This window comes from Budorcas taxicolor, chromosome 5, assembly GCF_023091745.1.
Source record: "Budorcas taxicolor isolate Tak-1 chromosome 5, Takin1.1, whole genome shotgun sequence".
NCBI classification, from domain to species: Eukaryota; Metazoa; Chordata; class Mammalia; order Artiodactyla; family Bovidae; genus Budorcas; species Budorcas taxicolor.
In genome coordinates, this window is record NC_068914.1 from 55,414,302 (window position 1) to 56,567,734 (window position 1,153,433).

At 38.1% G+C, this 1,153,433-nt stretch overlaps 4 protein-coding genes and 1 non-coding gene across 5 annotated transcripts; 2 read left to right on the top strand and 3 right to left on the bottom strand.

Moving 5' to 3' along the window:
• Positions 1 to 1,420: 1,420 nt before the first annotated feature.
• Positions 1,421 to 146,981, bottom strand: LIN7A (lin-7 homolog A, crumbs cell polarity complex component). The gene is made up of 5 exons (XM_052641008.1): positions 146,900 to 146,981; positions 97,857 to 97,975; positions 49,113 to 49,184; positions 46,381 to 46,590; positions 1,421 to 1,639 (listed from the first exon to the last, which is right to left on the bottom strand). Exons 1-5 carry the CDS (start codon positions 146,979 to 146,981, stop codon positions 1,421 to 1,423), a joined length of 702 nt encoding a protein of 233 aa, XP_052496968.1.
• Positions 127,542 to 127,613, top strand: TRNAC-ACA (transfer RNA cysteine (anticodon ACA)). Its single transcript has one exon. It is a non-coding gene; the product is annotated as a tRNA-Cys (tRNA).
• Positions 146,982 to 297,394: 150,413 nt separating the features above from the next.
• ACSS3 (acyl-CoA synthetase short chain family member 3) lies at positions 297,395 to 461,080 on the top strand. The gene is made up of 16 exons (XM_052640971.1): positions 297,395 to 297,702; positions 325,574 to 325,718; positions 350,592 to 350,780; positions 353,708 to 353,842; positions 360,727 to 360,867; positions 370,009 to 370,089; positions 370,170 to 370,265; positions 396,231 to 396,382; positions 408,562 to 408,665; positions 426,401 to 426,496; positions 429,461 to 429,524; positions 440,862 to 440,943; positions 443,358 to 443,480; positions 459,480 to 459,579; positions 459,665 to 459,840; positions 461,012 to 461,080. The coding sequence occupies exons 1-16, from the start codon at positions 297,395 to 297,397 to the stop codon at positions 461,078 to 461,080; spliced, it is 2,061 nt and encodes a 686-aa protein (XP_052496931.1).
• A 4,231-nt stretch (positions 461,081 to 465,311) lies between these two features.
• PPFIA2 (PTPRF interacting protein alpha 2) lies at positions 465,312 to 974,541 on the bottom strand. The gene is made up of 31 exons (XM_052641133.1): positions 974,517 to 974,541; positions 970,137 to 970,387; positions 865,874 to 865,927; positions 671,939 to 672,040; positions 659,526 to 659,690; positions 654,897 to 654,971; positions 613,568 to 613,684; positions 589,385 to 589,606; positions 577,175 to 577,321; positions 575,987 to 576,121; positions 569,993 to 570,076; positions 569,602 to 569,733; positions 568,025 to 568,087; positions 564,968 to 565,059; positions 560,087 to 560,222; positions 558,253 to 558,473; positions 555,359 to 555,596; positions 551,579 to 551,608; positions 546,266 to 546,396; positions 543,915 to 544,069; positions 528,228 to 528,321; positions 501,566 to 501,647; positions 497,004 to 497,204; positions 487,466 to 487,528; positions 486,199 to 486,228; positions 484,019 to 484,212; positions 479,341 to 479,438; positions 472,063 to 472,238; positions 470,894 to 470,962; positions 468,833 to 468,992; positions 465,312 to 465,340 (listed from the first exon to the last, which is right to left on the bottom strand). Exons 2-31 carry the CDS (start codon positions 970,383 to 970,385, stop codon positions 465,312 to 465,314), a joined length of 3,744 nt encoding a protein of 1,247 aa, XP_052497093.1. The 5' UTR covers positions 970,386 to 970,387; positions 974,517 to 974,541.
• Positions 974,542 to 1,082,185: 107,644 nt separating this feature from the next.
• LOC128048602 (cysteine-rich protein 1-like) lies at positions 1,082,186 to 1,082,577 on the bottom strand. The gene has a single exon (XM_052641017.1). The coding sequence runs from the start codon at positions 1,082,544 to 1,082,546 to the stop codon at positions 1,082,313 to 1,082,315; it is 234 nt and encodes a 77-aa protein (XP_052496977.1). The 5' UTR covers positions 1,082,547 to 1,082,577; the 3' UTR covers positions 1,082,186 to 1,082,312.
• Between the last annotated feature and the right edge of the window lie 70,856 nt (positions 1,082,578 to 1,153,433).

Sequence of the window (1,153,433 nt, forward strand, 5' to 3'; positions counted from 1 at the left end):
TTTCTCGTTGTGCAAATAGTAATCTGATATTGAATGGGTTAAAACCACCATTACCCACTGTCATCTTCCCAAGAATGTTTGAACTTCATTTTAAATACACATTTGCAGACATTATAGTATAGAGGTATCAAAGTTTCAAAGTGTCTCTTCCAAAAGATAGCAAGGAAAATGTATGTAACTCCAGAATTCCTAATGTTGGCAGATGAATTACTTGGCAGAGTAAGAAGGAGAAATAATTCTTTGCTACTTGTAAGTGTGGCTGTGGGGAATCCACTGAAACTATTGCAGCTTCATATCATTCATCTGAAAAATGGTGTTTCAGTGATACTTGCTGTGAAGGGTTTTTTGAGGATTAGGGATAACACGTGAGAAGGGCCTAGCACACAGCAGGCACTTCAGAGATGGTGACTCTTACTCTTAACCAATTTTCCTGAATTTTCTCTTTTTTCTTTTGAATTTTTCTAAAAACATGAAGCAAAACCTGACTTACCCTTGTCACAAAGTGGAATTTAGAAAGACAGGTATACCTGAGACACATTTTAAGTGAAGACCCAAACAGAATTGCAAAGTCTCAGAGCATAAACACTGGCAGGTCTCTGCTTCGTCCTCTTCACTGGAGCAGTCTTCTGGTAAACGGTTTCAGTATTGTAAAGGGGATCTCCCCAGGGTTAGCACTGTATGGTTGTTTACTTTGTATACTGTGCAAAGGCAATTGGCCAGGGAGGTAAGCAGGGCTGGAATGGAGCCCACACTCTTGTCATGAAACCATGTGCAGATGTGTGTCTGCACAGATGCCTGCCCTTCTGTAATCCGCACAAACGCATCATATAGTCCATACCTGGCCCTCCTCAAGTATATAATTTTTCAAAATAGCATACGTTTCCAGGGAATTTGGCTGCTGCTACTGCTGCTAAGTCGCCTCAGTCGTGTCCGACTCTGTGCGACCCCAGAGACGGCAGCTCACCAGGCTCCCCTGTCCCTGGGATTCTCCAGGCAAGAACACTGGAGTGGGTCGCCATTTCCTTCTCCAATGCGTGAAAGTGAAAAGTAAAAGTGAAGTCACTTAGTCGTATCTGACTCCTAGCCACCCCATGGACTGCAGCCCACCAGGCTCCTCCATCCATGGGATTTTCCAGGCAAGAGTACTGGAGTGGGGTGCCACTGCCTTCATACTTGGCCCTCCTCAAGTATATAATTTTTTCAAAATAGCATACATTTCCAGGAAATTTGGCTAAATGAAACATAATATAAGCAACTGTCTCATTAACAGTTTTCTGAGGTCACAGTTTTTTGTGTGATTGATTTTGTTTGGATTATTAAATCTAATGATTACATTCCAACTGTCTAAGAAACTATACTTTTTTAAAAAAACAAACTTACATGTGTATGGGGCTTTCCTTGTGTAGAGGGCACCTCTTACCTATGACATGTGGTTTTGCTGTGTTTGTTGCTGCTGCTGCTGCTGTTGCTGCTGAATTAGCAACTGCTGCTGTTGCCGACGCCGGGCTGTCCGTAGCTTTTCAAAGCGAGCCTCCATTTCTTCTAGGACTTTTGGAGTGTATCGCACCACCAGCTTGACGCTGTCCTTAGCAGCCTTAAGCAGTTCTACAGCTTTTTCATGGTGTTCTCCTTCCACACTCTGAAACGACAATGATATCTCATAAGGGGAGAGCTTCCATGTTCTTTTCTCTGGAGCTAAATGCAAAATGAGTATTAAAGAGTTCAGCCTCTAACAACTGGAAATTTAAAGAAGGTATGGCCCTCAGTGTTATCATTTAGTGCATTTGTAGTTGAACCACGAGCAGGTTAGCTGCACTCGGATACAGGATGGATGGCATGGAGGTTCAAGACAGGAGGAGGAGGCAAAACGAAGGCCGAAAAGATAACACTAACATTTAGAATAGGATTTCTAAATTTCACCTGGCAGAGTAATTGCACTGGTCCAGTAACCTTAGCAAAAGTTTAAAAGGAACAATGGAGGGGGATTAAAAAAAAAGAATTCCTATCTGGTATCAGCACTTAAAAAGAATCTACAATGCTTAAAGTACTATCTTATTGATGTAGTAAGGGGAGAACAAGACAGAATCTAGAAGCAGATCCACCACATAACCATATGTTCCGTGATAAATGTGAAGTTCAGACTCAAGGAAGAAAGGATTGTTAAATAACGATGCTGGAACAGATACTTAAATGGTACAAAAGAATGTGGATTCCAGTCTCACAGTCTATGCTGCATACAGCAGAGTGATTAACAATTTCAATGTAAAAATAAAACCATGAAACAACTAAAATAAAGCATTGGTCAGTGTTCACCATCTTCAATGTGAAAGTAATTCTTAAGTAAAAATACCAAAAAAGACACCAGCCACAAAATCAGATTTTAAAATTGGAAGTTTTAAGACTGAAGAGAACAAAGTTATGGTTGCCAGGGGGGACTTGTGGGAGGAAGGGATAGTAAGGGAGTTTAAGATCAACATGTGCACAGTGCTATATTTAAAATCGATAACCAACAAGGACCTATTATATAGCACAGAGAACTCTGCTCAATGTTATGTGGCAGCCTGGATGGGAGAGGAGTCTGGGGGGGGATTGATATGTGTATATGTACGCCTGTGTCTGCTGTGCACCTGAAATTACATTTTTAATTGGCTATATTTCAATATAGAATAAAAAGCTTTTTTAAAAAATGTAAGTTTCTATGTCTCACACACTATCAGTTCAGTTCAGTTCAGTCACTCAGTCGTGTCCAACTCTTTGCGACCCCATGAATCGCAGCACACCAGGTCTCCCTGTCCATCACCAACCCCCAGAGTTCATTCAGACTCACGTCCATCGAGTCTGTGATGTCATCCAGCCATCTCATCCTCTTTCGTCCCCATCTCCTCCTGCCCCAAATCCCTCCCAGCATCAGGGTCTTTTCCAATGAGTCACCTCTTCACATGAGGTGGCCAAAGTATTGGAGTTTCAGCTTCAGCATCACCAATGAACACCCAGGACCGATCTCCTTTAGAATGGACTGGGTTGGATCTCCTTGCAGTCCAAGGGACTCTCAAGAGTCTTCTCCAACACCACAGTTCAAAAGCATCAATTCTTTCACGATCAGCTTTCTTCACAGTCCAACTCTCACATCCATACATGACTACTGGAGAAACCATACCTTTGACTAGATGGATCTTTCTTGACAAAGTAATGTTTTTGCTTTTTAATATGCTGTCTAGGTTGGTCATAGCTTTTCTTCCAAGAAGCAAGTACCTTTTAATTTCATGGCTGCAGTCACCATCTGCAGTGATTTGGGAGCCCAAGAAAATAAAGTCTGTCACTGTTCCCACTGTTTCCCCATCCATTTGTCATGAAGTGATGTGACCAGAGGCTATGATCTTAGTTTTTTTGAATGCTGAGTTTTAAGCCAGCTTTTGCACTCTCCTCTTTCACTTTCATCAAGAGGCGCTTTAGTTCCTCTTCACTTTCTGCCATAAGGGTAGTGTCATCTGCATATCTGAGGTGATGGATATTTCTCCCAGCGATCTTGATTCCAGCATGTGCTACATTCAGCCTCGCATTTCGCATGATGCACTCTGCATGTAAGTTAAATAACAGGGTGACGACATAGAGCCTTGATGTACTCCTTTCCCAATCTGGAACCAATTCACTGTTCCATGTCTGGTTGTAGTGTTGCTTCTTGACGTGCGTATAGATTTCTCAGGAGCAGGCAAGATAGTCTGGTATTTCCACCACTTAAAAAATTTTTCAGTTTGTTGTGATCTACATAGTCAAAGGCTTTGGCATAGTCAATAAAGCAGGAGTAGGTGTTTTTCTGTAATTCTCTTGCTTTTTCAATGTACCAACAGAAGAGCTCTTACAAGTCAATAAAGATCTAAGCAAAATGGGCAAGTGAACTCTTGGACAAATAATAATTTTTTAAAATGGTCAATAAACCTATGAAAAAAATGTCCAACCTCCCACATAATCAAACAAATGCAGATGAAAAAATATTTTGTTTTGAACTTAAAAATGGTGACGATGTATTTTAAAATATGCTGTATTGACAAGGATGTAGGGAAAAGGTACTCATACACTGGCAATATTGTGACAAAAACTAGTACAGTTTTTTGCTAGGCACTGTTGTTATGCAGTGGATAAAACCCTTTATAAATAAAGAATTTTACTTTAGAGAAATGTACTAAGTATAAAATCAGACATGCACACATACCTGTAAAACAGATATGATATGACAGAAAACAGAACAAAAATTAACTCTTAGCTTTTGAATCTCAAAATACTCTTTTGAACATAATGGCATAGGCAACAGCTGGGGTAAGTAAGTTTACTACAAGTAAACACCAAGAGGCTTCTCCCAGAGCTTTGAAAGTATCTCTAGGTTGGGACTGATGGTTTAGTCGCTAAGTTGTGTCCAACTCTTGCGACCCAATGGACTATAGCCTGCCAGGGTCCTCTATCCATGGGATTCTCAAGGCAAGAATACTGGAGTGGATTGCCATTTCCTTCTCCAGGGGATCTTCCCGACTCAGAAATCGAACCTGAGTCTCCTGCATTGCAGGCAGATTCTTTACCTACTAAGCTACAAAGGATTAGGGAGAAATAAAACAGAAGAAAATTATAATCAGACATCATAGAACTCTCAGAAGAGGAGACAGTCCTTTCCTCTCAGCTGACCCCCAGGGCAGATGACGTAACGTCTATTTTATAGGATCAAAGTGCAAAGGCCTTTTTTGACTTATTTCCCAGGTAAAGCTCAAAGAAATGTGTGTGATGTGACAGGTAGGGATGAAGACGGGGTTAAATACTGCCAGAACACTGAACAGCGGCACTGAAGTGGCAGAAAAGGCCACCCCAAAACCAGTTTAGGTTACATTTTCACAACCCAAGCAGAAGGGAGACTCAAATGAATATTACACTGAGTTCCCCCAAAATAATTTTCATCTTAAGCATACCAGTTATATCTGGAGATTCATAATTATAACTATCATACATATTTGAAGATTTAAGAAATTGTGTTCCATTCTTTCATTTGCTTCAGCAAGGTGGATGTGGACTGAGGTTAAAAAAAAAAAAAAAAGCTTTGAATTAAACAATGTCATCGGTAGCCTTCAGTCATCTGTCTGAGAGCCAGGCAGAAACTAAAGGACTTAAGAAATGACTGTGGAGAGCCCTGGAGGCAACTTATATAACCACTCCTTTGCCAAGTCTGGACTAACTAGAGAGCAGGGGGTTATAAATAGCTGTTTGAGCAGAGTGAATTTTTATCTGTGGCTGAAGCCTAGGAAAATAGGCTTATTCATAGGTTAATTTATTCATTTAACTATTCACTCAGTCATTGACTTGGTCATTCAACCGATGTTTACTAAGCATTTATTTCACTACTTACACTCTACTAGTACTCTTTATTTAAGGGCCTAGATCTGATAGATAGAGTGCCTGATGAACTATGGACGGAGGTTGGTGATACTGTACAAGAGACAGGGATCAAGACCATCCCCATGGAAAAGAAATGCAAAAAAGCAAAATGGCTGTCTGAGGAGGCCTTACAAACAGCTGTGAAAAGAAGAAAAGTGAAAAGCAAAGAAGAAAAGGAAAGATATAAGCATCTGAATGCAGAGTTCCAAAGAATAGCACAGAGAGATAAGAAAGCCTTCCTCAGCGATCAATGCAAAGAAATAGAGGAAAACAAAAGAATGGGAAAGACTAGAGATCTCTTCAAGATAATGAGAGATATCAAGGGAACATTTCATGCAAAGATGGGCTCGATAAAGGACAGAAATGGTATGGACCTAACAGAAGCAGAAGATGTTAAGAAGAGGTGGCAGGAATACACAGAAGAACTGTACAAAAAAGATCTTCACAACCCAGATAATCATGATGGTGTGATCACTCACCTAGAGCCAGATATCTTGGAATGTGAAGTCAAATGGGCCTTAGAAAGCATCACTACAAACAAAGCTAGTGGAGGTGATGGCATTCCAGTTGAGCTGTTTCAAATCCTGAAAGATGATGCTGTGAAAGTGGTGCACTCAATATGCCAGCAAATTTGGAAAATTCAGCAGTGGCCACAGGACTGGAAAAGGTCAGTTTTCATTCCAATTCCAAAGAAAGGCAATGCCATAGAATGCTCAAACTACCGCACAATTGCACTCATCTCACACGCTAGTAAACTAATGCTCAAAATTCTCCAAGCCAGGCTTCAGCAATACGTGAATCATGAACTTCCAGATGTTTAAGCTGGTTTTAGAAAGGGCAGAGGAACCAGAGATCAAATTGCCAACATCCGCTGGATCATCGAAAAAGCAAGAGAATTCCAGAAAAACATCTATTTCGGCTTGATTGACTATGCCAAAGCCTTTGACTGTGTGGATCACAATAAACTGTGGAAAATTCTGAAAAAGATGGGAATACCAGACCACCTGACCTACCTCTTGAGAAACCTATATGCAGGTCAGGAAGCAACAGTTAGAACTGGACATGGAACAACAGACTGGTTCCAAATAGGAAAAGGACTACGTCAAGGCTGTATATTGTCACCCTGCTTATTTAACTTCTATGCAGAGTACATCATGAGAAACGCTGGACTGGAAGAAACACAAGCTGGAATCAAGATTGCCGGGAGAAATATCAATAACCTCAGATATGCAGATAACACCACCCTTATGGCAGAAAGTGAAGAGGAACTCAAAAGCCTCTCGATGAAAGTGAAAGAGGAGAGTAAAAAAGTTGGCTTAAAGCTCAACATTCAGAAAACGAAGATCATGGCATCTAGTGCCATTACTTCATGGGAAAACAATGGGAAACAGTGAAAACAGTGTCAGGCTTTATTTTTTTTGGCTCCTACATCACTGCAGATGGTGACTGCAGCCATGAAATTAAAAGATGCTTACTCCTTGGAAGAAAATTTATGACCAACCTAGATAGTATATTCAAAAGCAGAGTCATTACTTTGCCAACAAATGTCCGTCTAGTCAAGGCTATGGTATTTCCAGTGGTCATGTATGGATGTGAGAGTTGGACTGTGAAGAAAGCTGAGCACCGAAGAACTGATGCTTTTGAACTGTGGTGTTGGAGAAGACTCTTGAGAGTCTGTAGGACTGCAAGGAGATCCAACCAGTCCATTCTGAAGATTAGCCCATGGATTTCTTTGGAAGGACTGATGCTAAAGCTGAAACTCCAGTACTTTGGCCACCTCATGCAAAGAGTTGACTCTTTGGAAAAAGACTCTGATGCTGGGAGGGATTAGGGGCAGGAGGAGAAGGGGACGACAGAGGATGAGATGGCTGGATGGCATCACTACTCGATGGACGTGAGTCTGAGTGAACTCTGGAAGTTGGTGATGGACAGGGAGGCCTGGCATGCTGCAATTCATGGGGTCGCAAAGAGTCGGACACGACTGAGCGACTGAACTGACTGACTGACTTACTCTACTAAGTTCTTTGGAAGAACATGCACAGGGGAAAACTTTGACAGCTTTGTACAGTATTCTTTCAGTGTACTTGAAATTTCTTTGTAATTTGCCCAAAGGTGAACTGTTAATGTATGGAATTCCCCTTTAAAAGGAAAACTGGATGATTTGTTTGTTCGCACCCTTACCTAATTTCTTTTTTAATATTAAAACTAACAAGTTCTATGTTTTAAAACAATGGTTCACCTGTTTTCCAGGCCAGATGATTAGTCTCCAGACTTCTTTTTGGCTTTTGTCCTATTTGCTTTCATTTAATCAGGTTGGAAATTCTAGGTCAGACCTTTAGATGCTCGTTATCCCCGGGTAGGCACTCTGCCTACAATTTAGAGTTGCCCCAGGAGGGCTGTGGGATTAATACATGGAGCATTAAGGCTCTCACCATAGTGGATGGCTGAGAGAACTATGGCTGGAGTTTCATACTCCACCCTGCAGAACGGGCAAGGCTACCTCAGTCATCCTCAGCCCTGTTCTCCACCATGTGTGCGTGGCTGCATACTAAGTCACTTCAGTCATGTCCGACTCTGTGATGCCAAGGATTATAGCCTGCCAGTCTCCTCTGTCCAAAGATTTTCCAGGCAAGAACACTGGAGAGGGTTGCCATTTCCTTCTCCAGGGGATCTTCCCCACCCAGGGATCAAACCATGTTTTTTACATCTCCTGCTCGGGCACTGGCAGGCAGGTTCTTTACCACTAGTGCCATCTGCTCTCCACCACACACTTCGCAATTGATAAGAGGCAGACTCCAAGGTTCTTTGAATCCAGAATTTCTTTTTTGTCTCAATGCTCTACCTTTGGCTCAGATAGTGACTCTGACTTTGGGGGGCTCGGCAGAGTTAAGGGGTCTCTTGGTCTCAATGTACCTTTCACTGTCTTCCCCACCAGGGCACAGAATCCACATGGGATCTGGTCCGAGTGTCATGCTTCAACATTTCCACTACTAAAAATGCTATGTTAAAAATAATATACATTACATGATTAAGCAGTATAATAGAAACCAAGAGGTCACTCAGAGACTTGAAGAAATATAAGCATCTTGGCAGAATGTATCATTTCAAACACTTGTTAACTTTGTTGTTTAAACTGTTTTCAGAAAATCTGCATCTAGAAGACTGTTCTGGGGGTCTCTCCTTTTCCACTGGCTTTGTCTACTTTATTAATATTTTTGAGGGCATATGTTTGTCTTCTTAATCTATAATTTATCTCTGAAGTGCTTTTCGTCCATCAGTATAACTTCTTAATAAGAATAAGGCAGTTTTCTCTTCTTTCTTGCCCTTTTGAAGTAAGAACAAAAAAGCAGACAACCTTTCAATGGAGTTCCTGTTCCATGAATTACGAAAAGGTCAAGCTATCTGCTGTGTTAGGATACACATGCTGATGAACAAACACCCGTCAAGAGGTTTCCCCAGCCCTGACAGTTTATCATTTAGTCCTACTTTTGACTTTGTATCTTTCTCACTCTTAATGAAACTAAGCCTTATTTCAAGCTAAGTATTTAAAACATGTTTTGAAATATGATAGTTTATTTGTAACACAGTTAAGCTGTCTTTCTATCACAGATATTTTATACACAGACACACACACAGATACATAGACACACACCCCCTCCTGTGATTCAGGAATTGTCCTTTATAAAAATTATCCCAGTTTGAGAAGTCACTGAAAACCCGTAGCACTAGCTTTTCACATAGGATGAAAATGTAGCCCTTATGTGATTTGAGGAAACCTAGGAAAACTTCTGATTCTAAAGTCGAATCCCCTCCTCCATTAAGAGCTTTCCATACTTTCTAAAAAATTTTTTGCAATTTTAGATTTCATCCTCCTGCTTTAAGAGTTCTGTTGTACCTACTGCAATCTGAGGAAGCCATTAGAATGGATTAAGTTAACAAAGCTTTCCAACAGACATCTGATAAAAGATGTAAGTCGTGAAGGAGGTGAGGGGTGGTGAGGAAGGCATGGGGTAAACTAGGTAACCAGGAAATATTCAGACCAAAGAGAAGTGGTCCAAAAAGAGAAAAGCCCCCCAAAATATTACCTACACCACAGAAGCACCTAGTCTGGACATCGGCCTTCACTGAATCGAAGTGCACAAGGAGGGATGGACATTCCCATCTTGAAAATACTTCTTTACCTTGCTAACATTTTAGAAAGTACATGGAGAAATCAATATGAAAAGGAGAGTTCAAATGGTTCTATTACCATTTCCAAAGGCTTAAGAACTGGATTTTCTATAATGTCAATATATAAAAGAATATATTTTCATTCAGGAATGTGAGAAAAATTAGCTCAGTAAGTAACGAGATTGAAGTAATCTGATTGAAGGTTAACAAACCAGTAGATGGTGAATGAACCAACTTTTCAACATGGTCACTAGTTTTTATTTCCACACATTGTGAGTTATCAAAATGGCTGCTATTTCTTGGTATCCTCAGTGTCTTGACTGATTAAGAATCTTAAAAAGAGGCAGCTTTGGATTACATTGCATTCTTGCTCATGACAGGTACTGTCTCTTCCCTGCTATAGAGAAACTAGCTGCTAAATTTTGATTTCAGACCTCCAGTGGAAGAGATGCCTGCCTGGAAAGGTACTTCATTATCTGAGCACAATCAACTGCCAAATGAGCGGCACACCCAGGACTCCATGGAGTTCTTTCTCTGTGAGGATTACACGGACACAATCCTGACCCAGCTTGCTAATAAGCTGTTTAAACACTTTGTTGGATAACCAAGAGTTGGCTATACCTCTCAGTTACCATAGGAATATCTAGAGCCAAGCTCATGTTTCAGTTCAGTTCAGTCGCTCAGTCATGTCCGACTCTGCGACTACATGAATCGCAGTACGCCAGGCCTCCCTATCCATCACCAACTCCCAGAGTTCACCCAAACTCATGTCCATTGAGTCGGTGATGCCATCCAGCCATCTCATCCTCTGTCGTCCCCTTCTCCTCCTGCCCACAATCCCTCCCAGCATCAGGGTCTTTTCCAATGAGTCAACTCTTCGCATGAGGTGGCCAAAGTACTGGCGTTTCAGCTTTAGCATCAGTCCTTCCAAAGAACACCCAGGGCTGATCTCCTTTAGAATGGACTGGTTGGATCTCCTTGCGGTCCAAGGGACTCTCAAGAGTCTTCTCCAACACCACAGTGCAAAAACATCAATTCTTCGGTGCTCAGCTTTCTTCACAGTCCAACTCTCACATCCATACATGACCACTGGAAAAACCATAGCCTTGACTACACGGATCTTTGTTGGCAAAGTAATGTCTCTGCTTTTGAATATGCTATCTAGGTTGGTCATAATTTTTCTTCCGAGGAGTAAGTGTCTTTTAATTTCATGGCTGCAGTCACCATCTGCAGTTATTTTGAAGCCAAAAAAAAAAATAAAGCCTGACATTGTTTCCACTGTTTCCCCATCTACTTCCCATGAAGTGATGGGACCGGATGCCATGATCTTAGTTTTCTGAATGTTGAGCTTTAAGCCAACTTTTTCACTCTCCTCTTTGACTTTCATCAAGAGGCTTTTTAGCTCTTCTTCACTTTCTGCCATAAGGGTGGTGTTATCTGCATATCTGAGGTTATTGATATTTCTCCAGGCAATCTTGATTCCAGTTTGTGCTTCTTCTGCGTAGGCTCCTAAATACATCAGCCACTCTTTTGGATTAAAGGCCCAATGATGTCATCAAGAAAGAAATGATATCAAGGATATTGGGTTATGATATTTGGGTACAATTAAGCATGTCAGAAACTCAGAACCTTCTAGCTATAAAGGCCCTTAGAAACCACCTCATTTGTCTCCTTGCATCTTAATACATATGAAAATAAAGACTTAAGAGTGGCTGTGACCTGGTCCATTTTATAAATTTGTTAGTTGCAATGCTTGGAGAAGGCAATGGAAACCCACTCCAATACTCTTGCCTGCAGTCCATGGGGTCGCTAAGAGTCGGACACAACTGAGCGACTTCACTTTCACTTTTCACTTTCATGCATTGGAGAAGGAAATGGCAACCCACTCCAGTGTTCTTGCCTGGAGAATCCCAGGGATCGGGGAGCCTGGTGGGCTGCCATCTCTGGGGTCACACAGAGTCGGACACGACTGAAAAGACTTAGCAGCAACAGCACCAGCAGTTGCAATGCTGGATTAGAACTCATTATCTTTGATGACAGCTCTTTTAACAATCTCATTCTGCTTTTCAAGATTAACTAATTTAGATTGTGGTGGGTCAGTTTTTACAGGATGTGAAGGACAGGAATTAATGACAAGTATAGGATGTGTCAAGTCCCAGCTATAAAGCATATTAAGTTGGCTAGTGAAGAAGCACTATGAAACTACGTGCTCACTATTAGTGGATTATAATTCTCAACATTGAAAAGGCCTCTATAGCCAAAGACAGACCCACTTCTTTCCTGCAGTGGTAATTGTAGACAATTATTTCATTTGAAATGAAATGATCATTTATACATAATAAACATGGGTGTGTGTGTGTGTGTGTGTATTCTAACATTCATTGAGCACTTACTCAGTGCAAGGCACTGCTAGCTGCTTTGTGTGCATTATATCTAATCCTTATAACAACACTATAAGAAAGGCAATACAGAGCTTAAGAAGCTTGTCCCAGGTCCCCAGCTAGTCAGTGAAACAGATGGAACTTAACTGAGATCTGTTTCCAGAGACTAGACTCTTACTGACTAATCCATAACCTTGAGCAAGATAATAGAAAGTAAATATCGTATCAGTGGCTGTCCTTCTCACGGGTACTTTCAGATCAGTTGTTCTTGAACTTGAATGTACACAGAAATCAATTTAAGCACTTATAAAATACAGAGGCCTAAGCTGTATCCTAGACTTGCCATATCAAGGTCCACAGCAGTATGACCTAGGAACGCGCGACATCATAAAACTCTGACACAGCCAGCCAGTCACTGATGTGAAGATTAGTGTTTAGACATGGTGCCCTTGAATATAACTACATCAAATAGTAAATGTCCTCTTTCACAGTTCCTTTATTATGTTACTCCAGGAGAGAGGTCTGGGTAGGTGAGGGAATTCCTATAATATTGCCTTGGTGTAGTATTTTTGCCTCTAGTCAGTATTTTTGGTCACTTAAAAAAAGGCATATTGATTGGATGTTTAATTAAGAACAGAATATCCCCACACAAATTACAGGATATATTCAGGAAAAAAAACAAAACAAAACACACTTTATGACTCTCTGATCCTTTCCTTTTCTCAAATAGGTTAATATCCTTTCTAAATGTATTCTTTTTTCCTGAAGAAAAGTGGCAAGTATAAAAAGTATTATATTTATCCTTTGGAAAAAATATGCTAATTCTCTCCCATAGTACTTTGTTCCTGCCTAAATGCTAATATCTATTTCAGTGCACTATAATTTATCAGTTTACAATCATTCTGCTGACACCAGACCATCCTAAAGCAGGATGAGTCTTGTTTATCTCTGTGCGGTATGTATTGTGTGCTCAATAAATACTTAGTCAATGCATAAGTCATACCTACACACATATATATTTCCTATTAAGCTAAGGAGCCAGTACCACCTAGGTTTGAATTTCAGCTTCTTCACATAGCAGCTTTGTGAGCTCAGACAAACTGCTGAGCATCCCTGAGTCTCAATTTTCTCATATGTAAAAAGGGTATCAGAGAGCATCTACTTTACAGAATCATTACATTTAACACACACAAAGCGCCTGGGAGAGAGCCTGGCACTTTAAAAGGGCCCAACAAGCGCTGGCTCTTTACTGAACTCTTTCCTGTGCAATCATGATACTGTGGGGTCTCAGGCATTCAAGGACAGCAGCAGTATCAAAATACAATTTGCCTTTGGAACAGGTAGAATTTTCTTTTATATTATCTAGGAAGTAAAAAAAAAATGTATTTACTAGATTAATAAGTAATGTATGGAATTTGTTGGAAACAGGTTTAAAACTACTTAGGTAAATCAACTGCTTCTAATCACAGTCAAGTAATCTGGAAGCACCAGTTCCCTACATAACAACTGTTATGCTAATTAAAAATGAAAATTCATAAAAACTGCTCTCTCAGTCCCTCCACAGTGCCACACTTTGTTAGGGAAAGAAAGAGTGTGCTAGAGATTCACCTGCTAGGAGGGTGCATAATGTGAGCAAACCTGAGAGGGGAGAACTATTAAAGAACCAAACACTACAAGAGGGCAATGTGATTACTCACTTAGAGCCAGACATCCTGGAGTGTGAAGTCAATTGAGCCTTAAGAAGCATTGCTATGAACAAAGCTAGTGGCGATAGTGAAATTCCAGTTAAGCTATTTCAAATCATAAAAGATGATACTGTTAAAGTGCTGCACCCAGTATGCCAGCAAATTTGGAAAACTTGGCAATGGCTTCAAGACTGGAAAAAGCCAGTTTTCATTCCAATCCCAAAGAAGGGCAATGCCAAAGAATGTTCAAACTACTGCACAATTGCACTCATTTCACATATTAGCAAGGTAATGCTCAAAATCCTTCAAGCTATGCTCCAACAGTACAAGAACTGATAACTTCCAGATGTACAAGCTGGATTTAGCAAAGGCAGAGGAACCAGAGATCGAATAGTCAACATTTACTGGATCACAGAAAAAGCAAGGAAATTCCAGAAAAACATCTACTTTTGCTTCATTGACTACACTTAAAGCCTTTGACTGTGTGGATCACAACAAACTGTGGAAACTTGTTGAAGGGAAGGAAATACCAGACCACCTTACCTGCCTCCTAAGAAATTTGTATGTAGGTCAAGAAGCAACACTTTGAACAAGACAAGGAGCAAAGGACTGGTTCAAAATTGGGAAAGGAGTACATCAAGTCACCCGTATTTAACTTCTATGCAGAGTACATCATGCGAAATGCAGGGATGGATGAAGCTCAAGCTAGAATCAAGACTGCTGGGAGAAATATCAATAACCTCAGATATGCAGATGACACTACCTTTACAGCAGAAAGCAAAACAGGAACTAAAGAGCCTCTTGATGAAAGTGAAAGAGCAGAGTGAAAAAGTTGGCCTAAAACTCAGCATTCAAAACATGAATATCATGGTATCTGATCACATCACTTCATTGGCAACCAAATGGGGAAAAAGTGGAAACAGTAACAGAATTCATTTTCTTGGGCTCCAAAATCACTGTAGATGGTGTCTGCAGCCACCAAATCAAAAGACGCTTGCTCCTTGGAAAAGCTATGACACACCTAGACAACATACTAAAAAGCAGTGACATTACTTTGCCGACAAAGTTGTATATAGTCCAAGCTACGGGTTTTCCAGGAGTCATTTACGGATGTGAGAGGTGGACCATAAAGAAATCTAAATACCAAAGAATTAATGCTTTCAAACTATGGTGCTGGAGAAGACTCTTGAAAGTCCTTTGGACTGCAAGGAGATCAAACTAGTCAATCCTGAAGGAAATCAGTCCTGAATATTCATTGGAAGGACTAACGCTGAAGCTCCGATAATTTGGCCACTATATGCGAAGAGCTGACTCATTAGAAAAGACCCTGATGCTGGTAAAAATTGAAGGCAGGAGGAGAGGGGAATGACAGAGGATGAGATGGTTGGATGGTATCACTGACTCAATGGACATGAGTTTGCGTAAACTTTGGGAGATGGTAAAGAACAGGGACGCTTGGCATGCTGCAGTCCACGGGGTCACAAAGAGTTGGACATAACTGAGCAACTGAACAACAAAAAAACATATATATGGCTTCCCAGGAGTCTCAGTGCTTAACAATCTGCCTCCCAATCAAGAGACTCAGGAGACACAGGTTCAATCCCTGGGTCGGGAAGATCCCCTGGAGCAGAAAATTATAACCAACAGTCTCCTTGCTTGGAAATTCCATGGACAGAGGAGGCTGAGGGAGTATAGTCCATGGGGTCGCAAGGAGTCAGAGATGACTGATCATGCACAGACGCACACATATACACATATGCATACACATACATGCACATACCTACAGCCATCTTCAAGAGTACAAATGTGAACACTAGAGATGTGAACCCAGAACAAAGCTGTGGGGAAAATGTTCCTAGAAAATGAGATCTTTAAATCAGTCTGTTAATTTTTGAGCAGTAGGCTTCATGTGGGAAGTCAAAATTACAAGGAACCCTACCAATCATGATTCATACTGATTTGTGTTTCCAAAATACATGGTTTGCCCACCTACACTCTCCCAAGCCAAGACACTCTGACACTAAATCCGCCCCCAACCCCAAGCAGAGCCTTTTGCAAATGTTCAGAAGCAGGGACATCAAAACTGCTGACTCTCAGTATTTGCTTCCAGGTCTGGTTTGGTATCGTTTTTGGGGGTGTTAGTTCTAGAAGCTCTTGTAGGTCTTCATAGAACTGTTCAACTTCAGCTTCTTCAGCGTTACTGGTCGGGGCATAGACTTGGATTATTGTGAGACTGAATGGTTTGCCTTGGAAATGAACAGAGATCACCCTGTTGTTTTTGAGATTGCATCCAAGTACTGTATTTCAGACTCTTTTGTTGACTATGATGGCTACTCCATTTCTTCTAAGGGATTCTTGCTCACAGTAGTAGACATAGTGGTCATCTGACTTAAATTCACTCATTCCTGTCCATTTTAGTTAGCTGATTCCTAAAATGCCAACATTCGCTCTTGCCATCTCCTGTTTCACTGCTTCCAGTTTGCCTTGATTCATGGACCTAACGTTCCAGGTTCCTATGCAATACTGCTCTTTACAGCATCGGACTTTACTTCTGTCACCAGTCACATCCACAGCTGGGTGTCATTCTTGCTTTGGCTCTTGTCTCTTCATTCTTTCTGGAGTTATTTTCCCACTGATCTCCAGTAGCAAATTGGGCACCTATCGGCCTGGGGAGTTCATCTTTCAGTGTCCTATCTTTTTGCCTTTTCATGCTGTTCATGGGATTCTCAAGGCCAGAATACTGAATTGGTTTGCCATTCCCTTCTCCACTGGACTGCATTTCGTCAGAACTCTTTACCATGACCCATCCATCTTGGGTGGCCCTACACGGCATGGCTCATTGTTTCACTGAGTTAGACAAGGCTGTGGTCCCTGTGATGAGATTGGTTAGTTTTCTGTGATTGTGGTTTTCAATCGTCTGTCCTCTGATGGAAAAGAATAAGAGGCTTATGGAAGCATCCTGATGGAAGAGACTGACTGAGGGGGAAACTGGGTCTTGTTCTGATGGGCGGGGCCATGCTCAGTAAATCTTTAATCCAATTTTCTGTTGATGGGTGGAGCTGTGTTCCCTCCCTGCTATTTACCTGGGCCAAACTATGCTGGAGGTAATAAAGATAATGGCTATCTCTTTACAAAGATCACATGCATGTACTGCTACACTCACTGCAGTAAGCCCCCAACCCTGCAGTAAGCCACCACTGACCCACACTTTTGTTGGAGACTCCTGGACACTCCCAGCAAGTCATTTTCATTATAGACGCTGCTAAATCGCTTCAGTCGTGTCCGACTCTGTGCAACCCCGTAGACGGCAGGCAGCCCACCAGACTCCGCCGTCCCTGGGATTCTCCAGGCAAGAACACTGGAGTAGGTTGCCATTTCCTTCTCCAATGCATGAAAGTGAAAAGTGAAAGTGAATTCACTCAGTCGTGTCCAACTCTTAGCAACCTCATGGACTGCGGCCCACCAGGCTCCTCCATCCGTGGGATTTTTCAGGCAAGAGTACTGGAGTGGGGTGCCATTGCCTTCTCCGGTTTATAGAGGACTGGAATGCAAAAGTAGAAAGTCAAGAAATGCCTGGAGTAACAGGCAAACTTGGCTTTCGAGTACACAATGAAGCAAAGGCTAATAGACTTTTGCCAAGAGAACACACTGGTCATAGCAAACACCCTCGTCCCACAACACAAGTGCAGGCTCTACACATGGACATCACCAGATGGTCAATACTGAAATCAGATTGATTATATTCTTTGTAGCCAAAGATGGAGAAGCTCTATACAGTCAGCAAAAACAAGACCGGGAGCTGACTGTGGCTTAGCTCATGAACTCCTTGTTGCCAAATTCAGACTTCAGTTGAAAAAAGTAGGTAAAACCACTAGACCATTCAGGTATGACCTAAATCAAATCCCTTACGATTATACAGTGGAAGTGAAAAACATATTCAAGGGATTAGATCTGATATATAGAAGGCCTGAAGAACTATGGACATGACTATGGACATAATGAACTATGATGTTGGACAGGAGGCAGTGAACAAGACCATCCCCAAGAAAAATAAATGAAAAAAGGGAAAATGGCTGTCTGAGGAGGCCTTACAAATAGCTGTGAAAAGAAGAGAAGCAAAAGCAAAGGAGAAAAGGAAAAATATACCCATTTGAATGCAGAGTTCTAAAGAACAGCAGGAGAGATAAGTAAGCCTTCCTCAGAGATCAATGAAAAGAAATAGAGGAAAACAACAGAATAGGAAAGACTAGAGATCTCTTCAAGAAAATGAGATATTCCAAGGGAACATTGCATACAAAGATGGGCTCAACAAAGGACAGAAATGGTATAGACCTAACAGAAGCATAAGATATTAAGAAGAGGTGGCAAGAATAGATAGAAGAATGATACAAAAAAAGACCCGCATAACCCAGATGATCATGATGGTATGATAACTCACCTAGAGCCAGACATCCTGGAGTGTGAAGTCGAGTGGGCCTCAGGAAGCATCACTACAAACAAAGCTAGTGGAGGTGATGGAATTCCAGTGGAGCCTTTTCAAATCCTAAAAGATGATGCTGTGAAAGTGCTGCACTCAATATGCCAGCAAATTTGGAAAACTCAGCAGTGGCCACAGGAACGGAAAAGGTGAGTGTTCATTCCAATCCCAAAGAAAGGCAATGGCAAAGAATGCTCAAACTATTGCACAATTGCACTCATCTCACACGCTAGTAAAGTAATGCTCAAAATTCTCCAAGCCAGGATCCAATAGTACATGAACTGTGAACTTCCAGATGTTCAAGCTGGTTTTAGAAAAGGCAGAGGAACCAGAGATCAAATTGCCAACATCCACTGGATCATGGAAAAAGCAAGAGAGTTCCAGAAAAACATCTATTTCTGCTTTATTGACTATGCCAAAGCCTTTGACTGTGTGAATCACCACAAACTGTGGAAAATTCTGAAAGAGATGGGAATACCAGACCACCTGACCTGCCTCTTGAGAATGTGTGTGCAGGTCAGGAAGCAACAGTTAGAACTGGACATGGAACAACAGACTGGTTCCAAATAGGAAAAGGAGTACGCCAAGGCTGTATATTGTCACCCTGCTTATTTAACTTATATACAGAGTACATCATGAGAAACGCTGGACTGGATGAAGCACAAGCTGCAATCAAGATTGCCAGGATAAATATCAATAACCTCAGATATGCAGATGACACCACCCTTATGGCAGAAAGTGAAGAGGAACTAAAGGTCTCTTTTTTAAAGTGAAAGAGGAGAGTGAAAAAGTTGGCTTAAAGATCAACATTCAGAAAACTAAGATCATGGCATATGGTCCCATCACTTCATGGCAAATACATGGGAAAACAGTGTAAATAGTGACTTTATTTTGGGGGGCTCCAAAACCACTGCAGATGCTGACTGTAGCCATAAATTAAAAGAGGCTTACTCTTTGGAAGAAAAGTTATGACCAACCTAGACAGCGTATTAAAAAGCAGAGACATTACTTTGCCACCAAAGTCTGTCTAGTCAAGGCTATGGCTTTTCCAGTAGTCATGTATGGATATGAGAGTTGGACTATAAAGAAAGCTGAGTGCCAAAGAATTGATGCTTTTGAACTGTGGTGTTGGAGAGGACTCTTGAGAGTCCCTTGGACTGCAAGGAGATCCAACCAGTCCATTCTAGAAGAGATCAGTCCTGGGTGTTCATTGGAAGGACTGATGCTAAAGCTGAAACTCCAATAATTTGGCCACCTGCTGCGGAGAACTGACTCATTTGAAAAATTCCTGATGCTGGGAAGATTGAAGGTGGGAGAAGAGGACGAGAGAGGATGAGATGCTTGGATGGCAACACTGACTCAATGGACATGAGTTTGAGTAAACTCCGGGAGTTGGTGATGGACAGGGAGGCCTGGTGTGCTGCTGTCCATGGGATCACAAGGAGTCATACAGGACTGAGTGACTGAACTGACTGAGCTGAACTGGTTTGGTATAAGAGCGGGGTTTGGGGGGTGGTGATAACATACCCACCTAAAACTACCTCCCTCATACTCCTACTTGGTGCTATTACAGCTCCACTTAGGCATGCAAATACATCTCAGTCACTAAAACCAAGTGTGACTCCTTAATCAAATTATCAGACCAGCCCTCAGTACAGCCAGTGTGAGAGTGTGACAGGCCACAAAGGCCAGGGGTTTGAGTCATAACAGATTACTGTTGAAGAGTGTGACCTTTAGAAAATGACCTCTTGTCTTTGTATTTCAGGTCTCAGATGGACACTGTCCTAGTTTAGTACTGAAAGTCCCTCAAATGCCTTGGTCCTGGGCAAGCCTAGACAGTTGGTCACTGATTAAGACACAGGCTATAATGATTGAAGGATGCATAATAGTGCATGGTACATGTTATTTCTTCAATAAATGTTTGTCTTTACAGTATCCCTTGTGCCATTTGAATTTTCAATAGATATGAAGGTGAGCAGTTCTGTTAAAGAAGGAAGGGTTTATTGAACCCCAAAGGGCAGTATGAAGAAAGGGAAGGAGAGATCTGAGATAAAAGAAAGGTTTGGAAGAATAGGTTCAAGGGCAGATGAGTCATTTTTGTTTACTCTGAAATTCTGCCAACACCTTAAAGAGAACTAATACCATGGAGCATCCTCGCCTTCTGGTGGTGCAGAATCCCGGGGATAATGGAGTCTGGTTTAAATGGCAAAGCTAGTTTAGAAGAAGAACCCAAATTCAGTTTCGTTAAATGTTGCTGAATCAGGGCAACATGCTGGACAGAGGCTGGATCCCCAAGGACAACTGCCAAAGCCCATCCCTCAAATAGAATCCACTGTGTTTTATGGCAGGTGAGTTCTGATGTGCTGGAGACAGGACTAACACTGGAAGGTTCTTTGACAGACTTTGCAACCTAGACAAAAACTTAGTCTATAAGAAGTTTTGGGAACTTTCACTAAGTGTGGCATACATCATGCCATCTCCTCTCCTTCAATGTCAACTTGTATCAGGATTCTGTCAAGCAGAATAGCTTTCTTTTTTCCTTCAGTATCTTATTCTAGTGATTTCACAGAGACCATTGTTTTCTAAGGGGTATCATGGAGACAATAACAGGTCCCTGAAATTATTCAACAAACCCATCAAAAGGTGCCCTTTACTTTCTAACCTGTTTCAGAATCCTAAAGGCCCAACCAATTATATAAAGCATAAAGGAGAAATACAACACATATACAAAGAAGTTGTCTGAATCCAGAGCTGTCCAATGTGTTTCTTGTACAGTGTAAGACAGCAGGGACTTTTATGTTGCTAGGTACAAAAAAGATCTTCATGACCCAGATGGTGTGATCACTCACCTACAGCCAGAGATCCTAGAATGTGAAGTCAAGTGGGCCTTAGGAAGCATCACTACAAACAAAGCTAGTGGAGGTGATGGAATTCCAGTGGAGCTATTTCAAATCCTGAAAGATGATGCTGTGAAAGTGCTGCACTCAATATGCCAGCACATTTGGAAAACTCAGCAGTGGCCACAGGACTGGAAAAGGTCAGTTTTCATTCCAATCCCAAAGAAAGGCAATGTGAAAGAATGCTCAAACTACTGCACAATTACACTCATCTCACACGCTAGTAAAGTAATGCTCAAAATTCTCCAAGCCAGGCTTCAGCAATACGTGAACTGTGAACTTCCTGATTGTCAAGCTGGTTTTAGAAAAGGCAGAGGAACCAGAGGTCAAATTGCCAACATCCACTGGATCATCAAAAAAGCAAGACAGTTCCAGAAAAATATCTATTTTTGCTTTATTGACTATACCAAAATCTTTGACTGTGTGGATCACAATAAACTGTGGAAAGTTCTGAAAGAGACAGGAATACCAGACCACGTGACCTGCCTCTTGAGAAATCTGTATGCGGGTCAGGAAGCAACAGTTAGAACTGGACATGGAACAACATACTGGTTCCAAATAGGGAAAGGAGTACGCCAAGGCTGTATATTGTCACCCTGCTTATTTAACTTATACACAGAGTACATCATGAGAAACGCTGGACTGGAAGAAACACAAGCTGGAATCAAGATTGCTGGGAGAAATATCAATAACCTCAGATATGCAGAAGACACCACCCTATGGCAGAAAGTGAAGAAGAACTAACGAGCTTCTTGATGAAAGTAAAAGAGGAGAGTGAAAAAGTTGGCTTAAAGCTCAACATTCAGAAAACGAAAATCATGGCATCTGGTCCCAACATTTCATGGCAAATAGATGGGGAAGCAGTGGAAACAGTGGCTGACTTTATTTTTCTGGGCTCCAAAATCACTGCAGATGTTGACTGCAGCCGTGAAATTAAAAGACCGCTTATTCCTTGGAAGGAAAGTTATGACCAACCTAGACAGCATATTAAAAAGCAGAGACATTACTTTGCCAACAAAGGTCTGTCTAGTCAAGGCTATGGTTTTTCCAGTAGTCATGTATGGATGTGAGAGTTGGACTCTAAAGAAAGCTGAGCACCAAAGAGTTGATGCTTTTGAACTGTGGTGTTGGAGAAGACTCTTGAGAGTCCCTTGGACTGCAAGGAGGGCCAACCAGTGCATCCTAAAGGAGGTAAGTCCTGGGTGTTCATTGGCAGGACTGATGTTGAAGCTGAAACTCCAATACTTTGGCCACCTCATGCGAAGAGCTGACTCATTGGAAAAGACCCTGATCCTGCGAAAGATTGAAGACAGGAGAAGGGGACAGCAGAGGATGAGATGGTTGGATGGCATCACTGACTCGATGGACATGGTTTGGGTGGACTCCAGGAGTGGGTAATGGACAGGGAGGCCCGACGTGCTGCAGTTCATGGGGCTGCAAAGAGTTGGACACGACTGGGTGACTGAACTGAATTGAATCATGAATAGTAAACATTAACAAGAGCTATAATGCTTAATCTAATTACAGATGCCTTCTTGTAAGAGGAGGAGTGAAAACTTAAGGGATATTTCAGGTTTAAAGTTTTTTAGCTAACTCCAAAAAATACAACTTAGTGATTTTAAATGCTCTAACTGGCTCTAACCTCCGAAGATTATTTTTACCCCTCCCCTCTGACTCCTGTTGTCATTAGCCAATTACTTACTAGAAATAATTTGAAATCACAGTTCAACATGATTTTTCTATATGGCATTTCATTGTGTGGATAAATGATAATTAACCAAACCTCTCTTTCTGAACAGTCGTGCCCAGTCCCTCAGTCATGTCCGAGTCTTTTGCGACTCCATGGACTGGAGCCCACCAGGCTCCTCTGTTCATGCGGTTTTTCAGGCGAGAATACTGGAACAGGTTACCATTTCCTCCTCCAGGGGATCTTCCTAACCCAGGGATGGAACCTGTGTCTCCTGCATTGGCAGGAGGATTCTTTACTGCGGAGTCATCAGGGAAGCCCAACACTAACCATGCAGCCACCCAAACGAAGCTTCCACGGGGTGCTGTTAACTCTCCCCTCCACCCACACACAGTTAACCAGGGATACTGGTTGATGTTTATTCCCCACTTACCATCTCATCTCATCTTCTCCTCCCTCTTATTTCTTATGATTTTAATATATCCTCCAGTTTCTCTGTTGTCTAAATTCTCCAGATTCTAGCCTGAGTCACTTGGTCTTCCTGCTGTTTTTGACAGTTCAGCAAAGGGCAGAAAGAATACAGCTCTGGCGGACTCTGTCCTTGAAGGCAGGGACTGATGTACACTGACTGTTTCTCCCCAGAACTCAGCACAGTGCACAGTCCCCTCCCAGTCTGGGGAGCACTGGCTTTGAAGCTTAGGCCCAAAGATTACCAGCTGTACTTCAAGGCAGGCGAGTTATTTCCTGAGCTTCAGTTCTCAACATGCAAAACAATGTGAATAACACTGCCTTTAAATATGTCATTTAAGATTTAATCAGCCACCCATGTAAAGTGCCAAGTGCTACTACATACCTGGCCCATAGAATGCACCAACAAACTGCGGGTCCCCTTACCCCAGTGGTCCTCAACCTTCTTGGCACCAGGGACCAGTTTTGTGAAAGACAACCACTCACTTCCTGCTGTGCAGCCCAATTCCTAACAAGCCACGGACCAGTACTGGTCCATGGCCCATGGGTCAGGACCCTTGCCTTACCCCATGAATATTTCTCCATTTTCTGGAAACGAAAATAAAAATATCCCGTTGCATGCAAAGCACTTCCACCACACAGGCATGCCAACTCGTATTTCCTTATACTCAGCTTCAACAGGAGCGTGAGCACCATGCTCTTGAGTTCACTACATATTTTCATGTTTCCGTAATCTCTCACTGTATTTCCTCAGACTCGATTGTTCTGTCTCCTTCTCCTGTCTTAGTAAACCTCCACTCATCATTCAAAGCCCATTCCAAACAGCACTTACTCTGTTATTTTCTTGCTCAAAGTAAAGTGTAACCACCGTATGACAGCCTGTAAGGACCTTCATTCTCCACTCCCAACTGGCCTCTCCAATTCTACCTTCTAAGACTTTCTTTCCCCTCATTCAAACCCCAACTTAAACTGGAGTTCTTTTTTGTATTGTACATGTCTGGTTCATTCCTGCCAGGATTTTGTGTGACTAGCTCCCGCTCACAAAATTCTATGATAAAAGATGTTCGACTTTACTGTTAGTTAGGGAGATCCAGATTAAATCCAGAATGGAATAAAAATTGTTCACTTATTTTTAAAAATCGACAAGATACTGCTGAGGATTTGGTGAAGTTTGTATTCTCCTACAATTGAAATATAAGTTGGAGGGCAATTTGGCAGTATCTATTAAAGTGTGTCCATATTCTCCTTACCTGGTTTGCCACCTATTTACCCGAAGACACAGTCATTCACATACATGGAGATTTTCACTGAAGCAGTGTTTACAATAACAAAATGAAACAAATCAAAACAAAAAAACTCAACTGGGTAGCAAGCTAAATGTCCATCAACAGGGGGATGGTTGAATTAATTCTGCTACCCACATACCATGGAATATTCTACAGCAGATTAGAAAACGTGAGTATGTAATAAGAAGACAAGATATCCAAGATAGTTGTAACTGAAAAAGCAAGTCATAGCAAAGTACATATGGAAATATTCGTGTATTTTAAAAACTTAAAATAGTAAGAACATTCATTGAGTGACTTCTATCAAGTACTTTTCTAAGTGATTTAAATTTATCAAAATAGTTACTCTTCCTAACAACCTGGTAAGGTATGTAATGTTGTCCTCCCAGTTTTATACATGAAGAAACGGAAGCACAGTAAGTTTCCATGGGCACACCATTTCTGTTGCCAAGCCTGGCCTTACTTATGGCTCTGTATTATCTTTTACATTTTATATCTAACTATGAACAAATTATTGACTGTGTGTGTCTCTGTGCATCTGTACTTGAGTACAAAGGCAAACACTTGAATAAATACCCACCATGACATAGTGTTTCCTCATGGCGGGGAAGGAACAGGAATGGAGTGATGGAAAGGAAAATGATTAAGGAGGCTTTTTAAAAGATCAGATTTTAGTTTTTTAACATCGGATTCTTTGGAAATTTATAAGGATTCATTCAACATATTTCTTGTATAATTTGTTCTGATACAGTTTCCCAGAATCATCATGAGGAAAGTGAGAGCGAAAGGCATTCTAGGATAAACTGAAGAAGGCAGAACAGAGGATAATTTTAAAAGTGTTCTGAGGCACAGCTGAAGTAATTTGAGCAAAAAACAAATTCTACCTGTAATTGCCTGGGCACTTTAGATGAAATGAAGGGGTTTTTGCAACATTACCTCAGAAATAATGGATAGAGAAGAGTGGTTTGTGGGAGCTTCAAAACCCCAATTATAAGGAAATGCCACTGAGATTCCATTCAAACGGTCATGACTGAATGCGTTCTCTCCTGGCATCACTGTTAATTTGTTGAAACCTGAGTTTTCCTTCCCTCCATTTCCTCTTGGTAGTTTATTTGTCCATGCTGGCTTCGGCTGTATGGCCTGCCACATCACTCATGCTTAAGTGTGAATGCTATACATCCAGGGTGACGTGTGACTGAGAGATGGTGAGGAAGGATTATGAAATACTGCATGGCCAAGTTTTTGTTTCTCACTAATGACTCCTGAAATGAAAAACTACAGTGGCTTCAAGCCTGATGGATGTGAGATCCCAGAGTGAGTTACAAATCAGTTGACCTAGAAATTCTTTTGAAAATGAAAGGAGTTGGTTTTATATTTTTTCTTTGGTATGATTATTACTGATCCTCTCCTCCCATTTCCCCAAATAACAATGTGTTGCTACAAAGAAACATAGCTGTTACCTACGTAACAGGTTCATAACACCTATTTCCTCTCTCATTCAACATTAAGTTATGTCTATCCCCAGGTTACCCTGCTTCAGATTCCAGCCTCTTCTACACCACTACTCAGATTGCATTCACAGTAATCTTTCTAAAATGCAAATGTGATCATGTCATTCTCTTGCTTACAATTCTTCTAATCCCCATATGGCTTCCCCAAAGCCTCAGTGGGTAAAGAATCGGTCTGCAATGCAGGAGACACAGGTTTGATCCCTGGGTTGGAAAGATCCCCTGCAGGAAGAAAATGGCAACTCACTCTAGTCTTCTTGCCTAGGAAATCCCATGGACAGAGGAGCCTGATGGGCTGCAGTCCACCGGGTTGCAAAGAGTTGGACACCACCGAGAGACTAAGTCTCCAAATCGCCATATTGCTCAGATACAGCCCCAGGTTTGCAGTCGTTTGCCTTGCATTATGATCTGGCCCTTGCTCATATTTTTAGCCTCACTGGCCAACGCTAAAGGGTCCAAAGAGATGAACTGGCAATTTTCTCATGTCTGGACTCTAGGATTGTTTACTCTGAGATGGCTCTTTCACCTTACTTACTGCCTTCATTCACCGACCCAACACCTACTTGCCTGTGAATTTTCTTCACAGAAGAAACCATCTCTGGCCCTCCCATGCCTGGGTGAGATGCCTCTTTTATGATCTCCCGTGGAACCCTATACTTAACCTTATTTACAAAATAACCTATGTTGTGAAGATAATCTTCTTCCCTGCCTACTTCTCCTTATACTTGTAAGGGTGAGATATTTTTTTATTTCACCAGTGACTAAAACAATACCAGGCCCAACAATACTTTGCCAAATGAATGAATGAATCCATATCTAATAAGTTTTATGGATTAAATTTCATCAACAAACTTCTCTGAGAAAACATAATGATTTCTAATTTAAACAAGTGGCTGCTCCCTTAATTATGAACTTGTGACAATTAATACAACTAACTTATATAGTACCTACTATGGGTCATTATGCCACTTAACCACCAAAGCATAAAAACGAGGTAGCCACTGTTATTATCATCTCTTAGCAGTGAGGAAACTATGGTTCAGAGAAGTTACCAGATTGTTCCTCAAATTGCATAAATTACACTGAATTCGTTTATGAGACTTAGGCTGCCCAGTGCATTTAGAGTGCTGAGCGAATGCCTGGCCTGTAAGCTCAGAGGAACTCTTTTCTGTTACTTCTGTTATCAGCTTTGTTACTATACTTTGGGTCGGCCTGCTTTATTTCTAAACCTAATGTTTGGGGATTTTCAAACTACGATGCTAAATATGGCATATATATTGAGTAGAAGATACATATTTTAAAAGTTGCTTTTTTTTTAAATTAGAAAAAACTTTAAACTGAAAAATGTGAGCTGCTACTGCTGGACTCATCTATAGCTTCCTTGGTGCTTCTCCAACATGCCCGTACTCTTCCATCTGCGTGTCTTTGCACCGATTCCTCCCGCTGCCTGGAACGTTTCTCCTTAGATACTCACGTGACTCCCTGCCCTCCTTCATCTTGATTCTTCTTCTCAAATATCACCTTCTCACTGAGGCTATTCTCCCCAGCATCACATCCTCCCCTCTCTATCCTGTCACTCCTTGCCCTCCTTCATAGGTACTGATTTCTCTTTTTCCTTAGTACTTGCCACCATCTAACATTTTATATATATATAATATATACTATATATATATTATACACACACTTATTATTTACATGTTTGTTGCTTTCTACTCTACTGAAATGTAGACTCCAAGAAGGAAAGGATTTTTCTCTCTTTTTCTTTTTCACTGAAGAATCCAGATTGCCTCAAGTAATGCCTGGTACACTGAGATGCTTAATAAATTTTTTTCAATGTTTTTTTTGGGGGGAGGGTTATTTTAATTGAAGTGTAATTGATAATAAATACTTTTTGAATGAATGGATGAATATTGCCCATGTCCAGGCAATGTTGTATAACCTCATTTGGCCACATATGTGCTCCTGATACAGGGTATTTATGTATATTTTTTCAACATACTGCCCTATTCAGTAGCTCTCAGACTTAGGGTTTGGTAAATAGCTGAGCAGGTGCTCAAGGTTTGATCTAGGAAGAATAACACAACCAAGAAAGGTAAAGCTAAGAGTTCATTGTAGGTTACCCATGTTCCTATAAGTATCAGTAATAAAAAGTGCATCAAAGGGAATTTTAATGACTATATCTGATTTGTTTTCTTCATAGAATAATAGAACATGCTTACTAAAAATTGAACATAATTAAACCCCTGATGATTTCTTTAAAAATTAAATAAGTTTATTACAGGTGAAGAAGGGTAAAGTGATTGGCTACTTTGTGGAACACTCAAAATATGTGCAAAATTATATTCAATGCAACTGGAGGAAATTACATTTTAATACCTGTAGATGTTGACACCACAAAATGATGTGAGATCTGATAACTAGCATCAGAAAGTTCTTGCATTATTCCTTCTGCCAGTTGCATCCAACAAAAGAGGACCCATGTGAAACAGTATTTATAGTAGGTCCCTGTGGTAATTGGCTGGAAATTGCTACAAACTGGTCAGTAATATTTAAAACTGTTTCTAAGGCTGTGTAAGAGTGAAGAGCAATATAATAGTGCTCATTTCATATAAACTGTAAAATAATTTTAACAGATTATGGGCACCAAAATACAGAGAATTTCAGGATTAGAAGGTGTGGCCTGCCTTATTTCAGATCCATTGTAAAACTCAGAGGGCTCATAGGTCCCCTGTAAACTTCACTTCTGGCTTTATTGAGTAGTCAGATAGATACTGTGCCTTCTAGACTTAAGCAGAAAAGTAGTGAGGGCTTATATTTCTGTTTATGACATACTGACACAGAATTTCTACAAATCACCCAAAGCTACAGCTCAGGCCAATTATGAGTAATATGGTCATCTCTATTTACGAAAAATTTAAATTGAGGTTTGTAGGAGAATTCAATAAAACTGAGCTCCTTTAAGGTATGATGCATGTTTTATTAAACTGTCCCTTCCCAGTGTCAAGCACATGGCATGTGGTTAATAATTCTTTTTTTTTGGCAGTCTGAATGAAGCCTTTAAAATGGTATTCTTAAAGTACTGTTTGCCTGTAGAGACAGGTTCAATAATGGTGGGCTGTCAATCTCCTTGCCTTTGTTATATACAGCAATTAGGATCAACTGCAGGGCTCTTCCTCACAGATCCTCAATTCAGAGACAAGCCTGGGATAAAGCCTCTTTGCAAGAATTGCCCTCATTTGTAGAATCCCCAGCGTGCTGTGATTTGGGAGAAGTCCATTCTATTCACATACACCATACAGTGTACAATGCATGCAATTTAGATTTTAATGGTGCTGCTAATACTTGGTTTTTATCAGTCTCCAGGAAATTGTACCAGTTTAGTTTAAGGAAATTGTTCCCAGCTAGGCATGATCTGACCGCTCTGAGGAGAGCTGGCAATGTCTGAGACTCTTTCAATGGTCACCAATGGAAAGCGGAGTGTCGCCAGGGGAGCTGCCAAACTTCCTACAATAGACAGCAGAGCCTCTCCAACAAAGACTTACCCAATTTAAAACCTCAACTGTTCAAAGGTCGAGAAACTCTGATTATGACAAATTTAGAGAAAACTTTACAGAGTAGAATTTTAAAAAAAATAAAGGTTTCTACTTTAAAATGCTGCCAGTTTGCTAGAACTCAGTTACTGCATTTAAAATTACCCATGGCCTAAAACCTACATCCTTCTCCAAAACCAGATGACTCATTCTATTTTGTACACTTTCACATTGATGACCCACAGATACCACAGTTTGCTGAACACTGGGCTTCTCACTTTCTTACCTGAAACATCTTTTTTTTTTTAATTGCCAAGTCACCAGAACACATTTTGGATCATCACCAAGTGGAAAGGTACTCCTAGGCCTAGAAATGCAGTTTTCCTTGTATCTGTCCTTGATGCCTGTGCGCCTCTGATCTGAGGCCACCGAGAGCTCAAGCTGAAACATCTTTTCTCCTGTAGCAGCAGGAGGCAGGATCCAAGCCAGAAACTTGGGACTTCCTTGGTAATTCTCTCTCCTTTATCTCTCACATCCAGTCAACCACCAGGTCTTGCTTATAGTACCATTATCTCATAGGAGTTCTCTAGTTGATGTCCTCACATCCAGTTTTTCTCCACTCCTTCACACACTCCCACAGTCACATGCTGGCAGTTGCCAGAACAATTATCTAAATGCAGATAAAAGCATGTGATGCTGGCCATTTTCTACAACCTTCAAATGACAAATCCAGGCTCTTTATTGTGGCTTATGGGGCACACAACAACATAGCCCTAGCCCATCCCTCAAGACCAATCCCACCACACTGTGCCTTACTCTTTAACTGCAAATATCATGTTGTTCCTTATATATTTGTACATATGTTTTCTCCTCTTCCTGGATTAACCCTCCATCAACCTACTTGCTCTGACATTTCTATCAGTTCAGTTCAGTCACTCAGTCGTGTCCGACTCTTTGCAACCCCATGAATCGCAGCATGCCAGGCCTCCCTGTCCATCACCAATGCCTGGAGTTCACTCAAACTCATGTCCATCGAGTCGGTGATGCCATCCAGCCATCTCATCCTCTGTCGTCCCTTTCTCCTCCTGCCCCCAATCCCTCCCAGCATCAGAGTCTTTTCCAATGAGTCAACTCTTCGCATGAGGTGGCCAAAGTACTGGAGTTTCAGCTTTAGCATCAGTCCTTCCAATGAACACCCAGGACTGATCTCCTTTAGAATGAACTGATTGGATCTCTTTGCAGTCCAAGGGACTCTCAAGAGTCTTCTCCAACACCACAGTTCAAAAGCATCAATTCTTCGGTGCTCAGCCTTCTTCACAGTCCAACTCTCACATCCATACTTGACCACAGGAAAAACCATAGCCTTGACTAGATGGACCTTTGTTGGCAAAGTAATGTCTCTGCTTTTGAATATGCTATCTAGGTTGGTCATAACTTTCCTTCCAAGGAGTAAGTGTCTTTTAATTTCATGGCTGCAGTCACCATCTGCAGTGATGTAGGAGCCAAAAAAAAATAAAGTCTGACACTGTTTCCACTGTTTCCCCATCTATTTCCCATGAAGTGTTGGGACCAGATGCCATGATCTTCGTTTTCTGAATGTTGAGCTTTAGGCCAACTTTTTTCACTCTTCTCTTTCACTTTCATCAAGAGGCTTTTGAGTTCCTCTTCACTTTCTGCCATAAGGTTGGTGTCATCTGCATATCTGAGGTTACTGATATTTCTCCCAGCAGTCTTGATTCCAGCTTGTGCTTCTTTCAGCCCAGCGTTTCTCATGATGTACTGTGCATATAAGTTAAATAAGCAGGGTGACAATATGCAGCCTTTGACGTACTCCTTTTCGTATTTGGAACCAGGCTGTTGTTCCATGTCCAGTTCTAACTGTTGCTTCCTGACCTGCATATAGGTTTCTCAAGAGGCAGGTCAGGTGGTCTGGTATTCCTATCTCTTGAAGAATTTTCCACAGTTTATTGTGGTCCATATAGTCAAAGGCTTTGGCATAGTCAATAAAGCAGAAATAGATGTTTTTCTGGAACTCTCTTGCTTTTTCCATGATCTAGCGGATGCTGGCAATTTGATCTCTGGTTCCTCTGCCTTTTCTAAAACCAGCTTGAACATGTGGAAGCTCACGGTTCACATATTGCTGAAGCCTGGCTTGGAGAATTTTGAGCATTACTTTACTAGCATGTGAGATGAGCGCAACTGTGCGGTAGTTTGAGTATTCTTTGGCATTGCCTTTCTTTGGGATTGGAATGAAAACTACTATTTATCCTTTTAAGATTCTATCTATATATCATCTCCTCTACAAAGCCAGAAGGTGTTTTTTTGTTTTCAGGAATTCTGAACTATCAACCAACACTGTCCATGTTGTCCAATGACAATGACTAGCTGGAACGGTGATGGGGCATTTCTTCTCTGCACTGCCACAGCTCCCACTTGGTCATCCTTGCTTATGTACACAATCTCATCTTGGTCCTCAGTGTAGTTACATTTATTACTGCTACTTCTACTTCAAGGAAGCCAAATGTACTCTTACAAAACCAAGTCTACTACAGCATCATGCTCCCTTGGCTTTCAGAGGTAGAAGCTCAGCGACTGTCTGGAAGCCTCAAGTTTTCTAATGTCACAGTTTACTAAATTTCTGAATATGGACTGACTGCTGCATAGTGGTGATGAGCTCAGAACCAAAAACTGAGTTGAGACGCTGGTGCTGGGTGATGAACTAGGCTCAGGCCAATGCTAGGAGATCAGATCTTCTGTATACCAATCATACAAAGATTTAAATTCCTGTTCCATCAAAAACATAACTGCAACATACTCAGACTCTAACTCCAGGATGTAAAAGTCTCAAGCCTTGCTTCCTATTCAAAGTTACACTCTTAAGTCTTAAGCTACCTTATATCTGCATAGTTGCTGGTGATGCCCGGCACACCTATGAATAGAAACAAGATTTCTGAGAAGCCTTTAGATGCCACTGAAGAGCTACAATGTAATCTACACTTCAGAGTAAAGTCAACAGTAATAAAATTACCAACTGATGAGTCTGTCTCCATGAGAGAAGAGAGCGCAAACCAAGGAGGGAAGGCTTACGGTTCAATATGACACACTTTGCAACTTTATTAAAACTGTCCACACCCCATGACTGAACTTAGAAAAGTGTGGTTCTGGTACCACAACTTCCAAGACTCTCTCACTGAGACTCCCATGTCTGAGACTCAGCAACTAACATCTGAGTTAAAGTGTAGGCGTCCTATGAACCTCTCAGTGCTCACATGTAGTGTGATCACTCATGCAATGCTATTTGAGTCCCATCTGTATCAGTGTCGTCTCTCTTTGAGTACAAGAGAAGGATGTTCTTGTTTCTTTAAGAACCAAGTTCTTGTTTCTTCGAGAACAAGAGAAGATCAAAATCCATTCTAGAAAACTGTACAGACTCTGAGATTAACTTGGTTTGAATTTTATTGGGTAGACCTATGGAGCTGTGGCTATATTAAAAATTTTCCAACTTTGCTTTAGGCTGGTACCAGTAGTCTCCAGGCCAATATTTAGTTAAGTTAGAAGAATGGTACTTCTCAAGCAAGTTGGGCTTAAATTGAATCGTAAAGAACAGCTTTTAGGCAACAGAAATTGGCTTCTCCAATAATGGTTAAAACAATAACTGATAATTGGGTTTAGTGAGTTCCATAGAGAATAAATGATGCCAGAAAGTGACCTAGCACAAAACTTGAGGACAAACCCTGTATTCCTTCATAGTGAATTGCCTGCTTCTCAGCCAACAGAAGAACGATCCTTGCTCTGCTTACGTTTTCTGCTTTTGAAAATTAAGACTCTGTTGCCACAAAAGATACGAAGACTGGGGATTTTATGAAAAGGCTGTTTAATAATAATATACAGCAATAATGCTTTATTTTTGTGGAGAGAGACAGTCACATGTTTCTGCCAGTGCTGTATTTATCAACGCCCTTTTATATTCATTAGGAGAGGTAGTTAGGACAGGTGTCATTGCATCAGCTTTGCAGATGTGAGGACACCCAAAATTTCAATGACTTGCCAATAATCAACAGCACACAAGTGGGAGCCAACTGCCTCTGAAATTAGAACATTTAATGGGAGACTTTTATTGTCTCTTGAAAATAAAGAGAGAGCAGAGGAAATCACTTAGTCTGAGCTAAAAGTTTAAATCTACATGCAGGCAAAATTATAAGATAGGAAGGAGACTATTACCTCCTTACAGAAAAGAAACTTACATTAACAGTTAATAAGAACTAATAGTTAGCAGCTATTGAGTGTATAACAGTTATCTGCCACAGTGGCAGTTACTTTTACATACTTTCTTTTATATACCCTTCAGATCAGCTATGTGAGAAAGATACTATTATCTGTTTTACAGATGATGAAATAGAGTCCCCAAATTGTAAATGGTCATATTATAGTTAGACTAACCTCAAACTCTTCAGAAACTGTAAGCACTTGAAATGTAACAACATTTGAAATTTTGAAAATAGCAATTGACAATAAGGCTTTCTAATTTTCATTGAAAGTAGAAATAGAAAGAAAAAGACTTCTAAAGTTGTTATCAGACACCAGACCTTATTCAAGTGGTTTAAGAGTTTAGAAAGAAAATTTCCATATAGAAATATAATACTACCAGACTAAAACAGAAAACGTATAACACATTTCACTTTGCAGTGACAGCCACAGTTGCTGTTGCTCAGTCTCTAAGTCATGTCTCTGCAACCCCGTGGACGGCAGCACGACCGGCCACCGTAGGTATCAGCAACTCTTGGCGCATGGCCAGATTTTAGGATGGATGGACAACACAGAGATTCCTATTGCCTTTCAAATAAAACATAACCTTTCTGGCAGCACCTCTACGAATCGGACCTGTCTGGCTCCCACCACTCCTCAGCTCCTTTTGTCCATCTCTCCATGACCCACCCACCCTGCTCTTCTTTCAGCCAAGACTGAGACAACCTGGGACCTGGGACCCCTTGCTTCAGTGCTCGCAAATGGACAAATGTCTCCTCCAGCAACAAAACATAAAGAAACTATAAAGGACTAAAAATAACTGTGTGTGTGAACAACTGGGGCAGATTATGGACAACTAAATATAAAAAGACCAAAAACACTGCCACTTTTGAAGAGCCAGGAGCAAAAACAAGGTGCTGGGAGCTAAAAACAGGGCACTGAGCATGAGCCCTGCACCCAACATCACAGGAACAGGTGGGCAACCCCTGACCCACCCCCCTCTGGCCTGACTCTGGCCCTCCCCTTATAGAAGGAGCTGGCTTCATCCTGCCGCCGGGGGGAGCGAACGAGGGAACCTGTTACTTGTTTTCACACCCCCCTGCTGCAGCGAAGGCCCCAGTGAAGGCTTTCCTGGATTTCTTCTCTAGCTTCTTATCAATCTGTAGTAAGGAAGGCCAAGAATCTAGATTGGTAACAATCCTACATAAAAGTCATGGGCTTTCTTACCTGGATAACTTCACATCAGCGATTATGATGATGACTGACACTTCCTGGCCCTTTTTGTTTTTAGTCACTAAGTCGTGTCCGACTCTTTGTAACCCCATGGACTATAACCCGCCAGAATCGTCTGTCCATGGGATTTCCCAGGCAAGAATACTGGAGTGGGTTGCCAGTTCCTCCTCCAGGGAGTCTTTCTCAACCCAGGGATCAAACCTGCGTCTCCTGAATTGGCAAGCAGATTTTTTACCCGAGCCACGTGGGAAGGCCTGTCCTTGCCTTTAGTCTCAGCTTAAATGTCTCCTCTAAATGAGGCCATTCCTAACACTATCAAAAGGAGCTGCTCTTATTCTTTTACATGGCACCTTATTTTCTTCTCCTTTTCCCCCTTTAACACTTCTTACAGTATTTAATTATGAGGCAGTATTATACTCTGAAGTATAAATTTGTGGGTTTTTTGCGTACTTCCCACCCCTTCTGCTTCCTTCAGCCCACACCTAGGGAACAAACAGAACTCAAAACTAGCTGAGGCAGGAGAGAGTTGCATTTTCCTCCCATTATCTAAAGGCTAGGTGAAGGCTGGGGTTGGCGTAAGGAGGAAGAGGAGGACAAGCTTCACTGACTGTACAGGCAGAAGTACAAGGAAAAAAGTACTCAAAGTGGGAGGGGGAAAAGGAAGGTGCATTGTCAGAACCAGGAGTAGGGTGGAAAATACTCAGCACATACTGTCCCGAGAGTAGAGAAACCAGTGTTCTCATGCGCCGTGGACAGCTGATCCCTTTTGACTGTCCTGGAAACTCACAAGTCCTCGGAATTTAGAATAATGGTTTTCCATGACCAAGGTTTATTCACTGGAACTTGTAAAGGTTGCCTTGTATGGAAAAGAGTCTTTGCAGATGTGATTAACTTAAGAATCTTGATCTTGAGATAAGGAGGTTATCCCACCCTCTTTAAATGCTAAGACACTTTAGTCCTGATGGACTCTTTGCAACCCTATGGACTACAGCCCCTCTGTTGATGGGATTCTCCAGGCAAGAATAATGGAGTGGGTTGCTGGGCCCTCTTCCAGGAGATCTTCCCAACCCAGGGACTGAACCCACATCTCTTATGTTTCCTGCTCTGGCAGGTGGGTTCTTTACCACTAGCACCACCTGGAGAGCCAGGGGAAATTCCACACAGAAGTTACAAGAAGAGAACTGTCTACCAGAGCCTCTGGAGGGAGTACAGCTCTGGCTGACAGCCTGGTTTGGGGTCATTCAAGCTGATTTCTAACTTCCAGTCTCCAGAACTATGAGAGAATAAATTCTATTAATTACACCATCAAGTATATGGTAATTTGTTCCAGCAGCCATAAGAAACTAATATACACATAGAGCAAAAACCTCATTACTACGACCAGCACGGAACTGAACTGAATCTCTGGGAGAATTTCCTTTATGCTGGGATAAGTGGTGGCTATGTCAATAGTTTCATATGCATTTATATGTACACAGGCATACCTCAGAAATACTAAGGTAAATGTCTCCTTTTCCAAAATGCGACTATTTTTAGGAACGGTTCTCCACTTTTTAAAAGTCAAAGCCCTTTATAAGAAACATAAAAACAATACTCACCCCAACCAAAACTGCTTATGCAAACATATAAAAGTGAAAAAACCTTGATCTTTTCTATACCATACAGGAAAACACTAGTCTTTAAAGGACTAAGAGATTGACCCTTAAATTAGGATGAGTAAAGCCAGACTGTCCAGATTAGACTCTCCAGCTGGCCATTCAGTTGGCTGTATGACCTTGGGCAAGTTCACTTGATCTCTCTCTTCCTCAGTTCCCTTATTCATGAGAGTGACAATAAGAACACTTACCACAAAAGAGCATTATGAGGAAACAATTAATCCAATATGTAAAGTGCTTAGAATGTTGCCTGGAGGTAAATACATATGGAGCTTTGACTATGTAGATAGCTGCTGTTCTAAGGGGGCTTGGCTCAGTGGTGAAGAAGATGCCTGCCAAAAGGAGATGTGAGTTAGATCCCGGGGTCAGGAAGATCTGGAGAAGGAAGTGGCAACCCACTCCGGTATTCTTGCCTGGAGAATCCCAGGGACAGAGGAGCCTGGCAGACTATGGTCCATGGGGTAGCCAAGAGTCAGACACGACTGAGCACACTCGCATGCTGTGCTAAGACAGCAGAGAAGGCAGTGAACAAAAATCATTGCCGTCAGTGGGACATGCGTTTTAAGGCAGAGCTTAAATTTTCACAGAAATCTTATAGTGTATTTCATAGTAATTTAAAAACATCTTTGTATTTTCTCTTTGTTCAGATAATAGACAAATAAGACTTAACATAGATTTCCCATCTGGACGCTGTAGTTTCACAAAGCTCAAATCTAGAGAGTTCTAATTTTTGTTTCATCCTCATTCCACATCTGACAGCCTTTCTGCATAAATAATTTGGGCTATGAGTACTCACCCTTAACTTGGCAGAAGTATTTATAAAATGGGAGAAAAGCCAGGTTCCAGGAAAACAATTTATTCTGTCCTGTCCCTCAACTTTTACTCATTCATTTGTTATGCTTAAAAATCAATTAGCACTGTTCATATACTGTATCAACAGCTTTATTTAGGATTAACTACAGAGCTGGGGAAATTTAACTGCAATTTCCCCACCAATGATGCTCAAAAACAATGCCTGGATTTCAGGAGCTAATGAAGGTCTCTTTTTCACTATGACATAGTTTCAAATTTCTTGTGCTTTTATTTTATCTTTCTATCCTGTGCCTCCCTGTCCCCCACCTGCCTTCTCTCTCATCAGTATGGGAGGCTATCATACCGATTCTTTTGGACTTTCTCCCTTTTAAAATATTACTAGGAAATATATTAAGTCAGAGGAGGTTGAAAAGAAATGTACAAGGAGACCCTGTGGACTCTTTAGCCAGCTTTCCTTAATACAAACATCTTGTAAAAAACAACTGTATAGTATTAAAATCAGGGCACCGACATAGGCACAGTCCTGGAGCTCACTCAGGTTTCACTGGGATCTCCTTTTTCAGTAACCAATTATTACACTTGGTAAGCATCGGTTATGGTCATAATAAAGGCTGAAATTCACTGTTTATGTATGTATTTGGTGTGGGCTTGGGTGTGCAAAGGAGTATCCATTTCTCTGTGTGTATCTGTGTGTGTGCGTGCGTGCATGTGTGTATGTATAAAAGAGAAAGAGAGAAAACAAACTCTGGCCCTATCCATTCATAAGACTTTTTTGAGGAACAGATGAGAGAATCTTAGGTAAATACTGTTCATAAACTGTAAAGTACTAAATTAAAAAACAATTATACTGTAGTCCATGTCTAATACTTCTGTTTAAGAAAAATTTCTCATTAGGAAGGTACACAGAGAGCCTCCTTACGTAAGGAGTGTGTGTGTGTTTGTGTGTGTGTAGCGGTATACAAGAGTCTCAGCAAAATACGATCTGGAAACACAGAGTCACAGAGTTAGAAGGGACCTTGGGGTCAACTGGTGTAGCCCTCTATATTGTACTCATAATTTGAAATATTCTTGCCAGTTGGTCTTCTAATCTTTGATTAAAACTTCAAATGATGGGCACACTATGACTTATGATTCCGTCCTTCCCTATGTGTCTAATGGCTCTTTCTCACAAGAAGCCCTTCCTACAAGCTGCCTTCCCTACAGCTTTCCCCAGCCGGCCTTGGCTCTGCCACCAGGTGCCTTGCACAATGCAAGACATATGAAGGCAGCCATCGCTCCCCCGAGTCTCTTCTCTGTCCAAAACAAGTCAAGTCCTTCTTCCTGTACAAAACGGCTTGACTCGGGATGAGCTTATTGTACTTTGCAAAGATGTAATCAGGATCAGAGCACAGTGAGGTGTGAGCCAAACAGCACATTCAGAGCTGAACCAATCTCTTCTTCCTTCCATGTTTATACATATTTGTATTAATGGCCCCTATAATCACATATTTGTTTTTTCCTTAACTTGCTTCAGATTTCTCTTGAAATCTATCGAAACTCCCTATCACTCATCTAGAGCCAGACATCCTGGAATGTGAAGTCAAGTGGGCCTTAGAAAGCATCACTATGAACAAAGCTAGTGGAGGTGATGGAATTCCAGTGGAGCTCTTTCAAATCCTGAAAGATGATGCTGTGAAAGTGCTGCATTCAATATGCAAGCAAATTTGGAAAACTCAGCAGTGGTCACAGGACTGGAAAAGGTCAGTTTTCATTCCAATCCCAAAAAGAGGCAATGCCAAAGAATGCTCAAACTACCACACAATTGCACTCATCTCACATGCTAGTAAAGTAATGCTCAAAATTCTCCAAGCCAGGCTTCAGCAATATGTGAACCGTGAACTTCCTGATGTTCAAGCTGGTTTTAGAAAAGGCAGAGGAACCAGAGATCAAATTGCCAACATCCACTGGATCATCAAAAAAGCAAGAGAGTTCCAGAAAAACATCTATTTCTGCTTTATTGACTATGCCAAAGCCTTTGACTATGTGGACCACAATCAACTGTGGAAAATTCTTCCAGAGATGGGAATACCAGACCACCTGACCTGCCTCTTGAGAAATCTGTATGCAAGTCAGGAAGCAACAGTTCGAACTGGACATGGACCAATAGACTGGTTCTAAATAGGAACAGGAGTGCGTCAAGGCTGTATATTGTCACCCTGCTTATTTAACTTACACACAGTACATCATGAGAAACGCTGGACTGGAAGAAACACAAGCTGGGATATCAATAACCTCAGATATGCAGATGACACCACCCTTATGGCAGAAAGTGAAGAGGAACTCAAAAGCTTCTTGATGAAAGTGAAAGAGGAGAGTGAAAACGTTCGCTTAAAGCTCAACATTCAGAAAACGAAGATCATGGCATCCAGCCCCATCACTTCATGGGAAATAGATGGGGAAACACTGGAAACAGTGTCAGACTTTATTTTTTTGGGCTCCAAAATCACTGTAGATGGTGACTGCAGCCATGAAATTAAAAGACGCTTACTCCTTGGAAGAAAAGTTATGACCAACCTAGACAGCATATTCAAAAGCAGGGACATTACTTTGCCGATTAACGTCCATCTAGTCAAGGCTATGGTTTTTCCAGTAGTCATGTATGGATGTGAGAGTTGGACTGTGAAGAAGGCTGAGCACCGAAGAATTGATGCTTTTGAACTGTGGTGTTGGAGAAGACTCTTGAGAGTCCCTTGGACTGTGAGGAGATCCAATCAGTCCATTCTGAAGGAGATCAGCCCTGGGATTTTTTTGGAAGGAATGATGCTAAAGCTGAAGCTCCAGTACTTTGGCCACCTCATGCGAAGAGCTGACTCATTGGAAAAGACTCTGATGCTGGGAGGGATTGGGGGCAGGAGGAGAAGGGGACGACAGAGGATGAGATGGCTGGATGGCATCACTGACTCGATGGACGTGAGCCTGAGTGAACTCCGGGAGTTGGTGATGGACAGGGAAGCCTGGCGTGCTGCGATTCATGGGGTCGCAAAGAGTCGGACACGACTGAGCGACTGAACTGAACTGAACTGAGACTGTTTTTTTCTTCAGGTTTTTTGTTTTTTCCTTCAGGTTTTTATATTTAGCCATTTCTTCCTGATTCTGCCTAATTTTGATCTTCCCTGCCTGATTCCCCTGGTGACTCAGACTGTAAAGAGTTTGCCTGCAATGCAGGAGACCCGGGTTCAGTCCCTGGGTTGGGAAGAACCCCTGGAAATGGCTACCCACTCCAGTATTCTTGCCTGGAGAATTCCATGGACACAGAAGCCTAGTGGGCTACAGTTCATGGGAAAGAGTTGGACACAACGGAACTGCTAACACTCTTCCCGTTTCTGCACAAAGGTAAAATGTTTGGCAAATGGGCAGGACTTCACATAGATTCTTATTAAATTTAGCTTATTGTACCATTCCATTGGCATTTAAGAAAAAATATATCCAGACCCAGTCACTAAATGTATGTACTGTTCCTGCTGGCTGCAACCTTTATATATGGCCCTTTAGTTCCCTCTTGAAATTGCTGATGAAACACTTGGGTATAAAAGAGTGAAAAGGAGATCATTAGAAAGCTATAAATTCTAACTGTGAACATTTTGACTTCCTGTTAACTTTAAGCTTTAATTGAACATTCAGTTCTAAGTTTTTATTGAGGGTTGACCTAAGAAGTAGCCCTGCGCAAAAGGCCTCTGCATTTTCTATAAAATTGTATTAGGTAATTCAATATCTCATTTGTAAAAATCCCAGGGGAAATTTCTCCTGGAGCTCAGGTGCAGAAAAAAAGTCTCTACCAATGATGGTTGAGCTGGTATGAGTCTCCTTCTGTTTTGATTTCTAAGACACTAAGAGAAAAAAATATTACTTGCTCTACTGATATTACTTGCTGTATCTTTTAAAAATTTCTATTTATTGATTTTTTTCCCTAACGTGCCATGTTAATAATTCTTCATTAACATATATTTTACTTTTCACCAGATATCATGATAAAAAAACGTAGTTGTTCAATCATGTCCAACTTTTGCAACCCCTTGGACTGTAGCTACCAGGCTCCTCTGTCTATGGAATTCTCTAGGTAAGAACAGTGGAGTGGGTAGCCAGATCAAACCCAGGTCTCCTGCACTTCAGGAGGATCCTTTACCACCTGAGCCAGCAGAGAAGCCCAGATAATCATGATATATCCTTCCTAAATGCTGGTAGAGCACAAATACAAACATACATAATTAAGACATCTTTTCAGGTGTCTTTTCAGACGTTTAAAGGTCCATGCCACAATTTCCTTACTTTTTAAGTAGGACAGTAGGAAATTTTCTCCAGAAGACTTGTACTGTAGTAGTAAGGTTTGCTTCATCTCTTCAAATCACTCTTACAAAATTTGTTCTCAGTTTAGGATGGTATGTCCTGAAAATATTCCATATTAATTTTCCCAAATGGTACTTTAAAGTGTAAACTTGATCATTTGCTAACATTTTCTCTTTTGTGGTCCTTCCATTACAGAACAATTTTTTTTTCCCATTAAATACTGCTATCTGCCTGGAATTATTTATATTGAGAAGACTTGTGGATTCACTGTTAGCAGCCCAGGGTTATTGCATTGGATTAACTACTTTGGCTGACAACTGGAAACCCACTGGGTCATGAAATTTCTCACTTACAGAAGAAAACTACCTTTTGATGAATACCTGATAAATATTAGGTGCTGTTAAAATGTATATAACTTACCTTTAGGTACTTTAAAATAGGTAGTTTATAATGCCTAGTTTGATTTTATAGATATGCAATATTTTACATTACAAATTGAGAAGCCTAAATCAGTCTAGGTGGTCAGCAAACATTACAGCAAACATTACATCAGACAGGTACTCCAGAGGCTGGTGGCACTACAAAAGCTTTTGTTATACCCATCTTAAGGATGTTTTGTTTATTAGCAACAGTTTGTCAGAAATGGATTCTTACTGGCAAAATTAGTGACTTACGAATTAGCATGATAAATGCAACTTAATCAACAAAATTAAAGGTTTTAAATATAAGTAGAATACTAAAGATTCTGTAGATATTTCCCACCTTTGCATGACCAGGTTGCAAAAATCTTAAGGAGGCTCACAGCTTGCACCAAAGGATTAGTGGCGTTAAGTGTGATCACTAAAGCTTCTTATTTCCAACTGCCAGTTTAATAGAATTTCTGGTTGTCTGATGTGGACTATAACAAAAATCTTGGCTCTGGAATGTTGTTTCATCTGCCTCAAATAAACCCTTTTTTCAAGGTTTCAAGGTTTCAGGGTTTGGAACATCTGAATGGACCAAGAACTAGGATGTTATCAAACTTAACAGAAGAGGTTGTATGAGTCTATTAATGCCTTTTTGCTAATAAATGTTTGCTAAAATATGCTTTTATGGACAGCAGACTTTGCTTTAAAACTTACATAACTAGCATCAGCAATATCATAGGGGGACTGCTAACTCTCTTCAAGTTTCTTCACTAACCACACTTACATACTTAATTTGTGTGTGACCAAATTATCACAGGATAGTTCTCAACAGACATTTTGCCTCATTTTAATTTTCATTTGACCTCTTAAAATTAGTCCCTACCCGCCTTATTCAGATTAGGAAATTCAGTTTAGGGGTTATTAATCCATTAACTAAACCCTTTTCTACTGACTGGAAAAGGTCAATCTTCATCCCAGTTCCCAAGAAGGGTAGTACTTGAATGTTCTAACCATCGGACAATTGCACTCACCTCCCATGCTAGTAAGGTCATGCTTAAAATCTTGTGTGCTAGGCTTCAGCATTACATGAACCAAGAACTTCCAGATGCCCAAGCCGGGTTTCGAAAAGGCAGAAGAACCAGAGATCAAATTGCCAACATTTGTTGGATCATAGAAAAACCAAGGGAATTCCAGAAAAAACATCTACTTCTGTTTCATCGACTATGCTGAAGCCTTTGACTGTGGGTCATAATAAACTGCGGAAAGCTCTTAAAGAGATGGGAACTCTTACCTGTCTCCTGAGAAACCTGTATGTGAGTTAAGAAGCAAGTTAGAACTCTGTATGGAACAACTGATTGGCTCAGGACTGAGAAAGGAGTATGACAGGCCTGCCTGCTGTCACACTGTTTATTTAACCTATACACTGAGCTTCCCTGGTGGCTCAGATGGTAAAGAATCTGTCTGCAATATGGGATACCTGGGTTCAATCCCTGGGTCAGGAATATCCCCTGGAGAAGGGAATGGCAGTCCACTCCACTATTCTTGACTGGAGAATTCCATGAACGTAGGAGCCTGGCGAGCTACAGCCCATGGGGTTGTAAAGAGTTGGATGCAACTGAGCGACTAACACACACTTAGCACGTCATGAGAAATGCTAGGCTGGATGAGTCACAAGCTGGAATCAAGATAGGCAGGAGAAACATCAACAACCTTAGATATGCAGATCATAGCACTCTAATGGCATAAAGCGAAGAGGAACTAAAGAGCTTCTTGGTGAAGGTGAAGGAGGAGAGTGAAAGAGCCGGCTTAAAACTAAATATTAAAAACCTTAAGATCATGGCATCTGGCCCCATTACTTCATGGCAAATAGAAGGGAAGAAGGTAGCAGCAATGACAGATTTCCTATTTGGGGGCTCTAAAATCACTGCGGATGGTGACTGCAGCCATGAAATTAGAAGATGACTGCTGCTCAGCAGGAAAGTTATGACAAACTCAGACAGTGTGCTCTGTATAGTCAAGGCTATGGTCTTCCCGGTAGTAATGTAAGGTTGTGAGAGCTGGACTGTAAAGAAGGCAGAGTGCCACAGAATTGATGATTTCAAACTAGGAAGACTCGTGAGGGTTCCTTGGACAGCAAGGATATCAAACCAGTCAATCTTAAGGGAAATCAACCCTGAATATTCATTGGAAGGACTGATGCTGAAGCTGAAGCTCCAGTATTTTGGTTACCTGATGCAAACAGCCAACTCACTGGAAAAGTCCCTGATGCTGGGAAAGATTGAAAGCAGAAGGAGAAGAGGATGTCAGAGAATGAGATGGCTGGATGGCATCATCGACGCAATGGACATGAACCTGGGCAAACTCTGGGAGATGGTAAGGGCCAGGGAGGCCTGGCATGGCGCAGTCCATGGGGTCACAAAGAGTTGGACATGATTGGGTGACTGAACAACAACAACAATCTATTAAATCCATGGATATTGAGTGGTAGAGTCTGACGTGTCTGATTCCATTGCGCCTGCAGTCTGCCAGATAAAGTCCCAGATCATTGCCAGGAATGGCAGAGTGATTATTAAATGCCAACAGCTCTGTTCCCTACAAACGTATGGGTTAAATGAAGGTTCTTTTGCCCTTTTGACAGATAGCTTAAATAAAGTCAACTAAATATTGATTTAATATAAATTTTCTGTAGCTTTATGTAAATACATTTACTATTAATATATTTTTAGTTCTTTTAAAAATATATATACTTTTCCTTTGATCTACCCAATACATTCAGAGAAATCATAAATTCACACAGTGAGGCACAGATTACTTTGTGACATAATTGCATGACCTAGCTTTAGAGTTCTCCCTAGAAAACTTGACTATGTAATTATCAGTTGAAACATGCTTTGAAAAAGTCCTAGTTATCTAAAGTTCAATAAAAAGCTCATCTTACAGCATTGTTGCATAGAAAAAAGTAAATGAAATGGTAATTTTAGAATTGGAATGCTGAAGGGATATAAAATATTCATGGATTGGTGATTTTGATGTACATGAGAGATCAGCAGAGTTGAATAATTTGGGGTTCTATAAAACTACTAGTCAGGCCCCAAAAATGCAAGATATACAGAAGAATTTATTCCATGGCTATAAACAAAATATCACATTTCAAATGCATTTATTTTGGATATTACGTCCTTAGCAGAAATCACTATGACCACAAAGAACACAAATCTAATTTATTTTTTTAAACCTTAAGTTCATAGAAGACAGATCCCAGATGAAAAGAAAAGTAAGCTTTGATATTTTCTATTCATACTTCTGAAATTTTTGCTTTTGGGTTATTATTTTCAATTTAAGTAGAAGGGAAGAATTATGCATTTCACATGAAGCCATTTCATTAACAACTCATTATTACATGTGGAGGTAATGGCATCCAAAGAATATGAGGCTGTGGAAAAAGGTATGTTCATACTTTTAACTTCATGTGAAAACTAAGATAAATATAATGAACAGATACTGGCACTTTTTTTTTTTTTCAGGAAAGGGGCTAATATATTTTTATTTTACCATAGCTGTTTACTTGGCTTAAAGAATTACCTGTTCATTAGCCTTTTCTATGTGTGTTATTATTATACATATTAAAGCCATCCTTCCTCTATAATTAAAATGAAAAATAAATAGGGTAAAAGTTCTAGCTTTATTTTTTAAATGTGTATATTTGCTTACAGTAACTTTGAATAACTCAATGGACATGAATTTGAGCAAACTCCAAGATTAAAAATGAATTTGAGCAAATTCATTCATATCTCTGATGAAGGACAGGGGAGTCTGGTGTGCTGCAGTCCATGGGGTTGCAAAGAGTCCGACACAACTCAGCGACTGAACAACAAACTTTGAATGAAAGTGACTTGAAATTATGTTCTTTTAAGTATTAATTCAATTAGAGTATTATGTGGGGAAAATTCTACTAGCTGGAATAATATCTTGGGATGATTTTCCTAGGAGGTCCTCTTTATCCCTGAATAAGACAAAATGAGAAATCAAAGCTATAAAATTATCTCTTTTGTAGGTCTGATATCCATCAATGCTTAGGAAGTTGTTTGGACACAAAATAAAGATTTGCTCTAGGATTTCCAATACTGATTCAATGACAGCGGTGGGGGGAGGGGAGGACGTACTCAGAGTGAAAAACCTCTGATTATGTTATGAACATACCACTCCATTCACTGATAGCAGCTGGTCTCCTCTCTTGAGGCCTCCGTGTCTTTCAGCCACCCCTCCAGGAATGATGCGAGAGATATAAATGGGAGAATTTTGCTCCTTTCCTCCCATCACGTTAAAACCAAGGCCTTCATCTGTCTTTGGCAGTTCGACTACCCGAGGGTGGGAATGGCCTTCACTAGCTGCAAAAGCTGCAACTGTAGCCTGAAAGAAAAGATGATCATTTGGTGATAAAACGAGGGAAATAAGGCTATTCACACGATTTGCAGTGCGTAGACCAGGCAACTCCTCCTATTTTATAGCATTCTCCTGTGAAAGAAAGAATACAAAAGGGAGGGGGCTTTCTTCATTTAGATGTCCTTTTTAATTCCTTTCTTTGGCAAAGCTCAGCCCAACTATTTCCACCTTTCTACATCTTACCCATTATGGCAAAGTTTTCCCTTTTTCGGAAAGATCTTTGCCAGAGACCTTGGTTAGATGCGATTCCTCCTATCCTTGGATTCCAAATAGCTTTGGTGCATTTAATACCTACACAGAGTCCATAAACTATAATTATTGCACATATTATGTACGTGTTGACCACCAGCACCTTAAGGGCTGAGATTGTGGCTTCCGCTTTTTTGTATTACACAGTCTAACTTGGTGCTTGTGCATGCATGAAGTAGCTTCAATTGTGTCTGACTCTGTGACCCTATGGTCACACATGGGGTTCTCTAGGCAAGAATACCGGAGTGGATTACCATGCCCTCCTCCAGAGGATCTTCCTGATCCAGGGATAGAACCTGCATCTCTTACGTTTCCTGAATTGGTGGCCGGTTCCTTTACCACTAGCGACACCTGATAAATGTTCATAAATATTTACTCAATACACCAAGGAGCACTTATATATATATACACACACATATATATTTGCATATATATGTATGTGTATACATATACATGTATCCTGGTGAATACAACTAGAATTTTGCTATTGCAAAACCACTGGCTTAGCAAATTTAGTACTTTTTTTCCTAAATTGAAAATGCCTAAAAGAAAAAAAGCTAAAATAAAGTAATAGAGTCAAACAGATTATAATTATTTCACATCAGTATTCCATATTATTATGAGAGGTCCTCTTATCTGGCACAGATTTTCCCCCCTATATTTAAAATTAATATTTCAACTACTCTAGCAATGTAGGTAAAATGAGAAGTCCATGGTTTTATACCTAGATGTACAAAATACAATTTAACATGGACATAAGTTTAAAACTCATATATATTAGTTTTAAAAAATAAGTTAAAGAAACAACTTACCATTAGTTTTCACCCCCTCCCTTCCATGGAAATAAAGTAAGAATATTGCCTGCTTCTTATTTTCCACCTCCAGTAACCTGCCTTAACCACAGCTGGTTAGATGTCTATTATAAAGCGATTTACTCAACACTATGAAAATACTGATTCCCAACAACTGTACATTCTTTTTCACACACAGCGTTAACACATCAACTTAGCATTATGCTACTGTCTGCATTTAGTGAAAGATAGTGAATGAAATGGAAATAATGGCTTGTTTTTAGCTACATGCATTTGCTCATGCAAACCCTATTGTCATGCATAGGTTTTAATGGCTGACATGGATGCAATGCAGACAGCCCAGAAACAACCAGAAAATATTGTGCTATTGCAACATTATGCTGCTATCCTGCTGTTCTACATGAATAAGAAATGAGAATGGTAAAATACTACATAATTCACATTCCCCTTAATTAAACCATGTAGGGATCATTTTTCTGTGTGTGTTTCACTTCAGTACAAGCAAAGCATGATGTAATGATAATAATACCTTTTTTGCGCCTGGGTTAAAAAAAATTAAAAAACAAAAACGAAAAAAACAGTCACAAGTCTACGGTGTTCAGTTACAGAATGAAAACTTAAAAGTCAGGAGAGAAACTAAGTAAGAGGTGATGTAACACAAAAGAATTAAATGGAAAATTCTGATTATTTCCAACTGTTATTTCTTATATATTATTAGAAAGAGAAAAGCTTTTAAAAAGCAAGTGTATATCTACTATAACACTTCTGCACTTATAAAATAAGAACTGCACTAGTGATTTTAGGTTAAAACTGTTATTTCCTATGGTCTATTTTCCATATAATCTCACGATCCTACTGTTGTAACATTTTCATTCGTAGGGTCTCTGCAATCTCTGGATTGGAGTTTTTCAAGAGCAAATGTAGTCTCTACCACAACAGCCGACAAGCCTTCCCCTTAGGTCAATATCATATGCTTTCAGCTGCTCTGCTGAGTAGTACATGGAAAAATCCTGCATCAGTGGGTATCAGGTGAGTTCTTGCCATGTCTAGCTTGAGTCAAACCTTTAGACTTGTGCAAATAAATTTTCATGCATTGAATAGTGAACAGGTTCTTTTGGATCAGAAGAATGTGTCAGAAAACCAAGAAGTATTTCATACGATGAACCAGTAGATTTGCTTGTGCCAAATGAACATTTAGCGACTTTAATGAAATCATTCTCCTTTCTTAAGCTACAGAAGCAGCAGAAACGTTCAATTTTTCCATTAGGATTTTTACCTGGGAAGTAGTACTGGTTCTAGACTCTGGGCTGCCACTGATGTCTAAATTCTCTTACAGTGTACACACGAGAATACCTGAAACACACACGCGCACAATCAATTACTAGATCACTGGGGTTAAGTATATTTTTAAAGTTACTCAAGTCTTACCTTTGCTGTGGCCCTGGCACGGAATTCAGGACAGCCATTAACAGTTATCGTTTCATGCATATATTGATACACCTAAAATGTTCACATAAAAAAAGAATGTGTAAGAACATTAAGAGTATCAATTCTTTCATTGCAGATAGGACAATATATTTTCATTGTTAAGACAGAAGTTCCCTATCTCAAAGTTAAACAGGTCTGGATCAATTATCCTGATGATTTGATCCAAAAATCCCTCCTATTTTTTTGGATGGGTTGGAGGAGGTTGCTGTAGAAAAGATAAGGCAATCATTTTTACTCAGAAGTTTTAAATTTGGCATTCCTTGTTTATCACGTAATAAAACTTTTATATCTGGTTTTATAAAAAACCCTTTGGTAAAAATTTTTACCATTATTTACAGTTCTAGCTCTCGAATATGTAATAAAAATGATGTATATAGTTCTTTCCTGATTCTAGGTGATACTTTAAAAATAGTTTTTAAAATTAATATTCCACAACACTGAGATTACAATATCTTTTCCTTGAACACTGGAAGGTATGCATGTTGGAATGTGTTACTGATACACAGTCATAATTTGTAAGTACAGAGATTCAGGAGCAAAGACAAGTAAAGTAAGAGATTCTCAGAACTGGTACACAGAACAACATATCCACTACCGGTTCATGTTAACACTTAGGTGAAACAGAAAGAATGGAGGGTAAAATCTGAGTTTAGAATGATGTTAACAGTAAGCATACAGGTTTTGCTGACTAGTGGACCTGTGTTTGAGCCTTTTAATATAATTTGGGAACTATGAGGTCTTGGTTGAACCACTTTACCCCTTTGATTCTTTTTATCCATCTGAAAAATAAGTAAATAATTATTTTGTATGGTTCCTTTTACTGAAATAACACTCTCAGAATGCCAACCCCAACAGGTACTTCTTAGACAGAACATATTATTACTAGACACAACTACAGAGACTGTTGAAACATAACAGAAATATTGTTTTTCCTCTAAACTACCAGGGATGGGGTTAGGAAATCAGTTGCTAAAATATATTGCTTAATTTTAAATAAACTGAAGTGTAGAAGATGACTTTTAAAGTACAGTTTGAAGAAGATGTTTCGAAAAATAACATGATTAAATATTCTTGATTATATGCTCATTTTGAAGATTTAAATAATAAATCTTCCCATGGTGAGAACTGTTCATGCATGCCACATCAAGCCTCTCATTTAAGTTGCTAAAGTAAGAGTCCTGTCTTTTTCATACTCCCAGCTTAGGTCTGTTACTGGATTCAGTGCCCTCAAAGTGGCACCTCCCTCTTCCCATGGTGGTTCACACAGTAAAGAAGCTGCCTGCGAAGCAGGAGACCCGAGTTTGATCCCTGGGTCGGGAAGATCCCCTGGAGAAGGAAATGGCAACCCACTCCAGTATTAATGCCTGGCAAATCCCATGGACAGAGAAGCCTGGCAGGCTATAGTCCATGGAGTTGCAAAGAGTTGGATACGACTGAGCGACTAAGTACGGCACAGCAAAGCACAAAGGTAAAAGTCCATTTGGTATTATACTGGAGTGTATTTCAGGAGTGACCCACCATAAGCTATACCAATGAAAGATAAAATAGGAAAATTTAAATAGAAGATTTCTTTTCTTTTCTATTAATCTTACTTTATATGCTTAAGTTAAAAGTTATTAAGGTCAACTCAAAAGTTGATTAATTCAACAACCATTCATTGAGTGTCTGGGACTAATTTCCCAACATTTTTTTATTGGTTCCTTTCTCAAATAGATTTGGTTGAATTCCCCACTAATGCTGATTCATCTTCCCCAGGTACCATATTTAAGGAGAAGAAAAACAAAGCAGTCTGGACTAGAAGGGCAGGAGGACTACTCAGAATCTACCTTTTATCTTGCACTTCCACTAAACAACCATGGTATCCAATTTCTGTAGGAAATCTAAACAGGGAGGAGCACAGTTCTCTGAAGAGCATTTTGTGGAACTGGGACCTGTTAATGCAAATTCTTCAGATTATCAAAATAGCTGCTATACGTGTTTCCATGCTACTTCCTAGACAGTACATCATTTTGTTTTGTAGAAATAGCCCTTCCACAAACGCCGCTTATTTGCTCTTACAGCCTATTTAAGAGGAAGATTTTCTCTAGCCTGTTTCACTTGTTAAAACTCTCTCAAATTTGACCCCTTTGCTCCATCCTGACTTACTATCTGTTGCTCAAAGCACTGCATTAATGTCAACTGGGTCTTTCCATCAACAAAGCACTATGGCCTTTAGTTATCATCACCAACCAGACCATGCTGCTTCGGTGCTCCTGGCTGCCTGCTACCCTTACAGTAAAGGTTGCAAAGTTAAATGCTTATAGAAGTCCAGCTAGCAGAACAATGCAGAGCCCAGTCTGCTCTCTTTAGTCTTGTTTTCCTACTTCCTTTCTTCCTCTCTGAGCATTAACCAAACATTAAACTTATCACACCCTCTGAGTTGTTCAGGACTTTGCACATGCTGTGTGTTCTGTCTGGAATGCCCTTCCATCAGGAAGACTCTCATTTATCTTAGTTTAATACAGTCAACAGATTCAGTGCAACCCTTATCAAAATTCCAAAGACATTTTTCATAAAAATAGAACACAATCCTAAAATTTATATGGAACCACAAAAGACCTTGAATAGACAAAGCAATCTTGAAAAAGGAGAACAAAGCTGGAGGCATCATCCACCTTGGTTTCCAACTATATTACAAAGCTATAGTGACCAAAACTGTATGGTGTTGACATAAAAACAGACATAGATCAATGAGATAGAATGGAGAGCCCAGAAATAAACCTGTACGTGTATGGTCAATTCATTTATGATAATGGAAATAAGAATACACAATAGAGAAAGGACAGTCTTACAAATAAATCCTGTTGAGAAAACTGGATAGCCACATGCAAAAGAATGAAACTTAAACAATTATCTTAGACCATACACACAAATTTATTGAAAATGGATTAAACACTTGAATGATAGACCTAAAACCATAAAACTCAAAGAAGAAAACATAGGTGGTAAGCTTCTTATTAGTGATCTCAGAGATAATTTTTGGATCTGACTCTAAAAGCAAAGGTAACAAAAGCAAGCATAAACAAATGAGACAACATCAAATTAAAAAGCTTCTGCACAGCAAGGGAAGCCATCAACAAAATGCAAAAGCAACTTACTGAATGGGAGAAAATATTTGCAAATCACGTATCTGATAAGAGGATAATATTCAAAATATACAAACTCATACCACTCAACAGCAAAAACAAAACAATCTAATTTAAAAATGGGCAGGGTATCTGAATAGACATCTTTCCAGAGAAGACGTACAGATGGCCAACAGGCACATGAAAAGAAGCTCAACATCACTAACACATCACTGATCATCAGAGGATGCAAATCAAAACCATAATGAGATATCATCTCACACCTGTTAGAATGGCTATTACCAAAAAGAGAAGAAATAGCAAGAGTTGGAGAGGATGTGGAGAAAAGAAAACCACCATGCATTGTTGATGCAATTGTAAATTACTGTGAAGTGAAAGTGAAATCACTCAGTCGTGTCTGACTCTTTGCAACCCCATGGACTGTAGCCTACCAGGCTCCTCCGCCCATGGGATTTTCCAGGCAAGAGTACTGGAGTGGGTTGCCATTGCCCTCTCCAGAGAATCTTCCTGACCCAGGGATCGAACCTGGGTCTCTCGCACTACAGGCAGATGCTTTACTGTCTGAGCTACTAGAGAAGTCCTATTAGTGTAACCACTATGGAAAATATTGTGGAATTTCCTCAAAAAATTAAAAATAGAACTATATTATGATCCAGTAATTGCACTTCTGGGTATTTATCCAAAGAAAATGAAGACACTGACTCAAAAAGACATATGCACACACATATCTATATATCACATATAGGCAATATGCTCATTGCACCGTTAGTTAGGAGGTCCAAGGCCTGGCATGCTGTGATTCACGGGGTCGCAGAGTCGGACACGACTGAACTGAACTGAACTGAAGGTATAGAGACAAACTAAGTAGACATCAATGGATAAACAGGCAGCAGAATGCTAGTCAGCCAAACAATAAAACCTTGCAATTTGTAATAAAGTATATGGGTCCTGAAGGCATTATGCTAACTAAAATAAGTCAGGCAGAGAAAGATAAATACCATATGATCTCACTTATATGTGGCATGTAAAAAAAAACAAAACAAGCAAACAAATAGAACCAAGCTCATATATACAGAAAACAGATTGGTAGTTGCCACAGAGGGGGGTTGGGGTTGGGCAAAAAGGTACAAACTTCAGTTATAAAATCAGTCATGGGAATACAGTGGACAGCAAGGTCACTACAGTTAACAGTACTGTGTATATACGCGTGCTTAGTCATGTCTGACTCATTGTGACACCATGGAGCTATGTCTTGTACATTTGAAAGTTGCTAAGAGAGTAGATCATAAAAGTCCTCCTCACAAGGAAAAAAAGAAAAAAAAATTTGTAACTATTCACAGTTATGGATGCTAACTAGACTTACTGTGGTGATTATTTCACAGTGTAGACAAATATTGAATTGCTATGTTGTACATTTGAAACTAATACATGTCAATTATATTTCAATAAAAAATAAAAGGAGGAAATTCGAAGTACAAAAGCAAAAAATAATTTTCTAAGAGTCTGAGATAAATACAAATTAAGAATAATTATCCTTAACAGCCCAGTTTAAATTGTGAATTTAAAAACAGGCTATACAAGAAGTAGTGTGTATAGATAACTGCACAGGCTCTGGAGGAAACAAACCCTAAGCCTTGATCAGGTACTTGATTTCTCTGGACTCAATTTTTAGTTTGAAAAATGTGCTTAAAGCAGCAACTAACTTGTAGTTCTTCTGTTATGAAGATTCAAAGAGATAAGAGCTGTCCATGGGATATAGTAAATGCATAAAAAATTAATTACTATTATTACTATTTAATGTTTCCCAATGTATTTGACCCTGGGAACTTTGAGGAAGAATCTTCTAGGACTAGAAGGCTTTGAACACTTTTAGGAAGAATTGATTAAGACTGGTTCTCGACTAGGGACAATTTTGCCCCCACCTCCAGGAGACACTGAGCAATGTCTGGAGACATCTTGGGTTGTTACAAATGGGGAGAGTGATGGTGTTGTTGGCCTCTAGTATGTAGAGGCCTGGGATGCTGCTAAACAGCCTACAATGGTCAGGGTAGCCTGCCCCCACTCCAATAATAATGAATTACCTACCAAAATGTCAATGAAGCTGAGATTAGAAAACCCTGAACTAATAAACAGAGGTACCTATTTTCTTTTGATATGTAATAATTAGTGAGCTGGAAAATATAACTTGTATAGCACTGAGTAAAGGGTCTTATAAATGTCCAATAAATAAGTTTTGGAGTCAAATATCAAGTGTAAGCATTTTATATCTATGAGTTCATTTCATTCTCACAACTTGTGGTTCAGGCATTCTGCACACAAGAAAACAGCCGTGGAGATGGCAACATGCCCACAATCACACAGCTAGTCAGTGGTCAGTTTGGTACAGAAATTCATATCTAACTGCCTCCCAAATATTTCCTCTTTTAACCACATCAGGTCTTCTTATATTGAGACAACATCAGACCACTGCTATTTTGACAGCATGTGTTGAAACAGATGTGCAGATGTCACAAGTTCTTATATTCAGAATAGAAGTTTCTGAATTTTTTATGCTTATACCACTAAACAAGTGGTAGCTGTAAATTTACAATACAGTTCTGGAAACAACAAATATATCACTCCAAATGAAAGTGAAACAGCATTTTAATCCTCTTTTCTGGTTATAACATACTAAGTGAAATCGAGTATTACTGTCAGCTTTCATCCTGTAAAATACAATAGATTCTGACTACTTGGCTTTCAAAAGTGAGCTATAAAGGTCATGTTCTAAGTCAAAGCCTGGAGACATTAATTATTTTTTCATTAGCTGTGTCATCTTATGAATGTTTCTTAGCCTTTTATTTCCTAAGGGGCAAAACCTATCCCTGCCTATCTTACTTTTCAGGGACAATTGTAAAAGTATAAATTTTTGAAGAAAGTTGTTATGGAAAGCTAAAGTAGTTTCCAGATACTCTGCGAAAGTTTCTGAAGGGAAAACAGAAAACTGTTGTATGGGCTTCTTCAAGGGACCCTGGATGGGGCTTATGGTCCTCTGAATCTTTTGGGCCCCCAAACGTTTGGCAAACTTCACCTACACTATTTCTAAGCATATTCTATTGGATATGATACACTTAACTCCTAGTGAAAAGTCAAATGATTTATAAAAACTCTTCCTACAGAGTTCTACATTTTAATCAATAATTCCCTAACCTTGAGTAAATCCCACAAATTCAACAAGCATTTTGTATATTTAGAACCTATTCTGCTGTGCTGTGCCGTGCTTAGTTGCTCAGTCGTGTCTGACTCTGTGCAACCCCATGGACTGTAGCCCACTAGGCTCCTCTGTCCATGGGATTCTCCGGGCCAGAATATTGGAGTGGGTTGCCATGCCCTCCTTCAGGGATCTTCCCAACCCAGGGATTGAACCCAAGTCTCCCGCATTGCAGGCAGAGCCACCAGGAAAGCCCAGAATCTATTCTAACATACTGAAAATAGATAAATAGAGATTAATTCAATAAAAGCATTAGAAGTGTAGTGAGTTGGTTCAAAAAGACTTATTCATTAATTCATTCAGCTAATATTCACTTACGGGCTATTCTACTCAGTATGTTAGGCATATGGGTCAAAATATGAAAAAAAAATACTGGCTGCTTCTAAAACTTTGAGCTAATATTAATGTTTACCATAGAGGGGCTATTTTAAAATATTTTAAGTGAAAAGTTTACATTTTAATTTTTCTTTATATTTAAAAGTGGATAGTTCACTTTTTCTGGACAGAAAAAATGTCTCTGAGAGAATAACAAATGCAAACATAGCAAAAACTTCTCTTGTGTACCAAGTTTACAGTTCCCATTTAGACAGAATTAAAACAAATAGCTAAAATTCAAGTGCAAGAGGATTTTTGCCTCTGAGCTTTCATTTATCATAGACTACGTAGACAGTATCAATATGAACTTTACACAAGAATCATTGTTCTTGATCTTGAAAACTCTGATTGGTACAGAGATATAGGAAAGGGATGACAACTCTATATCATGAGTTTCTTGTTCTCAGTCCCTTTTCTATGTGACTTTGAGGAACATACTATCTATGAATCTTACTTTTCTACTATGTAAAACACTACCTTCAACAGTTAGCCAAAGAAGAAAAAGTTATGTGGCTTCATGAACCATGACATCTTATTCTTATACTTTTATTATAATAGCTGCCACATTTTTATTATTACTATTACATGCATGTCTAAGATTCAGTTGGAAAGATGCCGTTAAGAGTTTAGCTGCTTGGCCAGCAAGTATAGAAAAACTTCTGAGTTCAAAACTAGATTCTGATTGTTATCTTCTGCTCTTGCAGACAGTTTTATTGACTTGTGCATTTGGATGTTATTTTAAAGTTGTTACATGAGACAGACACAAGGTAGGCTCACCTTACGCAAGCCCTATTTTCAACCCCCTCCTCCCAGCACTGGCTAGACACAGGACCCAGTTCTGTCCAGAGAGAATTCAACCGGAAGTAGATGAGAGGTTTCTGTGAAAGTGTTGCTGTCTTGGTACAAGTAGTGTCCTTTTTTCTTCCTCTGTTTCTTGTCTGAGTGAATATTATCAGCTGTGGTAGCAACCTTTAACTGCAAGAGAAAGGCCAACAAAACCTATAGACATCAGCTCTGATCACATGAGACTCCTGAATCTCTGTGATCAACTGCCTACTCTCAACTTCTTGTAATGAAGAAAAACAGTCTTATTTGTCTAAGCCACTCACGTTGGATTTTATGCTATTTTCAGCCAAGAGAATTCCTCATTGCTATATTATTCAAGTAAATGTTATATGTAACTATGCTATATTTGGAGTCTGTTTTCTTCTAGCCTCTTCCAATTCCAAAAGTTGCAAGTTTTGTTAGAAAGCAAAGTAAATTTGTTAATATGAGGGTTTAGAAACTAAGAGTAAAGAATAAAAATATAGTTAAAAATTCAGAAATTAACTAGGAAAATGAAAAGACAAGATGACTGAGAGGAAATGTTTGCAAAATACATAGCTAAAAATGGCCTCCTATCCAGAATATATAAAGAGCTCTCCAAAGTCAATAACAAGAAAACAATCCAATTAAAAACTGGGTAAAATATAGTTTTGCTTAGGATTTCAGACTTTCACTGCTGTAGCCCAGATTCAATCCTTGGTTGGGGAACTGAGATTCCATAACCCTCCCAGCAAGTCCAAAAAAAAAAAAATGGGTAAGGTATCTGAACAGGCATGTCATCAAGGAAGATACATGAGTGGCAACTATGAAAACATAGTCAACATCATTAATCAGTAGGAAATTCAAATTAAAACCATAGTTAGATCCATGTACACACTTACTAAAATGTTGAGATTATAAAAAATTCTGACAATAACTAGTGTGGCAAGAGTGTTAAATAACTAGAACTCTTGTACATTGCTAGTGGGAATTGGAAATGCCACATCCTCCTGAGAAAACAAAATAATAGTTTTATATAAATTTAAACCTAATCTTGTAAGATTCATTACCTACATTTAGCTATTTATCCAAGATAAATAAAAATGCAAATTCATATAAAAATGAGATGCAAGCATGCTTTATTCATAATCACCACAAACTGGTAACAACTCAATAGCCTTCAAAGGTAGATGCGTAATCAAATGGAAACACACCTGTATAATGGAATACTGCTGGGCAATAAAAAGGAGCAAGCTATTCATACATGCAACCATGTGGATGAATCTAACTGCATGTTGCTTAGTGAAAGAAGCCAGACTCTCTAATGATTTCATTTATATGACACTCAGGAAAAGGCAAAATAATAAATAAGGTCAGAAAACAGATCAAAGGTTGTCAGTAGCTGGGGGTGGGAATAGATTGACTATCAGGCATGAGAAAATTGGGGGGGTGTTAGAACTGTTCTAATACCTTGATATAGGTTATGGTTAAGATGACTACACGGGGTTATTAAAGCTCTGAAACTCTACACTGAAAAGGGGAAGTATCACTTTATGGCAATTATACGACTGACTTTTAAAAAGGCAGAAAATATTTCTTAAGAGATGAAAATATTCAGAAACTTAACTGCTATTTTGGAAACTAAAAATAAAGACTTCGAAAAACAAAAACCTACATATATTTTCGCTCAGTCATGTCCAACTCTTTGCAACCCAATGGACTATACATATACAGTCCATGGAATTGTCCAGGCCAGAATACTGGAGTGGGTAGCCATTCCTTCCTCCAGGGGATCTTCCCACCCCAGGGATCAAATCCAGCTCTCCCATATTGCAAGCAGATTCTTCACCATCTGAGCCACCAGGGAAGCCCTATGTATATTTAAGAAAGTATTTATTATAATAAGATGACATTGGCCCCCATTCCTTAAAATTTATAAATGTGGAAAGCAACGCATACTTTAATGAATGGTAATATCTCTTTCAAACATAGAATACTCCAGTGCATTATTACAGACAAGCTAACTACTAAAATGTCAATAGAATTATAGTCAAGATTAAATAAACTCCTCCATATCAGTGACTGGAAATGAAAATGACATTAAACCTCAAGAGGGAGAAAAGTAAGAAGACATACGATCAGATTACAGAAAATGAATGAAAAAAGTCTAAATGGGAAAAACAAGGCCCCAAACCTACCATATTATCATGTTCATTAAAGCTTGTTAAATGCAGGTTTTTATTAAAAAGCAAGCAGGAAAGAAAAAATGCCATGTGAGTATTGAGACTGATACTTATATCTACAGCTATCTATGATTTTTAAATGAATTTCTTGATTTTTCAGAATTGGAAACTCAGATAAGAGTTGAATAAAGAAAAATTATTTGATGTGGACTCTGATTTTAAAATATTAAATACTTTCATAACATTAAAAGTGAAGGTTGAGATCCCTCATGTTCTTATATAATTAAAGGTCACCTAGGTTTTTGGACAACATTCACAATGCTAAGCCAGTGTATTTATCGAAACATAAACTCAGCAGTTTTTATTTTAGTAAATTTTAGGTCAAGGGAGGTATTAATATATAAAACAAATCTGTGTGGCTCTAAATTTAATTGCATTTAATGGAGTCCATGCATACAGAAATCAAGTGCCCTGATGTGAATAAGTATACTGTACTAGATGTGACTAGAATAAAATAGAAATAGATTATGTCATCAAATACATGGTCTACTTATTTTAGGAGCTTTTGTAGAAATAATTTCAGATCAATTGAAAGTGGCCCATCTATTAAGGAGGAGATATTTTTTAAAATACCTAGTTTTTGTCTAGAATTTTTTCTTTCATTTGGGAAAAACAGCAGCCATAATTAAATTTTACACATTTAAATCTATAGCTATCCATGCACAGATATAGTCCCCATATGCTTTTTTAACTGTGGTAATGTTCTGTTTAAAATCACAGTGTTAGAATTCCTATAAACCACAAATTTAGGGTATAAAATTTAATGTCTAGAACCAACCACTTTTTCAAAAGAAAAGAAAAAAGCACACACTGGTTACAAGTCATGTCTACTACAGTAAGATCATCAAGGGTCAAGTCAATCCTGTGAAAAAAATTCTTGAGTAATGTCTTTTCCCAGATGGGTCAGTGGATAAAGAATCCGCTTGCAATGCAGGAGACACAGGATTGATCCCTGAGTCAGGAAGATCCCCTGGAGGAGGAAATGGCAACCCACTCCAGTACTCTGCCTGAAAAATCCCAAGGACAGAGGAGCCTGGCAGGTTATAGTCCAAAGGGTTGCGAAGAGTTGGACACGACTGAGCATCTAAGCACACACTACATCTCTCTGGGACTATCAACTTTGATGAAAACATGCCACCCTTTTGGACAAGAAAAATATTGACAGGTATAGAGAAGCAAAAGATAATATACCTCTATTAGGTTGAAATGATTTAAAAACAGGGTTCAGTCATTAAAGCAGATGTTTGATGGTATTACTGGTAAAATCAATATGTCAACTGACATTCCTGCCAGAAATCATGGCATTACTTATAACCAAAACCAAAAGTAATAAATGCTGAATTTGAAGATTGAAAACAAATGTGACATGTGGGGGAACTAAATGTTTCTGGTCCTTCCCTTTCACGTGTTAGCTTCTGTACAACTGTCTACTTATTGCCTCAATATCCCCAGGAAAAGACCTGTCTGCTCGTGTGACTGGTCAGCATCCAGGAACTACTATTAGGTTATGGTTACTGACAGGAGCTCTAAAAAGTTGGGAGCCATGAGAACCATCTTCTGCTCTTTTTGCACCCATGTCATGGGAACTCAGGTAGGGGCTGCCGGCTTGGAGGAGATGGACCTGTTCCTCCCATTTTCTATTCCACCTTCTTAAGCCAAGACTGGCAGAAATGGGGAATTCACTTGGATATCTAGCCCCAGACTTCATTCTCCAATCTACCTTTTACCGGAAAGAGACACACTAGAGAGGAGGATTTGGGTGCTTTCCATGCTAATAAGAAAGTGGTCATTTGTTTTCTATTTGAGTCTTTCGCCTTGGTGGGTACCCCCTTAAGAAGATAGATGGAATGCAGGAGAGGATTTGAGCACTCCTGGACCACTGGCTATGATACCATCTTGTGGTGGTGGTTTAGTCACTAAGTTATGTCCAACTGTTGCGACACCGTGGACTGTAGCCTCCCAGGCTCCTCTGTCCATGGGATTCTCTAGGCAAGAGTACTGGAGTGGGTTGCCATTTCCTTCTCTAGGATGATATCATCTTAATAGCACTGAAATCTCAAGTCTACCTCTCATGGTTCTCATTTCAAAACTCAACTTCGTAACTCAAGACTTTCTGCTGCAGTGTGATACAAGCCATTTGCGATTTGCTTTAAAGGACACCAGGAGACTACAACAGCAGAAAAGCCAAATTAAAACGGTCTATAATTTGTGGCCTAACTCGTGCGTTACAGTGAATTTATGAAAATGGTATTACCAGCCTTAAGGAAAATACAGTCTCAAATTGCAAGTGATCATCAATGCTTATAGATGAAGGTAAAATTGATGGCTTTAAATATCTATCCATCCTCCTAGGCAAGTTTTAAAGAGATGGGAACTTTCTCTAAAATGTTTTTCATGGGCTAATTCTAATGGGAAGTGCACATTAAGAAAGTTCTCCAGCACTCTACTTCCCAAATGATGTGGCAAGGATGAGAGGACCCTCAAGGAGGGTAATGTGGGATCACTTCCCAAAGAGGATTAAATGCCCTCTCATCCCTGATGGTAATTGGATGGCATATCGTATTTTTTTCTTGTTTTAGTTCTGAAGGAACTCAGTAGGGAGGCATAGAACTATTGGTTTAAGTTACATATCACAGTCTTCAGAATCTCCATCATTTTTAAAATTACCAGAAGTTAGTTATATAATTTGTTGTAAGTGAATTAAAATTATTCTGGATATACTTAAATTTTCCAAAAGGAACAAAAGATACTTTGTTCAGTTTTATAGTTTCACAACTAATTATAATAATTCTGTTATAAAAAGCAGAAGCATTAGTTGTGAAACTATAAAAGTGAAGGATGATTATAATTTTAAAAACTATGCCGTTAACTATTAACATCTCTATTTTTATTACTGGTTTATATTTCCTAGTGGTTTCTTAACACAGAGAACTTTCATAAGGTTGAACAAATTAAATATTTTGTATAAATTATTTAATAACTTTAAGGAAAAAATGAGATCACAATGGAGAATTTCCACAGGGTCCACATGACAGGTGGCCAAGCCACCAGGGAGAAATATCCTTCCTTACCGTTGTCTAAAAAAGAAATCCCTTTAGGCAGCTGTTCCCATCCTGTCCTTGTTACACAGCCAGAGTCCCCTGTGACAGGAAACGCCTGAACAAAATTTTGGGAAGATGTCATTTCCGATTAGTATAGCACCATTCAAAGGTACTGGATAATCTCTATATGCTTATTTTGGGTAAAATTCAAACAAAGTTGGGGGCTTAAAATCTTTTTTTCTGGTTGAATTAAGACAATGTGAAATCTCATGAAGGATCCCCAAATTCTAGAATATTGGCTAAGCAGAGTTGAAATTTACCAGTGTACTTTACAAGTCTGCAAGATTTGTAAAATCAATTTCTACTTTTTAAATTATGCATTTATCAGGAAAATGAACTGTACATTTTGGATCAATTAGGTATATACTGTCATTGTCATATGAGTCATTTCAGCTAATCAAACGAACAGTAAAGAAAAAACTTAACCCAGTAAAAGCCAGCCTTATTCAGATTATTCAGTTGATTGGAATAAAATTATTATAGCTCATCATAAAGTTGCCAGAGGTAAAAGTGAAAATACAGGATGCCTCATTAGACTGGATTTTCAGATAAACAATGAATAAATTTTTAGAGTATGTTCTGTGCAATATTTAAGTTGTTATAAATGGATTGTGGTTGAAAATGAGACTATTATTTTCTGGCAAGCATGAGATGCTGGATATACTTCAGAGCAGGATGATAAATACAATTAAGGAGTAAACCAAACAGAACTGGGTGCTGGAAGCCTCCAGGTGAGAAAAGACGGAAAAGGGTCTAGTTTGGTGGCATGGGCAGGGAAGCAGGATAATGAGTTTAAATCACTGAGTCATCTCCAAGAGATGCTCAGGAGACAGTTACATGTAGGTCTGAAGACCAGAGGAAGACTACGGGCTGTAAGATATAATTTGTGAGTTATCTATTTAGTTAGTTGGTAAGTGAAGTCCTTAGTGTATACGTTATCCTCTGGAAGAAACTTAAGAGTCAGAAGATGTGAGGGTCTTGAGGGATCCAACTTCTATTTATGTAATTTATAAACTAAGCCTTAGTCTTATATTTAACCTATAGAGTCAAGGCTTCTTTTTGACTTTAAATAACTCATATATTTACCTTTTTCAAAATATATTCAGGAAAGAGGGAATATCAAGAGATAAATTTTTAAAAAGTGATTTGACAGTAATCAATATACACTACAGAAAATTTGTACAATACAACTGTACAAGAAACTAAAATTATTCATAATTCCGTGTCAGGGTATAACCACTATTAACATTCTGGGGGATTTATTTCTAGTCTGTTCTATTTATTGATTTTAAGAAATCAGTATCAAGTCAGTCACTGTATATCTTTTATAATCTGATTTTTCACTTAAAATACTGGAAACATTTTCCCCATGTATTAAATATTCTTCTATATTATTTGAAGGTGCCATCATATTTAATCTTATATATGTGCCACGTGTATTTATGTAAGTGACTGAAAAACGAAAGATGGCCTATGTGTAGATCTTATCATCTGTTCATGTGAGAGATCTGTTCATTCATCAATTACCCTTTACCATAGTTTATATACTTTGTTCTCAGTTATTCCTACCTCTGTCTTGTGTTCTGACAGACTAAAGAAAATACAGGTCCATTTACTAGTGGTAACTAGAAGTCTGATAAAAAATGAAAGAATGGGATAGGATTGATAAAAAAGAGAAACAGTATACATAATTATTTTCTGATCTACTTTAGCATATTCATTGCCAAATTTATATTAACTCCTGAGCATAAAAGTATACACTGTACAATTTAACTCAGTATTTCACCAATTAGATCAGAGCTAGATCATTAAAACGCAAAACCAAATTCTATCTATAAGCATTACTCATCAGAATCCTAATGGCACAGACATGCTAAATAGTTGGTTCTGATAGTCATAAGAAAATGTGAATTAGGAAAAATCCTACTGAAGACACACACAGATGTTTAAACTACAGAATTTTATGCCTAAGCCACCCACCCCCAATTATTAGAATCAGCTTGTGTGACTTATTTTATAAACTACTAATTATTTTTGTTTTGCTTTTTTTTTTTTCTATTTTGACTACTGGAAAGTTAAATGAAGTTAAAACTGCGTTATGGACAGGTCAATAAGAAGAGAAGATATTAACAAATTATAGTTCTAATAATTCCCTATCTTGATTTTCTGCCAAATTATGTGTACATAGGAACAAAGTTCTTATATACTTACATAGGAAGCAATGCTCGTGATAGATAAATTTTTCTGTAACAATTAAATGGTGAAAATTACTAAAACAGATTATTTCTGAAATGAGGTCAGTACAAAGAAAGACTATTTAATAAATAAAGCTTCAGAGTGGAAGAGGTTACATTGAAAATGAGTAAAAAAGAATACTGACTTCTGGTCTGTATTTTAACACCAAATGATTTCATCATCACTTAAACTTTCCAAAGCTTCTACAGATTCTCCTACTATTTAGAAAGTGTTTTTAAAACATGTGCTAACTCACTCCTTAAAGACTTTTTAGACAGTAGTTGTGTAGCCTTCAAAGTAGATCTTTAAAACAGAGAGCAGAAGATTTAGTCCTTTTTCAAATAAGCTATCAGGCAGCAGCTATAAGTGTCTCGGTTATGACCAAATCCTTCAGTGTGCACTAACCCTACAGTGAGGCACATTTTGGTAATCTCTGTCGACCCCACAAAAATAGCTTAATCATGTTTCACAATGTCCAGATATCTGAAGAATTATGAATTATGATTCTTTATATTATACAACTGCTTTCCTAGGCTTGATCTCTCTTCCTGGATTGATTTTATTGAAAATGAGGACCACCACTGATTCCTTTAGTCGCAATATTTCTAGTCTATAAAGTCTCTGCAAACACTGAATTAGCAAATACTGAACCACTCATTTCAGTTCAGTTGCTCAGGCGTGTCCGACTCTTTGTGAACCCACGGACTGCAGCACGCCAGGCCTCCTTGTCCATTACCAACTGCCAGAGCTTGTTCAAACTTATGTCCTTCGAGTCTGTGATGCCATCCAACCATCTCATTCTCCCTCATCCCCTTCTCCTCCCGCCATCAGTCTTTTTTAGCATCAGGGTCTTTTCCAATGAGTCGCATCAGGTGGCCAGAGTATTGATTGGGAGCTTCAGCTTCAGCATCATTCCTTCCAATAAACACCCAGGACTGATCTCCTTTAGGATGAACTGGTTGGATCTCCTTGCAGTCCAAGGGACTCCAAGAGTCTTCTCCAACACCACAGTTCTAAAACATCAATTCTTTGGTGCTCAGCTTTCTTTATAGTCCAACTCTCACATCCATACATGACCATTGAAAACCATAGCTTTGACTAGACGGACCTTTGTTGGGAAAGTAATGTCTCTGCTTTTTAATATGCAGTCTAGGTTGGTCATAGCTTTTCTTCCAAGGAGCAAGTGTCTTTTAATTTCATGGCTGAACCACTGCTCTACCACTGTCCCTATGGAAAATTCAGAACTGGGATCCTACAAGCCTCTGGTTACATTTCCATCAAGCGATTATTAGTCATTTTATGTGAGTTTTTGTTTAAAGACACCTTATTCAATACATATTGTTGATCATTAATATCGAACTCAAGGCTAACAGCACTATAACTCATGCCTAAACAAAGTTAATCTAGCAAGAACATTCTCTGTGAAAGCTAGCTCATAGCGTCTGTCCTTAAGAACACTGGAGAGCACCTACCCATAGATGCACATGAACTTCACCAAGCTGCCATGAATGGCAGATTCCATTTAACTTGAGTTATCCAGACTGCTCAGGTCCCTTCCTGTTCTACTCTGATGAGTTCTTTATGTAATATGTCCTAATGACCATGATTGCACTGTCAACAACAAAGGAGAAAGAAGGCTCAGAATAACCCCCTGGCAGTAAATAAGTCTTGAAAGTGAGAATATATTGATGCAGCCCTTCTGATGTCCATTTTGACACAGTCTTCTAATATAGACATGTAAATATAAAACACTGTTTTTTTAATGACCAAACAGTGGGTATAATGCACATCTCTGGTCCTCATCCATCCTGTACCCCATCTGGGGGTCTGGTCAGGCTTATGGTGGTGCTCAGGAATAAACCTATAATGACTTTCAGGCATGCACAATGCTTACAAATAGGGTAAGTGCTAATACCGCTTCAAGATCCTGATTTCAATTTTTTTGGGTAAATATGCATAAGATGGGCTGCTGGGTCATATGGTAGTTCTATTTCTAATTTTTTGAGGAAGCTCCATATTGTTTTTCATAGCAGGTGCACCATTTTGCATTCTCACTGACACACTAACAGTGTATACGAATTCCAACTTCTCATTAAAAAGCCCAACCCGAAAATGAACTGAACTTCACTTAACTTTTGGGAGAACACTTCAAAATGCTCCTCTGAGGATAGGGCAACAGCAAACATTCACTTAAATACCAAAATATATCTAGAGTTGAGCTTGGAAAAATCTCAGCTGCATTTTTGCAAAATTTCAGATTTTTAAAAAATAAAAAAGATTTGTTAAATTATATATCAATTATACTTTAATTTTAAAAAATTTATTTCAGATTATTTACATAGGTCTTTCATTATTTCCATTTCTGTATATCTCTAAAGACAAAGTTACACTCTTAATTTTAAGGATATAATACTAAGAGCAACTATATTATTTCTTTATTGAAACTAAATGAGCTTACCTATACATAAGGCTCAAGATGGCATGGCAAATCAATTTCAAGAGTCAATTCCCAAAGATTGATGCCATGCTCTAATTACAACCTTCAGTTCAGTTCAGTTCAGTCATTCAGTCCTGTCTGCCTCTTCGCGACCCCATGAATCACATCACGCCAGGCCTCCCTGTCCATCATCACCATCTCCTGGAGTTTACCCAAACTCATGTCTATCGAGTCAGTGATGCCATGCAGCCATCTTATCCTCCAGGCATCCCCTTCTCCTCCTGCCCACAATCCCTCCCAGCATCAAGGTCTTTTCCAATGAGTCAACTCGTTGCATCAGGTGGCCAAAGGATTGGAGTTTCAGCTTGAGCATCAGTCCTTCCAATGAACACCCAGGACTGATCTCCTTTAGGATGGACTGGTTGGATCTCCTTGCAGTCCAAGGGACTCTCAAGAGTCTTCTCCAACACCACAGCTCAAAAGCATCAATTCTTCAGTACTCAGCTTTCTTCACAGTCCAAATCTCACATCCATACGACCGCTGAAAAAACCATAGCCTTGACTAGATGGACTTTTGATGGCAAAGTAATGTCTCTGCTTTTTTTTTAAGCTATCTAGGTTGGTCATAACTTTCCTTCCTTCCAAGGAATAAGCAGTCTTTTAATTTCACAGCTGCAATCACCATCTGCAGTGATTTTGGAGCCCCCAAAAATAAAGGCTGACACTGTTTCCACTGTTTCCCCATCCATTTCCCATGAAGTGATGGGGCCATATGCCATGATCTTCGTTCTCTGCATGTTGAGCTTTAAGCCAACTTTTTCACTCTCCTCTTTCACTTTCATCAAGAGGCTTTTGAGTTCCTCTTCACTTTCTGCCATAAGGGTGGTGTCATCTGCATATCTGAGGTTATTGATATTTCTCCCGGCAATCTTGATTCCAGCTGGTGCTTCTTCCAACCAGTGTTTCTCATGATGTACTCTGCATAGAAGTTAAATAAGCAGGGTGACAATATACAGCCTTGACGTAGTCCTTTTCCTATTTGGAACCAGTCTGTTGTTCCATGTCCAGTTCTAACTGTTGCTTCCTGACCTGTATATAGGTTTCTCAAGAGGTAGGTCAGGTGGTCTGGTATTCCCATCTCTTTCAGAATTTTCCAGAGTTTACTGTGATCTACACAGTCAAAGGCTTTGGCATAGTCAATAAAGCAGAAATAGATGTTTTTTCTGGAACTCTCTTGCTTTTTCAATGATCCAGTGGATGTTGGTAATTTGATCTCTGGTTCCTCTGCCTTTTCTAAAACCAGCTTGAACATCTGGAAGTTCAAGGTTCATGTATTGCTGAAGCCTGTCTTGGAGAATTTTGAGCATTACTTTACTGGCGTGTGCTGCTGCTGTTGCTATGTCACTTCAGTCATGTCCGACTCTGTGAGACCTCATAGATGGCAACCTACCAGGTTCCTCTGTCCCTGAGATTCTCCAGGCAAGAATACTGGAGTGGGTGGCCATTACCTTCTCCTACTAGTGTATGAGATGAGTGCAATTGTGTGGTGGTTTGAGCATTCTTTGGCATTGCCTTTCTTTGGGATTGGAATGAAAACTGACCTTTTCCAGTCCTGTGGCCACTGCTGAGTTTTCCAAATTTGCTGGCATATTGAGTGTAGCACTTTCACAGCATCATCTTTCAGGATTTGAAAGAGCTCAACTGGAATGCCATCACCTCCACTAGCTTTGTTCATTGTGATGCTTCCTAAGGCCCACTTGACTTCACATTCCAGGATGTCTGGCTCTAGGTGAGTGATCACACCATTGTGATTATCTCGGTTGTGAAGATCTTTTCTGTACAGTTCTTCTGTGTATTCTTGCCACCTCTTCTTAATATCTTCTGCTTCTGTTAGGTCTATACCATTTCTGTCCTTTATGGAGCCCATCTTGGCATGAAATGGTCCCTTGGTATCTCTAATTTTCTTGAAGAGATCTCTAGTCTTTCCCATTCTGTTCTTTTCCTCTATTTCTTTGCATTGATCGCTGAGGAAGGCTTTCTTATCTCTTCTTGCTATTCTTTGGAACTCTGCATTCAGATGCTTATATCTTTCCTTTTCTCCTTTGCTTTTCACTTGTCTTCTTTTCACAGCTATTTGTAAGGCCTCAACATTTTGCTTTTTTGCATTTCTTTTCCATGGGGATGGTCTTGATCCCTGTCTCCTGTACAATGTCACGAACCTCATTCTATAGTTCATCAGGCACTCTATCTATCAGATCTAGGCCCTTAAATCTATTTCTCACTTCCACTGTATAATCATAAGGGATTTGATTTAGGTCATACCTGAATGGTCTAGTGGTTTTCCCTACTTTCTTCAATTTAAGTCTGAATTTGGCAATAAGGAGTTCATGATCTGAGCCACAGTCAGCTCCCAATCTTGTTTTGCTGATTGTATAGAGCTTTTCCATCTTTGGCTACAAAGAATATAGTCAATGTGATTTCGGTGTTGACCATCTGGTGATGTCCATGTGTAGAGTCTTCTCTTGTGTTGTTGGAAAAGGGTGTTTGCTATGACCAGTGTGTTCTCTTGGTAAAACTCTATTAGCCTTTGCCCTGCTTCATTCTGTACTTCAAGGGCAAATTTGCCTGTTATTCCAAGTGTTTCCTGACTTCCCACTTTTGCATTCCAGTTCCCTATAATGAAAAGGACATCTTTTTAGGGTGTTAGTTCTAAAAGGTCTTGTAGGTCTTCATAGAACCGTTCAACTTCAGCTTCTTCAGCGTTACTGGTTGGGGCATAGGCTTGGATTACTGTGCTATTGAATGGTTTGCCTTGGAAATGAACAGAAATCACTGTCATTTTTGAGATTGCATCCAAGTACTGCATTTCGGACTCTTCTGTTGACCATGATGGCTACTCCATTTATTCTAAGGGATTCCTGCCCACAGTAGTAAATATAATGGTCATCTGAATTAAATTCATCCATTCCAGTCCATTTTAGTTTGCTGATTCCTAGAATGTCGACGTTCATTCTTGACATCTCTTGTTGGACCACTTCCAATTTGCCTTGATTCATGGACCTGACATTCCAGGTTCCTATTCAATATTGCTCTTAAAGCATTGGACCTTGCTTCTATCACCAGTCACATCCACATTATAACCTTACGGCTCTATAAATATTCCTACTCCACTTGGAAACTACGTAAGATTTTGGAGAAACTGGTTCCATATCAAGACCAGAAAGAGAAGTTTCAGAAAATGACTTTATGGCTACAACAGAATACAGCAAAAATGATGTGGAGAAAGTAATGGACTGTTTGCATTTGCCATCTTAGGATAAAGGCATTTGAATTCTTCTGTTTTGACAAAATGGTATGTTTTTATTTGCCAGGAAGTAGGCATGCAGTTTCATTAGGGATATTGTTGGAAGATTCCCACAAAGACAAACATCTGCATCATTACCACTACTGTCAGAGAAATTCTATGGCATGCAAAGCAGTGAATGCCACTTGTCTCAGGCAGCAGAGATGCTAACTCATTAAAAAGCCCAGACCTGAAAATGAACTGAAATTCATTTAACTTTTGGGAGTGATAAGCCAGGTTTAATTATAGAATGTAAGAAGAAAGACACCAAAATGCAGTATTTTTTATGTGAAAATATTTCATAAGACATTTTCTCTCTGAAAGAAAAAGTAGGTCAATTTTATCAATGTGGAAGATGAGTTGAATCTGAATGCATAATTAACCTGTCCTTAGGTATGACAAAAGCCTGCCTTTGTATTTCCATATCCTTCAAATTAAATCGTATAGGAATCTAACTTTCGAAAGGAGGGCGGAGTGGAAATGCTCAGCAAGTTTTATTTAGGCTGAAGTGCTTCATTGCTATCTACCCTTAATCAGGTAAATGCTATCAATCTAGATTGATGTGAAGAATCTTTCTCAGCCACTGATTATTCCCATCACATTGCTTGTTTAGTTTTATCAGAGATAATTATCAGCATAACTCAGCATCAAAGGAAAACAACCTGATTCCATGCCTGGTTCAAACTATATAGTGTCCTCTTTATTTTCTTACTGCCTATATAAATGTAGATTTTAAAAAGTATTTAAAGAATAAGGTTGTGTAGTCACTTCTGTCCTCTGTTAAGCAAATTATCACTGTGCACTATAAAATCAAAGAAATTTTACATTAATATGACCAATAACATGAAAAGCCCATATACCTGTCAATTTACCAGGCTTATTTTTTTAAATTGAGTGGTCTCTTCTGCTGTCTAATGAGACTAGAGATTTTTGCTTATTATATAATATCTACATAGTTTTTATTATCTTACATAAAGACAAAGAAATCAAAACCCCAGTACAGTGACTGAGCAGTGGAAAAGAGGGGTGGGGTCAATGACAGCTGTAGGATATCAAGAACATCTTTGGAGAAACCAGAAGTTTCCTCTGGCAGCTGTCATGGTAGACCCTGAGGTAGTGTCATCACACACACGGTCAGGATGGAGAGCACCCAAAATATCTACTCCTGCACAACAGGGCGACACGGGAACTCTCAGCAAGATCCGGAGTTCAAAGCAGAGGGCCTTCTGGAAGTGTGAGGAGACAGACAGGCTGCTGCTCTCTGGCTCCTAGAGCAGGAAGTGAACCGAAAGAGCTATTCCCCTGTCATCTCCACCCTGTAACGGCAGGTGGCAAGCAGCTACCCTCCTCAACATGAGAGCAAGTGCAGCCTTCCAGACAGTGGGAAATGTTTCTTCTACAAAGAGGCTGAGTCACAAACCTGTGGCCACGACTCACCTTGAGCTGTTAGGATTGTTGCCTGTGTCTCCCCACATGGGGCATGAGTCACCGTGGACCATTTCTTAGATGCTTTCTAAATTCAATATTATGATAATCATCAGCCAGGTAAGAAGATATCAGACGATCTTAATCTAATTCACCAATTCACCAGTGTTAAATAAAAGAGAGTGAGTGTGTGTGTGTGTGTGTGTGTGTGTGTGTGTGGTTGAGGAGATTGGTAACAGCTGACAAGAAAAATAAATCTTCCTTTATTGAAATTACATATAATAAAAGCCCATATTTGTTTCTATAATGTAGATATATTCTTCAAAGACTAAATGTAATAAAGATGAAAGGATTCTCTCACTTTTAATTATTTTTACATAAATTAAACTTCAGGGTATTAAATAGATACAAAGCTTTATAAAAATGGAAATAATCAGACTACTCTATCAAGAGTTGTAGTTACTTAATTACATTTGAATATGGTTCAATTAGATTGCTAAGTAACTGACTTCACAATTCTTTTCGCTAAGTTCCTTTTGAAAACTATTAAAGCATTTTTCTGACTTTTTATTACAGTTTTCTTACTGTTATTTCTTTTTTTGTAATCCAGTATATTCATACAAATTACGTTTTTAAACTTCTTTTAGTTTAAATTCTGTTGTTTCAGTTAGGCAGCACTCAGACGGAAATAACAAAAGAAGTAATTCAAACTGGCTCAAACCAGATGGTTCCCAAATGGTGCTGCACGATGGAATCACCAGGCAATCCTTAAAATATACTCGTCTGGCTTGTTACCCAACACTCTGATCAAACTTTGGTGGGGTGAGAGCCGGGCATTAGGATTTTTTTAACTGCTCCAGGTAATTCTCATTGCGCAGCAAAATTTGGCAACCATGGGCTCAAGCACTGAGAATAGCTACTAAGAAGAAATTTCAAGGGAAGGTGAATCTAGACAGTACAGAGTCTTCATCTTGTCATCAGAGACCCAGGTTTTTACTCCTCTGGCATGCTCAGCATGTCAGCTTTGTCTTTTGGAGGCCTGTTCTCTCTGTAATCCTCAAATGACTGTTATAGTTTCAAAAATTATATCCAGACAGGATAGTATCCAGTAGAAAAGAGGGAATTACTTGCTCAGATGTCTTTTTTTACTAGCATTGATATCTTTCTCAGAAACTCGTTGCTGGACTTTGACTCATGCCACTTTGGCTAGATTAGGGTCACTTTCCCATCTTGCTGCACTTCCCTGGTGGCTCAGACAGTAAAGCAACTGCCTACAATGCAGGAGACCTGGGTTTGATCCCTGGGTTGGTAAGATCCCCTGGAGAAGGACATGGCAACCCACTTCAGTACTCTCGCCTGGAAAATCCTGTGGACGGAAGATCCTAGTAGGCTACAGTCCATGGGGTTGCAAAGAGCTGGATATGATTGAGTGACTTCACTTTACCACCTTGCTAAACTAATCACTCACAAGGGGAATACCCCTGTGGCATCTGCCTTGTATTGACCCTTCTAGCTGGGGCTTGGATCCCTTTTTCCTGAGTCCTGCTTGGGCCAGGAGTAAACAGGTAGGGTGCAGCACCGGAAGGAAACTGTTTTTCTGCCAGTTAAAGAGAAGTGAGGGAAGCTGTTTGGTAGGAAGCCTCGAGGATCTGCCAGGCTCCTTTTTTCCATTTTCTACTTCACAGCATGCCATCTACTTCGATTGGTTTCCTCTTATGCAAGACTTCTATGCATTTTTCCCTTACACTCCTTTCTTTCTATGAACAGTAAGCTCCGTCAGGGCTCAGAGGAATACCACCTAGAATGTCTCATTCTCAAAAAATGCTTCCGTAATAGAAGGCTTATTATAGTAATTTTTCATTCTTTTCAGTTTACACTTTTCTAGTACTTGCAACCTACCCTCTTCACACCCAGAAATGTGTAAAAAAAACTTTCGCTGCATGCATCTTATATTGCCAACTTAACATATTAGTAGTATTTCAACTTTCACTTAAGCATACTTCAGATTTACAGTCCACATGAAAATTCTTATCTCTGAAGTGTTACTACACTGAGAGCAGAGCAAGGGAAAGCTGGAAACAGCTATTTTAAGCCCCCTGTGGTGAAATTATGGATGGTTAGCAACTTGACTGCACCTTGGTAACTTTTCTTCCCTCTGATAATGCTGAAGTTTCCTCCCACAAGATTCTAATAATAATTATGGGAGGCCATTCGCCTAGGAGCAAGGTAATCATTCACAAAGTTATTCCAACATGTCAGTGTTTTGTCTACTCAAGGATAAAGACACACTAGCCCTGCTGATAATGAAAGAAACTGATGGAGTTACACAACTGTGTGTTATTTGTCTTTTCATATCATTTGGGGTCAAAGTTGCCAGGATCTAATTGATTCAGAAACTAAAAAAGTGGCCAGTAGCATCTCACTGAACTGTCCTCTGACAAGACAGATCAGAAATGCTACCTGCCACAGTGCTCAGCAGACCCACTGCTGAGCTTTAGTTTCCTAAGGGAGCATATACAACCTACTGGATGAGATCCCTGGAGGCAGCACCTGCCTCTGGGCTGGCTTCACCAGGGGCTCCGATCAACCATAACGGCTGTTAAGTCGCAGGACAGGAGCACCCTTTAGGAAACCCTAGAGAAGACACTGTCTGCAGGGTCAAAAACCTACTCACTGTATCTCAACTGCTCTGCACTTGACAACTTAGGAAGACTGATACAGATGTGATACCCAATCTAAACAGTGACACAATTCCCAGCAAAAAGCTGCAAGGTGAAGCATAAGGAGAACTTGAGGTGGCCTAAATTGTGGCTTAGGTGGAGAAAGGATGCTGGCATTCAGCAATGCAAATGTTTTCTGGTCCCACATAAACAGAGCATTCAATCTGATTAGCAGATTCCTCAGTGGGGGCCATTCTGTGGACCTGGACTGTCCACCCTTTAGACCCAATTCAGTCAGAATGGTCAGGGTGTTTAGTGTGCTGTGTATAGAGTCATCCCCAGGCAGAGGGCACTGTACTCCGTAAGAGCACCATGGGATGTGCTTGGTGAAGAGTCTCAGAAGGTTGCTGACATCTTTCAATTTTTTAAAATTCACCTTTCAAGTATCCTCAAATAGCCATATCCTTAATTTTAAAACTGCTGGGGATCATTTCACTGAATAACACACTGTGGAAGATTCTAAGAGGTTGATAGCCATGCAACAGTATTTTGTTGTTGTTTAGTCACTAAGTCGTGTCTGACTCTTTTGTGACTCCATGGACTGCAGCCCACCAGACTCCTCTGTCTATGGGATTTCCCAGGCAAGAATACTGGAAAAGGTTGCCATTTCCTTCTCCAGGGGATCTTCCCAACCCAGGGATGGAACTCATGTATCCTGCACTAGCATGTGGATTCTTTACCAATGCACCACCTGAGAAGCCCAAAACAGTATATGTATGGCTATAAATTTAAACAACTCTTCAGCTCAGTTCAGTTCAGTTACTCAGTCTCTGCAACTCCATGAATCACAGCATGCCAGGCATCCCTGTCCATCACCATCTCCTGGAGTTCACTCAAACTCACATTCATTGAGTTGGTGATGCCATCCAGCCATCTCATCCTCTGTCATCCCCTTCTCCTCCTGCCCCCAATCCCTCCCAGCATCAGGGTCTTTTCCAATGAGTCAGCTCTTTGCATGAGGTGGCCAAAGTACTGGAGTTTCAGCTTTAGCATCATTCCTTCCAAAGAATACCCAGGGTTCATCTCTTTTAGAATGGACTGGTTGGATCTCCTTGCAGTCCAAGGGACTCCAAGAGTCTTCTCCAACACCACAGCTCAAAAGCATCAATTCTTCAGCACTCAGCTTTCTTGATAGTCCAACTCTCACATCCATATGTGACTATTTGAAAACCATAGCCTTGACTAGACGGACCTTTGTTGGCAAAGTAATGTCTCTGCTTTTCAATATGCTATCTAGGTTGGTCATAACTTTTCTTCCAAGGAGTAAGCGTCTTTTAATTTCATGGCTGCAGTCACCATCTGCAGTGATTTTGGAGCCCCCCAAAAAAAATCTGCCACTGTTTACCCATCTATTTCCCATGAAGTGATGGGACCAGATGCCATGATCTTCGTTTTCTGCATGTTGAGCTTTAAGCCAACTTTTTCACTCTCCTCTTTCACTTTCATCAAGAGGCTTTTGAGTTCCTCTTCACTTTCTGCCATAAGGGTGGTGTCATCTGCATATCTGAGGTTAGTGATATTTCTCCCGGCAATCTTGATCCCAGCTTGTGCTTCTTCCAGTCCAGCATTTCTCATGATGTACTCTGCATAGAAGTTAAATAAGCAGGGTGACAATATACAGCCTTGACGTAGTCCTTTTCCTATTTGGAACCAGTCTGTTGTTCCATGTCCAGTTATAACTGTTGCTTCCTGACCTGCATATAGGTTTCTCAAGAGGTAGGTCAGGTGGTCTGGTATTCCCATCTCTTTCAGAATTTTCCACAGTTTATTGTGATCCACTATACAGCTACTAAGAGCCTAACTCAATTGAATTATTCCTTATGCAATTTTCTTTTTTTACAAATTTTCTTTTCTTCAGTCTAAGAGAAGGTCACATTTGAATACTCTTAAATCTGGCTCGTGGGTTACTGAGAGTAAGTGGACATGAATTATATAACTGTGTTGTACATTAAACAATCATACAAAAGAGAAAATTATAGAATCAAATGTTTCTAGTAAGCATTTCTCATAAACTTTGGAGTTCTTCATGGAGAAGAAATAACTAGATGATTTAAAGGAAGGGACACCATGCTGTAAGGGGAAAGTTAAAAGAAACGATGTTTAAATCAGGAAGAGGAAACTTGCCTGTTTTAAGGCTCCAAGAACTGCTAAATCCTAATTTGTGGTCTCTCTTAGGATGTCAGTGTACATAGTTTCGCCTCTCTGTTTTAAATGCACAACATGACACAGAAAATGTTATGAGAAATCCAGTCCTATTCTTAGCACAATTGGTGCTTCCGTGCCTGTTAGAAAAAGCTGGCCCTTCCTCAAGACACAGCCATCTGCCAGGAAACTGTAATAATATTTAAATTCAGGACAACCACAAAATTGAATGGTGCACCTAAAAAGTTCAGTGCACATTTTTACATGGTACTCTTGAGAAGTTCAGGAGACTTACTAATGTAAATATACTCTCCTTTTCAATGAAAAGAAGGGTGAATCCTGCTATCCCTATAACAACTGACATTACACACAAAAAGTGCCCAGAAGTACTGGGCAGAGGGTGAAGGACAAGCAGTTGCTGCAAAATAAGCAAAGTGGGGAGCACAGCAAACATAGAGGACTCAAGAAAGGTTCTAAAGGCACACTAAATTATAACCAGCATCACAAATACCTACCACGCCTGGCACCATCATCGATGGCCTGCTGGGAGGCCACAAAGGAAGACGAAGCCCTCTGTAACTAGACACTGTGAGCAGGAGGCAACTCTCCAAGTTTCAGCTGAGCCATTATGGCCAGTCTGTGTGGAGACGCATTATGAACTTCACCAAGAGCTCCTCCAGCTACTAGCTGCATACTGAAAGTTAGTATTTCTTTGCATAGGGTATAATATTGTTGTTGCACTATCATAGGTTCATTCAGATTCACTAATTTTGAGCCTAAATTACTGTTGTACCTAAAAAGTGTAAATGTAATATGTCTGCATCATTTTAGGCAGCAAATAAGGATTCTAAGGAATTATGTGTATACTTTAGGAAAGGTCAACGGAAAATTCTGCTATAAATGGAGAAAGCATTCATATAAAAAATGATCTAAGCCCCAAGGTCAGAAACGCAGGACTGCTACATTGAAAAAGAAGAAGAGGGGCCACTATCATACACAGAATTAAAGGACCTTAGGTAAAAACAGAGTGGAGGTGGGCTGGAGGGGAGTGCACCCATTTCATTTTGTTTCTTTCCCTCTTACAGACACTAACAGGTAAAGGCTTTGGGAGGACGGAAGGGAAAGAGAATATATCAGTGGTTACTAGGCTTTCAGAAGCCAAGTGAATGGAGAAGCAGAGAAGAGTGGGAAACAGGAAATGTCCCTCAGAGTTAACACAGCGTATAGTTCATGTTATTTATTTCCTAAATAACTTGCTCCATTAATATAAAATTGCATATGTTGAACTGCAGCATCTGAAATGACATCTATAAAAGGTTATTCCTCTAGTAGGAATGATAGAGGAATTATTAAGTAAATCAACAAGCTTAATTACAAGGCAACTACTTCTGAATCCAGTTAAATAGTTTTATATATTCAAATTAGCCACTGAATTAAGGAAAACTCTCTTTTTGCTTCTTTGCTAATATGTACATTGACACACTTCCCAGGTGACTCAGTGATAAAGATTGGTGTGTGTGTGTCAGTCTTTCAGTCAAGTCCAACCCTTCGCAACCCCATGGACTGTAGCCTGCCAGGCTTCTCTGTCCATGGGATTTCCCAGGCAAGAACAATGGACTGGTTGCCATTTCCTTCCCCAAAGCAGTGATAAAGAATCTGCCTGGAATTCAGCAAAGGATATGTGTGTTCGACCCCTGGGTCAGGAAGATTCCCTGAAGAAGGAAATGGCAACCCACTCCAGTATTCTTGCCTGGGAAATCTCACGGACAGAGGAGCCTGGTGGGCTACACAGTCCGTGGAGTCGCAAAGGGTCAGACACAACTTAGCAAGTGAAACAATGTACATTGATACCAAACACACTGAAATATAGTTCAATAAGCATATGTTTTTCTAGTAATTGAAAATACTGCTTTCCTCAAAGGAAGCCAATATTTGTAAACATCTGAACATTTAACATTAAATAAATAGCCAGATAAATGATCAACTTTTAAGTCTTTTGCCTATAAACTCATATCTAATTAAGCATCCATTGTAAAACATCTCTCAAAATTATATATAAGTATTTGATGGTCAAAAACTTTCTGGAATCTTATAATAAATGAACAAATGTAAACATTTAAATCACTAGATACTCAATGACTGAAAAATATTTTATCTTCTACAGAATGCAAATGTTTTAAGAAATATAATCACATAGTCAATATTTATTTTTCTCACTATTAGATCATTATAACTAGCTAACTAAAGATAGAATAAATGTTATGGGAGTTTTTTTTAAGCTATTAACATCACAGGGTCTAATTTTAATTATACAGAAATTCAAATTGGGGAAATTCATACGTGTAGTCACATGTTCAAATATTTGGACACTTCAATCTGTCTTTGCATTTGGCAATGCAAATACTATTAAAGATGTAATTATAATAACAGTCAATTTCATTTGCTTTTATTTTTGTACCATGATGACTAAATCATATTTTATATGGATTCTTTATTACCCAAGTTTATTCATTCTAAGACGAAAATCTGAACATCAAGTATGATGCAGAGCAGGGCCCTGTAGGGTTCCTAGGCATGAAGGTCTTTTTGTCCCCCATTTCCTATAGGCAAGACTCCAGACTTCAGGACCTGAGTTCCAAAGGGCAGAACAGTTCCTAATCAAAGGAGAAGCAGCCTGGAAACCATCTGAGGCAAGATTAAAGGACCAGATAATCTCATCAAAATTAGGAGACTGATCACCTGAGACCCTGCACACACCCTATTCTTGTCAGCAACCTCACCATTTGGAAACTTTGCAGAAGAAAAACTACAAGACTCTTACTGCCTTGATCCTTTTCACATACTCCTCCCCAGACTATATAACCTCTCACGAGGTGGGGGGAGGAACGGGAACAGTTCTTGAGGCGCTAGCCTACTGTGTTTCCTCTTTGCCTGGCAAAGTAATAAAGCCACTCTTTCCTTCTCCTCCATAACTCTGTCTCCATATTTCTGTTTGGCATTGGCCCACAGAGAGCCAAGATTTTGGCAACAGGTATAATTCAACAATTCTATTACTTTTAAGTCCTTAAGTCATGGAGATGTTGATAATTCCTCCCTCAGCTGTAGTTCTGTGATACAATTAATCAAGGCAAAAGAACATTCTAAATGGATTTCTTCTTTAACTATTGTTTGAATAATTGCCTATGCTTGACAAGGTATTTTGCATGAAGTATCAACAGTGTGATTTAAATCATACTCATGATTACAAACTCTTCAACCACAGTAATTACTACATTACTGACCTCTCATGGGACTATCTTCAAATATTTCAAGTATTTATTATTGATAAGTTCTACCGAACTATTACAGGGCCTCCACAATTTTCTAAGTCCTTTAATTTATTCCAACTTAATTATTTGGATATATTATTTATTGACATTTAAGTGACATGAGTCTTTGTCATATCTGGAGGAAGGACATATTTTATAGCTTGTTGACACAAGTCTAATTTACTTAGCTAATGTCTGGCAATACCAATTCTCTCAATGTGCAGTGATAGTTATTTAATCTCTATCCTAGACACAAAAGTAACTGCTGTCCCATCTGTGAGGAAATTGAATGATGTTCAAAGAAATTTTTAATAGAATCCTGTTATAATTCACTTTCTGAAATAAGGAGTCAAAAGTACCTGGCAGTTAAGTAAGTAGTCATAGAGTAATTTTAACAGAATACTCTTTCAATCAGAAACTTCAGGAGGTAGGATTCTTTAATTTCACTACACAGCCAGTAACCTTTCCCATGTTGACTCCATATGAGTTTGTAGTTCTCAAAATAGTTAGCCCTGCATATTCTTTAAGAAATACGTGGTACAGCCTCGTCATCTTTGTGTAATTGCATGCCTACTGATATTTCCAAGTGGACAGGATCTAAAAATTGTATATCAAGGTGTGTGGAGAAAATGATTTCAAGAAATCAGTGAAAGAGAAATAATCCATTCTACTGGGTGTTCCAGAGAGGCTAATTTCCCTTTCTTTTCTTGACCTTAAAGAAAGAGGAACATTATTATATTTAATGCAGAAGGTACACATCTGTTCACTATCATCAAGGTGATAGTTTTGTGAGCTATCCAGAAGTCCATGGTTTTCCATTAGTGGTATTTCTGGCAAGTCCCATCTTTCCAGTAGCAATACAGAGGAGAGGAAGAGAGTGTGTGACAGCAAGGCCTTAATGGTTTACTGAGTTGCTTTTGTTGTTGTCTAGTTAGTTCTTTATTTAATTTTTATATTTGTGTATGTCTTTGCATAGCCCCTGAGAAACTTGGAAAGATGGCTTTAAAAATGACTGTTGTCAAAAAAAAGACTGCCATCAGCAACAGACCTAGAGACAGAGAAAACAAACATGACTACCAAAGGGAAGGGGACAGGGGAGGGATAAATTAGGAGTTTGGGGTTAAATTATATACACTACTTGATGTAAAATAGATACCCAACAAGCATCTACTCTATAGCACAGGGAACTATACTCAGTGTTTTATAATAATCTACAAGGGAAATGAATAGGAAAAAAATAGATATCTATGTACATATAACAGAATCATTTTGCTACACAGCTGAAACTAACATCAACATTGAAAGCAACTATGCTTCAATAAAAATTATTAATTAATTGATTAATATGACTGCTGTTTCTTGCTTATTAACTGGTAGGATTAGATGTTGTGATTTCACCTCCAGTTGCTGGCAATTTGGGAATGGAGAGCAAAGGAATTTTTGGCTGGACTTTAGCCAGTCGGCCAAGTCTGGGATGTGCTACTGCTGATTTATGGGAAACAGCAGCAGAGAGAAAATGCAATTCAAAAGTTTTCAAGTACCAGGCTTAATAAATATTAGGGGTCTCTTATGACTGACAGGCACACATGAGGATACAATGTAGTTCTGGAAGATAAGATTACTGGTAACAGGTTTCTTCTCTCTTTATCTAGGAAAGCAAGCCTTCTCCCTAAAGTTGTGGCTATTGGTTGAAATGGCTTCCCTGTATGTAGAGCTGAGGCTTCCCCAGTGGTTCAGCAGTAAAGAATCTGCCTGCAATACAGGAGCCGCAGGAGACACAGGTTCAATCCCTGGGTTAGGGAAATCCCCTATAGGAGGCATGGCAACACACTCCAGTACTCTTGCCTGGAGAATCCCATACATGGAGGAGCCTGGGGGGCTACAGTCCATGAGGTTACAAAGAGTGGACACGAATGAAGCAACTTAGCACACACACACACGCTAACTTAGAAAAGGACTATGAACACAATCGGAGAAGGCAATAGCACCCCACTCCAGTACTCTTGCCTGGAAAATACCATGAACAGAGGAGCCTGGTAGGCTGTAGTCCATGGGGTCGCGAAGAGTCGGACACGACTGAGCAACTTCACTTTCACTTTTCACTTTCATGCATTGGAGAAGGAAATGGCAACCCACTCCAGTGTTCTCGCCTGGGGAATCCCAGGGACGGGGAAGCCTGGTGGGCTGCCGTCTATGGGGTCGCACAGAGTCAGACACGACTGAAGCGACTTAGCAGTAGCAGCAGCAGCATGCCATGATTAGTAACTAAATTTTTACACTGCCTTCTGGAAATTTGTATAATAAATATATGATATAATGCATTATGAAAACACCATGCATTGTCTCATGCTAAATGAAGCAAAGAAAATAACTGGAAGCAAAAATTTTAAATAATGCTGTTGGCATACATGGAACATGATATGAAGAGGAATTATGGAAATGGAATCATGATGCAATTTTCCAATTATTTTAGCTCATTACCAGTAAGTAGTGAAACAAATGTTTCACTCTTTCCACATTTCAAAATATTCTGTTTTTGCCAATGTTCACAACAAGTGAAACCAGATCAGACTAGGAATCATGAAATTTGATTCTATACTAATTCAGGCTCTAACCAGCTTGAAAGACAATGTAAATTTTACAGATCTTATTTTCTCATCTGTAAAAGTAAGAGATTAAAAAAAAATCAAGACGCCAAATGGATCAGTTATACAGGATTTATCAGCCTCTGAGCTAAAAAAAAAAAAAAGAAAAAATTTGCACATTTAAGTATTTTGGGAAAAAAATCGCACATAATTTTACCAGATTCACAATCATCAGAATCACAAAGAAGTTTATAACTTCCTAAAGGTAAGAAACACATGTTCTACCTGGGATTTGTAAGAACTCAGCGTCCTATTTGAAATTCAAGACTTATGAAAATCAAATATATGTTTATCTACAAATGAAGATAAGCCATCTTAATGAATTTCTTCCTGCACTCAACAAATAATTATAAGTACTCATTATTTGGCACACATTATATACTAGATGCTAATTATACTGTGATGATTGAAACGGACATTCTCTTATTTCATTCTAGTAAGACTTAAGTTAAAATCTTAATTAACATTGATGAAAGAAATAGAAAGAGATCCTCAAATCGTGAGTGTGAAACCATTCTCTGAGAACATTTGGCTGTGTGCTTTCTTTTTCTCTTCCCTACTTGGACCTCAGGTGCAAAGACCAGAATTGGAATTATCATAACCTTTAATTTATGGCATATACTCATCATTGTCCACTGATCCATGAATGGCTTGCTCTTATTAATTTACTTATACACACACACAAAAGCTAGGATCAAAACTAGATAGAATTAAAACTATTCCTCATTCCCTGTTTTCCCCACCTCCAATATTCATTACCTTGGATCTCCCAATGAGCAAATAGGGAAATAATGAAGAGATAGATAAACTGACCAATTAATCAGAAAAACCAGAAACAGATCCACTTGTATAGTTTTTGGTATATAATGATGCAATAAATCAGAGGAAACCATGAATTATTTAATAAATAGAGCTGAAAATAAAGTCATCTTTACAGATGAAAAACACTGGATTCCTACCTCATACTAAGGACACAAATTTTAAAAATAAAACTTTAACTTTTAATAGAAAATACAGGTGCAATATCTTTTAGAACCTGGGGTGATATACCAAAAAAGCACTGATTATTTTAAAAATGATCAATATGAATATTTAAAACTTAACAATTTTAAGACATCTTAAAGATAAGATACAAAGTAGCAGAATATATTCACTATATATACCAGGAAAGAACTGAAAACAAGAACATACTAAATATATATGTATATATACATACATATATAAAAGCACAAACTAATAGGAAAATACATAAACCGATGTTTCACAGATAAAGAAACATACATCACCAATAATCAAAAGAAGGGATACTCAACAATTCAGTGATCAATTAAGTGCAAATGATGACTGCAATGAGATCCCATTTTAGTATATTCAATTGGTAAAAACTCAAATGTTTCATATGCCAAGGATTAGAGGTAATGTGAGTACACAGTTTCTATATTGCATTTGCAGTATAAATTGGAGCAACCAAGTTTAAAAACTGGTGTTATCTCTTAAAAAGTTTTTATACCTTATGATCCAGAAACTCTATATCTACATATATATCCATGAAAAGTCTTAATCATCTAATAAATACATGTATGTTAATAGAGCACCACTGATCATTAGTGAAAAAGTAGGAATAACTCACATCCTCACCAATGAGAGAGTGAATAAACATTTACACAATGGACGATCACACGGCAGTCAAAACAAGGGAATTACAGCAATGCACACAAAAAAGCTTGAACTTAGCCCTATAATATTATTCCCTGGAGAAGGGAATGGCAACCTACTCCAGTATTCTTGCCTGGAGAATTCCATGGACAGAGGAGCCTGGCGGGCTACAGTCTATGGATTTGCAAAGAGCTGGACATGACTGAGTGACTAACACTTTCACTTTAAATGGAGAAGAGTATATTCCCAATATTTCATCAGCATGATACCTTTGTAAAACATTTTAAACACATAACATTAAAAAAAAGGTGCTTCAGAATTAAACACAAGCACTCAGACTATATAAAAATCAAGGAAATTATGCATACAAGATGCAGTGGTCAGTTTTCAGCCCTAAATCTTGTATGAAAGGAAAAAAAGAAGGAAGGGAAGAAAGGAGAGAGAGAGAAAGATAGTAATTGCCTAGCATATATATGAATTATCAGTTCAGTTGCTCAGTCGTGTCTGACTCTTTGCAACCCCATGAATCGCAGCACGCCAGGCCTCCCTGTCCATCACCAACTCCTGGAGTTCACTCAGACTCACGTCCATAGAGTCGGTGATGCCATCCAGCCATCTCATCCTCTGTCGTCCCCTTCTCCTCCTGCCCCCAGTCCCTCCCAGCATCAGAGTCTTTTCCAGTGAGTCAGCTCTTTGCATGAGGTGGCCAAAGTACTGGAGTTTCAGCTTTAGCATCATTCCTTCCAAAGAATACCCAGGGCTGATCTCCTTCAGAATGGACTGGTTGGATCTTCTTGCAGTCCAAAGGACTCTCAAGAGTCTTCTCCAACACCACAGCTCAAAAGCATCAATTCCTCAGCACTCAGCTTTCTTCACAGTCCAACTCTCACATCCATACATGACTGCTGGAAAAACCATAGCCTTGACTAGATGGACATTTGTTGGCAAAGTAATGTCTCTGCTTTTGAATATGCTATCTAGGTTGGTCATAACTTTTCTTCCAAGGAGTAAGCGTCTTTTAATTTCATGGCTGCAGTCACCATCTGCAGTGATTTTGGAGCCCCCCAAAAAAAGTCTGCCACTGTTTACCCATCTATTTCCCATGAAGTGATGGGACCAGATGCCATGATCTTCGTTTTCTGCATGTTGAGCTTTAAGCCAACTTTTTCACTCTCCTCTTTCACTTTCATCAAGAGGCTTTTGAGTTCCTCTTCACTTTCTGCCATAAGGGTGGTGTCATCTGCATATCTGAGCTTATTGATATTTCTCCTGGCAGTCTTGATTCCAGCTTGTGCTTGTTCCAGCCCAGCGTTTCTCATGATGTACTCTGCAGAGAAGTTAAATAAGCAGGGTGACAATATACAGCCTTGACGTAGTCCTTTTCCTATTTGGAACCAGGCTGTTGTTCCATGTCCAGTTATAACTGTTGCTTCCTGACCTGCATATAGGTTTCTCAAGAGGTAGGTCAGGTGGTCTGGTATTCCCATGTCTTTCTGAATTTTCCACAGTTTATTGTGATCCACACAGTCAAAGGCTTTGGCATAGCCAATAAAGCAGAAATAGATGTTTTTTTGGAACTCTCTTGCTTTTTCCATGATCCAGTGGATATTGAAAATTTGATCTCTGGTTCCTCTGCCTTTTCTAAAACCAGCTTGAACATCTGGACGCTCACGGTTCACGTATTGCTGAAGCCTGGCTTGGAGAATTTCGAGCATTACTTTACTAGTGTGTGAGATGAGTACAACTGTGTGGTACTTAGAGCATTCTTTGGCATTGCCTTTCTTTGGGATTGGAATGAAAACTGACCTTTTCCAGTCCTGTGGCCACTGCTGAGTTTTCCAAATTTGCTGGCATATTGAGTGTAGCACTTTCACAGCATCATCTTTCAGGATTTGAAAGAGCTCAACTGGAATGCCATCACCTCCACTAGCTTTGTTCATAGTGATGCCTTCTAAGGCCCACTTGACTTCACATTCCCGGATGTCTGGCTCTAGGTGAGTGATCATACCATCGTGATTATCTTGGTCATGAAGATCTTTTTTGTACAATTCTTCTGTGTATTCTTGCCACCTCTTCTTAATATCTTCTGCTTCTGTTAGTTCCATACCATTCCTCTTCTTTATGGAGCCCATCTTGGCATGAAATGTTCCCTTGGTATCTCTAATTTTCTTGAAGAGATCTTTAGTCTTTCCCGTTCTTTTCTTTTCCTCTATTTCTTTGCACTGATCGCTGAAGAAGGCTTTCTTATCTCTTCTTGCTATTCTTTGGAATTCTGCATTCAGGTGTTTATATCTTTCCTTTTCTCCTTTGCTTTTTGCTTCTCTTCTTTTCACAGCTATTTGTAAGACCTCCCCAGACAGCCATTTTGCTTTTTTGCATTTCTTTTCCACGGGGATGGTCTTGATCCCTGTATCTTGTACAATGTCATGAACCTCCGTCCATAGTCCATCAGGCACTCTATCAGATCTAGTCCCTTAAATCTATTTCTGACTTTCACAGTATAATCATAAGGGATTTGATTTAGGTCATACCTGAATGGGTCTAATGGTTTTCCCTACTTTCTTCAATTTAAGTCTGAATTTGGTAATAAGGATTTCATGACCTGAGCCACAGTCAGCTCCCGGTCTTGTTTTTGCTGACTGTATAGAGCTTCTCCATCTTTGGCTACAAAGAATATAATCAATCTGATTTCGGTTTGAATTATAAGTGATACTAATTTCATTCTCTTTTCTGTGTGCAAATCATACTCAGGGATAACGGCAGTCTTGTTAAAAACACTGATTTGTAACTTAACATTCATTTTAGATGGCCTTTACAAATGGACTTGTCTCTAAATGTGTTGGTAATATTGAAGCAAGGAAAGGTTAAATGATTTGCTCACTGAGAAAAAAAAGTTATGATCATTGGTGCCAAAAACAGAAGTTCTGATTTCCAGTCCTATGATCTCAACAGAAGACAGAAATGTTCAGTTTATCTGACTGATATAAAACACAACTTCTCTGAAGACTCTATTATTTTGAACTACTGTGTAAGTATTACCTGTAATTACAAGTTTTGGGAAATATGTACTGTTTATTTTATCATTTGTAGTAGCAAACAGAAAGGATGGAGCTGAGTATTTACCCAACAGTGATGCTAACAGCCTTCAGAGTCATTACAGATGATTTGTAAGGGTCTGTTTAGATATCTGTAAGTCAATGACCCATTAGTGCAATTATAGTCTAAAATGGTTCCTGCCACACAGACCCTGTTCTTGCCACCAGAAAGTGACATGTTGATGCTATAAACACTCTTCACATTGTTTAAAATGTGTCTTCTCTCTGCTGCAAGAACAGAACTATAACTGTAGTTTACAAAATCTGTTTCTCATCGCTTTTGCAATTTCCTGTGAGAAAATGATATTAATAGATTAGGTTCTCCAAAAACCTCAATCAAATGTGGACACATGTTACTGTCTTTATCAGTTTAAAAATTTTCATGGTATCTGTCTTTCCCATATTAAACTGATACAGAATCTCACATAGTCGCATATTCCTACCACGCATACATGCTCAACCTTACATAATTCCATATAATCTTCACCAAGGAAAACATTAATTACTTGCTACATAACTATGTATGGATTCAGGGAATTGAAGGGACCTTAAGTCAGATGAACTAGTCATGTAGTATTTCTCAACTGATACCATCACTCTTTATTAGGGAGTTTTCTTCATTTTCTGAGGAGCGAGGTAGGGGAGCATATCATTGACCCTTTTGAGAGTCTAATGAAGAATATGGTGTTATCCCAAGAAAAACAGATGTGTAAATGTTCATGCCATTGTTTTGCCTTTAACACTGAATCACTTCACAAACGATACTATGACTCTTTTTTTTTAATTAATCATTTCCTGGAAAATATAATTTCAAATTAAACAATTCATATAAAATAGGAAAACTTTGTGTCTACTTAAAGTATGCTTCAATAAGAAGGCTGCTTTATTTGTTTAGAAAAAGGGAAAATTTGGACTGATCTTTTACAAATATTTAGGTCATTTTTATTTTCGATCCATTGGTGTCTGTTCTCATAGCAGTAAGTGCTCAAAGCTACAGTTCAGATCAGTTTCAACAGCAATGGCTTAAATCCTTCATCAGGGCAGAGTAGGACTTCTATTGACACCTGAGCTTTCTCTAACACACTTCAGGTTGAATCAGGTTCTGGCAAAGCCTTTATCCTCAGGTCAAATGATGTTATTTTTGGAAAGGCTGGCATCAGCAACGAGGCCTCTGTCAGCAAAGAATGACATTTGAATCCTTTTTTCATTTAAATCATCTAAGCAGAAGTAACCTTTAAAAGAGTTTTGCAGGCTTTCCAGTTGTTGCAGATCTTCCCTGCGGATACACTGACAGGCTTTCTGCTTTTCAACTCCCTTCCCCTCACAGATACCCTTTCAGCACTGGAAACGTCACGAATTTTCAGCTCTAAATCTCTCCCACCAAAATGGCAGCTGTTTCCAACAGTAACCACAATAAGATCAGCAAACCTGGAATCTAGGGACTACAGCCTCCTTCTTATGCCCTAATATCGCTACAAGAAAATCCAGCCATGAATGAGCTTCTCTTGTCAAACTTTGCTAAGATATAGCAATCCTTTACTTAGAAAAATAAACATCGAAATTTCTGACCCAAGTTCAACCAAGCATATTAACACTTATCTTCTGGAAAGCCAAGAATCTTTTGTCAAATAAAAAGAAAACATTTTGCTCCATTCCTAAATAAAAACTTGAAAATATACATTCCAGGCTAGAGCTGTGAAATTACTGGACCACTTTCCACAGAGCAGGGAAGGCCAGGCATCTTTTAGGATAATTGTCAGAGTCTGTGACACTAATTCACCCTGATGTTAAAAGAAGTAAGTCTCTATGAAGAAAGTGGGAATGCCTGTCTTCACCAGAGCAAGCAAGCTGGATGCTGGACCCAGAAACTCCATATGCACTCCACAGGCGCACACGGTGTCAAACAGTTTCTCCCATTAGAAACTCTGCTTGACAAAGAAGCTTTTCACTTTTTGAACAACTGGCCTTGAAAACATCGTAAGGGGTATATAACACACACACATTAGGTATCAGCATTCATGAGACAGATAAAAATCAGAACTTCACTGAAACAATCATAGTTTTCACCCAACTGCATGCCAAATGGAAATGTACAGCTATTATTTTCACCATAACTGGCTACAAAATATTAGCAAAATGTCAAAGTTCAGAATTAGGTGAAGTGAACAGAGGCACTCTTTAAATTTTTTTGTTGTTTTTCTGAGAAACCCACCAGTTCAAACATTTTAGAGTACATGATTTGATCAAGCTTTTTCCAATTATTCAGTGGTTTCTTTTTGCTTGGAAATGTGTCAAGATAGACTGGGAAAAATAGAAGTCTTAGTTAAATTTTCACTTTTTAAAAGCTGAGCTTTTTCTGTAAAAAAATGAAAAATTCTATAATGTGTAATGTACTTTCAAGATGCTCAGAAAAAAGCTTCCTTGACTTCATGCTTTCATTGGCAGGAAACTTATCACAAAAAAATGTTTGACTTTTGTGCCCCATCATACTTAGCAGTGCAAACAAAATCAAAGGAAATGTAAGAGCGACCAAGCTTTCTTTTTTGTCATCTGCCAACTTATGCTAAGTCCAGTACAAACAAAAGATATGCATAAATATAATTTCAGATACATTTTTGTTAATTCTGATGAGTGTAATGCTATTCAAGATGCCATTGTATAACAAGGATGATAAATTTATACAATGAATCCATGCCACTCGATTCATATTTGAAGTAAAACTTTAAAAACATAGTTTGCCATAAAATTTTTGCCAACAAAAGGAAAGAAATAAAAATATATATAGTTGTTCTTCATCTACAACATGAAGCCTATATATGGTGTGTATTAGTCATTCAGCTGTGTCCAGCTCTTTACAACAGCACGGACTGTGGCTTGCCAGGCTCCTCAGTCCATAGGATTTTCCAGGCAAGAATACTGGAGAAGGTTGCCATTCCCTTCTCCAGGGGATCTTCCTGACCTAGGAATCAAAACTGGGTCTCCTGAACTGCAGGCAGATTCTTTACCATCTGAGCCACCAGCGTCTGTATATTACATTAAGTTAAAAACTCCTGTTCTAAAGTAACCTGAAATATGACCAAATAACCCCTGTTGTTATTAACTTTTCATCATATGGCAAGGCTTCCAGATTCCTTACTGTATTTGTTTATTCTAACACTACTAGACTGTCAACATTTTACTTAAAATGTGGATCCTCCTCCTAAGAAACAAAATTCTAAATTTATTTGGATGATTGATAATTATAGAACTATTATTCTCTAAATTTGTAACTAATGTTTCTATTAAAACACATTAAAATTTTGTATTATCACTAAAACCACTAAACTTTTCACCAAAATAGGCACCATTTCCTAAATACTTCCTCTTTTAGCTAGGTATATTAGTCAATGTATTTTGGAGTTTTTTTTTAATCTTATTTGATCTAATCCTCCCAACAGTCCTAGAAAGTTATCTTATTTTATGTAAAAAAAAAAAAAGAGAAAAGAAAAGAAAAGCTAAACAAAACCAAGATCACAGAGATTAAGTAAATTGCCCAAGATCACACAGTTAATTGGCCAAGCAAGGATCTGAATCCAGCTTGTCTGAATGCACTGTCAGTGTTCTTTCTGACTCCATGTAATGTTCCTCCTGTCTTTCCATTATAGTACACTATGCCATGATTAACATCAACCAGCCTCCCTCCCTGCCTTTCTTCCTTCATTCCTCTCACTCTCCCTTTCTGCAACTCTTCTTTCTCCTTCTGCGTGTCCTTGTTTCGTCTCACCTGGTCACTACTGATGTGAGGATATGTTTTCTTAAGATAATTAGAAATCTATATGCTATTATATGACCAGTCATTAGCCTTCTCATAAAGGTAATTATGTTTGCTGTTTGTGTTTTTATTCACACAGTAAATTAAGAGGAACAAAAGAGCATCAAGAACAAGCACTTGTGTCATGATGCTATGACCCATGTGATTGTGGAATTAGGATGCAATGGCTCAATTTAATACATGGCAGTGGGAGTTAGGTGGGGTGGGAGGTGGTGGTGGAAGGTTAGTAAGCTCCATGCTAAGGAAGAAAAAAAGAAGAGTGTAAGAGCAAATGGGAGCTAGAAGCAAACAAAATATGATCAAATGCATGAGACACCTAATGTGCATTGGTCCTTATATCAGATACCAATTTTACGTAGTTTCAAAACAATTTATCACTGCTTACTAAACATACAACCTAGCTTTTAAAAATTAACTTTGTTTTATAGCAGTGAAAGGGCTGATAAAAGCTTATAGCCTTTTGCCAAGGTAAATTTGGCTTTGTAACCGTTTTAGTATCAATCAGGATAGCTGGGTATTGCTATGGTATGATACCCCCAACGTCTTGGGGGCATAGAGTAGCAAAGATTTATTTTTTTGCTGAGCCGATATGTTCATTAAGAGCTGGCTAACCCTGTATTTCTCATTTTCTCACTCTGTAATCCAGGATGATTGATTATCACAGAAAACATCACTTTGTTGTTGTTCAGTCACTAAATTGTGTCCAACTCTATGCAAACCCACGAACTGCAGCACATCAAGCTTCCCTATCCTTCACTATCTCCCAGAGTTTGTGCAAACTCATGTCCACTAGGTCACATTGAAAAGGGAAGGGGACATAGCAAAGATTGCACTGACTCAAAGGCTTCCATGAGGAAATGGCACACATAACTTCTACTCGCATTTCCTTAGCCAAAGCGGTTCCCATAACCCCACGGAGCTTAGAGGAGGATGGGGAAGTCCAACTGCATCATGGGCTAGGAAGGACAAGAGAACTACAGCGTTTTTCAGTGATCCACCATCACAGAATGATAGGGGCTATGCAGACTCGGATTTATGTTCTTGTTCTATAGTTCTACTACATTAGAAGTTACTAACACGTACCATCTGGCGATCGCCCAAGGAAGGCAGTCTTTGGTGACTGTGTCATTCGGTTCTGTGTATTTGGTGCAAACGAGCAAGTGACAGGCATAATGGCGGGAGTGAGTGCTCACTACAGTCTGCATACACCAGGTCAATAAGCACAGGACTCTGAAGAGCAGGTCAAAAAAAGCCTAAATGCCTTAAAACTTGGAAGATAATGGTAGCAAATAGATGGCTATTCTGTTTGTTTTTTTAATCATTTTAGTTTCAGAAAGAAATTTTGGGTATCCTGACCATTCCTATTCTATTGATTTCTTACTTGAATACAAGTGTTGGGGGAAAGTCCATATCTTGCCAATTGAGCTATCTGAACTGCATTTGAATTATTTTAGAAAATTCTCTTATCAAAAAATCAACATTTAATAATCCTTTTATTTCAATCCTTATTTTCCCCCGTATTTTAATATTTAAGTTTGGATCACTCAAGTTAATTAACACAGGGATGAACTAAAACTTGAGAAAGCCACTTAAAGTCACAGAAATAGTTTTTGCTGGGAATGTAAGGAGAATAAATTTATAAATTTCACCTCTCATTCTAAACTTTGTATGAACTTTCTTTGTCAGCCAGTGCCTTTCACTTTGGAAAAGAGGCATCACCCGTCACTCCATTTTTCTGTCATGTACTCCAAAATTACCTGTCCTGAATAGGTACAAGCAAATTATCCATCAGTCCTTTTAAAATCACTGAGCAAAAAGACACAGTCAAGGTAAGCATTGCCAACCACGATGCATTCTATGAATAAAGCTCTGCAGGGACTGTCATTCAGGTGTGACTCATTTATCAACAGATCAGTGCTTTATGTGTTGTATATACAGATGCTCTTATTTCAGTACTGATTGCAACAAAACCTTTTCAGTCTTTTTTACAGACTAAATAAAATTACTTAAGCAGAGAAAACATGTAATCTCTTTTAATCATCCATTTTCATAAAAAATTAAATTTCATTAAATTATTCTCCCCATATAATTGCTGCACATATGCCAGAAGCTGATTAAGTGGCTTTTCAGTTTAGTTCAGTTCAGTTCAGTTGATCAGTTGTGTCTGACCCTTTGCGCCAGGCCTCCCTGTCCATCACCAACTCCCGGAGTTCACTCAGACTCGCGTCCATCGAGTCAGTGATGTCATCCAGCCATCTCATCCTCTGTCGTCCCCTTCTCCTCCTGCCCTCAATCCCTCCCAGCATCACAGTCTTTTCCAATGAGTCAACTCTTCGCATGAGGTGGCCAAAGTACTGGAGTTTCCGCTTTAGCATCATTCCTTCCAAAGAAATCCCAGGGCTGATCTCCTTCAGAATGGACTGGTTGGATCTCCTTGCAGTCCAAGGGACTCTCAAGAGTCTTCTCCAACACCACAGTTCAAGAGCATCAGTTCTTCGGCACTCAGCCTTCTTCACAGTCCAACTCTCACATCCATACATGACCACTGGAAAAACCACAGCCTTGACTAGATGGACCTTTGTTGGCAAAGTAATGTCTCTGCTTTTTAATATGCTATCTAGGTTGCTTTATCTGATGGTAAAGCAAAATATGGGATTGCTTCAACATAAGATAATAATTACTATTAACACTTATGTATGGGAACAAAAAAACCTACAAAAAACTGCACTAGGTTATTCTGCTTTCTTTTTAAGCATAATTTGGGTTTTACAGTCTTGTTGGCAATGGTGTGACCTGTACCTATTTTTGCTCCAGTGAATGCCACTAAGAATGATGCCTCAGACTTCCCTGGTGGCACAACAGACAGGAATCCATCTGCCAGTGCAAGAGGCATGGGTTCGATCCCTGGTCCAGGAAAATCCACATACCGCAATGCAGTTAAGCCCATGTACCACAACTACTGAGCCCACACTCTATAGAGTCCGCAAGCCACAACTACTAAGCCTGAGTGCCATAGCTACTGAAGCCTAGAGTCTGTGCTCCACAACGAGAAGCCACCACAATGAGAAGCCTGTCTACCATAATAAAGAGTAGCTCCCACTCACTGCAACCAGAGAAAACCTGCACACAGCAACAGAACCCCAACACAACCAAAAAATGAATAAATTTTAAAAAGAATGATGCCTCTATAGTTCTAGTTCTTTTCTCCTCCTGTGATGACAACATTTATAACTTTCATACTGGAAAGTATTAACTGGCAAATATTTCTGAAAACTCAAATAATTTAATCAGAGAGACTCTGAGTATTATTCCTATTATGAGTAAGAAACCCACACTTCAGTGGTTTCCCTCCAGCATAACAGTCAAAACTGAAGAGACCAGGAGTAAAATTAAAGCTAATTTTCAGGTAGTTAGCATCTTACATCATACTTCTTAGTTGTACTTTTCTTCATTTGCTTGTGGATTTACCTATCCATCAACATGCATTCATATCTTATATTTTACTGAAGAACTTTCACTAGATGAGGTCACAGTGTTATTCTATGATTCAGAATTGTTGTATACACACTGGCTACTTTTATCATTACTTCATATGGTTAACTTAAAAATACTATGAGGATAATAAAAATTCCAAACTTAAATATAAACAACACCATGCAACTACTATGAAATGTTAGCTGAGAAGAAGGGACCAAATCAATGTTTATATAACATGTATTGCCTTTAAAATTATTACTAAGGACAGTAATGTGAATATAAACTAATTTTCTTAGTGAAATTTATAAAATATAAGGTAGATAAACTATATCATCTTTTTTCTCCCCCTTCTAAAACTTCTGAACTGCTTATACATCAGTTATAAATTCCAAGGACCACTAATGATAGCATACTTTACCACAGAGTTTGTAAGATGTATTTATAATATCTATACAATGGCTCCACATTTCTTTACATTTTTCTTTTTTTTACTCGAATCTTCTCTTTCCTTAGCAAACTCTTTAAAGAAAAAGGCCTGTGTGTTTATTTGACCAGGTATCTACACTTCCTTTACACCTCGAGCATCAGCTTCTCCCCTAAGCTTCAGACTTAGATGTCTACCAGACATCCCTAGGTGGACTTCTGAAAAGAATCATCAGTTTGCTATATCCAGAAGCGAGTGCTTGTAGAGTCTCCTCCAAACCTCGTCCACCCTCGAGGATTCCCATCTCGTTACATCACATTGATCCAACTGTTCAGGTCCAAACGTAAGAATCCGTTGAGACTTCCCTCATTCATATACTCTGTATGTCAATTCCTATTGTCTTTATTCTGAAAACCACAGATACTGAATCTGACAACTCCCTACCACTTGCGCTGTCACCACCTTCATCCAGGCTGCCACCCGCTCATCTCCTGAACTGCTCACTACCTTACTACTGACCTCTTTGTTTCTACTCTTGCATGGACCCATGTATTCTCAGCAGTCAGAAAAGTAGTTTTTAAAAGCTGAGCAGGTGAGGTCAAAATGCTCCAAGGGCTTCCTATCATGCTTGGGATAGAATCCAGTGTTCTAACCATGGCCTGTGAGGCCTTGTGTTTCCTGCTCCCTAGCCCAGGAGCGGGGAAGCCTGGTGGGCTGCCACCTATGGGGTCGCACAGAGTCAGACACGACTGAAGCAACTTAGCAGCAGCAGCAGCAGCTGCCTCTAGGAAGCCTACCTTTCTTATTTCACTGAAGGCATAGCCAGCTTTTGGACTGTTGCTTCCATGGATTAAGATAATTCTTGTCTCTGAGTTTTTTCACTTGTGGTTTGCTCTGCCTGGAACACTATCCCCTCCAATACCTGTGTGATTTGTTCCGTGACTTCAATTATTTTCTGACCACTCTAATTTAAGAGAGTCCTACCCGTACTCCCCTAATCCTACTTCATTTCTCTCCATAGTGCCATTTTCTGACATTGTATTATATATTTATTAATCATCATTCTTGCACTGGAATTTAAGTTCCGTAAAAGTAGAGACTACATGGATCACAAATCAAATTCCCAGTGAGCAAAGAGATATATTTAATGGATACTATTCTTTACTTAATTCTGTAGAAAGTAGAAAGGGGACAGAATAAGATGGAAAGTCAGCCACCAAATCACAGGGGAGTAGCACTCTATGAAGGAAGAAAGAGTGTATAGGGGATGTGGCCTTAGTCTACAGAGTGACTGCGGCAGGGCCGTGGGGTTTCTACGTATCTTATACCTTTCCCACTGAGCAGTGGATGGCCAAGAATTCATAGACTTGGAGAAATTTTCTTTTAGTCTTTGGTAAAATTCACAGATTAAAACTTAGAGATAGAATTATGGCTACTTCCTTAAACTGCATTCACTGTAAACACAAATTAAGTAGTTAACAACCTCATGTAGTAAAGATTTAGCACAAGCACCGTCTAAGTCAAATCCTAGCAAAATTCAAATAGCAACCTCAATTGGGTAGGCGTGGCTTAAATACGCAGTGAGAGAGGTTTTGTGTATCTTAATGTTGGTCACATGAGGCTTTCTACTTAGTGACAACTCAGAAACTAGCACTGTTCAGGCAGAGAACATGCATTAACCACAAGTATAGTCACAAAGTGGAAGGCTGAGGACTTCCTTCATGGTACAGTGGAGAAGAATCTGCCTACCAATGTGGGGGATGCAGGTTCAATCCCCAGTTTGGGAAGATCCCACACGCTATGGAGCAACGGAGCCCACGCGCCACTACTGGCTGGTGCACAGGAGCCTGCGAGTCACAACCACTGAGTCTGCGTGCCATGATTACTGGAGCCGGCACTCTCTAGGGTTCGCGGGCCACAGCTTGTGAACCCTTGTGCCACAGCTGCTGAAGTCCACATACCCGAGAGGCAGCAAGTCACACTCATGAGCCTTTGTCTGCAACTAATGAAGCCAGCACCCTTAGAACTTATGTTTCACAACAAGAGAAGTCACTACAATCAAGAGAAGTCACTACAAACAAGAGAAACCCACAAACCACAGCTAGAGAATAGAGCCCACTCTCTACAACTAAAGTCCACCAGCAACAAAGACTCAGCACAGCCCAAAATAAACATATAAATATAGCAATGCATTTATGTAAAAAAAAATTTTTTTTTTAAGAGGAAGGTTGATACAAGCATCTCTGAGAGATTGCATGCCCTCTGCTACACAGACTCTCTTGGCAGCCATTGGGTTCAACTGACTTTGGAAAGGATGACAGTACGTAATTTACTATTGAGGACTTCGGGCAGGATAAATAATGCTGCATATATGTACTTTAGGTGCTAAATAAATGTGGAAGAGGTGATGGGCTTACTGAAGAAAGCATTGTAGAGTATACACCTTAAGTGAACTATCTTATAACCAGTGAAATTCATTAACTGACTAGTCAATTTCACCACAAATTAATAAAAAATGCAAACAGTCATTTTAAACATACTTATTCTACCTCAGGCTTTTCGAAATCATTAACAGGAAAGCATTACAAAGATTTGTTGAAGAGCATATCAGCCTGTTCCCATTACTGCACTAGACAGTAATTTTCAGATAACTATAAGTTTAGTCAGTAGTGAGTTACTCTTTCAGATTTACTTGAAAAAGATTTAGTCGAGTGTTAAGAAAACCTCAGTCCCCATTAACGATGACTACTTCTACCTGAATTTCCAGATGACTTCAAGTGACTACTAAAAAGTTTAGACTATGTGTCGGAGTCACCCACTGAAATAGTCACTTCATGGGTACCATAAGCTCAACATTTGGTTTTACATGAATGCATAAATCCTAACTGAATCTAATTTTGGAATTTAGCAGACTAAATTATATTTTATCATCTGTCTAAGCAGTTAAAAACAGAAAGCTTAAGATGCAGTTACATTCTTAACTAGTTCAACTGTTTGTGTGGAAAAGACATGCTTTCTATTCAGAAGGCATAGAGCAGAATATAGTTATAAAAATATTAGTCCCATACCTCTCGAATAGCAGTACAAAACTCACTCTGAAGCACTTTTTTGAGGGATTGTAGCTTGTGCACTGGTACTTCTCCAGATTCCTGTAGTTTTTCCAGTAATTCAATTGCTCTGGCAACATCTGAATGAAAAAAAAAATCAAAATGTAGAGAGACATGGAGTAAACTGTATCTTATCAAAAGCACCACTATTCCAATTAAACAGTGACTATGAAAAGTAAGTGGAATTTATTGCAAAACCAGAATTTACAATTCGTAGTTTTTTGATCTCATCTTTTGGTAAAAGGTCATTTAAATCTGTTCCACACCATTTGTCACATAATACATCTTCCTCAGTGGTATTCCTCATATGTTATTTCTGTTACAAATTAGTCTGAATATTCCTTCAAAAAAGAAGAGCAGGAAGCGGGTCTTTTGTATATTCTGATACGCCAATAACGAAAGGAGTTCTGTCAATTTTACCTCTGAGAGGCTTTTTTCAGTTTTTCTTTTCTCATTTCAAATTTATCAAACCTGCATTTTTACATTTATTATTATGATGATCTGATTTATGTGCATCTTCTCTACTTGTCTATAATCTCCTTGAGCGTAAGAATTTAATTGGGCTTATTCACCACTGCATCCTCAGAGTCTGGTGTAAAACAGTAAACAAATGCTTCACATCGTATTTATAAATGAATGAGCGAGCTCTCTCCATTTTACCGGCGTTGCATTTGCAGACCCTCAACATCATCTGTCCTCTCTCCAACTGGAATCACTTATTCTCCTCTAGCCACTTCTTGGGATCCATAAAGTTATCTTCTGAAAATAAAAGTCTGATCATGTACCCACCTAGCTGTCTCTTAGTACCAGAACAGTTTTTCAGCAACAATTAGCTTAAATGCTTCTCTTTCACCTGATGATATAAATCAAGAAACACAGTCATTTATAACCACAGCTTTTAAATTCCCAGGACAGTTTTGTACTGTCAAGAGAAAATGATAAGATGAAGGCCATTTAAAAAATATTTACAGGGATCTCTTCTACCTCTGTTGCTGTGGCCAATACCTCACTGAATAGACACTGAAACATTACATACAGAGATTTTCAATTCCTACGTGATTAACTCCAGGAAGTACCCATATCCCTGCCATCAGATTATTAATTAATTAATTAAATAATTCATCCATCCATCCGTCACTTTGTATATTTGGCACTAAAACTGACAAGAAAAATAAGACATGCTTCTTTTCTGGACACACAATCAGATGAGGGAAAAAAGCATAACAGTAGAGTCACCCATAATAAGACTCCAAGTGAAGGTCGCTCAGTCGTGTCTGACTCTCTGCAACCCCATGGACTGTATAGTCCATGGAATTGTCTAGGCCAGAACACTAGAGTGGGTAGCCTTTGCCTTCTCCAGGGGATCATCCCAACCCAGGGATTGAACCCAGGTCTCTCGCATTGCAAGCAGATTCTTTTCCAGCCGAGCCACAAGGGAAGCCCAAGAATATTGGAGTGGGTAGCCTATCCTTTCTCCAGGGGAACTTCCCGACCCAGGAATAGAACTGGGGTCTCCTGCGCTGCAGGCAGATATCAACTGAGCTATCAGGGGAAGCATTGCTACCACCTAAAAATTCAGGTGGGGTTGGCATAGGTTTATGTATTTAATCAAAGAACCAAAAAGTAACTTTAATGGAGACTCCCTTGAAGTATTGCCAATTGTGGCCCAAGGAAGCACAAATCATGAAATCAGTAAGACACTGTCAGTTTCAAAAATCTGTCTTTTTGTACATTAACTGAATGTCAATATAGTCAGTTGGACAAAACCAGTCACATCCACAATCAGTAAGATACCAAGCTGAGAATTGTATGTACTTCTAACTACATAAAAGACTCTATCCAGATTCCAACAGGTACTTGGAACTCTCAACATGTTTAAAACTGTGCTTGTTATATTTTTTACTGAAAGTAGCTCTTCTCTTCTTACATTCCATAGTTCTATTAACAGCATCTCCACCCAGCCGTATTTCCATTAATAGCATCTCCACCCAGCCGTATTTCCATTAATAGCATCTCCACCCAGCCTGTCTTCCAAGCTAGACCATGGCATCATCTTTACATTCACCCCCACGTGTAATTAGTCAGCAAGTGCTATAGGTTCAATCTCAAAATGCCTTTTGAATGGAAACCCTGTGCTTTATTACTTCAGGGAAGCCTTTATTATTTTTCACCTAGGGACTAGAGTATCTCCTAATGTTCTTTAAATGGCTTTTCTTTTTCAGTCCACTCTCCACACTGCCCATAGAGTGATAAACCTCATTATTATACTCCTGAATAAAACCTATTTCTGGCTTCCTGTTGCACAGGGTGAAGTTCAGACCATTTAGGAATACATACAAAGCCCTTAACAATCAACCTCTTCTGACTCATCACTAAAAACCTCCTCCTGCCAAACGTATACATTAATTATCCAAAGTTTTTGCTATTCTAGAACACAACACAGAACACCATGTCTCTGTGATTTTGAACATATTATCCGCTGTTCCCGGAGCGCAAATAACTTGTTCATCCTGTAGTGCCAGGCATGAGAGACACTGGTGATGGAGACCACCGGTTGCTCTTGCTTTCATGGCATTCACAGGTCTGAAGGATCACAGATACCTAATAAAGGGGGCATGAGCTATAAAAGCAGCTCTATAGGCTAGTACACGGATGTCTACCCAGGACATGTATCATCATCCAGGAGGTCAGTGAGCTCTTTGTGAAAGTAACAGCTAAGCAGAGCCCTAGGTAGGAGGTACAGATGAAGAAAAGGAGAAAAAAGTTCCAGGCAAACAAACACAGACACTGAAGTTTTATCAAGAGAGTGTGAGGCATTCAAAGAACTGAGAGTTTAATATGTTCAAAGCTGAAACCAGGTCGAGTAGCAAGAAATGCAGTAGAGAGAAATCACACCATGAAGGGTGTGACAGGTCATGTAGGGAAGACTTGGCCTAGATAGCCTCTCCTTAGACATGTCTTCCCTGACTCTCCAAGGCAGATTTAGTTGCTATCATATTGGTTTTCCCACAGTCCTTTGTTCTCTTATCCATTGTAATAATTACTACTCTCTGCTAGAGCTCTTTTTGTGTAAATGTCTCCCTCCTTTAGCCTGCAAAAACATAAGATTTTTGAGAGGTCAGGAGCAGTGTATTATTTATCATCGTATCCACAGTTCAATGAAGAGTCCTTGACAAACACTGGGTGTTTATATTTGTTGAGTGAATGATAGATTAGTTGATGAGACTAGAAAAGAAGGGCGTCGAGGCCTATGTCTAGGTGGACATATAACTAACTTCTCACGAGAATAAGCCTCCAGATCACTGTCAGCTTTGGTCAGGACTGGGTTGGGTCTGATGTGCACGAAGGATGAAAGCCTGAATGTGTAGGCTAAAGGGTATCAAGTGACTGAACTGGAAATTCAGAAAGCTGAAAATGACTGTTCAGGAGTTCTTATCTTGGGCTGCACTTTAAAATTACCTGGGGTGCATTTAGAAATTATTTATTTTCCCCTCAGTTTCATTGAGACATAGTTGACACAGAACATTGTGTTAGTTTAAGTGTACAACATAATTATTTGATATATGTATATTGCAAAATGCCACGATAAGTTATTAATGCCTGAGACTCACCCCAAATGAATTAAACCAGAATATATGGTATAGTGGTTCTCAATCCTGGCTTCAGACTGAAACCATGTGGAGAGCTTTGACAATCATGGATGCCTGGGTCTCACAGAGAGATTCCAGTGTGACTGGCGTAGTGTGGGGCCTGAGCAAGGGCTTTTGGAAGCCTTCAAGGTGATGCCAATGGTTGATAAAAGCCATGTTTGAGAACCCCTAGTTTAGTTGGCATGGGTGTTTTTATAGCCCTATGTGATTCAAATGTGCATGTTGAGAATCTCTGCTAGAAATGAATGGTTCTAAAACATGAGTGTGCCTAAGAATCACCTGGGGAAATGTATTAAAATATTAGGTTCTTGACATCCCTCCCCCACTGCCACTTGAGGGACATTGACTAAGGAGGCATGAGGATAAGGCTCAGGAATTTTAAAATTATTCAAGCGATTTTTTTTTTTTTAGTTTTAGCTTTTATAAAAAAAAATTTATCAGTGCATGGTTGATTTAAAATGTTGTATTAGTTTCTGCTGTACAGCAAAGTGAGTCAGTTACACACAAACATATATCCACTCTAAGATTCTTTTCCCATATAGGTAATTACTGAGTATTAAGTAGAGTTCCCTGTGCTATACAGTAGGTTCTTACCAGTTACCTGTTTTCTGTGGAGTAGTGTGTATATATCAATCCCAAGAGTCAAGTGATTCTAAAGTTGTTGTTGCACAGATCCTGTTTCAAAGAGATATGACTAAAACGATAGTTCCGGTTTCCTTTCGTCCCAGCATTCCCAAAACTCTTGTACTTTCTATTATTCTTTGACACCCTATATAACAGGCTACTGAATGGGATTCTTTTGAGAGCCTTGGAATGATTGATAAAAGTCCATAAATGAAAGTAAGTAGTGTCAAGTATCTACCCTATTCTGCAACAGTGCTCCTAGCAAAGGCTGGTCACCCTGACCACTGTGGAGTCGTAAAGTCAGCCTTCTCCCCAGACTTGTAGAATTGTATTCACAATCTCTACGTGTGAGGTTCAGTCATCAGGTTCCTTAAGATTCCAGATGATTCCCATGACCATTCAAAATTGAGAAATACTGTTCAAAAATGAGCTATCAAGGAAACCAGTCATCCTTCACTCCACCAAAAATTACTGAAAGCTGGGCCAGTTCTGTTACACTATACCATAGGCCTTTTCCAGTACATATGAAGAGGTAACTGTGAGATGAAAAAAAAAAAAAAAAAGTATGAAGAATTGTTGAGTCATTAATTTTGTACAAAATACTAGGTCTTTTCTTCTCTCCAATGAGCCAAGCAAGGAGTGCGCCTGCAGCCACTGGGGGTCGCCTGCAGAGGGAGACAGCCACTTTCCCGGCCGCACAGGTGATCTGCCTGCCCCTGCCCATCTGGTCAGAGGTGGAGACTGGCGAGCACTGGCACCAGAGCCAACTCGCTGGCACCCACCCAAGCGACTCTAGCAATGTGAGGCCATGCAGCAGTTGGTAAAAGCCAGAAGAAGCCCCAAGACTAAGGGCAGAGATCGGGTCCTTCCAGCCTAGGTCTGCCTGGTGCTGCAAAGATATGGTGAGTGACAAATTGGATGTTAAAATGCAGTTTAAATGGAGTTTCAAATTAATTCTGCTTCCCTTTAGCTCTATAAAAGTACCAGAAACCTGCAAGACCCAAGATCTGTAAGGAAGTCAAATAAACCTTTCAATAAGTGAAATAATTGTTCTTAAAACGACTACAATAAATTGTGTGTCGTTTGTTTACGAGTCCCCTTAAGGTTCTTGCTGAGAAACTCTTACACTCATTTTATGAAACTTTTCTACAAAATTTGGTTACTAACACAGAAGTCTGGGTTTACCAGGATAGCTCACATTGGAAGGAATATTAGAAAAGGACTGGGGAGGCTGCTTGATAAACACTAGGCAAGCAAGAAGATCTCAGAAGTTTTTCCTGAAATGAACTCCTCCTCTCATCTACCAACTCTCAGGTTCATACCTCCGTTATCTATCCTATGATCTAAGCACAGTACTTGGGCATTGCCCTTGCCCCTCGTCACTCTCCTTCACACTCTGGACCCCATTAACCTCACTTGAAAAAGCAACCATAACAATAAACCTTTATTTAATGTCTACGTAGTAGGAGTCATTACTAGCCAAGAGCTTTCCATCTCTTTACCCATTGTATCCTTCTAACAACCTGTGTGCTGCATGCCTGCTAAGTCACTTCAGTCATGTCTGACTTTTTGTGACCCCACAGACTGTAGCCCGCCAGACTCCTCTGTCCATGGGATTCTCCAAACAAGAATACTAGAGTGGGTTTCCATGTCCTCTTCCAGGGGATCTTCCAAACCCAGGAACTGAACCCTGTCTTTTACGTCTCCTGCACTGGCAGAAGGGTTCTTTATCACTGAGCCACCTGGAAAGCCCATAACAACCTTATGTGGTAGTAAATACCCACATTTTACAATGAGAAAATTGAGGCTTATAGTGATATTAAGTGTTTCATTAACAAATAGGAGACCTGGGTTTGGAGTCTGGATCTAAGTGATTCCAGACCCTGTGCCCTGTATTTTTATTCCAGTAACAGATTTTCTTTTAGAGGCTTTTTCCTTCAACATTCAATACTTTTATAATAGCCCTGTGTCCTGCAGGCTTTCTTGGTCAGAGGCTGAGCTCTTATTTTCCCTTTCTCAATAAAGATTAACCTCATTTACCAGTATACCTCTCTCAAGTAATATTCAGTGATCATCAGAATTATCTGGAGAGCTTTTATTTAATTCATTTATTTATTTTGGTTTACAGGATCTTAGATCCCCAACCAGGGACTGAACCCAGGTCCTGACAATGAAAACACTGAGTTCTAACCACTAAACTTCCAGGAATTTCCTGGAGAGCTTTTAAATGAGAGGGAAGAATTTTTATCCCCTTTGCTACCCACTGGAATCACCTGCAGGAATTGAAAATAAACAGACATACAAACAAAAACCAGATACCTAGCTCCTAGCTACATATTATTTCTGACTTCACTGTTCTCGGATACGGCCTGGGCATCAGAATCTTCAGAGCTCCCCAGTGATATAATGTGTGGCTGTGCTGAGAATCACTGATATGTCCTCTTAAGGTACACCCTGTGGGTTCTAAAAACAATGTTACTTATAATACTAATTGCTGTCATGTATAGACTTTGGTATAGCATGAATGTTCAACATTTTCCTTCTCTGAGCACTCTGAGGTGCGTAATATTATCTCCATTTTACAGGAAAGGAAACAGAGACCCATAGAGTTAAAATTACTTCTCTGGAGAAAGAGCTAGTAAGTTGTCAAGTTAGGATTTGAATCCTGGCAGTATGGCTCTAGAATCTAGACTACATTTGAGATATGGCTCAGGAAAGCATATTCTTAAAATCATTCCCAGCACTTCTTATCCAAGCCTGTTAACAGAGATTAAGCTAATCTGATCAATAAATCTTTGCTTGGGACTGAAATCAGTGGTTCTCAAATTTTAGTCAACAACAACAAAAAATTAACCTTGTACCATTTATTAAAAATTAAGATTAAAAAAAATAAAAGAAGCTGATGGGGAAGCTTTGAAATTTTCTCTTTTAGTAGTCATCTTGGGTTGTGCTGATGCAGGAAGCGGTCCACAAATGCACTTTGTAGGTTAATGATAGTTTAACATGTATTCCAGAAAAAGGTGAGCTAAAGACCATCATTCACTTTCATTTGCCTTAGATCATCTTATAAAATCCTCAAAAACATGTAAAAGGATTACCTACTACTGTCCTCATTGAATAGTTAAAGAAATATTTTAAAAAACAGATAAGGCTGAGAAAGATGAATTATCTGGCCCAAGGCTACATAGCTAGGAAATGGTAGAGTCAGGATTCAAGATCAGATGTGTCTGATTCCAGTGCCCATGCTTACTTATTTTTCTATCTTGCCATTAAAAAGGATTAGAAATAAAACAATAAAGGTATTGCAAAATTATTTTTTAAATACAGCATCATTGCAAACTGAGGCAAACAGACATAACATTGCTCAAAGTCCTGGAAGATAACCCTTCAATACATTACAGTATATCAATGTATTCTTGCCTTGAGAACCCCATGAATAGTATGAAAAGGCAAAAAGATAGGATACTGAAAGATGGAACTACCCAGGTTGGTAGGAGCCCAATATACTGCTGGAGATCAGTGGAGAAACAACTCCAGAAAGAATAAAGAGACAGAGCAAAAGCAAAAACAACACCCAGTTGTGGATGTGAATGATGATGGAAGCAAGGTCTGATGCTGTAAATGGCAACAGTGCACAGGAACCTGGAATGTTAGGTCCATGAATCAAGGTAAATTGGAAGTGGTCAAACAGGAGATGGCAAGAGTGAACATCGACATTCTAGGAATCAGCGAACTAAAATGGACGGGAATGGGTGAATTTAACTCAGATCAACATCATATATACTACCGTGGGAAAGAACCCTTAAAGAAATGAAGTGGCCATCATAGTCAAAAAGAGAGTCTGAAATGCAGTACTCAGATGCAATCTCAAAAACGACACAGTGATCTCTGTTCGTTTCCAAGGCAAACCATTCAATATCATGGTAATCCAAGTCTATGACCCAACCAGTAATGCTGAAGAAGATTCTATGAAGACCTACAAGACCTTTTAGAACTAACAGCCAAAAAAGATATCCTTTTCATTACAGGGGACTGGAATGTAGATGTAGGAAGTCAAGAAACACCTGGAGTAACAGGCAAATTTGACCTTGGAGTACAAAATGAAGCAGAGCAAAGGCTCATAAAGTTTTGCCAAGAGAATGCACTGATCATAGAAAACATCCTCTTCCAACAACACAAGAGAAGACTCTACACATGGACATGACCAGATGGTCAACACTGAAATCAGGTTGATATATTCTTTGGCGCCAAAGATGAAGAAGCTCTATATAGTCAGCAAAAACAAGACTGGGAGCTGACTGTGGCTCAGATCATGAGCTCATTGCCAAATTCAGACTTCAATTGAAGAAAGTAGGGAAAACCACTAGACCATTCAGGTATGACCTAAATCAAATACCTTACAATTATACAGTGGAAGTGGGAAATAAGATTTAAGGGACTAGATCTGACAGAGTGCCTGAGAACTATGGGCGGAGGTTCATGACATTATAAAGGAAATAGGGATCAAGACCGTCCTCAAGAAAAAAAATGCAAAAAAGCAAACTGGCTGTCTGAGGAGGCCTTACAAATAGCTATGAAAAGAAGAGAAGAGCAAAACAAAAGAGAAAAGGAAAGATACACCCATACGAATGTAGAGTTCCAAAGAATAACATGGAGAGATAAGAAAGCCTTCCTCAGCAATCAATGCAAAGAAATAGAGGAAAACAACAGAATGGGAAAGACTAGAAATCTCTTTAGAAAATGAGAGATTCCAAGGGAACATTTCATGCAAAGATGGGCTCGATAAAGGACAGAAATGGCACAGACCTAACAGAAGCAGAAGATATTAAGAAGAGGTGGCAAGAATACACAGAAACTGTACCAAAAATATCTTCATGACCCAGATGATCATGATGGCTTGATCACTCACCTAGAGCCAGACATCCTGGAATGTGAAGTCAAGTGGGCCTTAGGAAGCATCAGTACGAACAAAGCTACTGGAGGTGATAGAATTCCAGTTGAGCTGTTTCAAATCCTGAAAGATGATGCTGTGAAAGTGGTGCACTCAATATGCCAGCAAATTTGGAAACCTCAGCAGTGGCCACAGGACTGGAAAAGGTCAGCTTTCATTCCAATTCCAAAGAAAGGCAATGCCAAAGAATACTCAAACTACCGCACAACTGCACTCATCTCACATGCTAGTAAAGTAATGCTCAAAATTCTCCAAGACAGGCTTCAGCAATACGTGAACCATGAACTTCCAGATGTTCAAGCTGGTTTTAGAAAAGGCAGAGGAACCAGAGATCAAATTGACAACATCCGCTGGATTATCGAGAAAGCAAGAGAGTTCCAGAAAAACATCTATTTCTGCTTTATTGACTATACCAAAGCCTTTGACTTGTGGGTCACAATAAACTGTGGAAAATTCTGAAAGACATGGGAATACCAGACCACCTGACCTGCCTCTTGAGAAACCTGTATGCAGGTCAGGAAACAAAACTGGACATGGAACAACAGACTGGTTCCAAATAGAGAAAGGAGTATGTCAAGGCTGTATATTGTCACCCTGCTTATTTAACCTCTATGCAGAGTACATCATGAGAAATGCTGGGCTGGATGTAGCACAAACTGGAATGAAGATTGCTGGGAGAAATATCAGTAACCTCAGATATACTAATGACACCATGGCAAAAAGCAAAGAACTAAGGAGTCTCTTGCTGAAAGTGAAAGAGGAGAGTGAAACAGTTGGCTTAAAGCCCAATATTCAGAAAACTAAGATCATGGCATCCAGTCCCATCACTTCATGTCAAATAGATGGGGAAACAGCAGAAACTGTGACAGACTTTATTTTGGGGGGCACCAAAATCACTGCAGATGGTGATTGCAGCCATGAAATTAAAAGACGCATACTCCTTGGAAGGAAAGTTATGACCAACCTAGACAGCATATTAAAAAACAGAAACATTACTTTGCCAACAAAGGTCCATCTACTCAAAGCTTTGGATTTTCCAGTTGTCGTGTATGGATGTGAGAGTTGGACCATAAAGAAAGCTGAATGCCGAAGAATTGATGCTTTTGAATTGTGGTGTTAGAGAAGACTCTTGAGAGTCCCTTGGACTGCAAGGAGATCCAACCAGTCTACTCTAAAGGAGATCAGTCCTGAATATTCACTGGAAGGACTGATGTTGAAGCTGAAACTCCAATACTTTGGCCACCAGATGTGAAGAACTGACTCATTTGTAAAGACCCTAATGCTGGGAGGAACTGGGGGTGGGAGAAGGGGATGACAGAGGATGAGATGGCTGGATGGCATCACCGACTCTATGGACATGAGTTTGAGTGAACTCTGGGAGTTGGTGATGGAGAGGGAGGCCTGGCATGCTGTAGTCCATGGGGTTGCGAAGAGTCAGACATGACTTAGCAACTGAACTGGACTGATAATCAATGTGCTCATATTGATAACATGTTTTAATCATCAAAAATGATCAAATCATTAACTTCCTGATGATAGTAAGATAACATGTTCTTGAAAAACTTCCTTCAAAATAATTGAATATTATAACCAAAAACAAAATATTGAAACTTAAGTGGGAGGAGCTTCCAGTCATCTGAAATACTTCAATTATCATTTTCTCTTTCCTTAATGATGACTTTTTATTAACTTTGCTAACATTTAGACTGCAGAATTTATCCATGACTTTATTTGCATCTGGAACTTGGATGAAGATGGAGCTGGGTCATTTAAGACATATCATCACAAATTTCATAAAAATGTATTGAGTATTATGGCAAACAACATGAATTATCTACCCCAAAGTCATCCAAACCCTCATGTTCCTTGCCTTCCTCTACTACAAAAGCTGGAAAGCAAACACACTTCTCTTTCCAGACTCTTCTGTCATTTGGCCAAGTTGTTATAAGTGGTAAAGTCACTGGGTCTGGCTTCCAGGAAGGCTTCTTAAATGGATAAAATGCTGGCATATGCTTCAGCATTTTGGTCTTTGCACCCTTACTCTTTCCCCATCTCTTGCCAGGCTCAAGTCTGCTGAGACGTGAACTGGCTATTTTGTGATCATGAAAAGGCTATCATGTGCTGAGAAGGTGGGGTATGAAGAAGGATGGGACCAAGCCCTTGATGTCATCACCAAGCTGTGCACTGGCCTTGAACTGTGCAACCCCATGATTCTTGTCTATGAGAAAAATACAAGCTTAACTATTTGGTTCTCTGTGACTTGCAGCCAAATACAAACTAATACCAAATGAAATGACTTTAAAGGCATTATTCTAGCAGGAATAAGGTTGATGTTATTGAGAAACTGTGGTCAAACATGGATGGTGGTCCTTTGATTAAGACAGTCATGGAGGGGCTTCCCTGGTGGCCCAGTGGTTAAGAATCTGCCTTGCAATGCAGAAAATACAGGTTTGACTCCTGGTCTGGAAACTAAGATCTCCCACATGCTGCAAAGCAACTAAGCCCACATGCCACAACTACAGACACTGCATGCCTCAACCAAGACCTGACACAGCCAAATAAACATATTTTTTTAAAAGATGGTCATGGAAAGCCTCTCTGAGAAGGTGACACCAGACTGAGACTTGAATAGTGACAAGGAGCCAGCCATACGAAAATCCAAAGAAGGAATACTCAGACAAGAAGAGCAAGTAAAGACCCTCAACTGAAGGGAACAAGCCTACCTATTAGAATAGATAAAACCAGCGTCAGTGGAGCACTATGTGAGACAGGGAGAAAGCAACAGCCACAACAGATGCTGGTAAATGATTAACAACCAGTTCTCTAAACACAAAACAGAAAAAGTTCTCATCTGTAGCCCGTTCATGGGGTTCTCATTCAAAAAATGAAGATCATGGTACCCAGTCACATCACTTCATGGCAAATAGACAGGGAAGCAATGGAAACAGTGAGAGACTTTATTTTCTTGCATTCCAAAATCACTGCAGATGCTGACTGAAGCCGTGAAATTCAAAGACACTTGCTCCTTGGAAGAAAAGCCATGACAACCTAGGCAGCGTATTAAAAAGAGACGTTACTTTGCCAACAGAGGTCCATCCAGTCAAAGCTATGGCTTTCCCAGTGGTCATGTATGGATGTGAGAGTTGGACCATAGAAAAGGCTAAGCGCCGGAGAATTGATGCTTTTGAACTGTGGTGTTGCAGAAGACTCTTGAGAGTCCCTTGGACTGCAAGGAGATCCAACCAGTCCATCCTAAAGGAGATCAGTCCTGGGTGTTCATTGGAAGGGCTGATGTTGAAGCTGAAAATCCAATACTTTAGCCACCTGATGCTAAGAGCTGACTCATTGGAAAAGACCCTGATGCTGGGAAAGACTGAGGCAGGAGGAGAAGGGGACGACAGAGGATGAGATGGTTGGATGCCATCACCGGTTCAATGGGCATGAATTTGAGCAAGCTCTGGGAGATGGTGAAGGACAGAGAAGACTGGTGTGCTGCAGTCCATGGGATCACATGACTGAGGGACTCTCCAACAACAGCTGATCTCTGTAGTGCAAATACTCCTACTGTGACCAATTTCAAACTACTGACATGTTATCATTGGCTTAAAGAATTCTTGACTACTTAACAATCAGCTCTCACAAGGCAGAAAGTACCAATTCCAACATACCACTGTATAGGAAACAGAGGTTAGACTTTATGCAAAGATCTTCTAAGTAGATTTTATTTTCATGTAATTACCAAAAGAAGTCATTGAAGAATTTTTGGCAGAAGAATGATATAATTTGATTCACGTTTCACAAATATCATTATGATCACTGTTTGAAATTAGTTATAGCAGATCAATGGTATACAAAGAAAACCAGTTAGAAAGAAGGCTATAACTGTGGCGTTGGCAAGAAATGGTGAAAGCTTAGATTAAATGGTGGCAGCGGGGACAGCAAGACATGGACAGCACAGGCAGGGAGAATAATCAGTACCCCAAGGGGATGCACATCTGTATGATGAGGTCTCAAAAGAGTGTCTCTTCAGCAGAAAAGGATTAGTGAATACAGTCATACATGTTAGCCTGCTTCATCAATAATTGTGTCTGCTGCTTTACCCATAAGCAAATGGTGTCAACAAACTTCACAAGTAACAAGAGTAACAAGGTAGAAGAAAAGTATCAGAACCCTGAAGACAAAATTATTTTAAATAGACATTAATAACAGGGTGGCATTTTCTCTCCTGCTTAGCCTCTTCTTGCCCATATAAGATCCCTCCATTCAGGGTCAATTAGGGATTATATAAAATGCTTTATCACTGCACCAAGTGGCTGGAGGATATGGATATAAACCCAAAAGTCAGAGACCTGAGAACTATAAAATATGGTAATATTGATCATATAGCTATTATGAAGTCTGAAAGAGAATATAATCATGATGAGATTTTCATAGAGAGTACCTGGCACGTGAGCTATATATATATGAGATCTATATTTCTAACCCTTTCTTTCTATGAGTCCTCACTTCCGTTCTATTTAGTGGAAATGTTTGAAGAGGAAATGTGAAATTATAGGAATGAAACTATGCTACTCAAATTTCCTTTGAAAAGGTGAGTAGATGTCCCCTTTTTAAAGACATAGCCATATCTGACCAACAGAGTGCAAGCAGGATGGCTTTAAACAACTAAACTTCGCCATACATTAGTGTTTCATGTACAGTGTTATAGAAGTCATTATCAAGTCTACATTTTAAATAGCGTACATGAAATACTGATTACTAGCTTTATGAAGTATCCAAAAGTTGGATCAAAGACCACCCAGTTTAAAAATCTAACGCTGCACAACAAAGCATGTGTGCCAACGAATTAATGTATGTGGGTGATAATGCTCTGCACTTGCATTGCTCTGATATGGAAAGCAACTCTGCCAATTTACAAGTGATAAATGAGACATGACAACCAGTGTGTCCTTCTCATCTGACACTCATCTCTGTTTGGATCTACCCACAACCTGCCATGTTTTTTAAATGCAGGCAATCTGGTAAACCTTAGGATGAGCTAGCTCAATTTAAATGTGCTCAAATTAAAAACCTTACTTAGTATGCTGTTAAAAAATAATCCCACTTTATATTTATTATCAAAAGCTGAATGAATTCTCTTCCCAGGATTTGGGACGACATTGAGGTGTCACCACAAAGAAGTTTGACAACGCTAGAATCTTAAAATCATGAATTTATACAGTGAAAAACCCTGGTCCAGACTCTGCTCACAGTGTTTGCCAAACCTAATGCAATCAGAGGAACACTTTATATAACAAAATGAAAAGCTGTAGTTACCAAGCGATTCTCTGAAGTAGTAGGTACCTGTTTCATTTGAAAGTGACTACTTACTCAATAAACAAATCTTTAGGTATACAAAGCTTAAGATAGAGCTTTCTTTGTCAAACAATCCCTGTTACATGGTCTGAATGAACAACATGTTGCCAGTTTTTCCAGGAACTATATTCAACGTTTTCCTCTTTTTCTTTTCTTCCTTTTTTAAAAAAATTCATCTAACTTTCCCCGGCAGCTAAAATTGAAGCTTAATTTGCCTATCATTACCTGAAACCTCAGGAAATAAAAAGTTTCAACTTCCTTTTCTGTTTGAGCTTTATCTCTACTATATGTGATGTCTTTCCCTTTTTTCTATATTTTCACCTCACTTTTCTTTTTAATCTTGCCTCCATGTCTTTACATAATGAAAGCCAACTATAACCTTACTTCTAATGATGGTGAAATTAGCTCATCTCATTTTTTCTTGTTTCCAGCCTTCTTGGCAGCTACACAAATGAACACCTGATTTGGCTTGTACTGGGGAAATATATGAGGACTTAGACCTGGCCAAAATGTAATCTATTCTTTCATGGCTAAAAGAAGTGGGACAATCTACAGCCCTTTTTCACACTAAATACTAGAACACTGGGGTCCTACTAATTTCTGTATGCTCTGTTGTATCCACTACAGAATCATGATAATTGTAGGCACTTAAAAACTGGTTGCTGAATAAGACTGATTGTGAGGAATTAGATGTTGTTGCGAGATAAGTAGTATATATTATATACTTTTAATATTATATAAGTATTTGTCCTCACTAGTTAACAATGATACTATATCAGGCCTGATTTGACAAGATTTAGATTTTTTTTACAAAATGTGAATTCGGAGAAAATTAGGATTTAAGGGAGTAGACTCCATCTTTTTCTAAAGATCAAATTTAACCTTCTACAAATGGGAGGAGTAAGAACCATGGGGATGACTTGGAAAGTAGATCAGAGTTTATTTTAGAACTTGTGAAAATTTTTAGAGAAGCCTTATTTTTAACTCTCTGGGAGGTATTTTAAAATACTTTGTCAAAACTACATTGTGTATACAGACAAATTGTTTCTGAAATTTCTTAGAAAATGAATATAATGGGTGCTTCTTCATTATCCAATTAAGTACTGGGAGTATAGTTTCAGGAATACAACTAGCACATACAGATTAGCAAGATGATACCTCAATAGTGCATCACAGCTAACCAGCCTTTCCATCCACTACCCCTTATTTATATTTCATCTAAGACCTCAAATGACTTTAGATATAGTCGGATGAAAGAACAAAAACACTTTTCAAAAAGCTTTAAATTTAACTCTATGTATTTTACTTTTCCTAACTCTGTTTCTCAATAAAGAGTTAAATCATGATTGCCCAACATCTTAAAATACTGTATATTGTCACGCTGCTTATTTGACTTACATATAAGGTACATCATGAGAAATGCTGGGCTGTATGAATCACAAGCAGGAATCAAAACTGCCAGGAGAAATATCAATAATCTCAGATACGTAGATAACACCATCCTAATGGCAGAAAATGAAGAGGAACTATATAGCCTCTGGGTGAAGGTGAAAGAGGAGAGTGAAAAAGCTGGCTTAAAACTCAACATTCAAAAAGCTAAGATCATGGCATCCAGTCACATTACTTCATGGCAAACAGATGGGGAAACAATGGGAACAGTGACAGACTTTGTTTTCTTGGGCTCCAAAGTCACTGTAGATGGTGACTGCAGCCATGAAATTAAAAGATGCTTGCTCCTTGGAAGAACTAGATAGCATATTAAAAAGCAGACACATTACTTGGCCAACAAAGGTCTGTATAGTTAAAGCTATGGTTTTTCCAGTGATCATGTACAGGCGTGAGAGTTGCACCATAAGGAAGGCTGAGCACCAAAGAACTGATGCTTTCAAACTGTGGTGCTGGAGAAGGCTCTTGAGAGTCCCTTAGACAGCAAGGAGATTAAACCAGTCAATCCTAAAGGAAATCAGTTTTCAGTATTCATTGGAAGGACTGATGCCCAAGTTCTAATACTTTGGCCACCTGATACAGCCAACTTATTGGAAAAGAGCCTGCTGCTTTGAAAGATTAAGGGCAGGAGGAGAAGGGGGCAACAGAGGATAAGATGGTTGGATGGCATCACCGACTCAATGGACATGAGTTTGAGCAAACTCCAGGAGACAGTGAAGGATAGGGAAGCCTGATGTGCTATAGTCCATGGGGCTGCAAAGAGTTGGACAGGACTGAGGAACTGAATAGCAAATCTTAAAATACTAGACACAAAAAAGATATGGATCCTTAGGCTCTATGAGTTTTAGTATATCTCCAGCTTGTGAAAGTGAAGTCACTCAGTCGTGTCCAACTCTTTGCAACCCCATGGACTGTAGCCTACCAGGCTCCTCCCTCCATGAGATTCTCCAGGCAAGAGTACTGGAGTGGGTTGCCGTTTCCTTCTCCAGGGGATCTTCCCGACCCAGGGATCGAACCCGGGTCTCCCACATTCCAGGCAGATGCTTTAACCTCTGAGCCACCAGGGAAGTACATCAAAAATTACCAAGCTTTTACATTGGTAGTGATTCCACCTGAAGTAACTGGCAATGAAGGAGACAGGAGCACTAACTCTCTTCAGTCGTATCCAACTCTCTGTGACCCTATGGACCATAGCCTGTCAGGCTCCTCTGTCCATGGGATTCTCCAGGCAAGAATACTGGAGTGGATTGCCATGCCCTTTTCTCCAGGGCATCATCCTAAACCAGGGATTGAACCTGTGTCTCTCATGTCTCCAGCATTGGGAGGCAGGTTCTTTACCACTAGCACCAGCTGAGAAGCCTGATTCCCCTGTGTATATGGTAAACCTGGAATTTTTTCCTGGTAAGTATTACTAGTACATTCCAATTCCCCTTTTTATAGCGCTCAGGAAGTTGAAAGGGAAAAATTTTATCAGGGAATTGCTGGAGAGACACCAAATCAAGCTGGGTGTTTTCAAAGAGCTCATTATAAAGAAATCTTATAAATTTAACCTTTCATGTCCTCAAATATCTCCTAACCTAGAGAACAGATGAATGTTTTTATCTAAACTGACACTCTGATATATTATTCTGCTATCAAGCTACTTAATATGTTTCCTCTGTTACAGTATCACTACTATATCATACTGCCACTCGCTTTTTTAGATACTTTGAGAATTGTATGGTGAGGGTAGTGTGGTGCTATCTTTGTCTTTAAAAGATGATTAGAGGACAAAGTGAAGCTTGGTGTTTGCAGCAATTGCTATGGTGAATGACAGTTATTGAGAACGTGATTGCTATCAGGCTGTACAAAAGATGACTTAAAATTCCAACTAAAAATGATGAAATAATGAGTTCCTCCTCATTATGTTAGACTCCCTGGGGCTGCTTTGTCAGACTTTTCATAAATGTTTCTTTTCTAAAACAAATCTTGGGAAAGGAGGAGGAGGAAAAATAATTGTTGAGTAACTTATTGTATTTGCATAGCAAACTAATAGTAACTAATAAAAAGTGCTATTTGGTCATGAGTATAGTCAAGGCTATGGTTTTTCCAGTGGTCATGTATGGATGTGAGAGTTGGACTGTGAAGAAAGCTGAGCGGCAAAGAATTGATGCTTTTGAACTGTGGTGTTGGAGAAGACTCTAGAGAATCTGAACTGAACTGAACCATATGGTTGCTTTTGAAGTCTGTGGATCTGTTTTTGTTTTGTAAATAAGTTATTTGTATCATTTTCAAATATTCTATATGTGAGTGATAACGTGCTATCTGTCTTAGTCTGACTTCACTAAGTATGATAATTTCTATGTCCATCCATGTTGCTGCAAACGGCATCATTTCATTCTTTTTATGGCTAAGTAATAGTCCCTTTTACAGATGTACTTCCAATGAATATTCAGTGTTGATTTCCTTCAGGATTGACTGGTTTGACTCTTTGTTGCTGAAGCTCCAATACTTTGGCTACCTGTTGCAAAGAGCTAACTCATTGGAAAACAACCTAATGTTGGGAAAGATTGAGGGCAAAAGGAAAAGAGGGCTGAAGAGGATGAGACGGTTAGATAACATCACCGATTCAATTGACATGAATCTGAGCAAACTGGGAGATGGTGAGGGAGAGGGAAGCTTGGCATGCTGCAGGACGTGGGGTCACAAAGAGTCAGACATAACTTAGTGACTGAAAAACAAAAACAATAATATATATACTCCAGCTTCCTTATTCATTCCTCTGTGGAAGGATATTTCATTTGCTTCAGAGTCTCAACTATTATAAATTATGCTGCAGTGAACCCTGAGGTGGGTGCATGTACCTTTTCAAATGAATGGTTTTCACTGGGTATATGCACAGGAGTGGGATTGCTAGATAATGTGGTAATACTTTTTTCAGTTTTTTAAGGAACTTCCATACTATTCTCCATAGTGGTTGTACCACTTTATATTCCCACTGACAGTGTAGGAAAATTCCCTTCTCTCCACACCCTTCCCAGTGTGTACTGTCTGTAGACATTTTGATGATAGCCACTCTGATCTGTGTGAGGAAACAGCTCATTCTAATTGTGGTTTACATTTCACTAATAATAAGTGACATTGAGCATCATTCATGTGGTTTTTAACATTCTGTATGCCAAGAGAAAGTAGGGAAAACCACTAGACCATTCAGGTATGATCTAAATCAAATTCCTTATGATTATACAATGGTGTGAGAAATAGATGTAAGGGACTAGATCTGATAGATAGAGTGCCTGATGAACTATGAACAAAGGTTCATGACATTGTACAGGAGACAGGGATCAAGACCATCCCCATGGAAAAGAAATGCAAAAAAGCAAAATGGCTATTTGGGGAGGCCTTACAAAAAACTGAAAAGAAGAGAAGTGAAAAGAAAAGGAGAAAAGGAAAGATATACCCATTTGAACCCAGAGTTCCAAAGAATAGCAAGGAGAGATAAGAATGCCTTCCTCAGCCATCAGTGCAAAGAAATAGAGGAAAACAACAGAATGGGAAAGACTAGAGATCTCTTCAAGAAAATTAGGATATCAAAGGACAATTGCATGCAAAGATGGGCTCAATAAAGGACAGAAATGGTAGGGACCTGACAGAAGTAGAAGGTATTAAGAAGTGGTGGCAAGAACACACAGAAGAACTGTACAAAAAAGATCTTCATGACCCAATGATCACGATGGCTTGATCACTCACCTAGAGCCAGACATCCTGGAATGTGAAGTCAAGTGGGCCTTAGAAAGCACCACTACAAACAAAGCTAGTGGAGGTGATGGAATCCCATTTGAGCTATTTAAAATCCTAAAACATGATGCTGTGCAAGTGCTGCATTCAATATACCAATAAATTTGGAAACCTCAGCAGTGGCCACAGGACTGGAAAAGGTCAGTTTTCATTCCAATTCCAAAGAAAGGCAATGCCAAAGAATGCTCAAACTACCGCACAATTGTACTCATTTCACACACTGGCAAAGCAATGCTCAAAATTCTCCAAGCCAGGCTTCAACAGTATGTGAACCATGAAGCTCCAGATGTTCAAGCTGGTTTTAGAAAAGGCAGAGGAACCAGAGATCAAATTGCCAACATCCACTGGATCAGGGGAAAAGCAAGAGAGTTCCAGAAAATCATCTATTTCTGCTTTATTGAATATGCCAAAGCCTTTGACTGTGTGGGTCACAATAAACTGTGGAAAATTCTGAAAGAGATGGGAATACCAAACCACCTGACCTGCCTCTTGAGAAACCTGTATGCAGACCAAGAAGCAATAGTTAGAACTGGATGTGGAACAACAGATTGGTTCCAAATAGAAAAAGAAGTATGTCAAGGTTGTATATTGTCACCCTGCTTATTTAACTTATATGCAGAGTACATCATGAGAAATGCTGGGCTGGATGAAGCACAAGCTGGAATCAAGATTGCCAGGAGAAATATCAATAACCTCAGATATGCAGATGATGCCACCCTTAATGGCAGAAAGTGAAGAGGAACTCAAAAGCCTCTTAATGAAAGTGAAAGAGGAGAGTGAAAAAGTTGGCTTAAGCTGAACGTTCAGAAAACTAACACCATGGCATCCAGTATAATCACTTCATGGGAAATAGATGGAGAAACAGTGGCTGACTTGACTTTTCTGGATTCCAAAATCACAGCAGATGGTGATTTCAGCCTTGAAATTAAAAGATGCTTACTCCTTGGAAGGAAAGTTATGGCCAATCTAGACAGCATATTGAAGAGCAGAGACATTACTTTGTCAACAAAGGTCCGTCTAGTCAAGGCTATGGTTTTTCCAGTAGTCATGTATGGATGTGAGAGTTGGACTGTGAATAAAGCTGAGCGCCGAAGAATTGATGCTTTTGAACTGCGGTGTTGGAGAAGACTCTTGAGAGTCCCCTGGACTGCAAGAAGATCCAACCAGTCCATTCTAAAGGAGATCGGTCCTGGGTGTTCATTGGAAGGGCTGATGTTGAAGCTGAAAATCCAATACTTTGGCCACCTGATGTGAAGAGCTGACTCATTTGAAAAGATCCTGCCTGATGCTGGGAGGGATTGGGGGCAGGAGGAGAAGGGTACAACAGAGCATGAGATGGCTGGACGGCATCACTGACTCAATGGACATGGGTTTGGGTAGACTTCGGGAGTTTTTGATAGACAGGGAGGCCTGGCGTGCTGTGATTCATGGGGTTGCAAAGAGTCGGACATGACTAAGCGACTGAACTGAACTGAACAATACCTTTTAATTGAAAATTTCTTTAACAGTACCTTTCTTGACAATACCAACAACTTAAAATTTATTATCATTTTCTACTATCATTCATGAATTTTCCATTCAGTTCAGGAAATCTTGGATTAACCCAAGCTCTCAAGCATTTTCTTCTATATTTAATTTTAAAAGAGCATAATAATTTTAGCTCTTACATTTAGACTTCTGGTGCATTTTTGAGTTGAGTTTTGAGTGTGAGTTTTGAGTATGATAGGACGCATCAGGTTTGATTTTTTGCAGAGTATCAAATTCTTATAGTATCACTTATTAAAAGGACTAGCTTTTCTCCATTGAGTTTCCCCAGCACAACTATTGAATACCAATTGGCTATACACTTGTGGGCCTATTTCTGACCTCTAGCCTATCAATACTTACGCTAACATCATCTTGGTTACTATATCTTTATAGCAAGTTATGTTATGAAGTAGCAACATAAACCTTTCAACTTTGTTCTTGGTTTTCAATTTTGCTATTCTATCCTGTCTGTATTTTCATATAGATCTTACAATTAAATTATCAATTAAAAAATCACTAACATTTTAACTGGGATTATGTTACAATCGTGTAACAATTTGGGGAAAAATGACATCTTTACAGTGTTGAATCCGTAACCACATGAGTATCGTATACCATTCTATTTAAATCTTTATGTTCTCTGAGCAACATTTTGTATGTTTTGGAATCCAGTTCTTATACAAATTGTGTTAAATCTGACTCCAAGTATTTCATGATTTTGATGCTATCATAAATATTGTTTTTTGAATTTTAGTTTTCAATTGCTCACTGCTGTTATATAGAAATACAATTAATATTTTCCTGGTAACCTTATATCTTCTCACCTACTAAAGTCATCTATTCACTTTAGGGAGCTTCCTTGGTGGCACTAGTGGTAAAGAACCTGCCTACCGATGCAGGAGACATGAGACATGGGTTTGATCAATCCCTGGGTCAGGAAAATCTCTGGAAGAAGACAAGGCAACCCACTCCAGTCTTCCTGCCTGGAGAATCCCATGGACAGAAGAGCCTGGTGGGTTGTACAGTCAGTCCCTAGAGTCACAGGGTCAGACACCACTGAAGTGACTTAGCATACACACATGTAGGATTTTTTACACAATCATTTTGTCTAATGTCTAATGAAGACTAATCACTTCAGTGTCTTCTGGCACCATGTTCTATTTTGAACTATTATAGGCTCACTCTCTTATTTGCCATGGTCCATCTTGCCATAAAACCTTGTTTTTCTCTGTGTTTGAAACTCTCTTTCCTATACTATTTACCAACTGAGTGATTATTCATGCTTCAGATCTCAGGTCACATATAACTTCCTCAGGAAAGCTTTCTCTAGGATAATTCTCCATGTTATCCCTTTCATTCAATTACTTTTCATTAATCCAGCCAACAAATATTACGTACCTACTATTAAATGCCTACTCTGTGCCATGGTTCTTTCATAGTCCATCTGTGTTTCCTAGTACTTATCATTATTATAATTTTATGTTTATCTCCAGGATTATTTGACCACTACTTCTCTCCTGTAGATAGTAAACTTCAGGAAAACAAGAACCGTGAATTGTTTCTGTTCTTCTTTGCTGTCCATGCCCAGCTGAAGGCCGTTAACAAGGCAGGTACTCATTAAATACTCACTGAATAAACAAATGAGAAAAATACATGTCCAGAGATGGAGGAAATATTTTGGAGTAGGGGTGACTTATACAACATTATTCAACACACTGCTCAAAAAGACTGTTCCAGTGACTCTGTAACCATAATTTAACTGCAGTATGCATGCAAATGTATCAGAAACATTTTCAACTGTAATTCTAAGGAAGTTCTAGGAGATGGAATTTGGAGGTCGGGATGCAGACTCTAAGCATGAGGAGTTAAGTTTAAACTTCACAAACATTTAATTGGATAAAAACAGATGCTGCAACTTCATATTAGATTAAAATAGTATTTTCTTGTCAGATGAAAAAAAATTTAATCCCATAGACCATTGCTAAGTCACTTCAGTCATGTCCGACTCTGCGCAACCCCACAGATGGCAGCCCATCAGGCTTCCCCATCCCTGGGATTCTCCAGGCAAGAACACTGGAGTGGGTGGCCATTTCCTTCTCCATAGATCATTAGACCATTAGATCCCCTTAAAATTATACCTGTACCTTTTCTAGTTCATGAATCATTAGGATCTAATTGACCTCAAAACAAACAGGCAAAGGCAATAAACTTGAAATGACTTGCTCAACAAGGTCTTGAATTTATAGGAAATAGCTGGGTTTTGTTCTATTTCAGAGAAAATTAAATAAGCTTAGCTTTGTTTTATCTTTTGAATAATATCCCAATACTTCTGAGTATGAATTCACATGTTTTAATGCAAAACAAGCTACTCTTACATTAAAAAGTTTAATTTGAAAGGCATTATTTTTCAAGTGTCATTAACATAAGCCACACCTGCCATAATTTACTGAGTAGTTTTATCTTTAATTATACATACACTGAATACCTTAATTCAGGTGCAAGAACATCATCACATTCTAATAATGCTTTAAACAAATTTACTATCATGACATTTATCAAGGATATCTTTAATGGGAAAGGAAAAAGATAAACACGTCTCTCTTAGGAATCCTTTTCTCCTACATGCATCTCAATGTCAACACTTATTACTGCATATAAATGAAGCAAAAGAAAGAGGAAATTGTGTAGGTTTATTAAGCTTGGATAGAGGTACGTTACTATTTTTATCTGACATTTCAATAACAAAATGCCAGTTCAAATGCCACAGAAGTCTGAAAGCAGCGGCTGAGAAAAACATATTGTTTACCTGAAAATCATTGTGTATTTAAAGGCATTATGTTCTTCTTATATACGGGATTAGATGATGTACTTAACATCAGACTGTCACAATCCAGGAACATTTTAAACTAAATTAGATATGAAATAAGTACAGCTATTTTTATCATGAACCATAGATTTCCTTTAAAAATACATTCTACAGGAAAAAAAAATATATATATATATATATACACACACACAGTTGAACAGTTCTTAAAAGTTACTCAAGCCAGTGTCCTGAGAAGTGCAAAAAGAAATCCTTTGAGTTGAATCACTATCATACCAGGCAATAAACTGTAAAATTCAAATAAGCATTTTAGGAATTCCAAAATATGAATAAGTGTTATTTCATTTCAAGAGAAAAAATACGGGCGTTTTGGTGGAAAAAATCAGAACTTATTGTTTTTATTTGCAATTAAAATGTCAAATGTAAGAATTCACATGGCACAGAGTGAGTTGAAGAAAACACAGGTGCCTAATTCGCAAACTACAAAAAAAAAAAGTATAAAGATGACCATCTGGGGAGAGCTGGCTGACTTAATTTTCCTATGAGCTTACCGTCTGCTCCATATTTTTCTTCCAAACTCCACACTCTGACCTTGAAAATGCATCTCCATGTTTTGCTATGTGCACCTCCTTCTGAACATAAATGCAGGTAGATGCAATTATGCAGAGGATATTAATACAACAAAGGACATACTGTGTTGCATTTTATTTCATCTCAATTTTCTGAGTTTTTAAAGGTTTTATTTCTGATACTTTTTCAGCCTTTCACAACCATTCTATAAATTGTAAGTACCAACAGCATAGTTCTAGAGAATAAGTGTTTCTTTGAGAGCAGAGGTTCACAAGGAGGAAGACCAAAAGGCAGACCTGTGAGCACGTCAAGGAAAGGAGTCATAAACCTAGGAAAGTACTCCTTATAAGGACATAATGGACAGATGACAAAGCTGAAAAAGTGAGGAATTTCCAGCTTATCACAATATACCGACTACCCAAGTATGCAGAGGATTTTAACTGACATCCTTCAGGAGTTTTGAAAGAAGCATCACACTTCACTGACATGGGGGAATTAATACGCTAAGAATGAAAACAGATTTTACATAGGTTACCTTTTTATATCTCAGTCTAAATACTGAAAATGATGCTTACTTTCAAGTACTTGCGGCTGCGTTTTTTCTAAAACTAGTCTTCTGCTGTACCCCACATTATTTTTCTGAAAAAAAAAAAAGAAAACCTGCAGCTATACTTCTTCACTATCCCTAATTCATGCTCTAATCATTTCAAAATTATCCTCGTGCACTGTACGCTACATGGTATCTGCGCTCCTAAAACTTGTTTCCAGCCTTCAATCAAGCCTTCCAGGTTAAAGCCCTAATTTAATTGTTGATTTACAATATTATATCCATTTAAAGTGTGCTGCATAGTGTGTTGCCACGCTTTTTCATTACAATCATGAAACGATTTTAGACAATAAAAGTATTCTTGGGGGAGAGGAACCCTAATTTACTCTTGGTTGTCTTCCAGCATCTTAAAGTTCACTAGGTGCTAAGCTAAGCTCATCAAAGCTGTGGACCCACATTTTCCCTTGACTTTTTCCTCTCCCATTTTCACCACCTATTAGTCAATAAGGCATGCCTATCATTATCTCTTCCTTCCTTTCCATTCTCAAAACTCCTTGTCAAATTCATGTAAGTTCATTCAGATTACAACGGTAAGTTCATTCAGATTACAACGGTACTATGATGACAGTCCAAAATTGTCAAACTGTTTCAAATAACAGGGTTCCTGGAATAGAGTTCCATGATCTGCATATTCCATACAACTTGTAGATTCACGAAGTATCTTAAAGGCTACACATCAAAGAAACATCTTTCAAGTTTGTTTTAGCCTGATGTTTGGGAAACCCAATATTTCCTAATTCATTTTACCATGCAAAGTTTTTCAAAGAGCATCCAATAAAATCTTCCAGAGTTATGTTTGTAAAGTATTCATCTTCCCCATATATTAAATCTTGCAGCCAATTTTCAAACCAATAAATACACAGCTCAGATGATTTCACTTCCCTGCTCAAAAGTTTAAAAAATTTTTTTTAAATTTTCCTTGCTCTAGATTACCCATCAAACAAAGCTAAGCGCCTCTCACTGCAACCTACATGTTTAATCGTATCTTTCATGACTTCACTCATCTCTGTAGTTCACTGTATGTCAAGCCTAGGATCTATTGTACTATAACTGCTTATCTTCAAACCAAATAAATGTGTTTCATCAAATAAATGTGTACCATCATTTACCAATGAATCAACCTTTCACACACAACTCTGATACTATGAACATCTCTTTTAAAGACTTAATGGTTTCTCTACTATGCTAAAGAAAAATATATTTCCTTTCTTGTCTCCATGATTCAAAAACTATACTCTAGACAAAGTTACCTGCACTGAATATTTTTAGCAAATTAATTTGTCATTATTGCACTGTTTTCCTAAAATAAAGCTGGTATGTGGTGTTTAGCATTAACTAAGCCAGATGAGAAATTGGTTAAGTAGATGTGGAATGATCACATTATCTGTGATCACTTCATTTCTTAACCAGTGTCAAAAGACATATTCTTATCCAATTTTAAAAAAGTAACATCTCCTGAAAATACTTCTAAACCTTACAATTTTAACAGAAATGGCACTTATTGTTCAAGAAATAATTAGTTGTATATTTGCTTTTGGTCAGGCACAGGTATCAGGCAAAAAGCAGTCAATAAGATAGACGCAGTTGTTATCAGTGTAGTTCTTACTATTCTTACAGACACAGGAGTTCCAGGTATGCTGAGTATTTTATCTCCTCTTAGCTACTACTATTTCTCTGAAAGCAAAAGTTACCCAAAAAAGTTGTCCATACTGTCACTAACATCTCTCTTCTTATTCTCTCTTGAGCCAATACCAATGAAGCTTTTACCACTATTTCAACCACTATTTCAAACAAGTGTCAGGACCATCAGTGACCTTCACACTGCTAACCACAATGGTCAATTCTCAGACAATGTCTTACTTCACCTGTTATTAATACCATTTCACATAGATAAATCTTTCCATCTTCTTAAAAGATTTCATTTACCTGGCTTCTGATCACCTCTCTCTAGTTTTCCTCCCTGGCTGGTGCTTCCACATCTTCTCAACCTTCAAGTGTTATAATTACCCAGAGCTGAGTCATCAAACATCACATCTTTGCATCCTCCATGTGGCTTTCAGTTCAGTTGCTCAGTCGTGTCCAACTCTTTGTGACCCCATGGACTACAGCACACCAGGCTTCCCTGTCCATCACCAACTCCTGAAGCTTACTCAAACTCATGTCCACTGAGTCGGTGATGCCATCCAACCATCTCATCCTCTGTTGGCCCCCTCTCCTCCCGCCTTCAATCTTTCACAGCATCAGGGTCTTTTCAAATGAGTCAGTTCTTCACGTCAGGTGGCCAAAGTATTGGAATTTAAGCTTCAACATCAGTCCTTCCAATGAATATTCAGGACTGACTTCCTTTAGGATGTACTGGTTAGATCTCCTTGCAGTCCAAGGGACTCTCAAGAGTCTTCTCCAATACCACGCTCAAAAGCATCAATTCTTTGGTGCTCAGCTTTCTCTATAGTCCCACTCTCACATCCATACATGACTACTGGAAAAACTATAGCCTTGACCAGACGGTCCCCAGACAGCTTTAAATACCATCTGCTGCTGCTGCTGCTAAGTCACTTCAGTCGTGTCCGACTCTGTGTGACCCCATAGACAGCAGCCCACCAGGCTCCCCCGTCCCTGGGATTCTCAAGGCGAAATACCATTTCTATGTTGATAATTCCCATATTTGCATCTCCATCCTGGCCTCTTCTCTTGAGCTCCAGAGTTTTCTATACATCTGCCAATTCAAACTCTCCACTGGAGTGTCTAATAGATATCTCTGCAAGTCCAAACTTGGTATTTCTCCTGGACGTTGTAACCCCTTCCCTTCAGAGTCTTTTCAATCTCAGGTGAAATGGCACCTTGTCTGATTCTCAAACCAAACACCTGATTCTCTATTAACCGCGTTGTTTCTCCTACACCCTATACTCAGTCAAGCCTTCATCAAATCCTGCTGGCTAAGTCTTCCTAGCAAGTCCAGAATTTGACCACTTATCACTACCTTTCCTGTTACTACCCAGATCTGAACCCCCTTCATCTTTGATATGGACGGATTCTTTTGATTACGTTCTAATCTCCCCGTCGTTTACCCCTACTGTCAACACAGCTGCGAGAGCCCGTTCAAACTAAAAACCCTACCGCCTGTAGCTTTATCATCTGAAGAATAAAAGTCAAAGTCCTCAAAACAGCAGGCGTCAGGCTCCTAAGGGCGGAGGGCCCGCGGCCTCCCTCAGGCTCCGCTGGGCTGAGGGCCCGTGGCCTCCCTCAGGCTCCGCTGGGCTGAGGGCCCGTGGCCTCCTTCAGGCTCCGCTGGGCGGAGGGCCCGCGGCCTACCTGCAGCGCTGGCTCCGGAGCTCTTCCACGCCACAGTCTAACCTGAGGCGGCCAGACGGCCCTCAGCGGCCGCAGTCCCCCCGCATGGCGGCGGGGTACCTACAGCACCTGCGTGCTGACCGGGCGGCCTGGGACCCTGCCCCGACCGCGCTGGCAGCTCTGGAAACTGCTGCGTGCAGACCTGCTGCCGCGGGGGCTGGGCTGGGCTGGGCCAACCAAACTGTCCCTCAAACAGATGGGCGCCACCAGGCTGGGCCCGGGACCCCAGACCCAGGCGAGGCCCCTCTAGTCTGTCCGCGGGCGCACCGGCCGGGAGGCTAGGCCTGCCGGCGCCGAGAATCCCGGCTCCCAGCCTCGGGCCGCACTTCCGGGAGCGGCCTGGCGCCGCCTCGCGGCTGCTCCTGGAGCTACAGCTGGCTTTCCGAGGACTCCCCACGCAGAAGCCACAACCTGCGCCTTCCCCCTCCGCCCTGCCGCCTCAGACGTAACTGTGACAACTAAAACGACCCCACTTGTCCGAGTGCGAGTTCGTGCTCAGTCGTGTCCGACTCTTCGCGACCCCATGGGCTGTGACCCGCCAGCCCTGGAGTGGGTTGCCATTTCCTCCAGCGCATCTTTCCCACCCCAAGATGGAACCCAGGTCTCTCGCATTGCAGGCAGATTCTTTACCATCTGAGCCGCCAGGGAAGCCCCCCGCCCCCCGCCCCCCCAAAAAAACTGGAGACCCAAAAGTCTCTTTATCTTCATCACCTTCTACCCTTCCCGTTGTTGCCTCTGCTCCAGGCATACCAGGCCTCAGTGCTTTTCCTAAAATACTTTCAGAACATTATTCATTCAAGGCCTTTACCCTTGCCGTTTCCCCTGGGCTACTTTTCTCCATTTATCCTCAGGGAAAACTCCTTATTTACTAATATCTAATGCAGGAGGACCTCGCCAGATCTACCCCTACTTTCCTTGCCCTATGTTTCTTCAGATGACTTAAAATTAAAGAAAGTATTGAGCTTCCCTGGTGGCTCAGATGGAAAAGCGTCTGCCTACAATGCAGGAGACCCAGGTTCGATCCCTGGGTTGGGAAGATCTCCTGGAGAAGCAAACGGCAACCCACTCCAGTACTCTTGCCTGGAGAATCCCACGGACAGAGGAGCCTGGTAGGCTACAATCCATGGGGTCGCAAAGAGTCGGACACGACTGAGCGACTTCACTCTTCACTATGTACTCACTTGTTTGTCTTGTCCGCCCTCCACCCTCACCTCACTAGAATATATGCTTCACAAGAGTTGAAATTATGTCTGTTTACTGCTGTATCCCCAGGACCTAGAACAGGAGTTAAGGCTTAGTAGGCACTCAAGAAATACTGGAGTGAGTATCTGAGTGAATTTACAAAAGAAGGGCTCCCCAGATACCTCAAATGTAAAGAATCCTCCTGCCAATGCAGGAGATGCAATAGACGCAGGTTCAATTCCTGGGTCGGGAAGATCCCCTGGAGTAGGAAATGGCAACCCACTCCAGTATTCTTGCCTGGAAAAGCCCATGGACAGAGGAGCCTGAAAGGCTACAGCCCATGGGGCCACAATGAGTCAGACACAACTGAGCGACTGAACACACGCACACAAAAGGGCCATAAACTGCTAAGGAAGCATAAAACAGAGGGAACCAAACTAGTCTTAGAGAACAAGAAAAGACTCTTTGCGGAATCTGAAACCCAAATGCTAAAAAGACAAGTAGGAATTTGCCAAGAAAAGGGAGGAAGAAGAAGGGAAAGTTTCTCCCCACAAAGAGAACAATGCTAAGACTCTGAGTTTGTTTATTCAACAAACATTCATTAAACACCTGCAATGTGCCAGGCTGTGTTCTAGGCATTTGGGACATATATAGCAAAAAGGAAAGGCCATACACAAATTACTTTGGCATATGGTCAGTTCGTAAAATCAAGAACATATTAAGATATATTTAAAATGTTGGAAAATGATAAGCCACCAAAGAGTTTAATGCAAAGAGTGACATGATCATTTTCACATTTCAGAAAATCAAAACTAAACATAAAGCTTACCCCCAGTTCCTGGCTGTTTTGATACTTAACCAACAATAACTTCCATTCAGGTTCCACAGTCATTGCTAATATAAGGCTATAGTATCAGATAAAGCAAAACAGGGCTAATTTTCCTATATGTAAATTGTTTAAATGGTCTCATAAATGGAAGTTCTCAAGTTTTTCAAAACTTTAATATAATTTAATGTCATTTTATTTTTTAAAAGTCTTCTCTCTTAGCATACTTACTATTTTTCAGTGTCATGTTCTTTCCTTATAAGTTCTATTTTTTAGAGTGCACTTGTAAATCATTATAAATATGTTTATGGTCTCTTTCTGATTTCTTCTATATTTCTCATTCTTCTCTATGAATTTCTGTTCCTTCTGCACAAAACACAGAACTTACTCACCCCCTGACTTGTCAGCACTGACTCACTCCTACTCCTCATTTGTTTCTAATGTTTATTTGTGAGCTCCCATTTGGCAGGGATTATTTCTTCTTTGAGAAAGCAGTGTAACTGGATGTTTCTTAAGAGTGCTTTCATTTTACTTCCTCTAATCTGTCCTAGGCTTAGATTAATTTTATCTAAGTTCCGTGAGAGAAAGTGTTCTGAACTAACTCAGTGGTATATATTCAGACTCCAAGCTAAGTAATACAGTTTAGGGTATGGGTATAATGAAAATTTAACATATTCCCTCCAGTACCTGCCTTGTCCCTAGCCATGGGGCTTATTTCTCAGTCTGTGACCACTTGGCATCCACTTCATCTCCCTCTGTCCTCATCTGCCAAGATGTCAGCTCGATATCACTGCCTTTCCAGCCTTCACTTCCCCTTTCATTCCTGGCACCTGAAGATTACGCTTTCTCACTTGCAGTCCAAACTATAGAGAGTTTTTTAATTGTTAGATTTTTATCTGGCACATCTTGATGTTTGTAATGGGAGAGGTTCTCTGTTAGCTCAGTCTGCCATATTACGGATTCACTCAAATTAATCTCTAAATAGAACTTTAATTTGCAATGTGAGCAACAACATAAAGACAGTCTGCCTAACCAAATAGTTGCTCAGATGTGCAAATAAATGCCAAATATTAACCAGGCTGCAAAAATGCTTTCAAAGTCTGTCTTCCCAACTGGGAATACAGTTTCTTACTCAGTTAGGTTATTGTGAATTACAGCTCACATAAGGATGAGTTAACTTTGCACAACAGTAATAGTCACTGACTCGATGGATGCGAGTCTGAGTGAACTCCGGGAGTTGGTGATGGACAGGGAGGCCTGGCGTGCTGGGATTCATGGGGTCACAAAGAGTTGGACACGACTGAGCAACTGAACTGAACTGAACTGAATAGTAAAAGGTATAGAAACCCATCCAAGCGGAGAGGGAAGGTGAGCCAGGCTCACACAGCATGGCAGGAGAGACACTAGGTGCCATACAAGTGGGGAAAGAGAATTAGCTAAAATGTTTAGCTGATTGAGGAAAGTCCAAACATGAGCTAATATGACAATATAAAACCCCTGGGAGTGGCAAATAATTCCAGACCTTTTTTTCAAGATTGTTTTTTTTTTTAATGTGGGGCATTTTTCAAGTCTTTACTGAATTTGTTACAATAATATTTCTATTTTATGTTTTGGTTTTTTGGCTGTGAGGCATGTGGGATCTTAGGTCCCTGACCAGGGATCAAACTGGCAACCCCCCCACTTTGGAAGGTAAAATCTCTACCATTGGACCACCAGGGAAGTCTCTCACATGCTTTTTTCACAGACGTTTACTAGGAGCTGATGAGAAAGAATGGATCACAGTTAAGAGTAAAAGTAAAAACCCATTACAGCTAGGAGACAGAAAACACTTCTACCCTAAGGTGGGGGCTTCCCAGGTGGCTCAGTGATAAAGAATCCTCCTGCCAATGCAGGATATTCGGGCTCGATCCCTGGGTTGGGAAGATCCCCTGGAGGAGGAAATGGCAGTATTCCCCCAGTATACTCCAGTATTCTTGCCTGGGAAATCCCATGGACAGAGGAGCCTGGCAGGCTATAGTTCATGGGGTCTCAAGGAGTTGGACACAGCTGAGCACCCATACATGCACCCACCCCAGGGTGGAGTGAGAGGGAGGCAGGAAAGAGTGCTAACTCTGCGATCTTATACCAGTATTACAAGCAGTCCTCTACCACTGAAGAAGGGACAGGGAACTCTCCCACCAAGACCCTCCAAGGATGAGGGAAAGGTTTAGTCTGGTAGGCCAGGGAGAGATAGGATCACTGAGAAAGCCCATTCCTGAAACTCAGGAACAGGATCTTCCTGAGACCAAGGCCGGGCTGGGACAACAGAGAAGTTCCTTTGTCCGCCCCCACCCCCCAACCAGGCTAGCAAGTACCAAGAATCGAGCAACAATAGTCTACCTCTGGGGGATTGGAGAGAGCAAAGAGCAAGAACCATGTGGGACACTGTGTACAAGGAAGACTGCAAGCTGAGGGTCAAGCAACTCAAATGGTTAAACTGAATGCAAACATAAAAGCCATTCTCTCTTTCCTGTTTCTTTAATGCTCTGAAAGGTTGGCAGGGATTGTCGGTAAAGAGCCTGAGAGTAAATAGTAGTAGCTTTACAGATGGAGTGGTCTCTGTTGCAACTATTCAACTCTGCCCCTGTAGCCAGAAAGCAGCCATAGACAAATGAAAGAACGTGGCTGTGTTCCAATAAAACTTTACTTATAAACATGGAGATCTGATTTTAATACAACGGTCACGTGTCACAAAATATTTTTATTTCTTATATTTCCAACCATTTTAAAATAATGTAAAAAAAATCGTTTTTAGCTCACAGGCTGAATTTGGTTTGGGGTCTATAACCAAGCCCTGGTTTAAAGCACGATTAGTAGCATTGACTTTTGCATTTATGGCACAGAAATAGCAATAGCATAAAAGCCAAGAGGAAACAGCCGGAAGTATATTAAGGAAGGCTGTGACAAGTTAAAGACACACACTGTCAACTCTACCCCGCAACATTAAAAGAAAGACTTACAGCAAAAAGCCCTTCCCTTCTCCAAGGGATCTTCCCAACCCAGGGATCGAACCCAGGTCTCCCACATTGTGGACAGATTCTTTACCATCTGAGCCACAAGGGAAGCCCAAGAATACTGGAGTGGGTAGCCTATCCCTTTTCCAGCAGATCTTCCTGACCCAGAAATTGAACCGGAGTCTCCTGCATTGCAGGCGGATTCTTTACCAACTGAGCTAATAGGGAACCCCAAAATAAGCAAAGGCTTATGTAAATGTTAGAGCAGTAAAATATTATTTGGATATAACATGCTTAGTTACAGCCCCTTTACATTTGGAAAAGGCGTAATTTACAAACAGAAAATTTCACCTTGAAAGATACCCAGGAGAAACCTGTAAGAAAAAAATAATTAAATGTATTCAAATAATTCAATGTATTTGAAAACAATGGAGAACAATCCAAGAAAAGAAGCTTTGAAAACATGTCAGAACTTGTAAGACAAAGATTTCTTTCTTTTTGGCTGTTTTGTGTGGCATGTGGGATCTTAGTTCCCCGACAAGGGATCGAACCTTCATCCCCTGTGCTGGAAGCTCAAGTCCTAACTACTGGCCTGCGAGGGAAGTCCCAAGACAAAGATTTCTAAACCCACTGGGGGAAAAAATAAAACTAAGCAGGAAATCATGCATACTTCAGTGTATATCTGTGTACAACTAATCTTCAGTTCAGTTCAGTTGCTCAGTCGTGTCCGACTTTTTGTGACCCCATGAATCCCAGCACACCAGGCCTCCCTGTCCATCACCAACTCCCGAAGTTCACTCAGACTCAGGTCCATCAAGTCCGTGATGCCATCCAGCCATCTCAACCTCGGTTGTCCCCTTCTCCTCCTGCCCCCAATCCCTCCCAGCATCACAGTCTTTTCCAATGAGTCAACTCTTCTCATGAGGTGGCCAAAGTATTGGAGTTTCAGCTTTAGCATCATTCCTTCCAAAGAAATCCCACCCACTGCTAATTTATTCAGCTACTTAGGATAGAGGATTGTTGAAGCCAAGATCATGTGATGAGTGTTACAATGTCTTAGCCTAAATTGCTATAACAAACTACCATAGCCTAGGTGGCTTAAAACACAGACCTTTTTTTTCTCACAGTTCTGGAGACTGGGGAGTTCAAGACCAAGGTGCCAGCAAATTCAGCTTCTGGTGAGAATCCCTTCCCAGCTTGCAGCCATCGGCCTCCTAGATGTATACAGACTCACACAGCAAGGACAGGGAGAGCCCTAGCACTCTAGAGGTGGTTAGATAGTATCACTGACTCAATGGACTTGAATTTGACCAAACCCTGGGAGACAGTGGAAGACAGAGGAGTCTGGTGTGCTACAGTCCATGGAGTCACAAAGAGTTGGACACAAAACTTGGGAACTGAACAACAATAATCTCATCATGACCCCCACCCTCATGACCTCATCTAGCCCTAATTATTGCCTAAAGGTGCCACCTCCAAACTATACTGGGGCTTAGGACTTCAACATACGAAGGCATTTAGTTTAATGATCATGGGTAAGCATAGTGTGTTTATATCCTTCACATACAAAACACATAGTGTGTTTATACCCTTCAACATACAGAAGCCTGCAGCCCATAGCATATACAATCTTAATATTTTGCTACACGAAGTTATCATTTGGATGCCAAACTGTCAATACTTAGAAAATGTAAGTCATAAGAAGAAATGAGTGTCTACATCATCCAGAATACCTTATTTATCCAGGGGTGTGTATCTGTCAACCTCAAGACTAAAACAAGTTTGAAAAGCCGGTGGGATGCAGAATTTCCCTTTGAGCCATGCAAATAAAATCGCATCATTCCTTTAGTAACATGCACTGGTGTACTGCTTTACTTATTTTATCTTCCACTATATTTTTACAAAAACTTCATTTTCCAGAGAACATTTGCTGTACCCAGAAAAGAGAAGGAAATAAATCCTGTATTTTCAGGTGAAAAATGGTTTAAAAATTAACAATTTTGGCCTAAAGGAGTAATTTTCAGTTACCTCACAGGAGGTTTGCTTAGGTGCTAGACAAATACGGCATAGCTTGGGCCACTGAAACACATGTTAAAACCCCAAGGCATTTAGTTTAATGATCATGGGTAAGCATAGTGTGTTTATACCCTTCAGGATATTTAGAGCCAATCTTGAAGGAAGAAAAAGAAGTCACAATTTTTCTTTTCGTGCCTGAAAAGTCAGGTTGTGCTGGACTTGTTCCACTTAAAGGAAAAGAGTGTAGGGAAAGGGACCTGGGGCCCTGTTATCACTTTTTCAGCTCCCTCTGTGAGCCTGTCAACACTCCAAGTCTGTGAAGAAGTTTCACCTGTGCATGACAGATCACCGAAAGAAAATCCGAATGTCACAGTCATGATCTCTTGGTTCATTGGCACAGCATGGAAAGAAGGACCAGAATGTGGCTAGTACTTTCTTATAATTTCATATATTGGCATTCTCATCTTTTGTACTAAGAAAGTACTAAACATGATTAATAGTAAGCACAACCATGTATGAAACACCTGCTCTTTTCAAATAATTATGCTAGACTTTAAAAATATATCACAATTAGTCTTTACCAACATCAGTATATGTCCCTCCTGTAAGCTTTGGCTTTCCCTTCTGTCTGGACAACGGACTCTCCTGGTGGTACCTCCTACCCGTCTGTCTGCTCTCTGAAGCCTCTGCAAGCACCTCTGTGCCTGCCATGCCTTACAAGTTCAAGTTCCCCAAGGCTTCTTACAGACCCTGTTATAGACCCGTGCACTTGCTCTCCGCAGTGTAGCATAGTCATGAAGCTCAAGGCCTCAATATCAACCAGCCTGAGTTCCAATCCCTTTATTTAGCTTCTTTCTGCCTCAGTTCCTACGTCTTCAAAATACTAATAGCACCGACACCAGAGATTTGTTTTCAGGCCTAATTGAAATGAAATATGAAAACCTCTAAGCACAATGGCTGGCATGAAGTAACTACTCAACATGTGTGAGCTGTTGCTAAAATACTCAAACTATGGTATCATAAATTACCTGATAATGTCTGCCTTCCCTGGGCTGCACACTCTACCCCTAGCCTCGGACTCACTGGCACATGCCAGATTCTCCTTCTGTCTTGCACGGCTAAGCGAGGGAAGAACCGAAGGAATGCATCACCATACAAAGTGGGCATCACTATTGCTATATTAAGGATGAGAGAAATAGAATGTGGAGAGAGTAAGCAGTATTCTAAACTCCCACAGATAGTAAGTGGCAGAACTGCAATTCAAATCCATATGTGTCTAAATCTGAAGCTTGTGCACTTTACATTTATTGCACTGGGAAAAATCCATGCCCTGGGGAGAAGGGGGTGGGGAATAATCAATCAGTGTTGAGCAGCTTATTTAATAGTTTGAATTGGTGGTGTTCTAAGCACTTAAATACATTTTCTCACTTTTACAGTAAATTTAGGAGGAAGACACTACTATTATTTGCAACTTTATAGATGAAAAGTAAAGGAAAGAGAGAAGATTTTAACAGGCTAAGGCTACAGAGCAAAGGAAGGGGCAGGTATAGATAGGATTTGGACCCAGATGTCCAGATCTAGCGCTCACACCCCTGACTGGCACCTGTACGCCTCTCTCAGCATCATGGGATGCTTCACAGTTAAACAGCACTAAACAAGAGTCAGAGAGTCACTCTTGGTTACATATTCCACAGTCAACTGCTTAATTATTTATTTTTAGCTTTTTAAAAATAGCCGATTGGAGTACAGCTGATAAACAATGTGTTGATAGGTTCAGGTGAACAGCAAAGGGACGCGCCCATACATGTACATATATCCATTCTCCTCCAAAGTCCCCTCCCATCCAGGCTGTCACATACTACTGAGCAGAGTTTCATGGGCTATACAGTAGGACCTTGTTGGTTATCCGTTTTAAACACAGCACTGCATACCTGTCCATCCCAAACTTCCTAACTTTCCCTTCATCCCACTCTTCTCCCCTGGAAACCATAAGTTTGTTCTCTGAGTCTGTGAATCTGTTTTTGTTTTGTAAATAAGTGCATTTGTTTCATTTCTTTTGAGTTTCATCATATAAGGGATGTCCTACGATACTTCTCTATCTGACTGACGTCAGTCAGTATGAGGATCTCATGGTCCATCCATGTTACTATTCTTTTGATATCTGAAGATAAATAGAATAAAATAAAACCCCCACACATCTACATAAATTCTGGTCCATGTCCTTAACAATTACTGAATCTTAAAAGTCCATCTATAACAACTTTTCCAATTTGTCATTCAACTGTTGCCTGTACTTTTCCAGTAATCCAGTAATAGGATGTTCATGAATTCCCGGAAGGCACCTGTTCTAATTTTAAACAGAATAAATGCAGGAAATTTTTTCTTGAATAAAAATTCTGTCATCTTGTATCCTTTGGTAACTTACCTAGGTTTATCCCCTGAAGCTAGGCGGTATTTGAATGAAAAAAATAATAATTTATTCAGCACACCTTTGAGCACTTATCTTTCAGGCACTGTGATAGGCAATGCATACACAAAGATGAATATAAATAACTTATGCTGCTAGGGTGACAGTAATGTAAATGAAATTTTTCTATGTTGTGTAGTGCAGTTATGAAAAAATAATGTTACAGAAGCATCAAGAAACAAGTGATTGGGGGAAAGAGGTAGCTGAAAAATTAGTAATTGTACAGGAAACTTTTTATTTTGACCTCCAGGCATCTCCAAGTGCTTCTTGCTTCTACAGAATACCAAAATAAACATGGTCTCTGCCTCTTAAGTGAATAATGCAAAGAAATAAGCAAAACAATGGAATGGGAAAGACTAGTTGTCTCTTCAAGAAAATTAGGGATACTAAGGGAACATTTCATGCAAAAATGGGTACAATAAAGGAAAGAAATGGTAAGGACCTAACAGAAGTAGAAGAGATTAAGAAGAGGTGGCAAGACTACACAGGAGTACTGTGCAAAAGAGTCTTAATGACCCAGACAACCACAATGGTGTGTTCACTCACCTAGAGTCAGACATCCTGGAGTATGGAGTCAAGTGGGCCTTAGGGAGCATCACTATGAGCAAAAATAGTGGAGGTGCTAGAATACCAGCTGAGCTGTTTCAAATCTTAAAAGATGATGCTGTGAAAGTGTTGCACTCAATATGCCAGCAAATTTGAAAAACTCAGCAGTGACCACAGGACTGGAAAAGGTCAGTTTTCATTCCAATCCCAAAGAAGGGCAATGCCAAAAAATGTACAAACCACCATACAGCTGTATTCATTTCCCATGCTAGCAAGGTAATACTCAAAATTCTTTAGGCTAGGCTTCAACAATATGTGAACTGAGAACTTCCAGATGTACAAGCTGGATTCAGATGAGGCAGAGGAACCAGAGATCAAATTGGCAACATCTGTTGGATCATATAAAAAGCAAGAAAATTCCAGAAAAACATCCACCACTTCACACTAAAGCCTTTAACTGCGTGGATCACAACAAACTGTGGAAAACTGTTAAAGAGATGGAAATACCAGACCACCTTATCTGCCTCCTGAGAAACCTGCATGCAGGTCAAGAAGCGAGAGTCAGAATCAGACATGGAACAACAGACTGGTTCCAAATAGGGAAAGGAGTACGTCAAGGCTGTATATTGTCACCCTGCTTATTTAACTTATATGCAGAGTACAAAATGCAAAACGCTGGGCTGGATGAAGCACAAGCTGGAATAAAGATTGCCAGGAGAAATATCAATAAGCTCAGAAATGTAGATGATACCACCCTTATGGCAGAAAGGGGAGAGGAACTAAAGAGCTTCTTGATGAAGGTGAAAGTGGAAAAGCTGGCTTAAAACTCAACATTCAAAAAATCAAGGTCATGGCATCCAGTCCCATTGCTTCATGGCAAATAGGGAAAAAATGGAAACAGTGACAGACTATTTTCTTAAAATCACTGTGGACAGTGACTGCAGCCATGAAAAGAAAAGATGCTTGCTCCTTGGAAGAAAAGCTGTGACAATCTAGGGAGCATATTAGAAAGCAGAGACATCACTTTTCCAACAAAGGCCCATATAGTCAAAGCTTTGGTTTTTCCAATAGTCATATATAGATGTGAGAGTTGGACCATAAAGAAGGTTGAGTGCTGAAGAATTGATGCTTTTGAAATACTATGGCACTGAAGAAGACTCTTGAGAGTCCCTTGGACAGTGAGGAGATCAAACCTGTCAATCCTAAAGGAAATCAACCCCGAATATTCATTGGAAGGACTGATGCTGAAGCGGAAACTCCAATACCTTGGCCACCTGATGAGAAGAGCCAACTCATTGTAAATAAGACCTTGATGCTGGGAAAGACTGAGGGCATGAGGAGAAAGGGGTGACAGAGGATGGGATGGCTGGATGGCATCACTGACTCAATGGACATGAGTTTGCAGAAACTCCAGGAGATAGCATGGAGAACCATCCATGGACGGGGAAGCCGGGCGTGTTATAGTCCATGGGGTCACAAAGATTAGGAAATGACTCAGCAACTGAACAACAACTGCCTCTTGGTACCGTATGCTTGAAGATAACAAACCTTATCTGGCCCTGCCTCCTGGCAGTATGGCAGGAGTACAGTTGACCCTCATATTTGGGGGTTCAGCGTCTGTGGATTCAGCTGGGTTGAATCACAGATGAGTTGCTTGAATCTTGGAATGCAGAACATAAGGGCCTAGGGATACAAATGATCAACTGTACCACACCTTTTTATATAAGGGACTAGAGCACCCAAGGATTTTGTTATCTGCAGGCAGTCCTGGAACCAATGCCTTGCGGATATCAAAGGATGCCTTTCTGGACTTGGAGGACCCAGAAAAAAATAACTATCATTGTTAAATGGTTCCCATGTGTCAGGCCTGTTTTAAGTATTTTGCACATATTAACTCATTTAAAGTCCATCTAACTTGAGTTTAACTATTATTGCCATTCGTAATCCCCATTATTCTATCCCCTTCCCTTCTTTGGGTGAAAGATGATTCTTGGATAGAAAAAAAAAAAGATCATACTGAAATTTCGTTAACTATCACCACAATAAGCAAGTAAACAAAAACAGCAGAAGCAGTTGGACTTGAAATAGCTACTGTGTTTCTAGAGGAACTTACCACCAGTTTAATTTAGAAGCCTTTGTTTTCCAAGATAGATACTATCTGAGTATAACTTCAGTGTAAGTTTCAATTCAGCATAACTTTTTTCAAGTAGTCTTTGGGCATATTTACTTTTTCTTCAAATTCAGCTAGCACATTGAATAGAAGTGAAGTCTCTCAATTGAGTCCGACTCTTTGTGACCCCATGGGCTGTAGCCTGCCAGGCTCCTCTGTCCATGGGATTTCCCAGGCAATAGTCCTGGAGTGGATTGCCATTTCCTTCTCCAGGGGATCTTCCCAACCCAGGGATCAAACCCAGGTCTCCCACATTGTAGACAAATGCTTTACTGTCTGAGCCACCAGGGAAGTCCAAAAATTCAGTTATGGAGAATAAAAAACAACTCTTATCATCTAGATCAGAGTTACCTTTGGTAGCATTGATGCAATCAACATGACTTAAAGGTTGTATTTTCATTTGCCAACCCAGAGTGATTTCAAATTAAAGCCATTCTAACTTGTTTATCAGGACACAGCTCTATCACTCATCCATTTGTGGTTAAAAGAAAAATAAGGCAGTATAGTTTATGTGTGTGTTTGGGGTTGGGGATAGGAGGAGAGGTGGATTCTGCTTGGCGCTCGTCCTGTCTTTTTCTAACCTTTCCAGTTGTCTTCTGGCATTAACTTGTCTGGTTCAATTAACATTTTAAGATGGCAGGTGGATGTAGGCAATGGAAGTAGGGCTACAAGCCTCAGCACTGGCAACTCACATCCCTTCTTGGCCCTGGAGAGCATTTCACATTTAGGTCTGCTACACACACACACACACACACAGCAAAGTGATTAAGTATGGTAGCTATCACTTTTACATTATTACAGGTTGGAAGGCTTTTCTTTTTAGCATTAAGAATTACTCTAAAATAGCTAGTCCAACTAAGTCAATTTCATTCATCCATTTATTCAATCAATCAATATGAAGAGTGCACCAACCATGTACCAGATGATGCATTGAGCTCTACGCAAACAAATTCAGGATAGTCTCAGACATAATGAAGACTGCATCCTAACAGACAGGTGTCAGAACTAAGTAAAGAGCTTTCTCCAAGAGAAAGCTTATAATAGCACCCCTAAAACTCAGTATATATCTTCCTATTTGATACTACTCTCCAAATATTCTCTGCTGCTGCTGCTGCTAAGTCACTTCAGTCGTGTCCAACTCTGTGTGACCCCATAGACGGCAGCCCACCAGGCTCCCCGGTCCCTGGCATTCTCCAGGCAAGAACACTGGAGTGGGTTGCCATTTCCTTCTCCAATGCATAAAAGTGAAAAGTGAAAGTGAAGTCGCTCAGTTATGTCTGACTCTTAGCGACCCCATGGAATGCAGCCCACCAGGCTCCTCTGTCCAGGGGATTCTCCAGGCAAGAGTACTGGAGTGGGGTGCCATTGCCTTCTCCTATTCCCTAATAAATAGCTAAACTCTACCTAGCAATTCTGAAAAAGTACTCCAAAAGCAAAAGCATTACTTTCATAAATGACCAGAGGGCACCAAATACAGCTCAGAGCTTAGATGGCTGACGTAGGAAACTAGAAGGTATTCACCACATTTCTGTTTCTTTTTCTGGAAGCTCAATCCTTAATTTTTCAATTTCAATTTTAAAGTGGTGTCTAAAACTCTCATTAAATGGAAAATACCTTTTTCAATAATCAAGACTTTTTAGAAGTTTTGGTTCCTTCTCTTTCCAACTTTTCATATCAAAGAGAAAAGATGAATATGACACAATTCTGATTCCTGGAAAATATTCTCTAAGTATAGTGCAAAAATGGCAACCCACTCCATTGTTCTTGCCTGGAGAATCCCAGGGACGTTGGAGCCTGGTGGGCTGCCCTCTATGGGGTCGCACAGAGTCGGACACGACTGAAGTGACTTAGCAGTAGCAGCAGCATAGTGCAAAAAGAAACTCGAATATTGATTTCCAAAGAAAATTCAATACAAGTATATATTTAAAGTGATTAGTGAAGCTTATGGAAAACATGAGAAAGAATGCAAATACTTAATGTTTGTAGACTAAAATATACCTGGCTGTAAAAATATACCTGTAAAAATATTTTAGGACAAGAGTCAGAAAATAGTTAAACTCTCTTTCTGTCCTCCCCACCACGACTATCAGGGCGTACAACCTTAAAACAGCATAAAGACTGATTTAATTTTTACTTTCCTTCTTCCTTAATCTCTCCTCATACTAAATAAATAAAAAACAAAGAGAGAAAGAAAAGAGGAAAGTCCACTGGACTGTGAACAAAAGGAATTTTCAGGCAAATACAAATTTTATATAAACTGGTGTATACCACTGATTAGAAAAGCTATAGGTTGCCCAAGGCTTGAATTGGGAAATACATAAAGTAATAAACTCTGCTTGCCTTGGAAAGGGAAAAGGGAAGAGAGAAAAAGTTTAATGTATCGCAAATTTTATGAAAAGTGTGGCACTCACTTTTCATTTGCAGTCAACTTTTGCACTCATTTCTTTTTCATAAGGTTGAAACCCACAAAATAAAAGCTCTTGGTTTTCTATTAGAGTTTTTAAAGGGCAAAAGTTTTATTTTCTTAAAGAAAAAACGCATCAAAATTTGTTTAATCAATATTTTAGATTACAACTTAATTTAGAATTCAAGAAATCAAGATTTACATTTACATTTTTGCAAGGTATCCAAGTTGAATTTAACTCACAGAAAAATTTGGTGGCTGTGACACCAGCATTTTATTTTATACTGGTGCCTAAATGCAGACTGTTAACTATTGATCATGTTATAAGTAAGGTCTCAAGTATCGAATATTACACAACTTCAATTACTTTTGGAAATTATTTTAATTATCCATTTTTCTCCAAGAGTTGATTTTGTGAGTCTTCTTTATAAGTCATGTAAAGACTTCCTTATAAGTCATGATTAAAAAAAAATTCTGCTTAAAAATAATGGTAAAAAGATAAGCTGAAGTAAAATTTTGAAGAATTCCATTATATTATCTTTTCTGACCTTGGAAAGGGAAGGAGAGTTAGAGCTACTGGACTTCAGAAAAGTGCCTGAATCCATGCAATTTTTAAGACAGTGAAGTATTCCTGTGTTCTTTGCTATGATGGTATTAAGTACATGGATTGGACATGGCTTCATTCCCTTGATTTTAGCTGAAGGTCATTCCTGGTGTAGAGATTAAGATCTGGGCAAAGGTGTAGGAATTGCACTGGACATTTTATATTCTGGAAGAGACTGTTCACACTAATCTCATTATCAGCATCTTCTCTGCCACAAGGGTAAATCACAGCTACTACTTTCTACATCACAGTCTAATATAAAATATTACACTGAAAATGAATATATCTCATCACCACTTGGGGGTTCCACATGTAAATCTACACATAGTGACATGCACACTATAATGTTCAGGATATCTTTGAAAATCTAATTATAATGTACAGTGCTTTGGAGAAGGCAATGGCATCCCACTCCAGTACTCTTGCCTGGAGAATCCCCTGGACGGAGGAACCTGGTGGGCTGCAGTCCATGGGGTCGTGAAGAGTTGGACACGACTGAGCGACTTCACTTTCACTTTTCACTTTCATGCATTGGAGAAGGAAATGGCAACCCACTCCAGTGTTCTTGCCTGGAGAATCCCAGGGACGGGGGAGTCTGGTGGGCTGCCGTCTATGGGGTCGCACAGAGTCGGACACGACTGAAGTGACTTAGCATAGCATAGCATTAGTCTAGCAATAAGAAGCAACCAGTTGCTCTATAGATTTTCTCGGTATGCTTATAACCAAATGCCTACTCCAAATACATACTTAGTGTTGTTATTTCTTGGTGGTTTTTCTTTCCGGTCATTTGCTTGGTTATGGATGTACTCATGGGATGGTGGCCAAGTTGCAGATATGGAACTGCTCTTTCATGTATTCTTCGCTCTATTCATATGTTTTTCCTAAGGGTCTTATTAACACATCAGAACTCAGATTAGATTTTACTTTCTCAGTGAGCCATCTAACTAGGTCCTCCCTCATTATTCTCTATCTTTGTGTCATGTTCGTTGTTTTCTGAGCATGTCATATTTTCAGCTAACCTACAATTCTAATTATAAATTACATCATCTGGCCCCTGGCCAGTTCACAAACCCTTTGCTGGGTTTTCTTTGGGCTTTTTGCCCCTCTTCCCTGTGCTCACATTTTCACACTGACTTTCTTGATGCTCCCAGGACGCATGCGTGAGGTCCTTCTCTCGAGCACATTCCTCCAGACATCTTTTAATTTTGCTTCCTTACTTTCCTCAGGTCTCTCCATCCATGGCACCAATTCTTGACTATCAACTTTCAAGTAGCACCACATCCCTCTCTTTGATCCAGTCTTAGTTTTTCTCACTAGCACTCATATACCTATGTCTTCAGTGTGTGGCTCTCATTGGTAAGTCAACTCCATTAGCCTTTATCTACTTTGTTCATTAGGACCACCACATTGCTTAAAACAGTGCTTTCCAAAAGGCTGACACTCAATGCTTAGTTGTGGAATGAATGAATTTCTTACTTATGTTTCCGTGACTAGATTCTTAAGGACCATAAAAGCAGAAACTTTGTCTCTGGCATTCCTGTAACATCTTGTATACAGACGGTAATAAATGAATATTTATTCAATGAATCAATGAATGATTAACATGAGCATGTGTGTGTGTGTTAAATCTCTTTCCCTCCTTAGATTCTAACAACCATGAAGACCATGTGGTAGTCTGTTTAGCTCACCAATATGCAGCAATCCCACAGTAGGGTCTGATTTGTTGTAAGCACTCAATAAGTAATCCTAAGGACAGGGACAAGGGGGAACAGGAACTTACTATGACCAAAGCCACCAAGAGGCCCCCACAGAGTTAATCTGAGGTCTTAGTTGCAGAAGGAAAAGAGTTTGGGATATACACAGAGCAGTGAAAATGTGAAGCCACCCTGTCTGCCCTTTCAGGGGCCAACCAGGTTCTGGCAAAGGCTTGCTTCCTGGACAAGATCCAGGAAGCTAGCACAGACTACTGAGCTTTACTTTCAGATGATATCTTTGGAATTCTGGGGGTGTTCCATCTTAATTTCGAGCTCTAGCTGTGATCTGATTGCTTAAAATTGCTGCCCTAAAGATTCCAGATGAATCCATGGATAATGCCAAAGGGCATCAAACAAAAAAAGTTAGATTTTAGCATAAAATCTCCCACTGACTAGCAGAGTAACCTTGAAAACATCTCTTATCGTTGCTCCTTTTCCTGTTTTTCACTTGAAAAATGAAGATGCTAGAAAAGAACCTGCAGAATACACATATGTATTCAGGTTTGCTTGATAAGATGCCTGGGAAGGGGGCTTTATAAGGCATTTTCTTCTCTTTCTCTCCTTCGCCCACCTGCCACGACCCTCCTTGCTCAATAATCACAGCTCAGTGAGCTATGGTTGCTGATGGAAATCTGTCAAGAGCACGGGAGGAAAGAAAGCTTAAGAATCATTGGCCTGTGTTCCCTGCCTTTCTTCCCAGGGTTAAAATGTTGTGAATCTATGAGCTGTACTTTTCTGTTCACTATGAAACCCCTGTATTTTAACAGTGCTTAAGTTGTTGCAATCCTTTCATTCACGTACACTTTTTTTTTTTTAATTTTCTACTGTGATCAGGGACTATGGAAGGCTTTGAGAATACAGAGATGAATTTAGAAATGGTCCCTTCCCTCAGGGAGTTCCGTTCGAAAGGAGATAGGTGCAACAGTTGGAGAAATGCTTAGATGAGGCCAAAGTAGTGGGTGCCCTCAGAGCACGTCAAAGAACACCCAGAAGAGGTGGGCGAGGAAGTCATCTGTGAAATCCTCCAGTAGGCGACCAGAAACTGAGTCCCAATTTTAATTCACTGAATTCTAGGCTCTTAGATTTGCACATCATCTGAATCGTTCACTCCAAACTCCTTGTGTGCCAAAAAGGAAAACTGCTCCCCAAAGAGGCTTACCAACTCCTCCAAAGTATCAGTTACGCCCAGGAACCAGATAAGTACTATCTTTTCAGAGATTTTTTTTTTTTACCTTTTGTAGGAAATTTCTCATCAGTTTATTTCATCAATTTTATGATATAATTAACAAATTAATCATATTTTAACAACTTAGAGGGGAAATTACGGATACGTATTGACTTCATACACAGTAATGATGTCAATAACCCACCATCCATATATTACAAGACCTCAAAGTAAGCTGCTGGTGAATTTGTTCAGATACATTCAGTCTCACCCAATTTGCCTCTTGAGCTACTGAATCACAGCTGGGAAGGACAGGTACAGTCTGGCTGTGAACAAGAACAAACTTTAAGAACAGATCTTCATCTGATCGCACTTCCTCTCCACAACTGATCAGGCATTTCAGGTAAGCCCTTCAAAGTGAAATGTTTTTAGTGGTGGTAGTATATAAAATTGCTCAGGTATGCAATTTTCTTGGAGTTTGCTTGCTTTTTTTTTCCCCTGTCTTTCCTAATGTAGTCATTTTACTTGGGATGTTTAAAGACGGTGATATAGGAATGGGACAATATAAGATCTCATTACATTAAAACAGAAATACTTGGGAGTCCATAATTTCTAATAGCTTGCCATCTGTTAGGTTCTTAGAGGCAATGCATTTATCCTGCTTAGTGGAGATGATGATACTGGGGAGAAATCATGGATTATGCAATGGATTTCTGAACTCCTTAACTATATTATTAATTTACTAGCTGGCAAACCAACATTTCCCAACATAAAATCAATTATTTTTTGTCTTTCAACTCATACCCCGAGTAAGGTTGCTATGGGCACCACATAACATTTCTTCTGGCGCCAACAGATTGCATTAGTCACCCCACAATCTCTCCAAATTAAAAAACCTCCCTAACTTTGCTCTGGCTTTTTCACTGTACTCGCAGCACGATGCTCTTTTGCCTTGCCCCACAGTCCGGTTTAATCATCCAGAAAGAATATTTTTAGAGGCACATCGGACTGAATCATTTTCATCTGAGCACACCATTTCCAAATGGCCGCACAGGGTCCTATATCCGGACGCTGCGGACCAGGACGAGCAGGTGTCCTCCGCTGCAGAGTCGTGGGACTCCGGAGCATTCACAAGTGGACGTCGGAAAGCCAGAAAGAAAAGTCGAACACGCAAGGACAGGTATAACCCCGCACCCGTGTGCGGGAGAGGCCGCGATCTCAGCGAAGGATCCCATCCTTGGGCTTGGGGAAGTCCTAGAAAGGAAGCAAACGCTGCTTTCCCAGTCAAGTCAGAAAGCAGGACGCACAGGGTCGCAGGTCAGAAGTTGAATTGCAGCCCAGCCTGCGCTACGTCCCAGCGCCTTCCGCAGCCCGGGTATCGCCGTGGCGCCGGGCTGGGAGAGAACAAGGCTGGCTGGGGCAGGAGAAACTGTGAGTTGCCACGGCCGGAGGGCCGCCCCCGGCGAGGGCAGACGCGACCCCCGCCGCCTTCCGAGCGCGAAGCCGGGAGAGCGGGGCGCGGCTGCCTCGATGCTGCGCCCCCGGCCCGGCCCGGCTGCCGCGCTTCGCTTCGCCCTTTCCACGGAGGGCAGCTCCCAGCCGCCGCAGCCCAGCCGCCGTACGCCCCGGCACCGGCCGCCCGGGGGTACGCCTGGCCCGCTCTCGGGAGGCTGCCGGGGTGTCGGCAGCCGGACCGACCCTCGCCCCCCGGCGTCGAGACAAACTTCCTTCATCCTGGGCCCCCAGCCGCGCAGGCTGCCAGGCGGCTCCCTCTGCAGGCTTCCCGGGGCTCCGGCTGCAGGCGCCCTCGCCCGGCACTGCGAGCTTTCCTCCCTGCCCCTCTCCAACCTCGAGCCCCGGGCGAGCGCCTAGCGGTCCCCGCGCCTCCGCTCCAACAAAGCCGGCGGCCGGGAGGCGAGCCACCGAGGGGCTGAGAGGGTCGGCGTGGGCTGCGAGAGCCCCGCAGAGGCACCCCTGGGCCGGGCGATGGTAGCGCGAAGGGGCAGCGGGGACGTGGCGGGCGGAGAAAGGGGAAGAAAGTGTCCTGCTCTCGGCGCGAAAGCCCTCTCCGCTCGTCCTCGCTGCCCTGCTCCCCCTGCCCGAGCGCTGCCTGGCGGTCCGGGTGGGAGTTGGCGGCGCCAGAGGAGGAGGCTGGCGGGGGCCGCAGCGGCCTGGAGGGCGAGCCGCTCCCTTACCTCTGTCCAGAGTGAGCGGCTGGACCACTGTCAATGTCGCCATGTCTGCCGTGGGAGCCGAAGTGACGCTCGGCTTCAGCATCAGCAACCGCTTGTAGTGAGAAAAAGAGGAGGAGATTGGGGGCGGGGGTGGTGAGGGAAGACGGAAAGGAGGGGGAGGAGGGAAGGTGGTGGTGGTGGTGGAGGAGAAGAGAGCCTGGGTGGGTTGGCAGCCAGATGGAGACGCAACTGTTCCGCGGCGGGCAGACCTTCAGATGCGGCGTGAAGCTGAGCAGGTATCGGAGAGCGAATGCCTCGCTGGCTCTGGGAAGGAACTTTGCTGTTCCACCCGAGGAGCGCCGGTTGGGTGTAGCTAGTGTGTTGCTTTCTTTCAACTTTCCACTCGAATAAAACGGTCACAACGTACGATCGTTTGGGGGAAAGGAGAAGAATGAGAGGACAGAGGGGAGGGAGGCAGAGAGATGGGTTTTTTTTCCTGATTAAGAGAGTTTGTCAATCCTCTATTTATCGAGGGGATGTAATCCCATCCCCCTAGAGAGAAAATGCTTCTAGTTCAGAAATGCTGGGTTTTAATTGTGGTTGCTGTTAATTTCTGTTAAACTTTATTTTGGAATGTTGACTCTTAACGGTACACAAGATAACTGACTTAAAGCCAGGGTTCCATCGCCACTAGGTCTCCATTAAGGACCTGAGTATATTGCCTAAAAAATAACTTATTTTACAACTTCTTTAAAATGGTTTTAAATTAAAAATCACAAAGAGAAGTTTCTATCACAAAGTTTGAAAGACACGTACCCAGCACTTTTCCACGTTGTTCTATAGCCAGTGGTTACTCAGAGTTGCCACTTGCTGGTTAATTAACATATTTGACAGGAATTGAACTAGGCCATCGCCTGACTTGGGGGATTCAGTACAGTTCCTGCCTTCCAGTAGCCAGCGATCTAGTGGGAGAGGATGTTTTTGAAAGGGTGACTTTAGAGTCACTCAATCAAGATTCAGTGACTAGAATTTTCAAATATTAGTTGTGACCCCTTCACCCTAACAGATTGCTTTCACTGTCTTGCCACATAGGGACTCTCATTTTGATCAAGAAACTAAGATATAGATATCTTATGTAAGCAGAATGGTGATGACTATGAGTTCAGGATTGGAAATGACAAAGCTGCCTCCTTCCCTGTCTTCATGACAGAGCAGAATTGTTTTGGCTAGCAGTATACTCCTGAAGACAGACACTGTTTTACAGCAAAATATTTGCACAAAATCTACATCATTGTCTTCTGAATACAATATGGATGGTTTCTGAAGACCTTTCCCATCTCATGGTTTATGTTTGAACAAACAAGATTTCACAAGTGATTTGAGAAAGTCAAAGATGATTGGTCAAACCCTAACAGACCTTAAAGACATACCTAAAATAAGAGTTCTTGCTTATAATAGCGTACTTATATTTTCATTTAGTGCCTAGGAAGAACCCTGATCTTGAAATTCAAGTCTTAGTTATATGCTCTCCAGAAACCACATAATCTCTCACTGATCCCCAGTTTCTTCATCTGTCAAACAAGGACACTTTTAATCTTCAAGCTTATTGAGATTCTGTAAAATGAGGAAATTAATTCTTGCCTGCAAGCTTACTGAGTTTTGTGAGGGTCTAATGAGATCATGCACATGTATGTGCTTTGCAAACAGTAAAATATATACAAATATATGCATACAACAGACACACATTCCACCTGAACTGTATGGCAAGCACTCTGCTAGGTGCTAGCCAAACAAAGATGAATAAGCCATGGCCCCTTTTCTAGACAGTGCTCAGTACAAGTTGGGAGACAAATAATGAGCACGCTGTGAGAATATGAGTAAGCTCTGGGCAAAAAGGAGAGCAGTAAGTACTCTAAGCACCATGGAAAGGATATACTGGGAGAGAGAGAAGAAGCAACAATTCTGGCTGATTATCATTATTCACATCCCCTAAATCAAACAATAGAAAGAAATTGAATCGCGGACAATAGCAACAGAGTATGTGCCAGGGCTTTGCACAAAGTATCAAACCTCATTCAATCATTTAAGGTAAAAAGAATATACAGATCCTTTGGCCAGTTGAGTAGTTCTTAAAAACATATGGTATCATGAATATGTATTTGAGTGGCTTGATTCATAATTCTAAAAGCCATTTCAACGCAAATCCCAGACTGTGAAGTCCAAGAAAGTTGGCTTTTTGTCTTTTGGTTTCCTGATGTATTCTCAGCACCAGATATTTAACAGCAAGTTTCTGGACTTAGGCTTTGAGCTCCCTAATTGAAAATTTACCATTCTCCCTCTGTGTTGACTCTGGAGAGTTCTTTTAAGGATTGAAAGAGAAAGTAAGAGGAAGAACAAATCACCATATATCTTTGCAAAGAGTTGGACATTTTAATTATTGTTTCTAGTAGTGGCAAATTCAATGCTTTTAGCTTATGTCTGCACAGGTATAGAAAATGAATAGTAAATAATTTATTATCTGTTATGAAGGATGAGTAGCTACTGTCTCTCCAATAATATTTGTGAATTTCTATTTGACATATGTATAAATGTAAAGTGAAAGTCACTCAGTCGTGGAAGAAAAGCTATGACCAAGCTAGACAGCATGTGAAAAAGCAGAGACATTACTTTGCCAACAAAGGTCCGTCTAGTCAGAGCTGTGGTTTTTCCAGTAGTCATGTATGGATGTGAGAGCTGGATTATAAAGAAAGCTGAGCACCAAAGAATTGACACTTTTGAACTGTGGTGTTGGAGGAGACTCTTGAGAGTCCCTTTGACTGCAAGGAGATCCAACCAGTGTATCCTAAAGAAAATCAGTCCTCAATATTCATTGGAAGAATTAATGCTGAAGTTGAAACTCCAATACTTTGGCCACCTGATGTGAAGAACTGACCCACTGGAAAGACCCTGATGCTGGGAAAGATTGAAGGCAGGAGGAGAAGGGGACGACGACAGAGGATGAATTGTTTTGATGGCATCACCGACTCAATGGACATGAGTGTGAGTAAGCTTCAGGAGTTGGTGATGGACAGGTAAGCCTGGTGTGCTGCAGTCCGTGGGGTTGCAAAGAGTTGGACATGACTGAGCAACTGAACTGAACTGAACTGATTTGAGATATGTAGAAACATTAAAAAAATGTCCTTAATCTCCTTTATTGCTTTGGTAGATAATGACCATTCTTGTGCTGTGCTGTGTGCTGTGATGTTCTTAGTCGCTCAGTCATGTCCGACTCTTTGCAACCCCATGGACTGTAGCTGGTCAGGCTCCTCTGTCCATGGGGATTCTCTAGGCAGGACTGCTGGAGTGGATTGCCATGCCCTCCTCCAGGGGATTTTCCCAACCCAGGGATCAAATCCAGATCTCCTGCATTGCAGGGGGATTCTTTACCATCTGAGCCACCAGGGAAGCCATACTTAGGTGGCTTGAATAACTGTCTGGATCACTCCTGTTTCATCAAGGTCAGTATACTTGATCTATTCAAGTATACTGAATATGCTTTGCTGATTGTGTGTTAATTAGGAAATTATCAAAGATACCTGTGATTATGCTTTTATCTTAGCTATTTGGTTACACAGTCAATGCACTTTTTCATTAAATTATATGTAGCAATATACTTCCGTGGCATCTTTATTTTCAATGAAATTCATTAATTCAGAAATACTTACTGAACACTTTCTGTGTGCCAGGCTTGGGGCTAGGTGGATTTCTCTTTCCTTTTCAGCCTAGAGGATTAGGTATTATTATCCCATTTTATAGATAAATAAACTGAGACTCGGAAAGGCTAAGCAACTTGCTTAAAAATAGTAGCACCTGTATTCAAGAGCCCCCGTTTGTTCTACTGAAAAACACACTTCATCTTGCACTATTCAAGATTTAGTGAGTTCAGCCTTTTATTTCAGAGTGTGTGTATATGTGTGTGTGTGTGTGTGTGTGTGTGTGTGTGTGTATCCTTTATCTTTTCATGTTATGCTTGAGATAAAGAGAGGAATGCATGGAGGAAATTTAGATCAAATGAGAAAAGAACTGGTTCCATTTTATATAAATACACGTTAATATTAAAATGACTGCTGCTGCTGCTAAGTTGCTTCAGTCGTGTCCAACTCTGTGCGACCCCATAGACGGCAGCCCACCAGGCTCCCCAGTCCCTGGGATTCTCCAGGCAAGAACACTGGACTGGGTTGCCATTTCCTTCTCCAATGCATGAAAGTGAAAAGTGAAAGTGAAGTCACTCAGTCATGTCTGACTCTTGGCGACCCCATGAACTGCAGCCCACCAAGCTCCTCTGTCCATGGGATTTTCCAGGAAGAGTACTGGGGTGGGGTGCCATTGCCTAAAATGACTATCTACTTTGAATATAAAATCTGTTCTTGTTAAAAAATTCATTCAAAGTTACATTAAGGTCTGTTTCACCTATTTGAATGTTTGTGAATTATATGACAAAATCAAGAGAAGGTTTGCATAAAGCATTATTAGCATACTAAGAAAATGTGTTTAGTTAGACTATAAATGTAGTATAATAAGCACAGTTTCATATGAGGAAAATAGCACTTTCAAACTGGAATTCTTTCAGCCTTGGGTGTTAGAAATTATTTTTGACTGATTCAAGATATCACGTTATCTTCTTTAATTCTCACAGCTTAGTCAAAATAGTGCTAGATTGAGATGAAGTGCCAACCTATACTTTGGAATATAAATGTGTGTGTGTGTGTTTTTTAATAATATTGAGAATCTTATTATATTTATTTTTCCTTAGACTTTTTTAAAACTGAGTGGCAAATATGTTCATGGCAAAATATCTGAATGTTAGACTTGTTTGATAACTATTATCTGTTTGTTCATTCAATAAATACTCTACTTACTATGTCACAGACGCTGTTCTAGGCACTGCTGTATTGTAGTGAACACGAAAAGGCCCTGTTCTCACATGGCTTATATTCTATAAGGGGAGAAAGACAATCAACAAACTAAGAAACAAACAAGAAAGAGATTAATTAGTGACTGTGTGTTGTGCAAAGAATGAATAAAGATTGAATTGAATCTAGAATAATGTCAGGATTACAAAAGACAGAGGTAAGGGAAAGGGGCATTCTGAGAAATAGGAGAGAAAAGCCGGGGATGGAAAAGCAGAAGTGGTGTGTGTTTGGGCAGAACAGACAGTTCAATTTGGAGCATAAGAAACGAGCCTAGAGAGGCCCATGGAGAGTCAGGTTGTGGCAGATAATGTAATTAACAGAAATGTAATGAACCTTTCATGAATTGCTTTGTGCCCATCATACAATGAAATGTACAAAGACCATCTAGGCTAAGAAGGAAAAAATTGTGTTGTAGCATCTAGATTAAAAATTACTAACATCAGAATGAGTTACTAATTCAGTGTTGGATGTTAGAAAACTGAAGATGCAATAAAAATATAAAATGTCAATTTTAATTATTTTTCATTTCCTTCAAAAGAAATTTTTTAAAACTCTGAAAGAAATATTAAATCTGAGTAATTAATCTTCACTTGAGGATCTTATTTGCATTATTTTACATTATCTGTTATGCAAATAATGAATATAATAATGCTTGCTCTAATTCTGCCGTAGGCAGTAGCACATATAATAAGTGCAAAGGCTTCCTGGTAATAAAATGTTTTATTTATGCCTGTTTAACTCATAAAATATAAAATGATGTTTTTGTTTCATTTTGAAATGAACATTTTTTTATTTTCACAGTTAGAAGTTATGATTGATATTTTATAATAAATTTAAATTCAAAGCTTATCATTTTCTTCATTTTCTTTATGCATTCCATCCTCATATTTCCACCTTTGGGAAAGCCTAACAGACACAGAGAGGCAAGATAAAATGACTTTCAAAGGTGATACTGGACTCATCTCTTTCTTACATCTACTTAGGAGATATTTCTGAACTTTTAGAACCCACAAATTTTAATGGTTTTTTAAAAATATTTTTATTATCATTACATTAAAAAAATTTAATATATTCAATTTTGAGTCTATATTTATGCTTTTATCCAGCAAATGTTTATGATGCACCTGCTATATACCAGACACTGTTCTATGTTCAATGGTAAGCACAGGGAATGCCTTTCCTTGTGGAGCTTAGTTTTTATGAAGGAAACAGATAAAACGCAAGTGGCACCCCACTCCAGTACTCTTGCCTGGAAAATCCCATGGACTGAGGAGCCTAGCGGGCTGCAGTCCATGGGGTCGCTGAGAGTCGGGCACGACTGAGCAACTTCACTTTCCCTTTTCACTTTCATTCATTGGAGAAGGAAATGGCAACCCAGTCCAGTGTTCTTGCCTGGAGAATCCCAGGGACGGAGGAGCCTGGTAGGCTGCCATCTATGGGGTCACACAGAGTCGGACACGATGGAAGCGACTTAGCAGCTTAGCAGCAAACAATAAATGAGACAATCTTAGGCAATGGTAAGAACCACAAATAGTGGCATGCCTGTTTACACTGTTATGTGAGGCCCAGTTATTGTGCCTCTTGCCCCAGTATCATCTTTTGTGACATCACATTGGTATCTTTAAGCTGGCCGAGGTAGGAGGGTTTAGCTTGCTTTCTTTCTGCTGGAAGGCTGGTTGTTAAATATTTACCAGCATACCATAAAGTCCACGAAGAAAATAAAACAGAAAGTTGTGAAGAAATATGCAGCAGGGAACAGGCAACATCAGAATGATCAGAAAATAAGTCACATTGCACTTGATAGAAAATTTTTAAAAATAACATATCTATCCAGTATTTGATGGAGTATTGACTAAGATGCTGGACCTGGGAAGGAGTTAGAAGAAATAGGAGACATTCAGGTTATTTTTGAGGAATTACAAAATATTTGGAAAGAAAATAGAAGCATCAGTGGAAAATCAAAGATTTAATTACACAATGATACATCAGCAAGAATAAGTGGTAGTATAAATTTCTATGGGTTAAAGGCATACAGAATCAAAGGAAAGTACAGATTCTTTGAGTGCTTCCTGGAGGCAGTTTACAATCACTTTTAGAGGAAACTTGGAGGTATTTTCTCTCCTGTATGCAGATAATAAAATGTCACACCTTTGAGGAGAAAGCTACACTGTGCAATTTTGAATCAAAAGATTGCTAAACAAGTGGACCGGAATCTTCTACAGGATTTTCTGAGAACTAAAGAAAAGGAGGGACATGATTATTATAATTGAGTGTCTTTGTTGCTAGAGAATCTTACCATGGGGAGGGGAGAACTCTATTGCCTTGACCCTTAAAAGGACACTAATGATGGTTAAGGCTTAGTTGTTTCGGACTTTGGCTTTGTTTAAAATATGGTTTCAATGGCTTTCTCTTTTCAACTTAATTCCTGATTTTCGTTTTTTTCTTAATCCTGCCCAACTTATTCATTTCTCTCATTCTGGTACTATGGAATTAGTTAGAAATAGTAGGAACAGATGAAAAGGGCATCTTCAAGTTCTTCCCAGATTGTGACACTGTACAGTGATTGAGGCAGTAACAGAATTTACTGTAGGTGTGCTGAGGGCCATACTGCCAGGAATTAGCAAGCTTGAGAGCAAAATGCAACATCAGCATGGACAGCATGTTCAGGAGAGAGTTATAAACTCTTGTTTTTATCCTCCAATGCTCTAAGCAAAAATGATTACAAATTTAATTGGTTTAATATGATCTTTCTGGGGCTCAAACTGAAGCATAAAGATCAATTTCCTAAACTTCTCAGTAGGTCAAATTATGCTTTTATAAACTAAATGCCTAATTTTCTGCTTCTCTGTCTTCCCTCCTTTCCTGGTCCTCGATTAACTCTCATCCCCTTGCTCGTGCAGGTGAATCTTTCTGTTGCCTATAGTCTTATTGTGCCATTCCCCGAGTCCACAGTTATGCAAGATAGATCCACTTACTGAAATACCATCCCTGAGAAATTTCCTCTTTCAGAGATTTTTAAATTTTACTTCTTGCTCAAAGCATTGACTTGCATCAGTTCAGTTCAGTCACACAGTCGTGTAACATTCTTTCCAGACCCCATGGACTGCAGCACACCAGGCCTCCCTGTCCATCACCAACTCCTGGAGCTTACTAAAATTCATGTTCATTGAGAGTCAGTGATGCCATCCAACCATCTCATCCTCTGTCGTCCCCTACTCCTCCCGCCTTCAATCCTTCAGAGCATCAGGGTCTTTTTCAGTGAGTCAGTTCTTCACATGAGGTGGCCAAAATATTGGAGTTTCACCTTCAGCATTGGTCTTTCCAATGAATATTCAGGACTGATTTCCTTTAGGATGGACTGGTTGGATCTCCTTGCAGTCCAAGGGATTCTCAACAGTCTTCTCCAATGCCACAATTCAGAAGCTTCAATTCTTCAGTGCTCAGCTTTCTTCACAGTCCAACCCTCACATCCATACCTGACTACTGGAAAAATCATAGCTTTGACTAGACGGACCTTTGTTGGCAAAGTAATGTCTCTGCTTTTTAACATGCTGTCTGGGTTGATCACAGCATTCCTTCCAAGGAGCAAGTGTCTTTTAATTTCATGGCTTAGTGTTCTGAATGTTGAGCTTTAAACCAGCTTTTTCACTCTCCTCTTTCACTTTCATCAAGAGGCTCTTTAGTTCATCTTTGCTTTCTGCCATAAGGGTGGTGTCATCTGCTTATCTGAGTTTATTGATATTTTCCCGGCAATCTTGATTCCTACTTGTGCTTCATCCAGACTGGCATTCCACATGATGTACTCTGCATATAAGTCAAATAAACAGGGTGACAATATGCAGCCTTGAGAGGAGAGTGAAAAACTTGGCCTAAATATTCATTGGAAGGACTGATGCTGAAGCTGAAACTCCAATACTGTGGCCACCTGATGTGAAGATCTGGCTCATTTGAAAAGACCCTGATGCTGGGAAAGATTGAAGGCAGGAGGAGAAGGGGACAACAGAGGATGACATGGTTGGATGGCATCACTGACTCAATGGACATGTTTGAGTAAACTCCAGGAGTTGGTGATGGACAGGGAGGCCTGGAGTGCTGCAGTCCATGGGGTCACAAAGAGTCGGACATGACTGAGAGACTGAAATGAACTGACATACTCCTTTCCCGATTTGGAATCAGTCTGTTGTCCCATGTCAAGTTCTAACTGTTACTTCTTGACCTGCATACACATTTCTCAGGAGGCACATCAGGTGGTCTGGTATTCCCATCTCTTGAAGAATTTCCCACAGTTTTTTTGTGATCCACACAATCAAAGGCTTTGGCATACTCAATAAAGCAGAAATAGATGTTTTTCAAGAACTCTCCTGCCTTTTCAATGATCCAACAGATGTTGGCAATTTGATCTTTGGTTCCTCTGCCTTTTCTAAAACCAGCTTGAACATCTGGAAGTTCACAGTTCACGTACTGTTGAAGCCTGGCTTGGAGAGTTTTGAGCATTACTTTACTAGCATGTGAGATGAGTGCAATTGCGCAGTAGTTTGAGCATTCTTTGGCACTGCCTTTCTTTGGGATTGGAATGAAAAACTGACTTTTTTCCCATCCTGTGGCCACTGCTGAGTTTTCCAAATTTGCTGGCATATTGAGTGCAGCACTTTCACAGCATCATCTTTTAGGATTAGAAATAGCTCACCTGGAATTCCATCACCTCTACTAGCTTTGTTCATAGTGATGCTTTCTAAGGCCCACTTGACTTCACATTCCAGGATGTCTGGCTCTAGGTGAGTGATTACACCATCGTGGTTATCAGGGTCATGAAGATGTTTTTTTGTATAGTTTTTCTGTATATTCTTGCCACCTCTTCTCAGTATCTTCTGCTTCTGTTAGGTCCCTACCATTTCTGTCCTTTATTGAGCCCATCTTTGCATGAAATGTTCCCTTGGTATCTCTCATTTTCTTGAAGAGATCTCTAGTCTTTCCCATTCTGTTGTTTTCCTCTATTTTTTTGCATTGATCGCTGAGGAAGGCTTTCTTATCTCTCCTTGCTATTCTTTGGAACTCTGCATTCAATTGGGTATTTGAATTTTCACGTTTGCTCTTTGCTTCTCTTCTTTTCTCAGCTATTTGTAAGCTCTCCTCAGACAGCCAGTTTCCTCGTTTGCATTTCTTTTCCATGGGGATGGTCTTGATCCCTGTCTCCTGTACAGTGTCATGAACCTCTGTCCATAGTTCTTCGGGCACTCTGTCTATCAGATCTAATCCTTTGAATCTATTTTTCACTTCGAAGTTATAATCGTAAGGGATTTGATTTAGGTCATACCTGAATGGTCTAGTGGTTTTTCCCTACTTTCTTCAATTTAAGTCTGAATTTGGCAATAAGGAGTTCATGATCTGAGCCACAGTCAGGTCCCAGTCTTGTTTTTGCTGACTGTATAGAGCTTCTCCATCTTTGGCTGCAAAGAATATAATCAGTCTGATTTCAGTATTGACCGTGGTGATGTCCATGTGTAGAGTCTTCTCTTGTGTTGTTGGAATAGGGTGTTTGTTATGACCAGTGTGTGTTCTCTTGGCAAAACTCTATTATTAGCCTTTGCCCTGCTTCACTCTGTACTCCAAGGCCAAATTTTCCTGTTACTCCAGGTGTTTCTTGACTTCCTACTTCTACATTCCAATCCCTTATAATGAAAAGGATATCTTTTTTGGGTGTTAGTTCTAGAAGGTCTTATAGGTCTTCATAGAACCATTCAGCTTCTTCAGCATTATTGGTCGGGGCATAGACTTTGATTACCATGGTATCGAATGGTTTGCCTTGGAGACGAACAGAGATCATTCTGTCATTCATGAGATTGCGTCCAAGTACTGCATTTCAGACTCTTTTGCTGACTATCATGGCTACTCCATTTCTTCTCAGGGATTCCTGCCCGCAGTAGTAGATATAATGGTCATCTGAGTTAAATTCAGCCATTCCAGTCCATCTTAGTTTGCCGATTCCTAAAGTGTCGACATTCACTCTTGCCATCTCCTGTTTGACAACTTCCAATTTGCCTTGATTCATGGACCTAACATTCCAGGTTCCTATGCAATATTGCTCTTTACAGCATCAGACCTTGCTTCTATCACCAGTCACATCCACAACCGGGTGTTGTTTTTGCTTCAGCTCTGTCTCTCCTGAGAAATGTTAAGGCTTGATAAATGCCAGAACAGTAAAACATGAACAAAGGATTTCATGGAACATGGTTGGCATCATGAAAGAGATGGCATTTATACTCGGTCTTTAAAAGTGAAAGTGAAAGTGAAGTCGCTCAGTCGTGTCCGACTCTTTGCGACCCCATGGATTGCAGCCTACCAGGCTCCTCCGTCCATGGGATTTTCCAGGCAAGAGTACTGGAGTGGGGTGCCATTGCCTTCTCCAAATAGTGACTGGCATTTTTATCCAGATTAGTTGTCATAGAAAACTAAGATTCATATGTGTGTAAGACATGTTTTAAGCATAGATGTGAGATTTTTAATCTTCTATTTTCATATGAGGTATATATAAATGTTATAACTCTTAAGACTTAAAGTATCTGTATTTGATGTCAGTGGAACTTTTACAGTAGGAGATGAGATAAAATATTTAGGGAATAGGGGAGATGGTAAATGAGCAAGTTAACAATTTTGTGTTATGTGCAGCTCATAATTGTAGCTCTGTGAAGAGCTCCCACTGAGTCAATGGAAGGTGTGGGTGGAGGTTAGAGCCAGGTTAATTGTTGCATTCAACATCATTCAGGAGAAAAAGTGGAGATAAAATTGCAGCATTTATATTTCTGCCCTTCAATTTTCCTCCATCTCTATACTTGTACTTTCTTCACTCATTATTATTTATTTCCCATGCCTGAATTTTTTCCTCCCTTGACTCCTTCAGGTTATTGAAGAAATACAGTCCATAAAGTTGACTTTCAAGGTGTTTTAAAAATAAAGAAAATGCCAGTCATCTATTCATTTTCAATACAGTGTTGGAAATATAGTTCCTCAGAAAGTATTACCAAGGAATCTGATTGAAAAATAGATTTTGGGAGGAAAGAGGCATTTTACTACACGTCTCTCTGGCAAGCTAGGGACTATGGTACGCCATCACTGCTAGGCCTGCAGGTATTTTAATTATAATCCGACAGGTCATTTTTCTTTTTTAGTAGTTTTCTAGTCCTTTGGGATCCACCTTCACAATGACTATTAGTTTCTTCTATGTAAGGAAAGAACCTCTGACTCCAAATGTGCAGCTTCAGGAACTCGGCCTTCGTATTCTCTGACCTCTCACCCTCACAGTGTGATTTAGATCTGGGTTATCGTACAATAATGTGTCAAGGATACTCCTGCCTAATTATCACCAACTCCAGGTAGCAATTCTCTTCACATTTGAGACTTTAAATTGTTATCAGTGTTCTTTCACTACTTTGTTAATGTAAAAAGTTAACATTTGTGTAGATTAAAGAACGCCTGTATTTTGCTTCTCGTCTTCTTGAATATTATTTTATTATTCTCACTCTTCAAATTTTCTACTTCTGTGTTTGCTTTTATTTTCACCCAGGTTATTTTACCAATATGAATATTGTCTTTCGAAAACTTTTTGAGATATTCCATTGCTAAATTTGGAAAGCATTTATGCAAATCCTGAGGGAACTGAAGATATCAGAAAGAAATATAAAACATTTTATGGACTGTTAAGTTGTCATGCTTATTAAATGCAAAAAATCCTCTTAAAAAGGAATAAACAAAACTTTCTTTTGTGCCTTCACCTTTCAAAGAGAGCTCTGGAAAACAACTTTCCATCAAGTTACAAATTTTATTGCGTAATTTAGTGAAACAATCACACAAACCAAGTTTGTTAGCTTTGAGCATTAAATGCACATATGTATAAATTTATCATTATCTTGCTTATCACACAGTTTAAAAGTCTATTTTGATTTTTAAAAAATCACCGAAAATTGTCTTTTAATTTTTACAAACCTGAATGTATTCTATCGTAAAAAGGGTTGTATTTGTGTCACTGGCTTATTGGTGACTTTCATTTTTCTTTTAACTTCATAGAATCCATGAGTCATACATTCGTTTTCCTGGATATACAACATATAAGCTCATTGTAAAATTTAAACAAATTAAATATGTTAGGATGTCTTTCTAAAACTTGGCAACACCTCCATTAGATGAGATCTTCTCAGGTGAGCATTACTTTACGGCACTGAAGAACTGTAATTGTGTTTTCTCCAGCATGAGATGTAGGTTGAACTTCATCTTATTGGTCTAGATCTCCATCTCCTACAAAGTTTATTTAATAATATTCTAATGTTACTCATGTCCTAGAAGTTTTCATTTGTACATGGTAGCATTTGGGCATCGAACTTGTCTGATTTTATTTGTATCATTGGAACAGTTTAGAAGCGAAAATCCAGGAATTTTTATTAAGAAAATTTTAAATGTAGAAATATAAAAACAGAATATAGACAACTGAAACTTATTTCCCCAGCTTGATAACAGATGTACATTTTTAGGGCTAAACACATTATTTCTACTACCTAGAATTAAAAGAAAATATTGTGATGACAAACACATTTACCAAATTCAAATAAGAGTCTTATAATCCTTATCTTATACCAGAATTTTCATTAGAGTTCTAAAATATTAATATGAAAGCATAATTCTATGCATTTAAAAATTTTCTGTGGTTTTTACCCATTAGAGTTCTGAAATATTAATATGAAAGCATAATCCTATGCATTTAAAATTTTTCTGTGGTTTTAGGCAAAAGATCCAGTTCCATTAATGAACACTGGGCATGTTTCTAAGAGTTAAGCCAATACTGAAAAATATGAAAGCTCCTTATTCTTTTAAAGGACATAAGTTGAACATGGAAAAGAACATGTTTGAGTTTCATTTTCTTTTGTTTTAATTTGTCCACACACCTAACATATAGTAGTGAATGAATAATAAATATATAAAGGAAGGGAAAGAGGAAAGGGACAAATGAATGAACAAACAAATGAAGAGTTTCTGCTAATAAAAAATATTTCCAAGTCTTTATTTTATATCTTAAATATAAACTAACTGCAATACAGCAAGTAGACTGCTGCTGCTGCTGGTGCTGCTAAGTCGCTTCAATTGTGTCCGACTCTGTGCAACCCCATAGATGGCAGCCCACCAGGCTCCCCCGTCCCTGGGATTCTCCAGGCAAGAACACTGGAGTGGGTTGCCATTTCCTTCTCCAATGCATGAAAGTGAAAAGTGAAAGTGAAGTCGCTCAGTTGTGTCTGACTCTTAGCGACCCCATGGACTGCAGCCTACCAGGCTCCTCCGTCCGTGGGATTTTCCAGGCAAGTAGACTAGTGTTACCTAAAAACTTCTGAGCCCCAATGAATAGATAAATTATCTGTAATTGGCATATCCCAGCACCCTATTAGGGAGTACTGACTTCCACTTATGTTTCATTTTCTTTACAGGCTGGCAGTGATCTTGCAAATTGCAGTGAGATTGCTTCTTGCTAGGGTTAAGTTCTAAAGTCAGCTACTAAGGCAAAAAATGCCCTTGAAAAATCCTTTCTATCATCTATAAAACTTGATTTGGGGTCTATATCCTTATATAGTGGGCTTCCCTGGTGGCTCAGAACAGTAAAGAATCTGCCTGCAATGCAGAAGACCTGGGCCTAATTGCTGGGTCAGGAAGATCCTTTGAGAAGGAAATGGCTACCCACTCCAGTATTCTTGCCTATATAATTCCATGGACAGAGGAGCCTGGCAGGTTACAGTCCATGGGGTCAGACTCAGAGACTAACACTCACTTTCACCCTGATACAGTAGTTCTTAAATGCATTAAAATTTTAGGAGTACTGTGCTAAACTTAAGTCAAAACAAAGTTGAAACCCTCGGGAGTGAATGACTCAGTGCTCTGTGAGAGGATGGCTTCAAGATTAAGAGTCTCTGCTTTGATACCAGCCTGCTGTGTGAATCCTAGGTCCAGTGATTAGAACCTGTGTGACCTTGGCTAAATGACAGTATGTCTTGCTCTGTTTCCACATCTGCAAAACTGGATTACCTAATAGGTTGTTATGAACCTAATAGATTATTATGAAGGTCAAGTGAGATAATCTGTGTAAACTGTTTGAAATAGTCTGGCATGCAGTAAGCGTGTTTGCTATTCTTCCTGACTTTATGACAACTATAAAATTCCTAACAGAGAACAAATGATGGATGAGAATTATAAAATGTTTTTGTTTGCCTGAAGGATTTACTCCATTCTGTTTTAATAAATCAGCCTCTGTAAACTTAATGAATGTAAATAAATGTGTCTTAGGAGGAGGTAACAAGATAAAGTGTCACTGGGACACAGTAGGCAACGCTCACTGGATTTTCACCAAAATTTTGCATGTGAGCAGTTGGACATGTATACCATTTTTGAAAAAGATAGGGCGATGACCTTGACAGCTTACATCTGTCTTTCCAGACTGTCAGTACCTATTGAAGCCTCACTGAACAGGAATCAGTCTCATGTGCTTAGGCATTAAATGCAAATTAAATTAGGATTAGGTTCTAAATCCCACTCAAAAGTTGTAGTCCTATTAATATAATCTCCTGCACTAAAATGCACCAGTTCACTCCTGCATGTATATATTTTTTGGCGACTTGACCAAAGAGCCTCCTCTACCGTTACACCTGGCCAAGTTTCAATCACATATGTAGCCCCAGCTAGAATTCCAAAAAATGTTTTCTCTAGGTGTTCTGCCTTTAAAGTTTCTGGTTCCATTATCTTCTCTGCACCTCCCTACCTAACACACACGCACATGCACACACACACACACACACACACACACCCTCTGTAACTGTAGTTTCTTAAGCTTCGGTTGTGTCAGACTCTTTGCAATGCTATGGCTGTGACCCTCCAGGCTGCTCTGTCCAGAAGATTCTCCAGGCAACAATATTGAAGTGGGTTGCCATGTCCTCCTTCAGGAGATCTTCCCAATCTGGGGATTGAGCCCTCATCTCTTGAGTCTTCTGCACTTGCAGGCAGATTCTTTACCACTAGCACCACCTGGGAAGCCCAAACTTCTACCTCTTTGTCGTATCACCTCTATTGAGCTTTTGCCTGAGGAGTGCCTGCCTCTGCATGTGTATAAGGACAACCTGTATCTTTTCCTCCTGAAACATGGTAGCAGATGTGTTCCTTGCGTACCTAGTCTGAATATTTCATTCATTCACCAGTATTAAGTCAGTATGGCAGCACACCAGGGATGATACGGTACACTTAGGATACTGATAGGTGAAGAAGGTACACTGATCTCATGGCACCTTTGAGCTGGGAAGAAAGAATGAAAATTATATTAGTGAAAATTTGCCATGATATATGTCATCAAAGCAAAGCTGTAGGTAACTTTCTTTGGTAGGCTAGCAAGACTGGAATACATCCTGCATAATTATGAAATACTTGTGAGTATTCTGATATAGGCACTATTTGTATTTGAGTGGCAAGTGTAGTCATTTGAAAAATAAACATTTTTTTCTCTGTTCTACTTTTCGTCTATGAAGAAGAGAAGGTCCAAAAGAGTTTGACATTTTTCTCATTCTACCAGTTGTTATATGATCTCATTTGGGGTGACTATTTCTTTTTTTTTTTTTTGAAGGGGGAAATGAGGAAAACACTGTTTCATGAACACTGTACCTCTGGCATATTTGAGTAGACATATTATTTTTTCCTCACTTTTTCTCATGCAGGTAGGAGCCAAGTTTTTAGGATATGACACTTTGGCCAAAGCTGATCATGATTTTTTATAAATATCTGGACATCTTATAACATCACAAAGTGTTGCGTTTTTAACTGATGTTTTTTAGTTATAAAGTAAGGTTCCAAAATAACAGATATAATGATAGTGATAGTGACTGAGGATCCATTATGTGGCAGGGAGACACAAATATTAACTATTTTTCATTTAATCTTTGCTGAATCTCTAGGCAGAAGATATTATTATTCTTTATTTACAGATAATAAAATCAATACCCAGAGAAGCTAAGGAAGATAACCAGCCTTTCTCATGAGCCTAATTTCAAAGCTCACCTTTTCTCATTCTGCATTACCTGCCCCCCCTCCAAAAATGACATTTAAAGACTGGCTATGGACCATCTCAACTTTTCACCACTATTCAAAAACTAATTTATCTATTGCCATCCCAGTCTGTTTCATGTTGATAGTTCTGATATTAATATTCAAGGTTGGCAATTGTTTAAATGCCAGCAGGTTGCCTGGCCAAGAGGATCTGAATTGATATGAACACTTTTTTGAATAAGACTCTAAATGTGGACAAAGCAGATAGAGACCCTGTAATTATATAAGACAATGTAAATCAGTGAGGAGATTGATTTATCTGATGCTACAGTGTATTACTCGTGGAAAACTAACACTCTTAAAAATGTTTTTCTTAACTTTTGTTACAGATGTACCTGGGCTTCCCTGGTTGGCAAAGAATCCACCTGCAATGCAGGAGACCTGAATTTGACCCCTGGGTTGGGAAGATCCTCTGGAGAGGAAAGGACTGTCACTCCAATATTCTTGCCTGGGAAATCCCATGGACAGAGGAGCCTGGGCTGCAGTCCATGGAGTCGCAAGAGGTGGACATTACTTAGCAACTAAACAACCACCACCACCACCACCAAAGATGTCTATAATTGGTCCTAAGAATTGCCTAGCGGTTTGAATGCACCACATACATGGAGGAAAATCTTGTTTCCTTTACATTTTGATCTCTTTACTCATTTAAATGGTATCCATCTTCTAGCTTCTGTTGCAAAACCTTCAAGTGTTCTCAAAGTGCAGAACCAATGCCTTAAAAATTATTTGCATTTTCCATTCAGCTATTTTAACTACTGTGAATGACATCCTTTCATTTTTACTCTGTCTTTATGCTTTGTTCTGTTACCCAAATTGCTTTGAAAAGTTTAGCAAAGGACCAGATGCTTTAATTTTCTTAGCTGGCTCCTTCTATCTTAATATTTCTTGCCTGGGTTCAAAGTAACTTTTGTCATGTTTATGTTCTCTAATGTGATAGCTTTAAATCAGTATAAAGCAGGGACATAGATGTAATATCTCCAAGATGTTCTCTGAAACTATTTCCTCACAGAATCCCTTATTCATATCTCTCCTACCTTATTATTTTTTTTTTTTTTGCATTTAGATCAATTTTATTTGAAATCTTTACTGTCATGTTCTTTTAAACATCGTACTCTGTAACTTCATTATTGCTATGAATGCACTGAATGAATTCAATTCATGTGTTTAAATCTTAACCCCCAATATGATGGCATTTGGATGTGGGGCCTTTGGGAAGTGGATTAGGTCACAAGGATGGAGCCCTCGTGAATGAGATCCGCACCATTATAAAGGAAATCCTAGAAAGCTCCCTCTTTCCCTCCACCATGTGAGGACACAGAGAGAACACGGCAATCTGAGAACAAGGAAGAGGGCCCTCACCACAGATAGAATCTGCTAGCACCTTGATCTTGGACTTCCCAGACTCCAGGACTGTGAGAAATGCATTTCTATATATGTCACCCAGTCTCTGATATTCTATTACCAGTCTGAATGAACTAAGACAATTATGAAATTTTATGTATCAACATATCAAAAATAGTTAACAGAAAACTTTTTAAGTTGCAACCAAATTATCTGTCCTATAAATGCCAAACATTCAAGTTTATCATTTCATCCTTTTTTTTGTATATTTTTTAATTTCCTCATTGTGAATTTTTTATAATAGTTTTATTGAGATATAATTCATATGCCTTAAAATTTACCCATTTAAAGTATTCAGTTATGCACATTCATAAAGTTGTACAGCCATCACTGCTGTATAACTCTGGGCTTCTCTGGTGGCTGAGATGGTAAAGAATCTGCCTGCAATGTGAGAGGCTTGGGTTCGATCCCTGGGTCAGGAAGATCCCCAGGAGAAGAGAATGGCAACCCGCTCTAGTATTCTTGCCTGGAGAATTCTATGGACAGAGGAGCCTGGTGGGCTACAGTCCAGGGGGTCACAAAGAGTCGGACATGACTGGGTGACGAGCACTTTCACTTTCACTCTATAACTTCAGAGTATGTTCATCAGCACTCCCCATTCCTACCTTTCTAGCCCCTAGCAACCACTAAACTTTTACCTCTCTAGATATACTAACCTGGACACATAATATAAATGGAATCACACAATATATGCATTTTTATGTTTGGTTTTATTCACTTAACATGATGTTTCAAGGTTCATCCATGTTATACCACAAGTACTTAATTCCTTTTTACTGACAAGCACTATTCTTATATTTTTTAATAAAATATAATATATTTTAATATATAAATTATTTATATACATATTGCTGCTTGTGGGCTTTTTCTAGCTGCGGCAGACGGGGGCTGCTCTTCATTGCAATGTATGGCTTCTCACTACGGTGGCTTCTCTTGCTGCTGAGCCCAGGCTCTAGAGCACCTGGCTTTCAGCAGTTGTGGTGCATGGGCTCAGTAGTTGTGGCTCCTGGGTTCTGGAGCACAGGCTCAGTACTTGTGGAGCACAGGCTTAGTTGCTCTGCAGCGTGTGGGATCTTCACAGACCAGGGACTGAACCATGTCTCCTGCACAGGCAGGCAGACTCTTTAGCACTGAGCTACCAGGGATGGCTTAGTCTTTACCTCGTAGCTAGGCAGAGCATCAGTATCAGCCAAAGGTGCAATATTAGGGCATTCCAAGGTCATTTCTGGGGATATGCACAGTCCTGCATATGAACAGCGCCTAGATTTTCAGGAATTTTTGGACTCTTTCAAATCCCTCAATGAATATCTCATTCCCCTTTTCTTTTTTGAGATTTGTGGTCAACCTCTTGTTAGCTCCAGATGGTATCACTGCCTCAGCCAGTTATAATATCAAACAATTACTATTAAATATTTTCTACAAATATCCTGGAGATAAGAGTCACACAGAGAGAGTTCTGGGTTAAATCAAATAAAGGCAAGTTCTAAGAATGAAATTTTGCCTAGGAGCTGCTGGAAAGGTCAAATAACATTTCTCTGGAGATGAGATTTTAGGAAAATCCAAGCCAGATTTTCCTAAATTTTCTATCAAAATCCAGATTTAGGTAAATTTGTCCCTTCAGTGGCTGCTAGACTTCTGGTTGTTCCAGCTGTCTAGTTATGAGTCTGCAAGTTTTCAGTTCTACAACAGAGCTGTAAAGGGGGTCATGGAAGTCAGACAAGGTATCAAATGCCACAGTGTTTATTCTTCTTACTGAGATCTAGTCATTTTTATTGCATAATAGCTTCTGTAATTGTTGCAAGCCTTTAGTTAATTTCAGGAGTCTTTAAAAAGTTGACTTTGAGAATAATTGCTAATATTCTCATTGTTTTTTATAGGGAGCAGATTTTTGGAGATCTTCACTCTGTCATTCTGGAAGTGCTCCTTGGGCCATTCCTTCTTGTATGTTTCAGTGGTATCTTAAAATGAACATCCTAAAATTGAATCATTAATTACACATCACATTTCCCCACATTTTAAAAATCTTCTTTTATAGGCTGTCTTCGATACCCATGAGGCTGTACTAACCAGAAGTCTCTTTTATCTCCCGCTGCCATATTCAACCCATCAGCAAGTCCAGTGTATATTATTTCCTAAATGGCTCTCAAATCTATCCATTTTTTAGCAGTTCCAGTAGAAACATCATGCCTTCTCTTCTAAAATACTGACTTCTAAGTGCTATAATAACCCTTTGAGCAATCTACCTGCATCAAGCCCAGCCTCGTCTCACTGTTTATCCACACATAGACTGCATGACATTTTTTAGATACAAAAATAGTTATGTAACTTTGGGTAAAACTCTTAAACACTTTCCCTGTCCTCTTAAAAACAAACATTTTTACCATGACCTTCAAAGTTTATCCATGGTCCAAACTCTTTCTGATTTTGTTTACAGTTGCATCCTCTAGGTTTTAGCACAATAGCTCATGCAAATTTTGCCATCAATAAACATTTGCTAAATAAATGAATGTTAATAAGTGATCTATTTTAAGGCTATAATGTAATAAGCAAAATTAATTCCTTTAAGCCAAGAAGTTAAACAACATAACTATCAAGCAATCAAAGGAATCAATCTATCTGTTTCACCTTTAATGCTTTACTCTTCATTGAAAGAAATATTAGTTGTTTAAAAAAATGTTCAAACTGTGGACATCAAGCCACATGTGAACAAAACAAGCATATGTAGAATTTATATATTCAATTTGGAGTTAATCAGTAAAATCAGATTTTGAAAATTACTTTGATAATTAAGTTCATAATAGCACATTGCATAGATTTTCTATGCTTAACTATTAGCAAAGAATACCAATAAACTAATAAATATTTTCTATTTAACAGATATTCTCTGATCTAGCATCACAAAATAGATACAGTTAAGTTGCTTGATTTGTTTGAGGACTATCCATTTAAAAGATCTATTTTCCACACAATGGCAGGGTGGGTCTAATTTTTTTTTTTCCTGTTATGTCAGAGGAAACCCTTGAAATCACTCATTGTGGTTAACTACATTCCTAATAATCTGTCTTTTGAAAAGACTATCATAGGTCTTCTAAATGATTATATTGCTTGTCTTCAGGTAGACTGAAAAGAGAGTTGGACCTTAAAGAAGGCTGAGTGCCAACGAATTGATGCTTTTGAACTGTAGTGTTGGAGCAGGCTCTTGAGAGTCCTTGGACTGCAAGGAGATCCAACCAGTCCCTCCTAAAGGAGATCAGTCCTGATTATTCACTGGGAGCACTGATGTTGAAGCTGAAGCTCCAGTACTTTGGTCACTTGATGCAAAGAGCCAACTCATTAGAAAAGACCCTGATGCTGGGAAAGATTGAAGGTAGGAGGAGAAGGGGACAACAGAGGATGAGATGGTTGGATGGCCTCACCGACTCAATGGACATGAGTTTGAGCAAACTCCGGGAGATGGAGAAGGACAGGAAAGCCGGGTGTGCTGTAGTCTATGGGGTCACAAAGAATTGGTGCGGCTGATCGACTCAGATACGGCTGATCAATTGAACAACAAGATTGAAAAAGATATTTGCTGAGGGTTAACTCAGGGTCTATCACTTTGCTTCTAGCATCAGGAGCCCAGGATATCCGTGATACCTTATTCCGACTTGATATGACATAGCCCTTGTGAAGTATCCTTTACTCTTTCAGTAAGATTGCCAGTATCACTTAATTTGGCTTTGAACCATCATTTTATAACTAAGCATGTTGTCACATTTAAAATGCTTCAGATGACAGCTTTGGATTTCTTTGCTTAAGTTTTTTAAAGTATTCAAATTTAGCAATCTCTTCAATGAATTGTGTGTCAATTTTAGATGTATTCTTGATTTAGAATTGCCCTTGCATTTCAAGCAGCACATTAGAAGCTGCATATTTTCTACCTGGGAGATATTTATTTGGGAAATATGTTCATGATGTAGACTATTTTTTTCCTTTAAATGTGGAAAAACTTGTTTTCTTTCTTATTATGCTGATTCCACCCGCCACTCCATGCCCCACCCCCCCCCCACCCCCCCCCCCACCCCCGCCCAAATATACAAATGAACTGCGATTCTATTGTAGCACTCACTCTGATTTCTCAGATGTTACGCTAACTCTCTTACTGCTTTTGGGTAGTTTCCAAAATACAATACTTGGATTAAATGTGTCCCTGGTAGATTTTACCCTTTAGCTGTGTCCTCTCCTTTTTATACTGCTATTATATAGAAACTTTCATTGACTTTATTATATTTCAACATATGACTGCTATTTCCTGTTATTTTTATCTTTTCTACTTGAAAAAGAATTTCTTATTTCTCTAGGAGTTTTAGGATTGAAGACCATTCGTTACCTATTAAAAAGGCACACATTTTTCATGTAAAACATGTTAGTATGGTATATGACTGCAAAAGAATAAACATATTTGGAATTCTGTCTTCATTTTATTCTACTTTGTTGGATTTATATGCTGAAATAATCTCTGTATCAAAATGTATAATTTATAGTCATCAAAATATAATAACTTTTCAAGCATTCTGCCAAATATTAAAACATTTTATTTTACAATAGTTTTAGATTTACAGAAAAATTACGAAATAGAGCAGTGTTCATGTATACCCCAAACCTAGTTTCCACTATTGTTAATAGCTTATATTAGTATTAAACACTTGTTACAATTAATGTGGGAATAAAATCAAAACATTATCATTAACTAAAGTATATAGCTAAAGATTTCTTTCAGTTCAGTTCAGTTCAGTTCAGTTGCTCAATTGTGTCCGACTCTTTGTGACCCTATGAATTGCAGCATGCCAGGCCTCCCTGTCCATCACCAACTCCCAGAGTTTACCCAAACTTATGTCCATCGAGTTGGTAATGCCATTCGGCCATCTCATCCTCTGTCGTCCCCTTCTCCTCCTGCCCCCAATCCCTCCCAGCATCAGAGTCTTTTCCAATGAGTCAACTCTTCACATGAGGTGGCCAAAGTACTGGAGTTTCAGCTTCAGCATCAGTCCTTCCAATTGTTGCAGGAAGGCGGACCCCTTCCAGGGCCCGAAACTGGGCTCTTGTCTAACACTTGGAAATGAATTGTCCGAGGAGACACATGTGCTGACAAAGCAAGAGACTTTATTGGGAAAGGGCACCTGGGTGGAGAGCAGTAGGGTAAGGGAACCCAGGAGAACTGCTCTGCCGCGTGGCTCGCAGTCTTGGGTTTTATGGTGATGGGATTAGTTTCCGGGTGGTCTTTGGCCAGTCATTCTAATTCAGAGTCTTCCCTGGTGGCGCCCACATTGCTCAGCCAAGATGGATGCTAGCAAGAGGGATTCTGGGAAGTGGACGGACATGTGGTGTCTCCTTTAGACCTTTCCTGAACTCTTCCGGTTGGTGGTGGCTTATTAGTTTCATATTCCTTATCAGGATCTCCTGTCATAAAACAACTCATGCAGATGGTTACTGTGGTGCCTGGCCAGGGTGGGTGGGTTCAATCAGTGTGCTTCCCCTAACACAATGAACACCCAGGACTGATCTCCTTTAGGATGGACTGGTTGGACCTCCTTGCAGTCCAAGGGACTCTCAAGAGTCTTCTCCAACACAACAGTTCAAATGCATCAATATTCTTTTTTCTGTTCCAGAATTCCATCCAGAAAAACATAATGCATTTAGAAGTTATATCTTAGCTTACTCTGGGCTGTGACACTTTCTCAGATTTTCCTTATTTTTGATTACCTTGACAGTTTTGAGGCATATTAGTCAGATATTTTGCAAAATATCCCTCTATGGGGATTTGTCTGATGTTTTTCTTATGATTAGACCTGGGTTATATATTTTGTGGAGAAAGACCAGAGAGGCAAAGTATCAGTCTCATTATAGCATATCAAGAGTACATTCACATCAGTCTGTCTTACTATTCATGACGCTGGCCTTGATCATCTGGCTGAAAGAGTGTTCTTCAAGCTTCTCTACTGTAATGTTACTCTTTGTTCTTTCCCTGTTCTCTACTGTGACTCTTTGAAGGAAGTCACTATGCACAGCCCACTTTGAGAAGTGGACAGTTATGTTTCACTTCTCAAGAGCAGGGTATCTACATAAAGTATTTGGAAGTTTTCCATACTGTATCACTCCCATTATTTATTTATTGAATCACTTATTGATATCAGTATGGATTCATGGAGATTTATTTTAGACTTTGAGCTATAATTGGATAAAATCTATTTATTTATTTGTTTACTCAAATTGTTAGCTTTGGGAATTGTCTCATGTCTCCTGTGTCCTGTTGACACACTCCTGCTTTGGTCTTTTCTATTTTTTGCATTTCTTTAATTTCTGGCACTACAAGACGCTCCAGGCTCATGCTATGTATTTCCTGCCTCAGCCCGTAGAATCAGACATTTCTCCAAGGAGCTCTGGATCCTTTTATTAGAAACCAAGATCTGGGCACTAGATGTTCTGTTGTATTAGTTTTCTAGCTAAAGAAATGAGACTAAAATTTCTTGAGCTTCTACTATTATTTAAGCCAGAGATAAGCAAATATGTTCTGTAAAGGACCAGATAGTAAATGTTTTAGCCTTTGCAACCTATCATCTCTCACAATGACTTTGTTGTGAAAACTGACTTTGATGAGAAAAAAAAAACAGCCTTAGGTCGTATGTAAACAAATGGATGTGACTATTTTCTAATAAAGCTATATTTACAAAAACAGGTGACAGGCTGAATTTGGCCTGTGGATCATAGTCACCTAACTTAAGATATAAGCTGTAGGTATGGCCTGTGTGGTATGTGTGTGTGAGAAGGAGGGAGATAGAGGGGAAAAGAGAAGCAGATAAACAAGATATGAATTCATTCTTAGAGTGAAAGAGTCAGGGACTGAGCTCAAATGGTCTGATTACAAAGACAGCGTTATTTTTCTTTTGCCATACTGTCTTCTGGGTTTCCCCAGTGCCTGCCAGTGCAGGGGATGTAAGAGATACCGGCCCAATCCCTGCATCAGGAAGATCCCCTGGAGGACATGGCAACCCACTCCAGTTTTCTGGCCTGGAGAATCCTATGGACAGAGGAAGCTGGCAGGCTGTAGTCCACGGGGTCGCAAAGAGTCAGACATGACTGAAGCGACTTGGAACAGCATACATACTGTCTTCTAATCAATTATTCTTCGAATTATATCCCAGAAGTTCCTTGCATTTTGTTTTTCCAGCTTGCAGAAAGTCTCACGCATAGACTAATCAAATGTCTCAAGTGGTATAATAATGATGCTGGCTTACATTTCATACCTGGATAGCAATCTTATTTACTTTTCATCACATGTTGTATAGTTACAAACTCCAGGTTATTAATAAAGAGGTCAACATAGCCAAGCAAGCTGTTTGCTGAAATAAACTGTTGGGAAAACTTCATTTAAAGTAAAGACATTTTCCAACTGACATGGTTCATGACCAGCTATATTGTGTAACTGTGTAATGAGGAGTCTCTTGCTTGCCAGCAAAAACCAGAGTAAAGAGATGACAGTTCAACAGTAGTCTTCTCCAGAGACTAACAGAGAAAGACAACTAGAAAAGATAAGTATGGCTGTTTTAAAACAGAACTCAACTCTTAAAAAAAAGGAAGAATTAAAATAAAGGAAAAACGTCAGCCAGATTGATCTCTTTGAACATTTCAAGTTAATTGTTGAGGTACTTTCCCTTTATATAAGTTCTGTCTTTTACAGAATATTTTCCAAATTATTCCCCAGTTTTAAGCTCTCATGTTCACAAATTCTTCTATAAATTTATAATTCTGGATGTTAAATCCATTGATCATAGTTTCTCTTACCAAGGCATTGTCCCTTACTACATTAGCTTCAGCTGTGAAACGAAGTTACTTAATGGTATATGTTTTCTCCTTCAAACTGTTTTAAGTCATGGGTAATCAATAAAGAGCTGGAGAAAGATAAGGTATTAAAGGTTAATCACACAGTATGCCTTATATAGGACATAAGAACTCTCCTGTCATTGATTATACATTTTTTTAATTGTTCATAGTTCATTCTCCAAAATAATATGATCTTTCTTAGACTGGTGTCTAAGAAATAAATCTCCCTACCTATGAGGTCATTGATCAGTGAGAGATATACACCTATAGTGGTATATTTAAATGATAAACCAGTTCATATAACGATTGATCATTCACTCTATATGCTTCTGTCTCAAGGATGAAATCTGTAGAAAAAATGACTAGAGTGATAGATTGGAAAAATTTGGTAAGAAGGTTATATTTTTAGAATTTTGGTTCATAGATAATACTTCAGAGGATATTAATACTAACATCAATAGTATAATTGACATTAATAATGGAAATAATATAATATATATAATGTAATAATGGACACAGTAGTGACTATGTCCATTAGTCAGAAACACAAAAACCACTCTAGATATTTCGAGTGTAAAGGGATTTAATGCACAGAACTAGTTACAAAATTATTGGAAAAGCTGGTCATGCAATAAAGAGTTCAGTGCTCTATCCATTGATACAGAGCTGGTAGCATTCCTGGGCTGAAGCCTTGCCACGCCATTACTCTGACAGAGGCTATGTCCCCATTGTCATTGCAGCTGAGTGGGAACCTGGGAGCCATATTCCCACTGCAGAGCCTGTGTGGCCCTACTGCCACTACAGCTGAAGGGATCTCCAGAAGCAAAGAAAGACAGCCTCTCTCTTCCTCTTGCTTTCCAACATTCTGTACCCAACTGAAAAGGGAAATGCAGTTTGCAGGCTCCTACTTCTACAATTCAAAAGTGAATGAAGGAAGGCAAAAATGGAACTTATGCCAAGAGATTACCAAAATGCATACAATATGATGGGTACCATTTTAACTATTTTCAGATAGAGAAATATTAATTTAGATCTCATAACAGCCCTGTGTAGTAGATATGCTTTATACTTATTTCACTGATGAGGAAACTGAAGCATAAAGAAGCTAGATAGTATCATACAACTATTAAGAGGTGGAATTAGGATTTGAACCAGGAAACATAACTCTAGTGTTCATACCTATAATCATGGTACTACAATTCAACAAGCCAGGTGTTCTGGACCCTGTTTCATTTGTCCAAAGTAAGAAGCTAATTTTTTCCAGGACCCCCATCCAAGTATTTCTGATACATACCTGCACAAGTATCTCAGATACACGTCTGCCCAAGTATTTCAGATGACTGATATTTGCTGGTGTTAGCCACTGATCAACATAGCACCTCTTTTTTGCATGACCAACAATTCCAACGGTGAGTAATTTCTCTTGCTAGTCATCCCCTTTAGCCACTACTGCTATCACTATTCTGGCATCAGCATGAAGAAAACCACTGCCCTTCCCCTTTTACTTCATGCCTTACATGGATCAGTTCAGTTCAGTTGCTCAGTCATGTCTGACTCTTTGCGACCCCATGAAACTCAGCACGCCAGGCTTCCCTGTCCATCACCAACTCCCAGAGTTCACTCAGACTCACATCCATTTAGTCAGTGATGCCATCCAGCCATCTCATCCTCTGTCGTCCCCTTCTCCTCCTGCCCCCAATCCCTCCCAGCATCAGAGTCTTTTCCAGTGAGTCAACTCTTCGCATGAGGTGGCCAAAGTACTGGAGTTTCAGCTTCAGCATCATTCCCTCCAAAGAAATCCCAGGACTGATCTCCTTCAGAATGGACTGGCTGGATCTCCTTGCAGTCCAAGGGACTCTCATGAGTCTTCTCCAACACCACAGTTCAAAAGCATCAATTCTTTGGCTCTCAGCCTTCTTCACAGTCCAACTCCCCCATCCATACATGACCACTGGAAAAACCATAGCCTTGACTAGATGGACCTTTGTTGGCAAAGTAATGTCTCTGCTTTTCAATATGCTGTCTAGGTTGGTCATAACTTTTCTTCCAAGGAGTAAGCATGGATACCTCACACAAACAGAAACGAGACCCTGTGTAGTTCCCACAACACAGCTAAATATGAGGCTATAAGACCACTGGGCTGAATTTTATTGAAGGCTGGAGATAAAGGATTTGGATACACAAAATGAATGATAATTACACTATAACAAGGCTGCTCTTGGAGTGTGCCCATCCAGGCCCATCCCAGTCCCAGGTCCCCTCCTGGTATTGTCTCAGACCTGTCTCTAAATGGCTGGGGCCAGCTTCCTCGTACCATGTGGCATGTTTTTGAGTCCATCTCCATTCACAGAGTCCTGGCCCACTGCCCAAGCTCCAGTTAAAGAAGTCCCTCTCAAGACTGAATTCCCAGCGTTTGTTTCTTTTCCCTTACAAAGAACAAGTATCCAAAACTTACGATGCAATATTTAACAGGTCTGTGCAAGGCTTATCTAATTCTCTAAGAGGACTCACATTTGTCTTATTAACGATTTACTATTGATAAAGTTCCACACTCTATGCAGTTAGAAGTTAAACTTTGAAGTGAAAGTGAAAGTGAAGTCGCTTAGCCGTGTCCGACTCTTTGTGACCCCATGGACTATAGCCCACCAGGCTCTTGCGTCCATGGGATTCTCCAGGCAAGAGTACTGGAGTGGGTTGCCATTGCCATCTCCAGGGGATCTTCCTGACCCAGGGATTGAATCTGGGTCTCCTGCACTGAAGGCAGATGCTTTACTGTCTGAGCCACCAGGGAAGCCCTTGGTAACCCTTAGAAGACGGTTAAATTGTTAATGATTTTTGTTCATTTGAGATACAAATGATTTCTGTCTAATTGAAAAGAAAACCTAAAAGGTTACCTTTTATGGTCATGGAAGCTATAAAACAGTTTTGCATTTCATTCAGCAATGTCATTTCAGCAGGTTTTTTTCCTCTGACTGTAGTATATACTTTGTCCTTTCTTATATTGCATTGAATCAGTTTAACATTTGGCTTAATCCCTCACTAGTGTTTTTGATTTGAGTTTTCATTTAGTTCAGTAGCTCAGTCGTGTCCGACTCTTTGCAACCCCATGAATCGCAGCACGCCGGGCTCCCTGTCCATCACCGTCTCCCGGAGTTGACTGAGAGTCACGTCCGTCGAGTCCGTGATGCCATCCAGCCATCTCATCCTCAGTCGTCCCCTTCTCCTCCTGCCCCCAATCCCTCCCAGCATCAGAGTCTTTTCCAATGAGTCAACTCTTCGCATGAGGTGGCCAAACTACTGGAGCTTCAGCTTTAGCATCAGTCCTTCCAAAGAAATCCCAGGGCTGATCTTCAGAATGGACTAGTTGAATCTCCTCGCAGTCCAAGGGACTCTCATGAGTCTTCTCCAACACCACAGTTCAAAAGCATCAATTCTTCGGTGCCCAGCCTTCTTCACAATCCAAGTCTCACATCCATACATTACCACAGGAAAAACCATAGCCTTGACTAGCCAGACCTTAGTCAGCAAAGCAATGTGTCTGCTTTTCAATATGCCATCTACGTTGGTCATAACTTTTCTTCCAAGGAGTAAACGTCTTTTAATTTCATGAGTGCCATCACCATCTGCAGTGATTTTGGAGCCCCCAAAAATAAAGTCTGATACTGTTTCCACTGTTTCCCCATCTATTTCCCATGAAGTGATGGGACTGGTTGCCATGACCTTCGTTTTCTGAATGTTGAGCTTTAAGCCAACTTTTTCGTTCTCCTCTTTCACTTTCATCAAGAGGCTTTTGAGTTCCTCTTCACTTTCTGCCATAAGGGTGGTGTCATCTGCATATCTGAGGTTATTGATATTTCTCCCGGCAATCTTGATTCCAGCTTGTGTTTCTTCCAGCCCAGCGTTTCTCATGATGCACTCTGCAGAGAAGTTAAATAAGCAGGGTGACAATATACAGCCTTGATGTACTCCTTTTCCTATTTGGAACAAGTCTGTAGTTCCATGTCCAGTTCTAACTGTTGCTTCCTGACCTGCATACAGATTTCTCAAGCGGCAGGTCAGGTGGTCTGGTATTCCCATCTCTTTCAGAATTTTCCACAGTTTATTGTGATCCACACAGTCAAAGGCTTTGGCATAGTCAATAAAGCAGAAATAGATGGTTTTTCTGGAACTCTCTTGCTTTTTCCATGATCCAGCGGATGTTGGCAATTTGATCTCTGGTTCCTCTGCGTTTTCTAAAACCAGCTTGAACATCAGGGAGTTCACAGTTCATGTATTGCTGAAGCCTGGATGGGAGAATTTTGAGCATTACTTTACTAGCATGTGAGATGAGTGCAATTGTGTGGTAGTTTGAGCATTCTTTGGCATTGCCTTTCTTTGGAATTGGAATGAAAGCTGACCTTTTCCAGTCCTGTGGCCACTGCTGAGGTTTCCAAATTTGCTTGCATATTGAGTGCAGCACTTTCACAGCATCATCTTTCAGGATTGAAACAGCTCAACTGGAATTCCATCACCTCCACTAGCTTTGTTCGTAGTGATGCTGTCTAAGGCCCACTCGGCTTCACATTCCAAGATGTCTCGCTCTAGATTAGTGATCACACCATCATGATTATCTGGGTCATGAAGATCTTTTTTGTACAGTTCTTCTGTGTATTCTTGCCACTTCTTCTTAGTATCTTCTGCTTCTGTTAGGTCCATGCCATTTCTGTCCTTTGTCGAGCCCATCTTTGCATGAAATTGTCCCTTGGTATCTCTCATTTTCTTGAAGAGATCTCTAGTCTTTCCCATTCTGTTGTTTTCCTCTATTTCTTTGTATTGATCGCTGAAGAAGGCTTTCTTATCTCTCCTTGCTATTCTTTGGAACTCTGCCTTCAGATGCTTATATCTTTCCTTTTCTCCTTTGCTTTTCACCCCTCTTCTTTTCACAGCTATTTGTAAGGCCTCCCCAGACAGCCATTTTGCTTTTTTGCATTATTTTTCCATGGGGATGGTCTTGATCCCTGTCTCCTGTACAATGTCACGAACCTCATTCCATAGTTCATCAAGCACTCTATCTATCAGATCTAGTCCCTTAAATCTATTTCTCACTTCCACTGTATAATCATAAGGGATTTGATTTAGGTCATACCTGAATGGTCTAGCGGTTTTCCCTACTTTCTTCAGTTTCAGTCTGAATTTGGAGTTTGAATTTTCAGTCTGAATAAGGAGTGCATGATCTGAGCCACAGTCAGCTCCTGGTCTGGTTTTGTTGACTGTATAGAGCTTCTCCATGTTTGGCTGCAAAGAATATAATCAATGTGATTTCGGTGTTGACCATCTTGTGATGTCCATGTGTAGAGTCTTCTCTTGTGTTGTTGGAAGAGGGTGTTTGCTATGACCAGTGCATTTTCTTGGCAAAACTCAATTAGCCTTTGCCCTGTTTCATTCCACATTCCAAGGCCAAATTTGCCTGTTACTCCAGGTGTTTCTTGACTTCCTGCTTTTGCATTCCAGTCCCCTAGAATGAAAAGGACATCTTTTTGGGGGTGTTCTAAAAGGTCTTGTAGGTGTTCATAGAACTGTTCATCTTCAGCCTCTTCAGCCTTACTGGTTGGGGCATAGACTTGGATTACTATGATATTGAATGGTTTGCCTTGGAGACGAACAGAGATCATTCTGTCATTTTTGAGATTGCATCCAAGTACTGCATTTTGGACTCTTTTGTTGACCATGATGGCTACTCCATTTCTTCTAAGGGATTCCTTCCCACAATAGTAGATATAATGGTCATCTGAGTTAAATTCACCCATTCCAGTCCACTTTAGTTCGCTGATTCCTAGAATGTCGACGTTCACCCTTGCTATCTCTTGTTTGACCACTTCCAATTTGCCTTGATTCATGGACCTGACATTCCAGGTTCCTATGCAATATTGCTTTTTACAGCATCGGACCTTGCTTCTATCACCAGTCACGTCCACATCTGGGTATTGTTTTTTCTTTGGCTCCATCCCTTCATTCTTTCTGGAGTTATTTCTCCACTGATCTCCAGTAGCATATTGGGCACCTAATGACCTGGGGAGTTCCTCTTTTGGTATCCTATCATTTTGCCTTTTCATACTGTTCATGGGGTTCTCAAGGCAAGAATACTGATGTGCCTTGCCATTCCCTTCTCCAGTGGACCACATTCTGTCAGACCTCTCCACCATGACCCACCTGTCTTGGGCTGCCCCACAGGCATGTCTTGGTTTCACTGAATTAGACAAGGCTGTGGTCCTAGTGTGATTAGATTGACTAATTTTCTGTGAGTATGGCTTCAGTGTCTTTTTGTTTCTGTGAGTTACATTTTTAACTTTTAGAAAATTAGACTTTGATACTTTGATTAGCTTCTTCACAAGATTAGTAAGAATAAAAATGACTACTTCATTCAGAGCAAATCATCCTCAGATTTATACCTAATATTTGTGGGACTTGGAAAATATTACAAGTGTAGGTCCATATACAGTAAGACTAAATGTTTGAAACATAAATTATGACTACAGTCTATTAAATGAAATATATTCTTCTCTCCTCCATTGACAAGTGTCACTTCATAATAGGGCTTCCCTGGTGGCTCAGACAGTAGAGATCTGTCTGCAGCGCAAGAGACCTGGATTCAAACCTTGGTTTAGGAAGATCCCCTGAGGAAAGGAATGACAACACACTCCAGTATTCTTGCCTAAAGAATTCCATGGACAGAGGAGCTAGCAGGCTAAAATCCTTGGGGTCACAAAGAGTTGGACGTAACTGAGCAAATAACACTTACTTACTTTATAATAAACACATTGAAAAATATCCATTAGGCTCTGGTTATTTTTATTACCAAAGGTCAGCAAAATACCAAAAATGAACAAGTTTAAATATTATGATGCATACTTGGTTAGTCCTTAGAAAAGAGGAAGATATTTGGATGAATAATAAAGCAAAACAAACTGCAAATTATATATTTTTTCATATAATTTAATATTTTGGCCTTCAGCAAAATTACTTATTACATTGTTATAATCAAGGTTTTCATATAATTTGTATTCTATTGACAGTAATGCCAAATTAGATCTTGGCTGAACATTATGGTTCTTAAATATGTTTATTTGCTTTAAAAACTTCAATTTGGAAAATTTTGTCTGGAATTGTTTACGAAGTTATAACGCAGTATACTTGGAATTAGTCTATAAAGGTTCATATTCGAATAGTGTAATGGAGGTAACACTTGAAAAATCAACACTCCACAGAAACTATCATCATCTTATGTGACCCTGACTCATCTTTTTATTTCATAAGTAACTTTCCAAAGAAGAATACACAATGTCTACAAAGCAAGTACTTTGGCATTGCAGGGCATCTTGCTGTAGACATATTCAAACAGAAGACAGAAAGACATTTTGGACAAAGGAAAAATCACATAGAGCTTTGATTTAAAAGGTCCAAATAATTGTACCAGTTTCCCTCAAGAACAAAAAATAGGAGGCAGAGTGCTTGCTTTATTTATGTGTAACTGAATAGCCTAATGAGGTGTTTCCCTTCCCCAAGAAAGCAATGCTTTAAAGGACTGTTTGAATTCCATCACTTTCTCCAAAGTTCCTTTCCAAGCCTCTTTTTCTACTTTTATCTAATGACAGAATGAAAGAGTAACATTTTTTCCAAATGGAGATCTAAAATGGTCAATGAATTTTTTTATTCATTCATTCAAATATTTTATATTACAATAATTCTATCCCACAGCTACTCTAGTTTCTGGGGGTTAAACTTCACAATCCACTGTTTTGATCTTTTAAAGGATATACGCCATTGTCTGACTTATTTATTTGTCCAGGTGAAAATATTTCTGTAGGCAGGCTGCCTGGGGAACACAGAAGAAGGATCTATTAGACAAGCAGGCCTAACGTCCATTCACAGTGCCATTTCTCCAGAGTAATGAGAATTAAATTCAATTCCCTGTATTAATCTGCATTCATTTTCTGACTGTTGATGACCTTGAAACCATGAATAGCCACTGGCAAGGGGGTTGAAGAGCACAGATGAGACTCCCCTTCAATAATATACTATAGACACAGAAAGAAGAAATTCATCCTAGTAACAGCCACATTTTTACAGTCCCCATAATGGTCCCCATTGTACACGACTGCTTATTCTGTGAAAAGGATCAATGGATTATCTGTTGTTTCTGATAACTTACATCATTATTTCTCTCTATTTAGGAATAAAATGGTGGATTTAAAATAACACAATGAAGATTGACAATAACACCATGACTTTTAAAAATTAATGTGAAGAATATAATTTGTTAACTCTAGATAGCCACTGACTTAACTGTTTATAGTTGTAACACAGGGTAGGAGGGTATAGGTGTGTTTGTGAATCTAGGCTCAACAGACCATAAAATGCGCTAGTGAATGTTGGCCTGTGAGGACTTCCTAGAAGGATCAGAAATAACAAAGTCAGGAGGAAATCAACAGCATTTATTCTGAATCACCTGAATCAGGGGATGTGTTAAGTCACTGATTCTTTTACTGAAATATGTTGAATATATTTATGAAATTTTCTTTAAAGTATAAAAATCTTATTAAATGCTCATTCTATAGCTCCTCAACAAAAATTAACGTTCAGTTCAGTTCAGTCGCTCAGTCGTGTCTGACTCTTTGCAACCCCATGAACTGCAGCATACCAGGCCTCCCTGTCCATCGCCAACTCCCGGCGTTTACTCAAACTCATATCCATTAGTGATGCCATCCAACCATCTCATCCTCTGTCATCCCCTTCTCTTCGCGCCTTCAATCTTTCCCAGCATCAGGGTCTTTTCCAGTAAGTCAGTTCTTTGCACCATGTGGCCAAAGTATTGGAGTTTCAGCTTCAACATCAGTCCTTCCAATGAATATTCAGGACTGATCTCCTTTAGGATGGACTGGTTGGATCTCCTTGCAGTCCAAGGGACTCTCAAGAGTCTTCTCCAACACCACAGTTCAAAAGCATCAGTTCTTCAGCACTCAGCTTTCTTCACAGTGCAACTCTCACATCCATACATGACCACTGGAAAAACCATAGCCTTGACCAGACGAATTAACATTAGCCACATTCTAATTTATATATTGTTTCAAATTGTCCCAAAAGTATGCTCATTCAAGTGCCCCAAAGCATGCTCACATATATTATTCCAGTTATCTTTAGAGTAGCACCTAGGAGATACAGAGTGGTTATTATTATCACTTCCTTGGAAACAGGAAAGTGAGGGAACAATAGGTTAAAGTAATAGAGGCAAGCATAAATTGATTCATAGCTTCAAAGCCCTGCAAAATAAAATCATGCTTAGTTTACAATTTATTTTTAGAAATTATAGCTTCCCAGGCATTTTAAAAGCAGTATTTGTCACTTAGACTTTATCTGATAATTGTAAAATGTAGTGGCATTTCAATATCCTTAGAGGTTTTTATTTTATTTCTGGAGACACACTGCACATAAGAAAATAATGCCACAATGATGTATATCTCAGTATTAACAAGATCTTGGTCAATAATTAACATAAGAAGATAATTCAACAATTTTTCCTTATGCATGAATACTTGAGTAATTAATTTACAGATAAACGTCAAAAATGCAATCCACATTTCCCAGTACGACTTTACTATTCTAAACATACCTCACACAATCATTCACTTTCAAAAGTGTCATATTGAGAAATTTCATGAGGCTGTAAAATGGCTAATATACAATTCAGATCACTTTTATAACCTTGGTTCAAATGAAAACATAGGATAAAAAAAAGTCCATTATGCTATAGTTACAAAAAGAAACAACAAAAACCCAGACAATAAATAAGACAGTCTCTCAACCTTGCGTTAATAGACAGTCTGCTCTTGTGAGGCGACCCTTGGGGGATGGATTAATTCATGTCCTAGCCTAAGGGTGTATGCTGCAGAAGCTCTCAACCTGCGTTCCAGCATCTGGTTCTTCCCTTCATCTCCTCCCAGTATTGACATTATCTTTTCATTGCTGATCTTACCTTATAAAATGCTTTTTAAAAAAAAATCAGAAGCAAGACAATAGAATCCTTTGTTTACTTTCTTTCTTGTCCTTTGTTTTCTATTTCTTTTATCAGAGATATTATGCATGTATAATTTGAATATGGTTACAGCACAGAATTCTCCATCTCTTAAATACAGTCTCTATATTGATTCTGTAAATATGCACTTTTAATCTTTTATGAGTTTGTATTTACTTGTCTTATGGGAATATGCACACTGCTCTCCTGAACTGATAAACTATAACCACAGCAATGGAGCCTCCCTGTTTATGTCCCAGTAAACGCTGCAGAATGACCTGAACACAACTGAGGAGTCTGTAGAAGGGTCAAGGTTGATACCCTGGTAAAATATTCCAGTTGGAAATGGAAGGGCACCTGGGATGAGTAGCCACCAGAAACACTAAATAAAAAGTTGTTATCTTTTCCTTCCTTCCTTCAGTCTGTAGGTGTCAGCTAAATGATTGTCCAGCTTTTGGAAAGTCATCCCCTGTATGAGCATGAGTGAGAAATTCAGAGGGAGATTTTTTAGCTTTCCATGCACTGAGGCTCAATAACTGCCCTCCTAGATGTTAATGAAAGACTCAAATCCACTGTGCATTAAGTCTTTGTTGACCACATAATCCACATGCTATTAGCTTTTCTAAAGGACTATTTCATTTACTGTCAACACAGAACAAAATATATTTGGTATCCCCAAGGCACTTGAACTTTTTTCATTAACTTTTTTTAAAATTTGGTTTTGATTACAATAATTTGCCTTTTCATATCTGTCAATAAAAGCTCTGTGATGAAAGTGAGGGTCTTTAGTGAATATAATACTGATGATATTTTCAGATTTAAAGTGAATTGGCTTTACATGTCTCCAGGCCTGGGGCATCACTCAGAGCCAAATGCAGGGTCAGAAGGCAATATGATTCACCACTTTCATAAACCCTGATCTTGTTCTGGTGGAAATTTGTGGCTGGATTTGGTTCAGGCCTGACTGTTGGAAGGGGGCCTGGCGTGCTTAGTAACACACATTCTCTGGAGTCAATCTGGTCTTAGCTCTTCCCCAAGTCACTAATATCTTGGAGGGTAGTTTTCTATCTACTATTATTTTTGTTTTGCTTCCAGGTGTGTACTCGCCTGGATGAGCCCACAAATAAAGCAAAGAGTCTTTGCTGACCACCCAATCTAAAGTGACCACCCCCAGGCACTGCCTAGTCCAATAACTGTTCCATTTTATTTGTAACCCATATCACTATCTGACATTTTCTAGTTCCTCTGGTTTCTTGTATATTGTTTATCTGTTATCTCCATGAGGGCAGGGCCACCAGTACTTAGAAAACTACCGAAACTACTATCATTATAGAGTAAATATTTATTTCAATAAATAAATGAATGAAGAATTCAAAGGGTTTTAAGGGTTTCCTCCATAGGAAAGTAATTATTGTTGTCAGACTGATGTGTTTAATTTAGTTTAGAATGGTTAGGTAATTAGAATAGAAAAAAGGAATCCAAAATGGTGGTGGCTAAAAGACAAAGAAGGGAAAAGCCCACAAAAATAGAACAAAGGAAGGTCCGAGGACCTGAGTGAGGACCTCAGGTAAAACAAACAGCCCTCCTGGCTAGCCCAATGTACACAGGGTGGGCTCATGGGAGGAGAAAAACCATATAAAAAGAGGAGTCAAAATTGAGCCAGGGGCTTCTCTTCTCTTCATGTCTGTTGGATTGGCCTGCCCTCATGCCTTGAGGATGTATTTTCCTTTGTTTGCCAATAAAACCGAGCTATAACACTGGTCCGTCTGTCGCTTTAAATTTTTGCTCCAGCGAGACAGAACTGAGGAAATTACAAACTCCCCCAGCAGAACTATAGACACATCGCTGGGAAACAAGGAAACAGTTCTGCTCCTATTACACCCTTCATTTTCCTGCAGTGAGAAAAAGGAAACCAGAATGACCTAGCCTTCTACATTTCTTAAAATCTGTGAGTAACTATGGCTACTTTTAAGTACTATGAAACAGAAACCAAAGGAACACTGGGCTATATCAGATCATAGGAGCTAGGCTGGAACTAAATATTATTAGGAATGCAAGGAATCAAAAAAAATGTTTGATGGTAATTATTTTGAGAAGATAGAATTTATTTGTAAGAAGGGTGCTGGATAGGAAAGAATTCTTTTAGTCATAAGGATTTGTCTTTTATCAGAGTAAAAGTTAGAATATCAATAGAGAGAAATAGTGGCTATTTTACTTGTGGTAGCTGTCCATTGTAAGCCAGAGATTTTTCTGTATTATTACTTTAATGGGGCATGCAATCTTCCTTTTCACTCCCAAGTATCAACAAGGTTGATAAAGAATTTCTGCCAAGACATTGAGAGATGGACCAATAATACTGTGAGGTCAGGCTGAAACTCAGTGTAGCTAATGACTTGTGTAGCCCAAGTGATCAACTTTATGAAAGATATATATGTCTAGGAAGTTTCAATAATGTTTACTCTTTATATATGTTACATGATAAACTTGGGTTAGCCAGAAACCTGTGCATATCACGGTGACACAAGGATATGCTAGCTTATAAACTGCTCTTTTAACATGATGCTTCCTATTTGCCCTGGCAAGGAAGAGGCAATGAACATTTCCTCTCCATTTGGAAATGCTTCTATCCAAAAGAAGAAAACAGACACTCATTACTGCTGCTCACATGTAATGGACCTAAGCAAGTCACATGGGCATTCCTTATTTTAAGAGGACCTGTTTACTTCTCCAGCTCAGGAGGGCCGAGAGGAGCTACTCCACGTTCAAGGTCAGGAGGGACAGCAGTGAGGAGATACCCTTCGTCCAAGGTAAGGAGCAGCAGCTGCGCTTTGCTGGAGCAGCTGTCAAGAGATACTCCATGTCCAAGGTAAGAGAAACCCAAGTAAGACAGTAGGTACTGCAAGAGGCATCAGAGGGCAGTCACACAAACCATAATCAAAGAAAACTAGTCAATCTAATCACACAGACCGCAGTCTTGTCTAACTCAATGAAACTAAGCCATGCCCTGTGGGGCCATCCAAGATGGGCGGGTCATGGTGGAGAGGTCTGACAGAATGTGGTCCACTGGAGAAGGGAATGGCAAGCCACTTCAGTATTCTTGCCTTGAGAACCCCATGAACAGTATGAAAAGTCAAAATGATAGGATACCAAAAGAGGAACTCCTCAGGTCATTAGGTGCCCAATACACTACTGGAGATCAGTGGAGAAATAACTCCAGAAAGAATGAAGGGATGGAGCCAAAGAAAAAACAATACCCAGTTGTGGATGTGACTGGTGATAGAAGCAAGAGCTGATGCTGTAAAAAGCAATATTGCATAGGAACCCGGAATGTCAGGTCCATGAATCAAGGCAAATTGGAAGTAGTCAAACAGGAGATGGCAAGAGTGAATGTTGACATTCTAGGAATCAGTGAACTAAAATGGACTGGAAAGGGTGAATTTAACTCAGATGACCATTATATCTACTACTGTGGGCAGGAATCCCTTAGAAGAAATGGAGTAGCCATCATGGTCAACAAAAGAGTCCGAAGTGGAGTACTTGGATGCAATCTCAAAAATGACAGAATGAACTCTGTTCATTTCCAAGGCAAACCATTCAATATCATAGTAATCCAAGACTATGCCCCAACCAGTAAGGCTGAAGAGGCTGAAGATGAACGGTTCTATGAACACCTACAAGACCTTTTAAAACTAACACCGAAGAAAGATGTCTTTTTCATTATAGGGGACTGGAATGCAAAAGTAGAAAGTCAAGAAACACCTGAGGTAACATGCAAATTTGGCCTTGGAGTGCGGAATGAAGCAGGGCAAAGGCTAATAGAGTTTTGCCAAGAGAACACACTGGTCATAGCAAACACCCTCTTCCAACAACACAAGAGAAGACTCTACACATGGACATCACAAGATGGTCAACACCGAAATCAGATTGATTATATTCTTTGCAGCCAAACATGGAGAAGCTCTATACAGTCAACAAAACCAGACCAGGAGCTGACTGTGGCTCAGATCATGAACTCCTTATTGCCAAATTCAGACTTAAATTGAAGAAAGTAGGGAAAACCACTAGACCATTCAGGTATGACCTAAATCAAATCCCTTATGATTATACAGTGGAAGTGAGAAATAGATTTAAGGGCCTAGATCTGATAGATAGAGTGCGTGATGAACTATAGAATGAAGTTCATGACATTGTACAGGAGACAGGGATCAAGACCTTCCCTATGGAAAAGAAACGCAAAAAAGCAAAATGGCTGTCTGTTGAGGCCTTACAAATAGCTGTGAAAAGAAGAGAGGTGAAAAGCAAGGAGAAAAGGAAAGATATAAGCATCTGAATGCAGAGTTCCAAAGAATAACACAGAGAGATAAGAAAGCCTTCTTCAGCCATCAATGCAAAGAAATAGAGGAAAAGAAAAGAATGGGAAAGACTAAAGATCTCTTCAAGAAAATTAGAGATACCAAGGGAACATTTCATGCAAAGATGGGCTCGATAAAGGAGAGGAATGGTATGGACCTAACAGAAGCAGAAGATATTAAGAAGAGGTGGCAAGAATACACAGAAGAACTATTAAAAAAAAGATCTTCATGACCCAGATAATCACGATGGTGTGATCACTCATCCAGAGCCAGACATCCTGGAATGTGAAGTCAAGTGGGCCTTAGAAAGCATCACTATGAACAAAGCTAGTGGAGGTGATGGAATTCCAGTTGAGCTGTTTCAATCCTGAAAGATGATGCTGTGAAAGTGCTGCGCTCAATATGCCAGCACATTTGGAAACCTCAGCAGTGGCCACAGGACTGGAAAAGGTCAGTTTTCATTCCAATTCCAAAGAAAGGCAATGCCAGAGAATGCTCAAACTACGACACAATTGCACTCATCTCACATGCTAGTAAAGTAATGCTCAAAATTCTCCAAGCCAGTCTTCAGCAATACGTGAACCATGAACTTCCGGATGTTCATGCTGGTTTTAGAAAAGGCAGAGGAACCAGAGATCAAATTGCCAATATCCACTGGATTATCGAAAAAACAAGAGAGTTCCAGAAAAACATCTATTTCTGCTTTATTGACTATGCCAAAAGCCTTTGACTGTGTGGATCACATTATACTCTGGAACATTCTGAAAGACATGGGAATACTGGACCACCTGACCTGCCTCTTGAGAAACCTATATGCAGGTCAGGGAGCAACAGCTAGAACTGGATATGGAACAACAGACTGGTTCCAAATAGGAAAAGGAGTACGTCAAGGCTGTATATTGTCACCCTGTTTATTTAACTTCTATGCAGAGTACATCATGAGAAACGCTGGGCTAGAAGAAGCACAAGCTGAAATCAAGGTTACCGGGAGAAATATCAATAACCTCAGATATGCAGATGACACCACCCTTATGGCAGAAAGTGAAGAGGAGCTAAAAAGCCTCTTGATGAAAGTGAAAGAGGAGAGCGAAAAAGTTGGCTTAAAGCTCAACATCCAGAAAATGAAGATAATGGCATCTGGTCCCATCACTTCATGGGAAATAGATGGGGAAACAGTGGAAACAGTGTCAGACTTTCTTTTTTTGGGCTCCAAAATCACTGCAGATGGTGATTGCAGTCATGAAATTAAAAGACGCTTACTCCTTGGGAAAAAAGTCATGACCAACCTAGACAGCATATTGAAGATCAGAGACATTACTTTGCCAACAAAGGTCCATCTAGTCAAGGCTATGGTTTTTCCAGTAGTCATGTATGGACTGTGAAGAAAGCTGAGCGCCAAAGAATTGATGCTTTTGAACTGTGGTGTTGGAGAAGACTCTTGAGAGTCCCTTGGACTGCAAGGAGATCCAACCAGTCCATTCTGAAGGAGATCAGCCCTGGGATTTCTTTGGAGGGAATGATGCTGAAGCTGAAACTTCAGTACTTTGGCCATCTCATGCGAAGAGTTGACTCATTGGAAAAGACTCTGATGCTGGGAGGTATTGAGGGCAGGAGGAGAAGGAGACGACAGAGGATGAGATGGCTGGATGGCATCACTGACTCAATGGACATGAGTTTGGGTGAACTCTGGGAGTTTGTGATGGACAGGGAGGCCTGGCTTCCTGCAATTCATGGGGTCACAAAGAGTCAGGTATGACTGAGTGACTGAACTGGACTGAAATGATTTTCTTCTTGCCTATGCATGAAAGTTCTAGTTATGTGTGCCATAACAGCTCTGAGTATAAAGGAATAGTTACAGTAGAAACTGGCTGTTGCAGGGTAGCATAATATATAAAGATGTGGAGGGAAAAAAAACACTCTTTAGCGAACAATCCAGAGGTATAGGCAACAGGAGAATGAAGATGGGCATGATGAATTCAATAAAAGGGAGAAATGTCACCTCCAACCATCTCTTCCTTTCTTTACCTTGACTTTCCTTTCTTTTTCTTTATTTTCCGCTTCCTTTCCTTCCTTCCTTCCTTCCTTCTTTCTCTTTCCATTTCTCCCTCTTCCTCTCTCTCTTTCCCCCTCCTTTTTCCTTTTATCTTTCACCCAATGTCTGATGTGGTACAAATATATTGCTAAGAATTATGGTTATAAATATTTTTTTAAGTGCATTAGTGATTCCTAAGGATGTTACTCTGCTTATAGACCTGACTCCATGTCTGTGTCAAGTTCTATGCTTTAGTCAAATGATGATACCTTTATCAGCATGTTGTCATGGCAGCCAACAGAGCAGGCAAGGAGCTTGTGTGGCTCCATTGAGCTGTTCCTGAAAGCAGGCCTGGCACCACCACCTTTCAGATAGCCCGAGCAATTGCAACTGTGTTTCTCCTCTGCCATGACCAGAGATGCTCAGCTTGGTCACTTCAGCTCTTCCCAGTTCATCATGCTATTTAAATACAAAGCGACATGTACATCATCATAACAAACTGTCTTCAATAAGAACCTAAGGGACTTCCCTGGGGGCCACCTTGCAAATGCAGCAAACAAGGGTTCGATACCGGGTCTGGGAACTAAGATCCCATATGTCGCAGGACAACTAAGCCTGTGCACCACAATAAAAGACCCCGAGTGATGCAACCGAGGTCCCACACATCACAACTAAGAGCCGACACTGCCAAATAAATAAACATTACAAAAACAGGGGCCTAAGAACTTTTTCAAAAATTTTCAATTTCAAGTTGCCAAATTTGTCAACCAACTGGACAGTCTTTGGCAGAGGTAACTATTAGCCATCAAGCCCTGCCTAGGATATTCCCAGGATTTTCTCTGGTCAGAAACACAAATACTATGTAAAAAGAATTTATAATATAAAAGGTAGAAAAATTAAAAAATGGAAAGCTATAATAACTAAAAATTTCAACATGCTAATTTTATATTTTTGGATAATGCTTAGTAATAAAAACACAAAAATAATAACAAATATTTTGACGAGCATTTACTGTGTGCTAGGCATTCTGTTGAGTCTTTTACATGGATAATTAATTTCCACAGTGAACTTATGACCAAGGCATACTTTGCTTACACACTTATGCAAAAAGCTATGGGAGTAGAGGAAAAGTTCTGTCCAAGTTTCCCTGAGGAAATCAAATCATAAGAACCTTCACAGAGAAGGTGCTCTTTGGAGGCAAGACATGAAGAATGCTTAGGAGCTTGCCAGTCATGTAAGTGTTGCAAGACAGAGGGAAAACATGGTAGAATAAGATATAGTTTGGAGGAAGGAAAAAGAAGCCAGAGAGTAGGTTCTGGGGGTCAAATAAGCAAGTGTGGTATGTATAGTATAGTATAGAATGAAATTTAAGCCATACTAAAGAGTGTAGGTGGTAGGGAACCTCTGAAAATTTATGAGAAAGAGGTGACTATATTAGTTGCTTATGAAAAAAGCATCCCATGCTAGTGGAGATGGATTGGAATAATATAGAAGGAAGGCATAAACTTCCTTAATAAAGGCATAAATATATACTCAGTCCTCCCATAAGAAGTCAGAGAAGGTTCTATATATCATCCATGAGGAAATATGTGATGAAAATAGAAAGAACATTCTATGGGCTATGGCTTTTCAGGGGATAGAAAGCAAAACCCATTATCCCACAGGGACTAAGACACTGATCTCAGCAAGACATATGAGTGGAAATTTTTTGCTCTTTTGTAGATATTCCAGAGGAAGCTACAGCAGTATCAAGGCAAGGGAGGTGGCAGCAAGAGAAATAATCTAATGATAGTTAAGGCTTAACAAAAATCTTTAATGTGTGAGTATAATTTTGATTCATGGTACTTAAAAATATGTATGTAGCATATTTTCCAACATAAATATATCAGTTATACTTGAAAAATAAACATGAAAATTACTTTAAATAATCTAAGAGGAAGAGATTTAATATAAAGAACTGGAAGCTTGGAAAACCATTGTCTATGTTGGAAGAGTAAGGGTAAGAAAAAGCTACCATAGCTTGTAGATTCACTGCTAGCTTTCTGAGACTCAGGCCATTTAAGGAAATTGTAGGGATCTACTATGTAGGTTTACAGTTGCCTGAAGCTCCAAAGCAGATAATTTGCAGAAAAATTCTTAGAGGATATTGCAAAATTTCACATCCACTGAAGCTCAAATATGTCCCACCGTTGACCAGGAGCAATGCTTTTCGTTTCTCGCATGAGAGCCTTTCTTGGTAAATCTAGGCCACAATCTTGTTGGCAAGGGAAACAGACAGCAAATAGAATGATTCAGAAATGGTCCTAAGTTTCCAACTAACATAGATGAGGGAAAATGACATTTATACTAATCCAAGTAGGTACACGCTAAGTGAGATGAAGGCATTCACAAAGTTTTTAGCCTAGCCTTTAAAAAAAAGTGAAATTTACTTTTACTGATACACATAATTTCAGTATTATTTATTTATACTGTTATGTTAAATATATATATTTCATAGATGAATAACAAGCAAATAGAAAGGCTGATTGTAGGCATTAACAATTAGGATAGTCTTTCAATAGAAAAACACTAGGAAAACTGGATATATACATGCAAAAGAATGAAATTGAACCCCTACCTCACATAATGTACAAAAACTAACTCAAAGTGGATCAGAAACCTAAATGTAATAGCTAAAACTATAAACCTCTTGGAAGAAAACATAAGAGTAAATCTTCAGTTTTGGATCAGGCAATGGTTTCTTAACTATGACACCAGTCGCATAAGCAGCAGAAGAAAAAAAAAATGGATAAGTTCATTTTCATCAAAACAAAAATGCTTAGCTTTCAAAAAACAGCATCAATAAAGTAAAAAGACTACCCAAAGAGTAGGAAAAAATATTTGCAGGAGGGAATACAATTTGCAAATCATATATCTGATAAGGGAATTGTATCAAGAGTATACAAAAGACTCTTACAACTCAACCACAAAAAGACAAATGATCTAATTCTTAAAAGGGCAAGACTTTTTAATACAGATAAACCAATGAGGAAAAACATACGCATGAAGAAGCACAGCACCGTCATTCATTCTCGGTGTGTATGTGTTAGTCACTCAGTCGTGTCCAAATCTTTGTGATCCCCGTGGCTGTAGCCCACCAGGCACTTCTGTGCGTCGAATTCTCCAGGCAAGAACACTAAAGTGGGTGGCCATTCCTTTCTCCAGGGGATCTTCCTGACTCAGGGGTTAAACCCAAGTCTCCTGCACTGTAGACAGATTCTTTACCATCTGAGCCACCAGGGAAATGCCCACTCATTAGCGAAATGCAACTTAAAATTACAGTGAAGTCTTCCCTTGTAGCTCAGTTGGTAAAGAATCTGCCTGCAGTGCAGGAGACCCGGGTTCGATTCCTGGGTTGGGAAGATCCCCTGGGGAAGGAAATGGCAACCCGCTCCAGTATCCTTGCCTGGAAAATCTCATGGACAGAGGGCTACAGTCCATGGGGTCGCAAAGAGTCGGGCACGACTGAGCAACTAACACTAACACTAACACCACTTTACACACACTGCTGCTAAGTCACTTCAGTCGCGTCCAACTCTGTGCGACCCCATAGAGGGCAACCCACCAGGCTTCCCCCGTCCCTGGGATTCTCCAGGCAAGAACACTGGAGTGGGTTGCCATTTCCTTCTCCAATGCATGAAAGTGAAAAGTGAAAGTGAAGTCGCTCAGTTGTGTCCGACCCTCAGCGACCCCATGGACTGCAGCCTTCCAGGCGCCTCCATCCTTGGGATTGTCCAGTCAAGAGTTCTGGAGTGGGGTGCCATTGCCCACACACCAGGAGGGCTTAAACAAGATAGATAATACCAAGTATTGGTTACAGTGTGGAGGAACAGGAACCCTCATATACTTTTGATGGGACTGTAAAATGCTACAACCAATTTGAAAAACTGCTTCACATTTTCTCAATATGTTAAACATAGAGTTACAATATGATGTAGCATGTCCAGTCCTACCTACATATATAAATACTCAACACAATTGAAAACACAAGTCCACAGGAAAACTTGCATATAAATACTTATAGCAGCACTATTCATGGTAGTCAAACTGTAGAAACAACCTAAATGTCAATCAACTGGTTAATGGATAAACAAAACGTGGTATAATCCTATAGTCCTATTCATCCTAAAAAGAATAAAGTACTGATACATGCTAGAGCATGGATAAATCTTGAAAATATCATTGAAAGTGAGTGGAATGAGATTAAAAGTTCACATACATGATTTCAAACCAGTCAATCCTAAAGGAAATCAACCCTGAATATTCACTGGAAGGATTGATGCTGAAGCTGAAGCTCCAATCCTTTGGCCACCTGATGCAAAGAGCTGACTCATTGGAAAAGACCCTGATGCTGGGAAAGATTGAGGGCAGAAGGAGAAGGGGAGGGCAGAAGGAGAAGTGGACGACAAAGGATGAGATGGTTGGATGGCATCACCGACTCAATGGACATGAGTTTGGGGTTAACTGTGGGAGCTGGTGATGGACAGGGAAGTCTGGTGTGGTGCAGTCCATGGGGTTGCAGAGAGTCAGACACGAATGAGTGACAGAACAACAACAACAAGTACATGATTTGATTTACATGAAATATGTTGAATGGAAAAATCCACAGAGACAAAAAGGAGATAGTGGTTTCTAGGGACTGGGGTAAAGGAGAAATGAGTAATGACTGCTACCAGGTTTCTTTAGGGAATAATCAAATGTTCTAAAACTAGATAGTGGCGAATATGCCAAAACTACTGAATTATGCACTGTAAGTAACTGAATTTTATGGTGTGTGAATTATATTTCAACATAATTGTAATTTTTAAAATGGCAAAGCTGAAATCTGAAAATAAAAACAAAGAACAGAATGCTAGTCATTTAACCTTCTACTCTGACAAACACTTAGAGTTGCAAGCTATAAACCACAAAACAAACTATAAAACCATGAAATGAGATTCTAAAATTTTATTTACTCATTTTATATAAAATGAGGGGGGATATGGAGTGGCTTATAAATTAGATTACATGCTACCAGATGAAAATGAGCACTTATGCTTTATATTATACTTAACATGGTGTCAACGCTACAATACGGACGCCTAATACAAACTTTTAATGATGCTTCTCTCTCAGCTTCTTCCAGCACTGCACTATTAAGAATGTGAAATTCTGAAACTTTTAGACTTAGTGAAATTAAATAATCTAGAAATATATTCTGATTTTTAATAAGTCTGTTATTTGCTCATTACCATAAAATAAAGGTATAAAATGTGAATTTTGAAATAAACAAAATAATATTAAAATGGAAGAAACTGGGGAAAAATATGTTTTTGTATTTATTATGTTAAAGCTCAACTAAAGAAATCTATTTTTAAAACTAGCAATATCTTTCTGATTTCTAACAGTAGCATGAAGGTGACTAACTTTACTAGGAGAGAATGACATTGAATTATTCAAGAGCAATATTTAAATTTTTTAGAACAATGGCAACCAAGAAAATGAAATAATGCATCAGCATATTTCAGTTTTAAATATCTACATAAAGATGAACACTGGGCACATTTAAATTTCAAATAAAACCTATGATTTTGCTGCATCAGCATTGTAGCAAAATGTTATTTTTTTCTATACCAGTCATATTTGCTTTTAGCACCAGGGATATTTTCCCTTTCATAGATACTAATTTAAAAAATATAATTATGGTAGACAGAATAATTCATAAGTAGATTATCTCAGCATTATTTATAATCATTGCTTTTTTCCCCCGGCCTTATCCACACTTTTACCTCATGTTCATTCAGTTCAGTTCAGTTCAATTCAGTCACTCAGTCATGTCCAATTCTGCAACCCCATGGACTGCACCACACCAGGCTTCCCTGTCCATCACCAACTCCCAGAGCTTGTTCAAACTCATGTCCTTCAAGTCAGTGATGCCATCCAACCATCTCGTCCTCTGTCATCCCCTTCTCCTCCTGCCTTCAATCTTTCCCAGCATCAGGGTCTTTTCTAATGAGTCAGCTCTTCGCAACAGGTGGCCAAAGGATTGGAGCTTCAGCTTCAGCATCAGTCCTTCCAATGAATATTCAGGGTTGATTTCCTTTAGGATTGACCGGTTTGATCGCCTTGCATTCCAAGAGACTCTCAAAAGTCTTCTTCAAATTCATATTCATTATCTCTCTAAAATTCAATTTTAATTTCTAACTTCTATCCTATGATCCTATTTGTTAGCTCTTGTCATTTGACATGCTTACTTTTTTCTTTTTACATAATACTTCTAGCTATCCTATTCTTAGATATCACTTTTATTCACTGGCTTTATTTTATAAATCTGCTTATTAGATATGAAAATATTTTTCATCCAATTTTGAATCTTTCTAAAGCAGTAATTCACATAAATTAAAACCTTGTAGTCTGTCTTTGAAGTTAAACTCGTCAAAAATATTGCTAGTAGCAGGTGGTTTTTTTTTTTTTCACCTACCAGGATTATTTTAATTTTCTACCTCACCACAGGAATTCTCTATAAAAATCTTAATCATCTCTTCAACCCATAGCGTTTGGGGTTTACTAACTGATAACATCCTTTGAACATCTAGTTGGTTGATATACGAACAAATATCTCAGATACCTTGGCATTACAATGTGTCAGAAGCTGAGTAATAATTTCCAGGATTATTCCAGGGCTTGCTATCTTGGTGAAGTTTCTAAAGTGTTATTGGCCCATGTTATGGCGACACAGTCCTTCCAGAGTAAAAGACACATTGCTTCATCTTGCACCTCACCCCCTTATCATTGAGAAAAGGGCCCCTTTAAATTTCATAGGCAACCTGCATTGCCATAACTCCCTCCACATGCTTTGTGACCTCATGGGAAGGTTCTTAATAGCCAGTTATATGAAAAAAAAAAACCTCGAAGGATGGTTTACACAAGAAAACAGAACTCAGCCAGTCGGAATGACACAATATACCACAACAACTCCCCTCAGTTGGGGTCCTAGAAGACACAGCGAGACCTGCCTAGTGGGCAGCAGCTTGAGCTATAGTACATTTAGTTTCACTTGGCTGGTAATGGAAATAACAAGATACTTGGAAACACATCTTCCTTGACTTGTAATGGGGTTACATCCTGATAAACCCACTGTAAATACAAAATACTGTAAGTTGAAGATGTTTTTAGTATACCTTACCTATCAAACATCATAATTTAACCTAGCCTATCTTAAATATGCTCAGAACCCTTATACAAGCCTACAGCTGGAAAAAAAAAATCATCTAACACAAAGTATATTTTATAATAGAGTGTTGGCTATCTCAGATAATGTGCTGAGTACTGCGGTGAAAGTGAAAGACAAAATGGTTGTATGGACACAGAATGGCTATAAAAGTGTCCATTGCTCATCCTCATTTGACTGACCAGCATCGCTGGAGAGTATCAGATTGCAATCACTAGCCTGGGACAAGATCAAAATTCAAAATCTGAAGCAGAGCTTTTACTGGATGTGTATCACTTTTGCACCATCATGAAGTTGAAAAATCAGAAGTCAAACCATCGTAAGTCTGTATATACCAATTAATAGATGGTCTTCATGGATTTACTGAGTAATAATGAATATGGAAGGAACATAATTGGAGCATAGGTAACAGGGAAGTCAGAGGAGGAAGAAAATGGGAATCAACAGAAGAGAACCTTTTAGGTAATTATTGAATGAGAAGAAATTTGTATCCCATATATACCCTGTCTCATCAAAGGGCATGATGAGAGTGCCAAGACTCTCAATAATCAAGTAGATATGATGACATGACCTATAGATGTTAATCAGTCTCTCTCAACAGCCACCCCAGTGTTTGCTCAATGATTAGAGAACAGTGTTCAAGGCCATTCAGATAGAAGTACAAAAGTTAAGCCACATGGGCATGCTTTCTCTAAAGGTGATCTGGCGAGTGAACACTATGGCTGAATATGCAGTCTGCCAAGACTTGAGATGAACGCTGAGTCCCTAGTGTGGCACCATTTCCCGGCACCAGCCACTCACCTGGTGACAAACTGACAAGTTGAATTTTTATATCTTATTAAGGCTATTTTTATATCTTTATATTTTATTAAGCAATTTGAGATCTGTGGAACAGACACTTCAGTTTAGTTCAGGTCAGTTGCTCAGTCATGTCTGACTCTTTGCGACCCCATGGACTGCAGCATGCCAGGCATCCCTGTCCATTGCCAACTCCTGGAGTTTACTCAAACTCATGTCCATTAATGGTGCCATCCAACCATCTCATCCTCTGTCATCCCCTTCTCCTTGAGCCTTCAATCTTTCCAGCATCAGGGTCTTTTCCTGTGAGTCAGTTCTTTGCATCATGTGGCCAAAGTATTGGAGTTTCAGCTTCAGCATCAGTCCTTCCAATGAATATTCAGGACTGATCTCCTTTAGGATGGACTTGTTGGATCTCCTTGCAGTCCAAGGGACTCTCAAGAGTCTTCTCCAACACCACAGTTCAAAAGCATCAATTCTTTGGGACTCAGCTTTCTTTACAGTCCAACTCTCACATCCATACATGACCACTGGAAAAACCACAGCTTTGACTAGATGGACCTTTGTTGGCAAAGTAATGTCTCTGCTTTTTAATATGCTGTCTAAATTGGTCATAGCTTTTCTTTCAAGAAGCAAGTGTCTTTTAATTTTACGGCTGCAGTCACCATCTGCAGTGATTTTGGAGCCCCCCAAAATAGTCTGTCACTGAATATGAATATTCCTTAGTTCTGTAATCCTTTCCCAAAGTTTTGGGCCCTGAATGTCTTATTCATTTGTCATGGAATCTCAAACATTTTTTCTGACCAAGAAACTCATTTACTGTGCAGTGTGATGCAATAAAATAAAACCCTAGGATTTACTGACCTTACCGATACCCAATAATCTAAAAGTAAAATGAGAACATGTAGGTGTGCAACTAACGGAAAAAGTGGGAATGATTCAAATCAGTACTATTGTTTCAATTCCTGTCCTAATAACTTCAGGCTCCCTGATACCTAAGGCAGGAATACTCCTACCCTGGAACAAAACAACATTTCTATAAAACTAGAAGTTGAGATTACCAATGAACCAACAGGCAAAGGAGAGGTTTACTGAATAGTCTTAGACGAAGGGTCCTGATAATTAAGGAAAAATAGGTCTTTGCTACACAGTGGAGTGGCCTGTGATATAGAAGGGATTCTCTGGGAAACTCTTATTGCTCCCATTTAGGGTGGAAGAAATGAATGGAGGATGACAGCCGCCAAATGAAGGTGGGGACCACGTAATTCTTTACCTGGCACTCCACCAGATAAAAAGCCAGAAGAACAGCTAAGGGACAAGGGGACAAAGAACAGCTACCAGATAAAGGAAGTAACTAATATCAACTGTTGACTCACATCCAGGTGCAGAAATCACCGTAGTGCCCAGGTATGGTATACTTTCTTGCTTAATTTGCTATGAATATATTTATGTATATTAACCTATGTATTTCAAGTATTTTGGTGGGTGATTGATTTTATCACTTATTTTTTAAAGTTTGGGCTATTTATACCAAAAGAATTGTGACCAAACTAGAAGGATAAGTATATCATCTGATTTGGATAAAGTAACTGATAGAATGTGGGACCATACCTTTACAGGGAGAGAGCTAGCATATATTTATTTGACAAAGAAATAATTATAATATGTTAGAGTTAATAATGTTATTTTAAAATTTGAATATAGGTAGAAGGTTCTATGTGAATGCTGAATAGCTCAAGGAGTGACTGTGTTTGGTATTATTTTAGGGGGCCCAACCAGCCTGCACTCTAATTTCTTTTCCTTGCTGGCCTTAGGCCACAGTGACTGGAAGCCTAGGAAATACATTTCCCAGAATCTCTTGTCAGGAGGTTTCTGGTTTAGAGTCCACCAGGCAGAGGCCACAGAGTTTGAAATGCCAAGGGAAACAGAAACCATTGCTTTTCATCCCATCAGGAGACCTCCTGGGCTTCAACAAGAGATGCTCTGCAGCTCCACTGCATCCTCCTGGAAGTTGTTCGTCTGTGTAGCGCTGACCTGAAATCATCGCTGGAAGTTGCCTGGGATCCTGGAAGTTCCTAATGCCCTTATGGCTGGGGACGCAATAGTGACTAATAATGAATGCTTTCTATGGTCGCTAATTCTCCAGCCCTTCCGATGTGTTTTTAAGCCACTAGTTCACTGTATTAAATGTCTTCCTGCTTGCAATACCAGACTGGTTTCTTCATTTTTATGACTGAATTCTGACTGATACCACGTAATTGCTTGAATCAATTTAAAAATTTTGAGATTTGGCAATACTGCTCATTTTAGCCTCAATTTTGAAATGAAAATTTTATAGATCAACTCTTACCACACTAAACAAAATCCTTAAATAGGCTTTGCAGGGTAAGAAATGAGAGAACATTATTGACTCTTGGGGAAGAATATAAAAAATCTATGATACTTTATATTGAGTTAATACTTATTGAATGCTTACTTTGTGTTGGGCTGTTTTCTGAAAGCTTTACAATCATCACAATAATCCTATGAGGCAGGCACTATTTTTACTCCTATTATAAAGATGTAGTAACAGAGGCTGAGATAGGTAATTTGCCTGACATTGTAGAATTTGAAAATGGTACAGACTACATTTGTATCCAGGTATACTGATTCAATGGACGCGAGTCTGAGTGAACTCTGGGAGTTGGTGATGGACAGGGAGGCCTGGCGTGCTGCGATTCATGGGGTCGCAAAGAGTTGGACACGACTGAGAGACTGAACTGAACTGAACTGAACTGATTGTGACTCCAGAGACATGAGTCATGACATTTTTTTACATTTATTATTATTTTTATGTTGGTTTTAAAACAGATATTTATTGCTTCACAGTTCTGGAGGATCGAAGGCTAAAAATCTCAAATCAAGGTGTCAAGAGGTTTGGCTCCTTCTGAGGGCCCTGACAAAAAGATCTGTTCCAAGTTGCTCTCCTTGACATCTTCTCCTTGTGTCTCTTCACATCATCTTCCCTCTCTTGACAGTTTCAGTGTCCAAATTCCCCTTTTTAAAAGACTCCCATCCTGTTGGATTTGGGAGCACCCTAGTGACCTTGTGCATATGTGCTAAGTTGCTTCAGTCATGTCTGACTCTTTGCGACCTCATGGGCTGTGGCCTGCCAGGCTCCTCTGTCCATGGGATTCTCCAGGCAAGAATAATGGAGTTGGTTGCCATGTCCTTCTCCAGAGGATCTTCCTGACCCAGGGATCAAACCTGAGCCTCTTATGTCTCCTGCAATGGCAGGTGGGTTCTTTACCACTAGCGTCACCTGGGAAGCCCCCCAGGCATGCTAAGTTGCTACTCTGCGATGCTATGGACTGTAGCCAGGCTCCTCTGTCCATAGTTTTCTCCAGGCAAAAAATACTGGAGTGGGTTGCTGTGTCCTCCTCCAGGGGATCTCCTGACCCAGGGATCGAACCCATGTCTCTTAACATCTCCTGCACTGGCATGTGGGTTCTTTACCACTAACGCCACTTGGGAAAACCCCCAAAAAGGAAGGGATTTGGGGAATCCCCCTAGTGACCTCATTTTAACTTTACTTCTATAATGACCTGGTCTTCAAATAAAGTCACACTTTGGGGTACTGGGATTAGGGCTTCAGCATATGAATTTGAGCAGCCACAATTCAACCCTTAACATTTCTCAAAGGAAAAGTCTCTAGCACTATGAGAACTCATAAGAAGAGGTTTGAGGTAGTTAGAGTGACTGAGGAAGGCTTCCTAAAAGAAGTAAAGATGAGTGGAAACCTGAGGATGAATGGGCATTTACTAGCAAAAGCGGAAAGAGAAGGTTGCTAGCCACAGAAATCATTTGGTGAGCGAGAGCACAGTGACTACAAGCAGCTGAAAGAAGGCTAGAAAAGTTGCAGCAAGGCAAAAGAGTGATGCGATGATTTAAAAATATTTTTTAGAAAATCTTGTTGCTGTGGTTCAGTTAAGTCATGTCTGACTCTGCGACCCCAAGGACCGCAGCACACCACGCGTCCATCACTCTCTCCCTGACTTTGCTCAAACTCATGTCCATTGAGTCGGTGATGTTGTCCCCTTCTCCTCCTGTATTCAGTCTTTCCCAGCATCCGGGTCTTTTCCAATGAATCATTCTTCCCATCAGGTGGCCAAAGTATTGGAGCCTCAGCTTCAGCATCAGTCCTTCCAATGAACATTTAGGACTGCCTTTAGGATAGACTGGTTTGATCTCCTTGCAATCCAAAGGACTCTCAAGAGTATTCTCTAGCACCACTGTTCAAAAGCATCAATTCTTTGGCACTCAGCCTTCTTTATGGTTCAACTCTCACATCTATAGATGATTACTGGAAAAACCATAGCTTTAACTATATGCACTTTTGTTGGCAAAGTGATGTCTCTGCTTTTTAATACACTGTCTAGGTTTGTCATAGCTATTCTTCCAAGGAGCAAGTGTCTTTTAATTTTGTGGCTGCAGTCACTGTCCACATTGATTTTGGAGTCCAAGAAAATGAAATCTAACACTGTTTCCACTTTTTCCCCAACTATTTGCCATGAAGTGATGGGGCTAGATGCCATGACCGTCATTTTTTTGAATGTTGAGTTTTAAGCCAGCTTTTTCATTCTCCTCTTTCACCTTCATCAAGAGGCTCTTTAGTTGATCTTCACTTTCTGCCATTAAAATGGTGTCATCTGCATATTTGATGTTGTTGATATTTCTCCTGCCATTCTTTATTCCAGCTTGTGAATCATCTAGCCCAGCATTTTGTATTATTTCAAGTTAAATAAGCAGAGAGACAATATACAGCCTTGATGTACTCCTTTCCCAATTTTGAACCAGCCCCTTGTTTCATGTCCAGTTCTAACTGTTGCTTCTTGACCTGCATATAGGTTTCTCAGGAGGCAGGTAAGGTGGTCTGGGGTTTCCACCTCTTTAAGAATATTCCGCAGTTTGTTGTGATCCGCACAGCCAAAGGCTTTAGCATAGTCAATAAAGCAGAAGTAGATTTTTTTAAATTACCTTCTTTTTTCAATGATCCAGCAGAGGTTGGCAATTTGATCTCTGGTTCCTCTGACTTTTCCAAATCCAGCTCAGACATCTGGAAGTTTTCAGTTCATGTAATGATAAAGCCTAGCTTGGAGGATTTTGAACATAGTATTGCTAGCATGTGAAATGAGTGCAACAGTGTGGTAATTTGAACATTCTTTGCCATTGTCTTTCTTTAGGACTGGAATGAAAACCGACCTTTTCCAGTCCTGTGGCCACTGCTGAGGTTTCCAAATTTGCTAGTATAATAAGTGCAGCACTTTAACAACATCATCTTTTAGGATTTGAAATAGCTCAACTGGAATTCCATCACCTCCACTATCTTTGTTCATAGTAATACTTCCTAATGCCCATTTGACTTCACACTCCAGGAAGTCTGGCTCTAGGTGAATGACCACACCACTGTGGTTATCTGGTTCATTAAGACCTTTTTTTGTACAATTCTTCTGTGCATTCTTGCAAAAGTAGTAAGTGAAGAGATATCTGGAATAACAGGCACATTTAGCCTTGGAGTAAAAAATGAAGTAGGGCAAAGGCTAACAGTTTTGCCAAGAGAACGCACTGGTCATAGCAAACAATCTCTGCCAACAGTGCAAGAGATGACTCTACTTATGGACATCACCAGCTGGTCAGTACCAAAATCAGACTGATTATATTCTTTGTAGCCAGAGATGGAGAATTTCTATACAGTCAGCAAAAACAAGACTTGGAGCTCACTATGGCTCAGATAATCAGTTTCTTACTGCAAAATTCAGGCTCAAATTGAAGAAAGTAAGGAAAACCAGTAGGCCATTAAGGTGTGACCTAAATCAAATCCCTTATGTTTATACAAATGAGGTGACTAATAGATTCAAGGAACCATATCTGGTAGACAGAGTGCCTGAGGAACTATGGATGGAAGTTTGTAACATTGTACAGGAGATGGTGACAAAAACCATCCCAAAGAAAAAGAAATGCAAGAAGACAAAGTGGTTCTCTGAGGAGGCCTTACAAATAGCTGAGAAAAGAAGAGAAATGAAAGGCACAAGAGAAAAGGAAAGATATCGCCAACTGAATGCAGAGTTCCAGAGAGTAGCAAGGAGAGATAAGAAAGCTTTCTTCAGATAAAGAAGCTTTCTTAACTGAACAATGCAAAGAAATGTAGGAAAACAATAGAATGAGAAAGACTAGAGATCTCTAAGAAAATTGGAGATACCAAGGGAAGTGAAGTGAAGTGGCTCAGTTGAATCTGACTCTTTGTGACCCCATGGACTGCAGCCTGCCAGACTTCTTTGTCGATGGGATTTTCTAGGCAAGAATATTGGAGTGGGTTGCTTCTTCTCCAGGAGATCTTCCTGACCCAGGGATCGAACCCGGGTCTCCTGCATTGTAGGCAGACACTTTACCGTCTGAGCCACCAGGGAAGTCAAAATAAACTTCAGATGGTAGCTAACTCTACAGTGAGCTAGCTGAGCCACAAGGAAAGCCCAAGAATACGGGAGTGGGTAGCCTATCCCCTTTCCAAGGGATCTTCCCGACTCAGGAATCAAACCAGGGTCTCTTGCATTGCAGGCAGATTCTTTACCAACTGAGCTATCTAGCAAGCCCTACCAAGGGAAAATTTCATGCAAAGATGGGCACAACAAAGGACAAAAAGGCAAGGACCTAACAAAAAATCTTACCAAGACCTTACTTTTAAACATTGTAATGTGCTGCTTTTTGATACAAGCAATAAATGAAAGTTAATCCAAAGAGGTATAGTCAATAAAAGTAGTTACAATGTATAATGTAGGTGAGCATATTAAGTTAGAATGTTTTCAGAGTAACATAATTATGCTCCTTTGCCTGTCTTTCTGTAACCCCCTTCTCTTGACTCCCGCCATTATTCTGGTATTGGCTATTTGTTAAAAATAATGATGATGGCTATGTTAGTAACTAATGTTTATTGAGCAGATATTGGCCACGTACCATGCCAAGCATTTCAAAAATGTGTGTTTTTCAACCTTATTACTGCTCTCATTTCACAGACTGGAAAAGTTGAGGCTTAGGTAATTGAGTGCTTTTTCCATGTAGAAGACAGTATCAATAATAACCCAGCCTACTCTCTCCAGAGCCTGGCATTTAATCAGGCTATCATGTTCGGAAAACTGTCACCAGGAAGGAAATCCATACATTTATGTGCCTTAGAGAAAGCCCCAGTATCTTGAAATTAAAGTGTAAACTTCTCTCTTTTTTCTTCTTCTCTTTATAAATACCTCTGCAAAAATAAACTCATGCCCAGGGCCTAAATTAAATGAAAGTGGCAAAGAAAACGAGGACAGGAGGCCTAAAGGAAAATCTACTTTCTGCTTTGTGGATAGTGGATTTTTATAGGACACTGCTTCTTGAGAAGAATTTTGGATTTATTTCGTGTAGGTGTGAACTTTTATTCGCTTAGCTTAAAGGAAGTGGAACTAACCAGGGGAGGCTGCAGAGATATAAGGCCAAGTTTTGCAGATATCTTGATGTTTGAAGCAAGCAGAAGGCATGCATTTGCCTTCCCATTCCTCTCCTCAAGTGAAATGAACACCTATTTGGGGCTGGTGAGGGGAAGAAACCTGGATCTTAGCTCTTTGAGGTTTCACGTTCCAGAACTCCAAGAGGAAGTGAGGATTAATATAGCATTTTGATGTCAGCAAACTGGCACACCACACACTACCCTGTGCCTCAGTTTGATCAGCATTTAACATCAGCGGGGCTTCCCTGGTGGCTCAGACGGTAAAGCGTCTGCCTGCAATGCGGGAGACCCAGGTTCGATCCCTGGGTCGGGAAGATCCCCTGGAGAAGGAAATGGCAACTCACTCCAGTATTCTTGCCTGGAGAATTCCGTGGATTGAGGAGGCTGGTAGGCTACAGTCCACGGAGCCGCAAAGAGTCGGACACGACTGAGAGACTTCACTTCACTTTAACATATCAGCGGGAGAAGCCCTGTACCTGCCAGCTGCCAGCCTTAGAGTGATCCAGATTTCATCTTAGCATTCCCCCGAAACATACACTGCTTCTCACAGAGGCACTTATCTGCCAGGTGTCTCATTACGAGATCTCACAGCTCCCTATTAAATTTTGTGGCACTTGCCACAATTGTTCTATTTGTAAAATTATTCCCTTCGTATTTGTCTCCTCTTTGGCCTGGAGATTATGTTCTACTGTAGACTAAAGATGGAGAAGGCAATGGCACCCCACTCCAGTACTCTTGCCTGGAGAATCCCAGGGACAGGGGAGCCTGGTGGGCTGCCGTCTATGGGGTCGCACAGAGTCGGACACGACTGAAGCGACTTAGCAGCAGCAGCAGCAGCAGCAGTAGACTAAAGAAATTGATTTAGTTGTAACTGTTGTAAATTAACAATCAAAGGCAATAATCATATGGTTTAAAATAAACAGGAAAAAAAACACTTTTTCAGGGGATAAACTAGTGAACGTAGGTTTATGTTTTAGAACTTTGGTGGCTATATCACTGAGAAGGAAAGTGAAAGGAAAAAAAAAAACAACACCCAGATTTAGAGCAGGATTTATCAATAATTCTAATTTATTGACACATTAGTATCTGGGAGCTGTCAAACCACTGGGTTAAAAATGAAAGTAGTTTGGAGATGCTTCATGTAGATTCAGTCATGGTGTAAAGAATCAAGAATTTTAGGCTTGGAAGCAAGCCAAATGACGGTCAAATCTTCTCATTTTACAAGGGAAGAAAGTAGGTGCTCAAAGTCACACAGTTATTTAGTTTCAAAGCTGAAATTAAAAGCAGAGGAGACTTCCCTGATGGCTCAGTGGCTAAGGCTCTGAGCGCCCAATGCAGGGGGTCCAAGGTTCGATCTCTGGTCAGGGAACTAGATTCTGCATGCTGCGATCAGGAGTTCACATGATGTAACTAAACATCCCACATGCCACAGTGAAGATCGAAGACCCTGCCTGCCGCAACCAAGACCTGGTACAGCCAAATAAACAATCGTTTTTAAAATGATGACTGTATTGAAGCAGAATGAAAGGCAGTAAAAAAAGTTTTAAAAAATACAAGTAGGTGTATTCACATTAATACCAGTACCTTTTCCACTCAATGAAAGACATCAATAAGCTCCACAGATCTGCAGCAGCCAGTGAGTGCCCTCTGTTGTACGCTATAGAAATGCACTCCAATTAACTTCAGCAGAAATCAAACTGACAGAACAGTGTCAGGAACTGTGAAGTAAAATCACCACGGACTTGTCCTCAGTTGGGCCAACCAAGAGGCAGACTTTGGCCAGAAGTCAAGCAACCATCTGACTGCAGTAAACCCCCATTCTCACTCTCTGTAGGGGCAGTCTGGGATACTGGGCATTAATGTGGCTCAGTTCAGTTGGGTGACCAGTCACAAGTCATCGTAGGGAACCAAATGAGCAGACCCATATGAGCAGACGGAGGTAACACACTGAATGAATCAGGACTCTCTGAGAAGGGCGCAGCTTCAAAGTACATTGCTCCCTCTTTTGTGGAGCATCCCCAGTTTTCACACATTTACTCACATAAATATCAAAGTTCTGAAGCTCTCTGCGTCTGTATGAAACATGCTGATATATGGCTCCAGCTGGAAGCCTGGAGATCATGAGTATGATTGGGCCATTGGATGTGAGGAAATTGATTTAACTGTCTACAGGATACTCTCATGCAAGGTGATTACTTGTTAAGCAAATGAAAAGGATTTTTTAAATCTGGTTAATAGGATTGGATAATGAAGGTACATTTTCAAATCCTAATAATCTCACTTATATAACCATACTTACTGCATCTTTACTCTTTCTGAACCAGTGCCATATATTTTAAGCCAGAAACGTGAGTTCTGCACCCTAATGTTCACCAAACACTATTTATAATAGCCAGGACAGGGAAGCAACCTAAATGTCTGTCAACAGATGAATGGATAAAGAAGATGTGTTACATATACACAGTGCAATATTACTCAGTAAAAAAAAAAAAAAAAGAATGAAATAATGTCATTTGCAGCAACATGGATGAACCTAGATCATCATACTGGGTGATGTAAGTCAGACAGAGTGAGACAAATGTATGATAGACACAGTTCCTGAAGAACTATGGACAGGGGGTTGTAATATTTTACAGGAGTCGGTGACCAAAGCCATCTGCAAGAAAAAGAAATATAAGTAGGTAAAGTGGTTATTTGAAGAGGCTTTACAAATAGCTGAGGAGAGAAGAGAAGCAAAAGGCAAAGGAGAGAGGGAAAGATAGCCTCAAGCAAATGCAGAGTTCCAGAGAATAGTAAGGAGAGATAAGAAGGCCTTCTTAAATAAAAAATGCAATGAAATAGAGGAAAATAATAGAATGAGAAAGACCAGAGATCTCTTCAAGAATATTGGAGATACCAAGGGAATATTTCACGCAAGGATGAGCACAATAAAAAACAGAAACAATAAGGATCTAACAGAAGCAGAAAAGATTAAGAAGAGGTGCAAGAATACACAGAAGAACTATACAAAAAGAGTTTTAATGACCTGGATAACCACGATGGTGTGATCACTCACCTAGAGCCAGACATCCTGGAGTGTCAAGTCAAGTGGGCCTTAGGAAGCATTACTACAAACAAAGCTAGTGGGGGTGCTGGAATTCTGGCTGAACTAAGTAAAATCCTAAAAGATGATGCTGCGAAAGTGCTGCATTCAATATGCCAGCAAATTTGGAAAGCTCAGCAGTGGCCACAAGACCAGAAAATGTCAATTTTCATTCCAGTTCTCAAGGAAGGCAATGCCAAAGAATGTTCAAACTACTGTACAGTTTTGCTCATTTCACATGCTAGCAAGGTTATGTTCCAAATCCTTCAAGCTAAGCTTCAGCTATACTCGAATCAAGAACTTCCAGATGTATAAGCTAGATTTAGAAAAGGCAGAAGAACCAGAGATCAAATTGCCAACTTTCGATGGATCATGGAATAAGCAAGGAAATTCTAGAAAAACATGTACTTATGTTTCATTGATTACACTAAAGCCTTTGACTGTGTGGATCATAACAAACTGTGCAAAATTCTTAAAGAAATGGGAATACTAGACCACTTTACCTGTCTCCTAAGAAGCCTGTATGCAGGTCAAGAAGCAACTGTTAGAACCAGACATGGGACAATGTACTGGTTCAAAACTAGGGAAGGAGTACTACAAGGCTGTGTGTTGTTACCCTGCTTATTTAACTTATATGCAGAGTACATCACGCGGAATGCTCAGGGGGATGACTTACAAGGTGGAACCAAGATTGCAGGGAGAAATATCAACAACCTCAGATATGCAGATGATACCGCTCTAATGGCAGAGAGTGAAGGGGAACTAAAGAGCCTCTTGATGAGGGTGAAAGCGGAGAGTGAAAAAGCTGGCTTAAAACTCAACATTCAAAAATATAAGATCATGGCATCCAGTCCCACCACTTCATGGTAAATAGAAGGGGAGAAAGTGAAAGTGGTGACGTATATTATTTTCTTGGGTTCCCAGATCACTGCAGATGGTGACTGTAGCCATGAAATTAAAAAATATTTGCTCCTTGGAAGGAAAGCTATGACAAACCTAGATTATGTATTTAAAAAAAGAGACATCACTTCACTGACAAATATCCATATAGTCAAAACTATTGTTTTTCCAGCAGACTTGGGTTCTATTCCTGGGTCAGGAAGATCCTCTGGAGTAGAAAATGCCAACCCACTCCAATATTTTTGCCTGGGAAAGCCCATGGACATAGGAGCCTGGTGGGCTACAGTCCATGGGGTTGCAAAGAGTCGGACATGACTGAGTGACTAAACAGCAGCGTACCATGTTGTTAAATATTTTAAATTAAAAAAGCTATATTTCTGGCTTTAATAAGTCAAATTTTTAAAAATCATAATCCTTTATAAGGTTGCCAGTGTTAATAGTTTGGCAGCATTTTTTTTTTCTGTGCCAGGTGTAAAACTTTAGAGGCCCTCTGACTGAATTGTTTTGAAGTGATAAAAAAGCCTTCATAAATTCTTTATCTTTGTAATTTTGATGTTTTAACAATTTTAAAGTTGCTAAGAAAAAAATGATTTAGTTTTGGAAACAGCTTTAAAAAAGCATTAAAAATCTTTTGTTATGATATAAAGGCAATGATATTCAATAATTATTTTTAGTGCAAGAGGAAGACAGTCACAGAACTTACCATTTATATTAATTTCAATGTCACTGTACTAGGATTTAAAATGCATTTTTATTGCCATTTGTCATGTCGTCAGTTTCAAAGGTTAGAAAAATGATATATATTATGCCCCAATCTTTCCCATGTTTCGTTTCCTCCATGTAATGAAATATAAAATTGACAGGACAGTGAGCTCTGGGATCAAGGGATCCCACATCACAACCTCATCACAACCAACTAACAAAGCCTCTTAATCAAGGGAACTGTATGCAGGACATAGCACAGCTGAAGTGTGATTCAGGGGCTGGCAGACATATAGCAGTGAAGAACATGAGTTGTAATCCTGTTTTGATTGACTCTAAATGGAAAATGACACAAGGAAATTCAGGTGCTAAGTGTTGGAAGCTGTAGCCTGTTTTGTCTCAGTACAGATTTTCGGGTAATCAAAAACATTCATTGATACCTAACAGAGTTTATGATTAGGACAATACTGCAGAGTCATAATGTAAAGATAAGTCTAGCATTACCAAGAAATCAGTTATGATTTTATTCTATTTTTTATTAAGTGCCTGCTATGAGTACATACCAAATACATAATGTTAAAACCACATACTGAGGTAGTTAATTCAACTTCCTTATAATGGTTTAAAATGCCAATTTGGTAAATGTGTCCCGGCTGATTACGTTGGGAGTAATTTGATGTAATCAGCCAGCTAAGTGACTGTTCTCCACCTGGCATATTGCTGCTTTCTTCATTCTGCTTCAGGTACTAGTGGCAAAATGAGCTATGATTTTAGCTGCTTTGGTATTGATGCGCCTGCCTTCTCAGTTACAGAACAGTTTGCTTCGTGAAACACTGAGAAGCACCTTAAATAGTAGAGAAACTAACAATATCAAGGGTTTTTATTCCCCAGAGTACCATCCATGCCAAAGACAGGAAAAAAATCAGCTGGATTGGAGCCGTCTTGTATCTTTCAAGCAGAGTATTCTTTACCGTAAGAGGCAGGTCATAGTGAGGATGACTGAATGGGACCCAGCATCTGAAGGGAAACGGAGAAGAAACCTAGCATGAACATAACTGACTGAGTTTTCTGGCCCCTACTACATTCTCACCCCTTCATAACCCATGCTCAGATCATCATTTCACTACTAATTTAACATCTGTATTGTAAACATGAATCCAGATTGCTGAGACTCCATTCATATGTTCAGTCTCAAGATTATGCCAAACGTTACTTTCTTTATAACACCCCTGTCAGTTTCTATGTATCTTTTTCTATAAGGTCCATATTATTCTGTTTTTTTTTTTCTTTTTTGGTTTATTCAACAAATATTTATTGAGCACTTACTGCATTCCAGAAACTATTCTGGCAGCAGAGACTGGAACACGGACAGGGCACATATTATTCCAGACATCAGAAAATGTAAATTCTAAAGAGGAAAGGCACACAACGGATAAGTAAATAAGTAAAACAGACATTATCAGAGGATGATAAATGCTATGGAGCGGGCTTCCCTGCTGGCTCAATTGTAAAGAATCCACCTGCCAGTGCAAGAGGCATGGGGGTCTGATCCCTCGTCTGGGAAGACCCCATGTGCCGTGGAGCAAGGAAGCCTGTGCACCACAGCTGCTGAGCCTGTGCCCCGAGCCTGGGAGCCACAACCGCTGAGTCCGTGTGCCACAGCGACTGAAGCCTGTGTGCCCTAGAGCCTGAGGTCTGCGACAAGAGAAGTCACCGCAGTGAAAAGTCCACACACTGCAATCAAGAGCAGCCCCTCCTCATCACAACTAGAGAAAGTCCTCACAGCAAGGAAGACCCAGTGAAGCCAAAACATAAGGAAAGAAATAGAAAAAAAATTTTTAAATGCTATGGAGCAAAATATTTCAGGTTAGAGGACACAGGACATTGGAGGTATATTTTTAAATAGGATGGCTAAGAAAGATGTTACCAACAAGATAACACTTGAGTTACGGCGTGAAAGAAGAGAAGGATTGAACTTCGTAGATATCACAGTTACGTTATTAGTAAGAAAGTGGGTTTGTGCGGTTGGTGTGAACTACATGAAAATGCATTAATGTAGAAATTATTAATGTAATTACCACAATGCTACTATAATACTTTTGACAGATACTTCTTTTACTGATACATCCAGTTTACTCTTAGCAGAGTCCATAGAGCCTCTGCAAACTATTAATCACGTTAACCATGGATGTGTATGCGTGTATGCTCAGTCAAGTCTGACTCTTTTATGACCTTGTGGATTATAGACCACCAGGTTCCTCTGTCCATGGGATTTTCCAGGCAAGAATATTGGAGTGGGTTGCCATTTCCCACTCCAGGGATCTTCCCAACCCAGGGATTGAACCTTCCTCTCTTGAGTCTCCTGCATTGGCAGGCAGATTCTCTACCACTAGTACTACCTGGGAAGCCCCAGGCAAGTAACCATAAAAGGTATGAATTAAAATTGCAAAATAAGTGTAAAACTAAACACAGTATGCTGTGTTCAAAACTATAACCAAGGACTTTCCTGCTGGTAGAGTGGGTAGAAATCCGCCTGCCAATGCAGGGGACACTTCAGATTAACATCCCTGCGCTGTTAAGATTCCATGTGCCTGGGGCAACTAAAGCCCTTGTGTCACAATTACTGAAATCTATGCACTCTCGTCCCGGGAGCCACAGCTACTGAGCCTATGTGCTGCAACTACTGGAACTCTCCTGCCTGGAGTCTGGGCTCCACAACAAGAGAGGCTGTAATGAGAAGTCCGTGTATTGCAACCAAGAAGAGCCCCCAGTCGTCACAAGTAGAGAAAGCCCGCATGCAGCAACGAAGATCGAGTGCAACCAAAAATAAACAAATAAAAAAATTTCAAAAAACGGAAACCAAAATACAGTGTTGGAAATGAGCCAAGCAGAAGGTAGCAACTTTTAAAGGTAATCATATATGATAGTTTGAAATGTGCATGAGATTTAGTATTATGAGACAGGTTAGTGCTCACTAATTTATATCTACCACTAGAATTTTTAAAGACAATTTTGTTAGCTGGAAGAGAGAGTATGCTATTGTGATGAATAATAAGCCTATACGTAGCAGGCTCATGTGTACCTTCAGTAAGAGTGGATTTTGTGTATAGATCACTATTTATAGCCTGTAACTTAAAACTTGAAAATCAGGATCTCAATAATATTCTTTTAATGAAAGATATTTTTAAACTTACATTAATAAATATTAATACCTTTCCTCCATTTAGAAATCTAGATGGACTTTCATTTTATATTTAAAAGCTAAAAGAGTCTAAAATCCATGGTGATTTGATCATATCATGCATACAAATTAATCAAATCAAACTCAGAAGTCAAACAGTAATACTTCACTAAGTCATATAAATAACTGAGTCCATGATAAAAAATAGATTATTCTAGCCATTTACTTAGTTTTCTAAGTATTAAAAAGATTCAGACAAAATGCTTTATAATCTAGCTACCACTGTTGGTATAATTCCCTAGGTATAAAATCAATTTAGTTTTTAAAATGTTAATCATACATTCTCTGAATAGATACAGGATGCCTGAACATTAATTAAGGTTAGATTAGTTGATGAAAAAGTTTAATTTAACATTAACTTTAGTAGTAATGAGACACTATAAAAAGTATATTCATATAATCAATGAGCAAGACTTTGGTGGAGAGAAAAGATTCTTTTTGCTGTATCAGATTTATTAAGTTGCTATAAATATTTTACAATACAGTCTCCAAAAAATAGCAGCAATGGCTTAGTTGTTTATCTTCTCACTGCTCTTCTAGAAACCATACAGAGCATCAAGGAGGCTGGAGAGGGGAAAAGGAGGAAGTTGCAAACTATATTTTCTACAAAACTAGGAAGCATGGAGATTGTGGAAACCACATGTACATATAAAGAAAGCATATGAGACCTGCGGAATCTGAAGGAGAAACTGCTGGGTGCAGGATGTCAGGGGAGAAAAGGAAGTTCTGATTGTCAAGTATTAAACATTGATGGGAAATAATCTCTCTCAGGAGAGAGCCCTTCAAAGGGTAAGAATTTAAAATTTTAATTCAAAAATTCCCAAAGCAACTATTTGTTCAAATAGAAAATAAAATCTGCATTAAAAAAACTTCTTAGATAAAAAGAAAAATGAGAACTTAGGGGATACAGCCAAATGTATACTCAGAAGTAAAATAACATGCTTCAAAGAGGGCATCATGTTTTAAAAAAGAAAACATTAATAAATTATTCAGATAATATAGAAGAGATGAAAATAGTTTATAGAAATATGAGAATGAAAATAAATGGGATCAAAGTTGAAAATGAAAAATTTTAAAATATTAGAAGAGAAACAATTCATAAGTAAATCCAAAATTTGTGATTTCTGTTGTACTTTGTTTCTGCATGTTTGCGGAGAGTAGGGATAGAAAGAATGTGTAACACATAGCGCATAAACACTATAACAAATGTGATAAAAGAAAAAATTAATTTTAAACACAAAATAGGAGATAAAATCAGAGATATGAAATTCGAGACCTTTCATAGACCCACTAATAAATTTGAAAATATTATTGAAATTGGCAATTTTCTGAAAAATTAGCAATATTCACTCCAGAGTAAAAAAAAATTGAATAATAACCATGGAGAAATTTAAAAACACATTATTAAATTTATTAAAGAATTCTTTCCTTAATGGCTGAATTGTAGATGCAACTGACTCTATACAAACTACCCCAGGTTAGAAACATAGAACGTTTTTCATCATTTTCTAAGTGAACATCCTCCTGAGCTCAGAATATAGTAAAATTCTCTCTCCCTCACTCACTGAGGCAAACCTGCTTATGAATATGTAGAATAAAAAAAGCACCTTTGGGGTTCATTAAAAAATCACAACAAAAACAGATACAGACTCACAGAGAGTTGCCAAGGGGGACGGGAAGGGAGGAGAACCGAATTGGGAGTTTGGAACTAACAGATGCAAGCCATCATATAGAGAATAGAGGAATGACAAGGCCCTAATGCAGAGCACTGGGAATTATATTTAATATTCTGTAATAAACTATAATGGAAAAAGAAAATGAATCATTTTGCTATACACCAGAAACTAACTCAACACTCTGAGGTGGCTCAGTGGTAAAGAATCCGCCCACCAAGGGAGACGCAGGAGACTGGGATTCAATTCCGGGTCAGTAAATTCCCCTAGATTAGAAAATGGCAACTCACTCCAGTATTTTCACCTGGATAATTCCATGGACAGAGGAGCCTGGCAGGCTACAGTCTGTGGGGTTGCAAAGAGTCAGGCATGACTGATTGACTGAGCACATGCTTCAGTTAAAAAAATCACAACAAGCTAATAAGCCTATACAACCACATAGAGGTATCCATAGGAATTCAAAGATATATTAGTATTGGGAAAGATATTGATATTATATCATCAATGTATTATAGAAAAAAATCACCATCTCAATAAATTACCAAAATTATATAATAGAATTACACATCTAGAAGTTGATGAACCAGGAGGAAAATTAGGCAAATATGGCATTATAGAAATGTAGAGAAAAATGTTTCAGTAACGGGTTGAGTTTTGGTTCTAAAAGTTGAAATATTATGAAGATAGAAAGCAAGCAATTGCATTAAGATAGCAAGTACTGTGACCAAGATAAACAGAGTTTCAGTGGAATGCAGGACATAAAAGGGAGAGTAGAATACAAACACAGAAAGGAAATATAGATAACTCTATGCTGTTGGCTTGGAGAAGGCGATGGCATCCCACTCCAGTACTCTTGCCTGGAAAATCCCATGGGCGGAGGAGCCTGGTAGGCTGCAGTCCTTGCGGTCGCTAAGAGTCGGACACAACTGAGCGACTTCACTTTCATGTATTGGAGAAGGAAATGGCAATCCACTCCAGTGTTCTTGCCTGGAGAATCCCAGGGATGGGGGAGCCTGGTGGGCTGCGGTCTCTGGGGTCGCATAGAGTCGGACACGACCGAAGCGACTTAGCAGCAGCAGCAGCAGCGTGATATTGGCTATGAGGTCAAAAACATACAAATAATAGGATTGTGTGGCAAACGATACAACTACTTTAATATCAAACTTTGGAATAGCTAGAATTTAGAGGATTGTACCCGCAACTAGAGATTCTATCACCTATCATATACATTCATTCTTTCATTCACAAATAGCTGAGCAGCTACTAGGGAGAAAACGCTGTAGCAAAGGATTCCAAATTATATTCTGTTCATGGGGAGTTTGTATTCCAGTTTTGGAAATTAAGACAATAAAAATACATGATAGAAGGTTTAGGGGTATAATACATTTTATCCAGGCCAAACACACACACACACGCACACGCAGCAAAACACTTTTCATAATTATTTCATATTTCATTATTATTATATTATAATATTATATTATATTTATAATAATTTATAATATTATATTATTATAATTATTTCATTATTTCATTTTAGGCCATAGTTTAAAGCATATTCCAGAAAAATGCACACTAATACTTTTAAAATCATATTTTTTCTCAGAAAATAAAGGTACAGATATTTAAATATACCATGATAAAGTGTAAGTCTATACAAAAGGCAATTACTTGGATGCTTCAGGCATAAAGAATGATTAAATGAAGTCATGAATCTTTCAAGGAAAATTGTTGGTTGTTCAGAATTTGTTTGGCTATCACAAATCTCATTTTCTATTTAAATATTGACCTAACTTTAGTAGTTTTTTGAATAATATAAGTAAATCAAAACCTAAAAATGCCAGGAAAAACAGAACTTGACTAGGAAAACAAAATTGTGGAAGTTCGAGAATGATAGTATCTATAGTGCAGATAACGAATCCAAAACTACTTTTTATTTTTTAATTAACTACAAACATGGATTCTGAAAAGATTATTTATTACACCTGTGTAAGGTATTGTAACATGCAATAGGAAGAATACATAAAGGAAGAAAAACTGTCTGCCCAGTCACATTTGACGAAGTCTTCAGCCTTTCCAGTAGTGTAGCTATCTGAAATGAATTCGGTTTTGGCTTATCTGAAAAACAGTGTTTTTTATTCTTACTCTTAAAGAATAACTTTCATAACATCAAATTCTGATTTCTTAAAGCACATAGAATTCTGATTTCTCATTAAAGATGCTATTGCATTTTCTTTGTTTTATTTTTTTCCTCATGAGAAACAAGTCCACTTAGTTCATATAGCTATTCCTCTGATTGTAATGTATCTTCCCCCCCTCTTGCTACTTAAGACACTTTCTTTGTTTTTGATACTCATTTGTAGTTTGATTATGATGTCTCTCAGTGTATTTTTTTTGTATTTATCCTGTGTGGAGTTAGCTGAACTTCTTGTTGGTTTCCATGCCTGTGAAAAATTTCTCCAATTAATCTGCCCTATTCTCCCTCTTGTATTTCTAGAACTTCATTTGCATGTATGTCAGACCACATAGTATTTATCACAATTTAGTGATACTTTTCATTTATTTATTTTACAATTTTTTCTTCAATCTTCATATCGGACAATTTCAGTTGACCTATGTTCAATTTCATTGACATCTTTCTCTGTTGTCTCCAATCTGCTATTAAGCCCACTGAACATATGTAAAACCCTTATCTGCTATTTTCAATAGATCAGCCATCTTAGAGTTTTTTCATATTGAATACTTAAAATTCTTTTTTCTTGACAATGAATCACTTTTCCCTGACTCTTTGAGGTTGAGTACTTTTTGTTACATGTTAGACATTGTGGGGAAAAGATGTAAAAACTGAATTCTGTCATCTTCCTCTGAAAGTGTTTACTTTTGTTCTAACAGTTAAATTATTGTTCATTCACCTTGACTTTGTGGAGGCTTGGTTTAATACATTTCTACTTTGTTTTAAAATCTGAAACTTGTCATTTTAATGACTGATATTTCAGTAAATCTAAGTAAGATATGCTGCTGCTGCTAAGTTGCTTCAGTCGTGTCCGACTCTGTGTGACCCCATAGACGGCAGCCCACCAGGCTCCCCCGTCCCTGGGATTCTCCAGGCAAGAACACTGTAGTGGGGTGCCATTGCCTTCTCCAAAGGGTGAAAGTGAAAAGTGAAAGTGGCGTCGCTCAGTTGTGTCCTACTCTTCGCGACCCCACGGACTGCAGCCTACCAGGCTCCTCCGTCCATGGCATTCTCCAGGCAAGAGTACTGGAGTGGGGTGCCATTGCCTTCTCCAAAGTAAGATGTAATTGAGAGCAATAACAATAATAATAACATTAGTGGATTACTTGACAATCACTTTTAAAAGGTATTCAAATAGAAAGAGAGAAAAGAAAAAAGAAAACAAGTCGGTTGCCTTGCCCTTGCCCTTGGGGTAAATGCAGTCTCCCCAGATTGAGACACATCACTCTTTATAGTCCCATCTCAGAGCAACTTTCCAGTTTTCCAGTCTCCTCTGTCTTCTAACACCCAGCAGTAGAGCCTAACTCTGTTCAAGACTCAAACTTTTGCAAATGCTGTGTTCTACACCAAGAATAGGCTTGTGGCTAATATCTTTTCAATACTACTCACAAATTACTCAAAAAAAAGTCGTAATTCTATTAGACAAAGTTAGGTCCTGCATCCTGAGACCCTCAACAATACTTTTTTCATGTGTCTATAACAGATTTTATCTCATCATATCAGTTCTCTAGTGGAATTCTTGAACATTTATTCATTTACTCAACAACAGCTATTCTGTACATTAGATGTAAGAGGTATTCATATAGGTGCTCAGGATACTATGATGAGAACAATAGAAATGACTTTTTACCTCTGAATGTACTGGGTGTTGTGTTCAGATTTGTCTTGAGAAGCACTACTAGACAGTGGTTAAGGGAACACACTTTGGAACTAGACTGCACTGTTTGAAGCCCATCTCTACTATGTACGAGCTAAATACCCTTGAAAAGTTACTTCTCTGTGCCTCATTCTCACCATTTGATAATTGTCAGTAGTATTTCATAGTTTCCATGTGAGCTTAAAATACATAAACCGGTAGAATGGAGCCTGGCATACAAGTGAAATGAAGTTGCTCAGTCGTGTCCGACTCTTTGTGACCCCATGGACTGCAGCCTACCAGGCTCCTCTGTCCATGGGATTTTCCAGGCAATAGTACTGGAGTGGATTGCCATTTCCATCTCCAGGGGATCTTAGAACTCAGTAAATATTTGATATTATTTTCCTCTCATGCCTAGATTATGATGTCCAAAATATTATAGGTGCAGACAACATATTGTTGAATGAATGGATACCTATGTTTCTGTATTAAAAGATACATATCACTTTTGGAAGACATTTTATATTGCTTCTCTGTTTTTTCCTTAACCAATAAGAAGCTATATAAGAAGTCAGAACTCAGGCTAAGAAAATATTAAAAGTACATTTGCTAATGCAATAATAGCATTTGCTTCTTTTCTACTTGCTCATTCAACAAATTTTTTTTTTGCTCTTCTTCATTAAAAACAAAAATGTAACTATTCTTTGGGAGTTTATAAGTTAGATGGGAAATTGATATACATTTAATTACATATAATAAAGTAAAATGTATACAATGAGGATGTGACAGAATGAAATAAATCACACATTTGAAAGCGAAGATGAACTGCTTGGCATATATTAATTTGAATTATATAAAACTACCAATATTTTAATGGCTTGACTAGTCAAATGGCAATTTTATATGATTCAAAACAATAGCAGATAATAAATACATTCATGTATCAAAGTAATATGTTATTCAGAAGAGGGGAAAACTTTCAAGGATTTCACTTTTAAGAATGACAAATAAAACTTTAGAATAAGAGGCAATTGGCATAGATTTGAAGAAAAAGTAGATAAAAATCAAGTGATTCAGTGATTCTTGAAATGTGGTCCCACAATTTTAGATGAGCATTGGAAGTAGTGACCAAAATACAGCTAACCTGAAAGAACAGTGGTCTGATGTTTTTAAAAAATATTTCTTTAATTTCATTTACTTTATTTTGCCATAGTTTTCCATATTCTGAAGTTGGAAGGGGAGGGGAAAATTGCTCAAGACAAAGTCTATCTAACTTATAAATGTTCTTACAATTAAATTTTATAGATCTAGAAATTTTATAAATCTAATATTTTTACTTTTATGTTTTGGAAGCTCCACACAGCTGGCGGGATTTTGGTTCCCCAACCAGATGTTGAACCCAGGCCCTTCAGCAGTGTGAAGGAAGTGTGAAGTTCTAACTGCTAGACTGCCAGAAAGTACCCTATAAATCTGACAATTTTACACGTCTATGTCTATGTACTTTATGATAATATTTCCTCCCAGTTATTCTTACTTAATACAACTTCTAAAATATAGTGCACTAAAATATTCTGTGTTAAGTCAGAGGAATTTCAGTTTATTTTCTTGACCTACTTAGTCATTCACTTAGTAAAATGCAACAACATGCATTTCAAGGAGTCAGTTCTTTGTTCAAAATATTCATTTGATGAATAGAATGATACAGAGCTACACTCAAAGCACTGCATAAAATTAAAAACACTGAGTGAATTTAAGGATTTTTAGTAAACTTTCATGCTTTAAAGTGCAAGTAATTTGAACTGTAATTAAAGACAGTTTATTAATACTTCTCACTAGAATACTTGGATTTATGCTTTTTAAAATGGAAATTCCAAATGATACATGTGTTATGTATAAGTCCACTTAGCCAAGGGAGAATTTTGACTAGATTTTATATTAATTTATATGCATTTAATACTGATAACGTCATTTTAGCATCTTCACATGACATGAAAATAAGTAAATAGTTACTTAGTCTTTGAACAAAATATACACTAAAACATATGACCTCTGATACTAATAGCTAGTCAACACTGCTTTGTCTAAAGCACTTACTCAAAAATTACCCCAATATGCTAACTAATCTGAACATTATTGTCTTACAGATATTAGTTCCATCCCTGAAACAACTATGCTGCTGCTGCTAAGTCGCTTCAGTCGTGTCCAACTCAGTGCGACCCCATAGACGGCAGCCCACCAGGCTCCCCTGTCCCTGGGATTCTCCAGGCAAGAACACTGGAGTGGGTTGCCATTTCCTTCTCCAATGCATGAAAGTGTAAAGTGAAAGTGAAGTCTCTCAGTCGTGTCCGAGTCTTCACGACCCCCATGGACTGCAGCCCACCAGGCTCCTCTGTCCATGGGATTTTCCAGGCAAGAGTGCTGGAGTGGGGTGCCATTGCCTTCTCTGCTGAAACAACTATAAATAAAAAGAAATATGTAAGGGAGACAATGGCATTTTTATGTTGTGGAATCACCTCTGAACTGAGATTTAGGAGATTGTTCGTCACTTGGGAAATGAGGGGGTGGGTGTAAATTAGATTGTCTTTATCAGCTCTAAAATTTCATGATGCTGATACTGGATTGCAAAGATTCTGAAACAAGGGCTTAATGGAAAAAAATATAAAGGGTTTGCCAGAAGATAAGCTGTGTGTCTTATCTTTTTCTTCCCCATGGTTTAATCTCAGTCTGTATATACCTACTGTGTTTAGAAAAAAATCTTTTATGCACAAAGAAGACGTATTTGTTTAACTGAAAATCTTTCAAATATAGCAGGCAGGAGAAATAACTCTTCTCTTCATTTAAAATAACCCATATGAAAGGATTAAAAATATAATCTGCAACCTTTATCAAAGTGTCTTTTTCAGTTGATCCCACTCGCAAAATAAGTGTATTTTGACAAAATCAACATAGGTAAATATATGACAAATCTATAGGAAGACAGCTTTCTGCCTCCATTATCAATGTATTTTCTAACCTTGGCAATAAGGTTCTTTTGCCCACTGACACTAGTTTTCAAATGATTCCTCTCTATAAGGCAAGTGTTCAGCAGTGTAAGGTATGAGCCTACCCTGTGAAATATACATGGATTTTAACAATGAGGACCAAAAGGGGATGAGTACTTAAGTGATGGAATCTGAATATTATACAAGCAATGTTCTCGTTCATCAGACCACCAAATAGATACTGACCGAGAAAGCTGGTCATACATTTGCACCTCTGTATTAAACAGTTATAGATCTATTTCCTTGAGCTTTAGGCACCAACTTAGGTTTACCTTGGCGTAAGAAAATAAATGGCGTAAACCATTTAAGCATTAAAGATATGGGTAATGAGGGACTGAGGTCTAGACAGAGGCCATCAAAGGAATGTCTGGCAGCAAGAGGAAAGAGTAGTTGGCATGTCAGCTGAGTATCAGCCGGAACCTACTTAGGCAGAAAGAGGGGATAAAGCATTGCAGTGTACAGAAGGGACAGCCTTCTGTCGGACTTCAGAGCAAATACAGCATATGTACCTGGTGTGTGAAAGAAACACTGATGATGCTTATTACACAGCTCAGAATATTTAACTCATACATGTCTTTGTATGAGTGGGCGTACCCTCCATCTGATCCCTCACTAACCCCTCCAATAGCTTGCTATATCCTTCCAAGATTACCTAAAACAAGCAAAAGAGTGAAAATACCAATCAACCAATGAGCAAAATCAGGCAATTTTTATTTGCCTGATTTTTGTTTTTTACTTTATAGAGAACAGTATAAATTGAAACTTTGTTTCTTTATACTTTGTAAAAATAAGTATTTCTCTAGTTGATTAGACAAGAGGATGATATAGTACTCTAAGCTTAGTTTCAAACAAGTAAAATTTTGGTACAATTAAAAGTGTTGGTAATAAGTAAAAACTAGAAGAGATAATAAAGAATTAAAACTCAAAATTCCCAAATATTTAGTCTAATACTGTCATTTCACAGATTCATGAATTATTCCCAATCTTGAAAAAATATTAAAATAGTATTTACATAAGCATTAACTATATGGTAACAAGTGGCTTCCCTGGTGGCTCAGGCAGTAAAAAATCTGCCTGCAATGTGGAAGACCCGGACTCGATCCCTGGATAGTAATTCTCTGGAGAAGGAAATGGCAACCTACTTCAAGATTCTTGCCTGGAGAATTCCATGGACAGAGGAGCCTGGAGGACTGCAGTCCATGGGGCTGCAAATAGTTGGACTGAGCAGCTAACACACACATACACACACACACACACACACACACACACACACACACACACAAACGGTAACAAATTCCAGATTTCCCCAAATTCAAGTGTGTTTGCTAAGGTGACTCCATGGTAAAGAATCTGACTGAAATGCAAGAGATGCAAAGACGTGAGTTCAATCTCTGGATGAGGAAGATCTCCTGGAACAGGAAACAGCAACTTACTCCAGTAATCTTGCCCATGGAGAGAGGAGCCTGGGGTCACGAAAGAGTCAGACAAGACTCAGCAACAACAACATATATAACCAATTCCAGATTTCCCCAAATTTAGGTATATTTCCTAATATTCTAGTACCCATGTACAAAAGTGTCTCTAGAATACTTAAAAATATATATCCATATAATGAATGAACTAGTCAAAACATCATGTATTTTAGGTGGAAGCTATCGATATTCAAATGGTTATTCAGATTTTTTACTTTATATTAGGATATTTTGACATGATGAAGACATGAAAAAATTCATTTTTATTATAAGGTATATACACATTTGGTGACTTGTTGAGAGGATATTTAGATGACTAATTCATGACAAACTGCAGTGGCTGCCTGAAGTCATTTCAGACTTCTTAGTAGCTCTCTGACTTTAGCTACTGAGATTTCACTTAGCAAAATTTATAGAAATAAAAATCTCTTTTAAAAAAAGGATTTAAAAGACACTAAATATAAACATGGAACAACAGACTGGTTCCAAATAGGAAAAGGAGTACATCAAGGATGTATATTGTCACTCTGCTTATTTAACTTATATGCAGAGTACATCATGAGAAACGCTGGGCTGGAAGAAGCACAAGCTGGGATCAAGATTGCCGGAAGAAATATCAATAACCTCAGATATGCAGATGACACCACCCTTATGGCAGAAAGTGAAGAAGAACTAAAAAGCCTCTTGATGAAAGTGAGGGTGAAAAAGTTGGCTTAAAGCTCAAGATTCAGAAAACTAAGATCATGGCATCTGGTCCCATCACTTCATGGGAAATAGATGGGGAAACAGTGGAAACAGTGTCAGACTTTATTTCTGGGGGCTCCCAAATCACTGCAGATGGTGATTGCAGCCATGAAATTAAAAAAACGCTTACTCCTTGGAAGGAAAGTTATGACCAACCTAGATAGCATATTCAAAAGCAGAGACATTACTTTGCCAACAAAGGTCCATCTAGTCAAGGCTATGGTTTTTCCAGCGGTCATGTATGGATGTGAGAGTTGGACTGTGAAGAAAGCTGAGCGCTGAAGAATAGATGCTTTTGAACTGTGGTGTTGGAGAAGACTCTTGAGAGTCCCTTGGACTGCGAGGAGATCCAACCAATCCATTCTAAAGGAGATCAGTCCTGGGTGTTCTTTGGAAGGAATGATGGTAAAGCTGAAACTCCAGTACTTTGGCCACCTCATGCGAAGAGCTGACTCATTGGCAAAGACTGTGATGCTGGGAGGGATTGGGGGCAGGAGGAGAAGAGGACGACCGAGGATGAGATGGCTGGATGGCATCACCGACTTGATGGACATGAGTCTGAGTGAACTCTGGGAGTTGGTGATGGACAGGGAGGCCTGGCATGCTGCGATTCATGGGGTCGCAAAGAGTCGGACATGACTGAGCGACTGAACTGAACTGAAATATAAACAAAATTTACTTGATTATTGTTTATGGTCAATTAGTTATGAGACAGAAATGGAAAAATTTCAAATATATCAACCATAAATAGTAAGCTTACTTAACAGCTTCAAAAGAGTTTATGCCAGTAATTAACTTACTCTCTATTGGTAGTTGAGTAGGGGTGGAGATTCTAGAAGCCTGGACTGAGACTAACACAGAAAGACAACAGGGTAAATGACAGGAAAAGTTCCTTAACAAAGATAATTTACCAAAAATTTAATGAAAAACAGTTTCTGAGCAGTTCTATATCTATGGAAGACAGTGGATCTATAAATTAACATTCACAAAAATATAAATACCAGTCATTACTTGTGAGTCTTTCTAAATATACAAAAAATACATAGCATTAATCAAAGCAAAACTTTCCTTGGCATATAAAGAGAGGGACTACTTTCCAATGTATTTTATGAGGTCAGAATAAATCTGATACTAAAATATGACAAGGACAATGTAACGAAGAAATATTACAGGCTAGACTCTCTCATGACATGTAGGCAAAATCCTTAAATAAACTTTAGCAAGTCAAATAAAGTAATATATAAAATATATGATGTGTTATCATGATGAATTGTGATTTGTTTCAGGAAAGCATGTTTGCATTAATATTAGAGGAGTTAATATAACTAACCACATTAAGAGAATGAAGAATAAAAATAATTTAACTATATCAATAAATTAGTAAGTGCAGAAAAGCCGCTTGACAATATTCAACATCAATGATGATAAAAAAAATTCTACGAATTGCAATGGAGGAAAGCTTCCAAAATTTCACAAAGGATATTTATTTTAAAAATCCATAGCTATGATTACATTTAATGATGAAATATTTAACATTTTTTCCTCAGGTTGGAAAAGGCAAGAATGTCATTATTACCATTTCTATTAAACTCTGAATTGTAGCTTCTGTCCAGGTCAAAAAGCATTGAAAAAGGATAAAGGTGGAGAGGATAAAGGGAAACAGATGGCATGATTGTGTATGTTTATAAAATCTAGTAATATTTCCAGATAAACTAGGAGAAATTACTGTATAAATTTAGCAAGATTCAAAACTAACAATAATATACAAATGTAAATTTTATTTCTACATGTTGAAGACAAAAAGTAGAAAATAATACTGAAACTATCACAATATTTTTTAATTGGTTATACTTGAATACAAAATAAAAAGTTTAATAAAAAAGGAAAATAACAATAAAATGTCATTTATAACACCAGAAATCTAACTCCTAGAAATGCCTTCCAATAGATGTGCTAAAACTACAAAATATGGTTGAGACACATTAAAAATAACAAAAATGAACAGAAAGAATGCCACATTCCTGCATTGGAACTCACTACTTTGTACTATGTAGAATTTTTTTAAAGAGCCCCAATGATTTACACTACTGCGTTACTTCCTCCTCTTGAAACAATGGGTGGGACTTTTAACTTGCTTCTAATCTATAGAAGGTGTATGGATGTGAGAGCTGGACTATAAAGAAAGCTGAGTGCCAACGAATTGATGCTTTTGAACTGTGGTGTTGGAGAAGACTCTTAAGGGTCCCTTGGACTGCAAGGAGATCCAACCAGACCATCCTAAAGGAAATCAGTCCTGAATATTCATTGGAAGGACTGATGCTGAAGCTGAAATTCCAATACTTTGGCCACCAGATGCAAATAACTGACTCACTTGAAAAGACCCTGATGCTGGGAAAGATTGAAGGTGCGAGGAGAAGGGAACGACAGAAGATGAGATGGTTGGATGGCATCACCGACTCAATGGACATGAGTTTGAATAAACTCTGGCAGTTGGTGATGGACAGGGAAGCCTGGCGTGCTGCAGTCCGTGGGGTCGCAGAGTCGGACATAACTGAGCGACTGAACTGAACTGAACGAATGGCAATGGTGAAGGGACTTTACAGATATGATCAACATTTCTAATTATTTTTTTAAAAAGGGTCATTGTCCTGAGTGGGTCTGGCTAATTACATGAGCCATTTAAAAAGAGTTTAGACAGCAAAGAAGGAAGAAGTCAAGAAACTTATTCCTCCTGGTCTTGATGAAGCATGCTGCCTTGATTTCTATATGGTGAAAGAACAGATACTGATTCCTGACCTCTGAGTGAGCCTGAGGCAGATCTAATGTAGAAAGAGACCAAGGTCTCAAATTAATAAAGAGAAATCACATAACCTGATAAGGCCCTTCATAACATTTACCGTTTGTGATGCAAGGGTCAAGTAAGTATTATTGCTCCCAATGACTTAGATCACAATCAACTCCCAGACTCACCCTACACTGACAGTTCAGGAGATCCTAGAGCTCATTAAGAACTCTCTTTACTGTGTCCAGTTCCACATGTTGAATGCCTTTGACCCCTATTTATCATTCAATCTGATGATAATTGAATGGGCTACCAACTGCTCTATCAGATCATGCAATCCATATTCCTGTAGATCAGTCTTAGCCCATAACGACTACTGTAGTTACTACTGTAACACAGATGTTGTTCAGTCACTCAGTCATGTCCAACTCTTTGTGATCCCATGGACTGCAGCACACCAGGCCTCCCTGTCCCTCACGATCTCCTGAAGTTTGCCCAAGTTCATGTTCATTGCGTCAGTGATGCCATCCAACCATCTCATCCTGATGCCCTCCTCTCCTTAAGCCCTCAATCTTTCCCAGCATCAGGGACTTTTTCAATGAGTTGCTATTTGCATCAGGTGACCAAAATACTGGAGCTTCTTCAGCTTCAGCATCAGTCCTTCCAGTGAGTATTCAGGGTTGATTTCCTTTAAGACTAACTGCTTTGATCTCCTTGCAGTCCAAGGGACTCTCAGGTGTCTTCTGCAGCACCACAGTTCAAAGGCATCAATTCTTTGTCACTCTGCCTTCTTTACAGCCCAGCTCTCACAACCGTTCATGCCCACTGGGAAGATCATAGCGTGGACTATACAGGCCTTTGTCAGAAGAGTAATGTCTCTGCTTTTCAACACACTGTCTAGATTTGTCATAAATTTCCTGCCAAGAAGCAATCATCTTCTGATTTCACGGCTGCAGTCACTACCCACAGTGATTTTAGAGAGCCAGAAGAGGAAATCTGTCACTTCTTCCACCTTTTCCCCTTCTATTTGTCCTGAAGAAATGGGGCTGGATGCCATGATCTTAGTTTTTTTAGTATTTAGTTTTAAGCCAGCTCTTTCACTCTCTTCCTCCAGCCTCATCAAGAGGCTCTTAATTTCCTCTTTGCTTTCTGCCATTAGAGTGGTATCATCCGTATATCTGAGGCTGCTGATGCTTCTCCCACGTATCTTCCAGCTTGTAACTCATCCAGCCTTGCATTTCTCATGATGTGCTCCACACACAGGTTAAACAAACAGGGTGACGGGAGACAGCCCTGTGCTGCTCCTGAACCAATCAGCTCTTCCACACAGGGTTCTAAATGTTGTTTCTTGACCCACATACAGGTTTCTTAGGATACAGATAAGATGGTCTGGTCATCCCTTCTTTTTAAGAGCTTTCCAGAGTTTGTTATGATCCACACAGACAAAGGCTTTAGCATAGTTGGTTAAACAGAGGTAGATATTTTTCTGAAATCCCCTTGCCTTCTCTATGATCCAGCAAATGTTGGCAATTTGACCTCTGGTTCCTCTGCCTTTTCTAAATCCAGCTTGAATGTCTGGAAGTTCCTGGTTCATGTAATGCTGAAGCCTAGCATGCAAGATTTTAAGCATCACCTTACTAGCATGGGAGATGAGTACAACTGTCCAATGCTTTGAACATTCTTTAGCCCCACTTCTTGGGAATCGGGGTGAGGACTGACCTTTTCCGCTTCTGTGGTCACTACTGGGGCTTCCAGATAGCTGACACCTACATGAGCCTCACCATGAGCATCTACCACTTCAACTTGGTCCACCTTCAGCCTTAGGGCTTCAAGAACATCCAAGAAATCAACAATAAAATCACAGTCCAAGTCTATGAGACCCAGGTGAAATTAATATTTGAGTTGATCCAGAGTATTGACATATGTTTGGGGCCACTTTCACACATTCACAAACTGTGAGGTTGAAGAGCCAATTGAATTAGGGGTACCTGACCTTGGGACAGGACTAACCTAAAAGGGAAAGCTTATGTTGATGAAACTGTTGATCAAAACCTCATTGTAATACTTTGCCTACCTGCTTACTTCTAAACTCATTCAAGAACAAGATTAGGAGGTAAGGGAGGGCAGCAGGAACCTGTTTTTCCCTCCATCCGACTTCTCCATCCCTCAAGTTAATAGCTTTCTGCCCTCCCACCCCCATCTTAGAGGGCATCTGGCTTCTTTACTTTATGCTGGTTATTTAACTACTCCACCCTCCATGTCTGACTTACCAGTGCAGATTTGGAAAATCTGAATCAGCTCTTGCCTGTTCAAAGTGTTTAATTCAGGGCACTCTTGCTGGGTGGTTTTCTCCAGGGCTCATTCCTCTTGCTGTAAATCCCTTTCCTCTTTTGCGCTCCTCTCTTCCTGGATTATTTAGTCGTCTCTTCATTTGCCTTTTCCCACTCCCCATTCCATCCCCTATCCTCCAATTTGCTTTACATCCGGAGCAAACTGGATGCTACCTCAGTTGTTACAACATCAGTCAAAGTGCTCTGTGCAGCAAAAAGGGAAAACGAAGGACGAAGAAATGAATACGTAAAAGAGGACCCTGAGTTTAAGATCAGATCCCAGGCTCTGCCAGGAATTTGGCTGCAGCCTTGTGAGCCCTGGCCCTGGGTAGAGCACCCATATACATCATACCTAGACTTTGAACTATGGAAAATGAGATCATTAGTGAGTGTCATTTTAATTCCCCAAATTTGTGGTAATTTGTTATGCAGCAATAGAAACTCAAACTAAAATTTCTAAATGACACCGAAATTAATCTATAAATTTAACAAAATTCCAATAATAATCCTAACAGCTTTTTTAAAAATTAAAATTAACAAGCTAATTCTAAAACTTTATTAAGAAAATGCAAAAAAAAAAAATGAGTCAAGTAAATCTTGAAAAAGAATAAAGCTGGATTACTTATATTCTTACACGTCAATACATAAATCTACAGAAATATTGGTGCAAGGATAGATATACAAATTAAAAAAACACAACAGAGAGTTCTCAGATAGATTCACATGTGTGTGCTCATTGAAATCCCAGGTGGCTCAGCAGTAAAGGATACACCTGCCAACGTAGGAGACTCAAGAGACATGGGTTCCATCCCTGGGTCAGGAAGATCCTCTGGAGAAGAAAACGGCAACCCAGTCCAGTATATTTGCCTGGAAAATCCCATGGAGAGAGGAGCCTGGTGGGTTGCAATTCACGGGGTCACAAAGAGTTGCATACGACTGAGGACTCAGGCACAACGACTCGATGTTCATGTTTGGTGATGAGAACGTCACTGAAGTTTTTTGTACAAAAATAGTCTTTTCAATAAATGGTGCTGGATCAGCTGAATATTCGTAAATAACATGGATAAAACTTGACCCATAAAAATTTAATTTGAGATGGATCATAGATATAAAATGATCATAATAAACCTTTCAGGACAAAATATAGGCGGTCTTCAAGTGCTTGAGGTACTCAAAGACCCCTGAAACAGTTCACAAAACCAAATGATGAAAGAAGAAAAAAATGATAAGTTGGTTTTGATGAAATTAAGAATACCTGTTCCACAAAGGACACTTTTGAGAGTGGAGAGATAACCCACTGGCTGGAACAAGATAACTGCGTCCCATATATCCATCAGAAAACTTGTCTTCAGAATATGTATACCTCTTATTCAATAGAAATCAATCAATAAGATTAAGAAAATCAATCAATAAGAAAACCACAGATCACGATTTTATAAATGGGGAAAAGGTAAAGGCTTATAAAGAGAGGAGATTCAAGCGATTAAAAGCATGAAATCATGTTCAGCATCATTAGTCATCAGCAAAATGCAAATTTAAAATATAGTGAGGTATCACTGCACAGAAATTGGAATTATTAAAATTAGAAGATTAATAATACCAAATGTTGCCTTCTTTAAAGGAACTTGGATATGAGATAAATTTCAGATTCTTGATTTGAGATTCAGTTTAAATTGCTAATGCAGGCTCTTTTAGGGTCTTATTAAAATTTGTTTATTTTTGATTGGAGGATAACTGCTTTATAATGTTGTGTAGGTGTCTGCCATTTATCAACATGAATCAGCCATAGATATATGTATGTCCCCTCCCTCTTGAAACTTCCTCCCCCCTGCCACCCCATGCCACCCTCCAGGTTGTCACAGAGCACCGGGTTTGAGCTCCCTGCTTCATCCAGTAAATTCCCACTGGATATCTAATTTTACATTTGGTGGAGTGTATATTTCAATGCTACTTTCCCAATTTGCCCCACCCTCTCCTTCCCCAGCTGTGTTCATAAGTCTGTTTTCTATGTCTAATGCAGGGTTTTATTCTTTCTTTTACTGCTCATGTTAATATTCTCAGGGAACATTACAGATACTAACTAGTAAGCTTTTTGGAAGAAAATCTGTGGTTCTTTATGTTAACAAAGAAAACTATGGTATTCTTCAGTACAGTGGGGAGAAAGCACAAACAAGACAAGAAGAGAGGGGTTCATAGAAAGCTTCTGAACAGAACTCGGTTATAGCATATATTACTTTCTATGAAGTGATGAGAAGAAACTTCTAAAGACATCATGTCCAGGGAACTGATTATTGCACTTCTGTGTTTTGTTTGCCTTTATAGCCTTTCTCCTCAATTCTTTTCTTGTAGAAATAACCAAAAAATAATAAGTATAATGGCAGAATACTTGCAGACAGCAATGTATCACTATGCAGTGTTCTACAAATTTTGCTGATTGTGTGATCTGCAGTAGTATAAAATATTGACTATAATTTCTGATGGAAGTTTCTATTCCAATATAAATTTATGACAATATTAGGATAGTTTCTTTGACTCAAATTATGAGAAACTGAATGAGAATGATTCAGCTCACACTACAGAGGAAAACAAGTGTGCTGTGCAGTTAAACACAATTAAATTACTTGAAATAATTCATACATTTTCCATGCTTGTCACTAAAGCACTTGCTCAGACCCTTAGATATAAAATGAAGGACCCTACCTTATAAAGTATCTTTCCTTTTCCTTTGTTCAGGCTCTGCTGTTTTCTTGTATGTCCCAATTTCCTACAGTTCCACTAAGCACTGATATAAAATTGCTTCCTTTTATCAGATGCGTTATTACTAACAGCAAAAACTGATGAATCTATAATGTATTTTCTCCTCATCCTGCTCCTTTCTGTCCCCTTTCTTCTCCTTCTTCTTCTTTTAAACTATAAGATTCCTCCTCCTGGATATAGCTGAGTGACTCATGTATGGACATTTGACCCTAGCTAGGTCAATTAGATTCTCTTTTCCAGGAACTTGAAGCCATGACTCAGAGACAGGTAGGCAGTCTTCATGTGTCTGTTAGTCAGTTCAGTCACTCAGGGTTAATCTCTGCAACCCAAAGACTGCAGCATGCCAGGCTTCACTGTCCATCACCAGTTCCCAAAGCCTGCTGAAACTCATGTCCATCGAGTTGGTGATGCCATCCAACCATCTCATCCTCTGTCATCCCCTTCTCCTCCTGCCTTCAATCTCTCCCAGCATCAGGGTCTTTTCCAATAAGTTAGTTCGTTGCAACAGGTGGCCAAAGTTTTGGAGCTTCAGCTTCAGCATCAGTCCTTCCAATGAATATTCAGGACTGATTTCCTTTAGGATGAACTGTTTTGACCTCCTTGCTGCCAAGGGATTCTCAACAGTCTTCTCCAACACCACAGTTCAAAAGCACCAATTCTTCAAAGTTGTAACTTCAGGAACTGCAGAGCGCCTGTGTATGGAGATCGACGTTAGTTAAAGAGCTCGAAACTTGGAATGAAGTAAGTCAGAAAGAGAAACACAAATAACACATATTAAAACATGTAAATGGAATCTAGAAAAATGGTACAGACAAATCTATTTTCAGGGCAGGAATAGAGATGCAGACATAGAGAACAGATGTTTGGGCACAAGTGGGGTGAACTGGGAGACTAGGACTGACATATACAGTACCATGTGTAAAAGAGACAGCTAGTGGGAACCTGGTGTATATCACAGGGAGCTCGGTGATGGCATAGATGAGTGGGATGCAGAGGTGTAAAGGAGGTCCAATAGGGAAGGGGTATATGTATTCACACAGCTTATTTAGTTATTTGTTGTACAACAGAAACTAACATAACATTGTAAAGAAACAACCCCAATAAAAATAAATAAAGAGCTTGAGACTTACTACATAGAATAGATGTGTGCATGTGTGTCTGTGTGTGTTTGTGCTAGAGGATGACTATGAAAGCATTCTTTCTCATAGTAATTTATTCAAACTATAAAGATAACTTTGTAAAGCATACATTGTATTAAAAGATAGACACACTCAAGAGTTCACAAATAATAATGTGTCCAGTTCAGGTCAGTTGCTCAGTCATGTCCGACTCTTTGCGACCCCATGAATCGCAGCACGCCAGGCCTCGCTGTCCATCACCAACTCCCGGAGTTCACTCAGACTCATGTCCATCGAGTCGGTGATGCCATCCAGCCATCTCATCCTCTGTCGTCCCCTTCTCCTCCTGCCCCCAATCCCTCCCAGCATCAGAGTCTTTTCCAATGAGTCAACTCTTTGCATGAGGTGGCCAAAGTACTGGAGCTTCAGCTTTAGCATCATTCCTTCCAAAGAAATCCCAGCACTGGTCTCCTTTAGGATGGACTGGTTAGATCTCCTTGCAGTCCCAGGGACTCTCAAGAGTCTTCTCCAGCACCACAGTTCAAAAGCATCAATTTTTTGGCACTCAGCTTTCTTCACAGTCCAACTCTCTCATCCATACATGACCACTGGAAAAACCATAGCCTCGACTAGACGGACCATTTTTGGCAAAGTAATGTCTGCTTTTCAATATGCTATCTAGGTTGGTCATAACTTTCCTTCCAAGGAATAAGCTTTTTTTAATTTCATGCCTGCAGTCACCATCTGCAGTGATTTTGGAGCCCCCCAAAATAAAGTCTGACACTGTTTCCACTGTCTCCCCATCTATTTCCCACAGCATAAAGGACCATAACAACTTTTCACAAGAAAGGTCACCATTTTTAGGCTTAAAGGAATTTATGCATATTAAAAAATTTAAACAGTCTGTGAGAAATAATGGGCACTCAATAAATTTTAGCTATTATCATTGTTATGGAAAACTGAATTTGGTGAATCTCTTCAAATATAAGAAGGAAAGGGAAAATGAAGAAGAAAAAAATGACATTTTCATCAGAACATGTGACAAATTTGCCCTGCAAGTTCATGAGAGTGTGATAGTCACAGTAGAAAATAAAACTACATGGCGGCTCAGCTCTGAAGTGGATAGCCGTAAAACTGTGAAATGAGGGTTTTCTTCCCCTCAATTTTCTAAAGTGTGCTTTAAAAAATCCCCCATTTTCTTTTAATCCCTTTAAGTATTCAGCCAAAATTGATGCATTTGAAAGTGTATCATGAATACATGCAGTTTGAGAACCAATGGACTAGTTAATGAAACTACTATGGTTTTTATTGGCAAAGCAACTGTTGCTGAAAGATTAATTTATAAATATTTTTAACGGAAAAAAATGAAGGAGGATGAGAGAAAAGAATTGCTGAGATCAAGATATATGATTTGGTTCTCTTCTAAGCCCAAATTCAACACATAAAGTTACAGCAGTCTAATTTGGTTATATAGAATTATAACCTAGAGCAATTATTTTTAAGATACTGTATCTAATCTTTCCTTCAATATTTTCATTTGCCTACTAGTAAAATTGTCAAATCAAATAAAAATAAAATTAAAACAGTAGAAGGATATTATCTAACATTTACACGTCTTTTACTGTGTATCGGAAGCTCTGCTCGGTGCATTACATACATGATTTCTTTTAGTCTACAACTACCCTAAAGCAGGCCACATGGGACACTGATTTTGGAATCCCCAGCCATCATTTCTCTTCCATCACTGTGAAGCTGCTATGTGGTCTGTTTAAGACTTAATGCAGCCCCAGATCAACACATTGCTCTGAACCTGTAAGAGCACTCTGCCATTTTTCCTCTGATAGAAATGATTTTAAAGGGTAGGCATGAGACTCTGGATGATTAAATCCAGATGAAGTCTGAAGGGCTTGTGTTTGACATTTTTGGGGAGAGTAGGTCTCTCTTACTCTGGAGGGAACAGGGTGAAACAAGAGAATCTCAACGGCTAGACATTTGCCTAGTCCACAGCCAGCCAGCACTGGCACAACCTCGTAAAAATGGAGCCAGAGCTGTGAGTAAAGCATTCTTGAAACTTCTGAATTCTCAATTTACACAAGCTAATACATTTTGACTATTCAAATTGGGGGTGGTGGTGGTTAGTTTTTTGAAACTTATAATCAAGAATCCAAAATGATTCAGAGATGTATTATTATCTCCGTTACACACATGGGGAAAATTAAATTTGCTATGCCTAAGAATGTAAAGTTCTAAAAGTAGAATTTGGATTCTGGAAGTCAGAACTCTAGAGTTTTAGTGTTCAACCATTACAATAGATGGTCTTCCTAAATGATGTTGGGAAACATTGTAGCATTTAAATAAGTATTTTTTATTATTTCTTCACCTAATTGAAAAAATTTTGATGGTGAGGTCGGTTTTTGTTTGGGGTTTTGAGTTTTTTGGTTTTGTTTTATTTGGAGCGATGTGAACTAAAGGATAGACACAATGATTTGGATGCTTTGGAATCCAAATAGTTGGACCACTCTGTATGAAAAAAGGAATTTTCAAAGTATGAACAGTCATAACACTTCTTCCATTTCTCTAACTTGGAATCATTTTTCGGGACTTGCAAATCCTCTCTATTTGATGTACTGAGCAATTGATTTGAAATAGTGGAAAGAACATGAGTTTAGAGGAGTTTGGAGACCTTAGATTAAATTCTGATAAATCCCTGAAAGGCTCTATGATGTTGATTAGTCTTTGAACTTCAGTATTTTCTATAAAGAGTGGTTAATAATGCTTTTAATACTTTTTCTTTTCTTCACTGGCATGTTGAACAGATGAAATGTGATAAAAGGACTATAACTGGCAGAAAATGAGCTTTCAGTAAATGGTATCTAAATCATAAAAGATTTTTGTAAATTCTAGTAGTTTAAAAGTACCACAATTACTTTTGTGCCAACCTAATATATCACTATGTGAAAGTGAAGTCGATCAGTCATGTCAGACTCTTTTGAGACGCCGTGGACTGTAGCCTACGAGGTTTCTTCATCCATGGAACTTTCCAGATAAGAGTACTGGAGTGGGTTGCCATTTCCTTCTCCAGGGGGTCTTCACAGCCCAGGGATCAAACCCAGATCTCCTGCATTGCAAGCAGACGTTTTACTGTCTGAGCCACCTGTGTTCCTTAGGGAAATGGTGTTGGCATATATTCATTCCTTCTTTACAACATAGAATAGCATTAAGAGCACACTATTCTCCTAATGAACACATTTGCACATATTATCACCCTTAGTCAAAATTTCCTATTTACTTCTCCTTGTTGCATGGTGTTTTAGATAGGATAGGACACAAACTTTGTACTCATACAGACTGAATAGTTCAAATCTTGATTCTGATCCCAACTCTAATACCAGCCATGCAAACAGAGGAATTGCTAACTTGTCTCAGGTCTTTTTAATGAAATGAGTGGATTACAAGAGATATTACACAATAATAATATAAATATGTATAAACTGCTCAGCATAAATTAGTCATTAATGTTCATTTCTATTTGTCTCTCTTGTCTATCTTCTTCCCCATTGTCACCTAAGCATCACATCAGAGTATTTTTTTTATGTGTGGAGCAATCAGCACTTTTCTCCTTTAATGAGTGAAAATTATTCTCTTTGAAATCTAAGGAAACTGGAAAATTTAGAGTTATCCATCTTAAAGATACCCACTTAAAGTGTTCAAAGTGACCAAAACTAAATAAAACAATATTTTTCCCTATGTTTAAGACAAAGTAATGGATTCCTTCCAAACACCACTGGATAATATTGCTTCCAAAACTATACTGGGTTTAAGAAATGCAGGGTTCTTCGAAAATCTTTTATTTACTGTAAAATTTAAGATCAAATTTATCATGAGCATTAGAATATCAAGATTACAATTCCATGTATTTTGCTGTGTATGCACATGTACACACACAAAAAGGAAACTATACATAAAATAATGTGTCTAAATTATATAGATCTAAAGTCTTCTTTTTATTTATATATATATCAGAATTTTTAATCTGAAAAGCATGAGTAATTACCTTAGTTCTCCATTTTTATGCATTTCATAGATCAACTTTAATTTTACTCTTTTAAATTAACTTTGCTTGCTGTCCCAATAGACGAGTACTACATAGCATATATTAAATATGTAAAAAAGGTGCTTTATAATGCATTATCTTACCAAAGTAAATTAAGGCTCTCTTCCAATGGAAAAGCATGTCTGTGTAGAATGCTAATAAGTTAAATGTTTGTTTTTATGGCAACCATTTCTATTATAAACAATAGCGGTTCTTTAAAAAAAAAAAGAAGGAAAAAAGCAGCAGAACAAAGCAGTAGTCTATAAAATAAAACCTAAGCAGGTGCAGAGAAATACAGTAACCTCTGTCTTTGGGTATTTGTCATCATTTATATACCTGGAATTAGTGCAGTGTCTGTAGGAGATTAATTTACATGAAGAAAGCCAGATTGGAAGTAAAGGCCTCTCTAAAGGAAATATATATTATGTAGGGACTATCTATCATTTTGTGTTCTGAGATTGGTTCTATCAAGGGGCCGTATTAGTATGCAAGCCCTTGTGTTTTATTCCTTTTCTAGTTTTTGTTCTTGGAATGAGGTATTCCCATGAAACTCATTAAACTTCCATTTCTACAGCTGGCACACCACTCAGGCATGAATAATCTAAGGGGTAAATAGAAAGTTGATATAAATATGCAAACATTTTTGATAAAATATAAAATAATAGCTAAAAACTGGAAGTGACTCATTGACACAAAAAAGAACATTTTATCACTTTTCTTAAGATTTAGTCACGAGAAACTCTGATCTGAGTTTTAAATTCTTGTCCAAATGAATGTTAGAACTCTTTAAAATTGTCAAGTGCTGTGGACACAGCAGGAGAAGGAGAGGGTGGGACATATTGAGAGAGTGGAAAATCCCATGGATGAAGGAGCCTGGTGTGCTGCAGTCCATGGGGTCGCTAAGAGTCGGACACGACTGAGCGACTTCACTTTCACTTTTCACTTTCGTGCTTTGGAGAAGGAGATGGCAACCCACTCCAGTGTTCTTGCCTGGAGAATCCCAGGGACGGGGGAGCCTGGTGGGCTGCTGTCCATGGGGTCGCACAGAGTCGGACACGACTGAAGCGACTTAGCAGCAGCAGCAGCAGCAGCACTGAAACATATATGTTAGCATTTGTGAAACAAATAGTGGGAAGCTGATGTATATCACAGGGAGCTCATCCCAGTGCTCTGTGACAACCTAGAGGGGTGAGTTGGGGTGGGTGGTGGGAGGCAGGCTCAAGAGTGAAGGGATATATGTATACTTATGACTGATCCACAATGTTGTATGGCAGAAACCTACACAACATTGTAAAGCAATCATCCTGCAATTAAATATTTTTTTTAAATTGTCCAGTGCCCTTGCAGATATGTTAGTAATAGTAGTATGAATATTTAAAGCATGGGCATGAGAGAATTCAAATAAATAATCAAATTCCTTTTCTTTGATCTTCTGTAAAATAGTGTCTTACATACAAGGTAACAGTGCAGGAGAGGAAGGCTTAATACCTTCTTTGGGATATTTGCTTATCACTCTGAAAGAAGTAGACTAGGATTCACAAATCATACAACTTCAGAAACAGACAGCCCACTTTGAATTTGAAGTAATAAGGAAACAAATTGAAAGAAAAAATCTTTGTAAAATGACTACTGATAAAACAATCAGTATTCATCAGATTGGTTCAAATTAATGTCTGATGACACTCATAGGGAAGCAGAATTCATACTTAGTCAGTGATAGTGTTAATTGAAAAACTCCATTGGGAGAATAATTTCTTCATAGCAGCTACTGAATGAAAAAAATGTGCATCCTTTTCATCCCAGCCCTCCACTTCTGTGCTGCTGCTGCTGCTGCTAAGTCACTTCAGTCGTGTCCGACTCTGTGCGACCCCATGGACTGCAGCCCACCAGGCTCCCCCGTCCCTGGGATTCTCCAGGCAAGAACACTGGAGTGGGTTGCCATTTCCTTCTCCAATGTATGAAAGAGAAAAGTGAAAGTGAAGTTGCTCAGTCGTGTCCGACTCTTCACGACCCCATGGACTGCAGCCCACCAGGCTTCTCAGTCCATGGGATTTTCCAGGCAAGAGTACTGGAGTGGGGTGCCATTGCCTTCTCTGTCTCCATTTCTAGGTGCTCCCAAAAGGAAGCACAGCGGTACCAGCTGCAGCATGGTTTGTATTAGTGAAAATTGGTTTCAATGTGGTTATTGATATGAAAACATAAATTATTAGAACCATACCTTACATTATACCTAACACCTATTCCACATGGGTTAAAGATTCTAATGTAAAAGAAAAACTTAATAAAAATGTTCAAGAATTTATAGGGCATTTATTTTGGTTACTGAGGTAGGAGAGAAAAAAAAGCACAAAAACATTATACCACGAACCATGTATGAAAACTTGCTGAAATATGCACTATATTAAAATTACAAGGTTTATTTTGAGAAGAGATATTGTAAACTAAAATGATGTATCTTTTTTTAATTTTCTAACAAAATTTTTTAGTTTTTTTTCTTTCTTTCTTTCTTTTTTTACTTTACAATATTGTATTGGTTTTGCCATATATTGGCATGAATCTGCCACAGGGGTACATGTGTTCCCCATCCTGAACCCCACCTCCCACCTCCCTCCCCATCCCATCCCTCTGGGTCATCCCAGTGCACCAGCCCCTAGCACCCTGTATCATGCATCAAACCTGGACAGGATAGGTGTTTAGCTTAAAAAAATACTTAAAATCTATATAACAGAATATACTGTTTTCAGAATAAATAAAAGAATTATTATGAATCAATAAGAAAAATAGAACCAACACAGAATAAAAATAAAGGATGTGAGCAGATGATTCAGAGAAAGCTTGATAAAATTACATTAAAATGCTCATTGGTAATCACAGAGATAAAACTTTAAATATTTTGATACCATTTCACACCCAATAGATCGGAAAAGCCATAACAGGCTGACAAAAGAGGTGGGTAATCAATACAGAACTGTTGATTCTCTAAGATACTGATTGAATGTAAACTAGCACAACCATTTTAAATAGTAATTTGGGAACACTGGAAACAAATTTGAAGATATTCACATACCTTGATAGAGCAATCTCACATCTAGGCACACGCCTCAGTGAAACTCTAGCACATGTGTTCCAAGTTAAAGGTACAAAATGTTTATAAGAGCATTTAAAAAGTCAAACTGAGTTGTTTTAGTTCTGTCATATCATTGCTGAGAGTTTCTAATTCTGATTCCATGTTGCATCTTTATTAGTTTGTTTATTATGTCTTTTCCTTGATATCTTCTAGCTCACTCAGCATGGTTTTAATATTTATCGTATGTCTTTTCTGGGGTCTTTGAATTGTGGAGATGTTCTTCCATTTCTTTTCTATTCTTTTTACTTATGAGATTCACACGTTATTTTTCTCTTACTCATTTTTTTCTGTGAAATTAATTTTGCTGAATTTTTAAAGGAAGCTTTGATTTGATTGGATTGGTTCTCCAACCTCACAGAGCTCACTCTTCTGTCATTTCCTGTAGCAACTTGCTTCCTGACATACCTGCCTCTCCTCTCCCCAGCTATTACCTGAACACCCGTTTTCCTTCCTCTCTGTTATCTGTGTCATACTAAATTTGGGTTCCACTTCCAGAAGTTACTCCCTGGGGGCCTTGCCCTGGAAGTTAGCCTTAGCAGGTCAATTTCAGGCCTTCTTAGAATGTCCCCACTCCTTCAGACTTCCTTACTACAAGCACTTGCACTTACCTACATTTTGAGCATGCCCAAACTCCCCGCCAGTGTCAGTTCTGGCTGTGACTGTCTTGCAGGGTTTTCCCTTCTCATGCCCTGTCTGTGGCTCCACTGCTTGCTTCTACTTCCCCTTCACCGGCAGCCTCTTCATCCATACACAAACACACCTGTGCTTGTGCATTTATTAATGGGTTTCTTATTCTGTGTAGCTCCTTGTTTACATTACATTCTCTCTGTCATAGAGCCCTTGTTCTAGAAGAAGCAAGCTGCTGTGTTATTGGCTTCCCTATAAAGAGGCCCATCTGGCAAAGAAGTAAGGAAAGCCTCTAGCCAGTAATCCATGGGGAACTGAGGCCCTCAGTCTAAAAGTCTTTAGGGAACTGAATCTTGACAACAACCATGTGAATGAGCTGGAAAGCAGATCCTCCCCAGGCGGGCCTTCAAATGAAGACACAGAACTGGCAAATCCAAATTTGTACAGTCTTGTGAGACTTACTGAGGCAGAAGACTCTAGATAAACTCTGCCTGCATTCTGGGTCCACAAAAAATGTGAGATAATCAATGCTTCTCGATTTAAAAATGCTAATTTATTACATTATAATAAATAGCTGATATAACTCATGCGAGGAGGGCATGGCAACCCACTCCAGTATTTTTGCCTGGAGAACCCCATGAACAGAGGAGCCTGGTGGGCTACAGTCCATAGCGTTGCACAGAGTTGGACATGACTGAAGTGACTTAGCACCCATCCATAACTCATATAGGCAAAATTATATATGTTATATGTTGATGCATTATTTATAATTGCTAAAAAATAGAATCCATCTAAATGTACATTAATAGAATAACAGTTAAATAAGGGGAGGTTCATTCAAAAATAAAACATGCCACTACACCGAAAAAGGATATGAAGGCTCTTTATGCACTGATATGAAAAGATAATCAATAAGTTATTAAATGAAAGAGCAATGTACAAAATAATATATCATGCTAACGTTTATTTATGCCTATAAAACTGTTCTGGAAAGATACAGAAAAAACTAGTAACCATGGGTACCTATTTTGGGGGACTGAGGTGGGTGGAAACTGAGTGGCTGTAAGTACAGAAGTGGGAGGGAGACTTTCAACTCTATAGTTTTTATGCTAACTGACTTTGGAATCTATGTGAATGAATTAGCTGTTTCACAAATTAATTAAATGTTTAAAGGCTTAAAGGGAAAAATAAGTAAACTGTTTCACAGAAATTCATTTTCTTTTTCTAAAACAACACATAAAATTGAATTAAAAAAAAGAAAATTGCATTCTGTGTGGTGCATGTATATGTTTTTACAGTAGGCAAACCTTATATAATGTACTGACACTTGTTAATGTAATATATAGGTAACATTACTGGATGTAGGTAAGGCTTATTACTCCTGTGCCCCCCTTCTCGTTTTCCAATCTGCATTTCAGTCCTTTCTACTTACTGCCCAATCCTTTGATGCCACTCGCCAGGCCATCCTTCTTTTATTTCTCACTGTCCACTCCTGATTCTGCTCTTATTGTGTCCTCTCTCCTTGCCTAGATCAAGATCTAAAGCAACACTCGTTGCATCTTAAGTAATAGCAGCAGTAAAATTAATAGTCCAAGCCAAGCCAGACTCAAGATTGCAGGAAGAAATATCAAAAACTTCAGGTATGCAGATGACACCAACCTTATGGCAGAAAGTGAAGAGGAACTAAAGAGCCTGTTGATGAAGGTGAAAGAGGAGAGTGAAAAAGCTGGCTTAAAACTCAACATTCAAAATGCTAAAATCATGGCATCAGGTCCCATCACTTCATGGCAAATAGATGGGGAAAAAATGCAAACTGTGAGAGACTTTATTTTCTTGGGCTCCAAAGTCACTGAGGACAGTGAGTGCAGCCATGAAATTAAAAGACGCTTATTCTTTGGAAGCAAAGCTGTGACAAACCTAGACAGTGAATTAAAAAGCAGAGACATCACTTTGTCAACAAAGGCCCATATGGTCAAAGCTATGATATTTCTAGTAGTCACATATGGATGTGAGAGTTGGACCACAAAGAAGGCTGAGCCCCAAAGAATTGATGCTTTCAAACTGTGGTGCTAGAGAAGACTCTTGAGAATCCCTTGGACAGCAAGGAGATAAAACCAGTCAATCCTAAAGGAAATCAATCCTGAATATCCATTAGAAGGACTGATGCTGAAGCTGAAGCTCCCATACTTGGGCCATCTGATGCGAAGAGCAGACTCATTTGAAAAGACTTTGATCCTGGGAAAGACTGAGGGTGGGAGGAGAAGGGGCTACAGAGGATGAGATGGTTAGATGGCATCACTGACTCAATGGACATGAGTTTGAGGAAACTCAGAGAGATAGTGAAGGACAGGGAAGCCTGGTGTGCTGCAGTCCATGGGGTTGCAAGGAGTTGGACAGGACTGAGTGGTTGAACAACAACAATATATAACTCAGTAATAATATGCAATCAATAATATGCAACTTGATACTTGCTTACATAATAATAATTTTTAATGCATGGGAATGATAAATTCCAAATTTAGGCTAAAAGTTATTTCTGAAAAGAGAAAGATATGAATAAAATTGGAGAAGAAGCGAGGTAACTTCAACTGTATCTTTCACAATTTCGTTTCAAATTAGGTCATACAGAGAAGGATAGAAGTGTGGAAATACTTGATGCTTTTGGGTAAAGGAATTATTGTAGGAAAGCCACTTAAGCATATTTTATATCTTGATGATGGAATTCTGTAAAAATTAGCATGAAATTTAAACATGGCTATACTGTATAGTTATTGGAACTATTTTGAGGGAGTTCACATAAAAAACATAAAAGCTCATGTATCTGTTTTTGATATTAGGAACTATCAAAGTAAAAGCACATCATTCTGACATACTGGGTGAGAAGGTGAGCACTGAGCATCTTACGGGTAATTTTTTTGATAGCCATTCCTTGAAGTTACAAATCTACACTTGATAGATTGAACTCAATCAAACAGCCATACCTAATTTATTGGGAAATGTAATTTAGTTGTGTGCACAGGGAAAGAAATGAGATTTAGTGAGCACAAAGCATTGTCTCTTCCACAAGGGATGACAGCTGCTCAGCATTTGGGAACGCTGACCTGTGATGCCAGACCTTTCTATTTTTTAAGAGCAGATAGAAATTCAATTTTCTTTAAAATTTGATATCTCTGATTTTTATATGCTGGCAATTAAATCATTCTTTTTATGACCTTACATGAGTCAAACAAAATATGTCCCCAAGCTGGATCTGGTCTACAGGGCAATAGTCTACAAACTTTGATGGTACTAAATAAAATATCCTATAAATGAACACTGAGGGGGATCAGAGTTAAAGATCTCTTTTCCTGTGGATTTGGGGGACACAGTGTTCCAAAATTACCACATTAGTTGGAGAGTTGGGCAGTGATGCCACAGAAGCCAAGGGGTAAGACAAGATTACGCCCAGTAAATTAGGATGTGGACTCAAAGACCATTGGGTCGATCCAGCAAATCAAAACCTAGGGCCAGCCACAACCCTGTAATAAAGTTGTACTGCCTTGCTTCTTGAAACTTGCAATGCTGTTGCAGAAAGGCCTCACAGACACAGAACCATCTACAATACAGTGCAGCTCAGACTTTGTGGTACAGACTGAACATCAAAATTAGACAGCTATAGCCTCATTTAGAGATGTGGTTGTTAGGAAAAACTTCATGAAGTAGGGGAGATGTGAATTACAATTTGAAGAATGTAACAAAAAAGAACCTTGAGTATATTCACATAGTAAGTGGAAATGTGAGAAAGAAAGAAATAAAAGACAGGCCTTCTAATGAGCTGAATTAAATCTCAAGTTCTGCCTTCACCAGCTACCTGAGTACAGAGGCTTCTAATTACCTCGTGATTACTATTACTTTATTCTCAATTTTTAGCTGGGCACGGAGCTTCCATGCCTTTAGGTATGATCGTATGTCTAAGTATTAGCAAATGACTATAAGGAGAACAGGGTACACAACTTCTAGAAAATGCTTTTAAAGAGGATCTTTTTATTCTTCTCTTCTTGCTGGTTAAAATAAGCACCTAAATGCTGAGACTCTAACAGTTATCAGGGACCTTGAGGTGGCCTTGGAAATGGGAGTCCTTTTAAGCATAGTAAACAAGACAGGAGCCTAGGCTGGAAACCTCTGGGCTCTCTGGATGTGTGAAAGACATAAACTAGTCTCATTTATGCCGTTTTGCTTTAAAAAATACTCGAACTTGAACGTATTATTTTACCTCCCTGAGCTGGAATTTCCTTACAATGATGGAGGTAAGTTTGTTAAGATAGCCCCATTAATATCTTCATACTTAACGTTCTGTATGATTTTAGCAGGTAAATTTTTAAAAAATCTATTTGAGCAAGTGCACCGTGTCACACTTTACATCAACACATCTCACATAAAAGTAAGAAGTTCAATTACTCAGGTATTCTCAAATGTAGCGACGTTTCTCTTTGCGAAAACTACACGCTACCATACAAAATACCTAAATGGCATACAGCATACAGATATCTGCCTCTTTTCAAGTTTGCTTTATACCACTTTGCTTTTACAAAAGACCCTCGTTAACACCTGTTTTTGCTAACTGAAACAAATCTGAAGAGGGTTTTCCTTTTTAGGAAAAAAGGCAAAAACCGACATAAGTCCTCAGTGTTTGTTTTCCAGGGATCCAGCTATAGAGGCAGGGCTCACCCCCCAGCAGCAAAAGGGCACCTTGAAACTCCTTTCCTGGGACTACGCTCAGCATCTCCGTGTCAGGCCACCATAGCTTTGAACTGTCTGTGGGCATCTGTGCTTTATCTCTATTTATTTTTGTATGCTGTTAACAAGATGTGCCCTAGGGTAATTGCTTTTTTACTTTACTCTATTTCTGCTAACCAAAGTTTTCACAAAAACATTCTACTTTTAGATAGCGAAAGAAGATAGCAATAGAAGTTGGAATAGAAAATTATTTCCAGTGTGCTCACTCATTAACATCGCACTGCAAACAAAAAAGTACATCATAAATGACACTGTAGAAAACGTTTATAATTGATCCCTTAAAACTGATGATTAAGATTACCTTCCTCCTGGTCAACTTTTCCCAAAGTATGTTCATTCGAATAAAAATCTTGACAAGAAATCAACAAAATACATATACTGGGGTGAAAGAACTGTTTATACTACTTCAATCCATATTTCCTTTTGAGAAATTCACCAGACACATTAGAAGTCCTGAGCCATGGGATTGGACACGACTGAGCGACTGAACTGAACCTGAGCCATCTCAAACAAGCAGATAAACAAAAATGTTCATCTGTGTTTAATCAGTTATTTCTACAATATATTTGACCATAATAATGTTTTTGTTTAGAAGAGTGGCTGGGAAACAGTTCTAGATGGAATACTTTTCCAGGATTCTTTCTTTACATCCTGCTGCTTCTCCATTTAGGAAAGTAAACACAGCCCCAAGGTAACAGATAAGTTAAATTCCATTTGCTGTTTCACAGCACTTCCTGCAAGAAAACTGTCTGTAAACCACAGCTTGAGATTCTCAGAGGGAAAGAAGAATGATCAGTGAGCTCAGTTTAGACACTGCACATTTAATTTTGTCTTCTGGGCTCTGTCTCTTGTAGCAAAGCTCAGCTTTAAATTAGAACTACCATTATATTATGAGCTTTAGAAAGATACTTGACATTCACCCTGGACTTAAACGTCCTTGGAGAGAGATTTCAAGAAGAGAATTTTAGTGATTGATTTTAGACCTCTCCTTGTTTGTAAAACTTACAGTTTACATAGGCAATAAATATTTTTTGAAATCAGTAAAAACGGAAGCAAGAGAGTAACAAGAGAGGAAAGTACAATACAAAAACAAGTAGTTAGTACGTGGAAACGGCTCTTTTTTGCTATAGCATAATTTTTCTGCTGTTCTTTTAAATGTTTTGTCTACCAAGAGAACAGAAATCTTCTGACTAGAAGATGCCATCTGGTGATTTTCTACAATATCATTACTGAAAAAAGCTCTATTTTCCCCAATTGTAATAGGTCTAAAAACTCATTCTTTTGAGATTTCAGTGATAGGGCCCAGAAAAACACATTTTTCTTTAATTCTTTTTTAGCATGAAGCAAAATAAGCTAAAAGTTATTTTCATTATTTAAAATACCTATATGATTTATAATATAAAATAAGGAATGGAAATAAAAATTCATTCAATCAAGAAACATAAATTCATAAAATTGCTGAGAATCCAAAATAACTTGTGAAGTATAATAAAAATTATATTAATACATTTCCTCTGGAAATCATAGCTATCAAAAAGCTATAAAAGGCCATGTTACAAACGTGCGGATTTTTAATCCAGAGAACAGATGGCAGGTTTTCATTTTATTCAATTGCTTTACCAACGGATGAATCAAACATCCAGTAGAATTTTTATTTTATTTCGTTTGAACTTATAACTATAATTATATATAATGGCGTGCTAAGAACAGTTAGAATGTTTTTATAGGAACATAATAATAACAATGTGGGATTATTAATTCAAAGCTGCCATTTCTGGGAAAAGTCTAGAAATCAGTAGGTGGCAAGTAAAATATGAAACATTCGCGAACAAACCGTTGTCAGCTTTACACATCAAAATGTATAGATGGTCATGCAGAGTTGTTTTCGTTAATGATTAGTACTGGTGCATGTCGTTAGGTTGAAACAATGGATATATTGTACAGGGAAGAAAGGACATCTATAGAAGATCAGATTGCCAGTTTTGGTTTTTAGCCAAATTCAATTTCACTGGGTTGTTAATAACTTGGTTGGAGGTAACTGTTTGCTGTTTATTTCGGGAACCTGTGAATTTTATATGGTCACAAAATGGGTTAATGCATGTATAGCTCAGACTGAAAAACACACGATGCTGCAGATCTGAAGGATCTATTTTCCATTTTGATTTAAACGTTTACTTGTACACAGCAGTATTTTATGAAGCCCCTGAACTTATGAACCCATGCCAGTCTACATGGTTGGTTTAACATGTGCCATGTTTGATTGTTCTTCTGAATGACCACTAATATTATTTTGTGTTCATAATTCACAATATTCTATTTTGAAATCCAGCATAACATTTCATTTCAATCTGCTGATTTAGTCCTCTAGGAAGGACAGAGACTATTAAATTTTCAAAGCTTCACAGTGCTATTCCCGTATCTAATAGAAATAGCCAATTGAAAATAACCACTGTGGTTTCTCCGGGGAAGCTAGCTGTGCTTTGTCTCACAGAGTCCATTTTCTGACACATAACGCAATCATCATTAATCTCAAGCTTATTAACTTTCTGTACCAGCCTTGAGGGGTGACTATTTTTATAAGAATACATTCTAAAAGTTCCTAAAGAAGCAGTGAGACACTGCCTGTTACTAATGTCATACACCTGCTGCTGTTATGAATTACTTTGCTTCAATAAATGAACTTCAGATAACAAACTGTTTAAGTATAAAGAATAACCTTTTAAAATAATATGTATTTCAAGTTATGATTCTACTAATCTGAAAATACAATATTATTTTTTACTAAAATAAACACACTCACCTGTTTTTTTAAGCAGAAAATACCAAGCATAATTTAGGTCTTCTTTTAACAATTAGAGTCATTTTTACAATCATCAGTTTTATGCTTGGCTTTAGTACGGTTGCTAGTTCATTTCTTACTATTATTTAGTTATTAAAGAACAATTAATTTGTCAGTGAAGTGCTGAGCACATGAGTAGTTTTAAAAAATATTTATGGAATTAACACACAAATTCTCAGATGAAGCTCTTACTAATGTAATGTGGACAGAGAAGTAAGATACCCCAGTGTTGAAAGTGAACATTCATTATATCTAAGGTTGACTCAATGGTCTAGCCAGTAGACAAGACACATGAATCTTTCAATACTAGGTATTTCAGTCGATCAGAACTTGGTCCATTCACTGTCAAGTTCTCAGATTTGTTAGATGTTGAATTTACCAAAGATTGATCACTGAATAAATCAGATGTTATTATCAATGAGAAATGACACGTGGAAATAATACATAGTGCCCTTGGGCAATACTATTACATTAACAAGTATATGAAAAGTGAAAGCGAAAGTCTCTCAGTCGTGTTCGACTCTTCGTGACCCCATGGACAGTATAGTCAGTCCATGGAATTCTCCAGGCCAGAATACTGGAGTGGGTAGCCTTTCCCTTCTCCAGGGGATCTTCTCAACCCAGGGATGAAACCGAGGTCTCTCACATTGCAGGCGGATTCTTTACCAGCTGAGGCACAAGGGAAGCCCAAGAATACTGGAGTGGGTAGCCTAACCCTTTTCCAGCGGATCTTCCCAACTCAGGAATTGAACCTGGATCTCCCGCATTGCAGGTGGATTCTTTACCAACTGAGCTATGCTTTGCCTTAAATGATTTTTATATTTAGTTATTGATTTAGCTATAAAGAAAACTCACACATCAACTTTACAATTTGCTGTCTTTCCATGTGTGGGGCCAGAATCAGTTGTATGCAATGGTACCCTGAGAGGATAATGTGGTACATAAGTTGAAACCTGAGATTAGTGAGCATCCTTTGGGAACTCTCTGGGTTTCTTTATATATTCCCAAACTATTCTCTGTGTTTTTACTCATACTGATATCTGCAGGGCTGAAAATATTACCTTGGCTCTGTAATATCTATGTTACAGAGGACTTCAATGTATCTGGTGGTTTCCCTGGTGGCTCAGAGGGTAAAGCGTCTGCCTGCAGTGCGGGAGACCCGGGTTCAATCCCTGCGTTGGGAAGATCCCTCGTCTCATGTGGAGACATATTCCCAGACCCTAGTGATGTTAACTTGATTAAGTCAGTGATAAATTAGAAAACAGTGACCAAAAAGAAGTCAAAAAAAGCAATGTTGTTAGATAATTATTTTTAGAAAATATTTGTGTACTGAAGCAATACTCTTTTCATCTAGATTGTTAGAGTCCCTACAAAAATATAATTTAATTAGAACAATTATATTTCTATATTTTTATTCATTCTCTTGTAGTTTTGGTACATTTATTCTTTAATAAAGTTTTTAAAGAATCAATTGATACTGAAGTACTAAAAATTGTTCTGAATTTTAACCTACAATGTTGATTTTGACAATCTTAATTTTCCTCATGATTTTTCTTGAAATTTCTCAAAAAAATGGCAGATTACTTAGAAATGCCCACATCTATTTTGATATTTTTAATGCATCTCCAGTGAAATTCATTTTATGAACAGTAGCATAGACTTATTCTGTGGAGAATGATATAATCTCTAGTTCATGACTGTCTTGGATTTAGATGGCATCTGTCTAAAAGTTGGAAAGCATACTGCTTATAGAACCTGAAGTTGGGATCTTCAGCCCACCTGGATCTGAGGATGTATTCTGTGGTTTTTAACAATCATTTCACTGTACAATTAAAAAAAATTTGTGCTGCGTTCTGTGTATGTGTGCTGAGTTCTGTGTATGTGTGCTGAGTAGCAATGTTCTTATTAAGTCCTAAATTCAACAGCAAAAAAATGAAGGCTGAGAAAAAAGCAGCGTCAATTTTCTACATTTTAAAGAATGTTAAAAATAACAGAGGCTACAAGCTCTCTGATGGCAGGTTCACACTGCTCATCATTCCTAGTCTGTATCCCAACCCTGGCCTGTTAGAAGGACAACCCCGGCAAACAGGGAGAGCTGAAATGTATTTAAGTTGTGATTTATTGACCTAAAGAAGAAACTATGGATTTTCACTTCCTTGCCTTAAGAGTGAAGAAATGGTGCTTACCAAATCCATGAGAGAAGTCTCAAGAAGTGCCACCACCAGAAATGAGAAGTCAACACTGGTATCTTCAGCAACATTGGTATCTTACTACCCAGGTGAGTTGTTTTGTTATGCAGCATACTTGTTGATTTATGTGTATCTGCTCAGAGGTAAGAGAACTAGATTATGGCTATAAAGTGAATGTGATATACTTAAAATTTCCTATAACTGTATGCTTAACATGTATTTTTTCTGGAACCAGTTGGTTCAATGCGATCTGTAATTCATCAAAACGCAATAACTAAAAGTAAAATTTTATTAAAATTTATAATAACTGATTAAAAATGAGTCTCAGTGAGATTAAACAATTTCAAAATATTAGTTAATGTATTCAGAGATGACTATGTCATATTTCTTAGTGTTAGAATATTTTTTATATTTCTTAGCATTAGAATGCAGTAAGTTCACATCAATTCTATTTCCATTTCAAACTTCTATAGTTGTCTGGATCAAAAATAGCTTTTATAAACATTTTGGTAGGAGTGACAGTATTTTTTAATATAAATGTCTCTTTATTATTTGAATTATTTTTATAAGTAAAAATAACATTATTATCAAAAATTGTTGTTAATAACCTATTTTCTCATAGCTCAATTAAGTCCTCCTTCAATTTTGTCAAAATCTAAACATTTGAAAAATGCTAACCAAAAGGATTTATTACCTCATGGTCAAAATAATTTACTTTCTCCATTTCTGGGAAATATATTAGGAATACTAATTATATTCCTAACTATATCAGGAATCATATGAAATTGCTGTAATTATAGGTCAAAAGTGATTGCAAACAGAAATTTCATACAATTTAACCTATATCTTAACCTTTCACTCCTCATCACAGCCTTATGGATAGGTCCTGTTGATATTCCACTTTAAAGACAAAAACTGAAGTACAGACTGGTTAAATTTGCCTAAGATTTCTTGGATAAAAAGCGATAATTTCAGAATGTGAATTCAGGTCATCTTACTCTGGTTTTTTCTCTTATCAACTGAATTAAAAGTTGCTCCTCAGTGTACTCAAATATTTGGAAAATAAAAGTATTCTCAATTTCAATTCATACTTACCAATATAATATTTTTTGATAAAAGGTTTTTATCTTGCCATGTGCTTTAAATAGACTTTAAAAAACTTTGGAGCTGCAGATTTAGCTATATTTGATTACCAAGTAAATTAATTAGTAAAGTCAGTTCTCATTGTCAAAATAAAAAGCCACTATCATGGAAAGCCTAACTTGATTTTCAATACTTATTTTGAAAAGTATTTCAAAACCACTGAGAAATATAGTGTAGAACATGCAACATAGCATCCTCTTAAGACAAGATTAATTCATATAATTTTATAATTCATAAAATAAATTTATAAAGCAATATACTATTTCTTATTACTTATTTTTAATAATGCAATGTATTACATAGCTCACATCATAAGTAATTTATTTACCTAGAAATATTTCCTTGTTAAATCTATGTATACATGTATCAAACTCTGATGCTTGGTCATTTGAATAAATAAAGAATGTGTAAAACCAGAAGGAACTCTCTTAATTTTACTAGCTATCATGATCAAACAAACTTGTCCTGTATCTAAACAGAGAAACCTCTCTATAGCCAAAACTAACAAGTCTGGCTAGCATTTACTTTTACTTTTTATTAATAGAAGGTAGAAAATATAGTCATTTCATAAGATGAAATAAGAAGAGAATTAAATAATTAAATATCTCACGATATGACTTGACTTGATAAAGTAGGTTAAGTACATGATTAACTACTTTGAATAATGCATATCAAATCTGAAAGAAAGTATAAAGATTTTGCCCATGAGTTTTATCCAGTGTATCTTGAAAATTTTGATAATCTCAAAAAATATTCTAATTATGTTAAATATTTCAATAATACATGCCTAATCTGAAAGAAAGCATAAAGATTTGCCCATGAGTTTTATTCAGCATATCTTGAAAATTTTGGTAATCTCAAAAAACATTCCAGTTATGTTAAAAATATTCCAATTATGATCCACTTCATTAAGCTAGAGTGCTCCAACTCTTCAAAAAATTTTTTCTGTTTTTAGCTAATGATGTTTCCCAAGGATGAGTCTTAAAAATAGCTGAAAAGAACTGCTTATATTTAAATACATGAAAAAAAAACTATTTTCGTTTTTTAATGTTTCTTAACTATGTTATTTGCTTGGCTCTTCTGGAACTACCTCAAAAATTGATGCTTTCTTTGACAATATGAAAGTCAGAAGAAATGAAATCTTTAAATAGCAATTATCAATACCAATGCATTTTAAACACCAGTTTTTCACTTGTAACACATTATTGAGCTGAGATGTATTAATGTCATAGGCATTAGTTTCTGCAAAATTTCCCCTGTCAGTAGTAATGTGTCAACAGAAATATCTGCAAGACCGAAAGAGACATACATCCTGAGGTAGTCTGTATTTCCTTGGCTATCCATTGATATTCCAGTGGAGCATATTTCAAATCCTGAAAGATGATGCTGTGAAAGTGCTGCACTCAATACGCCAGCAAATTTGGAAAACTCAGCAGTGGCCACAGGACTGGAAAAGATCAGTTTTCATTCTAATCCCAAAGAAAGGCAATGCAATGCCAAAGAATGCTCAAACAACCATACAATTGCACTCATCTCACATGCTAGTAAAGTAATGCTCAAAATTCTCTAAGCCAGGCTTCAGCAATACGTGAACCGTGAACTTCCTGATGTTCAAGCTGGTTTTAGAAAAGGCAGAGGAACCAGAGATCAAATTGCCAGCATCCGCTGGATCATGGAAAAAGCAAGAGAGTTCCAGAAAAACATCTATTTCTGCTTTATTGACTATGCCAAAGCCTTTGACTGTGTAGATCACAATAAACTCTGGAAAATTCTGAAAGAGATGGGAATAACAGACCACCTAACCTGCCTCTTGAGAAATCTATATGCAGGTCAGGAAGCAACAGTTAGAACTGGATATGGAACAACAGACTGGTTCCAAATGGGAAAAGGAGTACATCAAGGCTGTATATTGTCACCCTGCTTATTTAACTTCTATGCAGAGTACATCATGAGAAACGCTGGGCTGGAAGAAGCACAAGCTGGAATCAAGATTGTCGGGAGAAATATCAATAAGCTCAGATATGCAGATGACACCACCCTTATGGCAGAAAGTGAAGAGGAACTCAAAAGCCTCTTGATGAAAGTGAAAGAGGAGAGTGAAAAATTGGCTTAAAGCTCAACATTCAGAAAACCATGATCATGGCATCTGGTCCCATCACTTCATGGGAAATAGATGGGGAAACACTGGAAACAGTGTCAGACTTCATTTTGGGGGGCTCCAAAATCACTGCAGATGGTGACTGCAGCCATGAAATTAAAAAACGCTTACTCCTTGGAAGAAAAGTTATGACCAACCTAGATAGCATATTGAAAAGCAGACATTACTTCGCTGACTAAGGTCCATCTAGTCAAGGCTATGGTTTTTCCAGTGGTCATGTATAGATGTGAGAGTTGGACTGTAAAGAAGACTGAGCACTGAAGAACTGATGCTTTTGAACTGTGGTGTTGGAGAAGACTCTTAAGAGTCCCTTGGAATGCAAGGAGATCCAATCAGTCCATTCTGAAGGAGATCAGCCCTGGGATTCCTTTGGAGGGAATGATGCTAAAGCTGAAGCTCCAGTACTTTGGCCACCTCATGCGAAGAGTTGACTCATTGGAAAAGACTTTGATGCTGGGAGGGATTGTGGGCAGGAGGAGAAGGGGACGACAGAGGATGAGATGGCTGGATGGCATCACGGACTCGATGGACATGAGTCTGAGTGAACTCCGGGAGTTGGTGATGGACAGGGAGGCCTGGCGGGCTGCGATTCAGGGGTCGCAAAGAGTCAGACACGACTGAGAGACTGAACTGAACTGAACTGAACTGAACTGAACTGATCCATTGATATTGATTTGTTTTTTACACCAGTATTCTGAAGTCACTTTCTTGGATATCCAGAGAGATTTTTGATAGGTGTGCCTTTCTTCTGTGAAGCAGGTTAGAAGAGATAGGGAGAGGAAAGTGGAAGGGAGGAAACTGCCTCAAAGTCTTTTCTACAGTCACTCTCAGCTATATCTGTCTCAGGAAAGAACAGATTATTGCTCCATTAATCCTTTTAAAGTCTTGGCATTATAGTGGTTTGCATACCGAGGTTTAAAAACTGCTCCAGAGAGTATTGTTGAGCCAGTGATTTAAGAAAACTAAAGCTCTGTATTTGTACCCAACGAAGTCTAGAGTCTTCAATAACTGAAAAAAATAGATAGATTTGCATGTATGTATACACACATTTTAGATCATCTGATTATTTTTTTTATCTGATAGACTATTTTGTCATCATGCAATTTTGTTGTACTTTCCATGTAAATTTGTGTTTCTGGTTTTATTAGACCAAGATATTACCTAATGAGACATACATGCTGAGTAGAAGTTTTAAATGTGTGTTTAATATTTAATTATAGTATTTCTCAATCTAGGATCCATAGACTCTTTTGGATCCACAGAAACATTCTCAACAATCTGCAGGGCTTCAGGTCTGAGAAATTTTGGTTAATGGACTATCATTAAGAGCTCAGACCATCAGAGTCAGTCTCAAATTGCAGCTCCCCCCAATTACCACCTGTGGATCCTTGGGGAAGTTTCCTTCCTTCTCTGAATCTCAGTTTTCTCATCTGTAAAATGACAATATAAAAGGCTTATATCCTCTTAGGTTGATTAAGAGAAATATTTCAATTCAGTTCAGTTCAGTCACTCAGTCGTGTCCGATCTTTGCAACCCCATGAATTGCAGCACGTCACACCTCCCTGTCCATCACCAACTCCTGGAGTTCATTCAACTCACAACCATCGAGTCAGTGATGCCATCCAGCCATCTCATCCTCTGTCGTCCCCTTCTCCTCCTGCCCCCAATCCCTCCCAGCATCAGAGTCTTTTCCAATGAGTCAACTCTTTGCGTGGGGTGGCCAAAGTATTGGAGTTTCAGCTTTAGCATCAGTCTTTCCAAAGAACACCCAGGACTGATCTCCTTTAGAATGGATTGGTTGGATCTCCTTGCACTCCAAGGGACTCTCAAGAGTCTTCTCCAACACCACAGTTCAAAAGCATCAATTTTTCGGCACTCAGCATTCTTCACAGTCCAACTCTCACATCCATACATGACCACTGGAAAAACTATAGCCTTGAGTAGATGGACCTTTGTTGGCAAAGTAATGTCTCTGCTTTTCAATATGTTATCTATGTTGGTCATAACTTTCCTTCCAAGGAGTAAACATATTTTAATTTCATGGCTGCAATCACCATCTGCAATGATTTTGGAGCCCCCCAAAATGAAGTCTGACACTGTTTCCCCTGTTTCCCCATCTATTTCCCATGAAGTGATGGGACCAGATGACATGATCTTCATTTTCTGAATGTTGAGCTTTAAGCCAACTTTTCACTCTCCTCTTTCACTTTCATCAAGAGGCTTTTGAGTTCCTCTTCACTTTCTGCCATAAGGGTGGTGTCATCTGCATATCTGAGCTTATTGATATTTCTCCTGGCAGTCTTGATTCCAGCTTGTGCTTCTTCCAGCCCAGCGTTTCTCATGAGATACTCTGCATAGAAGGTAAATAAGCAGGGTGACAATATACAGCCTTGACGTACTCCTTTTCCTATTTGGAACCAGTCTGTTGTTCCATATCCAGTTCTAACTGTTCCTTCCTGACCTGCATATAGGTTTCTCAACAGGCAGGTCAGGTTATTCCCATCTCTTTCAGAATTTTCCACAGTTTATTGTGATCCACACAGTCAAAAGCTTTGGCATAGGCAATAAAGCAGAAATAGATGTTTTTCTGGAACTCTCTTACTTTTTCCATGATCCAGTGTATGTTGGCAATTTGATCTCGAGTTCCTCTGCCTTTTCTAAAACCAGCTTGAACATCAGGAAGTTCACGGTTCACATATTGCTGAAGCCTGGCTTAGAGAATTTTGAGCATTACTTTTCTAGTGTGTGAGATGAGTGCAATTGCACGGTAGTTTGAGCATTCTTTGGCACTGCCTTTCTTTGGAATTGGAATGAAAACTGACCTTTTCCAGTCCTGTGGCCACTGCTGAGTTTTCCAAATGTGCTGGCATATTGAGTGCAGCACTTTCACAGCATCATCTTTCAGGATTTGAAATAGCTCAACTGGAATTCCATCACCTCCACTAGCTTTGTTCATAGTGAGTCTTTCTAAGGCTGACTTGACTTCACATTCCAGGATGTCTGGCTTAGGTGAGTGATCACACCATTGTGATTATCTTGGTCATGAAGATTTTTGTACAGTTCTTCTCTGTATTCTTGCCACCTCTTCTTAATGTCTTCTGCTTCTGTTAGGTCCAGATCATTTCTGTCATTTATCGAGCCCATCTTTGCATGAAATGTTCCCTTGGTATCTCCAATTTTCTTGAAGAGATCTCTAGTCTTTCCCATTCTGTTGTTTTCCTCTATTTCTTTGCATTGATCGCTGAGGAAGTCTTTCTTATCTCTCCTTGCTATTCTTTGGAACTCTGCATTCAGATGCTTATATCTTTCCTTTTCTCCTTTGCTTTTCACCTCTCTTCTTTTCACAGCTATTTGTAAGACCTCCCCAGACAGCCATTTTGCTTTTTGCATTTCTTTTCCATGGGGATGATCTTGATCCCTGTCTCCTGTACAGTGTCATGAACCTCCATCCATAGTTCATCAGGCACTCTATCAGATCTAGTCCCTTAAATCTATTTCTCACTTCCACTTTAGGAATCATAAGGGGTTTGATTTAGGTCATACCTGAATTGTCTAGTGGTTTTCAATTTAAGTCTGAATTTGGCAATAAGGAGTTCATGATCTGAGCCACAGTCAGCTCCCAGTCTTATTTTTGCTGACTGTATAGAGCTTCTCCATCTTTGACATACTTCATTTAGAAATACTTCATGTACCCATAAAATCAATAAGTCAAAAATGCTATTTCAGAACAACAGAGACGTATTATTGGGTTCTGTGTATAATTAAGTTAAAGTAGTGCACACTGCTTCAGAAATATCTATACTATTTTTGTTAGCCTTCAGGACCAAATTTTTTGTGTGCATTTAAATAATAAGAAACTTTATATTGCTAAAAATTAATCAGTCTGATAGCTAGCATAAAATTGTGGTTTTCTAATAGAAATTATATTCATTTTATAAGTGCAAATAAGTTGAGGGTTAACTCTAATTGGAATGAGTTTTAACTCTCAATACAGCTTTTCATTAAATCAGACTCCTCAGAATTCCAAGTTGTGCTTTTTCTGCTGATAGGAAATTGTCTTAGCGGAAAATATGGAGCTTGTGGGAGAGGAAAACATCAGTAATCATTAACAAAGTCATTTCAATGTTTTGTGGGACAAAGGGAATATTTTGGTTCTATGGTAAGCACTGCATAATTATAATTTAGACTTACATTTCTTATTGCAGAAATGCTGGAAACAAGTGATAAATAGATTTCCTAGCAATATCCAGGTGAGAGCTACTCTTATTTGGACCAATTGGTACATAATTAATGACACTTTAATATGCAGCAAGGTTGAGGATGTTAAGAGGAAACCATGAGACACACTGAATCTTTGGGGTTTTCCTTACATCCTCTGTATTATTCAGATTAGACTACCTACCAAAACAGACTGTCAATGTCCTAACACAATAGAGGTTTATTTCTCACTCACGTTCCATCTAACCTAGGAAGTGGTAGACTTCTAGGACATAGATTCTTGTCAGGCAGCTTTAGCATTTTCTAAGGTCTTGGAGTCTTCCACATAACTTTTGCAGGCAGATAGCAGACATAGAAAAAATATCGAAAGTGTCTCATCCAAGGGTTTGGGACCCAGCTCAGATAGTATGCCTGCGTACATGCTAAGTCGCCTCAGTCGTGCCCAACTCTGCAACCCGAGAACTGTAGCCCACCAGGTTCCTCTGTCCGTGGGATTCTCCAGGCAAGAATACTGGCATGGGTTGCTGTGTCCTCCTCCAGGGGATCTTCCTGACCCAGGGATCGAACCCCATCTACTACATCTCCTGAACTGCAGACGGGCTCTTTACTGCTGGCACCACATGGAAAGCCCTTGGAGAGTATACATCATTCAAAAAAAAGATGAGAACATTGATATTAGTCCTAACTGGATGGGCTCTGCTAATCCTCTATAGAAATTCAGGATTTGGTTTAAATTCAAAGATTCTTGTTGATTTTTGTTTGTTTACAGATGTTTCTTTTACATTCCGAAACTTTTTATTTAATCATAATTGATATTAATCCATTCATTTCTAACTCTGTTAGATTCTAAACAGCCTTTGTATACATATTGACTTAATTCTATTGTAAAGAAATTGCATCTGTTACAACAAAATCAATTAAGTAATTGCCAGCTGGTTGACTATGAATGATTTAAAAATCTAATTTCCTAAAAAGAATCCACAAAGATGAAGTACAATTTTCCATAATACTCAAGTAAACAAGCATCAAAGCTCAAGGTTAATAATAAAAATGACAATCATAAAAGTAAAATCTCATAAGAGATCTTCTTGCAAATAAATTACTATATTCATGACATAAATTTGACATACTATATTTGACATGAATATGACGTACTATATTTAAGACATAAATCTTATGATGACAGGCTCTAACAAGAAAGGAACAATACCCAAACCTTGCTAAGTTAAACGCGTTTGGAGTATAGATATTCTTCATCGTCTATTGTACTACTATTTACCAGATGTTAAAGCCTGGCCCATTGCTTTGTATTTGCAAAATATTTGTATCAAGAACTTTAAGTTTAACTTTAATTCTCTCAATATTCTAGTCAATCAAGCTTGGAGGTGCCATTTACATTCATTTTAACTAATGTGCATTAAAAATATTAGAGATATAGATTTTTTAAAAATCCCCACTCCTAAAAATATGTTTACTCTGAGAAAAACTGGGCAAACTTTGTTGGTTAAAATGGTGCTATTTGTTTGTCAGCAGATGTAGATTTGTTGTGGTTGTTCAGTTGCTAAGTCATGTCCAACCATTTGTGACCCCATGGACTACAGCACGCCAGGCTTCCCTGTCCTTCAGTATCTCCAGGAGTTCACTCAAACTCATGTCCATTGAGATGGTGATGATATCCAACCACCTTATCCTCTGTCACCACCTTCTCCTCCTTCCCTCAATCTTTCCCACCATCAGAGTCTTTGGGTCAGGTGGCCAAAGTATTGGAGCTTCAGCTTCAGCATCGGTCCATACAATGAATATTTAGGGTTGATTTCCTTTAGGATTGACTGGTTTGATCTCCTTGAAGTCCAAGTGATTCTCAAGAGTCTTCTCCAGTACCACATTTTGAAAGCATCAATTCTTTGGCACTCAGCATTTTTTATGGGCCAGCTTTCACATCCACACATGACTACTGGGAAAACCATAGCTTTGACTTTACAGACCATTGTCAACAAAGTGATGTCTCTGCTTTTTAATATGCTGTCTAGGTTTGTCATAGCTTTCCTTCCAAGGAGCAAGTGTCTTTTAATTTCATGGCTACAGTCACTGTCTAAAGTGATTTTGGAGCCCCCAAAAATAAAATCTGTAACTGCTTCCACTTTCCCTCTATTTGGCTTTCCTTGCAGCTCAGTAGGTAAAGAATCAACCTGCAATGTGGGAGACCTGGATTTGACCCTGGGTTTGGAAGATCCCCCGGAGAAGGGAATGGGTACCCACTCCAGTATTCTGGTCTGGAGAATTCCATGGAATGTAGAGTCCATGGGGTCACAAAGAAATGGACACGAATGAGCAACTTTCACTATTTGCCATGGTGATGGGACTGGATGCCATGAGCTTAGTTTTTTGAGCGGTAAATTTTAAGCTAGCTTTTTCACTCTCCCCTTTCACCCACATCAAGAGGCTCTTTACTTCCTCTTCACTCTGCCATTAGAGTGGTATCATTTGCATATCTGAGGTTGTTGATATTTCACCCAGCTGTCTTGATTCCAGATGGTAATTCATCCAGCCTCGTATTTTTCATAATGTAATCTGCACAAAAGTTAAATAAGCAGGGTGACAATATACAGACCACCTTGCCCTACTCCTTTCCCAATTTTGAACCAATCTGTTGTTCCCATGTTCAGTTCTAACTGTTGCTTCATGACCTGCATGCAGATTTCTCAGGAGACAGGTAAGGTGGTCTGGTATCCCCATCTCTTTAAAGCATTTTCCACAGTTTGTTGTCATCCACATGGTCAAAGGCTTTGCACGGTCAGTGAAGCAGAAGTAGATTTTTTTTTTTCTGGAATTCCCTTGCTTTCTCTATGATCCAAAAAGTGCTGCCAATTTGATCTCTGGGTCCTCTGCCTACACATGGCCCTGCACGGGTTAGCTCATAGCTTCACCGATTTATGCAAACCCCTTTACCATGACCAAGCTGTGATCCATGAAGGGGAGACGCAAGATATCCGGGGCTGAATTTCCAACTTTCAGCTTTCCCACAGTGAAATAACTCGTGACCACATGACTCACTGTATGCTTTGGATCATGTGGTCCATGACCCACTGTTTGTTTGGGTAAAGCATTTACTCAAGATCCAAATACTAGGTGGACTAAAATACTTTTACCTACATATTTTCAAACTTTAAAAAATGCAATAATTTTATCATGCCCATAAAACTGTGGAAAACCAAAGTTTATATTCACATCAAAGGTGACCATATTTATCTCACTGTAAATATCAATACATGTGAGTCTACTTAGTAATCGAAGTTCTACAACACTTAACAATATTTTTGTATTTACATTTAACTCTCTAACTCAAAACCTTTTCATTTCTGATTTGATTCTAGTCCAAGCTCTTTATGGCAAATAGATGGGGAAACAATGAAAACAGTGACAGACTTTATTTTCTTGGGCTCCAAAATCACTACAGATGGTGACTGCAGCCATGAAATTAAAAGACACTTACTCCTTGGAAGAAAAGTTATGACCAACATAGACAGCATATTAAAAAGCAGAAATATTACTTTGCCAACAAAGGCCTGTCTAGTCAAAGCGATGGTTTTTCCAGTAGTCATGTATGGATGTGAGAGTTGGATTATAGAGAAAGCTGAGTGCCAAAGAATTGGTGCTTTTGAACTGTGGTGTCAGAGAAGACTCTTGAGAGTCCCTCGGACTTCAAGGAGATCCAACCAGTCAATCCTAAAGGAAATCAGTCCTGAATATTCACTGGAAAAACTGATGCTAAAGTTGAAACTCCAATACTTTGGTCACCTGATGCGAAGACCTGACTCATTCGAAAAGAGCCTGATGCTGGGAAAGATTGAAGGCAGGAGGAGAAGGGGATGACAGAGGACGAGATGGTTGGATGGCATCACCGACTCGAAGGACATGAGTTTGAGCAAACTCTGGGAGCTGATGATGGATAGGGAGGCCTGATGTGCTGCAGTCCATGGGGTTGCAAAGAGTTGGACATGACTGAGCAACTGAACTGACTGACTGACAAGCTCTTCTAATACTATGAGTTTAGTCTTTAGCAAAGTATTGATTTTTTAGATACCACTCTAATGGCAGAAGTTGAATAGGAGGTAAAGAGCCTTCTGATGAAGGTGAAAAAGCTGGCTTGAATATCAACATTCAAAAAACTAAGATCATGGAATCCAGTCCCATCATTTCCTGGCAAATAGAAGTAGAAAAGGTGGAAGCAGTGACAGATTTTATTTTCTTGGGCTTCAAAATCACTTCAGATAGTGACTTCATCAATGAAATTAAAAGACACTTGCTCCTTGGAAGGAAAGCTATGACAAACCTAGACAGCATATTAAAAAGCAGAGACATCACTTTACCAGCAAAGGTCCATATAGTCAAAGCTATGGTTTCCCCAGTAATTATCTATAGATGTGAGAGTTGGACTATAAAGAAGGCTGAGCACCAAACAAGTGATGCTTTCGAATTGTGTTTCTGGAGAAGACTCTTGAGAATCCCTTGGACTTCGAGGAGGTCAAGCCAGTCAATCCTAAAAGAAATCAACCCTGAATATTCATTGGACGGACTGATGCTGAAGCTGAAGCTCCAATACTTTGACCACCTGAAGAGCTAACTCTTTGGAAAAGACCCTGGTGCTGAGAAAGATTGAAGGCAAAAGGAGAAAGAGGAGGCAAAGGATGAGATGGTTAGATAGCATCATCCACTCAATGGACATGAATTTGAGCAAACTCTGGGAGATAGGGAAAGACAGAAAAGCCTGGTGTGCTGCAGTCCATGGGGTTGCAAAGTATTGGACATGACTTAGGAGCTGAACAACAACTATTTCTCTGAGATTTAAATTCCTTGCCTATAAAATAGGGAAAAACCTATCATTTTAACAAGGTTTTGTAAAACTTAAATAAGATGAGTGGTAAACTCTTTGTAAACACTATGGGCAAAGCTCAAGAGTGTCTTGCTTTTTCTTTTTTATCCATGCTCTTGAAGTTTTTTTGTCATTTTGATTTCTGACTTTTTGTGTGGGTTTTTGTTTGCCTTATCAATTCACTCACCCATTAACTCAATTGGCAAATAAGATATGTTCTCCAAAAACACTTACTAAATATCTACTATGTAACAGTACCATGCTAGATATCATGGATATCAAGGTAAGCTTGATCCTTACCCTCACAAGATGGAGTTTATTCTGGCAGAGGGCGGAGTGTGATGAGTGCTAAGACAGTGGAAGCAGAGGCATCTCCTGTACTTAGAGCTTCTTGGAAGAGGCAATGTATAAGGAGAGATCTTAAGGCTATGGAGGAATTATCTCAGAAAAAAAAATAAGTCAGGCAAAATAAAATACTGTGTATTAGCAGAGAAGTATGAGAACCAGCCATAAAGAAACTAAAAGTCCAGGGAACCACTTGGAGATAGTAGTAAGAGATGAGGAAGGGGACCTAAAGAGAGGGGAGGTCATGGAGGGCCTTGTAAGTCAGGTTGAAGAATTTTTAGTCTGTTTGGATTATAGTGTTGTTGTTCAGTCACCCAGTCACGTCTGACTCTTTGTGACCCCATGGACAGCAGCACGCCAGGCCTCCCTGTCCCTCACCATCTCTCGAAGTTTGCCCAAGTTTACGTTCATTGCATCAGTGATGCCATCCAACCATCTTATCCTCTGACACCCTCTTTTCCTTCTGCCCTCAATCTTTCCCAGCATCAGGGACTTTTCCAATGAGTTGGCTGTATGCATCAAGTGACCAAAATACTGGAGCTTCAGCTTCAGCATCAGTCCTTACAGTGAATATTCAGGGTTGATCTCCCTTAAGATTGACTGGTCTTATCTTCTTGATGTCCATCCAAGGAGTGAAATAGGCAAATCAAATCATTTTTCCAGTTCCTCTTCTGTCTCTAACCCGCATTTCTTGGGTCATAATATAGCTTTCTCTGGTAGTTCAGACAGTGAAGAAACTGCCTGCAATGCAGGAGACCTAGGTTTGATCTCTGGGTCAGGAAGATCCCTTGGAGAAGGGAATGGCACCCCCCTTCAGTATTCTTGCCTAGAGAATCCCACGGACAGAAGAGCCTGTTGGGCTACAGTCCACGGGGTCACAAAGAGTCGGACACACTGAGTGACTAACAAACACTTTCGCTTTAGCTTTAGCATAAAGTCCTCTGTGAATTTTCTCAGGATACACTCATGTGCCTGTTGTCACTGCCATAGCATCAGAAAACGAAGATCATGGCATCTGGTCCCATCACTTCATGGCAAATAGATGGGGAAACAATGAAAACAGTGACAGACTTTATTTTCTTCGGCTCTAAACATCATTGCAGATGGTGACTTCAGCCATGAAATTAAAAGGCTCTTGCTCCTAGGAAGAAAAGCTATGAGAAACTTAGACAGCATATTTAAAAGCAGAGACATCACTTTGCTGACAAATGTCCATATAGTTCAAGCTATGAGTTTGAGCAAGCTCCCGGAGCTGGTGATGGCCAGGGAAGCCTGGCATGCAGCAGTCCATGGGGTAGCAAATCGGACACAACTGAGCTACTGAACTGAACTGATATATTCTGCACACTTAAACATTTATATCCTGTTGGGTACAGTTTTCCTTCCTGACTCACGTTATCGGTCTCATATCACAGCAGGTACCGTTTTCACACTGACCGTGGGGCTATCTGAAACTATTATTTGAAGGTTGTGGACTATTCCATCTATCAGTCTCTTTTCTCAGCAGCCCAGGAAGATCCATTTCTCCTTTCTTCAAGGTAACTAATAAAGTATAATGGGGAGTATAACCCTCCAGGAAACAACACTGTCACACACGCACAGGTACATGCACATGTATTTAACAAAATGTCAACTTCCTGTGATTTTATAGATAGTTCCATATAATTTTAAGTGGCTTAAAACGCACTAATATTAGGTTGCTGCAAAAGTAATTGAAATTTTTGCATTGTTGAACTTTGCCATTTGATACTGGAATACATGCTTAAGTGAACATGGTTGTCATTTTAATGTATATTTCTTGCTTTATGTTTTTTTTTTTTCCAAATAACTTATTTTTTGCTGTTTATATTTATTTTAAACTAGGGAACTGATGCTAGACAAAAAGCATATTTGAGCGATTTTTTAATTCGAGTTCAAAATGGGTCATAAAGCAGTGGAGACAACTGGCAACATCAGCAATGCATTTGGCCCAGGAACTGCTAATAAGCATACAGTGCAGTAGTGGTTCAAGTTTTGCAAAGGAGATGAGAGCCTTGGAGATGAAGAGCACAGTGGCATGAAAAAGCTGGCTAAGTGGGTGCCTCGTGAGCTGACCACAAATAAAATAAATCATTGTTTTGAAATGTTGTCTTCTCTTACTCTACACAACAACAATGAACCATTTCTTTATTGGGTTGTGATGTATGATGAAAAGTGGATTTTATATGACAACCAGTGATGACCAGGGTCAGTGGTTGGACTGAGAAGAAGCCCCAAGGCACTTCCCAAAGCCAAAGTTAGTCACTCAGTTGTGTGTGACTCTTTGTGACCCCATGGACGGTTGCCCACCAGGATCTTCTGTCCATGGGATTCTTCAGGCAAGAATACTGGAGGGGTTACCATTTACTCCTCCAGGGGAATCTTCCCAAACCAGGGATCTAACCCAGGTCCCCTGCATTGGAGGCAGATTCTTTATCATCTGAGCCACCAGGAAAGCCCAAACTTACACCAAAAAAAGGTCATGATCATTGTTTGGTGGCCTGCTGCTGGTCTGATCCACTAAAGCTTTCTGAATCCTGGCAAAATAATTATATCTGAGAAGTATGCTCAGCAAATCAATGAGCTGCATAGAAAACTGCAATGACTGCAGCTGGTACTGGTCAACAGAAAGGGCTAAATTCTTCTCCACAACAACACCCTACAATAAGTTGTACAACCAAAAGTTGAAGGAATTGGGCTAGGAAATTTCTAGCAACCCATATTCTCTCATTCACCGTATTCACATGACCTCTCGCCAACCAACTACCGCTTCTTCAAGCATTTTAACAGCTTTTGGCAGGGAAAAGGCTTCCACAATCAGCAGGATTCAGAAAGCACTTTCCAAGAGGTTGTGAATCCTGAGGCATGGATTTTTATGCTACAGGAATAAACAGACTTATTTGTTGTTGGCAAAAATGTGTTGGTTTTTACAGCTCCTATTTTGATTAATAAAGATGTATTTGAGCCTAGTTATAATGATTTAAAACTCATGGTCCAAAACTACAGTTACATTTGCACTGACCTAATATGATCTTATAAGTCCTGGCCACATCTTCACTTGACCATTAGTAACAACCTCTGTGTTACAGCGAGTACACAGAAGGGGAGTACAACGAGGCTCAAGTGTGTTCCAGACCGAGATTACAACACATGAAAATGGTCAGAGGTGAAGATGAGAAAAGCATATGCCTATCTGAATCTCTGAAAAAATTACAGCCATTTTCGTAAGCTTTTTCCTCTGTCTGGAACACCCTGGCACCTTCTTTCCTGCTCAACCCGTCTGTCCCTGCATTTCTAGCGTAAAAATCATCTCGTTCAAGCAGACTTCTCTGGCTTACCTCCTTCCCCAACTTTTTTCAAGAATTATCAAGTGCTTCCATACTCCTATAGCCCTTTTCTTGTAATTGATTATTTTAATTTATTCTTCTTAAACTATAAATTCATGACAAGAATCTTGCTCCTGTGATATTCCAAGTAGCCAACAGAATGCCTGACATATAGCTGATAACTAGAAAATATATATGTTGAATGAATGAATACAAAGAACCATCTGTTTAGTGCCAATTATGAATTAAGCATTTTACCAACTGCTTTATCTACATTCTTACTTAAGCTCCTCAGTATTGTTCCCATTTTACACATGAGGAAACTGAGTCTTAGAATAAGAAAGTGAAAGTCACTCAGTCATGTCCGACTCTCTCCAGGCCAGAATACTGGAATGGGTAGCCATTCCATTCTCCAGGGGATCTTCTCAACCCAGGGATCAAACCCAGGTCTCCCGCATTGCAGGTGGATTCTTATTAGAATAAGAGACTTGTTCCAGATCATACAGCTATTAAGCAATAGAGTAAGGGCTGAAAGCAAGGACTGTCTTACTCAAGAAACTGAACTTCTTTCATCTCTATTATAACAATTTTCCCCTTGTTCTTCCTGTTATGTGTGCTTTGTGCTTCAGTCACTTAGTTGTGTCCAACTCTTTGTGACACCATGGACTATAGCCTGCCAGGCTCCTCTATTCATGGAATTTTTAAGGCAAGAATACTGGAGTGGGTAGCCATTCCCTTCTCCAGGGAATCTTCCCGACCAAGGGATCAAACCCGCATCACACGTGTCTCCTGAATTGGCAGGCAGATTCTTTACCGCTAGTGCTACCTATTAGGCTTCTTGGTTTTTTTTTTTTAATAAGAGGACAGGTTACAGCTAAGTTTAGAGTTAAAAGAGTTATGCTCTTTTGCCCTTAATAAATCTGTTTTGACTGCATATCAATGGTATTATTATTTTTAAATGGTTTTTAATCTATGTTTCATTTCCAAAGAGAAATCTGAAGTGGGTAGCGTTCTTTCCTTGGCAAGCTTTTCTGATTGTTATCTTTCTAACCTGAACTGGTTAAGCAATATTGCCTGCAAATCCCATATCTCTTAGCTCTAGATCTGGCACAAAAATCCTGATCAAATTGCCAAAAGTAAAAACGCAGCAAGTTCAGTTAAATATTCACAGGATTATGTATTTTGAATTGATTTAAAAGTGTACTGCAACAAGTCACTTAAATGTTGCTTTCTAATAATATTTGTGGAGAAACAAGTCAACTTTGGGGTTATCATAACAATCATGAAAATATCTGGTTACCATCCAGTCATATACAACATAACTAAAATCCCTAGGATAGATTTAATTTAGTTTTCACAGTAACCATCTTTACTCTGCTCTACATAGGTATTTTGATATTCATAGAAATTAAAAAATTTTGTTACATATGTTAATTACAACTTGATTATAATAGTTTGGTCTTTCTGATTACCACAAATGCACTTACAGTGTGAAGGCTCAAATTTGTTTTGCTTCTATAGAGTCTTATAGAGTGCTACTACGCAGAGCATTGTTTGGCTCAATGGGCGCTGCCCATGAAGTAAGTAACAAACAATACTGAGCAAAAGTTAGTCACTTTTCTATTATTGCTTACCTAATTCTGAAAAGAATAAATGTGTGTGTTTTCAGAAAACTGTGTTTTTTGAGTTAAACTTTTAATTCAAATATTTATTGTGGTCTAAGTGTCATTCAAAACAGTATTGTTCAAAGACAAAATAGAGGTTTAGTTCAGTTCTGAGTGCATCTGATCTCTTAAATTATAAATTACAAAGGAGGCATCTAATTAAATGAGTTTCTGCCTCTTCTGTACTTGTTTACACAAAGTGACTCCTGTTTGTTTTCAATGTTTTCTCATCACAGAGAACATACGTGCAAAAAGCATGGTCTTGATTATGTCTGTGATTGTGGTTTCAGTCTGTCTGCCCTCTGATGCCCTCTCTCAGTGCCTACCGTCTAACTTGGGTTTCTCTTACCTTGGATGTGGGGTATCTCTTCTGGCTTTATTTTTCTGCACTCCAAAATCACTGCAGATGGTGATTGCAGCCATGAAATTAAAAGATGCTTACTCCTTGAAAGAAAAGTTATGACAAAGCTAGACAGCATGCTAAAAAGCAGAGACATTACTTTGTCAACAAAGGTCCACCTACTCAAGGCTATGGTTTTTCCAGTGGTCATGTTTGGATGTGAGAGTTGGACTGTGAAGAAAGCTGAGCACTGAAGAACTGATGCTTTTGAACTGTGGTGTTGGAGAAGACTCTTGAGAGTCCCTTGGACTGCAAGGAGATCCAACCAGTCCATCCTAAAAGAGATCAGTCCTGGGTGTTCATTGGAAGGACTGATGTTGAAGCTGAAACTACAGTACTTTGGCCACCTGATGTGAAGAGCTGACTAATTTGATAAGACCCTGATGCTGGGAAAGATTGAGGGCAGGAGGAGAAGGGGATGACAGAGGCTGAGATGGTTGGATGGCATAACTGATTCAATGGACACGGTTTGGCTGGACTCTGGGAGATGGTGATGGATAGGGAGGCCAGGCATGCTGCAGTTCATGGGGTCTCAAACAGTGGGACACGACTGAGTGACTAAACTGAACTGAAATGATAATGTTGAGGAAAATGTTTCTGAGGAAAGAGGTGAGGAATACCTTTAAAATCACTGATCTTTTGTCTAGGTTAGTAGGCTAAGACTTCTGTTAAGCAGGCTGGATGTCCTGGGTCTGGAATAGCCATTACTGCTGCTACTGCTAAGTTGCTTCAGTCATGTCCGACTCTGTGCGACCCCATGGATGGCAGCCCACCAGGCTTCCCTGTCCCTGGGATTCTCCTGGCAAGAACACTGGAGTGGGTTGCCATTTCCTTCTCCAATGCATGAAAGTGAAAAGTGAAAGCGAAGTCGCTTAGTCGTGTCTGACTCTTCACGACCCCATGGACTGCCGCCCACCAGGCTCCTCCGTCCATGGGACTTTCCAGGCAAGAGTACTGGAGTGGGGTGTCATTGCCTTCTCCGAGAATAGCCATTAAGTGTATTCCAATTTGGAAAATGATTGTCAGTTATGACAATGAATGAATAAGGGGTAGGGGGTATTTGGCATTATTTAGCACCGTTAATATTGTATACTTTGGGAGGAGGTTGCTAATGCACTCAACTTTTCTTGAGTCTTAGGAAGTCTAGAATGGAGTTTGAGATGTTGAAGCTTTTGGGGTTTGTTTGTTTAGGTTTTAAATTTGTTTTTGCAAGTGAGGAGAATAAAATTTCTTTATAGCTCTCTCTCTAATATGGACAAGACAAGACAATCAGCAAAGGCTGAGAATGATTGAAGAATTAAGTGCCTGTCTATACAACAGGTAAAACTGGAATACAGAGTCTAGGAGAAAGAGCTTCCTAAACTTGAGTCAGGGTGGGATGCAGTATTAAAATTTTATGAAATACAAACATCATGGATAAAAGGAGACAGTGTCCCACTAGCAAACCCCAAGCCACCTCTTTGAAGGCCTGTTGTCATAGACGTACGGACCAGAATGTGTGTGTGTGCTCAATTGTGCCCAGCTCTTCGCGACCCCATGGACTGTAGCCTGAAAGGCTTCTCGGTCTGTGGGATTTTCCAGGCAAGAATACTGGAGTGGTTGCCTTCCCAGGATCTTTATGACTCAGGAGTTGAACCCATGTCTCCTGCGTTGGCAAGTGGATTCTTCACCACTGAGCCACCTGTGAAGCCCCAAGGACCAGAATAGTGAAAGTGAAGTAGCTTAGTCGTGTCTGACTCTTTGCGACCCATGGACTGTAGCCCACCAAGCTCCTCCGTCCATGGGATTCTCCAGGCAAGAATACTGGAGTGGGTTGCCATTTCCTTCTCCAGACCAGGATAGGAGGCTCCAAATCCCAAAACTTTATAGCATAAATCAGACACACTTCTATTTTAAAAATTCATCCAGCAGCTCTCAACCACATTTAGAGTAAAAATCTAAATTCCTTTCTGTATTATATAAGGTCCTTTATGATCTAACTCGTCCTGTCTCTAAACAGCAGCTCTCCCTCTTTTAACATGATCCAACATCATCTGTTAACTTTCAAACTCCCATATTCATCAGGCTTGTTCCATCCATGGAGACCTTGCAGGGGTTCTTCCTTTTCTTCTATTTTCCCCCAGATACTCATAGTGGCAATTCCTCCCTATAGATCAGGTTTTCATTTAAATACCACCTTCTAAGGGAATTCACTCACTTGCCCTTTCAGTTCAGTTCAGTCGCTTAGTTGTGTCTGACTCTTTGTGACACCATGAGCCACAGCACGCCTGGACTCCCTATCCATCACCAACTCCTGGAGTTTACCCGAACTCATGTCCATTGAGTCAGTGATGCCATCCAACCATCTCATCCTCTGTCGTCCCCTTCTCCTCCTGCCCTCAATCTTTCCCAGCATCAGGGTCTTTTCAAATTAGTCAGCTCTTTGCATCAGGTGGCCAAAGTAATGGAATTTCAGCTTCAACATCAGTCCTTCCAATGAACACCCAGGACTGATCTCTTTTAGGATGGACTGGTTGGATCTCCTTGCAGTCCAAGGGACTCTCAAGAGTCTTCTCCAACACCACAGTTCAAAAACATCAGTTCTTTGGCACTCAGCTTTCTTTATGGTCCAACTCTCATATCCATACATGACTACTGGAAAAACCACAGCCTTGACTAGATGGGCCTTAGTTCACAAAGTAATGTCTCTGCTTTTGAATATGCTCTCTAGGTTGGTCATAACTTTTCTTCCAAGGAGTAAGCATCTTTTAATTTCATGGCTGCAATCACCATCTGCAGTGATTTTGGAGCCACAAAAAATAAAGTCAGCCATTGTTTCAACTGTTTCCCCATCTATTTCCCATGAAGTGATGGGACCAGATGACATGATCTTCATTTTCTGAATGTTGAGCTTTAAGCCAACTGTTTCACTCTCCTTTTCCACTTTCATCAAGAGGCTTTTGAGTTCCTCTTCAATTTCTGCCATAAAGGTGGTGTCATCTGCATATCTGAGGTTATTGATATTTCTCCCGGCAATCTTGATTTCAGCTTGTGCTTCTTCCAGCCCAGCGTTTCTCATGATGTACTCTGCATAAAAGTTAAATAAACAGGGTGACAATATACAGCCTTGACGTACTCCTTGTCCTATTTGGAACCAGTCTGTTGTTCCATGTCCAGTTCTAACTGTTGCTTCCTGACCTACATATATGTTTCTCAAGAGGCAGGTCAGGTGGTCTGGTATTCCCATCTCTTTCAGAATTTTCCAGAGTTGATTGTGATCCACACAGTCAAAGGCTTTGGCATAGTCAATAAAGCAGAAATAGATGTTTTTCTGGAACTCTCTTGCTTTTTTGATGATCCAGTGGATTTTTAAAAATCACAGCCCACATCTTTATCTCAAATAATATTTATGTATTGTGTTAAGTATATGCTAGGTTATTATTTTCTATATCTGATCACTAGAATGTAAACACTATGAGATCTAACAAAAAGTGTCCATTTTCCATATACTCCTGATATAAATTGATATTCAGTAGCTCTCTGCTAAAAGGACTGAAAGGTTATTGCTGAACCATGAAAGACCCTGGGATCCTTGGCCTCTGGAGGAGAAGAATTCAATCCACAGCCAGTGATGAGGCTTGATCACTCAGAGCTTTTGTGTCATAGAGTTTTATTAAAGTATAAAAGAGATAGAGAAAGCTTCTGACATAGACATCAGAAGGGGACAGAAAGAGTGCCCCCCTGTTAGTCTTTAGCTGGATGCTATAGAGCTACTAGCAAGCTGTTAATTAAGGCAAGGAGATGTCTCAAAACTCAGAGTGGCAGCAGGCCCCTCACCCACAGCATGCATTTTGAGATGACATTGGCACCAGGTGAGTCATCCCGGGCAATAAAACAGTTGGCATGAATCTTGAAGAGAGGCAAGTTTCCAAGTAAATACATAGTTTCATTAACATAGATTAGGAGAACAATGTATGAGTAAAACATACTGGCTTGTTGAGCCCTTATCAGTTCTGAGACTTCAGTGGAAACAACTTGAAGAAAAAAAGAGTCTAGGGTAAATACATAGTTCATTAACATGGCTTAAGAAAAACATTTCCATAAGAAAAACGCATTGGTTAGCTCAAGGTTTGAGAAAAGTTAAGTTCAGGTGGACTCAGGTGTCGTCCTGGCAACACAAAATTTTAAGCAAAGCCTCTTTTTAAATTTTTATAGAGAAGGGGAAAAATCTAACACTTGTTTGTTTCCTCCTGCCACTTAAGAGAGAGAGGAAAAATATCTGACACTTGCAGTGTATTTCCTCCATTTGGAGACCCCTGGCCTTCCTGTCTGTTACCCTCTCAAGATTACCTGAATAAATGAGTTAGGGAGTTAGAATAGGAAAAAGGAGTCCAAAATGGTTCTGGCTAAAAGACAAAGAAGGGAAAAGCCCACAAAAACAGAACAAAGGAAGGTCCAAGGACCAGAGTGAGGACCTCAGGTAAAACAAACAGCCCTCCTGGCTAGCCCAATTTACATAGGGCAGGCCAGAGGAGAGGAGACAATTGTATAAAAGGAGGAAGCCTAGAAGGATTGGGGGCTTCTCTTCTGTTTGGGTCTTTGGGGTCTACCTGCCATCACGCCTCTTGGATGTATTTTCCTTTACTTTCTAAATAAAACTGAGCTGTAATATGGGGCTGTAACACTTGTCCGTCCGTCACTTGAAATTTTTGCTGTGATGAGGCAGAACCGAGGAAATTACAAACTCCTCTGACATCTATGGTGCCATGACTTGGATTTAACCTGGCTGAAACATCAGCTTGGCCCCCGCGGGGCAGAGGCCAAGCACAGAGGAACCCCGATACAGTGAAAGCTCCTGCGGTGAAAGCAGAATGCAGAAAAAACCCAGCGTGGGGTAGTGTCAAGAAGCCCAGCGTGCTGGAAACTAGACAGCAAAAACAAACTTGGCAAAAAGCTCAGTCTCAGATTCCAGAAGACCTCTGGTTAAGGTAGGAGGTCCTTGCTCCGATGGCTGGAAGGACATATGGCTAACAAAATCTTAATTCCTTTACAACCTCGTGTCTCTTGTTTCCTCAACCCCTCCTCCACCCCATGAACAGATGAGCAGCGGTGGGTGCAACTGAGGGACTCTGGCAGGGGCTACACGTCAGTGTGTACCAAAGGCTCCACTATCTGCTGGGCCCCAGTAGCTGTTGCCCAAGAGGGTAGGGGCCCTTCTGTCCTTGCTTTTCTTTATGCCAAAGATCAAGTCAATGAAAACTGTGAGCACAGGTCAGGTATATAGCTGATTTTCTGGCAGGTTATGAAAGAGATTCCTTGGCATGTTTTTCCCACTGCTTTTTACCTCCCATCCTTCAGCTCCTCTCTCCCAGGACTTGAGCCCAACCAAAACACACAGTGCCTGGCCTCAGGACCTAATCAAGTTCAGGCTCTGATGTCTGGTTGCAAAAATTCAGTGAGAGACAGAGCATAGGTAAGAGGTGGATTTGTTTGGATTCAGAGAGAAACACACCCCACAGGGTGTGGGCCACTGCAGGAGGAGAGTGCTTCAGTGTTGGAATGTGGTGTGATTTCCCAGCTGGGTGGTCTCGTATGCTAATGAGAGGGAGGATCATTCCAACAATTAGGGAACCACTCTCTCCTTGGAACTGTCCTGTCACCTCTGGGTGTGTCATTTAGCTTGCAGATTGAGGATCAATGTTTAGTTGAATTTGACTTGTCATCTTGGACCCATTTGATTTTAATCCATTTATGTTATACCCTTGGGCTATGTCATTCTTTCAAAAGTTGTGCCCTGCCCCCTTCCCTCCTGTTTCATGCTCTTTTCCTGAGCCTTGTCTGGGCCCACAATGTTGTCTCTACAATCTTCTGGAGGAACAAACAGAAAATAGCTGGTCATTGGGAGGGAAATACCGTATGATATCCAATCCCTCTGGACATTCAGCCCTTCATCTTCCATGTCTCCTAACACATGTGCAACAAGAGCATCTCTCAGTGGACCCGCTAGGGTGGGTGACGGGCACGCCTGCCAGAAGTCCATCTGCTGGCATCCCTTCAAGGGCAATTGGGCTTCCAGGGATAATGTTTGCCACCTTGGGAGTTAACCCTGCAGGCCGTTTGGGCCCACTTACCACCCTTCTCCTAAAAGTTACAAACATACCCCTGGATCAAATCTCCACTCCACTTTTATGGAACATCTCGTCCATGTTCCTCTTATCAATTTGTTCTTAAGCCACTTACTAACTCCTACAACTAGGACCCTGCCCACTTGTAGGCAACACCCCTCCACCCCACTTATTATTATTAAAATACTCTTAATGCCCTTAACAGGACCAGACAGCCCACTCCTTTGTCATTACTTCTGTGATTACCTAAAGTGGGTCTATGACAATGTTTACCATTGGAGACACCCTAACCTGCTCTTATGGAGGATTAGGGGAGGAAATTGGTGACTTACATTCCCTCAGAACAATAAGAGGATAAGGCTTATGGCTGTTTCTCCAGGTTCCCAGTCTCAGGGACAGGCTTGGGTTGCTTTACATCTATTCCTATCCGTGGTAGACAAGCCAGCAATAAGTTAAGATTACAACCCCTTAATCCTACCCAGTACTAGTCACATTGGAGACTTTGGGGATGCCCAGCTCCAGCCTAGGGATCCCAGGAGGTCGACCTGCCTTGACCTGCCTAGGGATCCAGTCCTCAAAAGGTTGTCATGCCTCAACATGCTCAGGGAGCTGCCAGTCCAGGGGTCCCAGGAGGTCAACATGCATCGACCTGCCCGGAGATTCGATCTCCAGGAGGCTGTCATGCCTCAGTTTGCCTAGGGATCTGCGCCCTGACCTGGGGATGCCTGGCTCTCATGCTGCAACAGTACTGGGTCGGATAAGCTTCAAAAAGACTCACCCGTAAGGAGGTCCACCCATGGAAATTGAAGGAGGCCTATTAGTTTTTCTTTTCCTCCCTGTCATCACTGTCTTTCAGAGGGGAAATAACCAATCCACTTCCTGACAAATGCTCTTGAGATGCATCCTTAATAACTGGAAGCTGTTTGATCCTCTGTCTGTAAGGGTGGTGGTGGTGGTTTAGTCGCGAAGTTGTGCTCGACTCTTGTGACCCCATGGATGGTAGCCCATCAGGCTCCTCTGTCCACGGGATTTTTCCAGGCAAGAATACTGTGAAGTGGGTTGCCATTTCCTTCTCCAGGGGATCTTCCTGACCCAGGAATAGAACCCGGGTCTCCTGCATTGCAGGCAGATTCTAAGGAGATTCTCTCTCTAAAGAGAAGTTCCTTAAAATTCTTTTGTGCCACTGCATGGCCACGGTATCCTCTGGGGGACAAGGAGCACTGGCCTGAGGATGGCAGCTTAAACTCAAAACCATCCTGCAGCTGGACTTATTCTGTAAGAGACAAGGGAAGTGCACAGAGATCCCCTACGTCCAAATTTTCTTCCAACTAAGAGGCGTGAAGGAACCTGTCTTAACTCATGGGATTGTTGTATGCCCTAAAAGTGAGCGTACTAGGCAAATGGTGTTAGGCACAGACAACCAAGAGAAGGAACTTGTGGCCCCCAAGTTACCTGGTGCTCCTTTCTTATATCCAAACGTGCCCCCATATCTGGGAGCACCCCCTCCACAAAAGCCAACTCGAGTATGTCCCTTAGTCGAAACTGGAGCAGAAATCGGACCAACCCGGGTCTGTAAGCCCTTCTCCCCCTTAGAACTAAGACAGATCAAACAAGACCTGGGCAGCTATACAGATGACCCAGGCAAATATAGAGATACATTCTAACACATTACCTTGGCCTTTGACTTGATGTGGAAGGACATCATGGTCATATTGAGTCAAATTTTATCTGACACCGAGCATGCTAGGATCTTAAAGGAAGCCCGAAGGTCTGCTATGGGACTTCACATGCCAAGCGATAAATGCCCAGTAGGGAAAACTGTAGTCCCCTCCTCAGATGCTAATTAGAATTATAATGGCCCTGGGCACATCTGGGAAAGTGATCATTTTCTGATCTGTGTAAAGGCAGGACTGAAAGCAGCCCAGCAAAAAGTAATCAGCTATGCCCGGGTCTCAGCAATAACTCAGGAGCCCAGTGAGAACCCCATTGCCTTTGTGGAAAGGCTAAAAGGGGCCCTCCAAATGTTTACCAATCTGGACTTGGACTCTTATGAGGAACAGGTGATTTTAAAGGACAAATTCCTGTCCCAATGTGCATCAGACATCAGGATTAAGCTACAACAGCTACAGCAGCAGGACCCTGCCGCCCCTTTAGATGAGATGGTCCAATACCTTCATAACAGAGAACAGGAGAGGGAGGTCAAGGCCCAGCAATGGGAGAAAAGGAAAGAGATAAGGCATGCCCAGACACTGGCCGCCCTCCAGGGAAGCCCTATGGCAAACCCCGAGGCCTTGAAGGACAAGGCATGAGGCAGATGCCTAATCTGTAGACAGGCAGGACAATGGGCCAAAGAGCGTCCAAACTGAAACAAGTCTCCTAAAATGGCTTGCTACAAATGCCATCAGTTGGGACACTGGGAGGCATTGTGCCCTCACGACCCAAGAGCCTCAAGGTCAAGCGCCAAGACTTCCCTCGCGATGGTTCAACAAGACCTTGGCTGAAGCAGCCGCTCCAGCTAGCCCGCCTGGCACAGAGAACCATCACGGGGCTGGAGCCGAGGCTGCAACTGCCTATGGCAGGTAGGTCCGAGAATTTCTTGGTTGACACAGGGGCTACCTACTCTGTCCTGACCTCCTACTCTGGAGCCTTCTCCTCCCAAACCTGTACTATTTTGGGTGCTACAGGAAAAAAAATTAGAAAAATATTCACCTGAGCACTTCTTTGTTGCTGGGGTGGACAAATATTTTCCCACCAGTTTCTGGTGGTCCCTGAGTGTCCTATACTCCCTTATTGGGAAGAGATCTTTCCCTGCCTTCGAAATCTTGCAGATACTGCAGTTCTGATAAAGATGGTTTAAAACTCTCTCTTGAGGGAAAACTGACTATTTTTACCAGCCAGCAAGTGAAATAACTCCTGAATGGGAGAAGCCATTAATGGATGTCTGATCAAAGGACCCTCAGATATGCAGTAGTCTCCAATTTTGAGACCATAGAGGCTAAACCTTTGCCACCAGGTAGTTCAGTTCAATTAGCTGAGCTCATAGCCCTGACTCAAGCTTTAGAGCTGGGAGAAGGAAGAAAAGTAGCCATGTACACTGACTCCAATATCCGTTCTGGTGCTACCTACACTTGCTGCTATTTGGAAAGAAAGAGGTCACTTGACCACCCGAGGGTCCCCAATCAAATATGGTGATCGAATCTTTAGGCTCTTGGAGGCAGTCTATCTGCCCACTGAGGTCTCAGTCTCCCACTGCAAAGGACACCAGAAAGGAAGCACAGAAGCTTGGCACAAGGGAACCAAGAAGCTGACCAGGCAGCTAAGAGAGCAACATTACAGAACAATGACCTAATAGGTGTTGCTACCTTAGTTTCACAGACTAATTTGCCAGAAACTCCCTCATATACTGAAGGTGCGACTCTTAAAGCTAAGAGTGAGGGCTTTCAAGATCATATAGGGTGGTTCCAAAAGGAGGGATGCCTTTTTCTGTCTGGAAACCTCCAGTGGAAGTTGGTTAACTCCTTACATGCCATCACTTATTTAGGGGAAAAGGCCCTCCAAAGATTACTAGAAAGGTCCTTCAGAGGAACAGGCCTCCAAATGACTATAAGGCAAGTGGTCTCCTCTTGTCCCACTTGCCAGTTAAACAATGCCCAAGAAGCTCGAAGACCCCAGCTGGCCCAACCTATACAACAGTGTGGGACCTATCCAGGAGAAGACTGGCGATGGACTTCACCCAGATGCCAGTTTCTCAAGGGTATAAATACCTGTTAGTCATGATAGATACATTCACAGGATGGATTGAAGGCTTTCCCACCCAGACTGAGAAGGCTGAAGAGGTGGTAAAGCTGCTCCATGAAATCATTCCGAGATTTGGTCTGCCCAGGTCATTTCAAAGTGACAATGGGACATCATTTATTTCTAAGGTCACCCAAGGGGTCTCTAAAGCACTGGGCATTACTTACTATCTCCATTGTGCCTGGAGGCCTCAGTCTTCAGGAAAAGTAGAAAGAGCCAACCAATTCTTAAAATCAGAGATAAAAAAAGATAACCCAGGAGACCTCCTTGGAATGGAAGGAGGCTTTACCAATAGCTCTCCTCCACACCCATATTGCCCCTAAGGAACACGTTGGTCTTAGTCCTTATAAGATGCTACATGGGAGACCTTTTGTTTATGTCAATGACTTCTTCCCAGATCCGGAGGTTCAGACCCTCCAGTCTTATACCATGACTACTAGGCAATTCCAACAGGATATACACTTGTGGGATGTCAACCAGGACCCAAAAGATTCTAAAGAGCCATCACTCTATGCTCCATGGATTCAAATCCTAATCAAAATCTGGAAAGATGGGTCCCCAAAGGCTCAACTCCAGCCCACATGGATGGGCCCCTACCCTGTAATACTTTCTACCCCCACAGCAGTCAAGGTACCAGGACACAACTCCTGGATTCACTACTTATGAGTCAAACTGTAGAAGAAAACAGAAGAGGACACTTAATCCACCTGTGAGCCCCTGGGAGATCTCAGATACATATTCAGGACTACAAATGAGTGCAATTCCAACGAACACCCCCAAAATCTGGTTTCTGGGGATAAGATTTCTCATGATAGAGCTAAAGAGCCAATGCAGCTTGGCAGGGGTTGTACTCCAAAATAGAGAGGAGATAGATCTCCTGATCCCTGAACAAGGAGGGACTTGAGCCATCTTGAATGAGACATATTGTTTCTGGGTAAATACCTCCAGCTAAGTTAAAGAAAGTCTACAATACAGTTCAGTTCAGTCACTTAGTCATGTCTGACTCTTTACCACCCCATGGACTGCAGCACGCCAGGCCTGCTGTCCATTGCCAACTCCCAGAGCTTACTCAAACTCAGGTCCATCGAATCAGTGATGGCATCCAACTGTCTCATCCTCTGTCATCCCCTTCTCCTGCCCTCAATCTTTCCCAGCATCAGGGTCTTTTCAAATGAGTCAGTTCTTCACATCAGGTGGCCAAAGTGTTGGAGTTTCAGGCCTCAAGATAAACATTCTAGATACTACAGTACCTCAAAGAATGAGCTGGAGAGTTCTTGGGGTGGCTATGATCTCTCTCTGGGGGATCCTTCTGGCGACGGGAAATTTGGAGTTGGCTAATGCCCCAATAGTCCCTGTATCATGATATTGATGTTGCTTATGATTGCTCCATGTATTATCAGTTGTCTAACCTGTTTTGTCGGAGAAGGCAATGGCACCCCACTCCAGTACTCTTGCCTAGAAAATCCCAGGATGGAGGAGCCAGGTAGGCTGCAGTCCATGGGGTCGCAAAGAGTCGGACATGACTGAAGCGACTTAGCAGCAGCAGCAACCTATTTTGTCTCTGCCCAAGTCAACAAGCTACAATATGCAGTGCCCGTTCAAAGATATATAAAACTACACCTGACAACAGAAAATATCACTCACCCTTATATGGACACTACTCTAAGGACTCTGAGCCTTGAGACTAGTAAGAGGGGGAGGCCCAGTGCCCCTTGCTGTCCCAGTTCAGCAGGAAGTACCCAGAGAGACCTTGGCATCCCTATTCCCAAAGAATTTGCCCTCCCATCTCTTAAGGGGTTATGTTAGGTAGTTAGAATAGGAAAAAGGAGTCCAGGATGGTGGTGGCTAAAAGACAAAGAAGAGAAAAGCCCACAAAAATAGAACAAAGGAAGGTCCAAAGACCGGATTGAGGACCTCAGGTAAAACAAACAGCCCTCCTGGCTAGCCCAATTTACATAGGTCAGGCTCAGAGGGGAGGAGACAAATGTATATAAGGAAGAAGCCTAGAAGGACTGGGGGCTTCTCCTCTCTTCAAGTCTTTTGGGTCAGCCCGCCGTCACGCCTCTAGGATGTATTTTCGTTTACTTTCTAAATAAAACTGAGCTGTAATATGGGGCTGTAACACTGGTCCGTTTGTCACTTGAAGTTTTTATTGTGACAAGACAGAACTGAGGAAATTACAAACTCCCCCAACATGTTGAACCAGTCATATCTCTAAACTGAATACCAGAGGCATTTTGAAGCAGGTGAAGGGCCAGGAAGTCACCAACGTCTGGAAAATTTGGCAGAAGTTTGTCACAGTACATTCATGACTAGCAGGCTGAATCTTTCATAAAGAGAAATCCATGAAAATGGACAATTCTGGAATCCAGCACCAGGAGCAAAACTCCAAGCCCTAGTAGGATGTTAAATTATTCCTAAATAGCATAGATACTTTAGTTAATAAACTAATCCTCAGGTAAATGCATTTGGATATTACATTAGCTCTTTCAGAATACAAAACTTTAAGTTTCATAGCTTCAGATTGCTCTTGCCCATAACCTGGCCCATTTGGTGCTTGTAATATCTCTTTTCAGATAGTAACCTTTGGATCTATTACTGCAGATTCATTTTAATAAATTCAGTTGGCTGTAGCACATTTGGAATTTGTATTAACTCTTTGAGATTAACATTTAAACATCATTAAATGCACTGAAGCAGAATTATTCTTTCTTGATTTAGAGAGGATCTTAAATTCTTTAGCATGAACATTTTCTGAAAAATAAGTATATTAATCAGGTAGTGCCTCCTAAAATTCATAGACATGTCTATGAAAATATAACTTTCAGCTATCCTTTTGGCAAAGATAGAAAACATTTATCTAAAAAATAGATTATGGGATATGAAGGCAAATTTGTACTTTAATAGGAAACAAATGGAACAAAGCAGAGTCTGGATTGAAACAGAGCAGATCGGCTGTTCCCAAGCTTTTGCATTCTGCAGTTCTCTTTTAAGTGGCACCATCCTTGTACGCTCACATACACAAACACAGACAACATGCCACTAAGTTGGTCATTCATTTAACTAGCTTGTTGTATTAAATGTTTTCCATGTGTGGTAACTGTGTAAGGCCTGGGGACACTGAGAGTAAACTTGTAACACACATTACTGCAGGGGCTCACACTCTTCTGAAGGAGAAGGTAATAATTACAGCAGTGTAATAGATGATATAACAAATATATGGATAGGACAGAGAACAGCAAGGGCTCATCTGCTTAATGCCACCAGAGGACACATTCATGAGATGAAGAGATTTGCATATATTAAACTAAAGAGGGAGTTGGAAGGGTTGCCAAGGTGGAGAAGGTACTGCAGCTGAAGGAAGATTTGTGGAAGCTGAAGGACTAGGATTTTATAGGGAACTGTAAGAAGCTAGGTACAAATAGAGCCAGGTGTGAATACGTAGGAAAAGATAGTGTACACAAGTGTAGAAGAGCTATTTGGCAACACTGTTGGCAGCTTGCTAGGGGGCCATAATTCTTTCCTGTACAAGATTTTAATATCCCTGGTCTTTGCCCATGTCAATAAGTAAACTCCAGTCATTATGAAAAGCCAAAAGTGCTCTTACTTTTGGCAGCCAGCCTCCAAGACAGTCCCCAACCATTCAAAGTCTTCCTACTCACACCCTTGTATAGTCTCCTTCCACACTGTACCAAAGTTTGTCTGTGTGACCTACACCATAAAGAAGAAGTGATAAATTGCCCTTCTGAGATGGAACTGGGAGTACAAGTACAAGACGGTGGAGTAGAAGGATGTGCACTCATCTTCTCCTGCGAGAACTCCAAAATTACAACTTGCCACTGAACAACCATTGACAGGAGAATGTTGGATCCCACCAAAAAAGATACCCTACATAAAAGGGCAAAGGAGAAGCCCCAGCAAGATGGTAGGAGGGATTAAATCACGTTTATAATCAAACCCCATACCCGCCATAGACACTTGGAAGGCTCAAACAAAACCTTGTGCACACCAGGAAACCCCACAGAGACTGAGCCAAGCCTGCCTTTGAGTGTCTCCTGTGGAGGTACGGGTCAGCAGTGGCTTGCTGCAACGGCAGGGGCTCTGGGTGCAGCAGACCTGGGTATGGCATAAGCCCCCTTGGAGGAGGTCACCATTAACCCCACCATGGAGCCGCCAGAACTTACACAGGACTGGGGAAACAGACTCTTGGAGGGCACAAACAAAGCCTTGTGCTCACCAGGACCCAGGAGAAAGGAGCAGTGACCCCACAAGAGACTGATTCAGACTTGCCCATGAATGTCCAGGAGTTTCCCACAGAGGTGTGGGTTGGTGGCACTGAGGTTGGCAGTGCATGCTGACCTCCTTATGAAAGAGGTCACCATTATCTTCATTACCTCCACAATAATTTGGCCTCAGGTCAAACAACAGGGAGGGAACACTGCCCTGCCCATCAATAGAAAATTGGATTAAAGATTTACTGACCATGACCCTGCACATCAGAACAAGACTCAGTTTCCTCCTGTCTCTACCATTAGGAAACTTCCATAGCCTCTTATCCTTATCCATCAGAGGGAAGACAGACTGAAAACCACAATTACAGAAAACTAATCAAACTGATCACATGGACCACAGCCACGTCCAACTCAATGAAACTATGAGGCATGTTGTGTATGGCCACCCAAGATGGACAGGTCATGGTGGAGAGTTCTGACAAAACGCGGTCCACTGGAGAAGGGAATGGCAAACCACTTCAGTATTCCTGCCTTGAGAACTCCATGAACAGTATGAAAAGGCTAAAAGACAGTACACTGAGAGATGAACTTGCCAGGTGGGTAGGGGCCCAATATGCTACTGGAGAACAGGGGAGAAATAACTCCAGAAGAATGAAGGGATAGGACCCAAAGCAAAACAACACTCAGTTGTTGATGTGATTGGTGATGGAAGTAAAGTCCAAGGCTATAAAGAACAATATTGCATAGGAACCTGGAATGTTAGGTCCATGAATCAAGATAAATTGGAAGTGGTCAAACAGGAGATAGCAAGAGTGAATATCGACATTTTAGGAATCAGCGAGTTAAAATGGACTGGAATGGGTGAATTTAACTCAGATGACCATTGTATCTACTACTGCGGGCAACAATCACTTAGAAGAAATGGAGTAGCCCTCATAGTCAACAAAAGAGTCTGAAATGCAGTACTTGGATGCAATCTCAAAACTGACATAATGATCTCTGTTTGTTTCCAAGGCAAACCATTCAATATCACAGTAATCTAAGGCTATGTCCCGAGCAAAAATGCTGACGAACCTGAAGTTGAATGATACTCTGAAGACCTGTAAGACTTTCTAGAAATAATGCACCAAAGAGATGTCCTTTTCATTATAGGGGACTGGAATGCAAAAGTAGTAAGTCAAGAGATACCTGGAGTAATAGGCAAATTTGGCCTTCAAGTACAGAATGAAGCAGGTCAAAGGCTAACAGAGTTTTGCCAAGAGAATGCATTGATCATAGCAAACACCCTCTTCCAACAAAACAAGAGAAGACTCTAGACATGGACATTACTAGACGGTCAATACCAAAATTAGTTTGATTATATTTTTTGCAGCCAAAGATGGAGAAGCTCTATACAGTCAGCAAAAACAAGACCGGGAGCTGACTCAGGTCATAGCTCAGGTCATGGACTCCTTATTGCAAAATTCAGACTTAAATTGAAGAAGGTAGGGAAAAATATTAGACCATTCAGGTATGACATAAATCAAATCCCTTATAATTATACAATGGCAGTGACAAACAGACTCAAGGGGTTAGATCTGATAGACAGAGTGCCTGAAGAACTATGGACAGAGGTTTGTGACATTGTACAGGAGGCAGTTGTCAAGACCATCCCCAAGACAAAGAAACATAAAAAGGTAAAATGGTTGTCAGAAGAGGCCTTATAAATATCTGGGAAAGGAGAGAAGTGAAAAGCAAAGGAGAAAAGGAAAGATATACCCATTTGAATGCAGAGTTCCAAAGAATAGCAAGGAGTGATAAAAAAAGCCTTCCTCAGTCATCAGTGCAAAGAAATAGAGGAAAACAATAGAATGGAAAAGACTAGAGATCTCTTCAAGAGAATCAGATACCAAGGGAACATTCCATGCAAAGATGGGCACAATAAAAGACAAATGGTACAGACCTAATAGAAGCAGAAGAGATTAAGAAGAGGTGGCAAGATATACAGAAGAACTATACAAAAAAGATCCTCATGACCAAGAAAACCACAATGGTGTGATCACTCACCTAGAGCCAGACACCCTGAATGGGAAGTCAACTGGGCTTTAGGAAGTATCACTACGAATAAAGTTAGTGGAGGTGATGGAATTCCAGTTGAGCTATTTCAAATCCCAAAAGATGATGCTGTGAAAGTGCTGCACTCAATATGCCAGCAAATTTGGAAAACTCAGCAGTGGCCACAGGTGAGTGAAAGGTGAGTTTTCTTTCCAATTCCAAAGAAAGGCAATGCCAAATAATGCTCAAACTACTGCACAATTGCACTCATCTCACACGCTAGCAAAGTAATGGTCAAAATTCTCCAAGCCAGGCTTCAGCAATACGTGAACTGTGAAATTCCAGATGTTCAAGGTGGATTTAGATAAGCCAGAGGAACCAGACATCAAATTGCCAACATCTGTTGGATCATTGAAAAACCAAGAGAGTTCCAGAAAAGCATCTATTTCTGCTTTATTGACTATGCCAAAGCCTTTGACTATCTGGATCACCACAACTGTGGAAAGTTCTTAAAAAGTTCTGGAATACCAGACCACCTTACCAGCCTCCTGAGAGATCTGTATGCAGGTCAAGAAGCAACAGTTAGAACTGGACGTGGAACAGCAGACTGGTTCCAAATTGATAAAGGAGTATGTCAAGGTTGTATATTGTCATCCTGCTTATTTAACTTATATACAGAGTTCAGTTCAGTCACTCAGTTGTGTCTGACTCTTTGCGACCCCATGAATCACAGCACGCCAGGCCTTCCTGTCCATCACCAACTCCCAGAGTTCATCCAAACTCATGTGCATCGAGTCAGTGATGCCATCCAGCCATCTCATCCTCTGTCGTCCCCTTCTCCTCCTACCCCCAGTCCCTCCCAGCATCAGGGTCTTTTCCAATGAGTCAACTCTTTGCATGAGGTGGCCAAAGTAGTGGAGTTTCAGCTTTAGCATCAGTCCTTCCAATGAACACCCAGGACTGATCTCCTTTAGAATGGACTGATTGGATCTCCTTGCAGTCCAAGGGACTCTCAAGAGTCTTCTCCAACACCACAGTTCAAAAGCATCAATTCTTTGGTGCTCAGCTTTCTTCACAGTCCAACTCTCACATCCATACATTACCACTGGAAAAATCATAGCCTTGACTAGATAGACCTTTGTTGGCAAAGTAATGTCTCTGGTTTTTAATACGCTATCTAGGTTGGTCATAACTTTCCTTCCAAGGAGTAAGCGTCTTTTAATTTCATGGCTGCATTCACCATCTGCAGTGATTTTGGAACCCTAAAAAATAAAGTCAGCCACTGTTTCCACTGTTTCCCCACCTGTTTCCCATGAAGTGATGGGACCAGATGCCATAATCTTAGTTTTCTGAATGTTGAGCTTTAAGCCAACTGTTTCACTCTCCTCTTTCACTTCCATCAAGAGGCTTTTTAGTTCCTCTTCACTTTCTGCCATAAGGGTGGTGTCATCTGCATAACTCAGGTTATTGATATTTCTCCTGGCAATGTTGATTCTAGCTTGTGCTTTTTCCAGCCCAGTGTTTCTCATGATGTACTCCGCATAGAAGTTAAACAAGCAGTGTGACAATATACAGCCTTGATGTACTCCTTGTCCTATTTGGAACCAGTCTGTTGTTCCATATCCAGTTCTAACTGTTGCTTCCTGACCTGCATATACGTTTCTCAAGAGGCAGGTCAGGTGGTCTGGTATTCCCATCTCTTTCAGAATTTTCCAGAGTTGATTGTGATCCACACAGTCAAAGGTTTTGGCATAGTCAATCAAGCAGAAGTAGATATTTTTCTGGAACTCTCTTGCTTTTTCCGTGATCCAGCGGATGCTTACAATTTGATCTCTGGTTCCTCTGCCATTTCTAAAACCAGCTTGAACATCTGGAATTTCATGGTTTACGTATTGCTGAAGCCTGGCTTGGAGAATTTTGACCATTAGTTTACTAGCATGTGAGATGAGTGCGATTGTGCAGTACTTTGAGCATTCTTTGGCATTGCCTTTCTTTGGAATTGGAATGAAAACTCACCTTTTCCAGTCCTGTGGCCACTGCTGAGTTTTCCAAATTTGCTGGCATATTGACTGCCGCACTTTCACAGCATGATCTTTCAGGATTTGAAATGGCTCAACTGGAATTCCACCACCTCCACTAACTTTGTTAGTAGTGAGTCTTTCTAAGGCTGACTTGACTTCACATTCCAGGATGTCTGGCTCTAGGTGAGTGATCACACCATCATGATTATCTTGGTGATGAAGATCTTTTTTGTACAGTTCTTCTGTGTATCCTTGCCACCTCTTCTTAATATCTTCTGCTTCTGTTAGGTCCAGATCATTTCTGTCATTTATCGAGCCCATCTTTGCATGAAATGTTCCCTTGGTATCTCCAGTTTTCTTGAAGAGATCTCTAGTCTTTCCCATTCTGTTGTTTTCCTCTATTTCTTTGCATTGATTGCTGAGGAAGGCTTTCTTGTCTCTCCTTGCTATTCTTTGGAACTCTGCATTCAGATGCTTATATCTTTCCTTTTCTCCCTTGCTATTCCTTCTCTTCTTTTCACAGCTATTTGTAAGGCCTCCCCAGATAGCCAATTTGCTTTTTTGCATTTCTTTGCCATGGGGATGGTCTTGATCCCTATCTCCTGTACAATGTCACCAACCTCTGTCCATAGTTCATATGCACTCTATCTATCAGATCTAGGCCCTTAAATCTATTTCTCACTTCCACTTAAAGGAATTTGATTTAGGTCATACCTGAATCGTAAAGTGGTTTTCCCTACTTTCTTCAATTTCAGTCTGAATTTGGCAATAAGGAGTTCATGATCTGAGCCACAGTCAGCTCTCGGTCTTGGTTTTGCTGATTGTATAGAGCTTCTCCATCTTTGACTGCAAAGAATATAATCAATCTGATTTTGGTGTTGACCATCTGGTGATGTCCATGTGTAGAGTCTTCTTTTGTGTTGTTGGAAGAGGCCAAATTTGCCTGTTACCCCAGGTGTTTCTTGACTTCCTACTTTTGCATTCCAGTCCCCTATAATGAAAAGGACCTCTTTTTTACGTGTTAGTTCTAAAAGGTCTTATAGGTCTTCATAGAACCGTTCAGCTTCAGCTTCTTCAGCCTTACTGGTTGGGGCATAGGCTTGGATTACCGTGATATTGAATGGTTTGCCTTGGAGATGAAAAGAGATCATTCTGTCGATTTTGAGATTGCATCTAAGTACTGCATTTCGGACTCTTCTGTTGACCATGATGGCTATTCCATTTCCTCTAAGGGATTCCTGCCCACAGTAGTAGATATAATGGTCATCTGAGTTAAATTCACCCATTCCAGTCCATTTTAGTTCACTGGTTCCTAGAATGTCGACATTCACTCTTGCCATCTCCTGTTTGACTTCTTCCAATTTATCTTGATTCATGGACCTGACATTCCAGGTTCCTATGCAATATTGCTCTTTACAGCATTGGATCTTGCGTCTGTCACCAGTCACATTCAAAACTGGGTATTGTTTTTGCTTTGGCTCCATCCCTTCATTCTTCTGGAGTTATTTTTCCACTGATCTCCAGTAGCATATTGGGCACCTACTGACCTGGGGAGTTCCTCTTTCAGTGTCCTATCTTTTTGCCTTTTCATACTGTTAATGGGGTTCTCAAGGCAAGAATACTGAAGTGGTTTGCCATTCCCTTCTCCAGTGGACCACATTCTGTCAGACCTCTCCACCATGACCCGCCCGTCTTGGGTGGCCCCACACGGCATGGCTTAGTTTCATTGATTTAGACAAAGCTGTGGTCCTAGTGTGATTAGATTGGCTGCTTTTCCGTGATTATGGTTTCAGTGTGTCTGCCCTCAGATGCCCTCTCGCAACACCTACCATCTTACTTGGGTTTCCCTTACCTTGGATGTGGGGTATCTCTTCACGGCTGCTCCAGCAAAAGCGCACCCGCTGCTCCTTACCTTGGATGAGGGGTATCTCCTCACAGTCGCCCCTCCTGACCTTGAACATGGAGTAGCTCCTCTCGGCCCTCCTGCGCCCGTGCAGCCACCACTCCTTGGACGTGGAGTTGCTCTTCTTGGCCCCAGCCACCTGACCTCAGACCCTATGGACTATAGCCTGCCAGGAATTCTCCATGGAATTCTCCAGGCAAGAATACTGGAGTGGGTTGACATTCCCTTCTCCAGGGGATCTTTCCAAATCAGCAATTGAACCCATGTCTCCTGTATTGCAGGCATATTCTTTACTGTCTGAGCTACCAGCTTGTGGAATATATACTGAGTACCTCATGAGAAATGCTGGGCTGGATGAAGCAGAAGCTGGAATCATGATTTCTGGGAGAAATATCAATAACCTGAGATATGCCGATGACACCACCCTTATGGCAGAAAGCAAGGAAGAACTAAAGAGCCTCTTGATGAAAGTGAAAGAAGAGAGTGAAAAAGCTGGCTTAAAACTCAGCATTCAGAAAACTATGATCATGGCATCCGGTCCCATCACTTATGGCAGATAGATGGGGAAACAGTGGAAACAGTGAGAGATTTTATTTTGGGGGGCTCTAAAATCACTGCAGATGTTGACTGCAGCCGTGAACTTAAAAGATGCTTGCTCCTTGGAAGCAAAGTTATGACCAACCTAGACAGCATATTAAAAAGCAGAGACATTACTTTGTCAACAAAGATCCATGTTGTCAAAGCTATGGTTTTTCCAGTAGTCGTGTATGGATGTGAGAGTTGGACCATAAAGAAAGCTGAATGCTGAAGAATTCATGCTTTTGAACTGTGGTGTCACAGAAGACTCTTGCGAGTCCTTGGATCCAAACAGTCCATCCTAAAGGAAATCAGTCCAGAATATTTATTAGAAGGATGATGCTGAAGCTGAAACTCCAATATTTTGGCCATCTGATGTGAAGAACTGACTCCTTGTAAGACCCTGATGCTGGGAAAGATTGAAGGTGGGAGGAGAAGGGGACGACAGAGGACGAGATGGTTGGATGGCATCACTGACTCAATGGACATGAGTTTGAGTAAGCTCCAGGAGTTGGTGATGGGCAGGGAAGCCTGGTGTGCTGCAGTCCATGGCGTTGCAAAGAGTCGGACATGATTGGGCAATTGAACTGAACTGAACTGATGGGACTGGGTTGTATAAAAGATTGTGGGGTCTGTCTTGCTCTCTCTCTCTCTCTCCCACCCACACATAGCACATCACTCAATCAATCCATCACTTAGTCACTCATCTTGGTCGGGTGGAGGTCAGTTGTCATGTCTTCTGAACAGCCCCATGAATTGAAGCTTCCTAGCAGCAGCCATGCTAGTGAGCATGAAGCTGATCCTCCTGCCAATTGAGATGATCTTAGTTCTGACCAAGAGACTGCCTGGCTACCACTTCATTCGAGCCAGAACCACCCAGGTAACTAACTCATCCTGATTCCTGATCCACAGACGCTCACGAGAGAGAATAAACGTCTGTTGTTTTAAGCTGCTCAGTTAGGGAATAATTTATTAAACAGCAATAGATAATAATATACTACTCATTTCCAAATGACTTCTAAGGGGAGCAGAATAGATCCCAAGTGAAAACGACAGATCAATGCTAACAGCTTCAGACTCCTCACTATAGGTGGTGGGAAGCCATTGACAATTCTAGGCAAGGGAGTGATGAAATTGATTCATGTTTTAGGATGATTACTTTTGCCTTAATCATAGGGTTTTCCATTCCATTTTAGGGTCCTTCCTCCACTATTGCTTTTTCATCTACCTCTGAAGAACCTAACAGTATATAACACTTGCTGTGTTATTTTCCTGACTATACTATGAGCTACTCAGGAACAGAAACGGATCTATTAGTACCTCTTAGTCACTTATAAATAATTCTTGGTGCTCCTAGAACTCTGCTGAGCTTTAGTAGGGAGAGGATTCAGTAAACACTTGTGAATTAATTGAGTGATAGGAGGTGGTGGAGCCTGCAGAAAGGCTAGCAAGTTACTAGATTCGCTTGCTGAAGGAATGATTAAGCAATGGCCTTTAGAGATGTCAAAGGAGAAGAAAGGAGAAATCAGTCATTTCACACACCAAACACACACACTGATAGCTAGCTTTGCAGGTGCAATCACCTATTAAAAAGCTTAAACTTTTGTACTGCCTCTTGGTGTTGTCACAGCAGAGATCAAAGGAAGATAATTCTGGTAGCTGGAATAGTCTGGCAGAACCCAGCGATCTTACTTGTAGTTCATAGATATAAAACAATGCTACCAAAAAGTGATGAAAAGTAAAAATAGCAACAACAGTTGTCTTACTCTTTCAAAGCTTATGAGTTGGTTTATACTAGGCTAATAAAACTTTCAATGGGAAGAAGCAGTATAATGTTATAAAGAAATAAACCCTGCATCATATCTACATAAGTATACAGATATAAAGAGACAAATTTTATATTCACACCAAGTTATAGGAGTATCTGGATTAAGCAAAAAAGCAAGTGTAATCAAGTAACAAGAGAAGTCCACTGAAATCCTTGCTATACACAAAATATCTTCATTGGAGATTCTGAACACATCCTAGAACTCTAAATATTCAGTTGTTTACTTTTTTAAAAGGTAGGGATTTGAATCAACAGATAACGCATACGAGTATCACAAGAATCAGCTAAACTCTTCTCTTTCAGAATGATGGCTGGGAAAAATGTCCAAATACTTTAAAACTGTCTCATACATATAAATGAGATATCCATTTTTATGATCTACTAAAAGTAATTTCTTTGTTTTCATATTTTCTTCCATTTTAAAACAGTACTTCTTCTGAAATACTTGTGTTGTCTTTAAAACCTCAAAGTGATTACCCACTTCCTTGTTATGTAAGAGCAACTCTTGTTTTGGACTTGTTTCATTTTCTGGTTTAACTTTGTATCTTCCAAATACACGCACACATACACATGCACACACATGCACACACAAACTGGGAATCTGAAGTAATCTTAGGCAATCAACTACATTTTACAAAAATTTTTATTATAAAGGATATTTCTTTTCCTTTTCATCATTTGTTCCCTGATAATGAGATCATTTCTTATATAAAGTTTTATTATTAATACAAAAATGAGTAACAAGCAGTGGTTTTAAGACTATAAAATAGAAACAATACTTTCTAAGGAATTATCTCTGAAGAATTAAAATGATCTTTCAAGGATTTGGGGGATCTGATTAAAATATTAACCATTTTTAGTCACAGCTCCATTGATGAGATTTTCCCCCCCTCAACTATAAATTGTTATACAGAGAAAAACAAACACAAACAAAACCCCCAAGAACTTGAGAAAAATGATTAAAAGTATTTGCCTAGGTTGTTCCTTTTCAGTTTTCTTCAAATAAAAGCAACTATATTTTTATTAACTTGTACTAACTAAAACTACATTTTAAGATGTTTTATTTTTTACTTTAAAAAACCTTTAATTTTGTGTTAGGGTTAGCTGATTAACAAACAATATTGTGATAGTTTCAGGTGACCAGTGAAGGGACTCAGACATACATATACATGTATCCATTCCCCCCCAAACTCCCCTCTCATCCAGGCTGCCCCACATAACATTGAACAGAGTTCCATGTGCTATACAGCAGACTCTTTTTGATTATTTAAAATGGATAATGTGGCGCTAGTGGTAAAGAACCTGCTTGCCGACGCAGGAAACGTAAGAAATGGTGGTTTGGGTCGGAAAGATCCCTTGGAGGAGGACAAGGCAACCCACTTGGGTTTTCTTGCCTGAAGGAAGAATCCCCATGGACAGAGGAGTCTGGCAAGCTATAGTCCATGGGGTCGCCTTTTCCTCCTTGATTTTACTGAAGTTACTGTGTGAGCAAGAAAGAAGAAAGTTTCAAAACAGGAGTCTATAATTACATTACTATTAGCTATTTCACTTCAGAAGTTTTAAAAATCTTTACTGAGCTATGAAAACTAGCATATTTTCCAGAATTTCTTTACTAAATCAGAATTAATCTGCAGTGTTTCTGCAGGCTCAAAATTCAGCACAGTCTGTACCTGCTGTAGAAATAATTTATGCAAATGCTTCCATGCCAAGTTTTCATAATATCCAGGAAATTTGATATATGAGAACATTCTTACTTTTGTCGGTAGTAAAAATCTTAGTAGTTCCAATACACAAAGGTAGACATTTAACTCTAAACAAAATTATGTGAAAATTCTGTAGCCAGCAGAAAACATGATCACGGTAGTCTACACTTATTTTTAAACTGTGTATTTTTTCATTCCTTTTACTCTCTCTGTTAGCAAAGGCCTGGATAGCCAAGGCTATGATTTTTCCAATAGTCATGTATGATTATGAGAGTTGAACCATAAGGAAGGCTGAGCACAGAAGAATTGATGCTTTCGAACTGTGGTGCAGGAGGACTCGAGAGTCCCTTGGACAGCAAGATTAAACCAGACAATCCTAAAGGAAATCAACCTGAATATTCATTGGAGGGACTGATGCTGAAGCTCCAATACTTTGTCCCCCTAATGTGCAGAGCTCACTCATTGGAAAAGACCCTGATGCTGGGAAAGAGTGAAGGCAAAAGGAGACAGTGGAGGCAAAAAATGAGATGGTTAGATAGAATCACTGACTCAATGGACATGGGCTTGAACAAACACCAAGAGATACTGGAGGGCAGGGAAGCCTGGTATGCTACAGTCCATGGGGTTCCAAAGAGTCGGACAAGACTTAGTGACTGAACAAGAACTCTGCAAAAAAGTTCAGCCTGTATTAAGAATGACTGATCAGAGGCTGAAGTTATAATCCTAGGGAAAAGTTGTAGGATTCCTGTATCTTTTTCCTCTTTTAATTCTAATTCTACTCTCCCTTCCTAACTTTCGGCATCTTTTTCTTCAGTTCAGTTCAGTTCAGTTGCTCAGTCATGTCCGACTCTTTGCGACCCCATGAATCGCAGCACGCCAGGCCTCCCTGTCCATCACCATCTCCCAGAGTTCACTCAGACTCACATCCATTGAGTCAGTGATGCCATCCAGCCATCTCATCCTCGGTCGTCCCCTTCTCCTCCTGCCCCCATTCCCTCCCAGCATCAGAATCTTTTCCAATGAGTCAACTCTTCGCATGAGGTGGCCAAAGTACTGGAGTTTCAGCTTTAGCATCATTCCTTCCAAAGAAATCCCAGGGCTGATCTCCTTCAGAATGGACTGGTTGGATCTCCTTGCAGTCCAAGGGACTCTCAAGAGCCTTCTCCAACGCCACAGCTCAAAAGCATCAATTCTTCGGCGCTCAGCCTTCTTCACGGTCCAACTCTCACATCCATACAAGCAGTAGTATTCCAACTCCAATTTCCTTCCTTTCTCTCATTTTTTCTCGAGCAGTCTTTCACACTTTTTTGATTCTCTACGCACTTTCCTTGCATGCCTCTTCATCATATGAAAGTTTCAGATAATCTTGATCTACTAATCTTTGTTCAAGGTGTTTAATATGTCATCTTGAATGGCATATTAAACATACCATTTATTGCCATACAATGAAATAAATATTGTACTTATTACAAAAAGCTAGAATTTTAGAGGGCGTGAAAACTAAAAAGACTGCAACCACGTTGCCCCCAAATTAGTTAAAAATATAATTTTGCTTTCTTTGAAGTATAGAATGTACATGTATGCTTCAATTAAAATAATTTCTTGCAAAAATTTCTGACTAAAATTTTAAGGGTGTTAGTGAAGTTGGAGACTTGAGGGATTGATTTTTTGGACTGGGTGTTGGTTTTTTAATGCCTAGGTGCTATGCAGTTTATACCTATTTAAATCTTGTAACAATCCTGTGAGATAAGGATTATCAGCCTCAAATAATGTTTGGTGTTAAAGGTGAAATGGTCTAACCTCAGGCAGACCGGCACACTACTTTCTAGCTTCCTCGGAGAAGGCAATGGCACCCCACTCCAGTACTCTTGCCTGGAAAATCCCATGGATGGAGGAGCCTGGTAGGCTGTCGTCCATGAAGTCGCTGAGTCGGACACGACTGAGGGACTTCCCTTTCACTTTTCACTTTCATGCATTGGAGAAGGAAATGGCCACCCACTCCAGTGTTCTTGCCGGAGAATCCCAGGGGTGGGGGCGCCTGGCTCAAGTTTCTAGTTTTAGTGCTCACTCCAGTTCTCATCTGCACTACTCCTGTGCACTGACCTTCTCTTAGGCTCTTCCCTTTTCCTGAAATGAAACTGCTAATCATAATCTATTTTAAAAAATACTTAAACCAAGACAGCACAATGCAGGGTCCAGAAAAAAAAAAACACAACAGTTTAATCCAGCAGTGTGGGGGTCTAACTTGTCTTACACAATCTTTTAATCAGCCTTTTTGTTTTTAAGTCCTTAAACTTCATCCTGAACTTTCAGAGGATCCCAGGGCCTCCTAAAGCTGAAACATTTCAGGTTTCTGATAAGGAAATCCGTTTTCTCCTTTCAGCTTCCCCCTGCCACCCTCCTGCCCCCTTAAATCATACACCATGAATTTAATTTCTTTCCATTGTCTCATTTGGCTTGTTGTCCTCTCGCGTTTTCTTCATTCTTATAGATTTTTTTACCACCACCATCACAGTCACCACCACAACCATCACCACTGTCCTTTCTTTTTTTAGAAATAAAAGGAAGATGAAGAAGAGGAATGGATGTGGGTAGCCACCTTGTTATATTTTGCCGGAAGTCTAAAATCTTTCTTCTTTTGAATCATTAGCCTGGTGTGAAAATCATGGACTTTGGAGTCAGATTCCCCACCTTTTCCACGTTGGGGCACAGAGAGAAAATGTGTTTGTGTTGTATGCTGGGGTAAGCGGCAGCACTAACATGACAGGTCAGTGCACCCTGAATTACAGGAGTGCCAAGGTCTCCATCACACTGCCTCAAGGTGGTCAACATGGGGATTACAGCCTCTGCTTCTTAGCACTGGTTGGGAAATGCAGGAGCTAACGTATCTGAAAGTGCCAGCACAATGTTGGCACACAGTAGGAGCCAGCAGAGAGCTGCCTGCTTCCTTTATACCCCCCAAGTCAGTCTCAACTCACACAATGCAGGGGCTAACACATTTGTTACTCAGATGACTAAGATGGACATTAACACCACAGAGGATGATCTGGGGTCAGAGCATCCTGCAGACCAGACAGCGGCATCACTCAGCTGGGCAGAGCAGAGGAGGAGGCCAGGAGTTTATGGCTGTAGGTGTTAAGGAAAAGTCTAGTGTCTCATTTTTTAGATGAAAGGAAAGAGCTGAAGTGATTAAAGATATGTTCTTTATTATATTTATCCCTGTTCTGTTTAACCTTCATTTTCATATTCTTTTCCTGCACACACAAAAAATCTGTTTACAGCTTCTCAAGTTTACAATCTTCCTAGGGTCAGGGCATTCTTTATTTGCTACCTCGGATTTGGGCATACACATGTTTACAGTTAAAAGTGCAAATGCTGTCACACCAAACAGCATGTGGCACAATACAAGGCAAACGAGACAGACTCTGAATTTCACTAATGGGTGAAAAAAAAAAAACAAAACCAAGAAAACCCAAACCCCAAACCAAACCGAATAGTGAGGAGTTTAAAGAACGTTAAGCCCACCAGACAGTAACTTACACCGCCTGCCTTTCTTTTTAAAGTTTCCTCAGCTTCCTCTTTCTTGATTCATTTCATCTTGACTTTGCTCTTGCTTTTGACTTAAATTTTTGTTTTGTTTTTGTTTTTTTGACTTATCAAACAACAACAACAACAACAACAAACGGGCCAAAGAAACTCCAAAGAGGCAAACGGGAAGATAGAGAAAGCAGCAGGTCGCCCTGCTTTCTGCCGAGCTCGCGTGGGGAGTCCGATCCGAAGGTCCCATCCCAAGGTGGGGGGGGGGGCACCTTCCCTGCGGCCTGCCAGTCACCCCCACGAGGCTCTTTCCAATTCGGTTGGGCAACCTCCCTCTACTCCTCTTTCAGCTGTCAGGAAATCCTGGAGCCGCCCTCGCCCCGGAGCCACTTGTTTTATAAGTGGCCGGGGATGGAGCTTTGTTTTCAAAAGAAGTAAATAAAAACACCCTGAGACTTCAGGGGCCCGAGGGCCGCAGAGCTCGGCTCGGCCGACGGCTCCTGCCGCCCGGGGTGAGGCGGCTCCTGCCGCGGGTTCTCGGAGACCGACCGCGAGCAGCTGCACACGACTTGTTTGCTGGAAGACGCGGGGCTGGGCCGGCGGTCCGCGCCTCAGGGGCTCTGCTGCGTCGGCGCGGGGGCGCCCCTCCCGGCGGGGCCGCGGGGCTGCGGACGCTCCCGGTTTCTCTCCGCGACGCGGGGACCCCCACCAATCCCCGCCTCCGCGCCCCCTCTCCAGCTTCCCCCCGCCGCTCCAGGTCGGTTTTTCCCGGCGACTCTGGTGGTGCCTTCCAAAGTCCCAGGGCCCTGGGCACACCTCGGGGTTTTCTCCCGCCTCCCGCCTGCTCTCCTTGGGGCCCCAGGAAGTCGCGAGCGCCCCACGGGTGGTGCGCGGCGGAGCCTGCAAGGAGTTGGGGAGGAAGGGGCGACCCCGCCGGCAGTGATGAAGCCGTCTTGGCTGCAGTGTCGCAAAGTCACCGGCGCAGGGGGCCTCGGCGGGTCCCTGCCCGCGTCCTCTCCCGCGCGCGGAGCCGGCCCGGCCCGCCGGGCGTACGTGGCCCCCGGCCCGCGGGGCGCTCTCGGGGGCCGGGGCTGCCGGGCGCTGTCCTTGGGCGGCGGCGAGTACAAGACCCACTTCGCGGCCTCGGTGACCGACCCCGAGAGGTTCTGGGGCAAAGCCGCGGAGCAGATCAGCTGGTACAAGCCCTGGACCAAGACGCTGGAGAACAGACATTCGCCTTCCACCAGCTGGTGAGTGATTTTGCGCCCACCCCCATCTCTTTTGGGCGTCCAGGCTCGACGTCCTCTGCATCGGAACCTGGAGTTCTTTTGGGAAAAGAGGATGAGACTGGAGGTGTGATCACACCTTTTAAATCCGTGTTTGATTTTAACTTCATAAGTCAAGCTCTCTTGCCTTGTCTTGAGGGATTCTGTTACCTAGGGTGAGAACCCTGGTTCCTGTAGACCAGAAATTTACCTGTATGGCCAGGCTCTGCTTAGTTGAGCAAGAGCCAGCCCCCCAGAGACCCACAGTCTAGAAAGGGAAGTAACCACGGAAACAGGTGCAAGCAGAGTGATGAACTAAGGGTTTCTAAGTATCCTCACACTGTGGGGAGAAGAGAGTTGGTGAAAGACTTCAGTCAGATCACACCTGAGTACAGATTGGAAAAATGGATATGTCCTCTCAGAGTTGACAAGGCCCCAGTTCTTAAAGTCCAGGAGGTGGAACACAGGTTGAAATTTGACTGTTGATGTGGCTGCGAATAATTGTGTTGGTGGGAAAGGGGACTGGTGAGTCAGGGGTTGGTTTGGGGAAGGATTTATGCATCACAGCCAAGTAGCTGGGATCGGGTCCACAGCCCTATCCTGTGTATGAAGCTGCAGTGTTTTCCAGAGAGAATAGGTAGTATACCTACCTAGAAGGAGCTAGAAATCCTGGTAGGAATAAAGGTGTTTTTTTTTTTTTTTGTCGTGTAGAGTTATGATTGTAAGTAGTTATAAACATTGTTTTTGTGTTACAACAAACAAAAGATACACTTGTCGAATAAATGCCAAACTTGTCAGATTCTTGAGGGTGAATCACACAGGAGGACTCAAGAGTTGCGGCCGCTCTTTGGGCCCTGTGCCTAGCCCTTAACAGTGTGGTTGCTTTCCTCAGCCAGCCCTGAGGGAGAGATGTTTTTTTCTAAAAAAGTCTGCAAAACACTGCAGTGGGGTTTCCCACCGCCATTTCCAAGTCCCCAGCAGTGAAATGGGAGAATGACATGCCAGGTTTGTATTTGATGAGTATCTTCTTGTTGGGAGTAGGAGTCTGGAAGGGAGAATGGCCTCTCAACCAGAGACTTCTCTGTCACCACCACGCTCTGGCCCCCTCTTGATTGTTCGGAGCTGTTTACGTGGTTTTACCTTTAGAGTCTAGCACATTTCCCCATCCAGTTCAGGTTTTCCAGTAGTGTTTGATTGATCCTCTCTCATGTACCCGTCAGCGAATCAAGCACTTGGTATACATGTGGCGAGAGGGCGGGGAGGTGTTGTGATGGTTAATAGCCTGGTCTCTGGGGCCAGAATTTTGTGTTTGAGTTCTGGCTCTTATAGTTACTGGCTGTGTGTTCATAGGCAAGTTGCTTAATCTCTCTGTTCTTCAGTTTTGTCATATATAAATGTGTAACTAGTAAGATTAACTTAGTAAAGGATTAAGACCAAGTCTTAAAAGAAATAGACCCTATAAATGTTGGAGTAAGAATAAGTATCTTTGCACTCTCATTCCACAGTTATTTAAGAGCAGGAAATGTCTAGATCTGGGAAGATCAAAACACAGAGATTATTGTCTCACCTAAGAATGTGTTCTCAAAGTTCTGTGTCCATATATCTGTCAAAAAGTATGGAACTGGAATTATTTATGTGACCACCATCCCATAAAACTGTGCAGAAAACTCAAGAAATCACTGGGATACTCCAGGTAAAAACCAGTGAGGGCCAGGCCTAAGGTAGTGGCAGGGGCAGTGCAAAGAACAGGTTTCTAGAGGATTAATTGAAGTTGGGGAGGGCTCAAGGGAGTACAGACCATGTGGAACTCAAAATGTCCATCAAATCGACCTTTAGGATCTGGAGATTTTCCCTCTATGTTTTTTTCTCTTCGTAATTTCTAGTTGCTTGCCTGAATTTTTAAAAATTGTAGGCATAAAATGTCTAAAGAGGTTTAAATGTCTACCTTTAAAGAGGTTTTTGGCCAAAGGGTCTTTGTATGTATTTTCAAAAATTCAGTACACTGGAGGTCACGGTATTTGATAATATTGTATCCAAATTCTTCATGTTTGTACTCTTGGAATCACGTGGCTGTACCTGTTTTATAGCAGCCCAGCAGATCAAAGTGAATAACAGATAAGTCTTTGAGTCTGTATTTGTTTTAGCAGTGTGATTCAATCTTGCTGAGGAGTTTGGTGGGCAGAGCAGAGTTGGAGAGGCAGGTAGACGTAGGAGACCATCCATCCAGTCTGAAACTCCATTCAAAAAATGGTTTCAATCTGAATCCTGTTTGTAGATATTCTTCATTGGTTAACATTTTTCTGCAAAGGTAAACTCAAGGTCAGGGCAAATGTCCACCCGCCCCCCTGCCCCCTCGCTGCTTTATATCGCTGTATTCTAGGGCAGAACAGACATATGAATTTAAAAAGTGATAGGTAACAGGATACATAGACTTGATGATTTTTGATTCTGCATGTCTTGGGAGGTGGCAAGTGGATACAGGCACAGTTTGATATGAAGGTGCTTTGCTTACTTTTTGAAGCTGGGATCTGGGGAAGGGAGATGTTGACCACCAATGGGAAGGCTTGCTACAGCTAGCTGTTCTCTTCGAGGTGGAGCTGACAATAGGTGTGTAGTCAAGATCGCTGAAGCCCCATGGTTTCCCAGAAGTCGAACGGATTTTTCCTCATTGAATGCTTGTCTGTTTATTTTTCATGGAAGCAAACTCCCCTCTGAAGCTACAGGCCTACCAAAAGCCCCAGCACATAAATAGTAATGCATATTAGCTTTCACGGTGGCATAAACTACTCAGTAGCAGTTTACACATGCAGTAGTATGAGCATGGAATAGAAGGCTTTGAGGGTGATACATTAGGGACCTGCCATTGTAGTGAATAGCCCTGTAAAATAGATTTCTGGGACCGTAATCTCTGAGATCTTTGAAAAACCAATTCATGTAGGTGCTCTAGGAACGTGTGAAGAATTACCTTTCCTCATAGTTTGTTGGTTCATTCACATTGTTGGTGCCTAGCTTTGGGGAGAATAAAGTCTTTATTAGAGAGACTTCAGTGGAGAACTGAATATACGGTGAAGCAATTAGAACCCCTAGTAATTTCTCTAGTCCTGGGATCACAGAATGGATGTTTTGGTTGTTTTCTCCTGATGAATTAGACATCCTACTGCCTTTCCTGAAAGAGAAATCCAGCTACCCCTCTCTAAAGAATTAGGCAATTCACTTTTGCATTATGCATTGTGGTTCATTTTTTTCGGTCTGGGTCATTAATTATCCTTTTTTCTGGAAATATTGCAGTCCTATTTTAGTTTATTTATATTTAAACAATATTCAATGATCAGACTCTCACATACTGTTTGATTTAGAATTTAATGTGTGTTAACAGTGACCATGAGCCAAAAAGGGAAAGTCTAAATACAGATGATTAGAACGTGATTTCTGCTTGGTTAACATATCTACAATGGAAATTGTGTAGGTACTTTTTTTTAAACATGCAAGATCTCAGTTTCTGACTAGCTATAAAGGTTGTTTAAGTCTCCAAGTCTTAAAATGGCTTATAAGTGTTAAAGATATCAATTATTCACTCATTGTGTATATAGTACAAAGAAAATGATGAAAGAGATGGGAGACATACAGTAAATTATTACAAAACTATTTCTGTAGAGTTGTAGTAAATGCTATGAAATAATAAGGGGATTTACCATAATCTTTTCTGGAAGGATCGTGGTAGGAGTCTTGAAGAAATGATGGTTAAACTGAGATTACAGTGTGTAGGGATTAGACTCAGAAGGAGGAGGGAACATTCCACACAAAGAGAACAGCACATGAAAAGGTCATGTGGTATGAAGTAACTCAATAATTTCTAGGAACTGAAAGAAGGCTGACTTGGCAGGTAATAATTAAGAAACAGAAGGAGAAAGCCATATTGTGAATGGTCTGGTGAGTCATGTTAAGGATTTAAAATTTTTTTCCTGGCACAAACAGGCCCCATAGTGGATGATCAAAACTTGAACTTCCTACTCTTCTTTCTGCACTGGAATGAGAAATGTCTGGGTTCAACCCCAGCTCTGCCACTTACTTTGGATACGCTTCAATATCCGTATTGGTAAAAATAAGAGTAACGATAGTATCAATTTCTTAGGATCATAGAGGTGGCTGGGAGCATAAAATGTCTAGGACTGTACCTGACACACAGTACTAGTTATTGATGGTTTTGAATATGGAAGAGAGATTCCCAGAAGCTGGTGTGGACCAGAAAGTTTTCAGAGAAATGGTAGCATTTGGACTCAATCTTAAAGTAGGATTTAGAGAGGGAGAAAAACACGTTTTGTGTGCAAAAGAAAAACTTTTGTGTGCAAACCAAACATGACAGAGGCATAGAGGAGAGAAAGCACCAAATATGCTTGTAGGTCAGAATGGATCAGTTGGCTTGTAGTGGTTATTTTGGAGTTACAGGTACTCCAGAAGGTAGTTTCAGGATGGTTTTGGAAGGCTTGGAAGAGCAAGCTCAGACATTTGCATTCACATTTTAGGCTGTACGTCACAACCTGCACAAGTCTGCAGATAGGTTTTGTGTGACCTAGGTGGTGGGTTTTGTTTGTCTGTTTTTGAAGTATTTGTCAGTATTTAAACATTGGAGGATTTCATCTAAAATTTAAATTTCCTTTAATGATTCAGTCTTGGGGGGCTTCTTTTGAAAAAAAGCAGATTAACTGTCAGCGCTTGGTCAGCATTTTCACTTAGCAATGCTTGGCTGGAACTGAGTAGCTGCTGTCCCAGGTGAAATTAGACCTAATGATCACCAGGTGGGGTGTAGGGAAGCAAGAAGTTATGATAAACCTGAGAATTTGACTCATATACCCAGGTGGAGGAACTGATTGTGAATTAAAGATAATTGAAGACTTGGCAAGAGCTTATAGGATTATAGGTTTGACTGACATTTGTAAATACATGAGAGCTAAAGTTTGGTGAATGTTGAGTGGGGCGAGAGAGAGAGAGCAATTTAGAGAGAGAGAGAATGAATAAAATACTAAAAACTGAACTGGGAAGATAAATAGAAGAGGGGGGAAAACCTGTGAGAGTGGAGGAGGCTTATTCAGAGAAGTAGGATAAGGAAGAGCAGAATATTTTGGTGCCATGGAGTAAGAGGGAGAGAAGAGATAAAAATAGGGAAGGTCAATAGTGGTCAAGGGCTCTAGAGAAGTTTTGAGGCTATTGAGGACTGAAACATAACAGTTGTGACGCAGAAATCTTCAGTGATTTTTAAAAAAGTGATGTCAGTGGAGAAGTGAAGGCCAAAACCAGGATCCCGAAATACAGAGGGAACTGGTGGTAGGCAAAAACAGTCCAGGAACACATTGGACAATGACAGGAAGGGGAGGCGAGATGACAGCACGTGGACGTGTCTGGGTTACCTGAAAAGAAGTTTCCTCGTTATCTTTCCTTTCCCCACCTCCCCCTTTAAGAGCATCTTTTGTTTAAAGGAAGAAGTGAAGAAATCTGTGAAATAGGAATGAAGGGAATTTTGCTTATTTTGAAACCTGTTCCTCATTAACAGGACTCCTTGTTTTTACAAGTTGAACTTTGTGTGGTTTCTTATCTGTTGTTTTCTTTAGATGCCAGAAGTTCATGGAAAAAACAAAATGGAAAAGTCTTAAAGATGGAATAAAAAGCTACTTAACAGATTTACATAAGCTAGATATCTAAGCATTTGATGGGAGATAAAGAGACAGTTAAAAAAAAGATGAAAACTAATATTTGTTGATTTGTTAAATTATTCTGGGGTTTCAGACCTGTCAGTAAGTGGTTCAGACGGAAAAAAGTTCTTTATCTTTCACTTGCAACTTTTCTGAGTCTGACATTCTTTCAAAGGAAAACCAATAACGAAAATATAATGTGGATTTTATATACTCAGAAAGTCATTTATTCCTCTACTGAATTTTGATTCTTTGGCAAACAATTAGCCACATTAAGCTGTCTTGGAAATTCAGCCTCCCTCCCTCTCTTTCTTTTCTCTAATAGAATTTCCTTCATATTTATCAGTGAATTTACTTCTAGTTGAAAGGTGAGAGTTTTATCTTGGGATGAAAAAAATGTATCCCTTCTGACAAACTCTAAATGAAATGAATTTATTCATAATATTGTGCACAGTACAGATACACTTAAATTTTAAATTATCATTTTTTAGAAATGAAAAAATATTTTATGAAGGTACATGGTGAGCATGAAAAATGGCCTGTTAGCAATATTCTCCTTCAGATAGACTCATCAAGAAAGACCAATTTAAAAAGATGGGCTTTATTTTATATTCTGAAGGTCAACAGCTTGGTGCTGTGCTGTATCTAATCTTCTCAGTCTGTCATGCTGCTGAAAGTTCAGGACAGAATAGAGTGAACTACTGGAATGCTGTGATTACATAAGCAAGGATGGATTGCCTGACAAATGGCACAATCAATGCACAATGGAAATTCAATCAGCTGTGACCAATCTTCTACGAAGTGTGGGATAAAGTCCACACTCTTAGTACCTCCTGGAAGGTGGCTTACTTTTTCCTTTGTTCATGCCATATACTATTAGTTGAGGAAAAAATCCAGTAGTTGAAGTTATTTTTCTCTTCTTGTTCTCCTTTTTCCCCTCCAACTCCTCCTTTTTTTCATTTTCCCCTTTCCCTCCCCTTCTTCCCCGCATCATTCCTTGTTCTTCTCCTTTTTTTTTTTTTTTTTAAAGAATTTCCACTTAAGCAGTGACTCTGTGAAGGTGGAATTATTTCTTTCTATTGTGTAAAATTTGTGAGAGAAACATGTGGGAGGCTAATGAATATTTGTGATAATGTATGTGAATGTAATAACCTCTTTACAGTTTTAGGAAACACATCTGAAAAACTTATATTCTTTATGTAAACCATGTGGTTAGAGAACTTACAAAAGGTATGAATTATATGTACTTTTGCTGGCATTATGGCCAAATGAGGTAAGGGACAATGCATAGAAAGGAGAAATATTATTCTTAACTAGGAAAATCGAAGTTTAAGAATTTCCAGTTTGAAATCATCCAGCTGAAAGTCTTAGAATAGCTGAAAACAGATCAGGCAACTATGTTAGAGGACAGAGTTCGATTTATAACTTTTAGGTAAGTAGTGAATTTTACTGATTTAAAATATTGGTTGCTCTAAGTGGGATAAAAGCATCTAAAGTCTGTAGGTCTTGACTTAAGAGAGAACTCTAGGCAAGAGGAATACCTTCTCCAGGTTTTGATGTTAGAATAGCATTTCCCAAGTATAATTTTTGAGATGTCTCTCCCAAGTGACATTAGTTAAGTAAAAGAAATTTGGGAAGATTAGGGGAAAAGGAAGAATGCTCTGTAGACATGATCAATACAGATATCTGTGCAAAAAACGTAGTACAATAAAATGATAAAAAAAAAATTTAGTAGCCAAAGGGACGTAAAATCATTATTATTGACTGTTTGCTAAAATAACTGTAAGCGAAAGCACTGGAACTTAGAAAAGTCTACTTTTGCACTAATCTCTTTGCTTTCTCTCCACTTTTTAAAATTTTTAGTTTCACTGATTCTCAGTTGTGAATTAAGTGCTTTTCTAATCCACAATTGCCCTGACATTTCCTTGCTCCCAACTCTCCCTGCCTAATCAAGGCTGAATGAAGTTTGCCACTGTTACCGATGCAAATTTGTACAATATGCTATCATTTTCCCCTTGGGTAAAAATGTGGGTAGGGGAAAAGGTGTTGAGGATTGTTACTAGTGGAGAAAAAAAAATTTGATTTCTGGGTTAAAACTTAGGTCCCCATTCCTTGAGCAGTTTACTGTACCAAAGTGTGGACCGTGGTGAGTATTGCTGTTCAGCAGTATCTGCTCTCTACTTTTGAGCCCACAGGAGGGTCTAGCTTCCCCTCCCAAGGGTGGTTATGGGATTAGCTTTGGCTAAGGCAGCCAGAGAAAGGAGTGTCACTTCCTGTGAAACAGTTAGTGGCTAGTACTTCAGTCCTTAGTCCTGCCTGTCAGTCAGAGCTGTGAAAGCATGTATAGCCTGGGGAACGAATACGTAGGTGATGGTTCTTTGGGAGGTCCAACCGGAGCCTCCTTAAGGGTGCATGAGTGAGGAATAAACACTGTTTCAAGTTACTGAGTATTCGCTACTGTTACTGTGTGTAATCCAGCCTATTTTATTCATTGTGAAATCATTAATGTATATATTAATAACATATAATAATAACATAGAACTTTTTGAATGAAAGTGTCCAGCATATAGTGAAAACAGCTAGGCTTATGGTATCTGTGCTATGAGCCAGATAGAATACTAAGTGCTTGAATTTTGTTAATGTCTCTAACAACCCTGTGAGGTAGGGGACCTTTTACTCTCGTTTAGTGTGTATGGAAATGAACATCCAGAGAGTTTAAGAAGACTTGCCTAAACATATAAAACTAATAAGTAGCAGATGTAGGATTTGAACCCAGGCCGTCTGAATTTGGGCTGCCTAGGTGGCTCAGTGGTAGAGAATCTGCCTGCCAATGAAGGAGATTTCAGACTCAGTCCCTGGGTTGGGGCAGATCCCTTGGAAAAGAAAATGGCAACCCACTCCAGCATTCTTGCCTGGGAAATCCCATGGACAGAGGAGCCTGGTGGGCCGTAGTCCATGGGTCTCAAAGAGTTGGATATGACTAGACACAGAAGATAGCGCAGCACAGTACAGGTTGAATTTAGCGTCTGTGCTCTAAATATACACTACATTCTATTGCTTCCATAATAATTGTCTTAGTTAATTTTGGCTTTTTTTTTTTTCTTACCCCTTCTCCACTGAAACCACTAAAAGTAACTTTAAAAATCTGGCTTTATATCTCCGAAACATTTGGAAAATATCTCTATGTTATTTAGAATGATAGACTGATGTTCTTTGAAGAAATAAACTGTATGTTTTATGTGAAATATTTAAAATGTATACAATCGTCCTAAAAGTGGTGGGAGAGGGACTTTATATTAATTGTTACCTACTTTAGAAATGTTTCCTGGACAGTAGAAAGCAATATTAATCCCTTCTCTTAAGAATGCTAATTTGGTTTTCTATCTTAAGGAAAATCTAATGACCACATTATTATTCATTGTTTGTAGTGTGCTTTAGTATTATTTTTATGAGAACATGTGATAAATAGCCTAATTAATTCATCTAATTATGAGTACTTGAAAAATTTCCTTTCTTCCTACTTCTCAGGAAAAAATAATAGGACTTGTTATATGTTTGTAATTATGGAAGTTGTTTGTTTTGATTACTTTTTTAAAAAATGCATTCAAGTATAATATTCTTTGCTGTTTTGCTTCCATTGCTTTCCATCTTGATCCTAATGCAGGTGGACAGACCTTGATACATAACAAATGTTAAGTGCAGAGATGAGTTTTTTCCCCAAGGAATCACATTGCATCCATCTCTCTTGTTTCTAACATGAATATCTTATTTTTGAAATCCAGTACAAGGACCATGAACTGTGGGCTCTCTCACTAACCTGTGTTATTCCATAGGTGTTGCCAAACGTTAGGGAACAGATGATCTAAAAATGTTAAATCTTCCTTTGAGTGTCTAAGGGATGAGCCACAGCCATATCTGAAGAGTCTGTAATAGATTGAGAAGAAAACACACACGATTGTCCTCTAGCACATGAGTTACTCATTCTTTTCTTTAAGACTGATGAATGCATTTCAATAATGATAATAACAGTAATAACAATCATGGCAATACAGCAGAATTCACTACGGTGCACTTGCACTGAGTCAGACTCTATGCTAATACTATCTGTATACTTTGAATCCGTCTGACACCCTATGAGATACATATAATGCATTTTTATGACTGTGTAAACTGAAGGACAGAGAGACTAAATGACTTGTAATATAGTGGTAGACTTAATTTTTCACACCCATTGGGTCACACTGTAAGAGCCCCATTTCTGTAATGAACTATGACTACACTCTCTAAAACTTCTTTTGCCTGCTTGTCACGTGACTGTACCTGGAACGTACAAAGGAATGAGAGCAATATTTGAATTAAAAAGTTTTTTTAATCAGAGATGTAACTTCCTTTCTCTCATCTGTCACCTGTGTTTCTATGTGTCTTCTATTTTCTTCTCTCATTTTAGTGGAATTTAAATCTTCACTATTTTCCCAGAGTCAGCTTGTACCTGTCTTCTTGGTAAATGGTTCTTTCCTAAAAGGCCTATCACCTTGAATCTTATTTCCCTTTAAGCTAGTTTGGCAAAGAATGCTCAATTCCCATTTGCATTTAGTCACTATACGTCCACTAGGTAAGCTCATCCTCCACTGATACTTTTCCTTTACCAGTAGCTTAAAAGATCACAGCTAGGTGACAGAGGGCAGGGGTCAGGTCTCCGTCATCTTTGCTGTCTCCACCGTGGAATGCACCTGACCTTGTATATGTCTGTCAAACTGCTTCAGGTTTAAGAGTTGTATCAATGTCATTTTACCAGATTGTCATGGTTTAGTCACCTTATTTAGTAAACATATTAGCAGATAAACAAAGAAAACTCACTGTTTAAAAGTAATAAAAGACAAATACTGTATAATCTTACTTACGTTGTTGAGTCATGAAATCATGTCTGACTCTTTGAGACCCCATGAACTGTAGCCCATCAGGCTCCTCTGTCCAGGGGATTTCCCAGGCAAGACTATTTGAACTGCGTAGCCATTTCCTCCTCCAGGGGATCTTCCTGACCCAGGGATCAAACCCATGTCTCCTGCATTGCAGGTAGATTATTGACCACTAAGCCACCAGGGAAGCCCTGATCTTACTTATATGTAAATTCTAAAAACCATAACAAACAACAAAACAAAACAAAAACCAGGCTCACAGATGCTGAGAACAGATTGGTGGTTGTCAGAGGAGATGGAGTTGGGTGCAGGTGAAATGGGTGAGAGGCATCTTAAATACTTGAGTACTTGAGTGTGTGTGAATGCACATATGTGAGTGTGTTTATGAGTGTGTTAAAGCATTACAGAACACGAATATATATTATTACAGTAAGAATAGCACCAGTAATATTCCTTACCATAGTTTTTCGGTGACATGTTTGCTGACCTGTTATAAAAGTGGGGTTTTTTTTGGTTCTAGAACTCATTCATTCTTAATCTATTTGTTCTTCATTTATTCTTCCTTTCTTTCTATTGTTCACTCATTAAATGTTTGCTGAAAGCTCATCTAGGCCAGGCACTGTTTCAGGTGCTGAATAAGAGTTTAAGTAGAGTATAACGTTGAGGAGTGATTTCACACATCAAAGGAAAAAAGTGTTTTTGCTTGTAATAAGATAGCTTTCATTTTCCTATTTAATAAAAGGAGAGTAATCATGAGTGATATGGACTATCGAGTTATTTTCTGAAAATATGGGTAATAAAATTTGCTTTATTTTGCAATCAAGTCTACTCTGAATTACCTTTGACCATTGAGGTGTGAGTAACTAGAATATACAGGCTAACATTATGGTGAATCGTGGCCATTTTCTAACTAATAAATCCTTTGATACATAAAATAATCAACCAGTTTTAATTTTATCCCTTTGTATAGCTTCTTATTTTCTGCTAGAAGTACTAACACCCAGGAAAGTCAGGAAAAGACAAGTAACACAAAAAGAATAAAGAGAAATAATGGGCTTGGTTAGCATCAGCTAGATAATGAACTCTTGGATAATTGAGCAGGCTGCACTGCATTCAAGTTTCAAATTAACGAAATGTGAGTGGAAAATGTTTAATCTATGATATTATATGTAGACAGTGAGGGAATTGGCAAGGATGGAGCAAAGACAGTTTGTGACCTTGTTGTTAGATTATTTTGAGGATAAGACTAGGGGAAAACAATAAAAATTTTGTCTGCTTTTCTTCATGTTTTAATTTACACTCAATCGTATCTGGTTGGTTGGCTTTAGTTTCCGGCTGTGTGTTAACGTTGTTTTGGCAAGAGTGAAGGTGGAAAATTGGAAGAGATTTCAGTTCAGTTCAGTTCAGTTGCTCAGTCGTGTCCGAATCTTTGCGACCCCATGAATCGCGGCATGCCAGGCCTCCCTGTCCATCACCAACTCCCGGAGTTCACTCAGACTCACGTCCATCGAGTCAGTGATGCCATCCAGCCATCTCATCCTCTGTCGTCCCCTTCTCCTCCTACTCCCAATCCCTCCCAGCATCAAAGTCTTTTCCAATGAGTCAACTCTTTGCATGAGGTGGCCAAAGTAGTGGAGTTTCAGCTTTAGCATCATTCCTTCCAATGAACACCCAGCACTGGGTCTCCTTCCGGATGGATTGGTTGGATCTCCTTGCAGTCCAAGGGACTCTCAAGAGTCTTCTCCAACACCACAGTTCAAAAGCATCAATTCTTCGGCGCTCAGCCTTCTTCACAGTCCAACTCTTACATCCATACATGACCACAGGAAAAACCATAGCCTTGACTAGACGGACCTTAGTCGGCAAAGCAATCTGTCTGCTTTTGAATATGCTATCTAGGTTGGTCATAACTTTTCTTCCAAAGAGTAAACATCTTTTAATTTCATGGCTGCAGTCACCATCTGCAGTGATTTTGGAGCCCCCAAAAATAAAATCTGACAATGTTTCCACCGTTTCCCCATTTCCCATGAAGTGATGGGACCAGATGCCATGATCTTCGTTTTCTGAATGTTGAGCTTTAAGCCAACTGTTTCACTCTCCTCTTTCACTTCCATCAAGAGGCTTTTTAGTTCCTCTTCACTTTCTGCCATAAGGGTGGTGTCATCTGCATATCTGAGGTTATTGATATTTCTCCCGGCAATCTTGATTCCAGCTTGTGTTTCTTCCAGTCCAGCGTTTCTCATGATGTACTCTGCATAGAAGTTAAATAAGCAGGGTGACAATATACAGCCTTGACATACTCCTTTTCCTATTTGGAACCAGTCTGTTGTTTCATGTTCTGTTCTAACTGTTGCTTCCTGACCTGCATACAGATTTCTCAAGAGGTAGGTCAGGTGGTCTGGTATTCCCATCTCTTTCAGAATTTTCCACAGTTTATTGTGATCCACAGTGGGGTTTAATTGAAAGAGCAGAGATTTTATCATCCAAAAGCCTTGGTTTGAGACATAGATTTTGAATTATTTTTCATTGACATTTCTTATTCAAAAGTAATTCTGACTGAAATTTAGGCTTATGCTTTTTTTCCCCTCAGAAAGATGCAGTGTTATTTTAAATTTTAATTGTGTAAACTCAGGAAAGCCAGAATAGATGGAATATCAATTATAGTTCAATGTCTAATCTCATATATATCTTGATATAGTTGGTATATTTCCCTTCAGTGTTTCATTTTCTTTTTAAGTTTTTATTTTGGAATAATTATAGACTCATAAGAAGTTGCAAAAATAGTACGAGGTCATTTATACCCATCACTTAGCTTCCTCCAATGGTAACACCTTACATGACTATAGTAAATTATCAAAACAAAATTGGCATTGGTTCAATACAATTAACTTGACCAACCAACTTACTCAGATTCACCAGGGTTTTTTTTTTTTTTTTTTGTATGTGTTGTGCTTTTAAAAAATCTAGTATCTATTTCTGTTTGTCAGTTTGTTTGACTCTCTAGATCTGTACTATTTTTCTTATAGAAAAATAGAATTATAGTGTTACACTGTTCATATTATTTGATAGCTTATTTTCCCAGTTGGAGTAAGTTGTGTTTTTTTTCATACCTCTGTTCCTCTATTCCGTGGTTTTAATGCATGCAGAATATTTAAACATACTGGGTGAATGTAAAATTATTTTTTTCACAATCCCTCCCTGTTGATTTTGAGGTGGTTTCTCTCTACTTGCAAGAATACTTTCTTCTTTGGAGATAGCATTCTAAAGATCTCTGTGTCTCTGTGTCTGACTGTCCATCTGTCTCTATTTCTTTCCTTCCTTCTTGCAGATGAATTCTTAGATTTCTGAGTCAAAGAGGAATTATACGCTTTCTGATATATATTGTCAAAATTTTTCTCCAAAAATATTAATAAATATTGTGAGTAAGGCTCCACAGCCTTTTTCCTTATGAGATATTTAGAGAGTAAATAAAGATAATAATTTAGTGGACTGAACATTGGGTGTTCTAAGATCTTAACAATTTCACATTTGTTTCAGATCATTTTATTTTAAGAAATAAAAATAAAATTGATGCTCCCTGTGTATCTCCCCCACTTATATAGTCTTTAGAGAAACAATCTCAGAATAATTTAGAAGCCTCAATGGGAAGAAAAGTTCTTTTTAGACATTCTAAAATGATTGATTGTATTCTTCCTCTTTAATAAGAGCTTGTATAGACCATGTCTCTGTGGACATGAGCTAAGTGTGTAGAATGAGTTAATGAATGTGGTGTCTGCCTCCTGGGAGCCTCAGCTGTAGAGGACAGTTTCCTCAGAACATTGCAGTGTCATTCTGCCCGAGTTATAGCCTTAACGAGAAAGAAATGGATAGCTACGATGAAGACGTAATGTGAACGAAGAAAAAAATACAGCCCTGAAGTCCTCAGGTTTAGAGCACATTAGTTTCAATCCTCTGTTTTCCCCCTCTCTTCTTCCCATTTCTCCCTGCTGCTGCTAAGTCACTTCAGTCGTGTCCGACTCTGTGCGACCCCATAGACGGCAGCCCACCAGGTTCCCCTGTCCCTGGGATTCTCCAGGCAAGAACGGTGGAGTAGGTTGCCAGTTCCTTCTCCAATGCGAGAAAACCAGAGCAAAATAACACCGTGTCATCAAATTGGCTTTTTCTTCCCTTGCGTGGTGCTGGGGTTGCTCTCTCTCTCTATCCTTTCCTTTTTCATCACGTCATCACGTTCTTTATCAAGTCATCATCATTCTCATCAGGATTAATGCTAAAAGGCATCTTCTCTTTCTTCCATCAGATACAGGTTGGCATTGGAGAGGGTGCACCCTCTTCGGCCCTCTCTGATTCTCTGGATGGTTCGGAGATTTCAGGGTTACCTGCTTAAGGTCTCCATACACATCCTGGTCTGTAGGTCTGGTTTTCCAGGAACCTGCTCTGATTTGCGGGTCTGTTCCTTATGAGCTCATCGTGATCTGTTTCTGAGTTGGTTGACTGAGGACCACTGCTCCTGAGTGCCCTAAGTAGTTCTCTTCAAAAGGGCTGACTGATAAAGTTAACTTTCCTTTAGAATGTACTTTTAAATATATATTTATTGAGGATTATGTTTAGATTTTAATAAATTTATGCTTTGAAATTTTAATGTCTTGATCTTAACTTTTACGTTTGACCTTAATTATGATTTTAGCTTTTCCTTTTTTGAATTGAGTTGAATCCTACTCCCTTTTGCTTCAATTCTTCATTTTTCCTGCAGTTCCTCTAGAATAAAAATAAAACAAGCAAGATAAAATTGTGTCCTCATCTTCTGCTTTGAATTTAGCTGCCAGGCATGACTCACAACCTAGGGCTCTTTAGGATCACTCATTCATGCCTTTTCTGTCTATTGACAGTGGATCCAGTTCAGATAACAGGTATTGATTTCTTGAAAGCCTTTCTTTTTCCTCTTTTTTCCTGTTGGCTGCATTTCTCACTACTGGCAGTTCTCTCTGTTTTAATCTGAGATGATCTGGCAGGGGTGCAGATCATTATTTCATGTCCTTTCATGCTGAGATGGGACAGTTTGTGGTGAAAGCTGGTAGGCTGGGGCCAGGTTCTGAGTGTATTTACTAGTGTGGAAATTATCAATAGGGCTAAAGAGCACCTCTCACTTTATGTTAGGTTTCTCTGTTAAAATATTGTCCTATAGGGAGATGTGCTTTCCAACTTCTTTTACAAATACAATATCCCTGGTGGTTAAATGAGCATGAGGTTATTATGCTGCCCCAAGTAAGCAATTACCCAATTTGGAGGGTTTCCTGGAACAGTCAGTTGATACTGTCCAAGGCCAAGCACCTGTAACTTAGATGAGATGTCACAGTGTGAGAAAAGCAATATGATGCCCTCTTAAAAATGCTTAAAGCCTTCTCTGTGTCCAATAGTAGTCTTTTGGGCTAGTCATTGTTTTTGCTGAGCAGTTACCTCATGAGACCCTTATTCTTATTTGTGCTAATGTGTCAGAAGAGTGCTATTTCAATATACATTCATTTACACTTGCAGCATTAATTTAAAAATAATACTTGAGCATTTGTAATATGCCATTAATCTGGCTCAGAGGGTAAAGTGTCTGCCTGCAATGTGGGAGACCTGGGTTCTATCCCTGGCTCTGGAAGATCCCCTGGAGAAGGAAATGGCAACCCACTCCAGTACTCTTGCCTGGAAAATCCCATGGACTGAGAAGCCTGGTAGGCTACAGTCTGTGGGGTCACAAAGAGTTGGACATGACTGAGTGACTTCACATTAATGAGCTAGCACATGGCCTGTGCCCGTAGGAAATGGTGTCTAGTGAGAGTACAAGAATTACTCAAATTAGCACACAGACATGGAAAACTGGAAATTCATCACATTTTCGCTGGCGTCGGGAAGTACAGGGTTCTAGTGCAATGTGTTAGTTTGATAATTCTGGGAAGCTTTTTGACTTCTTTAAGCCTCATTTCTCATCTGTAAGACAGATATAATATTGTCTTTCTCAAGGGATAGCATATGGATTAAATGCTTTACCAAACTCAGTTTAAATGACCAAACTCAAAACCTAGCCCATTATTGGTAATTAACAAAATGCTATTCCTTCTCTTACTTCAGAAAGTATTTATTTTTATTTTTTATTTCAGGTCTCCCTTAAAGAGAACATAAACCTGATACCCAGAGATGATAAAACCTCAGTTTTCTTTGATCCACCCTTCTTCCTACTTCAAGCTCCTTTGATTTGTTTCAATACTTTCCCCACCTTTTTTTTTTTTTTTTTTTTAACTTCCTGTGATTTTCTAGGTTAGTCAATAGATCCGAACTGATTATCTTTCCTTGCTTGCCTCACAGTGTGACCTGAAATCCTATTCTGAACAGGGCATTCCCTTTAAAAGGCCTCCCCTTCCTTGACAAGGTATTCAAGGCTTTTAAGGTAAGGCTTCCACTGGTCTTTCTTGCCTTAGCTCTTGTTATGCTCCCACCGCAAACACACATCCCTTCCTTCAGCAGCATTGATGCACTTGTAAAACAGAACCTGAACTTTGCCCTGTTTTTCACTTTCCCACTTGCCAATGCCATTAAAAAACAAACAGTATTTCCAGTAGTGTTCTGTCCTCCTCCCCTCAGCTACCTTCACGTTTTGCCCTTCTCTTTGAATACAATCCAGCTGAAAGATCGGCATAAATAAAGAGAAACTTCTCTTCACATCATAAAGTCTTGCCTTGTTGTCTGTTTTCCAAGTCCTCTTTTCCCTTACACTCCTGCGTCCACTGAAAGGTGACCTCAGGCCTCATCACTCGACCCAAATTCCTCTTCCAAATATTCATCAGTGTCAATTTGTTGCTTAACTCTACGTATTGACTTCAAGTCCTTAGCTTGTTTGATCTCTCTTTAGTATTTGACTCTGGGGACCATCTCTACCTCTGAAATTCCCCATGGCTCTGTTGTCCAGGATGGTAGCCTATAGCCGCATGTGGTTATTGAAATTTGTTTGGCTTAGTTTGAATTAAATAAAATTTAATTTACATAGCTAATATGGCTATTGAGTATTTGAAAGGTGGTAAGTGTGACTGAGGAACTACATTTTAAATTTGTGTTTTAATTAGTTTAAATTTAGCCAGCACAAGTGTGTGTCTGGTGGGTATTCTGTTGAGCAGTGGAGATATAGTACAGTTCCATCATCACAGAAATTTCTGTTGGACAGGGCTTCTCTGGAGTAAAGATTGGCAGAGCTCTTCTTTAAGGGGCAAAACGGTAAATATTTGGCTTTTCACGCTAGATAGGCTTCATTGCAACCACTTAATTCCTCTGTTGTCAAATAAAAGCAGCTACAGAAAATATATAAACAATAAGTGTGACTGTGTTTCAGTAAAGCTTTATTTATACAAAGAAGTGGTGGGCCAGATCTGGCATGTGGCCAGAATTTGCTGACTCTTGTCGAGCCCTGGTTTCACTTCCTAAAACATTTTCTTTTCATTCTTGTATATTTCTCAGATCTCTCCTTCCTTTCCATCTTTACATCACAATACTTGATTACTGCAAAAAGTCCTGTGTCCTGCTGCAGTTCATTGTACCCATTGCCACAGAACTGTTCTTCCATAATTCACCAAAGTCAGATCATCATTTGTCAACGTATGTAGTGATGGTAATCACCTCATAGGGTTATTGAAAGGGGGCAATGAAATGTGTATAAAATTGTGCTCATGGTGGATTTAGATGTCTCTCATATTAACTCATCCACATAGAATAGTGTTTGTGACCCAGGGTGTGACATCCTGACATCCAGTTCCAGCTTGTCGGACTCCACTATGGACCTGACATAGGCCGCATAAGCTCTGTGTACCTGTTTCCTCATCTGTAAAGTGAGGATATTAGTATACACATAAAATGTTTGGGAGAATTAAATAGTTTGTATTAAATGCTCATAGTATTATGTTGATATACAGTAAGGGCTACATAGTTGGTTTTCATTTTATTTTTCTAGTTTCATAGGTGATTGAAGAAAGACTTAGATACATTAATATGTCTGCATTCATGCAACTTGTAAACGACACGTCTGAGATTTGAACTCTGGTCTTTTGACTTTAAAGCCCAGGCTTACTACATTCATTTCAACATCCGCCACTCCTTACACATATCCGTGGTTGGAATTAATCTCTTTCTGCTGTGCTTTCATCATACTTAGTTTGTACTTCTGTCAGAAAATTTGCCACATTTTGCTTCTTAATGTAGTTATTGCAAATTAGTCTGCCTTTCAGAGTAGAGACCATGTACCCAGTTACATTTTTTTCCCCTTCCTTCACAGTCTCAGCTAATCAACAACAAATTATTTATTGTTAAATTTGTTGAATAGAAAAATGTTTTAAAAGTATTATTGACAGTTAATAGTGGAGACTGTAATCTGCTATAGTCTTCTTATAAAATAATGAATTATTACAAAGATTATATGTTTATTATTATTTTAGTTTATAGATTTAGTATTTTAGTATACAGATAACTAAATGTATTCACCATCATCAAGTTGTTTTCAGTATGTTGCTTCTGGTTTATTTAATTTTTGAAAAAGAGCTTGGAGTTTCTTTTTTTCCTCTGAAACTATGATGAAATGAAGACCCAAATAGATCTTCAAAGAAGGAAATTATAATTTGATCCAAGGAAGACAGCTCACATCAGAAGGTAAATTATAAGTTAGACTTTCCAGTTATTTAGTAATGAAAATTTACAGAGAAGAGAAATCAGTAGCTGAGTATATAGAGAGGGTTACAACGTTGTCACCACTAAATATGGTTTTGCTGGAGGAAGCTTTCAATAGTTATTTCATGGAAACTGAAATATTGCAGTTTGTGAAAGTGTTTCATTGGCCACCCTGTTAAAAGCATTGCTTTATTAAATTTTAGTCTTGGCATCGGAGGCAGTGGTAGAATCGAGAGGAACATTTTAGACTTTACTGATTTAACTTTTCATTGCTGGATAATCAGATTCACAGAATAAATTTCTATCAATTTCCCCTTCTGAAACAAGAATCTTTATTTTTTTGAGTGTCAGAGTTTCTTTTTCCTTTTGTAATGTTTGAAGATCAATGTAATAAATACATCCTTAAAAAGGAAAAGTTAGCCTTCAACAGAGGGAAGGGTGGTGGTGATGAGAACTGATGGGAACAGAAGAATCATGTACACGTTTGCCACTAGCTCTTTCTGGCTTCAAGAGATCAAGACCATGGAACTTGTTAGGCTCCCTGCTTCGGAAGAAAATTTCAGACATCCATCCACATTCAGCAACCTTGCCCACTGTGTGGGCCAAGTTCACACTCCAGTCTAACTCATATGATGAAAAAGCTGAAGTCAAATACACCATTGGCTAGAATCAGCTATTAGAAAAGACAGCGAAGACTCAGGGTAAGCGGAAGTGAAGAAACAGAAGATACAACTCAAGGAGGATTTTTTTCGAAGAGCTAAGTCTAAGATTTTATTCCAGATATAAGCAAGCAGGGGTTGATGAGAAAGAGGCAAAGAAAAGTAGTAAATTATCTTTAGGAAATCTAGAAGGAATTTCAAGATGTTTCTTCTTTCCAGAGCCCCCCTTTGTCCTGCCTTTGTGAGCTCAGACACTGATAATATTTCTCTGACTTCTTTTCAAGGAATCTAACATTACTGCTACAGAATTACACTAGCTGAGATTTCCTCCCATTTTGTTTGTCCTAGAATTCATTCCTTTGGCTCTTAAATTATAAAATAGGACAATTTTTAAAGCTAGTTTGAATTTGTGAAAGTGTATAGATCTTAAGACTTGTATCAGGATAGATTAAGTCATCCTGCAGGAATAAACAGCCCTCAAATCTCTGTATTTTAAAATAGCCCAGGTGTATCTCACTCGTATTACAGGTTTATTTTGGGTTACCCAGGAGATTCACTCCATGTCATCCATCCTAACTCAGGGATATAGGCTGATGGTGCAGTTGCCATTTGGAGTATCCTTGTGGCCGGGAGGAGGAGAAGCTGTCAGTGTGCATTTGCTCTTGAAGACTCCGTATATTACCTCTGTTGCCATTTCATGGGCCACAGCAAGCCACACAGTTATACTTCATTTCACGTGGATATGAAAGTGCAGTCCTACAAGTGCTTGGAATGAGGACAGCCAAAATCATAGTGGACGGCAGGAATGATGATCACAAATTTATGGCAGATCTTTCTATGTGATTTGAAGGCTCTGTCTAGCTATTTATTGTTGACTCTTCAGCTGCTTGAGGTTAATTCTGGTGAAAAAATAAATAAAAAGAACAAAGTTTTTATGCCCCAATTTTGGTTTCTTAAAACTGAGTTTAGATGTTATCATATATGTAAGAAATGCTTCATGTTTTTACCAGAAGAATGTTTTAAAAAGATGTTTTTATTATAAAATTTTTCACTAATGTTAGCTATGCTGATTACAGAGTTGATTCAGTCAGATCAGGAGAAAAGCCATCTAGACAAAGCATTTAAAGTTATTTAAATATATTTAAATCATCTATTCAACATATAAATACATGCTCATGAAAATTAAATAACAGAGGAAGTATTTATCATATAAAAATATAGACTATCCCTTCTCCATTCTGTCCCTCAGCTTTCTTTTACGCAGAGTTTACCACTGCTAATATTTTCCTGTCCATTTTTCTAGACTGCTTGTGCTTTTATGCAACACAGAGATGAACATGCAAGCAACTTGCTATGGCTATGTTAAAAGTACGTTTTGCATGTGTGTGTGTGTGTATGCATATTCCTAAATTGTTGAACTAATTTACTTGCTCACCTACTTTATGTGAGAATGCCAGTTCTCTTTACTATCACCAACAGTGTGTATACTATATTTTTTATACCAGTTGGCTCAGACAGTAAAGCATCTGCCCACAATGCCGGAGACCCAGGTTAGATCCCTGGGTCAGGAAGATCCCCTAGAGAAGGAAATGGCACCCCACTCCAGTACTCTCGCCTGGAAAATTCCATGGATGGAGGAGCCTGGTGGCCTACAGTCCATGGAGTCTCAAAGAGTCAGACACGACTGAGAGACTTTACTTTCACTTTCAGTGTAGAAAAATGACTTCTCATTATTGTTTTAATGTTCATTTTTCTGATGTTTATAGGACTGAGTATCATTTTTATGCTTTTTAGCTATTATCATATTTTTCCTCTGTGGATAGTGTGCTGAAATTCTTTGCCTGTTAGATTTAATTTTTTTTTCTTATTGACTCAGTAGGAGCACTTTGAATATTACTGAAGTTGCAAATGTACTTTTCCCCTTGTTAGTTAGGGCTTCCTAGGTAACTCAGATGGTAAAGAATCTGCTTGCAGTGCAAGAGACCTGGGTTTGATCCCTGGGTTGGGAAGATCCTCTGGAGAAGGGAATGGTTACCCATTCCAGTATTCTTGCCTGGAGAATTCCATGGAGAGAAGAGCCTGGTGGGTACACTCCATCGGGTCCCAAAGAGTTGGACTCGACTGAGCAACTAACACATACTTATTGTTAGTTATGTTGAGAATATGCTCTCCCCACCCTCCCCACACCTCGACTTTATCTTGTCTTCTATTTTATTGTATTCTATTTTATGCACATATAAACACATACTGTACACACACACACATGCACACGCACACACGCACATACACCCAAACGTGCTCATCTGAGTGTGAGGTTCAGCAGGTAGCTGAGTGGAGAACATTTCAAAATCCAAGTAAGGAGCCATGTTCACTCCTCAGTGGATGCAGGTTTTGATTGCTATAGTCCTTTCGATAATTTTTCAGGGAGAAGAGGGAATTTCCAGGTGGCAATGGTATGCAGAGTTTCTGGGCCTCTTGGAAGTTAAGTAGAGCGTTGTTCCTATTTTACAGGTCTTAAATCTTCAGGACAGTTATGCATGCAGAGATTATACTTGTTTCAGAAAGACTCTAGGAGGGTAAACTTTTGCATGATGCTTATGTGTGAGTGTATTTGATTATTAATAATTTTCCATCTAAACACCAATGACCCATTCTTTACTTCTACCTCCCTCTGATCTGGAAGTTATTTCAGAGCTTTATTAAAAGAGAGGTTTTCTGTTAAGTGTTTGTATTCTCTGCTTAGTATTTAGAGGTTCCTTATGAATGTATTCTGTGGTAGGGCTGTATACGTTTTTCTGCTCCTCCTTTTTATTCTTTTATTTTAACTTAGCAGTATATAAAATGTCACAGATTCTATGGGTCTGCCATGTTTCTCGTGATTTCTGGATTTAGCAGTCATTGATCCTATCTGTTTATAAATTAAAATATTTTCCGCTTTTCTGATCTAGTGGTAGCACCATTTCTAGGGGTTCCATATTGATTTCAATTTTATTTCAGTTTTATATTTTCTCTCTTATTCAGGTAGATATGGCAATTTCAGATTGCTTCCAATTTTCTGCAGAAGGAATTCAGGGCAGGGGTTGGGTAGGATAAAGAATATGAAGTTTTTTCCTTTTTGCAGCAGAATTAAATCTGGCTGAGTTTAGACAGAGAGCTATTCAAAGACTGTATTGGCAGAACATTCCAGAGGTTATGTCTAGGGGCTGTATATCCCTGATACAGATTCTGATGTCCATATATATATGTACATACGCACAAATATATGTATGTTTCTGTGTGATACATGAAGTACTAATACATTTGGGAAGACTGGAGCATCACGAATGAATAAGAACAGGGTTAGTAAAAAAAAAAAACGATGCTTGGCAAATTGCTGATGAATAAACAAATTTAACTGTACTGCCACATCAAAAAAAAAAAATATATATATATATACACATATACAAACACATATAGTGCGTGCCAAATCATTTAAGTCGTGTCTGACTCTTTGTGACTCCATGGACTGGAGCCTGCCAGTCTCCTCTGTCCACGGGATTCTCCAGGCAAGACTACTGGAGTTGGTTGCCTTGCCCTCCTCCAGGGAGTCTTCCTGGCCCAGGGATCGAACCCAAGTCTATTATGTCTCTTGCGTTGGTAGGCAGGTTCTTTACCAGTAGTGCCACCTGGGAGGCCTATATATCATAATATAAACATTAAAATATATAACAGATTTTACACACGGATTATATATGTATATAAATATGTTAATAATACCTTTAATACATCAGTATAAAAAAATTAAATCAGAAGAGAGTAATATGAATTATCTTAGAGGGGAAATTGTGATGGAAAATTGTGAATTTATTTGATGACATATGAATTTAAAATATCTTTCTGTTAGGAAACACCATAAATTAAAATTTGTGAATAAACTGAGAAAATAATTTATAAGTGTTAGACTTAAATTCAGTATCCTATATAAAGAGCATTTAAAAATTGGCAAGACATTGTGTTTAATACTGGTAGTCACATAAAGCAAAACTAAAATGATTTTTTACTTCTAAACTTGAAGAAGATTGAGAACAATCTGTGTTTAGTGTAGTGTGATAAATGAACTTTCAGGTAATGCTGATGGTAATACAAATTGATTCAACATGTCCAGAAAGCAATTTGGTCATTTGGTGTGTGAAAGTATGTGTGTGTGTGTGTGTGTGATTGTAGGAATCTTGTTGGCATATATAATAAAAAGCAATGTGACCAATATTTCTGTAAAAGAAACGTCATCCTGAGATCACTTAAAATAATGACAGTATTGTGAAAAGCAATTTGCCACAATGCAAGGGAACTTTGTGCTTAAATAGTGCTGGAGAAGCTATTATTGAACAGCAATTGAATGGAATATAATACCCTGATTAAACATGTTTTGAGAATTTTTCAGGTCATTGGAAAAAACTTATACAATGTGTTCTTAAACAGAGGCAAAATATTTACATGTAGAAAAAATAAAAGAAAATACTCTAAAGTGTATTTTCTGGGTTTTCTACAGTGAGCATTACTGATTTTAGTAATCTGGGCTGACAAACCATTTAAAATCTCATAAATTTTTAGAAGGGGTAGTGACGAGACAGCACATGGAAGGCATCCAGTTGATCTGTACTGAAATGATTTGATTTGAAATGAAATGAAATCTTGTAATAGTAGAGTAATCAGATCTTTGAGCTGTGAGGCCTTTTGCAGGTCACTTGGTCCCGTTATCCACAGTAATCCAGCCCTTAAGTTTAGCCAGTTTATAGCACTATATTCATTACCTGTAACCACCCCTGGAGCCACGCCAACATGTCACTCCATTCAACAGTTCTTGCTTATTATTGCTTGCAGGCCTTTCCTTCTATTTGAATTTCTTTCCTGTCGGTCCCAAAGGGAACCTTAAAATTCTTTAAATTTTTCTAAGGGCATCCTTAAAAAAGAAAATGCTAGTGTGTAAATAATTTAAATTTTAAGCCACCCAAAATCTGCAAATAATTGGAAAAAAAAAACCACAAAGTTCTTTCGGTATAGGTGAATTTTGGGTGCCATCTATATCTTTGCTATTGTAAATAATGCTAAAGCGAACATAAGGGTGTATATATTGTTTTGAATTAATGCTTTTATTTTCTTATGGTAAACACCCAGAAATGGAATTGCTAGATTTTATGGTAGTTCTGTTTTTAATTTTTTGAGGTGCCTCCATACTGTTTTTCATAGTGGCTGAACCAATTTACATTCCGACTAACAGTGCACAAGGGTCCCTAAGGTTGTTTTTTGATTAGATGACTTTATACGCATGAAATATTGGTCTAGAGTAAGCTATTAATAAATATTACTTAGAGACTTTCATGACAAGGTGGACAAAATGTACTTTTTCCTATTCATTCCGTTAAAAATAGCTAAAAACATAGGACATTACGTATAAAACACACATAAGACTCTGAAAGGAAAAGAGAAGAAACCAGATCAGCTCAGATTTGGGACCGGAGAAATGGTATGACACTTGAATTCCCCAAGTTTTCTTTTTTGCTTATATGTCCTAGACTGAGCGCTGGAGAAGGTGGCAATTCAGAAATGCCAATGGATGTAGAAAAAACGTTCCAGCAAATTTTCTCTTTGGATCCCTCCCGCTACGCCCAAAATAAAAAGGGGGTAGGGAAGGGCAGCCTGCCAAGACAGGACATCTTTGGACAGTCACCACCCTAATCCAGTCAAACAGTATGGTAAACGGGGATCGCCATCCCGTCCTCATCCGTGAAAAGATGGTGAAGAATCTAGACTTCTACTTTGCAAGGCTGTATCAAGGGTGCCCTAAACATTGCCAACTCCCCTAGCGGTATCAGAGAAGGTTTTATCAGGAATTGGAACTTTCATCACAGCCGAGATAAAGAGGGAAGGAGGCTCTTGGCCCTGGCAGTGTCAGAGGAATCCAGGGAGTCTTAGTGAGGTGCCATTCCCCCTGGATGGCAGGATGATGTAATGGAAGCCTAGTGGGAGTCTGCACTTTGACCCGAGCTCAGTGGTAAGAAGGTCCCTCTTACTCTTGTCAGTGTAAGCAGAGGCCTAATGAGGAGCTGGAACTTAAGCCTGAGTAAACATTTTTTACTTTTTTTCTTGATGTGTTAGTTAATTATGGCCATAATTATGCTTCATATCTCCACAAAAATCTGAGTCAGAAGATGCTTATTCATCAGTTAATCTGTAGGTTGTCATGGGATGGGCATGACTGGGAATGTTGCTCTCGGACATCTATCTGGCTGAGTTGGGCTCCTTGCTTCTTTCGGGCTCTGCTTCTACCTGCAAATATTCATTCTGGGCTCCAGGCTGAAGAGGAGGCGGCAGGAATGCCTGGAGGCTCTTCTCCAGGATAGGGTAGAGGTGCAGGAGAGCCAGCCTGATTATATCTGCTGTGCCAAGTGCTTTCAAGTAAGTGTACACCTCTTGTCTGCTGATTAGCCAGAGCAAGTCACATGGATGGCCCCAAAGTCAGGGGAAGTATTCTCCACTGGCGAAAATGGAGGTGAGAGGAAGAGACAAAATATTTTTAACAGAAGAGGCGAGAAGAAGAGACTGTTTTTGAACAAACGTGGAATCGATTGCGCTTGGCAGTTCAGAATCATTGTGTTAATTACTCAATGATGTGAGGTCATCATTTTCACCATCACTGATGTGTGCAGTGCCATTTGATGCTGATTAAGTGATCCCTCCGCCTACTGCCTTCTGCATCTGATATTTCTTATTGCTTCCACTGCATCCATAGGTGTATTACCTGCTTCCTTTCTCACAGGGCTATTTGAATGAGTACCTGATGGTGCCACTCAGTTTTATAAGGGGACTTTTTCTTGTTGCTTCAATATTTTCCTATTATTTTGCATTTTTATAACATTTGCTAGTCTGATGTTGGAACAAATGAACCAGTACAGTACTTATATTTTTTTATCTAACATTCTCTTCCTAAAAAAGTGGAAAATTCAATTCTCAGGGAAATGAGTTATATTTTCTTAAAAGTTATCTCTATCTATCTACATTATATCTGTATTTTCAAAGGGATGCACTCAGCAATTAAGAGATAAGGTAGTGAATTGAGAAGTTTAAAAAGTTTATTAACCATGTGTACATGTTGATTGCTTTTTCAAATTGTGAAGCGTCTGAAAATTCTGAAAAGAACTTACCTATACTTTGTGAAATTGGAGGTATTACATTTAATTGAAACAAATATATATCTTTCAAGGAATATAAATATTTCAAAGAAGAATTGATTTCTTTCCAGTAAGTCTGTCTTTTTATAGCAGATACCAGACTTCAGTCATGCATCTACTGTTTGCCCTCTCAGCTTAGTGCATCTGTGCTGCAGTTGGATACAATTCATTTCATCCATGTAAAGTAGATTATTTTGGTGCTGTTTACTCTAGTTTCATCCTAAGCAATAAAATCCACAAAATTGTCACCTTGAAGTGAGTGAAGTGAAAGTCACTCAGTCGTGTCCGACCCTTTGTGACCCCATGGACTGTATAGTACATGGGATTCTCTAGGCCAGGATATTGGAGTGGGTAGCCGTTCCTTCTCCAGGGCATCTTTCCAGCCCAGGGACTGAACCCAGGTCTCCCCCATTGCAGGCAGATTCTTAACCATCTGAGCCACAAGGGAAGCCCCCCCTTGAAGTGTGAGGTATATTTTCTTCTAGTGCACATGAAAATAAATACATATTTATTAAAATCAAAATGTCACTTCTGTACCATCTTAAATAGTTTATAGCCATCATTACTTGGTATAACATGCATGGGAAAACACTGTTTTAAGGGCAGCTCGCCAAACTAGAACTACGGAAACCTAGTTAAGCAACGTATATGTTTTGAAAAGAGTCGTTCACTTTTACTTTCCAATTATTTTTCAGGTTTGTGGAAGGGATGCTTAACATTTGTTACAATGCCATCGATCGTCATATTGAAAATGGTGAAGGAGATAAGATTGCTATCATTCATGACAGTCCTGTTACGAACACTAAAGCCACTATTACCTATAAAGAAGTCCTGGAACAGGTAATATTATTAACTTTTTATACATGTTCTTTGGAAATCACACAGAAATGAATTTAAATAGCATATATTCTCACTGCATAGCCTTAATTCTCTTAATTCATTGACATGTTATTGTACTTTTAGTGCACACTGTAAATAGATGTGTGTTTACTCATTTAAATTGTTTTTATTCTTTATATTTTACAGTACTAAAAGATACTCATTATTTTTAAACATTTTTATTGCATTATAGTTGCTTTACAATGTTGTGTTAGCTTCTACTGCATAACAAAATGAATCAGCCATATATATACAAATATCCCCTCCCTTTTGGATTTCCCTCCCATTTAGCTCACCAGGGTGCATTAAATAGAGTTCTCTGGGCTACACTGTATGTTCCCATCAGTTGTCTATTTTATGTATAGTATCAATCATGTAGCATTTCCCAGGTGGCTCAGTGGTAAAGAATCCACCTGCCAATGCCGTAGACATGAAGTTTGATCCCTAGGTGAGGAGAAGGAAATGGCAACCCACTCCAGTATTCTTGCCTGGGAAATCCCATGGACAGAGGAGCCTGGCCAGCTGCCGTCCATGGAGTCGCAAAAGAGTTGGTTGGACATGACTTGGCCACTCAACGACAGCAAACATCAAAAGGCTATATGTATCAGTCCCAAACTCCCGGTTCTTCTCACCCCACCCCTTTCCCCCTTGATATCCATATGTTTGTTCTCTCCCTGTGTGTCTCTGTTTCTGCTTTGTAAATGAGATCCTCTATACCACTTTTCTAGGTTCCACATATATGCCTTAACATACGATATTTTTTTCTCTTTCTGACTTCCCTCACTGTGTATGACACTGTCTAGATCCATGGAATTGGACAGAAATCCCAGAGATAAACCCACGCACACATGGTCACTTAATCTATGACAAAGCGGGCAAGAATATACAAATGAGAAAAGACAGCCTCTTCAATAAGTGGTGCTGGGAAAATTGGAAAACTATATGTAAAAGAATGAAAATAGAATACTCTCTAACATCATACACAAAAATAAGCTGGAAATGGGGCCTTATTTTAAAGGAAGAGGTTAACAAATCTCTAACTGTGCTTTTACCCTCTCTGGCCTTCATTCCCCGTCCATGCTGGCATCACCTGGACACTCTCTCCATCTCTTGTGCTGCTGGAGTGGCCCCCTCGCCTTCTGACTCACACATTGTCGCCTAAGATGACACTAAGATCTTCTTCCTAAGAAACGACTCATTACTCCACTCCCACTTACAAACCTCTTCTTTAAAAACTGCTGTTATTTAGAGAGCAGAATCTGTATTCCTGTGATGTAGAAGACACTTTGGAATCTGATCACAGCATCCCTCCAAGCTTCATTCCCCAATGCTCTTGACCATGAACACAACTCTTTTTCACCCTAGATATCCTTACACTCCCTCAGGCACTCCTGGCCCTTTAAAGGTCTTTGTACACGCTCATTCGTTTCCCTTATTTGCTCTTTTTTAGTGTTTTTTTCCCTCCATCTGGGTAGTTCTCAGGTGAATCATGATGTTGGCAGATAAGTTATGAGGTTCTTTTCTTCCAATATTAGGGTAGAAATGAGATGTCATAAGTAATTATAAAAGTATTTGGGTATTGTGGACTGAAGGAGACTTATTCTTGCTCTGGGGGAGGGCATTTATTTATTTGTGATTTGAAGGGAGGTAGATTGGAGGGCAAGGTTTCTCAGCCTTGATACTGTTGACATTTTAGGCCAGGTAATTCTGTTGGGAGCTGTCATGTACACTGTAGGGTTTTTAGCGGCATTTCTGCTCTCATTCATTAGTTGCACCCCTTTCCCACTCGTGATGGCCAAAAATGTCTGCAAGTATTGCTGAAATCTCCCATGTAAATGCCTTTACTTTTATATGGAGGGTTTTTGAATCATATTCTTTTATTTTGCTTTAAAAAAAAAAAAAACTAATGTAGAATTTCAGTGCAAATTTTAGAGTATTTGGTCAACTCCCCCTGGCTCTCTGAAATAGTATCCTTTTGCACCAGCATTGTTTCTGTTTAGCCTTCTAAGGGATTTCAAACAAGGCAACTGAGAGAAAACTATTACTGCCCCAAGCCCGAGTTGTTGCAAGCAATAAAGGGAGGAAACAAGAGGCTTTGCAGCCTGGCTATAGCAACAAATTCTACCTTCAGCTCACTGAAACATAAGAGGAATTTATGAAAAGTGAAGACCCCAAGGGAGAAGGGGTAGCAGTGAAGAGTTAAGGAGAAGCCAGAAATTGCCTAAGAAGTAGAGCTGCTGACTTGATTTCTAGACTGCCAGAGTAAGCACACTAGTTGGCTAACTAGGCTACAGGCCACCAGTCCCGGGCAGCTGGGGGGAACTGTTTTGTCTTTTCATTTCATAGTAGGAATAGAGCCTTGCCTCTTTCTGGGACTCGTACTAGGGAAATTCCAGTCTAACAAGAAAGTTCAAATACTGGGCAGCTGACTCCAGCAAAAGAGGAAATAATGCTGCAAATACAGTGTTGGACACTTTTCATGAGTCTGTACGTGGGAACTGTGTATTTTCAGAATGAAGTATCTAGAGACAGAGCTCACACTGGTCTGAGGCGGAAAGGCAGTCTGTTATCAAATGATTTTGTTTTTCATCTGAGGCTGTATTTTATTTTAAAAGATAACATAAATCTGATAGCCTGTTATATTCTGTGTTTTATTTTAGGTTTGCATTTTCAGCTTTTAGATAATGGTTTATAGCCTGTGTTCAAAACCTGAATCCTATGATTTGGGTATATGGTCATGGTCTCATTAATAATTAAGACATTTCCTTCTCCACTGCATGAAAGTGAAAAGTGAAAGGGGTGTCGCTCAGTCATGTCCGACTCTTCGCGACCCCATGGACTGCAGCCTACCAGGTTCCTCCGTCCATGGGATTTTCCAGGCAAGAGTACTGGAGTGGAGTGCCATTGCCTTCTCTGAATAATTAAGACAGGTTGATATTAAGATGCGCTTCTTAGGTGGCTCAGTGGTAAAGAATCCACCTGTAAGGCATGAGACATGGGTTTAATCCCTGGGTCAGGAAGATCCCCTGGGGAAGGTAATGTCAACCCACTCCAGTCTTCTTGCCTGGAGAATCCCATGTACAGAGGAGCCTGGTGGGCTCCGAAAAGAGTCAGACACGACTTAGTGACTAAACAGCAACAAAAACAATATTAACTGCTTTCCTGATGAGGAAACTTACTTATGTATTTAACATATATGATCTATATCAGTATGTTGAATTTGATACATGACCAAACATCAGAGTCGGGGAAGACACTTTGGAAACATACACTAGGCAGTGTTAAATACATTGTTCCTCATTTTCTATTGTTTTGTTTTTAATTAGTAAGTGTATCTGATAAGTGCAAACACACAGTTTGCTTAGAGGCCATTCTGCTAACTCATCTTGGTTTTCTCGTATGGAGTCTGGACTCTTAGACCCTTTTGAGGTTTGTCCTGGTTCATTGGTTTCAGATTGGCCTAACATCAAAGTACTTAAAAGGCCTGTTTCTCTCATCTGCTGACAGCTTCTGATTCCCCAGGGTTTTCTTCTCTAAAGTACTAAAGGAAGGACTGTTAGCAAAGAGGGGGGCATTGTGCTGTATTTTGATTACCTGCTCCTGGTTCCCTGTGGCTTTTACTTTATTAAGAAGAGAAGACAGGGAAAGAAAGATTTAATGGGTAAGGCCATTGAGAACAAACAAAAAGAAGAGCCTTTGTACTTTACTTGTTTTCATGTCTGCAGCCTTATTTTTTGGGGAGTTTCTGTCTAGGTAAAAACTAAAGTTCGTACTTCTTAATTAGTGAACCAGAACATTTTAGGGCAAAGTGTTTCAGTGACATGAAGGATCTGAAGATTTTACAGAATGATTCAGAAGTAGAGCTTTTCTCAAACTGTCATCTCTTGTGGGGAGCTGATAATGCAAACACTTGTTTAAGATATTTGTAAGAGATGGTTTAAGATCCCTTGTTCATTCACCACATACTTAGTTAGCATGCCACACCTTCCTTGGAACAAGGAATAGAGGTAAATGAACTTATTCTCTATATTTAAAGAGCTAAAAAAAATCATGGAAACATAAGACCGGTTATGTAGGGTAGTGTAGTATTTTGTGGTAAGGCATCCAGCTCAGCCAGAGGCAAATAGGGTTTAGGAAAGCTTTTGCAAAAGTTGGTGTCTTATATGAGTCCTGGGACTTCCTGCCCAGCACCCCCTTGCATTACACACCCCAGCAAGCACTCGCTGCCCCCCTCCCACCTCCTGCAGTCAATTCCCCAGGCTTGTTGCATGCCCAGCTTCGAGCCTTTCTATCTGCCTGCCTTCTGCTTGAGATGGTGTTTCTTCCAGATATCTTACAATTCATGGAACCTGAATATTACTCCCTCAGTGAGATCTTCCTTGGCCATGTTAATTACAAAGGTTCCCATGCACCCCACTTCATGAGCCCTTTTTCTGCTTTCCTTTTTTCCTTTTAAAATTTACCTACTTATTACTGAGTACCATTCTTGATATTTTATTTTATAAATAAAATAGGACATCAATTCCATGGAGGAAGGCATTTTTGTTTTGCTCACAGAATAGTGCCTGGCACATAGTAAACATTTGTTGACTGGTGAAGCAATGAATGAATGAATGGGCTTCCCAGGTGGGCACTAGTGATAAAGAACCTTCCTGCAATGCAGCAGACATAAAAGATGCAGGTTCGATCTCGGAGTCAGGAAGGCCTTCTGGAGGAGGGCATGGCAACCCACTCGAGTACTCTTACCTAGAGAATCCCATGGACAGAGGAGCCTGGCGGGCTCCAGTCTATAGGATCAGAAGAAAAGTCACTTCAGGACATAACTGAAGTGACTTAGCATGAATGTGCAAAAAAATTAATGAATGAGCTATCATTTGGAATTTCTAAGTGACTGTACCTTCCTTTATTGGGGGGATTTTTTATCTTTGAATTGTTCAGTTCAGTTCAATAGCTCAGTTGTGTCTGACCCTTTGCGACCCCATGAATTGCAGCACGCCAGGCCTCCCTGTCCATCACCAACTCCCGGAGTTCACCCAAACTCTTGTCCATCGAGTCGGTGATGCCATCCAGCCATCTCATCCTCAGTCGTCCCCTTCTCCTCCTGCCCCCAATCCCTCCCAGTGTCAGAGTCTTTTCCAATGAGTCAACTCTTCGCATGAGGTGGCCAAAGTACTGGAGTTTCAGCTTTAGCATCATTCCTTCCAATGAACACCCAGCACTGGTCTCCTTTACGATGGACTGGTTGGATCTCCTTGCAGTCCAAGGGACTCTCAAGAGTCTTCTCCAACACCACAGTTCAAAAGCATCAATTCTTCGGTGCTCAGCCTTCTTCACAGTCCGACTCTCACATCCATACATGACCACTGGAAAAACCATAGCCTTGACTAGATGGACGTTTGTTGGCAAAGTAATGTCTCTGCTTTTGAATATGCTATCTAGGTTGGTCATAACTTTTCTTCCAAGGAGTAAGCGTCTTTTAATTTCATGGCTGCAGTCACCATCTGCAGTGATTTTGGAGCCCCCCAAAATAAAGTCTGACACTGTTTCCACTGTTTCCCCATCTATTTCCCATGAAGTGATGGGACCAGATGCCGTGATGTTAGTTTTCTGAATGTTGAGCTTTAAGCCAACTTTTTCACTCTCCTCTTTCACTTTCATCGAGAGGCTTTTGAGTTCCTCTTCACTTTCTGCCATAAGGGTGGTGTCATCTGCATATCTGAGGTGATTGATATTTCTCCCCGCAGTCTTGATTCCAGCTTGTGCTTCCTCTAGCCCACCGTTTCTCCTCTCAGTTTTTTTCAAATTACTAGTTATATCAAAGCTCAGTGAAATAAAAGTGTGTGTGAGTTTGTGTTGCATATGTACGTGTGTATTATATGTAGTAGTTATTATTTTTAGAAATTCCTAGTTTTAGTTTATCTTCTCTGCATCTATTTACATTTTAAATTTACTACTACATGTGTTAAGTTTGTGTTTTTTTTTGACATTCAGTTGTAAATTATTATGTGTGTATTCACTAAACAAAAATATGACCCCCTAAAGGGCATTTGAGAAATTTTCATAAATATATGTATGCAGGGAAAATAAAGCCCAGTGTGTACTACATTTTCCTGATTTAATTCAAACTGAAAGTGTCTATTATCTTTACTAAAGATAGCTTTTGAAATATAATTACGGCAGTAGCTGTAGTTATAAAGGCTGATAATTTAGAAGAGAAAATTACTGTGAAATCAAGGGCTATATCCCACGAGAAGGCCTCCTTCCAACCTCTACCCCCTTTAGGAAGCTTTCTTCAAAATGAGAATTTCATCTTCTCAGAAACATGTCAGGGTAAGATTATCTCATATTTCTTTGCTTACCACATCATCAGTATTTCCATAAGCAAACCCCTAAATCACAGAAACCAGAACATGCAGAAGTCCAGCCCGCCAGAGTTTGCCTTATTGAGGAGAAGATATACAGCAGTGTGTATACTCAGTTTTCTTTTCTTAAACTTCCTAAATAAGCAATAAATACTTCAGTTGTCTTACAGTCTGCATCACTAAAAGTTATATCTCTGTAAGACAGATTATGTTTTCCGTGGTTGGTCAATTGTGAACGAGGCTATTATGAGATCGAATTTACAGTGGTTCATGTATTTTTCTAGCGTGCAGGTTTTTAAACTTCTGTTGAAATGTGATATACATTTAGAATAGTGTACAGGTCATAATTATAAACTTGTTAGATTTTCACAAACAGAACACACTCATGTCACCAGATCAGGAAACAGAGTATTCCCAGCTCCCAGAAGCACTTATTATGCTTCCTTTTAGTCATTTCTCTCTCAACACTCCCATGATTGTTATCCAGATGTCTAAACATCATCTATGATGAGGTTGCCTTGCTTTCTTGAACTTTGTGGAAACAGAATAAATCAATATACTTTTTTTTTTTTTCAACTTTTTGTTTATGAGACTTTTTCATTTCATTGCAAGAGACTGTAGTTGGGTTACTTGAGTAATGTCTAGTTTGAGGCTGTTACAAATAATGCTGATATGAATATATTTGTGTGCAAAATTTGGTGACAATAGGTGTGCATTAATTTGGGGGACAAGCATAGGAGGAAGATGGCAGATTATGGGGCAGGCTCATGCTTGGCTTGCATAGATAAGGTCAAACAGTTTTCAGAGTGGTTGTACCGACAACATTCCGAGTGGTGGCGGTAGGAGAATGCGAGTTGCCAAAACTTGTTGTTGACCGTGCCAAGTCTTTTCAGTTTGGGCCTTTCAAGTAGCTGTGCAGTGATATTGCCTTCTGGCAATAAATACATTTTAAATATTTATGGTTTGTTTGGCTGTGTTGGGTCTTAGTTGTGGTCTGCGTGAACTTCATTGCATCACGCGGGATCTTTTGTTATGCTGCCCGGACTCAGTAGTTACAGCACGTGGGCTCAGCAGTGGTGGTGCACGGGCCTAGTTGCTCCACGGCCTGTGGGATCTTAGTTCCCCGACCAGGGTTTGAACCCACGTCCCCTGCATTGCAAGGTGGATTCTTAACACCGGACCCCTGGAGAAGTCTGGATTTAATTTCGTCATCCCTAGTGGCTAGTGCAGTTAACCCCTGGTCCTGTGCTTCTGGGCCGTTTATTGTTCCACTTTTCTGAAGAGCCCAGGCAGGTCTTTTGTGCACTTGCTTTTCTTTTGGATCATTAACACGTCAAGAAGTTTTGGTGAGAGATTTTCTCACAGTTGAAGAGAATAGCTTATCAATATCTGAAAACCTTAAGAATAAAAGATGAAGACCCTTTAGTGAAAATGATGATGAAATAGTTTTAGAAATCTAAAGATGAGGACATTGTCCCCTGTTTTAAAAATAATTAATGTGGAAATCTATTCTTTACTAATCTTGACTAACCTTTTTTTTTTTGAAGAAAGTTTGGAAGCAAATTCCTTACAGTAGAAGTAGGAAGCAGGAGCCCCAGTGTTAAGGCTGTAAATGATCTACTGAAGATGATGCTGTGTTAGTACTTTCATGGATGTTAAAAGGCTCTACTTACATTGATTTTTGAGTGGTCTGACTTCATCTAATTTTCCCAGAAACCTTGTTATTTTTGTGAGCTAATTTGTGCAGTGCAAAGTTGTATAATGTGGTTTAGCAGAAACACTTACATTTCATTTGAAATTGAAGATGTTTATATATGTACTACTGATTTAAGTTTTTATCTAAATTATAACTGGAACTTTATTTGAGTAACTTTTCAGCTTAATGAAACTTAAGTTAGATTCTGAGAGTACTCTACAGAAAGAAAATAAGTATTAGATCAATCTAACAGATAATATAGAAGGGAATAAGTAAAATGAGAAAACAGCATTTTGGTATTTCCTGGCTTCTTTTTTCCCCATTGTTAGGGCCATGCATTCAACACTAGAAATGTCTAAAGATAATTTTTACATCAACCCAGAATAGCAACAAGATGGGCAACCCTTTTGAACTGTCTCAGCCAGGTTTTTAAAGAAATTATATTTCTCTAATTTTCTGAAATCAATTTTCTGTCTGCAGTATAAACTCAATTTTTTTCCATTCCCCCTATGCCAGAAATCCTCACCATGCTTCAAAGTCCAGATCACTTTACTTGTACCTTTCTCTAAGCACTGGTTTCTTTTTGCTTTTTATTTTACTTAGCCAAGTACCTACACTATTGGTATACCTACTTGTTTATTAATGTACCTCCTGACCGTAGTAAAAGCTTCTTGAGAATAAGGGTTATATTTTATTTATCAATTTATTTTATCTATAAAATGCTTTTTCATTTATACTATATATATATATATATAAATATATATATTCCAATATATATATCATTGGAAGGACTGATGATGAAGCTGAAACTCCAATACTCTGGCCACTTGATGCAAAGAATTGACTCACTGGAAAAGACCCTGATGCTTGAAAGATTGAAGGACGAAGGAGAAGGGGATGACAGACAATGAGATACTTGGATGGCATCACCGACTCGATGGACACGAGTCTGAACAAGCTCCAGAAGTTGGTGATGGACAGAGAAGCTTGGAGTGCCACAGTCCATGGGGTCGCAAAGAGTCGGACATGACTGAGCCACTGAACTGAATTGATTCAATGTTTAATATAGGCCTCATAGCATAAGCTCATATTACATACTGAATGAATTCATGAATAGAATATTCAATAACTTTCATTAAATAGTAACGAAAAATTTAACTATTGTCTAAGAGAAATAATCATTTCCAAAAATATCACTTGTGTCTTCCACATTGTAATTTTTTTTAATATTGGGAACTTTAAGTTTTTTAATAGGGCAAAAGTCTTCTTTATTTTAATGCTTTGCTTGACTAAAAGTTTCTCTCTGCATCTAAAAGCTCTGCTTAAAACTTTTGCCTAATTTGGTCATTTTGGAAATGTAGAAGTCTGGTCTCTAGTAGTTTTTATTCCTGCATTTGCTTAATGGATTTATTTTTATCATTCATTGGTAGGTTCTTGTTAGATGATTTGTCTTGTCTACAAGTCAGTTAAACTCTGACCTTTTTGAAAGTTAACTCAGTAAGATCAGTGGATGATCTGCTTTCCATTTATTTCTTGGACTGGAATGATGATGGAGCCAAGTTTATTTATTTGTTCAAAACATACTTTTAGAATACCTAATACGTATTTGGCACTTCTATGGACACCATGCGTTACAGTAGTGAGTGGTACAGTCTTTGCCTATAGGAAAATTGCATTCTTTGGGGAGATAGGTTATGAATAAAAAGATAATACAAGTGACCTGGCCTCTCTTTTATATAGATTTGTCTGAGAAAACTGCTTATCACTGAAGAGATAACCCAGTGACATGGACTCAGATAAAGGCTGGAAGAAACCATGTCAACATTTGGAGGAAATGATATCAGGCAAAAGGCTTCCCAGGTGGCAGTAGTGGTAAAGAACCTGCCTGCCAGTGCAGGAGACAGGGATTTGATCCCTGAGTTGGCAAGATCCCCTGGAGGAGGACATGGCAACCCACTCCAGTGTTCTTGCCTGGAGAATCTCATGGACAGAGGAGCCTGGTGGGCTGCGGTCCATAGGGTTGAACTGAACTGAGAGTGACTTAGCGGAGAAGGCAATGGCACCCTACTCCAGTACTCTTGCCTGGAAAATCCCACGGATGGAGGAACCTGATGGGCTGCAGTCCATGGGGTCGCTAACTGAGCGACTTCACTTTGACTTTTTACTTTCATGCACTGGAGAAGGAAATGGCAACCCACTCCAGTGTTCTTGCCTGGAGAATCCCAGGGACGGGGGAGCCTCGTGGGCTGCCGTCTATGGGGTCGCACAGAGTCGGACACGACTGAAGCGACTCAGCAGCAGCAGAGTGACTTAGCACGTGCACAACAGATACCAGATTTTAATATATAGATAATGGTAACCTGACAATGTTATAATCGACATTTTGTTTGAACAGTAAATAATTCTTCAGGGAGACAAATAATAGCTGAAAACAAAGTCCAATAGGTGGCACACGGGAGATGGAGAAGGAAGTTGTCTCCTGTGAGTGTATATTCAATTATATATTGAACGCTTATTGTATGAGGCAGTGGGCTCAGAAGAATGAATGTTTCCTACTCTCAAGGAACTCTTAGCTTGCCTGGTGAGAAGAACACAAAAGCAACTGTGTGTAATGTAACAAAAACATTTGTAGCACAGAGCAAGAGACTAATCTGGCTCCAGTAGTTGAGAGAAGGCTTTGCTGTGAAAGTGAAGCATTTGTTGGATCATAAAAAAAAGAAATATGTGCCACCTGTCTTGGCTGTTGTAAATAGTGCTACAGTGAACACTGGGGTACATGTGTCTTTTTGAATTTTGATTTTCTCAGGGTGTATGCCCAGTAGTGGGATGGCTGGGTCATATGGTAGTTTTATTTTTAGATTTTTAAGGAGCCTTCAATACTTGGAGGCAGTGTAAATAGCTACATTTTTTTCCTTTTCCCAGCTCTAAAGCTTGAGTCAGGGCTATGAGCTCAGCTAATTGGGCTGAAGTACCTGGTGGCAAAGGTTTAGCCTCTATGGTCTCAAAATTGGAGACTACTGCATATCTGAGGGTCCTTTGATCAGACATCCATAAATGGCTTCTCCCATTCAGGAGTTATTTCACTTGCTGGCTGGTAAAAATAGTCAGTTTGCCCCCGAGAGAGTTTTAAAGCATCTTCTATCAGAACTGCAGTATCTGCAAGATTTCGAAGGCAGGGAAAGATCTCTTCCCAATAAGGGAGTATAGGACACTCAGGGACCACCAGAAACTGGTGGGAAAATATTTGTCCACCCCAGCAACAAAGAAGTGCTCAGGTGAATATTTTTGTAACTTTTTCCTGTAGCACCCAAAATAGTACAGGTTTGGGAGGAGAAGGCTCCAGAGTAGGAGGTCAGGACAGAGTAGGTAGCCCCTGTGTCAACCAAGAAATTCTCGGACCTACCTGCCACAGGCAGTTGCAGCCTTGGCTCCAGCCCCGTGATGGCTGTCTGTGCCAGGCGGGCTCGCTGGAGCGGCTGCTCCAGCCAAGGTCTTGTTGAACCATCGCGAGGGAAGTCTTGGCGCTTGACCTTGAGGCTCTTGGGTCGTGAGGGCACAATGCCTCCCAGTGTCCCAACTGATGGCATTTGTAGCAAGCCATTTTAGGAGACTTGTTTCAGTTTGGACACTCTTTGGCCCATTGTCCTGCCTGTCTACAGATTAGGCATCTGCCTCATGCCTTGTCCTTCAAGGCCTCGGGGTTTGCCATAGGGCTTCCCTGGAGGGCGGCCAGTGTCTGGGCATGCCTTATCTCTTTCCTTTTCTCCCATTGCTGGGCCTTGACCTCCCTCTCCTGTTCTCTGTTATGAAGGTATTGGACCATCTCATCTAAAGGGGCAGCAGGGTCCTGCTGCTGTAGCTGTTGTAGCTTAATCCTGATGTCTGATGCACATTGGGACAGGAATTTGTCCTTTAAAATCACCTGTTCCTCGTAAGAGTCCAAGTCCAGATTGGTAAACGTTTGGAGGGCCCCTTTTAGCCTTTCCACAACGGCAATGGGGTTCTCACTGGGCTCCTGAGTTATTGCTGAGACCCGGGCATAGCTGATTACTTTTTGCTGGGCTGCTTTCAGTCCTGCCTTTACACAGATCAGAAAATGATCACTTTCCCAGATGTGCCCAGGGCCATTATAATTCTAATTAGCATCTGAGGAGGGGATCACAGTTTGCCCTACTGGGCATTTATCGCTTGGCATGTGAAGTCCCATAGCAGACCTTCGGGCTTCCTTTAAGATCCTAGCATGCTCGGTGTCAGATAAAATTTGACTCAATATGACCGTGATGTCCTTCCACATCAAGTCAAAGGCCAAGGTAATGTGTTGGAATGTATCTCTATATTTGCCTGGGTCATCTGTATAGCTGCCCAGGTCTTGTTTGATCTGTCTTAGTTCTAAGGGGGAGAAGGGCTTACAGACCTAGGTTGGTCCAATTTCTGCTCCAGTTTCAACTAAGGGACATACTCGAGTTGGCTTTTGTGGAGGGGGTGCTCCCAGATATGGGGGCACATTTGGATATAAGAAAGGAGCACCCGGTAACTTGGGGGCCACAAGTTCCTTCTCTTGGTTGTCTGTGCCTAACACCATTTGCCTAGTACGCTCACTTTTAGGGCATACAACAATCCCATGAGTTAAGACAGGTACCTTCACGCCTCTTAGTTGGAAGAAAATTTGGACGCAGGGGCTCTCTGTGCACTTCCCTTGTCTCTTACAGAAGAAGTCCAGCTGCAGGATGGTGTTGAGTTTAAGCTGCCAGCCTCAGGCCAGTGCTCCTTGTCCCCCAGAGGATACCGTGGCCATGCAGTGGCACAAAAGAATTTTAAGGAACTTCTCTTTAGAGAGAGAATCTCTTTAGAATCTGCCTGCAATGCAGGAGACCCGGGTTCTATTCCTGGGTCAGGAAGATCCCCTGGAGAAGGAAATGGCAACCCACTTCACAGTATTCTTGCCTGGAAAAATCCCGTGGACAGAGGAGCCTGATGGGCTACCATCCATGGGGTCACAAGAGTCGGACACAACTTAGCGACTAAACCACCACCACCACCCTTACAGACAGAGGATCAAACAGCTTCCAGTTATTAAGGAGGCATCTCAAGAGCATCTGTCAGAAAGTAGATTGGTTATTTCCCCTCTGAAAGACAGTGATGACAGGGAGGAAAAGAAAAAACTAATAGGCCTCCTTCAATTTCCATGGGTGGACCTCCTTACGGGTGAGTCTTTTTGAAGCTTCTCCGACCCAGTACTGTTGCAGCATGAGAGCCAGGCATCCCCAGGTCAGGGCGCAGATCCCTAGGCAAACTGAGGCATGACAGCCTCCTGGAGATTGAATATCCGGGGAGGTCGACACATGTTGACCTCCTGGGACCCCTGGACTGGCAGCTCCCTGAGCATGTTGAGGCATGACAACCTTTTGAGGACTGGATCCCTAGGCAGGTCGAGGGAGGTCGACCTCCTGGGATCCCCAGGCTGGAGCTGGGCATCCCCAAAGTCTCCAATGTGACTAGTACTGGGTAGAATTAAGGGGTTGTAATCTGGTGGCTCAGAGGTTAAAGCATCTACCTGGAATGTGGGAGACCCGGGTTGGATCCCTGGGTTGGGAAGATCCCCTGGAGAAGGAAATGGCAACCCACTCCAGTACTCTTGCCTAGAGAATCCCATGGAGGGAGGAGCCTGGTAGGCTACAGTCCATGGGGTCGCAAAGAGTCGGACACGACTGAGCGACTTCACACAGACAGACAGACTTCATCTTGTTCTCCATAGTGGCTGTATCAATTTACATCCCCAGCAACAGTGCAAGAGGGTTCTGTTTTCTCCACATCCTCTCCAACAGAGAAAAATACTGTATATTAATGCATATATATGAAATCTAGAAAAATGGTTCTGATGAACCTCTTTTCAGGGCAGGAATGGGGATACAGATGGAGAGAAATCTGTGCCCCCCACACAGATGGCCTCCCTACAGGTGCCCCTCGTCTGCAGCAGATTTGTGCAAGAGTTGGACCTGACAGGGTTAATAATGATGGTGGGCACTGTGAAGGCAAGAATGACTGTGTTTGCTGACCTAAGTGAGGCCAACAAGATGAATTAAATGGGATCCCAAATAGAAAGATGGTTGAAGAATAAGAGAGAGAGAGACAGTTAGTGAAGTCAAGAAGGTACTGAGTAGAAGGGGAAAAAGTGTGCTCCTCCAGGTGGAAGTGGGAGGAATTGGTAACAGTTATTCTTCTGTGACTAGCTCCTGCACCTGTTGTATTGTCAGACTTTAGGACAGCTGGAACTTCCATGGTGGCTCAGACGGTAAAGCGTCTGTCTACAATGCGGGAGACCTGGGTTCGATCCCTGGGTCGGGAAGATCCCTGGAGAAGGAAATGGCAATCCACTCCAGTACTCTTGCCTGGAAAATCCCATGGACAGAGGAGCCAGGTAGGCTACAGTCCATGGGGTCGCAAAGAGTCGGACATGACTGAGTGACTTCACTTTCACCTTCAGGACAGCTGAGCATGTCATCAGCTTTCAGTTTCTCAGCTTTAATAATAAATGTTTGAAGCTACAAAATTATTTGACAGAATTTTCAAAGCAAGTTGAGGATAAAGCTAATTAATATAATGGGAGACATTGATTGGCTTAAGTGATGCAAATAAAGATATGAGGATAGGATCATATTTCAAGTGTATGAAATGAAATAATTTGTAAGGCTTTTTGAAATCAATACAGGTCTACGCATGGGAAATGATGCTGTTAACTTTAGTTTAATTCATTTGACAGTTTTATACTCATGTTTTTGACATTTGTACTAGTTAAGCAAAATAAATGTTAATAAATCAATGCATGTTGCATTCAGTAGAGTTGATGTGAAGACTGGAGATTGTGGGGGAATTGATTGTTCATTTTTTCATGCTATACTTGATTGAAGATAATTTCATTTTCATTATAAAGCTAAATTATGTTAACTTGATCGTATACAGTTTTTATGGGAAATTTTATCTACTTATGGGTATTTATGATGTATTCTTGGTGTTTGTGATGATTTACATTGCTTTGTTTATTAGCTACTGTGCATGCATGCATGCTCAGTTGCGTCTGACTCTTTGTGACCCCCTGAATTGTAGCCCACCTAGCTCCTCTGTCCATAGAATTTTCCAGGTAAGAATACTGGAGTGGGTTGCCATTTCCTTCTTCAGGGGGTCTTCCTGATTCAGGGATTAAACCTGTGCCTCTGTGTCTCCTGCGTTGGCAGGCAGATTCTTTAACACTGAGCCACTGGGAAGCCCTTATTAGCTGCTAGTGTGTGTATTATATTTGCGAATTTTTCATTTTTTAAAGATATGTGTGCCTCTTTTTGGTGAGTGATATTAATGCTATTGGGAACAGACCCAACTATTGCAATGATCTTGTGTCCTTGTACAACTCCTGGGATATTTAGCAACTTCTCTGTGAGCCATTTGTATATATTCATTGACTTCAAGATTGTATTGACCAATGAAATCATAAAGGTTAACAGGAACACAGGCAAATTCTGGGAAGTATGATTGGTGTACCCGGAGTAGTTGTCATGTTTATGTACTGTCTATAAAGATGCTGAGGGTGTTTGTTTAATTAAAGCTTTGATTAAATAATCAGTGTAGATTGCTCTATATGATGCAAGGTTCCTGTTGACATCTCTTGCCATCTTTCGCTGCTTTTATATTTGTCTTTCTGTATGAGGAAAAAGATCAATGAAGCAACTTTTTTCCTCTTAAAAATGGAGACATACGAATACTTCATAAAGGAAAAGCATTCTTACATACTTTTTGTATTGACAAATTATTTTTTTAATGTGCAATTAAAACTAGGTTTTAATGTCTTTTCTTTATAGCTCAATAGATACATAAAGCCATCTATGATTTATAAGCCAGGATAAAAACAAATCTACAAAGTCAACCAAGCTCAGATTGACAAAATTAATTTCATAGAGTGAGTAATGTTGAGGTAGAACTGAACGTCTAACTGCAAGGTGCTTATGGTTTGAGTGCTGCGGCCCTGGGTCCTTTGAGTTTTGGCAACCTGTTCTCTGTGATGCCTCAATTCTTCTTTCACGTGTGTGTGTGTGTGTGTGTGTGTTAGTTGCTTAGTCATGTCTGACTCTTTGCAACCCCACAGACTGCAGCCCACCAGGCTCCCCGTCCATGGGACTCTCCAGGCAAGAACACTGGAGTGGGCTGCCATTTCCTTCTCCAAAAGAAACTATGGAAAGAAAGAAAGTGAAGTCGCATAGTAGTGCTTAAACTTTCATAAAGCCTTTTATTTTTAATTTTTTATTATAAAAAATCATTACATCACCTGGCTTTCACTTAATATGCATGAATTATAAAAAATTACAAATAAATACAGTGAAATTGCATGAGTGCTTATAAATCCAGAATATGCTTTACATTATTAATTTTTAAAAAATTGTCATCAAAATCAAAATACCAGGTTTAAAAATTCTCATAGAGAATTCATGGATGACCATGAGAATGTCTCCATAGACCCCAGGTTGAGAAACACAACAGTAAACAATTTATTAGACTGAGAAAAAGGAATATAGTTTTAATTCACTTAATGCTACTTAAAAAATATTTTCCATTGGTCTTTTAACATGGTGTTTATAGCAGTCACACTGTAATTTCTTTTTAAATATTAACTTTGTTTTACATTTTGCTTGTTTAGTACTATATACACAAATATGTAAGGCAGTGATTTTTTATCATGTCTTTATGTTCATTGAAGAATATAGCCTTATCCAGATGACTTACATGAATTTATATTTAATTGAATGTTTTTTATTAATAGAGCATAGTAGATTCTGTACCTTTTAAACATAATACATTTGGAAAAATGTGTACATTAACTACATTATACTGTAGTTTTTCTAGAATATCTTTGTAAAGATGTGAGAGTGCAAAATTATGAAAAGTGACTTCTCTAATTGTCGAATTCTGTTTCATTGTAGTCCAGGAGGGTTATATTGTAAAAAATGTAATGAAACTTGCTTTAGGACTTGGAATATTTCCTTTAGAAATGCTCTAGAAAGCATACAGAAAGTAATCAACTTTGACTTGAGCTTTGGTTTAAAAATCCATTTGAGAAGTCTTTAACTGGAAAGTCTTTAATTGGAAATATTTCTCACGTGTCTCTGAATGGTGCTTTTCTGAGTGGTGCTTGGGTTCCAGGCTGGCTACCAAACTGTTTACACACAATTTAGCTGGACATAATTTAGCGCATTAGCAGTGACAAATAATACTGTCAATATACTTGCAATACTTGTAATTCAGGGATTAAGGGAGGAAAATAAAATGAATGAGAATTTATTGGAAATTTTGGTGCTAGAGAAAAAACACATGCAATTAGAGAAGAGTGTAGAGATAGAGACCTATGAATTGGTTCTGAGAAGTCTTTCTGGCAGTTTAAAGAGTTACAGAGGTGGATGTTATTGTGAAGAAGACAAGTGGAGGTGGTCTGTAAGAAGGAGGTTTGCCTAAGGTGGGATAAACTGAGAGGGTAAACAGTGGAGGGAAAGGGGGACATGGTATGATGTCCCAGGGACAAAAGGAGGATGTTGTGAGGATCAGCTGGAAATGGATCCTGGAGGGGACCCTGGAGTTTGGCTTTTTGGTAGATGGAAGGTGGGGAAAGGGTCAAGATCACAGGTAAACTGGGGTTTATAACTTGCATAGTGTCTGTTTTAAACCTCTGGTAGATAATGCAACAAAACCACGTTCACACAGTCTGCGTATTTAGACACAGTATCATTTTTTTCTTGTTTTTGGACAAAGAATATGACTTTATTTAAAAAGCCGGCTGACTGAGAAGATAGCAGACAAATGTCTCAACGTTTTAATATCATAGTTTCAAGTGGTTCTGTGTGTAGTCACCACCTGAGGATTCTTCTGTTTTTCTCTCTCAGCTACCTGCTTAGACTCTTTAACAACACAGCCCTCTTGCTAATATCCTCACCTGTCTTACCTGTTGTTCCATCTCACCTCCATGATGGAACTGCAGACCTTGATCAACCTAGTTCTTTGCCATCTCCATTTCTGTATGTTAATGTGTTGAATGCATGCTATGTGTGCTAAGTCACTTCAGTTGTGTCTGACTCTGTGCAAACCCATGGACTGTAGCCCGCCAGGCTCCTCTGTCCATGGGATTCTCCAGGCAAGAATACTGAATTGGGTAGCCATTCCCTTCTGCAGAGAATCTTCCTGAGCCAGAGATTGAACCCACATCTCTTATGTCTCCTGCACTGGCAGGCAGGTTCTTTACCACTGGCGCCACCTAGGAAGCCCACCTCGCTTGAAAACTGTTGAAGAAAAATGTCCTAACTGCAAATATGTGTTTACTACAAATTCATCATCCCCAGTATCCATTGGGATTTCAGTGCTATATCTTTTTTCCTTTAGCATTTCTTTGATAAGTTTTGTCTTCTGCCCTCCAAAGCCTATTTTAAACCTTTGACTGTCCCATTTCCATGCCTCAAGCTGAACAGGGAACTTTGATTCAAGCCTGGCAAATAATTTTGTGGGTAAAATCATTTGCCAACCAGTTATTGGAACCCAAACCTGAACCCGTTCTTCCTTTCCTACCATTACTTCTTGCATCCTTCAACCATCATTCCCTATATGGTCTACACAAAGTATTTCTCAAATCATATCATTTATTTTTATCACCACTGTCACAGCCCTAGATCTTGCAAAAATAATTGCATTGTAAGGATAAGGAAAGTGCCTACTTCTACAGAGATCTTAACCTGAATATAAATCTAACTTAACAAAACTTAGCAAGGTTCTAAAAGATACATGGTACTGAATCTCTATATCTTTCCAAGTCATCTCACAACATTCTTCACCCTGAATTCTTGCTCTGTCTATTCTGAACTGCTTTACTTTCTCAGACAAATGCCTAATCAAAGTAGCAAATTTCCTGAGGATTAGGAATTTTGGCAGAAACTATCAAGTGAGTGAAAGCAGGAGGAAGTCATTATTATTCAACCATTAATGCCCTGAGTGAAAAGATGTTAAAATGGTAAAAAGTGGAAGCAATCCTTAATTATTCTTTTCTATATAGTTTCTTTCCTTTTAATTATACATACAGTACTCACCACATGAGTAAGTGATAGGCGTCAATTACATTTTCTATTCTTTTAGACCTTGGACTTCTCCTTGATGGAGGATCATTTGCTCTGTCAACAATGGCCTGACTGAAATAGAAGTACTATTTAAAAATGAACAAGATGTCCTTTTTAAGATGTGATAAATTTTGATGATCTATCAAGTCTCTGAGCAACATGCGTAGAAAAGGGTAGGATTGAACTAATTTTCTGTGAAATACAGTCTGAAAATCACATTAGTCTTGAAAGCGCACAGATTATTGAAATTGTGGTTATTTTGAGCCTGAACTAAATAGATTAAACAATTCTGCATTTCATTCTGCTTGCAAATACACAGCCTTAAAATGACCAAATATTGATTGAAACCCACTTGTGAAGAAAGTTGGGAATGAGAAAAATGATTACTCTCAGGAATGATATTTATTCCTTCATATGGGGAAAACTATTTGAGAAGAAATGTGTTAGTATATATTTTCTAGTTCATTATAAGATACTACTTTATATTCTTTTCTAAAACTCAATAGAATTCCATTTTAAAATATGAATACATATTCTTTGTTTTAGATAGTAATAATACATTTTACTCTTGAATATAAATGGTATAGTTTTATCTTTTGCAGAAAGCTTGATTTCTCTTCTTTTAATTAACATCACATCACCTCATATTTAAAAGAGAATTATCTCAATGTCATGTCTAATAAGGAGTCACTCTCTTAAAAGTTGCTTTTGTAGAAACTTCTTATGTTAGATGAAAATATTTGCATTCCTGAAAGGTTCCTTGCAAGTAGTGTTAGTATTATTTCACATCTTAAGCAGTTTTGATACCATTTATTCTTTTCACAGATACTTATTTACCTGGATGCGTGGTTGCTGCATGACCAAAGGAAGAACCAATTCATTAGAGATAAATTTTTACCTTCTTGGTGGCTCTCTATGTATGCACAAGTAAAGAAAAATCAAAAACTTGTCTGTATGATGTGTGTGTACAAAATATGTGATTGATTATATGTTTAAAAGTAAAATACAGGTACTTTAGGTACTTAACTCTTTCTATGGGAAATTAAATATAGTTATATCCAACTTCAGTAAACTGTTTCCTCAGATATTATAATTACTATTTTTTTGGTAAAGAGCCCCTTTTTTAATAGTGATTTTGTTTATTCATTTTGGTTGTGCGTGGTCTTTGTTGGTGCATGGGCTTTTCTCTAGCTGGGACTTCTCCTGAGTTGTGGTCCACAGGCTTCCCTTGCAGAACACAGGCTCGGGGCACAGGGGCTGCAGCAGTTGCGGCCCCCGGGCTCTCGAGCGCAGAATCGGCAGTCGCGGCCCCCGGGCTCTCGAGCGCAGAATCGGCAGTTGCGGTGCACGGGCTTAGTTGCGGTGCACGGGCTTAGTTGCGGTGCACGGGCTTAGTTGCTCTGCAGCATGTTGGATCTTCCCAGATCAGGGTCAAACCCATGTCTCCTGTATTGGCAGGCAGATTCTCTACCACTGAGCCACCAGGGAAGCCCTATAATTGATTTTAAAGCTACTTACAGTTTCTGATATGATTCAAGCAGGGTTTGCAGAGTAACATCATTGCTGTTTAGAAATATGCTTTCTCTTTTCTTCTCTTTCATATAATTTTCTTTGACATGGCCCTAAGGTTGCCTCTGATTGTTATCTTCTTGCTATAATTTGGACAACAATGCTCTCTTTGTGTTACAAACAATTATTTTCCTTAGATGGACACACTGGCGGTTTGCGAAGCAAGTACTGATTTACTCTATGGAAGATAATCTTTGATCAGTTTTGACTAATGTTTATATTTGTGTTGTGGGAATATTTTTAAATGAAACATTCTCAAATGCTTTCATATTAATCCCATTTTTTATGAGCTAATATTTTATTTTTCATGAATGTATTAGAAGTCTTGAAACCTATTTCCCCATTCATTTTCAAATTTATAAAAATTAATTATATTTATTTTATAATTTACAAGTAACGGTGGAGAATTTTGCTGGAGTAACATTTAGTCCCCCAAAGTACTAAAAAAGGTATTTTCTTTATTGATCATATAAAATGTGTGTCTTCCTAGCAACTCAAGTGTGGTTAGTATAGCATCTAAACATTAAGGAGTAGCTGCCTGGAGGGAGGTTAACAAGGCCAAATGTGCACCATCTAGTGGTGACACAGACGTAGTGCACCTTAATTGGACTGAAGGTAGTCTTCCAGGGCCGTGGTTACAACTCGGATGCCTGTAGTATATATGGGAGAAATGGGAGAAAAATCAGTTATCCCTCAGTTATCACATCTCTGTGGGCTTCCCTGGTGACCCAGTGGTAAAGAATCCGCCTGCCACTGCAGGATACGTGGGTTCAGTTCCTAGGTTGGGGAAGATCCCCTGGAGAAGGAACTGACAACCACTCCAGTATTCTTGCCTGGGAAATCCCGTGGACGGAGGAGCTTGGCAGACTACAGTGTCCCGGGGGTCACAAAACGCCTTAGTGACCAAGCAACAACAAAACTCACATCTCTTTAATTATGGAGCTGTGGTGTAAGCACATGACGAAATGAACAGGATGCCGGGGAATATATTTTAAACTGAGAAGGAAAGAACAATGCAAGCTCTGTTATGAACAGCGCTAGGGAATGGCAAGTTCATGGCAAACCCAGCAGCTGATCTTTGTGTTCAGTTGATTGTTGTCATTCAAGAACACAGAGGCACTGTGACTAGACCTTCCAGTTTTTTAAGAGAACCTGGAAATCTGAATTTGCGTATGAAATCTTCTGATTTTAATACGTTGGCTCTTTGTCTTTTTTAGGTGTGACATGACCTCACCTTAAATACATCTTGGGGCTACATTTAGCCATTGTGAGATCTTTTCTTTTTTTGTTTTGTTTAAAGAGCTGACTTTATTGATTTTCATTTCTTTAAGAGGACAGAAAAATTTTAGACATCTTCCAGCAATGTTGTGAAGTGAGACTGGATTTTAAAGTTACTGAATCACTGCTGGATTGGGTTTTGGTTGAAAATTCCTTTTATTCAACACTATTTAAGATGCCAAGGCTATAGCTGTGAATAGGACAAACTCTTCCCACTGGTCTCTCCCAGTGCTGCACCTTAAAGGGAACACCCAGTAATGCAATCCCAGAGTGTGGCCACTTTCTGCAGGATTTACAGTGAGATGTTTGGATATAACTTTTCAGTGTTATCTTGGTTCTTGAACTCCATTAGGAATTTAAGTTCATGGTTGATGTTACTTTGATTTATTTTTCTTATAACTTCCTACTGGGCAACTTGGGGTTCTTAAAAAATAGCACAAAATTAGAGTTTGCAATACAGGGCAGGACAAAACACTGAGATAGTGGTTTGTTACTTTCTGTAGTTCCCCAGAGCCCTTAACCTTGACCACATCTTTTATCTGCACAGAGGAAGTGAATAGAGAGAAAAAGGAAGAATGATCAGGATTCTGAATCCTTTGAACTTGTTCAAACAGTAGGAGAGGGAGAGTGGAATGAAAGGAGCCACTAATAGCGGTGTGGCCTAACTCCTTCTCCCAGGCTGCCTCTGTTCCCTCTTTTAAACGTCACATTTAAAGGCAAGCATAGTCCTTCCATTTGCCCAACGGATCCCTACCACCCCTTAAGTCCTCTGACCTGATATGTGACTACTTTCTCATTTGCTCTTTCTGCTCCACAGTCACGTCACATGTGATCCCTTTTACACCACCGTGCTGGTGTCCTGTCTGCCTGAAATAGTATACTCACAGACAGCCACTTATTCTTGACCTCCTACATGTCATTGCTCAAGTGTTGCTTTCTTAAGTCTGTCCTGACTGTCCCGTTGAGAATTATATCCCCTGTATCCTAATCCCCTCTGGTTTGCTCTACTCCCCCCATCAAATAGCACTCAGTACCTTTTAACGTAATATATGATTATTATGTTTATTTCATGTCCTCTGTTAAAACAAACATAAGTACTCTGGGGGGGTAGAGATCTTTGTCTTGTTTGTTTACTGATGTGTCAGAAAACAATGTGTGTGATGTATGGAAACTCAATATATATTTTTTAGGTGAAAGAATGTTGAAGTTCTTGTTCACTTAAATCTGTGCATACTTCCTACAGTCTGCTGCAATGGAAAACTTTCTTGCAACAAACTATATCATGTGTTGGCTTATGATCTAGTTTGTCTTTGGACTTGGACTTGTGTGTGTGCTCCATCCTGTCCAACTCTTTGCGACGTCATGGACTTTGGCCTGCCAGCCACCTCTGTCCATGGAATTTTCCAAGCAAGAATACCGGAGTGGGTTGCCATTTTCTTCTCCAGGGGATCTTCCCTACCCAGAGATCGAACCTGTGTCTCTTTGTGACTCCTGCATTGGCACATGGGCTCTTTACCAGCTGAGCCACCAGGAAAAACCCGTTTTTGTCTTTATTACTAGAAATACATGTTAAGATGAAAGAAATATTTGTTTGTTTGGTGCCTAAATGCATGTTAGAAGTAAAAAAAAGTTTGAATGTATGCTCTTAACATAGAGGGCAGTCACTTTGTATAGCTAACTAGTATTAAAAACTGCAAAAAAAAAAAAAAAAACCAACTTGGTTTTAGGGCAACAGAAAGAACCAAGAATATGAGGTCAAAAGGCCTGTAATGGGTCCTGGTTACACCTAAGGTTAGCTGTTTATTATTTCTGAGGGTCAGTTACCTTTTCTTTAAAATAGGCATAATAATAATAATAGAATCTGTCTTATTTACCTTATAAATGCTTGATGATGTTTTCCCTGTTAATCCATGCTTGTTTCCTTCAACAATTAACCCAACATATATCTGAATTTGAGACTCGTTTATTTATCTGTTCACTTGACAGATCACCCTTTAACATACAAGCTCCACAGGGAAACGCCTGCGTCTTTGTTTTTTTGGTTTTGTTTTCCCAACCTTAAATGCAATGCCATATGATAGTTGTTCAGTAAAAATACTGTTGAATGAATAATTAAGCAAATTTAAGCCATGAAATTCACATGGCATAATAATAGTAAATCGGCTTGTAGTCAAGTGGAGAATCCCAGGGACAGGGGAGCCTGGTGGGCTGCCATCTATGGGGTTGCACAGAGTTGGACATGACTGAAGCAACTTAGCAGCAACAGCAGCAGTCAAGTGAAGAGAAGTGAAATTTGCTCAGTCGTATCCGACTCTGTGACCCCATGGACTATACAGTCCATGGAATTCTCTAGGCCAGAATACTGGAGTGGGTAGCTTTTGCCTTCTCCAGGGGATCATCCCAACCCAGGGATCGAACCCAGGTCTCCTGCATTGCAGGCAGATTCTTTACCAGCTGAGCCACAAGGGAAGCCCAAGAATACTGGAGTGGGTGACCTATCCCTTCTCCAGTGGATCTTCCTGACCCAGGAATCGAACCGGGATCTCCTGCATGGCAGGCAGATTCTTTACCAGCTGAGCTATCAGGAAAGCCCTGTAGTCTATTACAATAGTCCAAATGTCTGTTGTTATTGTCACCATCTAAACTCTCATCATCATTATCAATATGTACTACTCAGGCTTCTATAATCCACTACCAATGGGGTGAGTGTCTTCTAGGGTTGCTCCTATAACTTACAAGTTCAGGGAATTAATACAGAGAACACTTTGCTGATCTGAGGATGTTGTTACAGGTCTCTAAGCTGGCTGGTGTTTTGGTCAAGCATGGTGTCAAGAAGGGTGACACTGTGGTTATCTACATGCCCATGATCCCACAGGCGATGTACGCCATGCTGGCGTGTGCCAGGATAGGAGCCATCCACAGTCTCATATTTGGGGGATTTGCATCCAAAGAACTAAGCACTCGCATTGATCATGCAAAGGTAAGTGCTTTGTTTGGAGAAATCAAGCAATAACCACATATAGTACAGCTGTGTTCATCTGCAAGTGAACCATGCAAGAGCGATAGTATTTACTGCTGCTGCTGCTGCTAATTCGCTTCAGTCGTGTCTGACTCTGTGCGACCCCATAGACGGCAGCCCACCAGGCTCCCCCGTCCGTGGGGTTCTCCAGGCAAGAACACTGGAGTGGGTTGCCATTTCCTTCTCCAGTGCATGAAACTGAAAAGTGAAAGTGAAGTCGCTCAGTCGTTCTTGACTCTTCGCGACCCCATGGACTGCAGCCTACCAGGCTCCTCTGCCCATGGGATTTTCCAAGCAAGAGTACTGGAGTGGGGTGCCATTGCCTTCTCCAAGTGTTTGCTAGATCCTCTTATCAAATGAGATAAAGTTGACTTTTTACTTGGCATACACTATTAACCAAAATTTTATTTTTGAGTCCGTCCTATGTGAAAGATATCATTCTAAATACTGTGAAGAGTATGACATATAAGGTGCAAGTCTTTCAAGTTAACTTGCCATTTACATTTGGATATATAATACATTTAAGGAAAAGAATAACTAATATGCTCATTCAGCATTATTTATTAAGCTTCCACTCTGTGTCTGGTACTCTCCTTGGAACTGGTTAATAAATGATACTTATCACATGGATAGGGCACATGACTAGTTTTATAACCTATATATTTCCACGAATATAGCATAGTGGTTAAGAGGGAGTGTCAGGGACGGGTGAAGTTATACATTTAGATGGGGTACTGACATCACAAGCTTGAAAGGCTACTGTGAAATATCATTGACATATTGAATTTAAAACACTTAGCATGTTGTCTGGCATATAGTACCCATTAAAAAAGATGTGCTGTTATTATTCTATGAATTTAGAGCAGGGATTAGCAGACTTTTTTCTGTAAGTTACGGGTTAGTATTTCAGGCATTGTGGATCACATGTGAGCTTCTGTTGACACTATGGAGCTGTGTTGTTGTAACACTTAAGCACCTCAGAAGTGAAGGGCATGCAGTGTCCCAACAACACTTTACAGAGTGTAATTTGGGCAGGACTGGGCTCTGAATCATAGTTTTCAGACCCCTAATTTAGAGACAGGAATGATTTCTCTTAGTTGGGGTGGCTGAAGAAGGCTTCCTGAAAGAGGTGAGATTTGAGTTATATAATATCTTGGTTATGATTCAGCTAGTTGAAAAGAATGATGTAGTCGGATCCAAAAGGTGAGAAAAAGAATTAGAGGCTAGCACTAGAGTCAGGAAAGGGTACAATCCTTTTGAAGGACAGCAAATAGATCACTGTGGACAGAGAAGCCTGGCAGGTAGGTTACAGATCATGGGATCAAAAGAGGCAGACACAGCTGAGCAACTAACACATGAGATACATTGTTTTTTATAAAAAGCTTTTATATGACATGGGGAAAAAACATATACACACACACACACACACGTAATAAGAATTTATAAAACTTATGCTGCATCACTGGCATTTTTCATTCATAACAACACACACACACACACACACAGACACAGACACAGACACACACGTCTGACCTTTAAAAATATAATAAAAGGATACCTGATTTACTTTTTCATGTCTTTCCTTTTTTTTTTTTTTTTTTGCTTTTAAAAGGCAGCTTGAAATAGTGGAAAGAGGAACATTTTGAAAGCAATCAGAACTGGCCCTCTTTCTGATTCCACCACTTATAAGCTGGGGCTCACTATGCCACTGGCACTGGGCCTCAGTTCTGCGAATACTGAATGATATTGAAAACTGGAAAGTGCTATATATGCATATATTTGGCACAATATAAACCTTCCCTAGAGGAAACATATTGTAACCAGAAATCAAAATTCAGGAATGGATGCACCTTCTGGGATTGATTTTTCTGTCTCCTGAATAATTTATCTGTCTCCTTTGCTTTGGATTTCTCTGTGAAGAAGCAGTGTACTTAAAAGAACAAAGGCATGTTTGTTTTGTAAATTACTGAGAATTTTGGTTCCATGCCACAAGTATTTTGTTGAGAGCTTATGTTATGACAAACGTTGTACCAGGCATAGGAGACAGGAAGGTACTGGGGCCCAGATTTGTCCGTGGAGAGCTCCCTGTGCAGAGGTGGGGACGAAGGAGCACCTTGACTCTACATGGATATCTGAGGCCTGCTCAGAATCTACCAAGGAGGGAAGACTCACCTTGAATCTTACGGCTACACCTGCGCGTATCTTGAAGAGTGACTAGCCAATTGTCGGGCAGAGAGAATGCCAAGAGCAGACTCAGACTCTGTGGGACTTGAAACTTAAATTGTTTGAGGGCCCTTTTAAGAAACATATGACAAATTTATAATAAAATTTCGTGAAAATGAGTATGCATTTGAAATGAGAAAGAATCATAAAACGTATTAGAGATTCCAGTCTCTTCCTTCTGAGGTCACTTCAGGTGGGTAAGCAGAGACGCTTACATGAAAAATCTTGGAAATGCTTATTGATAGCAGTCAGGCTGGATCTCTCCCCTCTGAGAAATGCTACAATTTCAGTAACGACCAGCTGTTATGTGGGCGTATGCAAGTGAGGGGACTCTAAGCTTCCATTTCACTGGTTCATGGCAAATTTACATCTACCTAGCTTAATGAATTTTTTGGAAAGTATTTTTTTAACAGCTCCTGTTTGTTGGCCAAAAGCATCATTGAATGTGGAATTCTGAACAGGTAAGTGAGATTTATGTGGAAGTGGTTAGGGCTATAACGTTTAAAAGTAGTTAAATAGTTTCTTGGTTTTCAGGCCATTTATTTAAGAGAGAACAGAATCAAACATTTCTTTAGAAGTGTTAAATTGCCAGCCTATACCTGAAATACTGTGGTTGCCTTAACTAGGATGGCTCAGCTTTGTCATTTGTTTGTTTTCCACTGTAGCCCAAGCTGGTTATTACAGCATCATTTGGCATTGAACCTGGAAGGAAGGTAGAATACATACCGCTTGTAGAAGAAGCGCTGAGAATAGGACAACACAAGCCAGATAAAGTTCTCATCTATCATCGTCCAAATACGGTAATCTGAATATTGAATTTCATTCTTGCTTATGGTGGTGTGCTAAGGATGATTCTTGTTAACTATTTGACAGGAGCACTTGATTTGTAAACTCTTAAGTATCCTTTAAGAATGTCACTATTTGGGGCAAAAAACAGTGATATTTTCTGTCTTTATAAAAAAACTAAAAACAAAAGGATTGAAACATAGAAATATCTGTAACATTGATGAATTGGATCCAATGAATCTTCTATTGTGGTATCCTTTATTAATTTATACTATAACTTTAATAATAGTACAGTTGACCCAAAGCAGGGTTTAAGGATGTGAGCCCCTGGACAGGTGAAAATCTGCTTATAACTTTTGACTCTCCCATGAATTTAACTAATAGCCTGTTGTTGAAAGTAGGCTAGAGAAAAGAACTGTATTTATCTGAATCATATTTATCCATATTGTAAGTTTATGTCTGTTTATAAGATGAATTGTCTATCAGTATACAAAACACCACAGATGTACTATATATTACAGCACTAGACATCAAAAATGAAAAGATAATGTGAAAAAGAAATTCGTATTTAGTTACAGATGTAATGATTTATGCATTCATAGCAAAGAACCAACAATACAATTGCTTCATGATAGCCCGGCCTATACACTAATGAATGAAATATACAGTTTTTATGGCATATGGCATGACCTTATAGTCATATTCATACTAAAATTTTGGAAACATTGTTAAATTAAAAAAAAAAAATCACTTCCCTGTGTTGATAGGCTGATACCCAGTTTCTCTAAGTCCCAGAGAAAGAGGTATACTGTACAGTAATGTAATTGTAAGTTAGGAAACAGTAGGAAAACTAATTTTATATTAAATATCACTTACTTTATGCCTGTATAAAGACAAACTAGTATCTCCACATATGTATTCATGACATAACTTTTTCTTAACTTTTTTGATATTTCTAAGTAGTATGGTTCATCTGAGAGTTTTTCAAATTGCTATAAATCTTCAAAAATTTTTCCAACATATTTACTGAAAAAAATCAACATGTGAGTGGACCCTTGCTCTTCAAACCTGTATTGTTCAAGGTTCAACTGTACTAGAAACATTTACTGACAGCTTACTGTATAATTTTTAAGACACTCCATTCATGGATAATTTTTTAAAAACTTCCTGATAACTTTATGAGCTTGGCATTATTCCTGTTTTAAAGAAGAGGAGTCCAGGAAAAAGAGAGATAAAGTAACTTGTCCAGCCAGCATCAGGGTCATGATCTGAATGCATGCATTCTGACAGTATGCTTAATTTCTCAGCTACCTAGTCCTGTGTGAGATGTGATTAATTTCTTTTTAAAATGTCTTTTAAAAACGTTAGAAAAAGTAATCGGTCTGGAAATAAAAACTATGTTCAGGAAAACAAAATATGAATATTCTAGACAGATAAATTATCTGTGATCCATGAAGGAAGAAGAAAAAGCAGTATAATACATAAATGACTGTATTTTACAATGCTTTTTCTTAGTAAATTTGCCCAAATAATCAGCTTATTTCTACATCCCAAGCTAGGTCTCCAGCTATTTATAGTTAGACTGACTTGCGTTTCTAGCAGATTAAAATTTTTTACAGAAGGAAAATTGCAAGTGTGCAAAGAATCATGCATAATTTGTAGAACTCTTGAGAGGTTATCAGTGGAAAAAGCTTAAATGACAAGATATAAGAACAGAGAGCATTAGAGCTCTCTCACTTTGATTACCACCTAGAAGTCCCATCACCACATTACATTCCAGTGTAGTTTGAGTAGTCTGTGCTTCCTCAGGAAAGGCTGCACTCAGTGATTTTAATATTTTCAATGTCTTGAAGGAGAATTTTAAATTTCTTTCAGATGACTTCCAGCATGTTTTTAAGAAAGGCTTGTTGCTGTTGAGTCAGGGAGTGTAAGTCAGTAATACAGAAGGCTTTGAGTAAGAAAAGGTTAGGAGAGGGGTAGGGACACAATAACACAAGTGTTCAATGGGTGTGTGCTATTCACACGTGTATGAATTCATGCAGAATTTACAGAGAAGTTAAGGAGAGGCCCAAAGTACTTTCAGATATTCTTTATTCAATTCTTATATTCTTGTAAACCAGTAAGTGAAGTGAACTTGCTCAGTCGTGTCCAACTCTTTGTGACACTGTGGACTGCAGCCCACCAGGCTCCTCTGTCCATGGGATTCTCCAGGCAAGAATACTGGAATGGGTTGCCATTTCCTTCTCCAGGGGATCTTCCCAACCCAGGGATCGAACCCAAGTCTCCCACATGGCAGGCAGATGGTTTATCCTCTGAGCCACCATAAGCCAGTAAAGTAGATGTGATTACTGGCCCAATTTTACAGATGAAAGAGCTGAGTCATGGACAGGTCACACCACAAAGTCACAGCCAATAAGTGGTAGAGCCAAGATTTAAACTCAGTTTAATGACTTTTAACCAATGAGATATATGCTGTTTTCTTTTGCTTTATAAATGCTGTGGATATGGATATGTTTCCAATCAGATTTTTCTCAAGCAAATACCATCTTTTTACCTTTTTAATTATTAATATTTGTATACATCTCTGTTTAACATTCACATCTTAATACAATATTATGCATATTGTAGGCACTCAGATTATTATTTTAATTTTTGAGATATAATTTAATACATTAAGATAGATCATAAGAGTACATTTTGATACATTTTCAATATCGCATGCACCTGTATAACTCCATCCAAATCAAGATAGAGAATTTTTCCATATTTGTTCCTTTTTCCAGTCAACTATTCTCCATTCCTAGAGGCACATGCTTTCTGATTTGTACAGTCATAGATTTTTTGTTGTTGTTGCTTCATTCCCAAGCTTCAAATAGATGGAATCATACTATGCATAGACTTTTATGTCTCCCTTCTTTTGTTCAATATAATGTTCTTAAGATACACCTCTTGTGTGTCATGTGTCAATAGTTCACTGTTTTTACTTTTGAGTAGTATTTCATAGCATGAACATATAAAAAATTGTTTTTCTATCCTTCTATTTATGGAAATTTGGGTTATTTCCACTTTGGAGCTATTATGACTAGAGCTGCTATGAGCATTCTTAATCAGGGCTGTGTGTGAATCATGTGTTTCCATTTCTCTTAAGTAAATATCTAGAGCTAATATTGCTGATTCGTATAGTAGATTGCCGGGGTCCAGCCCCGGTGGATCCAGGGAATTTGAAGCAGGGACGGAGTCAGCGTCTGGGAAAGGACTGTTTAATTAGAAATATAAAGAGAGATTAGGGAAGTATAGTAGGAAAATTGGTGGAGAAAAGAGGCTGAATAAGTTGGTTTACACGGAAAGTTAATAAAACCTTGAGACAAGAGGTTTGCACCATCTATGTAGGCCACCGGCGCCCACTTGAATAGTGGAGGGTGCCCCGCCTTGGGCTCCCTCTTGCGTGGGTCTTAAAAGCCAGGGCAAGTAGGTAGACGTGGTGAGCCTCCACGCTCCAGATGGGAATTCAGCCTGAAAAGGAGAGGGAGGGAGGGGGAGAAAGAGAGAGAAAGAGAGAGTCGACACGGGGGGAGCCAGATTTCCAAGAAACCAGTTTGAGAAGCTGGTCTGAGAAACCGGCCCATCCTTTATTGTTCAGGAAAGCTTTTTATACTTTTGGTTGTACATAGAGATCAATGGATAATACAGAACTAGGCAGTGTCAACAGCCCTGACTCTTATTGAGACCAGGCTTTCTCTCTGCATACCTAGCTGTATACACAAGTCTTAGGTGATTTACATCATCTGACCAGAAGGCCAATTAACATTTTATAGCCCTTTTCTGATAAGGGTAATAGTGTTGTTCTTCCCAAAGTCTGGTGCCACTCTCAGAAAGCACTAAATAAAGTTACATTCTTCCATAGCAAGGACACAACAATTTATAACAAAGAAAGAGGAGTACAGTGATTATAACAAAGAGAAAATTCATTAACTCAAAAGTCTAGTATTGCTAACATCAAAACTACTATATTCCTATTTCTGCATCCTGTTTGCATTGATTAATATCCTCCCAGGTGCCTAAAAGATAAAGGATATGGAGGCCTGGCGGTAAACATTAACTCAACAATGAAACCCTTCACCAAACTAATTCTTAGCTCTAAAAGGCTCTATATCTTTAAGATGTTTTAAGCTTCCTGCCTCTCACGGCTGGGGGGCTGTAAATAATCACAAGTTGTAAAAGTCCGGGGGAACCTGTCAGGCAAGTTAGAGAGCCATCAGAGGTATTTGATCTGAAACATTCCTTTCATACTGCAGGAGACCAGTTGGAGCTCTAAGTTAACTTTTTCCAGAGAAAGGTGATCGGGGATAGCCCCCTGTAATGTCAGAATATTATAGTATAGCAGACAGTAAACAGACAGATTTTGGTTTCGGGGTAGATGCTCAGGCAGAGGACCCCTTGAGACCTGACTCGCCTTGCCCGTCAGGTCTCTCCGCATGACCTTGTTCATGGGTGGGATCTCCCGTGCTGGCTTCCAGCAGTAGATGTATATTTGACTTTACTAAGAACTTTGACACAATTTACATAATGGACATAATATTTTACTATTCCAGGAGAAAATTATGAGAGTTCTAGTTGCTCATTTTCTTTATCGTTTGATATTTTATCAAAATCTACTTTGACATATAACTATTTAATCTTCTACTTCCTGTTGTATGATGTAACTTTTTCCCATGTCTTTCTTTTTAATAGTAATGTGTTTGTATTTTTTTAAAAAAACTCTCATAGATAAGATTTTGGGATCTTAAGTTTTTCATCTGGTCTGTTTCTGCCTTTTAAATAAAATATTAATATTAAATCCATGTACATTTGATTAAAACAGATGATAGCCTTCTCTTTCCTCTTAATAGGTAGAGATCCACTGTCACTTTCCCCCCTCCCATAACTAGTTCCCTTTCTCCCTCTCCTTATTTTTCCTGAGACCTTTCCTCTGTTTTGACTTTCTTTTATTTCAGTTGGATATCTCTTGTCCTTATTCTGACCTTCTGTTGAGGCAGTAATTAAGCCCAGTGGATTGGCTTCCCTTTGAGTTTAGAAAAGATACAAATTATGAGGCTGGGTGATGCATCTCATAACTAGGATTGCTTTTTTGCCAGAGGAGATTAAAAACCTGGCTGCCACTCCTAAGCCTCAGGGAGGCTGTGATGGCTCAATTGGCAGGTCACATCAGTCACCTCTTGTGCTCCCCCAGGACTGCCTTTTAAGAGTGATAACAGCTAGGAGGGATATGTCTATAGAAGTAAATGCATGTATGAAAAGGCTAATGTTGATTTTTTTCACCTGTCTTCCTTTCATTAGATCTTCTTTAAACATGCCTGCATTTCTTAGCCTGAAGAATAACCCTTCATTCAAATCCTCATTTTGTTTGAACTGCAGTTATTTTTGTGATTATTCAATTGGCATTTTTTTATTACACAGTGTGATGATTTTTTATAGGTCTGTAACTGTGATGCCCTAGGCTTGATAATTTGAATTGAGTTGTGTTTATCTGATGCATAAAAACAAATGGAAATGGAAATATACAGTTTGATCACAGTTAATCATATTTATTTATCTAAATGGTGCCTCCAGGACACATCCACGGTGGGGCTGGAAAAATCAGTTGGGCCTAAAACTTCCCCTTCTTGAAGGTCAATTCAGATTATTGTCTATCAATGTGCTTATTCATATAGGCATTATATTTGTGATACTATTAATATATTGAAGTATCAGTTTGTAATTGTATCCATTTAAATATATGACCTTTTTTTTACAACCCCAATCAATAAATTAAGGCACCAGAGAAGCGGAAATGACCTGGCTTTTAAAAATCTGTCAGTGTCTCTGAATTTAGTTGAGGGATTACCTGGATGAAGTGTAATGTTACATATGCTCTCTAGGTGGTGAACTTAATTTCAGTGAGGACTGTGTAGTCTTGCCTTGTGCCTTTACTAACAGGTTCAGCAACTGTAAATTTCCTATTTCGTTATCTTGAGATTAGTCAACATTTCAGAAAATAACTAGACATGTACTGGATCCTAACTCTAATTAAATAGCTATAACTCTCTGCTACAGTAATTTTTCCATAAGCCACTTTTTTCTTCTTCACTGGCTTGTTTCATTGGCACCTTTCAAAGACACCTGTCTAACTTAAGACGTGTCTGTCCAATTCATGGCTCTATTATCATAAGTTTACAACACAGAGCTTGGTTCTAGGAACACAGAAGAAAACACGCATTTCTACCATATTAGTATCGTTGGTGGAGAAAATCTTGGGTAGCTTTGTATACATGTCACATACTCTCATTAATTTCAGAACTGATTTTTGTTCTTAAAAAAGTGAAAGTAGATTACCCCTCCTCCCCTCAAAGTGATTTAATATTCTCCTGTTTGGAAAAATGGCCACAATATTACCCTTAAATGGCCCTGGTGTAAAGAGAAACTTTAGTAGGTTAGTTGAGATTTCATTGTGAAGACAGTAGTTCCAAAGTAGAAAGAAATAGATTATGATCAATAGAAGTTAGTTTTTAAAGTTGATAGTGTGCATACAGTTGTATAAACATGAACCTCTGTTAATTAAGCTCTTACTGATGATGAAATCCTGCCTGCATCACATTTAATTTCTTAAATATATCTCTAGGTTTAAATAAAACATTTTCTGCAATAAGTTCAGTTGAGGTCAACATCAAACTGTTGAATTTCTTATGAACATTTATCCAAACTCATGACCCTGAGATATTGAGTTATAGGTCTGCCATTTAGCTGTATAGGCCTAGGTTTCAGGCAGACACTCAGACTAATTTAGGTTTCGTTACTCTCCAGCGTTTTCCTGATGTAATCTCCTTTGTTCAGCGCATATTTCTGTGGTTTTGTTTTGTAGGATATGGTTCCCTTGGCTCCAGGTTGTTACCTTGATTGGGATGAGGAGCTCGCAAAAGCACAGTCGCACGACTGTGTTCCCGTTCTTTCTGAACATCCGCTGTATATCCTCTACACATCTGGAACGACGGGGTTGCCAAAGGTATGCCCTCTCTTGTTGCGTTCTTCAGTCACTCAGTCGTGTCTGACCCTTTGTGACCCCATGGACTGCAGCACACCAGGTTTCTCTGTCCTTGACTATCTCCAGGAGCTTGCTCAAACTCATGTCCATTGAGTTGATGTTGCCATCCAGCCATCTCATCCTCTGTCGTCCTCTCCTCATCCTGCCCTCAGTCTTTCCCAGCATCAAGATCTTTTCCAGTGGGTCAGCTCTTCCCATCAGGTGGGCAAAATAGGCACTCTCTTAGGGATGGTTATAGTGACAGATTTTTTTGCACCAAGAATATTTGATTACTGATTGAAAATGTTTGCAGACTTTATCTTGAGGTTTAGGCTTAAGTATTTTATATCTTAAATACTGTGTCTAAATATATAGAACTATTCATTATATTTAATGCCAAATGCATTGTCCTTATTTCATTAAAAATCTTCACAATATCAGCAATATTCAATTGCTTTAGTAAGGTATTAAAATTAATATATATTTGATCGAATATCAGTTGGCTTAATAAAATTTTATAAAATATATTCTAAGTGAAATATTTTTTAAACTGAGGTATAACTTTCATACAGTATGAAATTGATTTTTTATTTGGAGGAATTCAATTTATCATTATAAATGCAACTTGGAGAACTGGCCTAGACAGTTTGAACAACAGTAATTTATCCTGAGTGTTGAGCTATTTGATTTGCAGCACTGAAGATAGTCAAGGATTTTTAAGTCTTTTTACCCTGAAAGGTGTTTTCACAAAGCAAAGTTAACAATGTCAATATTCTTGAATGTGTCAGATATCATTACCACTTTGGCCTGGTATCTCCAAGTAACACTGTTTCTTTATATAACTTCATAAAGATTTGTGCAATCATCTTTCGTCTTTATTAGGGAGTTCAATATTCATTAAATCACAGAATGTTAGTGGGCAAAGGGACTTTTAACAGTCACTCAAATCCTATATGACATTGGCCTCTATTAATATTGGAACTCTATAGCGTCAGAATTCTGAACCATAACCTGTTAATATTCTCAAAATCGTGATTCTGTTAGTTTAGATTTAAATAAAGGAAGATCAGGACTGAAAACATTTTATATGAAAGTTACTTGCTTGTGAAAAATAAAACATTTGGTAGAAGGGTATATTCTCTCTGACTACAGACACAATGTTTTGTTACATTTTGGTCTACCGTCATGTTCCATATGCAGTTGGTACCCACACTTTTGTTGTGTGAATAAATAAATTAATGCATATACATAAAAATATTTGTGTCGTTGTAGAATCAAAGCCCTGTGCTTTTTTGAGAACTCTGGTCATCTGAAAAATAAATTGTCTTATATTGCAGATTGGTCTGTTTAAGCAGTCCAAATGATTACTGGATGCAGTCTGTCCCTTCCACTTTTTGCAGTCAAGCATTATGTACCAGCCACAAAGAATCCAAATGAACATTTGGCTGTGAAATAGAAGGGACTAAGCAAGTTATAATCTAATATAAAAGTATCAGCATGAGAGGAAACCACTGACCCTGAAAACATAGTAGAGCCTAACCAAAAAAATAAAAATCACTTTAGCTCCTTAAAAACCTGAAGGAATCTTATAAAAACTTTTGGTGCTACCTTGAGACTTTTAATCACTGAAATTCACTGTTGCCTGGACGGGGATCTATATGAGAGGGCAGAAGAAGAGTTTGCCATCAGTTTAAAACTGACTCAGCTAGTGTAGTGGAAATAAAATAAAAGTAATATATAGGGCATTCAATCTGAAAAGTGATGATTCCAAATAAAGAAGAAACCTAGATATCCCATGTTTTCTTTGCATCAAGAAGTACTTTGTGGAATTCTTAGATGCCCAAACTGATGATTGTTTGATGTTTCTATCATCCTTATTTTTTGATTAAATTAGTAGTACCATCCTGAAGATAAATCTATTTCTATAGATTGGAGAAAGCTTTAATTGTTTGAAGATTTCTATTCACACTGACTTTAGTTCATGGATGTCCATTAGGTGCTAAAAGAGATAAAAAATTAGTAAACCACAGTGCTTTCAGCATAGTGGGGTTGCGATATATAACAACACAGATAATGTAAGATAGACTGTGATCTTTCCCTAAGAGGGAAAAACCCCACTTCAGTCTCTTGAAGAAAAGATGAGTTTGAATGGCATCTGAAGGATTAAATTCCATTAGTTCAACAAATATTACTGAGCACCCAAATACATATATGACCATCTTTTTAGAGTTCTGTGCTGGATACAGGCACTGAACAAAAAGCTATGTAATAGGTGATGTGTTATGAGGAGAAATGAAACAGAATAAGGGTGATGGGAGAGTGAGAGTGTTGTTTTATCAGGGAGATGTCAGGGAAAGCACTCGGGGGTATGACATTTGAAGGATGAGTAGACATTTTCATCAGGTGACCTTGTGGGGAGGAGGGCATTCCAGGTTGATTGGGTCAATATAAGTAAAGACAGGAGTGTGTAAGGTTCCAGGATGGCTACTGCAGTTGGTGCGAAAAAAAGTAGAGAAATGGCCAGATTTATAGGCAGCGGATAATTGTTTAAAATTTACCCAAGAAGTTTAGGTTATATACTACCTGTAAGGAATGAAGAGCACTGATGTTTCTTTAAGAGAGACAAAAATATGAAGGAAGGTAACCCTTGCGCCATTACACAATGGAAGCAAGGAGATTGGATTTCAAGCTGTGCTTAGTTTTGGACCATTTATTAGGGAGCAATCAAGGAAATTGAGTACAGGGGAAGAGTACAGGACTTTGAACCTGAGAACATGAGAAAGTGGTTTTGTTTATTTACTAAACTAGAAACAAAGGAGAATGGTTTGGGGCTGGAAAAACTGGGAGGTTTTGTGTATACTGAGTATGATGTCTCTTTGGGACATGAACATGGAAATGCCCAGCCAGTAGCTGGAAATGAAGGTCTGGGTACAAGAGTACATCTGGATTTGGAGATAGACCCTGGAATATCATCAGCTGTAGAGGACTAGTATTTAATTCATGTGACTGAGTAGGCTTTACAGAGCAGGACATGCAGAATGGAAAGAAAAAGTAGTCAACTTCAAGGCCTTTCAGAAATATTTCTCTTATCCCTTCAGTGGACTTTAGAATTTCAATTGCATTGAAAGTATATGTTGCCAACATATACTTTTGCCACTTATTTTATTTTACTTTTGAAATATATTACTTTTCATTTACTTATCATCATAACATTACATGTTCTCTAACAGTGTAGAATATATTTCATACACCTTTGAATCTACTATGGCACTAACCTTAGAACTGGGCCATAGCAGATCCAAAATATTTAATAGTATACTTTTCCAGTTAGCTCCAGATTCCTCTTTTTTTAAAAATTGAAATATAGTTGATTTATAATATTGTGTTAATTTCAGGTGCACAGCAAAGTGATTCAATCATATATGATATATATGTTAAAATCAATTCATAATTTAATAACGATCATGTGAACCAACAATCCCATATATATATATAAATATACTTTTAAAAAATTATTTTCCATTATAGATTATTACAACATACTGAGTATCCTGATACCCCTTTATTCATAAGATTCTCATTTCATTTTTGGTAGGTATAATCAGGATTAATAGGATCTGAATTTTTAATATTGAGATTCCAGGAATAGAAATACCAGAAAGATGAGCATACATGAATTTATGAAACATTTAAATATAAATTTCATGTCATAACTTAGTTTGTTTTCTTGATCTTCATGAAGAAAAATAGTGTTGTGAACCCATAAAAATATTCTACTTAAAACTGCTCGTTTCCCATAGGTGCATATAAGACACACACAATTCAGTCTGTTCTTTGGCTAGAATTTGCAGATATATTTAGGGCATATTTGCCTGTCTGCATCTGCCAACTCTGGATTTGTCAGATTGCTGCATGACAGGCTGATCTGCTAGCTGCTGCACATATTCTAGCATATTTGACAACTGAGCTGCTTTGCATACATTTCTGTATTGTTATGCGTGTTTATTCTGTTTGGTTTGGTTGACTATATTCAAGTTACTTCAAGGAACTACACAATAGAAGGATACCTCATCTGGATTGGGTGTCATTCTGGGAATGGGAGATTTAGTGATGGTGATATTTATCTTCTTTCAGCTTGCTGTCATGAGCTATGGTGATAACCAAAAAAATAAAAAGTGCCACGGAGCACAGGGGAAAGAATTAGAAAGGAAGACGTAAGGAAGGTGGGAGATAAGGCCTTTGTTCTGTTGTGAGTTTTCTATAACTTATATCAACTTTTATTCCTACGTGTTAGGTGACTTATTTATATTCTAGACCATAGAGAAAAATAAGAGAAAGTTAAATAAAAAAAATCTGTGGAAAAAATTTTTTAATCTGTAGTACAATTTTTGTGGCTTCCCTTGTGGCTCAGCTTGTCAAGAATCTGCCTACAATGCAGGAGACCTGGGTTTGATCCCTGGGTTGGGAAGATCCCCTGGAGAAGGGTAAGACTACCCACTCCAGTATTCTGACCCAGAGAATTCCATGGACTACAGTCCATGGGTTACAAAGAGTCGGACACGACTGAGCGACTTTCACTTTCACAATTCTTGCAGCTAAAGGCTGAACTCGCTACACCTTTGCCCCTGATCTCACAGTTGTTCAGATCCATAAAAAATTATACTGCTGCTGACTCTATCACCCATAGAGGTGGCTTCAGAGTCATCAGAAAGCCTGCAGCAAGAGATTTTATGTTTGAAGAAATATACCAAATGGAATCATTCCATTTCTACTAATATGACATTAAGTTCTGTAAATTTCAAGGATTTCTCTTGAACAAAGATAAAATGTTTTAAATTATAGTTTTCATATATTGCTTATTCATTGTTCGCTTTTTAAATCAGTTGACATATGTATTGATTGTCTATTCTGTGCTGAAGATACAAAGGCGTTCTTACGGCACTGAGAGTGGAGGAAGAGAATGAGCAGTGGGTGGATGTTGTTAGTGCCCAGAGGCTCAGCGAAGTGTGCAGGACTTGGGCCGTGAGAAAGGAGGGAGAGGCTTTTAACACAAGCAGTGGATTTGGATGGCTTCCAGAAGAGGCGGCACTTTCACAATGTTGCTAGGTACTCCTGTGATGAAGTAGGAGATAACCAGGTGCAGAAAAGGGGTAAGGGCTCATTTTAGGAAGAGGGGATATCATCTGTAAAACTACCATAAGAGCAAGAATATTGTTGGTTGTTGGATTTTTTTAAGTAAGCAGAGCCATACCTCATACTTTTCAACTCATTGACTCCAATGGTCCCATGGTGGTGGGTTTCTTTTTTTCAGGTAATATTTTTGTTTCCCCTTTCTTCTTCTTCTGTTTCTACTTAATTTGCCAGACTGAATTGAAATGTGTATATAAGCATGCATACATACAAAGCATATGCCTGTGTGTGTGTGTGTATAGACGTTACGCATATGTATTTACATAGGTATGTGTGAATGGATATATAGTATACGTATGTATATTTGTGTGTTTGTCTTATACAAGTCTTTATTACTTCCCTGATGGCTCAACCGGTAAAGAATCTGCCTGCAATGCAGGAGACACAGGAGATGTGGATTCGATCCCCGGGCTGGGAATATCCTCTAGAGGAGGGCATGGGAACCCACTCCAGTATCCCTGCCTGGAAAATCTCATGGGCGGAGGAGCCTGGCGAGCTACAGTCCACAGGGTCGTAAAGAGCCAGACACAACTGAGTGACTAAACCCATAGCCCAAGTTACTAGTGGGGCTTAACTTAGGAAGTGTGCTTTGTTGATTACTCTATGCAGACTTCTCCTACCTGAATATTTTGAGATTCGCCATTTAAATTGTTATATATCTATTATAAAAAATTTTTCGGGTAAGACTCCTAAACTCTTAACTTAGCGCATATCTCAATCTTCCTTCCTTTTTGTACTACAACTGATGTTATTCCAACTGCATTCTTCTTAAATTGTAGCACCCAAACAGTACACACTTGATATAAACAAGTTTTCTGTTTTACAGTAATTGACCCATTTGTGATATTTTGTGGCTTTCTCTGTTCAAAGGCAGCTCATTAAACTGGAAACCATAAAGAACCATCTGTGATTAACTGTTGTCTCATTCCTGGGGGATAAATAATTAGCCTTTAGTTTCCCTTGTGTGGATTGAATTTTTTTGAATATCTGTATACATTAAAAGTGTTTTGTATTGTTTAAAGAACACCTTCACATTGTCTACTTTTCTACTGAGATAGAATTCATTTTGTGTCTTTATTTGGGGCACAGAGTTTTATTCCCACCTGAATGTCTTTGAGTTTTCCAGAAGAATTTAAGTATTATGCTGATCCTACAAAAACCAAAGCAGTGTATTGGGAGGCTATAGGGCTTTTCTGAAAATACATTAGGTCATCTAATGTCTTTACTTTTAAGGAAGGTGGGATATAAGTGCATAAAGTAACAGATTAAAAAGAGTGAAATGCAGCATGCTTGTGTTGTAGGGGTAAGCATTGATGGTCAACAGTATTTTTACCTCATAGTCAAATAGACTTCAGAATGCCAGTTTTTGTTGCTGGTTAATTTTGCATACTGGAATATAATGATTTGTGTTTTTTTTTATTTGAGCACAGTTTATGTATTTTCAGAGGTTGAACAGAGTTTATCTGTTGCATTTTAATTATCATTACCTGGAAAATATGATTAGAAACAAAAATGCTTCATCATATTAATTTTAACCACATGTTAATATTATAAGAAAGAAACGATCTTTTTAAAACTAGTCTTTCAGTGTTTTTACTCTTTAACTTATGAAAGATCTGCATGGAGAGTATGATATTATGCACTTTTTTCCTACATTGTACTAAATAATCAGAAAATTGAAAGCTGTCATCTGAATATGTTAGGGGCAAGACCAGATTTCATATTGAGAATCTAGATCAATGAATAGAGAAATGATGCCAGATGAAAATTTTATACTCATTATTAAAAAATTAAAAGTAAGTGGATATTAAAGATCAGTGATAAACAGACATGGCTTTTCTGTCTCTGTTAGCTCTTTTTTCATTGTTTTTAATGAGAATCTCTGATAACAACCTCTAATTTTTTGACATTTCTGTCTTTTGTGTGGGGAAAAATAAGAACCAGTAATTGCTAGAATTGAGGAAATAATTTTGCTAGTAAGATGTTAAATTATTGACTGTATAATTTTAAGTTTTTTCATGAAAATTTTCATTTTTAAGTCTTTTTTGGGGTCAAATACATTTAAGTAGCCACCATTATATAGACAAAGCAACACTGGTAAATAACCTTTAAAGAAGGGTTCACTTGAGAGGTAAGCAGAAATTTGGCAACCGGTCCTTTAAATTATCTTCCAAGGTTTACAAATGAATTACTACTCATTTATGTTCTCCTTAGCCTTTTATTCCTTTCTATTACTTCCAGTTGGTTACTCTTACTCTCTATCATTTAATATAAAAAATTACCCTTTTGTAATGATATTTAGAATTATTAATTAACAATGACCTCTAAATGCAGGGGCAACAGACAGGTGAAGAGAAATTCTAAAACATCTTAAGTGAAATCATGCCTGACATTAAATTTCACAGAATATTGATAGCATATTGTCTATGAAAAACCTCCTATTTTATCCTTTACCAAATGAATAAAACTTTTTAGCAAAGAGTGTTTGCAAGTTGATTCGTGTCAAATTCATCCAGATTTTGAACTGTAGGAAAAGATTTCAATAAGACAAAAAATTAGCAAAGTATATGGAAGACATGTACAGTATATACCGGTTGAAGACCTGCTCAGTTTACATGGGAAAATGCATGTGTGAAAATTACTGGCAGTAGCTTAGGATTTCTAATTCTCCCAAGATGATCAAAAGAGCCAGCTGCATGCTACCCATGTCATACAAGCTAGAAAGCATACCTGTCAAATGCCAGCAAAGCGCCCTGTGACATTTGCCAAGAGACCAGGTGTTGCTGCTGGTAGATAAAATGTATTCCACAGCTTGATACCTATGTTTTATCAGTGGTACCTGAGGAAAGCAGCAATTTTAGTAACAAACAGAAAGTCAACTTCTTCTTCATTCTCCTGATTCATCTATGTGTGTTATAGTTACAGAGCTGTGCCAAAATAGTTCAACCAGTAGCACGCTCATTAATTAGAGCCATGTGTGCCCTTTCAGGTAAAATAATTATTTTCTTCACAGAGTGATTATAGCTGCTCTACTAAGAGAAGTTTGAAATACTTGTGAGTGAACTATAACATATTTCTTAGCAAGCATTCACTTTCTTGCTCTGCATATTTACATCATTAAGTCATGGTGAGCCAATCATGATTAATGTTTATAATGAAGCAATAAATGAAATTAGTTAATAAATTTGCTGTCAGTTCTTATCTGTGATGACTCTTGCACTTAGTTTTCAAATATCAATCTTGTATTAACATTGAATACATTCACTCTCAAGAATATCTGCTCACAAACTGATTCATGAAAGCTATAGTGCTATACTGTAACAATCAAATCTGTCAGCCTTAGATTTAACTCATCAGGAGTTAGATCTAAAGAACTGCTCAGCTCTAATACTGTGATAGCATGGTCCTTCAGGTTAGCATTTTAATAAGACTCCAGTTAGAATAGGACTGTTTCCTCTAGGCGTCGTATTATTATTTAATACTATTAAGGAATAAATATCCTTATGGTGGTCTGTATCTTAGGCACACAGTTATCTTTGACCTTTCTGTGGACTTAATTTTGAAAGTTTTCATTTTTGTTCTGGAAATATGTATTAAAATGCAGTGTTGATAATTGATGTTACCCCTGGAAATTTTTCTTTCTATTGCATGTGATTCTGTGAAATCATATTTTCTTTAGAAAGTCCAGAATGGTCTCTGAGAATGAACTCTACAAATGGACTGGTATGAGCAAATTATTCTGTGTTTGTTATTGGAGGTGTCAAAGAAATGGTGATTCAGATACAATTATTCATACACGAAAGCCAAAGTTATTTATAGCTTTAGAATATGAAATACTTTAAACAGGAGCTTTTCTTAAGTGGATAGTATGAAGAAAGAGCATCTTTTAACACATCGTCTATTGATTTTAACTTCATCTCTTCTTTCCTTTAGGGTGTGGTGAGGCCCACTGGAGGATACGCTGTAATGCTTAACTGGTCGATGTCTTCCATATATGGACTTAAACCTGGAGAGGTAATCATGGTTTTAAATGCATATTATATGACATTTATCTGATTAAGATACATGCATTTTATTTTCTTCTTATTGTTCAGGTGTGGTGGGCAGCTTCTGACTTAGGCTGGGTTGTCGGACATTCCTATATCTGTTACGGACCTCTTCTACATGGAAATACTACGGTTTTATATGAGGTAATAAAATAAAATTCATACCACATACACATAGTGTTAATTTCACTGAAAGTTTCTGAAAAGTAGTCTAAGTAGGAACAAAAAAAATTGAATGGAGACAGGGAACATTTTTATGTCTTCTTCCAGTTCAAAAATATGATTTCATAAGACAGAGAAATACATAGAAAAAATACACAGCTATTTAAATTGTGTTGAACAAGGCCATAAAATTATATTCTGAAAAATATACACTAAAAACCTTTATGTCTATCCCTTTCTAGAAAATATCATTGGACTGATCCTGATTTAGAACCTTAGAAAACAGTCATCACAAAACAGAGATTCACCTTTTTGTGGTTTTAGAGAATTAATGGATTTCAACTGTATGGTTTCTTGATTTTAGCAGATATTTTTGGTGGTTTCTGATGATTGTTATATGTGTAAGGGAGAGGCTTCTAGACTGATCAGATTGAATCTTCATAGCTTTAAGATTCAGTTGCTTGGATTAATGTTAACCAGGAATAATATTTTTGTGTGTATACTAGAAAATTATGCTCTTATGCCTATTCTATTTAATTTTAGTAAATGCCTTGTATAAATACTTAAAACACATGTCCATCAGATTTGTAGGATATCAGAAGTTGAGAGGAACAGTAAAATGATAGTTTGCTAAGTTCAGTTTCAGTTCAGTCACTCAGTCGTGTCCGACTCTTTGCAACCCCATGAATCGCAGCACGCCAGGCCTCCCTGTTCATCACCATCTCCCAGAGTTCACTCAGACTCACGTCCATCGAGTCCGTGATGACATCCAGCCATCTCATCCTCGGTCGTCCCCTTCTCCTCCTGCCCTCAATCCCTCCCAGCATCAAAGTCTTTTCCAATGAGTCAACCTCGCACGAGGTGGCCAAAGTACTGGAGCCTCAGCTTTAGCATCATTCGCTAAATCAGTAGACAAAATAATCTTGGACTTTCGGGATAAAACACACAAGATGGGAGAATATGGAAATCCTTTTATAATTATATTAAAAATATAATTGCAAAAATGAAGTCAGGGAAATTTGAGTTGGTTACAATTTATGTGGTTAAGTCCCTGTGAGTATAATATAATTGTCTGTAGTTCAAACATCAGTGGTTGACAGGATGACTTTAAAAAATAGTCACCTGCACTAGTATAATCTTATTTTCCCTTCTCACATTTGGAGATTTTTGTTCAGTTTAATGAGGAGGAGAAAAAAAATAATTAATTTATTAGAAAGCATTTGGATAAAAGGGAATGGAGTGAAAATGTCATACAAGAAAGCAATGTAGGAATTGTGAATGGTTTAGTCTGATAATAGTAATATATTTAGTGCATATTTGTTAAGAATCTTTTGACATTTAAAGAGTTGCCACATAGTAATGTAGTAATGTGGAATTCCAGAGACCTAACTTTTGGACATAATCAGAGAAAATTTAACTGTTCATTAGTAGAATAGGCAGCTTCTGAAATAGAAGGCTCTCTTTCACTTAAAGTCTTTCAACATCAAGACAGGAATCTGAAGAAGAGAATTTTATATGTGAGTGTGGATAATATTATTAGATTATGTCAGAGTTCTTTAAAATCTTAACATTCTGCAAGTAATGATTCTGAAAAAATCAGAGACTGTTCTTAATCTTTGTGGCAATCTCTTAGTCCCAGCCAACATTTAAAAGCATGATTATTCCCGCATTTTCAGCTGGCTGGTTTTCTGTATTGAAATGCTCAGAGATATTAAGGCAAACTTTGACACAAATATTACGCCATCTTGTACTACCCCTCACCTTTTATACTATGCCTCTGTCCTTTGTAGACTTAATATGCCCTGTGGTATTTGTAATAATTAAAACATAAAATAATCTTGACAATTGTGTCCCATACTGAAGTCCTTGCAATAGAATAAGTGTTTTTATTAAAATAATAATTCCCTCGGAAGTAAACAAAATAAGCCTTAACACTAAATACTTATAATGAATTGTGGAATTGCTAACATAAAGGGACAAAGCCGAAGATGCCATTATATTGATAAGTATTTATAAGTATTAGTTTGCCTTTAGGACTATAGCACATGTAATTTTTGTGCATTTACCATTGGCCTTTTTTATTTTTGAAGCTTATTTAAAACATAATTGTAACACCATTAAAAGGGCTCTGTTGTTTGTCTGTATCTTGAAATGATGAGCTCAAGGACAGTGTAGATGCTCTATCAGTATTTGTTGTACAAAAGGGTGATTTTCCTTTTTTAACCTTTTAAATCTTATCTGTGCACTCTGATTTCTTTCCTACAACTTATAAACATCCTCAATTCTCTCTTATCATAAAACAAAGCCTTTTAGACTTCTGCATATTTCTAGCTATCCCATCTTTATATTCTTCTCCACTGACTCCTTGGAAAAAATACCCTTCCCATGTTGTCTGAACTTTATATTCTTCCAATTATTCTCCAACCCAGTGAAGTCCAGTTTTTCTCCACATTGTTTCATAAAGCTACTGTATCAGAGGTCAGTGGTGGCTCAGTAAGGGACAAAGTCAAATTTTCTTCAGTTCGATTTTACTTTTTCTCCCAATGACATCAAGCCTGGTGACTGTGTTTGGTGATGGTAATTCTCTCTGTCCCCTTGAGTCCCCTATATCCTTTTGCTGTTGTTTAGGCTGTTCCTTTTGCCTTACATGACTTTCCCTCTGTCTTTCCTTGTCTGGTTGATTCCAGCTGTCTTGTAGACTCTGATTAGATGTAATCATCGCTTGGAAAATTTCCTCAAAGTCTTTGACTGCTCAGTTCCCCTTTCTGTGGTTCCATTGCCCCTGGAACATATGTCTGTTAGTTAGCTGACCACACTATTGTGAAATTATATCTGGTAAAGGGTGAGGGCCTCACAAGCCAGTCTCAGTGCAGTAGGCAGTACACACTAGACATGTAGTAAGGGCTTATGGAACTAATTGGATGCCGCTTCTCTGTTCTCATTCTGCCTCTCTGACATCCTGTCTTCCATTTCCTCTCTTGGTTTCTTTACTTTGATCCTCAACATTGGGTGGTGCTAGACTCTTGTTCTTAGCCTGCTTTTCTCATTCTGCTTATATTTCCTGGATAATCTCCATGCAATTGGATTTGAGTATTACTAACTAAACCCAGGCTCCTAACTCCTCCTATCTATATCTAACCTTCCTGCTAAGCACCAGCTTATTATTAGGGATTTTCAGATGGCCCAGGCATCCCTTATGGTCAAGGTGCTGTGAAATGAACTCACAATCTCCAAAGACATTTCCGCCAAAGACATTTCTTTCTGTATACTTTGCAGTGTTGTTAATGTTACCTGCTTTTACTCAGTCGGCTAAACTAAGAATCAAGAAATGATTCTGACTTCATTCTCCTTACATATCATATTCTATTGCTCACTACATTTTGTTGATTTACATTTTTTTGTTGTTGTTGTTCATTTGCTCAGTCATGTCTGACTCTTTGTGACCCCATGGACTGCAGCGCGCCAGGCTTCCCTGTCCTTCACTGTCTCCCGGAGTTTGCTTAAACTCATGTCCATTGAATCCATGATGTCATTCAACCATCTCATCTTCTGTCACCTTCTTCTCCCTCTGCCCTCAATCTTTCCTAGCATCAGTGTCTTTTCCAATGAGTTGGCTCTTCACATCAGGTAGCTGAAGTATTGGAGCTTCAGTCTCAGTCCTTCCAATGAATATTCAGAGTTTATTTCCTTTAGGATTGACTGGTTTGATCTCCTTGCTGTCAGATGTGAAATGACAAGGTAAAACATGTTTGAGGAACTTTGAATGAATCCGTGTGTTGGCTTCTATAAGATGCTCTTTGACAGGAGTCCGGCTGCCTATAAGAAGTCTGGCTAGATTTTGGAGCCCAGGAAAATAAAGTCTGTTACTGTTTCCATTTTTTCCTCATCTATTTGCCATGACATAATGGTGCTGGATGCGATGATCTTTATTTTTTAAATGTTGAGTTTTAAGCCACCTTTTTCACTCTCCTCTTTCACTTTCATCAAGATTTCCTCTTTGCTTTCTGCCATTAGGATGGTGTCATCTGCATATCTGAGGTTAATGATGTTTCTACTGGCAGTGTTGATTCCAGCTTGTGATTCATCTAGCCAGGCATTTCACATGATGTACTCCTTTCCCAATTTTGAACCAGTCTGTTGTTCCATGAACAGTTCTAACTGTTGCTTCTTGACCTGCAAACTGATTGCTCAGGAGGCAGGTAAGGTGGTCTGGTATTCCCATATTTTAGCACCTGTCAAAAGTGTCCTCTTGTTTCCATGCCTCCTGCCACAGAGTCGAGGCTGTGACAATTTAGTGAGTATGTTGTTGACTGGTGTGCATTCTGTGTTTGGCCTCTGATCTCACTTGTGCCTGTGCTTTCCAGTTGTATATTTCAGACAGCCAGTCTAGACCATGTTCTAATAAATACTTCTGCCTTCAGATGTCTTTCCAGGCCATCTCTACCCAAACTCTTAATTCCTGAGCTCTCCTCACTGTCCATCTAAAATGCAAAGATGAATGCAGAACTTCGTTGCTTAAATTTTTTCAAAGGGTTGAGTTCTGCCTCCAGGAAGTTAGAGATGGCATACTTTTCTCTATTCCTCCCGCTAAGTAGAACTGAACATTTTAGGCATTATGTCTAAAACAAATGTAAGACTAAAAGATGGAGATAAGAAGGAAAACTGACTTTAGGGACCTTGCGATTTGAGAAACAACATAGTGATGAGACCTTGGCTTTATTTTCCCCTCATATGTCTTAGATTTGTGTCTAAAGAAGCTGACAACCTATAAGTGCCAACAACTGCAGACAAAGCAAATGGCAACAAAACTAAACCCTCTGAAAAGGAAAGCAACAATAACAAAAAACAGCAAGCCTGACCTCTCAAGCCAAAGGTTTAGGAAGGAGCAGTCTAAGACATGCAACTTTTAGATGGCTCCACTCCAGACAGATGACACAGACAGATCCAAGGTCTCAGTCCCACTGCCAACAGCAAAAGCTGAGTGGGAAGTTTAGACTTCCACAATTGTTAGGCTTTAAGGAGGAGCTTAATTCTAACCCTCTTCCCACAGGGTGGTGTCAGAGGAGTTTGAATAGGAAGCCAAGATTTTCCTTCCTGTTAGGTTATAATGAGGACCTGTTGAACAAGCAGTAACAGTAGAGACCAAATAAGGAGCCTGGGCTTATCCCCCTAACCTACCAGTAGTGAGATACCCCTTCCATTCTCCTTTGGGATAGAGTCAGTGGAAGCCTAGTAGAGAGTCAGGATTTCGGGGATTTTCGATAACAAGACCACCTGTCTCTTCCCTGTAATATCAGTGGAGGCCTTGTTGGGAGCAGTAACGGGGAGCTCTTACTTTGTCCAGGCAGGGAGGTGCTTTTAGAAGCCTACAATTAGAATGGGCACCAACCCAGAGTAATGAGGAGCATTCTCCAAAGCTATTCTCTTCTCCAGGGGATCTTTCCCACCCAGGAATCAAACCCAGATTTCCTGCATTACAGACAGATTCTCTACCATTTGAGCCACCAGAGTACCCAGTTGGGTATCAATGGAGGTCAAATAAGGAACCTGGATTTTTACCCCTATGTTTTCCTCCTTTGCTGGAGTGAAATCTAAATAAGCCACCTGAAACAAGATTTAAATATGAGTCTGTCTCATAATGTAATACCAAGAAACTGTCCAGGATTTGATGACCTCATACCAAGAACTAAGAAGATCTCAAGCTGAATGAGAAAAGACAGTTGATAGGTGCCAGAACTGAGATGACAGAGATGTTAGAATTCTCTGACAAAGATTTTAAAGCAACTGTGGTAAAAATGCTTCAACAAGTGATGATGAACATTCTTTAAACATTCTATTTTTTTAAGGTCAAAAAAATAGTTACAGTTAAGAAATAAAAGTTCCAGCAAAGATGGAGAGTGTGTGGAGAAAAGGGAACCCTCTTACACTGTTGGTGGGAATGCAAACTAGTGCAGCCACTATGGAGAACAGTGTGGAGACTCCTTAAAAATTTTAAACTGGAAATAGAACTGCCATACAACCCAGCAGTCCCACTGCTGGGCATATACACTGAGTAAACCAGAACTGAAAGAGACACATGTACCCCAGTGTTCATCGCAGCACTGTTTACAATAGCCAGAACGTGGAAGCAGCCTAGATATCCATCAACAGACGAATGGATACCGCATTGTGTATATGTGGTACATATATGTATATGTATATATACATGTATATGTATATGCGGTACATATACACAATGGAGTATTACTCAGCCATTAAAAAGAATACATTTGAATCCATTCTAATGAGGTAGATAAAACTGGAGCCTATTATACAAAGTGAAGTAAGCCAGAAAGAAAAACACCAATACTGTGTACTAATGCATATATATGGAATTTAGAAAGATGGTAATGCTAACCCTATGTGCGAGACAGCCAAAGAGACACAGATGTATAGAACAGTCTTTTGGACTCTGTGGGAGAGGGCCAGGGTGGGATGATACGGGAGAATGGCATTGAAACATGTATATTATCATATTTGAAATGGATTGCCAGTCCAGGTTCGATGAATGAGACAGGGTGCTCAGGGCTGGTGCACTGGGATGACCCAGAGGGACGGTATGGGGAGGGAAGTGGGAGGGCAGTTCAGGACGGGGAACATGAGTATACCCGTGGCGGATTCATGTTGAAGTATGGCAAAACCAATACAATATTGTAAAGTAATTAGCCTCCAATTAAATAAATCTATGTTAAAAAAATTACTAAAATTACCTTTAAAAAGTTCCAACAAAGATATAGATGCTATAAATAATAATCATAGGGAAATTTTAGAGTTGAAAAATATATTAGCAAAGATAAAAACTCAATGGATGGGCTCAATACCAGAATGGAGGGGACAGAGGAAACAATTAATGAACTGGAATAAGTAGCAATAGAAATTACCCAATCAAAACAACAGGAAGAAAACAGACTGAAAAGAAACAGCTAACAGAGCCTTAGGGATATGTGGAATGATAACAAAAAATATAGCATTTGTGATGTCAGTCATGAAAGGCAAGGAAAAAGAGAGCAGGCCTGAAAAAAATAACGGAGAACTTCTGAAAACTTCTCATCTTTGATTTGGCCAACGATACAGATCTGTTGGTTCAGGAAACCTAGTAAACCCTCAAACAACGTTACTATAAAGAAATCCACGTACTCAAAAAAATCTTAATCAAACTTCTGAACATTGAAGGCCAAAAAAAAAACACCAGGATTTCTGTACAGGTAAAACCCTTTGAATGCTAGGAATTTTTAGAAACTAGGGAGGTCAGAGGAAACTGACAGAATGTTTTTCAGGTGTGAGAAGAAAGGAAGTGTCAATCCAGGATTCTGTATGTATGCAAATATATTTTGAAGATAAAGGAGAAATAAAGACATTCTCAAGGGAAAGAAAAATTTGGAAAATTTGTTACCACTTTCTTATTGTTTAGTCATTAAATCGTGTCTGACTCTTCCTCAGCACTATGGAGTGTGGATGCTGCCAAGCTCCTCTGTCCATGGGATTTCCCAAGTGAGGATACTGGAGTGGGGTGCAATTTCCTACTCCAGGGAATCTTCCTGATCAGGGATCGAACCCGCGTCTCCTGCATTGTAGGCAGGTTCTTTACTGCTGAGCCACTGGAGGAGCCATAAGCCTGTCTAAAAGGGACAGCTAATGGCCAGCAGTTAATAATGAAAAACTAAGTATTTCTTATGTTTGAGAACAAAGCAAGGATGTCCACTCTCACCTCTGTATTCAGTATACTTCTGAAAGTCCCAGTTAATTTGATAAGCCAACATACAGAAACAAAAAGAGAAACATATCAGAAAGGAAGAAATAAAATTGTCTCTATTTGCAAATGGCATGATTGTCTAGGAAATTATAAAACACATTTAAAAACCTATAATTAATAAGTGAGTTTAGCCAGGTCTCAGGATACAAGATAAACATACAAACATCAGTTGTTTTTCTATATACTGCAGTAAACACCTTTGGCTACAAAAGGGCAACATCTCCTTGTAGAGATGGAACTGTTTTTTATCTTGATTATATCGTGTCCTAATTGTGATATTAAGCTATAGTTTTGCAAGATGTTACTGATTGGGAGAGCTGTTAAGGGTACATGACATATTTCTGTATTATTTCTTACAGTTCCCTGTGAATCTACAATTATCATATAAAAAACTTAATTAAAAGTTTAAAAACGACTTCAAAGAACTCCTGTCAAAGAACAAAATTCAAACTTATTTGCATGATATGAATGATCTGTAGTCATCTGCTCTTTGCCCACCTTTAAAATCTGTCTCTTGTTCTGACCTCTAATTCAGCTTCCTACTTAGCAATCCAGTCATTATTAGCACTTATATGAACAGAAAAAAGTGAAAGCGAAAGTCGCTCAGTTATGTCCGACTCTTTGCCATCCCATGGACTATACAGTCCATGAAATTCTCCAGGCCGGAACACTGGAGTGGTAGTCTTTCCCTTCTCTAGGGGATCTTCCCAACCCAGGGATCAAACTGCCAGTGATTAAGTTGTCTCTTCTACTGAAATTCCACTTTTGTTCTGATCATGTAGCAGGGTGGTTCTTTTTCTTAAGGGATCAACTTGGATTTCATCTTCTCTCTGATATTTTCGTGCTTTCCTCTGGCTGATTGAAGTTCTTCGTAATTCCATTATACCATTTCGATTCCTTTGGTCTTGTGAATACAGGCCTGTGATCCTGTAAACTGTTTGAGGACAGGGGATGTTTGTCATTTCTATACCCGCAGTGTCCAGCACAGTGCCTTTCAAGAGACACAGAAAATTCATTGTGTAAATGAATTTCTAGCAGGATTAATTGACAACTGGAGCATGCAGAATGCAGAGTGAAAACTTGCTTGATTAATTAAAGCAAAACTAAAGTATAAGAGTCCTGACTTGTCACTAGGCCAGCAAATGAAAAAAGTATTTATTAACTTCCAAAAAATAATTGTCCCACTTGTGCCCCAATTTCAGTTGGATTGCTAAATTAGCATTGTTTTTAGTGTTATTATTATTTTTAATTTAGGAAGCAAAAATCTTCCATTACATAATATAAATACATTCTTTTTATAGTGAACAGAATAATTTAGTAGATCATTCATATCTTCATAGGATTGTCTTTTCTGAATAGAAATAAACTCATAAGTTTAGTTGATCAAAGATTTTATTCTAAATTATAGCTTATCAAAACCATAGTATGAGGTAGACAGTGAATTGGTATCTGTGATGATATTTTTCCCTAGTGATGCATTTTAATTTAACAAAAATTGATGTTCTGAAGTATTAGGAGATTTGCAGCTTACTCCATGCCAAATCATCTAGAGTACAAAAATCAGCTCATGAAACATTTCTCTTTTATTGAGTACGAATGGTTTATGATATTATGAATAAATAATTATATTAGCTGAAAAAAAATTAAAAATGGTTATAATTAAGTTGGATATTCAGTGAAACCTCCAAGTACTGAAGAGTTACCCACTTGAAGCAATCTGTTTCACCATAAAACTTACCATGGATATTTAAATAAGATTTTCTTTTTTGCTACAGAGCAGCAGTCCCCAACCTTTTTGACACGAGGGACCAATTTCGTGGAAGACAATTTTTCCACGGACTGAAGTTGGAGGATGGTTTCAAGTGATTCAAGCACATTGTACTTATGGTGCACTTTATTTTTATTATTTTTATTATTATTATTACATCAGCTTCACCTCAGATCATCAGGCATTAGATCCTGGAAGTTGGGGACTCCTGTCATACAGGCCATTTAGGCCTACATTTTCCTGGTTGTCTGCTTTGATTTTAGCTTCCTGATAATTGCCAAATTTTCAACACATTCCTGTTTCTTTCAGTAAAACAAACAGCAGCAAAAAGCCACCATGAATCGTTGATTCCCTACCCCCATGCAGTTACAACTTTCTTCATCTTTGAAGGCTCTTGCCTATACCCAATAGCTCCACTTTCTAACCTAGAACTTAACTCTGCAATCCTCTCAAAGTGACCTCTGTCATCTTCATGTCATAATAACAGTTTTTGATAATTTCCTTAGTGACTGAAAAAGTCAGTTTTCGTTCCAATCCCAAAGAAAGGCAGTACCAAAGAATGTTCAGATTACCATACAGTTACACTCATTTCACATGCTAACAAGGTAATGCTCAAAATTCTCAAAGCCAGGCTTCAGCAGTACATGAACCGAGAACTTCAGATGTATAAGCTGGATTTAGAAAAGGCAGAGGAACCAGAGATCAAATTGCCAACATCTTCTAGATCATAGAAAAAGCAAGGGAATTTCAGAAAGACATCTACTTCTGCTTCACTGACTGTGCTAAAGCTTTTGACTCTGTGGATCACAACAAACTGTAAAATTCTTAAAGAGAAGAGAATACCAGACCGCCTTACCTGTCTCCTGAGAAACCTGAATGGAAGACAAAAAGCATCAGTTAGAACTGGACATGGAATGATGGACTGGTTCCAAATTGAGAAAGGAGTACATCAAGGCTGTGTATTGTCACCCTGCTTATTTAACTTATATGCAGAGCATATTATATGAAATGCTGGGCTGGATGACTCACAAGCTGGAATCAAGATTGCCGGGAGAAATATCAACCTCAGATATGCAGATGATACCATTTTAATGGCAGAAAGCAAAGAGGAACTAAAGAGCCTCTTGGTAAAGGTGAAAGAGGAGAGGGGGAAAAGCTGGCTTAAAACTCAGTATGCAAAAAACAAAGATGGTAGTATCTGGCACCATCACTTTATGGCAAATAAATTGGGAAAAAGTGGAAACAGTGACAGCTTTTATTTTCCTGGTCAAAATCACTGCGTATGGTGACTGCAGCCATGAAATTAATAGACGCTTTCTCCTTGGAAGAAAAGCTATGACATACCTAGACAGTGTATTGAAAATCAGGGCTATCACTTTGCCCACAAAGCTCTGTATAGTTAAAGCAATGATTTTTCCAGTAGTCATGTACGGATGTGAGAGTTGGACCATAAAGAAGGCTGAGCGCTGAGGAATTGGTGCTTTCAAACTATGATGCTGGAGAAGACTCTTGAGAGTTTCATGGACTGCAAGGAGATCAAACCAGTCAATTCTAAAGGAAATCAGTCCTGAATATTCATTGGAAGGACTGATGCTGAAGTTGAAGCTCCAGTTGACCACCTGATGCAGAGAACCAGATGTTTGGAAAAGACACTGATGCTGGGAAAGATTAAGGGCAGGAGGAGAAGGGGGCGACAGGATGAGATGGTTGGATGGATCACTGATGCAATGTATCTGAGTCTGAGGAAACTCAGGGAGATAGGGACGGACAGGGAAGTCCGGCATGCTGCAGTTCGTGGGTCGCAAGGAGTTGGACAGGACTTAGTGACTAAATAACAACCAGTAGTTATATTTTTCATATGCCAGTGGACATTTTCAGTCCTCTTCATATCTGACTCTTCAGTGTTTGAAAGTTTTGACTTTCGTCTATCTTAGTTACTTTCTTCCCTTCCGAGGAAAACATGCTTCTATTTTTCTGATGTTATTCTTATGCTCCTATCTGCTACAGGAATTTTCTGACTCATTGCCTGAAATATATTCCTCTTATCCTTCACAGCACAGCCAAGTGTCACTTCCTGAGAGAAGCCTTCCTTGACCTCTCTGACTAGGGCAAATCTACATAGTCTTTCTTAAGCACCTGGGGTTTTTCCTTCTTGGTGTATGTCACCGTTGCCATTTCACTTTAATTTTTATGCTCCTCTGATTTATCTACCTCTCTCTGCTCTATACTCTGTGAGGGAAGGAATCATGTTAGTGTTTGCTCACCATCAAGCCTCAGCTTCTTGCTTTGTTCTGGACAGATTTTCAGTTCTCAATAAATATTTGTTAATAAATGCCTGAATGAAGATATCGGGGAGGGGGGGGAGAAAAATCTTGATTTGTAAGAAAAGACTTTTTTTCCCTGAGAAAGGAAAAAGTAATTCTAATTTTCTCTTTAGTAGAGAACTTCATGAACAAATTAAGTAATCCATTGTATCTTTTTTAAGAAACAAAGATTTATTTTTGTTCACTGACCTGTACATATTTAATATATGCAATTCTGAAAGCCACATTGGACTGCCCAATTAAAATATGCAAACTAATTCTGAATAATTCAGCCCTTTATTTCTCATCTATAAATATTACTATTAATAGTACCTTAAAAATTACTATTAATAATATCTTTCTTACATGACATTAAATTGGTTAATCTATTGAAATGTCTTAGGATAGTTGCCAGAATACAATTGTGCCATAAATGCTAGATATTATAAGCTACTGTTATTCGAAGCTATGAACATTTTCTTTCCCAGAATAAAATTCCCAGAATAAAATTCTACAATATAAACACGAGGCATTCATTCCCATGCAGTCCAGCCATTGCAATGCTCAAATTTTCACATATTCTACATTTCTTCTTTCAAAGTGTGTTTGTCCTCCCAGCTCTGAAGTGGTCATTAGCACATTAGCGTCTGCTCCCTTTGGAGCCCATTAATTCTCTTCTGAGCACCAGTCAAGGGAATCAGCACACGAGGATGTGTTGATCCTGTTCCTACCATCTTTGAAGAATGGGCAGCAGATGTGGAAAATAACCCCGTGGTCTCTCCCCTCAAGAATCTGTCGTTTCAGAGTAGAACTTGTGATTGAAACGAGAGTGGCCTGGAAGTCTTTTATCTGCAAATAGTATAGAACATTTCATCGTTCATTATTATCCAAACATATAACCCTTCACTTCTACTTTTTGATGGGCTTTATCATTACAAGCTTTTAAACTGCCTGTGTATCTTTGAAAACTTCAGAGTATTCAGCTTGATAGTCTCTTTCTGAATGTTCTTTTCCTGATTTCATGGGAGAAAGGAAGAGTTTAGATAGCCCTATTTTTTTCTTTCTTTACAGTATGGTTAGTGTAAAAATGAACTCTGCACTCTCCTTTATTTGTGTAAAAATTTAGTAAAATATTGTATGTGAAATCAGTGTGAAAGCTTCAAAGAAATATTATGATATGGATATGTATCTATAAAATATATACAAAATATAGCATGTACAATATCAATTTATATAAAATAGTGACATTATCATCACCTTATACACATGGATCAAAACGTTAAAACATTTTGCAATATGAAAGTCTCATGTTGCAGAATATTGAGGATACGTCTTTGAACTACTTTCAAGTTATTTTAGGATTGAACACTCTTGTTAGGTCATCCCCAGTGTTTCCTCAGTGTCTGTCACCTACTCTGTTCGGCTTTGTATTTGTAATCTCTGTGAAGACATCCTATGATGTATTTTCCACGTGTAGATGTTCTGAATTCTCAGTGCCTCCCAGGCTTCATTTTAACAGTGTAATTGTTACTTGCATGTATAGAGTTATAATCTTTTTGCAAGAAATTTCTACTTCCATCTATGTTAACCTGTTATTGATTATCCCCTTTTCAAGGACAGAGATTTGCTTCTTTCAAGTATGAAGTCTGTTACTTTTTTTTTTAACCACTAATTGCCATAATATTGCTAACTAATATACTCCATAGGCATACACCAAAGACTTTCTCTCTTTTTCCTCATATAATGGAAATTTATTTATTTCTTTTAAATCTAGCATAACAACAATGTATTTTTTGTGTTTGTATGAAATAAGAAAAATGATGACTCAGTTATTACTTTGATTCAGGCCATATAATTTCAGTATCTCAATTGGAACAGATTGTAAACCTGATGGTAGCATCTTTTAGGTTTCTTACAAGACTAGTTGTTGAAAGATTCCTTTTTTGGAGTATTTTTCTCTGTGTGTGCCTGTGTTTTATGTTAGAACAAGCAAGTGCAACTATTGTCGTAGCTCCAACAACAATATTTATTGGGTACCTGTTGTGAGCGTAGCATCTTGCTAGGATTGATAGAGAAACAGAGAAAGTATCAGATGCCCTCCTTGCAATGAAAGCACTGACAATATAGTCAAAGGATTAAGAGTAGTGTAAAGGACAGAAAGCAAACAAATTGAAGACACCACCTAAGAAACATGTTAACAGTGTGTAGAAAATGTGAAAAAATTTCCAGAAGCTACATTGAACCATTAATACTCTACATTAGACGCTTGCACCTGGTTCGGTGCAATTTTCTGACAGAACTAAATGAAGATCAAAGAAATTAAATAAGTCGCCTTAGGTCACATACCTTGTAAATGGATTATATCCTGGCTCAAAGATCTATTAATCCCTTAAGAGAAATTTAGGACTAGAGTAGACAATAAAGGTTTGTGGATGATACAGTACAAGTAATAACAGCAGCTACTATGGATGAGTGTTGGGTGATAGGAACTCCTCTAAGCAGTTTATATGGTTTTAATTCATTCTGTCTCCAAACTCATGGGATAAATATTTTGCCTACCTATTTACAGTTGTAGAAACTTAGTTTCAGAGACATTAAATAACTTTGCCAATAGCATAAGAGTGATGGAGCTGGGATTTGAAGCAAGGTTTTCTGGCTCCAAAGTCTGTATCCTTGGGTTCATAAGTTTGAGATAAACAGTTGGGAAACTTGAGTAGTGCAGACTAGTTTGCCCTACTGTATGCCAGAACTGGAGTATCAGTGATCTGAACATAAAGGAGAAGGCAGGATGTTAGAGTGTCAGGTGGATCTTGTAGGACAAAGGTAAAAAAGGCAATGGAAAATAGTTTAGATGTCTTCAGCTAGGACAGCTGCTATAGTGGCAGTTGTCAACTGAAATACTACAGTAGGGGCGACAGCTATTGTGGAGGCGAGAACGGCACTTTTAGTTTTGGTAATGTTGAGTTTAAAGGAGCTACTCAGACATTTGTGTGACGTTGGGAAGTGAGGTTTGAAACTCAGAAGAACTTTCAGAATTAGAAATGTGAAAGAGTTAATAATTCAGGTACCTAAAGTGATCAGGTTATGCAGAGAGGTGAAATCTGAGAAAGGAAAGCAATATAAATTGAGAGTGAGAAAGTGAAAAGCGACGGAGGAATCAGAAGGCAGTGTCCTAAAAACGAGTGGAGGGGAGGTTTTCCAGAAGATGAGGGATCAGCAAGCCAAGTGCTATGGAGAGAGGGCTGGTAGGACAAAACTGAAGAGAGCTTTGGCAGTTTGGGTGTATGAGGGCAGTTTCCTAGGACAGTTTGTGTGTTCATTTTATTTTTAACATGGAGAAACATGAGCATGCTGAAGTTTGTATTTGGTAAATTATGGAATGGTGTGGAAGAGTTAGACTTTGTACAGCCTCAGGTTGAATTGCAGTATACATATGGAATAGTCACACTTTATTTTCTGGGTGGAAATCTGTTGGTGTAATAATGCAAGAGGCCGTTTAATTTCTCTAACAGTGAATTCTCACTCCTTGCTATGAGTAAAGAGCCTGAATTTGTTGCTTCATTACAGGATATAGCAGAGTGATTGCTCATCAGCATGGAGGAATTCAGAGGGGAAAGCAGTCCTGCTTTTATCTAGCCTTGAACTACCAGCTCTCCTAGTGATAAATGTTCTCTGATTGCTGAGAATGGTACATATGTCAGAGTCCCTAATTAGCTCAGCACTGGGTCTGTGGAATTACCAATTACTGTGCTCTGCTTCATTTACTTGGCATTAATAACTTTTGAAAGTAAGCATCTTTTTAATATGTTTATTACCTAGGTGAAAGAAATGGTTTATCCCATTGAGGGTAAGATCATCAAAAGTGTCAGTATGGTCAACTCTCAGAGTTGGGAAAAGGCAGGGGAAGAAAACAAACCAAAAGGGACAGACCTATTTTTGATTGTTTAAAGCTCTATTGAGGTATAATTGGTGAATAAAATTTAGGCTGTTTGATACATGTGTACATCATAAAGGGCTTGCCAGGTGGCTCAGTGGTAAAGATTCCACGTGTCAATGCAGGAGATGCAAGAGACGCAGGTTTGATCCCTGGATCAGAAAGATTCCCTGGAGGAGGGAATGGTAACCCACTCCGGTATTCTTCCCTGGAGAATCCCATGCACAGGTTACAGTCCATGGGGTCGCAGACAGTCAGACATGACAGAACGACTGAGCATGCATGCCTGCGTGTACATTATGAAAGGATTTCTCCCATTTGCTTAACTAAAATGTCTCACATATTAATCATTCTTTTCCTGTTGAGAATGTTTAAATTCTACTCTCTTAACAGCTTTCAGTGATACAGTATTGTCAACTGTTAGTCACTATATTATATATTAGATCCTCAGATGCTATTCACTTTATAGCTGAAAGTTTGTACAAAAGGGATAGATCTAGATGAGGTTAGAGAGCAACATATGCAGCCTGAATGTAGTCTTGGAGAAGTCTTACCTTTTCAGGCTGGAAGCTAGAGCCTATCCTTCTTAACCGAAGAAAGGCAAGGAGTCACACCTGAGGAATTATAACTCTGTGGTATCTGCCACAGGAGATAGTGAAGAGGGATTGTCAAAATAGCAAATTTATGGAAAACATTAATTGGAACCACATGAAACTGCTGATGTTTGACTGCCTTTGATTTACAAAAATGGCAAATTCTTGTACTCAAAATAATAGGGGGATAAAGAAGACAGTTTGGTTGGGGACCTCAGACAGGGCCCCAAGTTTGGATTTTGAGACTATTTGCAGCCCTTTGATAAAAGTGGATTAAGAGAGTAGCAATAGGGAGGGTTATCCACCCTGTGGGGGGGAAAATGAACTGAGTTATGATCATCTGCCCTCTAGCTTCATCAAGCTGTTTCTCAGAGTGAAACAAAATCTTAAAGAGATTTTACCTAGAAACCTAGGGATATATGTAGAAATCTTTTGGTTACGAAGGATTTCAGAAACTGACAAAAGCAATTGACTTCCTTCCCTAGGAAAAAGAGCATATACACATTAAAAAAATCAGAATATTTATGAACCCCTCTGAAATTCAGATCAGAAACCCTTCATTTAAAGATAAAGGTATATTACTTTTAAGCAGTAGTAAAACCCCAAACTAAAACTTAATTTTCAAAGGTCTCTGGACAACACATTAACCTCTGCTGAGCAGGGGTTAATCATTCCATCTTTGTGGATAAGGCAGTTTTACACAGGGTGCTAAGTCTACAAATCATGAGATATATAGATAGATAGATAGATAGGTATAGATATAGATATTTCCAGTCTGGAATCTGATTTAGGGATCAAGGCATAAGTAATTGGGGGAATAAGGCATTTCTCTTCAATTGTTTTCTCAGTAAATGACCTCCTATTACCAGATATTACTTCTATCAATATATGCTTTTTATCAATACTTAGATTGGCTGATTTACTGATAACATATGGAAAAAAGCAGCAAAATTTAGTGTTAAATTCTAGGCTCATCTCCTGGGATAACCAGGCAGATAGATATTGAAAAAATAGCCTAGCCTTAGGTAATGTGTTCAATTGTTTCAGTCATGTCTGACTCTTTTGCAACCCCATGGACTGTACCCTGCCAGGCTCCTCTGTTCATGGGGTTTTCCAGGCAAAAATACTGGAGTGGGTTTCCATGTCCTCCTCCAGGGGATCTTCCTGACCCAGGGATCAAACCTGCGTCTCTTGCAGCTCTTGTATTGGCAGGTGAATTCTTTACCACTGGGTCACCAGAGAAGCCTTAGGCAGTGCTTGGTATCTACGCACTAGGCGTTGGTTTCTCAATCCTGGCTGTGGATTCTATTAATAATTACTTTGGGGACACATAAAACATAACAATGTCCAACTGCATATCGAGGCTGATTAGATCAGACTCTCAAGGAGTGGGGAGCAGGCATTGGTACCTTTCAAAGGAATTCTGGGAAGTTCTAATGTATATTTAGGTGTGGCAATCACTGGTTTAGAATCGATTTAGATGGTGGTATGGATACAATGGGGGCTTCCCTGGTGGCTCAGCAGTAAAGAATCTTATTGCAGTGCAGGAGACCCGGGTTCAGTCCCTTGGTCGGGGAGATCCCCTGAAGGAGGGCATGGCAATCCACTCTAACGATCTTAGAGAATCCCATGGACAGAGGAGCCTGGCAAGCTGCAGTCCTTAGGGTCGCGCAGAGTCGGACATGACTGGAGTGACTAAGCAGCAGCAGCAGCATGGATGCAATGAAGGAAAGCAAGATAAAAGGATATTCTCACAGGTGAGGCCCATGGACTGGTGAGAAATCTCTAGCAAACAGAGTCAGTCAATATAATTTTTTAGTTATTAGCTTGTCTTTATAGGTATATTTACTCCCTGGGTCAGGAAGATCCTCTGGAGAAGGAAATGGCAACCCACTCCAGTACTCCTGCTTGGAAAATCTCATGGACGGAGGAGCATGGTAGGCTACAGTCCATGGGGTCGCAAAGAGTTGGACATGACCGAGTGACTTCACTAGTTACTCCTTTAATAGGAACACAAAATCTTAGGGCTGAGCATCTTAAAGCATAGGGCAACCATCCCATCTGGCTTTAAAGCAGGGGTAATATATGTTCAAAATCAGAGCAAGATAATATGAGATATCAAGAGAAGAACTGTAGGGAAGAAAAAGCTCGTCTTTAAAAGAGGTTATGCGCTCGTGTGGGCTTCTCTGGTGGCTTAGTGATAAAGAACCCGTCTGCCAAGCAGGAGATACAAGTTTGATCCCTGGGTCGGGATGATCCCCTGGAGAAGAAAACGGCAGTCTACTCTAGTATTCTTGCTGGGAAATCCCATGGACGGAGGAGCCTGGCGGGCTACAGTCCTTGGGGTCGTAGAAGTCGGACGTGACGTGGCGACTAAACAATAACAAAGCATATAGTCACTTGGCACATATTTCAGAGCTCACAAAAGGGTAAAGAGCATATATCTCCCTGTTCTCTGTGCTCAGCTATCCTATTTCTGTTACTTGGAAGAGCAGTCAATCTCTTGTTTACAGTAGTTCATTCATGTATAAACTGTGTCTTTTCTTTTTCTCTACAAACAGCCTTGTACAAATGGTATGCACACTATTCTGTGTTTGGCTTTTTCACTAAATAATATACCCTAGAGAATTGCTTATGTTTTGACAAGTCTCTAGTTTAGATGTTGCATGCCCAAACTCCTATCCCTTGATAAAGGCACCAGGTATGTCATAGGAACTCAACAAATGCTATTGCCAATTTCATCATTCTCCCAAAATAAATAAGCTGACACTGCTACACCTGTCTCCTGAAATGAAACTCAGGAGTAGTCCATAAGGGATTTTTGCTGTCTTTACTTTAGAACTGCAGTAAAAACATGCCTTTGATGACATTCTCAGAAGTAGTGTTCAAAAAGAGACCAAATATATTTCAAATCCTGCCACAAAAAGAGGCAAAAGTTGTAGTTGACTCAAAAATGTTATGTCAGAGTCTAAGAAATTATACATACTCTTGACCCCGAAGCCTTGAATAAAATGAAATCATAGGATTAGTAATTAAGTCAATTAATTTTTTTTGCTCAAAAATTTTATATTTAAGTATACCTTTGTTTTAAGTTGTTGTATTCCATACGCTTCTGTGTTGAAAAATTAAGCTACTAGAAACTGTGTGAGAAGTCTAGATATTACCTGTTTTCTGACTCTGAACTTACACTTGTGGTGCATTAATATTAACACCTTGAAGCAATGAGACCTAGATGGTTTGTAAGTGAAGGTTAATTTTTTGATATTTGGTGTCTAAGAAAACTGTCACATTCTCCATGCTTTGTACCACTGCTAACCACAATGTAAATATAAGCAGTTGATATTTTATAAATCTCTGATGTTAAAAATTCATGATTTGTAACAGCTGAAAGCTCATAATCTCTGCTTTGCCATTTAGTGATTGCTTCCTGCCTTTGTTTTTTGGGTAGCAACCAAAACACTGTAGACTATAGAGGAAGGAAATCAAAGCAAATGGTAATGACACTGACTGCATTTTAAAGAGATTTTCAGTTATTGCTACCTTTTAGCTGTATTACTGCTTTGGATGTGTGTGTTTGTTGAAAATTCCTATAATCTTAGACTCTTCTTATTTTAAAGTTGAATGGGTTTGGGACTATTCCCCCTTATTGAATACATAAGTTCTGGAGTCAGTGTCCCCAAGCAACTCAGCATGCTTAGTGTATTAATGGTTAATTTTTAAAAGCATTGTAAAGGAGTTGTATTACTTATGTGTGCATGCCTGTCTGTATGTGCACATGCACCTATATGTGCAGGAGGGGAGGAGTGGAGAGTATTCCATCAAATCGATAAGCCATTTGATTCTTATTAAGTCATTTTCATTTAGAGTTTGTGGTTCAGGAGGCTTACTAGCTTTGCTTCAGTTTTCTGAAGCTACTAGTGCTGAAGACATACAGGTCCTATGTTTATTACGATGGTTGTTTCCATTATTAGACACAAAATAGCTTACAGCACCTACTATGTAATTTTTAATAGTATTACTACATGAAAGTGAAGATGTTAGTCATTCAGTCATGTCTGACTCTTTGCAACCTCATGGACTGAAGCCTGCCGACCTGTCCAGGCTCCTCTAGCTACTGAAGTGGGCAGCCATTCTCTTCTCCAGGGGATCTTCCCAACCTAGGGATTAAACCCATATGTCCTGCATGGCAGGTGGATTCCTTACCATCTGAGGCACTGTGTCCTCCCTAACCCCCCATAATTACAAGTATAAGTTCCTTTAGAGCAGGACCTTTCCTGGCTTGTTCAAAAAATTATTCCTAGGATTTTGAAGAGTATCTTAGCCCATTGTAGATGACCAATAAATATTTATTAAATTAATGAATATGTTAGCATGGTCTAATGTATTATGATTGTATGCAACAATGGTTTCTGATGACAGGTCTTATTTTGTGCTGTGTTGTATTTGCTGAGCTGTTATATCATTCAGAACCTAATGTTTATGTAAATCAGCAGGCTGTTTTGGGAAACAATAATTTCTTTGATATAACATATTTATATCAAGATTTGAGATTGAATAGAAGCTTTAAGAAAGTAAATAAATTCATAAATACTAAAGTAATTCTGAAATAAAGAATTCATGATCATGAACTCCTTATTGCAAAATTCAGACTTAAATTGAAGAAAGTAGGGAAAACCACTAGACCATTCAGGTATGACCTAAATCAAATCCCTTACGATTATATAATGAAAGTGACAAATAGATTTAAGGGATTAGATCTGATAGACAGAGTGTCTGAAGAACTATGGACGGAGGTTCGTGACATTGTACAGGAGGCAGGGATCAAGACCATCCCCAAGAGAAAGAAATGCAAAAAGGCAAAATGATTATCTGAGGAGGATAACCTTACAAATAGCTGACAAAAAAAAAGAGAAGCTAAAGGCAAAGGTGACTGCAACCATGAAATAAAAAGATGCTAACTCCTTGGAAGAAAAGTTATGACCAACCTAGACAGCATATTAAAAAGCAGAGACATTACTTTGCCAACAAGTTCTGTCTAGTTAAAGCTGTGGTTTTTCCGGTCATGTATGGATGTGAGAGTTGGACTATAAAGAAAGCTGAGCGCCAAAGAACTGATGGTTTTGAACTGTGGTGTTGGAGAAGACTCTTGAGAGTCCCTTGGACTGCAAGGAGATCCAACCAGTCCATCCTAAAGGAAATCAGTCCTGGGTATTCATTGGCCAATTATTGGCCACCTGATGTGAAGAGCTGATGCATTTGAAAAGACCCTATTGCTGGGAAAGATTGAAGGTGGGAGGAGAAGAGGCCAACAGAGGATGAGAGGGTTAGATAGCATCACGGACTCAATGGACATGAGTTTGAGTAAACTCCGGGAGTTGGTGATGGACAGGGAAGCCTGGCATGCTGCAGTCCATGGGGTTGCAGAGTCAGACACAACTGAGTGACTGAAGTGATATTGATACTGACAGGCAAAGGAGAAAAGGAAAGGTATACCCATTTGAATGCAGAGTTCCAAAGAAGAGCAAGGAGAGATAAGAAAGCCTTCCTCAGTGATCAATGCAAAGAAATAGATGAAAACAACACAGTGGGAAAGAGATCTCTAGATCTCTTCAAGAAAATGAGAGACACCAAGAGAACATTTCATGCAAAGATGGGCACAGTAAAGGACAGAAATGGTAAGGACCTAACAGAAGCAGAAGATACTAAGGAGAGGTGGCAAGAATACACAGAAGAACTATACAAAAAAGATCTTCATGAGCCAGATAAACACAATGGTATGATTACTCATCTAGACCCTGGCATCCTGGAGTGTGAAGTCAAGCAGGCCTTAGGAAGCATCGCTGCAAACAAAGCTAATGAAGGTGATAGAATTCCAGTTGAGCTATTTCAAATCCTGAAAGATGATGCTGTGAAAGTGCTGCACTCAATATGCCAGCACATTTGGAAAACTCAGCAGTGGCCACAGGACAGGAAAAGGTTAGTTTTCATTCCATTCCAATCCCAAAGAAAGGCAATGACAAAGAATGCTCAAACTACCGCACAATTGCACTCATCTCACACGGTAGCAAAGTAATGCTCAAAATTCTCCAAATCAGACTTCAATAGTATGTGAACTGTGAACTTCCAAATGTTCAAGCTGGTTTTAGAAAAGGCAGAGGAACCAAAGATCAAGTTGCCAACATCCGCTGGATCATCAAAAAAGCAAGAGAATTCCAGAAAAACATCTACGTTATTGACTACGCCAAAGCCTTTGACTGTGTGGATCACAACAAACTATGCGAAATTCTTAAAGCGATGGGAATACTAGACCACCTTGCCTGCCTCCTGAGAAATCTGTATGCAGATCAAGAAGCAACAGTTAGAACTGTACATGGAAAAACAGACTGGTTTCAAATCTGGGAAGGAGTACGTCAAGGCTATATATTGTCACCCTGCTTGTTTAGCTTATATGCAGAGTACATCATGCAAAATGCTGGCTGGATGAAGCACAAGCTGGAATCAAGATTGCTGGGAGACATAGAAATAACCTCAGATATGCAGATGACACCACCCTAATGGCAGAAAGTGAAGAAGAACAAAAGAGCTTCTTGATAAAAGTGAAAGAGGAGAGTGAAGAAGCTGGCTTAAAAGTCGACATTCAGAAAACCAAGATCATGGCATCCAGTCCCATCTCTTCATGGCATATAGATGGGGAAACAATGGAAACAGTAAGAGACTTTTTTAGGGGAGGGGCTCCAAAATCACTGCAGCTGTTGACTGCAGCTATGAAGTTAAAAGACGCTTGCTCCTTGGAAGAAAATCTGTGACCAACCTATACAGCATACTAAAAAGCAGAGACATCACTTTGCCAACAAAGGTCCGTCTAATCAAAGCTATGGTTTTTCCAGTAGTTGTGTGTGGATGTGAGAGTTGGACTGTAAAGAAAGCGGATTGCTAAAGAATTGATGGTTTTGAACTGTGGTGTTGGAGAAGACTCTTGAGAGTCCCTTGGACTGCAAGGAGATCCAACCAGTCCATCCTAAAGGAAATCAGTCCTGAATATTCATTGGAAGGACTGATGCTGAAGCTGAAACTCCAATACTTTGGTCACCTGATGCAAAGAACTGACTCATTTGAAAAGACCCTGCTGCTAGGCAAGATTGAGGGCAGGAGGAGAAGGGAATGACAGAGGATGAGATGGTTGAATGGCATCACCAACCCAGTGGACATCAGTTTGAGAAAGCTCTGGGAGTGAGTGAGGAAGAGGGAAGCCTGGCATGTTGCAGTCCATGGGGTTGCAAAGAGTCGGACATGACTGAGTGGCTGAACGAATTTGAATTCCATAATAAAAGAATATCACTTATTGTCTCATGTTCTTCCGAGGAATAGACAATCTAATGCAAGATAACTGAACCTTTAGTAGTTCAACTAACTTACAAAAAAGTGTGAGCTTTTACTCACCACTTCCATTCATATCCTAATTGTAATGACATGTTATCATCATTTTTTCTGCTTAATAAATATAATATTGATGGAATTTTGTTTGATGCAGGGTCAGAAGTTATCTATAACAATATGGGACAGTTTTTAACTGTTAATTCTAAGAAACTATTTTTTCATTATCCTTAGATATAATTAATTTGAAGGTGCTGTGAAACACAGCGAATCGTGTCCTGTGTGTAGGCAGTCACTGTGGCTGGCATTTTCCTTATGACTAGTGTCTCTTCAGTGAGTATATTATCATCGTCTCGTGACCCTGGCACAATAGTGGAACTCAGCTCAAATTGCCTATAAAATAACCTTCTTCAGTAGAGGTCAAACCACTTTAAAATATTATCTCAGTGCTTTTAGCTTATCAAAGACTTATTGGAAAAGCGATTTATTCTTATTTAGCAGACAAGAAAATGGCAGCATTGACAGGGCAAGTCAATTGTGTAAGGTCAGTTGAAAAATCATTTCTATGGGGGTGAGGTGACGTTTCCAAGGTTACTGTCTACCTCCCCCGGTGATCAGTGCCTAAGACAGACTGAAGAAACAGAAGTCAAATCTTTACCGCCCTTGGTGAGAAATAATAAAGTTGGTGCTGATATACCCATGCCTTCAATAGGTATAAGTTAAATTACATACATGAGTTGCCAAAATGTATTTGGCAGCTTTTTCTACTATGTCAGTGTGTTGACCTGTGTAGGATGGTAGTGAAATAAATTAAAAGCAGGTTTCCAGGGTAGCTGTGATAATAAAAATGAATTTCTAATTGCAAGAAGTATCTTTGGTATTTAAGGAGCAAAAGGAGAAGTAACAGAATATAATAAAGAGGTAATTAAAAAAAGGAAAATATAACTATATTAAAGAATATTGAGAGTAACTTTAAAAAATATGTAAAAACTAAATAGTACCCTAGGAGAGATCCAATTAGAAGTGGATAGTGAATCAAAATTATTAAATGGCTAATATATCATATTTATGATATGATAAATGTCATATCATCATCTACTCCTTTATTGTTTGAGGAGACCTCTAAGTTGGCTTCTAGCAAATTCTTTCCTTCCTTCCTTCCTCCCTCCCTCCTCCTTTCTTTTTCTCTTCTTTTCTTTGCTTACCATAGTTCAGTGTTTCCCAAGTGTGTTTTCCAGGATATAAGGTCCATAGGATGCCCATATGCTCTTCAGTTTTCAAGAAATGGTCCAAAATAGGAAACCTATTTATCTCAACCTCTTCCAAAAGGATTTGACTGTGAAATATACATTATATACATATAAACATTCCAGGACCTGACTTCAGAAACAAAGAGAGAAGTACCAGTGATGAGAATGGATTGAGGAATGAGGGAATATAGTTGGGCCAACATAGATTTTATGGGATCCTTTGATTTTTTACAGAATTACTGATTTATTTATGCCATGCTCATTTTCAGTTAAAAATGTTTTGTATCCTTTTGAATTGCGTAATCCATAAAGATTGTTAGGTTTTTGTGAGTGGATTATCTGTTCGAACATCCATAATGTCATTTTGAGGCTGTGGAAAACCTACATTTTGAGATATCTTATTAGATTTTTTAAAAATTATTAGAAATTGGTTTTCTTGAAGTGAGACATTTAATTGAAAAGGTCATTGCTGAGAAATCACTGTGATTCCAGGTTTTTCTGTCTTCTCATATATTTTGAGACTTGCTATTGTCATTTTTAATGGAGATCATGAAAAATACGTAATGTTAGAAATTCATAGTAACCACATTTCTCATTTAGTCTGCCAGACAAAACAATATATTTAATTGCTTGGAAAATAGAAGACTGTTTTATTGCTTTGAATTATATATATATATATGTATTTCTAGTCCTTTATGTTTCAAAACTAAGAAAGGAAAAGTTGCAGTTTGAAAAGCTTTTAGGATATAGTATTGGAGCAAATCGCTCGTCTGATGCCTGGGCATTTTGTTTATTTATGATAGAACATATTAAAACTAAGATACGTTAGAACCCCATTTTATTAATATTGCTATGTTAAATGTGTAAGTATTGAACAGTCAATGAAATAGGAGACATTTTATCTGGTGACATTTTGAATGAATCTCGTTGTAGGGGAAGCCTGTGGGAACACCAGATGCTGGAGCCTATTTCCGTGTGCTCGCGGAGCATGGAGTGGCTGCTTTGTTTACAGCGCCGACTGCAATTAGAGCGATCCGTCAACAGGACCCTGGGGCAGCCTTGGGGAAGCAGTACTCTCTGACAAGGTGAACTTGGGATGCACAGGGCAAATTACATTAAAAACTGCAATCACAGTGAATAACTGAACACTGTATATTTTTTCTAGCACGGTAGTACCATTATGGAAAAAGTCAGAGGTTCTGAATGTTAAGAATGGCTGTTCTAAATGTATTTTTGAAAGAATTGGAAATTTAGCTATACTGTGAAAATTTTTTAATACCATGTCCTGTTTATTTCTGTTCAGATTTTCTCAGAATAGTTCTCTTTTTAAAACTACTCTGCTTATATTTTCCTTAAAGCAGAAGGAAGTAATGTATATGTATGTATACATACATCATATGTATATGATTTATACATGTATGTATATGCATGTGTGTTTGTAATCTAGTTCTTTACCACTGGCACCACCTGGGAAGCCCCACTCTCTCTGGTAGTAAAGAACCCAGAGGAAGCATAAGAGACGCAGGAAACATAAGAGACACAGGTTTGATCCCGGGGTCAGGAAGATCCCCTGGAGGAGGTCTTGGCATCCCACTCCAGTACTCTTGCCTGGAGAATCCCATGCACAGAGGAGCCTGGCGGGCTACAGTCCATAGGGTAACAAAAGGTTGGACAGACTGAAGCAACTTAGCATGCAAATGTACATATATATAAATGTATATGTATATATATAATATCTACCTTTTGAAAATAGTCTAAATAGAGGGAAAATACTTAATTTTACTTATAAAGATAAAATGTGCAAATTATAGTCCAAATTACCTATGTTGAAAGAGTGAAGGAAATTATTTTCCTGTTGTTTTGTAATAATGTGCTCAGAATAGATACTTTTGTGCTGGTTTATTGCCATTCATTTTAGCTTAATGATATGTACATTCAGAGATAATTATAGCAATTTGCATCTTCAAGGCAGTTTCCAGCATCAGTTCTCATTGAACCTTTCTGAAATAGGTCACTGCTATCATAAACTAAAAGGATTTTGTAGTTTCTTCAAGTTAAAATTGGTTTTAAATTAAGTCAATTTGAAAATTTTAAATTAAATGCCAGATGTTATGAATTTTGTGCCGCTAGGGCCCAAAGAAAGGGTTAAAACAGACACTGTACAGCAGTTGCAGATGTAAGCAAGAAGATTTCAATTTGGGCAGGGTCAGTGATTTGGTTCATTTGTTTCTTTTTGGGGAAAAAAAAAGGGATCTGGATTTACAGTAAATGTTCATAAATGAGCATACAATGTGTTCATAAAACAATCTTTTATTGTATTTCTATTCACTTTATTTACTCCATTGTGATATAGTTTACTCCATTTCAGTAAAAGAAGAGAAACATAGGTTTTGGTAAAAACATCTGAGGCTGTGTATAGTATCCATGTCTTAACACAATTCCAGGGCTTTTGAAGAAATAGTGACCTGGTTCTTGTAGTGTCCCTTTTCTGACAAATGCATTCTGATTACAGGGCGTGGAGGTGTGTGACGATCAAGCTAAAGTCTGTTGTTTGCTACATCATCTTTTCCCATTTGTTCCATGGGTCAGATGATATCCATTACTGTAAAGGCAAGAAACTATTTCTAATTTGCCTGAAGTATAAAGTGTCAAATAAAACCAAATGAATACCTATTAAATCACCAATAAATGAACATCTATTAAATATCAGATTTAATAGGTATTCATTTGGTATTGAATGAATTTCAATACCAAAATACCAACTCTTTCAAACTAATAGGTATAGACACAGAGCGTGAGATTTTAGTCCATGAGATTTTAATGTAGGAGAAATTGCAATGAACTCCCCTGGTCATGCCCCTTTGTCTTTAGGCATTTAAGTTATTCATGATGATGTGAACCTATGGTTTAAGTATCTATTTATGAACGCAGACTCTAAAACAGCCTCAATTACTCAAGTGAATACTATTAAGAAAGGCAAACACTTGCTGATCACCTACTATGTGCTAGGCATAAGCAGTCATAGTTTGTTATCTCACTGGTTATCACAATAAGTAGGAATTGTGATTATTCTCATCTTACAGGTAAGGAAGGTTAGGGCCAGAAGTTAAGTGACTTCTTCAGTTCAGTTCAGTTCAGTCACTCAGTCGTTTACAACTCTTTGTGACCCCATGAATCACAGCACGCCAGGCCTCCCTGTCCATCACCAACTCCCAGAGTTCACCCAAACTCACGTCCATCGAGTCAGTGATGCCATCCAGCCATCTCATCCTCGGTCGTCCCCTTCTCCTCCTGCCCCCAATCCCTCCCAGCATCAGAGTCTTTTCCAATGAGTCAACTCTTCACATGAGGTGGCCAAAGTGTTGGAGTTTCAGGTGATCTAACTCGAGCCTACACTCCTAACTAAATACCATGAACGTAACACTTCCTGTGAAAAGTAAGTTAGGAGACTAACTTGACCTAGGGATTTTTGTCATTCATGGGATAAATGCAGCTTTTCCTTTTTATATATTTATAGTCTATACAAATAGTACCTTCACTGACCTGCTTGGATAGATTATGACTTGTGGACTAAGAGAATGTTAGAAGAGACCTCCAAAATCCAACTGTCTTACTGTAGGCAACCGAGGTTCAAAAAAAGCTGTTTGGATTCGAGGCAGAATGAAAGCCAGAACCCAAGTCTTCTCATACAACTATACCTTCAAGTTTATATTTATGTTCAAGACAATTTCATGCTGACTTACTGAGTGGACATTTCTTAGATATTATAATCGCAGCCTCATGATTTATTTGCAGGTTGCTTCTCTCTCCTTTTACAGAACGTTTTGTGATGGTATTTTCTTTTTAAAAGTTACATAGCTCATCAAAGGTTGCCAGTCTAGGTTCAATGCAGGGTACAGGATGCTTGGGGCTGGCGTACTGGGATGATCCGGAGGGATGGTGTGGGGGGGGGTGAGGGGGGAGGGGGGTTCGGGATTGGGAACACGTGTACACCTGTGGTGGATTCATGTTGATGTGTGGCAAAACCAATACAATATTGTAAAGTAAAAAATAATAATAATAATAAAAAAATAAATAAAAATAAATGTTACATAGCTCATCAAGGGTTGTTTTAAAATAAATTTAAAGATGTTCCCCTAAATTTAAGAGGGTACTCTGAAATATGTAACTAACCAGAACTATAAGTTATTTTATGAGACAACTAGAGTTTGGAAAAATAGGTAAGACATCGGCTAGTGAAATCATTTCATTTCACAGCAGAGAAAACTGCCACAAAGAGGTAAAATAACATTCCCAGGATTACAAAGCTACTATAAGGCAAAAGCTGGGCTAGGCAGTACTGTATGGTAATTTGGATTCTGACTATGGAGTTAGACTACTGGGTTCAGATCTACTGTTCATTGACTATGTGACCTTCAGAAAGTTATGTAGTCTCTCTGTTCTTTTTGTGTGTGTGTGTGAACTAGTGCAAGAATATAATGAAAACAGAAGGTGCATAATTCATGCAGAGCACTTGGAACTGTTTTTAACATAGACTGTCTTAGCTATTATTATCATCTGCTTTCTAATTTACTGCTCTTTTTCATACATCATAGTGATTTGTTTCCCCCATGATCTAGTTCAATTTTAGTAAAGTTAGAAAAATAATCTGTGCTGGGATTTCCATTCAAGATAGTGCAGTACCTCATACTTTGATGTAGCCTTTCTGTTCCAATTACATAGCAATGAGAGTTAATATGAAAAAGAAGAAGCAGAGCATCATCGCTGAGCTGAAAAATAAACTTTTCTGTGGACTAGAAATGGATTACAGTGGCAAAATGGCAAGGGTGGCTGAAGCCAGAGGCTTGCTACAGGCAGGTGTTGGCAGAGTAATAGGGACTCAGTGTTGCCTTGTACTCCGTATGGAGTCAGAGTTTGCTCAGTGATTGAGGATGGGCTGGGGTGTTAACACACCACTCAGAAAAGGTGGCTGATAATGACTGCCAATTGTTTTCTGGGACTGTGACTTATAGCAGACATTGGTCCAGGGGTCTGAATGAGACAAAGGACACCCCAGCAATCAGAGACTAACCAAACTGCCCATCTGTTATCCTGGAATAGGATCTGTAATATCCCAAGTATCACTGGATTAATAATTCTGAACCATAATTATGGCATTAGATGTCACAAACCTATTGAACAGAGAAGGTGAGCATAGGAGAGAGAGAGAGACAAATGACAACACAGAACTTCTATTTTGAAAAGATTGTGGGAAATAAAATTCTAAATACTCGAAGAACTCTAATGCTATTGAAATCAACATAACATGGATTCATTCCAGTTGACCTTATTTTTGTAATATAGTCAAATCAAACTTGAAGATAAGTATTTTAAGGATAATCAGTCATAAACTAATAACTTTTATGTAAAATGATTAAACTTGGATATGAAACAATAGAAAACTATAGTGGATAGTGTAAACTAAATAAATAAATGGACACGATGAAAGACTCTGTTAAAATTATAGGATATTACTGAGGAAATTACTCAGAATGCAAAACAGAGAGACAAAATAAAAAATCTGCAAAGACAGTTAAGAGACGTGGAGGGAAGAATCAGTTCTGTTTGAACAGAAGCCAAAATAACAGTAATAAAATGGTGGAGAGTTTTTTCGAAAGCTTATTTGAATTTTCTAGTGGGGAGAAAACAGAATGAAGGAAAATGTTGGAGATAACCACTGGGACATTGATGTAAAAAATAATGATGTTCTGGTGTGTGAACTAGAAGTTGATGAAGCATTACTGAAATGATATATTTTATTTAACCTATGTTGGCACAAGTGAAGAGCAGTTTTCCCTTGTTTGGTAGTTTATGGACCTTGAAAGGAAATATTCATTTTTGTTTCCTTCTGCTTGTACTTAATACCAAAAATTCTTCACCATAATTTCGCTTTGGCTTTTTATCCATTACTATACAGCTTCCTATGTATTTTGGAATAAAATTAATTTAACAACAATACCATTTTACTGTTTCCCTTATTGGTTAATTTTCAACTTCGTTTGAGTGTTGAATGTGCTTGGTTTTATATAGAAATGAGGAAAGATGTATGGGTCTCATTCCCATTCATCTCTCTCCATTTTTTCTATTCTGGGTACTGTATATTGTCATTTGTTTATGCTTTTAGTGTTACACATTTGGAAGTAGGTTCATCTTCCCATGTGTTGGCATCATCAGAGTATCTCTCGTATACTGAATTACTCTATACCAATCTAGGGCAGCACTATCCAGGAAAATTGATATCTACAGCGTAGTAACTACTAGCAACCTGTCGCTACTGAACTCTTGACAAAGGGTTACTACTGTGAAGAAATTGATATTTTTAATTTTTTTCAATTTTAACTACATTTTAAATAGCCAGAGATAGTTAGTAGCTACCATATTGTACAGTGCAGAGACAGGATGGATATAATGAATATGAGTAAATTTTCTCTCCAGAGAGTCCAAATAACTGTGAACATGGCTGATTTTCACTTTTATAAATTTTTAAATAAAAATATATTTTTGAATTTTTAAAATGGGGCATTCATCTGTTTGTAAAATTAATAAAATAGTGGCAAGGTCATTAATGAGAAATTTCACTGTTGGAAAATGTTCAGTTCAGTTCAGTTGCTCAGTTGTGTTTGCGACCCCATGAATCACAGCACGCCAGGCCTCCCTGTCCATCACCAACTTGCGGAGTTCACTCAAACTCATGTCCAAAATGTTAGTATTTCTTTTTTGCAAACCTAAAGAACTAAATCTCCTTTAAAAAATAAGAATACAACTCTTGCCCTTAGGCTTGAGTTTATCTTTATAATTTGTCTTTCCATTATAGATTTATACTAAATAATCATTTGGTTTTAAAAATATAAAATTATGTAGTATGGTTTTGTTTATTATGAGAAATTAGGAGTTAAATAATACTGGATTAAATATTTATGAAAAGATTTTAAATTGTTCTGTCAGTCATGTCTTATTCTTGAATTTTATCTTTATAGTGTGTTTATACTCATCATATAATTTGAAGTTGGTAATTGATAAAAATAGTAACTTTGGGGCAGTTTTAGGAATTTTAATACAAATATAGATAGATAGTTTCTAGTGTATTTAGGGAGAAGAGATCATCTATGCTATTTGATGTTAGGCAAGAAATACTGGAGTAGCTTGCCATTCCCTTCTCCAGGGGATTCTTCCAACCCAGGGATTGAACCCAGGTCTCCTGCATTGCAAGCAGACTCTTTACCCTCTGAACCACCATGGAAGTCCCTAAATTACCAGTGAGCCCCAAATTTTACCTCTGCTTCTGGTAAATACTAAGGTGATTTTAATGAAAATGGAGGGGATTTTATCTGACTTGCAGAGAAGGCAAACACCACTTTTACTATTGTTTGTTGAATATCATACCTTTCCATTTTGCTTATTAGTACCATTATGAAGATTGCCATCATGATGATACTAATGTATACTTAAAAGATAAAAAGACAATAGAATTATAATATAAAACCATAATATTAAATAATAAGTTTAAAAATACATAAGCCTGAAATTTATAATGAAATAAGGAATCAATGCTATGCATGATTTTTTTATTATAATCAATTAAGTTAGTTGAAGTTTACTTGGCTAGGGGAAAAAAGCCAAAAAATTAATTAAAAGTTAAAAAAATGATGGTAATATCAAGGTATTAGTTGCCCCTTGATTAGCAAAAGATTATTTTGTATTGTGTGATAACATTTTTAAATGACTGTATTTTACATTACATTTTCATTACTAAATACCGTTGAAATTCTAGTTCTTAAGTTTCATATATCAACTAAACACATGATTATCTGGATTTGTAGAGCTTTTTGAAGAAATCTATGGCTTGATAGATGATGGAAATGTGGTCTCTGATGTCCATAAAGTACTTCCTTTTTGTTGTTCTTTGCCTATAGTATTAGACTCAGCCAAACATACTCATTTTATAAATTTTAATACAAATTATCTAAATGCATATTATTCTTTTTTTCAGACATCAGACAGTTGGATATTTACTTCTGCTCTTAAAGAAAAATTTGAGACTAATAAATTCTGTTACACATGTTATTACAAAGAAAGAAGGTAGAAAAGTACACTATGCACTAGAATATGACTACACTTTCAGTGAAATACAAAAACTAACTCCTCTGTTGGTTAGTAAGAAAACCATGCTTGAAACCTCCTCTAGTCATAAATGGCAAAAATACAGCAGAAATCCTAATATGGACATATACCTGTATGTGCTCTTTCTGTTCTTCAGATTTCCTGTAACATACAACAGCAAAATGATTCTGTAAAGTTAATCTAAATTGTGAAGCAAGTATCCATGATCAGTCATTAAAGGTGTCTGTTTATAAGTATGGTTTGAAAGGAAAGGAAAGTGAAGTCACTCAGTCGTGTCCAACGCTTTGAGACCCCATGGACTGTAGCCTACCAGGCTCCTCAGTCCATGGGCTTTTCCAGGCAAGAATACTGGAGTGGATTGCCATTTCCTTCTTCAGGGGATCGTCCCGACCCAGGGATCGAACCCTGGTCTCCCACATTGTAGGCAGATGCTTTACTGTCTAAGCTACCAGGGTTTGAGGCAGCCCCAAACAGTGAATAGTAGACCTTTTCATTCAGTCTTTTTTGCTTCTACGATTCATCATGGATACCTGTGCTTTCCTTCTAATCCTGTTTTCTTGAATTTTACTTTGATTTAGGATCAGGTATTTTAAAGTTTGGGTTTGGTGTTTGTTTATGTATAGGTTTTTCTTCCAATGACATACAAATATTTCTAAAATGCTTTTCAAGGAAATGGGAGTTGTCAGTGGTGATAAGTCCTCTTGCTCAGACTTCTCAGATAATCCGCCCACCTCCATCCCCCCCACCCCCCCACTCCCCCACCCCCCCACCCCCGGGGCTGCCTGGGTTCAGGTCTCACCACTTCTCTGTGATGGTAATAGCCTCCCAAACCCGGGGCCCTGGGCTCCTGCCCTGACCTTCTTTCCAACCTCCCCACTCCTGCCGGTGCTGTCTTCCTAAACCAAAAATCTCACTGTGCCACTCTCCTGCTGAAAATCTTTCAGTTCAGTTCAGTTCAGTCGCTCAGTCGTGTCCAACTCTTTGCGACCCCTAAATTGCAGCATGCCAGGCCTCCCTGTCCATCCCTAACTCCCGGCATTCACTCAAACTTATGTCCATTGAGTTGGTGATGCCATCCAGCCATCTCATCCTCGGTCGTCCCCTTCTCTTCCTGCCCCAAATCCCTCCCAGCATCAGAGTCTTTTCCAATGAGTCAACTCTTCGCATGAGGTGGCCAAAGTACTGGAGTTTCAGCTTTAGCATCATTCCTTCCAATGAACACCCAGGACTGATCTCCTTTAGAATGGACTGGTTGGATCTCCTTACAGTCCAAGGGACTCTCAAGAGTCATGTCCAACACCACAGTTCAAAAGCATCGATTCTTCAGCACTCAGCTTTCTTCACAGTCCAACTCCCACATCCACACATGACCACTGGAAAAAGCATAGCCTTGACTAGACAGACCTTTAAGAGGGTAATAGGCAGGAAGGCCAAGGGTCTCCAAACAGAGGAAATAGCCTACAAGTGTCAGACATTTTTATCTCTCTTAAGCGGCAGGAGGAAACAAACTAGCGATATTTTTTCCTTCTCTATACAAATTTAAAAGGAAGTTTCTCTTAAAATACTATGTTGCCATAATGACACCTGGTTTCACCTGAAGTTAACTATTCTCAAACCTAGAGATAACCAATGCCTTTTTCTTATGGAAATGTTTATCTTAAGCTACGCTAATGTACTTTACCCCAAACTAATGACTAATTACTAATGTAATTTATCCCAAACTCTGTCTTCAAGTTGGTTCCGCCTCTTGGCTCAGAACCTGCTTGACAAACCAGTATGTTTATGCTCAGATATTGCTCCTCTAATCTATGTAAATGAAACTATTTGTTTGGTGATCTGCCCCTCTTCAAGATTCAACTTAATCATTTTATGGCCCAGGATGAACCATTTGGTGCCAAGATTATCCCAAAATGCATCTTATGGGTGAGGGGCCTGGTGCCATTCTGAGTTTTAAGACATTCCTTTCTTTCATTAACAGACTGCTGGTGACTATATAACATGCAGCTGAAGACTAGCAGGGGGGTACTCTTTCTGCTCCCTCTGATGCCTATGTCAGAAGCTTTCTCTGTCTCCTTTATACTTTAATACAACTTTATTACACAAAAGCTCTGAGTGATCAAGCCTCATCTCTGGCCCTGGATTGAATTCTTCTCCTCTGGGAGCCAAGAATCCTGGTGTCGTGATTCAACAACCTTTCACCTTTCTGGGCAAAGTAGTGTCTCTGCTTTTGAATATGCTGTCTAGGTTGGTCATAACTTTCTTCCAAGGAGTAAGTGTCTTTTACTTTCATGGCTGCAATCACCATCTGCAGTGATTTGGGAGCCAAATAAAAAATAAAGTCTGACACTGTTTCCACTGTTTCCCCATCTATTTCCCATGAAGTGATGGGACCAGATGCCGTGATCTTACTTTTCTGAATGTTGAGTTTTAAGCCAACTTTTTTACTCACCTCTTTCACTTCCATCAAGAAGCTTTTTAGTTCCTCTTCACTTTCTGCCATAAGGGTGGTGTCATCTGCATATCTGAGGTTATTGATATTTCTCCCGGCAATCTTGATTCCAGCTTGTGTTTCTTCCAGTCCAGCGTTTCTCATGATGTACTCTGCATAGAAGTTAAGTAAGCAGGGTGACAATATACAGCCTTGACGTACTCCTTTTCCTATTTGGAACCAGTCTGTTGTTCCATGTCCAGTTCTAACTGTTGCTTCCTGACCTGCATATAGGTTTCTCAAGAGACAGGTCAGGTGGTCTGGTATTCCCATCTCTTTCAGAATTTTCCACAGTTCATTGTGATCCACACAGTCAAAGGCTTTGGCATAGTCAATCAAGCAGAAATTGATGTTTTCCTGAAACTCTCTTGCTATTTTGATGATCCAGCGGATGTTGGCAATTTGATCTCCGGTTCCTCTGCCTTTTCGAAAACCAGCTTTTACATCTGGGAGTTCATGGTTCACATATTGCTGAAGCCTGGCTTGGAGAATTTTGAACATAACTTTACTAGTGTGTGAGATGAGTGCAATTGTGCAGTAGTTTGACCATTCTTTGGCATTGCCTTTCTTTGGAATTGGAATGAAAACTGACCTTTTCCAGTCCTGTGGCCACTGCTGAGTTTTCCAAATTTGCTGGCATATCGAGTGCAGCACTTTCACAGCATGATCTTTCAGGATTTGAAATAGCTCAACTGGAATTCCATCACCTCCACTAGGTTTGTTCGTAGTGATGCTTTCTAAGGCCCACTTGACTTCACATTCCAGGATGTTTGGCTCTAGGTGAGTGATCACACCTCTCACCACCTTCAGGATGAAATCCAAATTCTTTAGAAAGTTCTATAAGCTTCTTTGTGACAAGGCCCAGGACTGGCTCTCCAGATGGCTTCACTTGCTCCTCATTTACCCTAGAAACGTATAATATACCTAACCACAGAAGTTTAAAAAAATAGTTTTGATAGTTTGAATACGATACAATTAAAATATGTTCATGTTTTTCAGTCATAAGATTATCAACAGTATGGCATTTATATCCTTATTTTGTCTTGTTTTTATATAGTATCTAAAATTATAGATATATCAACCTTGTTTTAAACTTTAAAACTTTAGCCTTTGTTATATTTTAGCCTACTTTAATAGCTTAATGTGTTAACTATTTATTTCTTCCTGCTATAACATTTCTGTCTGATGAGGTCATAATTGATAATCCAGATTTTAATTTCAAGCAAGTTATAAGTGAATACATATTTGATTACCTAAATTTTAGGTAATTTTAGGTAATATATTTGCTTGAATTGTAAATATATATGTAGTTTGCATAAAGTTTAAGTATCTAAAAATCTTAGATATTTTGATTGGTATTGATGTCATAAAGATGAATGATCCTAAGGAGCTGTGAGAAATAAGCAAGAAGCAAGTAATTATAGAATGCAGTATATGTTTGTGGCAGAGGCAGCATAGAGGCTCCATAGTTGTGGAGCATAGTGTGGGAATATTTGAATCTTCATGAGATTTTTCTGAAATAAGTTCAGGGAATGATAAATCTTCTGTGGCTATACTACGTTGTACAGGATGGGTAGGCAGGTTTTTACATTTGATTTGTATTTATTTATGTTTTTATTTTAATGATAGTGAATTAGCATTTCATACACACCTTCTTGGTTTTGACAGGCCACTGGGGCATTGAGAATGGAAGAAAAAAATAGTTTTTCTCTCAATGAACCACCAATGGTGTCAAGGCAGTTCTGTTTTTTTCTGTTTCCTCCTTTATACACTGTGGCATAGTATTCCCTGCAAAGGATTGTTCATCTCTTAGTAATCATTTATTCCTTTTGATAAGCGCCTTTTTATCCTAGAAGGCCACAATGCCATTTCTTTTTAAATCACCTACCTTTCACCTGTCTTTCTTATATGTCCTTGAAATAGAAATATATGTTGTAGTCAGAGTAATGTTTATTGAAGGTCATGAGGAGGAGCAAGTGCGTCATATCTATGAGAACATTTGTTGCCTTAGCTGATACTCTAGAGTATATTTTTGTGCATAGACTTAAATAGAATACTGCAATCAAATTTGGAGCTAAAATTAGCAGAGGTAATGTCAAGGAGGAATAGATTTTTCATTTTTTGGTAATTAGATGAATGTGACAGATATATTACAAAGATCAACTCAGTTGCTTTTCTCAAAACTGAAAAGCTATAACTGTGAATTCTGCTTTTGAAGTGTTTCTCTCCAGTGCTGTGATATGTATTTAGTTATACTGGGGCCAATGCAGGAGTCTTAAGAGACATGGTTTCAAGCCCTGGGTCGTAAAGATCCCCTGGAAGGAGTGCATGGCAACTCAGTCCAGTATTCTTTCCTGGAGAATCCCATGGACAGAGGACCCTGGCGGGCTGCTGTCCATAGAGTCGCAAAGAGGCAGACACGACTGAAGTGGATTAGTGCTCCGTAGCATGCTAAGTCCAAACAAACGACGCCTGCTTTCCACAACCATTTTACAGTGGTTTCCTCTGAGAATTAATGTGATTAGATTCTACAGTGTTTAAAAGAAGGCAAACACGGAAATTATTTCAGTTTATTTTCCAGGAATAATTTCAATTCCCTCTCACTCTAATACTCAGGTTCAAGACACTGTTTGTGGCTGGAGAACGATGTGATGTGGAGACACTGGAATGGTCCAAAAAGGTCTTCAGAGTCCCCGTGCTAGACCACTGGTGGCAAACTGGTGAGAATTTTCCACACATGTCCATAAATATTGCAGAAACGCTGAGAAACACTGCAGGGATGGGAGGGAATTCTGAATTGTGACCATCAGGCACAAACTCAGCAATCAGGCAGTTCTGGCTTCAGTAGAAGTAAGCAATTATTTGGTTATCCTTTTGTTAAAAAAATCTTAAATTACACTGATACTATCATTCTCTTGACCGTGGATATAAAGCCCTGAGACCTCGTTTGCTTTCTCATCCTTGTTTCATATATCTGGTGAGTCACTAAGTCTCAGGTTTTCTTTGAATTCACCCCACCTTCAGCGCTCCGATTGCCTTTGAGCTGCAGCAGCCACACTGTCATCTACCCTTACTGAAATTATCGTCAGCACTTGTCTCTGTTCTCTCTGCTTTCCTGTAACCTAGCTTTCCTATAACTGCTCCAAGAGTACTTTTTTAAAGCTCTGTTTCTTTTCTAGAATTTCCTGTGCTTCTCTGGTCCTTTCTTAGGATTAAATCCCTTCTGCTTAGCACTAGACAAATTATTTTTCTCCAACACACTTATCATTATATGTGTAATTTATTTATTTACTTATTTGTTCTCTATTTTCCTCCTGCTGAGTGATCCTTGGGAAACAACTTGTCATATTAAGTGGATAGAATAAAACTTTGGTAACTTCTTTTGAGGGATGATTGTGTACATATGTGCAAGTAAGTAGTTCATCTGGAATTTCTTTTCCCTGTCACTGAAGGTAGTGATTTTGCTGGCTTTGCCATTTGGCTCACTGAAAGTAGCTATGAGTTATGAGAGCCCTGTAGCCTTCATATGGATATATTTCAGTCCTATCCTACTTAGTTCAACTAATTAGATCAACAGTTGTATATGAGTGTTTTCAGAATTTGCATCTTCTGAACATTTTAGGCAGGGCATCAAATTTGAATTAAAATAATAAAATTTCTTAGTAAAAATTAGGTCTCATTTTAAAATGACTCAGTCTGGAAGATTGAGAGACTAAATCTGAAGTTTGGTGTTTAATATTTTGGAACTCTTTGATTCTGATAAATTAAACTTTTTGTATTATCTTCTTGCATGTTGCTCTTTTGGAAGAACTGTTTTCTATATTCTTTGTAATTTGAAATAAAAAATGAATGATCAGAGAAGAATACACATTCTTTAAATAAGATGAAAATCAGAACGAAAGGTTCTGTTCTGTCTAATTTGATTTGCTAAGGAAGAAATTTCTTATCTAAATTCAGATTTGTAACTATTTGGGAAATAAAAAAGATAAGATTGAATGTGGAGAAAGCAATGCTCTGTGTAGAATACATATAGAAAACAAGTGAGGAATTACTGCTCTGTATGGAAGAGTGTCTGTAGACTTGATGCATTGGCTATTCACCAGGAAAATTCCAACAGTTATTTTCCTGGGCATAAAGAGGAAAATATTTGATTACCGTTAAGACTGCTTTCCATGATGGTTTTCCTTTCCTGGTTAACATACAATTTGTTTCCAATATACAAGTGACCTTACACAAATACTTGCAGAAGAGTTCTGTCCCCCACCCCGGCTCCATTCAAGGTGACTATGCTGAAGACTGTTGAAGGAAACCAGTGCGTTAATAAATAAAATTATGATTCCTTTACTTTTCTTATTGATATTTGCACATAATAGCCTGTGCAGATGTATGTAGTTAGTGAATCCAGGCTTACAGCAAAGCTCACTGAAGCCTGAGAAACAAGCATAAGAGGTCTCTGGTGAGTACTGAGTTCCATGTGAGTTTACAGTTTTTCTTTAATGTATCGTTCAGAGGGAATAAATCACCACATTATGTCAGTGTGCTGTCACCTTAATTAGCTTTTAATGGCTGCTCATTACTGTGGAAAACATAGTGAATTTCTACTAACAATAACTGATTCTTTCCATCCACCACATTTATTTTTACAGCATTTGATACTGTATCCAATTGAGTACACAAATGCATACATAGGGATAGGTATGTAGGTGGGTAAGTATCTAACTGCGCTTCCCTGGTGGCTTAGATGGTAGGTAAAGAATCTGCCTACATTAGCCTCCAATTAAAATAAATAATTTTTTAAAAAAAAGACCAAGTTGGAAATGGTCCTAGAATGAAGGCTTACATATTTTGATTTTGAAAAAAAAAAAAAAAAGAATCTGCCTGCAATGCAGAAGATCTGGGTTCAATCCCTTGGTCGGAAAGGTCCTCTGAAGAAGGGAATGACAGCCCACTCCAATATTCTTGCCTGGAGAATTCCATGGACAGAGGAGCCTGGCAAGCTACAGTCTGTGGGGTTGCAAAGAGTCAGACATGACTGAGCAACCTACACTTTCACGTTTGCTTTCAGATAACTAGCTATTTTAGTGGTTTTGATCATTATTAAAAAAAATTCATCCTAGGTGGTGCAGGTGTCTGCAACTAACAGAAAATTTAGTTAGAATCTTTATTCATTGGCATAAAAGAAATTAGTTCACTATTTTCAATGATATATGTTGTGGTAAATAATTGAGAAATGAAGTTTAATGTTTGCAACTGTTCACCTTTCTTAAGATATCAGATTACTAGGGGAAAAGGTAAACACTTTATGGGTTATTATTAACTCAGAAGGAAGAGAACATTTGATATTTCTAGCTCATTTATGAGTTTCCTAATATTTTGCATATCAAATAAATGGTGTGTGCCTCTCCAAGAGGTATGTCAGTAAAAACCTGATAACATTTCGAGGAGGGTTAATCTTTCACCAAAGGAATATTATTCTTTATTTAAAATTTCAAATTTTCTACAAGGTTGTTCTTACTTATTATTGACTTAGAAATTGATATTATTTTATACAATCATACACTTTTATGAGCCTCAGATACAATGCATAATTTATGAATTTGCTCTCTGATTACATTAATATATGTATACAAATGAGCTGTTAAGAAACCGTGATGTATAATTTGGAATTAGTAAAGGGATATGTTAAGTAACTAAAACGTATGAGTGAAAATTGATTGGTTCCTGTGACTTGGGTTCTAAGAAGGCATTCTGCAGTCAATCCGTTTATATTACAGCATTGTTTTTGTTGGGCTTCCCAGGTGGCGCTGGTGGTAAAGAATCTGCCTCCCAGTGCAGGAGATATAAGGGATGCAGGTTCGATTACTGGGTTGGGAAGGTCCCATAGAGTAGCAAATGGCAACCCACTCCAGGATTGTTGCCTGGAAAAGTCCATGGACAGAGGAGACTGGTGGGGTGCAGTCTGTGGAGTCAGAAAGAGTTGGACATGACTCAGCATCTCAGCAGCAGCAGCAATTTTTTTGTTACTCAAGTGAAATTTTTATTAGCAACAACAGATTTCTAGTGACTCTTGTGATTTGTTAATGTCAACACTCTCTGATGTCTGATTTAAATAACACCTAAGATTCTAAACTGCAAACTAATCTGTAAAAAAATCCAGGAACAGATCAACTCCTTGTAGGGGCATTTACTAAAGAATTGTCACTGTTCAACACCACTGAAGCATTAATCCCTTGTTTTGGATTGTAATAATGTAAACATGAAATGCTTTCATGAAGGAAATTGGTCTTGCTAGTTTATATAGGAGAGTTGTATCTACATGATTCATAATTCTGGGTAATAGATGAATTGTCATTTACCCAGGTGCTTTATCTCATAGTAATTTATCCATAAAATGATTGAATCTGGATTATTGACTGAATTTTTCTTTCTTTCTTTTTTTTTTTACATGGATTTTGCGAAACAGAGGTGTCGCAGTCATAATCTGAGAAGGGGAAATTAAGAGAATTGATGATTGTTCCCTTAAGATATGATAATGTGTGCACAAAAATATAAACAGCCAGAACTTCATTATCCTCCGTTGTACAATCACTAATAAAACACTGTACTGTTGCAGATCATTTTTTGTCCTAAGATGAGCTTTTCTAGTAATCAAACAGCACAAAGAAAGAACTCTCAATGCAGTGCACTGTGTCTCCAGCAAGAATTTTTTTTTCCTGACTTAAGATGACTGTGAAGGAAATGTTTTCCTTACAAGTGAATCACCTAGTGTAAGCAACTAGCTGCTAAAACCCAAAACATAGTAGACCTTACTCCTTTTTGAAGTTTCCTCCTTCCTTTTCCCCTTGTTTCCTTCCTGCCTCCCCTTCTCGCCCCTCTTTCTTTCCTTCTTTCTCTCCTTCCTCCCTATTTACTGTAAGGTGTGGCAGTCACTTCCAGGCCTGGCCACGCGTGCTCAGCCACTTCGGTCATGGCAAAGAATCAGACACGACTGAGGTGCCGGAGCACGCGTGGCACTGACTTGGAAATGATTGTAACAAAAAAGTTGGGCATCCTGCTGTGTTATGTTATTTAATTTCAAGTAGAAATACTGTGTTCTTTCATTTGTTATCAGTCAGTTAAAGGTATTGACTGTAAAGGTAGAATGCTTGAGTTCCACAGTCGCTTTTATAAGAGGCAGCTTGGTGAAGGGCTAGCAGAACAAATGTCTGTGGTTTCCATCAGAAGATACAAAGCTTCCATTGGAAGTGTAAGTGATGGCCGGGTAGTGATGAAGTAATTGAAATGAGGTAATGACCACCAACTTGAGTAGCACTGGGTGATTTTGTTGTTTGTTTTGTTTCCATCACTTTAATGGAGGAGTAAACTTCCTCCTAGAATTTTTAAAGCCTTTAGGAGGGATTTCAGTGAGAAAATGGTAGTCTCCTAATGGATTGAGACATTGGTGGCGATTGAAGTTATTGATCTTACTTTAGCTTCCTTGAGCCATCTTTGCTGAGTTCTTATATTTTAAAGTAATCACAGTGTTTCTCTCCCTGTTTGAACTGCTGCAGGTTTAATTGCAATGACTAATTCTAAAATAAATATATTCTTTATATAGCCTAAATCCTCCTCCTTTGAGGAGGAATCTGATAATTCTAGATTTTCTTTAAGTAGACCCACAGGCTCCAGCAAACTTTAATCAAGCTGGCTCTTAAATCAAAATCATTGATCCTAAAGGCACATACATCCTAATGCCATATTATTAAAATATGTCAAGGCTGCCTGATCCAGTAATCCTTATTTATGTAGTATTCAGTAGGATATACTTCCTGAGGGCCACGAAGATTGGTTATGTTGACCAGATTCAGTTGTTATCGTTAGGTGTATCTGGAGAGTATCCATTAGCCCAGGAGTTTTTATAGGCAGCAATCCTTTTTATTTGCAAGAATCAAAACCACAAAATGGAGTAGTTCATTGCAGTTCAACAACAGTTATCCTAAAGAGAGAGCTCTTTATGATACAGACTCAGATGTAGTACTGTCTCCTTCCTCCTTGGTAGACGCATTGTGACTTGGTTCTTAACAGGCAGAATGTCAGAGTTTGTCGTGCTTTTTTTCTTTTTTCTGAATTATGCTCTTCCTTTGTTATGTTTGTGTTTTCACACATTCCACCTTCAGGCATCTGAATTGATGTACTTGTTGCAGAGGAATTTCCATCTGTCAGTGTGTAGTCCTGAGTTTAGTCTGTGATAGGGGATTTTCTTCGTCCCTGGAAGTCTACACTGGGAATTTTATGAGTCTGGTTATCGTGCCTTTGAAAAAGCCATGTTACAACTATGTGCTGGATGTGTGACTTTCTTCCATCTTAATATACCTAGCTTGGCCCCATGCAAAATCCGGTATATTTTCCTGCAAAATGGCTTCCTAGGGCTAAGAGATAAAAAGCTCTGTATGGCTAACAGTACAGCAAGGAAAAGTATCTTCCTGGTAATTTGATCTTGATGACACTATCTTTAATTATTCAAAAATCTGTTTTCTGTGGTTTGGGTGCCTATAGTCACTGGCAAACATTCCTTTTGTTGCAGATCTTGAAGTGAAAAATTTCTATATACAACCAAATGCTGCCTTCCTAGTTTTTAATACTTGTAAACGGTCATCCCCTGCTTTCTGGGTTTTCCTTAATATTTTCTGAGCCCATCAAATTTGGGCTGTGGTTGTAGGGTTTGGTTAAAGTATAGGCCTACATTTTTAAAGACAATGGATTGCACTGGACTTTTGAAATACACATTATGGAATTCAGAGAGCTGGGTCCGACTGAACAGATAAGGCCACTGCCCCATGAACTGGTTTGTCCAGAATATACCCTATGATGCAGAGTGCGAAGAGTCTTTAGTAATATGAATGAATCAGTACTGTCTGATGCAGTTTTGTTTTTCTCAACATAACCATCGAAATTAAATTCATCTCTTTTTTTATTCATTCATGGGAAAGAAATTGTAGATAGTTTGGCATGAGAAGTTGTGATTGGGAAGAACCGTCATATAGACACAGAGTCATCTTGGCAACATTCAGCTAGTGATGCTGTGATAGTGTTCATCTGGTGAGAGGGGAAGACTTTGTCTTGATGTCATCTTTGTTGCCTGGCAACCAGATTTTTTCTCATTTAGAGCAAGACTTCATTAGTCTAAAGTAGATAATTTTTACTGATAATTTGAGAAGATGAGCTTAAAGGTAAGCTACATGAATTTGGTTTGTGGAAGGAATAATCTTTTGTCAAATGTTAGACAGGCATGATGAGGCTTTCTCTTTTTGAAATGAGTAACTGTTTACAGATTGTTAATCCACCTGAAAATGAATATCCCAAGTCAAATAGCAGCCACTGAATCAGACATTTTTATCTCAATAGCATTATAATGTGGGAAGAACTCCATGTTGTTATTTTTTCAGGTATGATTACTGTACATGAAGCTGTTCAGATATGTATACTTGCTTTTTAGAATCTCTATTTATGCCCATTATTATATCAGTGATAATCTTTTTGGATCATTTTTAAAGTCTTTGGTGTATTTGTTACAATATTGCTTCTGTGTTTTTTTGTTTGTTTGTTTGTTTTGTTTTTAATTTTGGCCATGAGGCATGTGGAATATTAACTCCCTGACAAGGAATCAAACCCATACTCTCTTTATTCGAAGTCTTAACCACTAGACTGCCAGGGAAGTCCCTTAGTGACTAAACATTGAGAAATTAAGAATGTAAAATTGATTTGGTCTTAGAAATATCATCTATTTTAATTGTCCTACCCTTGGCAAGAACCACATTTAATCCATTCTAGAAGAGTGAAAATATGTAATGATTTTGTAGATCTTTATAAGGAAAAGAGTTCCTAAACCCTGTCTGGAAATTTGATTTTCCCCTCTTGCATGTAATTCTCTGCACTGTGAAGTAGTAGTTCCCAGTTCCTCTTTTGTTGTCAGTTCTAACTAGAAAACAAAAAGTGGCTATTCTCTTGAACAAGCAACATGGGTAGTAAAAAGTGACACTGAATCCCAATAAGACTGTTGCAATCCTGGTTTAGCCACTTACTCTGTAGCCACTGGCAAGTCCTTAATCTCTAGCGCACGTCTGTTTGCTCAAAGGTTTGTGGAAATCCTGAAATGAAGTGAAATATGTATGAACAATGCAGCAAGTTCCTGGCTTATACTAACACTCAATGAACGTTTTTCTCTTCTTTTCATTTCTATGAATAATAACCTTTCATGAATATAAAGGCCATCTTTTAGCATTCTGGGCTGTAGGTAGTTCAGACCCAAGAAAACTTAGAACATAAGAGCTTAATTCATAAAAGAAAATATTAATCATAGAGAATTTAATTTCTTAGAGTCAACTAGTTAAGATTAGGACCAGAGTCTCATTGTTCTGTGTTGATTAGAGCCCTTTCTTCATATGTTTTATCTTATGCCTTCATTAATTCAGCCATTTCTTATCTAATTCAGCTGCAGGTTATTTATGAAAGTCTCTACGGTGAGAGGCAGCATGCTGGTAAGAGAGTAGGATAAGACCAGTGTCTCACAGCTTGAATTAATGGTTTACTCCCAGTACCAAAAGTTAGACTGCTTTGAATTAAGTATCTTAAACTGTGATCGTCCTATCTCATGAACACAAAAGATTAAATTGATTTTCTTTCACTGTGGTACATCTCACTGTTTCTGCTTTCTTTCTGCTACCACCATTCAAGTTATTTATAGCTCACAGTATAGATTTAGAGGTGTAGAGAATGGTTTCTTTACAAATTGCTTCTGTGCCCATCATGATGCTGTGATTAATATGACTCAAGGGCCCTGGGCCACTGAATTGATTTATTTCCAGGACTTGAACTCTCTGCATGGGCCACCAACTTCTAAAATCCATATTGCTTAAATGTAGTGTTTCTAGAGCCTCAGTGGGAGCACAGTGGCAGACTTCCAGATATAGCAGGAGCTCTTATTTATAGATCTAAACCTGCATAACGTTCTTCCTCTTAGCCCTCACTCATATCTGCTCTTCTTTCTGTGTTGTCTTTCATCTGTAAACCAAAACCCTGGAGCTTGTCCTGGATTTCTCCCTCTTTTCTTGTCTCTGTATCCAGACTGTCATCAAGGCCTTTTAATGCTGAGTGTAAATCCAAGTTGGTCTTGCCGTCTACTACCGCTGCCTCAGACCACCACCATCTGATTGATTTCTTGCTCTGGGTTGGGATTCTCATTTTAGTGCTCCACTTTGCAGTTGAAGAGCTTTTTCTAAAATGCAGTTCTGAACAAATCCCTGAGTCCCCCAGTGTTCCCAGAATAATAGCCAAACTCCTTAACATGGCACAGAAGGCACTTAGTGGTCCTCCTTTGCCCCCCTCTCTCATTTTGGTCCTTATTATCTCTCTTACTTCACCTCTTCTTCTCACACTCGACCCCCCACCCCCAACCCCCACAAAGTTTGCTCTGCTAAATAGCTTGAAGTCAGTCCCTTGGTGGTTGGTCTAACTTCTCAACTTTGCACATCCTTCTATTTCTGTTAGGCATGTCTTTCCACCTTTAACAATCCTTTTTCCACAAAAGAAATGTATTAAGTAACTCTGATATATTTAATAAATATTTATTGAAGGACTGACCTTTGAATATCATTCTAAGAATGAGAAAAAGATTGCAGCAGAATCATAACAGTAATATACAGCTTTTTTTTTTTTTTCCCTTCCTCGCTTACCTGAGTCTTCTCTTTGTCTTGCTCCCTTATCCATTTTGGGATTGTATTGTGTGGTTTGCTGCTTATTTTTTTAAGAACCCTGATCTTGATATTGGGAGCCCGAGCCTAAATTATGCAAGTATGGATTTACTAGTCAGAAAACATTTCCCAAGCACAGAATGTGAGGGATTACACTTTGGTCCTACCGATACAAATGATTCTCAAAGCATCCAAGAAGCATCTGATTTCAGCGGCAGGCTAGGAGAGTGTTTTCATATAATTACATGCACAATTATTTTCTGAAAGATTTTGTCACAGTTATAATGGCAAGTGTTCCAAGTGTCTGTTGTTGTATAAAAAATATTTAAAACCTAGTGGCTTAAAACGGCCACCCTAATTCATGATTTTATGGATCAAAGATATGAGTTGAGCTCAATTAGGGATTTTGTATGATTGACTGAGACAACCAAGAGAAAATTGTGTGATGAATGAGCTGGTCCAGAGGGTTCAAGATGGCTTCCCACTCATGCCTGGGATAGGCTGGAAGGCTGGACTCAGTTAGGACTGTTGTCTGGAAAGCTTGCAAGTGGCATTTTTAGCTTGGAGGCACTGGAGTAGCGGACCGTCCTACATGGCACTTCACTCTTGAGACAATGTTCTGAATTTCTTACGGTCTGTGCTTAGAAACTGACAAAGCATCACTTTCACTCTTCTCTGTCACTCAAAGCCGTCAAAAGCCCAAAGTAAATTGCATCCACCTTTAATCCACCACCATGGAGAGATTTCAGAGTTGTAGATGTAGCCTCAGGACTCTTCAGTGTAATTTCCCCTTTGCTCATCCTTCATAAGTGGTATTCAGAGATTCTGTTAATACTTGAATGTGTACCTAGCCAAAATATATGTTTTTCCCTAATGTATAATATTTATCAAAAACTTAAATCATAGTATGCATTGTTTTACAACTTTTATCTAAACAGTGTTTGGTGAGAATTATTTCCTATCACTAGATATTTTCCAATACTATTTGAATGATTTTGCATGACTCCTTAATATGGAATAATTCCTATTTTTTGGATAACCTTTTAAACTCTAATATAAACATTTACATGTGGTAAACATCCTTGGTGCTTAATGTTTGTGAGCTCTTTCAAATATTTCCTTGTGTATATCCGATAAAGTGGAACAGCCGCATTAAAGGCTAGGATCAGTTTTTAAGAGTTTGTATAAGAATTGCCATTTTTAAGCCTTTTTTATAAGAATTACCATATTGCCTCTCAGAAATGCTGCGTGGACAGAGGCGCCTGGTGGGCTACAGTCCATGGGGTCACAAAGAGTCAGACATGACTGAAGCACGCATGTGTTGGTGACAGTGGTAAAGAATTTGGCTGCCAGTGAAGGAGATACAGGAAATGTGGGTTCGATCTCCAGTCAGGAAGATCCCCTGGAGGAGGAAATGGCAACCCGCTGCAGTATTCTTGCCTGGAGAATCCCGTGGCCAGGGAGCCTGGTGGGCTGCAGTCCCTGAGGTCGCAGAGTTGGACATGACTGAGCATGCACACACGCACAACTCTTACATAACAAGAATGACTGTCTTTGTCTTGTCTGGGCAGTCTGCCTCCTGTCTACCCCCTAACTGGGCTCTAGTGTTTTTGTCAGTTTTTTGAATTGCTTCTTGATGTTCAGGCAGCCACAGGAATCTCTATCATTAACCAGCCATCCTAAAACAGCTCCCTTCTGTCCATTTTGTCCCATATATCTCTCTCAAAACCCCAGATAGAATAAACCTGATCATAAAACCCGAATGATGCTCAAATATTTAAGTAAATTCGATTTGCATTGTTGTTGTTGTTCAGTGGCTAAATCATGTCTGACTTTTTGCAACACATGGGCTGTAGCCTGCCAGGCTCCTCTGTCCTCTACTATCTCCCAGAGTTTGCTTAAATTCATATCCCTTGATTCGGTGATGCTATCTAAGCATTTCATCCTCTGCCATCCCCTTCTCCTTTTGCCTTCAGTCTTTCCCAGCTTGCATTGCTGTGATTCATTAACTTCTTTGTTTGAAAATCTTCATTAGCTTGCAACATTCAGTTCAGTTCAGTTCAGTCACATAGTCATGTCTGATTCTTTGTGACCCCATTGACTGGAGCTTGTCAGGCTTCCCGGTCCATCACCAACTCCCAGAGCTTACTCAAACATACATCCATTGAGTAGGTGATGCCATCTAACCATCTCATCTTTTGTCATCCCCATCTCCTCTTGCCTTCAACCTTTCCCAGCATCAGGGCCTTTTCTAATGAGTCAGTTCTTCAATCAGGTGACCAAAGTATTGGAGCTTCAGCTTCAGTATCAGTCCTTCCAATGAATATTCAGGACTGCTTTCATTTAGAATACACTGGTTGGATCTCCTTGCAGTCAGTCCAAGGGACTCTCAAGAGTCTTCTCCAACACCACAATTCAAAAGCATCATTTCTTCAGAGCCCAGCTTTCTTTATGGCCCAACTCTCACATCCATACATGATTGGAAAAACCATAGCTTTGGCTATATGGACATTTGTTAAAAAGTAATGTCTCTGCTTTTTCATATGCTCTCTAGGTTGGTCATGGCTTTTCTTCCAAGGAGCAAATGTCTTTTAATTTCATGGCTGCAGCCACCATCTGCAGAGATTTTGGAGCCAAGAAAATCAAGTTTGTCACTGTTTCCATTACTTTCTCATCTATTTGCTATGAAGTGATGGGACCAGAAGCCATTATCTTAGTTTCTTGAATGTTGAGTTTTTAAGCCAGAGTTTTCACTCTCCTCTTTCACCTTCATCAAGAGGCTCTATACTTCCTCTTCACTTTTTGCCCTAAGGATGATATCATCTGCATATCTGAGATGGCAACGTTACTCAGACTAAAAATTTAAGGTCTTATGTTAGTTTTCTGTGATTGTGGTTTTTATTCTGTCTACCCTCTGATGGAGAAGGATAAAAGGCTTAAGGAAGCTCCCTGATGGGAGAGACTGACTGAGGGGGAACAACTTTGTTGTTCTGATGGGCAGGGCCATGCTCACGGTGCTGCACTCAGTGCCCCCAGCCCTGCAGCAGGCCACCGGTGACCCATGCCTCTATTGGAGACTCTGGACACTCAGGGAAAGTCTGGGTCAGTCTCTTGTGGGGTCACTGCTCCTTTCTCCTGGGTCCTGGTGCACACAAGGTTCTGTTTGTGCCCTCCAAGGGTCTGTTTCCTCAGTCCTGTGTAAGTTCTGGCGGCTCTATGGTGGGGTTAATGGCAACCTCCTCCAAGAGGGCTTATGCCATACCCAGGCCTGCTGCACCCAGAGCCCCTGCCCCGCAGCAGCCCGCTGCTGACCCGTACCTCCTCAGGAGACAACCAGACACAGTTCTGGCTCAGTCTCTGGGGTCCCTGGGTCCTGGGGTGCACAAGGTTTGTTTGAACCCTCTGAGCATCTGGCAGGTAAGGGATTTGATTCTAAATGTGATTTCACCCCTCCTACCATCTTGCTGGGGCTTCTCCTTTGCCCTTGGATATGGGGTATCTCTTTTTGGTGGGATCCAACATTTTCCAGTCGACAGTTGTTCAGCAGCAAGTTGTAGTTCTGGAGTTCTCATAGGAGATGAGTGCATGTCCTTCTACTCTGCCATCTTACACCACAGATATTCCCTTGATATCTCTAATTTTCTTGAAGAGATCTCTAATCTTTCTCATTCTATTGTTTTCCTCTATTTCTTTGCACTGATCACTAAGGAAGGCTTTCTTATCTCTCCTTGCTAGTCTTTGGAACTCTGCATTCAAATGGGTATACCTTTCCTTTTCTCCTTTGCCTTTAGCTTCTCTTCTTTTCTCAGCTGTTTGAAGTGTGGTGTTGGAGAGGACTCTTGAGAGTCCCTTGGACTGCAACGAGATCCAACCAGTCAATCCTAAAGGAAATCAACTGTGAATATTCATTGGAAGGACTGATGTTGAAGGTGAAACTCCAGTGCTTTGGCTACCTGATGTGAAGAACTGACTCTTTTGAAAAGACCCTGATGCTGGGAAAGATTGAAGGCAGGAGCAGAAGAGGATGAGATGGGTAGATGGCATCACTGACTCAATGGACATGAGTTTGAGTAAGCTCTGGGAGTTGGTGATGAACAGGGAAGCCTGGCGTGCTGCAGTCCATGGGGTCACGCAGAGTCCAACACGACTGAGCGACTGCACTGAACTGATGAGAGCTCTGAAGCAGTTTTACTGCCTCTTCACTGTCTCTCTTAACCTTATTTCCTGTTAATACTTTCCTCGTTGGTTCTGCTGCAATCATGTTGACTGCCTCACTATTCCTCAAGTACTCTAGGAACACATCTACTGCCGGGACCTTTGCACTTACAGTTCCTTCTTCCTGGACTCTTTGCCCCTAGATCCAAGGCACGTGTCCTCTCTTCTTTCAGGTCTTCACTCAAAGGTCACTTCTCTGGGAGTTTATTTTCTGGCTACCCAGTTTAAAATTGCAGTCTCTTCCCATCACGTCTCATCTCATATCCTGTCTATACTGTCTTTATTCTCTTCGTAATTATCTCTTTTTAACATGCTGTATATTGTACTTTTATCTGTTATTATTGTTTGTTTCCCCAAATAAACTATGAACTCCATAAATATAGAGATTTTGGTCACTCTTGTTTATTGCTCTATCCCCAGTTCTAATGAGAGCACCTAGCTCATAATAGCTGCTCAATAAATATTTGCTAGTAAGTGATATGTACCCCGTTACTTCAGTTTGCAAATATGAGAGACTGGACTCACTCCCGGTCAGAAAGGTTTTTCTTCCTCTGCTGTCATGTAGTCTGGACGAGCTCTCTTTTCTTCTCATCGTCTGTGTTCTGCGTGAGAGCCTTCCAAGTAGTACCCTTGTCTGTTCCATTCCACTCTTCCTCTGAAAGAACCATGCGGACTAGGGTAATGGTTTAAATTTTCTATGTTAGGTTTCAATTCTTTAAATCTGTTAAAATGATATTTCCTTTTCTATCAGCTTATAGTTGGATTCAATGCAATAATACAAGCAAAAAGCGCTTATACATGGCACACAGCATAGTTCATATTTGAGAAAATTATGTTGATTTGTTCTCTTTCCTTTTCCTACTTTAGAGTTAGGGGTTTTAAGGAAACTTCATGGGGGTAATAGCTTACTGATGCAATAAGGTGGAGTGAGGCAGTAAAAATGCTGAAATAATAGTGAAGTGTCTGTATTAGCTTCTAAGGCAGTATGGATATAAACACACCCAGATGACTTACTCTTCACAACTTTCGATTTCCACCCATCTTCTTCCTGGTTGTCTGTTATCTAAAGAAATTGTGGTGGTGAGTTGCTGAGCATTGTACCTTTCTAAGGTTGGATATCTTTGGAAAGGGTTCTCCAAATAAAGTGTCCAGTTGTTTTCTTCAAAGAGAATGTTGTGGTTTCTTTCTTGTAGCTATTTCCCAGTCCACATGTTACATCTGGATTTCCGTCAGCTTAGATTATTGTGAGCCAGTTAATTACAGCCTCTGCAATATGAAGCAGATGTGTTTAGCACATCTTTGAAATGGGGCTTTGGGAGTCCTTTGGGGTTTAAGGACTGCAGCATTCCTGGGGGCTTTCCCCAGCTGGAAGCCTATTCTGTATATGGACCCACTGGGCAGCCAGGGTGGTTATACAATCAGTGGGTGTGCAGGAATGTGTGAGCACGCACCTGTGTGCCTCCAGTGGTAATGAATCAGTTCTTGGGTCTCAGGACGCTCAGAAGTATAAAGAGAGAAAGCAAAGTCTCTAACAACCAGTATTTGTTGGGCCTTTTGCATCCCATTTTTGTCCTGGCTGTGGCTCCTTATTAGACTTCGATTCCTAGGATCTGTCATTTTGTCTGTGCCCTTTGTATGTCACTACACACAGTTCTTTTTAATCCCCAAAATGAATATCCAAATAAAGTCAATGAGTGCACTCTCTGGTAGCACATACACTAATATCAGAAAATCTAGAGAAGATGAGCGTGGCCCCTGCACAAAATAAAGTCAACAAGGTACTGAAATTACTAATTTTCAACGTATAAGCATATTATCTACTTGAAGTAGCTGAATGCATAATCCTTTCCATTGCCCTTAAAAGTCAGTCATAATGATCATACAGAAGAAAAGGACATACTTTTAAAAAACTTACTTATTTTTTAATTGAAGGATAGTTGCTTTACAGAGTTTTGTTGTTTTCTTCATATCTCAACATGAATCAGCCAAGGGGAAAATATGCCCCCTCCCTCTTGAACCTCCCTTCCACTTGGCTCCACATCCCATCCCTCTAGATTGTTATAAAGCCCCTGTTTGAGTTCCCTGAGTCATACAGCACATGCCCATTGGCTATCTATTTTACATATGGTATTGTAAGTTTCTACTTTTCATGGTGGTTTTATTCTCATAAACAAGACAGTTGAAGGTGGAAGATTATGAATATGTAATCACTATGAAAAGATGGTTAAGAATCTTGGGAAGGATGTATAATGTCAGCTTTGTTGTTGTTTAGTTGCTAAGTCCTGTACAACGCTTTGTGATCCCATGGACTGTTGCCCCCAGGCTCCTCTGTCCATGGGATTTCCCAGGCAAGAATACTGGAGTGCGTTGCCATTTCCTTCTGCAAGGAATCTTCCCTACTCAGAGATCAAACCCGCCATCTCCTGCTTGGCAGGCAGACTCTTTACCACTGAGCCACCTGGAAAGCCCCGTAGTGTCAGCTTCTGACAGTGCTCCGGTTTCTTGTGTCTTTGTTTCAGAGTAGGTTTTCTTCTCACCTCTCCTTCCCATCCTCGCTACTCCCAATGTTATCAAAGAACAGAGAGCCCGCATCCTTAATAAAAATCCACACTGAGATGAGATGAAGCAGGGTGCAGTTAAGAGTTTGGTTGTGGTAGTTTGCTTTTCTTGTAGGCAGCAGATTCTAGAGGCATCGATAGGCATTAGAGCCACTGGAAGGTACGTTTGTAGGTTCCGGAGCCATCCACTGAGAAGTTGCTGAGAGGCCTCATGGTTTTGAGAAGTGTGGAGAATTTGAACTTCAGATGACTGGAGTGGCCCTACTCATCAACTCAACTTGACAAGATATGCTTCAGAAATAGCAGACTGACTTCAGCAGCTGCTTCTCTCCAGAGTGGGAGGGGGAGCAGCAGCGTCTCGAAGGGGACGTCTTCTTTCTGACTGTGTCTTAGTAGCTTCTGTTCTTCCTGTCACTTTGTTCTGAGCACCTTCCTTTAAGCACCTCGTTCTGCAGGGCTGCTTCCTGTCATCACCACGGCTCTTGTCTCACTGCTCTTCAAGGGTAGCTGAGATGAGATGAGTACTCAGATATTTTCCAAAAGGCAAAGGGAAAATGCTGCTAAATTTCCAAACCTGGGGATTTCCTCCCTTGCTTTAATTGTGCTGTGGGGAGAATGCTCATAGCTGATAGAATGCCATGTCATAAAATACCTCCTGATTCTTTGTCATCATGTGAAAATATTTGAGAATTCTTTGTTAAACAGCAGCAGTGTCTGCTCTGGTTACTCCCTGCTTCTGCTCAGCAGTGACCATCTGGCTTAGCGTCTTAAGCACTGGACTGTGACTCAGGAACTGGGTTTTAATGTTTGAGAGTTCTTCCTCTGTGACTGATGCCAGCTGAGCTGCCATCAAAATGTGAATACTAAACTGAACTACTCTAGAAGGTAAAGAACAGTAATAAATGTATCCTAAAGTGACACAAATATGTGATAAATCATGGTGAAAGAAACACATTCTGGGTCCTTAGGAAGATAGATGTTATTAATATTTTGGATGACTTTGTATCTCATTATTTTGACAGTTAATCCCTTGAATGTATGTAGGTATACATTTATGTATGTAAAATAGTTCTGAAACTTTTTAGTATCAATATCCACTTGCCCCTCACCGAAACAAATCTCATATTCAGAATATTCTGGTAACTTTTTGCCAATAATAACAAATGCATTGCTTTATAAAAAAACTATAAAAGTTTCAGAACTTATGATTATCGTGTATTAATAATAGCTGCTATTATTCTGTTATAACTTCAGACAGAGAAGACAAATTTAAAAGTTTCCGATAATCAATGCAGGCTAATTGTAAATCACTGGTCTTGAGGAAATAATCAGCATAACATAAATATCTTCCTCCCTAGGTTTTGGGCCTTTAGAAGTCCAGGAGCAGGAGATTAAGAGGAATTTGATAAAATATTGATGAATTTAGTTTTCGAAGCAAGGTTTCTAGGCAAAAGAAGTTCTTAAAAAATTAGAATATGATACTGCTCATATATATTTTAAAAAATCTTGGTGTTACCTATTCCACAGACTAAGTTATAAATTACAGAAATATTTTTCCTTTTGCTGTTACTTACCCTGATAAAATAACTTTAGGTGAATTAAAAGAAAGCATCTTTACTAGAGATTTTTCAGGTTTTACTGTGTTTTGTAAAACTGTCACAGCCACATAATTCTCCATTCTTCATGCTTGCCGATTCACAACTGAGAACACTAAAGGGGCCTTTCTTTAAAAGGAGCACTGCTATGTATATGATTCTAAATTTGTATCCTTAAGTTTTAAAAATGTTGATATGATATAAATTACTGGATTTGTTTCATTTTTAAAAATAGGCTTGCCCTATTTATTCCTCATGCAGCAAAATTCTGTGGAGGGAGAGGGGCAGTGCAAGCACCGAAGAAACATTATGATCTCAAGTTGAAATATTAAACCTTAAATATTACTTGTTTCTCCAGAGACTGGATCCCCAATTACAGCGTCTTGCATTGGATTAGGTAATTCTAAAACACCTCCTCCAGGGCAAGCAGGAAAAAGTGTTCCAGGATACAACGGTGAGAAATTACCTTGATTACTTGAAATATGTAATGTTAATAAATTTGGTATTTTTCTGTATTTAGTGTGAATCATATTGATTGAAATGTAGTAGGTGCTTAATAAGTATTTGATTGAGTGAATGCCTTGTATTAAAAACGTCTAACTTTTTGTGATAACTTTTGTTATTAGCCAGTTTTATCAGAAGTGTTATTGTAGACTTCTAAGGGCATGTTGTAAATAACTGTCAAAATATAAGGCAAGTTAAGGAGCTATGGGCTTCCCAGGTGGCGCTAGCGGTGAAGAGCCCCCTGCCAGTGCAGGAGACATAAGACACGGGTCCAATCCCTGGTTGGGAAGATCCCCTGGAGGAGGGCATGGCGACCCACTCCAGTATTCTTGCCTAGAGACTCCCTTGAACAGAGGAGCCTGGTGGGCTACAGTCCAGCGGGTCGCAAAGAGTCAGACCCGACTGAAGCGATTTAGCATGCGTGCAAGGACCTATGTGAGAGGTTAATACTTACGGAATATATGCTAGGTGCTGAGTACTTTGCATACATTGTTTCAATTAATGATGAATTTATTTAATTTTTTGATATTATTCCCATTTTAGCGATGAGTTAGCTGGTGCCCAGAGAGACTAAATAACTTTACAAAAGTAATTCAGCTGGTTAGGTCCTGAGGACAGTGCAGACCATTGTGTTTTATTTTGTTTGTTTGTTTCTGTATTAAAAGCTGCAGTTGTTCCCATTATATATATTATCTTTTATTTTAGGGGTGATAATAAAGTTTTTGAAACTTGTTGGCTAGAAGATGAATATGAAGAGTAAATATTCTAAAAAGAAAAAACAGTTTCATCCTTGTTGGCAGAATGTGACAATGAGATACGCTATCTTTTCCATCTAAGTTTTTTTAAGTCATCAGTAGTGATTATAATAGTTCAATAATTTCCTCTGGATTTCACCTCTTAGTTGTATATGTTATATAAAGTAACTTGTGTAAGTTATGCTTTATTGTACAAGTCAAACATTCAGTTTTTATTTCTAAATGGGAACAAGAATTCTGTATGCTTCGTAGGGTTGTTTTTTGTGATAGAACACAATGAAGCACTAACCCAGTGCCTGCTGGTAGGAAAACTGAACGAAGTCTTAGCTAGTAGGGTCATTAGTATTTCAGAGAAGCCAGAGGGACTGACTTGTCTTAGATGTACACATTCATTTTACAGACAAGAAAAATGAGATACAGAAGTTATGCTATTTGCATAAGGTCACACATTTAGCTTAAACCCAGCATCTGGAAAGAGAATAATTCCTCCATACAGTTTGTATTTGCATGAGGAATACAAAGTTTAGAGATTTGTCTTTTACTTCTCTAATATAAAAATATTATATTTTCTTTCTAGGACAATGACTGGTTAAGGATTATTTGCTTTAGCCTAGCAGATATATTTATAAAAAGACACAAGTATTTTTTTTTTTAAGGGTAAGAATAGATACTTTGTGAAGTCAGTGACTTCTCCAGGCATGGAAGGGTGAACCCAACTTCAGTGAAATCCTCCCTTTGAACAGGTCTATCATCTCTACTCCTTTTATCAGAAAAAATGCTTTTGTGTTGGGCCATTTTTAGGGGCTGATGACTGTGGGAGATGTTGACTCCATTTCCCTTTCAGCGTTTCAGTACCATTTTTATATCCAGTTATAAGAAAGAGTTAAAGCTTTGATGCCTCATGGAATTTCAGTACAGACATTTCTCATTGTCTGAAAGTCATTAGCTTACAGACAGCACAGCTTAAGCACTGGAACTAAAGTATAACCAAGGAAATAAAGACTTTATGACTCATGATTTTTATGTTTTGTGGTTATTCAGAGATTGAAAAGTATAATGTAACATTTAATATTATAATGAAAAAAGCCATATCCTTTTGGGAAAGGAAAGAACACCATTTTGTGTAAAAAATAAGCAAGGTAATGTAATACTCAATCTCTCATTTATTTAGTATGCTATGCAAGATTGTCGCTGAGTTTTCTTTTCAAGTGATTATTGTACAACACTATGAGAAGGGAATTATTTCCAGTTTTTAGATAGAGAAATTGGAGGGGTAATAGAATGAGAATATGTTCCGGGGCACATAGTAAATTGGCCACTGTGCTGAGATTTGGGGAAACAAAGATGAATTATCATGCATCGTGGCCTCACCTTTAATGAGCTCACATCTAGGGAGAGACAGATACTGGCACCGCTAATAACTGTCAGAATAGAATAGTGCTCTGGGAACACAGAGATGGGAGTGACTAACTTTTTCTGGAAGTAATGCTCTTCTTTTCTGATCACTTTTTTGAGTAGAATAACTTGGATGGATGAAGCCACAAAAAGGATCTATTAAAGCTTAAAACATAATGATATGTCCTTATTTCTAGTTTGTACTAGGTTACTGCTATGGGTACAAGCTTTGGTTTCCTAAAATCCTTCAGCGTTTTAACAGTGTAGCACAGAACACATTGGGATAATATTTGGGAAGGTTAAATTGACCTTTAAAGCTCATAAGTGGATATAAAGCCTTAAATCAGAAAAAAAGAGTTTGCCAGGCTTTTAAATTCTTTATTTTTATTGTTCAAAATATGTTTTGATTGTATTTTAAAACTTTGTATCCTTTAATTTTGAAAAGCTGTACATATTTTTAATATTTTTGACAGAATGAAAGGTTATGTTTGAATGGGTATAAACATAGATTTTAATATTACCAGCATGTTCAAAATAGTGTCCTTATTTAAGGAAGACTCTGAAGAAAATGAATTATCTAATTAAAAATCAAAGACATGTACACTTTAAAATTTCTGAGACATTTTAGCATATTTATATATGTTCATGATCTCACAGGAGTTAAAGGATGCCTTTTTTAAGCTAGAGTTGGTAGATTAAATATGAAAACTTTCAAGCTTTAAGGTTATTTGTTTTTCTTTGTTTATCTATATTTTACTTTGCAGTTATGATTTTGGATGACAACATGCAAAAACTGAAGGCTCGGTGTTTAGGAAACATCGTGGTAAAGTAAGCAAAATTTGCCATCTATTATTTAAAAGAGCAAGAATTGATATAGAAGATTAAGAAAAAATAGAGTGGTTGCAATGGTATTACTAGTGAAGAGGTTGCAGAAGAAGCTTGTGTATTGTTTGACAATACTCATTGCCTGGTCTTATCATTTAAACATGGAAGCCCCATAAAGTGGAACCAATTTAGATATGATTTTTAAAAAGATAAATCTTGCATCTTTTAAAAAATGTGTCTGATTATATAAGTAATGCACATATGACAAAATTAATATGAATACCAAAAATATAAAGAAGTATATAAAGTTTTTATACTGTAACACCTCAGTAACAAGTGTTAATTTTGTTATATATATATATGTATATATATGACTTTTTTTTTGACAAGCATTTTAGATTGTTGAAATTAGTTTATTCTTATGTACTCCTGTTTTTACTTAACCCTATCTCACAGCATTTTAAATTTTATCTGCCTGTTAAAAATGTTTATCCCCTTTCTAGGCCTCTTAGTCTTTTTTGAATATTATGATTATAAATAATGCTGTATTGAATAACCTTTTTGTGTTGTCTTTTCTGATCATTACAATGGTACTGAATAAATTTCTAAATGTGTAATTAGTAGCATGGGTCAAATAGTAGCGTGACATGTAATTCCTGACTCTTTAGGTACCACAGTTCCTTGCTAACAGTTTTCATCATTGTTCATTTGACAGATAAAATGTTAGAATTTATCATAAAAATATTCAAACTTACTTTGGTTGAATTAATACTTTGAAATTATTAAGCTTGGAGCAGCTGAAATGGAAGTTAAGTTGAGACACACAATATGTGACATTTTGATGACTGATACAGGTAGCTTTAGTGCCTCTGATTAGCATGATGTTGTCATCTTTACTGACATATGTTAAGTAATAGAATTTGCCAGAATGAGCTGTTATAACTAAAGAACATTGCATGTGTTTTTTTAAGTTTTATTTTCTGTTTATTTAAAAGAACTCTTATTACTTGGCATTCTCAGATTGGTATAAAATTTTTCCTCAGGTTAATAAACATTTTAAGTTCTTTAAAGACTAAATGATAAACAGTAATTTTTAAAAGCATGTGTTTTTTTCTCAGGGAGAGATGTTGTAACCTCACAAAAATCTATAGAGGAGATGCACCTTATGATACAGTTCTTCTCAGATTCCTATTGTAAACAGTAAACACGAAAACACTTTACCACTATTTTAATTTAAATTTTAAGACGTGTTGGCAAATGGAAAATTAGTTCTGAATATGCCATTTATAGTCATATTTTTCTGACTAGGAATACATATTAACATAGAATTGATTGAAATTTTTCAATTGATTGAAATTGAAAGGGGAAAAGTGTTGGGGACAAGGGGAGGGCTTGCTAAATAATAAATCTGAACAAAATTGTGGGTGAATGTCTAGCTCATTTAGGGAAGTACATGGTTTGTGAGAATTTTGAAAAGCACTCCAGCAGCTTACATGTTTATATCACCCCTAACTCCAAGTGAGTCATCTGTTTCATAAAGCAGTGCTTGCAAGATCCCAGAGGTAGCGTTTGTTGCCAGCGTAGTTTTAATCCCTCATGCATCCTGTCACTTTAATTACTGGTGGCTTCACCCCACAACCATTCCAAAATAATAAAGCAAATAAACTATAATTTTTTTTCTCATACCCATTAGTGTTACTTCACGTACTTGAAAATGACACAACTATTGTCTTAAAATATTCTGTGCTTTAGATTGTCTCCAACTCAGAATGATTTTATTCCCCCTCTCTGTTCATAAACAGGGAATTTTATTGTACAGATTCGGGATTCTGAGATTTCACTATAAATTATTTGATGATACAGAATATTACGACATGCAGTGGACTTGGATTCCTCCCTTAGGTTAATAGTGAAACTGCTGCTTGCTGAGTCACTTCAGTCGTGTCCGACTCTGTGCGACCCCATGGACTGCAGCCTACCAGTCTCCTCCGTCCATCGGATTTTCCAAGCAAGAGTACTGGAGTGGGTTGCCATTGCCTTCTCCTAATAGTAAAACTAGGTGTTTGTAAATATTATATATATATATAATTATATTCAAAATATATGTATAATTATTTTCAAAAAGTAAGGTAGAAATAATGAAAAAAAAAAACACCCCCAAAACAGTTACCACCAAGATCTCTCTTTTTTTTTTCAAATCTGACTCTTGAAACCTTATTTCAGGAACTCATTTTTACCTGTGATAGTAAGGATTTCATTTTGAAACTCTCGTCTGCAGTAGCCATTCCATTCTGACTCATTGACCTGAAAATTATTCACGCATCCCAATAGTTGCTTGCAGTATGCTAGGGTATTTCATATTTAATGTCTATCAAGACTTGTGTGTATTCATCTAGAGCTATTCTGTGTGCCTTGAGGGGACGTCTCACTCATCCAGAATGGAAAATGTCCAATGAATGCTTTTTAAGAGCACATTAATAGATATATGTTTAATTGAATTAAGGGAAAAGCACACCTTCTTGACTTACAAACATTACCATGGCTTAAAAAAACTGTGTAGTTTGAGAAGAGAATAATTTTCCAGGTAGACCGTATTCTAAAGAAGGGACCAGTAGCCACCTGGGTCCCCAGAACCGCTTGGTGGCTGTGGGCTTCCCTGGTGGCTCAGATGGTAAAGAATCTGCCTGCAATACAGGACACCTGGGTTCAGTCCCTGGGTCAGGAAGATCCCCTGGGGAAGGGAATGGCCTGGAGAATTCCATGGACAGAGGAGCCTGGTGGGCTACAGTCCATGGGCCTGCAAAGACAGGATGCTTTCACTTTCAAAAGGTTTTTGGTTAAGGATTTTGTATATGATATTTAAGATTCACAAAATATCTGAGCTTCTAATCTTTAAGAAATGTATTGACTCAATACATTGCATTTCTCAACTGTATTGAGGAATTAAAAATTTATAACATTCAACATCATAACAACTTCATTGTCAATATAGTCTTCATAAATGTTTCCTTTTATTTGCAAACATGTAGGTTGTATTTTCTTCCCATCATTCCTGAATCTGTGCAGTGATTGTTAAGAAATAATAATCAATGGTAAACTATAGGTATGTCTACTTGCTATATGATTTCAAAAGCAAAAATATAACCTTTTCTTTTTCAGAAGATGTTCTAGTTTGTATGGTGTATTGCTATATTTTATTATCTTTGCATGGATATAAAGTAAGGCCACCAATAATAAGAGTGACTCAGTTCATGAGGGACTTAAAACTGATCTGGCTTTAAAAGCCATTGTGGGGAGTGACTGCCAGTCAGAGTTAGGTGTTATTCTTCTCTATTATTCCTACTTACACTTTTTGTTAGTACTTATGTAATAATTAAGAGGAATATTCTTTAAAAGAACAGTATTCTGTAATGCTGTTCATGTTCACTAGTTATACTTGAAGTGATTAGAAAAATAGAGAGAAAAATCTACATGGAATGTTTGAAATGTATGGAGCTCAAACTACATTAAAGTAATTCAGTACAAACATATATATTATGTCTCACTGTTTTAATCCCCAATTTGTTTGCTTTTTGTAAATACAGCTGTAGCTTCTTGTTGCACTATAAAATCTTATGACTAGTGTAAATGATATTTGAAATTATCTTTCTCCTGCAGTTTCTTTAAAATCTGAAGCTATAATCATATGTCCAAGTTTTACAAGGTGCTAAGCATAGCTTAGCACCATTGTATGATTCATTTTATCATGTTATGATGACTCATCCCTAAATCAGAAATAATAATATGTGATAATTTTGAAAAAAAACCCTCTTGATCCACTTTTGCTCTTTTAACTTCCTTTGTTAAGGCTTTCTAAAAATCCCTGCTTTTCTCTTGAGGATCCCTAACGAGAAGGTAGACATTTTAGAGATTCCTAAACTACTGTAGATCCTATGATGTAATAAACATGACTTTTACAGTTCTTGTAGATTTCTTGCTTTCAAAGAATTTATCTTTCTATAAGAAGAGAAAATGACATGCCTGCATGGAGGTAGAAAATTCTTTTGATTTTGAAACTTACTCCAGGCAGTTCATTTTGTGGGTAAGTTATGATATCTGAATTGCTATGAATACAGAATGTTCATGAATTTTAGAAGGTTTTTCTGTAATTGCATCCAGAGCTCCAAAGTACAGAAATAAAACTGAGTCAGTAATTCCCAGGCAACACTGCACAGGGCATGAAAGCAAAGTTGAACTGCAGTTGCTTTCCTCAGTGCCACAGCGCTCGCTGTTACTAAAGCCATGGGTCTCTAACTCTTCCTGACTCGTGGACACACCTTTTTCTTTGGCCAGACACGGTTGTTGTTGTCGGAAGCGCAGCTTGTCTGCCTCTTGCTGTGTCCGCTGGCCTGCGCCCTGCAGGCAGTAATGGGGTGCCAGGGAGTTAGATGGCCTCGTCTGGGGGGCTTTACTCTGGTGCCTGCTGGTTTCTCAGCCTCCAGATATTGAACACTTGGTCCTTAATGATGTTTGTTCACATCTTTACAGTTTGGCAAGAATGACTTGGTCACTCACTGGGCTGCTGTCTCGGGAGATCAGGAAAGCTTTCGTTCACCAGGGTATCCTTTGACTAAACCAGGGCTGGCATGGGGTTGTTATCCCATTCTTTCCTACATCTCCTATGCAGATTTTAGTATGATCTTTTTATTAGCCTTAAAACAACACTGTGAGTTCAGCAGTGGGACATATATTATCTCGTTTTTTAAAAATCTAAAACATCATTAAAATCTAAACATCATTAGTAGTTATGCAGCTAGAACTCACATTTCTTACCCAGTTGTTTGTCTACCCAGAGAGAAAGAAACTGTGGCCTACTAAGTCACTTCTGGGGAGACGAAAAATAGCTTCCTAGAAAAGTCTCCAGTAGAGCCTAAAGACCTCACAGGAAATTCTGAGAGTGCAAAGTTGGGATCTGACTCTAGAATTCTCTAGGGAACAGGAGTTCTGTCTTCAATTTATTTCTGATACAAATGGGCATTCCTGATGGAGTATTGAATATAGACTATCCTTTATGTGGGATTGGAGGCACCTAGGAGTTTTATTTTTCAGATTGGTCAGGGATGTTTACCTTCTACAGTGATGGATCTTCTCTTCCTTCATTAGCTGTTTAAGGATTTCCATGGGAAGAATGGGCTTCCCTGGTGGCTCAGATGGTAAAGAATCTGTCTGCAATGCAGGGGTCCCAGGTTTGATCCCTGGGTCAGAAAGATCCCCCAGAGAAGGGAATGGCAACCCATTCCAGTATTCTTGCCTGGAGAATTCCATGGACAGAGGAACCTGGCTGGTTTCCAGGTCTGCAGCCCATGGAGTTGCAAAAAAGTCAAACGCAGCTGAGCGACTAACACTTGGAAAAAATATTCTTTAAGAGGAACTCCACATTCACAATTGGATGGATTGTAACAAAATTCTCCTTTTCACTCTGGGAAGACTTAGGGAAGATATCACAGGGTGGTAGCATTTGACCTTATATTTGAAGGATGATAATCAACGCCTTAGATCTGAGTGCCTGAAAAATTATGGATGGAGATTCATAACATTGTGCAGGAGACTGTGACCAAAACCATCCCACAGAAATAGAAATTCAAGAAGGCAAAGTGGTTGTACGAAGAGGCCTTACAAATAGCCGAGAAAAGAGACAAAAAAGGCAAAGGAGAAGGGGAAAGATACACCCAACTGAATGCAGAGTTCCAGAGAAAACCAGGAAGAGAAAAGAAAGCCTTCTTAAGTGAAAAATGCAAAAAATAGAGGAAAGCAATAGACTGGGAAAGACTAGAGAGCTCTTTGAGAAAATTAGTGATCGCATGGGAACATTTCATGCAAAGATAGGCACAATCAAGGACAGAAGTGGCAAGGACCTAACAGAAACAGAAGATATTAAGAAGAGGTGGCAAGAATGCAAAGAACTGTACAAGAAAGGTCTTAATGACCCGGATAAACATGATGGTGTAATCACTCACCTAGAATCAGACATCCTGGAGTGTAAAGTCAAGTGGGCCTTAGGAAGCATTACTATGAACAAAGTAGAGATGATGGAATCCAGCTGAGCTATTTCAAATCCTAAAAGATGATGCTGTTAAAGTGCTACCGTAAATATGTCAGCAGATTTGGAAGACTCAGCAGTGGCCACAGGACTAAAAACGGTCAGTTTTCATTCCAATCCCAAAGAAGGGCAATGCCAAAGAATGCTCAAACTGCCATACACTTGTGCTTATTTCATATGCTAGCAAGGTAATGCTCAAAATCCTTCAAGCTATGTCAACAGTACGTGAACTGAGAGCTTCCAGACATAACAACTGGATTTAGAAAAGGCAGAGGAACCAGAGATCAAAGTGCCAACATCTGTTGGGTCATAGAAAAAACAAGGGAACTCCAGAAAAACATCTACTTTTGCCTTGTTGACTAAAGCGTTTGACTGTGGATCATAATGAACTATGAAAAATCTTGAAGAGGCGGGAATTCCAGACCACCTTTTGTGCCTGCTATGTATGTGGGTCAAGAAGCCACAGTTAGAACTGGACATGGAAAAACAGACTTATTCCAAATTGGGAAAGGAGTACATCAAGGTTGTATATTGTCACCCTGCTTGTTTAACTTATATGTAGAGTACATCATGTGAAATACTGGCCTGGATGAATCACAACCTGGAATCAAGATTTCCAAGAGAAACAGCAACAACTTCAAATATGCAAATGGCACCACTCTAAGGAACTAAGAGCCTCTTGATGAGGGTTAAAGAAGAGAGTGAAAAAGCTGGCTTTAAACTCAGCATTCAAAAAACAAAGATCATGGCATTCAGTCCCATCATTTCATGGCAAATAGAACAGGAAAAGTGGAAACAGTGACAGATTTTATTTCTTGGGCTCCAAAATCAGTGAGGATGGTGATTGCAGCCAAGAAAAGAGAAGAATCTTCCTCCTTGGAAGAAAAACTGACAAACTTAGGCAGTGTATTAAGAAACAGGGTAATCACTTTGCTGACAAGGGTCTATATAGTCCCAGCTGTGGTTTTTCCAGTAGTCATGTGCAGATGTGAGAGTTGGACCATAAAGAAGGCTGAACACCAAATAATTGATGCTTTTGAATTATGGTGCTGGGGAAGACTCTTGAGAGTCCCTTGGATAGCAAGTAGATCAAACCAGTCAATCCTATAGGAAAGTGAATGCTGCTCAGTCAAGTCTGACTCTTTGCCACCCCATGGACTATACAGTCAGTGAAATTCTCCAGGCCAGAATACTGAAATGGGTAGCTTTTCCTTTCTCCGGAGGATCTTCCCAAACCAGGGATCAAACCCAGGTCTCCACATTGCAGGTGGATTCTTTACCAGCTGAGTCACAAGGGAAGCACATCTTAAAGGAAATCAACCCTAAATATTTATTGAATGGACTTAGGCTGAAGCTGAAGCTCCAGTACTTGGCCACCTGATGTGAAGAGCCGACTCATTGGAAAAGACTCTGATGCTGGGAAAGATTGAGGGCAGAAAGCGAAGGGGGCGACAGAGGGTGAAATGGTTGAATGGACATGAGTTTGAGCAAACTCTGAGAGATACTGAAGGACAGAGAAGCTGGGGTACTGCAGTCTGTGGGGTCACAAAGAGTCAGGATTTAGTGACTGAACTTGTAAACAACAAGGCATTAACCAGCATGTTTCTTAGTATTTTCAGAAAATTTGCTTCCGTCTACCTTTCCAATGAATTTTTATGTTATTGTAACTACAGAAAAAAAAAAAAAAGTATTCTTTTTCTAAGTAAAACCTGCATTTAATATAGAATAAACATTAGGTTAGCAACAAGAAAAGTGTTACTTTTGAATACTGCAGAAAACAATTCTGCTCTAGCTCCTACACCTAACTTTTTTTCTGGAGACTATTGCTTCTCACATATTTTATACATATTCATGTACAAAATCACTGATACTTCCAGTTCTGGAACTCCCTCTTCTTTCCTGCTTTGCATTAGGACTGTTAAGTGTTACCTTCCAAGGTTCCTTCTTTAGAGTCTCTTTTCAATAGTCAATTAACATTTGAACTTTTCAATTCACCAGACTTTATTAGTGAAGAATTGGTAGCATTCTCTTACTTTATCCTACTAATTATCAACTGCAACTTCATATCTTGCTTTCCTGCCTGTTCCTCAGTTAGCTTTGGGGATAATAAAGAAGTTTCCTAGGGGCATCTCAAAAATGACTCAGGACCAGACTCATATGCCATTGGCCACAGATTCATACCTTCAGTTCAGTTCAGTTCAGTCGCTCAGTCGTGTCCGACTCTTTGCGACCCCATGAATCGCAGCACTCCAGGCCTCCCTGTTTATCACCAACTCCCGAAGTTCACTCAAACTCATGTCCATCGAGTCCGTGATGCCATCCAGCCATCTCATCCTCTGTCGTCCCCTTCTCCTCCTGCCCCCAATCCCTCCCAGCATCAGAGTCTTTTCCAATGAGTCAACTCTTCGCATGAGGTGGCCAAAGTACTGGAGTTTCAGCGTTAACATCAGCCCTTCCAAAGAACACCCAGGGCTGATCTCCTTTAGAATGAACTGGTTGGATCTCCTTGCAGTCCAAGGGACTCTCAAGAGTCTTCTCCAGCACCACAGTTCAAAAGCATCAATTCTGCGGTGCTCAGCTTTCTTAACAGTCCAACTTTCGCATCCATACCTGACCGCTGGAAAAACCATAGCCTTGACTAGGTGGACCTTTGTTGGCAAAGTAATGTCTCTGCTTCTGAATATGCTATCTAGGTTGGTCATAACTTTCCTTCCAAGGAGTAAGTATCTTTTAATTTCATGGCTGCAATCACCATCTGCAGTGATTTTGGAGCCCCCAAAAGATAAAGTCTGACACTGTTTCCACTGTTTCCCCATCTATTTCCCATGAAATGATGGGACCTTGGCTGGTGATAAAAAAAAGTTCCCTTCCAAGAGTTCCTGATAGTATAGGGTTTAACCATCTGTAAAACTTGCCTGACAAATATCTTGAATATAAACACTTAAGATTGTTGATGTTATATCATTAATTTAATGGAATAGACATCATTCTTTACAGTCCTTCTCCCTACATGTTCTAAAAAAACACTAAATTTCCTGTAATACACAATATGCCAGAATCTCTGTTCATCTTGGAAAATGGTTTATATATATTTACCATTTATGTCTAACATAGTGACTGAGGAATGCCAAACACTCCACAAATACTTGATTGAATCCAGAAAATAAATGCATGAGTTAATGTGTGCATGAATGAATAAGTTAATTAAATGATCAAAGAATTCTTCTGGTGTTTTCTTCTCTAACTCTCAAATCTCCACCCTCTCTCCATTAGCTACTTCTGCTTAAGTATTTCACATCTTAAATCCACCTGTCTCTCCATTAAACCCCAATTTGCTTCTCTCCTTCTGGTCGCCCTCCAGCATGTACGCATTGTTCTTTGTATGGGCAATATTATGTGTTTAAGAATTTGGATCAGCAGTTCTGTGTATCCCTGTATCAGGTGGAACTAAGTAGAAACTGCTCCTCCTCTACCCAACGTGTACATTCAAATGTACCTCGGACCCCACCCAGCTCTGCTGTCTCCAATACAGCCTAACATAGAAAAGTCAGTTAAAGGACCTGAAGGGATTGTATGCTTCAGCTTGCCGGCTTCCTGCAAGTTAGCGATGAGCAGTAATAGTAACAGCAGTAACAATACAGCAGTATCTCTGTAGTTTTTAAGTTTTCTGGTTATAAAATGCTTTCCTGTGTGTTTTATGAAATGATACGAGGTCCAGAAACACTGAGGTCACAGTTTTCCTCCATCTTAAAATAGTACAGAAAGGAGACTTAGCAAGGGAAGAGCTTGGGCAGGCTAGACATGGTGGAAAAGGATGATCCTAGCTGGGTGGCTGATCCCACCGGGGACAGTGTTTTCTCCTGACAGAATGTGAGAGTACAATTCAGTGTCTCAGAAGTCGAATACTGGGGTTGGAAGTGGGTGATGTTGCCTCATGTTGGCAGTCACCGTGTCTGCCTCACCTTCCATTTTCCCATGTCAGCACTATGAAATCACTGCTTCCCTTGGTGTCTTGTGTGAGTACCAGAGGGTAGGGTTTTGAAAATCTTTAAATTTTATAGTATCTAAATTTATAAACTATAAAGCATCTCACAAGTTTCTGTGTCCAGAAAATACACTGAGTGGTTATTTTTGATAGGTGATACTTCCTACAGGGAAATGATACGAGAATTTACTTATTTATTTATGTAAAGATAGATAGATATGGGCTTCGCAGGTGGTACAGTAGTAAAAAAATCTGCCTGCCAATGCACGAGGCACAAGAGACTCAGTTTTGATCCTTGGATCTGGAAGATCCTGTGGAGTGGGAAATGGCAGCCCACTCCAGTATTCTTGCCTGGAAAACTCCGTGGACAGAGGAGCCTGGTGGGCTGCTGAGCCCACGGGGTCACAAAGAATCGGACATGACTGAGCACATGCACGCACAGATAGAGGTGAGCCTTTGCCATATGTGTGTGCTTAATTGCTCAGTCGTGCCTGGCTCTCTGCGACCCCATGGACTGGCTTCTCTGTCCATGGGATTCTCCAGGCAAGAATACTGGAGTGGGTTGCCATGCCTTCCTGGAGGGGATCTTCCCAACCCAGGGATCGAACCCAGGTCTCCCGCATTGCAGGCGGATTCTTATATATAATCCCTGTTTAATACTGTGGAAAAAAAGAAGGAAATTGAAGAGGAAATTGATTACAAAGAACAGATATATGCTATCTTCTATTTTATAGGGGTGAGAAATAACATAGGTCTGGATTGTCATGAAAAGGAAGACTAGGAGAGGGAAGAGTGGGGAGGCACATTGTGAAGATAAGACTATTCATGGGATGTTTCATTGGATCATCTCCCTACACAACGAGACTGGCAAAGGGGGCAGTTGGTACCTTGATACATCAAAAATAAATTGATTTATTTGCCTATGGTGGAAGGAAATTTCCCTTAAAAAGTAATATAATGATGCGTTTCTGGTTCCTTTTTGCAGATGTTATGCTTCTTACCAAAACAATGATTGATGCTAATCACTATCTGAATGCCAAGATGTGTGCCTTTGGTGCCCTTCTCAGAAACTACAGTTACCCCTCCGTGAATTTGCTATGTCTTGGTCAGCTGCTTCACTCACAATTAGACATGATCTATCTATCAGGTTTAGGGGTTACAATTCAATGTGGGACTTGAATTGTTCTTACTCATCACGGTGGAAAATGATTACTTCTAATCAATCTGTCTTTATTACCACTTTCATCCTAATTCTCATGCTCTGTTTTTATATAAGGTTGCCATTACCACCTGGAGCGTTTTCAGGACTCTGGAAGAATCAAGAGGCATTCAAGCACTTATACTTTGAAAAATTTCCTGTAAGAATTTTATTATTCTTTTTTTAAACTCACCTTACATACTTCTCGGTAGTTCTCGCCTATTACATTGATCAGCTTACTCTTAGAATCATGGATCACAAAGCTACCCTTAAAGGTTATCTGGACCAGTTTCCAGCCCTCAGAGGGAAAGAATGCCCAAAGCTCAAATGTCTAAATAAGTCATTTTAGTATTTTTTTATCAGTTTCTGGACATAGAAATATCTTAGTTTCTCTTATTTCTTTCTGAAAGTTAACAGCCTTTCATTTTAGGAAAGGTTTTGCTAAACTAAAACTTTGGGAGACTTTCTATATGATTTCTTGCATTGGATTCCTCCTCACAGACTGGGAACACCTGATTGGAACTGGACAGTTGTCATTAGAACCTCATTAGTGGTAAAGAGCCCACCTGCCAGCACAGGAGACACAGGAGACATGGGTTCCATCTGTGGGTTGGCAAGATCCCTTGGAGGACGAATGACAACCCACTCCAGGATTCTTGCCTGGAGAAGCTCAGGACAGAGGAGCCTGGCGGGCTACAGTCCCTAGGGTTGCAAAGAGTCGAACATGACTGAAGCAACTTAGCACTCATACACACCTCCTCTGTATGAGCAAAATTTGAGGAACATTTGTTCTGCTTGCCAGAAATTGTATTTTTTTAATCCCTCTGCCTATTATTGGCATTCATTCCTGAGTGCCCTCTGAGTTCTTTATTTTAAAACACAAATACAGGATAAAAACAGTATACTCAACATCCAACTTTAGTGCTTTGGGTTAAAAAAAGTATCTTTTTACATTCTGTCTTATCCTTTTCCTGTTACTCTGTGGTTTATGTTTATAATAGTACATAATTGATAGTACACAAAAGGGTCCCACTCTCATCTTGCTGCTGTCTTTTCACCTCTATTTCTTTCCCTTAGAGAAATACCTGGTCCTCATTATGCACTGGGTAAAAAAAGAATGAATGATTAGAATTGCATTAAAAAACAAAGGTGAGTCTAAATACTTAGCATTCTATCCTTTTTATTTGTGAGTGAAGGAAACCTAACCTAATCAACTAGACAAATGACAAGAATTAAAATAGCTTCCTTGAGAAAGACATCTCAGGGTTAAATGACCTCAGTAGCCAAGATTAAACATGCCCCAAGGGACTGTGGCCAAGAAGATTTGTCTAGAATTGATGCCAATAAGCCCCATCTATCTGCCCAATGGGCCCCAGTCAAATCATCAGAGAACTGATGTGATTAATTACAGCCTGACAGTGACATATGATATGCGAGTGTGGTTTTCAACATGAGCACCTTTAACAAAATTGAAAGCTCCTTCAAAGCCCCACGAACCGTAGTTTATGATTAAACTAGGTATAGTGAATCTATACTCTGTCTTGTTACCTCAGCCCTGTCAACTGAACAGCTCAGAAGGTTTGAGTAACTTGCGCACTGTTTAGAGTAACAGAGCTGACTTTTGGACCCATAATTTCTGGCTCCAGGACCCATGTTCTTAACTGTATTCTAGATTGCCTTTCTTACAGTAATTGCTGTAAGAGTTGCCAATTATTGAGGATTGATGATGTGCCTCAGTCTGCCCTCTTTATATGCTCCATCTCATTTATGCTTCTCATAGCCTTATAAGGCATGGCCCATTACCCTGTTTAATAGATGAGCATACTGAGTCTTAGGAAGATTAAGAAACACAAATAGTGACTTGCCTGGATTTATCTGGAAGCCCAAGCTCATCATACAGGTATTAACGCAATTCTGAAGCATTAGGGGAAGGAATATTTCTTTCTTTCTAATTCTTATTCTTAATTTTTCATTCTCTTGTGACATCTGGACCAGTGAAACTGTACTGCTACTCTGAGTTGACAGAAAATTAAGTTTTATACTTACTGTTTAACTATAATTTCACTGAAGCTCGAGTCCAATCCAAATCTATGTTAACAAATTAGTGGTCTATTTTGTAATAATAATTATTATACTATATATATATATATATATATATATAGAGAGAGAGAGAGAGAGAGAGAGAGAGAGAGAGAGCTTTAAGACCTTTACAAATTAACACAAGAAATCTATCAAAGAACTACTTTTGCTATACTATAGCATGCTGGAAATATTGAGCTGTTACTTCTCCATTAAAAGAAGAAATTGGGTTCGTAAACTTTGAAACCCTCAGTCCAAATGCTTAGCTTCAACATATATAAGAACACTTTAATTTATTCCTGGGTGTCAAGGGGGCAAAGAGATTCTATTAATAGTAAGCTTTCAAAATCAGAACTAATGGAATTCAATAGGCTAGTTGTGAGGAAGCCAAATGCAAACCTATTTTTATCCTATTTTATATTTTACCAAGATTAAAAATACTTACATTACCTAATACTAGATGCTAATCAGACATTATTTATTCTGTATTTTCAGGGATACTATGACACCATGGATGCTGGGTACATGGATGAAGAAGGCTACGTTTATGTTATGTCTCGAGTTGATGACGTGATAAATGTTGCAGGTCACAGGATTTCTGCAGGTGCCATTGAGGAGGTATTGATGAATATTGGTCTTTTATTCTAGATAGTATTTAGGGATAGAACTAAGTTAAAGTCAATACTGAGGTTGTCATTTGACCTGAAAAATGATCAGGCCCTTCCTTGTGGTCACTCAGGTATTTCCCTCACCTTCCTTTCTCTCCTGTGGATTTTCCTGTTCTCCATATTCGCCTGATTTCTGCCTGTATAATAGGAATTTTAAGCACTTACATATATTTCTAATTTATGGGAGAGTCTGTATACATTTGCACCTCCATCTTTGCTACTTGATGGCTTCTAGCATCTTGATTTGCTCTTGTTTGATAACCAGGTTTGTATATAGTCTTTACTTCGTGTGATATTTAAACATTTTATTGTACTCTTAAATCCTGAGAATTTTCTTCCAATGTAAATTATACCAAGTCTCCAGAAGAGTGTTCTAAAATGTTCTCTCTCTCTTTTTAAATTTACCTTAAAATAGAGTAAAATGCTCCTTTTTATGGTGTAATGCTTGTGCTAAGTTGCTCAGTCATGTGTGACTCTTTGCAACCCCATGGACTGTAGCCCACCAAGCTCCTCTGTCCATGGGATTCTCCAGGCAAGAATACTGGAGTGGCTTGTTGTTCTTTTCTCCAGGGGATCTTCCTGACCCAGGGATTGGACTCATGACTCCTGTGTCTTTCCTGCATTGAAAGTGGATTCTTTACTGCTGAGCTACCTGGGAAGCCCTTATTGTGTAATACTTGTATAGATTCTTGTTAACCATCACAAACAAACAGGATAAAGAAAAATTTCAGCACTGCCAAAGAGTTCCCTTCTTTATTCTGACCCTTCCCATGCCTAACCTCTGGGAACTACTAATTTTTTTCTGTACCTATGTTGTTTTTGCTTCCTCTAGAATGTTGTATAAATGGAATAATGCAATATGTAACCTTTGGAGACTGGGTTACTTTATTTGAGATCCATTCAAGTTGTTGTGTTGATAATTAGTACTTTTATGTTTCCGTGCAGTATTTCATTGTGTGGATGTACTAACCCATTTGGGTTTCCTGTACCATTAAAGGGTTTTTTTGTGTTTTTTTTTTAATGCTTCTCGGAGAAGGCAATGGCAACCCACTCCAGTACTCTTGCCTGGAAAATCCCATGGATGGAGGAGCCTGGTAGGCTGCAGTCCATGAGGTCGCTAAGAGTCGGACACGACTGAGCGACTTCGCTTTCACTAAATGCTTCTAGTCTGAGACAGTTGTAAATAATACTGTTGTATACATTCAAGTTTTTGTGCAAAAATTAGTTTTCATTTCTCTAGGTTAAATACTAATAGTGAGTTTGCTGGGTTACACTGGTAAGCGTATGTTTAAGCTTATAAGAAATTGCCAGATGGTTTTCTAGAGTGGCTGTGCCATTTTCTATTCCCATGCGTAGAGTCTGAGTGCTCCTGTTTCGTCTCATCTTTATTAGTACTTGGAATTGTCATTATTCCCAATGTTAATGGTTCTAATAGATATGTAAAGGTATATCACTGTGCTTTAAATTTGCTTATCTGTAATGGCTAATGGGCCTTGCCTGGAAGCTCAGTGGTAAAGAATCCGCCTGCCAGCACAGGAGACGTGGATTTTGATCCCTGGGTTGGGAAGATCCTTGGAGAAAAAAATGGCAACCCGCTCCAGTATTCTTGCCTGGGAAATCCCATGGACAGAGGAGCCTGGTCCATGGGATCACAAAGGAGTGAGACACGACTTAGTGACTACACAACAGCAACAATGACTAGTGATGCTAGAAACCTTTTCCCGTGTTTATTTGCCATTCATAAATCGGGTGAAATATCTGTTAAAATCTTGTTCCTATTTCTAAAAAATATATAGACTCCTGGGGATTATATATATATATATATATATACACTCACACACACACACACACATCTATGATGATGATGATGACCTAGTCACTAAGTTGTATCCGACTCTTGCAACCCCATGGACTGTAGCCTGTTGGGCTCCTATATATATATAAACTCTCAAAACTGAGCAATAAGGAAAAAACCCAATTTTTAAAAAATAGGCAAAAGATTTTAACATATTTCACCAAAGAAGATACATTTATGTGTATGTATACATATATACATATTCTGGATACAAGCCCTATATTTTCTAGTCTGTGACTGGTCTCTTTATTCTCTTAAAAGTGCTCTTAATAGCGCTTGCTCGCTCAGTCATGTCGGACTCTTTTGCAACCCTGTGGAGTGGAGCCTGTCTGGTTTCTCTGTCCATGGAATTTTCTAGGCGAGAGTACTGGAGTGGGTTGCTATTTCCTACTCCAGGGGATGTTCCTGACCCAAGGATCAAAAGAACCTGCATCTCCTTCGTCTCCTGCATGGGCAGGTGTATTCTTTACTGTTTAATGAAGTGAAGTGAAAGTCGCTCATTTGTGTCCGACTCTTTGCAACCCCATGGACTGTATAGTCCATGAAATTCTCCAGGCCAGAATACTGGAGTGGGTAGCCTTTCCCTTCTCCAAGGGGTCTTCCCAACCCAGGGATCGAACTCAGGTTTCCCACATTGCAGGCGGATTCTTTACCAGCTGAGCCACAAGAGAATCTCAAGAATACGGGAGTGGGCAGCCTATCCTTTCTCCAGTGTATCGTCCCAACCCAGGATTAAATCGTCTTAATAGAGCAAAAGTCTAATTCACCATTTTTTTTTTCTTTTATGGATCATGGTATTTATCTAAGAACTCTTTCCTAAACCAAGGTCATATTTTCTTCTTTGTTTTCACCTAAACATTATGTAATTTTGTCATTTACCCTTAGTTTTATTTTTTTACATTTTACCCCAGTATACATTTATATTTTGAGCATTTTTTTTTTGTATATGGTGCAAGGTACAGGTTGAGGATTTTTTTTTAATATGGATGTTAATTATTCCACATGTCATTTGTTGACTGGACTTTCTCTGTTGAATTGCCTTTGCACCTCTGTAGAAAATTAGCTGAAAATATTTGAGTGGATCTTTTTCCAGAGTATCTTCAATTTTTTTAATCTCTGTGTTTTTCTTGTCACCAATACTTTTCTCTCTTGATACTACTGCATTGTATAATGTCTAAGAATTGAATAGTGTCCACAGTTTTCAAAATTTCTCCACTTATTCAAAATCATTGTGGATATTCCGTTCCTTTACTTTTCCATTTATATTTTAGAGTGAGCTTTTCTATAGTTAAAATTAACCCTGCATGGATTTTTAATTGCAATTATGTTAAATCTGTAGACTGATTTGAGAAACATTGATATCTGGACTATAGTGAATTGTCTAATCCATGAATTTCATACATCTCTCCATTTATTTACTTTTTTTGATGTTTCATTAACATTTTATGTTTAAGTATGTAGAATATTTTCTTAATTTATACCTTAGTATTTAGTTTTTTTAGCTACTATAAATAGAAGTTTTTAAAAAAATTGTTTTCCAAATTTTCTTGGGCTTCCCTGGTAGCTCAGCTGGTAAAGAATCTGCCTGCGATGAAGGAGACCTAGGTTCAATCCCTAGGTTGGGAAGATCCCCTGGAGGAAGGCATGGCAAGCCACTCCAGTATTCTTGCCTGGAGAACCCCATGGACAGAGGAGCCTGGTGGGCTACAGTCCACGGGGTCGCAAAGAGTCGGACACAACTGAGCAACTTCACTGGGCCTAGTTTTTATTTTAATCCGATTTTACAATTTATATCTCTTAACTGATGTTTTTAAGACCACTTATGTTTAAATCAAGTATTGATATATTTATGTCTCCAGGTTTATTATTAGCTTCCTTTTTTCCTTTCCTCTTTTTATTCCCTTCATGTTATATTTTCCTCCCTTTTTTTTTTTTTTTTTTAGTTATTTATTTATTTTTGGCTGCACTGAGTCGTCATTGCGGCATGCAGGCATTCTCTAATCGTGGCAAGCAGGGGCCATCCTTGTTGGGGTGCGTGGGCTTCTCATTGTGGCGGCTTCTCCTGTTGCAGAGCGCAGGCTCTACACACGGGGACTTAGGAGTCGTAGCACACGGACCCAGCAGTTGTGGCACATGGGATTGGTTGCTTTGCAGCACGTGGAATCGTCCCCAGACCAGGGATTGAGCCCGTGTACCCTGCATCCCAGGCAGATTCTTATCCACTGTGCCACCAGGGAAATCCCTCTCCCTTCTTTTAAGTCATTTGGTTGTTTTTTTGTAACTTCCACTTCTTTGCTGAGAACCTCTCCATTCATTCCAAGGGTGCTTGCCCACACTTTTGGGCCATGCTGCTGTGGGGTTTTTAATATTTATCTTTGTTGATTTTACCCTTAATGTGTAAATGTGATGTTCTGGGTCGAAAACAGATTTCTTAATGCTAAGTGCTGTCTTACTCTAGGTCTTATCCCTAGGTGACCCAACAAGAGCCAATGGGAAATTTCCCTACATAAACACACCATAGATGAGAGACAAGGAAAATAACTTTTCTCTGCTTATAAAGAGGCAGGAGGCAACTGTTTCACTCTTCCTAAAGAGGTCTCCTTGGTAACATAATGGCCTGAATCTAAACTCCAGCTCTTTGATATGTACATAACATCTCTCTAGGAGGCACATAACATCTCTCTAGGAGGCAGATAGCCCTGTGTGTCTCAACTTTTATAACCTAGAAATGTTTCCAACTTCTGAAACCGTCTTTTTTGACATGAAAATAGTGAGCCAGTCTCCTCAGCACCTTATGAGTTTAACCTAGGGACCTAGTCTGTGCTTGCACGCTAACTTGCTCCAGTCTTGTCTGACTCCTTGCGACCCTATGGACTGTTTCCCACGAGGCTCTTCTGTCTGTGGGATTCTCCTGTCAAAAAATATTGGAGAGAGTTGGCATTTCCTCCTCCAGGGGATCCTGACCCAGGGATAAACTGGCATCCCTTAAGTCTCCTGCATTGGCAGATAGGTTCTTTACCACTGGTGCCGCCTGGGAAGCCCCAGGAATCTTGTCTAGGCTGTAAGCATTTTGTAGCCCAGGGAAATTAGAAAATTTTATTATCCTGTCATATCAGAGCAATTAACTAACCAACAGCTATTGATCAAATTCTCAAGGTATTTGAAGAGTCTCAGAAGGCCAGGTTTTTTATAGGAGCAATGAGAAATCTAGAAAAGTTTTATTTCCCTGCACTGGAGGGTTCCCCAGCCTCCAGGATCTAATGCCTGATGATCTGAGGTGGAGCTGATATAATAATAATAGAAATAAAGTGCACAATAAATGCAATGTGCTTGAATCATCCTGAAACCATCCCCCCCCTCCCCCCCCCGCCCCTGTTCCATTGAAAATTTGTCTTCCATGACACCAGTCACTGGTGCCAAAATGGTTGGGGAACATTGCCCTACAGATATAATAGCTACATTAAATTTTTTATCTGGTGTTTCTAATACTTGGGTCATCTTGGGTTTGGCATTTGTTGAGCATCTTTTTTAAAAAGGTATTTCAGTTCAGTTCAGTTGCCCAGTCGTGTCTGAGTCTTTGCAACCCCACGGACTGCAGAATATGTCAGGCCACCCTGTCCATCATCAACTCCCGGAGTTTACTTAAACTCAGGTCTATTGAGTTGGTGATGCCATTCAACCATCTCATCCTCTGTTGGCCCCATCTCCTCCCACCTTCAGTCTTTCCCAGCATCAAGGTCTTTTCAAATAAGTCAGTTCTTTGCATCAGGTGGCCAAAGTAATGAAGTTTCAGCTTCAGCATCAGTCTTTCCAATGAATATTCAGGACCGATTTCCTTTAGGATGGACTGGTTGGATCTCCTTACAATCCAAGGGACTCTCAAGAGTCTTCTCCAACACCACAGTTCAAAAGCATCAATTCTTCGGTGCTCAGCTTTCTTTATAGTCCAGCTCTCACATCTATACATGACTACTGGAAAAACCGTAGCCTTGACTAGATGGACCTTTTTTTGCAAAGTAGTGTCTCTGCTTTTTAATATGCTGTCTAGGTTGGTCATAGCTTTTTTTCCAAGGAGCAAGTGTGTTTTAAGTTCATGGCTGCAGTCATCATGTGCAGTGATTTTGGAGCCCAGTAAAATAAACTCTGTCACTGTTTTCCCATCTATTTGCCATGAAGTGATGGGACCGGATGCCATGATCTTCGTTTTCTGAATGTTCAGCTTTAAGCCAACTTTTTCACTCTCCTCTTTCACTTTCATCAAGAGGCTCTTTTGTTCTTCTTCACTTTCTGCCATAAGGGTGGTGTCATCTGCATATCTGAGGCTATTGATATTTCTCCCGGCAATCTTGATTCCAGCTTGTGCTTCTTCCAGCCCAGCATTTCTCATGAGGTACTCTGCATAGAACTTAAACAAGCAGGGTGACAATATACAGCCTTGACGTACTCCTTTCCCAAGGTGTTTAGGTTTTCTGAATTCTTTTACATTATGATTATAATTTTACATTATGATATTCTGGATCCTTTTAAAGTCATCTGGATTTATATTCTTGTGATTGTTTCTTTTAGCAGATGGTCAGTCCAGTTAAGATCAGACCACATGTCCTTATGCACTTTCTGAGGATTGTGGTTCCAATCTCAGTTTTGTTTTCAAAGCCTGTACAGTGCTATTCTGGTCCATCTCACTGTGTCTTTCTCCCAGAGGCCAATCTGAAACTCAAGTGCTCAGAATTTTTCTGGTGCTGATTCTGGTGGGATTCATGCATGCACAATTTTGGGGGTAGACTCAGGACATCATACTCGGATTTAGAATATCCCTTTTTTAGCTCCTTTCTCTCTGTGGTCTTCTCCTTTTGGTTCTCAGGGCTCTCCCTTACTGTTCTCCTCAGTATAAAGTCAGGGCTTCAGCCTCCTGGCAGCCCTCCCAGTGTTCAGTCCTGCATAGTCTATCTGCACGGTGTCCCTGAGGGGAAGAAGGAACTCGTCTCTTTGCTAGCGCTTGCCTCCCATAGGACAAAGGGAATCAGTAGGGATCCGTTCTCAGGGACTGGATGTTCACTAGTGGGGAGGGCAAGCGGCCCGGAATCTTCCCAGGCTCTATTGATTTGGGATAGGGGGGTGGGCGGGGCTCCACGTCCAGGATCTGCTGCATAGTGATGGTGGAGAAGGGAAAGGACCCAGCTTTGTGGCTGCGTCCACCTGGTGAAAGGTGTGGAGAGTCAACAAGGCCACTACATCTCTATACGAAGGAAGAGGGGCACCGCTTCTTGGTTGGTGTCCATCGGGGTTGGAGTAGAGAGGATGAAACCAAATGATTCTGTTCCCCAGCTCCTTTGCTTCTTTTCCTGGACCTCTGGGTAGACACTGCAAGCATCACTAGGGCTTTTTCTGTCCATATTTTGGCCTGCTGTAGAACCCAAGGCAGAATATATAGGAGGCAAAACCAAGAAACCATAGCCACAACAAAACCCAGAAGCTTCTGAGCAAACAGAAAACAGGGGACTCAACCACTGGGGTGCCTCTCAAGTTCTGATGGAGTCTTCTTGTACAAATTATGGCCCAGAGTACTCCATTGCAAGTAGTGGAAGTGATAGGGTGGAATGTATCTACTCTGTTTTTTTTGGAGCCAAACCCATAATAGGTTTTGAATGAAATGAGGAACACTGCCATATAGGTAAAAGAAAATGCTTAAAATAGTATGATTGATAATGCAGTATGATCAGAGTATGCAGAAGCATAGCTTAGTCCTCCTCTACTTAAAAGATGGTCACTTTCTCTAAAGGTTATACTTCAGCTCAGACTTACTGACTTAACCCTATTTGTCATGAAGGCCTTCTTTTCACTTAGTGACAGTCAGTGTGATATTATTTGAGTAAAAGGAAAGAATTTTATAAAATATTTTGGAACATGTGACTTTTACCTGCTATTATAATATTGTCTTGTTTTAAACCAACTGTGAATTTTGTGATAACCTGAAATTGAAATTTACGCTTCATGTATTTTGGCGTGTTGACAAAAGGTGGTTCCAGGTGCATGAACTTTTAATTTCTTACTCATAGATTACCTCCAGTATTCACCTGCATTTCTGCCAGACTCAGCTGATCAAAATACAGAGTTTACATATGCCTAACTCTTATCAGTCAAAATTCTTGGTTCTCTCTTTTATCTTTAGAAGGAAAATGCCAACTTATTCAAATATAGATTGTACTTTAATATGTTTCTGCTGACATGCTTCTCACTGTATGTAACAGCAGAGTGAGGCAAGCAGAAGATAGGCAGTTAAAAATGGCAAAATTGAAAAATAAAAGGACAGGATGCATGGTAGCTAAGAAGAATTTTGCCAGTGGGTCTTAAGAGTTCTTATAGCACACAGCAAGACACCTCTCAGGGTTAAGCCTTCTTGAAGTGAATGTCTCCCTTCATATGAATGAAATGATTCTCTTTACTGCATATTTATGTCTAATAAGGAAATTATTAATAATATCTTAACTCATATCAAGTTTGTCTTCTCCATATTAGAATCTGTTAGAGGGTTGTGAGCCAATATTTTTACTGGCTTTTTCCTAGCACCTAGAAAAATTGCTTAACAAATTGATAATACGTGTATGAGATGTTTATATTGATGACATTACCAGCTTTTACTACAGTGCCCCAAATTTTATCCTTAAATGCTTTTTCAGGATTCTCAGCAATGAATACTGGATTCTACTCTGATTTTTTGAGATAGGACTTGAGTGTCTTAATCCGCTGGGAGTATTATTTGTGGAAATAAAAATACTGTTGTTTTTATATACAGTGAAAATATCTGAAAGTGAAAGTGAAAAGTGAAGTTGCTCAGTCGTGTCCGACTCTTTGCGACCCCATGGACTATAGCCCACCAGGCTCCTCAGTCCATGGAATTTTCCAGGCAAGAGTACTGGAGTGGGTTGCCGTTTCCTTCTCCAGGGGATCTTCCCAACCCAGGGATCAAACCCCGGTCTCCCACGCTGCAGGCAGACACTTTACCATCTGAGCCACCAAATATCTGAGCTTTATTAATTTCCCATGGTAACATTTGACAGTTTATTACCTTATATAAGACTAAATCAAAGAGAAATTCTACTAAAATGACTACATCAGAAATATATCAGGGAACTATTGGCATGTGTTTTTCTCTTCTCCACATTCTTGTGTAGTCTCTAAGTCGTGTCCTACTCTCCTGTGATTCCGTGCACTGTAAGCCTGCCAGGCTCCTTGATCCATGGGATTTCCTAGATAGGAATGCTGGAGTGGGTGCCATTTCCTCCAGGGGATCGTCCTGACATAGGGACCTGCATCTCCTGTATTACAGGTGAATTCTTTACCACTGAACCACCAGGGAAACCCCACCATAAGAAAACAGAATTTTAGGATGGCTTTTAGAAATTTAAGAGGACATTATTCTTGCAGATCTCAACACATGCCTTCTGTAAATATTAGGTAATCACCAAATCGGTTTTGAACAGTCTTGAAAGCCTAGCATCTAGCTGGACACTACGGACTTTTGGTGGAAGTTCAAGGTATTCTTAAAAAAGTTGTGTCCTAAATCTCCTAGTTCAGGGCTTGTGAGCCCAGATTACTAGGAGTCAGTGTGGTCCTTCTGCTTACCTCTCTTTTACTTTTGAGAACAGATCTTTTCATGCAAAGACATCTGCAGGGAGCAAATTGGGCTCCCTGATTTCATTATTTTGCTTGTAACTTGTTTTAGTTTGTTAAAGAATCCTAGGAGTATCCTTGGGAACTTGGAAATCTGGCATTAAAATACTGTTTTTAAAGCCTAGGACTTCCCTAGTGGCTCAGACAGTAAAGAATCTGCCTGCCATTCAGGAGACCCAGGTTTGATCCTTGGGTCCAGAGGATCCCCTGGAGAAGGGAATAGCTACCAACTCCAGTATTCTTGCCTGGAGAATCCCATGGGCAGAGGAGCCTGGTGGGCTATAGTCCATGGAATCACAGAGTTGGACACAACCCAGCGACTAACACTCATTTTCAAAGCCTAGGGGAGCATTCATATAAAATTTGCCCTTTGTTGTGACCAAACTGTCACTGTTTGTTTTTCCAAGTTAGCTATTTTGTTTGCTATTTTAGGAATGATTTCTTCAAGATTAGATAAATTTCTATAAAGGATGCATTCAACAAGATGCCATGCAATTTCATTTCTACCCAATATTAAACGAATATTGATTTAAATAGTTGTGAAATTGCTGAGTATTTTTCTAGGCACTCATACGAATATTGATGAAGATGTCGAAGCTGATGGTTTTCTAGATCACTCTAGTATCAGCACAAAGAAAACAATATTCCTCCTCTTTCTACTGCAGAGACAATCTTCCACTGCGGGGTGGCTCCTTGCATCTTACCAGGGTGCTTGATTTAAACTAATTGTTCTAAAATTAAAATATTTAAAGCATAATTGAGAAACCTGTGTAATTTAGCCAACTAAAACCCTAAAATTCATTAAAATTTACGCAAAAATGGCAGTAGCCCAGAAACAAAGACAGTTTGTTACCATAGCGTTTATGTGCTCGCTTTGGGCGAAACAATCACCTTTTAAGTTGTATCACATTTTGGGTACTTGAGTGTCAGTTCACTACAGATGCTTCATGGATTTTATATGGAGGGAATATATGAATGTGGCTTTTGATTTCTCCCCATGTAGGACATTTGGTTGGCTTCTGTCTCTTAAATGTTGCCAAGACATATTTTGATGCTTTTCTTTTTAACAAGTCAGTTGTTGAAATCATTATTTGGCATGCAAATGCTGTTTGTGGAGCCAACATAGAAAGCTGCCTCCTGCCTGTATGGCATCTTTTTAGCACTGATAGATTAATATAATGTTTTATCCACTATAATGAACTTTATTTACAGATGATGTGGAATTCTGGAAAACAACATGTTTTTCACAGATTTTTAAGAATTTGTCTTCAGTCTGCAAAAAATGGGACGCTTTGATACTACAATTGTGTTATATATTACTTCTGATTTTAAAATACTCTCTGCCCTTATAGAAAAACCAGTTAGCATTTTCCCATCCTATTCTAAAAACACTGAAACTGAGGATGGAAATTAAAATAACCAGGTGAAATAATAGCACATTAGAAGTTTTTGTTGTTCAATTCAGTTAAAATCACAGTCATACTGGTTAGGTGACAAAATATCTGGATGTATGATTTTTTAAAGAGTGATTTAAACTAAAACTTAAAAAACTCAGGTATAGAAGCACCAGTGAACACTTCAGTAAATGAGTTTCTGACAATTAAAACTCTGGCTAGCTAGGTTAAATTATTTTTCTCTATCCATGAAGGGAGTGTTAAATTGGAAAAAGTATTGAATCTAGCAAGTCTGTGTCCTCCCTGTTATCGAGAGGGTATTGTCTTCCATGACTGGCGACTGTCAATACCAACTGCCCGAACAAAACTCTCTCAGTAAAATGTGACTCTGCTCTTAACATATGGATATGGACTGAAAAGTAAATAAGACCTTACCAAATGGGAAAGCTGTAGGAAGCCTTTTGAGAGTTCATGCTCAAGCAGTGAGAGAAGGTGGTATTTTATCATCTGCATAGTGTGTTTTGGGGAAGTTTTTGAGTCTGTACCAACTGAAGGAGAGGGTGTGGACACAGTTACCTCAGCAATGAAATTAAGAAAACAATAGTATAAAAATCATTTACTTAACTCATACTATCCAGAGCACTGTAGGAGTCAAAAACTATATGGACGGCAAGCCTCACACCTGAGCATCTCATGCCTGATGCTGATGATAGGACATGGGAAATGCTGATTTGCATGCTTAAGTAGGGGCAGTGTGTGGCAGTCCACTGGGTTTGTACCGAACATTCTAGTAGTTCATCGAGGCTTCTAGGAGTTTGGAGAAGAGAAAGCTCATTTTCGGCTTGGACCAATTTTTAACTTTTCTTCTGTGGAAAGTTAGGGATTTTTAGTGGCATGTCAAATTTTGTTGGTTCTTCTCGTCCCTCTCTGAATGTAACTTTTTCGTTGAGTTTTTCAGCTTTTCCTTCTTCATACAGTCATTAGATATCAAAATTCTTTAAGGCTTTTGCCCTTTTTTTCTCCCTGCTTTGTCCCCAAATAATGTCATCCATGTCCATAGCTTTCATGATCATTAATGTCATTCAAATACACATTTTAAGGTAAAGACTCTCTTCAGATCCAACTGCCTCAACTTGGATATCTTTAAAAGTACTTCAAGTGGAATATTTCCAAGACTTAATTTCCTCCCAAGTTTGGCCCTCCGCTAGCATTTTCTGGCTTAGAAAATGACACCAGCTATTCAGGCCAAAACCACAGAATCGTTTTTAACCCCTTTGACTTCTTGCTTCATATCCCATTTATCATCAAATTTTGTCCATTTTACCTCTAAAAAAACTCTGGATCTTTTTATACCCCCTCCTATGACCTCAGTCTACTCTTATAGCCTCTTGAGGGTTTTCCCTGGGTAAACTATCGCACCCACATTCAACAGCCCTTTGTTTATTCTTCACAATGAAACCAAAGTAAGTCTGTGTTTCTTAGAATCCACGCTGAAGGGAAAGAACCCAATCGGTAAAGGCTACATATTGTACAGTTCCAGATATATTAATGTTCTGGATAAGAACTTTGGAGATAGTAAAAAAGATCGGTGGTTGTCAGGAGTTATTGAGAAGTGAGGGATGAAGAGGAGGAACACAGGGGCGGTTTTAGGGCAGTGAATGTACTCAGTAGAAGACTGTAATCATGGCTATGTGGCATAAAGCCCATCAAGTGTACACCAAGTCTGATGTCAGCTCTGGAGTAGGGTGATAGTGGTTTCATGGTGGCCCCCCGACTGTAATGAGTGCACTGCTCTGGTGAGGGATTTTGATGATGTGGAGGCTGTGTGTAAATGGGACAGGAGATACATGGGAACTCAGGACTTTCTGCTCAGTTTTGCTATGAATCTAATACTATTCTGAAAAAAAAAAAAAAGAAAAACAAAGTCTTAAAAAACCCATTCTGATCTTGCACAGCCTCCTTACCTCCTGAAAGTGCTTTACCACCTTCCAGTGCTACTAAAGGGAAACCCCAGCGGCTGAGGAAAGAATCTGCCTGCAGTGCAGGAGACTCGGGAGACAGGGGTTTGATCCCTAGGTCCAGAAGATCCCCTGGAAGAGGGCATGGCAACCCACAAAGTATTCTTGCCTGGGCAATCCCAAGGACAGGGGAGCCTGGAGGGCTACCATCCCAGGAGTTGCAAAGAGTCAGAGGTGAATGAACATAGACAATGCTACTAAAATAAGAAAATCCTTCACAGGCACAGCCCTTTTTCTGCCTCTGTACCTTCATTTCCTCTTGCACCATTCTCACTTATGCGCTAGGCTTTCCAGAGATCAAATTGTCAATATCCGTTGGATCATCGAAAAAGCAAGAGAATTCCAGAAAAACATCTACTTCTGCTTTATTGACTATGCCAAAGCCTTTGACTGTGTGGATCACAACAAACTGGAAAATTCTTAAAAAGATGGGAATACCAGATTACCTAACCTGCCTCTTGAGAAATCTGTATGAAAGTCAGGAAGCAACAGTTAGAACTGGACATGGAACAACATACTGGTTCCAAAAAGGGAAAGGAGTATGTTAAGGCTGTATATCGTCACCCGCTTATCTAACTTATATGCAGAGTACATCATGAGAAACGCTGTGCTGGATGAAGCACAAGCTGGAATCAAGATTGCTGGGAAAAATAACCTCAGATATGCAGATGACACCACCTTTATGGCAGAAATGAAGAAGAACTAAAAACCTGTTGATGAAAGTGAAAGAGGAGAGTGAAAAAGTTGGCTTAAAGCTCAACATACAGAAAACTAAGATCATGGCATCAGGTCCCATTCACTTTATGGCAAATAGGGAAAAAATGGAAACAGTGACAGACTTTATTTTGGGGGCTCCAAAATCACTGCACATGGTGACTGCAGCCAAGAACTTGAAAGATGTTTGCTCCTTGGAAGGAAAGCTATGGCCAACCTAGACAGCATATTAAAAAGCAGAGACATTACTTTGCCAGCAAAGGTCTAGTCAAAGCCTTGGTTTTTCCGGTAGTCATGTATGGATGTGAGAGTTGGACTCTATAGAAAGCTGAGTGTCAAAGAACTGATGCTTTTGAACTGTGGTGTTGGAGAAGACCCTTGAGAGTCCTTGGACTGCAAGGAGATCCAACCAGTCCATCCTAAAGGAAATCAGTCCTGAATATTCATTGGAAGGACTGATGCTGAAGCTGAAACTCCATTACTTTGGCTACTTGATGCAAAGAACTGACTCATTTGAAAAGACCCTGATGCTGGGAAAGATTGAGGGCAGGAGGAGAAGGGGACAGCAGAGGATGAGATGGTTGAATGGCATCACCGACTCAGTGGACATTAGTCTGAGTAAATTCTGGGAGTTGGTGATGGACAGGGAGGTCTGGTGTGCTGCAGTCCATGGGGTTGCAAAGAATCGGACACGACTGAGCGGCTGAACTGAACTGAACTTCCAGCCACACTGGTCTCCTTTTTATTTGAACGGTACATGCCCAGCCCTTCCCTTGGGCTTTGGCTCCGTCTTCCTCTTGGTCTAATCACTTCTCTGCCTGCTCAGTTGCTTGGTCTTGTCCAGCTCTCTGTGATTCCATGGGCTGTAGCCCCCAGGCTCCTCTGTCCATGGCATCTGCACAAGAATACTGGAGTGGGTTGCCATTCCCTTCGCCAGGGGACCTTCCTGACCCAGGGATTAAGCCCAGTTCTCCTCCTTCTTCTGCATTGGCATGGGGGTTTCTTTACCACTAGCCCCACCTGGGAAGCCTTCCTTTCTAAACTGCAAGTACATTAAGACAGTACCCAGCCTATTTTTGTTCACCACCGAGCCTACTGCATAGGAGGTTGGAGGTTAGGAGGTATTCGTAAATGTTTGCTGAAGGAAAAAAATGGGGACTGCCACACTAGCCCTTGGTTACACCTTTGCTTACTGTTTTCTCCAGGCATTAAGGGATTTGGGGTCACTGAAATGTATATCACACAAATATCTCATCTAGGAGAGAAGCCCTATAAATGTAGTGAGTGTGGGAAAACCTTCCTTGAAAGCTCAGCCTTCGATGGGCATCAGCTACTTCCCACAGGGGAGAAGTCGTAAGAAATGTATATTAATCTCATGGAAAAGAATTTTTTGAACATTCATTTTTAAAAGTCCCATCACAGCAGAATTTTTTTTTTTTTTTTAATCCTAACCTTCTGTATTTCATGGGATTATTCTTTGGGTTCTCATGATTCCAGATGGAAATTGCTTTGCTCTTTAAGGCACAGAGCTTGTGCTGTGCTGTTTTGTCTTTCAGTTGAGCCTGATTCTTTGCAACCCTCTGGACTATAGCCCGCCAGGCTCCTCCGTCCATGGGGATTCTTCAGGCAAGAATACTGGAGTGGGTTGCCATGCCCTCCTCCAGGGGATCTTTGCAACCCAGGGATCTAAGCCAGGTCTTCCTCATTGCAGGCAGATTCTTTACAGTCTGAGCCACCAAGGAAGCCCATTTTCTAGAGCTTAGGGGGAACAAGATGAAAATGGGTGCTCAACAATGGTGATTATCTGATGTCAGGGCTTTACTTTCTGTCCAACTTCTTTCTCCACTTCTTGGAAAATCCTCTCTGGATAGGCGGGCACTCAAGAAGAGAAATGAAATCACTGTTTATGCAGGATTTGGGGTTCTTCTGGTAGCCAGCAGTCAAATCACCATGAGGCCATCTGTTTTTCCAAGGCCCATTGCAGTTTGTTCCCAAGTGGTGTGCATTGCATAGTTTCCCTGACTTCATGAATAAACAACTGAGATAAATCATTCCCTTACTTTCCAGGTAAGCTAAGCAATTTGTCTTAATTACTGCCAGTCTTTAGTGAGTGACTACCTGGGGATCTTAACCATTCACCTCAATCATAAAGATATGAATAGTGAATTGATAATCATTTTCACAGAGGCAGCTCTGGGTTTTTAAGTTCTCTGTCTTGTACTTTTTTCCTAGTTGAAATTATATATACTGCATATATATGTGTATAGATATCTAAATGAATGCTTTTAAAATTACAGTCTATCCTTTCCCTTGGCATTGTGGCCGATTGTGCTGTTGTTGGGAAGGAAGATTCTTTGAAAGGTCATATCCCATTAGCCCTCTGCGTGTTGAAAAAAGGTAAGCTGTCTTTGTCCTCCTTGACTGTTTGGGCCCTGAATGATTAAGGTTAATTCAGAGCTTACCATCTGAACTTTCTCCCTAGATATAAACACAACAGAGGAACAAGTTTTAGAAGAAATTGTGAAACACGTTAGACAGAGCATTGGCCCCGTGGCTGCTTTTCGGAAAGCGGTGTTTGTCAAACAATTACCCAAAACCAGGTCTGGCAAAATTCCCCGCTCAGCTCTGTCTGCCCTTGTAAATGGCAAGCCATATAAGGTAAATTATCAAGGTTGTTTAGTGCTTGGTTCTGATATGTTTTCCCCCATTTCTTTGGTGTCAACAAAACTCTTGAAATAGTTCTCAATCATGAATTATATTCCTAAAAAATACATAATAGTACTTCTCTTTTTTTTAATGTTAAGGAGGAGATTGCATAGCCATTCTCTCTGTAGGAATGAGGGTTTTGGAGGAAACACATTAAGGTCATATTCTTTGATTATAAGAACCAGTACATGAAATATTTAGTTTTTTTAATTAAAATTTTTTAAATTTATTTTTAATTTTTTAAATAAAAATATTTAAAATATTTTTCTTATTTAATAAAATATTATGAATATGTCAGTTAATTTCAAACAGATTGTAGAAACTCAGTCTTATTAAATTAAGGATAAATTTTGCTTCATTGCAGTCAATAGTGACTGTTAGTGAGAAAGCAAACACTTGAGACTGGCTATAGATATTTTAACAGTTCTAATTTGATATATATGCTCATTATCTTACCTGCTTTGAGTGAAAATTATTTTAGGGTATTTAAGCTGATTCAAGCATATGCGTTCTTTTAATTTGTGTGCACATTATATATGCATATTATACATAATTTTAATCATAAAAATCTTGTAAAAAGTGATACAGCAATAAAGAGTGGTTGTATGGGCAAAGCAAAAAAAAAAAAAATCTTTCTATGGAGGCTTATTGAAAGACCGATAAAAAAACGTACCATTTAGGACTGACAACAGACATGACTGAGCGAGGAAGTGCAGTGCATCTAGGACTGATTGCTTTGCCAACTGAACCGTTTATTTTACTGTTAAAATGTTAATCGCTCAGTCATGCAGACTGTTTACCACCGCATGGACTGTAGCCCGCCAGGCTCCTCTGTCCATGGGATTCTCTAGGCAGAAATACTGGAGTGGGTTACCATTCTCTTCTTCAGGGGATCTTCCTGACCCAGGGATTGAACCCAGGTTTCCTGCTTTGCAGGCAGATTCTTTACTGTCTAAGCCACCAGGGAAGCCATTTTAAAATATTAAGTTCAAGTTTGCTATTTTTGAACCTTTCCATATGTATAAGATAGTAGGGAATACAAAACTGCATTGAACTGCTTGATTGTATAGAGAGTGGAAGGGGTTCATGAAAGCACCTTCATCGGACTCTAATCTTCTTTCAGGTATCTCCTACAATTGAAGATCCTGGAATTTTTGAACACATAGAAGTCATGCTGAAGCAGGCATCATGACTTTTTTTCTTGTTTTTTGAGTCACTTTTCTAACTGGAGTAAGTTTTTAGAATTACTTCCTAGAAATAAATATCAAAATAGAAATAATATGCAAACTGAAATGTAAATTGTAGGGCTTAGTCTAAAAAAATGTACTCGAAGACTAAGACGACCCGTGCCTTCTGTTTGATTAGCCCAATTAGTACTGTTACCAGTTGCCTGTATCATGCTCATTATTAGATAGATTTTCCAGAACTTCCATTTAAGAAAAATATATCTAATGTGTGATTTTTATAAATTGTAACCCCTACCCCCACCAAAAAAATGACACTAATATCAAGCCACTTCCTGAAATTAGGACTCTGCAGCTTTGATCCAAGACCTAAAACTCAAGTTAAAGTCAGAAAACAGTTATCATTTTCTTACAGAAGTTCTGAATATCTTTGAATATTCTTGAGATGCCCACAGACTTGGTTATTTTAAATGAAATGGGTGAAATGGGAAGTTTCAGATAATCATTGAGACATGATTTTCTAGGCAGGAGAATTTGTCTCCTCACACATCCTGACGGAACACTGGGTACAAAGGTCCAGCTCCCTCCAGTCAAGGGCGGTCACAGGCCAGGTAGAGAGCACAGAGTTAATCCAATCTTTGTCATGCAGATAAGGCCTCTTTGCAGCCCCTCTTACTGTTTCAGGTTCAGAGTTGACTATATACTTTGTAATGATCTCAACTTCTTTTGGAAAAAAGGAAATGATATAGAAATGGGTAAACTGTCAAGGAAATCTCTTAAGGAAGAAATGTAAATTTTTTTACATTTTATATATGCTAAAGACCAGGAGGAGTTTTAAGAGAAACCAAAATTCCAGATTTTATGGGAAATCTCTAATTTTAAAATAACTCACTGAAATCCAAAGCACATCTTTCTATTTAAACTTGTGTAAAATTACTGAGCATTAACAAATAACCAGAAATGGGTCTTTGTGCCAGTTAACCAGAGTATATACAGATAATTAGACATTTGGTTTACTTAGGGTTCTACATGGTATCAGTTATTAAAGAATACATTCAAACTGAAAAAAAAAAAATGCCATACCTATTGAGTCTTTGATGGTTCTCAAAGTATTCCTCAATCTTTCAGTCTATCAGTAACTTTATTTTAGGAGCAGTTGTCCTAACATAAAAGTCCGGTAACACATGAAGAAATATATATGAGAGATAACAGATGAACTTATTTACTTGTTTGTTCCATAAAAATTGCTAACATTGTATGAAGACATCCTGAAAATGTTAGGATTCTTTGGATCGTAGACTATAAAACAAATGGCTTCTCAAAGTAAATTGTTATTTGCTAAAATTGACTTTTTGATTGTTACACCTGAAAACAATTCATCTAATTGTTCCCTTTATTTTAGAAGCCTGAGTTAAACTGATTAGATATATATTCAATTTATAATTTGAAGCTGTTAAGTTCCTTAAACTGTCTCTTCTCTTTGGTACATTTTATCTATTATCACAACTGTAATCTTAACAAATAATACACTTTTTAATGTCTTAGCATTAAGATTTATTGCCGTGTTTTTCATATAAAATTCAGTTAATTTGAAATGGCACATTCTTTAGCAGTTCATTTGTGAGGTATAAGCTCAGGCAGATCCAAGAATTGTGTAAAGATCGTCTTTGATCCTCTTGCACATTTTTCCTGGAGAAGACACTTCAGCAAGCAGGCTTGAGTTATTTTCCTGCTGAGTGGGACTGGGAAACAGTGACAAGACGGGGCAAGTAATGTTTTCTTGTAGCTGGTTGAGGAAATTGATCTCCTTTGCAGGGTCAGAGAAAGTACTGTTATTCTCACAAGACTGAATGTGGGGCAAGAAAGATACAGTCAAGTTATCAGATTGCTTAAATTTTGAAGGAAAAGAAGGAATTTTCTATCCTCATACTGACTATAAGGTACTTTCATGTGATAGTATTTAAAATACTTTGAATTAAATGTGTCTTTAAAAATAACAGCAATAATGTTACTAAAAATGTAATTTGCTGAAATAAATTCTGTATGATCTTCTTTTGTCATTTCATAGAATTTTTTTACTGTAAAGTATTAGAAAAATTAAAATGTAAATGTTTTAAAATCTATAGAAAAGTGTTTGCCAATTAATGAAGCTCGTTTGCTTTTTAAAATGTACTAAGTATATATAAATGAGAACTGTTTTACATTTAAGAAGCAGTTTTATTTATAGGAAATTATACTTGTAAAAGTTCTGATTATTAAAAATATAAAAATTCATGATGATGGTGGTTAAAAGCAAGAAAACCAAGGTTCTAAGTTTAATCAGTTAATTGGGCTTTAGAATCTGACACAAATGACCTATACACTGAAGAATATTTTATGGGTTTTGAGGTAAGTAACTGGATCTCGATTCATGGGGTCACAAGTAGTCGGATATGACTGAGCGACTGAAATGAACTGAACTGAATGGATCTCTTATATCTCTGTATGTTAGAGTCTATTCTAAATGATTAATCTGTCTTGCTAGGTGATCTCTAAAGGGGAAAAACTTACACAATTAAGTCGTGCATAACAGTAGATACAAGTCTAGCTATTATGACACCATAATTTCTGTGTTAAACTTCATTTCTGTAAGTCAAGATCCCCATATTCAGATGAACTGAAAAAGCTCTTACCCGGTGTTTCCAATCAAGCAGCATTTTTAGAAAATTTAAAATCACTTTCATAAGCAAGCTTAGTGCACCCTCTTGTGGCAGCCTCACTTTTGTAGATAAATATTAGATTGAGAATCACTAAAAAGAATGATTTTCATTATAGTTTGAGTAAAATCTTTATATGTGACTAGAAAACAAAGCTTAAACAGAGAACTGGAAGTATTTTTTTTTTTTATTGATAATGGAGAGGTTTTCTGTTACCATTACCTTTTGACTGAGTCTGTTAAACAAAAATCGACATCCAAACAAATGTAATGTACGTGCAAATATAGCAAATTAAATACAAAAAAAAAAAAGAATTACTAATGACAGGTCTTGCTGTTAATAAGATCAAGCAGCAGAAAATCAGCAGTTAGATAAATGAGATTATTAAATAGATTTTACTTTGAAATCTCCCATATAAACAAAGAATAAACAACAGTTAACATCACCAAATAAAGCCACAGGGAAGAGATTACTCTTCTATACTTTTATACACTATATATGTTAATCATTCTGTCTTTCAGTTATTTCCTCTGATAAGACTGACTTCAGGGAAGTCCCAACAAGGCCTTCTGGGCTAAAAGCTTATAACATTAGACATGCGTCTGGCTAATGCCCTGTTACATTGACAGAAAGGAAGGGTTTCTGGGGATTTCTGTGTTTTTCCAGTGGAGATGACCTCAGACTCTGCAGTGGTTGATAGTCACTGGACAGTGCTGCTGCTGGCTGGCCGTGCAGGGTATTTGGATGAACGTGGGGTTCTTAGTAAAGAAGTTTTTTGTTCCTTGGTCCACAGGTAACAAGAGAAGATAATATTTTTTCTTTATAAATTTTTTTTTTTTTAATAATTGCTTTGACTCTTGTAAACAGTTTGGCTTTGTTTTGTATTGAAAAGGAGATCAAGCCATCACAGTGCTATTTCTAAAGATATAGGACATCCCTGATTGCCTTTAAAGGTCTATTTTTGGCTCCAGTTCCAGGTTAAATCATTCTTTTTTACATGATCAGAGGCAGGTTTTCAGCTTTAAGGATTGACAGACTTGAAGGAGAACCACGTGGAAGCATGAAGCACGCTTCCAGGAAACATACCGATTTGACTGTTACAATTCAAAAACTGTAAAAATGGTGGAATGGTAAAATACAAACAGTACTTGGAATTGTCAAATGTTTGCACTCAAGACTCCATGAACCATATATTTTATTTTTTAAAAAACCATATTTATATCCATTTACATAAGACTTACACATTTAAAAAGAAATACATACACAGTAATACATAAAGGCCTAGTATATTACAATAAAACATGGAAAAACAAGTGGCTCCATTTCATAAAAGCATCTGTTGTACAGAATTTATGATGTGGATGATGCCTATTATTCAAATGACTTAAGCATTTTCTTACAACTGTAGTAAACTAATCAAACTTAATATCTGACTCCCCCCAAAATCACATTTCAGTTAGTGAACCATTACTTGTGGTTATTTCCTTAGAATTCGGTCTTCACAAAGGTTTCCACGGCTTGTCTTCTTAGATGGTAGTGCACTTTAGGTAGAGTAGACTGAAAAGACGACATCTAAAATGTGTAATGGACAACGTTAGTTTACGGAAAGACCCCAGACTGGAAACTCTCCCTCTCCTATTCCTGGTGCACTTCCATGCATCTTGCCCACTTTTGTCCTAAGAGATAATGAGCAGGGGATTATCTTGGGGCTATGTAGTTAATATTTGCTCCTCTCTAATTTTGTGCAGGCAAGCTTCAAAAATAAGATTTGCTCAACTTCACGGAAAGTATGGCAGTAATACAAGCAAAGGTATTCAGAGAAAGTGTCAGCAGTCCTTTCTGAAAAATGTACGGCTTGCTCATTAATACACTGAGCTGACCTATTCCATGGAATAGATCTGTTTTCTAACTTCTATATGCTCTTTAAAAGATACCGTTGTGTAATAGTGACAAAAACATAGTGATAATCAGGAACATAAAGAATCTGGGTCAGTGATGTCTCATCACAGATCTTTCCAGTCATAATAAGGAAAAGATCACAATTACTGTCCCAACACAAGAAAAATATTAACATTGGATTGGCCAAAAATTCATTCAGGTTTTTCCATCCATAAGGTTTTACAGGGGCTTCTTATCCCTGGGTCACTACAGTTCCCCTGGAGTAGGGGAAAATGACAGCCTGCTCCAGTGTCCTTGCCTGGAAAATTCCATGGACAGAGGAGCCTGGAAGGTTACAGTCTATGGAACCACAAAGAGTTGGACGTGACTGAGTGCACGCAGACATACACATGTATACATAAGATCTTATGGAAAAAGCAGAATGAAGTTTTTGGCCAACCCAATATGTTCTGAATTACGTTAATGACAAAAATGCTAATAGTTCCTCAAAACAGAAATTGGTTGACCCAGAGTAATTTACTGGAAATAAATATGTTTATCCCATTTAATGGTAAAAGCTAGGAAATATGAACTAGAATGCCATGCACAAAATACAGACTGCAAATAGTTAAAAGAGTAGTTCTACCCATCAGTTAAGAGCTAAGAAGCAAGCAGTACTCAGTACATTAAATAATCATTTGTGAATTAGTGATGTATTCAGCTCCTGGTAAATTGTTATATTATGTGTAGAAACTATTAAAAGTGGTATTTTGGAAAACCTCTCATTTAGCCAAATTATTAATTGGATACTGTCATTAAATTTTTAATGTTAGGGTTTTACATTCTGAAATTAAATCTCTTTATCTGAAAGCTTTTGTTTTATCATCGGCAGCTTCAAATAGTGACCCAAATAAGGCAGCGTACCAGCTCCTATATTAGGCCCCAAAGACCATCAGTAAACCGCGTGGAGCTTTTAGTTCAAGGCAATGAATAAACAGCACAAGATGAGCTGTTCCTCTCCCCATCTCTATGCACGCATTTGTTTCTAAATATTGCCCTAAAAAAACATTTTTCCAAAATATCGATCCATTGTCCATGGTAGACTATTTTAGTAGAGTTGTAGGTTAAAAAAAATGTCCTTGACATTTACATTCTAGGAAAACTTAGTTTTGCTAAAGACTGTTCTTTAATAAAATTTTGGAAGTAGGTTCCATCAACTAGTATTTCTCCAAGTACAAATATCTTAGTGATTATACAGCATGGTTTTCTGTTCTGTCCACCATTGTTATAAAGTTATTTCACTTTGTCCCTATGCTGTACATCTGAGATACTTAAAATTCCTATGTATTTCAACAGATATAAATCATATTGATGAAAAAAAAAACATACCAGACGTTCAATTTTTCTCAGTTATAGTTTTGTTTTTTTTAATATGAAATCACCTCCAAGTCATTTGCCTGTTTCTGATACTGTTTTGCTTCTGGACACCTACAAGAATAACTGTTTGTCTATTTCAGCTTCCCCTATATAAAGTATTCACTTAATAGTGTCTTATTCTATAAATGCCAGACTCTCATCAATCAAATGCTATGTGCATCAACATAAAATGCTCCTTAAAAGTAGAAGCCAGGGTGGTAGCAATGCATTGATGTGAAATAAGATAGTGACAGGCCTCCAAGAGACAGACCTTAAACCATAGCAGACAGACAGTGATAGAAAATCCTAGATTAAGAGTTACATTATGAAGAGGCCTTTATACTCTCTAGAAATTCAAAGGGGTTATTATTTTCACTTCTGTGCTGCTAGGCCATACCAGAGAGTGTCGTGTATATTCACTAGTCTATGTAGGTTCCATTTTTCTTTTATGGCGGTTTGTTTTTTGTCAGCCAACGAAAACTACTCACAGCAAGTCAGTGCTGCCTCCTTTGAGTGGCTTGTCAACATGAGTATGTGCGAACAGTGGAGTTGTCTAACCTCTGCAGTCTTGATGAAGCAACTGCAAACGGAGAAAAGGGCTTTAGAGGGACTCAGGTGATGGAGTACAAAATTTCAGATGAGAAAGGTTTACTTTCCCTGCATAAAGGGATCTGGACATATTAATAGATCTTTCTCTCAGACAGAAGCCACTCATATTCCTTTTCTTAAGACCAAGCTGCTAATGAAAATGTATTCCAGTGTGATTCAACTGAGCTTTCAAGTTGTGTATTCCTCCTAAGATGAAGTCTGTTAATAGGACAGTTCCCTTGGGTGCTCCTGTTTTTAAAGCAAAGATTGCTCTTGGAGAATTCAGTACGATGGATTTTCTTCCCCTCCGACAGTGAAAAGCTTCTACACTCATTTTGATCATCTTAACTTCCTCATGAATTTTGATACTGTATCCGTAATAGTAACACGTTAGAAGAAATGCAGACCCAACTCACGGCTTACACTAGAACTAATTTTAAGGGCCATGATAGCTCCCGTCTTAAAAAGAAATAGTGGTTTATAGGTGGTTCTCTCAGTAAAAGAGAGTGGGACTTTTTCGTTCAGTGCCTACCAAACAGACAAAACTTTGTGACTACAATTTCAGGGCTGTCTCTCTCCTCCAGAATGGCTGTTTCCCTTTGTGAAATATATAACACAAGTCTAATGTCCACAGAAGGAAATACTAATTGGGAAATTACTGTCGGTTTTGTGTTTGTTTAATTCTCTTCTCATGGTTGTGCTTGTTTATTTAAGGCCTTCTGCCTTGGTCAGAGATGAAAATATCTGATGAGTCCAAGTTTTTAAGATGAAATATAAAACTTTGCAATATTCAAGCATGTAGGGCAACAGTGGATTTCATTTCCATTTATTAAGGATAGTTAGTCCAAATCCAAACTCTAAACAAATTGTTTACTTGGTGAATAGAAGAGTAAAGAAACACAAATCATGCAGATGTTTTTCTTCCTAGATGTGGACATTAGCCAAAATTGTCCTTTTTAGGATTTAATTTTAAATTATTTTTTAGATGTGAATAAAGTGCTGTGAGTTCATGCATTAGCAATTCACAAAGGAGAATAGTCTGATGAAAGCAAAGCAAACTTCAAGCAAAGCAAAGCAACTTAAGGAAAGAGTCAATTTCAGAAAGCTGTGCGAGATCAGAGAATGATAGCACTTGCTAAGCAAGCGTTTTACTTTATAAGCACAAATGCAAAACCACTGTACCATCCGTTGCCATTTTCCTCGACTGCCCAGACGTCGTAGTTAACCTGAATCCAGCCGGCAGTGTTTCTGAGGACCCGGGCATCATGCTGATTCCATGTACTTCACGGGGAGGAAACTGCCTTCTCCAGGTTGACCCACGCCTGAAATTCTTGTCCTCACTCTGCCAGTACAGAGTTATAATTTGATGTAATGAAAACAAGTAAACTAGTCCAGGTGCTTTAAACCATGTGCTTAGAAACATGTAACAGAAAGTTAATGAGAACGATAAGCAACAACATCATAGAACAAGGTTTCCATGAGAGGATAGTAAAAGATACGCTCTCTAATCTCAATTGAGGATATGCTCTCAGTGGCATCTACAGAAGCCATGAGATTATTTCCGTGGGATATGAATAATCAGTTTCTCTCAGAAACAAGTCTGTTCTGGCTCTAGCTAAGTTATTTAGATATTTTTGTTCACATTCAAAGAAGAAAACCAAAATCAAGCACAGCAATAAACAAAACACTAAAACAAGAGACAAGGGTTTCGATGATAAAGTCACATTGCTGCTCTTAATAAGAAGAAGAAGGGGCAGCATATTTGAAAGGCAGATAGTCATGTTCCATTTAGGCTTTTCAGCTTGTCCATTATTTTCAAGAAGCAACACTAGAACCCACATAGGCGTGTACCTCGGCCTAGACCTCTGCTTCGGGTCAGTCTGTGTTTTAGAATCTAACACTATGACAGATCTTTAACAATTTTTTATTAAAATTCCTTTTCTAACTTTTAAATAAGGATAATTGTATTTAAAAGTGTGTATGGGTTTATGTAGACTATCTTTTTGTTTCAACAATTAAGAATAAAGATTTAAAGCAGATACAAACTATTTTGTACAAAATATATCAACAGCAAGGTCCTACTATATAGCACAGGAAACTATATACAATATCCTATAATAAACCATAATGGAAAATAATATGAAAAGAATAGATATAGAACTGAATCACTTCATTATACACCAGAAACCACAACATTGTAGTTTAGCTATACTTAAATAATTTTTTTTAAAAAAGAATAAGGATTGAAAAGATTATCCAACAAATTATAAAATTAAGGTCAGTTAAATATCAACTGGTTTTTAAAAACAGTAACTATTATCCTAACTGGACAGGAGTAAGAATTTTAGGAAGCTAGCTGAGGTTCATCCTCCACAAAGGACAGCTTGAGTTTTATAAAACCAAGGTCATGTTCCCTGCCCATCTGAATGTGGTATTACTGTGCCATTTTAAGAATTGCTGGGTTCACTCACAAAACCATTGTAATCAGCTTCTCTTTACAGCCTAGAAACACCTGCATTTTGCAACACGTAATTCTTCATCTCTTTTTTTTCCACCTCATACTCAGCTTTTCCTCCCCATTTCTTCCAGAAAGATCCCTGAAAACCTCAAAAGGACTGTTACAATCCACAGTTCATCAGTGCACAGAGTGTGATAAAGACCCTTGTATTCCTTCATCTCAGGAGGCTACTTACCTGTTTACTATTTTCAAATCATTTAAACATGCATATATGATGTGTAGAGATTCTGATACTCAATATAGCTTTCAATTCCTATGACTGTTAAAATGTTACACATACGTTTTAAGGAAAACACAATAACGATATCTAAAATAAAGCTTCCCATTTTATTGAAAGCAAGTTTTCTGTTTCTTTAAATATCCTAAAATTTCCTGTGAAGATAAACTGGTATTTAGAAATAAGCACATTCCTTACTAAAAAGCTGAATTTATCACGACTAGTGTTACCACTACTTATACTTTAAAAAATGTTGCTCAACGGTATTTTGCTGTTACAACTCATGTAAAATGGCTGATTCTGAATTATTTCTTACTGTCTCCAACTGCTGATATGATAATACTCATGAATTCATAAAGTTCTTTTCCAAATCAAATGAATAACAAATATGTAAGTGGAGGAAATTCTAGACTGCGTCTATACAAGCATCTGGTTAAGTTGAGCAGTAGTCCTTGAAAGCCATTTTGCTTGCACTAAGGCCCCTTTTGAGCGACAGACAAGGACTTACTTCATCCAGCCGCCGTTCGGTTCCCAGAGCCAGGAGGTTATTGTATTCCCTTTCGAGAATCTGCCTTGCCTGTTGACATCCAATTACAGTTACCATCACTGAAGTCACATTTTATTTGAAAAAATCATAGCGATTATATTTACCTCCGAAAATGTCCTAATACCTTGTTTTATTTATAAGGGTCTTTTTTTTTTTTTTGTCCTTCATATATAAGCCACTGTAAATTTTAACTATAAACACAAGGAAGGACAATTTTCTTTAGTCTACGGACAGCAGACATATAGCCTCACATAAATATCTGCGGTAAAGGGGTTTGACCTCACTTATTACTTTTTCTAATTGAGTCCTTGATGTAAACTTTGAAATATGTAAAAATGAATTGGAAAGTAAAGTTAGACTGCCGTACTTTTATCAAATCTATGCAGTTCTCAAATACAGTTCTCAAATCTGACCAAGGATCATCACTCGGGGAAACTAGATAATTAGGATTTCTGTGTCCTCTCTCTTGATATCTGATTTCTTAGGCCTGTGATGTAGATTGCAAGATCTTCTTTTAAATTTTTAAGGAGCTCCCGTGATTCAAATAATTACCCAGACTTGGGAATCAATGGCAAAAAGCAAAGCCTCTTCTCTATCTAATTCAGACATCTGAATAGAAATGACTGGTCCACAGAGAGGCAGAAACTAAAGGCCATCTGTCAGGGACACTGCTTGGGGGAATCTGGCATTCAGGTGGGAAGGTGGACCACATAACTTCTAAATCCTGTGCTGCTTCATTTTATGATTTTGTTTTGGCTAGAAATCCAGTAGCTTAAAATTAAAGCCCCAGTGACATATTTCAAAGGTTGAGCTAACGCCCATTAAGAATCATGAATACACAGCCAACTTTTGTTTTTTTTTCCTAAAAGTTTACTTTGTCCTTACATACAGCTTCCGTGGTGGCTCAGCTGGTAAAGAATCCACCTGCAATGCAGGAGGCTTGGGTTCAATCCCTGGGTTGGGAAGATTCCCTGGAGAAGGGAACGGCTACCCACTCCATTATTCTGGCCTGGAGAATTCCATGGACTGTATAGTCCATGGGGCTGCAAAGAGTTGGATATGATGGATTGACATTCACTCTCACTTATATAAGTTAGGACACAGCACAACTACGGCACAGAGGGGCTTGCCTGGGTGTTCTGTGTTGGAATCTGTAGTAATAAAGCTAAGCTGCTGTAGTCAAAGTTCTCATCCAGGGCTATAAGGGAGCCGTGCACACCACTTTCAAGAATATTATTTGCATATTCTCGAAGTCCAATTGCTTGTATCCAGCGAATAACACGATCATTGCTCCACACCAACACATCTAGGAAAAGAGGTGCAATATTTTAGGCTTCAGTATTTTGCATAATAAAAAAACTGCTAACTAAAATGAGCCAAGGGTGTCTGGCCAGATCATCATTTATGCTGACTTCTTTATCTACTTCCTAAGGCACCTGGGCACCCTTGTGTTACATATATTTACTGTTAAAATAACTATACTTTTAGCCTAGAAAAATGTTGTCATTTTTAAGAGCGCTTATTATCACTGAAATGAGAGCATTTCCATCACATGGAACATAATGTCTCAAAGCATTTCTTGTTTTCATTCTCTAGGGGTCTTGTCTGAAGTTCAGTGCTTTTACCACCAGATGGGGACATTTCTTGATCATCTGAGTTAAATTCGCCCATTCTAGTCCATTTTAGTTCACTGATTCCTAAAATGTCAATGTTCATTCTTGCCATCTCCTGTTTGAGCACTTAGAATTTGCCTTGATTCATGAACATAACATTCCAGGTTCCTAGGCAATATTGCTCTTCACAGCATCAGACTTTACTTCATCAGCAGTTACATTCACAACTGGGTGTTGTTTTTGCTTGGGCTCTGTCTCTTCATTCTTTCTGGAGTTATTTCTTCACCGATATCCAGTAGCATACTGGGCACCAACTGACCTGGAGAGTTCATCTTTCAGTATCCTATCGTTTCGTCTTTTCATACTGTTCATGGGGTTCTCAAGGCAAGAATACTGAAGTGGTTTGCCATTCCCTTCTCCAGTGGACCACATTTTGTCAGACCTCTCCACCATGACCCGCCTGTCTTAGGTGGGCTTACCCAGCCTGGCTCATAGTTTCATTGAGTTAGACGAGGCTGTGGTCCATGTGATCAGATTGGTTAGTTTTCCGTGACTGTGGTTTTCAGTATGTCTGCTCTCTGATGGACAAGAATAAGAGGCGTATGGAAGCTTCCTGATGGGAGAGACTGAGGGGGAAACTGGCTCTTGTTCTGATGGGCATGGCCATGCTCAGTAAATCTTTAATCCAATTTTCTGTTGATGGGTGGGGCTGTGTTTCCTCCCTGTTGTTTGACCTGAGGCCAAACTATGGTGGAGGTAGTGAAGATAATGCTACACTCATTATTAAGAAGAAGTGGCAAGAATACACAGAACGATACAAAAAAGATCTTCATGACCTAGATAACCATAATGGTGTGATCACTCACCTAGAGCCAGACATCCTGGATTGCAAAGTCAAGTGGGCCTTAGGAAACATCACTATGAACATAGCTAGTGGAGGTGATAGAATTCCAGTTGAGCTATTTCAGATCCTAAAAGATGAGTCTGTGAAAGTGCTGCACTCAATATGCCAGCAAATTTGGAAAACTCAGCATTGACCTCAAGTCTGGAAAAGGTCAGTTTTCATTCCAATCCCAAAGAAAGGCAATGCCAAAGAATTCAAACTACTGCACAATTGCACTCATCTCACACCCTAGCAAAGTAATGCTCAAAATTCTCCAAGTCAGACTTCAACAGCATGTGAACTGTGAGCTTCCAGATGTTCAAGCTGGATTAAGAGAAGGCAGAGGAACCAGAAATCAAATTGCCAACATCCACTGGATCATCTAAAAAGCAAGAGAATTCCAGAAAAACATCTTCTGCTTTATTGACTATGCCAAAGACTTTGACTGTGTGGATCACAACAAACTGTTGACAGTTCTTCCAGAGATTCTTCTTGAGAAATCTGTATGCAGGTCAGGAAGCAACAGTTAGAACTGGACATGGAACAACAGACTGGTTCCAAATGGGGAAAGAAATACATCAAGGCTGCATATTGTCACCCTGCTTATTTAACTTTTATGCAGAGTACATCATGAGAAATGCCAGGCTGGATGAAGCACAAGCTGGGATCAATATTACCAGGAGAAATATCAATAACCTCAGATATGCAGACAATACCACCCTTATGGCAGAAAGTGAAGAAGAACTAGAGACTCTTGATGAAAGTGAAAGAGGAGAGTGAAAACATTGTATTAAAACTCAACATTCAGAAAACAGATCAAGGCATCTGGTCCCATCACTTCAAGGCAAATAGATGGGGAAACAGTGGAAACAGTGTCAGACTTTATTTTGGGGGGCTCCAAAATCACTGCAGATGGTGATTGCAGCCATGAAATTAAAAGACGCTTGCTCCTTGGAAGAAAAACTGTGACCAAGCTAGACAACATATTCAAAAGCAGAGACAGTACTTTGCCAACAAAGGTCAATAAAGTCAAAGCTATGGTTTTTCAAATAGTCATATATGGATGTGAGTTGGACTATAAAGAAAGCTGAGCACCAAAAATTGATGCTTTTGAACTGTGGTGTTGGAGAAGACTCTTGAGAGTCCCTTGGAGTGCAAGGAGATCCAGTCTATCCTAAAGGAAATCAGTCCTGAATCTTCATTGGAAGGACTGATGCTAAAGCTGAAACGCCAATACTTTGGCCACCTGATGTGAAAACTGACTCACTAGAAAAGACCTTGATGCTGGGAAAGATTGAAGGCAGGAGGAGAAGGGGATGACAGAGGATGAGATGGTTGGATAGCATCACTGACTTGATGGACAAGAGTTTGAGTATGCTCTGGGAGTTGGTGATGGACAGGGAAGCCTGGCGTGCTGCAGTCCAGTGGTTCGCAAAGAATCGGACACGACTGAATGACTGAATTTACTGAACTGAGGACATTTCTTATTTGTGTCAATATACAGCTCTTCTGTCAAGAGAGCAAGATGAGAGTTTAATATGGTTCTTCATCAGAGTGATTTTTAAACTACTACCTAATTATTATATACTAGAAGAAACTTCTTTTCATCTGAAGCAATCAGTCAGAATAAGATAGAACAGACATTGAATAGTTTAATACTTACCCTACTATTTTGTCAACCCACTATTTCTCAGTTACATATTAATCCAAAAATCAATGACTCTCAAGTCATAATTTTTTTTTTTTCATTTTAGGTTGAAAAGCAGTATTTTACTGAGGTATAAAATACTTTGAATTTTATTTTCTAAAACTAAAACCTTTAGAGAAAAATATTAGGTACACCTTTATTTGGACAAAAACATATCAAAGTATCAAAACATATCAAAAGTTTTATCACTTTTTCCTCATTTTCTTTCATTATAAGTGACAGAAATACATCCAAATAGAAGTACCAGAATGTTTCATTGAAAAGAAAGATATTTTAAGAACTTAGGGGAAATGAGGAAAAAAAATGAAAGTTTTTCTCAACCCTGTAGAAAGGGAAATGAAGCCCATAGTTTACTATTACAATAAAAATAAGTTTTCCTTACTTACTTTTATTTTTTTTTCTTTCTGAGTGAAATGTATACCTTATCCACAAAAACTATAAAGAATACTTTAAGAAATATTCTTCAACTGCTTATATCCTGAATTATCTGCAAAAATCTTAATATTATTTTCTTCTTAATGTGTGTGTGTGGGGGGTATTTATACATTAATTTCAGAAACATCATACTAATTTGTAGAATACATTAATTAATAACCAAATTTAGGATTTCTTGTATAATATTAAAGCAGTAGAGTGATACCTCAGCACCAGGCCTTCATGTGCTTTCTCAGTCACTATCCTCACTCCAACGGTAACCGATATTTTGACTGTTCTCACCACAGATTAGATTTGTCTGATTTCTTAGCTTTTTATAAACGAAACCGTGCAACATGTATTTTTGTGTCTATGTCTTTCACTCAATAGTTCACCCATGCTATGGTTATTTTCATTGCTATTTAATATCCCATTGTATGATTCTGCCACGATGGACCCACTCTACTGTTGATGGAAATGTGGATTCTCCTGTGGGTTAAGAATAGTGCTGCCTTGAACACTCTTATTTATGTATTTTGGTGTATATTGTGAATATATATATAGCTATTGGGTAGCAAATGATAGAACTGATGTCATGTTGTATACATACACTTAATGTTAGCAGATATTGCTAAATAAATACCCACTCTCACAATTTAAAACACCCAGTGCTACAGGCTTACCTCTCAACACATTTCTCTCTTTCTCAAGATTGTGGCCTCTTAAGGCTTGGGTGTCTTAGTTGCTTCCTGCTGCCTTCAAACAGCTATTTCTTGATTGACCTAGTTTTTCTACTTGTTCTTGGTTGAAGATTGATCTGATTGAATGTATTCCATTTATAGTCAGAAGTAGAAATTCCTCAGATTAGTTTGTCTCTGCCAATCCACGGTGATGGTAAAGTATTTGCGTATGAATCTGGAAGGCATATCTACTTCACATACCTCTGCTTAACTCCTATTGTGGCTTGAACAGTGTTCAAGCAAACAGTCTTCAAAACAAAGCCCCTACGAGTCTCTTGGATTTGGTTTAATGAGAAACATGTGAGGAAAGACTCAAAATGCCCACTTTTCAGAATCACTTTACTATATCTTGCTGCAGCCCAGGCAGAATGAATTTCTTCAGGAAGTAGGATGTTTATTGTCTCAGAATTCTAGCTCTTTCTTTCCCCATGTCTTCAGCAAAGCAAAGGACTTCAGCAATAATCTTTGCTATCTAAGGACATTTTATATTATGTATATTCACTGGGTCTCTCTGGGTCAGTCCTAAAGTATATGTGTTCCTCTGTGTTTGTTAACTTTTTCCATTGAGGTGTTAGACCTCAGAAAACAGGATGTAAGTTGGTGGTATTATATTTTGGTTACATTTAATCAGTTACTGTAGTCCTATCTACTGATTATACCACACTGTACTTCAAAAGTTGGGTAGGTATGTATGGTTGGCAGTAACAGTTCTGTAATTATTTTTACTAATGGCACAACAGTTCAACAAAAATGTCGAGTTCTCTTTATGCTAAACAAATTTGTAAATAGAAAGCATTCTTTTCTAGAGCTGGGTTTATGTTTTGTTAGTCTATGACATATATAGTTACCATATTTCTATAAACATGTCTATCAAAAATTCCATTAACATAACTGTAGCTATTTATGAAATAATAAATATAAAATAATCCATTTATTTACAGGCTGAAGGTAAATAAGATACTAATCCCAAATTCTCTTCTTCAGAACATCATAGTTTCTTTTTTTTTCATTTTGTAAATTAGATCCCATTCTATAAATCTGTTTTGAAGCAAAACTTACGCTCTGACTTTAAAACTTTGTAAGGATCTTGACCTAAACAATAAATGGCTAGAGATCAGTGTTGATGGTTTCCTAGCAACAAATTAAATGCTTGTAGATCCCTGATATGCACATGGTCTCTTCACTTCAGAAAGCTGTTTATTAAGGTCAAGGTTAATTAATACTTCAGATAATAACAGAGACCCCTAGTCACAGTCAAGAGTTATTCCTGTAAATGTCATCAGATCAGTCATAGGAAATGGGCTATTTTTATGATCTCACAGCTACATCACACATGGAGTTGCCTGTGTATAATCATGGTGAATCATGGCAGTTTTTCTCAGAGTTATGCTTACAATTGCCAAGTACTAATATAATATTTGATGTAGTGCCAAAAACGTCTATATCTGAAGCATTCCATGGTAAAACCAAGCATAATAAAATCTAATTTGAAAAAAGTACTTCAAAAAGAAAACCAGAAAGGCATGTCCCATGGTAAAGTCTATTTGTGTGCAAAAGCATCTTTTGAGCACAGACTTCCTTTTGGGGTCTTTCTTGGCCAATTAATCCCCAAATTTCAATTCAACTGAACAGCAATGGTCTAAAGATAGCTTGCAATTTCCTGGGTCCCCAAAACAAAGTGAAATCAAACAACTCAATTTTGATAATGGAAAAACACTTTCTTGCTCCTAAGCAATGAGTCAAATGAAGTGTTACAAGAAATCCATTGTATCTGTCTAGTCTCCAATGAACCATTTATCGAAAAATATTTTTAATCAATCACCTTCACAGGCATTCAGACCCATTCTAGTGTAACTAATGTACTGTCCAAGAACTGCCAAAGGTAAAAGTAATTTCTGACAATGCTCATCATAAATGAAAACTACATAAGTCTAACATCTTAAAAAATAAAACAGTACTAAACTTTAATATGGGGAAGATAGATAACATGTAATACATACTGTTTTCATATCTAACCCCTAAAGGCAGTGAAAATAACAACAAACTCATGCCTAACTTTTAACAATTAATTACACTTACTGAATTCAATGAAATGCTTCTAAATATAAACTCCCAGGAAATAACAAACAAATAATAACTTATACAGAGTTCATTTTGCTTATACTAATTTTTTTAAATATTTTGAGCCTTTTTTTCCATTAAAAATGGACATAAAAGGACATGATTCCCCCCGCCCCAAAGTCCTATAGATAACTTATATCTTACATCAAGTCATTAAAATTTCCTTTAACAACAACAATAATAAAAATAAAGTAGTCTCTAACAAGTGTAAGACCTAACATGTTGTTCTTTTTAAACATGTTCTTTCCTCTGTATACTAAGGTATATCTCAATGTTTAAAGGTCAATTACTAAATACAGTACTTTTCTAATAAGTCTGTTACAGTCTTTTCTTATAATTCAAATCAAATATTTTCATACAAATATTAGTTGCAGCAGCCAGTAATCTTTCTAAAATCATTTCTAGTTAAAATTATTAGTGAACTAGTCTCATAGGGGAAAAATCCCTCTGTAACTTCCAAATAAAAATTCCTATATAATTTATATGTCTTACAGAAATAAAATCTCTGGGCACTGAAATAAAATCAAATGATACAAGTCAAAGATGAACTGCTATAAATAAATTATATACCATGTTTCTCTGAATCATAATGAGAAGGTTCTATTAAAACTTTGACAAAAATAGCTATGTGGAGGCATCTGTAGGATAAACAGAATGTATAATTAATAGGTTCAGAGGAATAGACCTCAATTCAGAAAATCAAAAATATGCCCCCAATGGGATATCTATCTTATATAGTGATGATATCCCTTTCTGAGTTTTAATCAGAAAAGTTATGAAAAACAAATGATGATGATACTTCTAGTCGAATATTTATGTTATTTAATGACAGTTGTAATGCATACAACATTTTATGTTCATAAAAATGAAAACAAATAATCCCCCCCAAAGAAAGACTTATGATTTGGTATGAAAGAAAGACATAGTACCTTTTATTTCATGTTGGCTTGCTTCTCGTCTTCTTTCTAGTTCCTTTCTGTCATAATTCAACCTTTTTAAGCACATAATTCCATATTGTAAACTTGTTCTGTTATTTTTTTAAAAAAGGAGAAAACAGTGAGATTACTCAGTAGATGATTAAGCATAGTCAACACTATGTCTTACTTCTTTGACAATACGTTAATGTTATATCTGTAATTAAATTATTTAGGATTATAGGGAAATAAAATTATAGTTATTTTAAGCACTCAGTGTTTCTAAAGAGTAAAGAAAGTATTTTTGAAATAAATTAAGCATAGTCTTAAAATAATCTTGGATTTTGTTGTTCATCTACATTTTTGTTTTCTGTTAAGCTATTTTAGAATTGTTTGAAGACAAATGAACATCTTACTCATTTGAAAATAACTTAAAGAGAGTCACTATTATGGAGTCAAGAAGGAATTTATAGGAAATGGTTACCCTCTTTTTCATGATGAGAAGAATAATATACAAATATGAGTAAGTAAAGTATTAACATATAGAAGCAAATAAAATAAATAGCCACCAGCTCTAAGTGATAGAGAACTATGTGAAAGGAAAAAGTCAACAAACAATGGAACTCCCTATGGAAAAGATACTGTGGATTTACCAAAAACTGATCCTTAAAGATCAAGCAGAGAAAGATTACGGGGCCCCATGAACATAGGATTGCTGATAAAATATTAAATATGTGGTGATAGTGAGACCCACTGTCAGAGTTGAGAATCCATGTCAGGAAATAAGGAGGAATGTGATTTCACATGGAGAATGGAGTTACATTAAGAAAAGTGTGCATTCAGAATAATGTGGGACACATCAAGATGACAGAAAATTACTGGACAATTTTCAAAGGAGAAAAACATGAAAGGTTTTGATTTAAGAAAGAATGAGTCTGATAGCAAAACAGGAGTTGGGAAAAATAGGTAATTCTAGGTAACAGGGAAACGAGTTGAGGAATCAATGCTGTCAAAATAATGGTCACGATAAAGACAATGAAAAGCATGAAAAGAAAATCCAAAACCCAGGGATGTTTGAAGAGAAGAAAGAAGACTTAGTGATACTATATATAAAGGTTATGAAAGAGTATAATAGGTAGAAAGAATCTCTAGGGCTCAGGATGAAGAACACTGATTATTAGTGATTTCTTAAATGTTTAGAATTATAGACAAAGACATACACTGGAGAAGGAAATGGCAACCCACTCTAGAATTCTTGCCTGGGAAATCCCATGGACAGGAGCCTGGTGGGCTGTAGTCCATGGGGTCACAAACAGTTGGACATGACTTAGTGACTTTCACCTCACTTCACTTAGACACAACACACTGGCCAGGCTACTCTTACGTGCTGGATGCACTTCTAAGCCCTGCATTTTTTCATAAAGCAATGCTGAATTCAAATAGTTCAGAATCAGAGGAAAATGAAAAAAAAAACTACATTAATTGCTACTATTGGATGAATTGTATTCCCCCAAATTCTTTTGTTGAAGCCCTAAACCACCCTACTTCAGAATGTGACTGTAATTGTAGATCGGGTCTTAAGAGAGGTAATTAAGATAAAATAAGGACATCAGGGTAGGCCTTAATCCAGTAAGACCAGTGTCCTTACAGAAGAGAAAATTTGGAACACAGAGAAAACTGGTATGTATTCATGCACAGGGAAGACCATGTGTGCACCCACTGAGAAAGCAGCTATCTGCAAGTCAAGGTGAAGAAACCAACAATGCTGACACTTTGTTTTCTAGATTCCAGAACTTAAAGAAAGTAAATTTCTGTTGTTTAAGCCACCCATCTGTGGTATTTGGTTATGTTAGCCCAATTAAACTAATTCAGTGGATACCAGATAATACTGATGTGAAAACCATCATAGACATTAGCCACCTTGAGGTTAAACCAGTGGCTTTTTGCCTAATTTCTGCCAAACTTTTATATGTCATGTAAAATTGTGCTATAAAGGGGATATATATATATATATATATTGTTATAATAATGTCTGACAGGTGGCAAACTGAGCTATAAAGACAGTGGGTTGTCATAAGCAGTCAAGTACTACCTGCTTTAAGTCAGAGCTCAGGACAAACAAGAACTCTGCCATTTGAGTAATTTTGATTTCTTTGAAATATTTTTTAACACCCAAAACATTTTTTATTGGGCTATGGCCAATTAACAATGTTGATTAAAAAAAAAAACCTGATTACTGGATTAACCATTTCTATTATAATAGTAATAACTAAAATTGATCTGAAGAATACAAAACAGGCATAAGTGTGTCAGCAGAAATTCTAGTGTTCAAAAATCTATCGCAACTACACAAAACTGCCTCTTGAGAAACCTATATGCAGGTCAGGAAGCAACAGTTAGAACTGGACATGGAACAACAGACTGGTTCCGAATAGGAAAAGGAGTACGTCAAGGCTGTATATTGTCACCCTGCTTATTTAACTTATATGCACAGTACATCATGAGAAACACTGGGCTGGAAGAAGCAGAAGCTGGAATCAAGATTGCTGGGAGAAATATCAATAACCTCAGATATGCAGAAAAAGTTGGCTTAAAGCTCAACATTCAGAAGACGAAGATCATGGCATCCAGTCCCATCACTTCATTGGAAATAGATGGGGAAACAGTGGAAACAGTGTCAGACTTTATTTTGGGGGGCTTCAAAATCACTGCAGATGGTGACTGCAGCCATGATATTGAAAGACGCTTGCTCCTTGGAAGGAAAGTTATGACCAACCTAGATAGTATATTGAAAAGCAGAGACATTACTTTGCCAACAAATGTCCGTCTAGTCAAGGCTATGGTTTTCCCTGTGGTCATGTATGGATGTGAGAGTTGGACTGTGAAAAAGCTGAGCACCGAAGAATTGATGCTTTTGAACTGTGGTGTTGGAGAAGACTCTTGAGAGTCCCTTGGACTGCAAGGAGATCCAACCAGTCCATTCTGAAGGAGATCAGCCCTGGGATTTCTTTGGAGGGAATGATGCTAAAGCTGAAGCTCCAGTACTTTGGCCACCTCATGCGAAGAGGTGACTCATTGGAAAAGACTTTGATGCTGGGAGGGATTGGGAGCAGGAGGAGAAGGGGACGATAGAGGATGAGATGGCTGGATGGCATCACGGACTCAATGGATGTGAGTCTGAGTGAACTCCGGGAGTTGGTGATGGACAGGAAGGCCTGGCATGCTGCAATTCATGGGGTTGCAAAGAGTCGGACACGACTGAGCAACTGAACTGAACTGAACTGAAACATCCAATGACAGAGAACTCACTACATCACAATGTGTGCTAGAGGGCAATAGCGATAACAAAGTTTTTTTTTTTCTATTGGGCACAAATTACTCACTCTGTAATCTACACCTATTTGAAATAGGAAAGTGTATGTTGAAGAGAGCAAATATTCTTCTTCTATCACATATGTTAAAACATAAGTAAATTTATCTGAATTCTTCCCTATCCAAGCTAAATTTAATCCTTCCTTTCCCCTAGACTTCTACTACTCTATCACAGTTTAATATCCATAAATGAATACAGTTTCTTATCGTCATCTCACCACGTAGTAGAACTTTTATTGTGTCCGCCAATAAACACAGTACAGATATGCCCTGGCAAGCCATTAACCAGAACTGAGACTTTTGTGTCAACTATAAAGAACATATCATATTTTTCACTTGAACTGCTTCTAAATAATGAACTCCCAATCCAGCATTTTAATGGTTTTTAAAAATGGTATTATATTCATCTCTACTAGATTTAATCCAATAGTGTCAACAACTGTTAAAATTCAAAAGATTTTGATAAATTTAACTGAAGAATCTCAATTATTATCTCTTTATCCTAACTATGTAATTAACATAAATGATTTTTATACCATTTTAATTTCAGTCATTAATTAAATGTTGGACAGGATGTGAGCAAATAGTTTGCCAAATTGTCTAGATTTATATTTATTAATTTACTGTAATTAACTATATATAAAATGATCATAATACAACTGACAGTTTTACAGATGACTTACAAAGAGATCAGGCTATAACATAAAATTTATGACATGGTATTATAAGAAGTGTTTTTCTACCCCCTGGATAATAAACAACTTGAAAAAAGAATTTTCATTTTTTTAATCACATCAATTTACTTCTCTGTGTTCTTACTACTGTCTCATGTCCTATTCAGTGTTTTTTCCCTGAAAATTAATGCACAAATAAGCAAAAGCACTGAAAGATTTATATAAAAACAAAAATGTTTTTCAGAGAATTCCTTCTCAAAATTTTTTCTAGAATAACCCTGTTATTTATAACTACATATATCTATAGTTGAAATTGATGCATTTGTTCTTAATAAATATTTTCTACAATGAACACATAGATTCAAATTGCAAACATGAAATTTCCTAAATATTTGGGGGGGGGAGATCTACGCTCTATGAGAATTTAGTACTGTCTAATTCTGTAAATTTTGGGCATCTAATATGCACCCAGCTCTACATTAGACAGTCCCTGCAATTTATTGCATGAATATATTTTTGCCAAGTAGATGTACACAGATGTTTCAGAGTACATACTCCATCTTTCTTAAATATCTCTCTATGTTCTAGTAATATATACATTAATTACTTTTTCACTTAAATTATTTCAGAAAAAAACTGAAACCTACCGATGAAAACTGTCCACCATTTTTAAATGGACGCGGAGATCTTTTTTTGTTAGGTGATCTAGCATTCTTGCATCTACCAAGCATTCCATAAAATAACTTCTGTACTGAGGTAGCCCCAGGCTGGGAAGCCATTCGTTTCCAATCCACTCATGGTTCATATCTCCATATGCCAGGGTCTGTAGGAAAACCGGACACTAGAATTGTTTTATAGCAGTCAAGTTTCTTAACCAATAAAATGAGATGGTAATTGGAGGATATGGGCTATCATTTTCATTGATATTTAATTCTTTTATATATTGAAATGAAGCAGAAATAATATTTAGCCTCTAAATCGGATTTCTTTTGTATAAAGTGGAAGTCTGGGTCCTTGCCTACAGGGTCCTTGCTTACAGTGAATGATTATGCTCACTTTGTTTTCTCAAAAGGAATTCCATTTTATACAAAATACATTTTAAATTCAAAAGTTAAAATGAATGATATAAACAAATGCTGAGCTGAAAGATCCTTACTTTGTATAGATAGATTTAATTCAACTTATTTTATCTTTATCTGTCAGCCAGTATGCCACCATTTCCTTCTCTTCAGTGCTACTATTATATTGCTGTGGTGTAATGGCAAATCTTGATGTGAAAGCAGAAACCTCAGTAAATGAAGAGAGAAAGGCTAGAGGGCAGAATGCTGAAGCTTTATGTGGCCTCTGCTGTTACCTAGTGAAGCATGCAACCAGTACTCTATAAAAATTGATGCAATCTTTTATAGGTATCAGTCAATATAGACTTTGTATTTAAAGAATCAGACCAAAAAGGTAAAATATAATCTAATTCTTTAATATAACATATAAACTGATCTTACCAAACACTGTTTGTAAAAGTCAAAAGCAAAACCCAAGTCAACCATCACCACTAAAACAATTTTAAAAAAGTATTATTACTGTCTATTAATTTGACAATATTTTCCATTCAGATCCTTATCAAAGTCACAGTTAGAACATGTATTTCTCATTAAAATTGAGGTGTTCCTCTTATTGTGTGTGTTCTTAAAAAATGGAATGCTTACCGAAATAAAGACCTAGTGTAACCCTAATTTACTAAATGTAGGTACTAGTAGTATCTGGACTTCCCTGGTGGCTCAGTGGTAAGGAATGGGCCTGCAGCGCAAGAGACACAGGAGGCGCGGGTTCAATCCCTGGGTCAGGCAGATGCCCTGGAGAAGGAAATGGCAACCCGTTCCAATATTCTTGCCTGGGAAATCCCATGAACAGAGGAGCCTGGCCAGCTGCAGTCCATGAGGGTACAAAAAGCTGGACATGACTGAGTGACTAAACAGCAACAGCAGCAAGGTCCTAGTAGTAACTACCGAAATTTTTCATACAAAGTTTGAATCACATTACCTATAACACATTAATTCTTTTAGTTTAGCAGTATAGTGCAGAAATGTTGAGAAAGGAATAACTTCTCTACAAACATATATGCATGTTCACGTTACAGATGTTTGGCTCATAACGCCATCTCAGTAAAGGGCAGTGACTTCTGATGTGCAGTTGCAAAGCTAGCCCATGTGCCTGCAACTCCGTTTCGCACACACTTTCATTGTACTGTAAAGCTTGTGTGTGCTCAGTCATTCAGTCGTGTCCCACTGTGTGTGACCCCATGGACCATGGCCTTGCAGGCTCCTCTTCCGTGGGGTTTCTCAAGAACACTGGGGTGGGTTGCCATTTCCTCCTCGAAGGGCTCTTCCTGACCCAGGGACTGAACCCGTGTCTCTTGCATCTCCTGCACTGGCAGCTGGACTCTATACTACTAGTGCCATGTAAAGAATAGGGGATTCCAAACAATTTTTTGGAAATCTCTCCTCTTCCCCTTACATCCAACATAAATGATTCCTGATTAAATATATTCAGAGGGCGATTTCCAAGAAGTTTAAGTTGTAGTTCTTTTAAAGGAGAAAGGAAATTTTCCTTTCAAAAGAGGCCAGGTGTAAAATGACAACCATCTTCTTGATTGTAAAATATGGTGATTTAAAAAGACCTATATAGTATTAAACATAATAAAGTTGAATACACAATTAAACAAATCTTAAACTAAGTGAAGATTTATAATATATTATGACACACAGTTTTCTTACTTTAGATATCCATAGCCTACTAAATGATACTGTTTTAAAGCATATGAATTTCCTACCTGGGCCCAGCTTCCTTCCTCAGATTCTTTCTGTGTTAGCAGCAGGAAATGATGAATAAAGCAGATAAATATAAATTAATCTCAAATTGATACAGTAAATTTTTTTCCAGTAGAAGTAAAATTGTTTTGCTATTAAACTGTTAACTAGGACACAGGCAAATAAATACACAATCCTTATTGAGATCCAAAGCAATTGACTGAGGAGTTCAAGGGTGACTATGAGGGTACCTATGTAATTTCTAATTTAGGCTAATTAAATACACACATGTGACATATGGAATTTTCATGATACATTTGATCTGGTCATTCCAAACCTTTTTGATTCTTAAAACTGTGAGATTTTTCATAATAAGTTATAATAAAAATTTTTTTATTATATACATATAAATGTACAATGCACAAATGTGTATATATACATATGATGGAGAAATCCTGTGCAAAGTAAATTAATGGAGTGGACAAAGGAACTGCATCCTTCCAACTAAACTTTGTGGTAACGAAATGAGTCTCAACAACAAGCAGCAACAAACAAAACTCAATAAGAAAAGACCAAGTACAACAAGCTAAAGTAAAAATGTAATTAGTAAACAACATTGGCATTTTTATTCATCATAAGCTAAATAATCAATTTCAAATAAATACAATGAAAAGGACATTAAATTAAAAATAAGTTGCTCATAATAAAATGCATGGCATGCCCAACTTTGCCACTTCAAATGAAAAATGACTATACATAATATTGTATTTTTAAAAGCTGACAATTATGAGTCACCATGAATTTCTTTAAGCATGTACTTCTAATAATTTTTAAAAATGAACACTTTTCATGGGGGTGATGGGGGTGAAGCTCTGTATCTGAGATTGGGAAAGTACAAGAAGCTGAATGATTGCATTTAAAAAGGATATTCAATCTATACATTCCGTTACAAATTTAATTGGGTTTGGTAACATGCATTACCTGGGAATATGCTGAGTTTTAAGTGATATTTGCTATAACACATTTCCAATGTTGTGAAATAGATAAATATTATTAAATTCTTGATTACTTGTTTGCATGTCACCAACTCTTATATTAACCACATTATGACAATCTAGTATGGCTTTATTTAAAAATGTCTAAGTGCCGTGAAATTAGACCATAATCATTGCATGTCACTGTGTAAACATACCCATTACTCTGATCCTACGGTATAAACAAAATAGCTTTTCCATCCAAATAGCAGCAAAATGAGGTTTTCGCATGTTCAACAAAGCTGTAAAGACTAACCGTTTTTGCTGGAGCTGCAAGATTCTCCATTTCTTCATGGGTCACCCAAACGTTGCCTGAAGGCTAGTGAGGAGGCCCAGAGGGAAGCAGTGGGATCCGTGGGCGGAAGCAGTGGTAAAGAAGAAAGGCAGCGGCACTGTCAGTTAACGGAACCACAGTAACACCACCGTGCTCTTGCTTCTACAGCATGTGCAAGAGACAGCATTGCTGGCTTCTCACAGCTCCCTTTTGCTTCTACTTCAAAAGATTAAATAGAAAGAGGCATGCTGTGAAGCTCAGATGGGATAGATTTTAAATGATACTTCTGTAATTATTAATCAGGAAAAAGGCTTAATCAAAATTTGCATTTCAAAAGTATGTGGCTATTGGATCCATCTTTTTGTAATCATGGAGAACTGAATAAATTTGATTTGTAGAAGAATATTTTTTCTTCAGTAAACAAAGACACATGTGTTTTGTCATGTTATTACCACTATCTCCTTCACAGAGTTTTGATTCTTCAGTGTCCTTGGAAAGAGAAAATTGGTTGTCAATACAAAGCTGAAAGTACTATCATAACCTGTCTGGAAATCGATATCAGTTTTTCCCAAATGACCTCTTCCTTTCACAGTTCAGTAAATATGTTGTTTTCCTGTATTCTTAAAAAAAAAAAAGAAATGCTATTTTGGATGTAATAAAAGTTTTTTTTTTTTTCAGTAAATATTGACAGAAGTCACAAAACTTGGGTTACCTGGTTTTTCAGCAGTATCCTACACTGTTATAGAGAAGAAAATATTGTAAAAGGGAAGTTTCCCTCTAGCAGGCACTATTCTATTATGAAGTCTCATTTTCCTTTTAATAAAAACAACCCATGATATTTCTTTTATACACCGACTTACATACAATTTCTAAACCAAAGTCCATTTAGTAACATACAGATCACTGGGAACCACTTCCCATCAAATTCCACCATTTAACTGGGATATCATTATGAACATTTCAACATTGTCCAAATACATCAATTCTATAGTTACAGTGACATTTATATCCTATGTACTACTTGTTACTTATTTTGGAAGGGGGTCTTGTTTTAAAGAATTTGAGGTAGCAAAATTGACACCACAATATAAGTTATTACCATAATTTTCTCTGGCCTTTTCTACCAATACAATGCCATGTTAACTTAGCTTCTATTATAGATGATGCAATTTAATATAATTTTAAAAATAACTGCATATAAACTAAATTGATGAGTATAATTCAAAATATGGTAAATCTCATGTATAGGAGAATTACTCATGGTTGAGCAATGAAACAGTAAATATTCATTATTATAAGTAAATCATATAGGCATAAGGATCTCAAAGGCTAAGTATCATTTATACATATAGAATTCTCATTTTCCTACCATTTTGGAATTCTGAGTATAAATGAAATTTTTTCTTAAAAGATAAAACTGCACAACTGTAAAATATACTTGGAATACAGCAGCCATCCATCATTAAAAGCCCCTACCTCTATCCCCAGCTTCTAAAAATGGTACTCATTATAAACAGAAAGTTGCATATGAATATATGATTATTAAGTCACTTGGCAGAAACTGCTCTCACTGCCTTTTTGAGGAGTGTACTATGCTAAAAAGAGTTTTTACACTCATCTGTCACATTCCCTTTATACTCACTCATAACACTGCTTTGCCTGAACGGCTATACTGTCTCTTCATCACGAGCTACAATGATGGTTACTTGAGAGGAAATTCACTTAAGCCAGATTGTTTTACAATGATGTCTATAGATTCCACCTTGATTGTGAATCCAAGAAATGAAGATTGCCCTCCCTCTGTAAGAAACTTGACCAGTATTATTTCATACTGAAATGCAGACATGTACATTCTCTTTCCTTGTGGCTCAGCTAGTAAAGAATCCACCTGCAGTGAGGGAGACCTGGGTTCAACCCCTTGGTTGGGAAGATCCTCTGGAGAAGGGAATGGCTACCCACTCCAGAGTCTGGCCTGGAGAATTCCATGGACTGTACAGTCCATGGGGTCACAGAGTTGGACATGACTGAGTGACTTTCACTTCACTTCACCTAATCTCTTTCACAGGTTATTTAAAGTCTGTATCTGCCAGTCTATCACCATATTCTGGAGTGAGTAGGATTCAAGGAGCAGACTTCATCTGTATCCAGATACTTCATCTGTAGCAGATACTTCATCTGTATCCTTGCAAGCAAAATGAGTATATATCCAGGACAATTTTCTAAAGTATGGTTGGCAAACTTCCCGAAGTTGTAAGTTGGCTGTTCACTTGTGCTCTGCAGTTTTACTTGTGAGGAGCACTGCCTGCTCTAGAATCTTGAAAAGTAGCTCAAAAAATGACTCCTATACGACCCAACCACTTAGGCATTAGTTGAGGTTTTCAAGTTTATTTTATAAGCAAGCCTACAGGTAGTAGCCGAAGAATTGATGCTTTTGAACTGTGGTGTTGGAGAAGACTCTTGAGAGTCCCTTGGACTGCAAGGAGATCCAACCAGTCCATTCTGAAGGGGATCAGCCCTGGGATTTCTTTGGAAGGAATGATGCTAAAGCTGAAGCTCCAGTACTTTGGCCACCTCATGCAAAGAGCTGACTCATTGGAAAAGACCCTGATGTTGGGAGGAATTGGGGGCAGGAGGAGAAGGGGACGACAGAGGATGAGATGGCTGGATGGCATCACGGACTCGATGGACGTGAGTCTGAGTGAACTCCGGGAGTTGGTGATGGACAGGGAGGCCTGGCGTGCTGTGATTCATGGGGTCGCAAGGAGTCGGACACGACTGAGCGGCTGAACTGAACTGAACTGAACGGGTAGTAAGTCAATTATTTAGATTTGTTTCTTTTTATCACCAGTTTCAAGAATGGAATTTTCGTCTGGGTAAGTCATAAAAAGGGTGCTTTAGAGCATGAGCATTTCAGCAAAGAGCACATCTTCGAGAATAGCTAGAGTTGGGATGCTTCGAGAAGCAAAGGACACTGGTGCCTTGAGTCCAGGGATAAAGACTGCAAAAAGTGGCCTGGAAAAGCATAAAGGACAAGCATCATATCATTTGGCTGTGGCTTTCTGAGAGCCACTGAAAATCATTTACTCACTGCGTTGGTAGTCCATGCTGCAACCCCCGATAAATGAACTGGAGAATGCAAACCAGTAAATGATTTTTTGCGTGTGTATGGCAAATACCATTTGAGCCTAGAAAATGGTTTCTAAAATTTAAGTTATCTAGAAATTTACTAAATTAGAATCAAGAGGTTTGAGTTCTAGCAGTGCCACTTCTCAGTAACTAGGACATTTCCTAAGCTTCTCTAGGGTAAAACTACATCAGTTCAGTTCAGTTCAGTTCAGTTGCTCAGTCATGTCCGCCTCTTTGTGACCCCATGAATCACAGCACGCCAGGCCTCCCTGTCCATCACCAACTCCCAGAGTTCACCCAAACTCATGTCTGTCGAGTTGGTGATGCCATCCAGCCATCTCATCCTCTGTCGTCCCCTTCTCCTCCTGCCCCCAATCCCTCCAAGCATCAAAGTCTTTTCCACTGAGTCAACTCTTCGCATGAGGTGGCCTGAGTATTGTAGTTTCAGCTTTAGCATCAGTCCTTCCAAATAACACCCAGGACTGATCTCCTTCAGAATGGACTGGTTGGATCTCCTTGTAGTCTAAGAGTCTTCTCCAACAACCACAGTTCAAAAGCATCAATTCTTCGGCACTCAGCTTTCTTCACTCATACTATAAAAGACACTAATAATTTTAAATTATGATGCAATATATTCTGATCCAGGGGTGGGACTAGGATGAGGTAGGTGAGGAGTCAAGGGGGCTCCATTTAAGGAAGCACTCACTCTCAGGATCGTACACGTGCAAGGCTGGCACTGACAGTGAGACCATCATTCAGTTTCGTTGGTGGTACCTTGCTAACTTGACCTTAGCCCAGATGGAGCAGAATATGCAGCTAGTATTATCAATTGAAATCTAGAAGGAAAATTCCTAAAGGAGGTTAAGAATTAAAGCACTTACCTAATTAAATCATTCAGGAGAGATTTATGATATAAAAATAAATATTAAAATGAGTTTAAGGGATAACTTATGAAAACTAATTTTGGGGGAAAATAATTCTCTTGCTCTCAGAAATACAAAGTAAATCAAGCAGCCAGACCTCAGAACTACCCTGAACCTTATCTAGCTGTCACTTCTGTAATGACTTACATAATTTTGAAGCATTTTTTTACTTTATAACTGAATCTCAAAGTAAATTAATTTGAAATCTACTTTCCACATTTAAAATGGCCTATATCCACACTTCTCCCTAATCTGACTTGATGTTTCTCTACCATAAAAGGAAAAATATTTCTCATTATAATAAGACTAGTTTAACACAACTGTATTTCACCTTATTTACTTAAAGGTTGAGGCTTAGGAGGTTAATAATTATGTAGAGGGGAACCAAAGTAGACTGAAAGAATGTTGTGGAAAAGAAGGAAAACTGGTAGATGCAGGAAGCAGGGAAGTACACTTGTTAGGAGCACAGACTATGGGGCAAAACCACCTGGGGTGTGACCTTAGGACAGGTCACTTCCCCTCTCTGTTCATCAATTGCTCCCATTTGTGAAATAGGTTTCGTGAAAGTACCCATCTCATATCATCCTCAGACTCAAATCAGTTACTGCATGTAGAACACTTAGACCAGGGCCTGACCTTAGTTTTCCATTGATGTTGGCTGTTACTACAATTTTCCTAGAATTCTCATTAAACAATCTCTACCCAAGTAAATATTTAGTTTACATTGTGTTGAAACTTATCTTATGCCTTCCATGTGTGTTCAAAATTGCTAAATTATATGTTTACAAAGATCATTTGTTTTTGTTCCCAAACCTTTTTACTTTCACAGCATTTTTTTAAAAATCAGGCAATATAAGTAAATATTATATAGAGCCAAAAATTAAATAAACTTGGCTCATGTCTGAACACTAAGCTGAATTATTTGGAAAGACTAGATAAGGGCAAATATTAAAACACAATTAAAAATACAACTTCAATGAGAAATACAATGAGAATATCAATGAGAAATACAACTTCAGCAAAGTCTAGGAAAGAATTTGTAAATTTCCAGGATTCTACACTCATAGCTTTTCAAGTATCTTAGTTATCACTTTAAAAAGAAACTCAAACTAAAAATGTTGAAAATGTTTAAAGGATGAAGCTATCAAATAAACATAATGTGAAACTCCAGGCACTGGAATTATACTAAAAGAAAAGTCCTAGGGTTTCATCTAAATTTGCAAGTGCCTGAATATTTACATATTTTTACTTCAGATGAAATATTTAAAGTATTTATGTATTCTTTATGATATACCTCTTAAACCAAATATTTCAATTATCTGATATCTCCATCTCTATTCTATTACATAGGAGGCCTTCTATAGTAACTATAGCAATAGCTTAGGAAAAAGAAAGCTGGAAGATTAGGGCTGGCCCAGAGAAATAATAAATGTAAATAATAATAATGAATGAAAACATTAGATTTTTCTATTAGTCCATTTCATCTAAACAGAAAAGGAGGCAGAGTTCTGTTCAGTTTTTTTTTTTTTTAATCTAAGTATCTTGTTTTTTTCTCATAAGAACTTGAGTGAATGAATAAGGTACCTTTCTCAGGAACCCAAACCTGAACACACGGAATCTCTTGTATGATCAGAACTGTTGGCAGTGTTCCAGAAGACATGATAACATTTCTTTAAAAAAAAAAAGTCAACTCCTTTTAAAATTTCAAAGAGTGAATCCTAGTATATAATTTTAGGTGATGACTTTAAAATGTTTTCATCTTCACTTTATGTAGTGGATTAATTACTAAAAATTCACATGTAATTTTTTTGCAAAGCAAATCATATTTGAAATATATTAAAAATAAGTAAATACTTTCATGTAGATAGAGTTAAAGACGTATTTACAAAAAGCACTCAGTAGATTATTTTTAAAGCAAATGGAGACAACTTCTCTCTTGTGTAACTTGTATCAGTATTTAGCTAAGGGCATATGTCTTCTGTGACTAAAGAGCTTTTACACATTAGCAGAAAAAAAAAAAGAATATTCCTATAATCTGACAGAGAAATGAAAAAAGCTATGAATAGGAAATTCATTTAAATGCTAAAATAAATAAGTATATGAAAACATTTTAACTTTACTAATAACTTTTAAAATGTAAACTTAAGCAATGTAGTCATTAATTTTGACAAAGGGGGAGAAAAGACTACACAATACAATCTGGCAGTTAAGGTTCAAAAGTAATAAAAATATAAATGCCTATATACAAATATTACTATGGAAATAACCATAGTTAATGTAATAATATAACTACATTCATACTCACTATATTATTGTAAATACAATGAAAATTGCTAAATAAGCAAAATGTCCAATGTTAGGGGGTTGGTTAAATAAAGGAGGTATGCAGCAATTAACAATGATTCTACAATTACATATTTAATATTAATAAATGGGGGAAATATTCATGTTATATTACTGAGTTTTAAAATTACAAAATAATGTATTATGTGAAAATATTTTTATAAAATGAGAAAGAAAGTAGAATGAAAGGTCTCTATCAAAAAGTTAATAGTGAAAATATTAATGATTTTAATAATTAGTAATATATTACCTGTCTTTCAAAGGTTAATTTCTCTTTGAGCCATAATCGGAAGTGCCTTTTCCCTCACTGGAATGCCAGAGCACTCTGCTTCTATGTGTCCCTTTTCTTAGCATGGTTGCTCTCTCTGTAATCAGGGCCTACATACTTCATATCCTGTGTAGCGGTGGGTAGTATGACTTAAAGAATCATCATTTTAAGGTGCATAGTTATTGACTATTTACAATTTGCCAGGCACTGAGTTAAGGCCCAGGGACTATGGAAAACCTGATAATACACTTGCTCTAGTGTGGGATGAATCAAGGGGAGAAACTTATGTAGTAGTTTCCTATAAGTATACAGAGCGATGACTCAAGAAGGGAAGCAAACCCAGACTTTGGAGTTTGGTGAAAACTTTTTAGAGGAAGGACATTCAGGGGTCATCACTGGAGGACAGTGACCCTGGAGTGGAAAGGATGTTCCAGGCAGAGAGAACAACTGAAAAAGCGAATGATCAACCCAAATCATAAAAGTTTAGGAAACGGAAATTTGTTCTGTGTTCCTGGGATCCTGATCTGAGGAAATAAAGCCTTTGAGGTGAACTGAGAATAGATGAAGAAGGGTCTCACAAGCTTTCTTCACGTTTGACTGGTCTTTGAACAACTGAGTATGCTCTTACCTTTAACAGCTTGTGATTTAAGTTCCTTCAGTTTGCTTAGACATTTTTAGAAAAATAGTGCTTAATTATTCAATTTTCCTTTAAGAAATAGGATGCTAAACATAAATAAATTATATTCTACGGGAGATGGTGATGGACAGGGAGGCCTGGCATGCTGCAATTCATGGGGTCGCAAAGAGTCAGACACGACTGAGCAACTGAACTGAACTGAACTGAACTTTCGTCTTTAAGTTGGGACTTCTGTTGCTTTTGCAAGATTAGAAATTTTAAATATTTTTGTTGAAATTTGCTCTTGGGAGGAGAATGTTAACATAAACCCGTCATGATATTTCTCTCTCAGTTGGAAGTTACTCAGGAAACTCATCATCAGATCTGAATTCTGTTTATAATAACTATTTTAATGGCCTTCTCAGCTTTTATTTTAAATATATTCTGAATTACTTTTTTAGCTTCAGGAATACTTCAGCTATAGTATATAAATTTATATACATTTTAATATGCTATCAGTTCAGTTCTGTTGCTCAGTTGTGTCTGACTCTGTGTGACCCCATGGACTGCAGCACGCCAGTCCTCCCTGTCCATCACCAACTCCCGGAGTTCACTCAAACTCATGACCATTGAGTCGGTGATGCCGTCCAACCATCTCATCCTCTGTCGTCCCCTTCTCCTCCTGCCTTCAATCTTTCCCAGCATGAGAGTCTTTTCAGATGAGTCAGTTCTTCACATCAGGTGGCCAAAGTATTGGAGTATTAGCTTCAGTATCAATCCTTCCAATGAATATTTAGGACTGACTTCCTTTAGGATAGCCTGGTTGGATCTCCTTGCAGTGCAAGGGACTCGCAAGAGTCTTCTCCAACACCACAGTTCAAAAGCATCAATTCTTTGATGCTCAGCTTTCTTTATAGTCCAACTCTCACATCCATACATGACTACTGGAAAAACCATAGCCTTGACTAGACAGACCTTTGTTGGCAAAGTAATGTCTGCTTTTTAATATGCTGTCTAGGTTGGTCATAACTTTTCTTCCAAGGAGTAAGCATCTTTCAAGTTCATGGCTGCAGTCACCATCTGCAGTGATTTTGGAGCCCCCCAAAATAAAGTCTGTCACTGTTTCCACTGTTTCTCCATCTATTTGCCATGAAGTGATGGGACCAGATGCCATGATATTAGTTTTCTGAATGTTGAGTTTTTAGTCAACTTTTTCACTCCCCTCTTTCTCTTTCAATAAGTCATATATATGAAATTTGTTAAAATATATATTTTCTCCTAGATATATCTTAGGAAAAAGTTAAAATGGAATTATATAAGAAAGATAAACACTTAAATTTTGACTTTGTGTTTCTAGCACTGGAATCTAGTACACTGGGAAGGAATATAAAAATATACATATTAAAAAATGAAGCAAATTCTCTAATTTACAGTGATGTTTAAGACCATATAAAAAAAGTTATACTCAAGTTAGCTGTGTGCCTGAAAACTGAAATAATTTTGCTTTTCTATCTTTTGCCCACTATTTGAACTTACCTCATTTTTCCTTTTTTCTTTTTTATAAGACATGGGACCAGAAAAATCCAATTAACATCAGAAATCACATACTTTATCAGAGAATAATATAATTTGGAGAAGGACTAAGGAAAGAATGGATGTTATTTGCGAGTTTCTCTCAGTATTTGAATTTGTCATCTGGCATTCCTTTTTTAAATATTCTGTTCTTTTCTAATATTAAGACAGGGACAAAATTATGAGAGAAATAGGGATTTATAAATAAAAAGCAAACAGGTTTTGAGGGCAGGTAATTCACATGGTATTTATAAAACACTGAATATCAAGGTACTTTCATTTATGAAAACTGCTTAAGAGGTAGTGAGTTTAGCATTACATCTTCTAAAAGTACTGCTGCCTAGAGTTCATCTCTGAGATGCTGAATTACATTAAAAAGGAAAAATCTCATGAAAGAATATACTCTTGGTCTTGCTTGGGAGAAAAATCTAAACATTAGAGGATAGCTCAAAAGTCTATTTTGGTTGCAGCCTTCAAGTCTGATAGGAATCACAGCTCTTCAATTGAAAACCTATTAAAAGTAGCAGCAAGGTTAATGAAGAGCAAGCCAGATCGCCTGAGAATAATGCATGCTGACATTGACATGCTTGCTGCCACAGTTCTGCTCTGTGGGCCTGGGGAGGCTGCTGTCTGCCCAGCCCTGGGAGAGGGAAGGAGCACAGAGGGACTCACAGTTCTGGATGTCGGAGGAGCTGAAGGACTGGTTAGGGAAACCATCTCTTGGATTGCTAATCGGAGCTTCAAGCGATGCAGAGGGTTGCTGATTCCAATCTCTCTCTGGATCTCAGTGTCCGATAAAGCAGACATAATGGCCCCGCTCTTCACGTTGGCTCTGCAGGCTGCCACGTACCAAGCAGGCATTCCCAACCAGAGCTGTTGGATTGGGGAAAAACGTACCCAGATTATAGTCATAGTTAACCGTTGGTGCTGTGTGCTAGATCGTATTCTAATTACCTTACCTGTATGAACTCATTGATTACCACAACCCCATGAAAGAGATGCTATTCTTATTTCCCCCAGAAGAGAGACAGGCACAAAGACATTAAGTAATTTATTTGAAGGACCAGTTAGTCAGTAATGGAAATAAAGATTGGAAAGGTAGCCTTCAGGGTCTGCAATTTAACAACGAATTTATGAGGGATAAATATAATAGCTGCACCTCACCATATCTCCTCTAGAGTTTAAGGATAAGAATGGCTACAAGCTGCATTTGGTAAAGGCTCAATTAACACATTTGTTTAATAAATGACTTCAATTTATAATTCTCCTTTGGAATTCTGAGTGCTTTTGATCGAAGGCTTTAATGTGGCTAAGCGACATTTCCAACCTGCCTACCTGTGCTATGTGCTAATTTGTATGTGCTCAGTTAGATGCTAAATAGGAAAATACTTTTTGGAGAATGAAATGATGGGCTAATGGAAGAGGCTAACAGTATAAGCACCTGTAAAACATTAATTAAAGAGAGTTACAAAACAAATAATTCTCTAGAAATTATGGATTCTGATTTTTCAACTTTGCTGTGAGGCTCTGGAAAGACAGTTGAATTGGTAGTACAATGAACACAGCATAATGCCCAGCACACATCTGAAGCCCAGGGTGGATGCACTGAGTTGTAGCAGCAGAATTACACATGCTTAATAAAAAATATTCTTGCCATTCCTCTCCCCGCTCCCTCGTCATTAGCTATGAATAAGAAGCGGGGCACATGCTGGTGAGTTTAAATTTTTAAAAAGCCAAAGCACTATTTTTGGGGGAGGGGTATTTTATTGGTTGGTATGAACAGACTGAGCAAAAGGAGAGGGAGAGCAAGTGAAGGAACAAGAGAAGAACAACCGTAAATCAGCAATACATAGCGTCAAGAGCTCTAGATGAAGAATCAGAAGGCTCGGGCCTTCCCTGTCGTTGGTGAGTTGCACAAGTCCTCTGTACCTCAGCCCTATTTCCCTCCTTTGTAAAATGGAAGGGATTTGGCTTTATTATTTCTAAGGTTTTGTTTTAGGCAGCTTCTAAAATGGTTCCAAATAATCTCACTTCCTGATATTCCTGCACTTGTATCACCCTCTTCCTCCGAGTTGGGGCTGGACCTGGAGACTTACTGTAATGAAAAGACTGTGATAAAAGTGACTGGCGCTGGTGGTGAAGAACCCAGCTGCTAATGCAAGGGGTGCCAGAGATCAGGTTCAATCCCTGGGAAGATCGCTTAAAGGAGGGCATGACACCCTACTCCAGTATTCTTGCCTGGAGAATCCCATGGACAGAGGAGCCTGGCAGGCTACAGTCCATAGGATTGCACAGAGTCAGACACGACTGAAGTTACTTAGCACACATGCAAAAGTGATGGGACATGATTTTCCAGGTTAGGTTACAAACAGACGGGCTTCATTCCAGCTGGCCCTCTCTGCCTCTATTCTCTGAGCTCTTGCTCTGGGGGAAGGCAGCTGTCGAGCTGCGAGCAATCCTGTGAGATGCTCACATGGAAAGGAACAGATGTCTCCGGCCAACAGCTAGCAAGGAACGGAGTCAGCTCAGAATTGGACTTTCCCCCAAGTCAAGTCTTGACATGACTGGGGCCCTGGGCTGACACTCTGCCTGCAGTCTGGTGAGAGACTCTGGATAGTGGCCATAGGGAAACCATGTCCAGATTCCTGACCCACAGAAGTCATGAGGAAAAGAAATGCTATGTGTTGGGATAATTTGCTACATGATAATAACTAATACTGATCTTAAAAATTTTTTTTAAAAATTCTATGTTAAGGGGTTGCTTGCTTCTGTAGAGGAATTAAAAAGGCAAATCGTTTATCCAACGTGGCCTGGGCTGTGATTGAGATAAGAGAAAGGAGACAGGTGCAGTGGATGACTGATGATAGCATCTCCTACATGTTAGGCACAGGAATTGACCTTGCCTTGACAGATACGATTATATACGGCAAAAGACGGGATTTGAATTCATAGTTTGTAAACTGAAGTTCAAAATAACTAAATATCTAAATATACCTTCACTGGACCTGAATGATTTTCACTTCTTTTCACCTCCTCTATACTAAGATATTTGGACTTCCATACTGGTTAACATTACCAATACATGGTTGCCAATACCTGGTTACCAAGGTCATTCCTGATTGTGCTGTGCGCTAAGTCGCTTCAGTCATGTCCGACTCTGTGCAACCCTATGGACTATAGCCTGCTGGGCTCCTCTGTCCATGATATTCTCCAGGCAAGAATACTGGAGTGGGTTGCCATGCCCTTCTCCAGGGGATCTTCCAGACCCAGAGATGGAACCCACGACTCTTAACATCTCCTGCACTGGCAGGCAGGTTCTTTACCACTAGTGCTACCTGGAAAGCCCCCATCCCTGATTAGACTTTTGCAAAGTTTTTGGTGTCTATAAATGGTGTGTGAAGCATCAGACTTCTTTGTACCCATCACTCAGTGGACTGTGCAACCAAGGAGGTACTAAAGGAGGTGAAAGTTAAGAGCTCTCATTCATTGGATCACCCACCTCATTCATCATGTTTATTCCATTTTATAATTTCAGTCACTTTAGGGAGTACACTAGGAGCAATTTCTGTGTGCTCAGGATAGTTTTAATTAGAAACGTCACTGCCTGTCATTTCCTAGGCCCTTAATGTCAGTAAATCTTTTTTTTTTTTTAATAAAGGATCTGTTCATCACTTGCCAAAATAGCAGCTAGCTCTGTGAAACTGTAGCTCGTTTCACTGGAGAGAAACTGCACAATGAGTTGCTCTCAGTTTTGCAGTGGGCTTTCTTAAACATTTTGTCTTACAAATTGATTTTTTAAATATAGCAATTTTAAAGACATATTTGGAAGAACAGCTCTGATCACTAAGAAGCTAAAAAATTTCCTGACTGATATGAAAGAATAAAGCAAGACACAGGCTTCTTTCACTCAGTCCAAGAGAAAATGCAAAGTGTGTTTTTATGTTTATCTGTGTAAGATAATTTTTTAAACTTAAATGTTTTGTTGTCCCTCATTGATTCATTCGTTAGCTCTGGATTTGATATAATAATGAAGGTGGACGATTTTAGAATCCTGAACCTTTTAAAACAATGGTTTCTAGTTGCCTCTGCCAAGCAACAAAAGTTCATACAGTCAGTCTCTTGGTGTTCTTGGGCTATTGGCTCCAGGACATCGCCGACCAAAATCTGCAGATGCTAGAGTCCCTGTAGGGCCTGACTATCCAGGGCTTATCTTCCACGGATTTGTTTCAGGTTGAACATGTTTGGTTGAATCCATGGACGGGGAATCCATGGATATGGTGGACTGACTATACTCCCCTTCATCTTGACGTCAGCATACCTAGCAGTTGCCAACAGCCCACATTAGAGAACTGAATGGAAGGGGCAGTAAAACTATTGATAAGTGGTATGAAAGGGCCCTTTGTGGTCAGATATGCATTTCCTTCACCATGCTCATCTACTTCTGCTGATCAGGTATTGATTCATTTATTCAGGCCCTTGTGTTGTGCAGGATATGCTAAATGTAATTCTAATTTCATTAAAAACATTCAGTCTAGACACAGAAGGGAACAAGGGTTTGTGTATTCTCCTGAAAAATTCCAAATGTCTAAATCTAGCGGGCTCCTTCATGTTCAGGAATTATACTACAAGCAAAGGAATGGCTGCAAGTGTCTTGGATCACACAGAAGTGTTAAAAATACAGAGATGGCTCTTTTCTGTTAACCTGCTGATGAGGAAGGGCTCTGGACTAATGTACTGGACAGATGCTTCCTAGCAACAACACAGTGAAAGTGTTAGTCGCTCAGTTGTGTCTGACTCTTTGTGACCCCATGGGCTGTGGCCCCCCAGGCTGCTCTGTCCGTGGGGTTCTCCAGGCAAGAGTACTGGAGTGGGTTGCCATTCTCTTCTCCAGGGGACCTTTCTGACCCAGGGATCAAATCTGGGTCTCCTACGTTGCAGGCAGACTCTTTACTGTCCCAGGAGTGTCACTCAAGAATTGCTTCTTGATTTACTCTAGATATAAAGAGTACAGAATTTACTAAAACTTTCTTTCATCTCACTGCCTGCTGCTTCTGCCACAGTCACAAGAAAGCATCAGAGTAAAATCACAGCTATGACTGTGGGTCCCTAGATAAAGCAAACATTCTCTTTATAAGCTATTCCAGACTACCGGAAAAATGAAGATGTTAGTAACCTAGCTTTACTTGTCTCTAAACATTAGATTGGATGAGAGTCTTCTGATTTAATTCTCTTACCTCTAGCCATGCGACTACCGTGGGCCCATCCCACTGGGCAAATGGTAATCCCTTTCTCCGAGCTTCTTCTAGAAGTTCGTGCCTGAAGTATACAGCAAGGATTATTAGTCAGGTAATATGGGAAAAGATGGCTGTGATTACTTTTAATAACAATATTTTTTAAAAGCCCAATATTCCTTTATAATCTTTTTATGAGTTAATATAGAATAACAGAATTCTTTCTTCCTTTGAATAATACATGCAAATCATCCATTGATTTTATTAGAAATGAAACATTGATATCTAAAAATAATTTTCCTAAACACTGATTCTCTGAAATTCAAACATTAAATGTTAATGGACTAAGAAACTGAATTATATTATCAGCAAATGTCTTTATCCCTTAAACAAGAAAGTGGCCCACATATACATATTCCTGCATGCATTACAGGATCTAAATGAAGTTTCTTCCATCTGTCTTGTCTGCTTCTCTTTATTATTTCAATACTAGAAAAAAATGCCTGTTTATAGAGGCAGAAGATCAAGTCAGTAATTTTAGCCCCATTCAAATGATACACTTGATTTTAGTATGCTTTCTGGGTCCAGGTGGCTATCGTAGGAGTTAGTTTTTTGTATAGACTACAACACTGCTTCTCATTTGAAGGGAACGCCGAGATACATTGACTTCCACCTCTAAAGACAACGTAAGGTATAAAATTCAATAGTATACTTATTTTCATTTACAATCACTATTGGTTTTAATAAAAGCAAAGCATCTCAATGACAACAAATGGTTGTTTCTGATAACAAAAATATGTGAAGAGCTTAGACAAATGCATCTTTAATCACTATCCCTCACTATCCCTACTACTGACCCTTGACATCCATTTACAAAACCAGTTTCAGCTCATTCATGATTGAAATAACAAGTGTGTGTTTCTTTGAAACTCAAATTGATATATAGCTGGCCAGGACTATATTGGAGAATATATTCTCTACTCCTTAGATACATTGATCTTACACACTCATTTTATACATACTGTCTTATTTTTAATGTGTGTCTTTCATGCTTAGGAACTCTGAAATGAAGCATTTGATTATTTCCTGCTATTAATTGATTAATTGCTTATTGAGGTGGAGTATAACATGTTAGACTATATAATAAAGATGTCTTCTAACACAAAAGCTTTCCATGTCTGTGATAGATGCTACTACAAAATGCAGCAAAGAAATAAGGAGACAAAACAAAGATTAAAGTTAATAGTAGCTGAAGAGACACGTAAATCAACTGCTTTTTCACTTCATAGGGTGGTAAAGAAAATGTGCGTAAGCTATTCAGCACCTCGGAAGGTGAACAGCGACACTGGCGCCCTGACTCCAAAGTCAAACTAGAGCAGTGGTTTGCTCTCCTCTCACCCATCCCCTCAGACTTTCCAATGACATTCCTGCATTGAGAGCTAGGCTTTTTGAATAGCCTAGTCTCACTGTGATAGATACATTGAATAGATCTGAGTTGAAGGGTTAAACGACAAACCATCAGGTAATTATCGAGCACCTATTGTGAGCTGAGACATGAGACACACAGACAAGCACCCAGTTTTACAGGAGATCCCTGGTTAAACAGAAAAAGCAAATACATGAAACTGTTTAAAAACATAGTACAATTCACAAATAGATGTTAACCTCGATGAAGCACATTCTAAGTGTGATGTTTTGGAGAAGGGGTTAATATTCGTAGCAATGGAAATGAGCAGTGGAGACTTTAGAGAAACTGAGCTGACTTTGAAGGGCTGGTGGAAAGGAGTTAGGGATGACATTCCAAGCATGACGAGGACTGAACACAGGACACATGCAAGAAAATTCAGAGTAGGTTTCCACAGAGCCCAGGAGCATTATCAAGAGTTGCAATGCTACATCCATTACGGGGGAAAACACTTCCCTTATGTGACAGGTGAAAGGCATTAAAGGGGAAGAAACAAATACACATTTACAACTGGTTTCTGCTACATTTAGCATAAAAAAAAAAAAGGCAAGTCAATATGTACTCATCACCTAGAAAGCACATAACATTTTCACAAGGAAATTACATAAATTGTACATAAGCCGTTTTTGAAAAGTAGAACATTTCAATTGTGAAACTTCTAAAGAGTTCCCTAATTTAAAAAGCGCACCACAGGAACTGGAGTGATCCTATTAAAAGTTAAGTTAGATAATGTAACTTCTCTGCTCATAACTTTCCATTTACTATTTGCCTCACTGAGAATCAAAGCTAAAGCAGCTGTTAGGATCCACTCTACCCTCTGTTCTCTGACTCAGCTCCCATCTCAGCAAGCAGCACTGGTTTCCTTGTTGTTCCCTGGACACAGCCCAGACCTTTTTCTGCCTCAGGACCTTTGCATCTGCTGCTGCCTTATTTTGAATGCTTGTCTCCTCTATCTTCACATGCCTTACTCTTCGTACACTTTTAAATCTTTACTCAAATGTCACTTTCTCTCTGAATACCTCTTACCCTCTTTCCCATAATACCAAGCAGACATTCCTTATCCCCATTTCTTGCCTTATTTTTTCCCCACATCACGTATCTTCTAACAGAACGTATCATTTATGTCTCGACCTGTCATCTCATGAAAGAAAATAAGCTCAAGGGGGACCAATGCTTCAAGTACATACTCTGTTCAGAGGTGCAGCTGAAGCATCCCGAACAAAGGCAGGCACCAAAGAGGTGTTCTGTAAACAGCAGTGAATGTTGAACATGTCAGCCAGTATTTGTTTACATTTAGTTGCTTCTTGTTTCAATAAATTACATCTCATAATATATTTTTAGTATATTTTTTCCAGTTATTTTATGAGAACAGCACCCATTCCAGATGATTCTAAGAGTTCGATGTGGTTTGCGATCCCTGATAGGAATCTGACTAAGAGGCAATCCAATGAGCTCAAATAATCCTATTCTCCTTTTGAACAGAAATTTATCATACAGGTGTCTGAGAAATCATTGGACATTATATCCCATGGAAAATTTTTCTCTGTGCTTTGTTATGTTTAAATCACAAACACTCATAGCACAATAGCTTTAGTAAGAGTATGCAAATGTCATGAGGAGCATGTAATTTCCTTGGTTCTGTCTCACTGCAAAGATTGGAAACAGCAGACCAGCATCACAGCTTGATTACAGCTCAGAGTTTTATTCCTCAAGCAAAGGAACCTACACCCTCGTGGCATGAGGGCAGGCTGACCCGAGAGGAAAGTCGAAGAGAAGACAGGTGAGAGGCCCAATTTTGGCTCTTCTTAAATGTTTCTTTCTCTTCCCCCTGAGCCTGCCCTATGTAAACTGGGCTAGCCAGAGGGCTGTTTGTTTCACCTGAGGTTCTCACTCCAGTCCTCGGACCTTCCTTTGTTCTATTTTCGAGGGTTTTTCCCTACTTTGTCTTTTAGCCACTGCCATTCTGGACTCCTTTTTCCCATTCTAACTACCTAACACAAAGATAATGAGATAAGGGTCCGGGGGATTCTGCCCTTTGGCCCTTAGCTGGCAGGGCTAAATCCCAACAGAGGCCTCTGAACTGATACACCTGGAACTGTGAGACACAGGCCAGACTGGAGTGGAGGCCTGGCTTTTACCTAGGACTGTGTGTTGCATCATGTTAATCCAGATTAGCTTTTCCTTATCCCAAGGGCGGTATTAATTATGTAAAGCAATGCACTGAAATTCTCAAAGCAATATTTCATTTAATTTTTCTCTATGAAAAAAAAAGTGCATCATATGGAAATTATTTAAGTGACATATATCTGGACACACTGGCTTGGGAGAGAGGCGTGGTTAGGAAAACGAAGCAATATGGTTACTGCTGAAATTCTTGGAAATCACTGAGTTTAATACATGGTGATCTCCAGAGAGATTATTAAGGGTGAGTATAGCATTAATTGCATGAAGGCGTGCTTGTGGTCATCGGATATTTTGAAGATACTTTCAGAGAAATAGTGACCTGCACTATTAGGAAATACTAAATTAAAAAAAAAGTGATTTGGGATAAACAGGCATTTTGGATACACCGGTATTCTCTGCTTTTGTCCTCCTTCCTTCCTCCCTTGCTCCCTCCCTTCCATCTCTCTCTCTCTGTTCCTTTCTTTCCTTCTTTCTCCCTTCCTTCTTCCTTTCTCTCTTTCAGATAATCTAATATCTCACCATCCTTTCCCCTCAAATCACTTACATTTATCCATCACTATAAACATGGGCACCCATGACGTGAAGTGAAGTGGCTCAGTCGTGCCTGACTCTTTGTGACCCCATGGACTGTAGCCCACCAGGCTCCTCCATCCGTGGGATTCTCCAGGCAAGGGTACTGGAGTGGGTTGCTATTTCCTTCTCCAGGAGATCTTCCCCACCCAGGGATTGAATTTGGGTCTCCTGCATTGTAGGCAGATGCTTTACCGTCTGAGCCACCAGGGAATATGGGCACCCATCTTGTTTTAAATTTTAGAACAGATTTTAGAGGACAGTCAGTAGCACTTCCTTCTACAGGAAGCTTCAGATACAAGACTGTCATTTCCTGTGTGGAAACAAAGTACTCATTGTAAAGGAAGGTCAGTTTTGAATCAGAAAAACTTCTGAGTCGCCGAGTCTTTTCAGCAAACACATTCTTGTCCGCAATAAAGAATGCCATTAGATTTCCCCAAAGGTCTCAGACTCTCTTGAGAAGGGTGTCAGTGAGTTACTGTCAGTGGAATGTGGCATGTCGAGAAGGCCCAGCATGTGGGGAACACTCAGGGGAAACGTGCAGAGGGCAGCCTGCACTTGCCACATCTGATCTGAAGACAGGAGCAAAGCATGGGCACCCTAGTGATATCTACCACCAAGGGCATCTAGAAAGAGGGCTGGAAATGCCTAAAAAATGTAAATCCATCAAGGGTATTTTCTGGGCTTGTAGTTCCTAAATCCTAACCCAGACTAATTTAAGCAAGTATGGTTTTGCTTGAATGATTCCATCCAAACAGTAATGTCTGGTTCCTCCTTTATAGGTTATATATCTTCAGCTGTTTCAGTTGTGACCTCATAGGTAGAGTATGTTTGCATTTCTTTGCTTTGTGTCTTTCATACTAAATGACAGCCATATGCTTTCCTGTCTTGTCTTCCCACTGTGTCTTGTTTTTCAGGACACAACAAAAACACTTTCTCTCTGAAACCATCCTACTCTGGACCTGGAGGCAATATTTAGTACTTATTTTTTTAGGCCCCTCAGTACCAAGCAATTTTCCCTAGAATATCTTTAACATTTTGCTGAGTCAGAAATTTTGTTAGTTTTATTTTCTTGTTTTGAGGTCAAAAACTCAACGCATAGTAGGTCTATAAGAATCTACTGACTGACTGCCAACCCTAGTCCCAGGGCATCCACAGTCCCTGATCTCATGCTCTTAGAGTTTGGGAGAACAACCTGTAAATCAACAAATTCACTAAGGTGTTTGTTACATGCTGAGAAATGAAATTCATCATTCAAAAATTCACAACCCTGGGGGCAGTGAGGTCTCCTTCTGCATATTTTTTCCCAATGTGGATGGTTCATTGCTGTCAGTGAAAAGAGACTTTATTCTCGGACCACTTAGCCTAGGAGGCTATTTTGGAACTCCCAATTTGCCATATGACTATCTAAATATCACTTGGTACCGTTTCCTCTGTCACTCAGGCTGGCCGTTTCAGTCACCTTCCATTTAAGGCCTGTCTATTTCCACTCTTACTTCCTATTTTGTCTTCTTTTACTTTCTGTTTTCACTGCCACTATTCTTTTTTCTCCAGCCTTGTAATTGCCTTACTCTCCAGGCTTCTTACCCTTGCAGTACTTCGCCATGAAAAATAAATCTGTAAGAGCAGATCCAATGAACTCTGAGGTGGGAATGCTTGGGCTGGATTCCTGGGGCCCTCCTTGTTAGCTGTGCATCCACAGACAGATCACTTTACCTTTTTGTGGCTCAGTTTCCTCATGTGTAAGATGAAGTTGATAACAGTACCTATCTCAGAGGGTTGGTATGAGAGTTAAGAAAATATATTTAATGTGATGACAACTATAACTTGTACAAAAGAAACAGCCAATAAATGTGAGCTATTTATTATTGAAGTGTCCTCTGAAAATCCTTCAATAGCTCCTCAAATGCCTACAACACAATCATCAGCTTGGATTACAAAGACTAAACCTGTTTCAGTCTTGATCTTCCTTTCTAATAATCTTCCTTGACTTCTAATTAGACCTGGAAACTTACTCTGCCAAATAATTTGAACATGAATAATTCCATCTTTGCTGCCGCTGCTGCTGCTAAGTCACATCAGTCGTGTCCGACTCTGCAAGTACCATTTTCCAGCAATAGTAACTTGCTTCTCGTCTTTGATGATCAAAATTTGAGTGCTCGCTAAGTTGCTTCTGTCATGTCTGACTCTTTGTGATTGTAGCCCGCCAGGCTCCTCTGTCCATGGGATTCTCCAGGCAAGAATATTGGAGTGGGTTGCCATTCCCTTCTCCAGGGGATCTTCCCAACCCAGGGATTGAACCCAGGTCTCATGCCTCAGAGGCAGATTCTCTACCATCTGAGCTATCAGAGAAGCTCTGGGACACCTAAATCATAAAACATCCTCTTATTTTTGATCATCCCAAATCCCACAATGACTCTTTTATCCTTCAAACTCTGGAAATTCATAGTGTGAGCGTCACTCGTAAAGACTTTCCTTCCTGCCTGAATGTGAGTTCAGTCATGTCCAGCTCTTTGTGACCCCATGGATTCTATCCTGGCAGGCCACTCTGTCCATGGAACTTCCCAGGCAAGAATACTGGAAGGGGTTGCCATTTCCTACTCCAAGGGATCTTCCTGACGCAGGAACTGAACTGCGTTTCTTGTGTCTCCTTCATTGACAGGCCGATTTTTTTTTACCACTGTGCCACTTAGGAAGCCCATTAATGGCACCAAATGTATGAGCTTCATCTTCCTCCCAAGACTAACATTCAGAAGTAAGAGTTTACTCTTCTACTATACCATGCGTCTTTGCTTGATCTAGCCAAGAATATCTTTTGAGAGATTGCTGTCTCATAATCCATGAAATCCTCAGCTTTGACAACCATCCAGGATCCTTGATCGAAGGTTGACTTTTAAGTATTCTATGTTTTTGTTAAGATCCAATTACTTATTACATCTTAATAAGAAGTAAGAATTTTGCTTATCAGTTACACAGGTTGGCTGCAGAAAGAGATTAAAATGTCCTCTCTAAAATTAAATACGATATTTTGTAAATTGATTGGCTACTACCAAAGCTTTTGTTCAAACTCATTTGTAGATCATGGCAGTGAACTCCCAGTCTGCCTCTCCGGTGGTATTCCCCTCTTCTCATCCTTGTTCCAGCTTCCAGAAAGACCTTTCTAAACACAAATATTTTTGTAAGGGTTGCCTGCTTTAAAAACTTCAAAGTGGGAGGGAAGTTTTTAAAGCAGGCAACTGAAAATAAGTTTCCCGGGTGGCACAGTGGTAAAAAATCCACCTGCCAATGCAGGAGATGTAAGAGATGCAGGTTCGATCCCTGCATCAGGAAGATCCCCTGGAGGAGGAAATGACAACCCATGCCAGTATTCTTGCCTGGAGAATCCCATGGACAGAGGAGTCTGGTGGGCTACAGCCCATGGGGTCACCAAGAGTTGGGCATGCCTGAGCGCACACACAGAACTGAAAATAAAGGTCATCTTGGCACAACTAAAAAGACCCTTAGTGAAATGGCCCTGGATTTCTCCCAGCTTCTTTTGCTCAATCAATACTGCAAGGCTTGCTATGTCCCAAATACTTCATTCCATTTTTTTTATCCTCCATGACTTTGTATATGCCTTTATCTTCTGCCTGGGACATCCTTCTTTGCATCATAATTGTGGCAAACTCACACTTATCTTTCTGATTCAGTTTAAACTTTATCCTTCCTGTTAAGATTCTAAGACCTTTCCCAGGCAGAATTCATTTTCTCTTCTACACAAATATTATAACTTGTATACATTCTAGTTATTGCACTTGCTATATTTCTCATTTATGATTTAATATTGTATTTAAATGTAATTAAAATGTATTCCAATTGACTACATTGAGTAATTGAATCTATTGTACTTTCTTGTTTATATAAACGACTTCATATTCTGAGATAAAATATCATGGTTTGAAAAATTAAAGTTTCTGTATGCAGATGAATTAGGCTTTGGATATTGGATAATAATTGCTGACATGCATTTACCACTTACTCTGTGATAGTAAGTGACAGTGTGAAGCACTATCCTTGCGTGCTTTATATGTATAAGTCATTGAATCTTCACAGCCATCCAATAAGATACACGCTGATACACTTTTGCAGAAGAGGACACTGAAGATGAGACCACTTGGAACATAGTCAGTGAGCCAGAGCCAGAATTTGAGCACCAACAACCTGGTTAGAGTCAGCCTCTTACCCCCCACATTATCTTTTAGCTGACTAACCTCTCTGAACTTTTCACAATCATGAAAGGAGGGTGGGAGTAACCACATCTTTGCTAAAATGAAAGGCAATGATACTCCACCTTTATTTCTCTGCTCATTGTTCATTCACATTAATTTGACTTCTGGTAATATAGATAGTGTTTACCACCTTCACCGTCACACACTTCAGTCCCCAACACTATAAGACAAAAAAGGAACCTTCTTTTTCTTGCTGTTTCCTATTAAAAACAGGTTCTGAATCTTGGCCAGAGGAAGGAAGTTAGCCCCATGTATATAATCAGGATGGAAAAGCTGAATTTGTAATTTGTTTCAGTTTAATTTTACATTATTGTAATGCAAAGTAATTCTCTGATTGAAAAATTTATCTTTAGGGTATATTTATTTACTGTGGCACACAGCAAGTACTTACTTATTGGTATAACCAGGAGAAATAAATGACTTGATAAGAACCAAGAATGAAATGTAAGTCAAAATAATTTGACAGTTGAACCTACTTCTTAACAGTATAGTACAGAGAATAAATCTTCTATACATAGTTCTAAAAGCAAACTTACATAACTTTTCACTATTATTAATTATAAAATGTATCCTATTCCTATAAATTTCAACAGTGAAGGGGGTGAATAAAACGTGATCTCTTTGAATTTCAACCAGACAATGGGTTATAATGCCATTATTCAAAAATCTATATCTATTGACCAATTCTGTGAGAATCAAAAGTACAAAAAACTTTCAAATTCTGGGCAGTGAATATGGAGGAAATATAGCATCATGTCAATTTTTTTAAACATATGTAAGTTGAATATATATATATTAATTAACATAATTTTTCTAAACAGAAATATATTACAAATCCCAATCAACTGCTTCAGACATTGATTACCTAAATACACACATTTAGTTACATAAAATTAAGAGTTTCAAATCCAACATTAACAAGGTTGACTTGATTTTGAAAGCGCAGCATGCTGTGATTCTGTATGTGGGTAAGCGCAAGTGTACGTGTAGGTATATCCTATTCTGGCACATTTTCCCACGTAGTACATAGGAAAGTCCATTGCACATTTAAGTAGTGCTTTATTTAGATCCCCAGATATATGCTACATTGCTTGGAACTGAAATTATTTGAATACATAAATCCTAAGTTCATTCATGTTGAAACCTTTTTTTTTTTTCCTGCAAGCTACTGGAAATGGAGGGCACAGCCTCAGGAAAGAAATATATTTGTGAATTTGAGCTGGGATTTACATAATTTCACTCCTCATTTTATTTTGAATTTAATTACTTTCAAAACCATTAACAAGGTATAAACACACACAAGCATGCACAAATGTGACGGAGCAATGCAATTACTCATGCTGTTATTGAAAGCTAGAGGGGCTTGTATTTCTTTCCAGTAAACAATTTCACTTTTGCAACACACTGTGATCTGTTCTCCCCAGCCCCTTACTGATTGTTAAATAGGAACTTATTGGAGAGACATTGGTAAGTTTTCAGGTTTATTTGGAGGCCATTTAGACTAGATTGCTTTGGTGCTTCATCTAATTTTGAGTCCTCTTTAAATTAGATTTGAAGTTTATAGTTCTAAGCTTCTGAGATTATTTATTTCTCATACTCTTGTGAGTATTAGGAAGTTGGCAGAAAGTACAGATAATATGTCATTCACTCAAAGGTATGCAGAAAACACATGGAGCTTTAAGTCTTGTCTTGTGTTCCTAATTCAATATTCTTTCACCTCAAATCTTCCCATGTCTATACAATGTTCATACTGTCTTCCCCTGACATTTAACTTCCCAAGCTTCCTTTTAGTAATTGGACCAAGGAAATGATTTTGAGGCCTTAAAATGTTTAAATTCTAGGAGCATGCGCAAGGCAAGAAATTAAATTTTAGAATTAAGGTAATTATATCAGTTTCTTAAAGTCCACAGATATTGATGTTTATTATTTTTCAATATTTCATTCAAAAAGAAAAGGGAGAATAAAGTTTTATTTCTTGGCATTATTTTCCTCATGAAACTTAAAATTGTTAGAAAACAGAAGGCCACTATTACATGATGACATGTAAATAATTCTTTAAAATCCAGTGTCAGAGTATTGAATATTTTTTAAAAGTAAGGTCTTACAACTTGCATTTGGCCAATGTAGTTGAATAGTACTCCAATCACAGCTTGCCTTGCATTTTCAAGAACACTTCCTAGAGCTTTCTTTAATATCATAAATTATCCTAACTTAAGAAAACACTGCATTGTTAAATAATTAGTAGTAGTAATTATATCTTAGAGTAGGAAAAATATAACAAATGTAAACGAAACTAATAAACAAAGCACATGACCTTGATTTGGTATATAAAATATTCACATTGCCAATTAGTGACACTTTCCATAGCTTCCTGAAAAATTGTATCTCATTGGAGCCATTTTATTTGCTTCCTCAAAATGTTTTGATTAAAGTGTAAAAACCAATATCTCTCTCCATTTAAAGTGTTTTATAGCTCATCATGCCCATGTGGGCATTTATAGAAATGTAATACTTTATATTATGCATAAACTGAAGCCTACTAGGTTTTAGAAATAAATAACATATTCTAAATTTAGTTCAAAAAGCAGGATTTGAAAATTGGAACAGTAACCTCAGTAATATACCTTTCAAAGCTTTAAGAATTAACTCGTAGTATAGGAAATGGGAAAGAACACACAAGACCAAAGGGTTCAGAAAAAAACAAGGATTACTTTGGAATCTAAGCGTATAAGTTCTACTGGGGGAGATTCAACATTTAACCCTCTTCATTGAAGGGCAGTTCTAGTAACTGACAAATAAATTTATCTCTTGAATCGCTTGAATCGCTAGTGGAGAGCCACAAAGCACTTTGAAACACACAGGCAGAGTCAGCCATGCAGCACAGTCAAAAATACCCAAGTGACCTGCAGCTATTACTTAAGCTTCACTGAATGTCACACTAACCCCTAGAGAGTGACTTAAGAACTAGGGAAAATGTCATCTGGATTGTCTTTTGATATGTGTCTAGTAGAACCGAAGAAACTGAAGTGCCTGAAAGGCCAACATGATTCATTTAAATGTGAACATTTCTCTGAACCAATGATTCCTTTTGTGGTAAGAAAATGAATACACTTCACAATTTTCATTTTAGGTCAGAGGCAGTGCAGCTTGTGTTACAACTGAAAGGAGAAATACCAAAGATAAAAGAAAAGGAGGATGGTGCTGAAAATAAACATGTTCAGCAGCCATTGTGATTCAACTTACCCTGATGTGCTTTTCATGAGATGAAGGAGGACAGATGAAAAAGAAAAGCACACAAATGTTAATGGATACATTTCAATCCAAAGAAAGCCATGGAATAAAACAAGAGCATCATTTCAGATGTGCTGAAGCTCAGATATGAGAAAGACATGGTGTTCTGTTTTTGTTTTTGTTTTTTTAAATTTCACCATGACACACATACTCACTGCATCCAAAAGCATAATCAGGCTGAAGGCAGTTCTAATAGTTGACCAGTAGTCTGTCTCTTGAAAATGAGCCACTCTGAAACATGCATGACCACATTTTCCCAGCCTATAGTAAACCCCGGGAGGGAGTCAGGCAGCTTGTTGAAGAATATTCTTCACCTCGGACCACTCACGTTATTTTACAGATAGAAGCAGTAACCTATTAAGTGGTGCTTGGGATCTCAAAGAGATTTATAAGCTTAGAGCTTAAGCAAAATACAGCAGACTTCTGGAAAGGCAGTGACTTGAAGAAAGCACTGGTTTGAGGGTGGGTCTATCTGGATTCTAGTTCACATACATAGTTTGATCAGAATTACTGGTAAGGTTCTGATGTTCAATCTCCCGAACTTAATTTGCGGCAAGAAGAGATTTTCACATGCTAGATCCATCATTTTATTATGACATTACACACATGGTATAACAATAGTAATAATCATGTGCCAGTGATCTGGTCATGAAAAAGTTCTAGAAAATTCTATCACACTTCTCCCCTTGCCACAGTAATTCCTCCTCCTCTGTTTGAGCTGGCAGCTGGGTGTCTTTAGCAGACACATTTATTTATGTAGACAGATGTTGGTAAACATTTCTCTGAGGGGGAAAATGAACTAGATTAGTTCACCAATGTTACCAGATGTCATCACAAAAACGTTGATTTCATTGTGGGGTTTGAAGTAGCCCACTTGTTCCCTGGGGAGAGTAGAGGCACTGGGAAAATATGGAATTTAAATAACCCAAGAAAAAGCCATGAGAATATTATTTTAAATTTTTTATAAAAGCATACTAGACCAATTCTTAGAAAAATAAAATCTTACTACATAAAATATAGTCAATGTAACAAAATATGAAGCAGAGATTCCTATCTAAGAAATGAGGCAAGTTAGAGAGCTACCTTTTTAAATTACACAATCATTATAAAGAAAAGCTGGAAGTGCAATGAACACCCTGCACGTGCCTCCTCCACACGCATTCATTCAGAGAAACTGTGTATTCTTTCACTAAATGTGCATTTTGGAGAAATGCATGCTCTTTGACCTTAGCTTCAGAACAGCTGTGGCAAATTTTTAAATTTTTCACATAAAAATATAGTGGTCCATACAAATTGGCATCACAATGTCCTAAGAAATTTAAGGCATCTTTCTTGCATCATATATGCAACAGAAAGAAAATTAAGATCCAAAGAAATACATTCTAGGTGGTTAGAATGATTTTCCTGTTAACATACCTGTGAACTCTTTGATGAGTTCTGAGAAAAAAGCAATTTCTGAGCTCTCCATGAAAAATATTTTTCATGAAGTATTTGGGGCCAGTTATTACCATGGACAAAATAATCTTCCTCAGTCTATAAGCTACCTAGGCACTGCTCTCCAATAAAGTTGAATAAATCTGCACACAGTGGAATATTGATATTTTTCACATATTTATCATTTTTAAAATAGGAAATCTATACCTATAGAAATACCCTAAATATAAAACATAAGAGAAATTGTGAAAATAAACAGGAAATACAAACATATGACTCAAAAAGTATTGCTTAAAGTTCTAAAATATTTATCATTGTGTGTAAGTTATCTGACTTCTCATAGTTTTTACTAACTTTCTTCTCCTCCACAGCCAATCAATTTAAGAGCAATCTTGACTATTTCACTTTAGAATTATGTATTTCAGCTCACAACTTTCAAAAAGACATGTTATGCAAAGGACAAAAAGCTGTAATTGTAAATGACTCAAGAGAGTTTGTGATAATATACTATAAATTCATATCAGAGATAATATATATTTGCAGTGCTTTTGGTCTAGATAAAGACAGTTTTCTTCTTATAAAAATTGATATTCTTTTCTACATGCAATTATTTATAGGAACATTTCTTTCTACTCCAGATTATCCTACTCCAGATTATCAAAATTATAAGAATACCAAAAGAGATTCTGTCAAAAATTAATCTTCTTCATTTAAAGACCACTGTAGTATATAATAGACAAATAACAATTTTTCACTGACCTAGAAAAAATAGGTTTTAAGTTACCCTCTAACCAATAAGAACAAGTTGGTTATTGGCACAATATTTTCCTTGGAAACATCAGCATACATCCAGACACAAACAAGAAGATATTATCAACTAACATATATCTTTTATTTAAAAACAGGATTCTTAAATGTTTAATTGTCTCACTTTAATCTTCTAGATCTTCCACTGAATGAATGGGCCTTCTATTTATAAACTAGCTAACTTTGAATGTAAAATTTCACATTAGAAATATTTATTAAATGAACTTCATATGTGGAATGTAGTTGCCTTTTGCTTCTTAAAGTTCAAGTTGATGACTCAGAAATTTAAAAAATCAATTGTTAACAGTTGAGATTGTTAACAATTGTTAACAATTCAGATTGAGGAGTGGATAGGTAGTGACTGAAGTGAAAAAGTAGAATGAAGAAATGATTTCTTTTAATAGGTGAAACTTGAGAATGTTTAAATGCTGATGACCACAATCTAGAAGAGAGGAGAATTTGAAGAGAATTTGAAGTACAAGTGGGAAAGTGGCACAACCAGACAGACAAAATAAGCAGGGATGGTCTTAAATGAGAAGAAATTAACCTAGTTTTCTGTGTTAAAGCAGGATGGGGGCAAGAGTTCATGTGAATTCAGCAGCAAATAATTCAGAGGACTGAGGTGGTCTCTTTATCTCTCCCTCTAGAGTAAAATGTGAACACACCTGCAGAAGATACAGGTTTGAGGACAGTGGAGGTCTCTGACACAAGCTGCAGAGAGTAGAAGGAAGACTGGCAACGGAAAAATATTGGGATTACTTGGCAGTGTTGAATTCCACATGGAGCTGATTCAAATTCCCTTGCATTAATTTTCTCTTGTAGCACTCAGGTAACCCAAACGTAGCCATGGAGAAAGAAAATTCATTGGTGGCTCTAGTTATGATATGGACATAACCAAATGAAAAAAAAAATGATGGGCTTGAAATTTTTGAGCATGGTGAAATTACGGTCATAGAATCCAAGCGAAATAGGGAGATAGAAGAGGGCTGAATGCAGTTGATGCACTACAGAGTGATGGAAGTGTTTAAAAAGATGATAGTAGAAGCAGCTGATAAGCTGAAAGGAGGAGACAGGAAGGAATGATATGCATGAACTGGTAACTTTTGAGTAGGGGTGATCTGGGGGCAACGACAAGATTCAGAATACAACATGGGATGTGTCAGACTCGGAATGAAGCCATGAACCTAAAGGTTAAGTTGCAAACAGCTGATTTATGTGGATATAAGAGCACCCAGGGGTGATGGCAGAAACTGCTTTATATACAATAATGGGATACAGATAAAAATAAATAGCCAAGCACATTTCTAGTGATCCTTATAAATTAAAGAAAGTGATTCAGAAGCGTTAAGTATGGTTTATTATACGTCTTCAGAAATAATTTTTCTTTGAAGTCAATATTGAATCCAAATAGATGAAGTATATAAGACTCTTTAAAAGAGGTTGAAAAATCTTTATATTTTCAAGAATTTTGTTATTCTTTTGTCCATGATTATATCCCAGTCAAGCCCCAATTAAAAAATTTAAGTATGTAGAATCTGAAATAAATATATTTAATTGTATGCTGTATATATACATTTAATATATATATATATATATATATATATATATATATATATATATGTATCAGTCAGTTCAGTCACTCAGTCGTGTCCGACTCTTTGCGACCTCATGGACTGCAGCATGCCAGGCTTCCCTGCCCATCACCAACTCCTGGAACTTACTCAAACTCATGTCCATCTCGTCAGTGATGCCATCCAACAATCTCACCCTCTGTTGTCCCCTTCTCCTCCTGCCTTCAATCTTTCCCAGCATCAGGGTCTTTTCCAAGGAGTCAATTATTTGCATCAGGTGGCCAAAGTATTAGAGCTTCAGCTTCAGCATCAGTCCTTCCAATGAATATTTAGGACTGATTTTCTTTAGGATTGATTAGTTTGATCTCCTTGCAGTCCAAGGGACTCTCGAGTCTTCTCCAGCACCACAGTTCAAAAGCATCAATTCTTCAGCACTCAGCTTTCTTTATAGTCCAACTCTCACACCCATACACGACTACTGAAAAAAACCATAGCCTTGACTAGACGGACCTTTGTTGGTAAAGTAATGTCTCTGCTTTTTAAATATGCTGCCTAGATATATACGTCTGTGTGTATTCAGTCGCTAAGTCATGTTCAACTCTGTGTGACCCCATCGACTGCAGCATGCCAGGCTTCCGTGTCCTTCACTATCTCCCGGAGTTTGCTCAAATTCATGTCCATTGAGTCAGTGATGCCATCCAACCATCTCATCCTCTGCCAGCCCCTTCTCCTTTTACCTTCAGTCCTTCCCAGCATCAGTTATATATATATATATATATATATATATATATATATATAATATATACATGGATACATATATATTTTTGAATGAAAAGTCTCTTGTTACCTATTTTTTTAATAAAACCCTGTCAATAGGATATAGATAATCACTGACCTTAAAAATGGGGGTTCAAGGTAGAGAAGCTTGGTTCTGAAAGGCTAACTTTAAATAACTATGGGGAAAAGCACATCTTCAAAGACCTTATAAAAATACCATACAGAGCTAATATAAGTGTCTATATTATGGAAACAAATATAGAGAACATCTTTTAGAATAAGATGTCAGTCAACATTATATTTGAATGTATCTTACTTAATCACTTTTTTCTTTTAATAAAAGAACTTCATCATCCTTACTGTTAGACACTGACTTTGAAAGTTTTATTGGGACAAATAATGTTAGATTGATCCAAGCAGACATTTACATTTCTTATATAACTTATTAGTAATCATTACTATGCTTAAATCAAACTTTGGTGATAGTATGTGTGGCTAATTACATCAGAAAAAAATCAACTTTATAAAGTAACTGCACTACTTTGAAATTACCTCCATTTCTCATTAAATAAGTATTTGATTTGAATACATTTGTTGCTCATTTGGAAGGATGGGATGGGGTTCAGATAAGAAACTAATTATTCCCTATGGAAAAAACTATGCTTCTCTTTTCAGAGTATAGAGAGAGAGATTCTCTTTTGACTCCCCATGGAGACTATTTAAAATTAGATAGGGTACTTTAGATCCAGCTGAAAGTCTGGACTACACAGTCTTTAAATTGCAGCCTTATCCTGAGATTCTAAATAATTCAGAGAAAATAGGGCTCCGGAGGTCTGCACCTCTGTATACCACAGTGCTTGGAAAGCTGTGTTTCTTCATGTGTGGTAGCAACAGCATTTCTACCTCAAAGGCTTTGTGAAAACTAGAAGACAAAAATACGTGTAAATGTATAGAACAGTGCCTAGCATATTGCAACTACTCAGTGTGGTTATTAAATACTTATTACATAGAAAGAAGATCATTGTTATCATTACCACAAAAAGGATGAGGGGGAACACAGAACAGGAGAGACACACCCAAGGAGACTCATAAAAAGACATAACGTGTATTAAGAACAGAACGTGCGAGATGGGAAGTAGAGACAAAGGGGTAGATAGGAACCAGATAATGTGGGGATTTAGGGACGCTATGAAGGCATTGGAGATTTATCCTAGGGATGCTAGGAAATGATTGACGGATTTTAGGCAAGTTTAGAAATAATGATTTAGATAGATTTCTTTAGCTGAAGTGTGCAGAATGAATTCGAAGAAGGCAAGGCTAGAAGACACTGTTTTAGTATGATGGCCTGAACAAGAATAGAAGAAAATCAGCAAGCTTGAGAGATTTTAAAGAGCTTTTATCTAGATCACCTTATGTGGAGGCGCACAGAGGGAAGAGCAAGGACAAGGCAGGATGAGGGCAGAGATGAAGCCCTGGTTTCCAGTTCGGTTAGTTTGTGGAAGTCACTGCCCTAGTTCCTGTTCCGTATTCTTAGGTTTTTGTTCTTCTTTTTCCACCCAGATTCTATTTATGGTTCAGTTATTCAGAATGCGTGTCTTGAGTATCTACACTGTGCCAGGCACTGCACTTGTTTAAAAAAGCAGAGGTTCTCTGAGTCCAGCTCTTTGAATTATGTAGAGAAACACAGAATCCAGGGCAGGGGCAATTTGAAGAGCATGTAATTCAATTTCTCAACTGACATCTGAATCCCTCATGTAATAATCTAGCCACATTCATACACTTGCCAGGTCTATGTTGGACTTACTCACAAGAAATAGCTCTCTTTCTAGGGGGTCAGTTCTTACTTCTCAGATCTGTGACTGTTAGCAGTCCTCACTTAGATGCAGCTCACATTTATCTGTTAACAGCCTTTCACTTTGGGCCCAAGATCTTCTCAAGCAGCCACAAGAACACATTTATTTGATTACTCTTTTTTCCTTCGGAGCATCTGGATCTTTGTTATCCACACCCCACATATTTGTTTGCAACATTCCTTGAAGGTGTTCAGTGTCATCTTGCTATGCTGATCATGTTCTTCTGAATATATGCTTGTTTGAATATATCTGCTTCAAGCATATTTCCCAGAAATTTATGCAATATCCAGCTATGTTCTGGTCAGTACATAGAATTTTGGCCTTATCAACTGAAAATCATTAATATCTTTATCAGGCATTGGCAATTTGTCTTTTTTTGTAGAAACATTTTTCTCAGGAGTTGCAGTTAAATTATACATATCCCCCTAAACATAAGCATTCAGCATATATGAAGTTGGATGCAGATTTATTAACATATAAATGACCCTGTTAAACTTCATCTTCTTAGATTTGCATCTCTCTTCAAAGGTTTCCCTTAAACAAAATTCTTTATCTAAACTTAACTACGTCTTCTAGCTTCATGCCTTCACAAATATCATATTCATATTTAAGTCAAATATTAAAGTGCTGAGTCCACCAACTTCCATTTCACTTAGTCATCATGAATTCACTTGTCCAGCCCCTGTGATTACAATGATTTCACCAGTTATATTTTCAAGTTTTTAGTCTCATTCCAATCTTATGTTCGTTTAGAAAGTAATCAAAACACTTTGCTGAACTCAATATGTATTTCTACAGCCTTTTTCTCATCTACATGTATAGAAAATGTCTGAAAGGTTTCAGGACACAGTTTATTCTTAAGGAATTCCATTTATTCTTGGTGATTGAAAATCCCTTTCTTACTGTTCAAAAATAACCTATTGGATGTTTTATGTTTATTTTGAAAAGCTAACCAGTCTAAGCAGGGTGTCAATATACAACCTTAACTTGGAGACCATCCTTTAAATAAGAACGTTAAGTGGTTTTAGGCTTATGACACTCTTCTCATTCTCCTCAAAGGCCAGAGACCTAGAGAAAGGATCATGGACACTGAAACACTAAAGTGCAATAATTTGTTTTCATGACTGTCTCTCTACAAGCTCTTTGAAGAATAGGACTGTATAATTCAAATATCAGTCGCTTCTCACACAATTCCTGGGAAAAAAATAGGCACTACGTAAATGACTGAAAAGTTATCATTTGCATGTTTCATTAATCCAGGATTTACTTCAGTCAAGACAAACAATATGGATCTTTTTATTGAGGGAGGTCATTTTTCTGGTACATGTAACTGTCTTGAGAATTCACTTACTATTATTCTTTTGTTGTTGTTGTTATTTTTTGTTATTTATTTATTTATTTTTTACTTTACAATATTGTATTGGTTTTGCCATACATCAACATGAATCTGCCACAGGTGTATTCTTTTCATTTTTCATGGGCAGAAAATACAGAGGCTATACAGGGATTCTGATTCTATTGATACTTTGTAATCTATTAACATTGCACCATAGGTTCATAACAATATCCCTATTTCTTAAATGTTTTTTTCCTTCCTCCAAGAGGGCACATTGGTTTTCCTTAGATTCATTTTTTTCCTAACAAATTTCAGTAGATTTTGGCCTTTAGCCTTTGTCTGTTATTATTTTTTAGGGTCAGGAAAGTCTTAGAATTGTTTGTGGCAGGAGCTTGGCAGGACATGCATGATCAGATGGTAAGGCAATGATAGCTCTAACTCAGTGCAGGCAGAGAGGGCAAATTTCTGGAGTTCAAAGCTGGAAACTCAGATATATTTTCCCAGATAAATACTGAGAACACTGGGTTTAGATTCTGAAATATTCTAGTTTATTAGATCTTTTTCAGTTGATTACCCAAGAGTGTTCCCTTTAACCATGTCTGTACTAAAGGACGGAAAAGGCAATGGCACCCCACTCCAGTACTCTTGCCTGGAAAATCCCATGGATGGAGGAGCCTGGTGGGCTGCAGTCCATGGGGTCACTACGAGTAGGACACGACTGAGTGACTTCACTTTCACTTCCACTTTTGTGCATTGGAGGAAATGGCACCCCACTCCAGTGTTCTTGCCTGGCAAATCCCAGGGACGGGGGAGCCTGGTGGGCTGCCGTCTATGGGGCTGCACAGAGTCGGACACGGCTGAAGCGACTTAGCAGCAGCAGCAGCAGTACTAAAGGAACACTTGGCAATAACTAATTGATTCAAGTACAAATATCTCTTCCATATTAGGCCAACCGGATTCTTTTACCCAGGAGCTTAAAAACGTGAAATGGAAAAGATAAGGCACTGACTACACTCTAGAGAAACATTTCATAACCTGTCATGGTTGAAGCTTTAGAGTAGTCCTGGCTCTGTTGTTTCTGCAGTTTCTGAGACTTTCTAATATCCTACAAGTGAATTCCTTTTTTTTTTTTTTTTTGGCTTTATTCAGCCAAATTTAGTTTCTATAACATTCTTCAAAACATATTTTTGTGGAGGGAAGCAAAGACATTTACCTTCCATGTATATGACCTTACTTAGATGGAAAAATGTATTCAAAGCTTATCACACCTGTCTTACAGATTAACCTCTGGAATACAACTCTTTTATAAGTTTAACTTGGCACCCAGGTAGTTAATGAATATTTATTGAATGAAAGAATGTTGTGGAGATTCTGTGATACCTTTAGTTATGAATATTTTCAGTGACATTTATTTTGCTTAGAGATATGCAAGCTCTGAAACTTCCAAATGCTAAAGATTAAAAATGCCAAGTCTCAAAACACATTAATGTTTATGCACTGAAGGAGACCCTTAGGATTGCAGTAGAAATAAATTAACTAAATCTATAGAGCTTCACTTTTATGTCTTTGATGTTCTAACATAAAGATTCATTGGTAGTGATTAACTGTGACTGTTATGCTCCAAGGATAAAACTGCTTCTCTGGAGGATGCTGCTGATTGCTAAGTTGGAATGTTAATTTCATTTTAATGATGTTGAAAAATTGATTTCAAATACAGAATCCATATTTACTTCATAGTGGTATCCATTCAGGAGAGCATAACAAATCTAACATATAATAATATATTACCTATACTATAACTAAATATTAAAAATGATAAATTAGTATATTAGTATTTATATAGTATCTTCCAATTTAGTCAAAATACAGATTTCAACATGTATATATGTTTTAATAAAAAATTACACCATGTTAAAAATGCAAGAAGAAAACATTAGCAGTTAAAAAACATACAAAAATTTAGGATTTATATTTCTGGATCTATTCACTGGGTAACTGTAGATTTTAATATGCTTACTGACTATCAAGAACTGTCATGAGTGTTAGACAAGTGTATTACTACTGAAACAGACAACTGCTCTTTAATCTCATCAGTCTGTAAAAATAAGCTTCTTAGAATCGAAGTTAAGCCTAGAAATAAAAATCTTTTAAGTCAATATATGAAAGTCTAATCTAACAAGTCTTTAGATTGAAAGTATAAAGTAGAAAAATGAAACATAGAAATTATTTGAATATAAATGTATTATGACATTTCTGAATCTCAGGATTAAGTGAGAAATCAAGCTTTCACGGAAAGAGAAAGGAATGTTATACCAGGAAACAATGACAACCAACTGACATTAGACATAAGTAGAAGCCCAAAGAGTAGTATGTTTAAAGCTTTGAGGGGAAATTATTTTAAACTAATACTTTTATAATTTTCCATTAATTTAGGTATAAAATAAATTTACAGATCTCTAAGGATATAAAAAGTTTGTCATAAGCCTTACCAACACATTTATGGAGATGGTGATATGGGAAATTAGCAGCTAAATATATTCCAGGCAGAAAAAAAATGGGTAAGAAATCTGAAGAGGTATTAATACATAATAATGGATACTTCTAAAGCTCTTTTTTAGGCAAAGATACTAAGGACAAAATTTCATTTCTTTTTTGGTGAGTTTATAGTTATCGATTCTAGAGTAACATATTTATGGAATCATAATGATGCAAATGCTATTTTTAAGAAGAAAATCCCATGGATGGTGGTCCAAGAGGTCACAAAGAGTTGGACACGACGGATGGCTTCACGACACTACATATACCTTACACTTGTACATCCTGGAAACTGTGACAAGTGTTTCTTTCTGTGTCAAGTGACTTTAACTTGGTGGTTCAGTTTTAGGAACCTCCTTTTATTTCCATATGCCTAAGCTGTGTTCGCAAAGAGTCGGACACGACTGAGCGACTGAACTGAACTGAACTGAAGCTGTGTTCTAACAGCTGCATCAGTAACAAAGCTGACATTTTGATCTCTTATTGTCTGACTCCTCTGTTCACCAGCAAATAAATTCTAAACTTTGGCAAAGAACAGAGTTTCTATTCACTGGGTACTAAAATATTAATACCAACATCCAGATTCTATGAGAAGTTCGGGGAGTTAGGGAGTCAAAGAATATTTATAAACTGAGGTTTTTGGTGAGCTAGGCCATGTACATTTTGGATCTTACAGTAGCTTCTTTAATAAGGTACAGTTATTTTATAGAGTTGTGTGGTTGACTAACTGGCCATCCTGAGAAAGAAGGTTTAGGGTTTAGTCTAAAACATTTGCTGGAGAGTTAAGATAGGGAAATTGGTTCTTGAAGATCAGGATGGAAGGTATAAAAGGGAAGAAGTGAAGTTCTCAGGTCTAGTCTTAGAAATAGCAAAGATATTCAATTGATATTAAATTAGAGAAGATGCTTGCCATCCAATGAAATCAAACAAAGATGATGGAAAAGATAATAGAGACACATTAAGAGAACTCTGGAGAATCACAATTTTAATATGGAGACACATTGAAAATAATAAATGATTCAACCCTTTAAGATTTGGAGAACTATACCACAAGGCTCCAGAAACACTGGCTCAATTTTAAAGAGGAAGACTAGACAAATTAATGTGAAATACCTTGAGTATTAATTGGAAGGACTGATGCCGAAGCTGAAGTTTCAATACTTTGGCCACCTGATGTGAAGAGCTGACCCGTTGGAAAAGACCCTGACACTGGGAAAGATTGAGGGCAGGAAGATAAGGGGGCAACAGAGGATGAGATGGTTGGATGGCATCATGGATTCAACAGACATGAGTTTGAGCAAACTCTGGGAGATAGTGAAGACAGGGAAGCCTGGCGTGCTGCAGTCCATGGGGTTGCAAAGAGTCAGACACATCTTAGCTACTAAACAACAACAGCTCAAAGAATTTCAAGATGAGTTTCAGTTTGACATAATTATCATTAGGTATTAACTGTATTCCATATAAGCCTGCTGAAGAAATTTATGGAATTGAAGCTTTTAAGGAAAGTATAACAAAGATAAGATGTAATAAAAATGAACTAGGCAGAACAATAGGTTGACTTTAGACCTTCAGGTTAGATGCTGTTCTGAGGGAAGAATAGCACCTGTGTGATAATATACAACTCAGGAAGATAATACTCAACCCAAGAATTTTTTAAACAGTGGATGCTTTAGCAGATACGGTATTCTTGATTTCCTATTTCTCATCATAGGACAGTAGCTAGAATTAGAAGAAAAACAAATGTCTGCACCAGGAAGCAAAGCAAAAGCAGAACAAAGTAGGAACACAGACCTAGTAAGATGTTTTAATCTATCTGTCTTTAGTTGCTGAATGGTAAGTGTACCTCAAATTAGACCTTTTTCTGGGACTGCCAACGTTGTAAATTTCTGAACTTTGCAAACATTCGGAATATCTTGAATGCTGCTCTCTGATTTCTCTCCCATATGGTTTTTTCAAAATGTGTCATAAGTAATTTATTTAAAGATTTCAACCAATTAAATTTAAATTCACAGATTGTCAATCAGAGATATCTGATATCTTAGTAAAGTTAAAAATGAGATTGTCCAGCTGTGCTATTTCCACAGGGAGACTAATGAAATGAATCTCTGATATGAACTTTGGGACAGTGATCACAAGTATAAGTACTGTGTCCTGGACACATCATTTGGCTTGGTCATTGGATAGAATGTAGAAGAACAACTGGTGGGAAGCCATAGTCATTGCAACCATGTATGTGCAGACTATAGTGTTTAAAGATTTGAAATTGTTTTCTCCATTTTTGTGTGTGTGCATTTTTTTAAAATGTACTTGAATTCTTTTTCATCTTGAAAGTAGATATATGGAATTTGAACACAGAAAAGAGTATGATTCGTTGAAGCACATTTAAAGAGGATATAGTGTCTTAAAAAATAAATAAAGAGGATAAAGTGTCTTTTAAACAAAGAACATGAGAATTGTTTAAATAAAATTTTAAATGCTTCAGAAAATTTGAGAACATGACCAATGTTTAATCATGTAATAAGAAATTTGATAGAAGTAAAGTTTGAAACTATATCATTTACAAATAATTTAACTTGCTTATCTTGTAAAACCCATTCCATGAGGACTCGTGACTTTTTGGTAACCCAGAAGCCCAGGCATGGTGCCACAGAAGGCATGGATGAGTGTTAGCACCTCCTTATACGTCTTACAAATATAGGTTGAATATCTATACTTACTGGTCTTTTGCTATGAGATGGTCAATAATAAGAGAGATGCTTCGGTCTTTTCACTAATTAGCAACAACACTTTGCCTTGTTGTATCCATTTTAACTCAAATAATATTATTCTATAGGAAATAGTTGTGCTAAGGAATGTTAGCCTTTGTTGTATTATGGTTTATTCTTAATATTTTTCTTGATGTTCAAGACAGGGACTCTATGTTCTACATTTTAAAATTATATTTTGCCAAAATGCATTTCAAAATGAAGTAATGAAATCAAGCACAGGCAGATCTTTAAACCAAGTCCAGAACTTAAAATCATTTTCTTACTGTGAGAATACTTAGGGTTTAAGGAATAATTCTATAAGATTAATATCAAATCAATCTAACAGTGTATAAAGTTAACAATTCCTAAACCTTAATTCTAAATTTATGATTTTGTTAAGTCATGGTATAATGGGAATTTTTAACTTCAGTAGCTGTTAAAATTGACATTTAACTTGGTCTCATAAACAACAAATGAATTATGTGAGGCATTGCCTCCATACTGCCTTATATGTAAGATGAAAACTGGCCAGATTGCCATTATTTTTAAATATTTCATTGTGGGAAAAATGAGAATTAACTTTTAAGGGAAATAAACTAAGTGCATTAGCCAAGCTAGGGTTGGATTATTATTACTACTTTAGACTTAAAGCAATTTCAAATAAATACATTGAAAATCCTTTAGACTTCAAATAAATTTAATCTTTATATATATACTTTGAGTGACCAGTAATTAGAAAGGTAATATTTATTAGTATAGAATGTGATTGAGCATTTAATTGTATTCAAGAAAGAATGCTCCCAAGGTCACTTATTTTTTCTGTATAGCATTTCTACTAAATTTGGATATATAATTAATTTTAGTAAGTAGAAAGTTAATGCAATGGTTATACTAGTAGATTCTTCTACAACTTTTAAATACATATTTTTTTTTCATTATTAGCACACATCTGCAAAGCAAGTGAGAAGGGAAAATATGAGATAAATTAATTAGCATAGTATAGCCACTTGCGTGTCAATAATAATGATGACTAGAGCAATGAACATACTTTCATAGGAAAGAAGGTAAATATGAAAACTACAATCCTAACATAATAAATATTTGAGAGGGAAGAAAAGGAATAACCAACCAATAGATCCTGGAATAAAGAGAAATTCTTTGGATTTTAAAGAACATGGTCTAAAGGTGCTATGTCTTCACTGAAAATGTTACTATGCATTAAAAAAAACATGTTATATATAGACCTACTTGTGTCTAACAGCTGCTGAGACTCCAAAATTGCCAATTTTGCAAGTTCATTTAAATGTTCCATATTATATGTGAATGAAAAAATATACTATCAGTTTCCTGACAGATGCAAAACAATCTGCTGTGATTCTAAAATAAGTTTACATTCAATCAGTCAGAGAAACGGTCTCCTTTTAAATACTCCATTTTAGGAGGAGGTTCTTTAATTGTCATGAGAGTCGGATGGTATAATCTCCATTTTATCATACCAGTTCAGTACTGAATTCAACTTCAAATGGAATATTACATTATTTATAAGGCTACATTTAAATATTTTAAATATATTTGAGTTTTGAAATAAAAGCTTTGATCTCTTTAAAAACAACTGTTTATTTATACTAGGGGCCAAAATCTTTTAATAGTTAGATGTTTATAACCGTAACACTGGAGCACCAAATAGTTCCAGGGAATACCAGGATAACACTGGCCTCGGTCTATTGTTTTCTTTCCAGTTACTCTGTTTTTAATTCCCCACAAACAATGATACAAAGTAAGTAAAAGTTAGAAAGAGAAGGGAAAAAAAAAAATCTCCAAACCTACTTTTTCTTCAGCCTTCTATCCTTCTCAGCTTGAGTTCCCAGTTTGCCTAACCCCAGGGACTCCTGAGCTGCAGCTTCAGTCTCCATAAAGCCTCCTGTGAAGAAGTAACCATTCACATTAGGTTGGATGCATTGAGTCAGTTCTGAAATTACATTTTTTAAAGTTTATTTGAGCAACTGTTTAGTATCACATTTTTTTTTTTTCTTTTTTGGCTGGTCTTTGTATTTCCAACTCAATATGCATTCAATGGCATGGGTATACACATACACACACACCGAGAGAATGGGGGAAAAAATATAGGCCATTCAATCACACCTAGTAGCAACTAATACATGTGGCCTATACACTGAAAAACACTTAAGTATATAGTCTGCAAGATTTGAGGTTTGTTTTTCTACTTTTCTTAGGAAAAATGAAAAAACCTGTGCTGTGTGTGAGGTTTTTCTCACTGTTAGAAATATTTGAAATTTTTCATGTATGATGGAATAAATGATAGCCCAATGCACAGATACACAAGTGCATGTCTTCTCTTCCCAATTGAGAGAATGGAGAGATAATTGCTGAGTTAAATTTTTTTGTCTTTTGCTCTAGAACACTCCTCTGCTCACCTGGCTGACTCCTATATCCTTCAGTACAAACCTGACTTTCAGAGCTTACTATGTTCTGTAAGGCTTTGCATTGTTTTGTAATTTTAATCTGTAATATGTAATTTAATCTATAATTTGTAATTTTAACCTGAAAAAAATTCTAAATCTTTCTTCAAAAGACCCTGGTAAGAATTGTTTTTACCAAGCAGTTTATAAACTATTTGATGTAATGTCAGTTTCATTTGGCTTTGGGATATATTTGATACATTTACATAACCTTGGAATAAGAGGAGAATCTAAGTGTGCTGGGCGTTGAACAATTTTACAGAGCAATTATTTAGCATCTCCTAACATATCACTGGTCATAAATTATCAGTTGTAAGTGAAAAATGAAAACTTAAACCTAGGCTCTGTTTTCTCTCTGCTATTTACTGTGTGGAAAACATTAAGTCAAGGTCAATGAAAAATGCTCATTATTTTTAAGTAGGTTAAGGTATACATATGCTTTTAATTAAAAGAGATTTAAATCCCATTTAAGCTCAAGATTAGGTAGAGAGATTTAAGCTAATACTCTTACAAACACTACACAAAAACATTCACCAATATATCAGTAGATATGTACTATTAAAGATAATTTTGTTGTAATTGTTTTTCATAATTTATTTTAGAAAATAATTTAATTACTCAATACTATTAGTTCGGGAACACTGTCATAAATAAGTTAATTTCATAGCCCAGTTATTCTGTTACTGAACTGAATAATTACAAGAAAGTCATCTTCAACTGAAAACATATTGATTGCTATCTAGATCTTACTCAGGGATTCAGAGTTTGAGGAATGAAATTTACTTTATTCAATTATGCACATAAGCAATTAAAACTTAAAGAACTTTATATTGTGAATGATTTTCATTATTTTCATCTCACAAGGAGAAAGCAGTTAAGTTATCTTGAAAGAACAAAAGACCTGAAGCAACACTAATTGTAGGAAAGCATTGCTTATACTTTATTAGAAGCAGTTGCTCCTCACCTCTCTCCTTTTATTCAACTCTGATCTGTCAGAGGCAGTATTTCCATATATTTCAATTTTAAAATTCTTTTTGGTGTACAATACTTTGAGAAGCATTTGCAGCTGTAAGTAACAACACAGTCCCTGGTTCCCTTAAACAAGGAACCATGTGGTTTCCCCTCTAGGATCTCCTGGGACTCTTTAATATAATCTCATAAAGGAACTTCCATTTACTCATAATTGTTTCATTTCTTTCTTTTCATTCATTATTTTCATCATTAGGGAAGTCATCTACTAGTTGACTAAAGTACTCTTAGGGAATATTTTTAAATATGGAAATTTCCACTATACAGAATGAGTGAATATTTTCATTTTATTTTTCTCATTGGTGTCCTTGCCCTACTGTACATCCATAAGTTACTATTTACCATATGCAATTAACAATAAAATTGCTTTCTGGAAATAGAAATGGAAATGAATAGTGATTCACTTATAAGTCACAAAATTCTTCATCAGTCCAGATGGGGACACAGAGGTTGATGAGTAGACCTATTTCATATACAATGAGATATTCTCAACCACTACTTGGCTGGATAAATCAGGCTTTTTATTCTTCTGAGGAAAGAACATATAAATTATGATTTTAATTTTTTACATTTTAATTAGAGAAAAGAACATTTTAAAAAGTTTAGTGCTCTGGAAGAGAAACAAAGAGAGCTCTAGAGGAATTCTGTGAGTCCAAACTAGATCCAGAAAGAAATAGTAGACTTTTCTTTTCACAAATACAGTTCTGAAAGTAAAAGGCATGAGGGGCTTGGAGATACGCTGATCACTTCAAAATCTAATACCCTTTAAAGAAATCTGATAAAGAATTGTTGCTACGTCGTGTTTGAAAATGCCAATAGAAAATGACACATAAGTCACAGCAGGCGAAATTAGTTTCAAGTGGCATGGGCTGTACCCTTAAGCAGGAACAAAAGTCTAATTATGTGCACTTTTAAGTCCAAATAAAACATTTATAGATGAGAAAAAACATTCTTCCATAGCACTGATCCAGGAGCCCCATAAATCTCAGGTTCATCTCTCCAACCATCTGACCAGCTAACCGTAGGGTAACGTTAGGTTTTCTAATGAACTTGTTTACTCTATGAGTGATTATATAAATCTGGTGAGAGTCTCTTTCAATTTTTCCTGGGCATCAGTGGGCTCCCATGGCTGCGTGGACTTTAGGAATATCTATTCATCTAGATCCGTGTTTTATTCATTTATCACATACAGCTATTGAATACTTGAAATATGAGTATAAATCACACACAAGATTTTGAAAACACAGTGCAAAAAAGAAAATATATACCTACTTAATAATTTTATACTGATGTCTAGTCAAGGGTATGGTTTTTCCAGTAGTCATGTATGGATGTGAGAGTTGGATTATAAAGACAGCTGAGCACCGAAGAATAGATGCTTTTGAACTGTGGTGTTGGAGAAGACTCTTGAGAGTCCCTTGGACTGCAAGGAGATTCAACCAGTCCATCTTAAAGGAGATCAGTCCTGGGTGTTCATTGGAAGGACTGATGTTGAAGCTGAAACTCCAATATTTTGGCCACCTGATGTGAAGGGCTGACTCATTTGAAAGACCCTGATGCTGGGAAAGATCGAAGGCAGGAGGAGAAGGGGACAACAGAGCATGAGATGGTTGGATGGCATCACCGACTCAATGGACATGGGTTTGGGTAGACTCCGGCAGTTGGTGATGGACAGGGAGTCCTGGCATGCTTGGTTCATGGGATTGCAAATAGTCAGACACGACTGAATGACTGAACTGAACTGAACATGTTGAAATGATAATTTTTCTATATTGGTTTAAATAAAAACATTGTTAAACTTAATCTCACCTGTCTTTTTTTACTAACCCTCAATATGGGTACTAGAAAATTGAAAATTACCTATGTGACTCATTTTTTTGGCTTGCATTATATCTCCATTGTGTTGGTACTATAGAGGAGACAATACCAATTTTCAGAGGGAGTGTAAATATTTGCCTATGTTGGTGGGGGAAAGGGAGCAAATTTTTATACGTCACAATGATTGCAAAGTGAACAGATACATATTAAATAGGAGTCAAGAATTCTAAACACCCTTCAGTAAGTAGAAAATGTTTTAGTTTACCCATTTTGAAATTGCAAGAGTGTGCCCAGTGAGAAACACTCATTCTGCAGGAGACCTCTTAGTAATATGGAGTGTGTACATACTAAGTCACTTCAGTTGTGTCTGACTCTCTGTGATGCTATGGACTGTAGTCGGCCAGGATCCTCTGCCCATGAGTTTCTCCAGGAAAGAATACTGGAGTGGGTTGCCATACCCTCCTCCAGGGGGATCTTCCTGGCCCAGGGATCAAATTCACGCCTCTTACGTCTCCTACATGGCAGGTGGGTCCTCCACCACTAGCGTCACCAGGGATTGACAGTTGATCAGTTGTTCCGACTCTGTGACCCCTCTGTACGGTCTATGGAAATCTCCAGGGCAGAACACTGGAGTGGGTAACCTTGCCCTTCTCCAGAGGATCTTCCCAACCCAGGGACTAAACCCAGGTCTCCTGCATTGCAGGCAGATTCGTTACCAGCTGAGCCACCAGGGAAGCCCAGTGCCACCTGGGAAGCGCCTAGTGATACGGCGAGAGCATCTTAACTACACCCCATCTCATGGCATAAGGTGTTTAGGCATAGAAGGCTTGAGTGCCATGATTCAGTGGATACTCAGGTAATATATTGCTTATCACCTTGTCAGTGGCCCCCTAGAGCTGGCACATGGAAAAGCCCAAGGCGCAATCCATACCCTCTATGAAGTTCTCTGGGCCATCAGGCACTCCGCAGACTCTTTTGTGAGGTTTTCAAGGACTTTGAAGTGTTTGAGATAGGATCGCTTTTAGGGTGTGAGGGGCCTAGTCACATATTTCTTCCAGACCCCTTTCTATACAAATATTTTGAGTAACCCCAAATTAGTGGAACAGCAATCTATTGTTACCCAATCTCATATGATACCATTCTGACAGCAGAAGTGATTCAATTATTAGGCCATCCTTCTGGAACCAAGGTCAGGCAACAAGGTCAGGTTGTTCTGGCCCAGAGCAACCCTACAGGTAAAGTCTCTAGGCTCCCCCAGGAATCCGGAGAACACAAGATACAGTACAGAGAATTAGGGAGAAACAGGGACCCAGGTGCACATGGTCTGCTTGAATTAGGCATCGTGCCCAGACGGCACTGCCTTCCTGTCTTGTTCCATCTGAAAGGTAACACAAAATTTGAATGCTTCTAGAGACTTGACCCAGAGAAGACAATGGCACCCCACTCCAGTACTCTTGCCTGGAAAATCCCATGGATGGAGGAGCCTGGTAGGCTGCAGTCCATGGGGTCGCGAAGAGTAGGACACGACTGAGCAACTTCACCTTCCCTTTTCACTTTCATACATTGGAGAAGGAAATGGCAACCCACTCCAGTGTTCTTGCCTGGAGAATCTCAGGGACAGAGGAGCCTAGTGGGCTACCGTCTATGGGATCGCACAGAGTCAGACATGACTGAAGCGACTTAGCAGCAGCAGCAGCAGAGACTTGACCTGGGGCTTCCCTGGTGGCTCAGTGGTAAAGAATCTGCCTGGAATGCATGAGACTTGGGTTCATTCCCTGGGTTGGCAAGATCCCCTGGAGGAGGGCATGGCAACCCACTCTAGTACCCTTGCCTAGAGAATCCCATGGACAGAGGAGCCTGGTGGGCTGCAGTTCGTAGGGTTTTACAGAGTCGGACACAGCTGAAGTGACTCAGCAGCAGCAGAGACTCGACCTACACAGGTACAGGTCTGGGGAAAGGGTGTGCTGCCGGGATGGCATTGCCAGTCCCAAGCTCTCCCAGGCACCAGAGGAAGGTCTTAGAGAAATTTCAGGAGAGGTGCTACAAAGTATAAGATTTCCTAAGATCCAGGCTGAGAAATTTATGAAAGGACGTGCATAGGCCTAGATCTATGGATGGTTTTGATACTGTTCAGTCGCTAAACTGTGTCTGACTCTTTGCAACCCCATGAACTGTAGCCCACCAGGCTCCTCTGTCCATGAGGTATTCCAGACAAGAATACTGGAGTGGATTGACATTTTCTTCTCTGGGGGTACTAGATAGAGATACCTGTTCATTGGGATTGTGAAGGAAAATATCTCTATGTTGCCTGGGCCTTAGACTCTATTGAGTATAATTAATTTCCTGTTGGCACTTGAGGTAAGAATCTGTAGGAAAGTCAGGCCAAGACCCACATGGCAAGGGCTCTATAGCTCCATCTGTCCAGCAGAGTTCCTTGCTATCGTATTAAAAAGAAAATCTAATCCCAGAGATAATTAAGACTATAATCTGCAGCTGATCAGCAGCTCCGTCTTTCATCTACTTGACCTCTCTTCGGAATGAATCCGTAGTACTCATTTTGATTTTAAACACACTTGAATTTATAAATGATGACTTGTTTCCTGACTCAGTCTATTAGTTCTGGAGGAGGCACCTAGGCACCGTGCCTGGCTCCTAAATGGCATGTAATAAATGCATTCATAACTGAACCTAAACACTGCTTTCTTCATAAGAAGACCTTTTCATTATGTAGAACATGACTCATCTCTAACTGATGCTTTGAGAATTTATATTGTATTTGCTACTTCTGTAACATCTAGGAACAATCTGAATCTGGAGGTAAAGGCTAGCACAGCAACCCTAATTTGTGTGTACAAACATGCTTGCTAAACAGTGTTGCTCTGATGTTGTTGTTGCTTCTGCCCATTATTTTCTTATGCTGATTATAATAAATAATAGAGATCAGATCATTATGATATACAATCTGACAGACGACCATGAAGAGAATTGCAATTTAGCAAGCAAAAATGTGTCTTTGAAATGTATTGCTTCTCATATGCATTTAAGGGAAACTTGCAAGAGTAGTTTTCATTTTTTTTTTACTCAATAATATACACATTTTATGTATCTTTAATTAGGGATACTGCCTGCATGATTTATACATATTTTTCTGCTTTTACCATTTTCCCACCTGCTAGGATAATCACGTGTGCTCTGTTCATTTTTGTTTATGGTCATTATTATTAGGACTCTGAAGACCTGGGTGGGTCTTCTACCTGGGTGTTTCCCAGGTAGTAAATGTGTTAAGATCATGTGGAACAGATGACCTACCAGAGGTAATAAATGCATTTAGCATCACTACCTGTTCACACTCTGTTGCCATCTTCCTCACTGGTTAACTGCCTCTGAAGCACAGCGTGGTGTGCGATTGCCCCGACTCCTCACTCTCCCTTGTGCTCTGATACTTGATGCTGGGACCCAGGTCATTTCCTTTGCCTGCTGTGCCTCCTTCAGGTTGCTGCCTCCTAATCTATGCATTTCCACTCTCTCCACAGCTAGGCAACTTGATCTTCAATCCTTATCACTTCTTTGGCTTGATAATTTGGTTTCACACTTCACACCCCAGCCTGGCATCCACTTCCTAACTAACCATATATAGACCCAGGTTCCTTTCCATCACATCTCCCATGGAGTTTATCCTTTCATGTGGCTTCAGTACTTTTTGGAGAGATAAGTCTTATTTGAAACTCAAGTTTTATACTTTTTCAATTCTAAAGGAAAACTGCACTTTGTTCCAAGTAGAGTCAAACATATCCAGGGAGGGAAAAAATTAATAATTTAAACACTTTACTGACCTTATGTCTACATGTTCTATAAGAAAGATTATAATATATTCTGTGATGTTTTTACTATTGCCTTGAATTGTTCTTTACTTTTTATGCATTTATGTGTAATACCCTCAAGAAGTTATAAACTTTTTGAAGAAAAAAGTTTAATTTCATTAAGTTTCCAAACATGTTCCATGAGACTACGAGCTCACTGAAGTTCTTTTTGATGGAAACAGTCCCAAGAGTATATTGTCTGGAGCACTTGCCCAGGAAGTGAGAGCTGGGAACCACCGCCAACCCTCCTACCAGTGGCTGCTTTGCCTGGATGATTGTTGAAATCATCTGTTTCTGTATAGTATAGAGCGTGGGTCATTACATGGCCTTTCAGTTCAGTTCAGTTGCTCAGTCATGTCCGACTCTTTGCGACCCCATGAATCGCAGCATGCCAGGCCTCCCTGTCCATCACCAACTCCCGGAGTTCACTAAGATTCACGTCCATCGAGTCGGTGATGCCATCCAGCCATCTCATCCTCGGTCGTCCCCTTCTCCTCCTGCCCCCAATCCCTCCCAGCATCAGAGTCTTTTCCAATGAGTCAGCTCTTCGCACGAGGTGGCCAAAGTACTGGAGTTTCAGCATTAGCATCATTCCTTCCAAAGAAATCCCAGGGCTGATCTCCTTCAGAATGGACTGGTTGGATCTCCTTGCAGTCTAAGGGACTCTCAAGAGTCTTCTCCAACACCACAGTTCAAAAGCATCAATTCTTTGGCACTCAGCTTTCTTCACAGTCCAACTCTCACATCCATACATGACTACTGGAAAAATCATAGCCTTGACTAGACGGACCTAGTTGGCAAAGTAATGTCTCTGCTTTTGAATATGCTATCTAAGTTGGTCATAACTTTTCTTCCAAGGATAAGCATCTTTTAATTTCATGGCTGCAGTCACCATCTGCAGTGATTTTGGAGCCCAAAAAGATAAAGTCTGACACTGTTTCCACTGTTTCCCCACCTATTTCCCATGAAGTGATGGGACCGGATGCCATGATGTTCGTTTTCTGAATGTTGAGCTTTAAGCCAACTTTTTCACTCTCCTCTTTCACTTTCATCAAGAGGCTTTTGAGTTCCTCTTCACTTTCTGCAATAAGGGTGGTGTCATCTGCATATCTGATGTTATTAATATTTCTCCCGGCAATCTTGATTCCAGCTTGTGTTTCTTCCAGTCCAGCGTTTCTCATGATGTACTCTGCATATAAGTTAAATAAGCAGGGTGACAATATGCCGGGGGCCAGCGTGAGGAACTCCGCCCATGGCAAAGGTAATGAGGAAAGAGGCTTGGCATTCGCAAAGGCGTGATCAAGCCTCAGGAAACCCCCTGTTCCCGAGCATCTACCCCAAAACCAGAGTCTGTTTTATGCTCTCACCTACACCTCTGACTTTACGGGGGGCTCTCCTCCATAACCGTTTTTCTTGGAGAAGGAGTAAATGTGCAGCTCCAAGGCAATAAAAATTCTTGGGCGTGACAAGAGTGTTTCAGCTTCCGGACTGCTCTGAAGGCTATCTAGCCCGCCTGTATAGGTTCGTCCGGCCACATGTGATTGTTTACAGCCTCCCGATCTGAGAGGCACAAGATGTTTTAGACTTACTAAAGGCAAATTCTTTTGGGGAGTTAGAAATTATTAGTATAGTGGGTTGGTTAGGAATTATATTGGTGAAGGGTTTTTCATTTGTTGTGTCAATAATTGCTGCTAATTCCCTGCTCTGGGTGGGACAAGGATGTCTTAGGTCAAACCTCTCTGCTGACAGACTAGCTTGTGTGACAGTATTATCCATACTCCTGCCACTATGCACATGATTGTTTACTACCTCTTAACCATAAAGAGCACAGAGAGTTCTGGAGTATTTTGAGAGTCTTAATTAGCATAGGGCTTTTTCTTCCTGTTGAGTCAATGATTGCCACCAGGCCTCCATATCCTTAGGCACCTGGGAATATATTAATCAATGTATTTGGAATATAGAAAAGGAAATACAGTAGTTTTTAAGGTTAGCAATACTAAACTTTTTGAGTTAATGAATTTTCTCTTTTGTAATAGATCACTGTACTTTGTTATAAATCACTGTGCCCTTGCTATGTAAAAATGTAACTTTATCACTATCTTAAGACTAAATAGATCTTAAGGGGAGCATTGGTGAAAGGATTCTCATTTGTTGGGCTGATGTTTGCTGCTAAATCTCCATATTACCTGCCCTTATAATGAATATAACTAACATATAGGAGAAATAAGTATTAACCTTTAAGATTAATCATGTTAACCTTGGGTTAAATAAATTCCTTTCTTGATTGTAACTCACTACACCCTCACCCTATAGGAATGTAAATTTATTTGGAGGGTGGTGCCTGGTTTAAGAAAAAACACCCTTGGAAAAAATAAGTTTTTGGTTATCAGAAACAAAGGATCATAAAATCCCTAAGACCTTTTAATGTGAAGCACCTGATTTTGATAAAGGTCAGGACTGCTGACCCCCACGTGACTCTGTATTCATCCCTACATGTAACAAAAGGTATATAAGCAAACCCCAAAATAAAGAAATCGGATCAGTTTCCGGAAAGACTGATAACCTCATGTCGCTTCTTTCTTGCTCCTGTTTCTCTGGCTGAATTCCCATCTGGATTCAGCCTCCTTTTCTCCACTACACTATCTCCTACTACACTATCCGTTTCTAATCTCTCTCTATATCTGTAATTAAATATGTATTTTTCCAAAGACGCCAATGCCATCCCCACCTTCGAATTCCCTGGATCCACCGGGGCTGGACCCCGGCAACAATATACAGCCTTGATGTACTCCTTTTCCTATTTGTAACTGGTTTGTTGTTCCATGTCCAGTTCTAACTATTGCTTCCTGACCTGCATACAGATTTCTCAAGAGGCAGGTCTTTAGACATGGCCTTTAGATATCTTCTAACTCTGCTGCTGCTAAGTCACTTCAGTTGTGTCCAACTCTGTGTGATCCCATAGATGGCAGCCCACCAGGCTCCCCAGTCCCTGGGATTCTCCTGGCGAGAAGAACACTGGAGTGGGTTGCCATTTCCTTCTCCAATGCATGAAAGTGAAAAGTGAAAGTGAAGTCGCTCAGTCATGTCCGACTCCTAGCGACCCCATAGACTGCAGCCCACCAGGCTCCTCTGTCCATGGGATTTTCCAGGCAGGAGTACTGGAGTGGGGTGCCATTGCCTTCTCCGATCTTCTAACTCTAAAAGTCTGTAATTTGAAAAATGAAATGCATTTTCATAGTACAAAACTCATGTTACATATTTTATAGAAAGAAGAGCTGCTGGGTCTAAGGCTTAAATATTAGAGCTTCATAGATTCAGGACTACTAGGTTTGAAATTGGTCTTAAAGATCATCCTGTCCCACTGCCCTTCCAATTCTTGGATCCCTTTCTACAACAGTTCTTCCTACTATTTACCTAGCTTCTGCTTGATGATATCCAGTGACTAATAACTCATTATTTCACAAGCCAGTTTGTTTGTATAGAACTCTGACTCCCCAGTGTTCTCTTTCTTATTGAGATGAAGTTAGTCTTTTAACACTTTGGCTAGAGTTTTGTAGCCTTACTAAACAATGAAAAGGCCAAAGATTCTGCATATAACAAGCTTTTCAAATATTCATAATCAGCCATCCAGACAGGTCAGCAAAGGGAATAGACGTGCTCTTCTACTTACTTACCCCTCACATATTTTCAGTTTTCCTTATCAGCTTAATATTTCCCTCCAAACTTCCTTCAAAGTTATGATCTGCCTCTGAAAGTGTAGTTATCAGAGATACATTCTATTCCCCGGCTCATGTTTTACAATAGCAGAACAGGATGAAAAGGTCTTCTTTTATCTCAATACTGTATGTCTATTAATGTGTACTAAATTCATTGACTTATTAACTTTAAAGTTACATGAATATCCAAGTTTTTCTTGCAAAAAATGCTCCTGAGTTACACTTTTAAAAATAGGATATTTTGGATCTTACATGTCTCAGGTTTTTGAGGTAATCATAAAAGGAAGAACACTTATTTTTCTTTCATTTGTGATTTCTTTCTGTATCACCAATCCATGAGTCAGATCACTGTGCTATTGAAATATTCATGTTCAAGTGACTGGGGGATATGTTGATCCAAAACAGTGACTCCTCACCAAGCCATGAGAAACCTGGATTCAGGGTGTCATCACTCTACTCAGCATCACTATTAAAGGAGGAGTATTCACCTGGTTGCAAATTCCACCTGATTCTTCCATCACTCAGGCTCCATTTGACATCCTGTGTACAAGGCTGCCGTGAATCACAGCTCACCCAAGTGTCTTTCCTGTTCTATTACTGAGTAACTTTGTCAGAGAAACAAACAGGCTCCATCTGACATGGCTGTTTTGAACACAATTTAACTTGCTTTGCTTCGAAACAGGTTGATGCCTTAGGATAAAATTAAAAGTCAAGCCAGTCAACATCCCGATTACTGTTGCGGAATCAGGGATCTTGAGATTTAGAACCTCTGTTCCTGATTGTCTTGAGTTCAGACAATGTAGCAGGTAAAGCTCTTTTGGGCCAGAAACAGTATGTTTCAGTATGAAGTGTTTGTTTGTTTTTTAAATGAAAGGTTGTCTATACTTATATACCATCCACCTTGCTAAATTCAGAGTTCTTTGATGTCAGGGCCATGCTTTCACCATTTTCCAAAAGTCCAGTACTCTGTACCTCACATTGGCTCATCATATGCTATTCATTCAAAACAGGAGTAAATAAATGACTTTGGATGATCAACATTCTACCTGTCCCCACCTATCAAAATATCAGTTCTCTTGGGCTTCCATGTCCTATTGTTAATGCCTCTTTTCTGGTTGAAGTTCTGCTTTTCAAGTAAGAAAATAGAGGCAAAAGTGTTTTGGAATCATTGCACTTATTTGCATACTTTGTTCAAATACATTAAATCTTTGTTTTATTCATTTTCTTTAAACTTTAAAATAACTAAACAAAAATAATAAAAAATAAGAATTTTATAATTCCCCTTTTGATCTGGGCAGTCTTTTCAATTATCACTTTATTTTGGTTAGTGCCTTTTGGGATACTGTTCTTACTTATCTATGACATTCAACTATATCTTTCATTCACATAGATACAACTTATGTAAAAAATCTTTTAGAATTTGTTTTTGGGAAGAGGTCACTTATTTTAGATATACTGCTTAAGTTTACATCATCATAAATATAACTGTGCATTTGTTACAATTCTCAAATTTCTTTGATAGTATCTAGCTTTGATGTCCTAACCAGTCGTCCAGGTGGGTTAAGACTGAACTTGTGTCTAGAATTTTATGTGTGGAAGTCAGCATATGGTAGGTTGTAATGTGAATGACAGATGAGGAAGAAAAAACTCACTTAAGCTTGGATGATACGGGAAGGGAAAAAGAAGCCAATATTTAGGGAAGATGGCAGGATCAAGTAATGACTTTTAAAATGAAGGTTAGATATGAGCATGTTTAAACATTTATGGAAACAACAGAGATTCATTGCACCTGGATGCATAAATTGGGGGTGGGGAGTGCGAAACTGTGGTCACTGGGCTGTTAAGTCTTTTACGACCTGCTATATAGCCCAGGAAACTCTACTCAGTGCTCTGTATTGATCTATATGGGAGAAGAATCTAAAATTGAGTGGATACATGTATACATTTAACTGATTCTCTTTACTGTAGAGCAGAAACTAACACAACATTATAAATCAACTATACCTCTAATAAAAGCGAATCTAAAAAATGTATCTTATTACATCCTGAATCTATGCTATACTCTAGGAAGCAAGCAGAGATATTTCTTGGCCTGCTTTTTCCATGTCTATCAATGAGATTATTAAACTTTTTTTTTTCATCTTTTTTTAGGGGTGGCGATGGCACCCCACTCCAGTACTCTTGCCTGGAAAATCCCATGGATGGAGGAGCCTGGTAGGCTGCAGTCCATGGGGTCACTAGGAGTCTGACACGACTGAGTGACTTCCCTTTAACTTTTCACTTTCATGTATTGGAGAAAGAAATGGCAACCCACTCCAGCGTTCTTACCTGGAGAATCCCAGGGACGGGGGAGCCTGGTGGGCTGCCATCTAAGGGGTCGCACAGAGTCGGACACAACTGGAGCGACTTAGCAGCAGCAGCAGCAGTGTAGCTATTGTCAAGTTAACTCACGTTTCTTTGCCTTTATGAGCTAAACTCTTCAAGAGTTCTAAGACCTGGGACATGGTCCCAAACCTCAAATTTGGTTCTTTGACACCATCAGCCCTCTATCATGTTACTTTCCATGGCATCATCTTTTATCTCCTATTTCTTTTTTCATTGATAAAAGAAAGTATATTGGCACAGTGCTCCCATGTCTGAATTTTCTAGATCAAGTTATTAAAATCATGATCATTAGAGATGTTTCCCTAATTCCTTCTAACGTGTGCATCAGCAGCACTCAGTGGCAACCCCTGGACTTGGTTAGGCTTCCACGGTCTTCCCCTCACAACGTGGATGCCCAATTTTCAGGACAGAAGTGAACATGAGTCTATATTCCTCAACCAAAGCACTAGTGGCACCAGGCACCATTTCTCCAGGAAAACAAAGCAAATCAAAACGTGACTTACTGAAGCTTACTTGTGCCTGTGTTTTCTTATTTTCTCAAGTATTATACCCAATAAAGACCTTTATGTCTGGTTTCTACAGGAACTGTGCTCCACCCTCAATGCAGCTTTTCTATAGCTCCTAAAGTACAGATTTTGGTCTCTGTCTTCCTCATCAGCATTGGAGTCCTTCCTCTGCTACTGTCCCTAGCTTTGTTTATACCCTATTGTTCCACATAGCAAAACAAAATCGCTCAGAACTCAGGAATCTTCTCAGGTCTACAATGTGATCTTGAAAAACTATTGCCATTTTCTGATTTGGATGGCGTTGATGAGAACATAATTGTGATTAATTCTCTTCTGATCTCATCTGTTCTAACATAGAGACACACAGTCACAGAAAACGAATAAAAAGGCTAAGTTTCTAGAAGCGTTTATATTTTTGCAGGCTTTAAATTATATCCTAGATATCTTGATTCTGACAATAAACAGTTGTTAAGTGAAACAGATTTTAAAATAATGTCTTGGTGTGCACATTTTATATTGCTCAAATAACCACCTTCTTTTAGCCTAAAAGGGTCCTTTCCTGAGAAAGAGAAGCCCAAGGAACATTTTGTTCTTCTGTTGAGTAATAGTCAGTTACAAAGCCCATGTGTTACGGAGATAGGTTTCCTATGGCTTCTGATGTTTTTTATGGGTTTCACACTGTGAAACTTGGGAAAGGTATTTTTGAATAATACTACAGTTGTAAATCTGCAAATATGAACACCATACTCAGAAATTCTTGTAGTGCCAGGGAAGCAAACTAATTCTGGGGAATGGGACATTATTTGTGAGTTATCATTCCTTTATTTGAGAACTCAAAATGAGTATTAAGGGAGTGCCGCATTCTGTTCATCACTTACCACCAGAAGCAGGAGCTAAATTTTTTTCTAAATCTTTTTCTCTGTAATTTAACTCTAGTTCTGAACTCAACAGAATGAGAAGAGCAGGGGAAAAGTAAAGGTAAGCATAAATAAGAAAGATGATAAAAAGGATTTCAGGAGAAAAATTCAATATGTAAAATGACATCAAAGGAAAAAAAAAGCCAAAGCATATATCATCATTTAGAAAATACAATTCACATATTATAATTCTAATGTAACCCCTATTGCCCTTTCCTCTGTCTCTTCATCTATATTCTATAGAGTTTGTTAATAAAAAGTTGTGATACTTTAAAACAAAGAAACCTTACCCTTTACATCTAGGTCCTTTAAATGCTTTATTTTGACCTAAAAAGAGCTATTTTGGATTTTTTTTGTAGGTTTCTTAATTTTTTCAACAGAAAAACTTTTAAAATTCACACAGCTAGTTTTTATATACATCTATGCAGTGTGCTCAATGGTTTCAAGCTGGTTTTGAAACATGGCCTTGGACGAATATTTCAGTTTAGCAAATTATTAATACATTTCTTACTCATCAATAAACAAGGATAGCACCAGTAACCCCTGTCTTGAGAGTCCTTGTGTCTATCACAATGTTAAAATTACCTATACTCTAGGTATTATTATTAACAGAGGAATCACAAGGATTGGAAGTTTTATAATATCTTCCTTTGAAACTTTTACCAAGCATTATTCAGCTAAATGGGTTACAAAGATGATTAAAATAGAAAGTTTATCAGGTAGGGGAAATAAGATGAAAGATAGATGGGTATTAAGAAGCAAGGAAAATGAGTGGCAGTGGAAAGTCAAACATGCATACTTACGGAGTTGTCCAAGACGAGCTTTTTCTTTTTTACCAAACAAACGTCCTATTGAAGACTTGATTCCTTTCTTCTTGGGGGCTTTGTGAAGAGAGTCTTGGCTGCTGTTGGCACTGCCAAGCCCAAGGCTTTCGGGCTCAAGGGAGGCAGATAAACTGCTGCAAAGAGAAAAGAGGGAAAACTGCTTGCTTTGGTGTAACATTCACCAGGTACACAAGACAGTGCACCTTGTCACAAGACAATCCTGCAACATCCACGAGGTGCGTGCGTGCTAAGTCACTTCAGTCGTGTCTGACTCTTGGCGAGCCCACGGACTGTAGCCCGCCAGGCTCTTCTGTCCATGGGATTCTCCAGGCAAGAATACTGGAGTGGGTCGCCATGCCCTCCATAGATCCAGGGGATCTTCCACAAGGTACATAAGACCTAATTCCTTGATAAAGGCACAAAAGGAGGAACAAGTACCCTTGAATATTACTTTCTCCCTTGCTTCCCATGTTTCTGCTTAAGCACATTAAAGTATGATTTCCTCAGCCTTAGGACACTAAGCCTCCAAATGTTCTCTAGAAAATATTTTTCCTAGTATTTTTCATACAATATCAAACCAATCAGTGAACACAAATTGGTTTATTAAGTTCATGTGAAGTGACCTTCTATAAGTTATTCCTTGATGCTTTACATATTTCTTTCTTGCAATTTATTTTTTTAGATCTTTAACATAATGACCTATGATAAGAAATTTAAATGTAACTAATAAAGTTTATGCTCATATTCTAGCCCATGGTTTAACTGGATTTTCCTCTTGGTATCTTTCTCAGTTTTTGTGCTTAATTTGTTGAATTTTAAATCATCTGGGTGAGATTTTGAAGAAACAAATCATATACCCTAGTGATCACTGTATATTTTCCTTACAGTTCTCAGGTCTTGTAGGTCCAAGATAAGCTGAAATGATTTCCAAGTAAGCTGATCTAGGTTCTATTCCTGGTCAATGTATTTAACAGTTTTGATAGGATAGGTTCGATGATACTGTTTTCATTTTTATAGCTGTTAATTTGATAGTATCATGATGAATTATTTAACTGTACTTATTCATCTTAATTAATATGGGTTCAGTAAGACAGTAAGTAATCTGCCTGCAATGCAGGAGACCCCAGTTCAATCCCTGGGTCAGGAAGATCTACTGGAGAAGGGAATAGTCACTCATTCCAGTATTCTTTCCTGGAGAATTCCATGGACAAAGAATCCTGGCAGGCTACTGTCCATGGGATTGCAGAGTCAGACACGACTGAGTGACTAACACACCCAACACACTAAGTATAAATTTTGAACCTGGAGTAACTTTTCACATTGGAAAGTGAAAGCGAAGTTGCTCAGTTGTGTCCCACTCTTTACGACCCCATGGACTGTAGCCTACGAGGCTCCTCCCTCCATGGGATTCTCCAGGCAAGAGTACTGGAGTGGGTTGCCATTTCCTTCTCCAGGGTTAAACATTTTTGAAAAGAGTTTTTTTGTGATATCAAACATTTTTTCTTTGTTTAAATAAATAAAAATAAAACAAAGAAAAAATGTTTGATATCACAAAAAAACTCTTTTCAAAAATGTTTATTTTAAAACATTATTTAGAAGATAGATTCTAACTTAAATCATTAAATCATTATATTCAGTTATATCAATTAAATGTTCAGAGATGCTATAAATGATGACAGTGAAAGAACATACATTTAAGATGTAAATTGTATGCTTATATTTATTTATTTATGGTATTAGTTATTATAGAAATCTGCTTCAATTTTTAGGCAGATGGAAAGGACAGTATGAAGAGTTGCTATGACATATAGGGTATTTTCCCATGTAAACTTATCTCTTCTTTTAATATTTCAGGTTTTTTTTTTTCCTTTTCTAAGGAGGAGCTTTATAGCTGGCAGTAGCAGCACCCATAGGGTAATTTACATACCTGTCTGTTAAAAGTAGCTGGGGTACAATCATGGATTTTAAGATCTTAATTACCTTTACACTAGAAGGCAAGCTTATAGTCTTGCCTTGGAATCTCTTTAGTTTTTGGTAACTAGTCCTGACCAGTACTTCCTATACTTTGACTCCCTTTTAATAGAGAAAGGCTATTCTCGAAATATTGACAAGTAACAAGATTAAAAATATACAGTTAATTCTAAAAATGAAAATTTGATCTCAGAATGAAAATTCAGCTAAAAAGCTGAAGTGATATTGTGAAGAAGGAGCTGGAGAATTACAGCTCAAATAAAAAATTTTATATAAATTTTAAGCAGTCTGATAACACTAAAAGGAAGAATATTTGGGAGAGGAGGACATACAATGGCAGTGTGCTGGGAAGGTCATACCTTCGGGCATCATTATGGTAGGAAGAAGGGAGGGTGTGAGTCATCCTGATGGCTCTAGGGGTAGGGGGAGGAGAAGTTTCACATTTAATGGTTGCTTTATCCTCCCGACCATCTTCTTCTACCACTGCAATCTGGAAGCAAAAAAAACACACCAGACTCACTTTTTCTAAATTTTAACTGAAATTGATGAAACTAGAGACTCATTAAAGCAAGGCTATTTGATTAATTCTAATATAAAAGCAAAACAAGAAATTTAGGGCTTATAAGTCTTACACATAAAAATTCACATTATTAAAGAGTAGGAATTTCATAACTATTTAAAAGTTAAGACACTCAGACATACACACATATAAATGGACTTACTATATAAAAATATTAGTTAAGTGTAAATAAACACCATCCATCAATATCCAGGGACTATGGAAAAGCTATTTTGGAGTCCATTAAATATATCAGAATGTAAACGCTTTACAAAGTTATTGAACACATATTTGAACTAATTCACTAAAAATATGCATAGTCAGGTTATCATACCATGGACATCTTTTAAGTGGGAGAGTTTTGAAGTGAGAATTTAACAAAATAAAATGTTATCAGATAGGGTGTTTTAAATCAGGCTAATTAAATGTGTTCCCAGATATTTTTAAAAAAGAGCTGCAGTTTATAAGAAAAAAACTTTCTTTTTAAAGTGAGAATAATAAAAGGTAAGAATGGAATTTTTTCCAACTGTTTAATTTCACTACTTCTCATGGGAAAATTGATAAAAGCATACAGATCACCATAAGCAGATGGGATGAAAGGGATTTCTTTAAAGAATTTAGTTCCAAGTCCAGAACAATTCACCATACCATAAGTTTTGCCAGAGATGGATATACAGAACTGTATTAAAATAAGACTTTTCAACAACCAACTGAATTGTAAGATAAAGATTTTTAAAAACAATGCTGCATTTTTCATAGTACCATTGTGCATTAAACCATATATATATATATGGAGAGAGAGAGAGAAAGATTGTGGAAACTGTAGCTAAAAGATGTATGGTTCTAGAACTTCTGATGAAGAAATGTCTCAATAGGGCTAAAACAAAAAGTTTAAAAACTTTTTAAAACAAAAACTTGTTAAAAACAAAAAGTCTTTTGTCTATAAATGTCCCGCTAGTTTCTTTATATTAAGCTATTATACATAAGTGCGTTTATATGTGATACTTCATGTATTTGGAGAAACAATAAAAGTGTCTGTCTGGGCTCTTGGTCATTCAAACCTAGGTTACTTTTACCAGCATAGTGCATGTCTTCTCAGTCGCTTCAGTCGTGTCGGACTCTTTGCAACACTATGGGCTGTAGCCCGCCAGGCTCCTCTGCTCATGGTATTCTCCAGGCAAAAATACTGGAGTGGGTTGCCATCTGTTGTTCCAGGGGCTCTTCCTGACCTGGGATCAAACACTCATCCATCTCCTTCTCCTGCATTGCAGGCAGATTCTTTACCACTGAGCCACCTGAGAAGCCCTTAACTGGATAAGAGATCTTAATAAGATCTCTTTTCTCCATTTCAATGAATATAGTGCTATTAGAAGAATCTTTTTCAAGGACTGTTTTCAGCATAATGTTGATACTATGGAAAACCCTTTCTAAACTCACATCTCATCTAAACTTGTAAAGCGTATTTCTAAACTCTCCCTAATACATATTTATGTTTTCACAGTTCCATTATTTTACCGAGATTGTTTTCCACAATTGTTTCTGGGAAGCCTGATTATTTCTGTTTCCAGACTTTTTCTCTGAAATACCGTCTTATAAAACAACTTCTTCTCTCCAGATGGCAGGTCAAAATAGGCCAACTTTCAAAATATCAGCTCTTAAAAACATTATACACAAACCCTTTTGCTGGATAATACTTAAATCTCACGCTGTATGAGTAAAGTGGAGGAGAAAGACTTCAGAATCAGAGATGGATTTGAATCTTGACTTCTCTTATGTATTGAGTGACATGTACTAATTACTTATCTACTCTAAGATTAAATTTCCTTATCAATAAAATAGAAGTGAATATACTCGGTTTAATTTCTTTTGAAGTGCAAATTAAATCATGCATATAACTCCTTACCCTGATATACAATAAATGTTAGTTTGTGGTTTTCTTTCTATAACCTACCTTTCTTTCTTTCTTTCTTTTTTTTTTTTACAATTCCACAACTTGAATGACATGACATATGAAAGAAGGCAAAAAAAAAAAAAGAAAAAGAAAAAGAAATCACCTCGGTTTTTCAGCTCTTTGGAGAGATCTGGGGCAAAGGAATCAGAATTTAACAGTAGGATTTTCTCAGCTGAACTAAGGATAGGGAATAGATGGAAGGGAGTCAACTCCCTGGCTGACTGGTCTTTGGGGCAAATAAGGAAAACACCTTCTACAGCCAAAGGGTGATGAGAACCTTCTTAGGTAGACGGACTTCAGGCTATTCACTGACATTAGCTTCATTTGGGATGTGGACATTCTCTCTGGGTCTCTGCTCTCGGACAGTGTGTTGATTATGCTTCTTAAATGCTTGATGAATTCCATCCTGATCTCTTCCGGGTCATCCTCAAGATTTGAGTGCACCAGCTTCAGCCTGTTCAAGGGTGGTACCAGAGCTGGGTTTTCTTTGTCACTTCCGGAGCCTGGTTTGTGGTGTGTAATTAACAGACACAGAGTATTCTGTACCAACTGCTGCTGAACGAAACAGGAATACCACATCTCAGTTTCCTTCAGGTGACTTAGGATACTGGCATTGAAGACAATCACCACCCCATTAGAGCCCTTCATCGGGTCTGGCCAGTAAGACTCGAACTCTGGATCACCGCCACAATCCCAGAGCTCAAATTCACACCCCATGCCTTTGTTGTTTGCTGGTAACACGTGGGTTCTCGAATTCCAGGATCCTCACTCCTTGGGTTTGGTTGTATTCAGTGATGTCAGAAGCTTCTGTCAGAAAGTTGGCCAAAATGGTTTTTCCACTCTCGCAGGGCCCCCCGAGGAGGACCTTGGCCTTCAGCAACTCAGTCCTGGGCCCACGCAGGTGCCACTTGAGTCCACACCGCAGTCTGCACGGAGCTGAAGTCACCGCACTATAACCTCCCTTTCTTATCAATCATCTCTCTGTATTCCCTAAATTCCCTGAGGCTTTATTTCTGCAAAAGATCTTCCTTTACATTTTTCCTCTTTTATACACACTGAAATTATTTCACATATCATATACTCAGATTTCTTCCTGTATTTCCAGTATAATCCTTTTAAGTGGTGAAGGAAGTCAAAGAAAAATGGTAATAACATTATGCATGATAAACTCGGCAATTGAGAACTAACTGATAGTGTCAAAGAGAAGATACTAAAAGAAGATAGATGATGGACAATAAAAATAAAATTCAGTTTAGGTCATGTCTGTCTAGTCAAGCCTATGGTTTTTCCTGTGGTCATGTATGGATGTGAGAGTTGGACTGTGAAGAAGGCTGAGCACCAAAGAATTGATGCGTTTGAACTGTGGTGTTGGAGAAGACTCTTGAGAGTCCCTTGGACTGCAGGGAGATCCAACCAGTCCATTCTGAAGGAGATCAACCCTGGGATTTCTTTGGAAGGAATGATGCTAAAGCTGAAACTCCAGTACTTTGGCCACCTCATGCGAAGAGTTGACTCATTGGAAAAGACTCTGATGCTGGGAGGGATTGGGGGCAGGAGAGGAAGGGGATGACAGAGGATGAGATGGCTGGATGGCATCACTGACTCGATGGACGTGAGTCTGAGTGAACTCTGGGAGTTGGTGGTGGACAGGGAGGCCTGGCGTGCTACGATTCATGGGGTTGCAAACAGTCGGACACGACTGAGCGACTGAAATGAACTGAACTGAACTGAACTGAAGCATAATATGGATTCCCTTAATTAAAAAAAAAAAGTTCCCTAGTTGCAGAAGTATTTGCGCATAGGCTTACTATCACATTTTGAAGATGCTAAAAAATAGACTTATTTATGCATTGGATAGTAGGTTGAATCTTTAAAATTTGTCCCATCTGATTTCCTGAATCTGAGCTCTGCCACTCTTAATTATCTAACACAATGTTATTTTGTGAATCTGAACTTTATTCCATTTTGTTTCTAACCCAGGGATCAAACCCAGCTCTCCTGCATTGTGGGCAGATTCTTTACCAGCTGAGCCACAATGGAAGCTTGTTTCCTATACCCAAGATTTATTCTCTCAACATCATTCTAAACAGGAAAGTGGTATCTGGAGCCATGCCCCCTCCCTGGGCTAGCTAATTCCTAGAGATAGCAAGCTATGTTCCTGGAGTGTGCCTTCCATATGCAGACCGAACACTCTAGATCAGTATCCCAAATCATCTTTTCTGTCTGGCTCTTGCACTCTGATTGTGGTTCAGTCACTAAATTGTGTCTGACTCTTGCAAACCCCTGGACTGTGGCCTGCCAGGCTCCTCTGTCCATGGGATTTCTCAGGCAAGAATACTGGAGTGGGTTGCCATTCCCTTCTCCAGGGGATCTTCCTGACTCAGGAATGGAACCCAGGTCTCCTGAACTGCAGGCAGATTCTTTACCAACTGAGTTTTGAGGGAAGCCCTTTCCCTCTGGGAGGCACTATTCCTCTGCCTTAATCATCACGGGCCAGGTGTCAGACAACTAGAAAGACCCTAGACTCTATGACTCACTGAAATGACTCAAATTAGTCAGTCCTAAGCCCGTGTACCTTACCTTCACAATAAACATTCCTGCCCATGATTTCTCCTCACACTTTCTGAGTTCTGACCTGGTGCTTCCCCTTGGCCAGGCATAGCATGGCATGCCCAGGCTCTTGGGAAGTATGAGTAAGAAGCTATCTTTTATTGGTAATTGTTTCTTGATTTGCTTGTCTTATGTAACTAAGTAAACTCTGGGAGATAGTGAAGGACAGTGAAGCCTGGTGTACTGCAGTTCATGAGGTCACAAAGAATCAGACATGACTTAGTGACTGACCAACAATATTAAAACCTACATTTTAAAACAAGCATCACTGTTCTAGTATCAATAGTACCTAATTATTCCAAAAGAGGTCTAAAAATTCTGTGGAAATCAGGAAAATTTATTCCCCCAGTTTAAACATTATCCTAGAAAGTATAAATAATTTTATCTTTAGACATTTGTTCTTATTATTGCATTTAAGCAATTCAAAGGAACTTAAATACTTTTAATATTTTTATGTTAATAAAATGCTTCAATTATCAGAAAGACAATTTTAAATCTTTCATAGAAAAAACAACATTCAATTAGTAATCATATCAAAGAAATAGACAGTACCTTTCTCCGATGTTTCCTTAGATCACTTGGCTATGATTGGCAGTAATAAAAACAACACAAAACAGAACCAGTTAATGATTATCATTTGACCATGTCACAAATTTAAATAGTAGCTATAATTTAACTTTCTTTTTTTAAACTTTCATTCCATTCTTTTCAAAATAAATGTCTTTTAATCACTATAAAAGCATTCCTCCAGGGAGCTATTTTCAAGAGAAAACTTCCTAGACGGCATGGTAGAGGGGCAGGTCTTCATGAAGGGATCATGTGTACATGCCTGAAACATGACCTGTGAGACACATAGACTTTAGGGAATATGAAACATATATGAAGTGACTAGCCAGAAGTAAACATGGGACTATATCCTCCCAAGGAAACATAGATGTGAGTGAAGAAGATTATGTGAAAAGGGAGAGCCAATGTACACACAGTAGTTATAAACATTGCCTTTTATCTTGCCTATGCAGGGCCTTGGACCTCCTTTGGGCAGTTATGCTATTCCTATGTGATCTCAGAGTTTCTGACATCTGAAATATTGAAAGCTTCTGCTTTCTCAGATGCTATTTCCCAAATACCTAAAACTCTGGCTTCAGTAAGTACAGCATGTATCTGGGGCTTCTGTTTTCTTCAAGTGCTCTCTTACAGAATTAAACAAAATAAAAAAAGTTATTTCTTTATGACCTCAGATAAAACATATTCACTTAATATTTGTTCATTTTTCTTATGTAAGGAAAACACTTGTTAAACTATTTCATTATTTATTACTTTAAATTAAATTTTAATAATTTAAATACATTATTATTTCATTAAATTATTGTTAAATTATTTCATTATTATTACTTTACATTTCTGTTGCTACTGAAAAATGGGTTGATTTATCTCATTCAATATTCTAAATAACTAGATGTTACTAATGTTATTTATGCCTCTGGATTTGTGGTGAGGTAAAGGTAGATATCAATAGGTTTTATTACCAGGACAAATATCTATGTATGCTAAATATGTAAATATGAACAATATGAGTGAGTACAATGGTTTTTAAATCTCTGCCTGTCTGTCCCTAAAATTTCAAATTTTGCTTTGATTTCAAATTTATATTCAAACATGAATTACATCCAACAAAATTATTTTTTTCTTCAATATTTTCTACAGGTAAAGGAAAACCTGTCTTTCACCATAACAATAATGAATTTGATGACAAAGTTCTACTAGGTGATAAGGACCTCCTGGATTTTATTTTTTGTTTTATTGAGTCAGATATTAAACATTTTAAATGTTTAATTTTTGTTTACTTTTTTCCTTTTTATCCTCAGGAAATTCTCTAATAGCTTTTAAGTACTCTAATTATAGTATAATAATGTTCATTTACCATGTTTTATTTATAACTGCTCAAGAAAATGCATGAGAGCAGTGGCATCCTATTCATACACAACCAAACATTATGTGTAAATGGATAAAAATATATTATTTTGTTATTATAAAAATAACAACACTGTCAAGGGTTATAATGCTAATATATAATGAAAATACTTAAAAGGTCAAAATAATAGGTTGAAACAGTGTTGAAAATAATAGCAATACAGAAATAACCAAAGTTCTCTTGGCTTGAATGCTAAGTAAATTATACCCTTGTGGGCCAATATTCTTACTACAGCTTTGATGACAAGTAGATCATCAATATATGTAGCATAAATTACACATGCAGAAACTAAGCCAAATACAATATCATTTTTAATTAATCAGATGGATGGTTCCTGGATTTTAGAGGGGAGGGCATACCCCACAGCCTGTGGGATTTCGGTTCCCTGACTAAGGATCAAAACTGTGTTCCCTTTAGTGGACATGTGGAGTCTTAACCACTGCACCACCAAGGAAGTTCGGTTCCTAGACTTCTAAAATAGGGAGATCATGATTTGGTCATAGATCAAACTGGAGCTCAGGGTTAGTTTATCTTAGTACATTGGCTAAAATGTTGTGCTGTATCTAGCTGGGACCCACTTTGATTAGTTGGTCTTTATTTGGATTTTCCATCTGGAAATAAGGAAGGAATAGGATACTCAATGGTTGAAGGAGGTATTTCTGTTTTAATTTTTTTTTTCATCACTCCTCTTTTATATAGATTTTATTGCCTGGAAGTTTCATAATTGTAAAGACTTTGGATATAGGAAATACTGCCTCATAAATAGCCTTTTGTTCCAATTTTCAGTTGCAAAATTAAATAAAAAGATACCTAAACTGATATACATAGTAGAAATTTTATGAAGATAAAATCTAAAAATCATTTACTTACAGGGTAGTCTTCCCCTTGGGGTGAGAATATTATATATATATATACACATACACACATACACATACATATATGCACACGTGCACATTTATATATATTAATTCTAATGCCATTTTTTGCCACAATACACATTATTGCAACATAACTTTTAAAAAGATTTATTTAACAATCATTTAGAAATTGAGTTAAACTTCTTTGTTCATATATTATACACATGTATACAGATGCAGGCATTGTGACACTTTTTATAGAGGTTTCACAGCCTTCTGACCAGAAATACTATATACACTTAATATTCATATTCTTCTGTCCTATTATTAATCTCTCCTCCATTTGTTATACTTGTACTAGATTTTTGCAGTATATCATCTATTATTTGATCTATTTGTGTTCTAATTAATCTCCATCTCCAAAGTTTGATTTTTAATTTAAATTTTATTGTTTTAATATAGTTCTAATATTCATGACAAAACATAGATTTTCCCCTCATAAAGAGTTCAGAATATTACAATCTTCATTATCATTGTCCTTTCAACATATTTCCCAGGTAATCACAGAAAATATATTGAAATATATTTCCCTCCTAACCACTGAAAACAACAAAGATAAAATAGTATATGCTTTTGACTTGGCAAATTTGAAGAAAAATGCAGCTTCTCTTTACTAGCTGTGTTGAACAAGGACATTTATCCATACTCTCAACATTTCAATTACTTATGGTCAAGATAATGCCCTTAGACTTTCAAATGTTATCATGAGAATAAAGTGACTAAACATCATGACAGTCAGCAGTCACTCTACCTACATTATTTTTGGCAAAGGGTATTTTAACTTTTCTTTCATATGTTAAGAGTATTTCATAATTTAGATTTCTGACTTTTAATCTCAAATGAAGATACATGAAATAAAAAATTAAAGGATAAAGAAGGGTGAAACTATTGACATGGAATTATAAAGCTCAGGAAATTGCTGCTATTGTTTTAGAATTTAAGCTCTTCTTTTAGAATTATAATTTTCTATTATAAAATTATAACATTTTATGTTGGTATATTGAAGCAATTATAATAAATAATTTTGAAACTTACTGTGTTAAAAAAAAGAAACACCCAGTCTCAATGTACTTCATCAAGATATCATCAGTAAAAATGAACTTAATGGTTTAAATTATTCAGATTTCTAATGCGATATTTAGATTTCTGCTCTTCCTTCCATTTACAAATTATGTGACCTTGGGAAATTATAGCTGTGTAGGCTTCATTTCTTTATTTTATATTTGGGTTAATATTTGTACTTATCGCATAGGTTTTTATTAGGCTTCATTTCCTCATTTCATAGTTGGATTAATATTTGTACTTATCATATAGGCTTATTAAGAAAAAAAGGAAAATGATAAAGCACACAGAAAGCTTTTAGATGAGAAGAAATATCCAATAAATTTTAGCTAATGCATCAGTAATGCTAATGGAAGCAAAGGTTCTCTGGCCGCATCATACCAGTGTCATGACTCCCATCCGGTCCATTTCCCTGGCAGGACTTCGAGGTGTGAGCTTTGGTGTTGAGTGCCCACTAGGGGGAGACGAGCTGGCCAGTGAAGAAGCTGTGACCGAGGCAGTGATGGAGGTACCTGGGTGGACCCTTGCTAAATTCAGGCCTTCCAGACTCACACTAGCCACTCTGTTCTCAATTTCTTCAGCACGTAACTCTGTGGATTCTTTTTCTTCTTGAATTAGTCTGAAAGATATCAGTGTAATTTTGATACATTACATGTTGTTATAAAGTTATTAATATTTGGAATTCATCAAATGAATAAATGAATAATAAATAACTGTGAATATTTTTATATCAAATCTAACATTTTAATTTTTTCCCTAGACAATATAACTTACAATAAATTCCAGAGACTTCTTGGCAGAGAACTAGAAAATCTTTCTTTCCAAATGACATATAATCCCTTGGGTTTAGAGTTTGATACCCTTTCTAAACTGCTGCTGCTGCTGCAAAGTTGCTTTAGCAGTGTCCAACTCTGTGTGACCCCATAGATGGCAGCCCGCCAGGCTCCCCATCCCTGGGATTCTCCAGACAAGAACACTGGAGTGGGTTGCCATTTCCTTCTCCAATGCATGAAAGTGAAAAGTGAAAGTGAAGTCAGTCAGTCATGTCTGATTCTTCGCCACCCCATGGACTGCAGCCCACCAGGCTCCTCTGCCCATGGGATTTTCCAGGCAAGAGTACTGGAGTGGGTTGCCATGGCCTTCTCCGTTTTCTATACTACTACCTGTTAAAACTCTTTTAAAACTTTGAGTGTCTAGTTAATTACTGCCTCTAATCTTAATCTTACATTTGTACTTAGGAACTAATATGTGAGACTTTTAAGAACTCAAGTCTCAACAAGGATATTGACTCCTACCTCCTATCCAATGAAAAAGGCATGATTGATAGAGTCCTCAAAAAATGGTCATTCATAATTATAATCTGACCAAATAAAACCCTGACTTAGCCAACTTGCTTTTACATAAGCACTAAGCAATTTAAATAATGTATATATGCTAGATAGTTAAATGTTCTAAGAAAAACTGTTGCTGTAAATGCTTTTGAGAAGACAAATCACTATTACTCTTTTTCTTTAATCAGAGAGAAACTTCAAGAATATACATAAATTATTTATTACAAAGACACAAAGAATAAAGAATTTTAGCGGGGTTGTGGCAAAGATCCTATTTAAGCTGAATCTATACAAGGGAATTTTCTCCAACACAGTTCAAAAGCATCAATTCTTTGGCGCTCAGCCTTCTTCACAGTCCAACTCTCACATCCATACATGACCACAGGAAAAACCATAGCCTTGACTACACAGACCTTAGTCGGCAAAGTAATATCTCTGCTTTTGAATATGCTATCTAGGTTGGTCATAACTTTTCTTTCAAGGAGTAAGCGTCTTTCAATTTCATGGGTGCAATCACCATCTGCAGTGATTTTGGAGCCCCCCAAAATTAAGTCTGACACTGTTTCCCCATCTATTTCCCATGAAGTGATGGGACCGGATGCCATGATCTTTGTTTTCTGAATGTTGAGCTTTAAGCCAACTTTTTCACTCTCCTCTTTCACTTTCATCAAGAGGCTTTTTAGTTCCTCTTCACTTTCTGCCATAAGGGTGGTGTCATCTGCATATCTGAGGTTATTGATATTTCTACTGGCAATATAATTACTCCTAATTATAATATCTCACATACAGAAAGAATATGAATTCTGTTACTCTGAAGTTTATTTTCATGGTGCCTTTCAACTTCACCCAAAGATCAGAATCCCAAAGCAAGTTTTAATAAAGTAACATAGTACAACATTAACTATGTTTAAACACATTCCAATGGAAAAATTGCCTCCTCTTCAAAAAAAAAGAAATTTTATACTTTAAAATGATTGGCCATACATGACTGCAGAAAAACCTGATGAGAGGTGATACGGTTTTGCTAAATTAAAAAATACAGTTTTAAACTCTGCTACTGCTAAGTCACTTCAGTCTGTGCAACCCCATAGACAGCAGCCCACGAGGCTCCGCCATCCCTGGGATTCTCCAGGCAAGAACACTGGAGTGGGTTGCCATTTAAACTCTAGGCATTCTATTAATTGTAAAGGAAAATCAAATTAGAGGAACTAGCCTCGCGGGCTGCCGTCTATGGGGTCGCACGGAGTCGGACACGACTGAAGTGACTTAGCAGCAGCAGCAGCAGCAGTTGAGTAAGAGATAGGTTGAAGTTTAATCAAGCTAAAGATCCAGTGCTACTCAGATATTCAATTCATTTGGAAAATTCATCGAAGATTTCACCTTTACCTCATTCATTTATATTGCTCTAGTATCACTGACTGCAAGCAGATCCAACCAGTCCATTCTAAAGGAAATCAGTCCTGGTTGTTCTTTGGAAGGAATGATGCTAAAGCTGAAACTCCAGTACTTTGGCCACCTCATGCGAAGAGTTGACTCATTGGAAAAGACTCTGATGCTGAGAGGGATTGGGGGCAGGAGGAGAAGGAGACGACCAAGGATGAGATGGCTGGATGGCATCACTGACTCGATGGACGTGAGTTTGACTGAACTCCGGGAGTTGGTGATGGACAGGGAGGCCTGGCGTGTTGCAATTCATGGGGTCGCAAAGAGTCAGACATGACTGGGCGACTGAACTGAACTGAACTGAATATCAGTAATCTGCATTTTTCACATATGTTTCTTATAAAAGCTGTCCTAACTTTATCCTGGGAAACTGTGAAACTGCACATTATAATTCGGTAGGTCTGAGTATCTGGATGCCAGTGCTTCTGATTTCACTGATGATCACAATTTTAGAATCAAGGTCTTCCAATCCCTTGAGACCATCAGAAATCATTGAATCACCTGATTTCCTTGTTGATCGCATCCAGTTGTTCCTGAAGCATCATGGCCAGTGTCTGGGCATCAGAATGGCCACTTGGAGAGAGAAGATCCATTGAGCTGAAAATTGTTTCTCTATCGTCATCATCAATGTCAGACATCTCAGTGTCACTTTCAAAAGGGTGGCTGCTTAGCACTCCAATTTGTTGAGTTCTATTCCACTCATGATCTCCAAGAGATTTCACCTGGAAGGTAAAGGAAAAATTACAGTATGTTTCATCTTGCTCATTTTCAAAGCACTATTTTGAAAATAAAAACCAAAAACACACATGCTTTTATAGCTACCTTGGCAAAAGCAGAATTGATTATAAACATTTTATTTATCATGTCAATAAAATAGTTCCTTGATACTTAAGTCATGGAAGGTACTAATTTCAGCATAAATATCAATATTTTAATAGGAATAAAAATGTAAAACTTCTGCATGATTTCTAGTTCAAGGTAGTACTTATTTTAAAGCATCTATGTTTCCCATGTTTTCACTTTTTGTAAATGTAACAATCTCTATTCACTAGTACTTAAGCATTTCCATTTCTTATACTATTAATAATTAGACTGAGGGTAGAAATACTACCACACAATAAATTACACAGGAATTCTTTCTCCTGTATTCTAACAAAGTATTAATAAAAACATTGCAAAGATTTAATTTAATCTCCACTGCTCTGGTTGTTTAAATGCCTCATTGATTTTTTTAAGTCCAAGGCACATCAATTTACATGACTATGCTTTTAAAATTAATACAATAAGTCCTCCATATGAGTAACAGTCTTAAGTGACCAAGAGACCAGTGATTTTCAGGCTATGACCTGAAGGCAGGAGAGGGCTGAAAGAAAGAGAGCAGTCCTAGATTTCCTGCTATTTACAAGTAGGTTTTCATTTTTGTGATGATGTAAAATGATTTTGGGGGGGACTACAAAAGTGATATTGCCCCAAAGCCCATTTTTGGCCACATGGCATAATTTGAAATCACTCAAACACAGACACAAGTTTAGACTCTTATCACTTGGCTGACTATGTAAGGTAGGACACATAAAATTCCTGAGCTTCAATTTAGGATAAAATAGTACTCAGTTTATAAGCTTACATGAATAAATACTTGACACATGCTTAGTTCAACTTTTGGTACCTAGTAGGTGTTTTATGCGGAGAAGGCAATGGCAACCCACTCCAATACTCCTGCCTGGAAAATCCCATGGACAGAGGAGCCTGGTAGGCTGCAGTCCATGGGGTCGCAAAGAGTTGGACATGACTGAGCGACTTCCCTTTCACTTTTCACTTTCATGCACTGCAGAAGGAAATGGCAACCCACTCCAGTGTTCCTGCCTGGAGAATCCTAGGGACGGCAGAGCCTGATGGGCTGCTGTCTATGGGGTTGCACAGAGTCGGACACGACTGAAGCGACTCAGCAGCAGCAGCAGCAGGTGTTTTATGTTGGACTTCCCAGGTGGCGCTAGTGGTAAAGAACCTGCCTGTCAAAGCAGGAGATATGAGAGATGCGAGTTCGATCCTGGGTCGAGAAGATCCCCCTGGAGAAGGGGATTCTTGCCTGGAGAGTCCCACGAACAGAAGAGCCTGGTGGGCTATCGTCCATAGGGTCATAGAGAGTCAGACATGATGAAAGTAACTTAGCACATGCACAGGGGTTTTATGTTAGCTATAGTTAAAAAAAAAAAAAAATCTGTCATATATCACACCTGAAACTAATAAAAATGAATGCTTTCAGTATAAAAATACTATCCAAAATGGAAGAGTGCATTTACTTAAACCATCAAAGACTTGAAATCAAAAGTTTAACCTTGGTCTCGTCTCTCCTCGCACCCATGCGGCCTCTCCTTGGTCTTCTTATGACTTTAGTGGCTCTGTAATCAGACTGGCTGTCCACTAGGGATCCAACAGAATACCGCAGCTCGGCTGAGGTGTCTAGGTGAGTTCTGGAAATAAGGAAAACTTATCAGCAAATCACCATCCACCACTTAACTGGCAACAAAACTCAAACCCTCAAGGGGGAAGGAAATATGTTATAAATCCTAGAGGTCTCTTCAGAGGCTTACGTCATAAATTCCAGTCTCAGGTTCATTTTAGAATATTAAAAAGCCTTTCTGGTCATTCATTATCATTTTCAAACTCCCTAGTCAATTGAAACATGTTAAGATTGACAACCAAAATCCATTGGCTTACATTCTGACAACTCTGTTTTATTTTGAGCTATTTAGCGGATAATCCAATACATTTTATTTATCACTGTGTTTGTTTTAAATATTCTTCATTAACCTAAGAGAAAAATGAGTAAACTGTTTGAGTCACAGCATTATCTATTTTCCACTGTTTTATTTTTCAATATAGGAAATTAACAAAATACTTAAAATCAGATTGACCTAAGGTTAATAATTTTTTTTTTAAATAAAATAGGATAGTCCACCAGAACAGTTTTTCAGGTTAGGATAAGATATTGTTCCAAAAATGTTAAGGAAGAATCTTTTAATAAGCACATTCAATTCTGAAATCTGCTTAGAGATAAAACACTTTGAAAATTCTAATTGGAAAATATCATCAGACTAGTTTCAATAAACATGAAAATAAAGTACATTGTAATTGAAGTGCACTAAAGGTGTCTCCAAGTATATTATTTATATATGGATTTATATAAAATTGTTTACAGCTACAGTAATGATGATAATAACAAATGCAACATGCTGTCATAGAAAATGATCCATCATCAGTAGGAAATATTCTTAAAGCTGTTTTCTCTTGAACCTGGGGCTTCTGTTGATCTACTATGCTCTTACCCTCAGTTCTCTTCGCGGACAAAAACAAACATCTCCAAATACTTGGCAAGACTATAAAAGGTTCGGTGAGTCCTGGGTTTTTGAAGAAGTAGAAGACACTGACTTAATTGATGCAGGTTCTTGTTTAGCCCAATTGGATGTTAAAACAGATGAAGTAAGGAATCATCCTCCACATAGATGACAGCTATTGTTTTTACAGCAGCAAACTTGAGGCTTAATCAGGCAAAATGGCTTTATTGTGAATCAGTTATATATTAAAAACTAGCCAATCAGGCCATAGCCATTAAATGGCACAACTGTCAGTCTTTATTTATAGCAGAGGATATAAGTTTTATCAAGACAAAGATCAGATTTTCGTCACCATTGTGTGTTCAAGGAGATATTTCTAGCATATAATAAGAACTTCATGAATATCTGGTAAGACAAGAAATGAATACAATTGATTATACTAATAATATAGTCCAAACTGTCCAGGTCAGCATATTCCCTGTCTAAGGACATTTATTAGTCTGTGACTGCTTAGGGTAATGTCTCTTTGGGCACTAGAGTTTCTAAAATTATAACTCATCATGCTAGGAGTATTGTTTTCTTGTTGTTTTATCTCTCAATTCCAAGTCATCAATAAAAACATTAAACAAACACAGATCTGGTCCCATTGATGCCCTCCTCAAAACTCTTCATTGTTCTTACAAGGCCCTCTACCTGGGCTTCTACTTCCCAGTTTCATTTCCATTTACTCTCAAACTCTTACTTTCTTTTGCTTCAAGTGTTTGAACGTGCTATTCTTTCTGTCTCTTCACACACTTATGTGATTACTATTTCTTAAGTTTCCATTTAAGCTGAGGCTTAAAAGTCTCAACGTCATATACTACTCTAGCTCCTGGGATTCCCTGTATGAATGTGAATTCCCTGTGTGAATGTGAATGTGTTAGTCGCTCAGTTGTGTCCAGCTCACAGAGAGTCCATGGACTGTAGCCTGCCAGCTTCCTCTATTCGTGAAATTTTCCAGGTAAGAATACTGGAGTGGGTAGCCATTCCCTTCTCCAGGGGATCTTCCTGACCAGGTCTCCTGCATTGCAGGCAGGCTATTGTCTGAGCCAACAGGGAAGACGTGTAATCCTCAAATTCGTATTTGTCCGTTTTCCATCTGGAACATGTATTCTTCACTGCCGTCACCACTATATCTCCAATGTCACAACATCTCACAAGGAGAAAGCACTTAAGTTATCTTGAAGGAACAAAAGACCTGAAGCAACACTAATTGTAGGAAAGCATTGCTTACACCTTATTAGAAGCAGTTGCTCCTCACCTCTCTCCTTTTATTCAACGCTGATCTGTCAGAGGCAGTATTTCCATATATTTCAATTTAAAAATTATTTTTGGCGTACAATACTTTGAGAGGCATTTGCAGATGTAAGTTACAACACAGCCCCTGGTTCCCTTAAACAAGGAGCCATGTGGTTTCCCCTCCAGGATCTCCTGGGACTCTTGAATACAATCTCATAAAGGAACTTGCACAGACAAGTAGGTATGAATTTTCTTGGAGAAAACCTGTTGCTCACTCTTCTGCTTCCTGGAATGTCCTTCATTGTCCTCCGCAATTATCCAGATCCTAACCGTTCTCCAGAGATGAGCCAAATGAGGCCTTTTCCAGTCACTTTGGAACTCATTTTTCTTTCTTATCATCATCGTCAGCATATATATCACTGAATCAGTAACTTCAGTTCAGATATATAAATCATAATAAAACATTAGAAAAATGAACATTATTTTCAAAACAATATATTAGTAGAGGATATTAGTCACTGTCTCACTCACTCTAGCTCGTCTCTTCCTACTTCCCCACCTGTAAAATCAAAAACTAGTAGATGAAGTTCTCATGTACTTCGGTTTCTTTATTTCTTTTTCAATTGTGTGCACTCAGAATATGATTGTTCAAGAAATAATTTGTTTAATTAACTTATTATAAAAAAGCTGTCTTAATAATTCCTATAATACTTTATATTTGTGAGTTGATTTACTGTTTACAAAACACCCTTTTCTCACTTGTCTCATCTGCAAAGTAAACGTCATAAAATGTTATTTTATATGAAATTAATTTAAATTTATTAAGGAAAAAAGAGTTTTCCAAAATCAAACAGTTATTTTGTTATTATATGCCTAAGACCTAGGAATGTCAACTTAGTTATTTTTAGTCTAGTGTTTCCACTACAACCTGTTGTACCAAAGAATAGTTGTTCCCCATGCAGTTCCCAGGAGAAGGCAATGGCACCCCACTCCAGTACTCTTGCCTGGAAAATCCCATGGATGGAGGAGCCTGGTAGGCTGCAGTCCATGGGGTTGCTAAGAGTTGGACACGACTGAGAGACTTCACTTTGACTTTTCACTTTTACGCATTGGAGAAGGAAATGGCAACCCACTCCAGTGTTCTTGCCTGGAGAATCCCAGGGACGGGGGAGCCTGGTGGGCTGCCGTCTATGGGGTCGCACAGAGTCAGAGATGACTGATGCGACTTAGCAGCAACAGCAGCAGCATGTAGTTCCCAGGCTTCCCTGATGATTCTTCATTGTCAATAAATGTCACATTGTTAGGCTGCCATGATGACTCACTACAGTGATAAACTTTTAGATAGCACTTTTACAACTCTGTATTTCTGAGACTGAAGGTAAAAAAGACAATGAAATGGCCATTTGGTCCTAATAAAATATACATCTGTTGATTGAATAATGCTAGTTCTGTGTATTTACTCCGTTGGCATTTTCTTTCATCTTTACCATTACCATCATCATCATCACCATGTATATCACTGAATCAATAACAAGTGCAGATACACAAATCATAAGAAAACATTAGAAAAATAAACATTATTTTCAAAATCAAAGATCTACATATCTAAAAGTTCCTTGGGTGTATTTACACCTGTAGAACTGTGTTTCTTATATTAAATTGAATTCAAAATTCTGAATTTTGTTTTTATTAATACTCACATTGAAGAGAATATAAGTACTTTTAGGATTTTTTTTAATTTGGATTTTTCACTTGAATGCTTGAAAAATGCTTTACTAGATACGCATTTCTTCTACAATATCTATTGAGAGTCTAATATATATATTTTTGGGGGGTGCTGAAATTATAGTACTCAAAACAGGCAAAAAAACTCCAACGCTTGTGGAGCTAACATTCTTAGGATAAGCTTAAGACCAAAAAAAAAAAGCACTTTCATAATAGAAGTCTGTGGTGGTCAAAAGTTTCAAATAGCTGATACTGTGTTGTTTAACAAATAAATGCTTGTTATCAACTTAGATATGTATCGATCTACATAGTAAATAAACATCTCTTTGCTTTATTTTTTTAAAGATGAGGTATTGACTCAAAGCAGCTGAGTACAAATTAATTTACTTGAAAATTTTTTAATGTATTTCTCTTTCCCTCTTTTGCCTCGACAAAACAGATCATTACCAGTGATGAGTAAATATAAGTAATCATAACCAAGGATGCTTCTTCAGTAACAGGAAACACTAAAAACATTTCTGCATGTAGAGAAAACGACCGATGCCTCTTCCTAGAAAAACATGTAATCTCTGTATCTGTAGCTCCACTTCTTAATGTATGGTTTATAATATAGAAGAAGACATATATTTCTATATATATTAAATGAAAAATACAAAAGGTAAAGATTTATATTTTATTGCATGTTTGAGGAAAGAATTACTAAATTAGAGAATTATTTTGGAGCATAGAAACTATAAATCAATAAGGAATCAAAATAGGGCAATGCCTGCTGCCCAACAGACAGCACTTAGTTATTTTGTTTGAGGAGATACAAAACCCATAAGAAAATTCACATTGATTTTTGGTGACCTATAGATAAGCTTTTAATTTAATGTTACCTTGATATTGTGGGTTCAATTAAAGAGCCAGTTCTCATTTTCAACTGGTCAAGTTCGGATCTCAGCTTTTCAATTTCTTCTGCTAACCTTTCCTAAAAATCAAAGAAGTGTTACTAAGATGATAGGTATATACCAATAATACCAACATTCAGTTATGATAAACCAGCTACCAAGCTTAATAACTTTCTAAAATGGAAAAATAATCAATATATTTTTACTAAGTATGGTTAGATATGACAGCAAAAAATGCCTGACTTTCCCCTTGAGATGAAAATGTGACAGCAGAAATTAATACAATTTTACCCACATTCCCTAGTACTCACTAATCCTAAATCTTTCTAAACATATGGGGATTTTTGAGTAGAGAAGTGACCTGATGATTTTGATGGCTCTGAGGTGAACTGATGAATGGGACTGAAAGGCAGGGAAGAAATAAATTATTACTACTCTTCCAAAAACAGGCAAGAGGGTTATGGCTTGGATGACCATGGTGTCAGAAGAGAACGGCAAGGATATTGGATGCATTTTGAAGATAGAACTGAGAAAATTTGCTATTGAACTGGCTAAGGGGTATGGATAAAGAAAGAGGTCAAGAATAGCTCCAAGATTTTTAACCTGAATAATTAGGGGGAAGAAGTTGTGATCTACTGACATGACTGCTGGGTGTTGATTAGGTTAGTTGGTAGTGGTATTTTAGGAATTGAGGGGATTACTTGTTAAGATTGAGATGACCATGAGTCCAAATAGAGATAGTGAGTTGGCTCGTGAATAAATGAACTCCTTCAGGAAAGAGGACTCGGTGGGTGATCTAAATTTGTAAGTACTCAATTTACAAATGGTATTTAAAATCATGAACTCACCAAGGACTGAACAAACATACAGAAGATATCCAAGGATGGTCCTAGGAACTTTAGAGATCAAGATCATGAAGAAAATAAGTTGAGTATAAGAAGGATTTTACTCATGATTGACTTTGCTGCTGCCGCCAAGTCACGTCAGTCGTGTCCAACTCTGTGCAACCCCACAGATGGCAGCCCACCAGGCTCTTCTGTCCGTGGGATTCTCCAGGCAAGAACACTGGAGGGGGTTGCCACTTTCTTCTCCAATGCAGGAAAGTGAAAATCACAAGGGAAGTCGCTCAGTCGTGTCCGACTCTCAGCAACCCCATGGACTGCAGCCCACCAGGCTCCTCTGTCCGTGGGATTTTCCAAGCAAAAGAGTACTGGAGTGGGGTGCCATCGCCTTCTCCATAATGGACTTTGAGTCATAGATAATTGAGTGGAAATTTGAGAAGTTATAGGAGATGTGGTTAGATTAGGAAATGTGTTTAGCTGTATGGAATGGCATTCAGAATTGACGTATGAGCTGGGATTTGCTTCCTCTAGATACTGACATGAACAGGGATGTAAAGCATGGAATGATTTGTATTGCTGATTGCCTGGGGAGATTGTTGGAGTTATAAGGTTCAGGTAGGTGGTTGGGGAGTGGGCTCTGAGGATCTTGTCAGAGTGCAAAGAGTTTTGAATGATATAACATTCCATAATAGGATCGAGTCCAAACTTCACAATCTGGTAACACTCTAATCCTTTAAACACATACTAGTCACAGCAAACTTCTGGTGATTCAGCAAATCAACCATCTTTGTTTTTTCTCCACGCTATTGCATAGGTATGTCCTCTTCCCTACCCTTCTCTGTTGGTTAAGATCATATGTGCCTTCAAGAGCTTGACGAAATGTCATCTTTCATGTAGACATTCTGAACTACTCCAGAAAGAATTAGATGCTATTTTCTAGGCACCATAATTGAATTGTTCTAATACATCTGTCATTCAGGGGATAAGAGTATGTACATCCTGACTGTGGGACAAAATAGCTATTTTTAAATTAATACCATAATATGTAGCATTCAATATGGTTAGATGTACAACTGTTCCTTCTCTTTATCCTCGCATCTTTTCCAATACCTTCCAAATGTCATATGTTGTCAGATCTTCCGTCCCTTCCTTCCCCATCTCTTTTTCTCCCTCTCTCCCTTCATTCCTTTCTTCCATCTGTTTCTTCCTTCCCTCTATTACTCCCTCTTTCCCTCCCTCTCATCCATCTCTATTTCCATTCCTTTCATCTTTTGTTGAGCATGCATTTAATAAGTCACTTATTAAGACAGTGATTTGGTATTATTTCATTTACCTATGCTGAACAAAATAAGACAAAATCGCTAACAAGAATTTTACATGCTAAGGAAGGAGGAAAATACATTATCAACTACACCTTTTAACATTTTACAATCTGGTCCTAATCTGTCTGGTCTATCATGTATTCTACAATAAGAATAACTGATTTCAGTAAAACTGTTTAAAAGCCCATTATTATTTAAGATCTCAAACCTAACTACTCATCCTCTCCCCACTCTAAGCACCTGCTATCAGGGCACAGGTACTGTGTATGAAAGATTTGCACCACAGTCCTATCTTTCCTTAAAGTTTTCTGAAACCTTCTTTAGAGCATCAGTGTATGGTGATCTCTCTTACCTGAAGTTCTTACTGTCTATTTCCCTCATTTGGCACTTGGCATCTGCTACTCTACAATTCATTGCTGTGTGCTTTTTCTCCTGAGACTTTTTCAGATACTTTACAACTAAGATTGTGTTCGCAAAGATGTAACTTATCACAACTGTTATGAACAATAGTTATTTAATACATTTCAGCTAAAATAATCTCAAACTAGACACAAATCAGTGCACACATTTTTATACAAAGTTCAAAAAAGTCAAAATAATTTTTCTTTTTCTGTTAGCAGTCAAGATAGTGATTATCTTTTACGATAAAAGTAGAGATTATAGGCTAACAATGGGTGGCTTCCAGGATGTTGAGTTTTAGTGTGTTGGCTTGTAAAAATTTATCAGGCTCTCTTTCTATATGTATACTTTTCTGTATGTATTACATAAAATTTAAACTATTTTAAAAGATAACATCCTAAAATTATTATCAAATTTATTTTACAAAAAAAATTCACTACTGTGAAATAGAAAAGTGGACAAAATATAAGGTTCCATAATACCTTATCATGTAAAGATTCTTCCAGATTCTTTCTGAAAGTTTCTGATTCTTGAATTAAAACATTCTACAGGAAAGGAAAGAAGAACAGATAAATAATTAATAAACTAAAGAGAAAATCACAACTTGTAGATTAATTTTATGTGACTCAAGAATTTTCTTTGATTCCTTCCTTGGCACCATTTACTTTTTTGGTTTCCATGGAAACTAACTGTCAATGGAATCTTTAAACAAGACACTTGAACATTTTTAGAAATACATAATTCAAATGGGAAGTGTCATTTTGTAACAGTTGGATTGACAAATAACTATTAACTTTTAAACTATTTTTGTGGACCTCTTCTTAGTATTTTTAAAATTTGAAATAATCAGTTTACTCTTTAAATGAGAAAAAGTGAATAAAAAGCAAAATATTAGCCAAAGCTGTCACAGAAAAGAATTCAGATGAACTCATTTTTATTACCTGAAGAAAGAAAAATTTAAGATCATATATTTTAGAGATTCAATTTCTGAACCTTTATTTCATATACAGAATGAACAATTTCTAATAATGATTAAATTATTAAATAAAAATAAAATTTAGCTATTTAAAAATTAATGTTACATGACATGATGTATAAATAACTTGCATGACAGATTTTAAAAAAATTCTTGCCATAAAAGTATTACTATTTTAAAAATCTTTATATTTTTCTTGTAGCATTACAAAGCATGATTTACAATAATGCATTCTTTTTAAATTTATAGAGTAAAATTAAAGTAAGAGTTTGGTAACTGGTATGCACTTGAAACTGAATAGGAAGAAGGTATGCCTTATGACTTGATAGGTAAACTCATCAAATTTCTTTAACATTTTCTTGAAACATTTTTCCTGTTTTGGTTTATGTATGGAGCAGGGGGAAATGTCTAGTTTAAGTAGTGATTGGCATTCAGTCTAAATTTCCAAAATGATTTATCCACCTGGGTTTTAATCCCTACCTTTTTTATATCATGGAACTGGCAACCAGCTGACATAACTTTTGTTGATCTGGTAGTTGCCAATTATTAATGAGACATATAAATTGTGAATGAAAATGCAGATTGTACAAAAGCCTGTTTTTGGAAATAATATGGCTGCAAGCATTGCATTTCTAAATTCTGTGGTGAGATTGACACTGGTTTTATTGGTGATATAGACTCACTCACATTTTGGCTTTTAGATTAGTTAGCAGATTCAGATACTTGAAACATTTGAATGGTTCATATCTAAAACACTATTTTTTGTCTTAATCTTTTTTGCATACCAGGTGAGAAATAAATGAAACACTTTCATTGCAAAAGCATACCACATTTCAATACATTTGTCTATATGATCATGCTACACATATTATATAACATGTAACTTTTTTATTCACTTAAAATTGATTTTACATATTTTTATAGAAGCCATTTTGTTCACTTTTAAGATGTATCAGGCTCCTTTCAAATTAAAGAAAGTAAATGGATCCTCTGACCAATACTATGATTGCAGCAGAGCAGAAAACAAGCATGATCATAAGAATACAGCTAATAATCATGCGATTCTACTGTTGGTCATTTTACCTTCTCTTCTAGAGCAGCCATCCGTTCCTTTAAATGTAGCTGTAAGCGTTCATTGGATTCTGTCAGAAGTCTGTCCACAGTATCAGATAATCTTTTGTTGTGCTCCTCATTCATTTTCTCTCTTTGCCTAGCCTTATATCCAAATAAATAAATTCAACATAAGAATCATTTAAAAATTATTTGGGTTTGTTTTTATATTTTTTCTAGTTTAAATATTGGATTTAACTTTATGTCTGTTTTGATTAAATTGGCAGAAGCTCTTTTTTAATGCACAGGGCATATCCATATGATTTTAAATATAACCAATAATCAAGAAAGGCATTCATTTCTTATATGTAGAGTATAAATCCATAAACTGAGGCTTGAGAAGGATGGCTCTTAAAATACATACTCTTTGAAGTTCTTGATTTTTCTCTTCGAGTTGACCTTCGAGATGCCTCATCCGTTCTTCAATGTTTCCATGTCTTTCTTCAGCCTGTTAAGAAATATGAAGAATGCATCTGACACGTAAGATGTGGTTAAGACTTCTCCTCTAAATAAACTGAAATAAAATGTAAAGCAAGCTACTACCAACTGCAAATGTAGTTTTCAAAAAATAAACTTTCTTTCAACAGGCAGCTGAACAGCATTGCTTGAAATGTGTCAGCTACAAAGGCCTGTCACATCCAAGCATCAGCAAAACATTGGAGTTATTTATGAGCAATGAGATCAGCCAAATGTAACATGCAGACTGTGCATGGTTTGAACACAAACCTGCCATTGTCCAATCTTAAGCTCCTGAAGCACTCAACTGCACAGATGGTCGATTATCAATAAATAAAAAGTAACAAAATTTTTAGAAATGAAAAGAAAAAATTAGATGAATTCTATTTAGCAATAGAAAGTAAAGTCCAGTAGGACTACCTTCCTACGTATGGAGATCATTTCTTGTAGTTTAGCTTCCATAACATATTGATAATCATCAGATGAGGTAGAAGAGGTTGGATCAGACTAACAAGTCAAGGAAAAGGAGAGGGACAAAATTGAAAAATCAGAACTAAAGACACTGACACTGAACAGAACATAGCACAGAATGCTTAAAAGAAAAGTGTGACAGCAAATTTAATACTTTAATAGAATTTTATGTGGAAAGAACTACACTGATATTTGGTGAACATGATGCAGTTGATGGTTGTAAGTGAAAAACAATGATATGCTCAAATAAAAAGCTACCAACCTAAGATATGAAAGGTTAGTGATGGCTGGCGATGGAAGATTACTACAGAACGAAATAAAGCAACTCTGAGAGAGTCATGTAATAGTTGGAATTATGGGAAACCAAACACTAGAATATGTTTCTGATACACTGTCAAAGTTTTGTGTTTTGGTTTGTTATATTACTTAAAAATAATGGAAACAGTGTACCTCAATGTTGAGGGGTAGGCCAAGGCAATGATCTCAGGTGAAATAAATTTGGAAAAGTATTTATCATAAACCCAACTCTGTAGAAAATAGAGAAGCTAAGCTATGGGGTTAATTATTATGGGGTTAATTAATAATTGGAGTATTCTCCAATTCGAGCAGGACTCAGTTTCCTCAGCAACTGTGGCAAACTTACAAAATGACTTCTGGTCTCTGAATATACCCTATGGTTGTAGGGGTAAAACCTTACCATCTACTCTTAGACATAGCCTTAATTTGACATTTTAAATGAAAATGATAAAAGTCCTCAAATTACCAAAGTGACAGTAGTGTGGTGAGGACAAGAATACTTGGAGTGAACTTTCCTGAATGACACAAGGGGCCACTTCCAAAATGGATTCTGCATTGATATGTTGCTATGGAAACTAAAGAGTGCCCTAAAGTGAAAAGGTGGCACCGTGCCTTTGTGAGCAAATGTTTGCCCAGTCACAAGGTTAGTTACGTGTCTTGGAGGTGAATGTCAGGTAACCACAGATGCAGAGTGTTCAACACATGACATTGCTGATAGCTGAATTGTATTAGTATGTTATGCACAGATTACATGTAAACTTACATCAACATTTTAATCATAATGACAAGTTAAATAATCACAACAGCCAAAGTACCTTATGTCAGCATAAACAACATTTAACTCCAGAGCATATTCTATTACATTTTATAAGTTTATTCTAAATCAGAGAAACTTACTTTATGCAAATATGAGACTATATTTAAATATGTCATGCAGTACCTGAAAAAAAATAACCTATTCATGTATTGGTTCATATGCATATGTACTATTTTATGCAACAAATTCCAACTTAATCTATAAAATGATCATTTAACATTTAACTGATGGGTTTATGTGAATTATAACTCAACATTTACATTTTGTAAGATTTTCCTTCTGATATTCTTATTTCATAAATTGGCAAAGTAATGAAGAAAGAAGAAATAAACAATTTCTCTCCCCAAATCTCCAACCAGAAGCAACACAGAATGCTACCATAGTCTTCAAATGCTACAAAACAATTTTATAATATTATTTAAAATTTATAATTCAATTATTAATACTGTATATTGGTCAAAATATTACTGAAATGATATACTTTAAATTCTTAAACAGATCTGTAATCTCTCAAAATTAAATTTTAACAAGTAATGTTATGACAATTAGTCGTGATTGATTCAAGGTAGTCAAAGTATGAACATTTCTATTTGCAAAACTGTTCATTCCAATATACAAGTAGAGTTAGTATATCTTTCAAAGGTCCTTAAATCTGCTAGCTGTTTACATCTTAACTACTAAAAACACACCAAACATTGTGAAACTTCACTTTGGAGATTAAACAAGAATTTTGTCACGTTTAAGTCACTATGTTTTGTTGATACTTTTTATTGGTACTAAAAATGGATGAAATACCTTATGAAATTCAAGATGAATTATGTCCTTGCTGAGGGAATATGCATTTTAATTAAAGAAGTAAACATCATAAATCAAAAGATTGGGAGCCTAAAATGTTTATTAGTTGTGTATTCACTCACTGAAGCCAAATTTTTCATTTTATCCCTAGCCACCAGCATTGAAACTTTTGACTTTCTGAAAGCCTTAAATGAGCTTTTGCTACCTATTTTTACACATACGCACACACATACATACATATACACTACCAGCAGAAGAAAAGATTGTCTTATCAACCAAACGGTAAATTCAGACATCTCTAAACAAGCATTGGATAAATGTGCAAGCACTACTGATTTATGTTCATTTTAACCTGAGGAAGACTGCAATGTAAGGAAATGATGTAAATACTAGAGTCATGCAAAAGCAGTGCAATTTTATGACTCCTTGATGGGATATAGGGCTTATCTTGGTTTCACTCTTTAATGTGACAAGACAATTTTCAAATGAGCTAAAGTTTTAGAAAAAATTACAGGAAGAAACACTTTTGAGAAGAATGTGAATATATTTGGAAATGGAGAAGGAATTAAAATTAAAAAGAGGAGGGCCAAAGAGAAGAAAAAATACATAGCAGATAATAAAAGAAAAAATACATATAGACCAAATAAAATATATGAAAGATTGTTAATAAAATCATTGAAAACATAGGATAGGGAGTCTAGATTTAAATTAAGCATACATCATAAATTAGTGAGAAGTCAAGAATATTATGAAGTAGAAAAAGAGTATGGAGATCAATAATAGTAAGGTATTGAAAACAAACTGGTATGGAAACAATGAAAAACTAAAGCTGGTTTTAGAGACAGTCCCTTTAGGTCTTGAGAACAGAAGATAAGAAAATGCTTAAAAATTATTTTAGCCATCAAACTTGGGAGAGCAAATGAAAGACTGGAAGACTGATCTTCAAATGTTATAAAAGGGTTACAAGCAGAGGAAGTACATTGAAAATAAAATCTCAGGACCAGAGAAGCGAGATTAATGAATTAAATATGGCCATCTGAAAACTATATATCTGAAATAACGTGTTGATATACAGCCAGTCAGTAGAGAAAATAGCAAAAAGCACAAGCAGAGTGAATTCTAGCAGCTTCACACATTTTAAGAGAGAGAAAACTGCTCAAAAGGGAGGAAATCAAAAGGTCTAGATGAAGTAGAATTTTAGTAAAGTATTATTAGGTAGGAGTAAACTGAGGAAATACTTTGGGTGCATAAATGAATATAGGTATCAAATATGATTCTAATACAATTAAATGGAGGGCAAGACAGATGAGATACATACTTTATTTTTAAATTCTAAATTAAGGATTCTTAGGGATATTTAATTAAAGCCTCATTTAACAAGTATTATATTTTAAATTATGCTTTATTCTCAATCAATTAGAGGTTAATTTGGGGGCAAATTTGCTGAATTTTAAGTTGTGTTTTGGGGAGAGAGACTCTAGACTTTCTTGTATTTTACTCACACAATATTGATGGCTATTTTATACTAAAATATCACAAAAGTTACTTTTATTATTTAACCATTTGCCTAACTCCTTCTAAAATATTTCAATTCAATAAGATAACTATAAAAATCCTTTATATTCCTCAGATGAAAAACCTAATACACATATCTTAATCCATATTGCAGTAATTTAAAATATGCTTCCAAAAAATAGAATACGACTAATCTTTTTGTACTTTTTATATAATTTCAAAAATATTTCTCAAATTAAATAAGTTTATATTTATTTTAGAAAGCATACATTTCTGAAACTGCCATAATGGTTTATGGTACTTTGATCTGTGACTATAGATCCACATTGTATCACCCTAATCAGACAAAAGTTCTGTTCAGCTAGTTAGTCCAGTAACTCTGCTGCTGCTGCTGCTGCTAAGCTGCTTCAGTTGTGTCCGACTCTATGTGACCCCATAGAGGGCAGCCCATCAGGCTCCCCCTTCCCTGAGATTCTCCAGGCAAGAACACTGGAGTGGGTTGCCATTTCCTTCTACAATGCATGAAGGTGAAAAGTGAAAGTGAAGTTGCTCAGTCCTGTCCGACTCTTAGGGACCCCATGGACTGCAGCCCACCAGGCTCCTCCGCCCATGGGATTTTCCAGGCGAGAGTACTGGAGTGGGGTGCCATTGCCTTCTCCAAGTAACTCTACAGACACCCAACTATTCCAATACTTTCTACTTTGTCAACTGTTTGTCCTTTCACTATCTGATTAACTACCCTATTTTAATGAACAGGCATCAGTTTACTGTTTCTTTCTAATCATTTGCTTTTTCTGAAAGCAACAATGTGTGCCTACTTTTACTTTGCTGCATCAGTTGTTTTGGATAATCACTAATACCAGAGTTTATCATTTGCAGTTCATATATCTATCTGAGCCATTTACTACAATGGCATGAAAAAAAGCTTCCATGACCTAGGAGCTTGGCAGGCTACAGTCCATGGGGTCGCAAAGAGTCAAGACATGACTGAGTGACTAACACTTTCACTTTTCACCAACAATGTTTAAACATCTAAAACATGTGTACATTTTTGAATTGATATTAAAATTCAAACATGCTTTTAGTGACAAAATCTGGACTTTTATTCTAGTGACATGCATATACACTTTGAAGCAATTGCCATTCCCATTTAACTGTGAAAGTTAAGAATAGTCATTTGGGCTTCCCTGCTGGCTCAGCTGGTAAAGAATCCATCTGCAATGCAGGAGACCTGGGTTCAATCCCTGGGTTGGGAAGATCCCTTGGAAAAGGGAAAGGCTACCCACTTCAGTATTCTGGCCTGGAGAATTCCATGGACTATTCCATGGTGTTGCAAAGAGTCAGACATGACAGAGCAACTTTCACTTTCACTTTACAACATTATAATGGTTGCTAAGTTCTAAAATAAGCAAATATTTGCAGAATTTAATGTCCATAATGGGGCAGTTAATTCTGAACATTCTTCAGAATATTATTGATTTTATTGGTTCAGAAGAAATTTCAACTATCAAAATCATTTTCTGTATTTAATACCTTTAGATTTTACAGTTCTACAAATCTAATTTTCAACCTCTAACAAATTTTTTCATACTTTAATCAGAAAGAAACCAACTGCTTATGATACTTCCTGTATTTTAAAAACTGTACAATTTATATTAAGCTTACTAAATTATTATGTCTCATGTATATCCATGTTAAAAATATCATTATGTTTTTATATTTGGTGATTATCCTTATGTACAAATATTACCATGGAAAATTAGCTATAAGAACTTGAAACTTTATTTTTGCTGTTTAAATAGGCAAAGAAATAATCACATTCATTTATCAATCATTCATTTCAACATAAATAAGATATATGTAATACAAAAAGTCATCTAAACAACAGACCAATATAAAATAAACTCCATAAAGCCTAAAGAAAATCTTTATAGGTTCCATCTTAATTACTAGTCATTTCTATAAGTATTAATATATCTAGGTTGACCAGTTGTTTAATTGTAGTACCTTTGTCAGGGCTGCAATTCTCTGAGCCAGTTCAGCCTCTACTTCAGGTAAGGTCTCAGCTTTTCTCATAGTTTGCTGCAACTTTTGCTCAGCCAGCTCAAGACGCTCTTGTAACTGTCTATTCTTCTCTTCCATCTGAACCAGGGGTGAAAAAAGAGACACTTAAACTGTCACAGTTAGGAGAGCAAACACCAGTCACTAGGGGCTGTGGGCTTCAGCCTTTATCCTAGAGTTAAAATCAGCTGCTACTACCACATGTTTTCATATATTGCTTATCAATATTCCTTAATAAATTTAGCACATAAAAAATGAAAACCTTTTACCAACAACAGCAAAAAGAAATGAAGTTAATAGTGAGAATTAACTTGGACAAGTGAGATACAACTTAGTACTTTAACCTCAAATGCACTATAATAGCAATTGACTGAAAATCTTAACATTAGCTAGAGTAGGAGAGGGAATGGATCATAATGATTGAGAGTTCAGGCTCTAGAGATGAAGTTGGCCAACTTTTTCTGCTAAGGACCAGATAGTAAATACTTTAGGCTCTGTGTATCACAAAGTCTCTGATCCAACTATTCAATTCTACTATTGTAGCACAAAAGCAGTCAGAGATGATGATTAAATGAATGGGTACGGTTATGTTTCGATAAAACTATACTTGTAAAACAGAGCCATAGTTTTGGCATGTGGGCTATAGTTTGCCCATTTCTTCTCCATAGCTGATATACCTAGGCTTCCATTATTGACTCTGCAATTACTGTACATGTGACCCTGGGAAAGCAGTCATGTTCTCTGAACCTGAGTTTCCTCAGTATAATAAATATACTTACTCTCAGTGAAATAATTGTATAATAATTATTATCCTTTACACTATAATAATTGTACTTACAGGTGGTGGTTGGATTTAAGTGAGGTTATATATATATATATGTGTGTGTGTACATATATATATATGTTAGCACAGTTTCTGGTTCATGTCCAGATCCAAAATAAATATTAATCATTATTTTTATTATTTTTAAGACAAATTTCTAGCTAATATACTGAAAATCACATCTATTTAGTTAGCTTGATTCTAAATTGCAGAGTAATTTATTGCTAAGGAATACCATAGTTTATGTACTCCATGTTTTGTGAGAATGAACACATACAGACCAGAAGGAAACCAAGGTGGAGATACTGAACCTGCCGTAGGATGGCCTCTTTATTTGCTAGCTCATTTTCTAGTTTGTCATTCATGTCATGTATGGAGGTAGATTCTCTCTGAGCACTGAGGTAACGTTTCTCAAGGGTCGTGATTCGTTCTTCCATGTCTTCCTTCTGTGCCATAGCCTAAAATGAAAATAACTTAAAAATCAAATCAGATTCTCAGTTTGTGTATTGTCTTATTATCATTTAAATAAAATAGTAAGATATATTTTAAAAAACTATTGCTTTCTTGAGGTAAATTTCATTCTTTTCTTTTCATAAAAGGGATGCAGGATTTCATGTGTGTTTTCTCAGCTTATCTATCAGAATTCTTACATCTTGGGTTAGCAAAAATCATTGTCTCTTTGAGAACGCAACAAAATATATCTTAAATCTCCCTACTGCGCAACTGGTATTCTTAGAAAAGAAGTGGCAAAAAAATTAGCTCATTATACAGTAGAGATAAGTACAAATATGGATAGAGTTACAAATCATAAAATTGGCACCTATAGTTCCAAATTGCATAGGAATTTTCAAATGAAGATAATATATATCATCATCAGAAGAATCAATACAGTGAAAATGAGTGTACTACCCAAAGCAATCTACAGATTCAATGCAATCCCTATCAAGCTACCAGTGGTATTTTTCAGAGAACTAGAACAAATAATTTCACACTTTGTATGGAATACAAAAAACCTCGAATAGCCAAAGCAATCTTGAGAAAGAAGAATGGAACTGGAGGAATCAACCTGCCTGACTCCAGGCTCTACTACAAAGCCACAGTCATCAAGACAGTATGGTACTGGCACAAAGACAGAAATATAGATCAATGGAACAAAATAGAAAGCCCAGAGATAAATCCACACACCTCTGGACACCTTATCTTTGACAAAGGAGGCAAGAATATACAACAGAGAAAAGACAATCTCTTTAATAAGTGGTGCTGGGAAAACTGGTCAACCACTTGTAAAAGAATGAAACTAGAACACTTTCTAACACCATACACAGAAATAAACTCAAAATGGATTAAAGATCTAAATGTAAGACTAGAAACTATAAAACCCCTAGAGGAGAACATAGGCAAAACACCCTTCAACATAAACCACAGCAGGATCCTCTATGACCCACCTCCAAGAATATTCGAAATAAAAGCAAAAATAAACAAATGGGACCTAAGCTTCTGTGCAACAAAGGAAAATATAAGCAAGGTGAAAATACACCCTTCAGAATGGGAGAAATACTAGCAAATGAAGCAATGGACAAAGAATTAATCTCAAAAATATACAAGCAAATTATGCAGCTCAATTCCAGAAAAATAAATGACCCAATCAAAAAGTGGGCCAAAGAACTAAACAGACATTTCTCCAAAGAAGACATACAGATGGCTAATAAACATATGAAAAATGCTCAACATCACTCATTATCGGAGAAATGCACATCAAAACCACAATGAGGTACCATTTCATGCCAGTCAGAATGGCTGCTATCCAAAAGTCTACAAGCAATAAATGCTGGAGAGGGTGTGGAGAAAAGGGAACCCTCTTATACTGTTGGTGGGAATGCAAACTGGTACAGCCACTATGGAGAACAGTGTGGAGATTCCTTAAAAAACTGGAAATAGAACAGCCATATGACCCAGGAATCCCACTGCTGGGCATACACACTGAGGAAACCAGAATTGAGAGAGACACATGTACCCCAATGTTCATAGCAGCACTTTTTATGATAGCCAGGACATGGAAGCAACCTAGATGTCCATCAGCAGAGGAATGGATAAGAAAGCTGTGGTACATATACACAATGGAATATTACTCAGCCATTAAAAAGAATACATTTGAATCAGTTCAAATGAAGTGGATGAAACTGGAGCCTATTATACAGAGTGAAGTAAGCCAGAAAGAAAAACAGCAATACAGTATACTAATGCATATATATGGAATTTAGAAAGATGGTAACGATAACCCTGTAGGCGAGACAGCAAAAGAGACACAGATGTATAGACGGTCTTTTGGACTCTGTGGCAGAGGGTGAGGGTGTGATGATATGGGAGAATGGCATTGAAACATGTAAATTATCACATGTGAAATGAATCACCAGTCCAGTTTTGATGCATGATACTGGGTGCTCAGGGCTGGTGCACTGGGATGACCCAGAGGGATGGGATGGAGAGGGAGGTGGGAGGGGGGTTCAGGATTGGGAGCATATGTACACCCATGGCTGATTCATGTCAATGTATGGGAAAACCAATACAATATTGAAAAGTTAAAAAAATAATTAATAAATTAAAAATAAATAAATAAATATCATCAGTATCCTTATCTTCATGTATAAATAAGAATAACTCAGTGGTTAAAAGATAAGGCAAAAATGAAATAAAAAGTATACGAGTCACACTCACAAATGAATTGACAAATTTAGTTTGGAACTTAACCATTTCCCTTGTTTCATTGGAATATGATATATTTCAATTAAAAAAGAATTTAGAGACTTCAGTGAACACAGATCTCTAGGGGAAAAATCAACTATTGGTGCAAAAGGAGCAATAATTCTAAATACTATTCATAAATATAATATTCAATATTACATTAAGCAATAATTTTAAACCATATAATTGACAAATAGACATAATTTTATCATCCAAAGAGCCTAGATGAGAATTTATTAATAGGCAAATAACTTGATATTTGAGATATCGGGGAAAATCAGCTACAGAAGTGAACACCTTGGGCTTGGTGTGGTTTTCTGATAATTCAGAAAATGCTTTTACATGTTGGTGGTTTAGTCTGTAAGTTGTGTCTGACACTTGCGACCCTATAGACTGTAATCTGTCAGGCTTCTCTGTCCATGGAATTCTCTAGGCAAGAAAGCTGGAGTGGGTTGCCATTTCCTTCTCCATTTTTGTATAAAAAGCCTAAAACTGAGGAGATGGCGGTAGTTTCCATATATTACTATCAAGGTCTCTTTAATCACTGGTTCCTAACCAGTCTCTGTTACTCTCCTACAGGCAGAATCAATCCTGCCACACCCACAGACTCTTTGCAACCCCGTGGACTGTAGCCAACCAGGCTCCTCCGTCCACGGGATTCTCCAGGCACGAGTACTGGAGTGGGTTGCCATTTCCTTCTCCAGGGCATCTTCCCAACCCAGGGATCGAACCCAGGTCTCCTGCATTGCAAGCAGACGCTTTAACCTCTGAACCACCAGGGAAGCCCTCCAAAATAAATAGAAGCCCTTAAATGGACAGCCTTTCATTGTCCTGAACTTCCCTCACCAGCATCTGGAAATTTAACCACATCCACGCATCCTTAACTTCTACCTTTCATTTTAAAACAGGTATTCTGCCTTCCCTCAAAGTTTACTCATTATATGTATTCTGGCTTTATGCTTTTTCTACTGTAGAGGTCTTGATCACTTTCTTCTCTTGAATTTTCAAGCTGATAAATCTCAAAACAATAGCTGAAATAATGAAACAGGCTTATAAAAGTTTTGGTATACATTAAAGGTGGAGGGCAGAGGAAAAAGAGATGATTCAAAGAAAATAAAAATAAAAAAGATAAATCATTTGCTTGACCACTGTCCATAACTGAATTGAAACTATGAAACCAAACTGTTGGAGAGGGTGGGAAGATTCATCATAGCTCTAAAAATTAGTAAGCAAATTAATTTATCAGGTAATTAATAAAATCCTAGAGAAACAGAAAGCTGTTCAAAGAAAATATTATTATTGAAAACCACTACTTGGATCATTTGTGGAAACTATTTACATAGTCATAATGATGAACATAATAAAGAGTCAGACATGACTGAGCACACACACATATTCACACAATAATAACACTGAATGTGATTTTGAGATGAGTATAGTGGAAGGATGGATGGAAGAGAAACGAAATGAAATAACAAAACAGATAAAATCCTCATATTGTACGATAGCAAGACATAGTGAAAGTGAAAGTTGGTCAGTCGTGTCCGACTCATTGTGACCCCATGGACTACAGAGTTCATAGAATTCTCCAGACCAGAATACTGGAATGGATAGCCTTTCCCTTCCCCAAGGGATCTTCCCAACTCAGGGTTCAAACCCAGGTCTTCTGCATTGCAGGTGGATTCTGTACCAGCTGAGCCACAAGGGAAGACCAAGAATACTGGAGTGGGTAGTCTGTCTCTTCTCCGGCGGATCTTCCCAACCCAGGAATCAAACCAGGGTCTCCTGCATTACAGGCAGATTCTTTACCAACTGAGCTATGAGGGAAGCTCATACACATTTCTTAAATCATATCAATTTATATACAGAAAGGTTTTATTTTATTAACAGTTGCAGTTTTATAATTAAAGTTGTTGAAAGGAATTGCTTTAAAGTATACAACTCTTCTGCTGTTGCTGCTGCTGCTGCTGCTAAGTCCCTTCAGTCGTGTCTGACTCTGTGTGACCCCATAGACAGCAGCCCACCAGGCTCCCCTGACCCTGGGATTCTCCAGGCAAGAACACTGGAGTGGGTTGCCATTTTCTTCTCCAATGTGTGAAAGTGAGACGTGAAAGTGAAGTCGCCCAGTCCTGTCCAACTCTTAGGGACCCCATGGACTGCAGCCCTCTCCATCCATGGGATTTTCCAGGCAAGACTCTTCTAGACCTCACAAAAAACATATACCAAACTGTTGGCATTTTATTTTAACAAATTACCACAAATGTAATAATGTGAATAATACTTCAACATCAGTTGCTATTTCTAAGTAACAAACATATTTTTAGAGAAATAAATTCATTGATATGGCTCTTTTTCTACAAGCATGCTTTCATGATATATAAAAACATGTTTTTAAAATTTTATTTTCATTAAAATGTCTGTTTTGGGGGAATTCTTTTAGTAATAGCAAAATCCTCAATCCTATCACCTACTAGTCCAAATAATTTTTAAGCTTATCAAAAGGCAACAAAATTGTTTGCTAAAACTACCTATGTTAAAATATACCCTTTGTATCCAAAGTCAAATTTATTTAAGCCAGCATTTCATATTGGAAAATTACACTTTATCACACTAAACTGGTATAAAGGAAGTTATAACTGACATACTAATAGGGCTTTTTAAGCTCACTGAAAAAAACAAGTCAGTGAAAGTTTCCTTTCAGAAAGTTGGTTCTTTTTAAAGTAAAGGTAAAGAACTTTTAAGTGATAAGAACTGGTTTTATGATCATATCAAAACTGTTCTCTATACCTGTTTTAAGTTAACAGGATTTTGACCTGCTCTAGTTTAGAAATTACATGCCTCAAATATAAAATATAGTTCTTTAGTACTGTCTTCAATAAATATCACTTACACAGGTGGTTATATAAGACTAGAAGCAGTTGTAGAAGACAGCGGCACTCCTCTGAAAACTTCTCTGCCTGTAGGAGCTATAAAGCTGCAATAGTTTCAGACCCCTAGAGAATGTACACACCCAGAATGAAGGAACAAAAGGTAAGCGATCACAACCATATCCAAAGCAGAAGTGCAACAGCATGTCTTCCTTCCTGTAGAATATGGCAAAATGATTTTTTGTTTTGTTTTCAAATCAAAAAGCACTTAAAGGTTTCTGTTAGATCGCCTTTGTTTCATAACTACTACAACTACTAGTAATACTTCTTTTTTAAAGGCAAACCTCTGAAGGGCATGAACCAGGTCTCAAAGTACTTTAAATACCTCTCACGGAAGCCTTTAAGAATTTACGAAATGTCAAACAACAATTAATATAAAGGTAACATTTTTTTGGCTCAGAAAGTCTCAAAGCATTTCAGTCTTTAAAACCACAGCTGATAATTTTCTTAGACATTGTAGGTTAATTTTAAACAAGAGAGAAATACCAAAAGTAATGGCTAAAAGGATTGAAATTAGGCATTGTTGCCTTCTTTGACTACCTTAATCGTGCTGAACTTCAAGACCAAATTAACACCTACTTGGTTATTTATGATTATACTAATGTTCAAAAGTGTGAAACTCAATTAATCCATTAATTTGGCAAAAATTATCCAAACTATGTTTTTCAACAGTATACACTTCCCTAGATCATAGGCATCCAAACAGAAGCTACTATTTAAAAAACTTTTCCTTAAAATTTAAACTCTATTTTCTATATTTTTTAGTCCAGTGATGGTAGGGTTTTCAGAGTATTCCTTCAGAGTGCCTACAATTGTTAACTGTATTGTTATATATCATAGTGTTAATTTCATTTTCATTCAGAACTCTGGGATGTTATGTCAATTTTGTAGCTCAAGGAAAAAGTCTAAACCTAGTTTACATATATAAATGTCTTACAAAATTCAGTTAACGGCATACACGTGCTTCTTCAGAATGTGACTATGAAGTAGCACATACTTGCTTTTAATCCTAGTTTTTGATACTTATTAGCTCTGTTCTTGGAGAAGGAAATGGCAACCCACTCCAGTATTCTTGCCTAGAGAATCCTGTGGATGGAGGAGCCTGGTGGGCTGCTGTCTGTAGGGCCTCGCAGAGTCAGACACGACTGACGCAACTTAGCATGCATGCATGCGCTAGAGAAGGAAATGGCAACCCACTCCAGTGTTCTTGCCTGGAGAATCCCAGGGACAGAGGAGCCTGGTGGGCTGCCATCTATGGGGTTGCACAGAGTCTGACACGACTGAAGCGACTTAGCAGCAGCAGCAGCAGCTCTGTTCTAGGTAAGCATTGCTTTATTTTTCTATGTGTCATCTTCTTCTTCTTAAAATTTGGTCTTTGGTTGGGATATTAATACCTACTATGTAACACTGTCATGATATAATATTGTAAGTGCTTTTGATGTCCTATATATAATACACACTCAGTAAATGCTAGCTTCTTTTTTATTATCATGTACAATACCCACTCAGTAAATAATAGCTTTTTATTGTTATTTATGCATATTTTATTAATATTATACCTACAATTATTAATAGCTGATTTGACTATGACATATGCTACATGTAACAGTCATTGGATGGGACTTTGGTATTTCACTTTTAATTCAATGATTCATTGAAGGAGATTCAATTTATAACTGCAGGCTGTGCTGCCAAAAATAAGTTTTGAATTTACAAGTTGGAGAAATATCTTTTCCCTGTGTATTACTAAGAAATTCCAAACAAGAAAGCTTTTCCTAGTTCCTGAAAACTTAGCCTAAAAAAGAGAGAAAAACTGCGTAATTAATTTTCTCTTGATTTGAAGGTTATAAACTATATTTTTTTATATCAAATAAATGTAATTCTATAATAACAGTTACTAAAGTGAAAAAATATAACTCCATGTTTCAGATAACAGAAAAGATTAAATTATATGTACTCATTCATACAATCCCTTAGTGAACATTCAAAGAGCTCTTAAGAAGTTACAGTGATGAGCTGTCTTATTCATAAAACAAAATATAACTGAAATGCTTCACAGAAAATTTTAACTCTTTACTTATCAATATGTTTAATGAGATATTACTATTACTCATGAAACAGTAGCCTTTTTTAAAGAGTGGAGAGGTAATTCATCATGAGACTGACTATATTTTCCAGTGTGAGTCCTGCGCAAAGCTTCAACCAAGCCCCTACTCTAACAGGCCACAGTCAATTTAAGGAGCACTTAAGATGAAACTTCAAACAAAAATAAATTTTGAATAGATTTATTCTTGACACGGAATATTTGCTAAAATATAGTCTGAAACCATTAATGAAAGATAAGCACATGATCCTTTTCAGATATATTTGACTATGCACATGCACAGCAACCACATGGCAGTATTAAATTTTATGGTCAATTTTTCCTATTCTCTACTTTTTTCTTAATTAGACAAATATTTATTGCATATATCATATATAAATGACACTGTGTTGGCAGCACTATAGAGTTAGCAAGGAGAATCACCTTGTTTCGTTTTCTACTTAAAAATGTTGCAAGCTAGTAGTCTTTGTAGCTTGCAAGCTAGTAGACAAGGATACAAAGCAAAGTCTGAAATTTTTAATGTTTATATGATACCTTTTGAAAGTACATGATTTTCATATTTTCTTGAATATAGAAAAGGTAAAAAGCTTGATAATATAGGAAGCAGTTACAGTGAGCTGCATTCTTTTTGATGGCTGCTATCTCTGAATAAATGATTGCATCTTGCTGATTTCAAAACTACTCCTAGTGGAAGAAGCACAGATTCTGAAGCTGGAATAGTCTTGCATTCTTTATGGTGCTGGGAAGTGGGGAAGTGGTGTGTTGGGAGAACAGTGGGTAGGCCTTGGACAAGTTATTTACATAACCTGAGTAAAAGGGCACGATTAGAAGTATCTTCCTTATAGGACAGGAAAAATTAAAGAAATTAAACATACTGTATTTGGAATAGATTCCAAGGTTGCTTCTCAAGTGATTTCTAGCAGCATACTAGAGCCCCAGGGCCTGTGACCTGGATCTTATGGGAAATAATTTATTTGGCCTTCACCGTGTCCTTAATACACACACACACACACACACACACACTCACACACACACGATGCATCCAAAGACAGGTAGAATATAGGTTCCTTGAGTAGATATCATTAACCCTATCACTTCCTACTATATGCAGCTCCTCTTCATACAGTTATAGTGTTTGCCTGGGCTCTGGAAGCATTTGTGTTTGCACCACCCTCCCTCAAATGTGAATGATGAGAAATATTCCTGTCTCATGAAACCTTTCTAAATTATAACTATATAGAAATTATAGAGCTGATAAGAATAGTTATATTTTAAAAGAATTCCTTGTGGAAGCAGAACACACCTTAGCTATTGAAAGGAATTCCTAATCTGAACAAAAATATCTGGCATCAGATATGTGACTGATATTTTAAATCTGACTCAACTTTTTGTCATCTATATCCAAAGACTATTTAGAATCAAAGTTTTATTTTTACATAGATCATAAGAAACAGGGAGCTGGGGATACTGGGCTCTATCTGCGAGTGACACTGTATTCAGTTCAGTTCAGTCGCTCAGTCGTGTCTGACTCTTGACTGCAGCACGCCAGGCCTCCCTGTCCATCACCAACTCCCAGAGTTTACCCAAACTCATTGAGTCGGTGATGCCATCTAAACATCTCATCCTCTGTCGTCCCCTTCTCCTCCTGCCTTCAATATTTCCCAACATCAGGGTCTTTTCAAATGAGTCAGCTCTTCGCATCAGGTGGCCAAATACTGGAGTTTCAGCTTCAACATCAGTCCTTCCAATGAACACCCAGGACTGATCTCCTTTAGGATGGACTGGTTGGATCTCCTTGCAGTCCAAGGGACTCTCAAGAGTCTTCTCCAACACCACAGTTCAAAAGCATCAATTCTTCGGTGCTCAGCTATCTTTATAGTCCAGCTCTCACATCCATGCAAGACCACTGGAAAAACCATAGCCTTGACTAGATGGACCTCTGTTGACAAAGTAATGTCTCTGCTTTTTAATATGCTGTCTAGGTTGATTATATGCTGTCTAGGTTGACACTGGATTAAACAAGTGTAGGGGCTTCCCTGGTGGCTCAGAGGTTAAAGTGTCTGCCTCTAATACGGGAGAACTGGGTTTGATCCCTGGGTCAGGAAGATCCCCTGGAGAAGGAAATGACAACCCACTCCGGTATTCTTGCCTGGAGAATCCCATGGACAGAGGAGCCTGGTGGGTCACAGTCCAAACAAGTGTAAATAGAACAGGTGAGTGTTAAGTGAAAACAAAGCAAAACACTGCTAATTCTGTGGGACTAAGAGATGAAGAAATAGAAAATGATTAAAAGTTCAAGAAATGGCCCTGGTGGTTTACTGTTCAAAAATCTTAGCATTCCATGACAGTAATATAGAGGAGAGGTTACACTTCACCTACTTTATAACTTCTCTGAGTTTGAGTGGTAGAAGGAGTGAAGATGAGAGATGCATTTGTGAACCGTTAATTCATATAAAGGCGGGCATGCATGCCAAATCGCTTCAGTCATGTCTTACTCTATATGACCCCATGGACCATAGCCTGCCTCTGTCCATGGGATTCTCCAGGCAAGAATACTGGAGTGGGTTGCTATTTCCTTCTCCAATATAAAGGCATAGAGAGTAGAAAATCATTATCTAAGCAGTGGCAGATTGGTCTCTCACTTCATGGATCATCTATCTTACTCTGAGATAGTAGGCATTGTTTGCAGACATATTCTGATTTCATCTATGCCTTTCGATGTTTACACCAAACACTCATAAATATCCATTCTTTCAACAAAGAGCTTTTGAGTGCCTATTATATACTCAATAGTTGTATATGTGATTAAAATAGAGCAATGAACAAAACTAGACAAAACACAAAATCCCAGCTCTTATGAATATTTATGTACACTGGAGCGGGAGGCATATGACAAACAAGTAAATCAGTAAAGTATATGCTGTTGTCAGATGGCAGCAATTCTGTGAGATTTTTAAAAAATGAAAGAAGGAGAGTGCATATTTATAAACACTAGGTTTAGAGAACACTCCACTGAGAAGACATTTGAGTAAAAAGCAGAAGGAAAAGAAAATGCAACCGAATAGATCTGGTTTGTTTAAGAGGCCACAGTAACTGAATTGAATGGATTAAAGTGAAAGAGCAGAGTTCTAGGAGGTCAGAAGGTGGTAGTGGAGATAGTATGATTGTAGACCACCGCAAGGACCTTACTTTTACTATAAGTAGAATAGGTAGTCATTGAAGAGCTTCAAGGAGAAAGTGACTTGCGCTGACTTACACGGTAACAGGTTACTCAGGCTGCGGTGCCGGGTACAGACTATTATGATGCTCCAGTGAGAGATGATTGCTGTGTGGAATAAGAAAGAGCCACAAAGACTGTGGCAAGAGGTCATGCGACAAACACATTTTGAAGTTGGAAGTAGTAAGATTTGTGGATGAATCAAATACAGTGTGAGTGAAAGAGAGGTACCAAGGACAGTTCCAAGGTTTTTGGTCTGAACACCAATAGTAGTATTGCCATCAGCTGAGATAAGGAAGGCTGCAAGTAAGTCTGACTTTCTAGAGGGAATATCAATAAACCAGTCTTGAGGATGTTAATTTCGAGACACGCATTGGAGATCTAGATTCAGGCATCTGGAAATCAGGAGAGACAGATAAGCTGCAGATATAAACTGGGAATCATAAGGCCATGGGTAGTTTTTGGAGCTATTAAACAGCATGAATTTACCAGGGGAGCTAAGGTTGATGGAGGAAGGAAGGCATTCCACAGTTGGGGATGAGAAACAGAGCCAGTAAAGGAGTCTGAGACAGGGGTAGCAAGCAAAAATGCAGGAAAATCAGGAAGAGTGTAGTATGCTATTAGCAGGATGAAAAAGTACATTCGGAATTAGATCAAGTGCTTCAAAGGACTGAGAAGTGGCTCCTGGATTTAGCAACATGGAAGTTAAACTAAATAAGAACTGTTTTGATGGGACTGTGGAAGCAAAATATGACAGATAAAAGGGGCTCAGAGGAGAATGGGAAGAAAACAATTGGATACACAGAATCAACTCCAATAATAGCTAATAAGTGAAACACAAAAGATAAAAAAAATTAAAAATATGATTTAAAAGAACATGTAAAATGGAAAATGTGAAAATCATAAAAATTTCTTAAATGTAGATAATTTTTCTTCTTAATTAAATAGAGTGATAAAGTGAAGATTCTAAACTTTGCACTTTAGTTGGTAAGATGATCCGGCAATGTCACAAATAAGACATCTCCTTGTAACTTTTGCCATAAAGCACTCTTTTTCAAATAGATGAAGTGATGTTACATTTAGGAAGAACTGAATATATAGAAAAAGAAAGGTTCCCACTGTCACACATGTACATTCACATTCATAGATACAAAACCAAAATAAGAGAGAAGTTTTTAAAGTAATGTCTGTGGGTATTCCCATCTGCTAAGAGTATAGCAATTCATTATTCATACCCAAATCTAGGGTTATTTAAAATTAACAGCTTAAACTTTTAAAAATTCATTAAAAAACTATGGTTTTTATTACTTCTGAGACTTGGTACCAACATTTTCTTTCTGTACATATTTAGAGGAGTGATGAAATAAACTATTTTTGCCTTAGTGAATAAGTTTCATAACTAACATAATGTATTCCAATTTATGATCTTTTGAGAAAATATATGTGTATATGCCATTAGTGGAAATTATGGAAAAATATCTCACAGGCAGCATTTAAGAAGCAGAGACTGAAAGTCTTATGAATCACTTACCTCCCTAATGTCCCTTTGATACTTAGTGTTCATTTCTTCTGTTTTAATGAGATCCTTTCTTGCTGTCTCAGCTTCCTGTTCCACCTCTCCCACTCGGGAAGAAAGGGCTGCTAAACGTTCTTTCATTTGGGCCATTTCATAGTTTTGTTTTTCAAGCAATTCTTGTAGTTCGACTATTTGACTTGTTTCATCAGTTGAGTCGATAGAACCATTGGACAATCGCTGTGGGAAAAGAGAAACAAATGACACTTAGAATTATCTACCTCTTTTAATTTGAAATCCATGAACTTAAAGATCTAAGGCTGATAAAGATTTCATACTGAACAGTAAGAACTCTAATAGAACTAACTTTGGAGGTAAACTAAGCTTCTGAGAAAACTCTTAATTGACATTAAAATATAAAAGTAGACCAGTAATTTTCAAATAGGTTAAAAGGCACATTTGAACTGGAAGCTACTAGATACACGTTATACATAGTTTAGCACAAAACACAGGTAAACCCTAAACATTCCGTAAGTGGCAGCTATTTTCAATCAATTACATATGAAATTTATTATAAAATAGTGTATTTATGTAACACAGCCTATCATTAGTAACAAACTATGTAATATTTTCTATTTTTATTCTAGATCCTTTATGAATTTGCAATTAATTTTCAATGACACTCAGTAAAAGAGCTTACACAACATTTTTCTTTTAAATAAGATTATTCCTATTGTGAATCTGACCTCGCTGGAACAAAGGTATGGCACAGAAAAGTCTTGCTTTCTATATTGCTATCAACATAAATGTCATGAGTGTGCACAATCCACAGGAAAGAGGCTGAAAGAGTTTAAATAATCTGAGACTGATTTTTCCTCTTTTTGAAGGGGCTGCCTGGAAACAAGGCTGATCCATGTTTTCAGAACGATGCCCTACAGCCAAGCTGCACTGGAGTTTTGTGGCGAAGACAGTGCAGGAACTGGGGAGAAATCAGTGCTAAAAGAAAAAGATCACAATCAAGCAGAAATAAGAAAGAATGGAGAGAAAGCAAAGAACGTATTCTCAATTCTGCTAGAATGCCTGTTTGAGAAATGTGAATTTGTTCTAGCATGACAAATACATTAAGGAACAATTTGAACATAATGTAATTTGTGCTTTCTTATGAACAATCTCATTCTTGAGAATCACTGGCCGAACACAGAAAAACAGACCTTGCTGAATCAATCAGTGCAGGAATGCATTAATCAAAATGCCACACATGCTCATTTCTCAAGCATCGAACAGCAACCTCACACTTCATGGAGCAGTATGGGTTAACTCATCCATATCTGTTACACCTGTCCGATTTTACTTACCCCTCCCTCCACCATTTCACAACAGCTCACAGTTATACCCTTTCCGACACCCACTTTAACAAGCAAACTTCACAACTTTTTCAAGGTAAAGAGTTAAATTTATCATAGCAGTTATGCAGTTCTTAACCATTTAACATGGGTAAACCTATGCTACCATTTTTATTAGTATTCTATTTATTTTTGAGGTCATTAAGCTGTGCTGCAAACTCCTTTCCCCCATGAGCTCTGTGTTTTTTATTTCGCGATTTTGCGTAACTCATGACACTTTGGATTGCATAAATGTCACATTAGACAAAAGGTGGTGCTAGTGGTAAAGAATGTGCCTGCCAATGCACGAGACAAAAGAGACTCAGGTTCAATCCCAGGGTTGAGAAGATTCCCTGAAGGAAGGCATGGCAATCCACTCCAGAATTCTTGCCTGGAGAATCCCATGGACAGAGGAGCCTGGTGGCCTACCGTCCAAAGGGTGGCAAAGAGTCAGATACAACTGAAGTGATTTAGCACGTGCGCCCATAGGAGAAAAGGAGGACTATTGACTGCATCACAAAAGATAAGTGAGAAAGATAAAACAGAGAGAATGGGAAAGCAAACAAATGGCAAGGCATGTTGATAAGTCCAGTTACCTAACGTGGAGGAATAGCTGGACACATCAAAATTAAAAGGGCAGAGAAAGACAGTCTTAGATAGCATCTTAAGATACCAGCTGGATCTGCAGTTAGTACTTCAAAAATATTACTGAATGTCTGCATTGCACGTGTCAAACTTCTAATTACCTAGTAAAATGGGGAAGAGATGTTACAATTAGGTAGGGATTTTGAAGAAGAACCACAGATCAGTTGACCAGATGCTCCTTCAGTCTTGATTCCCTTACGCTGGGACTGATACTCACTGAGGGATCAGAGCTGAGGACATGCCTAGGAATTGCTGTTGGTGGAAGGGAACTGCCTTTCCAGAGTTAAACGTCCCTGCTGGGGTGTGCATTACCGCATACAATGCAGACCAGTATTGTGTTTGTGCTCAGTCATTCAGTTGTGTCCAGCTCTGTTTGTGATAGTATGGACTGTAGCCTGCCAGGCTCCTCTGTCCATGAGAGTTTTTTCCAGGCAAGAATACTGGAGACGGATGCCATTTCCTACTCCAGGGGATCTTCTTGACCCAGGTTGATCTTCTTCAACTTGCATCTTTCGTGTCTCCTGTATTGGCAGGTGAATTATTGACCACATAGACCAGTAATATTGTGAAGCTAATAAAAATCCAACATTCTAGACAGTTTTTAAAAACACAAAACTGAAAAACATTGATTGTGACCTTTATATATGACATTCATGGGCAAGTCTGGATCAGTCTCTTTTGGGGTCACTGCTGTGAGTGTCCAGGAGTCTTCAGTAGAGGCATGGGTCAGCAGTGGTCGGCTGCAGAGTTGGGGGCACTCAGTGCAGCATATTAAAAAGCAGAGACATTACTTTGTCAACAAAGGTCCGTCTAGTCAAAGCTATGGTTTTTCCAGTAGTCATGTACAGATGTGAGAGCTGGACCATAAAGAAACCTGAGTGCTAAAGAACTGATGCTTTCGAACTATGGTGTTGGAGAAGACTCATGAGAATCCCCTGGACTGCAAGGAGATCCAGTCAGTCAATCCTAAAGGAAATCAGTCCTGAATATTCATTGGAAGGACTGATGCTGAAGCTGAAACTCTAATACTTTGGCAACCTGATGCGAAGAACTGACCCTGATGCTGGGAAAGATTGAAGGCGGGAGAAGGAGACGACAGAGGATGAGATGGTTGGATGGCATCACTGACTCTATGGACATGAGTCTGAGTAAGCTCTGGGAGTTGGCGATGGACAGGGAAGCCCTGCATGCTGCAGTCTATGGGGTCGCAAAGAGTTGGACACGACTGAGCAACTGAACTGAGTTGGTCTGAAATATGACATAATTATCTATACATTGAACTGGGAAAAGCCAATTTACATTCATTAGACAGCAACTGAGAACTGATTTAGGAAGAAAGGCTAGAGCCAATTGCCAGTCACTTATGTCCAAATCTGGGATCACTGAGGTATGATATTACTGGATTTCTATAATAAGAGCAAATTTTTTTGAACTCTATATACAACCTAAAAGTAAGGAGGAAACCTTGAGCTTTAACAGAATTTCTACCTCTTCACATTGAGGATTTTCTCTAGTCAACTAGAAAAAAGGAAAGTTTTAGAAACTATGAAAATTAGAAAATTAACTTTTTTCTTTGAAAAATATTTTATGTTATTGAAATATTATATTCAAGATTAAAGTCCTTAAGAACTTTGGAGAAACTGAGACTAAGGTAATTACACAAAGCTGACTTGAATTAATGCAAAACTTTGAATTCACAGTTCATTTCATCTATACTTTATAATTTTTAATTAGGACATGTAATCTGAAGGATAAGTAACACATGTTGGATGGTATTGACAAGTACCAAGAATACAGCTGTGTGTGTGTGTATAGCTATATGAACATACATAACACAGCACACACACACGTACACAACCACACACATATGAATATAAATTCTGCAAATATTTGTTCAGTGCAACTGATTGATCTTAATTTTCTAATTAGAAAAGTGATTATTCCAATTTTGTGCACCTGAAGTCCATTAAAATCTTGTCTAAAAATTGCATAGTTTTAATGGGCTCAAGGTGAGAGAAATTTAAGTAAATATAAACAGTAATCAGACAATGAAAATAAAACACTTTCATAATGTTAACCTCCTCAATTCCTTTAAGTTCCATTAAGTAACAGATGTGTATGCTACTTTGGAATTTTGGACTATCCATGGAAATTTTTTGAACTCTCATATTTATCTTCTGAAGTACATGAAAGTGAAAGTTGCTCAGTCATGTCCGACTCTTTGTGAACCCATAGACTGTAATTTTTGCCAGGCTCCTGTGTCCATGGAATTCTCCAGGCAAGAATACTAGAGCATTATATGTTTAAAAATATATATTTCATTTACTCAAATCATCTTAAATATATTCTGTGCTGAGTTTAATATATGCTTTCATAATTTCAGAGTAGAAAAGTCATTTTAAACCTGTGATTTATGTCTTGAAAAAAGAATATATAGCTTTTGTTCCAAATCATTACTCTCTTGATCTGATACCCTTGCAAATATTTCCTTTTATTTTAAGAGATCATTGTACTCCTCATTTTCCTTTAAATTTTCAAATTTGGATTTGCCTCCAAATCCAAACTAAGACTGCATTTTCACTAGAATGATGAAAATTATAGCTTCCAGGTATACATATATCCCCCTCCCTCCTGGCCTTCCATTCCACCCTCACCTCCCCTCCCATCCCAGCCATCCGGGTCAGCACCGAACACAGTCCTGAGCTCCCAGCGCTAAGCTGGAGGTCCCCACTAGCGATCTGACTTACCTATTCTCTTACATCCATTCTCTATATCAACATCTCTATTCATGCCCTGAAAATATGTACATCTGTACCATTTTTCTAGATTCTACATAATGTTAATGTACAATACTTGTTTTTCTCTTTCTGACTGACTTTTCTCTATATGACAAACTCTAGGTCCATAACAACCTATTGGATACAGAAAAGGAAATTGAAGCACAGAGTGTAAATATTTCACTTAGGGTCAAATTACTGAAACGTCGTAAGATTAAGATTCGAAGGAAGGCATTCAAGTTGCTGATTCCTAGGCGTCTACTCCTGTCACTCATTTCTTTTGTTGATTTTCTGTCTTTTTCTCTGTTTTTGTTCATTCTCCTTTGTTCATTTATTATGTCACTTAACCATTCATTAAATCTACTTGTTGCTTCATTTACTCATTCATTCAATCACCAAGACTCTATTTGTTTTGCTTTGCTTCTACCATATGCCAGAAACTAGGTTGGATGTGCTGTGAAACAGGAATATGAAGAGTCCTGCCTAAATACAACATAATGTGAGAAAAAAGAATAAATCAAATAAAGCAACCAATTAATAAATGACACTACCCTAATGACAGGAAGAAGAGAACTAAAGAGCCTCTTGATGAAGGTGAAAGAGGAGAGGGAAAAAGGTGGTTTAAAACTCAACATTTAAAAAATGAAGATCATAGCATCCAGTCCCATCACTTCATGGCAAACAGAGGGGTGAAAATGGAAACAGTGATGGACTTTATTTTCTTGGGCTCCAAAATCACTGTGGATAGTGACTGCAACCAGGAAATTAAGACACTTGATTCTTGGAAGAAAAGCTATGATGCACCTAGACAGTGTATTAAAAAGCGAAGATACCACTTTGCCGACAAAGGTCCGTATATTCAAAGTTATGATTTTTTCAGTAGTCATATATGGATGTGAGAGCTGGACCATAAAGAAAGCTGAGAACCAAAGAATTGATGCTTTTGAACTGTGGTGCTGGAGAAGACTCTTGTGTCCCTTAGACTGCAAGGGGATCAGTCAATCCTAAAGGAAATCAGCCCTGAATATTCATTGGAAGGACTGATGCTGAAACTGATGCTGAAGCTTCAATACCTTGGCAACCTGATGTAAGTTCAGTTCAGTTCAGTCGCTCAGTCGTGTCCGACTCTTTGGGACCCCATGAATCGCAGCACACCAGGCCTCCCTGTCCATCACCAACTCCCGGAGTTCACTCAGACTCACGGCCATTGAGTCAATGATGCCATCCAGCCATCTCATCCTCTGTCGTCCCCTTCTGCTCCTGCCCCTAATCTGTCCCAGCATCAGAGTCTTTTCCAATGAGTTAACTCTTCGCATGAGGTGGCCAAAGTACTGGAGTTTCAGCTTTAGCATCATTCCTTCCAAGGAAATCCCAGGGCTGATCTCCTTCAGAATGGACTGGTTGGATCTCCTTGCAATCCAAGGGACCCTCAAGAGTCTTCTCCAACATCACAGTTCCAAAGCATCAATTCTTCGGCACTCAGCCTTCTTCACAAGAGCCAACTAATTGGAAAAGTCACCTGATGCTGGGAAAGGTTGAGGGCAGGAGGAGAAGTGGGTGACAGATGATGAGGTAGCTGGATGGCATTATCAACTCAACAGACATGAGTTTGAGCAAACTCTAGGAGATAGTGAAGGACAGGGAAGCCTGGCAGTTTGCAATCCATGGGATAGCAAAGAGTCAGCCAAAATTGACTGAACAACAAAATAAAATTTATAAGGACCAGATAGCATTTAAGCAATGTGGATTCTTAATGCTTCAAGGTTATTACTTTTGGGCATCTTAGCCTGCCTAGACTGTTTTTTGTTTGTTTTTTTAATCTCCAGCACACATATTGCTTTTTAGCTCTCAAAAATCAGACTTGACCTCAGATTTCAAGTATTGTTCAACAAATAACATTTTGTCTTTGATTCGAAATTCTCTAGTACAGATTTTACAGCTGTTATTTCCAATTCCACAGTGACTCTTTAAACCCGTTTTATTATATATAAATCATCTGTTTACAATCCGGAGAGTTGCACTGTGAAGAAAGCTGAGCACCGAAGAATTGACGCTTTTGAACTGTGGTGTTGGAGAAGACTCTTGAGAGTCCCTTGGACTGCAAGGAGATCCAACCAGTCCATTCTGAAGGAGATCAGCCCTGGGATTTCTTTGGAAGGAATGATGCTGAAGCTGAAACTCCAGTACTTTGGCCACCACATGCGAAGTGTTGACTCATTGGAAAAGACTCTGATGCTGGGAGGGATTGGGAGCAGGAGGAGAAGGGGACGACCGAGGATGAGATGGCTGGATGGCATCACGGACTTGATGGATATGAGTCTGAGTGAACTCTGGGAGTTGGTGATGGACAGGGAGGCCTGGCGTGCTGTGTTTCATGGGGTCGCAAAGAGTCGGACACGACTGAACGACTGAACGACTGAACTGAACTGAACTGAACTGAACAATCTCTACACACCTTGAGCCTAGAACAAAGCACTAATATTTGTACTAAATATCCGTTATTCTCAACTATGACCACACATTAGAATCCTTGGAAGAAATGAATAAAAATATAGAATGGAAATCACTCTATATTCCATCCAGTGGTGGGGTCCAGACATATAATTTTTTTTCAATCTTCCCAAGTAATTGCAATGTTTAGTTAAGGTTAAGAACCACAGACCTCTATTATGTAGGTACTTTACTAAACTATATCCAATTTATTTATTAAACCTAAAAAGCTCTCTGGCACAAAGAGGAAAGCTTCAAAGTAATAAAATAATAAAAGGACTGATGAAATGAATTTTAATAAAAGATCTGATTATAGACCCAAGAAATTAGTATTTTTATCCTAATATCAACTAATTATTCTTAATGTACTATTTCAGATGGAATAACTTGACTCTATCTCTTATTCATGAAAGATGATAAGAAACATACTCTATAATACAGTTGGCTAAATATTGCTCTGCTTGGAAGGTTTCTAGACCAGATGATTTTTTATATTAATAGTTAGTTCTCCATCAATAATTTTATTCTTAAAAACTGAGATCTGCAAACTCATTATATTAAATTCCTGATAATTTTACTCAATTCAAATACCCATCAATAGACCTTTGTCAGTTCTTAGTTTAATGTGATCAATAGTGTTTATTAATAAGTATAAAATAGATTTATTATTTTTACAGAAATTCTAAGCCATTTAAATTTCCACAAAATTTAAAAGAAGGATCGTTTCATCAGAGGAACCTCAGTTATTCTGAAGTTCCAATGCTCTCATTGTGTTTAAATTAGAATACAAATCATTCACTCTCTGATGTATGTGGCTTAATAGAAATACATTTCTTTTTTATAGTCTTAAGTCTAAATAAAATATCAAGAAATTTCTAGTCAATGTTCCTATGAGCAAAATTAATAACACTCATAAATGTGAAAAGGAGCTGTTTCCCATATTACAATATAAAATACAAATATTAAAATATTAATATTGAAAAACATTCCTCTAAAATTCTTAAATAATCTATATAATTAGAAGATATAAGGAGAGGAAGAGTACATAATGATTTATTAGTCTGATGTTTTATATTTTTGTTTTCAATTAAAAGTTTTCTTGTGTTTCTTTGTTCAGCTATAGAACAAAGAAGTAACAGTGACGAGGATCTTTCCAGCTACGAGAATTACTTAGCAGTCCATTTAGATATGTAAATATAAAAAGTATACACCCTGTGCTAGAGGAATAATATTTAGTGGAGCCTTGATAAATTATTTCTTCCACTATGGCTTGATGAGAGGAGGGCCATTTGCATAATTACAATGAAACCTCCAAAGGGAGAAGGCAAACCAGAGTTTCAATTACTCACCATTTAATTGTGAAGTTTAATGTTATTCCAAATGCTCTTACAGACTCAGTCAATTGACTGGATCAGAAAAGTCTCCAAGGGTTAACAAGGAGACCCTGTCATGAGGGAAGCAAGAGTACAACCTTCCTGGCTCAGTCATCTTGATGCATTTGGGAACTTAAGCGTGAAACTAAGCCTCAATCCAGCATAACTTGCAGAAAGCAAAAGTTCTCTGAAGAACCACTCTGTTAGGGAACGACACCACTGCTGGCAAATCTTCAAAAGCAGAGCAGTAATTAGTATGGAATGGTTTCATTTAGCTTGTATGTCAGTGGGTTATTGCACTAATACATGGATGGTATTTGATTTTGAGGGGCCACTGATTTTCAAAAGTGAAACTTTGAAGACTATAAAATTAAGCATGACACTCTCATCCATGCTATTCACACTGTATTGAACCAGTATATAAGAAGTAAAATGAAAATTGGGAAGGAAGAGAATAAAACGCCTTATTTAATTAACTACTTAAAAGTTCAAGAGCACAGCCCTTAGAACTACTTAACAGGTTAGCAAGTTTGCTGGATGCCATACTACTGTTTAGAAATCAACTGTACCTTTGAAAGTGAAAGTGAAAGTGAAGTCGCTCAGTCCTGTCCGACTCTTTGAGACCCCATGGACTGTAACTTATCAGGCTCATCTGTCCATGGGATTTTCCAGGCAATAGTACTAGAGTGGATTATATGCCTTTATTAATTTATTAGAAAAAGTTAAAAGGAGCCAGCAATCAAAATAGCAAAAAAACTAAGTTCAGTTCAGTTCAGTCGCTCAGTTGTGTCTGACTCTTTGTGACCCCATGAACCGCAGCACGCCAGGCCTCCATGTCCATCACCAACTCCCGGAGTTAACCCAAACCCATGTCCATTGAGTCAATGATGCCATCCAGCCATCTCATCCTCTGTTGTCCCCTTCTCCTCCTGCCCCCAGTCCCTCCCAGCATCAGAGTCTTTTCCAATGAGTCAACTCTTTGCATGAGGTGGCCAAAATATTGAAGTTTCAGCTTCAACATCAGTCCTTCCAATGAACACCCAGGACTGATCTCCTTTAGGATGGACTGGTTGGATGTCCTTGCAGTCCAAGGGACTCTCAAGAGTCTTCTCCAACACCACAGTTCAAAAGCATCAATTTTTCAGTGCTCAGCTTTCTTCACAGTCCAACTCTCACATCCATACATGACCACTGGAAAATCCACAGCCTTGACTAGACGGACCTTTGTTGGCAAAGTAATGTCTCTGCTTTTCAATATGCTATCTAGGTTGGTTATAACTTTCCTTCCAAGGAGTAAGTGTCTTTTAATTTCATGGCTGCAATCACCATCTGCAGTGATTTTGGAGCCCCCCAAAATAAAGTCTGACATTGTTTCCACTGTTTCCCCATCTATTTCCCAAACTGTAAGTACCTAGACAGAAACCCAACAAACTTTAAGACCACTATGTGAAAAGTGAAACAACTGTATTGAAGAACATAAAATAATACACAAATAAATGGGTATTCCAATCATATTACAAATGGCAAGACAATGTATCATAGAGGTGACTATTCTCCCAAAATTCATTTATTTACTTAAGCAATTCCAATGGAATTATGATAAGGTTTTCAAATGGGACTTCAAAAACTGTTGTTATAATTAAGCTCTAATATCAGGATTTAGGTAATACTAGTTAAAATAGTGTGGCATTTAATTATTTAACATATTCTTACTGGACTTCCCTAGTGGCTCAGATGATAAAGTATCTACCTGCAATGCAAGAGACCCAGGTTCCATCCCTAGGTCACGAAGACTCCCTGGAGAAGGGAATGGCTACCCACTCCAGCGTTCTTGCCTGGAGAAGTCCATGGACAGAGGAATCTTGTGAGCTACAGTCCATGGGGTTGCAAAGAATTGGACACGACTGAGGGACTAACACTTTCACACTTTCACTTTCAGAGCTCACCATGTGCCAGGAGCTGTTCTAGGTACTTAAGCCTGATCAGAAATAAAACAGAAACTTTAAACCTCATGGTGTTTATTCTTAGCTAGAGTGACAGACTATAAATTATAGGTATTATAAATAAATGAATTATACTCTATATTAGAATACATTAATGGCACTTGAACAAAGGCTTGGTGCAAGAGAGGGAAATTACACAGATATCTGGGAGAAGGGCATTCTAGACAGAGGGGAGATCAAATCATAAGCCAAAAGGAAAATAGTACTGATGAACCTATTTGTAGGGCAGGAATAGAGACGCAGAGGTAGAGAACAGATCTGTGGACACAGTGGAGGAAGGAGAGGATGGGACGAATTGAGAGAGTAGCACTGAAACATACATTATCATATGTTACTGTCCACTGGAAGGATTGATGCTGAAGCTGAAAGTCCAATACTTTGACCACCTGATGCAAAGAACTGACTCATTTAAAAAGACCCTGCTGCTGGGAAAGCTTGAAGGCAGGAGGAGAAGGGGATGACAAGGATGAGAGGGCTGGATGGCATCACCAACTCGATGGACATGAATTTGGGTAAACTCTGGGAGTTGGTGATGGACAGGGAGGCCTGGTGTGCTGCGATTCATGGGGTCGCAAAGAGGCAGACATGACTGAGCGATGGAACTGAACTGAATTGAAAATAGATAGTCAGTGGGAAATTGCTGTGTAACAGAGGAAGCTCAGCCTGATGCTCTGTGACAACCTAGAGGGTAGGATGTGGTGAGGGGATGGGAGGGAGGATCAGGAGAGAAGACATATGTATACTTATGGCTGATTCACAATGTGGTATGGCAGATATCAACTGCCATAAAGAAGTCAACAGGAGGCCAGTGTAGCTGGGGTGAGGGAAGAGATGAAGTCAGAAGATAAGGGAAGTCACATCATGTAGTGGGCATGCTTAGTTGCTCAGTCTGTTTCTACTCTTTGCCATCCCATGGAGTGTAGCCCCCCAGGCTCCTCTGTCCATGGAATTCTCCGGGCAAGAATACTGGAGTGGGTTGCCATTTCCTACTCCAGGGATCGTCCCAAACCAGGGATTGAACCCACGTCTCCTGCAGCTCCTGTTACTACCGCACCACCTGGGAATCCCCATAAATCACGTAGAGTCTTGTGGTAAATAGGAAACATTTGCAGAGTTTTGAGCATATGATTAACATGTTCAGATTTAGGTTTTAAAAGTCACTGATTCATGCTATGTTAAAAAAAATAGTAAGAGCCCATAAGAGAAGCAGAGAGCCTTGGAAGGAGTCTGACCACAATAATCCAGGTGAGAGATGATAGTGGTTTAGAGCAGAGGGCTAACTGGAGGTGGTGAGAAGTGGCAGATTTTAGGCATATTTTGAAAGTAGAACAAACAGAATTTCTTTACAGTTTGATGTGCAGTATGAGACATAGGTGGCTCAGCTGGTAAAGAATCTGCCTGCAATGTGGGAGACCTGGGTTTGACCCTGGGTTGAGAAGATCCCCTGGAGAAGGGAACGGCTACCCACTCCAGTATTCTGGCCTGGAGAGTTCCATGGACTATACAGTCCATGGGGTCACAAAGAGCTGGATAATACAGAGTGACTTTCACTTTCACTTTCATGAGACATAGGGAAGACCTGAGAGTAATTCCAAATTCTTTAGATTGAGCAACTGGAAATCTGAGATTTGATCATCTGAGATAGAGTAGATGCAGGGAATTTTGGAGGGGAATTTCAAAAGATAAGTTTTTTACATTTTAAGGTTCAATGTCTTTTAGATATATTAGTGGAGATAGATGTTCAATAGGCAGGTGAATATGTATGACTGGTTGTAGGATCTGAACTAGAAGTAAAGATTTATAAGTCATTCATACACAGATAGCATTTATAATATACTGTTGATTGAAATCACTGAAAGAAAAGGTGGAGGACTAAACCCTGGATTATCCCAACATTAAGAATTCAAGTACACTCCATGAACTTCCTGATGTTCAAGCTGGTTTTAGAAAAGGCAGAGGAACCAGAGATCCAATTGCCAACATCCGCTGGATCATGGAAAAAGCAAGAGAGTTCCAGAAAAACATCTATTTCTGCTTTATTGACTATGACAAAGCCTTTGACTGTGTGGATCACAATAAACTGTGGAAAATTCTGAAAGGGATGGGAATACCAGACCTCCTAACCTGCCTCTTGAGAAACCTATATGTACATCAGGAAGCAACAGTTAGAACTGGACATGAAACAACAGACTGGATCCAAATAGGAAAAGGTGTACGTCAAGGCTGTATATTGTCACCCTGCTTATTGAACTTATACACAGAGTACATCATGAGAAATGCTGGACTGGAAGAAACACAAGCTGGAATCAAGATTGGCGGGAGAAATATCAATAACCTCAGATATGCAGATGACACGACCCTTATGGCAGAAAGTGAAGAGGAGCTAAAAAGCCTCTTGATGAAAGTGAAAGAGGAGAGTGAAAAAGTTGGCTTAAAGCTCAACATTCAGAAAACGAAGATCATGGCATCCGGTCCCATCACTTCATGGGAAATAGATGGAGAAACAGTGGAAACAGTGTCAGACTTTATTTTTTGGGGCTCCAAAATCACCGCAGATGGTGACTGCAGCCATGAAATTAAAAGATGCTTACTCCTTCGAAGAAAAGTTATGACCAACCTAGATAGCATATTCAAAAGCAGGGACATTACTTTGCCGACTAAGGTCCGTCTAGTCAAGGCTATGGTTTTTCCATTGGTCATGTATGGATGTGAGAGTTGGATTGTGAAGAAGGCTGAGCACTGAAGAATTGATGCTTTTGAACTGTGGTGTTGGAGAAGACTCTTGAGAGTCCCTTGGACTGCAAGGAGATCCAGCCAGTCCATTCTGAAGATCAACCCTGGGATTTCTTTGGAGGGAATGATGCTGAAGCTGAAACTCCAGTACTTTGGCCACCTTATGCGAAGAGTTAACTCATTGGAAAAGACTCTGATGCTGGGAGGGATTGGGGGCAGGAGGAGAAGGGGACGACCGAGGATGGGATGGCTGGATGGCATCACCGACTCGATGGACATGAGTCTGAGTGAACTATGGGAGATGGTGATGGACAGGGAGGCCTGGCATGCTGCGATTCATGGGGTCGCAAAGAGTCGGACACAAATGAGTGACTGAACTGAACTGAACAGAAGAATTCAAGAAGAAAATAGGAAGTAACTCTAAATAATCTATAAAAAACCACTGAACTACTGTGCTGTACATCTGAAACTAATATTAATATGATATTTGTATCAACTATTCTTCAATAAATAAATAAATATTAGAGCAAGGTCTGACCATGAGAATGTAATCTTTCTGGAATCTGAAGAAGTCTTGGAAAGCATTTAGGAGTTTCCATTTTATGGGGATAGGAGTTTAAAGCAAATTTAATGTAACTCTCAGGATAAAATACTCTCATGAACATGAATATCTAGATGCTTTAAAAATAGTCAAGAAGAATATGATCTAGGAAAGGAGACTGAGACAGAATAACTGGTGGGGTAACAGAAAAACAGAGAGTATACTTTCCTATACTGCAAATGAAAAATAAAAATGAATCTAGCAGGAAAGAGCAAATTAAACAGCTCTGCATGCATGCATGTATGCTCAGTCGCTCAGTCACGTCCGACTCTTTGTGACTCCAATGGCCTGTAGCCCACCAGGGTGTTCTGTCCATGGGATAGTCCAGGTAAGAACACAGGAGTCGGTTGACATTTCCTCCTCCAGGTGATCTACCCAAGGATCAAACCCTCATCCCCTATGTCTTCTGCATCAACAGGTGTATTCTTTACCAGTCAGCTATCTAGGAAGCCCCAAACAACTATGACGTTAACTCACAAAGGGCTGAGCATTGGTCACTTTATTTAGCAATATAAAATCATTGATGATGGTAACAGGAGATGTTCCTGTGCAGTGATAGAGCAAAGACCTTCCTGGGGTAGGTTTATAAAGAAAGCAATTGTGGACAGTGAGTAGACCACTACTTTGAAGAACTTTGCTACACAGGGGAGTAAAAAATGAAGCAATAGCTCATTGTATAAGTAGGACCAAAAGAGAATTTCTTTTAAATTGAAGAACTTAGTGTGTTACAGCAATGGGATATATGGAGAAAAAAAAAAATGAAGACAAAGGAAAGCACAGTAAGAATTGCTGGAGAAGGACATGTGACTAAGGGGACTTTGCTGATGGCTCAACCATAAAGAATCCACATGCAATGGAGGAGACGCAAGAGATGTGGCCCTTGGAGGAGAAAATGGCAACCCACTCCAGTACTCTTGCCTAAAAAATCCCATGGACAGGGGAGCCTGTCACATTGCAGGCCAAAGGGTCGCGAAGAGTTGGACACAACTGAACATGAGTACGCACACCGGGCCAGATGACTGGGAAATATTGACATTGGTGTAACAAAGTTTTTTTTGCCCGAGGTCTTTTTTTTAAAGTTCTTAAAGGCTTATGCTTCTGTCTAAAAAGCTCTTTCATGCTTCTAGATACCCGGCCAGATTTCAGACTTCAGAAATAGTTGTATGTTTCAAAATTCATGAAATCATGTAGTTTTCCGTGATACCTTTTTCACCCGTGTTCACTTTTAATATTTATATACTTGTTACACTATTTATCTTGGCTCCTCCTTCTCACAAGCTATGTGACTTTAGAGCCAATAAATAATCCTTGCTGTATAAATCTCACAGGGTTATGACAGAGATCAAATAAAACAACTATATAAAAGGACTTTTGGAAACTGTAAAGGGCTTTGCAGAAGTTATTTATCTTGTTCTCATTGACATGTAGCCCTTTTGTTAATGAGGTTTATGGACAACTTTGAAGAATAGTCTGCCTATCTCTATAAGTCCAGAGCCGCCATTAGGGAATATTTTCCAGAATACTCATGTTGGCATGTGCAATTCTCCTGTGGATTAATAAGATTTTTGGTCACACAAATTTAGGAAACACTGAATAGTATTAACATGTAGTACTGGAGAATTTGAATAAATACTACAGTAAAGATAATAGTTCAAAATTGTATAGCATAATATATCTTAATATTCTCATCCCCAAGATATCTCTTGGGAAATGGGTTCTATAAAACACCCATTAAATTTCTGGAGAACTACTGTTTTATGAGAAATATTAAGATGGATAAACCCTAACAAAATGAAAAATAAAATTAAGTCACTTGCAGAACATCTGAATGATAGACTTAAAAATTCTCCTGAATTGGCTTAAAGATCAGACAAAACAATGTCGAGGGAAGGAAAAGTACTTCTTCTTCTTTATATCCCTATATGAAAGCTGAGTCCTTGGCGCAAAATAGACACTCAAATCTTACCAATAGGGCAGAGGTAGATGAACAAACTTTCTGTAAAACTCTTGTGAATCAGTCAGCCTTTTAAAGTCTGAAATTATCCTGCTTCAGCAAAGATGTGTTTATCCTGCTTCCCCTGGATCTGGGCTAATGATATAAATGATACTAAATCTGTTATTAAAGATAGAGGAGTTAATTTCACTTCCCATCTAATAAAAGTATAGTGAAATATAAAAACCCAGTCACTGGATTCAAAGGATTTGTTTTGAACTTATTAAGTTCTCATACAACATTAGAGAGCTTCCCTCATAGCTCAGTTGGTAAAGAAGCCACAGGCGATGCAGGAGACCCTGGTTTGATTCCTGGGTTGGGAAGATCCACGGGAGAAGGGATAGGCTATCCACTCCAGTATTCTTGGGCTTCCCTTGTGGCTCAGCTGGTAAAGAATCCACCTGCAATGCGGAGACCTGGATTCAGTCCTTGGGTTGGGAAGATCCCCTGGAGAAGGGAAAGGCTACCCACTCTAGTATTCTAGCCTGAAGAATTCCATGTACTATGCTTCTCCTGTTGGTAAAGAATCTCCTTGTAGGGCAGGAGACCCGGGTTCGATCCCTGGGTTGGGAAGATCCCTTGCAGAAGAAAGTGGCAACCCACTCCAGTATCCTTGCCTGGAAAATCTCATGGACACAGGAGCCTGGTGGGCTGCAGTCCATGGGATCGCAAAGAGTCGGGCATGGCTGAGCGACTAACATTTACTTACTTATGCAGTCCATAGAGTCGCAAAGAGTTGGACACGACTGAGCAACTTTCACTCACAACATTAGAAGATTTTTGCTTCTTATTTTCGCCATAGTTTATAAAAGATGTCTTTTGGTTATAATCTTTCTCTCCCACTCAGCTCCTATAAAGTTAATACAGGGTAACTTCCTGTGCACATGGATGAACCATGAAACAGCCTAACCTTGCCTCTTCTGGGCCCTTTTCTAGCCAGTCATAGACTTCTAGGCCACTCCAGCCTTATATATGTAAGGCTATACTTGGACCCTCTATTTCCTGGGGGGTGCACCAATCCCAAAATGGCAAATTCATAAATCCCATCCTTTTGTTTGGCTCCAATGCTTAAAAATTCAACTGATGGATAAAAGGGAATTGTACACTTTATTATAATGTTATTATGAGGAATTACATCGCTGCATATGGGATCAACACACAGAAGAAACTCTTCTGTTAGGGATGCACCTGTTCTGGCTCAGTCATGTCTGATTCTTTGTGACCCCATGGACTGTAGCCCACCAGGCTCCTCTGTCCATGGGATTTCCCAGCAAGAATACTGGAGTGGGTTGCCATTTCCTCCTCTGGGAATCCTTCTTGCTGCTGCTGCTGCTAAGTCGCTTCAGTCGTGTCCAACTCTGTGTGACCCCATAGACGGCAGCCCACCAGGCTCTCCCGTCCCTGGGATTCTCCAGGCAAGAACACTGGAGTGGGTTGCCATTTTCTTCTCCAGGGAATCCTTCTTATTCAGGGATCAAATCCAGGTCTGGAGTCTCCTGCATTGCCAGCTGAATTCTTTATCACTGAGCCACCTGGGAAGTCTGATTAAGAGGTCAAAAAAATATTTGGAGGATAATTACCTTTGAAACAGAGAAGAAACTAGAGCTTAACAATTAATAAAATAAGCCACAATTAAGAAAGAACTGAATTTTTGATGAATAGTTACTGAAAGTAGTTGACATGGGGTCAGGAAAGCATATAAAAATTGGCAAAATACAATTAATTACTAGAGATATCCCTATGGATGAGGGATTTCAGGTGTAACATAGTAGTGATATTTAAAAGAATGATATTTGTATTAATGGTCTTTTATAGTATTTTTAAAATAGATATGTAGTATATTCACAAGCCAAACATTTAAATGTATAGCTAATAGGTTTGTGTGAGACTATGTAGAATCTGCATATTACAGTATTTCATAATACAGTGCAATGGTATGAGGAAATAAAGTCCTTTTGCCATCACTGAGGAGCACATTGCTCACAAAGCTATATTAACGTTTTCTAAGTGCCCATTTTTGTTATCGGTGGTTCAGTCTAAAACAGTCTTGCATCACTAAAAATCCACAAAACCCTTAATTTTGGGAAAGGCACATTCCATACTTCATCTTTTATAAAACTTCAGTGTCCTTTATGCACAGAATGCAACCATTAGACACTTAATTGCTAGATTTTTTGATCTGAGTATGATTCTTGCCACCGATCCTTCATTTTGTTTTACATGTTTTTGGCCAAAGCTCTTCTGCCTACCTGGCAGGAATTAAAGAACTGAAAAAAATGCAAACAAAAATCTGTTTCTGATTTTATAGTGACTCAGCTTGCACATTTACGTCGACTGTTACCCAATTATTTTGTTGCATTTTATTAAAGAACAGTCATGAATTAATGTCAAATTCTAAGAGGAATGAATAAAGAGAGCAGTGCTGTTGGAAAGGGAAGCATCAGCTCGGTTCACTAAGAGTACATAAGCGCAAAGTGGGGTGACAGCAGAGAAGCTCGAGAGGGGAGAAGAGGTCAGCCAGCTGGGAAAGGATCTCCTATGGCGTGCCAAGGATGCATTGTGTGATCGCTTGAAAGATCAGCCACCCACTTCACCCTGAGCTCTGAGAAGAACCACAGTAATCTCTTAATGAGATTACTAATGAACAACAATATCAAAATGTATTGTGTCAAGTGTGACTACTGGTTTGTGAGACTTCAGTTTCACACACACACACACACAAATATATATATATATATACATACATATATATATATACATACATATATATACATACATACATACATATATATACATATATATATATATACATATGAACATAAAAGTCCATAGTAAAATGTTGCAATTGAATTACATTTTTTACAGTGGGTAGCAGACAGGTGGGTCCTTAGTGTTTGTGGATCCCAAGGCAAAAGAACAAAGAGGCTTACATGCCATAAACCTAACATGTAAAATAAACCTAACATGTCAAATAAAAAAATCATCCTGCTATCTTCCTTGAAGTACCTTTCACACTGACTTTTAGGCTAATTCTAATGAAGTTCCACAGCAGAGCTTAGTTACCCAGATATGGCCCTAGACTGCAGCCTGCTCTCTGTCTCTTCCCAGCCTCAGCTCCTTCCAGAATCCTGGTCTGCTTTATCTGCATAAACAGTGCTTCTGAAAACACATGTCCCTTAGCCTCTTCTGAGGTCCGGGGATGAGAGCACTGGAGTGTGGGCAGAGACAGATGTTGTTCCTAGGGAGAAACTCACAAAGGCTCTGGAGGGTAAGGTCTGCTTGATCTGAAAGTCTGGGCTGCTAGGAACTTGGCAGGTTGTCAAGAAGGGGTGCTGCTGTGACTCACACCTGTGCACCTTCTCCCTGTGCCCATCCTCAGAGAGGGGCACGAGGGGCCAGAGAAAGACCCTGCTCAACTGTGGACCCCTCTTGCCTAGGTTTAAATACCATACTCAGAGCAGTCAAAATCTGTAAATGCCACTGTCTTGAAGCACCTGTTCAGACTGAAAAAGAATATAACTGGGAGATTTTGGGGAAAAAAAAATTGAAGAATTAAAAAAATCATACTCTTAAATAGAATAAAATAATTCTAGAAAACAAGCACATATGTATAATTATGAAAGACTAAAAGTTCAGAAAAAAATAATATTGGATTAGAATGACTTTTCAGAAACCAATAATAACACCTAGAGAAAGCATCCTGGCATGAAAGAACATGAGATCACAAAGAAGATGAGAAGACCAAAGTTCTGGTCCTACTCTGGACAAATAAGTCACTTAATCTAAGCAGACCTCAATTTCATTGGCTATAAAATTAAGAAAAGGGGAAAAAAATCTGTAACTGGTTCAGAAGTCTGATATGAGAAAAAATGATAAATGGATATAAAGATGTAGTACAAACGATTTGTTAAAAAATATCTAATCAAGATGCTTCCATGTTTAAAATCCTTCCCATTGCTCTGAAAATAAAACTGGACTGCTTACCGCAGCCAACAAGACTGATCATCAGTGGTCTGGCACACACCCTGCCCCTGTGTGCCGTGTCCCCTGCTTCTCCCTCTCCTGACAACTAGGCTCCTTTCTGAACAGAACCTATTTCTGAGCACTTCAGTAAGTTCAGCACTAAAAGTTTACTGAAAAATGAATGGCCATGAGAATACGGTATTAATAAATATAATGACCGTAGTGCTTATCTATTGATTGTATTCTTTACAACGAAGTTACAAGCAAGGCATGACTAGCTACCTGTAACTGATGCTCAGGGAGGTTGCAGCATAAGGACACCCAGCTACTATTTAAATGGCACAGACGGGATTTGAATCCAGGTCTACTGACTTCAACCAAATTACTATTTTATTCCACGCTGCCTCAGTGACACCTCCTATCACAACTGATGCATCTCTCCTTTAAAATCTATTATCATTTTTGACATCACTTTATTCGTCACGTTTTGCAATATTAATTTGGGCAGATTATTTTCATTCCTGCAAAATTTAGTGACATCTTCTGAATCTCAATCACTGTCTAACATTCTACTTAGCAAACATTTTCAGCTGAAAAAAATAATTGCAAGTAGAGTTATAACTCAGGAGCATTATTACCTCTTTTACCAGAGCAGTGTGTTTATTAAATTTTTTCCACAAGTTAATTCCCCTGTAGAAAGCAACAGGAAAAAACTTATGGGTCGTAGTCTGAATGTTTAATGAGGCAAAATTTAGTGTTCTGAAAAATTGTTATTATCCTGTGGATATTTATGTTCTTCTAGAACAACTGATTAAATATGTGGCATAAAGAAACAGACTTGTTTCAGTTAAACTTATTTTTTTTCATTTTTATTTTTTAAATGTTGGTAATAATTACACAACTTTTCTATGAGTAATAGGCCGGTTTCAGAGTGTGCTTTGTAAGCCTATTTTTATCAACTATTTTCTCAACAGAGTGTTCAAGCCACTGATGTAAAATGTCTCCTCTTAGCTAATAACCCACTCTGACCATGTAATTTAAATAACTTTACTGCCCTAAACAAAGGGTAATCCTTGTGACTAGGATTTAGCCGTCACTTTCTGACAGTTCCACAGTATCTAGTAATAGTTTTGAGTTTTCCTCCCCAACAATCGCTTTGCAATTTATACACTAATACTACAGTCATCCTACACTGATGACCTTCATTACATAGACACTCCCCCAAATAATATTCTCTTTTCCTTTGTTTTAATATGCTTTCTAAATACTCCTTATAGAAAAATTAAGTGTAAGGAATTAAATTACAACCTTATAACACTTGTTATTCAATGGTGTTAACACACTTTAAGTAATCCTGTTAGAAGGGATACTTTTGAAAAGATTTATAATGTTCATGCATATAATTTAAGTATTTATATAAGGATGAAAAAATAATACTTAGGATATTATGTCATCTTTTATCAAAAAATGTAGGCAGCCGGAAGATGAATAAGTTCTGGGGATCTAATATATAAATTGGTGGCTATAGATAATACTATAACTATACTTGAGAATTACTAAGAGAGTAAATCTTAAAGCTTCTCATGACACACACACACACACACACACACACACACACACACACACATAGAGGCACGGTGATGAATGCATTAACTAATCTTATCATGGTAATCATTTTACATAATTATACAAAATCATCACACTGTATACCTTAAGCTCATATAATCTGTATACCAAACCACCATATTGCATACCTGAAACTTGCTTAATCTTATATGTCAATTATCTCAGTAAAGTTGAAAATAAAAGAAATGTCAGGCAGAGAAATGCGATATAAATTAAAATTTAAAGTACTTTCTTGAATAATCTCAAGACTAATATGAATTAAAGCACAGTTTACTTATTTTAAAAATTAAAAAATACATACAACATATATTTTAGGATTATATTTCAGGATAGGTACATGATATTTTGAAATACCCTAGTATATCATTACTCTGAGCATTTGGAAATCACTCTTCCTACAATTCAGGGAAATTGAAAAACAGAATACTGTTAATTACAATACTTAAAAATCTTTAATCTATTTACACCCATTCTTTACATCCATTTAAAAAGAGTGAGTTAGCAATGGCACAGAGTTTCTGTTCTGCACTGGCTGAAATGCCTTCACCCAGAACTGGAAGGCAAAGACAGTTAAAAACAAGTTCTTTGACTTTTAAAATACTCATAATCCTCTACATATACACCACTATCTTTTGAGTCCAACAGAGACAAACATCATTTATTTGTAGGTTCTCATCCTAATTCTGTAATTAGGTAATTAATCTGACATCAATTGTCTTACATTCTATAATGCCTGAATATTTAGGGGTTATATTTCAAAGAAACAAATATGAAAACAAAATACATGTATGAGTACTCCTCACTCCTCAGAAGTACTAGAGAAATAGTTTAAGCACCAAATGGTTTGTTAGCAAACAGATACGGTCTTAAACTTTTTATGCCTTTGAAAGCATATTTCTTTATAGTTTGGATTAGCATAATGTGGCATTGTGATATTTTGAAGATTTCTAAGAAAAAGACTAAATGACCATAAAGTTCATTTTTACATTCAAAACAGTGTGATTATGTAATTCTCTGAGAAAAGGCATATTACTGTATCACTGATGACATAATTAAACTGAAACAGCAATAGAAAAATGACATGCTAGTTTCCTAAACTGAGTATTTCATGTAGATGCCTTATTCTTGAGAGCTTGGTGGTTTATTTACTGAGTTAATGTCAGTTAAGTTATCTAAAGAAAAGAAAAATAAGTTTTATTCAAATTTGAAATATAGCTCATGAAATCTGGCTGTCAGACTGTATCTTATTTTTAATACCTACCTTAAGATTTCTATAAAATACATGGATAAAGGCTAAAATACTAAGCCCTTTAATGCAGAGTTGTTTGCTTCTTTCAGCCACCAGAATTGATGGTGTTCCTGGGAAATTAGTTTTATTTACTTGACTTCTTTTCCTTTAACACTTAAAGGAGGAAACATAAGAAGCCCCTTCATTTGTTTCAATTGGACAAATGAGGAAATGTGCAATTTATTTTATGGTAAGAAGTCTAGGGCTTCTCTGGTGGCTCAGCAATAAAGAATCTACCTGCAGGAGATGCAGATATGCAAGCTTGATCCCTGGGTTGAGAAGATCCCTTGGAAAAGGATATGGCAACTCACTCCAGTATTCTTGCCTGGAAAATGCCATGGACAGGAGCCTGGCGGGCTACAGTCTGTAAAGTCTCAATGAGTTGGACACGACTTAGTGACTAAACAACAAAGGTCTAGTACTATTTGTATGGTGGTCCAGTCACTTGCTTCTTAATCTCTATGTTTTAAAACCTCTTGGTATTCACAATGATACCAGTTTAGATACATGCTTCATGAGCTCTTGATGATTAAGGAGCTCAGCCATCCAAAGCCATAACTTGCAAACACCCAGGAGATGGTCCAAGCCACATGCGCAGGATGTACAAATACCTGTATTTAATATTCATGTGATTCCAGATTTACCAGCAACTGACCTTTTTTCTCTTGTGCTGGGAACAAGTGGTTCAGCACAGAAAAGCGCAGAAAGGCGCCAGAAGAGACTGCTGGTTTCCTTGACCTTGGCCTATGCCCCACCCACAAGGAAAAGCAATTCCTTCTAAAAAAATGGCAAAAGTTGGATGACTTTAGATATCCTTTCATGTAATTTCTCATTAACAGAGGTACTGCTAGAGTACCTCCAGATCAAACACATGGAAAATGAAAAGTCAAATAAGATATTATCAACATTTTTTGCAGTGATAGGCCACAGATAAGTCACCAATTATACATAGAACTATTTATAAATCAACCTTATTTTACTTTAAACAATCCTGGATATATATTACTAATATATATATACACAGACATATTTATTCAATTATAGATCTGTTCAGTCAGATATATAATTAAATTCTTCTTAAGAGAATCAAGTTAATAACAAGTATATTTGAATTATTTATGCACATATATCTGTGCATAAATCCACACACATAATATTTTTGAGAAAATCAGATTATGAGCAATTAATGATAAGGGAAATCATAAGGCACTTTTGACCAAGTCAAAACATAGTGTTTATTACAAGAATCACACAGATATTTCATATTCCTGCCAAAGGGTACAACAAGTACACATTTCCATGTAAGAGCATGTCATATGTATGATACCTTTTCATGGACTTTCTGGCCAGGTTCCATCCCTTCAAGATGTTCAGATTCTGTGGATCCCTCACTTGATACCATTTTTCTTTGTATATGAACATTTTGCTCACGCAAGGCAACAATCTGCAAAATAAAAACATTGTGCCTTTAAAATCTAAAATACCAACATGAAGTATAAAAAAATTGCGTTTACTTGAATGTGGTTAAGAACTAGTGAATACAAACAAATAATCATAAAATAACCATTAAATTTTACTCATTATTTCATAAATATTTCTAAAATTTAGATTAGCATTTTGAAAAATATTTATAATATTTATAGAATATAAAATTTACTTAAAATATTTTCTAGTTGGAAAATGTATCTATCAAGTTTGAAATGTTTCTAAAGTGGTAGGATCCATGAGTTTTTAATTCTGAAATTACTTCTTAGTTTATGAGATGCAATAAAATTTGTATTAGTCTGAATCCTTAAAGTATAAAAAAAAAATAAAGACTGAATACTGAAGACCAATTATGAGCACATTCATCTTCCCTAAGAGATAGTATATCTGCAGTTTTAAAACAAGCAAATAAATAAGCTGGACTTAATTTTTTACCACTACCATAAGCACTTAGAGTTAAATTGGTCTCACTGTCATTATTTTAACAGCCATTATCTTAGTGGTTCTAGTCCAAATATAGTTAATTTACAAAGAGAATTCTCAGACGGCAATTAATTCTTGTAAAACCTTAGCTCAGTTTGATACACATGATACTTTGAACTAAGAAACAGATTCTCAGATAGTTGTAGTTTAAGAGATCTTAATAATGTACAGAGTGGAAGATCATATTCTAGCATTTTAAAATGGTGTTTTAGAATATATTTACTATTTATACACATTATTTCAAAAGTATTTTACATTATATCAATACCACAAATTATTCATTCCTTAGCAAGTTTTATTGAAATAGCAGCTCAGATATTGAGTCAGTATTGGTTCTAGGGGAAATTAATGTCCATAGTATTCAGTACACAAAAAATATGGAATCATATTAAACTTATATGTTGAAATGATAAGACGAACATGTCACATAGACAAATAATTATCAAATAAACAAAAGACATCAAGAGACTGGTTATTTGTCCTACTGTCTGCCACTGCTGCTTGTATGCCAGTGGTGTTTTCTTGAGAAAAAGTGATTTTGCATATGACCTCCAGCAGTTCAACACACATTTCTTAAGGGCTTATCAACACAATGAAGAACAACTCCGAGAAAGTTCATCTCTCTTGCAGTACTGCGATCACCAAATAATTGGTTCCCTAAAATACCATTCTTGCCCACCTACAATCTATCCTCCACAAAGCAGCCAGATTCATCTTCTAAATTTAAGCTATATTGTGTCTCTCTTTAGCTTTCCAAACAACCTCTCTGTTTTTCCCTATTTAGCATAATTTTAAACTTCTTGACCTTTAGAATCCTTTTGACTATGATGGCTTCCTTTCAGTCCCTCAAACAGACTGGACTCGTTCTCACTCAGAACTGAGGAACTTGCTCATCTTCCCATCTGAAGCATTCTTCCCCAGCTCAGATTACAATGGACATAATCATATTTTAAAACTCAGCTGAAAACATGCTCCTCAGAGAAAGTGCTCCTAACCATTATATGTTTTACAATATATCTGTGTTTATTTCAGTGTGCACCTTACTCATTAAAATCCAATATTTTATTCCTTTATTTACTTACTCACTTTCCTTGCTTATTTAGCTAGCAGAAGTCCTAATGACATCTCACAGGAAAATAATTTTCAAAGGAATATCTTATTGAAAACAACATTTTCAAATCAAGCAGCACATCGCATTAGTATGTGGAAGGATGCAATATAAATGTTGAATTAAAATTGAATGGGTATGGAAAACCAAAGAATATAGATCTAACTTATTCAGAAATAACCACAGATAAAGATTTAGAGTGCTTGAGAATCTTCAGGGACATTCCTCTCATGTTGGCATAGAAATGAATTACATCAAAGGAAAAACAAGAGTGAGTCTCTGAATATATCATTTTTATATTACATTCCTAACAGCTTGTCTCTTGCAGAAAGCAATAATAACATACTACTATCAGTACATAATAAAACTTTGTTATGAATTTTTAAAAATTAAAGAATTGTATATTGAGATCTCACTAAGACAACATCCAGCACCAGTGTTAGTCGCTCAGTCATGTCTGACTCTTTGCAACTCCATGGACTGTAGACCACCAGGTTCCTCTGTCCATGGAATTCTCCAAGAAAGAATACTGGAGTGGGTAGCCATTCCCTTCTCCAGAGGATCTTCCTGACTCAGGAATCGAACTAGAGTCTCCTGCATTACAGGCAGATTATTTATCCTCTGAGCTACCAGGGAATCCCAGATAACATTCATGACTTAACAAATAATGTTAAGGCAAAGGCAACAATAAATTTAAAAATTCTTTGCATTTTCTTCCATTATTTAAGTTACTTAGAAGTGGAGACCTTTTAAAAAAAAATTCTCACTTTACAGAATAACTTCCATTTGTATACTAATTCAGATAAATATCAAATACACCCTAGTGCCTAAAATAAAGTGGTCATCTGTAAAGATTTACTGAAATGATTCAGTGAAAGGATTAATGACCTTAACTAAAAAAGTCAGAATGTCAAATTCATGTAGAAAACTTATGCCAATATGCTTGTGCCACTATGTTAAAAATTGCAAACTTCCAGTTTTTCGTAACATATACCCATGATAATTCCAAGAAAGACAAACTTTTCAGCCACTAATGTGCAAACTCTGCTTTTTCTAAAAAAAATCAGTCTCACAAATTAGATTTTTGAAACTGGAGAACTGATGCAAAATCCTCTATATTTTCTATCATTCTAATATGGTTATATTCTGTTCTATTTTTGCCCAACAACAAATTATCCTAAGTAGTTCTGAAAGCAAAGCTCCAGCCTCTGATTTAATTGTAGGTGTTAATTAGCTCGATTCTTCCTTTCACACTGGGGAAAGTGAGAGGTTCTCTCCTGTGAACACTACTTTGGGAGCTGGGCTCGCTCTTCTGTGTGTGTTCGAGGGGGCAGAGAAGGTCATCTAGAAATCTGTAGCTGAAGGTAGCACAGACCTCTTTAGGAAACTCTCTTGGCTGGCTTCACAAATGAATGCAGAAGATGGTTTGGGAAGTAGTTTACAAATAGCAAGTGGAATGAAAAGCGACTGATTCTCTGGGCTGTACTGACAGTGGATGCTCTTAAAGGGAGGGCTCAAGTGACTTGTCTGAAATACCGAAGTAGGACTGAATCCCTCATTGCTAAACTGCTAAAATAGGGTGGTGTGGTGGGTAAGAGGAATCATTTCTGGGGAATCTCTGTTGCTTATTCAGTTGCTCTGTAACTGCCAGAATGTACTGGGAACCCACCATGTTAAACTATTTTCATCTGCAGATTAGGTCTTATGATCCACATTTAGCAAGTGATTAAATTGAGACAAAGAGAGCTTAGTGAGAACTAAGGAATCAAATAAAAGTCCTTATCTTTAGGTTTTTTACTCATTGTCTTGCATGGCTTTGCCTTTGGGCTCTGATAAGTCGGGGGAAGTTAACAGTGGGTGAGGGTGGGGAGGAAGCATTTCTGTTCCAAGTACTGTTTTCTGCCCACCCTGGGCTTCCCTGTACTTTACTGAAGTTATGGACCCCTCCCTGGAGAGAGGCACCTGTAGGCAGAACTCTGAGCACACTTTTATGCATATCAATCCACTGAAGGCCCATGACACTCTGGTTGAGTCTTTCCACAATCATTTTAACTGATAAACCATGATTTGTCAAGTGTTTGTTGACATTTGTTTTTAAATGCCCAGAATTCATTCATATTTCTCTTGGTGAAGACATCTTACATTTTCACTGGGGAATTTTCCTTCTCAGTTCTCATCCTGGACTTCCCAGGCGGTGCTAGAGGTAAAGAACCTGCCTATTGATGCAGGAGATGTAAGAGATGCTGGTTTGATGCCTGGGTTGAGAAGATCCCCTGAAGGAGGGCCTGGCAACCCACTCCAGTATTCTTGCCTAGAGAATACCATGGACAGAGGTGTCTGGTGGGCTACAGTTCATAGGGTCGCAAAGAGTTGGACATGACTGAAGCAACTTAGCACATACTCGAATCCTAGAGACACTGTCATTCCAGCAGCCAGAGCCCATGGCAGATGGGTGAGCACATGGTCTAAGTCAGCACCTCCCTTGAGAGAAACTTCTGGCAGAACTATAGGGTAAGAGCCTCTTTCTAGTATGGAAGGTAGGCTAACGGGATATGATCAGAGTACTGTTTGCCATCAGTTCCTCCTCATAGAGAAGCAGGTAGAAATGATGGAGCCCTGATGAATGACTTCTACTGCTGGTTTTAGCCATTCTTAAATCAATTCTATCCCTGACATCTCCATAAAATGAGCCCCAAATTTTGTCTTTGTGTTTAAACTTTGTATTGATTTTCCGTCACTTGCAACTAAAAGTGTCCTTGCAAATATAACAGGGAACATGGAAGGCAACACAGCACATTCAATATCTAAATGGGGATTTGGAAAAATGACTAAGAATTTATGAGAGAGACAGTAGAAGACAACTTTTCAGTAGTCAGGACAGCATGAGCTCTTTGTAAACATATCTGGAAGAAGATAAAAGAATGACAGGTGACTAAGAAAGCTAAAGCATTTCAGTTAAAACTCAGGTATCTGTGTGATTCTTGCTGTTCAGCTTATTGGTTTGCCTTGACCCTTCTTTGTGTTTCTTGATAGCTTATTAAGCTTCTGACAGCCTGACTCTGCTTCTAGGCGCTCCCAAACCCATTATATTTCCAAGGCAACCTTCCAAGTTATTATTATTTTTTTCTTTTAACCTTTGCCTCTGTCAGGTTGCTTTTGGCCCTTATCAATCTCTGATAAGCTCTGATCTCACACAGTGGACTACAACTGCTCTTGGTGGCCTGCCTTTCAGTCAGGAAAATTCCTCAGTCCCCATTCCTTTATTTCTATCAACTACTTCAAGGATTCTAGCATGCTTTATGACAGATTCTCTTCTATCCTCTTTCTTTGAAAAACAGTTTTCCTTGATGGCCTGGAGACATTCATTCACTTCACAAACATTCTTTGATATTTCACTGATGATGTACCAGGTATTAGGGAAATTATTAGGGGGAAAAGGCAGAAACACTAATTCATTCTTGTTGGCTGAGAGAAACTGTAAACAAAAATAAGTGGAATACATTTTTAAATGGTGATCATTGTAAAGGGAAAATTAAAGCAAGGGAGGGATGCAATGAGGCACAGCTTAATTAGGAATCAGGTGCTTTCTGAATATAAATCTCAATGAGAGAGAGGAAGCAATGTGGATATCTGGGAGAAAACTTTTCAGGTAGAGGGTTCAGAAAATGAAAATCATTATTGAAAACAACAGCCTGAGATTCATAAAAGTGTTTTAGTGAGTTCTTCATATGATGTAAGATGTCTTCTTCAAAAGACAGCTGAAAGTCGACATCTTGAAAACTGATACCTTCAAAAGATCACTGAAAATTGATGTCTTGGAAACTTCAGGTGTCAGGAAGTGCACAGAAACATGTGATTCTTAAGAGAAAGTTGATTTGGAAGAAAATAATAGCATGTATTTCATATCTCTATATTCTCACATTTTAGGATTTCTCAAGTGTTGGAACTTTATTAATTCATTCATTGAACAAATGTTCATTGATCATTCTTCTAAGCATAACCCACTGGGAGAAAAGTCCTTCTCTCAAGAAGCTTACATTCTAGCAAAGGAAAGAAACAGAAAGGAACAGTAAGACAACAGCCACCAACACCAACAATCTAATGCATTCTTAAAATGTGCCAAAATCTGGGCTTAATGCATTATATAAATTTGCTTCTTTACATCATCTTTTCATCTATAGTATCTTTTCTTTCCAAGTTCAAGATTTCTTGAAAGCGGACCCTAAGACAAATAATTGCACACAAGTAGTTTATTTGGGAGGTGATTCCCAGAAGCATGGCATTCTTAAATATTCTTAAAAGGCCTAGGAGGCATCCTGGCCCTTCTAGTTTTTACTGGTTTCTGACTCTTTTTTTTTTTTTTTTTTTCATTTTTAAGTTACTTTTGATCGGGGGAAAAGGTTGTCTGACTTTGTACAAGTTTCTTAAACTCAAGGTCCTGTTCCTCTGCTATAAACTGAGGGATAATAATACCTATTTTAGTGTGTTTTAGTGTGTTTGTAAAAGTTCTTAGTCAAATATGATGAAAATTAAGTGTTTATTATGTAAATATTCATATTGTAATAATGAGGATCACCTTTATCTTCTTATTCATACTTCATGTTCTAGCTGATGAAGGACTTGCCGTCACACACACTCAGAATGCCCCCTTGGCTGTATGCGTTTATATTCATTTGGAATGCTCACACATAGAGATCTTAAAACTCTTGTAAATTCTTCAGTGATAACAATACTCATTCAGAGCATCTTTTCTTCTCATGGGGGATTCTGGGTGGGCTCCTGGATGGGGGCTCATCACCAGATTATTACAAGCTTGGAATTGTTAGCTCCACCCACCATTCTCCAGACAGGGAACAGGGAAATGAATCAGTGATTAATTACTCATTCAATAAATGATTGATCATACCTATGTAATGAAGCTTTCATAAAATTCCCAAAAGTACAGGGATTGGGGAACTTCCAGGTTGGTGCACATATCCACATACTGGGAAGTGATGCATCCCAACCCCATAGGGACAGAAGCTCTTGAACTCAGGACCCTCCCAGACCTTATTCATTATGTATCCTTTCATCTGGTTGTTAATCGGTATTCTTTACTATTATGTTGTTGTTGTTCAGTTGCTAAGTCGTGTCTGACTCTTTGCAACCCCATGGACTGCAGCACTCCAGGCTCTCCCATCCTAGACTAGCTCCCAGAGTTTGCTCAAATTCATGTCCACTGAATCAGTGATGCTATCTAACCATCTCATCCTCTGCTGCCCATTTCTCCTTTCACCTTCAATCTCTCCCAGCGTCTAGGTATTTTCCAATGAGCTGGTTCTTTGTATCAGGTGGCCATAAATGTAGGTAAATGTTTTCCTCAGTTCCATGAACTGCTCCAACAAATTAATTGAACCCAAGTAGGGGTTAGTGGGAGTTTCTGATTTGTACCCAATCAGCCAGAAGCACAAATGACAAACTGGACCTGCAACTGGCATCTGAAGGAGGCTGGGAGTGGTCTAGTGGCACTGAGCCCTTAACCTGTAGGATCTGATGCTACCTCCAGTGTCAGAACTGTTGGCAGTGTCAGAACTGAGTTAAACCCTAGGACATCCTGCTGGTGCTGCAGTGAATTGCTTGGTAGGGGAAGTGTTGGTGTCAGAAGTATTGGTGAGTATGATAGTAGTGTGAGAGTAAAGGAGAATCATAAGAGAAAGAAGAGAGTTTTTCTTACATACTTTTCCTCCTTAACTGCCTCTCATCATCTTTTATGACTTAGCTATTATAGTCAACAAGAGAGTCTAAAATGCAGTACTTGGATGCAGTCTCAAAAATGACAGAATGATCTCTGTTCGTTTCCAAGGCAAACCATTCAATATCATGGTAATTCAAGTCTATGCCCTGACCAGTAACACTGAAGAAGCTGAAGTTGAATGGTTCTGTGAAGATCTACAAGACCTTCTAGAACTAACACCCCAAAAAGATGTCCTTTTCATTATAGGGGACTGGAATGCAAAAGTAGAAAGTCAAGAAACACCTGGAGTAAAAGGAAAATTTGGCCTTGGAGTACAGAATGAAGCAGGGCAAAGGCTAATAGAGTTTTGGCAAGAGAACGCATTGGTCACAGGAAACACCCTCTTCCAACAACACAAGAGAAGACTCTGCACATGGACATCACCAGATGGTCAACACTGAAATCAGATTGATTATATTCTTTGCAGCCAAAGATGGAGAAGCTCTATACAGTCAGCAAAAACAAGACTGGGAGCTGATTGTGGCTCAGATCATGAATTCTTTACTGCTAAATTCAGACTTAAATTGAGGAAAATAGGGAAAACCCCTAGGTCATTAAGGCATGACCTAAATCAAATCCCTTATGATTATACAATGGAAGTGACAAATAGATTCAAGGGATTAGATCTGATAGACAGAGTGCTTGAGGAACTAAGGATGGAAGTTTGTGACATTGTACAGGAGGCAGGGATCAAGACCATCCCCAAGAAAAAGAAATCCAAAAAGACAAAAAGGCTCTCTGAGGAGGCCTTACAAATACTTATGAAAAGAAGAGAAGTGAAAGGCAAAGGAGAAGATGAAAGATATACCAATTTGAATGTAGAGTTCCAAAGAATAGCAAGGAGATATAAGAAAGGCTTCCTCAGTGATCAATGCAAAGAAATAGAGGAAAACAATAGAATGGGAAAGACTAGAGATCTCTTCAGGAAAATTAGAGACACCAAGGGAACTTTTCAAAGATGTGCACAATAAAGGACAGAAATGGTATGGACCTAACAGAATCAGAAGATATTAAGGGGTGGCAAGAATACATAGAAGAACTATACAAAACAAATCTTTATGACCCAGATAATCACAATGGTGTGATCACTCACCTAGAGCCAGACATCCTGGAATGTGAAGTCCAGTGGGCCTTAGGAAGCATCGCTATGAACAAAGGTACGGGAGGTGATGGAATTGCAGTCGAGCAATTTCAAATCCTGAAAGGTGATGCTGTGAAAATACTGCACTCAATATGCCAGCAAATTTGGAAAACTCAGATGTGGCCATAGGACTGGAAAAGGTCAGTTTTCATTCCAATCCCAAAGAAAGACAAAGAATGCTCAAACTACTGAACAACTGCACTCATCTCACCTGCTAGCAAAGTAATACTCAAATTCTCCATGCCAGGCTTCAGCAGTGCATGAACCATGAACTTCCAGATGTTCAAGCTGGAGTTAGAAAAGGCAGATGAACCAGAGATCAAATTGCCAACATCCGTTGGATCATTGCAAAAGCAAGAGAGTTCCAGAAAAATATTTACTTCTGCTTTATTGACTATGCCAAAGCCTTTGACTGTGTGGATCACAACAAACTGTGTAAAATTCTTCAAAAGATGGGAATACCAGATCACCTGACCTGCCTCCTGAGAAATCTGTATGCATGTCAGGAAGCAACAGTTGGAATTGCATATGTAAAAACAAACTGGTTCCAAATCAGGATAGGAGTACATCAAGGCTGTACATTGTCACCCTTCTTATTTAACTTATATGCAGAGTACCTCATGCAAAATGCCAGGCTGGAAGAAGCACAAGATGGAATCAAGATTGCTGAGAGAAACATCAATAACCTCAGATATTCAAGGAACCTCAGTTCAAAGGGAGAGTATCTTTTGAGTCCTAGGTTTAAGGCAGATGACACCACCCTTATGGCAGAAAGGGAAGAGGAACTAAAGAGCCTCTTGATGAAAGTGAAAGAGGAGAGTGAAAAAGTTGGCTTAAAGCTCAACATTCAGAAAACTAAATCATGGCATTTGGTTCCATCACCTCATGGCAAACAGATGGGAAAACAATGGAAACAGTGACAGACTTATGTGGGGGGCTCCAAAATCACTGCAGGTGGTGACTGCAGCCATGAAATTAAAAGACACTTGCTTCTTGGAAGAAAAGTTATGACCAACATAGACAGCATATTAGAAAGCAGAGATATTACTTTGCCAGCAAAGCCCATCTAGTCAAGGCTATGGTTTTTCCAGTAGTCATGTATGGATGTGAGAGTTGGACTATAAAGAAAGCTGAGTACCAAAGAATTGATTGTTTTGAACTGTGGTGTTGGAGAAGACTCTTGAGAGTCCTTTCAATTGCTAGGAGATCCAACCAGTCCATCCTAAACGAAATCAGTCCTGAATATTCATTAGAAGGACTGATGCTGAAGCTGAAACTCCAATACTTTGGCTACCTGCTGTGAAGTGCTGACTCATTTGAAAAGACCCCGATGCTGGGAAAGATTGAAGGTGGGAGGAGAAGGGGATGACAGAGGATGAGATGGTTGGATAGCATCACCAACTCTATGGACATGAGTTTGGGTAAACTCTGGGAGTTGGTTGATGGATAGGGAGGCCTGGCATGCTGCAGTCCATGGGGTCACAAAGAGTCAGACACGACTGAACTGAGCTGACTGAACTATTATGTCACTAACTTTGGGATGGGTTGGCACTGCAGTGATTTAAGTTACATAATTCCTTAGCATTCTCCAGTAACTCATATTATACAAATTATCACTCTTCAGCATGACTGACTGGTTGTTTTTTTCTGATTGCCCATTTTGACACTGAGTTTCTTGAAACCAGAAACTGTATCTGATTGTTTATTCCCAGTTCTTAGTAAACTTGTTGACAAGTAGAGAGCACTCTAGAAATATTTATGGAGTGTTGAATGACAGCAGACTGTATGAATGGAAAAGACCTATGGGGAGTTGGAAAAATACTCGAGAATGTACATATGGAGAAGAAAATTAGTTATCCACATTAAAGACCATATGAACTTGAAGTCTTTCCTAATGTTCATGTTACACGATTCAAGGTTAAAAAAGGCACCCTGGGCATGGAAGAGCTCACTGGGTAAAGAAAGAAAGAAAAGAACAAGAAATATTGCCATAGTCTTGTAGAGTATTCACAAGTCTCAGTGTGAGGAGGGAGACAAGGTAGACAGCACAGGCAACTGCCAGGAGGATCGGAATAGGATCATGGAAGGGCAGCTTAAGGAGCCTCTTTAAGAAATATTATACAAATACAAAGTAACAGGGAAGTCGTTGTGTCTTAAAACATTAAAAACCATTTACAGTTGTACTGTAACCTAGGTAATGGGATTCAGGTACACTGAAGCACACACTGTGCTTAAATGCTTTGATTTAGAAGAGATTTACATTAGATGCAAAGCGGAATTCCAAGTGTATCTATGAATTTATTTGCGCCAAAAAATTCTTACATTGGACACAGAAAAGCAATGTAAATTAACGGTCACTTTCCCCCATTTTCATCAAGTTTCCGAAAATGTTAATGCACAAGATGTTTCCCTAAAGTTGAATGAGGAAGGAAGACAGTAAGAAATAGGAGTTTAGAAATTAAATTTCTAATTAAGAACTGCTAACAATAATAACAGTTGCTGAATGTTGAAAATTAATCATATGCCACATGTCTCTTGTGACTCAGAAGGTAAAGCGTCTGCCTGTGGTGAGGGAGACCTAGGTTTGATCCCTGGGTCGGGAAGATCCCCTGGAGAAGGAAATGGCAACCCACTCCAGTACTCTTGCCTGGAAAATCCCATGGATGGCAGAGCCTGGTAGGTTATAGTCCATGGGGTTGCAAAGAGTTGGACACGACTGAGCAACTTTACTTTCACTTTTCATACACAAAGCAATTCATATACTCTTACATTATTTCGTTTAATCTTCCCAGTAACCTTATATATTTGGTATTATTTTTATTTTATAAATTAGGAAACTAACATAAGGGGAATAAGTAATATATTTAAAGTCTGTAGAAAAGGATATGATAGAAACAGGTTTTCAATCCAGGTATACCTTTAAAAGGGATGGTTTTTAAGTATTATGTTATAATGCCTTTTGAAAATTAATGAAATCATTCACTGTATACACAATCCAAATATTTATCTAGGTCAGGACTACAGTTCTGTGGTCTCATGGCAGGGGAATTTACCTGCCCTGATTTGGCAAACAATTTAGACACAAAATATGTCTTCAATTATTTTTTGGAATAAAAATCATGCTGTTTACATTATTTATCATTTTTATGTATAACTCTTCTGTGGCACAGGTATGTCATTTTATGTTGAAACCTTTCCAAACTTTTAAAAATAAATCATGTCTACCATCCTCATGCTAATTCTCTAGGGATTTTTCATTCTGATGCTTTTAAATTCATATTTGCCTTTACCTATTCAACAACAACTTCCAGACAGTGCCCACATCTAATTAGCAAGACTCTTTTCATCTATTTTTACTCCAAACTCAATTAACAATTCCAAGAGTGAGACTTAGAGAAGTCTCACTACACCAACACATAATTTGGCTTCTGCACAAATAACTTATTCTAATTTAGCTGAATTCTCTGCTTAGATTATACTGATGTTGCAACAACAGAAAACAAAGGCAAGAAACTAGTAGAGTGGTAGGGATTCACAATTTACATTTAAGCAACTCTCCAGACACAACAGTTTGCATTTGTGTTGTTATATATTAATTGGGAAACCAAAAAGATTGAGACACTTATTCAAAATAGAACTAAGGACACTAAGCCAATAGCAATTTCACTTCCCAACTCTGGCTTTTGGACATGAGATTTAAAAGCATCATCCAAGCATATCAAAACCAGTGTAAAGTGACTTCATGTAGTTCCATGCAGTTCCATCAGTTCATGTATAATATTCATTCTCAATGATTGTCAGTGAAAAGGGATAGACTAGAAACCTGTATAACAGAACTGGTCCATTGAATGATCAAATTGTCTTGAGATGAGAATCAGAGGTTTACATTGTGAGGATTTACCTCTTGTCAAGTTCAAGCAAAACCTATATAGAATTGTAAAGTAAAAGAAAGTAAAAATAAAAATTAGAAAAAAAAGTTACTTAATTAAAATTTAATGAGTGAATCCATTTTTTCTAGTGAATGACTGAATAGTTTGGAAGGGGGAAGTATAGTTTAAGTCGGTGGTTGCTTATAATTTTTACCACAGCTCTATCTCTGTTCAGTCAAGAAAGGTTTATTGAATGAATGAGAACACACTATACATCTTTTTTAAAGAAAAAATTCCTCCATTTTGACTGAGAAACCTCCCCAATTCCAATTAGATGAATTGACTAGGAACTATAATTTCGCTCAGTCATGTCTGACTCTTCTCTACCCCATGGACTATACAGTCCCTGGAATTCTCTAGGCCAGAATACTGCACTGGGTAGCCTTTCCCTTCTCCATTAATTTATATGCACATCACCTTAAGTTTCTGATGATCTTTTGATGAAAAATATAGTATATGAACAGTAAATGAATTTTGACTGCTTCCAAATTTTATATCTGAACTGATTTGACTTATCTCTAAAAACAAGGATACTCTGTCTGACCATGGAATATAAGCTTATTTAGTTCTTAATGATGAAGAAAATCTTTCAAAAATAATATTAAACATTTTAAGACTGATTCTTAAAATAACAGGCCTGGAGAGCTGTTATTTTTAGTTTTAAATTTAAGACAACAGTAGCAATAGCAATAAAACTTCAGATGTTTGCTTAGATAGACTTGCTTTTATGGTGGATGATTATAATCTCTATCTCCAACATTAACTATAGCAATCAAAATAGCTATATATTTAATACAGTGATTGATATATAATTCTAATACAAATTCAACTCCTTATCAAATGAATCTCTATTCTGTTCATTAAATCGGTATTTGAGTCATTACATTTTTGGATACTTGGTTATTGTTTATTTTTATTTATTTCCGTTATTCAAATTGTTGTCTGATATTTAAAATGACAATAAAATCAAATGCCAGCATTTTCATTAGAAGCATATAAATGGCTTCAGAAAATACAAACCACTTAAATTGGACAGAATTAGTGGATATTGTTAAGGCACTGTACAGCTATCATAGTAGATTAGCAGCTAAGAATGGGAAAAATAAAAGAATAGGAATAAAAATGACTGAGGAAACTGCTAGTGTGATAAAGTACAAAAATTAGTCCAGAGAACAAAAGCAAAAATTAAGTCCTAAAAGGGTTTTCTAAAAGTATCAGTAAATAGGAAAACACACATTGGAAAAAAATATTTTTCACTGAAAGCAAGCAAGCCTCCGTTGAAAATATAAATATGCAAATAAACAAATGAGGACAGGTGGAAAATATTCATTGAAGTACACAAAAGACACCGAGAAGTGCAACACCACATGTAAGAGCCGAAATTTGGTGTTGAGTGCTGGGAATGGTTGAAGGTTTTGAATGTCATGGAAAAAAATATATTACAATCTCTATCACCTAGGGAGATGCCATTGCTTACAGCCGAAATTTGGTGTTGAGTGCTGGGAATGGTTGAAGGTTTTGAATGTCATGGAAAAAAATATATTACAATCTCTATCACCTAGGGAGATGCCATTGCTTACAGCTTTCCCTGCCCAAAGAGAACAGCAGAATTCTATTTAAAAATAAATGGGTGTCTGTTTAATTAGAAAAGGAGACCAGTAAAGGAGACCAGTAAGTTGAGGTGGCTTTAATGCCAGGGTAACCTATAGAAGTAAACCAAAATGTAAGCCTCTAATGCTTCAAGGTTGCGAAATTGAAATGCTTAGGATAACCAACCACGGACAGCCACCCAGGCTTTCTTTTTTAAGCTACCGTCAATTGAATACTGTAATGTCTCTTTGTTTCTGCACTGTATCTGAGGCTCTCCCTTGGCTCCTGTGGCGGAGCACTCCTGATCATGCATTCCTGGTTTCACATTGCTTGATTTGAGTTGATTTGTTTTCAAAGAAACTCTTACAAATTTTTAATTTGCCTCAGTTTATCTTTCAACTCTTGTGTCACAATGAAAAACAAATAAGACTTACTAAAAGGTGTTGATTACGATCAAGTATCAATACCTCTTGACAGAGAACAAGGCTTCCTTCTTCATACTCTCCACAATCACTTCCCCTAAGGATCATTATTCTGTAATGTCAGAAGTATCAAAATATGCTAATTTGGTGTGGGCTCCAGCCAAAAGCAGAGGAATGACTGAAGTAATTATCCTTCTTCCTCCAAAGAAATAAAAAAGAGGGGAAAATAAGGAGACCAAGTTATGCTGAGAAGAAGAAGGTAACAGGAAACTGAATGTCCAGTGCCTCCCTACATGATGTGTTTATGCAGTAGCAAGTACACTCTGAGACTTAAGAGTCTCTGTCTTCAAAACCCTCAATATTTTTTATTAATTATGCTGACATGAATAAAAGCTTCTTTAGTTATTTCATGTATATTAAGCAGTATTAAAATTCATCAAGCAAATACTGATTACAAATTAATACAAATTAATCAAGGTAAGTCTACATAATATTAATCACATCTCTGTCATCTGTTTATTCAAGTGCAGCCCATCCGCTGTTAAGAAATTTGGGATGTTTTAGAATGAACATTATGTTTTAGTAATCCAAACATGCTGTATTTCCATCAACAAATATTTGAAAAGGCTTTATTAAAATTCATCCCTGCGATCTGAGTACTAACCAGGCTTGGATTCTGCTTCAGAGATCAGACAAAATATTGGGAGCTCCTGGGGTTTGGGGGTAGAGGAGAATGGGAAGTTGCTGCTTGATAGGTATGCAGTTTCAGATATGTAAGATGAATCATTTCTAGAGATCCACTGCACTACGTAGGGACTACAGTCAACGCTATGATATTATGCACTTTAAAATATGTTAGGTGTTGAAATAACTTCCTAGGTCCAACATGAAGCCATATCAGCACACCAGACCTTGGGTAACTTTGTGTCCTTGTAAATGTTTTGCTCGACCAGAAAAGCAGCGTATCTGGTCAGCCAATGCCAAATGCCAAGCCAACCCTGGGCATTTTCACTCCTATCAAGGTGACAAATGCAGCCCCAGCCAATCAGATGTTTTCTATTACTTGTTCTTTACTCTTTATCTTATAAAACCTTCTTGCCTTCCATCTCATTTTGCAGTTCTCTGAAAAGAGACTATTTCATGGGGTGTTAAATAAAGCTGGTCTATATCAGCTTAATTGTTTCCTTCAAAAGTTTTTAATGGAGGATAGATCTCATCTAAGTGTTCTTATGACAAAAGCAAAAATAAAACCAAAACAAAACCGAAAAAAAAAGAACTGAGGGGAATTTTTGGAGGTTGATATATAAGTTGAGTACCTTGATTGTGATGATGCTATCATGAGTGTAAGCAAATGTCCAAACTTATCAAAATGCATACTTTAAAGTGTACTTTTTATATATCAGCTGTACCTCAATAATGCTTAGAAACATCAAAATGGCCAACAAGCATGTGAAAAAAATAAAATAAATCTCTCTGGAGATGGACTATACTATCCTTTCAGTACCATGAGAAATGACCTTTTCACTTTTTTCAGCCACGCATAGCTAACACTGTAAGAACACAGTAGATTTTTTCCCCTCCAATCAGGGCAGAAGTGACAAAATTATAGGCTGTATCTTGCAACAATTCCTTTTAACTCTGTTATGCTAAGGGAAGAAGTCTTAAGGCAAAGAAAAATATTTCAAGGTGCTTGAAAGCACTTGAAAAACTATAGAAGGCAGAAACCATGTCCATTAGTATTTCTTGCATATAAAAAAGCAATTAAAGGCTTCTGCACAACAAATGGAGAGAATGGGAGAAAATAATAGCAAATGAAGCAACTGACAAAGAACTAATCTCAAAAATATACAAGCAACTCCTGCAGCTCAATTCCAGAAAAATAAACGACCCAATCAAAAAATGGGCCAAAGAACTAAACAGACATTTCTCCAAAGAAGACATACAGACAGACGGCTAACAAACACATGAAAAGATGCTCAACATCACTCATTATCAGAGAAATGCACATCAAAACCACAATGAGGTACCATTTCATGCCAGTCATAATGGCTGCGATCCAAAAGTCTACAAGCAATAAATGCTGGAGAGGGTGTGGAGAAAAGGGAACCCTCTTACACTGTTGGTGGGAATGCAAACTAGTACAGCCACTATGGAGAACAGTGTGGAGATTCCTTAAAAAACTGGAAATAGAACTGCCTTATGACCCAGCAATCCCACTGCTGGGCATACACACCGAGGAAACCAGAATTGAAAGAGACACATGTACTCCAATGTTCATCGCAGCACTGTTTATAATAGCCAGGACATGGAAACAACCTAGATGCCCATCAGCAGAGGAAGGATAAGAAAGCTGTGGTACATATACACAATGGAGTATTACTCAGCCATTAAAACGAATACATTTGAATCAGTTCTAATGAGGTGGATGAAACTGGAGCCTATTATACAGAATGAAGTAAGCCAGAAAGAAAAACACCAATACAGTATACTAACGCATATATATGGAATTTAGAAAGATGGTAACAATAACCCTGTATGTGAGACAGCAAAAGAGACACAGATGTATAGAACAGTCTTTTGGACTCTGTGGGAGAGGGCGAGGGCGGGATGATTTGGGAGAATGGTATTGAAACATGTATAATATCATATAAAAAATGAATCACCAGTCCAGGTTCGATGCAGTTTACAGGATGCTTGGGGCTGGTGCACTGGGATGACCTGGAGGGATGGTACGGGGAGGGAGGTGGGAGGGGTGCTCAGGATGAGGAACATGTGTACACCCGGGGCAGATTCATGCTGATGTATGGCAAAACCAATACAATATTGTAAAGTAATTAGCCTCCAATTAAAATAAATAAATTTAAATTAAAAATAAAATAAATAAAAATGTAAGCCAGGATAATAAAAAGGATTCATCCATTTAGTTCCTTCTTGGAAATCACAAAAGAAGTATACTAAACCCACTATTCTCAACAATCCCCTTTAAAGCAATCAATTTAATTTGGTTCTAACTGTAATAATCTTGTGTTATATTCATTTGCATGCATTTTAATATTGTATTTATATGACTTTAAAATGTGTACATATTATAAAATGTCAAAATGGGAAGTGTCCAGAACTTATGTAGTCTTTATAGCTTTTGCTAATGGATGAAGAAAGTGATATTTACAGAGAGTAAACGATAAATCACGTCCCATACTCAATAACTGCCAGCTGGTCAGTCCTAATCTGGACACACACTCCACCTCTACAGATCTCAATTCAATCATTAAACAGAGGTCCAACAATATCATGGCTGAAAAGATCAATGTCAACATCAATAACAGTAACGTTTACTGAAAAATACCATGTGCCCAGCACAGTTTTAAGCACTCTGTGTGTCACCCACAAGTTGGCACTTGCCACTGGCACTTGCAATCTGCAAGGTATGAGCTCCAGAAGGCGTTGGCTTCAACATCTCCCAAAAAGAGTTCAGGTTGGGGATCAGGAGTGAGGAACTCTGAAAAAAACTGGCAGAGCTGGTCTTCAGATGGCTAGATATTTTCAGGAAAAGATTTTATGAGCTCAATTCTCACATTTCCTCATACCTAGAAAAGCACTAAAATCCTTCATGACTAGCAATAACCTTCTGTACAAAATAAGTGCTGGATTACATGGACTCCCCCTTCACTGCTACTGCTGCTGCTAAGTCGCGTCAGTCATGTCCGACTTTGTGCGACCCCATAGATGGCAGCCCACGACAGCAGCCCACCAGGCTCCTCTGTCCCTGGGATTCTCCAGGCAAGAACACTAGAGTGGGTTGCCATTTCCTTCTCCAATGAGTGAAAGTGAAGTCGCTCAGTCATGTTTGACTCTTTGTGGCCCCATGGACTGTAGCCTACCAGGCTCTTCCCTCCTTGGGATTTCCCAGGCAAGAGTACTGGAATGGGGTGCCATTGTCTTCTCTGCTCCCCCTTCACAAAAATCACCTATTTTCTGACTTGCCCGTTGACTCTTTGGAGCTGTTTCTCAGAGCTACCTGAAATGCTGTCTCCCAAACTATAGACTTCATTTTGCCCCAAATAAAACTTAACTCACAACTCTCACATTCTGCATTTATTTTCAGTCAAAAATGTATTAACTCATTTAAACCTCTTGGCAACCTGATGAGGAATATTCTATTAGAATTGAGGTACTGGGCTTCCCAGGTAGTGCTAGTGGTAAAGAATCCTCCTGCTAATGCAGGAGATATAAGAGATGCAGGTGGGCATGGTGACACACTCCAGTATTCTTGCCTGGAGAATCCTATGGACAGAGGAGCCTGGTGGGCTATAGTCTATATGGTCACAAAGAGTTGGACATGACTGAAACGACTTAGCATGCATGCAATTGAGGGAAACAGGTTATAAGGAAATTGCCTACAGTCAAGAGCTAGCAAAGAACAGAACTATTCAGGGGGAAAGTAAATTCACCCAGGTGGAGATTACAGCTCCTGTTTAGAGTGTGCTCAGGCCTTTCTTGTCATTGGCCAGGGCAGAATATATGCACAGTACTCAGCTGAATAATCTATATAGAAGGACAGTTTTGCACAACACTTGCTACTTTCTCTCCACTTGCCAAAACTAACTTCTAACTGCTCTTTACTACTTACTTTTTATAGAACATTTCATATTTTTGTCTTTATTGTGATATATATCTCACTGTGTTGCGATCTGCAGTTTGTAGGTTTTATGTCCTATATTTACGTTATATTTAGATCAAGATTCTTAGCAGTTCAACATCATCGTCTGCCGGGAGACAGCACAGGCCATCCCACCCATGACAAGGTCATGAGGAAGAGACATGATAAGCAAGGCTTCAGGACTCGAGGGGCTCCCTAGACCAACTCGAGCATCTACCCCAAAACCAGAATCTGTCTGTCTTACTATTTTGTGCTTTTCACCAATTCTCCTGACATTAACAGGGGGCTATCCCCGACCACCTTTCTCTGGAGAAAATCAACTTAGGGCTCTAGCTAATAAGTCTCCTGGACATGAGAGGAATATTTCAAATCAAACCCCCTCTGTTAGCATTCTAGCTTGCTTGGCAGGTTTATCCAGACTCTTGCAGCTATGCATATGATTGTTCACAGCCTCCCAGCTGTGAGAGGCATGGGAAGCCTAAAACATAGAGCCTTTCAAAGAGTTAAAAGCTATTAGAGTAGTGATGGTGTAAGATATCATTATTGGGCCAAAGCTTGTTGCTAAGTTCCCATATCTCTTATCCACTGTGCACCCGGGAGTGCATTAGTTAGCATAGTTGGAATGCAAGAAAAACAAGTGTAGCCTTGAAATTAACCACATCAGACCTTTGAGCTAATTGGTTCTTTCTTGTAACTCACTGCACCTTTGCTCCGTGAGAAATGTAACTCTGTTTAGCATTTTCTGAGGCTGACATAGATTAGAAATATAAAGAAAAAACACTTTGAGGGAAAATAGGTTTTCTGGTTGAGCAGCCTTTATCAAAAGAGGGTCATAAAATGTCCACAGGTCTCCAAGGCCAGAAGATAATGTACACAACATCATTTGTGGGAAAGGTATGCAGAAAAAATCCTGGTTTCAATAAGGGCGAAACTGCTGGAGTGTTTGGGCTGATTCTGCATGATCTTGCATCTTTCATTTCCCTCTATGTACAAGTCAAGGTATAAAAGTCCCTTTTGAAAATAAAGTAACGGACCTTGCTCACTGAAGCTTGGTCATCCCGTGTCTTTCTTTCTTTCTTTTTTTTTTTCTTTCTTTCTCTCTCTTACTCTCTTTTTCAGGCTGATCCCTTGGAGCATAGAGGCTCTCTTCGTTCATGTATCTGCCTGGGTTTCTAAGAACTGGACGGGAAGGTGTTCTGCGTCTTCACTCCCTTTGGAGACCGGAAGGGCACCTGCGGCCTCCATGAACAGAGCAAGCTCCTTGTCTTGGGGCTTTATTGGCTTTCTGTGTAAACCAAGGAATATCAGCCTCTTTTTCTCTTCTATTTTCTTATCTACAACATTCTTTCTTTATCTCTCTCTAAATCATTCGCCAACACCATTTCTCCTTCGGGTTCCCCTGGATCCTGCAGGGGCTGGACCCTGGCAATCATCATGCCTCTTTAACCATTTTTCTACATTCCACATATACACCTTAGTATATGATACCTGAACTCTATTTAATGCACTGTTGTATCCTAAATGGGAGGGAAATCCAAAATGAAGGGGATATATGTATATGTATGGCTGATTCATTTTGCTGTCTAGTAGAAGCTAACACAACATTGTGAAGCAACTATCCTGCAATAAAAATGAATTAATAAAAAATAAATAACTCACTGTAAAACAAATAAATAAATGCAGATCCCATTTTAATGAATCTGCATTTTAAAATATTCTTTCAGTAGGTTTTATTATTTTAATATTAATATAAAATTAACAAAATTAATATTTTAATATTCTAACAGGGGTGACTGTTATACACCCCTTTTGTTTGAGGACCAATGCATATGAAATCTTCAGGTGCAGAGGATTTCTTTCCTGTCTATTACTGTATGGCAGCCAGAGGCAGCAGCCCAGTGAAAGATCACTGAAGGCTGCGACAGTAAGTCTCAGGAAATGACCTAAGCGATCATGTATTTTGGGGGTGGCCAACTACAGCCTTCAGGCTGCCTATTTTTGTCAGGCTCTCAAGCTAAAAATGGTTTTCACATATTTGAATGGCTACAAAATATCAAAAGAAGGATAATACTTTGTGATACATAAAAATTAAAAGAAATTAAATTTCTACTGTCCATAAATACATTTTTATTGGAACAGGGCCAAGCATATTTATTTACATAATTGTCTGATTGCTTTTTCTCTGTAATGATAAAGAAGTTGTGATAAAGAGCTTCCAGCCCACAGAACCTAAAATATTTACGAGCTGGTCCTTAAAGAGAAGTCTGCTAATCCTTGGTGTAGCGGCTCATGTCCATCTCTTTCTTTAAAAACTATTCAAGTGGACTTAGGGAACATCAGAATTATAACTCTACTTCCTGATTTTTAGACTTATGCTTTCTATTCACTTTCACACATTATTTCTAATTTCATTTAAATCAGTAGAAACACAGGATAAATTATCCCTGAAAAGGAATTATTTGATGAAGTAGAGTTTTTTCCCCACATACCGTTTGCTAAACTTGTGTCTAAATAGGAATATTTTAGATGACATTGGTTAACATTACAAATGTAAGAACTGAGAGAATGTATAAAAAAAACTAAAAATAAGTGTGGATTATATTTGCAATGCTTTCTAGTCATAGCTCTGTGTAATTTGCTTTATAGAATCTTTCTGTACCTAAACTTAATTTTAGATTTATAAATTTCTAGCATAAGCTCTGGAGAAGGCAATGGCACCCCACTCCAGTACTCTTGCCTGGAAAATCCCATGGACAGAGGAGCCTGGTGGGCTGCAGTCCATGGGGTCGCCAAGAGTCGGACACGACTGAGCAACTTCACTTTCACTTTTCACTTTCATGCACTGGAGAAGGAAATGGCAACCCAGTCCAGTGTTCTTGCCTGGAGAATCCCAGGGACGGGGGAGCCTGGTGGGCTGCCGTCTATGGGGTCGCAAAGAGTCGGACACGACTGAAGCGACTTAGCAGCAGCAGCAGCAACATAAGCTCTTTGAGAGCAGGCAGTTAGTTACTTCTTTCTTAGTCACTGGTATGTCCTCAAGACCCAAAACAGTACTTGATAGCTGTCCAGTAGATTCTGCAGAGCACTTATTAAGATCATGAAATATAAAGCAGAATTCTGGTTCTACCACTTTCTCACAGTATGACCTTATTTACCTTCTCTGTGACTTTCTCCTTTTCTATAAAGTGATAATATTTGTAAAAGCCACACAGTTTTTTAATTGGGAGACTGAGTCAAACCTATGTCTGTCTGCTATAGTGTTTCTCTACTCTATCCCTACTCTAGTTCTCAAATCAGAATTAAACTGTATAATTTTTAAGTGCAGATAGTCAGGCTTCATGCTAACCATGAATCAGAATTTCTGGATGTGCTTGTATTTTTCAAAAGCTCTACAGGTGAAGCTGGTGTTCAGTTGATTGAGAACCAGTGCCCTAGGGTGGACAACCTTTCTATTCTTCCTTTGTATGAGAGGCTTCTCTGTGTTAGAAAGAATATTTTTTAAAAGATATCAGTAGGTTTCTCTTTTTCTAATATTGAAATATTAACTTATTTTCCTCACCTAGTCACTTTGTTCTTGATACAACAGAGATATCAGCAAGGGTGCAAACCCATCCAATTCCTTGGATAGAAAATAGCTATTCCTTTGGGAGTAAGTGGGAATTAATCACTACCTTGCAAAAAGTTTTAAAAGGTAAGGATGTGAAGAAATGAATAGACTCAAAGAAAGAACAGTTGCTCAAACATTTACTCACAGTGTATTTCAGGTGAGTTACTTTAAAATTGTGACACCACATTGTGACTTATAAAGTGATGAGGCATTAGCCGGATCTCAATAAATTCTCACTGTTAATAGCAGCAATTATCTCATAATGTGGAGTTCCATAAAGGTGAGGAGGGTAACTGAAATTTCCTGGAAGTGCATTAAAACGCAGCACTCAAGTGCTTGACCCAGTCTACTGCCCCCAAATAATAGGCTCCCCTAAAATAATTCTGACACTATAACTGTATTGCAATTTTATCTTAAGAAAATTATATTTTCTTTCTCCCACTCCTTTTCAGGCTTTTCTCCCTCCCTCTCTTTCTCTCTCTCTCTGTCCCTCTCAGTTTCTTGTTAATTGGTTTTATAAAACTTTCTTAACACATATTCTGATTTTACTTACAGGTTTTTTTCTCCCTCCTTATCTCCCAATCTCAGTATTTTCTGAGTAGAAAATAACATATTGGTTTTATGAGTATGTTATTAAATAAGGAGATATAATCAACACTAATCATTCATTAAAAATCTTCAGTTAGGAGAGACAGTTAAGATGATATCTAGCTGTGTAGTGAAGAATTTGGCTCTGCCTGAAGAGAGATCAGGCCTCTGCCTATAGCTTTTGAAGGTAGTCTGCATTAAACTTGATAGGAATGTTTTCAATTACAGATGATCATAGGATGGGGTTGGTCACAATTAATAGTCTTATTTCAGTACTGATAATGTCAGAAAGACCAACCATATGATTTAGAAGGGCTTGTGTCTTTACCTGAAGGCTGAGATCAACCACATGGACAATCAAACTATCAGTTATGTTTATGTAATAAGTAAAATAAAACTCAATAAAAACTCTGGAGAGTCAAAGCTTGAGTGAACTTCCCAGCTTGGGAGAATTATCTCACATCAGTTCTAGGAGGGTAATGTATCCTGGGCACAATGGAAATTTAGCATTTGAAACCCTCCCAGACTCGGCCCTATAGATTTCTTTCCTTGGTTAATTTTGAGCTGTATCATTTCCCTGTAATAAGCCATAATGGTAAATGTAATAGCATCCAGTGAGTTCTGTGAGTCTTCCTAGTGAACCCCATAAACTTGGAGTTGGTGTCAAAAGTGAGGCCAGTCTTATGAATGACTGTGTCCCTGGACTTTGAAGTTTGGCTAGATGTTGGTAATGGTGTTAACAGATTGAAGACTTATGTGCCCCGCCCTCCCAAATCCATATCTTGAATCCAAACCCCCAATGTGATGGTTATAGGAGGTGAAGCCTCTGGGACATGATTAAGCCATGAGGGTGGAGTCCACATTAGTGAGATTTAGTGCCCTTATGAAGGAGACTCTAGAGGTCTCTCTCATTCATTCCACCAGAGTAGGCACCATCAGTGAACCAGGAAGCAAATTCTTATCAGACACCAAATTTACCAGGCCTTGATGTCTGATTAGGTAGTATCGAGAACTGTGAGAAATAAACAGTTGTCTAAGCCACCCAGTCTATAGTAGTTTGTTTTAGCACCCCTAAAGGCTAAGAGTCAGCTACAACTTAGTGACTAAACCACCACCAGCAAAGGCTATGACAAACAAATAGTATACGGCAAATATAAGTTGATTACACTTTTTGCAATGTTTTCTGCTACCAAGGTTTTAAAAAGTAAAATTGTGAGCAGTCAAATGAATAATTACACACACATTGACACACACACACAAAGAAGATTAAAGAAATCCATGCAAACTTTCTGTCCATATATTTCCTTTTAGTATCACCATAGCTCACCTCTTTGGAACTTCCAAATTTCTCAACATTTGAGGTCCATTGTCTTTCCCTGCCAAAGTGAAATGGGAATAGAGAAGAGCAACAGAAATCCTCTGATTTTGTTTAGCAAAAGTAAGGTCTCAAATTTTCTACACTGAAAATTTAGGGACCAATACAACGTTCTCAAATTCAAATTCAAATTCAAAGTAATGCTCAAAATTCTCCAAGCTAGGCTTCAATAGTACAAGAACCAAGGACTTCCAGATGTTCAAGCTGGATTTAGAAAAGGCAGAGGAACCAAAGATCAAATTGCCAACATCTGTTGGATCATCAAAAAGCAAGAGAGTTCCAGAAAAACATCTGCTTGATTGACTATGCTAAAGTCTTTGACTTTGTGGATCACAAAAAATTGTGGAAAATTCTTAAAGAGATGGAATATCAGACCACCTTACCTGTCTCCTGAGAAATTAAGAAGCAACAGTTAGAACTGGACATGGAACAATGGACTGGTTCCAAACTGGGAAATGAATACGTCAAGGTGTATATTGTCAATCTATTTAACTTATATGCACAAAACATCATAAGAAATGCTAGGCTAGATGAAGCATAAGCTGGAGTCAAGATTGCTGGGAGAAGTAACAATAACCTCAGATATGCAGACAACACCACCATTATGGCAGAAAGCTAAAAGGAATAAAGAAGCCTCTAGGTGAAGGTGAAAGAGGAAAGTGAAAAACCTGGCTTAAAACTCAACATTCAAAAAAATGAAGATCATGACATCTGGTCCCATCACTTCATGGCAAATAGATGGGGAAACAATGGAAACAATGACAGACTTTATTTTCTTGGGCTCCAAAATCACTGCCAATGCTGACTGCAGCCATGAAATTAGAAGACACTTGCTCCTTGGAAAAAAAGCTATGACCAACCCAGACAGCACAGTAAAAAGCAGAGATACTACTTTGCCAACAAAAGTCCATCTAGTCAAAGACATGGTTTTTCTAGTAGTCATGTATGGATGTGAGAGATGGACCGTAAAGAAGGCTGAGTGCTGAAGAATTGATGGTTTTGAACTGTGGTGTTGGGGAAGACTCTTGAGAGTCTCTTGGACTGCAAGGAGATCAAACCAATCCATCCTAAAGGAAATCAGTCCTGAATATTCATTAGAGGGACTGAGGCTGAGGCTGAAGCTCCAATACTTTGGCCACCTGATAGAAAGAGCCAACTTACTGGAAAAAGACCCTGATGGTGGGAAAGACTGAAGGTAAGAGAAGAAGGGGAAGACAGAAGATGAGATGGCTGGATGGCATCACTGTCTCAACGGACATGAGTTTGAGCAAGTGCTGGGAAATGGTCAAGGACAGGGAAGCCTGGCCAGCTTCAGTCCAGATCAGTTCAGTTCAGTTGCTCAGTCATGTCTGACTCTGTGACCCCATGAAGCACAGCACACCAGGCCTCCCTGTCCATCGCCAACTCCCAGAATTCACCTAGACAGCTGCAGTCCAAGGGGCTACAAAGAATTGGACACAACTGAGTGACTGAAGACAACCATGATGCTCTCATGCTGTTTCCTTCAGGATTCCAGGTAGAGTTATACTGTAGTTTACACCAAGGGAAAACATTTAGATGCAAGGGCCAAAATCTGGTAATTAAATTTATCCAAATAATTACAAATAGCATCTAGATGTTTTAATGTGCTTTTTTCTATACAGCAAAATGTTTAATTTCAACACAATATAAGGCAGTTCAAATGCACGTTAATTTAACTAATTGATTTGTTTGTGTATGTGTGTTCAGTTGCTGAACATTAAACATTGTGTCTGACTCTTTGTGATCCCATGGACCACAGTCCTCTGAGCTCCTCTGTGGTTGTTATTTTCCAGGCAAGAATACTGGAATGGGTTGCCAATTCCTACTTCTGGCAATCATCTGGACCCATTGATCAAACCCGCGTCTCTTGCATCTCCTGCATTGATAGGCAGATTCTTTACCACTGCGTGACCCAGGAAAGCCCAATTGATTTAATGCATGTCATTAATTAATGCCTGTTGCATCTTTCTGTCAATATAATGAAGCCACAATCCTTGAAGAAATCCATAGAAACACAACAAATATAAAGATGTCATGATGAATTTAAATAACTACTAATAAGTAAACTGTTGATTTAGAAACAGTTTTCATATTTAAAGAAATTTTGTTATTAAGAGAAAGGCCAGGTAGTCTTGTGGCTACTGTTTAACACTAAAATCTGAAGTCTTCTGACATCCTGGCTTTGGATCCCTGCTGAGTAGTGACAACATGCTAAACAATTCACTGATTTCCTTGAAGTTTCAGTTTCAAAATGCAAGAAATAACTACACTTTCTCATAGGTTATAATGATTAACTGAAAAATATGTCTGTGTGTGTGTGTGTCTAATGAGGGGTAGGTACAGTGCCTAGCATAATGCCAGGCACACAATAATCTCCCTCAGATTTGCAGGTGCTATTATTTTTACAAACTGCATAAATGAGTGAATTGAAAGGTCATATATAACATTCATGTAGTGCTGCAGAATCATCTTATGAATGAATATATTTTTTGTTTCTTTAATAAAAGGGGATTTTGTCCTGAGTTTAAATAAAGCACTGCTATTATATCATCAAGTTTGCACTGTCAACAGTAGAGAGTTTTCATCTATTTAACTAATTAGCTGATATTCACTTTTTAAACCTAATAAAAGTAATACAACTTAAGTACTTCAAGTTTACAAAGTGTTTCCTTGTATACTATTTTATCTAAATATCATGACTCCCTTGAAAGATAGACTAGCCCCAAATTTATTAATATTCCATTTCACAGATGAAAAAGCTGAGGTGCAGAGGTTAAATAAATTACCATGGGTTATAGAATCCATAAGTGATAGACACAGGAGTCAACTGAAACTGAAATCTTTTGACTTGAATTTAATGTTCTTTTTAAATTTTTACTTTATACCTTGTCTCTTACTAAATTCAGTACTACACTTAAAAAGGATAAGTAATCTTGCTCAACTTTTTAGCTTTAGAGTTAATAAGAATATGCTAATAAACACATGGGTAAAGTAGTATCCATCAATTATGATGTTCATGACCAAGATATTAATATTAATATCAAGCATGATTTTGCTAACAGAAAAAAATAATTCATGATCTCCATATGCAAAGATAAAACAATGAAATCTGCTATCAGAAGAAAAACAAACTTTCTATTTTCATCAAAGAAAAGATTCTAACCAAAACAGAGACTTTTAACAGACTTGAAGACAGACTTCAAACGTCTCATAAACAACAGGAGACAATTTTAAACTATATTTTAAACAATTGCTTCACACTGGTCTTGAAAATAGTAAAAATAGCGGAAGTAGCAAATAGCAGTTTCTTTAGCTCTCTTCTCACTGCTGAGATTTAACATACATTGTTGTAAGAGGTCTTGATTCCTTTCTATTTGGGAAATATTCTTTGTACTGGAACAGTACAATTATCAACAACAAAGAAGACATTTTCTATTGATGATAATAAGTTGGGTAATTCACAGTCTCTACACTTATGTTCATAATGCAGTATTATCACAAAGGAACATCTAGAGGTGTCATAGGGAATTGTAAGCCTTTGTAAACAACTATAGGTTTGACAATGCTGAAACTTCGAGTTGATCAATATCAAGCAAAAAAGGACATCCTTCACTATGATTAAACGCTACCATTAAATAAAATCAATTAACAATTACACAATTTTCTAACTCCAAATGATACAGCTCCAACAGGAAGAGTAGGTTCCCAGTAAGTGGCTTTATGGAAACTCGTAACAGTTTGCAGGAAATCTAAAAAGACCATGTCAGAGGATTTTTCATTACCTTCAAGGGATCTAAGTTTGCAGCTGCAAGGATGGTATTATCTTATGCAAACACTGTTGTCTTTTAAAAGGTTTTGCTGATGAACCTATTTGCGGAGAAGCAATGGAGACACAGACGTGGAGAACAGACTTTTGGACATGGGTGGCTGGGGGTGGGCAAGGAGAGGGTGGGATGTATGGAGAGAGTAACATGGAAAATATGTAAAATAGACAGTCAATGGGAATTTGCTGTATGGCTCGGGGAACTCAAACCAGGGCTCCTAACAACCTAGAGGGGTGGGATGGGGAGGGAGGCGGGAGGAAGGTTCAAGTGGGAGGGAACATGGGTAAACCTATGGCTGATTCATGTTGATGGTAGAAACAAACACAGTACTGTAATGCGATTATCCTTCAATTTGGGGAGAATGGCATTGAAACATGTATAATATCACATATGAAATGAATCGCCAGTCCAGGTTCGATGCATGATACTGGATGCTTGGGGCTGGATGACCCAGAGGGATGGTATGGGGAGGGAGGAAGAAGGGGGGTTCAGGATGGGGAACATGTGTATACCTGTGGCAGATTCATGTTGATGTATGGCAAAACCAACACAAAATTGTAAAGTAATTAACCTCCAATTAAAATAAATAAAATTATATTTAAAAAAAAGAAAATGAATATTTCCATACAAATCTTGAAATTATTTGTTCTAGTTCTGTGAAAAATATGGCTGGTAGCTTGATAGGGATTGCATTGAATTTGTAAATTGCTTTGGGTAGTATACTCATTTTCACTATACTGATTCTTCCGATCCATGAACATGGTATATTTCTCCATCTATTAGTGTCCTCTTTGATTTCTTTCATCAGTGTTTTATAGTTTTCTATATATAGGTCTTTAGTTTCTTTGGGTAGATATATTCCTAAGTATTTTATTCTTTTCGTTGCAATGGTGAATGGAATTGTTTCCTTAATTTCTTTTTCTACTTTCTCATTATTAGTGTATAGGAATGCAAGGGATTTCTGTGTGTTGATTTTATATCCTGCAACTTTACTATATTCATTGATGAGCTCTAGTAATTTTCTGGTGGAGTCTTTAGGGTTTTCCATGTAGAGGATCATGTCATCTGCAAACAGTGAGAGTTTTACTTCTTCTTTTCCAATTTGGATTCCTTTTATTTCTTTTTCTGCTCTGATTGCTGTGGCCAAAACTTCCAGAACTATGTTGAATAGTAGCGGTGAAAGTGGACACCCTTGTCTTGTTCCTGACTTTAGGGGAAATGCTTTCAATTTTTCACCATTGAGGATAATGTTTGCTGTGGGTTTGTCATATATAGCTTTTATTATGTTGAGGTATGTTCCTTCTCTTCCTGCTTTCTGGAGAGTTTTTATCATAAATGGATGTTGAATTTTGCCAAAGGCCTTCTCTGCATCTATTGAGATAATCATATGGTTTTTATTTTTCAATTTGTTAATGTGGTGAATTACATTGATTGATTTGCAGATATTGAAGAATCCTTGCATCCCTGGGATAAAGCCCACTTGGTCATGGTGTATGATCTTTTTAATGTGTTGTTGGATTCTGATTGCTAGAATTTTGTTGAGGATTTTTGCATCTATGTTCATCAGTGATATTGGCCTGTAGTTTTCTTTTTTTGTGACATCTTTGTCAGGTTTTGGTATTAGGGTGATGGTGGCCTCATAGAACTGGAGGAATCAACTTGCCTGACTTCAGGCTCTACTACAAAGCCACAGTCATCAAAACAGTATGGTACTGGCACAAAGACAGACATATAGATCAATGGAACAAAATAGAAAGCCCAGAGATAAATCCACACACATATGGACACCTTATCTTTGACAAAGGAGGCAAGAATATACAATGGAGTAAAGACAATCTCTTTAACAAGTGGTGCTGGGAAAACTGGTCAACCACTTGTAAAAGAATGAAACTAGATCACTTTCTAACACCGCACACAAAATAAACTCAAAATGGATTAAAGATCTAAATGTAAGACCAGAAACTATAAAACTCCTAGAGGAGAACATAGGCAAAACACTCTCAGACATAAATCACAGCAGGATCCTCTATGATCCACCTCCCAGAATTCTGGAAATAAAAGCAAAAATAAACAAATGGGATCTAATTAAAATTAAAAGCTTCTGCACAACAAAGGAAAATATAAGCAAGGTGAAAAGACAGCCTTCTGAATGGGAGAAAATAATAGCAAATGAAGCAACTGACAAACAACTAATCCCAAAAATATACAAGCAACTTATGCAGCTCAATTCCAGAAAAATAAACCACCCAATCAAAAAATGGGCCGAAGAACTAAACAGACATTTCTCCAAAGAAGACATACGGATGGCTAACAAACACATGAAAAGATGCTCAACATCACTCATTATCAGAGAAATGCAAATCAAAACCACAATGAGGTACCACTTCACACCAGTCAGAATGTCTGCGATCCAAAAGTCTACAAGCAATAAATGCTGGAGAGGGTGTGGAGAAAAGGGAACCCTACTACACTGTTGGTGGGAATGCAAACTAGTACAGCCACTATGGAGAACAGTGTGGAGATTCCTTAAAAAACTGGAAATAGAACTGCCTTATGACCCAGCAATCCCACTGCTGGGCATACACACCGAGGAAACCAGAATTGAAAGAGACACATGTACCCCAATGTTCATCGCAGCACTGTTTATAATAGCCAGGACATGGAAACAACCTAGATGTCCATCAGCAGATGAATGGATAAGAAAGCTGTGGTACATATACACAATGGAGTATTACTCAGCTGTTAAAAAGAATTCATTTGAATCAGTTCTGATGAGATGGATGAAACTGGAGCCGATTATACAGAGTGAAGTAAGCCAGAAAGAAAAACACCAATACAGTATACTAACACATATATATGGAATTTAGAAAGATGGCAATGATGACCCTGTATGCGAGACAGGAAAAAAGACACAGCTGTGTATAACGGACTTTTGGACTCAGAGGGAGAGGGAGAGGGTGGGGTGATTTGGGAGAATGGCATTCTATCATGTATACTATCATGTAAGAATTGAATCGTCAGTCTATGTCTGACGCAGGATACAGCATGCTTGGGGCTGGTGCATGGGGATGACCCAGAGAGATGTTATGGGGAGGGAGGTGGGAGGGGGGTTCATGTTTGGGAACACATGTAAAAATTAAAGATTTTAAAATTAAAAAAATTAAAAACTATTAAAAAAATAAAAAAAGAAAATGAATAAATAAAATCCAAATAAAAATCTAGGAAAAAAAAAAGCTGAACCATGATGACTCAAATGCTAATAAAACATGAAACTTACATTAGACTTTTATTGGACTGAGAATTCAAGTTGATCAAGGAACTTACTGATATTGAAAAGTTTCATTTACTAATGATGAAAATAAACCAATCAGTTGAATTAGGATATGTTGTGTACGTAAACATGTAGGAAATCAGAAAGCTGTTTTAAGATTAATCATTTTGATAAAGGCAGTGAGAGACATAAAATATTAAATCTGCTTTTATCTCATAGAACTGGGAAAGAGACAGAATGAAATGAACCAAAATATTGAGTAATTGGCAAAAGGTCTATCAAAATAAATAATTACCAATTTTAGGATTATGAAATAATTTAACTCAAGAACTTTTTCAGTGGTGTCCTTTTCTATATCTGGAGATTTCCACTAACAGAAATGGCAGGTTTAATTTAAAGAGACAAATTACTTGGTCATTTCATTAATTCTGCAAATAAGTGATCCTACAAATTTCAATAAGTATTGCTATCAGCTCCCACAAGGCAAATGTTTCTAATAAGCACTGCTCAACCACTTTTCCACTTTCCCCCTGGTTCTTCTGGTTTATCTTTAACAAATTTCTTTCTAATTATTTAAATATTGAGTTGCTCATGAATTTCAGAAGCTTCCTGAATTTTACTCCTATCAAGTTTTAGGGCAATATTTTACCTCTGAAGCAAAGTCACCTGAGACAACTTTAGTTTCATATTTGTATCTCTTTCTTTCAAATTATGATGAATAACAGAACAGAACTTCATAAATTTAGATAAGGAAATACCATGATGAATCCATGTTGTTTCAGTTCATAAGTGCTATGGAAACTGGCTTTATTTAATTTTCCAGGATAATTTAATGAGAGCTTCCTCTGAGTCTATCATCCCACCCCAAATTGTCCTTGCTTAGTCTTATTGATGGAGAAGGCAATGGTAAACCAGTGCTCTTGCCTGGCAAATCCCATGGACAGAGGAGCCTCGGAGGCTGCAGTCCATGGGGTCGCTAAGAGTCGGGCACGACTGAGCAACTTCACTTTCACTTTTCACTTTCATGCATTGGAGAAGGAAATGGCAACCCAGTCCAGTGTTCTTGCCTGGAGAATCCCAGGGATGGGGGAGCCTGGTGGGCTGCTGTCTATGGGGTCGCACAGAGTTGGACACGACTGAAGCGACTTAGCAGCAGCAGCAGCAGCAGCAGCAGTCTTATTGACTCTTTGCCATATTCTACATTATGGTACTCTCAACCTTTTTAAACTCACAAAAGTAACTCTTTTTCCATCTCTCTTAGCAGATAATCCATTTCCTTGGGATGACCCTCTGATAAAATTCCTATGTCTTCTTTCCTCTCCAGATCAAAATCTTCATTCACATCTCTACTACACATTCCATTTTCCTTCCCCACAATTCTCAAAGGAAGGAGTTCTACTACATTCCATTGATCTCCAAATCACTCTTATCCTCTTCCCTGTTGTCCATCAATAATCCCTGCTTTCTCCTTTTTTTTGTAGTGGCTGTAAGCTTCCTCAACAGGCTGTCCCTGAATATTGCCTACTTATTTAGCTTTCACCCTCCTCTCTCCTTCATTGCCAAATTTCTCAGATGAGTATTCCTCACTGTCTCCCATTTTTAGACTTCTAATTTACTCAAATTCTTTTCATCACAGCTATTCCATTATAGTGCCATTATAGTTTCCTTCCATTATAGTTTACTATAATATCTTTGCCAACATTTTCAGAGACTTTCTAATTGCAAACCTAATAACCTCATATTAGACATGATCTCACAGTTTTCTATGAAACATTTCATGCTGCTGACACATCCAGTCTCCACTTAAAACTCTTGTCTCTCTCTCCCTCTTTCTATCATTTTTTTTTTTTTTTTTGCTTCAAGGACTCTTGACTACTTTTTGGTGTAGGTTTCACCTTTGTCTGTACCTATTGACCTTTTCCACATCCATGGATTCAATACAGTACTGGTTCTTAACTCAAAAGACTGTAGTGATGATTAAAAGTGCAATGTACTTAAAACAATGGCCATATTCCATGGTTCCATAAACTCCTCAAATGTGAATTTGTTGTCTCTAGCACCTCTCATCATCTTGATCCAGTATTCTGAATGTGAATGATACCTGGTTTGCCCATAAAGTTCTTTAATTTTTCCTTAGGAAATAAGACTTTAGGAATAAGGCTGGTTGTAGATGAAGTAACATGAAATGCTAATTTCCTTAAGATAATTCTTATTGAAAGTTGATAGATTCGGTGGCTGGAATAAAATGAAAAAAAAAAACAGAATAAAAGCAACATAAAAATAGAGTCTACAACTAAATGTGCTAGTTCTTTTTAGATATAATACAATCATGTAGAAAAGCTTTTAAAATAAGTACAGCTGTGTACTCAGTGAAATTAGTCTGTCAATTGAACTTTTACTGTAGCTTCTGAATAATCAATTTTGTCTGGCTTAATTAAATAATTAAAAAAGCACACAGGCTTCTGCTAAAAGAGAACACATTGTTAGAATGTAATCTATTTATTCCTCTGCACTTCCCTTTATTGTACTTTTTTTTTTTTGTAGTTTTCCAGTTTTAAGCAATAGCAAAAGTACTCTTCAAGAAATAAAGACTTGATTGCATTTTCTCTGTCTAAAGAATCTGGACTCACTTTTTTAGGACAATGGCCTGGAAGATGTATTCAATGGTAACAATACAGTCTGCCCTTAAAGGGCTATTCAAAGAGGCATAAAATAACAGCAAATTTTCATTATGTATATGTATTTATTTACAATGCTGTTTTGATTCTTTCATTTATTAGTATTTCCCATTAGTAAAAGAACTTAAGAAATGCCAGATTGTTCAAGTTCTCTGTTTAAGTTGGGTATTTTGCAACAGGAGTTCTCTTTCTTTCAAGAAGCAGTAGTGATTTTTATCTGAACTATAAACATAGTATATTGACTCAGACATATATTTTTTAGCTGTAACTCTTGTATGCTAGTCTGCAACATTAAAAATCTGATTATATTTCTTCCCTTTAAAAAAATTTGTTGCTGATTCACCGTTGTCTACAGGATGAAGCCAGGTTCTAGGCATCCCAGACTCAGGTCTGCCTTTCTCTGCAGCCTCATCCCCATCTCTAATACTGCCTGCTTCTTTTTTCTTCCTCCAGCTTCATCTGACAAGCTCTTTGTAGTCACCCTCAAAATTCTAGGTAAGTATTTTTCCCTAGGAATATTTAAAAATTTTTTTCCAGCTTTATGGATATATAACTGATGAAAAACATTTATAAGTTTAAGGCATACAATGTGAATATTTGATATATGTGTATATTATGAAAGATTACCACAATAAGGTTAACTAACTGGAGTGGGTAGCCTTTCCCTTCTTCAGGAGATCTTCCCAGCCCAGGGACTGAATCCAGGTCTCCCGCATTGCAGGCAGATTCTTTACCAGCTGAGCCACAAGGGAATCCCAGGAACACTGGAGTGGGTAGCCTATCCCTTCTGTGAATCTTCTGGATCCAGGAATTGAACCAGGGTCTCCTGCATTGCAGGCAGATTCTTTATCAACTAAGTTATCAGGGAAGCCCTAACTAACATATCTAATACTTCACGTGTGTGCGTGTGTGTGTGCATGTGTGTGCTGAGAACATTTATGACCTACTCTTAGTAAATTTCAGGTATACTGCATGAGTTTGAGCAAGCTCCAGGAGTGGTGATGGACAGGGAAGCCTGGAGTGCTGCAGTCCATGGGTCATAAGGAGTTGGACATGACTGAGTGACTGAACTGAACTGATAAGAGTATTGTGAACTATAGTCACCATTCTGTGTATCAGATCTCCTAATCTTAATCATAGTATACCAGAAAGTTTATATTCTTTGACAAACATCTCCCCATTTTCCCCAAACTCTAGCCTTTAGCAACACCAATCTAGTCTTTCTGTGTGTTTGACATTTTTAGAATCTGTATATAAATGAGATCTCATAGTAGTTGTCTTTCTTTGTCTAACTTATTTAACTTAGCATGATGCCCTCAAAGTTCATGATTATCCATGTTGTTGTAAATGGCAGGATATCTCTAGGAAGTTTTTTGTAATACCATCTGCTTTTCCTCATTCACGTCCATACCGGTAATTACTGCTAAAGCTTGTGGTTTCATTTTCACTTTAGTATTATTGTATTATAATTAGTTTTTATTGTGATAAATAGTATATAAAATCTGCCATTTAAAACATTTTAAGTGTACAGCTAAGTGGCAATAAGTAGATTTACATTGTTATATAATCATTACCACCATTCAACTTCAAAAATTTTCTTATTTTCATGAACTGAGATTCTGGACCTCTTAAATAGTAATTTTTCATTATAGTTAGCTTTTACCGTGTAATTTTCCATAACAGATTTGAAAAAATCACATTTCATTATGTCAGCTAGCCATATCAGATTGTCAACTTTTCAGCTCTGCTCCATCTTAACCCCACAGTTTATAAAAGAGAAAAAGAACACATTTTCAGTGGATTTCACTTTACCAACACAAAAACCAAAACCAAAACCAAAAATAAAACACTACAAAACAAATACAAAACTACACCTCAGTGTTTTTTAATTTCATAAAGAGTAAATTCCACATTCTGAGCATGACATTCAGGGTTTTCTAGAATCTGAGTCCTACTATCCTCTCTTTCCTCCTCTTCCACACTTTTTCATACCTAGATTCTTACCAATACAATATCATCCATTATTTCCGAAACAGGCAATTTCAGGTTTCCTTAATCATACTGTTTGCTCAGCTTAAAATGTTTCCCCACAGTTTGGAAGCCAAATCATAGTTTTCCTTCATGGGTGAAATTTTCTCTGATAATTTGGTTCAAAACAAATACCCTTCATCTCTCTGCTTTTTTGTACTGTGTTTGAGTCTCTATTTTATATTTATTTAGCTTTGTACTAAGTTACATTTTACTAATATGCTTATATGTTTGTCTTCATCACTGGAGGACAAATTATATAAACATTTTGTTGTCATTGCTTAGTCACTAAGTCATGTCCAACTCTTTGAGACCTAATGGACTGTAGCCTGCCAAGCTCCTCTGTCCATGGAATTTCCCAGGCAAGAATCCTGGAGTGGGTTGCCATTTCCTTCTCCAGGAGATCTTCCCAATCCAGAGATTAAACCTGAGTCTCCTGCACTGGCAGGCTGATTCTTTACCACTGAGCCACCAGGCAAGTCCATATAAACATTTGCATAATGCTTATTTATCATTTCAGTTTTTCTATTTCTACCATCAGAGACTCACAGAATTTTCTGTACATAGTAGTTGCTCAATAATTATATTTTGAAAAGACAAGCATCCTTATTTTATACACATGATCAATATAGTGCTGTTTATTGAGCATGATGAAAGTTGTTCCAACTACATAATTAAGGAAATACCCAAGGAACAATGTGAAAACACCGAATAGAGGGAATTCTATACAATGTAAGCTGACAAGTATATATTAATCACAAAGTTGATATCACTGTACTAAGTGAAGAAAGCACAAATAAGCAAGACATAGCTCACTTTCTCAGGGAACTAACAACCTAGACTTAGACAGGTATATAATAAACTCTAATACTTGTTTAACAATCAAAACAAATGCTGAAGCAATGAGATTAAGCAATTTAAACTAAGAAGCATTGATTATTGGATAGAAATCATAAAAGATTTCATTAGAAAGGTGATGTCTGAACTTGAGTTTAAATGGGGAAGTACGATTTCAATGGGTGAATTGGGGTTGTGGACACATTCCAAGAGAGACATTAACGTAAGTAAGATTTAGAGTCAGGAAAAATGCTGGCTGCTTTCAAAAACAATGAATACTATAATTTAACAAGATGTTAGAATGACTCAGAGAAATAGGGCTAATAAGAGGTATTAGCCCTAGTAGTAGTGATCATTATTCATGATTATTAACATTCATAAATATGTAAATTTTTGAAAAAGCAAGAGAGTTCCAGAAAAAACATATATTTCTGCTTCATTGACTTTGCCAAAGCCTTTGACTGTGTGGATCACCACAAACTGTGGAAAATTCTTCAAGAGATGGGAATACCAGACCACCTGACCTGCCTCTTGAGAAATCTGTATGCAGGTCAGGAAGCAACAGTTAGAACTGGACATGGAACAACAGACTGGTTCCAAATAGGAAAAGGGGTACGTCAAGGCTGTATATTATCACCCTGCTTATTTAATTTATATGCAGAGTACATCACGAGAAAAGCCGGGCTGGAAGAAGCACAAGCTGGAATCAAGATTGCCAGGAGAAATATCAATAACCTCAGATATGGAGATGACATCACCCTTATGGCAGAAAGACGAAGAGCTAAAGAGTCTCTTGATAAAAGTGAAAGAGGAGAGTGAAAAAGTTGGCTTAAAGCTCCAGATTCAGAAAACTAAGATCATGGCATCTGGTCCCATCACTTCATGGCAAATATGGGGAAACAGTGGAAACAGTGTCAGACTTTATTTTTTGGGGCTCTAAAATCACTGCAGATGGTGATTGCAGCCATAAAATTAAAAGACGCTTACTCCTTGGAAGAAAAGTTACGACCAAACTAGACAGTATATTAAAAAGCAGAGACATTACTTCGCCAACAAAGTCCATCCAGTCAAAGCTATGGTTTTTTTCTAGTAGTCATGTATGGCTGTGAGAGTTGGACTATAAAGAATGTTGAGTGCCAAAGAATTGATGCTTTTGAATTGCAGTGTTGAAGAAGATCCCTGAGAGTCCCTTGGACTGCAAGGAGATCCCACTAGCCCATCCTAAAGGAAATCAGTCCTGAATATTCATTGGAAGGACTGATGTTGAAGGTGAAACTCCAATACTTTGGCCACCTGATGTGAAGAACTGACTCATTTGAAGAGACCCTGATGCTGGGAAAGATTGAGGGTGGGAGGAGAAGGGGATGACAGAGGATGAGATGGTTGGGTGGTATCACTGACTCAATGGACTTGAGTTTGAATAAACTCCAGGAGTTGGTGATGGACAGGGAGGCCTGGCATGCTGCAGTCCATGGGGTCACAAAGAGTCGGACACAACTGAGCCACTGAACTGAACTGAATTGAATATGTAAGTTATATCATTATGTTAGTAGTATATTAATATGGCATAGATTACATTATATATCAGAAAATATGATAATAATCAGTATGAATGGAGCTTTGCTTAGTAGATTTAACCTTGAAGAATTATACAGCAGAAACCCTACTGTAATATCCCAGTTGAGAATAAGGAAGATCTGAATTATGGTGGTTTTGATGTATATGGAAAAAAGAGAACAAATGAATGTAGGATAGAGTGTGGATAAGGTTGAATGCATGCATCAAAACCCCATGAATGCATAGAGCTAAGATAAATTCAAAGACAATCACACTTTTAAGTAAGAGAGAATAGTGGTACATTAGGAGAAATAATCTCTCTGGGTTCACTTGTAAAATAACACTAGTAAGCCTGGCATGCCGCTGTCTATGGAGTCACAAAGAGTCAGACACGACCAAGTGAATGAACTGAACTGAACTGAACTTCCAGTATTATTCTGCTGATATATGTCTATGTAGCCTAAAGCCTAGAGATTTAAAGCACTCAATAAATATTAGCTATTGCTATTATTAACATACCAATTGAATAATCTAATATGGAAAATGGCATCTGACTCTAAAATGTTTATTATTTCATTTATTTATAAGTATAATGAAAAGTTATTAAAAAAAAGACTATAGAAATATATAGTACATGTTTGCAAACACCAAAGACAACTAATGGTAACAGTTTGGCTAGGTTTTTTTCTAGTCCTATAATAATGCATTATTTTCTTAATTAATTAGTTTTTTTAAATTGCATTGCTATTATTTGTAGTTGTGCAACATTGGGAGCATTCTGTGCAACTTCTTCCTTTTTCCATAATAGAATGCTTTGGAGCTTTCACAACAGAACATATAGTTATCTCATATTCTTTTTAATAAGACTGCTTATTTCACTTCATTAATGTGCCACAGAGAATCTAGGGGGCACTAGGGAAACCTAGGGAGGCCTGTCGGCACACATGGTAACTTTTTGTTAACTAGAAAAGTGGGTGCCTATAAATGTTTACAGGCCCTTTAGTGCATGTCTTCATTATTAAATCCTAAATGGTTTGTTTAATCCTTGATTAATGCTTGCTGGACACCTGTGGCAAAGAACAATCTATACAAACATTAGCAGAGCCCTTGAAGATGCCAAACCAGTTTTTAAAACCTTTAGTGGAGCTCAGAAAAGAGCATGAATGCTGAGTTATAGATTTGGTTTCTTTTTCACAGGAGTCATGGTTGAAGTCTTGGATGAAGGAGACATGGATGAAGTCTCCGAAGAATAGATTACATAAAGAAAAGTGTTAAAGGGTGCTAACTCCAAAATCATCTGTGAGAATGGGAAATGCATTATTTCTGAAGTTTAAATTGTTAAACCTAGAACAAACAGAAGCCTATAGAAGCTCATTTCATTAGCCTAGCTAATTAAAAAAAAAAACAAGGGAGTTTGTACCAGACAAGATTTTTACCATGGTTGTAAATATATACTTGTTTTTATGTGAAATGTAAATGTATTATTTTGTTAAGAATCTCGTGGTAAACCTATAATTAGGGACACTGACCTCTCACTTGCTTAAGTATTTAAAAGTAGGAAGATTTTGCTAAATTGTTTAGTAATAATAATACCTGTATTTACATTCCTGGAACAGACTTCTGAAAAAAGGTAGCCTGGTTGATAATTATAAATAATTATCAGAGAAAAGGAGAGACACAGAGAGAGATGGGGCTATTTTAGTGGCCTGTATACATTTAATGTGAGATCCATCTATCTATCTATCACTCATCTATATCTTATCCAATGACTCAAGTTCATTGGTAGACAAACAACCAAGGAAATAAAATATTCTAAAGGAAAAACAACCCTGTAAATCTCATGGATGATTATAAAATACTTTCTTAACATCATGAATGAGAGCAAAAGAGTGGATTCAGCGATGCCACTAAACATGGGCACAATGCTTCATTTGTAACAGTTTCCTAATTTAACAGATATTTGATGTGTGTTCCAGTTTTGGAGCTGTGTTTTACTTCTTAAAAGGACTGGCATTCTGACTGCAGTCTTTCTAAATCCCCATCTCAGTAGCTCTCATATCACTAGCTCTTGATAATTTTCCTTTCTCTTAGTGACAGATCTGAATCACCAGAAATCAGAAAACATAACTCTGGCAACTAGTTTGAACAGGCCTTGTTCAGTGGCATATACAGAATGTAATCTATTTTTTGTGACAGTTTTAATAAATGTGATGTGAAACACAAGGGATATAATGTTATCGATATTGCACCTCGAAAGAGGAGAAAGTTTGGTATGTTACCTCCTGATTAGCAGCAGCTAGTTCTTCTTCCAGTGCAGAGACTCTTTCTAAAGAAACCCTCAGTCGCTCCCTTACCTAGAAGAAAAACCAAAATATGTGCAGTAATGTACATCCCAGACATATTGAACTGTGCTGAATCCATTAATATTACCAGAGACAGTTACATTTGGCAAGCTATTAAACTATTTATATCCTTTAGTGCTCAGGAATACTATGGCTATATTGTCACTTTACAATATGACTGTATCAAGGGTTTTTTTCTTGTAAGCAAGTCCTTCTAGTGTTTCGGTTAAGATCAACTCCTCTTGTACTGAATTCTGATACATAGTAAGTGGAGGCAAAGTTCAAAAGTTTATTATGAATTCATCTGAAAAACAGTCACTGATTAAGCATAAGATACAGGCAAAAAACTTTTACTGCTTTAAAAAATAAGTTTTTTTCCATTGATGTTTAGTACAAACTAATTTGTCTAAAAGCAAAGGATTCTTAGAACCTGAAAATTATTGCCCATTGCTCACAAAATTAATTTTGTATTAGTTAGAGGTCTACATTGTTATTGAGGGATTGGAAAGTATGCAATTACTTTGGAATTCCTAACTACTTTTCAGATACCAAAGGTTAAACCATTATATTTTACAGAACCAAAGAATGCACATTCAGTTTGAAAGTAATGATTTCCAAATGTCTCATATACAAATGAAACTCAGAGAAGAGTTTCTTTGATCTTGTTTTCTTAGAACTTCTAAAATTGTTTTAGTTATCTTATGTTCAGATTTACAGATATGCTTCATATTAAATGTATCAAAAGTAGAAAAGCTCAGAGAAAGAAGTTTGGCTAAACTAAAATAAATGACTATAGCAGTTCAATTTTCTTTAAAAAAAAATCAACAAAATTTATGGATTTAATTTAAAACAGAATTCATGGTGAGTTTTAGATTATTTATGATTAACATTGATTTTCCATGGGAATATAACAGTAAACATTTTAATATGTAATTATATAAATAAATTACATAATTAAATTCAATTTTATTAATTTATTAGTGGTATAGTTTAATTAATGTTTTTTATTTTTTAAAGTAAGATTTAACTGGGGATATAAGTTAAATACACAGAGTATCTAGAAACCTATATACACAATAATTTTAAAATTGAAGTACATTTTCTAGTTAGCAGACATGAAAAAACAAGTGATAGCTTATGAATCTAGACTCTAATTAGAATTTTTTAAAAAAATCTCAGTTATTTTAATACAGCATCATGAAAACTGAAATTATTCAGGTGACTGGTTGTACTTAACTCTTGAAATACACCATAAATAAGAAAGAATTAATGCCTGAGTGGAGTTTGATATTAATTTCATTGATATTTTCATTATACTTCATTATGTTTAAAATCTGAAAATTAATAATACATGCATAAATGGATATTTGATATCAAATGTAATTACACAAGATCCTTCATGATATTTAAGTACGCCAGATTGCCTGCCAGGTACCAATGCTGTTAGACAAATATCCAATTGTTCATAAAAAGGCATGAAACATATTGATTAATAACTGAACAATTAGAAGGAAATCTTTGCTGATTTGACTTGGGAAATACTTTTTTCTGTGAGTGCTTAGGAAGATGCAAACAAGCAAATATTCCAGAGGCATGAAAATGAGGAGGACGGTTGATACGCTGAACGCAGATTTCAACAGAAATCTTAGTAGATGTTCTTGACATTTAACAGGGATGATTGTAAAGTTTTATGCACCACTTCCTAAAATACTAGATATAAAATATGGGTATTCGGATAAAAATCTAAGAATCTTGGTTGATGAGAAGAGCAATATGAAATAGTCGAAATGTAAATTAATCTCAAAATATGCAACACTAATCAGATCACATTTAGACTTTAGAGTACTATATTTAAAAGACATACATTTTTCATTTCCTCTAGCCCACAAAATTGGTAAACATACTGGAGAACTATGTCAAAATCACTGCTGGTCTTAGCTAATTGGTGTGTATTCTACCCTATAGCTCAGTGAATATATAAATGAGGACATTAATAATGAAGACTGCCAGTCATTGCAATTGTCCAGAGTTATGCTCAGTTTTTGTTTTTTATTTAGCTCTTCTTGTGTTCTAAACCTTCTGTGGCAAAGTTTTTAATTACATCTTCTTCTGATCTTTCATATATGTTTTATGTTAATAACCATAGCACTTAAAATAGAATATTGTAAGTACTTGTTTATATGAGTCTCTCCTCACTTCTCCTGATCTCCACAAGAAACTGTGAGCTATTCATAGTTAGGAAAATTTTTTATGAAGATGCTTAGGCACATGTCAACCCCTCAATAATTAAATGAAATGCTAATTTAAATAAGCATGTGAATTAACAGTGATACTAATATCTTTATGTAGTTTGTAATTTTTGTCAAGTGCTGAAATTTATCATTAATAATAACATTCATTAACATTTACCGAGCATTTGTCATTTACTAAGTACTGGCTAGGAGCTTTACATGTCAGACAACTCTACTAGGTAGGGTAGGTATTATTATTCTCTTCATTCAAAAGAAGAGAAAACAGCTTAGAGAACTTAAGACACTTGTCTAGTTCAGTCTAACTCTAAAGTTCAAGCTCATAATACTTTTCCTTTAGGCTATTTGTTATTACTTAGTTGATAATCAGTTCAGTTGCCCTTGAATTTAGCAACATCCAGGGTACTTCTGGTGGGTTACTAAACCATATTACAGTTCCTACGGTCACAGTGTGAAATAGCTTATGCTGAGCTCACTGATCTTTAATACGTACTAAATTATTTTTAGATCCTAAGTTGTACAACAACCATTTTCTTCTTAAATGTACACATATTTGTATGAAGTATTGTTTTGTTTATTGCCTTCTATTCATTTTTTTCATAAGAGCATCCCTCACTTAAGTGATGTGGGACATCTGGGGAACAGCCAAATTTATTCACTCTCTAGACCCTCATTCAAGTCACTTGAAACTGTTAGATTTTCTCTGAATAGGCCATGCTCTTTTCAAAGCTCTTGGTTAGTTCACATATTGAGTATATTGCTTAGAGTATCTTTACTTCTCTGCCTCACAACCCTTACACATTTTAATACCCAGATCAAATGTCACCCCCTCTGTGAAGACATTCTTGACGTTCTTATCACTTCTTCAAGCACAGTAGTTGCAACTTTTCCTGTGACTCCATATCACATTGTATATACCTTTGCTTCACATAGCCTGTTATTGACATGTGAACTCCAGCGCTATGAACTCCTTACTTGTAAAGAAAGTGTGCCAAATATATGTGAAGGAGTCTAACACATAATAGCTATTCTATAAACATACAGTCTTGCTAATTCTTATTAATGCAGTTTTATAATAAGAAAAGAAATCTAATAAGAAAGTAAACATTAAATATATTAAATTACTATTTGATATTAGTTGATATTATAGATAGGGATTTTTATATAATATCCATTTGTGTTTTATTCAAAATTATTCATAAACTAGTTGCCTCTCATACTAAAATTAAAAATAAGATACAGTTTCTTATTAATAATCTTGAAGACAGAATTGTAGTTATCCTTATACATGCACAAAATCCCCTGCTCTAAGAACATCTGAAAGACTGATGATAAAAATATGTATGGATATAAATATTAAATAGAGCAAACGTATCTGTATGCTCAAAATCTATATATAGCTGAGTAATAATCCCTAGTTTGGATTTTAGTGCTCAGAACTTGTCAGATACTTTACAATGAAGTGCCCCAATTCCCACTCTAGAAAATCCTAAAGCCTTATTAATTTTAAAAATTTCATCTTTGAAATTTTACAAAATTGAAATCATGTCATAAGCCTTACTAACCGCCAAAGATTATCATCATATTGGCTTATTAATGTCCATAGAAATTATCTGAGTAACAGTTAAGAGAACTTACAGTTACTTTAAAAAAGACCGAAAGTAGATTTTGCTACTAATACCTTATGCTGCCTCAGGTGGAGACTCTTAAAAATGTGTGTTCAGTACTAAGCTATTAGAAATCCCCCAAATAAAACCGTAAACTTCTAATATAAATCTCTAAAGGTTAAAGTACATCCAATTTACATCTTCAGATGTTTCACTGTCAGCTAGTAGTCTTCTATATGGCAACACACTTCAGAGAGGCAGGGAGGAGAGAGACTCTGGGGTGGGGAGAGAATAAGAGAGAGAAAGGGACAAAGAAAGAAAGGCTAAATGACAATATTAAATTTCAAATGGCCATCTAGACTAGGACTATAGTGTGTCATAACAGGAGTCTTAATAAGCCATAGATTCAGTGGTATTAAAAAAAAGAATGTGGTTATGAATATTAATAACATACATGAAATAGTCCAGTTGCATTTTTTGAGTGATTTTTTCCCATAACTCAAATATGTTCCTCTGAACTGACTGACCACAGCAGTCAACTGAGTCATGGATGAGGACAAGGAGCTTGATGATGATGACAAAATCATAGTTAAGCTTGAAATCTTTTGGCAATACTATACCTTTTTTCCAGTTGTTTGATTTTTAATCTCAGCTTTATTGAAGTTATAATTGACATATCAAATTGTAACAGTCCTTTCACAGTACTATACCTTTTCATCCAAGGCCTTGTGGTGCTCAAATAAAGATTTCAGCGCCTTGAGAACCTCAACTTCGCTGGACACTCCCGAGGGTGACTGGGCTTGACGCTTCACCACCGTCATTCTTAGTGACCTTTCATGTCGTGACACAAGGCACTCCAAATGCTCCAGTAATAGCTATTGGGTTTAACAGAAAATGTAATTGCCTTATGAATACAGGTCACTAATGCACAGAGGTGATTTCTAGTTTAGCAGACTGCAGATTTATATATTATCTAACGATAACATGACATTATACTACAGGTAGCATCAGTGAAACACAAACCTGAGTTCATAAATCAGGGTTCAAAAATATACTAAAAGTAAATTGCATTTCTATCACATAACAATTTATTAAATTTAAAATATAATGTGAGTTATATGCATTCTTTTTTAAGATTTAATAATTTCAGTTTAAGTTGAGGAGAACTAGAAGATACCATATGTGAAAGTGAAAGTTGCTTAGTTGTGTCCAACTCTTTGTGAACCCATGGATTATACAGTCCATGGAATTCTCCAGGCCAGAATATTGGAATGGGTAGCCTTTCCCTTCTACAGGGGATCTTCCCAATCCAGGGACTGAACCCAGATCTCCTGCTTTGAAGGTGGATTCTTTACCAGTTGAGTCACAGGGGAAGACCCAATAAATAGGGTAACTATTGAAAAATGTTATACAATGATGACTTTGTTAGAAAATAGAATTCAAAGTCAAAATTAATTTCACTTATATCTGATAATTAAAATTTTTTAAGTTGAAGGAAATGAGCATAAACTTCATGTTGCTTTAAACTTGATTATAATGACAATCACATGTTGCTATAGTAATTAATTGGAGAAGGCAATGGCACCCCCCTCCAGTACTCTTGCCTGGAAAATCCCATGGACGGAGGAGCCTGGTAGGCTGCAGTCCATGGGGTCGCTAAGAGTCAGGCACGACTGAGGGACTTCACTTTCACTTTTCACTTTCATGCACTGGAAAAGGAAGTGGCAACCCACTCCAGTATTCTTGCCTGGGAATCCCAGGGACAGAGGAGCCTAGTGGGCTGCCGTCTCTGGTGTCGCACAGAGTTGGACACGACTGAAGCGACTTAGCATAGCATAGTAATTAATGTGGTAACACTAATGATTTTATTCACAATTAAATTCTTGGATTACATAATAGAAAAATACATGCAGCCAACTGGAATATAGTAATTGAGATCAGCAATAGTCATTTTGGGAAAAGAGATTAAAGGACATAATTATTAAACTATCTACTCTGGAATGTACATTCACCCAGAGTAGTCTCTGGTGCCACGATAGAGATTAGGGGCAAGTCCTGTGAACAATGTTTCATTCTGTCACAGACTTTATGCTCTGACTTTTCCCAAATAAATTTTGCTTTTAAATGTTTTATGAATTGGAGTTTCACCTTTATTTTATAAGGCAGTTCTGCAACTAAAAGCAAAGATAGATGAAAAAAAGAAAAAACTGTTATCAGTTATTTATTAAAATTTTGCTAGTGAAGAAGTGTGGTGTTGGAGAAGACTTGAGAGTCCCTTGGACTGCAAGGAGATCCAATTGGTCCATCCTAAAGGAGATCAGTCCTGAATATTCATTGGAAAGACTGATGCTGAAGCTGAAACTCTAATACTTTGGCCACCTGATGGGAAGAACAGACTCATTGGGAAAGACCCTGATGATGGGAAAAACTGAAGGCAGGAAGAGAAGGGGATGACAGAGGATAAGATGTGGATGGCACCACTGACACAATGGACATGAGTTTGGGTGAACTCTGGGGGTTAGTGATGGACAGGGAGGCCTGGCGTGCTGCAGTCCATGGGGTCACAGAGTCAGACACGACTGAGTAACTGAACTGAACTGAACAACATATGACTAGTAAGGAGAAAAGATTTTCAGAAGGCTAGTGAAAGCATAGGCTAACAAATGGTGCCTAGGCAAAACAAGCAGGATTACTGAAACAATAAAGGAAAAAGCAGATATAAGATACTGAGTTGGAACGATGTAAAGAAAAACTGTTATCTTTCAAGAGTTTTCCTAAAGCTCATACTATAGTGAAAATGTTAGTTTTTCCGCAATACGACTATTAATTTGTGTCACATATTAGTGTCATGTTTCTCAGTTCTTAATAAGTTAATTTTTCTGTATTCACCGTCATTAATTATAGTTCAGTGTGTCAGAAAACTTTGCCTATTATTAACACAAAAAACACAAATATCTGAGATCCTAAAGTATATAGATCAGTGAGTAGGAATCATATTTAAGCATCAAAATAATATTTAAAGTTCTTCAGTATAAAGATGATATAACCATTATTTTCAAAGAGCTTTTATTTACCAACCTCTTAGTATAATCATGGTATTCTTTTCCCCTGTATTATATAGATTCTATAGACACATCTATAGATGTGTGCACTGCTTAAATCCAAGCTGTTTCACTTAAGTTATAGAGCTCTGCCTATTTCTCCAACTTTAATTGATATTAGTTTTCCCTTCTCGGCATTTGTCTATATCTAACTCACCATTTATTTCACACATTCACCTTGTTTAAGTCTGTCTCTCAAAAAACAATGTAAGGTCCATGAGGAAAGGAAGTATTTTTATTTATTAATATTTTCCCTATTTTGTCCATTGCCATATCTCTTAGTGCCTAGAAGATTGGCACATAATAGATGTGCACAAATTTTTGTTGAATGAATAAATGAACCCTGATTAAAACAGTAGTGTGTAAGACCTATGTCTATAAGTAAAAACTCCTCAGACAAATGGGAATCTGGGATATTGACCCAGATAGATTTGACAAACCAATAATTAGATTAACATCAAAAGAAGGAACATTATCTTCTATGATTCATGGATAGTTAAATGACCACCTGAGTTTTCCTGAAATGAGGTGTCTCTAAAAGTAAGGCTTTGATGGACTGAGTCACAGGGACAATCTGAAGGGCAGGAAGAATATAAGGACAATGAGGCAAGCTGGCTGCTTTGAACTGCATTGAAGAGTTAAAAGAAATAAAATGACTAGCATAAGGTTTTAAGATTTAGGTCAATGCTCAGAGAACCCAGAAGTTGCTGTGGCTGCTCAGAAGAGCCTCTTATTGAGGTCCCAAGACAAAATAGAAAAAAAGAGAAAGAGCCTGATCTAGGAGAGGTCACTGAATTACAATGTATGATGAATTCAGAGCCTTACCAGATATCTTATTCAGAAACCTTGGAACTACTCTGAAAATAAAAAGGCACCCCCAAGAATTAGAAAAAGGAAATTTAGAAAATACTCTTAGCCCCCAAACTCCAATGAGCTGCCATGCTTTACTGGTAAGTTACGTCTCATTTGTCTGGATGACCATGGATAACTTCACTTAGAACAGTTACCTTGCAAAACAAAGCCTATGTTCCCTCCTCTGGAATCTGTAGAGGCCTGTGACTGTTCTGACCAACCTGTGCTATACAGTGAAAATTACAATTTGTGACTTTTGAGTCTAGGTCCTAAGAGGCAATGCAGTTTTCAGCTAGTTCACTGGAACATTTGCTCTTAGGCCCTGGAGCCACTGCATAAAAACTCACTACTCTGAGACCACTGTGCCATAGAGCTCCTATGGGGGTTCTCACATGTAAAGTCCCAATTAAACCTGTCTGTCTTTCAGTCACTCCAGCCTAGGTGCCAGACACAAGAGCAAAGAAGTCATCTCACAAGTAGACCTTTCAATCTCCAGATATTTGAGTCACCACTTGAAGACCATAGGCTAAAGTTGGCCCATACCATCTTATGGAAAAGGATAATTTTCAGAAATCTTGTGAGCTTGTGGTTAACCACAGTTAGTTAAAGCTTAAATTATGTAAGCTTATGACTCAATGGACATGAGTCTGAGCAAACTCCAGGAGATAGTGAAGGACAGGAAGGCCTGGCGTGCTGCAGTTCATGGGGTCACTAAGAATCAGGCATGACTTAGAAACTGAACAACGACAAATAATTAAATATCTTTTAAAAACAGTAACCATTCAAAATATATCACTTCCTAATTATCTTACTACATTTTACTATTACCGATGTCCACGGGGTCGTTTAGTTCAATTGTATTTGAATAATAGAAATATTATATAATGGTTCACTACTGTGCATTTTTCCCCAACTCTGCATTCAGTGACAGCATGTTGGTAGTTTGAAATCAGCAACAGAGGGAGTATTTTCACCGTGGAAAATGACTAACACTATATATAGGTATTTTTTGCTTTTTCAGATAAAAAAATAAATCATTTACCAGTCACTGCGTGTGTGCTCAATCGTGTCCAACTCTTTACAATCCCATGGGCTATAGTCTGCCAGGCTTCTCTATCCATGGGGTTTCTTAGGTAGGAATACTGGAGTGGGTTTTCATTTCCTTCTCCAGGGCATCTTTCAGATTCAGGGACTGAAACTGTGTCTCCTGCATCTCTTGCATCAGCCGGCAGATTCTTTACCACTGAGTCACCTGGGAAGCTCACAGACCTCAACTCATCCCAGCTGAGAGCTCAAAACTTATGGAGCAGAAAAGGGCTGTCATACCCGTGCCCCTTCTGAATCTTTGACCCATAGAGCTGTGAGTGTAGTAAAACATTGCTTGTGTGATTACATTTTGGGGTGGTCTGTTTTGAAGCAATAGATAATCAGAAAATCTTCCCTAAGGAAAAGAGAATGCAAACATTTCTTTGGTTATTAGCTCTAAGCCAAAACTACATTTTTGGTGCTCACTGGTGTAAAGCTTTTCAATAATCTGGTAGACATAATGATTCATCCTGTGGATATTGGCCTATTTGTTCGACCACCACAGCATTTGCTCAGTGGGCATAAAATAGTGACCTTGGTTTCAGGGATAGGACTTATTCATTGGCCTGACAAAATGGGCTTCTCATCGTTAGGGTTGATAGGCTACTACTCCAGAACAATAGCCCAGTTATTTGCTGTAGCCATCAGCCTTGAACCTCTGAATACAATATACTTGGAAACCAACCATTCGTCTTGAAGCAAGCAGATTAAGTCAAATCCTCCCATCGAAAAAGCAGCTGTTTTTTCGTTACTGTAATAAACACTTTTTTCTGAATACAGATTTGCCTTCTCTAATGGCTATGCTCCTACCAGTAACGCCATCTTATTAGATTTTTGCTGACAATCCTATTATCATACACAACACTATTTTAACACCACCTCCTAAAGAAAAAAACCATACAGTGAAAGGGCTAATGTAATTGACTGATGCTCTCAGCCCTGGTTTTACCATGCTATCCCTTTGTTCAGAAGCTGCTAATCCTAAAGAATGATTAAGTCATCCAAGGAAGAATCTATGTTGATTTAAGCTGAGAAACAACACATTGCTAGGCGGGGATGTTCTCTTTCTGTAGTAAGTATACACTCAGAATTAGTGATGAAAGCAAGGTTCAGTTTTTCTCAGGATATGTATGGGTCTATATACATAGGTCTAGGAATCAAGGTTTAGAATTGGAATTTATATTTGCTAATAGGACTTTGTGACCAGTTGGAGAAAACAAGATCTTTCTATTTATTGTATCATATACACAGCATATATTAAATTATTTTCCCACTTTCTTGTTATGTTTTTACTTTTTATTCTATTTTACATTCATCAAAAAAGCAAGAGAGTTCCAGAAAAACATCTATTTCTGCTTTATTGACTATGCCAAAGCCTTTGACTGTGTGGATCACAATAAACTGTGAAAAATTCTGAAAAAGATTGGAATACCAGACTACTTGACCCACCTCTTGAGAAATCTGTATGCAGGTCAGGAAGCAACAGTTAGACTGGACATGGAACAACAGACTGGTTCCAAATAGGAAAAGGAGTACTTCAAGGCTGTATATTGTCACCCTGCTTATTTAACTTCTATGCAGAGTACATCATGAGAAATGCTGGACTAGATGAAGCACAAGCTGGAATCAAGACTGCTGGGAGAAATATCAATAACCTCAGATATGCAGATGACACCACCGTTATGGCAGAAAGCAAAGAAGAACTAAAGGGCCTGTTGATGAAAGTGAAAGAGAAGAGTGAAAAAGTTGGCTTAAAACTCAACATTCAGAAAACTAAGATCTTGAAATCTGGTCCCATCACTTCATGGCAAATAGATGGAGAAACAGTGGAAATAGTGGTTGACTTTATTTTGGGGGGGCTCCAAAATCACTGCAGATGGTGATTGCAGCCATGAAATTAAAAGACGCTTACTCCTTGGAAGAAAAGTTATGACCAACCTAGACAGCATATTAAATAGCAAAGACATTACTTTGCCAACAAAGGTCTGTCTAGTCAAAGCTATGGTTTTTCCAGTAGTCATGTATGGATTTAAGAGTGGGACTATAAAGAAAGCTGAGCGCTGAAGAATTGATGCTTTTGAACTGTGGTGTTGGAGAAGACTCTTGAGAGTCCCTTGGACTGCAAGGAGATCCAACCAGTCCATCCTAAAGGAAATCAGCCCTGAATATTCATTGAAAGGACTGATTTTGAAGCTGAAATTCTAATACTTTGGCCACCTGCTGTGAAGAACTGACTCATTTGAAAAGACCCTGATGCTGGGAAAGATTGAGGCAGCAGGAGAAGCGGATGACAGAGGATGAGATGGTAGGATGGCATCACCAACTCAATGGACATGAGTTTGAGTAAGCTCCGGGAGTTGGTGATGGACAGGGAAGCCTGGAGTGCTGCAGTCCATGGAGTTGCAAAGAGTCAGACATAACTGAGCGACTGAACTGAACTGAATTGATGTTGATTCTGATGAATACCTAAGTAGTCCATAGGTTACAAAATATTAGGATAATATTGATATTTAATGAGAGCATAACTGTGCACTGAAGAACCATATGCATGTGGCTGAATACAGTAACAAGATATTATGAATCTTTTTTGTGAATAGGAGATTTTATTTTTGTCTAAGAAGTCTATTTGTATTGTTGGGTAGATACATATCAGTATTGCTGCTTTTTGGAATTTTAATACGAAAACAAGCATGATAAAATCTGGGTGGTAATGCAGACTGACATCTCAGGTTGCCCCCAATCTTCTGAATATATCTTCCATGTTTGATAGGCCCCCACATTCTGAATGCTATCATTCCAATGGACAATCCAAGAAACACTTCTCAGGCATGTTCGCCACCAGGTGGCAGACATGTGACTTAAGAGCCGGCCCCCTGCACAGGAGAGATTCTGAGGGGAGTCAGGTGAGGACACGAACTGGGCAAGGGGCATCCATTTTGCTGGCACAGGTATTAGCAGAGGCTGCGTGTCTCTGGGACTTCGGATGGAAGAAAAACACAAAGCTAAGAAATGTGGTCCTAGAAATTGTGCATGTAAGCTCAGTTTAGACATTTCTCATAGGCTTTAATTAAAGCCTTCTTGATTAAAATAGCAAACTGTACTGTTTTGTGCAATTGGGAACTCTCATCCATGTAATAACAAAAACAGCTATGTTTTTAGTGATATAAACCAGACTCTTTAGGGGTTTGACAGTTTAACTATTCTGAACACTCTTTCATGCCTAGAAAAATATCCTTTATAATAGATGCTTAATACTTGTTGAACTGAAGTAATAATGCATGTAAATTATCTATCTTGGAGAATGTGGCCAAAAAATGTTCTAATCTAGAAGGTATCTATGGCTTTTAAGCTTCAAATGAAAACTTATTACAAATAAAAAGGAACTTACCTAAGATGCCACTAACAGTCTACTGATTTGTACACCTTTGCTAGAAACAAAACGTTAATGTTTAATGAATCTTGCAGAAGGCACCCTTTGGTATACACTCAAAGGACTGGAGGGACTATGTGAGTGGCTATTAATTTATGTTGGAATTCACTTTAAATGCCCAGAGCCTAAATATGTATATACATAAACATATCAAATCCTATATCCATAGACACATATTGCCTCACTGAGAATTTTCAAGCTAAATTCCTAAAGCTATAAGTCTTTCTACAATATCACCTTGTGTGCAAGTATCTTCAATCACATACAGTATTCAAGTAGAAATGTATTCTGCCCTGTAAACTAATTTGGCCTCTGTAATACGGTCAAATAACACAATAGTAACATCAGAAAATGAAAACATTCAAATGGATTGCTTTCTTAATCAGTCCACTTAGTATCCTTTACTCTCAAACATGGCTTAGATACCCTACAGGATCTTGTTTTCTTTTCACATTAAGAAAAGAGTTCCTTAGAGAAGGAAATGGCAACCCACTCCAGCATTCTTGCCTGAGAAATCCCATGAACAGAGGAGTCCGGTGGGCTATGATCTATAGGGTCACAAAAGGGTTGGACATGACCTCGTGACTAAACGACAATGCGTTTTACACACATTTGAGTCGCACATTGAATAGCTGTAGGGAGAACACACGTTGCACCTTACTCACTCTGGTATTTGTCATGTCCCATTGTAGCACTTCATAAAAAATATACATGAACCCAAACACACATATTTTACCTGCTTTTAACTACTAGGGTCTTCCTTTTCTCAATTGGATTGTACTTTCTACTCCTCAAGGAAATAACTTTAGAGGGATTTTAACTTGTACAGACAGGCTTATCAAGACTGTTCATGTCAATGTATGGCAAAACCAATACAGTATTGTAAAGTAAAATAAAGTAAAAATAAAAATTAAAAAAAAAATGGAAAGCTTTTCTTTAGTGTCTGATTGTATTTGAACATTCATTTAATATAATTCTTTTGGCTCAAAACAAAATTAAGGGCATAGTAAGGAATGTTTCAAACTCAGTCTTTAATTCGAACTAAGGATAATTGTCTTTTTTTTAGTTTATGACCTGTGAAATGAAATTATAGTGTCATTATTCATGACTAACATTGAGACTAGTTCTTGAAACCCTAACTTCTCTTTCCAAGTCACACAATAACTGCGTTCTAAAACATTGTTAATAAGTCATCTCTGAGCTCTTCAGGTACCAGAACAGTTGAAACAACAAACAGCAAAAGTGAAACGACAAAACTTTTCTACTCTTATATTAAGAAACAATAACTATATAAATATTTATATTTTCACCTCACCCTTTCATTAATTCAAATAATTCTGTAAAACTATGGTAATTTTCAGCAGTGGATTTCAATATGTTGGAATAATGGCAGGAATGATGTTTTCTACAAATACAACTTGCATGGGTATGGTTAGAGAAGTTTTAGGAACAACAAATTTTGTTTCATCATTTTTTCTACATTCTTTTTAGTGTGGAAATATTAAACAATAAAGATTTTTTAATGTTTCTGCAAATATGCACTACAATTTTTGAAGTTTTTATTTTTGTACAATCATGAATAACATTAACATGACTTTATTTGGATTTTCTCAATGTAATTACTTGCGGCAGTTGGGTTTAAGAGCAACTCTAGTCATTACTTTGATTTTTTCCTTGTACACTTTTATTTTGGGGGCAAGGATCAGGTTTATCTGTAGTGACAAAATGATAAATGGCCACAGCTTTTACCTGTGACATCAGAAAAAATACCGAGCACATTACTTTCTACACAACTGATAGAAAATAGATTACTAAACAGATTGGGACTGAATTACAAGAAATTGAAAAGTCTGCTCCTACCTAGAGATAATCCCTTAGGTCACACATTACTTGTGAGTAACAGGAATATGCTTTTAAAAATATACAGCCATTGATTAAGCCACAGAGCGGACTCTCTGGGTGTGTCACTTACAAGTTGTGTGTTGGGGTAAGTTACTGTGTTAGTTTTCTTATCCGTTAAATGGGGACAATAGGGTTGCTGTAAGGATAATGTGAGTGAAAGACGTAAAACACCGAGAAAGACATTTCACCTTTAATTAATATGTTCAGTTCAGTTCAGTTCAGTTGCTCAGTCGTGTCTGACTCTTTGCGACCCCATGAATTGCAGCACGCTAGGCCTCCCTGTCCATCACCAACTCCTGGAGTTCACTCAGATTCATGTCCATTGAGTCAGTAATGCCATCCAGCCATCTCATCCTCTGTCGTCCCCTTCTCCTCCTGCCCCTAATCCCTCCCAGCATCAGAGTCTTTTCCAATGAGTCAACTCTTCGCATGAGGTAGCCAAAGTACTGGAGTTTCAGCTTTAGCATCATTCCTTCCAAAGAAATCCCAGGGTTGATCTCCTTCAGAATGGACTGGTTGGATCTCCTTGCAGTCCAAGGGACTCTCAAGAGTCTTCTCCAACACCACAATTCAAAAGCATCAATTCTTCAGTGCTCAGCTTTCTTCACAGTCCAACTCTCACATCCATACATGACTACTGGAAAAACCATAGCCTTAACTAGATGGACCTTAGTCAGCAAAGTAATGTTTCTGCTTTTGAATATGTTATCTAGGTTGGTCATAACTTTTCTTCCAAAGAGTAAGCGTCTTTTAATTTCATGGCTGCAGTCACCATCTGCAGTCCCCAAAAAATAAAGTCTGACACTGTTTCCACTGTTTTCCCATCTATTTCCCATGAAGTGATGGGACCAGATGCCATGATCTTAGTTTTCTGAATGTTGAGTTTTAAGCCAACTTTTTCACTCTCCTTTTTCACTTTCATCAAGAAGCTCTTCAGTTTCTCCTCATTTTCTGCCGTAAGGGTGGTATCATCTGCATATCTGAGGTTATTGATATTTCTCCTGGCAATCTTGATTCCAGCTTGTGTTTCTTGCAGTCCAACGTTTCTCATGATGTGCTCTGCACATAAGTTAAATAAGCAGGATGACAATATACAGCCTTGACGTACTCCTTTTCCTATTTGGAACCAGTCTGCTGTTCCATGTCCAGTTCTAACTGTTGCTTCCTGACCTGCATACAGATTTCTCAAGAGGCAGGTGGTCTGTTATTCCCATCTCTCTCAGAATTTTCCACAGTTTATTGTGATCCACACAGTCAAAGGCTTTGGCATAGTCAATAAAGCAGAAATAGATGTTTTATCCATTTAAAAATCTTATATTTAGCAACATTTAATAGGACATCGAAACTCCAGTACTTTGGCCACCTCATGCGAAGAGTTAACTCATTGGAGAGACTCTGATGCTGGGAGGGATTGAGGGCAGGAGGAGAAGGGGATGGCAGAGGATGAGACGGCTGGATGGCATCACTGACTCAATGGACATGAGTTTGAGTGAACTCTGGGAGTTGGTGAGGACAGGGAGGCCTGGCGTGCTGTGATTCATGGGGTTGCAAAGAGTCGGACATGAGTGAGCGACTGAACTGAACTGAATAGGGCATTATGGGGGAAGAGAAAAGATTTTCTGATTTTTAGACCTGGATATTTTTGAGGTGGTGGGGGAGGTGATTATGTAACTAAGTTGTTATATGTAAAGCAATGGTTTGCACAAGGAAGGCTTCGCAAATCTGGTTCCCTTGATGTAATCAACAGCAAAAATCCTCCACATCATTGCTTTTAGAAAGGTAGAAAAAATGTTTTCCAGCTTTATTTATGTTTTGTCTTACAATATTGAGTTGTCATTTTTTTATTACTATCTAAGACCGAGCATACAATGAATACACAATTAACATACCTTACTCTCTCAGTATTAATCTGCCAGAGCTCTTAACACTTCAAATATTTTCACTTACTTCATATTGAAATTGAACTACAGTCACACCAAAGTGGTTTTACTTTACATTACTTTACTAGAAAAACTTCTTTCATTGATGAGTAATATGACAGTTTACACAGTCCAAAATTTAGTAAATTTTTCTTCTGAACTAGAAAATAAGGTACCTCTGATGATAGCAAGTCATGTGATTAAACAAACACATGGGTTATCAAGAGCAGAATACTGTCATTTCCATCAGGTTCATGAAATAAAAATATCATAACTGGAAGTCTCCTTCATGAGCTTCTAAAATAGAAAAGGTATGCCTCTTTTAATTAGGAGAGTCCTCTTTCAGTGATTTTACATTTTTAACATCTTTTTAAAAAATTATTGTTTTTCTGGGGTGAGGTGAGGATGAATGTCAGGCCATTCCCTCATAGTACCCTGAGGCAAAATCATGCTCCCCTTTCATGCCTATGACCCTGCCATCTTACCCACTCCCGGTCTCTGAAGCATGACCCACCTACTCCATTGCAAAACAGCCTGGAACTCACTATTGAAATGCCACTCTTCCTTTTAAAGTCAAAAAAACAAAGGTCAGAAGAAACACTAACATTTTTTAAGGCAACACCATGATTTAGCACGCAAGGCTATAATTTAGGGTTCTGGTCTTCCTGTTCTGAGTTTTGTAATATATTCTCTTTTACTCTAAGTGACAGACCATGAGTTGGTGTCTGCTTGAAGTCTTCCTGAAGTTTTTAAAGTCTTCTATTTTTATGAATATTAGAGATAAGACACTGAACTATGGAATTACTTCCAAGTAGAGGCAGTTTTATACTTACTCTTGTGTTGTTTCTTTCAGCTTTAAGTTCAGAAATTTCTTCTTCCTTTTCTAAAAGTTGTTCCCTGCAAGCATTTAATTCTTTTGTCAGAGCAGCAAATTCCTGAAAAGGGAATTAAAAAAAAAATTGAAGACATATACCAGATTCCTAAAAAATGTATTCCAGCAGGAAGGAAAAAAAAAACATCAAAATATAAACTTTTGAGTGCAAAGAATAGAAAAAAATGGCCTATTTGACTATACATTGCTGTTATGTATACATACATTGCTGTCATTAAATCAGCCTCATCCCAACATTGAACAAATGCTAGTCCATGATACTTAACATACACATATTATTATAATACACTGTTCAGATGAGAGTATAAAATATATTTCAGAATGTATCAGATATAGCATATTGAATTTAACATTAGTATGATAACATATTGATAATATAGAATAATTTAAACTTTGCTAATTTTGTGAACAACTCTGAAGACCTTACATTCTCACTCCATATCACAAAGTTTAGACTGAGTGTGCTACATCATAAGGAAAAAACAGCCACCATCAACACCAAGCTACAATTCTTAAACATACTATTTAGAGATTAAGAAGTTTACTTATTAAATAGGATGAAGAAAGAGAATACACCTGTATCCTACAAAATAATACAAAATCATAAATGCATCTAAGACTTGATAACCTTATCTAAGATTCTCCTATTAATTTATGTATTTCTCAGTTTTTCATTCTGAGAGGTAAGCTCCATGTGAACTGGGACTTCAACTGACTTCACTGCCAAAGTCTTAGTGTCTAAGACATAATGGGTGCTCAATTAGTACTTATTTTCAATAAGAGAACACAGGTAATATATTCTGGAGGACTTCCCAGGTGACTGACTCAGTGGCAAAGGCTGAGAAGCAGGAGATGGGGGTTCAATCCCTGGATCAGGAACATGCCCGGGAGAAGGAAATGGCAACCCAAGCCAGTATTCTTGCCTGGGGAATCCCTAGACAGAGGAGTCTGGTGGGGTACAGTCCATGGGTCACAAAAGAGTTGGACACATTTTAGCAACTAAACAACAATAACATATTCTGGAGTAATCCTTTCTCCATTACAAATGACACTTTTGAGTAATTGTCAATAGCTTCCTTCCCCAAAATGGGATCAGAGATTAAATAATGTGGGTATTTCTACCATTAGGTGGTGTGTTTAGACACAAGAAAGAATGTTTAAAAAGGCAAAAACACCTATTGAACTATTCTGTTACTCCAACTTACAAATACATATTTTTAAGTAATTTTAACATATCCATATTATTATTAAATTCTTCACAGTGGTTCTTTAATAAAACTGATGGCTGTCAAATGTGTTAGGTATTTGGGAAAATTTGGCACTAGACTGGAAAAGCACTGTCAGAATATCAAAAAGAAAAAAACAAAAATGGAGAGACAGGTTTGGTTAACCTAACCTTCACAAAGGCAAATTTAGTAAAAAGTAAATGAATATGATGTTTATGCAAAGCTGGGAAAGGCTTAGGGTTTATATTTTTGCCTGCTTCAACCACTTATTTTGCTGATTCTCTGAGTGGCTTCAAACCAAGTGGATACTTCAAAAACCTCGGAGCAGACACTTAGAGTTTAGAATCAAGATGAAAGAGTTCATTGTTTCATTTGGCTGGCATTACAGATAAATGTTTTCTCCTCTGATTGCTGCCTGCTTAAATGTTGATATTATCTGAATATAGTATTCAAGCAGAGAATGGAAATTAACAACAAGTAGAAAACAAAAGCACTTGCATAGAAAACAAAATTTTCTTCATATAAACTGCATAGTTTTGATGGAGAAAAGAGAGTAACAAAGATCCTGTACTGCTTTTTAAAATTAATCCTATATTCACGAATAGGGCTTCCCAGATGGCGCTAGTGGTAAAGAACTTGCCAGCCAATACAGGAGAGAGAAGAGACGTGAGTTCAGTCCCTGGGCCAGGAAGATTCCCTTGAGAAGGGCAAGGCAACCCACTCCAGTATTCTTGCCTGGAGAATCCCATGGACAGAGAACCCTGGAGGGCTACAGTCCAGAGGGTTGCAAAGAGTCGGACATGACTGGAGGGACTTAGCATGAACACATGCATACTTATGAATATCGTAAGACAAAATATTAATCAAATCTGTAAATTTAATATCCTACCATTTTTTAAGTGAAACATATATCTGGATTGTCTTTCTAGAGGTTTAACTTACTATTTTCAGAAAGAAAAAAGGTCAGAAGAAAATAATTTATAATTTTAACATTTCTTATCTCCAGATGGTAAAATTATAAGTGAGTTTTGTTTTTTTGGCTTTCTGCTATGTATTTTATCATCAAAACTCTCTAGAATAAATCTGCTTTTATGCCTAGTGAATAAAAGAAAATGTGAATCTATAAATTCATGGAAACAATCATGTGTTCATAACCAGTGACAGATATTAGTCAAGATGTTACTGGTGACAGACGCCTTTGCATTTTTAATTTACTGTCGTGGCACTGGCTCTGAATAAGCTATTTAGTGACTCCATGTATTAAGATCAGTCTTATATTTATTAACTTTCTCTCAAACTCCAGGCACTATTTTCTCATTCATTATCCTATTTTACTCTCTCCATAACTAGTGGGGGAGTCTCATTTCCATTTCACGGCTGAGGAAACTGAATTACCAAGATAAAAGTTCAAGTTCACAAAGCTCATGACCCATAGTGAGTTATATTGTGAATACAGCTCTCCAGACTGGACTTCCAGTGCTTTTCCACTATACCATTTTGACCTGGCATGGATGTATGGTTCAGAGTTGGAGTACATTCAGCAATCCTCTTCTTTATCTGGAGAATTACATAACCATTACTCATAATTACCTGATATGATCCTTCTTAATTAGTCCACAGGGAGTGTGGGATCTAGGAAGTGGCATATTTCTTCCACGCAGGGTTACGAGTGTGAGACAAGAACATCCTGAAAATCTAGGACTGAAGAGATGTCTTCATAACTGTCTTGTATGGAGTTAATCATCAAATGTTTTCACACTTTTTCTCTGACATTTCTCTATTCTGTACCAACTTCGCCATCCATACTGTCACATGAACTGACTTTTTAAAATCAACTTTTCCTGCTGCTGCTGCTGCTGCTAAGTTGCGTCAGTCATGTCCGACTCTGTGCGACCCCATAGGTGGAAGCCCACCAGGCTCCCCCGTCCCTGGGATTCTCCAGGCAAGAACCCTGGAGTGGGTTGCCATTTCCTTCTCCCATGCATGAAAGTGAAAAGTGAAAGTGAAGTCGCTCAGTCATGTCTGACTCTTAGCGACCCCATGGACTGCAGCCCACCAGGCTTCTCTGTCCATGGGATTTCCCAGGCAAGAGTATTGGATTGGCAACTTTTCCTAGATAACATTAATAATAATAACAGAGGTAATTAACATTGAGTGAGCCCTTACCATATGCCAGGTACTCTGCCAAGCAATTTATATTGATTATCTCATTAATCCTAATGAAACTCTGTAAGGTGATACTAAAATCTTGCTAAACAAAGCTAAATGCTTACCATACAGTTCAGCAAATCTCACTCCATGGTATCTCATTCCAAAGAAATCTCACTCCAAAGAAGTTGGAAACTATGTCCACACAAAAACCTGTATACACCGTTTATAGCAGCTCCATGCATAGTTGCTAAGACTTGGAAGCAATCAAGATGCCTCTCAGTAGGTGAAGGGATAAATAAACAGTAGCACCCTTAGACAAGGGAGTATTATCCAGCGCTGAAAAGAAATGAGCTATCAAACTAGGAAAAAACATGGAGAGACCTTCAATGTATACTAGTAAATGAAAGCAGTCAATCTGAAAAAGGCTACTATATGTATGATTCCAACTGTATAACATTCTTAAAAAATAAAATTACGGGAATAGTAAGAAGATGAATGGTTGCCACCGGGGTTGCAGGTGTGGAAGGGATGAATAGACAGCGGACAGAGGATTTTTAGGGAAATGAAAAAGCTTTGTGTGGTATTTGATGACCTATGCTGCTGCTGCTGCTAAGTTGCTTCAGTCGTGTCTGGCTCTGTGCGACCCCATAGATGGCAGCCCACCAGGCTCCCCCATCCCTGGGATTCTGCAGGCAAGAACACTGGAGTGGGTTGTCATTTCCTTCTCCAATGCATGAAAGTGAAAAGTGAAAGAGAAGTTGCTCAGTCGTGTCTGACTCTTAGTGACCCCATGGACTGCAGCCCACCAGGCTCCTCCATCCATGGGATTTGCCAGGCAAGAGTACTGGAGTGGGTTGCCATTGCCTTCTTCCTTGATGACCTATACATGTAATTAAACATTTGTCCAAACCTATAAACATACAACACCCAAACTAGGGACCAGCAGTAATAAAGTTGTGTCAATGTAGATTGATCAGCTGTAGCAGATGTACCACTCTGATGTGTGATGTAATTAATGGTGGAGATCACACATATGTAGGGGTAGAGGGTACATGGGAAACCTCTGCACCTTCCTTTGAATTGTGCTACGACCCTAAACTACTCTATGAATATAATATCTTAAAAAAAAAAAAAACCAAAAAACACTTGAGGCCTAGCTAAGTGAATACAATTTGCAAAGTTGGACACTTAGTCATGGTATAGCTGGGTTCTGAATTCAGACAAGCTGTTTCACACTGGATGACTACAATAGACTGTTTGTTTGTTTTTTTCCCTCTCCTGACCACATTCTCTCCCCTTCTAATTTGCCCTTCTTTAGTCTTTGAAATGGAGAAGGCAATGGCAACTCACTCCAGTACTCTTGCCTGGAAAATCCCATTGACAGAGGAGCCTGGTAGGCTACAGTCCATGGGGTCACTAAGAGTCGGATATGACTGAGTGTCTTCACTTTCACTTTTCACTTTCATGCACTGGAGAAGGAAATGGCAACCCACTCCAGTGTTCTTGCCTAGAGAATCCCAGGGATGGGGAAGCCTCGTGGATTGCCGTCTATGGGGTGGCACAGAGCCGGACACGACTGAAGCGACTTAGCAGCAGCAGCAGCAGCAGCAGCCTTTGAAAAGTTATACTTTCCTCAATCCCACAAAACTTTTCAGAGCTTCCTACTTTTAAGCACATCAAATTTAAATATATTTTTAACTTTTAAAATCCAAACCATCCAAAACATGACCCTGTCTCCATTAATTAGCTTTCTTTTTCATTGAAAAATAGAAACTACCATTTTGAGCAAGAGCCACTTCATGCTGAACTTAGTATTTTATATGAATTACTTCATCTCATTCCTATTTTTCAGATGAGAATATTGAAGCTTAGCATGGATGAATAATTTGTTCAAGGTCACACAGCTAAAAATAATTCACCTTGATTACAAAATTCTAATTTCTGCAACACTGCTTCTTTCCCACTGAAAATGGAAAATCATCAAATTTTTCAATACAATGATTGATATAAACATATCATCCCTCTAACTCTCCATCCACACATATAACATTTATTGTGCATGTAGACATGAGTGAGATTTGGACCTTAAAGAAAGCTGAATGCTGAAGAATTGATGCTTTTGAACTGTGGCATTGGAGGAGACTCGAGAGTTCCTTGGACTGCAAGGAGATCCAACCAGTACATCCTAAAGGAAATCAGTCCTGAATATTCACTGGAAGGACTGATGCTAAAGCTGAAACTCTAACACTTTGGCCACCTGATGCGAAGAGCTTACTCATTAGAAAAGACCCTGATGCTGGGAAAGATTGAAGGCAGGAGAAGAAGGAGAGGACAGAGGGATGAGATGACTGGATGGCATCACTGACTCAATGGACACCAGTTTGAGCAAGCTCCGGGAGTTGGTGATGGACAGGGAAGCCTGTCCCATGCTGCAGTCCATGCAGTTGCAAAGAGTCGGACATGACTGAGCGACTGAACTGAACTACACATACCAGACCCAGTGTCAGGTGCTGAAAATATGGAAATAACTTAGGCATAGTTGTTGCACTTGACCTCATGGATCTGTCGGAATTCACATTTCAGGCCTGTCAGAAGCTTTCATCACTGATAAGCACTCAAAACCCATCACCAAAGTGCCACACAGGAGGTAATACTGGTTTACGTGCTTAGAGGCATTGTTGACTAACCTGTAACTCTTGCTGTCTAGTACCTTCCTCTTAGCAGGTCTATCTTCTGCCTCTACCAAAGATTTTTCCTCCCTGTTTCTATCTCTACCTATAGATTTTCTCATCTCTCTTATTTTCTACTTCTTTCACATACTATTTTCTTTACCAATAATACTTTTCTCTATCCTCTCTGACTAACTGACATATCTGTAAAGTAGCTGCTTGACTTGTTAATGATCTATCATAGCTTGTTCAAGATCTAGCAATGCAGTTACTGTATTTTTCATAATGATTGAATTATTTGTTCATCTCCTCCAAATTAACAGCATGATCCTTTAAAACAATGTTGTTACCTTGTTTATTTTTATAGCTTTATAACTCAGCAGAATTTTGGACAAATTGCACATATTCAGTAAATCCTTGCAATGATAAGTGAATAGTTCATTTCCTAAATTCTGGCTTTAATACCAAAAACACTTTTTAAAAAGTATAATTAAGTCTTTTCTTTTTTCTGAGATTGTTAGAACTTGATCATTTATAACATGCTACCTTATGCAAAGAGCTGATTCATTTGAAAAGACCTTGATGCTGGGAAAGATGGAAGGCAGGAGGAGAAGGAGATGACAGAGGACGAGATGGTTGGATGGCATTACCGACTCAATGGACATGAGTTTGAGTGAACTCTGGGAGTCAGTGATGGACAGCAAGGCCTGGTGTGCTGTAGAGAATCGGACATGGCTGAGTGACTGAACTGAACTGAACATGCCCAATATTCTTTTTGATTCATTTCTGTTGTTTTCTCCAATATCTGAAATTATACTATTCTGCTGTTCTATATTCTACATAGCAATGGTTTTACTGTCTTCTATATTTTATTGCATGTATATGAAGTAATACTATTGTTCCTGCCAAATCACACATTCCTATTTATCTTTTGTTCACTGGACATGCTATTTCAGTCTTATTCATTCTTAAAATAAAAATGCATATTTAACCCATATGATACTTCTCTAATCTAGAGTTTCTTAAACTATATTCCATAGAACAGTATTTCCACAAGTTTCCCAGCCAAAAGAAAAGGCCAAACAGATTTGAGAAATGACTTATGGTATATATTTTGCTCTTGAAAATGTACTATAGACATCAGCACATAAGAGATTATGACGAAAGCTGGTTTTGTGGCCAGGAAATGGAAACAATCTAGATTCTATCTATAGGAAAATGGATGAATCAAATATAGTAAATGTACATGTGTAAAAGGCAGAACAAGTTGGCTAGCTCTTTATATAATAACATGTGAAGGTTTCAAAACTACAATCTTGCATGAAAAGAGGTAAGTTACAGAACATAATGTATAACACAGAGCACTGTCAGAAGCTAAAGGCAGTGAAGGATAAATTTTAGATGAAAACTTCATTTCTGCCTCCCCATCTAAAGTCAAAGAAGATTGCTTTGAATCACTGAGACAGAATTAGTAGGTCAGTTGCCAATCACAAACCATATTCAACAACTTTTCAAACTAGTCATTTTGTTCCCCAAACATAGCCTGCAAAAATTCTTACTTTTCCCAAGAACCAAAATGACTTTCCCCAGTCTGCACTTTTTTCTTGGAATTTTAAGAGCGGTCAGGACACAGAGTGCCATAAAAATCCCCCCAGACAGAAGGGAGAGTCATGTTTCTTTTTTAGCATGTATTCATGCACGCCACACACTACACACACACACACACACACACACACACACACACATTAATACGACCACTCCCTCTATGCTAGGGAGATGACAGTGAAAGAAGCAAGTTAAAGTTCCTACTCTCAAATGTTTATACACTCTCATGCACTTAGCACTCAAAATATTTTATTCAGAGCAAATCATTTCTAGTTATGTCAATTCCCTCTTAATATCAATTCAACTCATGATATAGAGCATTAGTTCCTTTAAAAAGAGAGCAAAATAAAACACATTTCTTAAAAAGAATTGAAGATATAATTTCTTTTTTTGCATTTTTGCTACTTTCTTTTTTTTCTTATCAGAATATAGTTGATTTTCAATGCTGGGTTAGTTTCAGTTGTACAACAGAAGAAGGTATCGCTTGTTAGAAATCAACACAAGATATTTAATTTTTGCACCCTCCTAATTCTAAGTTACAAGTTTCAGAAATTGCATGAAATTTAGTTACTCTATTATCAATTTCTAATGCTCAAAATTCTCCTAGCCAGGCTTCAGCAATATGTGAACCGTGAACTTCCAGATGTTCAAGCTGGTTTTAGAAAAGGCAGAGGAACCAGAGATCAAATTGCCAACATCTGCTGGATCACCAAAAAAGCAAGAAAGTTCCAGAAAAACATCTATTTCTGCTTTATTGACTATGCCAAAGCCTTTGACTGTGTGGATCACAACACACTGTGGAAAATTCTGAAAGAGATGAGAATACCTGACCACCTGACCGGCCTCTTGAGAAACCTATATGCAGGTCAGGAAGCAACAGTTAGAACTGGACATGAAACAACAGACTGGTTCCAAATAGGAAAAGGAGTATGTCAAGGCTGTATATTGTCACCCTGCTTATTTAACGTATATGCAGAGTACATCATGAGAAATGCTGGGCTGGAAGAAGCACAAGCTGGAATCAAGGTTGCTGGGAGAAATAGCAATAAACTCAGATATGCAGATGACACCACCCTTATGGCAGAAAGTGAGGAGAAACTAAAGATCCTCTTGATGAAAGTGAAAGAGGAGAGTGAAAAAGTTGGCTTAAAGCTCAACATTTATAAAACGAAGATCATGGCATCTGGTCCCATCACTTCATGCCAAATAGATGGGGAAACAGTGGAAACAGTGTCAGACTTTATTTTTCTGGGCTGCAAAATATCTGCAGATGGTGATTGCAGCCATGAAATTAAAAGACACTTACTCCTTGGAAAGAAAGTTATGACCAACCTAGATAGCATATTCAAAAGCAGAGACATTACTTTGCCGACAAACGTCTGTCTAGTCAAGGCCATGGTTTTTCCAATAGTCATGTATGGATGTGAGAGTTGGACAGTGAAGAAGGCTGAGCACCAAAGAATTGATGCTTTTGAACTGTGGTGTTGGAGAAGACTCTTGAGAGTCCCTTGGACTGCACAGACATCCAACCAGTCCATTCTAAAGGAAATCAAGCCTGGGTGTTCTTTGGAAGGACTGATGCTAAAGCTGAAACTCCAGTACTCTGGCTACCTCATGCAAAGAGTTGACTCATTGGAAAAGACTCTGATGCTGGGAGGGATTGTGGGCTGGAGCAAAAGGGGATGACAGAGGATGAGATGGCTGGATGGCATCACTGACTCGATGGACGTGAGTCTGAGTGAACTCCGGGAGATGGTGATGGACAGGGAGGCCTGGCGTGCTGCGATTCATGGGGTTGCAAAGAGTCAGACACGACTGAGTGAACTGAACTGAACTGAACACTAACTTCTTGGTATTACCTCTTTTCTCTCCTGCCCACCTCATCCTTTTTTTTAAGCTATTGTTTCTTGAGCACTTATTATAGGTTAGAGATAATGTTAGGATCTTTTCATTTGTTATATCATTTATTCATCATGACAGCTTTATTCTTTCTGGATGAGAAAACCTGAATGAAAGAGACTAAATAACTCTAGCAAGGCTCATGCTGATACACAACAATATCTGTGCTGGTATCAACATCCCTCAAGCTTGTCAGCTCCCCAGAGAGAGACACCTGCCTTTGTATCTTAAGAGTGGTTTTGCTGGTGCATGCTGGCAAGTGAGCTAAGGAAGGTCATCGGGATATTATGCCTGAGCTGCTAATGCTTCAGTAAATATCCCTTAGGTTAGTGGGATGTTCTCAGTTTAGTGCAAAGAAACTTCTCCTGTTTTGGTCCCTCCATGTTTATTTTCAAAGGAAAAGATACATCAGCCAAGTACAGATTGACTCAGTTCCTGTGCCTACTTGCATTCTATAGAATCTGGTCAGGTGAAAAGCGTATGGATTCAGAGCCTCCTCAGGCCACCCTTCCTCTTCTCTTCTCCTTATGGCTCTTGCCACCTTGTCAGTCACCACAGCTGCCAGCCTCACACAGATATGGAACCGTATGCATGTTCATCTGCAAATGCGTTTTTTCATAGCTAATATTAAAGATGGAAGGATGGAAAGAGACTCCTGACTTCTTTGCCTCACTTCAGGATGGTGTGCTTACTTGAGGAGATTTATTTGCAGAAAAAATGATATATTTTCTCACTAACTGTCCAAAAGGTCTTGACTTAAAAGATGAGTCCTCACCTTCTAAAAGCAGGTCAGGAGAAGCTTCGTGACAGGAGGGGAATTCGGCCTTTTAATTTCATGTCATTGACACCAGACAGCAGTCTCCAGAGTAATCTATGACAATCCGTTCATCATAATTACAATTTTAACACTCTTTATCTTTCAATTAAACCTGTACTCTGTGGGCCACTTAATTAATGAACTGACAATGGCCTTATTTCTGCAACCATATATGAGTAAGCACTGGCTGAAAAATCATGAGTGCAAATAAGACAGAGAAGAGAAAGCATAAAGGATGAGCTAAAATGCAGCTTTCCTACATACCATCAACACCCTTCCTAACCACAGAAAGCATTTTTAAAATTTATTCTCCAAGCATCTAACATTTGTGCAATTCAAAAATAGCTCTGAGGAAAGCATATGGCATGAAAGCATGCTGACTTGACCATCTAGCATTTAAATTAGACAAATTAACTACTTCAACATGTTTTTATAATGACTTCCTTAGGCTGTGCCCCCAACTTAGTATATTTTGGTTTCTCCTCTTTTGAAAATTGAAAATTCTTCAAGCAATTCTATTTGTAATACTTGGTGGGAAGCTCCAGATTTTAACCCTACATTTATCTCGATATAGCTTGTCATAAGTTTACAGGTATAAAGATATACATCTTCTCCACACCATACATCCTGGAATTAATAACGGAAGTATTACACTAGAGAGGTGAAAACAAATCAGCTAAAATAATTGATATAGTCCCTAAATTTTATATCTGTATAAATCTCAGAATATTAGTTTCTATAAGTTCATAAGAGTCTTTATAAATTTAGTTTGGAAACAAACAAAAAAAAACCACATTTATTTCCTAGGAATCCTTATCTCTTCTTCTCTACATATATTGTTTCCTATTTTATTATGTTATGTAATCAAATGTGGTGTTAATGACCTCTGGTCTTATAATTGCCTCCTAGACTTGCACAAGCCCAGGGAAAGCTGTCATCCAAAATTACTGTGTGGAACAGCCACATCTCACAGGCAGCCCTGGGCTAGACAGCTCGAAGGTAGAGTTGCCTGCATAACTAATACAATTTGACAGGCACAACTGGACTTCTAGAGTCTTCACAGAAACTGTTGACTAAGCCTGCTCAATTTAAAAGGAAAATTAGAGTCAAGCTTTATGCAAATACTATTTTGTATCCCTTTGATTTTTATGTATGCCTGTTTCAATAAGACAGTTTTGTCTTTTTGCTGAAACTGCATAACAGAAGATTATGTTAATGTAAGAAGATTCTGTTAATAATGACCTGAGAGATGCAGGTGTGTTTAACATCAAACATGCTTACAAATGAGACTTCACGGTAGATGTGGACATGGGTACTGGGTGATTTTGTTTGCAAAAATCTTCCAATCAAGGTAATTGTCATTATCCAAAAGTGGATGTTTGTTGAGTCAGATACAGTGCTGCCAGGCTGCTTCAGGCTCTCTGAGCATCAAGTCATGTTCCCACCATGCCTCACTTACTCACTCCCACTGAAATGTGCCTACCTTATATATTACCCCTGCTGGTTTTGCAGACTTTAACTTGTCAGTATGTGCACAGAGCTGCCTCAGGTATTGGGTGCTCTTTAATAGCATCATTTGACATGATTCAGCTTTGTTGTTGAATTCTCGAGAGCAGGCAATGTATATATTGGAAACAAACAAAGATGTCCTTCAATAGGTACAAAGATAAATAAACTTTTAAAAAGAGAAATGGTACATCCATACAATTGAATATTATTCAGTACTAAAGAGAAATGAACTACCAACCTATAAAAGGACATAGAGAAACCTGAAATGCACTTTACTAAGTGAAAGAAGCCATCTAAAAAGACTACATACTGTATTAGGTCAACTATGTGACATTCTGAAAAAGTTAAAACTGTGGAGACAGTCACTTTTATCACCAGTGGTTACCAGGGTTTGAATTGGAGTGGGCTGTGATGAATAGACAAAGCACAGAGGGTTTTTTAGGCAGTGAAAATGCTCTGTTACAATACTGTGATGACTAACACATGTCTTTATACATTTTCAAAACCCCAGAATGTACAATATCAAAAGTAAACTATAATGTAAACTATAGACTTCTAAATGATAATGCGTCAAAGTATCACCTGGTGGTGGCTATATGGATAACAGGGAGGCTATCCGTGGGGGGACAGAAGTATATGGCAAGTCTATGTACTTTCCTCTCAATTTTGTTATGAATTTAATACTGTTCTAAAAAATAAAGTCTTAAGAATAAAAAAATGAGACATTAGTAGAAATGTGAATAGCATAGGTCCTTGTTATAATAGATATTCATAAGTGATATATACTAGTAGTTTTTGAGCTAAATGTAGTTATTTGACAGTTAATATTTTTCTTCCAAGACAAAATTTTCCATGTTAGGATGAGACATTTCATTAGGTGCTTCAGGAAATTAAAGAAAATATGTGTTTTTTTTTCTTTATGGTAACTGAAATTGCATGAATCTCATTGTTAATTATCTATCCCCTCTTTTTGAGGAAGATCCTGACATCACTCTTAATAATAAATCAGGGAGAGAAAGATTGTTCTCAAGAGTAACTATAAAGAAGAGAGGGTTCCATTCTATCATTAGAGAACTAGAATGATAAAAAAATATCAAAAATAATGTGACACAGTAAACTCAGCACATTTTTCTAGGAGAAAGTGCTTATTTTACCCCTCTGTTCCTTTGCACTTAGTAAACTATTGCTGATCAATTAATCAGGTTATTATTATACAACACACTGAACAACACAGTATATCCTCTTATTAAACTAAGCCATAATATTAACAGCTGTAAAGATAGAAACTATGAGAAAAATCACTGAACATCACAAAATTGTTCTTTAAAGTTTCTTAGAAAACATGTCTCTAACCTTATCTGCGATTATTCTCTCCACATTTTGTTTGATTGTATCTATTACCGTTACCCTGGTGCTTACACAATTCTCAAGATAATGTCTGGTGTCAGATGTGAAATGACAGAGTACAACATATTTAGGGAGCTTTCAATGAATCCTTCTGTTGGCTTTGATAAGATCCTATTTCAGAGGAGTATGGCTGCCTATAAGTCTGGCCAGAATCCAGGGTTATAATGTAAAACCTTTTATAGATTTCCTGACCCAAGAGATGAGGATGAACGACGTTTAATGAAGAGCTCACCTCCTTGGGCTTGGTCTCTAAGCTTGACCAGCTTCTCTGACTCCTCCATCCTGCCCTCTGCCTAGTATTACAAATCAGAATGAGAAAGACAAACTCAAAGGCCTAGAATCAAGATTAAAGTTACCCATTTCACACATCCTTTCCCTTTAACCTCCTCCAGCTCCCAGTGTACTTTTAGTTGAACAGAAAAAGCCCTTGGGCCTGATCTTATTGTATCAGATGTATGGAAGTAGAAAGAGGGAGATCACCAGAGAGCAATCCTCACAGAGGAACCAAGGCTTCTAGTTCTATAACCCAGTTATTGATCTTGTCCTTGATTTAGACTCATCTTTATGGAAAGGGGGAAATAATATTTTATCTCCACCAATGTCCAAAATATATCTGCTTATTTGGTACTTGAAAAATTTGGACACTTATTAAAACTCAACATTCTGGATATATTAGTAAAATCACCTGGCCCAGAAAGCACTGTAGCTAAAGCATGTCAGGCTTAGTGACTGCCAGCCAAAAACCCTGTTGGCAGGAAAAGCCAATTTTCAACAGCTCTGACAGTGTAAAGCAGGAGGCATGTTTGACAAGATGCTGTGTATTAATTTAAAAGGCTTTAGCATCTGGTTAGGTAACACCTGCTGTGGCGAGCACCCCCAGGCACATAAAATAGCATTCAAGCTGAATATTTAAATCTCCCAACATAGCCCAACAAAGCTCTAACTCTAAATAAAACAAAACTAAATCATGTCTCTCTAGATATCAACAAGAGTTATAATTATATAGCCAAAAAGATTTGCTCTATGATACTGTTTGCATAGTGGTAAAGAATCTGCCTGCCACTGCAGGAGATGCAAGAGGGTGGGTTTGATCCCTGAGTCGGGAAGATCCCTTGGAGTAGGAATGGCAACCTACTCCAATATTCTTGCCTGGAAAATTCCATGGACAGAGAAGCCTGGCAGGCCTCAGTCCACAGGGTCATAAGAAGGACACAAGCGAACGATTGAGCACGTACACACACAAATTAAAATGCTGCAGGAGGTGTTATAGGAGTTATAAAATATATTAAAATGTGCTGTTCTGTGTTGGAGAATTCTACTGTGTGCAGTATTTAGAAGAGGATCAAGGCCCAGAGAAAAACACTTTGCGTTCTATTATGTTGTATTGATAAATAAATAAAGCAGAAATTGTCACTGAAAAGAGGGAGATGATGGCACCAAATAGCAAAGAAACACAGGCTATAGGCCAGGAAAAGCTGGCAGGGCTCTTCTAGGTACTCTGTCTGTGAAAGGGAGTCAAAGCTCAAGGATTAGAGTCATCAGGGAGAGGGGAGGGAGAAGTGGAGTTCCAGAAGTCTAGAACCGTCAGGATACACTACAGAAATTAGTACCATTAAAATTTCAGTAACACGCATATGCAAAGTACATCATGAGAAATGCCGGGCTGGATGAAGCACAAGGTGGAATCGAGATTGCCGGGAGAAATATAAATAACCTCAGGTATGCAGATGACACCACCCTTATGCCAGTAAGTGAAGAAGAGCTAAAAAGCCTCTTGATGAAAGTGAAAGTGGAGCGTGAAAAAGTTGGCTTAAAGTTCGACATTCAGAAAACCAAGATCATGGCATCCAGTCCCATCACTTCATGGCAAATAGATGGGAAAACAATGAAAACAGTGAGATACTTTATTTTGGGCTCCAAAATCACTGCAGATGGTGACTGCAGCCATGAACTTGAAGACGCTTGCTTCTTGGAAGCAAAGTTACGACCAACCTAGACAGCATATTAAAAAACAGAGACATTACTTTGCCAACAAAGGTCCATCTAATCAAAGCTATGGTTTTTCAAGTATTCATGTATGGATGTGAGAGTTGGACTATAAAGAAAGCTGAGTGCCAAAGAATTGATCCTTTTGAACTGTGGTGTTGGAGAAGACTCTTGAGAGTCCGTTGGACTGCAATGAGAACCAACCAGTCCATCCTAAAGGAAATCAGTCCTGAATATTCATTGGAAGTACTGATGCTGAAGCTGAAACTCCAATACTTTGGCCACCTGATGCAAAGAACAGACTCCTTTGAAAAGACCCTGATGTTGAGAAAGATTGAGGGCAGGAGGAGAAGGGGACGGCAGAATATGAGATGGTTGGATGGCATCACTGACTCTATGGACATGAATTTGAGTAAACTCTGGGAGTTAATGATGGAAAGGGATACCTGGCATGCTGCAGTTCATGGGGTTGCAAAGAGTTGGACACAACCGAGTGACTGAACTGAACTGAACATGTTCTGAGTCTATGGATACCAAGAAATATTCTTAGAATAATTGAATTTTCTGTGTAGTTTCCTATAGTGAAGAGATCTGTCATCCCAGTTTGGATACCAGGTTATTTGACAATTCTTTCCACTGTAAATGAATAAACTGATATTTTGAAAATTCCTTTATTAACTCCACAAAATATAATTGACTGCCAAATATGTAGGGGATTTTGCAATTTTTTTCAGATGTTGCAATGTGAACAATGGTGAAAAAAGACATAATAAACCAAGGTAAGTGAAGCGATTACAATATAATATGAGAAATACTATGATGGAGCTATAAACAGAGTATTCAGCATGCACAGGCATGTTTCAACTAACCCCTGGAGTGAGTATGGGTATGGAGGGAGCATGTAATACAACATGTGAAAAATAAGTAAGAGTTAGCCAGGTAAAGTATCTGTTGAGTAAAAATTTTTCCAGATCAAATGAGCAGCACAAACAACATCCCCCGCCAAAAAATCCCTTAAAACATTAAAATTATAACACTTGTAGAAAAAGCCGCAAGGGTAAATTAGAATCTTGGATTAGGTGATGGCTTCTTTGAGACGACACTGAAAGCTCAAGCAACATATGAAAAAATAGATAAATTGTACACCATCTGCTATGGCCTGAAATGTGTTCACCCAATTCACATGTTTAAGCCCTGACCCCTGATGTGATGGTATTTGGAGATGGGGCCTTTGGGAGATGATTCAATTTAGATGAGGTCATGGCAGTGGGATTATTGGCCTTTGTAAGAAAACAAAGAGGCAGTAAATCGAGATTTGTCTCTCTGCCATTTGAGGAAAAGCCAGAGAACAGCCATATGTAAGCCAGGAAGAGGACATGGCCATGCTGGTATCCTGAACTCAGATTTCCAGTCCTCAGAACTGTGCGGAAATAAATGTTTAAGCCACCACATCTATGGTATTTGGTTATAGCAGTCCAAGCTGACTAATACACTATCAAAACTAATAAATTTTGCGCTTCAAATGAAATCACCCAGAAAAGGCAACCCATACAACGAAACAACATTTTTGAAAATCATGTTCTTTATTATAAGTACTTGTTTCTAGAAGGTATGAATAACTGTTACAATTCAAGAATAAAAACACAAATAGCCCAATTTAAAAATGAGCAAAGAATCTGAATTGACAGTTCTCCAAAGATGTGCAAATGGCCAATAAGCAAAAAAAAAGATGTTCACCATCATTAACCATCAGAGAAATGCAAATCAAAACCATAATGAGATACCACTTCACATGTACTAGAATGGATATAATCACAAAGATAAATAATAAATGTTAGCAAAGATGTAGAGAAACTTCATACACTGCCGATGGAAGTGTAAAATGGCACAGCTGCTTTGAAAACCAGTCTGGTCATATCTCAAATGGTAAAAGAGATATCATATGATCCAACAATTCCACTACCAGGAATATACCCAAGAAAATGGCAAACATACATCCTCACAGAAACTTGAACATGAATGTTCACAGTAGAATTATTATTCATTACAGCTAAAAATGGAAACAAACTAAGTGTTCAACAATTGAAGGACTGATGAAAAGGGTAGTATAGACATAAAATGGAAATTATGCAGAAATAAAAGAAATAAAAGTCCTAATACTTACATATCATTCATAAACCTTAAAAATCTTGTGCTAAGCTAATGAAGCCAGTCACAAAGGATGGTATATTTTATAATTCGATTCATATCAAATGTCCAGAATAGACAAATATATAGAAATGGGAAATTGGTGCTTGCTAATACTAGGGGAGAAGGGAAAGTTGGAAGAGGTGATATTTGGGGGTAATAAACTGTTCTAAAATTGATTGTGGTGATGGATGCACAGCTCCATGATTCTACTGAAAGCCAATGGACTGCACTTTAAGTGGGTAAATTAGATGGCAAGTGAATGATGTTTCAATAAAACTGTTTGAAAAAGACAGTTCAGTATGGATTCAGTGGAGTGCGTATGTGTGTGCTCAGTTGTGTCTGACTGTTTGCGAGTCCATGGACTGTGGCCCACAGGCTACTCTGTCTTTGGAATTTTCCAGGCAAGAATACTGGAGTGGGTTGCCATTTCCTACTCCAGGGGATCTTCCCAACCCAGGGTTCGAACTTGTGTCTCCTGCATCTCCTGAATTGGCAGGAGGATTCTTTACCACTGAGCCACCTGGGAAGCCCTTCAGTGTAGTGTATGATATGCTAAATATTTCGACCTTTGGTAAAGGGCAATGGCAGCTATGGGAGAGATTTAAGCAGGAGAATGACATTATTAATTTTATCTTCCTTCTTATGAGTTCAACAACTACTCAGAGTTAGTAAAACAACGAAATTCTGGACTTGCCAAGCTAAAGGAAGGATTCTGGGTCTTATTAAATGTATCAAGGTAACAATACCCTGTTATTAAACAATATCAAAGTAACAATTAATAATTTCAATAACATTCATTAATTGTTAACATTAGAAGTTTTTCCATTCCTGTTTTTTGGACCGTCTTGATATCCTTTCTCTAGTAACAAAAGATGTTAGAACAACACTTTACATAAGAAATATGCCACTTCCACTTCTCCTTCGAGGAAATATCCCCTAACATCTGAGTACCTTTCTAGTCAATAGATGCAGGAAGAAACTCAGGAGGCTACTTTCTCAGGAAGTACTCTTCAAGATAAATTTTTCAAGAAGAAAATATGTGGAGAATATCTCACATATATTCTTAACCTCTTCAACTATCTCACACATATTCTTAACCTCTTCAATTGCTCATAAGAAATCTACAAAGACTTAGCCAAAGCTAGGAAAAACTTTTGAGTTCCCTCTACCCTATAGATATTTATTTATAAAACAAATCCTATCAATACTGAATTGCCGCACAAACATACATATGCATAAAATTACATATAGAGTATAATGTATAATGCCGTATATAATACATAGATTTTTTCACTATCTTATAAGGCTGCAGCCATGAAATTAAAAGACGCTTACTCCTTGGAAGAAAAGTTATGACCAACCTAGATAGCATATTCAGAAGCAGAGACATTACTTTGCTGACTAAGGTCCGTCTAGTCAAGGCTATGGTTCTTCCTGTGGTCATGTATGGATGTGAGAGTTGGACTGTGAAGAAGGCTGAGCACCGAAGAATCGATGCTTTTGAACTGTGGTGTTGGAGAAGACTCTTGAGAGTCTCTTGGACTTCAAGGAGATCCAACCAATCCATAGGAGATCAGCCCTGGGATTTCTTTGGAAGGAATGATGCTAAAGCTGAAACTCCAGTACTTTGGCCACCTCATGCGAAGAGTTGACTCATTGGAAAAGACCCTGATACTAGGAGGGATTGGGGGCAGGAGGAGAAGGGGACGACCGAGGATGAGATGGCTGGATGGTATCACTGACTCAATGGACGTGAGTCTGAGTGAACTCCGGGAGTTGATGATGGACAGGGAGGCCTGGTGTGCTGCAATTCATGGGGTCACAAAGAGTTGGACATGACTGAGCGACTGAATTGAACTGAACTAAACTGAACTGAAGGCCTTTCTACAACTTCATGAAATAAATCACATATGTGTGATTTATCTTCCCTTGCCTGAGACAACATGAAATAATCACTTATTTACTGAAGCAGTCTTGTAATATTCCTTGATACTAAACTTTAAGTATCATGAACCCTATTTGCCATCCTGTTTTCTTGCCTGGAGAATTCTATGGACAGAACAAGCCTGGCAGGCTGCAGTCCATGGGGTTGCAAATAGTTGGACACAACTCAATGACTTTGATTTTACTTTTCATTTTGAGAAGTGGACCCAAAAATTGTACATTTTTTTTCATGTCGTCTCAAAAAAAAATAAAGTATTGCAAATAGTCAAAACCATTAACTTCTATAGAAAATTTTTTCAACTGCGGAACCATATCTTAAACTATCTTTTGTCTACACACATAAGTTGAATTAGAATGATTGACTCTTGTCCACATTATGCAGATAAAGCAATGCTGGAAAGTCTCTTTATTTGACTGAAAGTCCATAGCACTCCTTGTTTTTAATTTACTTAAGCTAATGTTTCTTGGGAGAATGGAAAATAGCTATGAGTCAAAGTAAATATTCAGATGTTCCTTTTTCCCAGTTTTATTTTTCAAGGTGGAAATGGTTTAATATTAGTTTGCTTAATTTGTTTAATATTAGCTTTCAATGTGGAAATAGTTTGTTTAATATTCCTCAAAAGGAGATTATATTTTAGAAGTAAGATATTTATACAGCGAAAAGTATTTTCAGGGAAGAAAACATTTTCCACACTTTCTTCATGCTAAGTTTTTACATTTTCATTTAACAACCCCACACTTGTGAATACATACTAGCACCCAGACTCACTGTAATAGCATTAATTACTCTGAAATATATTACTGCTTTTGGTTTTACCGTGTATTTTTAAAAAAAATCTTGTATTTATACTTCATATATGCAGGTCAGGAAGCAACAGTTAGAACTGGACATGGAACAACAGACTGGTTCCAAATAAGAAAAGGAGTACGTAAGGCTGTATATTGTCACCCTGCTCATTTAACTTATATGCAGAGTACATCATGAGAAATGCTGGGCTGGAAGAAGCACAAGCTGGAATCAAGATTGCTGGGAGAAATAGCAATAAACTCAGATATGCAGATGACACCACCCTTATGGCAGAAAGTGAAGAGGAACTAAAGAGCCTCTTGATGAAAGTGAAAGAGGAGAGTGAAAAAGTTGGCTTAAAGTTCAACATTCAGAAAACGAAGATCATGGCATCTGGTCCCATCACTTCATGGCAAATAGATGGGGAAACAGTGGAAACAGTGTCAGACTTTATTTTTCTGGGCTCCAAAATCACTGCAGATAGTGACTGCAGCCATAAAATTAAAAGGCACTTACTCCTTGGAAGAAAAGTTATGACCAACCTAGATAGCATATTCAAAAGCAGAGACATTACTTTGTTAACAAAGGTCCGTGAGAGTTGGACTGTGAAGAAAGCTGAGCACCGAAGAATTGGTGCTTTTGACTGTGGTGTTGGAGAAGACTCTTGAGGGTCCCTTGGACTGCAAGGAGATCCAACCAGTCCATTCTAAAGATCAGTCCTGGGTGTTCTTTGGAAGGACTGATGCTAAAGCTGAAACTCCAGTACTTTGGCCACCTCATGAGAAGAGTTGACTCATTGGAAAAGACTCTGATGTTGGGAGGGATTGGCGGCAAGAGGAGCAGGGGACGACAGAGGATGAGATGGCTGGATGGCATCATTGACTCGATGGACGTGAGTCTGAGTGAACTCCGGGAGTTGGTGATGGACACGGAGGCCTGGCGTGCTGCGATTCATGGGGTCGCAAAGAGTCGGACACGACTGAGCGGCTGAACTGAACTGAACTGAACTGAATTAAGCAAAAATCACATTAGCTGTTCTATTTATCTGCTTTTAATGTATTAAAGAAAATTTAGTCTTATTCGGCCATGAGTTTGCTAATTTTCAAAAAATTTCTCTTAGAATTATTTAAGTGGTGAAGTCAGTGGTACAGGCAAAAGAAGGACCCAGATTGGTTAAAAAATCATCAGAGATGTTAAATATAAATTGTTTAGAGTACAATGATACACATGACATTAAAATAAAATGTTCTTTTAAGTTTAATGAGATTTTCTTTAGGTGGCTTATCTCATTTACATTAGTCATGCCACTCCTCCTTGAATTTTTGTTATTCAAGGGTAGTAACTCTTCAGATCCCAGTAAGAAGGCAGACTAGAAGTTTTCATTTTAATCCAATATAATAAATAACTCTGCATCTAGGTGGTAAATTCTGTGAGGGCCAGATCTAAGGCTTTCTTCCCTCTGTTATAGTGCCAATTCCTCACTCTGGGTCTGTCAAAGAGATTATACTTGTTAAATAAAGACAATGTTAAACTGTTCACATTTAGTAATGAAAACTTTAATGTGGATGAATTAACTCCAGAAAAAAACCACAACTAAAATATTATTCTGATAAAGCTACTGAGGTATGAATTTTAAAACATGCCATACCAGGTTCATTCTTTTAAAAGTGCTATTCTTTAAACATTTTGAACACATATTGCATTCTTTATAATGCTAATATTTGATATTCTTGAGAATAGAGACTTTTTTTCTGATTTTTGCATAGGGCAACTTAGTTCTCGGGATTTAAAATAGTGCTTGCAAGCTCATGTTTGGTTACTTTAATGTGTGCGAATTCTGTCAGGTCTGGCTGAAAGAACTTTCAGAGAGAATATATTTTTCCTTCTGGTAGGTACTGTGAAGCAGGGGCTAGTAATTTAAAATTCTGAGTTCAAAGAGAGCATGGTGGTAATCACTGTTTTCTCCTAGGCCTTAGCTCAGGTTGATAGTGACAGTCTGAACATCTTTTTGCTGGTGATAGTCTTCTTCTAGGCTATCCTTACTTTGACGGTATAGTCCTTCTGTGGTTCTGGACTTACACAGGGGTTTTAATTTTTTTTCTTCCTAGATTCAAGGCCCTGCTCCCAGCGTACCCCACTGACAATAAGCCCTGAGTTTTTAGCTCCTGGGATCAGCAAAGGTCATCAGGATGCTCAAGTCTTCAGAAAACACTGCATTAGTTTTTCAACAGCCTATCTGTTATTTTTTATCCAGGCTTTTGTACTATAAAGGTCCTTGAGGCTTTCCTATTTGCTACATTAGCAGAAAGTGGAAGTTGAACATGATAAAATATTCACAGATGCTTATTTCCCATACTGAATTAACATTAAACATAATTCAAGCCATCAGGTAATTATCATTGGGATTTTTTTTTTTCTCTGCTGGTTACCTAGTTTGTGAGACATATGATCAAATGTGACATAAAAAATTAATGAGTTCATAACAGAAAACACAAGGAATCTAGGCTTATATAACATAAAATATGATCTGTATTTAAAATAATTCAGTCAACTAAAATATTCATATTTCGCAGTGAAAGAGCTTTCTGTTAAGATATTTGGTCTGAAGAAGAAAAACAAAACCTCAGGACTGAGAGGAGGGGATGGGAGCTACCTTCAATTATTTGAAAAAAATCAAAATGGAAAATGGCTTTCATAGAAGACAGTTACCCCAATTTTTGAAATCTACTATTTTCAATTCTACAGGATATAGTGAAAGTAGTGTTAGGCACTCAGTCATGTCACACTCTGCAACCTCATGGACTGTAGCCATGGGGCCTTTGAAGGGCCTTCGGGGTAGGGATCACTTTTAAAATGCCATACTCCTTGATCTGCAGTCATATATTCTTAAAAGAGACTGAAAAAATTAAATGTTGGATTGCCTGGGCAAAGGTCATTTCCTTATTAAAACCTCCATTATCTTCTAATAATTTTAGTTTCATTTTACTGCCCTATTAAAACCAAATAAATGGCTGAAAATGCCACCAGGGTAAGAATCAAATACTCTTGAGGTAGGTATAAGGCACACATTAAAAAAAGTAGTCCACATTGCTTTATGCCTGACTCTCTGCTAGACATTTTTGAATAAGATGTTGTTTCAACCACATTGATTCTGATTATCTACTGGGAAAAACAAAGCAGACAGCTATTTACTTGGGATAGGGCCTTATGGTTAAGTCTGTCATTGAGTCTGTCATTAACTTATTTACATGAGAGAGAAAGGTGACTTCTGGGAAGGTAAATTAGGAAACTGATTAAAATCTCCAACTCTGGAGGCAATCATTTTTCTTAGAATCCCAGCCCCATCCCTTTAGCAGCTGCTTGGAAATTTACCTTTTGTATTTCATACTGTATCATCTGTAAAATAGAGTTGAATCTCAGAACTAATCTCACATCTCATTGGGTTGCTGTGAGAAATTACTACTTTATTCATATAAAGTGCTTAGAAGTGTAAGTACTTGCTGATTAACACTATTATTGTTATTAATTGTCTTTATGATTATTAGAACAAACTCAGAGCCTTTATCTTTTAGGGGAAAAGCTCATGTCACAGGTGATTATAGGAGTAAACTTTATATTCCTAAGCCCCACCTATCAATAGGGATTGGTATTGTCACATTAATCACCAGCTTGCATGCACGATATTTCACATCTATGCTCTCAACTCCCTCCTCAGAATTCTATGATAGTCAATTTCAGTTAATTCTGTTATAGAGAGAAAAAAACAGTGGCATTTGGGTCGAATATCATAAAAATATGATGTTTGATGGTCAACTTGATGTTTAAAGTATCTGAACAGAACTGGACAAAAAAAAAATAATATAAATGGCCACAGACATAAAAGGTAAAAAATATATCATACTAACAAACAAGTTAGAATGTGTGTGAGGATAATGAGCCTCATAATCTGATATTTTGACTAGCATTAGCATTTCCATTTATATTTTTATTTATTTTCATATTTAAATAAGCGATTTAAAATACATTAACATTGTTAAATGCTTTGTAAATACATTAATTATTGCTGAGAATTCTAGCACTAATCCAAAGAAAAGTTCTTTTATGTAACAATACTACACAAAATAAATTGCAGAGTTGACAGTTTCTCTTTCAAGTTTCTCTTTCACTGTCTTTTCCTGTTATTTTATTATTCCAGGTTTTTAAAATATTTGCATTTGGAGAATAGGATGGGACAAATGTGAAACATTTGTCACATACAGAGGGTATGGCCATATTGAACCAGAATCCACTCCAATTTTCATGAGCGAATTAGTAAAAGTCACTACTTTGTCATCTGTTTCCTCCCACCAGCACTACTGATAATTTGCATCACCTGCCATTATGATATTTCAGGCTTTTTAAATTAAGGCATAATTAACATATAACATTATATTAATTTCAGGTATACAACATGATTCAATATTTGTATATATTGTGAAATAATCACCACAAGAAGTCTAGTCTAGTTTAATGTCTCAGCAACTCTCAAATATACGCAACAGAGGATTGCAAACTATTGTTACCATGCTGTACATGACACCCCCATGCATTTTTTTTATAAATGTAAGTTTGTACCTTTTCATCACCTGCATCCAGTTCGCCTATCCCTCACCCTAACTGCGGCAACCACCGATCTGTTCTCTGTATCTATAAGCGCCTTTCTTTTTTTTTCAGAGTCCCTCTATAATTGAGATCATACACTATTTGTCTTTCTCTGGCTGATTTATTTCACTTAGCACAGTGAAAAGCAGTTTCAAGTTCCATCTACGTTGTTACAAATGGCAAGATTTCCTTCTTTCTTTTGGCTGAATAATAGTCCATTGTGTGTATATGTATATATGTGTGTGTGTGTGTGTGTGTATATGTGTATATATATATATATATATATACATGAAAGTGAAAAGTGTTAGTTGTTCAGTCATGCCTGACTCTTTGCAACCGCATGGACTGTAGCCCTCCAGGCTCCTCTGTCCATGGAATTCTCCAGGCAGGAATGCTGGAATGGGTAGTCATTCCCTTCTCTAGGGGATCTTCCTGACCCAGGGTTCGAGTCTGGGTCTGCTGCATTGCAGGCAGTTTCTTTAGCATCTGAATCATATGCTAGTTCAATTTTTATCTTTTGGAGGCCCCTCCATAATCCTTTCCATACATAGTAACTGCACTAATTTACAATACCACAAGCAATGTACAATAGTTCCCTTTTCTCCATATCCTCACTAACTTTTGTTACTTTTAAATGTTTTCATAACCATTTTGATATGTGGTATCTCATTGTGGGTTTTGCATTGCTCTGATGATGAGAGATGCTGAGGTTTTTATTTCCATGCATCTGATGGCAATTTGCACATCTTCTCTGGAAAAATGTCTATTTAGTCTTCTGTCCATTTTTAATTGAGTTCCTTATTTTTTAAATATTGAGTTGTTTGAGCTACTTATAAATTTTGACTATTAACCCCTGACTGATCATATCAGTTGCAAATCTTCTCTCCCATTAGTAGGTTATCTTTTTGTTTTGTTTGTAGTTTCCTCTGCTGCACAAAACCTTTCACATAAGCTAGTCCACTTTATGTCATAGAGTGTTCTGCCTATGTCCTCCTCTAGGAGTTTCATGATTTGAGATGTGATGCTTAGGTCTTTAATCCATATTGAGTTTGTTTTAGTTTACAGTGTGAGGAAATCTTCTAACATCATTGTTTTATATTTAGATGTTCAGTTTTCCTAGCACCACTTTTTTTTTTTTTTTGGCTGCACCATAGGGTTTGTGGGATATTAGTTCCCCAGTGAGGGACTGAGCCCAGGCTCAAGGCCACAAAGGTGCTGAGTCTGAACCACTGGACCACCAGGGAACTTCCTAGCACCACTTACTGAAGAGACTGTCTTTCTTCAAAAATATATACTATTTCCTGCTCGTGGAAGGTTAATCAATCATAAATAAGTACATGGGTTTATTTATGCATAATTTCCTATTGATACAGTACTCATCTTTCAAGGTTCATTTTGTATTCTACCACTATAGAGAGGCCTACCCAAATCTCCTGCTAGTTAGAAATAAGTAGTCCTTATAGTTCTCTTTCATCTACCGATCTATCTATATCACTTGTTCCTATTACTGCAGTCTTTCTTTTGTATATATGTCCAGTTTCCCCATTACAAGATCTTTCCTGTTATAAGACTTAACATTCATTTTGGTATTATGATAAACAAACATTAGCAGTGTTGAGCATATGGTAGATGACTAATAAATTCATATGGTAATTAAACTGATTAATTAGTTTGGAAATACAAATCTCAAACTTATGACATCTGCTGATTTATAGTTGGGTCTACCCAGGGAATTTTAGGAGCTGTAAGGTCACATTTCAGAAAATTCTGATTTTTTTGTCTATGTTGCTAATTTTACCCTGGGTATATAGCTTTGTAGGATATTTCTATCATAGAAAGGCAACCCACTGAAAATTGCAAATGAAGATATTAGAAATTCAGCATAAACATAAACACCTGCCTCAATGGAAGCTCATAATTGTCAAAGAGAGAAAAGTGTATCTGGGTATCAACATCTTTCTTTTCCATTGTTCTATCACCATTTTGCAACCAGTAATGTTTCTAAATAAGCAACATACTATTTCTTCTAAATTGGATGCTTATGTTTAAGAAAATGCAAAAATAAGAGAACTAAATACAACTGGAGGTTACATTAAATTTATACAAATTTAATAAAAGTAATTTTTGTTACATAGCTCTATGCAAGGGAAAAACCAACAAAAATTTCTTCAGACTTCTTAGACTTCCAAATCCTCGGATTCTTTATCACAGAACTCTCCCTTACTTTTCCTATATGCATTTTCCTTCAGTCTCACTAGATTTTTCCTGCTTTCTTCTTTTGAAACTTAGGCATTTGCTTAAAACATGTTCCATTGACCTCACTCATGTTCACCCTCAATTCATTCTTTCTTTGACATGTAAGTCTTCTGCTAAGAAGCTTTCAGTGCAAGGAAACGACAGCCTAACTTGTCAACTGTAAGTGATTATTTGACTTCAGTTTTTCAAGGCCTCTGACAATTTCTGGCCTCATCTGCTGCCATTTCTCGCTTGAGCATGACGCTACTTTTACCCATTCCTCTGTTACACCAGACTCTTGCCTAGAGATGGGCTTCCCATTTGCTTTTCTTTAAGCCTGGAATGGTCTTCTGTCTTCAGTGCCATCTTCTGAGAGAGGGCTTCTTTTTCACCCACTGTAAGCTAGGTTTCTGCAACCTCTCCATAACAGTTTCTCTCTATTCTGTCATGCTTTTGGAAAATTACCTTCTGATATTTTCTTTGAATTTAGCTTTTTTCCCCCTTTATTCCCACTCTACTAAAATAATTGCCAATCTGGATTTTCTGCCTTCAATCTTTCTTATGTTTAATTCATCTTACGGTTAGAATACACTGATCCCAACACTTGTATAACCATCTCATTCCTCCACTCTCCTACTAAAATATAATAAATATTTGATAAATACCCCATGCCCAGAGGATATAAGTAAAAGTCCTTAGCCCTTTGTTCAAAGTCACCATGTAAAGCCTCTATCTACAGCCCTAAAGCATAACTTGTTGTTTAGATGCTAACTTATGTCCAACTCTTTTGAAATCCCATGAACTGTATCTTTCTCCAGGCTTCCCTTCCCATGAGATTTCCCAGGCAAGAATACTGGAGTGGGTTGCCATTTCCTTCTCTAGAGAATCTTCCCAACCCAGGGATTGAACCCGAGTCTCCTGCATTGGCAGGCAGATTCTTTACCACTGAGCCACCAGGAAAACCTCAAACTACAACTTTTATTAATCCTCTAAAAGGAATGCTCTGCCTCAGGGAATAAAAGATCTTGTTAACATACATTCTTGCCTGTTCAGTTCAGTTTCACATCATTTCTATTGCCTTATTCACTCATTTACATTTCTAAATCTTTGTTCTTTATTTTACTAACACTTCAATGAACATTTCTCCAACTGTTCCAGAATTTAACGATCACTCCCTTTTTCTTCATACCTACTCAGATCTAAGCAGAAAGATTTTTGTGTTTCTAAATATTAAGGCAATTTAAAATAGTCATAAATTGTTGTATGAAAGAATCATTATGCTGTTTGTATTTGATAAAGTTGCAAAAAAAAAAAAGTCCTCTCAATTATCATTTATTGTAAAAAAAAAATTCATCACATTCACCCAAACACACTGACAGGCTTCCTAGTTGAGGATCCAGCACTCTGTCAGAAAATGGAAATAGAGCAGGACACCATATTCAGTCAAAAGAGACAAAAATCGTTGCCCTTAGGGAGCTTCATTCTTGAAGAGATGGTGGTGGGGGCTAAGAAGACAGAGAGTAAAGAAGACAAGTAGGCAAATACAGAAAACAGTAGATGGTGGTGAGTGCTAAGAGAAAGTCACTCAGTCGTCTCTGACTCTTTGCGACCCCATGGACTATACAGGTCACGGAATTCTCCAAGCCAGAATAGTGCAGTGGGTTGCCATGCCCTTCTCCAGGGGATCTTTGCCACCCATTGATCGAACCCAGGTCTCCCACATTGAAGGCAGATTCTTTACCCTCTGAGTCACCAGGGAAGCCCTGGTGAGCGCTAAGGAGTATAACAAAACAGGGAGGGATGGGGTTGCAATATAGATAAGGAGCACAGAAAGCACTCAGGCAGAGTGTGACATTTGAGGAAAGGCCAGAGATGATGAGGGAGCTAGACGTGAATATCTAAGGGGTGGGTGAAGGGCTTCTGGCATGATGGAAGGGCAAATATAAAATATGGAGTATTCTGAGCAATACACCTGGCTCAGCGGTAAAGAATGCACCTGCAAAGCAGGAGGTGGAGGAGATGTGGGTTCGATCCCTGGTTTGGGAGATCCCTTGGAGGAGGGCATGACAACCCACTCCAGTAGTGTCGCCTGGTCCCAGGTACAGAGGAGCCTGGCAGGCCACAGTCCATAGGGTTGCCAAGAGTTGGACACAACTGAAGCAACTTAGCATGCATGCATATTCTGAGCAAAGGGAGCAAGGAAGAGAAAGCGACCATGTCCCAGAGGTAACTTGGGGCTCAAGCATGTAGAATTTTGTAGGCCACTGTGAGGACTTGGCTTCAGGGAAGCATTTGGAAGTGACATGATGGGATTTCTGTGTTCATGGAATCCTTTGAGTAGCTGCTTGAGAGAGAGAGCAATTTAAGAGCAGCAAGAAAAGAAGTAGGGGAACCAGTGAAAGGGCTCTTGCAAAAATCCAGAGAAAGGCAATGGTGACTTGGACCAGACTGAAGCAGCCAGTTTCAGGAACCAGTGTATAATATGCATATACTTTAAAGATAAAGCTGATAGGATATGTTATAAAATTATATTTGGATGTGAGATAAAGAGGAAAGTATAAGGATGATGGGTGATGATTTGGAGAATTTGGACCAAAGCATCTGAAAAACAGAATAGAGATCTGGAAAATTATGAGAAGTGCAGGTTTTGAGCAAGGTCAGGGAGTTAGGAAGTAAGTTTTTGATGTCTTAAATGCAGATGTCATTTAGAAAACTAAGGTGGATTTTTTTGAAGTCTGAAGTTCAGCAGAGGAATACACGTTGGTGACACCAATGTGAGAATCGTTACATATAAAATGGTACTTAAATCTGTAATTTAGCCAAGATTATCAAAGGGATGAGATAAAATGAATAAAATGTGAAAAGGTTCACAGACTGAGTGTGGGGCACGTCTCAGTGTTTGGATGGGGGAGATGAGGAAGGAGTCAATAAAAGAAACTAATAGAGTCTAAGAGGCAGCAGAAGAGAAAAACATAGAAATGTTATTACTAGAAGGCTGGAAGATGTTGCAAGGTGAGAGTAATCAAGTCTGCCAAATACCCCTGAAGACTAGAAATTCTAATCACTGGATTTGGCAACACTGAGATCACTAATGTTCTTAATATTATCAGTTTCACTGGAGAGCTCATGGCAAGAGCCTGAGAGAATTAGAAGAAATTGGAGACAATGAGCATTCACAATTTTCTGAGTCACTTTGCTGCACAGGAAATGAGAGAGACTGCGGCGGGGAGAAATTAAAGCCACAAGTGGAGTCAAGAGAACTTGTACAAATATTATTATTAATACTGGAAAGTAACAGAGTTTTGAACACTGATGGAAAAGCAAAGGAGAGAGAGAGAGGAAGAGTACAGAAATTGTCTCTGAGTAGGCAAGAGGGGATTGGAGAAGGCAATGGCACCCCACTCCAGTACTCTTGCCTGGAAAATCCCATGGACGGAGGCGCCTGGTAGGCTGCAGTCCATGGGGTCGAGAAGAGTCGGACATGACTAAGCAAAGTCACTTTCACCTTTCACTTTCATGCATTGGAGAAGGAAATGGCAGCCCACTCCAGGGTTGTTGCCTGGAGAATCCCAGGGATAGCGGAGCCTGGTGGGCTGCCGTCTATGGGGTTGCACAGAGCCGGACATGACTGAAGCAACTTAGCAGCAGCAGCAGCAGCAGGCAAGAGGGGATGGTGATTGCAGCCATGAAATTAAAAGAGGCTTATCCTTGGAAGGAAAGTTATGACCAACCTAGATAGCATATTCAAAAGCAGAGACATTACTTTGCCAACAAAGGTCTGTCTAGTCAAGGCTATGGTTTTTCCAGTGGTCATGCATGGATGTGAGAGTTGGACTGTGAAGAAAGCTGAGTGCCAAAGAAGTGATGCTTTTAAACTGTGGTGTTGGAGAAGACTTTTGAGAGTCCCTTGGACTGCAAGGAGATCCAACCAGTCCATCCTAAAGGATATCAGTCCTGGGTGTTCATTGGAAGGACTGATGCTGAAGCTGAAACTGCAGTACTTTGGCCACCTCATGCAACGAGTTGATTCATTGGAAAAGACCCTGATGCTGGGATGGACTGGGGGCAGGAGGAGAAGGGGATGGACAGAGGATGAGATGGCTGGATGGCATCACTGATTCGATGGACATTAGTCTGGATAAACTTTGGGAGTTGGTGATGGACAGGGAGGCCTGGCGTGCTGTGGTTCATGGGGTTTCAAAGAGTCGGACACGACTGAGGGACTGAACTGAACTGAACTGAACTGATGCTAAGCTTTTTAGGGTTGGGTTGAGGCACAATGTAATTTGCCACAATTTATAATGTTTCAGATAAAAAGTCACAGAAAGAAACAAGTGAAGCAAATGTGTAAAATATCATAAATGCAGGTGAAGGGAAAACTTGATAAGAATAAAATTTTGACGCTATATGTTTTGTCAGCTTTGGTACACATGGTCAGAGTTCAGTGTTTCTATTAACAGTACCCAACCTGCTGTATAGTATGGGATAATTCAACACCTAGCAATGAAACAGAAGGGATATGCCAAGTATTAATATACGTGTGTCATAGGATGTTGATGATGTTATGTTTATATGAGTAAGACTAGGTGGATGGTTTAGTATAATAGAAAAGGAGATAGATTTGAGGCATAAAAAGAAACTTGAGAAGCTGGTATATTATGCAAGGTACCACAACTTGCTCTTCTTGACTATAGCATGCCTCAGAGCAAATAGAGCTGACTTAATATTAAAATGGCTTTAGTCCCACTGGCCCACTGTCTCCCTGGAGAGTGAGGGTACAGATTGCTTTCCAAAATGCAACAATCAGTGGTGAAAGTTTGCCATAATGAATACTCCAAAATCATAAAGGTCAAAATATACGTTCTAACCCACGCTTAGTTTCTCATGCATATGAGCTGTTTGGCAGCAGCCCCACTTCCCTAGAGACAACCAAATGCTTTATTCACCAATGACAGTTGTGACTACAGAAATAATCCTCTTACAGATTGTTCTTTGTGATTACTAGTAATGAAAACAGAAACCATTGTGCTGAGGCCACATTTTTAGGTCATTTCATGATTATACTCGGTTCAACAATATTGAAAATTAAGGATTAAAAAAATGAGATGTCTTTGAATTCCTAAGATGAGACTGGTGACTTGAGATCTTTTCTTACCGAGATTATTTGTAAATTAATCTTTTTACTAGAACACAGGTTTCCCTGTGTTTCTGGCATATGGGTTACATAAGAAAACGTAATAGGGATGAATTATAAAAGGCCTCCTCTCTGCCCTCATAGCAGTCATAATGATTTTGTGTCTAAATAAGGCCCCATAACTCACAGTTAGGGTCCTTTTTGATCCTCTTAAGCACAAGCTTAAGTTCCAGATTTAAAGTGTTTCTTTCACATTTCAAGGGCCATGCTCAATTTCTTTTTTTTATAATTTTGCTTTTCCCAGGCTCTTCAATAATATTGATTTAGAGGAAGGGGACACAGTATTCCAAATACTTGTAATATAAACAAAAAGCCCTAATAGGTGTTTCTCTCACAAATTTACATAAAGTTGGCTTGGCTGGCGAGCGCATACTGTGGAGTATGCCATAGAGGACTTTTTTTTTCTTCAAATGTTCAGTTCAGTTCAGTTCAGTCACTCAGTCATGTCCGACTCTTGGTGACCCCATGAATCGCAGCACGCCAGGCCTCCCTGTCCATCGCCATCTCCCGGAGTTCATTCAGACTCATGTCCATCGAATCAGTGATGCCATCCAGCCATCTCATCCTCTGTCGTCCCCTTCTCCTCCTGCCCCCAGTCCCTCCCAGCATCAGAGTCTTTTCCAATGAGTCAACTCTTCGCATGAGGTGGCCAAAGTACTGGACTTTCAGCTTTAGCATCATTCCTTCCAAAGAAATCCCAGGGCTGATCTCCTTCAGAATGGACTGGTTGGATCTCCTTGCAGTCCAAGGGACTCTCAAGAGTTTTCTCCAACACCACATATGTAGTGTGAACTAATTCTAAATTTATAGAAGAGTTACAAATATAGTACAGAGAATTCCCATATATTCTGTACCCAAGTTCACCTACTGTTAACATCTTATATAAGCATGGAATATTTACCAAAGCTAAGAAATTAACGCTGGTACAAAATTGTCAGCTAAACTCTTCAGGTTTCCTATGTTTCTCCACTAATAATCTTAGTCTGTCCCAGATCCAATCCCGAGACACCATGCTGTATTTAGTCATCAGGTCTTCTTAGCCTCCTCTAATCTGTGACAATTTCTTAGTCTTTCTGTGTCTTCCCTGATCTTGACATTTCTGAAAAGGACTGGCCACATATTTTGTAGAATGACCTTCGATTTGGGTTTATCTGATATTTCCTCATGATTACATGGAGATGATGAATTTTTATGCCCCTCTTATTGCATCCTCAGGGCATGCAGTTATAGAGATTTAGAAATGCATGTTTCCCCTTGGGAAAGAATAGCATAATGCATGAACCAATGGGAGAAAAAAGTTATTACGATCCTCTTTCCCTGCTGGCATTTTTGGCCTGCTCCCATAAGCCAACACTAGAATTCAGCATGTAGGGTGCTGAAAGGACTCCGGTACCTCTACCACATTCATCTTTGCAGGCCCTGCTGCCCCTGCAGTGAATGCATGGGACGTTCTCACTGCCAGGACACACATCCTGAGTTGGCATCACGACTCTGCAATGCCCCTTTGAAGGGTGCACCATTACACAGCTGCTCTCCGTCTTCTATTGCCAACAATTACAAGAATAAAGGGAGTCCCTGGCTGTTATTTGTTGTTGCTGGTTTTCAAGCTAAGAAAATTGCTGATAACTTCAAAAAAATGGCTATTAACTTTTATGCTTTCTTTCATTTTCTCAATCGTCTCTTTCAATCTACATCAGAGCAGAGAGGCACAGTCAAAAGCTGTGCCCCAGGGGAGTCCACACTCTTCCCTAAGTTAATTCTCACCTTGGAGATAGTGGCTCAGCTAATAATAATTATATTGCTGAAGAACAACAAAAGGGGAGGAAGGGAAGATGAGTTATGATGGATGTACCATGCTCAGCACTTTCCATCAGATTCCATTTAAATCTGAGAACCTGTGGGGTGAATATTATTTTCCCTGTTTTACAGATGAGGAGAGAAGAGTTCAGTAGGAGTAAAAAAATTCTTCAAAGACAGTCAGGTGGTAAGGGGTAAAGACAAAGGTCCCTCCCTTTCTACCCAGAGATACAGATCACATACACTCTCTGAGTTCAAGGTTAAAAGACCTACATTTTCATGCTATCACCAATCCAATCCAATCCTGATACCATTCCTCCAGAGGGTGAGTACCCAGATAATCACCCTGAGATAACTGGTGAAGGCTATTTCTATGACTCTGATCCCTTTTAAAAGGAAGAGACGGATGTAAACAAGAATATCCATAGCACAAAGGGTTCCACAAAGTTCTTATTCAACACTATTTGATTGTCTATGGATTGGACCCTGTTAGAGGTCTGAGAAGGATTTCGTTCACCTCCCAAGAGCTCAGTGCCCCTCCTTTCACATGGCTAGTCCTACTCTAATACAAAAAAAGTGCAAACAAAAATGTTTTTTCCCTGTTTCTGATGGCTCCCTGTGTCACATCCAACTCTAACAATTCCTTGTAGGAACGTAGCAAAATAAGAAACTAAAGAAAAAGATTCTGACCTCAACTCTTGGCTTTATTTATCTGTAAAGATCTTAAATTTAAAGAACAAATTTCTTCATGCTCAAGGCTGTAAAGTGCTAAAGTGAAAGTGTTAGTCGCTCAGTCGTGTCCAACTCTTTGCGACCCCAAGGACTGCAGCCTGCCAGGCTCTTCTGTGCAAGGAATTCTCCAGGCAAGAATACTGGAGTGGTTTGCCATTTCCTTCTCCAGGGGATCTTCCCTATCCAGGGATCTCCTGCATAGCAGACAGATTCTTTACTACTCAAGGTCTTAGGGCTCCCTATTTCTCATGGCATCATAGGCAGTCCAGCACTGCTGGAAAACTTAATTTCTTAAGAGATTCCACGGCTGGGTCTCTGACTATTCTTACGTCTAAGTGCCTACGTTACAATCTCTCCAGAACACTCCCTTGCAATATTATGCACTGCAATTTTCAGCCCTTCCAGGAAACTTCACTTACTGGGCTTCACTAGTGGGTGGTTCAGCATAAAGAACCTGCCTGCAATCAATGCAGGAGATGCAGGCCGATCACTGGGCCAGGAAAATCCCCTGGAAAATAAATGAGACGGCAACCCAATCCAGCATTCTTGCCTGGGAAATCCCATGGACAGAGGAGCCTGGAAGGCCGTAGTCCACGAGCCACAAGAGTTGGACACAACTTAGCGACTAAACCACCAACCCCAGGAAACCTTACATCTAAGGACATGATTCTCCTGATCTGACTTCCTTCAGCCAGTGCAACTCTGATCAGCCCCTCAAGGAAGCCATCTGTGGATGTCATTAGGGATGCTGACAAATGTCCCAGGTCTTCTTTTATTCTGGGTACACAGCAATATGCACTTTCCCTCCCTCTTTGAAGTTAGCTGTGCTTGCCTTCAAATCCTAATTCTTCCCTTTGCTAGTAACCTGGACAAGATAGTTAACATCCCCAAACCTTATTTCATCTGTGACATGAGGAACACATACTTGATTCATAGATTTGTTTTAAGGGTTAAGAGAGTATGTAAAGCATCAAGAATGGATATTGCAGGATTTTCTTTTCATTTTCTTTTCCTCATTATTGCAAACAGATTCAAACATTACCTTGTTGCCACTGCACTCTCAGGGCATATAACGTACAGGCAGATTTAGGAAACACACATTCACATAGTTTAACAGTTGATATTTTACAAGTTCTTTTTCTCATCATAGTGGAAAAGGGTGGGCAAAGATTATTTCTTATAAAGGTTTGCACTTTCAGTTCCAGTACAGTTTTAGGATATAGCATACAACATGATAAGTGCATGTTAAATAAACGACTGACAATGAATGAATGATGACCTCCACCTGGAAACTCAAATGCATTCTTCAAAATTCAGCTTATTGGCTCCCTCCTCACATCTTTCTTGATTCTGCCAGACAACTTCAGATAACTTACTTGCAATTACATTGAGCCATCTATCTCTATATACTACCCAATCTATTTTATAACACATAACATTGTGAAATGTAGAGTTTGCTATCATAACTTGTAAACTCTTAAACTCACACAAAAAGCAGCAACAGAGCAATTAGCACCATTAACTGAGTCGCTGTGATGTGCTGGACTCTTTAAGTACTGTATATAATTATGTAATCTTCCATCAGCCCTATAAGACAAAGCTCCATTTACACTTGAGGAAACAGGTTTATAAAGATGAAATTATTTACTCAGTGTCATAAAACTACCCAGTAGGTGTGCTGAAGTTCTAGTCTCTTTGGCTGAAAACCTGACTTCTGAACCACTGCAGTAAACATGCTGTATCCTATGCATGCTTGCAACATCCAGCCCTGCCCAGCCCCTTCTTGTAAGATCCTTGGAAGACAATGAGCATTCCACCACTTTGATTATTTCCATAAGCTTTCATTTTGAGTTCATTTTTTTAGTTCATTTTTCATTTCGAGTTCATTTATCATTTTACCCCAAATTTTAGCCACTTCAGGTTGGAGAGCTTCCAGATCAAAGAACATACTCCTCGTACAACATTACTTTTGGCAAAAAGCATCCAACATCTTGTCATGATAAAAACCTGCTGCCACTGATACACAGTAGAAGCTGCTCACTTTCTGTGTTCAAAAAACACAGTAAATTTTTTGTTTTAAAAATCTAACAACATAATTCACATATTTGTCTTGCTTGGATATCATGTTACATTAAATAGCATTAAAGACGCTATTTACTGAAAGTAGCATTTAGGGTGTCACATGGTCACTCATTCATTTGTGCTAATAATGTTCAAATCATGACCCATATCTTTGAACTGTGGGCTTTTCTGAATTTTATCTGTTAATCTGAGCCTGATTTCTCAACTGCTGTCTCAGTTTGTCCATGGACTTAACTCTTGTACTCCTGATTTCTGCTACTCATAATCAGATTAATTCAGATAAAGCTGCATCAGGGAAGAGGTCAAAACCATTGCCAATAATAGTAGTTGCCCTACTTCAGTCTATTTTCAACACTAGCTGGGAGATTCTGTTCACACCAAAGTGAGCTCAGCACCTCCACCCACTGCTCACAATCTTTGAGGGGCCTCTTTCTTCACTCACAGTAGAAGAAAGACTAAGTCACTGCTGTTGCCTGCAATGTCATGAGCTGCACACCTCTCCTCTGATTGTATCACTGATTACTTTTCCCCTAACCTATTCTTTTATAGCAGAATTGTCCTTTTTTGCTCAAACATTCCAGGAATGCTTTCACCACAAAGACTTTCCACTTGCTATTCCCCTTGCCTTAACCAGAGAGTTTCTCCCTCATGTCATCAAGGCATCGTGTCACCTTAGTTAAATTTGTAATACCTCTTCTTTGCTTTATTTTCAACAAGGATATTTATCACTATCCAATATACTATATGTTTGCTTAGATTGTTGTGTTTATTGCCTAGTCCCCCTGAACACTGTAAACTCCATGATAAAGGCACGTTTCTGTATTTTGACCACTGTTATCTTAGGGAGCCTAGAGAAATACCTGGCACCTTAGAGATGCTTGAAATATATTTATCAAGTGACTGAATAAATAAATGGACATTTCATCGTTAACTTTTGCAAATGTTTGTGGCATGGGTTATTTTTACTAAATAATATGAGCCACTTCTTAGAAGCTGATATGTGGTCTCACTGTACTAAATCTTTATACTTAAAAATTGGTATTTTTATTTTTTAATGAAAATTTTAAATAATATGCTAAAGGCAGTATTATTTCCAAGATGAAGATGGTCTCTTAAGTATATTTAGTGCTTCTAATACTCCTATTGCCAATTTGCTGCTAAGGTAGATCAAAGAAGAAGAAACTGAAAGTCAAGGGTGCCCAGAGCTAGAGACATTAGTGCGGCTTTGAAGAGAGAGAGATCTGAGCACTGGCACGGAGAGGAAGTTACATAATAAGGAACATTTTTCTCTCAGAAAAAGGGATGTGCATTTGGGAGGCACTTCTTTGTTTCCCAGTGGAATACCGTATTTTTGTGGAATCCATGACTTGTCCTGATTTATAACTTTAAAAAAATAGATAAAATTACCTTTTCTTATTATAAGCAAATCTTTCAGTCTTTCTTAGTTTCAGCCTTAGATAATCGGAACTCAAGCTAATCTACAGTTATTTTTCATCACTAATCTAAATAAGATCTAAGATTAGTAAACGTAGGCCACTGTCTCTTATCTAATAACACTTATACTTTTCCTTTACTTGGTAAGTCCTCTAGGAAAAAGCCCAGCCTCCATCAGAAGCTACCTGCCTTTAGAAACTTCAAAAGAGTAGAGACAGAGACAGGAAGATAAAGAGAAAGACAGACAGACAGACAGAGAACGCTTACTTTAAGAACAAACAAGAACACTTCAATCATTTTGAAACCCTGTGTGTGACTTTTATTCTCGGACTGAACGCCTCCATCTCCCATAACCACTTCACTTCTCTTAGGGCAGACTTTTCTCTTATTCTCTCCTCACTGCCACAGCCCTGGTCCAGATTGGTTCTGGCAAGGGTTATGGTGACAGCCTTCTAATTAGTTTTGTTTCTAGAATCTTTGCATGCCAGATAACTCTTCAGATCTCCAAAAGATATCCCTGAAACTCAGATCGGCTCATCACACTGTTAAAAAAAAAAAAAAAAAGAAGTCCAACAAATTCCCAATTGTTCACATGATAAAGTTCAAAGATTAAGAGGTTTGGCATGATGTACAAAGTTTTCCATAACTTGACTCTGATCAAATTTTCTGGTGCAACTCTAGCTAGCCATGTCTAGATATACAGAATTATTCATTCCTTTGTTGTTTTGTAAAAAGAATAACCTTTACTAACTGAAAAAAAACAAAAAAGATGCAAACAGCACTTTGTCAATACATTTTGGATAGCCTTTTGGTAAAATATGAGCTGAAATCGCAATCTTTGTATAGAAATTTATTTTCCTTGGTCTCTGGTAAGTTGAGAAGATTGTTCATTTTTTCCTATGTATCTTACATTTAAAAAATTGACCTCAAAGGCCAAGTAGTCATGCCAAACCTCATAAATAAACATACAAAAAAAGTTATTTTAATATGAATCTACAATGTATAGAAAACTGGATCAGACTTCTAAGTAATACTTGGTATAAAACTCATTAAAAAGAAATAAAAACTCCTTTTTTTTTTTTTGTTATAGCAGCCCCAAAGAACTGAACAGATCCCATATATTTTTAGAACTTTTATATACTTTGCTCCCGGGTGGCCTTCTCTTAGAATCATTTTTCTTTCTTGTCTTCCTAGCAAATTCCAAGGTGTTTTGTTTTGTTATTGTTGTTTTTAACAGCTCAGGCCAAATGCCTACTCTGTATAGAACTTTTCCCATTTCACCACCAGAACTAACTTACATTTGGATCCCACTTAGCTTATAACTTGACCTTAATGTTGCCACATAGCATTATATTTTTACGTACATTTTCTCTATTTAGATATTAGTTGATTGACATTGACAACATGGATTGTGGCTCATTCTTTACTCCAAACAAAATACAATACTGTTATATGCTAAAGATACTATTTGTTGATAAATGGATATTAGGTTTATTCGAATACTGTTCTGTTCATCTTTATCTCAAAACTAATGTTTACTGACATCTTTTGTGATAAATGTGACATAATATTTAGATATTATATAACCAGAAAGGTCTACAGTCGGTCTATTATTTTCATTGATCCAGACTATCAGTTGGATAGTAAAGGACGAGATAGAAAATATTTTCAGATTTGCAGACCATACACTCTCTTTCCCACCACTCAACTCTACTATTGCAACACAAAAGCAGCATGGATATGATGTAAATGAATGGGTGTGGCTGTGTTCCAATAAACGTTTATTTACAAAAACAGGGAACCAGACACATGTGGCTCTCCTCTAGAGCAGTCTTCCTCAATCATGATTACACACAAAATAAGGCATTTTAAAGAACAGAAACAAGACCACCTGACTGTGGTCTGAACGAAAGCAGAGCTATGTGTCCGTTAATTCCCAGTGAAGTATGGATGTGTAGATGGTGGAAATATGGGTGGTGCCCTTCCACAGTGGTTCTCAGACTTCAGATATTACACAGAAATTGGAAAATAGTAAGGGAAAAAAGGATTTTTAACATTAACCCTCCTGCTGATGAGAGAAGACCTTCAAGTTATATTACTAGTACACCTGTTCCATCATCCTCTTCTCCCACCTTTGGTCTGAGATCATACATCAAGGCCAAATCCAAAATATAATGCCAAGGTGAACCAGCTTTTATTTACAGTGATTTATATGAAGTCCTCTCTGTCCTAGGGATCTTAGGACTCTTGATATATCTCTGAACCGTGTCCTCTTGCTTCAGGGAACACTTCCAGGCCTCGTTGTCTGACCCTGCTCACTCTACTTAACCCCATATAAGGACCCTTCACTTCAAGTTTAGTTCTTGACTTTTTAAACAATTTAAACATAATATTGAACTTTTAATTTTGTATTGGGGTAAAGACAATTAACAATATTGTGAAGATTTCAGGTGCACAGCAAAAGGACTCAGCCATACGTATACATGGATCCATTTTCTCTTTAAACCTGAAATTGTATAATGCCTTCTTGTGTGAAATTCAGTCTTTGGTTTCTCTCTGCCCTAAATTCAAAGCTCTAGGTCACCTCTGCTCATTCCCCTATCAAATGTGGCTCCTTTCAATCCAGGACAGGTCAGGTTCTGAAAACGGAGCTTGAACAAAAGAGAAAGCCAGACACCACCTTTAAAGAAAATATCCTCCCTTTTTCCCTGACAACAAAGAACTCAAGATCCTTTCTGTGTGAACTCAACTTTGTGTTTCTTCATCAGAAGTAATGTGAACATTTTAAAAAGTTCAGAACCATTATATTCTATCTATTAGATGTTAAGGAAGACTAGAAGAGGAAAAAAGAAAGGTGCATATTCCACAAATATAGAGCAACCTAACTATTCTAACTACCTGATTGTCTATGCCTTATAATTTGGTTTCTTCACTTGCCAGATTGCAAATTATCTTAATTCATATTCCAAATGTCAGCTAAACCCCCCAAAGTTGAATATTTTTCATACAGCTATTTTATATATATTCCCATAATAACTTATATACACATAGACACATAAGAGATGCATTTGTGTGTATATGTACATATTATATGCATAATAACTTTCCTCAGAAATATACCATTCTCAGGTAATTTGAACCTCAAATGCCTATATGTTAGTTTTTCCAATTTTTACATATAAATTCACATTTGTTTTTAAGTTTGAATTTGATCCTTATATAACTTGATCAGTACAGCCATAATAAAATCATTGACTACTGAACAGAATTTTAAAAGAAAAATATAGAATCCTATATGTAACATGATTTACCACCTGTTAGGTACAAGGTAGTATTCAAAGCTCTTTACAAATGTTAATGTGTTTAATTCTGAAAACAATGCTATGAGATAAGTTTCATTATACCAATTTTAGTGAAAACAAAAGAGGTACAGAAAGTTACAAATACGTATGGCAAGGCAGGGATTTATACCCAGGCTATGACCCAGAGTTTTCATTCAAAACTACTTCTGCTTTTCTTTTTATCCAAATCAATGTTATGGTACACTAGTTTTGTACAGTTATCATAAAAGAAGAGTCTTCAGAGAAATTGCTATTGCAAACGAAATATTCATGACAAGGAAAAATAAAAAGAGCCAAGTCTGAACATATATCCACCCATGCAAAACTAACCGAGCTTCAGCTAATGAAGTTTATGTAATTAGATAAACTCTTCTGTTTTTCCTTTCTTTTCCATCTTTATTTCTTCCATAGTCTTCAGAAGGAAGTGGGATGGATGTATAGTGGTTAAATTCACAATAATAATTTACTAGTAAAAGGAAAAGCCACATACTATAAGATTTTCATTGCAGAATGTATGGCAGATTTTCTGAAAGTAACAGCAATAGAAAATTCTGAAAAAAATTCAAATGAAACAATGAAAGCGGAAAACTCTCTGGCATACAAAGAAGTTTCCGTAAAATTCTAGTTCAGTCATGTGACCACTTCTAATCCACCTTTGAATATTTCCCAGCAATATGTCAAGGGAAAATATTTACATTTGAAAAACCATTTTACAAAAAACTGTCTCATCATTGCTTCTGAACACTTCGTGGGAGGTGTTAACTGATATGCTGCTGCCGCTGCTAAGTCTCTTCAGTCGTGTCCGATTCTGTGCGACCCAATAGACGGCCACCTACCAGGCTCCCCTGTCCCTGGGATTCTCCAGGCAAGAACACTGGAGTACATTGCCATTTCCTTCTCCAATGCATGAAAGTGAAAAGTGAAAGTGAAGTTGCTCATTTGTGTCTGACTCTGTGTGACCTCATGGACTGCAGCCTTCAAGGCTCCTCCGCCCATGGAATTTTCCAGGCAAGAGTACTGGAGTGGGGGGCCATTGCCTTCTCTGTTAACTGGTATAAACTTCTGCAAAGTTAATTTTTTAAACAAATAATATATCCTAAAGGGAATCACCATAAGAATAATCAGAAATGCAAATCAAAATTTATATATAAAGATATCAGTAATTAAAATTGACTAAAATACAACTTATAATCATTCAAATGGTTTAGAAAAATATTCCTAAATAGTACTGTTTTATAAATCACTGGACAATAATATGTATATGTATATATAAAATTTTATTTCAAATACATAAAAATACACTGAAAGCTGCATAAAGCTCCCTTCTATACTGGAGAGTCTTTGGGGGGAAAATTCTGCTGTTCACTTTCATGTCTCAGGCATGTAATTTACATAATTAAAGCTCAAGGCAGAGTGCATCACGAGAAATGCTGGGCTGGAAGATGCACAAGCCGGAATCAAGATTGCTGGGAGAAATATCAATAACCTTAGATATGCAGATGACACGATCCTTATGGCAGAAAGTGAAGAAGAACTAAAGAGCCTCTTGATGAAAGTGAAAAAGGAGAGTGAAAAAGTTACCTTAAAGCTCAACATTCAGAAAACTAAGATCATGGCATCAGGTCCCATCACTTCATGGCAAATAGATGGGGAAAGAGTGGCTGACTTTATTTTTGGGGGCTCCAAAATCACTGCAGAAGGTGACTGCAACTATGAAATTAAAAGGTGCTTACTCCTTGGAAGGAAAGTTATGACCAACCTAGACAGCATATTAAAAAGCAGAGACATTATTTTGCCAACAAAGGTCTGTCTAGTCAAGGCTATGGTTTTTTCATTAGTCATATATGGATGTGAGAGTTGGACTATAAAGAAAGCTGAGTGCCAAATAATTGATGCTTTTGAACTGTGGTGTTGGAGAAGACTCTTGAGAGCCCCTTGGACTGCAAGGAGATCCAACCAGTCCATCCTAAAGGAGGTCTTGGGTGTTCATTGGAAGGACAGATGTTGAAGCTGAAGTTCCAATACTTTGGCCACCTCATGTGAAGATCTGACTCATTGGAAAAGACCCTGATGCTGGGAAAGATTGAGGGCAGGAGGAGAAGGGGATGACAGAGGATGAGATGGTTGGATGGCATCACCGACTCAATGGACATGGATTTGGGTAAACTCTGGCAGTTGGTGATGGACAGGGAGGCCTGGCATGCTGAGGTTCATGGGCTTGCAAAGAGTCAGACACAACTGAGTGACTGAACTGAATGCTCAATGCAAAAAATTAAAATTAACAGACGAATGAATGTTTACAGTTGGATATCTGGTAAGGGGGCTTCCCTCATAGCTCAGTTGATAAGCATCGGCCTGCAATTCAGGAGACCCAGGTTGGGTTCAATTCCTGAGTTGGGAAGATCCACTGCAGAAGGGATAGGCTACCCATTCCAGTATTCTTGGGCCTCCCTTGTGGCTCAGCTAGTAAAGAATCTGCCTGCAATGTGGGAGACCAGGGAGACCTGGGTTCAATCCCTGGGTTGAGAAGATCCCCTGGAGAAGGGAAAGGCCACCCACTCCAATATTCTGGCCTGGAGAATTCCATGGACTGTACAGTTCATGGGGTCGCAAAGAGTCAGATATGACTGAGCAACTTTCACTTCACTTCATCTGGTAAGAAGTCCTTTAAAGATCTTACCATTTCCAACTCCTGAACTGATTGTTTATCTCAAAAGACCAAGCACATCTACACAAGCGGATATTCTTGCATTCTCTTTCAGCATTGCAAAATTAAGTTCTGTTGTTTAGCTGCTAAATCCTGTCTCACTCTTTTGCAAAATCAAGTAGTAAAGTGTTTTTATTTGCTCATGAAAAAGAAAAGATAATAGCCTAGTTACAATCTATAGAATTTTTGTGCAGTTTAGATGACACAAGGCACAGAAAGCATTTTACACATAAAGATAGAGCATGAAAGAAATAAGTGCTGCAGTTACTATAGTACAGTTGTCTCTTGGTATCTGAGGGGAATCCATTCCAGCACCCCACAGATATCAAAATCTGAGGATACTCAAGTCCCTCATATAAAACGGCATAGTATTTGAATATAACCTAGGCACATCCTCCCATATACTTAAAGCATTTCTAGATGATTTATAATACCTAATAACAAATAAATATTATGTAAACATGCTGCAATTCATGGGGTCACAAAGAGTCGGACAAGAATGAGCGACTGAACTGAACTGAACAGTGAAAATCATTTCCAGCCTGTGGCAAATTCAAGTTTAACTTTACAGAACTTTCCTGATTGTCTTTTCTGTTGTTTGTTTTTTGTTTGTTTGTTTGTTTTTAGTGTTTTTGACCTGCCCTAAGTTGAATCCTGGGAAGCAGAACCTGGGGATACAAAGTGCTGACTATAAATTGGAGCCCTTAGGGCCTACTGAGATGCAGTGTTTTCCTCCCACTTTCAGTTCTGCCTGCTTTCAATTCTATTTTCTATAGTGTCCATCAATGTCAGCATGTTAGCTAACAGTATATTCAATACTTAGTAGATGTTGCCTTATCATCCTTCCTTTAATACCCCATAATATCTCCCCAATGTTTGCGTGACAAAGTCTCAACTCCTCATGCTGACACAAGCCACCCTGGACAGCCTGGCACCCCCCGACTTGTCCTATCCCATTTGCCACAAGTAGGTGCCCTCGGCCAAACCACATTACTTATAGTCCCTGACTTCTCTCCTCTGTGGACTTTGCCATGCTGTACCCCAGCTTAGAACACACTTTCCCCTTGACCTGATTTCCAATCTTTCTTTAAAATTTATAACTGCCACCTTTTCTTTCAGCTGGACATGTGGTCTTTCTTCCATATTTGCATGTTTGCATGCTAAGTCACTTCAGTCCTGTCCGACTCTTTGTGACCCTGTGGACCATAGACCGCTAGGTTCCTCTGTCCATGGGACTGTCCAAGCAAGAATACTGGAGTGGCTTGTCATGCCATTCTCCAAGGGATCTTCCCAACCCAGGGATCAAACCAGTGTCTCTTTAATTTCCTGCACTGGCAGGTGGGTTCTTTACCACTAGCAACACCTGGGAAGCCCATACGTGCCTCCAATATCACTGCAGCTTTCCTTGACTGTCCTCCCCCTAAACTGGCACACATTCAAAGTCAAGTACTGTGTTATACTCTCTTTTCTAGTGCCCAAAACAAAGCTTAGCCTCAGATTATGAAATCATTTCATTGATGTGCTGCTATACTAAATTAGTTTTAAAATTACAGTATTCAGTATCACAACCAAAAAAGGCTCAGATTTTCAGAGAAATTTTAATTCTTCAAGGCAGGTTTACCAAAGAGACACTAACAGCACTCTCAACATGGATCTAGCTTTCCAAGGTACTTTGCAAATTAGAAATGAAATACTTTATGTTCATGAGCATCTCATTGGCATGCCTCTTTCCCTAACATAGTACTTTATTGTTACAGGCTTTGATCATCTGCCTTTTCTCCATCATAAGTATATGTATAACCTTGTGTGTGATAAAGTCATTTATCATATTTCAAATGCCATTAAGACTTCTTTCCTAATATAGTCTAACAGCTAATAAGAAGTCCTTAATACTTTCTAATAAAACTAAAAAAATATTTAAGAGTACATGTAACTTACTCCCTAATGTCTTCAAAGAGGAGACCTGGAAAAATATAAAATAAGGAAACCGAAAAGTTAATACTCTCGTTCATTTTTTTTTATTGGGATGTGTGAAGAGTGTTAATATTTAAATAGATAGATAAAACCCATCATAGAGTTATTGGCAAACAGTGTCAGTGGCTATCAATGAAAAACAAGGGCTTGGTAAGATTAACTCAAAACAATCAAAATTTAGAGATAAATTTAAAAACATGAATACCTTGCATTTTTAAAAAACTAAACCAAACTTGTTTTGTAAAATTGGGTAAAAGGCAGAAAAAGAGGCTTTATAAGTAATACAACAGGTCAGTAAACAGAAAAAATAAATATCCACATGACTATATATATGTTTTCCTCATTTATAAAAGGAAGCTAGTGTTTCCTCATAGTATAGTTGTCACATATAAGATCATAAAAGTCACAAATATCATTTATAAGGTGATTTAGGCAGAGCAGGCATGCATTTACCTAGTGAAGCATAAGTCACACATTTCTTTGGAAAACAACTTAGTAATACTTATCAAAGTTGAAAATGCAGGTACTCTTTAATTCTGCTTCTAAAAATGTATTCTACCATATAATTCTAAAGAAGAGGGCATGGCAACCCAATCCATTGTTCTTGCCTGAAAAATGGACAGAGGGGACTGGCAGGCTATTGTCCATGGTCTTAGAGAGTCAGACATGATTGAAGCGACTGAGCATGCGCGCATATACAACTAAAAGTATTTAGTGAAAGTGAAGTCACTCAGTCGTGTCCGACTCTTCGCAACCCGTGGACTGTAGCCCACCAAGCTCCTCCGTCCATGGGATTCTCCAGGCAAGAATACTGGAGTGGGTTGCCATATGTAAATAGAAGCTTACTGCACTACTTTTTCTGTCAGCAAAAAACTGGAAACCACTCAACAGCCATTATTCACATATGATTGCATGCAGTAGTATATATCCACACAGTGGAATACTATACAATCATTAAAAGAAGCAGATTGTGTGTTTTAGTTTTTACCGAGTTTTCCTTTATAACTTTAGTTTTTTAAAAACAATGTTTACTTGCTTAACTGTTTATTACAAAATACTTTCAGATTTATAGGAGACCTCTTTCCATCAACATGAAACATTTCTCCATTGATTTAGTTATTTGATTTCATTCATCCATTTTGTATTTTTTTGTTACATTGATCTTATATAAATTTTATTTCATTAATACCTAAGCATTTCATTTGCTGGGAGCTAATGTGAATGTTGTATTTTTAATCTCAAATTTCACCTGTTCACTGTTGGTATATAGGAAAGCAATTGACTTAGTGTGTTAGCCTATCACCTTGTTTATTAGGCCCAGAAGTTTTTGTCAGGATTCTTTTTGATTTTATCCAGAGACTATTATATAATCTTTGAATAAAGACAGTTTATACTCTTTTCAAAGAGCTCTAAATTTATAGTTCCCATATATTCTTCATCCTAATGTTGTTAATATCAACAGCTTCCATCATGCTGATATATTTATCAAACTAAGAAATTAATACTCACTTAAAAAAATCATTTATGTATTTTTAAAAAGCTATATCATTTGAAATAGATCAATAACACATAGTAAATGTAGACTAACCGAGCATAGATAGGTAGACTGATCTCGAGATTAGTTTTCTAATAGCAATTGATCAGACAAATCCAGATTTACTTCTCATTTGTGACATTTAAATAGCAATAAATTACCAGCCCATCTTACATATGATTTTCCCTTCTGTGCCACAATTAAACCACACTGCTCTATAAAAATAAACAAATGAAACAATAAAACAAAATAAGTGTGATATGCAAGAAATTGTGTTTCATCTTCTCATTTATTTATATGATTATTTCTTGAAGACATCCTGAACCAGTACTACATGAGCAGACTGAGCTGGAATTGTGAGGATACACTGAAAATCGTTTTAAGTTCTGTTTCAATGGAATTCTTAGAAGGATCTAAGTAAAAACTATATTTGTTAATTGGTCTTGCTCTTTTTTTTTTTTTTTGCATTTCTTTTCCATGGGGATGGTCTTGATCCCTGTCTCCTGTACAATGTCACTTTGCAGAGTACATCATGAGAAACGCTGGGCTGGAAGAAGCACAAGCTGGAATCAAGATTGCTGGGAGAAATATCTATAACCTCAGATATGCAGATGACACCACCCTTATGGCAGAAAGTGAAGAGGAGCTAAAAAGCCTCTTGATGAAAGTGAAAGAGGAGAGTGAAAAAGTTGGCTTAAAGCTCAACATTCAGAAAACGAAGATCATGGCATCTGGTCCCATCACTTCATGGAAAATAGATGGGGAAACAGTAAAAACAGTGTCAGACTTTATTTTTGGGGGCTCCAAAATCACTGCGGATGGTGATTGCAGACATGAAATTAAAAGACGCCTACTCCTTTGAAGAAAAGTTATGACCAACCTAGATAGCATATTGAAAAGCAGAGACATTACTTTGTCAACAAAGGTCTGTCTAGTCAAGGCTATGGTTTCTCCAGTGGTCATGTATGGATGTGAGAGTTGGACTGTGAAGAAAGCTGAGCACAGAAGAATTGATGTTTTTGAACTGTGGTGTTGGAGAAGACTCTTGCGAGTTCCTAGGACTGCAAGGAGATCCAACCACTCCCTTCTGAAGGAGATCAGCCCGGGGTTTTCTTTGGAAAGAATGATGCTAAAGCTGAAACTCCAGTACTTTGGCCACCTCATGCGAAGAGTTGACTCATTGGAAAAGACTCTGATGCTGGGAGGGATTGGGAGCAGGAGGAGAAGGGGACGACAGAGGATGAGATGGCTGGATGGCATCACCGACTCGATGGACATGAGTCTGAGTGAACTCCAGGAGTTGGTGATGGACAGGGAGGCCTGGTGTGCTGCAATTCATGGGGCTGCAAAGAGTCGGACATGACTGAGCGACTGAACTGAACTGAATTTGCCCTTTTCTGTCCCAGCCCAGATTCCTCCCCTGAACCCTTCGACACAAATTAAATACACAGAGTCAGTCTAATAAGCTGATGTGCTCAGAAAATTTCTTCTTTTCTTTAAGCCCTACCCACATGTACAATCCTATTGATGCTATCATTCAGCATATATCACCTTCTTTTTACCCTGGGGGCAGACTAATTTACAAGCAAAATGAAGGCCTTGACTTTTACATCCTATTCCAGTAATTCACATACTGAATTGCTAAATAATAAAGGCCTGTAACTTATCTTTTGCAATCATCTGAGAAAATGAATTAATTGTAATTGAGGATACTTTATTTTTATCCTTTTAGAAGTATCTTTTTAGATGAGCATTTTCACCCACACAAAGTTAGGATCTTTATGGAGACACGCACTCTCTCATAGGGCTTCTCAGGTGGCGCTAGTGGTAAAGAACTCACCTGCCAATGCAGGAGAGTTAAGAGAACTCTGGGTTCAATCCCTAGGTTTGGAAGATCCCCTGGAAATGGCAACCCACTGCAGTCTTCTTGCCTGGAGAATCCTCATGGACAGAAGAGCCTGGTGGGCTGCAGTCCATGGGGTTGCAAAAAGTTGGACACGACTGAAGTGACAGGACGCACGCAGGCACTTTGTCATATCTTATTCACATATCAATAAACACGTTATTGAGGCCAGGAAATTAGGGTGAAAAACATCTTTAAGGAGGTATTATAGTACTCTGAAGCAAATAAACAATACATTATTGACAAAGTTGGAAATTCAAAATAATCACTTTTATACAATAAATAAATTTGATTTCTATTGCTTATAGTAAACATACTAAACTATGCTGCATGCTTTAGTTTTTTCCTTTCTGCAATCCTTTTCCTTTCCTTGATAACAGATTGTGGAAATAAATTAACTCATTTGTTATTCTATGTCATTCTAGTATTTAAGCTGTCACCAATGCTTTTATTACAAAGAAGAATCACTTGTGGATTCTGTGTTTTCCTTCTTACTTATTTTTTTGGCATTCCTTCAGTGTTCTTTCCTGCTATTAGCTTTAATCTGTGAGATGATATACATGGAAACTAAAAGGGATTTAATGATAGAAAAAGTATAATATGTTCCTAATACTGACATTTCCATGAATTTTATAACACTCATTTGCTTTTAAGTATTTTTAAATCACTGTAAACGTGGACTGACAATTAAAGTTATACTTTATGTGTAATGAGCAGTATCTGACACTTGAAAAATAACAGATAATGCTAACTCAACCGTAATGTAATCTACAACAAGGCTACTTGCCTCTTTCCTACCCCCTTGATGTACTGGATCATTGGCAAAGGGTAAATCAAAAGGAAACTTACATGGAGGACAAAACCTGTTGTTTCTTAGAAATCTGGAGTATCAACTATCGTGCATAAATATGCTTTAATGACTATAAATCATACACAAATCCAAAGGGATATTATTTATGTTGATCAACATACTTTGCTTACTTAATAAAAAAGGAAATGGCAAAACATTCTCAACACTCTGCCACAATTATGTCAGCTTCATCATCTATTTTTCTGATTTCTGACTCATATATGGAATTGGCTGCTTTTCAACATTTACTCTGATGTTCAGTCCAGGCCTCCAAAGACTATCCCCAGCTTCTTCCATTGGCTCAGATTCTCATATCTGAACTTAGTGCACATTGCCTGAATTTTTCAGTCCCCTCAAACTCAATGTCTTCAAAACTTACTTTCTCTGTATCTTCTCTTTTCGAATACAGTTTTATATATACACGAATACTTTTATGACTGAGAGAGAAAAGAGAGAAAGTGAAGCCATTCAGTCATGTCTAACTTTTTGTGACCCCCTGGACTGTAGCCCATCAAGCTCCTCCATCCATGGAATTTTCCAGGCAAGAGTACTGGAGTGGGTTGTCATTTCTTTCTCCAGGGGATCTCCCTGACCCATGGATCAAACTTGGGTCTCCCGCATTGCAGGCAGACGCTTTACCATCTGAGCCACCAGAGAAGCTTGTGACTGAACTTTTTTCAAATCAGGAATTTGGGAGTCATTCAAAACCTTTTCTTTCTCATTGTTACACATCCAAAAACTCATCAAGACTTATAACCTTCACACCAGATACATTCACCAGGTCTTATTCATCTCTCCCTCCCCACAACCATCACCTCTTACCAAAACTCCTACCAGAGTTTCCACACAGCAGCATCACATATCTGGAAGGACCTTAAATTCTCAGCATATCAAATTTTCTGTTCCTCATGCTTGAAACTTCCCTGCATGGACTTCCCTGGTGGCTCAGACAGTAAAGTGTCTCCCTACAGTGTGCGAGCCCCGGGTTCAGTCCCTGGGCTGGGAAGATCCTCTGGAGAAGGAAATGGCACCCCACTCCAGTACTCTTGCCTGGAAAATCCCATGGATGGAGGAGCCTGATAGTCTACAATCCATGGGGTCACAAAGAGTCGGACATGACTGAGTGAATAAACTTAAACTTATGCTTGAAATAGTTCTAACAACATTATTTTTTCTATGAATACTGTGAAAATAAAGGAAATATGCTTTCTACAGTAGATTTACAATTCTTGTGTAGATTTATATTTGGGGAGAACAGCGTAGAAGAGTAGAAAAGTGAACTGGATTTGTTTCAAATAGACTAATTTTAGAACTTTAGAGTTCAAATAGTTTTTTTTTTTTTCTTGTTTAAATTTGGCTAAATAGTGCAAATACCCAGAATGTCAACATCCTATATAATCTTGGTACATTGATCAAATTAAGAAGTAATATTCTGACAGTCTAGTCATTAATAAAATAAGGATGATATTTTCTGACAGAGTTCTTATACAGATTAGTGAATTAGATATAACATACAATCTTGTCTCTTTATCAACTCTACTATACATTTCCTTTTCATTTGCCAGACATTTACATTTTTACTAGGTTTTTGTCATAGGATGAATTGTGTTTCCCCCAAAGATGCTAAAGTACTAATACCTAGTACCTATAAATGCAGCCTTATTTGGAAATAAGATCTTTGCAGATGATCACACTAAGATAAGGTCATTTGGTTGGATCCTAATCCACTATGCTTGTGTCCTTCTAAATGGAGGGGGAATCTGGGTAGACAGACACTTACAGGGGAATGACAACGTGAAGACACAGGGAAAACATTATCTAAAGCCATGGAATCCCTGAGGCGATAAGAAGCATGGATCAGATTCTCCCATATAACTCTCAGAAGAAATTAACTCTGCCAATAGCTTAATTTCAGACTTTGAGCATCCAAAACTGTTAGACAATAAATTTCTATTGTCTAAGCCACCCAGTTTGTAATACCTTGTAAAAGAAAATCCAGCAAAGTAAAGCAGCAGTTTTGTTTCATGTAAACGTGTCCATTGTTGTGTTAACCATTTTAGAAGATTAAGTAAGAAAAAAGACACACCTGAATATGTAGATCATGTGTCTTGCATCACTTAGTACACAGGTAACTAGATAATTCAAGATATTTATAATGCCACACATGAAATTCTATAAAACTCAGAGGGAAACATGTCAAAATAATTACACTTACATTCTACCAAGCCAAAGGGAAGCCTTCAAGATCAAAAGAGAAGCTGAACAAAGTCATTCGTGTAACATTTTCCTTAACTCCTCTCTGTATGACTACTGTTGAAATTCTGTGTAATTTTTCTAACTGCTGGATTATTGTGCTATTAAAGAGGCTTCTATTAGAAAGACCATATTTTAAGTGAATCACTGAGAGGGCTAAATAAACAAACTTTAGATTAAACATTTAGTAACTAACCTAAAGCAAACCCAAAGAACACGGATCCAGGGGACCTGCTGTCTTTTCCAGTCAGGAAGTCTCCAGCTTTCAGACCACACACAGTGATCAGGAAAACAGCAGCGGCAGCAGCTCAGAAGCCCAGCCTACCTGCTAGAGCCGGCACCAGCGAGATCTGCGCCACACGCCCTGCCTCTCAGCATCCACGAAGTGCCGAAAGGATGCTGAGACCTTGGCTAACTCCGCCACAGAAGTCCTACACTCCTCTCTGCTGTGCATTTCAGCGGATGGGACAGAAGCCACAGAGAGAGAGATGACATTGACAGAAACTGAATCAAATCACGTTAGGAGCTCTGACCGCAAGAGAATCTTGAAAATGTAGGTTGTAGCTGTCTGCCTTCTGCTAGTCATCAAGACCCATTAGAAGCAGGATGGTGCTGAGCACCAACCTACCATGCCACCAGATAAGCTAGCAATGCCAGTTTGATATGGAGGCGACTGAGGTGCACGGTGAAATTTCTGGTATAGCACTTCTTACTCTTCATTGCTGCTTTAAGAGTGTTTCCTTCCTAAAAGCCTCCAGGTTTGAAATCCAACTCTTAGGCTACACTGTCAGCCACACTTCTTTCTGTAGTAAAGTTGTGATTTAATTACTTTCTTTCATGCATTAACTATTTTAGCATCTGACTCAAAATCATTTTTTTTTCCAAATCAGAATTTTTGATGCATACAAAATAATCTTGACCTGTTTTTTAATGATTTGATCCTCAATTGTACCTTAGTCACCTAGTTTTGATCACAGAAAAAGTAACGGAATTCCAAAAAAACATCGACTTCTGCTTCATTGACTACACCAAGGCCTTTGACTATGTGGATCACAACAAATTGTGGAATATACTTAAAGAGATGGGAACACCAGACCACCTTACCTGCCTCCTAAGAAACTTGTATGCAGGACAAGAAGCAACATTTAGAGCCGGACACAGAACAAATGACTGGTTCCAAATTGGGAGAGTAATACGTCTAGGCTGTATATTGTCACCTTGCTTATTTAACTTATATGCAGAGTACATCATGCAAAATGCTGGGCTGCATGAAACACAAGCTGGAATCAAAATTGCCAGGTGAAATATCAATAACCTCAGATATGTAGAAGAACAACTTTAATGGCAGAAAGTGAAGAGGAACTAAAGAGCCTCCTGATGAAGGTGAAAGAGGAGAGTGAAAAAGTTGGCTTAAACCTCAACATTCAGAAAACTAAGATCATGGCATCAGGTCCCATCACTTCATGTCAAATAGATGAGGAAAAAATAGAAATAGTGACAGATTTCATTTTCTTGATCTCCAAATCATTGCAGGCAGTGACTACAGCCATGAAATTGAAAGACATTTGCTCCCTGGAAGAAAATCTATGACAAACCTAGACAGTATATTAAAAAGCAAAGACATTACTTTACCAATGAAGGTCCATGTAGTTAAAGCTATGTTTTTTCCAGTAATCATGCATGGATGTGAGAGTTGGACCATAAAGAAGGCTGAGCACCAAAGAATTGATGCTTTCAAACTGTGGTGCTGGAGAAGTCCCTTGGACTGCAAGGAGATCAAACCAGTCAGTCATAAAGGAAATCAACCTTGAATATTCATTGTAAGGTCTGGTGATGAAACTGAAGCTTCAATACTTTGATGCGAAGTATTGAATGATACTTCGAAGTACTGATGATGCAAAGAACTGAATCATTGGGAAAAAACCCTAATGCTAGGAAAGACTTAGGGCAAGAGGAAAAGTGGGCAACAGAGGATGAGATGGTTGAATGGCATCACTGACTCAATGGACATGAGTTTGAACAAACTCAGGGAGATAGTGAAGGACATGGAAGCCTGGTGTGCTGCAGTTCGTGGGGTTGCAGAGTCGGACAGGACTTAGCAACTAAACAACACTACCACCCGCTTTCAAGGTCATGCTTTGTCTTGCTAACATCAATAAATGAGTGAAAGTCACTCAGTCATGTCCAACTCTTTGTGACCCCATGTACTGTCCTTGGAATTCTCCAAGCCAGAATACTGGAGTGGGAAGCCTTTCCCTTCTCCAGGGGATCTTCCCAACCCAGGGATTGGAACTAGGTCTCCCACAAGGCAGGCATATTCTTTACCAACTGAGCTATCAGGGAAGCCCACTGCCAACATCAATAGCTATACCCTTATATCATAATCTAAATTCTAAATACCTCATTTCTATATATCGTCTTCTGGATTTCTAACTATTGCCTTAAATACCCAAGACTCGGTAATTCTCCAAAGTGAGAAGGACCTGGATCCACTGCATATCATTTCTTCATTCTATCTCAAGTGCTTACGTCCCTAGACATCCATCTGAGATATTGTAATTCATAATTAAAATTGTGCAGACATCTACACCTTTCCAAGCATCTCTTTGTCTTCTCCAGCACTTTCTAAATCACTTTTCCTGATGTATAATTTTCCCTAACACCTGTGTAGCCATCTATCTATCTATCTGCTTCTTTTTTCACTTGACTACAATTGCCATGAGGCCAAAGGCTGTTTTATTCACTGCTGCTGCTTCAGATTGTACAGTAATGTCTGGAATGTAATAAGAACTCAAATAATATTTTCCGAGTAAATAAATGACCTAGTTATCTTATAATAGTTTTTTAATTTAACTAGATAGTGGCTGTCAGATTGTAGGTGCTCAAATACTTTTTTGAATAAATAAATCACAAAGAATTGCAATTCTAAGATGAAGTAAGCCCTTATAATTCTATTTGGTATATCCTTTAAAGGTAACTGGAAAAGACCATTTTGTAAAGTCAATAATACTGAAGAAATACAAAGTTATCTTGATTTTTATTTATATTTTATGAAATTTAAAATTTCATATAAAATTAAAATTTTCAAAATATAAAATTAAAAATTTTTCCTCTTTTATTTTCCATTATAAAATTTCCCACCTTTTTAATGATAATTACTTCAACTAAAGTAACAATGGGCTTGCCTGGTGGCTCAGCTGGTAAAGAACACGCCTGTAATACAGAAGACCCTGGTTCAATTCCTGGCTTGGGAAGGTCCTCTGGAAAAGGGATAGGCTACCCATTCCAGTATTCATGGGCTTCCCTGGTGGCTCAGATGGTAAAGAATCTGCCTGCAATGCAGGAGACCTGGGTTCAATCCCTGGGTTGGGAAGATCCCCTGGAGGAGAGCATAGCATCCCACTCCAGTATTCTTGCCTGGAGAATCCCTACGGACTGAGGAGCCTGGCGGGCTACAGTTCATGGGGTCACAAAGAGTTGGACACAACTGAGTGACTAAGCACACTAAGTAACAATATAATCTCTAAAGATTAAAAATATGTGTGATAACTAAATGAATGAATTCTCAGATTGGTCAGTTGAAATAACTATAGTTATATTAATGTTGTACTGAAACTCTTATTCTTTTCAAACTGATCCTACTCTCTTCAATTTGTCTTTAAGAAAGGAAATTAAATAGCTTGAAAATATTTAAAGATTCATTTTAATGATGCCTTTCAGCAGTCATAATGTAGTTCCCAAGCTATTAATTACATCAGGTAAGTCAACCATGACAATCTGTTAACAGGAAATGAAGAAGAAAATTAAATTAGAGGAAACTACTTAAACTGATTACCTAATTATAGAGGCTCACATCACATAAGCATGCAAAAGGAGAGCCTATATTTGTACACTTACATGCACCTAACTTTGATTGCTGACCGTCATGTTGCTTTCATGACTCTGGGGAACCTTCCAGAGATCTATAGTATGTCAAATTGCATGAAGTAGTCTATTAAAAAAAAAACATATTTCAAGTCCTTTTGTAATTAACGTGTTTCTAAAACCTACACTATCTTTAGCTGTAGAAGCATATCACAACAAAATGCTATTTAGAGATTATCATATAACATTTACGATGGGTTATTTAAAGAATGGAATTATCTGATTTTGTGTATTTTGTAACCTCTCACAATACAAAAGGCAACTGCTGCGTTCTTCCCCTTTTCCTTTCTGATTTTTTCTTTCCTTCCTTCCATGAATATTTTTTGGTTACCTGCTACGTGCCAGGTACTTTGACAAGTTTGGCAGGATAACACATAGCTAGACAGAAAAAAAGTGTCTGAGATCTGAAAGATAAGAAGCAATTAAGAGAATAGCTGTGAGGAAGGGGGTCAGGATGCTTTCCTGTTTTTCTGGTGGGAAAAGCATAGCATATTCTAAGAGTTAGTGTCTTGGGACAGAAGGGATGACAGTAAGTGTATGAAAGGATGGGGGATAGTAGGTGGTCAGCATTCACACCATGCAGTGTCTGGTGGCTCAGAGCGGGAATCTGCATTCTATTGTATGCACAATGAGAAGCCAGTATAGCGCTTTTGGGTCTTCCCCCTGTAGCAGTGGCTGAGTGGTAAAAGAATCCCTTGCAGTGTAGGAGACATATGCAGGAGCTGCGAATTCAATCACTGGGTCAGGACAATCCCCGGGTCAGGACGATCCCCTGGAGGAGGACATGGCAACCTACTCCAGTATTCTCCCCGTGAACAGAAAAACCTGGCAACCTACAGTTCATGGGGCCACAGAGAGTCAGGCAGGACTAAGGCGCCTGAGCACGGCACACAGTGCTTTTCAGGAGGGAGCCCAGATGGGTTAGTGTCAAATTATCTAAGTATCATAAAAGATAATAGCGGAAACTTCTTTTTATTTTATGCTGCCCTACTTTGTGTTTAATGTTAGAGAATGACATAAATCCGAAAACTATAGTATATATATATTTTAAATAAGGACGGTGCTAAATATTCATAGATGGATTACTAGAGTATAACTAAATGATTAGTTAATAGAAAACAATGTATTGTTGACCCTTACAAATTTAAGGAGTCACATGAAGGAAAATGTGGCCTAATGATCATTAACAAAAGATCAAAGTGAGTTTTGAGACTTCTGCATACCCTAGATAACAGTCCTTATATAAATACTGCTTAATGCAGTAACTCTGGTGAGTGGTAATTTGAGATATTAATCATCTAATTGAGTAAGTGGAGGTTTATTTTAATCTTTACTAATCATTAATTCTTGGGAAAAAAACAATATATTGCAAGCTTCTGCAAGAGCAATGTATGTATCAGTAAGCACTCAATATGGCTATTTTCTTAACAGAAGTATTTTAAGTAGTGACGAGGCATCCAAATGAAAAAAAATTTAATGTTAATAGATGTTGTTAAAACTTTCACATTTTATATATTTATCAATTTTTTATCTTATGAAGAAGATAAATTATATCCAGGACTGCTTGATTTTATAACATAAAATTTATACTATAGGTTGTTATTAATATGTAAAGAAAACAGCAAGAATTGATTTTTACAGTAGTTCTTATTCCAACCAAACATAATCAGGGAATACATTTCTCTAAGGGAATAATTGTCATGCATTAAGGAAAACACCAAAAATGTAGCTTCTTACAGATATTTGACCCATCATGACTTTTTGAAAATATTAAATCTGTAGATTTGAATATATAAGAAATGTGAACTGGGCTGCAAGCATCCATTATTCAAGATATTTAAAGCTAGCTATTTCACTGATTCAAAATAATCTATTGCAGGTTACATTTTTCCTTTGATTTTTCCACTGCCTACACCTCCCTCCGAAATGGACATGTATTCTCATAGGTATACATTTAACTTCATCCAAGAAATATGCATTGACTCTCTACTGTGGATTCTATACGTAAAACACAATATAGGCAAAATTTGATGTAACTCTATGTGTCTTTATGCTCAGAAGGTGTGATACATTAAAATTGACTATCATTCCTATCTGAAGATTGCATGCCTGTTAAGTCGCTCATTTGTGTCTGACTCTTTGCGATCCTGTGGACTGTAGCTGCCAGGTTCCTCTGCCCATGGGATTCTCCAGGCAAGAATAGCCCAGTGAGTTGCTATTTCCTCCTCCAGGGAAGCTTCCCTACCCAGGGACTGAACCCACGTCTTTACCACTGAGCCACCTGAGAAGCCATCTGAACATTAGCTCTCTAAAAAAATGTTTTAACAATTCTCATACAGAAAACTTTAGATATAAAAACTTTTCTACATCTGTCTCAGTACACATAGAAGTATTTCTGACTCAGAAATCACATAAGCTTTCTGCCTCCAAGCTCCTGCTAGTTCAGTAGTACAGTCCACCCTACATATTACTGTAAAAGCTACATCAGTTCTTTATTTCACCCCACTTTATTTTCCCCCACCCAGATTTTTCCTTGGGAACCCTTTTCTGCAATAATAACTCTCTTTTTTTGCTTTCCTTACAAAATACTTTTCCAATTGCCTGCCCTTACTGAAACCAAGCTTTCTTTAGAAGGCATCACTCTCCTGTCCCCTTATCTGTGGGGATAGTGTTCCATATCAGTTAAGGGGATGGTAGCTTCTATAACAGTCAGTCAGTTCAGTCACTCAGTCGTGTCTGACTCTGTGACCCCATGGACGGCAGCATACCAGGCTTCCCTGTCCATCACCAATTTCTGGAGCAGAGAAAGTCTTACATCTCAATAGAAGTATTTTCTAATTAGTGGGCTGGGAACTTCGCTCCACGTCCTCTATCAAGGACCCAGGGTGATGGAGGTTCTGCAGTTTTTAACATGTTGCTTCTAGTTTACTTGGGGAATCAACACCCACCTGTCAGAAGATTACATGGGATTTTATAGGCCAGAAACTGGTGTCTGCTTTTGTGCCACTAATTCATTGACCATAAATCTGTCAGTTGTATGCTCTTAAGAACAAGGGAAGAAGGGACATATACTATAACCAAGTGCCTGGAAGGAAAGGAAACCAGTTTTGCTAAATAGCTAAGCAGTCTCTCAGTATCCTATGCTTCACATACAACAGGCAAATGTTGCTGGCATTTGCTATTTATAAAACACTTCTTTATTCATTGAGACTTGCATAGGAATCACATCTTAGAATTGACTACCTTCTATATTTTCATCAGTGTGAGAAGCTGTAGTCTTTATGTGGTCGACCCATTCCAAAACCTAGCTTCCAGATTTTTTTTTTTAATTTAATTTCAACATAAGTAATCGTTCTTTACCTTTCATCTCTTCTGTCACCCATATTCACGGGCACTTTGTGAACTGCTTTATGCATTCTTGTCATTTGGACATTTGAATTATTGCAATTCTTGAATTCTGCATTCTTTTTCTCTTCAGGATTCCTCTTGCAACTGTTATTAAGCTCTATTTACAAGGGATTCTTTCCTTCTACTGTCTGAAGATGGATCTGTACTCTGTGTTATCTAAGAAACTAGAACTTAACTCTATAATGTGAAGGATTTTGAAAAATGAAAAATTTCTACTAACTTCAGCAAATTAGTCTGAATTTTCCCACCTAAATTTCTTATTTTGCTAAACCCATATTGACCCATCAATAGCTGTTAAACCACGGCCCCAGTGATGCTCTCTCTATATCCAGTTTTAAGCTGCTATGTTTGTAATGTATTATTCAACACCAAGGAAGACTTAACATACTGTAAGTATGGCACATTCATGCCTTTCTTCATGGTGAGACTCTAAGTTCCTTGAAGGTGAGAAGCACATTTCATCTATAAAACTTAATAAATCCGTAAATATTTTCTTGCTGAATTAAATAACATACTTACATGTCTAAAAAATCTAGTCATTAGTAAAAGAGATAAAATTTAAAAATCAAGACATTCTAATAAAATTGAGGTCTCAGTAGCGGACATTGCTGTGCCCTTTTCTTCTTTCTAAACATCTAGATTTTAGAACAGTTATTTCTCCCTCCTACATGCATCCCAGGTAGCCTGGGAAAAGCTAATTAATCTCCTAATTTCAGAGTATGTTTTTGACTTGAGATAACCAGAATTTTCTTTTCTCTGTTCTTGGACACTATCCTAGGGATGTACCCTTAGTGAATCTCTTACTTGGAATCCTGGAAACAGAAAGTGTTTTGTCTTCTACTAGATGTGAATAAATATTCATGTGGTCCTGCTTGCTAATGGAAGATAACTTTTGGCTCTGAGATTTGCCTGTTTGGGGATGGTGATGACATTTCTGGAGGGCTGAGCAGAGAAACATGAAACTGTGTTCCTGATGACATAGGTGAAGCACTGTACCACCTAGTGATGAATCCTACCTTATTTTTGGATGCTGCTAAGTCGCTTCAGTCGTGTCCGACTCTGTGTGACCCCAGAGACGGCAGCCCACCAGGCTCCCCCATCCCTGGGATTCTCCAGGCAAGAACACTGAAGTGGGTTGCCATTTCCTTCTCCATATTTTTGGATGAATTACTGGTAAATCTCTTCATGGTTTAAAACTAGTCTTAGATGAGATTTCATTCCTTTAACATATTTACAGTTTCTTAAATGATATTCTTATGACTTGATATAAACATTTAGTCATTTGACTAGTTGTTTATGGAATATCAAATAAATGAACTGATAATTTTGACATGTTAATATAGTCCTCATATGATAATGTAAACAGAAAATAATGCATTTCTTATGTTCATGTTGCTATATAACTAGAAATAATCAATATCAGATACTTTAAAGTATTTAATATGCTTAATTTGTTAATAGTGTTTACCTCTAGCTCCTCATACTCAAGTGGTTCTGCATAAGTTTAGGCTACATATGATTTATATCTGTTTTAAATGAAATAGTTATTCATATTTTTGAAGTCCAATAATAAAATTATACTTATGCTTCTAGAAGGGAGCATGACAACGGTTAAACTAAAGAATTTCCACGAGAATTTAAATTAGCCTTTGATTAAAACGAAGGCATTGATCTAATAGCAAAACTTGTGGGAAATTCTGCTAGTTTTGTAAGAAAATGCATGCAGATTATATGGTCAAAGTGTTTGAGTCTTGATCTTTTTTTTAACCATAATATAGGAACTGGGATAATCAATATTTAAACTTAATAGGTGTCAGTACTACATGAAAACAGACTAATTACCCAGAATTAGGCATCTAATGCATCATTACTTTCCTCTTTTCACTGGATAATTTCCATCCTAAAAGACGCTTTATTTATCCTTCTGTCTCCTTCTACCTACTCCTACCATTTTTCTACTTTCCTTTAGAATAAAATTCTTTTAAAAAAGTGTCTCTACTCATGGTATTTACCTATACTTGTGCTATTCCCTCTTAAATCCTCTTGACCAAAACTTATTTTTGACAAGGTACACAGTGACACCACACACACACTCACTCTCAAATATCTGCACAGTACCTTCCTCACCTCATTTGAGTTCATGTCCAAATGTAACATTCTGAGCTTAGCCTTACCTAAACCTCCAGCAGCCCTGCTTCACCATTCTCTTTAGTGCTTAATGATCATCTGATAGTCTCTATATTTTATTTATATATTTGTCATCATCACCAGTCACTCTCACTAGAATGTAGGTTCCACAAAGGAGGCTTCTATTGTTTCTTCATTTCAGTATCACAGGTCCTGGAACAATGCCTGGCCATTTGTAGACACACAATAATTTTTGTTGAATAAATGAGAGAGAACCATTGATCAAGCAAGCAAGAATTAGGAAAGCCACTATCGATAGACAGAGGATGTCAAGGTACAGTCTAAAACACACAGGCTGATTGAAAAGGATTAAGAAGTCAAAAAATGGTATAGGTAACAGGAACTCAGATTCTACAAAAGACTAGGTAAAATGAAAGAGCAGAACTAGATAAAACATCAGCTTTCTACTGAAAATAATTCTCATACATACTTCATATATTCTAGAGCCAGAGCTTATTTTAAACAGAGCTTGTTTTATAAGTGGAAGCAGGCAAATATAACTTCTGTGGGGTGAAATAAAAATGAGTTCCTGACAATGAGAGGGAATCTACATTCCATTCAAATTACTGGGTACTTATGTGTTCAGCCCTAAGCAGTAGTGACTTTAACTGTCTATGCCCACAAAATACAATTTAAGTTCACAAATCTGCAAATAAGTAACCAGAAATGTTATACAGCAACGCAGCTACCAAAAGCATGATTAAAAGTACTTCCAGAGCAACATCAGCATAATTATCTCTATAATCAGCAGCAGAGGAAATGCACTAAAGCCAAGTTTTATTTTTCTCAGATTCATGGGACTGTGGAACTTACCCGCACAACAAAATCAGTAGCATGAAATTATATTTTACACATAAATCAGTCATTGTGCACTCTGATTTTATACAGAAACAAATGAGTGTAAAAAAATACTTTATAACAATAGCTATGAAAACAAACAATAGTGGTATTTTTCAACATCAGTAAAATGGATCATATTCCAATTTTGTATTATTTCTAAAATTTAAGCATTGCATCAAGAGTTCCAGTTTTAAAAGAAGGCATGCAAGAAATCATTTTCATTTATAACTCATTCGGGAAACTATTTTCTTCTCAGCACAAAGAACAATTCATCTGAAAACAAGGAAGGTACAGACTAATAGAGTCAATGTGTCAGAGAAATAAAAAAAAAACAAAACTGACCACCAAAATGAGAATTATTTTCATTTTAATGAACATCACTCACAAAGAAAACATTTCTGTATAATAACACATGTATACCCATGGCGGATCCATGTTGATGTATGGCAACACCAATACAATATTGTAATTAGCCTCCAATTAAAATAAATCAATTTATAATAAAAAATAAATAAATAAAGATTTAAGGAACAAAATATAAAAATGAGGTTGTTATAGATTTCTCCAGACAGTCAAAGAAGACTTCTGAGCCTAATGCTAATATCTTATTTTCCTTTCCAGGATCAGGCGATGAGCTAACATCTTAATTTCTTCAAAATTATATTTTCTTATTTTCAATATAATATTCTTAGTGTTTTATTTTACAATTCTAAAATAATGAGTAAAGCATTAAAAAACAAACAAAAAAAAAGTGGGGGGAAGGAGAGAAAAAAAATAGGAGGTCAAATGAGAGAACTAAATCCCAATCCAATAGTCCACCGAGAAGGACTAACCTCTAGGAAGAATGCAATCTGTATATTTATTCCAGGTATAGGTGTACAGATGGAGATGAGAGAGGAAGAGGGAGATAGAAAGAGAAGCCGAGAAAAATTATCTATGTAACAAGATTGTTCTAGTTACAATGGTGACCAAGGTTATTTCCAATTCTATGTCAGTTAGAATTGTTATTTTAGGTAAAATATTTACTAAGTTTGCAATATTAAAATATTTCAGGAAATGTAGACTTGCATATATTATACTTATTAAAGTGTAATTTAAGCAATTTATAATGTTATCTTTTAAGCAATTTAAACCATTAAAGGGAAATTAAGGTATTCACTGTACAAATGCAAACCAAAATATAAAAAGGTACTAAGTTTATAAATGACAACATATAAATTTAACAAAGCTCTGCAAAGGTGAATGTTAAAATTTGCTAGAATTACGAGCAGAAAAATATGATTGCCAATTAAAATTTAAGGTTTATAAATGAGAGATATAACTTTAAACCAATGAATAGTAATTTTTAAAATTAAAATAATCATCTAATAAATATTTTCTACATGTCTCTCTAGATATTTTTGAAGGGTGGGAATGAAACAAAAAAACTCAATAATCATAATGCATATTATTTTACATAGTAATGTATATTAAAAGAAAGTGGATCACAGTATGATGAGAGAAACACGAACTGAACTCTTGACCAGGGAACCTGGTGGTAAGGGGGTGTCATTTAAGAGGGAGTCAGAAATCTGGGGGCAGAGCACTCCTACCATGCGTGAGCATAGGAGGGGAGGACTATGTAGGCCAGAGTCAGGATGTGAAGAATTGTTTTTACCAGGTACACTGGAAAACCTTGGAGGGATTAAGTATGGAAGACAGGAGACTTGATACATATTTTAAGAGACCACCTTGGTTGCTATGGTGGAGAGACAAAATGGAAGCATGGAAGGCCTGCTGAAAGGCTATTCTATTTCACTGAAGAGGTGACATTGTCTTATGCTGGAAGGGAATCAGAGTATTTGGATGTATGACATCAGGTAACGTTGACAGAATGTGCGGATTTTCGCTGAGAATTGGGTGATGAGGTATACACAAGCAAAAGGGTAAGATCAAGAATGAATCCTAAAAAGGAAAAACTGAATTCTAGAGTTTTGGGAGAATCTGAAAGAGACAATGTTATTTACTGAAATGGAGATGGCTAGAAGTACACAGGCTTGAGGGTGGAAAATCGACCTTTATGTCTGAGGCCCAAAAAAGATGCCCTTTTCATTATAGGGGACTGGAATGTAAAAGTAGGAAGTTAAGAAACACCTGGAGTAACAGCAAATTTGGCCTTGGAATATGGAATAAAGCAGGGCAAAGACTAATAGAGTTTTGCCAAGAAAATGCACTGGTCATAGCAAACACCCTTTTCCAACAACACAAGAGAAGACTCTATACATGGACATCACCAGATGGTCAACACTGAAATCAGGTTGATTATATTCTTTGCAGCCAAAGATGGAGAAACTCTATAGAGTCAACAAAAACAAGACCAGGAGCTGACTGTTGCTCAGATCATGAACTCCTTATTACCAAATTCAGACTCAAATTGAAGAAAGTAGGGAAAACCGCTAGATCATTGAGGTATGACCTCAATCAAATCCCTTATGATTATACAGTGGAAGTGAGAAATAGATTTAAGGGCCTAGATCTGATAGATAGAGTGCCTGATGAACTATCGATGGAGGTTCGTGACATTGTACAGGAGGCAGGGATCAAGACCATCCTCATGGAAAAGAAATGCAAAAAAGCAAAATGGCCCTCTGGGGAGGCCTTACAAATAGCTGTGAAAAGAAGAGAAGTGAAAAGCAAAGGAGAAAAGGAAAGATATAAGCATCTGAATGCAGAGTTCCAAAGAATAGCAAGAAGAGATAAGAAAGCCTTCTTCAGCAATCAATGCAAAGAAATAGAGGACAGGAACAGAATGGGAAAGACTAGAGATCTCTTCAAGAAAATTAGAGATACCAAGGGAACATTTCATGCAAAGATGGGCTCGATAAAGGACAGAAATGGTATGGACCTAACAGAAGTAGAAGATATTAAGAAGAGGTGGCAAGAATACACAGAAGAACTGTACAAAAAAGATCTTCATGACCCAGATAATCACGATGGTGTGATCACTCATTTAGAGCCAGACATCCTGGAATGTGAAGTTAAGTGGGCCTTAGAAAGCGTCACTACGAACAAAGCTAGTGGAGGTGATGGAATTCCAGTTGAGCTATTTCAAATCCTGGAAGACGATGTTGTGAAAGTGCTGTACTCAATATGCCAGCACATTTGGGAAACTCAGCAGTGGCCACAGGACTGAAAAAGGTCAGTTTTCATTCGAACCCCAAAGAAAGGCAATGCCAAAGAATGCTCAAACTACCACACAATTGCACTCATCTTACACGCTAGTAAAGTAATGCTCTAAATTCTCCAAGCCAGGCTTCAGCAATACGTGAACTGTGAAATTCCAGATGTTCAAGCTGGTTTTAGAACAGGCAGAGGAACCAGAGATCAGATTGCCAACATTCGCTGGATCATGGAAAAAGCAAGAGAGTTCCAGAAAAACACCTATTTCTGCTATATTGACTATGCCAAAGCCTTTGACTGTGTGGATCACAAAAAAACTTTGGAAAATTCTAAAAGAGATGGGACTACCAGACCACCTGACCTGCCTCTTGAGAAACCTATATGCAGGTCAGGAAGCAACAGTTAGAACTGGACATGGAACAACAGACTGGTTCCAAATAGGAAAAGGAGTACGTCAAGGCTGTATATTGTCACCCTGCTTATTTAACTTATATGCAGAGTACATCATGAGAAACGCTGGACTGGAAGAAACACAAGCTGGAATCAAGATTGCCGGGAGAAATATCAATAACCTCAGATATGCAGATGACACCACCATTATGGCAGAAAGTGAAGAGGAACTAAAAAGCCTCTTGATGAAAGTGAAAGAGGAGAGTGAAAAAGTTGGCTTAAAGCTCAGTATTCAGAAAACGAAGATCATGGCATCTGGTCCCATCACTTCATGGGAAATAGATGGGGAAACAGTAGAAACAGTGTCAGACTTTATTTTTTGGGCTCCAAAATCACTCCAGATGGTGACTGCAGCCATGAAATTAAAAGATGCTTACTCCTTGGAAGAGAAGTTATGACCAACCTAGATAGCATATTCAAAAGCAGAGACATTATTTTGCCGACTAAGGTCTGTCTAGTCAAGCTATGGTTTTTCCAGTGGTCATGTATGGATGTGAGAGTTGGAGTTTGAAGAAAGCTGAGTGCTGAAGAAATTGATGCTTTTGAACTGTGGTGTTGGAGAAGACTCTTGAGAGTCCCTTGGAATGCAAGGAGATCCAACCAGTCCATTCTGAAGGAGATCAGCCTTGGGATTTCTTTGGAGGGAATGATGCTGAAGCTGAAACTCCAGTACTTTGGCCACCTCATGCAAAGAGTTGACTCATTGGAAAAGACTCTGATGCTGGGAGGGATTGGGGGCAGGAGGAGAAGGGGACGACAGAGGATGAGATGGCTGGACGGCATCACTGACTCAATGGACGTGAGTCTGAGTGAACTCCGGGAGTTGGTGATGGACAGGGAGGCCTGGTGTGCTGTAATTCATGGGGTTGCAAAGAGTCAGACACGACTGAGTAACTGAACTGAACTGAACTGAGGTATATATTTAGACATCTCAGTCTAAATCCAGAGATGTGAGGTATGCAGCTGGATATATACATTATGTATGGTTCTGTGGAAGTCAGGGCAGCGGAAATATACTTGAGACTCATAACTGTTTATTTGGTTTTTTGTTTTAATATGCTTCAAATTCATTTGTATCAGTTTCGTCATAAGCCTAGAGTGTAATTGTCAAATGTAATTTTGACTTCAGTTCGGTGTAGTTCAGTCACTCAGTCGTATCTGACCCTTTGTGACCCCATGGACTGCAGGATGCCAGGCCTCCCTGTCCATCACCAACTCCTGGAGTTTACTCAAACTCATGTCCATTGAGTCAGTGATGCCATCCAACCATCTCATCCTCTGTCATCCCCTTTTCCTCCTGCTCCCAATCCCTCCCAGCATCAGAGTCTTTTCAAATGAGTCAGTTCTTGGCATCAGGTGGCCAAAGTATCGGAGTTTCAGACTCAGCATCAGTCCTTCCAATGAATATTCAAGACTGATTTCTGTTAGGATGGACTGGTTGGATCTCCTTGCAGTCCAAGGGACTCTCAAGAGTCTTTTCCAGCACCATAGCTCAAAAGCATCAATTCTTCAGCACTCAGCTTTCTTTACAGTCCAACTCTCACATCCATACATAACCACTGGAAAAACCATAGCTTGACTAGATGTACCTTTGTTGACAAAGTAATGTCTCTGCTTTTAATATGTTGTCTAGGTTGGTCATAACTTTTCTTCCAAGGAGTAAGTGTCTTTTAGTTTCATGGCTGCAATCACCATCTTCAGTAATTTTCGAGCCCCCCCAAATAAAGTCTATCACTGTTTTCACTGTTTCCTCATCTATTTGTCATAAGTGATGGGACCAGATGCCATGATCTTATTTTTCCTGAATGTTGAGTTTTAAGCCAACTTTTTCACTCTCCTCTTTCACAATCATCAAGAGGCTTTATAGTTCTCCTTCACCTTCTGCCATAAGGGAGGTGTCATCTGCATAACTGAGGTTATCGATATTTCTCTCAGCAATCTTGATTCCAACTTGTGCTTCATCCAGCCCAACGTTTCCCATCATGTACTCTGCATATAAGTTAAATAAGTAAATAACTTATATATAAGTTAAATAAGTTAGAAGAAATGGAGTAGCCATCATAGTCAACAAAAGATTTCAAAACGCAGTACTTGGATGCAGTCTCAAAAATGACAAAATGATCTTTGTTCGTTTCCAAGACAAACCATTCAATATTATGGTAATCCAAGTCCATGCCCCAACCAGTAACGCTGAGGAAGCTGAATGGTTCTATGAAAACCTACAAGACCTCCTAGAACTAACACCCCCAAAAGATGTCCTTTGCATTATAGAGGACTGGAATGCAAAAGTAGGAATCAAGAAATACCTGGAGTTACAGGAGAATTTGGCCTTGGAGTACAGGAATGAAGCAGGGCCAAGGCTAATAGTTTTTGCCAAGAGAATGCACTGGTCATAGCAAACACTCTCTTCCAACAACACAAGAAAAGACTCTACATATGAACATCACCAGATGGTCAATACTGAAATCAGATTGATTATATTCTTTGCAGCCAAAGATGGAGAAGTTCTATACATTTAGAAAAAAACAAGACCATGAGCTGACTGTGGCTCAGATCATGAACTCCTTACTGCCAAATTCAGACTTAAATTGAAGAAAGTAGGGAAAACCACTAGACCATTCAGGTATGATCTAAATCAAATCCCTTATGACTATACAGTGGAAATGAGAAATAGATTGAGGGGTTCAGATCTGATAGGCAGAGTGCCTGAAGAACTATGGACAGAGGTTCATGACATTGGACAGGAGGCAGGGATCAAGACCATCCCCAAGAAAAAGAAATGCAAAAAGGCAAAATGGTTGTCTGAGGACGTCTTAACAAATAGCTGTGAAAAGAAGAGAAGCAAAAGGCAAAGGAGAAAAGGAAAGATATACCCATTTGAATGCAGAGTTCCAAAGAAAAGCACGGAGAGATAAGAAAGCCTTCCTCAGTGATCAATGCAAAAAAATAGAGGAAAACAACAGAATGGGAAAGACTAGGGATCTCTTCAAGAAAATTAGAGATACCAAGGGAATTTTGATTTACCATAGCCATAATTGTGATTAAAAAAACAAAACAAAACAAAACACTGATGTTAGTACTAAACCCTAAGAAGGTAGTATTTTTCTATTATGCCAATGTTTTAGTGTTGAAAACTTACTAGAGATCATTTAGTTATAATTCTTTGGAAATAAAAATATAAAATAAAATATTATTGTACTCTATCATTCACCTTTCTCAAGAGAAATTTTTCATTTTTCTAATATCTAGGAAATGGAAACCATGCCAGCAAATCACACTGGCATAAATAGTATTATAGCATTTATTCATTAAAAAATGCCTGTTGAGTAATTAGTTACTATGTGCCTGGGATTCAACAAGGCTCTCAGTTCAGTTCAGTTGCTCAGTTAAATCCAACTCTTTGTGACCCCCATGGACTGCAGCACGCCAGACTTCCCTGTCATCACCAACTCCCAGAACCTACTCAAACTCAATCCAACCATCTCATCCTCTGTCATCCCCTTCTCCTCCTGTCTTCAATCTTTCCCAGCATCAGGGTCTTTTCCAATGAGTTAGTTCTTTGCATCAGGTGGCCAAAGTATTGGAGTTTCAGCTTCAGCATCAGTCCTTCCAATGAATATCGGGACTGATTTCCTTTAGGATGGACTGGTTGGATGTCCTTGCAGTCCAAGAGACTCTCAAGAGTCTTCTCCAACACCACAGTTCAAAAGCATCAATTCTTCAGCACTAAGCATTCTTTATAGTCCAACTCTCACAAAGACAGATGATAATAAAACGAGAGAAAAAATATGATGATAGAGTAAGTAGAGTGTACCATGACATCACAGAAAAGGGGGAAAAAATGCAACATCAAAGAATCAGAGACTTTCACAATGAGTTAATGTTTGGATGGAATTCTGAATAATGAGTTACGTAGGTTATGACTCGATCAGTCAAACTGCAGAAAAATAAAGACCGTAGAAATGATGAAGAAGATAATACTTGGCAACCAGCAAGTGATCAGATGATTGACATACTGGAATATGGATATGGGAAGATATGAGACAGGAAGGAAGAAGGTCTTCTTTCCCACATATCTTTTAGGATATGAAAGGGAAGATTTCTTCCAAAGGGTGCTGGGGAGTTTGGAAGGGCTTTTTTTTTTGTTTGTTTGTTTGTTTTTTAAAGAGAATGACACAGGAAGAGTAAGACTGAAATGGACCAAGACTGGAGGCAAGGAGGTGATTGTAAGGGCTACGATAACAACTAATTTGGCAAGAAATAATGAGAACAACAAAAATTGAAAATTAGAAAGAAACTCAGAGATCAACTCCCAGGTTTACAATATCACTTCTGGGAATAACAGATTTATGAATGTTAATTTAAAAAATAAATGTAATAGAAACATTTCCTGGGAACCGTGTTGCTCAGTTTTCGAAATAGTCAGCATTATCTTTAATGTCTCCCCAGCCACAACCTTTGGTCAAGTTAATTGGATAAAAATAGTCTTCTGAAATAAATGCAGCTAGGACATTGGCTGGACAGACTATATGACTTGGGTGGTCTGGCTTTAACAGATGAGTTAATCCAATCACATTAGAGAGTGAGAGATTGTTACTAGTGAGCTGTAGACTTTATAGCTGGAAAAGTTTGTATCCTTAGGTTCTGGGATGGATATTTTCAGACTTGTGCAAACTGATGACTAAGCCAACTTTTAGAGAAAGGAGGATAGAGCAGAGATAAAAAAGAAAGTGAGATAATATTCATGCAGTCCCAGAGAGACTGTTCATGCAGCTCAGCTCCCAGCCTGAACTGGCTCATTCTGCTGGTTCTGAGTCAGCTAATCCTTTTACTCCTATCCTTGGATTTTGTGAGGTCCTTTAACACTTTATAATTAATATTCTCTGTTATTTGATCTAGTTCACATGCATTTGTTGCTTGCAACTGAAAGAACACTGGATGAAAAATGCAAGAAATCAATAATCAAACATATAAGATGCTATGCAGTTAGGATTTCCTTTTATGTACAAAAGAAAATCCAGCTTCTTTGTGAATATCTAGTTAATAAAATATATCTTTTTTTGGATACACTATTTTATTTTTAGAATTTTAGGTATCAACTATTAGCAGTTTCTTAATATTATGATGAAATTATCAAAGCATGAACTATGCCTATTACTTCCTTTTTTCCTCATCCCCAAACCTCCTATCTTTAGCAGTATGCCTTAGAAAGTTTTTAAGTTTGTTATCTGAATCTTCCTCTCTTTCAACATATTAATAAAAGTAGCTTTTCACTAAGAGAAGCAAAAGCCCTTTTATCTCAATTAAGTTGTCTCCATTTATCAAACATCACTTAAGAATTTTCTATTAATAGTGTATGTCTCATGTATCTGGTTTTGGCCAAAATGTAGCTGACATTTCGACTTTGTATCATAACATTGGTATGAAATGCTGTGAAGGGGCACTTAGCTTTCTGAGCAAAGTAGGGTTCAGTTTCATGTTCAATGCCACCAATGCCTTTGCTGAAGAAAAGAATGAATGAAATGCAGTGGGTAACCGGATGGAAGGGTCACTGGTCAAAATGTTCAAAATGTTTATATGTATTCAATTTGGTACTGTTATAAATAATGCGACATTTGATGTAAAAGGGTATTCTATAAAGGTACTAATCTCCTCCAAATTTCGTATATAAATCTAGGATCTATCAGATATATACATATATTCTTTAAATGGTGTGTGTCCCTTTTTATCCTATTCTTTAGGTACAGTTTATTTAAAAACAAACAAAAAATACTACTGAGCAGACCTCAAAATCCATAGCAATAAGGGCTTATAGATTATACTCAGTTATAGACTTTCCACAGTGATTTTCACTACTTTCACTACTTCTTAATTTTAAAATTTGTAAAACTTTTGAATGGGAATGAAATTGGGTGTGAAAATTTTGACTTAGAATAGTACTATAGTGACAAATGTGTGAAATATAAACTACAACTTATCAACATTATGACAAAGACCCTCTTCAATTACAATGGTTCCTCAACTCACATTTCCATGCTTCAAATCATTGTTCTATCCTAATGTCTTATTCTGGTTCTCAATGACCTTGAAAAATGTCATATTTATCTTTCAATCATCACTTCCTAGCTGGATATTTCACCAAATAAGAGTGCAACTAAGAAGGCCCAAAGTTTTGAAATATTTTTAATGCATTTTTCTATCTTGGAAATTAAATTACTTTCTTGTTGCTTTTCATTCTTTAAGAATTATTTTAGGGAAGACCATGAGGGAACCTCTAGGACTAAAAGTTCATTGCTGAACTTTGAACTTCAAACTGAAACTACAAAAATCATAGCTAAGCAGACTTTCAAAAGATTAAAAGTTTTCTCTTGAAGCAATAAAAGGAGAATTTATATCTATCAAGAAACAAAGTTTAGATGATAGACCATGGTGTCAGAACAAAGAGCAGATAAAGTAACTGACATACAAATAGATTTAGGTATATTGAATCAACTCAGGTTGATTAGAGAAACTGATCATCTTGGAGAGATTCCCTGCTTTTTCGTGTGTAGTCTTGGCAAGCCACAATGCCTTCAGAGAAACCCCAGTGTTACCAGGTGCTATGATCCCCACAACATAACACCATAATTAATGACTGGAGAGGTTGTCTAGACGAATAAACATGAGAGCATCCTCAGCAGATATGGCACAGTCCAGTCTGAAATACAACATATGTACTCAAAACTGGTGTCCAGGACAATGGACACCAATGGCTACATATACATACACACACATTATTTGACATGGAATAACAGACTGGTTCCAAATAGGAAAAGGAGTATCACCCTGATTATTTAACTTATATGCAGAGTACATCATGAGAAATGCTGGGCTGGAAGAAACACAAGCTGGAATCAAGACTGAGGGGAGAAATATCAATAACCTCAGATATGCAGATGACACCACCCTTATCGCAGAAAGTGAAGAGGAGCTAAAAGACCTCTTGATGAAAGTGAAAGAGGAGAGTGAAAAAGTTGGCTTAAAGTTCAACATTCAAAAAACTAAGATCATAGCATCTGGTCCCATCACTTCATGGGAAATAGATAGGGAAACAGCAGAAACAGTGTCAGACTTCATTTTGGGCGCCTCCAAAATCACTGCAGATGGTGACTGCAGCCATGAAATTAAAAGACCACTTACCCTTGGAAGGAAAGTTATGACCAACCTAGATAGCATATTGAAAAGCAGAGACATTACTTTGCCAACAAATGTCTGTCTAGTCAAGGCTATGGTTTTTCCAGTGGTCATGTATGGATGTGAGAGTTGGACTGTGAAGAAAGCTGAGCACTGAAGAACTGATGCTTTTGAACTGTGGTGTTGGAGAAGACTCTTGAGAATCCCTTGGACTGCAAGGAGATCCAACCAGTCCATCCTAAAGGAGATCAGTCCTGGGTGTTCATTGGAAGGACTGATGCTGAAGCTGAAACTCCAATACTTTGACCACCTCATGTGAAGAGTTGACTCATTGGAAAAGACCCTGAAGGGGATGGCAGACAATGAGATGGCTGGATGGCATCACCAAATCGATGGACATGAGTTTGGGTAAACTCCTGGAGTTGGCAATGGACAGGGAGGCCTGGCGTGCTGCGATTCATGGGGTCGCATAGAGTCAGAAATTATTGAGCGACTGAACTGAACTGATCTGAAGTTCTATTATAAGACTCATAACTTGAAAAACTCTCATGTGTTCTTTGTTGTAGCTCAATACAAATAATGTAAGGTAACAACTAGGAAAAAAAGCATTAGCAAACTGCTGTTTAGTCACAACACTAAATTAGGCAAGTCATAAAAGACAAGCAAAGTCAGATTTTCAGATCTGTTCCTCAAGTTCATTTTCATACATCATTAAAGTGAACTCTTCAGTGAAAATATGAGTATTATAAATATAGTAGGCATCTTAGCATGTGTAGAATACACTATAAGACTCAAATGTCAAAGCACTTAAAATTCATCAATTATCATGACAAAGCTAACAGCTATTACTTATTTCCACATCAGATTAGCTGAAGAGGAACATGAAACAAGATAAATGTATCATTTGTTCTGAATTATCTATCCAGCAATCCTCACTGAGTTAGCATAACTTCTAAATTTTAATCTAACATAGTCAGATATTTAATATTTCACATAAACTATAATTTTAAATCTCAGATTCTTATTGTACTTTACAAATAGAGTTTAATTGTATATTCCAAACTACTCAAGTACCATATTAAAAATTACTTTTAGATATCAGCTAAAGACTTCTTGTATTCCCCTGAGTGACTTCATTAGAGAAAATTAAAAATAAATATTTTTAAAAGTCATGTATGGTTCCCTGCCAATGCCTGACAATTTTATGTTTTTTTTATATCAGTAAATACTAATTTATCAATCATGCAGTATTTGTAAAATACAGACCCTAAAACCTAGGTGGAAAGTAGAAGGAGAAAGAATTTAAAATAAGGATCTTCGAGTAAAGCACTTAAATATGTACATATGTACTTTATAGATGAAATACAAAGTTTAATCTGAAACAGTCATAGAGAAATCAGCAACAGAGAATAATTATTTGATGTGATATAAGGTTTAAAAAAAATCTCTGCTGGGACAATTAAGTTGTAGATGACATTCAGCATCTAGACATTTGACTGACTTTTATCATTTTTTTCACATCCTTCCCACTGGCCGTCTAGCCACTATCTCTAAATCCTTTACTCTCTAACTTGCAAGAAAAAAGATAAAGAAGTAAAGGAGGAGAGGGAGGGAGAGAGAGAACAGCATAGAGTGGCCCCAACTAGAACGAAGGACATCTAAGAATATATCAGCTTTTCTCAGTCTGTCTCTTTGACCATGCAGAGCCTTGCAGTTAGAGTCCTTCTCCTGCTTTCAACCAACATTTTCTGGATAATTTACTCACCTAAGCCAGATCCCTGAGGTGGCCTCCTATACCTCCTGGTAAATATAGATGCCCTTGGTAGATAATTTATTTTATTGTCAACATACCTCTACTAAAGTGCAGATCACAAGTATTTTAAGAATCCCATCTTCTTCTTAGTGAGTAAACTCTTTGTTTCACTAATGTTTCCAAGGTCTGACACAGTGCATATATTAATGCTTTTACTTACTTTCATATTCCTTATACTCTCATTTTCCATTCTATTAGGCACAATTGCTTGGAGCTAGTTTTATCTTCCCAAAGTTTTATTAACTTCAGTGTCTTTCTATTTAATCTGATTAAATCTGATTAAAGCAACTAAAGTTAACTAAAGCTTTATTTAACCAGGGATAAGTGACATTCCAAAACAGGACCTCATTTACCCAAATGAATTTCCATAGTGGGAGGGAGGGCAGAGGGCCAGAGAGGGGATAAATGAACCAGGAGAGGTTTGGGTAAATGGCCGATTTTACACAGATTTTACACTTCTCATCAGCTACCACTCCTGCCTTACCAAACCACACAAACCAAATAAAATGGCAAATAGCAAGAGAATAAACACACAGATCAGGGAATAAATACCTGACAGGCCTTTTGAAGTTCTCTCTAATGTTTAAGGAAGGTAGGATGATTTATTGTAAGAGCAAGTGAGAATGAAAAGAACTGTGTTGGATTCTAACTCAACGACTAATCTGTGGAAAGTGATTTATCGTCTCAGAACCTCCTCACGTTCAACAACAAACATGTACACAACTAGAAAGCTTTTCCTGCAAACCTGCCATGAAGGCTGAGACAAATCTCTCATGTGACAAACCTTTTTCAAGCTAGGAACTCAGTAAAGGTTAAGTTGCTATTCAAATAGATGGAAGAAATTATCTCTCATTTAAAAAGGAAACTTTGACACGGGGAATTTATCAATCATTTAATATTAAATAAATATAGCTCTTTATGGCTTTAAAAATATTTTTAAGGGTATAAAGCATATGTCTATGTATTTATTTGTGCTATTATTGACAAAACCAGGCAGTGTTCAAAACGAAAATTTACACTCAAATAAATATCCATATTTTAAAAATATTACACTTTAGAATTCTAAGACATTTTGTTCCATTTCAATGAAACTAACAGACAGAAAAGCACAGAAATGATATGACAGACAACGCTTACACACCAAGACTTTAGAAATGCTTCATATTTCCATATTAACTATAGATCCCTCTTTAGGAAAAAGAGTACATGTCAGACATACAATTAAAGCCTGTACCCCCTCAGCTCAACTTCCTTTATCTCTTTTTCCAGGGGTATCCACTATACTGAAGATGGAGCATATTATTCCCACAATGATTCTTGCATATTATACAAATATACATGTATTTATAAGCACCATGTAGTATTGTGTCCAAAGTCTGCATAAATAACTTAGTTTTTTTACTTAACATTTTTGAGATTCATCACTATGGATACATGTAGCTGTCATCCATTTGTTTTCATTGCGAAACAGTCTTCTACTACAGGAACAAAACAGTTTATTCTTTCATAAAGAAATCAAGTCATTTCCCACTGTTTTTCCTTCTCGCATTGCAAACAGCTCATGGGCAAGTGTTTTCTCTTTTTAATGAGTGCAATTCAAATGAGCTCAGCTGTAGGAAACTTTCCAGGGCACAGTCAAATCTGACAAACCTGACCATAAGCCTCACCTCAAAAGCTGTCCATACGAATGCAAGATAATTTTATGTATAAATTAATGTTTCTGTAACAAGTTTCCATGAAAAAAGTTGTCTTCTGTGGTGGGAAATCAAGGGCCAAAGGAAAACCATAATCTTCAAGAAAAAATATACAACACAGTAAATTTGTTTTGGTGGCTCTCCATGTGATGTTTACAGTATCAATGACAATTTGAAAAAAGGCTTTATTTTCTTTTGTGGAAAATGAAACAGACTTGTGAAAAAAAATGTTATTGCTCAAGGAAATAGCTCATTTTTTAAAAATATTAATCAGATTGATTATGTCTTTAAAGTGATCGGTAAACAAAAGGCTGATATTTTCTTGAGTATTTAGGATAACTATGATCAGGCTTCTGACCGAAAAAAAGCACTTTTTCTTGAGTTGACTTGCTCTGGAATTGACCTGCTCCAGGCTCTAACTTAACAGTTTTGAAATCACTGTAGACACATAACGGAATTGAACAATGAAGTATGTTTGGCCAATGGGGGCAGCTAGTTTTCTCTCTTGGATTGATAGGTTATAGAGAAGCAAGGGAAGAAGACTAGAGTGATCAATATGAAACTGAAGTAGGGTTAGAGACATTAGTGTGAATTCATGCTTAGTTGAATAGAGATAAAGGGGAAGATTGCAGTGGAATACTTGTGTGTGTCCTAAGTCACTTCAGTAGTATCTGACCCTTTGCAACCCAAGGACTGCAGCCCACCAGGCTCCTCTGTCCATGGGATTCTCTAGGCAAGAATACTGGAGTGGGCTGCCATTTCCTTCTCCAGGAGACCCAGGGATTGAACCCGAGGCTCCTGCCATGTCTCTGCATTGGCAGGCAGATTCTTTACTGCTGAGCCACAGGGGAAGCCCTGAGTGGGGTACTTAATGAACCCTGAAAGGATACATCTGTCCCAATCCTTGGAACCTATTGATATTATCTTAGTTGGCAAAAGATGTCATTAAGAATCTTGTTGTGGTTGTTTAGTCACTAAGTTGTGTCCGATTCTTACAATCCATGGACATAGCCCGCCAGGCTCCTCATTCATGGGATTTTCCAGGCAAGAATACCAGAGTGGGCAGCCATTTCCTTCTCAAGGGGATCTTCATGACCCAGGGATCCAACTCGAGGCTCCTGCCATGTCTCCTGCAATAGTAGGTGGATTCTTTACCACCGAGCCACCTGGCAAGCCCCTAGCTTATTCTACTTTATCCTGGGGACCCTAAATGCAGTCACATGTATCTTTGCAAGAGAAAGCAGAGGAAGTTTTGAGACAAAAGACAAGGAGGCAATGACATGACAAAAGCAAAGACTGGAGTGATGTGGCCAAAAGTCAAGGAATACCTGGACCCACAGAAACCGGAAGAGGCAAGGAATGAATTCTCCTCTAGAGTCCTGGAATAGAGCATGGCTCTGTCTCAGTTTTGGGCTTCTAGCTTCCAGACTGTGAGAGAATATATTTCTGTTTTGGTTTTTTCTTTTTTTTTTTGCTATTCAGTTTATGACAATTTATTATAGCAGTCTCCAGAAATGAATATAGATCTATATATCTATATTATCTATCTAATTTATCTAGACAGATATCTAGATACATTTCTTTGTGGATAGATAGACATTAATAGATAGATAGATTAGCATGCATATATTTAATTACTCTTTCAGGTGAAAGGGCCTAGAAGTAATGATACCCTGATAGCAAAGGGAATACTGACCAGACCCTATTTTATATGAAAACATTTTGGAAAGCCTAACTACTAATGACTCACCAATATAACACCAATATAACCAATATAAGTCACCAGTATAACATATCTCATCAGTCATATGCACAGAGATTCTATATATAAGCAAATGCACCTTAAATATTCATTATATCTGGACATGCCCAAACATTTACATATTAAAATATGTGCTATATATTACTGCATTAACTTTCTTTTACATTTCTAGAGAAAGAAATGGCAACCCACTCCAGTATTCTTGCCTGGAAAATCGCATGGACAGAGGAACCTGGTGGGCTACAGTCCATGGGATCGCAAGAGTCAGACATGACTTAGCGAATAAACCACCACAGTATTTCTTTTATACTTCAGTTAGAGTGTTACATTGACTTTTTAAAAATTTAGATGAATTATATTTTGTAAGAATTCCACTTAAGGAGGTAAAAAAGAGCATCACAATGGAAAGCACTGGATTTATTACAAGTCAGGGCTGTAGGGTCTAGGAAGTCTGAACACCACTGGTCCAGGAGCTTCTGGACTTTTTTTTTCCTGCAGTATGGAGACAGCAGGCTGTGATTCCTCAGTTTCTAGTCATGCCCTAAGCCTGGCAGTGATAAGTGTGGCAGATGCTGGGGGTGGGTGTGCTGGAAGGGAAAAGAAAATAATATTTTCCAATATCTAGATTTTGGTGTTGGCAGTAAAATTATTTGTCCATGACAATCTGCATTTATCTTCTGTGGAAACTGTGCTCAATTTATGGAACTATGCTCACTTTAACTACAAACCTAAGTTATATTGTATAAGTTTCACTGGCATTTCATTTTATTACCAAAAAAATGTATTGATCAATAATATATTTTGAATGATTTCAAATCCAGGTATCAAAAGTCTCCTTCTGAGTTTCAGTCCAAAACAAAGTTACACACTCTTCACCTTATGGTAACTGTTAACTTGCTGACTAATAAATGGATGTGATGTATTTCATGAAAGAGGCAACAAAATTAGAGAAAGAATGAAGAGAATAGCATAGTTGAGCTATATTTCACTATAATTTGTGCTGGAACAAATTTAAAATTCTTTGACAAATGATGTAAATTCCATGTGACTAATGTTTTATTAAGGAAAACAGGAATAATAAGTGATCTTTAATTAAAAGTATCTAGGAACAATAAAAGTATCTAGGAAAATATAATAAGGAAATGAAGTGGAACTCTGTTGTGTTTTACCAGCTAAGGACTATTATTACTTTTTAAAAAGTGAGAGAGAATTAGAATATTTACTTTCCTTTAAATAATAACAATATTAATTCATGACTCCTATAGCCTTAGTTAGGAATTATGAGGTCGGTCATTAAACTAATATTACAATAGGTACTATGATTTATACATAAAGAGACTGCAGGTGCTTTTCATAGAATCATAACATTACATTTGCAAAAAAGATATTTCTGCCATTCCAAAGACTTAGTTGGTAAGCTTTTAATTAGCAAAAAATATAAGGAAGCTTAGTTTCTCACAAGAGAAATAAATAGCAAAATTCAATGTCTTTGAGCCATAGCTTGCCTCCACACAAGTAGTGAATCATGCTCTCCCATCTGTCCCAACACGATTACATCCTTTAGAAACACATGCCTCTTTGGAAAGAGCACTGTCACATATATTTATTATTCCTCTCATTTATATATAGTTCTAGCTTTGCCACTATATTCCGAGAGCCTTCTGTCCTTTAATGATGTTTAGTAAGCTTTGTTGGAAAGATGCCAGTCACTACCATTCATAAATGGAGATAATATTTGAAGTGACAAGTGAAATATTAATGTATTCTAAGAAAAAAATCAACTTTTAAGATATCTGATGATATATGTAGATACTAGAGAAACAGAGAGATTTTAGCTTCTACAAAATATGACCTAGATGTCAACTGAGGCCTTTTACATTTTGAGATTTAAGAAATATTGATGGTTACTCCCATATGATGTCCAGTGGAAAGTGTAATGCATTCCTTGATGTTTTTAAAAATATGGGCATGTTGATTCTCATAACAGCCTCTGCACTTCAATATTCTTGTCTCACCGAATTCTTGAATATGGCCCTTTCCCTCAAAGGGTCTCAAAGCATTATTTATATGACTATTTGCATGTTCAATAAATAATAGTAATAGGATAAATAGTAGTTATGCATAATAACAACAGAATAAATGGTAGTAATCTGAGTATGAGGCAGTCTTAGTCTGAAATGCTATTTTAGCCACTTCTTCCCACATCACTATGAATTTGTTGCTGCCAAGCTGACCGGTTTTCTGTTGGGGGGTCTATTACTTTCTCTCCATATCCACAGATCCCAATTAACTTATTATGTAAAGCAATTAACTTGTTTCTGCCTATCCCAAATCAGCTTCAGATCATTTTATCTTAATTTAAGAAAATGAGTCATTAAGATACATTCTGAAGCAAAGACAGTAGCTTTCTTTCTGAGATGAGTTTGTGACCTTCTTGGTAAAACAGATAATTTAGTATAAAAACATTTAAACTTTTTAATCCCAAATAAATGGACCAATTATACAATTAGCATTAGACACAGGAGATAAAAATTTTGCTCTTTCACAATTCACAGTCTAGAGGTTTTCCTGGTGGTCCAGTGGTCAAAAAAAAGCCTTACTATGGAGGGGACACCAGTTTGATCCCTAGTTCAGGAGGAAAAATCCCCACATGCCTTGAGGCTACAATAACTGAAGCCCCCACACCTAGAGTCAGCGCTCTGCAGAAACAGAGGCTCATGGATGACAGCTGCAGAGTAGCCCCCTCTTGCTGCAACTAGAGGAAGACTGTGGGCAGCAACAAAGACCCAGTGCAGCCAAAAATAAATAAAGTTAAAAAAAAGATTCACAGTCTAGCCAGGAAGAGGGGAAAGTGAGAAAGGTTATATGTAATTAATTAAATGCTGTAAGAGGGTTGTACCAGGTTTTTAAGAAGCTGGGAAAATCCAGAGATTATCAAGCTCATGGCCAAAGGGGAGGATTCATGTACAGAAAACATCTGATTTCACCTAAGTCTTCAGAGATGGATAAGAATGTGCTAGGCATTTGGAAAGTTAAGGCATTCCAGATCTAGGGAAAAGCAACTGTAAAATCATGAAAGTAATTTATCTGGAAAAATAGTAATGGAATATCTTTGACAGCATATATACAAAATGATATGATGCAATTAGCCAGAAGGCAGAAATGATATGGCCCTAACAGAAGTAGAAGATATTAAGAAGAGGTGGCAAGAATACACAGAAGAACTGTACAAAAAAGATCTTCATGACCCAGATAATCACTATGGTGTGATCACTCATCTAGAGCCAGATATCCTGGAATGTGAAGTCAAGTGGGCCTTAGAAAGCATCACTACAAACAAAACTAGTGGAGGTGATGGAATTCCAGTAGAGCTATTTCAAATCCTGAAAGATAACACTGTGAAAGTGCTGCACTCAATATGCCAGCAAACTTGGAAAACTCAGCAGTGGCCACAGGACTGGAAAAGGTCAGTTTTCTTTCTAATCCCAAAGAGAGGCAATGCCAAAGAATGCTCAAACTACCGCACAATTGCCCTCATCTCACATGCTAGTAAAGGAATGCTCAAAATTCTCCAAGCCAGGCTTCAGCAGTAGGTGAACTGTGAACTTCTTGATGTTCATGCTGGTTTTAGAAAAGGCAGAGGAACCAGAGATCAAATTGCCAACATCCACTGGATCATGGAAAAAGCAAGAGAGTTCCAGAAAAACATTTATTTCTGCTTTATTGACCATGCCAAAGCCTTTGACTGTGTGGATCACAATAAACTGTGGAAAATTCTGAAAGAGATGGGAATAGCAGACCACCTGACCTGCCTCTTGAGAAAGCTGTATGCAGGTCAGGAAGCAACAGTTAGAACTGGATATGGAACAACAGACTGGTTCCAAATAGGAAAAGGAGTACGTCAAGGCTGTATGTTGTCACCCTGCTTATTTAACTTATATGCAGAGTACATCATGAGAAATGCTTGACTGGAAGAAACACAAGCTGGAATCAAGATTGCTGGAAGAAATATCAATAACCTCAGACATGCAGATGACACCACCCTTATGGTAGAAAGTGAAGAGGAATTTAAAAGCCTCTTGATGAAAGTGAAAGAGGAGAGTGAAAAAGTTGGTTTAAAGCTCAACATTTAGAAAACGAAGATCATGGCATCCAGTCCCATCACTTCATGGGAAATAGATGGGGAAACAGTGGAAACAGTGTCAGACTTTATTTTTCTGGGCTCCAAAATCACTGCAGATGGTGACTGCAGCCATGAAATTAAAAGATGCTTACTCCTTGGAAGAAAAGTTATGACCAACCTAGACAGCATATTCAAAAGCAGAGACATTACTTTGCTGACTAAGGTCTGTCTAGTCAAGGCTATGGTTTTTCCTGTGGTCATGTATGGATGTGAGAGTTGGACTTTGAAGAAAGCTGAGTGCCAAAGAATTGATGCTTTTGAACAGTGGTGTTGGAGAAGACTCTTGAGAGTCCCTTGCACTGCAAGGAGATCCAACCAGTCCATTCTGAAGGAGATCAGCCCTGGGATTTCTTTGGAAGGACTGATTTTGAAGCTGAAACTCCAGTACTTTGGCCACCTCATGCGAAGAGTGACTCATTGGAAAAGACTCTGATGCTGGGAGGGATTGAGGGCAGGAGGAGAAGGGGACGATGGAGGATGAGATGGCTGGATGGCATCACTGAGTCGATGGATGTGAGTTTGAGTGAACTCTGGGAGTTGGTGATGGACAGGGAGGCCTGGCGTGCTGCGATTCATGGGGTCGCAAAGAGTCGGACACAACTGAGTGACTGAACTGAACTGAATAAGTTAAAGTGATATATTTAGATGATCTCGGTAAGGCAGAAAGTGGAAATAACTAGTACTTAGAGGATTTGGACATAAACAAACTTCCTATTCAGAATCTGGGTTTGGTGGACTATGAGGATTCTGGTTGATGTCTCTCCACAGAGCAGTGTAAGAGTAATGTTTAATGGAGTTTTGTATTTGCCATTTAAGTTGAACAGATCAACCCTGGGATTTCTTTGGAAGGAATGATGCTAAAGCTGAAGCTCCAGTAGTTTGGCCAGCTCATGCGAGGAGCTGACTCATTGGAAAAGACTCTGATGCTGGGAGGGATTGGGGGCAGGAGGAGAAGGGGACGACAGAGGATGAGATGGCTGGATGGCATCACGGACTCGATGGACGTAAGTCTGAGTGAACTCTGGGAGATGGTGATGGTCAGGGAGGCCTGGCGTGCTGCGATTCATGGGGTCGCAAAGAGTCAGACACGACTGAGCGACTGAACTGAACTGAATATGCACACAGGATAATTCTTTAGTAGAAATAAAAGTTAAAAATAAACTCAAGATCCCTTTGCTATGCCATCAGAACATAAGAAGGAGTGAAGGTAAATATGTGAGTAAAATGTGAAGAAAGAAAATTTAAGTGAAAAGACTAGTAGACTAAGAAGTGAACTCTGGTTCAAATTGATATTTACTGGCTAAAGAGATGAAGACTCTGAGATAGGAAGAAATTTGAGAAGGAAATCTCTTTAAGTATGATAACTATAACTAAAGGACATTGACACTAATTCTTTTCCTATCTTTCCCAAAAGGCATTCATTGCACGTGTACTAAGTCACTTCCGTCGTGTCAGACTCTTGGCCAACCCCATGGACTGTAGCCCGCCAGGCTCCTCTGTCCATGAGGATTCCCCAGGCAAGAATACTGGAGTCAGTTGCCATGCCCTTCTCCAGGGGATCTTCTTGACTCAGGAATCCAACCAGCCTCTCAAGTCTCCCACATTGGCAGGAGGGATCTTTATCACCTGGGAAGCCCCAAAGGGATTATGCCTCACTAATCTGAGATTCTTTGAATTGATAATATAAATCTTAATAGGCATAATTTTCAAACAGTTACAGAATTAATGAAAAGAGAAAATAGTCTTTAGCCATGGGTTTCTGTTATTTAATCTTTTGCTGATACTTTAGCAAAACACAAATCATTATAATTAATTCCATAAAAGGGCAAAAATAATATTTGAGCACAAATCAGCAAATCAGTAACTTGATAGAGTTCAGATAGTTTTCAAATAAAAAACAGAACTTTAATTGCAAATGAGAAACAACAATATATCCAGAATCTCAACCCATGTCTGAAGAACACAAAACATAAGGTGCATGGATGTGTATATTCCAGTTACACTTCTGGGTGTTTAAATATGATGCTGATAACTATTGTAACAGAACACAGTCAAATTCAGTGGCTCCTATACATCGCTGCCTGTCGGGATGCTTCAAATAGTCTTTAGAAAGAGAGACTTCCAGGGTTTAACCCTAAATTAAATAAACTGAATAACAAGCTGTTGGCATGAAACTAATAAACTCATATTCAGAAGCACCCTCAATGATCCTTAAACCACTCGTCTATGACTAGCCATGGCATGAGGAATCATTAGATTGGATGTACCTAGTTCACTTTCCAATGGTTTCCAAATACTTTAAATAACATACATTATAGTGGTATACTTTCTAGTTATCACGACTTATTCATCATAATGAAAACTTACTGATTAGGCAAAATACTTTGAGGTGAAGATTGTCCAATAGAGAGCAGTCAGTAAAGAATCTGCCTGCAGTGTAGGAGACCCAGGTTCAATCTCTGGGTGGGGAAGCTCTCCTGGAGAAGGAAATGGCAACCCACTCCAGGTTTCTTGCTTGGAAAATCCCATGGACAGAGGAGCCTGGTGGGCTACAGTCCATGGGGCAACAAGAGTTGGACATGACTTTGTGACTAAACCACCACCATAGTCCAACAATTATTCATTTATAAATGTGACATGGTTATTTTACCTAAATTAACCAAAGGAATAAACAAAAATCTACAGCTATCAGATGAATAATATATCTTACTATGAATAACAAAGTGGGTTTATTGACATTCTAACATTTTAAACAGGCTTCTTGTTGAAGCTCATTCACTTTGGTTTTGTGATTATAGAATATTTTCAAAAAAAGAAATAGGATATATTTATTTTTACAATTTTCATGCATTGTAAAAGATGCCAAATTCTGTACTGTTTTAACCAACTAAATGTAAAATATGTTGATAGGGTGTAACAGGTCATTCTATGAGTGAAAGCTTTTTGCTTAAGGTGAGATTAGGTAGGCAGTGAAATGGAAATGGGGAAATTTGAGCAAGCTTTTCATGAATGTTAGGCTGTTTTGGGAGAAGGCAATGGCAACCCACTCCAGTACTCTTGCCTGGGAAATCCCATGGATGGAGGAGCCTGGAAGGCTGCAGTCCATGGTGTCGCCAAGAGTTGGACACAACTGAGCGACTTCATTTTCACTTTTCACTTTCATGCACTGGAGAAGGAAATGGCAACCCACTCCAGTTTTCTTGCCTGGAGAATTCCAGGGACGGGAGCCTGGTGGGCTGCTGTCTATGGGGTAGCACAGAGTCGGACACGACTGACATGACTTAGTAGCAGCAGCAGCAGGCTGTTTTGATTCAGTTTATCTACCCCCTCCACTAACTTTTGAGTCAAAAGGAATATAATTATGTTTACCTATGGAAACTTATCGTGTTCCCTCTACAAATGACAGGAAGGACATTCTGACATATCTTTATAGAACTGAACTTTATTCTGTGATCTACAGTTATATATTATTATTTTTTTAAAATTTTTTTAATTTTTATTTTTACTTAATTTTACTTTACAATACTGTATTGGTTTTGCCATACATTGACATGAATCCACCACGGGTGCACATGCATTCCCAAACATGAACCCCCCTCCCACTTCCCTCCCCATAACATCTCTCTGGGTCATCCCCGTGCACCAGCCCCAAGCATGCTGTATCCTGCCTCGGACATAGACTGGCAAGACAGCAAAAGAGACACAGATGTGTAGAGCGGACTTTTGGACTCAGAGGGAGAGGGAGAGGGTGGGATGATTTGGGAGAATGGCACTGAAACATGTATACTATCATGTAAGAATCGAATCGCCAGTCTATGTCCAAGGCAGGATACAGCATGCTTGGGGCTGGTGCACGGGGATGACCCAGAGAGATATATATTATTGTATTTAGACTGATTACTGTCTGCCAGCAGGACTGAAAGAAAGCTGCATGAACGAAGAGATCAGGCCTACTACCTTCATTCATCAGGATATTCCCAGATCAAGACAGTTTCTTGCACAGGAGAGACTCTCAAAACACCTAAATACCAAAACCTTAAAGGAATACTTGAAATATTTTCTGCTGCAGATATATAAAATCCCTTTGGTTAGAATTTTTGCATTTTTTTTTTCTGCTTACCTGAGCAGAGAAGGATCTTTAAAACTTATCAACTTTTAAAAGTTATATATTAGAGTTATGCTTTCTTATTCAAAGTTCTCATCACAAAGGCTATCAATTATTCTGGGAAGCAGCATTATTTCAGTAATTTCTACCAGCTATCATTAAAGTTAGTCTTTGAATAGGTGAATGGCTACAATAATTTCTTTTCTCTATTATTAGATCTAATTCCTGAAAATACAGAAAGTCTAAGCTATTACTCAGTTAAATAATTTCAGATCATAACTGAGCCTTCTCAAATTAAACAGTATTCAGTTCACTAAATGGGTAATTTACTTAAAAGTATTAATGGTTTGAGAAAATTAATACTTACAGTAAAATGTACTTATAAAGTTTCTGGCCATAAATTATGACTCAAATATCATCAGAAGCTCAGGAAAGGAGTTCTAGAAAGGCCATGGTCTAATATGTATGAATGTCTATATGAATAATTAATAAATGTACAAAGCCTCACACACTCATATGTGACTAACATATATTTCTCAAGAGCCAAATGAATTATCATAGAAAAAGGGATCAACGAACTCCTTCAGGTATGGTGGGTTTCCAGCTATAAGCATGTACTGGGAGTCAGTGGCCCTGGATCATAATCTTATAATTACACAACAATCCTTTTCTAATTGCATCTGTTTGCTTCATATAATGTGGGTGGGCATAAAATATGGTGTTTTCTTTTACTTCATCAGATAAGAAACATGTTAGTGACACTGTTTAAAAATATGTTCAAATGATTCGTGTATTTTTAAAGAATTTTGCATAACTAATACAAACAAAATATAATGTTCATTGTGCTTTTCTATCTTATTAAATAAAAAGTGGCAAAGAAATTTTCTGCCTTGACTTTCTAGAATCTGAAAGGTAGAAATATGGAATTGTACTGGGTCAAATTTTATGATAGCTGTTAACATAACTCAAATAATTTGTTACATTAATATGTTTATATTGAATAATTCAATTTTGTTACAGTGTTAGCATGCAGAAGTATAATACCACATATTTCATTTATTTTGAGTAACAATAAATGATTTTTACTGGGATATACCAAATTTATCTAGATTTGCAAATATTGGTATTATAATAAAATTATATTGCATATTTTATTGACACTATCCAATACAGAATGCAAATAAGCAATATTTTAATGTGAATCTATAATGCATCTTGAAAATAGTATAGAATAAGATATACATTTTCAAAGATATACATTGCAGAATGCAGAGAAAAAGCTATAATTGGAAAAAAATAGTTGTAAAAGCTAACTCACTCTCACTGACAAGAAACATATATATTTTATTAAACTAAAGAATTTCTTAGATAAAAGTCATAGGATGGCACAACTATAGGGTTTCCCCTGGAACCAAGTGGTCTGGCTGAAATCTGTCAGTATAGGAGGAGTAATAATAATGTTTAAAATATTTTTGAGTCATTATATTGTTATTCTTTTCATACTGTTCATGGGGTTCAGGAGATGGAATTCCAGTTGAGCTATTTCAAATCTTAAAAGATGATGCTATGAAAGTGCTACACTCAATATGGTAGCAAATTTGGAAAACTCAGCAGTGGCCACAGGACTGGAAAAGGTCAGTTTTTATTCCAATCCCAAAGAAAGGAAATGCCAATGAATGCTCAAACACCCACAAAGTTGCACTTATCTCACAAGCTAGCAATGTAATACTCAAAATTCTCCAAGCCAGGCTTCAACAGTACATGAACAGTGAAATTCCAGATGCTCAAGATGGATTTAGAAAAGGCAGAGGAACCAGAGATCAAATTGCAAACATCCATTGGATCATCAGAAAAGCAAGAGAGTTCAAGAAAAACATCTACTTTTGCTTTACTGACTATGCCAAAGCTTTTGATTGTGTGGATCACCACAAACTGGAAAGTTCTTAAAGATATGGGAATACCAGACCACTTTATCTGTCTCCTGAGAAAACTGTATGCAGGTCAAGAAGCAACAGTTAGAACCGGACATGGAACAATGGACTGGTTCCAAATTGGGAAAGGAGTACATGAAGGCTGTACACTGTCACTCTACTTATTTAACTTATATGAAGAGTACATCATGTGAAATGCCGGGCTGGATGAAGTACAAGGTGGAATCAAGATTGCTGGGAGAAATATCAATAATGTCAGAAACGCAGATGACATCACCCTTATGGCAGAAAGTGAAAGGGAACTAAAGAGCCTCTTGATGAAGGTGAAAGAGGAGAGTGAAAAAGCTGGCTTAAAACTCAACATCTGAAAAACAAAGATCATGGCATACAGTCCCATCACTTCATGACAAAAAGCTGGGGAAACAATGCAAACAGTGACAGATTTTATTTTGTTGGTCTCCAAAATCACTGTGGATGGTGACTGCAGCTGTGAAATTAAAGGATGCTTGCTCCTTGGAAGAAAAGCTATGATCAACCTAGATAGCATGTTAAAAAGCAGAAACCTTACTTTGCCAACAAAGGTCCACACAATCAAATCTATGGTTTTTCCATAGGATGCAAGTTGGACCATAAAGAAAGCTGAGTGCCGAAGAATTGATGCTTTTGAACTGTGGTGTTGGAGAAGACTCTTGAATCCCTTGGACTGCAAGGAGATCAAACCAGTCAATCCTAAAGGAAATCAACCCTGAATATTCATTGGAAGGACTGATGCTGAAGTTTCAATACTTTGGCCACCTGATGTGAAGAACTGACTCATTGGTAAAGACCCTGATACTGGGAAAGATTGAAGGTGGGAGGAGGAGGAGATGCCAGAGAATGAGATGGTTGGATGGCATCACAAACTCAATTGACATGAGTTAGAGCAAGCTCTGGGAGTTGGTGATCGACAGGGAAGTCTGGTGTGCTGCAGTCCATGGGGTTGCCAAGAGTCGGATATGACTGAGTGACTAAACTGAACTGATTGTTATTTAAAGATATCCTTTTAAACACAATCATCCTAAAAGATAATATTCTACTGTGTTTATCAATAGATTCTTGAGATCCCAGATGTTGGCTCATTTCTCAAAGAAGATATAGATGATTCACTCAATAATAAATACGAAATACTACTATATCATGCCTGATTATTCACACAACTAAATTGAAATATATACAAAATCAAGTTCATGGTTTTTCAAATGTTCTCTATAATTCTCAATTTCTGGAGTCTGGATTTCAACTGGTATTTAGAACAAACGGAGGGCTGATACGTAGTTAATGTGATCTATATTTCTTTATCCAAATGTGAGTATATTTTCTTATCATTTAGAACATGAGATAAGCTCACTGAAAAAAGTCAGGAAAAGTAGGCAAGTAAAATACATGGGAATGCTCTCTCTGGACCACCCAGAGAAAGCATTTCCATGTTTCTGCATAGAACATGGCATAGTCCTGGAATATTGGTGATAGTGGAGACAAGACCATCTGAGTTTGATCACAGAGCCATAGAGCAATGCACATTATAGAAGCCAGGACAGCCAATGAAGGTAACAGTAGCGCAAAGAATTTATTGAGAACTCCTGTGGTGTCTCAGGAGACCTTTAAAATACTTAAAGATGTGGTTGGCCCTGTGCTAAAAATTTAAAGTCCTGCAATGGCAAATGAGCGCATAGCTAGTGAAATACATGTGTTCGTCCCTCAGTTGTGTCTGACTGATTGTGACCCCATGGACTGTATCCCTCCAGGCTCCTCTGTCCATGGGATTTCCCAGGCAAGAATATGGAGTGTGTTGCCATTTCCTTCTCCAGGGGATCTTCCCTGACCCAGAGATCAAACCCAGGTCTCCTGCATTGCACGTAGATTCTTTACTGTTTGAGCCACTAGGGAAATATGGGTTACTACTTGCCAACTGGGGCTCCCATATGGCACTGGTGGGAAAGAACCCACCTGTCAATGCAGGAGATGTGAGAGATGCAAGTTTGATCCCTAGGTCAGGAAGATCCCCTGGAAGAGGGCATGGCAACGTACTGCAGTATTCTTGCCTGGGGAATCCCATGGACAGAGAAGCCTGGTAGGCTAGCGTCACGCACACACTTGTCAGTTTAAACTCTGGCTGGAGTTGCCTGGGGAAGCATGCACTGCACTGCCTGTTATGAACCATAAGCATGTTTCCATTCTATCTCACATTCTATCTTCCAGTCTATCTCTCACAATGGGTTTTGTGCCATTTCTAGATGAGAAGCTATGTATTAAAAAAGCTGAAATTTAGTCCTTTTTGCATTAAAAAAAGCATAAAACTTGCTTTATAAGTTCTTGAATTTCAACAAAGGGCTATTTGGCTAACTTAATCTCTTTTTAAAACTTATCTCAGAATTAACACTCCTGAAAATTAAGAAATTGTGAACCTTTAAAAAATGCTACATTTCATGAAACAGTTGAAAAACTTTTAAAACACAGGAAGAAAAGGTCATTTCCATTTCTCTAAAGGAATCAAGAATTGCTTTATGATACTCTAACTGGTACAAAACTCAAATAGTAACAGCTCTATTTCAAAAATAAGTGTTAAAGAGCCTTATTTTTCTTTTTTAAAAAATGGAAGGTGGGTGAGATGACAGCAGTGTGTGTATATATATATATATGTGTGTGTGTGTGCATATACATGTGAGTGTGCACATATTTTAGGTAGTAGGACAATTAAAGGCCGAGAAAAGATGATCCAAGATTGGAATTTCAGAGTTGAGTGGTATGGGATTCCACAGTTTTACTCATTTGAAAGGAAAATAGTATTTATCCCAAAGTTAAACTATGGTTTTCCTGTTGCATAACCAAACATATGATTTCAAGCTAAAGAAATTTTATAAATATATGGAAAATTATACCCAAGATGCCATTAAAAGACTCTTTGTTTGGGGCTCACTAATTCTAGACTTAAGAATAAATTCATGTGTTACTATATCAAAGAGTTCACAAGAACATCAAAAGAAAAGATTTTCTTATTTAAATAGGATGTTCTCTTTAAAATTGCAAAGTAAAAATATTTATTAAATGATTTTACATTTTTCTCTTATCTAATACTTTTTCCATAATGCTAAGTTCTTTTGTAGTCTTTTGGCTCATTTATTTCCCCAGAGTGATGTTGACATGCATCTGCTCAAATTAATTAACAGTGTATCTCAGTAGACTCATTTAGCATGAATAAAAAGTTCAAATGCTAATTTGTGGGCCAGTGTAGCTTCCTTCAACCAAAGTATAACACCTTATATGCTTCACACCAACAGAGGCAGAAGAGTTGTACACCTTCTTTCTTGTTTTTGTCTTTTTAAATGACATTTTGGTTTGGACCGTAAAGAATCTGCCTGCAATACAGGAGACCCAGGCTCAATCCCTGTGTTGTTAAACATATCTCTGAATACCACTATCAGTTTTCTACCATTAACATCCACTGATGACTTCTGGAAACTGTCACAGGAAGGGCAATTAACATGGTCTTCAGTGGTGCTCTGGAGAAGGCAATGGCACCCCACTCCAGTACTCTTGCCTGGAAAATCCCATGGACGGAGGAGCCTGGTAGGCTGCAGTCCATGGGGTCGCTAAGAGTCGGACATGACTGAGCGACTTCACTTCACTAGACTCAATCCCTGGGTCAGGAAGATCCTCTGAAGAAGGGAATGGCTACCCACTCCAGTATTCTTGCCTGGAAAACTCCACGGACAGAAGAGCTTGGCAGGCTACAGTCCATGGGCTGCAAAGAGTCAGACACGACTGAAGTGACTGTCACTTTCAATTATCGGGCTATACTTGTAATCATGAGAAGTACAGGTACCAGAGACTGGAAAAGTACCGGCATCTCTCCCTTTTTTTAAGAAACATAACTGTGCATGTGTGAGAGACAGAGAGAGGAGAGAGAATTCTTTAGCATTGCATTAAGAATTATACGTGAAAAGCAATGTGTACTCATATATTAGTTACAAGTATTGCCATGACCTCACAATTTGATTGTTCTTATAAAATATGAGCAGAGAATCTTATGTATTTTGAAAAGAACTAGAGTTATCTGAACACTTATTTATGCCTTAAATAAAAACTGAGCTGACTTATTTTTGTCAGGCAGAAAACTGGGCTCTCTCTCAGAGAAGACTTTTTCAGATCTTAAATGTATAGCTCTAAATATTTTAGCTTGACTTAAAAGTGTCAACAATTTGCCTTTACTACTTTTAAACATCATACAACCTTATATTTGTAAGCAACAGAAAGCATAGGATGGGAGAAGACAGCCATATTTGGAATCGCAGAGACCTAAGTTAACTTTCATCTCTAGTACTGGTGCCTCAATTCTATCATTACAAAAATGATTTCGTGGTGACTATAGAGATTAAAGTTTATAAAATTGAACACAATATTTCTGTCTAAAAACAGCCGATAAATTTAATTAATTGAGATTTCTGATCATGAAGAATATACATTCACAAACCATCTTTTATGCCAAAGACATCCTGCACAAATTATAAAAAATGAGTTTTGATTCTAAAACTGAAAAGCTAATTGCTGATTTCTATTCACATTTTACAAATATACAACTAAACTCATAATTTATTAAAACTTTCATATGAGGCTTACCTCAGGGATGAGACTGTGTATAGGAAAGACATGGCTTTATAAAGTGTGAGTCAGGGGAAAATCAGTGTGTAAAGACATTGCTGCAGGCACTTCAGGGGTTCCTAAACCTATGTAGATAAAAGGTTTGGCTTCTATTGGTGATTAATTTTTGCATTCTCCGGAGAATTTACTGACACAGTTTCAAAAACCACTTTGTCCTAATTACAACAGAGTTCTGATGGAACTAGTATCAGATGCAAGCCATTAACTTTTGTTTTCTAGGCTGTGTGTATATATATATATATATATATGTGTGTGTGTCCTAGGCTGTGTGTATATATACACACACACATATATATATACATACATACATATATATATGAAACAGCACCTATTTTTGCTGCATGGTTTGGTTAAAGTCAAAGTGTCTGTCTTTAGATACTTATTTACTTCATCAAAGGTAGAGTTTGTATATACTGATAGTTATTCTTCATCGAATAACTCAAAAGTTAACACAAACATGAAATTAGATGACATCTGTACAATGATTGATATATTTTAGGTGCTTTGTCATTGTACAGATAACATTTAATTTCATATTTGCATTAATTTTTGAGATAGTTATTAGGAGATAATACATGGAGTTCAAGGAAAAGAGAATACAGTGTGGGGAGAAAATCAAGGATGATTCATGGGGGAAGTAAGACAAAACAGATGTAGAGTTCATCTTACAGATGTAAGAGGGAACCAGGGGCTTGCTGATACAGAGAAGCAACCCACAGAGTTTGGAATAGGCACTCATTGTGTTGAATAGCATGATGTCATCGGTCTGAAAAAGTTCCAGGTGGGTACTTTAAAATAACTAAAAATAATAAATACAGTCATACAATAAAGTTTAAAGAAAAACAATTTTTAAAATATCTACTCTTGGCTATTATAAACAGTGCTGCGATGAACATTGGGGTACATGTGTCTCTTTCAATTCTGGTTTCCTCGGTGTGTATGCCCAGCAGTGGGATTGCTGGGTCATAAGGGAGTTCTATTTGCAATTTTTTAAGGAATCTCCACACTGTTCTCCATAGTGGCTCTACTAGTTTGCATTCCCACCAACAGTGTAGGAGGGTTCCCTTTTCTCCACACCCTCTCCAGCATTTATTGCTTGCAGATTTTTGGATCGCAGCCATTCTGACTGGTGTGAAGTGGTACCTCATTGTGGTTTTGATTTGCATTTCTCTAATAATGAGTGATGTTGAGCATCTTTTCATGTGTTTGTTAGCCATCCATATGTCTTCTTTGGAGAAATGTCTATTTAGTTCTTTGGCCCATTTTTTGATTGGGTCGTTTATTTTTCTGGAATTGAGCTGCATAAGTTGCTTGTATATTTTTGAGATTAGTTGTTTGTCAGTTGCTTCATTTGCTATTATTTTCTCCCATTCAGAAGGCTGTCTTTTCACCTTGCTGATATTTTCCTTTGTTGTGCAGAAGCTTTTAATTTTAATTAGATCCCATTTGTTTATTTTTGCTTTTATTTCCAGAATTCTGGGAGGTGGATCATAGAGGATCCTGCTGTGATTTATGTCTGAGAGTGTTTTGCCTATGTTCTCCTCTAGGAGTTTTATAGTTTCTGGTCTTACATTTAGATCTTTAATCCCTTTTGAGTTTATTTTTGTGTGCGGTGTTAGAAAGTGATCTAGTTTCATTCTTTTACAAGTGGTTGACCAGTTTCCCCAGCACCACTTGTTAAAGAGATTGTCTTTACTCCATTGTATATTCTTGCCTCCTTTGTCAAAACTAGATGTCCATCAGCAGATGAATGGATAAGAAAGCTGTGGTACATATACACAATGGAGTATTACTCAGCTATTAAAAAGAATTCATTTGATTCAGTTCTGATGAGATGGATGAAACTGGAGCCGATTATACAGAGTGAAGTAAGCCAGAAAGAAAAACACCAATACAGTATACTAACACATATATATGGAATTTAGAAAGATGGCAATGACGACCCTGTATGCAAGACAGGAAAAAAGACACAGCTGTGTATAACGGACTTTTGGACTCAGAGGGAGAGGGAGAGGGTGGGATGATTTGGGAGAATGGCATTCTATCATGTATACTATCATGTAAGAATTGAATCGCCAGTCTATGTCTGACGCAGGATACAGCATGCTTGGGGCTGGTGCATGGGGATGACCCACAGAGATGTTATGGGAAGGGAGGTGGGAGGGGGGTTCATGTTTGGGAACACATGTAAGAATTAAAGATTTTAAAATTAAAAAAAAATAAATAAAAAAAAATCTAAAAATAAATAAATAAATAAAATATCTACTCTTCTTCCAATGGCATGTTTATAAGTTAAAAAGCAATAACTTTGATAAAAATAATTGCAATAATAATTGAGGAATTGTGAGTATAGCTCAGCATCTTTTATTTAAAAAAAAGCTGTTATACAACTAGTGATAATAATTCAGGAATTGTGAGTACAGTTCAACATCTTCTATAAAAAACTAGCTGTTATATATCTATAATCAAGATATGAAAAGCATGAATGCATTTTAAAATCAACAATTATCCCATTTAAAACTCTGCTCTCAGTGTTACTCTAAAATACATAGTTAAAAGTTCAGATAAATGTTTTGAAAAGCTTTACAAGAAGAGGCCCTTAAAATCCAGAGAGTATTATAGTGTGAAGATTAACTGAAAAGTTTAATATACCACACAGATATATAAACCAGTGGTTAATTTCAGATATTTTCTGATCATAAAATTATAACTTAAGTAAGAGATGATTGTCAGCATATAAAATGAAAATAATTCAAGAATGTTAGTGCACTCTTTTTACTGTCCATGGATAATTTTATTCTACAGATAATTGTAGAAACAATACTATTAGAGAAAAAATTTAAAACTCTTCTGCAGTTAGAACTAAAAGTGATAGCTGAAAATAATCCATTGAGGAATATTTCAAAGTGAATAGCCCTTTTAGGGGCTTCCCTGGTGGCTCAGATGGTAAAGAATCTGCCTGCAATACAGGAGACCTGGGTTTGATCCCTGGGTCAGGGAAGATTCCCTGGAGAAAGAAATGGCTGCCCACTCCAGCATTCTTGCCTGGAGAATTCCATGGATAGAGGAGCCTGGTAGGCTACAGTCTGTGACCCCGTGTTTGCAAAGAGTCGGACATTTCTGAGCAAGGAACACTTCACTTCATCCTTTATAACCATTTCATAAGAGAGTTAGTGTTGAGTGAACAATAGCCACTGACTCTGGAGAATTCCAATATGCTAATAATTCAGGGTATCAGCCAAGGAGAGAAATTCTTAGAAGTCATTGTTCATCACAGTGGACAATGAATATTGTCTACACAGAGAAGTGAAGGTTTCCATTTTTAGTCTTTTTTAGGTGTAAATATCTTTATCTTATCCTCTTTTCTATACATGTACTCATTTTAATTTTAAAGTTTAACAAAGAACCCGGTCATCTATTCCTTTCCACACATACCAGTTTGCTTATGAGTTACTTTTATCTTTTTATCCTCTACCTCCTCTGAGGTGTCATACCTTGGGTACCTTGTTCTCCCAGGGTCTCAACTGGATCCTCCTGCATGATGACTTTCAAATATTATATATCATTAAAAATGCCTTTAATATATTTACAACCTCTACTGCCTTAGATTTTTGCTTCTTAAGTGGTCTAACCTCACTGCTTCCACTTGGTTTAACTTGTTCACTGCAATCTGGCTTCATTTCTAACGAACTAAATCCGATGATCCTTTTAGTCTACTTCTAATAATCTGTTGTTGATACAATTGATTGCTCCTTTCTTTAAACTGTCTCCACTCTTGCCTTCTGTAATAACACATTCTTCAGTCACTATTCATTAATTTTTTCTACTTAACAGATATTAAACCATTATCATTCATCAGACATTATTGTAGATGCCAAAGTATAAACTGTAGTAAGGTGTGGTCCTTGTAACTTTGAGGGGGAAAAAAAATAAGCACACAAATAATTGTCATAAAATGTGATAAATGCTGTAGTAGAGATATTTACATGATAATACTGTATCAGGGAAGAGGAATCATTTTTTAAATTTTTAATATAAATCACTGCTTCAATTCCACTATATAAAATCAACAAAAGTTACTCAATATAAAGCTCATCCTTTAAATAGAAATAATGGCTTCTAAAGAGTTCTGTGTGAATGACATAAAAATTACTCATTCATTTTGCAAAATAGACGGGTATGAAAAATGATTATTTTGAATGATATTAGTTTGATTAACATTGTAAACAGAAAAGATTCATCTTTATTTAAAACATATGAAATTAATCATTATTCAAATGGCACTTCAGAGGTGGTATATGTGAACTGAAAAAAAAAAAAACCCCACAAACATATAGTCTTTTAAAGCTGAAGGGATCTTAGAGACCATTTAGCCCCAGTCTATTATTTTATAGGATTTCCCTGGTGACTCAGCATTAATCCACGTGCAATGTGTTGCAGGTTTGATCCGGGTCAGAGAATATCCTAGGAAAGAGAAATGACAACCCACTTCAGTAGTCTTGCCTGGGAAATCCCATGGACAGAGGAGCCTAGTGGGCTACAGTCCATGGAGTCACACAAGAGTTAGTCACAGCTTAGTGAGGAAACCACCACCATTATTTTATAAAGAAAGAACAGATCTCTGGAAGGTACTTGCTCCACATTACACAGATTTTAGGGACATAACTGAATTAGAACTCAGGATGCTCTTTTCTAAATGCTCTTTCTAAAACAGGAAAATTGAGCATGATAGTAACTCTACATCATGAAATGCACACATCTCTCTTTGAAAGTATTTACAATAAAGTAAAGATGTGCTGTGAAAGTGCTGCACTCAATATGCCAGCAAATTTGAAAAACTCAGCAGTGGCCACAGAACTGAAAAAGGTCAGTTTTCATTCCTATCCCAAAGAAAGGCAATGCCAAAGAATGCTTAAACTACCACACAATTGCACTCATCTCACACGCTAGTAAAGTAATGCTCTAAATTCTCCAAGCCAGGCTTCAGCAATACATGAACTGTGAACTGCCAGATGTTCAAGCTGGTTTTAGAAAAGACAGAGGAACCAGAGATCAAATTGCCAACATCCGCTGAATCAATGAAAAAGCAAGAGAGTTCCAGAAAAACATCTATTTCTGCTTTATTGACTATGCCAAAGCCTTTGACTGTGTGGATCACAATAAACTGTGGAACATTCTTCGAGAGATGGGAATACCAGACCACCTGACCTGCCTCTTGAGAAACCTATATGCAGGTCAGGAAGCAAAAGTTAGACGCGGACATGAAACAACAGACTGGTTCCAAATAGGAAAAGGAGTATGTCAAGGCTGTATATTGTCACCCTGCTTATTTAACGTATATGCAGAGTACATCATGAGAAACGCTGGGCTGGAAGAAGCACAAGCTGGAATCAAGATTTCCGGGAGAAATATCAATAACCTCAGATATGCAGATGACACCACCCTTATGGCAGAAAGTGAAGAGGAACTAAAAAGCCTCTTGATGAAAGTAAAAGAGGAGAGTGAAAAAGTCAGCTTAAAACTCAACATTCAGAAAACAAAGATCATGGCATCTGGTCCCATCACTTCGTGGGAAACAGATGGGGAAACAGTGGAAACAGTGTCAGACTTGATTTTGGGGGGCTCCAAAATCACTGCAGATGGTGATTGCAGCCATGAAATTAAAAGACCACTTACTCCTTGGAAGGAAAGTTATGACCAACCTAGATAGCATGTTGAAAAGCAGAGACATTACTTTGCTAACAAAGGTCCGTCTAGTTAAGGCTATGGTTTTCCCTGTGGTCATGTATGGATGTGAGAGTTGGACTGTGAAGAAAGCTGAATGCCAAAGAATTGATGCTTTTGAACTGTGGTGTTGGAGAAGACTCTTGAGAGTCCCTTGGACTGCAAGGAGATCCTACCAGTCCATTCTGAAGGAGATCAGCCCTGGGATTTCTTTGGAAGGAATGATGCTGAAGCTGAAACTCCAGTGCTTTGGCCACCCCATGCGAAGAGTTGACTCATTGGAAAAGACTCTGATGCTGGGAGGGATTAGGGGCAGGAGGAAAAGGGGATGACAGAGAATGAGATGGCTGGATGGCATCACAGACTCAATGAACGTGAGTTTGAGTGAACTCCGGGAGTTGGTGATGGACATGGAGGCCAGGCGTGCTGTGATTTTTGGGGTCGCAAAGATTCGGGCATGACTGAGCGACTGAACTGAAGTGAACTGAAAGTAAAATATTTTAAAGAGTATCACTTGTGTTTTTGAAGCCCCTCCCCCACAATTATAAAATGATAGACCAACTCCTAAACACATTGTTAAACTTCCAGGAATGATCAAATTGATGTTACTTAACATAACTGAAACTGGGTTGCCCTAGGAAACAAGAATGAGAAAATTAGATTCCTAAAAATGTCTTTCATATAAAAGATTATGAGCTGTGTCTCAGAAACTGACACAGGCAATGCAACAAATATTTATTTTACCTGTCATCTGGTCAGTTTATTTTAGGACAAATCTGAAACTATTCCCTCTTTTTTTTTTAATTAGTTGCCTAAGGCTGACTTGCATATGGTGTCCTCAATCCTGTCATATATATATGTTTCAGGGAAATCACATCTTCTCTGTGGAGAGAGGATTTAAAGTCAGCTCATAAGGCAAAACTGAAGTGACTTAGCAGCAGCAGCAGCATAAGGCAAAAACTGATTTATTCAAAACCACTGTAGACAGTACCTCAGGGAAGCATCACACTGGAGATCAACATCCTACAACCCACTAAGTCCGCTCTAGGCAGTTCTCCTCCCAACTTAGAACATATGACTCCCACTGGGGAAGAGCACCACATGCGTGAGCTGCCCTGCTATGGGGTTTTGTGGAATGAAAAGAACAATGTGTACTTTTTGATGGATGAGAAGTATCTTTTAAAACAGGGATTGCATTCAGCCTCACAAGGTGCTCACACTATAAGAAGCACAGGAGCTACTATTGAACTTGTTTAGGTTTCCCATATGACAGTCACTTGGGGGATATGCTCATTGCATAGCATCTTCTGGAACATTTACATCTTTATTTGTCTCCCTTTCTGCTGTTGCAGTGCATGCATAGTTGAATTTACCTGATACATGTGCAATGGTGCCATCTCGCTTAATATACACTTTGCTCATATATATATGTGTGTGTACATACTCTGATAGATATATTATACTATGTATACCATGCATGTATTATGTATATGTATACTATGTATATATGTATATTATGTATATGTATACTTCCCTGGTGGCTCAGATGGTAGAGTGTCTGCCTGCAATGTGAGAGACCCGGGTTCGATTCCTGGGTCGGGAAGATCGCCTGGAGCAGGAAATGGCAATCCACTCCAGCACTCTTGCCTGGAAAAGCCCATGGACGGAGGACAGGGCTACAGTCCATGGGGTTGCAAAGAGTCGGACACAACTGAGCGACTTCACTTTTCTTTCATACTATGTATATGTATACCATTACTCAACTATATGCATGTATGTAGTACAAAAAAATATTTTAATGATTTGTTTCAGAAAGATGCTGAGTTTTGTTAAAATTCTAATAATAAAATTTCTAAAATATGTAACTGTTACATAATAACAAATTTGTCTGGTCTTTTGTCCAACCCTCCTAAGAGGAAGCTTCTAAAATTTTGGAATGTGCCCAGTGATGAGTCTCTTTATTATTCATGGTGGGTCCCAGGGAGCACCCCTGAGTTTATGCTAATGAGGTGATTCAAGAGAGGCCTTCTGGTAGTTTCAGGGTCAGAGCAACCCAGAAAGATCAATCATGTGATTGATTAGAAGGTTGGGGCTTTGAATCAGGTGCTGTTAGCCTGACTTCCAATGAGCAGACGAGACTGTAGATCAAGTTCAATCACTCTGCCAATGATTCAGTTAATCATACCTGTATTATAAAACCCCAATAAAAATTCTGGATGTCTGAAGCCTTATGAACTTCCTGATTGGTGATACACATTGTGTTGAAAGGATGATTATCCTCAGAACACAGATTTACAGCTGGGAACCTCCCAGGTCTCATTCTAGTGTCTCTACTTTTGGCTAGTCCCGATTTGTATCCTTTGCAGTGAAACTTAAGTTAAATAGAAGTATAGTAGCTTCCTGAGTTCTTTGATGTGTTCTAGTGAATTATTGAAACTGAGAAGGTAGACCCTCAAATTTAGAGACAGTTGGTCTGATGTGTGGGAGGATTGGGAACCCCAGAGCTCGTCAAGGGTGCCTGCAGTATGAGAGTCTTGTGGAGGTTTATGCCCTCTACTATGAGGTCTGCGCTAAGGCTAGCTAGTTGGTGTCAGAATTGCGCTACAGTAACTTTGCCTTAAATGCGACCAGCACCATGTCTGAAGGTAGAGTGAGTTGTCTGTTTATTATGTAACTCATCTAATTTTCCTCAAGAAGCTATACACACTGGGTGATAGATAAGAAGTGAACTTAATCCCATCTGATAATTTAAACTGTCCCTAGTTGAGGGAATCTCATCTCGGAGTAACTAATAAAAAGTCCATTACGGTCAAAACATCCCTCTGCCTTATATGCCACTCTTTTACCTTCCATATGTGGGATGCTCAATTCTCATCTATCCTTTCTTTCATTTTCCCTCTTGTTAGACAGGGTCAGGCTTTATCTCATTCTCTACATCAATACTCAGTGTCAGAGGTCAGAAGGTACCAACAAAACTATGGCTTGATGGGAAAATAACTTTTCTCAAAACATTATTTTTATTAAATAAGGATATAGATTTTAAATTATTTAAAATAATAAAATGTGTGTAGCCAAAAATAGAGAACCACTGTTTAAAGTAAAACTGAATTAGGTATTTTTATACTTTTCTTAATAATGATATTCAAATAGAATTATTTAAAACAAAGCAATATTTGAAGTATTTACTTCAGTCATCAATATGTATTTATCTTGAATCATGCTTTTTCATTAATACTACTGAAAATTTACTTATATGGTATCACAATTTGCATAAATGATGTCATCTTTCTTTGCTTCAGTTCTTCAGGTTTATTCAGGTCAGAGCGAAACAATATACAAGCTCACAATAATATTATATAGACTAAAAGTATGCACTGGTGACTATAGAGTTGTTATGTTCTTTTATCTTTAATAACCAAACTATATGATAAATACCTAGAAGGCTTTCTTAGATTTGAAAGAACTTTGGACCATATTTATTAACTATGTTGTACAAGTGAAAAATTACAAAGATGTTTTAAGATTAGCATTGTAGGCAAATTTTATCTCTCCTAGCAAAAAAGTAAACTACATCTACTCTAAAACAAATTAAAAGTATAAATAAGCAAAAACAAAATAAAACTTGTCTAAAAATTTTGCAAATCTTACCCAAAAATTCTTTAGTATTTTGTGACATGTAAAATCACTTAAAACCTTAGTGGTTTGGAAAGAAAGAAAACTGGTTACAATATCTTTTGGGGCATACTTGCAGAATTTTTTAAATACATTCACTCAAAAAAATTATAACAATAGGATTGCATTGTACATGGAACACTGTACCCTACATGTTTAATTTAATATAAAATAATAAACATAAAATTACAATATTAAAAAAGTTCAGAACACTTTCATTATAGAATTAAGGAGCAATGAAATAACACCAATCAGTAGCTTTCACTAGCCCTTAATAAAAATGAGAATTGCACAAAAACTCTATATTCTATTTTACTTAATATGCAAACACTATACGAGCACTGTCATTATTTCTTTTATTGATTTTTTTTAATAGGTCAGGTGTGGTAAGTCAATTACTCAAGGTTACAGAACTGATAATAGTTTGTATAGGTGTTTGAAGTCAAGCCTACCTGCAATCTAACTGCAAGTTTAAGTACAGTTCAGTTCAATCTCTAAGTCGTGTCTGACTCTTTGCAACCCCATGGACTGCAGCATGCCAGGCCTCCCTGTCCATCACCAACTCCTGGAGTTCACTCAACTCATGTCCACTGAGTCAGTGATGCCATCCAACCATCTTATTCTCTGTCATCCCCTTTTCTTTCCACCTTCAATCTTTCCCAGCATCAGGGTCTTTTCTAATGAGTCAGTTCTTTGCATCAGGTGGCCAAAGTATTGGAGTTTCAGCTTCAGCATCAGTCTTTCCAAAGAATATTCAGGACTGATTTCCTTTAGGATGGACTGGTTGGATCTCCTTGCAGTCCAAGGGACTCTTAAGGGTCTTCTCCAACACCACAGTCCAAAAGCATCAATTCTTCTGCACTCAGCTTTCTATATAGTCTAATTCTCACATCCATACATGACCACTAGATAAACCACAGCCTTGACTAGAGAGACCTTTGTTGGCAAAGTAATGTCTCTGCTTTTTAATATGCTATCTAGGTTGGTCATAACTTTTCTTCCAAGGAGCAAGCATCTTTTAATTTCTTGGCTGCAGTCACCATCTGCAGTGCTTTTAAAGCCCAAGAAAATAGAGTCTCTCACTGTTGCCATTATTTCCCCAATGAGTTGCCATGAAGTGATGGGACCAGATGCCATAATCTTAGTTTTCTGAATGTTGAGTTTGAAGCCAATTTTTTCACTCTCCACTTTCACTTTCATCAAGAAGCTCTTTAGTTCTTCTTCACTTTCTATCATAAGGGTGGTGTCATCTACATATCTGAGGTTTATTGATATTTCTGCTGGCAATCTTGATTCCAGCTTGTGCTTCATCCAGCCTGGCATTTTACATGATGTACTCTGCATATAAGCTAAATAAGCAGGGTGACAGTATACAGCCTTGATGTACTCCTTTCCCAATTTGGAGCCAGTCTGTTGTTCCATGTCCAGTTCTAACTGTTGCTTCTTGACCTTCATACAGATTTCTCAGGAGGCAGGTCAGGTGGTCTGGTATTCCCGTCTCTTGAAGAATTTTCTAGTTTGTTGTGATCCACACAGTCAAAGGTTTTGCTGTAGCCAATAAAGCAGAAGTAGATGTTTTTCTGGAACTCTCTTGCTTTTTTTGATGATACAACAGATGTTGGCAATTTGATCTCTGGTTCCTCTGCCTTTTCTAAATCCAGCTTGAAAATCTGGAAGTTCACGGTTCATGTACTGTTGAAGCCTGGCTTGGAGAATTTTCAGCATTACTTTGCTAAGACCCAATGCAACCAAATAAATACATATTTTTAAAACTCTATTGCATTTATATATTTTAATGACAAACTATCAAAAAGACAAATTAAGAAAATAATCCCATTTACAATTGCCTCAAAAAATAATTAAACATCTACTAATAAAATTAATGAAGGATCTGAAAGTCTTGTACACTAAAAACTATAAGACATTGATAAAAGAATTTAAGGAAGACAAAAATAAAGGAAATAGATTCCTTTTTCATTAATTAGGAGAATTAATATTACTAAAAGGCTTCCCAGGTGGCACTAGTGATAAAGAGTCCATCAGCCAATCCAGGAGACATAAGAGATGCGAGTTCCATCTCAGGGTTGGGGAGATTCCCTAGAGGAGGAAATGGCAACCTACTCCAGCATTCTTGCTGGGAGAATACCCTGGACAGAGGAGCCTGGCGGGCCACAGTCCATAGCATTTCAAAGAGTCCAACACAATGAGGGTCTGAGCACACATGTACAATATTGCTAAAACCCAAGCAATCTACAGATTCAATGCAATAAAAATTCCAATAGCATACTTCACAGAACAAATTTCTAAAAGTTTAATTTGAGATCACAAGAGATCTGAATTGCCAAAATAATTCTGTGAAAGAAGGACATAGGTAGAGGTATCACACTCTTTGATTAGCTTCATAAGTGACAAATAGATTCAAGGGATTAGATCTGATAGACAGTGTCTGAAGAACAAGAGACGGAGGCTCGTGACACTGCAAAGGAGGCATTCATCCAAACCATTCCCAAGAAAAAGAATTGCAAAAAGGCAACATGGCTGTGTGAAGAGCCCTTACAAGTAGCTGAGAAAAGAAAAGTGAAAGGCAAGGGAGAAAAAAAAAAAAAGATACATCCATCTGAATGTAGAGTTCCAAAGAATAGCAAGGAGAGAGAAGAAAGCCTTGCTAAGAGAAAAATGCAAAGAAATAGAGGAAAACAATAGAATGGAAAACACTAAAGACCTATTCAAGAAAATTAGAGATACCAAGAGAACATTTATGTAAAGATGGGCACAATAAAGGGCAGAAGTGGTATGAAGCAAACAGAAGCAGAAGATATTAAGCAGAGGTGGCTAAAATACACAGAGGAACTATAAAAAGAAAAATCTTTATGACCCAGATAACCACAATGGTGTGATCACTCACCTAGAGCCAGACATCTTGGAGTGTGAAGTTAAGTGGGCCTTAGGAAGGATCACTATGAACAAAGCTAGTGGAGGTGATGGAATTCCAGTTGAGCTATTTCAAATCCTAAAAGATGATGCTGTGAAAGTGCTGTACTCAATATGCCAGCAAATATGGAAAACCCAGCAATGGCCACTGGACTGGAAAACGTTAGTTTTCACTCCAATCCCAAAGAAAGACAATGCCAAAGAATGTTCGAAATACTGCACAATTGCATTCATCTCACATGTTAGCAAAGTTATGCACAAAATTCTCCAAGCTAGGCTTTAACAGTACATGAACCAAAAATGTTCAAGCTGGATTTAGAAAAGGTAGAGGAACCAGAGATCAAAATGCCAACGTCCACCGGATCATAGAAAAAGCAAGACAATTTCAGAAGAACATCTACTTCTGCTTCATTGACTATGCTAAAGCCTTTGACTGTGTGGATCACAACAAACTCTGGAAAATTATTAAAGAAATGGGAATATCAGACTTACCTGCCTCCTGAGAAACCTGTATGCAGGTCAACAAGCAACAGTTAGAACCAGACATGGAACAATGGACTGGTTCCAAATTGGGAAAGCAGTATATCAAGGCTGTATATTGTCACCCTGCTTATTTAACTAATATGCAAAGTACATCATGCAAAACACTGGTCTGGATGAAGCACAAGCTGGAATTAAGATTGCTGGGAGAAATATCAATAACCTCAGATATACAAATGATGCTACCTTTATGGCAGAAAGTGAAGAGGAACTAAAGAACGTCTTAAAAGAAGAGAGTGAAGAAGTTGGCTTAAAACTCAACATTTAAAAAACGACAATCATGGCATCCAATCCTATCACTTCATGTTAAATAGGTGGGAAATAATGGAAACAGTGACAGACTTTAATTTTCTTGGGCTCCAAAATCACTGCTGATGGTGACTGAAGTCATGAAAGTAAAAGACATTTGCTCCTTGGAAGAAAAGTTATGACAAACCTAGACAGCACATTAAAAAGCAGAAACATTTCTTTGCTGACAAAGGTCCACACAGTCAAAGCTATGGTTTTTCCAGCAGCCATGTATGGATGTGAGAATTGGACTATAAAAAAGGCTGAACTCCAAAGAATTAATGGTTTTGAACTGTGGTGTTGGAGAGAGTCCCTTGGACTGCAAGAAGTTCAAACCCAGTCCATCCTAAAGAAAATCAGTCCTGAATATTCATTAGAAGGACTGATGCTGAAGGTGAAGCTCCAATACTCTGGCCACTTGATGCACAAAACCGACTCATTAGAAAAGGCCCTGATGCTGAGAAAGATTGAAGGCAGGAGGAGAAGGGGATGATAGAGTTCGAGATGGCTGGCTTGACATCACTGACTCAATGGACATGAGTTTAAGCAAGCTCTGGGAGATGTCAAAGGACAGGGAAGCCTAGCTTGCTGCAATCCATGGGGTCTCAAAGGGTCAGACACCACTGAGCAACTGAACAACAACAACAATTACAGAGCTACAGTAGTCAAAACCATATGGTACTGGCACAAAAACAGACACACAGGTCAACAGAACAGAACTGAAGGTCCCCAAATAAATGCATACATATATGAACAACAATTTATGACAAAGGACCAAAGAACATACAATAGAGAAAAGACAGTGTCTTCAATAAATGGCGTTGGGAAAACTGGACAACCACATGCAAAAGAACGAAACTAGACCACTATGTTACACAATACACAAAGATTAACTCAAAATTAATTGAAGACCTGAATATAAGACCTAAGCCATAAATTTCTTAGAATAAAATGTAGATAGTGCTCACATTGACATTGGATTTAGTGATGTTTTGTGGATCTGATTCCAAATGAAAACAGATGAAAAAATAAACAAAGGGGACTACATCAGACTTAAAAGCTTCTGCATATCTAGAAAACCATAATCAAAATGAAGAGGCAACTTACTGAATGGAAAAGATTTTAAAATCATATATCCAAATTTTGTGAGGCAACTGAGTTGTCAACCTGCAATGTGGGATATCTGGGTTTGATCCCTGGGTGGGGAAGATCCCTTGAAGGAGGGCATGGCAACCCTCTCCAGTATCTGGAGAATGCCCATAGACAGAGAAGCCTGGTAGGCCACAGTTCATGGGGCTGCAAAGAGTTGTATAGGACTGAGCAACCCAGCACAGGTGTAACTCCAGCTATATTGGCTGTACTATGTCTAAAATGATTCCTGTGCTATTTTACATGTGAGAAATTTCACCTATAAAATCTCTATCCATGTACATATAAAAAACTTCAAAATACAGTGAAATTGAAAGAAAAATTTTCTTTCATAAACAAATTTCTATAGCATCAGTTCTTTAGTCTATTGGTAATTCAGACGAACTTTGTTATTAGGTGGAACTGTAGTTCATCCACAGTTCATTAGAGAAAGCCCTTCTTTACAGTGGTTTCCCAGCTAATAAGTAGAAGAGGAAATATAAAGTTACTGTTTCGTAACTGTCAAAGAAAATCATGACACTCAAGGACCATGGATCCGTGAATGCTAAAGAAGCTGGGTAACTATTCTAGAATCAAAGAGACTAAAAGACAAAAATACAATGTGTTATACTTGATTCTTCTTCAAAAGAAAAAGTCATAAAGGATATTTTTGGAACAGCTGGAAAAATGTGAATATGAACTGTGTATCAGGTGATAGTGTTAATATTCTTATATGTGATATGATGGTGGTTATGGAAGGGAATATTTACTCTTAGGAGCTTGTGCTGAATTGCAATGAATGTATACAACTTACTTTGAGATTGTTCAGAAAAAGGAAAAATAGACATAATATGACCAAATATTGCACAAAGAAACAGTATTGAATCAAGATATGGTAATTCAAATCTTCATTATACTACTCTTTCAATTTCACTGTATTTTGCAATTTTTCATAACAAAAAGTTGAAATATAAGTGCCAAAACTTGAATGGCCTAAAATGGGCATAATGACAATACATAATATAATATTCATATTCAATTTTAAAATGTTAATGAAAATTAATTGCTAACCTTTGTGGAATACAACACCCTATTTGAGATTTCTCTATCTTGGCACTAGTGACATTTTAGATAGCTTTGTTGTGAGCAACAGTTCTGTGCATTATAGAATGTTTAAAAATATTTCCAGCAAACAAAAAATATAATAAAAAATAAAAATAAAAATATTTCAGCTTGTGTCCACTACATGCTTGGATATTGTCTTTTTACCCTTCACCCCCCAAAAAAATCCCTCAAACTGTCTATAAAAATTGTCATATGTTCCCTGGGGGAGCAAAATTTTCTGTGGTTGGGAAGCAGTGCTTTACATGATAATTTTTTTTTTTTTTTAATTTGGGGCCATTACTCCAAATTGCTATTTTTCAGATATTGAGAAAATAAAAATTAATTCATTTTTAGTATAAGCTTTGTTAAAATCTAACTCTTCCCATTAAACACACTCAAAGTATATGTCTCTACTCTGATACTTGTGGATAAAAATGGTTGAATGGATTGCTAAAAAAGACTATTTTTAAACATCCAATTTTAAAATGCTTTTATGATAAAGCCTCTGGCAAATTTTTTAAAATAAAATCTTGCCTTTTCCCACAACATTATTCTGAATAGAGAATAAAACAAAAATTTTTTGGCCTGGTAGCTTAAAGCTTGCCGCTTCTAGTAAGAGATATTACAATTATAATTTGGTCCATGGCATATTTACTAGGAAAAAGATACAGGCATTTGGAACAAAAATTACCACCAGAACTGTGTATAAGAAGCTTTAAAAAGATTGCATATTATTAATACATACAACTACTTGGATGAATCTCTATAGGTATTAGGTTGAATGAAAGCAGGTATTCTCACAAGGTTAAATTATGTATGACTCCATTTATATGATGTTCCTGAAGGATAAAAGTAAAACTATAATGATGGAGAATAGATCAAATTGCCAGGGGACAGAGACAGAGGGAGAGGAGGATGACTTAGTGATAGCAAGAGGGGTATTTTCCAGGAGATGGGACAGTTCTGTACCTGAAATGCAGTGGTGCTTACATGAATCTATATACATGTTAAAATTCACAGAACTGTACACAAAAAGTCAGTTTTACTGTTGTTAATTTATAAAACATAATAAGAATTTTCTTATAATCTTAATTATAATCACATAAAAAATTCAATGCTTAATAAAGCATTTTCTTTTTCTAGAAAAGCCTTTTAGTTGCTTAATAATAAGGGTGAGTTATTAACACATTATATGTAAAGAAAATACTTAGGGAAAATTAACAAGAATTCATAACCTAAATTCAAAAACACTTATAAAATATATAATAGAAACTAATATAACCTGGTTGACATCATAAGAAGCCATCAATAAGCCTGACTGACTAATGTATTAATTAAATTAATGAAAAGTTTAATTAAATATCATACTCCAAAGGTCAAATATGAGTATCTTTAGATTATCAGATCGGGTTGCATATTGATGAGAAGAAATAACACAGATGTTCTAGTGTTCTAATGGTACTGCTAAGTTGCTTTCAGTCATATCCCACTCTCTGTGACGTCATGTAGGCTGCCAGGCCCCTCTGTCCATGGAGTTCTCCAGGCAAGAATATTGGAGTGGGTTGCCATTGCCTTCTCCAGGGGATCTTCCTGACTCAGGGATCAAACCCATATCTCGCGTCTCCTGCCTTTGCAGGCAGGTTCTTTACCACTAGTGCCATCTGGGAAGCCCATGCCTGGTCTGTAAGTTCCCAGTTATAATACATGGTGACAGTCACAGACCTTATGAAATGAAGGGGTACCAGTTAAAGCAGTAGCATTGTCTTGGTTTGTCTTTTCCTTACCAATTGACTCTCTAAGGGATGGATACACAACTGCTATCACATTCTCTGTAGTTGTGAGGAAATGGCCAATTTCTTTCTAATAACAATATAATAGTGTTCTATACTTAGACCTTATGTCATCATTCTGGAATGATGACAACAATCTATGTGTGTCCATTTAAAAGATGTTTACAGACTCCGATTCTTCTGATTTTTTACCCATACTTGGCTTTAGCGAGATTATATCCTCAAAGGAGAAATAACACAGTTAATACTTAGATTTCACAAGCTGTCTCTACTTCTAGGCTCTTTCTGGTAAACTTGAATCTCCACATTCCATTCTGTCTCTAACATCAGAGCCTTAACCTGGTGATTTTGATCCTGGGTTTGGTCTGACAATCACAAACACTTTCTTCACTTTCCCAAGAATTTATAAGCCCCTTATGGAAGACAGAGAAAGAACAGCATGGTTTCAATCACGGATGCTAGAAGGTTCAGAACTGTTAATTACAATGCTCCTGTGGAATAGCAATTCATTATAGTCCTTAAATGTATTGAATTATTTTTAAAATGTACTGCTGTTAAAGAAGTTTTAGTTGACCCAAGATCCTAGAATGATCAATATTTCTTCCTAACTTAAAAGTACTCTAATATCTTAACTGAAAGAAAAAATAAATCCAGTCTGTATACTGTTCTAGGCTGGAAGCATTCTCAGCAAGAATTGTACCTCTGACTTTCACCCTATCATTAGAGCTTTACTTAATTTGCCTGATCTGTGATCATGATTTTGGCTTGCAATTAGACAGATGGTATTCAATTGCACATTTAATGTTACATCTTCTAATACTGCAATACAAAAATAGTTATCATGGGCAGCATATTCATTTTCTGTAGACACTCAGGAAAAATAACTTTCACATTTCCTCTTTTATCATCTACTTCTGTGCAGCCAGAAGGTTGCATGTCATGCCTTACCATCTGTTGATGTATTGCTTATTAATATACTTTTGTTTTAAATCAGGGAATTACTGGAAAATTCTAGATAAGAAAAGATTCTATTTAATAGCAATTTATTATCTTTTTTAACAAATTAAAATATATCTAAGACTAAAACTTCATGAATTATTATTGACTTTTTTTTAATGTTTCAGAAGGACCATCAGAATTTTAAGCTTCCTTGTATTAAAAAATCTTAGAGAAATCCCACTAAATAGAAAATGGTAAGAATTAGAGGAGGATGATTCTTATTTTTATGCCACTGTGTTCAGCTTCCCAGATATAAATGTTTACATCCTTCTATTGAATGCAATGATAATAATTTGCATTTATCAACCTAAAAATTACCTCTTTAGTAATATGAGCCTTAGAATAGCCTTCAAATTTCCAGTCCCCATGAACAAAATACAGATTCATTTCTACCTGTAGTTACCATGATACCTCCATAGACTTTGTTTTTTTGGGGGGAAAAAACCTCTATTCCCCTCAGAATACTTACATTCATGTCCAATTACAGAAACAAACTCCTAATTTCATTTATTCTTTTGTGCATCACACTGCTCTTACATTTGCAAAGCTTAAACTGCTTGGGTAAGGCTTTGTGTTCCTGAGGTTAGATGACAGGAAACCCAGTTTCTTTTGATATTTTCTCCTGTTTTCATGGAACTGTATCAAAATTAATTTGAATGCTAAACAAACTAAAACTAAACTGTGGGGTCTTGGTTCTGAAAACTGACAGAATTCTCTTGAAGCAAGGTGTATATATCAGTTCAGTTCAGTTCAGTCCTCAGTCGTGTCTGACTCTTTGCAACCCCATGAATCGCATCCCTGTCCATCACCAACTCCCAGAGTTCACTCAGACTCGTGTCCATCGAGTCCGTGATGTCATCCAGCCATCTCATTCTCTGTTGTCCACTTCTCCGCCTTCCCTCAGTCCCTCCCAGCATGAGTCTTTTCCAATGAGTCAACACTTTGCATGAGGTGGCCAAAGTACTGGAGTTTCAGCTTTAGCGTCATTCCTTCCAAAGAAATCCCAGGGCTGATCTCCTTCAGAATGGACTGGTTGGATCTCCTTGCAGTCCAAGGGACTCTCAGGAGTCTTTTCTAACACTACAGTTCAAAAGCATCAAATTCTTCGGCGCTCAGCCTTCTTCACAGTCCAACTCTCACATCCATACATGACCACAGGAAAAACCATAGCCCTGACTAGACAGACCTTAGTCATCAAAGTAATGTCTCTGCTTTTGAATATGCTATCTAGGTTGGTCATAACTTTTCTTCCAAGGAGTAAGCGTCTTTTAATTTCATGGCTGCAGTCACCATCTGCAGTGATTTTGGAGCCCCCCAAAAATAAAGTCTGACACTGTTTCCACTGTTTCCCCATCTATTTCCCATGAAGTGATGGGACCAGATGCCATGATCTTCGTTTTCTGAATGTTGAGCTTTAAGCCAACTTTTTCACTCTCCTCTTTCACTTTCATCAAGAGGCTTTTTAGTTCCTCTTCACTTTCTGCTATAAGGGTGGTGTCATCTGCATATCTGATAGAATGTGGCCCACTGGAGAAGGGAATGGCAAACCACTTCAATATTCTTGCCTTGAGAACCCCATGAACAGTATGTGTGTGTGTATATATATATACACACACGTATATATATATTTAAATTATCTTCAAAATATGTAGGAGGTTGAAGAATATCCTCTAGATTTAAGTATGCAATGTTTGTGAGATCACTGATTTTAAAATCTCCTCAAGATTGTTAAATTTCTCTCTTACACTAGATTTGTGAACTTCCACTTTATAAATAATTACTTTTCAATATTCCCATCTCCAAATGCAAATAGTTCATGAAAGTACTGCTGCTGCTGCTAAGTCGCTTCAGTCGTGTCCGACTCTGTGTGACCCCATAGACGGCAGACCACCAGGCTCCCCCATCCCTGGGATTCTCCAGGCAAGAACACTGGAGTGGGTTGCCATTTCCTTCTCCAATGCATGAAAGTGAAAAGTGAAAGGGAAGTCACTCAGTCATGTCTGACTCCTAGCAACCCCATGGACTATAGCCTACCAGGCACTTCCATCCATGGGATTTTCCAGGCAAGAGTACTGAAAGTACAGATAAATGTAATTAAGAAAACTGGAAACTGAGAACTTCATCAAAGTGATGAGGACACCAAAACAAAGGATATTTCACACTGCTTTTCTCATTAACTAGGTCTTATGACAAAGCAGATAGTTATAAATCCACCACTACTGCTGGACAGGCAACCGGTACAAACATGAGAATCTATGAGAAATTTAAATTTCCACTTAAGCTTGTCAATCTCAGATCATACATACTAACCTTCCTTATAGAATAGATATTTATGAAATATTGACTTTGTGGTCAGTATCAAGATAGGCTTCAGTTAATAAAAGTGAGCAAAAACACACACCAGCTCTGTTCTCTGGAGTTTTCAATTTAAAAAACCTAATATATGTATGTGTATAATTATGCATTGAGATAACTAGCATTAAAGAAAAGAGTGTGGCACTTATAAACTTGTAAAACAGAGGAACTTGACATTATCTAATGAGTTAGCAATAGCTGTCTTACTAGTTAGGATAAGGTCCAGTTGACATAAAAATTACAAAAAAGTGACAGAAGCAAGCAAGAAGCTCACTGCTGTCTCATATAAAAGACTGATAGATGTATGCGGTCCAAGGCTAATTGTGGAAGTTCCAATAAGACAGAAGCCCATATTCCTTCTCTTTTTTTTTTTCCTCTCAGTTGACCATGGGCTTTTACCTCTGCATCAAATATGGCTGTGTGAGTTCCAATAGTCAGCTTTGCATTTCAACTATCAATAAGGAGTAAAGTTGGGAATGGTGCCTTTCAACTCTTTAAGAGAGCTTCCTAGAAGTATTGCACAACTAGCCCTGTTACATTAGTGGGTAAGAACTTAGTCACATAGTCATACCTATCTTTGAGGAAGGATGATATAGCCATATAAGATATCACTAATTAAGAATTTGAGCTACTTAAATGGAGAAGATAAAAATAATACATATTTGGAGGCAAGTAGCAGTATTTACCATAACTTGCCTGGGAAAATGACTTGGAAAATGAGGTTTGCAGAATGCATAAATGTTAAACAAATGGTAGGAGGAAGGGGAAAGTGAAGAGAAGTCCCGGCTGACGCACCATCCACATGACTACATCAGCCTCCAACGCAGCTGGACATAGACTACTTGTATTCAGTATCCTTTTAAGTAGGAGAAGAAAGAACTTCTCTCTTGTAGGCAATGCTATTTCGAGAATTTAGAGATATGCAATTCAGCTAAATCCTAACTTTATCTAAAATAACAGCCTTTGCTAACCCCTAGACAAGTTCCAGGTTCTCTATTTTACTGTTTGGAGCCTGGCACATCGTTAGTGCTTTTTGCTTTTTTACTAATTACATTAGGTTTATTCTTATGAGTTTATATAAGCTTCTAACATTATTACAGATACATAAGGAAATAAATCTAGTCAAGATCATATAAATGTCATCAGAATGAGTACATATATATATATACATATACACACACACACATATATATACATATACAGAAATACATAAACATTCTATAAGGGGATTTGCTTGAAATACTTTTTGTTGAGCTACAGCAAAGATTTTGAAAATGTTTATATAATAAAATTTCATATTTTAGGAAATATTTATCCCAAAACATATGCTAAAATAAGTCAGTTTAAGTGCATATGTTTTCTTCTGATATATACATTCTCCAAAAATATCCCCGCCAATATATTTTTTTGAGGAGAGAGGATTAGAAATTTATCGAAAACAATTTCAAATACTTTTAGGCTAATCATTTGTTTGTTGACAAACCCAGAGTTGACAGGTATTGTTTTAAAGTACAGCTGCTGATAGTAAAATTTCACATAAACACTATCAAACCTAAAATATAAGAATTCATGCTATTCCAAATGTTGTTAGGAAAATAAAATGCGTTACTAACCAGGCTATTTTAACCTGTATATTTAGTTAATAGAGGTTCAATTTTTTTTCCATGCAAAATGCTATTTTATTCAAGGAAGATAAACATTAGTATATCTTATCTTTCATAAAATAACTAACTATCCAGATTACAAAAATAAACATGCCTCCGTTTAGGAAAAAAAAAACTATAAATTAATCAAAATATTCCACTGTACAAAGAATCTTTTTTCTCCCAAATTTCTTCTGTGGACTGGTTATCCACTGTCTGAAAAGCTTCTGTCCTATGCATAACCTTAGCAAGCAAACATGATCTTCAACTGCGTGACTTTTTTTACTAAGAAAAGTCATTGGTAAGTACCAGAGAGCATATATATATTTATTTAACTTCCATAAAATGAGATTACACCAGACGAGCTGCCAGAAGAGTACAAAAAAGAGAAGTTAAGGTACTTGCTGATAAGCAGTGTATACACGTATTTTGTAAACATCTTAGAAAAGACTTTCTGAAAGGAAGGCCAATGAAATAGTTCTCATGTGAAAGATATTGATGCTGTAAGACTGAAATATTTATGAAGTAAAACAGGGAGGTAAGTGAAAAGCAAAGATAAATTAAGTGGAGAAAGAGCAAGTTGGTTTGGGTAGGAAAGCTCTGTGAGAGGTGATGAGATATATATAGACAGGATGGCTTACTATGAACTTAGAGATGACAAGGTTGCCTTGGCGGTTGTGTTAATCACCTAGTACTAAATCGAATCCTAAAATTTAGTGTCTTAAAACAATAGTGATTATTTATTATCTCCTTGTTTTGTGAGTCAGGAGTTTGGGGATGGCTCAATTGGGAAGTTCTACCGTGGAGCATCTCAGAAGGTTGCAGTCAGAGACTGATTTGGGCAGCAGCCATTTAAAGGCTTGATTGTACTACCAGAGCGCCCACTGCCAAGGTATTTCAATTGCATGGCTGGCAAGCTAGTGCTGGCTCTTGGCTAGGGGCCTCGGTTCTGTAGGCATCTCTCCAGGGCTTCTGGAACACCTTCACAGCATGGCAGCTGGCTTGTGAACAATTCCAAGAGAACAGGTAGAAGCTGCAATGACTTTATAATCTCATTTCAGAAGGCATATACTTCTACTTACACCACATTTTATTCACATAAGGGCAGTTTTAATTTAATGAAGGAGAGGTCTACACAAAAGGCGTACATTTTAGGAGGTGGGAATCACTGGTGGTTATCCTCGCAGTCAGAAACCAAATCAGGGATCAAAACATCGACCTCTGCTTTATTGACTATGCCAAAGCCTTTCACTGTGTAATCACAACAAACTGGAAAATTCTTTGAGAGATGGGAATACCAGACCACCTTACCTGCCTCCTGAGAAATCTGTATGCAGGTCAAGAAGTAACACTTAGACATGACATGGAACAGCAGACTGGTTCCAAATTGGGAAAGGAGTACATTAAGGCTGTATACTCTCACCCTGCTTATTTAACTTATATGCTGAGTGCCTGATGAGAAATGCCTTGACTGGATGAAGCACAAGCTGGAATCAAGAGTTCTGGGAGTAATATCAATAACCTCAGATATGCAGATGATGCCAACCTTATGGTAGAAAGTGAAGAGGAACTAAAGAGCCTCTTGATGAAAGTGAAAGAGGAGAATGAAAAAGCTGGTTTTAAACTCAACATTCAAAAAACAAACATCATGGCATCTGGCCCCATCATTTCATGGGAAATAGATGGGGAAACAATGGAAACAGTAAGAGACTGTATTTTCTTGGAATCCAAAATCTCTGCAGATGCTGACTGCAGCCAGGAGATTAAAAGACACTTGCTCCTTGGAAGAAAAGCTATGACCAACCTAGACAGCATATTAAAAAGCAGAGATATTACTTTGCCAAAAAAGGTCCATATAGTCCATATAGTCAAAGATATGGTTTTCCTAGTAGTTATGTATGGTTGTGAGAGTTGGACTATAAAGAAACTAAGTGCAGAAGACTTGATGCTTTTGAACTGTGGTGTTAGAGAAGACTCTTGAGAGTCCCTTGGACTACAAGGAGATCCAACCAGTCCATCCTAAAGGAGATCAGTCCTGGGTGTTCATTGGAAGGACTGACGTTGAAGCTGAAAATCCAATACTTTGGCCACCTGATGCGAACAGTTGACTCATTGGAAAAGACTGGGAAAGATTGAGGGCAGGAGAAGTAGACGATGGCGGATGAGATGTCTGGATGGCATCACCGACTCAATGGATACAAGTTTGAGAAAGCTTTTGGAGTTGGTGATGGACAGGGAGGCCTGGCGTGCTGCAGTCCATGGGATCACAAAGAGTTGGGCACGACTGAGCGACTGAACTGAATTGAACTCCGTGCTTGGTAGTTTACCCATTTTTAATCTGCATAAAATCCCTGAGAGATAGCTTTTACTGTGTTCATTTTATAGTGAGAGGACTAAAATTGAGTAGTTGAATAACTTGCCCAAAGACACACAGAAGTTAGCGGCAGGATATATGTTGATCTGATTTCTAATATTATACTCCTTCATCCATGCCATGAAGTCTCAGAAGATACTGTCCATTCTAGAAGGATTCTGCTGGATGAAAAAATGTCTGCATGATGACTGCTGCACCTCTTAAATACAGCGTAAAGGGCACGAGAGAGAGACATTAATCACCACAAATAATTCAGGTATTTTTAAGGCATTTGTTTTTAAAATATACTTGATGATGATACTTATTTTACAATATTAGAATAAGATTGCTATCTTCTCATTGAAGCTATGGAGAAGGCAAGGGCAAGCCACTCCAGTACTCTTGCCTGGAAAATCCCTTGGACGGAGGAGCCTGGTAGGCTGCAGTCCATGAGGTCACTAAGAGTCGGGCATGACTGAGCGACTTCACTTTCACTTTTCACTTTCACGCATTGGAGAAGGAAATGGCAATCCACTCCAGGGTTCTTGCCTGGAGAATCCGGGGAACCAGGGAGCCTGGTGGGCTGCTGTCTATGGGGTCGCAGAGAGTCGGACACGACTGAAGTGACTTAGCAGCAGCATTGAAGCTAAATTCAATATAATCTTGAGACAGCTGTTAATAAACTTTAAGAACCAGAGATCAAATTGCCAACATTCACTGGATCATCAAAAAAGCAAGAGAGTTCCAGAAAAACTATCTATTTCTGCTTTATTGACTATGCCAAAGGCTTTGACTGTGTGGATCACAACAAACTGTGGGAAATTCTGAAAGATGGGAATACCAGACCACCTGACCTGCCTCTTGGGAAATCTCTATGCAGGTCAGAAAACAACAGTTAGAACTGGACATGGAACAACAGACTGGTTCCAAATAGGAAAAAGAGTACGTCAAGGCTGTATATTCTCACCCTACTTATTTAACTTATATGCAGAGTACATCATGAGAAACACTGGGCTGGAGGAAGCACAAGCTGGAATCAAGATTGCAGGAAGAAATATCAATAACCTCAGATATGCAGATGACACCACTCTTACGGCAGAAAGTGAAGAAGAACAAAAGAGCCTCAAAAGTGAAAGTGGAGAGTGAAAAAGTTGGCTTAAAGCTCAACATTCAGAAAACTAAGATCATGGCATCTGGTCCCATCAATTCATGGCAAATAGATGGGGAAACAGTGGAAATAGTGTCCGACTTTATTTTTCTGGGCTGCAAAATCACTGCAGATGGTGATTGCAGCCATGAAATTAAAAGACACTTACTCCTTGGAAGGAAAGTTATGACCAGTATAGATAGCATATTGAAAAGCAGAGACATTACTTTGCCAACAATGGTCTGCCTAGTCAAGGCTATGGTTTTTCCAGTGGTCATGTATGGATGTGAGAGTTGGACTGTGAAGAAAGCTGAGCGCCGAAGAATTGATGCTTTTGAACTGTGGTGTTGGAGAAGACTCTTGAGAGTCCCTTGGACTACAAGGAGATCCAACCAGTCCATCCTAAAAGAGATCAGTCCTGGGTATTCATTGGAAGGAGTGATGTTGAAGCTGAAACTCCAATACTTTGGCCACCTGATGTGAAGAGCTGACTCATTGGAAAAGACTTGGAAAGATTGAGGGCAGGAGAAAAAGTGGACGACAGAGGATGAGATGGTTGGATGGCATCACTGACTCAATGGACATGGGTTTGGGTGGACTCCAGGAGTTGGTGTTGGACAGGGAGGCCTGGTGTGCTGCGGTTCATAGGGTCACAAAGAGTCGGGCATGACTGAGCGACTGAACTGAACTGAAACCAAACACTAAATAGTACTTTCTTCATGACAGTTTAAACATAGTTTCCTATGAACTTGTAACTTTGAACTTGCAAATATATCTTGACATAAGGGCAGATATTTTATGAAAGCAAAGTGATGCTTCATAGGCCTTATTACTGAAACTCAGCAGAAGGCATAAAGATAATTATCAAGCACACAGGGCTCTGCTCTTGGTATTCAAAAATTAGTTAATCAATGAATAGCAATCATATAGCACTACCTTTCTAATGAACATTTATTACTTAATCAAGTTCTAATTTGATTTAAACATTTTTTTAATAGAAGTGATCACATTTACTATGGTAGATAATTTAAAGGTTTTATTTCATTTTACACAGCTTCTGGGTTATAGATAAATCATTAACTACTAACAGATGAGTATCATTCTTGACACATCAATATATTAAGTCTGAATTTGGAAAATTCCTTGAGAAACCTATGCCCTAAAGGAGAAGTAAGGTAAAGGTCATCATTACTGAGGGCCAGTCCTTGGCATAATTAGCTTATTTTAATGCAATAAAATGGTTTGGAATCTTCACAATTAGTACCTCAATTAAAGCTATAAGTTGGTCCAAGAAGAAATAACTAAATGACTTTATCACAACAAATCAAAATCATGCCTCTCTAAAACAGAATAATTATTTATAACTAGAAGAAGGCCTTGTGGATATTTAACCTTCTACCCAGCAGTTGTCTTTCAAATAGAAAGTACCATTTATAGCGCTGAAAGAACTCTATCTCCTCCCGTCCACTGTTTCTCAATGTGTGACATTTCTGCACTGACATCAGCTGGAATTCTGTTTAAAAATGAAGATTCCTTGGCCCTTACCAGATTTTCTGAATCATGTCTGGGGGTGGTAATATGGTAGTTTGAATTTCTGGATAATTATGTATTCTAAAGTTTGACAGCCCATATAACAGCTCTCAGTATTTTCATTATGATCCACAACAGAAAAAGAATAAAATAAGCTGTAGTCAATAACATAAAATCTGAAAGCCCAATTTCCATTCCCAGAGAGAATTTGCATTGACAGTATGAAGCATTATAGCCTTGGAAAACAAAGTATTTCATTCAACTATTTGATACTTGAATAAGAATAATACTAAACATTATGCTCTAAGTACTACTGTGTTGCCTCCGTACGTGTTGAGCCCGATGGTAAACAATTCACTTGACCTTAATGTCAACCCTTTGAGGACAATATTCCAACTTCATTTACAGATGAAACAACTGAAGTTAGACTATCTCACCTGTTTAGTAGGTGGCAGAGAATGATTAATACTTCGGTCTATCTGACTTCAAACTGCTATACTGTAGCCCTGGAACTGGAGTGGGTTGCCATTTCCAACAGTCAGCAAAGAATCTGCCTGCAGTGCAGGAGACCCAGGTTGATTCCTGGGTTGGGAAGATCCCCTGGAGAAGGAAATGGCAACCCACTCCAGTGTTCTTGCCTGGAGAATCCCATGGACAGGAGAGCCTGGTGGGCTACAGTCCACAGGGTTGCAAAAGTCAGACACGACTTAGCAACTAAACCACTACCACTACTACTCAAACCTGATAACTTTAGGAAAATATTACATATTCAAAGAAAATTGAAGCTGATGTACAGCATGGTAATATAGAATATCAAACAGATTGAAATGGAACATGAAAGTGTTATATGCAGTTCACATGAAGTGCATTGATCCTGACATCATTTAGTAGACATTAAACAAGAAAGAATATATTTATGTAAAATTTTGGAATGTTTAAAGTTTTTTCCAAAATTTTTACAAAAATTATTTTGTTAATTATATCTTCTCTCCACCAAAAAAAAAAAAACACAAAAAACCCAACATCAAAATAACATACACATGTGCTCATATGCACACGCGCATACACACACATTTAGGCAACATAATGGGGTTATCAGCTGTCTTCTCTTGAATAATCCATATTTTATAGCGACAATGTCAAGTTTAATTGACATAGTCTCAACAGAAAGCTTTGGAGAAGGCATTGGCACCCCACTCCAGTACTCTTGCCTGGAAAATCCCAAGGATGGAGGAGCCTGGTAGGCTACAGTCCATGGGGTTGCTAAGAGATGGACACGACTGAGCGACTTCACTTTCTCTCTTCACTTTCATGCATTGGAGAAGGAAATGGCAACCCACTCCATTATTCTTGCCTGGAGAATCCCAGGGACGGGGGAGCCTGGTGGGCTGCCATCTATGGGGTTGCACAGAGTCGGACACGGCTGAAGCGACTTAGCAGCAGCAGTGCTAAGCAACAGAAAGCTTGGTATAAAAGGTAGCTTGTAACTTTTGAGATATAACATGTATGGTTCACATAGTCAGATACCTAATAAGCACTCACAATTTGTTCACCTAACGAATATATATGGCATCCTTAAGGCACACATAGTATAATGGGGAAGCAGACACCCCTACTTAAATTTTTTGTGTGGGTGCTCAGTCTCTAAGTTGTGTCCAACTCTTTGCAACTCCACGGACTGTACCCCGCCAGGCTCCTATGTCCATCAGATTTTCCAGGCAAGAATACTGGAGTGAGTTGCCATTTTCACCTTAGGGAATATTCTCGACCCAGGGATCGAATTCGTGTCTCCTCATTTCCTGTATTGGAAGCGGATTCTTTACCACTGAGCCACCAGGGAAGCCCCTACTTAAATTAGATTGATGTTAAGTAAGTAAGTGAAGCATTTTACAGGATCTCACCAAGGATGTGGTGAACCTAAATGGGAATTGTGACACATTCATGAAAGATACATACTGCACTTGGTTTGAAAGGATGAGTGAGTTTGGAACAAACAAGTAGAAAAAAGGGAAAGAAAGTTTTCAGACCTCTGAGGAATATAGAGATGCAATTGCTAATTTTTTTGGTCTTAAAGGAAGCCTAAAATCTCTTTGAGCACCACAGTCTTTCGATAATATACCTCATTATAGTAAATAGAAAATTTCTGGGACCTGGGCTGCCGTCTCTGGGGTCGCACAGAGTCGGACACGACTGAAGCAACTTAGCAGCAGCAGCAGCAGGTTGAGCAAGCCAGATAGAGGTTAATATATATAGATGATGGCATGTTTATGATTAAGTGAGATCCAGGTTGGATAAAACAGACTTTATCTCTCTTGAATTTAAATCTTGGGAATGGAGAGAATACATTAGAGTTAACCTATCTGGTGACAGCACTGTGAAGAGGGAATACTCTTCAATTTATTCCAGTGCAAAGATCCAAAGCTGTTCTGATTCAATGTCCTCTTCCTCAGAATGTCTTCTCTGTGCATTTTGATTCTTCCTAACTGCTTCCTATGTTCTATATTTCTCCTTAGCATTTATCAACATCTAACATACTATACCGGAGAAGGCAATGGCAGCCCACTCCGGTACTCTTGCCTGGAAAATCCCATGGATGGAGGAGCCTGGTCAGCTGCAGTCCATGGGGTTGCTAGGAGTCGGACACAACTGAGCGACTTCACTTTCACTTTTCACTTTCATGCACTGGAGAAGGAAATGGCAACCCACTCCAGTGTTTTTGCCTGGAGAATCCCAGGGACGGGGGAGCCTGGTGGGCTGCCGTCTATGGGGTCACACAGAGTTGGACACGACTGAAGCGACTTAGCAGCAGCAGCAACATACTATACATTATCCTATTTATTTTACTATCTGCTTCATCCAACTAGAATATAAGCTTCATGTTTCACTTACTCACTGCTACACATTATCTTATTTATAATCCATTCCCCCCCCCACTAAATATCAGGTGATTTTTCACGTGCTCACTAATTTATCCAATGCATAGAATAGAACCAAGCACTTAGTTGACTGCGTGAGTCAATAAAAGTGCTTCCCATATCATTCAAATATTTCTCTTCTGAATAACATACCACAGTCAGTTTCTGTTGCTTATAAAAGAGCCTTAACTGAACTGTGTTTTTAAATGTACAAAATGCTTTCAAGTACATTTTCTCATATCAACCCTGCAAAATGTACTTATTATTCTCTTTACTTAAAAGTGAAGAAATTGAATCTCAGTGAAGTTTAATAATTTTTGTATATGTACACATTTCAAGTTGCAGATATGAGATGCCAAAAGTCTCACTTGCACCCTGCTTTTTGTACTCTGCCTCATCTTGAAAATCCCCAACACAAATGTTCCATTGAGATGTCACTGACAACTACCCACTTCTGTGTTTTATGACTCAAACAGACTCATTTTCTATATTCAATTGAAACCTTTTCTGTTTTTATTCAGACTCACGTATTCCTGAAGTTTTCTTACCACATATGCCGTACAACTTCATTGTATTCAAACCAAAAGAACATTTCTTTTGAGTGGCAATGAAAGTGAAAGTGAAGTTGCTCAGTGGTGTCCAACTCTTTGTGACCCTATGGACTTAGCTCACCTGGCTCCCTCATTCATGGGATTTCCCAGGCAAGAATGCTAGAGTGGGAGCCAGTTCCTTCTCCAGGGGATCTTCTTGACCAGGGATTGAACTCAGGTCTCCCACATTGCAGGCAGACTCTTTACCGTCTGAGCCACCGGGAATCCTTGTGGCAGAGATGATGTCTTTTTTCCACATTTCTTTCCCTGACTACATAACATCCACAATTTTTTCCACCTTTTCTTCAAAGATCTATTTTTCAATAGTAAATTATGTTGGCAGCATTCTGTATTAAAGATTTATCTCTGTATTTTATTTAAAATGTTGCACCCTAACAGGCTATATATAATGAAATTACATTAATGTAGTGTGAAAAGTAAGAGTAATTTTCTAGATAATATAGTTTGTGGCATTCCATGTATATGATTGTAATGTTGACCTTTCCCCACAGAGGCACAAACTCTCCTACATTTTCTTTAGCTTATAATAAGTTACTATTGTACTCTTATTATTTACAATGTTTTATTTGCTCCATTTAATCTTTAATATCACATACATGCAAAATATTTAAATAAATTTGAGAATTACCTAACAGTGCTAACTAAATATCTATTTCTGCTTTATTGACTATGCCAAAGGCTTTGACTGTGTGGATCACAATAAGCTGTGGAAAATTCTGAAACAGATGGGAATATCAGACCACCTGACCTGCCTCTTGAGAAATCGGTATGCAGGTCAGGAAGCAACAGTTAGAACTGGACATGGAACAACAGACTGGTTTCAAACAGGAAAAGGAGTACATCAAGGCTGTATGTTGTCACCCTGCTTATTTAACTTATATGCAGAGTACATCATGAGAAATGCTGGACTAGAAGAAACACAAGCTGGAATCAAGATTGCCGGGAGAAATATCAATCACATCAGATATGCAGATGACACCACCATTATGGTAGAAAGTGAAGAGGAACTAAAAAGCCTCTTGATGAAAGTGAAAGAGGAGAGTGAAAAAGTTGGCTTAAAGATCAACATTCAGAAAACGAAGATCATGGCATCCGGTCCCACCACTTCATGGAAAATAGATGGGGAAACAGTGGAAAGAGTGGCTGACGTTATTTTTTTGGGCTACAAAATCACTGCAGATGGTGATCGCAACCATGAAATTAAAAGACGCTTACTCCTTGGAAGAAAAGTTATGACCAACCTAGATAGCATATTCAAAAGCAGAGACATTACTTTGATGACTAAGGTCCGTCTAGTCAAGGCTATGGTTTTTCCAGTGGTCATGTATGGATGTGACAGTTGGACTGTGAAGAAAGCTGAGAGCCAAAGAAATTGATGCGTTTGAACTGTGGTGTTGGAGAAGACTCTTGAGAGTCCCTTGGACTGCAAGGAGATTCCACCAGTCCATCCTAAAGGAGAACAGTCCTGGGTGTTCACTGGAAGGACTGATGTTGAAGCTGAAGCTCCAATACTTTGGCTACCTGATGCGAAGAGTTGACTCTTTGGAAAACACTCTGATGCTGGGAGGAATTAGGGGCAGGAGGAGAAGGGGACGACAGAGGATGAGATGGCTGGATGGCATCACCAACTCGATGGACATGAGTTTGGGTGAACTCCAGGACAGGGAGGCCTGGTGTGCTGTGATTCTTGGGGTCGCAAAGAGTTGGACATGACTGAGTGACTGAACTGAACTGAACTGAGCTGAACAGTATATTATAGAAACATTGAGTAAAGTGTAATTTTTCAATGAGTTTGTTTTTTTCCTTAAAAAATGAAATTGCAATCAATTGCTTCCTATGTTCATTGAGACTGAAGACTGACCCACACTCAGACAGTTCAACCTTAATCTCATTAGCACTTTGATTGCTTGATTTTTTTCCCCACATTTGCCAATTCCATTTAGGGAGATTAACAAGAAACTCATTTATTAAGACTGATCTGAAACTATGATTCCAATCCTGGCTCAATTCTCAGTTCTACTTGATGTCTATTATCTCAGGCTCAGCCATATTCTTCTCTCTTGATCCATTTTCACTTTGTTCACCTTATTTCTTAGAACATGAAGCATTCTTTCTTCCAAGGCCAATGTTGCAGTTCTTCCTTTACCCTCACCCTTCTTGATTTCTCTAGTTGTCTCTACCCTCTGTCAATACATATGTACACGGTCAAAGGAAATGCATAGTTTCTTTCTTGTTTTGCAAAATAGGTTTTGCTTTAAAAAAGAACAAAAGTTGAATATTTAGAATATAGTAAAACAATAATCATTGCTCTTTTCAGAATACCATGCTAGCTCAGGAATGATGTCTTAGAAAAATATTTTTTTTTCAAGATCACCATCATCATAAGGTTGTACTGAATAAGTACATGAAATTACATAAATTATAATAGTAATATCTATATAAACAACCTCAGATATGTAGGTGATATCACTATAATGGCAGAAAGTGAAGAGGAACTAAAGAGTCTCTTGAGGAAGGTGAAAGCAGAGAGTAAAAAAGCTGACTTAAAACTTAACGTTCAAAAAATGAAGATCATGGCATCCAGTCCTATCACATCTGGCAAATAGATGGGGGAAAAGTGGAAACAGTAATAGATTTCATTTTCTTGGGCTCCAAAATCACTGCAGATGGTGACTTCAACCACTAAATGAAAAGATGCTTGCTCCTTGGAAGAAAGGCTATGACAAACCTAGACAGTTTATTAAAAAGCAGAGACATCACTGTGCTGACAAAGATCTGTATAGTCAAAGCTATGGTTTTTCCAGTAGTCATGTATGGATGTTCTTGAAAGTGAAAGTCACTCAGTTGTGTCTGACTCTTTGTGACACCAGTGAGAGTTGGACCATAAAGAAGTCTGAGTGCTGAAGAATTGATGCTTTTGAACTGTGGTGCTCGAGAAGACTCTTGAGAGTTCCTTGGACTTCAAGGAAATAAAACCAGTCAACCCTAAAGGACATGAACACTGAATGTTATTGGAAGGACTGGTGCTGAAGCTGAAGCTCCAATACTTTGGCCACCTGATGTGAAGAGCTGATTCATTGGAAAAGACCCTGAAGCTGGGTAAGATTGAAGGCAAGAGGAGAAGTGGGCAACAGAGGATGAGTGGTTGGATGGCATCTCCAACTCAATGGACATGAGTTTGAGTAAACTCTGGGAACCACTGAAGGTCAGGGAAGCCTGGCATGCTGCAGTTCATGGGGTTGCAGAGTCGGACACGACTTAGTGACTGAACAACAAAAACATACAAACCCTTAACATCAAAGTATTTTCAGAGAAACAAACAATGTGCTATTATTTTTGGATAATTTTCCACAAGGCAACTCTTTAAGAGTTTTGAGCATAGAAATCTGGTATTTTGCTCATTATCACTAAAGTCTGGCATAATGGGGATGTAGAACAAGGTGTGCCAAATGATTTTACAAATATAAGAGAATTAATTTTAGGTACTCTTCAATTTACACAGAAATTCATTCATTCAGAAAACACATACCATCTAACGACAAGCATCAGGCTAGGTGTCAATAAACAAATACGAGTAGTTAAGTAAAATAAATTTTATGCTTTTCTGGAGTTCAGGGGATAATATTCAATGGTGAGGTGGGGGAGGGGATGCTGGAGGGGGCTAAATGGAAGTGTTAGTTTCCAAAATGTATTTACAAAATAAAGCAAAGACACACACAAAGAGGCAGGAACATCTAAATTAGATTCAGAGGTGATATTCAAGGAGAGGTAATTAGGAAAAAGCTTTCAAACTGTATTTGCAAAATAAACCAAGAACGCACACTCCAAATGACAGTAATTCTGGGAAGTCAGTAGGTTCAAGGATTTCATGCCCAGCCCCACCCTTCTACCCCATTCTCCTCATTCTCTGCCAAGATCTTTTCATCCACTTCCAGTTTCCCCTACCCTGTAAACAAATGACTCCCACATTTACGTCAACTCTTCAGCCAGACCTCTGTCCTGAGAGCCAAACCCAGATTGCCAACTGTCTACTCATCTGCCCACAACCAAACTCAATGCATTGTTTTCAAAGCTGCTCTTCCTCTATATTTCTCTCTCCCTCAGTAGAAACTTTGGAGGTAATCTCGCCTTTTACTGTCTTGTCTCCTATATGCAGTATGTTAATGGATTTTTAAAATCTATTTCTTAATGACTTTTCCCTCGTCCTTAACATCTCTTAGTTCATACCCTTGCCAGCTCTAGTGTGTTTTGCAGACCCCACCTTTGGCTCCTGCTGCTGTGTGACTGCAGCTTATTGACCTCTTACTAACTAGCAGGCACTATGCTCCATGAATTAAATACTTTATCTTAGTGAAAGTGAAGTCGCTCAATCATGTCCAACTCTTCGCGACCCCATGGACTGCAGCCTACCAGGCTCCGCCGTCCATGGGATTTTCCAGGCAAGAATACTGGAGTGGGTTGCCATTGTCTTCTTCCTCAGTAGACTACATACACACAAATAGAAACAGAGAAAATGAACCTAAAGACATGTCTACCAAACAAAGAAGTCAGGGGGTGGAAAATGTGCTCCCAGCTAATTCTGTACCTTTCATGACCCACTGTTCACCTTGATTTGGGCAATTCCATCCTCCTGTAAGTCAGGGATAGGAAACATGGTACCTTGGCATCAGTTCAGTCGCTCAGTCGTGTCCGACTCTTTGCGACCCCAAGAATTGCAGCACACCAGGGAATAGCATTCCCTGTCTATCACCAATTGCCGGAGATCACCCAAACTCATGTCCATCAAGTTGGTGATGCCATCCAGCCATCTTGTTCTCTGTCGTCCCCTTCTCCTCCTGCCCCCGATCCCTCCCAGAATCAGAGTCTTCCAATGAGTCAACTCTTCGCATCAGGTGGCCAAAATACTGGAGTTTCAGCTTTAGCATCGTTCCTTCCAAAGAAATCCCAGGGCTGATCTCCTTCAGAATGGACTGGTTGGATCTCCTTGCAGTCCAAGGGATTCTCAAGAGTCTTCTCCAACACCACAGTTCAAAAGCATCAATTCTTCGGCTTTCAGCCTTCTTCACAGTCCAACTCTCACATCCATACATGACCACTGGAAAAACCATAGCCTTGACTAGACAAAGTAATGTCTCTGCTTTTCAATATGCTATCTAGGTTGGTCATAACTTAAGAGCACCCTAATTAATGTCCCTACTGCCAATTTCCTCCCCCTTCAGTCAATACTTTAAAACTTAAGTTATTGTAGCTAAGTATATAAGTGAAATACATTTGTGGATCTCAGGCTGGGAATTTTACCACAATTTATATATTCCTATGGGGAAGTCATTCTAGATGAGGATACATTCTTTTCAGTTTGTAATTCAATTCAACACCTATTTACTAATTACAGTTTTGTGCTGCACAATCTCTTGGTGTTAGTGATTTAACAATGAAAGAAAAAAAAAAAAGAAGAGGACATAAGGGGCTGTCCTCACAGAAGAGATAGCCTAGCCAACATCTATTAAGCAGAAATCTCTACAGATGGAAGAGATATGATCTCCTATGGGGAGCCCAGGAGCTATTCATTGTTTCCTATGGTTGGTCTCACTAATGTAAAGAGCATTCTTATGTAAACAAAGGTGTGTATTAAGCGAATACTGCCCGCCCCTCTCCCCCTGCCCCCCCGCCTTGGTTTCGCTTTTTACCTTTCAGCACAATTTGATTACTATAAAAACATATTTCTAACTAGAAGAAAATTGTCAATAAGGGTTAAATGAGGAGATGTAACTAAACAAGAATCTCAAGTTTAAAATCTCAGTGAGTCTGCAATACAATGTTTTGAAGAAGTAGAGCTAAATTTGTATAAGTTTTTGAATTAATAGATCAACAGAGGATTAGAAATTACATACCTTGGAATTATTTTGCTGATGTATTTAACCATCAATAATTTCAGCAGAAGAACATAGGGGAAAGGCTATGGAATTCTGGGTTCAATAACTCTGGATTCAGACATATACCTTATATTATTAACAACTACTTTAAGTACATTTTTGAGCATCAGTTTTTTCTATCTTTAAAGCAGGGAAATCATAATTCCTCTAGTTTTTTTTTTTGTTTGTTTGTGTTTTTTTAACTTTGGAAAGCCACTGAATAGTTTTTGCTGTCCCATCAACCAGCCAAGGCACAATCCAGTATTCCAACTAAAGTGTAATTTGAAGTCTATCATTTCTCATTGAAAATCCTTGAATCCTAAATTCAAGTTCTTGAGGATCTGGACTTGACATTCAAACCTACTTTTCTGTTCTTGAGTTTGGACATTGACTTTTAGCCATTTCTTGCCTCCAGCTTATGTTTCAGTTATATTAAAGACTGCCTTTCCCACACACCAAGAGATACGTTTAAATTTGTCAGTCTACTTGCTTGAAAGACTTCTTGCATTGTCTCTACCATTTATAATCATAGTCATGACTGCATATAATTGGGCGACAGAGAAAAAGCTCGGTTCTCTCACTGAGCTGGGGAAGTCTGCCTATGTTACTCTATAACCCGAGAGCCAAAGGGTCTGTCTTATTTCTACTGGGCTACTTTGCTTTCATTTTTTAATTAAACACATAATATGTTCCAAGCATACTGACAGATACATTCAGTGCATTTAAAAAAAATATCAACAGTAAGAAGTTAATATAATGTGCTTCAAATAATATGAGTAACAGTGGATTCCCAGGTATAAAAAAAATGATAGAATATGAAAAAATCTGGTTTTTTTCCCTGAAAAGCCAGAATTACCTCAACCTCATATGATCAAAAAGATATGGTGCCCCATGCTAATTATCAGTAATATCTTTTGAGTGAAATTCTTCATGCAATTGAGATTTCCAATTTGCCTATTAATGTTCTACATATTTCAAGTAATAGTATCTGCTAAATGAAAAATTATACATTAAACAATTTTAAAGTTCTTTTGATAAAGTATAAAAAGCCTCAATTACTAAGGAATTATACATAGGTATAAAGAAAAAAGTCTCAAAAATGTTTTGTCTAGCTGTAAAAGAAATCTATTACAAAAACAATGAAATTAAAACTTTTCTGAGAACCATAATGTAACTGTTACTTATTTTGAAGAACCCAAAGGTGGTACTCAAAGGCTTAGTTTTAAATACATTTACCTTTAAATATCTTTAGCTACTTCTCTAATAATATATATGTCTCAACAAATGCTTATATAGTTTAAACAAAAAATTATAGTTTTTGTGTTGAATTTTCAAATTTTAATCATTTACTTTCCAATAAGCCCCATTTGCTAGAGATGGAGATTAATAAAATGTTCTCAGTGATTAAAACAATGCATATTAAGTACTCCCGTAGTGATATAAACAGGCAAATGATCAAAGAAAATGTACTTAATACATCATGAATAAATCAGGTGAATGAGTAAAGGCTTCATGGGAAGGTAGCATTTAAAATGAGTCTAAATAAAAGCAACTTTTCAATAGACAGGTTCAGTGAAGAGGGAAAGAACAGAAGCATACAGACAACTTTCTGGGAAAGCAAGTCAAGAAAGCAGTATGTTGCATGAGCTCCAGATCAGGAAGAGCTTCTTTATAACAAACTAGAAATGAATTTTACTCTTTAAGGACAGGGGACACAAACTATTCTAAACATGGAAATGGCACATTAATATGTTTTCATGCTTTGTGGCAAAGTTTCTTTCTCTTGTTTTTAGTGGTTGCCAGCGGGCAAGAGAGTCAAATACTTTCACACATTCTTGGCAGTAAAATGCTATTAATGCTAGGATTAAATGGCAAAGAAATATATCCTAAGCAGAAATAATTGCTCTGTGGGTTCAACAGATCAAAACTGGTCCCATCAGAAATTAACTCCTTTGTTTGAGGAAGTGGTTTGCACACCACTTTTGCTTTGTTTTCGAAAGGAGTATGCCATTTGTTACTTGCTCTGCCTGAAAGCTTGCATAGAGTTCCAATGAATAAAACAGGTAAATGTAGAATAAGGAAGCATTAATAAGCTCAAAAGAATGTATTCCTCTTCCCTACTGTCTCTAGCAACTACTGACAAGCACCCCTCAAATCTTAGGATTCTGCAGACAGTGTGAAAACATCTAGATGAAGATACTTAATTTCTAGGAAATGACGGGGTAGCTTGGTGGTCATCAATACTTCTGGGAGAATTTACACATTACGTCATGGTTAGCTTATCTAGAGATTTAGTAAAATATTGTAAATAGTTTTACCTGCAGAAATAGAGCTAAATATGAAATGATGTTAGGACATCATCTTTTATGGACATAAAATTAAAAAGAATCTATTGCATTCATATATATAATTTAATTTTGTTTTAAAGTAGGTTTCCCATTTGTACATATTTGAGGACCATAAACTAATAGCTTTAATCCATTCAAATATTATAATTAATTTTAATTTTTGTCAATCAAAAATCATTCTAGACAACTATACTCTAGAACTTGAGTTTCTGGAGGCAAGTTACTCACTAAATACATAGTGCAGATTGGGTGTTGGCATCATTCAGGGTGCAGGGACCTCTGAATGAAAAATGTAGATTCAAGTATTTTCATAGTATATAGAAGTGAGATTTCACTTATAAGGAAATTAATTTAAATTAAGTGTTAGTTTATACAAGATAGTATTTGCACATGTGAATAGAAGTATAAATGTATCTGACTAAATTAAAATGCAATGAAAAATATAGGCTTGTAATTAGAATATTCTTCAGCTTCTTATTTGTTGTCTTTTTACCTTTAAACAGTTCAGGTCAAATATATTCTAAATCTTACTTTTGACATTTGATATTACACAATTTCAGCAAAAAATGACAGGATAGTTTAAACATTTGATAAGAAGATGGAACTGAAACTCAATATTATTCATGCTAAGCTATCTTAAATGTTTTTGCATATGTTAACTCTTGTGCTAGAATAATTTTAAGAAGGTAAGCATTAAAATCTCAATTCCTTGATGGAGAATCATTTCAGAAATGCATTTATGCCAATCCATAATGAGAACCACTTTCAAAAATTTAACTAGTCATTTCCACAAGATACACTTTTGACAAATGGTCTGTTATTTTACAGCATCTCATTTCTCATGACAGTACTACAATCAAAAGTACATCACTTTAAAATAGGCTAATGTGTATATAAATAAGAAAGATAATCATGCATAATTCAGTCCCTTGACAATAAAAGCAAAGAGTTAACTTTTATAAGCCAGTTTTCATGCTTTAAAAACCATCCTTCTCTTCCACCAAAAGCAAAAACAAACAATAGCAACAAAAAGTTAAACACACAATGTCTGTTACCACAAATGTCAGGATCAAATAGCTTTCTGTGATTTTAAAAATGTAGCAAAATAGATCTCATACTTGTCAACATTTCTATTTTATCTGAAATCTTAGTGCTTTTTACATGAATTGTTATAACCTCAGAAAAAAAAAAATGAGTGGTTAAAAATCATTCCAGTGTGTTTTCAAAGAAAATCACCTGTCAGGAAATATGTCAGCAAGACCTGCTGAAAGAATTGTAAAACGCCTGTCATGACTGAGCATATGGAATTTACTGACCCTTAAACTTTAAGAGACTGAAGCAGAATACCCAATGTCAAAAACTGCCCCTTAGAGGCAGCTACAGGATATTGTAAGGAGTGTTTATATCTCAGTGTACGGAGAAAAAAGTAATAATTCTGTACAAGAGCCCCAGGGCAACTGCATTTTGAATCACTGCCACAATAAGCTGATCGCCCCTGGGAAGCAAAAATATTCTGTAACAGCACAGACTTGCACTATCAGTAGACATCAGTGTAAAGCAGGAGAGGCAACAGGATTAAAAATAGAAGTATAAGAAGGAGGAGAGAGAGAGAGTAATTATATCTACTGCTATAGAGTGCAAAGGCAAGAGATTTTAATAAATCATATGTGCATTTATTCAGAGCTTCTTTTTAGAAGACATATTACCTCTACTATATTAATTCTCTAGGTCTTTGCATTTATTATTATAACTCTATAGATAAAATAATTACATGTTAGGCTGTTCATATTCCCATAGTATAAAATATACAGAGAAGAGTTTCATTCCCCCTTTTAATCTAATGATGATATGATTGAACTACAAAGTAAACCTTAGCACTGAAAAATGCAATTTGAGGATGAAAATGAGGTAGACTGTGATTTACTTTAGACTTAACCATTTTCTAGACTGATGACTGATTTATTCAAAGGCAACTGAAAGTCGGTAACGGCTTTGTAACACACATTTACATTTATATTGTAAATCATTTTGACTTTTTGATAACACAGAAAATCTTCCATCTTAATGAGTTTCTACTTTACCTCAAATAGAAAAAGCATACTAAACATGACACTTAAGCTACTGTATTATTAATTGTATATTGCACTCATAAAAGTAAATAACAAGAGTCATGTTAAGCTATGTATAAGAAATACAAAATTTTTCTAAGCCTACAGAACATAGTTTGCAAAGTTCCAAAAAATGTCTTTTAATTCTATCTTCTCTGTAATATATCAGGGAAGGAACTTAATAATTTTCACCATATTATATCCATAAAGAACAATTTCAGGAGACTATCTCATAAACCCTGTAAATATGATAATACAGCAGATTTTAAAATCCTTGTGAAAATTAGTTCACTATTATTTGGCTTGAATTCACAGAGAATCGTAATGCTATCTCATTTCCATATCAAAAAACCTGGATTAAAAGGACATGCACATTTTCTACATCTTACATCCTCTTTAATACTTTCACACTTTGCAGTTTTCCTTCCCTTATTTTTCTCTTTATTAAAAGTTGGACTATGGATTAACTCCCTAGGTAGTAAAGCCATTTAAAGCGCACTTACTTGAAAAGTATAAAACCGGGTCCCATTAGGAGGATGCACTTTAGGGGAGCCAGAAACGGTGTTCATATCCGAGAAGATCATTTCTGATCAGAGAGACAATATAATCCACAAGGAGGTACAGATGCAGAGCAGAGAGCTTAGCGTACAGATAAATCCGTGCATGCATTGAGGGAGGCTAGAGTGTAAAATGAAACCTGCCCCATCCTTCTTAGATACACAGTGATAGCATTTTGAATCTTTCTTCTACGTTTGAAATCTAAGCTGAAAGGTCATCAGCTACTGACCTTTTGTGCAGCTAGTTCTTTAGAACATACAGTATTTTAAAAAAAAAAAATTAAAACACTGAAGGAAAAAAGCAAGAACCACAATAAATGGAGCTTGTGCAGAATCTGGCAGTGCTGTGGACCTGCCCATCTGTTCTCAGTGATAATCACCTCCCTCCACCACAGTCTAGCAGAGTGATTATGCTAAATATCCTGGTTAACCAATAACATACAGTTTCAATTCAGGGAAACATGCACGGTGTAATTCTGAGGACCTCTCCTGACTAACCTGAAGTCTGTTTCCTACACCATTTAAAGATATATCTAGTAACAAAACATAGTTTCATCATGATTATTTCTAAATCTCTTTGTTACTCCGGTATTTTCAACATGATTGTAAATTTTAAAGCCTTAAAAAAAAACAACAGTTCTTTTTAAATTGTATAAATTGTATAGATCAAATCATATTGTAGCTGGCTAAGACTTTCTGGGGCAAGGCGTAAAATTCAGTAACACTATATAATCTAGGCATATTACCAAATGAAATGTATCAATTATTTTTAATTTTCTGCTTTTAAATAACATCATGAATATGAATGTATTATTGCTTTCTTATTTCCCTCACCTTAATTCAAAGAATGATTTCACAATAAATGCTTTACAAAGTACCATACATTTATTCTAAATAATTACAACTTTATCTCATACATGTAGAAAATAATTAATAAAACACACTTTAGATACATGAAAATTTTGACCCAAACTCTCAAAATATTAATTATATAAATATTTAGACTGTGTTGTGATGCATGTCCATATTTCTTTGTCTTTTTACACAAATTGTTCAGTCTGTCTAAAGGATCATATTCAGATGACTTTACACTTTTCAGAGGTAAAAATAAATGCTCCATTTACACATGGTTCAAAGGCGGAGACTTCAGGAGGACAGAGATTAAAAGGAACCAAAAAAGGTGTCTTTGGGAATGTATCTAAGATGACATAGTTATTCACAACCAACAACCAGGAACTAACTGTGCTGAACTTGAAGACTATAAAAGTAATATGTTGGTGATGAGCTCTTAAAACTTAAATTACTATTCCTTTTTACTTTTGAATTTCTAGTTATGATTCAAACTCATAATATCAAAGAGTAGAAAGTAGAAAGAAATGATTAATTCCTGGAATTCCTATATTCTGGCAAGTTATGTAAGTAGGTAACTGTTTACTTATCAAGCTACTAAACAAAGCAGAAGATAATGTGTTAAATTAATGCTTAATTGGGGGATAATTTTAGATTTGTAGAAAACTTGCAAAGGTAAGACAAAGAGTTTTCATGTATCCCTCACCCAATTTCTCTGTCAACATCTTACATTACTATGGTATATTTTTTAAAACTAAGAAACCAGTGCAGTACATTACTAGTAATGAAACTTTAGACTTTGCTTGGATTTCACTGGTCTTTCCATTAGTGTCCCTTTTCTGATCTAGGTTCCAATGGCGGGTACCACAGTTATTTGGTTTCTTTGGTTTTTTTCATAGTTTCCTCTGGTCTGTGACAGCTTCTAAGCTTTTCCATATTTTTCATGATCTGAAGACTATAAAGAATTTCTGGTCAAGTATCGTGTAAGGTATCTCCCAATGCTTGGTCTGATGTTTTCCTCAAGATTAGACTAGGTTTATGGGTTTTGGAGAAGAATACTAGAGGGGTGAAGGGTCTGTCTCATCACGTCATATTAATATTGGTGAAGTGACCTCACCACATCATATTAGGCATGAATGATATCCACATTTTACTAGCGATGTTAACTTTAGTCATTTGGTTAAAGGAGTATTTGTCAGGTTTTTCAACTATAAAATTACTCTCTTTCTGTTTCCATATCCTATTCTTTGGAAGTTGTTCACTCTATTCTTTGGAAGTTGCGCACTCTCAAAGAAGAAATATGGAGAGGTGAAATTAAGCTTTACCTCCCTGAGGGGAGAGTATGTACGTATATTTTACGGACTTCTTCTGTACGTATATTTTACGGAATTCTTCTGTACAGAAGCCTTGCATATCTCCTTCGATTATTTTTCATTCATTTATGTATGTAGGCATGAACTCAGGTATATTTACTTCATACTTTGGATTATAATACAATCTATTTGATGCGTAAATTGTCCTAGCATTGGTCACTGGGAAACTCTTCAGGTTAGATCCTGTTTCCCTTTGATATGTTCCGATTTTTTTTTTTAGCACAAATGATTTTTTTTTAATGTTTTTTTTTTTCTGGGTGTAAATATTATTTGCTAAGATTACTTTTAGTCTTAACTATAACTCTAATTACTACTGCAAGTTTACTTGAAAAGTCATGTTTTCCTCTTACATTTCTATGTTAAGTAGCCATATTATTTCATTTCTCAAATTAACTGCTTTTCCCCTTCTGATTTCTTAGCCCACATGGGATTTGTTCCATTGATGCTCAAATAACTCTACACACACACTGCTAAGTCGCTTCAGTCGTGTCCGACTCTGTGTGACCCCAGAGACGGCAGTCCACCAGGTTCCCCCGTCCCTGGGATTCTCCAGGCAAGAACACTGGAGTGGGTTGCCATTTCCTTCTCCAATGCATGAAAGTGAAAAGTGAAAGTGAAGTAGCTTGGTCGTGTCCGACTCTTAGCGACCCCATGGGCTGCAGCCTACCAGGCTCCTCTGTCCATGGGATTTTCCAGGCGAGAGTACTGGAGTGGGGTGCCACTGCCTTCTCCGATACACACATACTAGTAAAAAAAAAAAAAAAATATATATATATATACACACACACACACACACACACACACACATCACTGATTACCACACAACCACACACACACACATACACACATACTAGTTGTGGCAATCAGTGATGTGTGTGTATATATATATATATATATATATATATATATATATATATTTTTTTTTTTTTTTTGGTTCTTCCCTTGTAAATGTTGGGATGATACTTACTCTTAAGCATGGGGTCATGTAACTCATGCTCCCCAAGAGTTCTGAGTGGAAAAATGTCTCAAAAGAGATAAAGAGCAGGATGCATGTGTGAAAAGGCATGAGATGGCATAGAAGTAGAGCGATTGGGAAAGTATGCCTGAAAATATTGCAGGGCATAAGAAGTAACCCAGCTAGGTGTTGGTTTTTTTTTTTTCATATAGAAACATTTGTTCAAGTGAAATTAGTAAAGAGACTTAGTCAACATCCTTTTCCTATGAAATCCAGTGAAATTAGAACATACTTGTCTTTTAAAAATATAAGAAATGTGGAGACATATTCTCTTACTTATAGTTAATTAGTTTTCCAAATAGCTTTCCAGGATGATTGTGGCTTGTCAAGAAATTTCATACTTAGCTTGACTGTTTTTTGAATTAAAATAAGGCTATTTTAAGTATTAACCTAAAAGTTTAAAAAGTACATTATTGTTCTGTAATATAAAATTTAATACACTGATGGTGGCAATCATCAGTTTCCAGGCAATATTAACCACAGGATGGGTAAATATGTCTGTTTCAACTACTATACACAGATCACTCCCTTAAATCTCTCGAGATCTATCTTTCACAAAGAGAAGTAAATTAATAATATTAACTCTAGACAGCTTAATGCCAGCAATCTCAAGCGCTTGAATTTTTACAGAAAAAAAAAACTGAAAATAAAAAAGGATACATAAATTACACTTTTTTTTTAGTGAGTAAAATACAAGTCTTCAAGCCAGACACTTGTTTTTAATAGACTTACAGAGATGATTCCCAGAAATCATATAATACACCCTTCTGCCTCTGGGAATAATTACCCTTAAGTCTTCTGAAATATAGGTTATCAGTTTGGTTTTATAAAAATTTCAAGAATAGTTTAAAGCTACCATTTCATATCCTGTCAGGAAGATTAAGCACAAACATTTTTATATCCCTCAACACATTTTTTTTTTCAACAAATAACATATCCTGCTTCAAGACAAGCAATTCAATATAACTTGTCTTTCATTCACTTATAGGCATTGGATAACACGCTCAAACATTTGCTAGAGTAAGAATTTGCAGAGTTAAAGGAGTACAATGAAAAGGGCTGTTCATTTGCTGTTAGTTTCCAATAAATGTTCAGAGGGAAATGTCATACTGGATGAAGAATAGGAGAGAGAGAGCAGAAGAAGGAAGAGGGGTAAGATGAGGAGGAGGTGGAGGAGGAAAGGAGAGAAGAGAGATATCAATACAGTTTTCATCATAGCATTTTAAGGTAACAAAGAATTTTGTAGCCAAGCATTCAGTTAGAAGTCCTGCCAGATGGAGTGATTTTTACAGCCCAGATGGGACATACATCCTAGTGAATCCATATGGATGGCATATGGAAGAGAGTTAAGTATATATTGCCATCTATCTATCATGTATCTATCAAACATCTATTTATTTATCTAAATATACATTCATAATTATGCATCACTATCCATATCTGTATTGTCTTTATATCATGAGCTTTTCGGGGTGCAGCAAAGATAACCCTATACATACAGCCAAAACTCTAAGGTTACTTTGCATCCTGCTTCTGAGTTTTCTATTTTCTGACACTCACAGCACGTTGTTCATTCATTCACTCATTCATTAATTCAACAAATCTTTATTGAAGAGAGATGATGTGCCAGATACCCATTGTAGTTACGACAGAAATGAAAGGCGAACTGAGGGGAAATACTCCTTTAGTAGCATGTCAATGAGATGATCAATCCAACAGGTGTCATCAAGTCTAGCAATGAGAACTTGCTTAAAGTATTTCAATTAAAAAAAAAGTTTCTAATGTCTCAGAGACATTTTGCCTCGTTCAAGACTGTTTTTTAGCTAATTAATCATTCTTTCATTGAGGTTGTCCCAAATAAATCAAGACAATCCCTGGTATACTTCGAGATTTGTGACCATGTAGACCAAGAAAAAAAAATGGGCATATTGAAATAAAATTTTACAACCTTCATTTATAACAAAACTAATTTATTAAATTTGGCTTTAATTCATATCTTGATAAAAGTATGTTACATTTTCTTACATTATCTCAAAAAGTTTTATCTATGTCTGTATATATATGCATGTATATGCATATATGTGAATTATATACATATACACATGTTTATGCACACACGTGCATATATGCATATAGACACACATATATGCAAGTATATTGTCTTCAAAATTCAAATTAGAAAATTTTAAAATAGTATCTTTTTATATTTTTTATTCTTTTTCACTTTAGTTTCTCTTTACCTGAACCACATTTTCCACAAATGTTTACCTGTATTATGATGAGAGCCTATGAATACCTTAATTCTTAAATTAAAAATATTAATTGTCTGAAATTCAGGATTCAATTTTGTATTGTCTTTCAACAGAGAAAAATATTAGCTTGTTAGAACTGTAAATTTTACAAGTCAGCAATTTCATTACATTATGTTGTTTATGTTCTGAAATATATATCATCAATTTGATTTCATAAAAATCACATTAAAGTTTTATAACAGGATGTTATTTCCTAATCTACCACTCTGGATATCAGATGCTCACATAGCTCAAGGTTTTATAATAATACTTGAAAAGATTTCAGAGCTCTGACTTTATACACATAAAAAGAGTTAGCTGAGAAGCTGTGGGTCCATTCTATGGCATGGTAACTCCATATATAGTATTATATGTTGAACCTGAAATTGGATATGCCCCACATGCTCTACTATATAGTACAGTTTTTGCACTGAATTTCACTTTTCCTTAAAAATTGGTAAAATTCTTATCCATTCATGACCAAACAAATACTTTCACTCTGGACAAATTTGTGTTCTCTTCTTCACTGCCCAGTTTCCATGTATGTTCTCAGATACTATGCAGTGAAGTTATTGCATCAAGATTCAGAGAATTCTCAGTTGCTTATAAAGGATCTGAATTTTAGTCTTTTTTAATCAGGAAGTATAATCCCTTGTTAAAGTTTAAGGTAAAGAATTCTCAGTTGCTCATAAAGGATCTGAATTTTAGTCTTTTTTAATCAGGAAGTATAATGCCTTGTTAAAGTTTAAGGTAAAGAATTCTCAGTTGCTCATAAAGGATCTGAATTTTAGTCTTTTTTAATCAGGAAATATAATGCCTTGTTAAAGTTTAAGGTAAAAGAATCTTCCTTAGTGTGCAAAAGTTGTGACCTGCATGGAACTTATCTTCTAGTCTGTCCCTAACAAGAGCCAGCGGCATGCAGGCCATGAGTTGTTTAGTCACCAAGTCGTGTCCGACTCTGTGACCCCACGAACTATAGCCCGCCAGGCTCCTCTGTTCATAGGATTTCCCTGGCAAGAATACTGGAGTGGGTTGTCATTTCCTTCTCCAGGGGACCTTCCCAACCCAGAGATCAAACCCAGGTCTCCTGCATTGGCAGGTGGATTCCTTACCACCACTGAGCCACTTGGGAAGTCCATGCCACAGAATAGGTATGCAATAAATACTTGGGTAATGACTGAAACATTCGCCCTTGACTGGTTTGCTTCTCTTTTTTCAGAGATTACATTTTAATACTATCTCATTTTGACTTGTTGACTAGTCTGGAGAATTAAAAAACCTGTTTCCTCATTCTCAGATTCTTACAGCTAGTATGTGGTATGTTTCATGTTCCAACTTTGGGCTGAATGCACTGTTTGGTACATAATTGGCAAGTCTTTGCTGAACGAATGAACAGAAATAAAAATGAACAAATATAGATATTCTATCAACTTACATTGTTTTTATTAAATAATGCTGTATAAGTGGTTTAGAAAATACATTTAAAAATATATCTTGAGACACCTCACTTATACGAATGCACTCACCCAAATGTACACATAGATAAATTCATCTCCATGCGCACATTCACAGAGCTTTAAGAGAAATGTCATAATAAAGAAAATAAATATATACTCCAAGCAAACAAGACAGATATTCTAATGTTTTTTTATGCAGTTCACTTTACACTAAACATCTTGATTATATCATCCCAGAAGAAACAGATTTAACTGACAGGATTAGAGAAATCACAATGGTAACCAATTCTATGCAAAGACCTTCAGGATAGCATTACCATGGTTAGCTTGGAATAATAAGATGATTAAAAAAACATTAACTTATATGGATGCACACGCCATTCATAATCCCATGTTAAATTAGAAAGACTGCAAGATTACAGGAACCAGGGCATTATTATGCAAAACTGCGGCGTAGACTATCCAAACTTTAGAATATCTTATTTCAAACTCTTTAAATTCTCTACTGCCACAGTTGCCATGGTAGCAAGTACATTATTTTATTCTTACTTTTACTTTTTCCAAGAATTTTCCTTGAAAGCTGAAGCCAATCACTGTCCTGTTTTATTTTCTTTTAAGAGCAAGAACAATGGCTCAATAGTTACCATTTATTGAATGATATTATATGTCAGTCATAGCGTTGCCTTTTTCGAAACCTGTTAAAGGAGGTATTTCTCAGTTATATATAAGGAATATATAAGAAAAATTATAACTTGTCTAAGGTCACACAGCAAGTAAGTGAGAAAGTCACTTACTTTCAGGTTTATCTGATGGCTGCTGCCGCTAAGTCGCTTCAGTCGTGCCCGACTCTGTAAGACCCCAGAGACGGCCGCCCACCAGGCTCCCCTGTCCCTGGGATTCTCCAGGCAAGAACACTGAAGTGGGTTGCCATTTCCTTCTCCAATGCATGAAAGTGAGAAGTGAAAGTGAAGTCGCTCAGTTGTGTCTGACTCTTAGCGACCCCATGGACTGCAGCCTACCAGGCTCCTCCATCCAGGGGATTTTCCAGGCAAGAGTACTGGAGTGGGGTGCCATTGCCTTCTCCTATCTGATGGCAAAACCACACTATAACTGAAAATTATCTGTTGGCATTGCTTATCCACCACTGATTTTAATTCAGTACAGAAATATAAAAAAAGAAAAAATAACCCTGATTGATTGAATGATTGATTTCACACATCTAAGAATCTCTAAGTGATGGGCTATCTGATGAACTATTTATTTTAATGTTATTTAAGTGCTCAGATTTTCCTAATGGATCAGTTGTGCGTTGCAAAAGAAAAGAATCCACAATTTCAAGTCTTTTGACCTGAGCAATTTTTCAAGTGTTTGATCTGATCCATGGAAGGGCCTTCACTGATGGTTCAGATGGTAAAGAATCTGCCTGCAACATGCGAGACACGAGTTCAATTCCTTGGTTGGGAAGACACTTGGAGAAAGGAATGGCTCCCCATTTCAGTATTCTTGCCTGGAGAATTCCATGGACAGAGAAGCCTGGCATTTAAAGAGTCCATGTGGTTGTAAAGAGCTGGACAACTGAGCAACTAACACTTTCACTGTGGCTTTTTTTTTTTTTTTTTGTCTTATCCATGGAAGAATGAAATAGCTACCAACTGAGATGAAGAAGACTGCCAGAGAAGCAGGTTTGGGAACAATTCAGTTGTTTAGTTTTGCACATGGTGAGTTTGAGGTTTCTACTAGTTATCTAAATAGGGATATTACAAAGGCAGTTGAATACGCAAATCTGGGTACCAAATAAGCATACAGACTAAAACCAAAACATTGGAATGAATGCAAACAGAAAAGAAAAGAGGTCAAAGCCGAAGCCCTAGTGCATTCTATCTATAAGCATCTTGGGAGACCAGCAAAGGAGTATGAGCAGAATGAATCAGCAACGCTGAGGAAGACCAAAATGATGTGTCTGAGAGACCGCTGATCAACAAGAATCCAAGCAGTGACAGTGATCATCTGTATCAGATGCTGAGACCAAGTAAAATGAAGATTGGCTCTTGGAGTTATTAATAACAAAGCAGAGGTTGGCTTCAGTGGACAGTTGGAAGAAAAGCTGATTAAAGTAAACTTAAGATAAAATGGGAGGAGAGAAATTGGAAACTGTGCAGCAATTTAAAACATATTGCTTCAAAGGGAATTAAAGAAATGGCACACTGGCTGGCAAAAAGAGAGAAAGGAGAGAAAGAAGAGCACGTTTTGCTGAGGGAAAGGCTCTAGGCAGATGATGAAAAACTGATGATAGAATGAAAAGAGGCAAATTTCTGCAGCAGATGAGAAGAGATAGACTCTATTAGAAAAGAGACTAGCTTTAGAGAGGAAGAGGACCCCGTCTTTGATCAGGCATGGAAGGCAGAGTGCTGAATCCCTATCCTGGTAATTGTGGTGGTAGGAGGTGGTGCAAGTCTCCGGGGACTTAAGAAGAAAGGTCATCAGCTAGAGTAGGTTGGGAAAGGGTGCTTTGAATGTTGGAGATGTGACAGAATGGTATAAATTAATCATGTAGGAGAGAGAGAATATTAAAATACATCCATATTAAAGAACACAGATTAGATATGTGAGCAAATTAGTTGACTTTACTTCTTTAAATTAACATCCATATTAAAGAACACAGATTAGATATGTGAGCAAATTAGTTGACTTTACTTCTTTAAATTAAAGGCTTCGGCAATAGATGAGTGGGCTGAGAGAAGCTACAAAGTTTTCAGCTGGGCAAAAGGCAGTTTAGAATGGAGGCTCACTGGAGGCAGGCAGTTCGAGAGACTAATGAAGGGAGGGAACAATAAAACAAGATATGATTCCTGTTAATTCTCTCAGACTGGCTTACCCAGGAAATCAGTTCTGCTTCAAAGAGTACAAGTTAGGCCAGAAGTGAGAAGGGAAAGGCTATCTACTCCAGTATTCTGGCCTAGAGAATTCCATGGACTGTATAGTCCATGGGGTTGCAAAGAGTCAGACACGCCTGAGCAATTTTCATTTTCATTTCATTATTATAATGGTGTCCCTGCTGCACGGGGGGGCTTCCCTGGTGGCTCAGCAGGAAAGAATCTGTGTGCAGTGCAGGAGGTGTGGGTTAATCCCTGGGTTGGGAAGATCCGCTGGAGAAGGAAATGACAACTCATACTAGTATTCTTGCCTGGAGAGTCCCATGGACAGAGGAGCCTGGCTGGAGTCCAGGCTTTGTGACTCTCTGGGTCAAAAAGAGTCAGACACAACTTCGCGATGGAGCACACGTGTACACAGGGATGCACAATGCCTCATAAACTGGAAGGGATTTCCCAGAACAAACATTCCTCATTCTTTCATTCTCATATTCTAACTTGGTGTTCAGTTACCAAGTCGTGTCCAACTCTTTGTGACCCTCATGTACTGCAGCACGCCAGGCTTCCCTGTCCTTCACTATCTCCCTGAGTTTGCTCAAAGTCATGTCCATTGACAGCAAAGCCATCCAACCATCTTGTCCTCTGTTGCCACTTTCTCCTCTTTCCCTCAATCTTTCCCAGCTTCAAGGTCTTTTCCAATGAGATGGCTCTTCACATCAGGTGGCCAGAGCAGTGGAGCTTCAGCTTCAGCACCAGTCCTTTCAACGAATATTCAGGGTTCATTTCCTTTAGGATGGACTGCTCCAACACCACAGTTCAAAAGCACCAATTCTTTGGCTCTCAGCCTTCTTTATGGTCCAACTCTTAAATCCCTAGATGACTATTGGAAAAGCCATAGCTTTGATTATATGGACTTTTGTGGGCAAAGTAAAGTCTCTACATTATTAATCCACTGTCTAGGTTTGTCATAGCTTTTCTTCCAAGGAGCAGGCATTTTTTAATTTCATGGCTGGAGTCACCATCTTCAGTGATTTCAGAGAACAAGAAAATGGAATCTGTCACTGTTTCCATTGTTTCCCCATCTATTTTCCAAGAAGTGATGGAACCAGATGTCATGATCTTTGGTTTTGGAATGTTGAATTTTAAGCCAGCTTTTTCACTCTCCTCTTTCACCTTCATCATGAGGCTCTTTAGCTCCTCTTCTGCCATTAAAGTGGTATCATCAGCATATCTGAAGTTATTGATATTTCTCCCAGAAATCTTGATTCCAGCTTGTGTTTCATCCAGCCCAGATAATTCACATGATGTACTCTGCATATAGGTTAAATAAGCAGGGTGACAATATACAGCCTTGGTGTACTCCTTTCCCCATTTTGAACCAGTCTGTTGTTCCATGTCTGGTTCTAACTGTTGCTTCTTGACCTGCATACAAGTTTCTAAGGAGGCAGGTAAGGTGATCTGGTATTCCCAACTCTTTAACAATATTCCACAGTTTGTTATGACTCACTGTATTTTTTCCTGGACATCTTAAAAATGGGAAACATCTGACCCAGTTTTCTCGTAATTTATAAGTTAACTTTTATTTCCATTCTCTCCATACCTAACCAGGAATCCATGATCTATTACGTCTTCCATTCTCTTGCTAGTCTCCTCCTATTTTCCTAATACATTTTTATTTGATTCATTTGTAAGTATTTTTTAATCCCATTGTCCATTCTGTCTGCTACAGCCTGAGTGGATATGCGCTGTTGGAATACATCACACAACTGATGCATTTTCAAGCTGCCATCCTCCAGCTCAGCAGTGGTCCCCATGCTGCCTGCCCTTCCTTATCTCCCACTTGTCTCCTTTCACAGCACTTCCACAGACTTTCCTCTAATCTGCTTAAGGCCTTTCTCCACTGCTTCCTCACTCACTCGTCACAAACTTACAGTAGCTTTATACTGAAATCCCTTTCTTTGTACTCTTACCTACATTTACACCCATGCTTATCTTTGTGTCTCACCTCATCTCAAAGTCTGAGACTGATCCTTCCACTCAATTTTGTCACAAGGAGAAAGAGAAGCTTCCTGACAATTTCAAGTCTACAAGGGGATCTTTCTAAGCATCATGCTTTTATGGTATCTTTTATCCATATCTCTTTCATGGATTTTCCTTGATTGTCCCTTTAAAGCATCCAATTATTCATTGGCCTCCAAACTTAGCTTGCTATAGACTATCTCCAAACATTATTTAAAGTTTCAGATGATTAGAGACACAAAAGGCCCTAGCAATCATCAGGAACAGTAGAATCTTCCAATATTAGAATTCTCTAGGGTGCTTTTAAAAATACTAATATTTAGGCCTTACTTCTAGCCCTGTTGGTTCAATTAGTTTAAGGATGCCAAATTAGTATTTTTCTAAAGCTCCCCTGGTGTTTTCAAAGTACAGTCAACATTAAGGGATCATTGACATAGTGCAATTCTTTTATTTTGCAGTCAAGTTGAACATAAGAGAGATAAAAATGCCCTGTTCTTCTTGGTTGTACCATGAATCATTCTGAGCTAACGAGGACAGAGCATCTCAACTAGTGTGCTACCAATAGGTTACAAGTACGCTGCAACACCAGTCTCTCAGCTTCAGGGTGACTCCTCAAAGTCTCGACTTCCCAGGCTCCTGAGGTTGCTCAGTTCTAGGCTTGAGCATTCTCCCCTGCCTGCATTAGTGTGACAGAGAAATACCATGATTTTCTCTTTGTGTCATTATGCGAGCATTATGTGTCATTATGAGAAACACTCATCTAGTATACCCTTATCCTCAAAATTTGCTGACTAATATTTCTTCTTCTCTGAGAAAATTATCTTTTACCTTGTTCTCTATTAAATCCCATGTTTTTATGTTGATCTTCTTTTCTAAATCCAGGTCATGTGACCAGTTTTGTGTTATTGGTATATTCTTCAGTCCAATAACTAAATACGGAATGAATGGTTGACCAGCACTAAGACAGGGAATGACCTCAGTAAAACTTTATTTTGAACATACTGACTGAATTATTATTCCAGAATCCAAATTCTTAGCTGGAAATGTGGACAGATAACTGAAGGACTGTGATCAAGTCACAATTTGGTAGCTTGTTGATTAGGAAGCTGTATAAACACAGAATTAAGAGTTTATTATTCTATGATAAATTGTGAGCATTTATTAATTCCTTCAATTTATCTGCCTTGTACTTGACATCCACCACACATAAATAAATGAAAGGAACATAAATCTTAACACTTCATAACAGAGGCAGAAATTTTTATTATAAATGTTTTGCTTTAATTATCAAAAGGGCACATAATCAGCAACATAATTTTAGTGTCTTGGGCAGCATTATATACACTGGCAACTCCGGTCATACAAAAAATGTTAATTTGACTGAACTGATTAAATTCAAGGAATTGGATATTTCTTGGAATTATGATATTATCAGTAAATGATTGACAGTACAAGGGCTCTCGGTCAAACAGAGTGAGAGCAAGCTAAGTTGCTTCAGACATCTCTGACTCTTTCAGACCCTATGGACTGTAGCCCGCCAGGCTGCTCTGTCCATGGGGACTCTGCAGACAAGAATACTGGGGTGGGTTGCCATGCCCTCCTCCAGGGGATCTCCCCGACCCAGGGATGAAACCCACATCTCTTATGTCTCCTGCATTAGTAGGCGGGTTTTTACCATTAGTGCCACTTGGGAAGACCGGTGTCAAACAGACCCAGTTTCAAATCCCCATGCTTCTACTTTCTTGACCAATAAAACTTTGAGTTAGCCTCTCTGAGCCACAGTTTTCTTTTTCTCCAAAGTGAGGACTAAAATAGGTTTGAACAATTGGTAGTGTTGTAAAAATCAAGTAAGATTATGTAGATAAAGCTCTAAGTGTCATCACCTCTCTCAATCAGAATCAAATCTACATTCTACATTTCTTTTTTTAACCAATAGATTGTATTGCACTCACGCCTTTCTTAATTGCCTGTTACCCAGAATTCTCTTTTCACTGAAATACAGGGGCCAACTCCCGTGCCCATTTCCTATGACGTCTCACCAGTCCAGAATCTTTATTTTCACACCACTAGTCGGTACTTCAGCTGTAGCCCTTATCAAGGCCTGCAATGGGTGAGCAATTAACACTTAGGTGCACCTGTCCACTCAACTAGCTCCTAGAAAATATGAATTGCTTTCTTCATACAGAAGTCTATAATATCTGTAAATATGTGAATCAGACCACGCTGTGCTCTTACTCCCATCTCCTTAGTACATTTCTATCGCCCTTCAGAGGAAATCCAAAGTCCTTTCCAAGCCTACAAAGCCACGCAATATTTGATCCTGGCCCTGCCTGTCCACTGCACTCCACCATGCCCTTTCACGCTATCCAGAGGCCACACAATCTCCTTCTCTGCCCCAGAATATAATATCAACTGACACAGTGAAGATCTACTGATCAGAAGCTATGAGTCAGATGCCATTCTAGGCATCTGGGGAACATCAGTGAATACAATAAACAAATACCCATCTTTGTAGAGCTTTCACTCCAGTGGGAAGAAGCATGGAAATCAGCAATGTAAGTAAATTATATTGTATTTCAAAAGGGGATAGTTCAATAGAAAGAGGTGGAGCAGGGTAGGGGGACAGGAAGGAGAGCCAGGGAAGAAGGATTAGTTGTGACTTCAGATCCATATAAGCATGTTCTCCTGCAGCACTTGTAACTGCTAATTCTTTAGCCTGGCTCTCCCCCTGCCAGCCCACCCAATATCGACATAGTTCCTTATATTAATTATTTAAGGGTCTCCCTAAATGTCAACATTTCTGAAAATCGTTATCTAAAGAGGGTAAAATGTATGCTCTCGTTCCCACACTGCAGCTCTCTACTCCCTTAATTAGCTTTATTTTCTTCACTACATTATATATTTATTCATTTTACAATGAATATATATATTTATTAACTTTTATTTCTAGTGCCTAGGACAGTATTTGCCACAATTATAATAGATATCTATTAAATAAATAAATGCAGGTAATTAGCTTCAGCTCATGGTTATTAAATGTAAAAGGTAGAGCCGAGAATATTGAAATTTATTCAATAATATATTATTCCTTAATAATTGGGAAAACAATTTATATTTTAAAATTCTGCTCTTTTTTTTTTAATGCCCATGGCACTTTTTATAGAAAACAAGGGCCTGCCAAACTTCTTTAAATGAGATCCCTCTTCATTAACACAATAGTTGTTGAGTGCTCATAACATTCTAAATTTTGTACTAAGCACAGAATATACACACATTCAGAAGATGGATATAATTATTTTTTAAGTGGCATCTTTAATTTATATATATATATATAAAATTATAAAAATCAAAACACAAAGATTGTGAACGTCATCACACTACTTCTTTGGAGTTAAGTCCCCATTCAAAAATGATGGGTTGAGAACAAAAGCAAGGAGAGGGGTAGTCAGAGTGGAACCAGGAAAACAGGCTAGGAGGCTGTTCAGGTGAACACTGGTGGTGGCTCAGACCATGGTGGTAGAGGGAAGCTGGTGAGACTTACCTCTAAAATATTCTGCAGGTAGGTTTGGATATAAAGAAAATAGGAGACAAAAAAAAAAAAAATTCCAAGAATTTTACCTATATAAAAGGATAGAATTACCATAAACAGAGATAGGAAGACTATGGTTGGATCAGGTTTGGAAGGATGATCCAGAGTACAGTGTTCAACAAGCTGTGTTTTAGATATCTATGAGACATTCACGGGGAGATGTCAAACAGGCAGTTAGACGTATGAACTTGGATTTCAGTGGAGACTTCTGGCAAGAACTATACATTTGGAAGGCTTCAGTGTATAGGAGTAAATTTAAGGTGAGAAGAGGAGAGTTCAACACAGAATCTTCCACCCCAACATCACAGAATCCAGTGAAATGAGGGAGGGCTGAAAAAGTAGCTAAAGGGGATTAAAAGGGGGTGTCAGCAGAGTGCTGGGACTGGGGTTCCATGGGTGGAGCAGTCTGCTCCTGAACAAAGAGCCTCCTGTGTAGAGCAGACAGCCTTTTTGTCCAGGCTGATAGTTTGGACAAATAGCTAGGTGGACTGAAAAAGGAGGTTGCCTCTTTCCAACCAACCAGGTCAGCCAAATCCACAGTAGTGACCAATGAAGTGACAAATTATCATGATTATTATCCTATTCTGACTTTAATGGCAGGCAGGATGGAAATACACCAGTAAACAACATGCGCTTGCAATCTGATATACAGACTGTGAGTGCTAAGTAGCTTCAGTCGTGTTCAACTCCTTGTGACCCTATGTACCGCAGGTTCGTCTGTCCAAGGGATTCCCCAGGCAAGAATACTGGAGTGGGTTGCCATGTCCTCCTCCAGGAGATCTTCCAACCCCAGGGATCAAACCTGCATCTCTTATATTTCCTGCATTGCGAGATAGGTTCTTTACCACTTGCACTACCTGGGAAGCCCATAGAGCTAAACACCAACACCAAAATAATCTGGAGGGCCAGATGTCAGTGCTATGGGGTACATTATAAATTCTTTGAATAAAATGTTGATCTAGTCCAGTAACTAGTAATTTAGACTCTTTCCTAAACAGAAAAAATGTATGTTAAATAAAATTAAACGTGGAAACCCATGACATAGACATATAAAAGTGAGATTTCTTTGTTTGAAGCAGAGGTAGCAGAATCAGAGACATGATTGTTCAGAGCTCCTACTGGACTGTTCTTGGGCATCTTGACATAGTCCTAGAGCCCTGGTAAACATGACTTAGGAACACGTGCAGAGACTTAAATATAAAGCAGGTTAGACATGAAAAAAATTGGCATTTGAAGCTCTCCTGAAAGGTCTGGAAAAGCAGGACCAGATAGACAGATTGAGCCCAGGTTGTCAATGTTTCAGATTTCCCTGCCTCCAGAATTGTGACATCTCAGTTGTAAAACTTCCAAACTAAAGAAAACATCCTGGAGATAACCAGAATCATCTAGCAATAGTGTTAAATAAAACTATAATTTAAAAGAAGAGATAAAATGTATAGTCCAGAATAAAACTAAACCTGAGGTGAATAAGAATATACATATTCAGTGAGTTTCATCCATTTCATGAATACATTGACCCTAAGGTAACTCTAAGGCGTTAAAAAAATGCATTTAAAAGTTTTTAAAAGCAAAAGGAAAACAAGACAGTGAAAATGCTCTTCCACAACCATCTTGGGAAAGATAGAAGTTGTGATGGAGCACACTCGATAATGAACCTACAATCGCATCCAATATTAATCTATTTTAATCAAATGGGAAATTAGCCTTCCTGCCAGCACTAAGTGGAAGTGTGAATAAGAATGCAATCTTGCAAAGTCCCTCAAGAGGAATATTCCAACTTATTTAGAGATGTGAGACTGTTAGGAGGTATTCAAAATAGGGAAAATAGAGACACTCAAAAGGCATGGACTATTTTAAAAGAGCAGATAAGATAGAAAAAGAGTTATGAGAAATACCAACTAGTATTTATAAATGCTCACTTAAGTGATGAGGAACTTTGACAACTTTAATAGCCTAAATGATACAACATTAACTTCGTCCATCTACTACATGGAATCGGGACATTATTTCTTCTAAAGCTGAAAGATGTATCACTAGTTTACTAATATGAGCAGTGAAATGATCTGCCAAAGATGTCATTGACTTGAGTCCACCAGGCGCCTCGGTCCATGGCATTCTCTGGGCAAGAATACTGGAGTGGGTAGTCTTCCCTTCTCTAGGGGATCTTCCCGACCCAGGGCTTGAAACTGGCCTTGCAGAGAGATTCTTTACCATCTGAATCACCAGGGAAGCCCTAAAGATGTCAATTTACATTAACAATACAAGATATCAGAATAAATAGCCTGTGTTATTGTGATACATGTAAATTTAGAAAGCTTATACAAGAAATCTTAAACAAGTAGAATTCAAGTTAGATGAATCAGGATGCCAAGAAATTTGTTTGTGAAAATGGAAATTATTATGTGTTAGCTAAAGATATCATGTTTTGAGTTTGGAGTCTATTTTGAATAGAGAAGTGTTATCCACATCATTTTCCACCTAAGATGTGATGAAAGTAAGACTGTGATATTGTGGTTAAAAAAGGTAAATTTTACTTAGTACTCTTTTATCTCCTGTAAACAAGTCAGCTAAATTTTGAACACTACTTAAATAACTACATAAAAAGAAAAAGAACAGACACACAACTAAAAACAATATTCCCTATTTCCTTGATCAGAACATTATACCAATAATCCTTTATATAATCACATGTCATATTATTTTGTACTAACTGGTTATTGTGATCAACGTCTTCCTTTTGCCAAAGGAAAAGATTCCATGTGAAACGGTACATGGGAAGGAACAGGTTCAATGCAAGACAGATAGGCTGAAAAATGTATCTGCATTTCTACAAGCACTAAAGGTCAAAATACATTCTTCTTAGAGTAGCTGATAATTATATGTCAACTTGCAAATCCAAAAAATACACAATAGATATGTGGCTGTTACTACTCTCTGTATACCCCAATTTTAAATTATTAATTCCTTAGGTTCAGAACGAGGCCAATCCTATAATTCGTACATTGCTTGGCACTTACCTCATGCCACACTTTTATACATAATATCTAATCATGATAAGGATAATGATGAGATATCTTAAAGGTTTACCCCTCAAAATCTACCATAGACAACAAAAATTAAGATGACATACACTTCACTGGTTTTGGCCTTTCACAAAATTTTGATAGAAGTAATTACTTCCAAGTTACAGGTTGTATACATTTTTAAATCTTTCCATATGTTAAATATGATATCAACTTGCAAAAGTCAAGGAGGTTAGGCTATCTTGCAATGAATTACATTATTAGCAAAACACTTCAAAGTAACTTAATTAATTAGTCAGTTAAATGTGAATAACTAAGCAAATTTCATGTAGAATGACATCAACTCAGTTTGTTAAAGCATAGAGGTTAATGATGGTATGAGGCTGCTCACATAAAGTAATCACTCTCTGAACTGGTACTGTCACTGCATGCTCACCACTGTCTTACAAACAGTTGACCTGCACCCTAGAGAAACTTGGCTCAAAACTACGTTCATTTAAATGAAAATTCATGACAGAATGGAACATGTCACTATCATGCGCTTACACACTGTAGGGTAGCGGTTGGGGTCTAAGGTTATCAATCTCTGTAACTGATATGTCAAGGTTGCCTGTAATATATCCAATTGGCATGGACATGCCCTAAGTAGTTGTTAGAGATGTGACTGAGGATTCAAAGCCTATGTTTACCTCCTGAAACAAGAAATTGAACAAGAAAAACTATGCATGCGCCCAGATTCATGACTGAAATGTGAACTCCCTTTGGAGGGCTCACCAACAAGGCAGGAAAGCTCAGTGTGAAAGGAAAGAGCTAAAGGCTGTGTGTTAAAATCTGCAGCTGGTACCATTGACATGGTAATGTCACGGCGTGATCTTCTTTGGGTCCTTGGTCAGACTTCACAAAAATCTCTCAGCTTTAAAAACATAGCAAAGAGCCTGAGCCAAAGGCCCAGAGAGCTCTCAAAATTCAGCCAAAGTTGACTGACATAGCTGTATATCTGAGAAGAAGCCTTATCACGTTTGGGAGAGACATAGGCACAGACCAGAAGGGATGACAGCAGGAGCATAGAGCAGGGGTCAGGATGGACGGAACACAGGTGAGCAAGAGCATCGGTGTGGGGAGGGGCTTCTATCCGTTAGGCCCTGGGGCTTCTCAGATACAGAGCCCCAGATTCTCCATCTCCAGTTCTGGCAGACTTTTCCTCTCATTTGCTCTGCTCTTCCTCTGGTTTTCCTCCTTTTACGTTCTTTCTCAACCTTTTCTATCAGGCCAGGAAACTTGCTGATCTCTAGTGTTCAGGTAATCTAGTGACCGTCATTAGAAACTTGCCCAAGACAGGAAAAAAAAAAAGATCACCCAGCTTGGACCAGGATCACCCAGACGGCATGAATCTTGGCTCTGCTTCTTGGCATAGTGGCTGTTTCGTGTCCCTGGGCGAGATTCGTGACTTGCTTTGTTTTGATTCTTGACTTTGAAAGTCACGGTTTCTAAGGCTGTAAACTGGCTACAGTAACACATATCTGACAGAGTTATTGAGAAGATCGTATTCAAACATCTCATTCGGAAATAATTATCATGATAGGTAGTAAACTCATTTCTGCTATTTCTATTATTCTCCTGCATTTTCTAAGTATTATTGCCATTTCCTGACTTTTTCTCTCTTTTGTTTTTACGCCCCATAATTATTTTGTGTACTATAACTTAGCTGTTTGTGATAGAGAGAAATATGGTTCATAAGCCATAGAAAGAGGAGAGATCAATTCTCAACAGCAATCACTCTCAGACTTCACTAAAATCACTCTCTGAACTGGTACCGTCACTCCACGCTCACCACTGCCTTACAAACAGTTGTCCTGCACCATAGAGAAACTTGGCTCAAAACTATGTTCATTTAAATAAATAGAGCCTTAATTGACAGAAATGTCTAGTTCCCATAGCAGAATATTTATAGCTAGTTTTTGTTACTCCTTTTCTAAATTAGATTATCAACTCATGCAGATAGCATTTATAGAAAGTTTATAAATGTAATTTATATATCCTAACTATTTTAGGAACATTAAACCAGTGGAGAGGACTTATTCTCAGTCAAAAAGGACTCTAAAGTTGAAAGAATTCTTCTCTGTAAACTGAAAAAGAAGCTATTTTCAAGCTTTCTCCATTGCACATCAAAGGGATGTTTTTCTACTAATACAGCCTATTTCAACTTACAAAATCTCAAATCTAAGTCTATATTATATGGTGTGAGGGACCAGCAAAAATATAAATCCATAAACTATTTAATCTAGTATACTATTACATCCTCATTAAATTAAAAAATCATATAATCTTCAAAACTAAGGCATGTGATCAAATAGATACAATGTTGGATATAAATAGAAATTCTCTCGAGCTGTTTGAGTCACCCTGCAGTATGTCTGGTAGAATGGGCAGAGTACTACAAACAATAATGAAATTAATACAACAGGAATTGTGTTCTGAACATTATGTTCTTGGCAGGAATTAAGGTGATGCTATCATGAAGGACACCTGCTTCCAGAAATTCAATTGGGAAACGATTGCATTATTTCCCTGGGAACAAAGCAAACATACATTTTGAATGATGTGCATTATTTTGGGGATTTGAGGTTAGCATGGACAGAGATTTCTGAAGTACTCAGTATATTAAATCTTTCTTTATCCTCTAAATACTTTTTCTTCTTTGCCCTAGAAAAAGTAATTATTTATGCTACATTAGCTTGAGTCATGGGGATACAGACTATATTACTAATCAATCTCCTTTTAACTCTCAAAATAGATCTTAATTCATAAAGGATCTTTTTTTTTTTTTTTTGTCTTGATCTTAGATGATGTGCTCGAAAGCAGGTAACTACATACATCAGCAGCGATCAGGCAAGGGTCATCAATATCCATGACAGTCTTTAAAAATTAGAGTGATTTTGATCACTGAAAGACTGCCAGTCTCCTGGGAGAGTACTGGCTGTTCATTACAACTGTTTTTCCACGACATCCTTACAAGAAGGATGTACTCTTATTCTCGTTTCATATATGGGATGATGTATCAATTGCATAACTGTGAATATCACAACCTAAAGGAAAAGATTGAGCTTAATTTGTCTTCATTTCCAAGTTAAATACTGTGGAGCTTTATATTGTCAGAATTGACAAAAATGTTAAATTCATGACCAAATATAACTTACAACATCCTCACATTATACGCAGCTGAAATAATCCTTGGAATTTCAATTATTTTCTTCGATCGCCCTCTTGTGGCCATATATGTGCTGTTACTAACAACAAAATGAAAATGCTATATCTTTTTGTTTTGTTCTAAAAGCCTTGAGGTTTTATTAACATCTGAAAATTCATTTTATAGTTAATGATAAATAACCATGCATACTCTATTTAAATTATAAGCAAAATCTTGATTTCTAAAAATTCAATATTGGCAGCAATAAAATTTTTCAAGAAATATAATCAGTAAAAGTTTTGCTCTGGTTATTTGTTTCGAACCATGAACATGCATTGATCCATAAAACTAATATAATGATTTAATATCATAAAATAAGGCTTTAGTGCTATATTTGATATAATTTTCAGGAAAAGGAAATTTTAGAGTAGAATAGTAATATCTAAGATTAGTATTAAGTACTGGTATTGGTCTTAGAATTTCTTCTTGGTTCTCTAACATATTTACTAAAGCATGTTTATTCTCAAAGACACCGTAAAAATAATAACAATATACAATCAGGTACACCAGGCACATAAGCTGTGGAAATGTGTTGATCCTGGGCTACTATTTAAGCTTTCTAGGCCTCGGTTTCCTCATTGGTAAAGTAAGAAATTTGAGCCAGGTGATCTTGACTAACACCTATTTTAGACCTGTCTATTAATATATCCCATTCACAAGAACTAACTAACAATCAACAGCTCTGTTCTCGTTTTTCCTCTCTCCACCTGATTTCTAGAAGGCAAGTCAAAACATCTACTGAGTTCTCTCTTTTTTTTTTTTTTTTTTTTGAGGTTGCTGCCACCGGTTCACGGTTGCAGGCTTCAGAGATGGTTCTTTTCAGACAAAGGAATTCAGTGACACACAGCGTTTACAGTCTCCTGTTGTTTTCAGCGCTGGTTAGTTAGCAAGGTGTGGCCCAGAGCCAAAAGAATGAAGGAAAAGGACCACAGGCAGAGGGAGGCTGAGCAGGCCCCTGAGGGTAAATGAAATTAGTTGACCTTTCTGCCTCTTCCAGAAGGGATATATGCCAAGAAGAAAGTTAAAATTAGCTCTGTGCTAACTCTGGAATAAAAAATGGACATAGATTAGATCACCTAAGCTTTGCAAATATTTATATAACAAGATCTGAGAACATGTATCTATGTATAATATATATGTTGATTTTACAATGCATTGATTATACCAATAAAATTTATATTGCATTGAATGAGCTTTGATAATATGATTTAACCAGACAGGAACACAAAACTTATGCATTATTAAAAAAAATTTTAGATGTAAAGACTTAAAAATATCTAATTAATCTCTAACATGTGTAAAATTCCTGGAAGAGAACATAGGTAGAACACTCTTTGATGTAAATCAGAGCAATAATTTTTTGTATCTATCTCCTAAGACAAAAGAAACAGTCAAAATAAACAAATGGGTCCTAATTAAGTAAAAGGTTTTGCACAGAAAAGGAAACCATGGACAATACAAAAAGACAACCTACTGAATGGGAGAAAAATTTGCAAATATTATGACACATAAGGGGTTAACATCCAAAATATATAAACAGCTCATACAGTTCAACTGATATGGAAGCAACCGAGGTGTCCACCAATAGTTGAATGGGTTGGATAAAGAAGATGCGGTGTGTGTGGAATAATCCTCTATCTCACCTAACCCAAAGGTCTGATAGTGTGTTAAAATGAAGGGAAAACAAAATGATAATGATAATGCTGTATGAAATTACAAAACTGTCGTATAAAAATACAAACACAAAAGGCAAAACTGATTACCATCTTTCTATGCGAGGCAGCAAAAGAGACACAGATGCATAGAACGGACTTTTAGACTCTGTGGGACAGGGAGAGGGTGGGATGACTTGGGAGAATGGCATTGAAACATGTATACTATCAGGTAAGAAACGAATCGCCAGTCTATGTTCGATACAGGATACGGGATGCTTGGGGCTGGTGCCCGGGGATGATCCAGAGAGATGATATGGGGTGGGGGGTGGGAGGGGGGTTCAGGATTGGGAACTCATGTACACCCGTGGCTGATTCATGTCAATGTATGGCAAAACCAATACAGTATTATAAAGCAAAATAAAGTAAAAATAAAAATTTTTTTTAAAGGCAAAACTCAAAACGGTCTTTCATTCTTTTTTAATATTTTCTGGTGATAACTATGTAACATCTAACTCATGAATTGCAGAATTTTAATTTGGAAGATAATCATCTCAGTCAGGTTACAGCATAATTACCACAATGCCTACTATTCAGTATTTATGTTTCCATAACACTGTCATGGAGGATGAGATGGTTGGATGGCATCACCAACTCAATGGACGTGGGTTTGGGTGGACTCCGGGGGTTGGTGATGGACAGTGAGGCCTGGCGTGCTGCAGTTCAGGGGGTCACAAAGAGTCAGACACACCTGAGCGACTGAACTGAACTGAACGGAACACTGCCATTCCAATACTGCATTACAGTGGCTTCTAAACATTTAGGAAGTATAGAACTGTGTTCTACAGCAGAGACTTCATTCCTGACAGACCTGATACCCAGTTTTGGCTCTCACCTAGTTCCAATGGCCCAACAACCCTTTTCACATGTAAAATGGTAGTAATAGCAGTACTTACCTCATAAGTTAGAAACATGGCTTAGTGACATAACGCCTTAGTGATATGGTGCATTATCTAGCAGAGGATAACTACTCAGTACGTGTTAGTTATAAATACAGTAATGTTAAGTCAGGGATGAGTCAAATCTATATTGACTGATAACAGTTGTGTCCATTATTAGGGACATATACTATGTTTATTTAGTCCATATGTTTCTACTGTAGTAAACTATTAAAATAAACAAGTAATAGGTGTTTTACAATGCATTGCATTTTTCTCCTAGAAATACCTTTATATATGTTCCCTTACATAATATACTGCATGCTCCACAATCTGGTGAGCACATTTTTCTTCAGTGAAATAAGCAGATAGGAAAACAATTCTAATACAATGTGATGCATGGTCACCTAGGAACTCAGCTAAGACATGGTTGTAGTCATGGTTAGGTTAGGATGGTTTTTCCTCTTCTTCATTTTTTTCTTTTTCTTGTAGGACAGCAAGAAAATACTTGCAAAGATTTCCCAGAGGAGGTGACTTTTAAATTTGTCCTTGAAAGCTAAAACAGAGCTGGCAAATAGAGAATAGGCTTCCCTGGTGATTCAGACAGTAAAGAATCCACCTGCAATGTGGGAGACCTGGGTTCAATCCCTGGGTTGGGAAGATCCCCTGGAGGAGGGCATGACAACCCATTCCAGTATTCTTGCCTGGAGAATCCCCATGGAGGAGGAGCCTGGTGGGCTACAGTTCACCGGGTGGCAAAAAGTCGGACATAACTGAGCGCTGAGCGACTAAGTGCAACGTGGTAGATACAGCAATAAAGTATTCCAGGCGGGAGGAATTTTATGATAAAAGGAAAGAAGTCTAAATAAACTTAAGATCACACATTTATACAAATAAAAACTGTATAATTAAATATAAGAAGATAATAAGACTAAATGAAAACTATTAAACAAGATTATAAAAAAAGAAAGAAAGTCATTCAGTCGTGTCTGACTCTTTACGACCCCATGGACTGCAGTCCCCCAGGCTCTCCCGTCCATGGGATTTTCCAGGCAAGAATACTGGAGTGGGTTTCCATTTTCTTCTCCAGGGGATCTTCCCGACCCAGGGATTGAACCTGTGTCTCCCGCATTGTAGGCAGATGCTTTACCATCTGAGCCACCAGGGAAGTCCATTAAACAAGACAGGAGAGTATAAAATGAACCATAATCCCTTATTATGATGATATCTAAGGTAATTTTACTTTTATTTTGTGTGTGAGTGTTTGTGGGGGTGGGGGGGGGAAGGTTATAGAGAGACTGTTTCTACTTTTATTAGAATCTCAGGAAAATTCATGCCAAAAATGAGAGAAAGTGAAAGTCGCTCAGTCATGTCCGACTCTGCGACCCCATGGACTATACAGTCCATGGAATTCTCCAAGAGACCAGGAATTCTCCAGGCCAGAATACTGGAGTAGGTTGCCTTTCCCTTCTCCAGGGGATCTTCCCAACCCAGGGATTGAACCCAGCTCTCCCGCATTGCGGGCAGATGTTTTGACAGCTAAGCCACAAGGGAGGCTCCAAAATGAGAGAATCAAGTACTCAAAGCTCTGCTGGACTCTTTGGCAAAGTTTGGAAGTCTACTTACAGGCACTCACTGTGGTAAGCTGGTATTCACTTTGGAATGACTTGGAATATACATAAAATATTACCATTTTTTTTTCCCCAGTAAAGCAGTTTTTGTGCCCTTCCACACCAAGAATGAATGCAAGTAGAAGCTGGAGCTTCTTTCACTTCTAGAAATGTCTGTAATCTTTTTAATAGATTTGGATCTCATGAACTGCTGTATATAAATTGTTAGTTTGAAGGTTGGCATCTTTCTGTGGCTTGAAATATGAACTCTATAGCTAAAGGTTAAAATTATGGATAAGGCAAGAAGTCTCCATTCTTTTTTTGAATGTTCTTGCTGCAACTAATGACCCTTAATTTTCATAGCCAGAATGATTTCTGTAAGCTTATTTTATGGAAAACATTTAAGCTTTCATTTTGTATTCCTCATAGCAAAGGGGATATTTCTGCTCTTTAGGTGACTTGATGAAGTGGTCGAATTCAACTGTAATTTTGCTGTTGCTCAAAGTAGGGAAGGCTGTTAATAACTTTCTGAAATTGAGTCATTTTCTTGTCTTACACATTAAGTCTTCACAGTTAAAACAAGGTCCTTCCCCACCAAGGCTCTTGCATTGCCCTCTTGTGGAGAAAAGTGAAGTATTTTTCCTTTAAGGAACATGCTGCACAATATGATACAATTTTCATAGATATTACCTGTCATCATAATTAGTTTTGAGAACCACATCAGAGTAATAATTTTTATTGCAAACATCAAACATAATTTTGAATACTCAAGAGGAAGAGGAAAGTCTATATTTATGCCAATTCCATGGTTTTATTTTTTTTTAATTTTTTTTCCTTATGTTCCAAGTTTCCTTCTTTTATTATTTCGTTTCTGTTTAGAGAATTTTCTTCAGACACTGTTTTTTAGAGGAAGCCTGTTGATGCCAGGTTTTCTCACTTTGCTCTCATCTGAGAATTTCTTGATTATCCCATGTTTTTAAAGGGCATTTTTATTGGATATAAGATTTTCTGTTGACAAATCTTTTATTTTCAGCATTTAAAAACATACTACACTACATTCTTAGACAGCTAAGGTTTTTGATGAAATTTCACTGTGATTTGAATTGGCTTTCCCCTACTGATAACATGTAATTTTTCTCTGGTTGCTTTCAAGATATCTTCTTTGTTTTGTTTTCAGAAATTTAGGTAGAAAGGGAAAATGGGAAAATGTCAGCTATTATTTCTTAGAAGACTTTTCCAGCCCACCCTTTTCTTCCTTTCTTTTTTGGATCGCATTGACATGAATGATAGAGATTTTGTTTCAGTTGCATATGTGTATGAGACTATTTATGTTGCTTTTCAGTTAATTTACACTTTTCTTTTCAGATTAGGTGATATCTATTTCTTTTTTAATCTCCAGATTTAATGATGCTTTCCTCTCTGTCTTCTCCATTCTGCTGTTGAATACAGCCACTTGAGTTTTTATTTTTGTTATTGTACTACTCATTTCTAAAATTTCCATTTGGTTCCATTTATATTCTCTGTTGGAGAAGGAAGTGGCAACCCACTCCAGTACTCTTGCCTGGAAAATCCCATGGACGGAGGAGCCAGGTAGGCTACAGTCCTCAGGGTCGCTGAGTCAGACGTGACTGAGCAATTTCACTTTCACTCTTCACTTTCATGCACTGGAGAAGGAAATGGCAACCCACTCCAGTGTTCTTGCCTGGAGAATCCCAGGGATGGAGGAGCCTGGTGGGCTGATGTCTATGGGTCGCACAGAGTCAGACACAACTGAAGCGACTTAGCAGCAGCAGCAGCAGCATATTTTCTATTAGGGTTTCTCAGGTGGCTCAGTGGTAAAGAATCTGTCAAGCAGGAGATGTGGGTTAGACCCTGGGTGGGGGCAGAGCCCCTGGAGAAGGAAATGGCAACCCACTCCAGTATTTCTACATGGGAAATCCCATGGACAGAGGAGCGTGGCAGGCTATAGTCCAAGGTGTTGCAGGAGAGTTGGACACGACTTGGCGACGAAACAACAATATATTCTCCATTACTTTGCTGAAACTTCATTATTTCTTTGAGACACTTTACTTTTTGTTTCAAACATGTTTATAGTTGCTCACTGAAGCATTTTAATGATGGCTCCTTTAAAAAACTTTACAAGTAATTCTAACAATTGTGACATCTCAAGATTGATGTCTGTTGAATGTAATTTTCATCTAGTTTGAACTCTACTTGGTTCTTTCTATGCTAATAATTCCCTGTTGAAACTTGGACGTTTTGGGTATCATGGTATGAATTCCGAACCTTATTTTAAAAATTTATATTTAGCAAACCTCCATGGTCTACTCTCCAGTGGTGAAAAGGTTGCTGCCTCATTAATTCCAGGTAGAAGTCCAGGTTCTCCATCTAATCTTACCGCCATCTTTAATAGCTTAAAAAGTGAAAGGAAATTCATTCAAAAGCCTCCTGTTTTAGTTTAGTTTTCTCAGTCTCTTCGCCTCCATTAGTTTGTCAGACACCCATACTCATATGGCAATACATGATCTTTCATCACCAGTGACTGCCTGATCTCCTAAAGCCCAGCTTGAGGAATCTATTTGACTACCATCTCCTGTGTTCCAACTCACTGCTTCCAATATTCCATTGCAACTGTGCTGTGATCAGATTTACATTTCAAATGGCAACTTAGTATAGAAGTTTGAGAAAATTTCAGGGAATGAAGCTGTGTGTAGGGAGCCTAATGCAGAGGCTCTTGCAGAGGTCCAGTTATGAGACAGCAATGATTGAGACTAGGTTTGTAACAGCAGAAGGGATGTTTGGGTTTGAGATTTAAAGATTTAATTGATGAAGCTTGGAGAATACATTGGGGCAAGTTGTGATGAAAGAGTAGTTCAGGAAAAAAAGATTCAAGAATATTTACGTGCTTCACTGAAACCACCCAACTTGGCGGTAGAACCATGTACTGAAATATAAAATCTAGGAGGAAAAAAAAAAGGGCAGTACCAGATTTGTACCTGAGGTGTTTGTGACATGAAGGCTATAAAGCAGATCTAGAACTCAGGAAAACATCCTTTGTCTATGGAATTCTCAGGCAAGAATATTGGAGTGAGTAGCCATTCCCTTCTCTGGGGGAATCTTCTGGATGCATTAACAGAACCCCAGTCTCCTGCATTGCAGGCAGCTTCTTTACTGTCTGAGCCACCAGAGAAGCCCAAGTAATAAATATTAAGTAATAACTAGCATATGCTGAGATAAATTTATCTTTATAATGATACATCATTTTTAAAGCTATATTTGCAGTCACAGGTTTAGATGATTTATGGAGAGATGATAAGCAGAGATCTGAGGAGGGATCTTTGAGCAACATTTCTCTAATTGATTTCATCCACATATGATCTATCTAGGATGATCACCATTTATGAATGTGTGGAATCTCTATTTAAAGGTTTCTTAGAGCTCCAAATATGGCATGGTAAGATGAAAACTGCAATTTCAATTTTTTTCTTTATTGCCTTAAATTTTCTTTCTCACTCCAATATATGTTGAAGTCTCCTTCCCACATTTTTTCTCTAGTTTCCTGTGGCTTTTCCCTTCTGTCCTTTGAAGGAAGTAATTGTTAGCAAGGGGACTGTCAAAGCCCTTCTTATGTCAAATAGGAAAGCCAACAATCGTGTTCATCACTATCCATCTCCTGAGGAAACAAAACTACAGAAGCAGTCACAACTACCAGATGAGTAGCGTGGGAGGACATTTGACTGGTATCAATTTCCCCCCTCTTTTCCTCTTAAAACATGTTCTTCTGGATCACATTTCCAAATACCACTTGCAACAAAAACAACATTCAGCAGCTCTCTGACAAAAGAAAACAGAAACTACAATAGAACATTCACTCCCAAGTCTTGAAATATCTCCCAATATATCAACACACCACCTACAGCCTAGAAAAATAAAACACAGCCACCTACAACACCCTCCCACAGCCAACATGACTCAAACACATACTTTTAACCTCACTTACAGAGAATGTCTACTCAGTTGAATAATTAAATCTTCCTAAAGTCAGCAATAAAATATAATACATTATTCAGCCACAATAGGTTTTACCAATGCTGAAAGATATTTTTGGATTTAAACTAAGAAAGTTAAAGTACACGCATTTCACACAAAGGTTATAAATGTTTTCTTAATTGATAAACAAGAACATCCTTCACAGAATATAAGCTCAGTAAATGTCTACAAATAGAACCAAAACTGTCATATTTCACTAAAGAGTTCACATTTGTAATAACCTGTAATGGAAAAGAATATGAAAAAATATAAAAATTATATATATATATATAATAGAAAAGCATCAGAAAATAATATATACATGTAATGCATATATGATTCAGTTAAAAATAACTGAATCACTTTGATGTAAACCTGAATTAGCACAAGATTATAAATCAACTAGACTTCAATTAAAAAAAGAGCTCATACTAAGATTGTAATAATTATATAGGAGTCCAAAATTGTTAACAAACTAGACAAACTAGACACTGTCTAGTTCATTCAAAATGAGTTAATCAATTCATTTTATTCATTAATAAAATTAATGTAAGGTTGTTTTTGAAAGAACCAGATGATTCCATGGTTTTCTATATCAACTGCAATTAGTTACTATCATTTGTATCAGGTACTGTTAATTTTATACTCAATTATGGGAATCACTATTTTTTTTAAATAAATATTTGAGTTTTGAGTTTAGGGGAAGCTTAGCTATTTATGATTGATGTCCCTCAAATGTGAACATGATTATGTAAAACATAATCAAAACATATGGTTAGATAGGTTTAGATTGAATGTTTATGCAATATGAAGGAAAATCATAACATTTTTGGAACTTTATATTATGAACCTTGCATCTTCTCTTTTAAAATTAATTAAAATATTTCCTGAGCTATTGTTACTCACCTACACTACACTTCAGGCAGAGATCATTAAGCATGGAAAGTTGGGGATGTATGAGATGTCACTACAGAGGGAAAGGATTCTAGCAGTTGACAATTCCAATAACTAGAAACGTGATGAGCAAAAATATAGTGCCAGAAAAGCAAACAACACAATACCATCTTATTCTATGAATTTGATCAAGCTTGCCAAATTAATCATCATCTAGCTTCTAAAATCCTAAATATTTAGTTTTGACTGCCTGCTCTTTTTCTTGTACAGATATTTGCTTTAAATTTACCTCACTGCCAAGGATTTTACTGTCATCTCCACATGGACACTTCTATCTGTGATTTCCATCTAAAATCCCAGTTTTAAACTTTCAGTGCCCCAGCAATTATTTCCATTGACAATCCAATCAAATCTTGTCCAACACAGATTACTTTCAAGAGAGTTTTCTTTCTGATATGTGTTTCTGTTGTAATCAGAACACTATTCATAATACTAAGGAAATTATTACTAATGGTATGTTCTGAGCACTTACTATATTAAGCATCCAGTCATGCACTTGCATGATTTCTTTTAATCCAACCAATTACCTGATAAGGTAGCTATTATCATTTCCAGTTTTTTGCAAATAAACAAATTTGAACTTACAGAAAATAAATGACATGTCTAAGATCAGTTTTCAGGAAAGGGAAGTCAGTGCTAAAATGAGCAGACTTTTAATCCAGGGCTATCTTACTATAAATCTTTAAACACATACATTATTTTGCTTCTCATTAACAAAGTCACTTAGGTCAAACAATTTAACCTGACTTTTCTCACTTCTTCAATGTTTTCCCTGGTATCAGGTACCATTGATTATTATCTCACAGGGTATATCATAATATTGTGAAATATATATATATATATACACATACATACATACATACATACATACACAGACACATACACAATCATTCAGATGACCGAAATATATTACTCACATACATTTGGTCTTGGTGTGGCTCTTGGCTCACATCTTCCAAAGTGTAATTTCCTAAGTGTGGAGAGTGATAAAGTTGGCTTTGGGTTAGCTCCTAAGAAAGTGGAGCCAACCAAGCAATTAGAGGATTTGAATTTTCAGTCCCACTCACTGACCTCTGAGAAGGGTGATGGGCTGGACATTGAGTTCAGTCACCAATGGCCAAAAAGCTAATCAATCATGACTGTGTAATAAAGCCTCCATAAAAATCCAAAAAGACACAGTTTCAAGAGTTTCCGGATTGGTGAACAAGTGGAGATTCAGGGAAAGTGGTGCACCTGTAAAACTCCACACCTTTTCTTTATGTTTTGCCATATGCATCTCTTCTGTGTGGCTGTTCTTGAGTTAAAGCCTTTTATAAGAAATTGTTCAGTTCAGTCACTCAGTCGTGTCCAACTCTTTGGGACACCATGCACGCCAGGCCTCCCTGTCCATCAACTCCTGGAGCTTGCTCAAATTCATGTCCATCGAATCGGTGATGGCATCCAACCATCTCATCCTCTGTCGTCCCCTTCTCCTCCTGCCTTCAATCTTTCTCAGCATCAGGGTCCTTTCTAATGAGTCAGTTCTTCGCACCAGGTTGCCAAAGTATTGGAGTTTCAGCTTCAGTATCAGTCCTTCCAATGAATATTCTGGACTGATTTCCTTTAGGATTGACTGGTTTGCAAGGAGTTGCAGTCCAAGGGACTCCCAAGAGTATTCTCCAATATCATGGTTCAAAAGCATTAATTCTTCGGTCCTCAGCTTTCTTTAAGGTCCAACTCTCACATCCACATGTGAATACTGAAACAACCATAGCTTTGACTAGACGGACCTTTTTTGGCAAAGTAATGTCTCTGCTTTTTAATATACTGTCTAGACTGGTCATAAGAAATGGTAATCCAGTGAGTAAACAAGTTTGCTGAGCCACACGGCAAATTTATCAAAATCAAGGAGCGGGCCATTGGAACCTCCAATTTGTAGCCTTATTGGTCAGAAGCCCAGGTAATGCCTAGTTTTACAACTGGCTGGTATCTGAGTGTGTGTGTATGGGGTGGAGGTTGGGGGAATCTTAAGAGAATGAACCCTCAACCTATGGAGTCTGATCTATCTCTGGATAGACAGAGTCAGGTCTGAGCTAAATTATCAGGCTGCCCCCAATCCCTCTTCCCACGCACACACTGGAATCTGGTTCAGGAATACAGAAAGGGAAACGGTTCCATTGCCACTGCTTCAAACCTGGTTGTAGTAGGTTACAGAAGTGGTCACAATTTTTTGCAGATACACCCACTAACAAGTGAAGTACAGTTTGCTGCTGTTGTTTTAGTTGCTAAGTTGTCTCCAACTCTTTTGCACCCCATGGACTGTAGCCTACCATGTTCCTTTCTCCATGGGATTGCCAGGCAAGAACACTGGAGTGGGTTGCCATTTTCTTCTCCAGGGGATCCTCCCAACCCCGGGACCAAATGCACAGCTCCTGCATTGGCAGGTAGATTTTTCGCCCACTGAGCCACCTGGGAAGCCAGAGTACAGTTATCTACACCTTGAATCTGGGCTGGCATTTGATTTACTCAGGACCGTAGAATGGTCCAGAAATGAGGTTGTATGAGTTCTGAATCAAAGTTTCAAGAGACTTCTCAAGCTCTGCTTTCCATCTTCAAACCTCTGCCACTGCTGGCTACTGAACACACCTGCCCTATCTAAAACCTAAAAGAAAAACATCAAAGACCACTCAGCTAGTAAAAAACACCTTCACAGACTCCTGTCCTAAAGCTACCATGAATTACCCTATATAATGATGTCTGAATCATGCAAAAGCCAATAAATCTGTGACTACTTCTTCAGAATCATACTTTAATTAACATAATGAACTATTGATGCAAGAAAAATGTTTATTTGAATTACAATTTGTTGTAAGAAAAGAAAGATAAATATTGCTATAGTGCAATAATCCTGGTGGGTATGGCTATCCGAACTGAGGCTTTTGGAGAAAAGATAAGGCATGACTAAGTGGACTACAAGTCACCTGAATGTTGGTCCCCAGAATAAGACTCAAGTTTTTTTAACTGAACCATTAATAGTTTGCCATTGGTGTATATAAAGACAGAGAGGTACCTTTACAATTTATGTTTATCACTCAAAGTTATAGAAATAGGGAACAAAGAACAGAAGCAAGACATATAAAGATTCTAACAAACTAGAAGGATGAAAGTCGCATTGCTTAGACTCATTAGAAAAGTCACCCAAGTCAAACATGTTAGAATAGTGGTGAGGAAAACCTGGCTTAAGAAAATTCTATGTTTAGGGGCTTTCCTCATAGCTCAGCTGGTAAAGAATCTGCCTGCAATGCAGGAGATCCGGGTTTGATTCCTGGGTCAGGAAGATCGCCTGGAGAAGGAAATGGCAAGCCACTCCAGCATTCTTGTCTGGAGAATCCCATGAACAGTGGAACCTGGCAGGCTACAGTCCATAGGATTGCAAGAGTCGGACACGACTTAGTGACTAAACCACTAAACAATAAACCATTAAAAAACAAAAACCAGAATGGATTTTATTCTTCTATAGTTTCAACAGAAGAGTAATACAACTTATAAAATTACAGAAGAGTAATACAACTTATAAAAAGTTGTAATTTGGAATCCCAAAGCATGAGTACAATGTTTGAGTTTGCAAGATGATGAAACCTATGGTCTTTTTTTTTTTTTTTTTGATTTATGTAACTTGCATATATTTACTTTAGAGAACAAAGAGTAAATTATTAGGCCTCCAAATGACGGATAAATTCCATGGTCTTTTTATATTCATGAGTAGGAAATACTTTTCAGCTATGGGCTCTCCATTACCAGAGGAGTAGCTGCAAACTTTAGTTCAACATTTCAAAGTAAATTGAGATGAAATAATGTCACACATGGAAACTTTAAAAGAATCAGCATCAATATAATACATAAAAATAGTTAAACTCTTAAAAGTTAAATTCCATGAAATATTAAACTACTTGTTCTTAGAAAAACTGGGATAATGCACCAGCATATAGAAAGATGCTAGAAAAGTATTATCTTCAAGTACACAGTAGTACATGTGAACATTGCTTTATTATTAAGATAACAAAGTTTATTTTTGTTAAATAATCTGTTGCTGCTGCTAAGTCGCTAAAGTCGTGTCCGACTCTGTGCAGCCCCATAGACGGCAGCCTACCTAGTCCCCAGTAAAGGTCAATGAACTATTACTATATTCTAATATCTGACAATTGATCAAAAATGAGTCAGGCAGACAGGACTGATGTTTTCATGGCTATATTTAGCCCTCCATTGGTTATATGTAACTTGGTGAACACAATAAATTCACTCCCTCAATTTTGGTTTCCTTATTTTTAAAGTAAGGCTTTTTTTTTGGATCAGGTCTTAACAGTTTCTTTTATAATTTATTTTCTTATGCTAAATATTAGTTCCAAAATAATGTTTACATGAAAGGAATCATTAGTATTATAATTTTATAGATGATTTTCATTGATTCACTAAATGAAAAAAGTTGATGTACAATAAAATTATTTTATATGGTTAAAATAAAATTTTTCTAATTTTATCTTTCCATTTTAAAATTTTCCTTAGGAAAAAGCATGAGGTTTTATTTCTATGCTAATAACTTAGTATAGTACAAATTATAAGCACTGTTTTTCAAATGAACTATTATTAATATTCCTGTCTTCCAGTACATATAAGCATATATTCCCACAAGGTGGTGCTCTTTATTTAAAAATTCCAATGGGATGCAGTTTTTCTGTATTTGCATAGTGCTCAAAGACATAATACAGGCTTCACAGCATATTGTAAATGATCAAATGAGCAATTAAGTTGTGGTAGCAATTCAGTTATTAAAAATTTAGAGATTTTAAGAGTTAAGATCTGAATGGCAAAATGCATTCTATTCATAAGCAAAAACATGGCAGGAAAACATAGTAAGAATATAAGTTTGTATGCAACAGAAGTTTTTCTCTGGAAATAGAAGGAAGCTAGAGTACAACATGGAAACTGTCTAGAAAATCTCCATTATTAAGTACAAAGAAGTCATACATTAAGCACATTTTATTAACTAGACTTCAGCTATCGGGGAAGGAGGGAGGAAAGCAAAGAGATGGGGAGAAAAAATTAAAAAAGTGAGAAAGAAGGAAAGAAATAAAGAAGAAATTGAATAATGACTGATTATTTTTATCCATCCATCTTGAATATGAGCTAAGAAGATTGAATTTGCTATTTCTTCAGCGCCCTTAGTTCCCTCAAGCCTCTCAGAACATTGTTACATTTCACCTTTCTGAGGCTCAAAATAATATTCAAAATTTCATATTATTTGTTCACATCACTCATCAGTACAAGCCAGAGATTATCCAGTAACTTCTACTTGATTCTTCCTCTCAAGGCCAGCTCCCAAGGTGATTATTCAAAATTGTGTTACATTGCTAGTGCTATTGAAGGCTACAAGAGGCTCAGAATCTTAATTAGTTATTAAAGGAATATGAAAAATCCTCACATAACAGTGAAATGTGGGTTTAATTTTACAGATGAGAAAACCGACACTGTGTGAGAATAAGTAGCTGGTCTAAAATCCAAACACTCATTAAAGTGATAAAATTTGGGATTAAACCCGAGGGTCATTTCTTAAGACTTTATTTCTATCTTCTATAATCACGGTATTTAATAAATATTCCTCTCAAAAAGAGAGAATATTTAGTTTCCCTCAATAAACCTAAAATCTAATATTGCATTTTAAAGAAAGCATCGTCTTGAGATTAATTTCAAAGAGGAGTTTCCAGTTAGTTTTGACCAGACAAAAGAGAACCAGTGATCCTAGTTCCACTTCTGCCACAAACAAGACATGACCACCATGGAAAGGCTGTCTTTCTGAATCCTGACACCCTTAACTGTAAAGTAAAGGTATACAGTCAAACAGTCTGCGAGGTCAATTCTAGTTCTACAGTATATAAACACAAAAACTAACTGTAAAAGACCAGTTCTATCATGTAGATGATCCAAAGTTTGGATTGGGTATAGGTTTGTACCCACCTTTTTCTCCTTTGGATTTTATAAATAAACATTTTAAAGTTTACTATTTGAACTGGCTATGAAATTAAAAATAGGATACTACTGAAATGTATTGCTCATAGAAGCTATCAAAAGCAATGTGAATTAGATTTGTGGATTTACAAAAATGTCATTAGCAATTTGTTTCAGAATTCCTTATCCCATCTTAAATAGTAAAAAGTAGCATAAGGACTAAAAACACAGAAGTGGCAGAGACTACTCTGACTGTATTACTGAGGAAAATTCTCGAGATGATAGACTGCTGCTGCTGCTAAGTCGCTTCAGTCGTGTCCGACTCTGTGCGACCCCATAGATGGCAGCCCACCAGGCTCCTCCATCCCTGGGATTCTCCAAGCAAGAACACTGGAGTGGGCTGCCATTTCCTTCTCCAGTACATGAAAGTGAAAAGTGAAAGTGAAGTCGCTCAGTCCTGTCTGACTCTTAGCAACCCCATGGACTGCAGCCCACCAGGCTCCTCCGTCCATGGTATTTTCCAGGCCATGAGTACTGGAGTGGGTTGCCATTGCCTTCTGACAGTCCTAAACTGTCAGAAGTTGATCATTTGACTTATGAATCCCTTGTTTATACACAAATAAATCTGTTATAGTCACTATAGCAGGGGATAGAACTTAGTTCCCTACTTACCTCTATTTCTATAACATTCACAAACATTCATAAATTTTCCAGCAGGAAGCTTATTTAAGGTCCTGTATTGCATATTTTGGGGTTTTCATGGTAACTTAGAGGGTAAAGAACTGGCTTGCAGTGCAGGAGGCCTGGATTCCATCCCTGGGTCAGGAAGATCCCCTGGAGAAGGGAATGGCTACCCACTCCAGTATTCTTGCCTGGAGAGTTCCACGGAGAGAAGAGCCTGGTGAGTTACAGTCCATTGGGTCCCAAAGAGTTGGACATGACTGAGCAACTAACACACGCACACACATTTGCATATTTTCCTCTAATTTTCTTCAGTTTTGGCTTGGACTTCTCTCTTTCTACACTTTCTCCCTAAATGACCTTAGCTATTCACATGCCTTTCAGTATTATTTACATGCTGGAGTCCCTGAAATTTAAATCTCAATCCGTACCAAAAAAAACTCACCTGTGTCAAGCTAAAAAACATCCTTCTTTCTTACTCCTCCCCAATTTTTATTTCCCTTGTGTTCTCTGTTTTGGTAAATTTCATGAATCCATTAGCTCAGCTCAAATCTTAGGAAGGGATTTTAAATTTTTACTCAACATGTACTTACTATCCATCAGAAAGTCATCAGTTCTAACTTCAAAATCTATCTCAGCCTGCTTTATTTCTCTGTTGCCATGAGTCTGCACCAAACTCCCCCCATCTCTAACCTGGACTTCCATGGTATCCTATCCCCTTACCAGGTTCTTCTCGCTTTAATTCTTATCCTATTCTACTCAGTTTTTAAGAACATCCAGCATATTATTTTGGCACATAAGTTTTAAGTAATTTTCTCTCTGAGAGTTGGACCATAAAGAAAACTGAGTGCCAAAGAACTAATGCTTTTGAACTGTGGTGTTGGAGAAGACTCCTGAGAGTCCCTTGGGCTGCAAGATGATCAAAACAGTCCATCCTAAAGGAAACCAGTCCTGAATATTCATTGGAAGGACTGATGCTGAAGTTGAAGCTCCAATACTTTGGTCACCCGATGTGAAGCGCTAATTCATTGGAAAAGAAGCCTGATGCTGGGAAAGACTGAAGGTAAGAGGAGAAGGGGATGACAGAGGATCAGGTGGTTGGATGGCATCACTGTCTCAATGGACCTGAGTTTGACCAGACTCCAGGAGAAGATAAAGGACAGGGAAGCCTGGCATGCTGCAGTCCACTGGGTCACAAAGAGTAGGATATGACTGAGTGACTGACCAACAGCAACTTCATAGAGCACTTGAAATAAACTCCTGTAAGACCCAACGAGACCATGCTATTGCCTCTTATCCCAATCAAATGCAATAACTCCAAGAAAATGTACTTTGTTGTTAACTTACTAAGCTTTTGTCACTGTTAATCCCTGTCTTAGTTTCCCAAGGGTGCTATAATAAATTACCAAAAGCTTGGTAGCTTCAAATGACAGAAATGTATAGTTCTGGGTGCCAGAAGGCTGAAATCAAATTATTGGGCAGCTTTGGTTCTTTCTGGAAATTCTGAAGGAGAATCTATTCCATGACTCTCTCCTAGTTGCTGGTGATTAGCAATCCTTATCAGTCTTTGATTTATAGGTGCTGAATTCCAAACCCTGTCTCCATTTTTATAAGGCATTTTCCTCTGTGTCTTTCTATGTGCTCTCCTCTTCTCATATGGAAACTAACGACTGGATTTAGAGCCCACTTTATATCCAGGATGTTTTCATCTCAAAATTCTAAGCTATATCTATAAAGACTATACTTCCAAATAAGGTCACATTCCAAGATGTTGTGTAGACATGAATTAGAAGGGGACATTATTTAACCCACTACACTCCTCGGGTTATTACATCTGCCCAAATACTCATCAACTACTCTTCTTTATTGAAGTCACTTCCTCAGAGAAAACGTCCTTGACTCGTCTTCCATTCTGGTGTTTCCTTCACAACACCAGCCAAATATCTATAATTTCAATACTATATTTAAATATAGCATATAAAATACATACATATATATGGACATACATATATATATACACACACACACACACAATGTATAAATATAAGAGAAGACATACAGTAACATGTGTATATAAATGTGTACATAAATATTTAAAATTTCTGTCTCCCTGATATACCATGATATCATACCTTATGCACTGCTTCATTTAATTAGCCAACATTTTAAGTTAATATATCATGTTTTGCTTCAAGCTTTTTTGGCCTTATATCACAGACAGATCTAAAGCTGGCCTCCATCTTCATTCCTTCCATAAAACCCTCTTTTTGAGCAACTGCAGGGGGTTGACAAAAGGGATGAATATGGGGGGTCACCATTGAGCATTACGGGGCATGCGATTTGCTTCTAATTAAATAAAATATGGATATATATGCATGTCTATATATGTATATGCATATATACATACATGTACATATAATAATATCACTTAGCCCACAACTTGATTGCAACCAGTTAAAACCTTCAACAGAGGAGTCACCTAAGCTATTCTCAGACTCCTGACCCACAGACTGAGATAAGATGTGTGTTTTTTTGAGCCTATTGTGTGTGTTTAGTTGCTAAGTCGTGTCCAACTCTTTTGCTAACCCATGGACTGTAGCCTGCCAGGCTCCTCTGTCCACAGAATTCTACAGGCCAGAACTCTGGAGTGGGCTGCCATTTCTTCTCCAGAGGATCTTCCTGACAACAGGGATCAAACCCACACATCCTGCATTGCCAGGTGGATTCTTTACCACTGAGCCACCAGGGAAGCCCCTTTAATTCTATTAGATTGTATTAATTCATTATATAGCAATAGGAAACTGATATACCTCATAAAACTTGAGTAGTGCTCTTCTTTTAGAACTTTAATAGTATAATTCCTTTCTTAAATGATTACATAATTCGCAGGTGAAGCCATCTTGTCCTGGATTTCTCTTTGTGAGATTTTTTTTTAATTGAAGATTCCATTACTTTCATACAAAGTATTTGTATTTTTTTTATTTCTTGGGTTAACATTGTTAAGATGTGCTTGCTTAGGAATTTTCTCATTTCATCTACAGTTTTAAATGCACCCACATAAACTGGGTTCAAACTTCCATTCTTTTAAATTTTACCAACCCACCAGGCAATAATCAGTTAATTCTTTAAAAAAAATGTTTTGCTTTGCTTATACTCTATATTAAATATTTCTATTTTATTAATTTTTGTTGCTAGCTTCATTTTTGCCTTCTTTCTCTATACCTTAGGTTTTATTTGCTGTTTTATTTCTAGTTTCTTGAGATAATACTTGGATCATTGATTTGATGCCTTAATCTTTTCTAATTTATATTAATGATATAAATATGTCTTTAAGTGGCACTAACTTCATACTAAGATTTTTCAGTATGTAGTAGTCCAATATCACCGAATTCAACATTTTTTTTCTTATTTTTACTTTGAATTTTCTGATCATGAGTTAATTAGAAATATACAGCATACTTTCCAAAAACTTATATACTTTCTATTTATCACTTTTAATTTCATTTTTATATTAATTCTAGTTGAATTCTGATATTATAAAAGAACATACTTTGTATGATTTCATGTCTTCAAAATCTTTTGAACTTTCTGTAAGACCCATATTTTTTCAGAGAAGGCAATGGCACCCCACTCCAGTACTCTTGCCTGAAAAATCCCATGGATGGAGGAGTCTGGTGGGCTGCAGTCCATGGGGTCGCTAGGATTCAGACATGACTGAGCGACTTCACTTTCACTTTTCATTTTCATGTACTGGAGAAGGAAATGGCAACCCACTCCAGTGTTCTTGCCTGGAGAATCCCAGGGTCGGCGGAGCCTGGTGGGCTGCCATCTATGGGGTCGCACAGAGTCGGACACGACTGAAGCGACTTAGCAGCAGCAGCAGTCTATCATCTCGAGAATTTTCCTCAGTAATACAGTCAGAGTAGTCTCTGCCACTTCTGTGTTTTTAGTCCTTATGCTACTTTTTACTATTTAAGATGGGATAAGGAATTCTGAAACAAATTGCTAATGACATTTTTATAAATCCACAAATCTAATTCACATTGCTTTTGATAGCTTTTGTGAGCAAATAGATGGGGAAACAGTGGAAACAGTATCAGACTTCATTCAGAAGTGACATAGCAGCAGCAGCATATTTGTTCAGTTTGGGGAAATAAAATGCAAGATTCTTTTTACATTACTGAGGAAAAGTTTATCACATTGCTCAAATTGTCATTATCTTTACAGTTTTTATCTTCTTGTTCAGTCAGGTATTGAAAGAATTATTGAAATGTTCCACCATGACAGAGGACATTTTTATTCTCCTTTTATTTCTGCTAACTTTTTTTTCCATATATTTTATGTGTTTGTTACCATGTACATAAACATTTAAAATTTCTATCTATCTGGTATTCCATTTTTTCTTTTATAGCTAAGTTTCTCTTTTTATAGTTAGTATTTCTTTATAAAAGACTACATTTTCTGGTATTAATGTAGTTATACCTGCTTTATTTTGTTATCTAGTTTTTACGGTATGCCTTTTCTATTATTTTGGTTTCAACTTTCATTTCCATATTTTAGAATTCTTTTACAAACTACATATAGTTGAAAAATTTTTTTCTGACAATCTTTATTTCACATTGACTATTTTTCACTTATATTTAATGTTATTACTTACATACATTTACTTAAAAGTTAGAATAATGATCTTGTTTGTAATATCAAAGTTTAATGAATTATCTGGCCTTTTAGAAAATGGTCATATGAATTTAAAGAAACTTAGTGTTTCTAGATATGAATACTCAAATTTTTAATTCTTTTTTTTTGCAAAAAATGTTGTTCATAGAAGAAAAAATAGTCAGTTGTGGATTACTCATTTTAATCTATGATGAAGAAAAGGATAAATAGGAGAAAAATTAGCATTACCACAAAAGTTTCCACCATACTCCTATAAGAATATAAAATGTTCCTATGAGTAAAACAAAAGAACATCTGGAGAATGTATTATGTAGCCAAAAGATAATTTTGCAAATTTCAGGGAAGCTTGATGAATGTTTTTGACCAAATATTAAATTTTTAATATTATAACTCTTCTATTTTTCCTATGAAGTGAAAGTGAAAGTTGCTCAGTTGTGTCCGACTCTTTGTGAACCCAAGGACTGGAAAGTCCATGAAATTCTTCAGGCCAGAATACTGGAGCGGGTAGCCTTTCCCTTCCTCAGGGGATCTTCCCAACCCAGGGATGGAACCCAGGTCTCCCAAATTGTGGGCAGATTCTTTACCAGGTGAGCCACAAGGGAAGCCCAGAAATAGTGGAGTGGGTAACCTATCCCTTCTCTAGCAGACCTTCCTGACCCAGGAATCGAACTGGGGTCTCCTGCATTGCAGGCGGATTCTTTACCAGCTGAGCTATCAGGGAAGTCCATTCCCCTGCCCCCCATAATACTTATAACTTTATAATTATATATCAATACCTTCAAATATCTTTACAAAAACAATTTAATAGCCTATCATAACATCTCTGAGGCAGATTCCTACTATGTGATATTCTTAACACAACACATATTTTATTTGAAAAGTAAGAATTCTGTATAATATTAACTTGATTATGAACATAAAATCAGATTCCTTTTTAAAGTGCCTTTGGTGGTTACAACTGTTAAGTGAAAAATAAGCATATGCATGTAATTTCAGCATTTACATTTTGCTTATTCATGTTTCCCTGTGTGTTCATTTGAAAAAGACAGTCTTTACTGGGAAGTAGCTAGAGTAAGTTGCTTTCCTTCCAGATGAGTATTCTTTCACGTAGAGGCACAAGTTCCTAGACAGGACCAGAGGACAAGGAAGCCTTATGCTACCTCCTCTGGAAGCCCAATGAGGAAAAAGGGGAGCCACAGAGTTTTCAGTTTCTAACCCTGCTAAGTTTTGTTGAATACGAATGGTAGAAATATTGTCAACCTGCTTATTTAACTTATATGCAGAGTACATCATGAGAAACGCTGGGCTGGAAGAAGCACAGCTGGAATCAAGATTGCCAGGAGAAATATCAATAATTTCAGATATGCAGATGACATCACCCTTATGGCAGACACTGAAGAGGAACTAAAGAGCCTCTTGATAAAAGTGAAAGAGGAGAGTGAGAACGTTGGCTTAAAGCTCAACATTCAGAAAACGAAGCTTATGGCATCTGGTCTTATCATTTCATGGGAAATAGATGGGGAAACGGTGGAAACAGTGTCAGATTTTCTTTTGGGGGGCTCCAAAATCACTGCAGATGGTAACTGCAGCCATGAAATTAAAAGATTCTTACTCCTTGGAAAGAAAGTTATGACCAACCTAGACAGTATATTCAAAAGCAGAGACATTACTTTGCCAACAAAAGTCCATCTAGTCAAGGCTATGGTTTTCCCGTGGTCATGTATGGATGTGAGAGTTGGACTGTGAAGAAAGCTGAGCGCCGAAGAATGATGCTTTTGAACTGTGGTGTTGGAGAAGACTCTTGAGAGTCCCTTGGACTGCAAGGAGATTCCACCAGTCTATTCTAAAGGAGATCAGTCCTGGGTATTCATTGGAAGGACTGATTTTGAAGCTGAAACTCCAATAATTTGGCCACCTCATGCAAAGGGTTGACTTATTGGAAAAGACCCTGATGCTGGGAGGGATTGGGGGCAGGAGGAGAAGGGGACCACAGAGGATGAGATGGGTGGATCGCATCACTGACTCGATGGATGTGAGTCTGACTGAACTCTGGGAGTTGGTGATGGACAGGGAGGCCTGGGGTGCTGCGATTCATGGGGTTGCAAAGTCGGACATGACTGAGTGACTGAACTGAAATGCACTGAATGGTAGAAAAGGGCAAATCCTCAGAAAACGAGCTCCTTTCTCATTTGCCAGAGGAGGTGGAGTATCACCTCACTGGGATCCCTGGGAAAGCAGCAGCAGCAGCCCTAAATCTGTGCAAATCCTATTGTCTCAGGTTATCCGGAATGGCCCACAATACCTCCTTTTAAGAAAGCCAGGTGTGTGCAGTCATGGGCTTCCCTGATACCTCAGTTGGTAAAGAATCCACCTGTAATGCAGGAAACCCCAATTTGATTCCTGGCTTGGGAAGATCCCCTGGAGAAGGGAAAGGCTACCCACTCCAGTATTCTGGCCTACAGAATTCCATGGACTACAGTCCATGAGGTTACAAAGAGTCAGATGCGACCTAGTGACTTTCACTTTCACTGTTTGCAGTCATGACTCTTCTATTAGAGAATAGTCAAACAACCCTTGGCCCAAAGCCTAGTCTCATTGAGGCTGAACAGGTGTTTAGCCATTAAGCTGCACAGGCACAAGGAGGGTGTCTGAGGTTTCCTAAAAAATAAAAACATATATACTTTAAAAATACCCCAGACCCCTTAAATCTTATATTCTAAGCTTCGGTAATTACATTTAAACTGATATACTGTATATAAGTTGCAGTAGTAAGTTTTATGAGTTGCTGAAGTCTTTAGAATTGAACTATTTTTGGATACAAGAGAAAGACAGACTCTTAATTCCTTCCATCCAAAATAAAGGTTTTAATTAAATGCAAATTAGATCTTCAAGATTTGGTTCAACATTTACCTCTCAAAATAAGTCTTACAAAAAATAAAAATAAAATCCCCCCAAACACACTTACCATGGTTCTTTCCATTTAAAAGAAAAGCAATTATTTGTCTATGTACCATTTTTATACTTATCAATCATGTTTTAAAAAGAAACAACTGCTAACCAGTTAAAGTACAAAAATCTATAGAGCTTAATTGGTATCTTTCATTTCTTCTCAAGTACCCAGAATAGTATTACACACATAATAGGCATTACAAATATGTTTCCTAAATAAAACTTTATTTTTATTTTATATTTTTCACATTTTAATGAGCAGTTACATGTATAAAGCTGTATTCATCCATCTGTCTTTTCAGATAAACATCCTAAATTATAAGCATCTTTGATCAAGAATAAAAATAGTTCCATTTTATTATGTTGGATAAGAACAGTCTAATTAGAAACCAGCCCTTTGTTTAGTCAAGAAACTAAAAAAAGATCCCATTTTTTGTAGGGTGAAATATATATTAAAATGTATATATATAAATATATATATTGATATGTATGTATATATACACATATGCATATATAAATAAATCCATGTATAATAAAAATAAAGAGAAAGAGAAAAGCAACTAGGAAAATAACATATGTACAATATCTATAATTGAAATTATATTACTATTTTTGACAGAATTATTATGTAGCTTTTAAGGAACAAAGATAAGTAAATGAAAATGATTCATATTAAACTTTATATGATCAGAAAACTGAGTATATATTAATATATAGTTTGATGTTTTATTATTAACAAAGATAATATATCTTTGCAATAATGCAATTTCCTAATTTATTTTACTATGTCCTTTTTCATTAACATATTGCTTTTGCTTAATATATCATATTGCCCCCTTTTGCCTAAATTTCAAGTACTATATCTTTATTTTTATAGATCGATTAGAAAGTTATAGCAAGTTACATGATCCTTATTTTTAATAAGTTGTTTTATTACTCTCAGCTTCTCATATAACTTCACCTGTAATAGAAAAACCATTTCTAAAATGTCTCTGATCCTATTAAAATACCACTGAAGCACTGTTCTGAGAGATCTCAAAAAAATGCCTCCACATTCAGTGTTATTCTAATGCAACCTTTGGATGTTAGTCTATAATTCATATCTTTTTTGCTCCTTTTCATATTTAAGATGATTCAAATTTTTGAATACAGGAAACCATGTTCAAAAGTACCCTCTAATTCATTAGTGTTGAAATACATATATTTAAATTGGTCTAATCAATAAAGCATTAATAAACAGGAAAATACCTAACATGTAAATCTTCTGGTATCATTTACACTAAGCATTACATTTCTCTCATGATAAAATCCCTGCATATGAACTTTCATTATTGTTGCTACATATTTATGACACTAATAGCTTAAGTACCTATTTTGACTAGCTAAAATATTAATAAATTAAATAATTAAAATGAAGTTATTGACTCCTTTCTTTCCTATCCCTTATCCATATCTGCATAGAGGAAGCAAACATCTGATTCAGTTGTTATGTGTATCTCTGAACTCTAAGGGATACACATTAATTTTTTTTCCCCTTGCCTTATCCCATGGAATTGCCTGCTGATGTACCTGCTAAATAAATATCTAAACGGAGATAGCACTGCTTCCTTCCACAAGTCATTGCTCTGGGTCCATTCTCATTTGGCTTAGGAGAAGACACTCTTCTCTTCATCAGGAGAGTTAAAACTCTGCACCAGTTCTTACCAGGTGAAATTCTGCTAATAAGTCCTGTCTGGTCACCACTTAGAGAGGCTAAAGTTGGTGATTCACAGTAATAGTACTGACATTACTGCAATTATTAATTAACAAGTCTATGGTGAATATGGTCTTCCTGGTGGCTCAGTGGTAAAGAAACTGCCTACAAAGCAGGAGACCTGGGTTACATCCTTGGGTCAGGAAAATCTGGGGAAAGTAATGGCAACCTACACTCCAGCATTCTTGCCTGGGAAATGCTATGGACAGAGGAGCCTGGTGGGCTACAGTCTATGGGGTCACGAAGAGTCGGATATGACTTAGTGACTGAGCAGGCATGTGTGGTGAGTATGTCTAGCACCACTCCATACAATGTGGAAATACTTACCACCAAGGATACTATGTTCCAAGGCCCTAAGTATAACTTTAAACCAACAATGAAAGTTCCATTTCTTTTCTTTTACTCTCTTATTTATTGAAATTTTTCAATAACTGGTTCACATTAATTCTGTCTGAAGACCTACTAGATTCTTCTTCATTCATTTCTTCATTGGAGTGTATAGTTACAAACCAGACAGAAATTTCTGCTTTCAAAAGGATTATATTTAGTGATATTAAATGAGACAAATAAGATATTCAGTATCCAAATGTATCCTTATGCTTTGGCATTGCTATTGTTTCCCAGTGGTCAATATTGGAAGTTACCCTTGAGTCCTAGTCCCCTTCTCCTCCTGTCCCCAATCCATCCCAGTATCAGGGTCTTTTCCAATGAGTCAACTCTTCGCATGAGGTGGCCAAAGTACTGGGGTTTCAGCTTCAACATCAGTCCCTCCAATGAACACCCAGGACTGATCTCCTTTAGCATGGACTGGTGGGATCTCCTTGCAGTCCAAGGGACTCTCAAGAGTCTTCTCCAACACCACAGTTCAAAAGCATCAATTCTTCGGCGCTCAGCTTTCTTCACAGTCCAACTCTCACATCCATACATGACCACTGGAAAAACCATAGCCTTGACTAGACAGACCTTTGTTGGCAAAGTAATGTCTCTGCTTTTCAATATGCTATCTAGGTTGGTCATAACTTTTCTTCCAAGGAGTAAGTGTCTTTTAATTTCATGGCTGCAGTCAGCATCTGCAGTGATTTTGGAGCCCCCCAAAATAAAGTCCGACACTGTTTCTACTGTTTCCCCATCTATTTCCCATGAAGTGATGGGACCGGATGCCATGATCTTCATTTTCTGAATGTTGAGCTTTAAGCCAACTTTTTCACTCTCCTCTTTTACTTTCATCAAGAGCCTCTTTAGTTCCTCCTCACTTTCTGCCATAAGGGTGGTGTCATCTGCATATCTGAGGTTATTGATATTTCTCCCAGCAAGAAAACAAACAATAAGCACATAAAAGCAGAGAAAAGAATCAGAAAGTGAGGGAGTAGGCCCAGCAGGTATCTGTGGAAACATCACGGTAAGCAGAAGGAATAATGGCAACAGCATGACCTTGTAAAGGGCTAGAAAATTGTTAGTGCCATCAAAGTGGAATAAACTATGGAAAGGAAGCTACGACTTCAGTTCCTAGAGACATCGTAAGGAAAGAAGTCATGAAGGGTCTTAGAAACCACTCCATGGGCTTTGGGGATTTTATTTTGATGGGAAGCCAACCACGATTTAAGCCCTAATGTGACACGAGTTGACATATTCTAAGAAATTTATCCTGCTTGGTTCGTTGAGAAAGGATATATGAGAAAGTATGGTGATTCAGACCAGGGCAATAATTTCATAGGGGTGGTGAAAATTTTTGGTTAAATTATGAATAAATTATGAAGACAAACCTACAGGATGACTCTAATTAATAGACATTAATTTTTAGGGGTAAAATGCAGATTTGTGGAAACTGGCAGAGAAGACCAGAAGCTCAGTTTTTAATCCATTATGCTTTAAGTTTCTATTGGATGTAAATATAGGTATGTCAAATATTTAGTTGGATTATACAAGTCTGAAGTTCAGGGACGTGATCAGTCTAGAGATGTAAATTACTCAATTAGTGTCTAGATGGCACTTAAACTGTAAAATAGGTTAGGATTTTCAAGGGAGTAAATATGGGTAGAAAAGATTGCAGGGTCCACATAAATAATCCATCAATCTGGCTTCTCATTTCCTTGATGTCATCAGTTCCAATGAACTTCATGCCCTCTATACTTCATCTGTTTCCATGACCACAACCTGGATCTTACCAGCACCTGGGAATGTTTGGTCTTATACTGCTTAAATCAAGCATCCTACTCTCTTGTAACATCTTACACTCACTGTACTGGTTTTTCAACTTATTGAGATCCTTTCCTATATTCACTGCAATTCTTACTCAGCTTAGACTTTATGATATTCTTGCTAATGTTTTCAATTACCTTGCTTCATTGGTCTTCCACAGTAATTGCCTGTCAGAACAACAACCTGAAATCAAAATGACTGCAGGCATTCCCCTGTCCCATACTTGAGCTACAGAACACTGTTGAAGCAAAAGCAAACACAGCTTTATTTACACATTTATAACCAGTACAAATTCACTACCTACAACAAGTAGACCCTAACACTTTCCACTAATCCACCTATGGTTTGCACAGTTCTTCTGCAATCCATAAAGGCTAAATATATCTTCTATATGTTCTTGAGCTATCTTAACTCATCGTCTCCCCACCACTGTCAGCTAATTAGCTCTTTTTTATTTTGTGGGGAAAATAGAAGCCATTCAATGGAAACTATCTCAGCTTTATAAGAGTGCCCCCTCCCCCCCAAAATGTTTGCATCAGTTTCCATAATTTTTTCTACCCTTATTTCACATTTGAACTGATAATGCTCTTTCTATATAACATGCCCTGAAGTCCATCTTATTCAGCTTCATCCAGTGACCTATTAATTTCTCTTGCCTCAGTAAATTCTTTTAGCTTTCTATGAGCTTTCCATAGGTTTCAACACACTCAAATTTTCTCTGCTTAAAACAATTTCTCAAGCTCACCTCTAATGTTGGCTATTATTTCTTTCACTTCCTTCATAATTAAACTCTTCGCAATTATTTCCTTAACAGCAGAATCTAATTCTTATCTTCCTATTGTTCAGTTCAGTTCACTTGCTCAGTTGTGTCCGACTCTTTGCGACCTCATGAACCGCAGCACGCCAGGCCTCCCTGTCCATCACCAACTCCCAGAGTTCACTCAAACTCATGTGCATCAATCAGTGATGCCATCCAGCCATCTCATCCTTGGTCGTCCCCTTCTCCTCCTGCCCTCAATCTTTCCCAGCATCAGGGTCTTTTCAAATGAGTCAGAAATTTGCATCAGAAGGCCAAAGTATTGGAGTTTAAGTTTCAACAACAGTCCTTCCAAAGAACACCCAGGACTGATCTCCTTTAGGATGGACTGGTTGGATCCCCTTGCAGTCCAAGGGACTCTCAAGAGTCTTGTCCAGGACCACAGTTCAAAAGCATCGATAATTTGGTACTGAGCTTTCTTTATAGTTCAACTCTCACATTCACACATGACTGCTGGAAAAATCACAGTCTTGACTAGATGGACTTTTGTTAACAAAGAAATATCTCTGCTTTTGAATATGCTGTCTAGTTTGGTCATAACTTTCCTTCCAAGGAGTAAGCATCTTTTCATTTCATGGCTGCAGTTACCATCTGCAGTGATTTTGGAGCCCCCAAAATAAAGTCAGCCACTGGTTCCCCATCTACTTCTCATGAAGTGATGGGACCGGATACCATGATCTTGATTTCCTGAATGTTGAGCTTTAAGCTAACTTTTTCACTCTCCTCTTTCACTTTCATCAAGAGGATCTTTAGTTCTTCACTTTCCTCCATAAGGGTGGTGTCATCTGCATATCTGAGGTTATCAATATTTCTCCCGGCTATCTTGATTCCAGCTTGTGCTTCTTCCAGCCCAGCGTTTCTCATGATGTACTCTGCATAGAACTTAAATAAGCAGGGTGACAATATACAGCCTTGACGTACTCCTTTTCCTATTTGGAACCAGTCTGCTGTTCCATGTCCAGTACTTTTTTTTTTTTACTTTACAATATTGTATTGGTTTTGCCATACATTGACATGAATCTGCCACAGGTGTACATGTGTTCCCATCCTAATGCCCCCTCCCTCTTCCCTCCCCAAATCATCCCTCAGGGTCATCACAGTGCACCAGGCCCAAGCATCCTGCGTCATGTATCACACCTGGCCATGTCCAGTTCTAAATGTTGCTTCCTGACTTGCATACAAGCTTCCTAAGAGGCAGGTCAGGTGGCTGGTATTCCCATCTCTTTCAGAATTTTCCAGTTTATTGTGATCCACACAGTCAAAGGCTTTGGCATAGTCAATAAAGCAGAAATAGATGTTTTCCTGGAACTCTCTTGCTTTTTCAATGATCCAGCGGATGTTGGCAATTTGATCTTGGGTTCCTCTGCCTTTTCTGAATCCAGCTTGAACATCTGAAAGTTCATGGTTCACATACTGTTGAAGCCTGGCTGGGAGAATTTTGAGCATGACTTCACTAGCGTGTGAGATGAGGGCAACTGTGCAGTTGTTTGAGCATTCTTTGGCATTGCCTTTCTTTGTGATTGGAATGAAAACAGACCTTTTCCAGTCCTGCGGCCACTGCTGACTTTCCCAAATGTGCTGAAATATTGAGTACAGCACTTTCATAGCATCATCTTTTAGGATTTGAAATAGCTCAACTGGAATTCCATCACCTCCACTAGCTTTGTTCATAGTGATGCTTTCTAAGGCCCACTTGACTTCACATTCCAGGAGGTCTAGCTCTAGGTGAGTGGTCACACCATTGTGATTATCTGGGTCATGAAAATTTTTTTGTAGAGTTCTTCTGTGTATTCTTGCCACCTCTTCTTAATATCTTCTGCTTCTGTTAGGTCCATACCATTTCTGCCCTTTATTGAGCCCATTTTTGCATGAAATGTTCCTTCAGTATCTCTAATTTTCTTGAAGAGATCTCTAGTCTTTCCCATTCTCTTGTTTTCCTCTATTTCTTTGCACTGATCACTGAGGAAGGCTTTCTTATTTCTCCTTGTTATTCTTTGGAACTCTGCATTGAGATGCTTTATCTTTCCTTTTCTCATTTGCTTTTCGCTTCTCTTCTTTTCACAGGTATTTGTAAGGCCTCCTCAGATACCCATATTACCTTTTTGCATTTCTTTTTCTTGGGGATGGTCTTGATTTCTGTCTCCTGTACAATGTCGTGAACTTCCATCCACAGTTCATCAGGCACTCTATCAGATCTAGTCCCTTAAATCTATTATTCACTTCCACTGTATAATCATAAGGGATTTGATTTAGGTCATACCTGAATGGTCCAGTGGTTTTCCGTACTTTCTTCAATTTAAGTCTGAATTTGGCAATAAAGAGTTCATGATCTGAGCCACAGTCAGCTCCTGGTCTTGTTTTTGCTGACTATGTAGAGCTTCTCCATCTTTGGCTGCAAAGAAGATAATCAATCTGATTTCAGTGTTGACCATCTGGTAATGTCCTTATGTAGAGTATTCTCTTGTGTTGTTGGAAGAGGGTGTTTGCTCTGACCAGTACATTTTCTTGGCAAAACTCTATTAGTCTTTGCCCTGCTTCATTCGATACTCCAAAGCCAAATTTGCCTGTTCCTCCAGGTGTTTCTTGACTTCCTACTTTTGCATTCCAGTCCCCTATAATGAAAAGGACATCTTTTTTGGGTGTTAGTTCTAAAAGGTCTTTTAAGTCTTCATAGAACCGTTCAACCTCAGCTTCTTCAGCATTACTGGTCGGGGCATAGACTTGGATTACCGTGATACTGAATTGTCTGCCTTGGAAATGAATTAGATTCTATTTGAATTACTCCACTACACTTACTCTCACCTAGAACACCTTTTGGGCTCCCCTGGTGTCTCAGGAGTAAAGAATCCTCCTGCCAATGCAGGATTAAGAGAGATTTGATTCCTGGGTCACAAAGATCCCCTAGAAAAGGATATGGCAACCCACTTTAGTATTCTTGCTTGGGAAATCCTATGGACAGGGGGGCCTGGTGGCTACAATCTATGGGGTTGGACAAGAAGAGAAGAAGAGTTGGACAAGATTTAGCAACTACATAGCAGACCACCCTTTGTCCTCTTATTGCTAAATTTCAATGGGGGCACTGTGTTCTTGAACTCTCAACATCATGAATCTGCTAAAAATCCTTTTCACCATCCTCTTGTGACCTTGGCATGTATAACTGCTCATTTTTTCTGGTATTCTTTCCTTATAATCATCCTTGTTTTTTTTTTTTTTTTTTGAAGCATACTCTTCCTCTTACCTTTACCTTTCCTCTGACCTTTAAATACTTTTCTTACTCGGGGCTTTCTCTGAATTCTCTTATCTTCTCATTAAGAATACATTTTTAAGTACTAATGAACCGATCTGCAAGGAAGGAATCATGATACAGATGTAGAGAATGTACTTGTGGACACAGTGAGGGAAGGAGAGGGTTGGACTTGAGAAAGAAGCATTGACATATATACACCACCATGTGGAAATCAGAAAACTTCTGAGAAGGGGCTATAACACAGGGAGCCCAGCCTGATACTCTGTGATGACCTAGAGGGGTGGGATGGGGGATGGGAGGAAGGCTCAAGATGCAGGGGACAAATATATTATTATGACTGACTTGAATTGCTGTATGCTAGAAACCAACACATCATTGTAAAGCAATTTTCCTCCAATTAAAAATAAATTTTAAAAAAGTTGAATTTTGGTTATTAATTAAAAAAAAAAGAATACATTTTTTGGAGAGATTTCATCAGCTCCAAATATGTCAACTATTTCACATTCTATTCTATTCAACTATTCTAACTATTCTACATGTTCAAATCAATGACTATAAATAATATCTGACCTTTAAATTCCAAAATCATTCATCTATTCCCAACTCTGACACCTCAATTTGATGTATCAAAAACGGAACTCAGTATCCCCTCTCCAGAAATGCTCCACCTGGTAGGATTCTTGTCTCTACGTATGGTACCTTTATTCACTAAATTGCCAAATTAGAAAGTTCAAAATCAGCCTGAACTTTTCAATAAGTTTTATTCTCCTCCCTCCAAATAACCACCTGTTCCTGTGTGTTCATCAAGTCCTTAATAGCTCATGAATCAATTTATTCCCCTCCATTCTCACTGTCAATTGATAGGCTCAAACTAAAAATTTAATGTTTTAACAAAATAAAGTGTTGACTTTCCCCTGAGATATTGCCTCAATTAGTTTTATAATGTACTAGGACAAGACCAAAAAAAAAAGTCACCATGATGATTTTTATCATCTGTCCTTGGGATGACTGTAAGAGCCTCTTTAAATGGTTTTCTTGCTTCAGCTTTTCTCTAAATCTCTCTTCAGTAGAGCCAGAAAAATGTTTCTAAAGGACAGAGCTGATTAAGTGACTCTCCTATTTAAAGACTTTAACAGGTCCTCATGTTCTTTAGTACAGAGCTCAATGTTTTCCATGGAATTGCTTCCTCTTGCCCTGTGTTATCTTTTACCTTCTATTTTATCACCACCTACCATCCTCCAGCTTATTTCATACGCTAGCCACTCTATTCTCTAATGTTTCACTTACACATATAATATTTCCTTATTTAAAATTCCACTCTCAACTTTTTTCGGTTGGCAAGCTTCAACTCATTCTACAACTAGACTTTGTTTTCTTTTATTTGCCTTCTTTGATCCTCCAGCCACCTCTTACTCACAACTTGGATTACATGATCGTCTTACTTACTTTCATTTCAACCTGTACTTACATTACATTGTAATTATTTTACCAACTTGTCTCTTTAACTATAAGATGCTGAAAAAAGAAACTGTGAATTGCTTCCCACAGTATTTCCAAAATCTAAGTAAACATCTAGCGCACAGTCGGACACGACTGAAGCAACTTAGCAGCAGCAGCAGCACGTCTGACTCTTTGCAATCCCATGGACTGTAGCCTGCCAGGCTCCTCTATCCACGGAAATCTCCAGGCAAGAATACTGGAGTGGATTGCCATTCCCTTCTCCAGGGGATCTTCCTGACCGAGGGATTGAACTTGGGTCTCCTACATTGCAGGCAGATTCTTTACCATCTGAGCTATAACGGAAGCCCCAAGAATCCAGGACTGGGTAGTCATTCCCTTCTTCAGGAGATCTTCCCGACCCAGGGATCAAACCTGGCTCTCCCATGTTGCAGGCAGATTTTATACTGTTAAAAAGTTTACTTCTGTCTATATGTGAATATATGCAATGTACTAACACTAGAGGTTAATCTGTGGTCTAATTTTTGTGAATGAAAAATATATGCAGAATATAAAATATCATTGATACAATTTTTCAAAGATAATTTTAAGTTAACATGATAGGCAATGTTTTTCTCAATGATAGAAGACATTTTGTCTAAGAACTGTGTGGCTTAGAAAAATCTGTAAGTTCTATATGAAGCAACAATGGTTGTCTAGTTTATGAATTTAAAACCATACTTTCTGAAATTCTTTTCAGAAGAAAACCATTATAAAACATCTTGACTTGTCCCTTGAAAATAGTGAATGAGCCAGTCTCCCTTTCATTATTAGAATTACGACTGAGGCTACTGGAATTTTCAAAATACCTCCTTAACATTTAGAGTTAAAAATATCAATGCAAACTAAATTCCTAGATTTACACACATTTATTCTTACCAGATATGAAATGTATAAACACATTTGCAAATTTGATAAAAATTTTTATATATGCTTGCTATCTGAAAAAATGTAACATTCTCTTTTTTAATGCTTCAGAAATAACATTTATAGCTATTCACAGAAAATTTTTCAAGCTTTAAATACACTCATACTTAAAGATGTATCTGGTATTTCTATTACATTGGTAAAGCTATTACTCCACAGCTATGCATTCCTGTGAGAGACCATTCATTCAACATTTTATATTACTCTGTTCAATGAACAAAAATTATAAGACCTTGAATTTCTTACCAATGAAAATTTCAACACAGAATGGCTTTAGTAATACACTGTAAACATTTATTAAAAATACATAACTTTAGAAATAGATAATGAATAATAATATTTAGATAATCTACTGTAAAGACCCTTTTTAAAGAAAGAAAAAAGTAATATGAAACTTCAAATGCACTTAGGTTACGTATGATTTAATCTGACTTTCAGTTTTCTAATCTGGGTGCAAAAACAGTATCTTAATTCAAAGTTTTAAATGACTGAAGCAACTGTAGACATTATAACCATTTCACCTTCATATCTGGACTACTTTTATAAGCTATACAGAATATTAAAAAGTGATTTTATTACATAGCTCTTGGTAATATGCTTTGGATATCTCTTTAACAATGGGAAACAGTAAATATATGTACACTGTTAACACCCTAGATTGTCTGAGCTCTTAAATACTCCGACATTTGTGTGATGAATTTCTACTCTACAAAATGTTATAAAATAAACACATCTTCATGGTAGGAGATGCCAAGAGAGAACCTCTGTCCTTATGATAGTATAAATGATGTCCAAAGAAAAGACAAATATGTGTAGTATAAAACACAGACACATATTCACTTCACTTTAGCTCTTGGAAATGAAGTTGGTTAAGTTCGCCTTCAGGACATCAACTTTCCTTTCTGAGACCTTTTGCCTATAGTGGCTTCTTTTAATAACAAGGCTTTAATGCTGACTCAATCTTCCATGTTTTGAAATCTGCCTTCTTGAAAGGATGTGATTAACTTATTTTAACATGAAAATAGCAGGTAAGAGTTTTATGGCCACATGAAGAAGAGAGGTATTTTGTTTATCTTTGAGCAAGAGACAAATCCTCTTAAAACCAACTTATCTCTAATTGCAGAATTCTTTCAGGAATCAGTGAACAGTGAGGGGAGGTATTTTAAAGGGAATGGACTTATTCTTCTAATAAAAGGGGCATGCTATGCACAAACACAATGCAAAACAGCAGGGTGAAATTACATCACATGAGCAGTGACCTATACTACTTGCATATAGGACTGGCCAAAACTCCTGTCAAAATATACTTGCTGGGCTGACTTGCATTTCATCTTTTCTTATGCTTCAGTATAATAGGTTCAGGGACTAAATATAAGCAGCTATCTGAAGAAAATACATTTTTCTTTCTGCATAAATTCAGACAATGAACCTAAAAGGACAGGAATGGACTAAATACGTCGTGTAGCCTACTTTAGGAGGAATTTGATACAGATTAGACAGCATCATGAGATACATGACAGTAAGGCAGGAGAGAAGAAGCTACAATTAGTTTTCTTTAATACTTCAGTGATTTCTAAATTTAATTATGGACTTCAGGTAGATGCCTAGATGAAGTATAGCTAAAAATTGATAACAGTATTCTGTTTCACATTAAACCTCACAGAGCTAAGAGAAAAGGAAGCAGTGATAAAAAAAAAAAATTTATACATTGGCTATCTGTTGAAATACACTGAATTTTATCACTTGAGATAGTTCCATGAACTTCTGTTTGTGCCTGAAGCGTGAAATCACAGCAATGTTACTTTACTGAATGTTTTCTGAGATCAGACATCACAGAAAAGACTACAGTGTTCCAATACCAGGCTATCAATCTCTTGTTATTGTCTAAAAATAATAATCTTCTAAAATTTTCATATGTTTCCTACATAAAGTAGGAAAGAAACTGATATCAAGAATCAACACTGTGAAAAAATTGGCCTGAAAAAAAATTTTTTTCCCCTCAGTAACAAGAAAGTATATTGCAACCAAAATCATACACTTATATGAAACAATAAACTCTCAAGTTCCAAAATGTTTTAACTTTTGTTGTAGCACATTAGTAGTATGTAAGGTGTTTATATATTCTGATGAAGCTTTCATTCTTATTTTTAGAGTCAATATAGGGATGAATTTTATGAATTATTAAAACTTTTTAAAAGACCAAATGACACCTCGAATCAAGTTCACATTTTTATATTAGTTATTGCAATAGCTATAAAGTTTGTAAAGAACTTATTCCAAAAAGTTACCTGTATAACTACTTATATACAAGTAATCCTGATTATCTGGTATGTACATAATTCAATTTGTCAATAGTTAAATTTAATGAAGAATCTAACTTACCGGTGGATCAGCCCCCTTAGAACCAGTCAGCCCTCCTGTTAGGGATTCGATATCCTGAAAAGGGGAGAGGTGTTGATTGTAAAATGCTACTGAACAGCATGGAGAATTTCCCAGTCCCACAGTGTAATATATTTTTTAGCTACAAAATGAGGGCACTCAACTACATTTTTGTTTTGTCTTGAGATAATTTTGCTTATGGTAAAGCTATGCCAGTTGTTGTTATCTAAAGATCTAGATATTTTCTGTACAATCTGAAAATAGAAAAAAAAAATACAGACATTAATTATTCTTGAAATATGCAAAGAAAATGGCCCTAGGTTAGAAAGCAGATGTTTCATTCTCTAAGAAGCTGAAGTGAGGGTGGAACTGAATAAAGAAAATTGAATGAAATTGCAATTTAACACATTATTTGCAAGAATATTGAACCTATGGAAAAATGCTCAAACTACAAAAAAAATCTAGTTATCTACAGTTCACTCAATTACTATACATGTTCAGTTGCTAAGTCGTGGCTGACTCTTGGCCACCCCAAGGCCTACAGCTCACCAGGCTCCTCGGTCCACGTGATTTTTCCAGGCAAGAATACTGGAGTGGGTGGCCATCTCCTTCTCCAGTTACTACATATAGAGGACGAAAATTTAAACAGATCTGGATAGATTAGCTATTCTTTCACAAGGATTGATTTCTAATCGTAAATTGGTAGACACAGTAGATCACGCCTGAGTAAAAATTACAATTGGCAAAGATTCCACAAATGCAGAAATGGGTGATGCTGCGACAGACTGGAAAGCAAGTGCCCTGTTTTAGGGACAACTGCACCTCTTTGTTATCAGTTGTATGGCTTTGATTCCAGGGTTACTAATCATGATCTTTTCAAAAGAAGCTAGAATTGTAGATTTTTAAGTAAAATCTCTCCGGATGTTAATGTTTGCAGCTTTTAATTTTTAAATCAGCCCCCCTCTCCTCCCAAATAAAAAAAGAAAAAAGAAAACAGTCTGCTCAGAAGTAGCAGAAAGAAGTTTAGGGTTTCATAAACAAATCACACTTTTTGCTAAAATGTTTCATTCTTGAGACCCTGGTCACTTCTTATCTGTTTGCATCTAGTTGAATGCATAGGTTTGAGGAATCTGGGGAAGTGTAGTTGCAGCTAGAAATTGGAAATGAAAGAAAGGCAACTGAGTAAAGACAGAAGGCAAAGAAATTTAAATATCTATAATCAGAGAATCAGTCAAACACGTGGATATTATTAAGAATGCTTCTAATTCTCACAGTCTTGAAAAAATTAATCAACAAGAGAATTCTGAAGATGCATGGAAAAGGCATTGTTAGTCAAGATTTTTAACATGCTGAACGAAAGCAAATTATGAATTCATGGCTCTAAAGAGAATACAGATGTATTATTTTACTCTTCTAATTAAAAAACAATTTTTGAGCTTATATTCTACTTTGAGTGTAAGTTGAGACAGTGTCCTACTTGCACAGAAACCCAAGTTAAACACAGCTTACCCATCACTTGATGCAAAAAAAATTTTCAGTTGTGAACACAAGAGAAGTATGTGTGAATGCATTTTCGTAAAATTAATAGGTGAAATAAGCAAGTCCCTTGAGAAACTCTGAAAATAGTTGAAAGTGAGTCAGTCTTTTATATAGTTGTTGAATATTTCATCTACCAAATATAAATTAAATCTTTGATAAATGTGTCTATTTTGTTTTTACATGTCTTCATAAATGCATAGCAAAAAGGGAGACACTAGAAAGTAAAAAGATCAGTTTTATAGATAGTTTTAAAATTTGCTATTGCAATAATGCTATCTGATTAAAACATTCAAATCAAACTTTGATTTTTTGGGGGGGTTATGAAATTTAGATTTAATAGCTAATAAAATAATTACTACTTACTGAACAGTTACTACATGCAGATACTCTTTAAATGCTTTGTATACATTATAAACAGTCTTATAAAACACCTCTCACCCTAGTCCTGGCCTTTCTAAGGGTGTGGAAAGCTGACACAATGGTGACTCTGTTCACGCTGTATATGTGATGCACTCGTTCGGTCTCTTTGCACTCATTGTCTCCTCAGTCACCTCCATACAAATGTGGAAAGCTAACCTGGCACCTGCCATGTGCTGCTCGGGGATGGCTTGCTGCTTAACGTCAGCATTACGTAGCCTCTTTTATATGGACTGTTATCTGCTGCTGCTGCTGCTAAGTCACTTCAGTCGTGTCTGACTCTGTGTGACCCCATAGACGGCAGCCCACCAGGCTCCCCCATCCCTGGGATTCTCCAGGCAAGAACGCTGGAGTGGGTTGCCATTTCCTTCTCCAATGCATGAAAGTGAAAAGTGAAAGTGAAGTCACTCAGTCGTGTCCAACTCTTAGCGACCCCATGGACTGCAGCCCACCAGGCTCCTCCGTCCATGGGATTTTTCAGGCAAGAGTACTGGAGTGGGGTGCCATCACCTTCTCCGGTTATCATCAACACAGAACCAAATAAACTAGGATTAATGAACTGCATGAATTATGTAATCAACTTTCTTAAAAGAAAATCCAGGTGATGAAAGTTTCCCTTCCTTCTCCAAGGTGTCAAATGCCTGAGTGAGGTTATTAGCCAGTGTTTGACACAAGCTATGCAGAGTCAGTCTCCTTTATATGGGAAAACCCTGCTCTTGAGACAGAAGGTTGGTAATTCAAGGCTGATCCATGAATCAGAAATCTTGGGAAGGCTGAACTGCAAGTGGGATGGAGCAATCAGCATCAGCAATCAGCAATCAGCATCACTCTGAGCCCAGTGAGATTTGAGGGCAGCCCTTTGAGGGCAGGTTTAAAATAAATTCCACTTTGTGCTACACTGATGCTGTTGCTTGCCTATCTGCACCCCCTTCCCATGATCGAAAAATTGATATATTTTTTTCCCTTTGACACATAATTTAGTTTTCCATGCAAATCATTAAGTTCAGATGTTGAAAATCCTGCTTCTTCTGTGTGGAGATGGGAAAAAGGAATACTTTGGGACTTGAGATTTTCCTCAGGGCAACTGATGGATCCTTATTTTTATCCCTGAAGAGTAGGATCAGCCAATTATGGTTAAGGAGAAGATGATAAGGTAATCTGGTATTAAATATGCTAAAATGAAGAAAATAAAGTTTTAAACAGTCAGCTGAATCTAACATTGCACATGTCATCAGATTCAGAACATCTTAGAACCTAATAGCTACATTTAAAGTTAATATCAAGTATTCAAGTATTATTCTTCTAGTTACTTAATAATATATGAAAATACTTAAAGCAATACAATATTGTTACCAGCTATGAGTATGTTCAAACTTGATTTATGCATATTTTAACTTATAATTATTTTAGAAATTCTTTAGAAGAAAGTGACCATATTTCAACATAGAGTACATTTTTATGCACAAAACAATCTATGAAAAATGTATTAGTACAGTAAAATCAATATAAAATAGTAACATCAACCATATTTATTGAATGATTATATATAAAATTTGTTTCAAGGTCTTCAAACATATGATGAGGTATCTTATGTTTGTAGAGAAGTTTACACAATTCATATATTCAAAATATCAAAATTCAGCATTTTTCTCATTTCTTTTATGGACCCCCCCCAAATGTCCCTCATGTTCCATTTTCTCTCAGTGCAGGCTTCTGTCCCCACTACATCATTGCTGCCCCTCTTATCAAGGTTACTGCTGCTGCTGCAGCTGCTGCTGCCGCTAAGTCGCTTCAGTCGTGTCCGACTCTGTGCGACCCCACAGACGGCAGCGCACCAGGCTTCCCCCGTCCCTGGGATTCTCCAGGCAAGAACACTGGAGTGGGTTGCCATTTCCTTCTCCAATGCGTGAAAGTGAAAAGTGAAAGTGAAGTTGCTCAGTCGTGTCCGACTCTTTGCAACCCCATGGACTGCAGCCTACCAGGCTCCTCTGTCGATGGGATTTTCCACGCAAGGGTACTGATGACATCTAATTGGCTGAATCAATGGTCAGTGTTCCATCATCATTTTTCTTGATCTCTAAGCCACATTTGACACAGTTAACCACTCCATCCTTCTTGAAATACTTTTTTTCCCCTTAGTTTATTTAGCACCATGGCTTTTATTCTCAGAGATTTACACTGCCTACTCCAATTTCCACTTGGGTATATTACAGTCCTCTAACACTTAACACTGAAAAATCAAACTTGGTTTTCACCTCAATGCCTCCCTCAAAGTAGGTTTCTGTCCCAGTACTGTCCATCTTAACATCACCATTTATCAAATTTCTCAGGTCCAAATCCATCAGCAAATCCTGCCCTGTTTAAAATATGGCTAGAGTAGACTATTTCTTATTACCTTCATTGCTGTTGTTGTTAAATCTCTAAGCCATGTCTGACTCTTTGCAACCCCATGGTCTGTAGCCTACCAGGCTCCTCTCTCCATGGAATTCTCCAGGCAAGAATGCTGGAGTGGGTTGCCATTTCCTTCTCCAGGGGAATCTCTCCAAACAAGGTATTGAACCTGCATCTTCTGTGCTGCAGGCAGATTCTAAGGAATCACTGAGCCACCGAGGAAGCCCCACCATCTATGTTGCTGCCATCCTAATTCCTTGGACCATGTCAACAATATCCTCTCTTGGGCTAACGAATTATTTTCCTAACTGTTGTCCATTCGTGGGTCCTTCTTTCCCCATATATTCTCCACACGCAGTCAGAACTATCCATTTAAAATGAAGGTTAGGTCAGATTATTCCCATGATCCGAACCCCTCCATGGTTTCCCATTAATCTTGGAATAAAATTCAAACTTACTACCCTGGCATGACGGCCCTCTGATGGTCTGGCTTTGGCTGTCCCACTGATCTTGTGTTTTGCCATCATCCCTCTCTCTCATGCCACCCAGCCACACTGGCTCCACTGCTGTTTGAAAAACAACCCAAATACACTCGACGGTCTGAATCAGTGAAGGTGCCACTCAAAAGCAACAGGCAAACTCAAAAGCAAGATGCTTAATCTGAGGGTATTTTACAGAGATATGGATGGTTTAATGGATCCAGTGCAATGGTGTAGCCTGGAGACTGGAAGGAAGTCGTAACCACTCCAAGCCCAAAGGAATTCGGTGAAAGAGCAGAGTTGCCTGGAGTTCACTGCCATACAGTGGGAGCTCAAGAAGTACTTTGTAGATGAATGACTGAGTGAATAAATCAGGTAATATAATTTATACTTAAAAAAGGCAAGTCTCAGAGGATGTAATTGAAGTATTTCTCATTGTATAAATGCATCACTTTGAAAGCATGGCTCAGGCAATAGTGTCTGCATACCAAGTATTTTTAGCATGCCTGAATGAACAAACTAATGAGTGACTTGTGCAAGAGCACACATCTGGTAAATGCTCCAAAGAACCTTTGAAATCCTGGGTGTTATAACTTCAAGCACAGTATGCATTTTTTTTTTTTTCCATTATACATCACTAAAGAGATATCCTCCTTCAAAAAAGACACTCAACTCTATATTATGTTATCTTGAGGCAATACATTTCTCTGTACCCATGGTTTCCAGTTCAAAGAAGGAAAATATACAAAATGATTTAATAGAAAATAAGAGTCGGACACGACTAAGCGACTCAACTGAACTGAAACATTAAATTCATCTTCTGATGAAATACTGCCAATACTTCAAATTAAAGACCTGATACCTTAATCATTGTACAATAAATAAATCAATGGTTGAAAACTTTATATAACATATGCACTGAATGTTAAAAACAGTTCGAATATATTAAAGTAAAAGTCAAAAATGCTCATTTTTATGTAACATTTCAGAGTGTAGGTACATAGGTACTGGGTATGAGTAAAAGTCAGAAAACAAAATTTCCTTAAAAAATCATTCAGTTTTTTACATAAGGCTTAATGGAAACAATCTTTCATCACAGAACACCAGCTCCTTGAGGCAAGCATCCAAATAATGAATCTGAGTTTATTAATGAGGCATCTTTCCTTTTTACCAGACTTAAGCTGTTAGTCTTTCCTTGGCAACTTTACAGGGTAAATTTCCTGGGAGGCAGAGAAGAAGCAAGAAACATACAACCAATTTCATAAATCGTCTTTCTTAAGAAGGTCAGAGAGAATTCTATTTAGTACTTCTTTAAGATTTTTAATAGAGGAAAATAGCTACATTTTTACTTTGAACATAGTCTGACCCAAATATGAATTTTCTCTAAGCCACAGAATTAATTCCTTAAAATGAGAATGACTGAACACCTGTTATGACTGAGGCAGCGGGCTGGACACAGACAGCATGATGTTGAATAAGTCAAAGTCACAGCTCTCAAAGGGTCCAGAGTCTGGCTGGCCATCAGAAGGACAACGACAAGTTAGTCAACAACATATCGTACACAAAATAAGCACAAGGTACCACACTGAATCTGATGGATGGAATCCAGAGACTACAGCATCCTCTCTGACTTCAAGGATCTTTCAGTATATCAAGCTGAAGAACAACATGAGGAAGGATTCAGAGAATTAAGGTGCTAAATTCACAACACAGGAGTGATAGGGGTAAATTTCATAGAGAGACAGTAAGTCTGAGTATTTCATGTTGCTGGAATTGTATTTATTTTTGAAAGCATACCAGGTAAGTCTGCCCTAAGATCTTGGTTGGGTAACATAATAAACATTTATTAGGCACCTATTGTACCAGATGCCACGCTGAGAGCTCTACTGTCTCATTTAAAGCATCCCAGCTCATTTAACTGTTAATATTTTCATCATTTTTCAGGTGATGAAACAATCTTCAAGACTTCAAATGATTTGACAATGGTTACATAACTAATAAGTGTTCAACTCTAGACAGGCTCACTTCAGAGGCAACGATTTTTAACAATAAGGCTCTCTTGACTAACTGGAGGTGTGGAAAAACTATGAAGACCATCTTGGCACACCACACAGAGACTTAGGATAAAACATATTTATTTAATATTTGTATAAGCAATGAATAAGCAAGCAGAATTCTCCTGAAGTGGGGTGGATATTTTCTGATGGGACAAAAACATCCTTGTTTGACCTACAGATACGAGCGTTAACAACACTGGATTTAACAAAACAGTAAAATTCCAAAGATTTTTGCTCTGTATTTCTAAATTCAAAGTATCCTCCTCAAATAATTTAAACCAGGACAGGAACTCTACATAAATAAAAAACCTAAGTGTGTCAGCATCGCATGGAATAGGGTTTTCTGAAGAAAGTGCTGAAGAGATTTAAGGTTCTGCTTTTTCTACGGAGGGCCCTCTTGGAAGCACTTTCCACTATCATTTGTGTGTGTGTGTGTGTGTGTGTGTGTGTGTGTGTGTGTGTTACTCTTTCCCTGTCTGTTCCCTTGCATATGGCTGAGGTGATAAAGGGAAACTTGTGCTAAATCTTGACGCAGACTCGGCTCTGGTTTTGCCAGTGTTTACACATTGATGGGCCCTTGTTGTCTCACATTCAGTAGAACCCAATCAGACATCCTCTCCTCTCCTCCTCTGTCATGACTCCGGCCAACTGCCTCCATCCAGTCTCTTCCCTCAGCATTTATCTCTGTTGGCCTTTCCCAAAAAACAGTCGATCAAGATTTCTGGAGATCAATAGAGTATTCGCTCACTCTGGTATTCAAATAACAATGCGTCTTTTTCTCCTTCTGGGATTCCGCTTGGTTCATTCTGCTACCTCCTTTCATTAGCCACTCCATTCACTACCTTAGTTCAAAGCCTCATCTAATTTTCCCCCTATTCCTAGCTTTCTCTAAACTAGCGTCTTTCTTGAGTTCTTTCTCTAATCCTTATATTAATATGGTCTTTTCTCCAGAGAAGTGCTTCTTGCAATGTGACCTGGAAACTAGGAGCATCAGTATCACCTGGAAACTTTAGAAATGCATTTTCTTGGGCTTTATTCTAGTCCTGCTGAATCAGAAACTCTGTGTTTAATGCTTGTTTAGCCCTCCAGTGACTTTTGATGCAGGGTAAAGTTTAAGAATCACTACTTCAGAATGATGTGTTTCAAATGCAAACATGTACATGTTAACTCCTATACTCTATCCTTGGAGAAGACAATGGCACCCCATTCCAGTATGCTTGCCTGGAAAATCCCATGAACGGAGGAGCCTGGTAGGCTACAGTCCATGGGGTGGCGAAGAGTCAGACACAACTGAGCGGCTTCACTTTCACTTTTCACTCTCAGGCATTGGAGAAGGAAATGGCAACCCACTCCAGTGTTCTTGCCTGGAGAATCCCAGGGACGGGGGAGCCTGGTGGGCTGCCATCTATGGGGTTGCACAGGGTCAGACACGACTGAAGCAACAGCAGCAGCAGCAGCAGCAGCATACTCTATCTTTAATAATAAGATATTATTCTTCCTAGAAACATATCAAGTATCCTTATACATGGTTTTTCATTATACGGTTCTAGACTACTTTTTTTATTTCACTTTTTACCACCTCCTTAAAAGAAACCATATACTCCTATCATAATGAATCCTGTACTTCCTTTTGTGACAACTGTTTTCTTACTTCCGTGCTTCTGTACCACAGATCCTTCTGCCTAGAAAGCCATCCTTCCCTCCTCTGGATAAATCTTACCCTTTGAAACTCCACCCAGGCACCACCTCTTCTCAGGAGACTTTCCTGAGTCCCGAGAGCTGGGGTAATGGTTCTGCTGCTACTTCCACAGCATCTTGCACTTAACTCACTCACAACTCTACCAAATCATTGTATAATTGTCGTTCTCCTCATCTGTCTTTGCCATCTGAGGGATAAATTAGTTCAGTGAGGCCCTTGCCATCTGTGTATCTTCAATATTTATTATGAAGCATGACCAATAACTGTTAAAGGAATAAATCTATGTTGAATTTAGCCTCCCATGAGCTCCTATAAGGAGAGGGCGAGCTGAATGGCTGACAATAGTATTTGGGACCACTACTGAAATGTGCGTTATCCTATATTAGTGCATTTTCATTTTGAATATATATCTATCGGTTTCGTTAGTGTATTCCAGCCATTGAGAACCTGGTTATCTTTGAGTTCACTGCAAAATTTAAACTTCTAGATGACAAAACTGATGATCAGATATCTTTGTTAACACAACAGAGGACCATCCCAAGAGAACCTGGCTGAGTAGCCAGCAGCCCTTTATTTCTAACTTGCGCCTACAAAATGTAACAGACATGCAAGTAGAAATATCTTAGTGATCAAGGGAACAGGTTCAAGCCTAGCTTTACTACTTACTAGCTATGTTACCTTGGGCAAATTGCTTTACATGTCTCATATAAGTCAACTTATGTCTCACTACTTTATTCTAGAAGGACCTTGGGTTATTAATTATAATAGTTCATAGAAAATTATATTGATAAGCTATATAGGAAATTATCAATTAAAAGAAGCTTTATTATGCATGCACAGGTATAGATTAGATTATACATGTATAAAATAAAGATGGGCTACGGGCACATTACATATTGATATACATTGAAACATAAGCATTAGCAGGCATGTAGATAATATCTGGATACAGATTAATTCTAGGTATGAATCCCCATTAAATTTCTAGACTATATTTTCCCTGAAAGGCAAGAGATCCTAAGTGTCATGTTCTACCTCTTCAACTATCCCTATAATTTTATGCATTTCTATGGCTTTGGTTCTTCTAAATTTTTCACCAGTATCTTTTTTTAAATGCATAATTTTTATTCTAGTTTGAGCAATCTTTTTGCAGCAGAGTAAGAATGATTTTTTTTAATAAAATTCATGAATGTATACACAATTTATTCCTCTTTCAGTGTTGTGTCATATGACATCATCACATATTTATATACCATAGTGGACAGCTTTAAGTCTGTTTGAAATGCACTATAGCAAGGGAGAGGAAGAATCCAACATTTAAAAGAGGATATCAATGTTATGATCCTAGGTACACAAAATTTGTGAAAATTTATCTTATTATCCTTCATTGGTTGAGACTCAATTTCTGTGATCATAACTTATAATTAAACCTCCAATTATATGATGCTTCATGTTTTCCTATCTGATACAAACACAAGTAAATAACTAGAAAAAAATACAATACCCTACCTATCCTTTTTACAAATCAGGTTTTATTTTTGACTCAGTAAATAACTGCTTAAAACTTTTACTGGGTTAAAAAAGAAACCTGAGTATTATCCTGAGGTGACTTTTTTAGAGAAAAGAGTAAAATATAACTCTTATCCAACTATTATCTGACTTAGTATCTCAAAGACATGCATCCTTTTGATTTATATCAGATATTTCTAACAAATATCGAACAATATCTCTCTGAATTTTACGTATTAGGCCAATTCACACATAGAGTTTTTAAGGTAATCATGAGAAACTGGTGAGAATGCAGATGAAACATTTTCAAATTCATCAAGTTCATGCTTCCAGAAAAGTCTGACACAGGATTTTCAGCTAAATATTAAGTATGTATAGATAATACCTTAATTTTGGAAATAATAATCATGAATGAATCAGAGAGATGAAAAATAGATAAAGCAGTAATAAGTAGCATTATCTAAAATAATACATGCAATATTTTCAGAAAGAAGTCTAATTTGAATCTAATGGGTATGCAGATGAGTTATCTTCATAATGCTATTTTTAAGAGAAAAACTTAAGTTCTAAATCACAAGAGGTAAATTTTACGTTCATTTCCTGTTTCTTCTGCTTTTGAAATAAAGAATGATGACTATAATGGTAATTAGAAATAGCAAGAAGATATATCATTTTTCTGTTTTTCTTATGGGCAGCTCTATTTCAATTGATGCTAACAAGATTCTGATACTAATCAATGTTCACAATATCAATATCACATTTAAATATATGATTAAATAAAAGGAAATAAAGGAATAAGACTGACTGAAATCAGCATGAATGCACTGATATTATGCTACTAAATGAACTGACATTATAGCATAGCGTAAGAGTCTTTCAACCTGGAGATTCAGAGGCAATGACAAAATGTTTTATATTCAGTATATGTTCTATAGATGGTCTTCTTTTCTTCTATTCAATCAAACAAGTTCCCCCAACACCCCCCCCAAATCAAAACCAAGTTTCAAAGTTTATAATAAATATGCTTTGATTTGTAAGACACAATAAATCACATAAAATTGGAATCTTTTTTCTCCCCTTTCTGTAATATCTCTGGAACTTACTTTTCCTTATTTATCATTCCTCCTAGATGTAAATGAGAGCAATTCAAGTAAGCCACACAGCCAAGAACTCCAAAGTGCAAGAATTCTAAGTCTCTTGAGGTTAGCTCAGTGGCAAAGAAATTTGACTATTTCTCTTAAATGAAGCCATCCAGGCAGAAAATGCAGACAGCCAACACTTTGCTTGATTCAGTGCTAATCAAAACTGGTAAATATAAGAACCACACCCTGGTTTTCAAAGGCTCGGTCTGTGGCGATTCAGCTGCTGTGTAAAGCGGGAGTACAGCTCTTGCTTTCAACGTGCATTGGTTTCAGTTAACATAGCGGCATGCAAAGTAAGAACTGCCTGCAGTTACTTTTTAATGGTAGATTAGTCTTTATTCCTTTGCCTCCAGCATCCCCAAAACTGGAATGTGAATCCTGAAACACTGTGCAATAGCTATATAGAACCAACAGTAGAACTGGAATCGACCTCAATTTTCAGTTCAGTTCAGTTTAGTCGCTCAGTCGTGTCCGACTCTGCGACCCCATGAATCACAGCATGCCAGGCCTCACTGTCCATCACCAACTCCCGGAGTTCACCCACACTCATGGGCATTGAGTTGGTGATGCCATCCAGCCATCTCATCCTCTGTCCTCCCCTTCTCCTCCTGCCGCCAATCCCTCCCAGCATCAGGGTCTTTTTCAGTGAGTCAACTCTTCACATGAGGTGGCCAAAGTATTGGAGTTTCAGCCTCACCATCAGTCCTTCCAATGAACACCCAGGACTAGTCTCCTTTAGGATGGACTGGTTGGATCTCCTTGCAGTCCAAGGGACTCTCAAGAGTCTTCTCCAACACCACAGTTCAAAAGCATCAGTTCTTCGGCGCTTAGCTTTCTTCACAGTCCAACTCTCACTTCCATACATGACCAGTGGAAAAACTATAGCCTTGACTAGATGGACCTTTGATGACAAAGTAATATCTCTGCTTTTTAATAAGTTATCTAGGTTGGTCATAACTTTCTTTCCAAGGAGTAAGTATTTTTAATTTAATGGCTGCAATCAACATCTTCAGTGATTTTGGAGCCCCAAAAAATAACGTCTGACACTGTTTCCACTGTTTCCCCATCTATTTCCCATGAAGTGATGGGACCTGATGCCATGATCTTCGTTTTCTGAATGTTGAGCTTTAAGCCAACTTTTTCACTCTCCACTTTCACTTTCATCAAAGAGGCTTTTTAGTTCCTCTTCACTTCCTGCCATAAGGGTGGTATCATCTGCATATCTGATGTTAGTGATATTTCTCCCAGCAATCTTGATTCCAGCTTGTGCTTCCTCCAGCCCAGCATTTCTCATGATGTACTCTGCATATAAGTTAACTAAGCAGGGTGACAATATACAGCCTTGACATTACTCCTTTTCCTATTTGGAACCAGTCTGTTGTTCCATGTCCAGTTCTAATTGTTCCTTCCTGACCTGCATATAGGTTTCTCAAGAGGCAGGTCTGGTATTTGCATCTCTTTCAGAATTTTCCACACTGTGTTGTGATCCACACAGTCAAAGGCTTTGGCATAGTCAATATAGCAGAAATCGATGTTTTTCTGGAACTCTCTTGCTTTTTCGATGATCCAGTAGATGTTGGCAATTTGATTTCGGGTTCCTCTGCCTTTTCTAAAACCAGCTTGAACATCTGGAAGTTCACAGTTCACATATTGCTGAAGCCTGGCTTGGAGGATTTTAAGCACTACTTTACTAGCATGTGAGATGAGTGCAATTGTATGGTAGTTTGAGCATTCTTTGGCATTGCCTTTCTTCGGGATTTGAACAAAGACTGACGTTTTCCAGTCCTGTGGCCAGTGCTGAGTTTTCCAAATTTGCTGAGTTGCACTCAATCTCCATATTGAGTGCAGCACTTTCACAGCATCATCTTTTAGGATTTGAAACAGCTCAACTGGAATTCCATCACCTCCACTAGCTTTGCTCATAGTGATGCTTTCTAAGACCCACTTGACTTCACACTCCAGGATGTCTGGCTCTAGGTGAGTGATCACACCATCGTGATTATATGAGTCATGAAGATCTTTTTTGTACAGTTCTTCTGAGTATTCTTGCCACCTCTTCTCAATATCTTCTGCTTCTGTTAGGTCCATACCATTTCTGTCCTTTATCAAGCCCATCTTTGCATGAAATGTTCTGTTGGTATCTCTAATTTCCTTGAAGAGATCTCTAGTCATTCCCATTCTGTTATTTTTCTCTATTTCTTTTCATTCATCGCTGAGGAAGGCTTTCTTATCTCTCCTTACTATTTTTTAGAATTCTGCATTCAAATGGGAATATCTTTCCTTTTCTCCTTTGCTTTTCGCTTCTCTTCTTTTCACAGCTATTTGTAAGGCCTCCTTAGACAGCCATTTTGCTTTTTTGCATTTCTTTTCCATGCGGATGGTCTTGATATTTGTCTCCTGTACAATGTTATGAACCTCCGTCCATTTTAGGTTGGCCCAAAGGCCAAGAACAGTGCTACGATAACAGGCATCCCCACATCCTCAAGCAAGGAGCTGCACCAGGTCTTGCTAAAATACTGTAAAGACAAATTCTGCCAGAATTGAAAAGCATCTTCTCTTAATGGGGGCATTATTAGCATTATTGAAAGGAAAATATATATATATATATATTTTTTTTTTCTTTACTTACCTTAAGCACATTTTAAATGGGTTCTATCCTCTTAACTCAAGTGCGCAATGCAGCGCTAGTAACTGTGGGCGCAATGTTGCACAGATCTCTAGAACTTACCCATTTTGTATAATGGACATTTTATACTTGTTGTTTGGCAACTCCTCATTTCCTCATCTCCATAGCCCCTTGGAAACCACTAATCTCTCCTTCTATGACTTGAACTATTTTAGGTATTTCATATACGTGGGATTATGCAGAGTTTGTTCTTCTAGGACTGGCTTATTTTACTGAGCATATCCTCAAGGTTTATTCATGTTCTTGCATTTAGCAGGATTTCCTTGTAAGTCTGTATAATATTCCATGTGTGTGTATATGTGTAAGTCTCTGTGTGTAAACATCACATTTTCTTTATCCATTCATCCATGTGGATCTTTTGCACATCTCAGCTGCTCTGAATAATGTCACAGTGAAAAATATTTTTGAGATTATGATTTAAATACTTGTGCATAAAGATCCAGAAATAAGATTTCTGGATCACATGGTACCTCATTTTTAACTTTTTGAGGAATCTTTACTGTTTTTCATAGTGGCTACACTATTTTGCATTCCCACCAACAGTGTACAAGGGTTCCAATTTCTCTATATCTTCACCAAAATTTGTTGTCTTTTTGTGTGCACAGTATGGCACCTTTGTTTTTCAGGATGTTTGACATCTTCAGACATGGGCACCAAAGCCCATCTTTCTTTCTCACTCCCTAACCTCTAAGCATGCATACACACACATGCACACATGTGCACGCACACACTCATTCCTAAGATAGCTGTTGGCTGCATAGGAAAATGGCATCCTGAAATGTAGTAGACCCAAGAGGACTACCCAGAAGGATAGAGCAAACTAGCCTGGAGGTGGATAAAAAGAATGCCCAGCGGGAAGATGTTTATTAATTTTCTATTGCTGCTTTAACAGATTACTACAAATTTGGTGACTTAAAACCAAACAAATTTATTTTCTTACAGTTTTGGAGACCAGAAACCTGAACATCAAGGTGGTGGAAGGGCTGTGTTCCTTCTGGAGACTTCAGTGGAGAACCTACTTTCTTGTTTTTTCCAGCTTCTAAAGGACACTTACATTCCTTGATTCATAGTCCCTTTCTCCAACTTCAAAGAATATCAGTATGATTTCCAGTTGCACCTTCACATCCCCTTTTTTCTGACTCTAACCCTCTGACCTCCCTCTGAGAAGGACTCTTAAAATAACACTGAACCACCCAAGTAACTTAGAACAATCACCCCATCTCAAGATCCTTAGACATAATCTACAAAGTCCCATTTACCATGTTAGGTAACATATTTTCAAGTTCTGGGAATTAAGATGTGGACATCTTGGGGGACCATTATTCAACCTACCAAAGGGGATATTAAAAATGCAAGCCAGAATAGGCTTGGCCTGAATCACAGGATGTATGAGGACACTACAGATTCAGAACAAACAACACTTTCTTGACCAGCCCAGCCAGGAATTTGTTAGGTTGTTTTTGTTCCCTAAAATAAAAATGCCAAATATAATTTTTAAAAATTGCATCCACTGAATTTCTATTATATTTATTTATGTATATATGCCCTATATTATCATTCTATGTGTTTTCTTTCCATATAAATTCTAACTCTCTTAGCAGAGATTTATCCACCTCTCTGTGTTGCATGGATTCTCAAAAATATATTGATTCAAAAAACCTCAAAGTCATAGAAGGAGACTTGGAGTTAACAGCTGACTGTATGGCTGTAGCAAAGCTTTCTTAAGGCCTCTGCCAAAAAGTAATCCCCTTCAGGCCCCAGCAACTTATATTCTCCTATTATAAATTATTTTTCTATTTTAGGGCATTGGAAGATGACACATTATTGGAATTAGTCACTAAGTGAATCATTTTCACAGATTCTATCCAATCTCAAACATCTCAAGTGCAAACTCAGTGGGAAGAAGTTGATCCTTTTTCACTGTCCACAATGCATTTGCCAAATGTCTTGCATATGAAACATTACTTCACGTATCTACTGATGGATAATAGATCAAAGCAAATTTTCATCAGTCATGTAAAGGAGGTGCATCATTTCAGACCAGAGGTAACACTCAGGGAAAGAATTCCATAAAGCAGAAAATTATCAAAAAGGGAAAGGGGAGAAAGGCTATATCTCACTTATTTTGCAATATTGTTTAATATATCTTTGGAAATTGGGGTAGAGAGACTCTAAAATGAATCTCAATGATCTCATCTCCTAAATTCCATAGCTTTGTGTACTAGTCTCCCCGTGAATATAAGTTGGATCTGTTGAAAACATAGTAAAAGTGACGAGATGTAAAATTCTAAGAATAGGCTGCAAAAATTGTGATCTCTCTCTGTGTCTCTGTCTTTCTCTCTCAACCCTTAGGGGACGCTGCCCCTTACAAGTAGCATTATGGGGACGTCCACGTGGCAAGAAACTAATGTCTCATGTCAACAAGCAGCCAGGACATAAAGCTTGTGAGCTCATGTAAGTGAACTCAGAAGCCACTGCTTCCCTGTGTGAGGCTGAGATGGCTGCAGCCCTGGCGGATGCTTTGATTGCAGACTTAAGAGAGACCTTGAGTCTGGGGAACCTGCTAAACCACCCCAAATCCTTACCCACAGAGGCCATAAGATAACAAATGTTGTTTTAAGTCAGCTGGTTTTGAGTTTTATAAAACTGTGTAATTGTTTATGCAGGGATGGATAGCAGCTAAATAGTAATGGATAACTAATACAGCAACTAAACTCAATATACATTTCTAATACTTTCTGCCACATAAGGGCTCAATATAACATAGAAGTATTTCACAGAATTAAAATTTTTATACCAATGAGTCAATAAAAGAAATAACATTTTTCTTGTTATGGTTTTTCTGCATTTATACAACTCTATCTAAAAACAGTCTTTCTAAAAACATTCTAAAAGGAATGTTGGGGTATAAACCCTAAGTGATTAACCAATTGCTTACATTGTTATTAACAACTCTCAGTATGAATCATAAAAGTATGCAAAACTCACAATACATCTTCTTCCATACACATTTCTGATGTCTTAGGCATTTCTGAATATTTAAGAATTCTTAAATTTCTAAGAAAAACAATTTTTCTGTGATTACTACTAGGTTGAATTTTGATACCTCAAAGCCACTTGTAACTATCAGCTATGACATGGATTTCTATTAAAAAAAAGCAATTTTTTTTCATTTATGTATGAATGACTCAGTCAAACTGACAGAAAAGAATATTTTAAAAGCACCATGATTTTTAAATGCTGAATATACCATCATGGCTGATGACTCATATGTTATTTTTAACCAGAGATATTTTATAACATAGATTAAAAATATTCCTCATTCAGTATCTGATCACGAATTAAAAATATGAACATCTATCTAGTGCTTGAGTAAAAAATAAGGTAATTAAAAAGCATCCATTCAAGAAGGCACAAGGAAGTATATGACAATCTTAAAACACCATGTATAGAATTCCCCCCTCCTCCATAGGAGCTTTTACAAATGGTCTAGCTTCACTCTGAACATACACATGCTAGTCAAAAAAAATATGTTTCCCTTAGAAAAATATATTCTGCTCCAATGACCACCTCTACACTTCGACTGATTTCTGCTTCTTTTAAATGGTTTTATATTTTATATTCCTCAACTCTAATTTCCTTAGGCAGCTCTCTGACCTCATTCCTAATTCCCAGTGTTGTAACAGAATTGTCTGAACAAGCAGGACCCCCCAAAATGACAAAATTTATCCAGAATTTTGCAAGCGGAAATTCAACAAAGGTGATCATTTAATTTCAATATATTATGGTTTTGTCATGTAGTTCATGTTGCTGCTGCTGCTGCTAAGTCGCTTCAGTCGTGTCCAACTCTGTGCGACCCCACAGACAGCCTCTTACCAGGCTCCTCTGTCTCTGGGATTCTCCAGGCAAGAACACTGGAGTGGGTTGCCATTTCCTTCTTCAATGCATGAAAGTGAAAAGTGAAAGTCAAGTCACTCAGTCATATCCGACTCTGTGCGACCCCATGGACTGCAGCCCACCAGTCCCCTCCATCCATGGGATTTTCCAGGCAAGAGTACTGGAGTGGGTCGCCTAGTGTTTTATTAATACATGCATCTGTATAGCTTACTTGGAAACATGAGCTTTAGAGCCAGGATGAGTGAGTGAGTGAGTGAAGTCGCTCAGTCGTGTTCGACTCTTTGCCACCCCCTGGACTGTAGCCTACCAGGCTCCTCCGTCCATGGGATTCTCCAGGCAAGAATACTGAAGTGGGTTGCCATTTCCTTCTCCAGGGAATCTTCCCAACCCAGGGATCAAACCCGGGTCTCCCGCATTGGAGGCACATGCTTTAACCTCTGAGCCACCAGGGAAGCCAGGATACCTAGGTTCAAATCTTGACTTTGACACTGATTAGATATATAATCTTGGTTAGCTACTTCACATTTCTGTGCTTTAGTGTCTCATATAATTAATTTATCTAATAAGAGTAACTATCTCACATGATTGATAAAGGGAGTAAATGATTGCACATAGCAAGCACAAATAAGGTTTAGCTGGTATAGCATAAGCCATAGTAGAAACAACAGTGGTCGTTGATGTGCTTTTCTGAATCACATATGCTGTGCTGTGCTTAGTTGCTCAGTTGTGCAGGACTCTTTGCGAACCCATAGACTGTAGCCTGCCAGACTGTCCTCTGTCCATAGGGATTCTCCAGGCAGGAATACTGGAGGGGGTTTCCATGCCCTCCTCCAGCGGATCTTCCCAATCCAGGGATCAAATCCAGGTCTCCCCCATTGCAGGCAGATTCTTTACCATCTGAGCCACCAGGGAAGCCCATGAATACTGGAGTGGGTAGCCTATCTCTTATCCAGGAGATCTTCCCAATCCAGGAAGGGTTCTTTACCAGCTGAGCTACCAGGGAAGCCTCCACATACTGGTAGGGGGAGAGAAAAAGCTGTTTTTCCATTCTTCTACCAGGTATATAGCCTATAGGTTCCCCATTCTCATAATCCAGTCATAAAGAATGTGGCATCATAATTTCATCAGGATACATTGTGACTGAGTCAAGTTTAAGGAAAAAGACACAAAATGCATGTTTTTACATTTAAACCTTTTATATTTGACTTACAAAACTATAAAGAAACCAGGTTTATCTAAAGAAGCACAAACACAAACCAAGGTGAGCAGATCTCATGATGCTTTTGCAGATTTAATTTGGACTTATAATTAAGTATGGTCTCTTAAAGTCTTCTTGATAGGTAATGGCTTCAGCAAAACTTTTTATCTATAATACATGTTACTGTATTTTCTTTTCTTTGGAATTCATTATTGATCAAGAAAAATTTAAAGCCATATCATGAAATCTTCTCTCAGGAAAGGAATTAAAGATTTTTTTGGACAGTTTTTTGAAAATACACAATAAAAAAGTTAACCCATTAAAATGGGATCCAATTAGTCCTGACCTATTTGATCCCCTGCTGTTTTTCTCCACTAGATGAAAAGACAGTCTTTCATCCTTAAACCTCATACACTTAAAAGGATATAGAGTTCTGACTTTTGACCTTCATTTTTTCGCTTAAGAATCAAAGACATTTTTGCATGTGAAAGTAAATGATTTTAATCTCAAATCTCGGTTTATTATGAATATAGAATCATTTTTATTATTGAAATAAATCATAGATAGACATTACCTAATGGGAGAAGTGTCAGGCGTCCATATGAAATGTAGATTTTCCTCTGATTTCTAAATTTTATTTAAAGAACATGTTTCTAATTGTATTATGAATTAAACATAAAAAGGAAGATATCTTTCCTCCTCCCTCTCAATTGAGAGGTCTTACTTGAAAGTATATATTCCAAATGAGATAATTTATCAGTAAGCAATTTTTAAGACCTTAAGGATGTGTTCGTTCACTAAATGCTATAGTATATAATAAACTATTTAAAACCAACTTACAAAATATTATTATTTACACGAGTCTGAGTGAACTCTGGGAGTTGGTGATGGACAGGGAGGCCTGGCGTGCTGTGATTCAAGGGGTCGCAAAGAGTCAGACATGATTGAGCGACTGAACTGAACTGAACTGAGTTACAATTTTATTCCCTTACAACAACTCTCAGCTCAGACTTAGGGAGATATACCCAATGAGTCTGGGGAAGAAAAGGAAAAGAAAATCAGAGAAATTAAATATATTTGTAATTATGAAGAGTTTTATAGGCTACTTCAGCTGAAAAATCTATACATAATTATATCACACTATTGGATTTAGATTTACATTATTCAGAAGAGGGGACTTTATACTTTCTAGCAATAACATTGACCTAGAAACTGCAAGAGAAGATGGGTTTTCTTTAGTAAAATTAAAATCGATCAATAAAACTTCTAAAATGTTACAAATGCTCTCAAGTTGTCTCTCTCCTTCACTCTTCAGCATGTTTCCTCAAGGCAAAGACTTTGTTTTGTTCACTGCTCAATTTCCAGAATCGGATCAATGTGTACATAAGACAGGCCCTCAATAAATATGACTAAGTGACTGGATGAATATACCATTTCAATTCAAGTCAGGCTAGAATGATCAATCAAGGAAATAACTGACATTAATTTTTTAAACAAATCTATATATAGTGTTTCAAAGTCTTCAGTACAAGCAACTATAACCAGTGTGATAAGAATAGCTCTATTCAGATAAGTTTACTAAGGAACATTCTAAAATAAGTCACATAAAATATATATAAATTTCATCATGTATATTCCTATTCCAGAAGAGAACCATTAGATGACAAAAATACTGATGACATGTCTTACTCAGAGACTTTCTGATTTTGTAGAGCAAGAGTTGAAAATATTTGTTTCTGAGAAAACAGATTTGTTTATGTAGGACTGCTGTGGGTAAAGAGTCAGAAGAAGGAGCATGAAGATATAGGCCCCTGAGGATAAAACATACTTTTTATCTAATTTGAGGCAAATCCTTTAATTTGTGTAACTTTTGACCATTTCCTGCGCCTGTGGAGGAGTGGTGCTCAGAAAGTGTGGCTTAATTTAACCTACCTTATCCTTTTCATATATATGCACACACTTACACACAAACAGACACACACAAACACCATTATGGAAACAGATTGATTCCTTTTCTTCTTTAAAGCAGTGGTTTTAAGTAATCTGAATGCAAATTATGTTTCATGTTCCATGATAATTACCATGTACTGTAATAAAATACATTGGAGCACAGGAGATTTTATAACAAACATTGTCAGAGCTAAGATATTTGCTAGCTTTTAGTAACTGTGGAAAGAAACTGAAGTCGCTCAGTCGTGTCCAACTCTTTGCGACCCCGTAGACTGAAGCCTACCAGGTTCCACTCTCCATGGGATTTTCCAGGCAAGAATACTGGAGTGGGTTGCCATTTCCTTCTCCAAACTGTGGAAAGCAGAGTTACTTTTTTTTTCTAACTCAGAAAAGCCTTTAGATCAAATATTCTACCATCAAAGGATATGTGAAATCAAAACCTCAGAAATAAAACATTATAGGATTCAAGAAATTATAAAGTTACTAAAGGTGGTACATAGTGTATAAACCTTTTTTAATGGGAAGATTTATCCTCAAAGATAAAACCAGATCAATTGACTACTGATCTGAATTTGATTTGTTTCAAAAGCAGTTTAAAAATATGATAAGGTTGTACAGACCCTACTCTGCTATATATTGCAAGCTTTTTAAAGAATAAATTTAATAATATTGTGTTGGCCAAAAAATTCATTTGGGTTTTGCTGTATGATGTTACGGAAAAACACAAATGAATCTTTTGGTCAACTCAATACATAAAATTCTTGAAAAATTTTTATGATGTTATAATTGGGTAAATACAACTTTTTGCAGAGATACTTTCTTCTTGATTTAATTTTTTTCAATGTTTATTGTGACTATTTGATGTAAAGAATTGTGTAGTGGTAAAATTACTTTATTCATATTAGCAATATAAGCTTTTGTTGAGAATATAGAAATTAAAAATTATGAAACATACTCCAAAACTAAAATGAGTTTCTCCCTTGATTATAAGAGGTTAATTAAGTACAATCATAATGAAAGGAAAGCAAATGATTGGATTCTGGATAGTTCTATAAATACAAAAGTTTGCTTTCAGTGGATTTTATCACCATGATGATTCTCCATCTTATATATTGGAATAATATTAATTATTGTCTCTGAACATATGAATCATCCCCAGGTATCTCCCTCTCTCTCTTTCCAGTTCATCCTCTGGATGAAGAATAAACTTTTATCTCTCCAAATCTTTACTAATCATTCAATCCCAGACCTGTTTCTGTCTCCAAAATTGTACAGAATCTTATCTTGTCAAAGGCACAATGATCTCAATATGCTGCTAAATAAAATCCTTACAGGATGTCAGTACTACTATAACATGGGTGAATCTTTGCTCCTTAAAATTTTAATCCATGAAACTTTTCTTCTATAAAATATTGGATTTCTACTCTTAACCCCATGATTACTTCTTCACCTGAGTGCCCCTGAAACTGGTATCCCACAGAATTCTATCCTTGACCGGTCTTTCTTGTGCTGTGACTCCCTGGGATGATCTCATTCATTCATAGAGTCATAACCAATGGTAGTAATATATCCTGATGGTTTCTAAATTGTTACCTGTCCTCGTGCTTAATGTCATCAAGAAATCTCAAATACACTGTATCCAAATTGAAGTCTTCATCCTTTCAAATGTCCTTCATACCTCAATCAGTATCACCATTCATTACCTACAGCAAAGTTTGAAGAACTCCTGGATTTAATCAGCTCTATCATATTTAATTACAGTCCTGCTTTTATCTTGTAAAGGGAAAGGGAAAGTGAAGTCACTCCGTTGTGTCCGACTCTTTGAGACCCCATGGACTGTAACCTGCCAAACTCCTCCACCCATGGGATTTTCCAGGCAAGAATACTGGAGTGGGTCGCCATTTCCTTCTCTAGGGGATCGTGCTGACCCAGGGATCGAACCCTGGTCTCATGCACCACAGGAAGACTCTTTCCTGTCTGAGCCACCAGGGAAGCCCTCTTTATCTTGTAAGTCAGTGTCAAATTTCAGTGCATAGAGAGTAACCTGATAAAAAGACATATCTGACACTCTCACCCAAAAGTTTTTGATCCAGAGGTCCTGGGGATGAAAATATACATTCCTAGTATAGGAAGTTTGTTTTTTAGGATGGGCAAGATCTGAGTACGCTTACAGGCTGCAGATTGGCTGTGGATAAGGAGACATCAAAGAAGAACAGAGGGAACAAATAATGTTCTTCGGCAGGTAGGCACCCCTTTGCTGTGAAATCAGTCCTGTAACGTTTGGCAATGCACAACCCTCGGACAGTAGTGGAGGCGTGGGGGGTATACTAAGGTACCGGGCCTTTTCTTAGCCGCATAAGCCAGTAAGATACCTCTCTCTGCTTCTTTTTCAAGCTTTCTTCTTCTCTTTGGTACTGTAGTAGAAAAGACTATTCTTCATTTAAAACAGTCAGTTAGTTCAGTCAGTTCAGTCGCTCAGTCGTGTCCGACTCTTTGCGACCCCATGAATCGCAGCACACCAGGCCTCCCTGTCCATCACCAACTCCCGGAGTTCACTCAGACACACGTCCATCGAGTCAGGGATGCCATCCAGCCATCTCATCCTCTGTCGTCCCCTTCTCCTCCTGTTTCCAGTCCCTCCCAGCATCACAGTCTTTTCCAATGAGTCAACTCTTCGCATGAGGTGGCCAAAGTACTGGAGTTTCAGCTTTAGCGTCATTCCTTCCAAGGAAATCCCAGGGCTGATTTCCTTCAGAATGGAGTGGTTGGATCTCCTTGCAGTCCAAGGGACTCTCAAGAGTCTTCTCCAACACCATAGTTCAGAAGCATCAATTCTTAGGCGCTCAGCCTTCTTCACAGTTCAACTCTCACATCCATACATGACCACTGGAAAAACCATAGCCTTGACTAGATGGACTTTAGTTGGCAAAGTGATGTCTCTGCTTTTGAATATCCTATCTAGGTTGCTCATAACTTTTCTTCCAAGGAGTAAGTATCTTTTAATTTCATGGTTGCAATCACCATCTGCAGTGATTTTGGAGCCCTAAAAAATAAAGTCTGGCACTGTTTCCACTGTTTCCCTATCTATTTCCCATGAAGTGATGGGACCCGATGCCATGATCTTCGTTTTCTGCATGTTGAGCTTTAACCCAACTTTTTCACTCTCCACTTTCACTTTCATCAAGAGGCTTTTTAGTTCCTCTTCACTTTCTGCCATAAGGGTGGTGTCATCAGCATATCTGAGGTTAGTGATATTTCTCCCAGCAATCTTGATTCCAGCCTGTGCTTCTTCTAGCCCAGCGTTTCTCATGATGTACTCTGCATAGAAGTTAAATAAGCAGGGTGACAACATACAGCCTTGACGTACTTCTTTTCCTATTTGGAACCGGTCTGTTGTTCCATGTCAAGTTTTAACTATTGCTTCCTGACCTGCATACAGATTTCTCAAGAGGCAGGTCAGCTGGTCTGGTATTCCCATCTCTTTCAGAATTTTCCACAGTTTATTGTGATCCACACAGTCAAAGGCTTTGGCATAGTCAATATAGCAGAAATAGATGTTTTTCTGCAACTCTCTTGCTTTTTCCCTGATCCGGAGGATATTGGCAATTTGATCTCTGGTTCCTCTGCCTTTTCTAAAACCAGCTTGAACATCAGGAAGTTCACGGTTCACAGATTGCTAAAGCCTGGCTTGGAGAATTTTGAGCATTACTTTACTAGCATGTGAGATGAGTGCAATTGTGCGGTAGTTGGAGCATTCTTTGGCATTGCCTTTCTTTGGGATTGGAATGAAAACTGACCTTTTCTAGTCCTGTGGCCACTGCTGAGTTTTCCAAATTTGCAGGCATATTGAGTGCAACACTTTCACAGCATCATATTTCAGGATTTGAAAGAGCTCAACTGGAATTCCATCACCTCCACTAGCTTTGTTTGTAGCGATGCTTTCCAAGGCCCACTTGACTTTACATTCCAGGATGTCTGGCTCTAGATTAGTGATCACATCATCATGATTATCTGGGTCATGAAGATCTTTTTTGTACAGTTCTTCTGAGTATTCTTGCCACCTCTTCTCAATATCTTCTGCTTCTGTTAGGTCCATACCATTTCTGTCCTTTATCGAGCCCATCTTTGCATGAAATGTTCCCTTGGTATCTCTAATTTTCTTGAAGAGATCTCTAGTCTTTCCCATTCTGTTCTTTTCCTCTATTTCTTTGCATTGACTGCTGAAGAAGGCTTTCTTATCTCTTCTTGCTATTCTTTGGAACTCTGCATTCAGATGCTTATATCTTTCCTGTTCTCCTTTGCTTTTCGCCTCTCTTCTTTTCACAGCTATTTGTAAGGCCTCCTCAGACAGCCATTTTACTTTTTTGCATTTCTTTTCCATGGGGATGGTCTTGATCCCTGTCTCCTGTACAATGTCATGAACGTCCGTCCATAGTTCATCAGGCACTCTATCTATCAGATCTAGGCCCTTAAATCTATTTCTCACTTCCACTGTATAATCATAAGGGATTTGATTTAGGTCATACCTGAATGGTCTAGTGGTTTTCACTACTTTCTTCAATTTAAGTCTGAATTTGGCATAAGGAGCTCATGATCTGAGCCACGGTCATCTCCTGGTCTTGTTTTTGTTGACTGTATAGAGATTCTCCATCTTTGCCTGCAAAGAATATAATCAATCTGATTTCGGTGTTGACCATCTGGTGATGTCCATGTGTAGAGTCTTCTCTTGTGTTGTTGGAAGAGGGTGTTTGCTATGACCAGTGTGTTTTATTCACAAAACTCTATTTGCCCTGCTTCATTCCGTATTCCAAGGCCAAATTTGCCTGTTACTCCAGGTGTTTCTTGACTTCCTACTCTTGCATTCCAGTCCCCTGTAATGAAAAGGACATCTTTTTTGGATATTAGTTCTAAAAGGTCTTGTAGGTCTTCATAAAACCATTCAACTTCAGCTTCTTCAGCGTTACTGTTTGGGGCATAGACTTAGATAACTTGATATTGAATGGTTTGCCTTGGAGATGAACAGAGATCATTCTGTCATTTTTGAGATTGCATCCAAGTACTGCATTTCGGACTCTTTTGTTGACCATGATGGCTACTCCATTTCTTCTGAGGGATTCCTGCCTGCAGTAGTAGATATAATGGTCATCTGAGTTAAATTCACCTATTCCAGTCCATTTTAGTTTGCTGATTCCTAGAATGTCGACGTTCACCCTTGCCATCTCTTGTTTGACCACTTCCAATTTGCCTTGATTCATGGACCTGACAGTCCAGGTTCCTATGCAATATTGCTCTTTACAGCATTGGATCTTGCTTCTATCACCAGTCACATCCACAGCTGGGTATTGTTTTTGCTTTGGCTTCATCTCTTCATTCTTTCTGGAGTTATTTCTCCACTGATCTCCAGTAGCATTTTGGGCACCTAATGACCTGGGGAGTTCCTCTTTCAGTATCCTATTATTTTGCCTTTTCATACTATTCATGGGGTTCTCAAGGCAAGAATACTGAAGTGGTTTGCCATTCCCTTCTCCAGTGGACCACATTCTGTCAGACCTCTCCACCATGACCCACCTGTCTTGAGTTGCCCCGTGGGCATGGCTTGGTTTCACTGAGTTAGACAAAGCTGTGGACCTAGTGTGATTAGATTGACTAGTTTTCTGTGAGTACGGTTTCAGTGTGTCTGCCCTCTGATGCCCTCTTGCAACACCTACCATGTTACTTGGGTTTCTCTTACCTTGGGCATGGGGTATCTATTCATGGCTGCTCCAGCAAAGCACAGCTGCTGCTCCTTATCTTGGATGAGGGTTATCTCCTTACCGCCACCCTTCCTGACCTTCAACGTGGGATAGCTCCTTTAAGCCCTCCTACGCCCGCGCAGCCACAGCTCCTCAAAACAAGAAGCCCAAAATGGAGTGGTTTATGCTAAGCACATCACCAGACAGCGCTGGCTCTCCCAGAAACAGCATCAGAAACACCAGTCAGGAATCAGTCGCCAGATCAGAACTAGTTAGGTAATCTGACTGACAGACCCCTGCCATCACTAAAAAGAAAGTAACTGCTATAATCAATGCGCTTTGGGGCCTATTTTCCTTGTTCCTGCTCCTTTTTGCATTTTCAACATGGAGCCCCTTTCTATTTGTTACAGTGGATGCTGCTCGACTGAATCGACTTTTGCTCCTTTAAACTTTTAAATTTTTAACACTCCTCCATTTATCTTTTGAAAGCTCTTAGAGTGAGAACCCAAGCAAACACCCATGGCCCCAGGAGCCACTAGCAAGCAGCCGCGGAACCTGCGAAATGCTGAGCACGCACGCTTCCCCCAGAGGTGCTGGGTTCTTTCCTCTCAAGGTGTCCCCAGCTTCAGACTCCGTGAGGAAATCTTCTGAGGTCGGACTGGGTCCAACATAGAAACAGGACCAAACTAGGGGTCTGACTGCGGTCTGACTTAGATACGACCGGGTTTGGGGCTGGACCTCGGACAAGTTAGAGACAGGACTGGTTCCGGGTTAGTGTGGGTCCACCTGAAGCTGGACTGGGCCCGGCGTGAAGCATCATATGAATCCTATTGTGTGTGGAGGCCGAAAAGGCAGGTTAACCTTTTCCAGGATAATCCTGAGTTACAGCGGCCAAAGCGAGAACTTTTAACTTGGATAAACTGTTCCATTTACGAGGTGCTTCATTAAAAAAAAAGGGGCGGGGGGACACTCAGTAACAAGAGTAGACTCAAAACTATTTTCCCGCCTCCTCATGAGCTCCTGGCGGCCAGGATAAGACCAAGTGGGATATCCCACTCGCTCCAGCGCCTGTGGAATCCTGGGGGGAACTGGCAGAAGACAGCCAAGGGTAAGAATGCTTATCAAAGTCAGCTCTACTAGATTTCTATCAGCGGTGCCTGGTGGAGGGAGGAAAGTAAAATTTCAGGTGGTCCTTTCCTTCCCAAATCCATAGTGGCAGGCAGAAAGCCCTAGTAAGATCTTTGAACTGACTTGTGAATTTGCTTTTGGAGATCAATTGGTTGTTGATTCTTTCCCAGGAAAGCTATTGCCTTCTTGATTGTCTTATTGGATTCCTAACAGTCAGGTTCGCACCGGGGGTTGGGGCGGGGTTGGGGGGGGACCCAAAACATGGCTGGACAGAAATGTGGGTTGCACTCTCCAGCTAAAATGTTCCTACCAACTGTTGGGAATTGTCTGAATCCTTTCTTGTTGTCTTTAGGATTGGCACTGGATTTGGGAGGGTAGTATTTTTTTATTCTCTTTGGGAACACCTCTTGCATCCACAGGGTTGTTCCCTACTGTGAGTGATGTCCCTGAGTAAGGGCCAAAATGACAAAAAAAAAAAAAAAGAAAGAAAGAAAGAAAAGTAGAATGTTCTGTCTTTGCCATCTAGCTATTTCTGGGCTTGCTTGTTTATAACATTATCTGGCTCTTTGAGGCTACCCTCTGCAGACCAAAACAGGTTTTGAAAAGCAAAGATAAACCTATGTAACTCCAAGAGTGATAACAAAGATCATTGTACTTGATGTGTAAATAAAAATGTTTTGAAACATTACAGTTGTTCATCAAAGGCAAAGTTTTACTATGTCTATAGCTTTCAAATTTTTAAAAAAAGTTATAATTCCTACTCTTAGGCTTTTTAAAGCTGTTTTCTTCTGCCGAATATAAAACTTGTCATAGCTTGTGAAAAAAACGATGAGCCTATTCTTATAAGGAATAAAGATTCTTATTCTTTATAGGACTAAAACATGGAACCTGAAAATTTCTCTGTCCAGAGTTTTGTTTTGTTTTATTCACATTCCAAAGCATATGGTTCTAGAACATGTGTTTCAAAACAGTTTTATATCACTATCTAAAAGATTACTAGTTCCACTTCTGGCATTATGCATTATGTTTGAATTTACATTTCAAATGTATACAGTGTTGAGAATGATATAAAAAGTAAAGTGATGGCTAAAAATTACTACAGAAATATTTCACAGGACAATTACCAGTAAAGGCAGCAGGGAAGAAACAAACAAACAAACATAAAGTCCAAATAGTTGACTATTAAATTTTAGTAAAAGGAAACATTTTGAATGGAAATAAGCTTCACTGAGAATGCTCAAAGTATGGACTTTCTGTATTTTGCTTTCATTAAAAATCAACAAAATGTCACCTACAAATAGCTCCCAAATTGAGATTAAAAGGTTTAGAAAATAGAAATGGACTACAGAGAAATAGCTATACTCAGTAAGAATTTTGAACAAGTAAAAGTATTCAGGATTTTGAGATTGACAACTTAAACTGCAGAGTAATATTGAGTCCTCCTACACTTAGGGATTACTCAGCCACGGTGAATCCCATTTCCCTTGTCTGTGAGATGAAGATCAGCATGAGCCCTCTGCACAGCATTGTTGGCAAGATGAAATGAAAATGCCACAAGTAAAGTGGTTGGGACAGCGCCTGACACTTAGGCACCATTCAGAGGATAACTCATTAAGAGCAGCTGCTGTAGCTGCTGCTATTACTACTGCTTATAAGTTTTAGACAGAGACATGGTTCTCTCCATTTGGCGCTTGGATCAAACTGATCCTTTCAGAGAGCACTATCTCTGAGGAACCACATGATTCTGAACTTTGCTTGGACCTCCGGTCGTAGAGTTGGACACGACTGAGCGACTGAACTGAACTGAACCATCCATGCCGTGTAATGGTTCCTCATGTAGTAGAATTTAAGGGTTAAAGCTTAGGCTTTGGGTCAGATTACTTGAATGAACTCCTGGCTCCAAGACTTGCAAATGCATGATCTTAATTCACTTAACCTCTTTATTTATCTGTACGATGAGGATGAAAATAATAGCTGACCAAGTTATTGTGAAATTTAAATACTACTACTACTTCTAAGTCGCTTCAGTCGTGTCCGACTCTGTGCGACCCCATAGACGGCAGCCCACCAGGCTCCCTCGTCCCTGGGATTCTCCAGGCAAGAACACTGGAGTGGGTTGCCATTTCCTTCTCCAGTGTATGAAAGTGAAAAGTGAAAGTGAAGTCACTCAGTCGTGTCCGACCCTCAGCGACCCCATGGACTGCAGCCTTCCAGGCTCCTCTGTCCGTGGGATTTTCCAGGCAAAAGTACTGGAGTGGGATTCCATTGCCTTCTCACATAAAGCACTTATACCAGCATATGAAACATAGTGTTCAATAAATAAATATCACTGCCTAATCTACCATTTTCTCTGTCAAGTGTGTTGTAAAAATATCAATGAGGTTATCCATTAAAACTATCTAAATAGAGGCTTATTACTTATGCATCATTACATCACAAAACTGTTCTGGTAAACCCTGAACTGAACTTTTTCTGATTTCAATTAACCTCATAAGAGTAAGCTGTATATATTCTAGGACGGTAAAAAGAATAAAATAGAAAGTGGCTGAAAGCTGAGACTTATCAGAGTTGGATAAGTAAGGAATAATAAAGAAACAGCAGAAACTAGAGAAAGTGAGAGAAAACATGGGATGTCAGCAGGAATTTCCTATCACTTGATCCTAGTAGCTGGCTGCTGGATAGGAACAAGACAAATAGCGCGGGTGGCAAACACCCGACTGTAGCTTCTCTTTTCTGAGTCCCACGCCTACCACAAAGGGCACTGCAGCTACTCTTATCTAGGGACACGCTTGAGCCTAGATTTTGCAAGCTGATGTTGCTCTGCATACACCCCACTTCCATATGGAAATGTGCAAGAGCAGTCCCTGTCTATATGTATCTTTTCTCTGTCCATGTTCTTTCCCAGTTACTATGTTGCTCTCTTGCCTCTGACAGCCACTTTGTCTCCACTAGCTCCCTCCTCTGTAAGTATCAGCCAGTTCAGGCCAGTCTGGCTTCAAATACCTCCACTCCAGGGAAGCCAGTCTTATTGATATCACCAAATTATTTAAGTCCATTTTGCTACATTTCAGCAGCATTTCCTGGAGTTGTTCACATCCTTTTTCAAAACACTGGGATTTATACATCACAATAAGCCGTTTGATGTTTTATCCAAAGTGCACTACAAAACCACAGAAAGATTTTTTTGGGGGGAAGACTCTAATGACACTATACTGTCTGGGCTTTATGCCTGCTTCTACAGTGCTGCCTCCTCAAACAAAACTCTAAATGCCAGTTGTTATCAACTAAATGTTTTCATCTCCCCAAAATTTACATGTTGAAGCCTAATTCCCAGAGTGATGGTATTAGGAGAGAGAGCTTAGGGGATATGATTAGCTTTAGATGAGGTCAGGAGAGTGAGGGTCTCATGATGGGATTAGTGCCCTTATAAATAGAGGAGGAACACCAAACCTCTCACTCTCTCCTCCATTTGAGAACACAAAGAAAAGGCAGACGTCTGCAAGCCAGAGAGAAGACACTCACAAAAACCAAATCTGCTGGCAGCTTGATCTTGGACTTGCCAACTTCCAGAAACAAATGATGTTAAGTCACCCAGTCTATAGTATTTATTATGGCAGCCTGAGCTCATACACAGATGTTCCACAGGGTTCAGTCTGGAGAACCCCTCCTTCCCTCTCTAACCTTTTTCTCCAGAGGTTTTCATCCAGTTCCATGAGTTTTAAAGACTATCTACCTGTGTCAATGAATTCCATGAATTCAATGAATTGTACTTTTGTCCTCCTAGATTTCCCCTGAGTCCCAGATTTTTATAATAATGTGTTTATCCTGCATTTTATTGGGTATCAAACAGATAACTCAAACTTAAGTTTCAAGTTTGTTTGCCTTACAGCCTCCTAATTGTTTCTCTCTTAGTCTTGCCCATTAGAAAAAAAAAAAAAAGGTTTTAACACACCCACACGTTGCAAATCAGAAGCATGTTAGTCAGTCTCGATTCTTTGCCTGCCTTTAATCCTCCCATACTATCCCTTAAGTCTCCTCCAAATCAATCCAAATATGCTGTCTTCTCCTCTCTTTATCACCTCTGCTCTGACTCTGCCCAAGTCGTCATTTCTAGCCCAGGAACTCCTAGAGTGTGCCCCTTATTCTTATTCTGTTTGTTCTCTTGCCCTCCTCCACTTGCTTCTGCAGATTCTTCTGTTAAATATTAATGACACCCGCATTACACAAAATCTTTTAAGTAAAAACCTATTGTTGCCTACAGATCTCAGCTTAATCCTGTGCACTGCCCATCCTTCTACCTTCATTTCAAGCCACTGAGTCTCAGCTGCAGTGGCCATCTCTGAAACCCCAGCAGGCACCATGCTCTGTCTTACTCATGCTGTTGGCTCTCCTGGGAATACTCTTTTTCCTGATCTTCATATAGCAATTCTGTGTTAGTCCTTCAGATCCAGGTTCAGTTCAGTTCAATTCAGTTCAGTCGCTCAGTCATGTCCAACTTTGCGACCCCATGAATCACAGCACGCCAGGCCTCCCTGTCCGTCACCAGCTCCCGGAATTTACCCAAACTCATGTCTATCGAGTCGGTGTTGCCATCCAGCATCTCATCGTCTGTCCTCCCCTTCTCCTCCTGCCCCAATCCAGTTTAAATGTCCCTTACTCATGGAGGTCCTACCCACTTCATCTATGTGGATTCCCCTTGGTATTCTTTCTCAATCATGTGTTCCTCATTGAATTAAGAACATTATCTGTATACATTTGTTACTTATTTGCTATCTGGATTTCCCATTACACTGTAAAATATAAAAGGGCAGGATCTTGTTCCTTGTGCTCATTAATGCACCCTCAGTCTCCAGCATGTTTGCTAGACTTGTAGCACTCAATATGCTAAATGAATGAATTCAAGTATAAAATAGGCATACCACATCCACTTGAATAACTAAGTAGGGTTTATTATAAATTAGACAATATAAACATACTTAACTATATGGCCAATTTAGTAATGTTTAAATATTATACATAACTGTTATGGAGAAATATTTTGAGTTCACCAATTGAAACCAGTATCTACCTTATGCTTGTTTTTTGGTGTTACAGGGAGAGTTGAATAAAAATAAAGATAATCATTGCTCTTGAAAAGGGTTCCAATCTAGAGGAGCTAATATTTAAATACACAACATGGAAAAGTTGTAGAAAATGATTTCCTACTGTGAAAAATAGCTGTAGGATATATAAGGAAACAGTGATAATGAATGGTCTTTTTGATGAATAGTCAGGGCCCTTCCAAAAGTGACCACCTATGAGAGGTCCCACTGAAGTTACAGAATCACATCACATATGTGTGTACACATGCAAAGTTAACGTGCCTTGGGAATTTTTAATACCTGCAGAAAAAAATTCAGAATTGTAGTTATCTAAAGAAGTCAAATAACATAATACTTCAGGGTGCCAAAATATAATATATAATCAATAGTAACCTATCTTGTATTATACCCTGATGTCAGACTGGCAAAAATGAATAACGTATGCTATCTACTCACAGTGTCTCCATAGTGCAGTTGGAGGGAGAGGGAAGTAAAATAATTATATAAATACCAAATTAACGGGTGGTGTGGAAAGAAGTACACACACAGATCCTATGCAAGTGCCACAAGTGAAGAGTCAACTAATTTGCTTGTGGGAGTCTACAGCGAATTTACTCAGAGTAAATGGCACCAATAGCCTTGCTTGAGGGTATGTCATTTGAACCAAGCCTTGAATATAAGTAGAGTTTTGACTGCATGAAAAATGTGTGTGTATCTTAGTCTCTCAGTCATGTCCACCTCTTTGCAACCCCGTAGACTGTAGCCCACCAGGCTCCTCCATTCATGGGGATTCTCCAGGCAAGAATACTGGAGTGGATTGCCATGCCATCCTCCAGGGGATCTTCCCAACCCAGGGATCAAACCTTAGTCTCCCACATTGCAGGCAGATTGTTTAGCATCTGAGCCACCAGCGAAGCCCTGGTGTTTTGACTGCTGGAAAAATGATAGAAGCTTATTCCAGGTAGAAGGAATGACTCATTCAAAGTCAGTGATTCAGACGGCAAAGAATCCTCCTGCAATGTGGGAGACCTGGGTTTGATCCCTGGGTTGGGAAGATCCCCTGGAGGAGAGAATGGCTAGAGAACAGAGAGAACTCCAGTATTCTGGCCTGGAGAATTCCATGGACAGAGGAGCCTGGCAGGCTACAGTCCAGGGTCGCAAAGAGTCAGATACAACTGAGCAACTTTCACTTCACTTATTCCAGGTAGAAGGAATGGCTTGCTTAAAGTCATAGGCCGGAGAGGAAATGAGGTATCTGTGGAAAATGGAATGCAAAGAAGTCTTGGTGAATTAATACAATAGGTTCTTGGAGCATACAAGACTCCGCCTACCCAGGCTAAAACATCCTAGTTAAAGGAAAAATGCAAAAACTCAAACCAAATACTGTGATAGCTGGTTGTTTTTCCACAATGTAAAAGTGCCTAATCAGTCGTTTAATTTCTTGCTGCCTTGTTAACTATCTTCGTTAAATGAAAAATAGTTTACCTTTTGGAGAAAATATAGGAACGCTTTTAAATCGTAGATCAGTGCATCTTCTAAAGCTTCACTGCCTGATTAGCAGCTGCAAGCCACAGGTGGCCAGCCATAGACCACTAGAAATGTGGCTATTACCACATAACTGAAATGAGAATATTTTGGATATATTGGTTTAAATAAAACATTGTTAATATGATTTCACCTATAGGCATGCCTCAGAGATATTGCTAGTTTTGTTTCAGACCACAGCAATAAAGCAAATATCACAATAAAGTGAGTCACACAAATATTTTGGTTTCCCTATGCATATAAAAGTTATGTTTACACTGAACTGTAGCCTTTTAAGTGTGCAATAGCATTATGTCTAAAAAACAAATAAACAAACAATATACATACCCTAATTTAAAAATACTGTGTTGTTAAAAAATGCTAACCATCATCTGAGCCTTCAGGGAGTCATAGTCTTCTTGCTATATTAATATCAAAGATTACTGATCACGGATCATCACAATATAATAATAATGAAAAAGTCTGAAATATCAAAATGTGACAGAGTCGCAGAGTGAGCAGAGGCTATAGAAAATGGCACCCACAGGCTTGCTTGAGATAGTGTTAGTTACTCAGCCATGTCTGACTCTTTAGGCTGTAGCCCACCAAGTTCCTCTGTCCATTAAATTCTCCAGGCAAGAATACTGGAGTTGGCTGACATTTCCTCCTCCAGGGGATCTTCTCAATCAGGGATTGAACCCGGGTCTCCTGCAGTGCAGGCAGATTCTTTACCTCCTGATCCACCAGGGAAGCCCTGCTCAAGATAGGGTTTCCACAAACCTTCAATTTGTATTTTATTTTCCTTAAAGATCCACAACATCTGCAAAGCACAAAAAGCAAAGTGCAATAAAATGAGGTATGCCTGTATTTATTTTGCCTGTTTTAAATGACTTCTAGAAAATTTTAAACTACATGTGCAGCTATTTCTATTAAAGAGTACTGTTCTGAAAAAGGTTTATAAAACAAAATTAATAGTATTTTCTAGGAATGGACAACACCAATTTAGAAGATTAGGGATTATTCAACACTGAGCACATAAAATCCTTTCTAAAATCTATGTGATTAGAATGAAAGTCATAAATGTTCAGTATTGTATGACACAGAAGTATTCTCTTACACACGTGGGAAAGCACTGAGCATTTTTTAAAAAGTGGTTTCACCTAGAGAAGCTGTATTTTGTAATTTTAATTAAACTTGGAAAGCAGAGAATTTCATGACCCCTTTAGTTTTTAAATGAGGCTATTTATTGTGTTACTTTTGTTATTTCCACAATCATAGAAAATTAACATACAAAAATACTTTTCTGATCCATGTATGATACCCTTCCTTTGACTCTGTTTATTTTTAAAAGCACTTCGTATATGTGAAAGGTAAAATTAAAATAAAAATAAGGTAGAAATGTAGAGCAATTATTTTTGGTGTGACTAGTTTTTTGGTTTTTTTAATTTTGAGAAATATAAAAGTAAAGCGGATAACATAGTTTGGAATCAAATTGAAAATGGCTTAAAATGGTCAATATTTATTGGTTAAAACTAGAGATTTTGGGGCCCTAGAAAATACACCTAGAAATTACTTGTCATAAACCTAAAATAAAAAAGTTTTCTGGGTTTGACAAAATTATTACTCATACAAAAATTACAACTAATATTTATTTAGCAGAGTTAGCATGAAGCAATAGTGATATTCAGTAACTTTTAACTAATTACATAGATCCACTAATTTCTGTGAAGTGCCTTAAAATAAAATGGATTGTTAGTATTTACTGTGTTTAGGGAAATCTCTGCTAATATAAGAGACTCAGTCAGCTTCTTCAAATGATCAGGAATAACACAGCTTTTAAAATGCATGAGATTACACTGTAATGGCATCTTTTACCTAGTAACAAATCAGGCCAGAAAAACCAGTACACATAATCACTGGGCCCTTAATGGAAGATTTCTGCTAATTTTGAAAGCTTTACAATTAGCTGTGATTCAGTGAACCTGATCCCCCGTTAAACTGTTGGGGAATGCAAAACAGTGTTGTCTTAAGAGGGCAATGCTGAAGATTCTCTGTGAATTTTTACTTGCCAAGGCAACGTAATTTTAAAAATAAAATTGTTTCATTGTTTTTGTAACTATAAAAAATTCATAGACTGCACTAAGATTAAAGTACACTTTTTATTTTAAATACTCGGGACCCAGCAGGGCCATTATACTGCCAGAATCTCAGACTTTCTCTCACACACCTCTTGGGGTGCAGGGACCCCCATCATAGAGGCCTTTTTTCTGCTGCAGCCCTCCCTGCAAGCTTATTCCCATCTGAGAATCCTTGTCCTTGCTGTTCCTTCTCCCAAGAAGGCAGTGTTCCTCAGGTCTCTCATAATTAGCTCTTTCTTTTCATTTAAATCTCCATTCAAACATTACTACCTCGAAGGCCTCTTTCCAGAGTTCCCTTATTAAAGTGCCATCATTTTCCCTAATGCAGGAATTATTCCTTTCTTTGCCTCAGAATAGTCATCAAATTAGAATTTATTTTGTTAATTTGTATGCAACGTTTGTTGTTAGCCTTTCCTTTGCAGAACATACCCTCCATGAAAGCAGAAACACTACTTGGGTTGTCCACCTCTGCTAACAAACTGATTAATAAAATGATGATATACATACATACAGGCTACACACATATATATTTATAAATATATAATATGTATTTATTGTCACATTGCTCCTGATATTTGGTAGCATATTTTTTCTATTAAAAGTCTATTAGCTTTTCAGAGTTCATAAGCATATCTCTGCAGAATGTGTTTTAATGATTACAGGATGTTCCACCATTTCAATATACTAGAGTTTGTTATCACATCTTCTATTTTGGATATTTAGGTTCCTATCATTTTTTCACTGTTATAAACAATATTTTGAATCACAATGTTGTAGGTAGATATTTGAACACTCGACTGATTATTTCGTCCAGATAAGTTCTCTTAAGATAAACTAAAAAAAAATTTTTTTTTTAATTTTGACTCATATTACCATACTTTTCTACAAAAATATTTTGGGTATTTTAAAATACCAATGGGTATTTAAAAATATTTTACCCATTTTTACTTATATCAACATTGTATATAAATGACTATTTCTCCATAGTCTTGCCAATATGGAAGTTATCTATACTTGCCAATTCAAAAGAGGAGGATATATCATTTCTCTTTGAATAAATTGTTCATGGCCTTTGGAACATTGGAAAGTTTATCTTTTTCAATAGTTTCTAAGATCTATTTACATATTAAGATTATTTAACATATAGTCAAATAACTGTCAGTTACATATAATTTTTCCAATTTTTAATATGTATTTTATCTTTTTTATGTGTGTTTAGCAACCCCATGGACTGTAGTCCACCATCCTAACCTACAGATCAAACCCAGGTCTCCCACATTTCAGGAGGATTCTTTACTGTGAGACAGCAGGGAAGTCCAAGAATGCTGGAGTGGGTGGCCTATCCGTTCTCTAGGGGATCTTCCAGACCCAGGAACCAAACCAGGGTCTCCTGCATTGCAGGCAGTTTCTTTACCAGCTGAGCTATCAGAGAAGCCCATTCATACATTAAGACTCTTTAATATTATAGTCAAGTAGCTCTCAGTTACATATAGTTTTTTCCAGCTGTTTTATAGTAAAATCTGTTTCCTTCAAGTTTTTTTATTTTTACACTCAAGTTTTAAAAAGTGCCACTTTATCCCAAGATGATGAAAATCACACACATATATAAAATGTGTATATATTGTAATATGTCTCACACATATATACACTATATATTTTCTCACTTCCATCTTTATTCAAAAAATCTATAAGTATCAGAGAAATTACTTTGCAAGTTTGAAGCATTAGGCTTATATCAATTTATCATTCTAATAGTCTGATACAAAATGGTAAATATTTTCTATTGCTCTCAAAGAGAACCTCACAAATAATACTGTTTCTCTATAGGACAAAAATGCTAAAATCTCTTAATTGCAAATGTGTCTTTCCCAACTGACTTTAATTTTGGTTTATAAGGATATGCCTTAAAAGGGGCTGCCTACACTTCAAAACCGGAGAGGGCAATGGCAGCCCACTCCAGTACTCTTGCCTGGAAAATCCCATGGACAGAGGAGCCTGGTAGGCTGCAGTCCATGGGGTCGCTAGAAGTCAGACACGACTGAGTGTCTTCACTTTCACTTTTCACTTTTATTCACTGCAGAAGGACATGGCAACCCACTCCAGTGTTCTTGCCTGGAGAATCCCAGGGACAGGGGAGCCTGGTGGGCTGCTGTCTATGGGGTCACACAGAGTCGGACACAACTGAAGTGACTTAGCAGCAGCAGACTTCAAAACAGACTTAGAGACTTACAGTAAGAGTTTAGTAATAAGTACCGGTTGTGAAGGTTGCACTTTTGTACCACCTAATGTTTTCAGTTATGACTAAGGAACAGCCTACTCTTAAATATATTCTGAAGGTAGATACAGTTTGAAACATCATGATTTAACAGGTGGCTTAGTGAGTGACTCAGCCCCTTCACTGTGGCGGTAACAATAACATAAAGGGATTTTTAGAGAACATGATTGTTCTTTTTTTTGACACCAGCCACACACAGAAATGACTGAGTTATACTTCTAATTATGCTGACTGTCTTTAACTTGGATAATGAAGCTACCATCCTGTCAGTGCCTAAGACTTCCTTAAGTGTTGTGTTATTTTCAACGACATCTCCAAGAGAAGTGATGATGTGGCTAGAGTCCCACTGTAGAAGTAAAGTTTGCTTTTATCATAAACTCATTATTCAAGACAAAGGCTGGAGCCCAGCTTTGGAAGCTTAAAATACTGCATTTTTCATTTTCATGATTAACATTTTTAATTTTCTTGCTCTTTTTAGGCATAATAGAAATTAATCATAAGACAAATTTTCACCTGTGTGATTCATGGCCATGATTAGTATTTCTAGCTAGAAAATACCATAAATAATAATAACAAAGTGAGGACTGACTGTATACTAACAGTTTAAAGTTTATTAATTCATTTAATCATCATAGCAAATTTATAAGGTTAGTACTATTTTTATTTCTATTTGACATGCAAGAAAACTGACCCACCAGAAAAGTAAAATGCTTACCAAAGGTCACACAGCTAGGAGTACCAGAGCTAAGATACTAAGGCAGGCAGACTGCTTCTACAGCACCTCCAAAGAGTACACTCTCCACTGCTTCATACAACTTACACTTTTCTCCAGTTTCCATAATCTGAAGTGATGATGGTGTTATAATGAAAGTGATAGACATTTCACTGATTGAGCAAGACCAGCTTCTCCAGTTCTACAGCAACCTAATTGCAGTTACTCCCAAGAAGCTCTGAAAATCCTAATGCATTAATGTTGTATCATGGGCTTGCCAATGTATTTAGTCTAAGGCATATTTTTCATGTCATTGCCATGAAGTTTTCTGCTATGTATGTTAACTCCTAGGTCAGCTTGGTTCTATTCATCAAAATTTATTCAATAAACACTATGTATCTGTTCTAGCTGCAGGCAAAATAGAAAAGAATAAAATAAAACCCTTGTTCCTGTGAAGCTTATATTCTAGGTAACAGTGCTAAGTGATAAATAATTTGTGAGCAATATGTGGATGAACAAAATCAAAGATGGGAGAAGTCATTTTATATGAGATGGTAAGGGTAGGCCTTAACAATAAGATGATATTTGATTAAAGACCTAAATGAAATAAAGGCATGATCCAGGTAGATTTCTGAGAGAAGACCTCTTCAGGAAGAGTTCTGAAGAATATCCAATCTGATTGGAGGGAAAAAGATAGAGAGTGGTATGATCAAAGGGGCTCCCCAGGTGGCACTAGTGGTAAAGAGCCTTCCTGCCAATGCAGGAGACATAAAGAGACTCTGATTCGATCCCTGGGTCAGGAAGATCCCCTGGAGGAGGACCTCACAACTCACTCCAGTACTCTTGCCTGGAGAATCCCATGGACAGAGGAGCCTGGTAGGCCTCAGTCTATAGGGTTGCATAGAGCTGGACTCATGTGAAGCAACTCAGCATGCACATAGTATGGTCAAAGAGATAGAGGGGCATATGAAATGGGAAATGTGTGTGTGTGTGTACATGCATATATGCAGACATGCACATATTTGTATGTATTTAAAGATTTAAAGTAGAGCTAGAAATATTAAATGCTGGTTAGTGTTTAACCAAAGATGTTGAGGGCAAATGGGTGAGCAATTTAGGGTCGGGGTTTGGGGTGGAAGTTAGATACTCAAGTTATGGACATGTTAAATTTGAGATCCCTATTCAGAGTCAAAATAGAGCTATTGAATAACCAGTTGCAGTTGTAAATTCTTCTTGAAGAAGTGCTACTAGCTGGAGATGCAATCTGGGAGGTGTAACATTATGAACTGTATTCAATGCCATGAGACTGAATGAGCTTACCCTCAGAATCCACGTAAAAGGAAAAGACAAAGGGCCAACTTTGATGTCAGCTGACATTTAGAGGCTAGGAATATGATAGAGAAATTACGTTGCTTGAATAAAGAAGAAGAATAAGAATATAAACTGAATGAATAGGATCTGAATATTCTTCAGACGATATTCTATGACAATATGTGTATCGTGTTTTGCAACTACACTTTCATAAAAGATTCATGGTAGAGTTCATGGAGATAATGAACTTGAATAAAGGAAAAGCCTTTGGCATTTCCAGTGAACTAAGAAGAATATGAAGTTGATATTATTTTATGAAAATAAAAGCAATAAACAGGGATACATATGTTAATTCTTGGCATAGTATTGGACCAAGAGCACATGTCAACACTTCCAAGAGGTAAAGATGAATTTGTTATAAAAATCTTTAAATGGTCAACTGATATTAATGGAAAGGAAAGTCTGTTTAGAAATTTCCCTGAGTCATTTTTCTTATTATTAATCTGGCAGGCAGTAGGAGGTAAAGTTATGGAGAAATGAAAGTGCTCCTTGGCCCTGATCTCACAAACTGGCACTAGAACCCTGGTACAGAAAATTTCCTAATATACACAACAGTCCATAGAAATAACACAATTTTTACATAGAGTTATAGTTCTAAGAACACTTTCTATACATTGATACGACAGAATTTTTAATCTTTATTCACCTATTTCTCTCTTTTACTTATATTAAGAGAATTTGCTACATTCATAGCTACATATTAATAGCAGAATCTGGTACATGTTCTTAAATTCATGCTGTGTTCTAAGTTTTATAAAAGAAACATTTTAAATTTTTAAAATAGGGGATAGACATTTCTCCAAAGAAGACATATGGATGGCTAACAAACACATGAAAAGATGCTCAACATCACTCATTATCAGAGAAATGCAAATCAAAACCACAATGAGGTACCACTTCACACCAGTCAGAATGGCTGCGATCCAAAAATCTGCAAGCAATAAATGCTGGAGAGGGTGTGGAGAAAAGGGAACCCTCCTACACTGTTGGTGGGAATGCAAACTAGTACAGCCACTATGGAGAACAGTGTGGAGATTCCTTAAAAAAATTGCAAATAGAACTTCCTTATGACCCAGCAATCCCACTGCTGGGCATACACACCGAGGAAACCAGAATTGAAAGAGACACATGTACCCCAATGTTCATCGCAGCACTGTTTATAATAGCCAGGACATGGAAACAACCTAGATGTCCATCAGCAGATGAATGGATAAGAAAGCTGTGGTACATATACACAATGGAGTATATTACTCAGCCATTAAAAAGAATTCATTTGAATCAGTTCTGATGAGATGGATGAAACTGGAGCCGATTATACAGAGTGAAGTAAGCTAGAAAGAAAAACACCAATACAGTATACTAACACAAATATATGGAATTTAGAAAGATGGCAATGACGACCCTGTATGCAAGACAGCAAAAAAGACACAGCTGTGTATGAGTCCTTTGGACTCAGAGGGAGAGGGAGAGGGTGGGATGATTTGGGAGAATGGCATTGAAACATGTATACTATCATGTGAGAAATGAATTGCCAGTCTATGTCCGATGCAGGATACAGCATGCTTGGGGCTGGTGCACGGGGATGACCCAGAGAGATGTTGTAGGGAGGGAGGTGGGAGGGGGGTTCATATTTGGGATTGCATGTACACCCGTGGTGGATTTATGTCAATGTATGGCAAAACCAATACAGTATTGTAAAGTAAAATAAAGTAAAAATAAAAATTAAAAAAAAATATAATACAGTTTTAGTAACTATAGTCACTATTTTGTATATTAGATCCCCAGAAATTATTCATGTTATATGAATAGAGATATAATAAAACACTAAAGACCATCAGAAACCTATTAGAACTAATAAATGAATTCAGTAAGTCTAAGGATAGCATCATCAACTCACATGAGTTTGAGCAAACTATGGGAGACAGTGAAGGACAAGGAAGGCTGGTGTGCTGCAGTCCATGGGGTCGCAAAGAATTGGACACGACTGAGCAAATGAACAAAAGTCTAAGGATATGAAGTCAACATATACTAATCAATTGCATTCCTATATACTAATAGTGAACTATCTGAAAATAAACAATCCTGCTTATAATAGCATTGACAGCAATAAAATACATAGGAATACATTTAACCAGGGTAGGGAAAGATCTCTACACTAAAAACTGTAGGACATTAGTGAAATAAACTGAAAAGAACACAAAGAAATGGAAAGATAGACTTTGTCCATGGATCAGAAAAGTTAGTATTGATAAAATGTCCATGTTACCTAAATCGACCTGCAGATACAATGAAGTCTCTATCAAAATTCCAATATTATTTACAGAAATAGAAAACATATCCTAAAATCTGCATGGAACCATAAGTTTTATTTATTTTATTTTATTTTTTCATATTATCATAAATTTTAAATTTCAACTCATAGTTCAGTTAAAAACTTTAGATATAACCAAAGTAAGTTTCTTTAATAAAGCATTATTGAGTAAATAAAATAATAACATTTAACACTGATATAGTTCTAAAAATATTTGGTTTAGTATTGCTGGTCATAGACTTAATAATAAAGACTAATTGTTCACTTTTACCTTTCATTTTGTATTTATCAACATGTCATCTAGAATAACTTCATAAATATTAAATTAATCTTAAATATAATCTAAATTTCTTATATAAAATAAGATTTCTTCTAGAATATGATTACAGATATCTAATGAAACTTTACCAGTTTCATCCACTCTGTTGCCTTATCCTCATAAACAAAAAGAACAAAGAGTGTCACTGATCATTCCCCTCTATACAGGGTTAAGTCACAACCCACTTCGGTCACCCAGTGCCAGTACTCCCTGAGGGGACTTTAGAATGAAAAAAAATAGGATGCATTCTGTGTTTTTGGATAAAGGGACCCATAGATAAGATGCATATCTAGGGGTGAATTTCAGTGACCCCAGATTCTTGCATCTTCTCATACATGGAAAAACACTAAAATCATTAACTTGAGATATCTGTTCTTTTGATTAACAGTAATCGCTTTATGCTTGACTACATGTACTTCCCAGATCCCCCCCACCCCCCAAAATATCATATATATATACTTGCTCCTCCCCCACCTCTTCAGAACAGCTCCTCCTATCTATCTGAGAGTGTCTCCTCGGTTATAGTTTTCAGTAAGGTCCCACTATAACATTGAAACTCACTGATCTTTCATTGTGCTTTTTTCATTCAATTGACATTTTCTATCTCATTAAAGAAATGGACCAGCAAAACATTTCACTGAATTCAAGTTATGCGACCAAGGAAGAACAGAGAGCTAATTAGCTTAGAGAAAATTAGCTCATCCTTTTCAACTCATTAGAATCAGGATCTAACTACTGAGATAGTTAAAGCATAAAGCAGTTCCTAAAGTTGCCAAGACATTTATTTTTAATATAAAATGTAATCCATGGTTATTGTTTGAGATTCTACTTCTCACCTCATAGTTCTTCAACTAGATAATAAACTAAGTCTTAGAAAGCCAACACACACACACGAATGTGCACTTTTTCTTCTCTATATACTGTGTAGGAAGAAAAATGCAGGTGATCTAAGAAATGCAAGTTAGAGGAGATGGAGACAGAATTAGTTTTATTTTGGAATGAAGTATTGTGGGACACACACATGACAAGAATAAAGACTTCTTAGAAGAAAACTGCCACAAATGGAAATCTTCTGTCTTCCGTTCGTGTTCTATTTTTTTCTTGTTTCTGCTAGCAAGACTTGTGCTGGGGATGTTTTCCTGGGTAAGACAGCAAATATATTTAGTTGTGAATGCTTTGGATAGCTAGGAAGGAATACTAGCTGAACAAGTAGCAGCTGCTAACAAGGAATGGAATGAAGCTTCTTCAAGGAAAGAACAGTTCAGCTTAAAGAAGTCAGAAAATGATGATATGACAAAGTATGTCATAGGTCTTACTGAACTAAAGACATTTCATGATCCGAAATAATGCTTAAAAGACTCCAACAGATAGTGAGACATCATGAGAGTCTAGGTCTGAAGAAGAAAATAATCAGCAAATGTTTTCTACAGTGAGCCAGACAGTAAAATTTTAGGCTTTGTGGGCCATATAACCTCTGCTGCAATTGCTAAAAACTCCGCCTTTGTATCATGAAAGTGGCAATAGACTATACATAAATAAATGGCTCTGGTTGTGTTTTGATGCAACTATAGGCACTGAAAATTGAATGCCATGCAATATCCATGTGTCACAAAATAGTATTCTCCTTCAATCTTTTGAATCATTTAAAAATGTAGAAAGCATTTTTTTATCTTGTGGATAAAACAGGACTGTATTTGATGCACAGGCTTAAGTTTGGCTTAAATTATCATAGAACTTCAGAAAATGCAATGTTAGTTGAAAATATTAGTAAACATTTATGTTAATAAACTGCTTCTAATTGAATTTTAAGATGCAAGGTGGTAGGTGGATGTTTTGTTTGTTTGTTATTTAATTGTCTTCATTGTCTTAAATGTCTTCACCCAATGCAGAATGAATGTTCTAACCACCTAGGGTGTTGCTCTACATAAAATAATGAGGGCCTTCATCCAAAACAGTTATTCAGAATCACTTAAGCACTTATCCCAAAGAAAGGCAATGCCAAAGAATGCACAATTGCACTCATCTTACACGCTAGTGAACTAATGCTCTAAATTCTCCAAGCCAGGCTTCAGCAATATGTGAATCGTGAACTTCCTGATGTTCAAGCTGGTTTTAGAAAAGGCAGAGGAACCAGAGATCAAATTGCCAACATCCACTGGATCATCAAAAAAGCAAGAGAGTTCCAGAAAAACATCTATTTCTGCTTTATTGACTATGCCAAAGCCTTTGACTGTGTGGATCACAACACAGTGTGGAAAATTCTGAAAGAGATACGAATACCAGACCACCTGACCTGCCTCTTGAAAAACCTATATGCAGGTTAGGACACAACAGTTAGAACTGGACATGGAACAGCAGACTGGTTCCAAACGGGAAAAGGAGTACGTCATGGCTGTATATTGTCACCCTGCTTATTTAACTTCTATGCAGAGTACATCATGAGAGATGCTGTTCTGGAAGAAGCACAAGCTGGAATCAAGATTGCTGGGAGAAATATCACTAACCTCAGATAGGCAGATGACACCACCCTTATGGCAGAAAGTGAAGAGGAACTAAAAAGCCTCTTGATGAAAGTGAAAGAGGAGAGTGAAAAAGTTGGCTTAAAGCTCAACATTCAGAAAATGAACATCATGGTATCAGGTCCCATCACTTCATGGGAAATAGATGGGGAAACAGTGGAAACAGTGTCAGACTTTATTTTGGGGGGCTTCAAAATCACTGCAGATGCTGACTGCAGCCATGAAATTAAAAGACCCTTACTCTTTGGAAGAAAAGTTATGACCAACCTAGATAGCATATTGAAAAGCAGAGACATTACTTTTCCAACAAAGGTCCGTCTAGTCAAGGCTATGGTTTTTCCAGTGGTCATGTATGGATGTGAAAGTTGGACTGTGAAGAAAGCTGAGCACCAAAGAATTGATGCTTTTGAATTGTGGTGTTGGAGAAGACTCTTGAGAGTCCCTTGGACTGCAAGGAGATCCAACCAGTCCATACTGAAGGAGATCAGCCCTGGGATTTCCTTGGAAGGAATGATGCTAAAGCTGAAACTCCAGTACTTTGGCCACCTCGTGCAAAGAGTTGACTCATTGGAAAAGACTCTGATGCTGGGAGGGATTGGGGGCAGGAGGAGAAGGGGACGACCGAGGATGAGATGGCTGGATGGCATCACTGACTCGATGGCCGTGAGTCTGGGTGAACTCCAGGAGTTGGTGATGGACAGGGAGGCCTGGCTTTGCTTTCTCCCAAAAACTAAGCAATTACAGTTTTAGCTAGATACTGGTTTCAGATTAATCCCATGGAAAAGATTTGAAGTAGGAATGCACACAGTTGGCTGCACCTTGAGAGAAGGGAACTGGACTTCATTATTCCTGTCTTGGAGTGAGCATGGATGCTCACTCATTGGATGGACAGCTCCTATTTAACCTGGGGGCAGTTCTCCTAAGATAAGGAGATAGGCACGTCAGGGAGAGGTCAGTAGAGGGATCCGGCCAGGGAACTATTCCCACCCACTAAAAGGGAGAGAGGAACACTACACACATAAACATTTAATATGTCAGGTCATACATGGTTGTGTGGGTGGAGGAGGACAGATACTGAAGTTGGTGAAATGATTGCTTTCAGCTAGGGTGGTCAAGGAAGGCCTGTACAATAATGTGAAATTTGAGAAGAAATATGAGGACATTAGAAATCATAGACATGTAACTATCTGAAAGAAGACAGACATTAAATGAAAATAGAACTAGCCTTGGAATGTTCTAGGAAGAGTGAGAAGGTGGATGTGGCCGAAGTAGTTAAGAATGGGTAGAGAGATAGGCACTGAGGCTAGAGAGGAAAGGGGTGGTGGCAGATGGTACAGAGCCTTGAAGATCACGGTAGGATACTAATGTCCTACACTAAGAAAACAAATGCACCAAGTTCTATAAGATACCTGCATCATGCTTAGAAACAGAAGGGCTCTCAAAGCCATCTGGTCTGACTCCTAAATTTTAGAGAATTTCTACAGTGGAAAAATCTCAGTGAAGCTAAAAGGCGAAAGTAGAATTCTGAAGCGTATGAAAAGCAACTTCCTGTCTAATATATTTGAAGGAAATTCTGCTATAAATGTGGAACAGTTTCTATATATAGGTTCCCTTTGTTTAAGTCTTAAATGTAATGTCATCCTATCAGTGGCAAAACTGTTGATGACAGCTAGCTGGCTGATATAGAGAGAATGTATGCTCACAGTCTGACATTAGCTTGGCATTTATTCTAGCTGTAATTCCATCACTTTGGGAAAGAAAAATAGTGATAATGGTTTCAAGCAAGCAGGCCATATTTTCCTTACATGCAACGGTCAGCTACCACCAGGATGATTATAGCTCCATAAATTGCCAGTTCCACCAAGTCCAAAGTATTTTTTTACGTTCAAGTTGATGAATGGAGAACAGCAGACTACCCTTGAAGGATAATCAGTAACTAGTTATAAAGTAATTTGAAAATAACACTGCATATGAATACCCAATAACACTAATGATATCCTGTCGCTTCTATTACTTTGAGAGAAATATTCCATTTCATTAGTATTAGCCTTCATAGAAATATTTCTTAGTGGCTTCAGCTTTCTGATGTTGTTTTTTCTTAATAAAGAGTTACTATATCCAGTGCCTTTAATAAATCAAAACACCTTCATATGCTCCAGTGCAAAACCATACTTTGTTTTCTTGATATACAGTGTCTTAAGTTTCTAGACATTTACTATTTACTTTAGCCCACATCTTACTCTGATGTTAATTCTCCCCTAAGAAAAATTTCTGATCCTAATAGTGCTTCCTGATTATTTGCCATTAAAAACTTCTCAAAGTGGTGATTATGCCTTACTCAGGAGATGTCCTTGGAAAAGAAGCCTAATTTTAATTTCTGTGTCACACTTCTTCTGCTTCTTTTTTTATAAACATGTTGAGATACCAATGATATCAGAGAGAAACTTGGCACACTGACGCATTTGGAGGAGTTAAAATTGTTACCTGAACACCTGTGTCTATCTTAGTTTAATTAAATCAATGTTAAATCAACATTCAACCATATATTTTAAAAGGGTCATTGAATAAAAAAGTCATTACTCTCCTGCAACTGTATATATTTTAATATCTTGGTGGGACAAAGTCATTTCAAAATAGTGTGTGTGTCCACTGACTTCTAAAATAGGGTGTTTCTGATAAATAACATCATGACATACTTAGCTTAATTTATTTAAATACCCTGTTTTAAATATAAAGAGTATTTAAGTGTGAAAGAGCATTATTTCCTTTCCTTACAGTTAAAGTATTTTTGTTTTATTAACAAATTGCAATCATTCTAATGTATTTAAAGTTAGTAAACCTCAAGAAAACTTAATGCAATTTAAACATAGTCTGGCATTCTCTTTTTAAGAAGTTAAATATGATTCCTGTGAACCAATCTGTGATATAATTGGTAAGAAAGCATAGCCTACATATGCCCACATCTTAAATTTCAAGTAGAATAAAATCCCTAATTGTTACTCTCTTCTGTGAAGACAGTTGCTCTCAACAGGATTCTTTAATTAGGAAGAGAAATGGTTCTGGAAAAAGCTCTAACTGATTTTAAAATGTTTTTTGGAAGAAAAATGAGTTGAAATGACTGGCACTAAATACATTTGGGTCTGCATGTCAAATGCATATACACAATAAATTCTTTGGCTAAGAGCTATATACGTATAAATGGAACTAAAATGGATAAATTTAAGACTACAACAGAAATGTTATCTATGGATTTTCTAGCACAGTATTAATTCCCCTTGTCTGTTAATGAGACTTCAAAGTCTTTGGAACACTGCTGCTGCTGCTGCTGCTAAGTCGCTTCAGTCGTGTCCGACTCTGTGCGACCCCATAGACGGCAGTCCACTAGGCTCCCCCGTCCCTGGGATTCTCCAGGCAACAATACTGGAGTGGGTTGCCATTTCCTTCTCCAGTGCATGAAAGTGAAAAGTGAAAGTGAAGTCGCTCAGTCGTGCCCGACTCTTAGCGACCCCATGGACTGCAGCCTACCAGGCTCCTCCGTCCATGGGATTTTCCGGGCAAGAGTACTGGAGTGGGTTGCCATTGCCTTCTCCTTGGAACACTACCCCCTCCAATACAGACACTTGGACCTTGAATTAAACTATTGATCCCTTGTAGCCATGATGTGAGCTTGTGATTCAACTTGGCCTGCTTCAGTTCTTTCACCTGGGTATGTGAATTTTGAACAGAATTTGCCAAATTCTTTTGGCATGAAAAGAACTGAAGGTGATAGAACTCATATGCAAATACCCCATTAACTTTTCTTTTGTTCCTGCTCACATCCCTGTATTTTCCTTGGTTCCTATTCTTTCTGAGAACTAACTATTGGGTTTCCTTTCTGAGACCCTACCCTGCCTTGCATACTTTCAGTAAATTCTCTTTTGGCTCTAGTTAGCCAGAATCAACTTTTGTTAATTATAAGCAAAAATCTCTGGCCAATGAAGGCTCACAAAAATGATAAAATATTATATGTTAAGGAAAAAAAAATGTTTCTGTATGGAAATAAAATTGCCACATAAAATGTGCCATAGACCTTAAGTTGGAAAGAAAAACAGGAAGTTGATTAATGTATAAATGTTGACACTCTATCAAGAAAAACAAATAGACAGATTTATTGCTCAACTATTAGAAATTACATTAGCTCAGCAATAAAGAAAAAACTGAAATAGGGATACAGGTGTAGATGAGGCCAAGTTTGGATATTCTTTCACATTGATTCCAGAGATTTTCCTAGAAAAATTCCACTGATCATTTTGCTGTCCCCTCAGCAGGGGGGACATGTTTTCCATGTGTTCTAAGCTCTTTTGTATTCTTTAATGCATTTTTAAGCTGAAATTGGACACAGCTTTTGCTTACTAGGTTTTCTATATCTAGTAGAGTGACTCTTGCAGAATTTTTATTCTCTTAACACATGTTGACTTCATTCCTGTTAATAAGTACACACAAACATATACACATTTAGTGACAATTTGATCGCTAAGAGTGCCCTGAATGATTAGGTAACTGTTGTTGAGACACAATTTCAGAGGAATTGGGGGTCTCACAAAGCATATTTTGCACCATTTTACCGTTAGAAAAATATTATTTTACTACAAGTCTTTTCTAAAAGCAACTGTATCACTTTATTCATAATGTTATATATAGCACTGGTACGATCAGTCAGTTAGTTCAGTTGCTCAGTCGTGTCCGACTCTTTGCGACCCCATGAATCGCAGCACGCCAGGCCTCCCTGTCCATCACCAACTCCCAGAGTTCACGGAGACTCACGTCCATCAAGTCAGTGATGCCATCCAGCCATCTCATCCTCTGTCGCCCCCTTCTCCTCCTGCCCCCAATCCCTCCCAGCATCAGAGTCTTTTCCAATGAGTCAACTCTTTGCATGAAGTGGCCAAAGTACTGGAGTTTCAGCTTTAGCATCATTCCTTCCAAAGAAATCCCAGGGTTGATCTCCTTCAGAATGGACTGGTTGGATCTCCTTGTAGTCCGAGGGACTCTCAAGAGTCTTCTCCAACACAACAGTTCAAGAGCATCAATTCTTCGGCGCTCAGCCTTTTTCACAGTTCAACTCTCACATCCATACATGACCACAGGAAAAACCATAGCCTTGACTAGACGGACCTTAGTCGGCAAAGTAATGTCTCTGCTTTTGAATATGCTATCTAGGTTGGTCATAACTTTTCTTCCAAGGAGTAAGCGTCTTTTAATTTCATGGCTGCAGCCACCATCTGCAGTGATTTTGGAGCCCCCCAAAATAAAGTCTGACACTGTTTCCACTGTTTCTCCATCTATTTCCCATGGAGTGATGGGACTGGATGCCATGATCTTCGTTTTCTGAATGTTGAGCTTCCGTCCATATAATTTTTTAGTTACATAAACTTCATATACTTAAGGATAGCATGGTGGAACTATAGAAGCTCTAATACTCTTCAATGCCAATCTATTTAAATTATTTATGACAAAATTTATGTCTGTTTAAATCCCAAGGCCATTATACAATTACAGAATAGATTCAGCACAGTAGTCAAAACATCCTATGAAGCTTTGACATGTCTGAAAATAAATGCCCACAAAAATTTAGTGAACTATGAAGATTAAAATTCAATACCAGAGGGGGGAAAATTACTAGTCAGAAACATCATTCTGAATATCCTGGTGACCAAAACAAAGAGGAGAACATGATCACTTTTACTATTTAGAATCTCAACCCCTGGGAGTGTAAGCAGTTGTGAGAGTGCTGCCAAGACGGGTCTAAAGGGCCACTTGGCGCTCCTCTCCCATTTGCTGGTTCCATGAAGAAATGCAGACTCTAGTCACCAGATTGCCCAATTTTTTAGAGACTTTTAATTTCAGACTTTATGTGAAATCTCCCAAATTTGAAGCTTGGAAATTAACCTATAATTAGCAGTTTAAAGTAAAGAATTAGTTCTGGGATCAGACTGCTGGAGCCCATGCCTTGACTTCATCATTTACTTATTGTTCTTCCGTGGGCAGGACAATCATTCTCTTTACACCTCATATGGAAGAACGATAATATCAGCTTCATAGAGGTTTCTTAAGGATTTCAGTGAGATAATAGAGTATCTGATATAAGAATTTAATAGATATTAGTTATTTTTACTATTTAAAACAATGTGCAGTAAAACAGAATATATCTGTAGTGTTAGATATAGGTTACTAGTTTAGATCTGTGCTTTATAATTGTTCCTATTGCCCAGAAGGGGAAATACCCATTTTTCAAAGAAAGCTCTTTCTTACAACATTTGTCTCTAAAATAACGTTTTTCTGCAGAACTTCATAGACATAATGAAATGTATGCTGCTGCTAAGCTGCTTCAGTCATGTCTGACTCTGTGCGACCCCATAGACAGCAGCCCACCAGGCTCCTCTGTCCCTGGGATTCTCCAAGCAAGAACACTGGAGTGGGTTGCCATTTCCTTCTCCAATGCATGGAAGTGAAAAGTGAAAGTGAAGCTGCTCAGTAGTGTCCGAGTCTTTGCGACCCCACGGACTGCAGCCCACCGGGCTCCTCCGTCCATGGGGTTTTCCAGGCAAGAGCACTGGAGTGGGGTGCCATTGCCTTCTCCGAATGTATAGAGCAGGCATATCCCAGACAGAGTTCAGTGATGTGACGCACCCTCACTCTCTTCCCCAGCTCCTACTTCCCAGCAAACTTTCATCTTAACCAAAAATCAAGTGGTATCTTGAACCTTGCATTTGAATTGAATTAGAATTCACTATACAATAATCAACAATAAGAACTTGATGTCATATACATCAACCCATTTCTAATATAGACTTTTCTCTAAACATGATTCACTGTCCATCAAGTCATATGAGAATTCTCACAGTGTACATATATCTTATTCCCAAATCTAAACTGGCTAGATCTGAGACTAAACTTTCTGGAATATTTTAACATAAAAAGTAACAATGCTTTTGTAGTTTGCTTTAAAAAACATTTCTTTTAAGTCCTTATTTATCAACAAAGGATTGTCTAACATCACAAAACCACCTGAGAGAAAGAGCACTCATCTCACTTTTTATGAAACTTCAGCTTCCCACAGCAAAATCTCTTAAGAAATAGTTACTATATTTTCTTCTCCTTGTCTTCCCAAAGACAAATCAGGATACCATCTCAGCAAGCTCTGGTTCTATGGAGGAATTTTTTATTATTCAAAATGTTGGTCTTAACACAGATTTTCTAGATTGCTTCATTCCAACTCACATAAGGAAGATCTCTCTTCTAAAAACCTTGCCTACTTGATGCTTATCAAAACTGTTGCTGCTTTGCCATGACATGATTTATTTCCAAATTTCTCTTCTGATAGTTTGCTTTGTGTCGAACATAAAGGATACTAATACCTCTTCAACTTGTCCAGTCTTCAAAACACATGAATCACATGTCTATTGGCATTATGTAACACCAAACAACAGAATCTAGCCTGAGGACATGACTTCTATCATCTGTGCCTAGCCTCAATTAAAAATTTAGTTGCACATGTGTACAGGTTAAAGCATATAGGCAAACAGGTTCAGGAACACAAAAGGTTAGAAATATGCTGTGCCTTTCCTTGCCTGCGTCATATTTCACTGCACCACCAACTCCACACAACCTCTTTGAAACCTATAATTAACACTTTGAAATACTAATTCACTGTACCCTTTCTGCCTACAGTTGAAAACACAAGGACATGCATTGTCAGTCCACAGAAAATACACAGGCAAGATTGTGCAAGCTGCCTCAGTTTATGGTGATGATTAATTGAAATAATATATGGCACACCTACAGTTCAGTTCAGTTCAATTCAGTTGCTCAGTCATGTCCGACTCTCTGCAACCCCATGAACTGCAGCATGCCAGGCTACCCTGTCCATCACCAACTCCCGGAGTTCACTCAGACTTATGTCCATCAAGTCGGTGATGCCATCCAACCATCTCAACCTGTCGTCCCCTTCTCCCTGCCCTCAATCTTTCCCAGCATCAGGGTCTTTTCAAATGAATCAGCTCTTCACATCAGGTGGCCAAAGTATTGGAGTTTCAGCTTCAGCATCAGTCCTTCCAATGAACACCCAGGACTGATGTCCTTTAGGATGGACTGGTTGGATCTCCTTGCAGTCCAAGGGACTCTCAAGAGTCTTTTCCAACACCACAGTTCAAAAGCATCAATTCTTTGGTGCTCAGCTTTCTTTTATAGTCCAGCTCTCACATCCATACATGACCACGGAAAAACCATAGCCTTGACTAGATGGACCTTTGTTGACAAAGTAATGTCTCTGCTTTTCAATATATAAAGTTAAAGTGATGTTAATAAAATGTTAATAATTTGCTTTTTAGTTTCATGAAAACAGTGACCAAAGACTGTCACTCTGTTGAAAGCTGTCCATATTGATGTGCTTAGAAGAATCAATGAGGCCCAGTCTTATCTATCAATACAATCACCTATTCTGTTGTTGGTATTTCAATGCTAACACAGTCTCCAGGTGTCCAAGAAAATAATTACTCTTCTTCATAAAAAAAATCATGTCATAGCTTAATAGAATACAGTTCTCTGTACACATTAAAGAGCTGTCAGTTGAGTGCATTGTTTTGCAAAAAATATCTATTATAATGCAAATTATGAAATATAAACACTCTCTAGAATTTCTGTTTATAAAGCAGCTCATTGGGAAATTTTTTCATAATACAATGGTATAATTCCTGCCACTTAAGGTGCTTTATATCTGAAAGCACAAATTAGAGGATAAAATTAAAGATATTTCTCAATGAGATGAATTATAAATGATATTTTATGTTAATTTTATCTAAATTGTCAACTAAAATATCTAAGATTAAAGCACATTTTAGGGAATTTATATTATTATTGCTTTGCTTATTTCAAATAGTGGGGTTATCTGCAAATATTAGAAAGAAAGAAAACTTACTTCATATGAGAGTATTTCCAATTATATTTTGGTTTGGCCACAACTGTTTCTCTCTAAATTTGAATAATCTTAAAAATAATACTAAAGATTTGTACAGTATCTTCTTTTAAAAGATTGTGTTTGACATCATTAATAGTGATTGTCAACTGTTGTACTTATTATGTTTCAAAATGACAGTTGGCTGATATGCATGGCTGATAACTTGAAAGCTCTGTAGTTATTAAAAATGTCAAAATGTTATTAATTTTCTTATATAATTAGTTCAGCCTTTTTAAAATTCATATGAGGTCAACTGTATCAAAATTAAATAACAGTTTAGAAGAATTGCATAAAAAGATAGGTCTACATAATATATACACTAATTTTACCTTGAAAACAATAGCATAAAGTTTTTTTTCACCCAAACTGCTTTAGAAAGGTCACAAGTTTTACCATATAAGAATATTAAACACCCAATAATTTTAAAGTTAGCACTAGTAGAGACCACATTTTCTGATCAGAATATATAAAAAATAAAAATAGTAATAAAAGTAGATAAAGTAGCCAAAACTATTTTATCTGAAAAGTTCAAAACTACTTACTCTATTATTTAATGTTTAAAAACTGCAGCATACTAATATTTTGGACACTACATATCAGAATCTATTGATGAGACACCATCCAATTCTCAGGGGAAAAATATCCTTAGTTCTCAAAATAATGATGAGAAAAACTGAAAATAATTGAATTAAACATCCAACATATAAAGTTAGAAAAAGAACAAGATAATAAAGCTATAGGTGAGAAAATAAAGTATTTGAAAGTGATAAAAAACAAATTGATGACTAGGGAAACATGACTATTATAGAGCTAATAAACCAAAAATGGAGGAGAGAGTCAAAACCCACTCCAATTATTCTTGCCTGGGAAATCCCATACTGAGGAGCCGGGCAAGCTTCAGTCCATGTGGTCCAAAGACGGGGATATTACCGAGCGACTAAGTACAACACACAAGCCAAATAAAAGTCAGTAAGGTGAAGAGAAAACAACAACACCAACAACAACACACAAAAGATGAACTTCTGAGTACTCTAATCAGGAAAAAAAGGAAGGAGGAGAATGCATAAACCAAGAGAACAACAGCGAAATAACAATAGGTACTATAATAAACTTGAAGAGCATCTTTAAATGCTTTTTTAGCAACCATACTCTACGTTCAAATTCATTTTTCTTTCATTCTCTTAGAAATGTTTTTCACATCTATTCTTCTATCCTCAGCTTATCACCCATATTCAGTCTCAATTGATTGCGTTGCTCTCTACTGGACTAAGAATACTGAAGCCACCAGCAGAGAACTTTCACAGGCTCTCTAGCATCTCTACTGACATACTTTACCTTTTCATTTACTATCACAGAATAAAAAAAAAACCAACACATGTATTCATCCATGTAAAATGCTATATATTCTCCCATTCCCACAACTTTCTGAATGATGGAACTCCAGGAAGGCCCCCCCATCTTCATACATCACAAATTTTTGGAGGTTATTTCCATCAGTACCAACAGTATAAAAAATCCTGTTATTCTATCTGTAAGAAAAGAAAATATTTATTTCTTTTGATTCCACTTTACCTATCAATTACCACCTGTTTGTATCTTCCTATTTATAGCAAAGTTTCTTGAAACATATCTTTGTACTTGAAATCTCTAATTCTGTTCAATTCATTTTCTCTGACACTTGGAGAAACTGCCCTTTGCCTATGCCGCTTCACCAAAAATTTGCATGAAAATTATTAATACGAGATGCTAGATAACGTAAAATGCTGGACAAACCCAAAGTTTAATTAGATACAGGCTTTGCTCTGAGAAATTTCTAGTGTAAAACAGTTGTTACTTTCCCTGGGATTATAAATAATTAAGGTAAAAAAAAGATACCATTAACTAAAGCAAATTTTTTACAAAGCACAGTGAAATTGTTATACACACAAATGGTATTCTTTAATGGTAGCAAAAAAGAGTCAACAATCTCTGTAGCTCCAGACTTCCTGGATCTGTTAACTCTGACTGAAACAACCACCATTTCCATTGACTAACATCACTGCCACCACTGCTACAAAGCTCAGCTAAATTCAGTTTTTGTCTTCAGAAGTCTTGCTTTGGATGCTAATCTGATGGACTGGTGCTGGCTGCTGTCTTCTCTTCCATTCCCCTTTCTATTTTTCTTCTTTGAATTCAGCAGTTAAAAGAAAACTATCTCTGGTCTGTCTGGGAGAACTAAGAACTACGACAAAGTGAAATACTTGGATTTGGAGGTTCAGTCCTCTTTGCTGATTTTTCTTGGCTTGGATGTGAACCTTAGTAACTATTAAAAAGTGAAAAATCTGCAGCACAGAGAGTTTGACGAGATTGATGTAACTAGGAATCTAAACTTCAAATTTCATAGGTAACACTTTTTTGTATATCACGGTCTAGAGTCTGCAGACCTCGTGTCTCAGGTTTGCTAAAGGCCTTTATTTTGCTAATATCTTAACAGGAAAATCCTTAAACTTTCCTTTGAGGATAAGTTTGAAATAGTTACAAAATTTGTATATCATATACAGTCTTCAGAAGACTTTGTTACAAATGGAACCCTGACTTATATAATATACTACCTTTGCAACCTGAAGAAGGTGAATGAAACCTCCATGCCAATTTCCTCACCTGTAAAAGAGGAATAATAATAGTACTTTTGGTCCATAGGGTAGTGGTTCCTATTGAATGTTATATATGCAAAGTCTTTAGAACTGTCTCTGGAATATAAGTTCTTAAACAATATCTATCATTTCTGTTTCTGATGCTAGTCACCCCTCAGAAGAGTTGGTGGGTGGTCCAAGGGTGCATGAAGAGCAGTTATAAAAGATTTAAGAAAACATGATCAATAATGAAAATCAATTATTAAAACCTATGTTATAACATGATATGATGAGTGTATATGGAATTTTATGATATGAAAAGTCAAAAGAAACTGTTGAATATGTAAGGACTGAGAAAATATACCACCACTCAAATATCTTTCATAGAAAATTTATTTAAGATTACATTCCATCTGGCCAAGAAATGAAATCAAAGGTAAAATTATAAAAATATATAAATGATGTATTCAGGAATGATACAAATATTCAAACATATTAAACATAAGTGGCATTTAATTAGCTGCTAAACACTTAATTGCAGCCTTGAATACAGTTATATACAATATGTGTTGTTTTTCAGTCCCTAAATTGTGTCCAACACTTTGAAACCCTTTGGGCTACAGCACACTAGGATGCCTCTGTGCTCCACCATCTCTCAGAGTTTGCTCAGATTCATGTCCATTGAGTAAGTGATGCTATCTAACCACCTCATCCTCTGCCGACCCCTTCTGCTTGTGCCTTCAGTCTTTCACAGTGTCAGGGTCTTTTCCAGTAAGTCAGTTCTTCACATCAGGTGGCCAGAATATTGGATATTTAGCATCAGCAACCAATGAATATTCAGGGTTGGTTTCCTTTAGGATTGACTACTTTGATCTCCAAGGGACTCTCAAGAGTCTTCTCCAGCACCACAACTGAAAGGCATCAATTCTTTGGCGCTAAGCCTTTTTTATGGTAGAACTCTCAAATAGATAAATGAGTACCAGAAAATCCATAACTTTGATGATACAGACCTTTTCAGCAAAGTGATTCCCTGCTTTTTAATATGTTGTCTAGATTTTTCCTTCCAGGGAGCAAGCATCTTTTAATTTCATGGCTGCAATCACCATCTAGAGTGATTTTGGAGCCCAGGAAAAGAAAATCTGTCACTGCTTCCTCTTTTTCCCCCTTCTACTTACCACGAAGTGCTGCAGGGTTGGGGGTCACTGAATGTAGCAGTGCATGTATGGGGCTGTTTGAAGGAGGTCACCATTATCTTCATTACCTCCACTGCAGTTTGGCCTCAGGTCAAATAACAGGGAGGAAACACAGCCCCGCCCATCAACAGAAAATTGAATTAAGATTTACAGAGCATGGCCCTGCCCATAAGAACAAGACCTAGTTTCCCCCTCAGTCAGTGTCTCCCATTAGGGAGCTTCCATAAGCCTCTTATCCTTCTCCATCAGAGGGCAGACAGAATGAAAACCACAATCACAGAAAACTAACCAATCTGATCACAGGGGATTGGAATGCAAAAGTAGGAAGTCAAGAGATACCTGGAGTAACAGGCAAATTTGGCCTTGGAGTACAGAATGAAGCAGGGCAAAGGCTAATAGTTTTGCCAAGAGTACACACTGGTCATAGCAAACAGCCTCTTCCAACAGCCTTGTCTAACTCAATGAAACTATGAGCCATGTCATTTAGGGCTACCCAAGATGGATGGGTCATGGTAGAGAGTTCTGACAAAATGTGGTCCACTGAAGAAGGGAATGGCAAACCACTTCAGTATTCTTGTTTTGAGAACCCCATGAACAGTATGAAAAGGCAAAAAGATAGGATACTGAACGATGAACTCTGCAGGTTGGTAGGTGCCCCATATGCTACTGAGGATCAGTGGAGAAATAACTCCAAAAGAATGAAGAGACGGAACCAAACCAAAAACAACACCCAGTTGTGGATGTGACTGGTGATAGAAGCAAGGTCCAATGCTGTAAAGAGCAATATTGCATAGGAACCTGGAATGTTAGGTCCATGAATCAGGGCAACTTGGTAGTGGTCAAACAGGAGATGACAAGAGTGAACGTTGACATTTTAGGAATCAGCGAAATAAAATGGACTGGAGTTGGTGAATTTAACTCAGATGACCATTATATTTACTACTGTGGGCAAGAATCCCTTAGAAGAAATGTCCATAGTCAACAAGAGTCTGAAATGCAGTACTGGGTGCAATCTCAAAAATGACAAAATGACCTCTGTTCGTTTCCAAGGCAAACCATTTAATATCACAGTAATCCAAGTCTATGCCCCAACCAGTAATGCTGAAGAAGCTGAAGTTGAACGGTTCTATGAAGACCTACAAAACCTTCTAGAACTAACACCCAAAAAAGATATACTTTTCATTATAGGGGATTGGAATGCAAAAGTAGGAAGTTAAGAGATACCTGGAGTAACAGGCAAATTTGGCCTTGGAGTACAGAATGAAGCAGGGCATAGTCTAACAGTTTTGCCAAGAGTACGCACTGGTCATAGCAAACACCGTCTTCCAACAACACAAGAGACGACTCTACACGTGGACATCACTATATGGTCAATACCGAACTCAGATTCATTATATTATTTGCAACCAAAGGTGGAGAAGCTCTATACAGTCAGAAAACACAAGACCGGGAGCTGGCTGTGGCTCAGATCATGAACTCCTTATTGGCAAATTCAGACTGAAATCTGAGAAAGTGGGGAACACTACTAGACCATTCAGGTATGACCTAAATCAAGCCTGTTACGATTAAGCAGTGGAAGTGACAAATAGATTCAAGGAATTAGATCTGAGAGTCAGAGTGCCTGAAGATCTGTGAATGGACGTTTGTGACATTGTACAGGAGGCAGGGATCAAGGCAATCCTTAAGAAAATGAAATGCAAAAAGGCAAAATGGTTGTCTGAGGAGGCCTGTGAAAAGTAGAGAAGTGAAAGGCAAAGGAGAAAAGGAAAGATACAACCATCTGGATACAGAGTTCCAAAGAATAGCAGATAGTCATGACCCAGATAGTCACAATGGTGTGATCACTCACCTAGAGCCAGACATCCTGGAATGTGAAGTCAAGTGGGCCTTAGGAAGCATCACTATGAACAAAGCTAGTGGAGGTTGAAATTCCAGTTGAGCTGTTTCAAATCCTAAAAGATGATGCTGTGAAAGTGCTGCGCTCAATATGACAGCAAATTTGGAAAAGTCAGCAGTGGCCACAGGACTGGAAAAGGTGAGTTGTCATTCCAATCTCAAAGAAGGGCAATGCCAAAGAATGCCCAAACTACTGCACAATTTTACTCATTTCACACGCTAGTAAAATAATGCTTAAAATTCTCCAAGCCAGGCTTCAGCAATTCGTGAAGCGTGAACTTCCAGATGTTCAAGCTGGTTTTAGAAAAGGGAGAGGAACCAGAGATCACACTGCCAACATCCACTGGATCACTGAAAAAGCAAGAGTTCCAGAAAAACATCTATTTCTGCTTTATTGACTATGCCTAAGCCTTTGACTGTGTGGATCACAATAAACTGCAAAATTTTGAAAGATATGGGCATATGAGACCACCTGACCTGCCTCTTCAGAAACCTGTATGCAGGTCAGGAAGCAACAGTAAGAGCTGGACATGGAACAACAGACTGGTTCCAAATAGGAAAAGGAATACGTCAAGGCTGTATATTGTCACCCTGCTATTTAACTTACATGCAGAGTACATCATGAGAAACTGGGCTGGATGAAGCACAAGCTGGAATCAAGATTGCTGTGAGAAATATCAAGAACCTCAGATATGCAGATGACACCACCCTTATTTCAGAAAGTGAAGAGGAACTAAAGAGCCTCTTGACGAAAGTGAAAGAGGAGAGTTAAAACAGTTAGTTTAAAACTCAATCTTCAGAAAACTAAGATCATGGCATCTGGTCCCATCACTTCATGGGAAATAGATGGGAGAACAGTGAAAACAGTGTCAGACTTAATTTTCTTGGGTTCCAAAATCATTGCAGATGGTGAATGCAGCCATGAAATTAAAAGATGTTTGGTCCTTGGAAGAAAAGTTATGACAAACCTAGACAGCATATTAAAAAGCAGAGACATTACTTTGCCAATAAAGATCCATCAAGTCAAAGCTATGGTTATTCTAGTAGTCATGCATAGATGTGCGAGTTGGAGTATAAACATAGCTGTGCGCTGAAGAATTGACGCTGTTGAACTGTGTTGTTGGAGAAGACTCTTGAGCGTCCATTGGACAGCAAGGAGATCCAAACAGTCTCTCTGAAGGGAAAATCAGTCCTGAATATTCATTGGAAAGACTGAGGCTGTAACTGAAACTCAAATACTTTGGCCACCTGATGTGAAGAGCTGATTCATTGGAAAAGACCCTGATGCTGGGAAAGATTGAAGGCAGGAGGAGAAGGGGATGAGAGAAGATGAGATGGTTGGATGGTATCACCAACTTAGTGGACACGAGTTTCAGTAAACTCTGGGAGTTGGTGATGGCCAGGGAAGCCTGCTTTGCTTTAGTCCGGGGTTGCATAGAGTCCGACATGATTGAGCAACTGAACTGAACAGAACTAATGGGACCAGATGCCATGATCTTAGTTTTTTGATCTTTGAGTTTCAAGCCAGCTTTTTCACTCTCTTCTTTCATCCTCATTAAGAGGCTCGTTAGTTCCTCTTCACTTTCTTCCATAAGCGTGTTATCATCTGCATATCTGGAGACTTCCCTGGTGGCTCAGACCTTAAAGCGTCTGCCTACAATGTGGGAGACCCAGGTTCAGTCCCTAGGTAGGGAAGATCTCCTGGAGAAGGAAATGGCAACCCACTGCAGTATTCTTGCCTGGAAAATCCCTTGGGCGGAGAAACCTGGTAGGCTACAGTCCACGGGATCACAAAGAGTCGGACACCCCTGATCAACTTCACTTTCCTTTCCTATCTGTATATCTGATGTTATTGTTGTTGCTCCCGGGAATCTTGATTCCAGCTTGTGCTTTACCCAGCCTGGCATTTCGCATGATGTACTCTGCATATAAGTTAAATAAGCAGGGTGACAATATACAGCCTTGATGTACTCCTTACTCAATTTTTAATCAGTCCATTGTTCCATGCCTGGTTCTAACTCTTGCTTCTTGATCTGCATACAGGTTTTTCAGAAGACAAGTAAAGGGGTCTGGTACTCCCATCTCTTTAAGATGTTTCCACAGTTTTTTTCTGATCCACACAGTCAAAGATTTTAGCATAGTCAGTGAAGCAGAAAAAGATGTTTTTCTGAAACTCTCCTGCTTTCTCCGTGGTCCCATGAGTGTTGGCAATTTCCCATGAATACTGGTTCCTCTGTCTCTTTGAAACACAGCTTGAACATCCAGAAGATCTTGGTTCACATGCTACTGTAGCCTACCTTTGAAGATTTTGAGCATAAATTTGCTAGCATGTGAAATGAGCAAAATTTTATGATAGTTGGAACATTCTTTGGCATTGATTTTCTTTGGAGTTGGAATGAAAACAGACCTTTTCCTGTCCTGTGGCCATTGCTGAGTTTTCCAACTTTCTTCATTTGTTCAGTGCAGCACTTTCACAACACCATCTTTTAGGATTTAAAATAGCTCAGCTGAAGTCCCATCACTTCCACTGCCTCCACTAGCTTTGTTCATAATAATGCTTCCTAAGGCACGCTTTACTTGACACTCCAGGATGTCTGGCTCTAGATGTGTGACTACAGCATGGTGGTTATCCACGTCATTAAGACCTTTTTTGTATAGTTTTCCTGTGTATTCTTGCCACCTCTTCTTAATCTCTTCTGCTTCTGTTAGGTTTTTACCATTTCTGTACTTTATCATGCCCATCCTTGCATGAAATATTCCCTTGATGAATCTCCAGTTTCCTTGCAGAGATCTCTTGAAGAGTCATTCCCATTCTATTGTTTTCTTCTATTTCTTTGCATTATCCATTTAAGAAGGCCTTCTTATCTCTCCTTGCTATTCTCTGTAACTCTTCATTCAGTTGGGTATATCTTTCCCTTTCTCCGTTGCCTTTCACTACTCTTCTTTCCTTAGCTATTTCTAACGCCTCCTCAGACAACCACTTTGCCTTCTTGTGTTTCTTTTTCTTTGGAATGGTTTTAGTCACTGCTTCCTGTACACTTTTACAAACCTCCATGCATAGCTCTTCAAGCACTCTGTCTACCAGATCCAGTCCCTTGAATCTATTCGTCACCTGCACTATGTAATCATAAGGGATTTTATTTAGGTCATATCTGAATGGCCTATTGGTTTTCCATACTTTCTTCAATTTAAGTATGAATTTCACAACAGGGGGCTCATGATCTAAGACACATAGTCTGCTCCAGGTCTTGTTTTTACTGATTGTATGTACTTTTCCATCTTTGACTACAAAGAATGTAGTCAGTCTAATTTCAGTATTGACTATCCAGTGATGTCCATGTGTGGAGTCTCTTGGATTGTTGGAAAAGGCATTCATTGCATGTTTTCTTGACAAAACTCTGTCAGACTTTTCTCTGCTTCATTTTGTACTCCAGTGCCAAACTTGCCTGTTATTCTGGGTATCTCTTCACTCCCAGCTTTTACATTCCAATCCCCTGTTATGAAAAGGACATCTGTTTTAGGTATTAATTCTAGAAGGTGTCATTGGTATTCATAGAACTGGGCAACTTCAGCTTCTTTGGCATTTGTGGTTGGGGCAGAGACTTGGATTACTGTAACATTGAATGGTTTGCCTTGGAAACAAACTGAGACCATTTTGTCTTTTTTGAGGTTGCACTCAAGTACTACATTTTGGACTCTTGTTGACTGTGAGGGTTATTCCCTTTCCTCTAAGGAATTCTTGCCCACAGTAGTTGATACAATGGTCACCTGAATTAAATTTGCTCATTTCTGTCCACTTTAGGTCACTGATTTCTATGATGTTGATGTTCAATCTTGCCATCTCCTGCTTGACTACATCCAGTTTACCTTGATTCATGGACCTAACATTCCCCGTTCCTATGCAATATTGTTCTTTATAGAATTGGATTTTACTTTTGCCACCAGAAAAATCTGAAGCTGAGCATCATTTCTGCCCACCTGCTTCATTCTTACAGGAGCTACTAGTAACTGCCCTCTACTCTTTCCCAGTAACATATTGAACACCTTCCAACCTGGGTGGCTCATATTCAGGCATCCTATCTTTATGCCTTTTCATATTCTCCATGGGGTTCTCCAGGGAAGGATACTGGATTAGGTTGTTATTTCCTTCTCCACTGGATCAAGATTTATCAGAACTTCGCACTATGACCTGTGCATTTTGGGTGGCCCTGCATGGCATGGCTCATAGATTCATTGAGTTATGGAAGCCCCTTCACCACAATAAGGCTGCAATCCAATAGACAATATACATTGAAGTATTATATAAAAGTTTCTAATAATATGAATTTATGTTAACATAGATGGAGAAGTTCAGTACAGGAGAAGAACAATAATACAGAAATATTCAATTCTTCCACTTTATAAGTGGTGCAAAAATGATACAATTACTCTAATTTGCTAAATAAAGAAATATAGGTGATTTTTTTTCAGGAAAAACAGGATCCACTAGTTTGATTACAAATAATTTGTATTTGTCATGTATTACAGAGAATACACCAAAGAAACCCAGTTCAACAGCCAAAGCAAGAAAAAAGGGAAACATCAAAGAAAAAGGAAAGAAATCTTGAAGACAAGAAAAATTGCTCATAATAGTTCAATGAGAAAAGCAGATTCTGACTTTGAGAAAAGCATCTCAACTGTGTGCTCATGCTTATATTTGCTTCATTGCTAGGTCTTGCCTGACTGTGACACCATGGACTGTAGCCTGGCAGACTCCTCCGTCTGTTGGATTTTCCAGGCAATGACACTGGAGTGGGTTGCCATTTCCTTCTCCAGGTCATCTTCCCAACCCAGGGATCAAACCCTGGTTTGATCTTCTGCATTGGCAGGAGGATTCTTTACCACTGACACACCAGGAAAGCCCTTTAAACTAGTTTGAGAGATGATAAAGATCTATTTAAATTGAACTTTAAATAATTGTGAGTGTAGATATGTGAACATTTTCAGCAAAGCATAAAAAAGCAATATAGAAGAAAGCAATTTCCAAGAACAGACCAAAATTGAACAAGGTTAGTATGTGACTCAAAATGGAAAAATCAGCAAAACATGTATGTGTTGATACATGTTTTGTTGAAACACATGTTTGTTGATACAACAACAAACTGTGTTGATAATCAGCTCAGAGCATCTGAAAAAATTTCTCATAGTTATAGCTGATCTTATATTTTTGACAAATCTCTTACTGAAGAGATGTTATAAATTAAGATAGCAATCCCTTTGAGATCTCTATATACTAGGATTATATAGAATATATTAAATTTATGATGATGATGATACAGATAAAATTATGGCTCTAAAGTATGTCTGCGTTCTTAAGAATTTTTTTACTTTAAGTTTCCAGTTAAATAATTTTTCCAGAAAACTACTAGTAACTACCAAGTGTTTAATATTGCTCTTGACTATTTGCTGTGCTTAGTCACTCAGTCATGTCCCACTGTTTGTGACCCCATGGACTGTAGCCCACCAGATTCCTCTGTCCATGGGGATTCTCCAGGCAAAAAATACTGGAGTCGGTTGCTATGCCCTCCTCCAGGTATCTTCCCAATGCAGGGATTGAACTTAGGTCTCCTGCATTACAGATTCTCTGCTATCTTTGACTCTAAATCTTAAGTGCTTTCAGAGAGATTGCATTTTAAAGATACAATTGTAGAAAGTTTCAGTTGTGCAAAATGAATTAAGTTCTAGAGATTTGCTCTACAACATTGTCCCTATAGTTAACAGTCCTGTATTGTGCACTTAAAAAAATTAACATCTTATACTGTGTCCTTAACATAATAAATAAAATTTTGTAATGAATAAATAAAATGATAAAACAATGAGGGAAACCTGTATTTAAACCCTGCTTCTAATATTTACCTGTAGTGTGAGAGAGAAAACATACTTTCCTGAGATTTTATCTTACTATATATAAAATAGAAATAAAGTGATTACTTTGAGAACTCTTTTCTTTTTATGGGATTGTTTTAATCCAGATGTTTCTTTTATATTTCTTCCTGTCATGTTATTTTTTTATTTAAAAAATTTTTATTTTATATTGAACTCTGAGAACAAAATAAAACATTTCAAGGAGTCAACTAATATAACACATGATCAACATGCTCCCTCCCACTATTCCACTACTCAGATTTTTGCCCTTGTTCATTATCTGCATACTTCCATCATTGTCAAACATCTATCATACATCATCATAAATATAGGTTTGATCATCAGTCACCTTAAATAAACTAAGCCTTCCTTGAAGGGAGAGATAGTTTTCATTTACCTTTTTCATTTCTGTAAAGGAAAGTACCCATAACTCCCCAGTATAACCTAAACATCTACCCTCTGTGCTCCATTACTACTAGTCACATGCCTTTCTGTAACATGTACCTTTTATTATGATGTTTTGATTAGGAATCTGTATCTTCTGAAAATCTGTAATATCATTAAGGGTAGGAATACAGTGTCTCCCAGCTTAAAAACGATCAATACTTCTCCTAGATAAAACCATGGTCTCATGTTACCACTGTTTTCGATTTAAGGTACATATAGCACTCAGGGTTGGATGGCATCACTGACTTGATGAACATGAGTTCGAGCAAGCTCCGGGAGTTGGTGATGGACAGGGAGGCCTGGAATGCTGCAGTCCATGCGTAGCAAAGGGTTGGACACGACTGAGCGACTGAACTGAACTGATAGCACTCAAATCCGAGAACCGTGTTGTGAAAATGACAGGTGCTCTCACTGTGCTTGTGGGGTTCACAGTTTGATTTTCTCTCTAACCCAGGTGAATCTCTTCAAATATCTGACAGTTGTTAGCCCTAGATAAAGCAACTCTTGGCACTGTGTTAGGAATTTGGGGAGATATGGAGATATAGCATAAAATCTCTATATTCTCAAGAGATTACACTGCAATTGGAGAAGAAAATACCAGAAATGACACTGAGCAAGACAGCATTTATAAGAAATTTAGACTTGTATTTTAAGTTATGAGGCAGTCAATAGAATATGATTAGGAAGAGAGGCAGATTTGAGATCAGATTTTGAGATATAGTAAGATTGATAAATTATTTTACCAGATTAGTGTTTTAAATCAAATTAAATGAATTATCTAAGGTGATTATTAAAAATGTAAAATCGAAATATCCAGAGATGAAAATGACATTGGCAACAAGCATTGTGATTCTTATTTTCAATGAAGTTTCTAAGGACCGAGAGCCATACAAAATTTCTAGCAACTTTCATTGAGGAATAATTTAAATATGACAAAATTAATCTGATTTAAGTATACACTGCCATGATTTTAATGGATAGAGTTATATAGTCATCAGTCAGTTCAGTCAGTTCAGTCGCTCAGTCGTGTCTCTTTGCGACCCCATGAATTGCAGCACGCCAGCCCTCCCTGTCCATCACCAACTCTGAGTTCACTCAAACACATCCATCGAGTTGGTGATGCTATCAAGCCATCTCATCCTCTGTCGTCCCCTTCTCTTCCTGCCCCAAACCCCTCCCAGCATCAGAGTCTTTAACAATGAGTCAACTCTTCGCATGAGGTGGCCAAAGCACTGGAGCTTCAACTTTAGCATCATTCCTTCCAAACAACACCCAGGACTGATCTCCTTCAGAATGGACTGGTTGGATCTCCTTGCAGTCCAGGGGATTCTCAAGAGTCCTCTCCAACACCTCAGTTCAAAAGCATCAATTCTTTGGCGCTCAGCTTTCTTCACAATCCAGCTCTCACATCCATACATGACTACTGGAAAAACCATAACCTTGACTAGATAGACCTTTGTTGGCAAAGTAACGTCTCTGCTTTTGAATATGCTATCTAGGCTGGCCATAACTTTCCTTCCAAGGAGTAAGCGTGTTTTAATTTCATGGCTGCAATCACCATCTGCAGTGATTTTGGAGCCAAAAAAAAAAAAAAGTCTGGCACTGTTTCCACTGTTTCCCCATCTATTTCCCATGAAGTGATGGGACCAGAAGTCAACATAATACAGTTTTAGAATATTCCCATTATCCTAAGAAGACCTCTAGTGCTCACTAGGAGTCACTTCATTTTCTTACCTCTGTTCAATTCAGTCACTCAGTCATGTCCAGCTCTTTGCGACCTCATGGCCTGCAGCACGCCAGGCCTTTCTGTCCATCACCAACTCCCAGAGTTTACTCAAACTTATGTCCATTGAGTTGGTGATGCCATCCAACCATCTCATCCTCTGTTGTCCCCTTCTCCTCCCACCTTCAATCTTTCCCAGCATCAGGGTCATTTCAAATGAGTCAGCTCTTCACATCAGGGGGCCAAAGTATTGGAGTTTCAGCTTCAACATCAGTCCTTCCAATGAATATTTAGGACTGATTTCCCTTAGGATGGACTGGTTTGATCTCCTTGCAGCCCAATGAATTCTCAAGAGTCTTCTCCAATGCCATAGTTCAAAAGCATCAATTCTTCGGTGCTCAGCTTTCTTTATAGTCCAACTCTCACATCCATACATTACTACTGGAAAAATCATAGCTTTGACTAGATGGACCTTTGTTGTCAAAGTAATATCTCTGCTTTTTAATAAGCTGTCTAGGTTGGTCATAACTTTTCTTCCAAGGAGCAAGCATCTTTTAATTTCATGGATACAGTCACCATCTGTAGTGTTTTTGGAGCCCCCCAAAATAAAATCTGCCACTGTTTCCACTGTTTCCCCATCTATTTCCCATGATGTGATGGAATCAGATGCCATGATCTTAGTTTTCTGAATGTTGAGCTTTAAGCCAACTTTTTCACTTCTCCTCTTTCACTTTCATCAAGAGGCTCTTTAGTTCTTCTTCGCTTTCTCCCATAAGGGTGGTGTCATCTGCGTATCTTAGGTTATTGATATTTCTCCCAGCTATCTTGATTCTAGCTTGTGCTTCTTCCCGCCCAGTGTTTCTCATGATGTGCTCTGCATAAAAGTTAAGTAAGCAGGGTGACAATATACAGCCTTGATGTACTCCTTTCCTGATTTGGAATCGGTCTGTTGTTCTAACTCAAGTTCTATAACTGTTGCTTCTTGACTTGCATAGAGATTTCTCAGGAGGCAGGTCAGGTGGTGTGTTTTTCCCATCTCTTGAAGAATTTTCCACAGTTTGTTGTGATGCACACAATCAAAGGTTTTGGCATAGTCAATAAAGCAGAAGTAGATGTTTTTCTGGAACTCTTGCTTTTTCTAAGATCCAGTGGATGTTGGCAATTTGTTCTCTGTTCCTCTGTCTTTTCTAAATCCAGCTTGAACATCTGAAAGTTCACAGTTCACGTACTGTTGAAGCCTGGCTTGCATGATCTTGAGCATTACTTTAATAGAGTGTGAGATGAGTGCAATTGTGTGGTAGTTTGAGCATTCTTTGGCATTGCCTTTCTTAGGCATTGGAATGAAAACTGACCTTTTCCAGTCCTATGGCCACTGCTGAGTTTTCCAAATTTGCTGTCATATTGAACCCAGCAGTTTCACAGCATCATCTTTTAGGATTTGAAATAGCTCAACTGGAATTCCATCACCTCCACTAGCTTTGTTCATAGTGATGCTTCCTAAGGCCCACCTGACTTCGGAGTACAGAATGAAAGTCTGTAAGGCTAACAGAGTTTTGCCAAGAGAATGCACTGGTCATAGCAACCACCCTCTTCCAACCTCTATCTCTAGGAAGCTATTAGTGTACTCTCCATCTCTATAGCTTTGCCTTTTCTAGATTTTCATATACATGGAATCATATGGTTTGTAATCTTTTGTGATTGGCTTCTTTCCCTTATCATGATGCTGTTTAGTTTCATTGATACTGTAGTATCAGTAGTTCGCTATTGGTATTTCTGAGCAGCATTTCATTACATGGATATACAATGTTTTGTCCATACATTTGCCAGTTGAGGGATATTTATGCCACTTCCATTTTTGGCTGTTATGAATAATGCCTTTACAAACATATGTAAACAGGTTATATGTGGACATATGAATTCATTTCTCTTGGTAGATTTCTAAATTGAATTTATGTTTATTTTTTTTAGGAAACTGCCAAAATGTTTTGATAGTGGCTGTATTATATTAGATGCCAATCAGCAATTTATGGAAGTTTTAGGTTTTCTACAATATCATCAGCACTTAGTATTGGCTCTGTTTTTGATTATAGGATTCTCTGGATGTGAACTGTAATCTCATTTTGGTTTAAATTTGGAATTCCTAATGACTAAAGGTACTGAGTATATTTACATATGTTCATTGATATCTGCTTATCGTTATTAGTGAAACATCTATTCAAATTGCCCACTTTTTTAATGTTCCACTATCTTAATTTTTTTCCAGATTTATTGAGATATAATTAGCATATAACATTGTGTCAATTTAAAGTGTACAACATGATGATTTGATACACTTATACATCATAAAATGATTACCACACAGGATTAGTTAACACCTCCATCACCTCAAATAATTACTATTTCTTCCTTGTGCTGAGAGCAATTTTCAGTAATGTAATACAACATTATTTACTATAGTCACCATGCTGTACATTAGATCCTGAGAAATGATTCATCTTATAACTTGAAGTTTGTACCCTGTGACCAACATCATCCTATTGTCTCTTCACATACTGCCCTCAATCTCCGGCAACCATCATTCTATTAATACAATGTGTGATCATCTATTTCCTGTGATTGCAACTTTTTAGATTCCTCATATAAATAAGATCATTTAGTATTTTTCTGTCTGTATGTGACTCATTTCATTTAGCATAATGCCCTCAAAGTCCATCTGTGTTTTTACAAATGACTGGATTTCCTTCTATCTCATGATAAACATGAGTCAATTGCTGGATTATATGATAGGTATATTTTTACTTTTTTGAGGAACCTCCATACTCTTTTCCATAGTGAAAGTACCAGCTTTATTGGTGCTGCAACCTGTCTACTGGAGTTCTGGATTTCTACAAAGCCTCCCTTGATTATTGGTGATTGTCTAAGACAGTGTTCTCTAATGCCTTACATACCAGTCAAGAGGCACATGTGCTTAGTCGCTCAGTCATGTCTGACTCTCTGTGATCCTTTGGACTTATAGCCTGTAGGTTCTTCTGTCCATGGGATTCTTCAGGCAAGAAAGAATACTGGAGTGGGTTGTCATTTCCTCCTCCAGGGGATCTTCCTAACCCAGGGATCGAAACAGTGTCTCCTGTGTCTCCTACATTGCAGGCAGATTCTTCGCCTGTTGAGCCATCAGCGAAGTCCACAGCCAAGAGGGGCTGGAGATGGTTCACGGACCACTGCATGATCTGCAGTTGAAGGCGGGGTCTATATGTCTATCATGCAATATACAACGGGTGAGACCCCTTTCAGGTCCTTGGCATATAATGCTGAATCCCACAGCTTCCACAAAGGCATTTTAATGCATGAATTGATGCCAAACTGTTGTTGTTGAGGGAGCAATATGAGTGACTACGTTTTTGATATCACTTTCTATTTGGGAATAATTTAAATATCTCATTATTGAATTGTGAGAGTTTTTATTATATTCTGAATACAAGTCCTTTATCAGATAAACATTTTGGGAATATTTTCTCCTAGTTGTCTCTGTCTTTTCATTTTTCTTTATGGTCCTTTTAAAGTATGCATTTTAAAATTTTGCTGAAGTCCAATATATCAGTATTTTGTGAATTGTTTTTAGTACTATGTATCTTCACCTAATCCAAGGCCTCAAAGATTTTCTCCTAAAATGTGTACTGTTTTGCACTAACGTTTACATTTTGGGGCCATTTGAGTTAATTTTAGTGTATGGTATGAGATAAAGGTCTAAAATAATGCTTTTATGTGAATATCCATTATCCCAGCGTCATTTGTTGAAAAGACTGTATTCTCCACATTAAACTGTCTCATTATTTGTTAAAAATCAATTGACCGTAAATCGAAGAATTTGTTTTGTATTCTCTTATCTTCCATGTTCTATCCTTATGTCTGTGCTTATTATATCTTAAGGACATTTTTATTCTTAAGCTAGCTTGATTATAGCACTTTTAGAATAAGTTGTGAAATTAGTAAGTCCTTCAGTTTGTCATTATGTTTCAGGATTGTTTGGCTATTTGAGGTTTTTTGCGTTTCCGTATAAATTTTAGAATCACTTTCCTGCAAAATGTTTGCAGACATTTTGATAGGAATTGTGCTCAATGTGGAGCTTCCCTGGTGGCTCAGCAGTAAAGAATCCACCTGCAATGCAGGAGACATGGGTTGGCAGGCAACCCACTCCAGTATTCTTGCCTGGAGAATCACATGGACCGAGGAGCCTGGAGGGCTATTGTCCATAGGGCTGCAGAGCTGGACATGAGTGAAGCAACTGAGCATACACATGTGCTCAGTATGTAGCTCAGTGTGTGCATATGTGTTATCTTAATTTTGAGTCTTTGAAATACAGACATGGAATGTCTCTGTTTAAATCTTCTTTAATTTTTATTAGCAATATTTTGTAATTTTTAATGTGTTTCTTCAGTATTCACTTTCAGTACATACAAGCTATGTATTTTGCTAAATTTATTCTCAATTATTTTATTTTGTTGTTATTGTGGATAGAATTGTTTTCTTTTTGTTACTTTTTGCTACTAGGTAGGAACATAATCAATGTTTGTATATTCATCTTTTATTCTGTAACCTTGCTGAACTAGTTTATTGGGTCTGATAGTTTTGGAGGTTTCTCATTATCTTCTTTTGCACATGAAAGTATTTTAAGAAAGGGAGTAGTATAATCATATTTGAATTTTAAGTAGATAAGTTTACAGCTGTGAGGAGTATGTATTTGCAAGAGAAAATGCTGGAGCAAAAGAGATTATTTTTTCAACACTGTTGGAATAGTTACTGACAACCAGAATCCAGCAGGAATATGTAACAAGACTAGAAATACATCAGAAAATGAATTAAGAAAGATAATTGCTTACTTTTTTTTCACAGAAGCAGTTATGTTTATTTTAAGAAAGTTGTCTTAAGCTGTCTTTTCAATTAATTACATCTTGAGCTCATTAAAGCTCATAGACTTCTGCTTCCAATAATGGCAGACTGCAAGTAAAATCAGCTTTGTTGGTAAGGAAAACTACCAATGTTCCACATTAAAAAAAAAAAAGTTCACCTATAATCTAATATGACAAAAAAGATAGTAAAGAATAGAGGGTATGGGATCAGGAGAAGGTTAGGTTTCAGTCTTTTAGTTGCTTTTTCCCCTAATTTTAGAGGGACTGGATGAGCACATTTTGCAGCTTCATGAGGCTAGAGAGACAGATATTCCTGACTAGGTAGAAAGGCCCTGGTGAGTCCTCTTTATTTGGATTTGAGACTCTGAAGGGCTGTAATCTAGAAGGATCTTCCTAGAAATTATTTGAATGGAGGCAATTAAGGATTGCTGTGTTTCCTAGGCACCTTGGCAAAATAAATTGATATTTCCTATAGAGGAAGATAATATAATCCTAGAACTAAAATGACTTCCACCAACAATTTTAAAATAAATGACTGACATAGTCAAAAATAACCATGCACATGAAATGACAAAACAGTAGGAATGAGCAATAATAAAAAATAGAAAATAACAGAAATGGGCATAGGAGGTACAGACATCGAAGACAAAATAACTATGCTTCCAGCACTCAAAGTGATAAAAGACAAGACGGTAAATGTTCATATGAAACTGAGATTTTAAAAAGCAAAACAAATGGAAATTGTAGAATTAAAAGGAAAGAAAACACAATAAAGAACCAAATAAATGAACTCAACAACAGAGTAGACACAGCAGAGAAAATCAGTGAATCAAAAGTGAGGTGCAAATAAGACTTTTGACAAATCATAGACAAAGATGTAGATAATGCAGACAGGCTATATGAGGCCTAGAATACAAAATGAGAAGAATAAGCATGTGGGAAGTAGAGCTCAGGAATGAAAGGAAACACACACACACACACACTTTTCCTAGAATAATAAAAGGCACTAAGTTACAAAGTCAATAATCCCTATGAACACAAAACAGGAAAAAAAAAATGCATTTCATTGTAAGGATCATCATTTTAAAACTCATTTAAGAAATTTCTTACATGATATATACATGTTTCAATGCCATTCTCCCAAATCATCCCACCCTCTCCCTCTCCCACAGACTCCAAACGTCTGTTCTTTTCATCTGTATCTCTTTGGCTCTCTCACATACAGGGTTATTATTACCATCTTTCTAAATTCCATATATATGTGTTAGTGTGTATGGCAAAACCAATACAGTATTGTAAAGTAAAAAAATTAAATAAATAAATAAATAAGAAATTCCTTAAAGCAGCCAAAAAGAAAAATAAAAAGTACTATTTATCTTTAGTGAAAGTCACTCAGTCTTGTCCAACTATTTGTGATCCCTGGACTGTAGACTGCTAGGCTCCTCTGTCCATAGAATTCAACTCAGAATACTGGAGTGGGTAGCAGTTCCCTTCTCCAGGGGATCTTCCCAACCCAATGACTGAACCCAGGTCTCCCACATTGCAGGCAGATTCTTTACCATCTGAGCCACCAGGAAGCCCAAGAAAACTGGAATGAGTATCTTATCTGTTTTCTAGGGATCTTCCCAACCCAGGAATCAAACTGGGGTCTCCTGTATGGCAAGTGGATTCTTTACCAGTTGAGCTACGAGGGAAGCCCGTTTATCCTTAAGGGGGCCACAGTTAAATTGGTGACTACCTTCTCAATAGCAACAATGAAGTTCAGAATGAAATGATATGTTGAGTCATCAAAAAAAATACTGCTAATCTAAAATTCTATATCCAATGAAAACATTCTTCCTTCAAGAATAAAGGTGAAATAGATGCATTTTCAGAAAGTCCTAAACTGAGAAATGAGTTATCTTTAGGTCAACACTACAGGAAACATGGAAGGACCGCTCATGAAGTAAAATAAAAATGACTTCAAATCGAAGATCTAAGATTCAGAAAGAGTGATTAGTAACACAAACGGCAAATATATAAAAAAAAAAGGAATAAAAATTGCCTATAGACAACTACAAAATGATATCTTCATATCATACACACGGAAATATAAAGCAGGAAAAGTACACATTAACAGTACATTTTGGTACACTGAAATAGACGTTGCACTATATACATTAACTATTAGAAGAATAGCAAAAGAGTGTAAAACTGCCAGAGTAATACAAGGTGAAAACCGAATGATTAAAAAAGCCTTGTTAATCAGTTCAAAAGGAGACATGAAATGTTAGTAACAGAAATGCAAAACATACAGAGGAAACGAAAAGCCTGTAGTAAGACAATAGATTAAATACACATATCCAGGTAAACACAGTAAATATAAAAAGACCAAATAATTTTAAAAGGCAAATTGACAGAAAATCCAGAAATTAAATGCTGCTTGTGTGTGATACATGTGTAGATGCAGACACGTTGAAAGTAAAAGGATAGAAAAAGGTGTGCAGTGCAAAAGCTAACCAAAAAGAAATCTGCTACAGTACTATCAAACTCAGAGACAGCAGAATTTATGAGAAAATGCCTGTCTAAGAAACTTCATGATGGTATAAGATTAAATTGACCATGAAGAGAACAAGGACACAGCTGAATACAACTAATAAAAACCTCAAAACGTATGCAAAAAATTATAGAATCGTGAAGAGAAATGGGAACTCTACAATCATAGTGGGGGGCATTAAAATTTGGATTTCTACCAACACAGAACTTTAAACTTGGAATTGTAAAGTGAAGTCGAACTTTTAGAAGAAAAATTAAATTTCCTTAACAATGTTCTGAAAAATAGGATTTTAGAGATCAAATATTTTCTAAGAAAAAGATATTAGTAGGTAAAATGTTTCTGCCTCTGGCAGTGTAAACTGAGATGGAATATTTGTACAGAATATATTGTATAGTTCATAAGACCCTATTCTGATGACAGAATATATCAGGCAATAAAATGTTTAAAAGGCATTTTTAATAGAATTGTTAAATAACGTTTCCTATATATAAGATAAACAATAGCATTGCTGTTCAGTTCAGTTCAGTGCCTCAGTCTTGTCCGACTCTTTGTCACTTCATGGACTGCATGCAGCATGCCAGGCCTTCCTGTCCATCACCAACTCTGGAGCTTGCTCAAACTCACGTCTATGGAGTCGATGATGCCATCCAACCGTCTCATCCTCTGTCGTCCCCTTCTCCTCCCACCTTCAATCTTTCCCAGCATCAGGGTCTTTTCTAATGAGTCAGCCCTTCTCATCAGGTGGCCAAAGTATTGGAACTTCCCCTTAGGACCAGTCCTTCATATGAGTACTCCAAATTGATTTCCTTTAGGATTGACTGGTTTGATCTCCTAGCAGTCCAAGGGATTCTCAAGAGTCTTCTCTAACACTAACAGGTAAAAAGCATTAATTCTTCAGTACTCAGTGTTCTTTATGGCCCAACTCTAACATCCATACATGACTACATAGCTTTGACTATATGGACCTTTGTCAGCAAAATAATGTCTCTGCCTCTTAATATGCTGTCTAGGTTGGTCATAGCTTTTCATCCAAGGAGCAAGCATCTTGTAATTTCATGGCTGCAGTCACCATCCGCAGTGATTTTGGAACCCAAGAAAATAAAATCTCTCACTATTTCCACTGCTTCCCCATCTATATGCCATGAAGTGATGGGACCAGATGTCATGATCTTAGTTTTTTCAATGTTGAGATTTAAACCCAGCTTTTTCACTCTCCTCTTTCACTTTCATCAAGAGGCTCTTTATATCATCTTTGTTTTCTACCATAAGGGTAGTGTCATCTAATATCTGAGGTTATTGATATTTCTCCCAGCAATCTAGATTCCAGCTTGTGCTTCATTCACCTGGCATTTCTCATGATGTACTCTACATATAAGTTAAATAAGCAGGGTGACAATGCACAGCCTTGACATACTCCTTTCCCAATTTGGAACCAGTCTGTTGTTCCATGTTCTAACTGTGGCTTCTTGACCTGCATAGAGATTTCTCAGGAAGCAGGTCAGGTAATCTGGTATTCCCATCTCTTTCAGAATTCTCCACAGTTTGTTGTGACCTACACATTCAAAGGCTTTAATATAGTCAATGAAGCAGGTGTTTGTCTGGAACTCTCTTGCTTTTTCTATGATCCAGTGGATGTTGGCAATTTGATATCTGGTTCCTCTGTCTCTTTGAAACCCAGCTTGAATATCTGGAAGTTCTCAGTTCATGTACTATTGAAGCCCAGCTTGGAAAATTTTGAGCATTACTTGGCTAGCCTGTGAGATGAGTGCAATTTTGGACATTCTTTGGCATTGCCTTTCTTTGGGATTGGAATGAAAACTGACCTTTTCAGTCCTGTGGCCACTGCTGAATTTTCCAAATTTGCTCTCATATTGAGTGTAGCACTTTCATAGCATCATCTTTTATTTATTTGGAATTATAAGAACCCTATAATGAAAACTTTCAAATTAATAACCAGTATTTTTAACATATCCAATTAAACATATAAGTAACCAAAACATGAGTGAATTTTCTAAACTCTAATAAAAATAGAAAAAAAATTGAGCCAAATGTAGGTCTAAAAGCAGCTTACCCTAAAAGTGGGCATAAAAAGAAAGAACCATAGGTAAAAATAATCCAGAAAAATTACCTTACTGTAGAACACTGTAGTGTAAAATTCTAATCACACCCATTCTTGAGCAGTTTCCTCTAACATCAAAATTAACATGGGCTTACAGGCAAAGGAACACTTCAAAGCAGAAGTCTTCTGCCAAATACTCTAGGAATATAAACTGTCAGTTCTTATACCTGCTTTTGAAAGCAACCTGAAATCTGCTTAGCACCTCTTGAAAGCAGAGGGAGGAGGGTATAGGAGCCAAGAGAGAGGAGATTTACTTTGCTCCCACAGTACCCATTCCAAGTTCCAGGATAAGGGGCCTCAGTACGGGAAGCAAGCACATTTTAAAATTTAATTTTGGGAGAAATCTATCTTAATTCATGGACCAAGAAAGAAATTAGCTATTATTCAGAATCTCAAGAGACATCTGGAGTAACAGGTGAATTTGGCCTTGGAATACGGAATGAAGCAGGGCAAAGGCTAATAGAGTTTTCCCAAGAGAACACACTGGTCATAGCAAACACCCTCTTCCAACAACACAAGAGAAGACTCTACACATGGACGTCACCAGACGGTCAACACCAAAATCAGATTGATTATATTCTATGCAGCCAAAGATGGAGAAGCTCTATACAGTCAGCAAAAACAAGACTGGGAGCTGACTGTGGCTCAGGAGCTGACTGTGGCTCAGATCATGAACTCCTTATTGCCAAATTCAGACTTAAATTGAAGAAAGTAGGGAAAACCACTAGACCATTCAGGTATGACCTAAATCAAATCCCTTATGGTTATACAATGGAAGTGGGAAATAGATTTAAGGGACTAGATCTGATAGATAGAGTGCCTGATGAACTATGGATGGAGGTTTGTGACATTGTACAGGAGACAGGGATCAAGATCATCCCCAAGGAAAAAAAATGCAAAAAGCAAAATGGCTGTCTGAGGAGGCCTTAAAAATAGCTGTAAAAAGAAGAGAAGTGAAAAGCAAAGGAGAAAAGGAAACATAAACCCATTTGAATGCAGAGTTCCAAAGAAAAGCAAGGAGAGATTAAAAAGCCTTCCTTAGTGATCAATGCAAAGAAATAGAGGAAAATAATAGAATGGGAAAGACTAGCAATCTCTTCAAGAAAATTAGAGATGCCAAGGGACTATTTCATGCAACAATGGGCTCAATAAAGGACAGAAATGGTATGGACCTAACAGAAGCAGAAGATATTAAGAGGTGGAAAGAACACACAGAAGAACGGTACAAAAAAGATCTTCATGACCCAGATAATCATGATAGTGTGATCACTCACCTGGAGCTAGACATCCTGCAATGTGAAGTCAAGTGGGCCTTAGGAAGCATCACTACAAACAAAGATAGTGGAAGTGATAGAATTCCAGTTGAGCTATTTCAGATCCTAAAAGATGATGCTGTGAAAGTGCTCCACTGAATATGCCAAAAAATTTGGAAAACTCAGCAGTGGCCACAGGACTGGAAAAGGTCAGTTTTCATTCCAGTGCCTGAGAAAGGCAATGCCAAAGAAAGTTCAAACTACCACACAATTGCACTCATCTCACACGCTAGTAAAGTAATGCCCAAAATTCTCGAAGCCAGGCTTCAGCAATATGTGAACTGCGAACTTCCAGATGTTCAAGCTGGATTTAGAAAAGGCAGAGGAACCAGAGATCAAATTTCCAACATCCGCTGGATCATCGAAAAAGCAAGAGAGTTCCAGAAAAACATCTATTTCTGCTTGATTGACTATGCCAAAGCCTTTGACTGTGTGGATCACAATGAACTGTGGAAAATTCTGAGAGAGATTGGAATACCAGACCACCTGACCTGTCTCTTGAGAAAACTGTATGCAGGTCAGAAAGCAACAGTTAGAACTGGACATGAAACAACAGACTGGTTCCAAATAGGAAAAGAGGTGCATCAAGGCTGTATATTTTCACCCTGCATTTTAACTTATATGCAGAGTACATCATGAGAAACACTGGGCTTGCAGAAGCACAGGCTGAATCAAGGTTGCTGGGAGAAATATCAATAACCTCAGATATGCAGATGATACCACTCTTATGGCAGAAAGTGAAGAAAAACACCTCTTGATGAAAGTGAAAGTGGAGAGTAAAATAGTTGGCTTAAAGCTCAACATTCAGAAAATTTAGATCATGGCATCTGGTCCCGTCACTTGATGGCAAATAGATGGGGGAACAGTGGAAACAGTGGCTGATTTTGGCGGGGGGGGGGGGGGGGGGTGTGGGTGGGGAGGGCGGCTCCAAAATCACTACAGATGGTGACTGCATCCATGAAATTAAAAGACCCTTACTTATTGGAAAGAAAGGTATCACCAACCTAGACAGCATATTCAAAAGCAGAGAAATTACTTTGTCAACAAAGGTCTTTGCAGCCAAGGTCTGTAGTCAAGGCTATGGTTTTTCCAGTAGTCATGTATGGATGTGAGAGTTGGACTATAAAGAAAGCTGAGCCCAGAAGAATTGATGCTTTCGAACTGTGGTGTTGGAGAAGACTCTGGAGAGTCCCTTGGACTGCAAGGAGATCCAGCCAGTACATCCTAAGGGAAATCAGTCCTGGGTGTTCATTGAAAGGACTGATGTTGAAGCTGAAACTCCAATACTTTGGCCACCTGATGCAAACAGCTGACTCATTGAAAAGACCCTGATGCTGGGAAAGATTGAGGACAGAGGGAGAAGTGGATGTTAGAGGATGAGATGGTTGGATGGCGTCACCGACTCAATGGACATGAGTTTGGGTAATCACTAATTTCAGGAGTTAGTGATGGACAGGGAGGCCTGGCATGCTGCAGTTCATGGGGTCACAAAGAGTTGGAGACGACTGAGCAGTGGAACTGAACTGATAATAGTAAATGCAGGGAGTAGTTGGCACACATCCTCTTTTAGTCTTTTCCTTTCTGGGGTTTTCTTTGCTCCTTTTGGTAACATGGCTTCGTAGTGTTGTCGGCTTCACTTCATAGGTTAATTAATATCTTGCTCACAGGAGAAGGGAATGGCAAACCACTTCAGTATTCTTACCTTAGAACCCCATGAACAGTATGAAAAAGCAAAATGATAGGATACTGAATGAGGAACTTCCCAGGTCAGTAGGTGTCCAATATGCTACTGGAGATCAGTGGAGAAATAACTCCAGAAAGAAAGAAGGGATGGAGCCAAAGCAAAAACAATACCCAGTTGTGGATGTGACTGGTGATAGAAACAAAGTCCGATGCTGTAAAGAGCAATATTGCATAGGAACCTGGAATGTCAGATCCATGAATCAAGGCAAATTGGAAGTCGTCAAACAAGAGATGGCAAGAGGGAACATCAACCTTCTAGGAATCAGCGAACTAAAAAGGACTGGAATAGGTGAATTTAACTCAGATGACCATTATATCTACTACCATGGGCAGGAATACCTCAGAAGAAATGGAGTAGCCATCATGGTCAGCTAAAGAGTCCGAAATGCAGAACTTGGATGCAATCTCAAAAACGACAGAATGATCTCTGTTCATTTCCAAGGCAAACCATTCAATATCACTGTTATCCAAGTCTATGCCCCAGCCAGTAATGCTGAAGAAGCTGAAGTTGAACAGTTCTATGAAGACCTACAAGACCTTGTAGAACTAACACCCAAAAAAGATGTCCTTTTCATTATAGGGGACTGGAATGCAAAAGTAGGAAGTCAAGAAACACCTGGAGTAACAGGTAAATTGGGCCTTGGAATATGGAATGAAGCAGGGCAAAGACTAATAGAGTTTTGTCAAGAAAATGCACTGGTCATAGCAAACACCCTCTTCCAACAACACAAGAGAAGACTCTACACATGGACATCACCAGATGGTCAATGCCGAAATCAGATTGATTATATTCTATGTAGCCAAAGATGGAGAAGCTGTATACAGTCAGCAAAAACAAGACCAGGAGCTGACTGTGGCTCAGATCATGAACTCCTTATTGCCAAATTCAGACTTAAATTGAAGAAAGTAGGGAAAACCTCTAGACCATTCAGGTATCACCTAAATCAAATCCCTTATGATTATACAGTGGAAGTGAGAAATAGATTTAAGGGACTAGATCTGATAGATAGAGTGCCTGATGAACTATGGAATGAGCTTTGTGACATTGTACAGGAGACAGGGATCAAGACCATCCCCATGGAAAAAAAATGCAAAAAAGCAAAATGGCTGTCTGAGGAGGCCTTACAAATAGCTGTGAAAAGAAGAGAGGCAAAAAGCAAAGGAGAAAAGGAAAGATATAAGCATCTGAATGCAGAGTTCCAAAGAATAGCAAGAAGAGATAAGAAAGCCTTCTTCAGTGATCAATGCAAAGAAATAGAGGAAGAGAACAGAATGGGAAAGACTAGAGATCTCTTCAAGAAAATGAGAGATACCAAGGGAACATTTCTTGCAAAGATGGGCTCGATAAAAGACAGAAATGGTATGGACCTAACAGAAGCAGAAGATATTAAGAAGAGGTGGCAACAGTCATCAAGACAGTATGCTACTGGCACAAAGACAGAAATATAGATCAATGGAACAAAATAGAAAGCCCAGAGATAAATCCACACACATATGGACACCTTATCTTTGACAAAGGAGGCAAGAAGATACAATGGAGTAAAGACAATCTCTTTAACAAGTGGTGCTGGGAAAACTGGTCAACCACTTGTAAAAGAATGAAACTAGATCACTTTCTAACACCACACACAAAAATAAACTCAAAATGGATTAAACATCTATATGTAAGACCAGAAGCTATAAAACTCCTAGAGGAGAACATAGGCAAAACACTCTCAGACATAAATCACAGTAGGATCCTCTATGATCCACCTCCCAGAATTCTGGAAATAAAAGCAAAAATAAACAAATGGGATCTAATTAAAATTAAAAGCTTCTGTACAACAAAGGAAAATATAAGCAAGGTGAAAAGACAGCCTTCTGAATTGGAGAAATTAATAGCAAATGAAGCAACTGACAAACAACTAATCCCAAAAATATACAAGCAACTTATGCAGCTCAATTCTACAAAAATAAACGACCCAATCAAAAAATAGGCCAAAGAACTAAATAGACATTTCTCCAAAGAAGACATACGGATGGCTAACAAACACACGAAAAGATGCTCAACATCACTCATTATTAGAGAGATGCAAATCAAAACCACAATGAGGTACCACTTCACACCAGTCAGAATGTCTGCGATCCAAAAGTCTGCAAGCAATAAATGCTGGAGAGGGTGTGGAGAAAAGGGAACCCTCCTACAGTGTTGGCGGGAATGCAAACTAGCACAGCCACTATGGAGAACAGGGTGGAGATTCCTTAAAAAATTGCAAATAGAACTGCCTTATGACCCAGCAATCCCACTGCTGGGCATACACAATGAGGAAACCAGAATTGAAAGAGACACGTGCACCCCAATGTTCATCGCAGCACTGTTTATAATAGCCAGGACATGGAAACAACCTAGATGTCCATCAGCAGATGAATGGATAAGAAAGCTGTGGTACATATACACAATGGAGTATTACTCAGCCATTAAAAAGAATTCATTTGAATCAGTTCTAATGAGATGGATGAAACTGGAGCCGATTATACAGAGAGAAGTAAGCCAGAAAGAAAAACACCAATACAGTATACTAACACATACATATGGAATTTGGAAAGATGATAATGATAACCCTGTATGTGAGACAGCAAAAGAGACACAGATGTATAGAACGGACTTTTGGACTCTGAGGGAGAGGGAGAGGGTGGGATGATTTGGGAGAATGGCACTGAATCATGTACACTATCATGTAAGAAACGAATCGCCAGTCTATGTCTGATGCAGAATACAGGATGCTTGGGGCTGGTGCACAGGGATGACCCAGAGAGATGTTATGGGGAGGGAGGTGGGAGGGGGGTTCATGTTTGGGAACTCATGTACACCCGTGATGGATTCATGTCAATGTATGGCAAAACCAATACAGTACTGTAAAGTAAAATAAAGTAAAACTAAAAATTAAAAAAAAAAAAAAAGAGGTGGCAAGAATACACAGAAGAACTGTACAAAAAAGATCTTCATGACCCGGATAATCATGATGGTGTGATCACTCATCTAGAGCCAGACATACTAGAATGGGAAGTCAAATGGGCCTTAGAAAGCATCACTATGAACAAAGCTAGTGGAGGTGATGGCATTCCAGTGGAGCTATTTCAAATCCTGAAAGATGATGCTGTGAAAGTGCTACACTCAATATGCCAGCAAATTTGGAAAACTCAGCAGTGGCCACAGGACTGGTAAAGGTCAGTTTTCATTCCAATTCCAAAGAAAGGCAATGTCAAAGAATGCTCAAACTGCCACACAATTGCACTCATCTCACATGCTAGTAAAGTAATGCTCAAAATTCTCCAAGCCAAGCTTCAACAATATGTGAACCGTGAACTTCCTGATATTCAAGCTGGCTTTAGAAAAGGCAGAGGAACCAGAGATCAAATTTCCAACATCCGCTGGATCATCAAAAAAGCAAGAGAGTTCCAGAAAAACATCTATTTCTGCTTGATTGACTATGCCAAAGCCTTTGACTGTGTGGATCACAATAAACTCTGGGAAATTCTGAGAAAGATGGGAATACCAGACCACCTGACCTGCCTCTTGAGAAATCTGTATGCAGGTCAGGAAGCAGCAGTTAGAACTGGACATGGAACAATAGACTGGTTCCAAATAGGAAAAGAGGTGCATCAAGGCTGTATATTGTCACCCTGTTTTTAAATAGTGAACTCCAGGAGTTGGTGATGGACAGTGAGGCCTGACATGCTGCAATTCATGACGTCACAAAGAGCTGGACATGACTGAGCAACTGAACTGAACTGTTTTCTTAGGTCTTCAGTTCCATTCAGTCTCTCAGTACTGTCAGACTGTGCGACCCCATGAATCGCAGCACGCCAGGCCTCCCTGTCCATCACCAGCTCCTGGAGTTTACTCAACTCACGTCCATCGAGTCAGTGATGCCATCCAGCCATCTCATCCTCTGTCGTCCCCTTCTCCTCCTGCTCCCAGTCCCTCCCAGCATCAGGGTCTTTTCCAATGAATCAACAGATAGGGAGGCCTGGCATGCTGCGGTTCATGGGATCGCAAAGAGTCGGGCATGACTGAGCAACTGAACTGATCAGAATCTCATTTAATAAATTCTCTCATGTTTGGGGAAAATTAGTAGACTTTTATGTAAAAAAAAATCAGTAGGATCACAAGTAAAACTTGGATTAGAATACAATGAGTAATTTAAAATTTGAGTCCTATGTACCTTTGACCTGCTAATCTTCATATGATTAGATTGGATAATTTTTATGACTGTTAAATTGTCGGACAAGAAATAGTAAGGTCTTACTCTGGCCCATACAGAATAAGCTAACAGAGCTACTGCTTTGTAAATTAAATTTTAGAAATCAATACAAAGATGTATGATATAATTACCGAGGGAGTGATAGTTATGTTTTAGAAGCATTTCACTATAATCTAAACTCTCTTTTCCCAAACTACAGCATTTTTGTTGTTGCTACCTAGCTTTGAGCATAAGGCTCTGAGAAGAAATATCCAGGGCAAGTAAATAGTGTGAATTTCAATATTTTTGTTATTGAATATAGATTTTCTCTTCAAAGATTAACAAAAAACAAATGAATCATATGGATACTAACATCAAGTATACCAAAGTAAACTATAAGATTTATTGGAAAATTCAGGTTAGAAATTCATCTTGAGAATATTAATGGCCTTTTTCTCTTAATATTTTCTTTTTCAAGAGAATGAGAATGAGTGGAACAATAAACTGCTTCAAAAAAAGAAAAACTAACCCCAAAATTCTACTTTTATTATTGTTTTCTCATAGTAAAAGTCAGATATAGATACCAAACAGTGGTAGTAATTTTATAACATCAGAAAGCTATTTTTACTATTTCTTTTATGAAAGCTGACTTGATTTAGGAGCTAAACTCCTTAGTAAAAGAGCATTAAAATGCAAAAACAAATTTGAAGTCCAAAGAATTTATTCATATCTTCAAAGAAAGTTATTTACATTCTGATCTTCCATGCTCTGATTTGTAAAATATTCAAAATGCCACCACCTCTTGATATAAAACTCATTTCATTGTGTAAGGGGGTTTGAGGTACAGTATTAACACCAGCCTCATATATACAATGACTTTAGTGTTATAAACACTCTAGCCATAAGGCTTTATAAATTATATTTGTTCGGTTTTATGAAGATCCTTAATATATGCTGTCTAACATGTTTATGACTATATGACTTGCCAAATAAGCATAGGATATAGAAAATGTGTTCAAAAAGCAAAGAATTGGTTTTTGTGTTCATTTTATTATTTAGTATTTTTGAACAACTAAATGCCAGATACTGCTGTAGGCAGAAAACACAGCTGTGAACCATTAAAAAAGAATCTCCTGGCTTCATAGACTAGAATATAGTGAGGGAGAATGAGATAATAAACAAGACAGAGAAATAAAATATGCACTATGATGGATGCTTATAAGTGCTACGGAGTAAAACTAGAGAAGGACTGGGAGTATTAAGCAGGGGCTAGTCCCAGGTGGCAATGGTGGTAAAGAAGTTACTGCCAAGGCAGGAGACGTAAGAAACCCACAGCTTCCATCCCTTGGTTGGGAAATGCCCTCCAGGAGAGCATTATAACCCGCTCCAGGATTCTTGCCTGGAGAATTCCATGGATAGGGGAGCCTGGCAAGCTGTGGTCCATAGGGTCATAAAGAGTCAGACACAACTTAGCAGAAAGAGAGATTATAATTTTAAATAGGGTGATCAGGCAGGGTCTCACTGAGAATGTGATACCTGAGTAAAGTCCAGAATGAGCTGAGAGAGCATGTGTTTATGGAGAGGCAACTTTCCCAGGCTTTGGGAAGAGTCCTGGCAAAGTCCCTAAGGCAGTTGAATGGCTGACATATTGAAAAGAAAGAACATCAGGATGGTAGGAGTAAAGTTGAGTGAGTTAGATAATAGCAGGAGATGATATCAGACAGACAAAGAGAAGGGGGCAGATGTTAGACCTTTGAACCAGTTTAAAGACCTGGGCTTTTTCATTTAGGTGCAAAAGCATTTCAGAGACTTGAACAGATGTGAAACAAAATCTGACCTACCTTTTATCAGAGTCAGGATCTCTCTTGCTGTTCTTTTTACAATAAACTGATACAGTACAGGGATACAGCAAGAAGACCAGTTAGGAAAACCCTAGTATACTTGGATTAAGATGCAGCTGTAGAGGTGATTATAGTGGTTCAGTTCTACACATACTTTGAAGCTAAAACTGAAATGTTTAACTGCTAAACTGAATACAAATGTGAAATAAGAAAGACACCAATATTTTGGCCTAAGCCCACATAAGATTTGGCTTCCCAGGTGGCTTAGTGGTAAGGAACTTGCCTGCAATGCAGGAGACCCGGGTTCGATCCCTGGGTCAGGAAGATCCCTTGAAGGGAAATGACAACCCACTCCAGTATTCTTGCCTGGAAAATCTCAAAGAACAGAGGAGCCTAGTGGGCTATAGTCCATAGGGTTGCAAAGAATCAGACACAACTGAGTGACTAAGTGCACACACACACACACACACACACACACACACACACATACACAAGATTACTATTGCTATTAATTGAGATGCATAAGACTAATTGAAGATGACAAACTCAGTTTTGGACATTTTAAATTTCTACATTTTGACAATATGAATCTGAATGTCAGAAGAAACGTCTGGATTAGAAATGTAAATTTCAGTGTTAGCAATATTTAGATGTTATTTAAAACCAGGAGATGGAAGAAATAATCAATGGTGTCAATAGAGATAGAAAGAGAAAAGGTACAGGTATTGAACCCAGGGAGTAATCAAGTATTAATGAGTCAGGGGGATGAGAAGCAACTAACAACAAAGACTGGGGAATAACCAATGAGGGTAGAAGGAAGACCAGGCAAGTGGGCTGACCTAGAGCCAAATGAAGAAAGTACAAGAAAAGTGTCTAATGATTAAAAAAAATGGAAACTGAAAAGTTATCACTTTATATAGCAATATGGAAGTTATAGATAATATTGGCAAGAGTAGTTTAGATGAAGTTGTTGAGGTAAACACCTGAGTGGTGTAGATTCAAGAGAAATAAGGAGAGAGAAATTAGAACAAGTATAGGAAAAAAAAAAAAAAAACACTATTCCTGCAATGGGGAAGATAAATGTGGTGACAGCTTGGTAGGGCAGGGTTGTTAATATATTTTTTAAATGGGAAAAATATAGGAATATTTAATGCTGTTGATTATAATTCATTAGAGATGGACACATTATTGTTGATGTAGAAAAAAAGAGGGAAATGTTTTGTCCTAGAATAGCAAGAGGGGAGAAGATTTAGAACACAAAAGAGGGAACTAGCCTATTATAGAAATGTGGACAGTTCATCACAGTTGAGAATAAAAGGCAATAAAATAACTAGAAATGATAGTTTCAAAGAATTTACAAATAAATATAATATTCACTGGTTTATAGACATTAGATTCTTATTACTATAACAGATTCCTAGAAACCATAATTGGGTAAAGTCTTAAAAAAAAGAAGTACATATCAGCCACACTATACTGTAAACACAGAACATGACTCAGAGTAGGCCCTAAAATATTGTTGAATAAACCATAATTGTGTATTAAGTAGCTGTGAATAAATTAGTAAAGCTGAGGTGCATACCCTTTATAATCATTTGAAATTGGCAAATGTATACAACATATTAAATTGTAAGTTCAGTGGTTTTCTATTGTCACAGGGTTTGGGAAAATAGAAACTAGAATCCAGGTATTGTAATTTCTAATTAAATACTTTTCCATAAAGCCTATACTGTCCTACTCATTAGATGGACCTAATGGGCTACAAAGTATGCTGAGTACATAAAAAGGCAAATTTATGGTAACATAAATATGAAGATTTGGGGTCCTTGAATACTTATATTCAGTATAGTTATACCAGCTCTAATCATTTCATGTTTCCTTAATGGTAGCCCACTCCAGGTCTCTTGCCTGGAAAATGCATGGACAGAGGAGCCTGGTAGGCTACTGTCCATGAGGTTGCAAAGAGTCGGGCATGACTGAGCGACTTAACTTATTTACTTACTTCCTTGTTAGAACTTTGGAGTATTTCTGATGAGTGCTTTCTGTGGCCCATGTCTCTTAAAGGTTTCTGTCCATGGGATTCTCCAGGCAAGAATACTAGAGGGGGTTGCCATTTCCTTCTCCAGTATTTGCCCAACCCAGGAATCAAACCCAGGTCTCCTGCCTTGCAGGCAGATTATTTACTGACTGAGCTACAAGGGAAGCCCTAAAGGTTTCTAGGTGGGCTAAAGGGCTAAACCTAAAGGTTTCTATGGGGTTGCACAGACTCGGACACGACTGAGGCGACTTAGCAGCAGCAGCAGCATGAATATAATGAATATAATGAAATAAAGATGACTTAGAGTAAAAGAAAAGTAAGCCATGAATAGAACCCTGGTTGAACAGGTTACTTAACCTGTCTATGCTTCAGTTTTATCATCTGTAAAATGGGAATGATAACACCCTCATTGGAATGTTTTAAGGATTGATTCAGAAATTAATATTATATCTCTTCTGATTCCCTCAGGTAAAGAAATTAGCCCCAAATGAAATTTCAGCCAAATGTCTTAAGTCTTTTTGCTCATGCTTAGAAAACAAACTATCTTTCCTTTTGTTCTGAAATTATACTGTCTCACAATTCCATAGTGCTAGTTCAGCTGAGACTCACATAGTCTCAATTGTGAGACTGAAATTGTGCAGTCTCACAATTCCATAGCGCTAGTTCAATAACATACTAGTTCTGAGCTCCTATCCCAACCTAAAGATGTGCTCTGTCCTTCCCAGCCCCTGCCCCTGCCCTCCTTCCCCCGCACCCACCACACATAGTTGAGGCTTGTTTCAAGCCTTAAAGCAGGTCTGCACTGGAGGATGAGGGCATGGTCTCTCTTTACTCTGACATCCCCTACTCATAGCAGTAGTTTCTGACCCTTCTAAGAATCAGGGCCATAAACTGGGGAGAAAGATCACAGTGGTGTGGGCTGACCTACATGTCATCCATGACCGGGGCTTTCTGAGTGGCAAATAGATAATCAATGGTCTTTCTTCCAAGGTGCAGTTGTGGCTTCCTCAAAAAACCCCTCTGTAGATTCTTCTTTGGTTTTTAGTGACTTGCTCTCAGTATCTTCTCTGAAGTCAATATCCCAATTTGTCACTCATTGCTTACCATTTAGAAACTTGGGGTTTTAACATTCTACTTTGTGAGTTTACACAGAAATTACCCTAGGTATCATCCCCTTTCAAGGGAACTTCTTGCTCTTCAAAAAACTAACCTTTGTGTTGATATTGGAGGAGTTGCAGTTTATCTGACAGGTGACTCTTCAACCTGCTATAGAGAAGGGGGCATTTCCGGCCACATCAGCGGCCTTTGGACTTCAGCCTCTATATTCTTCAACTTGTGGAGGAAGCACATCAAGCTCTCTGAACATTGCTCATGAAGCCCTTCTCACTTGACTAAGTTTAATAGAAATCACCCCATGCTTCATACACGGTGTGGTAGATTATGCACAGCAGACCAACTGCCATGCGAAACAGTTCTGTCTCTATTCTAGCTTTACCAACTTTTGTAGAGTCTTAAAATGGAGTTTAAGCTAATATTGGATTAATTAGTTGGATTATATCTTAGCACCTCCTGCGAATAAAGTCTTGCACCTCACTTATTTAGTCTCCCCTCAAACAGAAAGACAGCCTCCCATTTTAATATCTGGATGCTTAAATGAAACATTACCTGGCATAGGTGGAGTGTTCAGAAATGCTAGATATTACTGTCTATTTATTATTTAGTAGTTTAAAAGTGGCTAAGTGAGGAATTGCTCACAGAAAAAAGTATTAGGAGAGAAAAGTTTGAAAGATTTAGGAATGAAGACAATGTGGTATCATGAAAGTTAAGAGTGAAATGTCTTTTTGTTGTTGTTCATTTATTTTGGGAGGTATTTTTTGAGAAGGGAGTTAAGCACAGTGTCACATTTTGCAGTGAATTTTAATAAAACAAACCTCCTACACTCATCAGTTGGTAACTGGGAACATAACTTTTAGTAAGGTTTTAGAAGAAAAGCCCACCTGCTGATGCTCAGAAAGTGAATAGAAGATGAAGACACTGAGACAGTGAAAATCGACAAGTTGGGGAATAAAGGAAAAAAGAGATTGGTAGCTAAATGGAGACATGGTGTTAAGGACCCCTCTTGTTGTTACTGTACTTACCATCACTGTACTTTTATGGAATAGATTTGAATATGTTACCAAAAAGCCAGTTGAGAAGCAGAGAGAGAAAATGAAGATACAGGAGACAAAAAAAGTCAAAGGAGGAGATAAAAAGGAGGGGATCAAGGATTTGGAGGGAAGTATTAAACAAGAAGGGTAGTGCTTAAGGTTGGAGAACATAGCTAAATAAAGATGAGTATGGATATAAATAAGTATATGAGAATATGTAGGAAAAGAGTGAGTACTAAAGAACGACATACCTTGTAGCCTATGAGGGGAATGGTTATGAAGAATTAAGGACATGAGAATTTCAGGATGAGATAATTCATAGCATATTTTGGCACAAAGAGGCCATGAACATGAAGAATGAAAGAGGATCACTAGATTTGCAAACTGTGGCACATTTTGCAAATGCACACATCGGTGGCATACAGGAGTGTGTTTTTAGGAGAATGGTGATGATAGAAGCCTGATTATAAGAGTTAAAAAAGAAAAGAGAGGGACTTCCCTGGCAGTCTGATGGTGAGAACTCCACCTTTCAACTGCAGTGGGCATGGGTTCAGTCCCTGGTCAGGGAACTAAGATCCTGCATGCCTCACAGCACAGTCACACAAAAAAAGTTATAAATAAAGACAAATAAAAGGCTATAAATAACAGGAAATAAAGGCTGAGGGTAAATACCATTTCATTTGTCTGGGGGAAAAATAACTGGAAGAAAGAGAAATACATTTAAGATAGAATAACATAATCAGAGATAGCAAAAGATATAGCATGTTTATTTTTGACAGGAGTGAGGGATAAAACCCTTCTGCATGTGGTGTGGTGACATCAGGTCTCACTGAAAAGGAGGGAGCTCTCAATCCAGATGTGATCTTCTTAGCACAACAGGAAGGCTGTTGTTTGACTTAATCAAGAGACGTGAGACTGGCCATCAAAGAAGTGAAGAAGTTGGGAAAACAATTTAAGAAAATGCACTTAAGATTTTTTAAAATACAAGCAATCAAAAACTTACAAAATTTGATAATGATTATGGAGAGTAAGATTTTTAGTGCGTTCAATTTGTTCTGGTGTTCATTATTACCCAGGGAAATTGTGCCATTAAGATTGGCTGAGGATAATGATGGCAATATCTATGGTAATAATAACATCAATAGCTGCATTTAACATTTATTGAGCATGTACTATCTGTGAGGTACAGAACTGATCATTTGACATGTTCCAGTTCATTTATGTCTCATAATGACCTTATGAGGCAGGTTCTATCATTATTTGAACTAATTACTTTCACCAAGGTTATTAAGCTAGTAAGTAGTAAGTAAGTAAGAAGCCAAAAATATACCTAGGTACAGCGTCACTGGAATAAGAGTGACTTCTGTCACTTCCTGTAAGTTTCACTTAAATATTTTGTTTTTTAAAATGTTAAAGTATAAATATTTCCCTCTTCTTCACAAGTAGCCTCTTTTAACTTAATTCCTCATCAGAGTAGATACTGGCACATCGCAATTTATGAAAAACACCAGATGACATTTAATAGTGTTTAAGGTTTCTGAAGCACATCCACACACCTCCTTTTAACCACTCATATGGTAGACATCATCCTCTCCTTCCAATTAAAAAAATAGAGTTTCAGAGAAGTCAGTCACTTACCCTTGACAGCTCAGCTAATAAGTGGAAGAATTCCAATTCAAATTCAGATCTTCTAACTTAAGTCCAAAGTCATAGCCATTTAGTTCAATTTCTGGCTATGTCCATTCTCTCTCCTCAATATTCTCTACATTGACATGTCTTTCTTAGTTTCAAGGTTCACAGTCCTATTTCAAATTCCCATACATCATCAGAATGATTACATTATCACAATAAGTTCTTCTAACATAATAAGTTCCTCCTCCACATCCAAGGAACGGTGGCTGCGCGGGCGCCAGAGGGCCAGAGGAGCTATTCCATGTTCAAGGCTGGGAGTGGCGGTGCTGAGGAGATACCCCTCGTCAAAGGTAAGGAGCAGTGGCTACGCTTTACTGAAGCAGCCGTGAAGAGATACCCCACGTCCAAGGTAAGAGAAACCCAAGTAAGACGGTAGCTGTTGCAAGAGGGCAGACACACTGAAACCATACTCACAGAAAACTAGTCAATCTAATCACACTAGAACCACAGTTTTGTCTAACTCAATGAAACTAAGCCATGCCCTGTGGGGCCACCCAAGATGGGTGGGCATGGTGGAGAGATCTGACAGAATGTGGTCCACTGGTGAAGGGAATGGCAAACCACTTCAGTATTCTTGCCTTGAGAACCCCATGAACAGTATGAAGGCAAAATGATAGGATACTGAAAGAGGAATTCCCCAGGTCAGTAGGTACCCAATATGCTACTGGAGATCAGTGGAGAATTAGCTCCAGAAAGAATGAAGGGATAGAGCCAAAGCAAAAACAATATCTAACTGTGGATGTGACTTGTGATAGAAGCAAGGTCCGATGCTGTAAAGAGCAATATTGCATAGGAACCTGGAATGTCAGGTCCATGAATCAAAGTAAATTGGAAGTGGTCAAACAAGAGATGGCAAGAGTGAACATCGACATTCTAGGAATCAGTGAACTAAAACGGACTGGAATGGGTGAATTTAACTCAGATGACCATTATATCTACTACTGTGGGCAGGAATCCCTTAGAAGAAATGGAGTAGCCATCATGGTCAACAAAAGAGTTCAAAATGCAGTACTTGGATGCAATCTCAAAAACGACAGAATGATCTCTGTTCGTTTCCAAGGCAAACCATTCAGTATGATGGTAATCCAAGTCTATGCCCCAACCAGTAATGCTGAAGAAGCTGAAGTTGAACGGAACGGTTCTATGAAGACCTACAAGAACCTGTAGAACTAACACCCAAAAAAGATGTCCTTTTCATTATAGGGGACTGGAATGCAAAAGTAGGAAGTCAAGAAACACCTGGAGTAACAGGTAAATTGGGCCTTGGAATGCAGAATGAAGCAGGGCAAAGACTAATAGAGTTTTGCCAAGAAAATGCACTGGTCATAGCAAACACCCTCTTCCAACAACACAAGAGAAGACTCTACACATGGACATCACCAGATGGTCAACACCGAAATCAGATTGATTATATTCTATGCAGCCAAAGATGGAGAAGCTGTATACAGTCAGCAAAAACAAGACCAGGAGCTGACTGTGGCTCAGATCATGAACTCCTTATTGCCAAATTCAGACTTAAATTGAAGAAAGTAGGGAAAAACACTAGACCATTCAGGTATCACCTAAATCAAATCCCTTATGATTATACAGTGGAAGTGAGAAATAGATTTAAGGGACTAGATCTGATAGATAGAGTGCCTGATGAACTATGGATGGAGGTCCATGACATTGTACAGGAGACAGGGATCAAGACCATCCTCATGGAAAGGAAATGCAAAAAAACAAAATGGCTGTCTGAGGAGGCCTTACAAATAGCTGTGAAAGGAAGAGAAATGAAAAGCAAAGGAGAAAAGGAAAGATATAAGCATCTGAATGCAGAGTTCCAAAGAATAGCAAGAAGAGATAAGAAAGCCTTCCTCAGCAATCAATGCAAAGAAATAGAGGAAAAGGACAGAATGGGAAAGACTAGAGATCTCTTTAAGAAAATTAGAGATACCAAGGGAACAGTTCATGCAAAGATGGGCTCGATAAAGGACAGAAATGGTATGAACCTAACAGAAGCAGAAGATATTAAGAAGAGGTGGCAAGAATACACAGAAGAACTGTACAAAAAAGATCTTCATGACCAAGATAATCACGACGATGTGATCACGCACCTAGAGCCAGACATCCTGGAATGTGAAGTCAAGTGGGCCTTAGAAAGCATCACTACGAACAAAGCTAGTGGAGGTAATGGAATTCCAGTTGAGCTATTTCAAATCCTGAAAGATGATGCTGTGAAAGTGCTGCACTCAATATGCCAGCAAATTTGGAAAACTCAGCAGTGGCCACAGGACTGGAAAAGGTCAGTTTGCATTCCAATCCCAAAAAAAGTTAATGCCAAAGAATGCTCAAACTAGCGCACAATTGCACTCATCTCACATGCTAGTAAAGTAATGCTCAAAATTCTCCCAGCCAGGCTTCAGCAATACATGAACCGTGAAATTGCAGAAGTTCAAGCTGGTTTTAGAAAAGGCAGAGGAACCAGAGATCAAATTGCCAACATCCGCTGGATCATCAAAAAAGCAAGAGAATTCCAGAAAAACATCTACTTCTGCTTGATTGACTATGCCAAAGCCTTTGACTGTGTGGATCACAATAAACTGTGGAAAATTCTGAGAGAGATGGGAATACCAGACCACCTGACCTGCCTCTTGAGAGATCTGTATGCAGGTCAGGAAGCAGCAGTTAGAACTGGACATGGAACAACAGACCAGTTCCAAATAGGAAAAGGAGTACATCAAGGCTGTAAATTGTCACCCTGCTTATTTAATTTATATGCAGAGTACATCATGAGAAATGCTGGGCTGGAAGAAGCACAAGCTAGAATCAAGATTGCTGGGAGAAATATCAATAACCTCAGATATGCAGATGACACCACCCTTATGGCAGAAAGTGAAGAGGAACTAAAAAGCCTCTTGATGAAAGTGAAAGAGGAGAGTGAAAAAGTTAACTTAAAGCTCAACATTCAGAAAACGAAGATCATGGCATCTGGTCCCATCACTTCATGGGAAATAGATGGGGAAACAGTGGAAACAGTGTCAGACTTTATTTTTGGGGCTCTAAAATCACTGCAGATGGTGACTTTAGCCATGAAATTAAAAGATGCTTACTCCTTGGAAGAAAAGTTATGAGCCACCTAGATAGCATATTCAAAAGCAGAGATATTACTTTGCCGACTAAGGTCTGTCTAGTCAAGGCTATGGTTTTTCCAGGAGTCATATGTGGATATGAGAGTTGGACTATGAAGAAGGCTGATCACTGAAGAATTGATGCTTTTGAACTGTGGTGTTCAAGAAAACTCTTGAGAGTCCCTTGGACTGCAAGGAGATCCAACCAGTCCATTCTAAAGGAGATCAACCCTGGGATTTCTTTGGAAGGAATGATGCTGAAGCTGAAATTCCAGTACTTTGGCCACCTCATGCAAAGAGTTGACTCATTGGAAGAGACTCTGATGCTGGGAGGGATTGGGGGCAGGAGGAGAAGGGGATGACCCAGGGTGAGATGGCTGGATGGTATCACTCGATGACTCGATGGAAGTGAGTCTGCGTGAACTCCAGGAGTTGGTGATGGACAGGGAGGCTTGGCGTGCTGTGATTCATGGGGTCACAAAGAGTTGGACACGAATGAGCGACTAAACTGAACTGAATTGAACATAATAATGACCCTAATGACTTTTAACATCTATTTGTGGTACATTAGTTACACTGATGGTAAATGTGTTTCATTCATCCTTGTAATTTTGCCATGTAATCTTGCTTTCCACTCTGTCTCTTGGCTTGGCCAAGGAGTATTACAAAAGAAAAAAAAAAAAAAGACCCAAACAGAAGGTTAAAAAGTATTTGCTTTTCTTTGCTTTTCCCTTACTCTTTTGCCATCACCATGAAAACATGCAAAGACTATCTTATTGAAGGATCAGATACAAACTTAGATTTGAGGGGCCCAAGTTGGTCCAGCTAAGGCCATCCTAGATCAAACAATAGCCAGTTAACATACAGTTAACGAGTCAACTTTCAGACAACAAGTGGCCTAGTAAGTCCAGCCAAGATTAACCTTCCAAGTCAAGGTCAGGCTCAGGCACTCAGTCTTGTCCAACTCTTTGCAACTCCATGGACTGTGGCCCACCAGGCTTCTCTGTAGATGGGATGCTCCTGGCCAAAATATTGAAGTAGGGTGCCATCCTCCTCCAGGGGATCTTCCCAACCTATAAGTCAAACCCCTGTCTCTTACATCTTCTGCATTGGCAGGCAGATTCTTTACCATTAGCGCCACCTGGGAAGCCCAGGAAATGTCAGCTGAATTCCTTAAACCGTTATATTGCATGATAATTAGGTTTTATGTTGTTCGTTACATAGCATTATTTTAGCCATAGATAACTGATACACAAGTATTATATGACCTATCCTGAATCAAAATGGCAGAACAATATCCCTTCATTATTGCCTTATCATGTCACTAGTTCACTCAAGCTTCTACTGATTACTCTGTATACAAACGTCCATCCTTACCTTTCACCACACATATGAACAGGCTAGAATCCTCCTCTGTCACTATACGAAAGATTCATTCCTACCCTACAGCCCTTCAACAACAAACCTCTCAGTCACTCTCCTTATTTAATCCCTATTTACTCTTCTCTTTTTAATCAGGGATACTGCTAGCTCAGCTGGTTCCTTTATGGGAATTAGGAACACCTCGCTTAGCCTGGAGCAGAGCACAGGCCGAATTTCAGTCCCCACATATCCTTCAGCAGGATCATCCCTGCATACCTGTACTGTCTGATACAAAATATCCTCTAGTCCCTTCTAACCTCCTCTTAAAAATATCTCTAATATCATCTTCCACATGAAACTTTATGTTGTTTATTACATATCAGTGTTGTGGTACAAATACTTTTAGTACCTCTGTAATCTTCTGGTACTATATTAATTTCAATCTATTAATGTTATACCTATTTACTAAGTTTTCTGGGGGAAAAAAAAAACTATGTTCTTTTTTTTTCCTATCCCCTTTACAAACATATGTAATCATTCAGTAATACACAGAAGACCCTCAATATATGCTAAATAAGATGCTGCAAAAGGGCTTCCCTGATACCTCAGTTGGTAAAGAATCCACCTGCAATGCAGGAGACACTGGTTTGATTCCTGGGTCAGGAAGATCCGCTGGAGAAGGGATAGGCTACCAACTCCAGTATTCTTGGGCTATTCTTGGGCAATCAGCTATGAGGACTATCAAGTGTCTGGATGAAGAGTTAGAGAAGCTTTGGTTGAGTGAGAGGCAGATGATAACTGAGTTTGGGCATCTTGAGTCTCAGATTCTATGGCTCCTTAAAATGGATCTGTGCATTAGACATCAGTGTATTGCTTAGAAACATCAGACCTAAAATGTGGAATGATGTGGAATGATCAATTCTTGTTAAACACGGTTATCTTTAATTACATAATGAAAAAGTAAACAATATGAGTACAAATATTTTCATGGTTAGGAGTGTAAAAATCACTGCTACATTTGTTCCTAAAAAATGATAGGAGAGAAAATGACTAATGCAAAGCACGAAATCATCAACTAAAAAATATTGTATAGGTGACTGAAAACATAATATGTCATAAAATTTGACTCAGCTTTGAATTCTATCCGCGTTTCCTAAAACAAATTTCACTTTTAAGTTATTGTCGTTTTTATTTTACATACTTTATTTCTGCCTAAAAACTCACAATACCAAGGGAACATTTCATGCAAAGATGGGCACAATAAAGGATAGAAATGGTACGGCCCTAACAGAAGCTGAAGAGATTAGGAAGAGGTGACAAGAATACACAGAAAAACTATACAAAAAAGAAATTCACAACCCAGATAATCATGATGGTGTGATCACTCACCTAGAGCCAGACCTCCTGGAATGTGAAGTCAAGTGGGCCTTAGGAAGCATCACTGCGAACAAAGCTAGTGGAAGTGATGGAATTCCAGTTGAGCTATTTCAAATCCTCAAAGATGATGCTGTGAAAGCGCTGCACTCAATATGTCAGCAAATTTGGAAAACTCAGCAATGGCTACAGGACTGGAAAAAGTCAGCTTTCACTCCAATTCCAAAGAAAGGCAATGCCAAAGAATGCTCAAACAACCACACAATTGCACTTATCTCACACACTAGCATGGAGAAGGCAATGGCAACCCACTCCAATACTCTTGCCTGGAAAATCCCATGGATGGAGGAGTCTGGTAGGCTACAGTCCATAAGGTCTCAAAGAGTCGGACACGACTGAGCGAATTCACTTTCATTTTTCGCTCTCAGGCATTGGAGAAGGAAATGGCAACCCACTCCAGTGTTCTTGCCTGGAGAATCCCAGGGACAGCAGAGCCTGGTGGACTGCTGTCTATGGGGTCGCATAGAGTCAGACACAACTGAAGCGACTTAGCAGCAACAGCACACACTAGCAAAGTAATGCTCAAAATTCTCCAAGCCATGCTTCAATAGTACGTGAACCATGAACTTCCAGATGTTCAAGCTGGAGTTAGAAAAGGCAGAGGTAACCAGAGATCAAATTGCCAACATCCGTCGGATCATCAAAAAAGTGGGAGAGTTCCAGAAAAACATCTATTTCTGCTTTGTTGACTATGGCAAAGCCTCTGACTGTGTGGATCATTATAAACTGTGGAAAATTCTTAAAGAGATGGGAAGACCAGACCACCTGACCTGCCTCCTGAGAAATCTGTATGCAGGTCAGGAAGCAACAGTTAGAACCTGACATGGAACAACAGACTGGTTCCAGATTGGGAAAGAGGTACGTCAAGGCTGTTTATTGTCACCCTAATTATTTAACTTATATACAGAATACATCATGAGAAAAGCTTGACTGGATGAAGCACAAGCTGGAATCAAGATTGCTGGGAGAAATATCAATAACCTCAGATATGCAGATGACACCACCCTTATGGCAGAAAATGAAGAAGAGCCTCTTAATGAAAGTGAAAGAGGAGAGTGAAAAAGTTTGCTTAAAACTCAACATTTAGAAAACTAAGATTATGACATCTGGTCTCATCACTTTGTGGCAAATAGATATGGAAACAGTGTCATACTTTTATTTTTTGGGGCTCCAAAATCACTGCAGATGGTGACTGCAACCATGAAATTCAAAGATGCGAAGAAAAGTTATGACCATCCTAGACAGCATATTAAAAAGCCAAGACATTACTTTGCCCACAAAGGTCCGTCTAGTCAAAGCTATGGTTCTTCCAGTAGTCATATATGGATGTGAGAGTTGGACTATAAAGAAAGCTGAGTGTCAAAGATGGATTCTTTTGAACTGTGGTGTTGGAGAAGACTCTTGAGAGTCCTTTGGCCTGCAAGGAGATCCAACTAGTCCATCCTAAAGGAGTCAGCCCTGGGTGTTCATTGAAAGGACTGATGTTGAAGCTGAAACTCCAATACTTTGGCCACCTGATGTGAAGAGTTGACTCATTTGAAAAGACCCTGATGCTGGGAGGTATTGAGGGCAGGAGGGGAAGGGGATGACAGAGGATGAGAGGGTGGGATGGTATCACCGACTCAATGGATAGGAGTTTGAGTAAACTCTGGGAGTTGGTGGTGGACAGGGAGGCCTGGCATGCTGCAGTCCATGGGGTCTCCAAGAGTCAGACACGACTGAGTGACTGAACTGAACTGAAAAACTCACATTTGTGGGAGTCTTTTCTTCTCCCAAGTGAATGTCGAATGTAGTGCCACCAAACAGTTCAGGTACATTGCTTACAAAATATTTTAACAGGTTCAAGGATGCCAATTGAAGAATTTTAAATTCCTCTGTTACTTGCAGAAAACTTAAATCCCTGAAGTTGTAGATTAGGTTATTAAATATTTGCTTTAACAAATGACAGGACCATCACTATCTTTAATGACCTGTGGATTGCTAAGGGTACTAAATATTTCTAATAGTAAAATACAAATAAATATTGAAAACTGTGTCAAAGTGTTTATAAAGGAGACTAGAACTATACCCATTAAATGTACAGGCTCCTAATCCCTAATCTGTAATTCCAAACCTCAAACACTCTGAAAGCTGATATTTATTTGCAAGTATGAGGCCATTTATAGTCTTAATATTTTTCACATGGTAGGAATTTCTCATATTTCTTCAGAAATATGAAGTGTATAATTATATAGTGTTTCCTAGAATCTGGCTAGAGGAGATCATAGTTTAAGTTGTACAATACATGCATAATATAAATTAGGAAAATTCTGAACTTTCAAACACAATGGGTTTGGATAAGAGATTGTGTACCAGTATAATTAAAAGTCAAAAATTTTAAATTTAGGTGTGGCTCAGACAGTAAAGAATCAACCTGCAGTGTGGGAGACCTGGGTTCGATCCCTGCATTGGGAAGATCCTCTGGAGAAGGGAATGGCCACCCACTCCAGTGTTCTGGCCTGGAGAATCCCATGGACTGTATAGTTCATGGGGTAGCAAAAAGTCAGACACAACTGAGCTACTTTCACTTTCAAATTTTGATGATATAATATAGATTTTCAACATAACTGAATGCTATAATTAAAATATTTTCATTCCTATACCATTCAAAAGAGGTTTATCTACACAATATAGTTATATACAAAAAATTTTCAGTTTTCTCCTTTGCCTCCCGAATACCTTGTTCTAGCATTAATATTTTATTTTTACAACATCTTTATAAAAGATTCACCCGTGTCTCTATCATGTCACCATGAAAGAGAAAAAAAATGTAAGAACCAAATTATTCTTAGAATCATCTTAATAGTGTTAGGATCACAAATTGATAGCATCAAGCTTAAAAAAATATAAAAAGATAACCTTAGGAAGGGTACCTGTATAGTCCTATACTTACAACCAGAGTAAACTTCTAAGAAGAGTGTGGGAAAAACACATGGCATTTTTGCAACTCAATTATAAACTTCAGTTTTTTACCATTCTAATACATAATAAAAGTATGTTGAACTTGCCCCCCAAATAATAATATAATACAACTCTAGGATTCTTAATGAAACACAGAAAGAGAAATGATTGCCCTATTCTATGCTCATCACAGAAGGTAATGAATAGTGTGATTGGTTATAAGACCATATTTTAACAATAGCATTAACCAACTCAGATAATTTTAGAGGTGAGTAAGCATGATGATAATCATTCTAGAAATGACTGTATGAAGAACAGTTGTAAACACTGAAAAGTCTAGTTTGAAAAATATAATTCTTGGTGAAGGTATGACAGTTGTCCTTTGAAATGAACCAATACAATACATTCTGTGTAAACAAGTTAGTGTATGTCAACAGGTTAGAGTTATTGGAAATGTTATTGCATTTCAACACAAAACAGACTGAAAATGAAAAGAACTGGGACAGGAATTATGGAATTACCTAAAGGGAATGTGACAGAGCAATCTAGGTGATCCTTTTTATTCTGAAAGTCATAAATATCTCAACATCATACTACACGTTTATTGTATGGCTGGTTTAGAATTTTATCAACATTGATTATGTAATTTTCAGTATTTATGAAAAGATATTACCTACAAGACATAAATTTATGGAGAAAGATCAACTCTTCCGCATTTGCTGTACTGTCTTCTAAGTAAAGGGCAAATCAAACTTGTTTTTAAAAGAAAAATATGATTTATTGAGGGGTGATTATTAAAAACTTAATTCATATTCTATGATGCTTCTCATACAAAAATATGCTATTCTTAAATAAGAGAACTAATTATTAAATTTGTATATAAATTAGCTGAAAATCCTTTAAAAATCTGTTTTCCTATAAAATAAGTATATGACAATAATATAGTAAAGATGTTATTTTATATTACTTCATATAATTGGAATATTATTACAATACATATACATAATGCACATAACATGCTATTACATAAAATAATTAGTTTCTAAATATTTACTTATAAATAAAATTGTTAAAATCTAACAATTTTAAGTTTGTGAGAATAAAACTGAACTTTTGCCTATTCTCCTATCTCCAAGATACTTTTCTTTTTTAAAGAAACTGGTTGAAATATTTTTTTGAAGGGAGGGTAATACATCAATAAATTCAATACTTTTAAGCAGTATTAACCTTTTCTAAAGAAAGACAAAAACTATTGAACAACAGACTTCCAAGCACTATCATTTCCAAAGACAGACCACAAAACTGAAAATATAAAATACATCTTTCCAAATGTCATCAGTGCTAAGTCGCTCAGTTGTGTCCAACTCTTTGTGACCCCATGGACTGTAGCCCCCGGGCTCCTCTGTCCATGGGGATTCTCCAGGCAAGAATACTAGAGTGGGTTGCCATGCCCTCCTCCAGGGGAATCTTCCCAACCAGGGATAAAACCCAGGTCTCCCATGATCAGAGCCACCAGGGAAGCCCAAGAATATTGGAGTGGGTAGCCTATCCCTTCTCTGGGGATCTTCCCAACCCAGGAATTGAACCAGGGTCTCCTGAATTGCAGGTGGATTTTTTTTTTTTTTTTTTTTTTTTACCAGCTGAGCTACTAGGGAAGCCCAAATATCATAATAGTGTTTAAAAAGCAAGAAAGAGAAAACTATCTATTCTCACAGTCTGGTAATTAAAAGCTGATCAACAGGTGATCTTCTACCTCCACCAAAAAACAGATAAAATTTTCAAGAGAAACAGCAGATAGAGACTCATGCTTCAAATCTCCCACCATCAAAGTGCCACTATTTTGAGGCAAAGTTGCATGTGAACTAATTATCTATTCTTACATTTTTCTCACCAAAATTTGCATATCATCTCTACTAAGGGCAAAAATAATGAACAGAATGGAAATAAAGCAAAGCTTATTATATCTTATCACATTTTCAGCTGCAGTAGGAAGGACAGAAGCTCCCAGGAGGCATACCTGTGGCAGGGCTGAATTGAGCTGTCTCTGGAGCGAATCTCTGTCATAGATGACATCCTGCAGTCTTTGCTGGGCAAGTGAGAGGCTTTCTTGGGTTTCCCGAAGGGTGTCTAGAAGACGATCCCTTTCATCCAGCATATTCACCATCAGCTGCTCAAAATGGGAATCTGAGTCCGAGCCACTGCTTTGGGAACCCCTTTGGCTCATTGGGGTGTCCTCATTAATCGTGGGCATCACTTCACACATCATTGCTTAAAGAAATTAAAGGGAAGAGAAATCTTAGTAAAAAATGGTTTCCAATAAACCCACTTGACCCTCAGCTCACCCAACTCTTTGCAGCTCATCAGCCTTTCTCCTCTCCTCACTGCTCCAAATCCTACCATACTAAAAATCTGACCTCAGTGAAATATGATTCACTGACTTCTCCAAACTAACATGCTTTCTTTTTGCATAACAATCTACATATCTCCTACCTACAAAAACACAGCTTGATTTCATCTACTTCTCAAAGGTTTTTTTTTTTTTATGATTTACCCCACCTCATTCAATTTATAGTAAGATGTCGAAACACTTATTAATTGGTCACCTTTCTTCCTATTCAAATTTACAAATCACTTATAGCTAATACCTCCATCTTACCCTTATTTGTTATTACATTGTTAAAAGCAAGCATAGTGGCTGACATTTAACAGGTAGGAAGCTAATGATGTTTGTCTTACTTACATAAATGAATGAATTAATGTTCATTCTTTTATTTAGAAGATCTGAAAATAATTGAGTATTCATTTATGTAAAAATCAGCTTTTACTTTTTAATTTTATCAAATTTTTTTCATACAACTATTTCAAAGCTTCTTGGCTTTACAACTTCCATTTTATTATTACAAGCTCTCTTCCTGAATTCCTACAATATTCTACACAGAGTAGATAAGTGATGCTGACTGAATTAGACACACGCTTTAGGATATAGACTGAAATGCATAAATTTGTTTAGATTATTATACTACTAATTATACTTATTCTTTTGTTTCCTTCAAATTATTTTGTCTGCTTTCCATCCAAACAATACAAACTAACACTCATTCAAATATTCCACAAAACAGATGCCATAAATTACATTAGCTAATGTAGAAATTTTACATCCTAACTGCTAATCAGAAGCAGCTAGTCATAAAATAAATGAACTCTTCAGAATATTTTAAAATTAATTTATTTACAATAGAAAACACAGACATTAAGATGTAACATTGACCTGTTGTGTAGCATTTAAAAAAATCAGAAATTATCTCATTTACTCTTTCCTTTTCTTTCTTATGTTTAAGAAAACATCAAATCCATCTCAGTTTCAGTTGTATTGAAGCCAGAAGCTATTAATTAGAGGGCTTGGTTTTGCAAAAGTCTGATGTGGAGAAAGTCTGGTTTGGCTGTTGATCCTGCAGCATTCTTTGGTTTTATAAAACAAGGTCAATTTATTTTTCTGCCTACATAATCCTATCCTTGGGGAAAATATTTCTGGTGATATTTTCAAATAAAATGTCAAGATTTAACAGTTCAATAGTTAATTACTTTTTATGTAATTCTTCATATAAATTGAGTTATTGAATAGAGAAATTCAATTATCTGTGAATTATTTGGTCAAGTCCCACTGAAAACTAGGAGAAACTTTTAAAAAGATAAAAGGAAGTATTCTGTGACTGACAGCCTATACAGAAGAATTAAGGCAGGGGTAAATTTTATAACAATTCAAAGTAATGCTTTGAATTACTGCTCATCATTCAAAACACTGGGCACCCTGAAGGCAAGAACTTGACTTGTTCAATTTCCTTTTTATGCTAAACTAAAATAAGTGATTCAAATGGGATGTATGAATATTTAAAAACACACATGTACACACTCAATCACACTCATGCATTTGCTAACACTGTTAACCACTTAATGGTTGCAAATAAATTATTTTTTATTTTTCTCAACCTGAATTTCATTCAAACAATAGCACAAAGGTAGGAAAAATGAGACTCTTTTCTGTTATAAATTTCTTTAATTAAAAAGAAATTGGAAAACAAAAAAAGCCCTAATATATTTGAATATTTAAAGCAATTGGTTCACATGTGATGCATAAAATCTACAACATTGAACAGCTGTGTCATTCTGAGAACTCATTATCAAGAGCCAATGTGTTTATTTCTGACATTTAAGGTTAAAACAAAATACTGGGCAATGAAATGGTAGCATAGTGACAATCAGTGCCAAAACACTTACAGGGTTTCAGTTTAAGACTGGTTAGACATTTTCAAAGTTGTGTTCTAAATGTGTCCTTCCTGAAAGCAAGCTCTGAGCCAACCTCTACTCTAAGTCGCTCATAATAACTTTAAATTATGAGGAAAAACTTAACTGCAGCAATTACCTCAGCTACAGCTTTCTTCTGAATATGCTACTCTAGTTCTGATAACCATCGTCATCAGGAGACATTAGACATTCAGAAACTTTAGGCTCTTTGATCAGTATAAAAGTTGGTCTTTGACACAGTTGGAAGATGCTATGATGAGAAGCAGCTAAGGGATTTAGAAAGTCTATTAAATTTACATTCAAAAGAACTTGATTCACTTCAATTCCCAAGGCATGTGAGCCAGAGCAGTTCACTTCATGTTTCCAAACTTCAGTTTTCTTTTCTGTAAAGTAGGAATAATGTAGGCATTTAAAAAAAAAAAAACAAGCCCATAGTTCCAATAGGATACCTGACTGAAAACACATAGTAAAATTATAAAGAACTATTGCAGATTCAAGTATTTATTCCTATTATAAAATGGCCATAATTAACCTTTGCAAAAAGAACATTTTACCTTTATGATTTATTCTGCTTCTATGCCTAAAGGTTTAATTCCAGTAGGTGCTCTAGACTTTTCAAATCCAATGCAAAAGTTACTTAGAAAATAAGATGAACACATGGTAGATGCTTTTTTTCCCCTCACAGTCAACCCGCATGAGTAAATCTAAAGTCTTTTCATCAAAATTAGAAGGAAAACATTTGTCTACAAAAAACAAGGCAATTTTCATGAGCTAGCTTAGTTTCTTGCCATAAAACTTATATTATGTCTAATATAAATTACAAAATAGTTGTATATTTTTTGAAATATAGTATAACTCATTAAGTGTACATTTTAGGTGTTAAAAGCTATTAAAAATCTGTATTCAGTGTAACTTGCATAGTACAGAAGGCTATGGTCATTCAACTTATCTTCTATTTCATCCCCAAATTGCCACTTTTAACTTTTAGAATCATTTTCAATATTGAAAACTTCATTGTATGACATAATTCCTAATAAACTAGAGAGAGCATACTAACAATTTGCTTTGATATTTGCCTTTTCATCACTCTCTTCCCAAAATCAACTGATACATGAATTATGTTATACTCTTCTAGATGTTGATGCTCTGGTCATTTAATTACTGAAGGTTTCAAGGGCTAGTTAGAGACATTGTTTATTTTTTTGTTAAAAAAGGAAAATAGCCGTTTTAATTATCTCAGTGCTGAAATTTAGCTTGAAGAATTTTATACCAGGAAAACCAACTCCCTTATTCTTAGCACATAACCTTGACTGTCTTCTAAATCTCTGATTTCAAAATAAAACTTTTGAATGTCCACTGGAGTCATTACCCAAGGGCTTTCAAGATCCAGAGTGTTTCTTAGCAATATATGTTATTCAAACAGTATGTATCCAGATATGACAGTGCTACAAAAGCGGGTTTGTTTTTTTTTTTCTGTCAATGACTCACTTTATTCAAACAGATAATTAGGATTTAGATCCTATTGGAGACAAAAATCTAATTATTCTCTGTAGTCAGTTTCTTCTGCAAAGATTTAGTCTTTAGAACCTATCTATCTCCACCTCAGTTAATCCACAAGGAATAACTCGGTGAAAGAAATCTTAGCCATTGTCTGATTACACCACATGAATATTCCTCCTCCTATTTAACTCTTTGAAGTCCCCAGTCCTCGGGAAATATTATTATATTTTTAATGCCAGGATTTTTCACTGTCTTTACCCTAGTGCGTTTACAGCTGGCCAAAGAGCCAGCACAACCCCATAAGGCTGGCTGGACAGTTCTCTCTCAGCCACACCCCCCCACCACCCTGAAGAAGTTGACTTCATAATTTCCACACCAAAATTGTCCATCCTGCCCAACAAGAGACAGCCAAGGTAGAGGAAATAGAAGGGAGAGGGTGGGGGTGGAAAGCAGAAGGTAAGGAACAGTAATTGACAAGGAGGGAATTTGCATCTCATCTTCCCTGGGGGCGGGGTGGGGCCAGGGCTGGGGAGGGGGAAGGGGTAAAAAAATACAGCAGATGGGAAACCAGGTAACTGAAACACAGTCTCTGTACCTAATGTCTGTAATTTCGGGTCCCGCTTCTTCAACTGAGCAATGACAACCGCAGTCTCAGGCTTGACGAGAGGGGAGGCTCACAGCCGGCACTCCTGGACCATTTCCCTAGCAACGGGAGGAGAAAAGCAGCTTAGACACTCGGGTGCCCCGGCGTTCTCCCGGAACGTGCCCCGGCAGGCTGGCGTGGCAGCAGCTCGGCATCTTCCCGCGGCTCCGTCAGCAGCCAAAAGGAGAAGCGTCCATCGGAAAAATGGCATATTACAAATTTTGCTTTGGGAAGCAGAGCTCGGTTCAGACCATTGTCAAAAGGAGGAGAGGGGGAGGCGGCTCTTAAAGCAGCAGCGACCCGTTTGCCAGAGCAGCCACAGCTCCTCGCGTGCAGCTGGAGACCCGGGGCGGGGAGTCGGCAAGAGAGGACTGGGTTTGACTTGCAGAAACTTAACCAAGCGGCGCTACTCCGCGACCGGGCCACCTGGAGGGTGTCACCCCAAAACGTGAGCTTTGGGAAGAGGTGTGAGGAGAATCTGGAAGGGAATTTCTCCAGCCAGCCCCCGACCCGGAGCCCCTCTGGAGTTTATGGCTACCTCCAGGAGTTGAAAAGCTAAAGGGAAGCGAGTCCGCAGGGATGCGAGAAGCCGGGCAGATCCCCGCTTGGCCCCCTGCCTATTTCCAAGCTAAGGGTGTCTTGTTTCACTTAAAAGAGCTGCTGCTTCTCCAGAAGGGCAAGCAGTCAGAAACCCCACACCCAGCTTCGCCTCCCAGCCTCTTTGCTGGCATCGGTTGGCCGGGAGAACCAACCTGCTGGGCGCCAGTGCGGATGCTATAGCATCTTCTTACTTGCCTGTGCGGTTGCTGCTGCCGCTCCTCCTCCTCCGTCTGTCTCCCCCACCTCCACCCCCTTCCTCCTCCTTGGCAGCCGCCACCTCCTCTTCCTCTGAAACAAGGGTTTCCCCTGGAAGCTGGTGCAGTGGTTTCCACCGGCCCTTAAATAAATTCTGAAGTAATCACGTCTTTGCTCTCCTCCTCACGTACACGCGTTCGCGGATACACACGACTCCCCCAAAGCTGCTGAGGCTTGCGCTGGTCCCAGTGCCCCCGGCAAAGGCAAGGGCTGGGGCTGGGCAGGTGTGACACGGCGGGTGCGTTCCTCCTTGCCCCGGCTTCATGCACAATGGTCTCTACAGGAAGACGTGTGTTGGCCCGTACTGCTAGGGACAGAACAGGCTTGAGCATCTTCTGGCTCTCTGGCCTTCCGTGCTTGCCATTTCTTTAACCGGCTTCCTTCATCTCAAGACCAAGGGCATGGTAGTCGCGGTTGTAGAGACCTGAGTCAGTCTAGGGTGTGGCGGCATCTGTCACTTCTCATTACCTCTCCAGCTCTTTTCCATTCATAGCTTTGGAAATGAGAATTGTGTGTTAAGTACTCCCTGCCAGAGTAAATTTTAGCTTTGAGCGGTCTGCTCCCTGGATCTTTTCCAGTTCTCTCATACCTGAACACCCCTTAACATATTTTCCTTTCTTTCTGCCTCTTCTGTCCATTCATACAGACCCGTCAGGGATGGAGAGGAAGCAGAAGACAAAACTGGTACCTGCTCTAAACAAAAAGGAAGGGTTTCAGTAAGGGAAATTAAGATATCCTAGTTTTAGTATAAAGAAGAGGCCATGCAGGAGGGAATTGGGAGAAGGGTTCAACATTGTGTATAATTTGGAAGTTAGTACAAATACTCTTATGATGTAGTGCAATAAATTCAAAAGATATGTTTCACTTTTGTGTTAGGCAAATAGTCCAAAGCTAGCTATAGAAATGCTATTCAAATAACTGCTCACTTACATTAAGTACAGTATTCAAGAAACATACCATTTTATGTTAGGGGTAACATTTAATTAAGTTGATGACCTCACAGTAGAAGGTGAGCTCAAGCTCACATACTTACCCCCTTCTCTTCTAGCCTGTTACTCAAATTCTGCATCACAACATAATCCTATTAGAATTAAGTATAAGAGTAATGTAAAGATTCATTAGATGTCAACTGGAGCACTGTTTCTCAAACATAGCATACTTATTGCTGTTGTTTAGGCCACCAAGTCATGTCAAGCTCTTTTGGGACCCCACGGACTGTAGCATGTCATGCTCCTCTGTGCATGGGATTTCCCAAGCAAGTATAATGGTTGTCATTTCCTCCTCTAGGTGATCTTCTCCAACTCAGCGATTGAACCCATTTCTCCTGCATTGGTATGCGGATTCTTTACCACTGAGCCACCTGGGAAGCCCCATAGATCACCCATGGATCTTGTTCTATTGTAAATTCTGACTCACTCGGACTGGGGTGGACCCTGAGATCCTGGACCTGTAACAACTCCCAGATGAAACTACACTTTGGGTAGCAAGGATCTAGATCACCCAATCAACTTACCATTTGATCTTGAGTTAAATATTCTTAACCACAGGAAAACTCATTAAGTCACAAAGCACTCCAGCCCATTTTCAAATAGATTTAATTTAATAACAGATCTTTCATACTGATCATATATCAGTGCTCATAATTTTCATTCTCTGGAATTCCCCTGGAAGATATAAAATGTTCTTTATACCTCAGAAACATTCTTATTTTTAGAGACAGTTGACATGTCTCTTTGTACAAGAATTTCTTCCTTCCTTCCTTACAGTTTCCTTGGTAATCAACATTTGCCAAGTATAGCCACAAAGTTGTTATTAATAGTATTTCCAAGAAAAGTCTTGATTTGTCTGATTCCTATTCATATAAGAAGTACAAATATTAATTCTAAATATAATGCCCACATATAGTTGATGCAACAGAGTTGAAGGCCAACTCAGAATTGATAGTACAAAAGAGAACAATTTGATAATGGATGGCAGGAAATGTAAAGACTATTTTACAGAGAATAAATTGTCTTTATGGTCATTTTCAGCTTAGAAACTGTATGTTCTCACGTTCTCACCCTTAAAACCACTGCAAAGAGCGTAAATAACATTTAGGTGATAGAGTCAACCCTACACTAGCTCTAATCTAGTGGCTCTCAAGTTTAGCATGCAAGAGAATCTAGAGGAATGGTTACAGAACAGATATGGGGGCCCCATCCCTAAAGGTTCAGATGTGCCCAAAATGCTACTGGGGAAGAACACAAAAGTAGTTCCAGAAAGAGGCTAAACCAAAGTGGAAACAGGCCCAGTTGTGGATGTGTCTGGTGGTGTAAGGAAGGTCTGATGCTGTAAAGAACAATATTGCATAAGAACCTGTTATATTAGGTTGATGAACCAAGGTGCACTGGAAGTGGTCCAACAAGAGATGGCAAGAGTCAACATCAACACTTTAGGAATCAATGAACCAAAATGGACAGGAATGGGCAAATTTAATTCAGATGACCATTGTATCTACTACTCTGGGGAAGAATCCCTTAGAAGAAATGCAGTAGTCCTCATAGTCAACAAAAGAGTCTGAAATGCAGTACTTGGGTGAAGTCTCAAAAATGACAAAATGATCTCAGTTCATTTTCAAGGCAAGCCATTCAGCATCACAGTAATCCAAGTCTATGGATAAATAGGCAAATGAAACTGAATTTGACTGGTTCTATGAAGACCTATAAGACCTTCTAGAACTAACACCAAAAAAGATGTCCTTTTTATCATAGAGAATTGGAGTGCAAAAGTAGAAAGTGAACAGATACTTGTATTAACAGGCAAGGTTGGTCTTGAAGTACAAAATGAAGCAGGGCAAGAGAATGCGCTGATCATAGCAAAATCTCTCTTTCAACAACTCAAGAGAGAACTCTACATATGGACATCATCTGATGGTTGATACCAAAATCAGATTGATTATATTCCTTGTAGCCAAAGATGGAGAAGCTCCATAGAGTCAGCAAAAACAAGACCTGGAACTGACTATGGGAGGGTATTGTGAAATCCAGACATAAAGAAACTAGGGAAAACCACTTGGCCATTCAGGTATGACCTAAATCAAATCCCTTATGATTATACAGTGGAAGTGACAAATAGATTCAAGAGATTAGGTCTGATAGACAGAGTGCCTGAAGAACTATGGACAGAGGTTCATACCACTGTATAGGAGGCAGTAACAAAAACCATCCCCAAGTGGGGAAAAAAATGCAAGAAGGCAAAGTGGTTGTCTGAGGAGGCCTTAAAAATAGCTGAGAAAAGAAATGAAAGGCAAAGAAGAAAGGGAAAGATACAGCCAACAAAATGCAGAATTCCAGAGAACTGCAAGGCAAGATAAGAAAGCCTTCTTAAGTGAACAAAGCAAAGAAACAGAAGAAAACAATAGAATGGGAAAGACTAGAGATCTCATCAAGAAAATTATACCAAGGAAATATTTCATGCAAAGATGGGCATAATAAAAGACAGAAACAGTAAGGACTTAACAGAAGCAAAAGAGATTTTTAAAAAGTACAAAGAATACACAGAAGAACTATACAGAAAATGTTTTAATGACCCAGATAACTGCAATGGTGTTATCATTCACCTAGGGCCAGACATCCTGGAGTGTGAGGTCAAGTGGGCCTTAGGAAGCATTACTACAAACAAAGTTAGTGGAGGTGATGGAATTCCAGCTGTTATTTCAGGTCCTGAAAGATGATGCTGTTAAAGTGCTGCATTCATCATGCCAGCAACCTTGGAAAACTCAGCAATAGCCACAGGACTGGAAAAGGTCAGTTTTCAATCTAGTCCCAAAGAAGGGCAATGCCAAATAACATTTTAACTACTGTAAAATTGAGCTCATTTCTCATGCTAGGAAGCTAATGCTCAAAATCTTTTAAGCTAGGCTTCAACAGTATGTGAACCAAGAACTTCCAGATGTACATGCTGGATTTAGAAAAGACAAAGGAACGAGAAATCAAAGTGCCAACATCTGTTGGATCATAGAAAAAGCAAAAGAGTTCCAGAAAAACATCTACTTCTGCCTCATTGACTACACTAAAGCCTTTGACTGTGTGGATCACAACAAACTGTGGAAAATTCTTCAAGAGATGGGAATACCAGACCACCTTACCTGCCTCCTGAGAAATCTGTTATTCAGGTCAAGAAGCAACAGTTAGAACTCGACATGGAACAACTGACTTTTTCCAAATTGGGAAATGAATATGTCAAGGCTATATATTGTCACCTGTACTTATTTAACTTGTATGCAGGGTACATCATGGAAAATACCAGAGTAGATGAATCACAAGCTGGAATCAAGATTGCTTGGAGAAATATCAATGACCTCAGAAATGCAGATCATACCACCCTAATGGCAGATAGTGAAGAGGAACTAAAAAGCATTTTGATGAAAGAGGAGAGTGAAAAAGCTGGCTTAAAATTCAACACTCAAAAATGAAGATCATGGCATCCAGTCCCATCACTTCATGGCAAATAGATGGGGAAACAGTGGAAACAGTGACAGACTTTATTTTCTTGGGATCCGAAATCACTGGGGATGGTGACTTCACTCATGAAATTAAAAGCTGCTTAATCCTTAGAAGAAAAGCTCTGACAAACCCAGACAGCATATTTTAAAGCAGAGGTATCACTTTGCCAATAAAGGTTCCTATAGTCAAAGCTATGGTTTTTCCAGTAGTCATGTACAGATATGAGAGTCGGACCGTAAAGAAGGCCGAGCACCAAAGAATTAATGCTTTTGAACTGCGGTGTTGGAGTCCCTTGGACAGCAGGCATATCAAACCAGTCAATCCTAAAGGAAATCAACCATGAATATTCATTGGAAGCACTGATACTAAAGCTGAAGCTCCAAAACTTCGGCCACTTGATACGAAAACCCAACTCACTGGAAAAGACCCTGATGCTGGGAAAGACTGAGAGCAGGAGGAGAAGAGGGCGACAGAGGATGCGAGAGCTGGATAGTATCAGTGACTCCCTGGACACGAGTTTAAGCAAACTCTAGGAGATGATGAAAGACGGAATCCTGGCTTGCTGTAGTCCATTGGATCCCAAAGAACCTGACACAACTGAGCAACTGAACAACAACCACAAATCTGTGGTATGCCTGGAGAATTTGCATTTCTAATCAGTTCCCGGGTAATAGAATACTGCTTGGTCAGGAATCCCACTTTGAGAACACTAAATTAATCTGAAGAAATCTGGGAACAGTATGATTACAGAGCAAGAAAACAACTGATATTTTATATTTAAGGCAAAAAGTCTCCCACGCAAATATAAAACTAATTATTATGCTCAGGTTATCATCTACTCCTACTGTTTAAAAGCCAAGGAACAATGGTTAAGATAAAATATGCTCATCTTCTAAGAAGTTAATTACATTTAGGCAGAAGTAGTGGAACCCACCTCTTTCATTAATTTTAGTGCCTACCTTCGATGGAAAAAAGTAATTCATAGAGGCATACAGTGTCACTAACCACACTTATTAATTCTCATTCTGCATATTTTATTTCAAATACCATTTTTTTGTCTATATGTTCTTTCAAGAGGAGCATGTCGTACAGCTGCTCTCATTTATACTGTGGTGGCCAGCCCTTCCGTCTCTTTGGATAATCCAAATATCACATGGTATATTAGTAACATGATAGCATAATAATAATAATGAGCACTTGTTCTGTTTAGACCAGTGATGGTTTTGTATGTCAAGATAAAGTGTGCTAAGATCAGGCACCAAAGAAAATGAGTAATTAAGTATGGCTATGACAGTAGCAAAGATCGAGGAAGTTGCAGTAATTTGTCTTTTAAATGCAAATATAATTTTGATGCAAAGTAAAGCAAATATTTACAGTTGTAATAGACATTTTAATTTCAGTGCCACATCATTTCAGCTATAGAGTTTACCATTTATGAAAATATATTCACAACACTTTATTAACTATGATGAATATTATTCATATTGTTATATATATTAATGCTAACATTACTGAAACAATTAAATTGCATTTTCTTATTATGCTTACTGTTGAATTTAAAATTTAACATGGCTTAGATTGATAATATAAATAACTTCCTCCATACACTTTACCTACCTATAGTTTTGTGGGAACATGAATTTATTTTATTTCCATTAAACAATAAGACCACATAATATTATTATGGTGTATAATTTAGAGCAAGAAATAAAACAATCCCAAATAAATAATGGGTGACAAACTCAAGTGAACTTTATTTTTTACTCTTTCAATATTCCAAGGTAAGAATTGGTCAGTGGGCTACTCTCGTCCATACAATAATTTAGGGTCCTCGTCTGATATCTACCGTTCTTTGGGTTTTGAACCTACATGGTCAAAAAAATGGGAGAAATAAGCACACTATTTCTAAAACCCTTGGTCCAGAAGTGACACGTACTTTTTTCATCTGCCACTGGTAAGAATAACTCACATGGCCGCATTCAATTACAAGAGAGCCTGGGAAGACAGTCTATCCTTAAGGCTGGAAAAAGAATAAAGAGGCTTTTGGTAAAAACTTAGCCAGTTTCTCTCACATACTGTTTGTGAAAGTGACAGTGGAAATTAAAAGTATGTAAACAATATGTTATGTTTAAACTTTCTACGTACATTAAAAAATGCAATTAATTGGAATCAAATGTCATAACAGTCCGTACCCAATTCTCTCACAATTAGCATTGTTTATTATAGAGGTTTCATGTATCTTGTGTTTATCCTACACATTTTTCTTTTAACCTGTCTAAAAGAGCAAACTGAAGAATATGAAAGTTATTTAAACACATAGTTGCTGACTCTTGTGCTTCCACACAAATGTGTGAGTATCAGTTCTCACAAGATAAATTTTTTGCGAGGCTACATTAATCAGCCTTTACCTATGCATTTATATGAGATTATTACAATATATAGCAATTTGACAAATGGTCGCAGGGATTTAAATTTATAACTAAGGAATCTTAGTGTTGTAGCAGAGCAAAAACTGTTATTTTTTGAAGTCAAAATATGATGAGAAGACAGGTTTCAGATAACTTTATTTTGCATCATTTAGTACTATGTAACATCAAATTGAAGAGCAATATAAGGGCACTGAAAACAATAAATTAGAATAATCATGCCTTATGAAATAACAAAGGAAAAAATAACATTTCATGGGAAAAATTATCTTACGTTACTCTTTAGACTACTGTGAGGGAAAATATTAAAAGAAACATTCTAAATACATTCAGTAGTTGTTTTATTATCTAGAGAGGAAAGGTTTTAATTTTTGCTTTTATTCCAATTCAGAGAGCCTTGCTTTAGAATTGTAGAATCATGGAATTTTATGCTGAGAGTTCTGATATAACTCCATTCTTACGGATGCGTATAGTAACACTAATTCCTGGGTTTTCTAGCTCAAGTACCTAAAGAAACTAAGCAGGCAGTGGTTCAATTTTGATATCTACTTTTTGACACCTCCTATTAAATATAAATCTTCCAGAACTTGACTCAGACTTATTCATGATTACCTACCTACTTTGATCACTGGTATCACTGATACTAATCCAGTTATTTCTTTGAATCAATTGGCAGCACAAATAAACTGCATGAGGTTGAGATCAGTGATCACTGCTATTCTTTGGATGAGAAATCACTGGAAAATAATAATCACCAATGTGAAAATGAGCTTTACCTTAATGCTCACTACTTCAGGACACGTGCAAGCTTAAATGATGAAAATAACTGATAATGGATAATCCTCATTTTTGATGTAGTTTAAAGATTCACAAAATGAATACAAATGTAGGCTTTAGAAAGATATAAATACACAAGATACACATGAGAATTATCTTTCATGAAGTCTTTATTTGGCCAACCACTGGTGACTTCAGTTGTGACCCTATATGTCTTCTGCTCAAGTAACCATATAAAATTCATAGCTACTCATTAGGCTAATTGGAGAGCTAGAGCTATTGGCCAGGTGTATTCGTCCCTGCATCTCTCTAGTACAAGTGTGTGTCATTTACCCAGAGCCTCTTTTGGCATTTTGCCACCAGCTCAGATTTTATCTTTGGCCTTTATAACCACACCGTCAGTCAGTGCAGTTGATACAGCAGAAAAAGGAAGAGGACATTTGAACATAGATAACCCAGCATTCCGGAGAAGGCAGTGGCACCCCACTGCAGTACTCTTGCCTAGAAAATCCCATGGATGGAGGAGCCTGGTGGGCTGCAGTCCATGGGGTCACACAGAGTCGGACACGACTGAGCAACTTCACTTTCACTTTTCACTTTCATGCATTGGAGAAGGAAATGGCAACCCACTCCAGTGTTCTTGCCTGGAGAATGCCAGGGATGGGGGAGCCTGGTGGGCTGCCGTCTATGGGGTTGCACAGAGTCGGACACGACTGAAGCAACTTAGCATCAGCAGCAGCAACCCAGCATTCAAATAGTGTGGTCCTTTCCCACTACATCTTATCCTATGTGGGTTAACATATCTTATCTCTTTTTCCTTGCTTTGGTGTATTTTTAATAGACTTGATAAAATGAATGATTTTGAGTATTTTTGTTTTGTGAGCTTTTCTATTCCATGACCTCTGATATCATTCGCTGGTAATGTACTTGGAGGCTACCATTCCCTCAGGGTGAAGTCTCATATGACCACTTTGTCTTAGGAAGTGGGAAGGGAAATTTGGGGATCTTTATATTTTTCCAGTGTTAACTCTCTGGATTAGGTTCACAACAACAACAACAAACAAACTAAAAACAATAACAGCAACAACAAAAATCCCTGATACTAACCAAGGGCCACCATCCTGGATGCACTCTGAAATCTCCTTCAGTCACAGAATGCAAAATCATTTCACAGATACATATATTGCGGAAGACAACTATCATCAAAGAGTGCCAAGCTGTAACTGGGTCCAACTTAAATTTACATAGGGAAACCACAAAGTGGACTCTGGCAAGCTGGTGTTAAAGTGTCATTTACATCCCTTTGAGTAGTCTTGAAATTATGCAAACTGGCATATTGTGTAGCTAAATTTATTTTAGTAACCATTTCACCATGGTTAGTAAATAACTTGCTGCATACATCAGTGTTTTATTTGCATTTACTTTCCCAATGAATTTTAGAGTTTTGAAGTTGTAAAATGGGTCTTTGGTACTGAAACTTATAATATTATACATTTGTAAATAAAGGTTTCCTTCATAATTTTTTCCTTCATAATTTTCCATGCATCATCTTGGAACTGGCTGTGTAGGGAGTCAGGAGTCACACAATATGACGAGATATAATGGAAGTGATAAAGGAGCATAGCAAGTAACCATCTAACCTACTTGTGGAAGACCAGGAGGAGAAGTGTTTTCTAAATAAATCTGTGAATGAATAGTGTGAAAATGTAACAGCAAGGGCAAGTAAGCAGAGGCAGATAATCTATAGATTGCATAGGAAACAGGGGAAAGTGCCAATTTGGCTGCTGTATAGAGATAAGACAGGCTTAGACTGACAGAAGTGAATGGAAATCTAAGCAGGGACCACGTGTGAAAGAACATGGAAATCTTATTAAAGAGCTTAAAATGTATTGAGGGGAATACAAAGTCTAGTAAAGTTTGAAATCAAGAAAAGTTAGAGCACATTTTGGAAAGAAAAGGGTAAAAATTGGGAACAAAACAAGCTATGGTTAAGATATGAAGTTTGAACCATCCTTCAAGGGGGTATGAAAGTGGCAGGAGTATTTTCAGTGAAAACAGAGTATATCCACTTTTGATCATGTAGAATTTTGCTATCTGACTGTGGGCCGTCCAATTAGAGATACTAAAAAAGAGCTGAAAATGATAATCTCTCAAATGAGAAACCTGGGCCAATGATAAATGTTTGAGAATCATTGGTGACATTTGAAATAAAGGAAGTAAACAATATTGACAATGAAGAGTGTATAGAATTAGATAAGATGAGGGTCGAGTCATAGAACCTCAATAAACAAATATTTAAGAAATAATCCTAACAAGTTAGGCAGAGACAAGGGAGGAAATCAGGTGAGTATATGTCACAGATGGTGCTTCCCTTGTGGCTCAGTGGTAAAGAATCTGCCTGCAATTCAGGAGACCCAGGTTAAATCCTTGGGTCATAAACACCCCCTGGAGAAGGGAATAGCAACCCACTCCGTGTCCGACTCTTCGCGACCCCATGGACTGTATCCTACCAGGCTCCTCTGTCCATGGAATTTTCCAGGCAAGAGTACTGGAGTGGGTTGCCATTTCCTTCTCTAGGGGATCTTCCCAACTTAGGGATTGAACCCGGGTCTCCCGTACTTCAGGCAGACGCTTTATCCTCTGAGCCACCAGGGAGGCATCAGTATTCTTGCCTAGAGAATACCATGAACAAAGGAGCCTGGCCGCAGTCCCTGGGGTCGCAAAGGGTTGAACATGCCTGAATATAAGCGCGCGCATGTGCGCACGCGTGCACACACACACACACACACACACACACACACACACACACACACGTCATGGATACCAGGGAAAGAGAACAAACATTTGAAGGAAAGGCTGAGTAATGACCAGTGTCAGATATGACTGAGAAATCAAGTAAGGTAAAAACTGGAAAGTGTTCTGTAGATTTAGCAACAGTCATTACTAGAATATTTAACAAGGGGAGTTTTACTGAAGTGGAATTGCAGAAAAAAATAACAATGGCTTAAGATTACAGCTTGAAATAGTGGCTATCCAAGAAGTGTAGCTACTAATGGTATGAAAGAGATGGAAGGAAGCTGAAAAGATATTATAAAAGTTCTTTTCTTTGGAGTCAGTAGAGCTCTAGGTGGTGATTAATTGGGCATTAGAAAATTCCAGAATCTCAAAATTGTATCCAAAATTTGCATGTATATGAATGAAAGTGAAAGTTGCTCAGTCATGTCTGACTCTTTGTGACCCCAGGGACGACAGCCTACCAGACTCCTCTGTCCATGGAATTCTCCAGGCAAGAATACTGAAGTGGGTAGCCATTCCCTTCTCCAGGGAATCTTCCCAACTTAGGGATCAAACCCAGGTCTCCTGCAATTCAGCAGATTCTTTACCCTCTGAGCCACCAGGGTAAATACATAAGTGCATTTATTTGAGGTGAATATTTATAATATGAGATTCTTGAGGCAATCAGAGATCAAAATATTAATTCACTTCAGTTCAGTCATATCTGACTCTTTGCAAGCCCACGTACTGTGGTAAGCCAGGCTTCCCTGTCCATCACCAACTCTATGAGCTTGCTCAAACTCATGTCCATTGAGTTGGTCATGCCATCCAATCATCTCATCCTCTGTCATCCCCTTCTCCTCCCGCCTTCAATCTTTCCAAGCATCAGGGTCTTTTCCAATGAGTCAGTTCTTTGCATCAGGTGGCCAAAGTGTTGGCATTTCAGCTTCAGCATCAGTCCTTCCAATGAATATTCAGGACTTATTTCCTCTAGGATGGACTGGTTGGATCTCCTTGCAGTCCAAGGGACTCTCAAAAGAGTCTCTTCTCCAGCATCACAGTTCAAAAGCATCAGTTCTTCGGTGCTCAGCTTTCTTTATAGTCCAACTCTCATTTTAATATTAGCATTAATATTAATATTAAAATATTATAATCAGAGCTATATTTGTGTCTGTGCATGCTAAGTCACTTCAGTCATGTCTGAGACTCTTTGTGACCTTGTGGACCATAGCCCATCAGGCTCCACTGTCCATGGGTTTCTCCAAGCAAGAATACTGGAGTGGCTTGCCAGGCCCTCCACCAGGTACTCTTTCCAACCCAGAATGGAACCCGCATCTCTTGTGTTTCCTGCATTGGCAGGTGGGTTCTTTATCACTAGCACCACTTGAGAAACCCAATCAGAGTTGTATATAGTATATTATTTAAATAAATACCCATTAGTTTTATACACTATTTGTATAATCTTTATAACTTGCAGAGATGAGTTTATATATGATGACAATATATTATGGAGACTGTTTTTGTTTGTTTGTTTGTTTGGGACAGGAAAACAAATCTTGTTACTTTACTGTAAAACATCATGGTATATTTTACTACTGTTCACTATTACTCACAATATTCCCTGAAGAAGATTATAAATCACTACTTATTGTAATGCTCATTTTACTGCCCTTTGTGGATGGAGTGTGTATCCCTTCCATACTGACACGGACCTTGTCATGTTATTTGTTTCTGTTCATGGAATATGAGCAGAAGTGGCCATGTCAAAACCTAATAGAAATGTGAAAAATCATCACAATTTCCTATGCTTTTTTTCCCTCTGTCATACATCTGAAATAGTTGCTATTCTTTCAGCCCAACTAGTACATAAATATACTCTTCAAAACTATACCTTTTCTAATGTGTTCACATCACCATTATTTGGATATTGTTGCCATTTTCAGGTGTTTTCCCCTTTCCCATTCTATACAAGTAATGAAAAAGAAGGACTACATCAAGAAATTTTTCACAGAACAAGTATATATTGAATGATGACATTATATTACTTAGTATGAACAATGCAAAGAGAAAACTGGGGTGCCTCAGTCCTTGGCCCCATAAAGGAGAAATAAGACAAAATCACAAGGGACTTAAGCATGAAAAAGCAAAATTATAAGCCAATAAAAATTTATGCAGATCAAACTAGTAGTGTCTCAAGTAAATATGAATTTGGTTTTAACTGTTCCTTATGAGTTACAGTAGGAAACTCTAAGGGAAAGTATGAGTACATAACTTGAATAAATATACAGAATTTATTTGGGGTATGAGAGAAGCAGAGAAAGGGTTAAATAATGAGAAAGATCATCTGACTGAGAGAATGACCTGTGTACAGAAGAGTGAGACATCTAAATTATCAGACATGAGACTATTAACTTATTCAAATAGGTGACCCTAAAGCTTTAGTGACGAAAAAACCAAAAGTCATTTGGTATAAAGATCTCTTGACATTATGTTAATTTTATATGAAAATAAATACAGGAGAGGAAGAACAAGAAATTAAGTTAGAAATCCAAGGTGTTACTTGATACTTGGTTGAGAATTAGGAAGATAGGGACTGGGGGGCAGTGTTAATCCAAGCAGCCTGAAATACATTTTTGTGCTCAGATGATTTTCCCTGTTATTACCTTTTATTTATAAATTTCATTTCTTTCATCCTGTGTATGCTTTATTAAGCATCTATGATATTCCAGACGTTGTAGATGCTGAGAATGTAGCAATGAATAAGCAAAACAAGACAAAACAAACTTGTGCTCATGGAGTTTACGTTCTAATATTCATTCATCCCAAAATATTTATTACATATCTTTTCATCAGATGATTCATCAGTAGTATGGGACTCAGTTATAAATATCATTATAAATATCAGTTTATAGCTATAAATATCAATTATTATATGGTACTTTTCAAACCATAGACCCACAGTCTGTGTGTGTGTGTAGAGAGAGAGAGAGAAATTTGTTTTGACCCTAGAAACATGTAACAAGTATCTTACTTTTAAAATGCAGAAGGCCTGAATAGGCATTTTTCTAAAAAAGACAGATGGCCAGTAGGCACATGGAATGATGTTCAACATCATTAATCACCAGGGAAATGAAAATCAAAGCCACAAGATATCCCTTCGCATCTCTTTGAATGGCTGTCATCAAAAATGAAACAAATAACAAGTGTTGGAAAGAATATGGAGAAAAGTGCACTGTTGATGGGAATGTAAATTGTTGCAGCCATAACGAAAAGCATCATGGAACTTCCTCAAAGAATTAAAAATAGAGCTACCAGAGTGTCCAGCAACTCTTCTCTTGGGTTTACATCTGAAGAAAACCAAAACACTAATTCAAAAAGATATATGAATCCCAGCGCTTATTGCAGCATTATTTATAATAACCAAGATACAGAAGCAACTGAAGTGTCCCTCAGTTGACACTGAGAGTATCCCTCAAAGATGAATGGATAAGAAAGAAGCAAGATATATGCACAGACACACACACACACACACACACACACACACACTGAAACACTACTCAGTCATAAAAAGGAATGAAGTTTTGCCATTTGCAGCAACATGGATGGGCCTGGAGAGTATTATGATTAGTGAAATAAGTCAGACAAAGAAAGACAAATAATATATGTTTTCACTTATATGTGGAATGTGAAAATAAAAATAAATAGAATTTAACAAAACAGAAACAGATACAGAGAACAAAAAATGGTTAGCTTTGGAGGGAGCAAAGCAGCGAGGGGCAAGTTAGGGGTAGGGGATTAAGAGATGTAAACTACTGTGAATAAAATAAATAACAAGAATGTAATGTGAAGCACAAGGAATATAGTCAATATTTTATAACTTCACATGGAGTAGAATATATATTGAATTACTATGTTAATCAAGTGTAACTATTATAATATTGTAAGTCAACTACATTAAAAAAAAGCATTTTACTTCTATATTCCTATGAAGTTAAAGAAAAGCTTAAATGGTAAATGAACTTCTTTTCAAAACTGTTATTTCTTCATTGTGTTTGTTTATTTTCATGTTATTTTAGGACTATTATGATACTCCCAGGTTATAGTAAAACTGACATATTTGGAATAATATTTGAAAATTTTAAAAAGCACAAAATTATACTAGTGTTGTTTAGACCCCTTCAGAATCTGAGGGCATTCGGTTTTAAAGATATAGCAAAGAATATAATTCTCCTTTAATTAACTTGTGTTGAATTGGATTTCAGTGTTTGAATTAAATAACTCAAAGAGAGAATGAGAAAAAGTCAAAGAAAACAAAAATTTTTTGCTCTATAAATATTAATGCACTAAGTACCAGGAATAAATCTTAAAATACCTTCCTTCAAACCTCTCTTTCTTTATAATATAGAATTCTATATTAAGATATTTGCTATAACATCTAAGATCCTTACTATGACATCTAAAAATTATCTGCAGTTAAGACCTAAGATCATTAGTCAGGAACTTTTAGACTGATTTTTTATTTCACTTTAAAGTTATTAAAGTCACAAATAAAAATTATTAACAGTATTCTTAAATTTGACACTGAAAGTTTCTGAGATGAATTGAATAGATTCTGCCTTAATGAGAATATTTGATGTATTTTTAAAAATTCATTATCAATTGAGTGTAGCAAAATGACAAGGGTAGATATCATCTATGCCTTTGTCTAATAATTACAATTAAATTTACAATGAAATTTCTGAATATTGTGTAGATTTTAGTGCAACTTATGAAGCTCCTACTTGATCTATGAAATATTTAAAAAGTAAAAGAAAAAATCATGATATCTTGCAGAGTGATTGATAAACTTGTGAACATGGTCATGTCAAGATACTCTGCATGTATTTCTCCTTTTCCTCAAACTGAATGTAGCCAAAACCAAATTTCTTTCTTTCCTTTTTTATTCCTAACTCCTCGTGGTGTCCATTTTCTGAGTATGACACCTCCATCCTCCCAATAAGTAAGATTCATAATTTTGGAATCTCCATTTATTTCAAAATTTTGATCCAGTATTAATGTGATACTTAGATTTGTTGGGCTTTAACTACAAAATATTTCTCAATTTCTCTTTCTGTTTTTACCATCGCGACTCAATATTCACTCCACATTAGCTGCCGCCTGTGGGGTTGCACAGAGTCGGACACGACTGAAGCGACTTAGCAGCAGCAGCACCACGTAACTGAGTTGTTTTTAATAATCTTGCAGGAGTTCAGCAAGTGTAGGAGGAAGTCAGGATATAAAGAGAGTCTTGGGACTAAAATCAGACAGAGAGATATACCGCTGAGGTGCAGTGATAAACTATACACAAATATTTCAGGAAGCAGAGCATCTGAGTCATCATGTCCGTACATAATAGGTCACAATCCAGCATCAAGCATGGGCAAGTAGAATGCCTGGCAGCATGTGGGCTTTACTCCAAAATAGACAGAAGCAGAATTTCAGTCCTTCAGAGGTTGAAAGAGCAAGGGAGAGCATCTGCCTAAGTAAGGAAATAAAATATAGTACTAAAAGCATTATTTAAACAGAAAGCCTGGTTTCATGTCTTCTCATAGGCCAGCTTACCTTAGGCAAATTTTTAGATTTTCTGTATTTCCCATTATATTATGTGTAAAATTGGGATAAAAGAGTATCTGCATCATAGGATAAAGGAGATCATTTATATACAGAGCTAAATAAATGCCAGCTATTCTTAGCACCAGTAATTCCAGACCTGAGAAATCAAGCAAAGCCTAGTATTTGCAGCTGAGATAAAAAGTAGAGGTCACACACAGTAGAGCAAATTTGGGTAAACAGATAGAAGTCAGGGATGGTCTTGATAGATAAACATACCTTGCTTTACCCTCTCACTTCTAAGATTTCATCTAGAAAATACCTAGCTAAATTATGTAGAATTTATGTTAGCATGTTTTCCACCAACCTACCATTTAGTTTATTAATGAATTTCTAAAATGCTTTTTAATGTAGTTGTTGTCATTTCCACTTTATCAGAATGTAAGTACTTGAGCAGTATGAAGGTTCTTTAAAAGACTAAAAATAGGAGTACCATGTGATCCAGTAATGCCACTCCTGGACATAGATCCAGAAAGGATGAAAAATCTAACTTGAAAAGATACACGTGCCCCAATGTTCACAGCAGCACTCTATACGTAGCCAAGACATGGAAGCAAACTAAATATCTATCAACAGATGAATGGAGGAAGAAAATGTGGTATATAGACTAAGTCCCCTACATACAGACATTCAAGTCACAAATTTTCAAGGTGCAAGAGTGCATCTGGTTCCAGCAAGGAGGCAGAACCTGTGCCATCATTGTGAGTCAGTGAGTAAAACTACAGATTGCCCTCCATCTCCTCCAAAATGTAGGCTTCACAGTGTGTGAACTGGGAACTTTCAGAGATACAAGCTGGATTTAGCAAAGGCAAAGGAACCAGAGATCAAATTGCCAACATTTATTGGATCATAGAGAAAGCAAGAGAATGCCAGAAAAAACATCTATTTTTGCTTTCATGGACTACACTAAAGCCTTTGACTGTGTGGATTACAACAAACTGTGGAAAATCCTGAAAGTGATGGGAATAACAGACCATCTTACCTGCCTTCTGAGAAACCTATATGCAGGTCGAAAAGCAATAGTTACAATCGGACTTGGAACAACTGACTGGTTTAAAATTGGAGAAGGAGTACCTCAAGGCTGTGTATTGTCACCTTGCTTATTTAACTTATATGCAGAGTGTATCATGCAAAATGCTGGGCTCGATGACTCACAAGCTGGAATCAAGAAATATCAACAACCTCAGATATGCAAGATGATACCACTCTAATGGCAGAAAGCAAAGAAGAACTAAAGAGCCTCCTGATAAGGGTGAAAGGAGAGTGAAAAAACAGTTTAAAACGCAACATTCAAAAAAGTAAGATCATGGTATCCAGTGCCATTACTTCATGGCTAATAGATGGGGAAAAAGTAGAAACAGTGACAGATTTTATTTTGGGGGGCTCCAAAATCTCTGCAGATGGTGACTGCAGCCATGAAATTAAAAGATTCATTCTCCTTGGAAGAAAAGCTGTGACAAACCTAGACAGTGTATTAAAAAGCAACGACATAACATCTGTATAGTCAAAGCTATGGTTTTACCATTAGTCATGTAGGGATGTGAGAGTTGGAACATTAAGAAGGCTGAGTGCTGAAGAATCGATGCTTTTGAACTGTGGTGCTGGAGAAGACTCTTGAGAGTCCCTTGGATTGCAAGGAGATGAAACCAGTCAATCCTAAAGGAAATCAATCCTGAATATTCATTTAAGGACTGAGGCTGAGGATGAAGCTCCAATACTTTGGCCACCTGATATGAAGAGCCAACTCTTTAGAAAAGATCTTGACGCTGGGAAAGTTTGAGGACAGGAGAAGAATGGGGTGACAGAGGGTGAGATGATTTGATGGCATCACAGATTCAATGAACATGAGTTTGCACAAACTCCAGGAGATAATACAGGATGTGGAAGCCTGGCATGCTGCAGTCCATGGGGTTGCAAAGAGTCAGACATGACTGAGTGACTGAACAACAACAGCTCCATCTCCTCTTGCTGATAATCCTTCAGTCTACCATCTCCCATCTCCTCTCCCTCCTCCAGTCAGTAGCTCTTCTTGCCTATTGACCCGATGCCAGCCTCTGTTGTACTGTACTTCAGTACTTTTCAAGGTACTGTATTGTATGATTAAAAGTATTTTATTTTTTCTTTGTTTTTATGTATTATTTCTGTGAAAAGTATTATAAACCTGTTACGGTAGAGTACCATAGATTTGATTGTGTTAGTTGGGTACCTAAGCTAACTTTGTTGGGCTTAGGAACAAATTGGACTTACGTGCTGTTGGAATGGAACTCTTTCATATGTAGAGGAGTTACTGTATATTTGGTGGAATACTATGCTGCACTGTATTTAGTTGCTCAGTTGGGTCCATCTCTTTGTGACCCCATGGACTGTAGCCCACCAGGCTCCTCTGTTTTGCCTGGGGATTATCCATGCAAGAATACTGGAGTGGGTAGCTGTTCCTTTCTCCAGGGAGCTTCCCAACCCTGGGATCAAGCCCAGGTCTCCCATATTGCAGGCAGATTCTTTACCATCTGAGCCACGAGGGAAGCCCAAGAATACTGGAGTGGGTGGCCTATCCCTTCTCTAGGGGATCTTCATGACCCGGGAATCAAACCAGGGTCTCCTGCATTGCAGGTGGATTCTTTACCAGCTGAGCTACCAGGGAATCCCAGTGGAATACTACTCAGCCATTCAAAAGAATGAAATAATGCTATTTGGACATCATAGATGAACCTAGAGATTGTTGTACTAAATGAAATAAGTTAGAGGAAGACAAATAGCATACGATATCTCTTATAAGTGAGTTCTAAAAACTGATACAAAGGAACCTACTTACAAAACAGAAATAGATCAACAGACATAGAAAACACTGATGGTATCTAAAGGGGAAAGGGTGGAGAAGGAATAAATTAGGAGTTTGGAATTAGCAGACATACTACTGTATATAAAATAGAGGAACAAGGATCTACTGTATAGCACAGGAAGCTATATTGAATATCTTGTAATAAACTATAATGGAAAAGAATCTGAAAAAAAATATGCATATAACATATGTGACTAAATCATATTGCTATATACCTGAAACTAATACTTCAATTTTTAAAAAGCAAGCAATATCTAATCAAAGTATTATAAGGTATTATTTTTGCTTTAAAAAGGTATAAAGCTGTATGTGCTTAAATATCACTCTACTAACGCATAAAGTGGCTGACGAACTGAACTTACTCATGAAAAGAAAAAATAAGTAGATTTTAGAATTGTAAATTGAAGTATGAAAAGATAGTTTACTTGAATAACTTCAAAACTGCTTTACTCTTAGTCAGACTTTGTTGTATTTGTTAAAACTCAGTTTTATTTATTTGTTTACTCCTTCTTCTTCACCAAAATGTCACTTATTTGATGGAGCATGATAACAGTCTCAGGTTAATGTCTGATACCATCATGGATAGCATTTACTAGAAAATATTTTCATCTCCAAATCTTGGGATTTGGCATTTTCTTAGAAGGAAACATTTTCAAAATTTTAAATAAAATATGAGCTATTAAATGTAATTACTTCACAGAAGCTACTGTTTCAAACAGGAAACAATTATAGGAAAATATCTTAAGACTCTAAGATGATTTGAATATTTCAGTTTGTATTATCAAAAACTGAATATTAAAATTATATTGGGATTAAAACTGGGAGTTTGTTTTTCTAATACAGGAAAATGTAATTTAACTTCTCAATTAACTGTAAGAAAAGACTCAGTATTCCTATCAGTATTTAAGAATATCATTATATCCTGCTATGTTTACTGCTATAAACATTATATTAAAAGAATTTAAATGTGTTGTTTATGTTTGGTTCATTTTAGAAAATACATTACTTTATACTTATGTCAAAAACTCTAATTTTAATGAATAAATTATAATATTCCATATGAATATAATTTCAATAGAAATGAAAACTATACATAAGGCATTATACCTATTTAAACTTGGATAAATAGCTGAAGATATGACTAATAAAATAAGTATTTATCATGACATTGTAAAACGAGCCTGCAACAAAAGAATATCTTTCATTTATCAATAACTATCTCTGTGAAGTATTTTACCCAGTCTCTTCATATTACTTATAGTTATTTCCTACATGCACACTTATTTTAGGTATTTAAGTTTGCATGCATTCATGGTCAGTCACTTCAGTCGTGTCTGACCCTGTGCGACTCCATGGACTGTAGCCCTCCAGGCTCTTTTGTCCATGGGATTCTCCAGGCAAGAATACTAGAGCAGGTCTCCATGCCCTCCTCCAGGGCATCTTCCTGACCCAGGTGTCGAACCTGTGGCTCTTATGTCTCTGGCATTGACAGGCGGGTTCTTTAGCACCACCTGGGCAGCCCATTTAAGTTTATATCTTCCTTTATATTACATTATAAACCCATTTTATACATTACATGAAGATTTTCTGCAATAATAGTTGTACTTATTTATTTTCTTGTCTTTTACTGGAATGATGCATTTACCATGTAAATTGAAGGCTGAATTTCAAGATATGCTTAAATTTATTCAAGTGGGAAAACTATTCAAGACTCCAGGGTTGCAATGATGTCATTTTCTTGAAAAACCTTAGAAAAATCTATACTTGATGAAGGAAGAACATCTTTTAGAAAGGAGCTCCCACACTGGCCAATCTGGCCAAGATTAATAAAACACCAAAGGGCTTAATAGGCTGCACATGTTTATGGGGCAGGCACCAGGTGGACATCAACAAGAGTAATCCAATATTCCCTCCCTTTGTCATTTGCCTATTATGGGATAAAGGAAATCTACAGATGGACAAGGTGATTTAGTTTAGACTAATTTACGATGATTGTTTTGTGATCAGTTAGACAGTGGGTGTTACATGAAGTAGTTTGTCGTTTAGAAATTAGATAAAGATATTGAGGATAACCTTCAGATGGTGACCTTTTTTCCTTTCAACTTTGGCTAATTATAGATCTTGGTTTCAAGGTTAATGATGTTATATCCATTACACTGTCAGTTTTCTAAGATAAATCAATTCCTAAGTGATATCACTGTAGTGCAAACTTTTCACATCAGGAGCTAATCTGGCCATGCACTTTACAATTTAATTATTGTAAAAGGAAAATGCATTTAAATGTAGTCATTATATGACACCTTTAAACAGAGGGCTGACACTACACTTTAGATCTTTTAAGATCTTCAAAGATCATTTAGATCTTTGAAAATGAGTAAAGGTACTTTAAAAAACTTTAACTTAAAAATGCACAGAACACACAGAATAAAACCAATCATTTGCTTATCTTTGTATCATACATTAAAAACATGTGTTTAGATTTTATATGTATGCACACACACATATGGGCTTCCCTGGTGGCTAAGCAGTAAAGAATTCTCCTGCAGTGCAGGAGACATGGGTTCGATGCCTGGGTGTGAAAGATCCCCTGGTGAAGGAAATGGCAACCCACTCTAGTATTCTTGCCTGGGAAATCCCATGGACAGAGGAGACTGGCGGGCTATAGTCCATGGGGTTGCAACAAGTGGGACACAGCTTAGTGATTAAACATGCTTGTGTGTGTGTGAAGTCCAACAACACACATATATGTATATACACACAAATATACATTTTATATTTGTGGAAGATAATAAAGCTAATTATACTGCATGTCTTCAAAGATTTCAAGTATGATCAGAAAAAATGTTAAGTAGTAGATATAGTATGGGAGGGCTTGAAATACATATGTAAATTTCTAACTCCTTCATGTGCAAATAATTTATTCACATGTAAGGAACTTGAGAAAAATATGATTTCCATAGTAAGACCAATTCTTTCCTACCATGACACATGACACCATTTCATTATCTTATTGTGAACTAAAAAAAAAAAAAAATCCACTAGTCATTAGTTAGTAATACTGACACAAATAATAATAAAACCTTCTGTTTAAGGCAGTCAGGCCATAAGTATTAAATTACTCTCTTCATTTTGCGCAGTGCTTTAGGATTAAAGCTAGAACTCAAATACATTTACTCCTGTAGTCTGCATCTCTGATTAGTTAAGAAATGTTCTCCAATACTAAACAATTTAAGAAACATATATGTAAAGTCTGCAGTAGCTCAACATGTCATGGACATTTTAAAATGCCACACTGAGATACTTTTCAGGATATTATTTAACTGAGTCAGTCATTAGATCATCATTATTCTATCTCAGTTTAATGAATTTTTAAAATCTTGCCAAAACCTAACTAGGAACTCTGATACAGCATTCTAAAGGATAAAGTTGGAGGGTTTTGTTTATCTGAAAGCAATTTGATGAGGGTAAGGGCAACATTACCGAAAAAGAAGTACCCTTTTCTGTGTCCATCAATGTTTGACTGATATTTCAAAGGGAAGTTAATTTACTATCTTTGAAGGTTTTGCTCTGGGAGCTTTTAAATTTAAACTTCACAGTATAGCTATTAATTTAATCAGCATGTCACAAATCTGTCCATCAATATAAATGATGTGTAATTTAACTTCATCATCACATAGTATTGTTCAATATTATTTATCAAAAAAGCTTGTGTTTTTTATTTTACATATTTTTAGAAGATTTACTCTCTTCCAATTAACATGTGAAGCTGGTGTATGCCTAAAATTTCCCTGCCACTGAGTGAATTAAAAGCATAATCTGTAATTTGCATCTTCAATATTTTTCCCACAGGTTTTCCCTCTTTATTTTTTTATCAAAATAAACTAACAATGAAAATACCTACAACAGATACATAAATCACAAGTCTATTGATTGTTGCTATCCATTTTATACCACATTTTAGGGACCGTATTATTTGAACAATAAATTTGTCAGCAAGTAATTCAAGCAAAATGGTCTCTACCCTTAAATAGAAACTATAATCACAACATTTAAGCATTAGTACTGACAGTTTGCCTTAATGTTTCATCATGAATTTCATTCTTCACAACAGATTGTAGTTCAAATTAGAGGCACTGCTTTGGCATAGGAGTCCATATGACCTTTTGGAAATTAAGATATATACTTAAATCCATACTCACATAAAGCTCAGCTACCTTCCTTTCATATTTTATTCTGTCATTTTATATTCAGATTATCCTGGTATCAAAAAGTCCTGCAGTTTTGCCTTTCCCCATTAAAATAGAGAACTAACAATAGAAATGTTCAATGATGAAACCATGGTTACATTAGAAATTCTGCATTCGTCAGAGATTCTTTTAATTTGTGTTATGTCTATCATTTGAGACATAGTCCAGTATTTTTAAAGCAACTTCTATTCATGAGGGAGATACAATAAGAGATAGGGTTTTAAAAGATCAACTAATTATATTAAACAATATCAGAGGCTTCTAAATAAAACAGAAATGAACAAGGTATACTCTTTCATTTAATGTGTAAAATAGCATTCTGCAGATAAAAATTATCATCACATAAGTTTAGTGCTAGCACAAAACCAAACATGCCTCTCATGTAGCTAGAAATATTCTTCTTCATATCCATAGAAAACAACTTTATTTTCTCTGTTATAATTATATATTGTTAACACATAGCATATATTTAATTATTTTATTCAATGAAATGAATTTTAAACTTTTCACTATTATTCATTGGCCCAAGACAATATATATATATGTTCTTTACATTAGAAACTGCAAGCAAAATAACCAAATGCACATGCTAATTTTTGTTGTACATGTGTAAAGAAATTGTCACATTTTAATGCATGTATGTACACATTTATAGATAGATATTAACATCCGCATGTATAAAGGTAAAAAGTATACAGATATACACAGAGATACCTACCTAATTTACTTTGAACTTATACAATTGTATTTTTAAAATAATGGCTTGATGAATAGTCTTCCTTGACATAGTTTCTGACCACACACATATTCACTTATACAGAAATCAAATACTTTAACAGTAACAATCATAGGTATTATTTACTTAGTAAGTGCACATAAAATAAAGATTGTGTTCTAAAGCCACACTTTCTAAATTCACATTAAAGGTAAATTTCTTGCTGGATAAACTAACCTTCAGTATTTAAACTCTCAGCTCCCTCATCTTTAAGTTTAGGAAATTAAGATGACAGTGACAATAATATAAAACATCTATATAATATCGTCTACAATCTGAGCACTATATAAGATATAAATGTATACATATCAACCTATGTAGTGGTCTCCATTCATAAAGCTATTGGAGACTAAACAGTTGATACAGAGTTTCTAGAATATGTGGTACATGGTGAGCAATCAGTGCAGGTTGCCTTTCATTACTAACAACCCAAGTCTTTTTGACAGGTATGTTACATCCATCCTCTCATTTAATTCTCATGAAAATCCAATGGAGCAGACAACACCTGCTTTATTTAGAGATGTGGAATTAAGACTGAAAGAAGTTAGGCCATTTTCCTGTAGCCCCTCTTTGTCAATTGTATAGCTGGAACTCAAGTCAGACTCCAGAATCTCTAAGTTCAACTATTATGATTTACGGCCTCCCGTACTCAGCTTCCCAGGTGGAGTTAGTAGTAAAGAACTCACCTGCCAATGCAAGAGATGTAAGAGATGTGGGTTCGATCCCTGGGTTGGGAAGGTCGCTTGGAGGAGGGCATGGCACCCACTCCAGTATTCTTGCCTGAGAATCCCATGGACAGAGGAGCCTGGCGGGCTACAGTCCATGGGATCCTAAACAGTCAGACATGACTGAAACAACTTAGCACTGCACACTCAGCATTTGGCAGCTTGATTTTGTTATACCAAACAACATATATTGCCTAGGATTCTAGCTGGCTACCTAAACAATTCTAGTAGAGATTAATAAAGGGAATATTTATAAAGTTATGGTTAAGGTGAAGGAAAATCTCAGATTTATCCAAGATTACTGTATCTCGGAGTCAGTAAATTGCAAACTGGTAAGAAGGAGGACAGCACCCTCTCATCTACCCAGACCTGAAATATTACCCATGCCTCCCAAAAAAACAGAGTGGAGAGGATAGAATTCAGTTCAGTTCAGTTCAGTCACTCAGTCATGTCCAACTCTTTGTGACTCCATGAATTGCAGGCTGCCAGGCCTCTCTGTCCATCACCAACTCCCAGAGTTCACTCTAACTCATGTCCATCAAGTCGGTGATGCCATCCAGCCATCTCATCTTCTGTCATCCCCTTCTCCTCCTGCCCCCAAGCCCTCCCAGCATCAGAGTCTTTTAAAATAGGTCAACTCTTCGCATTAGGTGGCCAAACTACTACAGTTTCAGCTTCAGCATCATTCCTTCCAAAGAACACACAGGACCGATCTCCTTTAGAATGGACTGGTTGGATCTCCTTGCAGTCCAAGGGACTTTCAAGAGTCTTCTCCAACACCACAGTTCAGAAGCATCAATTCTTTGGCGCTCAGCCTTCTTCACAATCCAACTCTCACATCCATACATGACCACTGGAAAAACCATAGCCTTGGCTAGACGGAACTTGTTGGCAAAGTAATGTCTCTGCTTTTGAATATGCTATCTATGTTGGTCATAACTTTCCTTCCAAGGAGTAAGCATCTTTTAATTTCATGGCTGCAGTCACCATCTGCAGTGATTTTGGAGCCCCCCATAAATAAAGTCTGACACTGTTTCCACTGTTTCCCCGTCTATTTCTCATGAAGTGATGGGACCAGATGCCATGATCTTCGTTTTCTGAATGTTGAGCTTTAAGCCAACTTTTTCACTCTCCTCTTTCACTTTCATCAGGAGGCTTTTTAGTTCCTCTTCACTTTCTGCCATAAGGGTGGTGTCATCTGCATATCTGAGGTTATTGATATTTCTCCCAGCAATCTTGATTCCAGCTATTGCTTCTTCCAGCCCAGCGTTTCTCATGATGTACTCTGTGTATAAGTTAAATAAACAGGGTGACAATATACGGCCTTGACATACTCCTTTTCCTATTTGGAACAAGTCTGTTGTTCCATGTCCAGTTCTAACTGTTGCTTCCTGACCTGCATACAGATTTCTCAAGAGGCAGGTCAGGTGGTCTCGTATTCCCATCTCTTTCAGAATTTTTCACAGTTTATTGTGATCCACACAGTCAAAGGCTTTGGCTTAGTCAATAAAGCAGAAACAGATGTTTTTCTGGAACTCTCCTGCTTTTTTGATGATCCAGTGGATGTTGGCAGTTTGATCTCTGGTTCCTCACCCTTTTCTAAAACCAGCTTGAACATCTGGAAGTTCACAGTTCACGTATTGCTGAAGCCTGGCTTGGAGAATTTTGAACATTGCTTTACTAGCATGTGAGATGAGTGCAATTGTGTGGTAGTTTGAACTTTCTTTGGCATTGCCTTTCTTTGGGATTGGAATGAAAATTGACCTTTTCCAGTCCTGTGGCCACTGATGAATTTTCCAGATTTGCTGGCATATTGAGTGGAGCACTTTCACAGCATCATCTTTCAGGATTTGAAACAGCTCAACAGGAATTCCATCACCTCCACTAGCTTTGTTTGTAGTGATGCTTTCTAAGGCCCACATGACTTCATATTCCAGGATGTCTGGCTCTAGGTGAGTAATCACACCATCATGATTATCTGGGTCATGAAGATCTTTTTGTACAGTTCTTCTGTGTATTCTTGCCACCTCTTATCAATATCTTCTGCTTCTGTTAGGTCCATACCATTTCTGTCCTTTATCGAGCCCATCTTTGCATGAACTGTTCCCTTGGTATCTCTAATTCTCTTGAAGAGTTCTCTAGTCTTTCCCATTATGTTGTTTTCCTCCATTTCTTTGCATTGATTGCTGAAGAAGGCTTTCTTATCTCTTCTTGCTATTCTTTGGAACTCTGTGTTCAGTTGCTTATATCTTTCCTTTTTTCCTTTGCTTTTAGCCTCTCTTCTTTTCACAGCTATTTGTAAGGCCACCCCAGACAGCCATCTTGCTTTTTTGCATTTCTTTTCCATGGAGATGGTCTTGATCCTTGACTCCTGTACAGTGTCACAAACCTCAGTCCATAGTTCATCACGCACTCTATCTATCAGATCTAGTCCTTAAATCTATTTCTCACTTCCACTGTATAATCATAAGGGATTTGATTTAGGTGATACCTGAATGGTCTAGTGGTTTTCCCTACTTTTTTCAATTTAAGTCTGAATTTGGCAATAAGGAGTTCATGATCTGAGCCACAGTCAGCTCCTGGTCTTGTTTTTGTTGACTGTATAGAGCTTCTCCATCTTTGGCTGCAAAGAATATAATCAATCTGATTTTGGTATTGACCATCTGGTGATGTCCATGTGTAGAATCTTCTTTTGTGTTGTTGGAGGAGGGTGTTTGATATGACCAGGGTGTTCTCTTGGCAAAACTCAATTAGCCTTTGCCCTGCTTCATTCTGTACTTCAAGGCCAAATTTGCCTATTATTCCAGGTATCTCTTCACTTGCCACTTTTGCATTCCAGTCCCCTGTAATGAAAAGGACATCTTTTTTGGGTGTCAGTTCTAAAAGGTCTTGTAGGTCTTCATAGAACCGTTCAACTTCAGCTTCTTTAGCGTTACTGGTTGGGGCATAGACTTGGATTACTGTGATATTGAATGGTTTGCCTTGGAGACGAACAGAGATCATCTGTCGTTTTTGAGATTGCATCCAAGTACTGCATTTCGGACTCTTTTGTTGACCATGGTGGCTACTCCATTTCTTCTAAGAGATTCCTGCCTGCAGTAGTAGATATAATGGTCATCTGAGTTAAATTCTGAGTTAAACTGAACTTCCCTGGTGGCTCAGATGGTATAGCATCTGTCTACAATGTGGGAGACCCGGGTTCAATCTCCAGGAAGATCCCCTGGAGAAGGAAATGGCAATCCACTCCAGTACTATTGCCTGGAAAATCCCATGGGCAGAGGAGCCTGGTAGGCTGCAGTCCATGGGGTCACAGAGTCGGACATGACTGAGCAACTTCACTTTCGCTCTGAGTTAAATTCACCCATTCCTCCATTTTAGTTCGCTGATTCCTAGAATGTCGACGTTCACTCTTGCCATCTTGTTTGACCACTTCCAATTTGCCTTGATTCATGGACTTAATATTCCAGGTTCCTATGCAATATTGCTCTTTACAGCATCAGACCTTGCTTCTATCACCAGTCACACCCACAACTGGGTATTGTTTTTGCTTTGGCTCCATCCCTTCATTCTTTCTGGAGTTATTTCCCCACTGACCTCCAGTAGCATATTGGGCACCTACTGACCTGGTGAGTCCCCTTTCAGTGTCCCATCGTTTTGCCTTTTGCTACTGTTCATGGGCAGATTTGCGTGGGAGAGGGGTTCATGTTTGGGAACACATGTAAGAATTAAAGATTTTAAAATTAAAAAAAAAAAATTGCCTTAAAAAAAAAAAAAAAGAAAGCATCTAGTCTACTCTAGTATTAGTTGCTCAGCTGTGTCCAACTCTTCAGGACCCCATGGACTGTAGCCCACCAGGCTCCTCTGTCCATGGAATTCTCCAGGCAAGAAAACTGGAGTGGGTTGCCATTCTCTGCCCCAGGGGATCTTCATGATTCAGGGATCAATCCCTGGTCTCCCACATTGCAGGCAGCTTCTTTACCGGCTGAGCCATCAGGGAAGCCTCCAACTAGAAAACAGATGAATCAGCTAAAGCTCTTACCACAGAATCCAGCTCCCTTCCCTTAGCCACCAGCATCACTTTCATGTTCTCCAGAGTGTTTCTCCCCCATGTTCCTACCTCTGCAACACTTGGTTAACTGTTAATGAAGACAGGGCAGTGCATTTTGGCTCCGTCATCAGGCTCAACTGCAGTCAGTTAAAGAGATTCACCCATTCTAACTTTAATGGCCCATCAGAGTGCAGATGACAGACAAGCTTCACTCTGTTTTTCCTGTCCTAACTGAAAACCAAAGGTCAAAGTAGTCTGTTGGTGAAGTTTTTACACAGCTAGGAAGCACAAACTTAGTGGAGAGAGATGGACAGTTGATCTGGAAGGGCAAAAATTCTTATATACCATATTCTTGTAAAATAGTTCAGAATGTTACCTCTATTTTAAAACCTTAATTTATTAATGCAGTCCCTTATAAATGGTCATTAAGTTTTCAGTTTTGTGTCTTATAAAGAGTAACTATACTTTTATTATTCCAAATTTTTGCAAGTGGAATTTGTAGTTTTTTAAAAGAGTAATTTCAACATTCATTGTCTTATTAACAAAAGTGTTAAATCCAGTTATAGTAACACCAACTTTTTGATAATTTCTGTTTTACATAGCAGATGTAAACACTGCTGCTTATCAACTGTATATTTTTACAAATCAGTATTTTTATTAATACATCCATATAATCATATATAATGGCCTTTAGTATGTGATTTTCTTATATTTATTCATTATTGATGTATAATTTTATAAACTTCCATTTTATTTTCTTTTTATATTATAACCACATATTTATTATAATTTTTACAAATGTAGGATTATACTATATTGATATTCTTCAGTTTTGTTATTTTCAAAATAATCTGTCCTATTTGTCTCCTTATATCTGGATATAGAATTTTTTTTGTTCTTTCTCTGTGCTAAGTAATATTTCAGTTTATGAGTGTACCAAAATATATTCAACCACATTTTTCCTGATAGAATATAGAAAAATGTTTTTTAAATTAGAAATGATCCCTTAATAATCACACTTCCACATATTTTGCAGCTTTCCAGTGTTCTTCATTTTCCTTTGGGCTGTTATCTTTCTCTTAACTAATTATGGATTGTTTTGCATATTCAGGAGCCTGACCCTCATCTGTTTAAGGTATTGCTTACATTTTTATCTATCATTATTTGTCTTTTGACTTTTTTGATGTAGAGTATTCTCAGCTATTTTGTAAAGAAATCCATTAATCTATTTCTTTTAGGGTTACTGTATTTTATGTCATGCTTATAAACAACATCCCCATCCTTTAGGGCATTTCTCTCCCCAGTCTTAGGTAGTCTTCTCATAGACATGCACTGATCAGTATTGTCTTCAGTACTCAGGAAGTCCACTGCAGATCTCTGTGCAGGTTTTTTTCTCTTTTTTTCCAGGTGTTCTGATTTGCAGAATTCTTTCCACCTTGGTGGAAAGACCTCAGCTTTCCCGACCTCAGCTCCGACTTAACTCAGGGAGATAGCAGTCTCTACCTACATCCCCACTCCCTGTGCCCACAGCATGAAAGCTCTCTTGTGGCAAAAAGCTGGAGACCTCTCACCTCATTTTTGTCATATCTCTTAGGGATCACTGTCCTTCCTAGCTTTATGTCCAATGTTTTGCATATCTTTGATTTACAGATTTTGTCCATGTATTTTTTTCATTGTTTTGGGTTAAATTGAGTTTCTGTCACTTCATCTTGGCCAGAAGCAGAAGTCCACACTTAAGTTTTTTATTATTATTCACTAGAGACCCGAGCCTCCCCCAGTGGCTCAGTGGTAAAGAATCTGCCTCCTATGCAGGTGACAGCGGTTCTGTCCCTGGGTGGGCAAGATCCCCTGGAGGAGGAAATGGCAGCCCACTCCAGTACTCTTGCCTGGAGAATCCCATGGACAGAGGACCCTGGTGGGCTACAGTCCATGGTGTCACAAAGAGTCAGACAGGAGTGAGTGACTGCACGCCCTAGAGACTCCACAATGTTTTATTTTATCTTTTATTGAAGTATCATTGATTTACAATGTTATGCCAGTCTCTGGTGTACAGCAGAGTGACTGAGTTATATACACATAAACATTCTTTTTATTTTATTTTATTATTTTTTTAACCTTTATTTTTACTTTATTTTACTTTACAATACTGTATTGGTTTTGCCATACATTGACATGAATCCACCGCGGGTGAAATCCTTTCCCATTATGGTTTATCACAGGATATTGAATATAGTTCCCTGTGCTATACAGTAGGACCTTGTTGCTCATCCATCCTATATATAATAGTGTACATAGTTTGCAGCTGCCGATTCCATACTCCCAGCCCTTTCCTCGTCTACCCTTCTCCCCTTTGGCAACCACAGGTCTGAAGATCTACTGTAATTCCACGGACGGCTCCAGTTCCCTCACAGGGCTGGAGTTCTCCCCTGAACCTCCATCCATATAGCTCTCGGCGATACCCTGCCTAGTGCTCCTGATTCCCACCTCCTGAAAGTGGCTCTGCTGCCTGACTCCAGCTTCTCTTCATATGCTCCAGGAAGCTAGATGACTGCTAGGACCTGGAAAATGACTCTTGCCTGGCATGAAGCATTGCTATGGGCTAGGGATTCCCCTTGACAAGCTCTGGCCTTTGGCTACCATCACCATTCCCAATTACTTCTTACTCACAAGCACCCTTCATCCCTCATCCCCACTTTAGGATAAATGCCCTCCTCTACACAAATTAATTTCCCTGCATTTCTCACTTCCAAATTCATTCGAAATAGAAATTTCCCCTAATGTGGTATAGTGTTGAAGAATTATTCCACTTTACATGCCATTCTGTATTATCTTTCAAGTTATTTTTTCCCTTTACTTTTACATTATATGATTAAGTGCACAGTGAAGAACAAAAGATGCTTTAAGGAAAGCTATTTCAGTAATTTGGGAAAATTTTTATTCAATTCTATGAAGCCACTAAAGAATTATTTTGTAATTAGGGTTTTTCAAAACCTAATTAAATTCATGTAGCTTAAGAAATGATGAGCTACAGTTAATATATACTTTTATGGCATCCGTTAGTTGTTCAGTTGTGTCTAACTCTTTGTACATCCATGGACTGTAGCCCACCGGGCTCCTCTGTCCATGGAATCTTCCAGGTAAGAATACTGGAGTGAGCTGTCATTCCCTTCTCCAGGGGATCTTCCCGACCCAGGTCTCCCACACTGCAGGGAAATTCTTTACCATCTTAGAAACCAGTGACCCCTCTGGTTTAACAGTACCTAGTCCATCACAAAAATAATAAAAACATCAAATTAGTTAATTAATAATGATTAATTAAATAATGAATACATAGAATATGCTACTTCAAAAGAGTTTGGAGTCAGGATGCGTGGATATGTAATTATCAAACTTTATGGCAAATGAAAATAAAATTTCACAGTTTCGTAAAATCCATCCTAAATGTTTACTTTCCTAATATCACAAGTTTTGATAAAATTAATCTATTAATAACTGCCAGAATGCAAATATACTAATAAGAAAATATTTGTATACAGAGTTACAGTTTATGAAGGGTTTTCACATAGGGATAATCACTAAAATAAAAAGAATAAAACTAGTCAAAGTGTATGTTTCTTTAATTTATGTTGCTCTGCCTTTTCTTGGAATAATCTTAATAATCAAACTGAAGTCACACATTAAAACATGTTTATTTCAATTAAAAGACATATTTAATTTTGAAATCTGTCTATTCTCAAAGTGTCTGCAGATGTGGTATCTCTTATGTGCAGTCTTTCACTGCATAAGAATTAGTTTCTTACCCACATTGTAACTTTTTCACCACTGTAAGTAAAAATCATTTAAATTTTGTTCTCTCACTCTGACATCAAGTGAAAACTATTTCATTAAAAATTTGAACACATTGGGTAAAATAAATAGTAACATTAGTAATGCACTATATCATTGATAGTAACAGTATTGTTAAAATGCCTAGGAGGATAGGATGGCTGTATCTTTGTAAAAAAGAAAACTCATTCAGTTTCACTTGCAGCAGTGAAATATCAAAAAGGTAGACTGATGTTTGTATTGTTACTCAATGAGAAAGTCACATTCTTATAATACGATATAGGGTTTCTCATTTTTAGATTTTTTACTAGAGTCACCATATCATGTACCTTAATAATGAAGAAACCTTCTTTGTATCAGTGATAGCAGATAAACAGATACTGATTTCTTTCTAGTACTGGCATAAATAATAAAGGGATGGAATGTCACAGCCACATGTAGGCAATAAACTCAAACTTTATTGAGCTACACTGTTATGTGAGAAGTTGAAATAATGACTAAATTGACTCAAAGTTTTAAACAAATGAATTCTTCAATTATATCTCATTTGAACAGCAGTTTCACTGGTTTTCACCTTTTTAAAAGTATTTTTTTTTTTTCAGTTCTAGAAGAGTTTTAGAGGTTCTCATCCAGAAACTGTAAAAAATATAAAACAGAATTTTAGTTTCTAGAAAAACATTTAGAGGCAAATTTTATTGAGATTTATTAGGATCCTAAAATTTATTAGGATGATAAATGAAAGCTCATTATTTTGAGCCAGAATTATATTTACTTGAGTACTTTAATGATATCCTTGTTATAAGTTCCAGGGATATTTTGCATCTCTAAGGATGATCACTCATTTTCCACTTGAAAATTCCATCCTAATTATCACAGCATTTCATAAAACTTAAAATCCATTACTGCCATGATCAATCTTCTTAATATTTTCTCATTTATTTAATGTATTTTATAAGGAAATTCATTTCAAACTGCTGAAGGCTTGTCTTCATAACATTATTTTATCCCTTCTTAATAAGAGTAAAAAGAGTAATTTTTTCTGTTATTTCTGTTGTTTCTAATTCACTTTAGGTTTGTTTTACACAAATACAAATGAACTTTTTATAGAATGTTGAAAATTCATTTAAATAGGTTGAAAAATATATTCCTGTGTTTTGGAGCGCTCTCTCTGTTTTGTTCTATTGATCTTCTTTCTCTCTTTCATTATCAACCTCTTACTTTCTTTTGACTCCCTATTATTTGAAACAAATAAACCTGCTCAAATCTCATCTATCTTTTAAATTCCCTTCAAGGACCCATCTCCTCTCCCAATTACTACTCTAGGTCTCTTCCTATTTACAACCAATCTCCTGACACATTCATCTATAATCTCTCCATTTTATTAACTTCCACTCATTCTATAACCCACAGTGGTATTCTCTACCTAAGATTAACTTTGAGCATCATATTGCTAAACCAAATGGGCATTTGCTATCTTTATATTATGAGAATGATGAGATTGCTTGGTTTGCTCTGGAGAGACTTGAATTATGCTTGCTGTTATGGTGTCATATTCCATGACTTGTGACCAAACAACAAATTGCCTCAAATCCAGTTCTATATTTGCCCAAGACTTTTCATCTTTTGGTAACATCTAACTATTAACTCTTGCATTAAGTATGGCAAGTTGTATTTGGTAAACTGCTCTTGTGAAATGTCCAGCTTCTGCTATCATCTCACATGGCAGGTGAAAAACATGGGCAATGCACAGACTTCTCATGTTAATGATGCTTAAACATTATTATTATGGTGTTGTCATATTAATATATCCCTGGACAAGGTCTTATATAGGCTGTAGATTAAATTTATATTCACAACATATTTGAACAGACCAAAAGATAAGAGAGTACAGCACTTTCACAGCATCATCTTTTAGGATTTGAAACAGCTCAGCTGGAATTCCATCACCTCCACTAGCTTTGTTCATAGTGATGCTTCCTAAGGGCCACTTGACTTCTCATTCCAGGATGTTTGGCTCTAGGTGAGTGATCATACCATCATGATTATCTGGGTTATGAAGATTTTTTTGTATAATTCTTCTGTGTATTCTTGCCACCTCTTCTTAATATCTTCTGCTTCTGTTAGGTCCCTACCATTTCTGTCCTTTATCGAGCCCATCTTTGCATGAAATGTTCCCTTAGTATCTTTCATTTTCTTGAATTGATCTCTAGTCATTCCCATTCTATTGTTTTCCTCTATTTCTTTGCACTGATCACCAAGGAAGGCTTTCTTATATCTTCTTGCTATTTTTTTTGGAACTCTACATTCAAATAGGTGTATCTTTCCTTTTCTCCTATGCTTTTCACTTCTCTTCTTTTCTCACCTATTTGTTAGGCCTCCTCAGACAGCCATTTGGCTTTTTTGCATTTCTTTTTCTTGGGGATGGTCTTGATCCCTGCCTCCTGTTGTGATGGTGGTCTCCTGTACAATGTCACAAACCTCCGTCCATAGGTCATCAGGCACCCTGTCTATCAGATCTAATCCCTTGAATCTATTTCTCACTTCCCATGTACAATATTAAGGGATTTGATTTAGGTCATACCTGAATGGTCTAGAGATTTTCCCTACTTTCTTCAATTTAAGTCTGAATTTGGTAATAAGGAGTTCATGATCTGAGCCACAGTCAGCTCCTGGTCTTGTTTTTGCTGACTGTATAGAGCTTCTCCATCTTTGGCTGCAAAGAATATAATCAATCTGATTTTGGTATTGACCATCTGGTGATGTCCATGTGTAGAATCTTCTCTTGTGTTGTTGGAAGAGGGTGTCTGATATGACCAGGGTGTTCTCTTGGCAAAACTCAATTAGCCTTTGCCCTGCTTCATTCTGTACTTCAAGGCCAAATTTGCCTATTATTCCAGGTATTTCTTCATTTGCTACTTTTGCCTTCCAACCTGCTACAATGAAAATGACATCTTTTTTGGATGTTAGTCAATATGCCAGCAAATTTGGAAAATTCAGCAATAGCCACAGGACTGGAAAAAGTCAGTTTTCATTCCAATCCCAAAGAAAGGCAACGCCAAAGAATGTTCAAACTTCCACACACTTGCACTCATCTCACACACTAGTAAAGCAATGCTCAAAATTATCCAAGCCAGGCTTCAACAGTATGTGAACTGTGAACTTCCAGATTGAAGGTGGTTTACGAAAAGCCAGAGGAACCAGAGATAAAATTGTCAACATCTGTTGGATCATCAAAAAAGCAAGAGAGTTCCAGAAAAACATCTGTTTCTGCTTTATTGACTATTCCAAAACCTTTGACAAGAAACTGTGGAAAATTCTTCAAGATTTGGGAATACCAGACCACCTGACCTGCCTCTTGAGAAATCTGTATGCAGGTCAGGAAACAATAGTTAGAACTGGACATGGAACAACAGTTCCATGGTTCCAAATTGGGAAAGGAGTATGTCAAAGCAGTATATTGTCACCCTGCTTATTTAACTTATATCTAGAGTACATCATGAGAAATGCTGGGCTGGAAGAAGCACAAGCTGGAATCAGGATTGCTGGGAGAAATATCAATAACCTCAGATATGCAGATGACACCACCCTTATGGCAGAAACTGAAGGAAAACTAAAGAGCCTCTTGATGAAAGTGAAAGAGGAGAGTGAAAAAGGTGGCTTAAAACTCAACATTCAGAAAATGAAGATCATGGCATCTGGTCCCATCACTTCATGGCAAATAGACAGGGAAATGATGGAAACAGTGAGAAACTTTATTTTGGGGGCTCCAAAATCACTGCAGTCACAGGTGGTGACTGCATCCATGAAATTAAAAGACACTTGCTCCTTGGAAGAAAAGCTATGACTGACCTAGACAGCTGTAAAGTAATTAACCTCCAATTAAAATAAATAACTTTATATTTAAAAAAAAAAAGCAGAGACATTACTTTGCCAACAAACCATTTGTCTAGTGAAGGCTATGGTTTTTCCAGTAGTCATGTATGGATATGAATGTTGGACTATAAAGAAAGCTGTGTGCCGAAAAATTGATGCTTTTGAACTTGGTGTTGGAGAAGACTCTTGAGAGTCCCTTGGACTGCGAGGAGATCCAACCAGTCCATCCTAAAGAAAATCAGTCGTGAATATTCATTGGAAGGACTGATGTTGAAGCTGAAACTCCAAACTTTGGCCATCTGATGCGAAGAACTGACTTGTTGGAAATGACCCTGATGCTGGGAAATATTGAAGGCGGGAGGAGAAGGGGACAGCAGAGGATGAGCTGGTTGGATGGCATCACCGACTCAGTGGTTATGACTTTGAGTGAACTCTGGGACTTGGTGATGGACAGGGAGGCCTGGCGTGCTGCGGTCCATTGGTTCAGAAAAGGTCAGGCCCGACTGAGTGACTGAACTTCACTGACTGAAAAGATAGAGATAACATGATTAAATCTTAATTATTTCTATACCTTCCCCAAATATGACGTTTAAACTCTTAGGAAATGTAGTATTAATGAAAATCTTGGAATATTTGCTTTGAAATTCACAATGCTTTACAGCACTTATTAAAGTCATTTCCAATTTTTTTTAACCTCAATTATTCATCTGTACTAAATGTTTTTTTCTTTTTTCTCCCCTTATACACAGAGAGAGAGAGAGCAAGAGAGGGTAAAAGACTCTATTTCACTTGTTCTTGGCTTCTTACGCTTTACCAGTGATATCCTGTAGTTGAAGAGCTGAATCTCCACTCGTCCACTCAAGGCAATACTTCTTAAAAATACTCAATTTCTTGTTAGAAATGCTGGTAGCTACATTGCGACTTACATAGCTCAACTTTATTAGAGTTGGTGATAAACAAGACATGCTTGCCAACTTTGGCATTTGTCCTTGAGGATGCTGTGTTTGAATCACTTTTAATATTCAGAGAATACTTATTCTTCTCAGTGTTGGAGTTTACAGTCCTAGGAACTCCAATATCTTTCTGTAAAGACTTATGAAACCATATTAATGTAACACTGATGCACTAAAGAAGCTGAATTGAGATATAGGGGGAAATGTTACTGTTTTCTCTATTGCCCAGAATCCTCAAGGCCCCATTTCAAACACTTCATTTTGATTTCTTAAACAAAATCCAGATCCTTCACACTTCTGTTGTCTTTCCTACCAAGAAACATAAGTATTCTGACTTAACTTCTAATTCTGACTTAACTTCATCTAATATCACTAAAGTGATTTGAAAATACGGACATCTTAAATGGTGTTTTAAATTTAATTCTCAGAAAAAGCCTCCAATAATATGTGACTATTATATAGCCTTTGAAAAAATAAAATATTTTTGAAAAATATCCTTAGGAACTTAGGAAAGAGATGATAGCAGCTCCTGAAAATGTATGTGACTGCACTTTGACAACTGCAAAGTACGAAGCAAATGGAGAATAATATAGTTATTGTATTACTCTACCAGGCACTGAAATTAGTCTATCTTTTCAACATTTGTATGTGGAAGCCCAAGAGTAAAGGGAGGACTAAGAATTTGGAGGAGAGCAAAGACGAAACTCCAGTACTTTGGCCACCTCATGAGAAGAGTTGACTCATTGGAAAAGACTGTGATGCTGGGAGGGATTGGGGGCAGGAGGAGAAGGGGACGACAGAGGATGAGATGGCTGGATAGCATCACTGACTCGATGGCCGTGAGTCTGGGTGAACTCCGGGAGTTGGTGATGGACAGGGAGGCCTGGCGTGCTGCGATTCATGGGGTCGCAAAGAGTCGGACATGACTGAGCGACTGACCTGAACTGAACTGAAAGATGAGGTACATTCTGTGAATATTACATATCCTGGGGAAATGGTCTGGATAGAGCCCTGCATGGCCTCCCTTAGCTCTGCAGCTAAGCTTCATGCTTCAGTTGCCACAGTTTCTTTGGCTCCATTTTATTAAATTCAACACTAGCACCAGGGTGTGAAGTTGCTAGGGAAAAATTTTGGAAAGATACTTATTCATAGCCCCAGTTGGTTTTCTATGGATTAATAAGTAGCGCAATGCAATTTAATTCATTTTAAATCAATGATGCGACCCATCTCTCTGTGGAAGAAAATTACACTTATCTCTGTGCAACATTTGTGCTGCTTGCCGCCCTCAGTACTTAAATGTTAATTTTCACGTAAACAGAATTATCTTTCTGTATAATTCTGGCCTTTAACACCTTGTTAGATTTTTGCAGTAGCTTTCTGACTTTCCATAGCCCTAGCTGCTGTCTTGGGGCAACTGTCAAGAGAACCTGTGTAAGACAAGAATTTCACTGTGGTGTTTTTGGCTCAGAAAAGGTCACTAGATTAAGAATGTCATTGAATCTTTTTCTTGGGCTTCTAAAATTCCCTAGTCACCATCCCTATCGATCATTTGGCAAAATTATGTACTGTATTACTGTATTCTAAAACTGATCATGTGTATGCATGGCGTATTTCCAGTTATATTCTAAGCTGCTTAAGGACAGAGAAATTAAATTTTACTTTTAACTTCTAGCATCATTTAAATCATGCCTGTAGAATTCTAAGAACATTGTATATCTCAGATATCTAATTATACAGCACCTCCTGCTAGGTGTTGTTATCACCATTTTATATTAGGGAAACTAAGTCACAGAAGATATGTGACTTGACTAAGTCCATACTCCCAAGTAAATGATAAAGCCACTTTTAAACTGAAGACTCTTGGCCTCAAAACCCTCCCTCTTCATTCCACAACATACTGCATTTAGTAATTTGTTTTTGTTTTTAATGATATTTGGCCTCAAGAGAACAAAATTATCAACCGGGTAATACATACTGGATGAAAGAAAAACCACTGAGACTGCCGATACCTTTCTGTTTGCTTATTGCTGCTGCTGCTAAGTCGCTTCAGTCATGTCCGACTCTGTGCGACCCCAGAGACAGCAGCCCACCAGGCTCCCCCGTCCCTGGGATTCTCCAGGCAAGAACACTGGAGTGGGTTGCCATTTCCTTCTCCAATGCATGAAAGTGAAGCCGCTCAGTCGTGTCCAACTCTTAGCGACCCCGTGGAACGCAGCCTATGAGGCTCCTCCATCCATGGGATTTTCCAGGCAAGAGTACTGGAATGGAGTGCCATTGCCTTCTCCGCTGTTTGCTTATTGGAGTCAGATAAAAGAAGCAAAGTGAAGAATCATGAAACAGATGTCAGGGCAAACATTCAGCAGGACTGGGGACACTCTACATTGATCTTGTATGACACAGTTCCCCTGATTCAGTACACTATACAGAAAAAGTAATGTCTGCCTTATTTAAACACCAGTTTGTAAGGCAAATTGAAGAGAAAAAAAAAAAAATATGACGAGAATTGGCACCTGTTCATTAACATTCTTTCTAGACCAATGGAAAAAAATAGAAGAATCTTTAGGCCACCTTCCCTGAGTGTTGAAACTCATGCAAAGTAACTTGTCCCAGCCACTGGTTGCTGGGAATTTCTGGTAATCACGGTCTATAGACATGTAGAAGGCAGCATATACAGCAACAGTAATTTCCTGAGACATATGTCCATACTCTAAATAGGAGGAGGCACTTCAGCAAATTCCCTTTGTGTCTATTGAATTTTTTCCCTGATTTCATGTGCACTCCATTAGAAAAAAAAAAAAAAAAATCTCTTCATCCCAGTGGCAAAACAGTAGAAATCTTTTTCATTCTGGAAAGTTGTAGATGAATTCCTTAATTTAAAAAAAGAATTTTTGTAGTACTCAGTTTCTGTACTATCTAATCAGCTCTTGACACCAAGACAAAGACCAAACATTAACTTTTTTTGCTAGAAGATATACCTTAAAATGAGTTATCGGTCATTTTTTAAAATGTTGAAATTAACAGCATTTAAAGTTCATGACTTTGAAAATCTCCACTGAAAACCTAAACAACGTGTTCCATCAAGACTCTGGCTTTGACACCTAGGTTCTCAATGAAAATCATGCTCTGCTTTTCCACCTGGCAGAGCGTTGACATCCCTCCCATTAGCTCAGTTCTCCCCAACAATAATTTTAGCAATAAGTGTTCTTATGCCCAAGTCGCAAAATCTCCCAATGACCACCAGGGAGCCGATATCCGATGCAAAAGCAAGAGAGTTTTTATTACCAAGCTCGAGCTGGGGCTCCCACTGATACTGACACAGCAGCTATAGGGAGGACCCCCGGGTTTTGGATTACATTGCTTATATAGGGAGTATACATGGAAGAAAACAATTTCTAGGTAGGGGAACATCTGATTGGTCACTTTCTTTCGAAGGGCTGTGTGTTGGTTCTTGATTGGTCCCTATTGTCTAGGTAGACCACAAGTTCCTGAGCGTTAAGTCAGAAGATTTTGGTCTGGGGTCTGATTGGCTCGTGGGCAGTGGGGTGAGGTCAGGGAATTTCCAAAGGCTCTTGGATTTCCAAATCTCTTTTCCTGGAATCTTACAAAATGGAGTTTTTCTGTTAACAAAATGGGGTAGCTTAGATTCTTCATTCCCCCCTTCTCTAGGATCCAGGACAGACCCAATCATGGGTCTGGGGTCAGCTCTATATTGTCTCCCGCTAAGGGGACCGTTGGCAAGGCCGTATATTGGGATCTGCGCACCATGAGCTGCACCGCATTGATGCGGCTTTTAATGAAGGCCACCAATTTGTTTAGTAAGCATGGCCCGAGGGTGAGTAGCAGTAACAAGATAATCAGGGGCCCTACCAAGGAAGATATGAGAGCTGTGAACCAGGGGGATGAGTTGAACCAGGATTCAAACCAATTTTGAGACATTTCTCTTTCTCTTTTTCTCTGACTCAGCCCTTCTATTATCTTGGCCAGGGACTCCCTGACTACCCCCGAGTGATTCACATAAAAACGTTCTTCCCCTAACGCAGCGCATAGGCCCCCTGAGAGACTTCATACTCAAGATACTTTTTGGGAATTGGGGTGGAGGTCTCTTTCTTCTGTAACTTCTTCCTGCTGTGCATGGGCATAGGCCTGCCTAGCAGAGCAGAAGTCTCTCGCTACCTGATCTAAGTTGGTGTTTTCCACATCTGAAACCAGCTTCTACCCTTGTAGTTGCAGCAATTTAGTTGGCCCCTCTCAGAGATGAAATAGACAAGGGCAAAACAAGAGACCTAACAGGATGGTCATCTCTGGTCCCCGGAAACAGAAGGCAACATTTGGGGTGAGGGTTGCAGGGTTTGTGACCCCTTCTGATTGGTTGGTGGTGAGGCAACAGAGCTATGCTCCAGGAATCTTGTGTTCAGTCTGAAGTTACCAACTTCCACCTGGGTGGGGGCTCAAAGACATTGTTATGCATATTTCTTTGAGTAGGATACAGGACTCTGTCTGGAGGCTGTACCAACCTTTGAATGTTTCTGTTTTTGTATCCTCTCCCTTCCCTGATTAGCAATTGTTTGAATCCACTCTTTGGAATTCAGGGAAGGTCTCCAGTACTCTTGCCTCGAAAATCCCATGGGCAGAGGAGTCTGGAAGGCTGCAGTCCATGGGGTCACTGAGGGTCGGACACGACTGAGCAACTTCACTTTCACTTTTCACTTTCATGCATCGGAGAAGGAGATGGCAACCCACTCCAGTGTTCTTGCCTGGAGAATCCCAGGGACGGGGAAGCCTGGTGGGCTGCCGTCTCTGGGGTTGCACAGAGTCAGACACGACTGAAGCGGCTTAGCAGCAGCAGCAGCAGCAAGGAGGTTGAACAAAGTCTATATCCTACAGATAAGAAATGGAAAACACAGAACAGGTCTGTACTCCAGAGCCCCACTGAGTCCCGCTCAGTTTTAATTTTAGGGAACTAGGCAACTATGACTGTGATAGTTCAGTTCAGTTCAGTTCAGTTGCTCAGTCGTGTCTGACTCTTTGCGACCCCATGAATCGCAGCACACCAGGCCTCCCTGTTCATCACCATCTCCCGGAGTTCACTCAGACTCATGTCCATCAAGTCGGTGATGCCATCCAGCCATCTCATCCTCGGTCGTCCCCTTCTCCTCCTGCCCCCAATCCCTCCCAGCATCAGAGTCTTTTCCAATGAGTCAACTCTTCTCATGAGGTGGCCAAAGTACTGGAGTTTCAGCTTTAGCATCATTCCTTCCAAAGAAATCCCAGGGTTGATCTCCTTCAGAATGGACTGGTTGGATCTCCTTGCAGCCCAAGGGACTCTCAAGAGTCTTCTCCAACACCACAGTTCCAAAGCATCAATTCTTCAGTGCTCAGCCTTCTTCACAGTCCAACTCTCACATCCATACATGACCCCAGGAAAAACCATAGCCTTGACTAGATGGACCTTAGTCGGCAAAGTAATGTCTCTGCTTCTGATATACTATCTAGGTTGATCATAACTTTTCTTCCAAGGAGTAAGTGTCTTTTAATTTCATGGCTGCAATCACCATCTGCAGTGATTTTGGAGCCCAAAAAGATAAAGTCTGACACTGTTTCCACTGTTTCCCCATCTATTTCCCATGAAGAGATGGGACCATAACTTCCTGTCAAAATGAGGCATAGGACTGCCCCAGCTTGAAGTATAGACACTTAATTGGAAGTATTTCTGAGTCCCAAGTTCTAGATCTGAGTCTTGTATGATTAAAATCCTAATCCCTTGGTCTGCCATTTTGGTGTAACAAACCCAATTAGAAGTAGTTGGAAGAGTGATAACTGGAATTTAGTAGGCAAAATAAATCTCATTTCTTTTTAGAAGAAAGGTCTGAAACCCAGTCTGGACCTGGCACTTCAGGGAGAGTTGTAGCCATGTAGCCAGTTGCCTAGTTTTATAAAAAGTAAGGTTACTAGCTTCCAGCAGACATTGTTTTGAAAATGGTGGAATCCAAGCCTGACACGACTCAGAAAACTCAAGTGTTTAGCAATACAAGGTCTAATCTGAAAGTACACCCGTAGCATCATCTAGTTATTTCCCAGGATATCTGAACCATAGCTGCTCTATTTGACTTTTAATTGTAAAGTTTTCCTTAATAGCCAAAGCAGATTTCACCATTAATGACGTCAGTGTTTCTCTAGGTACGAGAAGATGCAAGAATTGGGATTCACAAAATCTTCTCCTGAAAAGATCTAACTATCTGAAGGCCTGTTCTGCCAGTTTTTCCCAGAGCACAGAGTGCCTCATTCCTGATTTTCACCCTGAACTCCTTTCAGGGGCATTGAAAGTCAGCAGTTTTGCAGCAGCCATGATTTAATCTTTGTAGACGTAGATGGCGAGTGTCATTCTTCAGTTGGCAGAGCCCCTTTTTGTTAATAAACTTGACCATGATTTTGAGAGGGGCATTTCATGACCATTTTATCCCATGGTGCTGAGAATGTCCATTCTCAGTTTTGGCAAAGATTCTGTTGACAGGCCACTCAATGTGCTGTTACTGGACTAGGCCATAAAACAGTATCCAAAATTCTCTGGATCACCTGTCTTACTAGCTTCTTGGTCCAGAAAAATATTCCCTCTTGTTGCTTCTTGCCATATCTAGAGTTACACTGTTACCCTCATCGATCTCATATGGGACTATATATTATTCTATTAGAGGCCTCACACACATATTTGACAGTGTAAGAAACAGCAGTTTTGTAAAACAGGTGAAATACAAATAACATAGCCAGCAGTATTAGTAAAGTCACAAGTGAGACTTATGTTAAGAACTTCCATTAGATGTAGCCCAGTATATCTCAGGTCATCTGCACAGTGACCTGAATATGACCATAATTTTTAAAGTAAATTTTCTCAGGGCCAACCAGTTAGAGTCTGATAGTAGAGAAATTTACCAGGGTAACCCAGAACTAGACACAGGTAACTGGCCACAAACCCAACAATTGGATTGATTTTTAAAACTAGCATAGGATCAGGCCTATGATAGAAAAGCGTTTGACTTATATGCAAAAATCTAAGAAGTTAAGAAAACATAAATGATCATATGAATCAGGTCCAGCATCTTGGGGAAGCTGTCTCCCTCTGATGTTGTCATCTTCTTATCTTGCTGTAGTGTAGTTTTCCTGATAAAAAAGTCCTTCCATCCAGGTTGGAGACAGTCCCTTAAATTATGTCTTTTTCCAGTCCTGGTTGCAGGTCATGAGGCATCTGATCTTCATCCAAAGACAGACTACTGAGATAAGCTTCAGAAACAAACTTAGGGTGTTCTTCAAGAAATCAGTTAAATTTTACATTAATATCACATAACATCAAAGAACTCTCTAAGAGAAGAGTCTTACTAGATGCAGACCTCCATTAACAAACTGGGATTTAACATTTTGAAATCTCTTTTTCTCCTTAAAGTTACCCTTATTTTTATTAAATATAACCAAATTAAGGCTAGTTTGTTTGCAAAATAGGTCTGTTCTCACTAATTTTGGTCTGATGATTTTTTATAACCATAATTGATTATAGGCTTTTTATTTTGCTGAAACATTTATAGAGTCTCAGACTGAACTTTTAAAATAAAACAGGGCTGGGAAACTCACACCAAAGGCTTATCACAGATTTTGCCTAACAAATCTAGGTGAATTCTTCCCTTTTTAAGGTCTCAAAAATTTCTTGAAATTTTTGTACCCATGAGATAACCTTCCTAACTCATGTGATAAACTTACTGGAAACCTAAGAACTTTCAATTTTTGGAGGAGTCAGATAGAAAATATAATTGTTTTGTTTATAACGTTTAATTTTACCAAAGTATTGTCATAATTAGTTTGAGAGGAAGATTTTCCCTACTCCCTGAAAACATAAGATTCAAACCCATAATTTTTCAGATAGAAACCATAAAAGTTATAAGCATATTCACTGGTTCATTCAGTCCTTTTGTTAACTTTTGCAAAGTCATCAGGTTTTCCATTAAAATACCAGGACATATCAGAATGTTAAAAACTCCATATAATTTCTAGGATATCTGTATTAGTAATTTTACCATACATTATAACATGAGTGGATTTATTACTCATTTGATAATCTTTTCCATGTAATTTAACCAACCAAATAAACACAGTTTAATATCTCTCTTTGGGATGTTCCAGGGGCCCTCTGAAGCATCCCAAAGTTAGCTAGAGATCAAAAGAACTTCAAAAGAGTTCTATTTAGGAAGTTTCATCAAAAAGATCAATTAAATGGGTTTAGAACATTTGGTCAGATTTAGTCAATGTTGATGGGTGTATCATTTAGCTTGTTGATATGTCACAATGGGCGTAAATACCGAGGCTCAAGGTCTAGTGAAAGTCAGCTCCGCCATCTTGAACCTAGTTGACTCTAACCAGTTTTTTTTTTTTTAAATGGCTGTCATTCTTAACAAAATTCATTTATCTAACTAATTGTAATCCAATTTTAGAAAGTCCTGATCATGCATAACTCTTTTTAGTATTTTATCATACCCTTGCTAAGTTTGTTTTTTCACTTGAGGTAATTTCCTTGTTGACAAACTTGTAACAGATATAATATTTAACTTATATTAAACCTAGGTACAATGAAAATATTCTACTCAATGTTAATTACTCTAAGACATGTCTATATTAGATAGGTCAACAAATAAACATTAATATCAGGTATTTAACATTGAATATTTCCCAGTACACATGAACCTGGAATTTATTGTTTAATTTAGAATTACTTGATTTGTAAGCACTTACCTTTTTTTAAGCCAAATAAATAGAGCTCATATACAAATTAACCTCAGAAATATTACCCAGAGACACAGACATACCAAGACATATTTAGACAGACACAGTGCAAGATCTAGCTTCGTCTTTTTTTTTTTTCCTCAGTGTCAGGAGTTAGAGATGGTCTAGATACGTGTTCCTGAGAGCCCTGGTCTCAAGGCACAGGGAAAGAAAATCAAGTTCTAACAAAATGGCGGCAGGTCTAAACCACATGGTGGCCAGACAAAGCAGAATGGCCATCAAAAATCACAACACAGAACACAAAGTTAAAACACACACATATAAACCTGGCAGTCCTCATCAAAGTGAAAATGAAAGTGAAGTCGCTCAGTCGTATCCGACTGTTTGCGACCCATGGACTGTAGCCCACCAAGCCTTTCCATCCATGGGATTCTCTAGGCAAGAATACTGGAGTGGGTTGCCATTTCCTTCTCCAGGGGATCTTCTCGACCCAGGGATCCAACCCAGGTCTCCCATATTGCAGGCAGACGCTTTAACCTCTGCTCCACCAGGGAAGCCCTTAAATACAAGAATACAGTCTCTCAGAAAACCTCCTATAGAGACACAGAACTTCAGATCTAAGTACTAACATCAAAGATTTCAAGGGAGGAAAGGAAGCCAGGTTGAAAAAGAAGGGGGAGGAGACAGGAGAGGGAGGCAAAAGGGGTGGCCTTACAGACGTCTCCTGCCACCTACAGATATTCAGGCATTACAGGACTTTTCCCTGGGCCTTCAGAGAAGAGAGGACTGGAACTCGGCCCTACCAGAAATCAGAACCAGAATTCGAGTTCTCTGCCAAGAGGAGGTGATCAGTCTCTAATCCTCAGCTCAGGCTGAGGGCTCTTTGACCAGATTCCTGCATCCAGGACCAGGACTAGAGAAAGAGGGAAGGATAGGAAGGGCTAAGGAGAGGAAAGAGAGGGAAGGGGAGAGAGATCAATAAAGTCTCTTGTTCCTTACCAGTCGGGGCACTCTGGCCAGTTGTCCACATCAGGAGGAGACCAGGGACAAAAGGGTCCCAGTTGCGGCCGCTGGGTGTGGTCCATTGGCAGGCAAGCTGGCCCCTGAGTACCCCTAGTGGTCAGGATGTCAGTCTCGGCGAATGAGTCCCTGCCAGAGTCGCCATTTGTTGCAGGAAGAGGGACCCCTTCCAGGGCCCGAAACTGGGCTCTTGTCTAACACTAGGAAATGAATTGTCCGAGGAGACACATGTGCTGACAAAAGGAACTTGGTCAGGGTGTCCGATCCATGGTCGGAAGATGATATCTCGGACTTGGTGTACAGTTCCCAAGTCAAAGATGCCTTCTGAGGGCCAGCCTACATGGAAGGTCGGCCATTCTGCGCTGCAAAAAGTGATTAATTTATTCCTTTTAATTTCTACACTGAGGTCTTGAGCATGCATCTTGACCTCCTCAAAATTATCAGTAACCAAGGATAGAGGTGTGGGGTTAGAATGGTGTTGCCCCATCGTCCCTGGATCAGTCAGATGTTGGTAAATTAACACAGACAATATGAACAGCCACACAGACAGACAGAGAGACAGGAGAAATACACCTCCAGGAGTCCAGAGGCAAAACTGAAAGACGAGAGCCTCTGGCCATTTAGCAGGAGCGACCCGCTATCGTCTACAGAGAACAGGGGCCCTCCGTCCCCTCCGAGAGGGTCAGGGACGTCTCCCAATGACCCCCACTGGTGACCCGTCAGCACGTCCACCTGAGTCATATACCGGTCTCAGAAAATAGGCCCTGTCAGAAACGAAAAGAAAGACAGAAAAAAGCTTACCAGTGGCAGATGACTCTCCGGATCGGTCTTCCTGTGGAGCCGGTGGAAGATCCCGGACGAGCCCCCAAATATTATGCCCAAGTTGCGAAATCTCCCAATGACCACCAGGGAGCCGATATCCGATGCAAAAGCAAGAGAGTTTTTATTACCAAGCTTGAGCTGGGGCTCCCACCGATACCGACACAGCAGCTATAGGGAGGAGCCCCGGGTTTTAGATTACATTGCTTATATAGGGAGTATACATGGAAGAAAAAGGATTTCTAGGTAGGGGAACGTCTGATTGGTCACTTTCTTTCGAAGGGCTGTGTGTTGGTTCTTGATTGGTCCCTATTGTCTAGGTAGACCACAAGTTTCTGAGCGTTATATCAGAAGATTTTGGTCTGGGGTCCGATTGGCTCGTGGCTGGTGGGGTGAGGTCAGGGAATTTCCAAAGGCTCTTGGATTTCCAAAGGCTCTTTTCCCAGAATCTTACAAAATGGAGTTTTTCTGTTAACAAAATGGGGTAGCTTAGATTCTTCAGTGTATGTTCCTCTGTGATTGTACATTACACAGATTTTACATGCATAGAAACTGGTAAACATTTTGAAATTCTTTTGATAGTATTTTAGGTGAAACTCTTTCTTTTGTGCGAAGGAGGGCAGGAGTTATCTATGATGGACAGTAGTTCAGTAAATTTTATCAGTTTCTAGACCTATAGAAAAGAAAACATTAGAGAATCAAGGGAAGATTAGTGATACATCATAATACAGTTTTTAACATAAAAGTGTTGATAGTACCTTTTGAAGGTGCAGCATTCACTTTTTTCAAAAAGAAATGTCAATATAAAAGATAGGCAATTATTACTATTACTATTTAGTCCTATCAGTATTCTTTGCTGGACACAGTAAAACACACTGTCTCTTAAGTTAAATTACGTAAGTTGAGAGGAAAAAACAAGGAGGTCAAATAAGTAGGTCAAACAAGTAGGTCAAATAAGACAAATCCTACTTTGTAAATATTGATACAAAATAGCAAGTGACCGTCTATTTAAGTCTGATTTAATAACAATATGAATATGATGTAGCGAAAAGACTAATTATCAAAGGTAAGCCCGAATCAAATATAATCTAGTATAATTCTCCCATGTCTACGTTTTAGAGAAGTATAGCAGACTGGAAATATGACATAATTTTATTTTTGTAATAAATACATTGCTGTAGAGCTATAAGTCATTTTTTATTGTTTACTGAAAATGCAACTGAAAAATATTAATAGCATATTTAACTGCGTAGATATTAAGAGAGAACTGCAGGTGCAATGTGGTCCCCATGGTCGTCATCTCATTTTTTTTTCCCATCCTGAGTAAGAACATTTTGCATACCCTTCCCCAAAGTAGATACAATTCTAGAAAGCAATAATTGCAGTACATTTTACTGAAAATGGTAATTTATCACAACCACATAGCAGAACTTCAGAAAAATCTTTCTAAGCACCTTCTATTTCTTGTCCCCCTCGAACTGGAGCTCTCTCTTTCCACACAGGCCTCTCCAGCCTCAGGACTAGCACTTTTCAACCTCTGGAATCTGCCCTCAGGTTTTCCTTATTTCACAGCTCTTCTTCAACAGAATGTAGTTGCCCCTCAGCTTCTCAAGTCTTGCAATTTCCTCATTCTTATCACCCAGCTCAGCAAACAACACATATTCTTTATAAAGCTTTGGGGTCTTGAAATATTTTAATATTTTCCTGCCATGAATGTGTTTTTATTCACAAGTAAAATAGATATCTGAAAGTAAAATATATTTAGGGATTGGAACAGGAGAATAGAAGGAATTCACAGCACAGATTTACAGGAACTTACGGGCACAAATTGGTTAAATAGGCCATAAGAAAAGGGAAGAGGAGGAGGAAATACTGATGAGTGAGACAGGAACAGCCCTATAGAAACTATTATTAAGTTCTGATGCATGGTAGCAATATCTCTCCAGTTGCAGTACATTTTTTAAAAAACTTATTTATCAAAAGGCACTATGTAAAGCCAAGCTTCCTAGAGATGATGTTTGTAATACTTGTAACTAAAGAGAACTTTCATTCAGAATGTTTCAAATTTTATAAATCCAGCAATAAAGAAATAGATGACCCTTTCAAAATCAAAACAAAACAAAAAATTGATAGACAAATGATTTGATCAGACTTTTCACAAAAGGGGAAATCCAAATTGCCTTTAAGTGTATAAAGGGGTGTTTCTCATCCTTAATCATCAGGGAAAAGTAAAATGAAAACCAATAATGAGATATGACCCTACACCCAAAAGATGGCCTTAAAAAATAGTAGGTATAGCTGTCAATGCTGTGTCCTTGAGGATAAGGAAAAATTTGAACTCTCATATACTGCTGCTGCTGCTAAGTCACTTCAGTCATGTCCAACTCTGTGCGACACCATAGACGGCAGCCCAACAGGCTCCCCTGTCCCTGGGATTCTCCAGACAAGAGCACTGGAGTGGGTTGCCATTTCCTTCTCCAATGCATGAAAGTGAAAAGTGAAAATGAAGTCGCTCAGTTGTGTCCGACACTACTTCAAGTACAACTAAGGAGACAAATACTGCTACTGGGGCATAAATTGGTACAATCTCCTTGGAAAACTGGTTTCTGGTTTCTAAAAAAACAGACTCTAATTGTCTCTTCAATTCCATCCCCAGGTAGATATAATAGACAGTAGATACACAGTAGAATTGTAAAGAGAACTACGTAATATGAATACACTGCTGTATATTCATAATAGCACTCTTCATAATAACACTCAGCTGGAAAAACAAAAAACAACAAATAACCATCAGCGATAGAATAAGCAAATAGTGTTACATTCTTAAAGTGGATTATTACAGAGCAATTAAAAAAAATCACTGTCACACACAACGACATGGGTCATATCAGATGTATGATGTTGGACAAAATTAATCCAAGCAAAAAACAGACTTTATGATTCTACCCCTCCCGTAAAATGCAAGTTCAGTTCAGGTCAGTCACTCAGTCATGTTTGACTCTGTGACTCCATGAACCGCAACATGCCAGGCGTCCCTGTCTATTACCAATACCCGGGGTTCACCCAATCTCATCCCCATTAAGTCAGTGATGCCATCCAACCATCTCATCCTCTGTCATCCCCTTTTCCTCCTGCCCTCAATCTTTCCCAGCATCAGGGTTCTTTCAAATGAGTCAGCTCTTTGTATCAGGTGGCCAAAGTATTGGAGTTTCAGCTTCAACATCAGTCTTTCCAATGAACACCCAGGACTGATCTAATGGGTGATGGACTGGTTGGATTTCCTTGCAGTCCAAGGGACTCTCAAGAGTCTTCTCCAACACCACAGTTCAAAAGCATCAATTCTTCAGCGCTCAGACTTCTTCACAGTCCAACTCTCACATCCATACATGACCACAGGAAAAACCATAGCCTTGATTAGATGGACATTTGTTGACAAAGTAATGTCTCTGCTTTATAATATGTTATCTAGGTTGGTCATAACTTTTCTTCCAAGGAGTAAGCGTCTTTTAATTCCATGGCTGCAATCACCATCTACAGTGATTTTGGAGCCCCAAAAAATAAAGTCAGCCACTGTTTCCACTGTTTCCCCATTTATTTCCCATTAAGCAATGGGACCAGATGCCATGATCTTAGTTTTCTGAATGTTGAGCTTTAAGCCAACCTTTTCACTCTCCTCTTTCACTTTCATTAAGAGGCTCTATAGTTCTTCTTCACTTTCTGCATAAGAGTGGTATCATCTACATATCTGAGTTTATTGATATTTCTCCCACCAATCTTGATTCCAGCTTGTGCTTCTTCCAGACCAGTGTTTCTCATGATGTACTCTGCATATAAGTTAAAAAGCAGGGTGATAATATACAGCCTTGATGTACTCCTTTTCCTATTTGGAACCAGTCTGTTGTTCCATGTCCAGTTCTAACTGTTGTTTCCTGACGTGTACATAGGTTTCTCAAGAGGCAGGTCAGGTGGCCTAGTATTCCCATGTCTTTCAGAATTTCTCAGAGTTTATTGTGATCCACACAGTCAAAGGCTTTGGCATAGTCAATCAAGCAGAAATAGATGTTTTTCTGGAATTCTCTTGCTTTTTCGATGATCCAGCAGATGTTGGCAATTTGATCTCTGGTTCCTCTGCCTTTGCTAAATCCAGCCTGAACATCTGGAAGTTCATGGTTCACATATTGCTGAAGCTTGGCTTGGAAAATTTTGAGCATTGCTTTACTAGCGTGTGAGATGAGTGCATTTGTGTGGTAGTTTGAGCATTCTTTGGCATTGCCTTTCTTTGGGATTGGAACAAAACCTGACCTTTTCCAGTCCTGTGGCTACTGCTGAGTTTTCCAAATTTGCTGGCATATTGAGTGGAGCACTTTCACAGCATCATTTTTCAGGACTTGAAATAGCTCAACTGGAATTCCATCACCTCCACTAGCTTTGTTCATAGTGTTGCTTCCTAAGGCCTACTTGACTTCACATTGCAGGATGTCTGGGTCTTGGTGAGTGATCACACCATCGTGATTATCTGGGTCATGAAGATTTTTTTTGTATAGTTCTTCTGTGTATTCTTGCCTCCTCCTCTTAAAGACTAAAGATCTCATCAAGAAAATTAGAGATACCAAGGGAATATTTCATGCAAAGATGGGCTTAATAAAGGACAGAAATAGCAAAATGCCAAAAAAGCAACAATAATAGTTTTTGGTGACTCAAGTCACAATAGTGGTGATCTGTGGAGTGAACATCGGAGGGTGATGTGGAAGAATCTTTTCAAAGTGCAGGGTCACTATTGTATGCTGGTATATATGGTGGTTACCTAGGTGTGTTTATTTTACTACCTAGGCAATACAGTTGATTTGTGTACTTTTATGTATGTATCATTTTATTCACTTCAAAAGCAGAGATATTACTTTGCCAACAAAGGTCCGTCTAGTTAAGGCTATGGTTTTTCCAGTGGTCATGTATGGATGTGAGAGTTGGACTGTGAAGAAAGCTGAGTGCCAAAGAATTGATGCTTTGGAACTGTGGTGTTGGAGAAGACTCTTGAGAGTCCCTTGGACTGCAAGGAGATCCAACCAGTCCATCCTAAAGGCGATCAGTCCTGGGTGTTCATTGGAAGGACTGACGCTGAAACTGAAACTCCAGTACTTTGGCTAGCTCATGCAAAAAGTTGACTCATTGGAAAAGACCCTGATGCTGGGAGGGATTGGGGACAGGAGGAGAAGAGGACGACAGAGGATGAGATGGCTGGATGGCATCACCAACTCGATGCACATGAGTTTGAGTGAACTCTGGGAGTTGATTATGGACAGGGAGGCCTGGCGTGCTGTGATTCATGGGGTCACAAAGAGTTGGACATGACTGAGCAATTGAACTGAACTGATGTATGTAGCATATAGTTTGGTTGTAAAAGTTAAAAAAAAATAATGATATCAGTGACCTTTTGAATTTTTTCCAATCTTGTCATTCCAATAAAAGCAAATGTAAAATGTCTACTGCTTCAGTTTCTGTGTACTTGAGGCATAAATGCTTAAATTTATCACTTCTTGCTATTCGCTGTGTTGTATATATCCTAGGATCCATGTGAAATTGTAATTGTAAGGGAGAGATTACTTATATATTACTTATATCATTGCTTTCTTTACCTATAAGTATCTGGAGCAGAGTAATTTGTAGAGGTTTGTCCAAGCGACAGAATAAAATGCTGTATCTTGTGGGATATTAAACATGAAATGTTTTAAATCATGACCTAAACAATATACCTACAGAGACAGTATGAAGGGTCATTTCTTTTTTTAATAATTTGACTAATATGAAACTTTCATGATGAAGTCATCAAGAAATGATGATGTATCAAAACCCAATTTTTAACTGTAAATGTTAGAATATGTGGGGGGGGGGCAGTCAGGAAAATCAGGGACAATTGATCCCCTGTTGGTCACTTATTCTACAAAATCATAGCTCTTCCCTACTAAGACTTACCTTTGTTGGGCACACCCATGTGGTACTAAGCCTGTGTCCATGCTGGTGAAGGGAACAACATTATCATAATTCTGAGAGAGAACAAATAGCATTGTTAAGGAAGTATGAGTTATTAAGCTTATTCAAAGTAGAGGCTTAAGAAAAGACATTGAGAGTCATAAGATCAAGATCAAGGAAGTCAACTGGGCTCAGATCCTGCTAGATCTAAATATAATGGTCATGAAAGAAACTGGGCTTCCCAAGTGGTGCTAGTGGCAAAGAATCCACCTGCTGGTGCAGGAAACATAAGAGACATGGGTTTGATCCCTGTATTGGGAAGATCTCCTGGAGGAGAAAATGGCAACCCACTCCAGTATTCTTGCCTGGGGAATTCCACGGACAGAGGAGCCTGGCAGGCCACAGACTGTAGAGAGTGGGACACAACGTTGTGACTACTAAACACTACTAAAGCAACTTAGCATGCATGCATGAAAGAAATTGTACTTTTTAAAATAGTTACCGTGATTGGAATAAATAAAGGAAAGCCATTCCTAATATTGCTTATTTTGCCAGAAAGGAGAAAAGGTTTCATTCTCCACCCACCTCTCTCTACACACAAATGTTGTTTGAAAAGATATATTATAGGACTTTCAAAACAAATGTGCTAATAAATGCATAGTCACATCCTGAGAGTAATCATTTGATGGTAGAAGAATTAGATTGATGGTTTCTCGAAATCCAAAGTCTAATTTCTAATTTTAAGAAGATGGTATATAAATTTTAAAGGGCCTCTTAAGGGAGATGATTAATATCACGAGTGTACTAAATTGTTGTTGAGGCTTATCTGGAGGACTCCAGAAAGCTTTGGTCTCCACGCAACCCCAAACAACCAAGATACTTTCAACTCTCATCATGGTGGAGAGTTCATTGTTTCCTTACACCCTGAAGACTTACCAGCTTTTTACACTCCCCTATGAAAATCAAAAGGAAGTACTATCTGTGTATATATATATATGTGCATGTGTGTGTACATATATATTATTAACTAAATGTATATATATATACATTTAGTATGTATATGTATGTATATTTAGTATGTATGTGTATATAATTAACTAAATATAATTATACTATATTTGATTAACTAAAATCTCCTTAACAGCAGAAAAGGAATAAGGATCCCAAAGTTTGTAGAGGTATATACTGAAGTGGTCAAGCCAAAGACATTTCTTTGTATTATCAAGCTCTAACAAACCATGATATTTCTACTTTCTACTGTTCAGTACATCATATTTATGTTTCTTTTAATGTGTACTTTAGTTTTCTAAATTTGCTTAAAACTTGCTTACCAAAAATTTAAAGCAAATATTTAAAATTTTGTAAAATTGATGCCATAAAAGAGGTATCCGTGAGTTTTGGACTCGGATGTTGCCTACTCACTTGATCCTTTCCTTCTGTCTTACATCACAACTCTGATGTTGTTTGTAATAGCAATATTTCAATAGAAACATTCACCACCCTAGACCTTCTCCCAGTCAGGGGAGGCGGTGTGACCTGTTTCAGTTTCATGTGTTATAAAGAGGTTCTGGAAAAGCTATTATTTTTCTGGAAAAAAAATGAGGATAGAATCAGCTGTAATCAGCTTTTTGGCTCTTCCTCTTTCCCTTTTTCCTGCCTGCAGTGTTGACGTGAGGCCTGAAGGTGAGATGGTCACTTTGCACTGTGGAGTGATGGACAGGTGACAATGAACACCCTAGTCAGAATCTAGTAGGAGTCACACGCCTGTGCTGTGACTGCCATTGTTGCCCATTGGAAATTTCTGCTTTGTTAGGTGCTGTCCAGTACATTAGCCATTGTCCTCATGGAGTTACAGAGCACTTGAAATGCACCTAATAAAACTGAAGAATCATGTTTTAATCTAATGCATTTTAAAATTTAAATAAGAGCCACGTATATCTAGTGGCCACTATATTAGACAGCACAGCTAGACTATATCTCTATTTAGTTGAGTAGAGAGGCAGGTTCTTTAACATAAAATTAACTTCCTTCCTAACTGTGTTTATTCTGGTGCTTCAAATTCTCTCTTTTACCTCTTGGTGCACTCACATACATGTAGTCTGAAAATCTTTCCCTTAAATTACTCTCGCATCAATACCTTGGTGGGGTTGACCTACAGATAACTGAGATTTTCTTTATAGTGGGACACAGGATGGAGGAAAAAATGGAGATGTGGAATACTGTAAATTTACCACAAGCAAACTCCAATCCCTGAAGGAAATGTCCCTGATTCTGAATGCAATCAATCTTCTTCATCTGTATTACTCAATGAAGACAACTAAATAGCACAGAAGGACATGTGTTCCTTGCAGGTTAAGCCTTTCTTCTCAAAGAAAACGGGCTCTGCCTCTCCTCAAGGAGTATGTCACACCCCACATGTTATGTTGCTCTAATTTGTCTCATTTCATATTCAGACACGGTACCTCTTCTGACGTGGGCTTGTTTTATATTAGGGCAGAAAAGGAAAATGAATAGACAGAATGCCCTGCCTGATGGCTAGCAGTACCCATATGTTTCATTTCTTGTGTCTGAGTCATGCACACAGACCCGAGAGTGAGTAGAAGTCAGCGTGACACCCACCAGAAGGGACAGAAAGCCAGCTGTGGACAATTGACAGGATTAGCACTGCTGCCAGCCAGTAGGCAGGAAATGGTGTATGAAAGGTTTTGTCTTTGAAGACTGTGAAAAACAGAAAGATCTGAGTCTTGGAATCCCAATCATAACCATAAATAAGACATTTTGTGAAAAGAAAGTATTAAGAACATTGCTGTAGTTGTCCTTTCCACCCTAAGTTACTAATGGAAATGCAGCCTGATAGTGTTTCATACACAAAAATTGTCAGGCATCCTCTGTAAAACATGTCTTTGGGAAATGAGTTATTATATACTTTCATTTTAAACATTAGAAGATTTAGAAATTACCCTTACCCAACTATGGCCTTAATGTGTGTCTGGTACTAACTGAAGCCATATTATTACACAGCAATTGCTTATTTTCAATCACAGAGCTTCATTTGATATACAAAGTATATAAGAAATAGTAGAGTATAAAAGCATTTTAAACATTTTTTTTTTCAAACAGAAGCTATGACAAATATTATAACTGGACTTGTGAGAGTGTATTTCTTTCCATCAAATACAATTCCTTTCCTGGCTGGTTCATTGCAGCATATAACTAAAGGAAATTAAATAAAAGAAAAAAAAAACAAAACAGAACACTCTAACACATAAATTCTAAATCATTTGATAATATATAGTTATTTCAGTTATACTGGAAATGATAGTGGGTAAATAAAATAAACCTAAGGAAAATATCAAAGCCCCAAAGTAAATCCAGAACAATTAAGTAATTTGCTTTAAAGGCGTCCTTAGCTATAGAGTGAATGCTTACTTGGCATCTGTTAGCCACTTAATAGATAATAATAGCAAAGACTGATTGAATACTTACTATGTGCCAGACCCTGTGCTAACCACTTATATTTATTGTCTCATTTACTCCCTTTAATCAGCTGTTATAAAATGTAATATAATCAAGGCAGTTATTTTATTAGCTTTATGAAGGATTCACATTATGTCATAGTTTATCAAAATATATTTCATATTAATTTGTAATCATTATCTTTAATATGAATGATAACCTCTAATGAGGTAATGACTATATTGGAAAGAATTTTAAACTGCAGATTCACAAGATTCACATCCTTACATCCACTTGGAGCTCTACCACTAATATATCAGTTATATGACTATGGGCAAGCTACTGAAAACACTGCTAACAATTTACCTTATATTTTGAAAATTGTTTCAAAATAATAACTGAGGGAGGAGGAGGAAACAAAATAGAAGATACTCTTAAATCACAAATTGTTGATCCAAGAGAATAGGAACAGGACATCATCATGTGTGCCTCTTGAAAGATAAGTGAAGTAGAAGGAATGGAAAACGATTCGGATGTTTTTTAGGGCCAGTGTAACATGAAGAAAAGCATAGTAACTAATTAGGAGTGATTGGAAACTATAGAGCAAAATGGTAAGAGAGGGAAACTTGACTCTAACAAGTCAACCTACAACCACTGATTATGTCTCACAAAGACATTATAGTGCTGGGTTCCATGAAGAGAAATAGATAGGAAAAAGTACAAAGCCTGGGCAAGAAATAGGCAGAACTTTTGCATTAGCTTGCCTGAAATCATGAACTACAGCAACAGTTCTCAGGGAAATGGATTGAACGGATGCGTCACAAGTTTGTAGCTCTTTGTAGTTTGTGTAATACTAGAACTCTTAAACAAATATGTCTTTTCTCTTACGTTGGTGACTAACACTTCTCAATGATTGACTCATCTGCCTCCTCTAATTTCTCTTCAAATTACCCATTAAATTACCCACGATGCCTCTAGAAGGGAGAGTACTGATTCTGATTTGCCATATTCTGGGAAGCATTTCCTCTGCTATACAGCAGATATACCAGACTCTGCAAATACTCAGAGCTGCTCTATATTTTGGTGGATGGAACAAACACCACCACACAGGGAAGTCATGAATTTGAAATTCAGGTCCAGTCACATGAATGGTGGTGCCCTTGGAACAACTCGATCTGCACCAATGCTGAATCTGTTTTATTCAGTGTTAGGTCATTATTAGACCTGTCTCTAAGCATTTGCCCTGGAGACTATCCATGATGCAGCTTGGCCAACTGAGAAATTTTCCTGATGGGGATTCGGTCCTGGGACGTGAATGGCATTGTATGTTGGGGCAGCCATGCTGGGGCTAGCAAAACAAATATCATTTATCTCAAAATGTCCACGGGGGGAAATGCCATCATTCAGAGTTCAAAGAACAGGCAAAATGAGAAGAACAAGCCCATTCCTTAATCTTATAGGCCCACACTGGCTAAAGGCTGCCAAATATGGGAAATGCCTACATTGAACTGTCCTTGAGCTGAATATCTGAGAGGAGTGTTCTAGCAGCATCCAGGTGGACCTGAAGAGCCCAAGGGGAAAATGCACATCTTGTCTGTGCTGAAGAGCAAACTACTAAGATATAGCTTCATTATTCATGAAAAAGGAAACTATAGGAAGTGTTGAGGGAAGGAAATTGCCTTAGGGTAATTAAAAGACTATTGCAAGGCATACTGGGGACATTGCCTTAAAAATGTAGAAGACAGTTGACTCTAAAAGTGTAGTACCTCAATAAATATGAGAAAATGTTAGCTTGCACTTACTATCACTAAAATATATGAACAATGCACACTATCTGAAATAAGAAGGAAAGTAAAGGAAGGAAAATAAAATGGAGACAGACAGGCATGATGATAGCCACCTGGCATTATAGCTTGAAAAATTGCATTCAGATCCAGGTTTGGCCACATCAATGATCAACTCTATGATTTTAGTTGGTTATTTAGCTTTATTGAATTATAAGCATCCTTGCAGATAATAAAGGAAAATTAAAATGATACAAAAATTTAGAAAGATAGTACAAAAATATAAAAGAAAAGTAGAGGATAATGTCTGTAATATAAGCTTGATTAAAAGCTTTAATAAGAACTACTGAGAAGAAACCAATACATGACATAGCTACAAAAATGTGAGAAAAAACTTGTATTCTAACCTCATACCATATAATAATGCCAAGCGGTTTGAGGAATTATGTGTGAAACATACAACTGTTCTTGGCAAGGCAACAGTGAGTGGACTTCACAGCTTCTACTGTGAAACCAGATCTGAATTCTCTACCCAAGAACTGAACCTGGGTAGCCTAGATGAGAATCAGGAATCCCAGCCACCAGACCAGCAAGGGCTAGAGGCTAGAAGCTGTTTTTTTCCCTGGATGTTAGCTGCCAGTGAGAAGTGCATTTATCACAGAGGCAGAAACTGCAAATGTAAGTACAGAGTTCAATTATTAGAGGTGTCGCACAACAACAAGTGCACGTAGAGAAATGGTTCGTTTAGTTAAGACAGAAGCAAGACAGAGATGCACAGTTCAGTCGCTCAGTCGTGTCCAACTCTTTGCGACCCCATGAATCGCAGCACGCCAGGCCTCCCTGTCCATCACCATCTCCCGGAGTTCACTCAGACTCACGTCCATCGAGTTCGTGATGCCATCCAGCCATCTCATCCTCGGTCGTCCCCTTCTCCTCCTGCCTCCAATCCCTCCCAGCATCAGAGTTTTTTCCAATGAGTCAACTTTTCTCATGAGCTAGCCAAAGTACTGGAGTTTCAGCTTTAGCATCATTCCTTCCAAAGAAATCTCAGGGTTGATCTCCTTCAGAATGGACTGGTTGAATCTCCATGCAGTCCAAGGGACTCTCAAGAGTCTTCTCCAACACCACAGTTCCAAAGCCTCAATTCTTCGGTTCTCAGACTTCTTCACAGTCCAACTCTCACATCCACACATGACCACAGGAAAAACCATAGCCTTGACTAGTCGGACCTTAGTCAGCAAAGTTATGTCTCTGCTTTTGAATATCCTATGTAGATTGGTCATAACTTTTCTTCCAAGGAGTAAGTGTCTTTTAATTTCATGGCTGCAGTCACCATCTGCAGTGATTCTGGAGCCCCAGAAAATAAAGTCTGACACTGTTTCCACTGTTTCCCCATCTATTTCCCATGAAGTGATGGGACCCGATGCCATGATCTTCGTTTTCTGAATGTTGAGCTTTAGGCCAACTTTTTCGCTCTCCTCATTCACTTTCATCAAGAGGCTTTTTAGCTCCTCTCCACTTTTTGCCATAAGGGTGGTGTCATCAGCATATCTGAGGTTATTGGTATTTCTCCTGGCAATCTTGATTCCAGCTTGTGCTTCTTCCAGCCCAGCGTTTCTCATGATGTTCTCTGCATAGAAGTTAAATAAGCAGGGTGACAATATACAGCCTTGACGTACTCCTTTTCCTATTTGGAACCAGTGTGTTGTTCCATGTCCAGTTCTAACTGTTGCTTCCTGACCTGCATACAGATTTCTCAAGAGGCAGGTCAGGTGGTCTCATATGCCCATCTCTTTCAGAATTTTCCACAGTTTATTGTGATCCACACAGTCAAAGGCTTTGGCATAGTCAATCAAGCAGAAATAGATGTTTTTCTGGAACTCTCTTGCTTTTTCCATGATCCAGTGGATGTTGGCAATTTGATCTCTGGTTCCTCTGCCTTTTCTAAAACCAGCTTGAACGTCAGGGAGTTCACAGTTCATGTATTGCTGAAGCCTGGCTTGGAGAATTTTGAGCATTACTTTACTAACATGTGAGATGAGTGCAATTGTGTGGTAGTTTGAACTTTATTTGGCATTGCCTTTCTTTGGAATTGGAATGAAAACTGACCTCTTCCAGTCCTGTGGCCACTGCTGAGTTTTCCAAATTTGCTGGCATATTGAGTGCAGCACTGTAACAGCATCATCTTTCAGGATTTGAAACAGCTCAACTGGAATTCCATCACCTCCACTAGCTTTGTTCGTAGTGATGGTTTCTAAGACCCACTTGACTTCACATTGCAGGATGACTGGCTCTAGAGTAGTGATCACATCATCATGACTATCTGGGTCGTGAAGATCTCTTTTGTACAGTTCTTCTGTGTATTCTTGCCACCTCTTCTTAATATCTTCTGCTTCTGTTAGGTCCATACCATTTCTGTCCTTTATCGAGCCCATCTTTATATGAAATGTTTCCTTGGTATCTCTAATTATTTTGAAGAGATCGCTAGTCTTTCCCTAATCTGTTGTTTTCCTCTATTTCTTTTCATTGATCGCTGAGGAAGGCTTTCTTATCTCTTCCTGCTATTCTTTGGAACTCTGCATTTAGATGCCTATATCTTTCCTTTTCTCCTTTGCTTTTCACGTCTCTTCTCTTCACAGCTATTTTTAAGGCCTCCCCAGGCAGCCATTTTGCTTTTTTTGCATTTCTTTTCCATGAGGATGATCTTGATCCTTGTTTCCTGTACAATGTCACGAACTTCATTCCATAGTTCATCAGGCAATCTATCTATCAGATCTGGGCCCTTAAGTCTATTTCTCACTTCCACTGTATAATCATAAGGGATTTGATTTAGTTCATACCTGAATGGTCTAGCGGTTTTCCCGCTTTCTTCAATTTAAGTCTGAATTTGGCATAAAGGAGTTCATGATCTGAGCCACAGTCAGCTCCTGGTCTTGTTTCTGTTTACTGTATATAGCTTCTCCATCTTTGGCTGCATAGAATAAAATCAATCTGATATCGGTGTTGACCATCTGGTGATGTCCATGTGTAGAGTCTTCTCTTGTGTTGTTGGAAGAGGGTGTTTGCTATGACCAGTGCATTTTCTTGGCAAAACTCTATTAGTCTTTGCCCTGCTTCATTCTGCATTCCAAGGCAAAATTTGCCTGTTACTCCAGATATTTCTTGACTTCCTACTTTTGCATTCCAGTCCCCTATGATGAAAATGACATCTTTTTTGGGTGTTAGTTCTAAAAGGTCTTGTAGGTCTTCACAAAACCATTCAACTTCAGCTTCTCAGCATTACTGGTTGGGGCATAGACTTGGATAACTGTGATAATGAATGGTTTGCCTTGGAGATGAACAGAGATCATTCTGTCATTTTTGAGATTGCATCCAAGTACTGCATTTTGGACTCTTTTGTTGACCATGATGGCTACTCCATTTCTTCTGAGGGATTCCTGCCCACAGTAGTAGATATAATGGTCATCTGTGTTAAATTCACCCATTCCAGTCCATTTTAGTTCGCTGATTCCTAGAATATCGATGTTCACCCTTGCCATCTCTTGTTTGACCACTTCCAATTTGCCTTGATTCATGGACCTGACATTCCAGGTTCCTATGCAATATTGCTCTTTACAGCATTGGATCTTGCTTCTATCACCAGTCACATCCACAACTGGGTATTGTTTTTGCTTTGGCTCCATCCCTTCGTTCTTTCTGTGTTTATTTCTCCACTGATCTCCAGTAGCATATTGGGCACCTACCAACCTGGGGACTTCCTCTTTTGGTATCCTATCATTTTGCCTTTTCATACTGTTCATGGGGTTCTCAAGGCAAGAATACTGAAGTGGCTTGCCCTTCTCTTTTCCAGTGGACCACATTCTATCAGACCTCTCCACCATGACCCACCCATCTTGGGTTGCCCCACAGGCATGGCTTGGTTTCATTGAGTTAGACAAGGCTGTGGTCCTAGTGTGATTAGATTGACTAGTTTTCTGTGAGTATGGTTTCAGTGTGTCTCCCCTCTGACGCCCTCTTGCAACACCTACCATGTTACTTGGGTTTCTCTTACCTTGGGTGTGGGGTATCTCTTCACGGCTGCTCCAGCAAAGCACCGCTGCTGCTCCTTACCTTGGATGAGGGGTATCTCCTTACTACCACCGTTTCTGAAGTTCAACGTGGGATAGCTCCAGAGATGCACAGCTGGAGAGAAAAGGTGTGGGCATCCCCTCCTCGTGAAGAAGAGCAAAATAAGCGCAATTAAATCATTTTGGTCAGTTCTTTCGGGTCTTTGTCTTCCTTCAGGCAAATTACCTGATTTCTTTTTCCACACCTGACCTACCCTGGGAATCTCCTGAGTGTGCATGTACCCCTCAGCCAAGATGGATCTCGAAGTGAAGGTTTTTGGAAGGAACAAGACTCTTTATGATCTGGTGTTATCCCTTGACTTTTGACCAACAAGGAGCCTTTCTGCACGTGTGTAGTGCCTCCCATGTCCTGAAAGTGGGGGGAGGAGAGATCTTTTAACCCTTTAGTCAAACAGGATTTTACCCCTCTTTGTCTTTGGCATGACTATTACCTTGACTATCACCGTGACTATTACTTCAAAGTGTTTACAAGTGACAAACACTTGCTATTTACCCTGTTTCTGCATCCATTTTGAAGGACAGACAAGAGGCTGATTGTAAATGTCTTAACTAGAGCACAACTATCTCTTGTTGCAGAAAATGCTAACAGATGTAAGTATCCAGCCCGAAACCCTCTTATTAATGCCCCATGAAATGTAAACTAGAGGCCAGTTATATATATCTAAGCTGAAGCCCGTCTATCTCCTACATCACAACTACAAAGGAACAAGATGAAACTATAGAGGAACATGTGTGTGTGTGTGATCTAGGGGAGAGAGATAATAAAATTTCCTAAGCAAAAAATCATGAAATAAATCATAAAGGAAAAAATTAATGTGAAAATATTATTAAATATAATTACCTTTTAAAACAAGAAGACCATCATAAAATTTAAGCAGATACAAGCTACCATACATAAACTAGATAAGCAACAAAGATTTACTGTATAGCATAGGAAATTTTAAATTGTGGTGCTAGAGGAGGCTCTTGACAGTCCCTTGGACAGCAAAGAGATCAAACCAGTCAATCCTAAAGGAAATCAACCCTTAATATTCATTGAAAGGATTGTTGCTGAAGCTTTAATACTTTTGGCCACCTGATATGAAAAGCTGACTGGGAAAAAACCCTGATGTTGGGAAAGATTGAGGGCAAAATGAGAAGTGGGTGGCAGAGGATAAGATGGTTAGATAGCATCACTGACTCAGTGAAGAAGAATTTGAGCAATCTCTGGTAGATAGTGGAGGATGGAGAAGTCTGGCATGCTTTACAGTCCACGGGGTCACAGAGTCAGACATGGCTTAGTTAATAAACAACAACAGTGAAGATACATATAGATATATATGTATATACATATATATGTTATGTAACTGGAATAGGAAAAAGGAGTCCAGAATGATGGTGGCTAAAAGACAGTGCAGAGAAAAACCCATGAAAATAGAACAAAGGAAAGTCTGAGTTATTGATATTTCTTCTGGAAATCTTGATTCCAGCTTGTGCTTCATCCAGCACAGTGTTTCTCATGATGTAGTCTGCATATGAGTTAAATAAACAAGGTGACAATATACAGCCTTGATGTTCTCTTTTCCTGATTTGGAACCAGTCTGTTGTTCCATGTCCTGTTCTAACTGTTGCTTCCTGACCTGCATACAGATTTCTTAGGATATAGGTATTCCCATTTCTTTCAGAATTTTCCACAGTTTGGTGTGATCCACATAGTCAAAGGCTTTGGCATAGTCAATAAAGCAGAAGTAGATGGTTTTCTGGAACTCTCTTGCTTTTTTGATGATCCATCGGATGTTGGCAGTTTGATTTCTGGTTCCTCTGCCTACAGTTCACATACTGTTGAAGGCTGGTTTGGAGAATTTTGAGCATTTCTTTGCTAGCGTGTGAGATGAGTGCAATTGTGCAATTTTTGAACATTCTTTAGCATTGCTTTTTTTTAAAAAAAATTTTTTATTGGTTTTGCCACACAAAACCAGTGGGATGATGTGGGGGTGGGGGGTGGGATGGGGATTAAGGATTGGGAACACGTGTACACCCGTGGCGGATTTATGTTAATGTGTGGAAAAACCAATAAAAAAATTAAGCATTGCTTTTATATATATGTGTGTGTGTATAAAAGATATGAGTAGACAATTCACTGGAAAATACTTTGATGCTGGGATGGATTTGGGGGCAGGAGAAGAAGGGGACGACCGAGGATGAGATGGCTGGATGGCATCACTGACTCGATGGACATGAGTCTGAGTGAACTCTGGGAGTTGGTGATGGACAGGGAGGCCTGGCGTGCTGCGATTCATGGGGTCGCAAAGAGTCGGACATGACTGAGTGACTGAACTGAACTGAACTGAACTGAGACAATTCACAGAAGGGCTAATAAGCATACAAAAATTTTCATCTTCATCATGAATTGCTTAAATTAATATTCTAAATTGCTTAAATTAATATTCTATTACTGTCAAATTCACAAAGAGAAAAGAATGTAGTGTGGGTGAAAGTTAAGTTAGTGAAAGTTAAGTCGCTCAGTGGTGTCCGACTCTTTGCAACCCCGTGGACTGTAGCCCACCAGCCTCCTCCATCCATGGGATTCTCCAGGCAAGAATACTGGTGTGGGTTGCCATTTCTTTCTCCAGGGGATCTTCCCGACCCAGGGATCAAACCCAGGTCTCCAGCATTAGAGGCAGACGCTTTAACCTCTGAGCCACCAGGGAGGCGCAGTGTGGGTAAAAGTGCACAAAATGAACAGTCTTACACCTACTGGGAGTATGGCCCAGAACAACTTTTCTGAGAAACAATCTCATTTCATATATTAAAAAAAAATCTTAAAAAATACTACATACACTTTGACCTAATGTGTTACTTTGTACTAGTCTATCTAGAGGCAATAAAAATTCTGACAAAGATGAATATACATGTGTATCATTGTGACATTACTTTTAACAGCAAGATATTGGAAACAATCTACATGTTCAATGTTTGGAAAATGATTAAAAGCACTTTGGCACATCCTTCTGCCGTTGGGAGATTAGGTAGGCATAGATTTAAATCCTGATTCTCTCCTTTATCTGTGCCTTTTTCTGAGTTACCTAACTTATCTTCACCTTTGTTTCTTCAAATGCAAAATGGGGTTAATAATATCTATTCCAGGATATTTTTTAGAGTAAATATGATGATGTATTCTGAGTGTTCTACACATACGTGACACTGGAATGTCACACTTAAGAAAAGTTATCAAAATAGTGTTTATGAAATCAAATTATATGAACTGCTGTGAATATTTTTGTAAAAGAAAAATCATCCATAAAATTCAGAATATTTTGTTTGTTTCTTTCCAGCCGTGATTCTGGTATGCTCGTGTAGGGTGCTTTTTTCCCTCCCCATGCCTGACTGAATTAGGAGTCTGGATTCCCTGTGAGCTGAGCTCCATTAGCTATTTGTGTGAGAGTTATCATGGCAGATGGCATGATAACTTGGAGAAGGAAAATGGCAACTTCCTTGGCGCTGGAAGTTCCTTCCTTGGAAAAGGAAATGGCACCCACTCCAGTATTCTTGCCTGGAGAATTCCATGGACAGAGGAGCTTGGCAAGCTATATAGTCCATGGGATTGCAAAGAGTTGGACACCACTGAGCGACTATCTCTCTACCAGGGTGAACAAGGCTCCTTTCCCAAAAGCAGAAACAAATTTACACACAAGTGGCAGGCCTGAGGATGTTGCCCCAGGGAAGCTTTCAGAATTGCAAAAGCCTCTTTATCACCAAGCACTGTGTAGGTGGGTTGAGTAAGTTCAGTTCAGTTCAGTTGCTCAGTCATGTCTGACTCTTTGTGATCCCATGAATCGCAGCACACCAGGCCTCCCTGTCCATCACCAACTCCCGGAGATCATTCAGACTCATGTCCATTGAGTCGGTGATGCGATCCCGCCATCTCATCCTCTGTTGTCCCCTTCTCCTCTTGCCCCCAGTCCCTCCCAGCATCAGAGTCTTTTCCAATGAGTCAACTCTTCGCATGAGGTGGCCAAAGTACTGGAGTTTCAGCTTTAGCATCATTCCTTCCAAAGAAATCCCAGGGCTGCTGTCCTTTAGACTGGTTGGATATCCTTGCAGTCCAAGGGACTCTCAAGAGTCTTCTCCAACAACATTAAAGCAGCCACCTAATAGGGGATTTTCCCCAGTGGTTTATGGGATCCAGGCAACACTGTTTGGAACACACAGTGTTGTGACAAAAGTGGCACGACAGGCTGAAAGACACAGTAATGTCACATCACATTACTCAGGTTTTAGCCACTGCTAACTGAAAGGGACGGCATCACGGACTCAATGGACATGAATCTGAGTCAACTCCAGGAGTTGGTGATGGACAGGGAGGCCTGGCGTGCTGCAGCCCATGGGGTCGCAAAGAGTCAGACACGACTGAGTGACTGAACTGAAAGGGAAATGTGCAACCTAATAGCTGCAAGTTAAGTCGTATTCAGGGACCTAACTTAGAAGTATAGCCAGAAAACAGCCTCTCAGATAGCTCTGAGGCTACTCCCAAGATCTAAAGGAGGAATCAAAATGTATATGAATTTTTTTGCTGAAGAAAAGAATGTAGTCCAACATCAAACAATTATTGTTAATCACAAAGAACAGACAAACTCAAGATAATGATTTTAGTGCTTTATTGTGTGTGGGAAGATGCAAGAATCTGGGTTCACTGAAATTGTTTTTTTTTAGATATGCATCTTAACTATCTGGGCTTCCCTGGTGGCTCAGACAGTAAAGAATCTGCCTGTAATACAGGAGACCTAGATTTGATCTCTGGATCAGGAAGATCTCCTGGAGAAAGAATTGGCTACCCACTCCAGTATTCTTGCCTGGAGAATGCCACAGACACCATGGGGTCTCAAAGAGTTGCAAATGATTGAGCAACTAACCCTTTTACTCTTTTTCAGTTCAGTTCAGTCACTCAGTCATGTCCAACTCTTTGCGACCCCACTCTTTGCACACCATGCCTCCCTGTCCATCACCAGCTCCTGGAGTTTACTCAAACTCATGTACATCAAGTCGGTGATGCCATCCAACCATCTCATCCTCTGTTGTCCCCTTCTACTACCACCTCAATCTTTCCTAGCATCAGGGTCTTTTCAAATGAGTCAGTTCTTTGCACCAGTTGGCCAAAGTACTGGAGTTTCAGCTTCAGCATCAGTCCTTCCAATGAATATTTAGGACTTTTTTACTTCACTTAATTATGTAGGGGCAGTAGCAGTATCCATAGCATAGAAGACTTCCTGTTTTTCCTCCATCCTAAACTCCAATACTTTGGCCACCTCATGTGAAGAGTTGACTCATTGGAAAAGACTGATGCTGGGAGGGATTGGGAGCAGGAGGAGAAGGGGACGACAGAGGATGAGATGGCTGGATGACATCACTGACTCGATGGACATGAGTTTGTGTGAACTCCGGGAGTTTGTGAGGGACGGGGAGGCCTGGTGTGCTGCGATTCATGGGGTCGCAAAGAGTCGGACACGACTGAGTGACTGAACTGAACTGAAACTCCCCTCACTGGGAGCACTGTCAGTGGATAATATTATCACTCCTAATAGGTTCACAATTTGTTTTGGAGGTGGATAAAAACTGATTGTTGTGATGGTTACATGACTCTGTAAATCTACTGAAAAAGATTGAACTGTAAACAAACAAAATGTAAATGGCTAATACTTTTTGATCCATATAGAACTAGAACGGCAGCCATGTGGCTTTGTTTACAGTACCCACATATACACAAAACTCTCCAGACAGAAAAGGTGAGACACTCAGATATGGTAAGGTAGAGAATTTAAAGCAATTCTTCAATAAATAATATGGGGTATTAAAATTTACAAAACCTCTAGGTGCTTCACATGACTCTTTTTTCAGTATCCTGTATTTTTAAATTAATTTTTATTGTAGGGTGTTGTTTGGAAGGAATGATACTAAAGCTGAAACTCCAGTACTTTGGCCACCTCATGCCAAGAGTTGACTCATTGGAAAAGACTCTGATGCTGGGAGGGACTGGGGGCAGGAGGAGAAGGGGACAACCGAGGATGAGATGGCTGGATGGCATCACTGACTCAATAGACATGAGTCTGAGTGATCTCCGGGAGTTGGTGATGGACAGGGAGGACTGGCGTGCTGTGATTCATGACATGACTAAGTGACTGAACGGAACTGAACTGATAGTTACTTGACACTGTTGTGTTAGTTTCTACTTACAGCAAAGTTAATCAGACATACATATTTGTAGACCCCCTCCCACTGGACTTCCTTTGCATTCAGATCACTGCAGTGCATTAAGTAGAATTCCCTGTGCTATACAGTATGTTTCCCTTAGTTGTCTGTTTTATACATAGATCCCAAGGAAGAAAGGGAGGGAATGAGAGGAATTAGGATATTGGGATTGATTGTATCATATGATCCAGTGATTCCACTCCTAGATATATGCCCAAGAGAAATTAAAACACAATCCACACAAAAATGCTTAATAGCAAGCAAGAGTAAAAACAAGTAAAATGTAAATCATCTGATGAATGGATAAATAAAATGTGGTATATCCATACAGTAGAATATTGTTATATGACAATGAAGGAGATGAGGTAATGATAAATGTTATTACATGGATGAACCTTGAAAGCAGTATGCTAAGTGAAAGAAGCCAGTCACAAAGGATCACATATTGTATGATGATGCCATTTATGGTAGATACTCAAGCGTATGCAAATCCATAGAGATAGAACCTTGATTGCCTAGGGCTAGAAAGAATGGTTTGAGGAAAGTGATGAAAGACTGCTAATAGGTTCAGGGTCTTTTGGGGGGCGGTGGATAAAAATTGATTGTTGTGTTGGTTGCATGACCCTGTAAATCTACTGAAAATGATTAAATTGTATGCCCATAAATGCATGAATTGTAAATTATATGAATTATAGAAAATTGAAGCTCTTATAAAAATGTACTTGCCGAGATTTTCACTTATATCCAAGTCTACAATGGCAGTTAGTCCTTGACAATTTAGAATAAGAATCACTTAAATTTTAGAATAGAAAGAGACATTAAATATTTTATATTCCAATCTCAGTTTATGTATCATAGAGTACAGTATAGTCACTATCTCTCTCCACATGTCAAAGCTGGATGTCCAAACTGTTTTTTTTTAACTGAGGATTATTTTCTCCCACTTACTATTTATTTTATATGGTTAGCAGTCAGTTCCAGCAACCTTGGTTTATGTACATTTTAGGAAGAAAAGCTCCCAAATCCTGTTGATACCTGGAAAAAAAAAAAAAAAAAGAAACCCATCTGATATAATTAAAAAAAAAACATGCTTCAGTTCCTTTCCTTCAGATCTTGGCTCAACCATCATTCACTCAAAGGCATTCTATGAATACTCAATAAAGTAGTTTAATATAGACTATTAACAAACTCAGGTCCAGCTGCTTGCCACTCAGAAGCCAAAACTCAAGAGAAAAATGCTGTAGAAAGGAAAAGGTGCTTTATTCAGGAAATCTGCAACCTAGGGGGAAAGCCAAGGTCCCCTGTCAATCAAGGGGAAGGTGTTTTTTAAAGGGAGTTTTGGGTGTATATTGGCAGACAGGGGAAGCTACATGCATAACAGTGTAGTCAGCTCTGACAGTTATCTTGAAATTAGCCAGGTGGTGGTCTGATCAGCATTGTCTTGATTTTTCTAAGGGCAGTTAATCTTCACCACCAAGGATTGATTTTTGCCCCATTTCTTTGAGGCCAATTCTCAGAATTGTGGCAGTGTGTGTCATGGCTACAGTCTAGTCATTATGTGATTAATTTCTTCCACATGGTGAGGGTTCCAGTCTCTACAAAACAACTCCAAGGATATGGCTCAGAATATTATCTATAGCCCTTGAAGAGGAACTAAGGTCCTTGAATTTCTTTAATGACTAAACTGTTATTTTGACCTGTTTTGACTCTTTTTCTTTTGATTCTTCATCTCCTCACTTATCTGACTAAATTTATTCTTTGGCTAAAGTTTTCCTACAGACAAAATGCTGGTTGAGGATATGAGGTGGGGCAGGGATCTGTCCTGGGAAGCTTCCATAAGTCTTGCACTGTTTCACTATATTTTTGTCTATATCATTCATTTCTCTTAGAATATAAGGTCCATAGGCTAAGACATTTTTCACTGTCATCTGACCTAAGTAGATTTAGTCACGCACAATGTTTACATTTTTCTTCTTATAGTTTTACATTTGTAGAATACAGCGCCTGGCAAAGAGGTCTTTGAAGTAGGCTAGCCTTCCTCTGCACTCTTCCTTTTCTTCTCTCAGCTCTCTGTCCTTTTAGGGACCGCAGCTACACATTGCATAAATGGCTGATAAAACAGTGTTCTATCATAGTTATGGTCATCTTCAGGCAGTAAGCCAGCACCCTGCCTAAGGTTGATTGTAGGACACAAGATTCATGATTTGCTAGCCTTGAATTCTCTATTGTGCAAAGGAGGGGAGTAGTTCTAAGACATTTTAACCTGTGGCTATTTCTTGAATATTGTTAGGTTTTCTGCTAGTCCCCAAATGTAATATTCACATAATAGCCAAGAGCCACACTTGTCACTGAAATAAATCCACTTCTGAAGTTCAGTATGGAACTAGAAAAGCATTAGTTTTTCAGCACACTGATATCTAGACCTTTTATTGTAGCCACTGCTAAAGTGCTGTTCCTCTATCACAATGGAGATCCACCACCCTAGACTGTGATTCTTGATTACCCTAGCTAATGGCCCCTAAACTCAGGATGCTTGGTAATATCATGTTTTGTAGGCTGAGTTCAAAGTATGGCTCAAAGGTCTTGACATCGCTCTCCTTTGCTACTGTATTCTCATCACTAGGTGTCTGTCATTGTATAGTCAGTTATTTCAGACAAATTTAAGATGCCATCTGACTCTTATCCTCAAACTTCTCACCCTGTCATAGTTACAGTGCATAATCCAGTATAATTCCTTCAACTGTAGCTGCAATAAAAACGTTTACCTATAGAAAATAAAGGAGCTAAATATGACGTTTTCGTGAATAAGTTCATCCTCACTCAAGAATTTTGCCTTTTCCTTTTTTAATTTTTGTATTCCTTTGAATATGCTAACCAAAAGATTTTTTCACTGAGGCTCGGGTAGCATTTCAGTTGCAAATCAATTGCTTTTGTCTCCTGGGGAAAAAATTAATACTGAGCACCTTAACTTTTTATTATAACTGAAAATATTGTCAGCTTACTATGTTTTTGACTAAGAATTTTTGTCTCAGTCATGCAGAAACTTTGCCATGATAGATCAGAATTAGTTTTTAATTATGCTAGATGCTACATAGCATGTAAAATGGTACATTCAGTCACTAGTTAATGTACTCTTTACTGCAAATCATAAGCATTTGCTATAAATAAATCTTTATCATAGAACTGTAATTTGTAATTTCAAAGATCCTTTAAGAATGAACTCATGCTTGGGGCTGGTGCATGGGGATGACCCACAGAGATGTTATGGGGAGGGCAGTGGGAGGGGGGTTCATGTTTGGGAACACATGTAAGAATTAAAGATTTTAAAATTAAAAAAATAAATAAAAAAAAAAGAATGAACTCATGCCAAAAGACAGCCTTATTCCAGTGTGGACGGCTGGCAATTGGCTCACTCATAACTCACTGAAAACCTTTCTTCATCCCTTTACTATCGACTAGGAAGCAAAACGGAGAAGGCAATGGCAACCCACTGCAGTACTCTTGCCTGGAGAATCCCATGGATGGAGGAGCCTGGTACGCTGTGGTCCATGGGGTCGCGAAGAGTCTGACACGACTGAGCGACTTCGCTTTCACTTTTCACTTTCACACAGTGGAGAAGGAAATGGCAACCCACTCCAGTGTTCTTGCCTGGAGAATCCCAGGGACCTGCGGAGCCTGGTGGGCTGCTGTCTATGGGGTCGCACAGAGTTGGACACGACTGAAGCGACTTAGCAGCAGCAGCAGCAGCAGCAGCAGTAGGAAGCAAAACACTAATTACTCCAGTCTCTTTACAACTTCCTTTCAGAGTTGGTCAGGATATAGAGTTTTGACCAGTAAAATGTAGAAGGATACCCCAGGATTTACCTCGTGAATGAAATGTCAGAATCTCTTGAAAATAAGGCTTTTGCTTTTGACCCGCTATTATCACCTTTCTTATCTCTAGAACTTGCAAATGATGATCAGAAGCTCAGCACCTTTCTTGAAGTCAGGGAAGAATAGGTATGTGTTAGGGGCAGAAGAGAAAGATAGAAGCATGGTTCCCTGAAGATATTCTTGAGTACTTGGACCCTGTAACCTCCAGATTTTTTATCTTAAATAAAAATTAACAACCTCATTATCCCAATAGAGCAAATATCTAATATAAATAGTTGCAGTGATAGAAAAAATAATTTAAAAAATGATTTTTAGGACAGAATTCTTCCCTTTCTTCCTATCACAGAAAATATGACAAAAGCTAAGGGATGTTTTTATTATATTACTTTTAGACATCAGAATAACAGAATTTTCTGTGGAATAAGTTGGGACTCTGTGTTACCATTTGGTACTTTAACATATACAGTTTACTTTTATTAAATATGTATTTAAAAGAAAATAAATCAGAGATGTGATTTGAGAGTTATGCTATAAGTTATGACAGATAACTGATATTATTTTTATTCATATGCATAAAAGTTTCAAAACTGTTATGTAGGCATTGTTTCTTGGACTTTGCTCATGAAAGTTCTTTTATCCCAGGAAAATAAAATTCATAGTTTCAAAGGGTACTAACAATGACTGGAGCAGAGATTTTCTTTAAATTTAAAACTATCAGTTTTATATTATATATTCTTAAAAAGTGTCTCAGGATTTATTTTATCATTTTTCTGTTTCCATTCTGAAAAGGAGGGTTATGAACAAGATAAATGAAAAAGAAAAGCTGCTTAAAGACGCAAGCTTGTGTACCATGATTAATATTTTTCAAATGATGACCCACATGCATTTTAATTTCCCCCTTAAATCATGTTTGAGTTTTCCACCTCCCACCTCCAGAACTAAGTCAGGAAGTATATAGATCCTGGGAAGAAGAGGTAGAAACTTCCTGTTTTTAGCAAGACATTTAACATGAAGAATGGGTTCTATGAAGAGGGGGAAAAAAAAAAAAGACCAGACTGTTTTAGCTCCCACTTAACATTTTGAGGGCTTCCCAGGTGTAGTTGGAGAAGGCAATGGCACCTCACTTCAGTACTCTTGCCTGGAAAATCCCATGGACGGAGGAGCCTGGTAGGCTGCAGTCCATGGGGTCGCTAAGAGTCGGGCACGACTGAGCAACTTCACTTTCACTTTTTACTTTCATGCATTGGAGAAGGAAATGGCAACCCGCTCCAGTGTTCTTGCCTGGAGAGTCCCAGGGACAGAGGAGCCTAATGGGCTGCCATCTATGGGGTCGCACAGAGTTGGACACGACTGAAGCGACTTAGCAGCAGCAGCAGCAGCAGCAGGTGTAGTTGCTAAAGAATCCGTCTGCCAATGCAGGAGATGCAAGACATGTGGCTTCGATTCCTGGGTCAGGAAGATCCCTTGGAGTAGGAAATGGCAACCCATTCCAGTATTCTTGCCTGGATAATCCCATGGGCAGGGGAGCCTAGCAAGCCACAGTCCATGGGGTCGCACAGAGTCAGACACAACTGAACATGCAATAAAGTACACAGCTATAGCAAATAGAAGATGCCTTTTCCTCCTGTGACAACTAGGCTTGAAGGTTCTTTGTTCTTACTAGAAAGGAGTTAAGATATAGAGAATAGGAATAAGCCAGTCCTTCTCTGTCCCATGCAATTGTGGGAGCAGGCACACAGAAGAACACAAAATTGCTAAAACCCCTCTTATGATTTTTCTTTCTAGTCTTTGACATGGAATGTAGAGTCAGATAACGAATTAGAGAGCATGCCCTAATCCATTTCCTCTTGGATTAGTGTATAAAACTATCTCCCAGGTGTTTTTTCCCACATCAATCTTGGGTCCCAATATTAGAGTAGATGGTCATATAACATAGTCAGGCAATAATGGTAGGGTCTGATTTTTCAAAATTCTTGCATGAATTGAGGTGGGACCTGGAAGGTAGTGAGAGTGCTGACCACTAGATTTTGAGGATGGTATTGAGGTCACTGAGGCAGGTGAGTCACCCAATAGGAGGTCATAGAAAGTACTGAGATGAGACTAAGTCTGTAAGGAAGGACCATCATGCTTTAACCAAACTGAAGGGAAATGGATTTTGAGTATTACTGGTCTCTGATTTCAGACCTAACTCTTGGTAGTATTGCTGCAGGTTTGTGCCCTACAAAACTGGACTCTTATCAGTTCTATGTCAAGCATAGAATTGTTCAACATAGAATCTCATATATATTGAGAGAGAGACAGAGACAGACAAAGGCAGACACAGAGAGTAGAGGGTGGACAAAGAGAGACAGACAGAGACCCCCTGGGCAATTTTATAATTTGATAATGGGAAGAAATTTTTTAACAGGTTAATTTCTGGCTCTGAACATTTGATACATTATAGACTTTTGCTTTTCCATCCATACACACACACTTCTGATCTCTGCTGCCATCAGACATGTTCATATGATATTAAATCCTCTTGCCCTGGATCCTCATGTCATGAAAGTAGGTTGGGCTATCACAGTAGAGAGTAGTAGGAGTAACTCTGGGAAGCCACTGCTGCACTGATACAGCTAGCATAACAGAACTCTATATGACAGTAAGGGTGATCTTCAAAAACATCACCCTTAACCTAAAGCAAGGTAATTCCAAAGATACGTCTACTTCTGCTTCATTGACTATGATAAAACTTAGACTGTGTGGAAAGGCTTTCCACACCTAACTGGAAAATTCTTAAAGAGATTGGAATACCAGACTGTCTTCTTAGAAATTGCCCGTCTTCTATGAAATCTGTGTGCAGAACAAGAAATGACAGTTAGAACCAGGCATGAAACAATGAACTGGTTCAAAATTGAGCAAGGAGTATGTCAAGGTTGCATATTGTTATCCTGCTTATCTAACTTATATGCAGAGTACATCATGTGAATTGCTGGGCTGAATGACTCACAAGCTGGAATCAAGATTGCCGGGAGAAATATCAATAACCTCAGATATGCAGATGATACCACATTAAGGAGAGAAAATGAAGAGAAACTAAAGAGCCTCTTAATGAAGGTGAAAGAGGAGAGTGAAAAAGCCGACTCAAAACTCAGCATTCCAAAGATGAAGATCATGGCATCCGGTCCCATTGCTTCATGGCAAATAGAAGGGGAAACAATGGGAACAGTAACAGACTTTATTTTCCTGGGTTCCAAAATCACTGTGAATGGTGACTGTAGCCACAAAATTAAAAAAAAAAAAAAATGTTCCTTGAAAGAAAAGCTATGACAAATCTAGGTAGTAAATTAAAAAGCAGAGACATCACTTTGCCAACCAAGGTCAACATAGTGAAAGCTATGTTTTTTCCACTAGTCACATACGAATGTGAGAGTTGGACCATAAAGAAGGCTGAGTGCTTTTTTTTTATTTAATGCTTTTGAACTGTGGTGTTGGAGAAGATCGTGAGAGTCCCTTGGACAGCAAGTAGATCAAATCAGTCAATCCCAAAGAAAATAAACCCTGAATATTCATTGGAAGGACTGATGCTGAAGCTCCAATACTTTGGCCCTCTGATGCAAAGAGCCAACTCATTGGAAAAGACCCTGATGCTGGGAAAGACTGAGGCCAAGAGAAGGGGGCAACAGAGGATGATATGGTTGGATGGCATCACTGACTCGATGGACATGAATTTGAACAAACTCAGGAAGATGGTGAAGTACAGAGTAGCCTGGCATGCTGTAGTTCATGGGGTCACAAAGAGCTGACATGACTTAGCAACCAAACAATAACAACAGCATTTCAGCAGAACCCCTAAAGGAGAGCAGCCGCTCTCCTTTCACTCAAGATGAGGAAAGTGCGATGGAAATATTGTTGGAGTGAAAAATATAGCAGTCTTAATTAATTAGAACTGACTGAACAACACCAATAGTATTACTTTTAAAATTCTAACAAAAAATCAACCATGTTAAAACATTGCAAATAATTCACAGTAAGTATTCTTCTGAATGAAAAAGTAAAAAAATGTGAGAGACTGAGCATTGTGTTTTATTGTGTCTGTCTCTTGATTAAATTATCTTCATGGGAGAGGGTTGAAACTGAATAAAATGAAAATCTAAAATTTCTCCCACTGAATAGTGGCTGCAAATTCAGTAATAAAGAGAAACAGATTTGTTATTTTTAAAAATCCATATTTAACCTACATTCGAACTTTAATGTGATTTTCCCATATTCAGTATAAACATATTTTGAATAAGCTTCATTCCATACATCTTATCTCTATTGAAATCTTCCTCTTTCTTTAAGATCTGACTTAATTGCCACCTCTGCTTTGAAGCCTTCCCTGGTCTCCAGGGAGAATTGAACTCACCCAAATATGAATTGCAGTGGTACTTGTTTTGTGTTTATTTCCTAATAGTTATTACTTAACCACTTTATATTTTAGTTATTTGTTATGCATTATCTCTAGGGTGACCATATGATTTATTGACATGGCAATGCCACCTTGGAAAATAAATGGAGCATCTTGTTAATTAAGCCAAGAGTACAGGTAGAAATTCAGGCTGCCTTGAGGAAACAGGGAAGGATGATTATTCTTTATCTCTCTTATTTGAATGAAATTTTCTGAACACATAGATTGGAGTTTTGATATTTTTTTCCTTTAGGGTTCTTAGTAATTTCATTAAAATCACTAGAGAGGAGTTTAGCATAATTTGTTAGATGATTACTTTAGTTGATAATTTTAAAAACTTCCCTTTATTGACTTATAAACACTTGCCTTTCTGGTTTATGGACAATCAAGTTGTGACATAGACACAGTTCATATAAGCAAGAATTACGTAGGCAGTTTAAGTTAATAAAAATTACTCAATAGCTGATTCAATAAATATACATTCTCATATATGAAGTGGGTAGACATACATCTTTATATACAGAGATCACTCTGAATTATAGAACAGATATTTCTGCCTTTTAATCTGATGGGTCACAATGCAAATTTGAAAGATGTGGATTTCCAAAATGGACGAAATCAACAAAGTTTATCAGACTACAAAGAGGAAAATCCAAGTTGTTCATTCCCCATTCTAGAAAATTGTGATTGTTAATTTAAATGTCTGGATTACGCATCATTTTAATTGATAGAATTGACTAGAATAATCTCATGTTTTTGTTATTAATAATGATTACTTTTTAACATTTTATATCTCTAAAAGGTTATATAAACAAAATTTGAAAATTGTCAACAATTTTACACTATATTCATTTTCCTATTATTTTGAATTTAGCTTAGATTTTACATAAGAATTTTGGATTCTTTATGTGTTATCTTTTGTAGTTTTTTTTTTTTTTAAACTAGGTTTTGTTCATTCAATAAATATTGATTGTTTATTAAAATTCATGAAAAGTGGGTCATTCACTGTGCTATACCCTGGGGAAAGAAACAGTGAAGATGATACATTTAATCAGAAAATTCCCTGATAGCTCAGTTGGTAAAGAATCCGCCTGCAATGCAGGAGACACCAGTTCAATTCCTGGGCCAGGAAGATCCCCTGGAGAAGCGCTAGGCTACCCACTCCAGTATTCTGACCTGGAGGATTCCATGGGCTACAATCCATGGGGTCGCAAAGAGTTAGACATGATTGAGAGACTTTCATTTTCTTTTTCCTAAGAAAATGATCTTAATTACATTTTTAAAATATTTGAATTGGTCTCTAGTTTTATATTTGGGGTTATAAAATTTATAAATAGAATTGTTAGTTTTTAAAAATAATCACATACTAAGTCAAGTACATTAAGACACATTAAGTGTACGATGATTTGTACCTGCATATGAGTGGAAAAAATGCAAATATAGAGAATAGTTCAATTAAGATAATTGTCCATCAGTTGAATAGTGTGTAAATTACCATGCAGTCTTCTGAAAACAAACTTGGTTTTCAATAGAATGATGTCTTATCCTGTTATTATTCAACTTATCATGTCAGATTGTGTTCTGTTTTTTACACACTAGCAATTAATTGTATAGCTTTCAAGATTAAGATTACTTTCTTTGCCTCCTCCAGTTTAGCTTTAAATACCATGTTATAGGTAATATGACTAATATAAGTATATTATCTTGCAATTAGGCTCATATAAACAGAAATATCAGTATATCAGAGTTAATGTATAAGTCAAGGTCTCAGCAGGATAAAGATGATATATTCATTTAGGATAAACTGAGGAGGATTTATTAAAGAGATTGTTTTAAGAGTTAGCAGTGTGAAAACCTTTGAAGAATTCCATAGGGGAGGGACTGGTACACTAAATATCCAGTGTGTCTGTTTTCCTTCCCTCTGATCATCTGCCTGGGATTCTTTATTGGCAAAACTCAACTGGAAGAGGACGAAAGGGCCTTCTGAGATGGTCAATACAGATGTACTTTCCAGGAAGGAGAGTAGAGTGAAGAGTGACTCTAATTAGACAAACAAGATGTATGGCACCATTCATTCTTTTGTTTCTCAAGGGCAAGTACACAGATCTCAACTCTCATGATGTAACTGGCTTAAGGGAATCTGAAGAAAAACTAAAGCAGCAGCAGCAAGAATCTGCACGCGGGGAAAACATTCTTGTAAAGTGACTAGCAACTAAGCAGCAAGAAATGTAAGAGTGTACCACTCAGATCCAGTACCTCAAGCAAGTCCAGCAGCCTAGCGTTGCACAACTGAGATCAATGGTGGAGCCAGGGATCAACTTGTCACTCCTAAAAATGAAAAGTGAACTGGAACAGACTAAAGACAAACTGGAACAAGCCCCAAATGAACTGAGTGCCTGGAAGTTTATGCCTGATGGGTAAACAAATCAAACTCCCCAGTCAAGACTTCCCTGACAGTCCCACTGCGAGAAAGCTGTGGTGCGACAGCCACGTACTCGTTTCCACACCAAGACTCAGAATTTTTGAGCCAAAAACCGCATTCTTATACTATCCAGCTTGTAAAGATTAATGTAAAACTTACCAGATGAACCTTGTGTTTCAGCTTTTTTTTTCTTCCCCCTCCCCTTGCTTCAGAGGCCTGATGGCATTGGACTATTCTGAAGAAGTGGCCACCTACAAAAAATTCCCCTTCTAGAACATGTAGACACTTGAGAAATGTTTCTGTTTGAAGAAAATAGAGGGAGAAACAGAAGTCTTAAGTCTGTGGCACACTGTGTCTTCAGACAGTTTGGAGGAATGAAAACCTGGAGATTTAAAACCATGAATTGAACATGTAAAATTTCAGTAAATGTAAAGATGGAATGTGCTTCACTTTTAACCTTGAGCATAGTGACTTAGAGACACTGTATATCAGTTTTGCCAATAAGACTGTGGACTTCGTGATTGTTGTTGAATTTCTGAGTCACACTCAAATGAGGTGAATTTTGCCTTTAAAGGGTTTATTTGCTAAGAACCAACTTAATAGTCATGAGTGAATCAAATAATAGATGTCAGTACAAGTAGTTCATCTATTTAACCATTTCATTTGGGGCTCTATATTACTTGATTGAGCCTTAAATCAGTGTGGTTTTACTCAATGATTTGTTCTTTGAATGGTTGCTAATACTGTAGATAATCTTACCGAGGACTGTACAAACGCGAAGGTGTGGTGTCAAACTTCAGGTTTTAAACTGTTTAAAGTGTTATAAATATTCATTTCACGACTAGATTGTATAAGGATATTGGCTGTGATGAGACTCACTGTGTTATTTTTTTCAGTAGTGAAATTTATTAAATCCCCATTCCATTCAACAGGCACATGTTGAAAGAGCATTGTCGTTGGTGTTAATGGGGGAATGTGTTCCTTCATTGTATTTGGGCCTTTTGTATTGCACTCTTGATATTAAATTAAATGTGCCTTGGAAAAAAAAATTCTCAAAATGTTATTATATGTAATATTGAGAGAGGCCACCTTCACTGTCATCCCTTGGTTCCCATATCTATGCATTCTGGGTATACATGAGCTGAGGTTTAAGGCATAGATCACATATCCTGTAAGCCTACTATATCCTGTTCCCTCCCCCAAATTAAGGTCCTTGATGAAATGAATATGAAACTCTTAAACACCATTAGGCTACTTATTATTTTATCACTTTTCCATTCATTCTCAACAGGGGTATCCCTAAGTGGGAGATGTTGAGTTTTGAGTGTAAAAAAAAATCTGGAATATCAAAATAGTATTTGATGGAAGGAGAAGGGCAGGATGTGGAGGTGGCATAATTAGAAAAAGCAATGTCTAAAAAAAATTCTGTAGGAGAGAGATAATGAAGAAACGTTGAGAAACATTGAATTACTATATGTTGTTGTTGTTAAGTTGCTAGTCGTGTGAGACTATTTGTGACCCTGTGAACTGCAGCATGCCAGGATTCCCTATCCTTCACTATCTCCTTGAGTTTGCTTGAGTTTATGTCCATTAAGTCAATGATGCCATCCAACCATCTCATCCTCTGTTGCCCCTTTCTCCTCTTGCCCTCAGTCTTTCCCAGCATCAGGGTATTTTCCAGAGTCAACTGTTCTTCTCAGGTGGACAAAGCATTGGAGCATCAGCTTCAGCAGCAATCTTTCCAATGAATTTTCAGAGTTGATTTCTTTAAGGATTGACTGGTTTGATCTCCTTGCTGTCCAAGGGACTCTCAAGAATCTTTTCCAGTGCCACAATTGGAAAGCATCAATTCTTCAGCACTCACCCTTCCTTCATTCATACACATTCATACATGACTTCTGGAAAACCATAGCTTTGACTATATAGACATTTGTCAGAAAGTGATGCCTCTGCTTTTTAATACATTGCCTAGGTTTGTCATAGCTTTTCTTCCAAGGAGGAAGCATCTTTAATTTCATGGCTGTAGCTACCACCCACTGCAATTCTTTTATTTAAAATATTATTTACAATAGAAGCAGAAGGATATTGGAAAACCAAGAAGGGTAATGTAGTAACCTCAGGGTAGGTGCCACCTATTTTTCAAAGGAGACAAAAAGGAGGAATAGTTAAAAGAACTTGTAAGCACATTATCATATTTAAATAACTGATGAGAGGAAATACAACTTTTATTGAGAAAAACAGACAGTTTAAACAACCTCTTCAGGAAAGACTTCACGGCAACAAGTTTTCCAACATTCAGTTCAGTTCAGTTCAGACACTCAGTTGTGTCCGACTCTTTGCGATCCGATGAACCACAAAACGCCAGGCCTCCCTGTTCATCACCAACTCCCAGAGTTCACTCAGACTCATGTCCATCGAGTCCGTGATGCCATCCAGCCATCTCATCCTCGGTCGTCCCCTTTTCCTCTTGCCTCCAATCCCTCCCAGAATCAGAGTCTTTTCCAATGAGTCAATTCTTCTCATGAGGTGGCCAAAGTATTGGAGTTTCAGCTTTAGCATCATTCCTTCCAAAGAAATCCCAGGGTTGATCTCCTTCAGAATGGACTGGTTGGATCTCCTTGCAGTCCAAGGGACTCTCAAGAGTCTTCTCCAACACCACAGTTCCAAAGCATCAATTCTTCAGCGCTCAGCCTTCTTCACAGTCCAACTCTCACATCCATACATGACTACTGGAAAAACCATAACCTTGATTAGAAGGACCTTAGTCGGCAAAGTAATGACTCTGCTTTTGAATATGCTATCTAGGTTGGTCATAACTTTTCTTCCATGGAGTAAGCATCTTTAATTTCATGGCTGCAATCACCATCTGCAGTGATTTTGGAGCCCCAAAAATAAAGTCTGACACTGTTTCCACTGTTTCTCCATCTATTTCCCATGAAGTGATGGGACCGGATGACATGATCTTCGTTTTCCGAATGTTGAGCTTTAAGCCAACCTTTTCACTTTCCTCTTCATATTATTTTCTTATCTTTTGCCACAGTTCCAAATTTTCTGTCCTGCAAGCTATACAGAAATGGAACCCATTGATATAGGCTATCTAGGACAGTCTCTTAGGTCAGAAAACAGAGTGTAAAAAGGTGGATGCGGTAAACAGATGCTATTCAACACAATAGCATTTAAGGGTAAGGGTGGCAGCTGGGAGGAGCCACCCATGCCCGAGGCCAGGGCAGGGGGCCAGGAGGAGCATCCCGAGGAGTGGTGGCTGCACAGGCGCAGGAGGGCCTAGAGGAGCTATCCCACGTTGAAGGTCATGAACGGCGGTGATAAGGAGATACCCCTCGTCCAAAATAAGGAGCAGTGGCTGTGTTTTGCTGGAGCAGCCGTAAAGAGATACCCCATGCCCAAGGTAAGAGAAACCCAAGTAAGATGGTAAGTGTTGCAAGAGGGCAACAGAGGGCAGACACACTGAAACTGTACTCAAGAATACTAGTCAGTCTAATCACACTAGGACCACAGCCTTGTCTAACTCAATGAAACCAAGCCATGCCTGTGGGGCAACCCAAGACGGGCGGGTCATGGTGGAGAAGTCTGACAGAACGTGGTCCACTAGAGAAGGGAATGGTAAGCCACTTAAGTATTCTTGCCTTGAGAACCCCATGAAGAGTATGAAAAGGCAAAATGATATGGTGGCTCAGACGGTAAAGCATCTGTTTACAATCTAGGAGACCCGGGTTCGAGCCATCGGTTGGGAAGATCCCCTGGAGAACGAAATGGCAATTCACTCCAGTACTATTGCCTGGAAAATCCCATGGACAGAGAAGCCTGGTAGGCTACAGTCTGTGGGGTTGCAAAGAGTCAGACACGACTGAGCAACTACACACACACACACGAAAAGAGGAACCCCCCAGGTCATTAGGTGCCCTATATGCTACTGGAGATCAGTGGAGAAATAACTCCAGAAAGAATGAAGGGATGGAGCCAAAGCAAAAACAATACCCAGTTGTGGATGTGACTGGTGATAGAAGCAAGATCCAATGCTGTAAAGAGCAATATTGCATAAGAACCTGGAATGTCAGGTCCATGAATCAAGGCAAATTGGAAGTGGTCAAACAAGAGATGGCAAGGGTGAACGTCGACATTCTAGGAATCAGTGAACTAAAATGGACTGGAATGGGTGAATTTAACTCAGATGACCATATATCCACAACTGCAGGCAGGAATCCCTCAGAGGAAATGGAGTAGCCATCATGGTCAACAAAAGGGTCTGAAATGCAGTACTTGGATGCAGTCTTAAAAATGACAGAATGATCTCTGTTCATCTCCAAGGCAAGCCATTCAACATCACAGTTATCCAAGTTTATGCCCCAACCAGTAACACTGAAGAAGCTGAAGTTGAATGGTTTTATGAAGACTTACAAGATGTTTTAGAACTAACACCCAAAAAAGATGTCCTTTTCAATATAGGACACTGGAATGCAAAAGTAGGAAGTCAAGAAACACCTGGAGTAACAGGCAAATTTGGCCTTGGAATGCAGAATGAAGCAGGGCAAAGACTAATGGAGTTTTGCCAAGAAAATGCACTGGTCGTAGCAAACACCCTCTTCCAACAACACAAAAGAAGACTCTACACATGGACATCACCAGATGGTCAACACTGAAATCAGATTGATTATATTCTTTGCAGCCAAAGATGGAAAAGCTCTAGACAGTCAACAAAAACAAGACCAGGAGCTGACTGTGGCTCAGATCATGAACTCCTTATTGCCAAATTCAGACTCAAATTGAAGAAAGTAGGGAAAACCGCTAGACCATTCAGGTATCACCTAAATCAAATCCCTTATGATTATACAGCAGAAGTGAGAAATAGATTTAAGGGCCTAGATCTGATAGATAGAGTGCCTGATGAACTATAGAATGAGGTTCGTGACATTGTACAGGAGACAGGGATCAAGACCATCCCCATGGAAAAGAAATGCAAAAAACCAAAATGGCTGTCTGGGGAGGCCTTACAAATAGCTGTGAAAAGAAGAGAGGTGAAAAGCAAAGGAGAAAAGGAAAGATATAAGCATCTGAATGCAGAGTTCCAAAGAATAGCAAGAAGAGGTAAGAAAGCCTTCTTCAGCGATCAGTGCAAAGAAATAGAGGAAAAGAATAGAATGGGAAAGACTAGAGATCTCTTCAAGAAAATGAGAGATGCCAAGGGAACATTTCATGCAAAGATGGGCTCGATAAAGGACAGAAATGGTATGGACCTAACAGAAGCAGAAGATATTAAGAAGAGGTGGCAAGAATATACAGAAGAACAGTACAAAAAAGATCTTCATGACCTAGATAGTCATGATGATGTGATCACTAATCTAGAGCCAGACATCTTGGAATGTGAAGACAAGTGGGCCTTAGAAAGCATCACTACAAACAAAGCTAGTGGAGGTGATGGAATTCCAGTTGAGCTGTTTCAAATCCTGAAAGATGATGCTGTGAAAGTGCTGCACTCAGTATGCCAGCAAATTTGGAAAACTCAGCAGTGACCACAGGACCAGATAAGGTCAGTTTTCATTCCAATTCCAAACAAAGGCAATGCCAAAGAATGCTCAAACTACCGCACAATTGCACTCATCTCACATGCTAGTAAAGTAATGCTCAAAATTCTCCAAGCCAGGCTTCTGCAATACATGAACTGTGAACTCCCTGATGTTCAAGCTGGCTTTAGAAAAGGCAGAGGAACAAGAGATCAAATTGCCAACATCTGCTGGATCATGGAAAAAGCAAGAGAGTTCCAGAAAAACATCTATTTCTGCTTTATTGACTATGCCAAAGACTTTGACTGTGTGGACCACAATAAACTGTGGAAAATTCTGAAAGAGACGGGAATACCAGACCACCTGACCTGCCTCTTGAGAAATCTGTATGCAGGTCAGGGAGCAATAGTTATAACTGGACATGGAACAACAAACTGGTTCTAAATAGGAAAAGGAGTACGTCAATGAGTACATCATGAGAAACACTGGACTGGAAGTAACACAAGCTGGAATCAAGATTGCTGGGAGAAATATCAATAACCTCAGATATTCAGATAACACCACCCTTATGGCAGAAAGTGAAGAGGAGCTAAAAAGCCTCTTGAAAGTGAAAGAGGAGAGCGAAAAAGTTGGCTTAAAGCTCAATATTCAGAAAACGAAGATCATGGCATCCGGTCCCATCACTTCATGGGAAATAGAATGGGAAACAATGGAAACAGTGTCAGACTATTTTTTTGGGCTCCAAAGTCACTGCAGATGGTGATTGCAGCCATGAAATTAAAGATGCTTACTCCATGGAAGAAAAGTTATGACCAACCTAGATAGCATATTCAAAAGCAGAGTCATTACTTTGCCGACTAAGGTCCGTCTAGTCAAGGCTATGGTTTTTCCAGTGGTCATGTATGGATGTGAGAGTTGGACTGTGAAGAAGGCTGAGAACTGAAGAATTGATGCTTTGGAACTGTGGTGTTGGAAAAGACTCTTGAGAGTCCCTTGGACTGCAAGGAGATCCAACCAGTCCATTCTGAAGGAGATCAACCCTGGGATTTCTTTGGAAGGAATGATGCTAAGGCTGAAACTCCAGTACTTTGGCCACCTCATGAGAAGAATTGACTCATTGGAAAAGACTCTGATTCTGGGAGGGATTGGCGGCAGGAGGAGATGGGGACGACCGAGGATGAGATGGCTGGTTGGCATCACGGACTCGATGGACGTGAGTCTGAGTGAACTCCCAGAGATGGGGAAGAACAGGGAGGCCTGGCGTTTTGCGATTCATCGGGTTGCAAAGAGTCGGACACGACTGAGTGACTGAACTGAACTGAACAAATGGAAGATAGTTTCTAAAATTCGTTGCTTTCTTGAAAGTGAAAATATATGGATGAATCATCATCTTTGAAATATATTTCTAAGTAAAATCTTGCATTAAACTTAATCTAAATTAATATGGGAAGTGACTGATGAAAATATGGTGAGATAGTGGTATGATACTGGATAAAACTGTCAGAATTTCTAACAAGGTATTACAGAGCTAACACCCCCTGAGTTCAAGGTAATCTTCATTATCACTTATATATAGTTTACATAGAAGTCTATGGAGAAAGTCTGTAGAGAAAACAAGTTTTTTTCTAAAAATAAGCAGTTTGTTTTTTAGCCTAAGTATAAGTTATGAACATTGAGTAAATTAATCAATACTAAGAAAAAATGCAAAATCCTTATAAAACACCCCCTCTGATGGTCTGAACACTTGATAGTTATACCCTTCTCAGTGTACTGCATGTCTGACCACAGTTATAAGGAACCAGGGACTATCAGGAGGAATCCCAACTGGATCACCAGGGTTTCACATGTATTACTCCCTGCTCTTGTGTGTAAAACTGTCTTAAAGACTTCTGCTGATTGGGGTCATAGCCTGATGGTTCTTTAGGAGTAGCCTCATATTACGGGCTCAGCACTGGCTTCTGTTTTTTAGTTACACATTCAGAGGCAACTGTAGCCAGATATTCACTGGTGAAATACATTGTAAAATTGGGCCCGTAAATAGCCTCCATGTCTGCCATTTTTGCCACTTTTTATTGTGCTTAACATCCCATTTTTGTGGTGGTCACTGAACAAATTTGGCTTCTACTTCATTATTCAGTGCCTCTTCCATGATGAATGTTTTCTGGTGTAAGCTAAATACAATTTTTTTTTTTTTTTTTTTTTTACTTTTTGCCCTGTACCATATGTCCATTTGCACACCTCTGCTGGAGATTTTGTCTCTGACCTTTCAGGCATTTTTCACCTAAGCTGCTGACCAGCTGACCAAGTCAATGATCAATAATATGGATCTATATAAGTTCTTAACTCAGGTCACTTTTTGCTCACTGTGTCACATTGGCATTGTGTCCATCAATGTAGTTTGGTATGGTTTATACGGAATTTATCTATAGCCCAACTCTTTTTGACCTAAGTAGGATACAAGGCAGTAGAGTTGACATAGTCCTGCGAAAAAAACTCTACGTAAATTTTTTCCATCCCACATGAATGCAAACTCTTTCTGATTTTATAATTGGAATATTCAAAAATGCAATTGTGAAATAAATAACCACATACCATGTGCCTGAAGTATTATTAATCTTCTCCAGCAGTGACACAGCAGCTGCTATTGGAACTGCTACTTGGTAGAGCCTGAAATAGTCTATGGGTAATTCTCTTAATTCTGCAATGACCACAACAGCAAATTAAACGCTAACCTTCATCATACTCCTCAGGAAAAACATATTGTTTTCTTGGATAGAGGTTAAGGGGGGTTCAGTTCAGTTCAATTCAGTCGCTCATTCATGTCCGACTCTTTGCGACCCGATGAATCGCTGCACGCCAGGCCTCCCTGTTCATCACCAACTTCCGGAGTTCACTCAGACTCACGTCCATCGAGTCCGTGATGCCATCCAGCCATCTCATCCTCTGTCGTTCCCTTCTCCTCCTCTCCCCAATCCCTCCCAGCATCAGAGCCTTTTCCAATGAGTCAACTCTTCCCATGAGGTGGCCAAAGTACTGGAGCCTCAGCTTTAGCATCATTCCTTCCAAAGAAATCCCAGGGTTGATCTCCTTCAGAATGGACTGGTTGGATCTCCTTGCAGTCCAAGGGACTCTCAAGAGTCTTCTCCAACACCACAGTTCAAAAGCATCAATTCTTCAGTGCTCAGCCTTCTTCACAGTCCAACACATCCATACATGACCACAGGAAAAACCATAGCCCTGACTAGATGGACCTTAGTCGGCAAAGTAATGTCTCTGCTTTTGAATATGCTATCTAGGTTGGTCATAACTTTTCTTCCAAGGAGTAAGCATCTTTTAATTTCATTGCTGCAATCACCATCTGCAGTGATTTTGGTAGCTTCAAAGTATTCCATCTGACTTTCCAGATTTCATTAGCTCTTATGCCGTAGACATGGCGGGGCGGGAGTTGGGGGGTGGTGCTTCCCCAGTGGTTCAGTGGTAAAGAATCCACCTGCAATGCAGGAGATGCAGGAGACACAGGTTCAATCCCTGGATCAGAAAGATCACCTGGAGGAGAGCATAGCAACCCACTCTAGTATTCTTGCTGGGAAAATACCATGGACAGAGGAACCTGGTGGATTACAGTCTGTAGGGTCGCAAAGAGTCAGATGACTGAAGCGACTGAGCACACACATACGGATAGACCAGGGATTCAATGTGGAGTCACTCCTATAGCCAAGTACACTAATTCCACTTACATGGTTAGGAATTGAGAAAGTGAGTACTGACTGGGTGTGCAGACGCGGTGGACTCACTGCAAGGCAGACTTTCACCAAAACTCCACTTATTACCTGGCTCCCATAGGTTCCTATTTACTCAAGAGAGAAAGAAGGAGAGTAAGACAATGCTTTGGGTCTCTGGATATTGATGCCAACTCATATTCTGTTTGCCATAGTCCTTGAAATATTTGTGTATAAAGAAATAGAGGGAACTATGGAAGGATGGGAAAGCTGTAAGACTGGGTTGAAAATGCGTGGAAGAGAGGGAGAAGGTTGGATGGAGACAGGGCCATTTGTGAACTTGAACCAAAAGTGGTCAATAGAGTCCTGTATTTATTTCCTAGAAGCTACTGACCTTGGCATTCCTACACACTTAGTCACTTAACAATCCTCACACCTTTTGTTTAGAGATTCAGTTTCTCTCCTCTATTACAATAGCTTTGAATAAAGTCTTCCTTGTTTCTTTAACTTGTGCAATTTTCTTTACATATAGGAAGCAACCACTAATCTACGTTTTATCTCTATTTATGGCTATACTGGACATTTCATATTAGTGGAATCATACAATACTAAAGTCACTGACTCACTTCTTTCCTTTGACATAATGCTTTCAAGTTTCATGATGTTGTAGTATGTATCAGTACTTGATTCCTTTTTGTGTGTACTTTGCCACTCAGCCTTGGGTGACATTTTGCGCCCACATAGACTGTAGCCTGCCAGGCTCCTCTGTCAATGGGGATTCTCCAGGAGAGAATATTAGAATGGGTTGCATGCCCTCCTTCAGGGGATCTTCCCGACCCAGGGATTGAACCCAGGTCCCACACTGCAGGTGCATTCTTTACTCTTTGAGCCACTATGGAAGCCCTAATTCCTTTTTACTGCCAAATAGTATTTCATTTTTATGTCTAAGCATGTTTTGTTTACCCATGCATCAGGTGATAGACATTTGAGTTCTTTCCATTTTCTGTATTTTATGAATGCCTGCTATAAGCATTCATGTTCAAGTTTTATGTGGATATATTTTCATTTACCTGGGGTGTATACCTAAGAGTGAAGCTGCTGTATAACTTCCTGTGTAATTGGAGTAACTGACAACTGTTTCCCAAAGTGGCTGCACTATTCTGTCTTCTGACCAAGAATGCATGAGGATTCAAATTTCACCTTAACCTTGCCACCACTTTTTATTATCTATTTTTTTTCCACAGGAAGTCTAGTGATTATAAAATTGTATTTCATTCTGGTTTTTATTTGTATTTCCTAATAACTAATGAAATTGAGCATCTTTTAATGTGCTTATCATCTTTGGAGTAATATCTGTTCAAATCCTTCATATAGATCTAAATTTAAAATGGCCTTGTCTTAATATTTCAAGTGTAAAAAGATTTTCAAAAGGACATTTCAGTTGCCCTTTTTTTGCTGTTATATGTGATGTAAACAGCCAACTCATTGGGAAAGACCCTAATGCTGGGAAAGATTGAAGGCAGAAGGAGAAGAGGGCAACAAAGGATGAGATGGTTGGGTGGCATCATTGATTCAATGGACATGAACTTGGATAAACTCTGGGAGATGGTGAGCAACAGGGAAGCCTGGCATGCTGCAGTCCATGGAGTCACAAAGAGTCAAACACAACGTTGCAACTGGACAACAGCAACAAGTATTTACCAAAAAGCAACAATAATTTTCATGTGGGTCATGAGGTAATAGAAGCTTTTAATTTTCTCTTTGGTCATGCTGTTGACTTTTTGGATCTCAACTAGTATAGACATTAAATCATGAAGTGTGTCTTCAAAGCTTGTGCTTGTTCCCTAAAATATACAGAGTTAAAAAGCAGATATTCAAATTCTTGGCTGTTTAATGTAATTTAATGTTCCTTTTTATAAATCCAAGTATGCCCCGTCTAAAAAGTACTGGAATAAAAAAAGATTCTACATTTATAAAACTAATAAATCAGGGTAAAATTATATATACATTATAAAATATTATTTTGCCAAGACAAGTAGGAAAGAAATGATTAAAGAATTCTTTTAGAACATTTATCCACTGTTAATCATCATCTGACTAATTATAGTGAGTTTATAGAATGTATTTATGAAACATTAAAGGATAAAAGCAAGTATATGAATAGTCATGTTCAAATAACAGCAGATGGGGGAATATATACAAGTCAATTTTTCTAATATAATTAAATCAATTTAGCTAAAAGTATATTACTATTCCTCCTATAGTATAGTGGAAACAACACTGGAATTAGGTTCAGAAGAATTGCATTTGTGGCGTAGATCTATAGCATAATGGTTGCAGGAACCTGGGCAAGAGAAGAGAAAATATTTCATGAACCTTAAAGTTCTATGCATACATAAGGTATTAATAGTTCTACATCTGACAATTAAAAGTAATATCTATGTACCACATCTTCTTTATCCATTCCCCTGTTGATGGACATTTAGGCATAGCAGGAACTAACACGACATTGAAGAGCAGCTATACTCCAACAAACATTCAAAACACAAGAATATAAAGAAGGTAGCAGGGAAGCTCATCTGAGTAGAGGGGAGCACCTATGTATATCTGCATCTGTATCTACCTATGTAGATATATAATTCTAACTCTAATTTGGTGATAAAAAGCTGCAATGACTTTAAAATGACTTCTAAGTAGCTGATAATCAGTCATACAAGTAATGGTTTACAGTTACTTTCCTTCTTTGCCACAGACAGAACAAGAGGTTTTATAATCCAGGAAAATTAAAATAAAGACTTTTCTTAAAACATCCAAGTATAACAGCATTCTGTATCAAAGAATGTTTCCCTATAAAGTCAGAATATCTAGACTTGTATTGAAATAAACTTCTGTGAGATAACATTTTGAAAAAACTTTCAAAAACACAAGAACTTATGGTGACATAAGAGGACAATTTTACACTTACTTCTGGAAAGAATTCTATAGTAAGCAAATGTGCGATAACAAAGCTAACAGTAACCTTGAATCCCATCCAACAACTGATCTACAAAGTTTCTCTGGTCAAATTGCTTTCTTACTCTATAGATTATTTGCAAACTTCTCCACTCTCTGCATCCTGTCCTCTGGGCCTTCCCTGTCATCAAATGATCTCCCTTGCTATTTCACAGAAGAAAAGAAAGGAAAAGTCATTTAAGGTTCTTCCACCAATCTTGTAAACCACCTGTCCACATTGTCCTATTTATCCTTCCCATTTCAATAGAGGTGTCCCTCATCACATCCCAACCCAATTCTTCTATCTGTGCTCTATCTTGCACCTTCCTGCCTTCTCAGGAATCTCAACTCACACCACAGGTTATCATTTTTCTTTCCTTTACATTCAAGTTTTCCCTTTTAAGTGTTTGCATTAAAGCATGATCAAGCCTATAATCCAGCAAACAAGAGTGAAACCTTCCTAAATCAAACACTTTTCTAGCTTAAAAATTGTTTCCTTTCTGCTTTTGCTAAGAATATATGGAGGAACTTTAAAATTTTAAAAAAGTTTTTGAATCTTAAATCTGCATAAAGGATCTTTCCAAATTGCATTTAAAAAAAAAATCACAACCCTCTCATAGTATTTTTCTAAAAGCTTCAACTGCTGAACTAAAAATTTCCTAGATGATTCTTTGGAATTTTAACTCAATAACCTTTATTTCAAAATGAGGTCAGATACACAGTGAATTTCTTCTTCTTTCATATCTTTTGATAAGTCTAGATATTCTGGAAATTTTCAGTGGTACATTAAAAAATTTATAATTTCCCATAATAAAAAATACATCTCACTGCTACTTTTCCCAGTTTTTCTATGGAAGAATTTTTGCTTATGAAAGAGCAATAAAGTAATATTATAGTAAAATAATTTTATGTCCTCTTATGTCACCATAAGTTCTTGTGTTTTTGAAAGTCTTTTCAAAATGTTATCTCACAGAAGTTTATTTCAATACAAGTCTAGATATTCTGACTTTATAGGGAAACATTCTTTGATACAGAATGTTGTTATACTTGGACGTTTTAAGAAAAGTCTTTATTTTAATTTTCCTAGATTATAAAACCTCTTGTCCTGTCTGTGGCAAAGAAGGAAAATAACTGTAAACCATTACTTGTATGACTGATTATCAGCTATTTAAAAGTCATTTTAAAGTCATTGCAGCTTTTTATCACCAAATTAGAGTTAGAATTATATATCTACATAGGTAGATGCAGATGCAGATATACATAGGTGCTCCCCTCTACTCAGATGAGCTTCCCTGCTACCTTCTTTATATTCTTGTGTTTTGAATGTTTGTTGGAGTATAGCTGCTCTTCAATGTCGTGTTAGTTCCCGCTATGCCTAAATGTCCATCAACAGGGGAATGGATAAAGAAGATGTGGTACATAGATATTACTTTTAATTGTCAGATGTAGAACTATTAATGCCTTATGCATGCATAAAACTTTAAAGCTTATGAAATATTTTCTCCGACAATGTGATGTTAGCATCAGGCTAGTCAAATAAAACAATGACTAGAATAGAGAGTCAAGAAGTAGACCTATACATACTGAGTCATTTTATTTGTAAATAAATATGCCAGTGCCAGGCAGTGGAGAATGAGTGGTCTTTTCAATAAACGGCACTAGAAAATATAAATAACAAAGAAAGATCTATCTGCTCCTATGTTTACCATAATAAAGAAGAAATTCAATTACAACTATTGATACAAAAGAGAAGGGTAAAAGAATAATACAGATAGATGGAAACCAAGGAGTATATCTTAATGATCTTCGAGTAGGCAAAGACTTCTTTAGTAAGACACCCAAAAAATTGACTAAAAATTTCTAACTTTACAACATTAAGTTAAACTTATTGTTGGGGCCACCCAAGACAGACTGGTCATGGTGGAGAGGTCTGACAGACTGTGGTCCACTGGAGAAGGGAATGGCTTTGCCTTGAGAACCCAATGAACAGTATGAAAAACCAAAAAGATGGAACACTGAAAGATGAACTCCCCAGGTCAGTAGGTGCCCAATATGCCACAGGAGATCAGCGGAGAAATAACTCCAGAAAGAATGAAAGGATGGAGCCAAAGCAAAAACAACACCCAGTTGTGAATGGGACTGGTGATAGAAGCAAGATTCGATGTTGTAAAGAGCAGTATCACATAGGAACCTGAAAAGTTAGGTCCATGAATCAAGGCAAATTGGAAGTGGTCAAACAGGAGATCACAAGAGTGAACGTGGACATTCTAGGAATCAGTGAGCTAAGATGGACTGGAAAGGGTGAATTTAACTCAGATGACCATTATATCTACTACTGTGGGCAGGAATCCCTTAGAAGAAATGGAGTAGCCATCATGGTCACCAAAGAGTCTGAAATGGAGTACTTGGATGCAATCTCAAAAATGACAGAATGATCTCTGTTCATTTCCAAGGCAACCATTCATTATCATGATAATTCAAGTCTATGCCCCGACCAGTAATAACGAAGAAGCTGAACAGTTCTATGAAGACCTACCGACCTTGTAGAACTAAACACAAAAAAGATGTCCTTTTCATTATAAGGGACTGGAATGCAAAAGTAGGAAGTCAAGAAACATCTGGAGTAACAGGCAAGTTTGGCATTGGAGTACAGAATGAAGCAGTGTAAAGGCTAACAGAGTTCTGCTAAGAGAATGCACTGGTCATAGCAAACACCCTCTTCCAACAACACAAGAGAAGACTCTACACATGGACATCACCAGATGGTTGACACCGAAATCAGATTGATTATATTCTTTGCAGTCAAAGATGGAGAAGCTCTATGCAGTCAGGATAAACCAGACCAGGAGCTGACTGTGGATCAGATCATGAACTCCTTATTGCCAAATTCAGACCAAAATTGAAGAAAGTGGGAAAAACCACTAGACCATTCAGGTATGACCTAAATCAACTCCCTTATGACCATACAGTGGAACTGAGAAATAGATTTAAGGGACTAGATTTGAGAGAGTGCCTGATGAACTATGGTTGGAGGTTCATGACATTGTACAGGAGACAAGAATCAAGATCATCCCCAAGAAAAAGAAATGCAAAAAAGGAAAATGGCTGTCTGAGGAGGCCTTACAAATAGCTGTGAAAAGACAGGACACAAAAAGCAAAGGAGAAAAGTAAAGATATACCCATTTGAATTCAGAGTTTCAAACAATAGCAAGGAGAGATAAGAAAGCCTTCCTCAGTGATGAATGCAAAGAAATAGAGGAAAACAACAGAATGGGAAAGACTAGCGATCTCTTCAAAATAATTAGAGATACCAAGGGAACATTTCATGCAAAGATGGGCTCAATAAAGGACAGAAATGGTAGGGACCTACCAGAAGCAGAAGATATTAACAGGTGGCAAGAATACACAGAAGAACTGTACAAAAAAGATCTTCACGACCCAGATAATCATGATGATGTGATCACTCACCTAGAGCGATACATTCTGGAATGTGAAGTCAAGTGGGCCTCAGGAAGCATCACTATGAACAAAGCTAGTGGAGGTGATGGAATTCCAGTTGAGCTGTTTCAAATCCTGAAAGATGATGTTGTCAAAGTGACGCACTCAATACGCCAGCAAATTTGGAAAACTCAGCAGTAGCCACAGAACTGGAAAAGGCCATCTTTCATTCCAATCCCTAAGAAAGGCAATGCCAAAGAGAGCTCAAACTACCGCACAATTGCACTCATCTCACACACTAGTAAAGTAATGCTCAAAATTCTCCAAGCAACGCTTTAGCAATATGTGAACTGTGAACTTCCAGATGTTCAAGCTGGTTTTAGAAAAGGCAGAGGAACCAGAGATCCAATTGCCAACATCCGTTAGATCATGGAAAAAGCAAGAGAGTTCCAGAAAAACATCTATTTCTGCTTGATTGACTATGCCAAAGCTTTTGACTATGTGGATCACAATAAACTCTGGGAAATTCTGAAAGAGGTTGGAATACCAGACCACCTGACCTGCCTCTTGAGAAACCTGTATGCAGGTCAGGAAGCAACAGCTAGAACTGGACATGGAACAACAGACTGGTTCCAAATAGGAAAAGGAGTACGTCAAGGCTGTATATTATCACCCTGCTTATCTAACTTATATACAGTGTACATCATGAGAAATGCTGGGCTGAAGGAAGCACAAGCTGGAATCAAGATTGCCTGGAGAAATATCAATAATCTCAGATATGCAGATGACACCACCCTTATGGCAGAAAGTGAAGAGGAACTAAAAAGCCTCTTGATGAAAGTGAAAGAGGAGAGTGAAAAAGTTGGCTTAAAGCTCAACATTCAGAAAACGAAGATCATGGCATCCGGTCCCATCACTTCATTGCAGATAGATGGAGAAACAGTGGAAACAATGAGATACTTTATTTTTCTGGGCTTCAAAATCACTGCAGATGGTGATTGCAGTCATGAAATTAAAAGACACTTACTCCTTGGAAGGAAAGTTTGACCAACCTAGACAGCATATTAAAAAGCAGAGACATTACTTTGCCAACAAAGGTCTGTCTAGTCAAGGCTATCGTTTTTCCTGTGGTCATGTATAGACATGAGAGTTGGACTATGAAGAAAGCTGAGCGCCAAGGAATTGATATGTTTGAACTGTGGTGTTGGAGAAGACTCTTGAGAATCCCCTGGACTACAAGGACATATAACCAGTCCATCCTAAGGGAGATCAGTCCTGGGTTTTCATTGGAAGGATTGATGTTGAAATTGACACTCCAGTACTTTGGCCACCTCATGCGAAGAACTGACTTATTGGAAAATACCCTGATGCTGGGAAAGATTAAGGGCAGGAGGAGTAAGGGACGAGAGAGGATGAGATGGTTGGACAGCATCATCAACTTGATGGACATAGGTCTGGGGGGACTCTGGGAGTTGGTGATGAACAGAGAGCCTTGGCATGCTGCAGTTCATGGGGTCGCAAAGAGTTGGACACCACTGAATGACTGAAGTGAACTGAATTGTTCATCAAAAATTATTGTGTTAATAAATAAGATATATTTAAGAAATTATGCACTGTAAATGTAGTATACAAAGGATTCATACTGAGAATATAAAGAAACTTACTAAGCAAATATTTTTTAAATCTCATTTTGAAAAAAAAAGATTCTATTTAATTGAAAATGGCCAAAATACTGACCAAATATCTAACAAAAGAATATGTTCAAATTGTCAATAATCATATGAGAAGTTTCAAATCATTAATCAAAGAAATGCAAATTAAAACCTTAGAACACCCAGCAGAGTGGCAAAAATTAAAATGAAAAAGTATCCCCAGTGTTAGATCAGAGGAGTAAGCAAAACCCGCATATGTTGCTGAATATAGTGTAAATCAATACACCTACTCTGGCAAACTTCAAACCTACATTTACCTTAGATCCATTACTTTTAAATTCTTTGGTGTTTCCAAGACTGTGTATGTCTTATAAATGATTTTTTTTTTGTAGCAGCTTTATTTACAGTACCCAAGTATTTGAAAAAACTTAAATGGCTGTAAGCAACAGAATGGGTATATAGATTGTGTATTATACATACACAGAGGAATACTACACAGCAATAAAAAAGAACAAATTAGTGACAACCCCACATAAATAGATCTCACAAACTGTTGATTGAAAGAACTCATGCATAGTGGACAACTCAATTTATATTAGCTTCAAGGATAGGTGAAACCAATGGTGATAGATATCAGAATATTGGTTAATTCTAGCAGAAGGACAGTGGGGTGAAAAACAGAATGAGGGAATTTTTAGAATTTAATATCTTGATCTGAGTAGTTGTTAAATGAGTGTATCCATGTTAAAAATCATATGTTAAAATTCATCCATCCATGCACTTAAAGTTAGAACAATAAGCTGTATGGATGGAGACTTCAGTTTTAAAATAAACACATAGACACCCACACAGTCATGCTCACAGAAGTATGATCAAATGCTCTGAAAATGTAGAGGAGAAAGTCATTACTTTTTCCTGTGACACATTCAACTGAAGAGGTACCTAGTCATCCTGTCACATGCCACAAGCCTAAGACTGAGCATAAGCAAGTCTGAAAAACAGCTAGTCTGGTTAAATTCTTTTATGCTGATACATAACTCCCTCCTATTTTCTTCATGCTTTGTGAGATTTGCTGACAAGATCCTGAATCTTTTACAATGAATATCCTGACATGATGAATCATAAGAAAGCCTTAGTCAGTGATCAATCCTTAGAAATAGAGGGAAAAAATAGGAAGGGAAGGACTAGAGATCTCTTCAAGAAAATTAGAGATACCAAGGGAACATTTCATGCAAAGATGGGCTCGATAAAGGACAGGAATGGTATGGACCTAACAGAAGCAGAAGAGGTGGCAAGAATATGCAGAAGAACTGTACAAAAATGATCTTCATGACCCAGATAATCATGATGGTGTGATTACTCACCTAGAGCCAGACATCCTGGAATGTGAAGTCAAGTGGGCCTTAGGAAGCAGCACTATGAACAAAGCTAGTGGAGGTGATGGATTTCTAGTTGAGCTGTTTCAAATCCTAAAAGATGGTGCTGTGAAAGTGCTTCACTCAATATGCCAGCAAATTTGGAAAAGTCAGCAATAGCCACAGGACTGGAAAAGGTCAGTTTTCATTCTAATCCCAAAGAAAGGCAATGCCAAAGAATTCTCCAACTACTGCACAATTGCACTCATCTCACACGCTAGCAAAATAATGCTCAAAATTCTCCAAGCCAGGCTTCAAAAGTATGTGAACCATGAATTTCCAAATGTTCAAGCTGGTTTTAGAAAAGGCAGAGGAACCTGAGATCAAATTACCAACATCCACTGGATCATCAAAAAAGCAAGAGAGCTCCAGAAAAACATCTACTTTTGCATTATTGACTATGCCAAAGGCTTTGCCTGTGTGGATTACAGCAAACTGGAAACTCTTAAACAGATGAGAATACCAGATCACCTGACCTATCTCCTGAGACATCTGTATGTAGGTCAGGAAGTAACAGTTAGAACAGGACATGGAACAACAGACTGCTTCCAAATCGGGAAAGGAGTATGTCAAAGCTCTATATGGTCACCCTGCTTATTTAACCTATATGCAGAGTACATCATGAGAAACACTGGGCTGGATGAAGGACCAGCTGGAATCAAGATTGCAGGGAGGAATATCAATACATCAGATAAGCAGATGATACCACCCTTATAGCAGAGAGTGAAGAAGAGCTAAAGAGACTCTTGATGAAAGTAGAAGAGAAGAGTGAAAAAAGTTGGCTTAAAACTGAACATTCAGAAAACTAAGATCATGGCATCTAGTCCCATCACTTCATGGGAAATAGATGGGTAAGCAATGAAAACAGTGACAGACTTAATTTTGCGGGGCTCCAAAATCACTGCAGATGGTGATTGCAGCCATGAAATTAAAAGACGCTTGCTCCTTGGAAGAAAATTTATGACAAACCAAGACAGCATGTTGAAAAGCAGAGACATTACTTTGCCACCAAAGGTCCATCTAGTCAAAGCCTTGGTGTTTCCTGTAGTCATGTATGGATATGAGAGTTGGGTTATAAAGAAAGCTGAGCGCTGAAGAATTGATGTTTTTGAACTGCTGGAGAAGACTCTTGAGAGTCCCTTGGACTGCAAGGAGATCCAACCAGTCCATCCTAAAGGAAATCAGTCCTGAATATTCATTGGAAGGATTGATGCTGAAGCTTAAACTGCAATACTTTGGCCACCTCATGCGAAGAGCTGACTCATTTGAAAAGTCCCTGAGCTGGGAAAGATTGAAGGTGGGAAGAGAAGGGGATGACAGAGAATGAGATGGTTTGATAGCATCACCAACTCAAAGGACGTAAGTTTGAATAAACTCTGGAAGTTGGTGATGGACAGGGAGGCCTGGCGTGCTGCAGTCCATGGGGTCACAAAGAGTTGGACACATCTGAGTGACTTAATTTAACAGATGATGAATCACCTTTGAAGATGGGAGGATTTTTAAAATATATTTCTTTCTTCATAATGATTAGCAATTTTATCCCATAATAATTAGTATCCTTAAGCTGTTACTTCCTTTTTCCTTCAAAATATGAGACCCATAGTTAATCTGGGTTTGCTTTTCAAATAGAAATGTAGTGATAGAGCTTGCCTCTAGTAATTTGTAGTTTTCAGAATGCCTCCCATCTACTCTCATATTTTGACATCTCTTTAAAAATGCTTACATTAACTTATTTTGTTGCATACTTAACTTTTTAGTACTGATAGGCTCCTATTTATGTGATACAAGTGAATGAATTGAACATATTTCAAGTAATGTGTGTTAGTCGCTCAGTCATGTCCAACTCTATGCGACCCCATGGCCTGTAGCCCAGCAGGCTTTTCTGTCCTTGGGATTCCCTAGGTAAGAATACTGGAGTGGATTGCCATTCCCTCCTTCAGGGGATTTTCCTGACCCTGGGATCAAACATGGGTTTCCTGCATTGCAGGCGGACTCTTTACCATCTGAGCCACAAGCCACAAGTGCATTATTTCACATAATACATGATGTTAACCTCATGTGAAGAGGTGACTCATTGGAACAGACCCTGATGCTGGGACGGATAGGGGCAGGAGAAGAAGGGGACGACAGAGGATGAGATGGCTGGATGGCATCACCAACTCGATGCACATGAGTTTGGGTGAACTCCGGAAGTTGGTGATGGACAGGGAGGCCTGGCCTGCTGCTGTTCATGGCATCACAAAGAGTTGGACACGACTGAGCGACTGAATTGAATTGAACTGAACTGAACTGAAAATTTGAATTGATGTACAAAAAGGAAATAAAAGATAAAAGATAGTTTATTAACCTGATTACATTTATATTTATTTTTCTGAGTTGCACAAGAAAACCTTTTAAAACCATGAGTGTCAATTATCAAGTAAAATATGTTGAATTTCTTAGACATGTAAAGCTATATGTTCTATCTCACAAAATATTTGATTTAATAAAGTTTTTTCTATGATATAATCAAAGCAAAAGACTTTGCAGAATAAAACAATTTAAGGAAAATTATTAAAACTATAAACATAATTTAAAAGATAATTATTCTCTTCTTTTAAGACATAACTTCTATTTGGCCATAATATACATGAGGTGAGTTGAAAAGTAAGCAATACATTTTTGAATTGCAAGTTACTTCAAAAGTGATAAATTCTACTTGAAAACTAAATATGATCTGAGTTTAGCAAAAATAATTAATCAACTGGAATATGATTTATTTTCAGATTTGTGAGTCAACATAAAAATTCACACATCCAAAATATCATTCAAGATTAAGTATTATCATTTTAAAATAATTTTTCTTACTATTTGTCCTACTTATCTCCTTACCTCTACAAACTGTTTTCTCTTTCAGGATCTTGCCAAGAAATACAAATTAAGTGAAATTGATTTGAGTAGTGACTTTTAAGGCTCTGGATTCTGAAACATTGTCTACCACTATTGCATTCATACTCCGTGGTCCTTTTGGTTATGCCCCTGCCTAAAAGTAATTCTACCTCCCCCTATACTGAGAATCCATTTCTTGATTCTTTCTCCTTTGATGTTCTTCTATATCTTGTTTTGATGAGTGTAACTTTCATAATGGAGATTCAGGATTATTTGCTTAAACTGGGAGAACAGGCAAAGGAGATCTAAAATCAAAATGTGGGTAAAATAGTAGACTGAACTTTTATACTGACATTTAGCTCACTATTTTTTCCTTAATTCAGTCTATGCCCCCCAAATCATGTTTAAATGGAAAGATGATTGTGGTACTTGAAAGGTCTTCAGTCTTTGTTTTGATCCAAGGATTGAATTAAAATCCTAAACATGGCCTACATCATTTGGTACCTGCCTAACAAAGTGAGTGTTCTACAGGCTAAGTAGTTTTTTCCAGAAACATATATTCAGCTAATCACTTGAATGAAGCAAACTAATTGGAGTAAAATTCCAGATGCCTTCCATATTCCAAAAAATACTAAATAAAGTGCTTTAAAATGAGATATGATCCTGACCAACTCCTCCTTTTTTATGCAAATTTCATACCTAATCCTGCTGGGCTTATGGAATTAAAATGCATTTAGTATAGCAAGGGTGTTATGGCTATGGAAATCTCTTCAAAAATGGATGCTAAACAAATAAGGAAAATTTTTAAACCTGTTTTACAACAATATATATATAAATAAATTAATAGCTCCATGATATTCTAAGATATTCCATTTCAACTAATAATTTATTTGAATGAAACACTAAGTAAATAAATATCAATATATGTATATATTTATTTAGTATATAATATTTATTACACATAATTTAAATAATTTAAATAGTTTAAATAATTGTTTCTCAGGTGTCCTTTCCTTGCAGGTGTTCATAGATGTATTCAGGACAGCTAAATATAGAACTAAATAATACTTATTCATGTCAACCATCAGTAAATATCAAAGACATAAGTCCTTCAGAATTTAATAGAGACTTAGCAATCTGTTTTTTTTTTTTTTTCCATTCCAGATATAGTCTAAAGTGTACCTTTAGCTATTCTCCTGTGACTAAAATTTTCAAATCTTTTTAGTTTTGGTGATATAGACATATTTTCCAGTAAGCCTCAAAATGCATTTCATGCATCAAAAACTCACTAAGGTTTTAATAAATGCTTATGAAATATATATGTGAAATATCAAACAGCATACTAGGAAAGTTCGGGGTTAAATAATATTAAATAGGTTTCTGTACTGCAGGACTTCTTAGACACTTTAATAGTGTAATAGCTTATGTGTGTCCTACACAATAGCTCAGCTGAGTCCTCCTCACTCCTCTGTCCCTGGAATTTTCTAGGCAAGAATACTGGAATGGGTTACCATTTCCTACTCCAGGGGATCTTCTTGACCTAAAGATCAAACCTGCGTTTCCTGAATTGGCAAGCAGATTCTTTACCACGATGAGATTTAGTAATAGTAAAATAAAGTATGTTCAGTTCAGTTCAGTCGCTCAGTCGTGTCCGACTCTTTGCGACCCCGCAGCACGCCAGCCTCCCTGTCCATCACCACCTCCCGGAGTTCACTCAGACTCACGTCCATCGAGTCCGTGATGCCATCCAGCCATCTCATCCTCTGTCGTCCCCTTCTCCTCCTGCTCCCAATCCCTCCCAGCATCAGAGTCTTTTCCAATGAGTCAACTCTTTGCATGAGGTGGCCAAACTACTGGAGTTTCAGCTTTAGCATCATTCCTTCCAAAGAAATCCCAGGGATGATCTCCTTCAGAATGGACTGGTTGGATCTCCTTGCAGTAGTCTTCTCCAGCACCACAGTTCAAAAGCATCAATTCTTCGGTGCTCAGGCTTCTTCATAGTCCAACTCTCACATCCATACATGACCACAGGAAAAACCATAGCCTTGACTAGACGGACCTTAGTTGGCAAAGTAATGTCTCTGCTTTTGAATATACTATCTAGGTTGGTCATAACTTTTCTACAATTTCCAAAGTGATTTACTAAAAAAATCTACTGAGGAAAAAAGGGCACTACTTCATGAAACTTTGAAAGGGCTGCCAGAAATGCACATTGATATTTAATTTGCTTATTGCACACTTTCATAACTAAAATATTGTTTCTTCTTACCGATGATTTATTTAGTATAAGAATAGAATAATCTTGTTACATCTGTTCTCATTGAAATAACTTGGAAAATTGAATTCATCTTTCACTTGGAAGTTCTCATCTTAAACGTTATGTCTTATGTAAGACATATTACTCTCATCATACAGTAAGTACATAGTCTGTCTTCTCTCACAGCACCATTTTAATTTCCTCATAACATATATTAAAATATCCTCCCATCTGTTTCCTCTCATTAGAGTTGTCGTCTAACTTCATTACTATAGTCCAGATACCTAGTCAGTGGTGGACACAAAGTAAGTTCTCAATTAATATTTATTAAATGAATGAAAGAATTCATTAGGGCCTTATGGTTTGTAGAAATTTAAACCAAATAGTTGTATACTTTGTGTGTTTAGTCGCTCAGTCATGTCTGAATCTTTTGTGACCCATGAACTGTAGCCCACAGGGCTCCTCTCTCCATGGGATTTGCCTGGCAAAGAAACCTTAAGTGGGTTGCCATGTCGTTCTCCCAGAAATCTCCCTCTATCAGGGATTGAACCCACGTCTCTTACCTCTTCTGCATTTGCAGGCAGGTTCTTTACTGCTAAGCCACCAGGGAAACCCAGTTTAATACATAAAAGCAGTCTAAATCAGGATTAATGATCACACGCCCTACTAAAGGATAGTATCATTTGATTTAGTTACACTTTTACCAATATTTTAGTGAAAAACATCAAGTCAGTAGGCACGATATCAAAAGATGTGTTTCTGTGGAAAAAGTCAAGAATCTATAGCAACCATAGCAGGTTGTTGGATGGGAGCCTAATGTCTTCAATGTGATAGTTCATCCTCCTTTGACAGTTAACCATTTCCTTTAAAGCCAATCAGTATTGAAAACTATGAAGTAACTGGAGAATGTTGTATTTGCTATTTTTGGAACCCGTTGAAAATAAAAATTTAAAACACACATTTAAAATTTACAAACCCAAAGCACTTCACTTCATAGGAAGAAGCTTAAAACTTGGATATTTATAATATATTTAGCTATATAATATTATCTCAAAAGATGTATTTATTTATTAATGGGAAAGAAAGCTTTTAAATATAAAAAAAGTAATTACAAAGGTTCTTAAGAATAGATAGCCAAAAACCTCAAATAGGACTCTTTCATTCTGTAATACTTCTATGTAAAGCATTTTTGAATGCTATGCAAAAGCAATAGCCCTGTGTTAAATTATACTTGCACAGTAATATTTTAATCTGCAGTTTCAAATTTAGGAAAATTTTAGTATTCAAAATATTGAATTATGTTACTATTTCTTTTTCAATATTATTTGCCCATTAAATAAAAGAGATTTTTTTAAATGAATAATTTTAGTTTTTAAATCATTTTTTGTGCTTCTGATTACTCACATGAAACTGGATTCAGTTGCTATTTGAAAAAAAAATTTAGTAATGGCAAGGAACATTTTATTTTCTCTTAATGCTCCATTTTGAACTGTATTCAACTTGAGTTACATTCAAAGAAAATTTTAAATTCCTGATACATTTTTTTTCACTGTAAACAATTGTTTCCTTTTACTTGGGGAACAAAAAGCACACCCAACAAAATAATCGTTTCTTGTTTGCAGACTGATAAAGTAGAAAATGTTATTAGTGTGGTCATTTATTTTATTGTTGAACTGGGACAGTTTTGAGAGGGTAAGAAGACCTAAAATTAAACCAGTATTTATATACTGACTTGCAAAATTCTTTTATTATTTGTGGTGGATATATAAAATGATTAAAGCATAACTACAATCATATGACCTTATGACTTCTACTTATATACTCAACACTAAGCCATTAATATATTTTCAAAAGCATACATTAAAATATTCATAAAACACTTTTATCCACTAGCCCAAATGAAAATTACCAAGATGTCCATCCAAATGAGAATGTATAAGTAAATTTAGTGTATTCACATAATGGAAATCTACAGAGCAATAAGAATGAAATACCCACAAGTATAACTATTAGGGAATATGAAAAGATTATTATGAATATTTTTAGATAAGAAGCCAAATGAAGACTACATAGTATGTGACTCCATTTACGTAAAATTTAAAACTGACAAAACAAATGAATAGCTTAATAACAAGTAGAGCAGGGCATAAATAGTGCTTATGTCTTTGGTGTGTTTTGTTTCTTGATTACATTATTGGGTTCAATTCGTGAAACTCTTTGGAGATGTACACATATTTGTGAACTTGTACACGTATGCTTCAAATATTAGTTTCTTTAAAATCCCTGGTATACTCCATAACCAAAGTTATTTTTGGTGAGTGTGCATAATCTTTAATGTGATCCATAAATGTGTCTTATTCTGATGTCATGTCTGCTATTTTTCTGAAGAATAAGGGTCTCTTTTAAAATTTTTCATAAAGTTGTCTTTTGGAATTATCTTCAAAATTGCATTTATGGTTAATACATTTGCTATGGTTGACATATTTAACTGAAGCTCTTCCTGAGACCATAATCTTCTTTGAGAAAATAATCTCCATATAGGCACTGAGGTAAAGGAAGCTTAGAGAAGATTCTAGTGAATGGAGGCTCTCACTACATTTTATTTATTTATTTATTTTTTCCCAAGTGTCCACCTTTATTGAGGGCATGGGGGTCTAGAGGGGAGCCCCAGGTGCCTGTGGAGAAAGGCCTGCCATCAGCCTGGAGGGCAGCAGCCCGTCGGGCAGCTGGAGATGGGTCTCCAAAACCTGGGTTTACTTGAAAGTGTGGCTCTCGGCTCCGCCACGCCCAAAGCCTTTGGGTCCGAACATGGCTGCATAGCAGGGGTGGTTGCAGTAGGGCTTGCCTTCATGCTCGGCATGACCCCCGGAGGTCAGCGTCTTCCCACACTTCTCACACTTGAGGCAAGGCAGATGCCAGTCCTTCCCCAGGGAAGTCACCCGCTCAGCAAAGTACACCTCCTTGTTGCACTTGGGGCACTTGGGCATGGTGGCACAGGATCGGGGCAGATAGCCAGGCGGGAGCAGACCGGAGCGCTGGACTCTACATTTTAAATATATACCAAAATAGATAGTCATTTCAACCCACACATTTTCAAATGCCTCCACTCACAAAAATCTTTTCTTACAGTTTACAGCAAACAAGAAACGGGCTTCCCTGGTGGCTCAGTGGTAACAAATCCACCTGCCTTGTAGCTCAGTCGGTAAAGAATTTGCCTGCAATGCAGGAGACCTGCGTTCGATCCCTGGGTTGGGAAGGTCCACTGGGGAAGGAAATGGCAACCCACTGCAGTATTCTTGCCTCGAGAATTCCATGGACAGAGGAGCCTAGCAGGCTACACGGGACACAAGAGTTGGACATCACTTAGTGACTAAACCACCACCAAAGCAGGAGACATGGGTTCAACTCCTGAGTCAGGAAGATCCCCTGCAAAAGGAAATAGCAACCGGCTCCAGCATTCTTACCTGGAGAATCCTATGGACAGAGGAGCCTGGTGGATTATAGCCCATGGGGTTGCAAAAGAGTCGGACATAAACTCTATGTTTACTTCTTTAAAAATGTCACAAAATTTAGATGCTACAAAATCATTAGGCTTCTCCAGTTCATTCAGTTTGGGCATAGAATATAAGTTTATTCAGTTAAGTACACCAATTCCTTCAAAGAGCTTTAAGACAAATCAATATATAATAATAATGGCCCTTTTCAAAACTACATGTCATATACTCCTTATGTTGCTGCTGCTGCTAAGTCGCTTCAGTCGTGTCCAACTCTGTGCAACCCCATGGACGGCAGCCCACCAGGCTCGCCCATCCCTAGGATTCTCCAGGCAAGAACCCTAGAGTGGGTTGCCATTTCCTTCTCCAGTGCATGAAAGTGAAAAGTGAAAGTGAAGTGGCTCAGTCGTATTCGACTCCTTGCGACCCCATGGACCACAGCCTACCAGGTTCCTCTGTCCATGGATTGTTCAGGCAAGAGCGCTGGAGTGGGGTGCCATTGCCTTCTCCTACCCCTTATGTTTCCATTGTCTAATTTGTTCACTTCCTCCCTTGCTTGGATAGGAAACATCCATTCCTGTTTGCAGATGTCAAATTCAGTAACTGTAACTTATTAAAATCACCAAAAGCTGTAGATTGTTATTGCATCATTTATTGGTTTTAGGCTTCTAAATAATTTTGGCCAAATGCAACCAATTTAAAACACAAATTCATAAAATAAGCTCATTATTATTCTAAGGCACTTAATCTACAAGGCAGTTTCATCAAGGGCTCAACATTTTAAAAATCCAGTTGGTGATGGGCAGCAAAGAAAGCAAGCATGTAATGCTATGCTGAAGTATCAGTATTTAATATCAGCTTCTGGCTCAGATGTCAGAGAATCTGTCTGCAATGCAGGAGACCTGGATTTGATCCCTGGGTCCCAAAGATCCCTTGGAGAAGGAAATGGCTACCCACTCCAATATTCTTGCCTGGAGAATTCCATGGACAGAGGAGCCTGGTGAGCTATAGTACATTGGGCCACAAAGAGTTGGACACGACTGAGCAACTAACACTTTCGCTTGTCATTGTAAAATAGTTTAAGTAGTATAAACAGTGTATAAAAAAATACTTGTGAATGTTGACAATTTTATTTTGATTAGTAGAATATCACAGCTTATTTCTATGCAATCATAAATTGGGGTGTTCCGTAATCAAACCACATTACTCCTCGAAGCGTTCTGAGTTTGATAAGAAAACAAGTTTTCCATGACTGTGCTCCATCACAATTTGTACTTAACTTTTCACTACAAAACCACTAATTTTATGTTTAACATTGAATTTTAAACTGAAGTACAGTAGTATTAATAACTATGTCAGGTATTTCACTTTGTACAAAATGAACTTCTAATGTTTTACTTTGATTTCATGAAAACTGTAGGTTAACTCAGCAACTGATTTTCTCTCTGAATCATCAGATAACACTGACAAAAAATTAATCATGGGTATGAGACAATTATCCATCCTTGACCTCTTTCCAAAGTTCTGCTAATGAACAACTCATTAACGGTTAGTGTTTCACTTCTCCATGTAAGAGAAATTTGGGGCAAAATAGGAAATTAATTTGGAAGAATACTTACTTGCTTTAAATAAAAAGTCATGGTTCAGAGTGAAATCTCATCTTGTGGAACACCATCTTCTTAAAATGAATACTTATATTTGAAGTAGATGCTGATGCCTCTTAAGCAGATTTTATGACTTTTAATTTTCATGGGCCATTGATATCATCACGAGGCCCATGGCAGATGTTAAATGTAAGCAAACAAAATTTCAAAATGTTAACAAACATGAAATAAATTCATATTTTATACTATGTATTTATATCCAATAATAAATGGCAAAACTATAGAAGCAGGAATATTCATTATCTCTATGCTCTCTAAACCACAGGGCTGAGACTCTTTCTTGCTCATATTTCATATAGCTAACCTATAATTTCCAATGGATAATGCTGTTTTCATAAAGCTTCACACATCTGACAGACTGTGAATGCGCCATGACGGAACTGATGGTCACGTCAGTGCCCAGCAGAAGCCCAGAATATCTGCATGTGTTGTTGTTTAATCACTAAGTCACGTCAGACTTTTTTGTGACTCCATAGACTATAGCCCGCCAGCATCCTCTGTCCATGGGGTTTCCCAAGTAAGAATACTGGTATGGGTTGCATTCTTTCTCTTAGGGATATTCCTGACCCAAGGGTGGAACCTATGTCTCCTTCACTGCACAAGGATTCTTTGCCACTGAACCACCTGGGAAGTATTGCTCTTCATACTGCCCATGAAGAGAGGAGCTTATTCTCTTGTGCCTGGAAAAAGCCGGTGGAAAAGAGGTAAATTGATGCTAGTTGTTTCTCCATTCTGTGTGCACTTTAAAGTGAAAGCTCTGTGCACTGCACATATATTTCAGACACTGCTAGAAAATATGATGGCAAAAAATGGGCAAGGTAGGGTCAACCAATTGCATGTCAGTTTATTTTAATGTACTATTGGTAATAACTAAAAAGTGAAAACGCTGGGATGTATATTAGCTCAGTTGGGATTCCAGGTCAACAGTCATAAACTGAGAAGAAATGTTTTACTGATTGTGATCATGAAAGAATTCTTAGAAGAGGTAGCACTAAGTTGGGATTTAAAAGGTGAACAAGTGTTTAACAGGCAGAAATGGCAGTGAAGATACTTGAGGCTGAGAGAATGGCTGTAGCAAAAATTCATGACCTATTTTACTGTCAGTAAGTAAACCATTTTTTTCATTCTCTGTAGCAGTAACTCAAAAACTCAAGATGTAGTCAAATTCCCTTAGAAATACTGATGCTTTCCATACCAATACAATTTCCAGTACATTTTCTTGATACATCCCAATTGTGGATCACACCACTGGTGGTAAAAGATGATTTCATTTATGTGAACACAATGTTAAAAAATTAAATCAAACACTAAGACAAATATTCTCTTCAATCTTTATACTATTTCAAAAGGAAAATCTCACTTTACTGCTTGTCTTTAGCACCTTTCTAGACTTGATATATATGTTTTTTAAGTAATAATTATCTAGAAAAAAATTTGAATATTTGTTAAATATTTAATAAATTTTATTTTTATTGTTTAAACTTTTAATTTGCTTTTTTTTTTGCAAAAAATAATGCTTTTTTCTTTAAAGACATGATATAAAGTTTTCCTTTAAGTCTAAGTGAAAAAAAAGTCAATTTAAATATAGTGTTTAGTAGACAATAGTTAATAGAGTTTGCAAAATGGTTAAAATTTCAAAGGTCATATGTAAGTGGCTCAATTTGGGGAAATAGCATGTTCAAGATTTGAAAGCTATCTATAAAGAAGCTTCTAAATTCAACCAGCCCAGTTACCAGGCATTTCAATGGAACTGGAGGAATCAACTTGCCTGACTTCAGGCTCTACTACAAAGCCACAGTCATCAAAACAGTATGGTACTGGCACAAAGACAGACATATAGATCAATGGAACAAAATAGAAAGCCCAGAGATAAATCCACACACATATGGACACCTTATCTTTGACAAAGGAGGCAAGAATATACAATGGAGTAAAGACAATCTCTTTAACAAGTGGTGCTGGGAAAACTGGTCAACCACTTGTAAAAGAATGAAACTAGATCACTTTCTAACACCGCACACAAAAATAAACTCAAAATGGATTAAAGATCTAAATGTAAGACCAGAAACTATAAAACTCCTAGAGGAGAACATAGGCAAAACACTCTCAGACATAAATCACAGCAGGATCCTCTATGATCCACCTCCCAGAATTCTGGAAATAAAAGCAAAAATAAACAAATGGGATCTAATTAAAATTAAAAGCTTCTGCACAACAAAGGAAAATATAAGCAAGGTGAAAAGACAGCCTTCTGAATGGGAGAAAATAATAGCAAATGAAGCAACTGACAAACAACTTATCTCAAAAATATACAAGCAACTTATGCAGCTCAATTCCAGAAAAACAAATCACCCAATCAAAAGATGGGCCAAAGAACTAAATAGACATTTCTCCAAAGAAGACATACGGATGGCTAACAAACACATGAAAAGATGCTCAACATCACTCATTATTAGAGAAATGCAAATCAAAACCACAATGAGGTATCACTTCACACCAGTCAGAATGGCTGCGATCCAAAAATCTGCAAGCAATAAATGCTGGAGAGGGTGTGGAGAAAAGGGAACCCTCCTACACTGTTGGTGGGAATGCAAACTAGTACAGCCACTATGGAGAACAGGGTGGAGATTCCTTAAAAAATTGCAAATAGAACTGCCTTATGACCCAGCAATCCCACTGCTGGGCATACACACCGAGGAAACCAGAATTGAAAGAGACACATGTACCCCAATGTTCATCGCAGCACTGTTTATAATAGCCAGGACATGGAAACAACCTAGATGTCCATCAGCAGATGAATGGATAAGAAAGCTGTGGTACATATACACAATGGAGTATTACTCAGCCGTTAAAAAGAATTCATTTGAATCAGTTCTGATGAGATGGATGAAACTGGAGCCGATTATACAGAGTGAAGTAAGCCAGAAAGAAAAACACCAATACAGCATACTAACACATATATATGGAACTTAGAAAGATGGCAATGACGACCCTGTATGCAAGACAGGAAAAAAGACGCAGCTGTCTATAACGGACTTTTGGACTCAGAGGGAGAGGGAGAGGGTGGGATGATATGGGAGAATGGCATTCTATCATGTATACTATCATGTAAGAATTGAATCGCTAGTCTATGTCTGACGCAGGATACAGCATGCTTGGGGCTGGTGCATGGGGATGACCCAGAGAGATGTTATGGGGAGGGAGGTGGGAGGGGGGTTCATGTTTGGGAACACATGTAAGAATTAAAGATTTTAAAATTAAAAATAATAATAATAAAAAAAATGTGTCAAAATATGGACCGCTTAATTTGTCTTTTGCAAAGACATTACTTTTCCAGATGTCCCATGTAAAATTCAATGTTCATTTAATTCCAAGCTTTATCTCTGTTTTTTATAACTTGTAGTCAACCTATAAAGTTTTAGAATGATTCATATAATTTTTTTAATATTTCCATCAATTCTACAATTACAATAGGATCATATTTTAATCTGACCTCTCTCCTCCAAAAGAACATATTCAACACATTTGACCATTTAAATCTAGATTTAAAGTATTCTACAGAAATTGAAAGGGAAACATTGTATTAATATAAAATATTTTAGAGACTATTTAATAAGTTAACAATGTACTTACTGTGGCATATTTTTATTACTACCTGCATAATAAATTTGGTTCCTTTATTGGAAAAATGCTTCTGTTGTTTCTGAAAAAAATTACGAGTGTATAGTTATTCATTTAGTCAGACCTTGATGCATTTTAAAAACAAGCTTAAGCATTCTATAGCAATCATTCCTTTATTTATCATACAGCATGAACAGCTTATTTAGAAAGGATCTTTTCAAATGATACCTAAAGAAAAAGTTCAGTTGTATTTTATGTCATATGCATCATATCATTGGTTAGATCAGAAATTGTGCTAATAGTTTAACTTGGTACATTGTAATTTATTTCTGAAAATTTGCCAAAACACTTAACTCAGTGATTACTACCCTTCCTTTCTTATGTCAATTCCTACATCATACCCTATGTTTCTAACTTAGATTCAACATTAACCTGTAGTCAGATCTTCAGATAAAATTTATTGAATATTAATTATGAGTTGATCTCAGAACCACAAAGATATTAGAATGTTACAAAAATGGAAAGAAGCAGAGTCTCTGTTGTTAAATATAAATGCTAGCCAGGGAAATGCAAAATATAAGCATGAGAAAACTAAAGAAATTTGAAAAGCAACTTGCTATTAACTATAAATTAATTAAAATAGTAATTGAGAATTAAAGATACAGGAAACAAAAAGGCAACACGTTCTCAACAAAATCACTTATTAGCCATGCAAGATTTGCCCTACTATAGACTTCATTTCTCAGTTACTGTTGTAGTCAGCTGTGGCCATGTTATTAGTGTAGATTTTCCTGAAGAAATCTGGACAGAAGTAATGTTTTTCTCTTCTGACCCAAGATTATTAAAAAGAGAGTGTTTTTTCCTGAATGCTTTCTCTCTGATTTCACTGGCTATTGGCAGGTCAGTGTGTGGAGTACTGCTTTCCACCTACCATAAGAATCTCCTTTGACTGTCTAGCTAAGCCATTGGGATGAGCTATCTGTTAAAGCAGCTTTTCTCTACTTTGTGTGTGTGCTTGATTTGCATCCCCATGAACTGTAGCCTGCCAGGCTCCTCTGTCCATGGGGTTCTCCAGGCAAGAATAGTGGAGTGAGTGGCTGTGTTTCCTACTCAGTGGGATCTTCCCAACCCAGGGATCGAAATGGTGTCTCCTGCATCTCCTGTATTGGCAGGCAGATTCTTTACCACTGAGCCACCTGGGAGGCCCCTAAAGTGGATTACCCTACTCTAATACAAATGACGTAAGGTTATTGTGAGAAACGATTTAACATATAGCCTCATCCATAATAAAAGCAGGATAAATGTTATAAATAGTGCTTTTACTGTGAAATATTTCTGATATTTGCTTAGTTGCCTTATCAATCAGTTCTTTCTATAAGATAGCTGAAAAAAATGTCAATCAACTCTAAACTGAGAGAATTAAATAATAAAACCAATTTTTTAGGTCCATGTTGCCTGTATGCCATTTGATCCAAAAAGTATTGTGTTAGTCAAAGAAAACAAGCTATTCTGACAAAGCAGAATCTCCAGGGTTTTGCACAATGCTTTTTAATGTGGTTATTGTCATTATTTTAGAAATGAACAAATGCATGATCCAGACTGATAATCAGCTCCAAAGCTAGCATGTAGCAACTCTACTGATCAGTCGCAGGTAACGCACTAAAAATGACTGGAGAGGGGGTTCAGCAACTGTTTTGCCAGCTTCATGTCTGTAGAAGAAAGTCAGTATCTAAAATAAGCAAATGGTTACTTTGACAAAGTGGTAACACTAAATTTTTCTGGTTGCCCTTTGAATGGAGTCTAATCACATCTTCAGTAATTCCTGTCATAATCAACAATCTATCAATTTTGTTGGATGTATAAGTGCCTACCTAACATAGAAGTTGTTACCTGACAGCTTGTATCAGACATGTTATTTCTTAGGAGTTCTCTTTGCCTTGGCTGTCACTTTCTTTGTCACTTTTGGAGTATCTGCCATCAGTTTCTTGTTTTTGTAGTAGTACCCTTTTATGACAAACCATTATTCTCTAGCTCCTACTCTCTAGCTTCTCAAGAGTGATTATCTCCTGACAAATATGTTTCTACTACTGATGATGTTTCCTGAGAAATTTAAGTAAACTGTTTCATATTTATTATGGTTGAATTCTCCATGCATAAATTAAACAACAAACTTGTGTTTCCCATAAAGAAAACATGTGTTTTATTTCTCAAATTTTGCTTAATATCTTGAAGATTAAAAAAAAGGAACCCCCAAATCCTATTTTATTATAAAATATATTTCATGAATACATGAAATAGTACAGCCCTCTGGTGTTGACCATGAATGTAATACATATAATTTCATTTCAATTGTGAGTCTATTCAATCTGACAGTGATTTACCTAAGATAAATGAGTGAATGCTATTTAAAACAAGAGGCCTAGAACACCTATATTAACTAAAGCACTATACTTCTAATCAAACAGATTACCTCAGTCTTGCAGTTCTCACATGATTCAAAATCTAATTCCTTCCTCACATGAAAAAAAAATTGTGTTACTATATTCTTGACCAAATAATGTCTGAGTGTTATATTTTTTCAAAGTCTTTTTTTCAACATAACCTATTCCTACTGAAATCAAATGCCAGGAAAATCCACCTACATGGTAAGCATCATTTCAAAGGACTCCAGGTGGTCTGGGTGATTATTTGGCTTCCCATTTACACAGAAAAATCAGGTGAAAATTTGAACACAACTAAATAGAAAAAGGTATCTGTGATAGGCCAGTGCTTCTGGATCGCTAATGCTGTCATTTTGCCTAATTGAGCAGCTTTTGTTCATCCATCCTTTCCTTCAGAACTAGATAATAAAGGCTAACATTTATTCATGTGCATCATAGGCCAGGTCCCCTTCTAAGCACATTACGTACAGCAAATTCTTTAATCCCTACAGCAACCTATAAAAGTAGATACTATCATTATCCTTTCTTACCATTTGACAAATAATGCTGCCAAAGTTAAATATTGTCCGTAGTTATAGTTAGTATATAATTTGCTGTCTTTTTTCAGACACTTTGAAAATTAAGGCATAAATAATAAAGATAAGACAGCAGACATAAACTAGGACAAGCCCAGACACATGAACATATATAGTCATCCCTCCTATATTTCATAATGAATTTTAAAAAGTAGAAGTTTTGCTACATGTTAGTCATTGTTTTTCCAGCATTTAAATATCTATAATTCTAAATTTTTTTATTTCACTAATTCCAAATCCTTGGGACTGACTGCGTCGTACCTACTTAGTAGCAGCATTGAGAAACAGTTTTCAGCAATGCATGTTTTATACTCCAAATAAGCAGGAAAATAACTTGGCAGAGGAGTGAGAGAGGAAAAATATGAGAGTTTTATGTTCCCTTTATATATACAGAAATGTCAAACTTTTAAGCAACATTGCTTGTCATTTTTTTAACAGTGGTGATTGAAAAACAAACCACTGTATGTAAACCTAAATCCGTTTGCAGAGGTTAATTGTTCATCTCAGAAATGTCAACATGAAGTAATACTAAAAGATATTATCCTTTCCTTTCCACATTTGTTCAGGACACACATGGAAGCTAATATTTGAGACTTAGTCTAAATACTGTGTTATACATAGTCTCAGTTATTTAGAGAATTTGATTTAACTGATATTTACGGACTACTTACTGTTTGCCAAGCAGACAGGGATGGTAGGAACTAAACAGTCAAATTCTATTCAGAGGTGTTTAGGGGGAAAGAGAGAAAAAGACTAATAATTATAAATAGTCACAGCATACCAGGTACTAATAATTGCTATAAAATACATTATTAATATAGTGACAGGAGGGTACTTTTGTTTGGGTTATTAAGGCATTCCTTTCTCAAGAATAAACATTTGAGCTGAGTTTTTTTTATTGTAGGGAGGAATTAATCACGAGAAGGCTGGGAGAAGTCTATAATACAGAGGAAAGAGCAGATTCACAGACCTGAGTTAGGAAACAAGTTGGCAGGTGAAGAGGATGAAGAAACCAGTGCTAGAACTTAGGCACAGCAGAAAGCAGAGTATCAGGTGAGTCTAGGGACATCAACCCTGGCCAGAGTGCCAGTCTTGTGGACCCTGGTGCTGGCTGTGGGTTTAATCAGAGAGCAGTAAAATGCCTTTAGAGTTTTAATCAATGGCACCATGAATTGGTATGCCTTTTAGACAGATCACTCTGGCTGCAAGGCAGAGAATAGATTATAGGAAGGCAGAATGGAGACCATGATATAAACTAAGAGGTCTTGTAGGTAGCCAAACAGTGGTTTAGGTCTGGGAGCAGGCTTTGGAAGTGAAAAAAGTGGATTGATTTGGAATTTCTTTCAGAATTAGAACAAGTGAGATTTACTGGTAGACCTGGTAAAGAAATTACAGCTTCTTTTTTTCTGCAATAATTTTTACTTAATTAATGAGATTAGTTTTTGCTGCTTTGTTTTGCTTTTCACTTGTCACAGGATTCAGTGAGTCAATTAATAGATTTCAGGTTCTTAGTGAGCTGTCTAAAATTCTGTACAAAATAATCAAGTACATTTCTTAATATATACAATTTTGAAGGGAAGTCAGTTAATTTGTTTTGTTGGGTGATAAGAGGCCATGACCTGAAGCAAGAGAGCAAATATTGAGCTTATTTCCCCTAAGTATTGTATGCATGCTCTTCCATGACCTGAATACCTATCTCCCTGCCTTCATCTCTTACTACTGCTGCCTGGTAGTTTACATTATCATAATACCAAACTGCCTCTTCCATGACATTTTTTTTTTTTCCTGTAATATCTCTTCTCATGCTGTATTCTCTGATTCTACGCATTTCTCATCCATCAAGATTTGGCTGAGATATAAGTTCCTCCAGAATATATTTTCTAAACTCCTAAACTCAAGTAACTTTTTTCCCGTATGGGCCCCAAACATATATATTTGTTCTTAATATCAGGATTATTTCATTAGATAAGATCCACAGCACAGATATTATTAGATCAAAGGTTATAGACATGAAGATTTTTTTAAATAATTGCCTAATATATTTCTAATACAATGGTATGATTACACTGTCACTGTCAGCGAAGGATAAAACTATTTTGTATCATATTCTCCTGAATGTTGTTGTTATTCAGTCACTAAGCTGTATCCAACTCTGCGATCCCATGGATGGCACCACACCAGGCTACGCTGTCTTCTGTTATCTCAAATCATGCCCATGGTGTCAGTGATGCTATCTAACAATTTCATCCTCCGCTGCCCCCTTCTCCTTTGCTTTCAATGTTTCCCAGCATCAGGATCTTTTCCAACATAGGCTCTTCACATCAGGTAGCCAAAGTATTGCAGCTTAATTTTATTTAAAGAGTACATAATAATTGATTTTTCATTTTACATTTGTTTGATAATGACTGAGGCTGAATTTTAAAAAATAAACATTTAGGTGCTAATTATATTTCCTCTTTTTTGTTTGCTTACTTATAATTATAATTTATTTTATCTTTTGTCATTAATTTGTAAGAATTATTTATAAAACAAGCAATTATTTCTGCCGTATTTGCAACTTTGTTTTAAAACTAGTTAACACTTATTGAGCACTAATTGAACTAGTTTATGTCATAACCACCATGCCTAGGGGTTTACATATGCTACCTCATTAAATTCTCAAAGTTAATTATGAGAAAGGTGCTATTGTAGCTCTCATTTTAGAGGTAGGAAACTTATGTATAAAATAGTTTAGTAGTAAATTCTAGTAAGGAAAACCAGAAATCAGATTAAAACAGACTCCAGAACTCTTACTACTTCCCTAGAAAAAACTAACCTATTCCAGTTGACATATTGCTTTTGGTCTGTCTTTGAACATATTTAAAGCCCTGACTATGTAAGCTTCCCTGGTGGCTCAGACAGTTAAGAATCTTCCTGCAGTGCAGGAGACCTGGATTTGATTCCTGGGTTGGGAAGATCCCCTGGAGAAGGACACAGCAAAGCATTCCAGTATTCTTGCCTGGAGAATCCCCATGAACAGAGGAGCCTTGTGGGCTACAGTCCATGGGGTCACAAAGAGTCGGACACCACTTAGTGATGAAGCACACGTGTAAGATTATATTATTTCTTAATTTGTATTTTAGTTCCTTGATTAGGAGAGGGTAAATACTAATTCCTGGTTATTTTCTGCTTAGTGAGATACATAGAAAAGTTATGGATTGTAGTGCTAGCTCTTTGAATCAAAAGTCTAAAATGTGTTGGAAGTACGTATACAGAGGTTGGATATTTGTTTAATAGTGCTTCATCTCAGTTAGACAGTATGCAACATGAATAATGCCCACTAGAACTGTGTGTGCACAGCACCACAATAGTACATTGTTAACCCTGAGTTGCTATCATTAGGTATAAAACTACTAGCTTATAAGATCAGGTAAAAAAAAAAATTAACATATCTACTAGATATTTTTAGTTATTTAGATATTTTTAGTTCTGTCTTTTGGAATATTGGGCCTTTTACATATTCATGCGACTAGATTGTGGGTATGATGCTGTATGCCCATATAAACAGTTGTTATGTTTCTCTTGAAAATATTCCCTAAACCAAATAAGTGATGTACATATTAATTCCTCATTGTAAATAATGCTTTAATAATGAGCATATAGGAAGTCAGCATCATAGGGGTGAAAAATCTTGGGCTCTGAATTAGAAAGACTGTAGAAATTCATGTTCTGTCATTTACTGTGGGACCTTGGGCAAGTGAATAAGCCTCAGTTGCCTTACATTTAAAATAGGCGTCATAATAGCATCAACCTCTGTCAGGCATATTTTGGTGATTGAATGTGATATTTAATGTACCAGAAAAACAAGTTAAAGTGATAACGTTAGCTATTGATATAAAATAAGATAAAAAGTAAGTATTAATCTCAAAAGAGTGCTATTAAATAGAATCTAGCAACTGTCAATATAGAGCTTTGTGAGTTTTATTCTTAGGGCTCTGCTTTCAGGCCCACTGAAGTCTCCTTCACTTCAGTGGATATGCATACCAATAAATTAGGCCATTGTAAAAAATACACACTTGACCTGGTTGTCAGTGAAATACAGCTTTTTTCAACTGGGAGAATGCTTGCTCCTCTCCCATTAACTGTTTTTCAGTTAAATCAAAATTGAAACATAATTATTTCAGTTTACTTTCCAGATTGTTAAAAGTGATGACTTCATTTATTATTAACTGCAACATCTGGTAACATCTCAGATTGTGAAAATCAGTTAACCCCTTTTGATTTGGTTTTATTCTCTCTTTTCAAGAGGGCTATAGCTTTCTTACTGGTCCAAAATGGAATTATGTTTAATACAAAGGAAATAATCAGCAGGTTGTTTATCAATATCAAACAGATTATGCACTGTGAGTATATAGATAGTTTTGAATGGATAGAAAAGAACTCCTCACATATTACAAGAAATCTAATGTACTTAATTTTATCATTAGAAAATACTTCTTTAACATGAAAATAATTTTAATGCTGCTTTGCTTATCACTGTCACTTGAATTAGTTATATTATAATAATGGTCAAGGCTAATTTTGGCTAACATCTCTAGGAAAACACAATAAGTGAACCTTGATACATTCACGACTTCCCTGGTGGTCCAGTGGTTAAGAAAGAATCTACCAGCCAATGCAGGGGACACAGGTTGGCTTCCTGGTCTGGGAAAATTCCACATGCCTCAAGTGGAGCAACTAAGCCCTGCACCAAAACTACAGAGCCCCTGTGCTCTTCAGCCTGCAAGCTGCAACTACGGACCCCAAAGGATGCACCTGCAGAAACCCGAGTGCCTAGAGCCTGTACTTCACAACAAGAAAAGCCCCCGCAAGGAGAAGCCCGTGCACCACAACAAATAGTAGCCTCTGCTCATCACAGATAGAGAAAGCCCACGTGCAACAATGAAGACCCAGTGCAACAAAATAAATAAATACATAAAAATAAATTAAAAAAAAAAAAGAAAAGAAGATCTGAGACATCCGGGACAAGGAAGCAATAATTGCCCTGGAGAATTGGAGGCCTTCTAATGAAAAGAGATTGAAAGTTCAGTTGAAGTACAACCAAGAGAAATAGAAACAATTTCTCCCCAAATTACAAATAATATTATTCCTTTTTCCTGTTTGGATCGTAAGTACAGAGAATTAGATAAATAGCTTATTACAAAATATCATGAAACTCATGTTACACCATTTAACATTAGTTAATATATGGTTTTCTGTGTTATTTTCCTTCTTTATAAAAACAAATAGTACCATAAATGCAATACCAACTAAAAGCTATAGTTCAGTTCATTTCATTCACTCAGTCGTGTCTGACTCTGCAATCCCATGAACCGCAGCACGCCAGGCCTCCTTGTTCATCACCAACTCCCAGAGTCCACCCAAACCCATGTTCATTGAGTCGGTGATGCCATCCAATGATCTCATCCTCTGTAGTCCCCTTCTCCTCCTGCCTGTGATCTTTCCCACCATCAGGGTCTTTTCAAATGAGTCAGCTCTTCCCATCAGGTGACCAAAGATTTGGAGTTTCAGCTTCAACATCAGTCCTTCCCATGAACACCCAGGACTGATCTCCTTTAGGATGGACTGGTTGGATCTCCTTGCAGTCCAAGGGACTCAAGAGTCTTCTCCAACACCACAGTTCAAAAGCATCAATTCTTAAGCATTCAGCTTTCTTTATAGTCTGACTCTCACATCCATACCTGACCACTGGAAAAACCATCGCTTTGACTAGACAGACCTTTGTTGATAAAGTAATGTCTCTGTTTTTTTAATATGCTGTCTAAGTTAGTCATAACTTTCCTTCCAAGGAGTAAGCATCTTTTAATTTCATGGTTGCAATCACTGTCTGCAGTGATTTTGGAGCCCAGAAAAAGAAAATCAGCCACTGTTTCCACTCTTTCCCCATCTATTTCCCATGAAGTCATGGGACCAGATGCCATGATCTTAGTTTTCTGAGTGTTGAGTTTTAAGCCAACTTTTTCACTCTCCTCTTTCACTTTCATCAAGAGGCTCTTTAGTTCTTCTTCACTTTCTGCCATAAGAGTGGTGTCATCTGCATATCTGAGGTTATTGATATTTCTCCTGGCAATCTTGATTCCAGCTTGTGCTTCCTCCAGCCCAGCATTTCTCATGATGTACTCTGCATATAACTTAAATAAGCAGGGTGACAATATACAGCCTTGACGTATCCCTTTTCTTATTTGGAACCAGTCTGTCGTTCCATGTCCAGTTCTGACTGCTGCTTCCTGACCTGCATATAGGTTTCTCAAGAGGCAGGTCAGGTGATCTGGTATTTCCATCTCTTTCAGAATTTTCCAGAGTTTATTGTGATCTACACAGTCAAAGGCTTTGGCATAGTCAATAAAGCAGAAATAGCTATAACATTAGTCTAATTTATATTTACTATTCATTCCTTTCCTAATCAAATCTGTATTCTGAGCTTTATATTTATTATCACCATATGTAGTCTGTTTGAACCTGCATTTTTTGCTCAATATGGTTACTAAGTTTCATTGCATATTTTCCCATACTTGACTATTTCTTACTATTACTATTTCTTGACTTTTTAAGATACCTTACATGCAATATTTTTCCTTCTGTGACTGACTTATTTCACTTAGCATAATGTCCTCCAAGTTAATCCATGTTGTTGCAGATTGATTGATTTCTTTCTTTTTATGACTGAATAATATTCCATTCACGTATGTACCATATTTTCTTTATCCAGTCATCTGTTAATAGATATTTGAATTGTTTCCATATCTTGGCTACTGTAAATAGTGCTACAATGAACATGGGAGGGCAGATACATCTTTGAGATCTTGAATCCAGTCTTTTGGATATATACCCAGAAGTGCTCCTACTGAGTTGTGTGGTCATTCTGTTTTTAATTTTTTGAGAAGCCTCCATTTCGTTTTCCAAAGTGGCTGTAGTATTGAACAGCCGCACCAATAGTGTACAAAAGTTTCATTTCTCTACAATCTAGCCAATACTTGTAATATTTTTTTTTGTTGTTAATAACCTTCTTAAAAGATGTGAGGTGATAACTCATTGTGGTTTGATTTGCATATGCTTGATAATTAGTGGTGTTGAACATCTTTTTATATTGGTCATTTGGATGACTGCTTTAGAGAAACAACTATTCACGTTCTTTGCCCATTTTTAAAACTGAGTTATTTTCTTTTTTACTATTGAGTTGCAGGAGTCCCTAATATGTTTTGGATTGTGTATATCTCCTAGTGTATGCCAACATTTCTTTTGGGTATATGTAATTTGAAGTGAAACTACTGGACAGTATGTAACTGTTCTATATTGTAAAACAATGCCAAAGTGATTTGTGGAATGGTTTATTTATTCAAAAAATATTTTTTTGAAAAAATACTGTGAGAAGCATCATTTTGTACCCATGATATATTAGTGAATGAAAATAAAGGATATTTCCTTTATCCAAGTTAACAGGTAGGTGTAGAATGCAAATGATTCATATGACAAGTAAATTACAGAGTATGCTAGAAGACGATAAGCATTATAGGGTAAAGTATAATAGGTTTAAGTGTATTGAAAGGACCGTTGAGCAAGGACAGGGAAGAATTTAATTCCATTGAAAATTCATTTGAGCAAGAATTGAATACCCATTTTCACTATCCAAAATAAATTCAAAGAGTATTTTTATTTTATGGAAAAGTCAGTGTGTACTAATGTATTTAGATCTTTCACAAAAGTGAGATGGACTAATTTAAAATTTCAGAAAGTGGAGGATATCTGCACTTGAAGGTTAAGCAGACAAGGGTTTTCTTAAAAAAAAATGTATGTGGTGTTTAATGATATATAGAAGTCAAATATAACCCCAGGACTTCTATCCTGAGTGACCAGAAATTTGAGTTGCCATCTCCTGAAATGATGTCTAAAAAAAAACATTTGTTGAAGAAAGCCAAGGAGCATAGTTTTGGGTATGTTCATACAAGTTTAAAATATCCATTTGGCATCCAAGTAAAGATGTCAAATATACAGAGTTTCTCATATCCTTTTCCATTATGGTTTATTATGGGAGTTTGAATACAGTTCCAGCTGCTATATAATAGGATCTTGCTGTTATCCTCTCTATATGTAATAGTTTGCATCTGCTGGTTCCAAACTCCCAATGCAACCCTTCCCCACCTCCTCTTACCCTTGGCATTCACAGGTCTGTTCTCTGTATCTGTGAGTCTGTTTCTGTTTCATAGTTCATTTGGGTCCTATTTTAGATTTCACATTTAAGTGATATCATATAATATTTGTCTTTCTCTTTTTGACTTATTTAGCTGAAAGTGATAATCTTTAAGTCCATCCACGTTGCTGTAAAAGGCACTATTTCATTCCTTTGTGTAGGTAGGTAATATTCATCTTCCTATCCATTCACCTATGAATGGACATTCAAGTTGTTTCCATGTTTTGACTGTTGCAGATTGGGCTGTTTTGAAGATAGGGATGCATGTGTCTTTTTATAATTTTGTCCAGATACATGCCCAGGAGTGGGATTGCTGAATCATGTGGCACCTGCATTTAAAGTTTTTTGAGGAAATTTTATACTGTTTTCCATAATGGCTGCACCAACCTACGTTTCCATCACCAGTACAGGAGGGTTCCCTTTTCTCCACACCTTCTCTGGAATTTGTTATTTGTAAACTTTTAAATGATGGTCATTATGACCAATGTGAGGTGGTGCCTCCTTGTAATTTTGATTTGCACTTCTCTAACAATTATCAATGAGCATTTTTTTTAATGTGCCTATTGGCCATGTGTATGTCTTCTTTGAAGAAATGTCTATTGAAGTCTTCAGCCTATTTTTTGACTGAGTTGTTTTTTGGGTCATTGTTGTTATTGAGTTGTATGAGCTCTTGGATATCAAAGAAACAGTTTTATTCTCTGTTTGAGAAAGGGGAGTTTGGAGTTAGAGAGTAAATTCTTAGCAAGCAATATAAATTTGGAAAAAGTTAGAATATCCTGGACAAAACTATAAGGATGTGATTGTATATAGAGAATAAAATAGAAGGTAAAGAAGAGGAGGGGCTGGTAAAAAGTAGCAGTTAGACAGGAAAGAAATCAAGAGTGGGGTGTCCAGAAAGCCAGAAACAAAAGTATATTAAGGAGTACACAGTGATCAACATTGTTTACACTGCTATGAAGTCACATAAAATGAGAACAGAATTAACCATAAGGATGTAGCAACATACAAATCATCAGTGTCCTTCCCAAGAGCACTTTCACTGGACTAGCATAACAGAAAATAGGAAGAAGGAAGTACCAGTTTATAACCCCAGCAATGATATATGAGATCCTACATAGAACGACAGAAATAGCCATATCATTCACCAGGTCTCACTCAATGATAACCATTCTAAATTTATACTATCTTCCACATTTAGTCAGCAGCTCTTCTATTAATGTCATTGGCTGTGTTTTGTGACTCATTTATAAACCTCTTCCCTGCACTCTATACTCACTCACTTCTCTGATTGATACTGTTGAAATGCATCCTGTGGGCTTCCTGCTTCACCCCATCCAATCCCCGACACAGTAACTATAGCTTTTCAAAAGCAAATGGCTTCCCTAGTGGCTCAGATGGTAAAGCGTCTGTCTGCGATGCAGGAGACCCGGGTTCGATCTCTGGGTTGGGAAGATCCCCTGGAGAAGGAAAAGGGAGCCGACTCCAGTATTCTTGCCTGGAAAATCCCATGGACCGAGGAGCCTGGTAGGCTACCGTCCATGGGGTGGCAAAGAGTCGGACACGACTGAGCGACTTCACTTTCACTTTCTAGTAATAAGGATTTAATGAGATATGGATGCTAAGAATTCAGCAGATGATTGACAAATCAGTGACAAAGCTGGCTTAAAGCTCAACATTCAGAAAACGAAGATTATGGCATCTTGTCTCATCAGTTCCTGGGAAATAGATGGGGAAACAGTGGAAACAGTATCAGACTTTATTTTTGGGGGCTCCAAAATCACTGCAGATGGTGACTGCAGCCATGAAATTAAAAGATGCTTACTCCTTGGAAGGAAATTTATGACCAACCTAGACAGCATATTCAAAAGCAGAGGCATTACTTTGCCAACAAAGGTCCGTCTAGTCAAGGCTATGGTTTTCCTGTGGTCATGTATGGATGTGAGAGTTGGACTGTGAAGAAAGCTGGGCACCAAAGAATTGATGCTTTTGAACTGTGGTGTTGGAGAAGACTCTTGAGAGTCCCTTGGACTGCAAGGAGATCCAACTAGTCCATTCTAAAGGAGATCCGTCCTGGGTGTTCATTGGAGGGACTGATGTTGAAGCTGAAACTCCAGTACTTTGGCCACCTCATGGGAAGAGTTGACTTATTGGAAAAGACCCTGATGCTGGGATGGACTGGGGGCAGGAGGAGAAGGGGACGACAGAGGACGAGATGGCTGGATGGCATCACCGATGCGATGGACATGAATTTGGGTAAACTCCCGGAGTTGGTGATGGACAGGGAGGCCTGGTGTGCTGCAATTCATGGGGTTGCAAAGAGTCGGACACGACTGAGCGACTGAACTGAACTGAAACCAAATCTGATATTGTATAGATTCTTTGGTCCCCTACGTACCACACACTCACAATTTTAAATGGAAATTTTTGTTTTCCTCATCAACTTATTTAAGATTGAACAACTTTAGATTATTTTGAAAGTTGCCAGCAGCCTTAAAAAGAATAAATAACATTTATTGAACATCTCTAGGAATAAGTTGTGGAATTTCTGACTTTGACAAAAAAGAGTAAGAAAAATTGCATAATATGTTATACAGGATAGTAAAGTTCCTGAAACTTCTCAGAAGTGAGAACAACATACAAATCAAATCAAGATAAGATGTCAGGGGCATGCCAATTAATACTTTTGATATAGTAGAACAAAGAAAAAATGATGATAATGACAGAGTGGGCTAAGAATGGAGGCGGATGAATGTTTGTGTGAGAAGTCTGAAGGTACTATTGAGAAAAGACTAATATTGATAAGCCTTCTTTCCAGTATCATGTCACCTCAGGGTAGAATATCTTTAACAGCAATCACTAAATTGAAGTAGCTAGCTATTTGTTAATTTTTTTTTTTTTATTAAACAATGAGATCTGAATGTGCTCCATACTGAAGTTTCAGAATCTCTTGATATATTGGGTTGCCATGACCTTGAGATATTACTATTAGGGCAATCATGGAAATTTGACAATACCACTCTTTTGCTTAAAACCCTGATTATAGGATGAAGTCAAGTCATTACTCCTTTAGCAAAATGAAAATCCTTCACATATGGCACCTTCCTTTTCTTTTCAGTTACTATCTTGTGTATTCTGTGTCACCGGTGTCCATAAAGAAACAGTACATTCACACAGGTAATTATGGAGTTTAATGAAAGTGTCATATATATGTTAGGTATCATAGTGAGAACAATTCAACAAAATAATTACCAGAAATACTACAATAAAAACACTAATAGATGTTTGTAGTTGGTTTATGAAGGATTTTATGTTTGAAAAAATTTTGCCCAACTGAGACCCACCCAAACCCAGTTCAGGGCAAGTTATAAATAACCAAATCAAATGCAAACAGGCAGAGTTGACAATGTACAATGCAAATTAAAAATGAGTAATAGAATTAATAAAATTATCCAGATCTATAAATTAGTCTCAACATTTTAATAGCCATACTCCTGTCCTTGGCAACCTCCTTAATTTTACTGTATAATTGGTTCCATAGAAAAGTGTATCGGTTAATATTAGTGGACATAGCTTGTTTTGTTTTTGATAAAAGAAATAGAAATTAGACTGTTTATTTTGCCAACCAAGGTTGGCCTTGTAAAATCTGGGCCCTATAATTTAGTATCACTTGGTAAAGGACAGCTCCTGACTGATTAGAAAGGAAGCAATACTTCTGTGGTAAACCAAAAGGCTTTCATTCATATTATTGCACTAAATAGACCTTAGAGGTCAGCAGGGCAGAGAATGTTATGGTCCCTGTTTCAGAGCTGAGAAATCATAGAGTCAGTGTTTGCAACCAATTCAGTTTCCCACAGATTATTTATAGAAGAGCTAGAATGTGAATTTAAGTCTCCTAAAATCAGACTCTAGAAGTCACAGTTCAGTTTAATCCAGTCAAGCAGCCGTGAGTACCAGGTACTGACTGATGTGCATTCAAAGTCAGATGGAAAAGAGTTCTGTCCTTTAGGAATTTATAACATGGCTTGAGAAAAGAAACCTACACATTTGACGACATAAAGCAGAAACTCATTCTGAGACTAATAAATTTTTTTTAATATAAAGCCCTATATATAGAAACATCAAAACATTGTGATTATTGTGTACAGTGAGGGATTGCATGCAATAAACTTTCTAAACTGGTTTTCTCCAACTTATGGCCAAGTTTTTCCCCAAATAGTTTATAAAACATTGATTAAAACATTAGCCAGCCTTTCCTCTGATGTGTTAAAGTTATAAGTGTATGCATGAAATGGTTTTATACAAATTTAGTGTATAATTATTCCTGTTACTTGGTTAAAGTTATTGTACTTAATTGAATATTAGATGGAATTTAGGAATATTCCTATAATGTGCTTTAAAGGGCATTCTGTGGCCCAAAGGTACACTCCTGTGTCTTAAACATACATCCATTCAGAATGTGCAAGTATTTGAAATACTAAAGTACTCAAGGAAATTATAGTCATTTTTTTCCCTCCTTCACCTTGCAAGGGCTTCCACAGTGGCTCAGCTGGTAAAGAATCCGCCTGCAATGCAGGAGACCTGGGTTCAATCCCTGGGTTGGGAAGACCCCCTGGAAAGGGAATGGCTACCCACTCCAGTATTCTGGCCTGCAAAATTCCAGGGGCTCTATAGTCCATGCAGTTGTAAAGAGTCAGACAGGACTGAGTAACTTTCACTTTCACCTGGGAAAATGCTGATTATTTGGTATATTATAGTGTGCCTTGGAAAAAAGTATGAATGTATGTTGTAATGTTTTTCTAATGGTCATGAAAATTTGAGGGAAATGCAGAAATGAAGTTGAAAATTGTATTTTTCCTGAAGCTTAACCACTAGCTTTACCTTGATCAACAGTGCAACCATGCAAAGGGAATAGAAATATGAAGTAAATTTATGTTGGTTAAGTTGAATGAAACACTATATGCTGAAAAATAAATACAAGTGCAATGATAACATTTATTGATTGTTTACCACCAACAACACAAAGTGTTTGCTAAAGGTGTCACACATACAATCTCATATTTTACTTGCAGTTTTTAACTATTTTCTTCATTTTATAGTCGAGGAAACTGGGTTTTACATAAGTTAATAACATACTCAATATATGCAGTGGATATGAGATGAAAATTTTCTAATTTTAGCACCTAATTTTTATGCTTTGATTTCACCACCTTAGTATCAGGGTAATTATCTTTAACACTAGAAAAAAAAATTAAGAATTTTTCTTTCCTTAAAATTCTAGAACTAATGTGAACTAATTGATGATACCCAAAATAATTTTTTCTTGCCATATATTTCTTGGATAATTTTTAGCTAGTAGACATCATTTTATGTTGTTTTATAAATAATAATATTTTAAAAAATATTAAAAATATTTAGTTTCTTATGAATGCCTAGCAGTTTTTTCCTCTGACAGAAATTAATTTTTTCTTTTGATCATACCTTTAAGAAAAGATGTGTTATCTGTGAAGTATTGCTGAAACAAATGAGGAAAATAGTTAACAAAAAAAAATTATATTTAAAAATTAAGTTTCTTTTCCAAATTATCATACATTTTTTTATGGATAAGATATGCTTATGTCTGTTTCATTACTCCATAAAAAAATGCCTGAAAACCTCACTGATAAATGACTAATCTTGAAACACATGAAAATGTAAGGAGGATTTCAGCTAAAGTTTTCAAATTCTTTAAACATACAAATAAAACATTATAAAAGCAAAAATACACTTTTTTTTCTTTTACTAATCTAGGAAATGCAAAGACATAAAAGCAAAACAATATGGATGGGATTCTTAAATGAAAGTAATGAATCATGTCAGCACTAATAAGACAAAAGATCTCACAATATTTTTGCATCTTTTTATCGATGAAAGCAATTACTTTGCTTCGCCATGTGTGGTCGGCTCATTTTTTAAAATCTGAATGATTTTTTAACTCTTCCTTAGTTTCAAAATTATAGCTTCAAAGAAAGCACTGTTCTGTAAATTCCTATGGCAAAGTAGGATTTATGAAATCTTATGAAACTTGAAGATGGTGGGCAAAAGAAGGGAAACAAGGCTTATTGGCATTGTGCTCAAATCCTTAAAATCATCGATCAATTTGCATTAGGCATTATTTTCACCATTCTGAAGATAAGGAAATGAAGGCCAGAGAAAGATCAACTAGAACAATTCAGCAACTATGCTTCTTCCTTAAAAAGAAGAGAAAGCAGCGTGGTGTTCACTAGTAGCAGGCACACTTGTAATTTCTGGAAATTGCTTTCAAGCCTTGAATATATCCTTGAAATCATTGATGGCATTCTTCTTAACTTTTAAACTTGGATTCTTAACCACAAGCTCCTATCTTAATTTTTTTTACAAAAATACCAGTCTCAGTCATTATTGGATAAATACAGACATGATTATGTATTTATTTTACTACACTAATTTTCAAACTATATTAGAAAGTATTGGACTTCCCTGGTGGTTCAGTGGTAAAGAATCTGCCTGCAATGCAGGTGACTCAGGAGACACGGATTCAATCCCTGGGTCAGGAAGACCTACTGGAGAAGGACATGGCAACCCGCTCCAGTTTTCTTGCCAGGAAAATCCCGTGGACAGAGGAGTCTAGGGGGATATACAAGAGGTTTCAAAGAGCCAGATATGATGGAAGTGACTGAGCACACACATAGATTTTAATTGCATTCATTATATAGTGCAGAAACTAAATATTTAAACAGTTTTGCAGTGGCCTTTTGTTTCTGGTGTCAGAAGGTGTGCAAAAAATATTCCTGCAAGAATTCTACCACAGGAGCTACATATTTCTAGAACGCAGTACTCTCTTATGTTACTCACCGTTCCCCTCAGTTAACAACACTTATGTTTCCGTGGCTTGCGTACTTTCATGGGAACAACAACAAAAAATAATTTTAGTGGATGATTTGAACTTAACAAGTGATCTGATCAGCAACAAGAAAGTGTCTTCTCTTTTGTAGAAGGTGTATTAAACATTTGTTTCCATCTTAACACATAAGATTTTGAAAGGCATCTCTATTTTCTCTTATTCTGTATACATTTTTTGCAGTTTCTCACACATGAAACATTCAACTAATTGTTAATGCAATTCAATTTAATATCAGTAACTAATGATCAGGATGCTTTGAAAATGACTTACCATTTTTAAAGATGTTTTTATGTTATTTTGAATAAATAGTGGCAGTTTTATTCATTACTATGGCAACCTGAAATTCTATTTAAAACTGTGACATTCCATTTTCTCAGAAGGCATTTTAATTAAAACATACTCAAGTGTTTACTGAAATGAATATCTAATCTCACCATCATAGCAGGAGAGCATATAATATTGCTATGACTGATAATATAAGGAGTACCTATCACTGAAAATGAATTGAATTTGGAAAAATGTCTTTTTCAACCTGATTAACTTTCTTGTTTATTAGGTTTGCTTAGTTTTACTACTGCTACCTATAGTTTAATACTCTTATGCATTTGACTTACTGAATCTACTGAACTGACTGTAACTTGAATACCAGATACTATTTCATATTTCTTCCCCTTTACTCTGAGTCTTTCAAGTCCATAATGTAAACAAGCATCTTTTATTCTCAGCACTCAACTCAAATAGCCTTCCTTAAAGTTTTTAAACCATTTTCCTCCTTTAGGAAGAATTGCCCATTCCTCTAAGTACCCCTAGTGTTTTCTATTTGGGTCATGAATATGTTTTACATATATATTTAATTCTGTTTCCTCTTCACTGAGCTGGTATGTCTCAAGGGCAGAGCTACATTTGTTTCCCAGCATCTAGTTCTAGCACTCAAAATAAAGGACTCTTGATAATAGAATTAATGCCTAATGTATAAGTGCATGCAAGAATGAATGAAAACCAACCGAATTACAGATGGCATAGTTTATAAAGGCACATATTTGAAAAATCTCTTGAAAAGATAAGAATAAATATGATACATATAAAGTTTTCACTGTGTCTCAACTAAACTATCCTCTTGAGTTGTCTCCTCATTGTATACATATAAAGTTTTCACTGTGTCTCAACTATACTATCCTCTTGAGTTGTCTCCTCATTGTAATTTTTTAAAAAAATATTGTTTCCGTGTAGTTTAGAACATAGAGAAAGACTAGTTATAGACCAGCATTATATCATAATATTATATAATATGCTATATATAGAAATGGTGTGTGTGTTTGTGTGTCTCTATTTAGAGATCTTGAAAGTGTTTATTAAAGTATTAGAGTGGTTATGTAAGGGTGCTAAAATTTTGTGTCATTTTTTGTTTCAACTTTTAAAGTTTATTTGAACTGCTAGGTTGATCACATGAACTTATTTTGAAATATATGCCCTAAAGGAAAATATGTTATTCATATTAAATGAAAAGATATTAGTAATAATGCCTATGTATGCTGGAACTGAATAATTCAAAGTGATAATGGTATTTTGCCAATATCCATTGAATTATTAAAAAAGCAAGAGTATTCCAGAAAATCATCTACTTCTGCTTCATTGACGACATTAAAGCCGTTGTGTGAATCACAACAAACTGGAAAATTCTTCAAGAGATGGGAATACCAGTGAGCCTTACCTATCTCTTGAGAAACCTGTATGCCCATCAAGATGCAACAGTTAGAACTGGACATGGAACAATGACTGGTTCAAAATTTGGAAAGGAATGTGTCAAGGCTGTATATTGTCATCCTGTTTACATAACTTTGCAGAGTACATCATGCAAAATGCTGGGCTGGCTGTAGTACAAGCTGTAATCAAGGTGGCCGGGAGAAACATCAACAACCTCATATATGCAAATATTCCACTCTAATGGCAGAAAGTGAAGAGGAATTAAAGATCTTCTTGATGGCGGTGAAAAAGCAGAGTAAAAAAGCTGGCTTAAAAATCAACATTCAGAAAATGAAGATCATGGCATCTGGTCCCATCACTTCATGGAAAATAGATGGGGAAGCAATGGAAACAGTAACAGACTATTTTCTTGGGCTCCAAAATCATTGCAGATGGTGACTGTAGCCACAAAATTAAAAGATGCCTGCTCCTTGGAAGAAAAGCTATGACCAACCCAGACAGCATATTAAAAAGCAGAGACATTACATGGCTGACAAAGGTCCATACAGTCAAAGCTATGATTTTTTTCCAGTAGTCATATATGGATGTGAGAGTTGAACCAGAAAGAAGGCTGAGTGCTGAAGATTTGATGCTTTTGATCTATGGTGCTGGAGAAGATTCTTTTTTTATTTATTTATTTATTTATTTTTATATTTTTTTAATACTGTATTGGTTTTGCCATACATTGACATGAATCCACCACGGGTGTACATGAGATCCCAAATATGAACCCCCCTCCCACCTCCCTCCCCACAACATCCCTCTGGGTCATCCCCATGCACCAGCCCCAAGCATGCTGTATCCTGCATCGGACATAGACTGGTGATTCGTTTCTTACATGATAGTATACATGTTTCAATGCCATTCTCCCAAATCATCCCACCCTCTCCCTCTCCCTCTGAGTCCAAAAGTCCGCTATACACATCTGTGTCTATTTTGCTGTCTTGCATACAGGGTCGTCATTGCCATCTTTCTAAATTCCATATATATGTGTTAGTATACTGTATTGGTGTTTTTCTTTCTGGCTTACTTCACTCTGTATAATCAGCTCCAGTTTCATCCATCTCATCAGAACTGATTCAAATGTATTCTTTTTAATGGCTGAGTAATACTCCATTGTGTATATGTACCACAGCTTTCTTATCCATTCATCTGCTGATGGACATCTAGGTTGTTTCCATGTCCTGGCTATTATAAACAGTGCTGCGATGAACATTGGGGTACATGCGTCTCTTTCAATTCTGGTTTCCTCGGTGTGTATGCCCAGCAGTGGGATTGCTGGGTCATAAGGTAGTTCTATTTGCAATTTTTTAAGGAATCTCCACCCTGTTCTCCATAGTGGTTGTACTAGTTTGCATTCCCACCAACAGTGTAAGAGGGTTCCCTTTTCTCCACACCCTCTCCAGCATTTATTGCTTGCGGATTTTTGGATTGCAGACATTCTGACTGGTGTGAAGTGGTACCTCATTGTGATTTTGATTTGCATTTCTCTGATAATGAGTGATGTTGAGCATCTTTTCATGTGTTTGTTAGCCATCCGTATGTCTTCTTTGGAGAAATGTCTATTTAGTTCTTTGGCCATTTTTTGATTGGGTCGTTTATTTTTCTGGAATTGAGCTGCATAAGTTTCTTGTATATTTTTGAGATAAGTTGTTTGTCAGTTGCTTCATTTGCTATTATTTTCTCCCATTCAGAAGGCTGTCTTTTCACCTTGCTTATCTTTTCCTTTGTTGTGCAGAAGCTTTTAATTTTAATTAGATCCCATTTATTTATTTTTGCTTTTATTTCCAGAATTCAGGGAGGTGGATCATAGAGGATCCTGCTGTGATTTATGTCTGAGAGTGTTTTGCCTATGTTCTCCTCTAGGAGTTTTATAGTTTCTGGTCTTACATATAGATCTTTAATCCATTTTGAGTTTATTTTTGTGTGTGGTGTTAGAAAGTGATCTAGTTTCATTCTTTTACAAGTGGTTGACCAGTTTTCCCAGCACCACTTGTTAAAGAGATTGTCTTTACTCCATTGTATATTCTTGCCTCCTTTGTCAAAGATAAGGTGTTCATATGTGTGTGGATTTATCTCTGGGCTTTCTATTTTGTTCCATTGATCTATATGTCTGTCTTTGTGCCAGTAACACATGGAGAAGATTCTTGAGAGTCCCTTGGACAGCAAGGAAATCAAGCCAATCAATCCTAAAGGAAATCAGTCCTGAATATTCACTGGAAGGATTGATGCTGAAGCTGAAGCTTCAACACTTTGGCCACATGATGTGAAGAGCCAGCTCATCGGAAGAGACCCTAATGCTGGGAAAGATTGAGGGCAAGAGGTGAAGGGGGCAACAGAGAATGAGATATTTGGATTGCATCATTGACTCGATGGATGTGAATCTGAGGAAACTCTAGGAGATAGTGAAAGATAGGGAAGCCTGGCATGCTACAGTCTATGGGGTTGCAGAGTCAGACGTGACTTATTGACTGAACAACAACAAATTTTCTATATGAGGGAATCACAGTTATCATTTTTCCTTTTTTAAAAATATGTAATTGCCCAAGTATACATTTTTTTTTCAAAATGAGAAAATCATAAACTTTAATATTAACAACAATAAAAACCCCAGACATAAAATATTTTACACCGTTTGAAAATTCTCTAATGGGTGACTTCCAAGGCTTTTTAAAAGGGAAAAGAGTACTATCAGTTAAAAAAGGAAGCATAGCACACTAGTATTTCAGATTTTTTGTAGATTCTAACAATGAAAGCTCTAGGAGATAGTGATGACAAAGGCCTGTATATAGTTAATGTTACTTCTGCTTCACACATTATGTTTTTAAGTGACTAAGTGTACACTTGATAAACCATTGTTCAGTTCAGTTCAGTTCAGTTCAGTTGCTCAGTCGTGTCTGGCTCTTTGCAACCCTATGAATGGCAGCACACCAGGCCTCCCTGTCCATCACCATCTCCCAGAGTTCACTCAGACTCACGTCCATCGTGTCAGTGATGCCATCCAACCATCTCATCCTCTGTCGTCCCCTTCTCCTCCTGCCCCCAATCCCTCTCAGCATCAGAGTCTTTTCCGATGAGTCAACTCGTCACATGAGGTGGCCAAAGTACTGGAGTTTCAGCTTTAGCATCATTCCTTCCAAAGAAATGCCAGGGTTGATCTCCTTCAGAATGGACTGGTTGGATCTCCTTGCAGTCCAAGGGACTCTCAAGAGTCCTCTCCAACACCACAGTTCAAACGCATTAATTCTTCGGTGCTCAGCCTTTTTCACAGTCCAACTCTCACATCCATACATGACCACAGGAAAAACCATAGCCTTGACTAGACAGACTTAGTCGGCAAAGTAATGTTTCTGCTTTTGAATATGCTATCTAGGTTGGTCATAACTTTCCTTCCAAGGAGTAAGCATCTTTTAATTTCATGGCTGCAGTCACCATCTGCAGTGATTTTGGAGCCCAAAGTTACAACAGTCAACTATGTCTTAAATAGAACACTTCCCAAAAGGCAGAGCTGGTTTCATAAGAGATAAGGATGTCTTTAATTATTCTCCTCATAGTAAAAGTTACATATGTATATGATCTGGTGCTGGAACAGTATATAACCCTAAAAATGATTGTTCTGGAGACATCTTCCAGCAATAACACTGCTGAGAAGATATTCATCCTTGGATGGAATGAAGTTGAGACACAAGGTCTGTAATTTCCCACATTGACTATGATCATCAAGAGGCTAAAATTATTTCAGTGTGGATACTAGTAAATGTAGAAGTAAATTGTCTAAGAGAAAAGATTTCTCAATTTGTGGTATGCTTGATTCTCAATGGCTAAGATGAAGCTAAAAAGTCTATTAAAGATCATCAAATGTGAAAGAATTTAAGTCGCTAAAAGTCAAAGTCAGATGAAACAATGAACAAAAATATGTTTAGATGTTCAACCATAAAGATATTAAATTTCAGATATTAGAGTATCTGCATATCAATTATTTTTAAATGGTTAATGTCTGCACAGAAAGCCCTGAATATGAGATAATTTCTTAACCTTATGAGATACATAAAAACATATTCTCCTCTTGTACCAGTGGCTATCAAGATCAAATCATGAAGTACCATCCCTTGTTATCTATGTAACTTATATGTATTAGGTTATTGTTGTTACCCTATTTTTCCACCTTCTAGTTTTAAGAGAATGACTTCAGCATCACAGACTCATCCCACTCTTTCCCCAATCTCCAATTGTTTCTGAAGGTCGCCAATGTGTATTTTATATGATTCCAAAGACATTTTCTCAAGTTCTTCTACTATTTCCATCTGTATGTGAAGCTCTCTTGGACATGAATAATGTTTCAGTTCTCATGGTGTCAGAGCTGTAGTATGACCCTCACAGAAATCGAAGTAAGGCTTCTGATCACTCAGCATCATATTTTGTCTCCTAAGCCGAGACAGCACTCTATATTCCCTGTGTTCTAAAATCCCTTTGACAACATTTACCCTCACTTGTAAATTATAGGACTCTTTTTAGAGATTTCAAAAGTAGTAAATGGAAGCATTTGAGCATAAGCCATCTTGTGCTGTCCTTTTCCCCATCCAATTTTTCACTGCCTCCAGACACTTTTCAAAAAACTTCCTTTCTCTCCCCTACATTAACTAGTATTTTGTTTCTGATCATACTACACTTTATTATTAAGCTTTAAACAATGATAAAGTTCAGTGTTTTTAGAAGTTTGTTTGTCAAAAGAAGTGCCTGAATAATCGGAACACCCAGTTGGTATGTCACACTGGCATATATTAGTACCAGTTGAATCACATAGCTATAGTATAAAGCTCTAGCAAAATTAGGTTTCATCTTATGGTGGCTTGAACAGGTTGTCAATATCCTGCATGGTTTTCTTGTTGTCATTGTTGCTGATTCAATATCTATTCTCTAGTGTGCTGTCAAAAATAAGAACTCAGAGGTTTTTGATACTTTGATGGTAAGTGAGTTATAGTCCTAGTAAAACTGTTACAGCTTTATAGTATCTGCAGAAGTACGAGTCTTTATTAGCTGGATCAAGTTTACAGTTTTATATATTCTGTAGAAACAAAAGGCTAACACTCAAAATGGCCACTAGCCTTTTATCCATGGCCAGTCTATTGTGTGATAAAATTGCTTTTCAATTCTGGGCATCATGGTGACTGATAAAGTTCTTTAATGACTGAACGTCAGCTGGCATGAGCAGTCTGACATGGGCTTTTGCTATAGTCATATTAATTTATGTTATAAGCAATTGCGGAAAGTAGATATTTAAGATTCAAATATCCTAAACAGAGGAGAAGAGTAGAGAGACAATATATCCATGTCCTTTATTTCTAAGACAACTTCATCACATCTTTTTTGGACTAAAACCATTTCATTTGCTACAAAGACAAAATTGCAAATGCCCAAGGATTATGTGTGTGGGGGGGGGGGGGGCGTGTACATGTATATAAACATACTTGCATACACTAAGAGTTTGAAACAGTCCTTGGGAACAAACACATTTCTGTATATATGCAAACTGATTGGGAGGAAGGCAGGAAATAGAAACAAGTTTCTCATATTTCAGCATTTCAAATGTCCTTATATAAGCTCAATTAGGATATCCACTTACCCTTGATGCCTTCATTTTTCTTCCTCTTTACTAAGTTAAATTAACTCCATCATCACCCAAATGTATCCAGTACCACAATTAGACAAGCATGTAAAAAAAGATGACATAACACATTTTTCCATTTATACTTCTTGCTCATTTTTATCTCAGCAACTAAAAATTGGCTTAAGCCTAGAAGCCAATGGAATATTTTAATACAAGGGTTAGGAAAATGAGTAAGAGAATGAATGGAAGAGATTGCAAATGGTAGCAGGAAAATGTATGAATACATAAAGTCCTAGCACCTCTGCCATAATTTTCAAAGTATAAATACTAGGACAGTAGAATATTCTTCTTTTTGCTATTGGGTAGAACATAATCTTTAAAAGAGGAATGGAAAATATCATCGCCTCTGTTATTCAATTCCAAACCAATAGCAGTAAGACTTTTATTAAATTATGTCCTCTGCAAAATTCTGCTCATATCAAATACTACAGAACAAACTTATAACTTGATCACTAATATACAGAGATTGGGCTACTTATATGCCATCAAGATCAAGCACACTGAGTCCAGAAGTTGAGAGACATTTGCACTGATTTAATCAGAGCATTTCATAATTGCTTTTGCAAATGACATTTTTATAGCATTTTAAAATTTACAGGTATATTACTATATATTTAAATCATTGAATTCTCAGTAGGAGATGAATAAAAATACTTTTCTCTGTTGAACCAATTAAGAAAACAGGGATATGAGGACCTAAATAACTTGCAAATTGCACGTAGGTAGTAAGTGGGAATTAAAATTCAGATTCTCTTAATTTCAAGTTGCTTATTTTTTTCTGTATGAAGTATTATCTTGTAATTACAGAATAGTTTTTAGCCATGAAGATAAAATGACTAACAGGGCCATATGAGCATTGAAACTAATTAATTCTAAGTGAGAAATTACAGGAGAAAAAAACAGACTAAGCTTAGAAGCTTAGTTCTTTCTCTCAAAGGAAGCATTCCAAAAATATAGAGGAAAGCTTAATGCAGATGGATATTAGAATATATTTATTATTCTTAATTTTAAAAGTAATACACAGTACATTATTTATGACAAATATATGATTTATTGGATTTGTTTTGAAATGTTTATGCCAAAAAAGTGTATGTCAGGAAAATAGATGAAATTAAACAGTAGAATGTTTGTATACTTTAATTGATGTTGGCAAATGGATATAGGGAAATTTATTAATCTATTTGATGAATGTTTGGAAATTTTACATAATAAATGTCTTAAAACTCAAAGTAGTACAAATCTACTTTGTCAGTGAACTTGAAGACTTAGGTAATACGGCAATTTTTCCTAGAACATATCAAGCCTCACTTTTAAGAAATAAAAATCTCAACTGGTATTATGACTATTAAAGAAATAGAATCAATCATTTAAAAACTGCACACGTACGTACCTAAACCTACTGATCTCAAGTATTTTTTCAGGGGAAGCCTATTTTCAAGAAACAAGATAATTTCATTTACATGTAAATTCTTTCAAAGCATCATAAAGTGAGTATACTTTTGAATTCACTTTATGAAGTTGATACATCACTGATCCCAAAATTAGAAAAGGGCAATAGGAGAAAAGAAATTTATAGATTAATCTCATATATATCATAGATGAAAAATTCTCAATAAAATAGCAGCAAAGCTTATTCAACAAACCCTTAATACAAGTAATTGAAAAGTTAATATGAGAAATATCTCCATATGCTTTGCATTAGTCATGAAGAAAATATAATAATTTTAATGTTAAAATGAAGAAAAATAATTAAACATGGTTGGAGACTCACTGCAAGGAGATCCAACCAGTCCATTCTGAAGGAGATCAGTCCTGGGTGTCCTTTGGAAGGACTGATGCTAAAGCTGAAACTCCAATACTTTGGCCACCTCATGCGAAGAGTTGACTCATTGGAAAAGACTGATGCTGGGAGGGATTGGGGGCAGGAGGAGAAGGGGATGACAGAGGATGAGATGGCTGGATGGCATCACTGACTCGATGGACATGAGTTTGAGTGAACTCCGGGTGTTGGTGATCGACATGAGTTTGAGTGAACTCTGGGTGTTGGGTGGCCTAGCGTGCTGCAATTCATGGGGTCGCAAAGAGACGGACATGACTGAGGGACTGAATTAAACTGAAATATGCCTTTATAATAAAATAAGAATAGTCATAGTAATAATAATAAATCCTCAGGAAACTAGGAAAAGAAGACAATCCCTTAATCTGACAAATGTTTCAATGCAAGCCCATAACAAATAATCATACCCAAAGGTGAAATATTAAGATGGTCCCTTTTATACAAAAAACAACAGTGTAGGACTGTCCTAGTGGTCCAGTGGTTGGGAATGCACCTGCCAATTCAGGGGACATGGGTTCAGTCCCTGCTCCAGGTGAGGGACGTCCACATGGTGAGGGACGACTACTGAAGCCCACACACCCTACAGCGTGTGCTCTGCAACAAGAAAAGTCACCACAATTAAGTCTGTGCACTGCAACTAGAGAGTAGCCCGCAGGCAGCAACCAAGACCCAATGCAGCCAAAGAATAAAATCAATTAATTAAAAAAACAGAAGTGTGACATAACACACTTTTACTAAATATTTTTCTGGAAATTCTAAGCAAATACCATAGAAAAGGTGTCATTTTATGATATCTAGCAGGATAGGTACAAGTACTCCACATCCTAGACTGTATGATTGCCCAGCTAGAGCATTCACACAAATCTACAAGTTATCACACTTCAGGTCAGTCGCTCAGTTATGTCCAACTCTTTGTGACCCCATGGACTGCAGCACAAGTTTAATGACAGAATTTAGAGTGCACTGCACAGGCGTTGGAGGTCAGTGATTATTGCTTCCCTTTACTGACACTGGGGCTTCACAGGTGGCTTTAGTGTAAAGAACCCGCTGCCAATGCATGTCTTAAGAGACACAGGTTTGATCCCTGAGTGGGGGGAATATCCCTTGGAGGAGGAAATGGCAACCCACTGCAGTATTTCTGCCTGGAGAATCCCATGGACAGAGGAGGCTGGTGGGCCACATTTCGTGGGGTCACAGAGTTGGACACTGCTGAAATGACTTGGCACGCATGCACAATTTAGTCAAACGATAGGCAAACTACACAGCCTGTAGAGAAATTCTATTTTGCTGCCTCTTTTTTAAGAACTGTGAGCTAAAAATGATTTAAAATGTAAAAAACTTCCTAGCTGTTTGTTGAGAATAATTGCTGGGTTTTGCTCCTTGGTGTGCAAAGTTAAAATATTCACTAAACAAACTTTTATAGAAAGAATTTGCTAATCCCTGACTTAGATCTCTAAACAAAATCTCATCACAGACACAAGCAATTAGAAAATATAGTTTATAAGTGTCATTTCCAAAAGTTAATATATAGGATAAGACTAATATATTGAAAATAATGTTAAGACATTTGTAGAGAAAATGGTAAAACTGTGTTTAAAGGCATTAAGATAGGCATGCGAAAAATGTAAAGAAATTTTACTGATCAGTTTTTAAATGTCAAATATAAAAATAGAAAAAATAGACAAAACCACAGAAAACATGTGTCCTATAAACTGTGTATCAATAGTAATTAGGGAATTACATATTAAAACCATAAGGAGAAACCATTTCAGGTTGGTAAAATTTGTTTGACACTGTCAAGTATTAAAGAGGATGCAGATCAAGGAACATTCTAATATTTTGGTTCAATCTCTGTGGAGAAAAATTTGACACTTTCTACTGATGCTAAAGACATGTATAATCAATATCCCAGCAATTTCATCAGTGGAAATTTGCTCTAGATAAACTCATGTTTGTTTGTAAAAGAGGATGGATTTGTACTAGAACATAAGCTTCATGAGTACAGCAAATTCATTTTCCTCCTATTTTTGATGCTCGATAAATATTTCTTTAATGAAGGATAAATGAATGAAATATAATCAGATATGAACTATATCCACCAACAGTACAATGGATTCTTTCTGATACACACATAAAAATCCATACAAAAGGACAAATAAATGATCTAGAGCTACATGAACCAACAGAATGAGTCCCAAAGGCATAATATGGCAGAAAAATAAGTTATAGAAGGATACATACAGCATAAATATAAAATACCAAATGTAAAAATGATACTATGTATTTTTAAAGATAGAAGCATTGTACAAATATAAAGACATTTATGAACCTGGCTTTCTCTGAGGTTTAAGAAAGAAGGTTAGGTTAGGGAGGAGCACAAAATGAACATCTGAAGATATTTTTAATGCTTCATATTTTATTCTGGGTAATTAGTATATAAGTATTCATCATATTATCATTTAAGCTTTTTCCTACATCTAATATAGTTATTAAAAATAAAAATAATAGTAGTGAAGTATTATGGGAACAAAGAAAACAGTTTATTAAAAAATTGAACCACAATATTTGTTTAGCAGAAGATGAAACACATATGGCCTTCTTTTCTTTTTTGCTATGTTCTCTGTCTTGAGAATATGGAAATCAACTTTGCTTGTGAAATATGAGTTTGGGAAACTAAATATTAGTTTAATCATAAAGAGTCTTGAATGTCAAGTTTAAATCAATTTCTGAAAACACTACATTTTCTAGCAAGGTAATGACTTGCCCAGAAAAGCATTTCAGGAAGCAGCTAAGTTTATAATAAACAGGAAAATAATATGGAGTTCATTAGCATAGTCTAAATTCTGTGCTATGAAAATCTGAACATACACCCAAAAAATAAAGAAATGAAGAAAATAGAAAAGCTAAAAATGAGTTGAAGCTTTTGTATCAAATCGAAAGGGTTAAAAAATAAAATGACAGCATTCTTTGGATAGGGAGCAGCCTTCCTGAAGGGTTCACGCTGGTTTTTTTTTTTTTTTTTAAATCATGAGTTGGTTATTTCAGTGCTAAATTTTAGTTTACCTGGCTTATAGAAAACAGACTAGATCTGGGTAGCTGTCATAATTGGGGAGTATATTACAAAGAAAAACTGTACCTAGAGTTTTATTTTCATTTCAGTAGATAGCTTAAAATGTTAGCTAATTATGTCAGAAAAATCCTTCCATAAGCTTTACATTTGATTTTCTCAAATGTCCTATGAGGTAGTAATATCAGTTTGTTGCTGCTGCTACTGCCGCTAAGTCACTTCAGTCGTGTCCGACTCTGTCCGAATCCATAGACAGCAGCCCACCAGGCTCCCCTGTCCCTGGGATTCTCCAGGCAAGAACACTGGAGTGGGTTGCCATTTCCTTCTCCAATGCATGAAAGTGAAAAGTGAAAGTGAAGTCGCTCAGTCGTGTCCGACTTGTAGCAACCCCATGGACTGCAGCCCATCAGGCTCCTCCATCCATGGGATTCTCCAGGCAAGAGTACTGGAGTGGGGTGCCATTACCTTCTCTGATCAGTTTGTTAGGACTGCCTTAACAAAATACCACAAACTGGGTGGTGTAAACAACAGAAATACATTGTCTCACAGTTCTAGAGGGTAGAAGTCCAGAGTCAAAATATCCCAGGTTTGGTTTCCTCTGATGGCTATAGGGAGAATCTGTCCCATGTCTGTCTCCTGGCTTCTGGGGTTTATTGGCACTCTCTACCATTCCTCGGCTTGAAGATCTGTGCCTACATCTTGCCGTATCATTCTTCCTTTGTCCACGTCTATGTCTAAATTTCCCCTTTGGTAAGAACACTAGTCACATTGGATTGGGAACCCACTCTACTCCCAAATGACATCATTTAAATAATAATTAAATGATTATTACTTAATTATATGTTCAATGACAATTATATGTGCAATGATCCTATTTCCAAATAAGGTGCTGTTTTGAGATACTAGGGGTTGTGACACCAATATTTAAATATTTGAGGGACATAATTCAAGCCATAACAGGTAAATATTAATTTGTTTTAAATTTTTACAGATGACTAAACTGAGAAAGAACTGACTCATTTGAAAAGACCCTGATGCTTGGAAAGATTGAGGGCAGGAAGAGACGGGAGTGACAGAGGATGAGATGGTTGGATGGCATCACTGACTCAATGGACATGGGTTTGAGTGAACTCCGGGAGTTGGTGATGGACAGGGAGGCCTGGCATGCTGCAGTTCATGGGGTCACAAAGAGCTGGACACAACTGAGAGACTGAACTGAACTGAAACTGAGAAACAGAAGGGCTAAGTTTATTGCTAAAGGTCATCCAGGTAGAATATGATGGAATATGGTGGAGGTAAAGTTTGCAGTCAAGCTGTCTGCCTTCACACGCCATTTTTGAATTTAGAAGCTAGAATGAATAAAAGACTTTCCTTTGACAGGAGGTTCTCTTAGTATATACTAGATATATTAAGACTCACATTTTACATAAACATTATAAATTTGTCCTGAAAAGTGTAAATAAAATGTATGAACAATAGATACCAAAGGGTGAGGAATGAAGAAATGGATACAAAGGCAGAAACCTAGCTCTCTCTCCAGAAGACTCTGTTGTCAACCGACCATTTCCCCCAGGCTTCTTCTGAGTCTACTGACTTCTTCACAAGTGATTAAAGTCAATGGGAATGTTGCAGATGGGGATGTGAGAAATAGTTAAGTCTTGAAAGAATTAGAGATGTTGGAAGCTGGTCTCTGTATAACCAAGTTTCCTTTAACTATAAAATCCTATCCTTGAATATCAAAATGTAGGTAATTCTAAAGGTCTGTTCTAAATTTCCACCCCTATTTCAGGCCCCTGTTGCTTCCCATTTAAAGATTCTTCCAAATTTTTTTTTTTTCTAGATAAGCCTGTGGTTCACATCATTGCTGCTGTGTCAGACTCTATCCACATTGTTTTCTTACAAAAACTCCAGTATATTAAACTGACAAGGCGTATATAATTTTGAAGACTCTTGGACTATTTTGCTATTGTCCTCAATTTTCCTTCAATAGGGTTTCAGTATGAAATGTGCTATCTTGTTTCAATACCCTTTTACAGTCTTATCTCTCATCAAAGTTATTTTTTAATCATGAGTTTGTTTATTGGCTCCCTGAAACTACTTAATGTGCTTTTTCTATATCCCTGTGACATCTGATAATATCATAGTCTTCTAACTCCAATTCACAGTTATTATGTTTAGGGGGAAACTCTCTGATTCTCATAGCAATATTAATTTATCCATCCCCTGTGCTCCCTCTTGGAGAAGGAAATGACAAAGCAGTTTAGTATTCTTGCCTTGAGAACCTGACGAACAGTATGAAAAACCAAAAAGATAGAACACTGAAAGATGAACTCCCCAGGTCAGTAGGTGCCCAATATGCTACTGGGCACCTTGAAATCAGTCAAGAAATAACTCCAGAAAGAATGAACAGATGGAGCCAAAGCAAAAACAACAACCAGCTGTGGATGTGACTGGTGATGGAAGTAAAGTTTGATGCTGTAAAGAGCAATATTGCATAGGAACATGGAATGTTAGGTCCATGAATCAAGGCAAATTGGAAGTGGTCAAACAGGAGAGGACAAGAGTGAACATTGACATTTTAGGAATCAGCAAACTAAAATGGACTGAAATGGGTGAATTTAACTCAGATGACCATATATCCACAACTGCGGGCAAGAATCCCTTGGAAGAAATGGAGTAGCCATCATAGTCAACAAAAGAGTCCAAAATGCAGTACTTGGATGCAGTCTCAAAAACAACAGAATGATCTCTGTTAGTTTCTAAGGCAAACCATTCAGTATCACAATAATCCAAGTCTATGCACCAACCGGTAATGCTGAAGAGGCTGAAGTTGAATGGTTCTGTGAAGACTTACAAGAACTTCTAGAACTAACACTCAAAAAAAGATGTCCTTTTCATTATAGGAGACTGGAATGCAGAAGTAGGAATTCAAGAAATACCTGGAGTAACCAGGCAAATCTGGCCCTGGAGTACAGAATGAAGCAGGGCAAAGGCTCATAGAGATTTGCCAAAAGAATGCACTGGTCACAGCAAACAGGCTCTTCCAACAACACAAGAGAAGATGCTACACGAGGACATCACCAGATGGTCAATACAGAAATCAGATTGATTATATTCTTTGCAGCCAAAGATGGAGAAGCTCTGTACAGTCAGCAAAAACAAGACTGGGAGCAGACTGTGGCTCAGATCATGAACTCCTTATTGCGAAATTCAGATTGAAATTGAAGAAAGTAGGGAAAACCCCTAGACCATTCAGGTATGACCTAAACGAAATCCCTTATGATTATACAGTGGAAGTGACAAATAGATTTAAGGGACTAGATCTGATAGATAGAGTGCCTGATGAACTATGGACGGAGATTCGTGACATCATACAGGAGGGAGGGATCAAGACCATCCCCAAGAAAAAGAAATGCGGAAAGGCAAAACGGCTGTCTGAAGAGGCCTTACAAACTGCTATGGAAAGAAGAAAAGCAAAAGCAAAGGAGAAAAGGAAAGATATAAGCATCTGAATGCAGAGTTCCAAAGAATAGCAAGAAGAAATAAGAAAGCCTTCCTCAGTGATCAGTACAAAGAAATAGAGGAAAATAATAATAGAATGGGAAAGACTAGAGATCTCTTCAAGAAAATTAGAGATACCAAGGGAACATTTCATGCAAAGATGGGCTCGATAAAGGACAGAAATGGTATGGACCTAACAGAAGCAGAAGATGTTAAGAAGTGGCAAGAATACACAGAAGGACTATACAAGAAAGATCTTCACAACCCAGGTAATCATGAAGGCGTGATCACTCACCTAGAGCCAGACATCCTGGAATGTGAAGCCAAGTGGGCCTTAGGAAGCATCACTTTGAACAAAACAACCAGAGGTGATGGGATTCCAGTTGTTATTTCAGTCCTAAAATGATGCTGTGAAAGTGCTGCACTCATAATGCCAACAAATCTGGAAAATTCAGCAGTGGCCACAGGACTGGAAAAGGTCAGTTTTCATTCTAATCCCAAAGAAAGGCAATGCCAAAGCATGTTGACAAACTACTGCACAATTGCACTCATCTCACATGCTAGCAAAGTAATGCTCAAAATTCTCCAAGCCAGGTTTCAACAGTATGTGAATTGTGAACTTTCACGTGTTCCAGTTGGAATTAGAAAAGGCAGAATAACCAGATATCAAATTTCCAACATCCGTCAGATCATCAAAAAAGCAACAGAGTTCCACAAAAACATCTATTTCTGCTTTATTGACTATGCCAAAGCCTTTGACTGTATGGATCACAGCAAACTGTGGAAAATTCTGAAAGAGATGGGAATACCAGACCACCGACCTGCATCCTGAGAAATCTGTATGCAGGTCAGGAAGCAACAGTTAGAACTTGACATGGAACAACAGACTGGTTCCAAATCGGGAAAGGAGTATGTCAAGGCAGTGTACGTCATGAGAGATGCTGGGCTTGATGAAGCACAAGCTGGAATCAAGATTATTGGGAGAAATATCAATAACCTCAGATATGCAGATGACACCATCCTTATGGCAGAAAGTGAAGAAGAACTAGAGAGCCTCTTGATGAAAGTGAAAGAGGAGAGTGAAAAAGTTGGTTTAAAGTTCAACATTCAGAAAACTAAGATTATGGCATCTGGTCCCATCACTTCATGGCAAATAGACGGGCAAGCAATGGAAACAGTGACAGACTTTATTTTTTCTGGGCTCCAAAATCACTGCAAATGGTAACTGTAGCAATGAAATTAAAAGAAGCTTGCTCTTTGGAAGAAAAGTTATGACCAACCTAGACAGCTTATTAAAAAGCAGAGTCATTACCTGTCAACAAAAGTCTGTCTAGTCAAGGCTATGGTTTTTCCAGTAGTCATGTATGGATGTGAGAGTTGGACTACAGAGTAAGTTGAGTTTTGAAGAATTCATGCTTTTGAACTGTGGTGTTGGAGGAGACTCTTGAGAGTCGCTTGGACTGCAAGGAGATCCAACCAGTCCATCCTAAAGAAAATCAGTCCTCAATATTCATTGGAAGAACTGATGTGGAAGCTGAAACTCCAATACTTTGGCCACCTGATGCCAAGAACTGACTCCTTAGAAAAGACCCTAATGCTGGGAAAGATTGAAGGCAGGAGGAGAAGGGGACAACAGAGGATGAGATGGTTGAATGGCATCACCAATTCAATGGACATGAGTCTGAGTAAACTCTGGGAGTTGGTGATGGACAGAGAGGCCTGGCGTGCTGCAGTCCATGGAGTCGCAAAGAGTCAAACACGACTGAGCAACTGAATGAACTGAAATGAACTGTGCTCCCTTTATACTTGCCTCAAGAATATTACAACAGTTATCGGGTTGTTCTAGTTAGCTGACTATCTGCTTGGTTAAGGTGTTAGCCCCTTATGGATGGGAACAACAATATATATAACAATGATTACATATATATATATTTATATTTAATCTTCTCAGCAAGGAGTAGTTTAAGTAATATATAAGCAAGTAATCAGGTTTTGACATATTTTTGTATGTGTAAAGAGAGCATATACTCTGTTTCCTCAATTAGACCTATATTCTCTGAGTCAGTTTTCCTCATCTTTTACTGCAGCAAATGATTCTGATAATGGCTCGCTGTGGTAAATCGCAGTTCCAAACTTACTTGAGACAAAGTTCAAAGAGTTGAATAGATTTATAGAAAGAACTACGTGGGAATTTTTAAAAATTTGACTTAATTCACATTTTATTAATGGCTGTAGGAATGGTTTCATTACCATTTAATCATGTTTACTCAATGAAAAAAAAACCTAATTATTGTATTTGAAAGAGAAAATAACAGATTTCAAATTTATTTTCTATTGAAAAGCAAGGGAAACACAAGAATTAAAAAGCACCTCTGAGATCAATGGACCATAGAATATTAAACATATTATTGTATATTTTTAAATCCTTTAACACTTTTGAAATATCATGTAAGCCAAAGAAAATGTGACTTCAAACAGGGTATGACAAGAACGTATCCTGTTTGCAACCTCTGTGATACATAAGTTGTGTCAAAAATACAACCCCTTTGGGGCCTGAGGCTCTAACCCCTAAGCCAACATGCCTTTTGGGGTTCAGAAAAGTTCCAACTGAAGCATTCAATTTGGGAATCCACCACAGCTTATTCTTTTTAAAAAATACATATATTTAAGCACGTATTTAAAAAAATCTGCTATGTACTCAAAATAGTTCAAAAGCCAATGTAAGCAGCTCTGTAATCTGCTTCTATTTGTGTTCATCTAGGTCAGGGAATTGTTACCCATTAACTTCAAAACTAAATTAACTCTTTTGTTTTCTGTGAACTGTTGTTTTAACTCTCCGCAGCCTGACCACTCAGACTTTTATAGACATTTGGTACCTATTGCTTCTAAGTGCATCCCTTGTGAACACTCTCATATTCTCTATATCACCCTCACTCAGAACTCTGCTCCCTACTCGGGCATTAACACACCAATCTTTGTTAACATGAGGATGAAGTTATTCAACTTTTCCATGATACACATCTGCTCTCTGCCTGAAAATTCTGTAGTTTCATAAACCAAAAAATGTCTTTATTTATGGAAATTTGATGACATAGCAAGCACTTTGGGAAATCACTTTCTGTCAGGGAAGACTTTGGACATAGCTTAAAGAAGTGATCATTAATTCAAATTCTGTAAAGTAGTCTGACAAGTAAGACACATGGGCAATGCAGATATTGTGTGGCAAACTTAAATGTGAAGCCCTCATCCTGGTAGCGCTACAGCTGCTTTATTCCAGAAGATTTTCTGTCCTCCAAGATAGTAAGAATGGAGCCGAGAATCCCAAGTTTCAGTTGCTAAGAAATGAAACATTTTTAAATTGTCGTTGAAATACCAGGTAAGCCAAAGAAAACGACTTCAAGCAGGATGCGATAAGGGAGCCTACCGTTTGCAACCCCCGTGACATAAATTATATAAAAATATTGTGCCTTTGGGACTAGAGGCTCTAACCCCTAGTACAACGTGCCTTTTTCAGTTTAGAAAAGTTCCAAGTGAAGCATTCAAGTTGAGGACCCATTGTAGCTCCAGATCAGATTATCCATGAGTGAGTGACTGAGTGAAGTCGTTCAGTCGTGTCCAACTCTTTGCGACCCCATGGACTGTAACCTACCAGGCTCCTCCATCCATGGGATTTTCCAGGCAAGAGTACTGGAGTGGGTTGCCATTTCCTTCTCCAGGGGATCTTCCCAACCCAGGGATCAAACCCGGGTCTCCCGCATTCCAGGCAGATGCTTTAGCCTCTGAGCCACCAGGAGGGAAGCCCCAGATTATCCATAGCTATTCAGAAATAGGAAGTTTGAAACTTTTGGAAATGTTCAAAGTTTGTTGTAAATGGAAAAAAATCCAACAAAAAAGGGCTTTTGTTTCAGAAATTTTTAAATAGTAGGTGAGAAACATTTTTCAAAAGTATCAGTGAGGCATAGTTAGCATGATCAACTTATCAATTCTCCCAGCCCCTGATTCAATTGTTATATACAATATTCACTTTTCCCATATGGCTATATTTTAATTGGAAATAAAAGAAATTTATTGTGTTATGTAATATTCTTAGAAGTTCTTACCAGTTTAATCATCAGTGACATTATTTCTTTTCCTTTTGTAATGTAGTTGATTTGCAATGCTGTACTTGTTTCTGCAAAGCGATTCAGCTTTATATATACACACACACACATTCTTCTTCCTATTCTTTTCATTATAGTTTATCACAGGATATTGAATACAGATCCCTGTGCTATACAGTACAACCTTGTTGTGTATCCATTATATATATGTGTGTATATATGTATATAGTTTTCATCTGCTAAACCTGACCTCCCACTCTCTCCACCCCTCATCTCCCTCCCCCTTCGCAATCACAGGTCTGTCCTCTGTGTCTGTGTGTCTGTTTCTGTTTCACAGATAAGTTCATTTGTGTCATATTTTAGTTTCCACAGGACTTCCCTGGTGACTCAGATGGTAAAGAATTTGCCTGAAATGCAGGAGATAGAGAGAGTCATACTATATAGTAATGTAATCCTTTGAAAATAAAGTTATACAACTGTAGGAACGCTAATACATTATTAAGTTTATATTACCACTCACCTTATACCTATATCTATGGGAGATTGACTGATATATACATATATTTTATGCATTCATGACATATCTACTTTTTTCTTTTCCTTCAATATTTCTAGGCTATGCAGTTCATGTATGATTTTTTTCAAAATGCTGCAAATCTCCAAAATTTTTTCCCAAAATATGTATTGAAATAATCTGCATACAAGTGGACCCCTCCAGTTCAAATCCATGTTGTTCAGAGCTCTCAGTTCAGTCGTTCAGTTGTGTCCTACTCTTTGTGACCCCATGGACTGCAGCACGGGAGGTCTCCCTGTCCAACACCAACTCCCAGAGCTTGCTCAAACTCATGTCTATCAAGTCACTGATGCCATCCATCCATCTCATTCTCTGTTGTCCCCTTCTCCTCCTGCCCTCAATGTCTCCCAGTATCAGGGTCTTTTCAAGTGAGTCAGCTCTTCACAACAGGTGGCCAAAGTATTGGAGTTTCAGCTTCAGTATCAGTCCTTCCAATGAACACCCAGGACTGATCTCCTTTAGGATAGACTGGTTGGATCTCCTTGCAGTCCAAGGGACTCAAGAGTCTTCTCCAACACCACAGTTCAAAAGCATCGGTTCTTCGGCACTCAGCTTTCTTTAGAGTCCAACTCTCACATCCATACATGACTACTGGAAAAACCATAGTTTTGACTATATGGAGCTTTGTCGGCAAAGTAATGTCTTTGGTTTTTAATATGCTGTCTACGTTTATCACAGCTTTTCTTCCAAGAAGCAAGCGTCTTTTAATTTCATGACTGAAGTCACCATCTGCAGTGATTTTGGAGCTCAAGAAAATAAAGTCTGTCACTGTTTCCATTGCTTGCCCATCTATTTGCCATGAAGTGATAGGGCCAGATGTCATGGTCTTAGTTTTTTGAATGTTGAGTTTTAAACCAGCTTTTTCACTCTCCTCTTTCACTTTTAGAAAGAGCCTCTTTCATTCCTCTTCACTTTCTGCTATAAGGGTGGTGTCATCTGCATATCTGAGGTTATTGGTATTTCTCCCAGCAATCTTGATTCCAGCTTGTGCTTCATCCAAACTGGCATTTCACATGATGTATTATGCATATATGTTAAATAAACAGAGTGACAATATACAGCTTTGATATACTTCTTTCAGATTTGGAACCAGGCCGTTGTTCCATGTCTCATTCTACCTTTTACTTCTCGACCTGCATACAGATTTCTCAGGAAGCAGGTCAGGTGGTCTGGTATTCCTATCTTTTCAAGAATTTCAGCATTTTGTTGTGATCCACACAATCATTGGCTTTAGCGTATTCAATGAAGCAGAAGTAGATGCTTTTCTGGAACTCTCTTGCTTTTTCTGAGATCCAGTGGATGCCGGCAATTTGTCTTCTGGTTCCTCTGCCTTTTCTAAGTCCAGCTTGAACATATGGAAGTTCTTGTTTATGTACTGTTGAAGCCTAGCTTGGAGAATTTTGAGCATTACTTTGCTAGTGTGTGAGATGAGTGTAGTTGTGTTCAGAGGTCTACTGTATATATTTCTTGAGAAGGTAAAATATCTAGATGTACCCTTATTTGGGGGGCTCAGCATTAAAGAATTCACCTGCAATGCAGGACATGCATGTTCAATCCCTGGGTCGGGAAGATCCCCTGGAGACATGAATAGCAATCCACTCAATTATTCTTGCCTGGGAAATTCCATGGACCGAGGAGTCTGGTGGGCTACAGTCCATGGGGTTGCAGGAGAGTCAGACACAACGTAGTGACTAAACAACAATAACAACAACCCTTATTTTTAATCCATATACTTTTAGAATGTATCCATATACTAATCCATAAACTTTCAGAAATTTTCTGACTTTCTTACTATTATATACAGTACCTCAATATGTATCAAGTGAAGAAGTGAAGTGAAGTTGCTCAGTCGTGTCCAACTCTTTGCAACCCCATGGACTGTAGCCTGCCAGGCTCCTCCGTCCATGGGATTTTCCAGGCAAGAACGCTGGAGTGGGTTGCCATTTCCTTCTCCAGGGGATCTTCCCAACCCAGGGATCAACCCCGGGTCTCCCACATTGTAGGCAGATGCTTTTACCTCTCAGCCACCAGGGAAGTCCTTATGTGTATAAACATCTATTATGATATGTGAAAGATTTCAAATGTGGCAATTTAGAGTTTGAGAACAATCCAAGATAAACACAAGACTACAAGACCAAATCTTATTAGCACCACTAGTGCACTCACTAGTTGAGCATTTCTTTTTTAAATTATTTTTTCTATAAATTTTATTTTAAAAAATTCAATATAATTGAGTTACACTATGATATAAATTTCAGGTATATGACAGGGACTTACAATTATTAAAAGTTATACTTCATTTATAGTTGATATAAACTATATACCTCTTAATCCCCTTCCCTGATCTTGCCTCTCTCTCCTTCCCATTCTCCACTAGTAACCGCTAGTGTATTTTCTATATTTATTTGTTTCTGTTTTGTTTTATTCACTAGTTTGTTTTATATTTTAGATTCCACATATAAGTGATAAAATATAGTATTTGCCTTTCTCTATTTGACTTATTCCTCTCTATATAGTAACCTCCAAGTCCATCCATGTTATTATATATGGCAAAATTTTATTATTTTTCACAGCTAAATTGTATATATGTACCACATCTTCTTTACCCATTCATCTGTCTACGTACACTTAAATTGCTTCCTTGACTTGGCTATTGTAAATAGTGCTTCCGTGAACATCAGGGTGCCTACATACCTTTTCAAATTAGTATGGAAAACTGCTGTTTTAGATGGTATGGTAAAAGAGGTTCCTTTGGAAGAGTGACACTTGAGCAGATGCCGGAATGAAGCAAAAAATTAATGACATGAATCCCTTGGAAGGAAGCTTTCTAGCCGTATGAGTGGCTCAAATAAGTATATTCATATTTTGTATTCTCAGTTGTAGAAAATATAAATTACACACATCTCTTAAAGACTGACAACACATCCGTGGTTTTGTGGTATCCAATGAACCATAGCACTAGCTAAAAAAACATTTTTATATGATAAAAACTATTTTCTCCCTTGTGTGTATTATGACCCTACCTAATGTTATAACCATGGGTCTTAGAATGTTATACCCATGGGTCTTCTAAGACCCATGGTCTTGTTAGTTAGGTGATCAGTACATCTGCAAGATATCTGCTTCCACTTGATTACAAGGTATTCATTCATATTCTGATGTTGCTGGACTCAGAGCTGTTACAGGCTGATTGACAAACTGTTACTATTCTCAAACTTCTTATACTTCCCTGCAATTAAATCACGTATAAGTCATCTTGAACTATGGGCTCAAATATATAGAAACCTACATAGTTTCTGTTTCATATCTTTTTATAGCTTTAATATAAATATGCGTGAATAAGGGAAGGGTAATTTGCACTAGCAAATTACAAAACCCCTATTAAATGTCAAGTATTCAATAGACTCTTTACTTACTGTATTCCATTTGCTTATCTTAACAGCTCATGAAATATTATTAGCTCCATTTTGCAAATGAGAACCTAGGATAGATGGAGCTTAAAGAATTTGTACCAGATCATTCGGATTATGACAGATGGAAGGATAACACGAATCCTGAGAAGACTGACTCTTAAATCCTACCTGCTCTCTAGCTTGTTCTCTGCATAAAACTGAGAGCTGCTTCTAAAGAAAGTAGTCTGCTTGTGCTGCCTCGATGTTCAAGAATTTTGAATGTGCTTTCTGCTCTCCACGGGACTAAAACTAAACTTGTTAATACGTTTCACATACCTTCAGAAACTAGCCCTCCACCTGCCCTGCCGTAGGCTAGCACTCTTCCTTCATGTGCCGTATTCCCAAATACGAAGCACTTTGATTTTCCTCTAAAGCGTCATGTACAGGAAAAGTATTTTTAAAATTATAGTTTCTTTCTTTCCGTCTGCTTCATTTCTAGTCACTCAAAGCTCATATTCTCTCTTTATTTGACCTTTTGTATCCCCAGAGGATACAACAAAGTCAAGTATTATTTTAAATAAATAATCATGTAAGAAGGAGATTATATTTTTTTTTCTCAAAATTTTCCTAAGCTATGCATATTAGGGGAAAACTTGGTATGTTAGGATGCAATTTTAAATATACTTCTTGTACTTTATAAAGTCATGGATGTAATGATTATAATTTTATGTATCATCTTGGAGAGTAGTTTTGGTTGAAATTGATAATTAATTCAGGAAAGTGTAAGTAAGCAGATTGCCCTCCATAGCGTGAGTGAGCCTTGTCTAATTAGTTACAGGCCTAATTAAAAAAAAAGAATGGCCTCCCCTGAGCAGGAAGGAGCAAATTCTCCAGCAAGCTACTTTTGGAGTTTATTTGTACCATTGGCTTTCCTGAATCTTCATCTTTTGGCCTTCAGACTAGAACTGCACCACCAGCTCTCCTGGCTTTTGACATTCCTGGTCCACACTAGACATCTGCCAGTCTCCACATTCTGTGTAAGCCAGCTGTGTAAGCCAGCTCCATATTCGCTCGCTATAGATAGATAGACAGACAGACAGACATATTTACATATATACACACATCATATTGGTTCTGTTTCTCTACAAAACTCTCATATGATGGACTGTTAGCTGCCAGGAGCCAGCATGAGGAACTCCGCCCGTGGCAAAGGTCATAAGAAAGGAGGCTCGGCATATGCAAAGGCAAGATTGAGCCTCAGGAGTCCCCCTGTTCCTGAGCATCTACCCCCCAAAACAAGAGTCTGCCTGCTTTACTGTGTTATGCTTTCCACCTAGTCTTCTGACATTAATAGGGGGCTGTCCCCCCACCACCTTTTTCTGGAAAAAGTTAGAGCTTTTAGATAATAAATCTCCTGGGCATAATACACGTGTTTCAATCCAAAAACCCCTCTGATGGCTTTCTAGCCTGCCTGCCGGACTCTTACAGCTGCGCATGTGATTGTTTGCAGCCTCCCAACCGCAAGAGGCACAGGAAGCTTAAAACATCCTAGGAATGTAGGGGCTTCTGAGGAGTCAAAATCATTAGAATAGGACTGATTAAGGGTTTCATTTGTTGAGCCAATACTTGCTGCCAAGTTTTCATATTTTTTATTTGTAGATATATTTGGTATATAGAAAAAACAGGTAGTAGCCCTGGTATTAGCAACATTAGATCTTTGAGTTAAGTACTTTCTTTGTTATAACCCCTGCACCTTTGTTCTACAGGAATGTAACTTTATTTAGTACTTTGAGGGTGATGCAGATTAAAGAAAAAACACTTCAAGGGAAAAAGAGTTTTCTGGTTGATAGACATTTATCTAGGAAAAGAGCCATAAAAATGTTAACAGGCCCTTTGGCCAGAAGATAATGTGAACCACCTGAGAACTTTTGTAAACGGGAAGGTATGCAAAAAGAAAGCCTGGTCTCAATGAGGGTCAGGACTGCTGCCCCTGCATAACTCTGCATATTCCATTATTTCTTTATGTACAACTTGGGGTATATAAGCGGCTTTTGAAAATAAAGTTGTGGGTCTGGCACCGATGCTTGGCTCCCCCATGCTGTTCTTTTCTCCCTTTTCTGGCTGAATTCCCATCTGGAGCATGGAGGCTCACTGTGTCTACTTATTTGCCCTGGCTTCTAAGACCCACGTGAGAGGGAGCCCAAGGCAGGGCACCCTCCGCTATTCAAGTGGGCGCTGGTGGCCTACATAGATGGTGCAAGTTCCTTGTCTTGGAACTTTATTGGTTTTCCATGTAAACCAAGTTATTAAACCTCTTTTCTCCACTAATTTCCTACTACATTATTCTTTCCTAATCTCTCTTTGCATTTCTAAATAAATAAGTTTTTCCTCACCGATTCCGTCCCCGCTTCGAATTCCCTGGATCCACCAGGGCTGGACCCCAGCAGTTAGTGTTTTGAATTTCCCATGAGTGTGTCTTTTTCAACATTATCTTTTCATATTTTATCATCTTTGTGATTATAGACTTTCACCAGAGAATCCAAAAACAATAACAAATTTATGAAAAAAGAAAAAGTCACTAACTTTTTGAAAATATAGTCAAGAAAGAAAATATAAATCACAATATATTCAACAGTGAGTAAAATTTAACATTTACATAGTCATGGTATTCTGAACACTGAATACTGATTTAACTAAAAATTATGAGTTTTTTATTGTGTGAAAGAAAGGGAATAGCAAGAATACAAGGAAACAAAATCTTTACCTGCAATAAAAGTAAATCAATATTATTATACAAAGACACAAATTAATAAGTAATAATATTAACATGTTACCAAGAAATTTGTAGGTAAATATCATGAGACGACTGAATGAATGAGAAATGATTACTACTGTGGATTAGCAATGGAGACTGTGATTTGCAATATTATGTATTTTTAAGTTGCATTCCATATTTCTTTGATAAATATCTTTATACGAAAGCAAAATTGGAATAGTGAATAGTCAATGAAGAGAAAAATGTAACAGTCTATGAATTCCATAAAAAAAAGAAACCTTGGAAAGAAATATTATAATATGCCTGATTCAGCAATTATCTCAAAATTTAATTTTATTGTAATTGCTGAGTGTGTATGTAAAGGGCACTATCTAGGCAGAAGCACAATTAAGTGAGTAACTTAGAGTATAATCTCAGGCCCCAGACTCTTCAAGCCAAAAGTACCATAGAGATCATCTATCTATTTCTCATTGCTCTTTCCAGTTCATCCGCTTTCCCCTTTATCTCACAAACGGGCATAAGATTGAGGTACTACAACTTAGCAAAGGGACATGCCACAGCTGTTGCCTCTCTGACTAGCTTCCAGTTGGTCAAATGGGAGTTGCCAAATTTCAGTTCAGTTCAGTTCAGTTCAGTTCAGTCACTCAGTCGTGTCCGACTCTTTGCGACCCTATGAATCACAGCACGCCAGGACTTCCTGTCCATCACCATCTCCCGGAGTTCACTCAGACCCATGTCCATTGAGTCAGTGATGCCATCCAGCCATCTCATCCTTGGTCGTCCGCTTCTCCTGCCCCCAATCCCTCCCAGCATCAGAGTCTTTTACAATGAGTCAACTCTTCCCATGAGGTGGCCAAAGTACTGGAGTTTCAGCTTCAGCATCATTCCTTCCAAAGAAATCCCAGAGCTGATCTCCTTCAGAATGGACTGGTTGGATCTCCTTGCAGTCCAAGGGACTCTCAAGAGTCTTCTCCAACACCACAGTTCAAAAGCATTAATTCTTTGGCGCTCAGCTTTCTTCACAGTCCAACTCTCACATCCATACATGACCACTGGAAAAACCATAGCCTTGACTAGACAGACCTTTGTGGGCAAAGTAATGCCTCTGCTTTTGAACATGTTGGTCATAACTTTTCTTCCAAGGAGTGAGGGTCTTTTAATTTCATGGCTGCAGTCACCATCTGCAGTGATTTTGGAGCCCAAAAAATAAAGCCTGACACTATTTCTACTGTTTCCCCATCTATTTCCCATGAAGTGATGGGACCAGATGCCATGATCTTCATTTTCTGAATGTTGAGCTTTAAGCCAACTTTTTCACTCTCCTCTTTCACTTTCATCAAGAGGCTTTTTAGTTCTTCTTCACTTTCTGCCATAAGGGTGGTGTCATTTGCATATCTGAGGTTATTGCTATTTCTCCCGGGAATCTCGATTCCAGCTTGTGCTTCTTCCAGCCCAGTGTTTCTCATGATGTAATCTGCATAGAAGTTAAATAAGCAGGGTGACAATATACAGCCTTGACGTACTCCTTTTCCTATTTGGAAACAGTCTGTTGTTCCTTGTCCAGTTCTAACTGTTGCTTCCTGACCTGCATACGTATTTCTCAGGAGGCAGGTCAGGTGGTCTGGTATTCCCATCTCTTTCAGAATTTTCCACAGTTTATTGTGATCCACAAAGTCAAAGGCTTTGGCATAGTCAATAAAGCAGAAATAGATGTTTTTTCTGGAACTGTCTTGCTTTTTTGATGATCCAACAGATGTTGGCAATTTGATCTCTGGATATTCTGCCTTTTCTAAAATCAGCTTGAACATCGGGAAGTTCACGGTCCACGTATTGCTGAAGCCTGGCTTGGAGAATTTTGAGCATTACTTTACCAGCGTGTGAGATGAGTGCAATTGTGTGGTAGTTTGAGCATTCTTTGGCATTGCCTTTCTTTGGTATTGGAATGAAAACTGACCTTTTCCAGTCACCAAAGTAGGGAATCTGAATTCTATGAGGAGAAAAGATCATATCTTCTGATTAATAAATTAACTTTAAGAATCTTCTGTAGACTTTCATTGAACTTAGACATTTTAGATCTTTTAAAATGCATGTAGATTAGGCAAATTAAGATGAACACTCACAACAGTTAGCATTGTTTTTGTTGTTGAGTCCCTAAGTCGTGTCTGACTCTTTGCAACCCCATGGATTGCAGTATGCCAGGCTTCCCTGTCCTTCACTATCTCCCGGGGTTTGTTCAAACTCATGTCCTTTAAGCCAGTGATGCTATCCAAGCATCTCACCCTCTGTCACACCTCTCTCCTCCTGCCTTCACTCTTTCCCAGCATCAGGGTCTTTTCCAGGGAGTCAGCTCATCGCATTAGGTGGCCAAAGTTTTGGAGTTTCAGCTTCAGCATCAGTCCTTCCAATGAATACTCAGGATTAATTTACTTTAGGATTGACTAGTTTGATCTCCTTGCTGTCCAAGGGACTCTCAGGAGTCTTCTCCATCACACAATTTGAAAGCATCATTTCTTCAACACTCAGCTTTCTTTATGCTCTAGCTTTCACATTCATACATGACTACCATAACCACTGTCCAAGTGATTTTGGAGTCACCCAAAATAAAATTTGTTACTGCCTCCAATTTTTCCCCTTCTGTTTGCCATAAAATTATAGGACCCTATGCCATGATCTTAGTTTTTTGAATATAGAGTTTCTAGCCAGCTTTTTTACTCTCCTCTTTCACCCACATCAAGAGATTCCTCTTCACTTTCTGCCATTAAAGTGGTGTCATCTGCATAGTTGAGGTTGTTGGTATTTTTCCTGTCAATCTTGATCCCAGCTTGTGATTCATCCAGCTTGGCATTTAGCATGATGTACCCTGGGTTGGGAAGATCCCCTGGAGAAGGGAAACACTACCCACTCCAGTATTCTGGCCTGGAGAATTCCATGGACTGTATAGTCCATGGGGTCGCAAAGAGTCAGACATGACTGAACAACTTTCACTTTTACTTTCATCCTGCATAAAAGTTAAATAGTTAGCATAGTAGTCTTTATTTTGCTCTGGAGTGGGAAATGTTCAGAGTTAAGCTCCCAGAAATATAAGGTGTTTCCTTATCCTAATGATCTGTGAAAGAATTGGACTTGTGGCCATTTTTATCATTAGACTGGAGAACTGGAATGGCCTTTCATTCCCAGAAGCAATTTTTTGTGGTGTGATATCATGGGTACCCACATTTGTAGTGGTAGTCAGCCTTACTAATTCTATAATGACATTGGATGTGTACTTACCAAATGTTTCTGTAGGATTTTAAGCTTATCTTGCCTATCAACAGAGAAATCCTATTTTCCACACTGCCCAACTCCCAGAGAATCCTAAGCAGACCGTACAATTGTGAAATGTGGCTATGGGTCTGCCCACATTCTCAAAGAGTTAGCATAGGCAGAAATGAGGCATTGAATGAAGACTGGTCAAGGACATTGTATACTCCAGAGCTGAATGTCAGTGACAGTGAGAAAGTATGACATTGCTAGCTCCAAGATATAAGAATATAGAGAAAAAAATTTCCAGACAGGGTGGGAAAAAAAAAAAAAAAAAGAAATACGTTTTTTGTTGAAGGTGCAAATCAATTTGGAGTTTAGATGAATAGAATATAATTTTCAATAATTTTTGTGTATAGTGAATATTGAAATTTCCAAAGAAGTTTATTATTCATTATCATATTCCAAGGTATGAATGATTTTTTTTTGAGGTGAGATATTGTCACTGGGCCAAAAGAATTGGAAAGGATAAAAATTGTAAACAGCTGGTTGGTTTCTGTGTGCCAGGAGTGAAGAGATGCCTGACAAATTGCTTAACTATAAATCTGGAAGACAAATGTCATAGGTAGTTAACACAGAAGAATTTGAATTAAAGGAATTTATGGAAAATAAGGGAATATGAGTTTTTTTGCTTTTTATAATCATAGTGAATAGGAATGACAGAAACATAGATTCCACATGGGTTTATTTGGAATGTCTCAAGGCACATTGGCCTTAAACAACATCAGATTTTTTGGAATCATGTATTTTGTACTACTGATAAAAGTAAATGTCTAGACTAAATGACTAAAATTATTAATGACTAAAATTATTAATTATGTAGTTTAAAAATTATAACTATAGCATGAAATAAATTACATAATGTAGCTATAGAAGTAAAACTATGGAATTTTTTTTTATCTTTACCAAAGACCATTGTCTTCCCTCTTATGGATTTTATCTTTTTGACAGTGAAGAGCTTGCAAGATTCCCTGTAGTCATCAGCATAATTTTTATCTAAGCTCATTGAAGATCTTCTGGGGTTTCATGCAATGTCTTAGAGATTACATTTTGCTCAGGTGTGAACTCAAGGGGAATTCCATACAGAAGGCTGCAACTTTGATTTCTTCACTAGGGAGAATTTGTAAAAGTCATAAATACCATCATGTAGATTTTACCATATATATACCATACATTTAATCACTGAATTCCCCATAGCTTTATATTAAGCCATTTGGATTTTGTGGCTACTGTCTGAATTAAGTAGAAATGAGTTGCTTTGCTGTAGCAGTCTGAAACTCAGATTGCTGACATGTAATTGCTGGCTATTTTTAGAATCATTGTTCTATGATTTATCTTCTTCTTCTTGCATCATAAGTTGAGCTGTATATGAACTATATTATTGTACAGAGAGGAGTCATCCAGTTGACATGAAACAAAGTAAATATATTTTTGCCTCTCCAGCAGTTTTAGAGAATGCATTTTATAAAAGGACAGCAAATTAATCATTAAGACCTATGTCTTAATAAAGTTGTTGCTATATTACATTCTAGTTATTGATGACATATTTTAATCTGGGAAAGGGCAGATGAATTTAGTAAAATGTTATACTGCACGCTATAGTAAATTCTAAAATGTTATATTATGTACAATATGCTATACAGAATTTATTAAGATGCCAGTATTGAGAATACATTTGGCTTAATAATTAGTACCATTTATTGAGCATTAACAGTGTACTTAGAAATATAGCATGCTTTACACATCTAATTTTCCTAGAAATAGCTTTATTAACAGGTTTTTTGGTCTTATTGTTGGATGCTTAGTTTATCAGTCAGCATCCCTGCAGAAAATTGATGGCATACTCTAGTGAAAAACTGAGATTTGATGAAAGACAAATGACAAGGATGAAGAAACCAAAGAAACAGGATGAAAACCTAGGAATTCAGAGACATGTCCCCTGAGAGGCAAGGAGAGCTAGTAGTTGCCTAATCTGGGGATGCTGCTACCTTTGGAAAGGTGTTATGGGACAGCTGTGGCCTTAAGTAGAGAGTACAGCTGCTAGCTACTTGGGTACTTTAAAGGGAATAAATATCCATCCTAATTTTCCTGTCTCCTCTGAGTCTCTGAAAGTATTTCCCACTGGCAAAATTCCACATGGGTAAAGCCAGAGGACAAGGAATTCCAGATTGGCAATCTGCAGAGGCCAGTCTCCCATAGCACAGAACATTTAAGAAAAGAACTTGAAGCAGATCTGGTAAAACAAATGGAGAATATGTAGCACTATATTTTTGGTACTCTTTCAGGCTCTTTGTTTTTACTAGGACACAGAGAAAATGTCTTCAGGCAGGAAGATTACATCCCACTGGGACAGTGCATAAAGGAAACAAAATAAGCAAAATATATAGTATACAAGATAATGGCTATGGAGAAAAACTAGGACATTGAAAGAATAGAGAGAACATAGGAAGTGTAGAAGTTGGGGTAAAAGTTTTAATTTTAAATAAGGTGGCCAAGGAAGGTCTCACTGAGGAAGTGATATTTGAGCAAAGACCTTAAAGAAGAATCTACATGGTCATTTAAGGAGAAAACATTTCAAGCAGAAGGACTAGCAAGCATATATCTCTAGGAGAGAACAGGATACAGGCAAGCCTCATTTTACTGTACCTAATAGATACTGCATTTTTTTTTTTTTGCAAATTGAAGTTTCATGGCAATCCTGAATTGAGCAAGTTGTTGGCACCATTTTTTCAGCAGCATTGGCTCACTTTATGTCTTTGTGTCACATTTTGGTGATTTTCACAATATTTCAGAACTTTTCATTAATAGTATACTTGTTATGGTGATCTGTGAGCAGTGGTTTTTGATGTTACTATTGTAATTATTTGGGTATACCATAAATAATACCCATATAGGATGGCCAACATAATTGATAAATGTGTGTGTTCTGACTGCTCCATTTACCAGCTAGCAGTTCATTTATCTTTCTCTCTCTCCTCAGACTCCCTGTTCCCTGAGAGATAACAATTTTGAAACTAAGACAATTAGTAACCCTGCAATGGCTTTTAAATTTCTAAGTCAAAGGAAAAATTGCATACCTTCCACTTTAAATCAAAAGTTAGAAATGATTAAGCTTAATGAGGAAGGCATTAATATTGAAAGCTGAGATAAGCCATAAGCTAGGTCTATTGCACTAAACAGTTAGCCAGGTTGTGAATGAAAAGGGAAAGTTTTTGAAGGAAATTAAAAGTGCTACTCCAGTGAACACACAAATGATAAGAAAGCTAGCTTGCATTCTTGATGATATGGAGACAGTTTCTGTGGTCTGGATAGATCAAACTAGCCATAAGATTGTTTTGAGCTGAAGTCTAATCCATAGCAAGTCTTGAATTCCCTTCAATTCTATGAACGCTGAGAGAGGTAGGAATTGGCAGAAGAAAAGTCTGAAGCTAGCAAAGGTGTGCTCATGAGCTTTAAGAAGAGAAGCCATCTTAATATCAAAGTACAAGGTGAAACAGAACTGATGTAGAAGCTGCAGCATTTTATCTAGAAGATCTAGCTAAGATAATTAATGACAGTGGCTACACTGAAAAACAGATTTTCAATATAGATGAAATAGTCTTATATTGAAAGAAGATGCCGTCTAGCACTTTCATAGCTAGAGAAGAGAAGTCAATGCCTGGTTTCAGAGCTCCAAAGGACAGGTTGACTAACTTTCTTGTTAGGAGCTAATGTAGCTGGTAACTTTAAATTGAAGCCAATGCTCACCTACCATCCCCACATAAGGCTCTTTTTTGCTAAATCTGCTTTGCCTGTGCTCTCTAAATGGAACAGCAAATCCTGAGTGACAGCTATTTTCAGCACACTGCTGGGATCTGCTGCTCAGAAAAGTATTCCTTTCAAAATACGACTGCTCACTGACAATGCACCTGGTCACCCAATAGCTCTGATGGAGACGGATAATGACATTAATGTTGTTTTCATGCTGCAAATACAGCATCCATCCTGAAGCCCATGGATCAAGGAGTAATTTCAACTGTCAAGCCTTATTATTTAAGAAATGCATTTCTTAAGGCTATATAGCTGCTGTAGATATTGATTCCTGTGATGGATTTGGGCAAAGTAAATTGAAAATCTCTGGAAAGGATACACCATTCTAGATGCCATTAAGAACATTCATGATTCATGGGAAAAGAACAAAATATCAATGTTAATAGAAGTTTGGAAGAAGTGTATACCAGGCCTGATGGATAACTTTGAGGGGTTCAAGACTTCAATGGAGGAAGTAACTGCAAGTGTGGTGGATATAGTGAGAAAACAAGAATTAAAAGTGGAGTCTGAAGACGAGACTGAATTGCTGTGATAGTTCATAATAAAAATTGAATGGATGAGGAGTTGCTTCTTAGAGATGAGCAAAGGAAGTGGTTTCTTGAGATGGAAACCTCTCGGTGAAGACGTAATGAATATCGTTGAAATGACAAGAGAAGATTTAAAATATTACATAAACTTAGTTTTCAAAGCAGTAGCAGATGTGAGAGGATTGATTCCAGTTTTGAAAGAAGTTCTACTGTGGGCGAAATGCTATCAAAGAGCATTGATGCTCCAGCGAAATCATTCGTGAAAGGAAGAGTCAATTAATTCAGCAAACTTTCAGTACAGTTCAGTCTCTCAGTCGTGTCTGATTCTTTGCGACCCCATAAACTGCAGCATGCCAGGCTTCCCTGTCTATCGCAACTCATGGATCTTGCTCAGACTCATGTCCATTGAATCAGTGATGCCATCCAACCATCTCATCCTCTGTCGTACCCTTCTCCTCCTGCCTTCAATCTTTCCCAGCATCAGGGTCTTTTCTAATGAGACAATTCTTTGCATCAGGTGGCCAAAGTATTGGAGTTTCAGCTTCAGCATCAGTCCTTCCAATGAATATTCAGGATTGATTTCCTTTAGGACTGACTGGTTTGATCTCCTTGCAGTCCAAGGAACTCTCAAGAGTCTTCTTCAACACCACAGTTCAAAAGCATCAATTCTTTGGTGCTCAGCTTTCTTTATAGTCCAACTCTCACATCCATACATGACTACCAGAAAAACATAGCTTTGAGTAGACTGGACCTTTGTCGGCAAAATAATGTCTCTGCTTTTTAATATGCTGTCTAGGTTCGTCATCCTTGGAAAAGGAAATGACAACCCACTCTAGGATTCTTGCCTGGAGATCCCATGGGCAGAGGAGCCTGGCAGCTACAGTCCATGGGGTCAGAAAAGTCGGACATGACTTAGTGACTAAACCACCACCCCCACCACCAGGTTAGTCATAGCTTTTCTTCCAAGGAACCAGTGTCTTTTAATTTCATGGCTGCAGCCACCATCTGCAGTGATTTGGGAGCCCAAGAAAATAAAATCTGTCACTGTTTCCACTGTTTCCCCAGCTATTTGCCATGAAGTGATGGGACCAGAGGCCATGGTATTAGTTTTTTGAATGTTGAGATTTACAACAGCTTTTTCACTCTTCTCTTTCACTTTCATCAAGAGACTCTAGTTCTTCTTCACTTTCTGCCATAAGGGGGGTGTCATCTGCATATCTGAGGTTATTGATATTTCTCCTGGCAATCTTGATTCCAGCTTGTGCTTCATCCAGTCTGGCATTTCACATGATGTCCTCTGCATATAAGTTAAATAAACAGGGTGACAGTATATAGCCTTGATATACTCCTTTCCCAATTTGGAACCAGTTTGTTGTCCCATGTCCAGTTCTAACTGTATAGCTTCTTGGCCTTCATACAGATTTCTCAGGAGGCAGGGAAAGTGGTCTGGTATCCCCATCTCTTCAAAAGTTTTCCAGTTTGTTGTGATCCACACAGTCAAAGGCTTGGTGTAGTCAGTAAAGCAGAAGTAGATATTTTTCTGCAAAGATGTTCACAGCAAACTTAATGGTTGTTTTATTTTAAGGGATTGCCACCGCCACCCCAACCCTCAGCAACACTGCCCTGGTCAGCCAGCACCATCCACACCGAGCTGAGACCCCCACTAACAAAAGAGGTTCAGGTGATGCTTAGCACTTTTTAGCAATAGAATTTTTTAAGGAAGGTATATACATTGTTTGCTTAGATATGATGTCATTGCACACTAAAATGTAGTGTAAACTCGACTTTTATAAGCATTGGGAAAGCAAAAAAATCCATCTTATTGCAATATTCACGTTATTGCAGTAGTCTGGAACCACGTTTACAGTATGTATGACTGTATGTAGTTTGTTAGTGAAATGGTTAAAAAAAAAAGTAACATAAAGCCAGTGTGGTTGCTGAGAAACAGCAAAGGAGAGAAAGGCTGGCAAGATAGGACTCTTGAAAGTCATAGAAATTAATTCTATTTTATTCAAAAGCAAAGGGAAACCACTGAAAACTTGAAAGAAGAGGTAGATGTGGTTGTTAGCTCAGTTCAGTTCAATTCAGTCGCTCAGTCGTGTCCGACTCTTTGCGACCCCATGAATTGCAGCACGTCAGGCCTCCCTGTCCATCACCATCTCCCGGAGTTCACTCAGACTCGCGTCCATTGAGCCAGTGATGCCATCCAGTCATCTCATCCTAGGTCGTCCCTTTCTCCTCCTGCCCCCAATCCCTCCCAGCATCAGAGTCTTTGCCAATGAGTCAACTCTTTGCATGAGGTGGCCAAAATACTGGAGTTTCAGCTTTAGCATCATTCCTTCCAAAGAAATCCCAGGGTTGATCTCCTTCAGAATGGACTGGTTGGATCTCCTTGCAGTCCAAGGGACTCTCAAGAGTCTTCTCCAACACCACAGTTCAAAAGCATCAATACTTCGGTGCTCAGCTTTCTTCACAGTCCAACTCTCACATCCATACATGACCCCAGGAAGATCCATAGCCTTGACTAGATGGACCTTAGTCAGCAAAGTAATGTCTCTGCTTTTGAATATACTATCTAGGTTGGTCATAACTTTTCTTCCAAGGAATAAGCGTCTTTTAATTTCATGGCTGAAGTCACCATCTGCAGTGATTTTGGAGCCCAAAAAATAAAGCCTGACACTGTTTCCACTGTTTTCCCGTCTATTTCCCATGAAGTGATGGGATCGGAGGCCATGATCTTAGCTTTCTGAATGTTGAGCTTTAGGCCAACTTTTTTGCTCTCCACTTTCACTTTCATAAAGAGGCTTTTTAGTTCCTCTTCACTTTCTGCCACAAGGGTGGTGTCATCTGCATATCTGAGGTTATTGATATTTCTCCCAGCAATCTTGATTCCAGCTTGTGCTTCTTCCAGCCCAGCGTTTCTCATGATGTACTCTGCATAGAAGTTAAATACGCAGGGTGACAATATACAGCCTTGATGTACGCCTCTTCCTATTTGGAACCAGTCTGTTGTTCCATGTCCAGTTCTAACTGTTGCTTCCTGACCTACATATAAGTTTCTCAAGAGGCAGGTCAGGTGGTCTGGTATTCCCATCTCTTTCAGAATTTTCCACAGTTTATTGTGATCCACACAGTCAAAGGCTTTGGCATAGTCAATCAAGCAGAAATAGATGTTTTTCTGGAACTCTCTTGCTCTTTCAGTGATCCAGTGGATGTTGGCAATTTGATCCCTGGTTCCTCTGCCTTTTCTAAAACCAGCTTGAACGTCAGGAAGTTCGCAGTTCACATATTGCTGAAGCCTGAGTTGGAGAACTTTGAGCATTACTTTACTAGCATGTGAGATAAGTACAGTTGTGTGGTAGTTTGAGCATTCTTTGACATTGCCTTTCTTTGGTATTGGAATGAAAACTGACCTTTTCCAGTCCTGTGGCCACTGCTGTTTTCCAAATGTGCTGGCATATTGAGTGCAGCACTTTGACAGCATCGTCTTTCAGGATTTGAAACAGCTCAACTGGAATTCCATCACCTCCACTAGCTTTGTTCTTAGCGATGCTTTCCAAGGCCCACTTGACTTTACATTCCAGGATGTCTGTCTCTAGATGAGTGATCACACCATCATGATTATCTGGCTTGTGAAGATCTTTTTTGTACAGTTCTTCTGTGTATTCTTGCCACCTCTTCTTAATATCTTCTGCTTCTGTTAGGTCCAGACCATTTCTGTCCTTTGTCGAGCCCATCTTTGCATGAAATGTTCCCTTGGTATCTCTCATTTTCTTGAAGAGATCTCTAGTCTTTCCCATTCTATTGTTTTCCTCTATTTCTTTGCATTGATTGCTGAAAAAGGCTTTCTTATCTCTTCTTGCTATTCTCTGGAACTCTGCATTCAGATGCTTATATCTTTCCTTTTCTCCTTTGCTTTTCGCCTCTCTTCTTTTCACAGCTATTTGTAAGGCCTCCCCAGACAGCCATCTTGCTTTTTTGCATTTCTTTTCCATGGGGATGGTCTTGATCCCTGTCTCCTGTACAATGTCACGAACGTCATTCCATAGTTCATCAGGCACTCTATCTATCAGATCTAGTCCCTTAAATCTATTTCTCACTTCCACTGTATAATCATAAGGATTTGATTTAGGTCATACCTGAATGGTCTAGTGGTTTTCCCTACTTTCTTCAATTTGAGTCTGAATTTGGTAATAAGAAGTTCATGATCTGAGCCACAGTCAGCTCCTGGTCTTGTTTTTGTTGACTGTATAGAGCTACTCCATCTTTGGCTGCAAAGAATATAATCAATCTGATTTCGGTGTTGACCATCTGGTGATGTCCATGTGTAGAGGCTTCTCTTGTGTTGTTGGGAGAGGGTGTTTGCTATGACCAGTGCATTTTCTTGTCAAAACTCCATTAGTCTTTGCCCTGCTTCATTCTGCATTCCAAGGCCAAATTTGCCTGTTATTCCAGGTTTTTCTTGACTTCCTACTTTTGCATTCCAGTCCCCTATAAGCTCTACATTACAGAAAACTTACTCCAGCTGTAGTGAAAAGTGATAAATATGCTTTGGTGCAGAAGGTGATGAAAGAACAAGGAGGAAAGATAGAGATGGTCTGGGCAGCTGCAGTTAAGTTGATGTCAATGATGCTAATTTGGATAAAGGTTGTGGCAGTACAGATGGATTTCCCTGGTGGCTCAGCTGCTAAAGAATCCACCTGCAATGTGGGAGAGCTGGATTTGATCCCTGGGTTGGGAAGATCCCCTGCAGAAGGGAAAGGCTACCCACTCCAGTATTGTGGCCTGGAGAATTCCATGGGTTCGCAAAGAGTCAGACATGACTGAGCAACTTTCAGTTTCAGTACAAATGGAGAGAAGCATAAAGGTTCAACAGATATTTAAAACAATGTAATCATCACAAGTCATGGGAAAAGCACTGGATAAAGAAGGTAGTGAGAGAAAGGGAAGTGAGCAGGGTGCTGCCTTTCACAGGATAGAAAGCAATGGCAAAGGATTGCATTTGGTTTTAATTCAACTTCAGATATGTTGAGGTGCTATTCTGACACCCAGAAGAAGATGCCAGGCAGACTGTTGGTATTTGCTTTGAAGTTTAGAGCACAATCCTTGATCAGATATGCAAGTTGTGACTCATCCAGTCATCCTTCATGTGATTAAACAAACAAAAAGCCACAGTCATAGATGTAATTGATAGGGGCAGTTGTGGTACACTTTGCTTTGAATAGCTTCAAATTTAGCAACAGATAGAATGAGCTTGAAAAGAAAAAAAACAAGCATTATATATATATATATATATATATATATATATATATATATATATATATTTAATGTGTAACCTTATACTAAAAAGAGCTATACTTTATGTTCTAACTTAAGCATGAGTAGCTACATAACTCTAAATAATAAAAGCCTAAATATGTAGGGTTGTTTTAATATCAACATTCAGTTTCTCATTGAGATATAGAGTGGACTTCAGCATTTTCAGAAAATGGCTTCTTTTCCCCACTTCTGCAACTTTTCATCATAATCCTTTGTTGACTTTTCCTTTCTTGATTTTTCCTTTTGCAAATGTATTTTCTATACCTAAATAGTCATTCTTTTGTTTTATATAAGCATATTTATTCCAAATGCCTTTAACTGCAGCATTTTTGGTCATCTCTAACAGATGATTACCTTAGATTTGTCCTTTCTTTGTTCAAAAATATCAATTATTTTTCCCTTTTCTGAGAGAGTTTATAGAATTATTCTCCCTTAAATATTCTAACAACATATTTCCTTATATACTTTCACCTAGCTTAAAAAAAAAGAGACAGCTCAAGAAGCAGAAGGTAAAAAGTTTTAAGCCAAAAGAGAGCCTTTTGAGAGACTAATTGCATCTCAAACAGAAAAGAGAGAAGAAAATAATTATCTGATGGGTTTTATTCACTGAATTGCCTGAAAGAATTTTTTTTGGTCGTGCAATGATTTTTTATGCTTTGCTTTACAATTTAGGGTTGTGCCAGTCCTCCCACAAAGGAGCCCTGCTGTACAGAGTTCCTTTCTAGCTAACAGGCAGGCCTATCACTTTTTCAACAGTTGGGCTGCTCCTGGCCCCTCATTATCTATGACAGCAATTTGGCTGCTTTTTCCATCTAGAATAGAGTCCTCACATCCTTTTGCCTGTTATATGGAAACCTTAGTTTTATGGAAGTATAGCTCTTTGAAGTAAAACAAAATGTCCAACTAACAAGATTCTTTCAAAGTTAAACATAAGACTAACTTTGAATAGTAATATATCCTTAAATGCCTTGAAAAACATCAAATACAAAATACATTGTTTTATGGCACCCTCATCTCCATCCAGTATTTAAAATATGGATACAGTTGACCAAGACGGACTTACCTGAATGTTTCCCTCAGCTTGTGCAAACACTAATAATGCTTCCTCCTGAGTATATGCCCCTGAACTCCCTACTTAGAACATTTAATTTAGAAAACTTGCAATTGTAAATTATTTTTCTGTCCTTTGTAAAGGACAGAAAAGTTTTCTGTCAATCTTCTACAGGCCAAGAATGTCTTTCTCAAGGACCTGGGATTCATTTTTATTTTTGAAATGTAATCATCAGAAAAGATTTCATTCCTGTCTCCCCGTGTCTGTGGGAGAGTAGTAACCTAACTTCCTTAAGTGTTAATTAGTAAACACAGATGGCCCGTTCACACTGATTGAGTCTCCCCTCCCACGCCCCTATGTCCTTCAGTACTTTCCACTTTTCCTTTCATTGAAGTCGAGTTCAATATTTCTGTCCGGTTACAACAGTCTCTCTTTTCCATTGTGATTGTGTTGAAGAAAGTTTTCATTGCCTGTTTAACTGATCTGGTGTAATTTCTCTTTTACTAAAATTTATGTGAATATGTTGGAACAAGGCATAGCAACCCACTCCAGTATTCATGCCTGGGAAATCCCATGGACAGAGGAACCTGGCAGGCTACAGTTCATGGGGTTGCAAAGAGTCGGACACGACTGAGTGCATATGACTATATGGGTCAAATGGACAAAGATTCAATGCTGATTTGTAATGTAGCTTTTATTCAGTTGGTTATATATACCATGCACAAAATCGAATGGGACTGTGATACTCAGAATCTCTTGACTAAAGTCATTCTTATCTTGCTAATTTAGTACAGTTTTGAAATCAGAAGAAATAGCACGGTCTTGGTCCATGTAGTTTTTGCCAATATAGTTTCCAACACATGTCTTTTATTTAAATTCTCATCACATTCATGTCACAGTTTTTAAAATTATTGTATGCTATTTTTTCAGGGATACCTTCATTTTAGAGTTCTGTAAATTATCATTTGAATTAAAGATTAACAGTAATTTTTGCTTCAGTTTCTTTCAAGTGTCCATAATTATTTAAACAAAGGTTAAAATGTATTATAATTAAGAAGTTTGGCAAGTAATGGAGAAAGTATAACACTGGGAAAAAGGACATTTTAGTGTACTCTAAAATATAGTGATCAAATATTATTAAAATGTAACATGTTACTAATTCACCTTAAGGCAATGAATGATTTTTTCACATTTATTTAGATATGATTGACAAAAGTGTACAATATATAAAGTATAGATCATGATGATTAGATATATGTGTGCGTGTGAAAGAATTCCTCCCATCTAGTTAATTAACAGATGCATCATCTAACACATTTACCATTTTTGGTGAGAACTTTTAAGTTCTATTCTCTTAGGCAATTTAGATTATACAGTACTATGTTATCAATTGTAGTCACAATGTTATTCAGTAGAAGCTCAGACCTTGCTCATCTTTTAGCTCAAAGCTTGAACCAATCTCTCCTTATTTATCCAACCTCCCAGTCCCTGGCAACTACTTTTCTGCATTATGTTTCTGTGAGTTTGACTTTTTATTTAGATTCCACATATAAGCAATACCGTGTAGTATTTGTCTTTCTCTTTCTGGCTTATTTCTCTTAGCACAACACCCTTAAGGTCCATCCACGTTGTCTCAGAAGAGCCAAGATATGGAAATCATGCACAACTTATGGATTACAAATGCACAGATTTGACAGGTATTACCCATACTATGAAGCTTCTGAAAACTTGTAAAATTTCACAAGTTACCTGAAATTATTGCAAACAAAAGCCAGATTTTTAGTGGAATGAATATTTAGAAAATGCTTTTCCCCATTGCACTTTTCCTCACCTCCCTCATCCACCATCCATTTTCTGCCCACCTCTGCCTTGCTCTGTGCCCCTGAAGCCTGTTTTCTGTGGACTGCTGCCTCTGCTTTCTGTGGGGATGGAAAACACCAGCACTGGCTTAAAAGATGATGCTTTTCCTGCACACACCTTGTTTCCACAGCGCTAGCTGCTTTCCTGTGGCCCATTTCCAGGGCTTCAGCTCTCATAGATTCTGTTAACACTGTTCCATTCCCTGTTCTTGTTTTTTTCAGGCCCATAATAATACTGGCTTCCATAAATCCTTTCAGTTCAGTTCAGTTCTATCGCTCAGTCGTGTCTGACTCTTTGCGACCCCATGGACTGAAGCACGCTAGGCCTCCCTGTCCATTGCCAACTCCCGGAATTTACTCAAACCCATGTCCATTGAGTTGGTGATGGCATCCAATGATCTCATCCTCTGCTGTCCCCTTCTCCTCCTGCCTACAATCTTTCCCAGCATCAGGGTCTTTTCAAATGAGTTGGTTCTTCGCATCAGGTGACCAAAGTATTGGAGTTTCAGCTTCATCATCAGTCCTTCCACTGAATATTTAGGACTGATTTCCTTTAGGATGGACTGGTTGGATCTCCTTACACTTCACCATTCTTTGGTTTCCTTCACCTTGATCTCATCTCTAAGAATAATTCATCTGTTAAAGTTTGCCAGTTTACTTCTTTAAGGGAGCCATCTGCTCCCTGCTGGATATAATATGTATCATATGGATGCTACATGTGAACTGAGTTCAAGTTCCTGTCTAAGACAATTGAGAAAAGACTCTGAGGGAAAGGGAGAGGGTGGGATGATTTGGGAGAATGGCATTGAAACATGTATACTATCATGTAAGAAATGAATCGCCACCAGTCTATGTTCGATACAGGATACAGGATGCTTGGGGCTGGTGCACGGGGATGATCCAGAGATATGATATGGGATGGAAGGTGGGAAGGGGGTTCATGATTGGGAACTCATGTACACCCGTGGTGGATTCATATCAACGTATGGCAAAACCAATACATGTAAAGTAAAATAAAGTAAAAATTAAAATAAAAAAAATAAGGCCTGTTTTAAACTTTTCAAAGACAGTAAAATATAACTTCACAGGTATCTTCATTATCTCTTTATAAATTTACATTAATAAAATTCCAAACATACACTATAGTACAGTAAAATAAACTCTTGTGATTCCATCACCCATTTAAAAAACCCTGTATATTTTACTGTATCAATCTACCTTCCTTGTCCTTTTTTCAGGAAAAGAAGGGTGGTAAGAGAAGGGATAGGCCTGAAATGTTTTAAAGCTAATCCCAGATAGCGTATCATTTCACTCTGTTTTAGTATACATCAAACGCAAAAAGTCCATGTCATTATTACTATGAACAGCTAACAAAATTAAATTTTTATCATCAACTAGAATGCCTGTAATTGTCTCAAAAACATCTTTTAAATTTGCTCTTTTGAACATTAGAATCTAATCCAAATGATCTATTCGAATTGTATTTCCAAAGTCATTCTCTTTCTGTCTTTCCCTTTTATTTATTTATTTTTTTTTAACATAGATAAGTCTCCCCTCCTTTCACTCTATTTTTCTTGGCATTACTTTTTTGAGGAAATTAGATTAGTTATCTTATAGATGACCCACTGTCTGTTTGGGTGATTATTTCCCCAAATAATACAGCATTTCACACTGTATTCTGTTAGACTCTATATAAGTCCTTAAAAACTTGATTTCATTCAAGTAAATTTTTTCCTTTCTTGCAAAAATGTTTTATAGATGATGCTATGATGCTTTGTACATCATATTGTATCACTTTGGAGGCACATATTCTCCAATTGTCTCTATTCAATGATATTGATTGATATATAGTTTCGGATGGTTACAGCCTGATTCCTTCATTGCAAAATTCTCCATCTTTACTTAATACTTTTAACATCCATTATTGACCATTGCCTAAATCAGTTCTTTCGTTAGTAGCAGCAAAACAGTGTTTTTTCCAATAATTTCTTCTACGTTTATTAACTGGAATTCTTCTTTTATAAAGGACAGTTTTCTTCACCTACTAGGGTCTTTTTGTTACATTGAATTACAGTTTATGTTGAAAAGGTAGAATAATTGATTAATTCTTTTTGAAGAAGTATTGTACTTTGAATCCAATTGGAATAATTTCTGTGCTATGTATTTCCTGTGCTATGGGGTGAATTTGGTTACTTTCTCTTATAAATACTGTGATAAAATTATGACCTTTTGTACTCACTCTGTTTTAAACAAATTTAGTCTTTTTTTTTTTTTTTTTCTTTGAGATTCATGCTGTCTCATCTTTGGTCAGTGATACTTCCTGTGAACTTTGATATTTCCCCATTTGTTTTCTATAACTTACTTTCTAGCAACAACGGGGATGTCCCAGGCCCTTCGTGTACATTTCATGACACAGACTTGAAATCAATCATGTTTTCAAGAAGGCTTCCTTTTTAGTGTGAAAATATTTTATGTGAGAGCTAGAAGAGCTCGATATTAGTATATGGTCCTTGCCTCTGTGCTGTGCTTAGTCACTCAGTTGTGTCGGGCTCTTTGTGACCCCATGGATTGTAGCCGATCAGGCTCCTCTGTCCATGAGATTCTCCAGGCAAGAATACTGGGGTGGGTTGCCATGCCCTCCTCCAGGGGATCTTTCCAACCCAGAGATTGAACCCAGGTCTCCTGCACTGTGGGTAGATTCCTCAGCATCTGAACCACCAGGGAAGCCCAAAAATATTGGAATGGTTAGCTTATCTCTTCTCCAGGGGATCTTCCCAACCCAGGAATCGAACTAGTGTCTCCTGCATTGAAGGTGGATACTTTTCCAGTTGAGCCACAAGGGAAGCCCAGTCATTGCCTCTAGGCCTTTTCAGTTGAGGAACGTGTAAAGTTTTAAAAAGGGAAAAAAGAAAGTGGTCATATGGCTGTTTCCCATGAATTGCACAATTATAGGGTTTTATTTGCTTTCTTTCTTTGATTTAATACCTGCACTATGTTGCTTTATGCTAGAAAGCTCAGTTAACAACAAATAGCATAAGTTACAAAGCATAGTACTGATTCACTCAATCCCTGGGTCAAGAAGATCCCCTGGAGGAAGAAATGGCTACCTACTCCAGTATTCTTGCCTGGAGAATTCCATGGATAGAAGGGCTTGGCAGGCTACAGTCCATGGGGTTGCAAAGAGTGGGAGGTGATTGAGCGGCTGACACGTTTACAACATACAAAGGATGCCTATGACTTTAAAATTGACTCAATACATACATTTCAGAAAAGAAAAGAGGTCTTTGGAGAAGAGAAAACAAATAAGAAACAATTTATCTATATCCAGCTACAATGGAGTAATTGATATTGGACCTATCCTCTACTGTAAATAATTATAAAACTAGACAGAGAATATAAGTCATGGCTTCCCTGAACTAAAGATCACAGATTGGAATTAGGGATGATGAAATCGCTACCAATTTCAACACTAATGATCGTGATCCAGAAATCTATGTGGGGGGGTTCCTAATGAATCTTTGATCAATAGCTGTGCTACAAATGCAAAGGGCAGGACCTAGTGTTTCATGATTGAATGATGGTCATACCATGATATTCCAGCTTGAACAAAGTGAAGGGAACTTCCCTGCAAGGCCATCACCCAGGTAAAATTCTTAGAAGCCCAAATCTTAACAGTAGGAACTATGCATAGAGTAAGACTACACACCCTGGGAGTAAAAATAAAACTAAAATAAATTTCCCAAAGAATAAAACTTTATGGGATCAAAAGGCTCTACTTAATCACCTTCCAGAATGAAGCTCAATACTCTTTACAAAAAGTCAGCATAATCCAGACTTTCTATGATGTACCATCCAGAATGTTCATCATAAAATAATTTGTCTGAATATTTCTAATTGTTATAATTTGTGTTTTTTAACATAACAGATTTGTCTCATGCATCCCTACATATCATATAATACTTTTTCTGAAAATTTTCATTTTGAGCAGCCTTAATGTTTTTTCACATTTTCTAAGACCTGTTCTTTCTTGGTGACTTGTCTCCGTCATTGAAAAGGATGAGGGGAGTGGAGTTACATATATTATTAGTTTGCTTCTCGTGCAGTTTGTTTTGACTGCCATGAAATTATTTAGCATTCTACTAACTTTGTATATAACAGAATCTCTTTTGGTGACATACATGTTTCTGAGATTTTTAAAATATTAATAATAGCTACAGAAAGCAGAATAGAGGTTTCTTTTCTCCAATTTATAAATATTTCTCAAGTATTATTGAATCTCCTGTGTATGGATAGCATCAAATATTTATCTGCTAATGTTATAAAATGTTTGTTAAAGTTAAGCTGTTGATTTATAAATAACCATAAATGCTAATAAAATGGCAGAATACACGGTGTATTTTCCTAGTGTA

Excerpts from the sequence above, each read along its gene's own strand:
- PPFIA2 (XM_052641133.1), bottom strand. The coding sequence starts at position 970,385 with ATGATGTGTGAAGTGATGCCCACGATTAATGAGGACACCCCAATGAGC. Across the intron at positions 558,474-560,086 it reads CGAGGAGAGACGAGACCAAG|GTGAAATCTCTTGGAGATCA; the intron begins GTTAAACTTTTG and ends TTTACCTTCCAG. Across the intron at positions 484,213-486,198 it reads AGGAAGGAAGCTGGGCCCAG|TGTCCGGTTTTCCTACAGAC; the intron begins GTAGGAAATTCA and ends AAACAATTCTAG.
- ACSS3 (XM_052640971.1), top strand. The coding sequence starts at position 297,395 with ATGAAGCCGTCTTGGCTGCAGTGTCGCAAAGTCACCGGCGCAGGGGGC. Across the intron at positions 297,703-325,573 it reads CATTCGCCTTCCACCAGCTG|GTTTGTGGAAGGGATGCTTA; the intron begins GTGAGTGATTTT and ends ATTATTTTTCAG. Across the intron at positions 459,580-459,664 it reads CCTCTGCGTGTTGAAAAAAG|ATATAAACACAACAGAGGAA; the intron begins GTAAGCTGTCTT and ends CTTTCTCCCTAG.
- LOC128048602 (XM_052641017.1), bottom strand. The coding sequence starts at position 1,082,546 with ATGCCCAAGTGCCCCAAGTGCAACAAGGAGGTGTACTTTGCTGAGCGG.
- LIN7A (XM_052641008.1), bottom strand. The coding sequence starts at position 146,981 with ATGCTGAAGCCGAGCGTCACTTCGGCTCCCACGGCAGACATGGCGACA. Across the intron at positions 97,976-146,899 it reads GCCGCTCACTCTGGACAGAG|ATGTTGCCAGAGCAATTGAA; the intron begins GTAAGGGAGCGG and ends TTTTTCATTCAG. Across the intron at positions 1,640-46,380 it reads TGCTATCAGTGAATGGAGTG|AGTGTGGAAGGAGAACACCA; the intron begins GTATGTTCATAA and ends TTGTCGTTTCAG.